The 1,133,888-nt window shown below is 40.1% G+C and overlaps 3 protein-coding genes and 1 long non-coding RNA gene across 19 annotated transcripts; 2 read left to right on the plus strand and 2 right to left on the minus strand.

Moving 5' to 3' along the window:
• The first annotated feature begins 11,681 nt into the window (after nt 1-11,681).
• On the plus strand, nt 11,682-44,934 carry ETNK1 (ethanolamine kinase 1). 2 transcript variants are annotated; one of them, XM_005433669.4, is made up of 8 exons: nt 11,682-11,966; nt 23,058-23,317; nt 24,098-24,238; nt 25,762-25,904; nt 32,125-32,208; nt 33,937-34,097; nt 36,643-36,716; nt 37,915-44,934. In XM_005433669.4, exons 1-8 carry the CDS (start codon nt 11,811-11,813, stop codon nt 37,985-37,987), a joined length of 1,092 nt encoding a protein of 363 aa, XP_005433726.1. In that variant the 5' UTR covers nt 11,682-11,810; the 3' UTR covers nt 37,988-44,934. The 2 variants fall into 2 exon arrangements, with proteins under 2 accessions (XP_005433726.1, XP_055567399.1); XM_055711424.1 differs by lacking the exon at nt 11,682-11,966 and adding an exon at nt 12,553-12,572.
• Nucleotides 44,935-304,472: 259,538 nt separating this feature from the next.
• SOX5 (SRY-box transcription factor 5) lies at nt 304,473-906,697 on the minus strand. Of its 12 annotated transcripts, XM_055711618.1 has the most exons (18): nt 906,335-906,697; nt 795,129-795,215; nt 759,991-760,053; nt 645,756-645,918; nt 563,831-564,062; nt 529,782-529,992; nt 469,868-469,954; nt 456,002-456,174; nt 453,444-453,512; nt 408,418-408,541; nt 395,310-395,395; nt 366,358-366,504; nt 343,408-343,585; nt 338,365-338,537; nt 322,798-322,906; nt 321,754-321,927; nt 313,676-313,892; nt 304,473-310,343 (listed from the first exon to the last, which is right to left on the minus strand). In XM_055711618.1, exons 5-18 carry the CDS (start codon nt 564,059-564,061, stop codon nt 310,040-310,042), a joined length of 2,283 nt encoding a protein of 760 aa, XP_055567593.1. In that variant the 5' UTR covers nt 564,062; nt 645,756-645,918; nt 759,991-760,053; nt 795,129-795,215; nt 906,335-906,697; the 3' UTR covers nt 304,473-310,039. The 12 variants fall into 12 exon arrangements, with proteins under 12 accessions (XP_055567593.1, XP_055567598.1, XP_055567596.1 ...); XM_055711623.1 differs by lacking the exons at nt 645,756-645,918; nt 759,991-760,053; nt 795,129-795,215; nt 906,335-906,697 and adding an exon at nt 601,449-601,596 and having other exon boundaries at nt 338,365-338,510; nt 408,418-408,538; nt 563,936-564,062; XM_055711621.1 differs by lacking the exons at nt 645,756-645,918; nt 759,991-760,053; nt 795,129-795,215; nt 906,335-906,697 and adding an exon at nt 601,449-601,596 and having other exon boundaries at nt 408,418-408,538; nt 563,936-564,062.
• Nucleotides 906,698-956,551: 49,854 nt separating this feature from the next.
• LOC114014275 (uncharacterized) lies at nt 956,552-964,520 on the plus strand. The gene is made up of 3 exons (XR_003557712.2): nt 956,552-957,846; nt 958,430-958,667; nt 963,859-964,520. It is a non-coding gene; the product is annotated as an uncharacterized LOC114014275 (long non-coding RNA).
• A 93,489-nt stretch (nt 964,521-1,058,009) lies between these two features.
• Nucleotides 1,058,010-1,125,290, minus strand: BCAT1 (branched chain amino acid transaminase 1). 4 transcript variants are annotated; one of them, XM_027797395.2, is made up of 12 exons: nt 1,124,602-1,125,290; nt 1,107,122-1,107,193; nt 1,090,430-1,090,630; nt 1,089,213-1,089,269; nt 1,087,079-1,087,189; nt 1,086,081-1,086,200; nt 1,083,622-1,083,785; nt 1,081,855-1,081,997; nt 1,075,309-1,075,394; nt 1,072,934-1,073,074; nt 1,071,124-1,071,198; nt 1,058,010-1,065,493 (listed from the first exon to the last, which is right to left on the minus strand). In XM_027797395.2, the coding sequence occupies exons 1-12, from the start codon at nt 1,124,608-1,124,610 to the stop codon at nt 1,065,452-1,065,454; spliced, it is 1,221 nt and encodes a 406-aa protein (XP_027653196.1). In that variant the 5' UTR covers nt 1,124,611-1,125,290; the 3' UTR covers nt 1,058,010-1,065,451. The 4 variants fall into 4 exon arrangements, with proteins under 4 accessions (XP_027653196.1, XP_055567831.1, XP_027653198.1 ...); XM_055711856.1 differs by lacking the exon at nt 1,124,602-1,125,290 and adding an exon at nt 1,124,353-1,124,421; XM_027797397.2 differs by lacking the exon at nt 1,124,602-1,125,290 and adding an exon at nt 1,123,679-1,123,892.
• Between the last annotated feature and the right edge of the window lie 8,598 nt (nt 1,125,291-1,133,888).

The following is a 1,133,888-nucleotide window of genomic DNA, read 5'->3' on the forward strand; positions in this document are numbered from 1 at the left end:
CTGTCCAGAAATTTTTGTGATGGGTGGTTCTGTCCACGCACAGCTTTTCTTCTACTAGATGGAACTTGCCAAGCTCCAGACTTTTCTTATAAGAGAATGGGGGTCTCCATTTGCCTAACTATGTTATTATCCTTTATCCATACCCGTTCCAGTTTTTAGTACACAGGACCAGAATTGTACATGGTATTTCAAATGAGGCCTCAACAGTGCTTTGTACTAGAATCCCCCTGCTTCTGTATCTCACATTCCTCTGTATTTGTAGGTAGTCCCAGCTGGGACTATCTTGTCGGATATATCCTAGGATTCCTTTTGCCTCTTCGACAAGTGTATAGTATTTGTACGACAGGCAAGCTTATAAAGACAAAATAATGCCCTATTAGGGCACAATTATAAAAGTAGAGGTATAGAAAATGAAAGTTGATCTCTGTGTGTTCAGCACAGGCAGCACCAGTTGATAGGTAGCTAGGCTCGTGTACATTCAGAGTTATGCAGAGCCCTCTGAGCACCTGGATTTCCTCGCAGTCCGTGCAGGGCTTGGGAGCTCATTAAGGTAGCAGAAAGGCTCAGCGACAGAACTCCCCCTTTCTCTCAGATCTCCACGCCAACATCCAGCAGCCTGTGTTCTGAATACTCAATGTAGAAATAGGTTCTTATTCTCACAGAGCACCAAGCTAAGAAGTTAAAAATGTACTAAAGATGGCTACATTAATGTTTTAACACACTTCTGAATATATGCACAATGCAATACGTTGTTCCCACTGTGAATTTCTGCTTGTGTTTTTGCAGGCCTTCTGGGTTTCCACCAAGGAGACCAAAATTAACTTGATGCCAGATGGTACCAGTGTTCCATTCTTCTATTAGCAGCAGTATCCAAGGCTTCCAAAAATAGTTAAACATATTCAAATTTTCCCTAAAAATAAACAGAGTGCAATAACAAATAAAGGTTGGTAAAAAAGCCTCCCTCCTGATTTTTGCCAATTTAGTTTATAACCTACAAGAATAAGATTTAATTACCCTTACCTTAATTATCCTTAACTTGGTATGTGCAGTAACTGCAGGTATTATTATCAACCATAAAATTATTCAGCCACAAAATTTACCTAAACTGCCCAAAGCACTGTTTTCTATACATCTATCTCAGTTAAAAATGCTTTTCTTTAATTTTTTCTAAATTCACTGGACATAAGTTTTATTGGAGTGAATTCTATGTTTTGCTGATAAGGGACACAAAAGTAGTGATTAGTTTTTGGAAAATGTTTCCATAGGCTATGTCTATGGAAAACAGCTTATTTTATTTTTTGAAATGCCTGTACTGCTTTCAGTCACCTTGTGTCCAGACAGAAATGTCTTTTGCTCACATAAAACTGGAATTATTTTGGGGTTTTGTGAAACTGGGTCAAAGACATAAGAAGTGCATCTCCACAGCCACTTGTGTGCCTGTTTCAGCTGCTTCTTGAACTTTGAGCTTAAGCATCTTAATTATGCAGATTTTTCTATCATTTCTTTCCCTCTCCCCCTCTAAAATTAAGATCTATGTTTCCTGATACTGTATTCAAAACTAACCCGAACCCTGTACTAATTGTGTTTCATTTTCTAGCCTTCTTCTGATCTTGTTGATGTTTTCAGCAACTGCATCAAAAGTGTGCTTTGTTCTTGTGTTTGTGTTCTGCTCTGTCATCCTTCCCATATGAAATTCAGATTTTGCCAGACTCTCTTGGCCAGGTAAAACGTCTTATTTGTGAGCTCTTCTTTCTAAAAGAAGCCTCTTTTTAAAATGAAAACATGTAGTGAATTATGAGGCTCAGAATTAAACAGCTAGCTGAGGAAAGAATGCTGAAAAAACACCATGAAGATAAAAAAGGGAAAGTTGAAATACACCAGAGAAGAGCAGAAACCCAGAATATTTCTGGAAGCAATTAAAGCGTTTGCTTTATACAAGAGTAAGCCAGGGAGATGTTATTGTAGGAAAAAATATTTTGTGCCAGAGGTTTGGTTTCTGGCATCAACTTTCATGTACACAACACACATGATTAAGGAGAACTTTTCTTTCTGGAAAAGTTTTCCTCCTTAGTGGAGGAAAATTAAATCCCTGACTGGCAGAAAGTGAACCACAAATAAGCTGTGACCTTAAAATCTTCAAAGAGGTTTTAAAGGTGACATTTTTTTTTTTTTTTAATATATGGCTTCTGAAGGTTCAGACATCTGGGTTTATTCTTCTTTCTTCATCACAGGTCCACATGTGGCACAGACTTGTAAGGTAGGATCTGGGTGAGGCTGTGGCAGAGCTGGTTTGGGGCCACTCTAGGGATCGCACAGAAGTTGACCTTGAGCCAATGACTCTGCAACTTAGCAAAGCGAAGTAAGACAATGATTTATTGAACTAGTAGCGACCGTCACAGAAGAGCTATCTCATGAGTTCCACTTGTCCACTGCTAAGGATCTATGAATGGTATCGCAGGTGTTTTTATAAATACATATAATTCTGGGCAATTAATCCATGCAACTGTAGGATCGGTCTATCTACCTTTCAAATATTCTTTCAGTATTTCTGCCTTTGTATACTTGTGGGTTTTACTACTTAAAGCTTCCTGTTCCCAAAGACAGTGGGGAAACAAATACTTGTAAAGGTAAGCAGGGAGATCAGTGAAGAAGGTTTTGGAAATGTTTGTCATTTACTCATCGTAAAAAGAACCGTGGACAGCTTTATCATGGCTTTTAGTGATTACTTAATTACGTGATCAATAACTGCATAGTAATGGCTTCCCACTGGTTTTTTCCAACTGTTTCTGGCTGTTGGTGCCAGAAAGATTATTTCTGGTAAAAAAAAAAAAAAAAAAGGAGGAAAGATGGTTATCAGGAAAACCTTTTATTATGTAAACCAATTCAAGAGAAAATAAATAAATAAATAAATAAATAAATAAATAAATAAATCTCCCCAGTTCACTACTTTTTTGCATTATAATATTACTTGTTCAGAAAAGCTGCTGACTAGCTGCATTGCTTACCTGAAGCATTCTTGTAATTCTGTAGGTTAAATAAATACATTGTTGCAAAGCATGAAAAAGTGATTTTTAAAACTTATTATTACAGAAGAGGGAGTTGGATTAGAAAAAGTCATTCTCCTGGGAAGTAACACCTCCAAAATAAGCTTGCAATGTACACACACACACACACAGGTGATAATTAACAGAGCTAGTTGACATGCTGTTCTTTAACTTTTAAAGACGTACATCAGTTGGAGGCAGGATATCAAATATCGGTAGAGAGCACAGCAGGAAACTTTTTCCGCTGGATGAAAGGGATAAAAAGAAGAAAAACAAGTCTCGGTTGCACTAACAGCTGACTAAGCTCCTGCTGTACTGGAAGCGCAGCCAATTGTAACAAATACCAGGGAACGCAGTATCTTCTGAACAAAAATGCCACTCACTTAGAAACTTCAAGTCAAGATAAAAATGTAAATCTCAGCATAACATTGGGGCAGAAGATACAGGGATCACAGTAAAACAAAATGCTGTTGCAACTTACTTGCAGAAGATTTTCTGCCCTGCTCTGGGTGAACCTCAGCTTTTAAGGACTGCGGGCAGGGAGGCCCAGCTGAAATGCAAAATTCCAGTGTGTAAGAAAGAACCAGAGGCATTACTCCTCACCTCTGGTGCTTTGGAGAGAGGTGGGTGAAGCTGGAATGAATATTCCTTCCTTTTCACATGCTAAAAGCTTTGGAGATTCAAACAAAGCAGAAATGGTGTCACATCTTCAAGTGTAAAGACTGCAGAGTTGAGTCTGCTGCACAAACCAAAATATTTTAAGGGAAGTAGAGAAAGAAAGAGAATTTAGGAAAGCTGGTAATGATTAAGAATACGTGTTTGCTTACACTGCAGGGAGGCTTCCAGTTCTCTTTCAAGATGTTTTGATAAAACTTAAACTCTGAATTCCACTTGCACTAGAAGCTCCTAGTAAGACACGATGTTCTTGTAGCAGCAACTCCTGTTACCTTTCTCCCTGTTAACCCTCCTGCTTGCTTTCTGCTTGTTGTCCAAGCTGGCAGGAGCCAGGGAGCAATTCTCCTCCCCTGCACTCCTCTGTGCTTCTGTGGTAGCTGAGCAAGAGAGACACTTTAGCAAAGTTTGGCCCTTTGCCCTTGATATGTTTGATATTGTTTCATTATGTTATATTTATTTTTTATTGTATTATCATTTTACTTTTCCAATGGGAATACATAGCTTTGTTATCCTTAAACTTGAAACGTAATTTAATTAATGTTCTGAGCTCTCCCTTGACAAAAATACAAATTAAGCTAATTCAGTAATTTGCCATGCTTAGCAACAGTTGCAAAGAAAGAAGTCTGTAAAAGATATTTACAGCCTATGATCAAATATCAGGCTGTTCTGAGCTGTTCTCTTATGCTCACTGTACTTCTTTGTCAAGGCCCCTAAGATTCAACGCCTCAGGAGTAAATAAAATTGGTAGGATAAATAATAAAATAAAAAATACTGAAAATAATAAAATCTGTAGGATTTGCAGATGTAAGGTGTGGATGGTGACCTACAGCTTATAGGTTCAGAATGGAAATACGTGTCTGCCCCTCGGAAATTCAGATTTGCCTCTCCCCTACCCTCTTGAGAGCAGGTCGTTTTGCTCCAGGGTGGAACCAGGGAGGTGCTGCCAGGCCCTGGGGGCCCTCATGGGCTCTAATGTCCCTACCCAACACCCCCAGGATCCTGTTTCCACCCTGCCTGCCCTGTCCCTTGGCTGGGGTGGTGAGATGAGCTCTGCCCTGTGCCCCGGGGGAGCCCCCAAAGCCCCCCGGGCACTGCCGGGTGCTGCACCCCTGGAGAGGGGTGGAATCTGCCCCCTCGCTGGGTGAGGGGTGATGGCAGCCAGGGAGCAGCGCTCCGTGCTGGACTTTCATCTAAGCTCATGTGACTGTACAGACGTAGGTAGACTGTTGCACTTCATTTGGCTCTTAATGAAGTAAACGGTGGGTGGTGGTTTTCTTGGTGACGGCAATGGAAGCTGAACAGGCTGCCCAAAGGTCTGTGCCTCTGGCGTCACTGATCCGAACCGGGCTGGTACACAGCAAAAGGCAACCACCACAAGTAAACAGGAATCAGCTAAAAACAAAAAAAGACTCGAAATATGGGGGCGGGGGAGCTATAAAGGCAAAAAAGCAGCATGTCTATTACAGAACAAAAAGAAGAGCTCTGGAAAAGGAAAATGACTGCAGAGCCATGGACTGATTTGGGGTGCTGTTGCTTGTTCCTGGGGTGCAATGCACCTCCTTCGTTAAGGAGCTAGGCACTTCCACTCTGCCGGCAGGAAAGGACCAAAGCATGAGAATGCTACATAAGAAACAAGGCAGGGGGATCAAAAGAAAGAGAAAAGGGGAAAAGTCTGAGCGGGGGATACTAAACTAGGTTATGCTAGTCATTCTTAATCCAGAGAAACTGGGATTACGCACCTTTCAAAACCTCTCCCTTTTACCCAGCTGAGAAGTGGCAAATATAGAGACAAAACCCAAACAAGTTACTTCTTTGGCAGCAACAGAATGAATAAAAGCTTAGCTCGGCTATCCTTTCTTTCAGTGAGAAGTAATAGTGATTCTTTCCACCTGTCCAGCAATTCCCAGTTACAAGACTTAAAACTATCTTTGGGATTTTAAGTCCCAGTGAAATTTTTAAGTCGCTCCCCTTAGAGTTGTTAAGGGAGGACAGACACAAAGTCTGGTCACGTTAACCTTACTCCCATAGGAAATGGGCTATAAACAAGGATGGAAGTAAGGCTTAGAGAAAAAGCTGCACACAGGGGCACCCAAAGAACATCCAGGTTGGAGTCTAGTGGGCACACAGGCCTTGGCAGGCAAGCTCCAACACTTAATGAAAAGGATGCAGGGGTGTTGCCCCAGAGCCCTCCTGGTCATTTGTCAACTTGATGTAAAGGAATTGGATATAAATATGAGAATGGAGCACAATTTCCACGTAATTTCAGGTTTTTTCCATCCTTCTTGAAGCTACCAAGAAAGTTGCAGGGAATGGTGTTTTTGTGAGGAGGACTTAAGACAGTTCAGTAATTTCTTTTCTCATTCACACAGAATCACAATTTCCTGCTCTTTCCTTCTCCCTCTCATCTCCCCTCTTTGCCACCCTTCTTTGCCTTTCCTTCTTTATTACTGATTCAGGCTGAATGTGAATTGGCAGTCATTTACATGTGATAACTGTACTCTCAGTCTCTCCAGATAATTCTGTACACATTTTTAAATTGTTTTAATTTAGTTCAGCTAACTCTCCCTCCACTTTTTGTGCTACAAAATTGATTAGAGATGTCACTCGAGAATACAGAACGGCATTCTGATAGTACCTTAAAAGTCAGAAGAAGTATTTTAGGCTTCTTTTACAAGCTTGCATAACATCAAATGCACATCTGATACTGCCTTTGTTCATAGAGAGTGTTTCAAATTGCTGAGGTTTATAACTTTTCTTCATAGGAAGATGTTTGATTAGTCAATAAAATGTTAGAAAAGCTTAAATTTCTAGAAGATACAAAAGCTATTCAACCCCTCCTCTTATCTTGCTGCAGGTGAATTTATTTTTGCATGCAAGGCATCCTAAATTTGCCTAAGTAGACTCTTTTTGGGTACTTGCACTGTATGTGGATTTGTTGCCTTTGAGAAAAGCACCAGGATATGGTACATCATTGGATGCGTGTACACAGTTGAAGTTTAGTCAAGAATCAGTCAACTTGTAATTACTCTTAATTTTTTAAAATACAGATATGTCTATTAAAATGAATGCAGACACTGACCTTAATTATGATTTTACGCTGCTTTATTTAACATGTATTTCTGAGTAGTGTAATTGGTACAAAGATTTTCTCTTCTTTGTACCCAGTGGCTATAATGTTTTTTAAATAGTTCTAAACATATGTACAGTTTAGCCCCACCAACATGGGGAAATTGTAGAATTCCTTGCTAAGCTGCTCATTTTGATTTAGCACCTGCTTAAGCGTAAGCATGTATTTGGTCCTACTGACTTAAGCAGGCTTTATCAGGTTTTGTCTCTTCACTGCACTGTGATTAATTAACATGCATTTTTAAGTGTTTTGCTTAGCTTGCTTAGGTTTCCTGCAGGACGTGGAACTGGATAACTACTCACGACAGTTCAGTCTACAGTTCACGGACCCAGAGCCAGGGACAGCAGAGAGGGAAGATGCCTGTGCATTCATCTGAAGGAGCCTTGGAGGTAACCAAGCCAACTGGCACAGATGTCTAGACTTCCACTAGAAACTTTTGAGGTTTCCAGGTGAAACACTGAAAAGCTGAAGGAAACCACTAAGCTATTTCACATGTAATTACATCTGTTATCACATTACATTATGTACCATGCCATTCCCATGCTGGAAGAAATAGGGGTTAGATGTCAGGAACTAGGTTGTCACATGGAATGTGTCAAATGAGTGTCACTAATTGCCAGCCTACTAGAAAACTAAGCCATGAAGCTGCAGTGAGCACTGAGGCTTTTACTTTCTATCATATGTAGCTTTCAAAATATACTTGAAAAAGCTATAACCTATTATTCTGTCAAGCAACTTGCAAGAGAAGGGTCTTTACCATTTCATCAACTTACCAAGCAGTATCTATTTTAGAGAAATTTGTAATCTGTCAAGATTTGTATAAAATGATATATTTCAAGCTAGTCTTCACCAAGATTAAAATGAAACCTGCTTATAGAGTTCAATAAACATATGACAGAACTATCAGCTTTGTGTGTCGAGAGTTGTTGCTGGTAAATCAATATGGATGCTGGGGCACTAGGCACTTTAAAAATCAATATAATAAATAAATAAATATAAGAGTTGAATTACAGTATAACACTGTGTGTACAGAGACATGATTCATCTTGACACAAATAATACATGCTGGATAATCAACAGAGATGACATTCTTCAAAGCTCTGATGAAACCCTACGATCAAAGGACTGGGCTGGAAGTAAAAAATTATTTCTGGGCCCACTGGTCTAATGGCAGGTTTATCTTTCTGATGACTAAATTTTTGTATTTGTGAGATTAGGACAATAAAAAGAATTTTGAGACTCTGCTATGCAAAACATTACTAAAACTAATTATGGCTAGAAGGGCTATATTTCCCATTTATAGTCACATTTATGCACTGAGTTCTTCTGAAGCGATTACTGAATTACCGGGTTTGGAAAGCAGCCAGGAGAACTGCACCTGGGAAGTTAAAACTGGTTCTGAGCCTGATGTTGCTCTTTTCTTTGTGCTTTTTAATTACTTTTTTTAAAGAGCTTATCAAGCATCCAGTGCTGACCTAAAGGCAAGGTGAAAAATGTAGGAGTAAATAAAATGGCATAAGCTGGTTTCTGATTAGCAAAAAAAGGAAAATTGAATGGCAGAACAGTGAGGATAAGCAGGTCAGACAGGCTGTATGTAGTCAGTACCCAAACCACCTGGTAGAGCGTAGCACCCTTTTTTCTTCAGTTCCATGTTACGCACATCTACGGTCAGCCTTAGAATTACTTTAATTTGGTATGGTGTACCTACAAAAATATCAGGCATTAAGAGAAAATGCATTCTTTTTATTCCTGTTGTTTTTATTCCTATTATTTTTATGCCCTTACTTCATGTAACATCATGTCTTTCTAAGAACAAGCCTACAGCTGACCTGGACACAACCTGTGAAGAACCCACTAGGGTTCTTATTAATGAATTTCACAGTTTGTAGGGTACAGGTGTCAGGAGAGGGGAGGGAAAGAAAAGGGAAAATAGATCTTTTGAAAAGAAAAAGAATACTATTCTTGGAAACTTGAGAAAGAGTCCCAGTCTTCAGATGTTTTCTGGGGTTTGATTTGAACACAGCAAGTATTTGCCGTAAGTAAAAGGTAAAAGGAAACAGGGTGAGTAGCTAGCTATAACTTCTGTTGAATTGTTTTAAATCAGGAATTAAGAAAAGGAATTATGTGCACCATGAGGACAAGCAAAAAGGATGTGTCTTTATACCATGACCAGAAAGATATACAACTACCTGAAACAAGTTTGTAGCAAGGTGGGTGTTGGTCTCATTTCACAGATAACAAGTGATAGGATGAGAGGAAATGGTCTCATGTTGCATCAGGAGATGTTTAGACTGGATATTAGGAAAAAATTCTTCACCAAAAGGGTTATCAAACATCAGAACAGGCTGCTCTGGGAAGTGGTTGAGTCACTATCCTTGGAGGTATCTGAAAGAGGTGTAGATGTGGCGCTTAGGGACATGGTTCAGTGGTGGATTTGGCAGTGTTAACAGTTGGACGCGATCTTAAAGGTCTTTTCCAAGCTAAATGATTCTATGGTTTTATGAAGGTGCTATTGCATAAGTGGTTTTGGTTCTTTTGTCTATTTGATACGTAATTAGTAGGCAGAAGTTCAGGTCTCTTAATTCCCAAACAATCTAAGCACCATGAGTGCTTCAACTTCCCCGCTTTATGTTTAAAATACACTTACAGCCAGCTCCTGAAAATTTAGTTGGACTTGGGTAAGTTAGCAAAGCTTCTCAGAGTTAATGACTGGAAGCTTCTGGAAGGAGTATTGTGTTCAGCATTAGCAAGAATGAATCTCTGTTTAGACCAGTTCTTGTTGAAATTAACATACGGAAACTGGAGCTTTCAACCTTTGATACATGAACAAAAATGTTGCTTTGCCCTTAATCCATAAATAAGTCTGAGTTTATGATCTACCAGACTGCCTGAGCAGAAGCAGAGGGCACCATGTATCACATACTTGATCAGACAGAGTAATATACTGCTACCTTATAGGAGGGAACAATGTATAAAAGTGAGTGTGTTTAAAGATTTTTTTTTTCAAGTAAAAAAAAGTTTAACTTTCTAAATGTCCTTACTTTTGAAAAAGTGGAGTGGGCTAATGGAAGAAATGGGTAGGTCCAATCAGATGAGATGGAGAAAGAAGATTTTAAGAAAGTGGTGAGTCAGTGTATGTAAGACAGGCACAACATCACAGGAAAGAGGTTATAAAACTTGCAACAGGCTTTTTTTAGCCAAAAGCACATTACCACCAGAAATGTACTCAAGTTATAACATTCAGATCTGAAAATCTTATGCCATTCAAAATTTGATTCAGACGCCTATGTTGTTACCATTGTAATCCTTGATAGAAAAAGCCTATTAATAAAGAATAACAAATTTACAGTAGTAACACCAACCCATAAACATTATGTTTTCATTTAAAATACAACAGAAGGAAGTTCTGTTTATTGAACTCTCACAGAGAGAAATTCCTGGCTCTAAAGATTTTAAACACTTGGTCTGAACCAAAGTTTAGACCAAAGAGAATGTTAAGATTAATGATCATGAGGAATGAGAGGAAAAAGATTTAAGAAGGAAATCACTTGAAAAATTGTTGACAGACTATTCAAAATGTTTAATCTTGTCTGAGGGGAAAGGTATGTGGGTGAGTGAATGAAGAAGACATATTGGCATAAGGTGAAGTGTTCAACAGAAATAATAGAAGTGATGATGTACTTACATAGTGAGGTCATGCATGACCATTCACAGTGGGAAGACAATAGCAGTTCTTGGTAAAAAGACAAGTAGATGGTTGTGGCTGACACTGGCAAGGTTACTAATGCACGAGGAATGCATATTGAATTAATGAGAATTAAACCTGTGGAGCTAGCCGTTTCCCTCACGGCATTGCTCATTTTGAGTGTAAATTAGCATCCCTTTCCCCTGACCCGGGTCTATTTAGAGTAACAACTCTTCAGGGAAGAGACTGGCCACTATTCTGTTCCCATACTCCTTGTGTCTCAGGCTAACTCAGAAACTTGCTTTGTAACAGAGGAACTGCTGGAGTCTTCAGTGTTTCCCATGTGGGAAGGGTCACAGAATGTGACGGGAGGAAGGTACTTGTGGGAATCTTAGGAGTAGCATCAAAATATTTCTAAAAAAGACAGGATAATTTGTTCCTTCCCCCCCCCCCCCCCCGGTTGGTAAAATGCTGCGGTGTAGTCTGAGTTCTGTTTTTCTGGCTGAAAATAACTTCAGGGCAGCAAGATTTTTAGCATAAAACCGGGGAAAAACAAAAACAAAAAACCAACCAAACCAAAACGTAACTGTTCTGTACTGCTCCCGAAAAGGCTGATATCTACCAAGATGTTTACATCAGGGCGGGCGCGTGGCGCGGTACCTTCCCGGTGCCGGGCGGGACCGAACTCCAGCGCGCTGGGGCCGGGGAGCGGAGCAAGGTGGTCATCAGGGGCACGGGGCAGACAAAAGCGGATTGTCATGAAGGCTGGCACCGAAATTAAAGGCAAAACCCGCCGCGGCAGATAACTCAAAGCCTGATCAGAATCAGCCGTTCGCCTGGTGATGGGCTGGGCGGCGCCGCGGCAGCTGCCGGCCGCATTCCTGCACGCCCCGCTCGCCCGGGGAGCGGGCGGCGGCTGGGACCGCTCTCCCGTACACCAGCCGCCTTCGCGCCTCGCCGTCGGCAGCCACCGGGAGCTGTCGTTAGTCACCTCACGGCTGCCCCAGGGCCGCGGCGGAGGACGGGAAGAGGACGGGAAGGGGCCGGGGCGGCGGCGGGCGGACAGGTGAGGGGCGCGGGGGGGCGGCGGGCAGGGCGCACGGCGCCGCCAGGCCCCGCCCGCTCTCCCAGGCTGCTCCGCGCCGCAGCCGGGGGGAGGTGGAGCCGCTTTATCGAGAGCCGAAGTGGAAATTTCCCCCTCAGTTGCCGGCTCCGCCGCGGAGGAGACTCCAGCCGGACTCGCCCGCCCTTGCCGCGTCCCGTGCGACCGCCAGCCGCCATGTCCAACTACATCCACGTCCCGCCCGGCTCCCCGGAGGTGCCCAAGCTGGACATCACTGTCAGCGAGCGGGAGGGGCCCGGCTACCGCCAGGGCGCCCTGCAGCTCCTGCGTCGCCTGCGGCCCCACTGGAGACCCGAGGAGGTGACGCTGCAGGTACGGGGGAGGCCGGGCGCGTCGCGGGGCCTACGCCGGGGACCCGGCGGGGGATGCGGCAGCCCCAGTTTGGGGAGGGAGGGAAGGGAGAGAGGAAGGAAGGGGGGAGGGCGGGCGGCCATTGTGCGGGGGAGCTGCCGCCTCGCTTCCTTCCCCTCCCCCTCCCTCCTCGCTCTCCAAATGCAGCCCCCTGCGCTGAGCCCCATTTGCCAGGCAGCCTGGCGGCGGGGCGTGTCGGCGCGGTAGCATCCCCTGCCCCCTCCCGGTCCTCCCCACCGCCCGCTTCCCCCTGCCTTTCGTGCCCTCCCGCTGAAACTTGGCTCCCCCCGTTAGCGGAGGGGAGAGCTCTGCCACCCGCTCCCGGCTGCCGTGAGCTTCGCCCTCGCCGGGCCCGCGCCGAGCGCGGCGTGTTCGTACAGCGGCGGGGCACTGGCCGCCTCCCCGGGGCAGAGGAGGGGCAGGGCGGCCGGAGGAGGGGGCGGCTGGCTGCTGCCGCCGCGCTGCCTACGCCGCCGCTGAGGTAACGGCCGCCGGGACGCTGGGCGCTCCCCGGGGCGCCATCGGCGGCAGAGCCCTTGGCGGGCTCGCCCCACGCCGACACCCGTGGTAAGTACATACAGACGCCTGCCTTGGATTCGCTGCGGGGTTTGGGTTGAGGCTGGCGGCGTCTCCGTGAGTATCGGCCTCGGTAACGGCTTTGCTTGCGTCTCGTAGCCTTGCCGGCGCGCAGGAGTGCCGCCGCGGAGCTCCGGTGTGCCGTAGGTGAGCGGGCTTTCCTCTTCGCGGCGAGTCCTCTGCTCGAGGAGTGGCTGCTTTTGTGCTTCTAGAATATACTTAACCTGGCCGCGCACAAGTCATCAGTCAATTTAGCTGGCTAAAATACCTGTTCTATTGCAGCCTATGTTCACTTGTGCGTTTTATTATATGGTCGTAAACCGCATTGTTCAGCAGTTGCTAATCTCTGGAAGCGTCTTCTTTTAGTGAAGTTCCTCTGGAGAGAGCTGCTGAAACTAATTTGTATGGAGAAACTGAGTACGTTGAGGTAATCGCACGTAAGTTGACTGAATTTTTCTGGAGTTTATTGACGGGAAAAGAAGCTTGACACATACCAATCCAGTTAGTACAAAAATAAAGCTGATCAGGTTTTTCAAACTAATTTTTTTTGAGGGCTGTAACCATAAGTTAAGCACAGGCCCACCATCTTGAAGGTGCAATGCAGATAGGTTTGCAACATGTCATGCTAAACAGGGTTGTTAGACTTAATAGAATTGTGCACTCTCAAGTTAGAAGGGGCGGCTAAGGATCACAGAGTACAACTCCCTGCTCCTTGCAGGACTACCTGAAGTTATTAATTTTCTTTATTTAGCTCTCTGATGAGGGTACTTCTCAACAGAATATTCTTCTCTCATGCAGGATTAGTAATAAATGAAAACAGAACACTTTCTTACAAAGGACAGATGACTCAAGCCTTTTGGGAAAGTTCTAGTAGGTTTAAGGAAAAAAAAAAATGCTGCTTCCTTCCTCTGTCAACCCCTCTCCACCCCCTCTCCTCTGAAGAAGCAATTAACAGAATAAAAACCACTGGTACCATTGGTGTGGAACAGGGACTCATTTGACTGATCATGTAATAGACTGCTGTCTGGTTAGAGGTTTCTGTCTAAAAGTTGTCCGAGTTTTGTTTCAGCGAAGTTACTTTAAGATGGTGACTTTTCAACTTTCTGCCCCCCTCCTTTTGCTCCTTTTGAACAGCAGAACATCCTATTTATGAAGCTCTTTAGTGGCCTTTTATTTTTAGCTCTTCGGTCTGTGTTTAAACTGGTGTGCGTTTGTAACAAGCGAGAACGCATGTGGTTTGAAACGAGTTGTATTACCACCATTACTGCTGCAGTCTGTTACGCATGCATGTTACATGTGCATCATGCGCAGTAAGATGCTGAAATGAAAGATTACTTTTTGTTAAGAGGATGGAGCAAACAGAAGGCCTGCCTTGGAGTCCCCTCATTAGAGGGGCATATGTTTAGGAGGGAGATGGAAATGGAGAATCATGTATTGCATGGAAAATATGCTTGACTAATCTGAAACAGCAGCATCATAGCAAAGTAGACAAAGAACACTGATAGGTAAGCAAACTACTGCTTCCTCTGTTGAACTCTGCTATTAGCTGCCTTTGCTCTTAGTACTTCTTGGGTCTAAACAATTAGCAAAGAAGTTAGTCCAGAGTTTAACTTAAAAAAGTTAATTAACTTATCTTGCAAAAATACACCGTTTTGTGTCAAATTCAGTCAGCTAATAAACAATTTTGAAAGTGCAGTTAGAAAATTTTAATGCTTAATCCTCACTTTATTTAAGATTTAGAAGTATCTAAAATCATGATTATATTTTAACATTGTTTTGATTTTTTTTGCATCATGGCATGGAACGTAAATGTAGGACAGAGGATGAAAATAATTTAAATATTCAGTGCTTAAATTATTACTTTATTGTATTATTTATCAGGAAGTCTTTAGAATCCATAATTACTGCTGATTATTTGCCAGATCACAAGCAGCTCTACTGTAATGCATCTCCTCTATCTCAAGTAATATATGAATATCACTATGGAACGGTACAAATATTCAGGTTCTCTTACACTGATAAGGAGAAACACTACTTTCCTGTCTGAACGCTGATCTTCGTGTAGATACTTTGTGCAGGTGTAATTGGAGCATGTACTAGGAGCTGCGGAGAAGTGGGTGTTACGTTTTCTAGCCCTTAAGTTCTTGAGGTTTGCTTTCTCAGTTCTACAGTAACACAAAGCAATGTACTACTGCAGTTATTAAAATTATTAAAAAAATGTTACTAAAAGAAATTATGCTTTTTTTGGCAGCAGTTGCTTTTGATTCTGTAACAGCTGATTTTAATAATAAAATTGTAGAGTAATTCAGGTTGGGTGGGATCTCTGGAGGCCTCTTTCCCAAGCTGCTGAAAAGCTCACTGCTTGCTAAATCCAGAAATCGGCTGTGGTGCATGTGAGGAAATGTTTGGGTTTTTCTTTTCTTTCATGACCAAAAATGCTCTTCAGAACTCAGTCAGGCCCTGTTTTGAGTTAGTAAGCAGCTTGAATTGTGACAGCGGACATGCAAATTTCTATATTCTGGGCAATTTGTTATTAATGAGGTATAAAAACATAATTGTTTTAATTCTTTACTGTCTTATATAGGTTGTATCACCCTTCTAAAGGTAAAAACACAATCACAGTTTGGAATCCATTGGGCACCTTAAGAATTCTGTTTTTCCTCTCTTACGGCAGGATCAGTGTTCACTTACAGTATGGGAAAGTTACCACTTCAGAAAGTGCAGATTCAGGATTCTTTTATCCCATGACCTATTCTATGTCTTGGAGGTCTGATCATAACAAAGGATTCAGTAGGCTAATACATAATTCGCTCTCTGTAGTGTAACGTTCTGATCCAGGAAAAATAATCTGTATTTCTTCTTGTTCTGAAATAATCTTTACCATTGAGAATAAAGGCTGCTTGTTTTTATGGGTGAAAATGCTTAATATTAATGAACGTTATATCATTAATTGGATAGACCATCATGGTATCTTATTTGCAGAAAAAAGATGGCTGCAAAATCCCTGAGATCTAAAATAATAACAATGATATGCTATCTAACAGTGCTCTTGTCATTGCCCAAACCTGACGGTTTTGCAAAAGTGATTGAATTCTTCAATAAGACAACCCCCAGGCCCCTGCCAAATCCTGCAAGCTCCTGTCATCTCCAGAGAAGTGTAATTAACTTTAGGTTTTTATTCTCTGGAATAATTGGACCTTCCTTGTTTTCTGGCACTGGGTCTTTGTTGGCCTGATGTATATGTATGTCTGTGCACTTATCAACACTTTGCATGAGTTTACTACTGCAGCATTTACTACTACACGTTTCATCTGTAGCTATAAAATGTGAACATATAAGACAGAAGCTTGCTTATAAAGAATTGTACTTTAACCAGCACCACCACCCTTTTTTTTTTTTTCTTTAATGTACCAGGTTAGCTTTTCTCCTTGTGTCTGCTTTTTCTTCCTGACTTGTGCTCAATAGCTTTGCTTCAGGCAGTAATTTCTGGCTGCTTCTCTTAATTTTTTTTGGCTTGTCTCGCTCTTGTTGTTTTCTTTGTAACAAACTATGATTAGGTTCAAATTTCTGAACTAGTTAAAATACTTCACAGTTTATTTAAACAGACCGAATGTGGGTTTTAAAGCATTGAAATAATTGAATGGAAACAGAAAATGTTAGTCTTTGAGAAACAAAGTAACTTTTTGTTCTGTATCTCGGTGTCATTACATTTTTCAAAAGAGATTTTTATTGCTTAGCTGGGTTAAGGACATGATGCTCTTCAGCAGTTGTGAAAGTAGTTACCTAGTAAAGATGAAGGACAGATTTCACAGATTAACATCCTGAAGTGCTAATACCTCTACATGGAGAAGTGATGAGTTAAAGTATAAGAAAAGTTAGTTACAGAATGGGCTGCATTGCTCATGTGTTGTAGAAAAACTGTAATTTGAGGTGTGCCTTGGGTGCAGGGTCACGGTAAGCGATAAATGTAGGCAGTATTAGCTGTCAGTTGAGGCTGGGCTGGTTTCTCTGTTCTTTTGAAGCTTGATCACTTCAATCCCTTGCAGTAAAGGTTTTTTTTTTGTTCTATCAATGGGTGGGGCAGCAGTCAGGCATGAAGTGACCTTTTGTGCAATTAATGAGCCCCTTTACAGTGCATGATGTCATTGCAGTGCATGATGTAATCCAGTTGTGCGTGCTATAGGTGTGTTTGTATTGATAACTCAGGTTCTAATGACAGAGAACATTTGCTTAGGCACAGTTTGGATCTGACTGTGTAGTGGCATATTAGTTCCTGTTTGTATTCCCCCCTATTATATGGCCATTTCATGTCAAAATTTTCCAGGGGGAGGAGCAGCAAATTAATTCTTAAGAGTTAGAATAAAATCTTAGACTCTTTTTGTACTAACTGAATTTTTGTTATTTATCTGTAATGGTTTTCATTTACACGAAATCTGTAAAAAGATCTAAAACAATTCACCACTTCAAAAGTCTTAAGTAGTTACCTGACATTGACTGTTTTCAGGTAGGACAATGGTCTTCAGAAACAAGGCAAAAAATATAAAATTTCTCTGGGGTGTTCTTCTGACATAAACAAGAGGAAACTTTCTCATCTAGTCATGCATTTAGGTCCAAACCAGTCCTTGCAAGGTGTGACATATCCGTAGCATTTTATAATAGACTACTGAATGTAATTTTAAATGGCATTTTTATTGAGGATGTGAAAGTTCAGTTAAGACCTTAACTTACTGGCTCCCTCCTAGCTAAATGGTCTTGTTTGTGATCATCTGACCACCAGAATCACATAGATAATGGCTTTCACCTGCTGAGTGTAGTGATCTAGAGGAGGTAGCTCCACAGCCTGGAGACCTTTGAATGATGTTGTAAGCCCTGCTGAATATATGAGAATTTACCTAAGTTCTGTATTTTCGAGTAGTTGTACTTAAGTTTTTTTATGAATAGCTACTGGAATGAATTTCTTGAGAGGTTGTACTTGTGGATGTACCTGTATAGACTATACTTTGGCAGAAAAAATTAAGTTAAATCTTACAATACAAACTTCCAAGTTTTGTGAGCATTAAAGAAGCATGTATTAAAACTCTTCTTGTCTGAAGATCTAAACGTGCGATTGGGGTTCAGCAGCAGAATCTGGGGAATCCCTGCTTATGCTGAAACTTCACTGTTCCGTTTCTACAGCAGTACAACATTGTTTTCTGTATTTCTCCTCCTATGGCTGTAATAACCAGTCTAGATGGAAAAAATCTGTTTGGTTTTACATCTATTCTGTGAGTGGTAAGTGCTTTCTACTTTGCCTCATCACACTTTTTCTGCCTATTCGTGCTTGATACTAAATTTGATACCACTCACTCTTTTGAACATTTGGAACAGTAGGGTCAGATACAAGCTTTCCTTGAACCATCTGCTTATGAAACGGAAACATAATCATCTCATGCCCTTTTCAGGAATCTAGTAGCCTGACTGTTGCTGATAGTTTACCTTAAAAGCACTCTTGTCCTAAAGATGCTTCATGTCTTGATTGAGTTTTCTCTGCTCTTCCTGGACTCACTTGGCCTGTCCTGTGCCTGCCATGTACTGAAAGTACTTATTGTAATGTGATAAGAACATAACACAATTACATTTTTGCAGATTGCAAGAGTATCAGATTCTTGTTGGATTTTTTTATGCATTGCATTTTGTTCTTGACTTCTGTTGGTGCTCTGTAACTTTTATTCCCAGAATTTTCTACCTGCTAATGTTCTGTAGACTCTTCCATCTTCTTCCACATGGCCTTGAGAGTTTACTGATTATTGTGTCCATGTCATCAGAGTCCATTCTCTGTTTATGCCACTCAGCTGATGCTTTTGTTACACAACTCGGTTTTGCCTTGCTGCATCTCAGGTTATGTTCCAGGCAAGCTGGCCTAAGCTGATTCTTTAAATGCTACAGTAGAGGCATTCTGAATAAAAGAATAAAGCGAGTATTGTGTTCTTCTACTGGTAGAAAACATTAGATGTTTTCTCATCATGGAATATGGAAATTGTCTGCTCTGAATAATGTTGTTAGAAAAGTAAGTAAACCCTTCTGCCTTTTTAAGAAGCAGTAACTAAAATACTCCTGGGTGTAAATTACTTAAAGCAGCATGTTACAAATAGATGCTAATAAGTAGAGCTCCTAAATTATCAGTTGAGGGAGTCCAATTTCCATGTTGTAGATTCCTGTTTGTTAACGCTAATGAGACTTTTTAAGGGCATAATAGACCTGTGTAGGATGACAAAAGCTGTACAGTTTCTGTAAGCAAGTCAAACTGTGTATTCGCATAAGCACTATTTAAGGTCTGATGTTTGTAATATCACTCTTTCTGATGACCTTAGAGCCTTGTCTTTTTAGTGCAATTCTATATGGAGGGAAAGGCAAGCTTCTACTTCTTACAAAACAATCTTCTAATGAAAACAGTAGCACAAGTTCCAGTGATTTGAAATAGTGCTGTTGTATGTTGGGAATTGCTGCCTATTTTGTTTGCCACCTTTGCCATTCAGTAAATACAACAGACTCCTTTTTCTTCAGAGGGGCTAGTGAATTTTATAACTAATTTTGATCCTTCTTAGTTCAATAGAACTTTTCTTTTGACCCTGCAATGACAGGATAAGAGCTTTTTCTAATGCTCAGTTTCAGACGTTTTAATTCTAAGTATGGTAGACAAAATACGTGTCAACTCGTTTGACTGCTCGACACAAATCACTTCTGCAATGTGCTCTTTGAACTTTTTAATGAGTTAATTCTTGTTTTATGCTAAAATGTATGAAAATTGGTACTTCTGCATTGATTTGCCATATTGGAGTGCTGTGTCCAGTTCTTGATCCCCCAGTGTGAGGAAGATACAGGCTTACTGGAACAAGTCCAGCAAAGGGCCATGAAGATGACTGAGGAATCTTTCATATGAGGAGAGGCTGGGACTGTTTGGCCTGGAAAAAAGAGGTCTGGCAGGGGTCTTACTGATACGTATAAATACCTGATGGAAGGGAACAAAGAAGAGGGAGCCAGAGTTTTCTCGGTGACAGACAAGGCAATAGGCACAGAATAAAATACTTGTGAAATTCTGTCTGAACACAAGAATACGCTTACTGTGAGGATGGTAAAACACTGGGACAGGTTGTAGTATCTCCATAATACGTGGAGACTTCACTAGCCACAGTCCTGGACAACTGGCTGTAGTTAGCCCTGGGTAGAGCAGGGAGGTTGAACTAAGTGATTACAGGAGGTGCCTTCTGATCTAAATAGTTCTGTGACAATACGCTTAGAAGGGGGAAGGTTATGAATGAAGACATATTATGAAGGTGTTAATTTGTGATTTACAAGCCATACTTGAAACGCATTTAAGTACTGCGTGTTCAAATTAGGTAACACTGCTCAAGCACATCATCCTTCTCTTGGTACAGGGACTGTGTATTGTTGCAACAACATGCTTATGTACAGAGAGAAAACTTAACATCTACATAAGCATCAAGCAACAGAATGGGGTAGTGTTAGAGTACAGTGGTATTTTTTAATGTGAAAACTAGTATCTATGGTGCTAAATGGTATAGTTTTCTTAGTTGTGCTGATTAGCATTTAGTTGCTATGAAGACTGTCTAAGACAGGATTCTTTGTTACAGGTCTCCCACTGTGGGTTATTAAAATACTAGGTAGTAATAAAATGTCTGTAAATTGTAAAGTCTTAATTTTGAGTCAATCAAGGATGTTTTGTAAGCAGGTTTATTTGAATTTATAGTTACCCTGTGTAGATGAAAGGTATATAATTTGCTGAATCTGCTTGTGCAAGACTGAGTGTAACTGTTTTGTAACTGTTTTGCATCCTCTGCTATTCTGCATCTTCCCTCAGGAACTTGAGCTGTTTCTTGTTACTTGTGATGACAACTAAAGCTTCCCCAGTCCTTTTCTGCATTTATTGATGAGTTTGTTAACCTCATTACATAGGGATGCTGGGGAAAGCAAAGCATAATTGTTAAAATGCTATGTGTTCCACTGCAAAACTCTTGTCTTTTCCTAAATTGGGAGACTTGACCTGACCTAACTTCAGAATTCTTTTCTTTGAGTTAAAAAAGTTGTCCTTAATGCTTGGATTTCTCTAAACCCCTGAGATTTGGAAATAAGCTGTCATTTGTGTTTGAATTATGCTACTTCACTTTTCAAAATGAAGGCCACCTCTTGGAGAATGGGGAAAAAAAAGTCAGTTTGAGTTGTGTTTTGCTTTAAAAACAAACACCCCCATGCCCAAACAAAATGCTCAAGAAAAAAACCCCACCCAAACCATCTAGGGTTCTAAGGAATGGTGATGCCTGTAGAAGTTGCCCGTTCTTAATGTGTGTTTTTAATGAACATAGTTTTTCATTAAATATTAAGGTTTAGGATAAGATCTGAAATGCAACAGACTGCTCCATTTGTCAGTAATTTTGTTCAGGGCCTGACTTGGGGATTGAGGGAGAAGACATGGAGGAGGATGTGTGAATGGACATCAGTAAATCAGGAGTTCCAGCTGTTGTCATTGAACACTTAGTATTCTAGTTCTGATAAACAGGTTTCATTTTTCAGCTAATTTTCTGACTTCTGTTACAATTAGGAATTAAATCTATAGAGGGTCTTCAGGTTGCCTTTAAATAAAAGCTGCTTGCAGCTTCAAGGACCTGTGTAGTTTGAAAAAAATCCTAATACAAGTGATCAGACCGTATTTCCATTTGTCTCTTGTGCATGTGGTGGAAGAGTTAACTAAATGAGAATTAATGATGAAAGCGCTTCCTAAAGAAAGGTGTTAATTTAAACTTGCAGGATGTCCACTCAAGGGAAAATTGTGTATGTCCTAACTGTATGGTAACCAACTTGAAGCTACTTCTTGCTGCTTGCTTGTTTTAGCAGAAGGTCCTGAAAGGATATTTTGTGCTTTGTGGGCGCGTTTATTCTTTTTTTAAATGAAGTTTTAGGTAGGGTTTTGGGGGCAACGGAGTGGGAGAAGAGGGCATGACTGTAAACACTAAAAAAAAAAAAATAAAAAAAATATTTGAACTTCTGTAAATTAAAGTTGCTGTGAGAACCTTCACGTTAAATGGTTTGCTTCTTAAGTTGAAGACTGCTCAGTAGTTAGTAATGTTCATGCTTGTGATGTTGCTTTTCATCCGAGAATGATAATGGCTTGTCATTTGGTCACATACCTGACAGCTAGAGTTAATAGGGGTAGTGCTCATTTAGCCAAGTCCCTAAGCATTCAGTGTGAGTTAACAGAGTGCAAAGCATTTGGAAGTGCCAAACATCTGTCTTTTGAGCTGTAAAATTGTCCTGGGCTGTAGGAGATTAAGAACTGCTGTGCTACTCTTGCAGGCTTTGAGTGGGATTTCAAATGCTTGACTACGTGCGACTGGTTGCACACAGCCCAGTAGCTCAGGGTTTGGTCTGCTTGTCAGGCAGCATCTGCAAGAGTTCAGCCTGTATAATGACAATTTTAGGCCTCGTCATCAAATGTGAAAGGAGAAGCAGCATTTAACAAGTGTGTTTTTTCAGTCCACCTCTCTTTCCATGGCTGGGCACTTGCAGTATCCATATGTTCATCGTTATTTGAAAGGCAGTGAGTAGGTTATCATTAGATGTAAGCATAATGCTCTTTAGTTATTTTTGTAAAAGTTACTTGCTTCATCTTCTGCATATTCAGGCATCAGTGATGAGACAGGTCAAAGTCTAGTAGCTTTTATGTGCATCTTAATGATAAGGGCTTACAATGGCTTTTTAATCTTTTAATTAGTGTGTACCAGTTATGAAGTAAAATGGGAGGATAGTGGCTGTTATCAGAAGCTTTTAAATTTGGAATGGTACTTAAGGCTAAAGGCTAGGATTTTGAATTTTAAGTACTGTCTCAAATTTGTAGAGGAGCCAAGTTACTTTAGGAGTTGTTCTCAACCAGTAAAACCTTAGGGCTAGTGGGAAGGTGACAACAGCCAAACTTGAACTGTTTGACTGGAATTTTGCTTTTTGAAGAAGTAGCTTAGAACTCCAGGAGCATCTTTCACTAGTGGTGCACTGATCACAAATACTGATGTTCTGAAGTGCATCAAAGTTGTTTTTGTTTCTGTGCTGCCTGTATTCGTGACTCTTAATGTACTTGTTTAGGATTGCTGCCTTGTTGGGTCTCTCATTTCAGCCATTTTTTAAAAGTTCATCAGTTTCAGAGTGGTTATGTAAAAACTCATTTTACAATACCGAGCTTTCAGTTACTGCCTTTTACATGTCGTATTTCTGTAGTTCACTGTAGCATGTTTTCGTCTTCATGTGTCACTGGTAAAAATGCCTGCAATTTTCTTCATGACTTTCCTGTTTCTTAAGGAGTTCTTTTGTTAATGCTCGATCTAGGAAACACTTGTGCGTTGTGAACTGAAGAATAATCCTGGATTGTTTTCCTTTGTTGAAAATGCAGATGCAGATCTAAGTTGCTTATGCGTTATTTCTGTTTTTCAGCTGTTCACTGATGGAATCACCAATAAATTAATTGGCTGCTACGTGGGTGACTTAACAGACGATGTCGTTCTAGTTAGGATTTATGGAAATAAGACCGAGCTCTTAGTAGATCGAGATGAGGAAGTGAAGAGTTTCCGTGTGTTGCAGGCCCATGGCTGTGCACCTCAACTATACTGTACTTTCAATAATGGCCTGTGCTACGAGTTCATGCAGGGAGAAGCACTGGATCCAGAGCATGTATGCAATCCAGATATTTTCAGGTAAGCTTTTAATTTTCTTATTATTTCATTATTCAAGTTCTGTGATGCATTTATGGTGTTCTGACAGGTCTAAAGGATCTCGTGCTTATTTAAGAGCAGGCAAAAAAGTTACATTTCTGTAAGCCTGCACTGAGTTGATGTTCACACTCTTCTTGACCAGCTCACTGTCCTCTTAGTTAAAATGGTATTTCAGTGTTGAACAAATGATCCTTGCTGTTTCCCCAGAAGACTGTGCTTTTTAGAAGTCTGTTAGTTGTGAATATTTAACATTTGCACGTTACCATTAGGGAGATCATTTAACAGGGAGCTGTAAGGGGCTGGACTTGATTAAAGCAAGTACTCATTGTTCTGTTTTTTAATACTTTCCTGTTGTGAATAAGTTAAAGATAGTCTTCCATTTAGAAGTAGTTTTATAAACTCTTTCCATTGAACAGAAAGTGCTGATGTCTTTAAGATTTTAGTTTTTTCGGTATTTGCCTAACAATGGCAGCTAATTTGATTTCAGCTAAAGATAAGTAAGTTGAAGAGTAGACTGTAAATACAGGTGAAGTCTGCATGCTGTAACTGAACTCCAGTAGTGCTGCTAATGACCTTTTGAGTCTGGCAAGATGCTATCCTGTAGCTGTGCTGCTCTTGTTTAAAAGCCTTCTTTGGATTCCCTTGCGGCATTTTCCAGTTTTTCTGTTAAATATATTGTAGTTGTCTTCCTACTAGGAAAAATATGATGCAGACTGTCAAGATATACATTAAATATAACATTAAATTAAACTTTTTTTTTAGACTTATTGCAAGACAGCTTGCTAAAATCCATACTATTCATGCACACAATGGATGGATCCCTAAATCTAATCTGTGGCTGAAGATGGGGAAGTACTTCTCTCTCATACCCACAGAATTTGCAGATGAGGAAGTAAATAAAAGGTAGGCATTTCACTATGTGCTTTCCCGACTTCCATTCTTTCTGGCTGAGGGGTAGAAGAGTACTTAAAAAAATAGGTTAGCATTATCACATAATGTTAGGTTTATAAAACTTAGTTATGTTTTACTATTGTATACTTCAGTAGCTGTATATATGTCAAATATGGTAAGGAAAGTATTTTAAATTAATTTTGGTATATTGTGTTCTTGGTTTGATTGGTCATTTGATGGTAGTTTTCTTACTCTTTCTAAAGAACCACCATCAAGTCACATACTTCTTTAGGTAGTTGAATCTCAGTAGTTTTTAAGAGAACCGTCAAACTCACACCTCTGAGGTGAATACTGAAAGCATGTTTCCTGAGCTTGCAGGAGTACTGCTGCTTGTCCATTCTAACCTGCACCTCTTTGCTGTCTTGTATTTGTTCAGTGTTTAAGTTTGTCCTAAACTAGGTGATGTAAAAGTGAAGTTAATGAAAAAGGGTGATGGGATGAGCTCCCAAAGTGTTTTCCAGAGGAGGAAAAGGTATCCAGTCATTCTAGATCTGTGCTATCATGGAGTATGAATAATGTTGTCACCTGGGTTTAAGGGTTTATTTACACTTCGTTTTATATCATGCCAGTACAGCTCTTGGAGTTGTAAATCAAACTGGCGCTTTTGCCTTTTTTTCTCTTTGGGAGCTTAGCAAAATATTTTCAGAGGGTCCTACTGTCAGTCACAGGAAGTTTGGGATGAGAGGAACAGCAAAACTAGGAGCAATGTTTAACGTAACTGAATTTTCTGTGCTGCAATCTGTAGCTTGAGTTGAAGATAGTGTTTCTCAGGGAGTGGAGATGACACTTTTAAGCTAAAACTCTTTAATTCATAAGTGTTTGTACAATATCCTCAAACTTTGTGGCATTCAGGAAGTAGATTCCAGCCTAAAAGCATTTTTCGTGAAACTTTTTTGAAATCGCTGATGCCAGCTGCCCTTCTTGCTGCTTTGTAATTAAAGAATGCTCTAGCAAAGTTCATTTTTTTTCTTTTACAACGTAAAAATCTTAAGAAAACTGAGTAATTAATTAAAAATTAATTTATCTAGAAGATAAAATGACTACCTAAGCATATTTACGATGGCTGGAACTAAGTGTTGAATTTCTTATGTATAGATACATATAGTGCTTAGTACTTACTGTTGTGTATTCTTGAAGTAATGTGAGCAAAAAATGAATGAAATCTGTGTTATAGCCCTTTTCATCTTGACTCCTTTAAAAATGTGCAGGATTGCATTCAACTCTACTGATTTCTGGACTACTGACATGATTACAGCATACATAATCTTCAGAGAATAGGTTTTTTGGGAGGACAGAGGGAGATAATTGTGATAATTAGACTGCCATTGTGCCAGGGGAAAAAGTGCCTTGGCTTGGGAGAAGGTCTGTTGAATTATTTGTGAAAAAAATGCAGAGGAAATAAGTAATTTCATTACAAATACTTGGTATGGAACACGCAGTACTAGATATTAACTCTCAAACTTATACCTGAAAAGGTTTTTAAGTGACATTCCAAGTCCTCAAGTTCTTCAGGAAGAGATGGCCTGGATGAAGGAAAGACTGTCAAATTTAGGATCACCAGTGGTACTCTGTCACAATGACCTGTTGTGTAAGAATATTATTTACAACAAGAAACGAGGTAGGTATTGAACTAAACAGTAAGTAGTGAGTGGCTTTGTTTATGCTTGCAGTTGCATTTGCTGTGTCGGTGTCATTTTACTGATTTGTTCAAGTGAACTTGGTTTGAATTTTTAAGGCTCAGTGTAATGGTAGTGGTATCTGTGTAAATAGTAAGTTGCTCGATTAGCTAACTCTCATCTGTATGTTATTGTACTGAGGAACGGTGTTGATGTTCCTTGTTTTTTCTTTAATGAATTTGTTAATCCCTAGCCAGCCTGTATGACTACGCTTCAAAGTATGTAATTGTTCATGTTAATTCAATTCCAGTCATATAAAGCTTTTAGGAAGAAAAAAAATAATCATACAAGCATAGAAAATAACCTGAAGACATAGTCTCCTATAATATGTGTATTGTTCTGTTTTGTGATTGTGGGAAGATGCTTTCATAGTGAAGTATCTTAGTGATACTCAATATTGCATTCAGTGATTCTGTTTTTCTGTGTGAGGTACATAGGCATCTTAAAGATTTCTTCTGTAAATACATGAAATTTAAGCAGTTGTAAGCAGTACGTGTCTTAGCAAAGATGATTTTTTTTTTTGTTATAATACATGTTATACTTCATGTTACTAAAGAATGCCTTTATTAAAATCTGTAAAGCTTCTGTATAAACTCAGTTTCTTTTATTTCTTGATTTTAGTGGCTGAGGGTCAGTTACTAAATGAATTAGGATATTAAAGCAAAATAAGTCAAACTTGCAACACTAAAATGGCTGTTGCGCAGTAAAAACGCACAACTTTCCTTCCATTTCAAATAACTGAGCTCAGCAAATTCGTCAGGTTAGACCAGGTTTTCCTTTTGGAATGAGGTTATTATATTCCTTTTAGTAGCTTCATATTTGTTTGAAGCAAAAGTCTTCTTCATCAGTCATCGTTGATCTTTGACCTCTTAAGCTTGTGTGCCTTAAGTTCTTAAACTAACAAAAATGTGCTGGATTGTAGTATGAAAACTGGCTGTGTATGTATAACGAATTTCTGCATCAGGTATGCACTGAATGGATGTGAAATGAGAAAGTCTTCTGGTGGTTTGTATGCAAGTTTCCCTCTGAGAAATGCCACTTTCAACTTCTAGTTAATATAGGTATATACATATATATGCCTGTACAGTGTTATTAATATACACTTTAAATGCTAAGAATTCAATACCAGACTTCTGTGGATTTACTTGGTTTCAATGACAGATTATAGTTTTGCATATGCAGTGTGTGTGTGTGTGTGTGTGTGAACCATGGAAGGTATGCACAAAAATTGGCTTGTGGTCTTACACACATTGGAGTTCTGATATTTTAGTAAGAAAAATACATCTTTTTACCGTGTGAAATTTTTTAGTGCTGAAACTACCTTGAGTTTTAGCATTCCAGAGCAGACCCATTGAGGTAAAAGTAATTTTTAGTTTCTCTTCATAGAAGAACCATGCTGGGGTGGGGGGGGGGAAGAAACAAAACCCCAAAAAGCAAAAGACACCCCCACCCCCAACCGTGAAACAGAGGAATTCCTTTAAAGGGTTCTCTATCATGGTCAATAGGCGTGAAGTTCCTAATTTAAAAACAAATGCTATATGCTTTTCTTTTTGTGAACAGAATGGAGGAAAAAAACAATGCCAGCAGTGCATCACTTAAGAGCAATTCTGCAATAACGAGTGTGTGAGTGCCTAGCTGTGAGTGAGTCTGGGGACAGGGTAGGGAGGAGGGAGGTATTTAAAGTTCTTTGGCTTCAAGCTAGCTGTAAACAGCTTGCAGGGGAGAAGAAAACTTGGGAATATGAAAGCAATATATTTATTAAAATTATATTGCATGTGTACTGTGTTGTAAAGCTTTTGCAATCTGGGTACAGTAGATACCATCTTCATAGTAATCAAACCTCAGTGCCATCTGTAGAAAGAATATGCGTGACTTGAGAGCTGTTTCCTTGTCGTGTACTTTTTACTGACCAAAAATTTCAAGCTGTCTGTAGCACAATCTTAAGATGGGGAATGTGATTTTAGATGTGGAAGCTCAGCTTTAACTGTAAATAAGCATGTATTGCTGGAATTCTGTTTAGCAGAGCAAAAGCTTTTATTGGTATACAAATAATTTTGCAAGAGCACAAAATAGAATCTAATTTAAAGATGTGCTTCATTAAGGATGGCATCAAACTATATGAAGGTAGTTAACAACTTTATGTTGCTGTACTCTTATTAAATTTACTCTTCCATCTACAAAGACTTCTGTGTATCAAAAAGACCTTGGTGAGCCTAAACTGGAATTGAGAGAGAGAACTGGTCAATTGATCTTCTGGAATAACTACCTTTTTTTTTTTTTTTCTTAATTATTCCTTCCCTTCCCTGCTCCCCTCAGTAAAGTTTGTGCAAAGCTGGTAGTGTTTTTGTGACTTTTCAGAAGCTGGCACACAAACTCAATTATTGGTTTTAACAACCCTGTATTTATCATGTTGTTTGTAAATGCTAAATCTGCACATTTACAAGGTGTGAGGTGGCCTGTGTTTAAGGTAAAGATTATCCACAGATACTAGGACTCCTGTCCATTGCAGTTAGAATTATTATGGGTTGTTCCAGTGCTTTGCTTTAGGCTTGTCCTCTGCATTAAACTCATGTTAAGTTTTCAGACTTGAAAGAAAAATCATAGTTGTACTATATATTGCTTTTAAGAAGAATTGGTCTCATGTTCTTAAATTTTATTTATGAGACTGGAATAGCATGTTGAGTGCTAGCATCATTTAATGGTGTTTCACTCATCTGATTTGAATTTACTCATGCTGTGGCTGAGAGAACTCTGCCTCTTGCTGTTTTTCCTAATGTCCGTTTTCAGTCACTCAGGATATGAAAATCTGCAAGTGTTACTTTACATAACTGACAATTATCAGTGTTATCTACTTTTTGAAGGATATAACTCAGAGTTTCACATTGCTTCTAATTACAGGTGGATGTTGAAGTAGTCAAAATATGCTTGATACTGCTTATTTATACACTTTGTGTTCTGATGCTCTTAAAAGTGTGGTTTATCGTTTAGGGTTGTGGGTTTTTTTTCCCCAACGTGACCTGGAGTTCCCAGAAATACCTGATGTTTTAAGAGTATTAAAATGTTTACTATTCAGTAAGACCAAGTACCAGTGTGTGTATATATATAATTTTTTTTCTGCCTGTATCTATATGTACTTTTCTTGAATGTATTAAAATTACCTGCCAGGAAGTTAAGTGTGTAGGTAGTTTTGTTCTGTTTAATCCCTCTGCCTACCCAATGTTTTCTATGATCTTTGGTAGGAGTCTGTGGGTGCTCAGTGCTTCTGAAGACTGAGGTATGTTTAAGGCTTCTGGTTTTGATCAAAAAGCTGTTTTATTTTGCAAAGCTATATTACCCAAGGAATAATTTTAGCTATAAATAGGTATATGACCCGTTCGTGAATTTTTGAGTATGTTCATAGCATAGATCATTGTCATTACTGAAGCTGTCTTCTAGGGCATCGGTGGCTCACCAGATGAGCAGGATGGGATGGAACTCGGGATATATCATTTTGCTGTGGTGACTACAGCTAGAACTTGCATGTCGAAAGTGCTTACCTTATTAAACCATTAAGAGTGAAGAGCAGTTAGAGAGGTGTCATCACCCTCTTACTTATGAGTTCCCTGAGGAGACCCAACAGATGCTCTATGGAATACTACTTGATCTGTTAAAAAAATTAGTATCTGGTATACGGAGCACAACATAAGGATACAAATTGGAATACATGCAGTTTTTGTAGATTACGTTGTATGTTGTCTACACTAGGAGACCCTTGGAAGAAAGGAATGTGTCTCAGCTTGAAATAGTCAATACTCTTGATCTGTCACGTGTCTGTTCCTGTTAATAACAGTAGCTTCTCCAGAGGGATGATAGAGCTTAGTTTTAAACCCTGTCTCCAATAAAATAAAAATGCATTTAGATTAGTGTCTCTTGTTGGTTTACCTGCTCTTTGTACTTTAGAAACCTCAAAACAAAAGCTAGCTGCTTAAAGATAATGACTTACATTAGAAGTAGCTTTCCCATATGGACTGCAATAAATTGTAAAAGTAACTTCTAATATTATGGATATTTTAAAAAACTAATGCAGAGTCTCTTCTTCTAAAACAAGGTAGCTGGCACATGTATACATCACGCACTTATGAAGAGGCAAACTTAGTTTTTGCTTTTTTTTTTTTTTCAGTTTCCCAGAAAGAGCTCTGCATCTTTATTCTGATCCTTCCTGTAAAAATTAAACTTAAGGTTGAGTTCCACAGTAGCATGAGTCTCAAAGATCAGTAAAAATGCAGGACTTTTTCAAAGTATTTCTTACTGATACTTTGCAAGCAGACGATCTGCTGTGTTTGTATTTTATTTGAGGGAGGAAGAAAAAAAACCTTCTAAATAGAAGCAATATTAAGTGTTTGGGAGGCTGGGGCAGTGGAGTTCAGGAGATCAGTTGTGTAGCAGGATATTAACCAGGGTTGGGCTATGCATTTTGACTGGCTTGTGACTTAGAGGTGTTTCTTTTCAAACGTAGTATTACAGAGTTAGTGAGAAGAACAAGTGTATGAATCTGCTGTTCAAGCAGTGGCAGAAGTTAATCTGTGACAATGTTATAAGGTCTTGGCTGCAGCTGCTGCAAAACTTCTTGTCCCTTCAGAGTTCTAGAGAACCTCAATTTTCCATTGGCAACCAGATTTTCCTGGGAAGAGCTTGCCGCTTTGCAGGGTGTTTTCATGTTGGTTTGTCAGAGCCTAGAAGGTTTAACCTCATAACCTTGGTAAGCAATCCTCCCTTTCTGTGAAATTAAGGGTAAACTTTGACTCAGAGGATTGTGACTAAGTGGTTCTGTATTGTGGGGTTTAAAGTCCATTTTAAGTGCTTAGACAAGAAGATTTATCCATCTGAAAACGTTTAATATGTTAGTACTTCAGATGTGGTGAAGATGAGCTGCATAGGAAGGAACACTTCTAACATGGCTGTTACGTGATAACTTGGTCATGACACTTACCTGTCAAGACTGTTGTATGATACGTGTGACATCCATAAATCATATGGAGGCAGTGTATTAGACACTTAAAATGGTTAGTCTAGGAAACAAACATACTCAAACGTGATTCTTGATTTACTTTTTTTACTTGGAGTTCTGATAGAATAAGTTTCTGTAAGATGTTTTAAGTCTTGTCAAGAAGATTGTTCGTTGTAATAGAAGGAATATGTTTTTATTGCACAAATATGCAGTTTGGTCATCAAAAGAATGGGTGTAATGAGGAAGAAGGGTACAACTGAAAATTACGCGTTTTCAGCATAGCAGTGGAAAACATAAGGGTTTACATTTTAAATATTCTAGTGCAAACTCCTTTTGTGATGTTTTTAGTAATTTTGCTAGTTTCCCTTAAAATACCAGCAAGTTCTAGTTTTACCTAATCCACTGTATTAATGTTTTGACTGTTTGATGTGGTGTAGACATTCTTGAGCAGTTTCAGTGCTACATTACCTGGAGTGAAGGATTTTCCCCACCTTCACTGTAGGTAAATGCAAACCAGAAGCATTTGGGGCTATGTGCTGCTTTATCAGTCCTTGTTTACATGACTCTACATAGTTGCATAGTTTTGAGGTCTTGAGGATTGTCTGATAGATTCTTGAGACTAGTTTCAGCCAGATAAAAAAAGCAACAATTAAGAATAGTTTTGTTTTGTAAGTGTGGTTGGAAGAAGCTGGGAGTATCAACGTGTTAAAGGAAATACGAACATGTTGCAATGTGTTAGTCCACTGTGGTTGCACACTTCTGTGAGAGTAAACAGGACTGTTCTTTTTTTAAGTTGGGGGAAAAAATGATCTACTAGTTCTACATAAAATTTAAATAAGGAATCCTCAACTATATTTCTTACTTTGAAGGTAAGGGATGCCCTCATGTGGTAGAAATAAAAATTGATTCTGCTATTCAGAGTTTACAAATAGAGAATCATAAGCTGTAAGTAATTAAGAGCTTTCTTAAATCTATATTCAAGGGAATCTCGTCTCATAAAAGTCATAGCCTTACCCTGGAATGTTTTGAGTGCACACAACTGGGCACAAGGACAAGAAAGACAAGTGTGGTTTTGTTTTGTTTTTCCCCTAAAACTTCCAAAGGATACCAAAGGATTAGGGCTGTGACTTCAATTGATACGGATGCTGATGTTGCTGCTATTGTGTCTCACATAGGTGACGTGCAGTTCATAGACTATGAGTACTCTGGATACAACTACCTGGCTTATGATATTGGAAATCACTTCAATGAATTTGCAGGTAAAAATTGGATTTCTGAGGTAAAGGTAAATGTGTTTTAAAAAAACCTGTAATTTTTACACATTCTTTTTCTCTCTCTGTGTATCTGAATACATGTATATAGCTGTTCATCTCATGATATCCTAATATATTAATGTCTGATCTTGCAGGCCAGTTATGCCCTTCCTCTGCAGTTCTGTTAACCCAGAAATGGGAACATCATGTCATAAATTTTGGTAGAGTTAGATAAATACAAAATTCACAGCTGTCGCAATATCATTCTGTGGAGTGACGTAGCAGAGACAACCCACTGTAATGAAATACTGCGGATGTATCTTTTACAGCATAGGTGTATATTGAGAACATGCTGTGTGGTTCCACAGTTCGAAATGGCAGGCTTATGTGGTTTTTTTGGTGACTTTGTGTGCGCTCGATACTTGCCCTTGAGACATGTCCTAAAATGAGAAGTAAAGGCACTAAGATTGTGCAACAGGAAAAAGGTGGGCTTTTAGGAGTAAGGTGTTGGTAGATTCATTCATTAACTAGTTCAAATTCTTTCAGTGAATGCCAATTCCATTTACTTTGTAAGAGCAATAACCTCGAGTGTATGCTGTGTTATTTCAGCAGAGAGGGCGACAGGAAAAGCCCACTTAATAAATGATACAGATGGAAAGTGCAGTATGGTGAAATTGGGAGCCTTAATCTTCTACCAGTTGTTGTTTCACAAATTGAATGTTAAGTCTAGGTAACTTTAAAATTACCATGTATACACTGAGTTTTTTTTTTTAAAGTTGTATAATTGGTAATTTAACTATCTGGAAAGCAAGTTAAATTATTTACAAAATATATTTGAGAGCTTCGGTTTTTCATCTGGGACTTCTTTTCAGAGTCTGACTACATCTTTAAGGAGCTAAGTACAGTAAGAAGACTAAACGCACAGGTAAATTTTCTTGCCTATGAAGAGCAGTTGTGCTTCACCTCTGCTATTCTCTGTCCATCCAGTAAAATTCTTGATGATTATTTTTTTTAAGCTAAATTTGAGTGATTCTGACATAGGAAAGATTTTAGATGCTAGGGGATTGCTCGTTCATAAAATAAGACTTAAGGAGAATTACCACGTCCTCTGGGAATGATAGCTAGGGGAGTGAACTGTGATCCAAGTTTGGGACTCCCGGCAGACTCTGTATGTCCTGTGACTTAAGCATCTCCAATATAGGAGGAAAGATAGGTCAAAAGGAATGGTTATGGTAATAAGACTTCTCCAATGGGGTACTGGTAGAATTAGGAGAGAGGTAGACTTTTAATAAATCTCAAATATGAGCTTAGTTGGTGACAACATACATGCATCTGGATTCAGCTTTGGATATTACGCATACAAGTCCCTCTTCCTAGGAAATGTGTAGTATTTTATGTTTGGGAGGGCTGTTGTTTCATAATGCAAATACTTCCTTGAGGATTCTCTCAAAACCAAACTTGTTGAATTTCAAAATACAAGTAGATATGTACATGGCTGAAAATAGATACAGCATAAACCTTTCTGCTATGTTGAATGCTGTGATTCATGCGTGAGAAATTCTTGCCAACACGTAACTGATAAACTCGGGTCAGAGTAAAAAGAACTGTTTGTCCACATCAGTTTATATGTGTGTGCGTGTTGAGGGTGGGGAGGGGGAAGTAGTCCAGTAACAAGATTTTAATGGTCTTTTTAGACACCATAAGGTTCTAATAAGTATTTTTTTCTTTTTCTAGGAGTAAATGAGGTAGACTACAGCCTTTATCCCAACAGAAAATTACAGGAACAATGGCTGAGATCTTACCTTGAGGCCTACAAAGAATATAAAGGATTTGGCAGAGAAGTCAGTGAAAAGGAAGTTGAAGTTCTATATGTCCAAGTCAATCAGTTTGCACTGGTAAATAACAACCACTTGATTAGAATATATTACATGCTGTAGGGAAGCCTGCTCCTCTGTGGACAAATGGAATTGCTGGTTTTATTACTCTGAGTGCTGTGGCACGTGAAGAAAAACTTCCTTAACTTGTTCAATGGCAACTTTCTGCTATGTCGTGTGCTAAAAATACTCTGTAGAATATTCCTACTGAAAGAGGCAGTGAGCATTCAGAAAATGAGGAGATGAGCTTTTAGCAAGTATTTCTATTGCCTGTTTATTGGTCTGGCAAGTTCCCAAGTTGGCTAGAGTGTATGGTGAGTCTCTGTTGGAACTGTTTCTTGTAATGGTCAGAAGACAAAGAGCCAGGTAGTGGTTCATAATGACCTGTACATTTTCTGACTTAGAAAGCTTTTTAAAAATAAGATGGTAACATTTTGTTAACATAAAACTAGGATACTTTGCTTTTGGTTTTGGTGAGATTTTTTCCTTTTAAACAGATAATAAGGTCCAGAATCTTCCCAGTACTACCGTAACTCTTTCCTTGTCTGCTGAATCTTGGAAACAGGGAGTTGCTTTCAGATTTGGTTTTGGTCACCTTAACAGTTTTTAGCAGAGTGCACATGTAGTCTCTTGTGCTTCCCCAAAAGTTCTGCCTTTCTGTAATGTGAGGGCTGGCTATGTGAGAGTACTCCCTGCTCCTCATGTATCTGTGCATTATAAGCAGTCTTCTGTCTGTCAGTCTGTCTTTTGCAGGCTTTGGATGTAAAAGCTTCACTCGGAGTGTGTGCAGTTTTGATCTGGCTTTGGTGCCTTGTCCTTCAGATGAAAAAAAACCCTATCAGGTGTAATTCGTGGAGGTAGAATAAGAAGTCAAATAGGTGTGACATTAAATCTGTGAATGTTCCAATTATGTATACTGTTAGAAGCAGTTTGAAGATGACTTTTAAAATGTTTTTCCCCAAGCTTTATCTCTCTAGATTTCTGAAGATACTTTGCAGGTTCACGTTATTTTTGTTATATTTTCCAGTTGGCCCTGGTCTTGTTTTGCCCAGAGGATGTGATAGGAAATGTTAGAGCAAAAGTGCCTTTTACCCAATAGCTCGTTAACTTTTGTTTTGCTTTCTCCTGAAGAATAATGTGCCATAGTTTTCACAGGGGGACTGAGGCTTAGAGGCCAGTTTAGCCTTATTTCAGTCCTCTTTCTAACTAATCCAACACACCTCTGTTACTGTAATACCTTCAATTTTTTTGGCAGAAGCTAATGGTTGCAGTGAGGAAATACAGTTCGTGTTCTAGGAAGGTGATTATAAAAAAGCCCTTAAAAGTACCAGCTTACATGCTGTTACTCTTTCAAAATCTCTGTTATCAACTGTTACTGTGAAATTCGGCTGTCCCACTCATTCAGGAAAGCTGGATCTGCAATTAAGTAGGTTGGTGGTCTGTTCTGAAATACATAGCATTGTTTTGTCAGTTTTAAACTATGGTTATATTAATGTTTAAGAGGATACACTCAGCTCAAGGCCTGCCTATAGGCCACACATGATGCACAAATACTGCTAAATACTCTTGTGTCATTTAATGTGGGAGGCCTTGTTAAAAGAAAAAGTGAACTGCAAGTTAAAGGATGCTCGTGTAAAATGTCAAACTGCTTACTGTCAGGCAAAGTTATTGAAATTAGAGGTACAAGAAAGATTCACATGTACATAACATCAGTTGCCATTTTAAGGTGTTGCATATGTTGTCTTCACCTCTGAAGTGTTAAATGCAAGCTTCAGAAGTAATTTTGGTAATTACTGTAAGCTGTTATTAACTGAACAGAAGTCTGAACTATATCACTTGTAACTGGGTGGTCCAGAAGTGTCTTCCACAAGCAGACTCAACCAAGCTCATGGCCATTACATCTGTTTGTTCATTTAAAGCATAGTAACAATCGTATCATTAGTGTAATCCATAGTTTCGATCTAAAACTGAATAGAATATAGGCCTCCAGACTACTTACCTGGACTTGTAATGGAAGCAGGTTTGGAATAAATGAGAAATTTTTTTAAATGCTGATGACTTAGAGGTTTTCTTAACATGCCACAGACTGTATTTTTGTCCAAGTCAGTAGTGAAAGTGAGTTGTAGTTGTAGCAGCCTACAAGTTGTAATCAAAGATTCAAAAGGAATTTCACGTTTGTACTAGAGTTGAATACAGGTAGAATAGTATGTATTTAATTAGCAGCAGTAGATACGATAGTTGTATTTCTATGCATTTTTTTTAACACTGCGTATATAGTTATACAACAGTCTACTCAGGAAACCGGTTATCTATTAAATGGAACATTATTTTTCTTGAAAATGACAAATGGAGAGTCAAGATGCCTATATATTTACTCCTTTGAGTGCCAGTAATTATTCTGTAATATTCATTGACCAGTCTCTTTGGTAAGAGACCTCAAATAACTTTACAAAAAGATTGAGTTTTGAGAGTTCTTTTGTAGGTAACTCTGTCTTAATGTGAGAATATGTTCACGTGTTGGATTTTATATAATGTTAATCTTTCACTAACACATTTTTTTTTTCAGGCTTCCCACTTCTTTTGGGGATTGTGGGCTCTAATTCAAGCCAAGTACTCCACCATTGACTTCGATTTTCTAGGGTAAGTGTGCTTGCTACATATGATAACGGAAATCTTCAGGCTGGAAAGGACCTGTAGGGCCATCTAGTCCAACACCCCAGCTATCAGAAACTGAGGTCTGAGTAGCAGACCTGATCTTATGTGATCATACTATAACTTAATTTTTAAGAGAAAACAAGACAGTAAAAGCTGTCTGTGCTTTTTGTTGCTAAAAGTTCTCCAGATTGGTGAGTGCCTTTGGGTTTAAACACTTGATATAACAAGGCAAGGGATATAACTAGAGGAGTAAATGTGTTTTGGCATTGAGTGTTTGTTGTTGGAGAGGCACAGGCGTAAAAGGCAAGTTGTTGGTCAGCATGGTGTACTATCTGTCAAGACACAAGACCTACGTTTCCAGCTACAAGACTCAAAAAATGGTCTTTTGTACAAAAGAGCTTGTTTACTTCTTGTTGCGTGGAGTGTTGATCTTTGAAAATTCTTAATCTTTTTAAAAAAGTCTTCATAATGCCAGTGAATGTTAAATTCTGTTTCCTGGGACACTGGCCAATGTCAGGTAGAGATGTCTTTGGCCCATTTTAAAATGGTCTTTCATGGCAACAAGCAGAGGAATTTATCTTTCCAATGGAGACTGGATGTGGTGATACAATTAATCATTTCGCTTGGTAAAAGATCCCACTTCAGAATTTTTTTGCATCGTCTGAGACAGTTTACTAGGCTTAGTTAGTTGTACGTTTTGTAAATGAGGCAAGTGGGAATTTCTTCTCATGACATTCTCAAGTAGAAGTGCCTGTTAGTAACCACTAGATGGCACGAAAGCCCCAAGTTAAAGCACAGGTGGTAGAACCCGAACACGTGTCAGTGTCGAATAAAATGTCATTCTTGCTATGATCGAGATCAGATTTCTCAGGAATTGTAGTTGTCAGTTGTTGGACAGTCTATTAAGAACTATTAAACATGAAAACACTACCTTTGGTAATCGCAGAACAGCATCTGTTCTGCAAATTGCAGCAAGCTTGGAGTGGGTGGTAGTGGTAGGAAGGTACCATAATGTGGTTGCTCTGTTCTTGATTTCTTCCTTTAGCATCTGCTGAGGGTCACTGTTGGAAACAGGCTGGTGGGGTGCGGTAGGTGGACTTCTGATTAGTCCTACCTAGCATGGCTGTTTTCATGTAAGGAGTTATCTGCTCTTAACTTGAAATCTCTCTCTCCTTTTGAATAGGTATGCAATTGTTCGGTTTAACCAGTATTTCAAAATGAAGCTGGAGGTCATGACGTTAACTCTTCCTGAGTAATTAAGAGGAAGAAACTTACCAAGTGGATAAGACAACACCTGAATCTTTTCTGAGAACAGATACTGGAAAAAAGCTAAACATTTGTTGTTCTCTAATGCTCACTTGGTTGTTCTTGCTTTATAAATAATTACCCTAAACAGTCCTTCAATGTTAAATTTAATATGAAGAGCATACGTACTGCTGTTGATATAAAATGGATTAGAAACTTGCTAAATCTATAAAAAGTTGTAGAAATGGCAATTTAATCCTTCTTTGTAATTTAACATATGTTGTATGTGAATTATTTATTATAAGTTTAACATGATTCCATTGCTGCTTTCATCAGTTTTTGTAAAAGTTGTGTGCAGACAGTGAAGTTGTTCCAAAGGATTCGTTTAACAACTTTTATTTTATTGAAGTTGCATTAACTTATATTAAAGAAAACGTGGTCAGAGAATAATAACCTTTTAGATGTATACAAGCAAAATGACTGATAGTAGATTTTGTGAGATCACCAGTGTGGTGTAACTAAGGAAAAAGGTTATAGAGTGATTTTCTTTCTACCACCCCCACCGTTGGTGGTGTGTGGGGTTTTTTTTTTTGTTTGGTTTGGTTTTTTGTTTGTTTTAAAGAAAAAACTTAAGCTTTCCATATGATGGTACTTTTCTTTTGTGTAAGAATCAACCAGCTTGCTTGAAATGATAAATAACGTTTTGATTTTTTATTTCCTAATGCGTTAAGCTGTAGAAATGTGCAAGTTCTGTGGCCATAAGATTCTTTGAGGTTATGTACCATCTTAGTGTTAGATGGACAATGTACCATCTCTAACTTCTGTGGGAAAGCTGCTTGTTTATTAAGTGTACCTTTACAGCAAAAGACCACTATTCCAAATCTGTATTCCTTTTCGAAACTTTCAATTTGAACACTATCCTGATGTCTATATTTGATGTGCTTCAGCAGTATCTAGTGGAAAGGACTATTGAACTGAAGATCAGTGAACAGAGATCCTGTTGCACAGGGGAGCAAGACACTTAGGTTTACAGTTTGTGTATTGACGCCTTTCTGCTTTGTCATCTTCTACCCTTGGATTCTAGTCTTAAATGCTTGGTCCTGTAGTTGCAGATTCTGTATGTATGTGTTTTGGTTTTTTGAGTTTGTTTTGTTTTTTTCCTGCAGCAGCAAATTACATTTCAAAGTCTCCAATTTGAAGGGTAGTATGGAAAACTCTGACTTGAACAATGGGGCTTTGATCATCACATCATTATTTCTTAAAGCTATTATACCAAGAATGGTCTGGATTACAAAATGTGAATTGACAAGAAAATGTTTACTTAACAAAACAATATATAAGTTTGCATGGAAAAGAGGCTTTAAATCTGAAAGGGGCTGGGGGTGGGGTGGGGGCAGACAGGGGTGGGTGGGTAAGGAATCCATAACAGAAAAATAAAACCCAACAATGCAGTGTGGAGTTGGGCAGGCGTTTACTCAACTCTGATCATACTCTGAAAAACTTTGCACTTTGGTCACATAAGTGCCCACATGTACAAAGTCTGTGTGTGTGCATATGCATGGGCAAACACAAGCTTACCTGAAGAGTAAATACTATGGGGTGTCTGTTGTACAGACTCCAGCAAAGATATTTATTCAGAATTGCTTTATGGCACACCGTTGTGTGTGTATACATCTGTACACATATACACACATACATATGTGCTTTACAAAAGCTTGGATTGATTCAGGACAAAGAAAATTGATGTGAATGAAAAATTTTCACCTTGAAAGACCATTTTGAATGGCATTCTGTTATTTTACAAAAGCAAGGTTTGGGATTTTTTTTTTCTTCTTTCTATTAATCTCTGAATGTTTCCATTTTTATTATTTCCTTCATCAAAACCTTAAAAATCCTTATAGAAATGGGAGAACTGGGATTTTTTGTAACTTGAAATTTGGTAACCATTTTCACTAGCTTTTGTTAGCTGGAGGCTACTATAATGGACAAACTTTCTTGGTAGTTAAATAGAAACAAATAGCTAAAACATCTATATTTTCCTTTGTAGCGGTTATCAAGGATGTTGCTAGAGCTCATGAAAGCACTGAAGACTTACTAATTTTCTGTACTTTCTCCCTGTTGACATTACTGACCTATGTTGAGTAATACCCTGTTGTCTTGGTAGGCCCTTTAAGTTCAACAAGATCTGGAAGTAAGATTGATAAAAGTTTTTTGAACTCTTATTACTGTTTTCTTCAAGTGGTGACTCTATTTCTTGCAGTGTTGTTTTGTATTTGTGAAATGTTTGAAAAAGGCTGTGAAGTTCACTTCGTGTTGGGAAATCCAACACTTGACAGATCCCAACTTTCCCAGCAGTTGGCAAAACACATTCCCTTTTCAGGTACCAGTACTATTTAAGCTTGGAGTTAGTGTAATTTTTTTCAGTAGTATTTTTGTTTGTATAGCTCAAGTAGCAATAACTGTAGGAGTAGAAGCTTGCTTCTGCAGAACCAAAGCTATTCATGAGTGCAGCTCAATCTCATTCTCGTGAAGTTCCACTGAATCCTGTGAAAGCACTTTGAAGCAGATAGTAAATACTGCAAGCTTTTCCTGAGCCACTTCGAAGAAGCACAAGGATTATCACAGGTTACGGTGGTTGAGTTTGCAGTACTGGGTAGAGGCTTTCATTTTGCATGTTGAAATTCATTTTACACACTTAAATGCTGCTTTGCATCAGCTTTCTTTCAAGACAAGTGCAGATTAAAACAATTCCTGATACATTCTGAGGAAATACTGTAAAACATTTTCCAAAATGAAATGCCAGTTACCTTGAGCCTTGTTCCACATCCGTTTGAGCCAGTAGCACTCAGATACTGAATATCTACAGGTGTGTTAAGTTTGAAGCAGTAGTTTGCAATAGCTTTGCAGGTTATAAGGTAGCTTGAAACTGTGAATACAGGACATTCTGAATGTAAGTTGGGTACTAGAGCACCGAACTAGAGAACATGTACTTGTTTCAATTAATTTATCTCAGTCTCTTTAATAGCAATGTTAAGATATTTGAAGGAGGACAAAAAATGACTGAGCTCTAGAAACATCCTGTAGTAGTTTTGACTGTGACTTGCCAAGAAGATACTCTGTTGCCTTTATGTTAAGCAAAGGGCATGAATGCCAAAATTAATAATTCCTACTGTAGTTAAACCTATATTGTAAATATAAAGAGGATTATTAGTAACAGCATTCTTGCATAAATAGCATCAAGTCAATAGACCATAGTGGCCTGGTTGCTTTTGTAAAGCAGAATAGTGTGAACTTTTTTCTTCTCATTTCTGCAGTCAGATCTGGTTAACCCATGCCTAATTTCTTAGGCCACCTAAGCATTAAAGATTTCTGGATGCTAACTGTTCTCGTCACATAAGTTTAAATTCCTTTATTTACACTGCTTGATTTGCATTTTAGAAGGACTTACCAAATTTGCATTAACTGGGTCTGACTGTATATGTATATACAACAGTGTAAATAACCATCTGTAAATTAGTGTGAATTGTACTGTATCTTGCATTTATGGACTTGTGTATTGCATTGTATTCTCTCCTATTTTGTAGAAATTTTGATGTAAAGAAGAAATCTAACTCTGTGTGCGGACTTCTTTTGTTAAATTGACCTGTAACAGGAGCATAATAGTTTTATGTTACGGTATCCGCTTACAGCCTTGGGCATCCAGCGTCTTTTTTTCCCTGTTAGCTTTTTTGACATCTTGCTCTTGGGAATGATTCTGGGAATAAAGGAATTCATACAGCACTAAGATGTAGAGAAAGTCTATTCTAATAATAGGGCAAACTGTCTGAGGTACATACAGTACCTGTGGTATAGGGAAAGCTGTTAAAATCATTTACTTCAACTTCCAAAAATTTCCTGTACGCTATTGAATGCTGGTGACTTCTTAAACATAAGCATGTTGGATTGAAGTACTCTTACCGTGTGTGCTCCCATGGTGACAGCAATTGAGTTAGTTGTGATAGAAGTCCCCCAGCATAAATGTTTTTGGTGGATATAGCCTTATAATAGGATTAGTTGCTAACTTGTAAATGATTATCAAAAATGGCCAAATCGCTATAATAGTTCTGCCAGTCATTTTCCTCAGCACTAGAACTACTGGTAGCCCCTTTAGACTATTTGAAACTTATCTGAGGTATTTTCCTTGCGTGCCATTCCTTCTCCCTCTGCCCTGTGCCCACAGCCCTGCTTCACTAGGGGAAACATGAATATAAAAGCTTCCTTTCCCTACTTAATCATCACTGTTTCCTTTTTGACTAAAACTGTGTTCTGTTTTGTCAGTACATGACTTCTCACAGAATTTTTTTTGGTGTAGAAAGTCCCTTTCTGAAGAGGCCTTTAATCTTGGCAGCATAGGCATAATGAAGCACCGTTTTCCCCAAATGCCTGACTATACTTCATTACTGTTGCCTTTCACTGTCTGTCTTGAACTCCATAGTGTCCTTCAAGCTGTTAGTTTATTATTGTCATTGCTGTGTTTTAACTGCTGGAAAATACTGGTGTGCAAATCTCATTGTCCGTCGTCGGACAAATTGATCTTGATACAGTGTGTGCATCTGTCAGCTTTGGCTGCACCGGATGGAAGGTATGCGTGCTCGTCAGTGTTGACACGTTAACTTCCTAGGGTCCTGGAACGTGAATTTGTCAAATAAGTGTTAGTCAAGAGGAGGGGCTGGGCTGGGCTGGGTAAATACAAGTCAAAGGAAGTCACTCACATGGAAACTCAAGCTTGAGCTTTTTGATATAGCAAGATACTGGGTATTCTTACTTACTTGCATGGTTTGAGGACAAGAGCAAATTGTAAAGGGTAAAGTTTGTTGCTTAATGAAGTTCAGCTTTTTCCAAGCCTTTGGTAGCTAACAAAACCTTATAAAATATTTTTTTGTTTCTCCTACGGAAAGAAATCTTAAATTTAAGTAACTTCATGATTAAACAAAACTTTGTTCTATAACCCCGTGGAATATAATCTGTTGCTTGGGGTAGTCCTTGTATTTTGCATAGGAGGTTGGCCACATCTGACTTGTCTGTGTTTGAGGTGGCTGTCTATTCTTGATTTGTTTTAATGTTTTTGTATTATTACTGTGTTCATGGATGCCTTCTAAGGTGTGCTAGATTACTGAACTACTGGAATTAGTTGCTGTCTCCTGTCATCTCTTCCACACGAGGCTGGTTGTGATTATAGTATTGGAACAGAAAATGTTTGATCAAACATTGAGGTGATGCAGGGCTGATGTTGAATGGTCTTGCTGATTCTTTCCCCCCATTGTTATTACTGTGGGCTGCAAGGCAATTCTTTTCATTAGTTGAGCAAGATGTAAAAGCCGTGACCTTTTGGTCTTGTGCAAGGTAGGCATTCTGTTAGCTAACCACACAATTTTTAAGAAAGGGGTTCTCGGCACTGAGAAACCACACAAATCCAGATGGGACATGTCAGAAGAAACCAAACTTTGTGACACTTAAGACCTCTGGAGTGGAAAGGAAAGTGTGTAAAACTTTTGCATGTGCCAGTTGTGTGGAAGGGCTTTAGCTAAGTAATGTGGTGAGACACTGGAAAAAGCATTGTTTGCATTTAAGTGACTTTCCAGGTGGTCTGAGCCGTAGAGATAAAATTCTTGTGATTAGGAAACCAGTCAAGCTGGGGGGAGAGGGAAGAAACATTTCAAAAGATCTTTTAGAAAAAGCCCTATGCAGTTTGATTAATTTGCAGTGCTGAAGTGTGTTGGGCTTTTCTGTGTATTTAATAGTACAGGCAGTGGTCTGCACTAGATTCTTTAATGGAGGGGTTTGACTGTTGTGAAATGCCAGAAAACTGGAATGGCTCTGACGCCCATTATCTTAGAACATGTGGCCAGATTTCACCAGATGACAAACTGGTTCAAGATTTTACATTAGCTGTCTCGGGTTCCCTATGGTGTGGAACTTAATTCATGGACTTGCCAAATACGTTTGATTTAGATGCTCATATAGAGATGTGACAAAGAGAAAACTTGGTGGAAAGTAAAAGTTGTGTGAACGTTTAGGAGGCAAACATGTTACTTGATACCTAACAAACTTTGAAAATAAGTGCTGAAATAACTTCAGGTACTGCACCAGCCTATTTTTGTGGTACTGCAGCTGTGTTTTTCCTATGTTAAGTGGTCTTTTTCCTCACGTAGAGATCCATGCAAAACACAAGATGAGAAAGACCATGGAAGAGAAACATGAAAAATTTATACAATGCCATAAAATGCAGTGTGAACTGGAAAAAAGTATGTTTCTAAGCTTTTAGTAGTAGTAATTCGTAAGTGTTATCAAAAAATGATAGGTGTCAAGTCTTCAGTGTGTGCAAGATTTTTTTTTTTTTTTGGTAGAAATGTTCCTTTTAGCGTTTTGCATTTCAGATGCAGTCCGTGGTAGTTAATAATGCTGCTTTGTACACAAGTGCTTTGAATAGTCTCAGCACCAAGAATGTATCCAATCTTTCTTAAATACGACTTGAGGTTAGATTCACTGGTTCTGTCTCAAGCCTCTTACTCCAGCTATCTAAATCCCTTTAAATACTTGCAGAAACAGGGCCATAGCCTATTAGGGATATATTCCATTTTGTCTTTTTTTTTTTTTTGTTACTGCGTATTTTTGGTGTTCTTTTAAACACGAGTCCATTTATGTTCTGTGAATAAAAAAAGATCAATTTACACAAGCCTTTGTCATCTTCCAGCACTGTTATCCCCTCAAAAAGTCCCCATGATCCTTCTTGTATGTTGTGGAGTTTTAGGTGCATCATTTATCCATTGGAGTGAATTGTATTTCTTTTGAACTAAATGTTATTGGAGCTATTCTAAGGCCTTCTACCACTGATTAAATGAAGTAATGTACCTTTCAAAGAGATTTATATTGTGTAAATAATTTCAAACTGCAACAATAAAGTTTGTTTCTAACTGCACTGTTAGCATATATTGTGGTGATTTTGCTTTCCCCAGGTTTGAAAGCACTTGATAAGGAATACCTCAGCAGTTCTTAAAGGCTTTTGACTTGGCTTCAAATGCATACCTCTTTCTGGGATTTACAACCCAGCTAAAAATAAGTACTTTGAGCCAGTATTTGGCTTGCACAAAGTTAACTCTCTTAACAGTTTTGGATATTAAATAGGCTTGGTCGTTGACGGCTAAAATGTGACATCTGGGAGGCAGGAATTGGGTGGACCATGGCTGTCAGGAGGGATCACTGCCACTGAGGGAACGGAGGGAAGGATGCAAAGCTTGGGCTGCTCTAAAGGGTATGCACAGGAAGGGGTGTGTTAATATGGGTGACCCATCTTGCAGGCTAGTCCGTGCCGCTGAAGGAAGGCTCCATGTCCTGTGCTAGTAGCACCATGTTAGATACTTGCTTGGGGGTTAACCAGACTATTTTGATGCACATCAACAAAACTCTGCTTCCTCCATCTTGGTTGTGCACCCTGTAGAGAACAATTTCACCAAAATACAGATTTTCACTTGGGCTTGAGTTACCTTGTGCACTTGCCCACAGTGAATTTATTGAGGAAAACATTCCTTGGGCTAAAGTCTGTGCTCCGTTACGTGCCTGCCAGCCTTGTCACTGAAAATGGGCATTTGTCACATACACCGAATACAAAATTTTGGTCTTGTTCATAGTGGGCTTGATTAAGGTGTTAGTAGAGTGTATGTATGTGTGGTAAAGGAAGGACACATGAAACAAGCAAATAAAGCAAAGCCTTAAAAAAATAATCAATATTCTGCTATGCAAAAGTAGAATAACCTTTAGGCCGTGAAAAAGCATTGACCCAGCATTGCAGGACACTGGAGACTTGAGCCCAGTGTGTCTTTGGTTAAGCAGGTTTTGTATATTAACAATTCCTTCTTAATTTAGAAGGCCTCCACCTTTTAACTGACTGCTTTCTGGAAGCGTAATGATCGGAGTAATGCTCTGTACGTACAGCTTAACACAGCCTGAGACTCTCAAACATTCCAGGCGGTGCTGGCTCTCACTGGCCTAAACCCATGGCTGATTTCCATTGGGCTTTTTGCTGCTGAAGTACTACTACTACAGAATGGGTGAGTTGAAGAGTTGTTTTACAATTCAACAGAAAATTCTCAGACTATGACTGGATATCTAGGGTTAATTGTCCCTACTGAATTGCTGCTTAGAGCCAAGAGATGGTGTTCCTCTGGTGTCCAGTGCCCAAATTCTCAAAACTTTCCACAGGGCCAAGTTGTGGCTACCCTTTGTTCACTGTTGTAATTGTGGTGAAAAAGATGTATGCTGATGAACTAATCCATTGTAATACGGAGTCCCTTCCCCAGGTAAAAATCCCTCATTCACAACTTGGCCAGAAAATGCAGAGCAAGCTCTTGCTGACCTTGAAGTTGTCCGTGGGAAGTAAAGAAGTTTTTTGAGGCCACCCCAGAAAACATGGTCTTAAACAGGTTATTTGTTTTCCTCAAGATAAAGAGCAAACTACAGAAATCCTTCCAAAAAGAAGACTGAAAACAGCAGCGTGCATAGTGGACTCTAATATGTAATATATTCAAACGTCCAGTATGCGAAATACACCTTTCTAGGAGTTTCCCTGAGTAAATTCAGAATAGCACATTTATCCTTGATAACAATAGAAAGCTGATTCATGTTATCTAGGATGTATGTAGGCTTACAGGTTAACAGATACATTAAACAGAAGGGTTTATTCCCGTTAGCTCTGCAGAGTCAGGCTGTGTGAGAGTGCGGTGGGATCTCATGCATCCTCACAGATGTGCGCTGCCGGCAGTCCCCGTTCAGAACTGGCACTTGCTACTGAACAGGTAGAGAAGGCTTTTTTTTTTTTAAAGTTCCTCCCAGTGTGCCTTATTGCTGACATGTAGCAGCAAAAACATTTCTTTCAGCAGGAACTGGCTTTGAGACAGGAGCGTGAACCTCTTGTTCCGCACTTTTGGAAGCCTTCCCTGAGACTCCAGGCTTAAGGTGCTAACCATGGCTTCTTTCTTTCCCATTCCCCATTAATATTCCCTGCAATTAATCTTCAGTTTGCCCTCATCCTGGTCTCTTGCTGTGCTATTTAGAGTAAAGTTGCTCATCTCGTTTTAAAATTTTAAGGATGTGAAAGGAGCAATACATAAAATGGTTCAAATAATAGCAGTCATCTGAGAGGCCAAAGGTGGGGTTTACTTCAAACGACTTTATGACTGACTGGGGCAAGTCAGAAGCATGGCTCTTACTTTATTGTCATTGTTTTCTGTTAATACCTTTATTTCTCTGTGCCCCGGGAAACAGAGTGGGATGACAGACTCCAGCACTTACCCGCAGGTGGCAATGGAGCTGCAGACTGTGCCTCATTGTTGAAGAAGCTTTTTCAAGACAGCTTATTTTTGTAGTACAGCATGTCATGCATTGAGTTAAACAGGAAAAAGGGTATTCTTTTATCTCGCAACGAGTTGCAGCCAAGATCTGTAATTGCCTTGCTCTTAATGTTGCGTAACTGTTAGCAAGACTCAAGCCAAGCATTAATGAATTTCATCAGAACTTCATTTTTTAATGAGCATCATTAATCGTTAGTCATGCGTGCTACAACCTACACTTCTCTAAAGTGGGGGTTTGCCAATCGTGTTGCACTATAAAAACAGCAGCATACTTCCCTGGATTTTATTGGTAAAATAACAATAAAAAAAGACCATGGAGGGAGTGAGACCAAAAAAACTTACTTATTTGACCTTTTAAATACTTAAGATCCTCTCTGGAAGTTGGTCTGAAGCTTCAGCCTGTGAGAAGCTGCTGCCCCCTTTTCTGTGGGCTGTGGTGATACTGTGAGAGCTGGCGGGGACTGAAATGGATCTCCTGTACCAAACTTTAGTTGCTCCAAGCTACAGTGTTAATCTGGCCTCTTAAGATGGACTCGCTTTGGCTCTTGTTGCAAAATTCAGTTAAGCTTTTGAGGTAAAAGTTATTTTCAGGCTTGGGAAAATGATGGCTAGTCATCTACTGGCTAGTCTTTACTCCCTTGGATTGCGCAACTGGACGTGTCTCAAAGCTGGAGAAGGAGCGCTGAGTTCCTGACTGCCTTGGTGCAGTTGTCCAGTTTTAGCAATTCCGGTAACTAGTCCGTGGTGATTTATCTGCACCAAACTGTCTGGCAGCTTGTTCGTACCTCCTCTGTATGCAGAGGAGTGAACTCACATTACAGAGGTGGGTGAATGAAGTTGTCACACAGGTGTCTTGACTGGTAGAGCTTTACAAGAAACCAAAGTTTTTCCTAGTTGTGTGTGCTAGAGATGCATGGCTACCCGTAACTCGGGCCCAAATACTGCAGTCTCTCACTGCAGATGCTGATTAGTACCGAGATTTTAGAAGCAGGTTAAAACCAAACAAAACTAGTCAAATTCTGTCTTGCAAAACAATGAAAAAATATTTTCTGTATCTTATGCACTAGATCAAGAAAATATTTTACCCTAATCTTAACCTGTGCAAATACTAATGTTTGTGGTTAACACAGAGACGTTGTCTAAGGTAATGGTGTATAGGGGAAAGAGTAAAAGATGGGTTCCTTGTTTGCAGGGCTCAGGAAGGAGAATGTGCCTCTCCAATGAGAGGAGGAGGAGGAGGTGAAGCCAACATCATGGGGGACAAAGATGAGGAAAGGTTTATGGGAAAAGAGAATGGAAAAAAGAGTGATTAATTAAAAGGTATACTGACATGGGGGACAGTAGAGGGCTAAGAAATGGGGACATGAAATAAAGGGAGCACTCAAGAAGATATTGAATAGAGTGGCCAGAATAAATCAGGTTTGCTGCAAATAATCAGGTTGCAGCTGAGAAAAAATGGAGACCTCCTTATAAAGGTGTCATAGTTAATTTACCCTTTCTCTGGCATATATTATCAAAAGCAGTAATGATTTTTGTTATTTTTGTTTGAATGTCTCATTGGAGATCCAGGAGTGTTCAGGGCAGCGTGCTATAGTGTCCCAAAACCAGGTCTGAGTTTTGAGCTTCATGTTTTGGAAGTGTATTTATTCATTAGCTGTAGGATTCACTTCAGCTGCTTAGGATTCTATAGGCCAAAAAACTGAAAGGAAAAAATAGAAAAACATGCAGGAGATAATTCTCCAGTGTGAGTGCACGTTTAGTCTGAGAACTCCTCTTTGAATAAAACTCAACTGCTGCTATTTATGTTGTGCTAATGTGAATCTGAAGATCTGTACCCAGCTTTTACCTAGCCCAGCTGATTATGCAAACGGTTGAGGAGGAAACAGAAAGGCAGAAAGTAGCCTCACAGGTCACCTCAAATAGAAAAATAATTAGGAGAAAAGCGTTTCTCTCAGTGTTTAGCTGTTTTCGGCTTGAGGTGTAGGGTAGCAGTGCAGAATTCCTCCTAGCCTATTTTCTATGGCTAACATTAGCAAACCCTGCTGCAGCTGGCTTTATGTGATGTGAATCCGGAAGACTGAGATTTTCATAAGTTGCTGGTTAATACCTATTCCAGGGTGGGGGTGTGTGTGTGTGCATGCGGCAAGAAAGCTGTAAATGCTGCCTCTCACTTTGTATAACCTGGTCCTCAGCAAGGGAGGCCAGAAAAATCTGGCAGGGGAAGACCGCTGAGAAATTCGGCTTATGAGAAATAATATATGGATTGCATCAATGAATTGGTGAGATGGAGGCCACTGAGACCACTTCTTCATGCCAGGGTTTTGTAAGTCATGTCATTCAGTATCCTGATTTATGGCTGCTTCACTTGAGAAGTACATACAGGTGGAGAATTACTTTGCGCGGCAAAAATACATGATATTTTAAACTTTGCCACTGATTAATGTTATTGTTGCTATGTTATATTTAATAATGCTGGGCCGGATAGGATGTTACTGCTGCTTCAAATCTTTTGAGCTGTGAATAAATCCATGTATTAACGGCTGGATTCACTAGCAGGATTGTGTATCTGTCTGAGCAACTGATTCAGTTTAATACCTTGGTCTGCTACTAACCTGACTTGGGTCAATCTTGTTTTCTCCATTCCTCTTTTCCTGCTGTATTTTATGTATTTAGATTGCCAAAGTCCTAGATTTGTCCTAGATACTGATAAACAATGGCTGGTGTCCCCCGTGTCAGATATACAAACAGCTACTGCTGTCGCAATTAAAACAATCAAATCCTTTTCTTTATATATAATTTTGTATAACAAACATAACACAAAATTAACACAAACCATGTAAACATACCTATAAATATATTAAATATTATTGAACCTATTAATATATAGCATAGAATATATATTATTCTGTATAATACACTCTATTACTATGCATTATATAGTTTGTATAATGATGTGTATTATAATAACATGTAATTAAATACATTCATTAAAAGCTATTCTACTCTAAGAGCAAAACAATTAAAGACTTCTAAAACTGAAAAGCGTGATTAGATTTTTAAGAGCTGAAAATACCAGGAGCTGATACAAAATTTTCTATCATCGTATGAGATATTAGACTTAGTTGTGAACAATGTTCTACTAAAAACATCAGTCCCAACCAGTATCTATCATGTGTATATTAAATGGAGCAAGAAACCCAGCTGGCTGGCAAATATAATTTCCTTGCCATGGGAAATGATCTGAAATTGCAAAATGTTATCTTACTGTCGTATTGTTCTGCAAAGAAACACATGGCATACAATAATTCAATTCATTCAAATGATTCAATATTTTATTTAAATATATAATATTCAAGTCATGGGTGGGAGATAATATCTCTGAGTTGCACTTCCTAACTGTTGACTATAGTTTTTTAAATGGAGCAGTAGAAGAGCAAACATTATCTATGCTACAAATGAGCTGACACCCGAAGCTGTTTTGCTTTTTACTTTGTGTGTAAACATACACACAGTCTTCTGCCCAAGGACCTTACAATAGAAATAAAGGTAGAAGAAGGTCACATTCCCATTTTACAAGTAGAGAAGAACATAATAGAAATAGAAATTACAAACCTTGGTTCACACAATGAGTTTTGTAGCATAAATAGGAGTTAAACACGGATATTAAATTGATCAAGCTTTTCAGATACATCTTTTTTTTTTTTTTTTCCCTGAGAAAATGGTGTTCACTGAGAATGAAATGTTTCTACAACTATGCTCTGTATGCTGAAAATATCCTGAGAACTTGGGCAATGCATGAAGCGCCAAAGAAGCTTTGAAGCGGGAAGGAAAGCAGCTATCTCTTAAATGTGCCATCAGGGCAGGGATTCTGGATCAGCTGTCTTCTTCCTCCCCTAAAACCAAGGTGAAAAACAGTCTCATTAGATTTAGTACCAAAACTTTGATAGCTGGAAATACTTTTGTGAAATGGTGTCCAGGACAGTATTTTAAATCCAAGTATCCGCCTTCAACAACTGTTGACAATGTTGAGGATAAATTCATGATTTTCTGCATGTTAAGATTCATCGACAATTTCATGGCTATCTTCAGATTATCTGCTGTGTGGAAATCCATTCACATGGATTTTAAATGTAGTGGATATTAATAGAATACTTACTCCGATCTTTTCTATAACTTGGGCCATATAAATTTTTGACTCCTACTGCTAGGCTGAACCAAAATAACTTGTGCTTTCAGTAAACCAGCCAATCTTTATTTAAGAGAGCCTGAAATGGCAAGCTCCCTGCTTTGACAGGTACCATGTTCCTATGGTCGGTGAGACTCACCAGTTGCTTCATTTTTCCTCCGAATTTGGCTGTCTTAAATTCCTCTTTATAATTCTCTACTTAAAATAAATAAATAAATTAAAAATGGACCTTTTAACCTCATTTTTCCCATCACCTTTCAGACTTGTTTCTGACAGGCAAAACAATGAAGCACCTTAACTCAGCTTATAAATACTTTCCTTATCACACTTTTCCATGCTTACAGTTTTATCCTGCTGACACCAGAACGGGAGACCTTATTCCACTATTGGTCTCCTCTCAGTATCCTACTTGTTTCTCCCCTGCTTTCATTTACTTCTTAGTTATTTATCGATTAAAACTCATAGATTCCTTCCTGCCAAGGCAGAGTTGCCATCAGGCAGCAGAGTTGGCATCTTTGTTAGTGGGACCAAGGTCTAGATTTTCCTGATTTGAAACGCATGATGTTTGAGTCACCAGTCTCCCAAGGCGATGCCCATCACACTATGATGGCCCTGGCCACTCTGCCAAAGTCCTTATTACCTAGAAATTTTTCAAAAGTGTTTTTATATTCATTTCAGGATCACAGATGGTAATATTAAATAGCACTGGGCTGTGAACTGATCCCTTTTACCGTATATCTGATGCACAGTAATAATTCACCACTGACAACTATTTTTTGAGATCTGTGAGTTAGCCAGTTTTTAATTAGAGCTTAGTGAAACAATTCTTCTGTAAAAAAAATGCTGTTTGTCAAAATCCAAATGTTTTGCAAGAATGTGTCAATTCTGGCAAATACTTTTAACAAGAAAAAGTCAAAACATTTCATTTTTACTTTCTTGATTTATTTTAATAATATCAAAACATTTTGCTTTGATATAAGATAAAATTGTTTTGACTTTATCATGTTTTCATTTCATTTTCTTCCTATATTAAAATATCTTTAACTTGCTTCATATTAAATATACCAGCTAACACATCGCATTTAACATAAAAGATGCTCAAATGAGATGGATAAACATTAACTAAATGAATTATTTGAAATATGTTTGTTATTCTAAATCAAATTGGAGGCAATATTTAATCCACTGCTGATGTTGAAGTCACAGAATTTTGCTCTGATTTGGAAATCTTTTCAGCCCATCTTCTTAGCTTTGAATTTTCTGCAAGGTAAGTTTGCATTTAACATCCACTCTATAAATAAGCAGTAACAGTGTTTTAATTATAATGGTAGTATCATTGCTCCACCTGCTAAAGTGAGCCCATTTTGTTACTTTCTAGATGGAAAAAAATTTATTTTACAGGGCTTTTTTTGTGTGTTTTTGTTGTTTTTGTTTGTTTGTCTGTTTAGTTTTAGCTATGCAAGCCGTCTCTTTGCATTTCTTGGTCTGGGAGGGTTGTGGTTTAAGATGTCGGAGCTGTGGCTTCACATGGTAGTACTACAGACCAAGTGTTGCAAAATTGGAGCCATTTCAGTGAAACACAGCAGTAAGACTGGGAGTTCTCTTCCAGACCTCTTGGCAAGTGAATATATGAACAAGTCTAGAGCTGTGCCACTCACTATCTCCCTACCAACAGGAGCTCATCAGTAAAAAGCTGTTTGCAGAAAAAAGGGGGAGTACCCCAGCCTTGATGCAGCCCCAGGTGCACAGTCGGGTGCCTGAGGAAGGAGCCTGGGCAGGAGCAGCCTGACCCCCAAAAGTCAACTTCTTGGATCACTTAATATTCAGCCAGGGCGTTTTCTTGACCCAACCTACAGTGTAGCCGTGGGACCCAACATGTGGGATGGGCAAGGTCTGAGACTGGGATTCAAAATGAGACCAAGGTTCTACTTTTGTGCAGCAGCCCGTAGCTGGGTTGGGCTGTAAGTCTTGGTGGTGGCGGCTGCGCTGCAGCAGCTTTCTGGCCACTGAAGTATGCAACACTGCAGGGTGGCAAGGGCAGATATCCACACTGCTGTCCAGCTGAGTGGGGCAGGAGGATGGAGCCTTAGCCTGCTGCAGACCTTTGCCCTCATGGGTACCTTAGCAATAAGAGAATGGTTTGTCTAACAGTGACTTTCCAAGTTGCCCATGGCTGGAGTGGAAAAGAAAAAGAAAAAAGAGGTAATAAATTGAATTACTGGGAAATGGAGTTTGAAATAGGGTTGTGAGTGGAAGGAATAACAGTAAAGAAACAAAAGATGAAGGCACCAAGAAAAAGAGAAAAATAAAAAAGGACAGAAAAAAATATCATATATGAAGAAAAATGTAAGAAGAATATAACAAAGTGCTAGTATTTTCCTTTGCAGGTAAATAATTAATTTGAGAATTATCATGAAAGCAGGGGAGAGATCTGCAGTAAACCCAACCATCAGGTATGTTTAGGTAAGCAAAGGTGCAGCCCTTGGGCTTCTGGGGAGGTGCTTGTGTGGTGAGGGCCACAGTAAAGTTGTGCCATTATGCTTCTCTTCTGTCCATCTGTCGGCTCTTCCACAGCGTATCCCCATTTGGGGCATAACAAAATGAAGCTTGTCTGAATGTAACTTGTAGAAATGTTCCAAAAATGCTGAAGATCTTTCATTTTTACAGGCTTAAAAAATAGACAGTAGTTCCTGAGTAAGATGCGGGTAGTGAAATTATGGGCCAAAGACAGCCCTGGCAGAAATTCCATTGCAATTCACCCCATATTGCTCAGGTCAGGAACAGGAACCTCATTTCTAGTGAAAGTCCTGTGTAAAGGAGTGGAGATACTCAATTATCTAGGTTGACAATATTCCTGGGAACTACTGAGGCTTATTTTGTAAAGTATCTAAATGTTCTATGTAAATCCTTTGTTCGCATGGTATATAGCAATAGCTAGGACCAAGTTGATGCTGTCTCTTGGTCCGTCTACCTAGGTGTATAGCTATGGCTGGTCCACTGCACACCCGTCATGGGCAGAATACAGAAATAATGAAGTGCCCTAGACATCTCAGAGTACCTCACGTATCCAAATATCTGGTTATGTGTCAAAGGGACAAATGAAAGTCTTCCAAATCAATAGGTATGCTAAAAGCTACAGGCCTCCCTTGACCTGGAGGTTAGATAGCATTTATCATTTTGCAGTTCATGTATGGGTAAAATGAAGCTCAAAAGGTGTAGGTGATTTGCCAAAGCTCACTCCATGAAGAAGTGCAAATTAAAAGACAGAATTCTGGCACAATGGAGAGCCCATGGCAAGACTCCAGATGACGTTAGATAGCCTGGCTCGTCTGACATCCGTCGCAGCCATCCCTCCTCTTTGGATGTCTTCCCTCCCATTAGAACTAACAGAGCACAATAATTTTTATAATGAAGGGCCAGGTCTTCAGCTTGTGTTCAGACACCAAGCTGCAGGGAAATCACTGGAGATTGGCAGGCTTTATACCAGCTGAAGCTCCAATATCTGTTATTTCAGGCCCAGTGCTCTGGGCTCCTTGCAGCAGCTGGAGGCCAGCATTGCTGGTTGGGAGTCTGAGCAGAATAGATGAGCAGAAGCAAAAAATTGGGTTTTGCACTGTTCTCCCCATCCCACAACTGGCTCTGCTTATAAGCCGGAACAGTGTCCTCACCCAAACAACACATCGGATTCTTGTCAGCCAATTTAAAAATAGACTGTCAGGCATAATCCTGCCTTTTCCTGCAGCTTATGGCTTGCATATAGGTTCTTTATTTCAGCATCTCTTTCCCTCTGTCTTTTCTCTCGCGCTCTCCTCCTTCTGTTCCTGCTGCAGCATGGCTGAATTTGTACCCGTGCACAAGCAAATGATCCCATTGTTCAGTCCACGTAGGATGGCGGCATCCAAATCCGAACCCGTCCCCATGCAGCTGGTGCTGGCAGGCAGCCACCCCACAGCCTCCCAGGCGCAGCTGGTGCCCAGGGAGCCCCAGCCGCCTCTTCTCCTACCGCTATGGAACGTTGCAAGGGATGGCTAGAAAAAATCAGGTTAAGCCTTTTGCGGAGTAGCTGACTTTCCACATAAGGCCCCACTGCTGCGGAGAGGAGAGGTGATCCAGTACCTGCCTTTCTGGAGTAAATGACATTTTAAGTGACGGAGTGACATTAGGAACCAAGTGAAGATTTTGCTCACGCAGAGGGGCTAAAGGCATCTGCTTGCTAATAAATGTGTGAAGGAAGCAATTGCTTTTATTGAGCTGCAGTGGAAGGGAGCTTGCTTTTAAACCAGTTAGTAATAAATAAGCTTCAAGTGAAGCCTTTTTGATCCCAGCAACTAGCCGGCAGGTGCCTAAACCCAGTGGGGTGGGGACAGCTAGGAGAGCTGTAACCCTAGCCCAAGGTAGGCATGATGTAGAGAGTAAGAAATTATAATAAAGCTAATAAAAAAACCTCATAAAAGTCCTCCCCCACCTTGTGTGTAAAAAAACCAACTGCTTGGTCAAGATGGAAAATTTGATTAAATGCACATTCCTAGGGGAAATGTCTGTTTTCAATTCTGTATCACTCACAAATACTTAAAACTGTTACTGTTTTAGTTTTCTCAACACAAAATATTTTCTTAAGAAAGTGCTTTTTAAAAAACTGCAATTTCTTTCCAAAGAACAGCTAAACTTTAAAACTTTTTAATAATAAGTATCTAACCTGGTGAGATATTTGGCTAAAAAATTACACATGCTATTTTCAACTTCAGTGTTTCAGTTTGTACATGTCCAAACCATTATGGTTTGAGATTTTAGACAAAAGAAAATTTAAGAAAAAATGTTGAAACAAGATTGTCTTCTCTGTCAAGATTTTTCATTGCAAAAAAAATAAATCTTTTACTGCATCTATGCAACTGCAGTCCCTGTGTAGCAGGAAGTGATATTATACCCAAAAATATACTTTTCTTACTGTACAGTGGTGATGTTACCAGCAATGACTAATCTCGATAGAACTCGGAGTCTTTTCTTCATCTATAAAATTGAGATGTCACCTCTTAAGGAGAAATAATCTTAACCCAGGCTACTTTTGATATACAAATACTCACAGTGTTCCTAAACTCTTTGCAGGCTTAGATACTTAAAGTGTCATTCTACTTCATTAAGTAACTGCTTAATTAAGTGAACAAAAAACCACTTTCCTAATCAGTAGATCTTCTGTGCCTGATTCTGAGTCATATTCCAAGTGACAAAAATGTATTGCTTTTTCTCTCATTAACACTGCAGAGAAATATCAGCAATAACTGACCTAGTTGCTCTTTTGCATCAGGAAGAGAATTTTACTAAACTGTATTCTTTTCTCCCATACAAATTCAATAAAGCACATTTTTAATACAGAACCTAATTTTGCTTGAAGAACCTTTAATATTAGTGTTGCATAGGGTAGATGTTTTGCTTACAGTACTTGGACAGTAAAGAACACTGATAGGACAGGATAAGTGGTTAGATTTTGATTCGGGTTGAAATAGGTGCCTAAATCCTTGGTCCTTTTTGTTTAAGATGACATCTTTAGGGTGATAGCAGTTTGTAAATACACAATATTTTTTCTTTCTTTGATTGTTTTATAGAAGAGAAATATACTTTTAGTACAAATTATAAAAAAGTCAAAGATGAAAAACATTTTGCTAAAATGTTCGTGTGGGGTACGTATGTGGGAAATGACATAATATGGATGTATGGAGAAAGTATTATACATATACTTTATGTATGTATACTATAGTATCCATAGTATGGATGGTATGCAAATAGAATCACAGAATTGTAGAATATCTCAAGTTGGAAGGGACCAACTCCCTGCTCCTCGCAGGACTACCTAACACTAATCCATATGACTGAGAGTGTCATCCAGATGCTCCTTGAACCCCGACAGACTTGGTGCTGTGACTGCTTCCCTGGGGGGTCTGTTCCAGTGACCGACCACCCTCTCAGCAAAGAATCTTTTCCTAATGTCCAATCTAAACTTCCCCTGATGCAGCTTCATCCCATTTGCTCATGTCCTATCACTGGTCACTGGAGAGAGGAGATCAGCACCTTCTCCTCCACTGCCTGCTCTGAGGAAGGTGTAGCCTGCCAAGAGGTCAGCCCTCGGCCTTCTGTTCTCCAGGCTGAACAAGCCAAGTGACCTCAGCCATTACTCATGAGTCTTGCGCTTGAGGCCTTTCACATTCTTGGTCACTCTCCTCTGGACACACTCTAATAGCAGGACATCCTTCTTATACTGAGGTGCCCAAAACTGCACACAGTACTGGAAGAAGGGCTGCACCAGTGTAGAGAGGGACAATCCCTCCCCTTGACCAGCTAGCTACGCTGTGCTTGGTGCATAGTTGCCCTTTTGGCTGCCAGGGCACGCTGCTGATTTCTATTCAACTTGCCATTAACCCAAACCTCCAGATGTCTTCCCGCAGGGCTGCTCTCCAGCCTCTCATCCCCAGCTTTGTATGTATAACTATAAGATCATTAGTCTCTATAAAAGCTTCACAACTTATCTTTAGTTATTTTTTATTTTTTCTGGTAGATTTTTTATGTCCTCTCTGGAAGTATTTTTTGGTTTGTGTTTAGGTTCAATAGAATTTTAACTGAAGGTTTTTAAGTCCTTTGATCAAATGAAGTTTGGACCCAGAATTCTCCAGGTCTTGGAGTTTTTTCACAAGTAACTCCTGTATATGAAGAAGACACAAGTTCTGCTTTTCAAGTTAAATCTTACAGAAATAGATAAAAAGGTATCTCACAATATTTCCTGCTTGTGTTCTATAAAGCAATGCCTAACATGAATTAAAAAAGAGTAAATACTAAAAGAGAACTAAAGAAAAATCCAACCTAAACAAGACAACCCACTCAGGTAACAATAGATACTGAAGAAATGTATAAAGAAAGAAGAGCAAGCAGCAAGACAACATAAACATCTGGAAACATTATACATATGAATCCCATGTGCATTACTCAATTTGTGCTTTATTGCCACTATAACATGAGCATGTAGATACTGTTTTCATCTTTTACCCAGGAAAAGCATCTGAAGAGGATGCTGTTTTATAGTGAGGCCTTCGTGGGTGGCCACAATACCATTCAGTTCATCACTCCATCAAAGATGACCCAACAGGCAGCCTGTGGTGACCACTGCTACCTATCAGCTGTATTTTTAGAAACAGTGCTTCTGCTGCATTTAAGCCTGTTGAGCCTGTCCTAGGAGCACAAAAAAGGGTAAAACAGTAATATAAAATTAATTCTAGACAGAAACTCTGCCAGATGCTCCCTAAGGTCTCTGGGTAGTTTAAAAGCAGAACTGATATTTTCAGATAGACACAGAAGAGAGGAGTTACAAATCAGAGGACATTTTCAATTTAATCAGTCTGAAATGTTGAGTATGCCTGCATACAGGACCCTGCAATTGTGTGAGACATAAATACATGTAGAGAGCTGGGTGGGTGCAGAGTGTGCATGCATCCACTGAGGGCTGTACTCAAGAACTGGAGCTTTTTGGCTTGGGTACGGTGTGTTGTGCACTGCCTTACAAACATTGTGCTGACCTCACCTGATTCCAGCAATACTTGAAATTGGTGAGCAGCAATCTCAACAAAAGGCAGTATTCATTTACTGTACAGTATGTCCACCTCTCGTTAGCCTCCACTGAATATGGCTTGCCAACATATTGGTTGGTGTCCACCAGAGAAAATGGGTTTGACAGCCTTAAATGAGAAGACCAGTTGTATCTGCCTGAGTTAAGGTTGAAAACCTGGTTTCATTTACAACCCTCTTGTTTCAAGTATCTCTAACTGCCTCTATTTGGACTGGCATTTTCCATGCCAGCTCTGCATCCAAATGTGATTATGTATTTTTAAAGATTGTTACAATCAAAGTAAGGAGGAGGGTTTTCTTTTTGATTTTTTTTTTTTAAGAGATACTAGATTACTTTTACTTTTTGAGTGGATAGCTCTGCTCTCTGGAGGACATTATCTTTTTCCTCCTTCCCATGCAGACTTTTCTGGAGTTAGGTTTTCACAGTTGCTCACTGCTAAAACTTATTCAATGAGATGATGAGTTCAATGTGCTCTGGGAGAAAACAGTACTAAAACTTGAGGCAGACTGGCTGCCACCCCCAAAGTTCCGCAACATTTAGTCAGGAATCCTTCATTCTACCTAATTTAGATGTGACTCTGAACATGCTTTTCAAACTAATCTTTTATTCTACTCTGCATATAATCTGATAATGCTTTGTGTCCTGCAGTGGCTTGAGCAGCATGTAGGATGATTGTGCTGGGCTGATACTCCACTGTATTAATTTGCTCATGGGACTGACTCACATTTCTTACCTATCATCCACATGTCTTAACTGGAAGCCTCCAGGGCAAGCTGAGCTTAGGTAGGTCCAGCCAGCTGCACAGCAAGGTCCCTTCTCAATTATTCCTTTGCATTCTGGCTGTTGTGTTTGAAAGCTATATGCAAACATAACCAGAAATATAATGGTCTGATGTCTTTCCATAGTAGCATGTGCTAGGTGTTAACTAATTGCTGTTGTCACACATACTTCTTTTGGTAACTCCGTTTCACTGCATCTACCTCAGTGGCTTTTTGATCAGTATCACAATATTGGTAGTAGATTTGCTCATGACACAGATATCAAATGTGCAGACTCTCCTCTTCAGTTACTATGCTTTTCAATAGGCTTCATTCTTCCTCTGAGCTATCAGTCTCATGCCAGACTGATTCAGAGTGGGGCCAATTATTTTTTTAAGAAGTTCTTTAAGTATCTATGGCAAAAATCTACTCATTCAGATTGTCAAATTAAAAATTAACTGCCTGATTATTAAAAGTTATTGCAAATTTTCTGAAAAATTATTTGCTGATGCAAAATGCAACCATAAAAGTTAGGAAAATTTTAATATTGAAAAAAGAGAAGAAAATCAAAATATGATTTTAGTTGATTTGATCCAAGTGGAAATAGTTAATGCATAATGTTATAAGGAAAATTTAATTTTTCTTCCTGCAAGAAAACACTAAACTACATTTCTCTATCAGCACATCTTTTTATTGAGATGTTTGGGCTCTCTTTTTTTTTCTGTGAGCAAGGCTCCCCAGAGGCCCACATTTCCCACAACATAATGAATACTTTCCTGTGACCAAGCCAGCTGGTGCACGACAAGCAGGTAAATCTCATGAGGAAAATGGAGGCACTGGGCTCCTGCATGACCCTCGTGGAGACACTGTGCCAAAGGCAGCAAGTACGGAATATCCCAATCTGTCTCAGAACGACATGTTACTGGTCAGCTTAACACACTTGAAATGAAATAATTGATCTGGAGACTATCAGAACAACTGTGATTTGTTTCAAAAGACATAAAAATACTGGAATTTTCTTGGATGTATTCATTCTACACAACCATCAGCTCTGCTCTGATGCCTTTTCTTTGGACTTGGGTCCTAAGCAGTGCAAATCACTCAGCGCTGTTCAATCAGTCTCCCCAATTCCTTTACTCAGACAGACATGTTCCTTGTAGCCTTTATTCTTGAACTCCGTGTAACTACTTTTATGGGCTTGATAGACAAGATTTTTCCTGTGTTTTCCCTTGTGTTACTTCAGACCATGAGTCAGAGTTTTCAACAGGGATTTTAATTTGTTTTTATTGCAAAGCACCTCTTTTTCTCACAGTAATTTCTTGTTTGCTATTCCCTGTAACAGTGTGAGCAACCCTCCTCATGAAATACAAAAAACTTTGTATAGCTGATGAAATGCCTGAATTTCTCTTTTTGTAAATGGCTCTGATATAGTTTAATTCTTACTTATAAAGGGCTTTCTGGCCAGCAAAGGAAATTCTTTTCTCTGTTAAGTAGGGCTGAAGTTGCCTTCAGCTTGCAGTTACTTGTAAGCTGAAAGGTAAGAACTTAAGGTGGTTTTCTCCAGTTTTTGTTCTTAGAAATGAAGAAGGGAAAGAATGTTTAGCCTGTCTCAGAAGTGTTACAAAAGTCTCTCTGTAGCTGAGACCTGAAAGACAAAGAGCATACCCTAAAGCGCAATGGGGAGAGGTAGTTCTGGGAGTGAGTTGCAAAAAGGAGCTACAAAGTTTTCCCCAACAGGTCCCACAGGGCCCAGCCAGCGATACAGCTGGGTCTTAGGACAGTCCAGCAACAGCAGCCTGGGCAGGCTGATTTAGAACATGGGGATAGCAGTATGGTGTCAGACCAGACCACACTTTCTGCCTCCTGTGGAAGTTCAAAAAAGGAGTGCAGGAAGGGGTCTGCAGTGTTGCGAAACTTTCCCCTTCCCTGTTACTCAGGGATTTTCTGAGCTGGAGATTGGTGGCCTTGTGTTCAACAGCTCTTAACAGATTTTCTTCCATGATTCTGTCAAATTACGTTTTGAACCAATTTATACTTTTGGCTTCCACAGTTATCTGTATTTGAGCTTAATTATGTGCCACATGGAAAAGTGCTTCCTCTGCTCATTCCAGTTTTGTTGCAAGATAATTCATTTTGTGTCCTTAGGTCTTAGATGCTGAGAAGCAGCGACAAATCTTCCCCTCCTGCCCTTCGCTGCAGCCACCAGCACTTTGAAGACTAAGTTATCTCTTCTCCAGACTGGAGAGTCCCAGGGTACCTCTCGGTTCCCAGCACAGATGCTGCTTTGTAACTGTGATCGTGGCTGTTCCCCTATTGTTTCTATATGCTTTGTATCATTTTTGAGAGGAACAACAGCAACTTGAAGCAGATGTGGGCACAGTGTGCGATTCTTCTTTCTGTTCTGTTTGCTCTTCCTTCTTTCATGGTTCCAAGAGTCCTATTTACCCTTTCAATTACCATGAAGCACAGGTTTGACGTTCCTATGGCACTATCGGCAGTGACGCCAAGCTCTTTCCTGAATGATAATTAGTGACTCCATGCCTGAGCACAGTTCTTTGCTTCTCTGGGTGTTTATGTGCTTTTCCTGGCTACCTTATCACCTACTCACCCAATAACTTTCTCTCACAGATGGACCTTCGGATTTCCAAGATGCTGCCTGTGCCAAATAATTGTGCTGCTGGCTTGTGTCACAGTCCCAGCGTGGGAGCTGCACTTGAGACATTTGGGAGCTCAACTTGGCTAGTGCTGCCCTAGAAGAAGTTTCCGCTCTGTTTTCACTCTTAGTTTTGAAATGATTCGCAAATGTTTCTTAAAACCCTTCAGTACCAAGTGAGTTCTTGTGTGTGCCTCCCTGCTGTTTCCTCCCTCCTAGCTCTCCTCCTGCTCCAGTAAGAAGATTCTTTCACAGACTTCTGTATTGTCCCAATCAAAAAAGCATGGCTATTTGTTTTGTATTTGCTTAGGCCTGAGCTGTTTCCTTTTCATGACACAAATCAGCAAGCTGACTTACATTCCTTAATCAGCTAGTTAAGCTTATCCAAGATTCAAAACTCAGTCTTCAACAGAACTGAACTTTGACATTTTCTTTTCCAGATGCTTCTCTGAGTTCAAAATGCCAAGCTAGTGTGAAGGAGAGCCCCAGAATCGAGCTGCTCTCTTCTAACCCCGAACAAGACACTTTACAAACACAAGAAAAAATCAACGTTATTTGTAAAAGTCCTCTTTCTGTGCTCCAGGGTAAAATGCTCTGCAGATCCCCGCTCTGCTTGGCAGAGGCTGCGCTTCCAGGCAAACAGGGTTAGTGCCCTTAGGGCTGCTTGGGCAGAGGGAGCAAAAGTTGCTGTGCCTATGTGTGAAGGTTATGTCTGAACTCTCCATACCTATTAGTCTTCCCAAATACACAGAATCACTCGCACTGTAAAATCACAATAGCATATGTGCTAGTTGTCTTACCCCATGACGCGAAGACTGAAAGGAAGGTACTGGGGCACTGCTGGGCCTGGACTCAGTGATGAAGACGTGTCTTCCAGGATGTTTGCTGTTACTACCTGCCATCACATCTCATTGGGACATACAGGTAGGACCAATGAATGTTTTATGCTGTGGCCTCCTCTGTTTTTAAAAAAATGAAAAAAGCACCACCCATAGAGTTGTTTTGGTTTTGATCAACAAAAACTTAGATTTAATGGCACTTTTGCTGCATGCCTACTACTGAAGGCAGTGTACAAGTTACTGGGGATCTCACACTTTCTAAATCTATGTGCATAACCAGACTCTCTGAAAGAACAAAAAAGTTGTAACAATTAATTCACTGCAGCTGGTAATGTTAAAAATCCTACTCTATGCGTTAAGCTCATGGTGTGCCTCTGCTATTGCTGGTTTCCCACATTCCAAAAACAATATAACAGTCTGTCTTCATGTTAAGCACAATAACGGTGCAACGTTGCCATGACTAGGAGCAATTGTTAAACAGATCTCCTTATTATACATAATTACCTCACTGTCTAAGCAAGCAGCCACACAGAGCAGCTTAATTTTTCTTAAATTTAATTGAAATCTGACAGTATTGCAAACTCTCAGAACACTGTAACAAAAGGGCTTGGTATTCATAAAGTAATTTGTTGCTAATTTTGTTCAGTGCTTTAAAAGATTGCTGGAAGTAGGGGACCACAAAAGAGAATATACTGCTCTAAGCTGGGATTTTTATCACTTTCTAAATGACACAGTGAATGACAGGGAAAAGCTGCACGATAGTGGCTGAGTGGGTATTGATGGCTGCTGCAGTGCTAAATGGTGCATTGGCACCGAAATATAGTGAAAGAACAAATCATCGGTGACTTTTCTATTTTATTCTTTCAGGAAAAAAAACCCCACATCAAGAATTGCAAAACCTGAATTAGATTTGTTAAAAAAAAAATAGCTAAAGGAAACACACAACAGACAAGCCTGGTTGTGTGCCCACGCTCTCTTACCCATAGCTGCAGCAGCACAATGGGCAGGGGGCTCTGAAAAGCTCGAGAACAGTTTTGAGGAGATCTAGGTTGTGCTTTTCACAAATCTGACAAGCTCTGGAACACAGCTGGAAAACTGATGGAGGGAAAAAACCCACCAAAAAACTGCATGGGAAGAGGACGGTATTCCTTTTGTCCATCTCTGTACACTCTGCCCTGGTTCCTATATTAAAAAGCTAGTCTTCCATGTCTACGGATGGGAACAAACTCTTCCAGCTGCTTATGCAGAGCAGGCAGGAAAAGTAGCTCCCTCTGATCTCTGCTGTCCAAACCAGACTAAATGCAATGTGTGATGCATAATAAGCATAATACATGCTACTTGGTCTAATAGTAAGGTAGTGAACTGGGGACCTCCTGGAACACTGCACAAGTGTTTCTCTATTTCACATTAATGTACTTTGGGTCTGAGAAGTGTGACCACTTCACGTGTCCTGTGGTTTTGGCACTCAGAGATACCTAACCCACACCAACCAGGCTACCAACGCATACACTGGTGTTTGTGGGTCAAGTTCCCAGGCTGGCCAAGTTCAGCCTTCAGATGCATCAACAGCACAAAATGTGCAGAGAGTAGGTGGATCTAGGCTTCTCTTTAAGCAGCAAGGGTTCAGGGACTCATAAACAACGTCAGCTGGGGGTGTGGGCTGGACCGATGAGCAGTCTGGAAATCCCTGACACTCTGCACCCCTTGGCTGGCAGGGCTGAGCTCAGTTCCTGCTAAAACCACAGTGGTTGTGCTCCAAAAGCACGAAGAGTGTAGGATTATAAAGGAGATGACTTCACTGATGAGATCTGGACTCCACCCTCCTTTCTCCATGGGGGGTGATAGCTGCCGTGTGAATGACTGCAAGTTCCCTGCAACCCGACATGGTCTGGACATGATCAGTGACCTCATGGGCTTATTACTGCTTCTTACTTCACTTGCATTTTTTCACTTGTGTTTTTTCATTTATCCATCCAATATTTTAATTCTCTCAGTATTTCTTAAGCTACCCTTGGGTCCTATTATCAGCAAAAAGAAGGGGAACTAAGAATAATTTTGCTTACTCTGCTAGGGTAGAGGTCAGTCTTTGGCAGCAAAGATGTTTGTAGTTCTACTAATACAAAAATTACTTTAAAAAAGGGCAATTAATCAGATTGCATATGTCCTAAACAAAATGTGAGTTCATCTGCAACACCCCCTGTCTAAACAGGTCTGTTTCCTGGCAGACCTTTGAGGGGACATAATGGCTTACTGTAAGAATGTTCATAGACCACATGTAGGGAAAGGAAGAGCCGAAAAAATCCAGCAGTCCCTATATACTAGACTGTTCCTCAGGGCAGCAGCTAGAGCAATGCATGTGAAGGAGTCCAAGGAACAACACTGATGCAACGCCTACATTCTTAGGAGCAGCATCCTGAGAGATGGGAATGAATTGTTCAAGCGGTGCTAGAACTCCTGCGCATGCTCTGTGGAGTAGGATCATTTGGACAACCTTGGAGCACATTCAGACAACAGGAATGCATGGAAATAATGCATGGAGAGAAGGGAAACCTCCTCTGTGGCTCAGCTGTGACCAGAGAAAGAGAGACTAGAAATTGCTTGCTTCTCTAGGGTACCCAGTTTTAATTCGGCTCAGTTAACCAGTGTCCTCACAACAGGAATTAAGGGTGCATGTCAATAAAAGTGAATGAGCATCTACAACTTGGGTAGGTCAATAAACCTTTCATAAATAAATCACTAGAGTTGCTTCCATAACATGTAGCAGCTCAGAAATTACATGCTTCGCTTTCAAGAGCTACACAGTTAAGGGAACCATTGACAACCTAGGGATGCGTGAACCAGCTGAATTAATAAAGGAATACTTAGTATGCTTACTCAAATCAGCGCAGATCAGAGCAGCATACCTAAAGTCTGCCCTTTCATGCCTCTGCCTGAGTTGTAAGGAAACCAGAGCTCTGCGTTTGTGAGACCAGCATGCTTGTCTGAGAAACTAGGTGTGCAGACACATGAACTTTCTGTCTTTTGCTGGTTTTACATTTTTAAATAACGTTTTACACTGTGCACTTTGCTGTTCAAGCACAGAAAGGAGGCAGCACAGATATACCCTGAGGGTGAGTTTTGTGCCCTGCAATTAGTACCGTGCAGTTGTAAGGTAGCAGGTAAGCCTGCATGTAGCTGCTATACCCTGCCTACAGCCATGAAGGAGTACTGCGGGGATGAGAAGAGGAGCATTTAGGAATGACAAGTGTGCCTCGTTTCCTAGTGAATTAATTATCACAGGGATCTGTAACCAGCAAGTTGATTCAGTAAGCAAAACAAAAATGAGTGAAAGCTGTTGGATGGCAGTGCCACCATTTTAGTTCCAACTCTAAAAAGCCTTGACTCTACAAGAACCCTCCTCACTTTCCAGAAAAAAGAACAAAAAAAAAAAAAAAAAAGAGAAGCAACACCTAAACTAACAATGAAGTGCCCCCACACCACAGACACACTTTCGTGGGGCTCAGAGCCTGCCACATCGGCAGCAGGGCAGGGGGCTACACCTCCTCAGAGGGGCTTTGGGTGTTCACATGGAGAGGGGCTGTGGGTGTGAGGTAAAGCAGGTGGTGGCAGGTGGAGGCCACGTCAGGGAGCAGTGAGGAGAGGTTTCATGTACATTATAGCATGGTCTCCCAGGCACTCCCTGCCCCCCCTCCCCCAAATCAGGTCTCTCAGAGTTTCCACCTGGACCCTCCCTCTGGGAAGCCCGTGGGCAGCTGCTGGGGTGACCCTCGGTACCGGTGAGGGTCTGGCGGTTGTTCCACTCCCGGGGGCAGGGGTGTGTGGCCCGGCCTGGGTGAGGCGCCGGGAGAAGCAGCAGCGGGAGGCAGGCACGTGTCAATCAGCGGCTGGCATTGCGGTATCATTAGGCAGAAGAGGTTAAAAATAGGATTTTGCAATCTAGCGAGCGGAAATATCAACCAGATGGCAGAGGAAGGAAAGAGATGCTATTCCCAACCTCTAGGTAAGGATTTTTGTTAAATCATTAAGTATCAGAAAGCTGGAGAGGAAGGAGGCTCCATGCAGCCCTGTGCCAGCAGGGCACAGCGAGGTCCATGAGCCTGAGCATTCTCAGGGGGTCGATGTCTGCCTGTGCCCTGTGGTGTGGGTCACAGGGGCTCCTGTGGTCCTACTAAATGTGTGATAGAAGTGTGAGATGCAGCAAGCAACTTCCAGCTGCTGGGGTGGGGCACCATGTCCACCATGTGTGGTGGCTGTGTGGAGCTGCACTGAGGGAAGGAAATGGCGTCCTTCTGCTTGCTCGGTGTCTGTGGGCACTGTGCTCAGGCATGAAGTTTGGCTTTCACCTGAGGTGTGTGGGTGGCTTTTTGGCCAAATACTGATAGGCCTGAGGCTGCTCAGGTCAGGTGCCTCTCATGTTGTGTGCGGGTATGTTACGGAGAAAGGCTTTGCTGGGGAGCCCCGGGGCTGGGTCGCAATGGCAGCACAAGCCTGCAGCCAACTAAACGCTGCCTAAGGGAAAGCTCAGGTTGCTCTTTGTGTTGCAAGTTGATAGTGACTTATCCTTGGCAAAGGATCAGCTGCTTGTACTGGTGGTGCTACTGGGTTATGGCGGTCTTGCAAGGACATCCCCTTTTGCTGGAAGGAGCGTGGTCTGGCCTGCTCCGTGCCCCAGCTAGGACAGCCTGCTGCTTTGTGCCAGGCTGAACGGGTCTATGGCAGCCTAACTGCCTGGCTGAAATTAAACCTGCACCCACTGCCACGGCAAAGGACATGTCTTCTGTGCTTGCTTCCCCCTCTCCCTCCCTCACCTCTCACCCTGAGGCCGCACGTTCTTAGTTGCAGTGCTTTTTGTTAAGCAGACAGTGAGTAGATCCAAAAAGCTATCATGGGATGAGGGTAATTTTCTTATCCAGTCTAATTTGTGTTTTAAATTAAAGTTCCCATGTGAAAATTTGGATCTAGCATTTATGTTAAGTAAATCTTTGGAATAAGGAAGTATTTTATGTAATAGGAAGAGGTGAAAAAGGAAATTACTGTGTGTTAACTCCATTATAGCATGTTGTAGCTCTACATCATTCAGACACTCCACTGTCACTTCCCTCCCCCCCCCCCCTCCCAGTATGCAGTAACATACATAGCCATGATGTGAACTGCTGAAACGGTGGGGGGACAAGGCTGTTCTGGGACTCGTTAACTGTGCAAAAGGGTCACAGGCAAAAACAGCATGATAAATTAGATGATATTTTGAACGTACTTCTTACGGCTTTCTTTCTTTTAGTTTATAATGGATTTGCTCTATACAAGTAAAGCTGTAGAGTTGTGTGTGAAAAGGTGCTCTGATGAAATGAGTGTTGCCTAATGGAATCAATACAAAAATATCTGACATTAATTTTCCAGCTACTATGACGGAAAACAGTAGAAGGAGGAGGATCCTCTTGCAGATGAGCAAACCCTATGACTCCTTCAGTTATCCCCCACTTAAAAGCTATCAATTTAGAGCTGTCCTGTGTATTGCCCTGTGAATTGAACAAGCCTTTTCAGTCTTTAATTAAGGGTGACAAACTCTTTGAACATCACAGCATTCATCTGTTCATGTGTGGAAAGCCTCCTGTAACAAAAGAATTTAATCAAACTACAAGCCTAATAAAGACTACATTGCCTGAACTAAATGATGTTATTGCTGCTGCAGCTCATAGTTTTACATTTAAAAAAGCGGGTCAGAGTGTTCATTCATCTTGATTAGCAATGCCAACCTAATTACTTCTGGAGGAAACAGTAATTAGCTGGAGTCTCACCTCATTAATCATGACATTCTTCTAGCAGACTATTTTTATCTGATAAATGGCTTGGATTGGAACAAGGTGTATATTTGAATTCTAGTTAATTGTACACAGCTTGCTGCATAACATTTCACATTTTTATCATTTAACCGCTTCCTTTCTGTGAACCTCTCAGCCATTTTTGCAGGCTGTTCATGTTGAATAAAAGGTGAATGGCCCACATAAGATATGTCAGATTTAATTACAGATAGAAGGAACTGAAGGTGTGTTCCAACAGCAGGGAAATAGTGGAGCCCCTGCCTGCATAGGAGACTACAGAGATCTTTCCCTAGGCAGAAACTGGTACACAGTTACTATTGCACAAATGCTGACGCTGGTTACTCTTTACAGAAGCCTGGGCCAAGTTTTTCAATGGGGATTGATGATTAAACAATCATTGCTCTTAAAGCCAAAGTTCTTGGAGGTATCACCATTTAGGCATCTTGAAGCCAGTGCAACTAAATTGCCGGTCACTTCTGACAATGTTGACTGTTTTATGGTTTCAAAATTTGTATTTTAGAAACTTAAAGTATGCATTTAATAAAACCAATGAGGAAGCATGTTCTGTTTTTTTGCGGGGGAGGTTTTTTTTTGAAAAGTTGCTTTAAACAACAGAGATACTTTTTAATTTTTACAAAGCATGTTTGCCTTATCTATCTGAACTGGAAGGAAAGAGCCTGGAAGCCACAATTCCAGATTCGGTTTCCTAATAAAACTAACAAGTTCTAATTTTCTAGGGAGGATGATTACAAATGTGTTAGTCTGGGAAGATCAGATTTTCAGAGGTAGTAAAACAAATGGATGTTTGGATGCATGCTTCTAAAACATATGCCCATTGTATCCCTATTACTGGTCTACCATGAAGAAAGTTCTTCTGCATGACGTAATGTTTTATATATTGTTTTTAATGGTGAAATAAAGGGTTTATGTTTTCATTAGCTACTATCTATCCTTTTCAACAAGCAGTATGTTAACCTGAGACAAATGACAGAAGATTGACAGAAAATCTTAGGAAAATTGAAAGTTACTCTTTCATTTTTAGGTAACAAGTATTGTTAAGTTTATACTTGGCATTAGTTGCATGCAATATTTTACATTTTCAAAGCATGCAAATGTTAACATCAGCTTTTCATTTACTTTGAATAAATGGAGAAATTGGCTGTATCTTAGAAGTCAGTGTTCTAGAAGTGGCTTACCCCTCCATAATAAAGTAAGTTTACTCTTACTAATAGAAATGGGAACTACTAGCTATTTCTGAATGCTTTCTGCAGGAATGTTTAGCTGTAGCTGCTCCATTGACTGAGCTGCAAGCCAGCAGCCATTGGGGTACTGTTGGAACTTCCCAATAAGAGAACAGATATTATTGACAATTTTTAAGAAACAATCAAATAATTTTCATTTTAGTATTAAAAAAATATAGTCTTCATTTCATGCAAATATGTTTTTAAAAAGTTTTCTTTGGATCCTCTTTCACTGTCTTTCAACTACAAAAAGAAAATGAAACAAACAAACAAGATGAGAAAATGCAGTGTCCTTAAAATTAAATAAACACACACCACCCAAATCCTGAAAATAATATTTGTAAAAAACATACTTAATGCATATGCTTCCTACCCAGAAAAAAATTTTATGTAAACCACAACTTTCAGTCTAAAAAGATGTCAAATTACAATCAGATCTACACAGTCCTGGTAGTCCTGATACAGCAAAAAGCTTCTTCATTTCTCTGGTATAAGAACCCATGCATTTTTGTCGATGTGAAATATCTGCAGAAAAGAGGTGTATTGCGCACATACATATACAACTTATGAGTGACATTTTGATATTAAAATTATTAATTTAAAAGTCTGTTTCTATAACTGGTATTGTTTCTAATCAACTTTGTTATTAGGAACCAATATGCTCTAGGCTGATATCTTTGATCGTAGGTCCTGGTTACAGTGTTATGCTAGAGGCAGTACTTGTCAGTTGTTAGAAATGTAGGAGTTTTGCTAATGAGTATGTACTTATAAATTAATACAACCTTAGTAAATCTCTAATGAAAATCATAGACTTGTTTGCCTGCATATTATTTGTGTAGGTATCACTAATGTCTCATAACTTCAGTCATAGGTCACTTGTTATCTAGAGAAAATTACTTTCTGACTCCTAATAGGTTAGAAGGAATACATACTAAGTTTTTAATATTAAAGTGGTACTTTTCTTCTGATATCTCAAAGGAATTTATAAACGATTAAGCCACTCTTGCTCTTCTTCTGATAGAGGCTGGCATTACCATGTCTGGCTTAGAGGGGGAACTGAAACCTAAGTTGGCTAAGGACAACTTTCTCAAAGGGAGGTTAATGTATATAGGGCTCAGAATAACCAACCTTGACTGTAACTACAGATCAAAACCTTTGTAATCTTACATTTGAGCTTTGTGATTTACCAAGTGAGTCGAGTGCAGAGCTGAAAGTAGAATACCAAAGTCCTTGTTATCAGCTCTCTTTCCTAATGATGAGATACCAACTCAAGCTTTCCTCTTGCTATAGCCCTCTCCACTTCCAGAATAAATTTAACCAAAGACTCTTCAGTCCAAGGGCCAAGCTGGACTATTTCTCACACTGAAATCCATAACAAAGGGAACCGAGCCTCATTTGTGGTGTGTCATTGATGAGTGTGCTGCAGAGAAGTGGGGAATGACAGCCAGCTGTTTGGCTTACCAAACTTTGTGACTTAGGTGGTATGAGATATGGAGAAGAAAGCCCTTTTTGTCGGCTGGTTTGAGCATGCAAAGCTAGCATCCTGTGCATTGGTGGGCACTGTGGGGAAGGGGCCAAAGCAGCCACAGGAAGAGTGGGACAGTCCAGCTTACGGCTCTGCGGGCTTTGGTGCATCCTGCTGCCCCCTGCCCACTGCTGCAGACCTGTAAATAGCACTTAAGGTGATCTCCAAATTTCTTATTTTAGTTCCTTGTAATTTGTCTTGATGCCCTTCTGGGAAGCATGCAGTACAAAACACTCCCACCATCCTAGTATTCTTCTGGTCACAGGATACAAGCGACATTTTTTGCTGGTATGTTATATGGGACATTAGAAGCCTGTGTCTATCCAGCCCCTTGTCACCTCAATTATAACACCTCATTTATAACATGTGGTCCCAGGCTCAGGTATTACAGTCTCCCATAGGCTCTGCCAGGGTCTCACCTTGTGTTTGGTTTGAAAGGCTTTTTAGAATATCTGAGGGTAAACCTTCAAAAATTAAAATTCAATGACAAATGCCACAAAAATATTCAAAATTGCTACTGCTTCATAACCAAAAGATACAAACAAATACAGAGTTTCTAGATGACAAGAGAGAAGGAATAGTCTGGGCTTATAAGCAAGGGTAAGGAACCTGAGTGGCAAAATTTCTATCACTGTTCATACCCTCCGATAGCTCTGTCCTTCAGGCTAAAATAGACTACGTGGCCATTGAGGGAATCCTGCAGGTATTTACTCTTGCCCATTCCCATAGCTGAACAGAAACCCAACAGAAACTGCAGCAAACTTTTGAGCAATTTCATTCTTTTTTTTAAAACTATTGTTCTGGTTTTTTGTGGTTTTTTTGTTTTGTTTTTTTTTTTTTCTTCTAGCAGCATAATAAGGTAGATAAAATATAGTACCGTGAGCAACTAGTTTGTGGGAAAAATAAATCACAATGTAGAGGCAGGGTGACTGTGCATTAAAAATGTGGATCTCCTCCAGGTATAACCATGCATCGGCATGATGGTAATCAGACTTTCACTATAAGACACTCTTCTGGAAAAGACAAGTTATGTGATATTTCTGCTTGCCGAAGACTAACATGTGTCTCCTAATTTTATATTGGTTTGAAGTTACCTAACACACATCAGAAAATACACATAGTAAAACAGATATTTAAAAAGTTTCTAACACATTTTGAAATAAGATCTAAGGCACAACCTTATGATTGAAAGATTAAATCCTGTCCTAGCCAGTAAAAATAGATTAAAAAAATGTGGAACTATTTTAAGCACAGTGTTGGCTGTACTAGACAATTTTAGTTAGGTCTGTGTCTCAGTCTTGTCAGAGATTAGCATAGTCCAGAAGGCTGCAGTCAGTATGCCAAAAATCATAACAGCAGGGGTGATAAAAAAAAAGTATTAAAAAATTAATAGAAAGCCAATGTCTACAAATAAAATGAGACAGTAAACCTGTACCTGGAATCTAGAAATAAGATAAAGATAAAACTTGGAAACTTGTTACAGATGAAAAATAGAGGAAACTCTAAAGGACAGCATCCAGTCCTGTTGAATGCAGTGGGAATTCTGCCACTTTCATCTTTTTGGCCAGGATTTTTTTCATACAGAATAGACCCCCAGCTGGCACATGCTGTTGCAGTTTGATGGTTTTCCATGGAATTATGACAGCTTTTTAACAATGTAGAATGGACTTGGTCCGTGGCTTTGCACCTTCTGCAGTTCTTCATATCGACGTGAAGAAGTTGGAGCACTGAAAATTTTATGGTAGAAAGAAAAAGTGAGATCCCCTTGTTGCTGTAATGGCTTTCACTGGCAACAGAAAAAAAAAATATTAGGCTGAGCTTTGAATGCTTGTTACTTTTATTTTTCCTCTTTATTTTCTGTTTGCTTGCTTTTATGTACGAGATTTAGAAAACAAATTTGTGAAGAATTTGCAGGCGACCTCTGAGGTCTTGTTAATCACTAGTGGTATCTAAACTGAAAATATCACCACACAGGAACATCCATGTTGTAATGGCCTCATCTATGAGCAGACCCTCACAGTGTACATACTTAGGAAATACATGTGTATAAAAAAAAATCTCAGTCCCAAAGTCTTTACAGTTGCAGTCCAAGAGAAGAGACATGGATGTGTTCAAAGAGTTTGCAAGAACAGAAAAGCTCAGTATCTCTGAGCTTAGATTTATGCACCCAAGGCTGCAGTCAGAAGTAACTGATTTTTAATGTAACGACTTTTGAGAATATGCAACAGTTTGAGAAGAGAATTTTTTCAGTCTGGACTTCTGAAATCCTGAGGACCTATTACCACCCATTTCTGGTGTTGCACCACTGTTCTGAGGACTGAAACAATCATTTCATGTTAGGCGCCATTTCTGGAGGGCATGTTGTTATACCACAAACTGCCAGAGCAATTCCTGGTGATTGTTTCTCTTTGTAATAGTATATCTTGGTTCAGGCTTTTTCTCTGTGAAGTTATGTATATTTTCATTTTTTCCAAGAGGTAGTGCTGCTGCTCTTGATTTGTCTCATATGCGAAATGTTTCTGTATGTCTTTTCTCTTTCTGACTTAGAAGCACCTCAGAGCCTCTGCCTTACATTTGAATTTTGGCTTGATTTGGTTATTCTATTCATTTGTAGACAGTATACTGTAATTATTCTTTGCCCCAGGGGTTTGTTTGTACTGAGTCACTGAAGCTGAATAGCCCTTCCTTATGCGTATTTTCTTTGCAGATATAATTTGCTCACTTGATTTATTAGTGTGTTTATGCTACTTATGTTTGATCTTGATTATAAAAAAGCACTCATTGTTGCCCTGAGTTATAGATAAAGCCTGGCATCCATTGACCAGCTTAATTTAAAGTGTAATTTTAGACGGATCTAGTAAATAGGTAGAAGTGTTGTAGGCTGACGTGCTCTAAATGAACACCTTTTGCTTGGGTTTTAGCATGCTAAAGAATGTGTACAAGACCAGTACTCTTGTGCTGTTTGGTTAGCTACTGCAAACTTGGTTGCTGTTGACTGTGTGCCCACGTTTGCACCATAAAAGCACATGGTAAGGAATGAGTGGGACTGAAGATCTGAAGGAAACCATACTTTAATCAATACACCAGGCAGCCCTGCAGGGCTTTGCATTTGTTTAATCTGTTTTGCAAAAATTGGTCTGAGGCTGTGGTTTGATGTGCAGCAGCTTTGCTTGCGTCTGCCAGAGCTAGACCTCAGTGCTTGCTGCTGGTGTTCTGCCTTTCCCCAGCAGCCGCTCCAGCCAGAGCAGGGTCCTGCTCTCTCCTCTTGCTGCATCTGGGGCTTGTGAGAGCCCACTACCCTGAAAAAAGCATTATCTTTTTTCTTTTGGCTGAGTCAGTTTTCTGTCAGGTATAGTGATGTACATTGGCTCCTGGAAGGGGTCTGAGGGCCTACAAAAGTAATGGGAGATGGGCAATAACATATGGGAGTGGGGGAGAAAGGGCAGTGACACTTTTGGGTGGAAGCCTACCCTCCCTCGATGGCAGCGGTAAGCTGCTAGATCAGCTCAACATGTTACTACTGTAACTTCATCCCAAGTTAGTGCTGGGCCAGGTCAGCAGGTGCTCAGCACCTGGTTGAGGCTGGTGGTACTTCACTGCTTAAAAATCTAGCACTGTGAAAGGATCCCCAGACATAGGAGAATCAGGATCATATGGCTGGAGTGCAGCACTGGGAGTTAAATTCACCTGTGAGAGAACTCTACTGAGTTCCAGAAACAACCTTGACCTGGTGAGCCTGTCTCTTGCATGCAGTAATGCTGCCTCAGGCAGCTGTGGCCTCTATGCGGGACTGGAGCAGCAGGAAACAAGAGGAGCAAAAATGAGGATGAGGCTCAGCAAGTATGGATTTGTGTGTCTTTGTACACATCTGGTATAACTAAATCTTTGTGTGCAAGGCACATGTGATTTTGAAGTGTCAATTTGACTTCGGGTAACATTCAATAATCTCTTTTTATTCCCATTTAAAATCTGGCTTAATTAAAATGTACAGAGTGTTCCCACAATGAGTATTGTTTCTAAGCTGTGTGTCTCTTTCAAAGTCCCAGTATAAACAATCCTGTAAATAGGTAATTAAAGCCATCTGCTTCTTGGTAGCCCAGTTACCTTTGCAGCATCATTTACATTTTTCTCCCCTTTAACTCAGGGAATTAAACTGCCATAAATTTTACTTTAGTGGATAAGCCATTACAAAATAATGCTTGTGGCACATCATTTGTCAAGAAGAAAAGACATTTTCTATTAAATTTCTCTTCCAAATAAAGTGTTCTTCATGTCCACACAAAACTGTGCCTTCATATGATGGATATACCCATAAACTTTAATCCAGTACAAGATACTTAAAATAATGTGGTTACTGTCTGTGATCTTATATTCCTCCTTTTCTATGAAAACACTGCTTTTTATTTTGTCATCAAGGGTAAGTACTAACATCTATGGAGCTATTTTGAGCTAAGGATATGTCTCAGTTTTTCAGACCAATTCACAGAGGAGTAAATGGAAACTCAAATTTTAAATTTTAAAATCATTCTTGGAAATGGATAAAAACAAAGTTCTGTCTTTTGGTCACCTCTTTTCAAGTAAAAGAAAACGAACCTATTTTGCAGCAATCTCACTGATAATGTTATGACTATAGGGAGGAGATTTAAATGCATTGAGGTAGCTGCAGATGCCTAGATTGTACTGCCCAGAGGTACTTGCTGATGCCCTGCAAGAAATGTATTCTCGTTAGCATGGATCACACTATGATGTGGACATGGGAGCACACTATGATGATGTGAACACACTGGTGTTGATGGTGAGCTAGTTGTTGGAGCTTAATGCTGGTCTCTGCAAAACACTGAGCTGTGTTGCTACCAAAACAGTTTTTTTTTCTCTGCTTAGGCTGCGTATGACTTGGGTTGTGTGGCAGGGGTTACTCAATGGGACAAGCCCCATAGCCTGATCAGATGAATCTATGATGGGCAGGCTAAAGTAATTTGAGATAGAAACAGGGTATGGCATTTTGTTCTCCTTTCTAAAGGCCTTCCTGCTCTGGCTGCCCTAGTTCCCATTGGCTTATGGCTTAAGGGAAGGGAAAGGGAGATGATCTCTGGTCTCCTGCGACTTCAGGAGGTGGAAACGACCACCAAGGAGAGAGAAACAGGGACCTCCCCATGCTCTAGCTAGAAACACCAGCAGGAGGAACTTGCACCCTCTGAGGTGCAACCTGAGAGGATGTGGTGAGTTACTTTGTCCCAATAGCAGAGTCTTAATGTTATATCGTGGTCTTTGAAACTTCTGTATGTTATTCTTGTGAGAGGAGATGTGTTATCTTCCCAGCACTGTCCCCTCTCTGTATCGTGTGTCATCCCCCCCCCCCCCCCCCCCCCGCCTTCAAAATAGCAAGTTTGCTGCTAGTTAGTTACTTGTAAATTCTGGATTGACATTGTAAATACTGGGACATTGCCATATTCCATCTGACTGGTATGTTTAAGAAGTAGAGCCTGCTTAAAAGGGAGAAGAGGCCACTTATCATCACAAAGCATACAGAAACCTGGTAACTGACCTTCATTGGCTTGATGGCACTTCCTGAAACCGGTCTTCAGAACTGAGCCCAATGCACTTTCAACCACAAAGGAAAGTTATTTGAGCTCTTTAGTCACTTACCTTCTTTTAGAGAACAAAGCCAGCAACATTGTTGCAACATTTGCTATTAAGAGGGTTTATACTGAGGCTGGGAAAAAAACCCCAACCCCACAAGAGGGCAACAAGGTTCTGTTGACCTCTAGTTTTCTTTAAAACTCAAGGCGAAGCTTGCTGGTGAAGGGAGCTGGCTGGACAAACAGGTATAACAAATAACCCGTTGCCACTCTGGGGAGGCAACAGTGGGAAGAATCTTTAGGATTTAGTAATACCATAAATCACAGAATGGTTGAGGTTGGAAGGTCCCTTGAAGATTTTTCCTGGTCCACCCTCTATGCTCAAAGCAGAGCCAGCTAAAAAAGGTTACTTGGGACTGTGTCTGGTCGGATTTTGAGTATCTCCAAGGATGGAAACTCCACAGCTTCTCTGGAAACCTCTCCCAGATAGTGATCAACCTAGTGCTAGAAAAACAACAACAGAACTGCTTATATTTAAATGTAATTTTTTGTGTTTCACCATGCCCTTTGCTTCTTGCCTTTTCACTGGCTGCTACTGAGAAGTGTCTAGCTTGGTTTTCTTTACTCACCTTACCAGGTATTTACACAGATTGCTCAGATCCACTGCCACTCCCTCAAGCTGCCTTTCCTCCATAGGGGAGCAGTCCCAGCTCTTGGATTTACCTTGTACAAGGAGGTGTTCCACTCCCTTAATCCTATCCTTTTGCTGGACTTGCTCCTCTAAATCTGTATCTTTCTTGTACTGGGGAGCCCAGAACTGGACCCAGAACTCCAGATGTGGCCTCACTAATGCTGTGCTGAGGAGGAAGCATCACCTCCTTTCACCTGCTGGCCACATTGTGCATGCAGTCCAAGGTGCTGTTGGCCTTTTTGCAAAGGACCATTCATTGCTGGCACCTGATAAAGCTGTTTACCAGGACCCTAAGCCTTTTTCTGCAGATCTGCTTTTCTGCTGGTTTGTCCTTAACTCTGTACTGGTGTATGGGCTTATTTCTCCTCAGGTGCTGGAGGACTTTGCATTTCCATTTGAACTTAATGAGGTTCCTCTCTGTCGATTTCTCTTGCCTCTCAAGGACGTTGTGAATGGCAGCACAACCATCTGGTCTATCAACCACTCCTCACAGTTTTGCATCAACTGTAAGCTTGCTGAGGGCAGTGTGCCCTATCACCCCGCTCATTAATGAAGAGATTAAACAGTATTGGCCCCAGTACTGACCTCCATGGGGCACTGCACTAGTGACTGGTCTCCATCTGGATTTTGACTTGCTGACTTTGACCCCCTGAGCCCAGCAGTTTGGCCAGGTTTCAGTTCACCTCACTGTCCATTTATGTGGCATGTACTTTATCAATTTGTCCAAGAATTTTATGGGAGACATTGAAAGCCTTATATAAAGAAGCTACTTTCCTTCTTTTTCATTCAATATGTTTTTTCAGAAAAGTCTGTTTTGCATGAAGTAGGAATAATCCACTTCACTCAGGTGCTAAGATGGGAGTACTCGGAGTCTGAATAAGCTAATAGAGTGCCACTTTCTGTGACCACGTAAGGGACAATGGGGTGGGGTGGCTACAAGAACAGAACTACACCACCCGGTGATGATCTAAAATTTTGTGCATGATGTGAATTGAAGTTTTGGTTTGGTTTGGTTTTTTGTTTTTTTTTTTGTTTGTTTGTTTTTTTTTAAATGTGCAAAGCTTGTTCCCTGACTTGCTCACTCCGCATACTTACATAGATCAGTCCCTACCAGTTTAGACCAACATCACAGATGCAGGGGAGCAGGATCCTTGCTCCAGTGGTTTGATGTGTTTGGTCTCAGCCAGTGCCCTGATTCCTACATGTAGTGAGTCCACTTCAGGCTCAGCCTTCTGAATGACAAGCGTGTGGATGGTATCCCCCTTGCTCCATGGCTGTTGTCTTGGGTATATATTGCTTTCTGTAATAGACTGCTGGCATAACCCACCAATAGCTTTGCTGATTATGCAGCCCCAGCTCAAAGGCTTTGACTTTCTCCATGCTTAGGGACGTACAAGGCTCCTCTGTGGTATCTATCACTCTTAGGTCTTTGGCCCAGATGTGATCCAAAAAGTGTGAAGTTAATTATGTAAAAAGCTCATCTAGTGCTTGCTTTTCCAGCTCATACCAGATTAGACTAGTCAGTTAGAGGTTGGCTGATGCAGTCAAGGTCTCATTTGTTTGGGTGGCAATTTTGGGTAAGCAATATCCTGTAACAGTCTGTAAGCCAGAATGTGCAGCTGCTGTACCTGTAGTGCCTATAGGTCCTTACCGCAAGATTTATGTGGCAGAGATTGTAGAGTAGGAAATACACCATGCATGGATTCAATAATACTACCATGCATGCGAGTGAAGCAGTGTTGTTGCAATCCTTCCTCTAACAATAAGGACTGGAATCTTCCAATTTTTCTCTTGCCTGTTTGTTTTCGAGCTATGATTTTGCTACCAACATGCTGGGTCACTGTGGCCCATGCCCCCTTCACATTGCCTCTGTTTCTATCTGTAAATTAGACATTATGTTGATTCCTGCTTCTATAAAGTCCTCTTAGATCTGTGTGTGAAGAAGTGCTATTTAAATACTAGGTATTATTAACAATATTTTTAGTATTTTAGAGACGAAAACATGACATACTCTGGTTTTAATCATTTCATGCTGTAGTTTGTTACTGGTACACTTCAGATGAGTTTTTTGTTTTATTCAGTAACTACTTAAGGCACCTTATATGTGATAGTGGGCAAACACCTCTAGGAAAAGAACTCAGTACTGCTAATTATGGTTATTGTCTTAGGATGGTGACATGACAAGGCAGGCTGAATATAGTCTTAACCCTGAGTTAGTAAAACATTCTCTTTAAACAATAATTGGAAAAGTAAGGTTAATTATTTTGATTAAATAAGGAATCCCATAACAATCTTTTATGGGTTTATACAGTTGCATCATTGGGAGTTTTTTAAGACACATGTAGGTTATTATTGTATGACTGAGCCATTAATCCAGCATTGTACAATAATATCCTACATTTGTCTTTTCTGATTATGACCAGTTGAGTTAAATTATACTCTGTTTGCTACACAGGTAATACAAAAGTAGCTTTTGAAGTTACATTTTAAGAGTTTGTTCTTGGATTTTTAGTCTGGTGGTCTTTCTGTTCCATTTTTTTCTGGTTTTTGTTTCTGTTCCATTTTTTTCCGTTCCATTCTATTTTCTGTAAGATACAATGTCTTGCAGGCACTTGGCATTTTGTTTAAAGAAGCCCGATCTTCGTCAGTTCCAGCGTTATGGTTTAGCTTAGAAATAGGTGGGGAAGAAAAAGCCCACCGAGCTAAAAAAATCAAAATGCTTTTGACATTTAACCATAACAGGGAGAGCGACTTGCGGAGGGTGGAGTTTTACCCAGGAGAACAGACTCATCGTTGGCCTTTGCTGCATGTGCAAGGATTGCTTGCAGGGTGCGAGAGAGAGAAAAGCGGGGGCAGAGATGAGCTGGCTCAGAGGCTCAGGGGTGGAGCCTCCTCTGAGAAGGAATACTGCCATGGACCATCAGCAGTCCTTGAAAGGCAGGCAGGGGAAAGTAAATTCCCTCACATGGCCCTCCACCGCCCCACCTCCCACTCCTGGCAATTGTAGGATCCATGTCCTAGAAGCACAATCTGCTTTAAGAGATCAGAGCTCTTCTTACTGGCAGTACAGATAAAGTATTTGTAATGAGGGAGTGAAGGGTGCTCTCCCAATGAATGCCACCTCTTGCTGGAGATGATGGGATTCTAGGAAAGAGCAGGTAGTTTGAGTGGAGGTCCCATGCAGGAGGTGTGATTTTTAAAAGTCAGGAAATCTTCATGGATAGGGAGGAATTTGTGTGCATATGAACACATTTTTATTTTTGTCAGGCCTGGTAGCATCTTTCTTTTATATTCAAAGCTGAGATACATTGGAAATGTAACCAGGGATATGGTTACCTTAGTGGTATCGGGAGAAGTAATTAGTTCATAATGAAAATTCCTTTGTGAATCTTGCCTCCATTGTTATCCTAACCAAGAACTCTGCTGAGATTGCTACTCAGTTTGAGAGCCACGTTTTCAACTGCTATAAATTAGCACAGCTACATGTTTTACAGTGAACGTACTTTTGAATTGCATCTGCAGATCTGGCTCCCTTGATTCAGTGATGCTACAAACTTCCTTTGTACAATTCCTGTTTAAGATTTTCTCTCGTATTTATAGCCAGAGAATTTGTTTTCTTAATGATATACACAAAAATATACGGGCCAAATTCTGCCTTTATGTTACCTCACTGCAAATCACAGTCGTTGTATTGCTGTCAGTAAATTTTATTTGTTATCCAGCTGTGTAGCTGAAAAGAGAGCTTGATCCTGTTTGTAGTTTCCAGTGTGGGCTTCTGCAAATATTTTGCTTTGTAACCAGTGAACATTAGCACATTGGTTTAGTAACCCTGAATACAATGGAGCTATGCCTGTTTATACTTATTTGCACCAAATTTGTGTAAAGATTTTTAATATTATTTTAAAACCTAATCACTTATGTTTATATAAATAGAAATGTGATAAATTAAGATCTTGTAAGTGGAAGCTCTGGCTTCTTTGATGAGGGAATATTATTATTAAACTCACTGGTATAAATTGCATTGTCTTCTGTATGTAAGAGAAAAAGACACTTTTTCCAACAGTTCATATTCAACATAATTTTCCACTAAGGAGACTGCAGCAGCTTGCCAGAGTTGTCACACGCCTTGATGTCTTTGAACTTCTTCCTTGGAAGCTGCTGAAATCCTTCATGCAACTGCTCCACTTGGGCATAATCCAGGAAGAGCTTTCTCCAGCTGCTTTGGTTTATTATGTATCGGCTCCCAGAATTTGAGATCACAAGTCAAGCAAAAAGGCTAAATGTAGATGCATACAGAACAGCCGGTGCTCTCTGAGTCTGTGCTCCAGGAAGGCCCCTTGACCTGTTCTCAATGCTAACGTTCCTCAAGTTGCTTTCAAGACCCCTGGGATTTTGGCTGTTGATGATAACAGGCCAAAAAATGTCATGCTGCATTTATAGGACAAAGGAAAAGCAAGCAGTAAAACCCCTCCTTTTCCTCTATATTCACTGTATGAGGAGAGAAGCCCATTCTACATATCCTCCCTCGCAAACTAGAAATGAAGTGCTAAAGCTAAAATCTTGGGACTTGGGGAAACAGGAAAGAGGCAGGCTGAGGTCCAGCACAGTGAGATACACATCTTTGATGCTATAAGGCTATCCCTGCTATTGCTTTAGGTCATGCATATCCATTTGTATGCTTTGGATAGTTTTCTGTGCTGCAGATTCAGGGCATTCAAGCTTATCCATGCTTCCTTATGGGAGAGAAGCTCCTTCTTTTAATTTGATAAGAAAAACAGTAGCTTATTCCAACAGCAGACCTGTTAGGTAAAGGAATATGATTGAGTTAAATAAGGCTTGTCCAGGTTAGAGTGGGCTCCCTGTTGCTGTAGCTATGGTATGGTGGCTATGCGTCTCCAGTCCCTTACTGGCAATGCAGCAGGTGTTTTCTGCCAGGGTACAGCATCTACCACCCATCAGCCTCCAAGTATTGGCACGCAGGTCTGCCTCAGCTTTGCCATCTGAGATTGAGGTTAGTTGGTCTTTCTCTCCATCCCTGCATGCCCCTCTTTACCCTACCACTGCTTTGCAGTGGTGTGCTGGGGGATCAGCCAGGTGAAAAGTTAGTAGTTGAGAGAGATGGTATTTGTTCTTCATTGCATGAGAAATCCAAGTCTGAGGTAGCACAGAGAAATGTAACAGGAGGGCTAAGGTTGGGGTGGCAATTTCTGGGTGTGGGGCCCCCAGAAGGGAAACACAACAGGGGAAGGCTCTATAGGCACATGTGTGGGTGCTTGCAAGCCAGAAGCCCATCGAGCCCCCACCATGTCTACCTGCAGTTTCACAGGACACCCGGCTGTGCAGGCAAAGAACCGTAAACAAAATCCCAGTGATTTGCAGAGGTGGGACAGGATGGCGACACTGCTGTCAGCTCCAGAAGGGTAAAAAAAAGCACAAACCCTGCATGTACATGGTGGTCCACCGAAGAAGAAACCTGGAGGCATAAGGAGGGCTTCGTGGCCCTTGTCCTCCCTGGCATCACAATGGATCATGGACCTAATAGCTGGACACAAACATTGCTGTGCCCAACAGCTGGATGGACTTCTTGGCACTGCCCATACTCTAGTGTTTCTGAGGGTGAGAGTGTGAAAACTGTTTCATTTCAGTTTTTACAACAAAAAAATCTACTTTCTCTCTTATGTTGCTGATACAGTGTTGCAGCAGTATTTCCTGCAAGATGAGGACCATCAGGAATGGAAGATGTCAGGATTACAGAGGTCCAGGACTCTGACCTAGTCCAGCTAAATGTTTAGGCAGATGCCTCCTTTTGCAGAAGTGAACAATCCCAATTAATGAAGGAGATTCTTAAGTGCTTTCCTAAAATGCATCCTGCAGGATCAAATACACTTTCTTCCTGGAACTCTGATTTTTTTTTCCTCTTCATTTTATTCTATCTTTTATGATTTAAGAACAACGCTTGAAAAACAGCTGCTGTGAAGACTTAAAGATCCTCTATAATTCACATGTTCTAAACTCAGCAATCCTAGGATACTTATGTTCTTTTACAAAGCAGGAGGAGGAGGAAAGGACATGCAAAAATCTTTAAGATGCTATTTAAAAAAAAGACTTCGGAGGAAGAGGGAAAATTTTATCCTTTCATAGCTCAGGAAAAATATGCCAGATTTATGCAGATAATCAAACATCTTCTCCACGCTTTTTTTTTAAAGAGATCAGAATGTGATTGCCTCTTTCAGTAACAGCTAAACACTTTATAAGTTGAAAAGCTATTGTCATTTATTTATACATATCATGGGGAAGCTTAGAACAGTTAACCTTAAATAGCGTGTGTACATTTTATATGAGATGTTCTGCTGTTTAGTTATAATAAAGTCAGTGGTTCTTGCTTGTGCTCTTCAGTGAATGGCATTTTAAGTGTAACTGACAGAAGGGAAGAGTCATGCGTAATTCTTGCAAAAAATCCTGCCTTGTTATTGAGTAGAATTGAGGAGCTTTATACACAGTGATTTTTTTCTTTTGTTTGTTTGGTTTGTGGTTTTGTTGTTGTTGTTGTTGTTAAACCTTTTATATAGTATGTGAAGCAGGTCTGTCTTTGAGCCAATATCCCCCTTGGGAATGGTGGTATTTTCTGACTGTATGAGGGAGTTTTACATGGGGCATCTCTCCATCCTAGTCTGACCTGCTAATTATTGCAGTTCTGGTGCATGGAGGAGCCCACATATAAACTGCATGCCTGCCGTACATCCTAGTTTCCTGTATGTCAGCTGCAGCGGCTCTGGAAGGACTGTCAGAACTGGCTCAGAAGAAGGGAGCTGAACAGGGCATATTTGTAGGTGGAAGAGAAAGGGTGGGTGCCTGTGGGTGGTATAAGCCCTGCACCTTCAATACCAGGGAAGATATCTGCAATTAATAGTGGCAATGAAATACAGGCAGAGAATTTTAAAGAACAGTAGGACTGAACAAGTTCTTTTTTACCTTCCAGAAACAGAGCACTGCGAAACATACCATAGTGCTAATCTTGACTCTGGTGAAGTCAATGGGAGTTTTGCCATTGGCTGCTTTAGAACCACATTTTGTCCTTTCTGGGTACTTGTCTGACAATATTTTCTTTGAGACATACGTATTCACAGTTCAAGTCTGTACAGGTAGCTCATGCATTGCTAAACACTTTACATTTTCTTTCTTACTTTGTAGTCATTTAAGTACTGCCTAGGATTTGGAAATCTGAAATTCTCTGCTGAAGATATTCCTCCTCATTTATTGCACCTTGGACAGACTGCATTTTTATCTACTTGACAGTTATGATCAAAAGCAGCAGTGGGTATTTGAATGTAGCAGGTAAAAAAAAAAAACAAACCCATTTACTGGCTAAGCCATCTCCTAGCTGTCCAGTGCACTTGTTCCAGTGAAAGCACAACACAGATCTGGCATTTAGGGACAATGAAGAAAGACATCTTTCTATATCTGAAATGGTTCATCATTTTTTATTTTAATATTTGCATCCTTGATCTGATGAAAAGATTGTGCCCTTGGGTAAATATCTTCCTGCTAACTTATGATTCTCATTCTCAGTGTCAACATTGCTTTTTTCTTTCTGATTGTAGTTGTTCAGCTCCTTTTTGTACAATTATTTTTCTCTGTTTATGGGGCTGAATCTCATCTTGTAACTAATATTTCTCAAGCCCAGATGGTAAAGTAGATGTGCTAGCTATTGCCTTCCCTCCCCCCCAGCCCCCATTTTACTTTACAAGATAAGGCCATCCCCCTAATCTTTTTGCAAACTATGCTCCAAGCACGTTCTGTGCTCAAGTGTGATTATTTTTTTTTAAAAATGTTTTACACTTATGAGAAACAACACAATGCAGAGGACAAGCACAGGTTCTGAACATGTGAATATCCACATTTTTCCCAGTTTCGCTGCTGAGGGACTACTGCATCTTAGACAGTTTTAGGATCTCTATCATGATTTCACATTTTGTAGAAAAGGCTTCAGACTTATGAGCCACCCAGGGTTCTATAAACACTGATTTATATACATATTTATACAAACATTTCAATGTGTAGAGACAGTGTGCAAAAGTCATGGAGTTTTACCTTCTCATATACTTTCCTTAAATTTAAAACCACTGTATATTATTACTGAACTTCATTGTTAAGAGGATTGAAACATTGCTCTTTTAAATAATTTTAAGCATAGATTATTTGAATTAGGGACATGTTTGGGTTTTTTTTTTTAATTATTTATTCAACATTTATTTACATAATCAGAACTCAGATCTTTTCCTGTACACTTAAACCCAAACCATGGGTGGTTAGTATGTGTTTTAGCTGTTAGCTTTATTTTCTGAATAATTCTTTCGTTTTGTATGTTGCTGCACTTTCAGACTTCAGCTAAAGGGTTCCAATACAAAAATAAAAGCCATTTTTAAGGCTGGCTTGCTCATATTTCTCTGCATAGGTGTTCCTGGGAGTGGGCATTTTGGACTTGTTTTTCTATATTTTAAATAACTTAGGATGCATCTCAGAACATTTTCTTGCCAGTTTTGCAACAAGGGCTCTAAAATAGAAGAATAAAAGAGATGTCTGCAGTTAGCTTTTTACTATTCCACGCTTTATTTACTTAAGTTGGTTCATTTGTGCCTTCACCTTGAACGCTGCTTTTACTTGTGCTTATGCAACCAAGGCTTTTATTCCATGTGCCTGGCAGAATAACTGAAAGGTATAATGCTGCTGTGCATTCAGGCAGTTGTTCCCAAGGAGGTATTTGTAGTATTCCCTCCTTGTCCTTGCTGACAAGACAAGTCTTTGGGACTGGACGTTCTCCCTGTCCTTAGTGTGATTAGCTGCAAGAGAACAAGCATCATGTGCTGTATTTAGTTTAACAAAGTCCTTGCTGTGCTATCTATGTCATTATTTCTTCTGTAACATACTGGTAATATAAAATTGTATTAGGAAATCAGAAGGACTGAAGAGTGAAGCCCTGTGGGTGAGGCTTTGCAAACCCTGGCTTTGTGCCCTTTCAGCTTTCTTTAGGTGACAATAGAGAACGAAGCTCATATTGTCTTACTACTTGGGGACCCAGGAAAAAGTCCATTACCAAGGGACAGAACTAGAGTGGACTAATAAAATTATTATAGCTGAAACTAGTTGTAGTCAATACTTAGCTTTTCTTTCTTGGCCTGAGCCTAGAGGTATGGTCCTGCACATAAAATTTGCTTGTCTTATAAGTAAAAAAACCTTGTCTTGTGTCTGTCTTAATAATAGATAATGTTCAGCTTCCTGGCTTGTAAAAACATTATGCAAAACATTTCCTGTTTTCTGACTAGCTCTAGTTCTGAGCTTGGAGAAAGCTTTTGGCACTTCTCATCTGAGGAATTCAAACAGCTTCCCAGCATGCTTTATGACCTGCTTAATACACAGGGACTTGGAAGCAAAAGTGGATGTAAACCAGGTTTTAGGGAACGTGTCTTTACATAATTTTTTTGTGTGGTTAGTTTGCCTGGATTTCAGCAATGGCTGTGCTTTCTAGAGTTTGTCACCACTTACATCTCGTATTGACTGCTGTTGGTGGTAGCACACTCTCCATTTTAAACAGCTGTTTTCAGCTGTCTCTAGTATATGTGCACCAGGATATGTGCACCCTTAAAGAGTTCATTAGCTTGTCCTCTATCACTATAAAACTATTTTTTGTGATGCAGTAATTTTAGCCCCACTTGAACCAGAAGTATAGAAAATCTCAGCCTCATAAGAAATGAAGGTTTGCAGTATTTCTGTGTTGATTTCTAGGAGAGAACAGATGTTGGGAACATGCTCTGTTAAGCTTTTAGATGCATATTGAGGAAAGCAGGAACCTCCATGGTTAGTTCTGACTGGCAGTCCATTCATTACAGGGTGCTGCCATGGCAGGGAAAGAACCAGGCATTTCTGCAGCAATTCCAGAAACTCCCAAAGAAGCAGTTGTTGCATGGTCCTGCCCATAACAGACTATATCTCTTCTTCCTTGCTTGTGAGTGATGGATGGCATAAACCACAAGACTTACTCATCCTGGTTTTAACATCTGTGCCTCAGTGACACTTACAGCAATGCACTCTGCAGAATAATGAAGTGTTTTCTTTTGCCTGCTTTACTGTCTGGGTGCTTTGCCACACCAAACCAAACATGCGGTTCAGCTCCATGTAGGACTTGCAGATGTGAGTCACAGAGATGCCTTTGGCTGTGGTGAACCAGAATTGAGGCTACATGTGTTGTTCAAAAGGCCAGAGAAAATAAGCTATTGAAAGCTTTCTAGGATAAGTATGAAGCCCAGGCTGAAATTAAGATTTGGAAACAACGTGGATCATTTCAAGTTGAAAATGAAGAAGATAAAGGTAGCACAAGCCACAGTGACAGATTCAGTATAGATTGCTACAGCTGTGCTCTAGCTGATTGCAGGATATTCTCTTTGTGTAATTTTCTAACTTTATTATACAGCTGCCTTATCAAGTCTGAGTGACCAGTTGGACTTGATGCATGGATCCTGAAAGTGGTTTAAAAAGGAAAAAAAAAAAAAGAAAACAGTAGTTTTATTGTAATGGTCCAGAAGACAGGAGTGTGTGTAGATGCGCAGGGGAAAACTGATGCTGGAGGTGCAGGTTGCTGTTGCAGTGTAGTCTTTCTTCCAGTTCTCTCCTGTATCAGTTCTGCCACTGCAGAGACCATGGCCGTATCAGTCAGAGGGTATAAATAGTTCAAAAGAGGTCTGACATTTTCTACTTTACCCATCACTCCTGAATTTGGCCCCTTGAATCCTTCTGAAGAGCTTTGATTTGTAGAGATGACTGCTGCAAAGAGGACATCTCTCTTCCTGTGGAAACTGTCCCCCATGTGGCATGCTGCATGACAGAGCTCTGTGCCTTGTGGTGGCTAAAATGAGGACAGGTGGGGAATGTCTTTCACCAAATCTGCTAAATCTATTGCAAAAACGTGCTGTGACAGCCCTTCTCAGACATATGTGCACACTGAGGACACAGGATAATCCCATGAGTCACTTTTCTCTTTATAGCTGGTTATTGCCATTCTGCCACATTTTAATTTTTATTAGTATCTCTGTTTATGATTTTAATTCTATATTATTAGGGCTAGGACTCTCATGAAACTGTGAGCACCCACACCAGCCTGTGCTTTCACTTCAAAAGGCCAGCGTAGGCAGAGAGCTCTCACAAGCTGTCTGAACACTAATGACCCCCATCAGCCCTGTCGGGCTAGTGGTAGGGGTCCTCAGGGAGGCCCAGGCGATGTCACAATGGCTTGGGCATCAGGCTAAACACAGGTTTTGGAAGTTAGTGCTTAAGTGACAGACATGATGAATTACGAAGAATCAACAAAGTCAGCAGAGAGAACAAAACTTCTTAGGGCAGGCACGGGCTGAAGCCCTGGGATAATTGCAAAAATCATTCATGAAAACATTGCATAGGAGGTGGGTTGCTGTTCTTGGGTATCATTTTCAGCAGTGTGAGTAGCTGTAAACAAATCTTGGAGATTACAGCAAATAAACTCCAAGAACAAAATAACCACGAGTGATACTTTAGAAATTATAATCCATCTCAGAAATTATAATCCACACATCTGCCTGATAAGGGGCCTCTGGGACCCATAAAACTGTCTTCTGAATGTTACATGAAAAAAATCATAAATCAGCCGTGTTGGTGTAAGAAGGCTGCATTACAAGTTACGAGATTCTTTAAAATAATGAGTGTGGAGTTTTCCTTATTAGTTGCCCTTTGAACCTGAAATATTGCAATTCATAGTGGATTTAGCATCTTCCCATTGTAACTTTTGATTGTGGAATGGGAAGGGGGAGTGTTTTGGGATTTTTTTATTTACAGTAGCTGCCCTTATTCCCTTCCAAAAATCTTGCAGTGTTGCATGCTAAAAGAGCTGGGGCCCTAGGATGAACACCTCTGTGTAAGATTTGTAGTAAAATTGCAGGAACAGGCAGCATTGCAAAGTCATTCAAGATAAAAATTTTAGAAGCTTTTATTTTTGTGTAGATTCCTCCTAAGAAGCTTCTGGACTGGAATATGATTTATGCTTCATGTTTTGATGGCGTATTTTTGGTTATTAAAGTGCTGATATTTTTCTAAGGTCATTGTAGTCTGCTGTAGAAATGCTAGGTTAGAGTTTAAATGAAAACCGACTGTCAGGCAGGTGCCTGATTTCTTGCCACTTGGAAACCCCACTCTTTCTATGGTTACTTTTCAGCCAACTATGGGTGGGCTTTACTTGACTTGATTTCAGCTTTCTAGCATCCAGTCTTAAGCTAGTCATCTGGATTCCCTCTGTAGTTAATGGAAAGAGATAAGCAACTCCAGACAGTGTTTTATCTCTGAAAGGTGAGATAAATCGGCTTTTGGAGATGCATATCCCTTCCCATTGACAACAGAAGAATCCTACAGAGGTAGTTCAGGCTAGATGCCTGTCTTTAGATGGCTGAAGTTAGGCAGGATGTTTACTACTTCTCCTAGGTGTTTTTTGAATCAGATTTTCTAGCTATGGACTAATAGCAAGGGAAGCATTTCCTCTAACCCAATACCTTGGCACATCTTGAGTCTGAGCAAAGCTTCAGATATTTCTGCAAAGGCTGGCTGGGCTGTGGAATGGGCTGGGATCAAAACTATAAACAACAACTTACAAGAGGAAAGGAAGATCTTGCTGTGATTGTGACGCTGGTTTAGGGAAATGCATGTTCAGCTCCACCATGCAATTCCAGGGTGACCTGGGGCTCGTCTCCCTGACCCTCACATCATTGCATGGGCTGACAATAGTATTTTCCCTCTCTGGAAGTAATGTTTGAAGAGTTAAGACTCTGAGATGCTAAGTGCCCACAAAACTGGGAACAGCATAAATAACTGGAGAGGCAGAAGTAGGAGTACTGTGAGTGGGCAGGAGCTGTGTGCTGCTAGCCCAGACTTTCAGATGCTTTTTAATAGCAGGGATCACATCCTTATAGAAATGAGAACCTCCCCAATCCATTTATAGCACACCCCTACGACAGCTAGAGATGGCTTACAGGGAAATGAAGAAAAGATGACTTTGACGATGCCCGTGATGGGAGGCAGCCACTGCCGACAGCAGCTTGCATGTGGCACTTTGCATCAGATCTCCATAGGCACCTGGGCACATACCCCCTTGGCTGTCACCCCTCAATGGCTCTGCTGATCCACTGCCCAGTTATCACCGTGAAACCCATGGATGAGTGCATTAACCTGAGAACTGCTGCACAACCGATTATTTTTGTCAGTGGAGAAATAAATACAGATTTTCTTCTTAAGAATATAATAAGATCAGAATACATAGAAAAATCAGTATGTGAGTATGTAAAGATTACTACTGTATATGCATCTGCTACCATTCACTCTTAGTGCTGAAAGATTATCAGCTCCATATCCTATGACATTATACAATAGAAAGAAAATTTTCACACATTATCTTTTCATGTATTCTTTTTATCATCAGGTCCTCTATAAGCCAACAAAGCTGCTGGAAACAGATACAGTTTCTTTACAACTTCTGTGTATTATTCTGTAGTTACAGGAAATAGAGGGAACAAAAGTGAAAAACAGGAATGTATTTCGTTTTTATTAACATTAAAGCAAGAGTAACTGCCCTGCAGAGCATAAAAAAGCCCCAGAAGTCTGCCATCCTGCAGTATCCAATAATGTCTTTTACTTCTCTGCACATAATTTATGTGAATTCTGAAAAGAGAAATTCAAGAGGTGTGGTTTTTGGGCAGGCACTTGCAAAGGGTTAAAGAATACTTAAAAATGAAAGTCTAAAAAGGCTGGATCTCAGACCATTTAAAGGTGAATTTTCAAACCCAATATAAAGTGAAAGAACGGCCCATCTTCATTCTAAATAATTGTGGATTATAAAGATACCAAAAGCGTCCATTAGGAAATTAGTAAATTCGCTATTAAATATAATGTAAGAGCAATAAATATCTAGCATGACTGGCAAGAGGAGTATATTAAAATGTTCTCTCATAGTCCAAATTTCTAGATTACATTAGTAATAGCATGCTAGCCAAGATCACAAATCTTTCTTTGTAATTAAAATACCTAAGTGATGTTCATGTCTGCACTATGTAATAGTATTTTTTCCTTTGCACAGTTTCTGTACTACGAGGAGATAAGACAGCAGTAAGCAGTTATGGGAAAGGACAGCAAATCCGTTGCAATAGGCAAAAGCGACCACTAGATGTCACTACTAACCTGGCAAAACAGCTGCTGCTGCCCAGCTAGACAACATGCTATTAATTTGTAATAAAAGGTATCTGACAGCTTTATTCTGATGAATTATGGGAATCCAAAGCATAATTCCAAGTCTTTGGTTTATAAATTGTCATTGATTTTAATGTTCTTTGTAAAGTTGTGGCACGCAACAAATTTTCCTGCCAAAAGCTGTTAAATAAATAGTCATCCTTTGCTCCGAATAGTACATTGAACTTGTTAGAGTGATGAGCAGAACGAATTGATGGTTATCCATAAACCATTTATGACAGAATGCACAGCAGCAATTCAAACAATTATTGAATGCATTTATTACAGGTGGTGGTTTGGGGTTTTTTTTTTTTTTTTCCCCCTCTACTGAACTGAGAGGAACAGGCACAGGTAATAGACAGTAGCAATTCCACACTGTTCTGTGCCTGACACTTCCTCTTGAGTGATGCATGGATGGGGCTGCTGCAGGATTTCTGAGTGGCACATCTGCCTCCTCCCTGAAATTGTCTTATTTCCCAGTGTAGATCTGGTGCTATAAAAGTATATTTCACACCCTCTGGAGACAGACAGTTATTGTAAAGACAAGCTTATTTTCCTTTCTAGATATTAACTATAACTCTTGTATTTTCCTGAAAAGCTTACAAAATGGATATAATATTTGCAATTAATTTAAACTCAATTTTATATATTTTGAATAGCATTATCTGTAGAGCCAAAGCTGTGGAAAATGTACTTTTTCTCATGTAATGTCCATCATTAAACCCCCAAACGACAAAAATTTACATTTGGGGAAAAAACCCACAATAAATCACCAGCAAACACATTTCCAAAGCTTTGCGCTTTATCTAGATCTGAAATGAGACAAAATTCCTCTTAGTGATTTAAAGAGCTAGCAAAGCGTACAAGCAGTTTGGACATGGAAGAACTGAAAGACTGTTTCAAAAACAAAAATCAGGTTGCTTATATGATACTCTTAACCAAAAATAGAAAGTGGAGGTGCTAGAAATCTTGCAAGTAAGCCTGGTAAAGTTTGCAGCACTGTTTTGTAGAGACAGGGATAGATTCCTGCATTATATAAATTGATATAGCTCAGACTTTGGGGGAAACAAAAAGGTTTACAGTAGCTGAACATGGGGAGTTAAGTATGTTTTATCAGTTCACTGAAGCTGCATGTACACATACTGTTATGCTTGATTAAAGGCATTATACCCTTAAACTTTGAGATTTATGTGTCCCTAAATTCTAAAATTGTGGCAAGGTTTCAGTTTGTACACAGAAAACCAGATGAAGAGAAGTTCTTGCCTGATCTTTTTGCGTTTTGCAAAAGCAGAACTGAACAAGGAATTCTCTGGTTCTACTTATTTATGGAACTGCCACTTACAGATACACAACAGCAGCCTTAAATTTGAGTGGACTTTGTTCGAGAAGCTGCCACAATGTGAGTAATGTGTACCTATTTTTTTAAAAGGAAGTATAACGAAAAGGTAGGATCAGAAATAAAGAAAGAATTAGAAAGTTTCTTTAAAGCTGGCTCCTACTGATAGCTTCTCTGGAAGCATTGTGGTCTGACATATAAACACTGTGTTTACCAACATTTCAAAATGCAGCCTGTAATCCGTGTACACTTGTTATTTCAATAATGCTTTTTATTGCAAGCTACAGACAAACAGACAAATGTTTGAATACAGGCTACACAATGTGGCTCATAGGTATGGACAGATGCTGACACACTTCAAAAGCTTTTAGTTGTATAGATTCAAAATTCATTTGGATTTCAGTTCTGCCTAACTACAGCAGTGAGAGAGAAAGATTTGTCAGTATACATTTATGCAAATTTTTAGTCTATGGGAGGTTTTGGTAAATACGTATTAAAACTGAAGTTTTTGAACGTAATGCACTGTTACCAAATGCTGTTTGCTTTTTTCTGGGTGTGAATTCTAGTTCTAGCCCACGGTGGGTACCTCTGGGCACTGGAAGGTGCTGCAATGCTGGGGAAAAGGAGATGCTTTGTTATTTTGGGGAAGGGAGGGAAGTTTGCACTAGCACAGAATGCTTTGCCAGTAATTCCTCTGCGCTCGGGATTGCAACAGAGAGTAGGTTTGTGCAAACCCTTTCTAAAATCCCTTCAAGAAAATACAGCTGATGCTCCCAATTTAACATCTGAAAACTAAATAAACAGAACCTTCAAATCCTTAGACATCTAACCAACGTTAGCAAAATAAACAAAACCCACAAAACAGACAGGTTGAGTGAGACATGATTTCTAGAATCTGAGTCTCTGAGGAGTACTTGGAAGTATTAGATCTCACTTCACTGTGCAGCTTTTAAAGGAAACAGCTAGGGCAAGATCGGCTGGTGGTGTAAATCATCCTTGTTTCTTACAGACCGGCGGAGCTAGGATGATTTGCTCTAGCGAGAGCTTTGGTTCCTCTGAATACAGTCAGATTTATCTGTAAGTCATTTAAGTTCAGGGGGAAAGAAAGCGATTAAAATCTTTCTATACATGTTTTTCCACTGCATGTGGAAAAAAAAGGAAGAAAAAAAATAATGAAAGGACCCTCTAACACCACCCCCCCCAAACCTGAAAAAATGTTCCACACAATTTTTATGGGACCTCTGAGGACCTTGAATTTTTAAGTAATCTTTTTTGATGATTTTAGACAGACCATTAAGCTGAGGATAAAAGTCCCTCTGTTCAATATCTGGATACATTAAGCATTAGGCTTAAAATTTACAGCTTTCATTTTGACAAGGAAAATGGCACGTTTGGTCTCAAGTGCTACCTTGAACTGTTTTTCAACATTAAGACAGGTTGTCACTCCGAGGGGAGGAGGTCTGTGCACCAGTGGCAGCTGCTGCTGCTCTTGCTGTATGTACACGCAGGGATAGAAAGATGCAGCGTTGCTGCCCGTCAAGAGCAGTAACTCGAGAATGCTTTGGTTTTTTTAAAGAAAAAAAATTATGCTGATCCAGGGGAAGGCAGAAACCAAACGGGGTGTCATTTCTGACTGAAAAATGAGTGCTTCATCAAATATTTGAAAGAATCAAAGACTGAGGAAGAAGGAAAATCAAGAATCATATATCCAAGAAAGCTTTGGGGATTAGAGTAATGAGGAGTTTGACTTCCAGCTTCCCTGGTACTGTTATTCCAAAACTACTTTCTCTTCCCAGTATCTGTGAGGATATTTTACCAAGCAGAAACTGCTTGCAATTTTGTCCTCTGTCTAAAAAAGAGAGAGAAAAGCAGATACATTTATTGGAGGCGTCTTCAGCTTGCTAATCAGGAAGATTCAGCAAGATCTGGTTAGGAATCTGAGACGGATACTTCCACTACATTAATTCAAGGCACAAGTATATACAGCTGGTTTTAATAGCATTTTGTATGGGAAGACAAGCAGCCCAGGACATTCAGTAGTGGAGGATCACATCTGCTGTCTGTAGGCATTTCTTCTTTTGAGGTTTACCAAGGCTAGCAGTTAATTTTGGTTTGGAGAGTTACTAGGACCTTGAATAATCTTACTGATTTCACTGAAGGGACAGGGAGTTAGTGACAGTTTCATGTGGTGATAACCCCGTGCAGGATCATGTACTTGTCTTCGGAAAGGTGCAGGACTGTCTGTTAAGGAGTATGCCTGTCTCGCTTGCAGGTGGCAAGCCAGGTTTGCTGGGCAACAAGCCAGTAGGATGAGTTTGTTTTAGCGAGGCAAGTTTTGAAGCAAATTTCCAAAAAGTTCAGTTAATTGGTGGTAGTGGGTGAAAAGAAAAGACTGCTCCAAGAAGAGATTAGTCTTTTGCTGCTTGGCTGAAGTCAGTGGGTTTAAGGGAACAGAAGTTAATACATTGATTGACCTTCATCCAAATGAAAGTAGAACTGGAAAGTAAAATAACTGTAGAAAAATGCCTCTGGGGTTTTCCCATGTGAGCAGAGCAAGCAACAACTGCCAGCATGTATGTCCTGGTAATGGTCACAAATCTTGGGGCAAAAAAGCTTTGATAACCACAGCTAGAGTATCTCAGAAAGATCTGAAGTACCTACAAAACTGCATCCTATCTAGCTACAGGAGACAACACATGATCAGGCTGTGTAAAAGCAAGAAGCATATGACTTGTTTGCTGTCATTAATATGGTTTTATTGTCCCTGTTTTTTATTAACTTCAAGTGTCTTGTGATATATCTGATACTTGAAAAGAAGGACAGCAAACAAAAGGCGTTGTTGTTTGTTTATTTGTTTTAATTTTTTTTTCTTGGAGGCAGTGAAAAATTAACTCAGTGCAAGTACACTAGGCTGTTGTCTGTGATTCTTCACACAGTCAAGAGAGAGCTGACCTCCCACCACAAATACCACTCACATGTTTTTCAGAGACATTAAATAGGAAAATATCATCTCTCAAGTCACAAGAGAGCTGAGAAAGTGAGCCGTAACAGGGTCAATTAAACAGGCTTAATTACGATGGAACTTGTGAGCACTTGCCACCCTTTGGGTTCAGGCTTGCAGCCTGATTCAGGATTGTAGATTGGGTCAGGCTTAAAAATACTTCCATGCAAAAACTGCGATTTGATGATCAATAATTCAAAGTAAAGAACTTTTCTACTGTGTTTCCTTTATTTCTAAAACATGACAGAAAATACTGAAATGTTTTAAGTTCAGCTGGGCTTGATGAACTTCTTCCTGGGATGGCTGAAGCAATCTCAGAGCTGTCATTGGCTTGTCTTTGAGAACTGAGTGAGACACTAAAGTCCTGAGAAAAGTGTGCATTGTGTCAGTGTTTGCATGGGAGGAGAAAAGGAGCTAGGGCATTTTGGTCCTGTTGTCCTTTCCTTTAACTTCCAGAAAAATTCCGAAACACGCCACTGATAAAATGCTGTGTAAGCACAGAGAAGTTAACAAGATAAATAGCAACCAAATGGATTTGTCAAGAGCAAATCATGTCAAACCAATCTAATTTCTTTCTGTGAAAGGTATCAGATCCTGTGGATAAAGGAAAAGCAGCAGATGTCATATTTTCACTTCCGTTAGGCTTTTGACACTCCCTTGTGACATTTTGATTAGTAAGCTAGGGAAACCTAATATTGGTGAAATTACTGTAGATTGGGCACAAAATCAATTAGAAAACCAAATGTGGAGAATTATCAGGGTGTTTCTGTCAAAATAAAAGGGTGGATTAAAGGGAGCCTGTCCTGGGTTCAGGGCTATTCAATATTTCTATTACAATTTGAGTGACGAAGCAGAGAGCAGGCTTATTAAATACCTAGATGACATGGTGCTAGGAGAGACTGAGAGTACCATGGAGAACTGGATTAGATACAGAAAAATAGCTCTGATCAAAATGGATCCATAGTTTGAAAGAAATTAAATGCAATTTGATAGGAAGAGCTACAAGTGTCCCACTTAGGCTCATATGACCAGCTGCAGAAGTACAGGATGAGGGAAAAAAGCCTTTGATAGAAGTTCTGTAGAACAGGATCTGAGAGATACAGTGGAGCATAAGCCAAACATAGGTCAACACTGCTGTTGTGAAAAAGGCAAATGTCATACTGGGATGTATAAACAGGAGTGTAGCCTATGTGACTCGCAAAATTTTCCTGCTTTATTTTAGCATCAGTAAGATCTCAGCTTTAAGACTGTAACTGCTTTTGGGTAGTGCAGTTCAAGAAAGATGTGGACTGACTGGAGAAAATTCAGAGGAGATCAGTGACAGTGATCAGAGGTCCAGAAAACATGACCTACGAAGGAAGAATAAATGTATTTTCTTCTGAGATAAAACAAGGACTGGGGGGTACATGACAACCGTACGCAACTACATAAAAGCAGAGGGAGAGTGTGGGAGAGGCTGTGGAAATTCCATCATTTCACCTTTTACAGAAAAGTTAGTCTCTTCCAGCACTGTTCATCCGTGATTTTCTGAAAGTGAGCATGGCATATTCAAGACATTCAGAATTAAGGTTAAATAAAAAAGGAATCAAAGATATGGAGAAAGAAGAATATGTTCTGAACAAAACAGTGATGACCAAAGGTGCTGGGAAAATCACAGGGAAGGAAAGGACAGTTTAGTGGATGCCATTGTGGCTCTAACTTAGTTGGAGTTTTCCAAGGTCAGCCAGGATTTTGCCCTGTGTCAATGATTTCTGTAACTCAGGAGACAAAGTGATATTACTTTTTTTTTTTTATAAGAATTACACGGGTCTCATATCATGCTGCCACTGCTGAATTCCTCTTCTGTTAATGCTATTTGAAATGTAAGTAACCTTTTCTCTCCTGGGTGCATCCATTCTTCAGATACATACAGGTTCATACTCCTCTTTTTGCTGGGTAGAAGATAGTTATCTGACTTCAAAATATTAGTGTTATGTGTAGGATTCATTTTGCTTTTTCTTATTGTTCTCCCACAAATATTTGTTAGCATTTAAAAAAAAACATTTATGTTTCAGCTATATCTAAAAGCTGTGTTGTACCAGTCTTTCGTTTGGTTTCCTTTTCTCAGTTTGTAAATCTTTATAGATCCCATGGGATCTAGCTTCTAATCACTATCTCATCCCAAACAGCAAGACAAGTGTGGAACACCTGACATAGCCAGCAGGAAAAGACATGGGAACGGGGCAAGCCTATGCCTTTTCCCTCAGAATTACTTTGGTACTGGGCTTCAGAACAGAATGAGGCATTTTTCCCTATCTAGAGCTCTTTGTCAGGAACCCTCTCCTGCTGTTTGCTGAAACTGTGCCAGCCTTTTGTTTTAGGAGATTCAAAAAAAGATTAGACAAACATGTAGGCACCAGGTCTGTAAACATATGCAGAAGGAAATGGTCTGGGAAGTTCCTTCTGATGTTGTTCATATAGCAGTTAGCAGTGCTGGGGGAGTGCAAGGAGCATGAGTGGCAGAAGTGGCCCAGCTGGCATGCTCTTAAACCTCTGCTCTTGCTGCTGTCACAGACTGAATCCTGGGCTGCATGGACTACAGCAAGTACGTCTTAGGTTCTCATGTCTAACTGTCCTTGAAGACTCAAGGGACACCCTCATTCTCTCCCACATTTCCCCAGTGTACAAGCTGCAGAACTGATAGGGCAGTCACTGAGCATGGATGAGGTGATCTGAATCTCAGTATCTGTATTAACTGCAAATAATGAAGACACAAATGTTGGTTTCCTACAGCCCAGCAGCAGAGCTGTGCGGCTATTAACCCCATACATAAAAATTCAATAGACATGGGACTTAAATAAAAATATATATGTACTTGTGCAAGAATTCAATTTTACTAAGCCCTAAAAAGCCCTGAATCTGTTTATCCCAATTGTCCTAGACAGCTTGATATGCTGATGGTGCTCTGAGGACAGCTACAAGCATGGGACCTCCATGTGAAATAGGCATGCTCCCTGGCAAAGCCTGGGAACTACAGCATTAGGTGGAAGCTTCACAGAGATAGAGGATTTCAGTTATGCCTAATTGTGGTGCATTTCAGTTTTTAGAAAACTTTTGGACTAACTCATTTGAGGATGACCCAGTTGGAAGTCCTAGTTCACACAGGTAAAGCAATAGTTGTCATTATGTAGCACTGATAACTCAGGGGAGCAGTGACATGTAAGACACATATGGAGGGGACTAACCATAATCTTTAATTTATAGAAAGGAAGCTTTAGGTCTGACAGGTCTGTAGCTAAAAGTACAGTTTGGAAGTTTTCATTTTACACTTTTAAATATTTCAGAATGGAAAATAAAGTTGAAAAGTGTTGATATTATTTGTTCCGCAATAGTGGTCATGGGCCTGACCTATACTGTGCTTATAAGCAAGGACAGAAAAAAGTGGATCTCTAATCCAAAGAGGGTAATTTTTAAAAAGCCTCCTAAATTCTGTTTTCAGAAGGTATTCAGGTACTTAAGAACCTACACTCCATTGAATTTCAACTAACTTTTGAAAGCAGGATGGAGATGGGTTATCATCATTGAATGTATTGCAAACAGTGGGAATAAGCTCCTGCAGTCCCTTTAAAGACAAGCGTTCAGTTGTGTGGAAGTTTTATTTGCCATCCAATTCCAGACTGACACAGGAGTACAAAATCGGAGAAAGTGTTAGACAGCAGATGAGCCTAAGTGAGGGCTCTAAATCACCAAAAGCAGTGATGTAAAACAAAAAGTATGAGTAGTCAATACTGCTCATCTACCTGAGCTTTTCTGTTTGACAGTTTTGTTCCAGCCACTGTAAGACAAGTGGTCCTCACAGCAAAGGCAACGGGAGAGACTGGAACAGATTTCTAGATCCCCAAGGGTATTTCATAGAGGAAGGTGAGCCCGGAGAGCAAGCTAAGGAAAAACTAGCAGAAGTGGGAAATTAAACAGTGTGGGGTGGGCAGGATATGAAAATGCTGAGAGCTGAAGAGTCAGGATTTTTTTACCTGTAGGATTCCATAACAGTATTTTTTCCACACTGTAAAGGGCAGAAAAATAGAAGAGGAAATGGCTATAAGTGAGAATGGACATAGAGGCAGTATCGGAAATTCAGTCAGATTTTTCTAGGGACAAGAACAGGAAGGAAGGGGGAAGGTGAGATTTTGCCTGAGCTGATTGTATTGAGATGGAACAAGAATTCCAGAAAATTAAAAAGGAGGAGGAGAGAACTTAGAAAAAGAAGAGGTGTTTATGGGAAAGTCGAGAGGAACTCAAGGCTGAAGAATTAGTATTGGAAACATGTAAGTTAAAATGATTGACATAACACTCAGTGAAACAGTCAATCCTTGTCTACCTTCACTGGGATTTAAATATGTTGTTACACATGTTTGTAAGTGCCCTTCCTGTATTTTATCACTGTTGTCTCTTCATTTGATGAACTGAACTGCCATGAGTTTTCTAGAATTTGACCAACACCAGATTACTGAAGCCAGAAAATAAATATCTGTCTGACTTACAAACATGCCAGCTTGTCAGACTGTTATTACAGCAACCAGCATGAAACCCTGCTGCTTTTTAGGAGATGTGTTTGCAATACAGATCTGCAGCAACTTTGGACATGACAGCAGAAGCAACAGCATGTAGCCCTGTAACTTGCATTTGGGTGAGGCTAGCAGCCTGAACAAAGCATTTGTCTGCTTTTCTCTGTGGCTTTTTTTTTTGTTTGTTATTAATTTAAAAAAAAAAAAATTATTGCATTGAATACAGTATACTTGTGCTTTGGACAAAAACCTGGATTCAGTTGGAGAGGTTTTAGTGGACTGACCATCAGTGCTAAATAGCAAAGAAAAACTAACTTCAAAGGAAACCACAGTCCAATAAAAAATGAAGAGGAAGGACATGAAGAGTTTACTAAGGTCATGGAACAAGAGAGAAAGAAAATAGCTAGAGTAAACAATACTTTGTTTCCCGTGTTTTTCAGTAGGTAAATTCAAAGTGTGGGAAGCAGAAGTTTTCAGAAGCTGTGTCCTTAATTAGTGGGAAATCATTATTACACAGGCTGAGCAGTTTAGAGCAGTACTAAATGATGCAGGTCTCCATCTGAGTGATTGGCTTAACTCCAGGTGATAATGTGAGAAACACAAAACCTTATATATTGTAACTGAATAAGCTTTACAATAGAATTCTGAGGGAATAGAAAAAATATTCTTTATTTTATGTGTGTATGAATTGAGGAAATGATGTTATATTGCCTATGGCCACACAGTGATTCAGGCAAGAGTCCTGAATGGGAATGGATAATGGTGACTGCTTTACAGTCCTCTTCCAGTCACTAGGCAGCTCTGCCTCTCACTAGTGCTATGTAGTATCTTCAACCAAATTCTGATTTTGAATATTATAATGGGACTTTCAAAGAAATTTGCAGGAGTTAAGCGTTCATAACCCAAAGAAATTAAAAGACTGGCAGCTTTGAAATTCCAGTTCTCACTCCTAAAGACAGCAGTTGTATCATTCTTTTAGAATGCTAAAGGGCAGTTTGTGAATCTGGGTATCACACCAGGCTGTTTGATTACTAGAGCCACTTGTTTGTCTCCATTTCTGCCCACTAAAGGAGGATCAGGACTATTGGATATCTTTTCAGGAGACCTTTTATTCGCCCAGTACTTTTTATGGTGCATTACTACTTTCACTGGTGCTTTGCTTTGGTTTTTCCCTGATATCGGATCTTTAATATTACCCACCTCATTGCTTGAGTGACATGGGAAATACCTCTTCTGATGCAAATGATAACAGGAAAGATAATAGCTTGTACTGCAAGGGACATGTTTAGTGGTTCCGAGAGTCTCTTGCAGATCAGGTTAGTGCCTTATTGGTGGGAGCAATGCTGACAAGCATATCTAAAGTTAATGTTATTTACAATAGCTCATGTTGATGTGTTTGGAAGCTGGAGATGCCAGCTTTTCCATGCATGTGAGGTGGGTCTGTATATATATATATATATGTATGTATATTTCTATTTGGTTCAGTAAGTATATAGGTGCACTGCTTTTTGTTCTAGGTTTTGGACAGCAGTAATAGAGAAACCTTAAATAAAACAGAGCCTTTGCTTGCTAGGCTAGCAACACTGTTCCTGGAAGCATGATTTGCCTGAAGAAAGGCAGAGAAGGAAAGAAGTAGCTCCTGTAGGAGCAATAGAAGAGAGATGAGTGCAGAGATGAGTCTCCTGCAATCCAGAAAAGGCTCCTAGGTAGCCTTCTTTTTAAGGAACTAATCATTGGCAGGCTGGTACACATGCTGGGTGAGGCAAAAGAGTTGGTGAGAGAACTTGCTGTTCTGGTTCTGGTTATGTTACTGGTAGAAAGCTCCAGTGGAAAAACTGCATGGAGCAGGGGGAGGCAATAGCTATGGACACTCTGAAGGAGCACACAAAGGCTGCACTGTGGTAAGGGGCAGGAAGCCTACCTGCACAAGTTTGGTATTTGCGTGCTTCTCATTTTCTCTGCATGCAGCTGTCTTTTACGACAAATTTATGACTCATTCTTCTTGGACAGCAACATCTACACTGATAGCTCCAAGATCTTGTTTATGAAACAGTTTTCCAGGCTCTGTGTTCTAACTTTACACCCCTACCTGCAGTAAATGTTGTTAAATGGGGCCTCCTGCTAAGGAGCAGAAACCACAAACAGCTAGTTAACAAGTTTTGCAGGTGGGTTACAGGTCAGCCTTGGTATCATACTGCCCATGTTTCATTTCACCATTTGGCATATCTTTGTCTTCCATTTTTCCCTTGCATGTAAAATATTCAAGGGACTTTTTCTCTTCAAGCAGGTTGAACACTGTAATAGCATTTCTGTTCATGGACCAGTGAGCACTCCAGCTTGTCAGTATTCAAATTACTATCAAACTGTTTAGTACCTGTCTAATTAAAACAGAACTCACTTGCTGATCTCTTCATGCTAAAGCAAATTAAATCCTAATAGGAAAAGTGATATATCACTTAGATCAAAAGAAAATGAATAACTATAACATAACCACCTCTTTTCTACATTTTTTTCCCCTTTTTCTGGAATTGGGGGAGGAGAATGGCAGACAATTCTTGTTTTCAAATAAAAACATATGTACCATTGCAGTCTTCTTACAATTCCCTGTGCTAGCAAAATCCCTGCATTTTGCTGTAGAGAGGTGGTAAATTTCTGTAGCTGAAGGGAAGCACAGTTCCAGGGATGGAGCATGGGGAGGGGAAAAAGGAGGTGGCAAATAGAGGAAGAGAGCATACTAGGGAAAGGGAAGATACCCTTAGAATATTTTGAGTCAAATGGGAAGCTTTTGCAATTGTTTTGTTGACTGAAGGAGGGCCGATGCTCCAAGAAAGCCCCTGATCCTTTTGTTTGGTTCCGTGACATTGTTCAAGTATCCTACGGGAAGGGGCTGCTGTAGTCTGCCTGATACTCTTGGGTTATTGATAAAAATAGAATAGAGAATATCTCCTTGTTTTCAGTCTATTTGCATAGCTCTTCCTAGAGCAGAATGGGCTGTTCTTCTTCTGTCAACAAAGGGAGTACTTGTCTTGGGGTATTGACTTGTTTTATGAGGCCTTCAATTCTTTTCCCTTCTTTTTACTTTTTTTTTTTTTTTCCCTTTCCCTGACCCTTCCTCTCACTGAGTTGTAGCACACTTGCCTCTGGCTAGGAATATTAATGAGCATTTCTTTTCAAGAGCTTATGCAGATTCCACTCTGTGAATCAGCTGGCAAGAGGTGCTGTCCAAGTAACTTACCCAGAGTAGTGCCCAGGGGCAGAGCGTATGAGTGCATGGCATGCCTCATTCCCTGGCCTGAGAATAAAAGGTCAAAGAGTCGACTTTTAATGTGGGGTGCCTTGTATGGCATGGATGGCTCAGACAGAGCCCTTCATACAACAAAGGTTATTTAAATAACTATAAATTAGGAATGGCTCCTAAAAATGTAAATTTGCATCAAGATGGGGAACTGAGTGGCTCAGGTGGTTCATTATTAACTGCATGAACCTTTTTAATTTGCTAGTTCAGATCTGCTCCAAGTCAGAAAAGATATAGAACATTAAAACTGTCTGAGTAGGGTTCACTAGCAGGCACGAAATTCTTAGTTGCCTAAATGGGAGTGCATTTTCTGGTAGAAGAGTCTTGACCACATTGCACAATTCCATTGTAGATAGAAAAACTCAGTCAAAGAAAATTAAAAAATCCTGAGCACACTAGATCACAGAAATGGAGCACTCCAGTCTCCTGGAGGAAGTGGGCCATTTGAGATGAGGGGTGTCAGTGTGACACTATAGAGAAATGCACACTTTGTATTTGAATACAAATACTCTCTGCTCTCTAATGACACAAAGCCACACGTACTGTTCTCCTCTGGATCTTCATGTAATCTTGGCCTTGGTGGTGGTTGTTCAGAGCATCAGTCTTTATGTTAAAGACCTTTTCTCAGTCAGTGTGTTCTAACCACAACTCCCAGCCATGGCATTGGGTTGGCACCATTCAGCTCCCAGTTCACACAAAAAGTCTGAAAGAGTAGATACATAATAACATTCTGGGAAATCTTTTCTAAAATTGGGCCAAATCTGATTCTAAGCTATGAGACAGTTTAAACGGTGGTAATTCTTCTCACTGGGATTCTTACCGTGGGGAAGAGAGATTAGCATAACGACTACAAAAAATGGCTCATATTTTGTCTGTAGGAGTCCAAAAGAACCATGTGCTAAGTTGAACCATCATGATTTACTTAAAAAATAGAGGCAAGGTCACTGTTAGAGTCAGCATTCTTGAAGGATTTACATGGTTCCATCTTGTGTCCTGCACAGGATTATGACAAAAAAGTTCACTGTCTTTGCAAGAGTTTAATATTTTTAACTGTTGGTCCCACTGAAAACAGAATAATAGAAAGAGACATATTTTTATATAGATAAGATTGCAGAAAAAAAATATTAAAACTGAACTTTAACTACTGGAGGTTCTTTCATTTACATCCTCCCATTTGCCAGTATGGGTGAATTCCTATACAAACTCGTTATTCTGTTCCTGGGCCTGAGATACAGGGCTTATCCAAATTCTGTAAGATTTTCAGAAAGCTGATAGATGCATTCCTTCTTTGCACTGTTCAAAGGAGACAAATGATGATCCAAGGACAAGAGTACTTGGCAGTCTGTGGAAAACTAAGCTTTAGTTCCCTGTTCTGCCACAGATTTCCTTACAACTTAGGGCAAGTTGCTTAATCTCTTTATGATGATGTATCTCCTGCAAAATTAAAGTAATAGCATAAACAGGCATTTTCCGAGAGTTCCTTTCTCCAGGAACTGATTGACATTAGCAAGACTCAGGCTTAAATTTCTGGAAATTTCTTTCAAGCCCTATACTAAAATCAGCAAAAATCAAACTTCTGGTGCTCAATGAGTTAATTTTTCCAGCTCATAAACATGAGTCATCGCTTAAAAACTGGTACTATTTGAAGGGAGAAAAAAGAACTCCATAAAAGCTTTGTAGCTCAATGCTGGAAGCTCTTGCTGTCCATTTGGGTGACCAGTCCCCAGGCACATTCACACAAAATTATTTGACCTAAAGCTCATTGTCTTTTTACAGTTAGCAGATTTTCTCCTTTTCATGGCACAAGTCACCTTTTAACAGAAATGTATCTCTGGTCCTTTCCACTATTTCTCCATCACTTTATGAGCTGGCAGCACAGTGGTCCTCTGATTTTGGGAACCTTTGCTCCGGAGTTCCTTCCTGGGCTTTGTGGTTGCTCTGGGGCTTGGCTGCTTCCCCCGCCTACTCACAGTAAAGGCTTTGCGGTTGGATGCTAGAGACATAGGAACATCCAACTTTGCTCGGATGAGTATCTGAATGGATTACTTTTTTGTTTCTTTTCCTTGCAAAGTGATCTTTGGCAAGTTACTTAGACTCTGTTCTGTTTCTGCATTTCTAAAATGAGGGAAAAGTTTTCACAGTACATCACAGCAGTTTGCTGGGATTTTCAATATTGTAATAAAATTCACCAACTAGACTGGATAGACACTGCTTTTAAAATAGACTATATTTAAAAATATTGAGTAGCAATCTCATATGTCAAGGATAAGTTTTTTAAATGCCTTTAGTGTTGGTTTAATGTTTTATTCTTCCAACGTTTGCAGGCGCAGAGCTAAGCTAACATGAAGAACTGATCATGCTAAGAAAAAAGAGTTCTTGCGTTATAACTATAGTAGAAGGTAAGCAAAAAATGTAAGCAGTGACTAAAAAACATGATAGGAATTCAGTGCACCATGTATACATTAGATGTCTACTAGAGAGGTGGAGATTAAACATATCAGTAATTAATCTATGGGATAAATATCATTAATGTAACTAGCCCTTTCCAGAGCTGATTTTGTGCTAGTACTTGAAAACTGTAACCTTCCTTCCCCATCTTCAGAATATAGTTCTCTAAAGGAAAATGGTTTCTTTACTCCTACCCCAGATTCTTCACTCTCTGATTCAGTTACTCTTTGTGGAGAACGAGGAGCATCTCTGGCACTTTTAGAAAGGCACTTTTCTAGGTGCTACAGACTTTAGCTGTCAGCATAACCTACCAGAATGGAATTACTCTAAAAATATTTCTTAGCATGATGTAAATTTGCTGTAACTGATCATGACACTCAGATCTCTGAAGTTATTGTTACTTTCTTCCATTTTGCTGAAAAGCATTAACGGGAAAACTGATCACTGTGACGTCTGGTAACATTTAGAGCTTGTATTTTATTTTGATTCACACCCTAATGCCAATTAATGTCAGTTGAATCATACAGGTTAGAGATGGAAAGCACCTATTAGATAATGGCAGGGCATGACTGTTCCCCCAATGAATTCTCAAGTGCTTTGTCTCATCTAGTTTTAAATTACTCAAGCAATTGAGGTGTCTCTGGGGAGGCTATTCCACAGCCTAACGTACCTTGCCATTAAGAAATATTTCCTGCTATTCAGACTAAACTTCTCTTTTGCTTATTTTTATCATATTGCTGCTAGTTCGCCCCTTGCTGCTGCTGAACTATTCCCATTCCTCTCATGTATTTACTCTTTTTAGAATCCAGTCCATAAATAAACATTCCCATCCTTCTTTATTACTTGCCCCAATTCCCCACCTATATTTCTTTCCTTTCATGTCATCTCATAATACAGACTTTCCTCTTCCAGGACCTCTTTCTGATGTCAGACACCCAAACTGAAGCGGTTATTGTAGAAGTCTTGTTGGTGCCCTGCAGAGGCAAACCATCATAGTTTGTGGTGAGATGCCATTTTGACTAAAACTAGCATTTCTTGATCTCTCTCATAGCTGCTGAACATAGGGTGTGTTCCACCCACCATTGGTCACATGCCTAAGGACCCTGATGCATTGTTGTTAGAAATATGTGAGGAAGAATAGGTATTTTAGAGTTTTATGGAGGAAGTAGGGGTGGTGACTCCACCTGTACAGCTGATGTGAAGGAACATGATAGAAATCTTTACAGCTCCTTCCACTGAAAAAATTCAAGCATAAACATAAATCAGTTGTGGAAGATTTCAAATGTTCTTATGAAATAATTAAGCATTTGATACTCATTCAATTGAAAAAATAATTGTGTAGAGATCTCTGCCAGTGTTTGCAAAGAGACTACAAATATTACGTGGCTGATTGATTGCATGCTGAACTTGAATTAGTTGTCTTGGTCTGGACGCCCAGAAGTATTTGAAGTTCATTTGCCTGATACCATCTAAGGTGAGGGGTGTGATTCAGTGCCAGATGAACCCTAAACTGCCTGTGTTGTGCAACAGAGATAATAAGCCTGCTTCCATGACTGAAAGGCAGGCTCTCTGCAACCCAGTATGACTACACTAGCACAGCAGACAAGCACTAGCACTGGAACCATGCATAGGCCAACTGGCACTGGCCACCTCTTTCTTCAGAGTGCTGTGTTAGAGCAGGAACTTCCTTCTGAAGGCTTTACTGAGCTCTCCTGCTACACCTCATCCCCAGCTAGTAATGCACACATTTAGTTCTTTACTGTTGTTTGTTTGAAAATGCAACCAACCTCCAGATTCAGGGCTGGAATCCTGAGCCAGTCATCTTTGTGATTACAGGAGACTGTGGTCAGCCCCTGAGGTGACAGTTAAAGCTGAACAGCAGGTTAGGGCTAATTTTTATCCATCTTCTCTTTTTTGTTTTTGTTAATGAAGGGTGAATGTTTGTGAGTCATATTTCTTAGTACATCAGATCCCAGAGCAGATTAATACTTATCTGACCTTTTTGAAAAAAAAACCAAAAAACAAAAACCAAACAAACCCAAAAAGCCCCAACAAACAACCCCACCCCCCAAAAAAACCCCCACAACCAACCCACAAAACCCTCAAACCCCAAACCAAAAAACTCCAAAGTCTCACCCCCCAAAAAAGACCCCCAGGATAAAAAAGGAGTAATAGAAATAGTTTTCCTCAGCTTTTTTCATGGTAAGAGGTATTGTTCTGTCCTACTTATTTGTCTGTCTTTGTCCATCCTTCTGTTTCTGAGTGAGCAAGATTCTTCCTGTGCTGTATAACAGATTTCAGGTTGTCCTAAAAATATTAAGACAGGATAAATGCCTGTAGGTATTGTGTGCTAGTCTTCCTGCCTTTTGTGTGCAAAACTCTAAAGTCAAGGGAGAAATGACTATACATGTAAAGAAAAATGGAACTCTGTAGTGTTTTTTTCTTTTTCTCTAACTTTTACTCCTAGTAACAGCAGACACAGCATTTCTAAGGAAGCTCCCAAATGCCTTTGTGGGCCATAAGGCTGGAGTGGAGCCTGACACCTGCATTGGCGGCGGTGCTGTGTTGCTGTCATGGAGGCTTCAAAGTCCTTCTGAAAACCCTCACCTCGGGGCAAGAGTGCAGTAAGGGGGCTGTGGGGAGCTGCTGCTTGACCTCTCAGTGGGAGACGGCCCCACAGGAGGGATGTGGGGGAGATAGGCTGGAGAAACTTGTGCCTTTTCTGACCAGCTGGACAGGGAAATTCTGCTTTGAGCCTGGGGATAGGAAAGAGTGGGTAAGGGTATGAAACTGTGTTTTATTTGTGCATGGAATTAAGAGCATTTTTGCTTTCTGTTCTCTAACTAGACCTTGGAAATGGCCTGGAAAAGTGTGCATTTATAGCAAAGAGGTGACTACTAGGGCTGAATGCTTACAGTTTACTTGGTGAAAGGAGAGCAAATGATTCTTCATTAATTTAAATCTCTATCTGAATGCAGGTACCTCCCTGCCGATCTTGAGAAACTCTTATGACAAATATAGTGCTTTGCTCATTGCTGTGGTTAATTTAGGAAGTGTTTCATGACTCTCAACAATAGTAACTTCAGCTAAACGCAGAATTAATCAAGAACTAGAGGATACTCAAATACTGTAAAAGAGCTCTGGATACATAACTCCACTTCTGGTTTATGTCCCAAGCTAAAGTCATCTCTGGCCCCTGTAGATTTCCTTATTACTGGTTGCTATGTTGCGAAATTAAAGGGTCTTCAATTATGTTAATTGGGCTGGTTTTTGATTCACGCAGGTATGACTGTGTGCAGTGTTGTCAACTTCAATAATGTAGTGTAAATGGATAAAGAATCAACTTTATTTCCTGCTTTTGGTTCGCACTTCATGTACTCCATGTGCTGTGTGGAGGCTTGATCTAAATTCTGCATCAAGGCCCTCTTGTTCCTGTGGGACCCTGGGGAATCCTGTGATAAAATGGGAATTCTGTGGCAGCTACAAATAAATTCAGGTTCAGTTCCTTTTTACTGAATTAAATATGTACATGAATAATACAATTGGTACAGTAGTCCTTGTAGTTTACATTATCAAATGCTATTTTTTTAATGTGTTCCCTACATTTTCAACATGCCACAAAACTTTGTTATCATAATGTATGTCTGCACTGTAAAACTTTTCAGCAGAAAAAAATCAAGACTGTGCAGGGTACACTTTAGATTCATTTCATCCAGTTTGTGAGATAATTTGCATTTTGGACACCTGGCACGTGTCCTCTCACCCTCTTTCTTTTGCTTCAAGCCCAAAGCCACTTGCGTGGGCCTGCGTGAATTGATAAAACCCAAATGTTCCAGCTGCAATGTTCAATGTTACATCTTGAATCAACGGTTTTCTAATTGTTCCTAAAGGTAAAAGTAGTTAATGCTGACATGTAAATAGCCACAGTTTACTTCTAGACCTGATATTGTCTTCATTTTGCCATTTGTTCAGAGGCTGTGGATGCAGCGCTATGCAGTCTAACACTGTTTTATGTGTGATGCCATACAGACCCCAAGTCAGGGTAGACTTTGATCCCAGGAGTGACACATGTGTAAACTCAATTCCTACAGAAAGTCTGTGTGGAAAAGGGAAGCAATGAGAAACACAATGACTTGTCCACAACTGTGCAGCAGCAGAGTTGACTATGCAGAGTTAGTGATTTCCGAGGCTTTCAGCATCAAGTAGAGTGACATATCCTCTCTTGGATGATTGTTCCTCCCCACCCACCCCATTTCTTTTTAAGAATAGATGACGTCTTTCACAAATACTTCGTTAGGGATAATTCCAGAACATGTTTTGCAATGTAAATTGTGAAATACGTAGGAATATGCTTAAAAGTTATCAAAGTGTCTCTGCGTATGTCCTAGTGGAACAGATACTTACTATCTACTAAGTCTAGTGGGTGGCCACGTAATTGATGAAATCTTTCCAGGACCTCATAATGGGTTCTATCATTTTCTTTCTGGTTAATAAGAAAATGACTGGGCTTGCAAAAATTCAGCTGGAGATCTCTGGAGCTGAAAGCAGTATTTTGAGTCCTCCTTTAATGTAAGCATGAGTTCCAATGAAACACAAAAGCAGAATATGTCAGTCCCAGAAATATAGCCGGTGTTTTGCTGTTATAACATTAAACCAAAGTCACTCAGGTCCTAATTCTTATGCCAGGGCAAATTACTTATTTAGGTTTCATTGTTCTACATTAAAATCTTGGAAGCTAGAGACGTAGTCAGGTCAGGTCCCATTGTTCATCCTTCTCAATGTGAATAATAGTTTTTATGGTGAACATGTTCCTCATGTAAAGGGATCAGTCTCTGTTTTATATTGCCATTTTAAATTTATCTTTAATCATTAGATTTAAACTTAGAGAATGAATACAGGTGGAGTGTTAAACTTGGTACACTCAAATGGAAAGCAGGAAGGGAATATTGGTGTCTATATCAGGGTACACGTACCACAGGCAGGATGCCTGGGGTCCTACCCTAGTGTTGCTGCGAGTCACTGGCTCTGTACATATACTTAGTTTAAGCAGCAGCAATCTTTATTACCAGGGGCAAATTCATCCTTCGTCTCAGTGGGTGGAACTTCCTATGATTTCAGCAGGAGTGCCCCTTGCTTACACACGAGTGCATTTTCTCCTTGGGGAGGAAGTTCTGGCCCAGAGTTTCAAAAGTATGTTTTTAACAGAGCCTTGTATAACATTTTTACACTCATTTCCTAACATAAAAGATGATACTAGGCAATGGTACTGGCAGGACTTGCTTACACAGATGCTATTGGTAGTTTAGATAAACAGTAACACCTAGGATGCCAGATGTTGTGATTCATCCCGAGTGCTTGCCAAACTGTAATTCATATTACATTAGGGGCTACTGGTTATTTATTTTTCAGCCCACTAGAAGTCTAATTGACTATTCCTCCACTTCTTTTCCCCCCTTTCCCCCCACTCTTTTTTCCTCTCGTTTACTTTTCTTCTCTCTGCGTTAATATCCATTTTGGCCTGAAGCATGGAGAAATCCTATCGGTCATCCAGGGATCAGGTACCCTAAACCAGAGTATCCTAGTTTTACTTAATGGTTAGTGATGGCATCCAAATCATTTCCCATTTTCCCACTGAGAGGTGGGTGAGGGGAAAAGCTGAATACCTTTGCCAAGAAGCACTCTGTGGTGGATACTAAAATAAGTCAGGTAGCAGATGTCCAATCCAAACTTTGGTGAGTAATTAGCTGATTCAATATCCAAAAGAAGCAGGTAATTGTTGTGATTTGTGAATCCTCTGCCAGGGCAGATAGTTTACAGCTTGCAGATATTTCTCTAATGAGGGAGGATATCGTGAGCTCTGAGCAGTAAAACACTGTTTTCTTAGTATTCAAAAAGAATGGCTGTTTTTTTTTCTTTAGGGATGTTCTTGGCATAGACCGTTCTTGTTCTTTTCTTTGTTATTTCTTGGAAGTCTTCTGAAAACTATTGATGCAGTATGCAAATTCAATGCAGGAAATGTAATGTTATATAAGTGTAATTGGCCTTTTATTCAAAGGCGTTTTTATTCCTCTCTGCATATTTTAGTCCTTTCTTTAAAAAAAAAAAGAAAAGAATGAAAGTGAGAGAAAAGGATGAAGTTTAAACAAAATCATGTATTTTAAAAAAAAAGTCAGAGGAAGATGTTATAAAGATCAGACCATAAAAAGAAGAATTGAAGAATCAGAGAAGCACTAATAAAAACAAAAATACGGATACCACTGGAAATGCATAGAATGGGACTGTTTCAGGAACAAAAAGAGTGTGCCCGGTTGTTGCCATTCTAGGAGAACTAGACATGGAAAGAAGAGAATGGAAAATAAGAGTGAAGCTCTAAAGCCATCTCTTCTTCCTTCTTCTTTTCAGTGTTATTTCATAAGCAGTGGGGGAAGAGGGAGAAAGGGAGAAGTGAGGGGAAAGGGGCCAGGAATCCTAGCAACGAAAATACTACAGATGCAAACAACTCAGAAATGTGCAACTGCTAGCAAAAATTTAAGAGGGTAGGTTCACTACTTCCATTCCTGAAGAGAGCGGTGTATGCTAACACCAGCATCATAAGTCTCGTTTCCTCTACTTCCTAAAGCGGAAAATTATTGTTTTCATGTTTGCAGTATCTTGATAGACAGAGGTGCCTATGCTATGTTGGGGAACTAAAACCCAAACAAAATAAAATCAATAAGGGGATATTGCTTGGATATAGTTAGTTTGAAGAAACAGCTGAAGCAGAGCATGAGAGAGGGAAACAGCCTTTTGTACCAGTCATTAGCATTTGGGTTCTTTTTTATACTGTCTCAGGATTTCCTTTTCATTTCTAAACTCTGTATACTTTTTTCCACTTTTTTTCTGTGAACCTCTCCTTATTGTTTTCTTTGAAAACAAACATCTGGACATAAGTCACAGTAACTCCAGTGAAGTCAATGGACTTTGTCTGATATAAGAGTTCAAATTCCCTTTGCTCTTCATAGTCCTTGTTCAATTTGCCCTATTTTATACTTTCTGCCCTACACATGACATTTCCTACTGAATTACTTCTTCCTTCTTTTTTATCATTCTTTCTCCTTCCTCTCGGCACTTTCCAGTTAGTACCTCTGCTCATTACTGCCAACACAACTGTCAGGCAGCTGTTGGTTCCTTCCATTCTCCAACTTGAGGAACTTTTTATGCCAGAACCAAAACTAGCCAAACAATGAGCCCGCAAATGAAATCACGACCATGATAAGCACAAGTGACAGTGAAGGTGGCAGTTATCCAAACTGGTGTACTTGGAAGGAAAACGCTGAGCCATAGCTCACCACTTCGTTGCAACTTGATGTATCTGGCCCCTAAAATTTCTTTACCAGGAGCAATATTTTAGTAATGGAGCAATAACATATCATTGTCTATAACTGTGTAGAAGAAGCTGAACTGTACATACAATGAAAATAGACGCTATAATTGTTGCTTACTTTGAACACAGCTCCAACTGTACTCATACAAATGAAGCGGCAATAGCAAATTTACATGCAAATCATTCCAGTTCAGTGTGAATGTTGATTTACTGAGGCTAATAAGAGTTCAGCAGATTGTAACAAAGAATAATGGAAGAAATTTCTCCTGGAATGCCAAAACTGAAATCTGTTGTAAGCCTTTTAGGATCATGTAAGCAATGTTTGTCTTATTGTTAAGCCCCTCACATAATCTTCCAATCTGAATCCTAAAATTCCTTCTTGAACCCATCCCCTGTTTCACTCATAATTATGCTTTTATATTCTCCAATTGCTTAAAAGTACAAAAAGCACAGCACTCCAGTCATTACACAAATTACTCCACATATTTAATGCAAGTCACTTACCTAATGTCAGATAAAAAAGAGCTAAGTTATTAAGAGTATGGTGTGGTAGTATTAGACTATCTTTGAAAGGATGAATAGTCCAAAGAAAAGGAAGATTAGTCTTAGCTGAAATGGTCTACTGCCCTCCAGTCTATTGCAAACAAAAATTATCAAAATCTAACTTTAGGAATGTTGTGTTTGAGAACAAAGGTATGGTATTGTTAGAAGATGTCTGTTCTTGCTTTCCCGCCCCATGTGCAGAAAGGTCTTCTATATGCCAGTCAGGGAAGGCTGAAAAATTACTGCAGTTTGCCTAAACCAACAGTGAAGTGATAATATTACAGAAAAGAAACATTGTGGACAACATTAAAGTCTAACAGGACTAAGGAGAAGGGGGTAGACTAAAAACAGATGAAACCCAGGTGTGCATTTAGACTCAGCCATACTTTTGCCTTGTGACATGTTCATGGATAAAAGTCTCAGCTTTTCACTTTTTTTATTCTGAGTGACTGGGAAAGAGAAGATGTAAATTAACTGCAGCACAATTGACGTCCTGAAGGCACAAGGCCTCCCAAATTGGTTTGGTTGCTGAGAACTGTGAAATACTTGCAGCTTTTAATTCATGTCTGGATTCAGCAAAACAATTTTGAGAAAACAAATGTAAAATTTTAGTTCCTTTTTGGTTTTCAGAATGCAGAAAATGAGAAAAAAGTAGTTCTGGGTAAATAGAGGGTTTGCAGACTTAAGGCTTTAAAAAGAAGGAAATAAAAAGAATTGTTCAGGGTTATTTTGTTATTTTTCCCCAAAAGTGAATCTTTCCATCACTAACTACACTACCTATCCATGTGCAAAATAGTTTTCAAACTGTGATCCACTTAAACACTACAAGGGTATCAGCAGGATGGAGTCGCTCAAGAGAAAGCAATAGAAAGCATGCCAGTTTTGTATCTGGGGGGAGCTGAGAAGAAAAAAGGAGAGGAGGGAAGAGGTGAGTTGACAAACCCTCTGCTGACAATCATTGACAGCACAGTCCTAGGCTGCAGGGGGAAGCTGGAGCGCTGACACCAGGGAAGAGCTCTTTGCTCCTCTGACTCACCTGTGGAGGAAGAAGTGCGTTTTTCAAACAGCTTTCTTGGCTCATTGGTTATCACTTCCCTCAAAATACATACCAAAAAGCAAGACAAAACTGTACTAATATAATTTTCTCATTTACAAGCATGGATTTTGTCCATACCAGGCATAAACCTTATTAAATTGCTTGTGTACCCATAATCAAGCCCTGGCATGGTTTCTAAAGCACTGACAATCTTCCTCGTGTAGATAAAAACTTTGAAGTTGTAGTGTAGCTGTTAGATATTTCTATGTACACAGTTATTATGTGCATGATGAGCATGATTACTGCTTGGATATACTGTTTGCATTTTACAGTGCTATGTGTAGGATTTACAAAGCCCAGACTATCTCATGCATAGCCAAAGTCCAAATAAACTTTGGTTTCTCTGTTTGTGAAGAAGGAACTTTGACAATAGAAGAAACAATTGCTTAGAAACAGTATACACTTTCTAAAAGATGTGCTGACCTACAAAAGAATATTTTTTTTTCAAGTTTACACTGTTTTTACAATGCTTTTGATATTTTATGCAAGCTGTCATCTAATGGAAATAATGACCTCAGGGACATATGTTTATCTTGGTTTTAGCCCACTTAAAATACATTTAGCCTTTAGCTTTTCCTTAGGCCAAAACCACATCAAATGGGCCAAAGATGGAATAAACACACACATACACTCCTGAGGTCATTATCACTTCATTGTAGTTTTGCAGAAGAAAAGGAAAACAAACTCTGTCTCTTTGCATTACTTTGGAGACTCAGCATGCCCGAGTGATGGTGTATACACCATTTAATAAATGATTTCTTTTTAAGGATGTGCATTACTTCTCTTTTTGCCCCTGCCACACATTAATTGTAAACTCTTTTCTCTTAATAATTGGACTTAATCTTTAAAACATTGAAAAGCTGGAACTGCAGAAATTAGAGCTGTAGTTGCCAGAGTAGTGTTAGTAGCTGACATTCTCCACAAGCAGAGATTCACAGACGGAAACATTTGAAGGAGGACAAGAAGAAGAAAAGAAGAAGAAGAAATAAGAAGAAGGAAGAAAAGTTAACACTGAGAATCTACTCCTGTTATGAAATGAGTCCTGTAGTATTGGCTTAGTAGGTCATAGATGGGGGTTTATCTGTGAAACAGTAAATGAACTCTGCACCCCAATGTTAGCAGCAGATTACTGACCAGTACAATATATACAGCCCAATGCTATTCCTACTGCTCTCCAAAAAATGGTAGTGGCAAACAAACTCTGCCAACTCATGGAAAATCTTATTTATTTTTCTGATCCCTATTTGTAATATGAATATCATATAGCTTACTTCTGTCATGTTCTGATGTAGTGGCTGTGGACTACATGATAAGAAAGTTTTACTTGTCTTTTCAGAAGCTTTAGTTAGCTTCCTAACCTCTAGTTAGGAAGGGGGGAGAAAAAAAGATTTGTCTTTGAGGCATGCAACTTAAAAACGAAGCCCCGAATATTTGTTCTGTTGAAATCATTGGCAATTAAAAAAAAATATTTAATATAGTGAGGACTTCATCTTAAACCCAAATGGTACTTGGATTCAATGTTGTAAACCAGAAGTGGTTTGTGAAAAATTTCAGACCTTGTATCTGCAAAGCCATCCGGCCCAAGCTGAACTACCATGGACTTCAATGGAAATTAATTTCAAAAGTTCTAGGCTTAAGCACACACTTTAGGTTAATCATATGTTTAAGTGATTTCCTGTTTTGAAGTTTTAAAGATGGAAATAACATGGTTTGAATTCTGGGCAGAGAAGGTAATTCTGGCAGCTGTGGTTTGAATAGAAAGGATGTGTTGTGCGCACATGTATGTTAAAGGGAACTGTTGGCGCTCCTGGCTGAGGCAAACTAAGGATTTCCAAAACACTATGCCGAAGAGGACACTAAGTTACTGAGTCATATGCAGGTCTGCCAAGGGACAAAAGCTGCAGGGAGGTGGGGAGGTGTCTCCAGGAAGAGCCTAGGAGCAGCACAGAGTGCTCTGAACCAAAGTCACTGCAAGGCTGCACCTACGGTAATCCCAGTGACTGATGAGACGCACATCAGTAGCAAGTATGCCAGTTGGTTTCTCTTGCTGGTAACTGCTTAACAAAAGAGAAGGCTGCACTCAAAGCAGCAAGGATTTACTAATAGGGATGCCCAAAACAGCTGTCCTTGTCCATGCATGCAGAAATAGCTGTTGCTCTTTCTCATTGCTTTTGTATGGCGATGGCAGAGTTCAGGCAGTCTGGGCTTTAATCTCTCTTTCTGGACGTTTAGATTTGTAAACTGTTTCCTGTGTTGCCTTAGTCTCAGATCTGGTGCCTGTCAACTCCTCCACCGATAAAATCATGATCACAAAAATAATTCCTTGAGAGCTAATACCCACCCTGGTTACCAGCCCTAGTTTAATGTGAAATCTTCATGTTCATCACAGAGATGTTGGTATCAGGAAACGTATGATCTGTGGAGTACAGACAGTGAAGGCTGTATGCAGTGCAGTGCTTACCTGGGGGAGAAAAGACTTACCTCCAAGCAGGCTTTTCCCTTCCAAAAACCAGGCAACATATACTTTTGCATTAGGATTATATGGCAAGGTTTTTGTAACACTACCAAATGTACCAAAGCCTTGCCACATAAACCCAATACAATATTTTAGTTAAAAATGGAACCATAGTGTTAATCTCACAATTTCACTGGTAGAGGAGTTTCCCATTTGTTTTGCAAACAAGTAATATTTGGCAAGTTACACTATTCAGGTTTGAAAAGCATCATACACTGACAGGCAGCTGAGCAAACAGCATGGTCAGCCTTACACCCTTTCCTGCTCCCACCTGTCCCCAGAGGGGTGACAAACATGGAAAGGGAAGAAACAAGCAAGTATGTGAGCAGAAAAAAAATAAAAGAACATGGGTGGAAATCTCCGATCCTTTCTTCCCCCAAGCTGCAGAACGGCAGAATCACAGGCCTGGCTTTCCCACTCGGCGCCCATATGGGGCAGTTCCTCCCTCCGTGGGCACCCCCCGCTCCCCATCTGCACACCTGAGGCTGGGCTCCATCCCTCTGCTTTCTGCCCCTTGCTTGACCACGGGTCTTAATGTTTTCCTCCTTTTTCCCCCTTCCCTCTTCAAGGCTACTGCACCAGGCTTGTAGCGGACAGGAAGAGGGCAGTGACCAGGCAGGCAAGGGGGCACGTCCTCCGGGAGGGCAGGGGGAGGGAGAGACCGTGGGGTGCAGAGGCAGCCAGGGAGGGGAATTGGGGACTCGGCCTGCAGAGCTGCTTGGAGCTGTGGGAGGGTTTGAAAATGTCTTTACACATTGGACTCATTTTCATTTCCAAAATTCAGTGTTTCTGGCAGCACTTATTTTTAGTTTGAAGTTCTATTTAACAGTTTTCGAGATTGGACAGTGTAGTAATTTAGCAGCCCTTATGTGAAAGAGAGAAGGCTGCAGCTTCTGCACCACTTTTAATATTTGTTTACCATTTCAATTTTGTAGCAGGTCGACATTTAAATGTTCTGTTTGCTGTCATTTTGACACCTTCCCTTTATTTGCTTATTTTTAATATGTGAAAATTTAATACTTAGTTCTTGCTATTTAGAATCTGGGGATTAGAGTTGAATTTTCTTTGAGAATAGGGTTGAACATACCTGAAATGTGGGTAAAAAAAAATGGGCTGGAGATAACTGGAGAGCATACCTTCTAGAGAGGTGATGGGTCAGTATTTTCTTACTTATAGCTAAAATATATTTCAAGCATAACTTTTCCTTTAGCACTTTGCTGTAAGTTTCTCTGGTCTAAAAGAGAAAGGCAAATAAAAATTATTGTTATTTTGTAATTATTAAAGGCTGTCTGAAAACATGATTAAGTAGGTAAACGTTTTCAAATGCCAGAGTAGTTTGGGGTCTGATTGTTTCAGATTGGGAAATGAGTGAAAGCTTGATATATTGTATTTATCTGATGTGCCACATGGCGTTGTTCTCCCAAGATTTTTGTCCTAACAAAATTTATTTGGATTTGAAAACTCCTCTTCCTTGTCTTAACCTTGATACATTATTTACACAAAACTGCGTAATACTTTGACAAAACATGAAACTACATATTAATACAAGCCTGAATCTCAATCCAAATGGTTGAAAATATTTACAAGCTATAGATCTTGGAATAGTTTTGGGTTTGGTTAAGCAATTTCAAGTGACACCAGGTAACCTTTGGAAGTGGAAAATTAGTTTTCTTCATGATTTTTTAAAATCAAAATTCAAAGTAAAATTCAGAAGCATGAAGCTCACTAAAAAACTCACGCTGAAAAAAAAATGTTCCCTGGAATGACCTGAAAGCAAAATTATGCAGAACTGTGTTTGTGAAATGCTAACGACAGGATATTTAAAGGCTACCAGATATATTCCCCTACTGGTAGGGAAAAACCCAGAAGACTGTCTCTTTCATTATTTGTTTCATTTTTTTTCTCTCGACACATATTTTTCTGTGGAAATCATTATTATGTTATCACTTGTCTTTGTTTTCAGTGCTTTCAAACAGCTCACCTATGAGCCATCTCTGCCTTCCCTCAAAGAGCAAATCTGCCTCATGTTCAAGTATTATTATAACCTACATCTACCATGTATGAACAAATGAGTGTAAGCATGTATGGTAGTGTGGTCTGGCAAGATTGCGATACCTGATAACAGGCTAGATCAGTGCACATCAATTACCTTGTATATGTTTTTTAACCATAGCTGCAAAATTATTAGGTATAAAACCTAGTTTCAGATCTTGCATCAAAAATTAATTGAGAGTAACAAAGTCAGGTTTTTTTGTCTGTGGCCTGTAACTGGAAATATGATTTCCTCTTCTTGCCAGAGAAATTTTCTCTTGGTGCACAGAAGGGAATGATTCTCTGATAAGAAGATGGATGTTACTTTAACTTTTACAATTTTATGAAAATTATTTTTTATTGCTATATGGTTTTCCACAAGGCTGTCCACATCTTTAACACCAAGATCAGCTGGCACCTTTAATCTTCTTTAGGGATATGTCATCAAAGATTCACTTGGGGATTTAGCTGCGTGGCCAGTGTAGAGTCAATAGGATCTGTATAGTTAGATCAACTTGCTGCTTTGAAAATTTACCCTGTTATGTTTTAAACTATGCTGTCTCATTACACAGAAATGAAGAGGATTTTTCTGATACCTTATAGAGATAGCACATGTAGGGTTTTGTGTATTTTTGTTTTTACTGCATCTTCTTTTGATTAGCTGCCTATTTCTTCTTAAGCAATAATAGGAAAACATTTCTTCAGGGTTTTTTTCAGCTCCAGTCTTCTCTGTGAAGGTACAAGAGGGAGAATTTTAAAGATCTGTCCTGTGAAACTGTTATCTCTTTGATTAACATTCGAAATTCTGCTGCTTGTTTTATCAAATTAATGTAACTTTGAAGAAAGGAAAAAGGCAATACTGATTTGTAATAATAGATTTTAATTAGGATGAGTGTTTGAGTCTCAGGAGTCTGTCCCATGCGTGTTTTTAGATCTCTCATCCTCCCAGTGTCAGAACTCTAATTACCACCCATACAGATCAACTTGTATATTGAAGATATCAGAAAATACATCATGAAAGCTCCTTCTTTTTAATTGCATCCTTATACCCCCTGCTATATGGTTTCTATTGCCATCAATATGCCTTCACTGCTGTTTCTGTGTTTTTACTTCCTTTGTTATAGGTGAGCCTGTCGGGTTACATTTGGAAGAGGATCTGTGTTTAAGCCTCTCTCTGTTCTCCCCAGCTTCTAGCAGAATTTAAATTGTTGGACTCCCTGTGCAATGCCTGGCATGTCTGAGGCATTAGATCAGTATAATCCAGTCTCGGCAGCAAAAGGGGCCATCTCGGGGTATGGAACTCCCTGCAGGTTACTGCTGAGTTTCTCAGATGTGGCTGCTCCCCACCTCCCATATCTGCAGCCTGCATGGACAGCCCTCACCTTGGCAGCAAGTGCCAAGATCCTTGTCCCTTGGTTGTCATAGGCAGTGCATCAGGAAGGGGATGGGAAAGGAGGGCTGGTGATCCTCAATGAGGGAGCCAGGATGAACCATCATGGACCCAAGGGGTTCGGACTCAGGTCAGATGGGCCAGGGTGCGTCAGGGTTTTTTTTCTTGTGTTGTGCAGGTGTAGCTTTTAAAAGCACAGAACATGGATCTCAGTTGCTTGAGACGTTAGTAGATATTTTGCATCCTGAATAAATGCTCAGGGCAATTGTCTGTTGGTGTCCCTTCCTCTCTCTTCTCCCTTTCCTGTTCAGTGACAGGCTCAGCCCCATGAGACACGCACTCTGAGACATTTCACCACCAAGTACAGAAATTTACTATGAACAGCTTTTGGTTGAGCTCTGAGTGAAGGAGTGTTGGGGTCAGCAGGAAGTTAGTATTAAACTAATCTCTTCACATGCCAAAGCAGAAACGTCCCTGAAATCCTGTTCAAGTTTGAATATATGGTGTCAGCCCCACTTTGCTCTCACATGCTCAACACTGCTGCTTTCACAGCAGCATCCACCATCACACCTAGACTTATTGTGTCCATCTGCCCAGGCTCTCTCTATACAGGAAGGGTCGGAGCATGAAGCTTTCCACTTCTGCTTGTGTGGTGCTATTCACTATGTAGGGTGAGTTGGCTTCAGAGCTAAGCAGGCAAGTCTTTTAATTTCTTGAGAGATTTTTCGCTCCACATATAGATTTAGTACCCTGTAAAGTCCATCTACTGACACCACAGTGCCTTCGTTCATTTTTTTATATTCCTCCTGCATCTCGGACCCATTGCTAATGAGGCTCATTAGATGGAGAGACTTGTTATTTAACAGTCTTCACCCGAGGTCCAAAAGCTGAGATGATAAGGGATGATATCTATGAGATGTTCATACTGCCAACTGTCATTAATTTCAGAGTCAGGTGAGATGAATTGAGATAAACTCCCCTACTTCTCTTAGCAAGCGTCTCAGTAGACTCAGAAGGGTAAGCCTACACTAAACCACATTTATTTTCAGCAACACAGGTTACAAAACTAACAGTGCTGGCTAAACTCTTATTATATTTTCAATCGCAAATGAGAATGTCTGAAAGAAGTGATACTATTGGCTTAACTGGATCCTTGTCTGCAGTGCTATGATCAGCAAAAATTGATGGTAACAAGCAGTACGCTGCCTACACTACAGTGCAGGTTCCTGAACTCCTTAGCGGGCTGTACGACAGGAAGGTGGCCACATTGACTAGCCCCCATTTGCCAAGGGCTAAAGTGACTATATTAAGTGTCCCTGAATTTCTTTCCTCATTAGAAATCCTCAAAATATGGCTGAATATCAGAAAACTCCCAACATCCATTTTTTGAAAGTCAGTCTTCTTCTAGAAGCCTTAAATTGGGCCTGAAAAAAGCTAAAAAATATTAAGATTTAAGCAACTAGAAAAACTTGAGTGCAGATTCCATCCCCCCCCCTTAATTTTCAACAGTCACAAAGAGCAAAAATATACATATTTGAAAAGTCTTGTACCGTATTATTGATCCACTTAATAGGAAATAGGAGAAGTATATGTTTAAGAGAAATAAACCAATTTTTTAAAATGTAGAATTTAATGATAAATATTTAGATATGTATTTATAAATGCTTTAAGGAATATAATTATTATGGTTAAACTTTCAGCACATTTTTTGGGGGCTATTTTGCTTGTTAAAGTTGATGTTAGTGAAATATTCATGTTGTAATTTCAATATCTAAAAGTTTGGAAGGGTTTTAATTGCAAACTTGTTTATGAAAAATATTTTTTTTCTTCTGGAAAGGCAGTTACAGAAGAATCACGTTGAGTGTGTCTATTATTTTGTATCAAAAGAGAGCTGTGGGCTCTTTCCCAGATAATCAGCTTCAGGGAGAAAGGTGATGGCCATGGGGTGTGTGTTATGCTGCTGTATATGCCTTGCTGATCAATCCTCTGCAGCAGCCCTGACAGCTTGCAAACATCTACAGAGCATCCCAAAAGGGAGAATCTGACAATATAATAGAAAAGAGATTTAGAAAAGACAGTACTAATAAGCTTTGTTATTTAAGACAGGCAAAGGTCTTTATTTCATAGTGTATACATACAAGCTAACTAACCTCAAATCTCAGTAGTTTCCTTTCCACAGGGTTTTTGACTGAATATATTTCTCAGATCCAGGGACCGTCTAATGCTCCCTGAAATCAACAAGACTACCACAGGCTTTGCTAAGCATTTGTCTTGACCACAGTAAACTCCTTAGAATAAAATGTTCATCTGTCTTCCTTTAAATTACATTTTACTTTTCTCTAGTATAGTCATCTAATATTCACAAAGCTTCTCAAGTGCTTCACTGGGAGTTGTGTTTTGCTATCTAGAGGCAAAGTTTGGCTCTTAATTACTGCACCATTTACCTGCCATAGTAATCTAGCCACCCAGAACAGGATCAATTGTGTATATTTAATTCCTCATGTTGAAAATTGTGTTGGGGGAGATAATTTTTCAATGCAGAGAAAGTAAAATATTATGGCTTTCTTAGATTATTTGTAATAGTCCATTAAAAGTGCTTAAGAAGTGGTCTATAAAGTTTTAATTTACTTATTACATATTGAAATGTTGCAAATCTTTCATTTGCTTTTGTTTTCCAACAGTCTGCATTTTCTATGCCTTTAATGGTATCACAGAACTACCACGGCAGAAGTCTTTCGATTCATACTGAGTTTTTCTTTCTGTCTAGATCAATAAGGTTATCAGAATATCTTTTCCTTGATGGGAATTTTGTTTCTTTTTTAATTATTTTTGCATCCAACATTTTGGGGACTTTTTCCCTGGAACTTTGGTTAACAGGGAATCAGGGCTGCGCAGTTTTGGTGTGGTGGTGATGGCAGCATCTCAGCCATGCTATCTAGCCCCTAGGAAGGAAACAGCACATTAACTTTTTAAGTGCTGGCAACCCTTGAGGGCTTGCTCTTTGCAGTACTTTCTCATAGCGTGCTAAAAAGATAGAAGAGTAAGGAAGGAAATTGTCCGTCCAAGTAAATTGGGAACACTGAAAGGTCAGAGTGAGTCAGGTAAAGTACTATTTTTTCACAGAAAGAAAGAAGGTTTTAAAAACCTTATTCTAGGGGAAAAGATTGTAAGAAGGACAGGAAATGGCACAAGATTTGAATCTTGAGATAAGGTTGTAAGAGGAGATCAAAAAAATGGATAAAATGTCACAAGCAAAGACCAGCAGTAAGAGTGTCTAATCTGCATTTTCGGAATTGGCACAGTATAATCAATTTTATATTGGTTGACAGGAGGAGTTCATGTATTAACTTGCTCACCTTTTTAATTTGAACTGGTAACTAGAAAGTGACAGTGACCACACTGGTTTTCTTTACAAATACGTATTTTCTTCCTCCGTATATGCTGATCTACATTATGACAAAAGTGTAAAGTTAGTTATGTGAGAACTTCTTACCATGTATTCTTGTTCTGTAAGCATATTTGTTATGATCTTCTTACTAGAGGATCTGTAATAACATTCACAACCTTGGACTTCTGTCGCTATGTATAATTATCAGTCCTGATGGGACTGTGATTCAGATTTCCACATATCATTTGCAAGTGGATGCGTTTCAAATCTATAGAACAACTCCACTAGCTTACCTGAAGTCTGCATTTGGAACACAGAGGATTTATATAATAATCATATAATTCTGAGTTATATGTAATAATCATAGGCTCTGAGGACTTTGCATCGTTTTTGGAGTGCTAATGAAGGCCATGGAAATATATATAAACAGATAAACACATAAACATAGATATATTAATATATACATATATATGTTTTTTGGGTTACTACTGACTTGCTACCTGGAGGATGCTGTACAGATTCCCTTATTTGACTTGTCCAGAGAATAATTTTTTCACAAGTAGAATTATGCAAGTCACTTACTGAACTGAGAAAGCAGAATTGCTCAATATAAATTGAAAAACTGGCAGACTCTAGTGGCAATGATCTGTGTGCACCTCCAGCCAATGTGGAAGAAATGCACTTTAAATTCCTGGCTTTAGAGAAAGTCAAAGGTTCTTAGCTAGCATAGAAGCTTGCATTCAGGAAATGTTAATTAAAGTTCCCTGGATGAAAATTACAAGATGGACATTGAAAGCCTTCATGGCACCTTGTTGTCCAAGCCAAACTTTATTCAGTTATCCCTATATTCAAGGGAAATAATTTACCTTACAACAGATTTGACTAGTGATTTAGTAATATGAATGGCTCAAATTTCACCGTCAGCTGCCATGCTAGTCTTATTTTGTAAATACCAGTGAAGAAGCAACTCACCAGCATGCTAAGTATATGATAAGCACCAAGCACTTTAAAGGTGCCGAACCACGTTTGTCCCTCTAGGGACAAAACCCTGATGCAGGAAGGAGCTAGGAATGCCTGAAGAGGCCAAAATGGAGAAAAGGAAGAATTCAAAGTCTCTTGGGAAGGAGCAATATCCCTAGCAGACTTTGGTGGATGCTGAAGAAATGGAGAAACTTGGAGAAAAGGACAGTATAGTCTCCTCAGTGTTTCAGAGCCTTTGCTTTCTGCCAAAGTTGCTCTTAGGTCTGTACGTGGTGGCAAAATAGGTCATCAGAGGTGTTTTCACTGAGTGAGCACTGGTAAGCGCTCACACTGTCCTTTTATTCTAGTGTTTTCTGACTGCCTTGTTGGGTTAAGTCCTACAGGAACTTTCAAATGAGGCATACAAATTTCTACACTTTCCAGCAAGAATGTCTTGGGGAAATATATTACTTTAAGGGATGTAAGTATAGAGTCAAAGCCTTGAGTCTTTTAGGACATTTCTGAAATCTTCAGTACATCTCCAGAAGGTTGATGTCCATGTCAGATTCCTGAAGTTAAGACAAATGCTGAATACCAGACAATATTTAATAGCTATGATAAGGCAATGTATGTGCTTCATCAAGTATTTCTGAAAGAAATGCACTGTTAATACACATTGGACTTGATTCTATTCAATTTTTCATTCTCCCACTAACAAAAAAATAAATGCATTTTTTTTCTTATTTATTAATCCTCCTTTCAAAAGAATCTGTCTCCTGCAAATTTCTTTGTCCTTTCACATTTTTCATTAACTGAAAAAAAAAGAACTTACTACATTTAACTTCAGGAGTCAAAAACAAGCATTGAGGTCAACAGAATTATAGAAAAGATGCACTTTCCCCTAATATGCTGGTACTTTTTTCTGTTATCCGATTTGACCATATTGATAGCACCCATTTGTGGATGTACTTGTTAAGTAAGAGGATATCCATAATTTTAGAGTCTTTATAAGAGGCAGAAACAGCTGTGTTTCAGATTTAAGCATTTTTATCTCTGTAGCTTCAGAATTTGAAACGTACCATCAAATGATTATCCAATTCATTGATTTCAAAGTTCTATTGGTAAGAAGGCTTCCTATTTCTTGGTGTTATTTTGTTGCATTGGGACTTTCAGAGGAAGTTTGGAAGGGAGATGTTCCACAAAATCAGAGGTGGAGTGAAGAGCTCCTGGTATTAAATGAAGTAAAGCGCCTCCGTTTGGCTCTTGTTTTCATATAGTATGATATTACACAGATGGTACTGGCCACTATCCAAACTGGCTATGGCTCGAGTCCCTCTGGCAGATGCTGGCGGGTTGTCTCCAAGATGGTATTCTTTCTGTCCCTTTTTCACTTTTACATTTTCTGCCTTTCTCCCCAGCTCAACTGTTTTTTTGGCAGAGCATGTCCAACATAATTAGTAATACTGTTTGTGTCATGCCTAAAATTTACTTTGATTAGGTGTTTCATCTTTTGGAGGGTCTTATGTCTACCCAGTGGCTTTGCTTGGCAAATCTGGCTGCCAAGAAGACTGTATGTCACTACTTACCCACCAAACCACTTTTTCAGAAAAGGTCTGAAGGGCATCTCTAAAACTCAGCTATATAAGGAACTGTGATATGTCAAAAGAGTGCCGTGAAATTCCAGCAAAGCTGGAGTTCAGTTTTATGAAGAGTAGTTTTTGACTTCCAGGCTTTTAAAAAACTTGTTTCTAAACATTTTTTATAATCTCTGACTACATTACACTCTTGCTTCCTAGACTAATTAATAAAAATAATTTGGAGCTTTGTAAGTTACTTTCTATTTGGCTAAAACAAAGTGACATAGAGTCAGTGTATTTTCTTAGCATAATTGCCGTATATTTAAAATGTAGGGAAGAGTCTGATCCTCTGAACAGAAGCAGCACATTCAGCTCACAGATGGTTTTCTTTTTGCCAAAGCCTCAGGCTAGGCATCTTTCCCTTATCCTACCAGACCTATGCTGCCTATCTTGCCTTGCTTTCTCTCCAGAATCCATGCAGGCCATGTGAAAAAACAGTGTATTTGGTGATTGTTCACATAGCAGTGTTTGAAGCTTGGGAAACCCAATTAGATTTACATTGCCTCCAATCCATGTGCTCATTCCCAGCATCAAGAATTTACCTGCTTGTTGATTTACCTCCTAATTCAGATAGGCCTACAATTCCCTCTGCTGCCAAGAAGACCTCAAAGTGTAAAATTCCTTTTATATGAATATTCATCCTTTTAAGAATGAAATGGGACAGTTGGCATATTCAAGAGCACTTGACATGTTGCCAGTATTTTTGCCTATATGACTTTTTGACCTGCAAACCAACACAGCATTAGTTGTTTTGAAATAAAAAACATCTCCATTCCAGAAAGCTCTTGGCATTGTATCTTGATTTTATTTATGGTTTTATACTAACTTGGCCCGTTTTACTCTTGTAACTTCAAGATTAATTTATCTGTTTGTTTCCTTGTAAAATGTCTAAGATAGTAGATAAGTGATAGATAAATATTATTATTATAGATCTTTGTGTGTTTCTGAGTGCAAACTTGAACTTGCATTTGACAAGGAATGTTTTGTTCTACCCTTTTATGCTATTTGTTGGTATTTTCCATATATAGAATTTTGTACGACTGGTTAACTTCTAGTTATAATGCCAATATTAGTGAGTTGTAAGAATACTGGCAGATGCAGGTAACTTAGGGGGAGATAGCTTTGTTAAAATGAATCTTCTTCAAAACTTGAACTAGGTTTTGCTTGAAGTTCTGAAACATCCATGAGAACACTGTTTTCATTAGTGCATACTTTAGTATTTCTGGGTAATGGTTGAAGGGGGAGAGTACCTTGATTAGAGACATTTAATCCATCTGAATTTAATATGCCCATGTACGTAATCTGTGAGATATTGTATTATCAGTTACTTCTGGCTGTTTTCTGCTTCACCCCCCAGCCTCCAAAAAAAAAAAAAAAAAAAAAAAAGAAACTCCCTACCTCCCTACATCTATCTTTTAGTACCCTTTAGCTAAACACCTCATTTGCTACAACTGAGTGCAACCAGCTGAGGAAGCTGAAGAGGTGTTTGTCCTGGGCTGGGACACTTTGTGCACCTCCAAGGGGCAGCTCGTCCCCCAGCGCAGCTCTTAAGCACTCCCCAGAGATCTGACATAAAGGTAGGTCAGAGCACGATCATGAAGTTTTCAGATTGATTTTTTCAGAATGAACTTGAATTGCACCAACAGTGAACCCCCCAAAGCTCCTGAAGCTTAGTTGTCACCAGTCAACATCACTTGTTACCTGTGGTGTCATAGTGCCCCATAGCTTAAGTGACAGCTTTGCCAGGGGATCAGAAGGTAGAAATTACTTTATATTTTTCCTGGAAACCACATGAATTAACCCCAAATCCAGCCTGTTTTTTACTTTCATTAGCTTGGAAAAGTTTTCAAGGTTGAATTTGCTAAAAATAGTGACACCTAACATTACCTGGAACTAATTCATGCTGTTCATTTTACTGGTAAGCAGGGGAGAGATACAAGGAAGTTATTGCCCCTCTGTTACACAATAATTCAGTGCAACTAGAAAATCTGTTATTTAGGAGATAATTTTAGTTTGCCGTTGAGGTTACAAGGCAATAAATGGCTCCTTGCTGTATCCTCAGAGTTTACCCAGCACATTTATGAGGCTATTTATTGCCCAGTGTACTTAGAACCAAGTTAAATGATCACTACTGTATCAAATCTACATTTAAAAAAACCCAAACTTTTTTCATTCATCCCTTCCTTTATTTCTTTTATTTCTCTTCCCTTGCCAGATATAGCAAATAGCTTACTTCCTCTGTATTGCTTTTCCAAATAGAATTAGAGCAAATCATATTAAAAGGGCAAAACATTTTGCATGTTAATTGCTGCTGGTTTTTATTAGTTCCTTGATTTTAATTGGTTAAAATTTTGTAGGTTTTTTTTTTCCTTGGGGGGAAAAATGTGCTCTTGCTACTATCAATTTTGTTAAAAGGATAATTAAATGCTCTAATATGTAAAGTGAGGTGGTTTACTTACAACAATACTCTGGTTTGGATCATAACCAACTTATAAAATCTTATTTATATGAAAATTGTCCAAACTTAAGATTCCCTTATGATGGTGGAAAATATTATTCTAACAGTGCACATACCTTTGCTTTCTCTCAAGTCAGAAAACCACTAACACAGTGTAGGCAGGGTGGGATACTTTTTTAATTGTATTGATACAAAAAGTTTCTTCTATAGTTTAAAGATCTTTTCTGTGTTTTTCATACTGTGTGGTACCACCTGATCTAATTCCTGTAAGTGTACTTATGCTTCTGCTTGTACACCACTCACATAGACCATGGCTTTATGATTTCAGCTTACTTAGTATCCCACAGATTTGTTCTTTATTTTATCTGCCTTTTATGGAGGCTGCCTGACACATACATATCTAACATATCCAACCGATATCCAAAATATAACCAATTTTGACAGGTGTTATGGACAGCAGTCATGGAGCAAACTACCAACTCTTCCCAGCCACAGAGCTGAGTATGTAGTCTCTGCCATCCTCTGGGGCTACAAGGGAGAACTGGAAGCTGGGACTCCTGTGTTATAATTGTAATTTAATCTTAAAGCTGAAGATCAGGACACCAGGAAAGCTGTACTTGATGAATGCGAGAGTGCTAACGTGCACAAGGGACAGATTAAGAGGGAACTAGAAAGCAAGTAGTGTTGAACAAGTCTTGTGGCTTGTGATAAATTCGGCTTTAGGGTCCTGGCTTTTGAGTCTAGAATCATTTTCTCCTGGACTTAAATATCGATGTCACTTCTGGCAGGGCAGAGCACAGCACACCTACCAAATCGTGCCCTTGCTGAGAAGCCTCTCTCCAGGGCTTTTTGTTAACATCTCCATACTGTTCATCAAGCACTGTTGTTTAATATCTTTCTGCCATCCCCTGAGGTTTGTAATGAAGTAATTGTGATGGGCATTAAAACAGTGCCATGGCAGTATTGCAGTGCTCCATGAGTATAATGTCAAAGCTACCACGTACTGATAAGATCACAATAGTCATGGTGCTCGTTTCATGCTCTGCTCTGCCTCTGGTCAAACTCTCTTTACTTGTGGACTGCTGTGTACCTTCCCAAATCCCTTCACTTTCACTGTCTATACTCTTTCTCTAACCAGCCAGCATCCCTCTTTCTTCTTTTCAGCAACATATTTAGAGCTGAGAAGAGCTCTGAGTGGTCCCTGGGCCACAGACAGTGGATGAGAGGCTGGCTGGTCTGAGATGGCAGGACCTGGGTACCAGGGCAGTGAGAATGCTAGTAGCCACGGTGGGAAGAAATCCTAGAAGGGGCAGTCCCCAAGGTCTCATGATCTGCTGTGCAAGGGGAGCTCCAAATAGCAGTCCTGATGTTTTGTCCTCTTCCTTGCTTATCTGTAATGTTTCCTGAAGTGTTGATACTGTGAAAAATTAACCTGTGATCAGCAATCACTAAGTCCTAATCCTTTAGGAGTATTCCAGACCTGGCTACCTCTCTCCGAAAGCAAAAATATTATGCTGGATTTTATGATTTTTTTTTTCATGAATACTTTCACTTTTACTTGGAAATGAAAAAAAAAAATTCCTCCTCCTTCTCTTCCTCCTAAATCATTTCACATCTGTAAGTGATTGCAGCAGAGCTACAGCTGAAGCACAGCCACCTTAGAAACCTCCAGCCTGTTTTAAAGGTGCTCTTAGCTCAGTTAGATGATGCTGGTCTTGACTTTCACAATATACCCCTGACACCCAATAAGTACCGGAAACGAATTTGTAAAAGTAGGTCCTTTTTTAAACTCCAGTTTTTAAAGTAACACACTATTGTGGAAAGAAGAATCGAGCTACTGCCATGCAAAGCATGGAAACTCTTTCCAGGGGAATCTGATAATGAGGTACATCATTAACACCTTCCCAATTTCCAGATGCTGTCTGTATTGACACATATGGTTACAGATGTTTTCTGGTGTGCCCATTTCTTCAGGTAAGACCATAGTGACTCGAATTTAGTAAATTTGTCTTTGTAGTTTGCAGACTATGACAAGTGCAATGTTAAACAGATGTGGTTTGATTTTGAACATTATTGATACACCACTGGGAAATGTTTCTAATGTGAATATGTGTTGTCAAATACTCTAACTGCTAAAGTGCCCACAGACATAGCTAATGTGAACTCTCTGTGTGGGAGGGCATTTGTGTGCATATAGAAAAGAGAATAAACTGAAAACACAGGAAGGATGCTATGTTAGCAGGTTATAACCTCTCTATTTTAATAACACTGATTGGCTAATATCAGACATACGCTTCATAGTGTGCTCGTGGAACATACACAGCTTTCATCACAGTTGTGATTTGGAGGCATGTGTTAGCGATTACAAAACCTCACTGACTGCAATATAACTTTAGCAACTATCCAAGTTTATGTGAAGAGTAATTTTTTTTTCTTAAAGGGAAGTGAATAAATTCTGACTTGCAGATGATTCACTGAAGGGAACAGTGGGCTCTGTTTGTCATGGTTCCTAACACCTATTCTCCCATTTCCCTGATCTCCTGGCCAAAATTAAGCACCTCATGTGTAAGGTGAAGCTGTTTCTCATCTTACAAAGACTGCTGAAAAAAGGATGATGTGCATATTCAAGAAGACATATTCAATAGTTGCTTTAAACTTCTTGAGCAAGTTCTTCCATAAATTTCCCAAAGGGATATCAAAAACTGTTTTAAAATTTAATAAATTCTTATTAGAATTATTTTTCTTTCACAGTGGTATTCTAAATAGGCACAAAAACCAAAATGGTGACTGTGATTCAGGAATTACTTTCAGAACATTACATATAGAAGGTGAGGGTTACTATTACAATTGTTAAAAAGATTGTTTTGGTGCAGATTGATTATCGTTATTGTATAAGCAACCAATTAGTGTTTCTTGGATAGAAGTGCAATACTCTTGATTCAGGAAGTATTTTCAGGATGGTAGATCTCTCCTTCCTCAACGTCTTCATGTTACTAGTCAAGGATAATGTGGTACTGGTGGTTGACTTCTTCAGCACAGAGCAGCCTGCTAAGAGGATGCTTTGGCTGATGCTCAGATAGTCTTGGTTTATAGTCCAGTCACTGCAGTAGAGATGGGAGATTCTCCATTGGTTGTAAAATGGAGTTGGCAGACAAGGAGGAGAAGCCATTTCAGGAGGCCTTTGGGCTCCTTAAGAAAGCCCCAGTTTCATGTCTGGGAGTCATTCCCATCACACACTGTTATTAGGACCAAGACACAGGTGTTATCATGGATCCTACTACGCACCTTACAGGAAGAGCAACCTACTAATTGCTTACATTACATACACATAAATCCATTAATTTATGTGACGTTTTACAGAAGAAAAAAGGAGACCAAAGGAAAAGTCTCTACCAGTGCTTTAAAATATATCCAGTAGGCTGGCTTTGAATACTTTTCTGAGACTATAAAGAGGGGATCCTCCTTGGTAGTAAGTTGGTGTAACTCTGCTGATTTCAATTACTTTACATCAGGCTTGCAGGATCCCATCCTTTCTGTTTATCAGGAGTGGGATATTAGATTTTGGACATGTGGGTCATCCAAAGAGTGAAAAAAAGATCTTCAGAATTGCCAGTGGAGGGGCAGGCATGGAAGTTGCTACAACTGCTGCATACTTCAGTTCCCGTTTAATTTCTTAAAAAATGGGTGTGATTAAGAGAAAGCATAATTGCATGAAGAGTCTCAATAGCCAGCTGTGGCTGGGGAGGTTGCATTCCAGAACACAGGCATGGATTTTTTGTCATGTCCCTGTACTCTGTAATTAAATTTTCATTGAATGGCTGAGTCTGACTATTATAATGTGATCACTTACAGCTCTTGCGTGTAATTCATTAGAACAATAATGAGTTTCAATGAACAGGCTCCCCACCAGTGATGAACTCTGAATGATTTCTATGATAAAAATTCATTTGGGAGGGTGGCAGATGTAAGACAGACCATGGCATGCTCAGGATCTCTGCACACCTATGTATAAATAATAAATACACCTCAGGCAAATGTAAAATGTTGCAGCATTTTGTGAGGTCATTGGGAGAGGAGCTTCTCTGCATACCAGTACTTTAAAACAAGAGCTGCATCAACACTCAAGCTGTTTACATTTGTGCATATGTTATTCACTTCTCCCACAATTTTTCACAGCAAGATTTCCAGCAGCCTTACAGGCCAGCCAATAATTTATCTCCAGGTTTTCAGATAACAAATTCTGTGATGGACCCTACAGCTTACCAGGTGGGCTGCCTTGCTTGCAGCTGCCCCCAGCCTCCTGTTGTCTGATGCCTGCCATCTAGGTGAGGGAGCTGCCTGTTGTCCTTCCTCTGGTCTACCAGTTCCCCCTGGAGAGTTGTTACCTGGGTTCTATGTTTCCCCAAATGTAGGGAGCTGAGCAGCCTGCCAGCTGGGCAAGCAGGAGGCAAAAAAATCTGAGAAGCATATTTCTATTCAGATTGTTCCTGCCTTGGGAGCATTTTGGAATTTCAAACTGAAGCTGTCTTTGGTGGGGGGCCGGGGGGTGGGGTGGGGTAGGGGGTGGGGGCGGGAAGGAAAGAAGAAGGTTTTGGCTTTTCAGCATTTTTCATGAGTTGAGAGTTCCATTTTTACGCCGTCTCTGTGGCTTAATTATTAATGCCTTGGCAACACAAACTTAGGAAAAGAACAAGAATTAAAACTACAAGAAGAATAAAATTTCTTCATCTGGTTTTCTTTGATTTTGTCCACAAAAATACAGATGAATGATTTTGTATAATAGGTGACACTGCAGAAGATGATCTCTCTAATGCATTTTAAAAGTTTATCTAAAGAACCTGAAAGTTGAAAGCTATGGATGTATACTTTTTAGGTTTTCTGTGGAAAATGGGAGTTTTGTATTCTACCTTGACTTGATTCCATTAAAATATGCCGAATATTAACCACACAATGACAGTCTTGAAATAGAAAAAAATTGTCTTTCTAAGGGATTAGGAAATCCTGTAAAGCAATGAAAGCAGACATTGGTCGAAGAATGTACATTGTTTCAGTTTTCAGATAGTCTGTGTTCCAAGATGACAAAGAAAACTTACCATAGGGCTTCCCATATTTGGAGGCAAAATAAGTGAAGAATAAAAGCTGAAATACTGAACCCTGTATTTAGAGGTGTTGGATTGGATCCCTGTGCTAGGATCTGTCCCCAAATGTTTTATCTCATGTCCTGAATCAAAATCAGAGAAGGCATATTTTTGGATTACATTTTCTATTTAGGTATTCGCTATGTCCTGTTAATGATTGCTAGCTTTTGACACAAGATGGTCAATATCTAAGAAATTAAGGTCTTGCTGATGATCATGTAGAAAAAGAGTACTCTATGTTACAGACCATGAGATGAAGGAAAGGAAGCATTTGAGGCAACTTTTTAAACACCTTTCTATCCCATGAAGAACTGCTGTATTTGTCTATGGCATGTGTGGTGGAAGTTCCATACTGCTACTTCCGAAAGGTAAGTTTCTAAAGCTAGTAGTGTTGGCACTGCAGCCAAGTTGGGACATTCTTAATTACATATTCTGACAGATAAAGATGAATTGATCACTGAACTAGATGGTTGCCTAGGTACAAGCCATCATGATCTAATTTTATCTGTTTTGTGCAAACAGTATTATATTCCTGGTGCTTTAAAAAGGCCAATTTCCCAAAGCGGAAAACAATCATGAGCAAAATTGAGTGGGAGGAAAAATTTAAACACAAGAATGTGCATGATAATTAGGAATTGTTTAAGAATGCTTTATTAGATGCCAAAAAAACCCAGCTCTGCAATCAAGAAAGGTTTCTATGGCTGAAAAAAAATCCTGCTAAAAAGGGAGGTGAAGACAGTTACAAACCCCCTCTGAAAATCAAAAAAATGTACAGAGTAACAGTATGTAGCAAATGAAAAAGGAGCAGCTCATCACAGTGAGCATAAAGCAACATTTAGGAAATAAAATCAACTGGCAGAGAAAACTAAATACATCAATAAAAAAACCTCTGTGCCCAAGAGGGTACCAAAACCAGGAAAGCATTTCTAAAGCACATGAAGAACAAATAAAATCTTATTAATGATATATGCCCAATATTAGAGAAAGATGACAAAATTTTCTAGCAGTATACATGGAGATGTAATCAATAGATATTATATTTTCTAACTGGAAAGAAGCAGGATTATATTTTAGCATGAGACTGAAATACCTTCAGCTAATATTTAGGAGACTAAACAGCAATGGTTTAAATGCAATGTTTCAAAATCTTCAGAACTTAATAAGTTAATGACAATTCCATTAAAAGAATTGGCCAAAGGGTGTCTTCAATTAAGATTGTGGACTCTGAGTTAATCTTTAAAGATGGGCAAAATGCCAGAGTGCTGGAAAATGGTAATGTCATTCCAATATTTAAATAAAACAAAACTGTAATACTAGAGTAGTCTAGTTAAGACAAAAATCCTGGGGAAAAAAAAAAAAAAGTTGAAATGGACATTGCCATTAAAAAGTCCAATGATGGGTTCTTTATTACTGCCTGTTGGAATGATTGTACATAAGAAAATACTTTCTCTGACATATCTAATGTTCTGTTTAATTTCATTGTGTATTATTACAATTTAGCTGTGTTGATATAATAAAAATTACTAAAAGTATTTGACATAGTCCTGCAGAAAAAATATACCAAAAACTTAAAATAAGTCATACTGAGTTAAATTAATTACTTCTACATTAAATGAAGTATAATCTTATAAAATTGTCTCAAAAGGAATTATAAATGAGAATCTTCACCTAAAGAAGGCATTTATAAGGTTGTATCTGCTTAGTCAGTATCTTTTGTCCAGAAAATACAAAACAGCTCTTGGCTGACATTGCTAATACAAGTGTTTGTGAAGTGAAAGGCTGTAATGGTAGCGGGTCACCTGTTACAGTGAGGTCTGGATTGCTTGATATAATGGGCACGTTTAAAGAAACATACCTTTTAACACTGTTAAATGTTCATTTGTCCAAAACTAATGTAAACCATGTTTACAGTTGAAGGGTTTGTATGCAGGACAGAACAGCAATAAGAAGTCTTCAGAATTAATAATTGAAAGTATAGCTCCGAGTATGAAACTTGAGTAAAGAGGATGAAATGATCATTGGCTACATGTGCCAAAACTGTTATGTGGTAGTAGGAATGCAAAGTTGCCATTGTATTCAGACTATTTAAAGAAAACCGTGTGAGCTGGAACAGTAAAACTGGGAAAAATAGAAAAAGTGGTCTAGAAAGCATGCCTCTTAGAAACTTCAGAGACATAAACCTATTAGGTTGTGTGAGACAAGGCTAGGAGGTGATTGTTGGCTCTAAGCCTCTGTGTAAGGAAAAGCTTTCTAGGAGATAGTGGTTTAATCTTGTAAAACAAAACAAAATAACTGAACTAAAGGTACCACAAGATCCTGTAGCCAGAAAATTCAAACCAAATAATGGGGAGCTTTTCATGGTAGAGAGTCAGTTGCAAAAGTTTCTGTAAGCATGTAATAGTTCTTCATCACCTTAAGTTTTTCTGTCAAGGATGTCTTTATACTTATAGGTTATATTTGAAGCAGTTAAGGTGATGCTGAAAGAAACAACTTCTGAGGTATCAGAAGTCTGGATGAGGCAGCCTGCTGATACATGTTAATGGCTAGTTATCCTGTACAGAAATGGGGCATATTCTTCTGGGCAGAGCTTCGATCTCTTTGCTGCCCAAAGATGTTCATTGAAAACTTGTTCTGGTGTCCCTGCACAGTGCAGATCTGAGGTATAGCTTAAACATCCTGAAATGATGAAGCTGTTTTTTGCAATACACTATTCTATAAAACACGTTTTTCAGAACTGAGAGTGAAAACAGAGCCAGGTGAAAGAAATCTAGTGGTTTGATGAGAAGAGTAGAATTCAGCATAATATTTTCACAGTCTCCACAGTTTTTCTGCAGCAGTATACTTAAAGAGTTTACTTTCCTTACACAAAATGTGATTTTATCATTATGTGTCCGGGCAGTGCATACCCTGCATTCTCCTATGAGTTTCCGTGGAAATGATATGGTACACGACTGCCATCAGGGATTCTCAGGCAGTCCCCATGTCCACCACTCTCATCAACGCATACATTTGCAGTTAATAGGGGCTTCATATGACAACTCGCACACTTCTCTCATTGTGGCAAAACCCCGTTATCTTACAGATGCATTAAGTGAACAAGTAAACATATTGACTTCTTTCTGTCCTTCCACACTTCAGTCTTCTCCTGTCTTTCAGTTATTGTCATATCCATTTGAACCTTGGTCTTGCAAGTGGGCAAGCTGAATGGGTGTATTTGCTTGAAAAGTTTGTCTCACAAATACTTGTTAACATGACTGAGACTTTAAACAACAAAACTCTAAAATACCTCCCCATGTTTTGTCAGGTAGTAAAATCATCAAAGCCACAAGGTTGCTAGGCTTACATGCAAGGACTGAGCTTTATCATGCTTGTGGTACCTTCTTGTTCCTATGAAGTCAGAGGGACAAAGATGCTTGCACAAAATCAAACACGTGTTTAAATGCTTTGTTGAACTTAAGCTGTGATCAATTAGGGGAATGAATTTGCCATTATTTAAAATTTATAGTGTTTCATGCATCTTTATGGGTCTGGAGTACATCTCCAAGAAATAGCAATAAATAGAATATACTGTCTCTGTAGGGTGCTGGTAAGTTTATTAAAGATTGGTCAGATGAGACCTCCATTACTTTAGAAAAATACCGAAGCTGATCTATAGGCCTAGGAGTTCTGATCTATTTATTGAAGAGAAAGCTGGACCTTTACTAAGAAAGGTCAAGAAATAAGACAAGCAACCAAAAAACCTTTTTGCACTTAATTCCCATGGGTGTTGTAAAACCAAAGAGTTGGGAACTAAAGCTCCATTTTAGGAATTTCTTCTTTAATTTCTATCTCAAATAGATCTTTTGATAACGTTCAGAGAGCTTTTAAACTATTTTATTTTACTTTCAGGTCAATGTAAGGTTTGCCTAGTGGTCAACTTTCTAAGCTATTGCACTTCCCATTTAAATGTGAACATAAAGATCATTACATTGCAATTGGCACACATCAGGGTTCCCTGATATTCTACCACCAGTTGAGATTTTAGAGTTTTTTGAGCTGTTCAGGGGTTGAAAAGAAACCCAAAGAAGTCATTTTATCTAGCTGAAGATAACTGATTTTTCCACAGGAAAGGTAAATGAAACGTATGTATTTTGCATAATGAAACAGATGACAAACTGGGCAAACTGATCTATTAATGAGCTTCCTGTAAAGCAAGAATGCAGGAGAATGAGCAAGGAGCAGAAGGAATCACTCTGATCTTAAAATTTAACAACCACTTCTAATCAAGCCATCTTCTAGGATGTGTGAATTCTTCAACTCCCTCAAATGGTCAGCACTATTTGAATTAAAAAAGGAATTGTAAGGTTAAAATGTAAACCTCATTACAAGCAACTTATTCAGGTATGCAATGTTATTATTTGTATGAAAACTTATCTGTCAGGTATTAACATACTGTAATGTAGAGATGGCAATTTGCAATGCTAAGAAAGAAATGCAGCCATGAAGCAGTGAATCTGATTGATCTTGCCACATAATATACGTCTGTTCCTTTCTCCTTCGAGTGTTTATTGTCTTTGTGATGGTTCTTTGCCATTTGCTTTACTATAAGCTACCTCCAAAAACTGAGCCAAGAAGTGCTGAAATGAATGGAGGTCTTCTCCATTACTCAAATGAGCTTCGAATCAGGTCTGTATTAGTTTAACTTGTAATTCTACCCTTTGCTGCATGCTTTTATGGAAACTTCCTTAAATGCTGGTGCTGTTTTCTTTGGACTGGTAGTATGGAGCACTGTACGTTTCCTCCTGTGAGGGAAGTGCAAGACTATGTCTTCAGTAGGGAATGTACATGTTCAGTGTTGCACAGTGAACCTGTGGATGTGTCTTTGCAAACACCCTTTGCTTATGGATCAGCTGTACCCAGCTTTGCTGTTCGCACCGAAGCCAGCTGTAGCTGCATGCTGGCTTTGATTCCTTCTGATTTCACAGTGAGCTGCCACTTCAAGAGGAGTTTGCCGATAGATGTATACTGGTGGCCAGTTACAAACTTTTTCTCATCAAGGGTCTGGGGTCTCAGTTACACTGGCAGCCCACTGTGTTCTGTGCTGCACCAATAAATGGCAAATGACAGATATTGCCACAGAGAACTTAAAAGCATTTAAATAGTCGTGATATTCCCATCTCTATGGTGTCTAAGCATCATCTAGAAAATAAGGCTATCAAGCTGATAAATGTAATCCTCAGCTTCCCTTAGAGGAGTGGGGAGACCTGATGTCTGGAAATTGCTGATACAGAAGTCTAAATACAGAGTGTGCTTTTACTGGATAAACAGACAACTGAGAGCTTGCCTTTTTTGGAAATTATACAAGCAAATTAAGTATCAAATAACGGAGTCTATAACAAAGATCAATACCTTCAAAATACTTCCCAGTATGTTGCTGCCCAAGTCAGCTATCAGTCTGTTCAAAGAAGCAGTAAATGCAAGAATTAACAAAGGAAGAAAGAAGTCAGGCAATACTGTTTTTTCCTTATAGCTACACGCTGTGTTGGCTGCTGTTTTCACCCCAGATGTGGCCATATGAATCCTTCATGAATACAGTCTAGATTTATTTGGGCTGATATCTGATATATATGTTAATGCTTTTATCTCTCTGGTTTTTACACTGATAAGGTCTTCCACACATACTTTGCAATATTTATAGCAATACGAAACAGCCCAGAGTTCTCAATGGCACCCAAGGCTGTGCTCTGCTCTGCATGCTTAGACAGTCAAGAAAAAGTGGCTTATTCAGGGTTGTTGAGCAGACACAAACTCCTTTTTCCTATTTCTTTGCAAGTGATGCTGCTGGAGGGAGCAGAAGATGAGCCATGGCTCTAGCAGGGAGCATGGAGTTCCTGTTGACCAGGACAGGAGCCTAATGAAGCAGGGGAGGGTGGATAATTGTGGAGGTTACTGATGGCAAGGACCAGGAAACCCGGTTGTGTTCGATGTTATACCTGTGTGGCAGTGTGACTGAGTTTTAATTTAAGCTTTTTACCAGTGGAAGAAGAGCTATAGAGATTATTCCTTCCATTTAGAAAGAAAAACAACAGTGGAAATGGCAGGATGTCTTTGTGAAACCATCTGCTCTATTGGAGCTTTTGCATAGGGTGAGAAGAAGGGGAAAGGCTTTGGCCATGCATCTTCCCAGAATAAAATTTTGAGAATTCTCACAGGAGGCAAAAAAAAGCCCCAAAGCATACTGAAAGCTCATGTTCTGTCCTTAGAGGTACTTGAAAGCAAATTAATGCTTTTCAAATTAAAACCAAACTGCATATAGAGGATAAAATAAGAGTGTCTCTACCTCCTATACAAATACATACATAGATAGCCACTCTTTAATCCTATCAGGGTAAATATTTAGCTTAAAAAATCATTGTGGCACTGGGTATACTGCTATGGGGAGTGGCCACATTTAAAATCTGGATATGATTCTAAGTCTTTCTAAAATAGCACACCTTTCATTTTCTTCTTTTAGCTTAGACATCATGCTCTCTTTGCATATGCACATAAACTTTGAATTAAAATTGAAGACATTATTAGATAAGCAGGATGTGATATAAATAATTTGTAGTATAGGCCGGCACTTTAATCCACAATATTTTGAGGGCCAGATCCTAGAAAAGAGTGAAGAAGAAAGCATATTTGTCCTAGTTAGTATTCTAATTCAGCAGTAAGTATTTTATTGTTTTTTACAATGTGGTGATAGGTTGTGATAGGGGGAAAAAAGGGGTCTTAGTATCATATTAATAAGAAAAAGTAGCTCCTTAGAGGGACATGATATTTCAGCTCATTTTTCTTTACTGGTTATATCCACAAGATGAAATGATTTTTGCTTCTTGGTCCATTTTCCTTCCAGAAAAGAGAGGCAGGGTATGAATAATTTCTAGTATTTAGATTAGGACTTCTTTTTTTTTCCTAAGAAATAACGTTTTTCCCGACTGAAGGGTAAACAACACAACGGCAACAATAATATAAATTTTTAGTATTACAAAACTAAAAGCCATTATTGTTTTTGCAATACCCAAATATTGATTCTGTTAATAACTATTCCTTTTGCAAGTGCAATACTAACTTGAACAATAGGTGCTCCTGCACACTGCAGAGGAATTCTAGCATCTTTACAAAACTATGAGGGATGTAATGTTATCAGACCCAGTGCAGGATTCATACTGGTTTTAGAGTGGATTTGGAGAAGTACTGTTTGCAATTAAAATGGGTATGGTAACAGGGGTTGTAATTAGCTGAAGTTGCATTGTGTTTAGCCAACAATGTGCCAAACAGGATTTTTCCATACCTATAATAGCAAAGTCATGCTCATGCCATCATGCCATGTATACTGTCCTTACACAAAAGGGAATACATTCCCTGCTCAGATGCCTTTCAGTGTTTACTTCATAAAACACACAGTCAACTAAGCAAATTTCAAAAAAGGTCAGCTTTTGATTTCCTTTAAGTTTTGGTGGTGTGTTCTTTTTTTTTTTTTTTTTTTAAGTTTCCTTTAAGCTTTCCACAGAAAATCAATTGTGTTTGGTCCTTTTTTTTTTTTTTTTTTTTTTTTTTGGTGGAGTGAATTTTATGTCTCCACACTTACATACACTCAAATATTCTCATTAGAGAATTATTATTTTTAGAATTATAATGCAAATTGAATCTCAGATTGGTCTGAGCCTCCAGCATAGCTGCATATTAAATGAAGTGCCTCTACTTGCATTACTGCATTTGAATATGTCTTATGCTTTGTACGTGTTTAATTCTGTACAGGGAAGACCTTGTTGCTTGAGGGTGAAAGGAAATCAATTTTTACAGTGATTCCTCCATTAAAGACAGATGTATCAGAGGTCATTCTTGATCCATATGCTGTCATTGTTTATTCATGGGGGATAAGGTAGTTCTTAAGTTAGGAGAGAAATTTTCCATTAGGACTTAATGCAGCAGCTCAAGATGTAAAAGCCTGATGTCTTAGTGCACTCTGGGAAAGTGGGGAATTTAAGTCATTACAGAATCACAGCAAGGTCTTGGGGGCCTCTGTCACAATCACTTGGTGTCATGAGGCAAAATGGAAAGCAATTGTCCAGAGGAAGAACAAAAGAAATGAAACTCTAGTTACCAATCTATAGTATTTACACAAAGACCCAACATTAATGGAAAGTGCAGATGAGGAACTCTGGCTCAGCTCATCCTTTGATCCCCAGTGGGACTAATTTTATTTTTAAAGTCTGGATTTTTCTTTTTTCTCTCCCATTCTTTCTTTAGATCTTGTTGTTTTGTTTTTATGCTTACAGAATAATGAAAAAAAAGCTACAACAATTCTTTCGTGTCTATGGAGAATAGCACACAGGTCATAGACCAAGGAACTATGTTACTACATTATTGCTGAATCTCACGAAAATTAATTAAATAAATACTTGAAATGAAATAAATAAGGTAGAACTTACTACAAGGTTTCTGAAGAAGAAACCTTGCAGCTAGCAGTGACTTTGAAGTTTTGCTACTTTTTTTTGGTTATTGTTATTATTATTCTGTGCTGATGTGCTGGTGTTCGGAGTCCATGACCTATGTGCAGTCCCTTGAGGATGTCAGAGATCTGAGAGCCATTGTTGTGAATGTGTTCATTAGGTATGAAGAAAAAGATAGTGATCTAAATGCAACAGAATGTCAAACCTCTCCAGATTTTGTTGTTGCTGTTAAGGACAGAGCAAAATAAAAATCCAGAGCTGGTAAATTTCTGTGCTTTGTTTTTGCAGAGTAAAATTAAATATATTTGCTAAATCACTGTGCTGAAAAATCCAGAAACCAGCTGTATTTTGGGGGGTTCGTGGCAATAATATCAAAAAACATGTAAATGAAAAAACCCATACTAAAATATAATGGATCTAATCCTGCTCTTAGAAAAGTCCATTTGAAACCTAAAACCATTTTAGGAAAACATAGACTGGACCTAATTGTTCTTGATGTTTGTAATGACACTTTTCAAATTGCTTTGCAAATATTCAATGTTTTACAGTAACTTATCTGGTAAAGGCCCCTAGATAAAATCATACAGGACTGTTATTGGTATTTCTGCTAATTTTCTTGTAGTGCACTTGGCCTCACAAGTCCCTTTTTGTTTGGTATAGTATGCAGATGAAATTATAGATTACATGTGCCTCAAAGGACTTAAAACCTAAGTGGATATGACAAACAGAGTATGATTATCCCTAGATAATGTGAAATACAGAGGAAGAGAGACTCTCGCATGCAAAACAATGTGTGAGATCACCACCCATGGTCCTCAAAGGTATTTAGGCATGTGTTCCGTTCACATGGAAAGAAACAGAAATTAGGCATCATTTGGACACTTAGGTAACGGATCCAAGAACACATAGGGACAGAAAGAGGTCACTGTGCCCTGTATCTTATATTAGCTGCATGGGCTTACCCATAGCTCTGTTTGAGTGCCCCGGTCCCCAAAAAAGCCACAGTTCCTGAGTCTGGAGTGCTTTCAGCCAATTAAGGGAAATTTCCTTAAATTTTTCAACTATGTGATATGCATCATAAACATTGATATTTGTATATCTGTCTAGCTCACTGTCTCCTAACTCCTTTGGATGCACTTATTTCTTATGTTGCTCATTAAAAAAAAACTATCCCAATTACTCAATGTAAACAAATGAAGAGGAAGTGCGGGGCTTCAGTACAATTTACTTGAACAGAAGGTAGGAAACATTAGTATCGATGCATTCCAGGACTTGCTAGCAAAGCACAACTAAATTTAGCAGCCAGAGATATTGATTTGATTAAAAATGGTTTAAGACTTGTAAATGTCACTGGAACTTAGCAAAATGAACATTATTAAATCCTTCTGGTGATGGGGAAAACTAACAAAGGGATTTGCAGTGGTTTCTGTAATTAATTGCTCTGTCATGATTTATATTAACTTACAGTACAACTCCATTAGCTCAGACCTGTCATCTCTGCTCAAGGAACCACCAAGTAATCACTACCACATTAAAGAATAAATTAGTTTTTGGCTTGGAGCCTAGTTGTAGAATGTTTCATTTGTGTCTGCTGTAGACATATGTACCTAATAAAGTTGGGAAGAATGAGTTAAAGTATGTATATATCAATGTCAGCTGACTGTATTTTAGAGATGATATGATCAGCATTGTTTATTAGGCCTAATGAATCACTTAATTTCTGTTGCTTGCCTCCTGTTTTGGTGAACACCTTTTGCTGAACTATGAAGCAGCAGATGAGTGAAAATAGGTAGGTCTCCTGAGATCCTCCTTCCTTCACATTCTGCGGCCTGTGGTTGTAGTAATAACTTCATATGGTTTTTGTTAACACTTCATTACCCCAGACTTGGATAAATTATCCTCCTGCTTCTTCCCCAGTTGCATACACATGGGTGAGGCCAAAGTCTTAGCTACTACTTACAGTAGATTATGGGATTTGTGAAGTTCTATCAAATCATCTCTGACTTTGATAATTTGAAGATGTTTTAAGTGGGTTTTCTGTTGGTGTGTTACAGCTTGTGCAAGAAGTTGTTTCACATTTCCATGTATACTGTAATGGTCTTAGGAGTCTGCAAGCCAGGTCTTCAACCAATTTCTTTCTCTTTTTTTTTTCCTCCCTCCCCACACCTCCCTGGGTCGTGGATAAATCCCCTCAGTACCCTTGAGGCATGTCAGTGCATGGCCAGGAAGGCAGCAGTGGCACTTTGAACATGCGGCTGGCTGTTCTACTGAAGAGTCATGTGGTTAAACAAGCGTTGTGGGAAGACTTCATGACTTGTGAATGTGCATCATGTGTAAACCCTCAAAGGGTTTGTCACGCTTTTGAAGCTTTCAGTCTTTCGACTAGCTACTGAAATTCAAAATGTGTCCTTTATTAGCTCTGTTGTTTGAACTAGCACATTATCCTCTCCCTTTAACCAGCGATGGAAACCACACTGACAGCCTTGCTGGCTTTACTGTTTCTTAGTATTTATGGGGTATCACGTGGGTCTCAGTTCTCCTTCCTGACCTCAGTAAGCATGTTGCCTTTGGAGCAAAAATAAGGACCTGTGTGTCAAAACAGCAAGCAGGACATGCATTCACTACCTAATGACAAATACAACCAGGTCCTAGACACTCTTGTAGTTAGAAGGTTGGCCAAGGAGATCTAACATGCCTGAAAGCAAACCAGACAGAAGACAAGGAGTAATGGCTTTAAACTGAAAAAGGGTAGATTCGGATTTGATATTGGGAAGAAATTCATCACTATGAGGGTGATGAAACACTAGAACAGGTTGCCCAGAGAAGCTGTGGCTGCCCCATCCCTGGAAGTGTTCAAGGCCAGGCTGGATGGGGCTCTGAGCAACCTGGTGTAGTGGAAGGTGTCCCTGCCCATGGCAGGGGGGTTGGAACTAGGTGATCTTTAAGGTCCCTTCCAACCCAACCCATTCTATGATTCTATGAATATGCACAGGCTTAGGAGTGGGAGATGAGTCAGCATGGCAACCCAAGCAGAGGGAATAAACTGGCCAGATGCAGAGATGTGGGTTATCAAGTGGGTATTTTGATGAAGTGTCATGGATACAACTGATGGCTTGGAGTGATGTTGCATTCCTCCCAGTCAGCTGCAACTTGAGATAGTTACAGCTGCGGTAGGGTCAGCTGCAGGGCACACATACACCGAGAGTGCTTCTAAAATATCAGTGTTTTCATAGGTTCTACTGGTCACTGATTATAGGTAATTTTAACCAATTATATATTTTATATTAATGGCAATTTCTTGATGTCCCAGAGAAAAAGCCAAAGCCATGCCTGGCATGTTCACAGAAGTGGTCAGGGCACAGATTTTCATGAGCCCTCCATCTGTTGATGCCAACACAAGGACAGGAAGGAGTGTGAGTTTCATACCTCCTTGCTACAGAGGGGTATATGCCACCCCCCACTGTTTTCAGTAGATACCTACAGTAAAACTTAACTTTTTTTTAATCTGTGCATTTGTCAGATCTCTTGGCATGATGACTGCTGTGCCTTTATTTGAATGCCATAGCACAAGCATTAGGTTCAGTGGCAAGAGACACTGTCATTTGTAGTGTCCCAGACTGCTAATCTTTAAATATTGTCGCATCAGCCAGCTCTTTTCTACACATGCCATCATGACTGGCAGTGCCAATCTACTATTTATGTGGATTATGTTCAAACCATCTGTTTTAAAATAATAGCAATGATCTCTTGAATAGAAATATGTATGTTGATGTAAAAGTACAGGGCAGTGCTAGAAAACCATTACAGAATGGATGGACATTAATTTACAAACGTTCAGTAATGGAATAGATGTATATCTATTAAGTAGTCCCAGGAGGGAGAGGAAAACGGGCCAGTTACTCCCTCCCCATTATTTTGTTGGATGTAACTTAGATCAGAGTTTGTTCCAGTGTTTGCAGACAAGCCTAGTTTTATTTTTCAGTTCAGCCCTATTGGGAGTTATTTGAAGTAGAGCAGTTGTGATCCTTATACCCCCATAAACTTGCAAAAAGTAAGATCACTATCCAAACTTTGTGGTTTGGTCTCACATTTCTTATGCAAGTTTTCAAAACTAGCCATGAAATGAGGTTGTGCTTTTGTACAAACTCAATGGAAGCTGGGAGGTAGAAAATCTCAAGAGAATATCAGTTGTCAGGAGACTTCAGTATGTCCTGAATTCAGTGGGAATAAAAAATCTGTGACAATAGCTTTTCTTTTAAAGATAGATCTAAACCTCTAGCTTTAAATCTAGTCTTCTAGACTTCTGGCTCAGACCCATCACAAAATATTTTAGCGCTTCCCTTCCTTGTGCCAGGCAAAATCAGGCACTGTTGTCTAATTTGCATTTCCAAAGAACCTATAACTGCAGTCTCTACAGTGAGTGTTGAAGTGCAGAGATATACAAAAACTTTTTTTTTTTTTTTTTTTACAAATATCAGAGAATATCATGATCTAGTTTAGGTCAGTTCTTACTTTATGTGAACATACTCATTTATTAAGCCAACATGGTTCTTGGCTGTACTTTTCTATTGCTAAAGCTAGCTGTTTAAGTTTAGGAACATATTTGCCAAGTTAGTGTCCAATAAGATTGTAACAAGCCAAGGGGGTATATTCTTCTTTCAGATACCTTCTATTAACATCAAAGCACTTTCCTCCTTCAAGGCAAGGGACATTTTACTTGAAAAGGGACTAAATAATGACCAAAGGCTTTGTCTGTGGTAATTTATAGTAATTTAGACTGTTTGTCTAGGGGATGTACATAGGCACACCATGCTTCATAGCCCATACCTCTCTGCTGCTATGGCAATTTACGTTGCCTGGGAAGGTTTCCTCCAAGAGCAGATTCCCAGTAGCCTGTGATCATTTGCTTACCTTTTTTGCTCTTGTGACAGCATTGGGGTGAGTGGTGGGTAATAAGAGAGACAGAACCAACAGATACCTAGGGTTTCTAGTATGCAGAGGTGGGGTGTTGCTCTTCCCTGTGCTCTTCCCTCTGCATTGCAAACATCTGTCACAAAGATAAATCTGTCTTGAGGTTTCAAAGGTCAAAAGAGAGGCTTCTCTTTTGATAGGTGGTTGCTTGTCAGGCCTGCTCTGCTTTTATATTCTTCCTCACCAAGGTCTTCCACTGTGAAAATGTTGGTGGAGACCACACAAGTCTTGCATCTAAGATCCATGAAAGGTTCACAAAGACATTTTCACAATTGTTTATGGCTTTCTATATATAAGGATGTGGCAAAATCTTATATGAGTAGCTTTTGTTTTCAAGCTGTCTTTCAAAATCACAGGGATTGAAATTGAGCAAAATGAGACATTGAAATGACTAAACCTACTGAAATGTCAATGCTTTTGACCCTTAGCCTTAAGCAGAAACTCTCAGTAGGTGTCTTGGTTTATGTGTTAGGTCTTCTGCATCACCTTTTCTTGGGCAAATCCCCACAGCTCTCTCAACATTCAGAAATCTTTGTGCTAAATGTCTGGTCAACCTGAAGTATTTTTTAATCTTAACAGCAAGGACAAAAAATACCCTAGTGAATTATCTATATGCAGTTCTGTTTTACCTATCGCTCTGAAAACAAGGGTGTTTGTCCTCTGGGACTCTGTAGCGTTACTTTACCCATCCGAAGTTCTTTGTTAGATTCTCTCCCTCTGCCATCTTGCTCCAATTCCAGCTGAGTTACTGGTAGTGAACCAAAGCAATGCTGAATTTAATGTAGCTAGCAGTAAAATTTTGAAGTGAGTGATTTTTGCATTGTCAGTTGTGTAGCTAGATGGGACTACAGAAAGCTTTTGCCCCTTTCATATATGTTAGTGCCTAAGTCTTTGTGAACACAATCACAAGTAAAAGAACATACAGTCTTAGTTATTACCTCTTTCACATTCATATTTTAGTGCATGTGGGAACTGTTCTTACAGGCAGAATAATTGATATTAATGTTGCTATTATAAATTATTATTCTGCAATCATTGCCTTTTAAGAATGGGCTGATGATTTATGCTTTCCATATAAGCATGGGTTTCTTTAAATGGAAAACAGTCAGTGAAAGTCAATCAGGTTTTGGACATATAAATTTAATCACTCATCATACAGTAACTGATAATCTCACACATAAATATGTCACATTACCTATTCAAAGACGCAAACGACGTATGCCAAAAGAAATAGAGCCCACACTTAGAATTTAAAAAATTAATCAAGATTTTAAATATGGTCCTCAATGACCCTATAGTCCAATAAAATCTTTGGCCATAACCTAACACCAGGTCCTTTTCATTCTAGATCTTGCTTATTAATAAAGCTCAGTAGTTTTTGTTACATGATACTGAAATATATCGTAGGTCTTGTTGAACGCTTCCTCCCTTGTAAGAAAGTACCGTAATAGCTCAGAGATTAAGGTGTTGCCACTTGCCCAGAGCTCTGTCTTCTATTTCAGTCCCTTCATGAAATGACATTGTGTCTCTACCTTCCCCATTTTCCTTCGTAAAAACAAGAGTTATTCCTGTCAGTTCATGCCCTTTGCCATTCCCTATTCCCCCAACTATTTGTCCAGTTCTACTTAATGAGCAGAGACAATTTATTGTCCTTAATTACCTATACAGATCTATTACATGGCTAAATTTGATCTGAGGTTCTCAGCAGCTAGAGAGTGTGAGGACATGGTGCACAGTTTTAGAGTAGCAGAACTAGAAATGGTGCACCCACATGACTCAGTGCTGAGCATTTTGGAAAGCAACATTACCAGCAGCAGTGCTTATCAGCTTTACACCACACCACTCCAATGCATCAGCATCACTTCTGGTTCTCAGTTTGTCTCAGGGTCTTGTAAAACTTTCTATTGCACTGTCTAGGTAACCTTACTACTTCTCAACTCCAGCCATTGGTCCATCTTCATGCTAGCACATCTTCTTTCTTTAGGATCTTGCATTAGTTGTTGCCCAGACCCAAACATTGCTGCCATGTTCTAATCCCTAAGTATTTCTATGTGCTGAGTAACCTGATTTCTGGGGCTGTTACCAGCTGTCTGTCTGTTCTTTAAAGAACTAATCTAGTTCTTTGCACCGAGAAGATGGCAGGTCTCTGCCATAAAGGGCTGTCAACCAAATTAGAAAAAACAACTGGGGTCAAATGCTTAGATCCCAGCATTTGCAAACATTGAACTAAACAGGGAACAAAAGCTGTAAATCATGCAGACACTCTTGAGCTCTGCAGAGGTATTTCTGCAGTGTTTTACCAAAGCCTGACAGATCAGATATTTTTGGACTTGATCTTGGAAAAATGAACTTAAAAAAATATTATAGTAACCCAGGACAGAAGCCTAAAGCTAAAATAACTGGGAACACTATGGCAAGGAGGCCTTTTAATGGTGTGTTTTACATTGCTTTATATGGATATTCTTTGGCTGGTAGAGTACAAGGGAAAAAAAGTTGATGATGAGAAGCATGTACAGAACCAAAGTATAGAATCTCTGCAGAGCAGTTCAGAAAAAAAAGCTACAAGTGGTTTGGCAAGTGATCGGGCAGTAAAGCTGTGGCAATATTATGTGAGATGATGTCTGGAAGACCAGAGGGAAATCAGCAAGTGGGGAGAAGCTGTGCCCTTCCAAAGCAGCAGCAAACACAGAGACAATGGTACTGGGAAAAATCATAGTATGTTTGAGAGACTGTGGCTGCTTCTGCTGTGTGGAAAATAGTAGCTGTCTGGGAAAGAGATCTGTGAGCAGAGAGTAAAGGGCAGGAGACTGAGTGAGTTGTAGCCAGCAAAGATAAACTGACACTTACAGTATTGTGGGAACTACTGAACCAAGCCGGCTGTGGCAGACCGGGAAATCTGTATCCAGGATACAGAAAGAAATGTGTATTTTTTTGGAAATATGTAACAAACTGTACCTACTGAGTACTTGCTCTTGGCTGCCTCTGTATAAGAGAGGTGGGGTGTACCACAGTTCCAGGAGTATATTTTCCCCACTGTTCTGGTGGACCCCCCCGCTCCTGGCTTGGATCTGTAAGGGGAACAGGCAAGACCTGCTGCTTCAGGGGTCTGATGTATGTGTGTGTGTGTGTGCGCGCGTGCACCAACACTGTTGGGGCCAGGGGACAGAGGAAGATGGGAGTGTCCTAGGAAAATGGATATGCAGTGTTGTAAACCTACTGCTTTCTTTGTAATGGGCTGTTCTTTCTTTCTTACTGCTTTCATTAGAATCGAACACTTCACTAGCAGAAGAATGAAGGCAATATATATTACAGATTTTTCTGAGGTGGTTTTCTGGTATGTAGTATCACTAAATCCAGCAATTAAAGACCTGCAAGTCAGAACTAGAAACTGACCCATCTAAAATTTAAAGGCCAGTTTAGAAGTCATGAGTGTTTACAGCATTGGTTAGCTCAGGATTTTTCTGTATTTGTCTTTTTTGTTGCGCACCTTTCAACATACTTGTAGATCATACTTGTAGCCTTTTGGTCCTTTCAGGGCTAAAACTCTAGCATATAAGAAACCAGAAGTATAGATCCTCATGTCATCCCCTGGCTCCAGGCCTCAGGAGCCTATTTTGCAATATCAAAAGCATTGTGAGCAAAGCTTATGCCCTTCCTGGGGATGTTCCAGCCTGCCTCTGCCGCCCTTCCCCAGCACTCGGGGCTGACCGAGGCTGGTGGCGGCTGGTCCAGCACTGCTGCACAGCGCGGCACAGTCATGGCTGTGTCTCACTGGGCAACGTTTGCAGGCAGGGCAGAGGCGGCAGGCAGCCCTCTGCCATCATCTCCATGTCCTGCATCTGCACCTGGCATCTTCTCCCTCATGCTGACTGCTTTGCCCAGCCTCCTTGGGAAAATAATAACGCAACTTTCAAAACCAGCTTTTGGGCTTTTTTAAATCTTTCTCTTCTCTGTTACAGTAAGAATGAGCGGACTCAAGTAACTCGTACTGCCTGTCCCCTTTATCGGCAGCCATACAGTTCTTGCAGGGAGTGAGCCCCCAAATCTAGTGCAACACTAGGCCTGTTCTTCTCAAGCACCAGCAACAGCTTGTCCCTTTCTCCGTTCCTTGGCCAGCACAGACACAGTTTCTGCTGTCCCTTGCTCCTGCCAGGTTGGTTCTAGCTGTGGGCCTCCCATGGCCAGGGCAGCTCCGAGCTCTCTTTCTGACAGCCTCTGAAGGCCGGTCTGTGTCCCACCACTGCCCAGCCCCACAGCAGCCCCAGACATGGGCAGAGGAGGCCAGGGAGGGATTTCTGGGCACAGACACCCTGCAGCAGTGTGTGCCCCTGGGAGCCACGGGGGTGTGCCGCGGTTTGTGGCTGTCCCCCCTTCCATGCAGGAGGAGGCGGGGGAAGGACGGGGAGCCAGAGGTGTGCCTCTGAGTCACCCTGTCCCCTGGGCTCCTCCGGGCCTGGCACGACTTAGTCACCACCACTCGCCAGGAGCTGTGCCCCGGCTCCCCCGGCTGCTGGCAGCACCCGTGTCTGCTTTCCCCAGAAAACCTCATGTCCTCACACCTTGGGGCGGGCAGTGGTACAACTGTGGGCCCCAGTGGGTACCCTCTGATTTCAGTCATGCTGGCACCAGCCCGCAATGGCCAGTGGGTTCACTGGGAAGGCCATGGAGGCTGGGCCTCGCCTTGTGGCCTGGGCCCTCCTCTGGTACCAGATCACGGGGTGGGTGGTGGGGGCCCGGCCTCGGCTGCCTGTGTGAATCTCTCGTACATTGTGCTAAAAGCGTATCTTGTCAGGAAACTTGTAGCAAGCCGTGGGAGAATTTGGCACTGGGTACTGGAGTGGAAAATATTAACAGCCTGTAAGAAAGGCTGGCTTGTGCTGCTGCAGGGAAATCGGCAACTGGCGGGGCTACAATTAGTGTAGGAAACTCCTGAGCTCCTCTGTGAGAGGGCTGCACTCGTACTGTGCATCGGGACGGGAATTATTGCAAAATAACGTAACCTTTTGTGATCACCCAGAGACGCTGGCTACAGCCAAGTTGCAAAAGAGCACTACAGTGACTATTTCTCTGGTCCAAAAAAGTCACATTAAAGAAAAAATTAAAGTAAACCAGAAAAAAATAAGGAAAAGCAAGCTCAGCTCCATAAAGATGGCACTGTTAGAAACTGTTAGCAAACTGGCACTGAAATGGTCATGCTAAATGTAAAACACTGCTTCTTTCCCACCCCTGGCCTGCTCAGCATGTGTGAAGGATGGGTTCTTAGAGGTGTTTGGCTTTGTCCTAATTCTGCTCCTACTGAAGTCACATGCAATCTTAGGAGGATTTTTTTTTAAGGGGAAGTTACCCCAGCACAGCATGTTTTTAAGGAATCCCACTCAGAATCATTTGGACCATAAACCATCCATTAAAGTGCCTATGGCAGTGGTATTCATTCATCTCAGCACTACAGTGACTGTGGTACTTTCACACGTCCATCTGGCTGCGCTTGCTCCAAGACTCTGATCAAGCATCCTGGCTAGATGTGGCTGTGGCAGCAAAACACTTTCCCTCCCCTATGTCCACTGCCTCTGCAGAAGGTGGCCTCCACAGTGGCTGCACCAGAGGAAAGGGCCCTGTCTTTGCCCTTTCTCCATGCACAGAAGTAAAAGGAAGATTATGGCATTTTCTGTTAACGCACTGGGCTGTGAGCTGCTGTGGGTGAGAAGCACATAACCTGCAGGCTCTTTGGTGGCTGGTAGCCTTTGGTGGCGGGTATGTCTGACAGTGAAGGCTACTGCTTCAGCTGCATCCAGTCCAAAAATAATTATGATTTTTTTTTTTCCCACGGCAGTGTGCTGAGGAAGAAAGTGCTGTTGCTGTTCAGGTCTGACCACCATCAACAAGCTGCTTCTAGAAGAGGGAGCCATGCAATCAGGTATTTGGACTTTTTAAAAAACTTTGTAATTTGACCTAGAAACTCCATGTTTGGTTTATTCTCTTCTTCCTCCAAGGCCAGATGCTATCAATGTATGTAAAATGTAGAAGTCAAATATTTGAGCTTTTTGGCTCTTTTCATTCTGTTACATGACTATTGAAGTTACTACAGTTTTTGCTGGTTGTGGATGACTTTGTAAATATGGAAGTGTTAATTTTTGGATGATTCAAGATAAGAAGAGTTTTTAAAGTCCTCATGTGATTCAGTGGTTTATAAGTGCCTCAGAAATGCCTTTAAAGCACATATTGCATGTGAATGCTGATCTAGAATCTCTTTCTGCTGATGTGAAAATATAATTTTCACATATTGTTATAAAATGTGCTCTCAAAAAAGTCCCAGTTAAGAACTTTATAAAATAACCTTCAGGTTCTATGTGGACTGTCAATGCACAATGACAGTTTAATGTTGCATTAGACACACAAAATACACTCAAAAATTAGAAAATATTAGTGCTATAGTTAAAGGTAAAAGACAACTCAAAACGGTTAACAGGAAACTTGGGACATTGACTAAAAATATTGTCTGACAATAGTCTCTTGATGTGCTAACATGAACTTCAAGAGGGTTTGTAATTCTAGCCTAATTAAGATTTTGTTAGGTAATACTAATAGTCATTAAGCCAATAACTTTATTTATCGAAGTGGAACACTGCAGTTATCTGATGTAAGTTACACTCTCACAACTTCAAATAAAGTCTGAGGGAAAAAGCCAAGCCTGGAGTGCTGCTGTACCCCAGTGCCCACTGCTAAGCCAGCTACTTATGGATGTTTTGCATTTCCCTGGTGTCTGGAACATACATGTTTATGTTGAAGTCCAGGGACTAGGCAGGGCATCAAGATGTACAGATACTTTTGTCCTCCCTCTCATTTTGTGTGCAAAGTATCCCACATTTGAGGGTTGAACCTACAAAGAAGGGGCATGACCTGGATGATACCCACCCCAGACCCTCCGCAGCTTGTGTCTGATTCCTCTGGAAAATAAAGCAGTAGATAGATACTCATTTTGCAAACATCAGTGTGGTGAAGACATCGTGGGTTTCTCAGCTGCCTGGGGGGCTGCCTACCAGCTGTGAGCTCTCACTTTCACAGTCTTGCCTGAAGAAGCCCATGCGTGAAGACAGCCCGGTCAGTTCCAGTGCAGACTCAGTGAGGTCAGTTCAAACCGTCTTCATCAGCAGATTAAACTAATCTGTCTAATTCTGTGCTGAAACAAATGAGAACTGCTCATAGGTTCACTACCACCAGGTCTGCTGGGTTGGTCACCATCAGAAGGATAAAGGCAGCAAGCAGCTAGGGAGCATTAATGTCTTAAGTGTCACTGACATTGATAAACTGGCTGTAGAGCCACACCCTAAGAAACCTCTGTATGACAGCTGATACGTAGCTGTGACTCAGGTCTTTGAGTATACACAGTTTAATGTGGATTATGCTGTCTGCCTCCTCTGCCTGCCCCTTTGCAACCTTCCTGCAACCCATATATCTGGAGAGTTGTCACACTCAGGAACTGATCCAGAGCTTCCTCCCTGCTCTCCTGCTGACAAACAGATTAAGTAAAGCAAATATGTGTTCTTCACCAGCCACTCTTCTTCACTCGCACAGAGATTACAGATCATGACAGTGAAAAAGCAGTCTCCATTACTATTACTGATGAAGAAAATTTATGAATAAGGATCAGAGAACATTCTAGTAATTCTGAATAACCCAAGGACGTGTCTGAATGTACTATCAAATGCTCACACTTTTTTATCACACATTTTTGCATATTCAGGAAGACTAACTGATTGGATTGGTCTGGACACAAGACCGCCATGATCCAGGAATAACTCATACATATGACTAGCTGAATACATGTAAATAGTATACTTGAATTCAAAGTATTTAATTTCTGTGACCAATCCTTTCCAAAGTGGTACTTATTTTTTAATTTTTTTTATTTTATTTTTCATTCTAGCAATTATGGACTAGCAGATCATCTGCTAGTTTGGAGATCAAATCCTTGGAATAATGATAAAGTTTAATTATGATGGAATACAATAGGACAATGATTCATTCTTTCAACAAAATTCACTGAACACCTGAGAATCAATGCTAATTTGGACCTAAGGGGAGAAAGGTGGTAGAAAATAACCCTTGAAGAGTGACCATGAGTTGACAGAATTTAAATTAAATGGCAGGATAAGTGAAGATTCAAAGGTTCAGTTCAAAAAGACAAACTCTTATAAAAGTAGTTTTTTAAATTAGTTGGGCTGAGAAACTATGAATTTAAATACAGAGTTTTATAATTTTTACAGACATTTAGAATTTAATCCACATTGTAAAATCTGTTAAGAATTTGTGCTCAAACTACCTGTACAGTAGAAATAAGCACAAAGCCTAAGAGGAACGAATTGACAGTAGTAACACTGAGGTATAGTTTACTAAGAATATCAAAGCAAATAGTTCTTTTACCCAGGTTTATGAACAGAAATAGACTAAGGAAAGACAAAACACAGTTAATCTACAGTAGGATGGGATAGAAATGAAAAATAGTGTATGGCCCCAAAAGGAGGATTAAAAATTTGTCTTTTTCAATTAACATAATAATATTTAATATGGAAAGCAAAGCTAGGTCAGCTAAGAGGAACAAAGTTACGGAAATGAAAGTGAAGATTATCACATGGAGGGTAACAAGACTCAGAGAGTTCAACCTATTCAAGTCTTGGGGTGCCAGATAACTACCATTCCAGGACTCTGAAGAAACAGTATCTGATTTCTCATGTGTTGTGGCAGAAAAAGCTGCCCAGTCAGGGCAGTACTGTGTGAAGAGAGTAACTATATATGTGTATACACACAAGTATATACATGTATCTATTTACATACATATTTGCAATATACATATATATTAAAGAGTAGGAAAAAGAGTATCCGGACAATTATAAGCCTAGTTGCCTGGCATCAGTTGTGAGTCAGGTTTTAAAGCGAAGTTTGTAGGATACAGTAATGATGTGGGATAAATAGAAAATGAGATAGAATATAACTCGAGTTTGCAACAGATAGATTATGCCAGACTAAACTAATAGCTTTCTTTCATGAAATAGCTGGTCTTCCAAGCAAAGGAAAATTGGATCTGGACTGATATGTAGTACTGCAGTAAGTAGTTAATGTTTCATTAAAATTTTGTAATCATTTTTTCAACTGGAGAAGGGAAGATAAACAAAAGAGCAGTAGATTACCACAACTGAGTAAGGAATCTACTACAATAGATTAAAACAACTGAGTAAGGAGTTCACTACAGCAGAGACAGAAAGGAGGGTTAGAGGTTGAGAGAAAATATTAATGGAGTTCCTCTGCAAGTGGAACTTGCAGATTGATTAAATAGTTTTGGTACAAAACGTTGCAATGCAACTTGTTAATAAAACCAAAAAGAACAGCAGAAATCTCTTACAGCCAGAGCTAACTAGATCTTGAGGTCTTACGTAGTAGGGATAGGATAAAGCTGAACACTTGAAAATTAATGATCATACAGGGTGTCCTAGCTGTCACCTGGAAATGACTGTGGATGGCAAGCCACCTATATGAGTAGTTTCTGGAAAAGGAAAAAACTGGCCTTAATAAGAGAAGTATTTGCCATAGGAACAGTGAAGGATTTATACCACTGCAGAGGCTCTGGGAAATGTGCCTTGTATACCTTACCTTCTCCTGGTAAAATTTTGGTGTCCTTTATTCAGGAAAGACTAAAACTGGTGGAGGTGCTTAGGCAAACTGAAACAATCTTAAAAGACTAAAAGACACTAGCCAGTTCATCTTAAAGAAATGAAGGCCTTGAAGAAAGATTTTTCTTACCAAGCCATCACATCAGGAAGTCTAATGGCAGGGGGGAAAAGGAACTTCTTAAACCAACACACAAAGTTAGCACATGGGCAGGTGGTATAAAATGACCTTGACTAAGTGCTTGAAAGAAACACAAGGAGGACAAAGAAATGCAAGCACAAGGAGGCTTGTAAGTACTAATAAGCAGAAGCACCCAGAATGCTGTGCTATTGAACAGCAGAGTCTGGTGGGACTGGCTGGAGGGGTGCAGCGTAGGGAAGCATCCACTACAGTCACAACATCTTTTGAAAAAAAGGTTTGAGATCTTTCCTGTCTGACAGTCTTTGCTTTGAGAAAGCTTTTTTTTTTTTCTCCTTTGGCCAAAGCCTGGTTATGTGAAAAAAATAAGTAATAATGTAAAATTCACCACTTCAGTAGGAAAAAAAAATACACCTGGGCGTGATTCAGTAGATAAGACCTGGTTGGAGAAAATCCTGCATTTTTTGTTTGTTTTCATTTAGGATGGAAATATTTTAAGTAGGTGGTTTTGATTTATTTACATTTTTTAATTAAAAGAAAATTACAGATAAAAGATGCTATAGCAATCATCTTCCTACAAAAGCAAAATATTGCAATGTAATTAAAAGGACTCCTCAAATTATAATTAGATTTGAAATTTAATTATGACTAGAATACTTCATCCCTATGCACAACTGACACCTCATTGATACATAACCTTTATTGTAATTTTATTACATTTCTGCTGAGATCTTAATCTATGCACTAAATAAGATCATCAGATTTCTGTGAAGGCTTAGATTTAGGTGAAGAAAGCAACGGACTATTTTGTTCTATGTATTATAGTGTAGTTCTTTAGTTGTGTATTTCTGTTGGATCAAATACCTTGTTCTTGGGCTCAGCTCCTCCAGACAAAGAGAATTGGCCCCTGGTGTTCAATAAGTGCAATACTTTGCCTTCAGCTATAAAAAAAAAACCAAAAAAACCAAACCAAAAAAAAAAAAGGAACTAATGCCAGCTGAGACAAAACTAGTTTAGTTCTTTTTCTACCTAACCTGTTACCATTTGGTTTGCTGCCTTCTGTGGCTAAGTCTCATTGTCACAATGTGTCTGCATCTGCTCCACAAACATTTTTCTTGCTCAGATTCTTTCAAAACCTCAGCCACTTTCTGTAATCATCCCCAGATATGGGATCTTGTGTCTGTTGTGAAATGTGTCTTCTGTTGGGAAGCGCAATGCAAGCTGTTGAATAGATCACTCTTAGGTGTTTTTTGATTGTCTTCTAAATTTGCTTAGAATTTTATCCATATTAAAGATTATCCTTCTGTTAGCAATTAAGCAGATATGAGGGCCCTGGCAATCAATCAGATGTCCAGTTTGGACAACTAAAAACAAAACATGCAAGAATGTTGCTTCTCATAAGTGAAAGTCAGACTGAGGATCCTTGGATCTCAGTAGCTCCAGAAGGAAAAAAAGCTGTTCAGTGGAAGAGATTATAGTCCTAGTGCATGTCTCTAGTTCTTCACTAACAACTTTCAATTTGTTTTAACATCCTTTTTAATCAGCTTTTGAATTGACATGTAGTTTACTTTTATAGAAGAGTATGTTCATTTGAACAGAAAGTATTGGAAGTGTCTATTAAATAACATTCAACTACAAATTTTGGAATAAATACAGGTGAATATTCATTAGTCAACCACCAAAATCAAAACATGCCTGCAAAACATGAAGTGAAGTAGGGCTAATTAATAGGCTGAAATTTATAAGCCTTTCTCCCTCAGTTAAATTTAGTACAGGTTAACAGTATCTGGAGACAGAAAACGTTGCTGACCACCTGCTTAGGTCATGAGTTACATTGTGTTCATTGGGTGGTACCTTGAAGCTTGTCCTTGTGTAGACAGATAGAGCTATGCTGGGTCTGGAAGTGTAGCCATAGTCATGGAGACATGGAAGCAGCGACCTCGGTTTGGATAAGCACACAAATGGGAGATGCCTGCAGTTTATAAGCCTTACTCATCTGCTTATGCAAAAATTTGTGTTTCTATCTCTACATTAGCCACTATCTAAATTAAGTTTAGTATGAAAAAACTTCAGCATGTCAAGTAGTAACTATTCAATTGTATCATCTCTCAATTCAAAGTAAAAGTTATCCACTAGCTTCCTACTGCTATTCATAGGTGTTAGTATTTCTTACAACTGCCACAGAGACAATACTGGCAACTCAATCAGCATAGGACTCATGTGACATTAAATAAAACAGAAAATTGTTAATATGGTTAATAAGTTTATACTGTAATAATACAGATTTTTTTTGCCAACTAATACATGATTTTACCTTTTATTTCCCATATTTTTAGCATTTTCCTCATTAAATATGGAATATTTAATATTAAATCTACTGATTTGTGTTTATTTCTATGTATCTCTCATATTCAGATATGTTAAGGTAACTTTTCAATGATATCTGGATAACATTCAACTGTTTCAAATAACACCATAAGGAATTTCTCTTATAGTACTAATATTCCATGTTTTCTACTTAGGCTAAACAACTAGCAACAAATATCAATTTCATTTTCTTTTTGTCCAATCATACAGATGCAAGAGTTAAATATAGCTGTTCTCAGTAGTAGATCTGGAAGCATTTAGCATAGATGGGTTATATTTTTGTTATCCATTTACAAACCGGGGAACATGAGACAAAGACCACCACCTGGCAGGTCCATGGTAGAGTAGGAAAAAGTTCTATTGACTTCTAGACAGAGCCTGAGTCCCCAGGACTAGCACTCTCTAGAGATATTATTGCTATCTTCTGCTTAGGAACTTAGGTAACAACCTCACTGGTAGTGATAATAGTTCTATTCCAATATATATGGGGCAACTATCACTCGGGGGAAAAAAAAAACCAACCCAACAACCAACCAGCTTCATAAATAGTTGTACAAAGAAACTTCTTAAGAAAGTTATTAAGCCTGAGTAGAAAGAAATTACAGGACTAGCTGGCTAAAGAACTCTTAGGTCTTGCAATGAACCCTCTATGAGCTGATGCAGAATGATTCTCAGGGATATACTGTCCATTACTGTACTTTATCTAAGACCAACCAATGAATCTGCAGCCTTTGAAAAATTCTTCAGATGTTTAATAACTTTGCCTCACTGTCATGAAAAGTCACGGAAATAAAAGAAAATTTGTCTTTCCTGTCTCTTCATCTTTTTCCTTAGGGTGGGTGGCATCGGTATGAGACCCTGGATGAGACCTGAGGTCCCCATACCTTCAGTTCTGCCCATTTATTTGCTCCATGTTCAAGGCCACCATCCATCTGTGGAAATGACCTGTCTTGAATATGAGGGGTGGCAGAAAGAAGCAGTTGGGGTGCAATTTTTAGACAGAGTCTCAATTAAAGACTGGTAACTTGCCCCTCTGAGGGGAATGTGAAAACATTGGGCCTGAGCTTCTTTCATGTTACGCGATAGAAGGATTAAAATATTTTTTAAAATAAAATGTCACATTGTTCTTTCTGATGGAATGGTGTGAAAATTTTCTATTGTTATAAGCTAACACAAATTAATTAATTTCAGGTTTTGTGTCTCCATTACATCAGGGTGATGTAGGTTATTGGGTTTTTAGTTGGCTTTAAAATAAATTCCAGTTGTTTTAAATTGTTAACATGTCATTCCGTTTTAGATACTGATGTAAAAGGCCTTGTATACCTTTTACACTAAGGACTTTAAGGTTACAAGATGGTTACAGAATGTAATTCATGGACATGCATACTAATCTCTTCACACTTGGATTAGTTTGTCTGGCCATCTCAAATTCTCATTAATCTTTTTTTCTCAAGTAATCCAGAAAGCAGAAGCAATGCAATGCAAATGTATTTTGGGTAACCAACCACTATAAATATCAAACAGCAAACAGCAAAAAGTAATATGCTCACCAAAAAGCTCCCGGAACATAGACTGAAATATCTTTTTTCACAACATATTCATCAGACAGGATCAAATAACAAATGCATTAATGAAAAATTGGTCAGTGGCAGTTTGCAGACAGAAGAAAGGGTGACATTTACCAAACATATTATTCTCAATAGAGTTCTCCCTGCTCCAGATAGGGAACATGTTGCTCTATCCACTTAGCTTGATTGGACTCAAGGGCTGAATCTGAACTGTTAAATAAAACGGGCTGTGATGCCAATAGGAAATAGTCCTTCCACATGCTACCCTGCAAGGTGTACCTAGGTATCAAATGGGACATGCTAGTGGCCCAAAACTGTGGCAGAGAACATCCTAACAGCAAAGCATGTTGCCTGCTGATGGTTTGAACATGCCTTTGCCCTGTTTTACTTCCTAGCAGAGATGCAGCCTTGGAGACCTTGGAGCAGTTCATTTCTGATTAACAAGGTGTTCCTAATCACAGGCAGTTTATGTGGGAAGAAGAATTTACTCCTTTTCAACACAGCCAGCATCACCTAGTTAATCTTGCATTCCTCCATTCTCATATGAAAAGCAATTTTTTTTTTAAATGACGAGTCAATGGTTTAATCTTCTATTTTGCCTTCTACATTCCTGTTGTATCTCATAATACCTGTATACTTAGCTTCACATTGCCTTACAAAACATCCATGAAAATATCCTTTCAGACATCTGCATTGCAGTGGAGAAACCGAGTCTGCAAAAAAAGTGCCCTCATTGCTCTCAGCCGAACTTCTAGTCAGTGTGCTACCCAGTGTTTCTTCAAATACCTTCCATAAGCTCTTCTGAAACCTGTTGCTGGACCTTTGTTATATCTACTTTCTAATTTGAGATAACCGACCATTTGAAATGATGCGATAGTAACCCTGTTGTACTACCCTAATTATAACCTATTTGTATTTTCTCTGTTTTTTCCCAATTGCTCAAAAATTAATGAGCATTCCTTTCAAAGATAATGTATTGACCCTATTTTAGTCATGTTTTTGGCCTGCTACATTGCTCTTTTCAAGGTAACCTTGATATTGTTATAGACATACATTATAATTTTTTATGCTGGAACTATCTATATTGATTTGACTGTGGCCTTTGATCCAATAAATCACAACATATTGCTATCTAAGTTTCCCTCAATTTGGCTGAGTTTAACTACAGTAGAATGGTTCTCTGGCTACATTAGAGAGCAAACACCAGTCATTTTGTTTAATGGTGTTGAATCTGAGGTGAAAATGTTACATGCGAAGTTACCTCAGGAGCTAATTAGAGGGCTTTTACTTTTGCAGTTTTTATTAATGACCTGTCGACGCTGTGTAGTTCATGAAATATTCTGTACATCTACATGCTGATGATGTGACCTTGTACACAGCAAGAGCACAGATAAGGTATCAGACCTTGACTGTTCTAACTCAGAATTTATGGAGTGATTTTCACAATTTAAAGATACAGTTTTCTGCAGAAATAAATTGGCTTGGAATCTTAGAAAAACATAAAACATATAATTAGAGGGGTTGTCTCTTACACTGCAAACAGACCTAGGTGAACTGGTGTGCAAAATAATAAGATTTCACTCACCTCAGAAAATAAATCAACCACTGAAAAAGCCAAAGCTACTTTTCCCTCCTCCTCAAAGTAAATATTAGTAAAGCTGGAAGGATCTAGATCTTAATTTTTCTGAAGACTGGGGTCCTTGAGATCTAGGAACGTCTCTCAACCTGCCATGTGGATGGTATTTACCACACAATAAATATCTAAATGCAGAAGTTATTAAAACTCAGGAGTGCGGGGCCCAGGCTTTTTTATTTCTCAGGCTTCAAAATGTTCAAATAATTTAATTTTTTTGTCCAGTTGCTACTTGAGACAGGAATAGTATTATGGGAACTGCAGAAGAAAGAAACCAATGCCACGTTACAGATGAAACTGTAAAAACTACCGATGTCCTGCTGATTGCCAGTTGAACTGTGCAATACGAGAGTCTCTGATGGTTTCTGTACCAAGTCCCTACCCTTATGAGATCCTCTTTCTTCTCCCCCTGTTTGAACAGAGCACAAATGAGGCGACCAGATCATGTCGGTGCTCACTGGTTCAGTCAGAAAGTGCTACACAGACTGACCAAAGTGTAGGCTTTCAGTGTGGGTTTAGGTACCAGTGATGAACAGCACGATAAAGGTAGCGTTAGTTCAAGTTCAGCTCCAAAATGTAGTGCTGTCACCATAATAGCCCAGATAGCTTCAGTTGGGCAGGACTTGTCTATGCCTTAGATGAGAATTTGTTTTAGGGCATTTTGGAGATATCCAGTGAGAAATGCCATTTATCTATTTTGACATCAGTAGATGTTTTGCTGTTGCCTTCAAGGTGTCAATCCACTTGCTTAAACATAGTTATGTAGATTTTGGATATTCTAGATTATCTTGTTAGACCTCCACCTGCTATTACAGAGGCGTGTGTCTCCTGTGTCATATCCTTCTCCACGATGTATTCAATAAGCTTGCACATCTCAAACAGCCGTGGCAACAGTGGGTTAGCCCAATGACAGCAATCTGATATGAGAAATGTTCAGAGGACCAAAATGTCGAAGTACTTATTGAAGCGGGTAAGAGGGAATAGTGAAGGGGATTGCTATACCTTGTAGCCATCCTGATCAATGCTTTTTAAATTCTAACTCCCTTTTTTTCCTGTTGCATAAACTATGTTATCCAAAAGTCAGCTATGAATCAGCCCTGAATTTTGCCTGGCTCTGTTTGCAATTGTAGCAACAGTTGTGACCACGATATAGAAGAGAGCCAAGCACATGCTTGCATAGTTGTTTTATAACCAGCCACATTTTAGGGTTTGGGTTTGATTTTTTTTTTTAATACAGAAATCCATAGTGACAGCATTATCAGCATTTGGCTATTCTGTTTGCAGGTATGAGAATGATTTAGCTTCTCTTCTTGTAATGTTTGCTTCATTATTGGTTTTAGACAATATTATTGAAAAGAGATCCTCAATAACAAAACCCATAGTCTTTCATTCTTGGCCTAAACTATGTATACCATGCAAAGAACTATTAACCAGTTATGTAGGTACGGAAGGATTGCATATTCCCTGGGTTTGAGAATGATGCTTGGATTGCAAAACCCAGTGGAAGCTGGATCATTCTTTAAATTTGTTGTTGATCTTGTTCACGAACAAATCACTTAACCATGTCAGGCTGATACCTCTCCTTTCTTTCTCCCTGTCTTCCTTCCCCCTGCTCTTCTAGTTTTTCAGAGGGTTAAATGTTTACTTCACTAGATTGCAGAGAGAATTAATTATTTTGTCTCTGAGAGTGTTGGAAATTGAACATGTGCTCATGTTTTTGCTTAGGCATTAAGAACCTCTGGTTACGTTTTCTGGCTAAACAGTTTGGGAGAGTAGGTGTTTTAATAACACTTTTCAGTCGGACTTGTATTCCAGAGACACTTTAGCAGTTGTGAGAACTGTATTTGATAGCTGCTTGTACAAGCCTGTATTGCTAATAGAGGGAATTCTTTATTTAAAAACATGTATGCCAGTTCATATCTTCTCCGGCTCACCAAGGGATGAATCTCATCTCTCCCTGGCCACTTGGGTTATGTATAGAGATGTAGTGCTTTATACTACTGCAGACCAGGATTCCTGCTGCAGGAAGCTTTGAGGCTTAAACAGGCAGAGAAGAGAGAGAGAGACACTGGGCAGAAATGCTGGAAGGTAGCACTTGTGGAATGGGAGAATGGAAGCCTAACAATTACCTTTTTTTTCATTAACAAAAAAGCTCATCCTCTAATTTCCAAATTATTCAGCAGCTCTTGTTGAGACATATCCTCAATTTCTGACTGTGTTCTTTCCAGTATAAAAAGTGAAAGAATGTGCTTTTGCTTTTTGACATGATCTTGGCCACACAATCTTGTATGACTTTGGGACCACAACTCAGTTCCAAACAATGGAAACTCCAACACAAAAAGGTTCTTAAAAGTTTTGGTTTTTTTTTCCAGAAAAAGTGTTACTGTTTCACATTTGCAGTACCAGCTCTCAAAGAGCTTTAGAGGGTGAAAAACATTTCTTCACTTTCTCTATCCCAGAGCTGCTGCTACAAACAAGAAGAAAAAAAAAATAAAGTGAGGGGATAAAGGAGAGGAGAAAGTATGTTGAGGACATGCTTTAGGTACTGAAGCAGAAGAGGGAGGGAAAAAAACCTGCAGGATGGGAGAAAGCAAGATGTAAATGTGGAAGTTAAATACATGGTCAAAATGACCTTGAGTAGAGAGAGAAACATTCGACCTCTGAACAACGTGATAATGTGCTATCAGCTCTTGAGAGGCACACTACAGCAGAGAGCTGTCATAAGAACAGAGACAGATCAGTCCACTTCAGGAACAGTGCATCTGGCTGTTCATGTAACAACACTGTCTTTATGTAGTGCCATTTCTTGTAGTTACTCACTCCATGGTAGTAAATCCTAGAAGCTCTGTTCTGGACAAACCTTCTAAATGCTACATGGATGTATGAAAACCCCCAGATTTTTCTCCAAACAGTTCAGTGTGTAAAGCTCCAGACACATGATTATGTTGCGATGGTCTAGCAAGTTGCCATGATGACTTGCTGCGTGCATACTCTTAGCTGTCGTAATGTAAACTTACATTTTTAAACCCATTTCACTGAGGTTTAAGTTAGTGCATCTTAACTTACATGTGCTGTGGCTTAAAACTATGCAAATTACTACTTTGGCTCAGCTAACACGTGGTACTCATTAAGCTGTGGGGATTTAATTATGCATCTGAGCCCAAGACAAGAGACGACATATGGCTGCAGACATAACTGAGGGTATTTCAGGGAAACCAAGGGATAATATAGGTCAGCATGGTAGATGGTGGTCTTAGCACACTGTGAGTTTAACCACTGACAAGTTTTTCCAGGTTTCATGGAGAAGGAATGTTTTAAGAAGAACAGTGAAATGATATTTATTTATGACCATGAAAACCTTTTGTTTTGAGGACTGTGAGGACAACTTATGGGACAAACCATGAAAGCATTTGTTTGAAATTTTAATAGGCCAGAAAGGAGTAAACAACTCATTAATGAAGGAAAGCTGACAGGAAGCATGAGTGAGATCAGCTATGAGGTTTCTTTAAAATAACAGCAAGAACTTTCGTATTTGATGTCCCAGGAAAAGGATGCCAGCAGAAGGAAATGAAAAGAGGGAGTGAAATGGTTAAAAGAAACAGACTAGAAAATAATTTTTGCCAGGCATATTCTTAAAAGACATGAGGATGATTGCTTTTGTCAAGGCCAGAGAAAAGAATGTTGCAGTAATCAAGATGTGCTGTGATTAGTGGATGGTAAGGGCTATATATTAGAGCTGTTATGCAGAAAGAATATACTAGACAGAGACATGGCCTGAAGGGGTGGTTGTAGAGAGATTCACCTCTAGGATGAAACCAGCTAACAAAAAATTAAGTTTACAGGTAAAGTATAGGTTTGTATTTAAGCTGGCAGTCCTAACAACGCTAGTAAATTTTAGTTTAATATGCAACATATTTTTTCCTGCTCAAACCTGAGTTTTTCCCCAAGGGTTACCAAAAATAGGGCATGTGAAAGTTTATTTCTTAATTTTTTCCTTGCTTCCTTTGTCTTTTTATAAACATCTGTTTCTCCTTTTATCATAAATTACAAGAACTTTTCTTCATTGCTGCTTCTTTAATTTGATATCAGTCATGTTGTGTTTATCACGTGATGTGCATAGCAATGCTAACTCCCTTAAGTGCAACCCTCCTAGCCTGGGTGAACTTAGGGTCACCCTTAGACAGACGGAACACATAACAAGAGCTTTGGAGTCATGCTTGCAGGGCACGTCCTCCCATCAGGCTGCCATGTTACAGGTCCTGCAGGATGCACAGGGCACACTCTCTGCATGCCACATACCAGTTGCTGCATGACAAATGGAGTCAGATCATGATAACCACAGGCACATGCTGCCATTACCACTTATTAGTTGTTCCCAACATCTTATTGCCTGTACCAGCATTTAAAATACTGGTACACTGATTCTTTCAGGTGAGAGTGTGGGGCTGGGCTGGGGAGATTTTGGGAGGAAGAGGTGGGAACAGAAGGAAAGGAAAGTGAAGCTGGCGGAGGGAGCTGTGGAAGTGTCAGGAAGAGTGAGGAGGAATAAGGTGGCATAAGGGTTTAAGTGGGGCACCAGTCTGTAGTGGGAGATGGGCCCTGGGTGGGGAAGCCCAGTCAAATATGGGTTTTGGTTGGCTCACAGATGAGAGAAAAGGAAACTAAAGCATTTTTAAAGAAACGGATTTCTGCACTAAAACTAACTTAGGGCCCTGATGGAACTGGTGAGGGAGTAATGTACAAGCTGCACCAGGACTGGGACAGCAGAGCATGCTGTTGGGGTTTCACAGCTCTCAAGATCCATAGCCAAAAGTCAGCCACGTGGAGATTTTTGTTACAGCTCTCAGCACTTTTTGCTCTCAAGTTCTTCCGATATTCACATAGACACTTTTGCAAATGTGTCTTGGTTTCATTTATAGCTCTTTGGAAGAAATTGTGTGGGGAGGCTCACACAGCATGCAGACACCGAATGCCAGTCCTGGTCCCCTTCCTGTGAAGCTCACCAATACTCACAAAGATAAGCCATGCCTCTCCGTTTGTTGTGCTAGTCACATATGAGGGGGGTGTTGTTAAACATTCAAGCCGTAACCTTCCCTGACTCCAGGAGCCAAAAACATGCAGAAATCATGTAGCAGGGCAGTTCGAGCAGGATCGGTTTGAGGTAGTGCTGCCAACAAGCTCATCTTCCTAGAACAGGAATAAAAGCACCAGTGTGGCCAGGGCAGGAACTAATTGCAGCAAAAACATGGAAGTGCCATGCAACATTCAACACTACTTAAATTCTATGAAAATGTGAAATGTAAAGAACATCCTAAAATTACACAGTTAAATGAAGCAAAGATTTAGTTCTCTAGAATTTAATCGCTAAACAGAGGTCTAGAACTGCTTATCATACTCCGTGTGGCTTACTTTGCATGAGTCAGACAAGCAGGATTTCAGCCCATGGGGGTGAAAACCAAACTGTAATAACCATAAAAAGGTGTAGGACTACTTATTTATAGACATGCATATTAGAAATGCAATAAAAAGTCCCAGTACAAACTCAGTAGACAGGCTTCAAACACCAAAAATGGCCAGGTCTAAGCTGTTTCTGAATTATGGCAAGCCCTAAAGACGGCCTAAAACCAATTAAGGTGGGGGTTTTTTTTGTTACTTTTTTTATGTTTTAAAAATGACCAAGGAGATCTCTTTGAAAATATATTAAAAAAAAAAAAATCTCCTAGAATTAAACCTTTTGTGAGAAGCTTCAGCCTGGAGCAAAATTTAATGGCTGAGCTATAAAGCACTGAAAACTTTCATAAAGGGGTTCATAAAGAAACACCAACTGACCCTGAACCCAAGGAGGTCTAGCAAGCTCCACTGTAATAAACACAGGGCCTAGTTAATTTTCACTTAAGGGGTGTATGACATTTGAGTAAGATGTGGTTACTTTATGTTCACTTTCAGCACATATGTCCAATAGATATAAATGACAGAGAGGGATACTGCAGTCGAGAGGTCTACTGTAAGTTACAGCTACTCCTAAATGAGGTTATAAACTCCATCAGCCAGGGACATTGCTTTTTCATGTAGTTGTAAGGTGCCTAACATGACTGGACAGTGAGACCCTTTTTATCTACTTTTTCTTCTTCTAGGTCTCCTCTAGACTAGAAAAAGACAGTGTGGAATGTATATACAGCTAGTTTCCAGAGCAGTTACATTAAAACTTAAGACCTGCTGTTACAGCTGCCTTCACTAATTTAATGTTCATCCCATGGGAACTGCCAAAATCTAGACCATACTATATCTGTATCTGATTAATTGATTTAAGTCAAATGTAACATTTAAGAAGACATTTTCATAATTTGGATTAAATAGAAATAACTGTATGCTCACTGACTCTCTCTAGAACTGTGTGTTATCTGTATGGAAGTACTCTATTCACGTGTTTGTGTTTAATGACAGGCGTAAACACATGCAATGTGTAAGGCATGAATATGAGGCAGAGGAATCCGTCATTGTCTGTAATTGCTCAGACATCATCGGTGCTTTTGTAGCACATTTTCTTATACCTCAAGATGTTTCTGTTACTGATGGCTTCAGACTAGTAGTTCATCCAGAGAGAGGCAAAACCGATTCTATCTAGGTCATTGCCTCCTCTTAGCCAGCGAGGGATGCTCTTGCACTAAGGCATCTATGCAGAGACTTCGGTCTCATCCTTCACCACCACTCTTTCCCTCATCACCACCCTTCTCTCCTTCACCTCTTTCCTCTCCCCTTCCAACCTTGGCCACTGTTGGCCTTCAGGCTAGATCTCCCAGTACAAGTAAGACAGAGCTTCAGAAATGATCCAATTTTTCAAGCATCCTACGTTTAACTTTAAATTCCTCATCTTAGCATTGGTCAGAATTCGTTCCAAAAACAGACAGGAAAGCGAAGGAAAGGCAGATGTTTGTCAAGGCTATATTTAGGGAGCCGTTGCTTAAATGTGAAAATCAGTTATACTTTAAGCATGAGTGAGAAGCACAAAAATCATATTCTTTCCTCTACACGTATTTGCAGAACACTTCTCTTTTCTTCACCTGCAGTAATGATACGTTCCTTTCTGCTCTGCCTCTGCTTGGTTATCAGTAATGAATTGTGGGTCTAACAATGGTGCCTGTTTTCACAATACCTTGTGGAATAATGCCATCCATCCCCATGGATTCATTGGTTCATGAAGGTATTGGTGAAAGGTGGGATAGATTTACTCAACTTTTCAGCATAATATTGCTATTGTTCACTGCTAGGGCATGCATAACGAATGGCCTTTAGTGTAAACAGCTCAGCCACTGAGCTTAGTGATTACTGTGAGGGGTCTGTTTGAGGTGGGTATTTCTAGTTCTTTGATATATGACTCATTAAACACACTCTATGTAAGTATTGTTTACAGTGCTTGCTGTGCTGGTAGCTGGCATCTGAGTACTTGTATTTAATTTGAAAGGTATTTTGCCTACACATAGCAGTATTTAAGTGCCTAAACCACTCTTAGATTTTTCATTATAAACCATTGGCAGAGGAGTGGGAAGGAGCTGGGAGTTTCTCATAACAAAAGAAATGACCTTTTGTCTCTACAGACTTTCCTTTGAACTCATTAACCCCCTGTCAACAGAAAGCAAACCGCAGGATAATAGTCTTTTCTCAATTTCTCCAGGCTTTTGTCCTCCCAAGAAGCAAGGATTGGCCTTGCTCCTTGGTGCTTGCCTTGCTAATAGGAGGCAGAATCTTAGAAAGATAGCTACGCAGGACTATTGCGGCCTAAGTTTATTACATATCCTAAGTTCATATTAACTTTTGTGCTTTGACACCTGCACTGAAATGATATAAATTATAGATTGCCATTTTTTTTTTAATGGATTGTGATTACATGGGCCCATTGCTTTTACTCAGAACCAAAACTGCTTGGATCATGATGGGGCTGTAATGACAGAAGAATCTACTTAATTGGTGCCTTCTTGAAATATACTCCTCCATCTGTGACGTGATTGCTGTGGAGCAGAGCCTGCACCATTGATTTCATTCCTTCCAGTCAATGGGCAAATGACACACCTGGTCAGTTTTAAGTGGCACACTTGTTGTCTATTTTATTCACAGTGGTTAACAACTATGAATCGATGCCTGCTACAATAAACTCCTGTTAGCTTGACCTTTACTGGTTTCACACTGCTACTTTACTTGACTACATCTTTAACTTTGCCTTTGTGGTCACTATTTTTATAAGTTTAAAAGGTGAGCCAATGTCTAGGATAGTGGGTAAAATAACACATGAAAGGAAGGTGGAATGGTTGAAGACAAAGGCTAGAAATTACATTAAGAGTTCTAGTTTGGTTTCTCTCTTTCTTTCACTGTGGCCATGCTACTGGATATAGACTTGGTCTTGATATACATGCCTTCTGTATCACCTCCTCTGACCCCGAGTCTGATTTTAAGGCTGTTAGAATGAAGTCCTGGCGATGTCCTCCTGCTTCGGACATCTTTGCTAGAGGCAAAGTTTCTGTAGAAATTCCTTTACCATTTCCCGGTTCAAAGAGTGTACCTAGGTATATGAGAAGTGAGACCATCCTTGCATCCTCTGAGGTACAGTTCCTGGAACAATCCCATCTTCTTCACTTACAGCAGAGTGCTGACTTCTCTACTTTGGATTGAGACCTGGTCTCTGTCCCCTCTTTTCTCCTTTACACATGCACCCTCCTACTGCTCACTTACATGCAGGATTTGCGGTCATTGAGCTGGCGGTATTTTCAGAGTGTGCATGAGAGGAAAATTTTACCTTGCACATGACGTTGTTCTATCAGTCTCTAGAACAGGACAGATGCTTATTGCAAGTGTGGTAGAACATTTATAATCACTGGATAGAAGAGGTGTCATAGCTTCAAAATATTGTTTAGTGTTTTGTATTCCTCAATACTGCATAGATTTTAGTAAACTTGACTATTCCTTGATTGATATGTTTGTTTCCTAGACAGACCACTTATGATTTCTTCTTTATGTTGCACATATTAAATGAACATGTTTGTGTCTTTATGATAGTTTCTTCCCTCCTCCCTGAATTCTATTTTCTCCCCTGAAACTTCTGAATAACTTTAAAGGTTCCATATAGCAGTTAGATGTTAATAATACTATTTTTATATACCAGTATGAGCACTTCTATTATTATAATTTACTGTTACAACTGTACACAAAGACCCCTATTCGGGTAACATGGGAATAATCTGTTGAAACTTTGGTAATAATTCCAATACATCTGACAAATTTGTATGGATTAATTGTTGTTCAGGATAATTTTTAGCCATACAGAGAACACCATTTGAAGGAACATTCAGAAGCTAAAGCCAGGAAGGAGAACTTGATCCCTAAAATAATTTTATGGTTTACAGCCTCAAAATCTACAAACTTCTGAAGCCCTTTTGTAAGTAAAATCTTACATTCATTACTTACTTACGTTGCTTATATTTCTGCAGAAGTTAACGTACGCTGTCATTGTTACAAAGGCAGTACTAACAGGAATGAATGACTTTTCGTACAACATCTCCTGTATATGAGCCACAAACAAGACCTTGTTTGTGTGACTGTGTGTTAGAGACCTGTCACCTGTGAATGAGCATGCCAGTGGTCACTGGGCTATCACCATTTATTCATCATTAATGATGGAATTTTTCTTTTTTCTCACATTACCTATGCTGGGACTTTCCAGTGTTCCTCAGTGTTAATACAGGGTGGATAAAACTGTATGGAGGTTTCTAGGTTGCTTCATCACTATAGAGTAGTAGTTTTTTGAGTCAGAAATAGTTCAAACACATCAGAAAACATTTTTTTCATTGGAATACACTTAAACCCATAGAAATTCAAAGGCTTCCCAGGGGTGAATGGAAATTCTAATGAAGCCCAGGTAAGATTCTGGCTTGGATGTCTTTCTGGGATTTTTGTTCTTTTAATTTTACCACTTCTGTGCTATGTTACTCACCAGTCTGCCTCCGAGTCAGGAATCCCAGACTTCCCAGGATCTGCAGCATCTCATAAAGAAATACATGAGATTTCTCAGGTTTTGTTTCAAATCTGTGCAGAAAAGAATTGTTGAGTTCTCAAATCCTACATGAACTAGACTTGTCTCTGATCGTCTTGAATTATCACTCTTCATATGTAGAATATGTTTCCCACTACTGTTGAAAAAAAAGTTGGGATGCAAAAACATGAATCTATGAACACCAGGAGCAGGATGTAGCTATATAACAACACCTAGGGGCTCAGTATGTCATTCTTTATCATGTCATAGCCTCCAGATGCTCAACAGCAGTCTCTGTTACAAGGACTTTGCAGGAAAAAGTTTAAAGTTAAAAACTTTAAGTTAAAAGTATGTCCCCCCAAGAGTAGGAGACACACCTAAGGCAGGTGGACCCAACAGATGTTTTAGAATTACTGTAAAATAAACAATATATAGAAAGTATTTGTTACGATAAGAGTTCACAGAATCACTTTTATTCATTGAATATTTATATGGGGCATTTGCTATGCAGTTTTCTGTGGCTTCTGGGTTGAAAAGTACATAAGTGGTGAAAGTACATCTAGATAATTTCTGTTAGTCAGCTATTGTATGCATTTTATTGGAAGTCAAGACAAGAGGAGGTTATGACATGCAGAATAACAAAGGATCAGAGCAGAATATAGCATCCAAGACTTGCAGTTTCTTGCTCTTACACCAAAATGCACCTCCTTCAGGGACAATTTTTTTGATTTCATGTTTGATTGGCCAGGAACACTCAAAGGCACCTACACTGTCGAATGCCAGAGTATAAGCAAGCAACAGAGATGCTGATAGTTCTTGTGATCATCAGTAATAAACTTACGAGCTCTTGAGCTCCACTCCAAGTGAGTAAATGTGGTTGTCAGTGTTGGGGTTCATTGGGTCTGTTGGGGCACTGGGGTCCCAGTATTCTGTGGCTTGTTCTGAGTTCAGAATAGGTTCTATATCTGTTCTGTGATGACCTACAGTGGCAAGACAGTGGGGCTTGATAACCTTTGGTAAGACTTGACAACCCTGGGAACCTCTTATAGTTCCTGTATTTCTAATGAATTTGTCTCTGCAGTTCCCTTGTACTGCCAGTAAAGAGAAATCATCTTGTTACCCTGCAAACAGTAAATTGGAACCTGCCTTTATGGTGGTTTGTGTAATTCTGTTCCTTTACTTTTCCATGCCTTTCTCTTTTATTTTTGTTTTGCTACCCTGCATAATATGTAGCCCCACCGCTCTGGCACAGAGAACCTGATAAAAATGAACATATAAGAAAAATATTAGTGGCTGCACTCTTCATTGCAGAGGTAATGGCCATTGACATTAATGGGAATTATACATGTGTGGAAGAGGAGTATGGCCCCTTTACTTAACAGAGCCCTTAATATGCTTTAGTGAGCCATGGTGGTGTTCTAAATATCATGAAACCCAAAGGAGATAGAGCAAACAACCTCTGGCACTGATGAGCTGGATTCATTGCACTGAGGTAGATGGCTTTTCAGGAATATCCCAGTTTCTTCTCTGGAAACAGTTGTGCATGCACTATTCATGAAAGAGGAAAAGGTAAGGAGAGTGGACAGAAAACTGGGAAAGGGAATGAAGAGTGATACAAGTTGTCAGATGTCAGACTGTCACATAAAAACATAAAAGCCCAAAAATAAGCATTATGCTTACACACATGTATATATAATTTTACACATACAATATTTTTGTCTACCTTTTATTCAAATTCTGGTCTAACCCTGCTTTACACTATGTTCAGTTTTATGAAAGTAAAATGTGAAAATCTACTGATAAGCCAAAATAATAAAAACTTTATGGCATGTCAAGGCTATTTTTTTATTATTATTTTTTAACCTTGATCGTGTTAAAATAGTGAACATATGTATCCTTGGCCTTAATCACCTTGTCGAGTTAAAGTGTATATTCAACTTCATTTACATGACATATGATCTAATGCTGGAGAACAACAATACCATTGTAGTACTAATTGAAAACTGTGAGCTGAGAGCCAGAAGAAACCACGGGTCTGATTGCTGAGGGTCCCAGGGAAAGGGATTTATTCCCACACCTGCAGTTGGTCCATAACACTAACATTGTTACTAACATCTGGGTCTAATCAGCACAGAGGCCTTGATATGCTGCTCCTGTGGCACATAAATTTAGCATTATATTCATTTTAAAGGCCCCCTCTTTCAGTTTTTTAAGGACAAGATAGATTCATGGCTCCACAGAGTCTAACAAAGTAGAAACCACAAACGGAGTAAGTTACTGCCAGGTTTCTTAGACCATACCTACCGAGTATATGCCACTTAAATAATGGAATTTTATGCTCAGTTCTGATTTTCAAAAATGCATCTCCATAGAATGCAAAGTTCAGCTGAAAAACTATGTTTAGGGTAAAAAGCAAACACTCTTTGCCAATTTGCATATATCAGTTTTTATTGTGACATCTGAGCTATATCAGCCACAGGAATGGCTGCAGAACTGATGACAGTCCTGGTGGTTCACAGGAAAAAGTGTAGTTCTGTTCGGGTTGGTGTCTGACCCCAGGCCCAGGGAGAGATGGTTGCATCAGCCGACACTGTCCTTGCGGGAGAGGGTACCACAGTCTTTCCAAACGGCCCTCCAATTCAGAGCAGGACAGACCGGATTCCCTGTCCACAGTTTGGATCTCAGGCTAACTTTTACAATCGGTGAAATACCTCTGTGATACCGTCTTCCTGTATGTGCCTTTGTGCATATGAAAGGCGTCGGGGAGCGCAAAAGCAAGATGCTGCTGGTACACCTGTGCAGGCTCAGCTGGCAGCTGCGTGGTCACTCCTCTCATAGATGGTAACCTGTGGTGCTCTTATGCTGCAAGAGATGATCTTGCACACAGGGTGCTGCTTTGGCATGTAAGAAAACTGGGTCTCTCTTGCAACTCGGCTTCTGTGATTCACGCTTGAAGATACGCCATGCCTTATTTTCTTAATTCTGCAAGTAGGCTTGCCTCATATGCTACTGTGAAGCTAAAACCCCATTCATAAAGGTGATGAAAGTGCCCACAGCAAATGGAAATTTTACAAAGAGAGAGAGAAAAGCCACAGGACTGAAAGCCAGGCTGCCTAGGCCAAAGAGCAAAATTTAATTCTTCATTTGTTGAAGATAACCAGTGTTTATTTTTGCTAATGCATCCTTTGGCTGCCTGTATGACTATCTAGCTAACTGGCTGTTCGCCTTTGTACCTTCATGTATTTTCCTGGAAAGTCTATGCAAACAATGGGACAGACACAGATACCATTACAGAAGGCAGGGCTTTTTTTTTTTTTCTGTCATTTTCCAATATCTACATATCTTTCATAGCTGTAAATGACGAATATAATTACACAGAGAAATTTTGCTAGCAGATCCAGAAATTCATGAGTTGATCCTACCTCTGGCACTGATCTTCTGCAGCAGTGGGAAGTTATTTTAACTGTTGCCTCTCTTACTTACTATGTCTTTTGGGAATAAATAATGATGTAGAGGACTGTTTACCTAAGGTTTCAAGGTGTAATTACATGAGATGGCTGAAATGTAGGGTTTCATCTTGGTCTCTGTACTGTCAAGAAGAATGTCCATTTCATATGAAAAAACCTGTTTACCTTAAAGGCACAAAATGTGTAGTTTTCTAACCTCCAGTCTTCTCAGTACCAGCGGGATGGTGGTAGGGAGAGGAATTTCCTTGGTATTGCTAATAACTCCAGGTGGAATTTTTAAACTGAGTCATAACTTATAACCAGAAGATGTCAATGGAGATACTAACATGCTGAACCAGATTCTCAGCCACTATAAATTGAGGTAGTGTTATTAATTTCAGTAGAACTACATTTTACCTCACTTGAGGAGAAGGTGCATTATTTACGGTATGACTGCAAAATCTGTCACTTGATTTACCATAGAAATGTGTTCTGGCACCAGCAATTGGTTTTGGTACTATGCCAGTTTGCTGGCTTTGAAGGATTTCCAGTAGCCGAAGGGGAATTTTAGCACCCAGCGTTGCCCTACCCCCATGCTTTGTTTCTGTGGGTCCACAGCAGATTTGTCCCGTTTTCCCTCCCTTCCAGCTGCATTGATCTTCTGTCAGCTCTGCTGTGGTTCAGCATGGTGCTGTGACCCTACACACCCGGGGCCTGTGGAGCTGCCGAGTCTCACCTAATGCAGTCAGCAAGAGCTGTGCTCAGGGAGTCAGGAATGGCATTTAGAGGAGGACCGCAGGGTAGGATTGTTAGAGACGTTCAGTTTGTACCCTTTCTCATTCTTCTTTCATTTGCCACTGCAAAAGTGAATGCCTGCTTATACCATTTTTCTGTACTCCTGACCAACATTATGGCCAGAATGAGAAATCTGAATTTCAATACCTGTGGTCTAACCACAGCTTCCACATGCAGGAAAACCTCCCACGCTGCCCACGGGAGATGCATGGGAGGAAGAAATGAGTCTGGGGTCCCTCACTGTTTGTGTATAAAGGCTGGGTCTCTGCAGCTGTTTTGGCTTTTTAACTTCTCTGCGTTACTGTATTATCGAAAGTGCTACTTAAATGAATTAAGTGTTAATTATTGTAACAACTGACTGGCCAGTTTTGATAGGTCTTGCCTCATAATTTGCTTTTATAAATGGGAGGAGTCTGGCAAAGTTAACAAAATCAAAAAGGTCAGAGTAATGGTATTTTGTTGGTGTGGCTTTAGTAATGCAACACCCGAACCACACAGAGATCTCACATTTGTATTGAACGTGGTAAAAATGGCATAAGCACACAACCAGATTGTATAACTGTATGGCCACTGTGTGGGCATCGTCGAGTCCAGGCTTGTATTTCAAATACTTCACAAGCACATACTAAAAGGGTGTTGTATCTGACTTCGTTACGTATTCTTCATGATGGTGTAAGTATGATACAACAGCTGTATTAGAGAAATTTGAAAGAATAATCAGACTATGGAGAAGGTGTCTCACATAATTTCATGTTTTTCAATCAAAGTGCAATTAGTGGTGTCACAAGCAGAAAAAAAGGAGTTAAACTTATGCCACCAGAACATCCTGATCATTCAGTTGTATCTATTTTAATGTGTGAAATGCAAAAATATGATCAAATACAGATATGTTATTATTTTAATCATAATATCTTCCTGCATTTTTTGGAGTTCCTTCTAATGTGATACCAGCAGATTTAATGAGCTGTTTAGGGTTTTTTTTTGCATTTCAAAACATGACCTCCTAAAAATTAGGATACTTCTTTCATCCAGGATCATTTTGCTGAAAAACATGCGACATTTCAAATATTAACATATATTTGATGTGGAAAGGGACATTGGACATATCACAACAAATGAAATTACTTGATTGTAAAATGTATCTATAAAATGAAGCAAAATTCACAAATATTATTCTGATACTTTCTCAAAGCACTTGTGATGGCAATCTACAGCTAAGCCCTAGTTCTGCAGGTTGTAATATGAGAGTCTGCTAGGCACAGTAATATACGCACATGATCCTAATTGCAGACCTGAAGATGTTTCCCTGAGGTGTTTTCTAAAAATCATCAATTTTTCATTATAATTAAATTATCCAACCATTTTTTCTTCTTTATGAATCTTTCACAAGCTGAGGCTAGTTTCTGTGGCTGTCTGTTACATGCAACTGGTGTAGAAAAGTTAATGTGAAAGAATATCTGACTATATGATGTTCATAAGTTGTACATTTCAGTTATCCATTATGGCCAGGTCTTCAAAAGGAACTGGAATAACTGCAAAAATGTTGCTGGTTTGTATACAACATTATTTGAATTAGGAACCTGCTTTTATCACCTATTTGCCCTTGAAGATCACAGCCTCTGTTGTGCACGACCGATGATTCACGTAAAACACAATTTGGTTTCCTACCCCTCAGTGGGCGACTGAAGCATTTTAAGCATCAAAGTCTGGAACAAGAAGAAAAAAAAGAGTGAAGTTTGAATATCCAAGTAAGGCACTCAGCTCTTGCTAAATACTGTGATGCTTAGGCACCCAATCCCTCTAGATTTTTGGAAATCCTAGTTACACTACTGATTATTGCAGTGGGCCAGGTTTAGACTTCAAACATTACTGGAAACAAAAGCAAATGTCAGAACTTTTAGAAGTAAATGTGAAGAGGTGTAAGTATGAGCCTCACTCAAGTATTCAAATACATGTCCAGACACAGTTTTTTCAGTATTTACCCACTTCTAAACTTTTCATAAAAGGGATATCTGTATCTATGTTCCATACATCTTCATGTCCATTCTATTTCAAAAGATTATAAAATTATTCTATTGTGTACCACTGTTTTATTAACCACAGTGATACTTTTTCCTGAGTATTCCAACATTTTTTTATGAATACAGAAAATGACAAATAGTCTTAATTTGCAGTGTCGTTCTTCTTCAAAATTCCATGCCTTCAAACTGACCAGATGATTAAAGACTGAAAGACCATAATGAATCAGATCTGCACTATACGATTTTTGCATTTCTCCCTTAGAATTGTGTCTAATGTATAAATGATGGCTGATCTAATATATTGATAGGAACAGAAGAAAGCAAATGTTTCAATGTGATAACAATTCTTAAATGTGTTTTGCAGTACCTCAAAGAGCCCATGCATCAGAGCTTTCATTAGGGTGGATTATAGCAAATGTTGCATGCTTTTACTGCCAGCTTATTACGTAGCAGTTTTACTTGCGTCATATGTTTAATTACCACATTAAATCATGGTTTCTAAACATCAGTGCACAGCAGGATACTGCTCTGAAATCTTATCTTCTTTTTTTCTTTGGTAATCTAACCAACAGCAAAAAGATTTCCTCCTTTTCCCTTTGTAATCTATATTCCAATTTTGTGTTTGTAATACTATCCCTGCCTAGTGCAGCAACTCACTACTTACAGGAGCACAGAAGGAAAAGTCCTTTTTTTCCCTTGAATGTGCATATTCCTGGTGGAGCTTAAAAACTTCCATAAATCAATAAAGTAATTGCTGCATAATGACCTATTGTTGGTGAGCGTGCCCAGAATGATGTCATTGGGGGGTAATGGAGCTACTGAATCAAAAAAATGGCAGCTGTTTCCAATTTATTTGAGAGTCAGTTGGACAGAAAATTAAATAAACACATAGACAAGCAGGACAAGGGCAAGTCCTTGCATTATTCTTATGATAGTTTTAATTCAATCGCAGAAGTCAGCAGGCAGCTGATATTGTGGCCCAGAGTTTCAGTAATTGCCTGTCTCCTATCTCAGTCAGACTGCACATGCTCATTTCATCATTTTAAGCTTCTGTGACTTGGATTAAAAAAAAAAAAAAGACCAATGAAACAAAGATGAAACTTAGTTCTTTTTTCTCCCGCACTCCCCCCTCCCTTCACAGCATAGCAGGCTATCTAGGAGATGTATTAACAGAGAGAAATTTTCATTTTTTCCTCCATCTGCCTCTATGGGGCCTCTACCCTCCTTTCCCTAGGATATGAAGGGGAGTTTTCCTTTTTTTTAATCACTCATATGTCCTTTGGGAAGCCCCCTAAAGTTTCATATTCGCTGGGGAGAAAAAAATGCCACCCGGCTTCACACTCTCTTCTCTTCTGTGAATAACAGCTTTGATGTGCTCCTTTGAAGTTACTGGCTCGAGGCTGCATTAGGAAAGCATCAAATGCAGCCTTAGCACTGCTTGTGGAAGCTGGTAGCATGTAGTGTTTACACACTGGACTTGGGGGCACCTAACATGCTTGTGGCAGCTGAACGAACGCAGGGGACCACAACAGCAGGTCTCCATCACAGTGTGCTCTTTCCTTTTGCTGCCCCTATCCCCATTTCCTACTGGCAATGCATCGAGAACACATCAACATCCTTGGTATTTTCCAGTTCTTACAGCTTCTCATGACAACCTTGCACCCTTTAGGAGCCCTGCTATAGGTCATAGTGTTAGAACATCACATCTGACTCCAGTTGGATGTGGGGAAAATTTGGACTTGGTTCTCTGTTTATTACTTCAGGGCAATATGTCTTGAAATTCTGCTTCAAATGTTTTTGCACTAAAATAATCAAAGTGATTTCTTTGCACAGTAAAGGTAGTTTGGGTCACTGCTCAGTTACATGACTTATAGTAAGAATTAAAATGTCTGTTCCTTAATATTTAGACTCTTAATATGATGGTCTTCAAATTTTCAAACCAAGTGTGGGTTTTAAAAATTTCTCTTCTTTCTTAACTTATAGATGGATTTTTTTGGGGTGTGTGTATGCGTTTTCTGTGTCTGCATAACCAGACACAGTGAAATTGATGTTTGTCTCCAAGATGGAGAAGGGCTTTTCCGCATTTGTCATCACAGATCTCTTCAGATCAGACATCTTTTTGATCATTTTAACATATGCTTCATAATTTCCTTGCCTAGTACTTTATGTCACATGTTACTTTATAAATCAATAAATAATAGCAATAATTAAAAGGGTGTTCTGTAGTACGGAGCTGGATGAAAAGATAGGTTATTCCATTAACCTTTTACCTCTGGGGAGAGGAATTTCAAATTTGTGTTAGGTCACAAGACCAAATCAGTTGGTCTCTTGTGAACTTTAGTCAACATCACTAACTACTGCATCATTTCTCACAGTCCCTACTGATTGACAGCATTGGTCTGGAAGAATAACAGAACTTTTGCAGCTTGTAAGACTGAGATGCAATGGCAATGCCAGCACCTACGCCTACAGTGCCTTGTTCTGCACAGAACCATTTGTGAAAAACACCCTTCCAATGCCTGTTATCCCCACGTACAGCCTGAACGAGCTATTCTAATATTTAATTATCGAAATTGTAACTGCTAAAAGTAAGAAGTAACTTGTGCAAGTAGGGTGGGTTTTTTTTAGCCCTGTCCTATAAAGTAGCTCTGAGAGAATACAAAAAGTTTATCAAAAGAAAATTAAGGGGGAGTTGATGGTGGTGTGTCATTGTATACCCAAGTGTAGGCAACATATGTGTTAGTGAAGAGCTGTCTATTCCATCAAAGATCTGACTGACTACATGAACTAACAAACAGACCTTTAGATTATTATTACTCTCATCTCCTTCATTTCCACTTCTGCCTTTCTCCATCAGTTATTGACGCAACTCTGTGGCTATACTCCGAGGAGGTCTGAATGGCCTAATGGGTTGTAAATGAAATAAACACTGAACATTTACAATCAGTTAGTGCCACAGTACAATGGCATTTTTAATGTATTACTCTGAGACCAGGAAGGCAAATTATTAAGTGTAATCTCAGTTTTAAGATGGAAGCTCATCTTAAAAATAGAAGGTAGCACACATTTTGGAAGAATGTTTTTTACACTACACAATCTGCATTTATACCATCTGCTTGGATCTTTTACACAAAAAGTATTGAAAATAAATAATTTTTCTATTATTTATGTAATTTGAAAACAAAAAAGACTTGAGTTATATTTCTTCATTAAAAAATGGAAGCATTCCAAAAATTATAAAAATGCTAAAAATCTTAGGTTTTAACCAAGACATTTCAGCCATACCTACTTTGAACAGTACTTGCTGCCAACTCTCATTCTTTCTTGTGCTTTCTCAACACTTTGTCCCCTAAAATGCCTTGGGTTACTATTCTATGTTGTAGCTGAGACTGCTTTGGTTAAATAAAAGTCTTTTTGGTATTTCAGACAGTTATCTGTTAAAATAATATTTTTATTAACCCGGACCTTATCAGCTATATGTATAAGCCACCACACATGGTGCTTTCTGAGCTTTAAAATGTTGTATGAAGTTTCTTTTTTCTGAATTCCTGTAATTATCTGGGCTTTTTATTGTTTTTATGTAAATTTAGCATCACCATTTTCTACTGAGAAGTGCTCTAAGAAATGCAAAAGGTAGAAATACTCGTGGTGGAAGTCTGTGAAACACTCTGGTATTCAAACAACTGCCTTCTTCCTTCTGTCTGAAGGTCTGACATTTGTTTATCAAATACAAGGGGCAAGGTCAAGTCCAATTATAATTACCACACATTTCTGCAGGTCATAATAAGGGAGGGATACAGTGCTTTTTGTTGACACTCACAAAAGATACCCCAGAGTGGACTGCACATTTTCATCCATGCTATTCCTGTTTCCAGGATCTCACAGACCATTTCACTACTGATTCTTGGTGAATACTTGTGTATTCTATACTGCAAACTATTTTGCATCTGTAAAGGATTATGCATTGGTTTGAAAGTGGAAAATTACTGAAATTGTATTAATACAATACCTTCAATGGCTTAACCTCTTCCTCCTACCTGTATTTACTGATTTGGAAGTATGATACTGACCTGGGGAGGCCTTCCAGGGATGCTATTTTATGTTTTATGTCGTTGGCTGTCCTAATGATAATCTTAGCAGACACTGATCTCAGTAGACCTAGTAGACAAAATCAACAAAAATAGACTCTGTTTTCAATTCTCAGCATTGAAATGCCTGGAATAAGGGTAAAAATCTGTTTGTGATGGGAGTGGAGTCTGGGTGCACTCTGGGAGGTTTGGGTAATGCTAACAGGCATGTGGAAGGAGAAGGAAGTACTGAGATTCAAATACAGAAATTGGTAGGAGAGAATAATGTTTAGGAATAGGAAGGAAGGTGTGACTGTGAAGCTTGCCTGTTGTACCTCCACAAAAAGTTGTTTTCCTAAGTAATTGGTCTCACTTCGCAAAAGTTGTTTCCTCATGATGTTACCTACTACAGTTTATATGAAATGATCATCTCTTAGGAAAGACTTTTCCGGAAGAAAAAATTGCACCATTCCTTAAAATGGTCAGGTGCTAGATAACACGGAGATTTCTCTGAAAACTGGCTTTGTAAGTGGACTTTATCAGAATATATTTTGTTCACAATTTTTGTGTTGTTCTGTGCTTTGTGATCCGCCTTGCTGCAGAGGGATGCATCTACCACTTTGGTTCAGAGGTCAAATTTCATTCATATGCATGTGAGTCATGCTATTGAAGACTGAGACCAAGGCATTAAATAGGCGTTAGAAACCAACTGAAGGTGACAGGAGTCAGTTGAAGGTGACAGGAGAGTAAACTTGGCATAGCTTGTCATGTGGATAAGTTAGGCAGCTCCTTCATCCTGGAGAAAGTGCAGAAAAGAAAGCTACTTTCATTTTCAGCTTCACTTAGAACACTGAAGTTACTGATAGTAACCAGCCTAGAGAAAGGTAATGCAAGAGTCTCCTAGGGGTTGGTCTCAAGTCCTCACACTCAACCTGATGGACGATATTCCCAGATAACTGACCTCCAGGCTTAGTACAGAGCCAAAGGTGCCCTGTGGCTTCAGACCCCACATTGAGTGGTGGGATAAATGCCTTCAGTAAAGACATTATTTTGTAACTCTTTGCAACACTTCTTTCTGAGCAGAGTGGCTCCAGTCTTGTGTAGATCCAGCTGTGGTTTTTGCCACCATCCAAACTTTATTGTCAAGCTGGAACTTACTGATGACTCCTTTCATATGTATTTTGGGCAGAAAGGGGAAACTGGAAATGAATCAGTAATGAAAAAGTCTGGTGGGTGTAATTCGCTTTCAAACAGGGCTTCTGGCAGAAGCGCAAACTGTTTCCCATAGGTTGAAGGTAGTTGTTCTCTGCTGCCTTTTGCCAGCCACATGGGTCTACAGAGGGCAGCTGTAATATTTTTCAGTACTTTTCAATATTTTTCAAGGCTTCTTCAGCTTTGTGGTGCAGCTTACATTCAGCCATACATGGTATGGCAGACAATATATTTTGTTTGCAGCTGGATTTTTTTTTCCCAGTTAGTTCCGTATCTGTTCAGCCAACCTAATCAGTGAAGCACACAGACAACTTTTTACAGCAGCTGATATGTAGGTCTATTACATTGGTTTTGCGGTCTAGGTTGATTAGCTGGTTCTTTGTGTGAAACAGGTCTGTTGCCTTGATTGTAGAACAGCACGAGGTTCATTTTGCCTCCTTTCTGCAGGTGTGTGGTGTTGTAAGTGGTGTTCCCAGATCTAGTGGTGAAACAAAGAGTGCTTTTTATCCCAGCAGACTTCTCTGTCCATGCAGTTTATTTACCGCAGTCTATCTGCAAACTCTTCTTTTTGCCATGGCTGTTTATTTTCTTTCCAGGTTAAAAATATGTACATTAAAACCAAAGTTTCTCTTTAGTTTAAAATTATAAATCCTGTATGTGAGATTTCCCATTTGTTTTTCAGCCTTGCCAACATTTTGCTGAAGAACTTGTGAAAAGTGAATTCTGTTTTGCATAAAGACAGTCCTGCTTTTGGGGGGTAACCCCTCAGCCAAAGCTGCTCATGAAACCTTTTTAACAGTAGCTTCATTTTCAGATGAACCTGAAACTGGAAGAAAAGGTACTCCTTCAGGAAGAAACCTGGTGAGGTAGCAATGGGCAGCTCCGCTGGACTCTCACAGTACCAATGCAGAAAAGGCATTTCAACATCACCAGTTGCTATGATACTACTAAGCACTGGAAGCAAAGGCATGGAGATATTTTGACAGACCAGTCCTGGTGCTGGGGATCTTGGTCTTCTTCTCTCCTTGGTCCTCTCTGCACCTCCAGTTAGGGCCTCTACCTGGCAGTCCTTACTCTGACCTTAGAGTAGAAGTGGCAGTGACGTGCCTAGGACCTACTTCTGCTGTGCCCTCCCCACTGGCTTTCAGATGTCCAGGTGCTGGCACAAATGCTATCTAGCTTGTTTCCTTGTGCCTACAGCTGCCCTATGGCAGATACAGGTAGCTGTTCTGCTCTGCTCCAGCGTATTCAGGAAGAGAGGGAGCATCACTGTTGGCTGGAGAGAGGGAAAGGGAAGGCTCCATCAGCTCCTCCTCTCTCCTCCTCTTTGTTGGAGCAGAAAGGCTCAGCAGATAACACTCCCCCAATCCCCAGGAAGAATTGCAGGAGAGAAGAGTGGCAGAGGAGCACAGAAATGTTTTTATAGTTATTGTAGTTTTGCAGTTAATGTTGGCTTTGCATCATGTATGCTCAGTTTATTGGTCATTAACATTAATGAGAAGGAGAAAACTCACAAGAGAAGACCATAAGTATCAGTCAAAAACTAAGAACTCCCACACACACTAAGGAGAAGGGGAAAGGGTGAGGTACAGGGCAGCATGAAGGAATCACAGAATCACACAGAATCGCAGGAAGGTTGAAGTTGGAAGGGACCTCTGGAAATCATCTCGTCCAACACCCTCGAAAGCACGGTTATCTAGAGGCAGTTGCCCAAGCACGTTCCCAGTCAGGTTTTGAATATCTCCAAGGATGGAGACTCCACAACCTCCCCGGGCAACTTGTGCCAGTGCTTAGTCATACTCACAGTAAACAAGTTAAAAAGGCATCTGGGACCACCTGTCCTTTCCCATGCCTCTGGGGAATCAAAATGCCATGGCATCACCATGGATATTGGGAGATGCTGTTTGGGAGAAAGTGTGCTGAGCCAAAATCTGCTGCTGATGACAAGAAGCTAAAGAGCTAAAAATTTTATAAGGACTTCAGAGAAAACATCAGGCTAGAGGCAAGCCCCTGGGGCAATTATCCTGACAGAAAGACCCTGAAGCATCTGCATTTCTGACTTAGTCCTGAGCCAGGAGCTGGTGAGGAGTGTCTGGATAGCTTTCCACATCTTAGTACCTATAGTTTTCCTATAGGTATATAGGTGTCCAGGAAAACAAATTCCCAGTCATTCGTGCATACAAGACTGGAAAGCCTGGCAAGCAAACATTCAGCCCAGTAATTGCATGCAGCGAGAAAGCAATTGGAATGGAAATGGAACCCATTCACTGGTTTTAGCAGACATTTCCTGTAGGTCTTCAGTTTGGGATTTTTCATTTCCTTTCTTGTTCTGTGTGTTCTTTGATTTAGGATTACAACATCTCTTCCGTTACTGTAAGGAGGTTATACCTATAAAATTTACTGAGCAAATAAAGACCTGCAGTCAAGATGTAGCCAAGACAAGGGATGTTTCAAAAACTGATACCAAGTTATCTGTATGGATAACTATGATGAACCCCAGCATACCATTTAAAGCCTTTAGTTATGTGTTAAAAATAGTCAAATTTCCTTGAAAAAACATTTAAAGAGTAATACTCTGTGTAATCACCCTACATATGATCCATTATCTTGAAGTTTTGAAAATTCTTGGGTTGAGATTTTAACAGCTCTGCTTAAGAAACGCTAAACAGCAAATACTCTTTCCAGAAATACCATCCACTGTAAACCTGTCAGACTATTACTTAGCTATTAACCTTTCCTGATGAAATTGTAATAGTGCTGTTTAAAAGAATGCTGAATATCAGAAACATTTCACTAATACATAACAGATGGATACCATATCCAGAAATATTTGTACTGTAAACCAAAGTGCTTAGCAGTTTTACACTGAGAGGTCAGAGATGGGCAGGAAACAGTTTTCCCATCCCACAAGAATTTTATTTTTCATATTTTCCTACTCTAATGAATATGCTGAATATTAAAGAACCCAGAGTTTCTCCTAATAGAATAAACAAGGATTAATTTTTCTGAGTTTTTATTTGTTTGCTTTTTAATCCAAGCACATTACCCACTTACCTAACTTATCCTACGTGCACGTTACGTATTATTTAACACATCTTTCTTGGGTACAAACATCCTGCCCTGAGAGGGCTTCATATTCAACACTCAATAGGTTTTCTTTTTCATCTCTGTCTTCTTGACTGAAACCCAATTTTTAGTAGGTTAAAAGAGTAAAAGAAAGTGTTAGAGCAAAACTGTGACCTAACTGAAATACAGATTCCATATGTCACATACCTTTTATAACTCTCCATATGTGAGAATAACTGATTTTTCCATCCTGTTTACACGGCTGATTTCACTGTTGGACTTGGTCCTGGGTGTAACCTTTATTTTTAAATAAATGGAATTTGGGAAACTTAGAGTTGCTGATTTCCAACCAGTTATAAGTATGGGGAGGGGGACACTTGCATTTGGAAAATCTTTGTGAAGATGTTCTTTTTCTTCATATTGTATCATAGTTATATCCATGGCTTTAGCTGGCAATTATGTTTCTATAAAAGGATGGAACACATTTTCAAACAATGTCTTAGTTCAAAATAGTTGTGTGCTTCCTGTGAAATGTAACTACAGTTAAAAAAAAGTACACTGTGTCTTCCATTTAAGAACTAGTAGACACCCTGCTAAAAGATTATGTCATTGAGCCTGAAGATTTGCATGCAACAGAGAACAAACTATTATCATGTGTATATCTGCAATATGAGAAAGTAGTACATTCTATGATTTATTTTTAATAACTATGAAGCAATATGTTTTCAGAAAATTTTGATTTGGTGCGATGGAAGCAGAAACCTTGTGTTCAAAAAATGTTTCATCCTTCTATTATGAGAATCTGATGTAGCCAAGATGTTTTAGCAGTGATTTTCTACTACTGGCAGTTTGTGCAGAGTACCTTTCCTGTTTGAGAAATGCATATAAGAATAACACATTGCTTTGAAATTTTGGTAAGGTTTTCATGGAGGGTTTTTTTTTTGTTTGTTTTGTTTTTTGTTTGTTTGTTTATTTTTGTTGTTTTATTTGTGATTTACCGAAATATTTTCCCCTCTAGATTTATCACCAGGGCTTTTAATTAATTAAAGTATGATTTAAAGTAAATTTTAGTTCTTTTAAAAGAAGAACCCTGTCCCTTCTATGTCCTTCTATGCCTGCTCTTCTTGAGGTGTAAATTCTATGAAGCATGAAGTGTGTAACTTTCTTGTTAATTAAAGACTTTGAATTCAGTTGGGCATATTTTTAAATATCTATACATTTCCATTAATATATGTTCAACTTCATTTGTACCTTCTATATTTTGATTCAGGAACCACTAGATAAAATTATATGACCTATATTATTCACTGTATTATTCAGACAGTCAGTCTAGTTTTCATCAATAATCCTAAAATGTACCAATTCATGTTAAGCCATTTTACATTTTTGTGTAACTGGCTTGCCTGTATTATCTATTTACTACTTGTGCTGTTGATTAGTTGTAGGGATGTAATCTGGTTCATGCTGTTCTCCAAACATTTTGTTTTCAACTCCTTTTTTCAAAATATGATTTTTTCAGTGACAATAAACATTGAAAATTACCACAGAGACCGTTAAGCATTTTAAGCTAACAACAACCCTGGATACATTATTTTAATAGCTGAAAAAACCTAGTTAAAATTTTTAAATGTGAAACTTGTCCAGTTCTTTAAATGTCTAAATTCTAAAATTTCCTTGAACCCAAGAAATATCATAAGTAAAGTTTTTTAAAAAGTATGCAAAAATACTCTTTTTATCCAGGGAATAAAAGCTATTTAGAAGCACTACTTCCACACTATGACCCTACAACAGAGAACTTTTTCATAATTCCTTCTGATGCCATTTAAAATTAAATTTAAACAGGTTTCTTTTCCTCAGGTTATCTTACTTCAGTGAAGACTATTCTACAGAGTCAACCTACTGAGAAAAAACAGTGGTACAATTTTAAAGATGAAAAACTATTCCATAGTAGGTTTTTTGTTTATTTGTTTTTGTTTTTTTAATTATTATTTTTAATTTTATTAAGAGATTCTTTCAAAATAAAAGTACCCCTGGCAGAAATACTTGATTTGCTTTGATGTACTTCAGTCAGCTTTGTTCCTGACAGCGCACAGTAGCTGTGTCCACACGGCCCGAAGGTGCAGGGTTGCTGTTTTGCAGTAACAACCAGGCAACTCTTATTCAGGCTACATGTTTGTAGGGACGTGCCCCGGGATTACCATGCCTTAGAAGCCTTCTTAGCTACCATTGAAACTGTGCCTGATTTATGTTAACTAAAAATTAGATATAATTTCCTCCTGCTGTGGGAAGCTTCCATTTTGCTTTGTTGTTGCTTATGATCTCTTCCTCCGTTTTTAGGTAACAACTTGATGTGTGAGTGGGAAACGTGCTGTTCAGGTAAAAGCTTTCTCAGTGATCACAAAGTTTTACTAGCAAATTGTAGGTGTATTTTCTGCAGCTCCACAAAGTTGTCCTGTGACTTTTTTGTCTTTTGCCTTAACTAGTTCAGCTAACTTAAATACTGTATCACAACAGAAATATCACTGTATCGTATATTCCCCTCTTACCACACCCAAGTGTGTTCTCCTCTGACATCTCCACATCTCTTCAAGCATGAGGTCCCTGGCCCGCAGGCTGCCTCCCTCTCCTCCTGAAGTCGGCGTGGTTGACTCACCTCCCACTTTGCTCTCCCCAAAGCTCACCCTTCCCTGGGCACCTCTCTTCTCCCAGAACAGCCTCTTAAACCTCTTTATTAGTTTCCAGCATGGGGAGAACAGCCGATGATGACTGGGGTAGAGAAGAAAGAACCTGTTGTCTGTGATTGCGCCCTCAATGGTTTTTAGGAGGTTGCTTGTCTGTAGCTGATTGTGTTTCTTCCTTCCTTCATTTTCTCCCCTAGCTTTCTGTTAAGATAAAAGTATACATTTATACGGGAAGTTTTACAGTTATTTACCCTACTTCCCTAGCAAAACATTAACAAAATGTTAACACAGCATGATCCATAAAATTGCCAGTAGTTGCAGGCTTTTAATCTGATGTTGTAACAGATATTGGTCCTGCCAATTCCAGCTAATTTGCACTTTGCATGTTTCCAGTATTTATGAGCATGAGGAATGCTGTGCCATGTTTTTCTGTCCCAATGGATAAGGCCTCGTGCTAAATCCATGCTGAAACACATGTCCATGTGCTGTATTGTAATTGAATTGCTGAGAGAGATTTTAGCTGTTCTTGGCCAGCCTTGTTACCTATGTTAATCTGGATGGTAGCCTAAGAAGGTCTTGAATTCTTGAACGTGGGTCACTTTTAAGGCAAGGTTTCCTTGTGAATCAAGAAAGAAGTGCACAATCTCTCTGAAGCAGCATGGATTGCTAATTCCTTTTTTTTTTTTTTTTTTTCATGTACGTATATCGTTTCTCTCTCATGCTTGCAAGTGCGTACACATAGACACACTGTAAACTTTTTATAGTTAATAGGGCCCTCGGCATTTTTAAGCCTGAGTCTTGACTAGACTAATTTGTTTTATTCTGCTTTCCTTCTGTTGTAGTTTGCTAAGCGTTTGTATTTAGTTTAAGTGAAGTTCCTTGTGATCATTCTGCATGAAGGGCACCACAGAAGTAACACAAGAATGATTGAACTGATTGAATGAATATTCTCCTCCCTGCTATCTTCTCCTCTTCATTGGCGTTTAAAAGGAAGAGGGATGGAGAACTTTGTAGATGCTATTTGGACTGCATATTTTTGTTGTGCGGTGTTTCTACCGTTTCTGTACTTCCAGCATCAAAATATTTAACCAATGAAGTCATCATGAAACATCACCTATCTGTTATTGTACAGCTTGTTTTTAAACTCAAGAGAAACCACCACCAAGGCAGGAGGAGTATTTTTAATGCTCTTTCTTGGGAGGCCTTTGTTGTGGGTCACTGTAACTTGACAGGAGAGTACAAAGATGAATGGCAGTCAATCAAATTTTCTCATAGCTCGCTAAGCCCCAGGAAACAGTGTCTACTTGTACCTTCAGATTCCAGCAAACCAACCTCAAGAGGCTGAGCAGGGCTGTAATCCCAGTGCAATATGGGCAGCAAGGAGAATAAGCAAGCGGGATCTTCCCAAGTAACCCAAAGGAGATAAGGATGTATTAATGTGACTGCAGTGTATGAGACCTCACCTGAAAGGTTGTGTACAGATGAGGTGAACTACATTCAAGAAAGAGGAACTCAAAGCAGAGGGCTTAGAGAAGGGCCACCAGGAGAGAAGCAGAGAAACTATTTTGAGAGGATACTAAAACCAACCTGGCTTTTTTAATTTAGCAAAGGAGTATCTGTGAACATATCAGGAAGGCATGTGCTAGGGAGAGAGAAGAGGTAGTTAAACTCAGTATCAAAATAAAAGATTAAATGCATTTAATCAGTCACAAAAACTGCAGGAAGCTAGAAGACAAAGGAAAGTCCTCAAACATTAAATTACTGAGGTTTTGAACAGCATCTCCAGAGATATGGTACGAATAAAAATGGAACTGCTTGTAAAACACAGTTCGATCTCTAAGAGATGATGTGATGTGATTGCTTATGATAGTTGGATGGCTGTCTGGCCTTGATGACTTAAGAGGTCCCTTCCAATCTTACATTAATGGACACATAAAAGAAATCTATTTCATAGAAAAATGGTCCCAGTTGAAGTAATAGAACAAATGGAACTTTCACATTTATTGATAAATTCTGCAGGTTTTATCCATAAACTGTTGATAGAATTATGCTCTGAATATTACTAACTCTGATTAAAAATTATGTCCAAAACATTTATGACTAAGTGAGCACCTCTGGACTTCTGGCATCTGTCATACAGTTGTAGGTGGTTATCTCATCTGAGCTCGTAAACAGAGTGATTTTGAGTGAACCTTGAAGTTGGATAATGGAGGTAGAGAACTGCCAAGTGAATCTTTGGCCTGCCTTCTGAATCAACAATAAGCAAATGTTTTGCTGATCAAATTATATCAAAGGATCTGCAACTGCCAAGAAGGTACATTTCCAAGTAAAACATAAAATGGACTTCTGTTTTTTTATGGTTATTAAAAATCATGGGGTGCTTGGACATCCTACCAACTTAACCAGAATCTGTCATAGGAAGTATTATTCTGCATGTGTTTCTGTAGCTTCAACTGCAAGGTATTTCTCCTGTTCTTCTCCTAAGCCAGTGGCTCTCGAGTGTTCTGGACTGGTAAGCCACTTCTCAGCCTTTGTAATGCCTCAAGCACTTGCCTGTATTATATACACCTTTCAGTTTTAAAATACCACTGGGGCAACCACAGGTCTGTACACTTCTTGTACACCACTTACTCAGACTCTTACAGTTAGTGTTAGAAAGCTATTGTGTTGCATTGCTGGATCTATTGAGAAAGAATTATTTTCTTTCACATGGTGTCTATAATTTGTGATTGACTGCAGTAGTCAATAATTTCATACAGTTAATAATTTCTCCTATTTTTTAGTATAAGGATGTACATGATTTTTGATGCTTATTCTCTTATTTTTATAAATGTGATTGTTCATTATTATTGTTGTTGCCATTACTATTACACCATGCAATTAGGGGGCATCTTTGGGTTTGCTCACAATATGGTCTACTTTGTCTGTAGTCTTTTCTACCTTGGTAAGCAAAGCCATTTTTATACCTTGGTACTGTTCATGTCCTCCAGCAAGCTGAGCATAACTGCATAAAGAAGAGTAAGGCACAGTTTTGTCCTCAGACCTTTGATGAGGTCTGAAAAAGAAAAAGTAGGGAAAGTTTCTGTCATTAGTGAACCAGGTCTGTGAGAGTAGAGAATATTTAGTGTCTATTTTTAAATTGTCTTTTCCTGTCTACTTGAATCAGGCTTTGCCAAATACATCGCTGGTAGAAATATTTGGCTATTGTAACACCAGAGGCTCTGGTCAGATGCAAAATTAATTTTCTCTCACCACATTCAAAGTAATTTTATATGATGCATATGTGTGTATTTTCCCTGCCACAAAGGGTGAAGCCAAATCCCTGCCTGGAGTATTTAATTGCCTTGATTAGGTAGGTTTTGTGTGGTCCTTGCTATGAAGGTGTGGTTGCATACCAGCATCAGTCCCATTCAGATGTAGCTGCAGACCATGGTGCCTGTAATACAGTTAACTCTGTTATTAAGCAGCATGTGCCTCTACATAGTCACTGATGTTTCGGATTGCCACATGCATTTAATAGATTTCCTCATCTTTCTGTCTTTCTTCTTATTCCATCCAGAACTTGTTGCAAAATGCAAATGTATGTACAGAAACCCACTCAGGAAGTGCGTATATGGACTTGGATATGAGTCTGTGCCTGGTCAGGCTCCAAATAACATGAAAGAATCCCTCAGGATGAGGGATATTGCATAAATACAAAGTATTAATGCAGTACTAAGATTTGTCAGATTTGCACTTATAAGATAGTAATGATGATAGTTTAAAAATGAGAGTGAGTACTATAGTTAAGTCTAACTATTATTTCCTAACCAGCATTGAAAATCGCATTGAAGGACACATTTTTCTCAGTGAGCATAATTTTATTAAAGAAAAAACAACACTGACTGAGAAAAGCCTGGTTCTAGAAAGATAATCATGGACCACCCAGGCATAGTTTTTACAAGGCCCAGTTTACTAAGGAATGTCAGAATGTTATCTCCTGGGGTTATTGAAGAAGAAATTTGTATCTACGCACCAGAGGCTGTTTGTGAAGTTATGACTCCAAGAGAATAAAGAACAGGGAAGAAAGGATGGTAAATTAATATTATTATATTTAAACTATGATTCTCCATTGCCTTTGCCAAAAACTTTTATGGAAAGTGCAGTGTTACAAATAAAAATCTAGTCAGTAGAAAAAGCCACACTACCATGAGTACACCCATATGGCATGTTGCAGTATAGGCAAATATATAGATCTTACTGAAAAAAAAACCCCAAACCGCAGAAGCTGGATGATATAAGAGGCAAAGCTTATTCTTCTGTAACGATATATACTGAGAACCAGCTATCTAAACAATGCTGCTGCTGCAGATGTTTATGAGGTAATTGACAGTCATGATGCAGCAATGCTGCTTTAAAGGGTATTACAGAGTAAGGATGGAAGTGGCCTTTTAAACTTGCATGGCACTGAAGCAGGGAAGCAGACAGTGCAGGAGAACAGACAGGATTTCTTACTGCTGCCTTTTACTTGCAGCAGTGGCTTCTCTGGTGAAATTTTATGAAATTTTGTGCTGCAATAATGCTGAAAAAGAGCCAGAGAGAGTATTATTTTTGTTTGGAGCTGATTTGGAGGCTTTTTGTTTGTTTTTTTTATAAATAAAAATTCCATAAATTTATGAATACCCATCCTGCCCAGCCTGTCCCCAGCGGGCTGAGGAACAGCTTGCCTGTGCTTGGTTTGCAATAAGTAGGAGACTCCCAACCCCATCAAGTATCTGACAGTTTTCCCTGGAGCTGCTTTCTTCACGTGGGGTGTCCCTGACATGTTTCAGGCTGTTTCGCAGCCTGACAAATGGCTGGTTCAAAAAGGAATCTTTTTGATTCCATGATAGAAGGTGATTTGATTTTTGGTTGATTTGGGTTTTGTTTTGTTGTTTGGTTTTGTTTTTTTTTATTCTCATGTGTCAACAACTGGCCAGGCTTATCCAAAAAACTTCCCTTTGAAGTATGAATTTTTTACTGGAAAATTTACACTTTGCAGGTGTAATAGTGAGAAAGTTATCAATGATGGAAAACTGGGGATTCTACTGGAAACCCTTTGACAGCCATCACCAGCATCCTGGCTATGACATATGGTCCTCTACTGTCACAAAAGCTGGGACTGCTGAAACAGTAATAACAGCCGATAGCACCTATATCCAGCTTCTTATAAAATACCAATCATGGAGCATTATCCAGCAAGTTTTGCAAGGCACACCTCCCTAAAACCCCAGCACCAAATGGAAGAATTACAATGCAAGCCAAAAAACTCAACACACAAACTGGATTATACCTCTACAGTCCCCATTCAGTTTAAAACATTCATTACAGAGAATACAGCCAGCTCTACAAGGGCGTGAATGCCCTCCGCCAAGGTTTTATTACTGCCCTGTGCAGAGGTAAAAAAAAGAAAAAGAAAAAAAAATCCACAGCACCAAACTTACAGAACATAGGGATCAGTCTCATTAAGGAAGAAAGGAGAACTTTATGAAATATAGTTGCAGAAAAAGAAGGCGAGAAAAGGAAGAAAAGAGTACTGTACCAGCTCCACTAGGGAAATAAAAGAGACGACCAGCCTTATACCAACAGAAAGAAGCATAGAATTACTAGAAAAACAACTATAAAGACATCGTAAATCAAACAGCATAGAGTTTAGAACATCAAAAAAGCAGAAATTTTCATCTATTATTAATTATGATAAAAAATTCTATCTCAGAATATTTTACACAGAAGCTGTTGCCAAGAAAATCTACATCTTCTTGAGCTGAGAAACTTTAAAATCAGAAGCAAATCTTTGCATAACCAGTGGAGATAGCATAGATATTAACAGAGTATTTCAATGCCTTCTTTCCATTTTCCAGTCAATTAAAAATACAAATATAAAATACAAAACCTATTTTAATTTTATTTTGATCTTATTTAAATATTTAACTGAGCCCCAATATCCTGGTGTCTTTTTTGTGTCTGTGTGTGTGTGTTATAAAAATCCAGTCATCTCTATGAAATTGAGTTATAGCTGTTAATCCATGTGGATTAGTAGTTCTAAAAATTAATTTACTTGTTTTATTTTTTCTCTTGTAGTAATTTTGATGAGGTTGAGAACCACTTTTGAAGATGGTATCAGACTTAGGATACACCCGATTTGCCCCCTCCTGAAGCCTCTTAGCACCAACTGTAGCGACTAACCCACACCGACAAAATTGCTACTGTTACCTTCCTATTAATGGGTGTATATATTCTCTTTTATTTTAAGGAGCTGGTTCAGGACTTGGTTCCTTAAGTAAAGTATAGATGCTTACTTAAATTTTCTGCAGCAGAATTTTGACCAGGGACAGGATTGCATTTTGTACGGCTTGAGACTTTGGCCTTTGTAATCCACTACACCTTCACAAGTTTTGTCATGTTTGATTTGTCAAAATGACATTTGACATTTTATTTGTCATTTGTTTGATTGCAAATTCCTTGGGCCAAGTACCACATTGGTGTATGTGTGCTATAGGTATTGGCAACACTTATATAAATAAATAGACTATTTCAGTTAGAAGGGACCTACAACGATCATCTAGTTCAACTGCCTGACTAATTTCAGGGCTGACCAACTTAAGGCATATTAAGGGCATTGTCCAAATGCCTCTTAAACATTGACAGGCTCAGGGCATTGACTGCATTCCCTGCTTCTTCTCAAACCAAGCTGCATATAGCTATAGGTATGTAGAGATATAGCTGAAATGTTCATTTACCCTGTCCATATGTTTCAGTGTGGACTAAAAGGATTAGTTTTAATGGTAGGAAATATTCTGGCCTCCATATGCATTCAGTATCTGGACTCTCATCAGGGAATCATTTACAGCCATTTCAGTGGCAAATTATGGTTCTTGAAAACTCATTAGTTCTTATTTGTCTAGATAAAAGATAAGACATACCAAAAAAAATTATTGAAAACTAATTTGGTAAAACAGAATGCTCCATTTGATGGGTGGGAGGAAAATTTTCAGGGGAAATACCAGTTACAGCAAACAGCAATAGCCAAGTCAACTCTCATGGTTAGTATTTGTCAACAGTGTAACACATTTGCATCAGTCAGGAAAGTCATTGAAGCTGTTCACTTGGAAGAATTGCAGGCTCTTGTTCTTGAAGCAGCAGCAAAATGACAACCTATAAAATGCTTGCAAAGATTTGAAAGGAAACATTTCAAGCACTGCCTGGAAAACGTGTGACTAAGGCTGTGAGAATAATTGGGTTTTTTCAGTTAGAGTGCTGAACCTAAAAAAGAGGGAGAAAAAATAAGTTAGAGTCAAACCAAATGGAACTTCGTTTTTTGTTTTTCTTGCCAAAATGGAAATCTGAAAACATTTATTTAGTGTAAAATGCAAACATACATTCGATTTCATCCAAAACAAAAATGTTCATTTTGAAGCATGAGAAGGAAAAGTAAAGGAAATAAAGGGCTGGGATTTGCCAGGTTTTCAGAGGTGGCAGTGCTTTTTACCTAGCAGCTGGTATGGGGAATGTTAGATATCGACATGACTATCATTTGAAAAGTGACCCACTGGTTCAGTATGTGACCTTAGCACAGGGACAGAAAGCACAGGCTTTTGCAGGGGCAAAAGGCTCTTCCCCAGGTATCATTGTACCCACACCATGGTAGGCAGAAGGCAAGTTTCCTTCCACACTTGATGTGAACCCCCACATCCTGCGAGCACTCCTGTTTCACTTGGCTACCAGCTTTTGCAGAAGCAGGTGTGCTCCATGCTCTGTGAGTGCGATTGCGTGGAGCAGGATGTTCAACGCAGCTGCTTCAGCCACCAGGCTAAAAAAGCCTTTTTCTCCATAGCACTCTCTTGGTTTTTGCTACAGTGGTTATTTAAACACCTTGTAGTACTTCAGCTTCATAATAACATGGAACAGCTCTCTCGAGAAGGATTTAGAGCCCCTTCCCTAAATATCCTGTAGCAAGATGGTGAGGGCACAGGCATACATATCAGATCAAGGTCTCTCTCAACGCTGTCCAGGGGAGGGTGAGTCCTCAGGTGTGTTGTACCTACTGGTTGTTACCTGCTCACATATTCAATGTATGTGCAATCAAATGAGCTGAATGAGATTTAGTTTGTAGGTGCCTGGAATCTGCACTTTCAATCCAGCATAGCCTGAGATGTACACCAGTATTTCTTTCCTGGAGTCACAGGCAGGAACACAGGAGCTCTAGAGAGGGCAAGAGTGCACCGGCAGTGCACACTGGTCCTTGAATAATGATCTAATTTGGTGCTTACTGGACCTTGTGCTATCACAGAGTAATTCAGTTTGGAAGTGACCTCTGAGGGTCTCTAGTCCAACCTCCTGCTCAAAGTAGGGTCAGCTCTGAGCTCAGCCCAGGATGCTCAGAGCTCTATCCAGTTGGATTTTGAAAGCCCTTGAAGATGGAGACTGCACAGCCTCTTGAGCTGTCCCAATGGGTGCTGCTCCACGGGGAAGAAGTTTTTCCTTATATCCAATCTTAACCTCTCCTTCAACTCAAGTATGTTGTCTCTAATGCTCCCAGCGTGCACCACTGAAGACCCTGGCTCTGTCTTTCCAACCACCTCCCTACAGGTACAGGCAGTACTGCTGTTAGGAACCCTAAAGCTGTCTCCTCTCCAGGCTGACCAGCCCAGTTCCCTCAGCCTCTCCCTACAGGGCAGGTCTCCAGCGCCTGACCATTGTGGTGGCTGTCTGCTGAACTTGTGCTACTTTGTCAGTGTCATTGAGGGTTTTTTTCATTTCAATGGCAGGGTTCTGCATCTGGCTCTGCTGAATTTCATGGAGTTTCTGTTGATCCCTTCCTCCGACCTGTCTAGGTCGATGGCAGCCCATGCCCTCAAGTATATTGAGTGGTCCCCCCAGACTGATCCCATCTGCAAACTTTACAGGAGTGCAACCCATCACCTCCTACAGGTCATTCATAAAGATATTAAACAGTCCAGGTCCCATGTCAAGCAACCCAGACAGAGTATGAGGCATTAACTGTAACCCTTTGAGCCTGAACATCCAACTGTTTTTTTTTTACTCAGCTAGTTGTCCATCCATACAGACTGAGATTTCAACTTGGATGCAACTGTACTATAGGAGACAGTGTTTAAAGTCTTGCTAAAGTCAAGACAAATGGCATCTACTCCTCTTTTCCGCAGAACCAGTCATTTTATCATAGAAAGCAATTGAGCTGGTCAGGCCTGATTTACTCACTGAAGGTTCTTTATTCAACTAGGCAGAACATAGCAAGGTAAGCAGAGCAAAATAAGCTAGGAAAAGAGATGGCTTGTCCTAGGTGATTGTAGTAGTTTAACCCAGCCTTGGAGACAAGCACCATGCAGTTGCTCACTCAGTCCCCTCACAGTGAGATGGGGGAGGAGACTGGAAGAGTAAAAGTGAGAAAACTCGTGGTTGAGATAAAGGCAGTTTAATAGGTAAAGCAAAAGCCACACATGCAAGCAAAGCAAAACAAGGTATTCATTCACTACTTCCCACCGGCAGGCAGGTGTCCAGCCATCTCTAGGAAAGCTGGGCTCCATCATATGTAACAGTGACTTGGGAAGACAAATGCCATAATGCCGAATGTCCCCCCCCTTCCTTCTTCTTCCCCCAGTTTATATACTCAGCATGACGTCATATGCTATGGAATATTCCTATGGCTAGTTCGGGTCACCTGTCCTGGCTGTGTCCCCTCCCAGTTCCCAGTGCCCCTCCAGCCCTCTTGCTGGCAGGTCCCAAGAAACTGAAAAGTCCTTGACTTAGTACAAACATCACCCAGCAACAACCAAAACCATCACTGTGCTATCAGCATTGTCTCACACTAAATCCCAAAGACAGCACTGCAGCAGCTACTAAGAAGAAAATTAATTCTATCCCAGCTGAAACCAGGACAATGATACAAGATATCAGCTGCTGAACCAAAAATTAATCTCAAGTTGTCTTAATCTTAGTCCAGTCTCTGATCTAAATTATGTGTCTCTATTTTTTAATTGAAAGTTAAGTTTTAGTAAAATATTTAATAGCTGGAAGGAAAACACCAAAACACGCACCACATGACAGATCCCCAGAGATCACTATCAGCCAATAGAACGTATTTTGAGAACTGATACATTAGACCGAATTCAGTTATGAATTGACGCGCATTTCTCTTTAGAAATAAATGTGCAACACAACTTGGCCTTTACATTTTGTAGACTGCAAATGTCTTAGAAAATATGAAAATAACGCTCACTTAGGGTAACAACAAAGAATAGAAGAATCTCTTTTTGTGGTGGTAGAAGGAATGAAGTGCGTGTCATGTGTAACTGTCGACACATATCTGACACAGAACTTCATATGTGTAGGAAAATGTTAACTTTACTTCCTTAAAGTTCCAGACCATGATTTTTGCTAATGAGGCAGGAGGCTGACAGATCAGAGAGACAAAAGAAGCAATATTCTTAATGCACTAGTGCACCAGACTGTCTAGTTTTGATGGCCAAAAGTGCAGTCATATTTTAAACAGAACTCTTTTGCCCCAACAGTTTTTTGTGGCCTTATTTGTGAGAAAACTTCACCCTGTTTTCCTGGCTCTGTTGAAAATCTGATAACTTTTTTTGTTGATTTGTGGATAGGTGCTCTTGAAAATCCATCCTAAGGAGACAGCTGAAAACTTTGACTCCTGACTGATGTCAGGAGGGTGCAACATATTTTATACAGAAATACAACTTGCATTGGAGAGTAATGCCACTTTTCAGAAGAACAAGATAGCAACAGTTCTTCCCTAGTGGGTCTAAGCTTCTGTTTCAATGCAGCTTTTAAGGAGAAATTTCAGAACTCTGGAGTTTCACACCCGAGCAGTAATGGCTGGCTCATTTAACCTCTGGGCCCATTGTGAAACCACAGCCAAAGAGACAGAGGAATTGCAGCTGGGCTTTTTCTGTGAGCTGCATCACTTGAGAGATGGATGCTCTGAAGTCCAGGAAGAATTTCCATTCAATTTAGTATGTTAAGAATTCATCCCTACCATCTATCTTTTAAACATATTTTACTTTTTCTTGGTAGCAGTTCAAGTTCAGAAAATAACTGCATACTGGGTCAGATAAGAATGGTCACGTTTTTGTACTATTATTCAGTGAATGTGGGAGCTTCCATTACATACAAAAAGAGCCTGAAACTCATAAAAAGAGCCTCCTTGTACCATGGGCTGGGAGTAACATGCTGCCTTGGACCATGATGTACCAGATCGTTTCCTAAACGTTTGAAAACTAAGCCCTCCTGCATTAAGAGAAAAATAATTTTGCTGCCTTTGCTAAATTATCACACGTTGTTAAATACACACCCATTTTAATGCATTCATCTTCTGTGACCCATTGTTAGATTTTCATACCCCGCAAGGGGATTTGTCTCAGACTTTAGGAAACAATGATCTGTTGTGACTCATCTGCTTAAACTTTTTATTCATTAGTTTCCATCATACTGTTAACCAGTTGCTATATTTTTTTGCTTGGCACTAATCATAATTTAATAAATAGTAATTTATGATGGGTTAACCCATAAAAACTTCAGCAGTTTGAGTGGCTTTCAGCAGGCATCTGAAACCTACTTACTGCGATAGAAAAGACAGGAAAATGGGATCTGCAGATTATGTGTATAAAACTAGAACAGTCCTGATTGCAGCAGGAATGGAAATTTGAAAACTGGTTTGCTAATTCCTCCCACTAACACAGAAATGCAAGTTTCTACATCTTTCTTTCTTACATTCTTTTTCTTAGGAGTGAGGCAAAGGGAGAATATATGGAAAGAGAAGGTAATAAAATTTGAAGAGGGGGAAAACTTGAAATAGGAGTACAAAAATACCATGAAAAATGTTTTTGATATTTCAAATCAGGTCTAACCAAGAAGCATTAGAAATGTCAGGTATTTTGCATGTCTCTTCATGCAAAAATTCCCACTCAGTCTGAGAAGAAAGAAGCTTTGAAAGTTTGAAGAGAACTAGAACAGGTCTGGTCCTACCTTACTGTTTATGAAATTTCACTGCTACTGAAGTTGTAGAAGGTACAACTCAACCCAGATCTGGGCCCACTTCCTTGACGGTAAACCAAAGCTTTCTATGATCTTATTGTTATGTAGAAAGAAAAGACTGGAGTGGGTTTCAAACCACCCGTGCAAACTTTAAGTAAAACACATGAGGGGCTGGTTAAAAGATCAGCCTTTTAGCAACAGCATTTTTACTATGCAAAACAGTGTTTTAGACCAAAGTGTACACCTTCCTGTAAATGGTTCTAATTCTGATGTTCATGAATTCTGGCTTTATTTTTAGTATTTAGCACTGTTTTCTGTGGTGTCTGAAGACTAGCAGGGTCAGAGATCCAATCGACACAGTGCAGTCTTGTAGTAAGTCACTGTGTTTCCCGTACACAGAGTCACAGAACAGTTTAGATTGGACGGGACCTCCAGAGCCCATCTAGTCCGATGTCCTGCTCAGAGCACCTCTGTTTAGAACAGGTTTCTCAGGGGTGTGCCCAACCGAGTTTTGAATATCTCAGAAGATGGAAATTCCACAGCCTCTCTGGTCAGTTGTTCCAGTGGCTAATCACTTTCATCTTGAAAAAAATTTTCTTTAAATCTGACTGGAATTTACTATGTTCTACCTTGTGTCCAGTGACTCTTTTTCTATCACAGCTGGGAAAAGACTGGATCGTTTTTAAAATGGCTAGGATGATGAAAATGGCTGTAGTAAAAACAACGTAGTTACCTCTTATTTAGTTAATCTGGGATATGAAATTAAGTAAAAATCCTTTGCAATCAGCAGCAAAACTTCCATTGATCTCAGGAAAGTTCAGTCACATTTGTAGCAAAACCAAGGTCTTTTTGTGTTCTTTTTTTGGATTGCATAATTCCTGAAACATCAAAGTAGCTATGAAAAAAGTGCTGGGTTCTAACTTTGTATATTGACCCTTTTTCATCATCAGTGCATTTATGAACATGAGTGCAAAAAACAGAAAGAAGCAGGTCTGAAATTCAATGCACCTAGCAAATGTGAGCCTCTAATAGAAGATAGGTGTGTAGAAAGAGGGATTTTTGTTATGAAGTCTCTGGCAGAGAATGAATGTGTCTCTCCCCATTGTCATCATTAGAGGTACCTTTCCTTCACTGTAACCACTTCTGCAGTAGCTTTCATTTAATTATCGTAAATGCCCTCACCATGCATATATGGTTTCATGTCCTTACATAACAGTTTGTGCTGTGGAAAATTATTAAGAGAAAATCTGATTTGATCAGATTTCTATTTTGCCTATCAAAGAAATTAAATATGGAAAAGACTTGTCAGATCATTGAGCCATTCCCATTGCAAGTGGATACAATTCCCAGCAGAGAATGTCTCTGATTTTCAGATGAAAATGCCTTTCCAGGGATGAGCACTGTAGGACACTCTTTCTCTTGGAAAGCTGGGGAGCCTCACGGGCTTGTAGGAGAAGAGGGTTCTGCAGTGGGAGGAGGGGAGAGGAGATTGACAGCCACTGGGAAGCCTTTCGGCAGTTCAGTGAGGAGTGTGCAAATAATGCCGCATCTTTCCCTGAGTGCTCCGGCACTCCCCTCAAGCAAGGAGAGACAGTAAATCTTGTCTTTGCATCGTAGCCCATGCCATTTTCATCTTCACTTCCCATGCTCATCCAGGTTTTACTGAGTCTTTGCTTAGTTTTAATACTTTTTAAAAAATTATTTTCTTAAAAAAACTTTCACTGTGTAGCTCCTGGGCTTGTAGGCCCACTTCTATAACTCCTCACAATGAACCCGCCCCCTCTTTGCCTGGTCCTAGTCAGTCACAAAAACAAAGGAAGATGGGGGAAGCAGACCTGTTGTTAACCCCACTCGCCTGTTGCAGAAGTTTGATATCTGAGGTGTTAATCTTCACGCTCTTTTGATCTGAGTAAGGATAATAAGTTGTTTTTCAATATTGTTTCTGGTTCATTAATATGTATGTTTTCTGCTCCTTTTTTTTTTCCCCCAGAAAACCCTTTGAAGATACCTTTGTAGCCTCTCTTCTGCTGCAGGCCTAACTTTGACTTTTCCGCTATTCATTGTTTTCCTCTGTGTTTCATGTTTTTACTTCATTATAGCCACTTGGCTGCTGTAGCCAGAGATAAAGCATTATCCTCCTGCTTTCTTTCTAAGAAGCAATGTAATGCAATGGCACCTTTTGCTGCAGCCTCACTTTATGTACAAAATGACACCAGCCATGGCTAGGCAGCACAGAATAGAAATAACCTAGAAATAGCGCTGATGTCTCAGGAGTTGTAACACTTTTTTCACATTCTCTCATCCCAGACTAGAACCAAGGACACAGTGCAACAGCCAGAGCCAGACCTTATGGCTGAGAAAGCCAGATGCCAACATGCAGTGGGTTTTTCGTAGGGTGTGTCAGACCTATTGCACCCATGCACCACAGTGTCTCTCTTGCATGCACAGGGGACTCCAAACATTATCCAAGGTAGCCCCCAGTCCCCCTGCTACATCGTGCAGTTCCTTCAGGACTCGCTCAATGCAACTGATGCCTGTGATCCCCTGGTTTCTGCATGTGGCCCTTGTGAAGCAGTGTCTGAACAGATTAAAATACGAGACCATCACTGGTAGGCAGTGGCGCCTTTTAGGCATTGATGTTCCTCCTAACAGCTGATATTGGAAAAACCATACTTCATTAAGTGTGCCAAAGTCTGATTGGTGTTGTTTCTGGGCACATTTAAATAGTTGTCATACTGTACCCCATGAAAGGATGAGACAATCACTATCTAGTTTTAAAGGTTTCTTGTGATGAAAAGAGTATTAGATCATTTGATTGCTACTTTTCTTCGGAATACGTCCTCCTACTCACCACCCTGTGGGCATTTATACTCTCCTTTGTTGAAGCTGTTTCTGTTCATATGATTTCATGTGCTTTGAGGCATTTCAGTGTTCTTGCTGATCTTTTTTTTCCCCCTGCCTTCTCTTCTTCTCTATCCTCTCCATATTTTTGTGGTATATTTGGCAAAGCTGTGGGTTACACCCATGTTTCATCTTGTTGTTTTTGTCATTTATTCACCAACTGAGCTCAGAGGAAGGGTTTGTTTTTCAGTAAAAGCTGGGGACTTTTTGTTTTTTTGTCTTTTAATAATTTTATAGTTTTGTTGACTAAAGCACAAGAAAATTGAATGACTTGTCCATGGTCACACAGTGAGTCATTGCTTCTGTCAAAATAAGAATCTGCCTAGAGCTGCCATAGTTTGCATCTTCTCATTCCAGCCATTAGAGAAACTCAGCTTTTCTGTGAATTTGTTTCAGATCTAAATGAAAGTTGTTTTTTAATCACCTGTTTCTATGGCATGAATAAATTTCACAGGCATATCTATCGACCACACCGTGTAGTAGAAAATAGCAATATGAAGCTCTGAGATAAAGCAGGCGTTAGTTCCTGGCCTCCAAAGAGTGGATTAATAAAGACCTGAAAATCCTGACCTTCTAGGTCCAGATTTGCTCTGGTCCAGAATTCACTTGAGACAAAAGTCTGGGAGAATGAATGAAGTGGCTTCAAGGGTCTCAAAGTTTTGCATTTCTCTTAAAATGTTGCATCTTGTCACAGCCCTAGACCAGAGTTCCCACGTGTGGTGTGAGCCAGAGCTGCTCTCTCCACTCAGACTGATGGATCAGGCCTTGGACACCTGAGCCCTGAATGGAGAAGGAGCTCACTAGTGATCGCTGCTTCAATACTATTCATAACAACAGATAAAAGAGCAACATTGCCTGCAGAGACAGAAGAAACTCTGTAGAAACAGAATCTATGAGCTTATGGTTTTATAAAAACAGGGAAGACAGGGTGGGAAACATTCGCACTACTCCATCACATTACTGGTTCAGAGTTCAGTCACAGAAATATTAAAAGTATCTTCAGACATAGGGTATTCAGCAAGAGGACTTTTTTTTTTCTGGGCAAGTGTCTTTTCAGTGACCTAGACAATCTGGCTCTGTTCAGAGTCCTCCAGCAATTTTCCAGTGATGGTGTTGCTTTTGGTACAGCCTAACATCATATTTGCCTTTCTTCATTAACTGTATAGACCCTCTGACCCTTGGGGATCCACGAACCACAGATTCACAGTGCCTGCTTCAGAGGAGTTGGACCCTAGGGAGAATAGCCACCTCCATTCAATGTGGTCCCTTGCTGCAACCTCCTAAGGCTGCTGAGGATGCCTGCAACAGAGCTAAGAGCTGAACCCACCACCTCTGAGTACCATTCCAAAGTGTAAACTTTAAATTAGCTGTAACAATTAACAATGAAAGACAAAAATACCCCAAGTGGAGAAGAGTACCAATGTACCTCAGCTTCTTTGATAGGCAGAAAAATATTTAAAGTCTTCTCCAGTAGTCAAAGTCACATCTCTTGATGGTGAAGAACTGTAGGAAGGCAAGACAAAGAAATTAGAATATGGCAGGACACATAATAGAATTATCATGGGCCAAATGAAAGACTAATTTAAGTCTTATTTATAGACTGTGGGTAACATTCAAATTTCAATTTATCTTCTTTAAGCCTTTTTACTCACTAATTCTTTGAAAGGAAGACTAATTAAGAAAAGGATCCACTTGGCAACTTACTAGTTTTAAAATCTTTCTTCTTTACAGCTTTGGTCACTACTGCTTCTATAGTCTTTTGGAAATTTTTCTTCAGTTTATTGAAGAGACTTCAGTTGCCTCCAACCTTTTTATTTTAGCTCATTTAAATATATCAGCCAGTTTCAAGACTTGATAAGGATGAATGCAATTAAGCTTAGAGGCCTTATAAATGTTAGGCAAAGAGCTTTTATTTTGACAAGATGGAAGAGCCAAATTAAAAGAATATCTGGTAACCTTCTGAAAATACAAATGTGGGAATTTCTGACTGTAATTAATTTTGTGTGGGGATTATGATGACTTACATTTACGTACAACAAGGAATGCTAAAGAACTGATGCAATAGAGTTTGTGTGTGTGTGTGTGTTTTTGTGTGTGTATAAATATGTAATGCAATATTATAATATGTCAGTGTTCATTAAGTATTATTAAGATCGGTACTGAGTTTCCATTGTCTCTATCCACCCCTCCAATACCATAAAAGAAACGAATACTAGCAACAAAATCAGTAGGTAAGCTAAGCCTGCTGTGCACTTTTCCAGCTGAATGTGAAGTCAGCTGGAGTGGCAGATACTAAATTATCATATTCCATGAGATAATACCTCTGTCAAGTTGTTTTTTCAATATTAATCTCAAACTGCTTTGCAAGGCAGGTCATTAGTATTGTACCAAAGGGGAAACTGCAACAGCAGGGGTAGAAACCACCTGTGACCTCTCGAATCCAAGCCTGGCATTCATACCCACCTGGGAAGCCACACTCCATCCTAACACAAGCTTTCCTCAAGCAAAACCAGAAGTCTGGTGGCCATTTTTGAACTCTGAGCCACCTGAGAAGAAGCAAAAAAGCAGCAAAGAGGACCAAAGTGAAGGGAACGGTCTGCTCTGTAGAGGACAGAGGTCTCCATCACTGGACTTCATTAACTGAGGTTTGAGAAACTTCATTAACTGATGTTTGATGTTCAAAGCTGATTTTGGTACACTGTGATTTTTGAAATCAAAAGTTTTTTGAGAAGCAAACCATGAAATAACATTCATGAACAGGGGAAGTGCCAGACACAGTAGATGTCATTCAGTGGAAATCTACATATATTTTACTTGATTTTTTTTTAGGAAATCAAAGCACTTTGATTAGGAGCACCTACAGCACCTTGGTTAGGAGAAAACAGATTTTTTTTTGTTTGTTTCTTTCAGAAACAAAGGACAGTTTTCTCAAGAAAAATCTGCCTTTTTTTTGGACAACATCTGGTCAGAATTCACAACATAAAGCAATAATTAGGAACACTCTTGCCCCATTGGAAGCCATAATAATACCAGGAAGCCTCACTCAACTTAGGTGGGTACATCTGTGGGTACAAGCCCACAGAAGATCATAAAGAGACTTGGAGTCTAACTTGGTGTTTATTTTTTTTGTCTCTGAGGTGTTTCAGGTGGCTGACAGTCTTAGCTTGTCAAGGATAAAGCCTTACAGAAGAAGAAAGTCTGTCTGGGACCTGGAGAACATCCTTAGGCTAAATTGCCATTCACTAGCTTTTACACAATTTGTTAAGCACATAGTATAACTATTTGGGAACAGTAGTTTACTGCCCAGCAGCTAGAGAGGAGAGAACTGAAAGCTAGTAGATGTATGCTGTTTTCTTTATTGTGCTGCTGAACAGCTGTGTGACTGTGGATCAAATCAATTCTTTTCCACACCTCAAGTTCTGTAAGCCTGATTCTTCTGACATATATAATAAATTTGCACCATATTCTCTCCAGTATTACCAGTAAAATTACTTCTTACCCCACCTTCTGTGAGTGTGTGTGCTTTTCAGAGCTCTGTTAGTACTGGGGCTAAAGGCACTGACCTACTTTAACAGATACTCTTTTAGGCTGATGAACGCAGGGTGCTACTGAGTTGATCTTTTCAGAGAAACACAACAGCAGTATGAAGCGTTAGGATTTTTTTTTTCCATTTGCCATTTGTCTGCTCATTTGCTTTAGCCTTGACTTCACAATTTAGCAACTTGATTTGTAACTGAAATATGAAAACATAGGGAGGGAGGTTGCTGGACCAGACTGTGGAGCAGAGCTGACCTTGAATAAGACATGCCAGCTCTGCAGAGAGCATACGAATGTGCTACGCTGTATAATATGCAGAAAGGTCTTGAGGTCTCTCCCCTTTCTTTAAACATCAAAGATGGGATAATGTGTTTTCATCCTTCGACATTAAACATTCTGTTGCAGTCTTGGCAAAGGTGGAGAATTGTGTCTGAGATCCACTGCCTAGGAGGTCATGGAGTCAAACAGTATGGCTGGATTTGAAAACAGAGAGGAATAATTTTGTGACCAGTAATAAAATGTGTAGCAACACCAGCTAAAATAATGATAGGGCCATAACCTGAATGTGGAGAGAGTTGGGGAGGAATTCCCCTCTAAGCCACATGGAAGCACTGCACATGGAAGCTGGTGGATTTGGGGGGTGAAAAGACAAGTTCACCTTGTCTTGAGGTAGCAGATACATGAGACTTGATGGACAAGACCACTTCTGATTTCTGAGAATATTTGTCTCAAAGTGGGAAAGTGCAAAATAAGTTAAGAGGTCCTGGTAAAGATTTGCTATGAAGATTTGCCTGGGGGCACAAATAATTTTTGTAAGAGTAGGAGAACATCTCAGGGGAGTGGAACAAAGGTTGAATTCCTTTTCATGGATTTATAACAGCTTTGAAATGCTTACTATTGTTTCTGGATGTTTGTTAGAAACTGGGAGGTGGAAGTGAAACCTTGGCTTTACAGCTTTTATGAAAGAGTTTGACTGACTTGCATCATAACCAAGGAAAAAAAGAAGGTTTTTTTCAGCAGAGAATCAAAATAACATGGATATATGGTGAAACAGAAATGTAGAACTGGTACTTTAGGAAAGAGGGGCATCTGCAAAAAAGGTTTTGTAGAGCCGTGTAGCTGTATGCTAGATATGCAGCAATGGCTCCACCAGGCACTTCACTGAGCCTGGCCAGGGGAGTGTTTTGCTGCTCGAGGCAGGGTGGTGGCCGTGAGAGTGGGAGCCGACAGTGTTGATCTCTTGTTCCAAGCTGCATCCCAAGTGAAGCTTTTCTATTGTTTTCCTTCCAGACCTGTTGGCAACAACTCTAGCTGCTTCATGCATTGACATAATAGTGATCACATCTTCTCCTTGCACTCTAGTCAGTTTTTCTCCTGTCCAGTGGGATTCAGTACTAGATATTTTATCAATGTGATAGTGTTACCATACATTTTTAGACCTTAATTTCTTGGAGGGCTGCCTCCAAGAGCTGTAACATTCTGTAATTGTTCAGCACACCTGTTTCCAAATACCTCAGTGTGAAACTATTTGTTTTTTCCTGTGAGAAGACTATAGTACAAGTTCTGTTAAGTCTTTGACACCTGGCCAAAAAATACACCATTCATTTAAACTTGAGCATTAAAGGCTCTATTCACACACATACAAAAAAGGATATTTCACACTTTTCCAGTAGAATTTTAAATGGAAATGTGAGTGCATTAAAATATCACCTAGTCCAGCATTGCAGTAGGTAGCTATGGGATGATGTGTTGAAACTGAATGCACAGAAGATGGAAGTAAGTGAATATTTTATATATATACTATTAATTTTATATAGCTTTAGAAAAATTGACAAAATACAAGGCCAAGACTGTGGCCTTAAGCCTCTGCCTATACTCAGGGCATACAAGGGAGACTAAAGCACCTTTTGGTGACAACTTCTAGAACCACCATAGTGGCTTACTGTCTGCAGAAGATCACACAATATTACCTCCCCATCACAAAGTAGGTCCTGCTGTATGGGGTGTAGAGTAGCACTAGCATTTCCACTAAGTGCCAGGCTTGCTGTGCATCTAACAAAGTCTTCCTTTTACACACCAGGGTTGCCTCAGAAAAGTTCAATCAGAAGTGAGATTATCCTTATATGCATATTGGGAAGTTTTAAAATCCTCCCATGCAAAAGATTTCACTTAAACATAAGGTGGCTATTAGTAGTAGCAATACTCATAAAGTTATCCAGCCTTTTCAATATTCAATCATGCTGTTTCATTTTATCACCTCCTAATATAACAGAAGAAAAACTGTATCTGAGAGGATTACAATTACAGTTTCCCCAATGTTAGGCATGCTGGTGGCCCAAGGGCACAAAAAGGGTTAAATACCTGCCTATATTTGCTCCAACAATATAAAAAAAAATGTGAGCTAATTGGCTACCAGCATTGCTTAATTGCAGGAGTTGTTAGTGCAGCAGAAGCTAAACCAGGTTGCATTCAAAATGTGCTTGTTAAACACATGCATTTTTTTCTGGCTGGAAGGATGACTGTGTATATATGATGCATATTTATATGTGCCCTGAAGCTCGTCCTCTTCCATAGGGGAGGTGTCTTGTAAGCCATCCTAAACCCAGTTACTTCACCCTGGGGGAAGCAGTTTTTCCTCTATGTTCAGTAAACATATTGATATTTCAGTCACTTCTTGAAGACATCAAAGGTAAAAGGAATGAGGGGCTGCAGATCTGTCTTCTTAGAGGATAGACACGCTATGTGTGGTGTATAAACCTACGTTAGGTGTATAAAGAGCACAATATATATAGAGTCACTTGAAGTGACCTTTCTTTTAGGTAGACAATGGGGAAAAAAAAGAAAGAAAGAAAGAAAGAAACAGGGAATAAATGTAAAACCTCTGTGGAAGAGTATTGAGTATAAATCTTTTGCAGTCCATGTTGAGCTTCAAGAATAAAATGGCTTCCCAACTGATTAGAAGTAGAGTGCATAAATACACAACTCAAAAGGTGTCACAATCTGACAACTATGTAGTCCTTTCTCTATGCATTAAGAGAAGCAGTTCAAGTTATGATCCAGAAATGCTATTGAATAGCTCACCCTGATTTGGGTTTAGAATGATCCTAATAAATATGTGTCTAGCAGCCAAATTTCATTCTCAGGTGTTAGGAAAGTCAGTACACCCCCAAACATCATAGCGTAAACTCTCAAGATTATGGCTGCACCCCAGAATTTCAGCTCATATTTTGTGTACCTTGAAAGTAGTATAGTTGGTTTTGGTTGCAAAGAAAGCCACACGGAATTCAAATTGAGTGTAACCAGTGTGAAGCTGAACTTTAACAGAGATAAGAAAGTACTTTGTATTTCTCTCCATGAGGTTTTAGCTCAGATGATCACTACTTTAAAAATATCTTCATTGATAACGAGGTCATATCTTTTATAAGAAATTAGAAGGATGATCACAGACTTGCATAACATATTGCGCCTGGAGTTATTTTATGATATAAGAATCTGGGGGAAGGGCAGATTTGAGACATCATGCAACTATTTTCTTGACTCACCAAGAGGGAGTCAAGCTCATGGAAAATGTCAGAGGGAACCAAATTCAGAAGACTCAGGGCAAAGTTTCCAAGCAAGCTCAGCAGTACTGACTGCACAGCCTATTTTGAATGGGTGCATTGCATGTGGCCACAGGATGCAGTTTATTTTTCAGAACTAATTCTTCCTTTTTCTATTTTGCACCCAGGAGAGACTCAGATACTAATAGAAAATGCATACTTATTAGGCCCAATGCACATATTCACTCTGTTTTGCCATATTTTTTAACCCATCCTGAAATATTGTGAGGTTAGAAAATACAAACTCATTCCAAATAAAATGCATTTCAAATACAAGCTCATTCCAAATAGCATGCATTTCACAGCAGTGTTTTTCAGGAATAGTCCTTCCCAAACAAATCTCCAGTAGGATGGAAGCCATTTAGTGGTGATTAAAGCCAGATTGTATTCTGTAAAATGGTCCTGTAGCTGCTTCTACAGCGTTAGTGAGAAAGTAAGAGGAAAGCAGTAATGTCTTAGACGTATCAAGGCTCCAAACTCCAAATGCTGCTGGAGATATTTCCTGAGATCCTTTCTTATGTGTACCTCTGTTTTCTAAATAAGCGCAAAAACTACAACTGGAAAGAATGCAGTTTTCTTAACAAGCAAACAAAACTTCAGATTCTTTATTTGGGGATAAAAAAAAAAAAAGAAAAGAAAAAAGTAAGACTCTTGAAAAGTTTTGGCATGAAGGTGCTGAAAGCTGAAGTCATTTGTTTAGCCCCAGAACAGGTATGGTACTGCTCCAAGAATGTACCTCACTTCTGAGCTGGAAGGACCACCTGTGGGGATGAAAGGGCACTTCAGGACCCAGGTCCATTCAGTCCTTGGCTTCCCCACTGAGAGTTCCTATATGGGTGCCAGTGAGTGCCAGTCAAGCTAGCGGTTTTTATGATGTGGACAGGCATCCAGCAGGGACTTGACTGAGTTAATATTGTTTTAATAAAATTCTCCTGGTATATAAAACTCTACTAAAAACTCACAGTGCTATGGAATCAGCACTTTGAGTCTTGATGTGTCTGTGGAGAAATGAATGTTAGCACAATAGCAAAAAAGCTGCAGTCTGCTGAAAATCTACTGAGCTTGGGATCAAATTTTTTCCTCTATACCTTTATTACATAAAATGTATATAAATGTAATATGCTTTTACACTGAAGCAAAGGATTCCTTATATGAGAAAGGTCATTAAGTCATCCTGCCATTAGCAAATTACAACACTTTGTGATGTAGCAGAAGACAGGAAAAAAGATGAAACAATAGTGCAATTGGGAAGAAAAAAAGATTCTTCCCAAACCCTAAAAAAATCAACATGTGCTCTACAGCATGGATTTTTTTTGACTTTCATCAAAAATGAAAGCTGGTTATCAGAAAATGCCTTCCTCCCCATGTTAAACAATTCAAAACTATTCCAGCATTCTACTCAATTAGATGAGCTTTCAGTAATCATAAATAATAATACTTAGCGTTTCCCCGCTTCAACTTATTTAACAAACAATTGTTCCTTTGTCCCAATGTGATGCGTGTATTGTTATATCCATTAGGGAAACTGAGGCATATCGGTTGTTAGTCCAGAGGGACAAAAATCACGGAGTAGAGTCAGATTTTAATGCTAATCCTTATCCCCTCATTTTCTCTGAAAAGCACCAATTAAAGCAACACAACAAGATTTGAGCATTTTATTGCAATGACACTGAATTGATTTAAATTCCATTGTTCCGACTGGATGCCTCTACGACTTCAGTCAGATCACCAAATTTAGCCCTGCTGTGAGCTTGTGCAACTCCCACATAAGTCACTGGGAGTTATGGCTGCGTTATACCAGGCCTAGACTTGGCACTGAGAAAACATCCCTCATGATAATGAAGTGAACTGATTTCAAGTGAATGCTAAAAATTCCTGGCAAAGTAACGTTTCTCTCCTCCTGCCAAGCGTCATCAACATTATTTTTTTGGGTGGATTCAAATCTCTGAGAGCAGAGTTTTCCATTACACATTCGTAATTGTTAAAAATTGGGCCTGCTATAATACTTGAGAACTAGTCTGTTTAGTTGTACTTGTTACCATAACACCAGGGTGAAATACTGCTTTTCTCTCAGCTGGTTAAGCCACAGAATACAGTAGCAGCCATCCTAGCAATGTCAAGGCATTAGACGAAGGCAAAGCAATCCACAGTCAACAGAATGAATGGAACAATTCACACTGTTGTACATAGATATAGAGGTTAAACCCAAACACATGAAAAAGTGATGCTGGAAGCACTTGGGAACAGCTGGGCCAGATGAATAACTCAATTGGATGCCATGAGGAACAAATTAAACAACTGACTGGAGACCAGGCTGCTCCTGTGACAGACACTTTAATCAGGAAGTCAAAAGCTGATTGACAAGATGAAAAGCTGGATGACATGAAAAATGGAAACAGAAGGAACAACACAAGAAAAGGGCACCCTGGGTCAGCATGCTGACAAAAATAATCAAGTACGACAGGCCATAATCCAATCTTCGAATGTTTGGCATGGTGCTAGTTATGAAAGTCTGCAGCCAAGAGGAAAGAAAACTATTATTAAGTGAAGGAAATTATCTGCCTTTCTAGACTGCACTAGTATGTGTTCATCAGAGATTCTCTTTCTACCCACAATACATTATAGGTATATACTGGAAATAGCTTATGTTGAATAATGTGAAATAAAATTAAAATAAATAATTTATGTAGAAAAAATACCTTTGCAGCTATATTAAAGTCATTGCTTTTTCAAAAATCTACAGCTAAACAGGTGTTGACATTGAGTAGGTGTGAAAAGTGAAGACTATCACAATATCTGGGCTTTTTTTTTTTTTTTTCATACAGCTCAATATAAAGCTATTGATTTCAAGTTTTTTTATAGGAACCTGTCCTGACTAAACTTTGAGACTGGCGGTGTTTGGTGCTACATCTGCAAAATGGAGGGAATTTTGAAATGCCCCAATTGTGTACATTTCAGATGTTCTGCACATGCAGGTCTGTTACCTGCCCCCCAAGACCAAGGGGCTGCAGTTTGACAACTGAAGGTAGAATTTAGCTTTTCACAGGGTCAGGACCCAGAAGAGCATCCTGAAGTTAATGTCCTGAATTCATAAATTGATACCTAAAAACGTAGTTTCTTTTTTCCAGAAGTGCCAAAGGGATTGTGGCAAAAAGCAGTTTTGAGCTGGAAATCAGGTTACTTGGCAACTTGGTTTTGCACACACCGCCCCCTTCCCCCCAATCAAGGAGTTTTGCGTTAATTGCTTCAGGGGGTATATGAAATCAGATTCTGCTGTTAACAAGGTCAATCACAATGAGTTTATACAGGCGTAAGAGGAGTATTTGGTGACAAACTTCAGCATGACTTTTTCCAAAATCAGGATGGAGAGAGTTCCGTGAGGAAATACTGGATCTTGAATCGTAATGTTGAAAATAGGGAACCAGATGTAGGATTAGGTGGCCTTGGCAAGCAGAGCTTCTGTACATCAGGCTCGTGTATATCATTGTACACAAAGGGTTGTGTATATTAGCAAATAAGCATTAACCACAGTAGGGCATGCCTTTCTAGTCTTTCTTTTGTTGTTGTTTCAGCTTCTTGCCTTTTGTCAAAAGGGGTGTGATACATTGTCTCCTAATTGAGCTAATGGCATAGCTTTTTGTTACTGAAGTACGTGTCCCTATTTTAAAGAACAATACTACAACAATACTCTGAGTGTCTGGCTGAACATGGAGCACTTCCTACTAGAAAACAAGCTACTAGTAAAAAAACCTACCATCACAGAAGAATTAGTAAAAAATGAAAATTCTGAATTGGAGATTAACTTCTGTGTAGGTCTTTTTTTCCTGTATGCTTTCCCTTTCCTTGCTTGTGTGTTTGGGATTTTTGTTACACTTTTTGTGTTTTGTGGCTTTTTGTGTTTCTGCCTTTTCCTTTACTTCCCCCTCTTCAACACTGGTCTTCTGTTTCAGTGACACCACGAATCCAGGACCTGGTTTCATCAGTTCCTCATTTGTTTTCCTAAACATTAGCAACAATCACCAGAACAGCAAATCCTCTACTGATATTGAGCCCTGACCAGGTTGACCACAATGGTGAAAAACTTCCTGGAGGTCCCAAAACTGCTGTTGAGAGAGAAAAAATGATGTTTCAGAGGGTGTGGTAGGGTAAATGTTTCCAGTTTGTTCCTTTAGCTTTGTCTGCTCTTGCCCTGGCATCTGCCTTTGTGATGTCTTTCTTTAAGGCTTTTTATTCTTGCTTTTCCTGTAATGTGTTGCAGAGGCAGGACATGCTGTGCTCTCCTCTAGGAACTTTGTATTTGTTCTTTTCTTGTTTTGCTGCTCTCTTACTTAAGACAAAGGTCATCCTGACAGGAAGCACGGTATACTCTTGCTGCTGTTGTAGGTAGAACGTATGATAAATGAGCTTTGTTCTTGATTTAAATTCTGGTAGGCAGATGTTTCTGCATTAAAGAGTCCCACTGTACTTGAGACAAGTTTTTTTCCTTTTTGCATGACCAAGTTAGAGACTGTTCATATATACAGTGAGTGGACAAGCTATTTACCTCTACAAGCAGATCTCTCAATGCATGGCCATAGTGTAGGAGAAGGGATTGTGAGATGTTGCGCTCTTTCTCCCCTGACTTAAAGATGAGTAAGGTGAAAGAAGACTATAAGAAGACTCTTGCAAGCAGGGTTTATCAGCCTGTAGCACATCCTCATGAAATAAACACAACAAATCTCCAAAAAAATGGTACATAAAATTATTTTGGCCAAGGGTCTAGTAAGTTTATGCTGTAAGAAAAAATAATCCATTGTCTGGACAGGAGGCAGAATGTCAAACTTCCATTTCATATGGTTTTAGGGTTATGAGTCCTGTAGCCTGAATCAGCATGAAATCAGCATTTAAAAAAAATTAAGTGGGGAGTATGTATATATTTGTGCATGCCTGTGTGCCTGAGAGGTAAAGAGGGAAGGTATTAGTAAAGTTTTTCTCAAGATTCATCCAGGGCCCACTCACAAGAAAGAAGGGCTCCTGGCTATGATGAGTTCAGGTTAGGTCAGACAGATGTTTTTTCCCAATTAAGAAGAGCAATTTTTTATGGGTGCTACATTCCAGAATTTTTAGTTTACGAATAGATGAATGTGAATAAGTTCTTAGTATAATATTTTAAAGTAATTTCCTAAGGAGAAGAGAGTTTTTATTAAATTTTGGTTTATAATATATTTACTAAGAGGTATGTTTCACATACTTTTACAAATAAGCTGTATGAAGGGATGTAGATCCAAGGACAATCCAGGCTGAAACCGTTACAGCATGGCCTGAGTGAGGGATCAGGACCAGAAAAGTGACCTGAAACCAGGACACAAACCATGCTGAAAGGACACAGAATCTGTGCCCAGCTCAGTTTAACACTGAGCTTGTGACCAGCTACATTGCCAGCACACCACCGGTGTTCACACAATGAGCAGGTGAAAATGTGATGGTCAGGGAAGAGATGAGGTGTCAGAGCAGCGCAGCCCTGCACATCTTTCCTTTGATTTACAGGTGTTAGGGGCAGCATCACCAAGTCTAACTCAGCCGATGTGTAATGAAAAATTCTAGAGACGTCAACATTCACTGAAGTGAAAAAAAGAGTATTATCCTCTAAGCACAGAGAGAATTTGGTATTTTAAGATTTTTTTATACATTTTGAAAAATAAGCAAGGTGCAGTAGTCTGTGTTAAGTAAGGGATGGAGATCTTTTTGCAGCAAAGTTGTTGAAGTTTTATGTAAACATGTTTAATAAGAAAAGATGTCTCTAGATCTGTCTATCTATAGATCTTTATTGGCATTAAGCAGTGTTGTTAACATTAACCGTTCAGGATGTAGGAAGACATATGTTTTTCCCCCTAATAAAACACAGACAACTCTTTGTTAGATGGTATTCATAGCAGGGCTGATAGCTCTCACACAGCTTAGAAATTAAATAGAAAAGTGTGTGCTATCAAAGCTCAGGGAAATACAAGTAGTCATTGCCCTAGCTACAGGTTGTTCAAGATCTCATTTTAACCATTTTTTAAAGGAAGTTACACTGCCTGTTTGAAGAGTCCTGGTGGCCAGACCCCAAAAGTTTTAGGTTTTCAGAGAATAACCAATATTCAGTCCCTCCTTCTAGCTTTAGTTGTCTGGTCTAGATACTCTGGCAGGAGCATTTTCTACTGCTTTCATTCTGAGAATAGGCATCTACAATCTGGCTACCACACCACCTGGCCTGGGTGCTTGCCGTGGTGACCTACACCACTATCCCAATCACTTACACGCTAGATGTCCCAGAACCTCCAAAAGGCATGAATCTTCTGATAGAGGCTCTTTTAACCAAAGGAAAGTAGGTACAAAGAAACAAAACCTGCAGATTGTACAGAACAATTACGTCCATCACTTTGGCTTTGGTAACACAAGAAATATATCCATGCTTATCATTCACCACCTCTGGTTTGCAACATGATAGGGTATTCCTTAAACTGAAGCTAGCACTGCTGGGGTGCCTTTGTTTTCTATGGCAGGGCATTATCTGCTGATAGAGGGACCTTGTCTTTAGTCTTCTATACTTGACTTGAAGGTCTGTTTTTATTCTGTTAAGTTTTACGTCCATCTTGTATGGCCTTTGTCCTATGAGGCACTTATTTTAAAGCCACCCTCACTACTCATTATCTTCATAACAACTAGTCCACCATCCAAAGGGCTCTCCCTAATGACGTTCAGATGTTCCTGGCTTACCCATGTATGTACATCCATGCTAGGTCAAAGACTGGATAGTTTTCAGACTGACAACCTCAAAATATCAACCGTGATTCATAAGCTGCATGATTACAGTTACCTCTCCCTAAAACATTGCAACCACTATGAAATAATTTTGAAACTCCTAGCAACGTTATCACTTCAATTTTCCTCTGAACTTGCCCATCTGCTTATTAGCTAGACACAGATCTGCCTAACTTGAGAAATCAAAGAAAAAGAAGGATGTATAGTCCAGAATTTAGGACTCTGCTTGGCTTAATAGACTGGTCTTTAGCAGGTAGCTTTGAGCAGGATGCAGAAAAGAGCTCAGACAGCACAACGTCCAATGCTTATTCAGTGTAACGGCATCTACAATTCTGCGTTAAGTTTCCTGGATTGCCTGCCCAGTACTGCCCATATACTATGGGAGGACAATTAGATGGTTAAGGATGGGGACCACAGACGTCAGCTCACGGAGCAAGTACTGCTGAGGATAAGCCATGTGGGTGAGAACACCATCCCTCCTTGACCCAGGGGCACGCAACCCATAGAGCTCTAACCACCAGGTTACAGAGACTGCAGGGCCTGACATCCTCTTACCAAAAATGTTTCACTTGGGCTGGAATAATTAATTGTTAATTGGCCAGAGAAAGTGAGAGTGAGAGAATGAGTATGACTTCATAGTCCCGTAATTATGGCACCCCCAAAAGACAAGGTTAGAGGAAGAAATCTGGGACCCAGTCCCTGCTTTAATGACTATTTTACATTTTTTTTACGTACGTGTGTATATGTAATATAAAGTGTATTGATATAATATGATATAATCTAATGACAGAACATTAAATAGCCATTAGAGCAGGGACAAAACTTAAGCCTCCTCCCTTGGGGAATGCTCTAATCACAAGGCAATGGAGTCATGCTTATTCTCTCACTTGTACTCTCTCTGGCCCGATGAATACATTAGTCTGAGCACACTGGAACTGCTTCAAAAGAGGTTTGCAACAGCCTTCCTTGTGTATACAATATGGTTCCATAGATAGAGAGTTCACAGTAGGAGCTGTGGGTTCAAATCTTCCCAAACAGATGGTAGAATTAAATCTGAACCTACTAAAGCCTTTGTGGATACCCCGAACTGGTGAGTTACAGGGTGTTTGGGGAAAGGTCAGACAGGGTTTTCTTCTGGATCTTCCTTGGGGCTTGTGTGGGAAGGCTTCATCCAAGAGGAGTGCTCCAAAATGCTATTCCAATTCAAATCTCGATGGGCAGGGCAAGGAGGTATCCTTCAGCCCTCGATCCCATAGCTGGCCTGGCTACTTGCTGCTGTGAAAACTTGAAGTCCTGGGCAAGTCTGAAGCAGACTTTCAAATACCTAGCAGATTCGCTGGGAAAAATGTAGGCAATCTGTGTGGCTTTAAACTGTATAAGGACCAGTAGCCAAGAGGAGATTTTATGGATAGAAACTTCATCATTCACAGAGGCAATGAGGCAAGATTTCAGCAGCTAAATCCTATTGAAAGTCTGCCATTATGCCATGGACACACATTAATTTAGCAAACAACTGTGTGCTTTAACAAATTGGCATCATTCACCTGTTTGTTTTTCCCCCTTGCCAGGACTACTACCCTCATTAGTTTCTGTGAGCACTTCTTAACCTGGAACAGGCAAAATTCAGCTTATAGAGCTTTAAGAAGTGGTTTCAGATCATGTGACTGAGCTTAAATGCCATAGGAAATGTGAACAACCAGTCAGCCAGCAGTAACTTATGGGTTTTGTGTGTTTGAGAGCACCTGAGGCATGGTATTAAAACATATCCAGATCAGGAAGAAGCTGTCTAGAGCCCTACTATGCTTCTAAGTTCTTTGTTTGCAGAGCAGGATAATAGACCTTTCTGATTTTTTGTGTTTTTGATAGGTGTTAGAATAAACACACTGAGACTTTCATAGCAATAATGGAGACCAATACACTGAGACTTTCATAGCAATAATGGAGACCAATTCTGGGGACAAAAATGAATAATATAGTTCAAGCTGGTGTGGAAGGAGACATTTTTTTATTAGGAATAGCTTTGTATTTTGTGGAGGTTTGTGTCCTCCATTTGGAAAAGATACAACACAGGCATCAGTACGACAAGCTTCCCCCACCTAAATTGGTTCAAAGGTTTAGTCTAGGAATCCCTCCTGAGAGGCTAAAAATAGCTCGATATACTGCTGCTTCTACCACAGTGCCTGCTTATTGCCAGATGAGCTGGAGACAAGTATCTAGTGAGACCAGGAACAAGGGAGTTGCTTGTTTCTGCTGGGCTCCCAAGAACCACCAAATGACTGAGATTTTCAGTTACTTTGAACTACTACCAGTGAATGTGGAGAAGTTGCCTGGCAGAGCAGTTCTGGAAGAGCTTCCCTTGCAAATGTGCTATGCTGAAATAGGTCTGAATTTCTTCCAGAATAATGACTCTACCTGAAGAGCTAAATATAGCAGAATGGATGAGTAGTCTCAACAACCCTGTAAAGTCAAGGTCCTAAATGAAAAAAAATCTCTTTCTCTGAATTTACTTTGAATAGACACGTTGTCTCATTAAAATCAAGAAGCATGTGGCCATAGATTTCAACGAAGGATCTAGTGTTTTGCCTGTATTATGAATTAACATCAGCAAAAATTCTGGCTGATACAGAATGGTTACAGGTAATATTACTGACTGTAGAACAAAGTCCTGCATCATTTTAAGCATTTTATAGTCTTTCAATGTTAACTGGGACTGGCTGAAACATATGACACAACAGTGACGTAAGAAATACTCCTAAGGTGATATGAATGCTAGCTTAATGAGCTGCCCACCTTTGTTAATATTGCTGCGACTTCTCTATACAAAAGGCTGCCTTCATGTTCTTCTTACAATAGCTTACTGGGGAAATTTGTGTTTGTTTAAGTAAAAAAATTAAAAAAATATTTCTGCTTTTGGAGGACTAACATGAGATATTTTGTGCCTGATTTTGAAAGGTGCTGAGACCCTATCATTCTCTGCTATCGCCTATGAGCAGCTGAGGCTGTCAAGAGGTTGCCTGAGCTCTTACCTCTGCACATACCTCCCTTGAAATTACAATATTGTGAATCCATTGTAACATCTGAGAATTCTGCAACAAACTGACAAATTAAAGAATTGCTTAATAAAATCAGGCCCAATTTCTATATTGCTTTACTCTCCAAAATGTTCTGAACACACAAGGAAGATGAAACTGCTTTAGTTCTAGTACTGAAAACAGATTTCTTAATTATCCATTGCAACAGAGTCACCATTTAATTAGATCAGAGATAAGTAACACTACATAACTTAAAAGAATGAATATAAGATTTAAACTACAGAGGCAATGAGTGCGGGAAGGCAAAAGAATATGACCTGAAGTGGAATTTTGGCCATGAAAACTTAAGCTAACAGCACTTTCCTTGTGAAAAAATGCCATAGGACTTATAATCACCATTGTTGCGGGGACAGTGTCAGGATGAAGTACTCATAATCTTGTGCCTGTTCCAAGCCAAGGCATAACCAGCCCTCTTCGCATTATGCTAGGGCAGTGGCTCAATACCGAGTCAGGCATTACGGCTTCAGTCAACACTTGAGGGTCTATATGCCAGCCTGGCAGGCAGTTCTCTCTTGCTTCAAACTGTCAACAAGAAATATGCGTTACTGTGCTTGAAAAGTTTTTGCAGAAAATCACAAATAGTGCAACACCCATTGGGAATACAGCTTAACCACAAGATGTGGAGTATCAGGTTTTTTGGGCAAAGGTGCCAGGGCAGATGCTGTAGCTGGGAATGGCGGCTGTGGGACATTTACCTCCCTTGGTGACCATCTGACACTATACTTATGACGCTTTTGTGACATTATAAATATGTCAGGAGTACTAGACTAGACCAGTGAATGTTTTGCCTCTTCTGTCAGGGCTGGAGAAGTGTTGCTGCCCTGGTTTCCAGAAGAAAACTTTTGCCAAAGTTTTTGCTCAAGCAGAAGTTCCCACTTGTCAACACAGCCTGTTTCTGTATTCCTGTGAGGGAATATTTATGAAAACAACCGTTCAGTGGTTTTCCAGTTATAGGATGGCCTAAAAGTTACTGAAGCAGTTCAAGAAGCTTTCTGAACTTCAGCATCTATACAAGGCCTATTTATTTTTTCTTTTTAGCACAAATTTGGCAATTGATTTATTCATGAGATAGTATGGTTTTGTATAGGCGTTCTTAAACATTTTCTCAGTGAACCACTCCTACCAGACAAAAATGTACAAGCCACTTCCTCCCACAGCAGTTGTTTACATGGAAAAGGAACATTAGGAAAGTATTTAAGGTATTTTTAGCTGCCGTTTAATACAGTTTAGAAGGTGGAAACAAGGAGCACTGTGGTCTAGCTATATGATGCTGTGAGCTGATGTATAGCCATGCAGCTGCAAGTAGGCGGACATTGCCAAGATCCTTGGGCAAGTCTCATCTCCAGTTATTCACTAGCAAAGCAGTTTCCAAGTGGTGAGGCAGCTCACCAGGGAAGTGTGAGCACACTGCAGTGGGGGGGGGGCAGGGCAGGACCCGGCTGCTGGGATGAGCCTGGTTCTCACCCACAGCTCCCAGAGGGGGACCAGGTTGCCAGCTCACCCAAGCAGCTCCAGAGGGTGTCACCATGGGCCGGGTGGGTGTACTTGGTCTGGCGCAGCTCTGGGGCTATTGGAGCAGACCACAGACTTGTCAGGAGTGGAAAGGACGTGATGAGCATCCTGGGGAGGAGGGAAGAGGCAGTAGCAGTGGCATCTTCATAGCATATGAGAAAGGGCAGAAAGCTGGAACAAGCAAGCCACGCAGTTTTTTCCAAGCCAGGCCTAGCTACAGATCACTCCCCTGCATGTAATCTGCATTGCAGAAGGTTAGCTGTAGCAAGATTATGGGGATTTCTCAGTAAACGTAAGTGATCTGAATATATACGTGGAGAGAAAGGTAGACAAGAAATGCTAAAATACTTTCCAAAGCGAAGAAACTGACATGCATTTATCTGAATGCAATTGTCCACCTCCACATCTTCCCCAACACTTTGGCCCCTCTATAGTAAAACAGTAGAAGATAATAGAAGGGGAAAAAAGACCCAGCAGAAACTGAAGATGGGTATTACATTGGCAAACGTAATTACCCATGCTGGAACTGACTCATAAGACTCATAAAGTGACTCATAAGGTAGTTTTTCCAATTCTCACCAGAGCAGCTGTGAGATCCCTTTTACAAGGTGGCAAGCTCCAGCTGCATTGTTTCACATCCCAGCACATTGTCAAAGCCAGTTAAAATTTTTAAGTTAGTTTCTGATGAGCTGGGAGAAAAGATCAAAGTGATGATGGGGTAATCCCAATAGCTCACCCAACATCTATTATTCTTTTGTTGTTGTTGTTTTTGTTAAATCTTAAGAGTTTTGAGATCAACTGTCTAAGTTGGAGGAGGCTAAGCTTGTCTTTTTTTTAATACCTGACAATACTTATAAAAGATGTAGGTGCATTCATTTTTCTATTCTTCTCAAAGGCAATACTAGCAGCCTGACATTTAGTCCACCCACATTAGATGTTAATGAGAGTATTGTCATGGTGCTATTTAAGCTTCCTAGCACAGTCCAAGGGATTTTGATTCAAATAAAGCCCTCACAAAATTTTATCATTTACTAAATCGCCAACACCCCTCACTGTGACACCAGAGGTACCACAGGATCTCCTCACCGGCTTAGCTTTTGAGCTCTGCTAGGATAGCAGTATATGGAGGGTAACGTGCTCAAATACACCTGCCTTATTGCTTACAAGCAAACATTATAGGTACCACTGCTCTGTAACACAGTGTCTGGAACAGAAAAGCTTCAGTATCAAAAATGGCCTTCTATAAGAAGTATACCATCCAGAATCTGTGGTCGTTTTTCATTGAAGTTTTCTGTCGCTTTCAAAGTAAAAATTATTTTTAAAGGAAACAAGTGTGCTGCTTTCAAAATCTGATGAAGGCTGAAAGCACTTGAAGGACCTGCTACAAGGTATATACAAAGAGCCATTTCCTGGGGGTTTCCCTGACAATAATCACTGCAGAAGGGAAGCGCACGCAGTCTAGCAGCAGCTTTTACGTTAGAACAAGTACTTCATTATTGTAAACTCTGGTGAAGAAGTTATAGGAGTGGATAGATCAACAACTTTTATCAAGCTGCAACAGCTCTTTCCCTGGCTGTCTGAAAATGTGATCAACATAAATTGGATAGGGAGGGTGGGATCACATATTCCAACAAGTTAAATTTCTTAGCCTGTAATGCACATAAATGACATAAAATATAATTGCTTTTGAATTTGGGCCCCTTCAGGCTTCATGTTGATTGAAGAAAAAAGAACCAGATGTTTCTTCAGCAGGAATCACAGAGGCAAGATAAATATTCTCTGGTCCATGACGTTTTATAGAGTTTCCAAAAGAAACCAATTCATTATTTAATTATTGGGTGTGTTGATCATGTAAAATATAATTGGCCCAAGGCAAATAGCAGTACAACCCTGGGAGCTGGCTGACTGAGCTTGTATAATATACTTTTTGCCAACTTTTTTTTCTGCTGTGAAAACATTGTAAGATGAATTAATGCTACTTAATCTTTCTTCCAGTGTTTCATAAATAAAAAAGGCTCAAAACACAGACTTTCCTCCTTTCTGATCACCACCTTGCACTAGTGAGTAACTTGGAGACAGAAGAGCTAGTAGCAAGCATAAATATTGTGATAGGAAATGATAACTTTGTTTAGCTAACATCACTTTAAAGAAAAGGCAATCTGTTTAAAACAGCCACATTTAATCCTCACCTCTGTGAGGAATTCCTCATGGTACAGACAGCAAAGAACCAGTTCTTCCCCTGTCAGGACTAGTGGGGTGGGTCTGGAAAAAAGAATGGGGGAGAGGATTTGCTGGGACACCGTGCAAACCTAGGTAATTGAACCGATTACACTGAGTTGAATCAACAAGCTGACAGTTTTCCTTTATGACGTTTTATAAGCAAATATACAAGAAAAAATGCGTAATTTCTTTAAATCATCAGCTACTTCTTAGATAATATCTGTTGTGTTCCAAGCTGTGTCTATGGGTGTTCCTACACTTACTCTGTGGTAGCTATTTTCCTGCTAAGGGGCAGGAAGTAATTGAAATGAGGACTGAAAGAAATTCATGACTCATGTCCTCATTACTGTTCCATCCTAGCTTTCCTTCGTGCTTGTTCAGCAGCTTCTGACATCTGGGAAAGGTACACTACTTTCACTGGGTTTGCTATGGTCATATCTTCAGGCAGACTGGGGTGGCGGGGGAAGCCCATTTGTCCAGCAATTGGGGAAAGAAAACAGAGAAGGAAAGCATAAACTGTGATCCCTGCAAAAAGCAGTTTCTGATTGTTGGGATCTTCTTTTCTTTGCCATTCCTGCCAGAAATATCCTCAGTACTCTGTCTTTTCCTGGTCTGAGGTCAAATCATTCCCTCACCTTTCTTTCAGTCTCCTCTCGACATCCAGTGGTTCTTTCTGGACCAGATTTGTTCTGTGATAGAGAAACACGCAAAACCAGAGCCACTTGAAAATGAAACAGCAGTCCCTGCCAAGAAAAGGATTGGCCTCTGAGCTCCCCCAAAGAAAGACAAAAAGCTTTATCTGCCTGACTTTGCCTGCTTCATGCCTATCCTTAAAATAACTTCATGGCTGAGTTCGTCAGTCCTAAGCTGAACAAACTTCCCAGAAAATCAGATCTAGTTATTCCTCTGCACCCAGAACGAATTTAGGAGTTTTTCCCAAAGAACTTACACCAGGATGAGGTTGAAGACAAGGGATTTAGTCCAACTGGGAGCCTAGGTGCCCAGCTACAACCTGAGGGCCGCAACTGGAATCCTAATTTAATAATGGAATATAGGCCAATGTTTTCCCCCAGCGTCTGGAGTCATGAACATAGATGGCAGAGGCTTAAGGTCCACATTTTCTACTGGATGATTCAGATTTCCTGCTTGCTCAGCAAATCTCATTGACATACCTTGCTCTCCCTACCACCACTCAACCTGCCAAGCGTCAGGGCACTCACAAGTTGGAGGGAATAATGCCAAGCCTAAATCTCATCTGTGAAGCAAGCCCAGGTACCCTCGGCTTGCTCACATGTACAGTTTCTTCCCTTGTCTTTGTAACGCAAGAGCCCCTTGACTGCGAATACGTAAGTGAAATGTTTTCAGTGTAAGAGCTCTTTCAAGCTGCATTAAAAAATGAAGTTCTGTCTTCCACAAGACTGAACTTTACTCTACATCTAAAATAGCTTTCGTTGGCCATGCAAATAAAATGTTTCCAGTGTAACAGCTTTTTCAGAACATATAAACAAGATGGAAGCCTGCCTGCTAGATGACTGAATTTTATTCTCCACCTAAAATGGCTATCATTGACTACATCATCTGCAGCTATATTGAGAAAGGAACTGCTCTCCATTTCACCCTATATATCATCTTACAGTGACATTTTCTTAGCTGGGAATTGCTTGGTGATTTGCCAGCAGACAAATCAGTGCAGGAAAGGGATAAATTGATCACATTCATCCAGCTCTGGAGGTAAAACCCAGATCTCAGCTAGAGTCCTGCTTGCATTAAAAACCTGCCTGTCTACCTGGTAAAAAAGTGTCTGAGGAGCAAAGAATATGAGAGTGGGGTGGAGAAAAAAATATAATTCATATTGCTATAGCTAATCTCCCTCCTTAAATTATAGGTCCAGCAGAAGATATTATTTATGAGTTTTGAGCAGTAGTTCATGGTACTGGGCCAATTTTCTTCTTTTCTACATATCCTTCTTCAGAAACCTCAAAGAAATGTCACTGAGTTTACTAACGAAATGTCTCTACTGGAGAGACATTTACTACTACTGGCCAAACAGAAATAATAGCTGTCTGGAGTCATTTATCTGAAAATGAAAGTTACTTCAACCATTTTGAAGAAAAAAATGGTATCAGGTTTAAAAACCATAGGTGGTGTTACCATTCACAAGTAATAGTTTTCCAGTCAGGCTTTGGTCACTAAAATTCACTTAAGAGTAGTCATTTGAATGAGAATCTGTACCTTGAATTTTAGCTGCACCTGGCCAACTTTCTGATACTTTGTGCTGATTCAAACGATCACATTTAGTAATTAATGCTTCTAAGGGACTTTGCAAATGTGATTTGTTATTACCAGTCCTCTGCACAGTGAGTAAAACACATTGTGTCCAACTGACATGCAATTACAGTGAGGAAGAGCAAAGTTCAGTGAGGAAGAGCAAAGTTCAGTGACGCAGGCATCTGGTGATCCAACAGCAGAGATATTTCTAGAAGGCAACAGTTCTAGCCTTTGCCAGCATTGTAAAATTTGCTTACTGTTAGTAGATCTCTTTGCAGAGTTTCATCATCACCACTGTCCAAGTATGGAAACTGAGGCACTGTGCAGGGAAAAGACAGGTCTAAGATTGTAGCGGTCTGCTGATAGAGCCAGGCCAGGAGCTGAACGTAGGCTTCCCAGATCTCAGCTCCGTAACTTGTCCGTATTTCTTTTTGAAACTCCTTTAGCTGACAGATTAATATGCTTTTCTGGGAAAGGTCAGCCTATGAGATTTGCCCAGTCTCAGCAAAGCTTTAAATCTCGTGCTTTCGTGGTAGTTGGAGGTACAGTGATTTTCCAGTGGTTAAAAGGTTTATTTGCAAAACAGCCTGTCAGAAATAACGGTACTGGTTCTTCAGCTTGCTGCTGCTGGTGTGTGAGTTAGCTGGAACCCTCCTGGCACTGGTGGAGTTTCCTGGTGTTCACTCACCGTAATACAGACCAGGATCAGGTACCAGCGCAATCAGTAAAACAAACTGATAACAACTACCAAATCGACACGGCTTCACTTGAACAAATTAAGCAAGGAATCTATTTGAACTGGGAATTAAAGGAAGCTATTAAAACATTCCCTCTGGTATTTTTATTTTGTTTACTCATGAGACCTGGCTCATGCCCCTCCGACTCACATTGAGTCCATATTTGGAGAACTCTGCACTCGTTAGCATACTTACACTCAGGCAAATTTTAGAGATTTTTTTTTGTATACACAGTGCACTTTTCTTATTATTTTCCTTTTTTCTTAAACAATTTAAATCAGAAGGTTGCCCCTTTCGTTTCGCTTTCAAAACATGACCAAAAAGGGATCTATCTGCTTGCTTCAATTATTTGAAGCTAACATTTCTCTCATACATGTTACTGCTCCATGGCCACCACGTCCCATCCCATGTCTCCTCTTGGAAGAAGGAAGAAGCCTGTGCTGCCCTCAAGCTGCAGCAGGATGGGGGAACCTTGGAAGTTTATATCTGGGTCAGTTCAAATGAATAGCAGCCCGGGTGCTCTAGTGAGATGCAGACCTATGGGGCTGGGAGGCAGTACTCTAGGGAGGGTGCTGGGAACGAATTCACATTTCCAGGACTTTCTGTTAAGGCCTGAGGAGTGGCTGTCCTGGAGCCACTGGTCTCACCCGGCAACAAGCCTCTCTCTGTGGGAGAAAGGAAAACTAACAATCCTGTGGGATTTTTTGCTCTGGTGTGACAACACCTTCTGTAACCTCAATGTTATGGCTCCTGCAAGCCATTCCCTCCTACTAAAGATACCACAACTGTTTTCAACCTGAATAAATTTAGCATCTAAATCAATAGGATTCCTTAAGAGGTAGGGAAACCACTTAATGTGGTTATATGTTTAAGGGTCTCATGACCATAGTGCCAGGGTGGCATTGCTCTGCAGGCATGTAGAGAAGTCACAGGCCTCATCACCCACCACCTCCACAGACATCTGCACAGCCTGCCTCCTCCCTGGTAGAGGAAACCAAAAAAGAGGTTTTGGGGATGCAGGCAGACATTGCTCAGGAGTAAGCTGACTTTTGACAGCAGCCATCATCCATCCCTAAGGCCCCCTGTGCAGGGCAAATGGCTATTCAGGCAGGAGGGACCTGCAAGTCTCCAGCCAGGAAGACAAGGTGCAGCCCCAGCAGGACCAGTGTAAAATCCTGCTATCACAGCACCCAAGGCCCTGGAGGACAGGGTTGTGCTGTGGAACTGGCAGAGGAGCTTACCTTACCATGCAGCATGAAAACTCTGCAGCTAAGTGCCACCTGGGTGAGGGACAAGGGAAAGGGGCATGCACCATCTGGTTCCCTCTCCAGGAGCCAGCAAGTCTTGTTATAGCATGGGACATGGGTGCACCTCATTCACATGTCTGTTCAAAGGAACCACCTGGGGATTTAGATCCCCTTGGTAAGATTCTAATGTCCACTAAGCCCTCGTTTAGCCAGCACTAACCTTGGATGCAGACCTGGAGGCACCTTCCTTTTCACCATTGACCTTTGTATCTCCAAATTCAGCTTCTGCTCAGGCCCAGAGGCTCCTTAGTTAGGAGCCTTACTTAGTAAGATACCTGCTCAGTATATATTTCATTCCCAAACTGAGATCAGAGTGCCTGCCAGAGGTGTGTGCAGGCAGGTGTTCCCAGCAAACAGCTGGAGAGGTGACCTGGGTGCTGGGCACAGCCATGGAGGCTGGTCTTTCATCAAATAACAGCCAAGGAGATGCTTTCCCCCTGCCACTCCCGCATCAGGAGCTAGAGCATTTAGTTGTGGTGTGGGAAACTTATTTTTCATTTTTGTTCTTATTCTTAAGGAATTTGAGCCCACAGCTCCCACTTCTAAGGAGAGGTCACGCCTTATTATCAGGGGCACATTTGTGGGCAGTTTAAAGCTAGTGAGGGAATAATAAAAATAAAAATAACTGGGAAACACAGAATGCCTCTCAAGAAGCATTGTACTATACATATTTATTTATATATCTATCAAAGAGAATAAGAGTATATATGAGAATATAGCCTAAAGGTTAAGACATTTGACTAGAAGGAATGAGTCCTGCTCCCAGGAATAGTTCTTTACTTTATTCAATATTAGCTAAGGTATTACTGGAAAAAATGCTTACAGTCATTGAAGTAGGGGCTGCAATACAGAAGCTCCTACCTGCTTGTCTAAAGTGTTGAAATCCTTCCCTTGCTCTTATTGTGTGACCGAACAAATCTTCAATTACAGGGAACAGTATGACAACTCCAGTAAGATGGAGCTGCTGAGTTTTTCTCATTCTGAAATATCCTACAGCCTGGTAGCCAGAGCTCGGTCTCTGCCCGTAGGGGTGAGTTCTTGAAATCTACAGACAAGGGGCTGTCGGCAGTTGCATCGGCTTCTCTCCCTTTCCCAGCCTGACTGCTAAAGAGAAATAACCCTTCCTTCTCCTCCATTGTGTTAAGACAATCTCCCCTGGCCCCTTTTTTGGATGAGGGGGGCAGTGTACATGCCTCACTCCCAGGCAGGGGTCCAGGTTGTGAGCTGGGAAGGTGTGTTACTGCCTGCTGCCTGGCCTGCACAGTAGCCCCAAAACAACTCCTGGGGTAGCTGGTTTGTTGATACTTGGAGAAAAGAAGAAAGGAGAGTGCTGTAACCAGCTATGTTCTCCTGCTGGGTTTGTGGGCAGCCTGGTCTCCCACCTCCTTTGAAAACATTGTCTAAAGTGTCCCAGGTATTGCTGAAAGCAGAATTTGACCTCCACATTTTTTACTGTTGTTCAGCTTAACATTTTTGTCTGTAGGGAAGAGGACTGCATACAACTATCAGAAGAAAATAATTTAAAAAAATTATTTATATATTGAGAAAATGGAAGCTGTTAGGTATGGGGGAGCTGTTCACTTAAGCTGTTCAATTACATGTGGATATACATACAAGCAAGCCACCTCATCCATACTGATAGTATAAGGTAGCATTACATGTAGTCCAGTCCAAACAAAGCATGTGCGTATCATATTTTCAGATGTGTTTTAATAGACTTTACAGCTAAAACTGTTAGAGCCTAGACTGGTTATTTAATTTAGCACTTATATATTGTCATTATGGTATTCTCTGATTGCCTCACAATTTTGAACACATTTTTTACTCACATTGTTCTTTTTGTTCTGCAGAAAACATTTATGACTTCCCATAGGGTTTGTACGGTTTCCCTTTACCCAGACCACTGCAGTCAAGAAGCAAAACATCCATAGTATTTCTATCCTATAATCTGGGAGCAGAAATGAGGAGAGGCTATGATCTGTCCAATGTCATAAAGTTTCTGAAAAAGCAGGGCATGAATTCAGCTCTTTTGAGTTTATACTTCTCTGCTAGGGTAAGCTGAGCCATTTTCTTTTTTCTCTCTTACAGGTTTTTTTCTGTGATTTATGGAAAAAAATCTGATTAGAATTTTTTAATACAGTGTTCTGAATAACTTGATAGGTATCGTTTCTACAGTATCTAAAATAATTTAAATGTCTCCTTCACTGCAGATATTCAAAACTCACCTGGATGTGACTCTGTGCAGCCAGCGCTAGGTGAACCTGCTTTAGCAGAGGGTTGGACAATATGATCTCCAGAGGCGCCTTCCAACCCTCCAGCACCTCTGAGTCCCTCTTGAAGTGAAAGGCCCAAACCCAAACACATTATGCAAGGTGTGGTCTCACCAGTGTTGAGTACAGGGGGACAATCACTCCCTTAGTCCTGAGGGCCACACTGTTTCCAATACAAGCCAGGATGTTGTTGACCTTCTTGGCTGTGGGGGCACGCTGCTGGCTCATGTTCACCCAGCCATCAACCAGCACCTCCAGGTAGTTTTCTGCTGGGCAGATACCCAGCCACTCTTGCCCAAGCCTGTAGCATTGTGTGGGGTTGTTGTGACCTGTGCAGGACCTGGCACTGCTCCTTGTTGAACCTCATACAATTGTCCTCAGCCCATCAGTCCAGCCTGTCCAGATCCCTCTGGAGGGCCTTCCTACCCTCAAGCAGATCAACACTCCCCTCCAACTTGGTGTCATCTGCAAACTTACCGAGGATGCACTCAATCCCCAATTCCAGATTGTCAATAAAATATTAAACAGAATTGCCCCCAGTACTGAGCCCTGGGGAACGCCACTTGCGACCTGCTGCCAGCCAGATATAACTCAATTTACAACCACTCTTTGGGTTTGACGGTCTAACCAGCTTTTAACCCAGTGTAAAGCACATCTGTCCAAGCCTTGAGCAGCCAGTTTCTCCAGGAGGATGCTGTGGAAAATGGTGTCAAAGGCTTTACTAAGGTCCAGGTAGACAACATCCACAGCCTTTCCCTTATCCACTAGGTGGGTCATCTTGTCATAGAAGGAGATCAGATTTCTCAAGCAAGACCTGTCCTTCATAAACCTGAGCTGGCTGGGCCTGATTCCCTGGCTGTCCTGCATGTGCTGCATGATGGCACTCAGGGTCATCTGCTCCATAACCTTCCCTGGCACCGAGGTCAGGCTGACAGGCCTGTAGTTTCCCAGATCCTCCTTCCTGTTCTTCTTGTAGATGGGCACTACACTGGCTAACCTCCAGTCACCTGGGAACTCCCCAGCTAGCTAGAACTGTTAAACAACGGAGAGTGGCTTGGCAGCTCCTCCGCCAGCCCCCTCACTACCCTTGGGTGGATCCCATCTGACCCCATAGGCTTGTGTGTGTCTAAGTGGAGCAGCAGGTCAGTAACTCTTTCCTCCTGGACTGTGGGGATTTCATTCAGCTCCTCCTCATCCCTGTCTTCCAGCCCAGGGGGCTGAGTACCCAGAGGGTAACTAGTCTTGCTGTTAAAGACCGAGGTAAAGAAGGCATTAAATACCTCAGCCTTTTCCTTATCCTTTCTGGTAATGTTCCCCACCTCATCCAATAAAGGATGATGACCCTCCTTTGGTTTCTAATGTATTTGTAAAACCTTTTTCTCTTATCATTTATGGCAGTGGCCAGCCTGAGTTCTAGCTAAGCTTTCACTTTTCTAATCTTCACCTTGCATAACCTCGTGGCATCCTTACAGTCCTCCAGAGTTGCCTCTGCCTTAGCTGTGTAAAGGTGCAATAGATATCTAATGGAAACTAGACTAAACACAACTTCCTGTGATTTTCAGTGGAAGTTAGGAACCTCCTGAACTGCTTCTTTCCATAAATCTAACTAGACAGTTATTTGCACTTTTAGGCACACATGATATGAAAACTTTCATCTAGGCTTTAACAGAAATGGGAATCAAGACAAATGCTTTTGAAAATGCTGGCTGCTGTCAGATAAAAATAGACAAGAAGGTGCATTGGTAAAGATAAAATTATTGTCACAAAATTGCACTAACTGAAAAATTCCCTGCATGTAGTCAAAGGGTCTTGGCTGGTTTCACCAAAACTATTCCCTAAATTAGCATTGTAAAAGTGGAAGGGGCTGTGCTGCAATTGTATGAGGCAGAACCACCTTTCTTTTGTATTTCTGAAGTGCCATAGTACCAACGAGATTTCCACGCTTAATGGAGCTCAGAAGCACCGTCGTGTTACTACCGTTCCTGCCATTGTGGCTACTACTACAGGAAGTCTTCTCACTAATCTCTGAGGAAGAGTTCCTATACTTTTGAGGTCTACGCTATGTTTCAGAGGATCATACCAATATATAGCATTTAAAATGTAGATCTGCATGATAACCTGATAGAAAAAAATCAGATCCCTAATAAGATCACTTACAGAGCTTTAGTACAGCAGAAAACAGTGATTTCAAAACAAAACTTCAATTAAGGATAAAAATAATTCTGCAAATAATAGTTTATTTGCATGGGAAATATGCAAAATATCATCATGCAATTCTTAATCAACCAGAGACCTGTCAGACGTACAAAAATAAGTTAATTCTGCTGTTAATATTGCTGCAAGTTATAAATATTAATTGAATGCCATTCAGCATTAGTTTCATTATTGTTTAGTGACTGTTTTAACTCCCCCCCACCTTTTAAATTGTCAACTAATTGGCTTTCTTCTTCTCATGTCTGTTCTCATAAAGTGGATTAATGTGGAAAAGAAAGAAAAGATCATATGAAACAACTTAAAGGACCAAATAATTATGTTTCTAAACACACTGCAAGACTGCCCTTTTTACCTAAGTTTGATAAACCATGAAGCAAAGTTTTGGACTGCTGGCCAACCTCTTTCTGGCTCTAGGCATCCTTCTGCACTGAGGAGAGTATCTGCCATCCTGCACACCCACTGTGTATCATGGGCGCTCTGACCAAAATTCATGAAATGCCTGAAGAAAGCTGACAGACTGCCTGTGGGAGAAACTGTCTGGTTTTCTCATTAGCAAGAGCTAAAGGGTCTGTATCAGGGCCTTTCATGTGGTAAAAAGAACTCATTAATTGCTTAATTCCGTGGTTGCTATTTGTGTCAGTATTTATTAATATTCTAGATTCTGACACCAGGGCAAATTCTAGTCTTAGTTAAATTAGTAAGTTAATAGTAAATTTTAAAAGTGGCTTGATTCATATTGTTCTTTTGGATTTATTCTAATCAAAACAAAAAAACCCCAAACCTAGCCCATTATAGGGTTTCTTCCCTGTTATCACAAGTGCATGTATCTCTTTTTGTGTAAGCGCAGTATTACATTGTGCTATAGTGCAAATTCCTTCAGAGGTATTAATGGCTTTGTATCAAAACAGAATGCAAGCTTGATAAATACAAAACCATTTTACAGACATGAAAATTAATGTACCTAGACAGTAACTTTGTGTGCTAGAGGGCATCATACTGAGTCCATGAGAACCCAGGAGAGAAACCAGAATACCAATGCTTGCCGTAAGCACCAACACTTTTTATTCATCCCTGGACTGTATTAGCTCCTCAGCAGAGATAGTCACATAGGCCAGTCTTGTGCAGCCATAAACAACTCGGCTCTTGTTTCAAGCACGTGCAAAACATCATGCTTCAGGTTACGTGTTTTTATGTCATTGAGGAATCCAGTCATCACCTTGAAGAATGGGTTACATTTGTACAGCAGTTCAGTCAGTGATTCTTAGACCTCTAGACAGCTCATCCAAGGCGCTGACATGGACTGATCAAAGTAAGAACAACCCCATGCGACCCAATCGGTGTGACATGGTGCAAGAGCTGGTCCCCTGTCTTCACCCCAGGTAATAAACAGATCACATGCTTTAGCCAAATATGTGTTATTGAGCATCATACAAGAATAACTAGATGAAAACATGGTACGGACAGGTGATCTTATTGCTCCTTTCCCCCTTCAAAATTGTGAAGTGGTTTTGTCTTTATGAATCTGAGAATGGAGAATGAGGCCTATTTACACATTTAAAAATGCAGTGCTTTTAACTTAACTTAATTTTTTCATCTTAACTCTGTCACCATTATCATAAAGCATGTTAGTAACAAAGGGACAAAGGCTAAGGATCCCCAGGCTCAATGAACTGGCTTCTCTGGAAGAGCAGGCAATCACTTTCCATGAAATGTTTCATAAAACGCACCCAGAGTCTCACTGCTCTGAGAGTTAATAATCCTGTCTCATTTTCAGCTCAAAATTATTCAGGCCAGACTATAGCAACTTTTCACTGTATCAGTTTTATCACTTACCTAATGAGCTCTTCTCCCTCCTAGTGTTTACCCTCAGATGTAGGCAGAAAGGAGTCATCACCCTCGCAGAATTACTTTGCAATGCAAAAAGAATTAAGATCATCTTCTCTGTTCATATGATGTGCTCTTCATTTCCCTCATCTTCCTGGCAGTCTTTCTTTGCTTGTACTTTAGTTCATCTTTGCAGACTTTGATGGCCAAAAGATGTGTTCTGTATTCTCGATGGAGCCTCACCAATGCTTTCCATGATGGCAATGATTAATTCACTGTCTCTCCTGGAACCCCCTCCCCTGACACATCCAGTGATTACGTTCAGTGTCCATCACCTTGCACATGTTGTCAGTCCCAACCTGCTGATTTTCTTACTTGTTGGGGTGGGATCATGTGGTTAGACCAACTGCTTTGTTAGGAGGACAGTAAACAGCAACATAATCTTCTATGTGATTGCCAAGGTTGTACAGTAACAGACTCTGGCAGGATTTCAAATTATAATTTTATATTTTTTTCTAGATAACACAGACCAAAATATGCTTGGAAAAGTGAGCAGAAGAGAAGGAAGAAGGAGCACAGTTGTGCTATGTGCCTGTGCTATGACCTGGTTAACAAATGTTTCTTGTGAGAGAAACTGAGAGGTATGGAAATTAATGGTTATCTTCTTTCCTGAACTGTCAGCCCTTGTCTGAATGACACACTGATTATTATTTTAAGCACAGATGGGTATGGATGGCTGCTTCAGGGAGGAGTGGGCTGTGCTAAGCGGCAGTGTATGTTGTGTGCACAGTGGTATTAGCATGGAACTGGACCAATGAAGGCATAGTGCCTCTGCTCACTTCTGCTCTATGTGAATAAAGATACGGCACTTCCAGAAAGATGTTTAAAACACATAGAGGTTTCTTACATGTATCTATGTGTACATCTAGCTGGCATTCACTGCCTAGCTCCCTGTGTAGTGTGCCCAATGACTGCAAGAATTAAAGGTCCATGTGACCAGCATGTCTGTCAGTAACAAACGAAGGACTTTGTCTCCTTCTATTTGGAAATAAAAATAAGAAAAGGAAAACTGTGTTTAAGGCAACTAAAATAAATGCCTTCACACAGTCACACAGTTCTCATCATGAATTCTACCAAAGCACATATACATATTTTGCTATTCTTTGGCTTGTGCTTCCTTCCTCTAACATACAAAGGAGTGAAAACTGGTGAATGTAACTTCAGCAGTCACCCTAGACACCAGCATATCTGAGCACTGGCTGGTCAGTACATGCCCAGTGCAGAGACTTCCACCCATGAAAAGTGGACCCACGTCAGGGTGTATTGGTGTGCACCCATGTAGGTGCCAGGAGGCTTCTTCAGGATTTATGGAGAAACCCTGATTTGGGAGACAGGTAGGGATGAGGCTGGGGAGGGGACATCTCAATTAACTGCAGTAAACAGCACTGAGAACTATCTAGGCAATACAGAGCTGTGGAGGAAATTTAGGAAAGCTGCCAGTAACACAGAGATCCCACAGAGCAGTCTGGATTTCAGTGGGATAAAAAGTCCACTCTTGAGGTTCTTCGTTTGCTCAGGGCTTCTGTACTTACAGAAGTGAGGCATAGATAACATTTACTCCTTCTTACTTGGCAGATAAAGATATCAAATACGTATGAAAGACATAGAACCCCCCCCCAAAATCCATAAAAATTAAATAAAAATAAATCAAAATACAATAAGGTGCATATTTAAACCTTCTATGTGCGAAGTATTGTGGAATTGGTTTTTCCTTAGATTTGAGGTGCTGGGGCTTTGGTTTTGCTTGCGTTTGCCCCCTTACCATCAGCATGAACCTCTGCAGATGAGCTGGTCTAAAGCTGAGTGAGCGGGACATGGCACATATCCCAGTGAGGCCTGGCAAGGCTTGTGAAATGCCTCTTCCCCTTCTGAGGCAGCTTGGGTGGGAACGGCTGGTGGTGAGACTCCCAAGCCCCGATGCCACAGCCTGCCCTTTTAAAGCATTGAGATGTGCCATGTGCCTTCGCCTGGGTGCTGTTCTCAGACACAAAGTATGCCAGATGCCAGACTGAGGTCCATAATTGGAGTCACGAAGGAAGAAAATTAAAAGAGCCCAGGAACCAGCTCAGAATGTTTTTCTTTGTGGAGATATATCGTTTATCTCCATCACTTGTTTCAGGGGAGGGGGGGTAAAGCCATCGTGGGACCAGCATACATGAAGTAACAAATAAAGAACTTGTTGATGTACTAAGAAACTATTCTTTCAGCTCCTGGTTAAGGACAATGAAATTTTATTTTGCTTGCTCTAGCTCTTTTTATTTCTTCCCATTACACACTTTTTAGCAATATTTGAAAAACCTTTGAGGCAATATTGCTACAAATACATATTTAAGATTTGATTACTCATTCTTATCCACTATCATGTGCCAGACATGCAGCCTACTCTAACAGATTACTGTTCTTAAAGTTGTTACAGGAAGGTTAAATAGAATGTTACTTTTATGACACTGAATATCTTTATGATGTTTTAGCTAAATCATAGGCTGTTTGGTGATGTCACAGATGTGCCAGGTATTAACATCCAACTGGCAAAATGTCACCAGTCCTTTACTCAAGCTATCGCATCTCTGATCTCTTAAGCGCCTACCATTTGTCATACTGCACCTCAGAAGCCCATCCCTGCCACACTTCCTCCTGCACATTTAAGGACAAAAAGCAAAATCAAAACATGCCAAAACCACTCCAACTGTAAGATCAAAGTCTGAACTGAAGCCACCAAAAATCTTGATTTTCCAAATTCCCGTCTGCTGCGGTTATTAGCCATTCCCTTTCAGGAGCTCCCTTCACTAATTTATTTCACTTTTGAAGTCTCAGGGAAAGGCAGGGCTACCATCCCAAAGTGGTAGCCAAGGTTGTATATGTATATATGTGTGTGTCCTGTGAAAACAATAGATGTAGCTTTCAAGGCAAAAGTAGAGCCACAAAAAGAACAACTGAAGCTGCAGTCTTTATGTGAGAACAGGAAAATTCAAGGAACAGAAACTAAAGAATAGAAGAAAAGTTCAAAATCTCAGTATTGCATTGTTGAGCTTATTCTTTAAAATGCAGATGGAGCTGGACAGTGATGTTGAATGGGACATTTTGACATGTTCTTGGTGAAAATTTCATATTTAAATAAGAAGAAAAGCATTTTTTATTTTTTTTTCAGATGTTTTAATTCTACTTGTGACCTGCTCTAGTTCTTTCTGTAAAAAATACAGATAAATGTTTAGTTGACACACTTTAAGTGAAAATGGGATTTCTCTTGAACTTATATAAACAAGAAATTACAACACAAATACTTTAAGGAGATTTAGGCCTCAAGTTTTGCAGAGTAATTCAAGCACAAAGAAAATGAACTTATTTAACATATTTTGAAATCTTGATATTTTTAGTATTGCAATGTATTTTTCAGCACATTTGAAATGTTTCGAGAGATGAAAGCATCTCATTTTTAAATCATTCACGTTCTTGTGCCAACCTTTTTTTTTTTTTTCCCAAGACTTCAAGGAACGCTTGGGCTGAAGCTGGCCAGCTTTTAAAAAGCCATGTTATGAAGGTACCAACAGAAAAAATGAAGATTTCAAAGTGTTTTGATATACATTATTTTGAGAATATGATAACAGCAGAAGAGCTGTAAAAGTCTCTGCACCCACTATCAATGCCTTTGCCTTGATGTATTGGTGTGATTTGGTCCCAGTATTGATTAGAAACAGGTAAAAAAATATTTGTCAGCCTTAACTGAGTTATATGTGTTGTGCTGCCTTCAAATATTTGTGATTGACTCATAGTACATACTTTCCTTAGCCAAATAATACAGAAACATACTTTCAGTAAAAAGTTGAAACAAGTGAAACATTTTCTACCTGCTGCACTGAAGTTACACCCAAATCTCTCATTAATGTTAATGCAGCTAACTTCACACAGTGCCTTGTAAATCTGCTTTTAAGACTCCAGAAAAAAAAGATAAAGGATTCCTCATTTTTATAGGACTCCTGCCAAATTTAGAGCACTGAAACAGAGCAAGGGTAATCATGTTTCGTGTTTCAGGGTAGAAGCAAATTGCCTCATGGCCTGCAGATGATACTTTTTCCCCTCAGATATTGCACATTTGGGCTGAGATGTTATGGGTTTCTTTCTTGGAAGTGCTAAGTATTTGAGTGCTGGGCACCATGAAAACCACAATGAGGAGCTGACAGACCAAGGGGAAGCAACATCTTCTGAATATTTGAAGGCTGGGTTTTCTTGATTTGCATGGAGAAATAACCCCAGAAGTCTTTTGCCTGCCTGTGACCAGCTGTCCTGAGTCACCCAGCACCTGCCTCATTTGTGGCAGGTGGCTACTGAGGCTCGTGTGCCACCTTAACTCCCTATCTATCTACAAAACTGCAAAAAACTTTTTAAAGAATATTTCATTGTTCATCTCCTGGCCAAGAAAAAATATAGGTAGATAGGACCCTCTTTCTCTTGCAGACCCTAAAAAAGATTTTAGCTGGGTACAGTCTGAGGGAGTAAGTTAATGCTGACAACTGCATTGCTGTTGGAAGCTTTACCTAAATGAAGATGCTGCAAGATGCAAACTATTTCTGGTTAAATAATGGGTGATCTATTTCCTCATTAGGTGATCAGATCCATATTCATGCTGTTAGTAGCTGCAAAGAAATCTAATACCTGTTTTCACAGAGGATCTTTACATTAAAATAAAATTAAGAGAGGGAAAATCCAGAAACAAGATGTTAACATTCAGTGGGAAAGTGCTTGGATTTAACAAACCTATGAATTTTGAGATGCACAGGAGGATCTGTCTGAACATCAAGAAACCTTTTTACTGTGTGGATGTCTGAGCACAGGAACAGTTTGTCCAGAGACGTCATGGAGTCTCCTTCCTTAGACATATTCAAAAGCTGTCTGGACACGTTCCTGGGCAACTGGCTTTTAGTGGCCCTGCTTGATCAGGGGAGTTGGACTAGATGACCTCCAGGGATCCCTTCCAACCCTCCTTCTGTGATTCTGTATGTGTCACAGCACCGCTTAGGAATTATTTTTGGCATTGTACTAGCTTCTAAGTAGCATATCTCTGTACAGAGAGCAGACTTCAGTGATTTGGTCTTTTCTTTACGATTTACCAGTTTGATTATCTTTCACTTTGTGTAGAAATCCGTATTTAAAATAGCTAAAATGATGGAACATCAGTGTGAAGACCCAGTTTATGGCAGAGAACTTCTGGCTTCTCTGGTTTTATTTGTATTACTCCCCCATTGAATTACACATCCACAGACCTTGTGAGGTTCTGTTCAGCCTCACAGTTTTTGCAAACTAATTTTAAAAAAGAAAAACATAAAGGAAGAAAAATATGCCATCTTCAGTTAACTTTGAAGTGTAGTCTGCTGCTTTTTCAGAAGGGGCAAATAACTGCCTCTTGCTCTAACGTAGCAAAGGTGCATATTCATAGCTACCACTACAATGAAAAAAAGGAGCTGAGGCAAGGTAAGCCTGCTGGAGCAGACAACCTTTGATATTTGCAAGCAAATTTTCTCAATTTTAATCAATTCACACTGCATTATTAACTAGCAAAGATGTAGCAAAGCCACAGCTAAAACAGATAATACTTTGTACCTAGAGCTTTTCATCAAGACTATTAAAACACTTCAGAAAGGCAGGCTTTGTTACTACAAGAACACAGATGAGGAAACCAAGGCACACAATTTATGCGGCTTGATCTTGACTATAATATAAACTCTACCACAAACTGAAGAGACTTGAGTTTTTTTGGTTACCAGTCTACTTAGCTTATCTTTATGGTGTAACTCTATTTACATACTGACACTACTATGCAGATTTAGGGCTTGCTGAATGTCTAACATAGTATATAATGAATAGGAAATTATCTGTTAAATTACAAACAGTGGATACAATAATAAATGATAGTTAATTATGTGTAATAGATTTGATCATTTATTGCTACAGCATGTCAGTAATAAAAATAATTTAAAAAAGCTAATCAACTTCATAATCTTACAAACTAAAATATATTACCCATCTATTACCTTCCTTTCATGTTTTGTTATCAATTCTCTATTGTTATCTGAATGTAGGACACAGAATAACACACAAACCATTCTTTTCATTTAGAAAATGTCCTTATGTTTCTGGTAGGTACATGATTATTGAATCATACTAAACATAGTGAATTTTCAGTTATTTTTCAGGGTAAAACAAAATACTGAAATAAAGAAAAGAGGATGGGGAGAAACAAGAAAAGAAGCAAGAATCACCAATAAGTTAATAAAAACAAGTGGAAAACAATGTGATATGTAGTATGTAATTGCCTTCTAAAGAATAATTTGTGCTACAAATCCAACAGCTAGATTTGCATTTTTACTTCAATCCTTTAAATGTCTTGGGTCAAATTTATACTTACCTGAGGACACTCTTAAACAGTCAGGACACTAGAAACCCATCTTTTTGTAAGTGAGAAATCAGGTCTATAAACTCTACAGATTCTTCAGGTTTCTAGTCAGCTGTCCAAAGCTGTTGGCCAAGTCATAAATTTGGGTCAAAGGAGCAATTGTCTTTCTACCTCTGCAGCAGCAGACATATTTGGATAAATTAATTATTATCAGTCTACAAGTGCCTTTTCTCTCTCTCTCTCTTTTTTTTTTCTTTTTTTTTTTTAATAATGTCTGACAGCTTTTGTAACAGTTTTTTAAACAGGACTTCAACTTAACTGTAATTTATAGCTGATATGACTAATAAAGTGGGGTGAATTGACCCAAAGAGCTGCTATTTTGTGTTGAACATCTCTGGTTGTCCACAAACACTTGGAAATGAATTTAAGGGAGACCTATGGGTGAGACAGCAGTTAATAGTGTAGACCTGCCCTACATTGGCTTGAGTTACCTGATTAAGTAGCTTTTTACTTTAGAGTGTTTCAAGTGAAAAATGTATTGGTTACAAAATTTGGACAGTTTTCTCATTTATGATAGAAATCCTATTAAAATTAATCAGCCTTTCAATTTAAAACAGCCTGATAAAAATTTAAATCATAAAAATGCTATGCTACATTTAAACTATCATTCAGTTAGCTCATTAATGAGATCAAAAGTTACCACTTTTTGTGACATTTGATCATTTGAAAGCATGTCAAGAACTTAAATCAAAGACCTTTCAAATGCAGTACATTTCTATGGAAATAGTCATATCTGAGCCAAAGTTAATACCTTTTCTCTCAAACCAGTGCATTTGTCCAGAAAATAAAATACTGAATGGAACAGGAACTAATTCTTCACCCCAAAGCCACAAGCGCTCAACACAACGAATATATGACCTGAAAGTTATACACAGTTTAACACAAGCACGTCTGGAATACAATTCCTAATCAGGTCTGGTTTTACAAAAAGATTCAAGTGCTCTTTCTCTTACATAGCACATTTACTATGACTATCACAATACCCATGTGTAGTGGCGTTATAAGGGTATTAGATAGTCTCACTATTTATAAGGAGCAATCAGAGGTGACTAATAAATTCTTCCTCATCAGGCTGTAACAATAACTTTATACTTCATTATCAAATACCTTATTTCTGTTATCAGTCTTCTATTTTGGCATATCTCTGTGAAATTCTCACCCTATTCCCCATTTAAAATGTGCTCATTACTATGGAAAAAATTTATACTCCAAGAAGTTCTTTATTTATTGATTAAGCAGCAGTTAAAATGTGTCACTTAAAATGTGGATGGTTCAAACTGATCCAGGTGAATATCAGTGTTGCACTGGTGAGAATGCCTTTTAATGAAAGCCTAAACTAGAGATTAATCTTTTGGTTAGGGGCATGGGTTCGCAGATTATTTTACTGACAATAAGTACCACTTTTTTGGGGAGTGTACATCGTTGCCCTTGAGTTTGGTTACTATATAGTATTTGTGAGACAGAAGTAGGTTTCCTGGAAGCCAAGGTCCCCCAGACTTGAGTAATGCTGTTCAGGGGGTGTTGTTTGCTCGGGTGAGCTGTCAGCCTGCTTCCCTAGTTCCCTCTGCCTGAGTATAAGAGGCAGAAAAGCCCCAAAAAGGAGGAAACAGGAGCCTGTGGGAAAAGTGAGGGGCTGTGAGAGCCCAGGGGGACATCAGCCTCACAGTGGAGAGGAGACAGGACCACCCAGGGACACGCTGACCAGGGAAGTCAGCTCCGTGTGGCAGGCAGGCTGAGCATCTGCTTATCACCAGTAAGAAAATGTGGTTCTTGTCTCTGTCCCTTTGGTGATATAGGGATGAAGCACCTTCCTGAGGGCCACTGTCAGTAGGACATGCAAGCAAAGTTATAAGGAAAGAGCAACCTGTGAGAAGTCTCTTCATTGGCCAGAGGAACCCATTGCTGAGCTTCTAACGTAAAAAGAGGGTGGTGTAACAATCAATAGCATGGACCTACATCTGGGTTTTTCAATCTCTAGATAAATCTATATCGTTTTCTGCCGTAAGTATGCAGTGAAGCATTATCCATTGTGTGCAGGGCACCCTGGGATTCTGTGAAGAAACGAAAAATACCATTTCTGGGAAGAATCACAGAGTGCTTGACTATAAACAACACATATGAAGAAACAGTTCACATCTTAAACCCTCCCCACCCCCCCAACAAACTACAAAATATACCATAATTTTTATGAAATCTCACTAAAATCATACATTTGCCTTGGTTTCCCTCTGGAACACCTTACAAAAAACAAACTTTGCAACTGACTTCTAAAATGCAGGCACGTACCAGAGCCATTTTGTTCAGTAGGTTTGTTTATCTTGGGTTCCGTTGATTTGTTGCAGAAATATGCTAGACCCTTAATCCCAGTAGGAAACTGAAACTGTGAGAAAGACAAAGTCTGGCTGACCCCCTACAAGAACAAGCAGCAAATCCTGCTGAGAAACAGCAGTAGCAAAAACAGAGGGTATTACCAGAGAGTTTTGTCTTGGAGGATGACAACTGTTTAAAAAATGCAATGACTGAAGGAGTAATTCTTCTACACCCTCCCACTTTGTCTGTATTAAGCATGTAACAAATGGTGAATTGAAATCTATACTGGTAATAGTGTCAATGAGGGATCAGGATTATACATGATACTTCCTCAATTTGTTATGCCTCATTAGCATTGTGGCTTATTGCAGAGAACGACACAGTTCCCAGGCATTCCCTCATGGCCTGTCCTGATGGATAATGGAAATAAAGAAAGGCAAGGCACGGGTGACACACTGCTCTCACGACATTTATCAGGGGCATAGTTAGCTGGGTTAGGTATGCTTCACATTCTCTGTCAGAGTCACATATTGATCTGAATTAACAGTCATGCTCGCTTGGTACTTTTTCAAGGGGCACCCCGTGTGGAAGGGGCTGTAGTACTAATGAATACACAAGTTTATTCTCTGAAAAAATATTTGTGGTGCCATTAGAAAAAGCAATAAACATGGTATTTTGCATCAGACATGCGAACTCCCCTTCATTTAAGCTGTTCCCATTGACCTGGTTTCACTGGAGGCAAAATTCTGCTGGCATGCAAATTAAATGGATATATTTCTCTTATCTGAGCTTAGATTTTAAGAATGGCTAAATGATCATTTTAAAAGATGGAGGGTTTTTGGAGTTCACGTGGCATACAGATTGCATTTCTGTAGTATGTCTTTGGCATGCCTTGGCCCATGAGCTAAAGAACAGCCTTAGGACACACATTTTCACTTGGGAAGCACTGATTTCAAGTGAAATGACAGGTTTAGAAAGAAGTCAGGGACTGAAGTCCTTCATCAAACAGAAAATGCTGAAAACTAACTTGGGGCACGTTCACACCATTGATTAGGACCAGGATTCTGTCTAGATGAGGACCTGAACTTCCTGACTACCCAAACTGCTCTGATTGCCTCCCAAGGGACTCTGCTTAGAAACCTGCCAGGAGGTGGCCTGGCCTTCCCAGGAGAGGACCAGCAGCATCTCAGGGAAACTCTTCTGGCCCATATATTGCACTTGGCTGTCTTTCTGCTCCCCAGCCGAGATTAATGCCCAACTGCACAAGCATTTCCCCTCCTCTCCTCTGCTCCAGCTCAAACAGCATAATGTAAACTCTGGTCAGAGGAGCATGGCTCCAGGTGCTGGGATCAGGTGGTAGGTAGCTATAAAGTCATCTTGTGTTCTATCTGCTTCTTAGATGAGAATTTTGCTTGATTGCATCTGAATGCAATCCTAATTGCATCCTAATGCAGTTGGGCTGAGACCTTCCCTTAGGGCTGGGCGAAACATGCAGGTGATAGCTGAAGGTCTTAAGAACCGCTGAAAACAAGGTTTGGGGTGGGATTTCCTTTAATATTAGTTATGCCAGTAGATGCATAATTTTAGGCATCTAATTTTTAAAATGGCAAATAAAGTGACTGTAATAGGCATAATAACAAGCTAGGACAAGATTTCATATTCAAATTCAGCACTTCTAATGGCAGACCCAGATAGTAGCAAGTCAAGCCACTCTCAGAAAGCGTATTTTCCCTTCTAGCTTATGTTGTGGTGTATGCTATTTTAATAACAAGTTACAAAGCAAAGGACTAAGGTTTAGGAGACCTTTATTTAGTAATTTTTATTTAATTTTTTTAATTTAATTTTTATTTAATTTTATTTAATTTTAATTTATTTAATTTTATTTAAATTTAATATTTAAATTTATTTAAAATTTAGTAAATTGTATCTGCATTCTCAAGATATTTGGGGGAACCAGAACTTGAAGTTGGTAAGTGTTAAAATGAGTCAGAGGGGAAAAAAAGACCTAAAAGAACAGATTCATAATTAATGCTAGCTACTAGTAGACATCTTGTAAGAGAAAGAAAGTGGTAAGCAGTTTTTGCTTTTATCTGTGGAGAAGGCAAAGAGCAAGGCTGGTGTGAAACCTACTCTGGAGCAATGGAAACCAACCAAAAAAAGAAATCCTTGTTCATTGGAATGGAGCCTGTAAGGAAAAAAAATGGAAACAAATTGAATGTGTAAAACCAGCAGATACACAAAGAATTTGTGCTCAGGTTGGTCCACAGGATGGTTGTATAGTATACAGAAACCATTTTTTTATCTAGTTTTTCAATACTTGGAATTTCACTTCCACTTTTTGTAACAACCGAGAAAGCTATGGTGTGTCCCTGCGACCTCAGTGAGATCTTAGCACTGATGCTACAAATGTCAGTACTATTACCCGTTCCATGTCTTGCATGAGAAAATATAATGAACACCAGGGAGAGCTGGATATTTTTTTATGAATTTGGCTTCATTTCAGTGAAGCAACAAGTTGGCATTTGGGGAACACCATCAGTGAAGAAGGCTAGGCCTAGAAGCTTAGTTAAAATCATATGTGTATTTAATGTCCAGCTGCTTAAGAGCTGAGCTTGAACATTAAGTAGATGCACAGTCATAAGCCCTGCAGAGACTCTGGGGATGGTGCTTCATTTCAGTGACCCACATGGGTGAAGCTCGAGTAGTGGGTGAGGCTCAAAGAGTAACAAAGCCACCTGTCCCATCCTACATGAGGCACCAAATGCTGGAGGTACTTTCAACAGCTGATTACTCACATGAGGATTATAAACCTTTTGATGTCAGCAGTGCCTGCAACTCTGAATACATATGGGGATATTATTATTTCTGGGGGCAGTGTATTTGCAGTCTTCCCTTCAAGACACTTTAGGGCAACGCCTGAATGTTCATGACAGTAAACCGCAGTTTCTTGGCACGGGTTGTACACTGTGAGTTAGTCTGTCAGCAGCTGGGCTGTGCTTGTATAATCCAAACCGCAAAGTTTCAAAAAAAGTAATTAAAAGACGCCCAACTAAAATCAGAAAATGTAGACAGTGAAAAATCTTTATTGTGCTAGAATCATCACTCAAATCCAGTTCTAAAAGTAGCAAGAATAGCATTAAATGTATATCTATATATCTTTTTAACCTTTATACAGACAGCAGGAGCACTGCAAGCTAAATTTGCATTTCATAGTGGGAAACAAAACCATCCCACAAAGATATGATAAACCATCAGAGGAACAACGAGGTGCCCTGACACATGCATATATTTTTCTAAAATCACACAGAATGAAGATGAGACACACAACCGAATCTCCATCTCAAAGGTTTATTAACTATAACCAAGCCTGACTACATCAAGAGCAGTCTCACTGAAATTTGAAATATGGTTTTGTTTCCAACAGTTATTCCCCATTCCTTTTTTATTATTATTTTGTAGACAATTAACTGACCTAGTTTCCAAATCACAAGAATTATTAAGACAGTCTTTGTTATATAGGTGCAATGGCAATGCAGATTTACTTCCAGTGATATTCCAGGAGGAAAAAACCACTGTCATTCCTGCAAAGCATGTCATATAAGAGGATTATTCATTCTGGTTCAACTTTATTGACTTCTGTGAACATATAGCAGATACAAGTTTGGACAAGTAAGTTTTAAAGTGAAACCAAATGAAAACTTTCTATAGAAATATCATTTTGACAGAAGAAGCAATTTCTACAAAAGAAACATACACTGAAAAATTTCCATGTGAAAATTTCAATTAAAATTTTAAAAGTCTATTTTTTCCTACAGAAAACCAAAACAAAACATTTCAGTTTGACTTTGTTTGACCCAAATTAAAGTATTGGAGGGAGGTGGGTTTGAAAACCAAGCCAGATTGTTTCAAATCAACTGACTTGGCATAAAACTGCATTTCCTACCAATATATTTACTTTGCCAATCATAGTTTTGGTCCCCTATTTCTTTTGGGCCAGCCTTCCTAGAAGACCACATATCCTATAAAGTAATAAACGGATTTCACTGACACATGGCTTGTCTACAAGATAATTAATTCTCAGTAAGCAAGGATATGAATTTACAGTGTACTAGCTATGCTGCGCTGACTCTCCATATGGACATCCTAATTGCATTGTGGCTTACTCTATCTAAAGCACATTAAGGATATAACTACACAGACTTGTTACTGGGAAGAAAGAGAGGATAAGGGTTTACTACTCTCCTACGGCATTAGCTGCTATGCTTGAATTGCCTTGGTGAGCTCTCCTTTCTTGCAGTAATGTGAGAGAGCACTGAGTGTCCAAACAGGACTTATTGCAGACTGTCTAACGTGCTACAAATCTACCTCCTGACTCACTCTTCCTTTGCTGGTCTCTCCACTGAAGTGCTGATCTGTGTGATGCATCGCACTCCAAATCTTCAAATAGCTTATTTGCTCTGCGCACTTTGAATTCCCTCCTGTGTGGCAACATATGGAAGAGAGGCATCTATACAGTACCCCTTGTCAAGATGTAAATCTGTACGCACTCCCAACCCAGTATTTTCATTTTATCAGCATGTACCGCACAAGGGCTGTGTTCACCACTAACGCCTTTAGTCCTTGCTGTGGTTTGATCTTGGGCATAACATTAATGCCAAAACCATTTTGAGCAAATCTCAGAAGAGAACTACTTTGTAATTCAGCCTGACTACCAGGCTACCATATATTCACTGACATCACTCCAGGCTTCACAGCTGCACCTGTTTCCAGCTGTGTTGATGCAAGGAGGTGGTAATTGCCATCAGGTTTGGTAGGAGGCATGGACCCATCAAGCTCAGCACTTTCTCCACTGCAATCACAGGTGTAGAAGCTCAGGCTCCCCGTACCAGATTATATGCTTGGCACTCTTCTTCCACCGACAGTTGGTGGTTGGCTGTGTGAGTGGTCTGGGCTGCTGAAATTACTCTACTGCCTCTCTGAGGAGGGGGTAGAAGGCTATCCCACAGGTGGATCTAGCTCATCTGTACAGGTCAGACCATTTGTGTTTATTACTGAATTCTTTCATCTTTTCATAGCTGCTGTATCAGTGGGAAATCTCATAGGAGGATTTCTTGTGAGAATTCCACAAGTACTGGTTTCCATCCAGGACTAAACTACCCTGGAACAGATTTCATTGCCACTGAGGCCTGGAGCTGTTATGACCAGAGAGTTCTGAGTATTAAAAAAAGGGGAAGCCTCTCCCCTTGCCGCGTTTGAGACAAATATTGTGAGCCAAGGAATAGCAAAACCCAGTTTTCTAATGGTCTGTGTCCACTCCCCTGTGTTCCTCCTTCCAAAACCTGGAGACTCCCCAGAACTGGTCCTATTATCCAGAAACTTCCAGACCTCCTGTAAGGCTCTACGCTGCAAGGATCTTACTGCTTTCCCAGGTTCCGTGTACATTTTCCTTTCTCATGCCCACACACGCATAATGTCCATGGTTACCTCTAGGTCTCCTCGCTGTCTGTTTTTTTTTTTCATGCCACTCCAAGGCCAGTTGGTGTTGGATCAAGTTTGAGGATAGTCTTGCCCATGCATGTTACCCTTTGTCTTGCTAGCCATGCTATGCCACTTGCAGCATGGAAAAGAGAAGTGTTTGCTGTATCTGGCAGTCAGCAACAGCTCCCTTGCCCCACTGCTGTTTTTCACTATCTCACGATCTTTAAGACTTTTGACAGATTAGGCTGACAGTAGGTAACATGTTCAAAACTTATTGGGGAAAGACGTGGGGGTAGTGACAGACAAACAGCTGAACAGATTCACATATGGGACAATGTGATAGGCCCCATTTTCTTAGAAAATCAGACCAGAAGTTCCCAAGATTTTGTTCATTCCGTGTGAGTTTCTTTGTACATGCTAGGGGCTTCCAGGAGTGTGTGCTTACATCTCTGGTATTTTTATTTCTAGTCAGGGATTGACATGTACTATCCATGTAAGGAAAATGGACAAATTTCTCAACAAAATGTATTTACAACGAGTGCCCATCCTAACCATTCAGTTAGACCCAAACAAATGTGAATTTGCAAGGTACTTTAAACCTAAAATTAGATCTGAAATTTATACATACGTGTATATGTGTGTGTATACACATATGTATAAATAGGTAAAATCTACTGTCAATTTATGAGTAGCATAAACCAGCATTTCCAAACTTTGGGACAACAACCTGGTATTGAGGAAAAAAAAAATAAAAATCTGCAGCCAAATTCCTCAGCATCAATTCTTCTCAGATTTAGACCACCTAAAAAGTGCAGAACAATGCTAGGGAGACTTGATCAGATGTAGTCATTTGATACAGCAGAGACATTATCAAATCTGAAATTTTCTACTGTAAGCAGATCCTTTTAGTTGAAATGGATTGCAATGTTATGTTATTTTATGGGAATAATCTACATAGTGGATACTGCACTTGAAAGTTAGAGTTTGAAGCCAGATATTCTCAGATAAATTAAAATGTTTGGGTTGTTGTTGTGGTTTTTTTTTTTTTTTTCCTTGCAAAATTTGGCTCCTCAGTTTTTCAGCCTTAGGAGAAAAAAGGAGTCTCTAGGAATTAATTTCTAATGCACTTGAAGAAATTTCCATTCATGATTCATTCATAGAGAAAGAAACAGTGAAAACCTTTTTCCACATCAACTTGCAACTCCATTCATATTTATCAACCGGTTCTTAATCCATTTAATCCAGCCAGAGTGCCTGTGAAAAGGAGAGAGGTATGGTGTGAAATGTGACAGCCACTAGAGCAGCAGGAGAAATCTGTTATTTCATACCCATCCTTCCATGTCACAGTAGTTTTGCGGCTCCCCGCGCGCAGTGGGGTAGGCGCCTGCATCGCAGCGGTTCCCAGGGAGCTGGTGCTGCCTGCAGCCATGCCTCGGCGCTGCTTCCTCCACGGCTCCACTTGGAGTTTTCTCCCCCAGCTAGTGAGGCAGTGTCTGGCGTGGGATAGGTGGAGGGTGGGTGGCTGGAGGCAGGTACTGTTTCCTTTCATTATTTTTTTTAAAAAAACCAAACCTCAGTGTTGCTACTTCCCCTAACTTCTGTCTTTGAAGATGTAAGAGACTGTCTTTGTCCCTCTGCCTGTGCCATGACCTTTAAGTTGATCGACCTGTACAGATCAGCCCAAAGGATGGGCTTGGTGTGAGCAAAGGTCAGCTGCAGGTTTTGAATTTTGTGGATGTGTATGTTTGAAGCACTTGTGTCAATAACGTGTTTAGATCATGAACCTCGTCTCAAGCTGTAATGCTGTGGCGCTCAGCTCTGTGGGTTGATGGTATTGCAAGCTTCACTCTAGCCTCTCAACTGCAATCTGTATTTTCTTGACACCAAATCTGAACAGATTTGGGATTTGGTGTTTTTTTTGGTTGAGAGGTGAATTTCATGTTTTAAGAGAGGAAAAGCTAAAAGTAATACTTATTAATAATGGAAATATATTACATTTGGATGTTTGCAGTGGAGTTTTAGGTTGTGTTAAATTCCCCAAGCTGGGGAGGGGGGTAGGGAAGGGAAAGGGCGTATTCTTAGCCGTCTGAATTCTAGTCATGGCAAAAATCTAGAGTTGGTAAATGCTTATCATGATGGTACAGAATCATTTCAAGTTGCTGGCTATGCCAGTCACGCAACCACATACAGCACAGTGCAAGAAGCTCTTAGCATTTTTTTCATTTGATTTGCCTAATCCCCAACCTCGAAGCACAGTTCCCTGGGACACCAGGTCTACCCTCCCACCCTGTCTCCTTGGTTTGATGGATCCCTTTGCTCTCCTGCTGCTGGTGCACTGCAGAGGAGAGGACACCTAGATCCCCAAGCAGAGAGGGGAAGCCATCACTCCCTCTTCCCCTAGTCCTCTGCCTTAGAGCTGGCCCATCAGAAAGAGTAGCAGAAGGAAAAGGGCAAAAACTGGAGTAAAAAAAGGCAGGGAAAGGGGAGAAGTTATATGAGCAGCCCAGGCTCAGTGAGGAGGGTGAAAGGAGCTACACCTGGCAGGAAAACATGAATTTTATCTACTGCCTGGTGGCAATCCTTCCTGAAATGTAGAGGCTTAAAATTAAAACAGAGGCTTCATTTCATGTGGGTGTGCAAAGTCTAATGCTGGTTTTACAGAATTATGTGTAAACTCTGCGCAAATTTGCCCTCAGGCTTTTCTGTGGACTCACATAGGCAGCTCTTTCCTCTCATTTCCATGCTTAGCTACTTCTATTATACTAAATAACAAAGATGAAGAATTAGTTTATCCAAACTCACTGCCAAGTGATTCCAGTGCACAAATAAATTTTGTTTTACATGTAAGCAAATGACACAGAGGTATCTGGAAATTTCACCTGGGTTGCTCTTCTGCCAGTACCAGAAGGCTTAAGTGCAAACCACTGCTTGCAGTGGGGAGGCAGGCTGATCCCAGGTTCTCCTGACTTATTTCAATTAGCTAGCCTAGTACAATCTCTCACTGAACATTTCTGATCTTCAAGGTGTTGCATTCGCAAGAAAGCGATAGAGTCAAGAGGAGGTATCTTTGCTTGCCAGATTAAAGAAACTAATTAGATTAAGGATTTTTTAGTACTTAAAAAACAAGTGGGTGTTAGTTCCATGTCGTGCTACAAAACATCAACATGATGACCTCATTTAATTATTTTTCTCATTCACACAGCTCCTAGATCTGCAAGACTTCTTGAATTTCACAGGGACAATGGAATACTCCAAAGACAAAAGATGATATATAAAGAGAAAATAACTAATTAGATGTCAAAGCTTTATTCAAAAAACACTCAGTGTAAAATTAGTGAATGTTTTTTCTCAGACACAAACAGGAAGTATATCCTATTAACTATGTACTTCCAGTCCGTATATCTGCTCAGAATCTAGTCATTTCATCCATGAGCCAGGCTGGGTTGCATTAAGGTGGGGTCAAAGTCTGAGTCAAGGATGTGTATTTGTATGGTTTACTATACCTCTTTTTATATGTGGTAACTCTTCCGCATGAGTAGCTTTCCCAGGATGACTGCTGAAATTAAAATTGGATGCTACAATATCAATCATTCTGTATGACTTCTGCTAGTGCTTTTAGTTCCATAGTGCTGCTAAATTTTTTTGTTCACGATGCACAAATTCATGCAGGTTTCGTTATAGTTCTGAAGCAAAGGTAGAGAGTACTGGAAAATAAGAAGGTACCAATCAGCACCTTTCCAAGCATACACATGCACAATGTGTAATTCAAAACCTTAGTAAGACCCAAGTACCTATCTGATATCATTGTAAGGCGTAAAATCATGGAATAGTTCTCCTCAATATTCAAGGTGTGGTTATGGCAGAAACTTACATGTTGGTGAAATACCACATATGTTATCAGCAACTCTTCTGCATACTTATGTGGAAAGTCTTCTGCATATTATTACATCAAAAGAACAGAACAGCAGCTCCCTAGTTCAGAAGGCACACCTAGGAAGCCACCAAGAAAAGCTCCAAGTGGAGGAACAATATATAATGTGAATAGTATTTTTTTTCAGAGGGAAAAAACCCCAACCAAAACCAAAATATAACAAGTGCTTGAGACTAAGGACTTGTGAAGTGCTGGTAATACACTGCATGCAGATTCAAAAGTGCAAAATGCTACTAGATAGAAGATGATGACAGATCTTTGCTCTTGTCAGCAGAGAGACAGTGACTGTAGCAAGTCATTATCACCCAAGTTGTTACTGTGAAGTGTAAATAAAACAAAAATAGCGGTGCAGAAGATTGTAAGATTGTTGATCCAGATTCTGGGTATTTGGAAACCAGCAACAGAAAATTCAACTAAGAAGCACCTTCATCATAAACTGGAAGCAGAGTTTAGAACAGTGCTATGTTTTACCATGAAAAGAAAAATCATCCTGTATCCAGACAGCTTGTGATAAACCTGACACAGATAATCTAGCACTAAAGACAGTCTAAAGCAGCCAATTCAAAAGAAAAATACCTTCAAGTGGTTCTGAGTGGAACAGCTTTACAGATGAGAGATGACATCAAAGTGAAACTGTGAAAGAGTTGTTGTCTTCTTGATGCTGAGAATTCAATCATGGTTCACTAATTATACCTATTTCAGTCACAGTCTTTCCTGCACAGCATTAGCAGAAGAAAGATTTAAGCCCATCAACCATAATACTTCACTCACTCGAAGTTCTACTGCCAAGATTTAGTTTATGCAGTCACCTGCTGAAAGAAATTCATCCACCAAAGCACATTCAGCTGCTATTTATTGTTCAGTCTTTAAGAGGCAATGTGGAGCTTATTTGACTCTGACATGGCAAACGTCAAACTAAAGAGGCTGATACAGCCCTTTTTATCTATCAGCTAGGATCAGCCTCAGAAAAGGAGCTGGTACAGTCACCCGTACGTTGTCTGCCGTGTGTATGGTGTACTGGCTTGTGATTGTGCTGATAGACTTGAGGAGACAGTATGCAGAGAAGATACATCACTGCTGCTCAGCCTCAATTCGCTAGGTAACAGCAAGGAAAGCCCCTGGGTAATGCTTTGAAGAACAACAGAGAACAATTACCATTGCTCTGAGAGACAGTTTTGTTGGGTGAAGGACAAAGGATTGCGGTGCTTGAAGAGTCTGGTTTGGATGCTTCCTTGCTCGCACACTAAACCAACCTTTGAATACTTTGACGCTACTTTGAAATGCTGTTTGTACGCATGAGCTTTTACATATGCTTGCCAACCTACCATGTCCAAATGAGTGTTCTGATTATCTGCTATTCATTTAGCCGTCTTGATCATAAATATGGAGAATTCTTGGTTTGGACTGGTTCCCTAACACTCCTTCAGGGAAGCTCCCCCAGTATATTAGATCATTAAGGAGACAGTAAAAAAAGATACTCTGATTCAAAGATGTAAAGGGATTACTATTAAATCAAGGGCAGTCAGTAAGTACCACAACAGAGAAACATAATACAACTTTATAATTGCAATTCAACTCAAGCATATTTTTAGGTAACTAGGAATCACTGAGCCTGAGCAGATCTTGAATGTGTACTTGGTGCTTTTGAGGACAGTTGGATATGCACAGACAGTGTTAACTGGACAGGTTCTGTTTATTTGTCAGCTGGTCAGTGTAGCTAGCCTATAGATAGCTACTGAAAGCACATGCAGAAGCAAGCATGTGCTGATTTCAAGAAGAGACTGTATTAATAATGACTTGTCTTCATAGAAATGTTATGACCAGTCATCCAAACAAAAAATTTGAATGTTTCAGACATCAATGATAAGAAAGGTATTACTAAGATCTCAGGAGGAGCACACATCTTCTGAGCAGACAGGAATCCATCTTGAAACTTGACTTGCTCAAAGCAGAGAATTAGGGATCAGAGAAGTACTGTCATGCCCATCTAGATTCTGTTTGCCGAGAGCTGGCAATATGGAAAAACTATGAAAAAACAAGCTAGGTACAGAGAAAAAAATCAAAATGTGGACCCTGCTGAAATGATCCTCAGGCCATCTGTCCACATTTCTGTGAAATGAATGGTTAATATGACATTTGCAGAGCGTATCCCATGATTAGCCCTCCTTGGCAGTGCAGAAAGCTACACAACGGATGCACTTTTCATTATATCCTGAGAGATACCACAAAAAGTTTGAGACAAACAGCAGAAGATACAGGCCAAGAATTAATTTTAAGGATATAAAGTTGGAAACAGCATCCAACAGGAGGAAATATTTGGGTAGGGCATCGGTAGTCAAGCTCCATTGAATTCTTTGCTAAGGAATGGCTGGAAAAGGATTGCAGAGAAGCTGTGCAACAAATGTTTTCTGTTTCCCATGAGATCTGTACCTCATATGCACTCTGTTTCAGCTGGTGAGGACAAATAAGACATAATAATTTCTGAAGACAAATTTCTTTGTACTCCTACAGTTATCTTTATCTTGTCTGATATATGAGCAGGTTGGACCATAGGTGTAAACGAGTCCCACTTCACTCAGCAAAACACAGTACAACACAGAAACAAGTATGTAAAAAACCCTGTGCACCAAGTCTGCACACCTCTTCCATGCTTTCAGTGGTTTTAGTGACAGGAGAAAGCTGGGAGCCTTAAATCAGCCACAAAAAGGGTATAGTTATTAACAAATCTTCTCTAAGCTTGGACAAGCACAAGAGAAATGTATCTTTCTGCAATTAAAAAAATCATGTGATAGCTGTCTGTCCCTAAAAATGCAACAAGCAATATCAGTGAATATTGTTACCAGCATTTTGGTTGGTTAACAGCTGGAATTAAGTGGTTTCCAGTCAGCTTCCCAGCGTGTAGGCTCTCATTTCCAAAAGGCACTGTGTGCATGCTCTCAAGCAGGAATTTGAAGATAATCTCTCCTCACTCAACTCTCTTGTGTTGAGCTCTATAGCATTGGCCAGACAACTGATGCCAAAGGGAATTGGAACCATCCAAACGTGTTCTGAAGCCTAGGGAATGGAAGTCCATTCTGTCCATGTCACACCAAAACATGCATAAATCATGAGAATGACCCCAAGTGCTTGGGCTGTGTACTTGGCAATGCTATTCTAGAGAAGATTGAAGAGGAGCTCTACAAAGTAGTTTTAATGAGGATTTAAATGAGAAAGAGATCAGTGCCTTTAGGAGTATACATCTACTGTCTCGTCTGCTCCTTACAGTACAGCTAGTATTCTTAATTAGGCCTAAAGACTTTCCTCTTTCTTCATGACATTTTTTTCCATGTTTTCATTAAAAATTTTCCCAAATAATAAATAGCTGAAGTCTTACCATGCCAAATTAATTACAAATACATATATAATTGCTGGACAGTCATTAAGACCAAAATTGCAACTACTAAGCTACCAGTCACAAAAGATTATCATATTTAAATAAAAGCAAATGGATATAGAAGCCTTCAAAAATTATTATTAGAATTTGCCACCTTACATGGCAACAACAGGACTCCCAGCTTTGTTCATAGGTTTGTTTAGCAGAGATTTTTTAAAGACAACTGTATATACAGAGTATTTTAAAGACATTGATATTCCTGTTTAGGAAAAAGCAATGTTGCTTTTTTGAGGACAGAGTGATACCAAGGGGAAAGGTGTACAAAGCCTAAGCAGTAGTCTCAGAGGAGTTTAAAAATAATTTAATTTCTTGAAACATGGAGTGGTTTTAAAATGTGTTCAACCTGCATCAAAATAAAATGAAGATACTTTGAATTTAGAATAGTACATTTATATTTGAAAGAGGTTGCCATGGCTCTTACTAGCAACAAATCTGAGAGATGGATTCACAGCATGAACTTTGGTATATCCCCGTATATACATGTATATTTGGTATATCACAGTATATCCCTGGATAATACTCTAGTAACTAGCATGGCAGCAAGATTTGGGTTTTTTTCCCTTCCCTCTGCCTGTCCTCTTCTCCTTTTCTGGTGTCTTGGACCAAGGAAAACTTCTCCTTGGACGTTTTGTCAAAACATAAGTGGTTTGGTTTCAACACATACTCGCTCACAATAAAACTCTTCCATGACTCATATCCCTCTTGCCAGTTTTGGGTGACGGGAGGCTTGGGCAGTGCCCAGAGCCAGGTGACTCTGCCATGCTTTCAAAGTCTGGCGCGGGCACTTCCAGCTCAAGAAAGGCTTGGCTGTGGTTTCATCCATTGCTCATTCAAAGGCCAGCAGTGCCTTCACTAACATTACCCCACACTCCACAGTTCCTCAATGTCTGTATCACAGACTGCTAAACATATTCCAGGTGATTCCTCCTTGATGAAACAATGAAAACATTTGCTGAAATTGAACGGTGAAAACCCACTTCCCCATTTTAGAGCAGAATCCAAATCCATATTTTTACATTTTCCAGAGATTTGTGATTTACTTCTAGTCACTGCAAAGTTTGCTAGATTTGAACAGCCAACCTAGTGATGAAAAGATTGTTCCTATTAGTGCATTCCAGACTTGAGCAGCAATTATAATTGTTTATAAAAATTAAGATGGAAATAAGAGATTTTCTGCTGTGATATGGCTCAAGCACGAGCATTACGGAGGCCAATTCAATGGTAACACATTGGAGGAAGGAGTGCAGGAAAGGTACATTCAGCATTCATTTCTATCCCGTAGTGACACTGCTATGAATGAATTTTAAAATCACTGAAAATTTGGCTCAAAAGTAATAATGGAAATGCTGACAAAGCCAAAGTTTTGTCACTGGGGATGATCTGCAGGCAAAATTTTTCTAAAGGTAGTTTAATACTAGTATAACTAGTTAAATATAGAAACTAAGATTTTTAAGTCCTATCTAGTCTAATTAAAGACTTCTTACATTTCTTCTAGACAATCCTTTGAACTACTGTAAAGCATATATACTTGGAATTTCTTTGAATTTTCCTGTGCCTGAAACCAAAGGAAATTGAAATTTTAGGGTTTGATATTCTATTTCTTTCAAAGTAAACTGTCTTACAGTCTAATGTATCATCAATGAAAACTGTGTTGTAAAGAAAAACAGCTATTGAATACTTCTCTCCTCTAATTACTTTCTCCAGCAGGTGGTGAGATTATTGTCTTCTGTAACATTATCCACTATAAACTACAAATAGCACAGTTGTAACTTAATATGACATGAACATTAATGCTCTCTCCTGATGTTCTGTGTTTTTTTCTTTTAATAATTGTGAGAGTAGGGGACAATAGAGTCAGGATCACAAAGCTTAATTTAATAGCTATATAGCTGAAATACTTTGTTTCATGCATCATACGTATGCATCTCATTATCCTACAGAGTATTAACGCTGTATATTACATTTTTTTACTACAGGGTCAGGAAGTGAATGGGATATACTATGATCTCAACTTAAGGTCCCTTAATGTTATTTCAAATTAAAGTTTCAGTCCTACAAATATTAAATCTAGAGTGACTTCCCTTCAGAAATCAATTGAAGTCAGCAGGATGACCTTTATGCCCACAATTACATGTAGATCCAAACCCCAAGAACAACTGAACATGCCTAACTTGAAATCCCTGGCACTTTAGTGCTTTGAAAATGGGACATGAGCTTTTTGTTAAAATGAGAATTATCCATAAGAACGTAGCAGATTGTAAACTGATTCAGAGCTCAGCACTTCAGCACCAGATTTGGTGCAAGAAACCACCAAGTAATGGTGACAGTAAAAAGAGATAAAAGGGTGCAGTAGGCACATATAAGTATCTGCAAAAACCCATACATATATATATATATATAAAAATACAAACTTCATGAAGGGCATATGCTAACTTTGGTCCACCAAAAAGAGTTACCCAGCTCCTATTTTGAATTATGTGAAAGAACTGCAGTGACAGGGGTGTCCAAAGTCATCAAAGTTCTTTAAAAATTAGTGAAGAAAACTCAGCAACTTGAACATGCAGACAAGCAAATTCCTAGCCTCATTGTTTATGAAGGACACAGCTATCAAGTTCTCCATAAGATATCAATGGAAAGTGAAGTTGTAATAATTGCATCAAATTTAATCATGAGTTACAACAGCAAACTTTATTCAAAGGCCATCATAAAGGATATAAAGTCAAACATTAAAAAGCTAGGAGATGCCAGAATTAAGGCTGTGTAACCTCAGTTTAGCCCCCATAATGAATATACCATATAATGCAATCTGCAATTATGTGATAATACATTATTTTCTGTAGGATCATTGCCTCATTCAGTTCACAGCAAGGATTAACTACATGAGAAAGCCAAAAGGAATAGAAGTTGAGAGCTTTCAGGACTTGGACCTGCTTCAGTTGAACTCAATGGCAAAACTTTTCAAGGTTTCACCCCAGGCATGTTCTTAAATGGGACTATTAATTTTGTTGTGGAAGCACAGCTAGCAATCATTCAAAAAAACCCCAAAGACGTGTAAGGGGGACACCCTCTCCCCCCAGCCCCAGCTTGTTATCCTTCTTCGTCCTGCTGCTTTCCTGTCCCCTCTGCCAGAGTTACTCAGCTCCTTAATTAAAACGAGCTGCATAGGCAGCTGATTTGATGTTGGGTCCACAGCGGAGGCAGAAGCTCTGGAGGACGCGCAGGGGCATGTGGCTGGAAGTGGGAACCTGCTAATGGTGGCCAGGCAAGGAGCTCCTCCTGCACCAGCACACAGCCTCTCTCCCCACCAGCCATTCATCTCCTGACCTCTCTCCCTGACAAGGTTTTCACACTCTCAGTTATGCCAAATGTAAATGATCTGTTTGTGTAGCTGCTGTCTACTGTTGTGGCCTCATCTTGCCGCAGTAGGAATGAGCAGCTGGGGCCCAGAGCTAGGCTGTAACCTCTCTAAATAATAATGCAAATAGTCTACTTTGTAAAAACAATAATCAGTAGACTAATTACTATGTCACACTGCTGCTTTCAGCTCCCACAGATACCAGAAATGCAAGTTCAGAACTGCAAATATTATTACCATATTGCCCTTTGGGAAGATTGCACCAGGAATGTGGAGCCCCGTATGGTGTATTTGTCTGCACTGGTGCAGGTGGGACGTGAGACCTGGCTGCTAAAAATAAACCCATCTTGTAAAGGGTGAATCTTGTCTAAAAAAAGCAGTGTGGCCTTTTTGAAAGGAGATAATGCTCTGAGCAGATAGAGGTGAAGTTATGAACATAATCTGCTTGGATTATGAAGATTAAATGGCATTTGACATACTTCTGCGTATTACATTGGCACATAAGGTCAGGAAGTGCAGGACAGAAAGCACTGTCCTTGCCTGCTTACAAAACTGTCCAGAGGCAGATTTCCGTGATTAAGAGGTACGAGTTAATAACCCAAAGAAAGCCATTGGGTGGAATGGCACATATATATTCTAGCTGGTAAATTTTACAAGTGCCTCTTCTCCAGGGTGGATGGGAGACAGTGACTCATAGCCAGATGACCAGCCATGGGGCCACCACAGCACGGTGTGCTGCCATTCTGGGGGATGCTTGGGAATAAGTAACCTGTTTGTGAGGGGCTTCCCTGGTGGGAGTACAGTCTGGCTAGCAAATGTTGCACCGAATGCAGGATGGGCCATCTCCCGTGGTGGTAGCGGTGTTTGGTAGAGAAGCAGCTCTGGCATCCCTCCAGCTGCACTGCCTCGGCAAAGGGCACTCATTTCTTCCTGCACCATGGCAAATTTCCACCAGGCTGACTGCAAAGCTACTCAACGGCTAAAATACTCTTACTCTATACCTCCCACCCTTTTGTTTCAACCACCCAAACCCTTTTTGTTTCTCTCAAGATACAAAGAAAGCTGCAGTGCACGTGGTTGAGGTTGGCAGATTTCTTTGCATTCAGAGGAATGGCAAATTATTCCAGAGAAAGGGATTAGAACTTGAAAGGCCCAAGCAAAAATGTCATGCCACTCCTAGATTTCATTACATCCATGCAAGTGGGATATTACATGGTTAGGAAAGGGTCTGAAAGGCAGATGGTGCATCTGCTATACTATTGCAAAGAGATTTTCAACTAGAGGGAAGAAAGCACCTTAGAATGGCAGAAAGAATAACAGGAAATCAAGGAAAATTAAGGGACAATATGGAGACAGTAGAAATATTCCAGCAATCAAAACATCCCCAGAAATTGTGCCCCTATTTCCTGAGGGAAACAATATGCAACAGGCTATACTCATCCTGGGCTAGTGGTCTAGCTGAGAGTCTGTCTCCCCTGTCAGGTGCAGGCCAGTGTTACAAAGGAGGACAGATCTCCTGCAGGCTGCTGGACCACAGGAAAAGCTGGGACAAAAATTTTCACAGTGGAAGCTTTAAGTGGGATTTACCATTAATCTTCAGACCAGCACACGCAACGAGAATGCGGCTGTCCGAGGTGGCACATAGGAACCTGGCAGCTTTTCAGAGGGTCTACATCTTCCTGCTTTTCCCCCAGAGCACGCTGGAAGCTGGCAGATGCCCAGCTCTTGCAAAAAACCGGGCTGCTTCTCAAAAGTATAAGAAACTAAATTTATGTGGCCATTTTTAGAAATTTGGCCTTTGTTTCTCCACCAGTTTTTCATTTCCCCGTACATCTTTAAACAAAATATGTTTAGCAGCAAGAAGAAAAAAAAAATCTTAGCAGTAGATGGGGATTTTTCCAGGATCATTTCAGTGACAACTATGTATAGTCCTAAACAGTAAGAGGGCATGATTCAGTGATCCAAACAAACTTTTGGGTTGAGACCAGCTGCTACAAATACTTTTTTGCTCTTTTTAGGAATAAAAAGAATCTATGTGTATATTACACTCAGGCTGAGACTTGAGCTGCTTCTTGTTTGCTTTTCATCATGTTCATGCTTATTCTCATTGTTATTGTATTGCTTTCATCTTTGATAAACAGAATATTTTTTTAAAAAGCCCAACGCCTCTTGTATCTGCAATTCAAGATTCCTTGTGACTTGGCGTAGCTCAAAGAACCTCCATCTAAGCTCCTGACCTACCTCAGATCTGCTTGCTTTCTGGTTGCTGCTTTCATTTTTCAGTGGTAGGAAAGTGACAGCAATATATATAACCTGAGTTAGCATGTAGCATTTTCATTCTGCTCTGATAGTTGAGCTATCAAACAGTGAGTGACAGGAAGCAAACAAAGCTAACAAAGAAAAGGGGGACACCCCCCCCCCCCAAAAAAAAAAAAGGCATGGCATAGAGTAATAAGAAATGAAAAAATATGAAATTCAGCAAGAACAATAAAAGCAAATCTTAAAATAAATGGCAGGACTTGATTTTGCAGTGCTGGCTTACAGCCAGGTAACTGTCTGAAAAGTAAAACAAGTGAAGCAGATACACCTAAGGTAAAAATAATGCGTGTATTCTTTTGAGGGAAGGATGAACTAGAAGAAAATAAAAAGACCCATCAAGAATGATAGAATTGTGTGACTTTAACCTCTTCAGTCCCACGTTGTGTAGAAGAGCTGTTTCTATTTCTCCCTGTGCGTTTTGAAAGAGGCAAACTAGTAGTAGCCTGAGAACAGTGGTATGTTGTGAACAGAGGGAGGAGCTGGAAACATTTGAAGTTGGATGCTACCTCCTTTTGCACCCTTCTATGATTTATACCGAGGCATGTCCTCCCAGCTCTGCTCCAGATATAACTCCTTTGGTCTTCTCAATGTGGTCAACAGGCCTCATGACACCATTTTAGGAGGACAGATAAAAAAAGACCTGTTCTTCCACAATTCAAGCACTTTTCTTCTCATTCCAGGAAGCCCCATAAAGCAAAATGTCTGCTGAATTGGATCCAGTCACAGCTTTCAGTTACATGGGTGAAAACAGAATCTGGCCCATAACAGGATGATCCATTTCACAGGCAAAAGTGCTTTTTCACCCACAAACTTTCAGTAGTAGTTTGTTTGGATTTTGGCACAAATGTTCCAAGCCAGTTTTAATCTTAATTCCTTCTATCCCACAGGGATTTTATTTTTTTACCACTTGACTGGGAGCTATATTTCCATGACTACACTTCTTCAAATGCTTTAAAAAGCGTTCAAAATTAAATGGTCCTCATGATTTTTTTAGCAAAAGCCAATCCTAACATGATAGCCAAATCTAAAGCAACTTTTCTATGGCTGGGAGAATTCCTCTCCTCTAATCCCTGGAAGATGTGAATTTTACTACTGTTACTGTCAGCTGTCAACTGATAGGAGTAGACTGGCTAGGAGGAAGCAGGCAAAGATGAATAAGGTATTCTTCAGTCATAACCTTATCCTTTACATACATGTCAATGGAGATAGGAATCATCCTTCTCACAGCAGGTTTTAGCTCTCATTTTCTGGGTGACGACTGGCCAGTTTTGATGCACAACGGACACAAATCCCAAATGAAGTCCTTCCCTGAAGGAGCCTGTACAAATACCCTTCTGCAATGAACTCTGCCTGCCGTTATTCTTCACAGCGATAACAGAGGCCGAAAGAACTCTTACAGTCTTGTTAAGCTTATATGAAATAAAAGCTACTTATATGTCTCTGAAACCACTTCACAGTGAAGATGGGTAAACACTGGCTTTTTTATGGCTACTTCTGTATGTATTTTCCCCCTTCTCTTAAGGCAGATTCTCAGCATATCGGTGTATAAATAAAGGCAACCTATCCATTTCCCTTCCAGATTTCCAAGAAAAGTTACAAGCCAATTAGCTTTGTATCATAAGCTTTATTGGCAGCAGAAAGCCAGAATCACAGGAACATTTGGTTCCCAGGAATTTGGATCTCATAAGAAAGGGCCAGTGCCAACACTAACCAGAGTGTCTGCCAGTTGTTGTTCTTCACAGCTACAGCTGGCTGCCATTTCCAGCAATGCTGTAGATTGAAGATCAATACCTGATCAGATTCACTTTGCGAGAGGTATAGCATCAGTGAGACATAAGGCGGTTTATGAAAAAAAAGAGGAGGCTGGGTGGCTGCGGCTCCACTGCCCTCTAAGGACAGAAGTTAGAGACAGATGAGCAAAACTCCAAAACCTGGAGGGGATGCTGAATATGGAGGCACTGTTGCAGGGTCCCCCTGGCATATGATGTGATATCTGTAATTTATAGATCCTGAAAGAATATTAATCCTTCGGAAACGAGATCATGTGATTCTCAGTAATGAATCCTGAGCAATTTGCTGCCCTCTACCTTAATCTCAGAATCCTTTCTCCCTCCCTCTGGTCTTATTTTCTCACAATAAAAGGGTGATATTTCTGAGACTGTCACAGCCCCTGAAACATGTCAGAACATTATTGTTGTAATAACTGCATCTCAATATTCCTTCTGTGCAGTCTCCTGGGATATAGAAAATACTGCCTAGGAATCCTTATTTATGTCTCTAAAGCAGAAGGGCAAGGTTACAGCTTAGATACATGAAATGCCCTTCTCCTTTTGCGTTCAGTGTCCCCAGCAATTGCCTCAACAGAGGAGCAGAAGAAAACATTAAAGAAATACAAATGGCCTTGGTCTTGTTTAACTTTTTGGGTCACTCTTTGTAACATAATTATATTCAAGAGACCATTCATCTTTGGTCCACGAGGCCCCCCGCAGCCTTGCACTGCCTGAGTAATTGGTGTCTCTCATCTGTGAAAAGAGGGTAGTAATAATTCTCCAACTCACTGGGATGTTTTAAGGGAAAATTAGTTAACGTACGTAGCATATTCCAAATGCAAAGATCTTTGTGTAAGCACCAAAGATTATTAGTGCATGTGGGTATTGTTGTTCCATGACATGGCACCAGTCCTAAAGGAAACATTTTTGCTTGTTCCTTAATTCATTTATTGTTAGACACAGCTAAGACAAACCAGCCAAGCGGTATTTGAGCTGTGCAGTTTAGTGCAGATTTTAGGAGGCCTTACTTATCACGGTTTCAAGCTGGGTTACTTCAGCGATTTCCAGGGAACCCATCTGCCTCCGTAGCATGGCTCCCTAAATCTCTCCTTGAGCAGCCAGGCCACCGGCATGGCGCAGGGAGCGGAAGAAGTGTGCCATTTCCCAAACGCAGTAATTGATTTAGCAGCAGTTTAAAACAATGTTGAGCATTGTCAAGGATGTTCCTTTGTGGCACTAAATCAAGTTCTTCAAGATGGATTACATACTAACCACATACTATCTAAAAATCTCAAGGGCTGTTTATTGTTCAACAATTTATGATAGCCTTGTTAGAGTACTGCATATCAGGCATCTCTGGAGTATGAGAAGAAACAGAGACAAATAGCATACAAACTATATTGAACAATTCATTACTTTATATTGTCGAAACCTAAGCACAGCATGCAGATAACCCTTTTATGCACGCTGCCTTATTGAACAATAATCACTCTGTAATGTTTCAGATATTTAAATCATATTTATAATCACACATTTTAATGCAACATCCCTCATAAAGTTCTCAAGGCGTTTTACAGGATGCATAAAACATGGAAAAATACAAAATCTTAAAATGCAGATTCACCTACCACAGGCCCTGGAGGCAGGCTAATGAGGTAGATATACAAAACTCTAAGCTGACAGTTTAACTGTTTAAGTAGTGTATATAATAATTCAAACACGTTTTAAGATATCCTTAGTTATAAACCTGTTCTTTAACTAAATATTTGGGCTAGGTTGTATAAGTGCTTATTTTCAGTTTACAATTATGGTAAGAAACAGCAACATTTTTTGGTTGCTTATTTAGAATCTTCTCCTTAAAAGCTTTCACAGATACCAAGCTGAAACATAAATTACTGGGGCAGGTTTCCAGTGTGTTTGCTGAGCAGTGTTGTATATAACAACACCTCTCCAAAGAGGACCAAAACCCTTGCCTTGATCCATGGGCCACATGACCGTAAGTCACATCCTCACAGCTCCAGCTCTGCTAGTGATGTCCTGTGTTGGCTGGAACAAGTCATCCCGTGCCTCAGTTTTCCAGAGTATTTAGAAAGATTTAATGACTCTTCTGTTTCAAGCTTTTGATATGTGTGCATATGTGTGCAGGGACTACCCCATATTCATGGTCATTGATGCTATTCAGCCAAGGCTCCCGTTCATTCTTGTGTAAAAAAGCATTTAAGGATGCTTTCCTGAATTGGTGACCAGCACAGCTGGCACTACACTGAGCATGTGAAATGTGCAGTCAGATGATGACCTTTTAGTGCTCCACAGCGTACAGGCACCTGAGGTGGACTGGGTTTGCCCAGTGGTATGTTAAGTCTTATTTATAGAAATGCAGCTCTTCCTACGAGAGCAGGTAGTAGATAGACTAGTAGTAGATTAATTTCTTCTCTTTTATTAGCATTCTTTTTGGTAGACCACAGCTTCCAAAAATCAAGGTTCGGTCAATGAAATGTCATGGAAGTGTTTTTGAGCAAGAATTGTTTTAATTCTGTGCCTCTGCCTGTAGAAAATTCTGGAGGTACTTGCAACTTCGTAGTTTGTTGGGTTTTTTTGTTGTGTTTTTTTTTTTTTTTTTTTAATTTTAACATATTTCACTATGAACAGAAATATTTTTTAGTATGTTGTAATGTGTAAAAAGTGTGGGAGGGTTGGGATATTTTTCTTGATGGCACTGTGTGCATGTGTCTATATTCTCATGGCATATTTGTGGCTTGGATTCAAACTATAGATCAATTCTCATTTCTCGACTTCCAGACATTTCCCTCTTCTTTTAAGTTAACACTTAAAAATAAGGATCAAACGGCAGGGAACTTTAAATAAAAGTACATGGTATTTTAAAGTTTAAGGGTCTCAAAACCAGTACCTTATAGTTTGATGAGTGATAACAAAGCAAATAAAAAACCAGAAGCCAAAACCCTTGTGGAAGAAATAGAGCAGAGAGAGACCCTATGGTGGAAAAAAAGCCGATCTACAGCTTCTATAGATAAGAGCAAATCTGAAGATTCGTGATTCTTTGTGATTTTCTTTTTTAAGATTATAATGCTATTTTTACAAACCATTTATGTCCTGAGAGATGACTATGGGACATCTGGTTTTGGCTAATGCTCCAAAGGATGGCACCTTCCCCTGGCTGCTTTCGCAGCTGGGTGGTTAGGGAGGAAGGCAGCAGGTAAGAGCAGTGGGTGAGGAAACCTAGTCACAGCTTTTTCTAGTTTACTGCATGCTCCAGAGTCAGGCGTCAAGTGCAGTGGTACACAGTGTTTTGCCATACTGCCACATTTTTATCTTGAACTTCAGCATGTTCCTTGTTTCTTTTGGAAATGGCTTTGTCTAGGGCAACAGGAGAAACTCAGCAGGAGTCGCTGCCATGCACGGAGGCCAGGTACACAGGGTCAGTTTCTTGCACACCACGGTTTCCTGCAAGCCCTGTCAAGTTGGTTGGCTTGGGAGACACCATCTTTCACAAGGGTAAAACCAAGCCAGACTGCTTTTCAGTGGTGCCTTACCTCCCTGGGAGACATCAGCCCTGGCCCACAGGTCCTCAAAGATCCTGATCCTGAGCTCAGAAGGAGCCAGGATCCCCAGTCAGGGTTATAACTTCTATTTGTGCCTCAGCCCTTTCCAAAGGTAGGGTTATAACCTTCAAACTTTCACTGCAAACGCTGTTTCAGAGAAGAATTTTATCATCCTTGCAAAATGTTTGTATTCAAACCTATAGGAGAGAGAGGGAGAAAGGAAGCTGAGTGAGAACTGGTTTTTCTGGAGCCTACTGCTGGCACCCAAGAAAAAAAGCTTATGCCCACAGGTCGCATCAGCTCAGGATAGCCTGAGCTTGCCCATCCTTAAGAACCCCCTTACGAAACGCATAAATGATGTTGTGTTACAGACAGCAAAAAAGGCTGGAAAGGTCTGTCAGTGTGAAGGTACAGTTGGAACTAAAACACAGGGCATCAGTCATCAGCAGGGACAAACTGCAGAGACAGTCTCCGATGACTTTCCACTTCGTTGTGCCGACACTTCCTCATTTCTGTCTGAGTCAAAAAAATACTGCTATTTTGGATGCAAACTTATATTGAGCTTTCTCTCGTACTTTTCTACATGTTTTTGTTGTCTCTTTTCCTGTCTAGTCATAATTTTCACCAAAAACAACATGTGAGGATGAGTTTTAGTTAGTGGCTTGAGCACATGGTAGGTTATAGAACTGTGAGCAGTCAGAGACTGTCAGCCTTACCTAATGGAATAACAGATAGAGGGCGAGAATAATAGCTCCCTTGTCTGCTAGTCTATTAATAGAGGAACCATCAATATTGCAAAATGACTGGTAATAAGAATATTTTAAGGATGGGGTTGAACCTTGAAAATAAATGAACTTTCATTGCTAGCAGGATTGTTACAGCATAAATTAAATGCTTTGAGAAATAGTTTGTTTGGTTACCAGGCAGAAATATAGTATCAAATGTTAGTTATTGTTGTTATTTCTTATTATTCTGCTTTTTAATGTTTAGTCATTCTTTTTTCCCTTTAGCATCTGTGTCCAAAAAATACATAGACTTCTGACCTAGGAATATATTTATACAACATCACAAAGCTTTTCCATGGCAACAGGCCTTGTCAAGCTGTCACAAACACCATAATGACAGATTTCCAAGCAGTTCCCAAATAAATATGATCCTAGCATGTAAATGGAGAAAAATGATTTTTGTAAGTGACGTGTAGTTTGAAGCACCTGGGCCCTGAGGTATGGTGCAGACAGAAGAGTTAAGAGCCAATACCACACTGGGAAAACTAGTAGGAAATTCAATATGCAATTAAGACTGAAGCCTATACATTTGCAAAACAAAGGACAATAAAAGTTAGTTCTGGAGACCTTTTGTCACAAAACTAAATATGACTGACTTCAGTCAAAAGACTCCTCAGATGATTAAAGACCACTTCTCAAAGGTTGAAGGACTGGACCCTGCCTAGTGAAGAATGATTTAGAGTGATAGCTGGCACTGGCTCTGTGGTACATAGATCTTCAAAAGTCCCCAAAGAAGTCAAGGAATTCAGGACTGGGCACCCTGATCTCAAAAATTATCTTGAGGCATATTCTGCTTTTGAAATGTTTTCTGCTTCTTCCTGAATTCCACTTAAGTTAGCAGTATTAGTAGGAATAAGGACCTTGGGAAAAAAATTTATTTAGAAATTAGTTTCAGCTATGACTTATGGGAAGCAGGTTTAGGCTGTCCTTCCCCTTGATATTTTATGAGTGCCTACATTTAAATAGAACGTCTCTTAAGGAGGCATACTCTCATCCACCTACCTGTCAACAAAGTACCAGACCATCCTAAGCGAAGCCAGATTACGTTCTGTGTATAATTTTAACTTAATGGTCATAACAGTGGAACTCTGATACTACCTTTTTTTGTGTGCTATTGTACATTTCTTCCTCCATCTGCTTCTCAGAACACCCTCCAATAGCCTTACCTTGCTTTTTTCCTCCCCTTACTCTCAGCTTTATGCCTTCACTCATGCTGCTTCCTAACACATTAAACAGCCTCCATGACCTCATCTGTCAAACATCCTTTTATTCACATCCAAAAATCTCTTAAAACCCACCTCTTCCAGTAAGCAAGCTTTCTCCTTTTATCATTTATAATTCTGTCTGTCTTTTTTTTTCTTCTTGTCTCTCTTTATTTTTCGTGTTGTAACAGACAGAGCTGGTAGTATCATCAGTAGCTAAAATTGCCTGACATTTCCCATTACAAGATTTTGTTTTTAGTTGCTTATAATTTTGCAGCTTTAAATTACTTGGACTGAATTTTTCCATGCCAGGTGTCTCAAGCAAAATTTTTCTGGAAAGTTTCAGCTAGACTAGTTTAGACAGCTCTGAAAATGCAATTAAGGAAAAATGCCATGGTTTAGCCATTTGAAAGAATCCTTACAGGCACTTTGCTCAAAAGCACTAGCAGCTCCATGTTTTGGTGTAGAGATTTCAAGGATGCAGTGAATTCCTTGCTTTTTGCCTGGGGCTGCTTCCGTCTGCACCCCCAGAAAACTGTCAGCCTGTGGCCATCCCCCAAAAACTCAGTTAAACTCATACTTAATGGAGAATTGTGAGACGTTGGCAGGTATATTCTCTAATGCAGTAGGGGCTGGAGTGGAAAAAGTTAAGAAATTCCAGAATTAAGGTTGCTTTTGTAGCCTTAATTAGACCCCCACCTTCTGTGTAAGCCTTAGCATACTATATTTAATTGCATGATCACATGCAGATTTTTTTTCCCCACTGGACCTGGCCTCATGCAGGGCACAGGCCGCGCCTGTGCAGTCTGTGGTGAAGAAGGGCTCATTTGTTTGCCAAATCTGAAAGGCAATCACTCAGGAGGACTAGGCATGGGAATTAAGAAAGAGAAAAAATAGCTTGTATGTTGCGTAGTTGAACACTTCCTGGAGATTTGGATGTTGCCTCTGTCCCTGCCAAAAGAGGGAAGATTTTAAGAGGTATTTAGCTGAGCACCTCCATGGAAAATATTCACTACCTACTGTTCCGTGAATGAACTAGGGATTTTAGAAAAATTGGAATCGAATCACATATATAAGGGTAATATGAAAGTATACACTTGAAAGAAATCTGAATTAAAACTAAAGATACTTAGTACCCAGGTTTTCCGTGTTCTGCTCTATAGCTTTTAGTCTTCTTTTCAACTGCATAAAATATGTGTGACACTGTTAAGCCTCCACAGCAAGTTAGATCAGGACCCCATCTCTCTAATCCCAGTCAAGGTAAATCAGGTAAAAAGTTGCATTTCTGAATAACAGTTTCACTAGTTGGGCACTCACATATCCAATATATGCAAAAAAATAATTATTATCAGGATCTGGACCTTGTTTAAGACAAACTGCCACAGCTGGTGTTCTGGAAAGTAGATCATCACAAACAACAGATAATTTTAGCATTTTCACACAGAATTAAGGCAGGGGGGAGGTATCGGGCTGTCACAAAGTTTTGAAATGAAAGTCTCATTCTCATCTGTGCAAATCCAGATCTGGGTGTGGAAAGGGATACCAAGGTGGTGTGCAAATAGGATTGTGAGGATGGTGGGATGGAGCCTTTTTGCGTAAATGGGAAACTGTGCTTGCGGACACAAAAGTGGTCATTTCAGTAAAAGACTTGGGAAAACAAATAAGGAGGTGCTTGGCACTGTGGCAGCGTTTTATCAAGCTACAAAGTTTTTCAAAGTTTTCCATGAGGCCCTGGACGTGCTGCATACACAGTAAAAGAAAACAACAGCTAGTAATGTTTGGTCAGAGCAATAGCTGTATCTCAGTGGATACCAATCAGTTGCCAAAAACTACTGTGTATACATGACAGAGGTTAAAATAGCTTGGAAGGTTTTATTTCTGAGGCTGCTCTCTTTATAACGTAATTTATTAGTCATATCCAGTTAGCACTCCCCAGAAGTGAACCCAACATCATCACATTAAGAGCTGAGAGCAAAGAGGATAATTAACGAAACAACTGCTTCCCACAATTATTATTCATATACTTAATAAAGGATTTACATTTCTTAAAACACGGTCAAAGCCTTTTATCTTGAAGTAATTTCTTTTCTTTTATCAAAAAGCAGCGCAAAAAGCTTCTATGTGGGTCAGACTCTCATTGCACTGAAGTGAGCTCCTTGTTTTCAGAAGACATGTGGATTGATATACCCCTCACCAGCACATTTCTGTACACAGCAAGGCAGGAAAGCTCTCTTTGAATTAAGAAATGGTAAGCCTCATTCATGAAGGCAGAAGTTTTATGGAGCTTTGAATTTGTTTCATAAATATTTTCCCTGTATTTCTTTTCAGGATTAATTATGAAAACAGTCTAAAAGAATCCCCCAAAACTCCATCATCAAATTAACTCAGAGCTCCACATCGCTGCTGTGGAGCAAATATCCCTTGTAAATGCTAGACTTTTTGAGAGGGGTGGGTCTTTGTAAAGAAATTATTTTTGCTCTGCATAATATGACCTTTTCTTGATCAGCATTTTGTCTCATCTCTTATACTTGTTTTCCTGAATCTTCCCTAAGCAGTCTGAGAGCTCAGTATAGGCTGAGCAATACCTTAGACTCCACAGACTTCCACTGAGCTTCTAACTAGGTTAAACATGTTCACCCACCCTTATTCTGAATTGCCATATGCCTGCAACTTCAGTGAGCTTTGATGGATATAGCTGTGAGGAGGCATTTCATAAAGACTCCCAGCTCTTATCTTCAGCTAATTCCCCACCAACGACCAAATTGTTTACCCACACAACATTTTGCAGTTATTGAGATTTTTTTTGTAAACCCTGCTGAAATTCCTGGATTTTTTGCTTGTTATCCCCACAAGCAGGGGACAGGAAGCAGACAAATGTATTAACCATGCTTTACAGGTGACAAGACTGAGGTACAAGCAAATGAAAAGCCTTGTGCAAAGTCATGCAGCGAGTCATTTTTGCCAACATCTCCAAGATTTCTGACTTTCAGGACCAAACGGACCGCTATATGATTACAAACTGCAACTTGTGTCTGTTCTTTGAGCAAAGTAAACCAGTATTCTTGGCAAGCACGGATTTTGTTCCTGTATTCTTCCTCCCCAAAGATGACACAGAAGTGTAGTATCCTAATTCCAGCTGCCACAAACCTGTTTGTGCAGAAGGACCCAAGGTCAGAACAGTTAATCCAAAAGATCGTTTCACAGTGGATTATCTCAGGTGACGTTCTTTTTTTTTTTTTTTAAAAAAAGCTCCATATCACACATAGACCAAAGTTCATGTAACTCTTCCTCTGGACCCTTCTGTCTGTCACATCATGTTTGTTGTCACTGGGAGGTTAGTGTCTAGGGGAAAGCGGTGGAGACTGCAGTGTTTTGTAGAGCATTGCATGCACATCAGGGAGAAGAGAACGTGACGATGGTCTGATAAGGCTTAAGCATAGACATTGCTTTACCTAAGGGGTGGAATATTTCTTCTGCTTGACACAGTCTTCATTTCAACAAACTTCAAGATAGTAGAAGCCACATTTGTGCTGTGAGCTAGAAGTGCCAGGCTTTTACCTGGGTAGACATTCTCTGGGAGATTTCTGCAATCCAGACATCATTTCTGTCTCCCTTTCTGGAACACAGAAAAGTCTGGAGATGCCACATTTCCATGAAGCAGAAGAGAAATAGGTTATTAAGGGCTTGCCTCACATAAGCTGTGTAGAAAGGATTTTGACTTTGATGAATCAAGGGAAAGTATGAGTAACTGAAGGCCTAAGCCACTGGATGTCCGACTGTCTAACACTTGTGCTTCAGCTTACAGAAGCCCAAGTCCTGAACCAGTGCACTATTATGTAGAGTTGAACAACTATCTTAAAACCCACCTCTGCAAGCCTCCAGATACTCATGTTGAACACTCTCACAAGACTTGGAGATCAAGGGATGTGAAGTTTTTATAAGACTTATCCACTGACCACAGACAACACTTTAAACTCGAGTGCTTCTTCTCCTCATCTGTGAAGTTGCCTTTTGCACACCCATAAAAAGGTTGATCGGACTGCCATGCTTCAGGGATAAAATACAAATGCTGTAAAAATTGCTGTTTTCCTTAATAGAGTGAATATTATCAGTAAGATGATGGTGAGAGACATCACAAAACAGCAGTGGGAGATGCTGTGCTGCTAAAGATAGCCTTCTCTGTGCCATAAAACAAGGGTCCCATCCATTTGTACATTGTCTTTTTTGCACATGTCCTCCTACAGCCCCATCCACCTGTGAGCTCCTGCCTTTGCCCACCCATATTTGTGATTTTGTGTCCTGCATTGCTGCTTGGCATAACCATGCTCCAAGCCACACTCCATAACTACACAGCAGTGTCTTGTCTTCAGCAAAGCCTGACTAGGTATGTACCAAAACGCATCCATGTGTTATGATGGGTCCACCCCTGCTCTCCCTTGTTTGCCCAACCCCAAGCTGACCCCGTGGGGTGAGCCTGGACCAAGCCCTAGGAACAGCTCTGCACCATTCCAGGTCTAACTCCCCTCCCCACCCAGTTCTGCTGCCTACTGCAAATCGTACAAGGTTTGGAGTTCATTGCTTGGATTCTCATGCTAGTATGCTGGTAGAAAGATGATCTGCATGGGGGTTTTTGAATGTCTGCCTTTTTTTTTTTTTTTTTTTTTTAATCAAGACCTTTCTCTATGCTTCTGCAACATCAAAGGACAGGCTAGTCCTGTGCATGTCCATGGTTAGGCAAATGCCTCTCCACAATGGTGCTGCACCTGAGAAGACACAGTCCTCATGCTGCCTAATCCAGGATGCACTGGGGTCTGTTTCCCAACATTTTTAGTGTAGAAAACCCCTACATTTTCTCATATTTCCAAGGCATTCACCATGAGAGGAGATTCCATGCTAAATTTAAGCGTGAGATACAAGTGGGCACTGGCAGAAGATGTACATACCACAAACATAGTTTCCAAACTGCTGAATTGACATCCATATTTTCTGTAATGGTCTGTCAAACACGCTACATATGGACCACTGTTACCTTAAAAATATACATGTGCATGATGTATTTTAAACCCAAACAGCCTTCCCTGCAAAGCCAGTGCAGGCAAATCTCCTTCCTACCTCCTCAAATGGATGGAGCATTTGGATACTGCTTTCTGGATACTCCCGGAGCATCAGTGGTGGTGAACACTTCACTTGTCACCAGTCCTCTTCTGCTTGGCCCCCCCTCCCTGCTCTAGCAGGATCCAGCGGGCCCAAACCTCCATGGGGGTGCAGATCCAGCCCCTGCCTTGGGCCCTCCATCAGCAGGGTTTGGGGATGGGGTAAGTGCAATAGGATGGGGGGGTCCTCTCACAGATTAAGGAACAGTGGATACAGCTGGGTCTTATACTCCCCAGGAGGACACTGGTGTTTACCACTGCCATATATAAATAGCCAAGCTGGAGGCTCCATGAAGAAGGAACACATATTTAATATATATGTGCTTTACTGTAGAATTCTTGTGTATTAATGCACAATATATTGATATTTACTGTGAGAATTCATGCTCCATAAACATGGAATTGTTCTGTTTTCTCGATTTGTGCCAGTTTCCTATAAATACAGAAATTAGGTAGTTATCCCTAAAGCTATCTGATAGAATTCAAAAATAGATAAACAAAGAATAGCAATGCAATTTGGTCATTAAATTTTTTTTTTAAAAACCAACAAACAAAAAATATATCTGCCCATTATCCTTTTGATGAATCTGGCCTTTTGCCTCAAAACCACTACCAATTTCAGCTGGCATAAGAGAAACGTTTTATGAATACTACCCAATGTTCACTGCACTGAACTGGAAATGCTAGTCAATAACAGCTCATTATCATTATCCAGATGAGAGGCAAATTAAGCTTGGGAACACTATGCTAACGTAATGTAAAGGTTGAAATGCAAAGCAGCAGAAGCAAGAACAATTTGGGCTAAGATGCTCTAGACAACAGCTTAAGGGCTATTGTGACTGGATCTGAATTTGTATTTTTTTGAACAGGTTGGAGCACTCTTGCAAAGATATAGGTGGAACACCACATGTATTCCTACAGAATTTATCTTTTCCAAAGAATGCTGATTATCAAAATAAAAAAGTTTTGCAGGAAAGATGGAATACAGTTGAGGCTCTATCTAAAACTGGCCTTCTTCCTTGATAATTTGCCTTCCCACCACTTCAGCAGCCTTCTTGAATGGCCTAGTTCCCAAGATCTTGTCAACCTCTCCTGCCAGTTATTTCTGAGATACTGTCAGTTTTGCACCTTAATGACTCAGCAGACCTCAGCTCCCATACCAGCCAAGCTTTAAAAACTCAAATTCTTCAGCATTTCAGGTGGGAGGAGAAGGAGCCAGTTTGCAGCTTCCCAGAAATTTGCACTTTGATTGCTTTGGAGAGTGCTGCTACAATGATGTCCCTGTGGTAGGGAGCTCAAGTTTCAAAGTCTGGGTGCCCAAACTAAGTGCACCAGGTAAGTCTGAACTTTGTGACTCGTTTTTTCCACAATTTCAAATCTTACTTTGCAATCAGCATGAAACTGGGTTTTTAGGAATTAAAATCTTTGAAAGGGAGGCTACACCTCCTTCTGCATGTTGAGTCAGAGCAGCAGCACTGGCACTCAAAGCAAATTCCCTGTTTTCCCCTATGTGCTGCACATTGGTTTGGTTCACAGTGCTGCCACGTGTCCACGTGGGATCCCATGGGGCAGCAGTTAACCTAGATGATGTTTCTCAGGTGTGTGTCAGTGTCAAAATTCTGACTTCTAAGAAGTTCAAAATCCCACAGCTGAAAACAAATGAGTGACAGTGGAAAGGCTGTTAACCACATCCATGGGAGAGTTATTCATCCAGGTGGAGCTAACTAAATCTCATCCAAGGGAAAGACATCTACCACACATAGCACAGCTGCATTGATCCAGCCATTGGCTGCTTCAGTCTGCTGATCTGTGCTGATCACAGCAAATTGCCTGCTTATTTGATTGACGTTAGAACAACTGTAGAGAAAACTAGAAATTACTTGTACCCAAAGTCTACTAGCCTTATACTTAAGAAAAATAATGAAATGTATACAAATTAAATTAATTTGGACATGATGCCACATTTTACAGACATGTACATCATGTGAGGTCAGAACTGGAGATTTTTTGGGCAGAAATGCCATGCAATTATGAAAAAATAGGAATCTACAGGAATACTGCATATCCATGTATTTTACAGGCATATTTATTTTATTTCTGTCTGTGAAATTCAGTAGGAGGATAGATATCCAAATTTTGGACTTGTTAATTCTAGTGTAGATATAACTGGATTTTATTTAGTGGGTATTTTGGTTCAAATTTGTTTTTCTTTTAAATAAAATAATCCAGAGGTAATAAAGTCCATGGGTAGTGGATTCACTTATGGCGAGTAAGGGAAGTGTTAATGTGGAAAAAACCCCAGATTAGACTATAGGGTAAATCTAAATAAAAAAGACAGTCAGTGTAAAAAATGACAACACATCACTGTGGAAGATGAGAATCAATGCAGCTATTTTACATGACAGATTTTCTATTCAGACTAAATATATTCTGTCTTGAGCATATTGTGTATTGCCCTGACATCATTTTGCCTTTATTCACATACTGTGGTAATGCTATCTACAGCATATAGACTCCCATTGACAGCATTTTGCCTTTCCTCAAATCATAACATTGTCTATGCAGACATCCACTGACATTGTTTTGCCTATATTTTCCACTATAGACTCACAGTGATATTGTCTGGCATTTCATTATGTTACATCTCAGCAGGATTCTGTGGGAGTTTACACCAATTATTAAAAGTTGTAGTCAGGCTCTGGAGTGCTCTAATAACAGAAATAGGCTTCTGCTTCTTATTGAAGGATCACAAAACGGTGCTTTTATAGGTTTCTCAGTTTTTGGTCAGTCAAGTAAGTAGGTCCCAGATGAGGAACTGGAACTCCTCATCCTCTGGATGAAGAATGTAGCCTCATCAGCCACTGGACTGCTCTGCTGAGTATTGTTTCAGGTGCTTGTTGCTGACCAAAATACAGGTGCCGGCCAGGGCATCTGCTGTAACACTGCTCTCATGTCCCTGGATAGTGAACAGGAAATTAGTAGCCAAATGAAAATTGTATTAGAAAGGGGTCTGCAGGTGGAGAGTCTTACTGGTTCCTGTGTGCTTCTGTGGGGGAGTAAGGCGAGCTGGGGCAGGTGGGTCCCAGCAAGGCTGAGGGCTGCAGACTCCAGCATGCTTCATCCCTTCCCTTCCCTTCCCTTCCCTTCCCTTCCCTTCCCTTCCCTTCCCTTCCCTTCCCTTCCCTTCCCTTCCCTTCCCTTCCCTTCCCTTCCCTTCCCTTCCCTTCCCTTCCCTTCCCTTCCCTTCCCTTCCCTTCCCATCCCATCCCATCAAATTTCTACTTTTAAATATATAATTTTCCAGGTGCTTGAATGAAAGTATTTTGCTAATTTGGGAGCATTTCAACAGTATGGCTAGTGTGACCATAGACATTTTGACAGTTTAGATGGAGTTAATACATGTATAACTGTGCTTTTTCTTATTTAATGCATTTCAACTGTTATTGGTATAACCAAACAAAATAAAAAATTGCCAGCACAGAGTTATACTAGTGAAACCATGGTCTCTGCTGGCCTGTATGCTGTAGGATGTCATCTCTTCTCCCAGCTGTCTGGGAATACCTGTCCATCCAAATGTATGCAAGGTAGACCCAGTTTCAGTCTGGAATAGATGTGCAAAACCCTTTGTGGAAAACGGGGATTAAGATTAATACTGTGGCATGTCACTGTGTCCTGATATTTCTGACATCGCTGGAATCCCTTGCAATATACCAAGTGTAAATGAAGCAACATGGGGAATGTGATTTTAGTGGATTCAGTGCTGTATCATCAGCTTGCCCCATTTGTATTATTTTATAATACACATGAAGTATTATCATGGTTCAGAGATGTGTGCATCCATGGGTTAAGAAAAGCTCAAATAATTTTATTTGAAAAGACTTCTAGGGTTTTATAATGCATTCATTCTATCTGGTAAACAGAAAGCTGGTGTTACTTCTTTTCATTTTCTCTAAGCAAGGAAGCCTTTCCAAGGTATAGAAAGCATTTATCTGCTTTAGTCAAGGTGATTTCCATACCAAGGCCATTGTCCCTGCAGTGAAACTGTGATTATGTGGAGAGTAATTGTGTGTGTGCATGTCTGTATACCTTTACATTGTTTCCAGATAAAATTAATGAAAAAGCCCACAATGAATACAACAAAAATGTGCTTTGCCTGCCTTTAAGAGCAGCATTAGTATCTACTTCATATTTTAATAAATTACTGTGCTGTGTGAAAGCTGTACCTGTTCATCGTTTGCTGAGCCAGAATGGTCTTCATTATGCTGCAGACAGTTTGCTCCTGTAAAATGCAACACAGTCTGAGGCACTATCATCATCAGTAGAAAAATAAAAACTTGTCATGTACAATACTGACGGCAAAATAGAAATGCTTGGAAAAGACGATTATCTATTGAAATATATATAGTCCAGAGGGCAAATGTTCATTCAACATATTGACAACAAACACATAATGTCTTTTATGGAGGCTGTCTTTCTAGTTCTCTCTGTGTCTTTGGATATCTCAGCATATGTACAGGACATTATTTCATCTATCAGCCCAAATCCTAAACCAGCGTCAAGTGCCATTGATCTGCAGAGTTTGCAAATGCAGCCATCTGACAGTGGTTAAAAGTGCCTGGTACCTGTGTCTTGCATGACACAAACTTTAAATCACAAGTCTAAATATAGTTAAAATTAGATTTGTTTTGTTGTTTGGTTGGGTTGATTTTTTGTTTTGTTTTTTTTTTTTGTTTGTTTGTTTGTTTGTTCTAAATATGTTACCGTTAGTAAGATGGTGCCCGTTACATTTTTTTCTAACATGGACTGGAAAGTTTTTAAATTAACTTTTCCATACAGTAACATGAATCCCAGATGAAGAGATGTCGTACAGTAGTCACTTTTTTATTTTTGAACACAGCCACATGTGACTTGCAGAAAATGGTTAAAACAAAGTGAAACTGTCAGACTTTAAAGTGGGATTTAATTTCTCTATGAGCTTTGTCTATCATCTGATTCGTAATTATTTTATTTCATACTCTCATCTTGTGAGAACTTGTCAAAAAGCTTTTGAAATCCTAATAAGTAGGTTCACAGGGTCTTCTTTAGCCACAATTTTATTAACCTTTTCAAGAAGACAGAAAGCCTTTAAATTAAGCTGATCTTCAGGCAGCTAATTTTTGTAGTGTCAGAAAATCATCGACTTCCGTAGTTTGGGCTATTCTTTCATATATAAACATTTAAAAAATAAAACTGAAACAGCTTTTAATGCAATCTGTGTTTACTAATATGAGCTAATAAAATCACATAATATTATTTTGTATTGTGCTAATGGGTATTGCATTATGCTGTTTGAATGCTATATTAATTGATGCTGTACATCACTACAGCATTTGCTGTGCAACCTAGAAGAACAATTCTTGAATTTGCTAATACAGTAGACTTACTAAAGCCATAAAAATTTTTAGAGACACAAAAATATGAAAGATGTGTTGAAGAGGTTTATTTGTTTTCCTTGTTACCGCATTAAATTATTTTGGATTCAGTATGCCATCTAAGAGAAGTATTTGCTACCTGTTTGGGAAATCCCAGATACACTTTCATGTAGCTCCTAGGAGCAAAATCTACCCTTCAACCTGAGACAACAGTCAAAAGGTAGGAGCAAAGATGACATTTGTCCTTTTTAGATAAACACATACATATTGATACATATATATAATGCGTATATAATGTACAATACCCTATATGTACATACCATGCATGTGTATACATGTAGAGGAATTGTAGAGGAATGAAGGTGGGTTAATTAGCATTGATAATATACAGCTGTGGGCTGGCTTCAGGGGCGGTGGGTTGGCTGATGTGGATAAGGCGCAGCTGTGGCTGTTCCTGCTAAGTAGTTAAATAGCTCATAGGGGTGTGGAAGAGGGGCAGCTGGTGAAGAGGGACTGGGAAGAAGCAGAGGGAGGAGATAGAGTGCCCTGGAGGTAGGAGAGACAAGGAGAAGGATGCAGCAGAGGCAAGAAGCAGGGTGAACTGGCCTGAAGAGGATGAAGACACAGCACAGAGAGTAGATGAACCTTTGAAACCTTGTGGGGAATCGGTGACTGTGCCAGGGCAAGGCATGGGAGCTACTTACTGAAGTTAACCTGGTATGGGATGGTAAAAGCCTTGTTGCAGCCTACTGGTTTTGATAGTGCTGTGACATATACACACACACACGTATATATAAATGCATGTATATACACACAATGTGTGTCTGTACCCAAGTAACATTTACTCTTGCCAGGTTGGGTACTGCTGGCAGCATAACTGCTAGAAGCCACGTGCTCAGCACAAGCTGTAGAACTCTCTAGAAGCGCTGTATATATACATAGACATCTTCCCTATTTTGGATGGGACGCTTTTGCAAGTCCTGTGTTTTTATTCCCCAAAAGAACTAGTTAATAAATTGAGGTGAGATCTACTTCTGTGAGCCGCAGTGATGTGAGCATAGAAATATCCCATGGCTTTATCCAGCTTGTCCTCAGATTTGGGGCAATAAAAGAGAAATACTGAGAGTTTGCAATAACTCCCTAACATCCAGTAAGAGGATTTATTCTTCCTTTGATTGAAAAGGAGGGCAGGACAGCGAGGCTCAATTGAAAATTTCTCAGCAGATACATCTATCAAGAATTTGACTACAAGCTGCAGCTGCACTTGGGGTGCTGCAGTCAAAAATAAGCAAATTGAAGGAATAAAGAGCTAGGCCAGGTGTAACATTAACTCAAACAGTCATTAGCACAGTCTTCAACCCACCAGATAAAACTTTAGGACTGCAACAATTATCTTTGTGTTGAAGCTCAGCCAGGACAGATTGAATCTAGGGCAAGACATGGGTTTAGGCTAAGTTTAACAGGAAGGTAGCAACCTTGTACCATCATTGTTTCAAAGCCAAGTGCTGAGGAAGCTGCAATGGGCCAGGAGGAAGAGGTGAAAGCTGGGTACCCATCCATGCTTCTGTGCAGAGCAAAGTACCTCATGAGGGCCAGAGGTGGACTCCAAAATGTCACCTCTATGGGGAATCTTAATTTATCACTGCAAGGATAATTTAAAAAGAAAGAAGGAAAAAGCTTCTTGTGTTTCCCCATCTTTCAGAAGTAAAAAAAAATAATAAAAAAATTTCCAAAAATCACATACACCAAAAATAATGATTGTTACCTCAGAACAGATCAGTGCCCAACTCAAAGTAGCAGTGGGCAGAAGGAAACTTTTCATACCAAAATGCCCAAAAGTATGGAAGTGACCAAAATCTATTTCATAACCCCTGTTGAATTTTGACACTAGTACTGTTTCTGTATTGTGGAGCAAGCAATAATTAAGTATCTGAAATTCAGCATGAGTGTAATTTAAATGCATACTTCTGCTGAACAGGGTTTGAGAGCTCCTGAAAACCTATGGTGGCAATGATGTAACCTGACCTATTACCTTAATAATTTTATGTGCCCCACTATGCAATTCATGCGTGGAATCACTAGCAACAATTACAGGAGCATCGGGTGAGATATAATATGATGCAACGTGACAGCTATATGGTAGTTTTATTTGTTTATTATCTTGAAGAGCCCTTATTGAAAAAAAACAGGCTTTGCACTTTCTTTCTGCATAGAGCAGTTGTGACACTCGGCACCCACTTGGATCCATGCTTTGACCTGGGTCTTTAGCTGGGTAGTGGCTGCCTGACATGCTTGACATATCTCAGTACTTAAAATGGGCATTGGTTTTACTCTGTAGTTCTAATGGTAATACTTTGTTGTAATGACATCAATTTGATTCATAGATAGTTTTACTGGGTGACTTCCCACCAAATGTTTAGTCTTGCATCTGAAACACAAGATTCCCAATATATATCTGGATGCACAGTCCATTGATTAGCTTCTATTGGTATTCTGTTTAGCATTCTCCCATTGTTCTATCTAAATGTTTCAAGAGGAGGAATAGCACAAAAATCATGCCACCTTCTATATATTGTCTTCAAGAGTATTTAACCAACACTTGTACTCTATTTCAGCTCACAGGCAAACTCCATTACTTTTATCTTACCTCTTTCTGTGGTCCCAGAACATCATCATGCTTGAAAGACATACAAGCTTCCCAACTCCAGACATCTGCAGAAGGTGACTCTACATCAAACGGGACAAGCGTCTATCTGTTGAGTTTCCTGGATAGACAAATGTCCCTGTGTATGTACAATGAGCCAAATATTTCTGAGAGATGTCAGGCTTACTGCTCTTGTACTACCAAGTTTCCTGCACAGGTACATTAATTTTAATAAGTCTGTGAGGTGTCAGGCTTACCACACCACATGGTAGCAGCCCTAAGTCTGTTACTTCTTGGAAGTGCCCAGCTTGCTGCAGACATGTAGCAGGGTGGCCTCACGCACCTGGGACATCTGAATAATAGCCCACAGTGCAGTGGGAACAGCTCTTCTGGCCAACCTAGTGGACAGCTATATGAAACCCTCCAATTCTGACATCACAAATATTTAGAGTCAAAAACAAGCACCATGACCAGGAAGCCCATGTATGTGGTAGCTCTGAACTGTACGGCACAGTCCTTTCACAAATTAAAAGCTGTGGGTCCATATTTTGGGGTATCAAAACATGTTAGGCATGTTGAAAAATCACAAATTCCTACACCCTAGAATACCATTATTAGAAAGATAAGTATCTCTAAAGATATCAAAATATCCACTATTATTTTTAAATTATTTGAATTTCTCCTCCCCTTTTGGCAAGAATTCCGTGGTGCAGTGTTAGCAGATAAGGATTTGGCATCTCCAGTGATAAAACACAGACACTTTTCTAATTCTGTTCAACTCTGTATTATATAGTGAAGAGTAAATTAATTTTGCAGCGCTAGATCAGATGAGTGGCAGTAAGACAACCACAGAATCTTTAGATAAGAAATTATTTTTCTTTAATTATGCACTCTATGAAAAATACAAATGCTGCCCTCAGAACAGTGATTCATACTTATCCACATGTCCTGATCTGCTTCAGAAAATATGACTGTCCTTCAAACCCTCGCACTAGCTATTTACTGTGTGCGTTTTATGGCCTGGGTCCTGGGATTGGAACTGTTGTGCAGTGGAGAGATGAGGTAGCCCGTGGGCCAGCACTGATTAATTTGCATTAAACAGCAGGATGGAGCCTGAACTTCTTCAGACGCATCAGTGTGCATCAATCAATCAACTTTGTTTCTCTAGTGTGAGTGTGCGTGGGTTCGAGTTGGACACTTTAAATATCCCCAGCATCAGTAATGTTCCTTCTTTCAAACAAGCTTAGGTAGGAAACAAAATTGTCCTTTGCTTTTGTAGATATCATTATGTAGATTGCCTTCACAGGTCATGCTAAGAAGCAATGAAAAAATGCAGCCAATACATGAATAAATAATAATGCGAAAAAATGTCAAATAATAGCTGATTAATAAGCAGAAGGATTATATGCTACAGCTGCTAGGCACATGCAGCTTCCATGAGCGTCGACGAGAAATGCATGCACGGAGCTGTTGCAGTGCTGGATGCAGAGCCGCCACTCTCTAGCATGGTAGTCCTTCCAGACTGCTAACACAAATGTTTATCCCTCCAAAAGATACATTTTCTTTAGTTTTCCCAATCATAAGTTCAAGAGATACTTTGCTCAATCTCCCTTCCAGAATATATTAATTCCAAAGAAGTGGTTTGTTTTGTTACTTTTTTTTAATGAAAAAAAAAAGAAGGAACAGGAGACAATTTTTTTGGCTGAGGACCAATGAGAGCAAGTGAGCTAAATTAATTTGAGAAACAAATTGTGTTAAGGGAGGGGCGGGGAGCTGATAGATAAGCAGTCATGGGAAATCTATCTAGAGGGAGGACAAACGAGCACAACTTGACTTTCATGTAACCCTTAATCTATTTATAGGAGGAAGAATCGGGAAATGAAGTACCTCTCAACAGCAGTTTAAGTCAACAACTAAAATTAATTGCCTTCACTTTCAAACTACAGTACTTGTGCAGGCTGCACATGAACAGCCAATTTCACACTCCTAGACTCTGGCAAAACGTTGACAAAACAGCCTCCTCAGAAACAGAGAAAAAGTCAGCCCTGCCTTTCCTAGCTTTTAATAAGCCTCCTGTTTGTCAAAGGGTGCAGAAAGTGATCTTGCGCTGCAGAAGCAGGAGACCATCATTAAGATCTATCCAGTTTTGCCTCTGCAGCTTGAGGATATAAAGTGCAAATATTCGCTCGTATCAGTTGGTACCGAAGGTCATGGTAGCCTGTATGGCAGTATAACACTGCACACCTTGCACCCGAGAAGCCTGGCAATGCCAAAGGAATGGCTAAGCATGCAACTTGGACCCTGCCCATCACGAAAAACGTGGGTGCCATTCCACTCTTGCACCCACCCTCTGGGGAGGTGGTGCACGGGGCTACCCAGCCTCTCACCTAGTCCTAATGCCGTAGGGCTCCAGCCGGCACTGGTCTGACCCTTCCTGGCCGCGGGGCTCCAGCCTTTGGCTTTGAGACACGGAGCTTCTGCCAGCTCCAGCCAGCCTCAAGTCTGCCCCAGGGCAATAGCTAAGCTGTGGCCAAAGCCATGCCGCTGGCAGTCCTGCTTCACCCCCCCGGCCCAGGCTGTGGCCCTTGCCACCGGCCAGCCTCAGCACCGCGGCTGCACCTCGGCACCGAGCTCCAGAGCAAAGCATGCATTGGCATAAATAGTCTGTGAACTTAAATCGGTCAGTTAGTCCCACTGCCTTCAGTGGATGTGATTTAATAAAAGCAGACTTGCACTATAGAGCCCTCATTACTATTTTTTTTTTTTTTAATTTTTCTTTTGGGCTGCAGGTTGGGACAGTCATTAACTTTTTAGATTTTTCTTCCTTTGCATAGCCTGATGGCATACCCACCCTCAGTCTGAATGCTCAGCCCGCTACTGCTGTGGGTGCTTCTTAATCACAACAGCCTTGATCTCTTCCAAAAGTTTTAGGTAACAAACATAAGCTGGAAGCTCTGCAACCAGCAGACCGGACCCTTGGTGCTGCCACTTACCTGCTGCCTAACCTTGGCCAGATCACTTAAAGCTCCGTGCTCCGTTCACCACACATGAAGACTGAAGTTTGGTCAAATCAGTACTGCTCTTGAACCCAATTTTTTTACACCGTGTGTGTTTATTTCTGCAGGCTGAGGAAACACAAGCTGGACGTAAAATAAGATCTTTTTCATTTGACTGTTAAATGAGATCTTTTTGAGGTACCCACAATCTGCAATGGGAAGAAAAACCTTGTCTGTCAGCCTTAGCCTACCTCAGATCTACTAACTAAATCTTAAAATAAATGTAAGTAAACATGGGGTATGTATATGCTTATTTATATGCTGTGTTTACAAGAAGTTTTGAATTCCATCTCATTGTTTGTAAATATTCTATATAACTCATCTGTTTTTATGTATTAATTTGTATGTGTTCATTTATTTTTGGTAACAACCTGTTTTATGGAAATATTTTAATAAAAATCTGTGAACATGAGGAAAAGTAGAGCACAATACAGATGCACAAACAAACGCTCGCTGCATGACTCTGAGGAAAAAAAAAGTGTACATGGAATTCACACATCATCTAAATAGAGAAACGTATAAAATAGAAATGCAGAATGAACTGAGCGTGTCAATAAAGGCTAAACAGGGCCACTGACAGTCCTGCTTTCCTGGTCTATCCCTCATACCGCAGAAAGGAAGGGTGGGGAGCCAGCAAGGTAGAGGTGTGTGGGTATCCCGATGCTCCCTGGTAAACGCCTGTGGGATGCAGGCAGGAACACAAACAGCCGAGCAGTGGATCTGTCCCAGCACTCCAAAGTTTTGGAGGGCAGTGCTGGGTGGAGGGAGGGTTCCCCGGGAGCCATGGCAGGGGTGTGTGGAGATGAGACCCTGGCAGCACGCTACCCCGACACAACAGCCTCACTGCTGCGCCAGCGCCGCTCCAGCATGCCTTCATTTATCAGTTTGGCTGGGTTTAATATGGCTGTCACAATATTTCCAGACTCACTGGGCGTCATGTGTCTTTATTAAAGTTTGCTGAGCATTTTGAGATCTTTTGACGAACGGTGCTAAATGCCAGGTGTTATTTTCACTTTTCCCCAGTCGTAGTTAATACAGTTGTCTGCTGTTTTGCTGATTGCTACAGTTACTGCAGATATAAAGACGTGCTAAGTAATAAGGCTATCAATCAAATGATGCATGGAAAAGCTCAAGGGGTGCTTCAAAAAGTACGGAAGACTGTTTTGCTTTTGCTGGGACTTGCCCTGATGCACAAGGAGAGAGAGCAGGTAGGAGCTGGCTTCCCATCGTGCCACAAGCAAGCAGCGTGCAAAGTTTGTGGTGTGTGTGGTTCATCTTAGGAGGGCTTTACTCCTCCATGTGGTGTCCTGCTCTCAGCCTTGGACCTTGGGTTTGGATCAGGTCAGCTCCAACCCAAATATTTAGTGGGACTTTCTGTCTCTGCCCATCCCTCACATGCATGCAGGACGTCCATGAAGATCTTGGAAAGCCTTGAAGGATGAGGGAGGGCCATCTGACCCAAAAGCAGCATTTGCCCTTTTTTTTGTTCTTAATCAGCAGCATGATGTGGAAATCCAGCTCAAATTTCCTCGAACAAAGCCCTATTGCCCAACTGTAAAGCTGGGTGTGATTTCTGAAGTGCTGACTCCTGTGGTTTCGACATCTCCCTTTCCCAGATCGGGCGTGATGGAGGAGGCTCCACCTGGAGCTGAAACGGTTACAGGGGGAAGATGCAAGTGACCTTGAAGTTTATAGTAAGGAGTGTTTTGGAACACAATGGCAAATTTTGTAATGAAATGCCAGAGCTGTTTACACTTCAGAGAGGATTTTTGACCAAGTTCCACGTCCAAGGTTAATAATAATGTTTTGGGCACAGGAGTCATGGAATAAGTAAAAAGTTGGCTCAGAAATTAATGATGAAGAATGGGAAAAAAAAAGAAAAGAAGTGATATGAGATAAATTATAACAGAAGGAACTATAAACTAGACCAGAAAGTAAAGCATGAAGATACAGAAGATTGCAATCACATCAAGGCTCATAGATAAATATGAGTCCTTCAACATGCTTGTTTGACATTAGCTTGTGTGTGCCATGAAACACTGGAGGGAAAAAAAGAAAAAAAAGTAACGGAACAGTCAAGACTAAGGCTTTGGTCGGTATAAGTATATATCTGTTTTAAAAAAAATAATCTATTTGAACATTTGCCCAGAACTTAGAATGAACCCATCTGCAACATTTATGAGCTTCATGCAGTTAGGTAATTTTTTTGTTTTGGTTTTCGATTCCTGGGTGATAATAGAGGTGATAAATTAAGTGGTCTACATCACTTGTGAAGAAGGTTGCTCTGGCTTCTGGCATTGGAATGGAGCAGAGCTGGAAGAGAAGAGGGATTGCCCAGGCACTGCAGCAGGGTTTAGTGACACGGGTCACATCCTTTTCCCCCACATGGCTTGCAATACTAGGTCAGCTGAGTGTTTCTGCCTCCACTGAAACTGCCAGCTGTGGACACGTATGCACGTGTCCACATCTGGCTGTTGGTGTCCCTCTCACTAGGTTTCAGATCCCCTTGGAAAGTCAAGTTAAAGCTCTTCTGTTCTGTGCTGAAGTGCTGAGGTAATGGTACCAGCGGACATGAAAGTACTTCATGTAAATAGAGAGGTGGGACATGCCCACAAACTCATGTGTGAGTACAGATACACAAGCACACAGAGAAGCATGTAAATCCCTTTGCTGTACCAGAATGTAGTCTCCCTCTCAAAGTGCATTCAGATGATGATACTTAAGTAACACTGTAAGCTTATCCAAAAGATTAGCATTTTTTCACCTACCCCTCCAGTTCCCTGTGGTGGTGCTTTCTAATGAATGCAAGTTTTCCCCTGCAAAGAGCTGCACAGCCTCAAGTTGAAGCCTGTACGTGCTGGTTGCTCATGCAAGGTCACAGGTTGGATCAGTGAAGAGGCTGTGCTGAATGGGTACAGAAAAGCCAGATCCTCCTATGCAACTGTTCCAATTCAGTTACATGAACTCCACTATTTTTAGAAATGCTTAGTAAAAATAACAAGCTACAGCCTGGAGGAGGTGATCATCCAAATTACCCAGGAGTTGTGAAAAATTATTTTTCAAAAAGTTAGTGTTAAAAGGTAGATTAGGCAAACAGTTGAAAACAGAGCACCCCATTTAAACGTTAACTACAACTCCTGGAATTTGAAAAAAAATATATAACTGAGAATTTAAGAGTGTTTACCATCACATTCCCTATCTGGTCCTAGACTTGCTATACCTTTTTATTAACGAGCCTCAATCTCCAAGAGTTTTCTGTGGTAGCCAAGAATTATTCTGTGGTAGCTCTCTGTCTCTCAGTATATTGGTCCAATTCAATGTGTTATTGGAAACTCAGACACCATCAATCATGAAGGCATGAAACAGTTAAAAGAATGAAAGCAAATAATGCTTTCCCACACTATGCTCAGGCCAGATGAACTGAGCCACTCCTGCATGTTACTGAGTCATAGTAACTTCTGGAGCAATATGATTTTTTTTTTTTTTTGCATTGAAAAACCCTGTAAAGATGTTTCTTTTTAATGCAGAAATAACCTTTTGGCAGATACCTGTTGGAAGGGCAGAATCTGAGATGCCGGGAATTGTGCATTTCAAATCCACATACTTTTTTTTCTTCAGAAGAATGCCTTACAACACAGTTAGCCAGCTTTCACTTGGGAAGGAAAATAATGTAGCCTGCAGCATGTATCACTTACAGCAGGGTTAATCAGGAGTTACCCCACTGACGCTAGTACTTACATTGGTGTAAATCCCATGTAAGTGAGGCCAGAGTGATTTCAGAGTAACAAAGAATGTGACAACAGCAGCTTTCAACCAGTGCCTACTGGTGGCCCCTACCACATGGGTTTTTGGGAATCAAAGCCCAGTGTGTTTGAACCCGTGTCGACTCAGACAGTAAAATAAAGCAGCCTTTCTAGTCTGTTTCTCAGCATGATAATGCTACTACAGTATTACTCCAAGGTCTTCTGAGTAGCTGCATTTAATAATGCTTTACAGTAAGGTTCCATTTATAAACACTTCATTATTAATAAAGCATGGCAATTTGTAGCATGCATAAAAATTATTTATATTCATGTGCTAACCAAGCCCATAGATTTAATAATATTGACGTCTTATAACACGCGTTGTAACAGCTTGTCACAGCATCATCTGTTAAGCATTTCTTACTAATGCATTTCATACCATGCCTTATAATAATTTGTTAAAGGATGCAGCTGCATCTATTAAGCCTTTCATAAATATGAATAGCACATTTTCTAAAATGGCACCATATATTAAATTATTACTGGATATTCTAACTGGAAACAGAATTTCTCTTTCTCGCTTTCCCTCTTTCCTTCTTTCCTTTACTTTTCTCTCTCTGTTTCCCTGCCTCTCGCCCCCCGCGCCCCCGCCCCCTCCCCCCGGGTCTGTCCGTCTGTCTCTGTGTCTCTTTCTTAACCCAGCTGAACCCCCAGCTTTCTCCTTATGCGTGGTGGGGAGCTGCTTCAGCTCAGGAGGTTTTCCTGGTCTGCTATACTGTGTAATTTGGGCACTTCAGTTTGAAAACAGCTTGTGGGCAACTTAAAAAACCAGTGAAGTCCATGGAGGTACCGCACCTTACTGGGACCAACAGGAGAGACAGCTGTAAAGGGAAAACAACCTTGAGTTTCTCACAGGTGTGGGCTCACAGCCAGTGACTGAGCCAGAAAGCAAATGAACACAATTGGTATCGGTGGTTCCTCTTTGCTTCTCAGGCGCCGCCAGTGTTTAGCCACAGAATAATTCCTTTTCATGCAGAAAATAAGAATAGAATTAAAAACGAACACAATAATAAATCATCTTCTTGTCAGGAAGGTCCAAAAAAAAAATAATTAATTGTGAATTTTCTCGACAATAGAGGGCCTCATGCCACCCTGGGATGCAAGTGACAGCAAGAACACAGTGTGCCTGACGGAGCAGGACCTTGTGTGGCTGCTTGGGGTAGCTGGGTTTGTGAAAATACGTTTGCTTGCAGAGGTAAGTGGCGTTACAAAAGCTGTGTGCAGAGGTTATGCATCAAACCCTCATATCTGCTCTAAAACCACGTGCTCCTGGGATCTGCCAGCCTCCTTGCTTCTAAGTGTGGTGCTGCAGTTCCTCACTGATTTTATTCTGACCCTATGAAAAAATTATGTTCCCTGATAGCTCTTAGACAATTCCACCCAAGTGACAGCTCCTTACCCCAGCTTTGACTTTGGGCCATTGCCTTTTGTTCCTGGTGAAACATCATCAAATGCTGCTATACGGTACTTGTCTATATTACTATACCCACATATACAAAATACCAGGTTACGCTCTTCAGCAGTCCACTTTTGCACTTTGTTCCTGTTCAGGCAATACCTCTTTACTTTTTCTTTTTCCTTTTTTTTTTTTTTTTCTTCTTCTGTGATATAATCTAAAAATTTGGCACCCTGCAATGTTATTAGAGATTAAATTCTTAATTATGAATTTCCTTGCTTTTGTGAGTTTGCCTCAGATCCTTAACATTTTTAATGTCATTTTTATGCGAATTTCCATGCTATTTTAATTCATTAGTCATGGGCTATCATTTTTCGATGTAATTACTGTAATTTCATCAAGTGACATAATTACAGTAAATACTTTGAGTAATTACTATTCATATGGAAAAAGATATCTGGAGGTGTAATAATGTCATATAATAAAATATTTATGATGTGTAAAGACAAATTATGGTGACATATTTACATCACGTAATGGCATGACAGCGTTCCATATTTACCTTGGGTGAGGATAATGACATAAAAATAAGTTTCGGTGACATCATCTGTTGGTAACGAATACAAAGAGTTGTGCAGCATCCAGGTACAGAAAATTCAATAACTCTCTCCTTTTAAAAATAATCTTCCCCCACTCACAGAAATGCCACAAAAAGCCAGTGGGTTGATCTATTGCCAGTTGAGGTCAAAGGAAGGATTTACGCCGAAGCTGACATCAGATGGCACGGTACTGGGTTGGAGATTTTTCTGTGGAAGAGCAACTGCCTGCCGCTTTTATGAATGCCAGGTATAAGGGAGACATTTTGAGAGAAAGGAAGAAAGCTAGTGTGAAATACAGTTTAGAAAATGTTCATACAGCATGAGGAGTATGTATAGATACCTGCGTGTATGAGGTGGTGGATACACGACGATGTTAAGAAGCACTAAGGAGCTTGCAAGGCCAAGCCTTCTGTGGTTAGGAAATGCCAGATCGTATCACTAAAGGTTCAATGTAACATTCCATTCACAACCTCTGTTGAGCATGGGCAGGAGGACATGTCATTTCACCTGCCTTGCTCGGGGCTGCTCTGGTCAAGTGGGAGCCACACAGTGAGGGAGTTACCTTTCGGTGAGACCTCTGCCACCCGCAATGCAGAGTGGTCGCAGTGGGGTATAAGCAGCAAATGCTTTCAACAGGTGAAAGAATAAAGAAATAAGTGGCTGCATTCTCTGCCTACCCTGGCTATTCTTGACAAAAGAGTCTCAATTTGCCACTGGTTGTATAGTCCCCATTTTCTAAATCTGGGGGTTAATCTGCCTGGTGGAAAGGCTCGGGGCGCAGGATAGCAACCGAAGGCCAAAGAAACTGGGCTGGCACTCAACTGCTCTAACCAACTAGCAGGTTCAGGGCTTATCCACTTGTATGCTTAAAATTAGTGAAGTTATTTGACCTTAAATTCACTGTGCCTTTGTTGTTCATCAACAAAACGGTGTTTATCCTACCCTCTGACCTTCCGGAGATCTGATGAAGACAGCAAACAGATGAGAAGAATGCAAATAATGTAGTGGTGCATGCCAAAGGGAGTTAATGCATCTGCCTTCACGGCAGGGCTCATGTGGTGGGCCATGGCGGAGGCCAGGAGGCATGGTCAGAGCAGTGAGCTCAAAGGGAAACACCGGCTTTGGGTCTATGCTGAAGTCAGTGTATCTTGTGCTCTGTGCTGAGCCAAGGCCCCGGGAAGAAAAAACAGTAAATAATCATGTAGATGGAGAACTAGCTTCTTCATGTGCCTGAGGAGGCCTATGTGAGTTTGCACAGATCGTCCAATTTTTGAACTTTGCTTCTGTAGGACTATCCGCACAGGAGCATGGTTAGCGACACTACGCACCTAACGTGCATACAGCACAGTGATATTTTATTTTACTATGGCTTGTTCTATGTGTGTGCAGTACTACTCTGCATGTGCTGAGGTCATACTTTTCCTCCCATTTATGTGGTGGTTGTGCTGGAGATGACTCCTGACACAAGTTAGTGGGATGACATATAAGCCACGCCGTGCAACATCCCCCTTATACCTTGTTCCAGAGTCTTTAAGCAGTCCACCCAACCATTTCAGGTTGAGGGTTATGGAAGTATCATGGAGGCTGAAGGCATACTAATAAAAGAACCATTTATTGATTTATTGTGAACTACAGCAGCGTTCATTTTCCTCTGTGGGTTACAGATGGCTCTTCCTGCTAAAAAATGTTGGCTCTTTTTTTTTTTTTTTTTTTTTTTTTCCAAAAAAGAAGTCTGAGGGTCTGGTAGATTTAGAGTCTGATAGATGCTGTCTTTCTGTGGCTTTAGCTTGATAAGTTTCAATGCAATCATTGTGATATACAGCAAATATCTAATGTCACAAATAAGAGTATACGCATGTCGACACATGCACCCATGTTATCATAAATATATGTCATTTGTGTTTGTATACATTAAAAAAACTGGGCCCTTATTATTTCTGGAGAATGAACCACTGCTTGATTTACAAACTTGCAGAGGTTTTGAAAGGTGTTAATAAACTTCAGTGTGCTGTAGACAATGTTAAATTGCTTGCCAAAGCCCCAGGCTAAGTTGGTCTTGTAAAGCTTAAAACAGATCCTTGGAACTTGCAGACAAATCCAAAGACAAAAAAAAAAAAAAAAAAAAAAAAAAAAAAAAAGAAAAAAATTAGGAATCAGATGCTCAAGAGAGAATATTCTTGCCAGTAACATGACAGAGTCAAGTTAATTCAAAGTGATTCAAACAAGAAAGATGATTTTTTTTTTTTTTTTAGGATATTGCTGGCCAGTTCTGCATCCTGAATCTGATTGACATATGATACTACTAGGCTGAATGAAGACATTTTGCACATGTTTTTGCTTTAAAGAGCAATTGCTAGGGGTAACACTGGTTAGTTACAACGTGGAGACATGCCAAACTATTCTGAATGAGAGTGGATTGCTGGCTATCTTGTGCTTCAAGGTTTGTAGGGCTGGGTGGATAATTAAGCATTCCTGACATCGCCGTGTGGTCACATAAACTCAGAGGGTTAGAGAATTTAATGTGGAAACTCAGGTTCCTACTGGGTGTGCCGTCCAGTTCTGTAAATGGGGATTTCCACTACCAGAAGTTGAATGAACTGCACAGTAGACTTAATGGGAATATCTTTGACTATTGAAATTCCACCAAAAAATTTGATGTTTTGACGTAATTTTTTGACAGGGCTTTTTGGACTTTTTTTTTTCTAATACCCATCTCTTTTCAGTGCAGCCTTTAAATCTATTCACCAAATTTGCCACAGAGATTTATTATTTTTTAACAGTCTATAGCTTTCAGAATATAGTTCCATACTTGTAGGTTTTGGAAAGATTTTTCTGAATGAAAGCTCTTCTGTCCCATAAGGTGTTGATGCATTATTAAGAGCAATAGCAAATTAGCTCATTAATTCTTAACAGCGGTCTGAGTCTGCAGAGGCAAGCTTGGGTGGGAAAGTCCTTAAATCTCTGTCAAAATTTAAGCTCTTTTTTTTTGTTTGCTTGGTTTTCAGCCACCATGGTCGGTTCTCCTGTTAGAGCACCTATCCACACTTTTGAGTATCTTCGGTTCTCCTCAGACTGTATATTTTGAATCAAATGATGGTTCAGCAACAAAATGCTTCCCAAGTTCTGTTTAAAAAACCCCATAAATCAAAACCATGACGATTCTACTTGAATTTCCAGCCTATTAGTGCATATTACATGTTTCTTCCCAATCAAGGAAGGAGAATCCGAGTTTCTGAACCAGCCACTTTCCTGAGGATTACAAGGCATTAGCACAGGGAGGGAGTGGGAGAAAATCACACGAACTAAAGCAGCTGGCCTGAACTTCACCTGGCAAACCCTCCAATATCCAAGACTGGTTAATCTCAGTTTCCATTGTTCAGAATGGAAATTTTCTAGCCTTTTCCAGCCACCAATTTTACCTTATATTGGACACCACAAGCTCTGAGTTGCGCACTTATGTTTTCAGCAACGGGTCTTCAGCTTTATGTGGTTTAGTTCCATGTTACTCATATTTCATAACTCTGCATTTGTGCATATTAGTGCTTCCTCTAGTTTTTGTCACGCACGGTAAATTGAGAGATCTCCCCGCACAGCTGAGATCAGGCCATGGCCCAACATCTCTGAGAGATTATTTGCATCAGCGTACACAATGTGTCAAAGCATCATGCCTTAATCTGGTGAGTGCAGTGACAGGGCTCATGATGTGACAAAGAAGATCAGGCGATGCTGTAGATGTCTCGCCAGTAGTGGGTAACAGGGGCAACAAATGGGAGGGGCTGTGTGTGTGTGCAGAAAAAAACAGTGCATGGAGAAATGGAGATGCCTCCCACCGCCTGCACTAATGGTGGCTTGTGCCCATAGTGTGGGCATTACCAAGGGGTCTGGAAACATAGCCGCATCTTAGCAGCAGACAGTGCCCACCAGTCCATTAACACTTGTTCCTAGTATTTTCCAAAATGTGGTTTGTTAACTAGCAACTAGAACTTGAAGTAAAAGATTCTAAACAGCTATAACTGAAACAAGTCAACGCTCTGTTTCAATAAAAGCGGTGTTACAGTTTTTTTTGGTATTGTCTTTCATGAAGGCTTTTGCTTCCAGACTGTATTAACAAAATATGTTGTTTGACAGATATCATCTCAGCAGACAGGTTGCCTAATCTGTTTTATTGACAAATTGACTTATTATTTGATCAACTTGAATATAGCCTTCAAGATATATTTCTATTATAAAAAAAATGGATGGAACAGAGAATAATGTGTGTAGTCCATCATCCTCTTTCAGCTGTCATTTAAACACTGGTGTGTCTGTAAGAAAAGAAAAGAAAAGTTATACAGTTGTTTTGATCGTGCTGTCAGAATTGTCTTTATTATCTGTGGGGGAATCGCCTATATAATTTCTTCTTCCTTGATACGATAATATATTGACCTCCCTCATTCAGTCAGAAAAAAGCAGGTTATGATGGCTCTACCCACCACCTACATGAAGTTTCATATTCTATCAGAAAAGAAACAAAGCATCTCCGGGAGCCAGAATCACTTATACTTCACTTCCCATGTGTTCTCTTTCAATGAGACCTGGAAACAAAGTGAAGTTAAAAGGTTTTCCTCACCAAAGACAGAAATGCTTTAAAAAAATTTATAAAATAAATTTCTAGGCTGTTATGTTACAGCCTTTTCATTCAGTTTATTTTTAAGTCAGTAAGTTGCACTTGAAAAGTTTCAAAGATAAAAAGAATCTAAAAACCTTAAAATCTGGATTAATTTGGCTAACAAGGTAAATGTGACAGCTTTAAGACTGCTCTTCGGCTGATTGTTTTGGGAGCCTTGCTTGTATCTTCATCTTTGCTGCCTGGTCTTGATGGGGGAATCCTGCTCACCTGTGCCCTGTGGAGCGCCCATTGTACCCTGAGTTAGTGCACAGGCGCTGCCACGGGCATCGAATGAATGATAAGATCAGGCAAGATTTAAAGCTGGACATATAGAAAAACCTGCTACTTCTAGTTTGCTTTTAACGCTTTACATCGGGAAGAAAATAATACTTGGGGCCAAGACACTCATTAAAATTCCCTCCATTTAGTCTATTTGTGAGTGTCCATTGCACATGGTCTGTTTGTAATTGTGCTCAGAATAGGTGGATCAGCTCTTCTGGGGGTAATAAAAAAGGCCCTGATTACCGATAATGAAAATCTTACCCCTTTTATATCAAATGGATTAGACTTTTAATTGGGAAAGTAAATGCTCAAAATTAATTAAAAAAAAATGTAGTCAATGCAAAGTAAAATTATTTTCTTCTTCTTCTTCTTCTTCTTCTTCTTTAGTTTAGTGGGTAAATATGTCCTTAGCGGGAAGCTATACATGCTTTTGAGCCACAAAGTCAGGATTTTGATAAAAAGAAGCCCCAAAACAAAACAATTATGTTTGCAATGTGGGAGCTCTAGGAGTGAGAGAAAAGTTGGACCTTGAGCTGTAGCACCCCTGGCCTTGGTTTAGCAAAGCACAGATCTGACTAATGGAAACCTGGCTACAGAAAACAAAGCAAAACAAAACAAAGCAAAACCACCCACAATTTGCCTATATTTGAGGTGGGTTTTTTTCCTTCTTTTTTTTTTTTTTTTTTTTTAAACCACAGACATTTAATGCCATGCTTGCCTGAGAGCTTTTTCCTGTAGCTAATAATACTTTGCACTGCTATAGTGCCTTTAATCCAAAGATCTCAAAGTGCTTTGCAGGCATTAATGAATTAATCTTCATAACACCCCTTTGAAGTAGGTATTATTATAGCAGTCTTAGAGATGGGCTGAGCAATTTTCCTGAAGTTGTAGAGCAAGTCTCTGACAGAGTCAGGAATAGCCTGCCGAAGTCCTGTGTCTCAGCTGCTTCTCCAACCACCATGCCATTCTCCCAGACTAAGTCTCTTAAATAATTTTAATTTTAAATAATTACTTTGATTTACTTACTGCATTTAAGTCATATCTCTGTTAAATACAAGGGGAGGCATTGATTTATCCTTAGTGGGTTAGGCATTCACTGCCTGTGAAAGTTGCGCTGATAACGTGAAGTTAAACCGACAGAAATCCTGTGTGTGGATGCTCTTGCCGGGGGATAGGAGGGGCTTTTCAGGGCTTAGTTTGAGCCCCTGTCTTCACACACACATGCACGCACACTCAGCACTGCACGGCTACATCAGTGTAGCTGACACCCACCCTAGTCGCTGGCGCACCAGTGCAGCTGCCTGAAATTACTAATGGTATCTTCTATGGGCAATAATTTGCGCTACGAATGGTCCTTCATATGGCTGGAGCTGTAGCTACGCGAGCAATTTACATTATTTCTGATAGATGATCCCGCCTTCCTCCTTCATGACATTGTTCAATAAGACTAAACATATAGTCAGGACTTAAACCAAGTCTAACTTGTCTCAAAATGCCATTCAGACTGCAGCTTGAATTGCCACCCTGGGCTGGCGGAGTTTTAACTAAACCTTAAATTCATGCTTTTAATTATATTTTCAATTATGTATGTACCATCCTAGCGCCATTAAGACCCAGCTCTACAAAAAAGACTCCCTGCCTGAACAATTTTAGATTTTGTGGATGGGTGTACGTTGGTGTGACTTTAACTTGCCTCCATAGGGGTGGGGACAGGGGCAAGCCTCATTTTTGGCAAAAGTAACTTTCTGTGCTGCCTCTGGCAGCAATTTTAGAAACATCCAGAAAGGTAAATTGGTGCGAAACTGCAAAGAATCAAACCCCTAATCAATAGATCCGTAATCTCATGCCAAGCAGTTTGCTTTGATTTGGTTAATGGGTCAGGAATGACCATTCCTTGGTAGGGCTGTCACATGCCATTCAGCTACGCAGCGCCGGTGAGATGGCGACAGCTGAGTTTGCTGGGCGTACCGTGCTCTGGGCTTAACCTGGTCTGAGATGGAGGAGGACCCCAGCTGAGTGCTGGGTGCTCTCCCCACTCCCCTGGCCCCAGGGGCCTGCTGTGCTCTGACAAGGCTGCTCTGCCAGCAGGAAAAAAACCCAACAAAATATTCCCAAACCAATAAGCACCGGCCAGTCCCTCAAAATGGTGGATACAGATAGCCAGCTCCCGGTGACGGGAATTTTGAGTAGCCGTGCCAGATGCGCGCAGAGCGCCAGGCGGGTCGGTAGGTGTGCCTCCCGTGCACAGCACGTGGCGCAGCCAGCGGGAACCTGCGGCCCCACTGAACCGCGCCGTAAGGCCAGCAGCGTAATGGTGTCCGCAAAGCTCACGCTACTTAGAGGCTGGAGAGCAACTGTACAAATGATACCAGGGAATCTGTTGGGTCTCTTTTGCATTAGCTTTCATATCAAATTACCTTAAGAGCAAACCCCCCTCACTGAAACCCCTCTGTGTCTGCTAACTGCCAGCCTTGCAAATCAAGTCAAAACCGGGAAGGGCGGCTGCCACCCCTCCACCTTCCACAGCCACGCTAGTGGGAATGTTTTGCAGCTGGGGCATAGCTGATGCTCACGGACCTGATGACACCTCCAGCTTTTCTGAATTAGCCAAAAATGCTGCAGTGCGATTTTCTTTTTCCTGTCCTTGCTGTTAGCTTGCAAGCAACCTCTGACTTCAGTGCATGGCCACCAGTGCTACTCTAACACCAACAGATGTGAGTGTAAGCATCCCAGGGATTGAAATCAGCTACTCCAACTACCTCAAGCCCACCAGTTTCAGGCACTAGATTGCTTTCATAAATATGTTGATGAGAATTTCTGTACCTTTTCAGCATGCGCTTTCCGCTGGTTGGCTTGACAGATACTGCCTGTTCTTCCACATTGCTTTCCTACAGTATTGCTGAATATTTATTAACTGAAAGCTTATTGACAAGCTCCCATACACTCTTTCTTGCTGATGCCGAAGTCACAGCACTGCGCTTCCTCATGAGGCACATACGCTTTCCATAACCTTTCATGGCTTCTGTGGGGGGTCTTTTCACTTTCCTACACACATATAGCTCTGTATGTTACTTTCTTGGTAGGAATGCGCTAATTGTCACACGTCTTTCTTTTTAAAATAGATTAATGTCATAATTATCCTCATTTTCTTCCTTCCTGCTACAGGCAATTGCTGGAATGCTTTAGCATTTTTTGGAAGAAAAAAAAAGAAAGTAAAAAAAAAAAAGAAAAAAATCCCCACAACTTGTCTAGGGAAAGAATTGTTGCCACTCCCAAGTCTAGGCCATTATATCACTTAAACATTCTAGAAACTGTTTTTTTTAACTTCAGCTGCACACTTAGGGTTTAACTGGTCTTCATTTCTGTTTTTGCAAAGAGCAGCGTTGTCCACTCCTATTACAGTTTAGATCTATCTGAGGCTGAGCTTTTCTCATCTCCTAAACATTTTTCCCCACTGGTTTAGGGAACATTGTTGATCTCGTTGATTGTACAGCCCTCCATCCCAGCACAGGGTGGTGAGGTGGCCTACGTGTTCAGTGATGCTTCAGGGCCAGGTGGGCAGGGGGTGCCATGCCAGCAAGGGGTAAGGCAGCAGTAAGTAAGCAGTAAGGCTTTGGCAGTGGTACTCCTTGTATTAGGGCGGTATTTCTTAAAAGGGAAAAAAAGCAAACTGTTTGCCTTGGCTCAAGGTGCAGGTCAGGCACACTGAATATAAACCCCACCATAATTTAATAGCCACGCTGCCCAGCACGGTCGTTTGTTCCTCTGGCCTTTCAGGTAGACAGGTGCTCCCTTCATCACATGTTGACGACGGTAACAGATAAAGGGATTTTAAGGGGTTAAAGGATGGTAACACTTATTGGCCTGAGCGTGACATTATATGGTTCTGCTCAGGTTCGTTTCTTCTTCCACTGCACCGGTGCTTTATAGCTACTATAGGCTGTATCTGGAAGCTGCCAAAACAGACCTCTGATTTGCTGATGGGATGTTTTAGGTGTCATCGTGCGCCCAGGAAGGGCACAGAGGACAAACTGGCAAGCAAGAGAAGCACAGGCAGGTTTGTAGGACCTCCACCAACTTCTTCCCGCTTTCCCAAATATTGCCTTTTCCCTTTAGGAAATCTGGAACCATAGAATGGCATCTGTCAAGCCGTAGGCACTTGAGAGTAAGCACCCATCAGAATAACTTACTGTCAAAAACAGGTACAAATTCATTTCATCCCACTTTGTGCCATATGCTGCTGTCAAAACTTCATGAACTGTTTAGGCAGCATGTTGGGACATTTTGACTAACTATGAGCAGTGCTATTTTTTTCATTGCTTTGTGTCATCTGCATTTATAATCGGGTATTTCCCTGAATTTGGTTTGGTCTCTGAACAGAGAAGCCCGTGGAAAGTGAACATCACCTGGGAAGGTAGGCACAGGCCAAACCTCTGGATTCAGCCGCCCCTGCTTATTTGGTGCCCCAACTCTGAACTAGAAATTGCACTGTACTACATTGCTCAGGAACCAACTTACTCTTCTGTTTTAATGCTGATGTTCTAAATTTGGGGTGATTCTTTCTCCTGTGATTTGATAAACCCCCTGAATTCTGGAGCAGACTGGTAAGCTAAATGTAAATCTCATTTTGTGCTCCTTGAGCCCAGCCATTTTGTTCTGACAAGAAAATTAACTAGCACACCCTTCGCTATAATAAGTGGGAAACAGACCACAGGATAGGTAAAGAACACATTTGCTGTTTTATTGGTGCCTTGCAGGGCAATAATACTGAAAAAGGGGAATGCAAAAGAAACAAAAAACCAAAAACAAAACCAAAAACCCAGGATGGTGGCAACCCACTTTGTATTTTTTTAAAGAGTACATCAACTCCTGTTTTTTTTTATTTATTGTGGCATGAATGATAACATAAAACCAAAACATGAAAATATACAACTTATATTACACTATGTGTTATGAACAAAATATAAATCTATAACTCTATGTTATATTTACATAATTATTTCTTTTATTAAATTTCAAGTGAGATGGTAGGTTGCACATACTTTGTTTTAAGCTCCAGGCATTTGATTGTCTCTATTTCTTTTCTATTTTCATTTCACTTGTAAAATCCAAAATGTTAGAAGGAGTAAGAGCTTTAGAGCCAATGGAGCTATATAAATACTGTTTCAGCAAACCAGTGACAAAAACACTGGGGAGTAGAGAAATCAGTCAGTAGAAAAAACGAACTTGACATGTTCTTCAATCTGGGAAACTGACAAGTTAAGATAAAGTTGAAAAAATGTAAATATAAACCAAGCTAAACAGCCAGCCCATGCCCTGTGAATTGAGGATACACTTGAATCCACATCAAGTGAATTACACACAGTTCTTTGCAAAATTGAAGGTACGATTCTATCGAGAAGTGGGCAGACAAAAATACTTCCTATCCAATACATCATGCCCTTAAACGTACGAGATATCATATAGTTGCCATTCATTCTAGCAGATGAATTCTTGCTAAGTAAAGTCTACGTTTCCACGGAGTATAATTATTTTTGATGTTACGAACGTGATGTCAGAGGCTTCTTCGGGGACAATAACAGCTCATCTCTTTGGATTAAAAAGAAAAAGCTCTGAAAATGTGCTGTAAAAAGGTTAAAGACAATTTACTTTCTAAAAAATGATTTAATTAAAGAGAGAGTCTACTGCAGTAACCAAATCTTTGAAATAATGTCTTCGAAGAAAGAATTTCTTCCATATGCATTTGTAATAAGAGGATTTGGTTACAAAACTAATTAAATGCTATAATAATAGCTAGTGTTCTTTTCTGGGGGCCTGATTAATATAGCGGAACGGTTAAATAAAGATGTTAAATGCACTTAAAAATCCTATTTTACTAATATAAGGCATGAATAAATTGAAAAAGGATATACTCTGTGTTATTTAATTGAGCTTAGAAGCAAGTGCCTCAGTTTTTTTCTTCTTTCTTTTCCCCTTTTCCCCACTGCTGGTGTTGTTCTTTTGTAAGCTTGTGAGACGCATGGTATAAGCGGCTCCCCCCTGTTTAGGAGGAGATGGGCTCTACATCCCCTGACCCCGGCAGCTCCCCAAGACCATCTTTGCTCACCGGGTTCCCAGGGAAGAGGGGAATGAAGCCCACCTTGGCATTAGGGCCTCAATGCGCTTTTAGGTTAATATGATCCTAATCTCTTCTAACCTGGTTTTTCTACATGCTCCAGGGCACAGAACCCAGGAAAAAAAAGAAACAAGACAAGAAGATCTTTTTAAAATGTATGTTTTGCTTTGCTTTGTTTTTTCTAAGAAATTCAAGAGGGACAAACAGGGCCTCATTTTCAAATCTGGTATTCTACTGCCAAAGGCTATATGGGCGCTCATCCTTGGACCCAACAAAACATTAGCACAGGCGTTTAGTATTTCGCTAGTTTGGGACCCCAGAGCCTTTTTTTTTTTTTTTTGCCTTTTTTTTTTTGTTATTTTTTTGTTTCCTTTTCTTTTTAACATTGCTGCATTGGTTTCAACATCCAAATGCAGGACGTGGATAGTCTGCTAAAGCTACCCATTCGACAAGCCTGACGGAAGCCCAGGCTCTAGTGTAGTTTCTCAGACAGAAATGTGTATGGTAACAAAATTAGCATTCATCTGAGCCCTAGTCCAGGCCAAGGCAGTGAGCGGAGCAGAGCGCTCCTGCAGAAGGGCTCTGTCACGCCATCCATTGCCGAGAGCAGCGCTCGGTCCCGCAGCCCCGGCACAGGTGCTCCTCCGGCACAGGACCGACCCTGCCCACGGAGACGGGGCTACTTCCAGGAGCGTCTCCTGCAGCCCAGCCCATAGTTGGGGGCTGAGATTCGGTCCTGCTGAAGTCAAAGGGCCTTTTTCCCACTGACCTCTCCGAGGCCAGCTTTCCAGCCCACGCGTCTGAGACTTGCTCCAATCACACCTGCTGCAGTGGCACCTACCTGGAGCTAAAACAAAGTATTCTGGTAGCCCAAAGTGACACAATTAAACCAGAGAGTCTCTATAACGTGGTGGAAATCAAGCATCCAGCAAATGTGAGGTGAACCCACAAGAGTCAGAAGTAATTTGTTCACAAAGACAGGGAACAAATTTAAAAGTTTTTTTTTTTTTAAAAAAGGAGCAAATATCTGTTTTCACATTGTACATAATAATGATATAAAAACAATTGTCTACTTTTTTTCCTTCTTATCCAAACAGAGTGCTTCAAAAAAATTGGCTCTAGATGACTGGTGTAATCAAATAACTAAAATAAGTGATGAGAGAGCAGAAGTTAATTAAGATTGAAAACAACACTCCCATTAATTCACTCCATCATAATAAACATCAGAAGTTGACATGGCTGGGGCCAAAATTAAAATAAAAGAAAGAGAAATGGTGTGAGAAGAAGAAGAAGCGATTTGTTTTCATATGTATATATATATATTTATATATATATAAAAAGGCAAGGTGGGGAGGGGTATCCATTTTAAATAGCCTAACAGCTTCATTTGCTGCACTGCCAAATTAGAACAGAATAAAATAAAGTTAAAAAAGGGAGGGGGGGTAAAATAAATTATACATAATTTACTAATCTGGGAACAGCTGACCATTATTATTATTATCATAATTACCATTACAACACTAGCAAGAAGAGGCAGTTCAACTGAAAAAAAAACCAAAAACAAAACCAAACCAAAAACCCAACACAGTCATAAAATACAAACAAAAAGAACCCTCTCTGACATGGAGGACATGATCAGCTACTCCAAGCATAACTCGAGAGCAAATCTTCCGAGAGAGAGAAAATAGAAAACAATTTTTTGAAGCAGAAGTGGAAATCAAAACAGAGAAAACAGGAGAAAAATAAAACAGATGTTGCGGGGTAAAACTATAACACATCCAAACCGCTCATCGGAGTATTGTCCTAAAGTCTTCAATGGCATTTGCTTGTTTGCTTTGCACAAGGTCTGCAGAGGTCAAGTTACACTTCAAGTGGGATTTCAAGAACCAAAGAAAGACACCCCCTCCCGCCACCCTCCTTCCCAGTTCCCCTCCTACCTGCCCCTTTCATCCTGCCCCTGCACTTAAGTGGCTGCACCAAGTGCTAAATTTACTTGATTAAGGGACCCTTTGCAAAATTAATGCCGCCAAGTACTGAAGACCATGGTCCTGGTGAATGCCTGGGCTGGGATCTCACTGGCACTGAGATTCACAGGGCTATTTTTACAAGTTAGAAGTGGTAACACTAGCAATGAGTCTCTCTCTAGGAGCAGGAATTTACCAGGGAGCAACATGAATATAAAGGTGGCATCCTCAGTTAGAAAACTGACTCAGAGGAAGGCTTTTGCCTCAGTATGATCCTAAGACTTTCCTTCCCAGGCCAGAGAGGAGCTCACAGATAGCTGCTGTTTCAAATTAGGGGTAGCCTTTTTGGTTGGTTGGTTGGTCTAGAGCTAATCTAATGTTCCTGTCTTGCTACACAAACCTGGGTCCTCTCCTTCTACGTGAAGATCAGAGTGAGGAGACGAGAACAGACTCTTTGATTCACTTGTATTTACATTCTTTTTTTCTGAAATAAAGTGTAACATTCAGTTACCTTATTACAAATGCAAGGGGCTAACTTCTGCTCAGGATTACGCTTGTGTAAATCCACCTTCCTCACGTAGTTGCTGTTGCCCAAGGAAGGCAAAATTGCCCAAGCAAAGTATCTAAGTGCTCTAGAACAATGCTGAAAGCATTTTAGCCCAGGAGAACAATTTTTGAGTTGTGAGAGGCAGCAGCTAGGAAAACTCAGCACTGCAAAGGTTTGTGTTCTTACATGGCCCCTTTGAATACGGAAATCTCTTTATAGTTACTAGTTGTCCTTCCCACGCAAACATGTCACTGATAAAAATGAATTTCTGCAAGTGCAAAGGAGAAAAAAATGTCAGTTTAAAAAAAGATGCATTTTGAATCAGAGATCATTACTCAGCCACCCTGAAGGTACAAGTTCATCAAAACTGGACATCATATAACCTAATTACACTCAGCGAGGAGGTAACATTTCCAGTTGCCCTGTCCCGTGCAGAACAAATCACATCTTGGACAAGCCTTTTTTGCATTGTATATGCTGCCACTTGAAGTGTAAATTAAAAGCAAAGGCTCCTTACAGACCAAGTCATTTGGAGGGTGCAGGACTTCATTCTGGAACATGCTTTTTGCTCACAATAGTCCAATATTATTCTTATTAGTACCATAAACACGCACACAAGAAAATCCAAGACCATAAAATATTTTTTCTCTAAATTTCTTATCTCTCTCTCTCTCTCTCTCTTTTTTCACCTGAGAACGGCACCTACAGTTTCCTTTAAAAAGCAAAAGCAAAACCAAAAATATATGTCTAATCTCACCAGCTGCTGGTATATCAGGTTCTTCAAGGGATTGTCTAAGATACAACACTGTCCTAACTTAAGACAGAGCAGGAAGCAAAAGAAAAGCAAAAGAAAAACAAAACAAGAAGAGACCAATAAAAAAAAAAAAAAAGCAAATTGGACTAGTTCAGCGCTTTAGTACAAATTTGGCACTTGCTCAAAGACTCAGTATGGTGTGCAACTGATGAAGAGAAGTCCTCTCTTGAAAGGAAATAATTGCTTGTTGGGGTTAACAGAAACAGACTCCCCACTTCCTTCCTTGCCAGCCACGCGCACAGGCACACACGCGCGCACACACACACACACGCACTTCTGACCCAAATTTGCCAGGGAGAAGGAGGAGGAGGAGGAGGAGACAGGGGATAAAAGGAATTTTATCTTTTTTCTTTCCTGTCAGGTGCATTACCAAAAAAAAAAAAATTATTTCTCTTTAAACTGTAGCACAAAACAACAAAACACATTCACAAGCCACTTGTTGGCACTGTGTACCTGAGTGAGAATTTCTAGAACATTGTAGAACAAACAGCCATAAAGTTTATTTGAAAAAAAAAATAATAATAATAAAAGGTCGACGGGTAAGACTTCAGTGCTTGGGTATAGCAGCTGAATTACTGGCATTATTTTACCCATAGCTTATATCATTCTGTTGTTGTTGTTGTCGTTGTCTTTGTTTCCTTTCTTCTGAGCCTTTTTTCTTCTGATGCAGGCTGATGTCTATTAGTCAGCTGATGTCCCAACTAGTTAAGACTAACAGTTAAAGTAACAGTCAGTGTATGAGAAAGTTAATGTGCTTGGCCACTGGCAAGGATAAACCAGATGGGGCTTTATTTTTTCTTTTCTCCTTGAAGTCCTGTAGGTCATGAGACATTTGGACCCTGATCAGTTGGCTTGCCCCGCAATGTGATTTTCACTGTCACTGCCATAGTCTGCATCGGGGTCATCCTCTTCCTCATCGTATTCATCGTAGATTTCTCCATTGACATCGTCGGTCTGCATCTCTTCCTTGATATGAGGCTCCTCACCTTTGATGCCATAAGTGCTCTGGATGACGGGCATCCCGGGCTCTGGGCTGCTGGACACGCTCGAGTGCTCGGAGGGCAGATGTGGGGAAGGCATTCCTGCCATGGCAATGGCTCCTGGGTAAACTACGCCTGCGGTGGCAATGGGAATCTGTGCTTGTTGCCTGCAATGAAGAAAAAGTAAAAGGACGTTTGAATACTGGAAGGAGTAAAGAGAGTGCAAGTACAACAGCACTTTGCAAGCCCATAGTATATGCTCTGGGGTGGCCCATGCAAGACAGCCCTTGTATCAATATTTCAGACCCTCCAGCTGATGCTCTTGACATGAACATCAGGCCCAAACCAACTTCACTGATAAGAAATCCTAATCTCTGTAAACATCTTGAGCTGTACCTGAACTACACAGCTTCAGCTTGCCTGTTTGTGATGCAAACTTCTTTACTGGATAACCTGGGTGTCCCATGAGCTGCCAGCCCAAAATAAACATCTTTTCAATTGTGGTCCAAATTAAGCCCCATGTATTTTGAAATTCTTCCTTTTAAATAGTCTAAGCTGCTGACAGGACTAGACAGAGAAGTAACACATTGCCAACAGGAGAGACTAGGTAGTTTGCACAGGAATGGGGAGGTCCTGTAAGAAAGTACCCATGGATGAGGAGAAAGCAGGTCTCTCCAAAGAGTCAATGTTTACTCCATGTTCACTCAGAGATCTGGCCACTATCAGAGAGAGGAACAGTGGGACTTCTGGGGGGTTATAGGATGAACACCAAGGGCCTCCCACTGGAAGATGATCGTTTCCACAGTAAGCGGCACTTGTGAAAAGCAGAAACCTTTGAAGGATGGAGGATAAAATTGGGAAAAGGCACACTTAAACCGGAAGCATGCATTATTTAAAAATAAATAAAAAGCAAGCAAGCAACATGAGCATTTGAGAAAATCCTCTACAGGATGCCTTTATGTGGCATCTAAGCCTTGGAAACCTGTCTGCAGTAATGAAAGAAGAATTATTCCAGGCCATAGAAATTCCCTTTGCATCAAGAACACTAGCTGTGTTATACTAGTGTTTGTTTCCCTGAGAAGCTTCAGGGTCCCAACAAGCCTAGAGGTTTAAAATTCATGCTCCTTTTGTTTCCTTGCTGCATGAAGTAATTCCATTGCAGTAATACTCTTCAGTACATGCTGCACATTGTAATGTCATCAGCGGTGTGTCCATCTGCACTGAAAAGCCTTGCCACAGGAGACAGGGCAGAGTCTCTTGAGATGAACATTCTTAATTAAGAATGAAACCCTCCCCTGTTCCCCTGCCTGCCTGTGCCCTGGCTGTACAGTAAGCCTTGCACAGTACAGTGATCCTGAAAGACTTTCCTCTGCCAAACAGCTTTACATTTGTTTGGAATTGCTTGCTGCATTTTCAGATCCTTCCTGCCTGCCATTCGAGCGAGGCCTCCCTCCACACAGTCCTTATTTCCGTGTTTCTGAAACAAGCAGAAGTTGTCTCAGCTGAAGATATAGCTCTTAAATGTAGGGAGCGGATCTAATTTGCATTTTATTCTTAATTCAATAGGAAGGCTTTTGTTTTCTGGAGTCAGCATTTCTGCAACAAGATTCAGCACACTTAAATTGCTTTTAATATTTAACAATAGGAACACTTTGCACTTAAATGGTGCTTTTCAGAGTGCTTTTCAAATATTAAATAATTTAAGAATAGTATTTTTCCACTTATATAGGATGTCCACTCCAGAGGATCTCATAGCAGTCCTCAGATACTAATGTATTAGGGCTCTCAGCAGTCCGGTGAGGTGAGCTTCCACACCACCATTAAGGATGAGGACGCTGAGACAGGGAAGCATTAAGGCCAAGAGTTGCCAAAAATGCCCAAACCTTCCCATTGCGATGCCATCACATGGGCTTTCAGCATGTCCCAGCAGCTCTTGCAAACCCAATCACTTATTTTGGTGCCCAGGCAGGAGCTGGACTGGTGTTTACAAGTTTTGCCCTGGACGACCTGTACCGGGTAATGGAGCAGATGGGGAAGTAAACCCAGGAAAGCAACCGTTGTGCTGTGACTGCCAGCATCAAACACTGACCCCGCTGCAGCCACTGGCCGCTTTGTCAGTAAGTTCTATGAAGATTTTACCCCAGGTTCTGTGCTCTAACGCCCCAGTGCAAATTATCTCCAGAAATGTCTTGATTTCAATGTCAGACTTGTTTGGAAAGCTAAATAATATGCAGAATGTTACAAGGTTAATTTTTTTCCCATGATGAAGCATGCATGTTAACCAGATAAGCAGTGTTTTGGGGGCTCTGTTCCCATCTATTCTTTTTCCAGAAGGCCCCCCCTCCTCTTTTTTTAATCTCTTGATGCCAAATGTTGGCTGACTTCCCTGTGTTTGTTTCAGTGCTTACCATTGGGATCACTGGACCTGCCAGCACCACAGGGTTAAGCAGCTCAAATTTCTCTGCTGAGCGGCTTATTGTAACAATACACACTGTAGCTGTTTAAAACACAGTCTGATGACACTTAACAGTTGCTGTACAGATATTCTCTCCTTTATTGCTACTTCCAACCATTAACTGGAGAGATGTGCAACTCAGTTAATATTAAAATTATTCCAAATTCAGATGAAACAGAACAGATATTCCATTATTTCTGAGTGTTTTCTTGTTCCTGGTTTTGCTTTAAGACCACTATGTAGCTTTTAATTTTCTGGAATGAATACAGAAATATTGCAGAATATTTGATTACTTCCGATTCTTTTGATCTACTGTAACCAAAACCAAGGAGTCTTTGCAGAAGAAAAATACATGTCAGTTTTCTAGGCAGATTTTAATCTAATCATACCAGGCTGATCTATTAGCTCTTTATCAGAACCAGTCTTCTTGAAATTTACGCTCAACACAAAGCATTTAGCTTACCGTACTGGAAGACACTCCCTAGTATGACAAATGCCATCACAATGAACAACGCAGACAGCTTCATGCCTGACATGAATTAACTGAGCCAAGTCCATATTCCGGCTCAAGCTCAGTGTGTTCAGCAGTCCTCTTGCAGACCACTTCCCACAGATCAAACTGAATGCAAACTTGTATTTTTGGCTTTCAGATTAAGAGGCTTTACCATAGATTCAATTCAGATATACTCTCTGAGGCCCCATAATAAAGTAATACTTACAAGGCTTTATTAGAAGACTTACATTTCTTTGGAAAATCTTAAGCCTTTTTTTTTTATTTTTTTTTATTTTGCATGATCACAGTGGAAATGGGACAGCTGGCTGAAGCTGTAAGATGAGTATATAGCAAAGCCAACAAAAAAATCCATAAGTGCCTAACTTCCTCCTGGAACACATTGTTTTAAAGTATAAGCTTCATATTCTGTTAACAAGATATAAAGTTCTTGCCATTAAAATATAATATTTACCACACTGAATTAAGAATTCTCCCTGAATTTTTTTTTTTTTTTTTTGCTTAAACGAGCAAAGTTTTTAAAGGTCCCATACCCAACATTAAAATACTGCCTCATCTCCTGGCGTCTGTTGCGCATGATAGCTTTGTACTCGCCAATGCGTAATTTTTTGCCATCTACAAGGCAGGTACGCTTCGGCCTTGGCTTGTATTTGTAGTCTGGGTATTTCTCCAGGTGCTGTTTGCTGAGTCGGGCCTGTTCCTCATAGTATGGCTGCTTCTCTAGGTTTGTCATAGCTTTCCAGCGAGATCCTGTCACAAAAAAAAAAAAAAAAGAAGAGAGAGAAATGAGATTCTACTCATCCACAAACACTGAAAGGCAGAGAAACAAGTAGGTCACCCAGAACAAGATACCTACGGTTATATTGCTTTGGGCTGGGAATCTGTCAGAGCTTCTAGACAGGGGTCAGGTCTTGTTTGTATTTGACTGGTAAACCTCTTGGGTATGGCCAAGAGGCAGAGAGAGATGATACTGGAGGTTTTGACTTGATGTTTTACTGAAACGTCCCCACATTACAATGTCTTTCAGGTGGGAAGTAAAACCATCATCCTGATAACGAGCAATCCCTGACACTTGGTTTTAGAAAACAAGGCAGTGTATTTTAGTGGAATGGCCAAAGATCCCTGAGATAGACAGTCTGCTCTGCTACATCCCTCCCGCTTTCCTTTGGCCACGGGCCTGTTTTCACGTCCTGTTGTAGAGGAGGCACCACTCCCTTGTGCTGTGATCTAGTCGCTATGCCCCACCATGGCTGCTGCTGGGTACAGGAGCCTGCAAAAACCTTGAAGCAATGCCTCTAAAAGCTATAAACTACCCCATATGTCTCAGTGGGGTTTTAACTCCGACTAAGTCCTGGTGAACACTGCCAGCTCCAACTTCAAGAATTTACTATGCGTCGTGAAGGGAAGAGCACTGGGATACCGGCACACCTCTCCACGGAGCCACACTGTGGCTTCATTGCTGGCAGCCTTGTTTCTGACACTGCCTATGTTAGTGTAGATACTTGAGCTAGGGAAATAATGAAGACTTTACAATTGTTTTCAAATACCTCCTGAATTTTATAAACTAGCATTTCTGAAAGGACATAATATAGGAGCAGAAAGTAAAATTTCTTGAATCAGTTACGCTATTTTATTTTTCCATGAACTGTAGAACTGCTTCAGGGTAAGATACATTTCAAACAACAGGAATGGTCCAAGCTGTGAAACATGTGGCTTAGGAGAAAAACTTTATTGGAAAATAATCAATTTTCCCATTGGAAAAAAAGTTTGAATAGTTTCTCAATTTAATGGGTTCATAATGTCATATGTCATACTTTACTTCCTCTTGTTCTTCATTTTTTATGGTTACTCACACTGTACTTAGCTCATGCTATTACTCAGGCTGGTCTTAGCTCACTGTGCCCCTAAGACTCACAATACAGAGAGCACAGTTATCCCTTCCCAGGAAAGAAAACAGTTTGGTTCCCTCTAGAAATGCCCCTTCTGATTACTGACACCACTTTCCCCATTGCTCTTTGAATCTTTATTCTAATCTGTAGTTTGGCCTTCTGGAGTGAAGGACTAACAGGCTAGTACAGCCTGACCTCACACCTAGAGATAACAGATTTGTAAATAATGATGTCTTTGTTCTGAAGAGGAGAATGGAATCCCTTACTTAGCAAACATTGCTTTGCAGTCAAAAACGTAATTTTTCATAATATTTACAACACCTAACATGCAGAGATCCTCCAGCTAGTTCCGGGATGGGAAACAGTTTAATTACATTGCTACTAGCTTAGGCGCAGCACCACATTAGTGTGACTAGATGGTTTCTAGGGTTTGGACTAAAATTCCTGCGGGGCACTTTGTATGTCATACAGAGGTAGTGTCTGTGCACGAGGATCTGCAGATGGGCTCTGTGTTACACGGGGCAGCAAACCTCTGCGGCCGGAATCCTGGTCCGTGGCTTTGCCTCCTGCAGGGAAATTATTCCAAGCTTTTTCTGGCAAAAAAGAGTGGCTAGAAAAAGTGACACCAACTTTCCACATGTACTACCTCCTAGACTTTGGACTAAACAACACAGTCATAAACATCTGGAGACTGCCAAAACACTAAACACCTACTAATGCTGCGTAAGATGGAAACATAGATAAGGCCTGTGTTGAATGATGGTAAGAGTTCAGGGTAAAGCATATGCTTTATTCATATTAATTCAAATTCTACCTCATAGACACCAGCACACTGGCATTTTAGCACATGAAGAAAAACATAAAATCTAGAATCCAGAGCTCTCTAATCACAGGCCTGCTGCAGTCCCAGCAGCTTAGAAAAACAGCCCCAGCCCCATTTCCTGCTGATGAATCAGTTTTTATTTATGAATAATAAAGTTGACAACCTCCGTCTTTATACAAATCTGGACATTTGCTTTACATGCCATGAGGGGACCTGCAATGTAGGAACTCAGACATATTTTGAGATAGACGGACAGACAGAAAGGTAGAAATTAAAATCAGTTGTTGCAAAATTGCCATGAAAATGTTCTATCCCCGCACAATCCCTCTTTTGCTGCGCTAGCTCACTTGCTGCAATCCTACAGTCAGACCTGGGCAGGCAGATTCCTACCCTTTCATGTGAAAAAATCTGTAAATAGTGGGTGAAGCTAGGTAAACATGTAAGTCTTTGCAGGATCGGGGCCATAAAATCTGAAATTTTGATGCATAATATTTGTACATACAGTTACACATACAATATTTATACATAAATGTCATTTGTTATGTTTTTCCTTCCTAAGCTGCAAACAAAAATCCTGGCAGTCTCACCTCTCTTCCTAGCAAATTTTTAATAGCTGCTTTCTGCAGTGATACCTCTTCTTACTATGACTTTAGTGTTTTTACAAAATATACTAAATATAATTTACTAGTATGTTTTGAAGTATCATAAATAATTAAACAAAGGGTTCTGTCAAAAAAAATTTTGAAAAAGGGCACATTTTCCGATGATAAATCTTTGGTTTTTACATTTTATAATTTACACTTATTTTCTTAGTAATACACAAAATCCAGCCAGCTTTCTGCTTGGCCTTAATCTGAAATTTTGAGTGTCTGAAAAATATGGAACTCGGACCTTTGAATCTGCACCCACAGGCAAGCTAAGCTATCACTGAGTATTGCCAACAAACATATTAAAACTGGTTAAAAACACCTTGCCTTTGGACAAAATATATTTGTAATAGCTTTATCTGCCATTGTTTTATGTGTCTATAAATAGACACAGGCAGGCATGGGTACCTATGCACAGTGCCAAGCCCAAGCCCAAGCCCAAACAAGGTGTGATTGAAGAATCTTGAAAAATCTTTATTTTTAAGGGAAGATTTACACTCTTGGGTGAGCTTTCTGCTCACCATCTGTGTTAAAAAGCTTTGAGTGGGTCAAGTATGCAAGGTTTTTCTCCTTGACTATGAAAAAAAGAACCTGTTCTCCTCCCTGGATGCATGCATAATCACAAGCAGGATTCTCACACAATTCTCCCTGATCTAGTGGCTGAAGTATTTAGAAAATAAATGAGAATATCATAAGACTTTGCAAAACCAAACGTGGCTCCTGCCCCCAGTGTGAGCCAGGGCAGTCGGAGCTGCACCCACACAGTGTCTATGAGCACGGCTGCAGAGGCCAGCTGTTTGAATCCAGGGCAGAGAAGAGATGCCCCACGTGTGCCCTGGCACTTGTGCTCGGGCACACGCACACATGCACTAGGTGGGAATAGGAGCTCTGCTTACTGTTGATTTTAAGCCAAGTTTCTCTGACAAGAATTTTCAGATGTTTGGAATATTGCCTAACTTTTAGTCTATTAGACTGACATTTTTCAATCTGAGTATCCGAATCAGGCTGATTTTACATTTAAAAAATACCCTCACATACACAAACACTTGTATAATGTGTATAGGTTTGTATTCACACACACATCCACGAGATAATTTCTGAAGGTAGTATCTATTCTCATTTGTTCATAATCTTTTTATGTAGACTTCTCAGTGAAATTAATTAAAATATTTACAAAAATATCGAAACAATGCATTATTAAATTGATAGGGTCCAGCAGACCCATTTTAGCACTTTTTTAACAATTTACTAAAAAAAAAATCATCCGCAAGTTTAAGTTGCAATGAACAGATGGATGACAAACGTATGCACAGATGAATTTAGCGACAAATCCATGTATCTAATTTTTATGCTCGAAACATAATACCACAGTGTCAAACATAATCCCTAGAGAATTCTAGTGCTGGGAAGGGCACTTCCTCTCATTTTACTATAAAAATGACCCTCGATTGGTGACAACTCCATCTAAGCTACTCTCTGTGACAACGAGCTCTCTGACCTCAATGTGTAGCAGTGCTGCTAAAAATGATGGTAAGGAGAAATTGTGGCTTTCTAATAAAGAGACCCTAATACCTGGCTGAACTCTAAGCTTCTAGTTGCTCACCCTCCGCCAGTTAACAGAGAGCTCCCTGCTGACTTCAAAAGACTGCCCTTTTGCAATTGAGGGAAGACCTTTGTAACGTTTCTGTCAAGAAAGAAGACATCAGGACATCCCTCTCCATTGCATAGGTGGAATAAAAAAATTAAATGTGATGCTAGAAAGAAATAGAAACACCATCTCTTACTGCCTCAGACCTTGCTTTTCCCCATATCTGGCAGCAAAACAGAAAGAGTTTGGAGTCAGCTATACTGTCTGTCACCTCAACAGGATCTGTAATGAATTTGCACATTTTACTCCAACTACTGTATATCTAATCAGAAAAAGATGTCCCCATATCTCCCTGATCTAGCGCCAAATAGTAAAAGGTGATTCCTTATGTTAACAATTTCAGCAGAATGGCTTATTAAAACCAGATTTTAGGGTATTATAAAATGCTTAGAAGCCCTTTAAAATGTCAACCAGGATCCCCAGAGACCGCGTAAAATGTCAGCCCAGCTCAAGCGCCTGTTTTAAGCAGAATGAATTAGCAGCGTGCTGTCGGAGGTTGTTATCCAAAACAATCAGTTAAGAGGGAAAACATCAAGCTCTCTTTGTACTTTCTATATGAAAAGGGCCATTCAGAATGATCTTGTAGATTTCTGAAGCTGATTATTTAAAAACAGGTTTAACCAGGTCTACTCTCAATTTAGAAACAGACCAAAACTATTACTGCCCTGTCCTCAGTCTAATTACATCATACACCTCTGACCAGTATAATCCCTTTTAACCAGTATAAGGTTATTTTACCATCAACATAACCAATTTAGCCTTCTAATCCTGTCCCCATAACTAATCTAATCATCCCGTACCACCCTTTTAATCATGGGTCAATATCGTCACATCTGCCATACACAGCCAATACATTCTGCCTCTCTGACCAATTTATCTCATTTCCACTTGCCTCCTGCTAACTTTTCATACCACTCTAATCAAGCCAAACTTCAAATCTTTGACCAGTCAAAACTCAGCATATTTACCAGCCCTGCAGTTGGCTAATGCTGCCATTACAACTGAGCTACATCTCTTGAGTTGTCTGCAAAACCAGTGAGACCTGCAGCCTAGGTAAAAATTTCCTGCTTAAGCTTCTACCTGGCCCAAGGGATGCTTAAGTCCTGTAACAGCCTTTATCAGTAAAAATGCAACTTCTCCAATTTGGTCACAGGTATTCTTTTTTTCTGCAGAACACGAATTTGTTGGCCTCAGAGATCCTCCTTATCCACCTTCTGTATCATTCAGCATGTCACAGAGGAGTAACTTAGGACAAAATGTGGTCCTGAGAATTTGAGCAAGTAGTGGAAAGTTGAAAGACTGTGGCATGAAATTCAGTAGATGATGTTCATGACAAAGTCGTCTTGGGATGTGAAGAGTAGAGAATATGGAAATTAGATGTTCCTTTTTCTAATTTCAAGATTTCTTGCAGAATATGGGAGAATTAAGAACCTCCAGGAGAAGGTCAGGCTTGAGACCTAAGGAACCTGAAGGTGCACAAGTCCATGGGACCTAATGAGATGCATCCATGGGTCCTGAGGGATTTGGGGATGAAGTTGCTAAGACTATCCATCCTGTTTGAGAAGTTGTGGCAGTCCGGTGAAGTTCCCACTGACTGGAAAAGGGGAAACCATGCCCCCATTTTTAAAAGGAAAAAAGGAAGACCTGGGGGAACTACAGTTTCATCACTCTCACCTCTGTGCTCAGCAATATCATGGAGCAGATCCTCCAGGAATCTATGCTAAGGCACATGGAAAATAAGGAGGTGAATAGTGACACCCAACATGGCTTCACTAATGGCAAATTATGCCTGATACATTTGGTGTCCTTCTACGATGGGGTTACAGCATTGGTGGATAAAGGAAGAGCAACTGACATCACCTATCTGGAGTTGTGCAAAGCATTTGACACTGTCCCACATGACATCCCTGCCTTTAAACTAGAGAGATGCAGGATGGACCACTTGGTGGATAAGGAATTGGCTGGATGGTTGCACTCAAGGAGTTGCAGTTAATGGCTTGATGTCCGAGCGGGAACCAGTGATGGCATTCCTCACTAGAACTGGCGCTGTTTAACATCTTTATCAGTGACAAAAATCCGAGTGACACTGGGACTGAGTGCACCCTCAGTAAGTTTGCTGAAAACACCAAGCCGTGTGGCGCGGTCGACACGCTGGAGGGAAAGGACCCTGACAAGCTTGAGAGGTGGGCCCCTGTGCACCTCATGAAGTTCAACAAGGCCAAGTTCAAGGTCCTGCACATGGAAAGGGGAAAGCCCAAGCGCAAATACAGGCTGGGTAGGGAATGGATTGAGAGCAGCCCTGAGGAGAGGGACATGGGTGTGTTGGTGGATGAGAAGCTCAGCATGACCCGGAAATGTGCACTTGCAACCCAGAAAGTCAACCTGATCCTGGGCTGCATCAAAAGAAGCGTGACCAGCAGGTCGAGGGAGGTGATTCTTCCCCTACTTCACTCTTGTGAGACCCCATCTGGAGTACTGCACTCAGCTCTGGGGCCTCCAACATAAAAAGGACGTGAACCAGTCGGATTGAGTCCAGAGGAGAGCCACAAAGATGATCAGAGGGCTGGAGCACCTCTCCTGTGAAGACAGGCTGAGAGAGTTGGGGTTGTTCAGCCTGGAGAAGAGAAGGCTTCAGGGAGACCTTATAGTGGCCTTCCAGTACCTAAAGGGGGTACTGGAAAGAAAGCCAGAGAGGGACTTTTTACAAGGGCATGTAGTTCTAGGACAAGGGGGAATGGCAAGAGGGTAGATTTAGATTATATATTGGGAAGAAATTCATCACTATGATGGTGGTGAAGCACTGGAACAGGTTGCCCAGGGAAGCTGTGGCTGCCCCATCCCTGGAAGTGTTCAAGGCCAGGCTGGATGGGGCTCTGAGTGACCTGGTCTAGTGGAAGGTGTCCCTGCCCATGGCAGGGGGGTTGGAACTAGATGATCTTTAAGATCCCTTCTAACCCCAACCACTCTATGATTCTATGTTTCTACGGTATTTAGAATAAAAGCAAATAATAATGATAATGATAACAACAACAACAACAACAACAATAATAATAATAATAATAATAATAATAATAATAATAATAATAATATCATGTACTAAAGGGAAATATAGTATAAAAGGAAGATAATAAAAATCCTTTAAAACTGTCAGTGTATAAAGTAAAAGGATGTACTTTAGGATCTCTTCCGTATGGTCATTGATTTGAACAGAAAGTGCTATGGCACAAATCAAATACTGTGGTGTGCTACCCCACAGAATTTAATTAGATGAAATACGTGGGCAAATAAATGATAGCAGCCGTTTTGTGATTGCTCAACAGCATAATGAAATTAACTGTTTTTGTCTATTCAGTTCAAGTTTTCGCACCAAAACCGCCACAACAATCTCAGTAATTACAAAGACACAAGGACATTTCAGGTTATGGTTAATGCATACTGCTGGGTAGCAGTGGAAGCTCGTATCACTGTTGTCCTTGGTGCAATCATTACGTAGCAAAGCAGACATTCTAGAGACAGTAATTCTGTTGTGTCAGGTGCTCAGCTTTATTCAGACAAAAGTGCTTTGAGTTTTTCTACTGAAAGAACAGTGCTCTATCATTCTTACCTAGTATCTTGCTGATATTGGAGTTGTGCATGTCTGGGAAGGCTTGAAGGATCTTCCTCCGTTCATCTTTAGCCCACACCATGAATGCATTCATCGGGCGCTTGATATGGGGCTCGTTGCTACCACGTCCTCTGGATTCCCGATAAATTCTAGACTCTGAAACTCCTGCACTTCCTAAAAAGAAAGAAAAAAAGCATTCCCAGCTTGTTTCATTATGCAGCTTCCTCTGCCATCAATAACCTATGTGAGGTGCTGCACATGCAATGAGTCAGTGTTCACAATAGGTTAATGGCATTTCAGTTTTACAGCAGAAAATACCACGTATTGTATATTGTCTAGGTTTTAGTTATTCTGTTGATTCATTATCAGATACTGTAGATTTGATTCACAGTTTAGACTTGAAGAGTTTTAATTGTTTTTTTCAGCACAAAGCATTGAACAGCTTTTCTAAATCATCTTCTATAACTTAATAACATAAACCCAACACTTATCAACACACATTTTCTTTCTACCTATCTACTACCATTTTTTTTGATGGGAAGGGGGTGATAATATGGCAACATTAGGTGTTTCTTCTTAAGCAATTCTCTAACTAGCAAATGAGCATTTACACATCTGCCTGGTTTTGTGCAGGTCTCTGCAACAGCCGAGAAAGAAATGAACATTACGCTTGCTTCATCAAACCAAGAAAGTTCCTACAGATGCAGAGCATGCAACACCTGTGGATGATCAGGTCTATAATTCATGGATTCACCGTGTGATCTCATTTATCCCACATCTGTTTGCCTCCTTTATTCTCTTTTAACGTCAGTAATACATTCTTGGTACAGTCTTAAGAACTGCAGTGCATAGAAGAGAAGGCTAAAAATCACCTCCAGACTTAAGCCACCACATGATGAATCATTTTTTCCTGCTTTGTTTCATAGCCACTTCTTGCTAACCGCTCCTATTCCGCACAGGCCTCCAAAGCACTTGGTTTCTCCTTCAGACCCCATTGACATGTACACACAAAACTGGAAATTAGGGTAAGCCATTTGTACTGACCGTCAGAATCTCCACTCATGTTGAAATCCATCATTGCGTGGCTAAACTTCCCGTCTTCGCTCTGTTTTACTGCCAGTTGCTGAGTCAGGGTCTCCAGTGTTGTTTTGTCCTATATGGGCAAGATGATGGGATTTGGATCAGGAAAATAATTAAACACTGTAACTGCAAAGTTCATAGGTAATTTAGAAGGTTGATAGGGAAGCTGGATAACAATTCATTCACAACAGTTTACACATGGACAGCCAGATATTTAAGAATACATAATAGTATTTTTTCTGGAAGGGATATGGTTGCAGACTCTACCAAGTCCCTTTTAAAACATGCTTATTAGCTAACGATGAGCAAACTTCATAGTGTTGAAAAGATTGGTTTAGTTAGGCATGATAAAATTGGCTGCATACCTGAAGAATACTTCAACTCTCTGTGTCCCTGGGGCTACAAAGCTGGACTGGAAGTTTATATGATACACACTCTTTTGCAATGTATTTACTGTTTTACTCTATTTCCAGCCTGCAATCAAAGTCCAGGGACATGGGTGACTGCTCTTTTTCTTTTTTAAAAGGCATTATTTTAGGGAGCAGCCCAGAGGAAAAAAAACCACCCTGTAGTTCAAACTTTTTTCAGGCCTTGGGAAAGGGTCAGCCTGAATTAAGCATGATACTTGGGCAGCAGTTTGTGCTCTTGTCCAGACTGTTTTGCCCAAGCCTACTAACACCCCGTCTGTCATTCATCTAGTCAGAACTATCTGTGAACCCTGGATTGCAACAGGCTAGTGCGTGCTGCCAATTAATCTGTCAGGCTGCAGCGGTGTCTAAAGACACTGCCAGAACAACATGCCAGGGCCATTAATTCCAATGTTCTCTTCAAAACACCTCGCTTCCCCCGAACTGTTTGACTTTACAAATACAAAGGTGTTCCATTTTCCAACTGTTTTTGTTTTCCCAATGACTTTTACTCATAAACGTTCTATCTTCCTGACAATCATATGTTTAAAAAGAAATCTTTCAGGAAAGCAATACTAACATTTCAAAATGTTAGGCACTGTGCCTTTTGCAAAGCTAAGAAAATGACATGATATGGCATAATAATAAAGTTGCTCCAGTCGAAAAAAATTCTTTTGAGCTTCTTCCTGAAGGAAAGATTGCTGTTTTGTTGCTCTATTCCACTCTTGATGACTGTAAAAGATCAACAAACTAAAAAAACTTCCAGATTTCACATGGCAACCGGAGACTTTACATCTATTCTATGTAGCCTAATAATGTCACTGGGTGGTATTATAGAAGAAAACAGAAAAGAGAACAATGCGACTACAGAAATGCTTCCTGCGATGTGATGTCCCTGCATCTGCAATTCAAAGAACAGTTCAAATTCATGTAAGTTGTTTCACAAAGGTTTTCTTGAGGGAGTTCGAAATGAGGCTAATCTGCTCCACTGTGTATGCCTGCACAGTTTAGGGAACACTAGGTTAACTTTCCTACTCCTCACATTCATTTTCATTGTGGATCCCTTTTGCACTCCTAGTGCTTTGTCAATAACCACCGACAGAACTTTCAATAACGAAAGCATGCAAGATGAGTTATCCTCTTGTTTTTTTGCAGGAAAAGCTCATGCAATGGAGTCAGCCTATCACAGGCAAAAGGATTCCTCTAGCACTACCAAGCACAGCAGATCCAGAAAGTTTGGAGAAGCTTCGAATAAGCACCTGAAGTATTCAGGCATTTGGTTTTACCAAACTCTTTGATCTACTGGTTTTAACTCAGCTCCCGTTTCCAAAGCTGCCTGTCAGCAGACAGAAATTCGGGAAGAAGTTGACTTCGTATTTCTTCCAAATGTATCTCAGATACATAATGGAAGTCAGTAGTTTTTTCCTCAGAAAAAATCTCTATTTACCATCAGCTTCATAACGATAGAGTTGAAAAATTTTTGCATCAGGAATAATTTAAAAATGCTGCCATCAACCTAAAATATAAAAGAACATCTCCTCTTGTCAGGTATGTTATGGGGGAGGGGAGTTATTCTTTTGCAGACTTTTCTTGAATCATGTATAAACCTCTTAGAGAAACAGAGCTGAGAGCGCAAAGGGCACAGGCTTAACAGCTTTTTCTTTATGCAGTAAACGCAGCTGTTGAAGTCGGAGGCAGTTACATTCAGAACCACACTCTGCCGACATGATCTGATTGAGTCTTAAGGTCAGCGAATACTCAGGCATGCTGTCTGCAAGGTACACGCTGGGTACGGCTCGTTTATCAGTTTGACTTCGCAAGCCTACAGATGCTCTGCCGCTATCCATCTTGGGCAAAGTTTTGCCTTTTGAGGTACTGCCACATTAGATGAAGTGAGAGAGTGCAGGCATGATGGAAGAAAGGCTGTGAAGGAATGCCAGATGAGTGCTGAGCTCCTGGGCTATGCTGCTCAGCCCCGGCGTTTAGAGGTGGCTCTCTGGACAGCCCAAACATGGAGGAAGAGTGTGTTGAAGGGAGACTACCCCTTCAACACACTCACAAGTTACTCCCTGTTACTTAAATGTAAAGAATGACAATGTAATCCAATCAGCAACGATAAGGTACACTTTTCTGTGCTGATGTTTACGAATGTTTAAGTTTAAAAGGTATTCAGGCAAGAATAAGTCTAAGGTCTGCTCCCTTCTAAGCCTCTGCAACAGCATTAGGAGAGCAGGAAGAGACCAGCGACACCCTGGCAGGATGCAAAAGCCTGGCTACACGTAAGCAGCGTTCCAGTTTCCTGTCCTGCACTCTTCCCATTAAACACACTGCAGCTGATTTTCCCCAATGTACAGAAACGCTTTTACAAAGTATTCAAAATGGGCTAATCAGCATTCCCATGTTGTTTTGCTTGAAAGCATTCAGCTGATGACTTACTGCTTTTCATTTGACATAAGCATCTCTCTACCTTTCCTACAGAAGTCCTTCAGTTTATGATGAAAGTGTTTATGGAAGCTCCAGAGATACAAAGGAAAAAAAATATTTTCCTCCCTGACCCCAAATAAACTGCCAACCTGCTGACACCGCTAGCCCAGCCTCCTCTCACAGAACCTATTTAAGAAATTCAGACAAGAGGTCCACAATGGTTTCAAATTCATACAAAAATAGGGTCTATTTATCATCATTATCTTAATTCAACAGCAAATCACACATTCTTAAAACCGCCGCCACTCTGCTATGTTGGATTAGCTGCGTAAACAGTAGCAAGCGGCGGTACCATCCAGTGATAACAGGTGGAGTACACACACGTTGGGTTCAGCAACACACTTTAATAATGCCGTTATGGTGCAGCACTAGAATTCAGGAGGCAGTGGACCATTCCTGCACACTATGTGGGACTATGCCTTAGACTTATCATTTTATCAAGCTCTATATCCAACTGTCTTGCTGGGCAGGGAAAGAAATGGGGAAGAGAGTTCAGCTGATGAAATTGTACATGCTTTCAGGTTTTTAAAGCTACAAGAAAATAACCAGAGTGATAATCTCTTTGAGATTTACCCCACACCCCAAAGGTATGAAACGCTATTCATCTTATGAGCAATGCAGGAGTGGCATCCAGCTACAGCCTAGAACCGATACTGCTGGGAAGAATGGGCAAGGTTGGCTCACGCCTGGGGAAGTGGTTGCAAAGAATTGGTTGAGACCTGCTGAAAACTGGACAGCATAAAGCAGTGAAAACAAATGGCAACGCTTCTATTCTTGTAGGCGAAGAAACATAGGGATCTCTTGCTAAAGACGAAGTGATTTTTTTTCTTCTAGATTTCTGAATTGTAGATCAGGCCTCAGAATGCTGGAAGACATCTTATAAACATCTTTTTCCTCTATGAAGAACTTCAGCAGAGGTTGGGAAAAACTGTCCCAATGGTCACTTCTATCGGATTGTACCAGAAACTCTCCGTAGGTGCAGCGAGAGCTCTGTTGTCTGGATCATTTAAAATTGTAATGGGCAAACCAGAGAAGATAATACTGTAGAGAGGAATCAATGCCACAATAGCCCAACTGTTCAAAGTATAACCAGAGAGGTTTCATCAACAGCCACAATGTGACGAGAAATTTCTAAAACTTTATTAATCAAAGAAAGTAATCTGCTGGAGAAGATTGATTTGTACCACAGGTCCTAGCAATGTTCTAATGATATTTAAAAGAACAATGAAAAACACATACACACACAGAATGTGTCATGTAGAAAAAAAAAAAATATAAAAAATGACTAAGCACTGCAAGTCAGACTCAGTTTTGTGGTCAGCTGCAAAAGTTACTTGGCTCTCTGTCATGGAGAGCTGTCATAGTTTAACAAAACATTGATCTAAAAATGACAAGATCTTGGTTGTAGTCTCTTTCATAGAAGAAACATAAAACAAGAAGAGTCAAAACATATGTAGAACAGCCTGATAATGTTTGCCAGAACTCCTCCCACTACTACACAAACGTGAAGCAAAACCTTGGAAGGTTTGAGAAATAAAGACATTCTGGTATATTTGCTTACTCCCCCCTGACCTCACTGCTCCTGTTTTGTGTTGGATCATGGTACCAACGCTCAGGGTGCACCTCAGACCACGCACATGCCTCCACTCCTGAAGGACTCCACAGTTCTTCCAGAATACTGTGAACGCTGGGCATATGGCAACGGATCCCTCCTCCCCCTCTTCGAGACATCCTTTTGGCTGGGGTATTTGGCAAACACTGACAGTACTCTGAACTCCGTTAGAATTGTATTTTGGCAAGAGCTGTTTTTCCGATTGCATAATTCAAAGTTAGCAGTTTCCCTGAAGCAGTCCACTCTTCATTTTTCTACTCCCTCAACCCTACCCCCATTTCCCCTGATATGTATATTTTTCCTCTCAGTTTGATGCCTGCAGAGATACAGCCAGTGTAGAATACCAGAGGAGGAGTGTTCAGGCACACCTCTTCACATTCCCGCTTTTCTTATCCCAAGTGAACTGAAAGGCCAGGCGAAAAAAGATGTGTTTGTAGAGGAGCCGGAGAGTGCGCAACACGGTTACCTATGGACCGCAAGGAGAAACCCACTCATCAGTTCCTGCCCCTAAGAATTACAAGTACACTGACGGGACAGAGTGCCTGCCCCCTTTGTTCTTCAGTGTCAATACATAAAAACAAACAGATGGTTGCCTTTTATTGTCCTTTCTAGAGTCCCATTTCCCCCCTTCCCCCTCCAAGTGCAGTTTGTCCAGCTTTTTATCATCCTGTTCTGCAGGAAAAATTCCCACATCTAAACTCTAATGCTGGTATTTTCAAATAGATTGAGTTTTGATAATCTAGTTTTTATCTTAGATTGTTGAGCAGGCCCTGTGGCAGCATCTAATGTGGTTTGTGTTGCTTGAGACGGAAGCCTTCGCTCAGCAAGCCCCAGTAAATATCAACCATTCTGACATACATCTTGGTCAATATGCACCAAATCTTTAAGTACTGGGCAGATTAGCTGCTAGACTATGATCCTGCAATGAAAGTTCACTTCTGTTTATGACAGAAAAACATCTTTAATTATCAGACACATTGGTGGTGCCAGGTGTTATCCATTCAACATTATGATATTTTCTTCAGCTCTCCAAAAAGGTGAAGTGTCTTATCCTACATCTGACATGAGTGAAGACTTTGTAAAAGTAATCTTTCTGCCTCTTGCAATAAAAACCATCAGAATAGCTTGTGCTATAAAATCTTTATCCAGTCTTTCAAAATGCGGAAAAACATGAGGTAGGCAGGCATTACCAAGAGCTGGAAGAACTTAGAGGAACCACTGGCAGCAGTGAGAGGTATGCCCAGAGGTTTGCACACAATTAATTATTTGCTGTTCAGGCTCTACTCCTGCATGTTAATGCCACAGTACTTCAAAGCAGGTACTGCGCACACTGTCTACATCTCAGTCCAAACCATGTTACAGTCCAGATCCTGCTACACCTGTAACTGCTGTAAGAGAATTCCCAGCTCTTTTCAGAGGGATCTTCTATTTACATTTAGGCTCTTCTATGTAACAGATCACATTGTCCAAATGTTTTACACTCATTGGTGAATTTAGCCACAAAATTTCACAAAGGCGTTATTATTAACTCCGTCTACCAGATGGGAAACTGAGTCATATACTGTGTGACTTGCCAAAGGTTCCTTAGTAAAAACCGGTAGTCTTAGGAACTGAAACTAGCGCTCCTGAACCTTATTTAAAAATTGCAACCTCAAGCTCATAATTTCTTTGTGAGCGTGGAATGTGACTCTTGCTGATGGCACATGGTGCAAGGGAAAGCAAACTAAAATAAAAATAAGAGCAGTTACAGATCCTCCATTACAATGGACCTTGCTTAAGTAATGCTTGAAGGGCTGTAAAACTCATAAAAAGCACATGCATAAAATGATAAAATAGAGTGAGACTTTCAAATGTTGACTCAGTAATTGTTAAACCCCTTCTGGCTGCACAATTTTATAGTCTTCTACTGTACTAATGAAAAGGGAAGAAACAACGAAGAAGGGTTTTAGCCTTCCAATTACATAAACTCTGTGGACCACCAAAGAAGATGAAAGATTATTTATAATGTCACAGCAATTTATCATTTGGGGGATTTTTTTCTTGTTGTTGTTGCATCAAAGTTGAGTATGAAGAAACAATGCATTCACCACCCCCTCAGTCCCTTCAGTCTTGCTTATCTGAGATCTCTCTTTTTCATGGAATAATCCACCCACAGAACCTAAAAGCAGCATTACAAGCAAGAAAAGAACATTCATTATTTGTGGCTCTTCCTGATTTTACGTACTTCTTTCAGAATTATTACATTCAGTCTTAACTGGGCTACATCACTTGGTAAAGGAACCATATCTTTTGGTTTACAGTATCTATTCACACCCAAAATGGTTCAATACTGCTTAGAAATCATTGTATCTGATTTGCACTCTATACGAAGCGCTATATGGACTCAGTAGAAAGGTGCCCTATGAGGTGTTATAGGGAAAAAATCAGGTGGATCAAGTAGACCCAGATATTTAACTACTTTTTTCTTAGGGACAGACACCCAGTCACAGGGGGAATTTGCTGAAATTTGCATGCCATTTTCTTTGCCACACGTTGTGGACATATGTCTTTGGTTTCTAGGGGTTCTCAAGTAAGTACCTTTTGAAGTTTCAGAGTCCGCTGAAACAAAAAGAGGAAAATCATCAGTAACTTGGCAGGGGTCAGGTCCCTAAAATTTTTTTTTGTTTGAATTCTTTACCTAAGAAAGAATTACTTCTTCAGTGAAACATATTATTTGACTTCAGAACAAACTGATGGGAAGTAGCAATTCTAGAGGAAATGAGGACAGGCGAGGTCCTCTTTTTCTTTTCTTAGGAGCTCTCAGAGATAGTGCAAGTCAGGATTTTAAAATGAAAATGCAGGTAGGACTGGCCCAGTCCATTACTTTAAAGAAGAAATAAAAAGGAAAGCAAAAGCAAAGCAGAAGGATGAGACACTGCTTCCTTCCTACAGAAGTTTTTACAGTGTGCACATAGGCATTGACCTCAACCAGATCTAGCTGTAAGCTGCTGGTTGCAAATAGGTTCTTACATGACCCAGTTTCTCACCTAGACTGCTTTCTGGGCTGACATGGTCTGTTAACTTTGCATGAATTGTTCAGTCGCTGAACCTTAGTTCCCCAGCTAAGCAGGACAGAGACCATGACATTGTCCCACCACTGTGAAGAGTTTTGAGATCTCTGGATGAAATCTGCTGTGTAAATTTTAATGAAAGATTTCACAGCGAGTCAGAAACAGCTGCTACAGCTGATCAGTGAGGAAAAGAAGGGTTAACTGGGGAAGAGAGCTGGCACACAAAAAATGAAACAAGATGAAAATCACAACCCACACAGGATATCCTGGGAAAGAGGGTCTACATGCACGTAGAGAAAGCAAGAACACAGTCTCTGCTTTCCTGGCAATTGTTTATTAAACAATGGGTGGCTCAACTGCACAGCAGCAATACCGACTATTCTTTTCCATTTGTCCCTAGAAGGTATTCAAATTATGGCGGCTGCTGTACCTTTGATTCTGTTTGTTCCAGCCCTAATGAAGAAGCTATCTAGGCTATCTCCTAACAAAGAAACCACCACATTTTTTCAGTCATGAAGTCATGACAGTCATGAAGTCATGAGCTTGTCTACTCTCCAGCATTAGCATCGATACAATTAAAGGTAAAGTTCAGCATCCCCAAGACATACTAGAGGCTGTTTGTCACTCAGCTAACTGTACACTAGGCAAGCATTAGGACGGGCAGAATAGGACAGGCTGTTCCCCCAGAAGATGAAATGGACACAATTCACTGAAGAATCAGACTCAGCCTCTATTACACTGAAGAGAGGTACTGCACAGATGCTGGTGCCCATGAATGTGCTGAAAGCCCTAGCTATTGGAGGCACACGATTATGTACAAATAATAAATCTCAGGAAGTAATTAGCTCTCATGGCTGTAGGGTACAGCTTAGAACTTAAGCCCAAAGACTCAAAATGCTCAAAAGGCATAACAAGAACTCCAAATCAATTGTATGTTTTTTTCAGGAGGAAGCTGATCCATCTTTATGCTGCTCAATAAAATTTTCACTAAGGTATAAGAAGCCTGCAGTCCTCCCTGATCCAGACAAGCCAGTGAATGTCTCCAATCTCTGCCCTTTGGAGTGAATGAAGACTTAAATTCCCATTCAGAGTTCAGCACCTGAAAGGATCCAGGGTTCTTCCCTTGCCTTTTTGCCTGCTGTTCTTGACTTCAGTGCGAGTTTCATGTACACATCTGTGAGCAGAATTTGTCTCTCCCTCTGTATGCTTCAGTTTTTACTAGCTAACCCTGCCCATGCATCCCTGCCATAATGATGCACTAAAGACACACATAAATATACACATTTGTCTTTGAATAATGTATCTGGGCATGTAATAGATGATGGCCAATCAGGAAAAAAATGGTATTTTAAAATAAAGGGCTAAAATCCTTGGGGGAATAAAAAAATCCTCATTGCAGAATCTCTCCCTCCCATGTGTAGGCACTTGCTAACTAAGAGTAGTGGCACTGTGACAAAAGTAGCAAAACCAAAGGCAGGCTTTACTGAAAGAAAAGGGGGGAGGGGAAGTCTTCCACTGGCCATCTGTGAAAACAAGGCATGTGGCCATTAAATGCAGAGGCTGTAAATATAAATATACACAAGCTCCACAAAGCAAATGGCAAAAAAAATTGGGGGGCAGGGGGCGGGGAATAAACTTTCAGCTGAAGCAAATCAAAATGTTTAATGCTTAGTTACCAGTGCTGGGCAAAAACAATTTTGATCTTTGCAGTGTGCAAACTTGACATGTGTTTTTAATTAAATTTGAGAAAAGTTTCAGGAGAAATGACAATGGATAGAGTAGCTTCGTTGAACAGAGGACTCCTTGAACATGAATGATCCTGTTGAGCCCACTGATTGGACTTACTGAAAGGCTGACATACAGGGTGATGGACGGGTGATGACATAATACCTGCTCGCCGCCTTGTCATGCTTTTTGAAAACTGTCTGCTCTGTGTTGATAGCATTAACAAAGACGACTGCAATTGCATGCAAGAATTTCTGCTGGAAAACAACCTCAGTAAGATCAAATTAGGAAGAGGGTAAGGAAGGGGGTAATAAGAAGGGGATAGATACACAGTTGTTAGCATAGTATGTTAACTTTTTTGTTGTGGGACTGTAACAGTCCATTGTCTGGAAGTATTCCCTGGTCCCCAATGTATAATAATTATTCCAAATGGATCTCACTTCACACTGCAAGAAGAGAACAGAAATATTATACTGATCATCTTTCCTAGTGTTTTACAGGCCAGCAAGGAATAGAGTGGGCTACAAATTACAGGACATATACATTAGCGGTCTGCTAAACTTGCAGGGATAAATGTGACTGTATGTAATGTCTGTGGGTAATATAGCCTCTGCTAGTCACTGAGAATGCTGAAGTATCTTTCAAGTAAAATCCTACAGAGATGATGAAAATAAGCAAATTTCAACTCTTTAAAAGTGGTTCAGTTTATGATGTTAGTATTGCACCTGTGGACTTATTTCCAGTGCGTTTCCCCTGCTTGGGAAGCCTGGCTTGTGCCACGTCCCGTTCTTCCTAGTTTCAATCATTACAACCTATTCACTCTAATCTGACCTGTGGACTGTCAGTGTCCGCAGCAAGCAGAGGGTCAGAGTCTGTTTTACCAACCCTTCTCTCATCTTCCCTGCCCTTCTCTCCTCCAGTTTTTTCTTGACTTTCTGGTTCAAATCTAACCATTAGGGGAAGACAAAAAACATGTCACTGAAGTAAAATCCACTACTGCAGGAGAAATTTAAATGCCATGTGCTAAACCAGCTACTCCTTATGCCTTTAGTAAAGTAAACTCCAGTGTTTTATTTCTCAAAGGCAGCAGGATCTGCGAGTTTGAGATTCTTAATATGCCCCTCCTCCATGAGGGGCTAGCAGGGACAGAATTCATTTCAGCTCAGCAGATCACACAGAGTTAACTCTGCTATCCCCATCCATCAGGCAGCCAGTGAGGCATCAGGAAGGCATGATGGATGTAAAATTATTACAGGGCTGCCACCCGATATACTTACTGCCATTTGTAACTAACGCTGGAACTGACACACTTTTTTCATTATTAAACATCCACATTAAGTCAACATTGGTCACTGTCATTGCATGTTTGGCACTCTTAAGGGGAAGAGGGGGAGGTGGGCTGGGAGTGGGGAGGATGGTGGTGGGAGGAGGGTTGGGTGGGAATGGGAGGAAAGACATCCTGAACCTGGTGTTCCATAAGCATGAGTAATAAATAGGCTCCTGCTTACAATGCTGGAATAAATATTGTTACAAATAGCTCTTTAGTCACAGCCCAGCAGACAAGTACATGTCAGTGCCTTTTAAAAGGACACACTCCAAGCAGTGACAGGGAAAACTTGTATCACAGGTTAAGAAACACTTCGGCATAGGAGGTGCACCTATTCGGATGTACTCATCTCAGAGCCTGCTACGAGTACGACTGTCGGTGCACATCCGAAAGGCTTGTGTGGCTCCGTATATTCACACGACTGCCCCAGCCGCTGGCACCTTCAGCAGCAGACACCAGCATTCAGAAACCAGTACCTGCGTTTGTATTTGTACTGGCGTACAGACACATGCTCAAATGCTTGCTTGTGTTCCCCCTTCCTCATTTTTACAGTTATCAGGGTACGTACACAAATGCTTGAGAGTCTGACTACAGTCGGAAAATTACTGGCTAGCTCGGTGAATGTTTGTGCTGTGTATCTCTGAAAGAGCACGCTGTAGGCTTGTATGCACGCACACACATGCTGGCTCTTTGTGTTTGTGTACATCTCCTTTGCAGAGGAACAGGCAGTTTTGGGGCTGAACAAACAGACCACAGTCCACTTGCTGATGTTGCCCGTTGTGGTGTTTGCACTAGATGACAATCTGCACTCTAAAGGTACATGTATAAAAGGTAGCATTGTATATGTATAGTACATATCAAGCTATAATTAACTGTAGATGACAATTACAAATAAAACTATGCTCCTGGGTTTCCAAGAAACCAGAAAAACATATACACACACTTCTCATTTATACATGGAAATGTTTCCAAGAAAAGCAATGTAAAAATATGTTTTATTGCATTTGCAATTAAAATAGGTTTTAGTAAAATCCATGTTCAGCATGATGCTCATAGTTTTTACTGTAATCCTCTGAAAATCAAATCCCTCAAGACGGTCCAAGTTGGATGCCCATAAAGTGACTCACCCAAATAATCCTAACCATTTTTTAAAATCTTTTCTCATTTATGACTCCTTTTATACAGTTTCTCCCCAATTCCACAAAATTCCTGTCTGACTACTGCCTTACAGCTGGCAGGTCTGGCTGTCCACAGGGATCAACCCATCTGGGAACACAAGCCAGATAACAGGTCATGTACATGTGTGGTGAAAAGCCCCAAGGAGCTTTAGCAGAGACTCACAAAGGTGACTTCCAGCCCTGAGCCTGCCCAGCTACCCCTGGCAGAAAATCCCTACCACGAGCTTAACATACGTGTTCAGAACTGCACAGAGCCTGCCTTCACTGGCAGGCTGCAGAAACAACGGCACAAAAAACTGAACAGGTCTCCGAGAATCCCAGGTCTCCATAACCACACTAGCCACTGCAGAAAAGGCAGGAAAATTTGGGATATCCCCAGGCAAGTGTTTGTTGCCTACAAAGACTGAGATCACTCTACAGGAAAGAGTGTCTTTCTTCTATACATAACTATAGACATAAAGTACATTTCTAAGTACAACTGTGCCCACGGACGCATAACTACATTAAGCTAACCCTCTTTTAACTCCGTAATGAGTGACTGTAACATACCAAAAGCTCATTCAGGGGGCTGCCTCTCAGTCCCCTGGCAGGACTCTGAGCTTCTGAAGGAAAACCCTCGGTTGCAACACTGTAGCACTCTATTTCTCACTACCCACCATCTCAACCACCTCTTTTTCTTTCCCTTGAAAACAAGGAAAACCAAAATAAAATTTCAATCAGAATGGCAGCACTTGCCTTCCTCTGAAATCTTGCTCTTAGTAAGAGAAAAAAGTTCTAGATCAGACAAAAACTTTAGAAAAGTTGGGGGGTTTGTCTGGGTCTGAATTTCATACCTGGTTAGTCAGTGGATGGCCTAGAGCATATGTGGGAAAGGACAACAGTACATAAACTTTACAGCCTGCATTTTTTCCTTTGTTGGATCAAATGCAAGAGAATGCTCAGGAGACCCTACACGTTAAAAATTGCAACTTCTTAACTAGTGCTTAGCAGCCAAGTGGTCACCTCAGCAGCTCAAATGCCATTATAGTCTAGGAGAGCTCAGACTTGGTTATTTTCTTTCCTGTCTCCTGTCACTTTAAAAATAAAATAAACCAAAATAAAATAAAATAAACCAAAATAAAAATAAAATAATAATATAAAACATTGCATCCTGATAAAATGTTGGCATTTATTGTATGAAAACCCCCAAACTCTACAGTCGCTTTACAAAAACTTTCAATTGAGCAAACAATTTTTTCTTCCTGCTACCTTGTAAAAGAACTCCTCTCTGCCCCCCATGAGCCCACCAGGAGGCATGAATTAGAGAGGAAAATAAACTTCAACTGGGGTTGAGAGTGAGAAGTGAAAACAGAAGGGGTAAGGAGAATCCCAACAATAGGAAAGTAACAGAATAAAGTGAATGCAGATGGTTCCACTCCTGTTACTTAATCAAAAGGCTGTGCAGAGTCACTAGAGCCAGCATAAAGTCATGTGTTAGAACAACAGCTGATCTGTATTAAAGAAGATTAACTCGCAATGCCATGGTGGAGGGCCTGGGATTATTTTATGTACTTCCATTGCCGAACAAGCCGTCAGCACAATTACTGCCCTCCGATGTGAATGACTGATCTGTAACCACAGCTAAACAGCATGCTGCTTAGGGGCCTGGGTGCTTCATGAAGATGAATTTCCATACCATCAAAGTGCTTTTAATGGGCTTCCTGATCCAACCACAAGGCCTGCTTTGCAAGTATATAGAACTCAGGATGAAGGCTTCCTGTCCAAAAGGATTTGGTCGGTTGTCACTTGACAATTCCCAGCCAGCACAAGGGAGGAGAGGGGGGAGATAGGTAGAGTTGTCTCTGCTTTGGAGGATTAAAAAAAAAAAAAAAAAAAAAAGGAAAAAAAAAAAGGAAAAAAAAGGGTACAGATGCTTTCTGAATGCAACCAACTGCTGTATCCACAGCTGAATTCAATGCGCTTAACAAATAACGGCAATTTAGCTATGCTTGCGAGGAATAGCTTGAGTCACTTTGCATTAGCATCTGGCTGAGTGTTAAAGTCATTTCTACATGGGGAGCAGAGAAAAGAAATTTCTGCTCCGAGCATCCTTTCAAGAATGCTTAAATATTTGAATATAAATTCCTTTGTGCTTGTGATCACTTCTTCTTATATCTGACACTCTGCTTTTCCCTTTTCCCTTCTGGTACTCTTCTATGTGAAATGCCGTAAACATGCTCCATCCCTCCTCTCTTTCTTTCTCTCGCCCCATACCAGCACTCTTATTCTTCTAAGAGAGATTGTATGTACTGCCAGATACCTATTACACTGACCTCTTTTTCTTTTTTCCTTCCCCTTCCTCTCAAGAAAGTGCATGAAATTGGGAGTCATTTCTACATCACTTACACCCAGGGTAGACTGATGAAAAAAGTACAGTAGTGAGAGACTCACATGTACATTTAACATTCATTACCCAGACTGCTGGCTTCTCACAGCTTATTGATCAAACTCCATCTAAAAACAGGGAAAATGGAAAGCTATCCAAATTAGCAATCTGCTCATTCTGGACAATATTGTTTGACTCACGAGCTTCCTAGGATGACTGACTTTCAAGTTTCTGCTGAATAGCTGATCATTTTTATTCATTCTATTTATCTGCCTACCTCAGTGATTCACACAAGGCCTTACAGTGAAAAGCCACTAGAAGCAGTTTCAATAAAATTCAGTTTACACCAAATGCAACAACAGTCATCTTTGTTGTACTGCACGACAAAGGCTGTAACACCTTAGAAAATATTGCAGGGGAAGAGAGGAATTGAGGAAAAAGTCTTGCTAAGCATATGATGTTGAGACACACACAGGAGTCTGGATGTATATCTTAGGTGGCAGTATTGTAAGGACAGCTTACTATAAATGTGGCAGCAAGTACTGGCAGGTCTATTTATCCTCCGTAAGCCAGGGTAATACATGGAAAGACATCAGGTATTTCCAGAGAAAAGCAGCAAATCACAACCACTTTGACATACGCAACATTTGCAGTACATACAAATTTTACTAGAGAATATTTACTTTGTCAGTGTTTTGTTACAGCACAGCTTCGCAGGCCAGTTCAAAAGCAGAGGTGGTAAGGCCCATACATTCTGCTGCCCCTAAGTTTCACTGCAAATATTTGGTACAGTTTGTGTTGTCAATTCTTCATTTTTTCAATTTTGTTAAGTCATCTAACATGACATGACAGAGCTACATTGCAATGGTCACAAAATATCACATATGACAACCTCACAAGGCTAAATACCCAGAAGCTGAGCCTGAGTATCAGCAAAGCTTATATTCCTAAAGAAGCTTGAATATTTTCAAATCCAGCTCATCTCACAAACACATGTAAGCATTTTCATAAAGCAAGATTTCCACTTAGACCCAAAGATTTCCAAGTTCACCTTCTCATAATACACGCTGACAGGCTGGAACACAGAATTAGTGGCCTCCAAAGGTCTTGTGAGGGCTTTAACTATCTCTGCCTCCTCCCCACTCTCCCCCAGGGGTCTCTAGGTCTCTCTCTCTCTCTCTCATGTCATCTTTTGGTTGTGGTTCTCGGTTTACTTTTTACATTTTTTGAAAGAAGCAACTGTTCTGTTTAAAAACAGGGAAGAAGAAAATAGAGCACGAAAAAGGAGGGAAAAAAAAAAAAGACAAAGAACCTGACTATGTATCTGCAGGGAGAGCCAAATACGATCTTTGACCCTTTGCAAAGGGAATCTTGGAAACTCACCTTGTCTGTCCTGCAGTTATTGAGACCCAGGCTATTCACAACGGCCACCTTCCCATCCAGCACCTGTTGTTCCCTCCGAAGTTGCTCCTTCATCTGTCGGGCCTCCTGGATTGCCTTGGTAACAGCATCGTGGTCATTTAAATAACCTGACGACGTGATAGAAGAAAGGATATCTTAAAAAAAGAAAGTTATAAGAAAACACTTTAGCTTTCATCAATGAAATGCACCATTGGTTTATCATTATCAACGAGAAAGAGTTAAAAGGCAGCGCCCAGAAACCCACCCATGCTTTGTAATTCTGTTATTGTTATGACAGAGCCACCTGGATAGAAAGCATGAGAAACCTCAGCGCCAAAATCATCATCCTGATATTTGATCCCATTAGTTTCATTATTTCCCTGATGCTGCAGAGGTCAGCCCTGTGGTTTGTATGGAGCAGGATGTAACTGGATAAGAGCTTGGGGAAGCTTTGATCATGCCAGCAATCCCCAAACTCTTAAAAATAGACCATTTCATTCTTCCCCTTCTTAAAACTTGTGAATACATTAAAATAAACCACAGGTGGCGGTGCTTTGCTATAGATATGAAATGCATAATGGCTGGAAAGAGAAACCTCATCCACTAAATGCTCCCCACCACCACCTGTCATTCAGAAATGTATAAGAAACCATAGCTACACGGACCTACATTCCCACTCCTATTCAAGCTGCTAATAGTAGGTCAAATGTCCACTGTTTTGCTGCAAATTCACAGCCTAGGGCTTAGCCTTAGTAGTCACTGAATTATTTCCTTTTAAAATGTTACAAGCATCACCAGCACAGCTAATACTATTTAATTTTAAATGTGACACTTTGTCATTTTTTTCCTTTAGCGTACTGTAGATTATACTTATTATGATCTGCATGTGATTTGTAGGATAGAATACTGATGGGAGACTCCAAGCCCCAGTCTATTTTTCAAACATTAAAGGAGAGGCTAATATCTATCAATCTCCCTCCCCCTCTCCACATCCCCACACGCGTGCGCACGCACACACTTCTTTCTGTCTTTTAACTAGGGCATAAAAACGGCATAAAATGAATCTGTAATATGAAATTGCCCAGAAAAGGGACTTCTGTTTGTGACATGAGGCTAAATCTAACCAGATCCATTGGTGAATTGTGACAGATGGAGGGACTGTGAGACAGAAGGCAGGCACTAATCACACACAAAATGACCGGCTTGCCTCAACATGTTCCATGGATTCCAGCAAACTTTACACCCTAATCCATTTTTAGAACAAAAAACATCTGGGCCATAAATCCTCTAATCTGCCAAAACACGCTATTAAATCCCATGATTTGTTGAAAAACACTAAGATTAAAGAAAGGAAATATAAAATGGCTAACTGCCGTGTTAGGAAAGTGTTATTAATACTCTTTCTTTGTCTCAATTATGAATGTTCTGTTCCTAAAGAGCCTTGTCTAATCATGTCAGATTACACATCCTTGTTGTATTGCTAGACTCTTCTATCTGATCCACTGATTGCCAAAAAACGTAGGACATTGTCTTGCTGCTTAAAACATTTCAGGGGAAGAAGCTGATGTCAGATTAGTTCAGTGCTGTGCTGCTGTCAGGATTCTAGTTTGGTTTGGGTTTTTATTGTTGTTTTTTTAGGCTGCAGACAGAATGGGACTGGTATTTCCGTCTTCCTTGGCGCGCAAAAACTCTAGAAAGAAAAATTTCTGTGCGGTTTGACAGTTGTTAATTGTGCTAACAGTTAGCTTTTGGCTAAATAGCCCCAAATCCAGAGAGTTTTATATGAAATAACTTCATCAACATTGCTTTTCTCAAATGACCCAGTTCAGCAACTCCCAGCCAATGGAATTCCAGTAATTCCAGCCTTCCCAGCATAAGGAAGGATACAACCTGTACCAGCACATTGCTACCAGCTGATTTTTTTTTTTTACTTCCATTTTATCAACTTGCTTGGTTTCTTCCCCACTTTACATCTGTTACTGATAAAGCTTGCATGTAGTCAGAATAAATTAAAAAGGAAGCAAACAAACAAACAAACAGTAGTATTGCTGCTCTTGATTAGGCTAGGTATAATACTTCCAATCTGTAATACAGCCGGATTTGCCTAGGAACTGGAATTCACGCCCTTCTCCAGACTATTTGGCTTTTCCTGAATACTGCTATCTTTGAGACAGTTTGGCACATGACAGTGAATAAAAGCAAGCACTCCTTATGTTTTTCAGTAGCTGCCAAGATGCTGGTGTGCAGGGAAATGATTAATATAGAAGCGAGTTGAATGTAAATTATTGTTGTTTAGGGTAGGTGGTGAATTATTGACAGAGAGGGGAACTGCATTACATAAAATGCACTTAGTTACAAGGATTGCCAAACTAGCATAGAGATGTTGCAGATAATGGCAAAGGGCAGAGAGAAGTTGTTTCTGTTTTTAGTACACGGACATATGCCTGTTCCCAAAAAGAAATGCTTGGATTTAAAGTCATACATGAAGCCACGACATTTGTGACTGCTCAGTCTGTGGCATAATTTATACGCTCTAAGGATAGCTCTAGAAAAGGACTACATATCTGTATGCCTGAATGCAGCTATACTGTTAATCATGAGAGGCTGCAAGTTTACGTCCTCCAAAGACAACTGAACAATACCTGAGCCTTTCTCCATGCCATGGGAACCAAGTAGCTTGAAGAATTGCTTTCAGAGAACAGTTTTAATTTGGAGTTAGTGGCAGTGAAAAGTGACAGCTCAAATGCATCCCAGCAAGGTGGACTGTGCATACCTAGGACAGACAACTTGTGCCTTGCGTTGACAGCTCCAGTCATTCAAATGCTGGAAAGTAACTACCTGGGAAATGACAGCATGTTTCCCAGTGACTTTCTGTAGAGGGATTAATCTCTCAAGATAAAAGTGATCCAGCTTCTCTACCATTTTTAGGGACCTTAGTATTGCTAAAAATGCTCTCGAAATATTTTGCGGCATAGCTCCTACTGGAGTCTGACTTGAAATTTTATGCTCATTTGTTTAAAATCACAAAATGGTTTCAACATGATCGTGATTTTTAGTCGCTGTAGCTTTGGTTGGATCTGACCCAGCAGTTAGCTGGAAAAGACTCTGTAGTGTTCACAAGCATTTTGTTCTTCTAGTCCTCCATTAAAGGATAAACCTTTGTTAGAAGTAGACTATGTCCATACAGCTCCTGCACCAGTTAAACACTGCTTATCTTATATATACAGTACACAGAGTGATACCGCTCAGCAGCCTCGAAAAGTCACTTTCTATATTTGTAGCTGAGAGATATACAGCAGTGAACTCTATGTCATTAACAATAACTTAAGTATGTTATCTTTTGCTCCACAGTTTTCCATGGTTTATTAATGGTATAACACATTAGTTCTTCTTACAAGAGTGACCTTTAAAGCTCCATTCATCCTCACAGCTTTTATCCAATTACATTATCACTCATTACAGGTACAGCATTCCAAAATCTGCATCTTGTTAAAAGAAGTAAATTGCAGGGGTCTCAAACCTATGAAAAACTATCAGGTGTGTAGGGAAAGAAGATTGGAGAGGAGAGAACAAGAGATGTTCTGCCACTGAGATGCAGGTCAGGTGCTTAATTCCACATCTAAATGTGATGCTCACTCTATTAACGACAAAAAATTTAATGTGAAAAACATGAAACTCGATGCATTGTACATGGAGAGCGGTAGGGCCAGGCAAATTAAAGATGAAATTCATCGTTACCTACCACAGTTAAAGAGTATAGGATTAATAATAATACATGGGTTAACAATTAATAATGTGATATTTGCAAAATATTTATCTAATTGTACCATGTCATACTAAATAAAGTTATGTTCTTTTCTAAAAGGCATAGATGCATATTCTCTGACTGACATACATAATTCTCATCAATATTAGCAATAATCATGTACGCACAGTGGGAGAGTAATACAGTGGAAGCTAGATCTGGTTTGATCTTTGGACATAACTATGGGTCTTCCCGGTGTCTATGTAAGTAGAATGTGGACTACAATGAGTTTGGGAGAGACCCATAGGGACACAAAAAGACCTTACTACATAGCACTGAGATGTAGCAGAAACATGTTCTGATAGGTTTGACCTATGGCTTCTTTTGGTTTTTTGTGCCGTCCCTGAAAGTCGCCAGCAGGGGATGTTTTTAGAAGCAATAAGACACACAGCAGCAAAGGTACAACCATCTGCCTCCCTCAACTCCCTAAACAGAGCTTGATTTGCATGCTGAAATCTTAATTCAAGTTATATCCAATCACTTCATGGAATAAAATGTTTCAGTTACAAGGATGAAGAATGGGGGTGTACACATTTTATGTATACACACAAAGAGCATACACATCAGACCTGTAAAATCACCACTACAACTGTTACCATTTTGACGGTCTTTAGGCAAAGAGGCAATTTTGGCAGGAGGAAGAATTAACACTATTTTCTGGAACAATGTGAAAAACAGCCAGTCAAAACTTTTTGCAACATACAACATCAAACTCAGCTTTTTGAATGAACCTGGGGATTGTTTTGCTCATTAGACTCAGGTAAAATAACATTCCATGCAGCTTTTTAGTGGACTAAGGAGTAACTCTGTAATTTCGCAAAGATGTATTTGCGTATATAGACTTTTAACTTAAAGGGAGTTTTTTTTAAGTTTCTCTATCACTTTTAGATGTCAGTACAATATCATGGGTCTTTAATGGCTGTCATTAGACAGGTCGCTGTCTTTAATGTATACCATTAAACAAACAGCATTATTTAACTTTTATTGATAAAGCAGTGTCTGGAATAACACAGGTTTTTGCTTTCTGAGTCTGCAAAAGTTACAATGCTTGGCCTAAAATGGCAAATCTGTGGGAGTTTCTTCATTGCCATCAATAAATGTTGCACTATGGTCAACCTGTGACAGCTCATGGACTGCTGTCTGGCACTGGCTAATAAACGTCCACTTTCCCTTAATACCTATTAATCACTGTGAGGAAGGACAAACAAAATTGAGCTTACCTATTGTGTTAGCTCTGGCCGAAGGACTAGCTAATGTTGCTGGCACGGAGGACTTCAATGAACTGGCCCCGCTATTTATTCTCAGAGTTGGCATATGAGGAGAGGTGGGTGATGTGGGAGACTTGCCATCAGATGTCTTGGGTTTGGCTGAAAGGTTCAGAGGCTGGGCCACTTCATCCTATGACGAGCACAAGAGAAAAGAATGTTATTAAAAAACTTCTGTTGGCACAACACTGTCCAAGCAAAACCAGCTGTTTTCAGCTCATATGAACTCCTAAACCTGAAAGGTTGTAAGATGTATATTAAAATCAAATGTGATACTGTCTTGCCATTCCAGTTTGGAAGTGAAATGACTGATAAACTGGAAAATTAGCACAGCATGATCAGAGAACATCTTCCATTTGCACAATGTAGTAATTGTCTCTGATGAAATTATTCATATCAAGATACCAGCTTCTTTTAGTAAAATCAAGAGGAATTTTACAGTTACAATTTTTGTTATTTTATTTTAAACTTGATATAGATGATTTAAATAAGAACTGAAGAGCATTTTCACTTAAAATTCAACCAGCACCACCCAAACTGGGCAAATGTGTTTGAGTGAATGGGTTTTCAGTTGGGTTATTTTGTTGACCTTTTGTTTTGTGGGTTTGGGTGTTGGGTTTTTTTTGGTTTTGTTGGGGTTTTTTTTGTTTTTGTTTTTGTTTTTTTTTAATTTATAATTTCCTCTGAACTTCCCAGGCTTAGAATTCCAAGCACAAAATTACAGGAAATAAATACATCTTTTCCACCACAAAAGGAGAGCAGTAAGAACTTGTCCTTTCTTTCCACAGAATTTGAAACAATAGCCTGGATAATTCTGCAAAAGCCCCTAGATTTTTTCATCTTTTGCAGATCCAGACTTTAAGATTTCAGTAATTACTATTATGCAAAAACAGAAAAATTGGGTGACATTTTTTGCAGGGTAACTGGAATTATTCCTGAACCTGGCTTGATTACACAGAGTAACAGAAAGTGCTATAAAACACATTAAAATTCTAAGTCATGCATTTCTCTTTGACCAAAATAAAATACAATAAGGAAAAGACAACAGAGAAGGGAGAAAAAGCTTTTCAATAAGGGGGATATTTCAGTTTTAACTGACTTTTAAATGACCAGAATTAATGGATATGGTATTAGATCCAACCACCTCATATTAGCTTAGCTCTCCTCTGACACTGCGGCTTAGGAAAGCCATCCTTTACCTGCAGGAAGTGTTACATCACACAACTGGGTTTCGGCTGTAGGCACTGAAGCCGCCGATTCCGATATCCCTAAGTTGTAAGTACATTCAGTTTTATAGAATTATTCCTGACTTACAGCAATGCAAAGCTGACTGGAATTAGACTCATAATGTTTGAGTGTTTTACTGTTACCACTAAGGTGTCTGTAACTACTATCATATAACACCTGATTCTTTTCCACAGAGGGTGGTGTGCTGCCGTAAAGAAGGGATTTTATAGTTGCTGTCCCTTGTGGAAGTATGATGTAGAGGGTACGTCTCCAAACACAGGACAATTCTGCAAAGCACTGTCATGTAACTTTCCCATTACCTTAAAGAAACAAGCTCTGAGAAAAGCACTTTTGTTATATCTGATTATTTCTACGCTTTTCTATTAAGTCACAGTTAAATTAAAGCTTAGCAGACAAACATACCAGGAACATTGTGGACAAAGTTGTCATCTTTAAAGTGGTATTTAAGCTGTCCTAGGTGCAACTTGTGCATAAAATAAAGGGGGGAGGGGGGCGAAATCATTGCATAAAATCGCCTTAGGAGCCTGTATTCTGTATTCTCAGAAGTGACTTAGGCACCTAAAAGGCAGAGTTCTGTTGATCTTCTAGGAGTTTCAAGCCTTGGGGTTAAAAATGTCACCCAGTTCAACCAGCATTTGACTTTTAAAGAAGGAATTGACACCTTACAGAAATACAAATCCATCTGTGTTAGAATAAAATGGATTAACCTACTAGCCAAACGGAAGGGGACTTGCTCTGCTGTTCCACCAATTTCAATTAAAAAAAAAGATAAAGTCCCACAACAGTTCAACTATGAGGTTGTGAAATCAGTACTGAGATAGTTGCATAAAAGTGTAAGTACAAACTAGCCAACAAACCAATCAAACACAGCGACCCTGTGCCAGACAAGGATCCCTGAAGAGCAAAGTCATCTGTTTGGAAGACAGTATCAGAAGCAAAGCAAACCTGCCCACAGACTTGTTTTGGTTCCATCCAAGAGGGACTGAACACATTCCTCGTATATTCAATTCTTGACCTCTGTTGTAAGTCTCAACAAAAGGGACTGATTAGTTTCAGATATGGTAGTAAAAGCTGCACCGTGCTTTCTGGCCACTGCAAATCTAACCGAGAGCAGCACCTCAGGCAGAGCAGCAACAGTCCCTGATGGGAATGGCTCTCACTCACTGCAAAGTCAGCCTGGATTCCAGCCTGTCTCTTCATGCTGAAAGGTTTTTTCCAATCTTGTCCTTTTGACTCAATGCCTCAGCTATCCTGTCCCTATAAAGTTAGTTTCCTTCCTTTCTTTTGCTCCTTCTCCCTTTCCTCAGTTCTTCTGTTCCCATTTTTTAGCCTGGTATGAAGGCAAGGTCTTGTGCAAGTCCACTACAAAACATTGGGTTTGGTCTCATTTAACGCAAGTTAGAAATGGGGGGAGGTGGGTTTTTTTTTCCATCAAGCAATGAAGCTGTCTGCACTGTAACTATTCTTGGTAGTAAGAATGCTCTTCTTCATTCAAGTCAGCACAGCTTTCTCTGGAGCCAAGTAGTATAAGGCCTTGTGGAAATAATAGAAGTCGACAGTTCCAGAGCTGATAAATGTCATTCCAAATTGCCCCTTCATTCACTTTCATTGTGTGTTCAGGCTAATGGTAAATTAATCAGAGGTCACAGAAGCTTGCTTCTCATAAAGGAGGATAAGTAAACAATTTTCAGCTATTATATGTATTTACAAAATTATATTACTTCACTGTTCAGTCTTCATAACATTTTTGCTTCTGTTATTTCAAAGAGCATTCTCAATTCCTCGCTGGAAGTCAAATGCATTAAAAATTCAGTCAGAGAGTTTAGAAATCCTACACTGGATCATGAGTTGATAATAATTTAAGTCATTTCCTTTACTGCAGTGGAACTACACTGATTTATTCCATGGGTGTCTAAAAAATATCTGGGAGACAGGTAATAATATACAATTGTGTTAAGTGTGAAGATGACTGTTAGGATCTTAACTCTTATACTCAGTGTGCCATTTTACTCTTTTTCTTATCTGCAGACATAAATTCAAAATTCTCTAGTCTTCCAGTTTAAATCAAGAACTGTACTGTCTTCATTATTGATTTGCACCTGTGTAACCATGAGAAGAATTAGGTGTTGGCCTACCTTTAACTATAAAATCTCCCGGCTAACATCCTGCCACATTACAGATTTAGCAGGCTTCACTCTCAGTTATATCAAGGCTGTGTATAAGTGCAGCATGCCAGCTAGGGCAAATAAAAGTAATAAAAAGAAAAAAAAAAAGATGCAGCATGTTCACTCCAGGTAGATGGTATCTTTCAACAGCCAGAAGATTTGATTTTATACAGTGGGATCACAGAATCTAGAACTACACGCTGCACTTCATTTTTAAGAAAAAGCTCTGTATTGATTGGTCCCTGCCTTTTTTTGACATGCAGTTATTCTAAGATGTCATTGATAAGGTGTTTTTTTTTTGTCAAGCCAATATTTTTTAGAGAGTTAAACAAAGTCAAACATTTATTTATGTATCACCCAAAACGATTAATGCTTAGACCAGAGGATGTTAAGACCCAAAAGGCTTGTAATAATATAAACTCAGATGTGATGAAAGTAAAATATGATCTTGATTAAAGGTTATGAAATGTTTCCTTTAAAGTAGCGCATTTGTCTAACAAAACAAAACACACATTCACAAAAAAAAAAATGTAGAGAATAAAGCATAAGCGAAAACACACAATAGAGGGCTAATAAAATGAAGTACCCACAGCACAAGCAAAGCACTGGTAAAGAGATTCCCACACCCTACATTACAGCAGTGTCAGAATAGTCACTATTTTAGGGAGAGCTGGTTGTTTGCTTGCCAGGATTGGAAGACTGTTATTAACCAAAACTATGAAGCCTGAGGAACTTTAAACCCTTGATTTGCTCTGGATTTTTTTCTCAGCTGATCTCTAGACATAGGAGGGAAGAAAGAAGATCCCTTCATCTACACCAGAATTTGGGGGGTAAACAAAATATTCAAGAGCTGTATTTTGTAGCTTCACTCAATCTGGATTTGTAAAAGTTTGAGATTTCATATTTAAGCATCAGACACTGGAAATCTCCAAATATAAGTGTCTGACAAGCAACATTTAAATAGAAATACTGCTGGTAAGTGGAGGGGGCATCACACTGCTTTTGTAAGGTTTGTATGGTCCTTTGAAAAGGTAAAATGCTAGGTAAACACAAAGTGCTTATTAATATGGGAGGAAAAAATGAAAGAGAGAGAAAAGGAAAGGATTTGGTCACAGTCACACAGTAACGTAGCAGCAGAGTTTCAGACAGACCCAGGAATTCTGAGTCAGAGTCACCAATGTTGCAAATAGTAGCTGAAATGGTGTCTTTTCTAATCTTTCAATCATGCTGTCTCTATTTACTTCCTCCTAAGATAAAAGGTTAATTTATCTCTGTGGAGAATGGATATGGGAAAAGAAGGGAATAAAATCTGATTTTGAGAATCTCTCTAAACCGTTTATTAAAAATGGCCCTATTTCAACACCAAGAGCTGAATAAAAGACTGATAGCCCAGATGAATGAACCAGTCTCAAAGAAAAAAAGGGTGTGTGTGCGTAAGAACCCAGACAATTAATTTGGATTTCATAATCTCACTTCCTTTTACTTCTTTTAAACATTAGTATACTACTAAAATACAGTTACTGAATTATTGTACTGTCATTTAGTGTATCCCACTGTGGCACCCACTGAAGGTCCAGGTTGCACAGTTTATTACAAAATCATGAACTGCTCTGTGTATCATCTGACTGGCAACACAAACGTGCTTAAATGACCTGGCATAAGCACAGACTAGCATGCTCTACTAAAGAGGCTTTTCATGACCTCTGGGAACACATTCACCACATCTTGCTGCCTATTTAAATGACCTTGACAGTACAAATTGCAGCCAAATGAGTTAATAATAAGAAGCTGGAGATGGGGGTTCTAAAACAATACCTCTGCCACCTCACCAGAAACAAAGCCTCATTCCCCCCTTCTGGTTCTGTTTTGTGGAGATCTTCATTTCAAGAGAAATGCAAAATATGGAGCACTTACTGGCGTGTCTGGGGCAGAAGACAATGATTATTGTTGCCCACTGAACAATACAGCCAGTCAGCGGCTTATCCATTCAGTCTCATGTTCATCCTGCAATGTCTAACCAAAAAGTAGCAGAAACCGAGGTGCAACAGTGTATACCCGAAGAAAATCCTTTGGCATCATTGTCCCTCAAGACTACAGTTGTCCATACACTCACACAAAGATACTGGCAGCTTCCTTCACATCCCCTCCCCTTCCTCTGAAGCCACTCATGATGAAATTATCAGTAGTGATAATAAGAAGCCGAGAGGTAAAGGCAGTTGTGAAACATGTTGTATAAATGAGTCATGCTGCTGATATTATCCTCACTGATGAAATAATTGTATTAAATTAAGCAGGGATGTTCACATGACAGGATGGGTGAATTAGATAATGCTCATCTGCAGCTGTACCTCCTCCTGCCACATTCTCAAGTTTTGATTAAGAATAATGTGTCCCTTCCTGCAAAGGTGGAGATTTCTCTAACTACACAGAAAGAGAGATGGAGACATAAAAACAGGCATCTTGGTTATGATATGATAATCAACACAACAGAATTATTCTTTAGGTTCAGAGAAGTCAGTTTATCCTACTCTTGCCCATGACTTTGAATGCCAAAGCACACGGTACAACTAGACCAGTTAGAAAGGAAAAGGCTCCACTGACAAAGCAGAGGGCAAATATTAGGAAGAACTGTCTTCTTTCTTTCTGATCCTGCAAAGTGCACAGACTTTTCCTTCTGTGATGGCTGCAGAAACATCTCAGCCTGAATTTCTACCTATACCCAGAGCAGGGTTCTTCATTGGTGTTGCTTTGCGGAGAATATTTTCCTGAACACGTTGCTCTCAGAAGGTGGAGACTTTCTGCACGTCACCCAACCCAAAGTTAGAACTTCCAGACTTTACTGATATTGCCCAAATACTCATATTCATAAGAGTCAAAGTGGAGAACTGAGCTGCGTTGTACTTGGGACAAATATTCTTTTTGCTCTCCGTCTGCTTCTTTATAGGACTACTCAAACAACAAATTACTCCCAAATTCTGATTTATATACTGGGAGTATTCTTGCACAGACTCCATTCCTGTTCATGGGGAAAACTGCTGCAGGAACACACCAACTTAAAACTGTTTTGTAGCACCAGGAGCACACAGCATTTTTCCCCAGTCCCTTTTTACAACACCAGGGGCTCTCAGCGAGAATATTCTCTGGGCACTTTGTCCTCTCAGAAAGATCACTAAATTCTTCCCATTTAATTTCTCTTTACAGGAAGCCTAGCTGCCAGGCAAGAAGTCTGCAGTTACAAAGACTAATTTGCTGCCCTGGAAACCCCAAGCTTTGACTTTGTCTAGTCCACATGTTGTCACAGTAACGTAAGAGGGCTGCTGGGTGGTTTTTCCCTTTGTGTTTAGCATTGTTGTTTCCCGAGGTTGTACACAGGATTCAAAAACAGATATATGAAGAACAAAGAGGAGTGTGCAAAATGACCTGTCTATAAACATGGAAGGCCCTAGGAGCTGGTTGCCTTCCCCTCCTCCCCACAACCTTTTTATCTGGTGCACAGTACTTACTCTGTAGTATTGCTCTACTCTGAGTCACAGAATACAGATGCTGAAAAACAGAGGACCAAGTGCCAAACAAGTCTAGGATCATTTTCATCCTCCAGCTAGCTCAGATGTGGCAGTGTGGACTATTTCAGCTGCAGGGCAGCCTAAAAGTGGTGCCTGTGGAGAAAGCTACATAACTTGTTTTCAGAGTCTACATCCAACGATGATCTGGCACAAAGGCCTTAATTTCATGTAGCAGCTGGTGATACCTCTGCACACAAAACCCTAAAAGCAACTCCTTACAAGTCTTCAGGAAAGACAAGTGCCACACTGGGACCTAGCCCTTTGGGATCTCGCGGAGCACAAGCCAGGCTGTTTGGCCAACAAATACACCAGGGCATGCAGCTTAGCAAAATGAGCAGACTGGTATGTGTTTACCCAAAATTCATTCATTTAGTTTCACAAATCCTCAGAGAAGCATCCTCCAAACCATACTTGCAGCTTCTGGCTGGCTTTGGACTGCTAAAACACCCACCATCCTTGTGAAGTCTCCTGGTAATCTCCACAGACAAACAGCACAATGTGTTTGAGGAAAACGGCTGGTATGAGATTTGTAGGCTATTTTTGCTTGATCATGAGTTTCCAGTCACACCAACCTCTAGGGAAACCTGACAACTTATGGATGCTTATCCCAAACCAGATCCAAACGTCAAACATTCATTTTCATCCACACAAAAGTAACTTACTCACTGCTATCACCATAATTCTGCTGTTTGGGCATTTTCTCTTCTGTTAGACTGAAACAAGCAGAAGAGAGAGCTGCTCAGCACACTGCTTAGGACCCAGTATGTGGATTTTCAGTATAGCACTGCAGGAACAAAGAGCTTTTAGCATTTCTTGCACCTCATAATGAAAAAGCTCCTTCTCATTCTGCATCTCTGAGTGAGTGAAAATTTAACGCTGTAGCCGCATTTACAAAAAAACTTCAGTGATGCTCACTCTGAGAAAATCCTGCCAGGTTTGGAGGTTTGGCCTGAAATGAGAATGGTCCATCTTGAGTAAAGATAAAATATGAGCCAGTGCAGAGAGACCAGCCACTTGGGATTCTGCTAGTCCATACTGCATCACAAACTTGGGTCCTGTGGTTAGCTTTTTGTTTCTAATATCTATTGTTCAGCTGTATTTCTCACATCACTGATGTACCTATTTATTTGGTATAATGCTATTAATGAAGCACTTCTCTAAGAAGGCTCAAGTCAGCTGCTAAGCAGGAAGAGTGACTTAGGCGCAGGTCAGCGGGGATTGACGCAGATACTGCAAATCTTCAGGGGAAGACAACAACTGATTTTTCATGCTTTTAACCATGCAAATCACTTTACATGAGGTAAAAATCATTAGAGAGGATCACAAAATTGTGGGGGACAGGAGCAGAAAGGATTCTTTCCAGAAAGAATGCTTGTTCCTAACTGACCCCCACTGAAATGTGAGGGGAAAAAAATAATCACTTCTCCAGTGTACCAAAGGAATATGAATTAATAAAGCTCATAATTACTCTGACAGTTTTTGCCTTATTTTATAAATGGGATGAATAAGGCACAAAGTGGCTAAATGATTTGCCTAACCTCACACCGTGAGTAAACAGCTGACTCATAAGGAAGAGCAGATCAATTGCCACTCTTACTCAGACCAATGTTTTTGGGTATTTTTTTGATACTGAACTAAACCTTCTAAAATGTCCAGCTGCTTCAAAAGAAGTTGCAAGAAAAAAATACTTGTCAGACAGTTTGATCTGTGGCATATATTCCTGAACTTGTGCTGGGTAGCAACTGGAGTGGCCCATGCCCTGAAGCATGATGCCTCGTAGCTTGGGTTTTGGTTAGATTTTTTTTTTTTTTTTAAATATCTTTGCAACATAACTCTGTCCGTATAAAACCCAGAAGTCTAAACATGTGGTGTTGTGTCCTTAATAATGTATTCTCCCACTCATAACAAGGCTGTTTAAAAAATGGCCATAGACATTAGACTAGATTTTGCTCACTGCCTAAATCAAACTTGGGAGTCACCACCTTCCAATGAATAAACCTCAGTAAATGTTAAGCAGAATGCACAGCAATGAAAACAACAAAACCTGAAAGGACAGGGAAGGACTTGGAAGGAAATAAAACAAGGACCTGCAAAGCCAAACAGCATTACAAACTGGTACATTTTAAATGAACAACAAGAAAACAGAAGCCACACTGATCAAAGCCTCCCACCTCCTCTCTGTGGTGGATGACACCTTCGCTGGGAGCACACCACCACCTCTAACCCCACACCTGCAAAAGGAATTAATTTCAAAAAGAATACAGACCAAAGTGTACCGTATCAAAACAAATTAGCAACAGACCCCTCCTCCTGCTGTGGTCAGGCAGGAGAAGCAAAGATGCTGCACGGATTCTAAGATTCAGGGGGAAAAAAGACAAAACAAAACCAAAAAAACCCCAGCTGTTGAAAACTTGAGAAGAAACAAGTCAAAAGAGCTTGAAAGAAAAGAGATTTCAAACAGCTTGGACAACTGGCATTGGGCTATGAAATTCCTCTTCAAAAACCACCTGTGCTTTCTCTGACTTTGGATATCTCTATGTATTCTACGTAGAGTTTTCACTAAAAGAGGCAGCAATGTATGCAGCACTGCAAATAAGTAGTACAAAGATAACATGCACTGGTTTTATTTCCAGATACAATTGTAAGGAAAATGTCAAAATATGTTTTGTAACTGTAGATATGACCTGCTTGACAATTTGTTTTTCCAACTAATAGCTTTTCAGAGGGAAACTATCAACACAAAACTCATCCATCTTTAATGTTTGCGTGTTATTAACAACATCCCAGAACACTAAAATCAAAATGATTTTACAACTCTGTCTTGCTGGATACTCTATCATTTCATCTCCTTTTAGCGGTAAGATGAAATCTAATCAGCAGTTCCAGAAACTGAAGGGAGTTTAACATACTGTAGGGAATGTTCAAAGCAAACACATGCTCCATCATTGAGTACCACACTCACAGAAGAAGAATTTCTTTAATATTTATACCCTATCCATAATCGCATACATGGGGTTAACTACTTGAGTGTATGCCTGTTGAGAAGGGTTGTTCCTTTTCCTACGCCACAGTCATGCCTTTTTTTCTTGGGTCATGTCAAAGACACTCAGGTTTAATTCCTGACTTTCCAACAAACTTTCCCCATGAAGTTGAATGAGTCACTCATTATCTAATCTTCTGCACATGGTCACTAACATCTTGACGAAGTTATGATAAAATATAGCCAAATATAAATTTTAGTGTTCTGCACAAGTGCAAATGGCTACAGAAAGTAAAGGGCCACCTCCTTCATCTCAATACTCACAAAGCTGGAGAAAATACATCCTTTCATCTATGAAAAGGGTTTCTTCTATGAAAACTGGGCATACATCATAGAATCACAGAGTCATAGAATCATATATATGTTTATCTAACTGCATGGGGACACCATCATTTACAACCCTTTAAGTTTAATAAGTACTATTGATATTATATAATTACCCTAATGAACATATTAATCAACCATAATAATCATAATTAAAATTGAAATATATTGTAGTTTCTTTTTTTTTTATTTGCTGCTGTCAGTACTGAATGCAGATTACAAGCAGAACAGTGTTGAAGAAGTATTCAGCCCCCCTTGGTGAATAGACTTCAGATCCTATTCCTGATTCACACCAGCAAAAATGAAATCACCATCAGGACCGGTATCTGGGCCAAATTGCTGGCAGGCACAATGAACCACTAATTGCTAGATTCATTAGTAAGACTCATAGTTTGTCCCCATGAGATGCTGAACACTTTCAGCTCCTTTTAAAACCTAGCATCTTAGAAATTAAAATTAACAACTGCAAACTAGTATTTCTGTTATACTGTAGAAACTCAGCATGAATTTGAAGTCAGATCACAAGAATGCCAAAAATCTATTATGTAAAATTAGGCAGATTTTTATCTACTATTAATTCTGTAGAACATGCATGCATCCATACACAATAGATATTCCATGCTGTTACTCAAGCCTAAACAATTGGTTAAAATAGTTTTTTATAAAGCTGAAAGAAGACAACTGCCTTAAAAAATACCTTTCAAATAGCCCCAGCATCACACTGTTAAGATTGGCCTATTCTTTTCAGACATAAAACAAATGTCTATTTAAGAACACATCCAAATGCATTTCCATCACTCAGCCAGAACACATTCACCTCCCAGAAGCTAACACTGTAAGAGATGGAGAGAGGGAGAGAAGACCTTTAGTCCACCCACCGGCCTCACTAAAGGCAATGAATCCAGCCCTAGCTCATTTCAAGTAGGTTCAATTGTGTCAAAGGTTACCCACAAGCTATTTCTTGATGACTTATAGCTGATGTCTACAGATCTCCTTTTATTTTAATGATGACTTCAATATAGATGTTAAGACATTCTTTGTCTTCACAGAAGTATATGAGAGGGAAGTTGACAACTTAAAAAAAATTCCAAGAGGCTGATTCACTATTTCTGAACAGGGCCAGCTCTGGGCAGTTTTATATCTTATCCAGAAGAGGAAAAAGGGAGAAAAAAAAAAAAAAAGCTCCCTTCATCCTTTTCTCCTGTACTAGAGCTGCTATGTTTTTGTGACTTATTCTGGGCACAAATCCTAGAGGACTGACTCAACATGTATGTCACCAGTTAATTACAGTCAAGACAAGACACTAGGATACTTGGTAAGCATAAGATAATTTTATTGCTTCACCAGTAATAACATATATTTATATAGCATTATTTTGCTCTGTTTGAGCCCAGAGCAATTTACAAAGTGAGTCCCAAATGATACTATCATGGGAATCCTTCCACCCAGCACTGAACTGTAATCATTTGGGGGTGAAGAACAACAGCACGGGAAAAGCAGTAGCAAGACATATTGCATCCATTTGGAATTTCAGATGTCATGCCGATAAAACCCCAGAGAGTTGTTGAAATGTGAGATTATTTTTAGCCTCAAAATTAGTCGGTGTGTGTGCATGTGTGTGTGTGCACATGAGGTCTGTGTGCATGTATGCACGTTTGGCAGTCTTCACCTCTATAGACCTTTTGAGCATACCAGCCAACCTCCATCAGGTTCGATGCAGACCTCAAAGGTCCCACATCACCTGTGTAGAGGGGCAACGGGGTAGGGCAGGAGAATGCTCTTGCCTCTCCCCTAAGGAGAAGACTCCAGTGCTTACCCACACTTTAAGTAAGGCACTGCAGTGCTTACCACACAGTTTACCTACCCCCGGTAAGAGGTATTCTACACTTCCAGTGAGAGTCCAATATGTATTGTGAGAGGTCACAAATGAAACTAGGCTTCACTACTTCTGGCACTGCTGCAGCATCTTGCTCATTTTAAAACGAAGACAGAAGCGAAAGTATCTATTCAGTTTGTTCTGCTCTGCAGGCCTCTGAATACCTACGCTATTTTCTCACTTAGGCTAGCCAAAATGATGTGGCTGTTGCCTTCCTCACCCACTAGCCCCAGTAAACTTTAGTTGTTTGGTACAATAGTGAATCTCCTGGGTACTACACCACCACATCATTCTGCCTATAAGCTGCAATTCACTGGGAAGACTCATTTTGTGTAGAGAAACTGATATTCTGAAGGCTGTGAAATCAAGAACTGTAAATCCAGACATGAAATGTAGTGGGCAAACAGTCATGTGACATCATTTTAATTTCTGCTATCATGTACAAAATGCTACTTGACATGCGCTTCTCAGCCAAATGTATGTGTTGAATTTCCCTGACCCCAAATTAGGTCTGTGCCTTTTACAGAGAATGTTGAAAGCACAGGCTATCTGCACATTTATGATGAATCATATGCAAACAAAGATGAATTAATTCATCACAGAGTTTTAATTGCAGACACTATTTTCAGTGGACATCAGAAACTAGGATAGGAGTACCCAGAAAGGGAACGAAGATAACTTCATAGAAGACTAAGAATATTGGAAATGGGCACAAAAGGGGGTCACTCTGATCTGCAAGGAAAGCAGAAAACCCCCAGAGTTTAGACTACAAGGACTCAAGATTTACTGAGGCAACCAACAGCTAAATTCAAAATATATTAACTTACAGCTGTAACCTGAAGTCTATACAGCTCTTAGCATGGCTAAAGATAAAAGTAATCACTGACCTGGAATGACTGCAGCCCTGAGAGCGCTACCTTTGGAAAGAAAGAAATTCACAAGAACCTAACAAAACAAAACCACTCTCCAGAATTGTTATATAGATATGTTTTCTTCCTAATTGTACACTGAATTAAAGCTGCTTTAGTAATCCCATCACTACTTTACCCCCTTTTCCGGTACACTGCTTCATATTTTTCTCTGGAGCATTTTGGAGATGAATAAATGTACCCCTGAAACTCAACTTTAAGAAGCTTTTTGTGCCAATTTTCCCATGGATATGTCATGTTGGGTTGTGTTTGTCACTATGTAACTCCTGTTGTGTTCTGTTAGCTTGAAATCACGTAACACGATGTGGCTGATTCATGACGTGACATGTCACTGCCTGGCATGTCAGCTGAAAGCCTGTACGAACCCATGTGCTACATCTCCATACACACATAGCTTTTTGAAATGGCCCCTTATTTTGAATCTACTAGCAGGTGCTGGCACATCTACTCAAAAAAGTTTAAGAAATACTAATAACTTTTGAAATGCCCAAAGTTGTATTCTTTCTGGAACCTTACTGGAAACGGAAAAGCCTTCCCTCCAGAGTTTCCATTACAGACATCTTCTCCTCCGTGCACTCCGCATGCCAAGATACCAAGCAATATTTTATCAAAGACTTTTTTCTTATTTTTTTCCCCCCCCAGAGATTCCAGTCACGGCATTAGCTTATATTTCCTTTAAAAGCAGCAGAGAAAAATGTAGCAACTGGAAACAAACAAATAGAAACTAAACTCATTCAGTAGTACTAAAAGTACACATTTTAATTCATAGTCTGGCAGCATTAGTGGATAAAGGCACATGATCAAGATCAAAATTTTAAATTTGTTTCATATATTAAATCCTGTTAAATTATATCAAAAACCAAAATGGTTTGTTGTATCAGCTTGCCTGCCTCTGATGTTCTTTGGATGCTCTCAAATGTTCTCTCTGGACACTACTGAACCACTTACTGGGAGATACTATGGTAAAAAGTCTAATTCTGCTGAGAAATATTTATGCCTCAGCAGAACTGCCAACATGAAGTCTTCTATGATTCGAGACTGAAAATTAATCCCACTTGATTAAAATAGTAACTCATTGATTCATCTTGTTAGCTTTTTTATAAGCCTTTGAGATAAATTTATACCCATCTATAAGTTTCAGCCATGACAGCCTGAAGCTTTTTGTTCAAATGAGATTCTCACATATTCACATGACTCCAGGAGCTGGAACTGTAAGGAAACTATCCATTATAAAATCACAAGATGTAGCCACGCTGTTTTGAAAAATCTGAGTACTCTAAAGTAACAATTTCCAGATGATTTCTCTCAAACCCTCTTTTGTACCAGTTTGTTTTGAATTAAACAATTCAAACTGCATTCTGTACAACAAATGCGTAGTTCTGAGAAACTTCAGTGAAATATTTCCTAAGCACTCATATAACTCTAGAGTTAATACTAAACTATAAGAAACTGTCTGTTTGAATTTGAACAGCATTCTCCATTCTGCTGCTAAATGTTGCCTCTCTTCAGCTATCCACAGCTGCCAGGGATTACAGATTACAATGTTTCAGATTAAAAAATTTGTAGAGCTCCCTTGTTAAATGATAATGATTCAGCTGTGGGTACAAGAATACTTACTGCAAAATATATTTATTTGATTCTTAGTTTGAATTGCATTGTGCCCGAATGTGTCAAGAGGAGCTAATTTCAAACCTAGTACGTAGAAGCAAACCACCCTTCTGCAGACAAAGCAAGCAGTTTCTGGAAGGTGCTAGACTGATCACATTAAAATCTGATTAAATCACCTCAGAAATTTATTTTCTGTGTTGAAAAGAAGTTCTGCATTTGGTAAAAGACGGCTACATTGCTGTCCAGCAGACAGCCTTGCCAATGCAGCCTATGCACTTTACTTTTGATTAATAACACATGCTGCAGAATACCCAAACACTTAAGCTGAAGCTGCAAAAGGGAAGATTTAATTCCTGAAGTACCTGGCTCCTTCCTAGAAGGATCTGGTAGAATGAGAGTCCTCTGCTCCATTTCAAGCTGCCTCTTAATCCATGAAACAGGGACATTATTACAGTACCATTATTTTGCACAAGCCTGTGCTCCTGGAATAAACACATTCCTAGATTTAGAGAGTCTAACAGCTTGGAGTCTAAAAAATAAAATCTCTGGAATAAAGGATGACCTTTAATTTACAGAAATTTAATATCATGAAGGAAACTAGAAATTCATCTCATATTGGCATAACTGTCTGGTTTATTATCTATATTTAACTTTGAGCTAATATTGGTCCTTCGTCTTTACAGTGCTGTGATACTAAGCAGTTCCCCATGAAAAACTATGTGCCAAGATGAACTCGACACATATTTCTCTCACAGTTTGTTCCCTTTCCTCAATAGAAAGACCCTTGCCTAAACATTTTCCAACTCTCCCCACGGAAGAAATCCACCCAAACATGAGGAGGATCAACAAAACACACTGCAACTAGAAAAATCTAAATTTTCCGTGTTCCATTATGCAACTCCAGATAACATGCTCTCCTAAAGGCCTTTTACTGTTATTCTTAAGACGGCATGGACAACTGACAACATTAGCTCAACAGCTACCTCACTGGCATTAAAAAACCTTGACTTTGTGACACTGTTTGCTTGTTCGGGACTCTTCCAGTTTCTTCTTGCAAAATGCTGCTCTTTCTCATTCAAGCTCTTTGTTTCAAGTGACACTAGATGGGCAGTTCCGTCAGAAAGGTTCTGCAGAAGTCAATGCTTAGGTATTTCTAAGTAAGATGTAGAATAAGATGCAGATCAGAAAAAAAACGTGCCAAGTCCCAGTGTTCCTGAACACTGAGGGATCTGTGGCTGAAGGTGGCTTTAGTAGCTGCCTCATGAAAGTAATAGTGTGGTGTAGTATCTTGTATGAAGTCAAGGCTGTAGATCATTTAACCAAAAAGAATGAAAATTACTGCCTGCTGCCCACTCCACCAACTTTTCCACCAAGGAAAACGTGGGTATTTTATCTATTCATGCCAGGTAAGAAAGGCACTAGTGGCAAGGAATGGTAGTGAACTAGTAAGAGGCACATATTGTGTATTGTCACTACTGTTTTGCTTTACATCTCTTTTGTTCCCTGCCTGATTTCTGAAGACCTCCCTTTCAGAAATGCAGTGATCTTGCTTAATTTGTGTATCTGGCTTTTGTTCTGTGATCACAGATTTCAGAGGGGTTTTTTTCCCCCCTTTTTGTTATGTTTTCTTCTGAGTTTTCATTATAAAACGTGCCCACTGAGCCTGACAAGGGCTGAGTGGCTGGCAACTCTGCTTGAGAGACAGACTACTGCCAGAGACACAAGATATTAGGAAACAGAGCAGAGAGTTAATCTGAAAAAGCATCCTAGGAACCCCTCCATGTATCTAATTTATTTTTAGGAAAGTAGGGAGGGGTGGGAGGCAGGTAGAATGCCGTGCAAGCCCCTACTGCTGCTGGTTTTTAGACACTGCTATTAACATTGTTTTTATTGTTCAGAACACATTTTCCATTTTAGAAAGACATCATAAGAAGTTCCATTAATACACACCACTTCATTGTGCTCCAGCAAATAGTTTAAAAAGTCACTGTTTATATGCCTGGATGTCATGTACAGTGAGAAGAGCAAGGAGGAAGAAAACAGTTTCAAAGATTCTGTCACCAACTCCACATTTTGCTATTTGGGACTAAAAGCATGAGCAGTAAAATTAATATTATTATCTCTTCCCGGTAAAGAGATAATAAGCTACAAGGCCTCCATTAAGAATAGTCAGAGATGCTAAAGAAGTAGCATAGCACAGATAAGGCAGATGAGATCTCAATTTACAGCTCCCTGTACATCACTCTACTCACACTGTAAACTTTTCCTCAGTTATCTTACGGCTATTTCTCACCTGTGTAATGCATTGACAAGGTGACTGGGAAAAGTAAGCACTGAAAAATGTTTTGAATTTACCGATTTATAATATTCTACTGCTAACGGTTATTCTAGGGCTGAAAAGCTTAGTAGATTAGTTTACAGTCGGGGTTTTTTTTGTTTGTTTGGTTGTTTTTTTTTAGTCAATGGCATATAAAGAATCGTGTCCCACACAGAAATTCTCAAAAATAAAAGCGCTTTGCAAATCTCAGAGATAAACCTTCTGTAAACATAGCTTTGATGTTCTAGCAGGGATGGTGCGTCTTGTGTCACTTTAATGAGAACTCTTGTTCTTCACTCTAAAATACCTCACTACTTTAATGAAAATAAGGATGCCTTAATTTCCTGCTGCTTGGATAGGCATTCAGCAGCTGCTGAGCTCTTCAACCAATAAAGAGGACAGTAATTGTCATTAGTATATGAGGCCTAATATGTGCAATGGGTTAGCTTCAGACGGGGCCAAATTCTTTTCCCTGAAGAGAAGAGGACCCTATCTAACACAAGCAGTCAAGCCCTTTGATCACCTGTACACAGCCATGATCAATATTCTTTATCACACAGTTTCCCTCTTTACAGCTGAAGTACTTTACAGTGCTGTGCAAAAAACAATTAGCTCGTTTCCAAAAATGTTTGATACCACTAAATAGAAAGAAGTGTTACGAAGAAGAAACACCGATATTCTTCTGCATTTGAATAGCAATGCATCTGTCATCTGTGGAGTTGAAATTAAATACTTTCCTTTAATGTGTTCAAAAATGGCAGCTCTGAGGGTACAAGGAATCTGTATGTCCACTTATCAGCCAGGCTTCTGCGATAGTCATAGCTTGATGTGGCAAGCAAGCCGAGGCAGCTATGCACATAATGGAGCTTAGTGTTTTCCTCAAGATTTCCCCAGAATAAATTTTCACCTTCTGCACTATGGTACAAAAGAGAGAAATGAGGGAAAGGGAGACAAATATACCCAAGTTAACAGGGCTGCTCAGGGCACTCACCTAAAATGAAGTTCAAGTCAACAATCTGCCTGAAGTAGAATCAGGAAGATATCTAGTTGAGTGTTCTTATTACCAGGCCATTTTAGGACCTTTTTCTTTCTCCTTCCCTGCTGATGTTTTTCTTTTTTTTTCGTAATATTTTTATCCTGAGTCAAGAAAGCTCCCCTACTGAAACTGGGAAGTATAGTGCCATAATCAGTTTTGACTGGGACAGGAAAAGTCCCAACCAGCCACCCTATAATAAATAGTACACTTATTTTTCCTAATATACCCTGTGGTGTGTCTGAATTAAAATGCCCATTTCTAAAGACTCTTATACTTTATTTTATCCCTGGTATGAGATGTACGTGGTAAAAAAGTCAACAGTGACTCAGTTGTAGTTTCATATCTGGGCTTACCTTGCCCGGGCGAGAATGGAGCAAGCACACTGTTGGTCCCTTTCTATCCTTTGTATAATATAAACAGGATGCAAGACACAGCTGGTGCATGTGGCAGCAACTGTAGCATCATCATCAGAAATTCCTCCAAAATGGAAGAAGTTTCCGTAGAAAGTCTCTGGCCATTTTAAGGTCAATCTGCAGCGGGCAAGCTTTAAGTCTTTCAAAGGCAATTCTATTGCTGACTATAGGAGACATGAAAAAATTTCAATCCAATGTTTACTTTAGTGATCAGAGGATCGGATAACGTGAAAATAAAGTACCAATTTCAGTTAAGGATTCACACTGATATTTGTCTGGATATTGCAGTTGAGGAGAATCTGATTGTGTATATCCAACTGCTTAGTGCTGTTTCTGGCTTGTCTGAAACACATTTCCTTTCCTTGTCACAACTCCCAGGTGCTACTGCTGAGCAAATAGTAACATCACTGCCAGAAGTATTTGAAAAGAACAAAAAAATTGATTTGGACAATCTGTGTGCTGTTGCCATTGAGGGAGACACAACTGTGAGTAGGGTTAGGGCTGAGGTCGTAACAAGGTTAACAGAAAAGTGTCCAGGAATTCTCTCCTGTCACATTTCACACTGAATTGCTCCTGTTTTTCAGCAGATGCTTCAGACAGTGCATTGTGCTCCATTAAATATGGGGAATCATTTAGCTACATTTACAAGCTACATTGAAAATTCACTCCAGAATTCCTGTACTTGAAAGGTTACATTGAAAGGGCTAGGATATTGCATCATGCAGGCACTAGATGCTATATTTAGATGTGCAACATCAAAAGCGAGGAACAAAGGCAGGAATGAACAGGGCCCTGGCCATTTACAACTGAGGGTGATGTTGCTGTGCTTATTCAAGGGTATAATGCACCTCGCCTGAAGTCAGTGAAGACTAGCTACCAGGTGAGAATCCTGGTAGCATGGTAAGGCTCACTGTTCAGATAAACATGTCCTCTATCACATTGTGGTTTTTTCTGTCCTGCAGGGCCCTGTACAAGCAAGAGGCTTGAAGTTAATCACAAGATGGATTAGTAAGTTATTCTGCCTAGTTCTTATCTGCACCTGTGCCTGTTCTCTCCTACTTATTTGGGAGCGTGCAACCACCTTGAACACCCAACAGAGCAGCATGCAAGCATTTACACAATCAAAGGCAAAATGTGCTTAAGACAGACTTTGGAAATCCAGCACAATTTGGCAAACTTCAAAAATAGTTGCCTTTCAAATGGGTTGTGGAGGAGGCCTTGGTAAATTTGAATGGTATGATTAGCATACCGGCTGTTTTTAAAACTGCTCAAGAAGAAGCTGTGTTAAAATCCATTTCCGCAAGACACACGCATTTTCTTTTGGACAGGCTCCACTAGCTCTGTTTCTTAAATCAATTTTTCTGGCACAGATTTCTTCTTGGAAGAGTGTACGACACCAGCTCAGTTTCCTAACCAAAACTTGACAGAATGCGTGCAGCACAGCATAATGGCATCTCTACTTCATGGCTTCCTAAAAGTTACAGTACAGAAACCTGGGAAGTGAATTTGGCTATTCCAGGTCACATCTGTTGAAAGGCGAGTGAGACAACAGAAGATGCCAGGGTAGTCTGCCCAGCACAATGTTCAAACACTGGTGAGGGCCACTGATAAAAGGTTTGCCAAAACAGGAGTTGCCAAGGTCTTAGAGGAGTTTCAGGGATGTGTTCAAGTCTTACTAGATTTAAAGGATGATCCTTGGCAAACTCCCCCTGATGCTTCTCAGCATTTCTAGAGCCAACAGTTGTTCCATCTGCTGCTGAGGCCGACTTTGAAGAATCCTTGCAAAGAGCAGCACACTAACTTTAACACTATACAAGAGGGAAAAAAATAGAGCTTTTCAGAAGTGACCTAGATGTTTGCCAGTAGCTTGACACACTCTCAGGTAAGGCTGTCTCCTTGTCTCCAAACACTTGAGCATATTACCAAAGCTGCGCCAGTGTAAACTGTGGGCTGAAAATAGAGATTCAGCAAACAGCATCTATTGAAAGCTTGTCTAAGGCATTAACTGTTCATCTGTGGAGGTTTGACATACAGTAACAGTGAGAAAGACCACCACAAACTAACTTCAAGAACTGAGTTGCTGCTGGGGATTAAAAAAAAATTTTACAAATGGCTGTGAAATATACATACTCCCTGACAACAGCTAAAAAAAATAAATTAAAAAAAAATAATCAGCAGACAATAAACTTTTGGAGCTGTTGAACACAAACAAGCTTTGCAAAGGCAAAGGAAGGTCCACACAGACACGAACGAAGGTGTTTAGTTTCAACACATAAGCTTCAGTTTCTGCCACTGTGACAGATTTGCCAGCATGTTTTCTGAGCCAGGCCGCTGCACTATTGTATAAGCTTTATTCTAATTACTGTAGGCTCTATAAAGGTTTCTTTATCATTTAGTATTATAAATAATTGTGCTTCCAGGCTGGAGTTCAAAGCTCAGTACAGCATTCGCACAACAGCACAGGCAGGTCAGGTGACCTTTCTCCAATTCTCCTCTCTCTGGTGCTGAGGACAGACAAAGTGATATGTCTGTCATACGCCATTACCATTAGAACAGAATCTTGTTCTTTTATTACAACTGAACTCCGCCGGATTTCTCAGCAGGAATGCTAAGTGAAATCAATGTCTTGGATTTCCAGGCTGAGCTTGGAGGTCACAGCCACTCTATCATTTCTCAGCATTATCCCTTCTTTTTCTCTCGCTCTCTCTCTGAGCCTCCAACTGGCACACAGCAGATTGAAAACAGCATGCATCACAGGGCTCACGCTGCACAATTTTACAGCCTTTTGGAGCCCCCTTCCTTTCCTTTTGGCCCACTTTTTTTTTTTTGTTTCTTTTCAATTTGCAAATAAGTTTTGTTTGTGTCCTACAGAACTGCAAGCCAAAGGCACTGGCACACCTACAAATATGAAAAAGCAATAAAACACAAGGGAGAACAGAGCCGATCTTGACAGCTGCCAGTAAGATGGCTACACTTGATGTTACTGGTAGATACGGCAGGCCTTCTAATTCCACAATTGCCACAAAATAAATAGTGTCCCCTTAGATCTCATCAGACATTCTGCTTATGTACAAGAGATCCAAAAACACCATCAGAATTTTAAGTGTAGTCAATCTTACAAGCCATCAGCCACACACAAAACCCCCCTTGTAAAATGCACAAAAATTTCTTGTTACTCATAGACACAACTTTTGGGGAAAAAACCCTCGAAACTGTCATTGAGCACTGCATGGCTTTGTGATTCCTTGCTCTACAGTGTAGAAAAGAAGAGGCCAAGCCAAGGATAAGGTTTGGGAAGTCAGAAAATCTACATTGAGGAGAGAAGAAAGAAAACGCAGACCCAGAGCTTGATTCATTAACACAACAGCTACTGGTTTCACAGCATCTATTTTACTCTTTGAACATGTATCTCACTGAGCTGACAATGGTGTTATTTATTTGTTTGGTTATTTCTAATCTGTGTTGTTTTACTGTTAGGGTAAAAACAGGACACCACTGCCAATTCAAGGAATCTTTTCTGACATGATAAGGGACATGGATACTAACAAAAAGAAAGGACATGTTTTTGTCAGGTTCTTACTGTCACCTAAATGGGACTGAGTCTCCCCACATTTCTTAGCTAAATTCTTCCTAGTTGTTTTGCAACACCCAAGATATGCCATTCAATTTTGACCTGTTAGTTTTGCTCAGCTGTGGCATATGCTGAGCTCATCTGCCACTGGACATACTCTGTGTCTTTTTTCTAGGTGTAACTAGTCACACATTGGTGGCATTATACAGATGCAACTACGAGCTGCTAGCTTGACCTCTTAAATGAATATGACTGCCCTGCTATGACCAAGGTTACTCATCAGGGCCCATCGCTGGACAGACAGATTGCAGCCGTGTTCTATGACACAACAGGCACTTGCTTTGGAAACTTGTCCTCCCCAGACTCTCACTGAACCCGGGACAGTATCTGGCCACAGATGACATGCCCCACCACTTTCCATCCCTCATGGAGACATTGCTAACCTGATTCCCATTTAGCATTCTGAAAGGAAACAACAGTTGTGTGCTGGAATAGGAGCTGGTCACCTCAGCCTGCCACCAGTTACTGAAGATGGAAGAAACAGCAGTGTGATAGCTAGCACACACAAGGGAACCACGGGATCTCAGCTGAGGTGGTGTCTGTTACCAACATCATGTATGAATGGTTAATTGGCATTACTGTGCTGGGGTCCTCCCACTGGAAAAATGGCACTAAGAATATCCTCCTATTTCAGGAAGCCATCCTGAGAACAAAGCTGCCTGCAACTGAGAGGTACAGAGATACCCTTAGAAAAAAACACATATGCAGGTACCCACACTGTCAGAAACACGATGCTGCAGGGTCTGGTACAGTACCTTGCTTTTGGGTGGAGGGCTGTTTGTGCTCTTGTCTGTGTGGATGCTGGTAGGGGATACAGCAGCACCAAGGTTACCCTGGGGCATTCCAGGTATCTTGCCTCCTGGAGACACTTGCATTGCAGCAAGTTGGGCAGCATACAACTGCTGTAAAAACAAACAAATAAAAAATGGGATGTGTGGGGAGAGAGAGAGGAGAGACAAATAAATCAATAAATAGCTAATTTTCTCAAAACTCCTCATACTGCAGATGACATATTTTCCTTCCGATGATTATTTTTTATTTAGCACACCAGTATATTTCAAGACAAGAACTGTCATCTCAACTTTTTCATGACTCATTCCTCAGGGGATGAATGACAGACGTCACCATGAGAAATGTCCCAGCATCCCTGTGTGTTCACGGATTCAAAACAAGGAACAAAAGCTAATCTTCATGGTTTGCCTGAGCCACTGGGCAATCTTTCCTTTCCTGAGATGACTTAGGCATAACAGCATCTCCATCAATAATACACATTAACCCCTGTGAAATTCACACAATGTTTGATATGATGGTCTCTGTGCTACCATTTTATGTGGCTTTACCTTACCTGCTACATTTGCCTTGTTTGTACAGGCTGTCAGGTGTTTGGGATGGGGAATGTCAAAATTTTCTTTAGCACTTACTGTGAGAGTCCACTCTCAGCTGGGGTCTGGGGAACCACTACAGCCAATATAAATATATGCACACTGATGGTAATGAACAGTCCATCAGCAACTAGAAGCTCCAATTAAGACTTAAGAACCCTTTCTGTTATAGGTACAAATCAGATACACAGTGGGGAAGTTTTTCTCTTCAAAACTACACCAGCAAGGCACTTACAACACGTATTTGGTTATTAGCATGTGAATACTTATAACCAGAGTCATCTGTTTAAAGTTAAGCACTACAATAAGAGTTTAATGGATAGAGGTCAAAAGCAGAGAGAAAACAGACAAACGGGCAGTGCCCTGAAGCTCCCCTGACCTCCAAATAAAAAGTGGAGAGAATAAACATGGCGGGCAGGAGAAGCAGCAATTGTTGCTGCTGTGTGAATAGAGAGGAATTCAGGTAAAGCCAAATAGCAGTCAGATGCCTGAGACAGCAGGTAATGTAGTAACAAAGGCTTTCCCCCCTCAGTCACAGTATCTGCTTCAAAGACTCATGCTATGTATGATTTGTGCTGTTGCAGTACATGTGTAATGTGTAACACTGAATGACGGAGATCTCTGCCTGCAGGTGCTAACAGAGCTTCTGAGATGCAACGTGACAAGGGACAACATGCAGAAACATGGATGTGGATGTAAAAAAACAGGGGGGCTTCAATATGTCTAGTCTAAAAAGTCTTGTTAGTGGTGCTTATTTGTTTTGCTCTTGTTTTTTAGTTAACTGTATACGCTGATAAAAGAACAAAGGTCAGACTGGAGGGCACAAAGAAACGGTAACCCAAACCATCAAGTTTGAAAGAGGAAAATTAGGATTCATTACAGGAGTATTCCACATGGAGTTGTGCAAAAGGTAGAGAGACACTGCTAATGTGAGTTTAGAGTACGTAAGCCCTGTAGCAAGCACTTAAGATTTACTGCTCTGAGTCTTCCACAAGCCTGGACGTTGTCCTGTGGTTGCCTGTACAAACTCCTCCCTTCACTAGTGCACAATCCTAGCCTTTTCACATAATTAAAAGTAGCCCACTTCTGCTCTTTTAGGTGTGATCAGGCACCAAATTAATTCTTACTTCTTTTCCACTCTTTCTATTCTTTTCAGACTTTCTCCTCTTTTAAATTTTGAATCCTTTTATTTCTTTTATTTACTTTCATCATTGCTTGTTCCTTATTTTTCTGTACTTCTTAACCACCATTTATCCATCACTTTCTGTTTAGTCTCCTGCTTTCCCTGTCATCCATTCATTCATCCATTCTCTCTTTGCCTCTTCCTCAAATTTATTTATTATTCTACATGTTACCCCCAGCAATCAGAGCCAAACAGATCCAAATCATCTACAGATAAAAGTAATCAAAACCAATCCAGCCACAGATCAGTCACAGATTCAAGTGCGTGTTATTTATCAGTTGAAGTTCATATCCATTCATTCTTTCAAAAGAAGACTAAATCCAGCAGGAGAAAGGAACAAGGGTCTGTGTGAACCAAAGAAGAAATGTAGCAGGCAGTTCAAGGAAAACCAAGCAAGCTTTATGTACCAATTAATATATCAGAAGGGCAACAGTAGTTTAAGAAATAGGATACATGGCTAGGGAACAGCTCAAACATAATCAGACTCTAGTGATGACAGAGCAGACCTAGGGAAAGCTTTTCCTTTTCTTTTGCTCCTTATTGAAAAAAATGACAAAACAAATTGAGGCAACTATGGGAAAAACACAAAAGAAAGTCAAATGGCTATTGAGCAGGAAACGTTCAAGCTTGCTGCTAATCTATAGATTAGATATAAGAGAGTATGTCTAGTCCACAAAGAAAGGTAAAAATAACATAGTCGGTTTGGACACTTGGCAGTCCTGAACCAACTGGAGACCATTCACAGGCCATACAGGGACTGGCCTGTTGAGGATTGAGCCTCCTAGAAATTTCTGTGAGACTTTGGGGAAGACTTTTCAAACAGAATCCTTACCCTGAAAAGAGAGGGAAATCTCTAACTCAAACATAGCTCTCAACCTTCTGTTGAGGTCCAAGGAGTGGCTCACAAGAACTAAACTATACAAAATACATGCCCAACATGGTGTCCAATAATCCATACGTTACACCTGTTCAGCAGTCCCCGAGAAATGTGTTGGAAGCCTTTTTGTTCCTCCTTTCTATACTGCCACCAGCCACCTTTGTGACAATGCATGCAAAGCAGACAACTAAATAAGCATGGGGAATTAATTTCCTGATGCAACAGTCCAGGAGAAAGCCATATTTTAAAGTGATAAATGGAATACATGGAATTTCAGATGCATGCCCTATTCTCAGTTCAGGGACAGCTATACCTCGAGAGAGTGAAGCACACAGTATAGCGTGGACTAATCTGGAAAGAGGGGTGGAAGAAAACCTATAAAGCCTTCATTCATGCTTCATACAAACGTCTGTCCTCCTGTTATCAGATTCAACATCTCACCTCTATTCCATTCATTTTAAGAATTAAAAACAAACATTAAATAAAATTTTATAAGAGGTTCCTTGTCAGAGGACCCTCTTAAAAAGTCCCTTCCTGCAACACAAATGAACTATTCTACTGAAAAGCAACATCAAGCCCAGCTTTAAAGTGAAAAACATGTAGCTTTTGAAATTGCAAGGGTCTGACTCCTATTTAACTAGTAAGATTGCTCCCATGTTCCTCCCTCCCTTTCAAAAAATGGATAGAAATATACAACACACAGCACATTTCTTAGACTGTTAATATTTTTGAACTTTGACATTATTGAATTTGTCTGTTCATATTTAGTTGTTTTAGGACACGATGGCCTTTAGCTTATACCCTAGGAAAGGGCAATGGTATGATGAAATGCTGTGAATCAAGATGGCTAAATGAAAACAATTTATGCATTCATTTCGTAAACAAACTGAACTCCAACAAAAAAAGCCCCAAACATTTCTACCCCTGCTTCCTCAACAGAGTTTCAGATTTTGGAACACTGTATGAATTGGTCTCTGTTGAAACATTCTACCATCATCTAAAATGTACCCTTACACTTTTCACAGTAATGAAACCAAGACCTCAAAAAGTGCAATGAAAATTATGTTATTCTGTATCACTGCAGTAATACACTGTTCTTGAGCCTCTTAATTTGTACCCCAAATAGAGACTTCTGAAGCCACTTCCACTACCTTCAGCTAATCTAAAGGCTCAGTCTCAAATTCTAGCGATCAAGGTCATTTTGCTGCCCTACAACTCATACAGGACTATTAATCTATAGGGTCTTGACTGGTTTATTGTGACCAAGGCATTCAGCTGAAATCAGTGAAGCACTACTGCTTTAGATAATTTTATTTCTCCTATACATAATAAATGAAATAAGGATAATAATCCAAATTTAATAAGATAGATAATACTTCTTCAAGAAGGCAGATTTGGCTTCTGAAAAGCAATTAAAAAGTAACATCTATTGTTTATTTATAACTAAATGACGATGTTTCAGCTCCCCTGCCCATGTGCAATATTGCATGTCTTGTTAATGTTTTCTTATTAACCTCTTACGGAAATCTGTGTGGAAGCAAAACCATCAGAATAAAAGCACAATGTGATACACATTAAAATGAGCAGGAGGTGTAGTTATTTTTTTTAATCTTGCCCCTCTGATCTTAAGCTATTAAACAAAAATTCCCCCTTCTCCCTAGGTCACCATCTAAACCATTTATAATTCTTCCAATATATTAAGCAGAAGTATTCCGCTGAACTCTCCAAGTGGACTAGCTCTAACAGCTCTTGGCTTGATGACTGTAGCACATCAATAGCAAAGCCTTAAGGTTAGACCGGCTTTGAAAACTTTCCCCTTGGGCATTGCTGTTACATGTTACCAATGCTCATGACTGCTTTGAGGGTACATTAAAAATGAATTCTTGTTCTATTAATACAGAAAATGAGAATGAGATTTAATAGCAATTTTAGAAATTGCTTAAACAAAGTGTTAGCAATTACATAGGCAGAGATAGTTGATTCAAGCACCTATAGACATTTGGATTACAGTATTATCTCTTATTAAAATATTTTTATTAGTGAACAGTAGAGATTAAGAGCTGTTATTAAAAAAAAACCATAGAAAGACAGAGACAGGTGGTACTGGAAACTGAATAAGTCACTGCAATAAATTTGTTTCTGATATAAAGTAGTTTTTCAGTGGAGTTACCACAGTGATGAATTTAAAAACCACTGTGCTTAAATGTTTGAACTGTTGACTGATCCAACAATTCAGTTTCTTTGTCATTCTGAGACCCATCATTAAAAATATACACATGAATGGCCCTGTTCTTTGATTCTTGCATAATCTCAGGGAAGAAATGGTATAAATTGAGATTCTCTCATTCAGAACACATGAATTTCATTTTCTTTACCTCAAAATTTATGCTTATATAAGGCATGCAAAGTGATTACAGCAGAAAGAATTAATTTTGGATTGTTCAGGTTTCCTTTTCTATTTTTCAAAAAAGACACAAGGAATTAGAAAGAAAAAGGAATTAACTTAAACATTTGATGCCCTACTGTAAGATAGGCTTTTAAAGGTAGTGGCATCACAGATAAAATTTAACCATAGGAATTAGAATTAAAGCTGCACTTATTAGTAATTGGTAGCCATACATTCTAGATCTTCTATGAAAAAAGTTCTTCATTACATACAGAAAGGTACAAATGCCAGACTTTCATCTTTTCTGTGTTTGAGTTCCCTTCAAAGATTTTTAGTCAAACATTTTAAAGGGACATACTAATTTGTACATTCAAACCTTGAGCAAAGGTTTTAAAGTGCCATTTGGTTGCACCAACTGGGAGATTTTCAGAAAACAAAGATAATATGTGAACACAAACTCAATAAGCATCTTTAAAAGCTTGCCCGAAAAAACCCCACTGCAAGGTGAATTTTATTCAGCTTCAGTGCTTGAGTTTGTTAGCTTCCACTTTGGGCCAATTTCAGGTAAGAACAATAGAGCTTGACATTCTGAGATGCACTTAAAGAGTATTTTATTTTGGTTTTATTTTATTTTCCTTTGTTGTTTAGAACTCTGGACAGAGTTGAATAATTGTTACTGTTCTACCTACCGTATGTCTTTACCACACCCATTGCCTAAAAGAAACAACCCTGGCTCCCAGTGCTGAGGTATGCATATGTCCCACAGAGACTCCTGGCAGGGGACCTTGCCTGAACTAGTGTTTCCTTTATTCACCAAGCAAAAAAATTTAAAAAAAAGCAAGCTGGATGAATTCGCCCCAAAATTATGGACCACACAGAAACTAGAGAAGATACAGTAAATACTGAATAGCTACACTGTTCTTTCCTGTGCCCACAGAAACCAGCTAACTTCCTTTGAAAACTCCCATCCTATCTTTGCTCTGTATTTAGCCTAAGGGAGGAAAACAGGTAAGTAAATCATGAATCAAGGAACAATAATAAATATTTGAAAGTTAAGACTGGGCAAATTAATAGATAAATAATATGCTGCTTTTAATTAGAGAGCATTGGTAAGACTTGGAGAAACTGCCTAGAGAAATGGTGTATTTTGACTCTTGATGCTTCAGTCAAGATCAGATGTGTTTCTGGAAGATGAACTTTAAACAAAAAGAGTTTATTATGCCAAATAATATTTTACCCCTTGTTTCGTCAGACTAGACAATCTAATAGTCTCTCTAGCCTTAAAAAAACCTGAGACTTAGAAAGAAACATTAAGAAAAACAAGCTCTCATTAGAAAAACTGTAAAGCATTCACAAACAGAACAAGGCTTCATTTATACACTTCTTGCATGCAAGTTACAAGCACAGCCTTGTAACCACCATCCCTCTCATATTAGAAAAACATCACTTTTAGAATCGGTAACCACAAGTCTCCATAAAGTACGATTCTGGTAGCTGATCTTTAGGGTTCCAGGCCAGCAGGCCTTATTCCTGAGAATAATCTCACTGTAGTCAACAGGACCACTTTGCCCGTGCCAGGCTGAATGCACTAGTTCTTTTCTCATTTGGAACTTCCATGGTACGACCAACCAGGGATCCTTGGCATCCACAAACAAGGCTGGAGTCCAGGGCACTGAAAAACTGAATGAGCTTTAAGTCTGCATTGGAAGTAATAAAGACTTCTATCGTCACTGCAGTACATTTAAACAATGCTTTCTTTGCTTGTAAAACAGTAGACAAAGTAAAAATGCAGGTACAATTTATGGTAGCTCATGAGTTTTGTTAGAAACTAATGTCATTTTGATGGATAGGACAATAATTTTCGCTAAACTACAACTATATATGTATTTATAGTAGCTTCTATGGGAAAGACAAATGCTAAGAAATTCAGTTTTCCTTGAAAAACAGTCTGTAATTCTCTTGAATAGATAAATGCTATTCACATATTAGCAAGGTGAGAATCAGCACCCATGACATCAGCTGACTGTTCCTGGTGACGCAGGAAGGCTGTAGGAAACTCCTGATTAGAGCCTAGACCTTGTGGCTCCTTTGTTCCATGCCTTAACAAGAAGACAATCCTACAGGATGTAACTGTAGGAACTTATCAATAGACACTTCCTATCAGAGGCTAATAAGATCTGTTAGTTTCTGTGATAAAGTATCATTGTAAACTGTGTGTTTAAGATTGCCTGCTCTTTACAAATGAAGAGTTTTTAACTGGAAAACTGCCCAAGTGGCCTACATATTCATACATACCATGTTCACACCATATGACAGTAATTGAAATAGAGTGACTATATGGAATGCATATTGGAGAGGAAACTTGATAATGTCTTCTGGAAAAAGCTTGTTGGATGAAATGTTGCAGATGAACAGCATCCCCTTCAAGGAAAGTAATTAATATTGTACATATTTTAAAAAATATATAATCTGGCAACAATTTATTCCTATAGTTTGTTGTGCAGCACCAGAATATAATGTATTCTTGCTGCCATTACTATTATTTATTTTTATGCCAACAGAACTTATTTTACTATGAAAAAGATAAAAATTCTTTCAAGGAAGGACATATTCTTGACAGCATGGTCCTTAAGGAGTATACAGTAAGATGGGCAGTAGTAATGTAGAAGATCAATAAACAACAGGGATGTGTAAATTAAGAAGGGGCACTTGTTTTGTGAACTTCATTCCCTTTATCACTGACTATTCTGTAATGAAGTACAGAGCCGACTATTCTCTAACGAAATGTTTGTATGAAGGTTTCACAGGCAGACTTCTGTCCCAGTACAGCTTTTCCAAATTAGAAGCTTGAAGTCAGTAAAGTGGCCCAGACATTATACTCTTGTAGGAAAAAACTCACTACTGCCTATTTGTTTACCACAAGTATGTTTCCCAAGAGCTTATTTTTTTATATATCCAGATTTTTGGCAACTAGCTTAGAGCACCTGACTCCAGTAAGTGTAATTTCCCATTTGAGAGAACAAAATTCTATGAGTGGCCATTTAACAAAATACTTATTTCATATTACATTGCTTTACTTGACTGGTACTGTATATAATCATTCATTGTTATCCATTAAGTGACTAGAGTAGTTAATAAGCAAACACTGCCAGCAGAATTACTGTAAATAAGGTTCTATATATTTCAGATTGCTGAGCTATAATTAAGGCATTTCACTATTTTATACACATCTCCTTAAGCAACTCTTTCGCCAGTTTTTATTTATAGATTTTCTGTTTGCATTTTAAGTTGTTGTATTCAACAGGGAATTAAGTCAGGAAAACTCTGTGCCTGCTTTAGGACTGATACTGAATTAATTACTTCAAATCTGAATACTCTGTTTCTCCTGAAGTTAAGTGCAGAACTCATAGTAGAAAGATTAAGGTCAACTGCATTTCTTATTTTGAGAACATGGATTTGCTCACTTGAATGCTGATATGGTATCAGATTCTTCAATCTTGCTGATTTTAAGATTCCTCGGTGACTTGTCCCTCCTCTTTTTCAGGAACAAAATACTGAAATAGGTATTTTGCAGTACACGTGGACCACAGCACTCAGCCTGTTCTAGAAACTCTTTTGTGATAAGCTGTGGTAAGAACAGCATCCTAAAATACTGAAGTCCCTCCTTAAAGGTAGCACAAGGATGATAATCATCTACCAGAAGCAACAGTGTCATATTACCAATACCATATTACCATATATTATAGTGTGTGGGAGAGGACAAGAAATTAATTAAACAACAAAATATGTTGAAAATATTTCACTTGGATATTTTTCCCAGTACACTCCCTAAAGCTCCTCCACAGCTGCATCTTCATTTGTCAATTATGATATCAAACAGTGAAACACATTCTTTCCAGCCTGTTACTCTCTTGACATTAAGAATATTTCTGAACCTGCAGTACCATGCAATTCTATCTGTTGTCCTTGGAAGTATAAATTAACATTGTTCCATTACCTGATGTGTACAGGAGCTCAGTGACATCTACTCAGCCCATTCAAAAGCTTAATTTGCTCTTTGAACTGGGTTGTATTATGTGGTCAGAGGGTCTGGATAAAGGCACAGGAGACAGAGTGACAAAGTCGTAGTCCACCGTAAGCAACTTTCAACAGAGCTCACTTTCACTGGCTCAGAGAGCCACAGCTTCTCTGTGTAGGGTAGACAGGAAAGAATGTGACGTTTGTGCCTTAAAGGGGAACTAAGGACTGCATTTGAGCTGCTTCCCTTGTGCCAAGCCTCCCTGAAAAGAACACATAAAGGAGGAAGTAGGGGTAGAGGAAGAATATTGAAAGGGAGGGACCAGTGATGGATAGAGCATCCGAGCTGCAGAAGAAAACTTACTTATTTTGAGAGCTAAACTAAAACAAATTGATTCCTAGAATAGTTCTGAAGAGATATTTTTCCCCTTCCCTTTTTCCTGAGCAGGGAGCACTAATAAGATGTGACATGGCATCTTTATTCAGCTGCAGCAGTTATTTTATTTTTGGAGGTAGAGAAAGTAGAGCAAGGTTATTATTTTGGGGGAGGAGAATGTCAGTCCTGCAGTGCTAGCTTTCCAGTTTAAGGGTTTCTCTACTGCAGAAAACTTTCAAGCAAGTTCTATCACAGTTCAACAGTAATCCATTTACCTCTCATGTCATTCCTGTTCATGTTCATTGCCTTACATGCTCATTATGCAAGTTCTCTAGAAAGCTGACAAGTCCTACCTCATCCTACGGGATCCCATTGTGAAGTCATTGTATCAATACAGGGCATCAGTTCTCCCTCCCAGCAGCACCCTGTGACCTCTTTTCATAAGAGCAGAATACACAACAAGAACTGTGGAAAGCTCACATGTACTTTTCCTTTGGCTTTAACCTACATGGAAGCCCCTCTTCCTTTAAAACCATGTTTGTGTTTCAGATATTACTGAAGACAAAGCTCGCAGAAAATGGCAATCAAAATTACTAGACCTGTAGGGAAACTGTAATTCCAACCAAGGACATAGAAATTGGCCCAACTTTGATCTAGAACATTTTGAGCCTCACTGAATCACAGCATATCTGATTTGTGTTCCAAACCAGAAACCAGCCAAGTTCCACTCAGGTCAAACTCCTAATGTTCTCAACAGTGAGTCCTACCCACTTTAAACTCACAGAAGTGCCCAACATCAAACTAGCCCCATTGCTATATGATGGATAGCTTAGACGCTTAAAAAAAAATAATGCATGTTTGTTGAACTGGGATGCTTGAGGTTGGGAGGTGACAGGCTGCAAAGAGATGTTGGAGTATGTGGAGGAGAGTGCCGTTATTCGCTAACAAAACTGCTGAGCAGAGCTGAGAGAGTAGAAAAGCACTCAATTTCATTATTTTGGAGTTTACTTTATCATATAAAAGTCCCCCTTTAACAAAATGAAGTAGTAGAAACAGCTCAATAGCTGTTCAATTTATTCTTTGATTTTACAATAAAAATGGGTGTGGTCTGTAAAACTCCCCCTCCAATAGACCCATAAAACTCCAGAGAGCCTGAAACCTCTGTGAAGCTTTGGCAAACTTCTCAGGAAATAACATAAGAAACTGTTTTCTGGTTCATCTCATTATTTCCATGCTTACACTGATGTAATGGGAAGAGTGACACTTCACATATTCCATTAGGACACGCACAGAAGTTTAATTCTTAATTCATAGAGACTTTGTTCCCCCAAAAGTGGTCTCTGAAAACATCTGAAATCCTTCAGGATGCTGTTTCTGACTCTCACTACAATGAAACCACAAACACTAAGGTCCAACGACACTGCATGGTCAGCTTACAGCCCACTCAGGAAAAGCCTTAAATCTAGCCCAAAACTCACACCAATATGCCTCTTTTGGCACATGTTGTATTTGAGGTTTAAGAAGCTGTAGGCACAATAACATGGTTGAAGATCAAAGGGAATTACATCTTTAACTTTCATGTTCCTCACATGCTATGCATCACCCAAGCACAAGAAGAGCTTATACGATGAACTTAGGAACTTTACATTCAGCTATGAGGAACATGCTGGCTGCTTCTAGTTTTAGCAATCCACATGGATAACAAAGAGCTGCTGAAGCCTCACGTTCCCCTATCAAGTGTGAGCCTTCTACTTCTTAGTATCACACTGACCAAGGGAAATGCAACCGTCCCCATATTTCTCCACTGTCACCCTTCCATCCTGACAAAAGGTGTTAAGTCCCACCTGGGCTACCCTATGCAAGTGTCCTCTCTCTCCTTTAACTCTGCAGTTTCACTTTTAAGTCTAGCTGGGGTGAATGCAGAAATACATCTCTCAACTCCTGTTTTTCAGGCAAAAAGGCTGCCATTCATTGGCAATAGGGCTGTAATCTCTAACTTCTCTTAGAAGATTCTACATAGCCACATATTCTGCAACCAATTAAGTGCACTATATTAACACTACTTAACTAGTAACAAGCTCTACAATCCATTAGTACATCAGATCCATCCATGATTACTTATTAAAGCTGATTTAAAAATTTCTTTCGAGGAACTGAGACTTTTTAAAAAAGACATAGAAACTGTAGACTCCTGAGTGAAAACTGTCCCCTTCAAGCCAATTTTAGTACAGATGTTTTTTATAACATAAAGGTGGATCTGCTGGTCCAAAACCATTAAATACTGAGATTAATGCTTAGGAGACATTTTACAATTGTTAATAATGTGGCCGAGTTATGAAAAGAGCTAATCCATATTTTCAATTGTTCATCTAGAAATTTGGATTAGGAGGGGAAAAACCCAGCAATTTTTATGTTTTAGAAAGCAGTACCGAAACAGTAAACTCTTTTCAATTCAAAACAACAGCCAAAATTGATGTAAAATCAAATTTTAAATTGCTTCTGGCTGAGTAGTTGTCTGTAAAGCCGAAGGGGTGGGAGTACCAAAGAGTTTGCAATGGAAATACCGAGAAGCTCTCAACTGTAGTCACACTAACAAGAACTGCTATCGTGAAGTAATAACATTATCCAGAAATCTTTGTTCATTACCTCATTCGTAATGCCATCTCATTTCACTTGAGTTACTTGGGTCTGATGATGGGGTTAACGAGTGAGGAGGTGTTTGAGTGGGTGTGAATTAGGGGCGCTGCTAAAAGAGAAGCTATTTTAACAGTTCTATGTTTAATATAATCTGAAGCTCTGTAATCTTTTTTCAGGTAAAACACTCACACATTCCAAGGCTAACACTGACTTTGGCAGAACACAGATAATACCTAGACATATTCACATTACATGGAGTATTACAGAGGGACTCATGCGTCTATTCCTTTTCTACTTCTGTCATTCTACCCACAAGTCTAACACAGCAGGAATGCTAATGCTTTGATTTCCTGCGTTTAGAAGTGTTCCTCAAAAATTTGGATTTTTACAGCAACCATGACAGAAAACATTGCTGATAGCTTCTCTCCCCCCATCCCTGTACTCCACAAGCCATCTTCACATACTGCACAGCAATCCATTACAATATGTTCTAACATCTGCCTCCTCATATGATGTACGACCTATTTGATTGACCCTTTTTATGCTGTTCCAAGACTGGCTGTTCATTACAGTGGGAGGGTGAACAGTACGCATTGCTTCTTCAGTTAGCAACTGGTAAATATATTTCCATTTCAGGAAAAACTGGGAATGTCAAGCAGGGATCCTCACTTCCCTCCGTATAACAACGATCCACTCCATACAGTGCCCCCCTTTATCGCTAATTACATGTCACATTTCAGTCCAGAATAGGGAAGGTCTCTTGTGGGCCCTCCCATCTATCGCTAATATATTAAACATTTCTGCCAATTAAATTTTTCCATGACAAGTATTAACATTACCCAATGTTTGTGACTCCAGCGTGGGAAGCATGAATAATGCAAGAAACAGTACAGTCCTCCATTACGCAGGGACACATCTTGTTTTTGCCAAAGTCAGCAACTGTAAAATATCTCTCAACTTCTCCAGTTAATATGGCATAATACAGGCTTTTGGTCAATGTAATCATATTCATTACAATAAAAGGAGCATCTAAGGTAACATAAAACCACTTCCCAATATCACAGGCACTAAATACAATCCTTATTCTCACCATCTAGCTGTCCATCATTTATTTAACAATATTAACATACTTGAGGATTGCTGTCGATTCTCCAAAGTCATCTGGCATGCAATGGAATGAATATGGCTATGAAAACATAGGGAAGAAATGCACTGACCATCACAATGGGATATCTCCTCTTCCCAAGGACACAAAACTCACTTGATACAAGGAAGCTACACATATCTGACTGTTAAAGTTGTCTGCACTGACTACAACTCGGTGTCTTTCACAAATTCCAACCACTACAGAAATATGAAGTCAGCTGGCCTTGAGGCATCATGACCCACAAGCAATGACAGAAACATCCTGACTTTATTTTCCCCTGTTAACTTGCTTACTAACCGGAATTGCCTAGGCAAATGAAAAAGGAATTGGAATCACAGTAGAAAAGTGACATGAAGTGGGAGCTGAGTGGGGAATCCACCTGACTACATCTGAGCTAATCACCCTCAGCTCCCTTTATGAAAACTAGAATGGAACCTGCAACATTAGGCCAGATGAAATATACAATTTAGACATCCAGGGCTGAAGATGATTCTCATCATACCATCCTGAGTAGAAACCAGGAAAAAACCCTAGCTTTTCTGTGCTTAGCATATCTATATCATCTTCTAAATTTCGTGTTAGCAGCTGAGTTTTTTAAAATGAAATTTATCTGTCCTCTCTGAAGTTCATGAAAAATACACATTTCCTTTTTCCTTGTTATGCAGGTACGATCAAAAGTGACTTTGTCTTCCCCAAAGCTGTACAGCTGGTAAGGCACATAGCTACATTTTCAGCACAGAACATGTGGGAAAGGGCATAGAACTCCCCCAAAGCTGCCTGCAGATTACTTTGGATTTCTGTAGAGAACATATATGTTAACATAAAGTAGAGAGTGAACCCAAGGAAAACTGAAGACAAACACTGACAGCTGGCCAATCTTGCCCTTCTTTGCTGTGTTTGCCTCAAATATAGTATGTTTGTAAGAATGTGTGAAATACTTCTGAAAATAACAGTTATACTCCATTTAGTTTTAGCAAGCAAAGGAACATGCAATTTACAGTCCTCTTCAGAAGGATGTGATTTACTAAAATTCATGGAGAGACATCAGCAAATTCCCAGGAGGAGCTAGATACCTAACTTCTTCAAGATCCTACAGATTTTGGAACATGAGTGTTTCATTCTGATTTTTTTCCTCATATGTCCAAAGTTAAACTGATTCCATATAATATTTTATTATTATTATTATTTTATCTTCAGTTTGATATTCCAAAAAGAATCAGACCAATACTTACACCACACATGGTACATGTCCTCCAACAGTGGGGTGTTACCACATTTCAGAGGGACACTGACCACCAACAACAATTGCTTTTTCCAAAGACAGGATGTAGAAGAGACAATCTTTGCCACCTACATCCCAGCAGTGACTGGCAGACAGCCTCTCTCATCCTTCTCTTAGGGAAATTCAAGGAGGAGCTTCACACCATTAGGATACAATGGACATATGCTGCAGGGCTTATCCCCAATTAAGACCAGTTATGTTAAGTTAGATCTTTGTCCTTCAGATATACTGCTGTTATGCAACTCTGAGCCCTGTCCCCAATATTTAATACCCTGCAAGCATAAGAAGGATCCACTGGATCTTCCCATTGCAGAAGAACTATGACTGGAAGACAACAGTCATCCTGAAAGGCCTTTTGCTTTAATTTACTGTGTAGCAGGATTATACCAATTTTAATGAGCTTAGGATAAGTAACGTCCTAGAGGTTGTACACAGATTTTCTCATAAGATTGAAAATATCTTACCTTCCAGTATTATTTATAATTAGTGTCACTGTCCAAATTGTTTCCCTTAGAATCATCGTTCTTATAGGTGACACCTATCAGTGTCATCACTGACAGCTTTTTAGACTTTTGACCCTCCTTGAAAGTAAAGCATTGTATAAACTGCAAATTGTTTTGACTAACAAGACTGGTAACAAATATGAACGGTTCAGGGACAGTGTAACGTGTACTAGCAGGGTTACATGGCATTTGCAGACAAGGGGGGAATCACTTGTTTTAGACATCCACAGAGTTAACTGTAACCTCTTTAAATTGAATTGCCATTTCTGCAGCAGCAGAAACAAGCAACCCCAAAGATGGTATCTATTCTCATTGGCCTAGAGGAAATCTAAGAAGTTGTCAGTGGTATTATCCTTCCTCCCTCTTCTCCCTCTCCTCCCTGATTGTCTTCCATATTCCGATGGATGTTTATGAGCTCAGCTGTCATTCTTTGCACCAGGGAAAGATAGATGGGACACACCAACCCCAACCTAAGTGACCTTTGGATGTGACAAGATTTTTAGGTCAGTCTCGCTAAATGGAAGCCTTGGTGTATCGAGGCTTGCCTCAGGGTGAAATTTCCAGTGAATTTATTATCTCCCAATGCCCTTTGGACTGCTTCCCACCATCAAACACCATGGCAGCACTCGGAACAGGAAGAAATACATTAACTGGAATCTGATCGTTTTAAAAGGTTACAGCTGCCCAAATATAATTTAATTTCATACTTGCCCTTTGAGGGTTTGGTGTATATTTTCATTTTATGACTGCAAATGATAAAGCTCTTAAGATTCCAGGCAATAAAAAGGAAAAGGGGGGAGAAAGTATTTTAAGGGTTAGAAGTCTATTCAGCTCATAGTCAATGAGCGAAGTGACAAATCAGCTTTTTTTTTAATCTAACATTTCCTTGGTTTTTTGATATTCGTTTCTTTCTACACTTGATGGTGAACAATACCTTTTAGTGAAATCAAACCTGTAATGCCACCCAGTATGACATGAAAGAAACATTTGATGTGCAAGCACCTACCTATTCTACATCCATTACGGACCTGACTCAGGGCAGCAATTAATGTGAAGTGAAATGAAGTTATCTGAATGAACTGATGCAAAAAATAAATTAAAAAAATAATCAGACTTAAGTAAATGCTTAAATCTAAGCATAATACTTGGAGTTTTAACTGGGTAGACCATGGATCATTTTAGAATCTCTTCTCTGTCTTCCACCTGAGCTCAGGTCATGTATACAAGTTCATCTACCCATGCCCACACAGTATAATAAAAATCAGGCTACACAACACTGCTTTTGGGACAGCATTCAGTTTGCTTAGAGTCCAACACCTGTGCAATAATGAAATTCTAACACACGAGTATATGGGATATGACATCCTAGTGCACAACACAAAGTGCTGGGAAATTAAGCTCACTCTCTTTTTTCCCCACTTAAAGTGAAAGCAAGCACCATGCACTAAACCACAATGAAAACTGAGTTACTGAATGAACGCTACCTCACCATCAAATGTTCTGACATAATTTTGATGACTGTTTCCTTTCCACAAAATGAATCATGGGAAAAATGAAACAGCTGTGGAAAGGAGGAAGGATTAAGTGTGCATGTTGCATATCTTATTTTCAAAGGCACCATAAGAAATTAATTATTGCTGGGTTCCCAAATCCCTTGAGGCCTCTTTAAAAATCTTACCCAAACATACATTGATACATACCATCTGAATTACTTTTGCCACCAGTGTATCAGACCCGCATATAGCAAGAAGCAAGGCTGCCATGATTACAGCAATGGGATGAGTAGGGTTGATTGGCCTAAAAGGAGCTATATTCCAAGGCAGCACAGCAGGAGAGTAAGTTAAACATATGCTATACGTACATGACATACTGCTTACCCTAAACATCAATAAGCCCGGAGTAAATATTGTAAAGTAAATATCGGAATGTTGAACAAATACCAATGTAGAACTACTGTGGAGAAAGTAAGAGATAATTAAGGACAGTTTAACCTACTACAAAATGTAGCACACCTATTAGTGCTTATATTGTGAATTTTCTAATTTTCAGAAGTTCAGAGTTTAATGGTTAAATCAACACCAGAGATAAAATAGGACTTCAGCCATGTTCTTTTGCCAAATCCAGCTAGATCCATTTGGTTCCCTTAATGAAATAAATATGCTGCTGTATTCTATGGTAATGGCCCCAAACACTTTAATAACACTATCACAAGCCATAATGTTTTGGTGCATTAACAGAGAACACGCTGTTATAATTTGTAAAGAGTGTTTTGAGCCATGAAAGGGAAAAGAAAAATTAGGAAAAGAAAAAGAAAAGGCGTTGTTGCCAGATGCCATCTTCACACTCCAGTGTGGAGAGAAGTGTAACCTGCAGAGTGGACACTTCACCTTCAGGAGGGCAGAGAGCCACTGGCCTCGCTGCCCGGGTGTGCTGGGGGACAGCTGGCCTCCACCAGCACAGCTGGCCTCCACCAGCACAGCACCCATGGGGAGGCACAGAGGGACGCTGCTTTTTGGGCCCCTGCGTGACTCAGGTGGGAGGATGGGTACCACCCCTCATGCCACCCTATGTCACTGAGGGACTAACCTCATTCCCTTGCACATGAACTGGCAGTCCCAGGTCCCTTTGGGACAAACAAATACTGTACCTATAGGAGGGAGCTGATAAAAGCCACCCCACAGCAGCTGCTAAAGACAATTTGAATCCCTCAATATGTCGCAAATACATTGCCCCTGTCCGCTGCCACTGGTGCAGCATGTGGCACAGCTGTGGTTACCTAGCCACAGTACAGCTCACAATACAGCTAGAAGATTCTGCTGTAGTGCAGATTTTAGAGAGAGCAATCACTCTAAACAGCAAGACACAGAGGTGCAGATATCACTGGAAAAAGTTTTCAAAAATCTCAGTTTCTACTACCATGAGAGCATTTGAAACTTTCTTACTCCTTCTCTGTTGTAACAATAATCATATTTCAAAGCTTCTCTGAGCTTAAAACCACACTGACTTAAAATGTTTTTCTTTCTTGTATACATGCATTTTATTTTGCTTTTTAGTTTGGTTTGTACAATTGTGCACTAAGGAAAGACATTTCACACAGTTGCCCGCTGACAGCCCTGCTGTCTGTAATTCTAGAGTTTGTCAGTCTCTGAGATAGGTGACTTACCAAATTTGGAGTGTATTTCTGGTCCAGTAAATTATCTGTGATATGACCAGTCTCTATGGCTAAGGGGTTAAGGAATGTAAATCCACTTGTCTGCAATACTTTCTCCTTAGCTACCTATCTAATGAGTGGACAGGAACAGGAACAGACCATTGGTAAAATGGCACACAAATATGGCAGTTATGCAAAGTGAAAGGGATACTTGGAAACTAGTCTAGGCATTAGACCTGAACTCAAGAAAGCAGCAGAGCTCATGCAGGCTACAAACTTAAAAGCTAGTCTTGAGGACCACTAGGAGCTAAAGGTTCTGTGGCCTCCACATTTTCTTGTTCAGATTATCTTACAAAAGCCACTAAAAACCATTAAGAACCTCTGAAAGGAGAAAAGGAATTTGAGGAAACTGAGCCTAGGTATTGGGGGAGAACTGCACTCTTGACTTAACCTCAAGTGGCTTATGCTATCCAGGCACAACAGTATAATTAAGTTTAACACTCTCAAAGTTACATCTCCAGATACTATGGTATCTTCTGGTGAGCTAAGTTCAATCAATGACTTTGGAAAGAAAACAAACAGAACAAACATCCTGACCTCAGTAGTTTGTTGCCTAATGTTTAGACCTACAGCCTACAGTAAGTAAATATTTCACAGTTTCAAACTGTGCTGAATATTAGCCTCCATTCACAAAAGGTGCTCGCATATCCTGGTTGCTAACAGTCAACCCTGGCAAGAAATCAGACATGAGAAAGACAGGATGAGAGTAAGAGCACAACAACTTTTTTAACGGCTTGCACTGCCCTTGCCATATGCAATTTATATCACTAGCCAGTGATATTCTCCCCGTGCACACTTTTAATATGCCATTTGTTTATTTCTATCCCATTCTGCCTTGTCAATGGGAAATGACCTGCAACTTTGGAGGAAGAATGGTCATAAACAAGGCTGTAGTAAGAAATAAGACATAAATCAAAATTCTTACACGTTCATATATCACAACAATCTGCATCTAACAACAAACCATGTCATGTGACCTAGGTACAACAAAGCTAGCAAGATTTCAAGGGAGATTTTCTTGTGTTAACTTTTGGGATGCATAAAATGTAGTTATTTGATTTGCAGACCTAAAGGAGCAAGTGAGTGTCAGTAAGTAGTCAGTTTTGTGTAAGTCAGCTTTTCTCAGTGGTGTTATTTGTAGCATTGTTCCGCAAGCTCCGAAGAGCGTGCATGTTAGTGATTTGCAGTTTTCCTATGTGTTTGTCTGTCACAACGTTCTGCTGAGGCACTGTAAATATACACTATTGGCAGAGCTCAGCATGAAGACAATGAATTCCAAAAATATCCAGAAAAATTCACTAGTCTGACTGCAGCTTTCATGTTTTATAGGAGACCCATAACCCCCCATTTTGTGGTTTCAGTGCGAGTGCCCCCACAGCCAGCCAAGCCCCACTCAGTGTGGTTTCTCGTGTGCCCCCCCCTCCGCAGACCATTTGCTCAGGATTATACAATCTTATTTGCATGATTATATAATCTTCTTTTCAGCAACATCCCTCTGAAAAGAGCAAACAACATAATAGGAAAACCAGTAGTGCAAGCCAACTATTTCAAAACCCAGTGTCTGGAATGCACAAAGGGCACAAAGTAGGAAAAAAAAAAATAAATGGTTTTTTGGTTTTGTTACTAGATTTTTCATACAGACCTTTCCAAGGAGAATTAATTCCAAATGAATGCAAGCCACGAAACATCGTATTCTGTAAAACACAAACACTTCACAGGTTTGCTCTGCTGCCAGCGCAGGCAGGGAGGCATACTTTGTTATCTCAAGGTGTACGTACAAAGGTGGCTATTGACTTCTTTCTCAATGGAAGCGACTTTGGGGCAGCATATGACAATTCTCAGATGTGTTTACCCCCCTGGTTTATGACTCTGGCAGACAGGTGTTGCCACTGCTGCTATTCTGACACTGGTTTTGTCTTGCAGCTGGTAGAACTCCTAACATCGACACCACCAGCCAAGCATCCGAAGTCCCAGTTATATGGCACACAAGAATAAACAAAGTCTTAGCTGATATATATGCCCCCACTCCTCGAGTTTTCCCTTCTTTCATACACTTGAGACTGTGTCCGAGACAGGATGTTGTGTAAGTGAAAACTGTCATGTTCCAATCTGCAAACAGGCTCTTCTGCTGGCTGCTAAAACTACTTATGATGTCAGTTACTTCAGCAATATTCATCTAAAATTAATGCCTTATAAATAATCAAGGAGTAATCTGCTTCCGTCTGTCAGGCTAACCCCAAAAAGAAAGAAGTGTAACATTTTTGTGAGAGAAAAGAAATTAAGGATGACCTGACCTCACAACTATGCTTGCCAGACAGTTACACACTCTTTCTTGCGTGACCTATTTTTCCCTGGTCACACCACAGAGACGTTTCAAACAAACGGCCAGTAATTTAGACTGCTTGAAACACAGAGGGTTGCCACCCAAACAAGACAGTTGAGCATCCTAATGGCTCTGTCAGGTTTCCAAAAGTTTTTTGTGACTTGTTATCTCTTTTCAAGTTGAAATAGAGCTCTATTTCTTTAGTCCATAAAGGACAATGTCAAATGTCACGCTCTCCCAGACATTAGCATACTGGGTATGGATCATAGCCTAATATTTTGTTGCGTATCACAGTGTGTGAATGGCCCGTGTAAAGAAGTATACTGAGTACATACATCTGGTGTACTTGGTATTGTAGTTCTAACACAAACTAACATAAGGAATAACTTATAGCTAAAGAAACTGTTTATAGCTTAAGTAAACCTTCCTATAGCCTAAGTTCCAATGCTGGAATACTTTCAACCTGCCTCTGAAATACACTCAAAACTACTGTCTATTAAATTCCCATGAGATCTAGAGAACATCTGTTTCTAATTACCAGAATCAGATTCTGTACCAGTTAGCAAGATCCCCATCACCTGTAGTATGAACTATTTAATACCTGTGATTTTCAACCTTTTTGGTTTTGAGAACTCCACAACCTTCTTAGTAGAGGCAAAGACCAATGTATCATGATATCAAAGCCTGTCTAGAGCAGGTTAACTTTTCTGAGGCACCTTTCAGACCCATTACAAGTATTAACGGCCCCCTAGCAGAAAATCACAATTATACTATTATCAGATACTTAAGGTCAAAAGAAAAAGGCACAGAAATGGTCACCTTCTGCTAATTCACTGAAGTCAAGAAGAGAAAGACAAAGGAAAATGGAAACAACACAAGAGAGGAAGTGAAAGAAAAATAGAATAAATGTGTGCATACAGAAGATGAGGCAAACGATTGGGTTTCTTCATGCTGTGGTTTATATGTAAAGAGACAACAATATGAAGCTGAAGGCCTGCAAATACAAAATAACATAGAAAAGACATTGCTTGCACTATTTCCATTGTCCAAATGTCAAATGCCTTCTGGGAACCCAGGGGGTGGGGGGAGGAGGAGTAATAGCTGTATAAGCATCTTGTAACAGGTTCTTCCTAAAGGGGATTTCATGAAAACTGCTAGGCTCTGATGCTAGCCCATATGGGCTCAGGAAAGTCAAGAGAAAACGCTGGCTGCACTTTTTCCAGGCTATTTGCATATGTTCTTTAGTATGCAGAATGTCTCTGTATATAATTGAATTGTTGTTTTTGCCTCTATTAATACATATGCAAATGAGTCACTACTGCAGCTGTGCTGTATTAATCATATGTGTGCTTCTGTCTGTCTGCCCTGCAGGCTCAGGGTCGGAGGGAGGGGGAAGAGGGAATTCAGTCTCTTTAACCTACAAGAAAACTCACTCATGCAGACAGAGGTCTGCTAGCAAACAGCAGGCCTGAGTTACAACTGGAAGGAAGATAGGCTGGTCATTTTTCAGTCTTTTTTATTTTTCATAGATATGGATGGAATCTGAAAGTTATGCAGAAAGGGCTGTTAATCTAGATAAAACGAATATGCTACCACTGCTAATTCCTTCCCCTGGAGGGCTGGGGAGGGAGTTATAATCTGACGACCCACAGAGTAGCCATGACATTGTTTTACCATGTGTATTTACTGCCTGTAAATGTCCACCGTGCCTATGTTCAGACACTCAACAGTGCTCAATAAAATACAAAGCATTTATATAGTCTGTCATAATGATTGTCTTTTGTAAATTGATTGGATTCCAATAAAATGATGTGATCAAGCTTTTAATTCAAATCTATTTCGATAGAATATATTGAGTTTACTCATAATGTTGTATAAGATTACATCAAAGACAAGTACGGGCTATTTAGTTGCCAGCTACAAAGCACATTTACCCACCATAAACAAGATTTATTTGAGATGGTATGTTCTGTGGTTCATGCTTTTACACAATCTATCACAATCTCCAGCTCTCAGCAGGTACCCGGAAAGTGAGGACTAGTTTCATACTGGTGTTGTAAGGCTTGCTTTTGAGTTAATTGGGAGGAACTTTTTCCATTTAAAAAACATCGGGATTTGTCAAAAACACTCTTGACGATCAATAGCCTATCATCCCACACCTTATTTACACAGTTTAATGAATATTTTAAAATCATCACTAAGATTTCATACTAAATAAGGAATCTTGGCAAGTTCAAATTTTTGAAGACAATTTACCCCCCTCCCCAAGATCTTCACCCTGTTTAGATGGTTGTAGCTTCAGTCACATGAAAGGTACTATGCCCCATTTTTCTAGCTGGAGAACTGGACCTTGGTCTTCAGTGATCTCATTTGCAGAACAAGTGACAAATAACTAGTGAACACCACTTTCACTTACAAAACCAGAAACAAGTAAGTGGTGGACAGAAATAGGGAATACAGAATCTGCATAATGTAGCAATTTTCAAAACTAGTTAAAAGGGCATCCAACAAAAATATATACATATTATGTTGTTTTATTACTCCTATTATTATCAGTATTTGTGATGGTCATCAGAAACAGCATAGCAGTACACCGAGCTAATGGCAGATGGACAACTGCCATCTTTTGGTTATGCTAATGAGAAATGTCACTTTTCATGTACTTAGCTGCTTTTTCTCCCAGATGCGTGTGCTCGCAGTGAAAAACTAATTCTACTTCTTTATGCTTAAGTGGACTGCATGAGTATTATAATATTGTAATTAAACTGTGCACTAACAATTCAATCCCTACAAACTGAGTCAGAGTCCTATTAATGAGAACAGGTAAAGCAGGAAAGCAAAGAGTGAAAGGATACTGACTCTCACTGTTGAAAAGCCAGCTTAGATAGTATTTATAGGTAGACACTGCCCAGCAAATAGAAGGAATAACCCTGCACTGTTAAGAAAAGGTTTGCCTTCTTGTAGGCAAAGAATTGGTTATAGTAATATCCCAAAGAGGTTATGACTGTAGATTGCAGAATAAACAAATAATGGATAAACTATTGCCATCTCTTGACTACATTCTGTAGAAACAATGGGGCATTGAACTTGTCTTCTCAATCTCAAGCAAGCTGGCTCCCCAATGCAAGGAAAGAATCAAGTTTTCAGTATTCAGATGCATCACTACAGTGTTCATACAGTTTGTCAGGGTCTTCTTTCACAGATTTGGGGCACTGTAACACTGGAAGTCCAACTGCTTAATCTGGCCAGAACTGGTTATGTCTACAAATTAGAGTAAGAAATCAGAGATATGCCCCCCCCCCAAATATTAAATGTGCTTGACAATCAATGAATGAAAACATAGTGTCACCTCCTTAAGAAAGGAGAAGTTCTATCACCAGCAACATTTCAAATTAAACTTAAGGAGGTACTTCAGAGAAATAACCTCAACTGGCAAGTGGAGAGATGTAGCTCATCCCTGCAATGGTGCAGAAGCCAAAAGGAAGCTAGTATGTAAGCAAAAAAAAAAAATTGTAGCTGACCAAGCAGGCAGTCCTCATGCTTTATTTTTGTTTCATAGGCAGCAGATGTTTAATGTAAAACTCACATGATCATTCGTACAGTCTATCTTCTGATCAGTCACTGCATACTTGTCAAATAGCTCTCTTTTCTATTTCCTTCAAGTAAAACAAACATGGAGGTCACAGATGATTTTGTGACCCTTAAGATGTCTAGAAGCAAGGTTTTCCAAAGGAAAGTTTGTAATGAATCAGATACCTAAATAACAGCAAGATGAACAACTTTGACAAAGCCCTCAAACTCCAAACGGGTTTAACTTTCCTCAAAATCTAGCTACTTATGTCACTGCCTGCATGTGGCCTGAACTCTTCTAAAAATGTGGTCCCGACTACGTATGCTAAATTCCATTGAAATTCAGCCCTTGATAGGCATCTTCTCACACCACTGAAAAGAACAGGTTTGTAGTAAGAAAAAAATCTGACCCAAGTACTTAATAAAGAAAGTGCAGACTATAAAACTTGGCCAGATTATTTTTCCAGGTAAATTTGAGGTCTAAATCTGCTCATCATCTTTATACAAGAGCCAAAGAGAATCAATCAGGGTTCTTCAAAAGGCTGGCCTTCAGAACTGAGACCCAGCTAAAACGCTTTCACACTCCCATGCTGACATGAAGTTCTCTTGATCCGTATAGTGACAGGTTTGGTCATAATGTTGAACACAGCCACCAATAATTATGATGTCGTGTTTCATGCTAAGATGAAGAGGGGAAAAAGCTTGAATGTGGGCACTTAAAACTTGTAGGGTGTTTTTCCAAGAGCAGATGTTCGCAGGAAGTCTGTATTACATCAGACTGCTATACTGTTTTGACAGGACACAAAATGTCCGTATAGTAATGCTACACGGGCAGCTGTCACTATACATCCAGCATTATCTTTCAATATAGTTATGGGTATATACAGCATTTGTGTTACTGCCAATTAATCAGTCGTTGTCACTATTTGGTTATCAAACAAACAATCTGGGAAATGTGAACCATTCACACTCCCAATGGTGCAGATTCCTCTCAATTTTCAGATCAAGCCATCAGGTCCTTTGTTTTCTAATGCTCAGAAAGCACTCAGGAATTATTTTTTCTCAAAAAGCAAACCATCAGATATAATTTTATACTGAATGTGCTCAGACTTCTGGAAACATTTATTTCATACTAGGTATGCCCAAGATGACTGGTATTGGAATAATCACTTCAGTTTACTTTGTCTAAAACTTGTTACATGATATCTGTGCTTACAGCTTTGAATGTTGATCTTCAAGATGGAGAAATTTAATTCCCTCATCTGCTAAATCATACAGGGAAACATCATGTTCATATAAGGCGTATAGCAGTACTTTCAATTCATTAGCTTTATTCAGTAAAACACAGTAGCAAGGCTACGCTCAGTTTTGTTCTCATTCATTTGAAACAGAGTCACCATGCCACATCACTCCTGAAGAACAAGACCATATGAAATTTATATGGGGAAAAAACAACATAAGAAACCTGCATACTAACCAAGAGGGATTTTACTGCAATAAGGGTGTATTTTAAAATGACACTTCACGTAACATTTGGAACTAAATCTTCTCATTAACAGATGAAAGCTAAAACCTTTTTTTTTTAAATGGCATTTATGTTATTAAATGTGGGTGTGAGTGAACGTGCAGGGCTGACAGACAGCCCTTTATCAGAGGGCAGGTTCAAGCATGCATCATGTTAGTCCCAGCTTCTCCAAATGGCCTCAGACATCTACTCCTTTTGCAACACCTAACAATGTAAGTTTTAGTTTCCATTCTTGAGTCATTAGTCTCTCTGTGGATACTGGAAATAAAGGCAATCACGTATGGCTAATTGTAGCGGATATCAGATGACAGAATCTGTATATCCCAGCAGGGACTCAAAGGCAGGGAGAGAAATGGAGGGCTTCAGATTACGAACCTGTCAGTGGGAATCAACAGGGCATTTCAAAATGAGATATTACCTTTTCAATGACAAAGAGTATCTTTGCCACAGGAAAACAATCAGGTGTTGGGTGTTCTTCTATAAATACGGTATGCATTTCGTTTATAGAAAGAAAATTCAATTTTGACAAACAGGGATAGAAAAAATACTTCCTGTTGATCAAACAGTACACTACTAAAGCCATACCCCGACTTAAAATTCTCTAATGAAATAAAAAAAGACATGTTTATCACTATACAAACAAACAAGAAAAATTCCTTGGCTTTGTCTTCACTCAGATAACACTGTGTACCAAATTCTGCTGGGAGCAACAAACTGAGCATTGTGTCAGGTTCTTTGATCTCCCCTGAAAACTACCGCTTTTAGTATACAAAGCCTGAAAGATGAGTGATAGGGAAGATAGGAAAAGAAGAAAAGAAGGAACGTTGTACTTTTCTGACCTTCTACTGTCTGATGACCAGACAACAGAGGGTTTGTAGGGAACACTATGGTTATATGTAATGTCTGAAGAAAGAAGAGTTCCTCCCTGAAACAGACTGTAATGGCTGCACATTCATTTGTGCCATTTAAAAGTGGTTTTGAACCAGTTCTTCATGACTAGAAGAAACAGGCATCACTGAGTTTGGATTTGAAACAAGCTGGATTTGAACAGACGTTGGAAGACACGACCCTTCTAGGCTAGCAGCTATGCCAGATTCAGCTTCACTCATGTAAGCATGGGTGAGAGTCCATTCTGAGTGCTATATCACAAAACCCTTCTCAAAGCACATCTAGCCTATCTGACACTTTCAAATGGCACCAGAAATTAAGAGGCATGTCCAATTTCTATTAGACAGGTTGCAACGATAACTGAAAACCACTGTTAAGACATAAAGAAAGATTACTTTAATTTTTTTCCAGCATATACATACCCTTAGAGATCAAGTCAGAAGGATTTGAAGGAGTCTACAGTTAGTACACTGAACCTCTCCCACTGACTGGTTGCCAAATTCTCCCTTTAATTCCAGGCTAAATAACACGTAGCAAAACATAGGTGAATTTGGTCAGTAGTTTAATTTTAATGTTCTCCTTTGCACAGAAACAAGAGGCCCTTAAGGTTTTTAAGTTTTCCATAACCTAAACTCATCTTAAGATATTTATGAAGTCAGACGCATTTGTACAAAGCCCACCTTTGTATAAGGAAATTGTCATTGTGATAAAGCCTATTTTAATCAGAATACTTCAGCCCACCACATGTTGAGATACAGCCCAAGGCTGGTCCTGAAATGGAAGTAAACCACCCTCCCAACTTACTGGAGCACTAATGCGTTATTTTAGGACTATCCTGAATAACCGCAAAAATAAGGAGAATTAGAGTTAGACCTGTATTTTCTCATTGCTAGCTAGCACCATGTTTGGTTTTCCTTTTTTTCCCCACTTTCTTCCATATGCGTGTTCATGTGTGTTTGGCTATTATAAGCACTTTATCAATACTGACATTACTTCTCAAAATTCATTTCAGAGGGATGACTTTTATGGCTCCCATGATTCTTAAGCTGTCTACGGTATTTGTTACTCACAGAATCAGAAACTAACAGACAGACAGTGTAGCTTTTCATACAAAGGCACAATAGGAATGAATGTATTAACCTCTGTGGTGCATGGAATGTGTCAGCTTACACACTGGCAGCTATTTCTGTGAAACTCAGCTAACTTCCGCTGGCTGTGTTAAAATAAAAAAAAAAAAAATCTTCCCCAGAACTATGTCCCACGCTCTTGTATGCTGGCCAAACAACTGAAATATCTGATGTTGCAGAGAGTCCACTTCATACTGATGCTGGCCAAACTGAGTCTGAGAATGCATTTTACACGTACTGTTTATAAATACGGAGCTTTTCCAAGCAGGTATAAAGCTCTGCTGTTCCATGCGACTTGACAAATAATAATGAGTGGGGAGATGAATTAGCAATGGAGAGTATGGGATTTTTTTGTTTTGTTTTGTTTGTTTGTTTCTACAAAAGAGTGTAAATCCAGATTTTGCAGAACTAGAGATGATTTGGATCTGGACTTCATTTTAGTCCCAAATTTTACCCAGCTTCATCCTCCCAGCAAAGCATATATGGCAGGTAACAAAACTCAAACTGTGGAAATGGACATCACATTTGCTTAATTCCAATGAGTTGACAAGGGTTGTGGGGCTGATCAGGAATACCTGAGGAATGTCTGCACCACTATCATTAAGACCCATGGACACCCTAACACTTTCAAAATTTAGAGTGATATTGGAAGTTTTGAATCAGATGCATCTGGCTACCAGGTTAACTCTTTAATGTAGCTCAAAAAAAATTCTTCGGTATCTTTCCACCTGTTTTCTAATTGCCTATGTTAAATTAGTATCATCACTTAATTACCTGCACCACGGCAGTGCCTAAAATGTACTGGGTACCATAAAACATTGTAGGAGGGGCCAGTCATTGATCTGAAGAGCTTACAGCCTAAAAGGACCTAATCACGTTAAGCAACTTTTAAGCAGTTTAAAAGTGCTTGTCAGGACAGAGCTTTTCTCCCCGGCAATGTGTCTCCTTTTGCTGGTTTACGCTTAGCCAGCCCTTACAGCTTGCATCACAACTATCTGACGGAAAAGATGAGCAAACCTACCGCTCAGTGGAAACCTAAAGTACCAACCTCGAAGTAGTTTCACTGACAATAAAGACACGAAAACATAACAAAAAGTTCCCTCAAGGTAAAAGGCAAAGTATATGATTTGGTGATCATTGTGCTTCAGATGCAAATTTTATGCCAAGAGAACAGACCCAAACCCCTGTTATTTGCACTGTGTTCAAATGGAAGATAAAACTGGTTTTCATATTTACTTAACCTTTGCCTCTTCTGCATTGTTTTCGGACTTACCTGCAGTTGGAGTGGGCCTAAGCCTGGTGTTGCTGCGGCAGCAGCTGCCATGGTAGTTGGGATCAGCTGAACGGGGTAAGGGTCACCTAAGTAAGAGAATAATAGAGGCGTCAGCACCTTTTATCTACTCTCCACCTGCAAATTAAAGTCCTGCATTCACTCTTTCCAAAAGCCTTCTTTTGTGTGCCTTGTTGAGGCCTAATGAAAAGCTCTATTGTGCAGCCTTTTACTAACACTCTTTTCACAATTCTGGCTGAGAGAGGAATGTGAATAAAAGGCACAAGCAATTAAGGCGGAAACCTCATCCTTTTTCATGATGTATTTAGGGAAATGGAAAAAAGTGCACATTGATCAGAAGGCTGCACTTCAAAAAAAAAAAAAAAAGAAAAAAGAAAAAAAAAAGGAAAGAAGATGGGGGTGGAGGAGAAAAGGAAAACAGTACAACCTTGATAAGATCGCAGTATTAGAAGGGGACAAATTTACAAGCTTGTCCAGAATATGAAGTTAACCAAACTCTGTTCACTGTTAGTAAACTGAGCCTCACACAGATCAGAAACGGCATTGCCTTGACTACCGTGCTTTCTTTTAGGTGAGAAAAAAAATATCTTGCTTTAGTTTCAGGGTTTGCTCCTACAACAGGGAAAAGCATGTGAAGTTCAGTAAATCAGATACAAGCCTCCAAAATCCCTGCACCAACTCTGCTTTGTGACTTGTGATTCAGTTTTGCTTCTGAGAGAAAACTACTGCAGTTTTAGAAAGAACTGCATTGTGCTGAATGAAAGGGACCCAGCAAAGGTTTAAAAAAAAGTTGCAGGCATTTATAAAGGAGAATTACCTGAGATGGCAAAAATCAAGATGGAGACAGGCATGCTTTAATGTTATGGAGCACTCACTTGCGGTCACTCCTTACACATCTTATTTGTTAAAACAAACTTTATACTAGCCCATCAACAAAACTATTAAGAAATCTGGTAAAAATAATAAGAAATGTCACATGCATTGTGTCGCTTCTCCAAATGATAAAATGTTTAAGCACTTTCCACTCCAAAAAAAGTTGCCAGAGCATTTCTGTACGTCCCTGTGTTCTGGTAGCATGCAAGATTACTGCAGCATTAAAACAGCCACTTGAAATGAAACTATAGAAAAGGCAGAACACTTCACCAGGAAAATCTACCTAAATGTTCCTGTACATTTCATTAGAGAGGTAGGTGAAAAGTTTCCTTCCTTTATTATGCTTTTTTGAGTGAACTCGGCAAAAAGAAGGACAAATTAAGAAGGCAATGCAGGTTATTCTGTACAATTGTTATTAGTTATTATTGAATTAAAGTTTAGAACGGTATCAAGCCTAAGTTACAGGAAACAGAAAACAAAGGGAAAGAAATTTATCTCATGTTTTTTAAATGTTAGAAATAACCTGTGTTGGTATATACACATTCAGGAAAACTGCGTATGTTTGGGTTTCCCTTTTATAATGCAACCTTTTTTATGGAGAACTTTGATCTCCTGTTAAGAATTAAATACCATAACTTCCAGAAATGGAAGGCCAGAAAAAAACTGGGTTGGCAAAGCATCTTAACAGGTATTTAACTTCAATAGGTGTGCCTGCTTATATTTAAGAACATCTTAAATAATGCTTTGCTGACTGAAGCTTCACAGTCTTTCAAGGCCAGCCAGCCAAGCAATGGGAATCCAAAGGTCCACCCAGGCATCCCTGTGCACAAATGTCTTTGCACCTGGCCACAACTTCTTTATTAACTTATTTATTGACAATGGGCAACAGATTTCCTGATTTGCTTGGGGTTTTTTTCCCCAGAGGTTGTAATTGTTTCCCATTTTCCAGTTCTACTTTGCTTCAACTAAGGGATCCATTTTCCATTTCATATCATGGATTGAATTAAAAATTTCTCTGACTTGAAGTTTTCTGGAGCGTTATCTTGTGACCCAAACAGTCGGCCTTAAACATGTGAGAACACGGAGAAGAAAGAGAAGGTGGTCAAAGACTGAGGGTCAATGGTGCTTAGCTGCTTCCACACCACTAGTAGCTCAAAGGCTAATCCCTGTATCATTCTGAAAGACCCCTCTCTATAAGAGGACATTTATTTCAAGGACCAGCCACGAAAGAATATAAAATTATTAATATCTCATCTGCAAAGAAAAGAATGAGGGAAAAGTAGATTCTCACTAGAATGTAGATTTTACAGCCAATTAAAATTTTTAGTTACTAATGATATGCATTAATACATACCAAGATTAAAAGACCGACTTCCATGCACTGTCCCATAGTCCTCTCCACATGCCTGTATAAGCCTCAGCCCATCCTCTCACAACCTCATGCTAATTTGTAAATCTCAGAATCTTCACCTTCCTGAACAGTCAGGCAGATTCTCATACCCTCCTCTGCTGTATTAATTCCTGTTCTTTATGGTTCATCTGGCAAATGTATCAATGAGATGCTTGTGAGAGAAGAACATGCTGAAGTCCCCACAGCCACATGCATAGTCACAACCACTGGCTCCGGTGGTGCAGGTAAATGCCTCTACGACTTTTTAGTAGACCATGCCAGAAAGCAACTACTACACCAATACACAGTAATGTAGTTTTCCACAATTCTAAGGAAAAAAGTCAAATTCATCCTAAAAACAGATTACAGTTGTGCAGAGCTAGGCTCTCCTGTCTACCAGGTTGTTTTTCATTAGTTCACTTTTTAAAGGACTGTATGTTTTTCCAGTGCTCCAAAATACTTTTAACACACAAAAACAACAAACAAAACTGAAAAGCTTCTGTAACCGATCATGGATCTTTGCATCGTTATGCTTTGATAATACCCTCTGCTATCTTGCGCTTACTTGTAGGGGTTTAGCAATTCTGTTTATGAAGTATACCCCACCTGTGCTGCGACCCTTTCACAAGCGCTACTCATACACAGTATATCCACATTACTGCTCCCACGGTACAGACACAGCAGCAAAGAAGCTGGAGGAAGGTACAATAACGAGCAGTGATACCATCAGGATTAGTGGTCCACTGTGTCTGCCCTGGTACAAATGTCTAGCGGAAGATCACCTCTATCAGGAGGAGCCTACTGTCCACAGGATACCATAACAAGAGAGAGCAAAGAATATGCTCCAAGAGAGAGCAAAGAATACGCTCAAACACCATGCCATGCCCTGGGTCACTCAACAGGCCAGTGGAAGAGCCAAGATTAAAACACACAGAAGCTCTTCAGACAGTGCTCTTCCCCGGGAAGGATTCCAGGCTCTAGATCCATAAGGAGGCCAAGCACTTACATACATAGATCTCATGGTGCAGGCGCACTCCCCTCAAAATACTAACAAAGGCCTCAAGTCTCCTCTGACAAACACATACCTGCTCATTCTTTGCCGTTACTCTAGAACATGATACATCTTTCTATTGCCCTTGCATTCCCATTTCAGACTGAAGGTTTGGCTTGAGCATTTTTAGTTAATTCTGAAGACTGGGAAATGCATATCTTAACTATTTCATTACTACTTCAGTAAATAGAATTTTTTAGATATAAAATTAGCTACATTTTTTCCAAAGCTTTAGCAACATTTCAAGAATGTGAGGCAAGATATACAGTTATTAAAAACAGGTATTTCCCAAGCCACTCACAAGTTTGCACAACTCAAAACACCAATACGTTCTCAAACGACTACATTCCATTTCTGTTTACAAAGTTCATTATTAATCTACTAATGCACGCAGGCAGAAGTGTACCTCCCTGCATCTTTCAGCTACCAAAAGAAGCATTTTGTGCAGGTCTTTCATGTTCCAAACTGTCTCTCATTATGTGTGGACTTTTCTTATAAACAAAGCACGAGAGAGAAGTTTTGCTGTTGCTTTTCTTTAGTACACTATATAGTAAAATCTGGAGCAGGTCAAAGGCTGGGATTTTTATTGTAAGAACAAGGTAAAAATTATTTCATTAGCTGACATATTCTTCTCTAATTATTTCCCAGCTACTCTGTGGCATCACTTTGAAGAACAGAATTATTCAAGACTGACTACATGAAAAGAGCACAGAAGGATGTATGTACTGGTGATGCAGCACCGAAAGAAGTAAAAGGAATATGTCAGCCCTGGGGGAGCTGATGGGGTATGTTAGAGGTGTTGGTGCACGTTGCGAGCAAAGGAGAATGCCAGTGGCTCAGGGAAGAAAGAAGGCAAGGCTGATCCCTCAATTCAGTGCTAATTCTTTATTTCTCTATCCTTCTTTTGGTCCGTCTTCCACAAACATACCCAGAACCTCTTTCCTGATAATTTATGCACTGCAACTTCTTTCAATTTCAAATCACACCTTCATCCTTGCCCAAAATAATCTTCCAACATCTTGCTTACAAGAGGATTTTTCATGAAGTACATTCATTTTTAAACCACTTTTTCTATGAACTCTCCCTATCATCCTCCACTGAAAACACTTTTCTGCGAAAGTTGGTTGTGGTACCGAGCCAAGTGGACATCCTGTCCCAAAACGCAAAGTAACAACCCTGTGTTTAGGAACTTAATTTTCAACTGACTAGCTACCAAGCTCATGGATATTAAATCATCGTATACTTGCGAAAATACAACAGTAGCTCTTAAACATTGATGTTTTGCAAAATTTTATCAAAGACGTTTATTAAGCTAAAAAAAAGAAGACTTTTTTTTAAAAAAAAAAGATAAAAGAAAGCAGAGGATCTAACATTTTGTGTTTTGTACCAGTCACCTAAACTCATAAGATGTTTTTTGTATTCCTTCCTCTGTCACTCATCTCATTTATTCTCCTTCATGGTGTAATCCCCCCTAGTGTCTTGTCTTGTCTACTGACAAGGCTGCAAGCTCTTCAGAGCAGGCACAATTGTCTTGCTTGCTATATAAATCAAGTTACATGCTAATGTTAAATTGTAATGTTTTGACAGGATTTTTAAGTTGAACCTGATTATATGAAACAATAGAATACTCTGATTTTTTTCCTGAAATTTTCTTCTTTTAAAAAAAAAAAAAAAAAGATACCAGAAGAGGAGAAGTAGGGGGTTTATTTCCCATCAGTTTTTTAACTTACTGTTTTCCTCCTACCTGTCTTTCAGGGACAGCAAGTGAAAAAAGTTTGAGGTCATGGAAGGAGAAGAAAAAAAGAAAACAGTGTAAAGAATATAAAGAGTAGGAAACAAAACCAAATTCTTAAATTGTAATTTCCAAAACCAGTATGCTAAACTAAGTTCCATGAAAAATACTGGAATTAACATTTCCATATAGTAGATTCTGCTGAATGAAAAGGAATTCTACATTATCTTCCCCCCATTTTTTACAAGCTCTAGAAAAAGCCACAATAATTTTACACTCAATATATCACTTAAGTATATTTATAATGAATAATCACAGCTAATGGCTGACAGGCAAGTCACTGCATCTCTTCTCACCATTCATTCATTCTCATTCTCATCCTCATCACCATTTTCCTTTTCGTTTTTTGGTGTGATGATGGACATTTAGAGAGCATAGTGGGAGGCTGTGAAAGACATAAGCAGTGTTCCCTGACTTATTGCTCTAGGCATCAAGGATTTAGACAAATAAGAAAAAGAGCATGAAGAAGATACCACCACTGGCTTCCAGAAGGAAATCCAAACCGGTTCACTGATTTTCTTTGAAAATAGTTACAGACAGCATTGACCAAGTGCTGACTACATGGGATTAGCTTATTGTGTATTTTAGAGAAATAACTCAGTTTACAGAAGGGATAGTTCTGGAGGGACTTAAAAGGACCCTTCCAGTTCCTATGAGAAGGTGATCACCAAGACAGGGTCAAGCTCCTCACAGCAGTGTTTGGTTGGAGGACAAGAGTCAATGGACAAAGTGAATCAAGAGAGGATCACATTTTCCCGATGAGGACAGCCAGATGCTGAAACAGGCTGTCAAAACAGGGTTGTGTAGTTTCTGTCCTTGAAGGTTTTCAGGCCCTGAACTGAATAAAGCTCTGAGTAACCTGGTTGTATCTCCTAGATGACCCTGTTTGGAGGAAGAGGTTGGACTACAGACCTCCTGAGATCCCTTCCAACCCGAATAATCCTATGATTTTTTTTTTTTAATTATTATACCTGTTCAACAAATGAGAGTCATTCAAAAGGTCTAAGGAAACCAAGGAAAGACAATGTATTTCCCCAGAGGTTTGTACATGCTCATGAATTTAAAAATCGTGACTTTAATTTTGTTGCCCAACTATCAATAGTAGTGCCGTAACACCAGAAACCTTTTACGGCCTAGAAACTGAACTGAAACTATCAGCCTGTTTTCACAGAACTCCATTATTTTGTTCGCCTGTTTTGCTTTTATTAGCATCATTGTGAGAAGCAACACATAGATCAGGGGCTATGGAATTCTTTCAGTTAGAAACAGTCTTTCAGAAACACTTAGTTGTGCTGTTAGTTTTTGAAGTCTTGATGCCTTCCGTTGCATTTGCAGCATTACAGAAGTGACACGTTCTCATGTATGCTAAAAGACAAAGTTGTTACCAAAAATTCCTCCTTTTTGCTGTTTCTATCCACAATGCTATTACTCTTTTCTTATCCTGGGGGGAACATGAGGGTTTAGTCATATGCTCATTCTTTTCCGAGGCATAAACAGTAGCCCTGAAAGATGACTAGCATCTTTATAAAGAAGCTACAGTATGTGGTCCTCACAACACATGGTTCCTATTTTTATCATTTTGATAAAAGCATAGCAATGTCAATATTTTTTCTTGTGATTTGGTGATTGTCAATGATCTGTATGTCAGCTGATACAGCTGACACAGTTAACAGAAATTAGTGCTCAGTCTCTTTAGAAACCAGACACATGGACACTGAGCACAAGAAACACTGTAAGACAGTCCACATGATACTCCATTAAACAATGAAACATGTGACTGACTAAAAAACAGAGATACATCAGCAAATTTCCCTGAGGAAGTTTATGGTAGTTAACTCCTAAACATTAATTTTATTGTACTCTACGAGGAACCAATTAACTGAGAGTTTCATTTTTATCGGACATCAGAATTATTTTTCAGCATATAGATGAACAGTAAATTCAGCATATTTTAATTTTATTAGGCTTGGCTTGTTCATCTCACACATTTTTGCCGATTTTAAGAGGTAATTAGGTATTTTATCAATAACTATGTGTGCATTATTTTATTTAGAACCCTTCCAGCAGCAACGAGCTGATATGTAGGATACATACAATGTACCTATTGTATATTCAGATTTTTCCCCCTAATTGGATATGATTGAAACAGTGATTAAAGTACTTTCAGAAAACCACGTGTTGATGACATCTGACTGAGAACACAATATGATTTGTTACAACAAATTATCCACAGGGGAGAGGAGGAATGGGCAAAGCAAAACAATTCTTTTTTTCCAAAATCTGGCGTATTTCCATAAAAATAACACAGGTATCAGCAAATAAAAGGCTACCTAAAAGCTTTCTTGAGAATTTGCAAATAACTTGGAAAATATATTTGGGGTCAATCCCACTTCCAGAAATAGAGAATCAGTAACTGTTTTTTCCTGAGAAACTCCTAAAAATCTCCATACAACTCTATTTCCTGCACACGTCAGTTTAGAAAATGAAGTATGTTGTTCTTCATGCTCCAGAGAAGAAGCTATCTGGAATTCAACATCCCCAATCATACTGAAATACCGCAGGGCCAATACAACACACCACACTGCTGTAAGTCAACATTCCACTTCCTTTTTAATGTGATCACCAAACGCTTGAAGAAGCAATGGAGTGCGGTTTCCAAAATTAATCTCACTTAGCACCATTAATTGGGGAGGACCCATCTTCTTTACGAAGTTTGGGCTATTCTGTGTCTTTTAGCGGAAAACTAATTGTAAACAATTGTAAACTGCAAATGTAGAACCACGGAAGTACCACAGGGAAGCATTCTGCCCCGGTGCATCCTGCTGCTTAAATGTGTTGAAGATACCCAATCTACCACTGTTCTCCGCCAAACTCTTCCTGCCCTTTCTGTAAATAGGTAGCCAGAAGCAGCCTCTTCTTCCCAAATCTTACTTCATTCCCTTTATTATCTCTTATACAGGAGAGACAATTTTCTCTTACGCCGCAGAGACATTCCACATGCAAATCTATATATATGTGCATTAATAGAAGGATTACACTACCTACAACTAAAAAGCAGTCTCCTCTGAGGCGGAACTATGCAGTTTTTAAAGGGCACAATACAAAACTTTTTCTCTTCTATCACTTACACTGTTTTTATACTTTCAGAGCACTTCACAAATATTAATGAGCTCTAAATAAATTCTAATTATTTCTATGAGTGGCCCTAGCAGATCTGTATCATCTGGTGTGAAATCTGACTTCAGTGAAGTCAACAGCAACAGCTCCTCAGACCTCAGCAGAGTTGACATTTCACTCACCACTGCTAAAATGCTGGGAGTCATGTAGATTATCTAGCAAGTATCACAAGTGGAGCTGAACTAGTAATAGTTGTAGTAACAAATGACAGGGTTAAGGAATGCTGGCTGAGAATAAAAGGAGAGGGGTTAAATGACCTGAGCCAATATGCATAGCCTAAATGTGGAAGAAGCTTTGCCCCAGTTTGGGAAACGGAATAATCAGGCTCTGTTTGGTTTCAACATCACCTGAAATGGAAGGTGCTCACCTGCTGCTAAAACCAATTCATATACTTGGGATACTGGGGTTAACTCCTAATACGTGCTCACACCACAGGTCACTTACTTAGTTAACACCCCACTCTTATACATCGACTCTTTATAAAGAGATTTGCATTATACATCTATATAAACACTACATATTAAGTGTATAATAAAATACATATAAAGAGGTTTGCATAAAAATCTAAATACTTAAATTCCAACTAGCATGCAGTGAATGGATAACCAGGTATGTAGCAAATAAGTAGGTAACCAGTATTTTTCTTGCTGGTCACGGAAAATATAGTCTATCACATACTGCCAACTTATTTTTCTCATAAAAGAAAATGCTTTGGTTGTAAACAATATTAAACATTTTAAACACCATGCAATGATATCTAGGTATGGAGGTTAAAAATCAACTGGAACCTTAGATTATGAATCTTTTTGTCAAGTAGAAATGTAGTGCTAATAGAAGTTCCTCCCTTTTTCTTTGCCAACTTTACCACCACACAATATGCCATAGAGAAAAAAGGGGAAGTGTCAACTTGTGTAAATTGTCCCTTATGTAATGCAAACCATCTGTTTAAAAAACAAAACAAAATGAAAAACCAAGCCACTCCCAAGCATGATCTGCTATGGAGAAAAAGAAAGAAAAGGAAATTTACTACATTGAATTGGAAGCCAAAGACCATGACCTGCCATGTAACCATGGAGAAAATATTTACCCCTCTCCTCCCTCTATTTACCCATTTTTGCAAAATATTTGGAGAAGTGTGACTACTTTGCTCTGCACATATTCAAGATTGATACATTGTATTCTATTGAGCATTTCAGCTGTCTACAATGTTTCCAATCAGGTGGGAACCCAAGCAGAGAAACCTCCTTGTTTTCAGTAACAGACAGAATAGCTCTCACACAGTGATACCACCACGGGGTCAGAAGGTCCCCCTGTGCCCAGCCACTGCAATCTGGTAGAGTATAGGAAGACAAAGTACTGTTGCCCTGTTCTTCTACTCTTCTTTAGGTATCTTCCATGAGAAGAATCTAAACGGACCCCTGCTATGAACTGTTATGACTATTTTTGTGTTATCTTCAGCCAAATCCTCAGAAAGGGAACTATGTGTGGAGAAAACAGTACTCTTCCCTTCCACAGTCTCTCTGGATAAGCTATTAGTCCATTGGGAAGCACTGGCTGAGGAACCCTCCCTCATATACTCTCTGAAACCACTGGGAGACATACATGTGACCTTCTATTGCTCTAGCATGGACAAGTGAATCAGAAAGCACTGAACATTTTGGTTTGGTTTCATTATCTAAGAACAAAACAGAAATAGTAGTATAACTAGATACTCATCACTTCTTCTCTTCACTGACCTCAAGGCCTGATCACACATTCTCTTCCAGCTGCAGGCTGAAAAGGCCACCATCTCCAGTCACAGCCCCCTGCCAAAGGTTACCACTGCGACCAAGCTGCTTGTTTCATCACTTCCCAACACGTTTCCATTGAAATGAGCCAGTTCAGTTTAAGCATTTTTAACAGGAAGGCCTTGCTATCCCAGCCTGGACAGAAGCACATTAGGTCGTGCTTAACCGAGAAGCTTCTCCAGCATGTCAGAAGTTAGAGGCACAGTGAGGAGCAACCAGAGACAGTTCACTCTTCAGCTACTTGGCCTGCAGGCAGAAGGTTGCAAGTAACCCAGTCACCAGGTGTGACCAATAGCACAACTGATGAGAGATCAGCAGTGCCTCAGACCACATGCTGCAGATTTTGAGATACTCTTTTGGAGATAGGACTTTTCAAAGAGGCAGGGCATGTAACAGTGTAAATGTCCCTTTGAGGGTGTCCCCAACCAGATACCCATAATCAAGGCACTCAGCACCATTAGTTAATTATGAAAATACTGGTTGTCACAATTCTCTCTTCCTTCTCCCCCAGATTTTCATATCTCCCTTTTTATTGAGAAACAATACATGAAAATTTTCATAGTTCTTGGTTCTTTGTGACTGGAACGGAATTGTCCCATGGAGTTTTTTATCGTCCCTACGTGCAGGTTGTTAATGCTAGTAAATAACAGAATCATCACTACAGAATTCCTATCGATCAACCATGAAAAATAATCCTAAAAATCTATCAGTCCAGACAAAAGGGCAGGTTTTCCAAAGGGACCAGGAAGATATGGAAGTGAGGTTCCATTGTCAAAATGTACATAAGCCAAATTCAAAACATATAATGGCAGTCAGGTAAAGATGCTGGTAGCAGGGTCTTCAGAAGTTCACGGGAAGGCCTTGTATCCAAACACAAAAGTGAAAGTTAGGCCTCTAATGTGCTGAGAAGCTGAGCAAATTAATCTGCTGTACTTTCCCTGCTGCAGTGCCACACTGGTACCCACTTTACCTCAATTTAGGCTATCACAGGTGACTGTACTAAAGTTTACAGTACAAAAATTTGCTAAACATCCCTGAGGCTTTATCCTTAGTGCCTTTGTGACTCTTCAAATGAAGATTTAGTCTCCTAAATCACTCAGGTGCTTTAGAAAATTTTATCCAAAGCTCTTTGGTTTACAATCCACCACATCTTTGCCAAAGGTACTGATCACAGAAGGGCAAGCAGAAAAGTGGGAGAAGTATGTGTCATGGCATGTCAAAAAGATTACTTAAGGTGAACATGTTATAGTTTTAAAGTAGCTATGTTCTTCATTGCTACAAGCTTTCTAGGTGTAGCTAGATCCATATATGCTTTTTTGTGTACACTAAACTGTGAGTGAAAAGAAAAAATCCTTTGGACTACTTATCACTTTTCCTCAGCCTCTCAGTCAAATTCAGTCAAACATGCCAGGGAATCACCAAACACAGAGCCGTCTTTTTCCACTGGCTTCTGCTCAGTCCTAGACCTTGGCATGCACTTAATTCCAAGCCTTACTGCCAGGAGCAGCAGCAACTTTGCTCTTTTTTCTTTTTCATTTTCAAGGTTATACAAACATGTAATGTCATATGTACTTCATGGATGTGAGGAGCTATAGGACTGTCTTACAGTTAATGTACATGCAGTGAAATGAAGGGAAAAAAACCCCTCAACTCCTTCTATCCACACCAGACTTCATTAACATGGAATTAATTTAATCTGCCAGATATATCTAATGGGGTGCTTTCCTGAACTTTTCCAGGCCTACAGTTGTGGTAGCATTCATATTCAGTGTGGCTTTCAGTTAAACATTCTGTAATGTGAATCACTACTATTCCCATTTGAGAGAGACTGACTGAAATCACTGGAAGAACTGAATGAGCCTATGCTTTGGCACTGCAGCTGCTGAGGGATGTGAAGTGTTTTGAACAGTAATTTTCAGTAGTGGTCCCAGTCTGTAAAATATTTGGAAAAGGGATTAGTGGCCAAAGAAACTCAAATTCGCATTCAAGTACTGTATCTACAATGTTACAGAAACTGAAAGAAATCTGAAATTATGGTATAAGCCAGTTTAACTGAAGGAATCTTTATATGTTCTAATTTTATGAAACTGCTGCAGTGGCAAGTGCTGAGTAACTCAAAACAACTGATGAATTCATGAGTTAGTCATTGATACAGGTGGACACACTGACATGGACATAATAAAGCTAAACACCCATGCTAGAGACAAAGAATGGTAGAACAGTCAAGTCCCAGATAACTCAGTAGGAAACTGATGTCAGAAGAGTTATACAAGCACAAATGCATGAAAACAACTCTACGAAATCCATGCTCTAGCTAAGGCTATTAATGGAAATGGAATTCCTTGATTATTCCTTAACTTGTATTTATTATCATCCTGTAGACAGGAACACGAAATCCTATTGAAGGCTTAAATAAAATTTAAAAAAAAATCTGGGGACTGTAGACAACAATACAAATCTTTCAAAGATTAAAAAAGGAGATGCTACATTTTTTAGTGTTAGGCTCTCGTAAATATACTCATAGTTTGTGTTAGTCCATCAAACTGAAAGGCATATGCTATCTTTGATCTCTGTAGAACCCCCGTTGAGATTAATGTGAGTTCTGTGTGAAGAAAGAGACTAGAATAGGCCTTCAGTTCACAAATAGTAAGCAGGCTGCTTCAGGAGAAAAACATATTTTCTTACAACAGTGTTGAAATTTATCAGGAAGTTTCCAATAGCTTCTCTTCAGATATATGTACGTATGTGTGGTTGTGAGCACGTTCACTTCTCAGAAAGATCTGTCATAAAGAAGGTACACAGATCCACTCTCTGTGTGTAATGTTTCACTGTTATGTTGAAACACATAAATCATCGCTGATAACCCTTTCTCATACGGCAACAACTAATCCTCTATTTTACACTCATCTGTGCAAATTAATGGCTTTGTCCATCAGGCTAGAGAGGTGATACTTTTATACAGGTTGGCATGAAATTTTGCCCTACACCCACTTCCAGCTAAAAAAATCTACAGGACTTACTGCATCCCGCTTTGTAGCTGAAACCAGGAGGAAGAAGGAATCCTTGCTGTGCAGCTGCTGCTAGGGTTCGTTGGTCTGGAGGGAATACGGGAATCATTAATGGAGGCAGCTGACCCTGGACCTGCTGAACAGGAGAGGGAAAATCAAACATGGAATTTTTTCCGGGGAAAATGTCTGCTTACATGCTTTCTCTTACTTCTGATCTGAGAGGTCAGGTTTGAATATGCTCCTCCATAATGGGGTGTTCCAGTAGCATCAACTATTCAGCCTCTTCTTAATTACCAAAGCACTTCATAGGAATTACATTAATCCAAAATAAATCGAAAGATTCCACTAACGCATATCTATATACCAATTAATTATTCCCCCCACAGCCCATAATGCCTCACTTCTCTTTGACTGCAGGTTGGGTTTTTCTTCTCTTTTATTGCACTGTGTAACAATATCTCTGTCTCAGGCAGTAGCTTTCACCCTGACTGAGCCCAAACACTAAGATCCATACACACAGAAGTACAAGTATGTGCATAAGTAGCGTACAGCCTAGTCAATACTATTTTTCTGCCCATATACATGCACTTATTTGTACATGTGAAAAGACAAAGTCTCAAAGATGGTAAGAAAAAAGGCTGAGACACTTTACTCACAAACAAAACACAGCTATGTCTGAAGTGTTAGCTGTTCAACTTTGCACAGCAACTGTACACAACCATGCAAGTCAGGAAATGGAAAATATTATATTGTAAGTGGATACTGCAGGGGACTTAAGACATTCAGAAATTAGTCATCAAACCTGGAAGTTGGCCATGGCACAATGTCTAATAAGATTGCTTTTACCCAGTTCTGTCAGAGTTTTTAATTGCTAGAAATGGACATCATCTTTGTGTTTCACACAGGTGACAAAAAGTTTGCTAGATTAAAATGTCAAATGGCTAGTTTTAATTAAAAAACCCCACTGTACTGACCAGATCAGTCAGTAAAGGGAGACTGACTCATTTTCTGAGAGGTCATCTAGTTTTTCAATGGCGCTGTGAAGCTGAGGCATCAGAGGTAGATATGTTATCAAAGACAAAAATTTTGTTTGTGGTCTGCAGCCTTAAGAAACATGGAGAATTAGAGTGTTGGTACACAAACTTCTTTGGCCAGAGGCATAAGAAGGTTATACTCCCTTTGTTATTGCCTGCATAGCAGAACTGGCAAAACAGAACCTGTACCAGCTCCTTGGATGCCATGGTTCAGACTAGCATCCTGAGTTTATTTTAATTTAATCTCCTGAAGATCCAGGAGATGTCTCAGTTCACCCAACATTTAGGAGACAGAATAGTGGTACAAAATTTGGGATGGCAACCTCTTTATGCCAGGACCTGTCAACACCTGTGTGTGTACTGACTGCATCTTTACAGTCTGAAACAATTTTCAAGGATGGAGTTCAAGAGTGCTGTTGATGGAAATTCTTGCAGTGGGAGATTAAGATTGGGACTGAAGCTAGAGTAGATGTAGCTCCACTCACTGAACTAACTTAATCCATTTTTTTCTACCCTAGTACTCTCCTATTCTGATCCTGTTAACTAGAAGACATACATACTTTTAACTGCATTGCTGGGGAATAAAAAAGTATAAAATGTGATTTTATTGCTATTCCCTCTCAGTCATCCTGGAACTGCCCAATGTCTGCCACTTCTTCATGTGTTTATTTTTGTTTTTGTTTGGTGGGTTTTTTTGGGTTTTTTTTTTGTTTTGTTTTTGTTTGGTTTTTTTTTTGTTGTTGTTGTTTTGTTTTTAAGACAAAGACAAAGTAACTGTATTCTTTTAGAACAAAAATGAACAGCCGTGTGGAATTTTTGCATAGTACTCTTCTTCGGCAAAAAGCCACAGAACTTTTTTTTAAATGGTTTCCAAGGATGAAAGTGACTTTGCCAAGCAAAGAAGCTTCAAAACAGGACTCAAAAACACTAATAGAAAGACAGATGGTTCTACTAAGAGCTTTGCTGCCAAAAAAAATGTTAAAAAAAAAGTGAAAAAAATGGAGTGATGTTATTGAAGCTGACTGCAAAGTTCTCTGATGACTGCAAATACTCTTGTCCCACTGCAAGTGTTAACTCTGCCTCCAGGGCTAATATAACTAAAGCACCACACACACACAAATTGTCATTGCCAAGCCCACAATGTAGCACAAGTCTGCACTTGATTCTAAGTGACTGCCAAATACACGAGCAAAACACCACACTGAAAAATTCCCATTTAGGAAAACATTTACCAGGAACATGCCCTTTCTTCTTAACTCTGACTGCTGCCTTTCACTTTTTCAAATCGCTGCTCCTCTTTATCTCTCCAAGGGGCCTTATACCCACTAATTTCAAATGACACAACCCTGGTTGTGTTAAGGACATGAGAACTATAGAGTGATGAGGATGGTTTGCATGGATACAGAAATAACGCAGTCAAAACAATGTGATTTTCATTCCAGGACGGAATGTATGTAGCACCACTCAAACAACTACACTTCATTCCCTCCCAAATACAAATAAGTGTAAATATTAGTTTATTTTAATCCAATTACCTGACACAATACAATATAAATTACGGACTTGTAATTTATTTTATGGCTCATTTAACTACTACATCTTAACTTTTGTTATGTTTATTATTATTACCTAGAATTGCTAGGATATAATTGTTTCAAGTGGCACAGAACACAGGCCCTCCTTCTGAGATTTACATGAAGGGCATTTTCCTTTTTTTTGTTTGTTTTTTTTTTAAGCTCTTACTACATCAGTTACATCTCTCACAAATGTTTTTTTGTTGTACAGTTTACATACTTTCCAATGTTTTCTTGACAGTAACTTGTTGATACTGTATTTCTAATTTGAACATAATGGACTACAATCCGAGCTATTTTTCAGGTCCTTCATATTTGTTCTGCTAACAGACTTATATATGTCCATAAAAAGAAACACATCTTTAACAATCTAAAAATGCATATAGCTGTCAAGATTCTCCACTTGTCAGTCTCTCTACATGATTACGTCTTCTTAGTTATAATTTCCTAGAGGCAAAAATTGTAGTTGAAATCCTCACAAAATTCCCAAATGGATTTAACGGGCTACAATTTCTCATTGTAACTCCTTATCTACTTTATGATGTTAGCCTGGATGATACAGATAAAATCATTCAAGGGCATGTTTTTTAACTATAAATACTATTGCCATGATGTCAACTGATCACACAGTTCCCTAATCTTTCTTTTAATTTGAATGCCATCACCATGTTATCCAATCAACCAGAAGTATTCTTGTACTGTGTCACAAAGTGTAGCAGCATGGTATGCACAGAAAAGGCATATGTTGTACATAAAATAACAAAGAAAACAAACTGAATGTCATGAGAGCCGTAATATTCTATACAATCAATTCACTACTTAAGGAATTCATACTTTCAGTCACATATCTCTGACAAGTAATTTGGGGCAAGAAGGAAGCCCATGCTGCAATGAAAGACATAAACCATACCACTTGACATTTAGTTTATGAGAAATAAATCCCCTTAAGAAAACAGATACACAAGAGTTCAAGCAGTCCAGGAAAGTAAAGGGTCTCTGATTCATAATGAGGACAGTAAGTCATCTTCTGAAACAGCAGAGTATTTTAGGAGTGGAAGAAACTGCAACCAAGTTTAACCTAGAGTCTAAATCAAAATCAGGGACCCTTCATATCTGTCACCAACAATCCAAAAAGGAGACTACCCATGAAGACTGATGGACTGAAAAAACCGTATAAGCACATGAGAAACAACTAATAGTATATCTACTGTCCAAGTGGGAAACTGAGGCACCCACAGTTTCCTGGAGAGACTTTTGATTTTGGGAGGTGCCTCACTGTATCTTTATTTGTTTCAGTGCCTTTGACAAATCTGCCCTTAAATGACTTATCCTTATCAAAAGAAATTTCTTAGCAAACTTGGAACCGATCCAAGTTGTTGAAGCCTGGGCCAGCATCTTCACAAATCTGTGCACGTCCTTTATGACTTGACCATAACAAATCCAACTGCACAAAGACGTGCATCCAGTGTAGCCACAGCTAGGTTCCCAGCATTCCCAGCTCCATTATAACTTTAGTATTTCCGCCTAAATTCTGGGCTCCTACCAACCTTTAGGAACATACTATGGTTACCACAGCTACCTAAGGACTAAGCAGTATGTTTTTAACAGTTACCCCTACTGTTTGTTACTACCTCCTGCTGTGACTTACATAAATTTAGATTGCAAACACTTGACAACTACAGTTCTACTTTATTTTCTGTAAATGTCACGTGCACTTTGCGTCACTGTATGCATGGTTACAAAGACAAAATAGCTGAAGGAAGCATTAAGGTTGCAAAGTTAGGCATTCAAGACTTAGGAAATGCCAGAATCAGGATAGCATGCATGACATTGCTTTGGTCCTTTATGCCCATGCATCCTGACAGAGTCTTTAATTAAAAGTTCACAATTTCCCCCCTTCACATGACTCTTGCTTAATCTAGCAGGCTTTTAATATCTCTCAAGTAACATAAACCCATAGTTTCAACAAATTTAAGCCCCTAACATAGCAGCTGCTATTAGTTTTATTTGTTTTATCTTTATACACTTCCACCAATTTCATTTCCGCAGTTGCTCATTACATGTTTATTAGCATAAACTTTTATATAAGTTTTCCTCTCTCCAAGGTAAATATCTTAATACATTTCCTGGCATCCATATGTAACATTTTCCACTGAGGAGCGAATACTGCTCTTCCACCCACCTCTAATTCTTCAGAAACTATTCTATCCGCTTTGGTGAGACTGGTGACAGAGTAACAAATTACTCAGTGTGAATAAGAACGGCTGCTAAAAGCAACACTCACTTCTCTACAACCTGACAAAACTCTGAGCAGTACTTTACTCTTGAGCTGTTTAGAAGACGCCCTTCAACCACTGTATGAGAATCTTTGCTGAAGTGATCTCTTACATGGCTTCTTCATGTAGCAGTGTGGCTAATTTTTAGTTGCATTTGAGTTACTCTCAGCTGCCTCAAAGAAGTTCAGGTTTTTCGTTCCTTGAACAGTGGATGCACATGAGTGATTCTATTAACTTCAAACTGTTGTATGAATATCTTCTTGCCTGTGACTTGTTTATAAGTTAAGCATCTCTTCTACTGTATATGAAAGAATGTAATGTACATTTAACATGCAATAACTTAAATCTGTCCTTCAGAAATGACATGTTTAATTGCATCAGTTCCCCTTCCTCCAGAAACACTTGGCTCATGGTGCTGCACACTATGCTGAAGGACCGGATTCTTTAATTAGCATATGTGTTGGCCATCTCTTTCTCTCTCCCTCACACCCCCCTACATCTATCTTAAGGGAAATAAAAATATATGTCCTCATATAACTACAATCTGCTATTTTCCCTTACAGTGACGTTTAAAATAAGAAAAGTAAATGTTGTTCTCATTCTCTTCCCTACATCAGTTCCCTAAATCGACATAAGTGTGTCCTAAATCTATACGGCAGGGAGCCTTGCCTATCCTAATGTAATGTAATGATCACTCTCCTGCTGAGTTTGAGGTGGCTTTTTATGGGGTGCTTAGCGAGTGCTTAAGACACAAAATAGAAGGTGGATGCCAAGAAGCAGAGATGCAGAGAGGAAGACACTGAGGAGACACACAGCACGCCCACTCCACCCCATGCTCTGACCAAACACTCTGCCTTTACTACCAAGGAACAGCTCTCTCATCTGCCAGACATACTGCTACAGGGGATCCAGACAAAGGATTTTGTGAAGGTTTTCTCTTCCTGATTTCTACCTGAAAATTCTTCTGCAGTGGATTTAGTGGCCCTAAATATTATTCTTCCCTTTGCTGCATGAGGCTTACACAGTTCATACCAATATTTACAAAAATTCGTCCTATCTGAGTACCTCAGTTCATTCAACAGTAGCACCTCACAGATCACAATTGTTTGGAAGCAGTGATAGTGATTGTAGAAAAATCATGCTCTTATAGTGGTAATCTTTTAAGAAGAATAAAAAAGGCTATTTAGGGAGACACCCCCATGCCCCCATAACAACTCTACTAGCATAGAAGAGCTCTATTTGGAGTGATAGTGTGGAAAAACTTAGTTTGATGGAATATGGAGACAATCGTTAACAGGTAATGCTTGGTATGAATGCAACTTGGCTGAAGGAAAACACAAGGAACAAACTTTCAGAAAAACTGAAATGCATCTCAGAGAATAACATAAACATTTTTCATTTTAAAAAAGCAAGGCTTTTTATGCTGGAAACTTTCTCTCTTTGCTCAGTCCTGCGAGAGAATCCAGGTGTCACTACCAGCATCCATCTCAAATTCATCTCATTATAAAGTCTGTAAGTACTACTAAGTGAACACATGCTTAGCCTTTTTAACTGAAGTGCAGAGAAGTGCCTTCAACTGCTAAATAATACAGACAGTAGCTGTTTCCATGTCGATAACTTGCTTCCAAAGGCTTACCTCCTCCACTTCATCCTACAGAACAAAATGCGCTGGTGAGAGACAAACACCTCCAACAGCACTTTGAAGGACATATGCCGAAAGGACCTTTTGCATTAAGAAACATCTCTTGAATACTTCCAAAGCAAAAAGCAGTATACTTACTCATTTATGCAACTTAAATAAAGAACTTTAGAATACTTCTTTTATATTTGATTTGGTATAGAAAGAAAAGGGAAAAGCAGTAAGATGACTTTTTCCCATTTGGGATGATGTGTAAGAAGAAGCATGCTTGTGCCACTTAGCATGTAAGTTATCTAGAGGGCAATTCTGCCACAACGGCATTTGAGCAAATAGCCCAACAGAAAAGGAAGAAGCTACCTGAAATAAAAAGAACACAAACTGTAATTCATTCCAATATGCAGCGGTTTTCAGTCAAAAGCCTAAGGGTTCATGCAGGAATGGCTGCTCCAGGCTACATAACACCCCAGTGTGTGTGTGTGTGGGTCCTCTGGCAAAACCAGGACTTTCAGAGCAAGCTACTGTAATTCAGGCAACAGCTACACTGCAAGACTGAAGTGCACTCTCAAAAGATCCCTCTCTAATCCAAGCTCAAGAGCAACACTCAAAATAATTTGCTCTTTCCTTTTTATCGAAGAAAAAGATCAATTGATTGAGCCATTTGTTTCACGAAGAGGTTAAAGTTAGCAGAGGACACAAAATCAGCTTTTGAGGTATGACAAGTGTTTGAGCCAAAATGACCTATTTCACCTTACTTAATATTCACACAAACACTATGTTTCTCATGCCATAGCTTCCAAGCACCTAGGTTCCTTGTTTAAATGTTAGTACCCTTCCTTGAAGAATAAGCCAGGACTATAAGGAAAACCTGCCATAAACTTGCAGCTGTCAAAACTGCTGGTTTATACAGTATATTGTCCTCCATTTGTATTTTTGCTAGCTAATAGCAACTTGCTCCTAAATACAACTGTCAAGTAGCAAGAGTTAATCTGCAAAGTCACTCCTTTCAAACTGGAAAATCTATGAGCTTAGATTAATGACTGATGCTACCTCACAGTGTATGATGGAGCACACAGTTTCCAGATGCTTGGTTAATGCTTTTCCCAGTGAGGTCTGGACCAGTGCTGATCACTCTAGCAGTAAGCTGTTCAGCGTAACATTTGTCAGTGAAAAGAAAACAGGTGTGAGATTTCCTGATGTGTTTTAAAAGACAGCATGTAGGATAATTTCTTGAGCTGCACATGTGTACTGCTTTTACAGTTAGCTGATGTTTCATATATTGGTTCAGTTGTTCAAATTGTAATGAACTACAGGGGTTTTTGTACATGTTGTAAAGAATCAAGGACAAAAATAAGTATACTTCCCTTGTCCTTGTTCATATCAGCCTCCCAGAAGTCACCTGTATATAGTTTCCTTCTGATTTTCCAGATTCTGTTTAAAAAGACTGAAGTGGCTGGGTTTTGTGCATGTGTGCTAACCCAGATCTTTTTCTTTTTAAAGTCACTTCTTTGGTATACCTAGCGCTCACATTTTACCAGATCAGAAGTCTTTGTGCAACAGTATCACGGACTGCTGTCAAAAGAGCTCTGGAAAGAAGGTTCAGTAGTAACTACTGCTGCAGAGGAAGCGGAGAAGAGCAAACAGGACTGTTTGTGTCAGCTCTGTGTTTGGTTCTATTTGCTGTTTCTATTTGAGGCTGTTAGAAACAGTGCGACATGTACAACAGTGAAAAGGTGTGCTGAATCTAGAGGACTTTTCCTGTAAGAGCACAGGGTTTTTTAAACATATAGAAGGTTGACTCTGCAAATCTCAACATTATTAATCAACGGGTAGACTACAAGAACAAGTAGGAATGGGAAGCAAGGCTCAGCACTAGTGTGGGACCTAGAAAGGAGGGGAGAAAAGGAAGAGGAATCCTGCAAAAATGTCTTGAAGAACTTCAGTGAATGTTGGAAGTGAACAGATTCAGGTAAGGAAATAAACTGTAGTATTACATGCCAGCACAGGCAGCAAGTCTGGCTGCTTTTTGACAGCCAAATTCCGTGAGCTAGGAGAAATGCCCCAATTTGCTATCTCTTCAGGCCTTTTGAGGTGCCTTTGGGCTCATCTTGACCCAAAGTATTGTGTATGTTTTCATGCAAAGGATGCAAACAAGACCATAAAATGCTTGGATATAAACCTGCCCAAGATGGTTTTCAGGTTCAGAATGCAGCTTAGGTAAAGAAACATATTTATTCTAATTGTGGTTCTTACTCCTATGTAGACTGAAGTGATGCAGTTTTTGGGGTGCGAACTTACTAAAGATTTCTTTGGTGCAGTTTCCCCAAAAGATCAAGAAATGGGTGGCAAGAGCCATGCTGATGCCATTATGCTGGCAAGTCTGACTGGTATTTTTTGTCATATAAAGTTATTCAGAGGCATCTGTGTTAAGGCCAGCTGCCACCCCTCCCCCTTTACCCACTGTTAGTTTTTTCCATAACATGTTCAAACACCAGTAACTCATCACTTTGATGTATAAATTGCAGTAATATTTTTCTGTCTACTGTTCCAAGAAAATAATTTTTTAACCTCTGAAACATGGAGAACAGTTCTAATATGGAAACCACTTATTTAAGATGGTGTATGGTAATGGAAACCACTTATTTAAAATGATGTATGGTAAAGTACAAATTCATGAACAGATCAGTATCCTAAACCACTAATAGTGGACTGCCTTCCTTAAGAGACTCATGATTTTATTAATGACCCTAAGGCACTTCTGGAGAAAGGCTGTGAATCACAGGTAGTACTCAGCCCACTGTTCACTCACTGCTTGATGAAATGAGGGGCTATAAAGTAAGAGAGGATGAAATATTAAGAAAGTGGGTATGCTGTGGTATTTCAGTGGAAAGTAAAAGGTTTGCAAGGCAAGCCCATCTCTCATCCTAGCCTTCCTTCATCCCTACCATGGTAGCCATGGTAAGTACCAGTAATGGGAAGTGACAGGTCCTTAAAGCTTTCCTCTGTTACTGAAATGATACCTCCCCCTCTAACGCTCTTCCACTATACTATCACCACAATCTGGCCTTCTATTTCAACTCTTTCACTGCCACTCGTAATGAGTCACCCATGACACACTGACTGTAATGATTCTATACATAATTACACTAAAATATTTAAATCTCATCAACTAATATGAAACAATTCTACTTTATAGCCCTTAATACAGAAATCTTGCTTACTCAAATTAGTTGACACAGAAGACAAAGAGATCATCAGAATTCTGCCTTACAGTAACTATTTTTTTGTTTTGGTTTGGGTTTTTTTTTGTGCAGATTGCCTTAACATGATTTAAAGTAACATTACTATAGAGAGAAGAAGGGGTATTCTTTCAAACAAACCCCTAAGGTTTCAAGATGTGTTTTTCACTCAGTATCTCTGACAAGTGGAAGATCATTAATTAAAACAAACACAACAATTTTAACATGTAGGCGGTGGGCAAGAAACAGAGGTTATTTAATATCATGCGGTGGGAAGAAATTCAAAACCCATTTGGCTGCTGAATAGTGCAATGGTATAAACAAACATGAAAGTCCTATCGAAGTCATCCACTTAAAATCATACCATCTAGAAAGACAGAGAAAAAATAGACATAAAGGACTCAGAAAACAAATTCTGCACTAAAAGTCTGTGCCTCCTCTTGCTTTCTTTAAATGGAAAAGCTGAGTGACATAGTTAATAAAACCATATACAATCTAATACAGTACAGGGAAAGAAACATTCCTCATGGCATGATCAGTGTAGACTTTGGCAGAGCTGGGTCTGCTCTGAAAATCTTAAGACTTAAATCCACTGATTAATCCCTTTGAATGCCCTCTCTTTCCCCCAATTTTATTATCATTAAATCAGATACATGTTTCAGTGTAAGTCTGGTTTCCAGTGACATCAGTTTTGGAGCACTAGTTGCTACAACAACTCAATGTAATTCTTTCCTGAAGGTGGTATTATTATTATCATTATTATTATAATTATTATTATTATTATTATTGTTGTTGTTGCTGCTGCTGTTGTTATTGTTGTTGTTATTATTACCATCATCATCATCATCATTATCATCATTATCATCATTATCACTATTGTTGTTGTTACTATTGATATTATATTTTTATTGCTTTCTACATGGTCTCAAAAACCCCTGCATTTGAACATGACGGACAAATGGCCAGGAAAACTAAGACCAAATGTTAGTAGAAACCCCTTTGGAAAACACATTTCTAGTTTTGGATAGCCTCTAATTACTGCCCAGGGAAATGCACAATAAAGACCTCTTTTCAATCTTTCAGCTGTTCAGACGTGTTTCTGACTGTCCCCTTTGCCAGTGGAATTCTTCCTCAATAGCATTCCGTTTTACCATCAGAAGTTCAATTTTAAAAGTGAAATGGATTCAAGTTGCAGAAGAAAGACTATTTAAATAGATATGTAGGCACTCTTCCATTCATCTCCTGATGCCTTTTTTTTTCCTCGTTACAAAAATCCTCATACAAAAATGTTTTTCACAAGTTTTGTTTGGGAACAGTTTTTGAATAGGACTGAAGACAGTCTCTTATTTTGTGCCTACATTTGGTGACAGCAATACAGTTAAAGCACAATTAACTGTAGATGCAGTGATGAAGTTTAGACATCTCATTGTCAGATTTCTGTGTACAGCCAGGTAGTCAGCTATCCAAATTCTGCAGCTTGTTACTGCACTGAACTGCCGGCACAACAATTTTGATTGCCCTAAACATTTTGTCTTTTTTTTCTTTGCTGTCTCCTTCAGTTCTTGTCTTCCTCCTCCTTTAATATTAAAAATATGTGGAAAAACAAAGCCAACAACAATCCAAACAAACAAACAAAAACAAACAAAAAAAAAGAAAAGAAAAAGAAAAAGGAAAGACTACATGTAATTGTTTCTTTGGCACTTCTAGATATGGACCACACAAAGGAGAAGAAAATTTTCTACCTCACAAAAGCCCCTATCATCATAAATCAGTTTTTAATTTTACTGGTGGATTACAGCAATCAGATGAACATTTGCTGCCTGCTCCCCTGCCTATTGCTCTTTGAATCGGCTTGGCCCAAGATTTAGTTAGGTGTGGGAGTCCTACGTACCTTACAACTCCCAGACAATATCTGATTGGTATGCAGTGGGTGAAAATACAATAGCATTCACAAAGCAGAATACACGCATAATATATGAAGTGCAGGATCTCACAAGAGGGGGGAAAATTACAACATAATGAAAATTAATAATCTTTGGGTGTTTTCTTCCTAGTCTGAAGTAGTTCTTGAATGTACAATCATATTTTTCTGGTTTGACTGCCTTTAAATATACACATACCATACTCCTAGTTCAATTTTTAAGCCACTATAGGTATTAGAGGACAATTTACATGTCATTTGCATTTTTTTTTCTGTGCCTGTGGTTTTGGTAAGTCTTCCAAACCTAATGACTGTTCTTTTGGCCAGCAACATAAATGCTGTAATCACACAATTATTGTGCTGGGAACAGTTTAATTCAGCATTTTGTTCTCAACCACAGAACAATTACTCAACAATTTTGGTTAACCATACTAGCTCACTGCCTGGAGAGGAAGTGGAATATTCACAAGATCTATTGTCTTACATAAAGGCAGTCAGTAGATTCTTATCTATTACAACTTTCCAGCATCTCTTTGCTCTTTGGGGTACTTCTACATATTCTCAGTTAATGAAAATAAATTACTAGCAGCACACTGTACTAGCTTATTCATCTCTATCTGTTGAATGCTTTTAATTGTGAATTTGCATACTAAAGAGAAAGGTAGATGTGATGTGTCTGGGAGAGGGATATAATGGTGCAATATAAAATGCTCTGAAAACACTACAGTGATGTTATCCATCTACTCTGTTCTAAGCATAAACCATGGCCATTCAGGATTCATTTTAAAGTTCTGCTCTTCAGCCATCTGTTTCTCTTTAGCAATAAAAGAAATTTTCTGATCAATTGATTTATTCCTCATACTGTTTACACTGAAACACTGCTGGCCATAAAGTACTCCTGAGATGTCTTTGAGGCTCGTTTGAGACAGCGAACAAAGTTTTAATCCAGAAAAGTCTCTGGGGCTGGATGCTTGGTACAACTGAAAATCGGGGATTACTATGGTTCACTAACGCAAATAAGCGATTTTATTTTATGCCAGTATAGGACAGCCACGTCCCCAATGTGACAGTGGGAGCCGATGAACCTCATGGCTCTCATCATGTCACAAGACATGACAGCACTTGATGCCACTGAGCTTGGTTGAAGGGAGAGCAGGAAAAGCCCTTGAGTAGTCTTCACTCACTCACTGGCATGACTGAGGATGTGTAGATTTATTTGAAACCCCCAATATTTTTGCCAGACAAACAATTTTGCAAATGCTTACTGGAAGTAGGTGCACTTTTTATTTTATTTAAATTTAGGCATTAACACTTAACACACTTTGTGTGGCAGACCTGATTCACAATAAAGTGAATGACATTTCAGTTCTTGATGTATTTTACCTAAGCAAATACAAACATTTTAATAACTCATTTTTTTGCTTTTGTTTTTGTTTTGCCTTGCCAGTCACAGGGAATATTTTCATTCAGAGCTGTGAATCTGAAAATTACAACTCTGGCAATGCTGCTGAACAAGTAAAATTAAACTAATTAAACAAAGCTGACGCAATAAACTTAGGTTGATATTAAGAGAGATCACAAAGGAAACCAGCAGTAAACATGATGAAAACTTGAAGTAATATTTGATTTTTAAAAAGCCTTGAGTTTTCCAGTAGTATTCAGCTCAGAAAAGGGATTTGGTAATAATTATTACTTTCTTAAGGGCAAAATGTGACCTGTAGGAACTTTGTGCTGAGTCCTTGCTCTGCTAAGGTCAATACAAATTGACCCCAATGGTTCTCGGCAGAAGTAACTTAATTTAAAAAACATAACATTAATTAAAAAAAATAACACCATGGAGCAGAACACAGGCTCAAATGCCATCATCAGCAGGACACTGAGCTATGTATGACATGAACAGTATGTGTCTTTTTGCTTGAAGCCCAGTTTCAGATGCAGAGAAAGGCCTTATCTCTCCTGAGGTGTGGAAGACACAATGTGAATTTCATTACGGAAACAGAAGCCCCAATCCAGTGTTTTCCATTTCTTAGGTAACTGTTAAGCTTTCACCAGGCTACTGCACAAAAAAAAAAAAAAAAAGACTATCCCTTCTTTAACTGCTGTATGTTGGAAAGAAAGCAGCTACATTTTATAATCCAGTCACTGTCCTTGAGGCACCATGACTGTTGGTTGAGCCTTTTAGGTGATGCCAGTGCTGCTCTGCCTTGTTTCTGCACTGCAATGACCCTTAGGCAGGAGCTAAGCATTTAGGTGTTTAGAGCAGAGCATTTTCAAGGAATGCAAGAAGGAGAAATACAGAAAACTCTCGGATCACATCATCAGGTGCTACGTGTCTTTAGGAGCCTCCAGATCTTATATTTGAACCAAGGCTCTTAGAGGGTCTGTCTAAATGATGGCCGGACAGGATGTGCATATGAACTCAGGAAGCGCCCTTGGTTCCCTCAATTGAGATGTTCTCAAAGGCTATGCAAGTCCTGTTACCAGAGAGCAAATCCTATTTTTTGATGTGACCCTAAGACATCCAGGTAAGAACTGTACAGAAAATCATTCTACCAAACAATGTGGCAGCTATGTTTGAGATCCTAATACTGTTCTCATATTCTTCACAGTTAAGGAAATAAAAAAGACAGCAGTGCTACACAACACCACTTTGCTTGGGTATGTGCATGGACATCATTAATGAAAAACAGCTGCATTCTGCAGCCAAACGAGTTTGTAGAAAACAATCACGGGGTTCCTTGGCACCTAAAGGAATGATTTAGGACATAAATCGCTGGATTACTGAGTGGCCTTGAAACCTGTAATGTTTATACAAGCACGTTAGTAACACTTTAATATCCCATAACAAATCAGTAACTACAAATACGGCTAATATGTGGCAAGACAAATGAAAATCTATCTAAAGTCTGGGTACGATACCTTTCTTCAAAAAGAAAAGGATTATTTGAGCAGTTCAAACCCAAAATGTTTTGCCAGCGAGTTTGTTCATTAAAATGTGATCCACTCTGAACACATCATGTCCCTTTAAGACTAAAAGTCAGAGCTGTGTGCTCTGAGCCTTTTCATCAAGATGACTCATTCATTCATGGGAAGCATGGATTGTATGGCTGGCTTATGGTAGCACTCTAAATTAGTACTCACACAATGGAGAGCTTATACAATTGCAGTAGTCCATATCCAGTAAAACTGCCTTAGTGCCTTGAATAATGGGCCTTGCTAAGTCTCTAACAGTTCTGTAAGAACCTCTAAACAGCTGCACACAACACATGACCTGTGCCATCTTTACAATGCCTGCTAACCATGAAAGCAAGCTTTGGGAACTATTTCCTCTGCACCCTCACCATTGGACAGCATCAATCCCTTTGCTTTTTAGAGAACAAGGGGATTTCCACCCCCCCCCCCTTTTTTTCTTACTGGTTTTTTTTTTCTCTTTTCCTTTCCAATCAGCTCTCCAGTGATCATCCTTCACACTTTAGCCTCTGCCCCAGAATACTCTGGACAATAGTACCGATTCCATCTGTGCTCTCCATTAAAGCCCTCATAATCCTCCTCCGAACAGCTGGACACTCAGACTCCACACACAGACACTCCTTCTGTGGAACCGTTTGGCTACAATTATGCTGAGGCTGTGCTTATTTCAAGTTCCTGCCTGCAAACGCCTTTCGTAGGGTCCCCTAGGGCTGCACGGTAGAATGTCCTGACACAAGAAATTTAACAATACGTTGAGACAGACCCATGCTCGGGCGATAATGCGGTGCTTGGTCACCTCAGTACCAAGCAGCACTTAGAAGGTATTTTTTAGACAATAGACAATATTAATGACAAGTTTCAAACTCCCACCATGCCATTAAGTAATCACGAAGAAACATCTTCAGTAAATCAAATGGTTTTGATACCTTTATTTTGTGATGATAACGTCTGAAGCGCTGCAATGCCTGTTTTGCTTAGAAGTCTTTTTCAAGAGCTGCAGTGGTTTGGCTCTCTCCTGGAACAGCATATATTCAAGAGAATGATCTAACAATATCTGTCATGGCTTGAAATGACAGAGCGTTAGGGAAGGACCACTAAAGCATACCCACAGGCTGGTCTAGCTGCGTACCTTGATTTTTCCAGGGACATAACTTTCCTCAGACTCAACCAGTGGAATAAGTCTCCGTTACATCTCACTTCAGACAAGATAAATGTTAAACATGTACTCAGAAAAATGCAAGAATAACTCTAAGTCAATTATTTTTACAAGAATCCTATGCTTATATGCTAATTAAAGTCAATAGTGAGTCCTACAGATCTAAGTGCATCTAATGTATTACAATGTGAGTGCATGTTTGTCTGCGTCTGTATACACACACGCATCATCTGTGCCCATACAGAACTATAAACACACACATTTTTCCAGTAGATGTGTGTGCACACGTCTCACACACCACACAAGCAAATGAGGAAAGCCATCTATAAATCTCATTTCTGGTATTTATTTTAAAATGTAAATGTGTGTGTATGTGCACATGTACTGATATTTACACATATATTTATACACATAGTACCCACGAAACAGATGCCCCACACACAGGAGTCCACACGCATATGCAAGCGTATAGGCATGCACCATACAAGAGATGGTGATACCCAAGGGAAAATCTAAAACAGAATGCAAACAGTATTTATCACACACCTCTGACAGTTTCACTTGCACAGCACACTCTCCTGTCTGAACGGGGATAGAATTGTATAACCCCAAATCTCTCAGAAGTGTATTTTCTCTGCAGCCAATTGACAGACACATGCCTTTTACTTTCCCAATTTTTCACATAACATTACTGAGCTGCCATATTACCTGTACTCAGTCCTAGGCCAGATGGACTTCTGAGGTTCTCTGTTTTGTAACCCATGATGGCAAAATTGAAAGGGGTTTTATTAACAGAAGTGGAGGATTCACAGTTTCCTAACATGGCCCACAACACTTGCATGTAGCCTTGAAATAACTCGACATTAGACTCCAATCACAACGTTATTTAAGGAAAAGTTACTTCAGGTGAGTTTTGTGAGGTTATTTGACCTATGGTATGAAGCAGTTTTACAGGCAGAGGGACTCAAAAAGGTATACCAGTAATTCTTTGAAAATACTCCAAAACATATTTAAACAGACTTTTAAAAACATGCTGCTTTCATACAATACGTTACAAGGCAGCATAAAGGTTTTATTACTATTAGTTGAAGATATCAAGCATAATGCACAAGTGGCAAGTAGCATCCCTCTCCTAAACAAGTCAATAAAACCTCCGTAGCGCATCAGTCCAGTGCATATTTACTGCGCTCCCACACGCCTTGTGTACGAGAACACAGACAGGCCGTCTATAGTTAGGTTCAAGATTGGCTTTTTGTTGTAAACCTGAGAATTTGAAGTACATGGTTCAAAGCACAGATAAATACCTAGATTAGATACTTTTTGACTAGTTTCCCCAGCTCATGAGAGGTCATTTATCCTCCAAAGTCTTTACAGGCGGTTGGCTGTCAAAGAACATACTTTCAGGTGAATTACAGGTGATGTGGCCAAGATATTTTTGTGATATGGGATTTAGAAATAGGTGCTAATCTCTTTTGAAAATTCTTCTAGGGCTCCTTCATGCCACATTGCTGTGCCCTAGAAACTTCAAATGAGGTTTATCCAAAAGATCCTGGCAAGATCTAGCATAAGAAAAGGCATGTTTGCGAAGTAACTCTCAGGTGCATTAAGAACGTCAGAATAGTCCGTCAGGCTCCAGCAGATTTTAAGAAGTGCCAAATATCTGAGGAGGAACTAAACTTTTATTTAAAAACAAACAAACACCAGTGTTCTCTCACTTTTTTTTTTTTTTTTTTGAGGAAACTGCCTTAAAAATATAAACAAGTTCTTAAGAGCTTTGTCACAGCATTTTTGCTGGATGTCTGTTCTTAATTGCTATTAAGTTGTATTTTTTCTTGTCTGTCCTAATCACCTCTAGCAGATAGTCTCCATTTCATGACAGATAAAAGCACCTGATTAAATAACCTGCAACCTTCATCTTTTTTTTCATACTCACTGGTCAGATGGACACAACACTAACATTACCTCCAGAAACTCCCATTTACTCTCAGCTCCAGTGGATTCAATAACTAGTTGTCAAACTGCTATTTATGGGAAGGGTGTGGAAATAAAAATTTCAGCTTAGGCACATAGAAGGAGCAGTTAGGAAGGAAAAGCCAGAATGACTGGCCTTCCTCCATCTTCATTTACCTGGCCTGAAATACCACACCTAATCCCGGAAAACTAACTTGAAAATCAATCTAACTGCCCACACAAGTTTTCCAGGTTCCCCTTTCCATTGTTCTTAAAACCAGGGTTCCCAGCCACGGCCCTGTGATGCTGCAAGAGCTTCCGGGTACAGGTTCTTCAGCCATGCTCCACTTCAGTTCCTTGCATAAAATACTAATATTTTGTTGCTAGGTGGCATGGCTATTTTGGTAATGTTAAAAGTCTATCAAGAAAAAGGCCACTGAGGTTGCGACTGAGTGGTGTCTGAGCAGTGATACCAGGCTTTTTAATACAGGTCTAAACCAGAGAGTTCAAGTCTCAATCCAAATCTCCACAATGAATTCAGACCTGGCATCTAGGCTTAGCCTTTCATAAAAACAGGTGAAGGTCAACTCCCAAGAAAGCTGTATCACAGTTTGAAAGTTTTGGTTCAAACCTTCTCTAAACCTAATGACAGTTTCTTTCATTTCCATATGATATGTTTAGTAGATCAGCGCCCCATACTCCCCTCATTTCAAATGAGCTGGAATTTCACTGGATGGTACACCAAACAGCCAGCTCTGGGGCCACTGCTAAGAACAAGAAATCATCTGTAGTTTCTTTCCAACTGAAAACCAACCTCTGACCTAGTGAACCACTGCTAAATCTACATGCTTTACTCATCTAATGCAGCTGCTGATGGCATCAGCTGTGTGCCAGGAGCAGAATTTGGAGTTTTTCCTCTCCCACCTTTTGTGCATCACATGTCTCCATAGCTCCAAAACATTTCAGGACAGGATAAACTCCCCCCTTCACATCGTAAGCCCTGACCTTTGTATAATGTGGACTAGACATTATAATACACTGTCACAATTACAGTATTTTTACTAAACAACACTCTGAATTTTTAGCCCAAGAAATCCCAGAAGGAAAAGTCTGTAAAGATCATAATCTATTATGGCTCAGCTAAAAGTCTGTTTATTTCAGTTTTATTAAGAACTATATTCAAACTGTGTATTGATATCACTGGAATTGTATTGAAGCAGAACTGCAGTAACACAGGAGGGAATCTAATGTTCTGAGGCTGTAAAATGGGATCTTGCAGGAAACAATATTTTTATTTCAAGTAAATCTCTTTCAGTTTCAGGTGTCCTGCTTTTTCTCTATTTTATGGCCACATTCTGCACTGAGGTATACAAAACCAATTCATACTGACACTGCAAGGAAGTACTTGTATACAAGAGAGGAGAGATTTAACCTTTCCTGATTATGAAATAATCTTACTTAATTCATCCGTGTTTTCTTTGATACAACAACTAGCAGGGACAGAAATCATAATGTATGCAATGCGTGCACACCAAGAAGGTAAGATGGCCAAATGGCAGTTTTCTGCATGCATTTTTTCCAATAAAGTTAGTTAGACCATAACTTAAAACAAAGCTTTTATCTGTAATGTCAAGGTAGCTCAAAAGTTTATAGAATTCAAAGCTTTTAGCTTATGGGGAGGCAGAAACATCTCTCTTTTTCTCGATATGGACTAATTCTTACAGTCTCCTCTTTCTATTGCTAAAGATGAATGGGATTTCACATAGGTTCACCTTATATTGGATAAAAATAATTTCTTTGAGAATGTCACAAAATGTCAGACCCGTTCACCAGATAGCAGAAAAGGACTTGTGCTGATTTACACCAGATGATAATCTGACACAGGACTCTCAAGTCACAGCTCAAACAGTTCTGTGACTTCCCATACTGCATACACAACATTAACCAGGATCAGCCATCAACTGCCTTTGATTCCCATGTAGATGTTTAGTTGGTATTCATAAAATTCTTCATGCAAATCAAGCACAGTATTTTATCTTTAGAAGACACCACATTTCTCTGGGTTTTATAAAAATATGCACTATTCTAGAGTGTGAAAAAGGATCACTGAGAATTCTGGAAAGATGTCATAGACCAAATCCGATGAAATTTGTCTGTCTTAGGCTGCAAATCTGAATGATCTGATTTGATGTACTTATGTTGTGCCCAGGACAAATCAGTGAATTCATCCATACAAAGCTCATTGAAGTTTTTTAGGCCTTTGGACATTGAAAACACGGAGAAACAAAATGAACAGCGAGCATCTTCACCAGGCACCGAAAAGGCCTTGGACTCCCAGTGGAAAAGTATAAGGAGTCATGAAAACAGGCAAGGAGCTAGAACTGGGTGGGGGAAGCAGGAAAATTAACATCCATTTTGGTAAATGGCCTCATAGTTAAAATTACAAATGAATTTACAATCCACTTAACAGAAAAGACCTCACTGCAAGCTCCGAGAAATATTTTAAGAAAACCAGGAACTCCTTATAAACTTGCAATTGTCCATGAGTAACCCAGTATGTGCCTGAATTCCTGAAAGACTGAATCTTGTAAAGAGAACAAGATAGGCCCATATTAAAACTTTTAATGACTTTAGTTAAAAAAAAAAAAAAAAAGAAAAAAAGGGAAAAAAAAAAAAAGGTGGAACTTTGCAGCCAGCTGGCTCCATATCGAAAGCCAGGCTGCACAGCTTGAACTTAAAGCTATCTTAACATAATGAATAAGTGCCAATAATTAGCATATGTAGTGTGAACAGGTTTGCTGGCACAAGCAAGTGAAAAACTCCAAGGTAAAGTTATTATTAGGGAGTAATTAGCTCTGTGAAGTAAATGAGTGAAACAATAGCTGCCAGCACTGACAATATGGCTAACATCTGACTATGTGGAAGATAACATTGTAAAGTATTGCTCCCTGAGCTAGAATCTGTTAATAACCATATGTTAGTGTAATTAATGCAGAGTCTTTCTGACCTGTTGTCACATAAGAACAATACTTTCTTGGAAACATTCAAACAGGCAGCCCTATACTCATGGATGGCAAAAAATAATTTGGGAAGTTGCTTACAAACACCTTTTCTTCTGCACTTCTTTAAAAAGAACTAAAAACCAGTAAAGGGTGGGTGGGTAGGGGGTAGGGAGAAGAAAAAAACCCACTTATAAACCAACTGCTTTCAAGGTTGATGGCAAAGATTTCAAACCCCAGATCAGGGCTTTCCAGACCAACTAAATCAAACCCTAAAGAATACTCTTGGATTTTAGGGGTCCTTGTAATCCATGCCCAGATCAAATTCTGTAATTTGATTACTTTTTGGAGTAGCTTAAACCCTTTATCCAAAAAATCCTTGAACTCTACAGTGTTCAAATCTGAGACTGGGTTCTGAATTTTTTTGGCTTGAGCCCATTTCTAAATTGAATAGAACCCTCCAGGTGTCTGACATTCATCAGACATTCTGCCAAGGTCTTAATATACTGCTAGATAGGGAGGGTTCTCCACTTGTCCCCCCCCAGGACATTTTTACCTCCAAATGAGAGGATTCTGTGACTATGAAGTGCAAGGCTACAGATAATTTCTCTTGGGAAGGTACTAAAAATCATGCCCCAAATTTCTGAATTTTCATAATAAATGTCACTGATGCAATATTTTCCTCCCTTCGTATCAACAACTCAAAATGTTTCAAAAAGGTCTAGTAAATACAGTTTGCTCAACAAGCCTTACAGAATTAACTACATTTTCAAGTCATCGTGCTGATGCAGTGTATCCTACAGAGTATGTATATCCTATAAAAAGCACCCTGTCTCTGAAGCTCTCTGCTACAAAGACCTTTGTAATTTAATTTGAACATATCTCTATTCCAGTTGAGGATCTCATATGCACCTCATTAGAGCATGCACACCCATTGGCTCAAAGCAACAGTTTTATAGAGAGGGCAAGCTGTGGTCATACATCCCAAAAGAACAGCCTTCATTTCCTAAGGAAAAAGTTTAACAACTTTAAGGACCTGGCCATATTTAATTTCAATTAATTTTTTTTTTTTCAAAATTTAATGCAAGCTTGTTAGTAGTTTCCTTTTTTCCCTTTTTAGTGGGGCAGTTTGGGGGGGGGGGGGGGGGGCGGGCGGGAAAGGAAGGTTTTTAATGCTTCACAGGCTATTATGGCCAGGCAAAGGAGCCCTGCATGTTTGAGATCTCACACATTCATCTTCTCACTAAACATCTGTTTAAGGCTTGTGTGATCTACCTGTCAGCACCAGTGATCCACAAAGTGTTTGAACCTCCTGTCACAAACCTCAGTGCTGGTTTGATCAGAGGCTTTGTGCACACTAATCACCCCCTTTATCTTTTCTAATGTTAGGAGAAAAAAAAACCACAGCAAGGCTGTCTTCCAAACCTGACTGTAATTAATCTTTCCATGGGGGAACCTGCCTGGTTTGAAAAAGCAAGATCTGATGGGCTGCTGCTCTTTTTCTGCAAGGGCCTTATTTTTCCTACCAGGCATCTTTACACTTGAGTGGTACCCTTTACAAAATACTTTAACTATATCCCAGTGACAGTGAAACAACCTTCAAGATCATCTTATGAATGAAACCACTGGTAACTTTGCTGAGAAAAAGAGACCAATGAAAGGCGTTTGACAGAAGCATGTTTAAACGATTCTCTCTTTTTAACTGCATGGGAAAAAAGGGAATCAGAATGAGAGCTGGTCCCCTTTTCATGTCTCTCCTAAGCTGCTCTCTTCACTAATAATCCCACCGCTTCCTTTCTTTCACTCAGCTGCACACAAATGTACTGGAAGCTGCAGGAGTTCCCAAAAGGGAACAGATAACATCAGGTGCTTTTTTGGTTTTATTACAGCTTGCCTTTTGCCACTATTTGCTTTCTGTGGCAAAAGGGGAACGAACGCTGCGCGTGATACAGACTATAGTTCAAAACGCACTTTTGGTGAGGCCCATAATGAATGGGAATGGGACAAGTATTTTAAATTTACTCACATCTTTCGTGATAAAGGAAGCTACCTTCAATCCTCACCATCCCTGAGTCCAGGCATTAGTAGCAACTTAGTCTACTGAGCAGACAGTAGGAAGCAGAGAGAAACTGATGATGTGAAACCGAATTTGGGTACAAATTTCATAGCAATCCTCAACCTAAATCAAGCCCAAAGCCTTGAACATACATGGACAGATTGATCCATGAATAGATAGACAAGAGTTCATTTCAATAATTACCTAACCAGAAGGAAGAACTTTAGGGATCCATGCAATAAAGTAGCAAGTAATTGGTGGGAGGTGAGTATCATGATCACACTGATGTCCCTATCAGCCAAAGCTCTTTAACACAAGGCTGTGTCACACATAAAAAATCTCAGAATCCAGGTGAATTCAAAGAGGGAAGTAAGCAAAGTGAGTCCTTCTATTACTGTCATCACCTATTAGTCACATTGTGAGAAAGCTGAAAGGACTCCAGAGGTCCAACATCTGACTGCACATGATTAGAGAGAGTCCTTCAAATTCCTCTAACTTTTTTTAAGACAAGATACCACAAGTGAGGAACGTGATAAGGTAGAAAGGAGTAAAAGCTTACCAAGATTCTTTAGGGTGCTGTGCTTGACTCTAGTCTAGATTTCATGGATTTTATAATTGCCTGCAGGTAATAGCAGCATTAAGATTTGAGGAATAATTTGTGCAATCGGGAGACTTGGACCGTTCTGGAAAGATTACTCTACATATTGGGGGCACCTTGGAATAAAGCGTAAGACAGGATGGGAAAAGTGAGCAAATAAAACAATGAGGTGAACCTCACCAGCAGAACAGATCAGAATCAGAATGAACTAAAAGAGAAAAAACTATGAGTGACAGATCTGTGAAGAACCTTAGAGAAACAATACCAAACTTTAATTTCATGTTCTGGAAAACAAGGAGCTAATGCCTAGGCTGAAGGAAGGAGTAGGGTCCAATAATATCAACAGAAATGAAGGGATGATGGTGTTTGGGGAATGTCCTGCCAGGGAAGCAAGGAGACAACGGAAGTGTAATGACAACAGAAGACTTGACAATCAAGCTGTAAGATTGATGCAGATGTGGTTGAAATTTTTAGGTGGGAGCAAAGAAAAAGCTGGATTTTAAAAATTCCATACCAAAATAAGATTCGGGACCAGAGACAGTGGAAGCTTGCAATATCAATCTGCTTGATAGGGAGGAAGATGATGTTGCTACAGATAATAGAGGAAGCAGAGAAGCTTTGGGAAGATAGCTAATGAGTTCATTAGAGGTTAGTGTCTCTGTCCAAGATTGATGTTCCCTCTAGCTAGAGATTAAGACACTTGAATCACAACTAATTTATCACCTTTCTTACTTGCTGGCCCTGAAGAAACACCTGGTATTCCGGACTGGTGCCCTATATTGAAGCTTGACAGCCAACTGCCTTCAGAGTTCATCTAAATTTGATAAAAGACACAGGTCAACATCCAGATAAACTCTGTACCATACAGACTTTGATTATAGTGAGGACAGGACTAAACTAATCTCTTATCCAGTACACAATCCTATTGGTTTAAATCTAAATCTCATTGAGTAATTAAGAGTTCAGAAGGTCTGTGATTCTGTAGAGAATGTAATGTGCTGTAAACAGTATCTTGGGCATGGATAGGATTACAATAATATTCAAGAACATCTGAACCATCCTATGTCTTTCAAGGGAGAAAGGGGCGATACATCAATTCTTTACAACATCATTAAAAAGCAATGATGTAACTAATAGAAGAGAAGGATTTTTCTTGTATTTTGCTGCCTTTTGCTTTCTAACCCTTACCCCATCTCATCATGGTATGATCATATTGCTTGACAAGAAAGAATGACAGTCTTTGTTTAAGTAAAATAGCTCCTTCAGAGATTGTTTAGATCTTCCAGTTGGTCCTGTCTGAGAAAAGACAGGGTCTTGTTTTGCTTAGCTATAAGAATCAGGTTTCTAAATTTTAACTTAAACAAGATGACTAACTCCTCCAAACTTCAACTTCCCATATATATAATGAGAATAATGCTTATGCTCAATGATGTCCTGGGACGTTAAAAATTGTTTTGCCTTTACAGTTGTGTGCATGTGCACACACACACTTGAAGACAACAGGGTTCTCTTGCACAGTACCCTATGAAATTAATTCTCCTGAGGTTTATTGGCTTTGGAGATGTACCTGCAAGCACTTGTGCAAAACCCACATTCAAGTTTGTATTTGTTAAAGTCTGCTCCCCTGCATTTCTATGGAGAACTACTTGTAAAAGCTGGCTGAAACCTTGTCTGCAGAAGTAGAAAGAAACAGCCGAACTGGATCATATAGTAGCAGTAGCTAGCAGTAGAACAAAAAAAAGACACTTCCCCTGCAGAACTCAGTGAATAAAGGAATTACAGATTTTGGTCCCTCCACTGACTTTGCCTTCTTCAGATCATTCACAGCTCTTTCAGTCCTCTAGGAGGGATATAAACACTGAAAGAAGGCATTCAGCAGCATTACCATATCCAAGAAAGATGTGAACAGGACTAACTATAGATTTATTATGCTACAATCTAAGGAAAAATTAAGCCACTTAGAACTTAATACACAATACATTCTGAATATTATTACAATTAAACCCACTTCTGTCCTAGTGGTTTGCTGAATTGTCAATGCTGACTTACACATGCACACACACAAAATGTTTAGTATAGAGACGGTAGCCCAGCTGAAAAAAACTGCATTATGTTGGTGTCATATACTTTTTTCAGTGGCAGCTATGAATAAAGCACCCATGAATGAATCTCGAAAGGCTGGATATTTCAGTAAACATCTAAGCCTCCTCTAAAATCAAACAGGCAGACTAAGAAGATCCCCATTTCTTTCATATGTCTAGCTGGTTCTAACACCAACTGAACAAGAAATTAATTCTCATCCTGTTTTTTCTCTGAAGCCCAAGAGCACTTTCATCCCTCTCCTTGTATGTAAGGCTGCTAAGTAAAATCAACATATGTTGTAAAGTAACGTACGTGAACTCCAGAAATGCAGGTAAGTATGCATATGTGAGGAGATGGCAACAAACATGCAAAGTAGATTAAGGAAAGTAATAACCTGTAACAAACACCCAGAGGCTTCCATCTTGACCACTTAATGAAATTTATTCTCCCAAAACAATGCCTGCTAAAGACAAAGGATTGCATTACTGCTTTTACCGGGTGCTGTAACAATTCCCTGCTTTCTAAGACATCATGCTTAAGATGTTTATGGGTAAAATTCTTAAGTCTTTCATTTAAAAAAAACCCAAACAAGTTATTGAAAATTTTTATCCATTGAACTATTTTTTAAGCCTCAGCCTATCACTCCATTTTAAAACAAATATTAAATCCCTCATTTCCTCCACAAATTCAGTGCAACGTAATTTTACCTAAGAAAACCCATCACCTTCTGTAAGTAGCAAGACAGGCATAGCTGTCTTGTGAAAAGAGAGCTGCCTACCCTATGAACACCTATTTCCCATGGCAGCAGGAGATTAGAAAAAACGGAAAGTGGAAACAAATGGGGAAAAAAGGCAGAACTCACTATATTCATTCTGGAGGGTTAATAGTTCAAGTTAACAGTTTTACCTGAATCTATGGCTGCCTTTTCTTACCAATGTTTTTAGCTGTAGTTGGTAAAGATGAAATTATTCAGATCTCATACAGAAGGATATGTTTCTTTCATCTGCAGAATTCAGAACTTTGACAATGATTGTCATTATTTCTGCATACGTATTTTCTGAAACATCAACTAGCACCCTTTGCTAAAGGTAGTGTCTTGTCTGTCAAATAGTGTCCCTATCTAGAAAAGCAGCATATGGAGCAGGTAGAGAGACTGAAAAGTAGAAAGGGACAAACCAGAAAGTATTGTGTCAACCTCAATCAGCATTTCATAGGGTTGGAACAACTATTTTATTTTATTTGCCATTCAACAGCTTAACTTCAAACAAGCATTTAATTAACTCAGAGTGGCAGTCTAAAAGTTTAGCCTGAAGCAGCCTGACAAATAAAAAAGTATCTATGTACTGCATTTGCAAATTTAGAGCATCAGGCACGAGAAGAAACTGTTAATTGTTTAATACAGAGAATTCATACGACACACACACATAAAAGTGTAAAGATGGAATGCCCAACATAGCAAAGTTTCTGCTCTGCCAAAACTTTATGCAAGTGTAAAGAGTCTAAAGGACAGAAAATGAGGACACTTATGGCTAAAACCTGTTTCTGCAAAATTAAATTCTCCTGGATATGAAGTAACTGATTTATTAAATAAAAAAAGGAAAGACAAATCTAGGAAAGCATTTTTATAAAAATATAAGCACAATATGTTCAGAGGAGGATGAACAGGATTACGGATTTTTAAAACTCAATCCAAAACACTTCAATATTTGTTTAAGAAAGTATAAGGGCTCACAGTCACCTAACAGAAGCTGAGCATCTTCCTATGAAGATACAAGGAGGGCAACATATGTCTTGCCTCCACTACTTGACATACTATTCAGTGGCAGAGGCACAGATTTAGGCAGTCCCCCCTCTTGTTTCTTGGGGACTTAACAAGGGACTACGCCAAATTAGAAGGGAATGAATGCTCTGGCAGCTGACTAATTATTTTGAATATTTGACTTCTTGCCCACCACCCTGCAAAACAGGTATATTCCCAGCATTCAGTGATACACGGTGGCCCTTAAAATCAGATGGTCCTCAAATATTTTCTGTTAAGGTATACTCAAAGCCTTGGCAATGCAATAATCCACTTTCCTCTTTAGTTTATTATATGAAAAGATGTCACACTGTGACTGTTTTAATCAGCGAATAAACAAAGTGCCCAGCACCTGTCTTGGCTTTTATTATCATAATAATCCTGTTTTGTTTTTTAATTCTAAAACATCAGCAACTCACCCGTAGGTGAGCATGTGTTTATGCCGCCCCTACTGTTGCCTTTGTGGTTTCATTATTAGCAAGCCATTAAATGAAAAACAGAAGAAGGGGGGAAAGCAGGCCTGAGGCACAGCCATTTGTGCCGGCTAAATACAACAAGCTGGCCTTAGGTAACCAGAGCCCTGAGACTGGCATGAAAGCAGGTTAAGTATCCCAAAACTGAAAAGAAAGCAAGTCAGTGAATGAACCACTCTGAGTTGGAGCAGATCAATCCAGGACAAAAAACCCACATGGGCAGGCATCCCACTGACATTTAGCACAGCTTAGCACAGCCAGAATGGAATAAAAACAGTAGTCAAGGTGAGGAGAGGGTTCATGCATAATGACTGGTAAGTGCCTTACATTCTGATTAGTTTAGGCACTTCTCATGGAATCAAGGAATGCTTGAAAAACTATGTGCTGACAAAATCTTGTATTTGTTAAAATTAATGGATCTAGAAAAACTTAAACAGACAATGTTCAAAATTCAAGGAAAATTCTTTTCTTACCTTGAAGAGGACAGAAATTGACCCTCACAAACTTTTTACCGTTTATTCACTCACATTTTACTGATGGGCCAGATCAGATTTTCCGCATTAAACTCTACTGATGTGATTCAGTGGAATGGCACACACACAAATCTGACTCTTAAACTAACAGGGATTGTTTTCTGTGCACTTCCCCATCTCATTCTCCCCCCACAACCACTACTGTCTGTACTCAATTTCTACCACTGAAATGGGAAATTCCATAGAAAAACACTAAAAATAGAGACAGAAGATAAAAACCTGGAAGGCCTGAATCTCTGATAACTCTGCACTTCAGTTCGTATTTTGTATTGTGGCCCAATGGGAGAAAACTGACAATCTGGGTTCTGTTCCTGGTTCTGGCAAGGAGCTACAGCCTAACAATGTGCAAGCTGCTTCCCCTCTGTCCTCAATTCCCCTGGTCTGAAAAACAGGATGCTTTAAATAAATAAAAAAAAATTAAAAAAAGAAAAAAAAGAAAAAAAAGAAAAAGAAAGAGAGACAGAAAAAGAAAGGGAAAAGAAATATTCCAAGATCCAGTGATGATGGTGCTACATAAGATCCGGACCATACGTTAATATCCGTGCAAATAGGCTGTGAAATGCAAGTAAAACTTAGTGATTGAATGCTACTTTGCAGAGCTGTAAGTAACCACAAGGGATGAAAAGGCAGAGAAGAATCACACCTGGCAGTTATGAAACGGGGATGACGCTTCCAAATCAAAGTTTCCAAGCACATGGAGTAACATTTGAATTTTAAGTCACTAGAGTATTTTGACATCTCTTTCTGCTATTTAATAGGCAGTAACAACAATTTATCATAGTTCCTCTAAGATATGTAAAACAAAAATAGCCAAGCATTGTGGGAAATCTACATTGCCAAAGCTTTCTGAAATAATCTGAGTGAAGACAAATCACGAGTTCAAGAAAGTGTCCTTCATGTAAGTATTTCAGTTTCCTTCTGAAGCAGTAAGAACCTTAGAGATAAGGACCAAACTTCCTACCCTAATCTTTATTTCTAAAAAAAGGGATTGGGCAAATAGGCTCAACATCTTAAGGCCCACTTTTCCCAGGGACTGGATAGAATTAGATCTGAGTAGGTTTATCTCAATCGAACTAGGATAGTTTTTATTAAAAAAAAAATAAAAAATCCATATTCTAACCAGCAAAGTTTAATCCCTTCTTTTCCTGTGAAAACTCAGATAAGTTTGATTTTGTGCCTCTTGCTGTCTCCATATTCCAGGTATTATGTCATTGCACATTAGACTGTGTCAACACACCGTGACTTCGTCCCCGCTAATGCAAAACCTCAGAAAACATGGAGCCAGGAGATAATTTCAGAGCTCTTTTTTTTCTCTTTTTAATGTAACTCTGTATTTATCCTTCCATATTTCTGACATTTCCACTGAGTGATAGTCCCAAAACGAAGAAAATCAGTCTTTCACATGCAAAGCCGTCTTAAAAGCAGACTGTTCAGTAGCAATCTTTCTGGGCAGGTGAGCTTCACACGTCTCAGGAAGCATCACTGTCTTGTGAAATCCAAGAACAGCAATGACAGGCTTCCAAGGGAGCCTCCTCAAGTCCCCTGTTGGTGGAAAGAAGGCTTAACCTCCAACAATAGGGCACCTCCTGAAGGAATGGGGAGATGGTGTCTGAAAGAAAAACAGGTGCGAGGCTCACTCTTGGAAAATGCACCCATACCCTAATGCAAAAGAGCAGTCTGTGAGCAAAGTTTGCATGCCTAAACATAATAAATGGTTTATTTCAGAACAGTTTGATTTTTCAGAGCAGTCTTTTTTAAAAATTTTATTTAGGTATTAAAACAGTGGCTCAGGTTCCTCTAACATGAAGAAAATTAATACAGAGAAGGACCTGTGTGGAACTCGATAAAATTGTTACATCATGTTCATCTCTTCTGCATCTCAGTCATTTATTTCAGCACAAAGTGTCTCTAAATGCTCACGTTCTGATTTTACACTTGTACAGGAAGAGGGAATTTCAGGCCCCTGCCATCTACATGTTAAGAAAAAAGAAAATAAAACTTCATGGGTTTTGAGTCAAATAATGTAATGAACTATGTTTACTGCACTAGGAAACTAAACACTAACAAAACCAGACAACACATTTAAGAGAAAGAACCAATTTAGGAAACCATACTATATAGCATTATTAAAGTCCCGTCTTCCACACTAAAGCAAATGTCAGCTTGGAGGGAGGGGTTAATGTTTCTAAATTAAACGCCCTCCAAACACGCTTTCTGACAGTTATCTTCATATTTTCCACAGATGCTGCCACTGCCACAAAGTTAGGCACTAAAATAGATGCAATGCTAGTGTCACATCTAGGCTGTGCTGATACCCCTGCCACTGTAACTGCTGGTTGGTCTACACCAGGAGGAAAAACACACTTTGTACAGAGAGGATCTCAGAGACACTGTAGATGACACTTGGGAAGCTCTAACAAATGATCAAAGCAACAGACAGTCAATCAGCAGAAGGTATGTCACAGACTGAAAGCAAAAGTCTATCCATATTCGTTCCCTAGATATGCATTATCTCTGGTGGATTGAAATGCTGCAAGTTATTTGACTTCTGCAGATTCACAGGGCAGCCTGTACAGATGTAGCGTTCTCTGGAGGTTTTGCTTACCCGGTAAATCATTACGCCTATATCCTTAATTGTTTGGCACAGCTCCCAGGACATCCATTACATCTCTTCTGACTAACGCATATTAGTATCTGTTCCCCCCTGGGGCTTCTAACCAATAAATGTCCTGGTATAAAGAAAAGGGCATGAAAATAACCCATTATAGGTGAGCAATTTTCCATCAGGATACCTGAACATTGTGGGCCAAATGAGTCGCTCAAGAACATGATAGCAGCCTTGGCTTTGCATTGCTTCTCTGGCTGTCTTAACATCTAGGGAGTCAAGAGGATCACACTGGAGAGTGTGGAAGTTCTTTTCTAAACAAGAACTAGAAAAAATATGGAATGTACATTAAACCAGTCGGCAGCATGGGGTATCAATTTACACATACCTTCTGCCTACAACACACCTACGCTCTTGCCACAACTGACCAGACCTCCCTGAAGTATTCCCATACCTAAGCCAGGAAACCCAGCTCACTAGTAGCAGGTCCTCCTTGACATCAGGTGAGACTGTGTGAAAGAAAAAAGGAAGACAAGTAGGAAAATATCTGCACTGCCTACACACACTGGGCTGATACCTGCTCCAGTAGATGCAGAAAAAGTGCCTAGTCTCGAACCCTTGGTTCTGCCTTGAAAAACTCTGAGGAAGGTTCTTCCAGCTGTCTGAGGATGGCATTTGTGGAGGCAGCAACAGGGAACGCTGGAAGAAAGGGAGCTTCTTTTGCAGGAACAGTTTGCTCTTTTTAAACCGTTCCCATTGCTGCATACAGGCTCTGAGGGGAGTGCAGTATCAGGAAGGTAAAAAAGAATCAGTTCTGTGGCAAAAGACAGGAGAAAAGGCAAACACACACATATCAAAAGAGAGACAGACTTCAGCAATGAGGGCAAAGGGATGGAGGGCATTTGTGCAAATACAGATTACATGTGCAATCCATTTAAAAGCAGTGGCATTTTTATCACAAAGAAGAGTTTAATCAAAGTCTCAAGAGATCTGCCATAAAGGAAGCCCTTGCCTTGCTGCCTTGGCTGTCTGAAAGAAACACCTGTTGCGCACAACAAAAAAAGACAAAACAAACAATAGGTATAGAAGGGAGGCCATGGTTCAAACAATGTGAATCAGAGAAGCACAGTTTTCTCTAAATGAAGGGCTAGAATCCTATCAAACGAACAGCTGGGGAAAGCATAATTCTTTATATTTGCAGGGAAGTTGCACAGATTATATGACGGCAACAAATACAATATACATATCTAAGCTCTGCTTCCTAGGCACCAGAAAGGACAGGAACCTCCTAAGATATCCCTGAGTGGAAGAATAAACTTGCTTGAGCCCAGCTCCAGGAAAAAAGATAGCCAGCTTTCAAAAGAACACAATGGACAATTTTCCTCCCACGGGGCCTTTGCAAGAGTTTCTGCTAAGAGGATACTGAGCTCAAACAACCCTCACAAAAGATGCAGAAAGCAAACTTGTGATTTCAACAAATCCACCTCAATACACAGAGGGGATGTGAAGAACACCTAAAACAGATGCATTTCTTTTCAAATAAGAAGTGTGAATATTATTAACATAGAATACAGAATTCTATGTCAGTACATTGGTTACAATTTGAATTTCTTTATTCTGATTGTACCAAAAAGACATGAGTTTTTAACTGTGGAATAAGAAGCAATACAAAGGAAGTAGACTTGAATAACACCCTGAAACTCATGACACAGAAAGGTAAAATTCTTGAAAAATAACATCTCAAATCTGCCTTTCATCTCAAGTAAAAAAGAAATACAGGAAATACAGCATAATTTTAATTCCAGTCACTAGAATATACCAGCTGTCCAAAACTTTGCTTCCTAACACAACAGCAAAGAAATTCCTGGATCTATCATGTATCTGGGGAGCTATCCTACCCAAAGAAACCTCCTGCTGCCAGAACCAGGTTCTGTGGAAGAACAGAGGCAACCTTTATAGGGTGGTCTATAGCTATAAAGCCATTCCAAAAATCACAGAAGGGGAAAAGAAGGAAGCTTGGAAGTTTTATGTCCTTAAAATTCTCTAATTTAAAACAATGTGAGTCCACTTCTGCCTACTTTTTATCTCTCAGTGCATGCATCAGTCTGTCTGCATCACTGGGAAACACTGCAATCATCAGCATCTTGATCTAAACTAAGAGTTCTGTTTGCCATGATTTCAGCTAAATAGGAACTGTCAGTAGGGCTGAAGATTTCATAAAGCCTTGAAAAATTCACATCTAAGATCAGCTATAATGTGGTAACTATTAATAAACTGCAGCCCCCACATGGGAAACATCCCTATTCCTTCCTCCTGAAATCCTTGAGACATTAAAAATTGATGTCCAGAAAAGTAATCATCTTTGTAATTGATATCTGAATTGGGGCATTCCAAACATGGATGAAAACGTTTGTCTTACTCATGCGTAAGGAAGTTTACTTCTGTGTACAAGGTGAGAACGTAATCAATCAGCTCTTTAACACAGCTTAATTGTTCCTGGACTCACGGTTAAAGAAACCAGAAATTATGCTTAATTTAGACGTATGTGATTCTTAAAGATGTTAAGAACTTAAAACTCATTACACACAGTATATAAAAAAGCCCCTCTCACTGACATACTGCAGCTCAGTAATGCTGAAACTGCACACAAGATTCTACACTACAGTGCAAAAGATAAGGAAGCATATTCTCACCACACAGAGCTTTAAAGGGGCAAATTCTTAAACAGGTTTCCATCAAATACTCAAAGAAAGAGACTCCTTAACTAAAAGATCTGTGGGTCTGAATTTTTTACCTTCAGCCTCAGTTTTCTTGCTAAAGGATACAGAGTGGTAAGTCAGGAGGAAAGAATAGAGCGGCAATTTCTGATTATAACCAAGCTGCTCTCAATCCCTCTGAGGGAGCAAAAGGGGAGCAAATGGAGGGCGCTGAAAAGAAAGAGTCAAACTCCATTTTCAACATAGCCATCCCAAATTCAACAAAGGTACTCAGGCAATCTATCTCCCTTTCCAAGGAGGACAGCAACAGAAAAAATCTTCCCTGTTTTGATGGAGACCAAAATAAAATAAAAAGGAGTAGTAAGTACAGAGATACAGAGTGAGAGGGGCTTCATAGCATGGGGCTCTGATCCACCACAGCCAGAGAACTGTTTTTTTCCTGCTGGCCCAGGAGAACATAGCGTTTCTCCTGTAACCCAAGTGACACTTCTCCCATGCTGACATTTCAGGGTTCAAGCTGTACTCACAATACACTATAGGTGGCTGGTATATCAGTATTATGTGCTTTTACAGCCATCAAAACCACATGGAAACACAGTTAAAATAATGCTACTTTGGATGAGAAGTCAAGGACTCAAACATGAGGGAATACCAGAATCAAGGCTGTCAACATGATTTTAATTTTCCCTCTTGTGAGTACAGCTTACAATTATATTATCACATAATTCTGTTTACCCAGGATACCATTTTTTATTCAATATGTATGACAGAGATACATCAGAATAAAATAAAGATACCTATTTAGCCTAATTCTGGCACTTATAACTTTCAAATGCCTTACCTTGTTACCTAACAGATGTACTTCTTTGTATACAATTTTCACAGCATACAAAAGTATAGAAAGCTCTTGATCATTTCTGTCCAAATCCATTTAAAATTACTATATACAAACAATTTTGTGGAAATTATCCAAGTTTCAACTTTAGAATAATTTGCTGAACACTATCGCTATTGTCTTTCAAAGAAGTAAAACCTGATAAAAACCTATTTTATAATACATACATTTTAATATTCGTTTCCTCACTGTGTCAAATATTCATAAACTCCAAGTACTGTGAATTAAATTTGTCCCATTTAATTATTGTTATTACCTTTCATATAAGCCTTCATTTCAGTTCTTATAAGTTTATGTTTATCTTGGAACTTAAAGTCTTTTATTTAACTTCTAAATACAAGCAACTCTGACATATACTTCTTAGCCTCTTCAAAGCACATTTCAAACCAGTTTGAACAAAAATCTGAAACCGTTCTTTACAATTATTTACCCATTACACATTTTACTCAACTTCCATATGTGGAAGCTGAACTTAAGTGGATACTATATACAATACACAAAATAAAGACAGCTGGCATGAGATCTGTAACTCTCCAGTTCATCTTTGCTCAACAGAGACTTCCACAGGACAACTGTACCTTTTCCTCTCTTTCTTCAGACTTCAAAGTCTCGCATTGCCCCTTCAATCTCTACCCTTGAAGTGATTAACTGTTTGATTTACTCTTCTTACAAATACCCAATGTAAGTAATTGCCCTCCACTTTTATTTACACAATGCAATTGAGAAGCAGATAAGTGACAGAAAGTGGACAACAAAAATAAAACCGCTCCCCCTGGCCTCTTGCATGCTATTACCACCAACGGTGAGCTCATCTTGTCTTCTAAACTATGCAGGGTAAGGCATCATCAGCTTTTGGATGCCAGATGTCTGAGGAAAATCCAAGGCGGTTAAGACAGTGGTGTTGATTCAGTAGGTGGAACCATACTTTTCCCTCTGAATCATTTTAAGCCATTATTCCAGCAGAGTTTGAAGTACTCTGTTTTGAATGAGCCATCAAAATGAAGTCGTGACCACTTAACATGGCAAGAGATGAGTCAGAAAAGCAAGTCATTGCCAGTAGAAACTAAAGGATCCTCAAATTTCTCCCTCTTGATATAGTTATGGGTGCTGGTAGCAACTTTGCAATGCCAAACATAACCTGTATCTCAAATACAGCTGCTTTGGTTGGAAAAACAACCATTTAAGATAGAGCAAGCCAGGCAGAATTACATGCCTAGATGCAGTGCTTAGAGTCATAACAAAAGATCGTCCTTACACATCACCACTCCCAGTGTTGCTAGGGTAAGGGGTGCAAACCTAGCAGCAGTGTTTTAAGTACTGCTAGTGCACACAGGTCAATGCTATGTATCTCCTGTCCAAATTCCAGTTTGGAAAATTACACACTACTTGCTTGTATCTCCTGCTCTCCCATTTTACGTGAAAATCCACGTCCCTACTCAGCTCTGAGTGTGCGTGCTTGTATTTCTACACAATGTTTGTGGGAAGGGATCTACCAGGTTAACTCCTATGATACTTACTAAGGCAGGCTGAAACATTACCACCTCCAGTGGATTAACCAAACCCTAACTGGCTGTTACTGCTGTCCTTACAGCATCAGTACAAGAATATGTACCCTCACGCCTCAGCTCCTGCAGGTCAGAATCTCCTAATATAAGTATCGCTAAATAGTATCACCAACAAACATACCATAAAAAGTTCCATATTCTATTCATGCTATGTATCACTAAAAAGCAGACTAACTCCTAAAAAACCCTAAAAAACATTTTGTGAGTTTAGTTAAAGCCAGATATTCCCAATCATATTCCATAACACTGAAGAGGAAATAAATGACAGCTGAATTTGACGTAAAGTTTTGTTCTCTTCAGGATCCTTCAGGATGTTGGGTGCTACATAAACCAAATATTACTTGGCCAACAGGATGAACCCCCCCAATTTAAAGCAATCAGCAGAATGATACACAGTTCTGAATTTTCAAATTTTGTTCGGTTCTGGGGGGTGAGAGCCTGCAATAAATGTTCTCAAATTATGCAGCTATCTGAGTCATTTTGCAACTGGTGACCCTTATAATGATGTTCTCGTTTTCAGAGCCGATGTGATGCCACACAGTGATTTGTCTGTTAAATTGAATCTTTGCCTCTAGATAGATAGATAGATATAAAGTTTATTTTGAAATGTCTCCTAGTGCCTCTGAGTCTGACTGATGTGAGATGTTATTTTGAACATGCCAAAGCATCTGAACGGCTCCAGTCCTTTCTTTTCAGCGTGCATTCCTTGATAAGTGGCAAAGCTTCCCACTTATCAGTCACTCAAAGTGACTGTGGCTGTCAGTTGTGTACAAAGCGCAATCAGTTTGGAAGCAGAGACACCAGCATTTTTCTTCTCAGCTTGAAGCAAACACGTTTTGACTGCTAGTCATTCAATTTTAAAGCATCTTCAATTAGGGGCGGATGAAGATATAAAGAAAACACATCCTAAACACCTCTGCCAGCCAGCAGTAAAAAATTTATTGTTATCTCCTGCTTTACCTTACTGCAGAGGCAGCAGTAGCAGCCTTTTTTGGCTGCACAACAAAAGTGCTCATGACTGCACACACTCCATACGGACAAGATCACAGCAGTAAAGAGTTCATGTTCAGCTTCTCAAGCCACTTATACAAACTACAGTGGTACCTTCTGCTCTTGTACCTCTGCTGCCTGCTGTGTAAATACCTGCACGGGTACACAAACATGAACATAGCTCACATGCACACAGGTACACCACCCTACACATTTTGAACAAATACATTCACAAAATGACATATCAACACTCTATAGCCAATAAAAGACCGACCAAAACCATTAAAAAGACCATGGAAACAACGACAAGGAGGGAAAAGGGAGGGCTGGCAGAAAGGAAGAGTTGATGCGGGAAAGGGTTGGCAGCCATGGAAGGAAGATTGCTCAGTACCGCAATGCCGGGGAGCTGGAAGTGGAAGGAAGTGGTCAGTTGTAGGGTGCCTCAAATTGATGCAGAAAATGGAGAAGGGATCTGAAAACAAAAAGTAAGATAGGGCCCTGGAGAAGGAGGTCTCCGAGAGAGTCCTTGCTGATGGGAGAGGTACAGAGACGAGGCCCTGGAGTACGATGTTGCCAGCTGCAATGACTGCATTTGATTGCTGGCATTTTCCTTACAGTCCTAGCTGCTGGATTATTTTGGGTGTTTCAGTGTTCTGTTTTGGTTTTTTAATAAACATAAGTTTCTGGCCTGTCCTTGTGATTTTCTGAAAGAACTGGAAAATGGGAACACTGAAAGCTCAGTAACAAAAAGGAAATTCAGAAAAGGTGCTAAGATTGCAAGAAAAAAAGTCATGAAGTCCAAAACAATCTCGTAATTTCAGAACATTTGGACTGGTAAAACCGGAGAAAGTTTCATTATCAGCAAGTGCTGTTGCAATCATGCAGCTCAGCATAGGCAAAAAACCTGATTTCTCTCTTGAAAACATGCCCTTGCCATCTCAATAAATTCAAGTTTTACAAGTCTCAAGCAGATTCTCCTTGTTTGCATTGGTGTACCTACACCAGTCAGCAAATCTGGATGGTATAAGAGTGTAGGAAAGGCCCAAGATCAAATTCCCTGTGCTTGCTCTGTGAGTAACCTTTGGAAGTAAACCCACGGTACATTGGTGCAAAATGTTGCTCTGCACAGAAATAAGTATAGTTAAACACCTCATGAATCTGCACACTTCTACATAATTTAACTTTTTCAGTAATGGAAGTGAAGGCCCATAGGTTACTCTACAGTACGTGCATCATATCCTTCACCAAACACACATGTTATTCGCTGAACTTGAGAGGACAGAAAGCAATTAGCTCATCCTGACTGCTAGCCTAGATTTTTCTGTTCCCTCCTCCCTTTCCCTATTTCCTCCCCCAACCTAGTCTTTTTTCTTTTTTTGTGTGTGTTTTTTTGGGTTGTTTTTTTGAATAATTAATTTCCCAGGGGCTTTTTCCTGCTCAAGGGACAGACAAGTTATTCTGATAACTGATAGGACATCAGCTGCAGAGCTTTTGTGAGACACAATTGTTTAGCCTCTTTGCCGGCAACCTCAGTTGTTTGGGAAGAGGTTGCAAAGTCATGGGAAAGGCTGCAGTGTGACTCCTTCTTGGGCCTGTCTCACTGAATCCAGTATGCCCATGTTTATAAGTTGCAGGAAAACAGCTGCTTCTGACACATGATGAATCTGGACAAAATGTCCCCAATCTATGAGCTTGTTCAGTTTGACTGTGCAGTCACAGCCTGTCATATCCACCCTGGCAAAAAAACAAAACGAAACAAAAAAACCAACAACCCATCTCAGTGGACAGAGCCTGTTCTGAAAACATTTTGCAGAGTGAGAAGGAAGATACTTTCTCACAGTTTCCTACTGAAGAAAGGTCTCATTAAACTCCCACTAATATGAATAAGAGCCTTTTCACTATGTTCAGTGGGAGCTGGATCAGGCCCTCACTTCAACAGCTTTATTGCCTACCAAGGAAACCTTTTGTCCTCACCTTTCTCTGATATGCAAAGAGGACTCTAACTACAGAAGAACTAATACTGTTCTGCTGTGCAACGGCTTGCAAAGGGGTTGTAGTACCATGAAGCAGTGCTCTGCTGTCACTGACTTCTTAGAAATTCAGAAATCCCAGGAAAAACAGTAATACAGAAGCAACAGACATCATTAAATCTGTAACCAAGCACTTATGTTGTGGTTGCTCATTTTTGTGTCTTAAGTGAAGGACTCATCATCTACATCCCTTTAAAGCCTCCTAGAGAATTCTGGGTTACAGGTATGCAAGAAGCTGGGGACCAGGAAAGAACTTTCACAGGTCCTTATGGTTGCCCTAAGGAGACACCAACAGGGCAAGGATTAAGGTAAGGGTGAGGATCTCTACCCTCCTTATTACAGGCATAAAGTACTCCAAGTATTTAGCTCACATAGTGGCCTACAGGAGTTTGCTTTCCAGTAGGACACAAAAAATGAAAGGATGAGCTGTGCTGGAAGTACAATTTAGAATGAAAACTTGTTGGGGCAGGGAACAAATTTTCACATTTCTCTATGTACAAACGGTCAGTGTCTTCTCACACGAAGAAAGAGAAACTAGCACTTTTTACAATTAAAATTCATCTGAATCATCTGAAATTGGTCAATCAAAATCTAAATGTTTTCTCAAACCAAGAGAACACAAACAGGCCTGAATATCATTCAGCCAGTTCTGGATTACAGATTGCTCACCTGAGTTCAAAAGCAACAACAACAACAAAAATTATCACCATAGATAACTGTGTGGGTACATTATGATATCTAAAGCACTCTGGAAGCAGTCTCTTTACCAATGTTTTGGAAGGCTGGAATCAACCCAGAGCCTCTTGGTGCTTGGAAAGTTTTGACAATAACAACTGTGTCATTTCAAAACTTTGCATGTTAAGCTTAAGAAATATTTTTCTGAACTTCTGTGTAACTCAGAAACCAAATCCTTCTTTCCTCCCCAAAAATACAGCTAGATTTTGAAAAATAGATCTGGCCACAAAAGGGACTAACCATCCTGCAGGAAATTCCAAGTGTTCAAGATTTTATTACATTCCAAACTGGAACATTATCTTAAACCTCAGAACTTAATGAGAATGGGAATATTCTGATTTGGGAACATACTAGTGCAGCCAGGCTTCTCCATCCACCAGCACAACTCATGGGGAACAGGACACAGCCAGCTGACAGTGAGTGGGGAGGATGGAAATCTGGATCCAGACTCACAAAGGAAAGCCTTATTTGGAGCTGGGAGGACATCCAGGGCAGCTGAAGGATTCAGGAAAGCCAGGAAGCCTGCAGCCCAAAGGGGCACAGACTCTGGAGGGCTGTGGTGCACACACTCCCTGCCAGACAAGCTGCTAAGGGTTTGCAAAGCTTGAGGACATCGAGGCCACACTAAGATTTTCGCCTGGGAGCAGGCCCCCTGGCATGCCGGCAAGGTGCCACCAGCCTCTGGAGATGCCTGTGCCATCTGGGCAGGTGCCCAGCAAAAGGTGGAGCGTAATAGAGGCATGCCTTTCTAGCTTTGCATCAGAATTTAGTCAGGATCCTCTTGTTCTTCAGAGGTCCAAATTTTCCAGCAGAAAAGGTGTCCTGTTAGAACATCTGCTGACAAGCCTCTAGCTCTGAAGGAAAAAGAAAATCCTCTGTTAAAACACACAAAGTCATCAAATGGTTGCTGTCTAGCAGGAATTGCTTTCATGTTTCAGCTAGCACTAAGTTCTTGGGCTAAGTCACTCAGAAATGAAAACAAATTAGTAACCAAGTACTGGCAGTATTAAACTTAAAAGTCAAACAAAACTGTGGCCCAAATGTTAGAGACATCATAAAGCAGCGCTGTTGCTTCTTGCTGCTTTGAGATCTTAGTTTTACATTTATTGGCAACCTGAAGTGTTCCAAGATCTTGAGCTGGGCTCTCCAAAAAAATTTTTGACTAAAAATCAGAACAGTTTAAAAACATTTGGCCTCCGTTTTGTTTGCCTTCTAATTTTGGAACTTGTAGTGCTTGTGGTTTCAGATTTTGCCTGGAAATATGAGAGCTGGAAGTTTACATTTTGAAGAAATGAAAGCTGGCATTTTTGTCATCACATGACTCCAAGAGCTGGGGCTTGAGGGAAAAACATAAAACGTTGTCAGGCTTTCTACAAAATTGTGAGAATAGCAGCATCAGTTTTATCACAATTTAGGCTGCAAGGTTGACCTATTTTATTAAGTGCCCTACTGAATATGAATTGCTTTATGAATTTTAACAGCCATATTTCGTTTTAAATATAGTTCCATTAAAGTGACATTTGTCACTGAGCTTCAAAGCAAACTATTCAATCATCAACCTGGGCCAGACTTTCCTCTGAGCGAGTAGGTGTAAACTGCACCACCCCACAAAACTTTGCACCTCAGAGACACACCTCTAGGCAGAACACCATGCACACTTGCTGTCTGTCCTGGGGACTAGTTTAGCATCATGAAAAAGGCGCACCTAGCCTTCAAGTTTCTTTCCCTCTGTGTCCACCTGATGTGACAGCTACAGAGCCCCAGACTTTGCCATGTTCTAGAGCAAGGACACCAGGAAGTAGATTGTGGCCTCACAAAGTAAGATGAGAAGGTCACCACGAAAGCTCCCCTGAGACCCTGAAGGACAATACTACATTTAGTTGAAGAACTTGCTGAGCCATACTTAGTGTCTCCATGTTCTTTCCTCAGCCTGTTCTACAGGTGCGGATCACTACAGAGCTGTTCTGAAACACAGCCTGAGATCTTCAGGGCTGCTGATGCACAAGAGTTGACAGAACATGCATTCCAGTTTCATTTCTGGTAAAACAACAAGTCTGAGGTGTGCATGGAAGAAGCCCCCAAAGATTCAGCAGGCAGAAACTGTTCAAGCAAAAACCTTCTCAATACAATTACACACAAAGATTAAATAGAACAGAAAGCAGTGTGCATGGGAGGACGCATTCCAAAGTGGCATAAAATAAGACGGGGGAGGTTTAGTTAATTACTCAGTGAAACTCAAACCTCTTCACAAATTAGGTTTAGAACATCCTGAAAAGCAGAAAAAAAAATTATCATAAACATTTGCCAAAACACAAAATCCTATCTAGATCACATTTTAGCATTTTGAGGTCACACAGATTCTTAAATTTAATCTAATCTGCAACTTCTCTCCAGTTTAGCATTACCTCTTTACTAACTCTATATATGAAGACAAGCTGTTTGTCTTCTGCCCTAGTGACACCTCCTCCCAGTTAATCTGGAAGAGACGGACTTGAAAAAGACATACTGTCAACTAGAGACTCACTTGCCAGGTACATTTTTCTAAGCTCAAGTAGCTAATGCATCTTCCTTCAGCATCACAGAAGTGGCGAGTTTACTTGAGCTATAGTTACACTCGGCATTTGCAGTCCTCTAAGGAGGAGAGACACATTGCAGTCTCCCCCTGTTTATGTGTGGATCGGTGATTGTGTGCTGGGCTAAGGAGAGAGGGAACTGTTTCCAAGTTAGCGCACTTAGAGAAAGGAGTCATAAATCATGGGGTCAGTCAGGTTGTGCTTTTTTTTTAACCTTAGGGTATTATGTTTTCAATACAATATTTCAATAGCTTTTTTCTGTGTAATAATTTATCTGGAATTATGGCAACTCTTACAAGCTTAGAAAAAATTGGCTCAAGTAAAACGAATCCTTTGTCATAAATAGGTTGTATTCATAACTGCAGCCTAATCATTCAATTGCACATAAGTCAAACAGTTATCCAGACTTTGTAGGAATATTTCCCTGTCAATAAATCTAATGCTATTTAAAAACTCCAGGCCAATGTGACAGAAGCCTGTTAGATTAATTAGGGTAAGGTCAGAAAAGCTGAACTCACAGCTACATTCATATCACAGTTTTGTTCCACCTACTATAACGTGATTGTAAACTCACAAACCCTTTTAAACATGGCCATGTTAGGGTGACTTCATTGTCTTAATTTACATACAAAGGAAAATTTCTTGAGGAATTGTTTCTTCTCCCTAACAGTCAACTAAGCAGGCGATTGAGAAGAAATTTTTTGCTTTGTATTAATTTTCAATAAGGATTTCTTTTATTTTAAAATGTTTTTTTCCAATTAGTGACTTCACAGTAATTGGACTGCAACCATGGTTCGTGAGACTTCAGGACCATGCAAACCACAAAACTGTCAAGAGGCAGGCAGTATAATCAAAATTTCACTACAAACAGATCATCTCTGTGGGAATGAGGACAATATTGTCTCTCTGCCCGTTCAATTCTTGACCTTTATCATGTGACCATCCAAAAGAAGGGTGCCCCAAATCTGATGGGTTTTGTGTGAAGTGGACCTTGGAGGTGAAATTCTGACCTCAACAGGGTCAATATTTCATCTGAAATCCCTTGAGACAGACCTCCAAATCATTTCTTAGGCTTGCAGCTTGTATCAGATGGTAGCTAGCTGACTTTCATTTACTACTGACTTAGGTCAAACTTGGACCAGGGATCACAAGATGAAAGGCTCTATATCTCATTATCAATAATCAGTGTTCTCCACTACCCTAAAAATGACATACTTCATTCTTATCTACACGGCCTTAAAACTTAAAAGGGTTGTGGTCAAATTATGTTACTTCAATTTATTTTTATTCACTGCTTATAAAATAACTTCCTCTCTCACTGCCATAGCTAAATGCTAAAAATGTAAATACTTTCCTTGCTATTGTAGAGGTTCTACTATTGTTTTTCTTTTAAAGTCTTAATAAAGATACAGCAATAAAGAAAAATACCTCCCACACACAGACTGAAAGAAGAAAAAAAAACCCAGAGGTCAAGGCCAAGCCAGGCCTTGCCAATCTCAAAAGTATTTTCAGCAAAGCACATCTTGTATAGAAGCTGCTTTATAACAGAGCGGTGGACCTTTCCCAGAAGTTTTTCATAGTTACACAAGTCCTGATACTGACAGAATACCCTCTGAAATGATAGAGCCAGTTCTTCTTCTAGCGTGAAGCCATACAACTCCTCTGATTTTGCTGGAATTTCTTAGACGAGTTACAGATAATGGCCCATAATTTTAGGCAACTCATTCTGAAACATTAAAGAGAACCTTTGGAAGGAAAATCCTGTTGTTATTAAACAAACAGAACACAGCATCCACTTCCACAGCGAAGGGAATGCTCTATACATAATTACATACTTAAACAGCCAGAGATTTTACCATGATTCTAGATATTTGTGAATATGTCAAACCCCTCCTTTGGTAGTCTGTGAAAACTTTCATGGGCAAACTGATTTGCATTAATCCCAAAACAGGGACATGCACATATACACATGGAAGAAAAGTAATGAAATACAGTCAATGGCATGAAAACAAACTTCTGAATACTTTAAGGAAAAAAGAGGTTAAATAAAGTTTACTGGTTATGCTGGGTTAACAACTTTTTTCTACTACTAGGAGTAAACTTGTACATACCTAGGACTTACAGTTGTTCGTCTGTATCTAACCATCTTTTTGAACAGTTTCTCACTCAGACAAATTCACCCGAAGTGTTGAAAATTTCTGGACTTTCAACACCTGGGGCAGAGGGAGGGAGGTACCCTTGATTACTGATCACTGAAGGTTCACTTCTGCAAAGCCTCTAAAACAGAGTTGTAGGAGATCCATTCCAATCCAGCTTTTTCTGGCAACACTTTTGCCACTCCTGATCTACAGCTGAAAGACAATTTGATCCTGCAAACCCTTGCTTACATGATCAGCTCCTCTCACATCTGCTTTGTGATCCTATAGGAGCTGCTTTAATCATACACAGCCTTTCAGAAACTGACCTGTTTTGCTTCATGTCAGGTAACAACCTCATGTGTTTCCATAAATAAGATATAAGCCATCTGTAGAGATTCTTAAAGAAACTATAACAATAATGGCTGAGGGAAAGCATGGGGAAACAGAAAGAAGGAAAGAGAGATAATGGGCATGGGTGGAGACACAGTCTCTGACCTGGATCTGTTGCTGAAGAAGGTTAATTTTGTGTTGCTGTTGCAGGAGCTGCTGCTGTTGTCTTGCAATCTGTGAAGAAATTGCAGAGAAAAACCATGAGGATTATGTATCACCATTCCTGGGGTCAGTACGTAGGAAACTTCCATCCTGCTTGCTTCTTTAAACTGTTCTATTAAGCTAAGAAACCTTCAGGAGCAGGTACAGCAACAGCCCACACTGCTGCTGAAGCAGGAGGCTCATGTTCAGGAGCAATTCACAGCTAATACTAGTGCGAAAGGGAATCTTATGGAAAAATGTTGTGCTAGGTATCAAGAGAAGCACTGATGTAAAAATCTCCTCTCTCACTGCTTGAAATGGCACTGCTAAAATACCCCAAAAGTGAGCTCCAACTTGCTGGAGGAAGAATAATACTGGCAGACAAACTGGAAAATAGTAGGAGAAGGCAGGAAAGGTAAAAAGGTAGGATGGACAGTAATATTCTTTTCATGTTTGGCACCACCTATTCCAAAACAAAGGAAATCTGACACCCAGGAGGAAGGTATTAGTGTGTGTTATTTCCTTGATGCAGAAACAGACACCAAAAGGCTGGAACTGGGTTTGGGAAAATGACTGACTCTTCAATATGTCTGTCAGCTGAAGGAACTACGGGAGCAGTGCGAGGCTATGCAGCTCAACACGGGAAGTGATTATAGAAGTGGATGGAGTTGTTGTAAGTCTCGTCTTAAAGTCATGTGCGCTTTCCGTAAGGACTTCCATTTTCCCTCTCCATTGACTACATGATTGGGAACCTTACTGTTGACACATTTTATATACAGTGAAGGAAAAAGCAGACAGTAATGGAACCAAATTAGACTTCTCCGAGAACTGATGGAGATAAGCCATTATATAGCTCAAACTTAAAAAGCAAACTTGAAAAACTCACTTGAGTCATCACAAAAGCTCTGCTTTCATGAATAGCTAGCACCGCAGTACAAACATTAGAAGGAGTATTGCTCTTTCCCTGTGGTATGTGTACACATCTCAGGGTCAGATGGGAACTTACACATACTTACTGGGAGGAATTTTGTGCATTCTTCCCCTTAGGTATTTTCCTCTATTATTAAATAATCAGCATAAGAAACACTCACTTATAGTGAACACCATATCTAAAAGATTAAAAAAGTGTTTTCTTTCTAGAGCTGATTCTTTCAGCAACCAAAATAATTTTTATCAATACATTTTTTTGAAAGTTTGGTTGTTTTATTTCTACATAATGCAGAATTATACACAGTTTCTTAAATTAAAAGAAATCCTAGTTATCTTAATAATAATCTTGCAGGATTTCTTACTGCTGTTTCCCATTCTCTCCATTTTCTTTGTCACTTTCAGATCATTCAGCCATCCTTTAGCAGTACTGACTTTAAAAGTTAGGGCAAGGGAAATAGCTCCTGCAGGATATTGCCTTGTGGAAGAATCCTGCCAATTCCACCTTCACACCTTCATCTAACTTACCCATGTAAACAATGGGGGGTACAAATTCTCTAGTTTAATAGATAAGTCACTTCTCCTGTCGTCCCTATGTGGGATTTCAGGTGTGAGGCCAAAACAGATAGTATTTAAGATAAGGGTTTTAAATAATCAAAACCAGAGAAAACCAAGGCTAAAAACCCCAAGGTCTGAACTTGTCAGCAGTAGCTTAGAATCTAAAGACTTGCTTGGTACAATACAAACATTGAAGTATGACAACTATGGCAGCATCCAAAGAATTCCACAAGCTTCATAAAATTCACATAGCTGCAAATCTGTAATATAATCACATTTCATTACAAGCTGAAATAAATGGTTAGGCAGATCAGTATGTACTCCTGACAAAATTTTAAACCAGATGTCCAAGTATTCTCTGCTCATGTTCAGGTACAAAAAATGGACATTCATTTCTATTAAGACCTGCATGGTACAAATTTGTTAGAAAAGTTATTTTCTTGCATAAAATGTCATGTGGCCATGTATGCACAATGGAACTGTTCACATGTGAAAACATGTTTGCCTTTCCAGTGGAAGGTATATTTGCAAGAGCTGAAAATCAAGCCTCTCAAGTGCAGAAGAAAAAAAGTTGCACTCGTTCACTGACTTTATATTCTTCTCCCTCACTTTTTTCCACAGTTGGCAAAACCAATCTTTTCATTTCTCACATTACAAACCAAGTGCTGCATTTTGTTCCTTTTATACCTGTTCGGCACCACTGAATTCAAGCAGCATTGGAAGATTATTCAGGAGGACTGAATTTGCATGCTTATTTACACTTATTTTAAAAAACCCACAACAACAAACGCTATTGGAAGAGAATACCTCCAAAATGGAAGGTGTATCTTTATAAGACAAAGAGCGTCCTTTTATATATGGCAAATCAAAGTATTCTTCCAATATGCTTTTGTTCAAACATCTTCACCTAAAAAAACAAATGGAAAAAAAAATTTGGGTGGAGAACAAACTTGAGAGTATCAACCCTAAAAGCTAAACTACTGGAAAGTCCTCCTAGAAAATTATTTAAGCTGAAAGCCACTATAATAATCACTCACCTGTTCTTGTTGCTGCTTAGCCAGCTCCATTTGTTGGCGTTGTTTCTCGATCTGTGATGCAGCCAGTTTCTTCTGTTCATCATGAGCTGCTAGCAGCTGTTCTCGCAAACTGGTCAGCTGATTGATCATACCCATGAGCTGCCTTTCTTTCTCAGCTAGGCTTTCTGGAGTCCCTGGGCATCATATGGTGAAAAAAGAATAGTAAAGAGAAAAGAGGAAATTTAGAGCTAGCCAGGTTTTTTATTTTGCAGCTTCACTGTAAGCAAAGTTTTAGCAGAACCAAAGAGCTGCAGCATATTGCAATACACTGCGCATTAAGACCTGTCCCTCTATAGCAAAATGAGCCATGGAGGATAATTCTGTACACATGCTTTGATCTGGTGTTCTCCTTCAATGTTTCCTTGCCCTTTCATCTATTTTCCGTTGCCTTCTTATCAGATTAAGGGCGGGGGGGGGGGGGGGGCGGGGAGGGGGGGATGCTGCCTGTTTTGAAACAGTTTCAAATTTTAAACACTGTTTATATTTTGTGGGGATCAAACCCAACACTTCCAGTTTTGAAAGACAATTACATTTTTGTCAAAAACTTCTGACAAAGACATATCAATGCTTTGACACCTACAGAAATTGTCAGATGTGTATTAACGTCCCTCTATAATCAAGTGGAAGCAGGGAAGTCTCCTGGGTGCTGGATACCTTTCCAGCTCCCCACACCCAGCCTTCTCGCTGTTAGCAGCACAGCGCACACCAGCTGTCAGCACGCTACCTGTTATGTCATCTACAGCTGCCCTGATTAGGATGAAATTATATAGTATTTAAATTGTCAATAACTACTATTGCTGTTGCTGACACTGATGAGTATTTTTAACGGAAAAAGTATTGCCTAAGCATATCAGACAAACTGAGTTAAGCGTAACCCACCATCTCTCTCATTTGCAATGTCGGGAGAACAGGAGAGTTCGGCAGACACAGACAGACGAACTGACTACCTCGCTCTCATAATCACTCTGTAAAAATTCTCATTCTACCCAGAAGGACATGGGTTATAAGGGAAGGAAAAATTCCAGGAAAAATCAAAAACTATGAATCATACTCTCAAACAAAAAATGGCACTATTAGTATATCCAGGATCATTTGACTTTGAATTTAAAAGACCAGAAAATATGTGTTGCAGCTAATTCACAGATATCTCCAATACCACCACACCCTCTTGCATGAGTCAGATCCTATGAAACCCTTTCTAAAAAAGCTTCAGAAAAGGATAAAGGCTATCAGTGTCTATGCCTCCTCTGAAAATAGCCTGCTTTTGGGACAACCCTGCCACACAAACCTTTCTCAAACACAGGAAGCGCTCTTCTGCCAATGTCACCAGTGCTCTCCAAGTGAGGAAAAAAAAAAGAAGAGAAATTGGCGACTATGCTAAACATGTTCCTAGCCAACTATCAGTCAGACATGGAAAAGAGCTACTGGTAATAGCTCATTTAGTCTACCCCCCTGCCAGTGCAGGAATGTTCCCTACAATATATTTACTACAGCTTTCTAGATGGGATTGAAATGTCTGAAATAGTGAATCATCCACTGCTTTCTTTGGAAGACTGCACCACAGCCTTGGAGGTGTCACTGTTAGGGCTCTTTGCTTGATAGTTACTTTAATTTACATTCTCTTAATTTCAACCTTGTGTTCCCAAGCAACCTCCCATTTGCTATGTGAGCCAAGTGCAGGTCCTTAAATACATTTGCAGGCAGCCATATACAAGTGGTAAAACACAAAGAATCAACATTTTCCTATAAAGGAAATGTAACTTGATTAACTTCATATTAAGATGCTTGAGATTTATGTGAAAATATTCTCATCACATAACAAAGAACTACAGCAGAATATTCTCAGATATAGCCTCCAAAAAACCTGTGGTACAAGCTGGAAACTTGAGAAACACTGAAACAGGAACCATAGGACTTTAAACCTGTTCTGCTAAAAACTGTGAAAAGTATGGAAGCCAGTGCTAAAATACTAACACTGCTGAAGAAAACACTTTTAACTTGGGATTTTTATTTCAAACATTGGAGACAGAGAACTGTTACAAGTAATGCATTTGCCACCTGGCCAGATAATTAATCAGAAATTTCTATTGCTACTTTTCCATCCTTCATTTGTTTTTCCCTAGGAAAAAGGGTGCAGTGTTTCCAAGTGGCACAGCAGAATTATTCTAGAAGGCAGTCCCTTCCTCATCCTGCCCGTGGCTAGTGTGTCGGTTTACTGTAATGCTCGTCTAATGAAGACTATCAGTATCCTGACACTGGCAGTATAACATGCTGGGAACACTAAAACATCTGAAAACTACATATTTTATTTATTCACTCAGCAGACATTTTATTCCAAACTTTTACTGAGGGGTGAGTGTGCACAAGAGAGGGAGGGAGAAGGACCTAGAGAAAGCAGGAAAACACAGGATTGGCTTATTCCTAAAGTTAGGGTAAGCAAAAAGAAATCACTGTCAAATAAACTGTTCGACAAATACACTCACACAGATCAAAGATCTCAGCCAGTACTGGTTCATCAGTGTATTTTGAGCTCCTACAGTAGCTTTCAGTTGGGAATCAAAAAGCACTTTGTAAAGTTAAATTAATCCCCACCACACCTTTGAAAGGTGGAAAAATGTTTCCATATGTGTAAACTGACAGAGGGGTCACAGAGTTAGTTACCGACAGCGGCAGAAAAAGCAATATTGATAGCCAGCCCTGTGCTGCAAAGCTCAGGCTGCGCTTCCCGAGAGGGAGCAGGAGGCTCCACGCGCTGCCGCCCCGAGCACGACGCGGAACACCTGCGCAACTGCAGGGCCATCCACCTACAGGTCCTTCTTTAATCTGATTTACCTAGAGAGAAGCCAAAAAAACTTCTTCCCTGGGAAAACAGCAGCTTTATTTGAGTTGCAGGAGTGAGAGGAAAGACTGGATGAACTAAGAGCAAGTGCTCAGGGTACTGGGGTGCTGGTGCAGACGCCAGAGCTGCAGGCACGCTGCAGCCGTGCAGCTGTGGGCAAATCCACCAAACTCTGTCTCTTCACTGTTGCTCAGTATTTAAAGAAACTCCGAGGTGCCTGAAGTGAGGGGCTTTATGTACTAACTTTACAAGTACAATGCATAATTCCTTCAGCTTCTAAAAATGGAAGGGAAGTAGTATGACAAAAGGCAGCCTCCTCACTTTGTATTTCTTGAGCAATTTCAGTTTGCTAATAAACCAAAAGGGAGAATTTATCAGTCAAGTGCTAAAGAAAATCTTTTGTTGGAGAATACTTTCCGGAAAACATGGCTTAGTAGGTACTTTATTTTCATGTGTTTAGCATGTCCTTCTAATAACTTCAATAACACTTAATTATAATTTCAAGTCTTTATGGTATCATTCCTTGCAAAATAAGTCCTCAGGCAGCCACACTCTCAAGTGACCTGCACAAAACCAGAGGCAAGAGAGACCAGATGTGTGGGTCTGCTGGGGGTCGGTGAGCTTGGTGCTAGATTTCCCCTTGCCTTACCCACAGACCTATATAAGCCCCACTGATGACGAACGACAGATTGGTTTGAATTTTCTTGCAGAAAACTGGTGGCTTATAAAAGTGTGAAAATTAAAAGAAGTACTTGAACCAGACTGTCTTGATCATAAAGTGTTTGCATTCAGTTTGTTTGGGTTTTTCCATGTTACCCTTACTACCTAGCACACCTTTTCTATAATATCTTTCATGAAAATGGCCAACAAACTGGCCATTTCACAGTTGATTCATAAATTACTTAGTTTGCATAACAAATGAAGGCCAAATGATGCCTGATGTTATTTATTTAATGGTGAGCTGAGGGCAACAGCTTGGTCACTACGTAAGTACATTTAGTGACAGGAAATTTTTCTGGTATATTAAACCACACTGCAGAGATAGAGCACCAGTTGCCATTTTTGTATCCCTTTCTAGATGCTGTAGACTGCAGGTAGGCAAGGATGGTGGACTTCTGTCCTATCGTCACTATTTTCTTTCTGTTAACCCTCATGAGATCTAAACCTTTATCATCATGTGAAGTGTCTTGGCACCTAAGGGCTTTCCATTTTAAGAATTCTACAGCTTACAGAGCAAAACGTGTCAGTATTTTAACTAACTACAGCACCAACCAGATAAAGACAGTTGCTTAAATTATGCTACCTGGGAATTAATGAACTATCGTTGTGGCGGCTAATGCTGCTACGACTTGGGAGGCAGTGCAAACCTCAGTGAGGATAAGCCACCAGCCCCAGCAGCTACCTTCAGCCACTTCATTATTAAACTCACTTAGAGCTCCTCCGAGTAGTACAGAGTTGGGAATAGTTCTGGAGCTGGCCCGTACTCCACACACACAATCTGTACAGTTGCAGTGCTTTCACTCCAGCTATGCAGCGCGGCTGGGAGAAAAAACAAGTGCCCATTATTGCAGTGAACAACTTGACAGCAAGCTAGACCACTTCACACAGGTATTGAGTGAGGAGTAAAAGGAGAGTGGCTCACATCAATGGCTGCCTCAAAAATTACTCCTAATTACCGTCAGATCCACAACAAATAGATATTGCACATTTTATCTTTAACAAAGCTTTTTAACCGCCAGACTGCCTGCCTTTCAGGAGCTGGCTGTATGTATGTATGGCTCATACTGTTCCCTCTGTACTGCAATGGCAAAATGTGGGTATTTCACAACTCATCAAAGCAACTCAGGGAAGAGAGGCATCAAAGTATACACTACGGGTTGATATAGTGAATGGCCCAAGAAAAGATGCTTTCCAGATGCGTCAGCTTATTCTCTACCACCACAAAAAGAGATTCGGAAAGAAAAACCTCCATGTTTGTGGATGCAACACCCACAGCAGATGGCAATAAAAGAAGACTCAAATTAGTGGCATTCTGTATCGTCAAACCTAAACTTCATCTCAGATCAACACTATCCATAATAGTGTTTAAGTAGTAAGAGAAATTTACTCAAATGTGAAATAAACTATTACACATTCTTAGTTCTGATTCACAGTCTCAGACTGGCAGTGACAGTAACATTTTAATAAACATTAGAATGAAGACACCAATATGACCAAATGACACACTTAAAGTGAGAAAACGAACAGGAGAAACCTTGGCATATCCACCCAAAACAGAACCAAAGCAAAAAAAAAGGCAGAGAAACCAATTTTGCAATCAAAACAGTAAATACTTTATTATAATTTATTAGACAGAATGAGAATGTAAATGAGAAATTAGGAAAGCCAATATTTTCTTAACAGGCATTTGAAGCTTTTGCTGCAAATGCACAAGCAATGAGAATGTTTGCCTGCAGCCAGCCTACGGATCCGCTCACATCCGCACGGCACCCAGCATATTTTGCAAGGGGCAGAGACGTGGCAAGGCTCTCCTCAATCCTTCTGACATGTCTCAAACTGCTAGGAATGTTATCAATCAGGGGTGCTCATGTGCACACTCACGCACACCCATACAGACAGTGAAATTTATCCCCCGAGTCAGTTTACTATCAAAGTAATTACATAAATAGCTTTTGAACTGTCAGCATCTGTCTTTCAAAGAAAAATCAAAGAAAACAATGTGTGAGTACAAAGCCTGGAAGACACAATAGTATTGCATTACGTTTGTATCATTAACTATGGTTACAAAAGAAAAAAAAATATCCTCCTGTATCTACACAGGTTTGGGGGGGGAAGAAAAATCATTAAATGGAAATAAGAATATTTTTAACTACTCTGTATTCAAATAACGTTAGGATGTATTATAATAATTGCAGCATGCAGTATAGAGCATTTTTTAAAAAGCATCAGCTAACTGATCTTCTTCAAGACTGTGAGCAGGCAGAAAGGTAGTGGTATGCATTTTTTTTTTTAAGAAAAAACTGAGATGTTTGCGGAAACTTGCCTAAAGTAATTCTTACCTTTATGCACTATAAGCCATTTTATTACTGGCCTCACTGAAGTCACCAGCAGAACTATTTCAGTAAGGCCAAGAATATTCCTACTGACTTTAACAGGGATACATGTTAAATAGATAATTAAATCTTTGCTTGACCCAGTTTGATACCAGGTAGGGTTCTAGCCAAGGGGACCCTATGAATGAAGCAATTATTGATGCCATCCAACTCAGCAAGCAAACCAAACCATGCCACAACACAGTTTCTGTCTAACTTTACTCTGATGCAACAGACAGTGTGATGAGGACACAACTACAACCCATACATCAGCTAAAAACTGAGTCACCTCCAAGCATTTCCTGCAGCAGTTTGTTTTTTCAGTGTGATTTTTCAGCTAGGGATGTAACGATTTTGATACAAAATTGAAAAAGAGACGAGAAGGAGCTTTTTCAAACTGAACAGCCTATTAACTAAACTGTCCTCAGAAGAATCAAACCCCTACTAGCACTTACTATATTCAAATAATAATAAAAAATATCAGCAGTACATATAATAAGTACTTTTTTCTTGAGGGTTTCATTCTGGTATCTTTTCTTGAGAGTTTCATTCTCATCCCATCGTCAACTCTTTTTCTTTCCCCACTCCCCACCCCAGCTTTAACTTTGCTCTGCCACATAAGAAATCCAAACCCAACATTACCCTGCTCGGTAAGGAAAGCAGGAAAGTAAAATAGACAGGTCATCTAGTCATCTTCTACTTAAAAGCAAACTAATCTTTGTCATGCTCACTCTGAAAAAAAAAAAATCTATTTATAATGCAACAATTTTAAAGAGGAGTATTCTCCCCTTGCTGCACAGCACAGACGGCTGCGCTGCTGACGTCACCCGACAGTGTATATGTGAGGCAATGGGGACCTGGTGTTACGTGCCTTCAGGAAACGTAGTCTGATAAACACATCTAACTGGCTGAGGTAAGTGCAGAATTTAAACTCTTCTTTCTTCTGTCTTTGAACACAAATGTCAAATGTTTATGACCAAGCAATAAGTATATACTTTAAATTACGTACTTGCTGGTATGTGTTGGTGGGTGGATGTGGGTATGTGCTTGTGCACGTGTGCAAATTCCCTTGATGCTTCCCTATCAATACTTCAGAAAGTGTTTTATTTTGGACTGGCACACAGCTTTTCAGGCCAGTAAATCTTGGAGCTGCCAGGACATAAACATCTAAAAACTGGCATTTATCATTAAGTATTTAAGCCCTTTACTACACAATGACTGCATCGCTTACAACTACCTACCTTGCTAAATTAAATTACTTCATCTGATTGATATGGGAAGTCAGCATAATGAAAGAAAACTTTCTGACTGCTTTTGACTCAGCAAGCCTCAGCCACCAGAAAAAGAAACAAGGAAAGAAAAAGCCCAGAATTCAAACTGATTTGTCTGTACCTACAGATTTATGTAGTGAATCTTGTTTTCTGTTTGACAAATAAAAATCCTTTTAAGAATAGCAAGCTAGAAGGAAGTTATTTATTTCAGCATACAGACACTCTTAATCTTTTAAGTTTCAGTGGAAGACTTTGCAGAATGAATAAAAACACATGATGAACAATTACCATCTTTTGCCATTACTACCCTCAAGAATTAATATTCTGTGGGGACAAAAACTTAGCCGTCTGCTCTATAACAGACCAGCACATTACTATTTCGCAATGCTGGAAAGAAGTGGTCACTGAGTATTCTTTATTTGCTGTTAGAAAAAGTTTTGGTACAGCAGATTGCAAACAAAGCTTGGTATTCAACCAGGTTAGTAACTTATTGTCAAGGTTACAAAAGGAATAGACAACATTTGTATTGAGACTATTTCTCAAAGGTTATTCATTGTTTTACTGTCTAGACAACAAGCTAGAACTAGGCTAGAGAAATGGCATTTGCTGCTGGAATTTCACGCAGCAGCAGGAAAACCTGTAAAAAACACGTATGTGTATGTATATTTGCTTTGTTTTGACAAACTGGTAGTTGTAGCTCAGCAACATTCATCTCTATCAGCACATCTTTCAGGTAATTTCAGTACAAAGAACTGCTTTAGGTCCCTTTTGTCATCCAACCCTCACACCGATTTTTAAATATAGTGGTTTGGCCTCCATATGTTCAAACAAAATAAAGCCACTGGCATTTGCTACTTTAATTAGTTCAATTTTATTCTCTTCTCTCTATTAATAAGCACTTCTTAAAAAGAAAAGTTGTGTTTCATTTAAATAGAACCTGATTTTTTCTGATCAAATTAGGTACCTTTAAAAAAAAATTACATAAATCTGGAAGAACCCAAACTTGCTGCTTTGTCACAAATTCACATTTTTTGCATTTTAGATGCTCTAAAAAAAAAGATTCCTCCAATCCTCCCTTCCACAGATACTACCTTCAACTAACCTGCCGCTCTAAGGTCAAATAGGAGCAGCTCCATCCAGTCACAATCTCCATTTCAGGCTTTCATTTGGCCTGAAAGACTTTCTGCGTTGGTGTGGCTCAGTTGGCACCCTCTCCTTCTCTGCAGCCTGAGAGTATCATATTGCATTGTGACCAACCTCCACTATTTCGGCAGCTGCCAAATTTCCTCTCAAAACTTAGGTTTCCCTGTGTGCCGCTGGGCAGGTTCTATTCCCTGCCCCCCCAGCACTTCTGAAATATTAACAAAGGACTAAAGCTCACTGTCAGCAATTTGCTACTATTAAACACCCCCAAAAAACAAACACAGAGATACTAAGTAGGTTGCAATAAGTATTGAATTTATCTTACCTCCTTCACTTATGACTCTCACCCTCCTTCTCTCCCCACTCCAAATACAATACTATCCACAAAAAATAATGCAAAGCGTCCACATCTGACACAAGTTTGCAAACATTTTTTCAACCATTAATTTGCAAGTGCAAAATTCACACCGCTCCTAAGAAAGTGTGCAGTTTTCACACATCTCCTGGGGATCTGTGCTGTATTAGTCAAAGGTTTAAACCCAGCGTATTCCCCATGAATTACCTCTCTTCTCTTCCCCCTCCTTCCTCTTGTCCACATCTAAACACAGAATCCCTAGCTTCCTTGTCTTCAGTTTACAGATTATGCGATCCAAAGTGTCACTCACTGGATTACTGCACATAACCTGAGCACTACTCAAAGCTTACTTGTCTTCAACTTGTCCAGCATTACTTAAATGGAATTATCCGTCACAATCCATATACCGAATCTGCATAGCACACTTATCTCAAGATTCTGTGTGTCACCTACCAGATTATCCGTTTTAATCCATACATTGAATCTACATAACATATGTCTTTAATTCATGGGCTCTGATGAGCTATAGTATTGCTGAATGGATTATTTCTCTTTATCCATTATTGGCAGTTGTAAGACCGTTCACTGCATAGTCTCTCATGCCCCATCTTCTGACGTATAAGCAAAATTAGAGTCTTCAGCAAACACAGCTCTATCACACATCAAACACAGCTTGATATAATACCCGCACTGATACTTCACGTAACTTGGAACCCAGTTTCCCACACAAAAAGAATGTCTGTCTTATCATGCATTAAGGATTAGGATTGGTAGCCTAATCTTTCATTCAATTACACTCAGAAACTTGTGGTTACTCCAGTACCCTCTTTGGAGTCACCTACATTTAAGTGGATACAATGAAGAGCGGATTTTACCCTAATGCTGATTCCCTTTAACAATGAATGCAGGAAACACTTCACCCGAGTTGTTTAGGAACTAACCTGTACAATGGAAAAGGATTTTCAAACAACAACAAAAAAATATCAGGTTCAGACTTGCCTGGTCTTTCTTGAAAGATTCAGGTGCAATCACTGTGAACAACGCCTTCACTTCAATAGCAAACCAACTCAGAATGATTGGAAACAAAAGTCAGTTTAGCCTTTTGTTCCACACACCTATTCAAAATTAGCTAAGTGGAGAACATAAAAATATGTATTATTATTTCTTGACAACTCTCAATAAGCAAGAGATGGACAAGATTAGCAGAAAGGCTTTGTGTACGCCGGGGAAGTTTTAAAAAGAGTTCCCATCGTGGTTAAAGCTGTCTCACATCAGCCTTAGCAAGACTGCACCTCACGATGCGCCTGGCCACCTGGGAGGCCAGCACCGTTCATTGAAGTCTGCTCAGGGGAGGCCCAATGCCAGTGAAACAGATGTTTCATGTTAATTTTCTAAGCATAGGGATGGCCACCGACATCGAAGAGTGTGGCAATAGACTTCTTATACCTTTTGCTACCAACGGCCCAGCCTACATGCTGCATCTGCTGGAATCAGTAACATCGCTTTGGAGGAAAACAGCCACTTTCACCCTGCAATGCACAGGGATCAGGTGGCTACGCTGAAAGCAGAAAGGGGGTATAATTTTCCTTCCTGTAGATGATCGGTTTGAGACCTGAAGTTCTCTCTGCTCCACTGAATCCAATAAACTGCATTATCCGTGAATAATCCAGAGGTCTTTTGAGCCCCGTTCTTGAATATGATGGATATAAGTAAGTTTGAACAGGCTTTAACCAATTCAATATAGAGTTTTACAGCTTTATTTTAAAATATTTCAATTTAACAGCATGTTTTGCGGGTTTTACTGTAGACTTGTTTTGAACAGAGTAAAAATTCCATGGATTTTGAAACAAAATTTCTTAAGAAATCTCCAGTGCCCAAACTGTATAAATTATTTAGCCCCAGACTACCTCTCCAAACAAAGAGAGGCACTTCAGTTAAAATTTCTGCAGATACGCAAGGTTCTAGATTTTGCCCCATTTAAGTAGAAGAGTATTCCCTTGCAGCACCTTTCAGTCAAGCCTCGGAGCGCAATATCACATTTCCTTTTCCATTAGTAACTGGACATACATAGATCCTTCTTAACTGTGATCTTGTCGCTTGTAGCTAGACCTCTGCACATACTCAGGGATGGTTCTCCCATTTTACAGGCATGCAGAGGAAGAAAGGAGGGCTTAAAGTAGCTGCCGAAAGTAACAAAGGAACTAAGAGGAACAACTGAATACAAAATGTGGGAGTCTGGCAACTTCCAGCCATTCACCAACTCCCCCATCTTTAATAAAATATTACTGCTTTCTAACTTAAAAGAAATCACACTAATAGAAAATAAAGTCTTCTGCTTCATCTCCCTTTCTTTTAATCTCTCCCAGAGAATAAAACTCAATGGTAATAACACAGACTTGGGCATTAACAATATGTAGCCTAGTGCTGAGACTTTAGCACATGACATACTAAACCTCCCCCGGATCTAATGAAAAACACAATGAAATTTTGAACAGTTACATGGAAAAAACTATGCAGTTCCTAAGACAGTTGGGCAGTACAGCTTCTAGTGCTGTCCACATTCCAGGGTGTATTAATAATAAGACGCTACTTGTGCGGGGTTTCCAAATATCACTAATAGAGAAATAAGGAAAAAAAAAATACAGCTGCCAGGCCAAATACAGGGAGAAGTTAATTAAAAAATCACAACTGGAAAACTTAATAACTCTACGTTCCTATAGAAGGACAAAAACATTTTCTAGCATAATATACGTGTGTTTGGACACGCGTACGTGAGTATAAAGCAGCTCAACTTGCACACCTTTCATGTTGCCTCACTAAATACAGCTGAGCCATTGTTTGTTGGCCGCTCATGGCTGGCGGTGCCATGAAAACCGCATTCCTGGGCACTAAATAATCAGCCTGCCTGACCCCCCAAGAACCTGTAAGTCAAATTCATTTACCCCCAGAGGGCAATGCTCTATTGTATCCTCCCTCCTTTCTAGCCACCTAGGAACAATGGACAATAATTGCAACTGTCACGGCAGTCAGTAGGAAAAATAAACCAGTGCCTGTTTTCACAGCTTACTGCCAAACCTGATCCAAACACCTAATAACCATGCCCCCAACCATAGAACCACAGTCGCACTAAAAAGCCTCAGATGTGAGGCTTTTGAACAGAGCTACAGAACAATAACTCGACTTGTGTTCAAAATATGAAGCTAAAAAACAAAAATTAAAGCAAAGAAAACTCTTCTTTGAGGCTGTGCTGTTGCTCCCCATCCTCCCCCCAGGCAAGACTGAAAGGACTGTTGAATTTCTTTCGTGCTAGCATATAGCTGCTGCTGCCGCTTTCAAGTTTAGCTTGTGAAAGGGAAAGAGAGGAAGGGAGAAAAAAACATTGCCCTCCAACAGAACAAGATCATAGGGACTGGGAACAGACCGCCTTCTCAGTGCGCAGCACTTCTCAGGGCAGCTTCACCGAGTCCAAAGGCAGAGGGAGAATCACTGCGAGTCCTTCCAAAGGCTCCAGCATGTCCAGAGTTAAGAGGCTCCAGACAACATGCAAGAACTGCTGAAACACACACCCAAAAGTGGGTATGAAAGCTGCCTGTGTACTTCAGGCCTGAAAGATCTTAAAGACTCATCAGTCTGTGGCAGCCGATGATGCTATTTTAAAACAATATACTTTTAAAAAACAGAACTTGCAGATAAGCCCAGTGGCTACCCTGTCTCTTCACAACCTGTATCTTTACGCACATGGAGCAAACGTGCTCAGTGGGAATAAAGAACCCAGGGTTTGGCCCTCTGTTATAATAATAATATCTTAGCCTATTTGCGGCCGAAGCACTATATTCGGCTATAAAGTTATCCTACATATGTAACGTATACATATATATATTTTTGAATTACAGCTTCTTGGGGAGAAGCTAAGGGAAGCAAGTGGCATACTTTCCAACTTGCGTAAGTCAGCGGACTAGTGCAAACTAATGCCAGTGGCTTACGAGTGACAAGCTGGAAGGCACACATCATTAAAATAACACTATCTTTGCACATGTACCAATACATTAACTTCCAAGAGCGTATCATATTCTACTCTTTACTGAATGCTGCCCACCTCCTGTGCAGAAGGCCCTTAAACTTGTCAGGCACAAGGTCTGGGAGACGGCCTGAATGAGGATCTCGTTATCAGGGACAACATTGGTAAGCAAAGAAAACAAAAATAACAAAGAGAAATGAAATCTAGTTTATAAACATAAAAGAAGGGTTTCATTTAAATCTCATTCTACTTTCACATTTCCAAAACAACATTGGCTTGGATTTTTCTACTCCAGATGTACGCTGATACGAATGGGAGAAGAATCAGAGTCACTGTTTCTTTTCAGAGTGATAACGGCTGCTCTGAAAACTAATTTTTTTACGCACATGTATTTTGAGTCGGTTCCTCATCACAAGCCCTGAGGAAGAATTATAAAAATATTAAATTCTGTGAAAACAAACAACTACAGGTTCCCTAAAATGACCTCACATATATAAAATGGGGAAATATCTTGGCAAAGCAGAAGCTACTGCTGCTGGAGAGTGGTCAAATTTTGTCATTTTCCTTCTGGAGTACAGCTTTAAAAGAACATGCTTTAGTGCACAGATGTTGTACGCTGTCTTTTAAAATCTGCATTGCCTAATTTTGGTACCTAGAGGTATCATTACACAAACTTTGCTCTTTCCCCTCCCCCCCCCCTACACACAGAGAAGTCAAAAAAATCTACATCATCAAAATCTGTCCAAAAATTAACAAGGACTTCTGATCACCCTCAGATTTCAGAAGCTGAGCTCTGCTACATTCTGACACCACATAAGCCTGTGTTTGATATGTGATTTGACTTTTTTTTCCAACCCAGTAAGAGAACATGTCCTCTTACAACACAGAATAATATATGCAACAAAAGCTTTACAGAAGTTCATTCACTTAGGGCAATATACCATTTAATTTATTTACATTATCACAGATGGAGAGCATACATTTAATTGAAGCCCCAAATAACGACGTTTCAAGGGGAAGGGAAGAAGAGCAAACAAACAAAGTTCCATAAAGCCAGTGATGGCTGTATATATATTCTCAATTTGTTTTTATCACAGAAACAGCATTACCTTTTATTTCTCCAAAGTTCCCTGATCCCATGGCAAGAAGCTTGTCTTTCCAGTCCTTTGATAGTAGCTTTTCAATACTGGGAGTTTCTGAGTGAAGGGGGGGAAAAAAAATGTAAGCAAATCAACATGACTGTCTCCACAATAGAACTCATTAAAAGTCTATCTGCTAAAAATAAGGCCAACCCTATTCTGGGCCCCAGTTCATAATGACTTCATCAACAAACTGATAAGGGGGGGGGGGGGGGGGGGAAGAAAAAAAAGGAAAAAAAAAAAAAGTGTTTTGTCACCTGCGGTTTCAAAACCATTAGCTTTTTCCTCTTGTGGAACAAAGCCCCGGTAATTCTGTATGACAATGGGCACATATAAACCTGCAGTTCATTGTTTTTCAATTTGGTGAACAAGTTGCTGCCTATAATGGATGCCTGTCAATTTCTGGGTGTTAGTCTGCAGTCAAAAAATAATTATGTTGATAAAATGCAGAGTAAAGAGAGAGAGAGAGAAGCAAAGAATTAGCTCCTAAATCTGCTACATGTAATTATATCCCTCTGAGTCTTTACAATTACATCCACTTTATAATGTGTGTTTAAACATCGTGTGGTGGTAAGCATACTGTGGAAAGATTTTCTAGTAACACGCACATTATAAATAATAATAAAAAGTTGGGTATGAAAAAAGCTTTAAAGGATTGCAAAATCCAGAGGGAGAAAAGGCATTGCTTAGAATGGAAACCCATTATTTGCTCATTTCAGATTCTATCACTTCCTTGAAAAATAAAATAAAATAAAATATATTTGTTCGGTATTTTCAGGAAAAATGCACCGAGGGTGTGGATGGGTCTGATATTTATGTCTGTAACTCTTGTATTCTGACCTCCTTTTGTGTAGAATTTTAATGCATAAGTAAATATAAATGCTAACAAAATTCAGAGAACATTAAACTCAATTCCAAACAATGTAATTGTATATTCTTGTCAGCATTTAGACGGGTACACAATTACAATAGCTTTCAATCCCACGATTAGCACTGCATTCAGTTAGAAAATGGAGTGTACTAAAAGATAAGTGTCCCAGTATGCCCCATCTAAATAACAATACCCACACTTATTATCTGGATCTAAGACATATACTGCTATTCTCCACATTTGTGTTTATGTGTATTTGTATTTGTTCAGGCATTTGTTTACCCCCTACCAGGAGCATAAAGGGAGTACATGTTAACTTATCAAAGGGACCGTCTGGCCTAGAGACCATACAATTATTAGCAACTGGTTAATTTTCCCCACAGTAAAAACCATTATGAGCAACCTTCATTATCTCGTTTGGCTAATTCTGCCTCCTTTCTTCAAGCCCCAACTTCCAGCTCGGAGGCAGCCGCCCCGCACCGCCGCGGGGAGGCTCCCGGGGGCCCGGCCGGGTCCCCCCGCCCGCCGGCCGGCTCCGCGCGCCGCCTTGTCCCCTCCGCACACACCGCCTGTCACACCCGAGCCCAAAGCCCCCTCACACCGGACGCACAAACGAGCACGGTGGCTCGGGCACACGGTGCCCTCCCGCTCTTCACCGCCCCCCCAACCCCCGCCCGCCGCCTCGCGGGGGGTGCGCGCCCGCGGGAGCCCGCGCCCAGGTACGTCCCCGCGGCCGCACCGCGCCGGGCGCTGCGAGCCCAGCGGCCCCGCATCCCACTGGCTGTAGGTGAGATTTATTTTATTTCATCCCCCCCCCCCCCTCCCCCCAACGTTTTTATACACGTTGCAACGCTCCGGTGTCCTCTGTAACTGCTCTCAGAGGGGCAGGCTCTGGCAGGAAGGGTCGCTCCTTGCGCTGACCCCGGACACGGTCACCCAGGAGCGCCTGAACGCCAAGTTTTCTGTTAGAAACCCGACAACTGCAATGAAATCCTAACGAAATAGATGGGAGAAGCTGCGGTGCAATGACCGTTTCCCTGCCGGGGCTGACGATACGGAGAAGCCGCCACGCTCGAGGCACTTCCACCGCTACTTCTGAAGTTTGCGGGTCGCCTGGAGGCACCCACGAAGGAAACCATTCTCCCAAACATGTCTGAATAGGTCGAACAAACGCCGCCACTTGTCTTGTTTTAAAAAAAATATTATTTTATTTATTTTATTTTCCGCCGCTTTTCTAAAAAATTCTCGACCAGCGTGTAAACAGGCCAGAGCAAACGCGGTATTTGTAGCAGAGGGCCGTCAGTCACTAAAAGCTAACAAATCTTTGCAAAGCAGGAATGCGGCAATGAGAAATCCATTGTGAGCCGACAATAGGCTCCAAGAGCCTGCAGGCACCAAAAGCAGCCCGCCTTACTTTTAAAAGTCTATTGTCAGCGAAGTCCACCACAAAGCTTTTCCCCCTGCGGCTAGACGAAATATTCGCCGTGGTGCGCTCGGCAAGAAACAGAAGTCTTCTGTCTAACTTGCCGCGTTAAAGCAACAGTAGCCGCTCGCCGGGGCTGCCAGGGCCCCGCTGAGCCGGCCGTGGCTGAGGCATCGCCCGCCCCGCCCCGCCGCAAACGGGGCTGCGGAGCCCGCACCGATCCGCCGCAGCCGCCCGGCGAGCAGCGCTGGGACGGGCCCCGGTGTGACTTTACGGGGAGGGCATGCGTGCGCGGGGGGGGGTGTGCGCACCCCGCTGTGTCAATCCGCACCCCGGTGACCGAGGGACCAGCGTTACAAATGAGTACCCCCCTCCGCACCCCGCCACCTGACTCCGCCGGTGATTGCGGGAGAAGCCGGCGGAGGAAACGAGCGGAGGATAATGAAGGCGATGGACCGGCCGTGGTATCAATGACTGAATTTCTGCGAGAATGGTAAAAGATCTCGGTAGGAAAGCGCGATTAGAGATGTGAAAGGCCAAATGGCAAAATCCCAATAGTAACAATGCATCTGTTCATTAATGTGTGAATATGAGTAATATGAAAATTTAACACGATTATAAGCCCCTCAGCAATCCTGATGGCATAGAAGAGATTGTGGTGATCTAATCAGCGCTTCCCCTGTTGAAATACTGTATGTTAACTATTTAAAATGATATTATATAGATTTTTTTCCTTTAACCCCCCCCCCCACGTAATCATATTTAATTGATGTACTAACTTAGTTTCAAACCTCCCTTGACTTGAACTGCAATTTTTACATAAGGCACTTCAACAGAATTTCGATCTAGAATCAGCAAATCGGTGTCCTTTTGCTAACACTTAAAAAGAACTTTAATTCTGAAAGACAATAGCTTCCTCACCCCTATAGCTTTATAGAGCTAAAGGGCTATATTAAATTACAGCTTGTTTAATTCTATTATATACCGTGTTAACATATTGTACTTACATAAAATATGCTATTCATGTACTCAACCTATCACATTTCAGTAGATGCTTGTGAAATACATTATGCACCATATCTTGGAAACAACCATTTATTATGTCATTTACATACGCCATTAAAAAAAGATTTGAAATTTACACATCTTAAATAAAAATAACTGTTTAAAAGGTTACAACTGTAGAGCTTTCATGAATTATACAGAAACAAAGTAATCTTTTGTTCAGGTTTTTGTTTGATTTTTTTTTTTTAGACTTCATTGGGAAGATGATGCTCAAGAAAAGAAATAAACACTGTATCTTGTTTGCAAAGCACTTGTTCTCTGGATTTGTTAGAAAGTCAGTAGAACTTTCAACGCTTGCGCACGTTAACGTGCAGCTTGAAACTGGGAAAGGGGGTTTGCAGACAGGTACTACTATTCTTGATCCCCACTTCACCACTTACTCCCCCCTTGGATTCACCAGAACAATGTTCCTACATCCAAAATCTGAGGCATATTGTGACAAATTTTGGATATGCATCAGGATAGCTAATATGATAATCTATATTAGCATTTCCAAAAAGCTATACACGGTGTGATCTGCCACTCTAAGTTCTGATTATTCAGAGTGTCTCCTAATTTCATCTTCGAGAGGAACCCAGGATTAGCCCCATTTCTTCTTCTGAGTCCCACTTGAGCTAAGGATATCCTCCATTACCTATTTGCAATGTAGGTCCTACTGCACACAATAAAACAACTCCAAGTCTATCCACAGCACAGTATGAATACATCTACAGAAGAGTTGTTCACGGGTTGCTTGTGAACAGTAATTCACTAATGTTTGGGAAACATTTTTGTTCCAGAAACACTATAAAAAGTGTTAAGTGGTGTTAGAGAAGGGGATTACGGGTAGGGTACCAAAGAAAAAGACTGATGGGAAGAATAACAGGAATCATTAAGGCAATGTTGGCGAAGAGAAGACCGATTGAATTAATAGAGATACAAATTCATCCACAAAAATTATTTCTGCTGTCTCTGTTCAGCACATTTGTCAGTCATTAGCTCTTTCTAGAGATATTTACGGCACATTTTGTTTTTCTTGTTTCACCCTTGCCTCTGTTGCTTGCATATGCTTCTTCGCATCACTGCATATGGCAATACCCACTGGTGAATGGCCCTCCAACTGTGCCAGCAGCACACTGGCTCCTCGGTGCCCCCGGCCCGGCCCCGCCACTCTCCCTCCTCCCCTCCTGCCCTCCTGTGCCAAGCACCATCGAGACTGACTCCCTCATCTACAACAATGAGACCTGGAGACCGATGCCAGCAGCCAGCAATTCTCACACAGGCCTTCAGTGCACAGAATTAAACCACTTTCTCACTGGTGCAATAGTCCCATGTTAACTGCTCTGATTTGCATGTACAGACTCACGTATGCATTGATCTGTATGTGTTGGGCACGCATATACATACGCTGTATTGCTCTGACAGTAACGGAAAGCAAAGCATCTAAGTAACATAACATCGCTTTTTAATCTAACTTTTTGTGTGCTAACAAGTGTGCCACTGTACCTCTACTTCTGTATTTGAAGTTTAAATATAGCTTCATCAACTTATTTGCTTAAAAGACTTAAAGTTTTCACACCGAGTAAGCAGCAGTTTGTTTCCAGAAGTGGTAAAGGCTACAAAGCCATAGTAAGAGGCACCACTTTTAGCACAGTCTGCTAGACTTCTATTTAATTTAGTCTGCTTCCAGAAGTTGTGTTAATTTTTTCAGGCATTGTAACTCCCCTTTGGGAATGACCTAATCCTACTTTCAATTCAGTGGCAGTGCAGATGCACGTGTACCTGAACCTGCCTCGGCAGCCTTCCAAAAACACAGTCCCACAGAGCAGTGTTCCCTTCAGGCCTAACCTCTCTGGTAGCTCTTTTCAATCCATGCTCCAGGGTCACAGTCCTGGAAATCCACTTAGAAAAGCTTTGAACGGTCTTCACTGCCAAATCTCTTCCTATTACCTCTTTCTGCTCCTGCTGATTATTTACTAAAAGCACACTTCAGTCTCATGCAGCTGCTTGCTTCCAGAGAAAGGCGTGCACTTCCATCATGCTGTAACAAGGTGTGGGACAGGGCATCACCACATGAGGTGCTTCCAGAAGAACCATATTTGAAGAGGAAAGGGGAAAGCAAAGCTCTGACATTGTAAAGAAGAGACAGCTTCTCCCATAAAAGGGAAGGAGGCTGACATTAAGTCGAACACGAGTCAGGAACGGTAGGAGTCCTGCTTTCGTGGTGTGTGGGCGTCTGAGCACGGGTGCTCTCTGAAGGAGATACCCAAAGTGTTCCCTCCTCCATAACTACTGTGAACAGTTCTCGTCCTGGGATGAAAGAGAAAGACTCCTTAGAACAAAGTAAATGAAAGATGTTTGGCCTCAGCAAGGATGATGACATGAAGTGTAGCAGAGCAGAGAGAAGCCAGGAGCTGCTCAATACCCAGCCAGACCACCAGACATTTCCTGCCAACTCGTGTCATTCCTAGAGGAAGAAGTATTTGGTCGGCACAAATGATCACGAATAAACTTTAGCATTGGCTGATATACCTTCCACTTTTGGCAAGCACTTTATATTATGAAAGAGCTGGCAAATACCCTCCATCCATTATTCACTCTTTTCTTCTGCCATGGTCATAAATATGTTACACCTGTTGGCCACAGTTCCACTCACCATTTCTACAACCCTCAGCTATTGACACGCCATCCCACTGGTACTCTGTTCTGTGTTCACGCACCACAACGAACCCTTTCTGGTTTAAATCAGGAAACAAGATTAAGGTCAGATCTCCACTCTTCCTTTAAAAGAGCAGACAAGCACATAGTCAGACACAAGAAATTTCTCTTTTTAGGCACCCATTTCTTATTATGAAGGTCATACCTATACAAAATCAGAAACAATTTTCATAGCAAAGAAAATAAAGCAACTATTATGAAGAAATGTTTGGTATCAGCAGGTTACATAGACACACAGCATCTGCATACACATACGGTTCTCCATCAACAGAATCATGCTTTTAGGGAACTACTTGCAGCTAGGCAAGACACTATGAATCATGAGCAGGCACAACACAGAATGTATTTAAATTTGGAAATCAAAGACCACACAACATACATTTTTCTCTTGCCTTCCAGGAAGTACTGCAATTTTTCACCAGTCTAAAAGCATTTTAAACTTTTGGAGAAGACACTAGGAAACACCTCTATAAATGTAAATACTGTTCAAATGCAGGACATAGTTGCTCAGGCATAATAAGCAAAAATGTGGTGCTAAGGACAATACTACCTGGGGCTTCTCTGACTGGGCAGAAAGTAGTGTGCTGTTGGGTCCTTTGTTGTTTCGAGGTTTTTTACACACAGAATATTTTTTGGACTTTGGGCACAAACTCATGGAGCCGAATGAAATATTCTCATTTCAATGAGATATTTAGGAAGCTACGGTGCTCTGGCCGGCTCATCATAGTGCAACTCTTACTACACCACTTCCATCACAACCACTGTGCAGAAAACAGCTGGGCTACATATGTCCATGGGTGGCTTCCAAACCTACTAAAAAGCTCCCTTCTTTGGCAGGGATAACCAGCCTTCCTGCTCTTGAAACCTCCCGTCCCACATGTTAGCTCCAGCCACACATTAGCTCCCATAGCATTTTATTTCAGAGGATAAAATCAACTTCTGTACCCACAGATGACCGTAGTTACCTGTGATGTACAATGACACCAGTTTACCGTAGTATTCTTGTTGCACATACTTGCATAATTTTGTGTACACTTAAATAATAGAACAGTTGTCTTCAGGTTGCTGGCTGTCTTCTCTAATACCCATAATATTGCATTAATGAAGTACACACTACATGAATGATAAGACATTTTTATTGTGATTTCTGGCGCAAGAGTACTGCTTCTTGTGCTAAAAAAAAATAATTCACATAGCCAGAAAAGGCTGTGTAGTACAAGAAATAAAGTATTCAAGATTTTAAAATCAAAATCAGTAATCTATGAATGCCACTAAAAACATGATTTTACTCAATCTACAAATACACAAGCAGTTATTTTTAGAACTGCTCACCAATGCATACTGCCAGTCTTACAAGAAAGTTACCTAAAACCACAAGGACATTTATGAAGAAGAAAAGGTTAGAGTAGTCTTCAGATACACTATACTACCAGTTGTTGAACTCATTATCCCTTAGGATGTGAGGAGCCAGCAAACCACAGCACAAGGTAGGAACACATGGCTAAGCAGGACAGGGGGAGGGCATGCACAAGGACTTTTTAAGCTAGGTTTGTGGCCAAAACTAGCATTTCATTCAGCTACACCCTCAGGAACAGTCAGGCTATTGTCTGAAATCTTTGGTTTCCATCACCTGAATGCACCGTTAGCTGTGTCCTTTTCAGGCTGTCTTGTTTCAACAAATGGTCGCCTACTCTGGGAGCAGTGTCACACTCCAGATATGACACATACAATGCAAGAAATGAAGCCTGTCATGTAAACCTTCTGCCAATTCTTCAGTCTCCCAGCAGTGGAGTCTATGTTCATTTTGGGGTTACATAGGCAACACTCAATTTTCTCAGCTTCCATCCACATTTTTGGTACACAGATTCAGGACAGAGTCTGCTTTCAGAACGTGAAAAATTCAGGTATTTCTAAAAGCCTGACTGTCATACGCTTTTTCTGGACTGACAATGTCTACATAAATAAAATGTCCACAAAGCCTTTGTGAGGCCTGCATACCTGACAAAACCACCTCCTTAACGAACACAGTATTGAGTCAGGGAGCAAGCCTGCACCCCTGCTCTCACCTCAGAACAACAGGGAATTCCAGCTCAATCTCTGTTACTTCCAGCATGCTAACTTGTAGACTACATACTCTGCTGCCTTACGTACCGTAGCAACAACAGACCCCATCAAGGCTACTAAGTGTACATTGTTTACCCTCTAAACAATAATATCCTAGGGTTGCGAGCTGCTGTATGACAATTGTCACCTGTCCCACTGTTGTGGGGGACGCATTCATATTTGTGTGCCAGGGCAGCTGGACAGTGGCATGCTCTACTCACACCTCTGTGACCTAGCCTTTCACATCAAGCCTGGAGTCACTGCTGGCTGCCTCGCATTTGCATGGGGATGGGGCTGCGTTACTTGCAGGATACCTCTGAAACCACTATGGCTTAATTATTCTGAAGAAACACTGGAACAGCATAGTTTGTAGTCACTGCTCAGTTATCTTCCATCTAAATCCTTGCCCTTGCAAATACATAGTAGGATATGGCTGATTTGAGGATTGATTCAATCTCTGCCTTCCCCATTTCTGCAGCAGAGCAACTGTGTCCCCCAGAGAAGGGCACACCGAGGCACCGTGAATGGCACTGGATGCTATGCACAGGATAATATATCTTTTGTCACTGAAATTTGTTGGGACTCAGTGCCTTGGATTCCCAAAGGCATTCAGGAGCATAAATCTCATTCTGGAAAGGAATTAGGCTCTAACTGCCTTTGGAGATCCAGGCCAGTTGGCCAAAACAGCCGAACGTGAACATATTCTGCCAAATGCGGCATTTCGCTGGCACAACTGTTGCCGGAACATCTATTTCAGCATACAGAATCTTTAGAACAATCCCAAGTCCCCACTAACACTGTCTTCTTCACCCCTAAGAAAATTAACAGATAAGAACGAAGCAAGTTATTTAACCTTAACAAACCTAAAAAAATAAGTTAAATTTTAAAAATGTTCCCTATACTTTCCTGATATACAAGAAATAAATTAATAAATGCAACAAAGTAACTCACTTTCAAACACCTGAGCAGCAACATTTTCCTTTTCATTGATGGTACAATTACACCAGCAGGAATCCTTACGAAAAGAAGGGCAAGAGTAAAATAAAAAAAACCTCTGCTACTCATGTAAAAAGAGATTTTTGTCTTAATCTGTGTTCTTCAACTTTCTAATGCCTCTTTAATTCCAGGCATCTCTAAATGAAAGAAGGAATTGATTTTCTCAGGAGTGGTCCACCCAGCAAAAAAACCTGTGTCCGTTGACAGAAGGAGGCACTATACCAAGCCTGAGCTTCACTGAAACTCTGAAACCACAAAGATGTTTTAATATTTCCAGAGACTATTTCAAGAGTAACAACATAAAAACAGAGACATCTGGAATTAAATACCATTAAATTTCACTTCAGTTTTATTTTTCTGTCTCACTTGAACAGAGATACTCCACTGTAATATATATTCCCCTGAAATATATTTTTGTATTAGTGCTACCAACAGAGTCAGTTTCTAATTAAAGGGCCATAATATCTTGTTAATATTAACAGAGAGCAATGTTTTTGGTCTGCTAATTTTTTACATGTTCAGCACATCCTTAATAAGCAAGAAGGCTTAAAAAAAGCATTCAACAAGATGACTATACACTAACTTTTTATGGGTATTGACACATCATTAAAGATGTTCTAGGGAGATTCCATGGTTTATCCTCTGACAGAAAAGATCTTTTGTGCTGACCTGTCTCTTCTTAAGTAATTAAGTGCTTTCTCAAAAAAATCCTAAAACAAAACCCCAAGAGAGCCAAAAAGTATACAATCTAAATAACCGTAAAACAGAAATTGAGAACTACAGTGTTTGGCTAGAATTTCAAGGAAATCCTTCTGAAGCTCAACCACTCCACTTCTAAAATCCTAAATTCAACAGCAGCAATGTAACCCTTCACATACAGTTACTATGGCATTTTTTTACCTGAAAGTCTCAAAGCAACATTTTTAAAAATGGAAAAAAATGAGTCTTGAAGTGCTCATAATTTTCCTCAAAATGCCAAAACAAAGGACTCCACGTGATGAAGCTGAGGTGACGATCTTCTAAATAGTCTATCTTTCAGCCCTTACCCAGTCATTATTTCCCACCACCAAACAGTACGCGCCTCCAGCCTCCAGCCACTCCGCTGCAAAGCAAAGGGAGCTGTCGATAGCTCGGGCTCCTCGCCCCTCGGTCGCCTTTACCTTGACAAAGAGGGAAGAGGAGCCTTATTGCCAGCATGGGAGAGCAATGCAATTAAGAAAAAAAAAAAAAAAAAAAAGGAAATAAGAAACTGAAACAAGCACTCTTGTCACAAAGCCGCAACTTCTGCTGTTGAGGCCTGGTTTGGGTTTTTTTTCGGTTGACTATCTCTGCTCTCGGACACAGGCAGCCGGAGCTCCGTCCCCCTCACCCAGCGCCCCATCAGTCCCCTCCATCCCGGCGAGCGGCCAGAGCTGAGCTGAGCTGGCAGCCGGGCGCTGGGGCAGGTACAGCCCCGCTTCCCAGTGGAAGCCACAAAATGTCCTGCTGCAGCTGCACCAAAGTGCATGTTACTGAACTAATCACTGGTTTCAACCCTCCACCCCCACCCTCTTTCTTTTTTTTTTCCCCCTCTTTTTTTTTATTTTTTTTGACAGCTGTCTTCCTATCTTCCCAACAGGTGCTATTAGGCCCTGAACAATGGCGAAGGCTTTTAAGCCACTGCTGTTGACAAGTGAAAGGGAACAACAAATGGCTCGGTAGTGCTCTTCTCCCCGGGTCACTCAACCAATGGTAATAGTTATTATTTTTATTTATTAGCTCTGTGGCACTGTCCTCCATTGTACCTCCTCCAACCTCCCCTTTCCGTGACAGCAAGAAGCTTTTTAACTTTTAATAAAAATGGGCGAGCGCTTAGCTCCTGAGCTGGCTCTTTCTGTAAAGTGCACAGCTAATGAACGTTGTCCATTTAGATCTGGATAATTTATGATGTCAGTGGAGGGGAGGTGGGGAGGGCTGGATCCAGATATGGCCATTAGTTACACTGCCAGGAGTGGCAGCAAGAGTAAGGGGAGGTGGAAGCTGGACAGAAAGAAGAGGTGTCATATGTCCCGTCCCTGTCCCCCCCCCGTTTATTTTTTTTGCAGGATAATTACAAGGTTAGGCGATAAGTAAGACACTCCCTCTTTTCAGGTTAACACAATTTTTCTTTACCCTTCTAAGCATTTCAATGACCACATTATAATGCCCTTCAGAAAACAATGGCAGATGGAAGAAAAGTTAATTTTCCCTTAAATGAAAATGACTGCGCCCATTTAAATGATGCACTCAGACCTGTTACCACTAGGAGAAAAATACATGCCAAAATGTTTTCTGATCCTAATAATGAATATGTGCATACATACACATATATTGACTAGTTGAGGTTACTCAATCAATGTATGTAACACTCCATCAAATGCAGACATTGTATTGCCACTTGTTCTGGCAAACCAGGTAAATATGAAGGCAAATCAGGCAATTCCACGTCCAAACAAAATCAGTAAGCCACGAAGTAAGTCACCTGGAAGCACTAATATACTTGAAAGCACAATGCTAAAAACCATCAAAATATTGACATATCACAGAACTGGTTGGTTTAGAGTCACATGTTATCAATCAAATTGAGGTAAGAGCACATACATCTTTTGATTATCTGGACCCATTTATTTAAATCATAAGTTGACAGAATTGTGTAGTGAAAGGGCTACAGACATCAGATTGTCTGCGCACTTCCTAGAGTGTGTAGTATTATAATTTCAACCTAATGATAATATTGAAAAAAACATGAAATACTCATTTGGGATGTTAATAAAACCATTAAAAGGATTTAAACAATTGAAAATAGAAAACTGAAAAGGATATCCCCCTGAAACAAGCAAGAAAACACATAGTAGGCTCAGATTTCTATTCTCTTTAAAAATACGACAGACTGTTTTACCACTGGAAGTGAGAATTAAAGCACATACGCCTGATGCTAAACAAGTACACATCCTGAACTCCTCTTGCACAACATATGTGAAAACAAAATCTCAATCATCGATTGCCAGATGCCAGAAAGATATGAACAATAATAATAATAAGAAGAAGAATAAAAAGATGTATACTATAAATCAAAACTTCTGAAGTGCAGGTAGTTTCACAGTAGATCAGACTGCTAGTTGTGATGTAGATTATATTTGCATGGAATCATTATGTCAAATTAAGTAGAAATTATTAAAGCTAATGTCATCTTTGGACTTGCTTAAAATAATCCTCCAAGATTTGCACACAGGCTTCTCCACCAAAGTGCAGCATTCCATCTGCCTTGACAACTTGTTCTGTTTGTTCTCACTTGTCTCCATTCATGGATTTTTTGGACTCTGTTATTTTCGGCGTAAATAGGGAGAGGAAATACACTGGGTTTCCTTTTGATCTAGCATTTTTCTTCCTGAGTTAGGAAATAACATCAGGATACATGGGTGGTTCAGCCATGTAAAAGTGGTGACAGGTGATCCTCAAATCAGCAAAGAGAAATCAGAGAAAGTCTATTATGCACAGCTCTTTAACATAACAGTTCTAGACAAGGGGAAAGGAAAGTCAGAAAGTAAAAGCAGAAAAGACAAAGAGGGGGAAAGAAAAGAGAGACAAAGAAAGCAATACCAAGAACAAGGAAAGAACAAGACCAAGAAAGGGGACTCATTTGTCAAAATCCAAAAGACTTATATTACACAATGCACTGAAGGAGTAGGAGAGTCAGGGCAACTCTGCAGCCACTCGCTGACTATTGAAAATGCTCACAAACACCGGAGCTCCCCCATTCCCCAGCCATCCAATAGATAACTGCCACGGCCCAGGCAAACGTGAAAGAGAGGAGGTAAAGAGCTATAACGTGAACTTCTGCTATCAGAAAAGACAATAGGATTTTGATTCAAGCATAAACTATGCCTTTAAATCATTGCCAGCACTCTAAAGGGACCCAACATTTCTTTTTTATCAGAGAGGAATCTTACTCATACCCTGCAGCAGAACTTTTTCAGACTATTTTAGAAAACTTCCTCCATTCACCTCAGGATGATAAAACTTCCCCTGCAAATGGCTGTCCAGTTTCACAAGAACAATCGATCATCTGCATTCAGGATGGCTTCATGAATCACCAAGGACCAGTAAGGTGAATGCAGGGCAGGAACAGAATACCTTCCAAGAACTAAGGCCATTCACTGAGCAGCTTTTTACACAATGTGACCATCCAGAGGCACCACATTCTCTCTAGTAAAAAGAAGACAGACCCCAGAAATACAGAGGATGTCAACGTTTCCTCTGATGAAGGGAAGTTACGTTTAAACAAAAAACAGTCTCCTCACATCTGGGCTACCAATCTCATCGACCGCCACCTAGAGAGTGCCTTCTCCCACTTTGTCCAACAAACTTGTCCTTGTTGCTTTGGGATCTCATTTGTTCCATCGAAAAACAAGGGGAGGAGTAGGTATACTCATCCTCCCAGATTTCTCAAACTACCTGTTTGAGTAGGCCTGTCTGTAATGCTTGAGGATGACTGAAATGAGGTCTTTCCCATAAACAAAATAAATTCTTTTTTTTGCAATTCCAAAGCATTCACCTGTATAGTCCTATAAGATCAGTGAAGATGAGGCTTAAACTGAACAGAAGCAGGATGAAGTTCAAATGAAGAAAGAACCACCCGGAAGGGACCACCTTCTCCGCAACATCCCATTATTTTTTTGCTTCTTAGGTGTGGTGGGAAGAGACATCTGGCTTCTGCTGTAAATGGGTACAAGATTCACTTTGTTTTATCACACAGAAATCTAGTACCAGTGACCTTCACATCTGTGGTACCATTTTGATTATTTGTACCTTCCATGTTTACAAAATGAAAAAAGCATCTTCTGGAAAGCTCTGGCTGGTACAGAACGCAGCAAATAAACTAGGTCAGCAACGTGGGTGTTTAGGAATCTAAAGTTCTAATCAATGCCCTGTCTCTCCTAAGGCTCTGGCCTCATATTCCACACCCTCAGTGGGACCACACCTACCTATTGAAACAAAAACCAAACCCAAAATTGCCTCTACAACTATGATCTCAGGCACTGACTAGGTTAAAGGAACAGGACACAGGGATCATAACACATGATCTGAGACAAATCATTCTAAGGAGCTGGACCTATACTCAGGAATGCAGTCTTGCAAGACCTAAAAATGATCCTCCTGGCAGTAAAAGTAAAAGTGGGTACCTTTGGAAGTCATAGCTCCTTCAAATAAAGACCAAATCTGTAAACAAAGAGTAAATTGGGGGGGGGGGGGGTGTGGGGGGGTGAAGATCTGTGAAAGAACGCAAAAAGCAGATCTGTGCACAGATCTGTGCAACTTTACTGCTGGGATTCCTGGCTCTGTCTTCTTGTCTCATTACCATTGTGGAGTAACTCTGAACATTGGTTATCTCCAAGACCCTAAGAAACTCACATAAGTTTTAATGTTTGCACAGAAATCACTCCAGTCAGAGAACTGTTGGTACTGCTGTGAAAAAAGAAATCGATCCAAGTCCATTATCAACTGTACCTCAATTTTAACACTGACTCATCTAAAATATGTTAATGAACTCTGTCTGAATAACAACATTATCAAACTGTTATATGAAATTGTATCTTTTGAGATTTAATTTTGCAACTAACATTGACCTCTCGTGTATGGCACCTACCTCTCTTTGCAGACACAGTGTTCAGCAATATGCAGTTTACACACAGATTTATTTTGTTTCTAGTAAAAGATGTTTGGAAAAAGAACCACACACAATCAAGCTTTTATTTTTCAACCCTGAGATAAAACTGGGGCTGAGACCGAAATATTTTTTTTTAAACCTATCTCTCTCTGAATGAGATAGAGAAGTCTTTGAATAAACATATATTAAATGTTTCTCTGGTATGCAGGTATGAAGGATAGTCATACCAAATATGTGCAAGTACACCAAGCACAGAAAAGGACCCAGAGTCAGTATCAAAAGTGGTGTGGGGAAACAGAGGGATATGGGGCTCCTGTGGAGTGAGGCAAATGACAAGGGCAAATTCCCAGATTGCTTGAGAACAGGGGGTCTGGGAAGGTGGGGTGTGGAGTAATTGCAGAATGGTGTAACAGGGAATTTAATAGATCAGAAAAGGCTGAATAGGATAACAGGCCCATTGTTCAGAAAGTTCTCTTTTGTGACCAGGCTTTAAGAAAATGCCAGAGCAACAAATGACTTAATCCTGGGGGGATGCTATGGTGTAAATGAAAGCAGTCTATACCTTGAAAGCCGATGGAATAAATTTCTGTATCACATAACCACACTGATGACTGCAGCTTTCAGCAAAGTCTTAAGAGTTGCAACTGGCAAAAACCACACAATCATGCCCTCCCATGTTCCCCTTTCCCTCTTCAACGACATTTTCCAGTGTACTCGGGGGGTGGAGGAGGGAATAAGCCACATGAATGACAAATAGACATGGTCAAATGCCATGTAAAATACAATGGTTACAGGGAAGAACAGAAGAGAAAGAAAGAATTATTCTGTGCTGGCTTCTATTCTGTTCTATGTTCTAACCACTGAACTAAACTCAGAGCCTCCTAGTTACGTGAACACAGCCATTAAGCACTACACCACCCATCTACAGAGCTTCCCACTCCCTTGCTAAAGAAATGGAAGTGCCTTAATAGACACCTGGTGTAAAATGGAGGCTAACCTTCCAAGTCTCTCACAGAGCATCATATGTTTTTGGGAAACTTTCCCATTCGCTCATGTATTTCTTGAGCCCCATTATAGCAGATGATGGAGCCAGAGGGTCCCATCTAATTCCTGGTACATCAAAGAGAGCATCTTTCCAGTTATTTCAACACAAGCTGAATCAGGAATACAGAAGAGGCAGCCGAATTAAAAAAGTAAAGGTCACACTCTATGGCGTAATATAGAATATGTTATGCCTATCCTTGCAAGGATGGCAGGGTAGGTAGTGGAAAATGGAACAGTACTAAAAATTACAACATCAGCTTTTGCTTTATATATAACAGAAGAGCCAGGATATTATTTATTATATGGCCGGGGGATTAAGGAAAATATAAAACAACTCTTTTTCATAGAAAAGGCAAAAATAGGCATTTCTCATTCAACTACAATTTCTTCATGGAAATAATGGATTCCTATTTAAAGAAAATAAATCTTTTATCTTCAGGCAAAAAAGTGAAATGCAAAAATGTAATGCAGCCATCCCAAAATCAAACTTTTTCAAAATTTTTATGAAACATGGCCTCTAAATTTTCAAATTTCTACTATATCTAGATGGAACCTCTTACTGGGTTCTGAATTTGGAACAGAAAGTCTTCTATTCCCAGTCAATCTTGTGAATGATAATACATTCTAAAACAATTGATCAAGGAAAATTACTTCACTTCCCAAGAATTCAGAGCTGAAGAAGAGTATCTCAGCTATGACTTGTGGTTTGCTTGGTAGGCAGTATGTTATACTTTTTATCCATCTTCCCCTCTCCCATTTACCTTTGCCAGAGGAAAAAAAGAAAAAAAAAAGAGCACCATAGGTGTGCAATGCTAGAGTGCTCTGCACAAAAGCTAGGCTTCTGCAAAGCCCTGATCTGAGTTTAATTGAAACACTTGTTTCCATATGTATTTCAGATACTTTTTGTAAGTTTAAAACATATAAAAGCAGTTATTACCACTTTGAACATTACTCCGAAAAAATAAAGGAATAAAAAGTTTCCTCCATCCTATTTAAATTACATTTGGGTAGTTCTCTGTGGGGCTACTACAAAATCCTTTAAGCTCACTAGTCTCTTAGCTACATTAAATTAATGAGGCATCTCAAGCATTCACTATTCTACAGAAGAGTGTAGACTCTCCAGTTGGACACCTACGATTCACTGAATTGGAAACACTGACCTAAAGGAGACATCAGTACATTATCCTTGCAGACAATATTGCATTGTAATGTAAAACAGATAATATTTGGGGGAATTGAGAAGATGAGGTGTATGTTGAGTGGATTTTTCAACATCAATAGAGATAGGCTTCAATGGACTCTGTGCAGTTCTCCTGTCAACCAAACCATTCTAGTTTTGCCAGTATCCAATACTACGTCCTTCAACAGAAACACCCTAAACACCCAGATTTCAAGAGTGCCTGCTATAATGTGTTCCTGCTACTCCATACAATACTTCAATTAAAGCTGAGCTACATTAACTATGATTATTTAAAAAGTATATATATTTATAATGCCATTTTTTCTCCACTGTTGTAACTCTTTGCTCCCAGAGCTGTGTTTATAATGAGATGGTGTGGTGTATTTTCCATTAAAAGCCTCGGCAGGAGTTTCTGTAGTTTTTCTCATGTATCGCAAGTTCAATACTCCTGCATTTGCTTCACAATAACCAGTCCATTTCCAAGTGATTAATTTTCTATTCTAAAACAATGCATTCCTTTCCCCTCTCATTTTGCTGGTGTGGTTTTTTTTTCTTTTTTCTTTTCTTACCAAAAGAAAAAAAATTCTTTTTCAATGACATCATGGTACAAAATTTTCAAAGCAGGTTTTAGCGGGAGATATGCAGATTGCTTTGAAAAGTTACCCTCATAAATAACAACAAAGTACTGAATTATCAAGGCTGTAACTCAGTCAAGAGGTGCTGTAACCATTTATATTATATGACCTCAGCAGAACCTCTTGATTGAATTGCAGCCTTTCATTAAATCGGGCACTCTGTATTATTTTCTCTGAACTGGAGTAAATCAGAATGGCAAAGAGATTAGCCCCCAAGCCCATCTCTTTGTGATCTAGAGGCATATAATTTTTAACCATTACCTCAATTTTATTTTGTAACTGAAAAAGATGGTGCATAATCTACTGTGTCAGTAATTCCCTTCCCTCTGAGGTGGTATAGTTTGATGACATGACAAAAATACTACTGTGTAACGTAGGTACATTTGGAAACTATAAGGCTTGTAAAGGAGCAAGATCCCACTACTGAAAGCTAGAGAAAAGTGGGGAGGAAAAGGGAAGGAAAAGAGAAACTGTGGATTCATAGCAGCGCAGATTCATTCACAAAAAGCTGGAAACCAGAAGGGACCATTAGCTCATCTAGGCTCATCTTCTATATATATTACTGAATATTCATTATTTCATCAACCAAAATCAAACCTTCTTCTGATTTATTTCTAACTACCATTTTACTAGAAGAGAAACAGCTGGCCTCTGAGTCAGGACATTCCATAAATATCTCCCTGCTTTTACTGGAAAGTTGTGTGTGTAGGGATGAGGGTGGAGGGAACCGGGGTACTTGTAACACTCTCTCTGTTCATCTCCAGCTGGCTTACACAATGCTGCCTCCATAACACGAGAGACAACCTCCATACCAGCAGTTCTGAAACAAACCCATGACAACAACGTCAACGATTTTGAACTTTTTATGGAGCAGGTCCACCCAGGAGCTCCTGTGCTCGTGCAAGTGGCCGCAGCAATGGTTCCTCCCAAGAGCGCTTCCCGGGCTGCTCGGCACCGGTGGCCAGGCAGCTGCACACACAGGGGCGAGTGTTCCAAAAGGGAGCAGGAGAACATTGCTCTGGATGTACAGTTTGTGTCTCACATGATTTAAGAGGATCCAGTTTTCCCCACGGTTCGTATCATACATTGGAAGAACATGGCGCTTTCCTTATCTGGCCATAACATTTCAAAACACGCTTCGGTTTTCCTTATTGCTTGGGCTCTGCCTCCTTTTCAAAGCCCCTATGCTTAACTCGGTAAGAGAAAAGCTACAGTAAGTCCCTTTTCCTATTTTCTTATATTTGTGTAGCTGTTAGACATTTTGCAAAGGAGGGGAGTACCAGCCAGCCTTTCACAACAAAAGGGCTACTGTCACCGCGCCAGTCCCAGACATGGTGGAAACCAGCCCACAGGAAAAGGCCTGGCTCCAGTGTTAGGCCCCGGCCGAGTACAGTCACTGCATTCACTCAAATTGGCAACAGGTCTCAGTGTTCCTGGCTTTGAGCTGTGAACAAGGGTCGGGATTGAATAACCAATTATACAACCGCTGACTGAGTTTATCCAAGGTTTGCAAACTGCTATAATAGCCCAGTATTCACTGACTGTTTTATCCTTTTCCAGATATAGTGTCATATCTCCCCTTGTGCTCCATTTACATGTCACTTTATTACATACATCCATTAAAAAGGTTAATACAATGTCACAGTCAATGCCTAAATGTTGCCATTCAGTATCCTCGCCTTGCTGCCCGGTACATTTCACATAGGCACATTTCTTTCTCTGCATCTCTTCTCCTGCACTCTCCTGCACACTCGCCTGCTTGCTTGCTTGCTCGTGTGGGCACACACAGATGCATGCACACACAGACACACACAGGCACACACAGAGACACACAGAGCCACACAGACACACAGACACACACACTCTCCTTCCTGCTGCAACTTCAATCAATTTGCTGTCAAGACTACAGAGCAGGGCAAGAACAAAACAGCTAAGAGTCAACAGAGTAAAAACTGCATGCTCCCTAAAGTTGCTAGTGACGGGAATAACCTTTAAAACTCTTGAAAGTTCAGATAATTACTTAAATTGCAGACATTGTTGAGACTCCCTGAATCACCTGGGTCTCTTACACTATTAGGAAAGTTCACTCACTAAAAAAAGTCTTATGAATGGCTTTTCTTACTTTCGGATAAACGTTAAACATACCAAAAATTGTTATTCTCTGATTTTTAACACTTCCCAACTTGACCCCACCTATAACCCAGACGCGTAGGAGGCTGGAAAAGACTGGAAAAAATAGAACCAAAATCCCCTACATCTTCCTGTGAATGACTGATGGAGATCTTGCTTAAAGTTGTTTGGTTTGCTGTTTTGGCGGTTTGTTTGTTGGTTTTTTTTGTTGGGTTGGTTTTTTTTTTTTTTGTAAAAGACTTTGATCAAATTGATCATCTCTGTATAGAAGTTTGCTTCTGAAAACAGCAAGAAAAGAAAATTACTCAAATATTCTACAGGTTCACTTTCTGAGATAAAGGGATTCCTGTTACTTTTTTCATTTCTATCTCCTACTGCCCTATTAACAGAAAATGGTAGGAGAAGCCAAAGACAAAATTTTACCTTTTGATTTCATACTATACGGCATAATGAAAGCTGTTTGGTTCAGAGTGAACCAAAGTTCACTGTCGGTGGTCAGACTGTACCTCTAGGCACACACTCTTGTGAAGGGCTGTACAACAGTGACATGAATCAGTGCTGCTTGCCTATACAGTATCACTGGGAGGAAGGTACAACTGAGCAGTATCACAGGGGATCTCCACTGGTACCGTAGTGAAACTACATTACAAATTACAGGTTGATTCCTGATTCCAAAAGCTGGTTTTCATTTAACTTTGTGGCTTTTTACAGTTCGGAATAGGGCAGTTCAGATAAAAGACTTTGATAAGTAAAAAGACAAGTAAAAAATTGGAGGATATTTTTTATTCTCCCTCACTTTCCTGGGGCTTGAGACTTGGATCTTTTTGGTCCAGACCAATGTACTAAAATACAGCAAAACCACACCTATTTCTCTGGCATGTCTGACCATGTAAGTCAACAGACACCGATGAAATGTTTTTGAAAAGACTGTTCTTGTGGAATCTACTTGCTTATTTATAGATTATCACAGTCAAGATAAAGTGCACAAATACTTGTCTATCATCTAAACTGAGGGTTATATCAACTCATCATCATTATGTGAAGTCTGACTGCAATGATGGAAAGCGCAAGATTTTTCCCAATATGCCCCACTTCAAAAGAACATGAAATATACTATTAATGTAAATTGTACACTAGTCCTGAAGGAAACAAACCCATTCAGTCAACAGAAAGTCATTCACTGGGGTAAGATTTTTTTTTTAAAAAAATTGCTTTGCTTTTTAAAAAAACCTTCACACAGGTTTTGGACAATCTGTATTTCCCTTCTGATGAGTGCTAAGGCTTCTAACATGAACCCCTGATACTTACACAGACAGCTGCATGTGATGGTACCAAACTATGCTGCAGGGAGCTTCCTCATTACTTAGTTTTGGGAAAAGACAGGGATATGTGAAGCACTGAGATGCATTGTTAGAGGAGCAGCACAGCCCTGACATGCTATATGGAGAGACATCCCAACTTCATCATTTCTTTGAGTCTCAATAAAAAATTAAAATCTTCAAGAAGCTGTTACTCACATTAGGATACTAAACAAGAAAATTATAGGCAGAACCTATTTCCAGTGAGTCACTTTCCTATCTAAAAGCCTGTGTGTAAAGTTCTTTCTTTCATGCTTTTTTATGTTACACAATGCAACTCCCCACTTTTGCATCATAAAAGATCTGTAGGCACCACATTGTTCAGCTATCAGTAATAGACTCTTGATTGAGTTGGACTCTGAATGACACATAGTAGCAGCAAATGATAAAAAGAGAGACTGGAGAAAAGCCCTCCCCTCAATTTACTCCTAAACCAATTATCTGCAAGCTATGTGCACCATGAAATTCTATTAGAAACAAATTATATCAGCATTGTTTATGAAAGCTATGGCAAGTTGTTATCCAAAAATGTGAATTACCTCTGAAAAGAAGAGAGGAATGGGACAATTCTTTTGGCAAGTGGAGAGACTGGTATTTCCCCTTCTGTTCCCTTCTCTTGTCTGATTGTTCTGAAGAAAAAAACCTGAAGCTAAATTTTGTTACCACAGTTTCTTACAACTTCATACAACTTCTTAACTGGACTTTGTACTAATCTAACTAAGCCTGAAGCAAGGAGATTCAGAATTATTTAAGGAAGAGTAACTCAGCCAAACCCCTTTGGAAAAGGACATTTTCCGAACCTTGACTTCTTTTTCTTGCTCATTCAAGCACAAAAAGGAGAAAATGGGGCTGGAATTTCTATGGCCAAAACAGAAACAACAAAACAGGACATGACACACCTTGGCAAGTTTACATGCTTTCAGAGAAGGATGTAGAACTGCAACATATTTGGACAAATGCTTACAACAAAGGCAGGACTAACTTGAAAATATTGTTATTAAAAATGTTCTTTTTTCTGTCATGAAATTCTGGAAGTGAAAACTGCCACCTATCACCCCTTTTTAGTCACAAATTAACATTTTGAAAGTGTCTGCAGCTCTGGACACTCCCAGATGCACTGTTCTGTAGGAGAATATACTACCTCTGTGACACCTTGGTTTTACTTTAGCAATGTTAGGATCTCACACATCAGAAGATTATAGACTACAGCTCTGTAATGTACCCACAGTAGTCTGTGCTTCTGTATTTGGAGGAAACTGACATTTCCTGAAGGATGGTGAGCCTCTCAAGTAAAACTGTCATGTTACTGATTTGTGGAGTGGTGTTTTCATTCCACTGTTAGATGGCTTCTTGCAAACACTTCAGTTACGTATAACTGCAGAAAGAGGACATAGTACAATACTTACTAATTGCTAACTAATATTTTTGTCTCAAATCTCAAAGGAACTCTTTTGAACGATGAATATGAACGGTTCAGATATCATTAATTTGAAAACTAAACTACAAATATTACTAGCCCAGTCTGTCCCACAGTCCACAGATCCTGAAAGAGTGGCAGACACTAGTGAGTGTTCAAAGTACTTTGTTATGATATTAAAACAAATAATCTTAAAAATACTAGGTTTACTTCCTTCTAACTTTAGGGAGAAAATCTGACTTGTTAGTTTCTAACCTTTTCATCACTTTTCCTTCCAAGACCTTTCTATTGTGATCACACACACAATTTTAATTAATATTTCAAGGGAGATATTAATTAATATTTAGCTATTCAATCCTTGACAGAAAAGAAAAACAAATCAGTTTGATTTACTGGCTCCTTGAAACAGATTCTTTGGGGAACTAGAGAAATTCAGACATAGAACAAATGGTATCTTATGGAACTCATTCTTACAGTCACTCTGGACTTCTATCTATAATTGTGCCTTTTGATATTGATGCTACTTCCCTGCCTTCATCAAAAGAGAAGTACAAAGAAGCAAATGTGAGGGCAAATTTTTTCTTCCATTCATTCTGATGGCTAGATGCCCTAATACAGCATGCTTTTGTTTCTATTACAGTTCACTTCTTAGCCTAGCGTTAGCAATAGTCAGATTTAAGGCAGGTCCAGTAATTCTAGATTGCTAATTGGTTATTTCAGAATCATATTATTATACTCAAGAATTGGAATGCTACTGCTTTCATCAATCTTTGTTTAAAAAACCCAAAGATACGAATTTCCACCTCTTCAATTTTGACACTGCAGCAAAGTGTTGAATTGCCAGTGGTTGGTAGATAGCTTCTATTTCAAACACATATTTATCTGTGTTAGCTGCAAAATGATAGGGCTGTACAGAAGTAAAGATTCACTTGCTTCACGTTCCTAATCTTCTGCTGAATATCCCTTCATAACTTGACTATAAAGGGATGAATTTATTTGAATTTCATTTGTGATGTCATGCAGATTTAAGAGCATTCTTAAACATATGAAATACACGAACATCTTGAAAACTTTTCTCTCTGAACAGGCAATAGGTGTAATGAAACAGCCAAGAACAGTGAAACAAGAGAAATGTAACTTAAATCTATCAGACTATTAATATTTTAACCGCCCTCGGTCATATTCATGTTGTTACATTTTCAAGTTACTTTCCCTTTACAAGAAACATAAACATAAGTTTCTTTGATATTTTAAACCCTGACTTTGAGACTGTTTTAACCTCCCTCTGTCCAAGTGTTAAGTGACTAATAGCTCTACAGCTGTGGAAGAAAACATCTCTCATCTCCCCCATGGTCCAGCACCTTCCATTTACGGTTAGAATGATTTCATTATGTTTTACCACTGCTGGCTGCCATATTTTTCCCCTGCTCTCTCCCCAGCCCACTGCTAACTGTTATAAACCTTAGAAAGGATTTGGGAAGCTATCACTCAGAGCACCACTGAGCAAAAGAGCCAATCACCAAGGCAAGGGAAGCCTTCTTACCTAAACAAACCATTATTGGCTCATCTCATGTCTTTGTACTCTTTTTTTGCTATTACCTCACGGGATTAACTTTTATCTCTAATCTCTGCTCTGGCCAACTGTCAGGGAGCCTAAAAGCTGCCTGTCTTTTAATCTGTGTGTAATAATACTGCTGTTACTAACAGATAACTGTGAAACAACATGGAGGGAAGGAAAACACACAAACACACAAGGGCTGATTGTTAAAAACTGCTGTGCTAGCTTCTACCTGAAAGGAGAGCAAGATCATGCACGATGTCCATATTGCATTCCCTTCATTTTCTCTTTCATGTTTTCCTTTTCAATCCAGACTTGACTGAAGTGCTTTAATTTGGGGGATCTGTTCTTACTAACCAGTTTATCTGCTGTTCAACTTGACATGGCCAGGTTTCTAGGACTCTGAAAAAATCCTCACCTACTTGTGACTTTCTATTAAACAAACAACAAAAAAATCAGGATGGGGAACATGACAGAAAATAAAAAAGGAAAAGAAAATTAATGATCCCACTGTAAAGGGAGATAGCCAAGGCTTCAAAACAGTCAACATTTTAAAACTTGCCTTGAAATAAAAACGTCTCTTACTGGGTGGCACGTTTACCAGGCAGTCAGGCTTTACTTTACTTGAAGTTAATTCTTTTATAAGCTCTCCCCAATACTACATTGCACCATGTTTGGTAAAACAAGGCTAAGACTGAAAGAAAAACAAGGACTACTTAATTATGGCCAGGTGTGTAGGGAAGCAGCACTCTCAGAATATGGGGTCTTGTGGGGTTAGAGCAGGGAGGCGAACCCTCATAAAAACTGGTCTTGTAGGGGTGTTGGTTGCATTTTTTCCCCAGATTTTATTAAAAGCTTATTAAAGTCAAAGACAGGCCCTTTGATTTAAATCTAGTCTTTGAAAGAGTTTGAAAAACAACAGGGGAGAGGAATAAAGGAAGCATACCAAAAAATCTCAGCAGGAGAGTTATGGATACAGTATTTTAAGGAAGTGGTTGTAAGGACAGAAAGGATACAAGTCTTACATAGAATAGTAACAGCAATTAAACCTGTGTTAGTGATAAATGTTATTTTAACTGTTGTTCTAGATAAATCCTAGAATTCCAGCTCAGTATCTTACTATACCTCTAAAAACCTATAAAGCAAACTGATACACCCCCATCACTCTCTGATACGAAAACTTAAGAATTAGGCCTTGCACCATACCTTGAATAATCAGCAAACTCAGATCTAGGGAAGCTGGCAGATGTAAACTAGCGCATGTCAAAATTTCCTCCTGGCAGGTCCAAGACAATTACTTTGAGGGCTGTTACTCTGAGGGTCCCAATTAGAACTGATCAGGCGATTTAGTATAGTGCTTTTCATCATTAGATCTCAGTGGTTTACAAAAGAGGTCATTATCATTACAGTAGTAGTGTTGTAGCTGGCTAGTATATGGATGAAGTAAGATTTGTGGGGAAAAGCAAAGAACTTCATTAGATCAGCTGATATTGACAATGTTTGCTTGCCTTGTCAAATCTGATAACGACTTTGTATGTCCTAATGGTTGTGTAATTTTCCAGCTTTAGCTGGACAGACATCATTGTTCCCAAGTGAAGAAAATAAGGCAGAAAAAGAAATGGCTTGCCCAAGGTCACCCAAGAAGGCCCAGTAGCAGAGCCAAGGTCTTCTAAAGCTGAGTCAGGTGCCAAAATAATCAGGGCTTTTTGTCACTCTTTAGCACCTGGTTGAGCTGCACCTGGAAATGAATGAGAAGCCAATGGAGGTGTCAAAAAGCAAGTCCATTGTGTCCCCTGTGGCTAATGCCATCCATAAGAAACCAAAAAGGCATTTTGCAGGAGGGATTACCTTCTTTGTAGTGTCTAAATGTCAGCCCTCTGTACAATGTGTTGTAATAATCTCAGTTACAAATCACAGTGAAAAGGATTACAGTGGTAGGGTCCAGATACGAAAGGCTAGACTGCAATCTTCAGGCCAAGCACAAGCAAGCAATGGGAATTTTTAGCCACTAAAGCCACCTGAAACTCCAGGAATAGGTGAGAAATCAGACAGTCCCAAGCATGAACTTTTTGGCAAAGGAGAAAAAAAGACCATCATGAATAAGGGAGAGGAACTGGAATCAGCCTTCATCACATCTAAATCCTTTCCTAATGTCTGACGCTTAGGGGGGTTTGTTCTTAACTCCCCATGCTACTTGACCAAAGACAAAGACGTCCCAGCAGCCAGAGCTAGCTAGCTTTCCTTTCACTGGAAATCAAACCCTCTCTGACTCAAGTCATCATTTCTGACAATATTTTGAACTCCAATGTAGAAAAGCAGGAAAAATGTAATGAAGTCTCCCATCCACCAATATGTTGATGACCTGTGTCTGCATATTGTGGTTTTTATCACACACAACCTATCTCCAAATGGTTTCCCAGGTATTTTGATAGGTAACAATGTGGAAATTCATGGCCTCTCTTGCCAAATGAACAAGTGACCACAACTATCTGGGATTATTTAGAAAAGAAAATAGAGGAGCACCCAAAAGTGATACCATCCACCTCAGGAAGGGATCAAATGTTTAATAATGTTTGCTGCTTAAGTATCGAAGTCTGCTGTCAGATCTAAACATGGACTATGCCGGTATAATGATCCTCAAAAGGCAAGGCAAGGAGCATTCCCTCTCATTCCACATCTTGACACCAAACTAAGAAGGACAAGAAAAATCCAGGAAACCAAATTGTTCAAAAACCTGTCCCTCCCACCTGTTTCACCTGACAACATGAAGTCTAAAGAGTTGCCCATCTCTCCCTCATATGCTTATACTTAAACCCCAAAATACAGGATCTTTGCAAGCGTTACAATATTTGTTCCTCAGCTCAGAACTGACAATGAAAGCAAACCGCTATCCCCTCCCTGCCACCTTTGAAATTCTTCTTCAAACCAGTGTCAGTGTTGGCCCCCCATTTCATCAGAGTAAAAATCTACATCTGTTCTACACTGAAGAGACAACATTCACAGTTTTTCAGACTGCCAGCACCAAAAACTAACAACCAAGTTCTAATCAGTGACAGAGATGCGCCTACACTTGCTGCCCACTCCCACTAAAATAAGGAATCGGGGACACAAACACTAGCTTTGACCCAAGTGCCCAGATTAGCAACCTCCCACTTGCCCCCCTCTCAGAAATCAATATATTGCTGTGTTTAAAAATGGTTTACTGAAAACTTCTCAGAAGCAGCCTGGTGAGGGTGATTATCTGAGGATCTTAAGTGAGGCTTTAATAAGGTTCTACTGTATACAGTACATCTAAAAAAAAGCCCACTAAAAATAACAATGAGAGGAGATGATTGTAGAGGATCTCACTCTCTCAGCATCATTTCTAGCTTGTGCCCACATGACTACAGTAAAGATATCTTGTCAGGCCATGAGGGCTTGACAGGCCTAATCAATAGCTGTTATTTTTTCACAAGTGCCAACAAAAGAAAAACATAATTTATGCCACGCAAGATGCTGAAAATAATTCATACTAATTGGACTGCCTAAAATTCCCCTTCTGTCCTTCTGTTTTTGATTGCTTTTAACTTCACAAACTTTGACTGTCCATACTAAAATGCTTAGCCTCCGAGCTACAGAAAAAATGAAAACATGGGAGTAACAAGGGCAACATTACTTTCTTGCTATCTGACAGTTTAAGCTGCCATTTCTAAGCAAAATTTGCATTGGAGTTTAGAGTCTAACTTCCTTCAACTGTTCTGTAAAAGACAGCTATACTGCAGGAGAATTCAAAATTTTGTCAAGCAAAGATTAAACGTGTACAGACCTCTTTCAGTGTTGCCTTCAGAGAAAGTTAGAAGAATGAAGACAGCTGTGACACGCTTTAATATTTGCAATACATATTTTAATGTTCTATATTCTTATTAATCTCTGAGACTTGTAACAGCCCTTTGGAAGTACACACAGTAAATCTTACGGTTTGTTGATTTTTTCCCCCTTCATAACTGCATACAAATATTACATAGTACTACAGCACTGCAAGGGGCCTTCCAGGTCATCACGTTTGTCCCTCTGATACTACAGTCAGCACGTCATGTGATGATTTTCATTAACTTATAGAGCTCTTCTATAAAAACAGTTCGGGGATTTTTTTTGCTACAACATGCTGCTCCAGAACCCCACTGTTCTAGTGATTAAAAACCTTCTAATTTCCAGACCACTTTTACTCACAGCCAGTCTTTCTTGTTTTAGGGCCACTGCCATGCCCAATAAAAAACAATGCCTGCCTAACATCTCCTGAAAACAGGTAGAATTTGGGATAGCACTTCTTAACTTTCAGGTTACTCTGATGATGAATTTGGCTTGGTGAATGACCAACAGTTGAGTCCACAGGCAGAATTTATCCTGTATTTGCTTCAGAGCATACTTCCTGCAGCTGACCAACACTGCTTCCTTAAACTAAGCTTAGCAGGCATGTTAATATCCCTTACATAGGGAACATCTGAAAAAAAAGCTTACATAGCAATTGAAAGTTTATTAATAAAGGGAAGACTCAGCTAGGTAATAAAATATTTCAGAAAAAAGCCTCCACTGCTATTTGTCTACTAAAAATGCACTTTCATGAACTACATATTCCAATTAAAACCAAAACAAAATAGAAATCACTACCAATAACTATCATTCATGTTATCACAGTAAAAGGTAAGTTTTCAGTCTCTGTCCTGTTTGGAGAAGTTTGAATCCAGTGCATAGCTGTCTAACAAGGTATGGGCAGCAATGCTGAGCATTTGTTTTTACCTATTATTTTTAACTATGGTAACAGAAAGAAAAGGTTGTATGCTTTTCCAAAACAAATGAAGATGCATTCCAAATCCTTAAACACAAAACTTAACACAAAAAACAAAACACAAAATCCTTAACAAAAAAACCAAAACACAAAATCCTTAAACTACAAAAGAAACATATAGAGCTGACAGGCCAAAGCTGTTACTGGGGGAACAGACAGGTACTAGAAATTTGTTGGGAGGAGGTAGGTCAACTAGTAAAATGTTCTGCATACAAGGATGAAGGACAAGCAAAACTCAGGTGTAGTGAACTGAGGATGGAAGACAGGTGGTCAGTGGATTTTTATGACAAGTCCCTGTTTCTGTAGCATTTTTAAATAACTCCACTGCAACCAAGCAGATACACATCCAGTAAATATTACAGTATCTTTCTTTTCTTTAGTGCTCAAATCTGGGCTCAGGCCTTACAGACTTAGACCCAGCTGTATGAGAAGCGTCAACAGAAATAGTGTTTCATATTGACCCTGCCATATCCTTGACCTGTTTGGAGAAGAAACATGGCTTGCTCCATAATAGAATAAAAGGGAGAATCAGCAATCAATTAATACAGAGAACTAGGGAGTTTGGCTGTGTTAAGCTAAGCCTTGAACTAACCTGACAGGATACAGTACCTCAAAATTTGAATCTAATTAGACCAAATGCCTGATAACCATCCTCCGATTACATAGCATGGCCCAACTTTTAACAACATGCAGGTGAAAATACCCAAGGGACAGATATAAATCTTCACATAGAAAATGTTACTACCTCTGGCTTTATTCTAACATGTGGCGATGTTGTTAGGATACAAGCAGCAACAAAATCAATGCGTAGTCTAATGCAGAAGCTTTTTAGCATTCACTCCTAAGTTTATTCAATAGGGTTCATGCTGGTTTTCTATCCAAAATTTGCATACATGCTTTCAACAGATTATTAATATTTACTACCAGGAATAAAGGAAGTATAAGTATGATAAATAATGTTAACCTGTAGCTCTATTACAACATGAAGGGTTTAATAAATATGACACACCCAACCCATGCAGTGCAGTAATAATCATCCCATGTGCGCAAAAAGATTTTTTTTCTGTAAAAGAAACATTTTCTTTTCCAGTTTTTTTTATACACTGTGCCTTTAAAGGGCATCACTATGTATACGTGTATGTATATGGGAAAACTTTCTACTCTTACAATGACTTCAAAATTCAAGCAGGGCAAATATAACATTGTTCTGAACAAAGAAGCATTTTAGAAAAAAAAAATTATGACTGCAAATCTTCTTCTGTGGCTTTGTGGAATTATTCTACCTGACTTTTTAATGGAGTAAAAAACTCCTAGGGACAGACAGGCAGGTCATAAATTAAACTCACATATCAGGAATGGGTTGAGCATTCATTCAGTTCCCACCCAAACACTGAATCCACTTTCAGAATTTCTCCTAGCATGCAAAGCTTGCTCTTTGTCAGTTCCATTAAATACAATTAGCTAAGTGACAGATTTGTGTACAAGAGCAGGGTGGCATTATTACTGCAGAACTCTGAAGAAGCCTTGGATCCATACCCTGTTGGTTTTGCCAAAGTCACTGTTAGAATCACAGGTTAATTTACCTATGGCGAAAATCAACTTTCAAAAGATCCAAGAAAGAAAATCTTATTTACAAATGTGCGAGTTTCAATTTCAAGGTCTGCAAGATTGCAGAAAAACGTAATAAAAACAGAGGGTCAGTTTTTCTATTCTTTCAACATATACAGCTAAATCAAATCTTCCTGATCTAGACAGTGCTATAGATATGCATGAGAATGAAAATAAGATAGATAACCACATACATTGAAGAACAGCTAAGAATCATCAAATGCATTACCATAGTTTTGAACGATGACAAAAATTGCACTTGAGTGAGATATTACCCTCCAGCTTCATCACACTCAACGACACATTTAATGTCAGACTAAAATTTAACGGATATTAAAGCAAACAAAACCATTTTTAAAGCAATGCTAATGTTACTTTGCTGTTTACACACAAACTACCAGAAGTTTGCAAATTCAAACTTGTCACACAGGACTGAATCTGTTTTATAAACACAAACAGCAAAACTTGCACAGACTGCATGGATTTCAACTTCAGCTTTTCACTTCCTTGTCCAGGTTGCTGGGCACCACAACTTTGTCTCTACTGACAAGATATTACAAAGTAAAACATTGCAGGTGCGGATATTACGAAGTAAAACATTACATCGTACCAAAGGATCTAGAAAATGTTACGGCCAAGAACAATATTTGGGGGTAATGTGTGCCAAGCTAAAAGCGACCAAGTCATATGTTTTAGACATAAAGTGATTCCTTTCAAAGAACAGGTCGGATTTCCTCCCACTAATACCAAACAGTGCATATATATCTATGTAGATGCATTAAACATTTATTTCATTATCTTCTTTCCCCCTCTATTTTTCTTCTTCAAAAGATCTCCCTGCTCATCTCCTGTTATTAGATATTAGCATAGGCAAAAGACAACATGTAAAAGATAGCCAATTTGAATATGGCAAATCTATTGTTTTCAAAATTAAAATAAAACCAACAAAGTCTTTCTTTTAACATAGCAGCTGAAATAGGGCTATTGCATATTTCAAAATTAAACAGCTCAGTTTTCAATTCTTCAGCATTCTCTACACCATATGGAAACAGCTACCACCACTCTTCTTATTGCTAAGTGTACATAGCCCTAAATCAGAAAGTCATTTATAGGTGCTTAATTTAAAATATTTGCTTAAATCCACCTTTGTAAAGCATGGCCTAAGTGCTTCCAGTTTAAGTGAATTTTATGCTGAGCTAAAATGGTCATAAAAAGTGGTTTTTAAAAACAAAAATATTGAACAAATCTGGTTATTACAAAAGTGGTGTGAAAAGCACCATTCCAGTATTTTAAGAAGCACTTCTAAAAGTGTTGTATATTTGTGAAGAAGGGTTTGGGGAATTTAAATAAACTCTCTTCAAAAAGCTAAATAACTTACAGAAACAAAAAATAAAATGATAGAGAGAAATTATATGAACAGACTTTCCAGCACATCATATTAGGAAGTGGGGCAAATTCTGCTTTATTTGTTAAATACTGCCTTGTGTTGACTCCAAATGGGACTACTGGAGTAAACGAGAGCAGAACTGAGATGCACTGTCTATACTCACAATGCCACAGTTCAACTCTTGTTTCATTAACCAAATACCGTAGACAAAGGGATTGCATGAGAAAAACGTGATCCACAACTAAAAGTAAATCTGCTATTAATTTATTCCATGTGCGTTACTGTCTTACTCTTCTCACTTAGATTCCAACCGCACCAAAGACAGAATTACCAGAGTTGCTTTTTGGCACCTCTCACAAAAACTTGGTTAATTATTATAGCACACAGTGATGCCCCTGGTACACATGTGACAACATACACCCCCACACAAATTCACTCTGCCACACTCAAACTTAATTAGGTGTGGGTCCAGGCTGCAAGGTTCAAATCATGGAATCGTTTAGGTTAGAAAAGATCCGTAAGATCCGTATCTGGAAATGCACTTTGTTGGCTAGAATACGGGAGTGAGGTTGAGGTGATCCAAATTCAGGTCCCCACTCTGTTCTGTCCCTCGGCTCACCTTTACTTTCAGTCTATGGTCTCTGCAGCCAGAAATGCTTTTACAGTTTGCTGATACAAAACCTAGCACACAGGACCCCTGTCTGAGTTTGCACCTCACAAGGTTACTGCTCCCGGCATTAAATAAAAATATAGAAAATACTAGGCTTAGGTGACAGTTGTCTCTTCCATACAAAGGAATACTGTAGACCTGAAAGACTGCAGTATATATATATACACATAATATATGCTATTACTGGCTAATCAGTAAGGTGACAGAACCACTTTTCTAGAATAGTGTTGATTTGAAAACATTTTTTTAAAATCAACATTTAACAATACTAGTTAAGTCAAAGACAGGCAGGGTTGCACTCTGCTTGAAATAAATACTGAAGAACTATTAGAATGTAACATTCGAACATTAAATCATGTGGGAGACCACGTCCAGTTTTAAGGTAAAGTAGATTCTGTGCAACTCAGAACCAAAGTAAGTTGAAATGGCTTCATTATGCACATCAGCTTTGTCTGAAAACGGGACAGAGCCTTTAAAATCATTAACCCCTTTCAAAAAACTTAATCAAAATCACCTTAGCTTTTTTTCTTATCCATGAAGTTCTAGGTGGGTTTTGTGAGTGATTTTTCTTTTTTTTTTCTTTTCTCTGAGGGTGAAAAGAACCTATTTGCATTATATTCTTTGTGCTTTCAGGTGGAAAAGTTACTCTGCTGCAAACTGATGATGAGTCTTTCTGTGCCTGTATGCAGCAGCACGGTGACAACACAGTCCCCCAACATGCATGCATCTGCACAACTGCGCCAGGAGAATGTAGGGCTTTGTAAGCTGTCCTGACCATTTAGTGTCCAAACAAGGGAACAGTCTTACAGGAAACCAGCATTGTTAAATTTTCTTTCCCAGAACTGTCTGAAAGGAGAAGGTTGCCGTTCAGCCCATGGGCTCCATTGCTTCCAGTATGAGCAGGATGAAGTGGATCAGACTTGGAAGTTTTGCGACTGGCGGATACCGAGCAAAGAGTATATGAGCCTCAACATATATGCCATTGGGTCTTTGTGTACTGCACAAATAGACGGAGACCAAACAGCACAAAATTTCTCAAGAAAAATCAAAATGAAACATTGAACTACTCGTGACACACCACTGGATTAAAGTTTCCTTCTCTTGAAATTATTCTGGAAAAAGGTTCACTTTGGCATCTGAATTGCTGAGATGGTGTTTAACTAATGCACAAACAGAAAGGAAAATATTCTAGAAGCTGAGAAGTAAGTGCTAGCAAGAAGAGTGTAATTTAATAGTCTGAAGCTGTCTGATATACACTCTGACACAACCACATTACAGGAATCCTTGCAAACCACTGAACTGTTAGCTATCTGTACCAAAGAGCACACCAAATCCTTTTAACTACAACTCATTTTGGCTGAATCCTGTCAAGGCAAAATTAGTCCATGTTGTTTACAACTAAAATTACACACTACTGTTCCATTCAAAGCTTTCTTGCTCAAGGTCTTGCCTAGCACATTATTTGCCTTTATGCATTTTTCCAAAGTGCAGTTGTCCAGGAATTGCCTCAGAACTCTATTGGCTGGAACTGGGCTGGTTTGAAAATTTATGCACAGTATTATTTTTACTATTGACTATTATGTCTTAGCATCACCCCTGAAGTCTGTCCACCTCACCAAACAAGAGCTTCCCCACAGCAGGCTTTACACAGGTATAATACAATTACTCCGTGAGCTATGCACTGGCTGAAGGCTCTACCCCTGACACACAGAAAACACTTCCAAAGAGGAGAAAAAGCTTAAATAGTTTAAACGATATTGGAGCCCTTCATGCAACACAGGAGAGTTTCACCAGGAGATATTCTGGGCTTCTGATCTTCACTGACTTCCATTGACTTCAGTAGGCTTAGACAATCACTAAATAAGATCACGGTTAATAAATTTTGTTTTGATGAATTCTGGAAAGTGTCAAAGCATTAAATTCTCCATTTTATTCACCCAGAAGGACAACCTAACAGCAGTGTAATTTCAGGCAGCAAGCATCTTTGAAGAGCAGCTAAGGGGAGGGCACAACCATAGCTCATTTCCTTCTTCCCCTTTTCTGCTGAGTTTGTCAAGGTGTGTGCCAAATAGGCTGGATTGTTAAGGTGTTATTTAATATGGTTACTTCCTTTAGTGCCACAAGCCAGTATGATGCCATCATTCAATGTCATACTGTCAGTGTACAGCTCACCTGTTCCTTTATCACCAATGACTATAAAAAAAATACAAAAAACACCAAACCAACAAAAAAATACTTCCTAAAATACCCACTGTTCTACAACAAAAAAAGGATCCACAGAAAGACAATGCAATCAACTTCCCATGCCCTCTGATAACTCTAGGACAGGTCTATTTCATCTTCTGTGGTTCTTTTAACCCTATGAATAGTCAACAAATTAGCTGGAATCACCTATCACAGAAGATAAAAGACAATATTGTTCATGTTTACACACATACTGAAAAGAAAGAAAATTTTTGGATTCCCAACTATTTTTTTCTATCAGGCAGTCTCAACAGTCTCAGGATGTCCCTAAAATACTAACTTTACGTCACAATCTCCATGGAAAGGTAGGGTTAGGAAAGAAGAAAGCCTAGGAATCCAACCAAAAGTCAGATGCTCTAGCACTCACAGGGCAGGCTGGAGACAGCATGAGCTGCAGAGCTCTGGTTTCTGGAACACTGCCAGCGCAGCCTTTGGCTTTAAGGAGTTTGGGTAACTGTGTCCTGCAACTGCAGTTAGATACGTGGGAGGGGAAGTTGTAGCATGTTCAGTTTGCCCTGCAGGTGAAACTTAAAAGTCAAACTGCCTGCATCATAATATTGTCTCTTCATATCACAATGAAATGTCATGGCACGATGTATTACACTGACTCTGAAAACTGCTTCAAGATCTTTAATTTTCTCTTGGCCAAAATTATCTAGTCTGCCTGATACAATCTGCATTTGCCATGCATATGTAGGGCAAATTTAATGTTTAAAATTATTTATGATACATAATGATTGGCTGGACGGGGCGAAATGTGTTTAGGTTATTTACTTTAGAGTCCTTTGTGAGCCTGAACTGGTTTAAAGGTATTTCAAGCTGGGTGGTTAGTGTTAAATTTCCCATGGAGCCGGTGAGGATGGGTAAGTGTTGTCAGAGCTTGAAGTAGCCCACCTGTTAGGTACCTAGCAGAATAAATATCCTTCTTAAAATATGGAAGAGAAATAGTAAGAATTCTTCCATGAAGTATCTTAATCTTGTAATACAGATTTTTATGCTTCAGGGAAGGGGTTAAATGGCTTCTTCTGAACCACAGAAGCCACTACCAATAATTTGATTCAGTATAATGGAAGTGGGCAAAAAGAAAAAAGGTACAGGGTAGGGGCAGTTCTACCGGAAGGAAGTCTAGAAAAAGACTTGCCATTAACTTTTTTTATTTACCATTAAATTTCTTTCAGCCAAGTCCAAAAAAGCAGGGAGGGGGTTCTGACTAGATAGTTTGCAAACTGTTATACAGTTCTGGGAATACGATCAAAGTAAAGTTCCTACATTTTACTGTTTATATTTCCTGTATTTCACAGTTTCATATGAACCTTCTAGTTCTCATGAGTTTTCCTTCCACTGACACTCCCCAAGAGCACTGGCGAAGATCTCTAGGCAGGGCAATTAACTAAGCCTCCTAAAACTGTTCTAGCACACTCTCTATAGTTGTAGTAACATCAAAATGTTCTCAGAATGTTCAAAATACACTTTTAAAAAGAAAGATGTGACAACTGTAAAAAGTACCAATGAAAGGAAATAACTTATACAAGAGAACTAATTGACTGGGTTCTCTAGCAGGAAAAAAATGAACCAAATAGTGTGCATTAAAGAAGGGTGGCATTAATTCTAAGAGGTTCATATGGCTGACTTGCTAGGATAACAGCTTGTATTAGTATGACACAGCAAGTTCAAAAGGAAATACCCCTAAAGCAATGGACCTTGTCCAAGTTAAAAACATCTGAACGTCTAATAAGACAGGTTGCAATACGACCTGGCAGAACACTGACCATTCATTGGTAACTGCTTGTACACCTGCTCTTATTCCACAGTATACATGTCAACGTATGATCGATGAAAGAAGACAATGCTACATCAGTCTACAATGGGTAAAGACAAATCATGCAGGGAATAACTAGAAGCTGCTGACAAGATGCAAGCTGCAGATTCTGTAGTTTACCTCATGATAGCTTGCTCATAGCCATACTCTGAAAGTGCAGAAAAATGCAATAATTATACATTAAACTTGTTTTAAGTGGTTTTGCTCAACAGGGAAAAAGCTGCACTTACTCACCTAGCTTAGCCTAAAAGTGTCCGCTTTAATTGTTTTAACTTGAGGTGAAGTACTTACAGGCATTTCTCTTATAGAAAAGTATCCTATGGATAAGTCCTGAGTTTTTGACTTGTGGAAAAAGGTGGACAAAAATGGGGTGGGAGAAAAATCACTTCAAATTATATATTTTGTGGCTTCTTCACAACTTGAAAATAAAATCCACTTAAAAAGACAATATCCAAGGGAAAAATACATTTCTTCTTTGTCACATTAACTGGTCAGAAAATGTTAAGATTTAGAAATTCTAAAGCAAAATTTTGAAGGAAATCATGAAATAGTATTACCTTTACTAGTGCACATTACGTGAGGTGAGCTATTTTTCTAATAATACTAATGTTATAGTTACTGGTAAAGAAAACACAAAGCAAGCATGGTCTTTGCCTCAATGAGTTTATAATGTAACAAGTTTTAAATAACAGTGTAAATGTTGGGCTTTGTCTTTCCTGTCTTCCACAGAAAAGCAGAAATAAGTATCCCTTTACATTAGCTTCTCACAGGACCATAAACACATGCATATGTGTACACACACAGGGACACATACAGTCCTAATCTTAGCTCTGTTGACTTTGTTGTCATGCACCAGTATCACATAAATATGCTTATCTTCTGTGTTTTTCTGAAAAATGTGATCTTCCATGACCTAGATGGAATCAGAAAAATCTAGACACATGACCATTGACAAGCAGTCCACCTGGAGAGGAAAGAAATACTGAACTGCATCATCCAGGACACCCTTCAGCAGTGGATAAAAAACCCCCTTCTGTTCAAAGTTACCAAAACAATCACTGTATTATAGAAAGCAACCCCACCCACCCACCCCACCCCCTGGCTTTTCTCATGTTGGAAGCAAATCACATTGATACCACTGAAAACAGGTGCAGCTATTTGAATGTGCTTACTCCGAGGTGTATCTATAAAAGATAGTTGGCAATAGTTAGCAGGACAATTTTCTGCTTGTTTACTTGGGGAAGTTTTATCAGTTTAAGCATTTACCATTATAGCATTGAATGCAAGTAAGTATTTTTTTCAGTTGAGCTTAAAGTCCTTCCTATACAACAAACTATACAGAGAATGTCCCTCTTCCATCAATATAAGAACCACCACACAGTAATTTTAAGAAAAAAATAAAAACCTGGTAATTTTAAATTTGCACTTTTGTTTTTATGAATCTAGGAACTTCAGAAGGATAGCTTACAATATATTGGGGTTAGAGATCGGTAAGACAGGCACGAACTGCATCTAAATCTCGTCTAACAGAAGTCGCTGCTTAATTAAAAGCCTAGCAATATTCTACACTATATTACCACTGTGGTGCACTTTACATAGTCATGTCCTGTTGATATCAAATTTTCACTATTATTTTTGCTTTTACTGTCACTTTTCTTGCTTGCCTTGGAGATGCTTGTTCATGCTCATCAAATCTAGTTAATGGATGTTAATGAGCTCTTTCAAGAATACAAGTGGAAAGATCAAAAAAGAAGGTAAGAAGAAAAGGAAAATAAGATATGGAACTGAAAGATGAAAACTAAAGAAAAGAGGAGTAAATAACCAGAGCCTGTTTTTCCTCATTTTACAAGTTTTTTATGTCAATGGTGAAAAAAAGCGATGGAGCAATCTTTCCTCTCCTCTCAAGAACAAGACTTCAGGTAAATCTTCCTCTGCGTACTCCACTCACATAAGAATGAAACAAATGGATGGACAAATGCTCTTTTAAGTATCACAGGTTCCTTGAGTTCTGGGCCACTAAAGGGCCTCCTTGATTTCTGAGGATGGGGACAGGTTTTAGGAATTCAGCAGCATGAGTATTTGTGTGCCTGCAGTCTCTTCCTCAGCCAGGCTAGAGCATTCCACAGCCCCCACCCTCGTATGTGTGCTCTGTCTATCTTCTGAGAGATAATAGCATATGTACATATCTCTTACACCTTTGGATTGTCAAACATAAATCAGTTGGCCAAAACTACTAAATGCAAAGTCAAAGAAATTTAAATATTGACTTGAGTTGCAAAATTCAGATTTTGAATACCCCTAAATTTAGATGTGTAGGGTCAAGAGTTTAGGTTCAGCCCCTCACCCAAGGGGAAGCCAGCTGAAAAATGTGCTTACCTGTTAACTCCCAGAGTCATTAGTGTGAATTGACAAGGTTTTACTACATATAGATAAGATTAATGGAACTGTTCAAATTGCACAAAACCATCAAAGACTTGGAAGTAGCTTTTAATTTGAGTACGCAAAGTAGACACAGGTTTTGTATGTGGAAGACACTGGGCTCTGATTCAGTCTCACTTACTTCCATTTTACATATAGATAATCTCATTGATACCACTGGAACTACCTGCCTTTTACAACAGTGTCATGCCAAAGGAGATTCAAGTTATGTGTCTGCAAGGAAAAAACTTGCAAAAGAGAAAAGATGATGAGAAAAATACGCATAAATTAGTCTTTGCAGCATTAAATAAACCACCACATAATTTTAAGAAATGCTGTACCTTTAGCAGTATTTGGCACCAAGGAGATGGTGACAGCTCGTTGCAGAAGCCATGAGTCAAACACCAGTTCTGGTGCAAAAGGTGGCGGGGACCAGATGTGGAGATGGAAGGAGTAAGGAAACAGCAGTCCACCTCAGGAACCGTAAGCATGCCCAGCTTCAAAGTTAACTTGCTTTTCAAACAACTAGGGGCATCTTGCAAAGCAGAAACTAAACCTATATTGAGAAATCCCTGTAAGCAAGAACGTTTGGCAATGCATCTTCCAGCAGGGCTTGATGCAGGTTTAAACAATGAAATATCACATACACTATAAATGACTGAATGAAACTGGTATCAGGGTCTGAAATCTTTAATCTTCCTAAATCAAAATGCTTGGATTTTGGGTAGAAAAAGGTTTCCATCATAATGTATCTTTTATTCATTTGAATTTTCAATCACTTCAGTTTGTTTTCAAAAAAGCAGCATTTTATAGGAAGTACTTGCTTTGATCTAATGACATTCCTGTCCAGTAGCAGCTCTGTGAAATCAGAATTTTAGATTCTATATTATTGATTAAATTATTACATTAAGAAAATTATATAAAACTCTACTAAAATGTGTCTTGTATACCACTGTAGCTCCAGTATTTATCCATGCAGTATGAGAGATACAGCAGAGTTCAAGATAAGCAACCACAGCTTCTGCTAATGCTAGTAGCAATACTAGTAGTGTGTGTGTATACGTAAGCATATATGTAATTTGGTAATATGGTGCAGGTTCCTGTGCACAGATGCATACTTCATAACTAGTATTCCAGATTTTAATACTAAATGGGATCTTCAGTAATCATTTCACATTTAACTGAAAAATACTACAGTTGTTTACTAAGAGATGGGAAATCTGAGGAAGTCGTTTCATCTCCTACTCAAATGTAGCACCATTTGAGAAGAAAGATAGTAATGATGGGTCACTCAAAAAGACTGATGCATATGAATACAGTTATTTTACAAAGAATTCAAAACTTCTCTAGGAAGACATTAAGAGGGGGTGGGGGGGTGGGGCTTCAAAACCAGCCACAACTGTACTGGAATTTAGGATGCTGCTCAAATAGCTGCAATGCTGTTTTACAGGCTGAATGTGCCAAAAAGAAGAGACAAATTTTAAAGGTGGAAATGAGATCAGCACCTACCCTGCTGAATTCAGCATCTGACTTTTCCTTTTCATCTTTCATACAATCACTAATTTTTTTGGCTTTTTTTTTTCCTTTCTTAAAGAATAGAATCCTTCACCCAAGCATTACAATGAAGAGTGAAAAGAATTAGATTGATATTATATGGGGAGTATTTCCTATTTTAACAGAATTTTCTTGGAGAAATTTTAAACTAAAAGATAATGAAAATCTTAAGAAATGAGGTTTCAAAGTTGAAGTCTTTGTTTTACCACAAGATATAAAAACAGTGCCCTTATTTATGTAGGAGACAGACAATACAAAGCATGATTTTTTTAAAGGATCCCTTTTATTTGGCTACCTGACTCTTGAAATCACCCATGGTCTGCTGAGAAAAAATTACTTATAGCCACTTTTTAAGTATATCCTTTTCCCAGGAACGTGCAAAAGAATGCCTGAATAATACTTTCTAATGTTTTAAGGATGGCTTGCAACATAAGTCAAGGGAACAGCTTCAGTTCTACACCAGTTGAAAATCTGGCTCGACAACTGCAATGAGTGGAAACCTTAAAGGCACAGAAAGCCGTCCTTGTCAGGATTCAGATCTGTGTAATCCACAAGTGCTATCTGACTCTGAAGCACTGGTAATGGACTATAGATCCTGACCACATAGGAGTACGTCACATTAGAGAGTGTCTACTGAAATCAATAACATGTATCCAATTCAGGATGTCTTTTCCCTACAACTCTTAGGGCTACCATGAGTATGTCATTAATCTAATAACTGAAAGGTATTTTGAATATTTTCACTACAAGGTACCTCCTGTTAATATTAGTTATGAAAAATAAATGTACACAGAAGCAAAAGGGAAAAAAAGAGACCAGTTCTAAAAAGGAGGGATTATTTTTGGCAATAAAAATTTAGACCCCCCCTCTTCCTCCCTCCCAAACCCTCAGGTTGATTCATCTCTCATTCAAATTTAAAATGCACAGAGAGGCTGCAACAAACCCACAGAAGATTGATATGCACTGCACTCCACACATGGTTTAGCTCTTTATTCCGAAGTCTGGCATGATCACGTTGGGTTTTGTGATATTACTATTTCAATATATAATAAACAGGGTTTGATATAAAAACAGTGCAATGCAAGTCCCCTTTAAAAAAAATACAAATTGTTACTATAGCGCTTTGAGAGAAAGGGAGCGAGAGATTCACAATGCAGGCTCAGAACTTGGCAACCTGTAAAAGTGCCCAGTCGAAAATTACTAACAGCTGGAGATGACAGTTGTTTTAACAGCTGAGCTGACAGGATTAATTTAAATGCACTGAAATCAAAAGTAGATAACACCTGTTTAGTCTTCCAGGGCCATTCTACAAGGTAGGCCAACGGAAAAAAGCAGAGCCAGGGCTGCCTGTGTGAGCACGTGTGCATGCATGTATGTATGTATGCATGTACGTATGTGCATGCACGCTTGTGCCTCCCCTCCCTCTGCAGAGGACAGAAGGACTTCAGAAAGAATGACATACTTTTGAAGGCTGGGCATGTGGGGGAGATCGGTGGCTTGTCACGCAATAAGAGAGGCCAACCCCCATCAGCCTGAAACATCTGGTTCCCATTGTGCCCACCCTCCTGCTCACCCTTCTTCCCCCTTCTCTTATCCAAGGTCTTTGACCCAAACCCAACAATGGATAAAGATCACCGGATTTTAAAGCTGCAGTTTCTCACTCCTGCATCCCAGTGATCCTCCTGGGTTAATTAATGCATTCTCTCTGAGCTCCGAGTCACTAAAGCTCCCACATGCTCCTTATCACCCGCCTCTTTGCCAAACTAAAAACAAAACAAAAAATTCCTTACCTTCTTGCCATGCCAAAGCTTGTAACTCACGTGTCCATAAAAGAAATAAATAAATTCTACAAGGCGTGTGAAGAAAAGCATGTGAAACAGCAAGAAATTGTTCATGTGGCAGGCAAGGAGGGGACGATTTTATGTTGCCTCTACGCTTATGATCCTCTATTCCGGCACATGTGTGCGGTGTCCTGTGCCACAAGGACTGCAAGCCCGGAGGACCACAGCTTGATGTCCCAGTGCAACCCTTGCTCCAGGTAAGGGCACTAAGGGATTCACAAGGACAACTGTCTGGCCCATGAAAGCAGAATCTAGGAGGAGGTATGGAAACCAAATCTTTCCCTAGTAATATATGTACTGCACAAAGCTGCAGTGCCAACTTCACATTGCACAACAGCCCTACAGGCCCAATTCTGCAGCTGCTCGGCTTGCAGAAATCCCATCGAGGCAAAAAGTGAGCTCTGCCTGTGAGGAAGCTACTGAATTCAGGCCAAAGGCTTCCTAACTCAACCTGCAATCTCATTTCTGGTTAAGCAGACAAATGGGGCTGAGTATTAACAGACACATCTCCAGCCACCTTGTTTCCGCAGACCTATGACTAGTTTTTTCTTCTAAGTGGGACCACTGTCAGATTGCATCTCCCAAGCAGTAATCAGATTTCACCCCTGTGAAGAAGTACACAGTTACTATTACAAACCATGCTTTAAAAACACAGAACTTGGGACACAGAGAATGAAGTTCATGTGGCAATTGTGTGGGAAAAAAACCCACAAAGCAAAAACCAGAAGAAATTATATTTTCTGATTCTGCTCTGTGCTTTTAGCCACAGGACCAATCTTTCCTCCTTGTATTCCTCCAGGGATGAAAAATATAGCCCTACAGTTGGTACAATGATGCTGCAGCTGTATACTTCATACAACAAAAGGCTGTGTTCAGCTCTTCCTTCTTGTTCCACAACCCTTCAGCAGGATGAAGGTGAACTGAAAAGCTCACATGCTCACTTCAGCTAACTGCAAGCCTATCCACTGCGCTGTCACATCAATATCAAAGCACGGTTGGCACCTTCAGTTTTCATAGTTGAAAAAAAGAAAGGAAGTGTTCAATACAATGGTTCAGAAAATGTTTGATTCATTGATATCAAAAGCCAGGGAATCACAGACACTCTTGGTTACGGCATTAACCCTTGCCAGAAAGAAAAAGAGAAAGAAAACCATCCATAGCAGCTTTCTCTTCGCCACAGGTTTCAGCATACTTAGCTTGTTTTCTTTTGCATTTCCAGCCACTAAAGCTCCCACATGCTCCATCCCACCTTCCTCTTCCCAAACAGCACGGAGCTTCATATAGGCTAATTCACTGTGCCACGAAAACCAGAACAATTCTTAACTAAGCTGCACCTATACGTACTCATTTCAGAATTTCAAGTCCTCTTTTAGCATTTATTGTCCAGGTAAAACTGTTTATCTGGACCAAAGTAAATATGAACAGCAATTCTGACAGGAGACAGATGACCCAAACACACCTCTCAGGGCCCCATATGCAACAAATTTAGGTAAAACCACAATCAGCACTGATTTACTTGGACAAGTTCAAGTCTGGGTCTGAAAGTGTCTTCATTTTATTTCACAAGAAAATGCCAAGACACTTTAAGTCACACGAACCTTTCTCTAGAGAGTACCCTTCAGATACTAAATTAATTTTAATGAAGCTGTGGAGTACCTTGTGATGGACTGTACCTGAGTTTTACTACTGCAACCTAGCCTATACGCGAGAGGATTTACTGCACAATGCCATGTTGCCCATCTTGCCAGCTTTGTATCCAGAGCAGGAGAGCTATACTAAAAGACAGACACTGACACCAGTTCTCACCTACTCCTGGGTAGGAAAGGGCAGAACTTCAGTCTAAAGAAATATAAAACTTTCTTACTTGCTGAAGCATTGAACTTTTCCAGCAAATGAACTGAGAGATTCCCAATACATTACTAAAATATTGGGCTAATACCAGAGGGCATTTTCCCTGTTATTTTTCATGTCCACGAACCTCTGCATGTCTGGATTTTGGCCAAGTCTGAAAACAGAAGTGCCAAGGAACATGCGAGAGGCTGTTCTCCTGACAATTCCAATTTGGCTGGTTGCTGGAAGTGACAGAAATCCCTAGAGAAAACCAGTGCTAACAATAGTTCATTGCCCAATATACAGACACAAGATGCACACTGCCTACCACAAAAAAAAAAATAATCAAAAAATAATAAAAAAAAAAAATCAGGAAATATTTCAACATTGGGGAAAAAAGTTGGAATAAAATTGAGAGAGCATATATTTAAAAAAAAAAAAAAGAAATCCTCTACGCTTTATAAACACACATCAAATAAACTAGCAGCAGTGGTAGTTGTAGTGGCAGTAATGATGATGATGATGATGTCAGAAGGCCACGATCACCGTTGCTGCATTCATACTTCATTCTCACAAATTTTAAAAAATCTATCTGAACTTCTAGATCATTAATTTCCATTAATATTTACAGAAAAAAATATCTTGCTTTATTTAAAGGTTTTTATCCAAAGTTTTCAGTCTACAGGGCACACAATGATAATTGCTGCTATGTTCTCTGTAATGATAGAGTCCTTTCCCTGTACAAAATAAGCAGCTTTTTCCCACTTTTTCTTTCTTTATACAACTCAGAGGCTCAAAGAAGATAATTACAAACAATGCCTGAAGAATGGTTCAGTTAATGTTAATTTATACAACAAACTAATTACTACCAAATGGTAAAAAATCACATGTGGAAGTTCCTGTCTCCCACGCACACAACTAAACCAGCAGCCATCTGTCTCAGCCTGGGAGCTCTCAGTGACAACCGAGGGAAGCAAGGCAAAGGATGAATCCAGATACACTAGCTGCTTCTTCTGACACAAAATCATGGCATTTAAACACCAGGATCTGTATGGTGATCTTAACAGTGGCATTTTTTTCCCTTTCATTTATAAAACAAACAAACAAAATACTGGCATCTATAACTACCACTCTATCTAAATTTTATCTCAATCCCAAGAACTTAAGATGAGGTCTAAAATGCCTACATCTATGAGCTGTAATTCTTCCTCCCAGCAATTTCTACACAGTACTCTCTATAATGTCCTTAACGTACTGCCTATCAGAAAGCATGAGGTCAGAGAGTCTTTGAATCTGCTTACAGTATGTTAGACATCACAATGGTTGTTTTTTTTTTTTTAACAATTTTTTCCACAACCTGAGAAAGCAATTTTCTCCAAAACCTTGAAAAATCAAAGTCAGTACAATTGTTAAACACTTTTATAGGATGCTCATTAAAAACTGACAGAGACAAAATAGCTGGGGACAAATCCTGAAGCATTTGTTCAGTTTAAAGTCTCATTGAATTCAATGTGAGTGTTACTTTATTGAGGACTTCAATACGAGATCCTTTACATGAATAAGGACCTTGGCATTTTGACTGTTAATTATTCTCTGATTAGCTTGCATCTAGTGAAACAAACTAAACACAATATTATCCCCTAAGCTCTGTTCAAGAAATCTCAACTCCAATATTCTCCTCTCCCTGTGAGATCAGAACTCCAACAGTCATCAAAGAAAGTGCTGTACATGAATAGGAGTGAAATATCAGAGTTTAGATTCACAGTACAGATTTCAGAGGAGAAGGTTTTTTTCCCTAGCAATAAAAACTTACAGATCTTTCTATGTCTGAATATAAGGCAAAATTCTCTTACTGTGGAATGGCCACTAAGTATCTTATTTAGACCAGGACCCCCTCTTACATTTGTGTGACTCACACACCAGTTCCAAAATGCAGCCTTATGACTTTAACAGAAGGAGATGAGCCAGGCTAAGGTAAAGAGTGAAGATCTTTTAGTAAAGACTAAATGTCTATGAACTTGTGTTTCTGAGTATTTATCTCCCCACAAAAGAAGAGTATGTTTCAGATGGCCTGAAATGATCACAGAGGAGGAACAAGTGTTACAGCAATTTAAAACAAGGTCCCTGTAATCTCATATTCATGAAGTAACACAGACATTATTTCTATATGGCAAGAACAGTATTGACAGTTTAAATGAAGTAAACAAGAAGGGATCACAAGAGAATCTACATAACCAAACAATAATGCCTAATTATTCCTCATTCATAATCCTTAACAGAATTACTATATATATATATATATATATATATATATAAATTCAGGGAAATGATTCTTGCATACAGCCAAGAGCATAAAATTTTAGATAATAAAATATATTCACTGAAGTGAAGGAGGAAGAAGCAATTTTCCTGTCACTCAGCCTTATTTCGCCATCTTTTTTTTTTTTTTTTTTACCATTAGGTTACATCATCAACAGCTGTTCTCTATGAATGGAGACTTAAAATCCTTCATAAGGATTTCACCTTGTTTCACAACATTTTCACTTTTTTTATGTACATGTTATAAAAGATTAGCTACTATTTAAGTTTTCATTCCTCTTCTGGAGGTGTGGGGGGGGAGAGGTCACAATCCCAGTATACCAAGAGCTGGACTTTGCTGTAACAAGTGAACTACGAGAGCTTTTGACGAGGGGTTGGTGTGTGAAACGAACCAGAGTGCTGTATCAGTGTGTGGGATGAGACAAAAAAGGAAGGGTCATTCACTACAGTGTGTGTGGCAGAAAAACCTGTATCTGAGGGGATGCTTTGGACATCTTGCAGTCTTTGGGCTGTGACTGACGTCAGGCCTCTTCCCTCCTCTTTCACCCCAAGTAGCCTCAAGCAGCTCTCACAGCCAAAAGTCTGCCTCTAATTTTAGTTCCTACTCCTGGCACATGTTGTGTCCTAGATCACTGAAAGCCTTGAATTAACACACTAAGACCCAGTATTAAGCTAAAGAACTGACAGCTTTATGGAATGCATTCAGCTTGGGAGGAAAGCTACCTGGGATTGCCTAAAGAATCCCAATGCCCTCTTCCAGTAGGAACAACATTTGGAGAAAAAAATAATAATATTTGCTCAAACAAATAAATCCCCACTAGCATTTCCACTATCCCAAGATTAGTGAGATTGCAAAGGTGCATCCTAAGAAGAGAAAGTCTGAAGAATGCTACAGCACATCTTTTACCTCCCTTAAAGAGTTACGCAGAAAAGCTTATAAAAGTTGTCTCCCCGTTTCATTTTCCCACACTGGTCCCTGTTTATGCAAATGCAGAAGGTATCTTCATTCTTCTTCTTTTGATGCTTTTTCACCTCTATTTATGCTTAAAGGGACCTGTCTACTAAAAGGGCTGAAGCAGAGGAGTTAAAAAACGGCCATACATGTTTGCTCCTGAAAATGCTTAGGAGTGTTGCAGTTGATAGATTTAGTCTGATTTCTGATGAACATTTATAAAGTACAATATAAGCAGATCATTTGTTAGCAACGACATCTGAGAAACCAAGGATGAAATGGAACTGGCAGCTGAACTCTCTCTCTCTAGCACCTTAATGGCAGTTTGCTCTGTGCTATATTTAAGGCATAAAGCCACCACAAAACCAAAAACTAACAGAGTCTACATTAGAAAAATTGGGAAAATTTTGCAGTCTGACAATGTAAGAAAGCACCTTTTTGTCTTCTGTGGGCCCCATTACTTTAAAATACTGTATAACATCCACTGGGTACTGTGCTCCCCCATCCAGTAACCTGTCTAGCAATAAAATACTGGTAGAAATGGTAATGTAATAACACGACCATCTCAAAAGGACTGCATTTTTTTTTTCAACAGACAGAACATGTTACAGCCTAAACCCCTACGTCATGTGTATTACTCATCTAATGATTTTATGGTTAGTTACAGAATGATTCCCAATGACAGCTTCTTAACTCCTCTGAACTCAGATAGGATTGACTTGGCCAAACTTGTAAAGGAAGAATGCATTTTGCCTGGATATGTGTCCCATACCCCCAAGCTTCACAGGAGCTGTGAATCAATTAGATGACACAGCAAGAGGAAATGCATAAAAAAGACTTAAAATAAAATAATCTTCAGTGAAATGTCTCCATATTTAGTTAAACAGCATTGCTGATTAAGGCTGTACATAAGCTCAGTGTGGAATCCAGAATTGTTGCAGCTGAAAATCATTAGCAAAAGCCTGCTGTCCTCTAGTCTCATTTTCATATATTAATTTCACATACAAGGAAAGGAAACTATCTGGAAATACACTGCTTTATTTAAGTCTAGTATATAGACATCCCCAACAAAAATACATTGCAACAAGGCAGTGATCTTACAGGATTGAGTGAATACACAGTAACGACTACAGTTGAAACCATTTCTCTGGTTAGTTGTTGACTTATCTGCCTGGTTTTTTTTTTCTTCCGCTGGTGCCTGACTCTGTAGGAGATAAGATGCTCAGTTACTGAAACGGGATATGTGTTGTGGGCAAAACAGAAAAGGAAAAAAAAAAAAGTTTAGCAAAAAGGAGCAAGGATGCACACAAAACCGAAAGGCTTTCTTCTTCCATGTGATCTTTGTCTCTAGACTATTTAACTTGAGATTGTGTGGGCTAATCTACAGTACAAAACTAATGCAACATTCCAAACTGTACTGGAAACACAGGGCACTTGGATAACTGCTTCCAAGTTGGGAGAGACACCTTCCTTTCTGATAAAGCACTTGGACACCAGTTGTAACTTTGGGGCTGTATAAATCTTTAGTTGTGACCATTCTTGCTTATCGGCAGTGCGATACAATAACTGTATGGGTTTTTTTCATGGTGGGAAGGAAATTTCCCCTTGGGTATGTGGGCTGGGCCTTTGCAACTACACTTCCTAGATTTTCAGAAAAGATTTCTAAGTAATGGCCAAGTAGCATGTCCCATATACAACAAATTGTCTGTGATTGCAGGCATGTATAAAAAGACTGCTGGACTTCAGTTTCTCTTCCAGCTGTCATCTCCTGTGCTTCTACTATTTATTCCAAGATTTAATAATTGAATTAATTACGGTTAAAAGGCTCAGATGAACAACTGAGCTTCATATCCTTCCCTGCATGCTGCAGTGTATGATCATGTGTGCTAAACTGCTATTTCTCCCTGACAGGAAGAATCTGGCTCTCCATGTCACACACCTGTGCCTCTCCTTCCTTGTGCTGTATAAGCTAGTACGTTCTATACCTCCAAAAGGCAAGTCTGGGTGCTAATTCTTCATCCGCTGTATTTCTTTGATACAAGCATCTCACCATCTGGGAAATACACGTTTCTAGCAATTTATGACTGCAGAGACTTTGTTGTTACTTTTCAGTTCTCTTAATGCTCTTTCTAGGAAAAGGCCTAATCCCTGTCTGCATAGGGGTAAAAAACCAATCCATCTTGGGTTCTTTACAAATCCTGCACAGGGTCAAACGTTACCTGCTTAAAGCTCTTGCATACTCAGCGGGAGTTGTGAACTTACATCTGAGAGCAGAATTTGGCCCACAGCCTTATGAAGTGTCTATTAACTCTCCCACACTCAGAAATAAATCAAGACAAGATTCATCTCACGCACAATGAGCCTAAAATACAAACCATACTGCTCACAAAGAGTAGCCCAGGAATTCAACTTCAGTCACATGGCTCTCTCTTCATTCCTCTGCCTCACGTCAGTAAAAAGGAGAAGAGGGCAGAAGGCTCATGAAATCCCAGGATGTGGCCAGCACAGGGTCCAACCAGAGTGGAAGCCAGCAGGAACCACAAAAGGTGCGCATGTTCCCTCTTTCAAAAACACCAGAGTTGAGAAGTGCAGTGGCACATCTCATTGCCCCTCTGTTCGCTTTGAAATTAATGGTCTTTCTCCAAGTCGGAACGTTCCTCCCCCACAATGCCAATTCTTCCTTGCACAAAGTTGGGAGCAACCACTCCTATTTACACCCTGCCACAACCCTGCATTGCCACCTGTCAATCAGAGCTCCATTTGTCTTCAGGAGAGTGAACAAAGAGGAGGGGGAAGGAAGAAGGTGGGAGGATCTCTGCATTGACCAAAAATGTTTGGGGTGGAAAGGCGTGGGGGAGAAAGAGGGAGAGCGAGATGGAGATAGATTAGAGTGTAACAAACTAGAGAGGAAGATAAACAGAGCCAAAAAGAAAAATGTCCTTTGTTCATTTAAATGGCTCTCTGCTCCCAAGCCCTCTGCATGACTAATGCCACGCTGTGGTGTGTAAACCTCTTGGGCACATAACACAAACAAAGCATAAGTCGGCCTGAACAAACAAAGGCCTAAGCAACAGTGATTGAATTCATCTTAAAACAACAAATCAATTCTTCCCTATTAATGCCCTAAATACCAGCGTAGGAGCACTGTCCTGTTGTAATAAACAGCCATGTGTTCAATTACCGTCTGTTTTCCCAACTACTGCTCTCTTCAGTAATTACACCATGCAATGCATTCTACATTGACATTATATTAATGTGCTGGGAGGAGAGATCTTAAATACGAATTAAATCAAGGCTAAACATCTCAGAAAGCCTTACCAAGTCACGCAAGTGCTAACAGGGCATTCTTCAGCAGAAAGCACAGACTGATTTTCCTTTTTGTTCACTTTTCACTTTCATCCCCCGGCTAAATAAATACATTAAAACACAAGCTTGAAAAAACTCTATTGCCCCAAAGACCACCACAGTAAATCTTTCATAAGCTCTTTAAATGTCCACTTCACCTGTACAAGATCACTGCTCCATGGGGAGCGTTTCGCAAGTATCCGCTTACGTCACATCAGCTAAACAGCAATGACAAAATCCCTTCAACAGACAGGTGACAACAAAGTGAGACAAGAGAAACAAAAGCAGAAAACTTTCTGGACTGAGACAAATGCAGGAGAATAAAAGTTTAAGAGAAGGTTTCTTACCCTTTTGCACAACCGTCAAACAACTTCTATTGACTACTGAATAGCACACAGCAAACAGACCAAACAAAAGATATGATGAAAGATCTATTTACTTGTACAGGGCTCCTTCCCCACCCCACCCCCCACCCCCCAACCTTTCTTTCCACTTCATATACACCCACACTGCACCGTTTGCATTGTGTTGTTAAATAACCAATAGCAACCCAGATGAAACAGTGGAAGGGTTTCTATGATGCTGTCAAGCACCAGACAGATGCTTGGCAGTGTCAATATGGTTCTTTACATTTGGGTTGTGCTAAGGTTTGAAACGAAAAATAAAATAGGAATAATAATACTGAGAGAAAGAAAGAAAGATGGCAACAAGTTAGTGCATGGACATGCAATAAATTTCTAATTCAATGGAGTATCATCCTACCTGCTGGGTTTTACTTCAGTGATTTGAACTGTTATGGAAACAGATAAAAAAAGCTTTGCTTTCTGCTTGTGTACTGGATCGCAAGAATTACAACAGAAACCAAATCAAATTCTGGGGGTGTTAATGACTGCAAATTTCTAGGCCCTCTAGAATGGGCTCATAGCTTTCTGTTGCAAAGACATGCCAAGTATGTCTAACACATGAAGTACGGTAAAAATTCCAAAATCTGTTTCAAAATAAAATGCCCTAGGTGCTGCAAAACTTTTCTGACTGAGGCTTCAGAAGACACAGAAGTTTGCACATTTGGAGGATTTCAAGTTTGAAAGCTTTTCTAAAATATTACAGTTTACCCTCAAAACCACAGTGCATAACATTCAGATGCATATAAGTGTCTTTTTAACAACTGCTCGTTTGTCCTTCTCAGGTCATTAGATACAAAAACACCCCTGAAACCTTTCCAGGTTTTGAAACTCATTTTCATTTGACTAGTTTGAATTTTTTCATTTCAGCTGCCAAACCAAGTCAGGAGAAAAGCTGTTTCCACCTGACCCAAAATGTTTTATTTAAGCCTAATTTAAATGTTTTCACTTCTCTTTCAGATTAATCATCTTAAACATCTAAAAACAAAAAATATCAATTCCAATGGAACATTTTGTCTAAAAATGTTGACTGTTCCAAATTTTCTAGTCTTTTTGGCTAAAATTAACTTGTTGAATTGCTAAATGGTATCAAGCCTTAATTACTATTTAACAGGTTTTAGGGTGGTGTGTCACCCCCCTGCCCCTTACTCTGTTTTGAGCGCATTTTGGATTTATACATTACAGTATAGAAATCACACGCATATAGCATGTTTTCTCCTGAGGCAACACGGAAACCACAATACAATTAAACTGTATGAGAAGAAAATATGATGAAAGGAGTCTGCCAGTGCAGCTTAATTTACAATGCAGGAGATGTATACAATTATGTGAAAGTGGCAACGTACAAACCACCTTAAAAATATCGATGTTAAACAGACAGTAACTAATAAAAGTAAGCAACAGCTTCAAACTTCAGAGTGTTTTTACAAGGCTACTTCATTAGCTAAATAAGCAAGTGGGAGTTGCTGCAAATGTCGCTCCCTGCCATACTAGAGGCTTTCCCTTGCTTCTGGTAAACAGAAGACACAAGACAGCCTTGTGAATAGCTCATGGCACAGACTGAGATCTAAAGCTAATCAGACAGGATGATAGGTCATCTTAATCAACTTCAAAAAGCCAATCCACATGCTCATCCCAGCTCCTCGCCTCTCCTTCCCTGATCACCCGCTCCCTCATTTGGCCGCATTTTCCCCATCCCCCTCCACTTACTTCCCACAAATTGTGCTGTTAAGAAAGAACATGGGGAGCCCTTCAGGTCTCAGCATCCTGGGCGCAGGTGGTGGGGAAAACTTTGAAGTGAGCTCTCCACTAACTCTAGAGCTGGCCGTGCCTCCTCCATAAGCAGCTCTTATTAAAAAAAAGACCAAGTATCCACTAGAACAAAACCAAGCAGGCCTATTTAATTAGGGCAAATGCTTGATATCCACTTCTTCATGTTAAACCACACAGTCACACAAGCCTGGGAGGTCTGATTAATTTTAATATGCACGGTCGTGACAAGCGCCTCGGGGGTAAGAGAGAGGGGGGAAAAAATGCCACAAACCCTGCTAGCTTGACAAATAGGTTTCAGCTAAATGTTGTGTATGTTGCCCAGATTAAGATGTTACTATTCAGCAAGGGCTTGAACCTTTAATATGAGGGACAAGAGGCCTGAGAAACAGGTGGCTCGCTCTTCACTCTTGAATAAATGACATCCCCAAAAGCTGTGCCACATAAACATAGAGAAAGAGCTGGCACAATCCCTCATGTATATTTGTATATTACCAGTCTGGGTCAGAGGTTTCTCCAGCAGTGATCCAAGGACTGAAATGAGGCTCAGAAAGCTAATGGCTTTTCTGGGGGAGGGGGAAATGTATTAAAAAAAAAAGAAAAGAGAGTGAGAGCGCACACAAAAAAAAATAATGAAGGTAGACTGCAAATTGATCTAGCTGGAATACACTAGGGGCAACAGGCATATAAAAATTATGTAGGGGTAAGAGTGGCAGCAAGTTTTGAAACCCCCTGTTGAAACGAATAATGGCTATTGAACAGTCTGGCTACATAAGGAATTAGGGGCAGACAGGAGCTCAAATGATTATTTTGGTCTTGGTGAGCCACTTACGTGCTGCATTGTAAAAGATGGGAAGTGAGAGATCAAGCATTTTGCTTTAGCTGCTGCTCATCCAATATTATGGAGTGAAGGTACCCTGGAAGGAAATTTTAATTATGGAGTTCTGTCACAGAAGACTTTCATTCTGAAACAGGGAGGGGGAGAGCGGCTGCATCTTCTCTCCAAAAGCACAAGTTTCCTAAATCTTGACCATAATGCTTTCTTCTATATTTAAGATGCTGTATCAGCACCTCAGGTGCCTTTATCAAAAGAGAAAAGAAAAATCCAAAAGCTACAAACCTTTGAGGATGTAAGCAAGACAAACTTGGAAGGGAATCTAAGCAAATTTTGAAAACATGCATTGAAATAAACTGTGACTATCAGGCTAAACTATTAGGAAGGAAAACACTTTAAAACTGAAGGTGACAAATGAATAAACTTCAGTTTGAGCAAGTAAGAGCTGGCAGGGCTTCAAACTACGCTACCTCTGTTCTAGAGTTAAAGCGCTTGTTAATAAAGGTTTAAGCTACTACAGCATTAAACAGTGGCTTTTCTTCATATAGGCCTACTTCATAAATTTTATCTTTTAAATTCTTTTAGATTATTTTTTATTTTTATCAGCAGTACATGAATGCACGTTTCCATATGGCAGGGTCTTTGAAAGAAGTCCATGGAAGTTTGATGCTGTTTGCTCTATAAGAAAAGACACACTTTCTGAGGACAGACTGCATAGATGAACATGGAACCACGACGCACTCGGAGCATCCTTCCACAGCAGCAGTGGTGTATGAACAAAACTTAAAAGTACTCAACTGCAAAGTATCCTTGTTTGTCCTTCAGTAGAACAGCATTACAAAGCCTCTTCAACATGTACTTTGTCAAAGGGACAGTGAAGAACCAAATAAAAGAAATTCAAACCTCAACCAATTAGAGTATCCTTAGGCTCTTCCCGAATCTGTTCACTTTATTTCTTCCCGTCTCATCAGATGTGATTTAAAAACTAGAGACTGCATGTCAAAGATCTCCCCTTCTTGTGCCCATTAATGATCTGCTTTGGAATTTATGGCTTGAGAAGAGGGAGACCTCTTTATTTCTTTACAAGATATGTTGATTAAAAGTTTGATAATAGTAGAAGATATTCTGGGATCTTATTTCAACTAAAGAGCCTGAATTCACAATGTTTCACATTTATAGACTACAGAACTGCTTAAATAACAGCCATTTAAATTACCATATGGACAGGTGGTGTGATTTATAACGTAAACTTAAACATCAAACAAAAATAGCCTTTGGGGGATGTTCAGAAGACAAAAAGCATGCCCAAGAGGCCTTTCTCATCCCTTTCTTTCCAACAAAGTAATTACTTATAGTAGTGCAGCATATTCTAATACAAGGCTCTCATACTCCCATTGCTTGCTAAAACTCACATTGCCTGCAAACATACATATTACCTGCTTACTAAACACCTGAGGTTAATTGTTCCTGCTCAGAAGACCTAAGGACTACCACACTGAAATTATAGAGTAGGAAAAATATTAAACACTACATCAACCAAATTCTTGTGTGTGTGTGTTTTTATATATATTTACATCTAAATATATATAACACATGCATTTTATGTACATCTGTGTACATGTATTTATATAAAATTCAAAGTATTTATTTAAATGGTCAAACCAAATTGAGTTTCAGAGGTTATTTTAGAGAATGAGCCACGCTGATGAATGAGTGTGCTCCCACACGCACACATTCATATGAACAGTCTCTGTGGTAAGATAGATGCCCATATGAATCCCTTTATTGAGAATTCCTACAAATTCTGTACAATAACATAGATCTGGACTCAGAAGATACAGCATAGAAACTTGAAAGATAAACAGATACATAACCTGTTACAAACATATACTGCCAAAATGGAAAAAGGAGATTGATTCTTAATTAAAAGTTAGGACATGCAAAGAGCCGGTGCGTACTCAGGCTTATTCTAAAAATAAGAGAGAATTTACTTGTTTGCCTATTTCTTTTCCAGAAGCCAAGCCATACATTTAGAGGAAGGGCTAAACAGATTTCAGAGATTTAATTTTCCACAAGCCCAGGCCACAAATTAAAATATAGCAATCCAATCCCATTAATAGTGCAAGAAAAAGCTAAGTGGCTGCTTTGGTCTTTGCTTTCATGAACTTGTGTCAAGCTCAGTGACTTCAAAGAGATTTCCATTTCATTTCTACAAATGAGGAGAACAGACAGACAGAGAGTCCCTGCCATCCTCTGATGCCTTAAGAAAACAGAAGAAAAACATGCCTGTATCTCATTCGCCTAATGATTTTAGCTGCAAAAGGAATCCCATGGTCGGCAGACAACCCTCAGGGCAAGGGCTGGAGGTCTGTCACAGTATATAAGGATTCTCCAAACCCACTCCATTATCTTCATTATTGTATACCAGGAATAAAAGGGGACTGACTCCCCTTCTGAAGTTCAAGTTAGAGAGGACAGAATGTTTCATGTAAAATAACATTGTGTGACTTCAGTAATAGGTTTATGCCTCTGGGGGCCTAATACTAAAGCTGCATATAAGGATTTTCCGCAGAATTTGAGAAAAGAAAAAATGACCACTGTATTTACAATGAGTAAAATTCCACAAGCTTTAGATTCACCAAAACGCTCTATGTCTCTGTGTCAGTGTGACTCATTGTCATTTGCATACTTCCATACAGCAGGAGTAAAATGGCAAGTTTGGGGGCGGTGGGGAGAGCACGGAGCTTTAGAGCAAATGAAAACAAAAACCATATGCATAGGCAAAGAGGAGAAAGTAACAAGCTTTTCAAAAGTTCTTAGGAATAAACAGATAGCATCACTTCCTACAGGGGACATTGACCAAGGGCATATATACAACAAATCAACATGGAAACCATTTATATGAACAGTGATGCTTCCCTTGTCAGCTCATGTGTGTGTACATGTATGTGCTTACACATATGAACACATACATGTGTCCATTTGTGCACTCTGAGCAGTATGTTTCATAACACTCTAAAAATACTTGTCTTTTACTGACAACTTTACTAAGTGTTAACTCTTACTTTCCAACAAACATGATTTAAGAAAACCATTTACCTTGTATCAATACATTTTCTTAAAAACAGTCAGACCTGTTATCAATATTTTGGAATATCTCACTTGTCCTCAAAACTCGTTCCAGAGAAGAGAAGTCTTCTCCCTGACTGATACGAGGTTTGGATCAAGACCTGAAGTTGTCTACTAGCCTTTCTCTTGCTTCTGGTTTTGAAGAAACAGGCCATTTGAAAGAATGCTTCAAAAGCCAATTTCCCACAGTAATTCAGAAGATAATTTCAAACAATAAAAACAGAGCAAACACAGCCCATTGTACAAGTTAAATAATATATAAACTTTTGAGTACACAGCGAAATGGAAATCTGGCTCATATCTGGTCTTTGAAAGATTCGCAGGAAATTGATTTAATTAAACCTCAGCTACTGGTGCAAATGTTTCCCTTTCTTCCCAAAGGGAAATAAAGTATTATATTATTGTTGTTGACATAATGCAGCAAAGCCTAACCAAGATTCCTGGTCTTCTCCTACAAAGCTGTACAAACTAGCAAGACTAAAAATTATCACTGAAATACACAGTGAAAATACATTGTTGAATTGTTACCTACATGTACTACCAAAGCATTCCAACTTATCACTTATCTTATTCACAGGGAAACTCATTAATATGACCTGACTAGCAACCAGTCATGACTGACAACTTTACTTCAGCACTATGTGAAGAAGACATGACAGTAAGTAGATTTTCTGCTGGAGTTCAAACAGAGAAGACACTGCTTACAGTAGTACATGCTTCTTTTAGGCAAAAAAAAAACCCACCTCGTATTTGTGGAGGATCTCTAAGAACAGTCTTGCCATCTGCACGCAGAAATATATATTTTTTTTAATTAGCCACTCTAAAAACAATCATGTTGGCTGAAGGGGGAGGGAGACTTGTCAAAATGATGTATTTGTCCCTCACCACCTTTCAATGCTCTTATGCAAGTCTAATTTTCTTCCTAGCCAGCTCACCTCTCTGGCCTCCTTTGTTTCATGTCCCATTTCCCATTCTCTTCTAACTTCTGAACTTTTGTTAGTTCGCTTTTAAGGAGAAAGGGAAAAAAAAAAAAACCCTAACCCTTTCCTATTCATTTTTTCCTGGACGGGGAGTAAGCAGAGACATGAATATGGCACCCTCATAATGATTTAACTAGGGCTTAATGAAATTTTCATCACAACCTGCTGTTCATTTTAATGGCCTTTGAAAGACAATAGAACAATGGCTAGAGGGAAGAAAAGATTTTCTGTTGCATGCATTTGCAAAGCCCAACATTCAGTTGCTCCCCCTCCTCTCTCTCCCAATCTCTTCACAAAGCTGTAGATCTTTTGTTTGTACTGTATATTTTCATTTTAGTAGAGCTGAGATAATGGACAGGCTCTGTAACCACTCATGTCTATCTGTGTCCTTTTCTTAATGGAGTCTGTGCAGCTTGTACAACCTCATACTCAACAGAGTATTTATACATCACCCAGAACCCCCTGCTCTTTCCTCTCTTGTATATGAAAAGTCTGGTGTCCTTCCCTCCCACTCCATACCATATACAGGAAAGATCTTTTCCATTCAAAAGTACAAGGTAGGTCATGGCACTGACCGTTAAGTCAACGTAAATGCAAAGTAAAATGCTATGATTATATGTAATATTCCAAAAAATGCTTAGAGAAAGAATTTGTTTCCCAGCAGCCCCATACTGCACACTCCAGTCAAGAAGAGAAAACTAATTTACCATCCTGTTATGCTCACGTATGTGATGGTGTGGCTGTGTTTGCACCTGTACTTTCATTCCAGTATGCAGGTTGTCCTAAAATTTTCTTGTAGGTGCTGTCAGTTCATGCTTCAACACTGAGGTGGGCTCTGAGGGCCATGCTTTTAAAAATTTGAAATAGATTTCTACAACAGGATAGGTGAGTGTAAATGAAAATAAAGCCTTAGTACTGAGCATTAGGGAACAAGGTTCAGCATGTTCACACAACACCAACTGGCTCACAGTCCCCTGAAAATCTAGCTGTAGATATGCATGCTGGATACCTATTGAGAATACAGTTAGAACTTCACCTTCCAGTCAGGGGGTTGAATCTGTCCCAAATAGGTAGGAACTGAAAATCTTACTTAAAAGCAAGCTGTTCTGTGGCTTCTCAGAAGCGACATGTTTGGTTTTAGTCTCTGCCCACAGAGCACAAGTGGCATTGCCACCAACTGGACATACAGTCTCAAAACCAAACTGATTCTCCAGAGATGATGCCTATATGCCATGGTTGAAACTTGCTGACCAGGTATAATGTAGAGAAAGCCCATAGTGTTTCTGTTTGTATAGGACCTGCACTACATGACATGACAGGACGTGTTCCACACAAAAGCTTTAATGAATTCCAGATTTAACTTCTTACCTTTGAAATAATGACATGTCTACTAGATAACTTCACAAAAACATTGATATTAATGATAATGTTGCTTTTTGCTCTAGAAATGGGGGAGGAAGGAGTAGTGGTGTAGATGACCCCCAGGCTGTCAGAGTTACAGCGTTCATTGTACCCATGTTGAGGAGGCTGCTGTGTCTACTACAACCGTGACAAAAAGACTGTTATGTCAGACAAAGGCTCTCATTTGGGAGAAGCTAAAAATGTTAGCTATGATGGGATATTGCTGATATTTATCTCAAATGTAGACAAGAACTATTAGTTCTTTACTTCAATTTTGCTAGCAAGAAAAAGCACGTGGAGCAGAAAATGGGAAGATTAAAAAGTACATGCATCCAAAGAATCTGCAGAAAAGAAAACAAAACAGAAAATTTTCGCCAGTTTCCCAGGCCTTACCTTCTGGCTCATTTTTTATGAGCTCTTCCATTTTTCTTTGCTTAAGGGTGTCTACAACATCCGCTAGGCTCCCTTTGCGCCTTTCAGGGGTTCCCAGGGCCGTGCTGGACAATGATTCTCCACTCTGACGCCCACCTTCTTCTGCCTTCAAGGGTGAGGTAGATGAGTTGTGCGGGGCAAATGAAGACATCACTTTATTGCCATCAACTTCCTGAAAGGGGAGAAAACCAAGATGAAATATTTCTTTCTTTTCTTAAAGAAGAAAAAAATAAAGATTGGAAAGAAAAAACAATCCTTTGTTCTTTGACTTCATTGCTGTTTGTTCCTCTGTTGAAACCTTTAAAAAGGCATGCAATGCTTCAAAAACACCCAGAACAAAGCCCATCCATAAAGCATAAACCAAGATTACAGCCTGAAGTGAACAAAGATTAGCTTGCAAGAGAAACATAAAATACAGTTTTTCCCTAATTGAGAAGAAGTGGTGTACTCGTAGGTTTCCTAATAACAATGGTATTGATTACCTTTAATTGTTTGCTCTTTTACAGCTTTCTTTCGAAAAAATCTTCTATTTTTACAAGGACCATTAATTTCCTGACTTTAGAAGGTACTTAATGCCTTGATGGCTAGTTGTTGTAAGAAATGAAATAGTAACTAAGTATTAAATGCCCTTTGCCATATGACTGACTTTAACTCACAGTTCAAGCAGTTCTCCCATCTATAAAGGATGAAACAATTGTTTTCTGTTTTCTAATTACCTTTCTATTCTCCTCTTCCATCTCATACCTCCAGTTCTTGCAGAGACATTATTTTTCACAAAGGTGGTCCTAATGACTTTCACTGGCAGCACAATGGCAAAACTCTGTGACTTCCTAGAACGTACACACAATCCTCCTCATGTGAGAGTCCACAGAGGTCTACTCATTAATTTTAATGGAAACCAAAACTGGTTCCAGCATCTTCAAACTTGCCTTCATTAACATGAGAGCCTTCTACTCCACGCCTCCTTCAGCATAAAGCAATGTTCTCTGCGTATGTTCCTTTCCCCTTTCATGTCTCTTTTGTATCCTACCTTTCTGTACACATCTCTGAAACCTTTTTTCCCTTTGCTAACATATGCCATCTATACTTGGCAAAACTTAGGTCACTGTCTCTGAACAAAGCTTGCTGCAGGGTACATACAATGCATAACACAATGCTGCAAACATGAACAGTTTTTATTTTGATCAGATTCTCCAGAAGTTTTGTGGGTTTTTTCTTTTTCATTATCCTATTCCCTTACATTTTTGCACTCTATATGTTTAATGAATATTATTTCTAAAAAAGTCACTGGATCATCTTGTGATCCAAGTTACAGACTTGGCTGAAAAAATCTTAATTTTTAAATTGTTTTCATTGTATAAGGTATGAAAGTGACACATATACTCTTTTTAGTGGTTTGTGTTGTATTTCTAGCATTTTATTCCTGAGTAATTTTTGGTTTATCTTGTTTAATAAACCCCAATATTTCAGAAAAAAAATTGTCTTTTCATAAATAGAACATAAATTGCTAAAAGTTATCTCAATAAAATTTGGATAAAGCAACATGAAAGATATGCAGTAAAGAATGTGTTTGTTTTCACAGACTACTTTGTTTCGGCAAAAAGATTACCTTTGGTTGAGAAAACTTTTAGTGCAAACAGTTTTGAGCTGCTTGAATGTGTTATACTAGTGAATAAATTCCCTAACAGAATCGGATTTAACTGAGATTACAATCTGGGCCATCATATGCCCCAAAAGCCAAACCCAGTGATGTTAATGACAGACTTTCTACTGACGTCAATGAGCTTTTGACCAAGCCCTAAAACATTTTCCAACTTTAGTCAACAGACATGCTCTTTTTTATTTCTTGCAACTCCCTCAATTTTTGTTCTGCACTTGGAAAATTACTAGTTGCTAACACCAGACTTAAAAAATTAGTTGGAGCCAAACACAATTTTTTTCACATATATAGACCTGAATAAACTGTTTTTTAACACAGATACAGACAAGCAAAGTATTTTAACTTCAGTATCGGTTCAGATTTATCTAACATTCAAACACATTATCACCAAGTGGCAATTTTTTTCCTACAGAAAAGGCCAGAACAGGAAATGAGTTGAAAGCTGCTTATTCACACTTTGAAGACGGATAAGCAAAATACCATCCTTAATTACAGTTCTTAAATTCATCTATACTATACTATCAATTATGTATAGGAACATTATTGTTCCTAATTTTACCAGGAACTAGTTTCTTGGGTTTATTCCAAAGTGGGCCCCAAAGACACTCATGTTTCTGTGTATGTCACACATTGGTCACAGACACAAAATAACTTGCAACAGCTGCCTAAACCTCAGGAATCACAACTGCTGTCTCCATGTACATTTTGGGTACATGCAAATGTTTTTATATGTACAAACATATTATGACTATAAAGCAAATTTGTCAGAAAAGGCATAGGAACACAAGGATTGAATGATATGTAAAGTAATAGAAGGAGATTTTCAAAATCACAAATTGCTTGGCATTCAAATGGAATCCACAAGTATTTTCAAAACTACTAAAATTTCCCTCCCTCTCTTCCTGGGGAAAAGGAATTGTGAGGGGGAGAGGACAAGACAGTAGTTTGTGGGTAAAGCATCATGAAAGGACTCTGGATACTCAGCTCCTATTCTATCAAATGTTCTGTGTAACCATGGAGTAAGTCACTTTTGTTTTTGTATTTCAGTTTCCCACCTGTAAAACAGGCACAAAAGAAGTAATTTCTTACACCGTAAAGGTCTTGGAATGATAAACTCATTAATAACACAGGAAAGTCCTGCTACGACAATGTTGGCTAAAAGCATTTGTATAGTACCACAGTTAAGATGACTCCTTAGCTGGACAAAAAAAGAAAAGGAAGTGTTCTACACTGTGTCTACACAGTTGTTTTTTTTAAAAAATAAATTATATATTGAAATATGCATCTAAGTAATGATCTCCAAAACAAAATGTTTCCTCAGACTGCTCTTGTTAGGTGTGCATGTATGCACTGTTTGCATATCACGTACACAGGCTATTTATACACTTGTGGGGTTTAAGATACACTCCACTTAATCAAAACACATATACAGTAGGGGAACAGCTGCAATCACATCTCAGTGGGCTAAATTACAGTACACCAGTGAATTATTCATTCAAAAAGATCTGTAGCAATCACACATTCATTGCGTGATTTGCAATCTAAGAGGAATCCTCTCCTTGCCATACCAGCCGATGTGCGCACACATCAGCTACTGATGTTGGTGAGAGTTCAACACGCATCCTCCAGCACACCAGCTCAAGAACCTGTCTTCCCCACTTGTCCACGATCCTTTTATTCTGTCACGCAGAACAGCAACCTGAAATGCTCAACTGTTACCTTGGCTTTCATTTCACACGCCTCTTTTATTTTGCTCTTTCTTATGCTATTACTGGGGAAAGTGAAAAAACTTTCAACAATTTGGATTTTTACTTTTCCCATCTAAAAAAAAAGATACTTCCACTTAAAACCTACCCATGTCAATGGCTATACAAAGCCACAAAACTTCTAGCAAGGAAAATCCTCTGATATTACATATGATGGTTTAACCATTGCCCTGAAAACACTCAGAGAAATCCTTCATGGTAAGAAAGGTATGTCAGCAACAGTTTAAAATTAATCCCCTGAGAAGGAAGTTCCCTCCCAACAAGTGAGATTTAGCAGGTTCCTTTTTTGAAAGGACAAATTCACATGACTTTTTTCCGTTAACTGAGAGAAAAGCGAAGACACGGTAGAGGCTGGTATTAAAGAACCGAAGTATCTACTACTGACACTTTAAAATTAAGTCCATCAAGCCACACATAAGACCTCTCTCTCAGTCACCAAAACAGTGGAAAAACAAACACTCTTTTACCAGAGCACAGCGTCTCTCAGCTGTGTAACCATTTCACCTGTTCAAGTTTGATTACATTCCAGCCTCTGGCACTGTTAATCCTGGTAACAGTTTTATGCAGTTAGCAGCTGCTTCATGGATGGGGCTCTATTGTTCATTTGCATTGCGAATTGCTCTGCTAATGTGTGCTGGCACAACATTTCATCGAACTCTGAGCTGGGATTGTACTCACCAACACCTGATGCTGCTGCTTCTTGCTTTCCCCACTTCGGAAAGGCAGACAAGGACCTACACAGATCCCGCTGAATCAAACACCCAGGGCCCTTCTTTCTCCCCCTAACAACAGCAACAAAAAAACAAGGACTGGCCCACAGTTTGTGTCTTCTGCTTCTGTTCCACGCTAGGAGCCGCAGGAAGGCTTGCTCATGTACAAGAAAGTTGCCTCTGTACTGCCAAACAGCTTTCCACCTATGGAGGAAATACCTCTTCCAAGGTTTAATGATAAAGCAGGCTTCTGCCCTTTCAGGATGAGGTCAATAATCTTCCTTTGTTAATCTTGGGCAAGCTTTACTTAATCTAGCCCCCTTGTCACCTTTGTGATTGACAGGAAAAGTCATGTCACTGGACAATGGACTTATCCTCAGTGAGCAATATCTTTTTTAAAGATTACACAATGTTACCCTTGCTCTCATAAAAAGTGCAAACATTTTGCTGTTAAAAGAAACTATTCATTCCAACTGTATCTTTCAAATTGTCTCTCTCTGTTCCCAGGGTCCGACCGAGGCCTATTTCAGTTCTACAGGGGGACAGTGAAGCAGATTGCACTTGGTGAGATTTCCAAAAAAACTCTCAGTGCCCTAAATAGATCTCACCTTCTTCCTCACCTAGAGGTGCACATTACTCTTATTCTGCAATTAAATTAAGACAAAAAACTGTTTCTGTGAAATCAAATTTTTGTCTCCAACCAACCAATAATCAAAGCAGAAGAAAACTCAGAACTAAGTCAGAAACTGTTAATTACCACTATATGGGATGCAAGCAGGCTGCCTCTGCAGAAAAAACAAACAAACAAAAGAACACAACGATGAGAATCAAGCTTCTGGTTTTGCAGCTGAAAACACCTGGAATAAAATAAGCATGTCTTTAAAACAAGCACTGATATTGTCTGATTTTAAGAAGCCTGTGATCCTAAAAGCAACCTCACAGGTTCTTTTTTCAAAGCTGGAATTTTGCCCACACTTTGTACTTTTAGAATGCATAAAGAAGACACCAAAGCAATTTTTTTGTCTGCTTTCTACAGCAGAAATGCAGTCCTATTTATTTTATAGTCTCCATAGTGACCAGGAAGCTGGTAACAGCATGACATAAGAGATAATCAGAAAACAGAATACTTCACACCTCCGAAGACAAATAATTCTTAAGCAGTTTAGTACTGTTTGCTATTTATTTTTATTTATTTTGCCTAATAAACTTTTAGGAAATGAATATCTGTGTTTAAGATTCAACAGAATAGCTACTTCAAGGGAAAATCTGAAAGCTATAAAAAACACTCCTAATAGCCACAGGAGGTCCACCACCAATTAAGAGAAAAACTAAACTGATATTTCCAATGTTTTTTATAGTTTAAAAGAAGCAAAACACAGACAATAGTCACAAAGCAAGAATAATCTTTCTTTTTTCCCTTTAACCTTCCATTTACAATCTTTGCCTAAATTAATGTCATTAACTTACTTCAGGAGCAAAAGTGCCAACAGCTTTCAACTAGAAACGTATCTTCGAATCACTTAAGTGATTTGGAAAATCCTCTACTTCTACATTCTATGTCACAGGGGCTGTAGGGCAGACATTACCAAAAACCTGTGTGGTTTATGGCGGCTGTAACCTGGCACCTTCAGGAAGATGAAATACATACTCCACCAGACTTCCCAGTGGACACTGCTCTTGTTACACATTAGAATTTCTTTCCTTCTGTCTTACATTTAAATAGGTCTTTTTTCTATAGCTTTCCTTTATGGAGAAAAGTTCTTCATCAGTGGTGGAAAGGAATGATCCCAAGGAGATTTAAAAGAAGCAGTGGAGGATACAGTGAGAAAAATGCAGACCAGGAAAAAGGGGGCATAGAGGGGGGAAAAAAATGGAAGAGGATAAATACACCATTAGGAAGTAAGAACAACAAGAACGCATAACTCAAGGAGGGATAAAAGCAATGTTGAAAGGTGTCACATAAACAAACTTAGAAAGATGTATATCCACAGGCTATGGTTCTGCAATTATATCTATGCAAACCGACAGCTATTCTTATACAGGTGTTTTTTTCTAGGACTGTGGTTTTAATGACAAGGACCTGCAACGTAATGGTGAATGAAGTTGTCGATTAATGGATCTAAAAGGTCAGCTGAAGAGATCATCATGGCACAGGCGTAAGAATTTTACCTGAATTAGGTGAACTAAACACAGTAAACAAAGATGCTAATTTTCTTCTTTTTACTATTATAGTGCTACAGCCAAGCAAAATACATTCACATCAAATATTGTTTTGGCTTTGCTAAGATGATGTATTAGGGATGCCATGATCCATACTTTGGAAGTATTACCAATTATCAGACTTAGAGAATCCTGATCATATCAAGCTGTCCCTCTAAAATGTTAATACTTTGCTTGGTACTGGAATATTTTTGGGATTTTTGGGGGGAAATTGTTACTATCTCTTGTCCTTCAGGTTGTATTTATTTATGTCAAGTGCTGTATCTAATTAATGATTTCTTTGTGATGAAGCAGAAGATACACTGGCAGAGGTTTCAGTGGGAAGACTAACAGGTATTTCCAAGGTTTGACACCTATCAACCTGGCTGAAAATTATTGGAAGTTAAAAAAGAAGGCCATCTGCTCTATGAACTGTGCTACGTCAGACACTTTCCTTTCTTCTACCTTTTTCCTCCATATGTAAAATAAGATTTTCTGCAGCTTAGGGCATTTTATATAATTGATGTAAAAAGCCAAGAGATTATTGGACAAAGCTTCATAGCGGTTGTATTTTCATTTTTATTGATGCCATAAATACTCGGTTCATACATTACTCTGTGGTGCACTACAGCCCAATCATCTGAAACTGGAAATTGGGAACTCTCTCATACATCAAGTGCCACCCCACAATATCTGACAGTAACACTGAAATGTACTTCAATTTCTTCTAAATATCATGACACTCAGACTGCTGCCATAGCTGCACAAGCAAGGGTAAATTTCAAGCATTTCCAAGGTTTGCAGACGTAAGAAACTGTTCAGTTGTGTTCACACAAAAGGAGTAACTTATAATCCATTTTGCATTGATTTCTAACTTTATCATCTGATTTACAGAACATAGGAGCAGATTTTTCAAGGATTTAAAGTATCTAAAGATATAAGGAGGTGCCTAGCTGGATTTTTGAAAATGCACAATAATATATATTCATTTAATTCCCACTGATTTCATTGTAGGTCCCTGAAAATAAAGAGCTGGAGCTAGCACAGTGCAACCGGCTGACTCTGTGCTTCTTCAACAGACCATTATCAGCCTATCTACAGTACAGAGCACAATCTGATAACTGATGCTTTAAGACAAACATTTCTTCTCCTCTGGCTGTTCTGCATTCCAGCCCATCCCCAAACACAGGGCACAAGTTGAGTATTTCTCACTCCTTGCCCCACTATTTCTACTTGATTTATTACAAATCAAAGAACTATATGCAAACTGTGGATCTGCTTGTAGTAAAAAAATACATGAGTTGTGAGTGAAATTTTAGAACCTTTTCATATTGTATGTGTAACAGGTGTTTTTTTAAAATTATTTTCTTTTGTGCTACAGATTCTGGTTTTATTTTTAGCCCACCTCTTTGTCCCATTTCTTGCAATAAAGTGTTCCTCCATGTATAAAAGTAAATTGCAAATCTTTCTACAGAATGTAGATATTAAATATAGTAAAATAGTAATGACTACTTTGTATTGGGTAAATGTGGTTAGTGACATAATTCCTGACATCTATTCTCAGACCTGATCTCTTCTACTGCCTCTTTCTCCAGCAAAATTCATTTTAAGAATGTAATACAGGATTACATCTATTTGCTCTCAAAATACTTAACAAACAAAACTGGCATTTTGAGAAGGCCTAATATGTTAGCTATAACCTGCAAAAACAAAGAACATGTTGTACTATAACAGCCTTGTTATCTTCATGCTAGTAATCTTCATGCTTAAAAATAATAAATAAAACTCTGCAAAAGCACTTTTAAGACTTTTATGATCTCTTCCCTAGGGGGCTAAAGATCACCCTTATGACCTTGCTAAACAAAAAATAAGACTACTTATCAAAACAGCTTGGTAGAGTCTTCAGCATACATTAAATCCTTGTAATAGTTTGGAAATCATGCAGTATAAAGTGATTATCTTTGTAAAAATACAAGCTTACTAACCACATACAACAACTCTGGTTTTGTAAGTGTAATAAAACCTATGCTGAGTGTCAAAAAGAGTTTCATCACCAGCTTTCTCAGTATGAAACAAACCCATTGTCTGTGCTAACTCCTTGAAAGACTGGGAGAGGACCTTCTGAACAGAATTTAGAGATACAATAAAAGAAATGTGATAGGCTAGCAATGGCTCCGGGGCTGTTCACAGCTCCCCAGCTTTCACCACAGCTTTCAGATAGGAAAGGGATGTAAACTCACCCCATTTGTTCTCTGGCAACCTACAAAAAATTCACCCCAAACAGACTTCACCTCTTTCCTTTGTCCGGGTGACTGACAGTAAAGACAAGCCATATAGGATTTGGTCAAAAACTGCGTCCTCTCTGTTGAGGACGATTTGGAGGGTATCTTGTCTGGGGAGAACCCTCCAAGCTGAGGAACAAAAGAAGGAAAACATCCTGCACCCATAAGGGTCTGTGCTTACGGTCACTCTAAGGCACTGTGATTCTGCCAAGTACCAAAAGCAGGTACGTAACAAAATGGCACACACAGCCCTCTGGTGTGGCCCCACTTGTTTCATTTGCGCTAGTAAAATGTCTCAGGCAGCGAGGCTTCCCATTTTCCCTATGAATATGCTATGCAGTTAAAAACAAAACCAAAAACCTCACTGCTCTGAAACATTGCCTCATATTTGCTTCCTTTCAACCCAAACCTCTCCTATATAGTTGCTTCTTCCAGCGCTCTGGACTGTCCCTCTTCCATGTTAGAGCTTGTACCATTGCATCCTTTCGGACAGTTAGCATATATTTGCTTTGTTATTACTGCCCCACATTTAGCCTTTCCTCACAAATCAGCCCCTACAACTCCTTAATCATTTGTTGCTCGCATCTAAAGATCCCTCCAATTTGCTGGTTTCTCTAACATGGGCAGAACTGAACACATTTCACATGTAATCTTAGCAGAGTTATGAGGAGAAGGACAATTACCTCGTTACTGCCTTTTTTGCTGCCTTGCTACATGACAAGCTCATACCTAATTTGTTTTAACACACCTAAATGTTTTTCAGCATTACTGTTTTCCAAGTGCCTTACTCTCATTGATTATCTGTGTTTGGATTACTTTATCCAGCTGTATCAGTTTGTAATTTTACATTTGATTATTTCCTGCCATGCAGTCTCCCCTTGATTCCTTTGGTATTACGGTTTTGTTCTTCCCGGTGCACCACTGGCCACTTTAATGAGTGTATTTTAATTCACTTGTTCAAGCTTCTATAACAATGTATTTATTTCTCTGTATTTCTATAATGTTGCTACAGGCGCCCACTGTCCCATGAATCCTGTACCAAGAAGCAGACAGCTTACAGCAGGCAAACGGGACTACTATAACCATACTCTTTCAGTGCACAGTTTTTTCCAGCAACCTCAGAATAACACAAGAGATGTTGCTACATAAGTAGGAGGCTCTGGAAGGCCAGGGTAAGCAAAAAAGTACTATAAGGAAGAACACCTGTGCAGAGTATACTGCCCTAGGAATTTCTTCCTCACTTCTACTGAAGGAATTCCTCTGACAATCTCTGACATTGTGGCTTTTCAAAGAAGGTATGCATAGTTTTCCGACATTCAGTATATCTGCCTCTTTCTACTAGTTAAGTAACATCATATTGTACAACATCATTTCGCTCTTCTCTCAATAACTTAATGCATTACTGGTTTTCTTTTTTTATAGTTACCTTACCTGGAACATTGAAATGAGATGCATGAAACACTGTATGAAGGAAGCATCTCTCAATGTGTGCATACTTAGGGACTGAATTCCATGCAACTTCCAATAATCAACTCATTTGGAATTATCTGTTTTTTGTATCTTTGAAGATCTTAGTCCACACATTTAATATTGGGAATCTTGCACATATCCTACATGAAGTGTAGGTGTGTGGCTAAATCCACTAAACTTCTAAAGTAATTACATTCTGTGCTATGTATGTCACGTATTGTTCATGAGCCTTCTCATCTCACATCTCTTTACTTTTACTGTGTATTTGTTCTCTTGCTTCTCAGAAGATTACAACTAGACTTAGCAGGACAGTAACAGTCAAAATCATCTTTGCCTCCACAGAGATTAGTATCACTATTTCTTTTCCTGAAAGCAATCTTCTAGAAGTTCTCATTTTCTAGAAGGGCCAGAAAACATTATTTTATTAAAATGGAATAGCTACTTGAGAAATATCCCCACTGTCTCCACTGGAGTTAACTGTAGCATAAGATACCACATTTAGAATACAAATTTTTCAAAATGAATTCTCCTGTTCAGAAATAGGTTTGTCTCATTCATTTATTTTTGAAATGCATACCATCTAGCACGTGGGACTCCTGGCTCTGCTTTTATCTAAGTTCTCTATTCTTTTACCTTCTTTTTATAGACTTCACCAATTATTTTCTGTGTACTACTCACTCTCTTACATTTTCTTAGTAATGGTTACACAATAGTTTATAGGATTTTTCCAAGCAGTAACTGCTTTCATACTTTCTAACAGTTACTAAAAGACCTATTTTTTCTCCAAAATTTATTTCAACTGCTTTTCTTTATGTCTTCTATAACATGATTTTCTATCTATCAACAACTGTTCCACAATTTTACTGAAATAGAACTCAGAATTCTGGTTTAAACCAAAGTAGTTTTCTCAACTTTAGAGGAAAGATTGGATAGGAAATAATAATAATAATAAATGAAATATACATACTCTGTGTTTAACAACACAGAACAGATACATTCACAGAAAGTTAGTTCCACAGAACATGTTTACAGCACATGAATCAATATTATTTGGATCTTTTGCACTTCAAACAGAGAATGGTGCCTGATCAGAAAATACCAAATATATCAGAATAATTAATAAAATGTATATGACTAAAGCAATTCACATAACACTAATACATAAATTTAATATGTGTTAGAGCTACTCAAAAATCTGTTAATTAATCCCCACAAAATCCCTTTGTGATACTGCATGTAGGGCAAATTAGGAAGTGACGTGAACTGACTTGCTAGGTTCCAAAGCAGGTAACAGCAGAGCACACTCAGCACCCAAGGGTTACCAAGAACCAATTCTCTGTTCACTCATCTGGGTCTTAGTACACCTCAAATGGAAACATTATGCTCTGCTCAGGGGAGCAGCATGATGTCATTTTATCATTTAAGTACCATTCTAAAGCTCACTCAAGCAAAGCTTAAAGAAGATTTAAAATGCACATAGACCCCACACACAGAAGCCAGTTTAGACTGTGGCTGAGTGATGCAAAAAACCCAATAAATTCTAACTTATGACAGATTCACAGTTGTTCTTACTCTACAGATCAGTTATTCTTTCTCCTGTTCTTTTAAACTGCAGTGAGTAGCTTACTTTGCCTACTACGAAGAGACCTTTGTGATAATATGATATCAAGGGATGTTGTGACATTCCTGATTAAGAATTACACAGTAAGCAAACTGTACAGAAATGCTAATTTTCTTTCCATTCCTCATCACTTACCTAAATTATTCTGAATAATACAAATGATCTTGATTTGCTTTAAGGCAGTTCATTCTCATTCTTTTATGCCATTTTTTAAAAAAGAAATCATACTCCTGTAGCTGATTAAGTCCACTACGTATTTTCCTTAACAATTAATTTTGTGCACTGTTGTATGTCATGTTCACAAACAAACAAAACCCCCTAAAGGACATCTATTCTTCTACAGTCATAGCCAACTACCCACCATCAGCAGAGGATGAATAACTTTTGCTGGAAATAGCCTTTCTTCTCCAAGCTCCTCTTTGAATCACTGATTTCTGAGTATTCCCTGTAGTTTTCAGTCATCATGAAGTGATGCTGAAAAACCCACAGAATTGCCCAACCCGAATAAGACAGACACAATTTTCTCCACTTTGGCTGGAAAAAATGTAAGCCTACTTTGTGACAAGGAAGTATTGGTTGACTAATAGAGCATGGTTTTACAAAATCTGTCTTTTTTCTAACCTTAAATTTATCAAGAGTGAGTCTCAGGATGTGATCCAGCCAGGTATCACTGTGACTACCAGAACTGAGCTGATGTACAGAAGGTTTCTAAGTAAAAGTTCTCTGCAATCCATTCATTTTACTTAGCAACATCAAACAGGGAAAAATAATTAAAAAGCGCCTATTGAGCACCTAGAGACCTTGAGCACAGACAGGGGGTGAACACAAAGACAGGGTATTTGGTTATAAGAGTCACACTTGGTCTTTATATATATATATATATTTATTTTTTTTCCCCATACACATTAAAAGAAGTTACAGTACATTTTTGAGGGTTATTTTACTTTCTTCTATTCTGGTCTATGAGTGTCTACGCTTTCAGTATACATACTTAAACATACTCATAAGAGTTACGCAAAATACCTTGATTTAAGTTTTGTTATCTTCAGATGTATAGGAAGACTACATATTTGAAAAACAAATTGTCTGAATAAATTCCATTAGGTGAAGTAAGTGTGAAAATCACATTCAAATGACATTAGAAAAAGGAACAATGCTGACAGCTTATTTGTACTGTACAAGGTACAAGCAGGCAAAAGCTAGTTTCTGCCATGTAAGACAGGTCCATGTGAAAGATCCAACCTTCCATAAAATATCTTTGATGATACTGGAGGTTGCACTTACACATTTATATAAAGCTCCTCTCAATACATTCCTGTATTACATTTCTGTTATTCTAACCTTACATAGTGTCTCCTATCTACAGGTTCAAAGAAACTTTTAAAAATTGAGGGCTGAAAGAAGATGTTACAATGACACTATGCTGCAACATTGATATAGCTGACCGCTGACTGCTGCTTTAGTAGTTAATGTAGTACATCATAGTCATGGTCATGGCTATTAATATTAGCAATATTTATACTACTACCATTGTGTTTCTTTCACTAGTGTCATGTGTTAATCGGGAAGCATGTTTGTATCATCCATAGAAATGTAAGGTACTTTCTTTCTTCCGTCCAGGCCTTATGTTAAAGCAAAGCTGAAGTATTTGGAAGGAACACATATATATTCTGCCAGCTGCCCTGTCTTTCAATCTGATTTTACGCACCTTTATCATAACATCAGTTTTCACTGATTATTTAGGAATCAGACTCATAAAGTAAGGAAGTCTTTACATTGTAGGTTCAAATTCACCCCAAGCCTCTACAAATCAAGATACTGTTATAACATATGGAGTTGTAATGCGAAAAAAATTGGATGATATATGAACCACAGGCACTCAAATCAACCAAAATACCATCTTCCATCTTCAAAGGAGAAAACCTGGGATTAGGAAGGCTCATAGAGTGGAACAGGGATGCACAGTTATATTTTCAGTGACTAAATGGAGAATTTGTGAGGATTGCCTAAACAACATCCTTTTGTAAACATTTTTCCATTAAGAAATTAGTTATCATCCTGCTTCTCCTGATTTCAGCACATATTTATTCTCTAAAGAAGCTGGCCAGAACATCGAATGATTTAGCAAGAGTTTCAGAAGATCTCCATCAGCAAATTGCGTTTAACTCCACGGGTTATTTTCAGTGAAAATGGGATCACTTGTTCACAAGAATGAAGTGTTCTGGAAATCACACTTCCAGAACCCATTTTATTTTAAGCCTTTATGTGCAAGTTTGTTAATTTTCATCACAGCTATTATTCCTTTAAATAAAAAGTAGAACTTTCTTTCTTGGATGTAACATAATAAGTCTTAGTACCAGAGAGGTCAGTTTATGCACAATGTACACTTAACAAAATATGACCAGAATTAGCTGTGAAAATTTCTCAAAAGAACGAGTAGTCTTAGGTTTTACTCTTTTGCTCAAGCATGGATGAAAAGAAACATTCTCTTACAATATCCAGTGAAGATACTAATAAAAATAAACTGGAAAATAGACAGCAACAAACATCTTTGGAAATTGCTAGCTGTTCTTGTGGCTGCAAGGGCTGCAGTTACCTGAGACTGGCACAGAGTAGTAGAAGTTTATATCGAAGCACTTGCGCTCAGCTTCTTTAACAGGTGAACTTCCAACAATATATGGGGATAAGCAGAACAGTGGCTTTAAAATAACATCTTTATTCAACATATTTGCTCCCCACGTATTTTCCGAGTCATGTCTATCTGCCTGCTTTATTGACTACTTTTTTTTTTTAGCTGCCATTAGCACTAAAGGGTCAATACAGCTACAAAAGAAGGAACTGGAGTCTGTTTTGCAGACATATCATCAACAAAATTGTCAGTTAAGTACCATTTGCAAAACGTTTATTACTTGGGATGACGTGAGGCAAAAAAAGACACAGCTTTATTTTCAAACCCTGGGTTAAGTTATAGCATTATATGCAATTAATAAAAATATCATATTTTTATGCAACTAAGTTTGACCTCTAAAGCCACAGCAAGACAGAAAACATGGGACTCTTTAATGTCATTTTTACAGTCATTTATCTGACTATAACCACACTTTAAAGCGTTAAGGTCAGCTGGTCATGAAGCATGAGCTACACTTCTGACTAGCATGCACCACATTTGACTTGAGAGTAAATAAGGGACTGACACTCCATTAACCTTCACAAGTGCAATTATTTATCAAAACAGTTCAAAAGAGTACCCGACAGAGAACTGATAAATCTGGAAGCAAAAAACAAAACTGTAAGAAAACAAACTGATCCTTTGCCAGTGATGAAGAGCTATTTTCTACCACAATTCCTGGGGCAAGTCCTCCAGTCAGTTTTCTAACACAGCCATCCATTTTAAAGGACTGACCCTTATTTCACACTGGCTTTGACAAAATCTCAGAGCTTTTTTTGCTCTTTTTTATTTGTCTTCTTCCTTGGAAATAATATATGCTAATATCCTTACAATATTTTGTAACATATTTACAGGAATCTTCAAAGACTTAGCTCAGAAACAGTGCAGAAAATTCAGAAGAGTTCTGACACGTTTGGTCGTATCTACTCTTTTAGTTTCAGCACAAGACCATTCCTGTTCACAATATTCCTGTTTGGTGAGCTGACTGGCATCTTCCTACCACCATATAAACTTTATTTGTTTTATTACAGAACCTATGGTGGTTTATAGCCACGTGGTCTTCAAATCTTGTTAATTCTGTAAGATTTCTGTAATATCCTTATGTTGTAAAATTCTACCCAAATTCCTCAGTAAAGCATGAGGTTGAGCCGTTCATCAACAGCTGTCATCTGCCATCAATTACTTTGACTTTATGACTGCAGTAGCACTCCGAAATTCCAAAGAAGAGGGAGTTTGCTCGAAACCTTCCACCAGAAAGTGTCAGAAGGGAGAGGGGGGGGAAAATAATAAAATAAAAATAAAATAAAGGGCTTCATCACATAAAGATCCACTCATGATCATCTGGAAATTTCATCCATCATTGCCATCTTGTCTCGCATACTGGTTTTCCTTTGGCAGTAAAGCACACCCCTTTATTCCACTGTACGCTAGACTGATCTCCAGCCTCTCTCAGATGCACACATGGAAAGAAATCACTAAGTATTCACCACTGGAGTTGTAGTTACCACAGCAGAGTTCCAAAAAAAGCAGTGGTGTGCAACAAATTAACTATCCTCCTAGTCTCTGCTCTCCCTCTAAGATGAGTACTTCTTTCACAGGTTTGTAAAAATGCATCAAGTTCCATGAGCACAAACAGCTATGATTTTCAGATGGCTCATACATATACCTTCTTTCTGGTCGTCACAAGACAAAAATGTCATAATGTAAAAATAGAGACAAGAGAGAAAGAATCGCTCTAAGGGGAATGTGGTTTTTTTCTTATCAAGTAGCTCAAAACACAGTAAAAAGAACAGAACTGTTGACTGATATCAAGATCAGTTTCTACTAAGTGTCTTATAATAAAGTAGAAAGATTGGCTTGATAACTCCTTTTAACATAGGATTTATTAAATCCATAAAATACAGCACAACCCTCATTATATCAGTTACCTTATTTCAGCCTGTACAAACAGCGGATTCTTTAAAGATCGTAAAAGGAAATGGATTTTGATTTTAAATCTGTTGCACACTTTATCTGGTACATATGAAAATAATTATGTTCAGAGGACTGAGTACTTTTTAAACGTGACTCTCATAATTGATATCATGAGGTCTGATGTTTATTTTTTCCCATTGACTTCCAGATCAAATGTCTTAAATTTAAAAGATTTCCTCCTTGCCAACTTCTTGTCTTGGAAACTCACTCTGTACCTGAAACTCAATGTTTCTTCTTCCTCTTCTCTATAATAAAAGATCTTGTAGACAGACTCCACTGGCAATTCTTTTGACATGCAGGAGGCAGAATAATCCACTTTGCTATCCCAAAGCTATGCAGTCAGAACTCTGCAAAGCTAAGCAGCCAAAACTTGTCTTCTGCCAGTGATGCAAGCCAAAGTCAGTGGCACACAAACCTTCCTTCCATTAGAAAATCTAACCACAGCTGACCAGACTAGTACCAGAGAGGATTTAACCACAAGTTAATTGAACAAAACTACTCAGCACTATTTATGAAACAGTGTCTGAGGCACCCTGACTCTGTTTTTACTTGGAGTTAGTCTTTCAGTAGCATCTCAGGTGCACCTGCTGCAGATGTCATTGTCATTAATGGAAAATAGATTGTTGTCAAGCAGGAGACATAGCTGATAAAATTTGAAAGTTTTCCACTATAAGTAATTTCACAGAAGCGACAAAACAGTAAAAAAAAAAATTAGAAAAATATGGTGGAGGCAAGAACTCCATATACCAAAAGAAAAGTTTGAGAAGAGGGGATGTGATACCAGTCTTCAAATACAAAAACATTTGCTGTAGGGGAGCACATTTCTTCTTGCTACAGTGATTAAGGCAAGAATTAATGAGCTAAAACTACTCAGTAAAGATTCGAGTTACACATCGGGAATAAATTTCTAATGGTAAAGACAGCAGTACCCTGGGACGGACAGACTGGTAGGTTGTACGTCTCCTGCACTGAGTAACTTCAGGAAGTCAGGCTATTATCTGATAGAAGTTACATCGGTACAGCTGATCCCTGGATTGACTCTGGGACTGGATGACCTCTCACAATCCCTCTCAGCTCTACAATTCCATAAAGTGCAGGGCTCACATACATTGAGAAATAGATGGACTCATTCAGTACGGGCTCTATAGATCTGTAAGGGACTTACTCACTAAGCCAGATCAGGGTTTTTTGGTTGTGTTTCGGATTTTTTATTTTTATTTTATTTTATTTCAAATAAATCAATATGCTTGGGCCATTTTCCAAAGATGTGATTTGGTAAGTTTCAAGCCAAACCTCTCAAGCTTTACTCATGAGATAAGTGCTAAACAATGAGCCAGATTCATCAAAGCTTTATAGACTTACTTAAAAGAAAAAGAAACTGATTCAGCCAACTCATTCCAAGCCAAATCAGGCAGTTGAAAAATCTATTCCTGAGATTTAGGAAATCTGTCTTTTTTTAAATTATTTTTAAAATATGTTTCAAGAGTCCCTCTTTTACAGGGGCCTCAGGCAACTCTGTCCAGAACCTGTTTTTTTTCCAGTCTGATTAGGAGCAGTATATTACTCATGCCTATAGAGGATAGTTAAATTATGTTTCTTTGTATATATATACACACCCCTACATATTTTTACATATATACTTACATATATAAACATAAGGATTCAATAATTTTTGATCAAAGGTTTAATAATCGAAACAGTGGGTTTGCTTTTCAAAAAGATTAATAATGACTCTTCTGCTTTACTAAAAGAAAAAAAATCAATGGTAGTGCTAGATACCAATGTACTCTATTAATGCACAAAGATAAAAACAGTTCCATGCTCTCAGACAGGTTTATGAGCCCTAGAACATAAAATCTACACTACTCAGTACTGCCCCTTAGAGTATTTCCTAGGGGGAGGTTGTTTCCCATGTTTCTTCAGCTCTTGGTTTCTCTACCAAGAAAGATAACAACTGAGTCAAATGAGCTAGTTTTTGTGTACACCCTATAAAAATCCTACTGGAATCAGCAAAGTGTTTCAAAAAAGACATCCAATAATTATTACTAGGAGAGAGGAGGACATAGGCCTGGAGTATCCAACCAGGACGGGCCATGGTGTTGACTGTGAACAGGAAGAAGCACATACTGCCTAGCTCTGCACAGTAATGCAGTTTCTAGCATCCCACATCTAACTGTTGAGATGGAGAAAACCTGGGCTGAAAATGCTGTGCTGGGAAAGTATAGAGATCTATGCAGAAGCAGAAAACAGGCCCCCATACATCTTGTAAATTTACTAATAAATTAAACTTCAGCTCCTGAAAGTTGTTTGTGCTATAGTCATAGGCACAGACTTAGCCCTGCAGACCCTTAGGTCGCTGCCCCTCTAGTCCAGTATCAAGCATTTGCTATAAATGTATTTGTCAAAGCAATGAGGAAATGTTCAAAACCGTGCCATGCATTCTTTTCCTGTTTTGTTCTTTTCAAGGAAACTACTTCTTCCAAGAATATGGAAAGACCATATGACTTTGAACTGGAAAACCTGAAAGATCAGTGAGCCTACCTGCTAATGAGCAACTTGCTATTGAAATGAGCTCATTAGCTTTCATTTTTGCTGGCTGCTGATCGATTCATGAGCCACTTACTCGGCCTCTGTAAGCTGCACATAAATTAACAAATACATCGATTTCTACAAATAATAAATCAAGAAGTCAGTCCTTTCCGTACCTCTAGTATAAAGGCTTAGCTCCATGGCCCTCAAAATTCATCCAAAGAAAACAATGATAACATCAGTGTTCACAGATACATTGCATCTCAAATGGTAAATATTCTGCTGCAAAAATAAGCTTTGCTGGCATCTCAGAGAAGTGAATAAAAGCTTGACTCTGAAAATGTTACATACAAAATGTACAATACAAAATGCACAGAATTTTGCATGAATCTGTGTAGGTGGCAGCTCAAGAAATTCACAGTGAGGAACAACTGTCTACAGCAAGGAAAAATCCAAGCTAGATGATCTTAAAGTCCTCTTCCATCTCAGATCATCAAATTTCCATAACCTTCTTCTTATGACTGAAGCAGTGAAAGTCCTATGGCATCCCAGAGTCAGTGCTGTGTTTTTGATGTAAAAGCATTTTCTCTTGTCAACTGGTAAACTCAGTAACATAGGAACAGAACCCGTTAAACACTGTATCATTCAGCAAAAGAAGTGGTAGGGAAGGACTCCTTCACCCAAACATGCAGCCATCACGTTACCATTTTCAGCACATATGGCTATCTCCAGTGCTAGACTGACCAACCTGACTTCACCCGGCCTCCCAACTGTTTATAAAAATTATCGAAAAAATTTATACTTGGGACATGTATGCCTGCAAATTTCAAAGCATTTCAAAACACTGATTTGCAATAATTTGATGAAGGTCATGTGGGCCTTGATCCAAAGCCTATTAAAGACAAAGAAGTCTCTATATTGACTTCAAAGAGCTTTGGATTGGACCCACAGTGAGTCACTGCATAGTAAACAGAAAAATAAGGAACAGAAAACCTGGTCTAAGGAAGAGATGTCATTCTCTCCTTCATTGGCTCAGTTTACTGAAAAAGACAGGGATGTGAGACTTATTTTTCCTGCTTTTCTGTATCATACTACCAGCCCAATGAAATGGCTGTGGCCCTTTTCCCACTTACCTGTATTTCTAGGAGCATTATTCAATTCTAAAAATCCTCTGATACAGTCTAACACAGGAGCCCAACTACATTTTAGAAGCATCCTCATCACCTTGACCCTCAGCAATAACAGCATGACAGCAGCTCGCAGGAGCGCCACGGGAAAGAGCTATGGCAATTTATGCCAGCTGAGGAGGGTGCCAGAAGAGCTGGATGGCATGATCACTCCTAAATAACAGTAAGCTTAGACCTAAATGCAATAACAATAAGGAGTTAAAATATGCAGACCGGAGAACATTGCTTAATCCCAGTTTACTGAAAGGACATGTCATTTTTAGAAAGTTGTCCAAACAACTGTCTTAATATTCTACACCAAAGTGGCTATTAATCAAACAACAAAGGCCCAATTAACACATAGCTGTTGTCACCTTGATGTTAAAAGCCTCTCCCTTCCCCCTTCTTTCTTTCTTTCTGTCTTTAATGTTACAACCTAACCCAAAAATGCCTCAGGGCCCTACAGGGAAAAAAAGACAAGATAGAGGGAGGGAGGGAGGGGGAGAGGGAGAGAAAGTGGGGAGGGGAGAGAAAGAGAGAGAAAGAGAGAGAGAGAGTCTTAAATACCATCTCTCCTCTAGGCAGCAATTTCCACAGATGAAGAGGTCACCACTGTTTAACAGTGTGCTGCCACGTTAATTTAGTATGACAAGATAAAGCAGTAATCTCTGCTCGAAGAGGCTGTAAACCGCCTGCTATCCAGGGACATGCTCGAGTCGATTTGCACTGTATATCACTTTATACAATTGCCGTGACAAAGCCCCCTGAGTTCCCTCATGTAAATCTCTCTCTCTCCCTCTCAACTTCCCTGCCAGTCAGACGGTATCGGATCTGCAGTAAGCTATGCAAACTTCACGTCTTACGCATGCCATTGGATCCCAAAGCTCCCCCCTCCTTCCCCACCCCCCGCAAGAGAAGATGTTTAGGACTTTGATAATCCATTGATCCCACTTCCATATCGGCTTGTATTTTTCAATCTGTCGTGTTAAGTTGTCAGAGAGGGCGATTAAACCGATGTTTCATGTTCCGAGATTTGCGTTCCTGGGAATGATAGTTTTCAAAGCCTTTCTTGCTAGGTTCTGCTTAAAGATTATCCCTAAGAAAGCTGATGTGAATATTATTACTGGCATAAACCTGGTAATAAAACCATAAAGTGTTTTAGGTAAAGACATTTTAGAGATATTCAGGGTTATAAACATAAGAGTTTAAAGCTGGATAGAATTTGGAGTGCTTAAAAAAAAAAAAAAAAAAAAAAAGAGAGAGAAAAAGAAAAAAAAGCGCCCTGTCAGGCTGTGGAGTTTTCTCAGCATGAAGCAAAACAACATATGTAAAAGGGAAAAGGGAACTCACATATCTATGTAAAATAAATATAATTACAGAATCACAGAAGAAGGCAGAGGAGAACATTGACCTGTGTACTTAGGAACGAAAAGAAGACAGAGCATGTGTGGCAGTGGTCATGATACTGCCTCAAATAAAATGCAGCGACAGCTATTTCAAGCAAACAGCTAAGAAAGCTGCCTGTGTCTCCAGCAGCCTGCACAGCTGAAAACCTGGTCTTCTTGTTGGGGAAATAGGGTGAATTTTTTTTCAATATGTTGCAACTCTCATATGCCATACTGCATCTCTAGAACATACAAGTTTTAAATTATGTCTCCTCTCTATTTCACATTTAATTTGTGTCGTTTTCCTATGGCCTGCAGGCATGATACAAGTCACAGCACACAATATACCAAATAACGTGCCAAAATGTGAAACTGTGCACATGTATATATATCCACTTTCTGGATTAAACATAGATGAGGACATAAATAGAATTAAAACAAGCAAAGCAAACAGGTTTCTACAGAATAAGACTGGAACTTCACTACAGTTTCTTAACTAATATGCTAGGTCTACCTACTAAGCCTATGCATACTATTTGGACTTGCCAGTACTGCTACAAAAATGACCGAGCAAGGCTAAACCAAGTATTTCGGACTCAACAGGTTACATACACTGTATTCTCTTTATTGAATTAAAATTAATAATAAAATTTGTTATTCTTTGCAGCTGATAGTAAGAATGCCAAATGCTTTATTAAGCACGTAAATTTCTAACAGTAGTTGAGAAGTAATTCCCTAAATTTAAAATGGGGAAAACCACTGGAATCAATGCCATTTTTCAGTATTGAGATAATCTTCTCAAAATAGCCTTTTAAAGATGTGTTGGATGCCTCTGTTCTCCAACAGCTAACCAGCACATTTCAAACTGTACATGTAAGAGTAAAATTTATTATTTGAACTTAACTTTGTTGACTGGATAGATGATAAAAAGTTTGCTTTCAGGGAACATTCAAATCTTATAACCCCCAATAAATACCATCAGTGCTGATTAAAAAAGAAGTCCGCTAGAATATTCACACACAGCCCCCCCAAAAAAAGTTGAACTTGCACATGGTTACTTCTACAAAAGTATGAGAGAATATTTATACAGAAATGTGTGTTATTTCTTTAACTCCACCGTGTACTGTGAATGGGATTACTCTCACCTAATTTTAGCCCCAGACATCTACTTTAAATTAGTCATCAAGGCTCCCTCTATAGTCAATAGATAAGCACTTTCATAGGGTAATTCAACTTTCTTGTCTTACATGCTTATTTTAAGATTGGGTAGGTTGTTCTAGGAGGGAGGTTATCTTTAACCTGTGAAGACAACCCAGACACCTAACTTTTATGTGCCTAAATTTTGGTGAACTAAACTGCAATCTTACTGCATGGCATTCAAGAATCTCCATGAGTATGGAAACACTAATAGACCATAGACCATCATGGATGAAGGACAAATGTAATTTCCATTGTAGGAGCACATAAACTAAGGCACAAACAAGAGAAGTGAATTGCCAACGATAAATGAACAGTTGGAAAGGTGGGAATACAGTCTAACTTCACCCAGTAAACTGAAAACTGGCCTTTTTTATTAATATTTATGAAATTACAAGTACGGAGTCCATCAACTGTTTGTGGTATTTTATAGAGCAAAATAAAGATACAGGCCCTAAATATAAAAGTAAGATTTCAATCAAATTAGTTTACACACATGGAAAACTAGAGAATTCACTGTGGCCCTGTGTCAATATATTACCCAATACTCATGTTGACAGGTTCAAAACTGAAGCTGTGGTCTCTGCCCAAAAGCTAAGTTTACACTGGCCACAAGCAAACAGGAAAAGTACATCATCTACCACAGATGTATTCTTTTCAGAACTGCATCACACTATTTTCAGTTCTGCTTGTAGATACATAAAATTATGAAAACTGTTTTCCAATAGAATTTATTAAATTGGTTTTAAAAGAATTTAAACAAGTCTTATACATGTAACTATCGTGAATGATCAATCTGCTTTTCCTCACACTCCATGTTCATTACTGTCTGTGTCAAGACAATGTAAGTTTAAGAATAATAATTTTAAAAATGGTATTTGAAGATTTTATATTTATCAAAGTAAAGAATACACCTTTGACTTATACTCTAACATCAGACAGACACAGGACACAAACTCACGTGAGTTGAGTGTTTTGAGCTCTGAGATACAGAATGCTTTATATTCCCAACAGAACTAAGCACTATATAACAAATACTTATTTACAAAAAAGCAAATTCTCAGGCCAGGCAATTACCACTCACTTAAGGCTTTTTTGGTTGAAGTTATCTAACCACCATTTTCTAAACTACAGGGATCAACAGCTGAGATTACCACCCTAAGCTCCAGTTGTAACCTATGAAGAAAAATAGGCACTTCTAGGGTGTGATTTCTCTGACCTACTTAGAAGCTATGTTAGGACAAAATGAATCACGCTCCGCTATTCCCTATTTACTTCCAGTAACCATGAAGTTAAAACTGAAGTTACTGGCTTACCTCTGGACATACACTTTGCAAGCATTTAGTCTGACCAGTCCTCACCCTTGAAACCTCACACCAAAAGTGACACCGTGATTGACATGACATTGCATTATGTGTTAGTGACCACATGTATGCTAACTTCCTTCCTCTATGACAGAAAGCCGAAATGTTCTTTTACTGCACCAAGAGACCTATAATCAACAGAAATTTACTATTGAGATTGCTGTCGTATACCATAAAGCCCCCCATAGATTTAACTGAAAATTATAAAAGAAACGAAACTAACTCTCACCTACTGAGTCTAAATCCACTAAGCTCTGCATTTGTATATGGTTGTTTTCTGGAGACCCACAGATCCTGATGCTAACCTCAGCAAATGCCACTGCCTTTAAACACAGACGGATCCAAACCTGCACAACTCTCCTGATTACAACTGCAGCAGTTTCAAATAAAAAGAATGAGAAAGAGGGAAGTTTCACTTACAGTTTCAGAGATGAAACACACACTTTAAATTCAATCTAAATATCAACATAGAGGAGGGTCTGAAACATGGATATTTTGTATTATTTCTGGCTACCAGTATTAAGTAATGCAGGCTTCCACTTCTGACACGACTTAGCGTATAGATACACAAACACTCTACCACAGTAATTCAGACTTGAGATGTCAGAAGCATTTTACCTTTTGCTACAATATTTCTTCTTTTGTGTCATCAAACTCCAATCCCACAAAAAGCTATGTGCAGAAGGAGTTACAGTCAGTGACCTCTCCCTCCCTCCCTCTTGCTACCATCAGCATTAGGTTCTAATCAACCAGATTATTTTGCAGGAACAGGGTCATAAGCTAAGCATTCTCGGGCAGGAATGTTTCTTTTTTCTGTCTCTATAAAAATAAATCATGTTCTGAGTACAATATAAATAAAGATAATAACAGTCTGACGTTAGATTTTATTGGTCTATGTTTCGGACAATCCATATAATTTGCCTGTTGCCTGTACAGACTACAAAAAGTTAATCTTTACAGCCCTTTTTTTCCTTGGGGTGGATTCAGTTTTAAAAACGTATAAGAAAAGGATGTTGAAGCAGACTCTTTCCATGCATAATGACGGTCTTGTTTACACTGCTTTGACAAAAATTATCCTTCGTTAAACTGGGCACAAACTCCACTCAGTTACATCCATTGGTTTATCTAGTGATGCTAAATTCGCAGGATTCATCAAGTCTACTTCTCCTTTGCAAAAAGCAAAAATGCCTTATCTGGTCACACAACTGTACCTAAACCGGAAAAAAAGAAAGAACTTCACAGTGTTAAAGAGAATTTGGAATGAGGCTGGCCAAACTATTCAGACAAGCTTGCTACCCCAGACATAAAGGACTCTTTTTTTACTTAAGAAAGTTTGTTTCCTCCATTTAATTGCCTTGAAACACTTTGGAACATTGGTTAGTCCAGAAACATTGCAACACGTCAATCTTCTCCTGTAGGGAAGTTTCTGCACATGCCTTGGGAGCTGACCCACCTATGTTAGATGCCCATACTTAAGCAAACACATACTGAAATCTGTAGTATGTTTTACCACAGGTTTTTCTCCAGCCATGAATCTCTAGCGAAAATTAATAAACCCCTTTATTGCAGTGGGGAAGGTGGTGATATTTCACTGATATACTCAAGACAAGAGGAAGTAGTTAGCTCCATGAAAGAAAAAAAACAACATAACTGAATGACATGACACTTTAAATGCTAGTAACTGCCCGAAGCCATATTTTCAATTACCACTCACAACCATCATTACTTTTGGCCAATCTGCAAAAGCATTAGCAGCAGCAAGAAAAATCAAGTGCAAGGAAACCGGCCTTGGCACAGCCTAATCCAGCTTAAATTTGTATAACCTGAGAAAACGTACTTAAAGAGACCAGGCAAAAAAACATGATGGAGCATTTCACTCAACCATTTAAAGGACAGAAAAGAAAGAAATGCTTCAAATTGTCACTGCAATGGGTTACATCCTAACTACGCACACAAACATTTGATAGTGAGAGAAGAGATTGTAAAACATGACTGTGTATATTGAGTGTAGCAGAAGGTTCTGGCATTTCTAGGAACCACAGCTGATAATCACAGAGATTCCTTGCAACCCTGAAATTCAAGAAACCATGACTAATACTTCACAATGCATTTCAGTTTTGGTATATCTCTACTGAAAGTAGAGCTGCATATCAAAAAACAACCATCCTCTAGTTTATTGACATTCTGTCCAAGCAAACAGTGCAATACTTTCTTTTACTGTGCAATGTCTTCATATAAGCTATTTACTAAAAGGGTTTAGAATGGATTAAATAATAAAAATGACTAAGTTAAATATGACTACAAGCAGGGGAAGAAAATGGGCAAGGCAGAAAAAAAGATTTCAGAGGACAACTGCAAGCAGGCAGAAAGTGATAGAGTAATATTGTTCTTATAGAGCTGGAAATAGAGAAAAAGGCTTTCTCACCTGCAGTGAAAAGAAAGGGAGAAAGCCACACCAGCTGCTCGGAGGAAGTAAGGTGGATACGAAAAGCATATGGAGCAGACAGAAAGCACATGGGGAAACTGTTCTGGAAGTTCTACAATAAATGGGCAACTACTGAAGCAAAAATGAGTCAAGGTGGTGTGTGAATGTAGAAGTTTGCACTACACAGGGGGCAAAACTTCATCAGCTTTGATTCCCACATGCCTTGCTTTGAGGCGTGTGTCAGATAAAAGTATGGAAGTCTGGGATGCTGCTCTCTATGGTGATAGCAGTTACACTGCCAGCCCAAGGCCACTAACTTTGCAGTGCAGAAGCTTGGCCAAAGGAGGTAACCTCATCATTTGAAAGGAAAAGCATGAAAACTTAATTACACTTCTGTTGCCTTCTTTTTCCAGAACCACGGAGAACTGGGTGTTTAACTGGCAGCACAGTTTCTGCCTCACTGCAACACTGTTAAGATTCACTATCATCAAGGAAAAGGCAGCGTTTCAGAACAAACCTGGGCAGACTGCCACAGGTGACGGAGCTGGACTGGAGAAACTATATGAAGTCCACAGCTACCGTTTGAGTTCTGGTAGGATGGAAATACCATAAATTCTGCCTATGTTATGTCACACCTAGGGCTGACTGTTGAAAGCAAAAGCTGTATCAAGAAGTAGGAACACTGGAATGTAGTCTCTTTACAATGCTGCTATAATCTAAGCTGTATCAAGAAGCAGGAGCACTGAAACGTAGTCTCCTTATATTACTGCTATAAAAGTCCTGGTGGGTCTTTCTCCATACCCTAGCCTTCATCTTCATCAGTGTTCCTCAAATCGGTAGCTTCAAAATTTTGTTTCAGATCTGCGTGATTTCCCCCCTCCCTCTGGAAGACAGCATTGTCCCACTCTTCTGGGTACTGGTTACAATGTCCTGCTGTGGGCACGCTGCTGCACTCCCAAGCAGTGAAAGCTGCACATACCACTAGGCTGACCTGGCAGAGCTGATGCCAATGTGCTACTTCCAGTAAAAATGTACAGTCCTCAGTGAAATTACAGAGCAGATCTCAGTAAGTGTGTGTAATCCCAAACTGAGCTACTTACTGAAGGGAGCACGGACTGAGATACTAATTTGGAATGAAATCACTGTGGCCACTGTAGAAGTCCTAGGGCAGATTACCTTGCCTAGAAAGATGATCAAGGGTTTTTTCTTTTAAGGCTTACATACTTTTTTGATAGTGCCCTTAACAGTTCATAAGAGAGACCATCTGGTTCAAATATTCCTACCAACTGTGGGCTTTATGGTTTTACCTATCTTTTCCTGTGAAATTTTTCAGCTATTCACTTGAATTCACTAGTATTTATGCAAGAAGCTTAAATTAAGATATTTTCCAGTATGAAGTGAGTGAATTTACTCCTAGGCATATAATCACTTGCAAACAATGGATACATACAGTTCCCAGCACTTCTATAAAACAAAGGTGTTTACTTTTCTGTTGATTATTTTCTGCTTAACTGCATTCAAATGAATCCATTAAAAACGTGACTGCTTCACAGTAAGATGATCTTCAGCAAAAACAAACAACTGCTGTTTCCACTTCTCCTCATGGCCTTTAAAAACTACAGTCATCTGCACCCTGGTATTTCAGGCAATTTCTGGATGGTAAGTATGGTCTTGATTTGTTAATTTATTGTTTTAAATGTGGTTTTAACCCTCCCGATTGGGGAAAAAAAATAATGTTTTCTTACTTCATTACTTATTTATTATCCCCTAACAAACCTTTGGACCTTTCAGAGTCTGATCAAAACACCGATGGGTCATTTCAAACCTCATTCATTCTTCCTGCCCACTGACTTCAGCTGGAATGGTATATCCACTCCAGTCCTCCATAGCCACAAGTAAGCAAAACCCACTGTTTTAAGAGACTGGTAGAACAAACCAAGGGAACTTCCATAAACTAGCATAATGCTTCTGAATGATGCTATGGCTTTGATCTCTGTCTCACCTGAAGACTTTTTTTTTTTTTTTTTTTTCCCATTTACCTGCCCTATATAGGACCTGCACAACAAGTAATTTGCAAGTAATTGCTAATACTGTTAAGTATTACTTACACAGATGGGACAGGACTGGAGAGCTGGGAGAATACAGAACATGACAAGGAGGACAGGCAGGTTATAATAACTTAAATGTAAGATACTTTTTCATGCAGATACGAGAAGCAACAGCTTTTTCTGGCTTCATCACAACTGGTTCTCAAGGACTGCAAAGAGTTTTCTAGGGTCTGGACTAAATGACACAGTAGGCAACTTCTACAGCTGTTTGACGGGTCTTGGCTGATTCTTTATTATTTGTTCCCTTTCCTAATAGCCCACAGAATCATTCTCTGAAACAGTACAAGTGTAAAGATTGAAAAGATCAAACTCTGATAGAAGCCTGAAATTGTATCTGTGCAAACTGCTTTCACATGCTACTTTTGTGATGACATTTATAATGCAATGTTTGTAACAATATGATTTCATCATCTTATAAATATCAATTTACCATTAAGGGAGGAAAGAAAAAACATCAAAAAAAGACAAATGCAAACTTACCACCGTTTCTGCTGGTTTAATTGAACCAGTATTGTTCAGATAAACCTATCTCTTACAAAAACAACAGTTTATAGTTTAAACTGTGAAATCGTGTGTGTGTGTGTGTGTGTGTGTGTGTGTGTGTGTGTTGTAATTATGGTGCCTGCTAACAATTTCATACTGCCACATTGCACATATGGCTTCCAAGCTAGCTTTATCTGAATCTTTGTGAATCTATTCTCTGTGCTATTAAACTGAGCACATTCCACATCGTTCAAAAGTAATTACACTTTTGTCTAGAGTGTAGGAGACTGCGCTCCCCAAACAATGAAATTCTCATTATTAGAGCTGGCACAATAATGGCACTGGTGTTCACAACACTGTGCATTGTACCATCACAATAACTTATCCTAAGCTTGATGCACAAAGGTACACTGGAAATTAAAATTTCTCTAAAACCACTGTGGTGTGTGGTTGTTTTTTTTTAATAGGCATTCTTTAGCTCAGTATAATTAGAGTCCTATTTGACTTTTTAAAAAGCTATATGCATTCAGATTACCATCCTCTCTGCAACTTCTGAATAGTGGCTAAGTGCTCTAGCCGCATATTGTTCTGATCCAATACCATTCACATGCTGATGACCCAGACCAACAGGTGAAGTGCAGGCCAGGATGTATGTGACAAGAGAATTCAAATGCGGCATTAAACACCCTTTTATTCTGGACAAGTGGAGGAAAAGCATGAAGCAATGTGTTGATAAGCTCTTTGACCAGTAGTACTGTTATTCTTAATATGACCAAAATTTCTTAATATTAATCCCAAGTTACAGAGGAGTAACTGCATTCACCACAGAAATGCAGCATTTTTTAGAGTGAAACAATAAAGCTACTTAACAGTGCACTGTAGTATTTCCTATCAATTTTAAAGCACTGCTGAAAATTAATTCTAAATCCCACTGAAAGTGCTGGACTAATGTGGGCTAGCAGTGCAGTCATACAGTTTGGAACAACTGGACAATGTCAAAATTGTATCTTACCAGTTTGAACTTTTGGTCAGAGCTTTCCTTTTTATTATTTTTTTATTATTTTTTAAAAAAATTGTCCAGCATTTGATTGTTACTCTACAGTTAAGAAGAATGACTGAATTTGACCACACTGTATCATGTCTGTGGTATACTTTAATCAGTGCTTTTAACCTTGGCATCTCTTATTTTCAGAAATTAGCACACAGACACCACTGGTGAGATCAGTAGCCTTGAGAGGTGGCAAAAGCAACATGGTAAGGCAGACAAATAGGAATACACAAAATGAACCCTCATAAGTTAGATGAGCTAACAACTATCTGTGCTATCCAAATACTGTAGCATTAACAGGTTTCTTCAAAAGAGGTATTGACTGATACTGTAATCCTCAAGCGTTTCCCCACTAAGCTTATGGCCTGCTATGAATGTCCTAAGGGGGCTCTTGGATATATTTTAGGTCAAATGATTTGTCTTGTATTTTCTACTGAGCCTTTGATTTAAGCCTGACAAATTATTGTTTCTTTTCTTATTAGTGGAAGAACTTTCCTACTTACAGTAAGTATCTACTTTATTCTATCAAGAGGAAGAGAGTTTGGGATAGAGCTGTCCCTGCCTTTCACAGAACCACAGAATGGTTGAGGTTGGAAGGGACCTCTGCAGGTCATCTGGTCCAACTGCCTAGGACCATGTCCAGATGGAGTTTGAATATCTCCAAGGAGGGAGAGTCCATAATCTCCCTGGACAACCTGTTCCTGTCCTCAGTCATCCTCACAGTAAAAAGCATTTTCTGATGTTCCAGTGGAGGCTCCTGAGTTCCCATTTGTGCCCAGTGCACTAGCCTTTCTCTGGCTGTAGTCCGAGCATCCTCCAAAATGCTCTGTTCATTTTGATGGGAAGATGGGTTTTGCAGCTTTTTTGCCAATTTTAGTTAAGTTTGAAGATTTCTTTCTAGGGATTTTGCCCACCTTTTATAAAAATTTATCCAACATTCCAAGCTCTGTCTCCAAGCTGGCAGTTGTTATAACTTGGTAAAGTGCAACACAGTAAATTTTCAAAATTCTAAGTTGGGTACACTGTTGAGTTATCGCCCTGATGCAATCAGCCATTTACCTTAAGGATCCTAGGATGTCCCAGCTGGCAGGACTTGTAAAAGGAAGCACAGCTGGAAGTAACCTATGAAACAGAGGGTCAATTAGCAGCTAGAAAAGTGAGGCCAAGAAAATTATTCTCAAGGCTGAAATTGTTTTCCTAACTGTCCCTTCATGACCCAGTGCTAAGAGGCAGAATATGAGGAGGCAGGGACAGCTGTGGTGACAAGAGGAATTTAGCTATGCAGACTACTGATGAGACAAAGCTGTGTAATTCCATACCTTTTACAGATACCTTGGCTGTGGCTTTGCTCAGCTGAAATTGTTCTGTAAGCCAAATGGGTGTTGTACATGTAGCTAAGACAGAAAGATACCATAGCTATCTAAGAATCCCTTCAGAGAAGAGTCTCAGCCAACTCATCATACAGCATCAAGCAGTATGTTTTAGAGGGGTGCAGCGGAGTGATGCACTACAGGATTTCAGACTGGCTGTACATTTGATCTTTGGCAGGGATCTGTAAAGGTGTACCCTGCTAAGGACGGCATGTGGCTGCAAAATAAGAACTCCATAGTCACTTGCAGACCCAGTCAGTAGATGCAGCAATACAGCTGACAAGCTATTACGAAGTGTGAAGCACACTGCTGGAGCTTTATCAATAAAACTGTATTGGACCGCACTGCGTGGTGGTGCGCGCAGATGTGCATAAACCTGGGTTTGCTTCCTAGAGACTGTAAAATAGCATAGAACATCAATTCAAACAGTATAAAAATTACCTCTGTAATGCTACCAAAGTAAATTCCTTTCGTAACTGCTAATCACCCAAAATGAAGTAATCTAAAAGTCATCCAAGCATAGGTTCACTTATTTCCTTCTTATAACTACATGCCACAACAACACAGAAAGTGATAATGTATGTTTTACTCATTTACACTGATCACTTCTTTCTGGAGACGTATAGGCTACATCCTTTCTGACCTACCTGGAGGATGATTTTTCCACAACACACCTCACTAAAAGAGAGGTATTGCCAAAATGTCACGTCCATACAAAGTAGCAGATTTCTTAAATATTCACGAAGACAAAACGAGGCCCTACAACCCTGCAAACACGCTTCAGATAAGCTTATGCATCTCACCACTACAGTAAAGCTGTCCAAAACATGCAGTAATTCCCTATCTTGTATTACAAAAGAGACAGAACACACTGCTTTGACATCATGTTAGACGTAGCCTTCACAGCAGGAAGTCACAGTAGATGATCAGCTAAACTTCTTGGTCTTAAAAACTATAAATGAATAAAGAAGTTAGTTAAAATCAGTTACAGTTAAGTGTTTCAGTGAGGTGTAGTTAAAATACTCCTGCTGGGCTCCTTAGAAGACAATGAGTTTTTATTTCATTAGGGTCTGATTCTACACTACTGATGTCATCACAAGTTTATCTATTGACTTAAATGTTGTCAGGAACAACCCCCTATCTTCAATACATTCTCTTAAAATAGGGAAAAATACAGCAAAACTCATACACCAGTTACATACCCTAACATCCCATTGGCTGGAACTGTATATTAATGAAATACAACTCCATAAAACATATGATAAAGAAGTAAACAAGCTAGAAAAAGATAATGATGTGCCTGCCCATGAGTAATTTTTCCAGTGACCTTTTTCCTTCGTTTGAAGTTGCAACAACACAAAGTAAAATTAAATATTCCAAACCACTGTTTGAACTTAAGCATTAGACAAAAAAGGAAGAAAAATGGATCAGAATCAGTGAGTTACTTAGTCTAGGACAGAGCTTCAGTGAATATCCACTGACTTGGTCCTATGAGATATAATAATCCCTAAGGCTTTTTACTTAGGGCTTGTTACGTATGTGTCATGAGCTGTAAGGTCTTAAATACCACTATGGAGCTATTGCAGGGTTTTATGAGAACACACTATCACCTATTTTGCAATGCTTTTTAAAAAGCCTTCAAATATACAGGTCCATTCATTATCTTCACTTAAAGTGAAATTGTCAGTGCCCTTGTCAAAGTGGAGGACTAACAGAAAAGTTACAATTTGTAAACAGGCAAGAGCTGTGTAAGTGTGTTCACAACAGGCAGCTTTGTCGAGGTGCCCAAGTCCTGGTGTTTCAATGCCTTTCCCTACTCCTTTCAACTTTTATAAAAATATATATCACCACAGTCTGCATGAAGGGCCCAAGCTTGTCACGTTACAATAGTGACACTTCGACATGAGTGAGGAACACAGCATTGCTTTTTGTTTCTTATGTTTGTCTGCTTTTAGATAAAGCCAATCCTGGACTTCCAATGGGCTGCTAAATGTAATTAATTAAGTGCACAGTGTCATTTGTAAAGTGCACAAAAAGGTGGGAATTCATAAATGAAAAAGTGGTGCGCTGATTTAATTCCACAAGCACAGCAAATTTTCTTGTAGGTATCTCTGGCATGTGATATACGCATCAGACATGAATTTTTAAAACTAGCAAAATCCAAAGTTGCTTTTTTTACCCTTTATACAGACTTCCATGCCTTACTATTGCATAAACTTGGCATTGGGGCAATATTTCAGATACCATGCCAAACATGACTCTCACTTACAGTGTTCCAAAACCATTTACTGTTTGCTGAACACATACACTTCAAACTCACATCACTGTAGCTAAAAAATTTTAGCACCCTAAATGCCAGCAGGCAAAGGTGAGGAAAAGTGGAGTTTGCACTGCAAGTGATTTAGCATTTGTAGTGGAGGGTAAAGGCAGTCCAGCTAGGTCAAAGCTTTCACATTATTGTAGCATGTTCTGTACGTGTAACTGTGCATTGTATACTCCATAAAGTACAGATCTGGATGCCAAAGTACTGTAGATGCAGAATTCAAAGAATGGATGTAAGCACAATAGACCATTAGCAAACCTACCATTGTGTTGTGCTGAGAAGTGGGAGTCCTATGGCCACAGTTCTCTTGCGTCAGCAGAGAAACTGGCTGAAATTCCTCAGAGTGAGGCTTGTTGGGAAAACTCACATGCAAGGGAAGGTGAAAGGCTGGGAGCCCGTCACTCTCCTCTTCTCCCACTTTCTGTCTGCTTGTCACCATGGCTACCTCTCCATCTGCTTCCCCATACGGAGAGGCTGGTCGCTTGGAAGACATCCTGGAAGGAACAAAAGAGGAGAAAATAATGAAACCTCCAAATAAATCCTTAATGCCGTCATTGTGTGGTTAGGGGCCATTGTAACAGAAATGCCTTTTTTGTGCTGGCAGAGAGCAGGAAACCATCCAAATACCACTGCAAAGCATACACAATTGGGAACAATGGCCAAGCAGGTAGCAACAGAACAGTGGCTTGTTTGTTGTGAGAATAATACACTAATATAGCACTCTCTTGTATTCTGGCTTCTTAAACATGAAAATTCACCTAAGAAGAATGTATAATGAAATGCAATTCCTTTAAAAAAATACCCATCTGGTTTTGCATTTGCAAGAGACTGTAAGAAGACAGAACGTCTCCTGATACACACTATTGTCAACTTAGCTTTTAAGGAATAATCATCTGCATGTATTTAGCCATAACTGATTTAAAAAAAAAAAAAAAAGTAGTAAAATAAAATACAATAAAATAACTTACTAGCAAGCCAAAATGTCTGTGTTTATAAAACTTCACCCATGTGAACAACAGAGTGTTACAGTCATGTTGCAAGAATCTTTTTAGGTTCACAGATCCGAGATAGTTAAGCAATTAAACATTTGGAAATCAATAACCTAAGCTTTTTGACAACACAAATTCAGAGTTGCATTCAGTGAATGAAGATTTGCTATCAAGATACCATACTTCCTACCTATAGCCCGATCAGAAAAAAATACATGTAAATTTAATTTACATCTGTATCTATATAAAAAAAGGATATACAAGAAAGACACATAGAGCACAGTGTAAAAACCACACACAAATGTTGACTTAAAATTCAGGACCACATTTCAAATTTTTTTAAACTGTCTGGTAACACTGTTGTGACAGCACGTGTATATCTTCAACTTTTGGAAAGACTGAAAGAAACCTTATGTCATTGGAAAATCCAGTTTTCCTCCAAGCCAGGCACTACTGAAAATCTTACAGGACAATCTGAACCCAGAATATTTCCAGCTTGGTCTTTAAAGTAGAGTGGTCCAGTGAAGTATCAAGATGCAGACAAGTTCTGGGATTAATTACAGCAACATTGTTCATGAAAACCAGGGCATGTGCATGGATGGCATAATGGGGCACTGCGCTAAGCAGGGGCACCTGTAATAAGGAGTGGAATGAGAAATAAGAAATCCTATAGGCATAATCAAAAGAAGAAAAGAAAGGAAAAAAAAACCCAGAAAAAATTCACAGAAAATGGGAAGTTATGAGCAAGGTGACTGAAGACTATTGTATGTAAAAGTTGAAAAGACAGGCTGAAGTAATACTGCTCCTCCTCAAAAATCTAGTATTTATGATTCTAATTACCCCATTTTGATTTTCCACTTCACAGTTAAAGGACTGCATTTCAAAAGCCCAGCAGCCTCTTGAACCATGTGTGGGGCTGCTGTGAGGTGGAGCATGTCCATACGATTTGGCATATTGAGCACGAAATGGTTCTTAGCAAGCAGTCAACTGGGTCTGAAAACAAACAGTGACTTTAAACAGCCCTTTGTTAGGACTTACTTTGTTTCTAATGATCTCATTTTGAGCTTGCCTCCGGAGCCAAGTCAGATTACATCTAAAAAAAAATTATAACCAACACCAAAACAAAACAACAAAAAAACCACCTCAGACAAAAAAATCCCTACCAGAACCTATACTCAGCTGCACATCGCCTGTTCTGAACACCACCTATTGCCTGCACATAGAGAAGCAATCTGTATTTTCTATTAGTGTTTGACTTAGTCCAACAGACTAACACTTCATACATCCTACCTGAATTCTGTCTTCTAGGCTTTCCCACCTACATGTCTGCAGCGAAGCATATGTATAAAGACAGAGATCACCAGATAGACTCTTACTGGCAGTTTTCTACTAGCCCACTGAATTCAGCATTTTACAGCTATGTTTGACGTGACAGATCCCAAGCTTTTCGTCTGCAGAAACCATGCAACTCCCTCCGAAGTTACTGTGAATTATTCATATTCTGCATTGCACTGCACCAAGATACACATTTGCTATTGATTCTGAGTGTAACATTTTGGTTACTCATTTCAGCGCTTCAATAGAAGCTTGGGTTTGTACAAAATCTCTCTTCTAAAAATCAGCACTAAGCAATTGTCTCAATTTTGGCAAAAAAAAAGGGAAGGACACAAAATCATTAGTCAATTATTCCACAGTAACGTCCTATACTTCAGGATATTTATATTCCATAAGATGGCTGCAAATATTGTAAACCATCCACAAAAGCCTCCACTACAATTCATTTTGACAATAAAACATAAGAGGACACCTTGCTTTGTATTGATGATTTGTATTATATACTGTATACCCAAACTGTGTTAAAAACTCCTACTGCTGTTAACCCAGAATAACCCAGACACTGTCACATAGCTTCACAAGGAGAGTTTTGACTATCATGTTGAAATAAAGCTCTTCAGCTAACTTTATAAGAGAGTATATGGTTTCCTCTACTGTGTTCAGTTAAGATGCTGCAGACCATCATCGCCTTCTGCTTGTCACTGTTCCCAACAGGGATGATATCATTTTCTGCAGGGAATTTATAAAAACAGGCGAGGAATGCAATAGAGGTGACCACCTCCATGAGCAATAACAGAGGTTATTATGGTTTTGATCTAAACCAAAATCCTATGGGTTGGATTGTCAACCAATCTACAGTGATACTAGAGAGGAAGAAGAAAACTGTTTCCTTCCTCTTACAGCTCTTAAAAGATCCTGTTTAAATTACAAGCCACATGTTGATCACAATACTAGAAGGCTAAAAAACTGCTGAGATGGCTAGGACAGCAAAGTTAAGGATTTCATCTGCATTAGTCTTCCAAGTGACTAAGGACACTCAAAGAAACTGATGCACAACCTTAGATAAGGGTCACACAGCTCAGACGACAACAGCAATTTGCTTTCAGGTAGCTCTGTCCATAGGGAACATGAGTGAGGCATAATCTGGCCCTTCGGAAATCTCATCATCTCCTTTAACATCACACACAAGCAACAGAGTTTTGCAGAAGTTACTTACTCCTTATGAACAGCTGGGAAATTTCCACAAGAAAACCTGGGAGATTTAAATAAACAAATAAATTCATATCTACTTTTGGAAACATCTTCCAAAAGCACAGTAAGTGTCAAAGCCTACAGCACCAAAGGACCAAATCTCTGATAGGTTTATGAGCAGAAAACAACATGATATAAGGTAATCCATTCACCGATGGTCTTTCATTATTTCTACAGCCTTACTGGTCCCTTTCTGAATTTGAAATGTTCCCACATTGTGTATCCTTAAATTCTCTTCCTTTCATACATCTTCATTTTCCTACAAAGCTAATACTAGGGTATAACAGATTATGTATCTGAAAGGCAATTAGAGTTCCCATTATAAACAATGCCGAAAGGGAAACAGCTAAATTCTGAGTAACAACATTAACAGAAACTGAGCTCTTTTAAACAGATCTAGGTTCTAATGAAGGACTGGAATTATCCCATCTTCACAAAGGACTGCAATATCCTGGATCTACCCTCAGTGATAATATGGCAGTTTACAACTTACACGACTTCAAGATCTTTTCCTCAAACTAGTTTAAATTCAGAAGGGCTTTCAATTACAGCCCTCTGAAAGAAGGTTTACAATGAGAGAGTTTTCTTCAAACATCAACTTATGGATAGGATTAAAAAAACCAACAAATCCCCAAGATATAACTCTCAGAAAAGTTAGCAATACAGTGGGACCAGATTCTGAATCTAAAAGGGTGTTTCTACAGATGAAATCTGTCATAACTTAAGACCTGCAAGAAGACTTGCATTTTGAACTGTCATTAATCATTTCTACTGAATATAAATATCAAAATGGTAATTTTTTTAGACAATCTAAATCTGCAAATTTCAGGCACAGTGGGACACTGGCAGTGCCCAGCCCACTTTAGAGACACATTTGACTGATGAAATGTACCCCCACACTCAGATTTTTATCAGTGTTAGGATGGAATTGACAATTTAGTTATGGTGATGAATTCAAATACAACCCGGTTTCTTGTAAAGGGACTCTTTTTTTCTGGTTTTGGAAAGGCTTCTTAGTATGCACAAACTGCAGCAAAAAAACATGCCTTTTGTTAGATTTTCATTAAATAAATGCTTTTCCTGGTAGCAAGAATGTTGATTTTTTTTTTTCAGGGAAGTAAAATCTCACTCTTCTAACTCAGTCTTATCCCACAAATATTTGATGCGATTCATCTTACAATAGCTTCTCCACGTATTTCTTTACTCCCGTTCAATTTACAACAGACTCTTTGTAGGCTTAAACTGATACCCTGTGTCCTATTGATCTCAGGTGTTTTTGGACTGACTTCAGCATGGCTGGATTTTCCCACTGGAGAGAGTAAGAGCTACACTGCGTCCGCATGAATTGTTTCCTCATGCCATCAACAAGTAATTGGTTTCATCCAAATAATTTCAGGGAACCAAATAACAATAATTTGTTCGGGGGGGGGGGGGGGGGGGGGGGGGGGGGGGGGAGGGGTGATGGAAAATTCCTCTTGAGTTCAGTGGCTCACAAAAGTGGTCTTTCCACAGTTCTATTATTAATATTAATATTATTATTTTTAACAGAACCTCATTTAAGTGTCCCCCACTTATATTTCCATTTGTTCATTGGTTTCAGTTCATTTCATACATGACTGTATACCCAAAATAAATCTAAAATTGTATCCAGTATTCAAGGAGATAGTGCCCTCTAGCACACAACCAACATCCATCCCAATCTGATTGCTCAAGCCATAAAATTTATGAAATTTTATGTCATAAAACTCTAATCTTGTTACATTAAGCAAAAATACCTCAGAAACATTTCAGATACCCCACAAAAGCTTTTGGAGAAATGGCTTATCCATGTCTTCAAAAGTGACAAACACAGATGTGTCAGGAGAAAAAGATATGAGGCCATAAATCTTAACTTGTTGGGAGTTAATTAAGGGATTCATCAATCATTACACAGCTCACCCCATACATACACAGGCAAAATCCCGTCAGCTGCCACAACCCACAGCAATCTACAGGTTAAAAACTCCCAAAGTCCCTCTGTTCTGACTATTTATAAATGACTTTGTATAATCTAGCATTAAGACCTGTAATTATAAACCAGCATTAAAACAGGCCTGCATGGTTATGGATAATTATAGTTGGTACACTTTTTAAAGAAATAAAAAGCTTTTCCATTCAAACACAGGCTTTGCCTTTTTGACAGCTCCAAGTCCACAGGATGTAGAGAGATGATTTAAATTGTATGTCAAAATTTTGACTGTGCAAGACTTTCTTTTTTTCCCCCTTATCAAGAGAGGCATTGTTGTTTTCTCACCATAACTAGGCGTGACAGCGCCTGACTGGAGTCACATAGCCAGTTTCTGAATCGGCATGAAAATGTTCACCTCTTGAGTTTCTCTGGCAGCTATAAACTAAGTCTTTCTCATGGGTAGAGTTTAAATGACTCGGCCCCGTGCATCGGGGACAGGCAGAGAGCTGCATTCTGAAGAGATGCACAAGGACGCGACGAGCAGATCTGCTCCTCCAGCAGCAGCGTGGAGGGTTGTTCCAGCTACCAACAGCACCAGAACTGACTCGCTAACACGGCCTGATGCCAGACCAAATGCTATACACTAAACTAGTCCCAGGAACTTCATAAGATTCAATCTGACTCTCTTCCTGATCTGCAGGATATTTCCCTCTAATTAAAGGGCATTCTGGAAATCTGCAGACTCTGCTTTTCCACTGGAAATAGTTATGATTACAGACTGCAGCAATATCACATATATCTAATGTGTAAGTATACCGCGCGCGCACACGTATAGATGCACAACACAAGCTTATCCAAAATGTCAGCAATGAACATCTGCCGCATCTCTGATCCCATTTAGTACTAATAAAATGGTTCATGTTCCCAGGTTTATTGAAGCTGTGATCTCTCTACAGACAGTCCCAGAAAAAGGTGCTAGTTAATACTAGTGACTGTCTACGTTCAATTTTTGCCCCAAATTCATTCATTATTTATGTACGCTGAGTAACTAGTACCTTCAAAAAAAAAACCCCAACTCTGTTCGTTTTGACAGGATTACTTGTGTAATAAGGTATTACTCAACATGAGTAAGGGTGGCAGACTCCCACACTCTGTCCCACTGGGAACTGCAAGCCCGACTTGTTTCTACACATACCACTAAAAACAGACTTCACTTGGCAATCTCTTTGAGTCATTTACAGCCTGGTTTGGAATTCTTTACTGAAGTAATTTTACAAGTAAAAAAAAGTAAAAAGATGCTAACATCTCTAATCTGCTCATCAATAAAAAAATTGTGCACGAAAGGTGCTCTCATCTGTCACACAGATTGAATAATTTGTTAATTGTTACTTTCTAAGATTATATCAATCAGCCATCTTTTCAAATGCACATATGCTACAAATAAGTTGTATTATTTGAAAAGGGTTTTGGTGAACAAGTCACTTTTGTTGATACAAACCAAGATCACTATAGCATAACCTGTGTGATATTTCTGTGCAGTTGTCTATTGTCACAGCTGCCACAGGAGTAATCCTATGGTTAAGGCCATCCAATAATTTCCATTTCACCCAACTCACCTTTTCCCTTTTGCTTTCCAGATTTCCTCCCTGTATAGGGGTTACTTTAAACCTTTTTTTTTTTCTTGCTCCATCACTTAGAAGATTCTGAATATAAAATGAGCAGAGAATATGCTATCCCCTATCTGTTTTAAAGTTTGCATTTGCAAGTATTAGCAGCTTGGCTGATAAATCTGATACTCCACATATTGTGGAAAATGTTTTTTGAGAAAAGGCACTGTTCAAATTCCAGTGGTAAATGGTTTCATTTTGACATGTTTTGAAATCCTCAAATAAGAAAGTTGTTACAAGTGTCTTTCAATAAAGTGTTCACAAAAACCTTGTAAAATTTTTCTTTTTTTATAAAACTTTTTATAAACTCTATGTTCTAAACTAAAAAAATACCATCTCCATTTTCTTGCATTTGCAAGGAATTTATGCATGAAAAACCACTGCAAAATGAAGTGTAGTAAAAGTTCATGTTGAATGTTCCCAACCTGTGTTATGCAAAGATTTTCACTGACCTTTTGAAGCAGGTAACTGGGAAAGATTCTTTGTGCATGACTAAGCTGTTTAGTGAAATAGTCTAGCCTGAACCAAACCAACCTTCATCCAATACAGAATTTGAAAGGTGATGAAGGAACTCCTATCAAGATACTATATTCTATGACTGCAAAGAATACTACCTAATTCTTTTGTAGATCTCATGCAGGTCTTTGCATTATTACTCCTGCTTTGTACAGTAACTAGTAGGTGTTAAGCAGGAATGTTTAGTGATTTACTCAGAGAGACACATTCAAAATCAGCTTTAGCATGACAACCTCTATCCTATCTTTGTTTAGTACCTGTCAAATTCATAAGCCTTTTGGTTTTCACTAGTCTGTCAACTAAGGGAGCCAAAAATCTAATAGTATGTTTATAAACCAGAAACTACAGGATCTGATTTTACTACTGCTGAAAAGCATGTTTCTAAAAGATCAGACTTCAAAACCCTGGATTATTTTAAGAACTTCTTAAAACCAGAAGAGGCATGTAGTTAAAATGTGGTTACGGTACAGGCAACATACAACCATAATGGTGCAGTGTCAAAGACGATGAGCATCTATCAGCACAAACTCTGAAACAGCAGGATGCAGTCATTGTTGATGTTTCAAGTAAACTGAGCCTGATCACTGGCTTCTTTCATGCAAAAGAGTCTGCTTGGGTGATTTTGAATTAAATCCACAAGCTCATTTATTTTCCAGTGCATCCTCAAATTAACTCTGGCTTCCTCCCCCCGCCCCCCCCCCCCAACCTTTCAAAAATGTACCTCCCCCTACTCTTCAGCTCCTCATATATCTTTCTTTTTTACTTATCATTATCATTATTATTCTTCTTTTACATTTGTCCTCATGTCACAGCAGAAATCGCGGAGTTTTTGGTTTTATTTTCATGTAAAGTTTCAGGAACTGCTCACTGCTGAAAGTATTATTGCAATCACTATGACATTAGGTAATCATCACTCTTCTGCCTGCTGAACTACAAAGAGGGATCTAGTCAAATAATTAGAGATTTCAGGCCTTGAAATTTCACTGTACAAACTAATACTTGAAAATGACAGAAAAGAAGTCAGTCAGTCTCCAGACGCTGAGTGGGAGAGCCGTGCTGCATGCTACGAGGAATCCATACATCACACACAGACGCGCATACCTAATTTCCATTGACATTGAGTGAAATGAAGGCAAGGAGTTGAAAAAGCTTTAATATTATGACAATTATAAATGACTGACTTATTACAAAGAAATCTGAGGAGCCATGGGCTCATTCTGAAAAGTTAGCCAATATTAAAACTTTTGCAATTTAGGGAGTTTTTTCTTGGTCATTCGTAGTCTTTGTCTAATCAAGCTGACATAAAATTTTCTTCAAGCATTATTAAATGATGAATTACTTTCAGTAGAATCAACATTAATAATAAGAATTCTTTCCCAAAAGACACCCAGATTTCAGTATAAGAAGCCAGTCTTTTGGCTGAGATCTTGGTAAAATATGACACAGCTTTTCCCACTCTTCCATCATGCCATTGCTCAGCAATGGGAGTACCAAAGAAACAGCTATCGAGCTTCAAGTCCTCTCGCCTTTCCCCTCTCTTTCCTTCCTTACATTTCAAACTCAACAAATGGAATTACTTTTTTTTTTTAAGCAAACAAGAAACAAACCAGAAATAAGGATTATTTTATTATTATTATTATTATCATTAAAAAAAGGTCTATTTTCCCACTTCACTCTGCATTTTCCTACTGGTAAGGCATGTATATTTGCTTCTAATCAATGTACATACAATCACACTTATGAAATAATTTTCAATATATGCACTGATGTTTACACATCTAAACTTACAGTATCATTCCATTATTATATAAACTCTTGCTCCAACCACTTGCATAGACATTTGCATCATGTCTACCACTTTATAAAAAATGCAAATAAACACGGGAACACATAAGCACATACATCCATATGCATACTGTATGTTTCCTGGTAAAAGTGATCATGCTAGTAAAGTATGCATGCATATGCATATCCATTCACAGCTTGAACTTGCATCACCAAAATATTGGGCCTCTTTACTGGGAGCAGAACTGGGGCCTCTGAGAACCCATGTGTATCTTTAAGAATTACAGGCATAGTGAAACATTTCTTGTGTCTGTGTGTGTGTGTGTGCGCATATGAAAATATATATTTAGGCAGAGCAATGTCTCTAATGAGTGTAAACACTTTCTTTCCAACAGGTTAATTCCAGCTGCCTACAATTTTTATTATTTTTTTGTTCACATGCACGTGTGTGCTCCCGCCTTTCTGGAGGGTTTATACATGACAGGTGCATTCTTGGCCCAGGGACAAATAATCCTGGAAAGCCTGAGAAAGAAAAATCAAACTGAACTTGAAGATAAAATGACAGGGTATAAATACATTATGGCCTTTCTATTATGTTAAAAAAAAACCACAAAAAATTCTGAACATTTATAATGTCTAAGCAATTTGAGGTAGAGTTTTAAAAGCTGAAAAGAGATTGTTCCAAAGCCCAGATGTTGCCTATCAGAAACTAGGGAAAATTGCTGCTCCAAAAATTACTCTGAAATACAAATAGAGTAAAACAAAAATTGTTTAAATAAAAATAACTTTACTCTGATATTCCAAGAGAAAGGATGAACTTTTTTCAAGTGCTGAGGCAGTTTCGCACTCCTATCTCCTACTTCAGATTATCTGCAGAGTCATCCCATCTCTGCTCCAACAGATGATTTGCATGAGGGATAAAAGAGGAAAAAGTTTATGGTATGATGTGAAGGCTCCTGCTTTACTCTCTGTGTATACTGTGCTGTGAAGTCTTCAGTCGTTCTGTGAACCGTTGACAGTTGTTGCACTGTCTTCCTAGTTTTTATTCATGAAACCATAAGAATTAAAAATCTACATTAACAAATGTGTGGTGTAATCACCCACCACAGCACATATCTGTTCATTTGCAGTAGTATTGTACAAGCCACTTTCACTTCTGTAATTTTCTGATTTCTGAACATCCATGTTCAGTTTAAAGCGCTCCTGAACACTGCTCAGAACTGTTGCTTGAACATACTAACATGCTTCCTCACCACTGTAACAGCGCATGCAAGTAAGCAGATGGACTTTAGCTCACCACCATCTAAAAGCTGATGTTTTTGCTTTACCTGATTCAAGAAATGCCTGTCAGATTTCAAGACAAAAAACAGTCATAAACAGCTGATAATTACCCAGCGTAACAAACATGAACCCTAGATATTGCTGGAGCTGTTAACCCAGAAAAATATAGCTATTGGTCATATAACGCACATATAGCCTTGCACAAACAAACACATATTGATGCGCAATATAAAAACAAATCCACAAACATGAAAATAACAGACCATTCTGAACAGACAACATACCTTTAGGACCACAAGAAGTCTCAAATTTTACTTTTGAAAGGCTGCAGTGGCAGGCACTGAAACACCGTCGCAAAAAGATGTCCACCGTAAAAATCTTTGGGATTTGGGAGGTGGGGTGGAAAGGAGGAGAAAAACCCTGAACAGTATTTTTCCCTCCAGGGAAACTCGTAGGATATCTGCCATTCACCCTTCCATAGGTACTTTGTCTACCTTCATGTCTGTTGTTCAACAGTGATTCCCATCCAGCGCCACAAAGACCCAGCTGTATAAACCAATGCAGTCAAAGAACACAGTTAAGGAATGGATAAAACAGGGAGGGGTGTCTAACATGCTGACCACTGGCTGAGCTTGCAAGGATAAAGAAGCCTTGATGGAGAGAAGTAATCATCCATTGCTGTTTGTTTATTTTACCTCCTCCACCACATACTGGAACCTTTTTTGTTTTTTCCATTACCAAAACCATCCCCCACTGAGAGGCCTTTGTGATCTAAAAGGGGCAGAGCCCCTCTTTCTTAACACTGGCAAGTTTATATAGGCAGATTCATTCAAACACATCTTAAAATAAACATTTGGCTCTTCCCCTGCATCACACTATCCACACACTGCCTTCAAACACACTTAAAAAAATCACCATTAAAATGTTCTTGCCTAGAACTGTTTTTACGGAGATGTATTAAAACAATTTAGCAGTCTAAGGCACATATCACCATCGAGGTCCAACTTCAGATGAGAGCTATAGCCTTCTGAAAAAAATAAATATACATTACAGTAAAGTAAACCTGACTGCTATTGCCATAATAAGTGGTATAATAGCTTTCTTGAAAAGACTTCTTCCATCAAAAATTTTCTCACCCCGCTGGGGATACACCTAATTATATTATAAGTGAATCTGAATCCAGATGTTCAGATCTGAAACGTATGTCACGAGTGTTAAGAGGAAAATGACCACTGCATGGAGAACGAGGCATTCAAAGGGCACCACTGGCCCTGAAGGGAGTGAGGATCTTCAGATTCCTTCAGGCTTACGAGGCGTAAGTGCTGAGCATCTTAGAAAGGTAACTTAGCTGTTAAACAAAAATGAACAACCAAACTTCCTTGCTTCCCTCTTCTGTTTTTTTATTCTACGCTCCCCATACATACACCGCTTTTTTGGTTTTTCTGACTACATGGATTTGGCACCGAGGACAATTCAGCATGCGACCCTATAAAAAGATGGTGCCCGGGCAACAGAAAGTAGATCGCCCAGAAAGCCTTTTGATGTATCTGCAGATGATACTGGAAAGAACATTTCTGTATTGGAAAAGGATGCCCAGCCACTTCATGGGCTACTTACTGCAACCAAAGTAATTGATTAGGAATAATTGCAGTCACATTAAACACGGACATTGAGAAAAATCATGGATTCATTTGTATCAGACATTAAAAAAACCTCCATATCACAAGGCTGATGATAAGCTATGTTTTCAAGGTTACCAGCATGAACTGTATACAAATGCAGTAAGAAAGGTTCACTGTCCCACTGTATTTAAAAAAAAAAGGTAATAAATAGCTTTTGATTTGTGTAAGTAGTCATCTGGCAAGCTCTACAGTTATTTGAATGACACCTAGGATAGAAGATTGGTTGACTAAATTAAATATATCACAGAAATTTAATTCGGCAGTATAGCAACATCCTTTGCATTGCCAAAGCAGCAGAAACATCAAAACTATGACCAGGTAGTGAATACACGCTCTGCCTCAGTATGGGCTACAAAACCAGGACACAACATTAAGAATTCAGAAGACGGCAACTTCCCGCGTGACCCCACATAATTTATTGAATCTTTCTGGCTCCCAGTTTTTCTATTTCTACATAAGAGATAAGAATGTTTAAATGCCTTTATAAAAAGCTCTGCAAGCTCCGACTTTCTTTTTTAAAGAAAGCATTTTATTAGTGATCGCTGTTTGTATTACTTGCTTGTATCATTAATTTACCTGATGGTTTTGTGCATACTGACACATAAGCAAGGGCAAAAATTAAGTAGTCTATTCAGCTACTGTATTTTGAAACTGCAAAACTAAGTTTCTTCATGCAGTCCTGCCAACAGGTCGTAAGAATAATATTTTACCTATTGACTATACTTCATAAAAATCTATTAATCTTTCTTTTCTGGGCAGTGATAATGGAAAAAGACCAACCCAAAACACCAAAAAACACCCTAAAAAACAACTCTCACAAAAACCCCCACCCAAACCCGAAACCCAACCAAAAAAACCCTAAACCAAACCCCAGGATCTAGGAAGAGACTGTCACTATATCCTTTTCACTACACTGTCCAGTTTCACTGGAACTCTTTCTCTGTCCTTTATACAAGAAGAAAACTCACCCCTTTCCAGGAAATGCCATGGCAATTTACAATTACTGAGCACTTTTTTAACAGAAAAGCTATTTTAAATGAATCTCACATACCTTCATCACAAAATACTAATGATAATGCCCATTTCACAGATGAACCATCACAGACACCAGTTTGTTTCTTGTTTACCCACAGAACTGCCCAGTACTGGCACCTCATTGAAAATCAGAGTTCTAACCCTCCCTCTCACAGCACACCAGGGCCAAATTCAGACGGTGAGCTACAAGCTCTGATTTCCAGTTTCCTGTATGCAGTAGCTCTGATGATCATTCCTCAGTATAACGAAAATGAGGCATACTGCATTCATCAAACGTGCTATCAAGATAATGATGGAAAGCTAAAACCAGCCCCCTTTCCAACCTCTGCCCTGGATAACTAATTATAAAGGCATACTAAAAAGACACACCAAAAACCCTAGAACGGGTACTTTCTGTATTTCTAGAACTTGTATCTAGCCCGTCCCTTCATTCACAAACAAAGCAAAGGTCCCTCTGTTTAGTTTTTCTCTCTTTTAAATGGCTCACACAAGTGTACCAGATTTTAAGTTTCAAAAAAGTCAAACACAAAACAAAGTCACAAAACCATAAAAATAATGCTAGGGGAATATTTTTAACCAACAACGTATTTATGGTTTCACTAATCTGCTCACAACACAGAGCTCATCGGATGTACAAAGGTTTTTTCTTTTCTCTCCTACTCTCTTCTCACCCCCATTTCCATCGTCGCTTTAGAGGGGGAAGATCAGAAAGTGCAGCTGTTACCAAGCCTTTGCACCCCTATCCCCCTTTCCCTCTACTTCCACACACACACCCTCCCCCGTCATGGATATAAAACACAAGCCAGATTTATAAGCATATTAAAGTGCCAAAAACATGGAGTTTGTCTTGCTGTTAGAGATCTTCAAATGTGCTTCCAATATTGAGATACCTGTACCTTCTGAAAATCTGATTAGGAGTCCACCTATGTCTCCAAATAGCTACATACCTCTACAAACCTCATCCTACTTCTTTCCTTTATATAATTTACCAGACAGCTTTCTATGCTTGCACTACTCTTTTCATCCTTAAAAGCACTTACAAATACTAATTACTCTTCACATATCCCTTCTGTGAAGTAAATAAGGATTATTATCCCTTCTGAAGTAAATACGGATTACTAACTCCTTTTTACAGACTGAGGAAATACAGAAGAGAATTTTAAGTGGTCTGCACACCACAACGTAAAGAGATGATATTGAAACATGGATTAAGATATAGTTCTCCATCCCGTTCTCAGATTATGACAGTCTAAATCTTACTCTTCTATTTGCAAATGATACTCTTAGCCCAATTGTTTCTGTCTGCTGGCTGATGATCAAATATTTAATGTATGTCATACAATGAAAATAAGAACTCTACAGCAGTGCCTCTTATTTGTCATGCCCTATTACTTAGACTGGGTGTAACATGCACCCATATGATGGTTTTCAATTTTCTTATAGTCTCTATTTGCTCACTCCCTTAAGATGTTTAAAGAAGAGTTGTATGGATTATCAGACAGTCTGAAAAGTTCAGTCCAGAGCTCTTCAAACACATTCATTTTCATCTTATTAGCACAAGTAAAGTAAAAGCCTTAGGCAGGTAATTTACCATCCAGTTTATCCAAAGGGACTTCTAAAGAAAAAGTCAACCTTTGTAAATTGTTTGTGATAATCTCCACATTGATCATTAATTATCAGCTGCTACTAAGCGTTTCTTCCATCAGCGGCACTGTGAAAATAATGCATTTCTCAGAAAAGCTACCATTGTAGTTACTGCCACCTGTGTAATCAGCCATTATTAAAAGCAGCAAAGTTACATGGCAGGCAGCAGCCTCACTAAGTGAGTCCTGTCCAGCAACTCCATTTTCTACGCAGTTTAAAAATTAGTTATCCACCAATAGGAAAGCATTCATTATCGATGTTATATTTTACATTCTATGCCTTCCCACATATAGTAGCAGTTACAAATAATTCACCCCCATTCAGCTGCACTTAATAAAGCACGCAGTTCTGTACTGCCAAAATCAAGCTGATGTACAGAAACTTCGTTTTCCCTTTTGCAGTTTTCTGGTTTTCTTCTACTAGAAGCTTACGCTTAGAATCTAACAGGAAAAATAAATTTTAAAAGATCTTTCCACGCTTTGTTTGTGAAAAAGAACTCAGGAAGAGATGGCTGGAAGTAAAGCATATTAGTGCTAGCTACCCTCGGGTCCACGTCACACAGAAACAGAGGGGAATCTTTTTGTATAAGAAACTACTTACCAAAATGCAGTTGAGCCTTGACAGAAAAAATTTGACTAATGTTATCCAGGATTGCTGGGCTTGATACACTACACACCACTTTCAGAATTTTGGGCAATACTGTGACCAACGTATGACATCTGACATTCTCCCAGCTCCTACTTTAACTTTATTGAACTTAATGGATAGTCACCAGATAGCCTTACTGGAGCAGCCCCGGACATCACATGCCTTGCATCTTCAGTGGGATCAAACACACCTGACAAATTGTACTTTAAAAACCTATTTCACCAACCAGGAAACCCAACCATGACAGTAATAAACCACAAGCCTGGTGAATGTATTGTTTTGCACGCTATAGTTTAAGGAAATGGATTAACATTAGAAGGAAGACACAGGCAGGTAATGAATTTTTTTAAAATGTAGTATCCTTAGAAAAAGCTATATGTTTATGAAGCACACAGTTGTATTTTTCTTTAGAAATGGTCTACAAGTTAAAAAAAACCCACACATGCCCACCACTATGGGTAGTAGATATAACACAGCAGCAGCTGAAGCCTTTTACACTTGAGAATGGCAGTCCCAGCAGCACTGTAATATATTTCTCCATTTTTGTAATAGACAAAACGCAAGATAATTCTACATATGTGCAACCATGTCATCTTTAACATACAGGCACACAGAGTGAAAGAGGGTTTTTTCACATTAAAGAGGACTGACTGCTCATTAGGTTCATGACCCAGGTCTATGGGCAGCGACTACACATTGAGTCCTGATGATTCCAAATGCAACGGGATTAGTTGTAAAGACAGAAAAAGGCAACAGTACTGCAACTGAATGAAGAATCATCCCTCAAAGACAGTTTTGCTCAGGTTCTCTCAAATTTATATAATTTAGGCTTACAATTGTAGCAGAGGATCTTCCAAATAACGTATATGAAAATTCTAGTTCAAAGGGCACGAAGCCTGAAATGGAATAGTCTCTTACAGAGAGATGAGATATGGTCCTGCTAAAAATGAAGAGAACAGACTTCTATTTTCTTTGGTGAGATGGTGCCAATGAATGGGCTACTGCTGCTGAGGGAGCTTGAGCCTTAAATACTGCCATCTTCAGCAAAGAAAACTAATGGATCCAAACTATTAAGGTGTAATTCTGCCCTAGACAGGGGTAATGTCAAAGACACCGCCTCACCAAACAGTCTCAAGCACTGATGCACTGAAAGTCATGTAGATACTTTTTTTGTTTGTTTCATTTTCTAATTTGAGTCCTCTCTACTACTACTACTACTTTTATAAGTCCTGCAGAACCAATTACTCCACAGGCCACTGAACAGCATTTCATTCTAGTCACAGACCATAGAACAATGTACTAACAGCAGAATCAAATTTAACCCCCCTGCGATCTGCATAACTAACTTCCAGAATCTATCCTGACCACAAGAGGCACAAAATAAACATTTTGCAGACAGGCAAGTATCTTCAGGAGAAGAATTTAACCTGCAGAATATGAATATTGGTCACCATCCAAGAGCATGAGAGCCTGACTGTCAGATCCTGGGCTAAACTTGTAAGACTTAAAATAAAAGCATGCACTCAAAACTGCAAACAAAACACAATTTAGGGAGAGAAAATAAATCCTGTGATGTAACCTATAGGTAGTTCTTCTCAGTAGAACTATACTACAACTCTCAATGCATGCTTAATATTTGAAGCAAGACTTATCATCAGTAAACAATTTAATAATCCTGTTACATAAGCAGGAACAATTCCTTGGCTGGTAATGAACAATATGATATCAAAGTTGTCATCTCTTAAATAGAATCTTGGTTGATTTTCTGTACATGAGTAGCCCTGATTAATTCAATTGTGTCCTCAGTGTGTTTAGTGCCTGTGTAGATACAGGAGAAGAGAGCCTTGCACAGGTCTCTCTGAGGATTGAGTGAGCTTTGAAATTCTAACTTGGGCGATGATATATGAAATAGAATCCAGCTTACTTGCCAGGAAGCAATAAAAGCGAACTCAGTGAGACTGCTCATGTGAATACATCTTAGCAGAATCAGGGCCCATTCGAGCCACAAGGGAGGATAAACTTAAATAAAGCATTTCAGTATAACCATTCTTTCAGCAGTCTTTAGTCTGTATTAGTAGCTAACATCTGAGGAAAGGAAAGGTTTGCTGCTTGGCAATAGTGTGGTGTTAATGTAACACAATCTGTTAAATGAAAAAGCAAAATTAATTCCAATTTGGTGTCTTCACATTTCACACTCCAGAGACTCTTACGGACTGAATGAAAGACAAGGAGGAGTAGGGAAAAATTAGTGAATTTTTCCAAACTGAATTCCCTATTTCTTTGCATTTCACCTAATTAAGTCAAGAGGCAATATGAGGGAAAAATAAGAGAGATGTCTTATTTATGTAGGTATTTCTTAACATGTGCCTAGAACAGCGTAAGAAATGTCTGTCTCTGTCCATCTTTCACTGCCTACTCCCCCTCTTCCCCTTGTCCTCTCCACAATTCAGATGTTTAGCCTTACTTCATCCTCACAGCAAGGAATGGATTAAGCAGAATTACTTACTGCTATGCCAATTAAGGAGGAATTAATTACAACTTTGCCTCCTGTCCCTCTAAGGTTGCAAGCCTGTCTACCAAAACCAATCTGAATGTTAGCTAAGTGAAGAACTGCAAATACTCAGAGGGACGCAGGTACTAAATTTTCCTCCTGCTATATTCAAACCTCTTTACTGCAGCGGGGCGACTTCACCTAAGTTCTTCTCTCCAGGCAAAAGCGTTGCACAACTGAGCTGTTGTACCCCTCGGTACTTCAATTCCCAGGCATGTAAAGGGGGACAGTAATAATACCCATTTGGCAGTGGCACTCCACAGGTTAATCCCTTAGTATTTGCAAAGCACCTTGAGATCTTAGCACAGAGGGCACAATAGAAGCACAAAGTGTTATCATCTTTGTAATAAAGTGGGGCATGTTCCAATTATACTGTTTCTAGTGAACTCTCCCTGGGCTTCAACTCGGGACGTCTTTGGCTTCCGAGTTACGTACATACAGCGTCCAAACCAAAAAACTGGAAAGCTACACAAGACTTTTTTCTTCAGCAGACCACTTCTTTCTTATTTTTTTTTCCTGAAGAAATACTTTGCCATACCACCCACCACCCACATTCACTTCCAGATTAATTATACTTTTAAAGACAACCAGCACAAAGATGATTATAGCACACTGAGTCAAAGGAAGGCCTAGCCAAATAAACAGGATAACTTTCCTTGGTCCGCCTCTCACTTTTTTTCACTGGATGATGAATCCCAAAACCTGTATAGCCATACACCTTAGAAAAAACTAAAACAACCTTTGTTTCCCTTTTTTCCTTCCTTTTTGCCACTCCTGTACACTTCCAGCTGCAACCTCCCCAACCTATGAATTACCAGCCAAACCCTCCTGTTCACCCTGGTAATAGAACAAAATGAAGCAATTCCAAATGACCCACCACCACGACTTAAAAAACATAATAATAATCCAAGAACAAGAACTGACTGTCCAGTATCATGCCACTATCTGTTTATGATGGAAAAGGTAGGACAGAAGGCAGGCAGCTTCATCTTTCATGCAAGTTTACCTATGCAAGTAGACCTGTCCCATCCCCTCCCTTCCCTCCCTTGTTATTCCTTCTCCCATTCCCTTTTTCACCCCACCACCAGACCCTGGATGTTTTGCAGACAAGCGTTTCACAGTGAGGCTGTATGACCTCAAAGAGTTAAAAGTTCCCTTTTAACTTTAGCACCTTCTGAAGTGTGTGAGGAGGATGCCTAACGCTGCAAAGTTCTCAGCATTTCCAGCTGCCACTGATTCCAACAGAAACTCCGGGCACTCCATTTTGAGCTTTACAATATCAGGATAATAAATTACCATTATCTCTTTTTTAATTATTTCCAATAAACCCATACCTTGTGAGTCTAACTGTTCTGCTTCATTAGTCTCATACTACCTATCACATTATAAAAGGACATTCCTGTACAAACAGAGCATGACCCTAAATATCTATTTCTTACACAGAATAAATGCAATGCTGCAGGAATCACCATATAAAGCAGAAAAAAAGACACTAGAAAAAGTACCCCACTGACTGGACTAAAACTTCTTTAGAGATTTTTTGATGTAATTGTTCTGAGACTGTGTTTTTCTTATAGTCTAGCTTTTGTAATACACCAAAAAGAGCCAGTATTTACCTAAAGCTAAATATTTTAGTTCTGTTCTTTGCCATTATTTATTCTAGCCCACTTGTCACATCTATATAGCTTATATCATTATTGACACAGCTATATGAGTAATAACATGTATCATGCCTCTATCTTTCTATACACAACTCATACAAAGAATAGGATAGTTCAGCCGAATGAATAATTATTAAGGACATACTTTCAAAAACCAGGAATCAATTGCTCATCACAGTAATTGACTGTGGTCATTCATTACACCTCTGCTGTAGATCCTGCTCTGCTTTATAGGAAACATGTCATAACAACAGGCATTACAAAAATACTGCAGTTCAGCTCTCTAAAAGATAGATACGTAAGAGTAGTCTTTTGCAATGTGTGATAAAAAGATGAAAAGTCACAGGAAAAAGAAGAGGATGAAGCAAACAACAGTGCTGATTTGGTGGTATAGTGATACACGGCTCTTAATACACCTCTTCTGGGACTTGTTTCTCATACGATCTTACAACATTCATCACCAGTGCTCTCTTGCTACTGACTCCTACTAAACATTAGAGGTTTTGGCTTGATTATCTGTACACAATGGAAGACATCAAATGCAGATAAAGCAGGTTTTGAACTGAAGGACCCACATACCTAGCAGGCATATAAAAATTGTTGTAATAGGGTAATAAGCAATTTTATGCACCTAGAGCTTTGGTGCCTCATGGCCATCGTGTTGCTTTAAGTGTATTCCCTTAAACTAACAAATCTAAAAGCCATGATCCAAGCTTTTAGATTTAGTAACACCCATTAACTAAAAAGGAGTTAAAGAAGAAACAAAAATAGGTTGTATAAACAAAGAGGCATTCAAAAGTTCAAAAATTAATTTCAAACCTCTCAGTCAGCATAGCTGGAAAACCCAGGAGCTTAGACTGTCCAGCTGAAGGGTGTAAAAGGACAGTATAAATCTCTTTCTGTTTGTTATGCTGAGTGCCTTACCTCAGGATTAGATGTTGAGGGGAAAGAGTCTGTGGTCTTCTTGCCTATATAGATACTTCGATAGCCTTAGATTACCTATGTGCTACTTCTTGTTCTACAATGGCTTCCAGCAGCAATGTTATCTTAGTTAATATTGCCTCTATTTCACAGGACACACACAAAAAAATATAATCTAATTTGGATTATTAGCAATGTAAAATACCTTCTACTACCAACCAATTGTAACACATACTACTGATACCAAAAAAAAAAAAAAAAAAAAAGACACACACTATACTAAAATGGACCAAAATCTATTATTTAATTGATGTCATGTACACCCATTTCAGTTTTTCACAATTGCTTCTTCATTCCTGAAACATGAAATCAGTCCAAGGGGACTCCAAGCTATGCTGTATTTTCCATGTTTCACTTCAATACAATATTACAAATACGTTACCATGTATCTGGGATTTTTTCTGCAATCATCATAACAAACCAATGTTTTCATAATGTCGCCACAAGCCACAGCTATTACCTCATACAAGAGCACAATGTTTTGGCAATGCAGTGCAAATAGTAGGAACAACTTCACCATCATCTTCCAAAACAGTTCTTTGAACACATTTCCCAAAAAACAGAAGCAACAAAAGCTCTGCCACTTCATTCCTTCCCTTCACCCGCTGGATGAATGAGAAGAATACAGTGAGACAAGCAGTGCCCTCACCATTCTGCCTGCTCTTAAGAGGCTCTGGATCACAGTCTTCTACAGCTAAATCACACACTGAAGTCAACAGGAAACATTCCAAAACGTGGAGAAATTACACACATCATTTAACTTGAACACTCCAGAATCAGGCTGAAGAAAAATGGACTGTTCAGTATCTGCCTATACCACATGTTCTAACCAAATCATGGGGAGGGCTGGGGCAATGGCTAGATTATACCAGAAACATTAGTACCCCTTTTTAATGTGGAAATTACATCATTGATTACAGCAGAAAAACATGAAGATAAGGTGAAAACTCTTTTGTTGGTTCTGATCTTTTAGGAAGTTCAAAACCTACAGAACTTCAAAGGATTTAAAGCTACTCAGAGCCTAATAGGGCTGGCCTTTATTTGTGTGTTCCATATACCATATTCCTTCTCAGTCTTTACTCAAAATGCTTTCAAGCAACTTACTCTTAAAAAGGATTAAACCTGCTGAATTGAAGTATTTCCATAGATCATGTCACTATCAGGCCTGATGAATAGGTCTTGAAGTCTACAGCAGTGAGGCTGTGTTCCTTATATATTCTAAATGTGACTATATATTTGCATTCTGGATTCTTTCTCAGTGAAAACCAGTGCATGCAAAATAAATTCCACAACCCCACATCTTGTATACAAAGGGCATCACACATATCCTGCGATTTAAGCTATTCTCCTGAAATTATCTTAGTCTCACACAATCACACTTCAAACACCCCATATGTCCAGTTTGGTTATTCCTCCTTTGAAAAGCTAATAAATGTAATACTTAGATGTAACTGTATTTCATCTAAAAACAATTATCTGCAGTACTTTGTGCCAGGAAAAGCATCAATAGGAATCATTAACAACAATTCCACTTTTATTTTCTTCCCATCTAACGGGCCCAATCCAACATCCATGTTAAGCCAAGGAGAGTTTTACAATTGTTTTTAGTAGGAGCTGGACAGAGCCTTACCGTCCTTCAGGAATGGGGGTTTGTGCAAGGAGGCTGAATGACAAGCACAACTTCTGTTCACTCACACAACAATACTGCAAAAACAGAGGAAGAACGAACTTCCCATGATGTCCCTACTACCCAGGGCTGCAGAGGAGCCAGTAATAAAAACTCTGGAGGTGAGGGCAAACGCTGCTCTCTAGACTCACTCAGCCCTTGCCCTCTTTTCTAAGACTACCAATAAGAGCATCAAACTCATTTGCCGAAAACCAGAGTGACACAAGGCAGTGTGTCAATAAAACACATTTAATTGCCCCCGAATTCTAAAAGGACACAGAAGTTTTTTGTACCAGCTGACTCACACACAATTCTTTCACACATTTTTTCTTTCCAAAACTCATGCATTCTTCCTATGCATGCATTCATCCTTTCCTCCTGCTTTCAGTATTAAATATAACATCAGAATCTCCAAAAATTCAGATGTTATATAGCCTTTGCAATGTAGTAGCCCACTTCATTCTGTAGACTTTCAAATCTGTACCTAGGGCTTCCTGGAAAGAAGAAGTAGCACGTAATACTTCAAGGGATTGATTTCCAAAGTCCTGTGTGCCTGACCTCACCTTCCCTCATACACTGGAGCTGGACAGTCAAAGAAACTGTCGGGTTGACATTACTGTAGCCACTTGGCACCTGCCTATTGTGAACCTCATTTATTTTGGACACTGAGAGGCTACGAAGAAAGCTGAAGTTCAGTCTTTGAACCAGCTTTAATGCAAATGCAACTGCAACCTGATAGTAACACTGAACTGGCTGAAAATCGTAAGAAGGAGCCCACTAGATCTACCAAATGCATCCTCCTCTGTGAACCACCCTCTTCCCATTTCAAGCTTTTCCCAAGTCAGATGTCTAAGCTTAAAATGAATGGTGACACAGCACAGCCATTTGTTTTAAGCAAATAGAAAGAGACTAGAAAGAGACACAACTAGAATTCTAATGGTGGAAAGAAAAGAAAGAAGAAAAAAAGGAAAAAAAAAAGGGGGGGGGGGGGGAGAAGGGAAAGCAACATCTAAAGGTTCAGTTCTTATTAACATCATGAGGGAACTTAGCCTTAACAGTGTAAATCAAATTAAACAGTTCAGGGACCTGGCTTGAAAGCTACCATTTTAATAAAAAGGGGGACAACTGTCAGGTTGTTTAAAACTGTAGCTGCACTGTCGTATCCTCTGCCACCTCCTTCTCCCCACCCTCCCTCCCACACCACCAACTGCCGTCTCATATTTACCTTGCCATGCACTCGTTCCAGAACTCCCTTCCAACCACAGCGGATTGGAGGAATCTACACAAAATAAATTGACAATAAATATATTACCTAAAGGGAGGAGGAGGGGAAGCAAAGAAAATGACCAAATTGTTGACATTGGTCAAGGAGACTTTCCCCTCTAAAATTTCCAAGAACACAAGAGCTGAATAGCCAAGGTTTCATTATGTATCCGCTCAGACCGTTTCCTACAGAATTTCTTCTCACCCATCCCTGAATATAGGAGCTTATTCTTGTACAATCATTAACACTGAACAGAAGATAGGCTTCTATTTCCCACTCCTGAAGAAACCCATTTTATGGCATGCAACATGAAGAACTGCTTCACTAAATAAAATGGTTAAGTAACTTCAATAGAGTTGCTACGGGAAGGCATGGTGACACAGTGGCTGGAGAACTGCCTTTCTTTCCATCCAGATCACCACTTAAAGGGCCTCAGAAATTCCTTAAGCCTAATAGGTTTATTGTTTTAATTTCTACCTTTGAGAATAACAGGGCTCTCCACAAAAATGTAGAAAGCATGCCCGACTGCTTGTGGGGAGAAGGTGAAAGGAGAATAGCTGAGGAAGGAAGAGACTGGACAGAAATAATACAGAGAGCTGCAAGTCTATTAGCTTATTAGGGCTACAACCTTAATACAGTTAAGGCTTATTTCCTATAGATAGTTTTTTTAAAGTAGGATTTTTGCTGTCCATACATTATGATTCATCTAAAACTATGCAGCAGCTTTTAAGTTTCCAGTATTATCATCATCTTATCCACAGAGATCCAACTTTATCTTTCTTTCATCATCTCAGATGTTCTCCACAAAAAGACAGACTCAGGCAAATAAAATGTAACAGTTAAAAGTAGTACTTTCTTGAGACCACGTAACATAGAGAAAACGAAATCTTTATAAAATAAGAGCATAAATAACAATTACTCCTTTTATTCACACTCCTGACATCTCAGAAGCAAAAACCCAGCCCTACTTTTAAATTAAAAGTGTGTTTATTGAGAAAAGTGTCCAGCAACATTATGATCCGACACAAGCAGCTCTCTAGACAGAGCAGCAAGGAACCTTTAGCCCTGTCCAAAGGTGTTAACAACACAGTACTAATGTGACACAGCACTAAATGGATGGCCAAACACAGAAGCTTTGTTACATGCAGGAGGTTACATTTTCGTCATCTTTTTCCAAACGGGTGCCTAAGGGAGAATACTATCAAAGCCTTTTGAAGAAAACAAGCAAAGAAACATATTTTGTCCTGCATATTTTAAGGATAAATCTAGCAAAGGCAAAGAAATAATATCCTAAATTGCTAACAAAGAGTGAAAGCTCCAAAGATGTTTGATTTTTTGTACTTTAAGAGTAAAAGATGACCTGGTCAGAGTATCAAAGCAATACATACTCAAATCTTCTCCTAACTTTCAATTTTTCATTTTTTTTTTTAAATATATTTCATGAATAGGCTTTTACTAAAGATATTAGTCAGTTTCATTCATTCTAAACCTTTAAATAGATGAATTGGGTCAAAATGATTGTATTATATGCCTGTAATTTATGTTATCAACTTCACTTTCCACCACTGCACCACTAAAGGAAAACTGCAGTCCTGATTTAAAGCTGTAAATTCAGATCAAATGGGAAAGTGTTAAATTCAGAAGGGCTTTTGGTCCATTAACTTCCATGCTGATTTGACACGCTCTGCAGTGCTTGGGCAACAGACTCTGCTATACAGCGTATTCCTAAGCAAACAGTGCTTTGTGTCATAAACCATCTGGGGTGTCAGTTCTAAGGGCCACTCATCTAAACTCCTCTGATAGACTTTGAAATGCTGAGGTGCAGAACAGAAACTTTTCGTCACTATAAAATCCCTTTTGCAAGGGTAAGGAGATGCTGCCGTTGGAGGAACGATGGAAGGCACAAAATTTTGGCTAAAGCAGTAGTTTTTATTATTCCACTGAAGAAAACCATTGGATACGCAAGCTTTCTAAAAACCCTATGATTTTTCTAAGGTACCAATAAAAGTGACACCATTCATAACCTGGACAGTGCTCCCTTTCATATCAGAGCCTATAGTTGCAAAGCTAAGTGCCAAGCAGATGGTTGAAATCTGTTTTGTATAAAAAGTGTGTGCGCACACGCAGTTTTTTTAGATTGAGTTCTTTGTATTCATATTCAGGCCTAGGTTCTAGCCATCAAAACACTGGCACTGAAGCAATCATTAGCAGCATTTTAGACAACTGGCAACTAAGGTATTCACAGTTCTCCACAAAATGTTCAGCTAATATGTCCCAGATGTATAATTAAGGCAAAAGATCATCTTCTTAAATTGGTATCAGTGCTTTGGATGGCCTTTCAATAGACTGCACATGTATGTAGAAAGCTATTTTATTTATCTTCTTTTTAAAATAATGTTCTAACTTCTATTACACTCTAATTTTTTATAGTTGCTTTTAAAAATACAGGCTTCCATGTCAGACTCTATCCAACTATAACAACAGCACCTTCATTCATGTTGTTTTCATATTTCTAAGTAACACCAAGAAGGAAATTCTATTCATCATTTTAATCATAAGGCTCCGTCTTTCTTATCCAATATTCATTTAGCTTATTTAATATGAAAATATAAAATAGGCTATGCTGCTCTGGAGGAATCAGCTCCAGACGAGGGCAGTGAGCCCTCCAAGAATCTGCTGATGAATCTGCTGCTGTTATACCGGACAGCCCATGGCAAGCCACTTCAGTTGCAGGTACCTCAGTCAACTCATTTGTAAGTGGGTTGTTTATTACCACAAACAGCAAAACCAGAAATGCTTACCAGCATGGGGCTCTGCTGTCTGCCTGGGGTTCTCACGGAATCTGGGAACTGGTGACAATAATTTGCCTGGTGACAAATTAACAGAGGTCACACTTTTGACAACTGAGGTTATCAAACAAATGTATATTTGGAAGAATGCCGTTTTGTGCTGCAGTCTCACTTAAGACCTTGGTGGCCACAACTGGGAATTACTACCTTAGGAAACACACAGTTTCAAAACAAAGATTGATTTTGTGCACAGTGCCAAGTCCACTATGGCCCAGATGTTAGCCCTGGCAGAATCCAGGTGCATTTTCATCACCGCCTTTCCGATCTTTCTAATCTGCCAGGGATACATGTTGTGTAGGAGGAACAGATACTTAACATGCCTTTAAAGCACACTGACACAGAACTTCTGAAATCTACAGTCTTCCAGAAGCCTGCAGAGATCTCTCCTGATGCTTTACGAATTCTGCTGGCATTGCAACTGACGGAAGTTTGCTGCAAATTAAGGAAAGTCAGGCTTCTGGTCAATGATCTTGTCGTGAATTACCACTTCACGCCATCCTGATTTACTGAGGTGAAAAACTTCAGCCTCTTTCATAGAATTGAGCAGAATATTAATTAATTAGGCCTACATTTTTAGGACCTGACACTGAACTTCAGTGCCACTGAGTCCAAACTCAGAATGAACAGGTACTTTTTTAAAGGATGCCTTTACTAGCCCTACCACAAAATAGGTCTTTGTGAACACACTGCTGAATAACTAGTACTGAAACACTATGGAACATGCCTGATTATAATCCATTATCTTGAAAGTAGTCTCCCTCTTAAAAAGCTTATCAAAGAAAATAACTTAATAGCTCAGTCATGATATTCATAGGCTACGGAGATCAAATCCACCTAGGATTCCTTAGTTTATACCCATTTTCTCAACAGTATGTAGTAAAAGATGCAACACAGAGACTAGATCTGAATCCACCAGCAGACTCCAGCGATTCAGCCCTACTCTTACTGAGCATACAGTTGGAAATGAAAAAAAAATAAAAACACTAGAACAGATTAGAACTTTTAACATGAATAAGAAAATAATTCCTCCCTTTCAATAAGCTGTATCACTTCCTTCATTTTGGATCTCTATCACACATTTAAAGAACAGATGTCAAATATGCAGGTAAGAATCACAAAGCATTTTGTGTTCCGCAGCGTGTTTTTTTCCTTTTAAGCTAGTTGGTTTGCTCATTGTGGCTGCCTACATTGCCTGCTTTCAGTAGAGTCTGTTCCTCACATTAATATTCTCCATGTGAATAATTTTTTCCTGGACTCCCCTAGTCCCTGGTCCTCAGGTTATAAAACATATGACAGTTCTTGTACATATGGCTGAGATGTTAATTGTTCTCCAGGATGAAACCTTTACCTGACTGTTAGTAGCACACAATGTCTCTCAATTTACTGCTTAAACACTGTGGGTGCTGCTGCCTAACTCCAGTTCTGCAAACTCACCTCCAGGTAGGCAGTCAGAAGCATGTTCAGATAATTGGAGGGGCTACGGACAGTATTCCCCCCCAGCCCTAACTGATGCGGCTGGGGTTGTAAATATTTCTTTACTTTACATTATTCATTATACTCCGAAGTCCCTACTTTACAGTTTAAAGTATTCTGAATACTATAGTTAATCTTGTTAGAATGAGACCTTTAGAAATTATAACCAGACAGACAGAAGTCTGTAATTTGATGTTCTTAGGATCTCAAGTAGATGACCTGCAGTCATATCTCTACTTTTTATACCGACCCATGCAAACAATTTTGTGATACTGTCCCTCAGCTTTCTCATCTATAGGTTGAAGCTAATCTTGCTTCTCGATCTAAAGAGCACAGAAACCTTCATGATTTGTATATTAGTGCTTTCCAAATGCTCTGAATTCTTAATCAAAAGACTTTATAGGAAGTATGAATCTATTATTAATATTATCAGTACTTCTAACAGTAAAGCAACTTCTACATACATATGTGTAGAAAACATACAGAGAATACACATGCAAATATATTGCTCAATTTATAAATTCTAAAGCATGGCTTCAGGACTGAAATCTCATTCATGAAGCATGCTAGAGATCTCTTACCTACTCTCCGTTTCTGAATTTTCCCCATACAAAGACACATTGATATTACTCTAAGCTCTAAGCACAAAGGCTGCTCTGTGGAATGGAAAGAAACCTTCTTTTTTGTGTTTGTACAGTGACGAGCATAATGGGGTCCTGATTCAGGATGCTTGCACTCTACAAAAACACACTAAATCAATGACACTAATACACATGCAGATTATCTATAAAAGAGATGCATAGCATACTTGAGAATGGCACAGTATTTTTCCATACTTTGCATGGTATTTCAGGCAAACACCTTAGCCTAATATGGTTTCCTGAGTCACACAATTAATTTCAGAGTTTAGGCAAGAATAGCAGAACTCAGAAGAACTTGCAAAACATAAGCAAAGGATGAGAGCCTTGCACTGAGAAATTCTGCCAAATTCTCACCTCAGTTGCAAAACCAGAATCAACTCAATGTTCATACAGTTTTGACAAAGATGAGAATCAATAGTCCTCTTTACAACACACTGGCCATAAATACCTACTTAAATCGCCAAAACCCATGAGCAAAAGACAAACCAAAGGCTGAACCTGAAGAGAGATATGTATTTTCTATAACCCTTTGATTTTCAAACTCAAAAGCCTCGATATTTTTAACATACATGGAAAAGAAACTTATTTGGCTTTACTCAGCAACTGCAGAAGGAAATTGTACCAAAAGAATGAAGTTGCATGTTCTGTTTTAATTTGATTTCATGTAGGCTTTCAGTTCTATTTCAGTTTTGTTTCATTTAGCCTATTATTTTTTTTCTTTTAAATAATCATCATGTTTTGGTGATTCACATTTCACACCAGCACAGGAACAAGTCATGTAAATACAACACAACAAAATGACCCAGTTTGTTAATAGACATGCCAAATGGGTAAGAACATCCTTCCCTCCGCCCTTACCAACCATCACCTTCCCACACATCTCATTTCTATCCAAAAAAGCCTCTGCCCCAGTGAGGCCACAGCATCGAAATTTAGGGAGAAAACCCTATGAATAGAAACTTGACTAAACCTTTAAGGAAAAATGTTTTCAGTCTTGTTTTACAAAGTGAGTGTAATGAGGCCGCTAAGGGAATTTCTCTGAAGACAGAAGAACTCTCTACAGTCAAATACAGCATGGGTGGAACTACAGCAAGTCAGTGCTCCCTCCCAGCACAAAGCTCTGCCGAAATGCCTCAACCCTAGCTCAGGCTGGTCACCCCAAAAGGTGAGAGGACATCATAAACTTCACAGCCTTCATTAAACACTCTCTTGAAATAACGAATACCCCAAAATTATAGAAAGTGTGTGCAGAGACGCACTGTGGTCTTTCAGACTGTGATGAATTTTAGCTGCATCACACTCTATTAAAGCACAGTCTCTTTAGGATTCCCAGCAAACTGAAGATAACGCAACTTAATGTGACCCAGTGAATGCATATACCAAACTATAGAGAACAAACATGAATGCACCTGTACATATGGGTGTGCATACTATTGAGGGTTTTTTTAGACTCACTGTTTTAATTGGCAAAAAAAGTTTGGTGAAATCTTTTCATGGAACTATGGTAAAAAAGGAGTAAGAGAATTAAAAAATTTTCAGAACTATTAACATTTTCCTTTCTTCTGGTTTTGTGCTATCTATTGAGCTGGCAATGGCAAGTAACTAGCCCACTGTAAGATACATTATCTTTGCTTATGCCCAACCTGCGAGATGAACGAATGAAACATGGAGCAATTTTTCATTCCTGCATTCTTAAAAAATCAAGCTCAGCACCAAAAAACCCGAAGAGGATGACAAACTGTATGGGTTTCCCTTCCTAGGTCTTTTTTCTCTAGAACTACAAAGGTTCAAGAAGAACATTCGATGTAGACAATGGTCTTAACTATGCAAGAATAGTACATACCCCTCTCTCCCCCAGAGTTCCTCACCACCAAAAAGAACTCTGATTATTCAGACACAAAAATTATATTTCTATTTACTCTGCTTATGTTTTTGCTCCCCAAAGTAACAGAATTATGTTAAGATTAGTAAGACAGAAACAAATACATAGTAATGAGACTATAACACAACACACAGAAAAATTAGCACTAAGGTAACATTTTATGATATATTTAGATCAAAGAGCATGCAGACACTTACATTCTAAGGGGAAAAAAAACCACCAAAACAAAACACAACAAAGACAGTCTATATGAACTTGAGAAAACACATAAGCAGAAGTATACAGTAAAGCAACATAAATTAAAATTATTATAGATCTCAAAGAGCAGTTGCCGATACAAATTTCCATACTTGGTCTTTCAAACCAGAAGTCTAAAAAGGAAATGTGGAACACCAAACATAAAATTTTAAAATAGAAAATATAATTACAATTTGAGAATTAAGGAATGTTACCTGATCAATCTTAAAATACTTTTAAGGGAAACAAGGTCAAAGCCATTTCAAACTTTCAAAACGAGCCCCCAGCTTTTTCTCATGTTCACTTCAACTCTGAGAGTTCTACAAGTCAAAAATAACATCATGTTGGAATTATTTCTTTTTTCTTAAACAAGCTGACAAAAGGACAAGTTGAAGAGAAGCGCCATTCCACATCAAAAATAGGGGATAGAAAAACATTTGCAAATACCCGCACCCTCCTCCAATACCATGGGCAGCACCTCTAACACTCCTGAAGTTCATATTAACACCTGGTGATTCTAGCAACCAGAATTCAATCTGCGTCTTTCTCTTTCCCTACTTATTCTATTTGAAAAATAAATAAATTTTGCACCTATCCTAAAAAAAACTAGACAGCTTCTGTGAATTACCACTGCACATGTCACTATTTCCATTTACTCCTTACATTCTTTTCAAGTACCATGGCCCCTGCAAGCAGCGCTCACCAGAATTCTTCCAAAAGCTTGTCTAAATTTGCTCTCTCCACACAACTACCGCATGCAGAACTTCACACAGCCACAAGGACATGTGGGCTCAGGAACAACTTTTAGAGACTCCCTGCTTCTCAGGCTGGCAAAGGCTGGGCTTGGCACGGAGGTGACAAGCAATGTCTCTCGAGCAGAGGCTGCGGTGCGTGGGGCTCCCCGCTGCCCCCCAGGCAGCTGCTGGCCACAGGTGAGGTACAAGCCACTTGGACCGAGGCAGCATCTCGGTAGGGTGTGGGAGAGGTGGGACGTGTGGCAGACTGCAGGCTAGCATCATAACCCTCAGCAAAGGCGTCGGTGAAAACTTTACAGCCGTGGAGGGTGGCGAGGTTTCGCGAGGGGTCTGCGGGAGGGTATGTGAAAGGGCCAAATGCCATAAATCCCCGTCAGGCACAGTGTGTGCAACTGCTCGCCCTCGCCTGCTGCCCAAAGCAAAAAGCTCAAGAGAACAACCCAACCCATTTAAAAATTCGAGAAGTTCTGGTTTAGGTAATACAATAATGTGACAAGGATTTGCTTAACTTGCAGAACAGTTTTTAACACACTCAAATACAACATTGTTTTACCTTTTGTAGGAAGTACAGGAGACTTCACATGTTTTCCAGGTTAGTTAAAAATCCACAGGTACTTTAAAAGGGAAAAGCACTTTGCTTCTAAGGATGCTACTTGTTAAACAAACTCCTTGCCATCAGCAGACGTACTACAGCTATTGATTAATTGCTGTGAGCTCTTCTTTTCTCTTGACTACAGCAGCAGAATTCACAGGCATTGAATATTTCCATTGTATAGGTACAACATAACAACATGTTTTTCCCCTTTCACTTACAAGTTAATTACGCTATAACCAGGCCTACACAAGAAATTAATAAAATAAAATAAAAAAAAAAAACCAAACCAACCAAACAAAAAAAACCCACCACCAGAAAACAAGCCAAGAGGGTGTCACGCCGACTTCTGGAAGAAGCAGAGGTATCTGACATGTAAACATGAAGGTAGCCTATTCAACATTAAGAGATTATTTTTTTAAAAGTACAGTATGAAAACCATGCAAAGAAACCATAAATCTGCCTTGGGAGGAGATACTTTTTTCCTGTATAAATATTGTAAAACTGTATTTTGTACAGCTACAGATATATCACATTACACAGACACATATGCCTACCCTATCAGGGTGCTTCACATTTAAGTAACTCAACCAGATACTACATGCCTCCTAAATGATAAAGCCATAAATGCTTGTTAAAAGCTCCCTGAGAAGTAGTAAATATTTTGTAAACTAGTTATATATTTAAGATCTCTGGACAGCAAGAGAAGGAGAAACAATTCCTCTCCTATCTAAAGGTACCAATCAAACACACTATGCACATAAACATCGCAAGATGCTTGGTGGGAGAGTGTGTGTATGTGTTTGTGTGTGTTTTAATTACCTCCTTGAATGCATATGATGAGCCAGCCACCCAGAATTAGTAATGCCAAACTCCCGATTTGATTCAAATGCAATGAATACAACAGTCGAATTGTGCAGGCTGGTGTGTCACTCATCAGCTCTCTCATTTGGGCTTTTGCCTTCCAAGTTTAGTTCACAATTTCAGCAACTGGTAAATTATTGAGATGTTCATTAAAATCCATAATCTGTAACAGTCAACTTCTTTCTCACTAAGTGTAAGCACAACAAATGAAATTAGCGCACACAGGACATTAATGAGTAGTCTGCAGATGCATTAATTCCTTCAGCCTTAGCTCAGAGAAATAAAAACATGATAATTTTTGTCACTGCAAAAACCCAGTATCTGAAACTTTTAAATGGCACTATATTTATTCTTCAGATCCCAGACCCCTAGAAATACAAACGTAAGCAATAAGGTCCTTTTCTCAAAACATTTCAGTGGGAGGTGAAAGCTATTCAGCCCGATATTAAAGAAATTTCACTGTTTTCTTATAAATGAAGGAGTAATCTCTCTTACTTCTACAGGAAGATTTTAGGAGAGTGGGACGTCATTCTGAGCAAGCTGGTTAATAGAAAGGTATTATTCTTTCTCCAAAATTCTCACTGAATGCAGCAGCAGAAGAAAGCTTTTAGGGTAACTTTAGCTAAGAAAAGCTCTTAGGAATACGCAAAGTTTCCTTTTAGGAAAATGATTTCTCCATTTGACAGTGTTGGTACAACCCCAAAATAAATTCAGTGGGAGTCTGAAATGACTCGTGCAGTGCAGCACTGAAGCAGCTAAGTATATTTTTTTCCTCCCAGCAGAGGCTTGCTTTACATCCTTGAGCCTTTCCTTTCTACAAGCTATTCGCAGTACAGAGAATGTTTCGAGTGCCCGGAACTGGTGACTCTAAATGTTAAACTTATTCTACTGTCCCCATCCTCACTGCTCCCATCCATGCCTTTTGTCTTTTCTAGCTCTTCCTTTTTTCCTACAGCAGCAATAACCCATTCTTCTTTCTTCCACAAACACTATGTACCTCTTTGCCTTGAACTGGCAAGTTAAAAATAATAATAAAAAACCCCACCAAAAAAACAAAAAAAAAAAACCAAAACACAAAAAAAAAAAAAAAAAAAAAAAAAGAAAAAGAAAAAAAGAAAAAATAAAAGAATGAAAAAGAGAAAGAGAAAGGATGTCACTCTGTCCGGATGCCTAGCATAGTCTCTCTCTCAGTCTACAGAGAAATGTAAATATGCAGTAATTAATTTAGGTTTAAGAACATTCCATACACTAGGGACATTGTTAAGCAGTCACTTTATCTATTTTTCATTAATCAGATTTTATTAAGACATTAAAACTTTATGTTGGGCATTTCTGAGATTTTATCATTCTGTAAATTTCACAGCTGTCCAATGGTTCTGGCTACATTGTCTCTACTTTTTCCTCAATGAAGTAAACTTTCTTTGTAGTGTGGCCATACTTGTTATATTTTAGTGTAATGACCCATCTTAAAAAATAAAAAAAAAAAAAAAAAAGAAAACCCAAACAAAAGAGTTCTTCTTTTCGAGACCTTTAAAGCCAATTCAGAGTGCCACAGGTACATCACAAAGTACATCCCAGAAGTTATCCTTTCCCTGTGTAACAAACGGAGCAGATTCCAGTTATCATTTCTTCCTACATTTCTGCAAACATCATCCCCCTCAGCTTATGCATTCTGATGCTCTTCTCAATCAAGCAGCTGAACCACCACAAACAGAAATAAAGACGTGAAAGTAACTTCTCTGGAAAAGACGAAAACCCTCACATTTTTGGTATGGTGATTATACATGCTAATTCACAAAACCTACTGCAATTTGCTAGTGATGCTGAAGGTATTAATGAATGTTTATTCATCTGACACTGAGGATCATTTTCATTCCAAGTGTGTATCGTAAATGCCCCCCGATAATGGCCACAGACACACTAGAGAAGTCCCCTTGATTCAGATCCCTTCATCTGGGGTGAGGGAAAGTTTCTGAACTGTTTGCAGTTTACCAGGATACACTGAAACATCATGGGAAAGACAACAGAGAAAGAAGAATAACCTCCTGAGATACATATACAGACGCTCTGAGACCTGAACTGCAAACAACTTCACCCGATAAATCTTTACCTTCTAATCTGCTCTTCAAGTTTAAAAGGGAATAGTGGGAGATAGATAATAATAACAACACTGAAGTCAGTCATACAGATACGACAAGCTCGACCCCAGCAACTGAAAAAATGTGCTCCAAGAACTGTGTTTACTGAGAATGTGGGAAAATAACCTGCCTCAAACGTCTAAAAAACAGTCATCTGTGCATCGGACATATATACACACGTCAACTCTGTAAGCGTGTGTGTGTCTGAGGGTCTGTGCATCTCTGGGTAAGAGAAAGTGTGTCCTCATGGCTGTTTTCTGATAAACACACATATATTACATGGACAGTATCTACTCTGTGTATGTGTGTGTAACTATAGTCAAACACACACAATGTAAACAAATGGTAATGATTAACAGAGATATTGGTTTGTATTACCAATTTCAACTGCAGATGGAAAATTGTTAAAAAAAAAAAATTATATGTCCCAAGGTTCGTTTTTATTGCTTCACATTTCTACTGCTTGCTATTATCTGCATAGCAAAAGGAGAGCAGCGTATTGATTATTTAACTAGAATGTTTACAAGAGCAAAGCTGGGATCTCTGAAAATGAAATGTATGCCTAGGGGAGAAAAAAAAAGAAAGGAGTACAGAAGCTCATTCTATTTCTAAAGGAAGATGTTTTGTCTAAAATTATTTGGGTTTATATAAAATTTATATAAATATAAGGCAGAGAGACTTCAGATTAAAAAAAAGTCCCCCAATAGGAAAATGAAAGGACTTCATTCTGCTTCACAGAGTTTACAAGTATGCTGTTCATCACAAAGTTCAAAGAATAATCGAAATCGCTTGCTTATAAATTGGTATGTATAATCTTAGTGGAGCATACGAAATACTTGAATCTATTAATTGTATGAACAAGACAAATGCATGACCATGATGCTAGATCAGATTCCACACCAGAAACTGTAACAGTTTCCTGAGGTAGTTGAACTAACTTAATACAATGCACATGAACAAAACCAATTTTGTTCTATTATTGTAATGATAACAAACCAAAGAAAAATGCCAAGTTTTCCAACTAAGTCTGGAAAATTAATTGTATTAAAGACAACCTTGGAGCAGCGCAACCACGCCAATTCCACTTTCTAGTAAGGAAGTATTCTAGTTGCAGAATGAGGATTGAAAGCGTTAAAATAGTTTTCTTCTGCATTTCCCAATTTTATTTTTCTCCAATCTTTTAATTCAAGCATTCTCTCTTGTCCTTTCTCTGCGTGCGTGTTCCTCAGCCCACTTAAAATGTTTTTATCTTGCCTTCTTTCTATGCCTTTACTATCAAATTCAGTAGGTTTGAACGATGAACAGCTTGACTTAGCATATTTTTAACCAGCTGGTCTAGCACCTAGCTTGTATTGCATAGTCAGATACAACCAAATGTTTATACAGGAGGTAGCTTTCACGAAGATGAGAACAACCTAAGTAACGCGCATCCTGGCGTTCTTTTATTTACTGCTTAGAAATGAAAGTTTGGATTGTTCACTGCAGCCGCACAAGGGACTATTAATAACCTTTAAAAATTAAGCTGGAGGGAAGGGATGCCGGATCATCAATGGACGCGTGTACAAGTGCCTGAGAAAACGCTTCAAAACCTCTTAGGAGCGCCAGATCAGATGCAATAAGGACTAAACTCTCGGAGGTCACAAGCCGTCGCCAGTGACAGCAAAAACTTAATTCCAGGCAGGGAAGGCTCCTGCTTCGGGCAGAGGGAGATGGGCACGTCTACGTCATACCCAAACCCCACTCGTCACACCCAGACCCTGCTCCTGACACTCCGCAAGAGAGGCGACGGCCAAAACTTGGAGGCGAGAGTTTCACTTTTTTTTCCCCCTCCTCAGGCAGAAGGATGTTCTCCTGACAGAGGGCCGGGATGTTAACTTGCCTAAAAATAATCGCTCCTGCTAGATCAACAAAAGGTCATGTGCTCGGCGGAGCGCCTTCCCAAGTTTGACGGGAGGGCGAGGCTGGAAGTTGAACCCCCCGCCTCGCCCGCCGCCGGGCATCCTCCGTCGCCCGGGAGCCCGCGGGCGGGGGCGGGGAGGGCTGCCCGGGAGGGCACGGCGCTCGGTGCGCCCCGGGGCGGGCGGCCCGGCGGAGGGCACGGCGGCCGCCGAGGCAGCGGAACAAAGCTGCGCACCGCCGGGGCGGCCGGGCTCGGGGCTCGGCGGCGCCCGCCGCGGGCACGGGGCTCCCCCGCCCCGCCCCGCCCCCACCCCCCGCCCGGCGAACTGACACGCCGCCGGAACAGCCAAGGTAACGGGGGGGCCGGGGGGAGCATCTCCCCGGCCTGCCGCCAAGCGCCGGAGTTGCGCGCCCGTCCCCGTGTGCTGTGCGAGCCTGCACCGCGGGCAGCCCATCCGCGCACACGCGCGCAAACACGCGTGCTCATACAAATTTAAAAAAAAAAAAACAGAAAAACAACAAAAAAAGAAACCAACAACAAACAAACAACAAAATAGGAAAAAAAAAAGGGGGGGGGGGGGGAAGACCACCCCCACCCCCCCAACGCAAAAGGCAGCGGCTCCCCCGCCCCAGCAACTCGACTCACCTTTCAAACTCCTGAGGTAAATCAGGGTCAGTTAGCATGCTGGAAAAGCACAATTTCCCTTTGTCACAGCAGCCACCTATGGTCGCCTCCAACTGAACCTGTCAAGTGAGTCCAAACCTTCTAAACCGATTGATTTTCTCTCGCTCGCTCGCTCTCTCTCTCCCTCCCTCCCTCCCTCCCTCTCCCTCCCTCCCTCCCGGCTCGCTCGCTCTGAGCTAGGACTCCTTGACCAGTCTCTTAAAGGGGCAGCGCGCCTCGCAGCAGGCTGCGCGCACAGCTCCCCCCACAGCGGCGCGGCTGCGAGGCGCTGGGCACCTCGGGGTGCCTGTCCTCTCCTTTTAATTCTGCTCGCCCGCCGCCGCCAAACGGGAAAAGTCAACTCGTTCAATGTCCTAAAAACCGATGGGGGGGGGGGGGGGGGATAAATGGGGGGGGGGGGGGGGGGGGGGAGGAGGAGGGGAGGGGGGTGGGAAAAAAAAAAAAAAAAGCCCGACAATCCACCTAAACCGACAAACCAGGAGCAAATCCCCTGCGCTGAGGAAGATCAGTGGAGAAAGAAGATAAAACAAGAGCAGACTGATTAAATTGAAACAGTTATCAACTCTCTCGGAGTTGAAATAGGGGAGAAAAGCTTAGACACATTAAAATGTTACCAAAGGCATTTGTGCTCCGAAGAACTTTCATTCCATTCTCCCCCCTCCCTCTCTGCTCTCTCGCTTTCTCTCTCCCTCTTTCTCTCTCTTTGGGGAGGGGAGAAAAAAAAAAAATCACCAACCTCCCCGCACAACAATCAGGCATTGTTCTGAGGGAAGAAAAGCAACTTTGACAGATTGAAATATAGCAGAGGCCCCTTCAAGGAAACCTGTAAACAACTTGTCACTCACTCTGTCGGTCTCACTGTTCGCTCTTGCTTTCCACAAAGTGCTGCGAACCGTCCTGGCAACAAACCCAAAGTTTCCCCAGCTCCAAACTCCATCAAACAGCCCCGTTGTGTGCAAGGGGAAAGGTACCCACATGCCAAAACAGCGGCCGCGCGCGCACACACGCACAAACAACAACACAAATAAACTTTCCGTCCGCCTGCTCGGGCTTGTCTCGTTTTCTTTCTAACCCCCGCTGCCCGTTCCGCCCCCCGACCCCGACCCGGGCCAGCAACAGGAGTCCCTCCGCTGCGGGTCCCCCTCATTTTCCCTGCCCGGGCAGCCCCTGATAACAAGGTGGACGGAGCGCGGCGGCAGAGCCCCTCGGCTGACGGCCGGGGCGCAGCCTCCGCGGCATTTCCAGTTATCCCGATAAGAGCCCGGCCGGCGAAGCCGGCAGGCAGGTAACGGGCCGGTCACGGGCGGGGACGGAGGCGCGGGTGCGCCGGCAGCCGCCCGGGGCCAGCCCCGCATCCCGCCCCGGCGGCCCGGGGACACCCGCCGGCCGCCCCGCTGCGGGCTCCGCTGCACCGCCCGAGCCCGGCCCGGCCCGGCCCGGCCCGGCCCGGCGGGGAGAGGGGTCAGCGGCCGGGAGAACGCCGCGGGGAAATTCCCGTCCGAGCCCCGGGGATTAGCCGGGGGCTACTCTGGAACCGAAGCGCACAAAGCCTCAATAGTCTGCACGGCCCGTGTCCAGCCTGGCACTGAACTCCCAGTAAGGGGCGGGGGGGGGGGGGGGGGGGGGGGGGGGAAGAAGAAAAAAACTGGTGTCCCTGTTCTTTAGCACACACATGCACACACACACACACCCACAACCATATATCCACACTCCATTCTTTCCAGTTCCCCAGCCCTAATTCCTTTCTCTTATTATTTATTTCCCCCCCTACTTTCATTTGCAGCTGGATGACATTAAGGGCCTTTAAAATCCATGAGGTTTTGACCCTACAACAGTTTGATTAGGTCTGCTGCCCCCCTCTCTTCCCCTCTTATCCCTACCTCCCAGTGACACCGAGAAAGCAAGTTTACTTTTTGAAATACATACACATATTTGCACAGAGCAGCCATAAAATGTTCAACATGCTCATGCATACTGGCTTAAAAAATTCCAAATAGAAAAAGCTTATTATTTTTATTAATATCTGAGAGCTACGCTGTTTCATTCTCTCCTTTTCCCTCTCAGTGCGTGTGTGATAAACCAGCAGGCTCACACAGGGACCAGTCAGTCCAGTGTTGGCATAAAGGCATCGTCAGCTAGAAGTCTGGGATGATCATTTTAATCACAAGCAGCAAACCCACTTGCAACTTACGCACATCATCCCCAAAGAGCATTAGACCATTCACGATGAACAAAATGCCGAAGCTAAGTTTGCAAAGGCGCCTTCATTGCCGTTCATAAAAGAGGATCTGCGAAGGCTGCCTCCAGCCTGCCTTACACCACCCCAGCGCTCACAGCGGAGTCGCATACAATCTGTCAACTTCTGGCATGAGGTAGATCTAATGGCTCCTCACTGAGGGGCAGGGTAAACTGGCTTCCTTCAGTAGCCCCTTGCAAATAATATTTTCCACAGAGGTCTGCTCATAGGAGTCTGACAAATCTAGTTAATATGTACAAGGATTTTTCATTTTTTATTTAGGAGCTGGCCCTTTTAGGACAGCTATGAAGTACACATTGAAAAGCAGCAGATGATCAAAAAGAACAATTCCGAATACTTTCACCTGAGGGTCTCAAACCATGTTAAGTCTCACATTACTCCTCTGCAGGTAATAAATATAATTAGGGCCGATTCCAAAACTTTATTTGTATTGAGAAGTATCTCGCTCTGCAGGGGCTCCATTCAAATCAGCAAATCTCTCTGTGGAGTAGGAGGCTACTTAGTAGGAGAATTTGGCCTCAAATAAGGAAACTGAGATGCAGGCAGGCTTAGTAGCTTGCCCAAGTTGACACAGCTAGCCAGCTCCCGCAAAAGGATGAGAAACAAAGATCCCCTGTGCCTCACAGTTGACAACAGTCCTTACGCTGCCGAAACAATGTATTTTAGCTTTTTCCCACAAAGGCATGACTTTTGCATCTACTATTTGGTTAAAACATACTTCATTGTTGTATTCACATTTTTAGGGGCCCTTTTCTTGGTCTTTCATATTCCCCTTGATGCACCATTGCCCATCTATAAATGCTGTTCCTTCCTTGCCGCTTCTTGCTTTCTTCCTCTCTTTCCTCACACTTGGCCCTGGGAGAAGTTTGCAGAGAAAAGCCTTTCAGAAGCCCCAGCTGGAAGAAAATGAAGACCACCTTTTATTCAAAAACTCTCAACAGTTTTGGCAGAACAGGACTACCATATTTTGACTGCACATCAGCTCGACTCAGCTCTCTGACCTTACTTTTTTTTTTTTTTTCCGAACTCCACAACTGCCCTTCTTCTACCACGTCCTTCCCCTGTCTGATGACATATATTTACCCCCTCCTATATAATTTCCTATTTGAGCTTTTTCAGGGCAATGACCACATACTCATCCAAGCTGGTATTATGCCTAGCACAATGGGGCTCCTTGCTTGCTGGCTGTCCGCTAATATGATTATAAACCAGAGCAATCACCACCAACATCAGGAACTGTGGAAGAGACCATTGGCTAGACTAGGAAGAAGCACACAGAACCATAAGAAAAGGTGAGGAAAGGCAAAAAAAAATGTTCAGGGGAGAAAACAAAGAACTCTGAGCAAGAGGGAGAGTTGAGATGGGGAGAGGAAACAGGAGAAAGGAAGGAAGCAGAGATCATTCCCCTGAATGCTTAGGACACAAACCTTTCTTTTCCTTTAGTTTACATTTACTCCTACTCCGATACATTCTGTGCTCAGGTACCTACCCCTTCCCACTTTCCTTAGTATTAAATTTTCTGCAACAGTAGTTACTCCCCCTTCCAGCTGAGTGGGGGGCAACAGAGTTGGGTCTGAAAAAGATTTTTTTTTAAAAAAAAAAAGTTACTGTTACTATTATATTAATATTGTATTGAATTACTGTATCATTGTATTGCTGTTATTAAGATTATTAACATTCTATTGTATAGACTTATCAACAGAATTATGATCTCATAGTAAGTTCAACTGCAATTGCAAGAGGGAGAAAAAGCAAGTTAAACAAATGGTTTGAGGGAATCTCTGAAACCCTTCTATAAATCATTTCATATTAACTTTAAGGCTTACTTTTTAGAAATGGCCAAAACACATCACAAAGGCTGCTATCATATCAGAAAGTGGAAAAACTGAGGAACTGGGATAAATTACCACTGTCTGAGAAAGAAGAAAATGTATGTAATATGCAACTGTCCAGTTTTTAACATATGAAGTTCTATCTTGTCCTGAAACTTTTAGTAATAGCAAGCCCTGATGCCCCTTTTTACCAAGCGAGTTGTAGTTACAAAAAAACACTTTTAACCTGGGAGATTCACATTCAGTTCTCTCAATTCTCTTCCCAAACTGAGGATTCAGGATATAAGTTCAAATAACTTCAACTGATGAGAAAAATGATACCTCCCCACCCCCAGCAGTTCAGTGAATCTGCATTTCTCTTGCTTTGTTTCCTTTAAGGGGTGCCCAAAACAAACAAGTCCAGGTACAAGAGGACAATTTGGGTTGAACTAAACAAAAAAGCTCTGATTTTCGTTTGGGTGAGGGGAAACAACTCGAATCATAATCTTTTATCTGAATTTTTGTGCTTAACTGAATTTTTTGTCGCTATTGTGGTTCTGCAGTTCAAGAGGTGAACCAAAAAATCAATTATCCACCCAGCTCAAGTTAGAAATACCATAACTCTGGAATATTGCATAGACAGAATCTACAGGTCTTTACGAAAGCACAGTGGCAGAAGGAAAACCTTAAACAAAACATTTTATTTTCTTTTTAAATCACCAAATGATAGCACTTCAGCCTAGTGACTTGGCAGGTACAGCAATACAGTAAGTAAAGGAAGTGCTGGGGGAAAAAAAAAAAAAGACCTTTTTGGGTTTTGTTGTTTCCACTGTAGGTTTTAATAATAGAGACCTACAAAGTCCAAGGAAATGTAAGATGTTCCACAGAATGATTTACTGGAAAATTCTCACAGAAAATATGCAAAACTGAAGATCCTAAATGGATTTTCTTTTTTAGGCACACATTCAAAACAACTGCAGCATTAAGAAAGAATCTATAAGATTTCTAAGAAAGGGTGTTTTGGAACAGGTTATGAGACAGCGGAAGGAGAATAGAGTGGGGTTGATGCATTTACTACGAAGAATATCTTGCAAATAATGAGTGCTTGCTTCAGAGTATGGAAATGTTTAGCTACAATGCAGTTTGGATCATATGCTTAGGAACAGATTTTTCCTTTCAGTGTGCATGCCTAGCTGCCATTTCCATTAATGGGAATTAAGTACATGTGTCAAGGGGAGAAGTTAACTCTTAGAAATATAACTAATCTATGCTTTTTTTAAAGAATGTAAATGCCACATCAGGCATGTTCGGTGTTGGCAAAACTGAGTGCTGAATATAGTATAGCAAAATCTGAGAAGGAGAAGGCGGTCTGGAGGACTGAAATTTCTGTGCTATTTAGAGTTTTTCAATTTACTGGATTTCTTCAAGGAAAAGTAAAACCATCTCATTTGCAAGTGGGAAGCCCTCATTTATCAGTTATTTATTTGCAACTTCAGCAGGGGCCTACCATCTGCAACCCTCCCCATAAAAGAGAACTGGCAGTACCCTTAAGAAAAAATCTGAAATTTCATCTAAAATTTGAATTCATAGTTCCTAATAATTTTTTTAAAGGAGGTCGGCACTTTTTGATTTTGTCCACTCTGCATCAGCAAGGGAAAGGGAACCTCAAAATTAATACAGATGTAAACTATAATATAAATGGGTGTTTTAGAAATAAAAATAGTATATGTAAACATATTTAAAATTAAATTGCATCTATATTTTGGCAAAAAGTAAATTCTAATTGTGAAAACAAGAAAAATTAGAGAGAGGACACATTCCTGCTTTTGTGTCATGTCATGTGTGCATCCCCCGTTTCTTTATTTTGGGTAGAGCTTGATGTACAATTTCTCTGTACTGACAGTTAGCTACAGGCTCTTTTTACTGTTTGTATTAGTAGCCTTGGTCTACACAGAAGCAGCTTGAAAAAAATTTAAATAAAAACAGGACAGTTTAAAAAAAAGTCAGAAAAATAGAGAACAGATCCATGGATAGGAACTGTGCTTGAAATGATTTAAGAAGCTAACTGGATTTCAAATTTACACTTTCTCATTAAGGTTCTGAACATAAAATGTTACTAAAATAGGAACCTGTTGCTCTAAGTATTATTTTTTTTCTGTGTTCTTTTTTCAGTGCAGTTACTTTGCATGGAACGTACAGTCCCGACCGACCGAAGCCCACAGCCTCACCTTACACACAGTCCCCCTATTCTGCCTCCATCCTGATCGGGATGATTACTTTCTGAGTGACAGGCCCGTTTACTGTCAGTGCCCCATCTGATCTTCAGCCTCTCAGATGACAATGCCAGCAGGAATGTTCTCCTCAGTGTCAATTTTAGTGACTGTTACAAACATGTAAATTTCTGCCACAATATACCTGACAATGAATGTAATTCATTTCACACAGATAATCAACTCCCATCAAAAAGAAACTACTCCCTGTTACCCCAGTGCATGTGTGGAGGGGTGGTTGGTAGAAATCGAGTCTCTTCTGAACAGGCAACCTGAGTTTTATAGCCTAACATAAGCTTCTGAGCCTAAGTATCCTAAAACCACAACTTTGATCTATTTGTAAAAGTAGACAATAATTGTTGAACATGAATCCAAGTGCACTGAAATTAAGATCTTTGTGTTAACTCAATGGGCCTTTCCTGCATGCCTACCAATATAATCCCTGTAGGTTTTACCACCACATTCTTGTCACTTCCCCAATGAGAATTTTGTCTCTTTTCTTAAGTCATCCACTGAACAGGGTTAGAGTCATCACATTTTGCCTCAGCATTTCTAATCTGACTGCTTTTCCCACTATAGTCTGCTCTTACTAACTGTGCACCAAGGACGCTGGGTTTAAAACAAACAGATTTGCTTCCATTGGTTGTCTGATGTAAAAAAAGCATCATGCAATTAAAAGTGCAAGGGTATTTTGGAATAATCCACAGCACCCAGTCCTATGTGCTTTGTAAAGGCAGCCTTCCTCTTGTGGACGTGCCGTTTGCTCTGCTGTTTGCAATCAAAATTCTCCATGCCCAGGGGTACATCTACTGTCTGCTTCTCTCCACTAGCAATGGCGGTCTTTTAGTGCCATTACCATCGTTTATTATACTTTTAGCATAGGACTACAGCCACCCATCAGCTAACCAGATTGAGCTCTTTGGTGGTGGGCATGATACAAACATTTATAGCTCAACTCATGGTTGCCCTCTGTTTTATATACTCTGCTGGTTTAAAGAAAAAGTGGGAATACAAAATACTTGCAAATAATATTAGCATTTTCTTTTCAGTTTGTACAGGAAGAGCAGTGAAGAATTAGGTCTTTTGTAAGAAATATCCTCTATCTGAACCAGTTTACAGTTTAGTCTGTAATTGTAATTGGACAAAGAACACAAAAAAGAAACATTCTTACATTCTGTGAATTGCTTAACTATTTTATTCCTTTTTAGTCCATGTAATCATAAGAATTCATATAACTGCTATCTAGTAAATTTCTCGGAAAATATAGATACTGAAATATATGGGTTTTAAATTCAGGACAAATTTGGAAGTATATTCCCCTTCTACTGTACCACACACGAAGTCTCTACCTTATGTATACCATCTATGATAAGATTAATCAATTTACTGTTTATTAAATGCACTCTACTGATATTTAACTTGTTATACAAGTTACTGGGAAGATCTAACCGTAAATTAAGCAATGATCCAATGATGTTAAATGCATTCCTGTAAGGGAAGGAGTTATAAACCACATTGCTATCATACACCTTGCACACTGAAACAGCAATCAATGAGTATGTAGAGTTACATTTCATTTATGAAGTTACAAAAGCATACCATACCCATTCATTTATTTTAATGGTGTTCCAATGCAGTTTTATGAGTGATTTTTCCACTTTTGAGTAAAAGCAAAATTAATGCCATTTGGTTCTGTTGAAGCAAAAAGCTGAACTCCTATTTCCAACACACAGATTCCAATTCAGCCACTATTATAGAGAAATAAATACGTAAGTATGGTATAAAACAGACCAATGGCTTGTTGTTATTGCTGTTTCTATGGAGGCTTAACTCTTGCTTCTCATCCCTCATTACCTGGGACAGCTAGAGGCTAGAAACATTGCCAGGGCAGCATGCTGAAAGCCCCTGGGAATGCTTCCGCACCTTGTATGGGGAAACACTGGGAATATACTGCTACAGTATTCTGAAGCATAAGTCTCAGAAAATCAGAATATCTGGGGACACTTCAAAAGCCTTAATGCAATCCAGGTACAGAGTTGACTACCTTCTACTACCAATTAGCTGGTAAGCAAGACAGATCTTCAACAGCTGCCACTGAGAATATAAAAGAATCAGAAAGGAGATATAAAAGAACCACAGCCGAAAAAAAAACCCAACCAAACCCAAACCACTGTATTGAGACAAACATTCATTAAGATTAAGACACAAAGAAGTTTCTCAGGAATGTTTATCAAAGAAAATTTATGTCATAAATTTTCCTCTGCCTGGAGAAGATCCAAACCTGACTGTCTTTTCTGTTGCCATATAACATTGTACTGAATCCAGACCGCACATTTAGTCACCCACTTTTCCCCTTAAATAACACTTTCTATTTCTGATGTGGCTTTTGTTTTGTTTTACAAAGTTTAATTTCTCTCTCTTTGTTGATGCATTTTCCTTTTGTCATTATTTCAGAGTTGTGTAGAAGTAATTAGTGACACAATGCCAAGGACTGAACCTCACAAGCAACCTAAATATTTTGATTCACTGAGAATACAGTCTGTAATTTACAAAGTGCCTGACCCCTGTCCAATAAATAAAATAAAATAAAATAAATTAGGTAACTTCTGCATGTTAACAGCCTGAGGCATACAGAGAATAATGTCAAAACGCAGAAACAGTGAATGTCACCACATGAGATATCAGAGATAGTCTTCTGACACTTTTTCAAGAAAAAAAATCACATTCATATATACCTTTTTAGCATTTGACCTCACATGATCAATCCTGTCAACCATCTCTCCTGGTATTTGCATGTAGCCACTGCCCTTTCTTGAGAGCAATGTGGTGCAAAATCTGGGCAAAGATTTCACATGTGAGAATGTCACGGGTGAAACTTGTTTTCTAATGAATTCTGAGCTAGCAATAGAATGGCAGCAGGTATCTCCAGAAGTGTAAATTGAGTGGAAAAAAAAAAGGAGACAAGAGACACCTACCTTTTTTTTTTCTTTTTTTCTTTTTTTTTTTTTTTAACTGGCCTTGTCTTTTTTTTCCTTTTTTCTTTTTCTTTTTTTTTTGGAGTTTTTTGGTTTTGTTTTGTCTTTTTTTCAACTTGCCATAAATTTTTTAGAGGGATCTCAATACTGTAGTCAGTTATATATGACTGTATGCAGTCAGGACAGGCCTTTGGCACAAAAGCAAACATACAGAGCTTTTTAACTACAATCTCTAAAAAGTTCACAGTTTTTAGAGTGATTTGTGGGCCATGACACACAGGGCCACTAAAAAAATGCCCATGATGTTACCAGGGATTTGTGTTTAATTGCATGAAAAAGATGTACATCATTTAATAAAAGCAAATTTTCTTACAAAAGTTTGAAAATTCACCACAGAATTTAAATGAGAACTCCACCTCAAGCACAGAAACTACACCCTGCTTCAAAACAAGAGAGAGTTCTCCACTGTATTATGTCCTAGATGTTTCAATGCAATGTGGGCTCCGACAGGTCAAGCGTTCTGTAATGAGAGAGTGTCCCAGAAGCCTATTGCTGTTCCTCATCTCCTGCTGACTGCTTTAACTCTGGCATATGCATTACTTCATAAAATATTAGCTTAAGCATAAAGTGGCATAAAATATAAAATAAACCAATTTTTATAAGACAGAAAAAACAGGCAAGTGCAGTACTGAGTTTAATACCATGAAGTACCAACCAAGACGCACCACAACCCCACAACATCCCTCTGAGGACCACAGCTTACTGGTGCAGGTCCAGGCATCCCTTGATGGAGCTCGTGCCTACACAAGCCAAGCTGGATAGATGGAACCTGGCATGTGTTACAGACCCTCCTGTTAGAGATGTGGTCTGCAAAGACAGAGCAAGAGCGACCTTTTTCATAGCTAACTCCAAAATCTTTTATTTGGACACATAATGCTGAGATAAACATGTGAGTCTTTTATTTTATTTCTCTGATATGGAAATACTCTGGGAATCTGGACCAAAAGTGAATGACAAGTTGCATGAAAGACTGTTTCTTATTTTGGTTTTGTATGTCTGCATTTGACTGAATGACTTGTTCTGGTAATCGAGAAAGTAAAAAGGAGTAACCGATCCTCCTTTCTTTTCTTTCATAAACTTCTGGTTTTAATATTTATTTTTTCTCTAAAGAGTCTGTTAGCTTTTTCATCATATAGAAGTCAGTCTATTCAAGCTGAAAATTTGCACTGCTTCTCTTTGAATTTCTTCTGTTTCTGCTATATACATTCTTCAGGCAGTCTAACCCATAAAGAACTCAGTATTACAGGAAAGGGTTAGTGACATACGACACTCCAGTATTTTCAGCATTGTTTCTTTATTCCATTTTCAACAGTTAGATCTTGTCTGCGGATCATTCCACATGCTTTGATTATGTAACCCATAAGGAAACATAGGTCGTCTTCCCTTCGAGTCCCAAGTGGTCAGTTATGCTAGAACAGAGCAGTGAGCATAATCACATCCATTTTTCTACCTTATGTGCGATACTCTGCATTTGTCAACACCACGTCTGTGTAGCCAACCTGCCCATTTTCCTGCATGGAGTCCTTTAGTATCTTCTCCAGCCCTGACTTGAATGATTCTGTCTCAGACACAAATGTTTCTATACCACTGGTCACCATCATTTGCAATTCATTAATATACGTGTATATATATGTGAAACACCACCTACAACACTCAGACTTTGGATACCCCTGTTGTAGTTTTGCTACACCAAACACTGCTAATATACTTTTAGTTTTGTCTCCTGTCTCCCAGAGGACTATCTAATTCTCAGAAGTACTCCTATCCCACAACCTATTTCTAATAGTCCCTTTTGAAGTTTTTTTTTTTTTTGAAAAAAACTTTCTTTAAAGGGAAAAAGAAAAATCTAATTATTGTCTTTTACTATTTGTTGACAAGCTCAAGGAATTATCATTGCACATCATTTTTCTTTACAAAAGCTATGCTGATGGATAACTATAGTATCACAATACTCATCTATATGTCTCCTAGTTTTATTTTTTATTACTACTTCAACCAATTTATCAAATAAGGGAGAAAATTCATTAGACTAATTCTCAGCATCAATTCTACTATTCAATTAAAAAGAAGCAGAAAAATTGCTTTCTCCAACCTTACAGGTTAGAAGCCAATATTAAAGGAAAGAATACATATTAAGTTAGCAGCCCTATTTGAGCTCACCATCAATTTCCAGTAGCACATTTTGATATGTCTAACTTTACCTAGTACTCTATTGCTCTTCATTTGATGAGTTTAGCACCTACTTTTCCTTCACTTTTTTCTTTGACAGTAGCTAATCCTTAATTTTGCAAAAGAATGGTTGCAGGATAGATTTCCTTCTTAAGTCCTCTGTGACAGAATATGGCCAGGAAATAATTTGGTTTCTCAGCAAACCCATTATTCTCCTTACCTATTTTTCTGTGTTACAATATGAAGGAAAATATCCTTAACTATTATTTTGTGTTACAGTACTGAGGGAAAAAATATTTACAAACTTCATATAGACAGCCTTTTAGAAAACACCTGAACTTACTCCTTATAATTTCAGCAGACCAACCCATCCTCTAGACACTGTGCCTGTTTTGGATGCAGTTCTCTTGCATTTCTAGCTAGCAATAATCACGACATCCTCCAGTTTTCAGCCACACCTATTCCAATAGCACATTTCCTTTCCTAATACCGTATACTGCACGGTGCAAAGCAAGTCTTCAAACAACTTGGAACCAAGTCCATCCCCTAGTAAGCCCTCAGGGTTTGATAGCTTTTGCCATACATCGATTTAATGAGGGAACCTATAAAATCAGAGCCTGTCTTTGTCAGTGTGGTATGAAATGGCATCAGCTCTCTAAAGCTGAGGGAACTATAGCTTCCTGAATCAGGCGATTGGGCCAGGGATTTTGTGAGATTAAGCCACTATGTAAGAGTTTTGATAGTCTCTGCACACGGTTGGACTAGCTCATAGGAGAAGAAATACAGTATTTTTTAGTAATGATCCAATGACCTGCATTTACAGATCCGACTGCAGAGTTTTCTGTGACTATTCTGCAAAGCTTGCACTAGTTTCATAGGTGGGAGAGAAAACATGTGAAACCAGGATGGAAAAGTTTCAACATTAACAAAAACCTGACAGGTTTGTGGTTTGTGGTTTGTTTGTTTGTTTGTTTGTTTGTTTGTTTGTTTGTTTGTTTTTAAACTATGTATTTCTTATAAACCTGACAAAATATTTCCTTGTGTTAGCATTTTATCTGTGAATACTGCTTTCATTATTGGTAAATATACACAGGCTCTCTGCCACACTCTCCGATGTCCATACAGGACCTGTAACATGCCCTATCCCTAAAATACAGGATATTCAATGAAAAATTTGTAGTAATGTTTTTTTAAAGGTTGCACACAAAGTCCATGTACCACAATAGTTTTCATATATTCATATTCATATGTGAATATTCAGTTATTAATATAACACGGTGAGTATACTACATGAGGAAGACTACAGTGAGCAAACCTCTTAGAAAACAATCTGTTGGACTACTCCAATTCACAGGTAAACGAACACCAGGAACAAAAAAGGAGGCTCACCTCCACCTACATGGGCAATGCAAAGGCAACAGACTCATTGCATATGCTTAATTGGATCCCACATCATGTGGACAGTGAATCCCAAGCATCTTTGTTGCATTATCCTGACTGCTCAAAGTCACTCTTTGCATAAACCAGGAGCACCTGTAGGATTTTCAGATACTCATTGTCAGTTGCTGAAGAGTCAGATGCTGCTGAGCCATTTCTGGCCTTCCAAAAATCTCGTAGATCACTGCACAAAGCAACAAGGCAACAGATTATCACTGAAAGCCATAGCACATTACCCAGTTCTTTACAGTTTGCGTGTCTACTGAAACTTTCAGACGTGCCATGCTCACCGAGTCAGTTACGGTACAGAACAGAATCTCTGTAAGCAATACATGCAGGTCTTGTGGCATCATTCTAAACTGGAAGCTCACACTGACCATTTCCATTCCTATACCAGTATGTAAAAGTTTCCTCACATTTAGACTATGGACAATTCTTACTTCTGGTGATATAAAATATATATATATAATATTGGATGTCATCTTCCTAACAGTGTGACCATTCTCCTTGTACTTATGCCTTTACTCACAGATAATTGTGTGCCATTGTTTTCTTAGTGTTTAAATACACACAGCTGAATGAAGTAAGTATTCATAGAAAGCACTCAGTTTGGGTAATGTGATCCATTTCAAACATCAAAAAAATACAAACCTAACAGAAATTGTTGAAAGATAAGCACAAAGTGCCTTTATGCATATAAAGAATCTATAAAGCCGTCACTAGGTGGGTCCATAGCAAGGGATTAGGCTTTGAGAGATGCTACATGCAAAACATTAATGCTTAAAACAGATGCAACGCAGACCAAAAGAGTCTGGAAATGGGAAAGCAAAGTCAGAGAGCTTCTTTTCTCCAGCTGCAGAGCCATCAGGCCTGGAAACCAAAGGGCTGAGGGGCTGTATTTTGCACCGGCTGCCCACCCTTGTAGATGCTTTCGTTAGGAAGAATACAATTCCAATTATAACAGAATTTACTCATGTTCTCTGGTAAGCATGCCCACATGCTCACATAAAAGTGATATTTCTCCTTTCTGTAGGGGTAAGGTTGAGGATGAAGGAAGGTATTTTTACAGACCCAAATGTCTGTATCTTCAAGCCAAAGGAGGAACGTTCCTAATTCATTCTTGAAAGTATTTCTTTGGGGCAATGAGTGGAAAGGAAAGTGTAATTTCTTAAATTACTTTCCTCTTGAACTGCCATAAGAGTAGGGTGTGGATTCCAGGCAGAAACCCCATTCTTTTAGGTCTCGTCACATTTATTCAGATCTAGCCAGATGTCAGCCAAATAGGAAACTGCCTCAGTGTGGCCACCATGACAGCAAGGAAGGAATAACAGGTATTTTCTCATTTCTGCTAAGCAGAAGCTCCTATGAGAATACAAAGATGATGGAAAATGTGGGTGGATTATTTGGTTCCAGCTGGCTCCACATCACACAGTAAGGAAATGCCACGATCTTTGACAGGTTCATATTAGCAAAAATCAAGCAAAAGATTATGGGAAAGCTTCCCATTCCATTATCAAATAATTTGGGGGAGGGAGAAGGATGGGAGACTAGCAGTTTTTCTTTCTAAGCTCTCAGGAACTGTCTATTTTTATGACCCTTTTAGTGCTGAAAGCATTGTCTGAAATAAAGACTAATCTCAAAGGATGTGAAAGCAAACCTATCGTTAGACTATTCAGAAAATGTAAAGCAGGAAGAAATGAACCATTTTCATCTGGTGGAGCTGCTACACAGCAGGTCTAACTTACTGACTAGCAATAGGTGCCAGGGCCTGGAGGACACTGTCAGTGCTGTTGGGCCCTGCCCAGCCCCGGGACCCCATTTCAGCCCCAGGGCCATCAGCCCCTGTCCCAGCGATGCTGCAGCAGGGCCCGTCTCCAGCTCCCGCAGCCCTGCCCTGCCATGGGCCCGCTGAGCCAGGCCCACCCATGGGCCCACATCTTGGGCCTTGGCCCAGCCCTGTGGAAGCGCCCCTTGCCTGGGGTGGAGCTGCCCCCGTGCCCCCCAGCTGCTCCTGGCTGGGGCGGTGGGACAGGCCCTGGCTGGGGGGAGCCCCTGTTGCTCCTGGCCCTGGGGAGCCACTGGCCCTCGTTGGCACCCTGACAATAAGCCCTACATCGTCACCCATCTGCAACACGACCAGTAACTGAATGCCAGTAAGAAAACCTACCCGATAACCTCCAATACCTAAACCAAATAAAAATCAGCATCAGAAACATCTTCCCTACATAGACAGGAGTGGGAACACGTCGTTTGTACATGAATGTACTGCACCCAGTTACACACACAAATTGTCTATATACTGTATAGAATTAGGTGCCTTAAACACTAGACAGAGACTGATCTGTGGCAGTCAATAAGGAATTGGTGGGGACAGTATTTAAATAATGTCCCCCACTGGTGTTTCAGTCCTCTGCTACTGAGAAACTGCTCTTTGCCCTTGGGCCCCACAATTCAGCCGCATTGTCTACCCTCGGACCTTCCCAGGCCATTGCTTTCAGGAGTGAAGGGACCACTTAGTTCCTCTGAACACTGCCAGAGGAGAAAGAAGGGAGGGCAGTGCCGATGGCTCTCCATGCCCCACACACCTAACAGGTCAATGACTGAGAATGACTGACTGCACCTGGGAAATGGAGAAACTGGGGCCAGCCCTCCTGCACCTGAAGGCTACAAACACACACCCTGCTGTTCCTCCAGACTTGCTCCAGCTGCCAGGCGCTAAAGCTGCAACTACCAACCAGTCACATTCAGTAGGTCTCTCTAGAAGCTGCTACAAGATGCAGAAAACTCACTTTGATGGGAAAGTAGCACGAAGATGCCCGCTAGCATGGCAGGTAACAGAGAAGATGGTCCTCCAGCTTCCAGACTCTCTTCTGTGGCCTCTTCCTTCATTTTACATTAAATGGCCATGGATGAAATATTAAAATTGTTTCATTATGTAATTCATTAAGCTAGGAGAGAAATCTCTTTCTGCAGCCAAATTAGTCTTTCATTCTTTCTGGCCAGTTTGAACAATTTCATTAAAAGCATTACAGATCTCAGCTAACCCCAGGATCTCCTGTGTTTTTCTTGTGGTTGGGCCCCTCTCCTCAAAAGTGGGGAAGGCACATCTGACCCCCCCCTTGGCAAGAGAAGAGATTAACACCCACAGAGCAACACTTAATTTGTGGATCCAGAGAGATCTCTGAGGCAGGTAAGTGCTACACTGTCCACTTCTACTGAGACAGAAGCACTTCTGAGTCCACTTTATTTTAGTTTAAGGATATCACGCAATTGGGAAGTTTCAGCACAATCAGGGTAGACAGAAACTAAAGAGAGGTTCTTGGAATCACAAGATTTCATTTAGACACTTAGGCCCTGTCACTGTTCACTTTAAACACTTGCTGATGTATGCCTAAGTGCAGTTCCAATTAAAGAGGACAAGATATTCCCTGTCTAAAGAAATTAGATGTGGTTGAAATAAAACTCCCAGACAGGAAACAGACTGGAAATACATGTAAATTCCAGAGTCTGAACCTGGTATTTAGCAATCCCTTGGAATTATTATCTTCTGTTTCCTAAAAACACGTCTGCTACAACTTTAACATCAGCTCCAAGCCATTCAAATGTTCAAGGAGTGGCAACAGTTAATTTTTGTGAAGTATTACTGTCAAACCACACTAGGATATATGCTGAACTTGTCACATGGTTCTTTCAGTACAGTTAAACAACGCACTCAGCCAAGACAACATAAGATAGCAGCACTATCATATGAGCTAAGTACTATTCTATCATCAGGATGCTCTCTCAAATGAACACTCTAAACACACTCACTTAGTAATTTCTGAGCAATTTTTACTATAAAATTAACCCTTTTTTGATTTCAACATGCATCACCAAAAAATACATACCGTGCAATCTCTAGATTCAGAAAATGTAATTGAGGTAAAGATGAGCTGCCTAGTAGTTTGAACAGGTGACCGTAGGATGGGAATTCCCCAGTTTATAATGCCAGTGCTCGTCCAGCTTCTTTCAGTTCTTTAAGATCTTGTCAACTCTAGCTCCAACTATCCAACTCCAAAAAAAGTTAGTATCTGTTTCATAGGGCTTCCAAGAGAATCAGCTAGTTAATGTGTTTTTTTAACGGGGCTTTCAAAATATAGAGTACTCCATAAGTACACAGATTTGCTAAAAGAACTGACAACGGATCTGGAACTATCCTTTGATGAAATGGTTGTCTCAACAGCCATGATTTCTCTCATTGGGAGACACTATTTTCTTTGAATCACTGCTAGTATGTTATTAACTTCTCTAATAGACGGCAGGGATTTGTGGAAACAAGACAAAAGTTCAGAATAGAGGTGGATCTCAGTGGGGCTATATTCTGCAGCTTCCCCTGGTGTCCTCTCATTAATCATCTGTTACAAAAAAGGCTGAGATGGTGCAGGGGATGGAATACTACTTACTGGATAACCTGCAAATGTCATGAACATTCATTTGAGGAAAACTCAGTGTCTTCTCATACTTAGTTTGCATTCTTTTGGATTTATGGCTTTTCTGAAGAGATGAAGCTAATGGTGGTGGTCATTGTAGCTGATATGCTGTTTGGTGTGGTATTTGGACTATGGTCAACAGAGGATTTTGCTTTATATGTATGTCAAATATCCAAGATCTTGAGTAGTGTTGATAAACCAGAAAAACCTTTGTTGCAAATCTGATACATTTCATGTCAATAATGCCACAAAAAAGCCTCTTATCTTGTACTGTATACTAATTGCTTCCAATTAAGCCTGAAAAGAGAAAAGCAAGGAAGAAGGCAAAAAGACCAACAAAACTCAGAACTTTTTAAGTTCTTCAAAAAGGTTCTGTTCAAACAGCAGTTCAAAGTATAGTCTGGTTCTTATTTTATCCTAAGTTGGCTTATCCATCCACCATAAGGACTTCTTTAATTCCTGTAAAACAACTGTGTGTTCAGGAGAGTGTCTATTCTGAAAATGTTTCTATTCATAAAACGGTCTTGCTGAATCCTAGCTCTCCAGTATGTTTGCAACTCAATGTGAGATTTACTGGCTGACAGATAAAAGATGTCTTTTTCAAGCACCAGTCCTGAACACTCAGTAAGGGATCATAAAATCAATCTGGTTACCTAGTGGCTCATCCAGCAACTATAGGAATAGACAATTTGTTCACTGTCAACACGTGGACAACTCCATTGCCTTCGCTGCCTTCAGTGGGGCTGTACAGCCTTGCGGAGGAGCCACATTCAGACGCCTGCTCCTGATGCACGGAACAAAGGAAGTTTCATACCACTGTTCTCTGAAGCTGCCGCTCGTACAGTGTGGAGCAGGGGTCGGCAACCTTCCAACGGTGATGTGCCAGATTGTAATTTTCTTTCCCAAATTAGAGTTTAAGAATGCTGGCAGGAACTTTGCAGGAGCCAACAGACGCTGCCTCTCAAAGAGGCAACATGCTGCCAATCAGCTGATTGGCAGTATCTTGCCTCTGTGTGAGGCAGGGGCTCTGGGCTCCTGGGGAATTAGGATCTCAGTAGGAGACAGTGCCTCTCAGAGATACCTCCTGTACTGGCCTTCCTATGTGCCATTCTAAATCCGCCCCATGGTACTGATGCCATGAGTGGCCAGCTCCTAGCTTCTACCCTAAAAATCTGTCCAGAATTCAAAGCCATAACCCAGCCTGGGCACCGATTCTAGCACAGAGGCAAAGGACCAAAAGAAAATAGCTTTTAACACTCCCTGAAGCTCACACAAAGTAATGGGAAATAATACAAAGTTCCTCAGTCGTGCAAGTTTATTTGTAACTCTGAATTTCTGTCCAGGGGCACGAGGGCAATTCCAGTGCCCAAACACACATTAGAGAAAAATTCACTTAAAACAATTACATGCGCCCTTGCACTTGCTTCAAATTCACATACCTCTTTCACTTTCAGGACCTGACAATCATTTTCAATTAGTCAGAGAGTAAACACACATAAATGCAACACACTGGTTAAGGTACAATAGATAACTGCAAGCAACTCTGTGGACATTTTAAAATTAAAAATACCTAAGAAAACAAATGGTAATTTCCTGAGGTTTTTGGTAAGTCCGTTATCCAAGCTTAACTCAGACACAGAGACTACCATATCTACTTTTTCTTTCAAAAACTGCAAAAGGGCACAAGAGTCTTTCCACCTCTTTCAGCTTTTGAGTGAGTAGCTGTCATGTTTTGAAGGCATACAAATTGTGTGCATAACCAGCGGCACTGCCATCAGTCACAGCAAAGGGACACAAGTGTGGAACCATGCTTTCTTCAATTCTACACTTTTCAGCCAAACTGAGTAGTGATGCTATTGACAGAGCTGCCACTGTGTCCTCTTCAGGGCATTTAAGAGCAGTGCTGTCTACTTCCCATCTTCTTACTTTCTTTTCCAATCAGACAGTAGTTCACAATCTTCCTCTAAGAATAGTAGTGACTAACTTCTGTGCCACTGGCAGTATTTCATTGGCTCTTGTTCAGTAAATAGTCTAATTCTGCTGAGTTGGTAGCAGCTGAGATTGTTAGTGATATATTGTCCTAGCATTAAACACACTGTCACCTGGCAGGATGATTGACTAGAGTCTGAATCTTGGCAGAACAGTGTTTTGCAGTTAGTTTGGCACTTCTTTATTAAGTTCAGGTTAGATTCACTTAAGGAACATGCTTGCCAGCTATGCCATGTTTTCAACTTTATATCCATCATGATGATTAATGGTCTATTTACAAAGATATTCATAATGAAATTCTTACCTTCTTTTCCCAGCCCAACATAAAACACACCTATCATTGTATTCTGTTGAAGCAAGCCAAATTCTATCAGAAACATTTTCAGACATCAGCATAGTATCTTTCCAAGTTTTGCACAAGTCCAAAACCATCCAAACATGAGTGCATAGTTTTAGGGATTGATACTGTTCAAAAAATGACACATTATACAAAACCACTCTTCACTTCTTTGCTTTTTTTCCTCTTTTCTTTGCCTCTGTGTTCCTCTAATTCAGTGAGCCACCTAGGAATATATGAAATTTTGAGTGTCTGCCTCTATGCCTATGCAATTATCAGAATAGAACTATTATGATGGTAGTGCCTAGGAACCTCAGCCACCGGTGGATGGTAGCTGCTACATAAACAAAGAGAAAATCATAGTTCCTGCCCCAGGCATTTTGCAAGTTATGAAACAAGAGGCAGCAGTTAGACTGCAGCGGTATGGAAGCAATGAAATACATTTGCTCAAGGTTATTATGCAGTGGTCTCACAGAGACCTATCAGGCTTTTTTAGATATTAAGACAAACTATCAGTCCAGTCACAGTTTCAACAACTTCATACACCTCATCGTCAAGCTTTGCAGACTACCATTGTTTTGTGGTTTATTGCTTAGGAATGGCTCAACTGTACCATTTCACCTTCTGCAGTAATGGGCTTCCATCTAAGGCTGTCACTGCTACTTTGAAAGCTGAGAGTACAGACTGAAAGACACAGCTGTGCTATGAAACAGTTATGAAGTAAAGAAGTTATTAATCCCTAAGCATATAAATCACCATGCCCAAATGTGGTACAGTTTCTCTAGTATATTTTACTCCCCCTCTGAAATATGAATTTCTCTTGCTCAATCTCCCTTATGATATCCATAGATTTTTTTTCTTAAGTACCTAGGGCCAGATTCTCAAAAATGCCTTGAAATGTAACTAGAAGACCACTCTGCAGTATTCAAAACTGCTTACAGAAGTAGTGCTTAAGCATCTTTCAAAATCCCAGCTGACACTTTGATGGACCTCACACAGCCTAAATATCTTAGGCACTGACCTGTCATGCTAAAAATTTGCTCAAAGCTTCCTCCTTTTCCCATAACACACCTCAGTGCTCTGTGACAATAATAAAACCTTTCTTCTTGGGTTAAATGTGGTATCAGCCAAGTTTTCCCTTTAAGTATTTAATTAATCTTATTGCCAAGTATTCTTCTTGAAACCTTGATAAAGAGCCACTTAGCACTCAGAATTAAAATTTATGGGAAAGAAACCTCGGAAGGGATTTGTCTCACCTAACATTACACATCTTCAACATAGCTGTTAATATCTGAGCTAGGCTCCATTCGCAGTTAGCAGAGAGAAGTAGGGTCTCAAAGGACAGAATTAATTTGGCCCATTCTAAATAACTACTAAAGGATTTGGTCAGCTGTATCTCAGAAGTGCCTGTATCTCTGCTTTGACCAGAAAGGAAGGTCAGATAACTAACCTCAGCACAGTATCTGCTCTGAAGACATCTGTAGTTAGGTGAGACGGATTGCACCACTGTGCCTGGAGGTTAAAACAAGATGTTGATAGTCCAGTTTTATTAATTCCTTCCTTTCTGTCATTGACTCCAAACATAACCACCAGCAAATCATTTAACTTCTCAATGTTTCAATTGATGTATCTATAAAAAAAGGTATATTACAGTGCTATTACATTCTAGGTATGCTGCAGAGTCATAGCAAGGCAAAACTAGCTCTTGAGAGCGTGTTAAGAACCTCAGAGGGAATATATTAAATATGTGCAAACCATATTAAAGAGACTACTAAAGAAAGGAAAAACAACTGACAAGACTTGGAGTAAGGAATAAAAGAGATTAAATTCCACTCACTGCATAGAAATGTTGTGAATAGTCCATCTTACAAATGTTTAGCATGTTGCACATGCTCAAGAGATCTAGTATTTCAAGGTGGATTTTCTCCACACCATGAGGAGAAGCAAAGAACTTGGTTAAATTGTCATCTAGAGTTACAGAGTGTATGCAAGCTAGGAGAGTTTATTGTGCTGCTAAGCCTTGCAACAGCGTAAATGAAGCTCTTGTTGCAGGGTGCTAATCTTCTCAGAATTCTTATTAAAAATGGATGACTGCATGTACTTCCAAACAGCCAGGGCATCAGTTTTTGATTTATTAAGTCCACGAGCATTGCTCCCAGTGCATTTTTGCAAGCTTTTTATAAAAACGAAAGGGAAAAATATTGAGGGTTTAGATGGCCATTTGCATGGATTATTTTTATCCTTTTTTCCCACCTAAGAAAGTCTAAAGGAGACATATTTTTAAGTTGTTAGACAGGACAACACAGTAAATTTTGTTTCTGGACTCGGCACTTTCCCAGTCTGTGTCTGGAAGCAAATGGTTAATGCTCCACACACAGCCAGAGGTGCTGTAAAGGAGGGAGGAATTGAGCACCCGAGGTGATTATAGTTGAAAACATGACTCTAATGTAGGGAAATAATTCATATTTAAATAATTGATTATTATCTACAAAGTTATCACTATAATCATGTTTATAATGAATGCATGTTTTACCAATTTGAAATAACTAAGTATTCTAATCTTAGCAAGCTTAAAGAAAGTCTGTTAATGAGATAAGAATATTTTCCTTTCTGCATATGTATTAACTGCTCTTTTTTTTTGGTTCAGAAAAGATGCCTGCAAATGGATTACTCTGGGATGTGTTCTTGCAAATTCACCAGTGTGAGTGCAGGTAGTATCAGGAGGGAACACTGCCAGGAAAAATCTAGATGTGGTCCTTTCCTTCAGTTCATTGTGCCTTTCCTTCAGGTCAATGGCCTTTCCATTCAGTTCAATGATGTCTTCACAGACGTATTTCATTCATGGCTGAGCCAAATCCCACTCCTGAATATCTGTGAAGCTTTTTCAACCAGGGCTGTGGGATACAGAAGATACTTATTTTAGTGGTAACTGATGATGGTTTTAAAGGAGCATATCCTTTGAGTTTCCTCAGTGGTATTCATCTTTCGTTCTTCCCAGGCACAGTAAACTTTTCATTTCAAATGAAACCTGTACTACAAATACCAGCACCATAGTTCACTTAGAAACCTATGGTCATACAGTGTTAGGTGTTAACTTCCACCGAAATAAATGGAATTTAGGAATTTAAATCTCTTTAAGGATTGGGGATTTACTCTAATATAATGAATTCTAAAGGTATTATACTTTGAAACCAACTGGCAAATGAAGTCACCAGAGAATATTTCTGCTTGCTTTACAAGCAAGGCCTTATATCAAGGGTCCTCAAACTACAGCCCGCGGGCCGGATACGGCCCCCCAGGGTCCTCGATATGGCCCCCGGTATTTACAGAACCCCCCCGCCCCCCCCCCCCCCCTGCCGGGGGTTAGGGGGAGGAAACCAAGCAGCCACAGATGACTGCCTGCCACTTCATCCGCACGCTGGACCCCTGGTTAAAAAGTTTGAGGACCCCTGCCTTATATATTCTACATTTTACCTAGGGCTGGTGAATCACCGATGGTGTAGCAACATCGTCTCTACACTTAGGGTGAACAGCTTGACACATGGCAGGCAGACACCTTCACCATGTGCAAACCTCACAGTCGTGGTCAACAGATGCATTCAAATTCACCACATTCGGCTTGGAAGGGTGGAAGACTGACACTAGTATCTTCCTGGATGTGTATTCAGGACCCCTTCATCCTCTTCCCTAAAAGCTTACATCCATGCATGGAATTGCTCCTCTTCAGAACACAACAACAAAGGGCAACAGTTCTTCAGAACCAAAAGGAGCGCTGTGATACAGAGACCATCCTTTACGTTACTATCTGTCCAATTAGATGCACTACAATGGATCTTCTGTTGTGTAATATGAGGAATTCAATACTATGAATGTATAGAATTTTGTAGCATTTAAAAATAACCTAAAAATACTGTTTTGTCCATTTTTGCAAGATTCGCATAACTTAAAATGCCTTCATTTTGCTACATGGCAAAACACTGATTACCAGTAATAGATTGATCCTTCAGGAAAAGAACAAGTCTTCTCATTACAATACTGCCATTGTTGAGAGACAAGTTCTCCTGATAATCATAATCAGTACTTGATGTTCCAATTAGCACTACTGAACATAATTTCTTCAGGAGTATGTAAACTGAAACAGTACTTTCCTTTTTCCTAATTGCATTGCTGCTCATTTGTGTATTTTAGCTCAAAGCAGGAATCTGGACTAAACTTATATTTGTCAAAATACCAGGAGTTAAGCTCTGGCTGCAGATTACACATTGCACATGTAATCACATGTGTGTACATGAGAGAAATGGAAAAGCAGAGGGAAGCAGGGAAGCAGAGCCATTTCCAGTACCACAGCCATTCTGCCTCTCCTTGTGTCTTCACTCTCCTATTTTATGACTCCTGGAAAGGGGAAGTCTGGGAACAGGCCTCCTCAAGAAGCAGTGCTGCTATGGAGTCCAGAAATACCAGGAAACGAAACAGAAGCCCTGGGGTCTAATAAACAACATGCAGTCTCCATGGACTTTTATCCACTTAGGATGATTATTTTAACAGCATCCAAAAGGCTAGTGTATATACTGATACGGGCTACAGTAGCAGGCATTATGCCTTTGCCCCCACAGTAAGCATATGGAGAAGTGGTACTCTTCAGTAAGGTTTGTAGAGACAAAGAGAAGACATGCGTTAGACATATCTCAGGCTCACAGCCAATCCTTCTTCCAACTTGGTAGGGAAGTCAGCTACCCTGTGCTTTCCTTCAGTTCACAGTAATAAACTTCTCCTACCCTTTAGTTCTTACATAGCATAAAATAGTAGCTCATATGAAGAGCAGTATAATATCAGTGTCCTGCAGCCTCAGCCCAAATACATCTTAGTGGCTGTTAATTGGTAGCCTGTCATCCCAGCCGTTTTCCTAAATAGTAATGCTCACCTTCAAATACCCTTAAAATTGTCTTTGAAAATGAGTTCACATTGCTGCCATTGTTAGTTCAGAAGATCTATCCAATTTCAGGCTTTTCATGTTTATTAATTAAAAGGTGACCGAAAATGACATTATCAAAGCCTGCATTAAATTGCTCTCTTTGTTTTATGATGGTTAGAGGTCCCCAAATGGAATTGAAAAGGCCACATGTGTTACAATTATTATTTTTTTTAAGCAGACACCACTTTGTCATCATATACTAGATTCAAAGCTAGAGGCCACAGTCAAGCACACAAAAGAATAGCTGGCTTTTTTCTCTTTCAAATTATTGATATGTACGAGAGAGGACAGAGTAATTGTTTAATCACTGGCACATTGCTTTAAATCTAATTCTCAGCACACAGAGAGAAAACACAAATGGATGGAAAGGGCACTGAGGCATTTGAGTTGATTGATAGCAGGTCAGTGGCCAATGCACAATAGTTTAGATATAAAACGTAGCAAATGAAGAGCATCACATTCCAAAAGCATTATGTGAAGCTGATCTCAACCAGAGGGATGGTTAATACTATCTAAAGGTGGCAATACTGGCCAACATGCTCATCCAGCTGAAGTGTGCAATATTATATAATGGATTAGCACTGGGAAAGAAAAGGTAGGAAACTGAGGATGGGTTATATTTTTGCTGCTCTTCAGAGCACTCACTTTGAAGCAATACTTGCTTATTTGAATAAATATTATGCTCCAGAAGTTGACCCTTTCAATTAAAAAAGATGACAGTGTTACTCATGAAAAGCAGTCCTGACAGTTTCAAAGAATATAGGCAATCCATCCAGCTTTTGAAATAAATTCATGTACATCCTAGCACAGGGTAAGTCCATCTACACACCAAGTGACTTTTTACATACCTAGTATTTTGTACCTACTTGACATGCGCCAGCACTCTACTAATCTGGCCAATCCACTTGGTCTCAATGGCAGGAAGAAAGTCTCTGGCTATTACACTCTCTAAGGCTTCCTAACCACGTAATTAGTTCTGAGAAGTTTTAACATGCCTTTCCTTTCCTATTCCTGTGATATGCATTAGATTTTTAATGTCAATATTTCATGTTTGCAGATCACAGGAGACCATACAGCTGAACAGATTATAAAACACAGTAAAGTTTAGAACAACATATAGCAGACTAATAGCAGGTACTCCTGGAGGTTTATGAGGACAAGAAGTCTCTGGTTTTATGGTTACCCTCTGTGGATTTCCATATCAAAGTAGCATGAAAGAGCAATTATAAAGTTTTTTAAATGTATTATTAAGCTCTGGTTTGAATACATACTAGAGGAGAAAGTTGTCAACAGCTGGACAGTTAGGAACTGAAACAACAGAGTTCAACAGAGCTCTGGAAAACCTCTGGAAGTGCAGCTGAAATTGGGATTGCTCATAGAGTTGTTCAAGCTAACTGTGGGAATTTGGGGGATAAATATTTTACTTTTTTTTTTTTTTTTTTTTTTTTTTTAATGGTGTAAGATGTTACTGCTCAGGGCTACGAGTCCCAGCTACTCTTTATATCCACATGAAACTCTGTGGGCTGCCAGGACTCCAGCACTGTTTCAATAATCAGGTCTCAGAACTCATGTTATAAGGAAGCTATAAGGGATGCTTTCATGCATGTATGATATGTGAGTTAGGAAGTTTCTTCAAATTAAAGTTCTTGTGAATCTGTTCATGTAGATGGAACCAATTTGGCTATTTACCAAAAGTGTATCAGAATCTGCCCTTTGATTGCCAAGCAGAAAAGATCAGGCAGCGTACTGCCTGATCAAGTGATTTTTTATGACCTAATTGTATATTTAGATGTAAATATTGCCTTTGGATTTGCCTGTAAGGGCACAATTTGACCCTTTGCTTTTTTTTCCAGCTGAAATGAAATTATGCTTATGTAACACATCAAAAGAGGTAGGAACTTGCAGTTGGCAGCATTTAAAGATTAGTATTATCTATTGATATTACATTAATTAGATATTCCTCCTGTTCAGATGATTCAAATCTCTTTTCAGGACAGAGAAAAGAAACACCGCTTGTACTGGAAATTAAGATGTGACCCAGCCTTCAGCTGCAGCTTTTGCTCTTTTCTTGACACTACCTAGCACAAGTGACAGGATTGGGAGAAAGCCCAGCTAAGAATATTCCTAGACCAGGGAAATGTACCAACACAATGTATCACTCTTTGGTTACTAACTCTGAGTAGTGATTCCAACAGGACTGTTGCTTCTTTGCAACATTCAGCAAATTACATTCAGGATTGGGACTTATAATCCTGATTTTCTCCAAGGAACTAAACGGGCCAAGGAATTAATCATATGGAGAACTACCTATCTGACTACAGCAGAAATCCATCATAAAAACAGGGCATTTCTGTAACACAGTGTGGCTGAACTTTGCTGCTGAGTGTGCTATAGCAGCTCTGGGAATGAACCGAGAACTCAGTCCCCTGAGCTCAATTCATTAGCCTGCACAAGCATTAACATTACTTCTTTGAAACAGAGGAAGAATGGGACTATTTCACAAGTATTATTGGCTCCATATCCATGAACAATATAACAACATACTACATTCATATATTTTGGTTGGAGATACCTGGCTATTAACAAGGAACATTTATGGTTAAAAGTACATTACCTTCACCTAAAAAGTTCTGGCTTAAGAAGTGAAGACTGTTTTCACGATGCCTGGAAGTTTAATAGCCTCGGAAAATTATCAATAACAGATCAATAATATATTGTCTTCTATGATGGCTAACCATTTCACTATCTGTTTATAAAATAATGCTTTCCTTAAGAGCACCAAGGCCAGGCTACAAGTTGCAGCTTTACTCCCTAGATGCACTGTTCTTCTTTTCAACCGAAACTGCCGAGAAAGTAAATACTGTCAGATCAGACAAGTGTTCCAAACAGCCATCATGACAACTTCATCTTAGAATGTCAACATACCAAGTGTTTCTCCTAGATACCTCGACGGGCCAGATTCAATGACCCCAGAGCCAGAGTAACTTTCAGTGCTAGAAGCAGCTCTTACTGCTGGCTAGATAAGAATAACAACAAAAAAGACGTTCCTTAGAGAAAATAAGGAAGACTGAAAGAACCAGCAAAAGAGGAAGAAGGATGGACAGGCAGAGGTCGATGCTGAAAGGAGGCAAATGAAAATGTAGAAAAAAAGAGGTTAAAGAAAACCACACGATATGTAAATAGCAAGAGAGGATGGGATAAGAATTTGAGCTGCAAGTGACTGATTTTATACCCAAAGCCCTCAAATTTTCAGTCAGTTTCCTCTTTTATTCAGACTTGGAAATTCACACACCTTACTCTGCCGTTCTGCTGCCTGGCAGGACTGACTCTTCCTAAAGAGTTCTCCTATACTACCTCCAGAGGCACGGAGACCACCCAAGATCTTTTTTTTGCTGCAGGCCTAACCCTCTTTGAGCAGTTTCCTTTCATACTGGGCCGGGCAGGGTTTGCCCTTCCTGTCACACTGTTAGATTCCTGCGGCCACTGCAGTAATGCCCCAGCCACTGCAGGCTGTACGTGGTAGGGAGGAAGGAGAGGGGCAGACCAGAAAGGAGTCGGGCAAAACCGCAACATTTTTCCAGATGCACATTTAGATATACAACACTAGGTAACTGCATTCATTCCTGGTCAAGAAAGCCCCTGGCAGCCAACTCTTGCCAATAAGAGCTACTGCAATAAATTTTTTTAAGTGCTACAGATATGGAAAAGCCCGAATGATCAGAAAGCATTTTTGGTTTTTTGTTTGTTAGATCCAAGGAGACAAGCTGCTATTTTATTGCTTTGTGTAGATGCTCCTACTTTGATGGACAAAATGTCTAGAACAATTGGACCACAAAGTGACATAAATCCCAACAGAACTAAAATATATCCATTACCTACAGTATGTCCAGAATCAATCTCTGTGAGGGATGATTATGGTGTTGACCTGAGATCTGTCAGTACATTTTCCTCTGAGAAGTCCCTAGTGCTTGTAGACAGAGCCCCTGTGGGGGTTATCTTTCATGTTCACCAATATGAACTGAATACTGAAAACTCGTCTTGTGTATGTGCTTTTCTTAGACAGATTATAACAATTAATGTCTATTGAATTATTAGCTGGATACAAGTTAGGCTAAGAGCAGGGCATTAAGGAAATGAATATATACGGTACAAAGAATCTATATGACCAAGTCCTCAGTGACTGAGATGCTGAGTCACTTCACAATATAAGCCTTCTCACCTCAGTGCTTGGTCTACCTGGACAAATTTCAGTCAGTATCTGAATAAATTTGGTAATCAGGATGGCAGCAGAAAGGAATCAAAAGCTGAACGGGTGATAATCAACAACAGAAAACCCTTGTTGCCTAATGCATTGTAACTTCTAATCATTAGAAAGACCCTCGTGTTCATCTGGAATTAATATAATCAGGTTTTTTTCAGACAGTCATTTGGTCTCTGGGGAAAACAGAAAAGAATTACTGTATCTCCTTCGACAAAGGAAGATATATCCGGTCTGAGAGCAATAATTGCAAGTGGACTAACCATACAGAATTGCCTTCAAGGATCACATCATCACCCAGACCCAAATAACCCATCCATTCATGCACAAAAGCAGAGTTCTGTTGGAGGGAAGAAAAACCTACAGAACACAAACCTTGTCATGTAGCCCAGTGTGATGTAGATGGAAGAATCACGTTCCTCGTTCCTCTGGACACTAACCAAAATAAAGTCACTTTAGTACACTGCTGACTAATAGGATTAAAACCAGGTACATGAAATTTGAGAATGTCTTCCAACACTTAAGGCTGTCTTGGCAGTCTGTTCATCACACGGAAGTGAAACCACGATATAAGAAGCAATGTAACAAGCTGAACACCATAGCCCAGGGCCTCCGTGCAGTCAGAATATCTTTATCATCCTGTTGTTTTTTTTGCACACCCAAGAAAACTGAGATCAGCTAAACAGTCCACAAAAAAGTACTCAAAAGAAAGACATGTGCTGCTCCAGTCTTAAAGAGTCAGAATCCCAACTCTCCTTGCAAATAAAAGGGAAGCTCAAAGCGAGTTACTCTGCTTGTGACACACATTATTGCTGGGGTGGCTGGTACCTCGCCCCCAAGAACCATACGAAAAAATCTTTCTCTGGCCAGGATCCTTAGCACTCCTATCACATAGCTTCAGAGCCAAAGAGAGGAGAAGCTCACAGACAGGAGATGGCAAAGTTCCCCCAGGAATCCCAGCGCTCTACCCCATGTCAGTACAGGGTTGAGCATGTGGTACAATCCTGAAGACACCTGGTAATGCCAGATTTAGATTACTTGCAGACCTTGTGATAGCGTGCACTTGTGGCTGATCTCATGACACAGTTCAGGCTTGGAAGCCACACTTCAATTTTTCAAGAATTAGTGGTTACCCAGACTTATTCTGTGGAGAAGTACAGCATTCTGGGGACACCAAGTTCCTTTGTATTTGCATTTTTTAAACACTTTAAGTCTGTCAGAAAAGGTTTTCAAATTAAAACACTTGCCATAACGACTAGAACTGTTCATAACCAGCATAAACATGTATAACTGCCTTAAAACATTACATATGGACAAAGATGATTTTTACCCGGCACTCTGCAGCCACTCCAAGTTTTAGCATCGTAACAGCCTAGAAGATGGGGCATGGGTTGCACATTACAGTGTCTGATGCATTAAAAAGGGGTTTCTTTAGTAATTTTAAAGTACATCTGTAGGAGACTACTTTCAAGCTGGGACTATTACTACATTAAATTGGAATAAATATGTATTTTGCATGCTTATAAACACACACAAAGTACAAATATGCACACTTCTCTGTAAGAACTCATCAAGCATCAATTGTTTAACCATAGAAAATTGTGGAAATGGACACAAATGTTCCCATATCCTCTCTATGGTGGAGTAAAGTGAGGTAAAACCCCAGCTATGAGTGAATCCCTGGGTCCCAGACTCTCAGGAGTGCTGAGTGCCAGTCCTCAGCCAAAAGCTCACCCTGACTCTTCTATAGGGTTTGCTTCTGCCCCAGCACTCTCACTGAAGATCCTACAGAGCACTTACTCATATTTAATCACCTAAGTACTCTGGACCTTGCAAGATCAAGCCTCAATGAAATATTTAAGAGACAGGCATACAATCCCAAAGGTAACTGACATCAGGAAAAAACAGAGAGTCTAACAAATTACTTTAAAAGAAAGGAAATCACAACGATAGAGAGAAAAAACAGCTTCCAAGAGGGAATAATTATAAAAGAAAGAGTAAAATGTTTTATATTTAAATCTGGTAGATTTAAAAACGTGCTCAAAACCTGAAATTTTGTACAATAAACATCATTGCAGCGGATGCATGGACAGCTGAAACAATCACATGAAAACTCAGGTTGCAGTGGGCAGTGGGAAGTGCTGAGGTAATTTCAGCTACAGCAGCACAAAGGTTGCTCCTGTTACCAAGTCCCATATAGATCTCATCAAGCTACTGTTAATTTCAAGAGTGTTTTATCACAGCTGGGAAGAATTCATACCATAGAAACCTTGGCTTTACAAAAGTAGTGGGTTTTGAAGTATGCTAATTATTTTATAAGTATACAATGACTGAAAATACTTTAAAGGTAAACAGAAACAAGAATGGATTTAGGCTGTGGCTTAAAATTGAGACCTTTCAGTAGAAGCATGCAAACATTTTCAGCACAGCTTTTGATGGATTAATACATTTTGTTCTCTCTTCTCTATTTTCCCCCCATAGGGTTGCATCAAAATTTAATGAGCAAGAAAATGTAAGGAAAAGGAAAAATAGCTATGGAATCATTTAGACAACAAAGATTTAGTGGCAATAAAAAAACCCTGAAGTTGTCATTATTACTACTTATATTACATTAGCACTCAAAATATTATGCATACTTCACAAACACAGAGATATAATCTCTGTCCTAAAAAACATACTACTTTCTAAAGACAGTAAGAGTGAGGACCTGTACCTCCTTGCAAGATGTAACTTGCTGGGCTGGGTTTCAACACTTTCTCACTTTTACCCTTCTGATTCTCTCTCCCATCCCACTGTGGGGGAGTGAGCGAGCAGCTGCGTGGCCCTTCGTTGCCGGCTAGGGTTAAACCATGACAAGCTCCCTACTCTTCAGCAGCACCTGAAGGAAACTGGAACCAGAGCCACTGCTCAGACACGATGATCTTCAATGTCCAAACAACAGCAAACATAAAATTTAATTCAAGCTACACTACAGGGCATGTTTTCAGCATTTTTTTGGAGGGATGATGCTTGGGGATTGAACTGCAAAACTCCCATTACTAATAGAAGTCGCTAAATCCCCACATACTATAGCAAAAATATCGCCTTACATTTCTCTCTGGTACCACTCCTGATCTGTGCTGACAGCTCTCTCATCATGAATAACATTATGTCAGGCTGCCCAATGATTCCTGAAACTGTCAACAATGTTTAAAGTCAAATTCTCCAAACTTTTTAAAACTTAATCATCTTCACTCTGGAAGCATAAAAGTTGAATGCAATAGAAAATGTGCAGATTCACAGCAAGTTTTATTGACTTGCTGGCCAAAGACTTCATCTAGCTGCTGAAACATTTACATACTACAGAGCACTGACTATAGAAAGACTGTCCTTAAAGGTCAGAATATACATGAGATGGCAGAAATAGCTGAAAAAGTATGGAGAATTGTGCATAGTGTACTTGATTTTTATGCTAAATTATCAAAGCCTTCAGTCAATCCAATGTATGCAATCAGTGTAGTTTGGGGAATTTTGTAACACCATATACAAACAGTCTTGAGAAACCTTAATTTCCTTGTCTTTTCCTATTTAAATCTGACTTACAATGTCACTTTTCGAAGTGTGGATGACCATCAATCCCTCCAATTCCCTTCATTTGTTTGTGTTTTTTTTTTAATTACTGATCATCAATGTGATGAAATGTTCCAGACTGAAAGCTTGAAGAAAGAGTAATCAATGTATGCAGGTCCACAGGGGCATCAGTAAAGAAAATACCACCAACAATCTTCTGAAAGGAAGCCAATCAACTTGCCATTTTTAAACGACTCAATGAAAAAGAAATACATATATTAAATGTTTCAAATTGAGTGCCTGAGAAATGTTGTATACACTTTAAACACCTATGTTTTACATTCTTTTTTCTTACTTCTGCACTCCTTTTTTGTTGTCTAGGAGGGTGTTTTCAGCAAGAATGACAGTAACTGATACCTGAGACCTGCAAACTATTGACCTACACAGAGCCAAGCACACAACTAAATATTAGCAGGATCAGGAGGAGAATAAAACTTCTCCAAAGCGTATGCAACGGATAGCAATGAACAGAAAAACTATTCTTTTTCCGGCTCAGTTGTTCATTGTACATGAATTATAGAAGGTGCAACATTCCAAGACAGAAAAAAAATAATTATTTGCAACTAGAGCACGGCTCTGTAAACCTGCTGAAGGAGAGCCACTGTGGGAGGGGACTTAACAGAGTACCATGAAATATCTACTGCAAAAAACCTCAAGTGACTCCTACTTTTCTGTTACCAAATTACTACTTGGGGTTTTTTTGGAAGTTCATAGTACTTTCATGAAAATGAACCCTTTCTCCTGTCATCATCTATCACAGGAAGTATGTGCATGTTGATAAACAATAAGCAGAAGACAAAATCCTAGCAAGCTCATAGGAAAACCTGTTCAACTGCCTGAATTGTACAGCCAGCCACTCAAGATTTCAGGAGTTGATCCAAACTAAACTGACTTTCTTAGTCTTCTGAGATTCACCCTTCATTACTTACAAATATTCCAGTGTCTGTGCTTCTCTCAAAGCTGCGACTCCTCAAATCAAAACCACCTTGGGCTTCACTTTTTAAATTTTGAGATTTATTGTTAATGCCCAGAATGCATCAGCTGAATGCATTGAAGAAGTTCAGAAACAAAAAGGCAATGAAAAAGGGATGCAGGATATATTTGCTTATAATGCCACAGCTATTATGCCAAGTTTTCATTTTGAGACTTAATTTATGATTTTTGAACAGTCTTTGCTGCCAACACTTCTATTTTATTCTACGGACTGTTGAACCAAAGCATATTAAGCAATAAAATCTCTGTGCACTGTATTGAAGTCCTCTTCAAAGATGTCTAACATATGTTTTGTGAAGGAATAGAGGGTGTATCTGTTAGCTTCTCTCAAAAAGCTAATAGAGCACAATTTCATTTGCAGAGGAAGGCACAGTTATTCTGTTGGTTCCATATTAACCTGGGAAGCCCTTTATACCAAGGATATTTCCTCAAAATCTGTTTCTATGGGTCTTTTTCACTTTTGAAGGAGCAGAGAGGAGTTTAAGTAGAATGGAGAAACAGTCTCACAGAGTGCCCACATGATAGGGCCTGTCTTAAAGAAAGCTCTTATCTGTAGGAAATTTATTCAGTCATGAGATTCTAAACATAGCTTTCTGTTCACAGATAAAATGAAAATGACACACAAAAGGAGTCCTCTCATTTTGGCGCTGGGTAACCATGCATAAAAATAAAGCAAGGAAGAAGTAAAAGTGATCAACAACTGCTTCCTTTAACTCCTTTTCAATTGCCCCCAGACAAGCCACTGATGTGGTGTGCCCTAGAAAGGGATAAATAAAATTATTATCTACAGCTCATGTATACAGCACACTGGTCTCTTACACTGACTGTATGTGCTACCTATGTAACAGATGGAGGATTTTCTTGCTCTCTTTTCCTCCCCTCCTTTCTTCTCTTTTGTCAGAAAAGAGAAAGCTGTATCAGTGAGGGCGTGAGAGAGAGGGAGAGAGGCAGAGGTGGTTACTCATTAGCACCATGTTCTCCAATAGCCAACATGCACCAATAATCGTGTCATTTGTGCATCTTCCATGTTTGCTAATAATTGCAGTAACATTCAATCCTGTACCATGTAAATGCCCTCTACCAAACAGATAAGAGATTTAACATTGTCCTGAAATGTTACTAACATCCAGTCTATATTGTTAAGTAGAACAATAATAACAAGAGAAATTACAATTAAATACATAGGAAAAAAATTATTAACAGTGAGGGTGGTGCAACATTGGACCAAGTGCCTAGAAACTGAATAATATCCTGAACAACCTGAACTAATTTCCAGGTTGTCCATCCTTTGAGTAAAGGGTTGGACCAGATGACTTTCAGAGGTCCTTTCCAATCTAAATTCTGACCCTAACTATGGTTTAAAGAGCCAAACTGTCCACTGCTAGCGGCTAGTTGTGGGGTTGCTTTCCATGGCAGACTGCTCACACATTTGCAACACATCCTATTCTCCTAGGGAAATTTCTCATTCAGTTGAAAGAGAAGGTAAAATTTTCTAAAGAAGTGCTAGACCAAGAAACATGAACTATTGTATCTTGTCCCTCTGAGTTCTTCACATCTCCTCAAATGCCTGTATGAAAAATATTTACCAGTTCTTTACTATAGAATAACACAGAAATAGCACAGATCTTGGTCCTCGCAATGATTATTCAGAAATTATTTTGGTACAGGACTAGGTTTCCCAAGACAGAATTCATTCAGGGGCTGCTTCAAGCTCTGCTGAATGTTTATATCAGCTTTTATGCAAACTGACATTCCCAAAAAGACCTGACAGTAATGGACTGGAAACACAGGGAAACCATTACACAACACAGAAAAAAAATAGTTTCAAAAGAAATGGAATTTAAGAGCTAAATTTCTTAAACTGGCTCTGATAAGGGACTGGCCTGAACAGAAACCCTTTGAGGAACTTTCAGACTAACAATTCAAGATGACATTCTGTGTCGTTCCAAAATGCAACACGGAAGTTGTGACGTGAGGCTGCAGCAATATTCCCCTCTGGGTTTTATTTTGCCAGATTTGATGGACCCAAGCAGACTTTACACCAATTAGCAATAAAGAAAGACCTTCCAGGGACGCATCAGAGTCTCCAGGAGTAAGGTCCTGGCACTCCCCTCTGGCAGTCTGTCCCCATCCCACACTCCAGGCTGGTGTTAGGTGGGCAGCAGTCTGCTGGTGCCACAACTTGTGAGATTGCAGGCTGCAGTGCAGACCATTTCAGCTTCACCATCTCAAAAACATCAGGTGGCTGGGGCGTTAAGAAGTCTCAACTACAACCTGGGTCTATCTAGGCAAGCATGCAGTATTGCAGACCTTAGCAACGGTGCCAGGACATGAGAGGAAATGCAGCCTTTTGCAGTTCCCTTCCTTGGAAGAACAGATCTCTTCCATTTCAAGAAAATGAAATGGATTTAAGCACATACTTTGAAGTACATACATGGAAACAGAATCCCTTGTTAGGACGACAGCGGCACAGAATTGCCAATAAATGCTCTTGCTTTTATACTGGGGCTGAAGCAGACATTGAACTTTCACGAAACTGTAACAATTCTTCAAGAGGATCCTTCCATCTCTGTAGCTTCAGGGCTCAGCTAAGCTCTTCATGACTGGGCCACCCTGGAATTTTTTTCTAAAAAGCTTCCTTTTGATTCTTGATTCCCAGTCTTCTGAGCCCAAGTGAAACCATATCAGACTGAAACACACTCTTGTTTCTCCCAAGCAGTCACTTAAAATGACATCGCATTTACTTTATTTTTCTTTTTCCTTGATAATTCCTAAGGTGGAGATAATGCTCTTTGGTGTCTAAATGCATAGGCAGCATTTCCCAACATGAGTAGTGTGACTTTGGTTTTCCACTTTATGATGTCTCTTCAACAAGTAATAGGCTCTGTCCACACTCCATCACTGTCAACCTTTTCCACAAGATGTAAGAACAGTGTAGGCCAGCAAAAGTTATTAAATGCCCCCTCCCCACCCCTCTCAAAGAACAGAAGGCTAACCCTGGAGTCTCTCCAAATTATAATGTAGTTCAAAGTAACATCTTTCTCTAACTTGTTATGTGGAGTCATGCTTGTTCTCTCTCATAATGGGTGATTTCCACCCCCCCCCCCCCTTACAATTCTGAAGCATTCATAATGATTCCTTCAGAATGAACATTGCTACTAAAATGCAAAAATACTATTTAAACAAACTTGTGAAATACTCCTCTTCCTTTCTTTATACTGCTAACATCTCTAGTTGCTACTTCACTCCCCAAATCTTTCCCTCAAACAGTACCAACTGTGTACCAAAGAGTAGTCTCTTTTTCACACACAGATATCGTATAACCAGCTTTCCTCCCCCACCTCATTTTAATGCATTGCAGAATTACTGAGGACATTCTCCTCAGAGCTTGTAAAATGATGGCTAACAGTGAGCTAATTCTCTGTGAGGTGACAACTGCTCCATCCAAATGTCTGCAAAACATCTCAGCAAGTCTCTTCAATTAACAAAGTCAAGTATGATTGATTTAATTTTCACTTGAGAGTTCTTCTCAGAAGAACCGGTTCAGGTGTACCCAACAAGGCATTTAGTGAAACAGAAGAGGTAAGGATTAAATGTTCTGCATTTATACAAGCATCTCAAACTCTTCATAAGTCCTTAATTAATTAAGACTCAAGTTATCCTCCATGGTAGAGAAATACAGCTTTGCCTACTTTATAGGTCAAGGCCCCAGGCAGAAATAGGCCAAATGATTTGGCCAAGATCCCACCGAACGCATGTGGAAGAACTGGAAATTCAAATTACCTCAATTCTAAGATGCCTCACGCTCCTCACACAAAAAAGCTGTCATACCTTCATCCATTCTTTCCTTCTGAATATCTGTAATTTTTCAACATGATGACTGTCATTGCAGTCAGAGGGACCAACACACCGTCACTGAAGCAGCTTTTAGAAGCTTCTTTAGAGGAAGAAAATATAAGAACAGTATTCCAGAGCAATGCAGAACACAAGATGTAGAATTGTTAACCTGATACTTATTCTGATTTTATCAGCACAGTCCAGGTTTGGAAAGATCAGATAAGCTAAAATTGGTAACTTCGATATTTTTGTGACTTTATGTCATCATCCATAACACTACCAGATAGCAAAACATTATACGTGATGACATAACACCTGGAGAAACCATTATGCTTATCAAAAGGCTGCGGGTTTAGCCAATTCAGTTCAAGAGCTTGTGAGCATTTCTGAGCTTTCAGCCAGGCTCCATCAGCTCTGGTTATTACCCCCGTCCTTTTTCTGGCAAGCTGCTCCAAAATAAGAAGCAAATAACACGGCTGTATTGTCTACCCCGTGCAAAAGCTGTGCAAGGGTTTTATAATTTGATGCACAACAGGAAAGATACAGGTCACTGTCATCTGTTAAACCATGACCTTGTGAAGGTAACCGAAAAGATTTTTTTTTTTTTTTAAAAAGACAAAAAAGAAAATTACCCTGCCTTCACAGACCTCTGCCTTTTGTGTGAAGGCAGCTATAAAACATGTGTCAGGGAAGCCACAATACTGCTAACAAGAGACACTGGAAGAAAAGTTGTCTCTCTTGCTCAGAAACCCCCCCTCACGTCTACTGTAGATGCTCCTAGTCAGCGACTGTTTAGTCAGAAGTTTTAACCGACTCCTTAAATTCACCATCTCGGGGGCCTTGCTGCTTAATAAAGACTACGGGGTGTTGAGAAGCACAGTATATTATTTCATTAAGTGCTTTTTGGGAGAAGGGGATTTAGAAGTAAAACTGCTGGCTTTGTGTGGCAAGGTTATGACCTTTGACAACTTTGGAGCTTATCTCTTTCATCTTCCCACTCCCCTGAGACCCCGAACTTGCGGAGGGATGGAAGCGGGTAAGCCGGGGCCAGACAGAGTCCAGCATTGTTGTGGGGCTGCCTCCTCTCCCTCTCCCTCTCTCCCCTTCTCTCTCTCTCTCCCTCTCCCTCTCCCCCTCTCTCTTTTTTTCCCCCTAAACAAAACAGATCTGAACTGAGCCAAGGAAACAAAAATGTATTGTTCCTCGCAGATGGAAGCGAGTGTCGCCTAGGTAACCAGATTAATCTCCTTTTTCTCTCCCTTCCTCTCTTGTAGTGCGGTAATCGGTGGGCTCTTTTCACAAAAAAAGCCAGCCTCAAAGCTGGGGCTCTAACTAGGTTCCTAATTAGCTGCAATTTACAATGAAGACAACATGATGAGATAATAGAAATTTGCAAAATAATGACATACCTCAGCAAAATATTCCTCCTCCTAAGAACCATTTTTATACAAAAACAATAAAGAGGGCCCTTCTAAAGCAAAGCTGGAAAATGGTGGTGTATTATGTGACACAGAACATTATTGTTCGCCTCTTGTTCCCCCAATCAACAGCTTATTGTTTGGCATCTTAAATAAAAATGACTCAAATACAGGCCACATAATGATCTCCATTGCGCTAATACACTGTATATACAGAGTAGTCAAAAATGTACCCAAGGCAAGGCCAGTGGGGCTGATAAAGTAACGGGGCCCAGAAAGGTAATTTACAATACAATGCACTAACTATTATTACTGGTCTTAATCATACATATCTTTCTGATTTCTGCCAGGATGCGCTCTGACATCAAAAAAGGGCACCCGAACAGGGGGCAGCTAGTTAATGAAATATGATGGATCACATTTGTTTTCATGTGGTGGTTAGTTCAAATGAAGCAGCCTCCAGACTGTTAGCCAACAGTCTTCTCTTGTGCGACATCAAAGGCTCCCATTGACGGGGGGAGAGGGAGGCGCGGGAAGGGGGATCGCGGGGAGACAGCGCAGAGGGAGGAGCGCTGAGCAACTCAAAGGACCATTAATCGTAATCTCTACCTTATGTCCGAAAGGGGAGAGCAGAGAAATATAACGGGCCAGGGCTGACCTGCCACTGATTTCAAGGAGAAGGAGCGTCAGCACCTCCACATGAGGTGGAGGAGCAGCACGGTCAATGTGCCACTGCTGAAATTTGGCATTTTGCTGCACAAGGGCGACTTGTCATTGTAGACATGAGGAGCACATCCCTGCTGGAGAGGAGAGGGCAGTTTTGATCTCCACACAAATATTTCATAAGTAGCAACAGATTGTCTAAAACCGTCAGGAATAACAGCAGCAGCAACACAAAAGTCACTCCTTATTTATTTGTGGACTCATTACGGTTGACCGTTGCAGCTACAAATATTCAAGAACTACTGATGAACAGATTGTCCCTTAAATAAGTGCAACTACAGCCACTTTGGGCAAGGACAGGAAAGTGTTATCATGCACCCTGACCTGGCCTTTCGGTTCCTAACTGTGGCATGAAGCCTAACTTCCTTCCCAGAGTAATTGAAAGGAATCAGAAATGTCACATTACACAGAGAACAAGCCAACTGCTGAAAACTACTGACAGAGTACCTGGCTCTAGCTGTACAGCAAGGTCCTGCAAGTGAGGGTTAACCATCCAAAGAAGCATTATAATGCTGCTGCCCTCTGTTTATACAACTTCTTTCATCTTTAAGGTTCTCAAAATACTTTAAAAGTATTATAAGTTTGCTGAGGAGAGCTACTGAATACATCAGTGATGAACATTATGCTATACAAGGGTAAGAAAAAGAAGCAGATTTTAGAAGTACCCAAATATACCCATTCTAATGACCACTGCCATGAGATTTTTTACAAAGGAGACAGAACAAACTGCACTTGGGATTTTAAGATGTTATGCAAAACACACAAGAAACACATGGGCAGACTCATTCACCCTGAGACCCTTTGGAAATTTCATGTGACACCTTCAAATCAAAGACAGTGAACCTTCAAACAATAATTAAAAAAAGAAGCACACAGATTTAAGACACACAATGGCACCGAAAGCAGGTCTGGATTCTGGAATTGTGTCTGTTATAAACAAACGTACCCTGGTCTACAGAGATTTCTAGGAAAAAGAGAACAAGGCGGACAAATGTGAAGTATCCAGTCTTTAAATGGAAATAAACAAGAATGAGTGACTGATGGTCAGATTCTGATGTGCTTACTCATACTTAATACTATTTTCTCTATGCAATGTCTGATTCCATAGAAGTACTTGCAGAATAAGGTGTTATTCAGTGTAAGAACATAAAACCCGGTTCTGAAAAACAGAATTATTAGTACTTGAACTGCCAGTAAGGCAGCCCTACTCCAATGAATGCTGAGCATCTTCTTATCCCATTGATTTCTCTCAGCACAGGAGCTGGCAATCTACCAGAAGTATCCTGACACACAGGATCAGGCAACACCTAAGAAAAGAGCAGTAAAGGCAAGAAAATGGCTTTGAACCTGTGAACCCGGTTTGGTGTAAATCCTGTGTTGACATGACTGATCATGGAAAGAAATGGAAACACTGGTGCTCCTATGCACCAACTGAAGACCAGACCTAAAGATTTGTGTGTCAGTTTGTTTTTGTTTCCAGATACTACCTACATTTCTATGGAAGGCTGAATATATAGCCTGTTCTTTTCAGGTTCATCTAAAAAAGCAGACTCAGTTCCTGATTTAGATTTCTAAATACAGGAATAAGCTTTTACCTGGAGCATTTTTCACCTTTGGAGCTTACATCCCTACTTGTGCTTAATCTGTCTAGAGGTTTTACCATTGCATTCTTAGATAATCCTTCATGGAACAGCCACTGCGCATTGAGAATTCAGAAGAGCAGGAACAGTGTTGCTACCCCCAATATCCCAGGCCAGAGTGAGAATGGCAGCTCTGTATCTGTGCACTCTGGTATGCTTAACACCAGCTTGCCATTTTACACAGAAACATTAACTTTTCCAAGCAAGCGCTTCCCCTATCCATCCAGCTCCGTGGATGGATGAAATATCTCAAGGAGAGTTAGTTTCCCATAATTACAGAGCTCCATCTGATATCGCAGGAGCACAGCACAAATGGAATTCAATAGGGTTTCTGTATATTCAGCAACTGAAGATTTGGGACCCCAGATATTAACCTTTCTCCATAACAATCCTACCCAATATAACACACCACAGGAGGCCAAAACACTGGGCCTGATCCTGCAATATGACTCTTGTCATGCTTTTTATTTTTTTTTTTCCAAGCTAACGGAACTATTTGTGCAAATAAATGTTGCAAGGCTGGGCACTCAGTGCATTTTCTTTTCCAGCATCCTGAGCGGCTGGCACAGGCTGACTTATCCAGCATGAATCTGAGATCATCTACACCATTCCCCTGGAAAAGCACCTGCGCCTTTGTGGCTCTGAACTGCTCTGACAATACAAGTTTACAAACAGCTTTTGAAACATGGCTCAAACATCCTTCAGTATCTGGTGTGTGACATAACTGGCTTGCCTTTATTTTATTATCATTATTACCACTCCCAGGCTTTAGAGAGCTTTGCATCTCTCCACACATTTCTTGAGCATCTCTGATAGCCTTCAACCTTCCTACATTTTGAACCACCAGCAAAGAGAAAAAAACCCTATATAAACAATGGGCTCACGCAGGATAGAAGAAAATCCATGTAGCTAACTTCAGTTTAATGTTCTTCAACTCTTTTCCTCCTTCCTCTACTCTTGCCCCTGCCCCCCAGGGGAGGTGGGATGAATGGTTTAAATCAATAACCAAAGGCTTCAATTTTACAAACCCCTGAGCCATTAGAGCTCTGAGTCCTCGGTGCACCCATCATAACCTCCCCCACCCCTGCACACACATATACACACACACACATAACATATATAAAAGAAACACTTCCAGCCTGGCATTAACAATGTTCATTCAGTGCTCTTTACTTAAAGGAAGAAAACAATTAAGTGAAACCTTGAAGTAATCTCATTCTGCCTATTTAGCCTCTTCATCCCTCAATGTGTGGTTAGTAAGTGTTGCAATCAGGGGCTAAGGCCTGCTATCATTCGGCCTTAATTAAAAAAGACACAAGCAGTGGAGCTGTGAATTAGAAATGTAACAACGCACTACCCCTGATTAATTCGAGGCTCATGTTGGATTAATAACTCCAAACAAAGAACAAAAGGAAATTGTTATGCGAATTGCAGTCCTCCCAGGCCAGACAAAGGTCAAATCACAGGATTTCAATTTCATCCGGAGTCGCTTAATCAACTCCCTCGGAAGGAAGACCATATGCAGTCCTGAAAGCTACCCATTGTAGTCGTGCTGTCACTGGACCTGAGAGACGGCACAGAGATAATCCCAACTATTCCCCGTCTTTTCTCCTTCTTGGCTGTTTCTTTTCTCTTTTTCTTTTCTTTCTCATTTTCTTTTCTCTCCCCCCCCCACCTTTTTTTTTTTAAAAAAAAAAAATGACAAAACCCCTTCATTAGGGCTAATGATTAAGGAATAAGAACATTAGCTGTCAGAAAGTGGCTTTTGTGGCTGCTGCCCCGTGGAAGCACCCTGGCTTTTGCTGCCCATGCAGCTGCAGAGGCAGCTCCTCATTTTGAGGGGGTCCCCTCTGACAGCAGAAGCCACCTACTGCTGTGCTTCAGCATCATGCAGTCACTTACACGAAACAGCACTCGGGGCGGGGTGGGGGAGCGGGTAGAATAGGATGTGTTGCACACATTCAGTGCACGACATGTTAATACACAAGTCTTGTGGGTGTGGCAGCTGAGGAAGAAGGATGTTACTGCCCTGAAGACCTATCTCTGACTGAAATTAAGCCACAGAGAATAGAATCACATATTTTCTTGCTGTTCATCCTAAATGAAATGATGATGGAGCAAAGCAGCCCTCTGTTTTCATGATACATTGTGCCTCTGGTGAGCAGGTCCTCCACTGCCACTGAACATGACTTATCAAGTAACTTGCATGGCAGGGTGTTTTATATGGGCTGCACAGTTCATCCTATATAAAGAAAAAAGGAAAACCCAGGTCTGCCTAGGAACCTGGCACCTCATGCCCAAGAGTAAGTAAAAAATAGAACCTTAAACTATAGAAACTGAAAAGGGCCAAGGAAGACTCTTCAGGGTGGGGACCTGCAACGTGGAGTTCATTCCTGCCCTCACTGCCTTCCTGAAGGGCTCTGCCCACCAGCCCAGGAACGTCAGCTCGCCACACTGCTGCCTGCAGCTGCCCCAGCCCGGATGGTACAGGTAGTCTCTCTCTCAGCCATATCCTTAGTGCTTATGCACAACATTTCAAAAGACACACTGGAATTTCTCCAGGGTTTGTTTTTTGGTTTTGTTTTTTTTTTGTTTGTTTTTAATATACATTCTACAACAGCAACAAAGTTCAGGACCAAATTTACTTTCTCCAGGAATCAGCTCCAGTAAGGGACCAAGAGCCAATGGCATTTCCCACCTTGATGTAGACCTGTTGCTTAACTCAAACAAATTTATCCTGATTTACATGGAAATGAGATACAAAGATTTAAGAAACAGTCCTTTACTCTCAAATTCTGGTCCCAAACTTATTCTGAGTATGCATTATTTACTGTAGGATTGCTGACAAATGCACCATGGCTCTCTGATTTGATTTTGCCAAAAGAGATACCTCAAAGCCCAGTAAAACTACCAAAAACCTGGTACTGGTACCTGGCACTGCACCAGTACTTTTAAAACCTGAAGGCACCAATGAATAAAGGTTAGGATTCACATATTAAAACACCTTGTGAAATATAGATGCAGACTCCGTAGAAGCCTCTTACCTGTGTCAGGCGCTGGAATAAAATCGCAGGTCACTCGGTGAACTTAAAGGAAGATGGTGTTTTGATTTTCAGCTTGGGATCATCTCCACTCAATTCTGTCACAAAGTACACTTGGTCCTCTTTCGAAGGGGCTGCTTACACACACCTGCTGTCTCTGAATTAGCTGTTGAAGGGGAAGAAGTGGTTTGTGAATCACCCCATTCTGAAGCTGTTTCCCACTCAGAATATATGCCAGCTTTAAATACTAACCCAGTAAATGACTATTCAACTTCTCTGATGCTTTCCTTTTAAGTATCTGTTCACTTTTGCTTTACGTATTGATTTCTTAGCATGCAACCAAAGATTAAGATGAAATACCTACTGTGCCATGGAAAAGGAGAGTCACATATTCAGAAACCCTTTTGCCTGTGTTACACCAAGTCATTAAACCCAAATTATATGGAATGCAAATACTGTTAGAAGTAAATCTTTCAAACATTCTACCAGCTCCAAAATGTAAACATAATTTTTGAAATCTGTTACTGTTAGAAGCTCAGCAACAAATGATTTTATGTGCACTACCAGTTACTGTAGCTACTTCCAATCTTCAGTGCAAAAGTAAGATCTAAGCTCCAAGACTTTAGCCCACTTACTGGTCTGTAGAAGAAGGTAACCTGTGTGCACATCCCAGTAAGAAGAAATGGGAGGACAAGTTTGTCCCTTTCCATTATTCCTACTACAAGTGCTATGGAGCAGTTCTTTATCTTGTCCCAAAGAGACACCAGCCTCTTCGAAAAATCCTCCTGCTTTATCATAAATTCTGAGCCTGAAGTTGTTATTATTCTGTAATATGAAACAATAATTCATTGCATATAGGTAAATGAGAGTAGCCTTTGAGTACGGTCAAAGACTTTACAGTCCTTGACTCCATTATAAAAATCTTTACCAGAAAACACTCTGCAGCACCTTTTTGGAAAATGGCTGTTTAGTGTTGGTATTCATTCATGTTACTTCTTTAAGGTAAGCAAAGGGCTCACTTCCATAAAATCCAGATGGACTCCCCTCAGGCTGCACACCAGCATCCTGCAATACTGTTTTACATGAAGCTTCAACTTCTTGGTCAGCTGAATATAGAAGAATTTCAACTTTCATGTTTAAAGCTAATTAAGCTTGTAGCCCTCAGTCTAACAGGGGAACGGCTAGTCACAGATTTCCAATGTACTCTAATTACTCAAGAACAAATAAAAGATTTTCTCCAACAGGTAGCACGCACTCATGAATTTTAGTGCCTAGTTTGATAGTCCTGGTCCCCAGGCCCATGAGATGTCATTACTCCTCGCAATACCGGGACATGTTCTTCTCACTGATCGCAGAATAGTGTGCATATTAAACGCAAGACAAAACCTGATGTGTCAAAAAAAATAGCTATTGTAATACCAAAAAGGCACCTAAGACTGCTGCAGGGACAGGTGGGTATTGGGGCATCTGCTCCATGCCCTACACCAGGGATCCTCAAACTACGGGCCACGTGCCGAATACGGCCCCCCAGGGTCCTCAATCCGCCCCCCGGTATTTACAGAACCCCCCCGCCCCCCCCCGCCCGGGGTTGGGGGGGAAACCAAGCAGCCACAGATGACTGCCTGCCACTGCATCCGCGCGCCGGCCCCTGGTTAAAAAGTTTGAGGACCCCTGCCCTACACAAACACCAGCACAGGCCAGGTAGCCAGCAACTCCTGTGGCTTACATCAAATGAAAATCAGCTACAAATCTGCTGAGGGTGGCAAGGAGAAGAACTTACTTAAGTGGCTGCAGACCCAAGCAGCCCCTACTGCCAAGTTTGGCATGTGTTTTGTGTCTTGAAATCAAACTTTGCCCATCTTCGTAGCTCCTGCATATGCTGCTGAGAAAAACAGCTTCCAAGCAGCTAACTCTTGGCTGGGACAGGCATAGCCTAAAACCTTCCCCGTGCCACTTCCAGCACAACTGCCGACACAGCTACGCTGAGGCGGGTGGGAAGACAAGGCAAGCCCCAGCTAAGGTATGCCTGGGGACCAGCAGACTGCCCTGTATTTCTGTGCAATCCCTCAGTATTGAAGGTGGCTTAGAGCCCATCCCATTCTCCTTGCTTCTCTCAGCTACCTGAAGGGACATATGAATTTTTATAAATCCCAAAGCATCAACAGTAGGCAAGCATTTACAGTTGCCCTCAACTTGACTTGCTCTCTTTAGTAACCATCTCAAAGCTGTGCACCTGTTTCTTTAAGCAAATAAACCAACAAGTTTCTCTGATTTTACTTGACATTTTTTTTCCAAACCTCTCCCTTCACTTAGAAGCTGCCCCCTTTTCTTCCCTTCCACTCAAACAAGCTGCTGGTGAGAGATATTTCTCCTCTGCAGCTCCTACCAAGTGTGCAATAGCTTTCACGTATCTCTACCTCACTGACCCTTCATCTCTTTTTAAATCACAGATAAGGAACAACATTTTCTTATCTTGCTAAGAACTGGTAACACTTTCCACTTCTATTACAATATTACCCACCCCTACAAAGCAGTCTAAAAGTCTGCACACACAAAAAAAAAAAAGAAAAAAAAAGAAAAAAACCCGGCATAAATATGGTAGCTTTCTGCCAGATTCCAAGCAACAACCAGGACTATAGTTTTGCATTGGGTAGTACCCCAAAACATACTGCAAGCAAGCAGCTGTGTCAAAAGATTAAATATGATGGGATGTGCAGAGAAAAAGTTATGTCAAGCCCATTTGTCTCTCTCCAAAAAACCCAAGCCAAGTAACCAAAGATAATGTGGGTTCTTCTGTTCACCTTACAAAAATGCCACTTCAGTTAGAAAGATAAAATCAGATCACAGCAAATCAGGTTTTACTTCTGAATTTTTCCAAAGAAGTCCAGCACCTTTGCTTAAGCTCAACTTAAAGAATGGCACAGCGTTTCTGAGCACAGCTGCTGTGCTCCCTTCTCAGAGGTGGCTGCTCCTCGGTCCTGGCTGGCGTTAAGCAGGGCAGGATACACAATCCTTATTCCCATAAAACTGTTTAATATACATAATTAGTCCCACTGATATCAATAGGAAAACATGTACTGTAAAAAAAAAGTAGTGCAGGAGAACATTTACCTTTCTGCAATAAAATCACACAACAAATACATCCAGCCTAAGCACCTAGTAGCTGCTTTCCAAGAAGCCCAAACAATAACTGCCAACTTAACCACACCGATTACATGTTCTTAGTTTATAGAGAAATTGGAGTAATGTCTTGTATCTTTGGTAATATGATTATTTTCTATTTTATTTTTTTTATGGAAGAAATAGATTTAGTGAGAAAATTTTGTGGAAACAGTTTTTTGTACTTAAAAAAATTAAAATGCAACAAATCATCAAGAAAATCTCAGTTTTGACAAAATTTCCATGACAGCTCAGACATGCAGTAGAGAAGTCCCACCAGACAGAAAGGCTGGACCTTTGAACCAGGCAGAACAGAAACTTAACCTGTTTCTACTGCACTACTACTACCACTGTAGCTCCTGGAGTCTTCTGGATTTTTAGGAATTTCACAACATCCTTGATAGATACAGTTTTCATTCCAAGACATAAACACATTTTCTGAAACTATTTTTTAAATTTTTTTTATTTGGTTCATTTTAGGCCAGCTTTAATGGTAACTTTGCCATTTGCGGTATTGCCAATTACTGTTATACATCCAGAATCACAGTAAAGTTTTTCTTTTAAAGTCATTAAAAGTAACTTCCTTGTGAGAGAATCCATAATACTTTCACAAGGTGATCAGGGATCTTACCTAATTCGGCATTACTAGGATGAGAAATTACACACAGGAGTAAGCCCAAGAGTCTACCAATGCTACCTAAAAAGAAAGAGCCTGGAAAGATGTTCCGGAAGCTCGACAGAACTGGATCCCATGGAGCCTTATTTCACCTTTGCCTTTTTTTTTTCCCTTCTTTTTCTTGTGAAATCTGTCTCCTTTGCTTTGATGCCTTTGATTGAAAGGTATTGTGTAAGTGACTCACGTTTGTGCAGCTCAGAAACATGACCGCCAACAAAAGCCAAAACATACAATTTGGTGTATTTGCTTGCTGACTAAACTAAATATCTTTTTCTGCTTGGAGGGTAAATTGTTAGTTTCAAAGCTGAATGACTGCTTCTGTAAGTTGGATAGCAGACTATTGGTACAGTGCAATAATTAAGGGATCTTAGTTCTTAAACAATGCTGATAAAACAGAAATCCCTCTCCCTTTTTTCTGGATTACCTTTAGAACTGAAATCAGAGCACGCTAAATGAATAATAATTTGCACCTTCTGTGAATGATAGAAGATTGAATCAAATTTTAACTAGACTCTATTTGTAAATCCCTCAGGATGACATAATTACTATTCAACACATACCTTAATTAGCTGTACACATCTATTTCATAGTATTTAACGGGTTTAAACAGCTTTTATTGTCTGTTGAATGGATGTTCCATTCTTAACAAAATGAAAAAAAATCCTGAATTTCCTAAACTGGAAGAAATTTGCTCACAGAAGTCAAGAAATTACCTAGAAATTGCTGTGTCTATAGTCAAATAGTTATCTTTTTTTAGCATTTTAAATTTTGTTTCAAATTCACTAATGGTACAAAGAATTGATAATGCACTGATGTGAATTATTGTTGCCACTGCTTCTTTCCTTTTGATGAAAAAAGATCATAGTTGCACTGTCTGGTTAAAAAAAAATAAATAATTCAAATTTCTGTGCATAATTTGAGATGAATACAAGTCAAGCTGGGACACAATTTCTTCTTCTGGTGGATTACAGTATGACCTCACCCCTAGAAAGCACTATTGCTTTTGTTGCTCCATCATAGGTCAGAAACAGGCTAAAATTTGGCAAGCCAAACCAAAGAATTAGCATTTGAGACCCTGATCCTCATGTTGTGTAAGAGCAGGTACTTGCTCACATGCAGAGGCTGTTCTTAAAACTAATGGCTCTGCAGAGCAACATGGCCCAGCTCGTGCGCTGCAGGCTGCCTGAGCAAAGGCTGGGTGCCCCTGCCATGAGCCAAGGCTTGTCACCAAATCACACACATGACCTTCCCCAAAATCCCAGAATCATTTAGGTTGGAAAAGACCTTTAAGATCATCAAGTCCAACCGCTAACCCAGCACTGCCAAGTCCATCACAAAACCATGTCCCTAAGTGCCACATCTACACGTCTTTTAAATACCTCTAGGGATGCTGACGACAAAAGCAAACGTCAATGACAATGATTATGTGCAGACACATATGCATGTGGTATGTTTTCATTATTTTTTCAAACTGTCCCAAGTGAGATTAAAATGTTTACTTAAGTACTTATTTTATCCTCCATGTCATTTGCTTTCTGTTCTCCTTAAAATTTAATGCAAAAGACAGCTGGCTCTTCAGAACCACTCACTGTTCCCAGGGCCAAATCTAAATGAAGATGTTTGACACAGGGGGAATGACCAAGGCTGAGCCCAGGGGATAGGAGAAGGCAGGACTAGAAGTCCTCTATTCTCCTGGCCACCTTGGCTTCACTGGGACCAGAGAGAAGCCAACACCTCTGCAGCCACAGTAAGGGAGCACTGCCAGGACTCAGGACCTAAGAGCGTAGGGAAACGGAAAGACCAAGCAGGATGAGGCACACAGCTCTGGGATAGAAGAAACTAAACAACTTGAGGAGAGGACTGATAGTCTGAAGGATATTTTAGGTACTATCCCTCCCAACCCAAAAGTCATCAGACCAGGTCTTAAAGTCATAAGATTTGCCATAGTTATGTTTAGAAACAAAAAACACACACAAATGCCTTCCAATGCATTTGAGATCCTTTTGTTTTATCTTTCTCTTACTTCTTTAGGGTGCCCCATATCACGTTTTCAAGTTTTTCACTGCAATTCATTGAGTAAAAATTTAGTTTTTTACATAAGTGGAGGTAAAGATTCTCACACATTCATGTAATCTTAGAACGGGGTTTTACAAGACACATTACATATAGCAAGCTTTATGATAAAATTGCAGGCATGCTGTTGGGAAACTAACATATTCTGTCACTGAAACAGAAACAAGTAAAACACAATAAAAATAAACTTATTCAGTCAGGAATGCTTCTCAGTTCATAGTTATGTTTCTTCCAGTGGGTATGATAAAGTGGTAAATGCCCAATCATTATTTAAAAAAAAAAAAAAAAGGATCACTCTTAAATATATCAATCTGACCCTTATGTTTCTCATCAGATTTAGGGATGGAAGAAAAAAAAAAAAAAAAAAAAAGAGGGTGGGGGCAGCGGGACAGGAGGGGAAGTGTTTATGCCAAGATGCTTTATACTTTACCAGCACCTTCCTTTACACTGCAGTTTCCATCTAGGCTTGCTCTGGTTTCAGCTATAGCAATATTCACAACAGAGAACGTAAACTGGGTCCCAAACCTTTCTGGAAACTTTACAGGTTAGAGTCACCACCTGCAAATCTACTGTAAGTATCAAAACTTATTGGAAGTCAGCGCAGGCTGGGAGCAACAGGCTGCTCCCATCGCGTGATCCTGCAAACAAACCAGGCTGCAATCTCCTGTGCCAGCATCTGTCCCTGAGCAGCCCACAGGTTCCTCCCGGACAGAACTCCGTCGGAACCTCATTTTGAGGTGACAAAAGGATAGACCTCACGTTGCTGCACTGTGTATCTATCTTCAAGTCATTACCCTGGAAAAGAGAAAAGCTATTTGTACTCTCCCCAGTAAACTTGCTTTTCTCCATTTTCCTAACATTACAATGAAACTTTCCTGCCTGTCATGTCAGTCACTTGTTTTATATTGGAAAAATTGCAAATCATGGGGAGAAAAATGCTGCTATATGCAACTACTGCATAGCATTAGAGTAGTGCTAGATACTCTCTAATTACACAGAGTACTCTTGACATGCATATAAAAAAAATATCATATTGATTACTTATATATCATACTTGAAAGATAAATAGTTTGAGCTCAGCCGGCTACCCAGGAAAAACTACAGGAGGCCAAAGAAGGATTTACAATTCTTTTCCGCTTAAATAACATCATCTGTGAGGAAACATGCATTTTGATGGAGTACATGATAGAAGAACATTGTGATGGTTAAAAAAGCATGATATGAGATCCAGGTAGAAAAAACCATGTGATTTTGAGAATCGTAAAAAGGACAGTAGTACCAGCTCACGGAGATCACTCATTCTTTTCAGTCCCTTACTGAATCCTAGTGTCTTATAATTGTTATGCTATATTATTTATTATTTGCACTATATATTATTAGCATGGCAGTATCCCCAGCAAGGTCTCCGGGAAATCCCATAGGAGTATTTTCATGTTTGGTTGATTAGTTTTGCATCTGCATAAAAATATTTGCCTTGTTGCCTGAAACCTTGACTTCAGTGCGGAAATGCACAAAAAGCAGGAAATAAACCTGATCATTCTGCTTTCCATCTCCAAGTTAACAAAACATTTAAATAATTAACTTATAATCATTAAATATGAAGTTAATAATACAAAGTATGTCTTAAAATTACGTTAAGTGTGTCAAATTTCTGAAAGCGGTTCAGTCTAAGTTCTGCTGAAGCCCCAAGTAACTGAAAACCTGTTGAGTGGAGGGCACAGGTACCTGAGCCGTCAATAGCCATTTCAAATTTTTCTTACTCTGTGGAACACAAGGCAATAAAATAAGCCTAAGATGATACCTGTTGTACATGGCTGTGATTTCACCATGAAGGCAATAGCATTGACACATAAAACTCATTCTGCAGGTAAGACTTGAAAAAATAAATAAATGTATATGTGTCTCCAGAAGAAAGAACATTTGACAGAAACATCAAGTTTGCAGTGCTGGTTTTTCTAAACATGAATTATTATAAGCTGAGATATTATCTCTATATAATGCATGTTGGCACAATCACAGTTCATTCTTGTGTAAATAATTTGGGATAGCATTATACAAACTGCAAATGTGGCACAATTTTATTAAAGAAAACAACTGACGCAATAGCAGCTACAGCAAAATTGGGATGGTAAACAGGTTATTTTTTATCAGACTTCCTTTGGTCTTTCTGATAGTTAATAAAGATACTTTATAGAAGCTATACACTCAGTGACTCTGCCTGTGCTAGTTATGTTGATCCAACCGATTTCAATAGGGTTGAAGGAGACTCTACAATACTACAACAGGAAAAGCAGATACAACTAAGTCAGCTAAGTGATTTGGCTTTATTTCCTTTGAGGGAATCTGAAAGAAGAATTCCTGGACTTTGATTCATTTGGACCTGGAATAACAAGATCGTTGGATGAAGTCAGTCAAACATGGAAGAAAGAACAGAATAGATTAATTCCTACCGACCATTTGCTTTGGTGAGCTTGAGCTGACAGGCACTACCCTATTCTCCAAACGGGACTTGCCAAGCAGTAGGAAAAAGTGAACAGCATATTTGAGATCTGATATGCAGAATATGTCTGGAAAAAAAAATTGGTCCTAAGTCCCAAAGTATAGCAGATCTGTGCCCTGATTAGCTTATATTCATCCAAACCTCCTTCTGTGCCTAGATTAGGTTGTGCACACAACCTATTTTCTATTTATGCAACATCTGCTCCACTTCAAGATTGTGAGCAAGAACATTCCCAGGCTCCAAAGCAGGATGAGATTACAGACTGGCGAACCGAGCTGGATAAAACAAGGCTGGAGCCACAAAGATTTAGGTTCAACTCAGATTATTTAAGATTCCAAAAACGTCTCCATTTTGCTTTTATATAAGTCATTTCCCACATTTATACTTCCTTGCAGCTTTGAGAAGGAAGGGAAACAGAGTGCTTAATTAGTAAAAGTTTGTCTAGTGCCGTTCTCTCACATGACCAGAGTACCAAATCTTGTGGATATCATGTGTAGTACCATAATTAAACCTTCAGCCCTGATTATTCAGAGCTTAGAGAATCATCTAAGCCCTGTTGTTCAGACACAGTGATGCTCTCCTACCACTGGAATGAAGATGGGTGTCCGGGAAGAAAGGGGACCTCCAAGCACAGACAACACCAGTACAAAAAACATCCATCACATGGGAAGGTTTCAGGGCAGAAGAAGTGGCAGTGCTGCAGAAGCAGCGGGATGTGGTGAGGATGGCCTGTGCAGATGTCACCCCTGGAGACGATCAGTTCAAAAGAGGAGGAAGGGGGACTTTTCTTTCTCCTAAGGAGCAACTAGTGACATTGGTGATAACATCTGCAGTAAAATTAACACTGGTTCCTGGGAGAACCATTTAAGTGGACAGCAAGACCATGATTTGGTCTACAGCAGCAACAGTCACTATATATGGAATATGTTTAACTTTTTTAATAGCAGCAACAGGCAGAAGGTTAAACATTTGACCAAGATGACAACCTCGGGCATCACTGCCAGGACCACGGAGATCTTCCTACCTTCCTCCTGGACTTGGCTTCACTGATTGCATCTCATGCTCACTGGCAAAGTCCATGTGAACTAAGGAGATGCTGCTGCTATTGAACTGACCATTCAACAGCCCCACTGACACTCTGGGAGCCAACGAGCTCACAAAACCACCCCAGCTCGAATTCACAAGCTGGTCAGAAAGATAGTGGCTTAGCAGTTTGATTGCCCAAATACTTTCAGCTGGGTTCAGTGGAATAATAGCCCACTGATAGCCTGAAAATAAATAAATAAATAAAGCTCTCTTTTCTTGGCCATGATTGAGGATTTTTTCCTCCCTTGGAGAGGCTGCAAGACAAGGAATGCCATTCAGCTAATAGGGACTGGCTGCATCAAAAAGCAGCCAGGATTTCTCCCTCTCCCAGTTCTTCCCCCTCCCCAACACAATAGACCTGAAAACAAAAGACAGATTATTAGGTTTAAGTATGTAGCCCATTCTCCACATACCCCTTTCCTCCTCCTCCCACCCCTTCTTCAGCACATCTGGTAACCATGTGTGGCAAGTGCTAATGAAGACTTTCCTGAGTGAGCTACAATTAGTTCCGACTGCTGTTAGCCTCTCTCGGCTGTACTGAGGATAAAAACCAACACAAAACAAAACAAAATCTTCCCATTACTGTTCCTGAAACCTCCTCCTGCCCCTGGGATTCCCCCTTCTCACCACGCTGCTGAAATTAAAATAAAAAAAAAGTGTAGGCAAATTCTTTAAGCCTCTAGTTCTCCTGACTTCTTCTTTTTTTTTTTTTTTTTTTTTAAATCAGCATTTTATTCATTTTGATTGAACACGACAGGCAGGCAACAGTGTTTCTATGATCCTGTCTACAATAGAGAATTGTTAAACAGATGTCCATTTTTTTTTTTCCTTCTAGCCTGGCAATATTATACACATAGCAGTTTTATCTGCTTGAGCAGATCAAATTTGTGTGTGTGTGTGCAAGCGTGTGTGTTGCCATTTGGAGTGATTAGAATAAGCTGCACAGAGGCAAGATGTATTGTGCACAATTAAGCCCATCTCCAGACCGCATATTTTTGTTTACTCTTGGTCTCTTCTCCTCTCCCCAATCAAGCTTCTAATAGAGCTGTTTCAAGTTTCAACAAGGACCACATTAACTGCTGGTTGCCACATGAAACAGAATGCCAGACCCCAGCCTCTCCCCAAGATCTAAGCGCCAGCCTCCCTGTCCTCCTTTACATTTCTCTCTGAAATCGCCACAGCCCTCACCTTCAAAATTCCTAATGATTCCCCCTAGAGCAGACACTCTCCGGGCAATGTAAAATTTCAGTGTGAGACTTTACATATTCCTTGTCATTTCTCTCAGCTGTGTCACGCAACATGATTGCCACTGACCAACCCCTACTCGAACGTATGTTCCCACTAAACAAACAATCCAGAAAATTGCTGTAGAAGTGATATCTGCATACATCATACTTCAATTATACCTTATTCACGCAAAAAATGGCTATGACCCTCCTACGCCTTTTGAACAGCGCTGTATATTGAAATGCAAAAAACTAAGTTCTAAAAGCAGAATAAAAGCAAAACTGATTCTTTAAAAGGATTTATTCTCTTAAAATACAGACATATCTACTTGCCAAATGATTTCTCAGAGAAGATGATAGGCTGGAGTAATGCAGGGAGGGAGGAACAAAAGGGGTTTTAATCATGGTTGGGATTAAAGAGTTGTATAACAATTGCTCTCCCTCCAGGCACATATACTGTACACGCTCACTGTAAATGATCAGCATTTAAAGAAACAAAGTGCACCATAAAGCATTTAACATAAAGACTGCTGCATATACATTAACACTTCATTAATCAAAAGACACTGGGTATCTTTCTCACTTGTGATACCAGAAAACAGCACTTAATGCAGACAGGACCAACAGCCAAAGCTGGGCAGGAATGTAGCTTCTCCTCTACCCCAATTTTAAGTTCATAAACCCCACAAAAAATTAAAAAAAAAAAAAGAGGGAAAAAGGCACAAGACTCTTTCTAATTTAAGGGCCTCTTTTTGGACAAAAAATTATTGCTTCGTCTCCACATAGTCTTGTTTTCCCCCGCACCAAGCCGGGAGCAGAGCAAAGCTGTTGCACTCCTAGCAGTATTTTTCTATAAAACATAAATTTTACACTTTGAAAAAAAGGCTAATTTTACTGGTAATGAATACCAGTAATAACTTAATGAGTCACTGCAGTACACAGTTTAAGGAGGAGCTGGTGCTAATGCGTGAATAATTATTGACACAATTAAGTGCCCAACACTGGGCCTGTTAAACTGCTTCTGGCACGTGAGGGCTCCTTAATGGCCCCGCCTATTGCACAAAGACCCTAAATGGTTTTCAAGTGCAGAGAGCTCCCCTCTGCTACTGCAAGGGATCCTCGGATCTCAAATCCGTTTCCCGTCAGATAACGCAGAATTGCTGAGGATTTGCATCCCATGAGGGATTTTGCCCTGTTGTTGGGCTGAATAATTAGTTATTTACCATTTCAGTAAACAGTAAGTTCACCCTTTGACCTGCCTTGGCGTAGACTGTCTGGTCCATAACCCTGCCGGGGGCTTCCACCTGCCTAATGGTCATTCTGTGAGCTGGGGCTGCTGCTGGAAACCTGGCTGCTCCCTTCCCACCGGTGGCTCCGAAGCGCAGGTCCCCGAATCCCGCTGGCCATCGAATCCTCAGCGTAGTGGCTGGGGTGCGTGTGGTAGAATTAATCTCCAGCTCACCTACAAAAACCTGCTTCAAATGAAAATGGAGTACGCGACACAAAAAAGTCATCAAGCGAAGCATCTCCAAGCTGTTTTGGCACACTGCACAGTCTGACCCCACCACCCATGTGCACCCATCCCAAGACACTCAAGCCCCCTTACCCCCATTGCACATACTCAGCTTCTCTCTATTTTACAATGTTTGGGAACTTACACATGTCCCAATTAAACACAAACCACACCTCAGGCCCCACCGCACATACCACGCTTATCTCCAACAAGTCCAGCAGAATCACTGGGGATATTTGCAGGTTTCCAGCAGAGATATTTGCGAGGCAACATTATCATTGAGAAAGCTGTAAAAAAGTCACCTCTGGCAAATAATTCTTGTCCACGTTTCACAAGAAGGGCACTCACATCCTCTGAATGGACAGGGCTGTCTCTTTAAGTCAAAATGCCCTGCCAAGAGCCTCACCAGTTAGCTGGAGCAACACATGCTTGAACACAAAGATTGACCTTTTTTTCTGTGATCCTGAACTCTCTCTGACCTTCCCCAAGCTATTCCAGCATGCCCATAGGTCCATTAGATAGATGGACAGATAGATGGACAAGCAGACAGCAGATCACAGTATTTTATGTTAAAATCTGTGCAGCCTGAGCGCTGCACCTACAGCACTATCAGCGAGGGGGTCCCCAGTCCAGGTTTCAGAGTGTGCTGGAGCCCGTAATGCAATCGTTGCACACTGGCTGCAAGACGGCTATCACGTCTGAGAGACGCATGAAAGGAGAAAAGAGGGATCCTCTGGGATAGCACAGCATCGTCCTCCTTGTCCTGCCAACATGAGGGTACCATTAACAGGAGAGGCAGCAGCAAGAACAATTACAAGGGAGTGGACAATTAGGCAAGTTATAATCGAATTCTGCATGCAGCGACCAGTGAAGGACTGCATGCAAACGGCCAGCTAGTCACCACAGCGCGACAGTTTCCTGTGCTCTAAAGCTACTCCAACAGATGGTGGTGGGACACCATGCCATGAGGAGGAAGGAAGGAAAGACAGGCTGGACAGACAACGTACACAACGAGTGGTTAGAGAACCCTCCCTTCTCCTGCCGCTCTTTTCCTGTCTGGCCTTAGCAAAGCACTCTATCACTCCGCATTTTCTCATCTGCAAAATGCAAATAAAGAAGCCACCGCCTTTGTAGGACATTGTAGGCACATATTCACTTTAAAACCACATGTCGTACTGTACATAAAAAAGGAGGACAGGAAAACCTGATTGACCCCAAAAATACGTATCTTGAATTAGAAACTACTGAACACACAGTCTAATACTTCTCACACAAGAATAGGCTCATGAGGGAGATATTTCTTCAAAAAAATAAATGGCTTCATTCATTTCTATTTATTAGATAACCAGACATATAAACCCCAGCCCTTGTTCCTGACAGACACCACAGGCCGACATCCAGCTTACTGGAAGCTGGAGCACAGCTGCCAGTTGACCATGTCCCACATGATGACACATTCCTGCTGATGCAGTTCCACCAGACTTCCCACAACCTGAGGCCCCATCTGAAACACCAGTAATAAGTGTAAGTTGGGAAGAAAATTGGCAGTATGTATGATGAACTTCCAAAACTGTCCGGTAAAGAAATCAAGATTTACTGCAAGCCACAGGAGGATAAGGTAGACTTTGGAACAGTTTTAGCAGTTCATGCACCTGCCCTGAGAGGAACATCCCCCTCACTGCTGCTTCAAGCTGTGCATCAGGCAGGCACCCGGTACTCCCTATGGCTACACCTGGGGGCAGCGATCAGGGAAAAGACCCCTGTTCCCCTCCACTTCCAAGCCAGACACCTACAAGTCTGGGTTTTATAGACATCAAATTCCTTTCAAGGATTTAGTGTCTACTTAGTTATGCTCATAAAGGCAATGAGTCAGAAATAAACCTAAGCACCTTCAGGACATAGTCAGGGGATGGTCACAAATCATCTTCTCACTGGGAGAGGTCCTACAGCACACTGCACAGTGGCAAAACAATGCACCTTCAAAAGTACTTGTGTTTGTCCAGGGGGGGCAGGGGAAAGGAAGAAAAAGAAAAAGAAAAAAAAAAAAAAAAAGCAGCTGCATGAACTATTTGAAGAAAAAATCTGGGGTTTTTTTGGTTCAAAGGCAAAAAGTTACTGAGTGGCAAAGCAGTAGTGGGCCTTGTCACTTGGAAATCAATGAGCTGACAGTGAGAGTTTCACTCCTAGCTGTATCATGCCAGCTTAATGGTACCACACTCTTCATAAACAGCTCTCGACCTCTTGCCCTAACTCGCAGCAGAGGACAGCTGCTCTAGCAAGAGCGGTCCTGCAAAGCCAGCTTGGGAGAGTTTGTGTGGTTGCATTAGAGTGGGATTTCAGTGCCACTCTGCTGAGCTGCTGTGCAGCCAGCACTGCCGAGACCCAGCCTTGGCTAACTTCCAGCCTGCCCTTTCTCTTCTGTAACAAATCAAATGTGCAACAAAACATTGCCACATCCCACGAGTATATTGACACAATTGGGACTTCAACCCCAATTTTGCTTTGCGTTTTTCAAATGGCTTTATTTATCTTAAGATAAAGTGCATGCAGTTTACCAGTACACTTAGGTCCTGATACAGGGGCCAACAATGTCAGCGGAGTTAGTGAATATACTGGGCACTGGGTCATCCGAGGATGGGGCCCCTCCTGAGGTGCTGACCTGTGGCTCAGATGCAACAGGAGCTAGAGAACCCTGAGACACTTGCAGAATCAGTCCCCCTAAAAAAAGGCAGACACTACATTTTTTTTGTGACTTACAGTGCTAAACGTATGTTTTGAAGTCAGCTGGTGTGAAAACTGCAAGGGAAAGGAATCAAACTTTAGGCTGTTGGTCATAGGTTTTTGTAATGTGGAGCAGAAAAAAACAGACATTGTGTTTGTGTTCTATTTCTGGGCCTTTTAAGCTGTAACAGCATGAGTGGTATTTGCATCAGGAGTTACCATATATCATTGCAAGCAACATATGCATAGATGGAAAAAAGATGACGGCAGCAGCAGGTTCAGTGAAATCTCAGGATCTCTCTGTGATAGGGACCTGCTAAAGGTTTGGTTTTATTTAGCGTAGCTTAAAATGTCATTGGCATATGTGTTTCTCAATTAACACCAATTTAATACACTCCAGAAGTGTTCTATTCTGAGAGTAGGCTTCAGAGTTTACAAAGGATCTAACCTGACATTTCAGTACAGAATATCCAGCCCCATTTACAATAAGGAAAGCACATTATGAAGGCTAGATTTTTTTTTCTTTGACACTGTGTAACATTGCCTTTAATGATAAATACAAAAGTCAGAAAATCCTAGCAAACAGTGCTGTAGTATGGAAATTATGAGTCCCTCCAACCTCTGTGAGTCACTCATATCCCCAGATGAAATGCTGCCTTGCAGCAAATGCAGAGATTCAGCAAGTGGACGGTTGATTTCCATCTCAGTGCCTCACGGACTAACTTCTCAATCGATAAAGTGCAACTCACCAATAGAATAGGTTATAAACATATTTAAAAAAACCCAACCCGACAAACCCCAAACAATAATCCTGAAAACCCTGAGCTTCCTGTCAAAAATCTGAAGAGAGAAAGATTTACTGGTGATGGCTTCCTAAATGATAAATACAGATGTCCAGGAGGATCCCAGAAACCAACTAATGAAAAGCTAAAGGATTATTTATTAACCAAAAGGATGAATAAAGAATAGGCAAGTATCATTTCATATGAACTTTACACAGACCATATGAATGCCTACAATCTATTTCAAAAGTGCAACTGGCATTATTAAGATTGATTTTGGAATATAAAATTCATTAGAGGTAATGGGCCAAATTCAGACCTGATAAAACCAGTAACTTCAGAGAGGCTGTACAAGACAGAAGTATCTTTCTTCAGATCTAGTGAAGTGTTTATTCTGAAATCAGTAATAACAGAGCTTATATTAAAAAACACTGGGGGATAAAAAATGGTTAAAGTCAAGCATTTCAGAGTTAGGAAATACTGGTATTCAACTTGCCCATTAATCCTGCCCTGTTGTGTGTCCATCCTCTGCACTGAAAAGGGAAAACTAGCCTAGGTTCTGGCAGTTCAAAAGTGTGTCACAGGGTGTTCACACAAGAGGGCAGAAGTGTGATTGGAGGGACAACCTGGATTTGGCCTTAATTGTCAATGTTTGGCTTTGCAAATTGCTTTAAATATTGTTTTTGCATGAACTTTCCTCCTTTTTAAAAGGCAGAAAAAGAGACAAAACCTGAGTATATTACAAACAACTGCTGAAGCTTTCCAAATCACACCTCCCTGGCAAGGTTTAGCCTCTGCCTTCCTGCACAGCAGTCTGCCATTTGAGCTTCAGGGTACAAGCTGGAGTCTGCAGAAAATAAAGGTCTGGTCTGGTCTGGTCTGTAGGCAGAAGACCTCACCACTTTTTCCCATTTCCCAGCTACATTGCTGGGGAAACTTGAGCGAATGCCAGCCTAGGGAGGGAGAGGAAAGGGAAATTGGATGTCCAGGGAGGAGGCTGGGACAGCACATGCTCCCCATCTTGCTACAGCTGCTCTGGCAGGTTCGAGGATGCCTATTTCAGTATGCACTGCTGAAGCAGAGGTGGTTTGGTACCAGGTGAGCTCACCTCCTTGTAACACCCGGGTTTGGCTGATGTGACAGTGCGACACACTTCCCAGACAATGAAAGCAAAATGGTGCCTTTCATAGGCTTGTATCACCACCAGATTCAAACAGAGCTTCCCAGCATAACAAAATTGTACTTCTGAAACCTGGAATTTTTTTTCACTAATAAATTTTAAAGGCAGAGCAAACATTAACGCTTTTTAGTCCAACAGGATCTTTTAAAATTCACTGAGGCAATCTAAATGCTGGAGACTGCTACTGTATCTTGCAATAAATAATTTGGAAGGATCTGTCTTTGTAACAACAGTCTCACCTACGCACTGTCTAGAGTGTGTGTGTTTGTATATACCCACATACATATAAACATGTCCTTGAATACATGCCATTGGAAAGACTTTTTCCTGAGCATGACATGCCAGGAAACCTAGAAAATTCTGATATATAATGAGTTAATATTTTAACAGATGTGCATATTCAAAATGAGAATTTAATCCTGAATTTGATCAGGAATGCATGCTGAACTCTACTAAAGGGAATACTGAAATTAAAAATCATTATCCAAGATCTTTCTTCTTCGTTAAATCAGAGGAAATCTTGTGCTTCAGATTCTTCAATTTCTGGTTCCAGTGCAAGCCTAGAGTTTCTCATGTTGTTTTTTTCCTTTGAAAATGAACTCAAAAGACAAAACTCACTCACTAGGCACCCAAGAGGGTATTCATACCACCTAACTTTGTGCATCTGTTTAGAGTCAACAGAGGTTCCTAGCATGGATGCTCTGAAGCCCCCTTTGGATGAGCCTGCATGTCTCTACTGACTGTACAGGTGGCTTTGACTCCTAATTTAGGTACCTTATTTAGATGAGGTTACACAGTGTGATAATTTTGTCCTCAAGCCCTGCTGTAGCATGCATGCATACATGCTAGTCAGCCACAAACTAACTAAATCCCATATGAGCAGAGTCTGAGTTAAATTCAGGTTTTAGCCAAAAATGGGACTAAGTAAGTGCAGATCTAGATGCCCTTGATCTCTGAGAAGCAAAGATGCTATTCTAAATGTAAATGTCTCTGACCTACCTATAGCTTTGGCTCAAAAAACTGAACTATTTTTTTTCTAAAAGAACCTATAAAACCATTGTCCAAAGGTTCCTGCTTTGTTCTACTCCAATGATATGGTAATGTTAACATCGCCATTTTTGAGCATTCAGTTATGAGTACTGAACTGCTTATATGTTATACTTCATAAGTGGCAGAGAACTTTACAGAAGTACAAATACAATGCCTGGCATTTGCATATCACTCCCCATCAAAACCAAAGCGTTGCCTCCCTTCCTTCTCCCCCTGCCCAGCTCGTGACACACAGCAGTCATGAGCAAACTACGTCCTGTGAAAACTGCAAAGAGAATCCTACCAGCACAATGCAGTTATCACCTTTAACCAGGCAAAGGGCATGCTTCAGTGCAAGTTTTCCACCTGTGCTGGGTGTACAGCACCTGAAAGGGTTAAGAGAGTGAGAAAAGCTTTCAGAAATACCTAGAAACAAGGATACCTGCAGGGCATGCTCAGTTTGTTTTCAAGACGTGTTGTTCTAACACAGTGATTCACTGGTTGAATATATTGCTATTTGATATCCTGCTAGACAACTCTGTGGCTAGAGTTTTGTGTTAGATCAGTTAAGCTGTCCGTCAGCATGTTCACGTCGGTGATGATCGAACCCTGGGCTTGTTGGCACAGGTAAGCCCACACAACAGGCTGTGGTGGGACCGTACCGAGCACAAGCCCTGCCGTGTTCACCCCTTTCTGGGCTGCCTGGGCGAGGGGCAGCTCCATCAGCACGTCCCGCACACTGTGCCAGCGCTGCGCCTTATTTATAGCCTAAGTTACTTATGCTCCAAACAGCCCCTTCCTTGTGTGTCCTTTCATGCTGCCTTCTGGGGGCTTTAATTTTATTATTTTATTTTTTTAAATCAGAAGACAGATGCATAATATTCCCTCCTGAAGTCAAGGCCTAACCTCCTTCTAGGAGGACAGGAGAAGGAGCTCCATCCTACCAGTCTCCTCTGCACTCATCTGACTTGACTCCTGAAAATAGACAAATACTCCTGGAGTGCTTAACAAATCTCCCCACCCTGTACTGAATTAATCCAAATGCATTTTGTGATAGAAAATTTTGCCTCTCAAGTACGTTTGTCAAAACCCACTTTCAACTCTCAGCACTTATAACTGAGGTGCTCAAATATTATCTTTGTCCATAACAAAACTGACTGCTCTTTGCTTCCTGCTCTTCCCCACAAAGGCCTTTCCTTCACATCCTAAAGTAACCGCATTTTCCTAATGGCCTCCTGTGAGGGACTTTATACAAAGCATTTCAGCACTTAAATAAATCATATCCCCAGTTGTTTCCTGACCACTATTTTGAAAACTTTTCCTAAGGAGGAGGAAAAATAATCTAATTAGTTAATCTTTGCACAGCACTTTGAAGATGAAAAGTGCTATGTCTATTTAAACATTCTTACACCACCTGGTGCACTGCTTTCGGTTCAGTCTCCCAAACTGATCAGGATCCAACACCAGCCCCCATGGGAACCATCCCAAAGAGCTCCGGCCACCACCCTTGCTTTCTGCCTTGTTGGGATGCTCCTCAGATGATATCACTCTCCACACACACACCAATAGCCCTCCCAGAAAGAAAATTTAAAAAACCCTCCAAATCCTAACTGCAGTTTGGCTGTGTACTACAGACCCTCTTCTACACATAACACACACTCAAGACTCACTGTTTGGAGACTGATCCTGAACCCTTTTCCCACATACTCATTAATATTCACTTGCATCAGCAGTGCTGGATGAACGGCTGGCTGTTGGGATAAGGGAGTCCTAGCACAAATCCTACATAATTTTGAAATTTTCACTACTATGCAAACCAGCCAGAGAGTTACTGAAACAGAAAAAATAGCAACAACTTCTAATCAGCGCATCTCCTCGGGTCTGGAAGGGAGTTTGGTGAAGAAACAAGTCAATGAAGTAAGATCAGCTCTCTAATTTACAACACAAAGCATCAATTAAACAAATTAATCAAAGAACAATTAATATCTTGTACAGTAGCAGGAAATTCAGACCCCGCTTATGCCACACATGTGATGGGTTTGGAAGCTGGCTAGACCCCACATCGTGCGGTTTTTATTGCTGAAGAGCTGGTATTATTTCTCTTTCATCCAATGCCTTTGCTTTTTGTTTTCTGTTTTTAAGTGAGGGTTGTGGTTGTTTCTAACCCATATGTCTCTAGTTTTGAGCCGCGTGGTTTGCCCCCTCTGTCTCTCATCATTGCTTTTGGCCCAGTTTCTTGACAGGAAATGCGAGATTTATTTTATCTGGCCTGAACTACATTGTTCCTTCCTGACTACTGGTGTTACTTCACTGCAAATAACACAGCTCTGCGCTTGCTGCCTGCCCAAGGACAAAGCCTGAGGGGAACAGGCGTATTTAAGAACAATGGTGAGAGAACGGCATAAGGCTTCAGGGCAAGAAAAGAGAATCAAAGGCAGAGGGGAGAGGGAGAAATGATAAGTAATTAAGATGTGATGTAAAAAGTTTCGGTTTGGAGGAGATCCCCCATTTTCCTTCAGCCAGCAACAAGCTGAACTGCTGCTATGGAATAACTCTTGGATACAGATTCAAGCCAAGCTAGTAACGCTAATGTTATCAATTGAAGCAGGACACTGCCAGGTAATTTAGATCACAAATTCAAGGAGAAAAACAGTTACCAAATTTCATACAAGAATTTTAAAAATGTTGCTGAAGATTTTCAATCTATCTCTGGTCCCTCAGCACAACAAGCAGCACAGAAACATGAAATACATCTGCAGTTAAGAGGAAAGCAAACAATGCAAACAAACATAAACGCTGAAAGCCAAACATAAGTTTTTAAATTAATTACATTTGAGTTCCTCTGGTGCTTGTAGAAGGATTTGTGAATCTTCTGCCTGGTGTCATTAAGTACACAGTAAATTAACTTGTAAAAGGTGGGGCAGGATCTGTACTAGGCATTGCAGCTCTGCTGAAACCCATGGCACTCAAGCTATCCAAGAGCAGAACAGTCTTGCAGCTGCCAAACTGCTTTTTGACTCATCAAAGGGCTTAAAAAAACCTATGTCTCCCCATATACCGGACCTAAAATGAATCCAAAGCAAGAAACAAAGCTAATTCTCCAGCCAGAAGAGGCACATACCTTGCCAGCATCCCAGCCTGCAGCGCACTTACTCCAAGTGGGAAATGCAGCTTCAGCCTGCCCACTTACTTGCTTTTATCCTTGAAATTGGACTCAAGTAAGTTGTTCACAGCTTCAGATAAGCACAGGGGTTATGGGCACTTTTGCCTAGAACACATCCAGACACTAAAATAAGTACCTTTTTCACATTGAATTCTTTATCTTAGGCTGATCCTGAATTTTGTTTTGTAAGACACTTCTGACAAAGTCATCCCCCCCCAGCATTTTTACCCATGATGGTTCAGAAGAAACTGAAATGCCTGCTGAAAGCCTGCAGTCAAAAATTATCTACTAACCAGCAAGAGTGCAGATGCTCAAATGTCTCTGGATAACTCTGCAAGTTCTGATGCTGTTGTGACTTTTTTCTGACACCAGCCAAAACAAATTGTTCAGGATGGGGCCTGGGGCCTCTTCAAACAGCCTGAATGGGCATTAACTCAACAGCAAAAAGTGGTCCACGATCCTTCACGGTAGACTTTTGCTGCCTCAAACACTAAGGCACATTAGTGGGTCAGTACTGCACCCCTGCGCCATGCACTGGCCAGTTCCATGTGGGACAGAAAGCCAGTCAGTGCTCTGCTCCATGATATTCTGATCTGCACAGATGAGATCCTGAGCAGCATCCCAGACCTCTGCTTCCCGAGCATCACAGCATGCTTCCACAGGCAGCCAGCTGGTCTCCTCTTACCTAAGGGAAAATGGTCCCCTGTACCAGCGGGAAGGTGGTGTCTGGGGACATGGCTCTTGCTCCTCACCCCAGAAACACAAGGACTGTGAACACACTGACTCAAACATCTCATTCACGTGGTCACAGCTCAGAGAATGGTCTGAAAAACATCATAACTGGTACAAGTAAGAACATGGGACCAAGTGGGGCCTCCCCCTTCAGCAGCAGGCTCAGCCGAGCGTTGGGTTGTACCACAGTCTGACAAGGTGGGCACAGCAGAGACAGTCCTTTAAATTCTGGGGTGCAAATTTCTAGCCTAGGTGTTGAGGCATTTTTTTACTGCGGCATATGACACTAGCAGTAGCCTGGCTTCCTACTACACACTGAAGTTTCCCTCTTTTCTATGCCATCATTAGCCAAAATTGCTTATCCATATGAAATAGGGAGTCTCTCTGTCTCCCAGCTTAAAAACACACAATCAAGCCTTATGGTCCAGTTCTGTTCCCTTTTAGCTGAGGTCTGAAGACTCAAAAGCTTACCAAATTAAGAATGGCCAGTTAGTTAAAAATGGATTACAAATGGAATTAAAGTTGGCAAGAGCTTTTCAATAGAGTGCTGAGGAAATTATGGCCAGTGCTACCTTCCTGAAGCTCACCCCCATGCCCCCAGAGTGAGAGGCTAAAACCTGTGGGTCACCTTCAGCAGTGCTTTGTATCCTTCAGAGTCTACTTACTTCACTGCGATTAGGTTTAAGTGGTGTTTAGCATTCCACGATTGCCCTACTTTATGGTCCCTTCATTTTCCTAGCTTAAAAAATAGCGATGTTGCAACACTGTAGTGTTTCTGTTGTGATTGTCATGATGGAAGCAGAGCCAATGCAATTTGCCCATGTTTTACTAACCGCCATCTGGCAGGGATATGGTGACATGCTAATCTTCACAGGACTCTTGCTTTTCAACTATCTGCTGGACAACTAAGGAGATCACCAGGCTGCTGGGATGAGTGCCAGATGGGAGGCAGGTATGTTTATGAGTTTAAGATTCTTATTTTCTTTCAGTGCTTTCACATGCTGTTCGTGGAGTGGCAGGAAAAGTGAAAAGGGGGAGGAGGGGATGAGTCAGTGACTAGACTACAACTGTTCAAAATCACTTTGAAGTTCTGCAGAATGCAGCGTTTCACAGTCCACCTCTTATCTGCTGTTTGTTCACTTGGCCTTGGGATCTGGATGGGTTTTCTGGGAGTCCTTTCCAGTGCTTTGCCCAGTGCCCCTGGTCTGACAGGCAAACACACTGCTGAACATCCATACAGTACTCAATAAAATGGCCATGCTTGCCTCTCTGCCTCATTCTTGCAGCTCTGGTGAGCTCTGGGGTGATAGAAGGACAGTCATATGCCACCTCACCAGTAATTACAGACAGCTGACATGGTGTTAGCACAGCAGCTAAATCTTGCACAGAAATCTCGGACAGAGTTACGGCAGCTTTGTACCGAGGAGAGAAGAGTCTCTGCTCATCTCCCTGGACTTCAGGGCTTCTAAAATGGCAAAAATTGTTGTGACAAGATGGAGATTGAGTCTTACAGATCATCAATGCCTAAATAAACCAACCGACATCAAAACTATGTAACTATTTTGAAGTTTACCTAAAAATCCCACAAGAAAACCCAGCAACTTCTGGATAGTGAAAGGACAGCTGAGGACAGCGGGCAAAGCACGGCTCCTCAAATGATACAGAGGGTAAGTTAACTTTGTCTGGAGCGTGCTCAGGTCTCAGCTACATGATGCCTTTTAAGCTTCCCTCCTAGATATCATGTCTCTAGGTCTCCTTAGGAGGGGCCACAGCTCACTGCTGTAGCTGGTATAAACTATTTCAGTAGCTTTACAGTAAGTATTTACCCCGTTACAACGTTCATACCTATACCTAATGTCTTACCCTGACTCACCTTCCCACAACAGGGCCAAAAAAAAGAGACTAGTTTTAGCTACTGTAATGACTAACATTCATAATGACTAATGAAGAACTACAGCTAAAAACACAAGCTGCTTTAGCTCAAACTAAAGAGTCATGGCTCACCAGCTAGGACTGAAAGATTCATGTTCAGCTTAAATGTAGAGGAGTATCTGTGGCACACTCTCACTAACATGTTACATTAACAGTGCTATGCACAATAAATCCTTATTACAGTAGGCTTCTCATAACAAAGATTTCTGATGAGGGGGCTGGTTTGGAAGAACCCTCTGTTGCATCAATTAACCAAAACAAACAACTAACAAATTTCCCCCAAAACAAAAACCAGAGCACAAACAAATGAAAAAACATCCCTCACCTGTCACGCTCAGGTTGGAAATCAACTCATGATTACAGTCAAGGGTAAAGTACGTGACATGTATGCATACCTTCCCTTTCTTCCCTCACCCTAGGTAAGGCAATGACTATGGAAATTATCTGCTCGATTATTAATTAAATATCTATAAATTCACACACTCACAGACAGTCTCTCTCTCAATTGGTCTTGGCATAAGGGAGCACACAGAATTTTGGCAACGAGCTGAGAGTGGAATAGGCGGCACAACCTAGACATGCCCAAGCCTTCTTTGACACAGGAACAGCTTCTCTTCCCTATGCCAGTGGTTCACTTGGTGCCAGCTCCGATGCACACCCCCTTCCAGGAATGGCTCTCATCCATGCTGGCAAACAAAATGATAGAGAAGAAAATATGAAATTACTCTTCAAAATGTAAGTGGAAGGATGAGCATGGTGCCAAGTCAGAAGTATCCAAATGTGAGATCCCACACTGCTACATGTCAGTTGGAAAGATAACACACATACAGAAAGTCAAGCAAACAGGTTCGTCCACAAAGGGAAGCTAAAGGAGATCATTTGCATTTTGGATAATAAAATATTTAAAGCAGCACTGCACAAATTATAAATAAAAACACTAACTGCAGCCACCAAGAATACAAGCACCCTATGTGGAAGCTGGCCAGCAAACCGCTTCATTAAATACAATATCATCAGAAGGAAATAGAAAAGTGGCTACAGACCTCTGAAGGCCAGCAGGTAATGCAAGCCAATTGGTTATTCAGTTCTAATTAAGGGATCCAATACTTATTTTGGACTACTCACAGGAGAATAAAGCAAGAGTTCAGGGTGAAGTAAAGTCTACTTTATTTAACAATCTGTGACTGATTATAAGGGAGCAGCAAGTTCCAGATGGGTGGGAGTGCTTACAAAACCCCTCTATTTTCTTACAACTTACAATCAGTGCTTTTGGTTTCCATGTATTGTAATGTTGCCACTTAACATGACAAGCACAGCAGAACAAAGAAACATGAAAACAACTTTGTACCAAAATTTGGGGACTGAACAGGACATGCTTTCCCACTCAACAAAGGATGTAGTTTGCGCTTCTATTTTTAGCATCTTATTCGAGACGATACCTGATTTAGAGTGTTCCTTGGCCAAGCCCTCAGCTCTGACCTAACCCTAAGAAACTGTTTAACTCTGTTGTGTAATATACACAGGCTTTTTGGGACAGAGATCATGGCTGTTTCTGTGCTGTAGAAAAATCATCAAGCAGATAGTATTTTAAAATAACATTCGCTTTAGCTATTATTTATTTGCAACTATCTGTTTTTAAGAGCTACTATCATTTTGAAATGAACAATCATTTTGCTTTTTAAATTCATCTTATTCATGTACTCGTAACCACGCAGATTTATTATCGCTGGTGTGCAATTCACATGGAAGCATGGAAATCCCAACAGTTTGCAAAACATGTAGTCCCTTTTCTGTTATAATTGCAAGTTCAAGAAACTGTTCATTTTTGTATTCAGAAAAGGCAACATACTTTAACATTGTGATTCCTGTTCTGTGCCTTTGCTCACCCTGTACCTAATCCCCACTGTCTTGGCACAGCAGTGGAAAAGCAGCAGGACCATGAGTAATGGTAAAAGCCTGGAACTTAGCAGCCTTAATTGATCCATATTCTGTGAAAAGAAAAAGAAAAGGTCTATGTTTGTCTCCTTGTCGAGATCCTAAGTAAACCCTGCTAGACACAGTACATGCATTAGGCTCACCATTTTTTTATGGCTCAGCAGAGCTAGGTAAGATAACGTAACATAACTTTCATCCATGAGGATTTCCCTAGGCAGCCACTGTAAAAGGGTTAATGACTGATGTTTCCATTAAATTTGACCTACCTCTCAGCTTTGCTGTAGCCTGAGATAATCCTTGTTTTGCACCTATTTGCATGGACAAATGGAGTCATTCCATAACAAGTAACGCACAACCCTTGCTCTAACAAAAGGTCAATTCATTTTAAATGGATGCACACAGTATTACTTCTACTTACACTTAAAACAAACAAACCAGGGCAAAGCCTGCCTACGCACTGTGCTGCTACTTACTAAAGAATTAAAAGCTCCGCATTCAGAACCTAATGGATGCAGAATACATCTGTAGGCATCCACGTGTACTTTGAACAGAAATCAATACTATCACCTCGCAACTGCCAGCCAGGATGATATTCAGCTTCCCTGAGCTCTCCAATCCAAACCGTCGATCACCTCAGCTCTAAACTTTCAAGGACCAGTTATAGTCTCCTTCACTGGGAATTCATGGTCAGATAAGAACAGCAGCAACAATAAAAAGCCCTCAAAACCCTTCTAGAGTAAGCCATTCTTTTATCTCCTCATTTTTAAATCCTGACTCTGAATTTGTTTTCAACATAAAAAGATTGAGGCTGGGCACCTACGCGGATTGATTACAGGATATACATTACTTTGGCCAACTGTTTGAACACACTGAAGATCAAAACAGACCAAATAGTGGGACAGGAGCTGATGATCATAACACAAACTCACTAGGAACTGAACTAACACTGCAAAAATCACCTTTACGAATAATATTAGTTGACCCTAACTCTGAAAGTCTCAGCTCAAAGACTAACTATGGGAAACGGACTTACTCCTAGAAAGTGTTTCACTAGATCAGGTTTGTGGCAGCACCAGTCAGGCAGCACTGTTTGAAAGCTGTAATGAGAAGATCCCAAGAGCGAACAGTACATTGTTCACTATTCACGCATATATTTACCAAATATGTTTTACTAGGAGAGTTAATACGTGCATTAATATCAGAAATAATTTTTATAGAGCTAAGACGTTAACTGCTCAGAAGCTGAAATCACCATACGCTCCCTATTTCTCGGTTAGGCATGTTCAAGAACTGTCTGTTATGCTTTATTGACAGAAAAATAGTCTTCACTAAATCAAACTTTTATACAAGAAAATTTTGGTTGTGCCAAAATACTCTAATGGAATTAAATATTTTGAGACAAAACCAATCCAATTTGAATAATTTCAGTATATTTAAGGTACCTACAAATGGCTACACTTGATGGCATTTATCCTAAGGCATTTGTGCAAGCAACTGAACCAATTCTGGAGTAGTTAGTATAAAAATTATGAATTACAAGGGAAGTACAGGCAGAAAAGAACAAGAGTACCTGACTTTAAAGCAATTAAAATTGCACATGACTGGTAACAAGGAGATAAATAATACACTTCAATATTGATCTGTCAAGAAAATATCTTGCTAAATGAATTCTATTTCTTTCTGATAAGTCATAGTTCTGTGCAAAGCACCAGAAGCAGTAGTTCCCATACTTGGATTGTGGTTCAGATTCTGAAACTGTCTGACACTACCTTCATGTAAGTACACTATGTTATCTTCAAGAGAGATGGTCTTTATGGAACTGTCATAGAGCAGATAGGAAAACAATACACTATTACAAAGGAAACATTATTGATATTTAATTACTAAAAGGGAAGAATGAATAGAGCAGCATTCTACAAGGAGCCCTAAATCTGGTGCTACTCAATATTTTCACTAACAACTTGGACGACGGAATAGAGTGTGTTCTTATGAAATCCACAGATAACATCAAACTGACAAGAGACCGCAAGTAGGAAGACAGAATCGGAATTCAAGATTATCTTGAAAATTGGAGAAGCAGCCTGAAAAGGATGCAATTGGGACAAGAAGACATATCTATAATTAGGCAGAACAGCTAACTGCATAAATGCAGGATTAGGAGCAACTGATTAGGGAGCACTTCTTTGGGAAAGGATCCGGGTGTTACAGTCAATTGCAAGTCAACAACATGATGCTATTGTGAAAAAGGCCAGCATCACACTGGGATACGTATTATCATATGGTACATGAAGGTACATGAAGAAAATATTTCACTCTGTCCATCACTGGTAAGACCAACACATAAAGTATGGAAGTATTTCAGGGCACCTCTCTTGAAAAAAGATGAGGTCTACCTGTACGTGGGTTTTAATTTCCACCCTAAATTTCATCACTGTATCACTGTATGTATGAACATCTTTCTCCTTATACCTTAACTTAAATTCTTCTCTTGCTTAGTGTATTGATACCAGATAAATCATGCAACTACTTCATCTTACTAGGTTAAACAAATCAAACCCTTTATTCTTTTTCATTACGCTGACTCTCTGTTCCCCAGGTAATTTTTGGAGCTATTCTTCAGCAAGTTCCAGTTTAAATTAATCTTCTTAAACACCTGTAAATGGAGCTGTACACAATATTCTACATAGTTTGTACAACAGCTTTCTTCCCTCTTTTGCTGGAAGTACCAAACCTGATACATCCACTTACATTGCCTTTTTCACATTGTCACATTTAATGTTTCAGAGTAATCCTATGATTACCTAAATGTCCAGGTTTTTACCCCTCACTCTGAGGAATGGAGGAGATGACAAGGTATGGCAAACATTCTTGTCGTTAGTCCTTAACCAAATGACCTTGTTGTTTATGCTGTAAAGTTTTATCTGACTGTTAATCCCCTGTTCCTCAAAGTAATCTAATTTTTCATTATGGCATTCTGATTCTCCCCTAAAATGATACTGCCTCCCAAATTTGCATGGTTGTTTTCTGTCTAAAACACAGCTGTAAAAGCAACTGAAGCTCTTTCTTTATTGGTCTTCTTTTTCCTTTTTATTTAGATATATGAACAATGAAACTCATGGTGTAAATCATGATTTGCTCTTTTTTTTTTTTTTTTTAAACAGAAGCCATCCATATGATGTTTTGAGTCATTAATTCCATAACTGTCATGACCCAACCCTCTCACTTCTGAAAGACTGGTAGGTTGTTTATTCCTTTTAACCCCTGTGATAGGTTTATATTGATTGAACATTTTCAAAGCTGACACTGCAAGGGGGGGAGGTGGGGGAAAGCAAGCTGAAAATTGCAGTTCCCAACCAGGCAATAGGCTTTGCCAAAGGTCAGCTCTGTACCAGAGTTCACAGTTTTAAAACATATATTATTTTCTCTCTAAATAATATGCAAGATACTATTCATGATCTACTACGCCAATGCTTTTCATAGTGCTATAAAACATACTCTTTTCTATGTAATGGACTCCTCAAATATATATTGGAACTGACAGAATGGTTCTAGTTTTAATGATAAAATTATAATCTGAATTTTTATGGCCTGTCATAAGGAGGAGATCAGGCAGGAAGAATGTTCATCCCAGATGATGGTTCTTTCTGGCTCTGCACAGATCTCTACAGCTCCTTATATTCATTGATTGCAACAAGGACAAATGCATTATCCAAACCAGATTAAACAAACTATATTTGAAACACTGCTACCATTACCAAAAATGTTCTGAATGTTGGGCTACTTTAAAAATGAATCAGATATATTTTAATTGATATTCTAATAAATTATATATATGTGTGTCTGTGTTTGTGTGTGAAGGGATGGGACAGGGGAGGTCAGGGCTGACTCGTGGATTAGAGATGTTCTTTTTCACAGTCTTGTGATTCATGCTCTTCCACGGTTTTCTGAAGTAAGTATTTCAGATCAGCCTGCTGCACAAGCCCAGTAACTAGTTCTCATCACAAGTTTCCTAAGGAGTCTCAGCAGACAGATGGAAACGATACACATGCGCAACAGCCACTCCAACACAATAGAGCCACTGTATCAGTAATGTGGGAAATACAGCATCTCTCCATCCCTGAGCAGGCTTTAATGCACTGGATTGTAACAGCTCCAAAGAAGTGTTTGTGGTCTACTGAGTCAATCATCTGTACATTAAAAAGTCATAGCTGGCACAACTAGCTCTTTGGCAGAATGCTTTAAAAATATCAGTTAAAAAGGAAAAATAAAAGGAACACACCAAAGCCACACAAAGTCAGAATAATTTAGTTACTTGTGACTAGAAAGTGCATAAATACATCCTTACTTTGACTCCAGCACAAGTGAAGATGGGGCTTATATCTTTTGCTGAGTCAGGATCTTAGCACTGAACATTACCTAAAATTGCTCTGCTGCTGAACACACTAGGTACATTCTTAATCTAAAATTGGTATCATACCACGTATCACACTATTGGCAATAATGGAGTAATATCATCCCCACATACTGAGTAAGATACACTTTCATATATTCCAATGACATACCTTTTTCAGCCAGAACACCGCGTAATTTGTTATATACACACCCTAAAAGCAGTTGTTTCTCACGTTTGTGCAAACAGCTGCTAGCAAAACATAGATGAGTGTGTACCGAAGGGCAGCCTGTCCAGCCAGCATGACCCACCTGCACACAACTCAACTCCTGAGCAGCACTGAGGTGTCCATCAAGCAGTTACCAGAATTCAGACTTCAGCTGGACTGCCAGGTCTGATAGCCACCCCGAGTCCCAGCACCCACATTGCCCTTGAGTGGGCTGGGGGAGAGGACAAAGCAGAACTGCTTTCTTTGATGGCTTTGCCATTGCTGCCGCCCAGCCGCTGGGTGAGGGGGTGGGTTGATGCCCTGCAGCAACCAGGGAGGACTTGGAAGCAGAGAGCCACTATCCAAGCGATGGCACAAAGTTAGTGACAACGACACACAGAAGCAACCTTTTCCCATCATATTCAGTAACGTCCTAAAAACACATTTACCTAAGTTATTGTTGAGGCTGAAAAATTACTGCTGGGGTTTGTAGGGAGATTTTTTTCCTGCTCACAAGTGCTGCTGTGGGACTCAAGGAATGAAGGAGGGGGTGGCTTACTGTTTATAGCTTTGAACACCATGTTTCTGAGGATAAAGAAAAGATATATGCTAGAGGATGAGATTTGTTCTTCCCATTCATTTGGGAAAAGGACATCATGTGCAGGGGGAAGGAAAAAGAAAAAAAAAAAAAAAAAAAAGAAGGAAGAACTACTTTGGATGTCAGAAGAGGGAGGGTGGGGACCTCAAAAATACTTCATACTGGTTGTCAGCTTTCCATATATACAACAGCAGCAGTAATTATAAAAACAAATAATCAGACATTAGAGTTGACTTAATCCTGGGTTAAGTACTGGAGAAGTATAATTCTGAAAGCATGTACAATGTGATTATAAATAAAAGCTGTGGCCTGTCATTAAATTGAGCTAGTTCAGAGTTTTAAGAGGAAAAGATGGCAACTTGGGATTTAACGGTACCAACGCTGTTGAAGTAACATCAACCACCAAACTTCAAGCAGAGCCTGTGTTATATTTCAAGATTTTACGTCCACCTACTAAGACTGATTACACCTCCTCTTAATCCCTGAACGGAGAGGGCACTTCAGGACACGCTTAAATGTATCTGTATCTAGGAAAGTACTTAAATGTATACTCACACAAAGGAGTACTTCTCTGAACTGGTGTCTGTTTCTTGGAGCTGATGCTACTGCAGCATACTAAAAACTGGGCTTCCAGTTAAAGTCTGGATGATTTGACTGGTGATTTATAAATATAAAACCTTTAAAAAAATTGTCACCTGGCCAGTTTTTTTATTACCTATTTATATACACAGATACAGAGAAGTACAAGAACAGACACTTCAAATTTGTGCATAATAAATGAAAAAAAATAATTCTGAAGCTAAGAGTCAGAACATTCCTTCGTTTTAAATAAAAGAGAGAACTCTACACAAAATCATCGCTGGGTGCTCTTGTATTTCCCACACAAAGTGCACAGGATCAGCAAACTTTTATAGCCAAGACTTCCTTGGAAAACATTAAGGTCCTTATCTCACATGACTACTAACCTCTTCCCCACACTGAAAAAGTCCATTAGCTTTGAAAAGGATGATTGCTTTAAGGGAAAACAAAATGCTCGGAGAAAGAAGCCCTCCTGGAAATGAAAGCATTGTCCCCTTGCTGGTGGTGAACACAGACCAGTGTTGTGTGCTTGTATATCTAAGCGAGTGGATGCTCCTGCAACAGCCCTAGCTCACTGAGGAGGACTCAGACAACTCTCTTCAGACAACCTATATACATGCCCTCTTTGCCAGGGCTAAAGTCTCAACAACCATATATTATGTGTGTTGGGGGGGGGAAGTTATTTTCACATCTTCATACCACTCCAAAATGGATCGGATAAGAAACTGTGCTCAGTATAGTAAATTGGAGGGGGTTTTTTGAGACGGAAGCTGCAGATCAGCAGTAGTTGGGGAAAAGCAGCTGAATTGCATAGTAACATTATACAGGAGCTGCAGAGAATCCTGATGCAGTAAAGCTGGATTGTGCTCCAGATGTGGCATCAAGTCCTCTTTATCAGATTGTGCAAACACATAGCCACATATAATTGTTTACAGCTCTGTCAAAGATACCTGAGCCTTAGGATCCTGCAAAACACGGAGCAAGAAAGGGTCTTTATTGACTGAACAAGCGGCGACCTGTTACTGAATTTGTTTGTTAGCACTTCCAACGTGATCGTGTGTCTTGAGCCATGATATGAAATAAAGGGCCCTTTAAGCTAAAGAAAGCCCTTCTCTATCCCAGAATTTGTAATAACACTTTTTTCGATAGTTAGGATTCATTACATCTGTCTGATTTCTTCCTAACCTTTCTGGCTCACTTAGTTGCAAGGCTACGGTTCAGGGTACTTTTGGCTCTTAAAAGGGATCGAGTTTTCCTTTATATTTTGAAACCGGTATCAATGAAAGTTGATAATTTTTGGCGATTTTTTTATGACTTCAGTACATAGTCCCTTGCTTTGCTTTGTGGACTTGATCTGGGGGTTTTTTAGGTGCCACAATGCTATCAAATTGCTGTACATGCTATTTGCTGACATTACAAGCTGCGATCTGGCATTGAAAGCAACTTAACTGAGCTGAGATAGCAGCGTGTACTTTGTGACAGGTTAGTGCACTGGCAAAAGGAAAAAACTTACTTAGGTAACACAGCAGGCTTTTGTCCATCATGTTACATGTTAATTCGGTGACCTGAATCTCTTGATGATTCCTTAGCAGCTAAGGAGAACTGCTATCATCCTCGTATTTTTACAGTGCTAACTTTTGCTTTCCAATCGCCTTCATCCTTTTTTCCTACCTCAGTACTTTGCAACATGGAAATGATGGAAGCAAAAGTTAACATGCTTTAGCAGTCCCCACAGACTGCTTAAACAAACACTGTGATTGCAATTTAGACAATCTGGAGTCCATTCAATATTAAATCCCCATCCCAGGCTACAACTGCCAAACAAATAAAGGATTCATGGAGTACTTTACACTGTCATTTACTACCGCAACCATTGTCACTTGACAATCCAGAGGAGGAGCCTGCAAGTTCTGATACTGCACCAGCTACATCTGTCAACAAGAAGACAGAGAGCTCTGCTAAGCAAACAGGCTTGATCCTGCTTTACACAGTCTCCCTTTGTCTTGCCCCAGCTCAGCCTCTTCTAATCTTCTCAGGCTATCTTCAGCAGCATAAGCAAGAACTTCTGCTGGAACAAGGCAGACAACAGATGCCTTTCTTCACCCTTGTGGACTGTTTAAATGTTTATGCCACTCCACTTCTGTCCCCCCACCTTCATCCCACGTTCCCTCCCACTGCACAACTGGAATGAACAGATTATATTATTTGTGACAGCAAATTATACTAGTGTTTCTCATGTCAGAGGGGGGAAAAAACCCAAATAACCTAAAACAATATTATCAAACCCAAAAACTTTATAGGCTTGGGGCTGAAATGCACTACACGTTTTACTTTCCCTCAGCTGCAAATTATTTCAGTTACTTCTTCTGAACTGGCACCTAGATCAAGCTCCCATTGCACTACCTCATGTTATGATCAGCTGGTTGGGTTAGAGAGCTCTCATTTGTCTCCTATAGAAAGCCACTGGCATTAGAAATATTCACTACCTGCAACACTGAATCTGCTAGGAAATATTGAGGGGAAAATGATCAAGGTACATTACTCTAGATGTTCAGGCTGGCAAATAGTAGCACTGAAAATCTTGCACCGAGTATCTTTTTTTCATAGCTAGCTGTCTTAAATAAATAGCACATAAGCAGTGTCACCAGGTAAACCCACACACTTTACCTCAAGGAAAACAAATGAATGCAACATTTCCAGCTGTTTCGGCATCAGGAACTGCCATATTTATTTTGGAAGGAGGAAACAACAGATGTAGTTGGATAGCAAGAGTTCATCTGGTTTTCAACGATATTTGAAATAAAACTCAATTTGCCATTATCATGTCAAAAGCACTTGATAAATGTCAGGAATTTGGGGGGAATCTTAATGTGTAAACCTCAACTTCCAATTGCTTACCCAGGTTAGAAGGGGCCTCACAGGACAAAATACTTTATCAACATCTGTTAAAGCAACTATTAGCAAAAAGTGGTTTCCTCAGCTTGTGAAATTCACATGAACAGCATGATGTTTTTACCTGTTGTGTTCCATGACCAGACTCCTCAATCTGCCACCTTGAACGGCTGTTGCCAGGGATGTGCCCCTGTACAACCGCAGGCGAGATGGGTCCCAGAGCTGCGTTGGCAGCTTTTTGTGAAGATTGCTTTATAACAAGCAGGAGGGATATTTTTGTAAATAAAATGGTCATTAAGACAACCCCACCTTCCTGCCATGCCACCTCCAGCTGCCACTCTGCCTGCACCAGGGGACGAGTGGAGCCCACTGCTGCACCATGGTTCGGAGGACAGCACTTGCCCACCAATATTCATGGTGCCACTCTTAAACCAGAGCCTTCAGTTTATTTTGTTGCCACTTGCTTTGACCATTTCCCTTAAAAATAAAATGGAGGAGTATTAAAAGGGATGCATAACCCAAAGTCACAGTTAAATGATTATCCACCTGTAGTCCACATCTCAGGGAATTAATGTTTTCTTCCCACCTATATAATCATGCATTTTGATGCGGTATATTGGACCTGACTGACAGAAAGATCTGTAGAGATACAAACTGGGATGGGGTGGATGAGGAAAAAAATGCTGGATGAAATCTGACGTAAATGGGCCTGTGCCAGGAGTGAATCTAGCTGGTTAAACATATATTAAAATCTGAATATCTCTTTCAATCTGCCATTCATCCCTCCACAAAAAAGGAAGAAAGAAATTCCATTATCTCAATACTATTTGCTCTCAGCAGCATTATTCTCTACTAGTAGGAGAGCCATACAGCTCTCCACTCCCTCACTATGAAGTATACCCCTAACTTTATATCCAATTCTGTTTAGCTGCGTTTTGATTACTGTGTCTCCACAGCGGCAACTGCTGCAAATTTTTTTTTTCCCCTCTGCCTGTGAATGTATATTGCTCCACACAAATGGATTTGATCCTTGATTGTACCCAAGCATCATTTCCTAACAAATAAATAATTCAGAATAACAATTTACCTCTGTTCCCCTCGTGTTGGCACTCTCACTTTTTAATCCTGCAAGCTTAAGGACATGAGAAATAACAAATTTTTCAGGCTGAGGTTACAACTCACATACATACTAAGGCTGCAAATTCCACATTCATTCTAAGCTTTTTGCCTCCCTTGCACTTTGGTGTCCTGTCCCTCATTTGAGGTATTTGTCACACAGTTTTAAAGGCCCATGTCATGCACGTGAGTCTTGGCAGGTTACGAGTTATAACCAGCAGCCTGTGTGACCCTTGCAAACCCACTTCTACCCCCCATCCAATTTCTTTTCTTCTTTCTCTCCAAATACCATCTTGTCTGCCCCTGCTGAGATACCGCAGAAATGTTCTTCATCAACATACAGTGTCATCTAACACATGGAGCCTGCCAAGTTTTCATGTTGTTATATCAGGAAAATATCCCTCAGGGGCAAGGGGAGAGGAAGAGGTCATTTTTCATCTATGGAAGAGTGAGTAACCCTTTTCCTTTGGGACTAAGAGGGTCTTAATTTAACAAACCTTCTTTGCTGTCACACTGCTGCTGCTCACTTGCACACCACAACAGGCTAGGAAGCACGAGAGCTGGAGAATAAAGCAAACTTGCAAGAAAGTAGCAGTTAAACTTGGCTTGGCATGCTGGAATTCAAAATAATTAAATGCAGAATGGGAGAGAAGCCAAAAGTATAGGAGTTTCCATTGCAGAGGAGGGAAATTTGTCTGGTTTCCAGGTGTGATGAGCAATCTTCAGAAGGCTCTCATCAGTTCAAAGAAGGAAGCCCAAAATGTGGGTTCTTAGGTGAACTTGAATCAAACTATATAAATCTTTTGAATTTTCAAAAAGATACAGAAACGGGCTTCTTCCAGGATGGAGTGCTGGAATAACTTTAAAAAACCAACCAACCAAACAAACAAAGAAAACCCCAAAAATCCCCAAAAAACTTCTCTGAAAATTTCCAACAACAGATTCAGTGGCTGAATTGATGCTCATTTCGGCTGTAGACATTTGCATTGGTACTTTCTCTGCCTTAAGGCTTAGGCTCTCCTCAGCTAAATGCAAGGTAAGCAAAGCCACAACTTAAAATAAACCTCCAGTGGCTTGATGAGAAGTGGCTGCTGCTTGGTTTTATTTTCAGAGGCATCTCTGGTGACTCCACGGAGAAATCAAGCCCAGTAGTACATAGGACATCTTATGTGAAATGGTGCCTGGCAGGTTTTTGAAATGAAACTGCTGAAAACTGTTAGTCTGCCCACAGCCCAGACCCCACAGAATTACACAGAATTAAATCATGGGTTTATAGGAAGGTCCCACGATACGAACTCCTTATTAGCCTACCAAATGCAGAGTATATCCAAGACCAGAAAGATTCATTTTCCAGCACTGGTATAGCTGAAGAAAAAAAAAAGTTCCTCTCATCAAAGCTCTTCCCAAAACCAGCAGAATTTAATTAAAATTGTTAGTCCTGCAAACCTTCAGTCCAAATACAAAATTCTGCTTTTTTCAGCTCCAAACCAGTTCTGCATTTGCAGCACTATTGGCCTCTTATCTAAACCAAACCTCCAGCTTTACTCAGATTTGAAATTGTCCTCTTAGCTCATTTCTGTGACACAGCCTTGTTTGATTTAGGCAATAATATCCTGCAAATACTTGGCACTAGTGACCCGTCTATAATGACGGTAAGATAGAGCATGCAGAACTCTGAAGCCACTGCTTTTTGCCTCCACTTTCATCCCAGCCAGGCAGCAATCACCAGAGGTGGTAAACACCATATTCCCTCTAACAGGGCTACCAGAGGAATGTTTTTGCTTGGTTTTTCGTGTCCCACATAGAAGAACTGAAATGTTCCAGCAATTCTAAATGCAACTGAAAATTTCATACAAAAAGCTGTAAAGCTTTCAAGACTTTTTTTTCCCTTCCAATTTCAAATCATCTTTTATAGTCTCAGAGATGACACAGAAAGGGGGAAAAAAACTATCTCAGTTAGAGATGGCCTCCAGTTCCTCAGTAACAAACTGTGCTTTCTGCCTCTCTAATTACACCTGCACAGACCCTGTGGAACATGGACTGCCCTTTCTCATCCTCGGAATGGTGCAAATCATGTCTCACTGAATATCAGTTTGAGTCTCTGGGCACTACTCTGCTGTTCCCTGGCCGTGTTTATATGGCAGGACCACTTCATTTAATGCCTGCAGGGTGTGTCAGCCTGAGGAACTCTGACCAGCCAGTAAGTTAGAAAAAGAATATCATCCTCCACTCAAAGCATTTCTTTTTCTGCGAAGTACAGGGTAAAGGACAAAAAACAACAAAAGCAGCACATGCACGGATCTTACATATATTACTCTACCTTCCCCTGTAATTCCTCTCTGCTCATGAAGACCTTTATCTTCTGGTAGGAGGAGCAAACTCATCTGAGTCAATCCAATTTGCCAATGTTCCTTGAGCATCTTCACCCAAACCACTCAATCCTTGCTTTTAAGTTTGAAGTGCTTATAGCGTGATAAAGATTGGTGGGGTGGCTAAAACAGCATGAGAGCATGTTTTCTTTTTTCTCTCCCAAAACCTCTTCTTATTCTTCTGGCAACTTTTTTAGACGATGCCAATCAGAAAGGAAAGCCAGTAAAACAATGGAAATACTCAAAGCCAGTTTGCTGGAGAGAGTAACACAGCAATCAGGTTCAAGTTTTTTTGCACCTGCAGACACATTTTCTTGAAGTGCAACTTACTGATAAGCTTGGCAGCTTAGAGACCCTTATTTTCCAGCTCAGCTTCATCTGCCCCTAAAACGATTTCACTGACTCCACTCAGACTATTATCAAAATACTCAAACCAGGGTCTAGGTAGAATGATAACACCTACTTTCATTCAAATTTTGTTTGCTTCTTGCAGCAAAAATCATTCTACTTTGCCTTCAGCACAGCAAACTATACGATTTTACAGGCAGCCTCACACACCTCCAATTTGGTTTAATTTCTTAAGTGTAATAGTCACCTCCACCCATGTATTTGAGAGACACAGATACACTTAACGCAAAGATACTGCCAAAATTTGAATCACAGTCTTCGGACAGATTCTTACTGCTACTCCAAGCTGTACCCACCATGAATAGCATAATAAAGAACCTCTTCCTTTTTTTCCTCACCACGACATCAAAGGAAAACAACAGCAAGCATCTTTTACTTGCAGATATGCAACAGTTATTCCCACTGCATAAAAACAGAGAATGAAACAATGAAGGAGATGGAGTAATGGAGCACATCCTCCAAAGGTGTCCCAAGACAACTATAGGGTGGGAAAACGGCTGTTCCTAATCCTCAGCCCTCATCTCACAATGGAAAGCCTAAGTGATCTATATTAATTCTATACCGGATGTGATTAACAAGTACCAACTCATTTTTAAAAAAAAAACCACAACACAAACCAAAACTTCCTGACTTTTTCAGTCATATGCTGATGACAGAGGATCAGAAGATGTTGAGATGGTGAGAGATTCCACTGTGTAGTCATTTGCAGAGGAAGGAATGAAACTTTAAGATTTTCCATTCTGCCTAAAAATGCTACCTATGCAGAGAGTGTTTTGCACTGTAGGGTGGACTTTCTCACTTTGGGGGGAAAAAAGGGAAAGCATGTCCTTGCTTTCTTTTACATAAAGAATCTCTTTACCTTTTACTTACATTTAGTTCAACCCTTTGAAGAAGACATTAAGTGTTAAAACTAAACTATAAAACTTGGAAAAACAGTCCCAAATTAGATTCCTTGACTGCTGGTAACAGGAAAGAAATTATCATGTTCCTGGTACACAAAATACAATACACATGCTTAATTCTCAGAAAGTTCCACCTTTTAAAAAATATTTAATGAAACATCAAAGCCTCCTATTACTTCAGAAATCCACACCATATTCAAGCATTGATATGCAATTAAAAGAAAGAGCTAATATCTGTGAGGAGGTGCTCTATTTTTAAAGACATCTTTATGTAAGTGATTTTTTTTTTCTTCCAAATTCAAACCGTAACTGTGTGTTAAGTGAAGAATAAAATCTCTACCTTGGCTTCAAAATGGCAATTTTAAGTCGTAATGACCTTCACACAGCACTTTTGAACATCACATTAAAAAAGATAAGCCTTTGAAAACTTTAAACTGTAGGTAAGTAGGAAATATTTGAATAAGTAATTATGAAGGCTAAAGAGAAGAATGATACATATCTTCACTAGGCCATATTCAGAGAACTACACTAGATCCTGGAGAATCAGTTGTTCTTAAAAGGACCTGTATTCGTATGAATGTGTGTTGCAGGTAATGAGCATATGCACATATATATAATGCCTAAAACTCCTATAAGGATAACACTCACAAAACAGTAGTGTTGAAGCCTCTGATTCAGCAAAGCACTTTTGTTTCAGCATAATTAACCATATGAAGTTCCGTTCGAGTCAACTGTCTCACTCAAGGAGTGCTCTCAAAAATAACTATGCATATGTCATAAACAGATGTCAGTAGGGTCAAATAATATTTTTTTTTTAATCAATATAAGTTTTAATATGCTAGCTCTAAGGATTGAAGACCTAGTGAATATGAAGCATTTTGAAATAAAATAGTTCTTCACTGCTTGAATATGAAGAGCTGAATATTTCACAGCTGCCTGTGGAATTTTATATCTAAATTCCCATGTAATTTAAAAAAAGGCTAGTGATTTCACATTCCCTAGGTGACTGGAAATTTCAGCCAAATTCCTATGAATTTGAAGTCAACACCACTACTGTTTATTTTAAGGCACTGGCTGCATCGCGATTTGTTAGACTTGCAAGTTTCAGCCTCCCTAAAATGAGATGTACATGTGTACATGCATGATATCCTCATAAACTGGATTAAAAAATAGTCCTTGCTGAACAACATTAACATTAATAATTGAAGGAAATAAGGAAATAAATTTAAGGAAATAAATACCATTCATAATGAAAAGGAAAGCAAAGAGATCCCTTTCCGCTGCAGTTCAAAGCAGAAACAAATATTAATTTCAGTCCGCAAGCCACCGTGCTGCCGCAACAGCATGTAACAAAAAACGTGCACCAAAAAATGGTCCACTTTTCTCAGTTAGGGGCTCTCATGTATAGTTGGGTCATTTGGGATTTTGGCAACAGAACTTTAACAAGGTTAACTAATAAGGTTTTATCGTGACCTCCAGGGATGTCTAAGCCACGCTACCTATCAGGATTTCCCATATGTGCTCCTTTTTTAAAAATTATTTTTACAAACTTAAAACTGTTCTGAAAATAAGACTAGATTAAAGAAAAAAAGAAAAAGAAAAAAAAGGAAGGACAAGAAGGAAGAATTCTATAGTTATGGCTAAACAATAACTTCCATGTGGGAAACAGTGAGTTTCTACAATATTTATTTTTGGGATGCAAAATACAGAAAAGCAATCTAAACTCCCGAAAGAAGGGTAGTCTATTATCATCTCAGGCACTCAACCTTATGCCTAAAAATCATGCCATTTTCTACATCACAAAAAAAAAGCCAAGCAGACAGGATTTCTCTAGTAACCTTAAGAAGTTTTGAATGTCTTTACAGCGTGGGCTTAGATCTCCTATACAAGGTCTGAGCTTTAAATAAAGTTTGTTTTGGTTTTGGTGGTAGAGATACAGTTGCTTTGAGAGGGAGATTATAAAAGAATAATGTTCCACTTAATTTTATAATGTAATGGATCAAATGTTTTTTATATACCTCGTCTGACTTTATTTGGTGAACTGGGACACTGAATTATTTTATTTCCTCGTATTTTTAAATTGTTGCCAAGAGCCAGACTCCCTTTACACAGTGGGAGCTGTACCTATTTACACCCGCTAAAGGAGTCTACCTCATAATATTTTTGAAGAGGCATGAATGAGATGCACATGAAAAAGAATGCGAAGTAGTGAATATAAATTTTGCATGTGGGAACACGGGCCCTTGATTTGAAGATGTAACAACGAAACTTCATTCACAATGCTGGTAATTAATAATCACAGCTCAGCCTAACTTCCAGTCTACCTGTGCCAACGCACCTCAGATTTGGGGCTGAAGAGGGTTTAAGTCCAGACCAAACCCAAATTTTGCCATTTGGTTAATACTTAGCATATTAATTCTTTTAAACATTTATAGCAAATAGAGTGGCATTGCTGAAAATCCTAATTTTAGAATCAATAAAAATTGCAGCACAATAATTGTCCCCGTCTGTCTGAGCCAAGCCATTCATAGCTTCTCCTGCATAATCTCATTGGGTTGCTCAGGCCTCCCCTCAGCCTCCTCTTCTAAGTATCCGAGGATCATAGAGGTGAAGTCATTTCATCACTTCTTGGGAGGAAAGGGGCGGGGGGCGGCGGGGGGGGGGGGAGGAGAAAAAAAGGGGGGGAAGCAAAGCATCTGCTAAAATCTGACTTCATTTGATTTACTCTCCAAGACTGTTTTTTATTAAATATGTTTGACTGCTATCTCTAATTAAATGTAGAATTAATTTTGGCAAACTAACCACAGATGCAGTTTATGTTCAATTTTATCAGACAGATTTATTTATAAGCTGTCAACTTCTTGAAAGACTTCATTTTGGAGCAGTTTTAAATTGCTAACAGTAGCTGTAAATGGGGCTACTGTTCTCTGGAAGACTAAAGAAGAAGTATGCTATAAATGTCCATTCCATCTGCGAGGAATCATAAAACAATCACATTCCTTTATATTTTTTTTCTCCCCCCCTCCTTCTTAGGACCTTTATTAAATTAGTTCAACTCAATTAAAAATAACTTCAAAAACATTTCAGGGCCCTTTGTTTCAGGGAATACTTGGAACTCTCTGCACGGAACGTCACCCTTTTAACTAATCCCTTTTGGGGAGCGGAGGAGAATAGTGGTATTGTGACTTCAGACAGTGCTTTCAAGGGTCTCTACTGTACCGAATTGAGGTCACCGCCAGACAATGCCCAACACCCAATAGCCATTCAGGCGTTCTTCACAACTCTATCAAACGTGTCTTTCTTTCTCGCGCGCGCTTTCTCTCGTGGCAAAGTCACAGGACAATGGAGAAAGCCTCCAGCACCATTTATGGTCACTATATTTGCACATGACAAAGTCTATTCTTCCTGGTTTGCCAATTCCGTGGTAAAAAAGAATGAATCCTGGATAGATTTTCCCACCATTACAGTTGTTCAAACTTAGCTCAGATTAAAAACGGAAAACTCTAAAAACAACAAAAAGCCCGTCTAAGAACAGTAAGTGCTGTTTGAGAGTAGCTACTCCAGTCCTTGCTATTTTGGTATAGAGGGAGAAGCTGCAGAGATGAAGTGGAAGATTAAATATGCTACATTATAACCTGCATATGCATGGCTGAATATACAGTTTAGTGCAAAATGGAATCGAAGGCTAAAACAGAAGCTATTATTTTTCACCGTATCGTTTGCCATTAGCTGCGTTAGAAAATTCACTGTTTGAACAACAATGCAGAAGCTCACATGCACGATTTGGTTTTGCTTGGAAAGGTTTAACTGCTTCAATTGCAAACAACAACAGCAGCAAATCAATTACTGCGCATTTGCGCTGGCTACTGCTGCTATTTCCAAGATGTACCTCAGAAGTTTTACTCCTTCAACAGATGAGGACGAGAGAGAGACAGAGTGAGAACATTGCACTAGATATGGCAAGCTTGCTGCCAGAAAGATTTTTATTTTAAATATGCGCTAGAGATACAGTATCCTTCACAACCTAAAAAGATCTGAATGAAAATGTGCTGCTGTTTAAAAAGACTGTTTATAACCAGTACTTAACTTGACATTTGCACTGCCTCACCCACGCACCTCCGAAACACACACATCTTTTTTTAGTTAGTCAGAAATAGTGAACCCCCTGCCCCCCTACCTGACAACAGGGAGCACAGCAACCCAACCTGCAGACAGTCAAATGCCATTAAACTCATCGTTAGAGAATAATTTCAGAGTAGTCGCCCTATAATGAGATGATGTTTTTTCTTCATTTCTATTTCTGACCTTTATGGCAAATTTTCCCCTCCGTTTTGTACCATGCTATTTTCATGGCATTAAGCTGCTGCAGATTCCTGCCTCCCCTTCCGAAATAACTGACCCCCGGACTCATGAGACTAATCCCGCCAGTGTTAGAGAGCTGCTCCTGCCCCACAAAGCACTTTGCTTCCCCCTCTCCACCCTTCACACTGCTGGAAGGGAGACAGCTATGGTGAGAAACCTGAAAGCCATGCGGCAAGGCATGCTCTGACGCTGCATCTACCGATTCTCAAAGGTCCCGCGTGCACAGCCAGCCATACCCGCCATACACGATCACTCAGGACAGCAAAGAATTACAGAACAAGGGCTGCAACTAGACAGCCGGTTTGTTTTGGTTTCGTTGTTGGGGTCTTTTTTCCTACCAGGATCAAATATACTTTAACTGAATTATGGTACTAAGCCTTCCTGAACAGTTATCTTAAGGAACTAGCATTATGCTAGCAACCAAATTCTGCTTTCACTCATAAGGAAAACAAACAAGTACTTAAATCCCAACCCACTTTAGGAAATCCCATAACTATGGGCTTAACTTTAAGACCCTTCCCCAGTATGAATGTTCATCTGAATCAGTCTAAACATCTCATTCAGGCTGAAAGCAATGGTGCATTAATGTCTAGGAGAATCTCAAGAGCCATCAGGAATGAGTTACTCAACTGGTAAACCTACACGAAATCTATGGATGAAAAGTTATATAGAATGATAAAACATATTGTTAATATATATAAAAAAAATCTAGCATATTCTATTTAAACAGCAAAATGTATGTGTTGGAGTACTGACTCATGGGTTCCAGACATGTGGAAAAGACAGCCAATTTTTTAATACCACTAAGTTAACTTTCCAGTTTGCTCCCCACATTTTGATGGTATGCAGACCCAAAAATGAGTAAGTCAGTACCATTAGCGCATTCTTATTTGAGAGTAAAACTTAACTATATGATTATACATGTGAGCATCATCTATAGACTGATAGCCAAGGGTTTCTGCCTACAAATGGAAGTCCATGTCAAAGTACAGGAATAAATTACGAGTTTGCTGGTCAACAGTATTTCTTTCTGTGAAATAAATACATTTAAAAAGAAAGACTCTCCACTGAAAGAATACAAGAAATAAAAAAAATCTACTTTGAAAACATGAAAACACAGCATTTAACATGCATGTACTGTATTGAACCTGCTTTTAAAATTGCTCAGCTAGGTAAATATATGCTTAGGTGTTTTCTTAACATGTTTTACTTGTGATTACTCAATTCTCAAATTTAAAAAAAGGCAATATCTCAGTATCTTCAAGAGATGGTCCATGTACTCTTCAGAAGCTTCATTTCTGGAGTTACTATATTAGGTCTTTTTTTAAGACACGTTACAGGCTTTGAAATCTCTTCTGAACCTCCAAAACACACGGCAAAACCATAACTGCTTAGACCTACTCTTTGTGATCTACACTTCTACTAAATTTAACATACTTACGGAAAAAGGTCTGTTCAACTCCGGTACATTAATCTGGGTCCTAGAAGAAATTTTTTATAGCAAACACTCTATCAAGTAATCAAAAAACACAGGGACAAAGGAAGGAAAAAGCAGAAATAGATGGAGCAAAACTCTAAGCCCCTATAAACGGGTATTTTTTTCAGAAACTGATCTAAAATAACACAGAAGGAATCTGAAAATATTTACTAAAAACATGCAACCAATCCTTCTACACTGAACCCTGGATCACAGCTCTATCTATCCCTGCTTGTTACCATCAATGATCAGGTGGAAGATAGGCTGACACCCCAGAGAGAAGGTGCTTATTTTCTTAAAAATTGCTGGTGCTGTGCATACTCAGCCCTGAAGATGACTGCAGTCCTCCAGGTGATGGCCTCCTAGTCATGGCTTGACAAGCTGAAACACTTAAGTCTGGAAAAAGCCACTGTTGGGTGGGCTGAGGAAGTACCATTCTCGAAGAAACTGCTGAATCTACTGAACCTGAAATTATTTATTTTTATAATCAAAAGCTAATGTGAAACACATTCATATTCAAATCACACGTCTTTTAAAAAAAAGATGTAACAAATTAAAAACAATTACAAGTGAACTAAATAAAGTATACAGCCCCTCATCAAGACTGGAACTGTTTTTAGAACTTGGATTTAAGTACTCCTGTTTCAGAGTTGTCTTTCCATTATACGACAGCACTTAACAAGCAGGAGGAGGCAGGAGTGAGAAGTCCAGCTTTGCCTTCTGGTAGGAGATCTCCCTTTATCCTCAATTTTTGTCACCACCTGAAGTGCACATCATTAACTTAGCAACACAACCAGCTGCTTGAGTGAACATCTGATGTGAGGACACAAGGCATTGACGATCTTTAGGCCAAAATTTATCATGTGTTTCTGCAGCTGCACACATGCAGGCCAATTAAAGCATTGCTGGAAAAATCCCTCCATCTTTTACATCTCATATCCTACAGGTATCCAAAGGACTGAAGGCTGGGTGCGGTGCTTGTGCAGTTATGTTTCTTTGAATAGGCTGGGGCTAGGTGGCAGCAAGGAAGGTTGTTTCTCTGTCCTTCTTGCCCTGTCCTGGAGGGGAAAAGCACCCTGTCACTAGGGGCACGCTGCAGGGGGAGTCATGCAGAAGGGGCAAGAGTGAAGAGCCTGGACCAATTATGCCTGCACAGCTCCTGAGGAGTCTCCATCGGAAGAAGCACCCAGGAGATGATACTCAGCCAAGTCCCTTGGGTGAAGAGAAGAGACTTTTCTTGGTGTCTCCAACTGGACTGTGGACAGTTTGCTACAAGAGAAGGAGTCACAGCATTGCTAGGGTTACAGCAAGACTGAAGGGGAGAGCTTAAACCACAAGGAGTTGTTAGGCAGGAGAGAGTTATTAATAAGTCAGGTTTTGATACCATTTAACCTAATTCTTTTGAGTGTTGTCTGTTTGTTTTTCTTTAAAATCTATATATATGTATACACACATGCATAAAAAAAGTCTGTTTCTTTAAGAGAAACCTGAATGCCTTTTCTGTCCTCCCCCAAACTCTAGCTGAGTCACAGTCCTTGGGAGGATGGATGCCAGGCAAGGCTGGGAGCTGCAATGAGGGCTGTGTGACAGCATGGCTGCTCCCTCATCACAGCAGCAACAACTTGTGTCTCAGCAGACAGGGCCAATGTGGGAGTGCTATGTACTTCAGAGGCCTGATGCTCTTCTACCAGGTGGAACGTATAGGCACCTGGCTGATCATTAATAGTGCTGGAATGAGTGCTATTTAGCATTTCAAGGTGGCTTGATGAAACCACTGTGGGCTGGTGGTTGGGTTTGCGGTAGGGATGACTCCTAGCAAGGCAAAAATGTGATGCACATAGTTGAGAAGAGCAGCCTCAATACAAAAACAGCCAATAACGCTTGAGAAATATTGCCTCTTCCAGAGGCAGGAACATCTAGGGGAGGATAAAAGGGACTGAATTATTTTTTCCTTTAAGTTGTTCATAATAATCTACTTAGAGACACCTTGGAAAGCGCTGAAATGGAGTCAGTTTTTCTCGCCCTTTTACATTTGGATTAGACTCAAGAGTTACACCTTTATTGTTATGAGATTCAGGTACCTATCTATCTGACATGCCCTTTATGGAGAGGAAAAAAACCGACACCAAACCAAATTAACCCACTGTTTTGCTTAAAACAGAGTCAGCAAAATCTATGAAGATGTCAAGCACCACCAAGAAAGATAGATAGGCAGACAAATCGATTGATGGATTTTTTTCAAACTGTCTACATCCACAATGTTAGTGTAGTATGGAACAGAGACACATTTAAAATCATAGATGCACAATACAGTGACACATTAAGAAAGTTATATTCTAAATTTTTAAAACATCATGGTGTTTTATGAGAAAATATATTTATGAGTGTCACAGTGCAAACTTTGAAGGGCTTCTGGGTAATTACGTGTACCAGCCAAGCCAGAACGACATGGCTTGCAACCCTCCACAACTAGAAGGTAATGAAACTTAGTTTAAACTGCTTTTACTCTACGAAGTTTCGCTACCTTGCAGTTGGGATGGGCTACCGCACCCAGTCAGGGACCAACAATAACCTTCACTGGGCCTTGGCTCAGCCTGGCAACCTGCTGAGCAAATCGTTCGTATCCAAGGTCTTAAATATTTGTGAATACAAAAATATGTCTACGCACCTGATGTTTCAAAGCCTTTCTATCTCAGGGAGAGCCAAGTTTTCAAAGATGCTTGACTTCAATGCTCCTTTGCACTGAAATCATCATTGCTCCACAGGGGTGGATGGCAGCATCAGCCTCTAGAGTTAATATACACAACTTTATCAGTTCATTTTTTCAATCCTGAGGAGCTCTTGTTTTGCTGCTGGATAATACAATGCAGTGCTCATTTCTGGTTTGATAGTATCCAAAGAATTTTTGGACTCATTTTTACGTTTCTAGAAAGTATCTATTACGGGAGACCTTATAAATATAAATTAATGTGATCCCCTGTAGAGAAAACACACAAGATCACGAGTCCCCTTAATAACACAAAGGGGATACCTGAACATAAGTATAAAGATATATTAGTGCGATGTTTTCTTTTTTATGAGAACAATTTAGTTTTCCCCTGTCCTTCCAGCCAGACTTGGCTTGTGTGATATTGAGAGAGAAGAATCATATACTTTCAGAATGTCTGACAGGCTGCTTTAGGCATTATATCTGAAAGCAAATCAGCAGCAGCAAGGAAATTGACATTTAGAGAGAGAATAAATTACAGGACATTGAAATACCTGTACTAGAGCTGTAAAAACTACAAAAAAAAGATCACCTGATACTGGTGGGGGGTGCCAGAGAAAGGAAGAGGAAGATGAAAGGGAGAAGAAAGTTTTGTTTTATACACCATAACTAGTCTGAAAAGACAAAACAAAATACAAGCAAAATGCTACAAAGGCTTCAAAATCTGGTGCTTAAAAGTTAGGACATGCAGAATTACAACTGCCTATACAACCTCTGTTTGGTCCCATCATGTAGATGGACTGCAATGCAATAAATGCAGGATCACAGATTATTTTTCCGCAAGATCCCTGTATCATTGCACAGAACAAAGGACATGGGCCTCTTGGAGCAAGTCCAGAGGAGGGCCACAAAAATATCAGAGGGCTGGAACACCTCTCCTATGAAGACAGGTTGGGAGAGTTGGGGTTGTTCAGCCTAGAGGAGAGAAGGATCTGGGGAGACCTTATAGCAGCCTTTCAATACTTAAAGGGGGCTTATAAGAAAGATGGGGACAGACTTTTTAGTAGGGCCTGTAGCAACAGGACAAGGGGTGATGGTTTTAAACTAAAAGAGGGTAGATTTGTATTAGGTATTAGGAAGAAATTCTTTACTCTGAGGGTGGTGAGGCACTGGAACAGGATGCCCAGAGAAGTTGTGGCTGCCCCATCCCTGGAAGTGTTCAAGGCCAAGTTGGATGGGGCTTTGAGCAGCTTGGTCTAATAGAAGGTGTCCCTGACCGTGGCAGGAGAGAGGGACCTAGATGATCTTTAAGGACCCTTCTAACCTAAACCATTCTATGATTCTTGTGGAATGAATCAAGCATGGGTTGTCACCAAGGATGTGGCTTTGGGGACTTGATTCATTTGTTGCAGGTTGTGAAAGTTTGCTGTGAATGAGGCAAGGGATGGAAGGAAGGAAACAAAGCTCATGTTAGCAGACTGACCAGTGTATCCTGCTCAGGAGGGCTGGATCCCCTCCCTGCCACAGCCTATATGAGGTCATTTATGTAACTGAACTTTCCCAGGTATCCCTGTCTTCCTCATTTTCTGGGTGTGGGACTTAAAACCAATACGCAGAACAACTGAGCACTCACAGCTGCAACCTGAGCCATTCAATGCATTACTCTGAATATAAGAAGTGCTAAATGTTTACTACTGAAAAAGAATACATAAATCCAGATGATTTTTACTATCTTAAATTGTCTTGGATTAATTGTATTAGCAAAAATTCCACTCCCCAACTTTCCCTCTGTAAAATGGAGATACCCCCCTTCCTCGGTTACCAACAGACCTATTGTGAAGATAAATTAAAAGTTTGTGATGTACTTAGATATTCTCTCAGCTCTGCTATACAAAAGATGTTGAAAAAACAAATAATTCTGTCTTCAGAGCAAGAACGATATGTGATTGAACGGTAGGGATAGTGCTACACGCTGTACAATAAGGAATAATGCAAGACTGAACAGTTGCTCATTAATTGACAATCTTCATTCTGTGTGGTCAATGAGGCTCTGTGTAGAAGAAAAATTGTACATGATCATATAATTGTAGACTGTACCATACATACAGATAGAAGAATCCTGAAATGAAATTACACAGACAAAACAGTGTTGAGCAATGTAATTAGAGTTCTTGACTTTGCAAGCAACGTTATTTTAACAGAGCTTTTGTGCATGTAATTTCATACATTTTTCAAAAAGGCAGAGAGAAAACAGTGGTTTCACCACATTTATCACGCTGCCAATGACATATTCATCATCTGGCTCAGGACCTCCAACTCTACCTCCTGAACCTCTGCTCTTCTGCTAATAGTGGTAACCAAGAGCAAAAATAAACTCACACCTGTGTAGCCTTTACACAGTGAATCTCCCACCAAAGTTTCAGAGACATTTGATGCCAGCAAAAGGGGATCCATTCCAGGTTCCTATAAAAGGTACTTGTTCTGCCCCTTTCCCTAAACCTTTCCTACTTTATCCTTTCTTCACTCCTCTTTCAGTTCAGTCCTAGTCTTCTTGTCTACCACTGTTAAGCCACAATCTTCACCATGCAAGACCAAATCTTTTCCTTTACTTCCACACCTCTGCCTCAGCATATCTCAAAAGCACATAAAGTAGACACGTATGAGCACATACTAAGTCATGGCAAAGGCACATCCCTGACTCAGATACGATCACATGGGAAATTCTATCTTTGCCTCAGTGCTGTGGAGTATTAAGACTATTTGAATAAAACCCTACCATTTTCCCTCTCTTTTTTTATTTTTTATTTATGGGTGAACCAAGTATTTTCTCTCATATCGTTCAATACAAGAACAGTAAACAAACAAGTATGAGAGTGTAACAAACAAGAATAGGAGTGTGAGGTCCACCTTGCCCAGCATCTTCTCGATGACAGTGACCAAAGCAGATGTCTAGGGAACAGCAAATTTAAATAAATCAATAAATCTGCCTGAGGCAGCTATTCAACACTTTACAGTCTTATAACAGGAAGTGTTTGACAACTTCAAAAATATTTTTCTTCTGTAGCACCCTATAAATCTTATTTACATTCACAAAATTCCACTGAAGAGACCATAATTGCTGAGACCAGATAATAATATATAACAGGAGAAAACAGACAGTTCCTCAAGGAATAGGATTCTGGTATATCACCCACTCTTCCAGACTGTCATTTTTTCTGCATGTGCAAAAGATGCTAGTAAGACATTCACTGTTATCAAAACTTATTTTCTTCCTCCCAAAGACATGGTCTTCCACCTCGTCTTTCTACTGCCATACAACTCATACAGACCTGATTTTAGAGAAAAAGGCTTGTTTGTCAAAGAAAGAGGGCTTGTGGTTTAGTATTATGTGTTCTTACATCAAAGATGCAAATTCACCCACATTGGTAGTGTTATTAATTACAAACCTGAGCTACTATCTCTATTAGCTGGATCCCAAAGGCCCCAGATTCTTAGTTAACGTTGAGTGATTTCTGACTGACCCTCTCCCGCCCAGCAAAGTGTTTTTCAACATTCACTATAAAATACTGATTCTTCTTTAAAATAAATCAAAATAAGAGATATAAGAAATGGGGGGCAAAGGGAGCAAAAAGGAGGGGGAGGCTGGGAGGGGAAGAGAAACCGTACATAAAATAAAACCAGAGTAGTCAGAACAAAAATAAAGCACCTGAAGTCTCAGCAGCCCTGTGGACTCATTCCCTGGCAGCTGCTCCTCCACAGCCACTAACATAAAGCACCTGACCTTTGCGAGACGTGTTGCGGCAGCAGCACACCAGCGTTTGATACCGCGCTGGCCAGCAGCACCATGCTGTTCTGCGCCTTCAAAGGAGAGACAGGTTAGGAATATTTGGAAAGAGAGGAGGAGAGGCTAAGCAGGGCAAAAAGCAGACATGGAAAATAGATGTGAGCCTCCCAGCATCTCTTTCACTGATGACTTGGTGTTTTACGAAGACTGTGGCCAACCTCATAAAGAAAAGGTAAGAAACATCCCATGGAAAAGCAGATTTATGCTTTTTCCCCCAGGTCTCACCCATGGGGCCTGCTGGTATAAAGTCCTGGGGATTTTCCTTCTGCAGGGTTCAGACACCCAGGGTGCAGATGCCGCACCCACGGCCACAGTTCTTCCCACACCACACCACAGATGGCTGCCCAGCCAAGGACTGCTGTGGGTCCAGATTAGAGGACAATTACAAGTATCAGCAGGTGAAGGTCAGCTCAAAAATCGGGGCTTCATATCTACCAGAGGTTCCTGAGTTGTTCTCTGTGCATTGGGAAATGCTGGCCCTCACTGCAGGAAGCCAATAGTGTCACCAGCGTAATGCCACTGACTCCCTTATCAAATTGTGTCTGTAAACATCCACCTGTGTGAGCAACTGAGAGGCTCTGTTTTATAAGGTCTTACCCAAAAAAAAGTCTCAACAGCAACCTGCATTTAATTCTTTTTAGAGGAGGCAAAACATAAGGCTCTTCTACCAGGATCTGAATGAAGGTCTTCAGGGACTCCAAGAGTTTCGTGTCTGTGGTCTGTGATGCATCTTATGAAAAAGGAAAAAAAAAATCGTGTTGCATTTTATGAACCTGATGTCAATCACAGTGTCATTATTATTACGCTGGCTAACTGAAAACAATTAAACCAAAGGGAATGGACAGGGAGACAAATAGGAAATGAAGCGAGAGTAAAGATTATTGGTTAAAAACAATAACGATGTCCTGGAGGAAACAGTAGAAGAGTTATTAATTGGAGAATGCCTCCTCACTGACTGAATCTAGGCTGGCAAAGTTTATTCTTTCCAGAACTGAACACAGGATCAAAGGGGATAGTAAAAGTCCACAGCACTAACAGAGAAGGCAGCCGAGCAGATATTGGAAATGAACAGAGGAAGACGCTGCTCAGGGGCTCTCTGCTTCTCTCAGGCAAAAAGCAGGATTCTAGGTTGACCGGGGCTTATACTGGACCTTCCCTTTGTGTTTTAATGCTTTTGTCTGCTTGCAGTTTACCTTTCTGTGCAAAAACTTTGCTTTGCTTTTAGAAAGCTGTTCTGAAACACTTTGAACAGAAACTGCAGTTCAAAACAGGAGAAATAGAGGAACATGTAAAAAAGAGTTCCTTGTTTAAAAGAGGTACCTGGATCTGTCAATGAAGGATGTACTGAAGAAAAACAAGTACAGGTCTTTTTCTAAGACTGTGAAATACAAAAACTTTATCTCTCAGATTTTCCAGGAGTCTATGCACACTTCTGTAGATTCATATGTACAATAACGACAACACTGAATAAATATAAATCCAGGCCTAACCTTTGTGGGGTTGTCCCATCCTTAAAAGCAAAGCCACACAAGACCTGAAAAACTTAAGAGTTTTGCCCATACAAAGCTTTAACTTTGTGACCTGAAAGGAGTTCCCAGGGGTTCAGCCGGGCACCTGAACCAAGCGAGTCAATCTGTTGAGGCAGGCTCTTCTTTGCCTCTCCCGCACTTTTAGTTGGTATTTCAAAACTATCAGTCGTTGAGATACCACCTAACAGTGGTTATGGCTACCAACTTTTTCTCTGTAGTCTCTCCCCCTTTTTCCTATGTAAGAATCTTAAATGACGTTTGTTCCAGACTATTAACCTATGACAGAAGACTGCAGAGATAAGATTTCACTGACATATAGAACAAAGAAAAAGAAAGGGTGTGAAAATTGCAATGACAAGGTTGCCTTGGTAGTTCAAGATGTATGAAATGAAATGAAATAAAATCTCTGACAAATGTCTGGGTAACACAGGTTGGGCACTAATCACTTTGGTTGAGTCAATCGGAATTGCATTTAACAGAAAGCACAAAAGATTTCATTTACAAACCCAATTCTTTAACATCTAAAATTTATCCAATACTGTGCTTCTTTAAAGAATAAATTATATAAGCCCTGCTACAAAGACATATATTCTCAAACTAGAACATTTCTAAAACAGGCAAAATAATACTCCATTACACTGAAACCAATTCAGATTCTATCTTTAAGAGGAAAAGCTATGGCATTGGGAAAGCTACCTACGTAACAGCTAAACTGATCAAACTAGTCTCATGGGTTAGACTGGATCAGGCCATATTTTGACTGTGTGCCAAAAATAATCTGGCATTTTTAGCTGGGCAAAAATTTTTCATATCTTCTGAAGTGAAGATGGTTTTAAGCTCAAAGTGCCATAATTCTGCAGAAAAAGGAGGAGGACTGACATTAGAGCCAGACTGAAGGGAGTTATTTTCATCCTTGCTGTTGTTGAGCAGGAGCAAAACATCAAAAGCAAAACCAAGGAAAAAAATTTAAAGGCTTGCATACAAATATCATCCTCTGTGAACAGTTTTTACTAAAGTGCCTGTGGTAATGCCTAGTTTGACACCAACTTGGCAAAACTCTCAAGCTGAATTTCCTTCTGCACAATTCAACTTAATACAACCACAGACACACACAGAGCCCAAACCCAACAAGGATGGTACTTACGTTTCCCCCAATGTTTTGTGCCCTAACCTATGGCCCAATGAGTGACATCCTTCCTTTCTGCTGCAAAGCCAACATAAATTCAAAATGATATAATTTGCTAGCTAGCACCTTTCATGCCTAGCTGGAAACCCTCCTCAGCAGGGCCTCCTCTGAGGAGCATGCACCAGGAGTGCTTCAGGGTTTTGCACTTCCCTCTAAGAGGCGCCAAGATACCTGTATACCCCTTGCATCCTCAGAGTTTCAATGTACTCAAACTCCTTCTCTGATTCATATTGTATGCTCTAGGTTGTCATATAGCAAATATATATATAACCCTATGGAAAAGCATATGAAAGTGAAAACAACAAAGAAGCTGTGAAGTGAACAGCGTAGAAGACATACTACACCACTTGTTTTTGCTAAAGCCCAGAACACAGTCTTTTGCTTGGGAAAAAATAAGAAGAAAGAAAAAAAAAAAGCCCTAAATGAATGCCTCTTTTTTTCCATTGTTGTTTATGACCATAATTTAGCAATGCATTTACTAGCCACTGTAATCATCAAACAGGCCTTGACAATTAACAAAGAGACCATGAAAATGAAAGTAGTGAAATGGAAATGAATCACAGCTTCACCACAGCAGAAAACATCTTTCTGAAGACAAACTAGAATGAACACTATTCCAAGTAAATTACATATTAATTAAATGAATTAGCAGCATTATTATTGTCCCACTTGGCTACTCACATGCATTTTACAAAAGGACCCTTGCAGCTTTATGAGTTTCCGTCCTTTCACCACATGCTTCTGCTCCACTATGACAACTCCCTTTTAGACCACAGAAGTGAATTGGGTCAACTACACATAGGTGCAGTTGTTCGAAGGCATGATGCAAAGTTGGTTTCCCAGTCCCATGCTCCAATGTAATTCTCATGACTCCAAAGCATCCAACAACTTCCCAGGAAGTCAGAGCACCAATTTGAACAGCTATATATGGATCTGAGGATCTACTTGTCCAGCAATTAAAAGAAAGTATCTTCAGCTGGGAACAGCAGAAGCACACCTCCCAAATTCCCTTCCTCCCCTCTGAACAAGACCCCACACACAGCATGGAGCACCTCTAGAGGCATCAGGGCACTGCAGTGGACATGTATTATGTGTGCTGAAGGTGTGCCAAGAAACAAAGCTGGCTATGTTGGTGGTAAGATGGGGCAGGACCATGGGCTCCAGGAGTCAAAACACTGGATGCAGCTGGTCTGTTGACCCTGTACGGTCTGATGGCCATACTAATATACGGCAAATCATCTCAAAACAGAACTGCAGCTGTGTGTGAGCACAAGGCAGGAGGTGATTACAGACCTGATGCTCAGTGCACAAAAAACCTAGATGCAGTTTTAGCTCTACATGCTTTTATTAGAAAGCCATAAGGGGCAAGATTTATATAAAATCAAATTAAACTTCAAGTGTTTAAAATGTGCATTGTGTTACACAGTCACATCTATATTAACTACAGAGTGGCAAACAACCTTTGAAATCTACCAGTAAGATCCCTGGCATCGTTGCTAAGGTGCCAAACAGATTCTTTGTGGTCTCTGAATATGGGAGTGTATTATATTAAAGAATCTGACTTCAGGACCTTTGCACATGACAAAAATCCGATGCTTAATGGGAATGACCTTCAGAAAAAGTAAGAAAACCTGGGGCCCTCATATAAGCTGCAGCCCTATTTCCTTGGCATGTTGTCAGCAACTTGTCAACAACAAAGGAAATATCAAACCAGTATTTGGAGGGAAGGAAAAAAATAGAACTAAACATGTAACTTAGGATAAATTTTCAAGAATTGTGGCTTTGCAGTTGATAATTCTCAAAAGGAAATTGGCCTCCTGATGTTGAGGAAATGGGTGGTCCAATTACTGATCTGCTCAAATAATTTTCATTCCAAAATATTGTTAAAATTGCAGTCATAATGGAGCAAACATCCAGCATCAAACATCTTCCAATAAAACCTCAGAAGCACACAGACAATCTCCCTAGAAGTCGCAGGAGAAGTCTTGCCCTTTCAGCCACATATCCTGCAAAAAAGGCTTACTGTGGATGAGCTCAAATTAAGACAGAATGTACTGACATACCGAGCGTTTAGTCCTAGGTTAAGCTGGGTCTTACGCTCTGCACTTTATTACAGCACACAGCACTTCTCTCTATGGTTGTGTTCTTGGCATAAATGAAGTCACAAATCACCACTGTTTAAAATTATTAAAGGTCTTTCTGCATCAGTATTATTATTAGCATTTTGGTTTAAATGAATAGTCTGCCATTTTTCAGCTACAGTCAAATAAATGAGGCTCCAAATTCTGCTGGGAAAGGAAACCCCACACTGTCTCAGTTGAATAGAAGGGCAACATGCGTTTTTGGCTGTGCCTGTCAGTTTTCCCTGACTTGATACATAAAATTCAAATGCCTACAGATAAATTAAAGTGGGAGCATAATGCATTAAAAGATTACTTGTGGGATGTTGACATTCAGAGATGAACTTCACACCTTCACTTTATCCTCACGATGCAGCAAAATACAGTCCTACGTCCTAAACCTCAGCAGACTCCAGGGAAGCTCACTAAGGCTCGTACTGTGCAGCTCAACACTGCTATGTAACTTTTGCCTATTTCATGTGAAGGGAATCTGTGTGTAGAGAAGCACTTGTTGTAAACACTTACTGAGGCCACACTGCTGGTGTATTTTACACAGGACCCCATATACTTGTATGTAACAGAACAGTGGCTAGGTGGATTACGTCAGGGTCAGCTGGTCTTTTATTCTTCAAACTCAATTCTTAGTTGAGGTTGACAATAGCATAAAGAAAATCTCTGTCCTTCCTTCCAGGAACAACGAAAGATTTAGTAGTATTTTGGATGGTTTTGTTTTCCCCTTAGACAAGAAACACCCAAAACTGCCAAAGAAATGTGATTTACATGACGGACAAAGTCATCTGAACTTCACAGACCGACTGACAAATTCTGTGTTTCTGTTTTACATTTCAAGAGACAAAATGCTAAGGAAAGAAGCCATGTGCACTATATACAAAGCAATTCATGACCCCAAATGTAAATCTTGCTTCATCAGATAACTTGGCTTTACAGTTACAGTAATTATTTTTTTTTAGTGTTGTGAATGTGTTAGAATGATGTATTTCGTATGTATAAATTACCTCCTGCCTTGTAAGGTTATCATGAAAATGAGATCTTGCTCCAACTCAAGCAAGCCCAGAGATAAAGGAGACAACAACAACAAAGAATATCAGCCCTTCCATCTCCTTGTATAAACAGTGTGAATAGCCTCCTGCATTTCAAGGGTTCTTGTCACTCACTGATGATCTTTAGGATCTTGTAGCCAAACTCTACACTTCAGCAATGAGGACATCCAGTGGCAATCACCAGTTAACTTACATGATGCGAGAGCTTTCTGCAAGTCTGAATTTGATATCTAAGACTATTTTTGTTTTATTTACACCTGCATGGGATGAATAATATCCCTTTTCTTGTTTGGTGACTGTTTTTCTCTAGCTAAATTGCCTATTGACTCTAGCCTGAAGCTAAGCAAAAAGGGCAAATAATACAGCAGAAGCCATTAAATAATGTATTTTTTGCCTATCATTAACATGAATACCATGTGCAATTTCAATCCCTAAAGAAAACCCATAACAATCTCTGACATCGGCATACAGCAATTGCTGATGAAGACTGACTGCTCTAGCAACAGTTCTTCTTTATAAAATACGTTGTGCATTAAAACACCTGGACAAAGCACAATTACTTTCTGCAAGTGAATGGCAATTCTACTGCTATTTTATAAAAGAGAAAACTAAGGCAGAAAACTGAGGCTGCTTTGTGAGTTGAGGGCTAAAGTGGGATTAAAAGGCAGGAGACTTCTTCCCGAGTCAGATTCTTCCCAGCCACAACTGCCTTGTTTGTTTAGCAAGGACTATATTGTACTGAGACGGTGCCAGGTGAGGAGAGGTTGGAAGGATGCATGCCTACCTTTTGTAATCATACACTTTTCTGGATACTCTGAGCAAATCCCTGCCCAGCGCTGTTGCTAGGTTTGTTTTTAGCAGAGAAAAGTCAGAAGTTTCACATCACAGGCAGGAGCGTACCTCCTCTGTAGCTGCCTTGCTAATGCAGAGGAGAGAGTGTAGTCACTCTGGAGCAGCCACCGCTTGAAACCGTCCCCAAAGGGAGCCTCTGAAAAGAGTTACTGCTTCTTTACCCTAACCGGAGGCAAGACCTTGATAGGAACGAAGGACAGAGCTGCGACTGCTGAGGGAAGAAAAGAATTGAAAACAATTAGCGCGTTGATGTCAGCTTAAAGAGGGTCACCAAGAGATCAGCTTTCCCTGCATCTGTTCTTTAATTAAAAAGAGAAAGGTGGCAGTGTCCAATGCTCATCACTATGGTAACATTCAAATACCACGCAGCTGGAACAAGCTGCCCACTCACTGCAGAGCGGGACAAGCCGAGGGGGAGCAGGTTCGGGCCCACCGAAGGGTGGGTGAGGCCCCTCGGCGGCTGTCCGGACCCGGGAGGACTTGGCAGCCAGCGCAGAGCATCGAGCGTGTCTGCATGGGCGCGCGTGACGTACCCCACGTTACTTTGGCTGCCGGCTGGTGAGAGGAGCCTTCCTGGAACGAAAGACCAGAAATGCCACTTCAGGAGAGCGGAGGGTGAGGGTAAGGGGAGGCGAGAGCGAGGAGGGGTTCCGGCAGGTTTCCGCTGTGGTTGTATGCAAGTCACCCTCTGCCGACCGCTGCCTTTGATCATCAGTAGTGCACTAAGGCTGCCCCTGTGATGGCTGCTTATCATCGTCATTGCTGATTTAAGTCGCTACAAAAATATTTGCCAAAACTATTGTTTGGGTTGTTCTAATAATAGTTATTACATTATTCCTTCAATTAATTACAGACAGCTGCACTCTCTGCTTTTTCTACTTCCTCTTGAAGTACTTCTTGCATTATCAGCACTGACAAGAGTTTTGTCCACAGAGATGTAGGTCTTCCCCCCCACCTTTCTGGTTTCAGTAATTATTTGTGTAATTGCTTGCATCTTCTTCAAACTGCAGTACTAAAATAACATGCAAACGATAGCAGACCAAAATAATACAGTATCAGTGCAATTAGAATTAAAAATTAATACATTTTGGAAATAACATACAGTCCTGCAATTGAGACCCCATCATATATTTTACCTTAGAATTAAAAACATCCAGGTGTTTTATTCTGTGAAAACTATTTCTGAACATCATTTCTTCTCTTAGCTTGAGACTGGTCTGTATCAGACTCAACTATGCTGCACGTATGTATCCAGAAGTCTCTGGAGCCCTCACCATTTAGAGTCTGGGGACTCAAGGAATAGGAAATAATATTCACTGTATGCCAACCTAGTAAATATCCTTCCATTCATACAAAGTTTCAACATCTTGCCTTTCAAATATGACATTATCAAGAATATGAGGATGTATATCATCCTATATTATTATGTGAACAAAACAGAAGTTATATTCCCTTCAAAAAAGAACCTGTTAAAATCCCCTATTACACCAGTGGCAGAATCATTAACAATTGAGTTAATGACTATGTAAAATACAAGAGACATTTTCAGTTAGGCAGTGAAATGTCCTATTAACATAGCTGTTTTTAATGAGCTATTTTAACTTGTACCTGGCCTCCCTCAGCTTAGATCTCCTGGTCATTTACTTCTGGTGCCTCAACAAACTCTTGGACCTAATCCCCGATTAGTTCACATTTCTTGGCCATGGCTATTGTAACACATCTAGCCACCAAGACAAGTAATTTAACTTTTAGCCTCTGTGTGTCAAACTACATTTGAAGCATCTAAACTTCCAAACCAATAAAGGCACACCAGAAGTTGAAACATAATATAGGCCAACATTTATTTTTACCTAAAGGGTTGCACTACCTATAAACTATTGGTGCTTTTCTGACTACGCACATGTAGGTTCATTAATAACACTAAGCTAAGCAATGTGATAATTGTCACCCATTGGCAAGGACCTAGCAAAGAATCTCAATGGAGTTAGATACAGAGTCCCACTGAAACAGATTGCTCTTACACTTCAGGCTCCTTCAAGATTCCCAGCAACTGTTTGCAGAAATAGGAGAAAGTGTAGGGAAAATATACAACACAATTTCTATTTGAACAAATTAGATTATACTTAAGCTGAAAAAAAAGAACAAAAGAGAGGGAGAGAATCTAGCTGCATTGACATCAACTGGAAAAAGATCACGGGTTTTAGCAAGGCTAGGAGTCTTAGTATTTCTACTAATAAATTATCTACAGTGTAGTAACTGGAAATCCAGTGACTCAGTAGCTCTGGTGTTATAAATCAGTAGGGTTGACCTTCTTTGTAACATAGTCTCCTGCCCCTACGGCCATCCAGCTGCTGGGGCAGTATGATCTGCAAAGTTGATGGGGAAAAAAAGTTTGTACTATAGCTTTTGGCAGTTTGATCTCCCCACAAATACTGCTTGAAACAACTGAGCAGGCAACTACAGGATGATCATGAAAGGCCTCTGTTACCAGGAGCACACCAATGAAATCTCATACCTGTTCACACATTCTATGTTTATACAGTTCCTTTCCTGCCAAGCCTCCAAAACTGCCAATCATTAATACTTTCCTGTCTACACACTGGTAAATTTAAAAAGACTTTGAATGCATGCGTGCACTCTAAATCACTGACACCTTACATAAAATTATAACACAGAAACGACTGTAACAGACCAGACCACAGCTCTGATCAGTTCAGCTCTGTCTTCTGCCTTACACACTGCCATAAGAAGATTGTAAGGGGAGAATACAAAAATAGGGCCAGCACAGGGCAGCATTTCCTCAGTGTATTCTCCTACCCTCCAGCAACTTGCTGGTGGTTATGTTGGTGTCCTTGATGGATATTTTTTTCTCCACTAATTTGTCTAACCCCTTTTTTGACCCATGCCACTGGTTGGTGCCCATGCCATCTCACAGCAACGAGATCGACAGTTTAAGTACATGTTGCATGTAAAAGCAGCTCCAATTCTGTGATGTGCTGGATCCTTCTGTTATCACCTAGTTCCCTACTAGGAAGAAAAGCATGAACAAGCATTTCCTATTCACTTCCTCTGAGCCATTCACAATTTTAGGGACTGCTATCATTTCTTGTAGAGGAATGAAGCTGGGTTAATTAGCATTGATAATATACAGCTGTGGGCTGGCTTCAGGGGCGGTGGGTTGGCTGATGTAGATAAGGTGCAGCTGTGGCTGGTTCTGTGAAGAGGTTGGGCAGCCAATGAAGAGGGAGCAGCTGAGGAAGAGAGAAGAAGAAGCAGCAGAGAGAAAAAAGAGAGAGAACACATGCCCTGGATGAGGAGAGACAAGGAGAAGGCAGCAGAAGGACTGGCATGAAGCGTATGTTGGTATGTGGTGGTTAAAGACCTTGTTGCAGCTGGCTAGTTTTGCTAGTGCTGTGACAATTTCTCTCCTGCAGGCTTAGGGATCTCAGTCTATGCTTCCTCACATGGAAGTCAATTTGTACAGTTCATTTCAGTTGTCATCCTTTTTTACATCTTTTCTACTATGGAGATGGGGGGAGGAGAGAGAACAACCAGAAATAGGAAACAAGGAACACAGTCTTCCGTATGTTGTTGAACCATGGATACAACACTGATGATATAATAACAACACAAATGCAGTGGCATAATACTGTTCTCTGTTCCTTTCCCTAATAACTCTTAGCATACTACTTTTTTTATGCATTGGTACTAAGCATTGAGCTGACACTCTTGATTGGTAAGCTATAGTTCACCACTCTATGCGCAGAATTAGAATTATTTTTTTCCCCCATATGCATTACTTCACAACTTATACACATGGACTTTTACCTGCCATTAATTTTACTGATCAGTTACTCACTAACATGAGATCCTTCTCTACAATCTGTTTTGGTTTCATCTCCTTGAATAACCTATTGGCAGCTCCAACCTTTTTTTCAGTTTTACTTTCTCAGATCATTTATGGTATGTTGAGCAACAGTTATCCTAGCAGCACAGACTTCCTATGAGACTACACCACTGGCTTCCTTAGACTGTCAAAACTGTCTATTTATTCCTGCCCTTTGTTTCCTACCCTTTAGCCAATATTTTATCCATAGAGACTGCTACTCCTTATCTCATGACAGCTACGTTTTTCCAGGAGCCTTTGGCAAGGGACCCATTGAATGCCTTTTCAAATCAAAGTAGGTAACACCAGGATCTGTCCTTGACTCCTCAGCAGAACTGCAGTAATCTGTGAAACACAACTTCTGTTAACAGAGATCACATTAATTCTTCTGCAATATAACACATTTATCTTTGTGCTTACTAATCCTATTCTTCACTGTTGTTTCCTCCAAATGGTCTGTTATGGTATCTATTTCCTATTTGAATTCCTTCAGAGCTCCTGGGTGAATACTGTCTGGTCCTGGCAATTTGATATTCCACATTTTTTTGATTTACTCCATCCTTTCCTACTGACACTGGAAGTTAAGTCAGACCCCGTGACACATTCCCCACGCCTCATTTTCCCCATAAGGAAGGTTTCTGGCAGACAACATCCAGAGTATTTTCTGTCAGCAGTACGAGCAGACTTGTGTTCATATAGTCATCCTGTATAGTCTCATCTGGTGCATCCCACACACACTTTGATAAACAGACAAGACCCTCCCCAATACACCTAGAAATAAAATTCAAACCTGAAAATTACTCATCTTTTCCACAAGCCAAGCATGCTCTATGCGAGATGACGGCACCGGTTGGAAAAGCTTAAAAGCCTGCAGGTTTTGTCATGCAGATCCCATCCCGGCACTTTGCACCAGCTCTATTGCACAAAGTTCCTCTGTTTTCAACAGAGCACCTACTGCAAAATAACACTGAGCAGACTGTGTATTAAAAAGCCATCCCACACATATTTATAACTAATTTATTCTTCATTTCTTATCTGTTGTATAACTAAATTACAACAGTGGCTTAGTAACCCCTTTTAGTTTAGGAAAGGGCAGCAGCTTCATTTGGGTAATATTTTAGCCCAATTAGTCCATTAGTCTCCAGTGGAGACCAGAGGAGAATGGAAACCAGTGAAACAAGAGTCCTGCAGGATTCCTTTTAAGTAACAGACCTCTGACTCATCTGATATCATCTGGCAGCCCTCATGATCCCTTCAAAGATATTTTGTACTTTCCAAGTGTTCCAGAGAGACACTAAGCGGGCATTTGTGAGGAAGAGGCAGTGTATTAACATAGGCCATTGTGGATAAACCTGCTTTATAAAAGAGTTTTGAGCTATTCATGTGTTGAAGGAGCTTCAAAGTATCAGAGAATTTTGACTCCTACTCTTTCCCAAATCCTACAGAGTTTGGTTTAGTGTCAAAATAGCACCTTGTCTTTCCACAAGGATGTTGCCTAGGTGGACTTGCTGTGTGTGGTTGTCCAACTCTGGGTTTGAGACACATTTGATGAAAAAGTGGCCAAAATAAAATACACATTTTCCTATCTGAAAAACAAAATTCTTTAAAAATCTGTTTTAGATTCTTTGCCTTGTAATTCTTAAGTAGCAGCTCTGAGCTAGTACAAATATAGATATGAAGACTCAAGATGAAGAATCGGAAGGACTTTTCTGGTCCTATCTAATGGACAATCTGAAAGTTAGTGCCTAGTTTCAATCAGTTACCCCTTCAAAGAACTGAGAGAGAGCCTCTAGAAAACTGGCATCTAACATAGGCAGGAAAAACTGTTCACTTCACATACACACCAGTACTCATGATAAAACAAGTTTAAATGGTGAGCTTAGCTCAAGCACCTAAAAGAGAACTTGCTGGATCAATGAGAGATTAATCTCACTTGATAAGTGACAACTGACATGAAAGTAGCACCCTCCTCACTTCTGCCACCTTACAGCACTATCAACACAAGATCAATAATATTTTCTGTTCATACAGGTCAGAATTCAAAGTATCTGGAAGCTGAGGAAAACAGGTGTATCATTTCCAGCAAGACTACCTTGTAGCATTTCCATCAACGTGAAACACTTTATGGAAAAAATACTTGCAGCCCAAGCCACCTGCTTTTAGAAAGCCACCTTAAGCCAGTGTGTTCATACAGGTGTGCGTGTGTAGTCTCACCCATGGCTGCAAGTTTAATACTCCAGCATTGCCCTTTCTTCTTTTATCACTTCTAAAAGAAATCTGCCTCTGTATGCATCAGACTGAAGCTACAGCTACATTGCTACCAGTGCTGAACCAACGAATTCCAGGCTTGCTTAAATACGTGCGTTACTTCAAGCTCAGTGACTGAAGCCATGCCTTAGCACAGGGTTGTTCTCCATTTGTACATTTCTATTCAGGTTAGATGTGCAGAGCTTAAGTGAGTAGTCACTGGCAAAAGACTGCATTTCAGAATAGGAATTATTTTTAAATTGGCCTCATGTTTTATATATATAAATATAATTTAATACTATGGCATATCTTTTCATCTGAACAAATGCAAAGTATTTTGCAAATATATACAGCACATATACAACTGCTGAAATAAAACTCTCAGATAGTGTGAGGAAGAAGAATTGTTAGTCTCCCAAATAAAAATAATCTTTGTTAAAATAAAACATTAAGCAGTCTGGTGTCAATGCATGAAAGACAGGACACTGATTTTGAAAGTCTCATTGAGAAGAAATGCTAGTTGTAAACTGCATGATACTCAATTTATCTGTCTCATAGGGATGAACGGCTAAGCCTATTCTGCTGGGATTTGAGTCTGGGATTTTCATGGAGAGTTTATTTACAATAGCATTTTCACTACATTTTTTGTAATTTTTTTCTTAGGTTGCTGTTTGGTATTGCAAGCAGTGAGATAAAGAGTAACTCTACAAACAAAATCATTGTTATAACTTCTTTTTAGGTATTCAGAAGCCTGAACTGCATGTGAAGTTTCTTCCCTAAATTCCTGACTTTACGTGACAGCATGAGAGGAAGAAAACACTCAGCCTTCATCTCCCATCTAGTAGTCAGCCAGTAGTGTAGGGGCTCCACACCTAAAGTCCCTCTACACAACAGAATTGCTGCTCATTTTACTGACAGATACATGTGTAGAAAGGACAGTTTCAATTTAAATTTCTTTTAAGAACTTGACCCAAATCTCAATGAAGCTGAAAAAGCTATGCCTGCCTCTGCCATTTGTATTGGCATAGAGAACCTGGTGTTTTACCATCTTCAAAATGATGAAATTTTATCCTTCTATGTCACTGCTTATCCTAAAGAAATGCAAAGCACTTTGCAGCACTTTACATAATGATGTATAAGTTATCATTTCGCCAACATGCTGAAAGGATGCTGCTCTTTACCAGAATGCTGGTATGTAAGACTGGAAGAAAAAGGTAACCTTTTATTGTAGACAGCACAATTAAGATATACAGTCTGGAAATTAAGATAGAATGCTAAAATGAATAACTGGTACCACAAAAGCTGTAATGACCAGAAGTAGGATCATGAAGAGAATCTACTGTTCAATTGTATACAACTTCTATTAATACTTAACAATAACCTTCTCATTTGCTATAGTGGCATATGCCAGTAAGTACCTGTGCATTAGGTTGGCATGAGATGTAGAAGACTACACTGTGCGAAAGAGGTGAGCAGGCATATGCACATGCACATTAAGACACACAAATCCGTATATCAATAAGGTTTTTAAAATCAGATTAATTTCTACACAATTAACAAGGCTGTTGAAAGATCTGCTTTACAGCTGCTGCTGCTGCCAGGAGATGATGACAACTAAGGAAATGAAAATCAAAGGAGGAAACAATTACAACAATACTCGCTGAAACTATTTAGCGTTCTCTTAATAAGTCAGAGAAACAAGTAATTGAAAGAATGTATTTTATTGCTGATTAAGATAATACTTAATTTAGGTCTGATTTTTGAAAAGAGATCGAATTAACAAATCAGTTTTTTCATTTGAGTACAAGTGAGCTCAGTGCATTCTCCTCATGATATCCCACAGTGCAGAGTTTCGGTGGATGGGTGCTGGAAGAGAGCAAAGATGAGAAGGAGGTAGGACACATTCAGGGACAAGGGCCAGCTAGAAACAGAAAAGTGCCAAAATACAGTTATATGTGAAATATTAACTCCTATTCCTTTAAATCTAGCCGCACAATAGTAACTCTGTCTTGCTTTTCTACACATGAAGTTATAATAGCCTTTTCCTGTTCTGCAACCATTGTAAAAATGGTAATGCCAAACATTAAGCCCAACACCTAAACCTATGGAACAAGGGAAGTTTTTAAAATAACAAGTCATATATGCTTTATGAGTGGAAACATTGCCAGCATCTTCTTTAAACAAACAAATTAAAAAAAAAAATCCATATATCCTTTTCTTTTAAGTTTTTAATGCCATTGTGTCATACCTCTAGATACTATAATTGAGAGATTAGGAAATTTTAAACAGTTAGAATAATAAGCTAGCCATGACTGCTGTTTCTTTGAAATGAAGTGGGGTAACCCAGCTAGTTGCTAGATTGCAAGAACAACAAGGGCAACTGCAAATTTTTTCTTAAATTTCAGATTCTGCCCCAGTATCTTTTCCCTTTTTCTGAAGGATAAAATAAAATAAAAGCTGAAAGGTAAACAGGATATGACAAGACTTTCAGTTTTGATAAAGAAAGGTAGAATGAATTAAAAAAGATGATCGTGGGCTTTTAAACATTACGTTATAACCTGATAGCGTTTTGAAAAATTCAGACATACAAAAATTAATCACAAAAACAAAATCACAAAAACTGGCAAACCTGCCTTTGAAGGAGAAGGCAGCAAAAAATTACAGAACATCAGAGCTCTGAGGGCAAGGTAGAAAGAATTGTAAAAGGGTTAAAATGACTAAGATTAAGAAAGTGCATGACAACCATTCTCAAAGACCTGATCTGCGCTAACAAAACCATATCCTATGCTTTTGATGAGACACTCACAAATGATTTAGCAAGAGGTGCTTTTGAATTATACCAGTGCTTTTTGGCAATAAAATGTCTTTTTTTGAGTTTTCATTTGTATCTGCCCTAAGCTGAAAACATCTTTGCTAGAAAATAAGATAGGAAATGAACAAAGCCATGTTGAAGGTATTTTTAAAGCAAAACTTCCCTAAAAAGGAATTTATTGCAAATGTTAGCAAAAATTGATTAAAATAAATTTAAGAAATCAGGAAATACTAAACCTAAACAATCAAATATAAAGCAGAAGAGGCTCCAGATTTTAAGCTATTTAAATCAAGACAGCAAGGCATGGATTTCAATAGAGCTATGAAGCTTCTAAAGGCTGAAGTTCTACCTTTACCTTCTGCTAAAATTCAGCGAGTTCACCGCTTTTTCTGTGTGCTTTAAAATAGCTGCTTTAGAGTATAAAAATGCCTGTCTTAAGCTGCATGTTAATTAAAGTTCAGCCTGTCTTTGACATATAAGCTTCAGTCAGTTTACAATTAATTGCTCTAAGGTCTGTTCTCCAGTGTCAGCTAGCTGGCTTACTCCAAAGCTTAAGGTCCCATTGTGCTCTGTAAAATGGCACGATCCACAAAAGTCACTTTCCACCCTAGAAAAGTACAAATTTACCCTCCTCGGGGAGAACAGAGTGATGATTTTTCTGGCTCTTGCCAGCAAAAATAATTTTTTTTTTCAATTGTAGGGAACTTCTGCATGGTGGGAATGAAGAGTGAGGAATCTACAACAAAAACCGATGGCAGTGGCACTGCAGTCCTAATTCACAGCACTGCTGAACAGCCCTGATTTCGAAGTAAAGCAGCATGTTCTCCTTTCTATGTTTTATGTCAACACCACCAAATCCCTAATCCAAAACTCTGTGGCATTAACAGCAAAGCTCCCACTTCTCTTGGCCATCCTGAATCTGGCCCCAAGCTGTTACTAAGTAGACGTCCTGTTCAATAAACAACTTTTGTCTTGAAGAAAGCCACATTTGACTAGTATTCAGGTCCCACCTCTGAAATCAAATGGTCACATACAGCAAAGCATGTCAGTTTTCCCTCCGCCAGGTATCCAAGAAAGAGGCAGGTATGTGATACACTAATATGCACACTGTGGCACCTACCCAGAGAGGAAAATGTTTTTTAAGTAAAAATGTTGCTGCATCCCACTCACTTTCTGGTGATATTCTGAATCCTTCCTCTCTATTTCACAAGACTGTTAAGTTTGAAATTCCATTTCAAGTTAAAAACAACTCGAATCAAATGGGGGCTGGCTTTTGCCGAAGTCAGTGGAAAGATTTCACTGCACTTAACAACGACTTTGATTAAAAGACGATACAGGATGCTCTTGATGAGTGAATAAGTAATTAAGACAGACAGACAACCTGACTATGAACCTAAAGCAGTACCCTTTCAAGAAATAACCTATTTGGGGTAAAGAAAACCTGGGAGTGAAATCATCCACAGCACCGCAAAAGGTCAAAGCAGTGGCAAGACACAAGCACCGCATTCAAGGGCAAAAAAGTTTACAATTAATAAGTGACTATACAAATGTTTGCATGTGGTTGTTCTCCACCTGCTGCAACTCTGCCTGCCAGCACCACCAGGCTGGGACCTCCCCACACCCCAGCACTGACACAGCCCCAACATCACGCAAGGTCCCCAAGGCTGAATGCAAGGCTTGTTTTTGCACAGCTCTACAATAGGGTGTATGATTTGCAATGTGCTGAGTTACTGGCTGGGCTGCTGCCTGCGGGGACCAGCACATCTCCCACCACATTCTGCCCAGCACGGGGAAGTCGGCCAGAGGTCTGGGTGCGCAGGGAGGACTGGCTGAACACATAAGGGCCACAGGCTGTGCCCCAGCCCCAAATGTCCTTTAGCTGGTGCAGTACACAGCTGGTGCGTGGGAAGTATAATACACATATACGCACACCCCAATTTGGATAAACAGCACAGTGGCTGCCTCATGACAACCTTCTCCATTTCCCCTGGTGCCCTGCCCTGGTTCAGTCAAAGAAGGGTCTTTATCAACTTAAGATGAATCTGCACTGAGCAGTTTTGGAGGGCCCACAGAAATGAGCCATATTTGATTTAAGGCTTGCTGATTTAAAATTGGTTTTGGTCACTTTGTGAAGTTTTCTGCCATCAAGAAGGCCCACCCTGCCATAGCGACAAAGCTAGATGCATATTTGTGTGCTACCACCAGGCCTAACAAAGAAATCATGAAAGCTCCTGCTCATTACACTGCAAGAAATGTTGCCCCAGGAAAGAAACTGTGAGCCATGGAAGATGTCGGTATACACCAATGCTTTTGTTGGGTCAAGACAATCAAGTAAAATAATTAGCAGCAAGATACTGGGTCTTCCAGCTCTCGGGAAGCGGTGCGGTTCTGCACGTTGTGCTCCCCGGAGAGGCTGCAACCATCAGGCACAAAGAAATTAAGAGCCAAGAAAAAAAAAAACCACACCAAAACATGAACGTGGAGGATTTTTTTCAAAAATTTCATACCGGATAATTGTTTTATTAATTGTGAAATGAGAAGACATATTAAGCACCACATGGCCCAGGAGTGAGAAATTCAAGAGTATCTTCCGTATTTAGGAAGATAAAGAGGAGATGACTACGGTGTGAAATCAGGAGGAATAAGAAACTGGCTTCCCCTTTTAAGAGCAGCATCAATTAAACCCAGGGGAGGCGGGTGCAGTTTACTAGTTAATTAGTCCAGGGATGTGGTCCTTTCATGTGTAATTCAGAACAGGAACACCTGGTGTGCGGCACTTCAAAGCACGGGGGAGGAAAAAAGCCAAACAATGCAGGATAGGTCACAAAAGAAAGCAACAGCACAAGAACAAAAACTGTTTATATCTGACCTTCACCCTGCTGTAAATAAAGCAAGACGGTAGGGCCCCCTCCTCCCTGCCCGGGGAGAACAAACAGCTCTGGGCACACTGGGGGAGTCATAAAAAAAAAAAAAAAAGAGATGGAGAGGGGGAAGAGAGAGACATGGTGGTAACTAATTGTTTTACAACCTAATTAAAAGGAAAACAGACAGCAAGATATAGATAGGGATATAATGATTTTAATCACGTTCTGATAAGCAGAACCAAAAAAGATGGAGAAGGGAAATGCGATCTGGGCAGCACTGAGAGGCTGCGCAAATGCTACCTATCAGCAAGGAAGAGCGGGGTGGGTTTGGTGCACGGAAATCCTAACTGGGCCTGAATTTCAAGGTTTGTGACTGGATAAAAATGCAGGTCAAGTTACAAAGCTTCTAGGAAGGAGCCAGGATGGTGCTTGGCCCTCTGCACAAACGGATGAGGATGTACAGACCTGCTCCTCCAAACGTGGACCAAATTTTAGCAGTGTGCTCAGAAGTTTCCCCATCCCTTCCCGTAACTGCTATAGCACAGTGAAGCTCGCCTAGCATACCTGAATTGTGCCAAAACTGGAAGCAGATTCACTGTGACAAAAGTTTTACAGTGCTTTACCTCATCAAACACATTGTAACTCATTAAAACTCACATGCCAAAGAAGTAGGTATTATGTCTGTCTTACAGAAGGAAAACAGAGATTAATTTAGCAGCCGTTAGCCATGGAACGATCAGTAGCAATGATCAGCCATCCACCCAACTTCTTCAGTGAGTTTGCTGCTCAGTGAGCAAAAATCACCAGAAGACAGTCAGATCTCTCAATATGAGTAATATTATACTGGATGGCATTAGTACAGGGAAGTCTCTGAAAGGGATCACCCCAGAAGAGTATAAGCATGTGTTTGGCAGTATAAGAATCTCCAGTAAGTCTGGCAACTTAAAAAACAATTAAAAAAAAAAAAAACCAACCAATTTCTGAATGTATATTTGAACCAGATCCCTTTATTGTATTGGTGATTATTTTATTCACTCATCGCTAAGCTTGATCTAGCGCAGTAAAGAAAGATGCTGTTATTTTCAAACACTGGACTGCAATTTAAGAAACATGATTTATTTCTTAATCTGCTGCTATCTTTCTGAGAATCCTGGAGTAATTAAGCTCTGAGTCTCATTTTGCCATCTGTAAAAGAGAGAAGTGGTGCGGAGAAACTGGGTTTGTGGAAAATGCCCCACAGAAGGGAGGCATTATTACAGACAAAAGCTCACTTATGTTTAAATAGAAATTTCTCTGTTTCATGAACTATGGAAAGTTATGAAGCCCCCACATCTCACTCAAAACCACCGTCTGCTCCCCAAATAATTTAAACAAATTAAGAGAATAAATGCCACAATGAGGACTGTTATGCAAAACTTGCACTTGAGAGATACGGTTCTGGATAGGACAACAAATAACATTTCAAAACTCTCTGGACATGGCACACCGAACAGCACCATGTTAATATCAGGAGCAGCATAAACGCTCTGTGTGGCTGATATTTGAGAAACTATGGGAATAAAAGAAAAATAATCCCTCCTCTTCTTACCTCTTTTGCTTAAGAAACAACACAAACCAGTTTTTCCTTTTTCATAAGTAGAAAATGGGTATATTGGGCAACATGCATGAAAATACATTTCAAAATGGGCTTGGTGATAGCTGGGAATTAAACAAATAAATAAAATTAAGCACATTTGGTAATTTGCCTTTGCTTATTTCTCTATCATTTATACCCAGGCTGGGGGTTACAAACATGGGTTTATTTTCTAGAATGAGCTTTGGAGAATGGCCTGAAGACTTCCCAAAGTGTTCTTCACCCATGCTCAGATGGGAAGGGCAAGCTCCCCTATTTTAAGAAAAGTACATGTTATTTAATGAGCACTGACCCCTCCAGAAGCTGTATTTTTCTTAATGAAACAAGGCCATCATTCAAGCTGCCACTTAACAGGAGTTCAGTGCTGAAAGATGCTTTGGGCTGTTGTGAGGCTGGTTTTTTGTTTGTTATCTCCAGGGTTTTATTGTCATTTTGGGAAGAGAGGGGGGTTGAAAAGAAATACCATCCAGACAAAGTCTCATGAAAGTAGTAGCAATAAGGCGAGATCTAAGCTGACCAAGCGTTTATTAGCTGAAACCATTTGACAATAATCACCATGTTCTGAGGCAGATTCCTCCATAATAATGCTATGCATAACTCAGGTGCACTGCAAGAATAAAACCAGCACAAAACGTACCTCCAGAACTGCAATCTCATGAGACACACCCCTCTTTCACCAATTATTCCCAAACATCATTCCCACTTCACCATACCTAAGACATGACTAGCATCACCTATGCATGCTAGTCAACAGGATGGCACAGAAAACGGTTCCTGGGCTCCCAGTGCCTCCCACCACAGCCCAACCATCCTCCTTATGCACCTCGAGCAGCACAGCCAGCACGATCACCAGCCAAGGCAAATTCACAGACCCTGACCCCAGTGTCCTCATTCACAGCAAAAATGTGGAAAGCCTACTAGGAAAAGGGCTGAGCTGCTATGGCAGTGCAGTGCAACTGCACACCTATTTTCAGACATGACAGGCTAGAGGACTCACTAACCAGCTGTTTCACCTCACTGATAGAAAGAGTAACATCTGGTCAACAGGATGCTTCGTTACATACATCCTTAATGTGGATACATTTATAGACTTATAAGGGGAATAGGTAAGAGGAGGTGGAAAGCAGTTGGTCAGCTCCAAACTAAATGTGGTCAAAGTGGTTTTGCAATGACATAGCTCACAGATATCCTTGGCTAGTCTGTGTGAACCTGGGGAAGTCATTGTTAAATAATCAGGACTGTTAAACAACAAGCCCCACAGTCATAGCCCAATATTTAATTGCAAAGAGGAGTAAGAGGTGAAGGAAAAAATAAAAGACAAGGGCAGTGAAAGCTGAAGAAAACACCTACAGGACATAGGATACTACTGAGACTTGAGATCTTCCCATCTTGGGACCTCTCTATGTGATTCTAGGTTAGGTAAGTCAACCAGCTACAGAAATGTGTGCATATATATGCTGTATATAGTCTACCTAGCCAATACATAGATATATCCAGCTGTTAAGACAGAATGCAGCATTTATTTGCCTTTTTAGATTTTTTTTTTATGATTTTCTGTTTCCAATTTGTAATTATAAGACTGCTCTTAAGACTTGCTAAATAAGCCTGGGCTTTGCCTTACCATGAAATTTGTCTCCTGTCGTGGTTCAAAATGAACTGGGAGAAAACTGACAATCTCTCCGTACTCATCTTCCTGAACTCAGCAGCTCAGTATGGCACAAGAAGAACATGTTCTCAGGAAGAAAGAGGTCTGACCAGCTTTTCCTTAAAAGCAGCAAAGACTGAACAAAAGGGCTCAGAGTGCAAGACGACAGCATTTAGGTGAGGTTTCTCCAGAGTACGAATAATCTGCAGCCTTTCCTGGAAGGCAAGAAAAATGAAGACCTGAAGGCATACCCTAAGAGTTTCATGTGTTCTTGCCAAGCAGTATTTCTGATAACAAGTTAGATTTTTGGAGGTTATTTATTATGCTGGTGAAAGAGAAATTCTCTTAATGCAGTGCATGACTCACTGCACCTGGAAATAAAACCTTCACTGGTTTGGGGAAGAAAGAAAAAAAAAAAAAAAAGGAAAAAGGAAAAAAGGAAAAAAAAGAAAAGAAAAAAACAAACCAAACAAAACCAAAACAAACAGAAAAAAACCCAAAGAACACAACCCCGCCCCAAAAAAACAGGTGGGGGGGAACACAGAAAAAAGGAAAAAAAGGACATCTTCACATGGAAGATTCACTTGTTTCTGTCCTCTGGTCCCTCAAGACAGGTTCCATCTGACTTCTAAATTTCTGTAACTCCCTATGGAGTTAAAAAGGTAGAGGAATAAGCAATTTTGGGTATGATTCACCTGGGCTGTTTTAGCATCTAAGGTTAACTAGATGAACTTACAAACTGTGGGTTCTCCCCACTGATTAACAAGGAGTCCTGACAACCATCCCAGAGTAGAGGATCACACTGCTGAGTTTGGAAGAGAGGCACCATGCGTCCACGCAGGCGAGGCCGGGGCATGCTGCCAAGGCTGCTCTCCCAGGCTGATGGGACGGCAGGGCAGGGAGTGGAGTGGCTCCCTAGGGAAGCATCCTGTGCTCTTGTTGCACCAGCTGGGAAGCATTCACTTCACTATTATCCCTAACTTTAAAGATTGTCGATAAGTCCACTATGCAGGTCCAAATGAAATAAGTGAGATCCCAACTCTTGGGATCTCTGGGCATGAATCACTTCCAATAAAATCTGATTTGTACCAGTCCGTCTTACAAGCATATCCCTACAATAACTCCCTGGACCCACTCATCCATACAATACCCCAAAGCCCCAGACGCCCTAAAAACATTTGCTGGGATGAAACCTGCAGCATTTTCCACTCTCGCCCCGCAGTTTCCAGGTCCCAGCCAAGCCCCACTGCGCTGCAGTGGCAGTTAGCACCCTCCCACAGAGCTGCTGGTGTCTTACCAGGCCAAGGTGTCCACTAGACATGAAGGGACTCCCGAGACCTTAGAAGCTGAGTTATTCTTTGGTTCAAGGTAAATGCCTATAAAACCCAAATAGTTGTGAACGCACAGGCTTTTGCACTACTTACCTAGCTTCAGCAATAACCCAGATTGCAACCAGGACATAAATCAGAGCTAGCACACCATGTTTTGGAGAAATAAATATTTCTAAACTGTGGTATCTTCATATGCCAAGTACCCACATCATCAAAATTTCTCCAGTGTCTTACAGGAAAGAGTAGCACCTTCTAAACCATTAGCACCCTCCTAGCTGGTGCAACTATGATAAGTCACTGGGAATAAAAGTAAGCACAGTGCTGTTTCATTTGTGGCACGTCTATTTCCTTTAATGTGTGCCTGATAAAATGTTTTCTAAGCATTGCCTTTAGTATGTGTTTATCCCAAAGGGACCATTCCAGGAGGACAAAAAATGCAGCACCCACTACTGCCAGGTTTGGCTTCAAAGCCATGAATACACATTTCATTCACTTGAATAAATTTTATTTTTATCTAATACATCCAGTGATGCTTCAGGCTTGTGCTTGATGAACATGTCCTACCTTTCAGCAGAAACTCTGAAACAGAAGTTGTTAACTAAGAACAAAGTTACCCTCCTGAAAGTATTTGTCACAAAAGCTCACGTTTCAACATGAGGAGTGTTTTGATTTTTAAACACACTCACTGTAAAAGACCACTAACTTTCGGGGGAGTCAGTCCCTAGAGGTTGAGAGGTGCTAATTGCCTCCAACTGTCATTTATTTTGGTGAGAAAGAGGACACACTTAAACGGGATAGCTCTGCTTGTGTACAGCTAAACACTTTTCCACCACCTGTACCTTCATTAAAGGGTAAAAAAAACACTTGAGGCCAAAGAGCTCAGAGAATGTTACCTCACTTTCAGCTTTAGCCATTTGCAAAGTAATGGAGAGATCCCCTTCCTCAGTCTCAGAAACACCAAAATAATTCCCACCCCATCTCCGCACGATGGGTCCACTGCTGCATGTGTGCCCCCAGCTAGGCAGCAGATTACACTCCCCACTCCTTTAAAGAGCACCCTGATAATACGCAGGGCTAAAATGTCAGAAGCTATTAGAAACTCTCAGACACACAATATATCTCCATCCCCACGTTTTCCCCTTACACTGTGCAACAACAGACAACAGGCATGCAAACTGCTCAGCTGCAACTGTTCCAAGTCGAATAATTACAACTTGTCAGAAAGAATTAATTTTCCCATTTCTCATAAAGATGTGTAAAAATTACCATGTTATTATACACTGACACTCTCTGGAGGCAGACACAAAATTTAATTTTGAATTCTTTCCGCATATTAAATTAAATCCATAAATAAGAGTTTAGGCATTCACTCGGAAGCATATGTTCATTGGGAGCGAAAGCCAACACGAGCCTGGCTGTAATGGTTGTTGTAATGTTTTAATAGCTCGCTTCTTCTAAGCACCAATAAATTTACATGATCATAACAGTCGTGGGCATACAAGAAGCCCATTACTGTCTGGGCACAGGCAGCAGCGTTAACAGGATGGAAAAATGGAAAGGGGGGGGGGGGGAGAACCCTTAAATAAAATTAGGCAACTGCACTTGTCAGCTGCTCCATGATTGAATTTTTAATATTGTGGTCAATTGGTCAAAACAAATAATGGGATAAAATATTTTAATGTATTTAAAACCTGCTTCTGTGGTTAACGGAGTTTATCTATCTCTTTCTATATATGACTTCAGACTTGTCAAGCTGCATTTCCATTCTCTGAGCGCACAGACAGGAGGAAGGCTTGCCCTAGTGTCCTCTCCCCTAGCTCCTGCTGGCCAGCAGCACAGCACCCTGCACCCCTGCTGCGGGGGGCTGCAAAGGGCCTGGGCACGGCCACACCGCTCCCCAGCACCGAGCTGCATGGCTGCAAACTGCTTTCAGCTGGTGCCAGTGGATGTTGAAATAAAACACATGGATAGGGTGGATGGACAAGTGAAGAGGCAAGCTGGGCTCACCATCTCCTTTCATCTCACCCAGGCAATCCCAGTGTAACCCCACCAACTGACCCTGGCCCTCACTGCAGGCTGGACCAGTACAAACCCGACTTACATACTGGCTCCCTCAGCCAAGACCTTCGAGTTACATGAGTGCAGGCGAGCAGGGTATCTCCGACATGCTCCCTCCATTTTATATTTTTAATGATTCATCATTTAGATATATTCATAAGCGAAGTTGAGTTTCCCAACAGGGAATTTAAATGTAATATAAAGGTTAGCTGTAAAGATGGGCCCCTGGAACTAGTTTTTAAATATGGGCAATGAAAGATAACAGCTAACCTTATGCTCTGCTCAGATTAAGCTACCACACACTGTCTCTGCTGTTCTTTACATGTACAGTCAGATAGTTCTTTGAAACCTTAATTACTTTTCAAAAAAAAATCCCAATTATCTCCAAACCTCTGCTCACCACCACCTAAACTGGGAATATATGTATGCATTTGTGTGTGTGTGTGTACAGTACATATAGGTGCACAGACACGCACTGCCAATGAATCATGCTGCGGGGTGGAAGGCAATCCAGCTCCTCAAAAAAAATGTATTACAAGTCTTCATAATATTTTCTTTCCTACAAGGACAGACAATACATACAGAAGTCAGTATTATCTCTACAATCACATACTTGCTCAATATAAGTTTATGAGGTGAGTAGTACCCAGATCCTTACACACACCAAACGCACAGCCACGCATAGCCAAGCACCCAGCAGCTGAAATCATGCATTTTGAAAACAGCACTGGAAACCTATCTGCCACTGAAGTCAACAGAAGACTTTCAGTGGCTGTTGTAGGAGTTGGACAGGTTCCTAAATTCTCAATTATCTGCCTGATACTTTGCTGATTTCCAGACTTCCAGCCCAGAGCATTCAGGTCTGTGTGACTCAGGGACAAGCCAGCCCCCAGTCGCAGCACCAGTCCTGGCTGCCACAGCCAAAGCAGGGAGGCAATGCAAGCACCAGCACCTGCACCTGGATCAGGCAAGAAAAGGCCAGCAGCCAGCAAAATGCAGGCATCCTTCCTTCTTCAGTAATATCACTCAGATTTTCACTTCTTAGAGAGAGAGAGGTCAACTGTAAGTAAAAAAATTACTGTGCTTTAAAATCTGCTGGGTGATTTACAGTATGCAACAGAAACTGGGGTTGTATGTCTAAATTCCAGTAAGTATCACCATAAATACTGTCTCAAGCAGACTGCTAAAGGTGATGCTCACATCATCAGTGATGGTGTGCTGCCTGGCTTGTGGATGCTCCCAGTGCTCAAATCTGCCAGAACTTCACTGCACCAAGTTGAGTCTTTAAAAATTGGAGCTAATGGGATAGAGCAAAGGAGAGCCCAGTAGCGGTTATGCTGTTTTGATAACATTTAAAGAGTTCACCAGCAAGCAGCGATGGCTTTGTGTAGACTCTTCACTCAGAGGCAGAGTTGATTCAGAAAAGAGTATGACAATAGAATTTAAAAATAGCTCTTTAAAGCTGAGAAAATTTGGGGGGTTTCTGTGTTGCATTTTGACACAGTTTGTATTTTCAGTGCATCGGGCAGGAGATTGAATTCTGAAACCAAAACTTTGCAGGAGATTGATAGTGTGTCCTTTGATGGTATGGCAGTACTAGTTACAGAAAAACCAAGGCACCAGTTTTTCAGTTTTCATTGACTAATCTCATTCTTACTCAGAGATGCAGTGATTGAAATCCTTGTCACTGACTGTGTAGCTGCTTCTCTGAAATGAATTTGCAACCTCAGTCTAGATCCCCATGGACAAAAAAACCCACCCCACAACCCAAAACCCCCTAAAGCACTTGGTATTAATTGGCCATCCTTGCTGGTGGTCTCAGGACAGAGGCCGTGGGCATGGAAAATGAACAAGCTCCTGACCTTCTTCTGATCCTCTCCATGAGGGCTGAGACAATGACTGGGCTATGCAGTGCCATTTCCTATTTAATTAAACGGCTAAATGGAAGATTTCCTCTGTGGCTAAATGGGAGGTTTCTTTTTCCAGTGCTGCTCTCAGACTACTAACTCTTGCAGTCACTTAGGTTGACTGGTAACATTTAAAGGAAATAATTCCCCCCTTTGGTTTTCTTAGCACAAAGGAAAGAACACTGCACCAGTACTGCAGCTCAATTTATATATAGAGAGATTTATACATATGTCTTTCAATTTGCATCATTCTTTTCTTTTTAAAGGGACAACCCATGTCATTATTCCCTTTAAAACATATGATACATTTACCTCTAATCCCACTGTAGAGAGAACTTCTTAAATGTGAAAAAAAGTTGCTTCCCTGTAAGATGTACAAACTTCAGCTACCTGACGGTGATGATATATGCACATTATATAATACATGTATGTGGAAAACAGCCTTGATGTGACAGCTGAGTCCTGAGGCATCGTAGTAGTCGCTCTGTGTTTGAAAGACAGCTTCTCTACCAAACCACTCAAACAGTAAAATGAACACAATATACTCTCCAGCTAGAACTATGCCCTTAAGCTTCAGTTAGAAGAGGAAAAGAAAACTTCTCATTGAAGTCTATTTTAATTAGGACTGCAGAGAACCAGTCTGAATGAAAGCCTGCCTTCCCCGCCCCCCCCCCCCCCCTTTTTTTTTTTCTTTTTGAAACCCAAGCTAGAGTTTAAAAAATTCTGGGGTAGGGTGAAATCCAAGTGAAAAGCTGAAGTAAACCTGCATTTGAAGGTCCTTTAGCTGAAGAAATTTCCCATAAAAACTTGGATTTAGGGATGACAAAGGAAGGATGGGTTCTTATATTCAGTCTGCTTCTCCCATATGATCTGCAGACTGGCTCTGTCATGAAAGCTAGAAAACACTAAACAAGTTATACAGCATTTGCTTAACTGACAAAATATTCACTGATTATTACTGCCATTAGCCTGTTCTTTTTGATTTCCCTACGTATTTGTTTCTCAGCATTTTGGATGTTTAGTATCCTGACATGATGTGTCTCCAAAGCTTTGTCAGATGCTATTTTTCTAGATTAAATACAGAAGAATATGCTATATATTAGCCTGTGACAAGTGCCTTGTTTAAATGACGGACTTCCAGGAAGGTCACAGAACCTGCGTCCATCTGTACACATGATAACAGCTCGGTGGTACCTGACTGCCTCCATTCATGCTAGATTTAATCATGAAAAGTTTGAACCACAGCACAAATAGGATGAAAGTAGATGATGCATACATTGCTTGCACCCACCTGCCAGGGTTCATGGCTGTCTGGAATACCCTCAAACGTTTCAAGCGAGGAGGCTTTTCCTATTTCCCTGACCGCCTGGGGTATCAACTTACCCAATATGTCTCAGGGTCATGTGCTATTACTTTAAATACATGCATCTTGGATCACAGATTTTCAGTTTGTTTCCGGGCAATGGGAATACAAAGCCTATTTAAGCAGATGCAAAAATTATTTTGAAACAACAATGCTGCAGAATTCGGTAAGGAGGCAAAACAAGAGAGCTTCAGTACCAATCCAGCGCAGGCATAAGGAAGCCGTAATCATAGCTAATTAGAGTTAAAATAATGTTTCCCTTTGAAATGTTTAATTAGCTCTGTTTTATTACATAAACATTCTTGATGCAGAGCATACTGAGCTAGAAGAGTCTGATGAGTTAAACAGTGCAAAGTGCTCAGGCGCCCAGTGTGGGGCAAAACCTGACAAGGAGTGGCTGTTGTTACCAGATGTCTGGACCATCAGTGGAACCATGATGCTTGCTGCAAACAGCAGGCTATCATTTCAACCTTTGTTGCCTCTACTGAAGCCTCCCATCGTGCTTTCAATTTAACAGCATCACAAGGAGACAAAGAAATTTCTTACAATATGCCTTTCAGTTCAGAGACAAATCCCATTTAAACTTGTTCAACCTCTCATAACATATTAGTTATTGTTGCCAGTCTGCATATCCACTGGCAACACACTACTTGTGGAGGAGGGAAGATTCCCCCCTCCTGCCCCCTCCCCCTGCCTTTTCTGTTTTTTTCTGGGGGGGGAGGGGGGTTGTGTGGTGGCTTTTTTTTTTTTTTTTTTTTTTAATTCTTGCCCTTCAGTTTGATAAAGCAAGACCAGATTTACTGGCAAACTTACAGCATGCTTGTCACAAGCTTGCAGCAAATTTAATTAACCTTATTACAAATATGGTTTTCTTGAAGATTACATCACAATCTGGTTTCACATCGCCTGCTGCTGATTCAACATATTCTGTGCTTTGGAGAATATGTTCATTTTCTGAAAAAGGTCAAAATGTTAAAATATCTAAAACTTCACTATTTCTTCTAGTTCCTGTTCAAATGTTGTCGTGTACCAACACTTTGTCTTATGAACACTGTTTTTCCCTTGCTGTGTGCCAATTGCAGACTGGTTTACTTCACAATACAGTTTGCATCCCTTTAACAACAGGGATGGCCAGGTGACTGAAAATTTGCTGCTAGTTTAACCTCTCATTAGCACACTGGGACAAAATCACTAGAAATGCATAACCAGAATGAGCTTTGCCCAGCAAGCTAGGAAATAAAAGTTACTAGCATAATTTGGAATTTCAGCTGCATAAGGACTGAGTTAAAATATTACTTTTGCTCAGGAACACTGACAGTGAGGATGCATTAACTGGTTTAGATTAGCAAAATAGACCAATAACTTTTTACGGTCAGTACTAGTTTTTAAACCCTGAAATGTTTTGTTAAAAGATTTTTCGGTATTAGTTTCCAGAAACTGGAACAACAAATTTCCTGTGACAGAAAATGTTAGTGTAAGATTTCTATCACCATACTTCAAACTCTAAGGAGCTGGATAAAAATCTTGATTGCTTCCTTGAACTATACCTGATTTTAAAACTTTTAACTACTTGCACAGCCCGAGTTAGTCTCCTTGAAAGTGCATACTCTCAGTTAAAACTCTGGGAGAAAGATGATTCCTTACACATTAATTTTTTTCATTTAATGTCTAGAAGAGGAATGCCCTTGTCCATATTCAATGTAATAACCAAGCAAGACATCACAGGCTGAAATTCTGTTACAGTGTGGGAGGAAGCAGAGGAAAAAAGTCACAGCATCTGTACTAAAATCCTCTTTAATAAAGCATAAAGAGAGAAGAGGTTGCAAAATAAAGACACCTTTGCTAATTGCTAACTCTGTAATTCTATTAGCACACAGGTGTTACCAGATCAGTGGGTAGTGGATGCAAAAGAAAGATGATACAGAAAAAACCAAAGCAAACAGTAGTATAATAGCAGTGATCTAAAACCTCAGCATATTTAATAATGTTATGGCTCCCACGAGCCATACAAATAAGATGGTTGATCAACACAGTACAAGTGCATCAAAGAGACTCCTTGAAAAGCAGCTGTGCTCTGGAGAAGATGTTCTCCAATAGCAGAGTTACTAGTAGAGGGTCTAAATGTGTGGCTATTGTATATCAGCTTTCGTAGGATACCAAGTTGCTGACTCCCATATGACAAAGGATGCTTTTTGCATTTATGCCTATATACATAATATATATTTGGCATTATTTTACTGTTAAATGTTTAAATAGAGATGTTTGAAAACTCAAGTGAGAACACTTGTCAAAGAAGGGTCTGCCTCCCAAGGTCACTTTTTTTCCCTGCAAGAGAAAAACAAAACAAGCAAAACTCTCCATCCCATCCAGTAACTAAAACCTTTCACACTGTTCTGCTAAACAATCTGTAGATCATTTGAACGCTGCCACGCATGGAAGCTGTGCACTATTTTATTGATTCACCTTACAACTAACACAATATAAATCTTAAATCATTTAAACAGAACTAGTGTCCTTGATTCTCTCAGGAATGTATATACCATTAGGGACACATTTTGAAACTTTTTGCAAAACATCCAACAACCTACTTAAGAAACGGGCAAGCCAACTACGCAAGATGCTTTGCTGGTCCTGCTACTCAAGAAGAAGCAAGACATGGTTGGGGATGTGAAAGTCAGGGGGAACCTAGACCACAGTGCCCGTGACATTCAGGATTTTACACTTCTCAGAGGAGTAAGGAAGACGTATTAGAACCACTGCCTTGGTCCTCAGGAGAGCAGACTTCAGCTTGTTGTGGGATCTGCTTGACAGGATCCCAGGGAAACTGCCCTGAAAGGCAACGGGGCTCAGGAGAGCTGCTGGATTTCCAACCCACAGCTGCCTCAAAAACACAAACAGTCTATTCCTATGTGCAGAAGGTCAAGCAAGGGCAGCAGAAGGCCAGCATGGGTGAAACAGAGAAGTCCTCAGCTAGCTCAAACACAAGTCTATAGATAACGGAAGAAGGTACACAGGGACAGAGACATTGCCTGAGCATGCAGGGAGGGAGTTAGAAATGTAAGCTCAGCTGGAGGTGGAAATAGAAAAAAATGCAAAAAGCAGTGAGAAGAGCTTCTCTACGTACCTTAGCAGCAAAAGGAAGGCTAAGGAAGGTGTGGTCCCACTGTTCAGAGTGGTAGAGGAGCTAGTGACACGGGACATAGAAAAAGGCTGAGTTACTCAATTTTTTGTCTCCTGGTAAAGTTTGCCCTCAGACTTCTCAGGTCTCCAAGCCTACTTGCAGTCTGTGAATGTAAAGCAGTGCCCACAGCAGACCTAAGTCAAGTTCAGGATCACTTAAGGCAGTGGGACACATACAGTAGAACCACACAAACTCCATCTGAGGGAGCTGGCTGATATTACAGAAGGGTCCTGCTGTATCACCTCTGAAGGGTCAGGGCAACTGGGGGAGTTAGATGGCAAGCTGAGCATCAGCCAGCACGGCTCTGGCAGCAAAGCCAGGCAACAGCCTCCTGGGCTGTGCAAACAGGAGCGTTGCCAGCAGGCACTTGTGTGACCCCACCTGGAGCACCGTGCCCAGCTTCAGGCTTTTCCCAGCACAAAACATCGATACACTGGAGTGAGTCCAGTGAAGGGCTGCCAAGATGGCTGGGCACTTGAGCACACAGCATGTGAGGAGAGGCTCATGTGAGGGGTCCGTTCAGCATTAAGAAGGGAAAGCAAAGGGAAGCCCAGAGGCAGAGTTGATGCTTAAAACTACCCAGAGTGAGGGGAGAGAGAAGGCAAAGCCAGAGTTTTCTCAGAGCTGTACAGCAATAGGACAGGAGGCAATGGAAATGCCAGTTGGGTATAAGTATTTTTTTCATCAGGATGGTCACCTATGCCAGCATCTTGACCGGAGAGGTTGTGGAGTCTCCACCCTTGCAAACATTCAAAATTCAACTGGACACAGCCTTGAACAACCTGCTGGAGGAGGTTAGATGAGACTAACCCCAGAGGTCCCTTCCAACGTAAATGATTCTGTAATTCTACAGTTGCACAAAATGCACATCAGATTGGTCTCCTGCCACTTAAAAACATCACAGAAATATTCCATATTTAATTGAATTGTTTTGGGTTCTATGCACAGTTCTGAATAGCTCCAGCACTGAGTGATTTACTTGGCATATTTTTACTTCTATTTCTAATAAAGGTTAGACCATCTGATTATTTGATCATATACTTCATGTCTTATACTGGTGCTGTACACCAAACTGTTCAAAATGGGCTAACATAAACCTGTATATACCATCCCAGCACTTCGAACCAATTTACTGTTGCTTGCTTTTCATCCATGTATTGGCCATGCAGAGTATGTACCAGAAATATTTCTTTAGGAGTCGGTGCCTAAAAACTGAAAATTGGCAGCTCACCAAAGCTGTTCCACTCCCCTCCCCACCCCCCTGCCCTTCTAACAGGCTTCCTTTTCTGAAAGCCCTTAAACATCATAGCAGAGAATTCTGCTTTTTACAAGCATTAAATCCTGTTTAGTTATATGGATGGTTTTGAGGAGAATATTTGCTGGACTGAGTGCTTCTGGCTTTTCCCTTCATGGCCCCTGCAAATCCACAAAGCTTTATGCCAGTGGGATAGAAAGGTGTCAGGAAACTTGAGAGCACATGGGAGTCCACTACATTAATTCTTCCTTCATGGGACTTTGAGCCCTTCCTCCTCCTCGCTCCCTTCCAGGCAGACTGACAGGGGGAACACAGCAGAAGGGAACTGAAGCAAACAGAATAAACTCAGTGAAGGAAACAATCACTGTCCATAGGTTTGGGATTGCCCCCCCACCCCCCCCACCCCCCTTCTTTGGGCAGTGTGTGGGGTGTGCAAGAAGGGAGGCTTTTTCTCTGTAATAATTCTACATAGTGCTTTGGGGTGTTATAGAATGAAAGGTACCATATATAAAGGCTTGATATTATTATACAAACACTAACATCACATCCAAAAGAAATACTTTAAGATTTATAACATTTCTGAACTCTCAACTCTTGGGACACAACTGGAGACCTTTAGACGACTTGCCTACTACTACTGTTACTAAAACTCCTGAGAGAAAAGACAAGACCACTACTGATTGCATATAAAATAGCATAACCTGAAAGCTTTATAGCAGCCAGCTCTCTTATCACAATTCTCCACGGACAAAACACCTGTTTATGCTGGCAACAAATGAAAAAACTCATTTCTCTTGTTTAGTAGGTCCATGTATTATTACAGTACATAAGAGACCTGCACACAATTTTTCTCAAAATTCTCAATTTAGCTGGGCAGAGAATAGTTTTCCCATTCTTGAGAAAAACTGTGCAATTTGAAACTATTTTCAAGTTCCAAAGTGGGACAATGCCAGTACCATTAAAAGTATAACATTCCTCAGCAAACAGATAAATTAAATGCATTGACACCAGTGGTTACAGCATTCACTGGGAACATACCACAAAAGCTTCAAATTCCTACCATAATCAATTCATCAGTCAAAGATGAAGGTCTTTACCACAGCCTCTCACACGATGTATATGCATGCATCCCATGCATCCCAACACGCTACTGGGAGCGTGCGCTCGGTCTCCTGGTCCCTCCTGCTACAGCCAGACAGCCAAACAAGTGAGAGGTGAAGGCTTTCAGCTGTAATGAAGGAAACTGTGAATCAAGTCTGAAGTTTGAATCAGGTAGGGTAAGAGTTTTGCTAGATCAGTGAAGTCACAAGTGAGTTCTCATATCTGTAAGTTATTCTCATTAGAATAACTTCTATATTTTTCTCATCTGAAATTGATGAGAAAATAGAATCTGGAGATAAGAAACCTTTCTCCAAAACAGTTTCATTGAACTTGACATATACCAAAAAAAAAAGGGAATCACCTGATGGGAGACAGGAGATCACACACAAAGATCTTGTGACAATGGCCACCTAGGAAATCTGCCCAAAACTTTATCTTATAAAACAGCACAGCACCGTCTTGCATCTATGTAAGCAACTGAGCCTTTTCTAATAAAGGTACTGAGGTCATATGCCACATACCTCTTCTGCTGCATGAGACTTACCACCACCACAATAAATCATCCAGCCTGCAGCCCACCCCTGAAATGGGCTCAGCGTACACAACAAAGAGCACTAAGGGGCAGATAAACGTCCTGGCAGGCTGCACGTGCCCCACAGACTATAGATCGGTTAACCCTGCTACAGACAGAGGAAAACTGTTTTGCAATGCTCGCTGATGTCTTCAGGAGCAATTCATCTAATAACAGCTCTTCTATCATAAGTCAACAGTTTTGGAAATGCCTACACATACCGTTAGGAGGATGTTCTAGGTAAAACATTCTCTAATTTATTTTGCAACATCTGTGTGTAGCGTGAATATGCATTGCTCCCATTCTATATCTGAATGGTGCCAAAGCTTATGGCATTACTGGTAATTCAAGCACCAAGAAAACACAAAAATCTTGGCCAGTGCTCTGTCATTTGGTCCTTACATGAGCCAGAAAGTGCCAGACCCCAGTGTTCTTTGAAAAAGGCACCCTGATCAAAAGTGGAAGACATTTGTTACAAAGACCATGTAATAGTTCAGTATCTTTAAAAGGGTAAGTCAAGAAAAGCACATTACAATCCAGTTATCTTCAATAACCTTTCCAGCTAAAGGAAACAAACAGAAGTGACTGGATGGAGGCAGAGAACTGCTTCAGTGACATCTGTTATACATGAAAAATGAAGGCTAAAACTGAAGACAGCAACAGAAAAGTTAACAGCGAAAACTGCAACATCAACCTCTCAACAACTAGGAAAGACTGTTCTATATGCAACTGCATTTCATACTGTATGGATGCTGCATATCTAGTCCAGCAACAAGTGGAAAATGTAAACAGTTTGAGTATTTTTAACTACCACCACCTGGAAATGACATGTCTGAGGTTTGGTTACTTACTTGAACTAAGAGTGAAATGGCTTATGACCTATTGTCCTGGGAGACTGACGAGATAAAAACATCACTGCTGTGCCCTGTGCAAGGCTTGTGCAACAAGCTTTGTAAGAGTGGATGCACTGGAGGTTGATCTGCAAAAATCTGGGAAAATAATGAGTATTTGAAACTGATTTTTATAGGCTGATTAAATATGGGTTAAAAATTAATTATATGCTCATAGGAACAGAAGAAGGAACATTCCTGACATAGAAAACATATATCCATTCAAAGACCCAGAACTATTACATTTCAGGTTACTGTTTCAAAAGTTAAGGATGACGATTATCCAAAGAAAAAAAAAAACTTTCCAAAACTAAACATAGAAAACCAGACTATTTTTCTGTAGCCCTCCTCTTCACTATTTATTGGATGAACTTTTCAAAAGAAAGAAGAAAACCCAACAAAATTGGGGTAGAGAAGAAACAATTTTGCACAAATTTATAAATTATTTTCATTTATACCATTCAGAGATTTATAATATGAACAGCTAAACAAACAAACAAAAAAAAACAGATGAAGAGGCACTTTACCCATCTTCAGATGAAGAAAGTCCTTTTTACATTCCTTTCTTAGCCTCTATTAGTGATTCTATCAAAAAAGCTAACACAAATTTTCTCTAAAAATTTGATGATTCTATTTTGACATTTCAACAAGAAAACTATCCCACTAATGAAGACTGCCAGTTTTTAATGGCTTCTCATTTCTATATTCACAGGAGTAATAACAGCAGCAAAATCATTCAACTCTAATGAAAAAGGTTATTTTCATGGCATGCATATATAAACTGAGAGAGTTCTCTAAAATCTATCTTGTCAGTAAATTTCAACAGCTCCAAGGGAGAACTCCCATCTTAAGTTTTCTGGCCCAGTTTTTCAGGACCATGAGATTTAAATGGAGTAAATAAGGGTTGGAAATCTGTAAGATTACTATCTATTTATAATAGAGCTCAGTAATCTTCAAGCATTTCTCATTAACATGAGAATTACATCACCTGTGATTAATACTTTTGCAATTAATTCTAGTTCCATTTTGTTGGAGAAAAATGTAACATCAGTATTACTTCAGATTTATATGACAACTTTCATTGCAAAGTGATTCTAACATGCTTTAAAAAAAAAAATCCATTATGTATCATTATCAACTCAACAATGAAACGAGCCACTGGTGGTGGGCAGGTGAATAGCTGAAGCAAAACACAATGCATAAATGAAGTGGAGAGATAATGGAAATTTTGGCTGGCATTAAAGCATGACCTCAGTCTCACAGAACAGGTCAAGGGTTATTTTTAAATGCCTAGAGAATCAAAATCTCAGCCTGGAGCTCTGAGCACAGAGAAAACAAAAAAGTTGAGTCACAATTGTAAAGGTAAACCACAAAGATAACTCACACTTGTTGGAATCTGGGTTTTGATCCAAAGACCTTAGAATTTGATTTATAATGAGCTACGATAACTTGAATCAACAAAAATGGAACTCATTAAAAAAATTCTGAACTCTGTAATTGGTATTAAAAACACAAAAATGGAAATGACAATATTGCCTATGTAAGTCCTTGACATACAGGGCTTGCTATAACATACCCTTACTTCTCTCACTGATTTTAGCTGCCCTCACTTTGCAAAACCACTACTCAGAGCCGCAGACCATCACAGCAGTGGAAAGGGCTTGTATGGAGTGTTTCAACAGTTACTTAGCTAGAAGGACAGCATTCACCCTTTGCCTTGGGAGTCACCAGCTCTGTGATCACAGATACTGACAAACTCAACCATTTATTGCTCAAGAAGGATTTTCGTAAAGCTTTTTGTCTCTAATGTAGGCAAATGAGGTCTGCAAATATTCACTAGAGTCAGGCATGCTGTGAGCATCGTCTTAATGAGACCATAAGGATGCAAGCAGGAAGAGCTATTTCAGCAGGTCTAAAATGTAATACCCAACAGTTAGATTTCTTAATTTCACCTAAGTGTGAGCGACTGAAAAGTAAAAGCAGAAAGCATTTAAAACAAGGAATGAAGCAATACCGTAACTGCCACTGTGGATTTAAAGAAGACAGGACAGCTTTCAAGAGCTGACTGAATCAAGTGAAAAAGCAAATCAAGAATGTTCAAATAATCACATGGTATAGAGTTCCTTTTCTCTTTACCAAATACTTTGCCTTTAAAATAGTTTTCACTGTTTAAGAAACATAACTAAATATTCTCAAACTCTACCAAACTCTACATTTAATGTTTCTTAGCAGGCAGAGTACTATTTATTCCAGGAATCATATTTGCTAGTCAGCACAACAAATATCTACATCAGTAAGTTCCTCTGAAGAATTTCTTAAAATTACAGATGTGAGATGCAGAATAACAATCTGAACCAATTCCTCTCAAGAGATCACAGATTCCCCTTCTGAATAATTCCGGCTGAAAGGTATCTCAAGTGGTCTCTGGACCAGTCCCCTGCACAAAGCAGGGTCATCTCAGACCAGGCTGCTCACAGCTGTATCCTGTCAGCTCCTGAAAGCCCCAAGGATAGAGACTGCACAGCCTCTCTGGGCAACCTGCCCCTCCGCCTGACTGTCCTGTATGAAGACTTTTTCCTCATGTCCAGTCTGAACCCCTCTGGTTTCCATCCGTGTCCGCCGCCTTTTTTCCCTCCTGCCAGAAACCACCCAGAAGACCCTGGCTCTGTATTCTCAATCACCGCCCCACAGGACTGCCAAAGCCACCTCCTCTCCAGGCTGAACCTCTCTCAGCCTCTCCTCACAGGGCAGGTGCTCCACAGCACACAACCACCATCGTGGTCCTCCTCTGAACTCATGCCAGTTTGTCAGTTACTTTCCTGTAGTGGGGGGACAAAACTGGACACGGCATTTTGGGTATGATCTAACAAATGCCAAGTAGAGCGGATGATTCCTCGCTTCCTGCAAACTACTGGCTATGTCCCTGTTGATACAGCCCAGGAGAAGATGGCCACCTCTGCTGCCAGGGCACTGCTGGCTCATGCCCAGCTGGGTGCCCACCAGGCTGCCCTTGCAGTCCTTGATGCTCCTTCCAAGTTTTGACTCTGACTGAGCTTTGGCATTCCTGACACCATCCTTGTGTGCCCAGGCAATGTCTCTTAAACTCCTCCTTTATAATTCCCAAAATTGTGTTTAACTACAGTTGATCAGAATAACTTTATTCTTTTAAAAGCAGCTAAAGCAATCTTTTTGGTAGAATTCATAATTTAATGAAATTCTCTTACTGATAAACGTTAAAATTTTTGTCAAAAACTCCCCAAAAATCTTATCTACCTTTTGACAAAAAATAGGAGGGGGTGAATCTGAGTTTTTATTTGCAAAATATTCTACCAAATTAGCTACTTACTTTACGGTGTAACTCATAGTGAAGTTATACTACAGGTTGTTTTCCATTCAAAGATCTCAGGGATTTTCCAGACAACACATCATGCATTTTGCAGCAGGAGTACAGGGAGCAGATGGCAGTCCGGGTCTGGCCCAAGGTCACACAGCATGGCTGTGGCCATGCCAGGCACAGGGCAAGGTGACGGTCTGCCAAGACCCAGTTCTGTGACTTAAAGATAGTATCATCTTTTTTTCCAGGGATTACAGCAGGACTGTGTTACAATTTTCTACTGTAAGCAGTATTTTCTTCAGATTAATAACCTCAGATTCTCATCAATATCCTTCAAAGAATGGCATCTTTGTGTCTGTACAACCAAGGGTGTCTTTATTACTAAAATGTATCAGATTACTATAGGGTCAAAATGTGCACAGTTATCACAGATGAAAAGAACAGGTGTTTTCTTCGTAACTTAATTAAAAAGAACCAAACAAACAACTAGGTCAGGATTTATTAAAAACAAACAAACAAACAAAAAACCCCAAACAAAACCCACAGAATTTCTGAGAAATTTTAAAACATAAACTGAAAATCATACACTATGTAATCCAAAATTTTGAAAGGCTGTAGAAGTGATGCAGTAAGCAATTCTTACAGTAACGTGGAGGAGGGTGGGAAGCAGGGAAGCTATACTCTTTTCCCTGCAAGACTCATGCTGCATCTTTCCTGCTGGACATTTCAACATGAGAACAACAACTGCCTAGGAAGGCTGTGCCACTAAGGGTCTCGTTTTCAGACTTGGTAGGGAAGAAACAACTTCGTAGACAAATATTAGCTACCTTTCCAGTTCTGCAGAACTACTGTAAGCTCTCCCACAACTATATCACTCAGCAAAAACCAGTATGGTATTGTCCTGGTTTCAGGTGGGATAGAGTTAGTTTTCTTCTTAGTAGCTGGTGCAGCGCTGTGTTTTGGATTTGGTGTGGGAACAACGCTGATAGCACACGGATGTTTTTGCTTGTTGATAGGTAATGTTTACACTAAGTCAAGGACTTCTCAGTTCCTTGCGCCCTGCCAGTGAGAAGGCTGGAGAGGCATGGGAAATTGGGAGGGGACACAGCCAGGACAGGTGACCCAAACTAGCCATAGGGATATTCCATAGCATATGACGTCATGCTGAGTATATAAACTGGGGGAAGAAGAAGGAAGTGGGGGGGGACACATTCGGCATTATGGCATTTGTCTTCCCAAGTCACTGTTACATATGATGGAGCCCGGCTTTCCTGGAGATGGCTGAACACCTGCCTGCCAGTGGGAAGCAAGTGAATGGATTCCTTGCTTTGCTTTGCTTGCATATGCAGCTTTTGCTTTACCTATTAAATTGTTCTTATCTCAACCTTTGAGTTTTACACTCCTTTCTGATTCTCTTCCCCATCCCTTTGGCTAAGGGGCAAGTGAGCAAGTGGCTGCATGGTGCTTGGTTGCTGGCCAGGGTTAAACCACAACAGGTATAACACCTTCATGAAACAGCACTTGCATGTTCATGGTCAAGCACATGAAACCTACCATGATACCGAAGGCTTTGGCAAATCCTTATAAAGCACTTACAACCGAGTCTATTTTTTCTAAGTTAACTGACTAGGCTGAAAACAGAAAGCATACAAATTACTCCAGATTGATAATATAGCTTGCTTTTTAAGTGAATGACAACAGAACAGCAATTTCTATTTGCTCCTCAGCCTATGGATAACTAATTACAAATAAATTCTTTCCATTATAAACCTCAAATGGCAAAACCCTGTGACAATTTGTTTAAAAAAAGTTCTCCAACTTCTGTACTGTTGGACTCTCTTGTTGACTTTAAATCACCACAGTTGAAACTGCATCTACTTGACAATGAAAATCTTCTTACTCATATTTTAAAATAATATATGACTTCATGTTGGTGTAAGTAGCAACTGTATAAACAGAAGAGCAGAAAGCATTATTTTCTGAATTATAATGAACTTCCAAAAAAAAATTTTAAAGTTTCTCAAAATTCAGTATTTTAAGTTTCAAACTTACACAAAATGAAATCTCCTATTATTACTCAACACACAGACAAAATTAAATGATATGTTGCTTTGATCAAGTCATCTCCCTCTTTTTTTTCCTTTGTTGTGTTTGTTTGCTTTGTTGTTTGTTTTTTTTTAAAATCACTCTCAGTATAAGCTAGTGCTGTCTCTAAATTCTTTCTCAAAGATAGCATTTCCCTACGAGGTTACCAGTGACAAGGAAACACTCAGCCAACAGCTTTGACAACATTACAGTAAATAAAACTATTTGAAAGACGTTAGTAAGTTAAACCTGGGACCTGCCCAATAAACAGCTTTATTCCATCGTTACACAGTCAGTAAGTCTGCACTGAGTCCATTGCTGCTTCATGTTATGAGCAACCTTTTGCCACTTGTTGCTTCACCTTCTGCTTGAGCTACTTACGCAGCATGTGAAAAAGAATGCATAAGGAGGTTAACTAGGACTAGACAAAAGGCTGCAAAGCTCAATCAAGGCAGGCATGGATCACTGTCTTCTCAATAACATCTCTGTTCCCCCCCGCCCGCTGCCCATCACTGCCATTGCTGCACACTCGCACACGCTCCAGCTTCAAGCCATAAATCTTACAAAGTCACTCAACTGACAGCCTAATAACATGAAAGAGGTATCTGCAAACAAGACGGTTTCAAACCACTGCTGGTGACCCTGAACAAATCAGGGCCCAGTTTCTTTTGCAGCCTGCGTTTCTCCCCTTCAATCACTTAACCGAGCAGATTGATGTGACACCGCAGAAATAAACTAAGCTCCCTCTCGCACACTCTCTCTCCCCAGCTCTCCTGCTCTCTGGCATTCACTAATGATTAGATCTGGCTGTCCATACACAGCACAAGTCCAATGCTCAGAGTCCTTTGGGTGTCAGAAATGCAGCTTCCCAATGACAACAAAAAAACCCAACCCCACCACAAAAACCACTTCTCCCTGTCTTTTGTGTTTTCATTTATTATTTAACAATTTCTTCCTTTAAAAAAAATATAAAAAGAAAACATGAAAAACAATACGAACCATCTCTCCATGAACATAATGGTCTAAAACCTTGTGAAAAGCTGATTACAAATTGCATCCTTTGGGAACACAACCAGAATACTGTAGCATGTTGCACAAAGTTGGAGATGAAGCATTTGTTTTAATACCTCTGAAGCACCTCTATCTTCCACTGGTCTTTATAGCCACAGTAGTACCTGAACCCCTCCTACCCTTTAACAGGAGTACAAGCAGAAAAGTTTGAAGTGATTTTACCACACACTCCCACCCCATGACCCCAATTAATAGAATACATCCAATGATTTAACTATGATTATGATTTTTCATAGCAGAGAATTGCTATTAATCTAGACATCCTAAATCACAAGGTAATAACTTCTTTGAAGCAGGTGTGAAAGGAAATTAAACCGCTGGCATGAAGAAGAGCAGATACAGCCACCAAAACAACCAACCGGTGAGCCTCTGCCCACTATCCTGTTTGCGCAATTTCTTCATGTTGCTATATAAAAACATGGGAAAAGCAAGTATAAATATACATATTACTCATTTAAAATATTTTTGTATTCATAACACTTAAATATTCATATTATTACTTTTGTTTCCATTTTCCCACACATTTTTTTAATGGAAGCTTACTAGACAAATAATTTGACGACTGAGATCTCTAGAAGAAGTGCTCGTGTCAGAAAAGCTAAACAAAACAAAGTTGGGAAATTAGAATATTACACTGATAGACTTCAGCCAGCTTCTCTCTTGCTCTACATGAAATCTGGTTCTCATTCACTAGCGCAATGTTGTATCTGGGTAGCAGAGTAATCTTGGTTTAGGTCAGCATTAAGAAATAGTGGGTTTAACACCACACCTAGTAGCAACCAGTCTGGCCTTCTCTCCAAATCAATCTGATGGCCATATTTTTGAGGACTGGACCGGAGAAAAGCACAGAAGAAAGCATTCCTAGAGATTGCTGTCACTGTGTTTTTCACAGCTGTCTTGACAAGGAAAAGGGCTAGTAGCAGTGTAACCTTACAAAACAAAGCAAAACCTCAAAACTGACACTGACGCCAACTTTTGGAAGGTCCTAGTTTCCTGAGGAAAAGGAGGTGGACCCAGCAGGTAACACCAAGCAACACATGATTTTTCAAGTTACACTTTGCTGGAGCGTGGTAGCATTATTGCAGAGATGACCAACCTGTGTAAACAGACCAGCTAGAGAACCAGAACTCAGAAGTGGCTAACCAGATTACAAAAAGCATAAACGTATTTTTACCTATGCTGCCAACAGTAGTGGTTATCTAAAACCGATGGCAAATTTAATGAGGCCAAAACTACCTCATTTGTATTACTGGCTTGCCGCCAGTGGTCTCTGTGAAAAGCTTGTAGGATAACAGGAACCACAAGCTTAAATAAATGTATGTGTAACCAGCATCCAGAATAATATTTCACAAAAACCTATCAGGAACCCCTAGAAAGCAGTTTAGGATGGGAATAGTCAGCTAGTCTGCTAAGGTCACAGGGGAAATAACCATGATGCGTCCCATGTAGACAGCTCTGAAACAGCTTCTTATATCATTTAATGCCATCCATGTACGATGAGTTGTGAACAACAAAACCCACCATTATCTACCAGAGAGGGCTGACTACAGAGAAGCATTGTATGCATTTGCATTTGTACTCCAGGAATATGTAAGTGAGGACAGAAAGACATAAAACCAGTTCAGAAGCTGGGGAGGCATGCAAGTGAGGACAAGATCACATCATCAACTTCCAACTCCCAAATCTAGACATGGAAGTCTAGAGAGGTACTGGGATGATATCTCATGTTCAAATTTAAGCTTTGTTTTCAGTCTTGTATCTAGAAGCCTGATGTTTAGGGGTTGGTAATGCTGAAGACATAGTGTTGGGAAGAAGCTCTGTCTAGCTAATAGCTCTTCTCCAGCAGCAGGTGATTGAGATGGCTCTTGTTGCTTCAACAAGACTCATACCAGACTGGAAATGCTGATTTAATATTTCCTACTGAAATTTCACAAGAATAATATTGTTATGAAGCTCATAAAACATACTGAAATCCCTAAATCTTGTCTCTGAACTGTGTGACATTTCCATTAAAAGGTTTACTAAATTTAGAGCTCATGTGATTCCTATGTAACCCTTATGCCTGGTGAGAACTGTGCTCCTGCATTCTGATGCAAGTTTGCAGTATTTCTGCTGTTAAATATCTCTCCTTTTGCCTGTTGAAATGGAAATCACAACATATCGATAGTTTTTCATTAAAAATAGTCAAACTTAGTCTGCTCCTTAGAGTGTGAATTTGACCCACTTATTTACACCCTCAGAGGGGCTTTTTTTGCTCATACTGTTTTAAGGTTGGTCACACAGCTGTTTTATACCATTGCTAGCACATGTTACCATAACTGGGAGGTTGGGAGACTGTGGTATCTTTCCCATTTTCCCATATTGTCCCAAGGTTGTTTATGCCCACCTCTCCCCAACACCCCCAAAAAAAAAATCCCCATGAAAACAAAACCCAAGAGAAAGCTATTAAGGGGTGGGGTGGGGTGGGGTGGGGTGGGAGACCAAACAAAAAAATCCCAAACCAAAGCCATTGTAACTGAAGACAAGAGCAGAAGAAAGTTCCAGTAGCTTGCTGTATACAAAAAAAAAAAACCCACAAAGGAAATAACTAAAGAACATATATTGTATATGCAGCCTGCCAAGTATGCTATTTTTCAAATGTCCTCAGCCCAGGATGGCCTATTTGCTGCTTTGAACTTATTTAATAACATTAAGCAAGAACACTTAACTATCTAAAAGAAGGATCAGTGGCATAAATCAGACATCATTTCACATATTTCAGGATCAAAGCTGTAAGGCAAAATGATTTGTGAGGACGTTTGAACAGCTCTAATATATCACAGTTCCTTTCGAAGGATACTTAGGCATATTAGTTGCCCAAATGATGATTTCTTTGCATAGTTGTAGCCAAAAAGAAAAGAAAATTGAAACTTTTCATTCACGAATTGGTTTCGTCTATAACCTTGATTTATGTATAGCATCAAACAAAGCGATGAAGAACATTGTGAATTTGAATTATCAAAATTAAAACCAGGAGAGTGAATTGATTTTTTTTTTTCCAAACGATCAAGGCTAATCGAAGTGACCAGCACAGAAATTGCATAATCAGTAGCCAACACGAGTCAATAGCAGCTATATAACCAATGTCCAAGATTACACTCATATTTCATTCAAACTTTCTAAAAACTGTCAGGATGGAACATGGCCTACAGTACTGTTTGACTTAAGGATAAACACTAGCTGTAGTGTTCAATTTTAAAGCATATTTCTCTTCATACACAAAACTGCTTGCTATGGTGGATTGCCCAAGAAACGTCTCAGCTTAAAACTTTCTAATGTGAAAGGTGGGACCAGATGACTTTTCGAGGTCCCTTCCAACTTGTGCTGTTTTGTGAGTCTGTGAAAAATGGCAGTCATAAAACCTCCCCACACACTAACAGCTAAGATCAGAATCAAACTCTTCAAGCTTGTAGGTATCGAAGATGTAGCTATAAAAAGGGAATATCAGTCTGGAGCTGAACATTTGTTAATGATTTTTTTCTAAAACTCCAAGATTATCTGTCGTTCTCTCATCATCTCCCTGCACTGGTCTTCACAGTTTAGAAAGAGCTAGCTACCAGGTTTTCTGAAATTCAGGAAAAAAAGTCCTAGGCTCACAGCTGCTAGGGTACCACACTCAGGGACTATATTATCACCAAGGTTATGGGGTTGCTGCAAACTTGTACCAGTTGGCTCCCTCATCCTGAATGAGTCCACACGAGGAACATCTACTGTTCACCATGACAGAGGAAAAGCCATAGGGAGAGGGGAAGAGTACTGCTAAAACCAGGCACCAGAACAGTCTCAGGAATCACCAGCCTCTGGTGTGTGGAGGATGGATTATCACCCAGTCTCAAATAAAAGCAACAAGCAAGAGGCAAGAAAACCAATGGGAAATTAATACTTTCAGAAAATGTGTTTAATGTTCACAAAACATAATAGCATTTAATGCTTTATAAAACTCTGTTTAGCCAGTGAGTTATTTAAATTAGCAAGTCGAGTCACAATTCTAATTCCCTGTGAAAAGGAATTCCAGTTCTTTGTCAAAAAGGAATCCCATATTCTTCTCCTAAGACATGCACACATACACAACCTTACCATAAATAACATTATTCAGTAATTACAACAAAGCGGAAGGTTAAGGAATATCTATTTTCCCCGTGATCTCTATCCCATTAGCATACAAGCCCCACTACATTCAATTAAACACCCATATTTGCTAAAGAAAACTAAACACTCCAAAGGTCCAAAACTTTCTCAATAAACTAATAGCAAGCTTCTGCAGGAAACAAACTTAATGATCACAGCTTCTGTAGGATCATTTTGAGAGTATTCTTCAGTTACTTACTGCATTTTTTTTATGCTACTCATGTAAAGTTTTTGACATTCGGGCCACATCTTTAAAACAATTATTGATAAGTTTGAGATGCAGTATGCACTGAAATCTAGGGGAAGACTATTTTGAATTCTGTGCACCCTGAATCAGGACCTCATTGGCTTGTAATGTATTAAACATTCATAGAAACACTCATTTATTCTTGTACGTACACATACACACACAAACACGGAATCCAGAAAATAGACCCAAATGGAAGTTTTTATTAGAAATACATCAGAAGAACAAAAGGTGGGTACAAAACCACATTATTGAATTAAAACCATCTGATAATTGTAGACACATCCAATGGTATTGATGTCATAAACAAGCGCACTGGGTCAGCTCAAATGCCTGCCTAGTCCCATGGCCTGCCTCGAACAGCATTGGGCAGCGGATGGTCAGAGAGGACAAGCATGGACAAGAGAGGACAACACTCAACATACCATCTACATGCATGGAGGGATAGCTGACATGAACTTCCTCAGCCACAAGTTGCATGTATATGCTTAATAGTTCTTAATGGATTCTTGCAAGAACTTCTAGTACTTTGAATATCTTGTAACAAAGGATACCACAGTTTAGGTATGCTCGCCTAATACCTGTGTTTCTTCTAGACAACACAAAGAGATGGACTTCTAAGGGAAACGAGGTACGTAGCGAAACCTGATTTACATATTTAACAAAATGAGAATACACACTTTTGGTATTTGTTTAAATAACAGCATTTGGAAAAACTTCACTTCCATAAATGCTGTATATTGAACTCTGCCCTTTGATAAGCATCGTATCGAAAAGGGCTTACTGTGGTATAGATCTCAGCTGCGTGTTTAAAATACACCTGACATATGGGGAAACTTTTCACATATTAAATGATACTGAAAATAATGACTAAACACTGAGTCACAAAAAAAGTAACAAGATATATGCATCCCCTGCATCCCTCCACTCAGCCACCCTAAGTAAGATGATGTGTAAAGAAAAGATAAATTGCACTATTCCATAAATTAGAAGAATTACAGAAAGGTCAGATATCTAAAAAGAGAAATGATATGCTGAGAAAGAACTGAGAGTATATAGCTCTAGGAGGGCAGTTAATATTTTATGTTACAATAACTCAGAAATGTAGGAAACTTAACTTTATCTGGAAATACAACTCTTTGGATTCAAGTAAAATACTGAAAAACCTCATCAGTTAGGTTTTGTTTCTTTTTGAGTGGGATCAGATTGGAGGACAGACTCTGACCCAGCACATGAGCAGTCCTGGTTGGTGAGAATGCTTGGGAAGTAAAATCCCTCTCAGAAAAGCATCTCCTCTGAGAAAACAATTTAGCACATATGTAATGCTAATTTTTATGAGTCAGGGCTCAGTAAGAAAAAAGGTAGACGAATCAGTCCTACAGTAAAGCAATATCAAGTTCCAAGGATGAAATGGTAGCAACTATTCAAAGTAATGGTATTTTTGCATAGCTTCAAAAAGACATATTTTTTGACAGATTTAGGAGGTATACATAGTAACAAAAAGAAAAGCAGAAGAACTTCAGTATCTTAATATAATAACTTTAGCAAATTAATTTGTTAGTGCTAACAATAAAAACCTGGAGAGGGAGTTAGGCAAACACAGCAGAAAATGTCTGAGTCTTTACAAATACAGACAAGACTCGAAAAAAAAGTCTTGGCTCAAAAAAAGAAAGTAGTTTTAAGATCCCACCTTCAGTGGGCAGACGCTTGCTGTTCCTAATGCCCAAGGCTCAGAGCCCTGAGCAACGCTGAGCCCCAGGCACCCGTGGGGAGGTGGGCTGTCCTTTGCAGTCAGTGCCCACACCGAGGCAGAATGGGAACGTGGCTTTCTGAGCCGCTAAATGCAGTGGGGGAGAGGAACAAGGGAGTTACTAGATTACTAAAACCAACATTGGAATGAGGTACTGGGGGATACCATCAGGAAAGCGAGAAGACTGCAGAACCAGAAAAGGATTTCTGACATCTGGAGCTCAGGGAGATGAATAATGTGAGAAGGTAACTGGGGGCTGTTACAGGACAAATGGAGAATACGAAAAACTTGAACTGAGAGCCTGGAAGAGCAAGATGAAGACAAGAGAAGACTGCCAGTATCCACCAAAAAGTGGAAACAAGAACCAGTTAGTGGGGAAAAAGGCACTAAGGCAAGAAGACCATTAACACAGTATAGACAAGCCATGACTTGACTGGTGGAGATGGGTAACAGGGAAAACAGCTTAAGGAGAAAACAGAAATTTTTCTCTCTCCCCAACGCCCTGACAATTCTCCCTCTCTCCAGGGTGATGAGAGGGCTATAGCTGTACTCTTACAGGCAGAGTGGGGCAGAAATCAGGGCAGCTGGAGGCAAGGTTCTCACAAGGACAACAATGAGGTGTACGTATGATGGACAGGGTGACATTTCTGTTTTTCCCCACACACATATACATAAACACTATTCAGGTTGCAAAGTAAAGAATTCAAAGAGAGAACTGCAGGATTTAAGTTGACGGTGCAATCTTAATTCGGGTGGTCTTGTGCATACATATTATGGTAGTCTATAAATACATCATGCCAGTCTTTTTTTTTTCATAGAATGTCACCCGCAGGATAGATTCTGCTTGCTTAACAAACAGTTATTTCATATTTTATTTATTTTCAGTATGTGTTGTAAAAGCCTGGCCTTGTTTAGTCTATGTTATTCAGACTCCTTTCAGATAAAGCAACTAGGTTTTGGCTTTTTTGCAGTCTCCCATCAACAGAATTGTGATGTTATACCAAATACAGCAGTCTGTCAACATCCATACCCACAAGAGGACTATACTAAGGTTGCACAAGTTATCTTAATTATGCATCCTTACACACACACACACACTCCCCCCTCCCCCAGCCCCCCCCCCCCCCCCCCCCCCCCAGTTTCGCAGTGCTTAGGCTTTCTGTCTTACTAGTATAATTGGCACTGACTTTTGTGGTCGATACCCGAATATCATGGCAATGCACTTAAGTCATGGCTTATTTAGTTACTATAAATTTTAAGATAAAATTTGCATTAAGACATGGAACAGAAAGGATGAATAAAACCAGTAATTAGAAATGTAGATTATATCCTTCCAATCTACACATGAATAACATATTAGAACAAGTATCATGACTATTCAATGGCATAATAGTCTTCGAAGCACATACCTATAAAGAAATGAAAAAGAAGCACTATGTTTGAGAATTTAATGGTATAAACAGATTAGACTCGCAAAGAATGGGAGGCAAACAGATGGAGAGGAAACTCAAGGAAAAAAAAAACCAGCAAACCACACACTCCAAAATCCCCCAGAGCAGGTCGCTGGCAGAACCGGGTCTCTGCAGTCCCAGCCAGCGCCGCCTCCCTGAGACCACACAGCCTCCCCCTGAATTGTGGGCTGGAACCAAATTAATCTGCGGGGCTTCTGTGGAAAATCAGGAACACAAATAAAAGTCTCCTTTATTTTAATGTATTAGCAGTACTAAAATTCACTTTTCATTCTAATGTACTGGTGTTAAACTTATCATTTTATCATTAAGATTATTGTTTTCCCTACACATTTGCAATAGCATCCATCATGATAGTATTGGAGAGCTTTCAACATCTCCATTTCAGTTAAATGAATTGCATAAATTCTCCTATTTCTACAGAGGGCAAGAGGCACAGAGGATAAGAGGTTTTTAGCAGGTCTTCTGTAAAGTTAAAGATATACAGACCTGTAGAGTGAAAGATGCTTAGACTTTGCCTAAATCTGATTCATTATCTTCAGTAATACCAAGCAGCAAGTATTAATGTAGAACCTTTTTAAAAAATCTTTACCGGCAAAGAGGAGTATGTAACTTCAGCTGTTTCTATGGATTTTAATTGATTTTTAATCTGCTGATGGTAGACTGTAAATAACTGCTCAAAGCACACACAAGTGCAAGTCAATAGGAAGTTTTATTAGTTTGCTTTCAGAGAATTATAGCAATGATTGAAGGACTCTGAAGCATGAAGAGGCCCACGACCTGAATGGTTTCTCTTCTCCTCGCAGGCTGTCTGAACACCACCTCCATAAGGGTCCAATTCAGCCAGAATTTACATTTGACTTCCGCACCAGGGAAGCCTAGGATGGCTGCAAAGAAAGTGCCAACTTTTTTTTTTTTTTTTTTTTTTTTTTGAGAATAGGGCACTAATTCATTGGCAAGGCAGCCAGTAAAAGCTCTTGTATATAGCACACCTCATCTATAAATCAATTCACAGAGTTCCAGAAAAGGTTCTGAAACAAATCTTCCGCACCCCCACCCCCCGCCTCCCCTCTCCTGTAGTGAAAGGGAAGGGAAGGGTTGTTAATGTAAAAATTTACTTTTTTCCACTTCTTTTCATCCCTTTAAATGGCTAACTGTTTATATTTTTATACAGGCACACTCTGCAAGTGTTCCCAACACCATATTCACATTTTTCTTGACATCAATTGTCTTGCTGACCTTTGGCTTGTACTGTCTTTGTACAATGGAAAATTAGGGCCCCTGAAATAGTATTTCTCAGATGGCACCCAAAACTTCTCCCTTTCCACATCCCCCTAATTCCATTCTGTCATTTGAGAAGAGGTTGACACACAAATCAAGTTTAAAAGAACTAAGCCAAGAAACGCCTTATTTTTAGTGAATCCAGCCTACCAAAGTAGAAGAAAATGACAGAGCACCCTTCTTCATAACCAGCCTGGGCAACACCTCTGCTTCTACCCCTCCTCCCCAGCAACGCACCCAGTGATAAACAGTTCACAGCAACACATCTATGCAACATCAACACCCTTGATGTTTTACAGAAATCCTGAGAACAGTTATCTCATGCTACACTCTTAAGTCCTACAGCTTGGCACTAGATATTTATGTGACTCACCCAGAAGTGGAAAGTAAGAGAACAGCATGCAGCAGAAGTGCAGCAGAATACACTGTCGGTTCCACCGAGCACCACAGACACTTAGGAGGTTGCTTCAGCATCTTGCCTGTAATTTAAGCTGACTACCAATGAAGAATTTGCATAGTTAAAAAAAAAAACAACAACAACAAAAAAGCCAAACCACAACCAAAAACAATAGTCAATTTTCATAGCCAACCTAGAAGTCTGTAAGGAAGGTGGCAACATCACCTTCTGCTCATCTGTTCACATGAAAATGGGAAAAAAAGGAAGCTCTTCAATTTAAAACTCACAATAGCTCAGCATCGGAGAATGAAAGGAAATGGCAAAAAAAAAAAAAAAGGTCATAAAAACTACATACATATCAAACACAGGAAACACAGAACCCTTTTTGGAAAGGACTTCAGCACTTATAAAATACACCCAGAAATAACTCACTTCACTGTCCATCCTTTAAATAGTCAAGTCCACCCAATGCACGTTTGTGGATTAACTGTGTAGTAGTGCAAAGAAGGCTGAAGTCACCCAGTATTACTTGTACCACTCACATCACCAGGGATAGAGTAAGTATCCTATTACACATCCCTTGTGGTGGTGGAAGCTGACACACTTTTTATTACACATTACAAAGGCACCGGATTCCTCAAGGCAGAAAGGAAATCATACCATGACAGAAAAAACACTAAATGGAAAACCAGAAGTCATTGAGATTAGAGTATTACCCATTTTACCTTCTTTATCAAGATAAACATATTACCTAACAAAATTGAAGACAGCATCTTGGTTTCATGCCTAATTTGAGAAGAAAATGCTTAACATAAATAATATTTATGAAGATTCATCTGGCCCAATTTCCATGAGGGTATCATGAGGGTCTTAGCACACTTCTAATGTGAATTGCAAGAAGAAGCACCAGTGACATCCTCACGTGCTTAGATATTTTGTCCTGTGGTACTTCTTGAAAATGTCTTTTTATTTGGCCATTGTTAATAGATCTTACACACAAGATCAACCCCACAGATCGTTCACAGAAGTATTTACTTTGGCAATTATCTACATGCCACAATCAGTCAAGAAGTGTTATTTCTGACTTGTGAGCGGTTAGCACATATTCAAAAGAAGAACACCACATACAATGCCAACTGAGATATTTTCCAGGGAAATGCTGATTGCGCCAAAATCCTCAACACTTTTAGGGATGGTAGCTGTTGCACTGATCACCAAACAGCTGCCAAAATCCTCCCAGACACAGAGCTCTTTGACCACAGATAAGAAAACCAAACTTTTGGGACAAAATAAGTTCCTAATGACATTCTGAGTTATCTGGCTGTCTCAGGTTAATTCCTTGGATAGATTCATATACATAGAGATGTGCTTCAGCAAGACAATTATTCTTCAGTTCTGTTTTGACTATAAAATAAATGGTTAACTCCACTAGACACTGGCTCATAAAACAATTCTTTGAAATAATGAATTCAAATATACTAATAGGATACAGAGGTTCACCATTAATTGTTTAATCCATAGCTGCATAATACTGTACTGAATTATTTCCCCCCCTTTTACCCCTGCTAGGAATTGACACAAGTACAATAATTAAAATAAATTTCAACACAATCATTTGGAAAATTGCCAACATTTTGAAGAACTTATAATTTTCTTCCTCCCCCTTTTCCCTAAGATCAAATACAGTTTTGACATCTTGGTAAAAAACAGTTGCAAACTGTTACTTACAATTTAGGGGGAAAAAATAGAAATCACTGTTTTAATCATGACCTTTCATCTGTCCTTGATTTGGAGGGAAAGGGTGGGGGAAATTGGCCACTTACAGAAATAATCCTACTGGGCTTTCGTCTCACTGATTGACAGCCTCATGCAGCTAAACACATTCACAATTATAAATAAAAACTACCCCTCTCAAAATGGCAGAATTTATACTCCATCAAGCAAGATGTGCTTGGAGCAAGTATAGCTTTTAGGGGAGATGGTGAAAATGATTTTTGAAATATATGGTAAATATCAACTCTTCTGTATTGTCCATCTTCAGCCACGTTTGATAAAAGGATACTCCCAATTATTATTTACGTAATGCCCAGAATAGCTAAATACTGGCCATGTTATTACAAGAATGAAAAACACGTCAATAAAAGCTAGTGTTAATAGTATGGTAATAATATATGCCAATAGGTTCTCTTCAATTTAAGATTATATCTGAATATTGGCTATTTGAACAAAAACGCAGCTATACTACTAGCTGCAGGGTCCTTACAGATTATTTTCAAGATGTGACAAATTAATCTGTACACACTGTACAAAAACAGTGCCTTGTTGGCATTTGTCTGAGCCCACAAGGAACCAGTTCAGTGAGCTAAACCAGCAGAAAACGTTTCAGTTTTTCCTAATGTAATTTTTCTGCCAGCTCAACTTCCTGGCTGGGCTCATAGTGGGGCAGAAGAGCCCAGTGCCAGGCAAAGGAGAGCTGTGGGAGTGCACGGCCGGGCCAGATAGCCAGAGGAGCAGGGCCCCTTTCTTCCAGCAACCTCCAGCAGCAGGCATGGGTACGTACACCACCAGACATGGGCACGCACACAGGAATTATAGAGGACTGTATGAAAAAATTTATTTGTAAAAAGATTGTAATGATTGTTAAAAACATAAGGTATGAAATGTTAAAAAAAAAAAAGGAGGAATTGTAGAGGAATGAAGCTGGGTTAATTAACATTGATAATATACTGAGAGAGAGAAAACACATGCCCTGGATGAGGAGAGACTAGGAGAAGGCAGCAGAAGGACTGGCATGAAGAGTATGCTGGTATGTGGTGGTAAAAGACCTTGTTGCCGCCGGCTAGTTTGGAGAGTGCTGCGAGAGGTAAGCACACCACCAGACCACACAACAGGAGTGACCTCTGGCTCTGCAACTGAAACCTTCTGCAGTCCCTCCCTCGTGCCTTGACTTCTCCAAGGGCAAAACAGCCATACTGAGCCACGCTGACCTTTCTAAAGGGCTCTCAAACCATTGAAAGGGCTACTCAGAGTGCCAATAAAGCCCATCCTGGAAACGGCCAACCAGCTCCCTACTGCAGAAGTTTCTAGCAATGCTGTGAGTATCACACCGCTCTGCAGGAGGCAGAGGTGGATGCATCACAGAGCACAGCCTCTAAGCGTTGAAGGTGACTTGTGAATCAAGGAAAAGAGGAGACAAAATTATTTCAGACTCCTTCATACCTTTTCTCTAGGCACTTATTTCCAAAACCAAACGTCAAAAACAGAGTAACTTGACAGAAAACGCTGTACAACAATCACACAAGCCCCAGTCGCTTTGGAGGGGGGAAGACCCACCCTCTTTCCCCTTCAGTGGACTCCCCAGCCACTTCTGCTTCTGGACTGGAACCGCACCCAAGTCACCAGGCAAGAGGACACTCAGGACTTTCTCATACGCCTGCAACCACGCCTGCCACCACCGGCACCTCAAACGGGCTTTGTAAATCAATCGCTGTGTAACTAGTAACATTCCTACAGACAGCTGTATAAGGTATGATTTTTACTGTCTTCAAGCAGGTTCAGAAGTTTCACGAGCCCTCTGAGAAAAGGGTAGGGGTTTCCCCTCTCCCTCTCGCCGGCACAACACCTCCTGAAAGCTGGGGAGGCACCAAGCCGAGCAATTTGGAACAGGACCCGCGCCAACAGATCGGCCTGGGCAGAAACAACGCTTGTCTGTCTAGGTAAGATCCCTGCCAGCCTTCCCGCTAAAATTAGAAAACGGGCGACAGTACCTTGGCGCCTGTCACTTGCTGGAGACAAATCTTTAGCTCTTTCTGCAGCCAAGGGGTGGCATTTTGATTTCTGCCTGCCAGCTCCAAGTCCTTGCTATCGTCCGGGCTCTTCAGCAGCAAGACCCCCGCCTGGCACCAGCTGCCTGCCCTGCCCTCTGCCTCGGTGCCATCCTTCCCCACAAACAGCAGGAACGGGAGAAAGCTGAGCGAGGGTTGCCGCGGCCTGCAACAGGCAAAACGTTCTGGACGGGGGACAACCATTTTTGCTCACTGCAGATTAAAACTCCAGCCTGGCTAGGCCAAGAAGTAAATTCAGTGTGGAAGCAGGCATGCTCATAACTCACACAGTTATATCAATATCACTTTTTAATCAAAAGATCTCAACCTCTTTCACATAGATCACAAACACTAAGCGTCACAATATTCCTGTGACAGAGCAATGAATTATTGTGCCCACTTTTATTAAAAGTATTTAAGTTGATCTATTACCTATGTGAGTTACAGATATATCCTACTGTCACAATCTCAAACACACTGATCCTCACAAATCTTCTCTGAAGTAGGGGAATGCTATTTTCTCCATTTTGGGTAATTGGAAACTCCGGTGCAGACAGACTACAGCCAGATGTAAATGATCTAAAAATCCACCTAATCCCTGGGCCTCCACTTTCAACTGGCTAGGCATTTCTAAAGGCCTAGAGACATCCAGTAAGAAAACACTACATTACACGTTGGGCAGAATTTAGGTCTAAATCTGAGTTGCAAACTGCCCTTAATGCACTCAGGCATCTTTCCTGCCTTACGTCCTTGGAGCCAAAGCACACTGTGGGGCTCCAGGCTGGAAACGGAGGCTGCAGGCAAGCGTCAGAGGGGACAACCTCACATGGGCTCAGCTGCACCAGGAGGGTTTCCAGCTGTCAGCTCTCCAAGCAGCAACCCATCCCTCATCCATAACTGAAATGGAAACTATTAAAATATCTGTAATAGGAATAAAAGTTTTCATTGAAACAAAATGCCCATCCTCTTAAAGACCTGATACTGAGATGTTACTTCAAGGGAAAAAAAAGAAGAAAAAAAAAAAGAGAGAAAAAAAGTACCTTTCCTCCCTTAGTTGCTTTGTCTATCTCATAATAAACTATTTTGTGATCATTAGAGAGGTTTACACTGTAGAAATAATGCTAAGAGGAAGCAACATAGAAGCTAAGATTTTTATTTAGTTTTTGAAAGTGAAAAATCTCTTGGGTAAAAAATGACACCTCTCCTTTTTCTGAACTAGATATGGGTTGAAGCACTTAGCGTTTGGCTACACATGCATGTACATTATAAAGTTACCATGCTGTTACAGTTATTATTGACAAACCTCTTCAAAGAATTCTGTTTTCTGTCAACTGTGAAATGCAGCATGTTTACACAAAACAGAAAATAAGATGCTCCTCACCCTACTGTTTTAAGTTCACACTTTATGTAACTATCATTAGATTGTTATTTTACTAGAAAAGGTTGGAAAACAAAATACTGCTCTCAGAAGATTATACAAAATCCATGGTTGTTGGTTTTTTTATATATATTCAGGTCTCATTTACCCTTATATTTGACACAAATGAAAATAAAACAGCATTTTAAGCTCCTGGAAATTACAATATCATGTTATCTAGATAAATAACACAAAGCTATTATTGAAATTCTGATAGCATTTGCTTTACTGGTAAAGGAAAATTACCTGTAATGCATAGTTTAAATAATTACTTTTAAACAAAAGCTTCTTTTCTACATTGCTTATTTATCTTCTGAGACCAGCTCAGCAGGGCTACGTATTTTATTAAAATTGCCTTCAGACTGTTAATGGCGGGATGTGTGTTAGCACAGGAGAAAGGATGGCCATTTGACTCCTGCTCCTAATATTGGGAGCTGGTCCAGATACTGAAGAGCCAGAAGTCTGCTGTTCATTTTAGTATGTTAGCAACACTTGGCTTCCTAATGATAACTGGCAACAGCATTTCAGGACGATGGGTCAGGCAAACTGGGAAGCTTGTAATTGTGCTTACAAGCACCGCAGCAGCAACCACCACCAAATCTGAAATCTCTTTCACTGACGTTTCACTTGGTATCAAGTCACCCAACAGGAAATTATTTTGTAAGTTCTTGCCCAATATTTCTTCATTCTCTTTCTCTCACGCTCAACCTTGGACATTCCCTGTGCCATATCAGGAAATGGTATAAAAACTGCTGAGTTACACTGTGGTGAGTTTATGTGGCAGATAACCAACACAAATCATCCAGATAACTTTCTGTCAGATCTTGTTTCCTCTCAGAGGAAGCCACAGTCAAAATGCACTTTGATCCACAAAGCATAGGCACTGAAACCTGAAGTCCTCCCCCTGGGAAAGCCACGGAGCAAACACATTCTGCACCCACGGCCACAGTTACATGCCCTGGGCGCAGGTTTTAGCTGCCCCACGGGAACACGGGGTCCAGCTTGGTTTGGTGACTCCTTTCCATCACCACCAAGCCTTTCACATGAAAAACATGCACTTCTACACTCTGACATCCTTACATTAAGTAAGTTAATTTGCTTGATCTCTGTCTATATATGCTTACTTATTCACATGGTTAAGTTAATCTGTGTTTAACATCTTTTGCTTTAAAGCGATTAAAACTCTAGAAATGTAAAACTATGGTTTTTCAAATGAGCAAACACCAGAAATGCTACTTGCACTTCAGAACTGAATTTGCTAAATGAGATGGTCTCTTTGTTGAACTGGTATCTGACTGGAAGCAGAAAAGGACACAAAAACTTCCTGGAGTTTTGTAAGTGATCACAACACTGGCCAAAGACAGAAAGCAGGATTTGTCTGCTGCATTGACCCTGTATTTTGGAGAAGCTTAACAGCTCCATAGATCTGCTCTTTGGAACTCTTTGAGTTTTAACTAACTTTTAAATGGTGTTTAAGGAAAGCCATGAAAAATGGTAACTATCTGATTTTCACAGGTTCTGAAGTACCCACACCACCATGTCAGCTTCAGAAGATGACTTGCTCGTCACCTCTGAAAAACAGCCCAGGTGCACACTGCTTCCAGGTAAGATGGACCAACACTCCCAGTGGAAAGCAACGTTATTAAACATGCACAGAAAGCAGGGAAGCCAGATAAAGCCCTTGAACTTTTTTTCCTAAATAAAGAGCATTTCCCCTTTCAGAAAAAAAAGAACAAGAAGTTAACACCCACACATAAGACTCAAAGCCAAAGAAAGGCAAAGCTTTTCAGAAACCCTGCCCTTCAGCTGGCCCAGCTACACCAGGGCTGGCTAGATCCCATGGATCAGGATTGGAAACAGCAACGAGACTTCCCACAGGGAAGCATGAATGAATTGCTTGAGCTTTTAACTACTGAATCCCTTACTCCCATCATCCAGTGTTCAGAAAGAAAATGATGCACCTGACACAAAGTGCACCACCCATGTGCAAGAAATATAAAAACCAACTTGTTCATAGGAGGGAGGCAGAGGAATCACTTATCTTCAGGAGCAATTTAGCAATGCTTTTTAAATGTGTTTTTGATTTAAAAGCATGTTTCTAAAGAGTAAGCAAAAGCATTAGCAGAAAAAATACTAGGAGCATTCTGACCTAAAGAAGTAACAAGAACCCAGCCATGCACATATAAGATTTGCTCACAGAGAAAGTCAGAATCAAGCATGTAAATGACTGGATTATAATTTCAGATCCCAAGCAGACTGACCCAAGGTATTTCTAGGTTTATGAAATTTCTCCAAGACTCTAGTGCCACCTTCTCTTTCCCAATCTCATCTCAGCTGCCCTAGCAACACTGATTTTAGCAAGAGGTCACATTTGATCAGTTACCTACTCTCATATTTCTTAGAGCCACATGATTTTCATTGCTTGTGATATTTAGACAAGAGATTGCCACCTATCCTACCTAATGTAACACCCACACCCATGAAGATGACTTTAAAAAATCTGGTTTTGGTTGCATTGAAACTCAAAAAAAAAAAAAAAGTTTCTGCTTGTCAAAACAGGACATTTCACACATGTTTTCTGGTGCACTCAGCTCCCTTAGTTATCATTTCCTGTTTGGTCCCATTTTCATGGATATATCAGTGAAGGATGTGCGTGATTTTAACTTCTGCCATCTGGGAATAGTCATCCACTGATTCTTGGTTACCTGAGCAACTGCTGGGTGTAATATGAAGGGATACGAAAGAACCTTATCCCACTCTTCAGTGCTATAAAATCATCCTAATTCCTTCTTAGGCGACAGTTCTTGCAGTTGAAATCCACAAAGACATAACAGTAGGCACCCTCGCATGTGAACACTCCAATAAAACATCACAGTATGATTTGGACTTGCTCCTTTGACAAAATTATGATACACTTTAGACCTGGTGGGTCTAATGATCAATCACACAGAAGTACCTACTCACCAGCCACTCTTGCAAACAAGGCTCAGTGATGGATTTTTATAAAAACCAGCATAAAACAAACCAGAACTAAAGCGAGCCATGCAGATAAAAGATTCAGATCTCAAAGTTCAGGATGACACAGAAAACAAATGGTGTGCAGGAGCGAGGGCTTTCTCCCTCTCACAGCCACACTCAGAAATGCATGCAAATATTGTGAGCTTGCAGATTACCAATTTAGCAGCTGGTTTCATTTTGAGACCTTTTTGGAGGGGAAGTAATACAGTAACAGCAATTCCTCCCAACTCACTTCCCACTGTTGCCACACAAACAGGCTCAAACTCTCAGGTTGACCAAAAACTATATCTGCAACAGAAAATGGGATTATCACGAGAATATGCCTGAACATTTATATTATTTACCAAACCAGAAACAATATCTGAGGTAAGCATACAACCTCAGACAAACTCCTTTTCGTTGTTTCATAGAGCTATACTCTCCAGCCTACAATGCGTGTCCAAATCGCAGACTACAGATTTATCGTGCTTTACCACATATGTGTGGAGGAAGTTTCTGCAACTGTACCAATACCCACTCTTTCTCATCAAAATCATATAGAGGAAAAAGTAATAAAAACTTATACTTTATTTGGGAAAAGGTTGAACAATTTGTTTTTAATTACTTTAAGACAACCTATCCAGAAAAAATACCAGCATCCCCCTTCTTTCAATCTCTGGCTGCTTTTCATTTTCATCAGTAAAACAAGTTCTGCCACATGGTTCAAATTTTTTTTATAGATTAATCTTTCTACTGTCTTTTTTTTTAATATGATGTTAAAATAAACTGCAGGGATAAACAAGGGCATATATGTCTATACCTATGTTTGTATATACATGAACATTCTATATTTGACAGCTGTCTTCTCCACCTTTTCCATGTCACTTGTTACAACTTTAACTGCAAACTCTTTGTAGTGGGATCCATGTCTTTCTATAATTACTTGGACTTACAGTCCAAATTTGATCAGAGTTTATAGCAACAATGTTTATATGCTAAGGAACTATAATAAGAAATCACTCACTATTCCTATTGTGTGCAAGGGCACAGCTATTAAAATCAAAAGGAGCACATGAAAAAATAATTTATAAATATTTGAAAGCTGAATGTATCCTGATCAAAGACAGTGGAAACAAGAGGCTGAGGCTGAAGAATTACTTCAATTCTGCCATACTTTAACTACCAGTTCCTAGCAGACAACTAAACTGTAATGAAAAAGCACAGAAACTAAGCTTTAATTCTAAACACATGACCCAGCACACATAAGGAAACAGCCTGATGTATCACACTGGTTTGCTCGGAGATGATGTAACTTCACAGCAAAAAACAGATGCCATTATATGGTTTTGAAAATTTCAAGAAACTAAGCAAGCACTCACAAATTAAAAAAAACAACAAACATCCAAACCCAGAAAAAAAATGCTTCCAAACCAAACAACATATCCCTAATCATCATCATGTACAGCTTGTTAGAGGTCTATTAGTGACATACACAGTGAAAACACAAATACTTTAATCTCAGACTAAGAATTTTGCAACTAAAATTCTATTTTTACAATGCTGCTATTTAGTTTGCATTGATGAGTCTTCTCATAAGCGCTAGGGACCAAATTACTTCAGATTAGAAAATTATTTATTCTTTTATCAGACAGGAACTTCTTTTGACTTCAGAGTTTGAGACAACCTTGCTCCATGTGCCTGCAAACTCTCAGTCATAGGGGTTAGGTATTTCTTCTGTGATATGTTGCTAGAAGCTCCCTCCAAAAAGCCACACAATGCTGCCATGCTCAGGGCTGTGCAGGTGAGTAAGGGAGGTACCTGCTGCCCCACGGAGCTTATTATCCCTATGTCAGACAAAGGACAATAGGTGGACCTAGCAGAGAATTTCAAACAGGGAAATTTATTTTGATGTTATTTACATTTGCTCTATCTCTGAATATTAAATTTTAAATGTATTCTCACAGATTTGTAAGAGGGGTAGAAGAATCAAGGATTCTTGCTACAGTGTGCTATGAAGGAAAGGCAGAGAAGCAGAAATACAACAGTCACTCCCTGTCTGGGTGAGCTACATCTTTTAAGACAGGGTCACAGGGCCAGGTCTCACTCAGTCTCACTCAGGCACATCTTATGTATCAATAACTTTGCCTCAGTAGGAACCCATGAAAGACTGCAGGACAGTTTATATAATTGACTGGATCAGTAGCTTCACCCATGATTAAGATTACTTGACACAAGCGATTAAACAACTACCTGCAGTTGTTCATACACTGCCAATATTTTGCCATTTTGGCTGATTTATCTATGATGCACGACTGCCTCAGGCTGAGTGTTTTGGAAATGGTACATCTTTTTCCAGGAACAAGGTTAAAGAATATTACACTTAAAATTCTTCGAGCTCTTCCTCTGAAAACAAACTCCAGTGTTTCAAGCTTTGGAAGATGGTTTGAAATCTGGCAGCCTGAATGTGACTTTTGTCCCCAAGAAAAGCCTTTTGTCCTCAGATATGCCTCAAGTAAGCCCTTAGGAACCGTCTTCAGGAACTGCAGTTCTCTGCCAACAAGTGCTTGGCTTTCCAAAGTTGTTATTTATTGTGCTTTCAGCACAGTTTTTATATGAAAGCAAGTGTTGCATCTTGATTATACTGTATTTCACCTCCACCCCATTTAAAAACTCTGTAGAACAGGAAATGAGACTAAAGTAATCAAACAAGCCTTCAAAGAAAAGAACGCAGTGAAATTACAGGTATCACAGAAGTACCTCAGTAAAACATTCCTTGAAATAACGCAAACAGCAGCCCAGCTGTCCACACAACATGGTTGTCACCCGTGAACCAGGCAACTTTGTCCAAGTAGTTCACATACGCTGCCACATATTATACCAGACCATTATTTCCCAGCCTTTCCTGCATTTCTCCACAAGCTGCCCTCCGGCAGCAGGGAAGCAGTTCTGCCCCATCACAGGTGAGGAACCAGCAAAGCGAAGCTTTCACCTGCGATTACACAGAAAGACTGCAGAGGAACAGGGAGCTCAACCTGACTGTACAGGTCCTGGGCCAACCTTGTCTCCCAGAGCTGAGCCAACCTGCCGCCAGTTCACATTAGCACTTCCAGAAACGCCTCACCAGCAAGTAAGAAAACACACCTCTTACCTGCCAAGTCTCCCAGCTTAAATTCTCAACTCCTCCTCTTTTTACTTTCTTCTGCTTCCAACACTGAAGGCAGGCAGGGAAAAGAAAAGAAAAAAATATATATATCAAAGGAAAAACCACAACTATCTCATTCAAAACCTCTTCATATTCACTACAACGTTTTATCCTGAGCAAAAATCCCAAGGAAATAAGTGGGGTTTATCCACTCATTTCTCCAAGAACCCAGGTCAGGCCCTTGGCAAAGCTCCCCCCTAAAATACGAGATGCTGTACCTGAGAGCAAGGTCTGCAGCATGAGGAGGAGAGGGAGAATCTCGTTAGAGGAAAACTAAACTGAACGAAGCAATGGATATTAAGGAAAATATGGGGATTAGGATCCCAGTACAGCAAGGTGCTTATTCACAGAACTGTAGAAATACATGTAACTTTAATTAGAAGTCTCTACTCAGGTGGACACAAGCTCACACAGGAACCTTCAAGGTCTGCAGAGGGGCAAAAATGGAGAGGGAAGGGCAAGTGGGAAAGTGAGCCAATGTCAGCTGAAATTGATAGAAAGACTGACAGCAATTTCAGTGGACTTTGGATCATCCCCAAAGCAGCAGAAGAAAAAAGATGCAGCAGGAACAGGGAGAATAAATGAGAGAGCAGATTAATAACTCCAAGAAATATTATTAGTACAATTTAAGAACAGCTGGGGAATTGCAAGAGGAGGGTTAGATTCTGCTGCTCAGGCTCCTAAATGCTGGCTTGCTCCATCAAAATCAATGCAGTAGTTTTAGATTTACATCAGTGTAACTAAGAACAAAATCAAATTAAGGAGTACAGAGTAACTGGAGAAACACCAAGCATTATTGAGCGTTCCAACACTGGGAGGCACTCAGATACTATAGTGCTGAAGGCCCCATTAGTAGATTGATTAAATGTTTGATCCATCAGTAGGAGATTTATCCAATATGGGGAGGAAACAGAGAGCTCTAAGTCAAGACTACTAATCAGCTATTATTTATATTTTTCTGCATGCTATAAACATACAAAGGAGACGCTTTATAGAATTTGCAGTAATAATTCCTACTTATTTCCCACTCTTGAGATTAGTTCTTCTCTTCAACATTTTAAAAGTGTTTTTTAAGAGATATTTGAGAAAAGGTTTCAGAAGGAAATACCAGGACTTTCATGTTCTCATTTAGATCATGACTCCTTTTAGTCTTACAGACTGATACCAAGTGCTACAAAACCTAAATTCAACTAAAGCCAGAGCCATTTATACTATGAGACATGCACTATTTTTCTTGGATGAACAACAGAGACTTTCTCTACACTTCATTGCTAGGCTCACTGTCAGTTTTGTATGTGACAGTGTGAAAGTAGCAGTTTCTTTTCAACAGTCTCATGCTCCCACAAACACAGACTCGTTTCTTTCAGACACCTACTTTCACTAATGCATTGCTATTCTTTATGTACACACTGCCTCTGTTCTAAAAACACAAACCTTAATAAAAATTAAAGTTCTGACTTGAGCTAATCTTTCTTACCTTCTATTTACTTCTTATTACTTTCACAAATCACTGCAATTATCACATTGTACCTAAGTCCTTTCCACTGGGATTTCAAATTACTTGAACATTACCTGGTTTTATCACAAGTTAAAAAAAAAAAAAAATCTATCCACTGTACCTTTCACTTCCATATTTAGTCCAGAAAATCCACCCATTTCTAATGATATCTGCAGCAAAGCTATTCATGTTTTGTGACATCTGTCACCCATATATGCATGCATTTTTTCACTTTTTAGTAGGTGACCTACAGATACAGACGAGAGAAGACCACTACTAATAACCTGAGGAAATACTATTTATCTCAAATTATAGAGATTTATGTTTAAATAAGTGAAACAAGAGGTTCTACCTAGTTCCTGCTCCCGCAGGTAGACTTTGATTAGTAACTACTAAATTCAGTCTTCAAATTCCAACTAATAATCAGACCATCTATTAAAAAAAAAAAAAAGGCAGGTTTAGTTTTCCTTTTAAGTTCATTTTAAAAAAGTCTCTTTAAGAGATAATACCAATTTCCTTTCAGAGAAGATGATGTCCGTAGCTGGATTCTTTCCTAATAGGATCTATCCAGAATTTTCAAAACATAAGGCAACTTTAACCAGAACAAATGGAAGATTTCCTAAAATGCTGTGGAGCAGGAAAAGGAAAGCTACACCTTTCCCATATGGAAGGTGAATCATATACGTGCATTCATAACAGGGTTGTGTCAAACACAGCAGACACACAAAGACTGCCCAACTTTGCATTCTTCTGTTAGTTTGTATATCACTGATGACTGAAAATACTTGGGTCCTATTCCAAGCCTAATGATCACAAGCACTATTATAATTATTATTATTATTCAACCTATTCTTAAATACAGTTTCAGAATGAAACAACATTTTTACAGCACTTCTCTGTTACATGTGTTCAGATTCCCAATGCTTGGCTGTAGCAGGATCAGAAAGGTATGATCCAAAACACTGTGGAAGGGAACTCCAGAAGGTCCTACCTGGATATTTATTTGAGCAAGTTTTCCCAACTTTGCTCAGAGATTAGGCTCTTAACTATATTACAACAAATTTATTGCAGATTACAGGTTAGTAAATAGGCCACCAATGCATGTACCTATGATCAAAAATGAGAGCTCTGTGTCTTGGGCACAGAGTCATCATCTGCTGCACAGAGGAAACAGAGCAGGAAACTTGACTGTAAGTCACCATTTCCCTTTCTTCCATCTCCCCAAAATAAATAAATTAAAGACATTGTGAAAGGTTTACAGTAAAACCCATGCAAAACTTTCACCACAAAATGTAAAAATCCCTCATGCTTCATTACAAATCTGAAAAACAAGACAGTGTCGGCAAACAACTTTCACACAATGATTAAGACTGTAAAAACAGAAACTAAAGAAAAGCTCTGAGACTGACAGAGAACTATGATTTTAAGAAGAAATTATTTGAAGTAGACTGCTTTCATATGTTGTGGCCAAAAGCCAGGAAAAATTAATATTTTCAGAAACCAAAAATGGAACCATCTCAATGGGCAAGAACTCTTGCAAACTAGTAAAAAAAAAAAAAAAGAAAAGAAAAAGTAATTTACACACTCTCTCGGACATCCCAAAATTTATAGTAGCAGTATATCTGTCTTCAAGTGCAAACAAGCAACTTGTCTCAACAGTTAGAACTTTATAGTCCAAGAAGATTTCAGGGGTTCTAGAAATAGTTCAGAATTATGCTAGAATTTATTACATATTAGAAAAGAAACAACACAAAGAAAGCCACCTATATTCATCATCCACAAAACCAGCATTCAGCTTCCTGGCTGTATTTTCATGGTCATCAAGACTTTACTCCGAATGCACTCCCATCACTTCAGCAATGCCCCTCCCAAACAATACTGGGATTCTCATTTTCATGTTTTTCAGGTCCTAGATAGTGACCTCTCAAAGGCAGGGACTGTATTCATACAATTTGCCCACGAAGTCCCTGCTGGTTTTCCACTTCCCACCTGCAGTCTCAGGGTACCGTTATCTGAGATGCTACAGTAGAACACATTAACATCCCTCAAGCTTTCATCTTTTTCTTCAGCATTGACAATATGCATTTAAGGAAAGAAAGTACCAAGCTAGACACTTAGAATCATAGAGTCATTCAGGTTGGAAAAGACCCTTAATGTTAAAGGGTAGGACTCAATGATCTAACACTACCAAGTCCACCACTAAAGATATCTCTAAGCTACATGTCTATGTGTCTTTTAAATGCCTCCACGGATGGTGACTCAATCACTTCCCTGGGCAGCCTGTTCTAAGGCTTGACAACCCTTTCAGTGAAGAAATTTGAACCTGAATCTACAAAAGCCTGGAAGAGCAGCTTGAGAGGTATAAACTGCTTTGTTCACCTCTGACTTATTAACATTGATAACCCAAGAATGGCAGTAACGGGGTTGAAGTTTAAACTATTTCAAGGCTTATGTATGAAAAAAGAACCGATCGTACAAAGCACTATATGACTTCCCACTCTGATCTTGTAGGCACATGGCATTTGGAAGATAACCTGATTAGCTTCCTCCTGTCTAACAAGGAACCAGCCCCACAGAGCCTAACACACTGCAACAACCACCATAACAAGACAGGGATGATGAATTCAAGTGGCTCAACAGAGTTCAAAAATAACATGCCACTTAAGCAACCTGCACGAGTGAAGCTGAATTTTTAAGCAAACTCAGAAGGGTATTTATACCCTTTTCTACCCTGCTTTGCTCTCACTGCAATACTTAGAAAATTTCTTAAATCAGATATGGCAGAACCACTAATAATCCATTTGCACTCTGGGTGAGCTTGGCTAATGAATTCAAATGAGAGCAGAAGCAAGCCACAGACTGCCAGGTTTTTTTAATATCCTCATATTTTCTAGTAATAGTGTAATTGTAATTAATGTTTACTTTGTTGGGTGTTTTACTGTTGAGTCTTTAAAGTCCTCTGGGATCCCTTTGGGATATACAGCACTATATAAATATAAGTTGTTATTATCAAATAACAATCATCGTCCATTTAAATTTTACAATAGCTACCTGATTATACTTAAGCAAGTTAAAGCTCTAATAAAAAATGATTATAGATAATTGAAATTAAAGATATTTTTCCCCAGCTCAAAGAACCCAAAGTTCTTGTATTGAGTATTCAAGTGCCCTGCAACACCTGGAGCTTGATCCTGCAGTTCTGAAATCAGTTAGGACTTTTGCTGTTGCTTTCATTGGAGAGGTGGTAAGACACTTGGCAAAGAGTTAAATATCTCAACAATTCTACCTTTCTGAAGCAGCAAGATTAAGATTTATTTTGTTTCCCAAAATCATTTGATAGACTATTCATTTTTACCTCTAGTATTGATCCTGGAGAATCTCTAACAGTCATTTTGGTTGTATCACCAGTTACATATATGCTGTATGGCTGAGAAATTATTTCGATACAACACAGAGATCCCTGAGCTTACACTAAACCCATTAACTAAGTGTTGGTGCTGCCAACTGGGTGCAGTGTGGAACATGAAGGCGGCAACTGGCCCTTCCTCTCCGTGGTCAGAAGTCTGACCTCCTCCTCTTCTATGATATTGCCACTGGGACAGAGCCTCCAAAATATTTACCCTTAATCTTGTGCATGAAATAGTCCATATAACCATGACAGATATTTTCGGATGCAGTAGATTCTGGAAGTGCTGTTGTCAGGCATACTCCAAAACTCCAAAATCATGTAATCAGCAGTAAGGTACAGCAACATTTTATACACCAGGTCTTGTAGGAGATTATTTACTTGGCTTTGAACTGTTAGAAATCACATCTTCAAGCTTTGAATCCACTGGGGAAAGAACTCATTTAGCTGAAAGTCAAACATAGAAAACATGACTACAGGACTTAAGGTTAGAGAAAGCCTTGTTTTTTGTCTCTCCTAATAAATACCACAAGACTGGGGGAGTGGGGTGTGGGTGGAAACACGTCTTTTCTGGTTGACCTCTGCCAAGTCATTTCCCTTGCTTCAGGTTTCTCATCTGTGGAACAGCGGTAATGACATTAACCTCGTTACTGATGAATAGCATTGTAGATGAGCCTACATTATATTTCAACGATAATAGATTATCTTGTGGACCTTTTAGTATCAATAAAAAAAAAAATTCATTCCAGAGTCAATGACCTGTCGGCAAGTGATGACTAACCCAACTTAAATTCAGCTCCGTGGGTTAAGAACACAGTCAGCCCAGGATCCCTCCAGCAGAGATGGACAGACTGCCCTAAGGGTCGTAAAGGCCTAATGGGGGCTGAAATGTTTCCGCTGAAAAGCATCTCTGTGCTGACTACAAGGGCAGGCTCAGATGACAATGTTCAAAATCTAGTGACCTCAGAAAAGTGCCTGACATTAGTTCAGATGAACCTGGAGCCACCACCTTGACTTTAATACATTCTGGATTCTTTGAAAAAAATTTTTTTTTGGAAAAAAAAAAATCTAAGGTTTGAGCTGAACTTCCCTTTTTTTTTTTCCTCCCCAATTTTTTTAAAATGAGAAATTACAGTGGGATGATTTTAAACTGAAAAATCTACTAAAAACCGTTCAGAAAATAACTTCAACAATTTCCCCCACTAGATGTATAAATATTTTTATATGGATAATATAAATGAAATTATTTTTTATGAAAATAAATATATAAAAATAATTTTTAAAATGTTTTAAATTAAAATAATGGAACTGAGAAAAGACCGCGTATCTTTGAGAATCAGACATTAATTCTCTAAGATATGTGCTAAGATCACACCAGCTGAAGATCCCTCTCTCCAGCAATGCAAACAACGACGATGATATGCCATAGACCTTTCACACACAGTTAATGACTTCAGTGGCGCACAGCCAACTTCCACCAGCTGAGAATCTGGGACTAAAGCCCCAGATGAAATCAGGACTGCCTTGTAGGAACCTCTCTGTACATGTAAAGCAAGAGACAGCCCTCATAATACAGTTTGTAATGTAAAAGGAAGTAGAGATTATTATTAAAGGGAGCATAAGTGTCTGTCACAAAGTGACACAGAAACCTGGCGTGAATTTCTTCAGTTCTGAGCTCCCAACTAATGCTTCCTTTCTTAAGGCCATTTCTTGCAATCAGGATGGGAGTAAAAAATTACTAAATTAATAATAACCAATAGTGTTTAAGTACAGTAATCACACATCAAAACTCCACATATATCAGCCAACTTTGACTTTAAAGTGTTACCCACTGATCTTTCCTGCTTGCTGAAGCATGCTGGCAGTAGGATTCTTCAGCTGCAGAAGGTGGTGAATGATCATACCCATACGCACACGCAGCTTTCCCCTGAAGTACAAGTCCTCCAGTAGCACTGAGACTGCCTGAGCCACAAGCAAGCACTGCCTTTTGTTTGACATATTTCTCTGTAATGTGTCAGCAGAAGAGCACTGGGTGCTATCCATCAGTCAAACCACAATACACCCAGACACACCAGTTATTTAGAAGGAGTTAGAAGGCTAGGTCGGGGTGATACCTTGAGGTGGGAAAAGGATCTGGGAGGTGTGGGGAGGAGAGAAGGGTGGGGTGGTACAAGATCCATACTGTTGTTTCACTGGAAAGACACAGCGTGTCATAACGAATTACTGTTAATTTGCACCAGCAGTACAGTTAGATTGAGACCAGCAAGCGACGATGACAAACAGCACTTGCAAGATCACATAATGAGGGGGCAAGGCTGCTTCACTGGAGCCGCTTCACTCAATTAGTGGACAAGGCTTTTAATGCTGCTATGCACAACCAAAGCAATTTTGATTACTTAAGAGCTAAGTCTCCATTTAGAATGAGTCAGAAGCTGAAATGTTTTTGGATTGGTTTTTTTTTTTCTTTTTTTCCCTTTTTTTAAATATAATTTATCTACAGAGTATTTGAATGGTAATATGCTATCTGGAAGCTAGACACATTAGCCTCTGTACCTAAGTAATGCTGAAATACACTTTTTAAAATATGTTCAAATAGTAGTTATTCCAGCAAAGAAAACCAATAAAAAGATAGCAAGCAAGCAATACTATGCCAAAAGCAAGGGCCAGATTTTGCTCTTATTCATTGTGATTCAACTCTGAAGCTTTAGAAGGGGATTTGGTGGAACAAGGGTTTCATGACAGTATAGTTAAGAGTTAGAACAACAGTGTGCTTCACTCACATCCTCTTGTGCTAGGTTTACAATTAGTCATTTGACTGATTCTGTTAGCCAAAGACCAAAGCTGCATTACCTCCTGAGTAGTATATAAAAATTTCTTCGTTCATTTGCTTAATGTGGGTATTGGATGGTTGATGTTTAGGAAGTGGGATTTGATCCCCAGAAACTCACAAAATCTGTTAATGTTCATTTAATGTTTCTGAGCTATTTCCACCAGCTTATGTCCAAACCTTAGTTTCCACTGTAGAAAGTGGAGTTGTACAAACAACTATGGCTTAAGGGTACTTTTGCTAGGCAAAAGAAGGTGCTGCCTGCAGTTTAAGAGTAGAACCTGTGAACAAGATGATGCTGCCAAACTCTCCTTGCCGTTGTATCTTAGGGATTAAAGTGTTCACAAAGATCAGGAGGACCTGAATTCAAATTAAATGTGATTTAGAGCAAGGATCTGTGTGTGCACCATATCCTAATATCTGCCCTAACCAGTGGTACATCAGCATCTACTTACCAGTCTTTCCAGTCAAAGCTCTGCATAAGCACTTAAATATTGCTTGGTACAGGGAGTGGATGCCAGCTACCTGTTTTCACAGAAATCACCCTGTTCACAAACCTACAGAATTATTCTGTATCTCCATCCATGAACACGTATGCATGCATGTATGTATATATAGTCTAAGAATGGAAATTGAGAAGAGGAAAAACTACATTCAAGACCTTTCCTCAATTTAGGAAGAAAAAAGATAAGAACATGGATCTCCTATGTGCCTGTGATCGGTCCTCATCACTAAGCTACGTAAGTTACTGAGTCTTCTTGGAAATCCCAAAAAATCAAAATGCTTTGTTTCATATGTATTGAAATGAACCATTTTAAGTTCAGAATTTTATTTTCATCTTTATTTTGGCTGAAATTGCTTATCGGATTTGACCCAAATTTCTGAAGAACTTCAGCTGCTTAGAAACTGAATTTTTGGATGGATAAATTTGTTTCTGTGGAAAAAAAAACTCTACCCAAATATGCAACATTTCAATACTTCATCAGGTTTTCTTACAAGTGGGTGGAGGGGACTGGGGGGGAGGGGAGGGTGCTGTTGAGCGAAAGGGATTCCTTATCAAAGAATCAAAAGAGATTGTTTATCATCCACACTTCTCCCTATATCTGATACAGGACGAAGATGGATTTTTCCACTGCACTCTGAAGCATCTAGTACTGCCCAGTTGCTGTAGCAGGGTACCCAAACCAGCAGACCAAATGTCTGATGCATTAAGAACACAGACTGGATATAAGCTTTGCCTAAAGCACAGAACCAGGAACATTTTAAACTGCTTTATTTCTCAGCTCTGGTACAGCTATGCATGTATAACTTATTTAAGATTTGACTCAGCAGGGTAGATGCATGCAATCAGCATACTGTTTTTGTGAAGGTTCCCCCCTATTGCCCCTTCAATTTTAACTGTCAGTATATTGGCCTTTTGAATTTTTGTTTTCATAATACCTTAAGCTATTTGAACATACATTATTATATACTAATAATTGCTTGCCCAATTTTTTTTTAGTCTTACAGGCGACAGCAGAGAACAAGAAATGCAATCTAGTTAGAACTTCAAAGCAATGTTTCGTTATCGTCCAAACTGGGCCTCTTTTATTCCTCTCTCACTATTTGGTTTTAAGAGTGAAGGAAACCAGTCGCTTAAATTTGTTCTTTCAAATTTCCACCCACCTCCTCCTGCTCTCGAAGAAGGGGCTTTATGATAATACATAGGCTGATCTTGAGATCAATCACAGATAGAGATATATTTACTGTCCTCAGATAGTCATAGTATTGCTTACATTCACATGAATTAAAGATTGCCTAAATCCTGCCTCTGAACATTTCCAAACTTTAAAAAGATAGGGATCTATATTTGAATTTCATATCCATCTCATCTCTATATAGTGGGATGAACAAAAATACCCGATTCAATCACACCCGAACTCTATAAAAACTGGATCTTTCAAGATTTGATGTCATTCTGTGGACTTGTGTACATAACAAACCAGCCCTGAAAAACTAATGCAGAATAGCTCCACTCCACACTCATCCTTATTCCTGTTCAGGAGTGCCTTTGTAAGGTTTAGCTTTGCTTTTGAAGTGGATTAAGCTAGACTCCATACGGCACATTTAGTGGTGAAGCAGAGTGCCCACAACAGGAACTAGCGCAGCGCAGTATTGTGCTTCAGTGCATAGCCAAACCTGTTCAATAATGACCTAATACAGGGTAAGCCTGAATAATATTCTCGGGTATAACAAGATGCTGGGTGCTTGATGAAAAACTTATAGTGAAAAAATTGGTGGTTTTCGTTGTGCTAAAGGTCATATTACTGTAGATATTCAAAAGGGTTAATTTAAATTAAAATCCGCAGATTGGCCACATTCCATATTTCAAAACTTAAATCCCAGACTTTAAAATCCCTATGCTACAGGTGCAGTGGGGACAGCATTTCAGTCAGGACAAGCAGGATAGGCATGATGGACTTCCACTTTTCATATAACGGCTCTCCAACCATTACTAGAAGTCCTGGTTACTCCTTCTCTCTCATCCTATCATCCCTTCCCCCTTTATTTCTGACCAAATGGTCCAGCCTGGGCACAAGAAAGCTTTGTTAAAATCCATTTCGTTCCATGCAAAGAAAAAGAATATAAACTCCTCCAAACCAAATTTTGAGAAGCAAATGAACAAAATCTTTGACATTTACCTAAGAAACTACAAAAAAAAAAAAAAAAAGGGGGAAGAAAAAAAAAATGCAAAAGCTATATTAAACTTTCATACAATACCAAAAGTTCATCCGGGTGGAGCAGCGAACAAGAAACTGAAAAGGTTAAGGTTTTTCTGTATGAAAACGGTATCTCAAATAACACTCAGGGGGACAGTTATACATATGTTTTTGAACTAAAACTCTAACCTGGCATGATTAATTTTGGCCTTAGTTTTGTCAAAATATTGGAGTCCATATGGCACAAAGCAAATAATTTTACATTTTTATTTTAAATCCCTATGTGTTTTTCTTGTCTATTCCCTTCTCTTCCACCATACACACTGGCAGCCACTACCAATACGCCAAGTGCCATATCAACCCTGCAAGCTGGCTGGCACAAGCACTCTATAATACTGGCACATGCTTCCTTTTGCAGGGGAATTCTCTCTGAAACACTGTGGCACATCCTAGCATCCCTGCATAGCAGCTGAGGACCCTGTCTACCCCAGTCACATCAGCAACAGGGTGCCTTAACTGTGAATGCTCTGCCCGTTTTATTACGCTTAAATCAAATAAAACAATGAGACTTCACATCGGTGCATTGGTTCCCCCTCCTGCCCCAAAGAATCACTCAGTGCTTTATAAGGTCTTTGTATCCAGCAATGGAGAAGTATTGCTGCTGCAGAGAGGATGAAAATCGCTGCAACATAAACAAAACCAAAAAACTGAAAAACTAATGCACACACACATCACTCAGGCAAGCTGAGCAAACTCCTGCACCTACAGTTGGCTCCACAGAACACAGATGCCTAAGCAGAGCAAAAAGGATGTCACTCCTTTGCCTCTATAAAACCCTTAGTGAGCTGGAGGGAAATTAGGATCATGGAAGACTTTGCTGACCCTGTCAGGACCCAAACTAGTATTTGAGGCTCAAATGCTAAATCATTCCCTTTGCTGCCCTGCCTCTGGTTTTTCTGCTATGCATTCCACTCTAACTCAGTTTTTATTTTTTTATACATATATTTAAATATTTTAGCTAGATATTCATTCAGAGTATAAGACAGCAGGCTCCTTAAATAAGCAGACCAGCAATACTATTTTTAGACAAAGACCCAGAAGAAGCATTGGAAAGTCAAGCGCGCTTTACTGAACCAAAGGTGCATATAACTTCTAGTTCATTTTGTAAATTAAGTTCATGGCCAGGGTGAATCCTTCCTCCCAGTGTGATAAGGATCCTCTACAACCATAGGAACTGTGCTCAGGATCTTCAAGATGGCCTTGATGGCAAGATCAAAATAATACCCCTTTTTCACTCATAGCAGATAATTGTGAATCCTTCATCCATGATAGCCTGTTTTAAGGGAGTTTTGGAGGATTTCTGAGAAAGATCCATTTCTTGGGCTGCATTGTGCTGCAGTACACCGGCTAGAGGAGCTTCTGGGGGCATGCTGTGCAGCCACAGTTGTTCAGAAGTCCTTACATCAGGCCAGCATCTGCAAACAAGGAATGACTCCATGCACTGCTCTTCCCTTGAGACGCAGTGAGGAGCCCTGAGAACCACGTGAGCATACCAGCCCGAGCCCATGATGCTGAGGACATGGTCTGCAAAGTTTGGTAACACCTGGAGCTCCCAAAGTGCTGGAGGCTCCCTGCCAGAGTACGCCACCTTCCTGCAACCCAGCAGAGAGCTGACCAAAGAACAGGTAAGCAACAACAAATTATTTGATTACTCCATGCCACTGCGTAATGGTCAATTGATATCACTCCATCACAACAAAGCTAAAAACTTTCCTCTGTAATAGCCTCATGGAGAGAGGGGAAAATTGTGGTCTCCTGTGGCCACACAACACATCCACAAGACACCGAGCTGTCTGTCTCTTCCCACATTACAAGTTTCTGTTGGAGCAGCAACTCCACCTAACAAATGTAACTTTAACAACAGTAAAACAACCTAATAGCTTAGCATGCCAGGGGGCTAATGTGGTGGGCCATTTAACGCTGCACTAAATAGCCCTGGTTTGATTCTCATTGCCAAGTGCTGAACTGAGAATTGCAACTGCAGGAGCAGTTCCTAATTCGTTAGTTAAAGGGGGTCATTGCTCATAGGGTGGGGAAGAGGGAGGGTAAGAGGAAAGAAGGGGGGAAATATCAGACAAACTCTAAACATTCAAAGTCGACAGAAGGTTGCACTCCTGAGAGATGCAGTATTTAGCTGAAAGCCTGACAAAGCTCTGCAGCTGGGAGGCCTGTGGTGGTTTTACACAACACTAAAAAAGTTGCCATAAGATACTTGTAACCTGTATAATAGGCTTGGTGGGAACAGGGAAGCTGAGAATGAAAGGAAGGTGAAAACATCTTGCTAATAACACTGCGGTTTAGTTTCAACTGGCCCTCAAAACCATACACCATGCAGGCTGCCAGCACAGCAAAGCAGCAGCAAAAGAAATAAACTGCCTTCCCATCTATACTTCCTAAAAAAATGAACTCCCAAAGCAGACCTGATTGCAAAGGAGTTCACTTAGAAAACCTTAAAATGATACAACGAAACAAGCCCAAATTTACAGGGCAACTCTGCAAAGGGAGAGCTTTATTCCTGAATGTTAGAACCCTAAAACAACCGTTTTCTCTAATTTCTGCCATCACTCAGATTGGCCTTGAATTACCTCCTGATAGGCCTCCCATGTGCTTGCAGATGAGAGAGTGTAATGGGGATCTGTTAATTAACTAGAAGCAAAGTTGCACGGTGGGGATCAAACACTGGATGCGTCCTAAAACTCCCACAGAGAAGATGAAATGCAGCGCAAACTTTAAAGACTTCCCGTCATTAGCCAAGACCTTGGCTGCTCCTGGCCCAGACCCCTCCTGTTTCAGAGAACAATGAGGACAATGATGGCAGAAATGAAATAGTGCAGCAAGGAACAAAGGAATTAGCTATTTACCCACAGAGAGAGAAAGGAAAAGAGGGGCGGGGGGGGGGGGGGGGGGGAGGGGGAAGGGAACTTGCTTTTTTCCTAGGGTTTCTGTCTACTTTTAATTAATTTACGGCTGCCAGGGACTTGCACACAGAGCACGCCCAGGAGCATTGTGTTAAAGCGCGGTGTTAATACATGTAACATCTACTGTTTACTCCCAGGCAGGAAGGAGAAGGCGTTGGGGCAGAGGGGCAGTGGGGAAGGAGGAGAGTAGCTCTTCCCTCTTCACAGCCACTTGAAAGAGACGGGCAGAGATGAACAAAAGGTTATGCTGATCTCTAGCTTCTATGAACCCACTTCCATGCAGGCTGTTATTCTTTAAAAGAGCTCCAGGTAGGGCAGAGCACTGTGGGCAAGACTTGCACTGGGAACTGAAATGAAAAGGGAGGGCACTAGGACAGGGACACCCAGGTGAGGTGACAGCAAGCACTACACCAACGGCTCATCAGAATCTGAAGGGCCAAGTTTAATGGGCTTCCTCCAGTGCCCTCAGAGCAAGGGAGAAGATCTCAGGGTGGAGACCTACAGCCAAACACAGTGCTCTGCAGAGATACCCAGCCTCACTTCACTGTATTTCCAAAGCACTCGCCCTGAGCTAATAAGGCTGGCCTCGCAGCAAGGCTAATTGGGCCAGGCAGAGCGCTGCACTGCCGTGACGGCACTAGTAGTTAGCTTCTTCTGCAGTTCCACTGGTAAATACTGCCCTTGACTTAACTGAGAGGAAAATCCAGCTACAGCCAAACTGTGCCTACTCCTTGGATGCCAGGGCATGGCACCAGACTGGGACCTTTCTCAAAAGGCAACTGGATGCAAGACAGGATACGGTAAAACACCTAAACATAGGCTTACGATGCCAGCTTGAGTGACTGAGTAGCAAATGATAATTTGCTTCATCTTATCTTGCATTTAGAAAAAACCCCAAGTTTGTCAGATGGCTATTTTCATGAAGCCTAAGCCCCAGGATGCAAAGCAGCACTGCATTTCCATTGGTAGCCTAGAGGAAAAGGCACAGAGAAGTCACACTGTGGGGAGAGCTGCGCATTAAGACTCTGCAGCTCCACCTACAAAACCACCAGACCTTAGACAGTATGGCAATGGGTGCAGCATGAGAAGCTGAAGGGAACAGAGCAATTCTCCTAGTAGGTGCTTTGTGAACGTTTGCTTGGGCTTTTGTCTCCCTTGGGAAAGGAGAAGAAGAAATGGAGGCTCCACTTAAAAATAATACAAGTCTGCAGCTGATCAGATTTATTCTCAGCCTAGACAGTGGACTTAGGCAGCAATGGTTTCAGTCTGTATTTTGCACATCACTGCTTTTGATAGGGAACGGGAACAGGAGCATGAGCCTCAGGTGAAGATAGAAGCATTTACAGTACTTTCTAGTTGCTCAGAAGAATGGTGGTGGTGGGGGGGGGGGGGGTGTCAGCCTTTTTCAAAGGTAAGATCAAATGATACCATTAAATATGTTTTAAAACTAAGAGGCATAAACTTCTGGTTTCTAGGCTACCCATTCAGAAGAATCAACATGTGTTTCACAGTTCAGCAAAAGAGACAAAACCTTCTAGGCTTACAGTTAACAAGAGCAAACCAGCAGTTAAAAAGCCCATTGCACATCAGGCATATTTGGCTATGTAGGAGAAGAGCACAGAAAACGTCCCTGACATTCAGTCCAGGGCACCAAGCCTGACTCACCAGAGTGGGGGCAGGGGACAGTGAGGGAATGTCCTTTGACACTGTAGCTAGTGTCTCAGCACTGTCCTACATTAGCTAACTCCAGAGATGGGAATTAAATATAAGATGAACAGAGAGTTGGAGGATTTTATATTCTGTTCAGATGCATTATAAAGCCAGCTACATTTTCAAAGGGGAAAGTGATGTCTCTTTTTTTCAGAAGCATCTCATTCCTGTGCCAGATAGTTAAGTTTTGATGTAACAGGCACCATTCTTCAGCATTGCCTACATATCACTCAGTCCTAACTGAATTGAACTAAAATATCTGGGAATAAATCTCATTGCTTTTTCACTCTTTTCTCTTCCAGCTGCTCTTGCTTCTTCCCCCAAGGACTGCCTCTCACTGTTTGGAAAACACTGCCATACTGACTTCTGTGTGTGATTACATTGTCCTGCACTGATCTGATGAGGTCCAGATACCCACACTGGCACCCCAGGGATGACTGTATCATTTGTGTCTTGGGCCCTGATGACGGCTCCAGTGATGCTGGCCACAAGCACTACGCCACCACTTAACACCCCCATCTTCACTGCTCTCCTTTTAAGTAATGGTGCTATTTACATTTTGCATTTAAACACACACGTGATTTGTCTTGCCTTTGGTCAGGCAGGAAAGCTTATGGCAAAGCTTGGAACTGAGCCTCAGCTCCAGATCTGTATTACCAGTATAATCAGTGTTATTCCTCTTCACTAACAGGGTTCCTGTGCCTACATTTACAAACCGGTATTTCCCTTGTTTAAAGCTATCGGACTTAGCTATACAGGTGACTAACATTTTTATGTATGTAGGCACCATTTTCTCCATTCTTCTTGCATTGCTGAATCTCCAGTGATACTCCGAGAGACCACAAAGACCAAGTGATCATAGGGATTGAATGAACTGGTGCAGCAGCAAGGAGGTCACTTCGGGTCAGAGCCGAAGCACATTAAGGTGGCAGTTGGCAGCAAACCTGCTTACAATCATTGTCTTTTTGGGGAAAACAGACATTATTGATTTCAAAGGCAAGCACTACCACCCCCCGCTGCCCAACTTAAAACCAAACCTTGCTCATCTTGTTTATCCAGGCAGATCTGTTTGGACCTTTACTTTTGAAACGGAAGAAAACTCTTCAAAATTTATAAAAAGAGACAGAATAAAGGAAACGCAGTTTATGAAAATTGTTCAGATCTCAAGCAGAAAACACAAGATCATAACTCCAAAGGGAAAACTGCTTTAACATGGCATAAATACATGAGATTAATCCTTACAAAAAGGTTTAAAGTGCAAAGTAACGGAGTCCAGGTTGCGAATTTTTTGCTTTTATGCACCTCTGACAGCAAAATGACTGTGTTAGAATAAGTGATTTTTAAAAAATCTGTTTTATTAATTCATTTGGCTTATATCACTGAGAGGAAATCATCCCATCACAAAATCTGCCAAAAGGTTCAGTTATTATTAGCCTCTAAGATGCAAGCTAATTGCTTTCTGTGTTTTTCACCAAAACCAGCTGAGATCCTGAGGTTCACAAAAAGGATACTGCACATGCTCAGAAATTTGCCTGTCCTGAAGATTTTTAATTACACATTTGACATCAGTGTTCCCCAGTGTAAAATCTATGTTATTTGTTAGGCTCGCATCTTACAGAGACTTCAGCAAGCCTGTAAACTCTGCATGCATCAATAGTCTTGTTGAAGTCAGAGGGATTCACTAATACGTGAACTTGCCAAGCCTTTGCAAAATCTGAGCCAGACTGTATCACAGTGAACACCATAGACCTTGTCACAACTGCCTGAAATTCAATTAATCTCTTAAAGATATATATTTAAAAGAAATTCTATGGGTAAATTGTTGGGCGTCTCTCCACTTCTTCTATAAAAAAAGTCTCAAAATAGATACCCAAAGATTTAGTACTGCACAGCCCCTCTAGTTTTATATATCTCACCCTTCCTTGAAGTTGGTTTAAGCCTGGAAGTAATCACAAAAAGCCAAGTGGCTTGACTTCTCCTACACCCCAGTAACTCTGCTGCCATCATGAACTCTTGAGACAACAGCGTCCCGATACAATCCATTTTGAAGCAGGCACTTCACGCTCCAGTTTATTCTGGAAGCAGGAAGAGGGAGAACAAGATTGATGCTAGGTCAAGGGCTGAAGTTCAGCAAGGTGACTCAGATCAGAGCATGGTCAAAAAAGCACCAGAGCAGGCTCAAGTGAGAGGCGCAGCTCTGCAGCTCTGAGTGGCAGTTATTTTTCTTTTTCCCAAGCAGGACAAGTGTAAATGGATTAAACCTGACCAATTCCTTTTACTCTGATAGTGTGTCTCTTACAAACACTTGTTGATAAAGAGTTGAAATTAGGTATATAAAGTGTGTAATGTCTAGTCATAGTAATACAACACAGAAGAGAACAATGGTACAAACAACTTTTCCAGGGAAAAACCCAGCACTCCTATCCTTAAGGGCATGAACCTCAGCCCAATGACATCCTCCAAGAAGTTGAGGACTCTGCCTCATCACTCGACATACGGACCTGCACAGCCAGACTACGCATTTACTCAAGCAACACACAGACAAAAGAGCGGCATGCAAAGGAGTAATCGGAAGAAATCACACTTTATAGAATTAGCAGTATAGAGATCTCTTTCCATCTGTAACAGGCCAAATCACTATGATGTAAGTCTTACCAATGCTACTCCCAGTTTCCTAATTATTTATTCCTACCACAGGAGCTCACCCAAACCTAATCGGTATCTTTTTCCTGGCTGGTTCAGAAGACAGCCCCTCCTTCCACTTTATACCTTGTGCCAAAGCAATACTATAAAGGTGGCAGTATCAAGATAGTGTGCTTTATTTTCCCATAGCAGACAGCAATAGGCCTGAGCTTTCATCTAAGTTTTCATATGACCTGTATCAAGCTCTTGTTTCAAAGAGCTGGATGACAAATTTACAGGAATTGTCCTTCTTGAAACTAAATAATGCAAATTTAATTAGAGATGAGCAAACACCATTGCCAAAAGAAAGAAGACCAGATTTCAGGCTGACATGCAACATCACTCTCCTTTCTCGCCCCCAAAAAACTTCTTTCAAACCAGTGTACTGCCATGAAAAGTTTTTGCTTTGACAAATATACAATTATTTAAAAAAAATAATCCGTTTTCTGATTACTTGACAATACCGCATATAAAACATTGCCATACATTTGCTTCAACTGCATGTAAGCCTAGAGCTAAATACAAACTTTAGTCTCCAGAGGCGTCAGTGCCCATGACCTTACTCTCTTTTAAACGCAAAGGTGATAACATAATATACACATTAGCATCGTGAACCAGCTGATGTATGCTGTATGTGTATTTCATGTATGGGGTACATATAATATAGTTCTGCATAACTCTAGTGACTGTAGTGACTTGTTCAGGAGCTTAATCTTAGCCTGTGTCTCATTTTTATAGGGTTGCTGAAACTGGGGGGAAAAAAAAAAAAAAAAAAAAGAAAGAAAAAACCCACTTACGAGCACGCGGAGAGACTATTAAAGGCAGAGGTCTCTCATATAAGCACAACATGTGATCGGATAATATTGTCTGGATTAGCAGCTTTATAACCTAGCCAAGCCCCAGGGCTACAATTATCTGGTTGCATTAAACTGAAATCACCTGCAAAACCTCACAGTGAATGAGCCCTTGGAAGTGTCTAATCTGCTGGTTCACACTTGCAAGTGAAAGCAAAATTCAGCAATGGTGAAGAGATGAACAAACATCACAGTGCGAGATTTTCCAACTAATGGTTCTAATTTTACTTCAAAAGGAAGGTCTTTCCATTGCTTTTGTCTTTTGTTCCAAATACTTTCCAAGTATAACTTTGTAATAAGCAAACAGTAAGAATATAAAAGTCACAATAATAGCTACTACCAATTTGCACCTGTATAAAACTTTCCATTTCATTAGTTTTGATGCAGAAAATTAGCAAGGTCTAGTCTAAGGCTGTAGGAGGAACTGGATTAGACACACACTCCTCTGATTCCTGTTGGCCCCAACTCTGTTAATAGTTCAAAGGTTCTCAAACCACATTGTTATTTTAAAGAGAAACCTTCCAAAATAATTTACTTGTTCATGTTTCCATTGTTTTCTCCTAGTCTTTCACTAGGTGCCACGGAAACAGGAACAGTAATTCCATAAGCATTAAATCTATCTAGTACCTGAGGTTTCTTGCTCCACAACTCCTACAGTCTTGCAGTCTATCAACCAACCAACCCACAAATGAATGGTCATTTTAAATTCTCTGACCAGGTCTCACTTCAGGCATTCACTTCCACCTATCTACAGTTCCTTCTGATTATACAGATGCACACGATGATTGCATACTGCTTTACATTGAGATTTAGCAGGGGTTGTACTACAGGAAAACTATGAGTTGATGGGTGGAATTACAATGAGGTTACACAGATAAGGAGGAAGCCATAGATAAGCAGCTCAAAATTGTGTGGTCCTGCAGGTCTGTCTAAAAGATTGAGGCTAGTCTGCCCTTGAAATGGCAGTCACCTGGGGCATGGAAGGACAGTCTTGTATTTTAGGATAGCAGATAGACAGTGAGCTACCTCTGAGCCTTCAGAGTATCTATGAGCCAAAGAAACTTCTTAAAATAAATTTTTTATATAAAATCATCAATAAAGTCAGGTGGATGGACACCTACGCTCATCATATAAGTGACAGTGGTGTCGTTTCCCTACATATCATAGTATAAGAAGCTCTGCTTAAAAGCAAATAAAAAGTCAATTACAAAAAAAGTGACATTTGAAGAACTGCTCAGGTACTACTGTATGGGAATTAATGGTACTATTTTTACTGGTGATCTCTGCAAATATTCAGCTCCTCTAGGCTGGAATATGCAAGTGGGAAGAAACTTCTAACTAAATTAATTTTCATGCAAAGTTTAGAGACAATCTGGAAGATGTTCTTAAAAAACTAACAATGAAATTCGAAATAACTTAAACTGAACTAATTGATTTTGGATTTTATCCATGTTAGAAGCTATTTTCTGGCATAGTGGCAAGGAGAAATGTTTAACATGAATATGACTCGTAAAAGCTACTACACTTTTATGCTAAAACCAATATTTTTTAAAAAATTAATTTATTGCCTGAGAAGGACTAAAATAATATGCCTTTATAGGAGTTTCACTAGAATGCTGCTCTATCTGTACTGCACCATCCAGTTGTGTATTTATGTCATGACTTGCAGAAGCTTTTCAAGGCACTACTAAATGTGCTCTGAACAGATGGGGAAAGGTAATGCATGCCATTTTGTCAGCACAGACACACGCTGATTCTGACGCAAAAAATGACATAGTAGTATATTGATTTTACATACATTTCCATATGCTTAAATAGCTTTAGCCTGCATGTTACTGAAGCATTTATTTTAGGATAACAACACCATTTAAACTTAGTTTTTTCCATTTATCTTGTTGTTATCAGAATTCCTATTCCATTCCAAGTCTAGATGTTTGGGTATGCAGAAAAATTTTAAAAATTGGAAAAAAAATATTAATCAACCTTCCCATCATCCAATGTATTGACAAGACAGATAATGCCTAAACGATATGGGGCTTCAAGAATGCAGGCCATCATAGCTGCCTAGAGATTTTCTGGTTACTTCAACCCACCTCACATCCTCCTCAATCTTTGGTGGGCTGAGATCTCCTTTCCTCAGGTCCACATATTCACAGAATCTATTTCTTACTCCCCAAATTAACATTCCTGTCTCCTTACACTGGCCACTTGCTACCTCAGTAAGGCAGAAAAAGGAAATCTCTAATTTATTCTCTCCTGAAAGGTTCAGTGCCTGCCCACAGAAGCTGATATCTCAAATAAGTGGTGCCTGTCACCACAGGGAAGAGCTACGCTCCCGCTGCTGTGACAAGTTCAATCAGACCTACCTGTCTGTATGCTCCCAAATTTACCAAAAGCAGCAGGGCTGTCCTCCACTTCTGCCAAGCACTTACATTTTATTTCTCTTCCACAATTCAGTACTACTCTTTCCCTTTTGCTTTCTTTGTATTTCTGACCTGAACTTTAGGAGGAAAATAACACCTCACCTAGACTAAAAAGGAACAGTTCAGTTCAGGTCAAGCTTAACTAGCAAGACCCTCAGCTAACTTTGTGGCTCAACTGCAGCCTGAGCTATGGCTCAGCTGGATACAGTTGCAGCAACAGGATTATCCAGTTTCAGAGCGATGTAGGCAGATGGGCTAACTAGTTCTGGTTAAGCTCACCGTAACCATTTCTCCCCAGCCACCACCCCAAAGAGAAAGGCAGCAACAGAGACACATGAACCAGTGGGTTCACAGTCTGGCAAAGAACTCCACAGGTTAGTTAAACCTGGTTAATTTTATCACTCAAAAAAGTTACTACTGGATACAAGAAACGCAGCATTTCAGAGGCTTGTAACTTGGAAGCTGAGCTTTCCATCAAGACAGTGAGAAGAATATTTTTAATAAAAGCAAAACAACTTACTTCTTCTCTCAGCTTGGGGACAGCTGAGCCATTTTGGCTGAAAAATGCTTTTAAATTTATTTTTTTAAAATGTCTGAGGCAAACACCCAAAATGGAAAATATCAGCCAAAGCTGAAATCATTTGGCAAAGATATAAACAGCTGAGGAGAATTTTAGGATGGAAAGCATCAAGTAATCTTCAACACAGACATAACTTCCCATAGCTCCTCCTGCCTATTTCCCCACATTCCTGCAATGGTCAGGAGTGGTGGGCTCCCCTCCAGCATTTGTGCTTCTGCATAGGGTAGGAGTAGTTCCCAGCTTATGGGGCAGGTTTCGCCCCACAGCTCCCTGCTATACAATGACACTGAAGCTCATGACCAGGTAAATCAAAGACGGATAATTGCAGATGTACGGAAGTTAGCAACAACTTTTTATCTATGGCAATAAATAAAATCAGAGGAAATAAATGAAGTTTATATGCTACCAACATCCATGCTAGGAGGAAAAGCTTGACAATCCAAACTGTTATTTCCAGATACAGGTTCTTAAATAGTTTTAAGAAGACCTCCTAACAGGGCATTTCCAAAGGCATATAAAATGCAGTGGAGAATAAGCCAACATCCATCTGCTAAAGAGGAATCCCACGGAATAAGACAGATTCTGGGGTTCTTCCTTTGAACCACCTGACCTTCGACGCTGTTGAAAAGGGGCTGCTGAGCTTGACAGACACCAGATATGTCAGTACAGCAAAGCCCTCAGTGCACACTATCTAGCAACAGCAGCCAAACATAAACCCCAGGGCGAGGATTCAGCCTCCTGAATCACACCTTTATTTGCAACATGTATACACCTATTACACGTTTTGGGTAAAGAATATGCTTCATTTTTACAGGTAATTGTTTGCCTTGAGCAAATGTAGTTTGCAGTCACTGGAGGAAAAAAATTGCTTTGGTGAATTAAAACCATGGGGTTATTTCACTAGGAATGCAAGAAAGCACAAAGCTAAAAAGATTAACAAGTAAATATTTTATCTTTTTTATCTCTTTTTAACTCAATGACGTGAAAGCTCAAGACCCTTATAAATGCCAGATGAGATTTCACAAGTTTGCATGGTTGAGTTTCGAACAGAGGAATATTTTGGGGTGTAAGCCAAACAGTCTGCATTAAGGAAAAAGGAATTAAAAAAAAAAAAAGTTGACCATAACCTGAGGCCTTGGCTCCAGCCAAGTGCCTGTTGTTATGAAAGCAAGGTGCTCCACACGATCTAATCATAGCACTAAACCTTGTTACAAGCCCTTTTACAGCTCCAATATCTGGGTTACATGGAAACACGCTGGAGAGCCTCCTTGTACTATGAAATAAATGTCATTCTGACTGGCATCCTCTCTTCCAGCGAGTAATTTCCCTCCGCTGATAAATCGATACAGCAAAAACAAATGAGACCACACAATGGGCACATTGAGGATTACATTTTTATTCATTTCAGAGCCCCTGCAGCAGAGTTTTTTTAAACACAATAGCAGAAAATGATGCACTTGAGCCGGGGTGGGGGGAAGGAGAGCATGGCTTAGAGAGGAAAAGAAAAGGAAAAGAGCAAGAAAGGAAGAGAATAAGAAAAAAGGGGAGGAAGAAAAATAACCTCAGCATTTAGGATACAAGTCTAGATTTGCAAACCTCTGAAGCTCAGTGGTTTTATGTTCAGTGAGTATTTAGCTTGGATCATTTCTATGTTCTTGCTATTTGTTACAGCAACGCTAATTTGCCTTTTTTTCCCCCTTCCCCTTCTTTTTAAATTCTGATCTTAATGATTTTTTGTTCTGTTTCAAGGAGCAGTTCTTACCCCTTCCATCACAGCAGCTGTACTAATACAAACAGGAAGCCACCAGCACTGCCCACATCTATAATGTCTCATACAAAAACGGTGATGTCAAAAGATATACATTTGCTATAGTGAAGATGTAACCATAGGAAAATGTACCAAAACATACAGACTTCAGACTTTCAGTTCAAGGAACTGATCCAACATCCAGTGGGGTCAGGAGAGAGATTTTCAGCGACCTGTAGCAGGTTCTAACTCAGTCCCCAAGGTAAGCGAGACCAGCCTGGTCACCATTAATTATACGCCTTGGGCTCTGAGTCTTAAGGTTTCAATCTTTCCTAGCTATGAAGCAAATTGGAAAGAGCTAAATGGGTTTTTCCCTCAGGGCATTCAGCCAAAGAGGGTGCAACCATAGATCTACTGAGGTGCAAACCCAGAGGCAGGAGCCCAAGTTGTTAAGATCTAGAAAGAAACTGAAGGGCACATCAGGACACCAACGATATTAGTGAAACTCTCAGGCTTTGGGTGTTCACCCACTGCTGGTGAAAGGCCAGACCGATAGCTCCAGAGACCACTTTCAATAGTGCTATGGTCTAGGTTTGAACCAGCAACCTCAAGGTGAGAGGCTGTTGTATCTCATTACTAGTTCCCCATGCCTCATTAAATTTGCATTTATTTGGTTCTCACTGCTAGTGGCTTCTACAATGACCAGTTAGAAATTACACAAATGTGCCTTTTTTCTTCCTTTTCACACTCGCCCCCCTTCCTTTTTTTTTTTTTTTTTTTTTAAACCCAAAGGCCATAACACAACAGCAACATAATGGAAAGTGAAATCCTTTTACAACCCTGGGAAGGCCAAGATGTGTGCCCAATAAATGTAAGCAGACATGATATCCTTTATAATCACAGCAAGATGAAGATGTGAACTGAATAAATGCTTTAAAAACATCATAGATTCTATTAGATGCAAAAGATTGAAGCGTTAGGCACCTTTTAGCTCAACTTTCATTTAATTTACTGCTTGCTGTACTGTAGTCTAAAGGGAGTGAAAAAATCCTCTCTCTAATTTTTTTTTCCTTTTCATGAGCTGACCAAGGAGATGAAATCTGGGTACTTTAATTACCATTCAGAGCCAAAGGCCTGGCCTTTGATATGGAAATCCCACTTCAACTCCAGCTTGCTGCTGCCTTTCCCTGTCCCCTTCTCCTTCCAATCTCCCAACATGAATTTTAAGTAGCCTTGTCAACACCTGACCATGAAAGCTAACAGAAGCCTGTGCTGCTAAGTTGGTGCTGTTGGTAATTTTGTAAATTTTTTTCTTAGTTTTATTTTTTTAGGAGGGAGAGACTGGGGCAGGGGGGGCAGGTTAGAATTGGACAAACCTGAGCGACTAGATCTCAGCGTCTTCTTATTCCTTGTCCGCACATGGTGCGGCCTGGCTGCCTCGCATTAAAGGGTGAAAGAAAGAAGGGGGGGGGGGGGGGGGGGGGGGCCGACGCGGGGGGGGGGGGGGGAGGAGGACGGGACGGATGAAAGCTGTCATGTACAGTTACCCTGTTATTGTCATCTGCCTGCTGCATAACTCCCAGCTTTGCTATAATTATTAATTGCACTTGTCAACTATCATTAATTCCTCTTTAGCATCCCTGTCTTGGAGTAATTAGACAGAACAGCCTCACTGCACTCATTGTTTTGAGAGGCCCCTGATAGAGCCCAACGGGCTCTGCAAAGAGACAACCATCATTAATACAATAGAGCACCTCAGCATTAACCCTTTCAAAGGTGTAGAAATTGGAAGACATTGGCTTCCCTGTCTCACAACTTCCAGTTGCTGGACCCCTGTTTCCCTTTTCCTTATGAGGGCTCCCATCTGAAGACTTGGGAGCAGCTGGAGGCTATAGGTGCTTCAGCCTGGGGCACCCCACTTGAGATGCTGCGAGGTCTAATTTTCCAAGGGTGGGAACTCAGCACTCCCCAGATGTTTAGTCAAGACATCTTGTGCCCGACTGAAAAAGGAGACACAAAACATCAGAATGTTTTAAAATTATCATCGTCGTGTTTTACCTCTTTCATCTATGTTTACAGAAGTTCACCAAAAAGCAGCTGTGGGTTGTCAGTATTCTTTGACACTCGTGTCCCCCCGTACTCGAGGAAAGGAGTGCAGAATACCAGTTCTGACTGTGGCTGCCAAGTACCTGGTGCAAGATCCCGAAGCCCAGCTTCCCTGTCACTGCCCCCTGCACTAGCCACCCTCGGGAGACCCCCCACAATATGCTTCCCATGACTACTAACGCACTACAGCTGTCCTGAAATTCTCAATTCCCAAACCCTGTAATCTCCGCTGCTGTTATACAGGTATAAGCAACAACCACAATCTGCCTTATGCTTGACATTCACTTGGCGGCTGTGCAGACGATGTATGGCAGGGAATGGACCCTGTTTATTCTCCCAGAGTTGCAAAGCTAGAAAGCATGAAAGCTCACGTACATGGAGAAGGTACAGTTATGAGTCTGTGAGCAAGGAACAAAGCAATCAAACAGGATGATACTGTATTTGTATCACCAATCTTGAGAACAAAACTTTCCATTGGAAACATTAACTGCTGCTGGGGGAAAATAAAGGTGGGGGGTAAAGTGTTCACTCTTAACTTCAGTTACTTCAGTTTACTCTGGTGCCTGACTATACAATGGTGGTTTAAAAAAACAAATGGGGAGGAAATACAGCAACATGTTGCTGCAACAGGGAAAATATCTGTAGTTCTACTCTTAGTTTACTGCTTAGGTTTACCAAACTCTTTGGTTTACCTCTGCAGCTAAGCCACTCTCATCTTCTTCATTATAGTGCTGGAACTCAAAGTTCTTATCTAAAAAAGGGAACCAGCTAGGCAGTAGCCAGACTTCATTTTACTGTTGCTTGGGGACACTCCATGGAGCTGCCAGGCCACTGGACAGATCTGTTGGGGGGCTTGGGAAGACCATTCTGCACAATTGCACCCTCAGTTCCACAGCTGGGAGTAGAGGGAGCACAGATTTTCTTCCCCTAAAACCCCAGGAAAGACTCATATTCACACTAGGCAAGCAGCTCTGCCAAACTTGGTCACATCAAATAACATCTTCGGCAACAGTACTCCTTAAACAATCTATTTTAAATAAAACTATATATTCCTGGTTTAAAATCAAAACTTAGAATACTAAAAATTAAAAGGAATTTTCTTCAGTCTGCTAGCTTAACTGCAACAAGAGAACTTTGTGAAAATATTTTTTCCCATTAAATTTTGCCTATCTTTTCAATGCTTACCCAACTGAGATCAAAGCCACAAATTAATGAAGCAAATATACACTAAAAGAGGGTTGCAAAGTCATAAAATGTTAAAGAACTTTATTCAGAGCTTCACCTTCTTTGGATCTGGCTTAGTAGCTTCTGACTTACTGAAATAACAGAGAGCTTTGTATAAAGCCATGCGGAATGTATTTATAGTACATACAGAACCAGAAAAATCTTTCATAAGCATATGCATCACATTTTTGGCACTGTGCATCCTGTATCAGAAATAAGAATTTGGCCATAGATCTGATCAGCAAATCCTTTGCTTTTCTCTATTGTGGCTATAGTTAATCAATGGAATTACCATCACTGATTAAATTCCTTCTGCATTTTTTAAAAGATGGATTTCAGTGTCCCACAACAGTGGCTGTCTTTTACAACAACTCAGTTGACAGCCAAAACTTATTGTCACCTTATTAGTGAGGTCTGCTAAACCATCTTTAAATTGCACCCAAGGCTTAACTTACCTAAAGAGCAGATTATTAATACAGTATATGCCTATTACAAATTTCTGAATGGCCAGTGATACTAGTTCCTCAGGTAAATAAAACAAGTAATTATATTTTACTCTGCTAATGCCAGATGTTTATTTCACCTTCTTACACGAGTATGCTCTTGGGGCAGATGTAAACCAATCCTGACTGCTGGCAATGAAGGCACCCTAGGATAAATCTGGCTGAACTCACTGATGATATCAAGTCTTTGGTGTGATCTACTGAGACATTTCTGGGATTTGGCCAGAAGCTATGGCATTAGCTCCAGTTATTTGAAGAAGGTGAAAAACAATAGGTGGTTAACAGCCATTTCAGTGTGAATTCACATGCTTTCTGCAGTGAACTTCTGTCACCAGTATTTTGATGCACGGTTGGGAAGTTTTGCCAATTTGAAAGTGCAACTCAGTGAGCAGCTCTTTATCAAATGGATTCAGCTGCAAATCCATGCATTCTTCTAACCCTTAATGCCTGACCTTCATACAGTGGATATTCCAGTCTCCCAAGCCCACATTTTCTCCTCCCTCCCCTTTACAGATCACACTAGCTAACAAAGCAAATAACATGAGTAAAGCACATACAACATGTGTACAACCTTAACAACACACTGATATCATTACAGATAAATTCTCTGTTCCAGAGTCTCTCTAATGATGAATGTTCAAGTGATGATTAACCAACAAGCTAAGTGTTCAGCTGAAATCTCAGCCCCTTTTGAAGGCATTTTGCCCAAGGCAAACTAAAGTAGAAGATTAAAAAACCCTCCCCAAATGGATTTAAAACCCAGTTAAATGACCATATTTGAGGTCATTATAGCAATAAGTAATACATATATATACACATATATATTATACACAAAGAAAAAAACACCCTCCGACAATTCATCTCCAGAGGATTACTTCAACACTTTTGACTTCAGAGAGATTGTAACTGATTCTCCTAAGCCAGCAGTTTTAACCTAAATCAGAACTCACCTCTCCACCAATCAGAGAGAAGCTTTTTCAAAAAAAAACTTATACTTTCTAATAGTTATATGGGCCTTAATCCTCTTGGAAACAGTTTTAGGTCATTATTCCGGGAGTTATTAGGTTGGAAAACAGCTTCTAGGCAAATGATGCTATTCACAAACCTTTTACACCAGAAATAATAGTTGGATTATTTCTGCCTCAAAAATAGTCTTGAGGTCTGATTTCTGATTTTCTTTATATCTGATGTTCCTGAGAAAAGACACAGCTACTTGCTCTTAAATAAATAACAGCAATAATGAAAATTTTAAATACATAAAAGTAGTATTATAAGGAGTATAACGGCAGTAATGAGATCAAGTTTGGATTTTAAGTGGAAATAAAAAATTATATTTTATCTCCTGACTTCCAGTGCTCTTGTACGTTTCCAAGGGTACCCGAATGCTTTGGTGTTTCCCCAAAACACCAGTTTCAAAGGGCTTTCACAGATCTTCATTTTTTTCCTCATGTCTTCAGAAGTGTTATTCCTTTTTCACATCCATTGGTGTCTCACAGCAACAGAGAAAAATAAAAAAAAGTACACTGAAGTCTGCTCCTTGTGCAGCAGTTGAGAGGATGACCACACATCCTTGAGTCTGGGAGTACCCCTGTTTCCAGGACCTTTGAGAGCACTTGCTGTTTTTACCAGACCTTATGCTTTCTCTTCAGCTGCCAGTGCTCTGCAGAGCAGGCTGACCACAGACTTACCCGGCAGCTGAGCTCACAGAACCAGTATCAGGTAAACAAAACACCCCAGTGTTTGAAAATAAGGAATTATTTTTTCATTTTTTTAAATTTTTCAACCCTTTAACACAGGAAGTGGATGGGAACTAGGAAGCTCAGTACCTCCCCACCCCAAATAGTTTCCTTCTCTTTCAAAAAAAAAAAAAAAATATCATTATGTAACATATTATTTCCAGTAAGAATAGGCAGATATTTAAAAACATCATTAGAATCAAGGAATCATTTAGGTTGGAAAAGACCTTTAAGACCATCAAGGCCAACCATTAATCCAGGACTGCCAAGTCCACCACTAAACCATGTCCCTAAGCAATGCATCCATGTTTTTTTAAACACTCCCGGATATGGTGACTCCACCACCTCCCTGGGCAGCCTATTCCAATGCTTGACCACCCTTTCAGTGCAGAAATTTTTCCTAATCCAATCTAAATCTCCCCTGGCCCAGCTTGAGGCTGTTTCCTCTTGTCCTACTGCCTGTTATCTGGGAGAAGAGACCTACCCCACCTGTTTACAACCTCCTTTCAAGTAGCTATAGAGGGCAATAAGGTCCCCCGAGCTGCCTCCTCTTCAGACTAAAGAACCCCAGTTCCCTCAGCCACTCTTCGTAAGATTTGTGCTACAGATCCTTCAGCAGTGTCATTGCTCTTCTTTGGACACGCTCCAGCACCTCATGTCTTTCTTGTAGTGAGGGGCTCAAAACTGAACACAGTATTTGAGGTGCGGCCTGGCCAGTGCTGAGTACAGGGGGACTATCACTTCCCTTGTCCTGCTGGCCACGCTGTTTCCAATAAAAGCCAGGATGCTGTTGGCCTTCTTGGCCACCTGGGCACACTGCTGGCTCATGTTCAGCTGGCCATAAATCAGCACCTCCAGGTAATTTTCTTCCAGGCAGATTTCCAGCTGCTCTTCCCCAAGCCTGTGGTGTTGCATGGGGCTGTTGTGACCCAAGTGCATGACCTGGCACTCAGCCTTGCTGAACCTCATACAATTGTCCTTGGCCTATCGATCCAGCCTGTCCATATCCCTCTGCAGAGCCTTCCTACCCTCAAGAAGATCAACAAACCCCACCAGTTTGGTGTCATCTGCAAACTTACTGAGAGTGCACTCAATTCCCTCATCCAGATCATCAATAAAGATATTAAACAGAACTGGCCCCAATATTGAGCCCTGGGGAACGTGACTTGTGACCGGTCGCCAGCCAGATGTAACTCCATTCACCACCACTCTTTGAGCTTGGCCATCCAGCCAGCTTTTAACCCCGCATCAAGTACACATGTCCAAACCATGAGCAGCCAGTTTCTACAGCAGAACACTGTGGGAAAGTGTCAAAGGCTTTGCTAAGGTCCAGATAGACAACATCCACAGTCCTTCCCTCATCCACTAGGTGGGTCATCTTGTTGTAGAAGATCAGGTTTCTGAAGCAGGACCTGCCCTTCATAAACTCACACTGGCTGGGCCTGATTCCCCAGCTGTCCTGCCTGTACCACATGATGGCACTCAGGGTGATCTGCTCCATAACCTTCCCTGGCACCGAGGTCAGGCTGACAGGCCTGTAGTTTCCCAGATCCTCCTTCCTGCTCTTCTTGTAGATGACCATCACACTGTCTAACCTCCAGTCCTCTGGGACCTCCCCAGTTATCCAGGACTGTTGATAAATGATGGAGAGTGGCTTGGCAAGCTCCTCCGCCAGCTCCCTCACTACCCTTGGGTGGATCCCATCTATGTGTGTTTAAGTGTTGTCTAAGTGGAGCAGCAGGTCAGCCTTTTCTTCATCCTTTGTGGCAATGTTCCCCACCCCCATATCCAATAAAGGATGCAGATCATCTTTGGCCCTCCTTTTGTTTCTAATGTATTTGTAAAAACAGTTTTTGTTATCCTCTACGACAGTGGCCAGCCTGAGTTCTAGCTGGGCATTTGCCTCTCTAATCTTCTCCCTGCTTGACCTCACGACATCCTTGTAGTCCTGAGTTGCCTGCTCCTTCTTCCATAGGCCATAAACTCTCCTTTTTGCCCTGAGCCCCAGCCCCAGCCCTGCTCAGCCAGGCCGGCCGCCTGCCCCGCTGGCTCACCCTTCGGCACATGGGGACGGCCTGCCCCTGCGCCTTTCAGGCTTCCTTCCTGACGAGTGCCCGGCCTTCCCGGGCCCCTGGGCCCTTCAGGACGCCTCCCCAGGGACTCTGTCGGCCAGGCTCCCCAACAGGCCAAAGGCGGCCCCCCGGAAGGCCAAGGCAGCGGTTCTGCTGACCCCCCTCCTTACTTCTCCAAGAATCGGAAACTCTTATCATCCCGTGATCGCTGTGCCCAGGATGGGCTCTGACCTCCACATCACCCACCAGTCCTTCCCTGTTTGTAAACAGCAGGTCCAGTGGGGCGTCTCCTCGGGATGGCTCCCTGGCCCGCTGTGTCAGGGAGTTACCCTACACACACACCAGGAACCTCCTAGGCAGAAGCCAACCTCTTTCCTCACATTTCATATTTTTCAATGCTTGCAGATACAACAGCAACAAAAACACAACCCATCATGGAGTCAGAGCAAATTGGGTTTCCAATCCTGCCACCAGTTACTACCACTGCACAAGTCCAGATCTCTAACATGTGCTTATAACAGAGACCGTGATGTTGGTGCATGCCCCAAACAGCCCCAGGAATGGGGAGCCTGCAGCATTGCGAGCACTTCCACAAGCCCCTCAACATCTCCCCTCTCTGCTTTTTAGCATTGGCAGAGTATACACAGAGAACTCAGAGTCCAGTCCGAAAGGTGTAAGTCCAAAAGGCTCTCCTGGAAAGTTGGTGACTCCTCTATTTCATAGTAAAAGTCAGGTGTAGAACAATAACAACAAACAAAAAAACCCCACCAAGTCATCCATCCAAATTCATCTGCGCTACACTGCAAATGTGGCTTCCTTCGAGCAGATCAAATACTGAAATTTCAAGGGTGATTTCTGCCTGAAAAACGATTTCAGGATTTACTCCTGTCACTTTTACATATAGCTGTATATGCATGCCAAGTACACACAAGCTTCTTTTTCTCAAAGAAAATAACTGAATTAAAAACTTAGAAGCCTGCTTACTGAAACTAATTAAATTTTCATCCATTAATTCTTACCCTGAAGATGGCAATCCCATTCTTTGCAGAACAAGGGGGTCATAGTGGGAGATAACATGCCAGCATCACAAAAGACTGCAGTGCAAAAAGAGCAGCAGCATCTCTGACTAAATGCTTCACTGAGGAAGTGATATCACAGAATCCGGTGGCCAAAGGATTCTGTGGTATCACTTTCTAAAGTATATTAAAAATGTATTAATTTGCCTAGACAACGACTTCATCATCATTGCTCAGGAAAAATCCAAAAACCTACAGGAAAGGCCTTCTGAGGTAATCGAAAGCTAAAGAGACATAACATAATTAAGAAGAAAAGAAAAAGAATTGTTGCATTTGTTCTCCTTAGCTATATTAGGAATAAAAAACAAAACTAATGTAATAATGTATCCCAGCAGTTCAAATCTTCTAATTTATGTAGAATGGATTATTACTTAGACAATCTGACCCTGGGCAAAACTTCCTCAGTTGAGAAGATTTACAATCTAATTATGCAGGAAGTTCTGCTGAGACAGTTTGGGTGCAATGGTCTTCTATTACATTAGCTTAGCTAAAATTGCTGCTTCTTCGCTTGCTTGGTGTTCCAAGTACTCATACGAAAACAGAAAATCTTTCCTTTGCATCCTTTATTTCCCTTTAGTTTTTCTCACCATTACTGTATGCAGAAGCACTCATTTTCAACTGCAAATAGCAGCAAGGGGCTGAGGTTGTTAAACGCAAACTACGAGTTGCCTTTCAGGCTTTTGCTTTGTCCCCCGTTTAGTGAACTGACTTTAAAAAGGACCATCAAAGTGCTTTTCATAATTTTTACAATGATAGTTGCTGGGTTATTGCTCCCCTCCCATATTGCAAATGCCCCTATAGAAAGCCTGAAGCTGAAATCTGTTCCTGTACACTTTCTTTTTCATCCTGTGTGCACAAAACTAGTTCATTTTTGTAGGGTGGCTCAGAAATGTTTTACTGCTGTCTCAGACACCTGAGTATTTTTAGCAATCTATTTCATTAGATCAAAAAAAGATCCCTCAACACATTCAAAAAATAGCGAGAGCTTTATAAGCCTGTGGAGGAAAAGATGGGAAATTTGGGTCTAACATAATCCAAAGTATCTTTTTTTTCCCCCTTAGATATATTACAGTGTATTGATATAGTTGAATATACAGACATGTCCTATATTAACATAGATGGAGAAATCAGTGCCTTTTTTTCTTTACAGTAAGTGTTTTGATTTCAAAAGGTCAATGGATCATGTCACGGCCTTCAGTCTTGATAATTACCATGTGTAGTAATGCACATTTTTATCTACAGGTGGCAGACCTTTTAAAATCATCTTCAATCAAATTCATTAGACATTTTTTTTGATACTGCTACCCACATTAAAAAGTAAGAATCTGCAGTATAAAGTTCTAATTAATGCTGTTCAATTTAGAGGATGGATTTGTCAACAAAGTGGCTCAGTTCTCAAAGGCTAGTGACCCCTCTCAGAATGAAAGCCTTAAAAAATAATAATATTAAAAAAAAAAAAAGAGAGAGATCAGTTGCCCGGTGCATGGTAAGCTTTTATTATTTTTAAATAATAAACTCAGCAAATAAGCAACTCAGCAAAGGATTTCTTTTTTTTCTCTAAAGCAGAAGTTTCACTTCCTTGATTATTAAGCACTGGCTGGTAAATTAGTGATTTCTTCTTTGATAAGCTTACTTAGAAGAGTTAAAAAAATCAAGAGAGTCACAACTGACTTCTGGCAGTTAGAAAGAGAAAAGTGAATCATAAAACCTTTTTGTATCTGAATTAATACTTTTAAAATACCACAACTTAAGACTGTCATCTCATATGCATAGTGAGGCGTAAGGCCTCACTAACAAAGAAGAAAAGCACTGATTTACACTAGAATATTATCAATCATAAACCCTGCATTCAAACTTAAATAGAAATTTTGTCCCAACAAGAACATTAGAACAGCCCTCTGCACATGGACAAAACCATACTGAAAATCAAGAAGGCTGATCCAGGGTTTCATCTGAGAGTTGGCCCTAAATACTCAGTTACACCAGCTCTGGCTCTCTACCACCTTCCACACCTTTTCCTCACTCCCACCCATGCAAACCAGACATAAGTGTTACCTGTCACTATGGCTGCATTTATAATCCTGATGTGCTAGAAATTGCCACTCCCTTTGCAAAGGCAAAAATTATACCAGAATACATGACTATCAAAGGAACCCGGTCAAGCTACATGAAGCTCTAACCCTAGGACTAATTCATCACACTCAATAGCATTTGACATATTCATCTCTAGTTCCTAAAGTCCACAACAACAAGATAAAAGCCACCCCACCAAAAGGAAGTGCTTCTCTTTGAAACCTTAATTCTGCAAACATTTACTATTCATGGCAGTCAGGTCAAACACAAAGACTACTACAGGACTGAGCAGACACATTAACTGTGGGATTGACTACCTGTACCTGAGTGTCCTATCAGGCCAACAACATTTAACCTTATTGTTCCCTATCCACTCTCCCTAACTGCAAGAAATGTCATTTTATTAAGTATTTATAAAAATTTACTACTTGGGATAGATATACTTACACATCAATACTATTAAAATATTGCACATATATGCACAAGTTTATAGGAATTCAGGGAGAATTCTTTACCTTGCCAATAAATTTTAAAGAAAAAAAAAGCCAAACTTCTTTTTACAGTTATCTTTTTAGGGGTTTTGAATACATTGAAACAGAACTGCAAAGCAGCTTGGATGTAAGTAACAGAAAGTGTAGATAAACTTAAAACATTTACACTGGGAACACAAACACCGGAGAATATCCTTATTTACTTGCTGATATGCCCACTCCTCCCCCTCCTCCCCAGTCCAGAAGAGTGGGTGAGAAAAACTGTGTACACTAATGTCTTTTGTGGTAACCTAGTAACCTTCTTTTTCTCCACAAGCTCTTCCTTCACACCACACTCTTCCATACTGCTAGCCCTCCAGAGTAATTGCTGTATGTCTTTATATGGTTTTGTTTTCCTACCCAATGCAGAGGAGTTGGGGTTATTTTCAATCTTCGGAAGCTTGTAAACAGGATCAAACAGGAACCCGGTCATCAGCAAGAGGAAGGCTAGAAAAATAAAAGCAAATGCATATCAACAATTTTATTTTAAAAGAAAATACATCCAAAACATGAAACAAAAGCCTGGGCTCTGCTAGACATCCCCCTCCTTGTTCCTTTTCGTTTAGTTCATGAACTCTTTTTTACAGAAGAGAGGCTGGTGTAAATTAATGTGTGACCCAAAATACATCACATGGAAAAGCTGCCACAGAAATATGTAATAGCAAAAAAAAAAAAAAAAAAAAAAAAAATTATTATTAGAACTAAAGTGACACCTCTTCCCATGATAAATCAATACAAAGATTGAACTAGGAGAAAGATATCACTATATATTCCTGTTCCTCTTGAGTGTTTAAACAGCTAACCTACCCATACCAATTCTGTTTTTATATCCCCAGCCCAACGTGCTTCCATGATAGGCCCTTTTAGCATGGTTAGCAGTGCAAGTATGGCACTGGGAGCAAGAAGTCCTCTGCATTTGCCCCCACTCTCAGCTGCCACTCTGTGAGTAGGAGGGTTACTCACACATTTACTCTGTGACTGAGACCCCTTCCTCAGGGTTCTCTGAGCTGCACTTAAGCTTCACGCACGGGTGACACAGTGGCATCTCCCACAGGTGTGACAAAGCCCAGAACTTCAACGACTAACATTAGACAGTGTGACTTCCCAAACCCCACCTTGTCCTTCACAGTTCAGGAGTGCGATGCACACCAGATCTCTGGGCACCTACTACAGTTCCAACTGCTGCTGATTTACCCCCAAGCCTCCAGCAGAGAGGGAAATGTTCTGTTCACAAGGCATACATGTATGGGACTCATGAGGTAGGAGCTGGAAATTCTCTGCAGAGGCCCATGATACTGTTCAATGGAAGAATGCAACTGCGCTGTATGACCCAGGTGGCTCTGCCTACCCATAGGCTCCCCGTTACATGCTTTGAACCTCAGTTTACCTGACTGCAAAACTGGGAAAATAAATTTTGTGTGACAAGTGTTCATCAAAGCAGTGATTTGAAAACAAAAACTCTCTAGTACTACTGTTATTTAGCTGGATCACATGACACAGTTGCACAATCAAGTCTGAGACCACACTTGTGATATGACATGCCAAGGTCACACACGCCCAAAGTCCACGCCATCTCAACTGTGAAGCGGTCCTTTCAGTCAGGTTTTGTATCCCTAAGCTGTATTACCATCTATTAATATCAATCTAGTCTAACCAAAACAAATAATTTGTAGTATGAAACATACACATGAATAAAAAATAAATAGGAATTTATTTTATTTTTAAACTACAAAACACACCCCCAACCAAATTCTGAAATTAATAACCTCGATATAGAAAACAGGCACTTTCTCCACTGGTATAACTCAATGGAATTGCTTTGCCAGCCCTACAGCTCTGAGAGCACTCCATGAAAAGCAGCAGCAAGTAAGACTTGAAACCTCATGCACCAGCTTGGTGGTAAAGACAACCACCCCTGGTTCATACTGAGCTCTGCATGCAGGCAAATGTGAAGATACACCTCAATTTCTGATATTATTTTTGAGCAATCAGATAAGCAAACAGAAAAATGTTTTATATATTTTGTGCAGACATTTCCTTAAACATTAATTCCTGCTCTTCGAAAGATTAATACCTCTGTGGGCCTTTTAAATAAACCTATGTTGAAGAAGCAGAGGAAAAAAGTCAGTCTTCAGTGAAGGTAAGTCATCAACATTTCCTTTTACAAAGAAAGTTCAAGATCTGTAGGACCTATCAGACTACCTGGTCACCAGCATCGCAAAGAACCAGAAAATATAAATAGCTTAACTGTTGTTACTTGGTTATCTTGTTAAACATTCATCAACTATTTAACATAATATAAAATTTGTTCTTCATCTTCCTTCTCCAACCAACACATTATTAATACAGCACACATGCACTAGGAGCTGAGAAAAGAAAAAGCCCCACTCAATTCACTCCTAATTAGGATGAGATCCCAGGACAATGAAGACAGGTCACAGGACAATCAGATCTCTAATGCTTGTCTACAGCAAACAAATATTCCCCACCACGTTTTTATCTTTCCCAGCAACCTGGAACTGGGGCATGGTGCTACCCCTTGTCCTCTGTGTAAGCAGAATATAAGGAAAAAGTAATACTCATTTTGCTCATTCTTGTGCTTTCTGATACAAACTTTGATCAGCAATACTTGCTCATCCTTGTCTTGCCTCTGGACCAGCTCCTCCCTTAACAAATTCCTCTTCACAAAACGTTTGAAAGAAAACCTAGATATTTCCAGATTTTTGGAGAAGCTTTGCTTTCTATTTCTTTGCACTTAGCATAGTATCCTCGACAACCAGGCCTGGGCAGGTAGAGATACAAAAAAAAAAAAAATGTAGTAATAACTACAGGGACTGTTATTATTATTATTATTATTGGTATTAGTATTATTAACAACAATATCCTGAGGTAGCATCTCAGCTGGATCCAGGTTAGTTTTCAACAGCAACAGCATGGCCCTCAGTTTATTCCGACACAATAGACTGAAGCATTTTCTACTTATTTTTTCTACATAAAACTTTCTAGCTGGTGTCAAACAGCATACTTCAAAAGGGTTGATTTATGACTGTTAGAAAAGAAGCAGCAAATTTAGGATAACAACCGGCTGTGAGCTTCCGTATGTAGGGGAAGATTTTTTTTTTTTTTTTTCCAGGAGCAGGGCTGGAGATATCTGTATGGTAAAAGACCCTCTGGAAAAATCAGACCTACTTGGAATAAGTGACGTTTAATTAATTTGTTGAAGTAAAAAAAAAAAAAAAAAAAAGATGTGTTTGTAAAGGTAAAAAAACTTCTTAATGAGATGAGGCAATCCCCAAACATTAATAGACTTCAGAAATTGTGGTCTTTGGCTATGGTCTTCAGTGGAGTTGACAGAACAAGCAAAAAAGGGACCTGTTGCCATATAAAGAAACCTAGATCCTACTCTGCAATTCAATTCACTCTTCTCTGTGGTTTCCACAGGATGTACCTAAGAAAATTTATACTTTTAGCTACTTCTTTGATTCTCTCTTTATTTCGATAACACGTCCTATGGTGGTTTTGTTTCTACAGTAAGATGGTTTGGGGACCATTATTTAGGAGGACTTCAAGGGCAGCATTCCAGAAGCGGGGAAGAGCTCTTTCCACAGAAGAGTAATGCATAAAAAACCACAAACAGGAGAGTGAAGAAACCATTTCCAAAAAGCGTCCCAAGATGAGAGAAAATTTTAATTATGAAGAAGTTTCAAACTGTAGCACACATTTTTACAAAGGCTTTTACAACATTATTAGAGAGTAATACACCATATATCGTATAATACACACTATATTAAGTTTTATGTATTGTATGATATTTTACTAAAATGATTTTTTAAAAAAAACTTTCCCTGACTATTAATAGTGGTGAAAACATATCAGTTGTGTTCAAGACAGAAGTCCTACTTCTGACCACAACCTCAACACCATCATCCCCACACAACCCTGCCTCAGAGCCTTTACTGATGCATTCTCTACAAGCTCCTTTCAACTTTTTGCCTCTTTACTGAGGCCACCAGGAAGATGTCACTCAGTGATAAAAGCTGTGGTGGCTTCTCTGTGATGATGATGACATTATCTTGTGCTAGATTTTTTAGGAAGCAAACAGATTAAAGTCCCAAAATTACTCTGATCCACCCTTCCCCAACACAGAATAATAGCCAGATTTTCTGAAGGCACAAGGGAGAAGGGTGGGCAGAGGCCAGCCTCCATCTTCTGAAGGTAGGCAGTCCCACAGTGGTGGTGGGTGGGATCTCATCTCACCTAACCAGGCTGGGCATGCTGATAAGGCTATCTCAATCTAACACAGCCTTTGCAAAGTAAAATACTGTCACCATAAACATCTGCTGGATCTTTCTCAGGGATTAAATAAAAAAGAAAAAAAAAATCCAACGCCCAGCCTACTACTGCACAGAAAACACAACCATTTACAGTCACTATGACTCACATCTCTCTGCATTTCACCTGTGGTGTGGTTAAAGCTGCTTCCAGTTATGCAAGTGCAATGCACTAGAGAGAACAGAAATGAGAGAAACACAGAAACAGGAGGTTTTCTGCATATACTTTCATTTTCACAAGAACTTCCTGAGGTTTATAGCTGCTAGTTTTTAGCTCTTCAAGTCTTAAGCCTGCCCATTAAGGTTGAGGTGAGTTAATGGAGCAGCATAAAGAAAACTGTATTGATGCATCTTCTGCAGACAAAGTCTTCAGTGTCTCAGGGTGTAGTCTGGCAAATTTTTATCCACTCTTAAAAAATTGAGTGCATATAAGAAAAAAGTGTAACTGTTTTTGAAAACCTGTTGCCTTCAGAAAAGGCCCTACCTCCTACCTTCAAACAATGTGTTCTCCTTTCACAAGCCAAAATTAGATCCATGTATGAGTCTTTCAGAGCACTGCTTTTGTTGGCATGAGCTAGGAAGAATCACAGGCTGGCTCGGATTGTTTTTCCCACTCAAAAACAGCCAAAACCAGTCTAAACAGACTGGTCTTTGGGGCTGACTTGGGGTCGGGGGTTTTGGTGTGGTGGTTGGTTGGTTTTGAAGTCACTATTCTGCTAGGAAAAGACCAGACAGCTTGTGCAAATTACCTCCTCAAAATCTACCTGTTCATATAGCTGAGCATTACCAGAGAAGTCCAGAGAGGTAGTGGGGGTTTTTGTTTGTTCTGGGGGTTTTTTTCTCCTTTTTTTTTTTTTTTTTTAATCTATTTGCCAACCAGAGTCATTTATCCCCTATTAGATAAAGTATAATAGACTATACCGAAAGGGTCACTGGCCTTCCATTTAATGATATTGCCGGCACCAATCTACATTTTCCCAACACTGTCCCTCAACACAGAATAAATGGCTGATCTCTTCACAATAACAGCTGATTTCTATTTATTAAGCTAAAAAGGTCACCATTTTCTACGGCTGGGCCGCCCTGCACTATTGATAATTTTATGCATAAACAAATGGCAAATTTGTGCCACATAAATATGCATTAGCAATTACTTTTTCCTCGGGCAACGCTCGCCGCATGCAAATGTGTCCCTCACAGGGCCTGGTGGCTTTTGTTTTAGCTCTTGAACAGCTAAACAAAAGAGCACAATAAACAGTTTAAAAATTGCCAATCAATAGAAAATGCAAATGCAAAGGTAAATGACAAGAAACTTGCCCAAACAAATAAAACTAAACCAAAAATGCAAAACAAAAATCATGCAAGAGAATAAATAAATAAATGGAAAGGACTCTCTCTTCACTCCCCATGCTCATATCTTCAGCTCTGGGATTTGCTACTTTTCTTTTTGGTAGAGAGAAGGTGCTCTTCACACGGCAAAGCGGAGCTGGTACTAACATGGACCCCAGATGGGAGTGCTCTGAACATACACACAGGTTGATCACACGTTAAGCAGGACTCACACCTATGTCCAAAGGAAGGAGGCAAAAGAAGGATGTCTGAGGACATTCACAGTAGACTCTCGGTTTAGCTTTCTGAGATTGCACACTTCCATCAAAGATTTTTTTAAAAAAGCTACATGTGAAGGAATCACTGGAAAAAGCTTAAACATTTTCTGTAAACATTGATTTAGGATTTTATTACTAGAAGTGCCCAGAAAATACCAACTTATCTGTGCCTATATAAAGATGTCTGTAGTAATAGGCTAGTGAATGCTGTCACTTGAGAAAGTTGAACTACATATCATTTCCTTCATTCCACGGAGAGAAAGCTTGATTTTCCCTTGTCTTATCCTAGGACTACTCATTTCCGATAGCAAGCCATAGTTGTATACAAGATGTAGGATAATGGAAAAAATCAGACTCAGGTACCAAATTGGTACACACACAGAAACCAAAACTGACAGTTTTAGGAGAACTGATGATTGCTTTGAATTTTCCCCTTCAACAGAGGAGCTGCAGTGCTTTACAGAACCAAGCATGACATGAACCATGATTATTATCATTTGTAGGCAGGCTACTATGTGTATGTCTTCGTCTATGTGTAGACAAAGAATCCAGTTCAGTAATGCAGCAATAACACATTGTGCACAAACATATGCTAAGGCCACCTGTATGATCCATCCAAGTAACAAGCTTTCTTTTCACCTAACTTTCTAATGTAGTAACTTTGTTTTCATGACCGGGATTGGGAAATGGAGAGGCATGAAATATAGCCAGCAGAATAAGTTGTACCACATTCTACAAATGTTTATGAAAAAGCCAAACTTAAAACATGTGTGCTTATCTTTTGGTTTACAAAAATGAAAAGATTGTTTCAACAGAAATTGAAGAGATTAATCATGTTCTTCAAGTGTTTTCCCAACAGGGGACATAACATAGCAGGTAACCCGCATACAACATTTCTATGATGTCAGTGTCCAAGGTTTTTATTTTTAACAAATGGGAATGTTCCTGTCAATGTAAACATTCAGCAGCAATCCTGTTTTTCCCACCCAATCATCTGTCACTGAATGAAAGTTTCACAGAATTAATTTCCATGAATTATGCTAAAAATCAACAAGCTGATAAATATATTTTTCCCAATTAATTCAGTTTATTTCTTGCCTTTCAATTTCCCTAGTTTTGGCTTAGATGGTTTTGTACCATCAATTTATTCTAGGACTTTTGATTCTGATAGAAACTGATACAAGTTTTAACTATAGTGCCAGCAGTAATTGGTTTTAACTGTTCTCATCCTAAGAGCACTCTTACATGTGGTCTGGTATGGGAGAAGCTACATTAAGCACAGGACAAGATACCTCCTCGCAAAGCAGAAGTTCTCATTTTAGGCTTTTAGCCAAGAGCACTCCCACACTAGTTACACATTTCAGCCACAAATCCGTAACTTTCAGTTTCTCTAAATGATGGTACGATGATCAATACAACATGGTAAATGTGAGATAGAACTCCTCCCTTGCCATCAGCCTTTCCCTGCTCTGCTTCTTCCATTTTCATACACAAAAAAAAAAAAAAAGTGGATATGGATAGCACCTCCCGCTCTGGGTCAGTCAAGGCACACCCAGCAATTGCATATCCACAAAAGAGAACATTCTCAGCGAAGACAAACTGCCTTTTGCAGCTGGCCTTGGAGCTGCTGGGCAGCTGCTACTCAAACATGCCTATGCAGTCAAGGGGTATCCACCTGACAGCATACACACTGCAAATCCCAAAGAAATCTGAAATGACATATCACAGAAATTTGCATACCATTTTGTTAAGTTAGTTGTGATTGAAAGGCCTGTGATTATACACAAAGTTCTCCTAAGGTCGACAACAGAGTAAAAAAGGCATGAGCAGGTATGCTAAAGCAAGATCAAATAAATTGTTTAAATGTCACTGCAAAGGTAGTTCTCACGAATGTCTCTGTGGCCGGTCTACTGCCATTAACATAGTTAGAAAGTCTGTAATAGGAAGAAAATTATTACTACATAAAATATTCCTGCAAAGAGACACTGCTGCAGAATTGAAATGAAAAGATGTAGCTCAATCTGTTAATGCCCATCCCACATGTGTGAATGTGATGAACAGTGGAGAATGAAATGACTGTTAAATCTCTGTTAACAAGTGTATTTTAAACAGTATACATGGATCTTTCTGTATTGGTACCATGTTTTAACAAAATCTGATAGGGTTATTTGTGTTAATCCCCAAACTAGCACTATCAAAACAAAACCTCCAAAGAAGATACCAAGAGATGGCCATTTTCTATAACAGTGGGTGGAGTTGGGTTTTGGGTTTTTTTCAGAAGTATGCAGCTCAAGAGGATGAGATAGGAATAGCGAAGAAATTATTCTGCCAAATTCAAGCCCTCTCTCTCTCCCCCAATGAGCTTAGCTTCTACTCTTCTAACCCCCATTTTTGATGAAATTTATTGTTGCTAATGGTTCAAAGAATTTTTTTTCTTTTAAAAAAGAAAAGAAAGAAATAAGCACAACTGTCATCTTCACAGAAGCATGCTTTTAATATCAGAGATATCTTTTTTTCTACCCCCCCCCCCTTTGTTTACAGCTTTCCTGGAAAGATTTAAAGCTAAACCTGTCCAACAAAGGTATCCCCTTTCTTACATGATTCCAAATGCAAGAGCAAGTTTCTTTAAGGACTTTAATACTAAACAAAGCTGTCACTGATAGTGTCTAAATATTTGATGTATATATTTTGATATGTGATACGCTTCAAAAAAGATAGCTAGATGACAATACAGATGCTGGCACGTCCATATGATAGGCTTTTAGAATTATTTAGTCATATGCCAATTCTTTTCTTGATGCTATAAATAATGTGTTATTAGATCATTACGCGTGTGCATACATACAAACTTATGAGGACACTCAAAATAGATTAATTTCAGGCATTACGGATTAATCCTACTGCCTGCCCCTCCCCAAAGTATTAACACTTCAAGCTGTGTTCTTCTAATGCAGCTATACCCCTCTGATTCTCCATTCTTCTCCCTTCACTTGATTGCTTTCAGTTGTTTTGAATTGTGAAACATCGAAAACTGTCAGCAAGAATTCAGCAAGAATTAGTATCAGAAAATTAGTGTTTTTCTTAATTAAAGAAAATACGATGTTTTTGTTCTCCCCATCTCCTCCTTCCTCTTCCCTCCCCACCCCAACAATAACCAAAACGTGCCTCTGCAATCAATCTAGCATCTGAAAAGCAAGCTGGATTTCTTCTCTTTCCTGCATTTTCACTACCAGTAATAACTCCATGATTAAGACTCAGCTGACAGTTCTCATGCCACAGAAGCTGAAAAAAATCCAGCTCACTCCCCCAGTAGCTGAATTGGTCCTGGAATATGGGGGGGTTGGGAGGAGACTTCCATCAGACAAACATAAAGACATCCACAGTAAGGCAAGGCTCCCAGCACAAAGCTACAAAACCACCCATCCCAGGCAACTACAGACTCTCAGCAGATAACAGATTTAAGTATTCTACTCAAAATAGTAAGAAAAAATTCTGAAGGTTTCCATATGAACCCAGCAGAATTGACCAAATGTATCCATCTGTTCGCTTTCATATAAGCAATATGTATGCTGCCAGTATTGGACCTCTTCTAGGGCAGGGCCCTGGGACTTAAATTACATCTGCCACTTCCCTGGTTTACAGCAGCCTCATCAGCAAAGCATGAATTTTTTTTAAAGCCTCAAAATAGCATCCTGAGGAAACACACCAGAAAATGACTATTTCTACATTTCCTCCCTTTTCTACCTGATGACTTTGCCTCAGTACCTAATATTAATATCAAATGTGATGTTCTGAGCCGAAAAACATGGAAGCACTTCAAGAAAGCCTTTTAGTGTCTCATTTCCATCTCCTTAGCTCAGAAGGGACTATTTCATAAGCAAATTTGAACACCTTCAAGCAACTCATCATGAGAGTATCCAGAACCGAATTAGTTACCTCACCTCTATTAAAACTGGCAAAGCAGCAAATCCTCATCCCTCCTCACAGTATATAATCACCAATACAACAGGCTGACTAGAACTTCCAAATTCAGTTGCACCTTACATACCCCAAATTTGATTTGTAATGGTTTAATACAGATTATTTTTGAAAATTGATATTGCTGATAATGTTGCTTATTCCAGCTATAACATTTTTTTCAGATGCAACCATGAAAATCTGCTTCCTTGAATGCAAAGCAGTACTTCTTACTTTAGCAACTGTGGTACTTGCTACCAGTCAGCACAAGCAACCCCACAGTAGAAGTTAAATTTTGAGTGATTCACTACATTTCTGCACTAGTCCTCTTCAGAGCATGGAATCCCCACCAAGCTGCAGTGTAAGGCTCTGTTACATAGCTTGCATTTCTCCCCAGATACCTGCTCCAGGTATCCCCACGACACACACCACTACTGGTCAAACCTTTACCACTACTTCATCAGCAGTGCCACAATATATATATTATATTAGACCAACCACAACGAAAATTATCTATAAGAAAATATATGCAACTGCCAATACCACCAAAACAGTGAAAATAAAAATTGAAAGACTGAACTGCTGTGGCTAAATGCATTACTATTCACGACCTGAGTCACACATCTTTTCTTAGGTCACTCCGGCTGTCAAGTGACATTGCTTAAATCATTCTTAGATGACCTTGAAATGTGCCTGGGGGAATGTGACCCTTGTGACTTGCCCTTTGGTATCATTCCCCTGAACTTTGTCCAGATCTGGGAAAGAGAGCTCTCATTTCGGACGTATGCAGAAAAGACCTGCTGAAAATCAGCGTAACAGACTGAGCAGCCTGGTACATTGGGCATGCTCCATCCTACACACCTCCTGCATGCTCCCCCTATTGTGCCAACCTGCTTCACAAGCCTCTCCTCCAGCAGCTCTTCTGAGCAATCAGAAAGCTCCCAGGTGTTAACACTGGAAAGCACTACAAAGACAGTGAAACCTCACACCCCTCTGCTTCCAAATTCTAAAGACATATGAAGACCTGACTTGATGTAAAGACCCAAAGCACAGAAAAGCAGAACTGATGAGAAAAAGGAGCAACAGGAGCAGAGATGCAAGACGCACAGGTGAAGATGAGCGACAAAAATACGTGAGAATGCCTGGCAGAATGCATCAACATTGCCAGAGGACACTAACCCCACAACCTGGAGTAACTGCTGAACTTCTGATGGACTCAACCCACCTGCTGCTGTTCACAACTGTCAGCAGAAACACCTCTCGTGGCCAGTGCATGCAGTAGTAACAGTCCAACACCAGCAGTTACTCCACCAGCTCAGCTGGCAGTGCTCTCTACTGAGCATCTGTAAGTAACAGCTCTCTGATGACCTAAGTGAGAGGCAAAGGGCAGCGGAACTCTACAGGATAACATTCTTATTTTTCAGCTTTACATTATAAAAATTCTTTGGTTAAAAAGGCTGAATAAAAGCGAACATTCAACAAAATACCATACTTAACTACAAAATACTATACTTAAGATTGTACAATCATTCCTAATCTAGCCATTGAAAGCATGAGCTAAGATCCAGTCTTTGTGCATACACACTGCAATACTCTCTAATTACACGACCACATTCCAAATTCTTCTAGAAGATATCACTCCAGAAGACCCAGCTCTGGGAACGAACATGAGTTGCATACTTAAAGACAAAGTTGCCTGCTAGACCATTAACTCATTCATTTTGGGTACCGGAACACGAGAATTGAAGGCAGCACAGATTTGCAACCCAAAAGTAGGACAGTTTTGCAGGAATCCAAAATCTGCAGGAAGCCTTTAGTTACACCTGCCCCACTTTCTAACCTGCTACACCTGAACATATACTTGTGGACGCCATATTTTGCAGTCAACTAATGCTATATTTTAAAGATACAAACAGTTATAATAAAGTGAAAGCAACACTTTAAAAAAGTCAGATCTGACCCAGATGCATTTAGAAGCTTATCACATCACTTAGCTTCCCTACACATCAAGTGAAGACAGAGTGGTACCTCTGAAGACTTCCAGAGAGAAGTCTAGTCCAACAAAACTCTGCATTTCCCTTTCTCCGCAGATGGAACAGTGGCCTTCAGAGAGGATCCTTTCTACTTAAGCTAGATAGTTTCCCATGATCATAACTGAAGAGAAGGTAACAGAAAATATCAAGTGCCTGTAACTACCTAGGATCAACCACTCCACTGAAAGCTCAGTTCCTCTACTAGCCTACCCCCAGGGCAGCCTGGTGCCTGGCTTGCCACATGGCTCTTGCCTCCTGGATGCATAGTAGCATCACTTTGGAAGAAGGGTGGAAAATGCTTTTTGTCAGGGTTTCCTTAAGCCACGTGGCAAGGGCACTTTTCTGGGGTATGTGGGTTCATATACTTACAGGTGCTCCAGGAAACCCCCAGACAAATAATCATACAGAATTAGGCAGACTTAAATGAACTGGATTGCTGCCAGCTACTGTAGCTACGCTGGTAGGATTTGACTGAATTGGATGGTTTTCTTCCCCTTGAAAAAAAATGAAAAAAATTTTCTCCTGTCTGTAAAATGGATACAATACCAACAAGATGGATGTGGTGAGAATCAGTTAACATCTTTACAATATACAGGTAAAACGCTGATAAGCATCACAGAGAAGTCCACAAAAAGTTATTAATTTTCACATGTATTTTTATTATACCAAAAATATTATGGAATTGCTGTTTTTAAGATGGGGTTTCAATGTGTGCAGAATAATCCTGCCATAGGGCCATACAAACAATAAGGATTAAAAAAAAAAAAGTCAGAGTATCCTCTTATTCTGTCAGCACCATCGTTTCAGTGGTGTGATATGTGATCATGTAATTAAAGACTGTATCATAATGCATATGCACAAAGGGGCTGAATTAAGGTTGTGCAGGCAAATCTAATTCTGGCATTTCCTATGCTTTGAGCGCCTGACTTCACAATCTTAGCATTCATTTAACAAACAGTTTCTGTATGTAATACCATACATTATATACACATGTCAGTAACATCTTCCATATTGCTGCATATTCTGACTCTGTAAGGTACGTTCACATATATATGGACACACACATACTGCAAAAGCAGAACAATACAGAGTCCTACTCTGGCCACTGCACTTTTCCCCTTCTGCAGCATATTCTCACCAACATAGTTATCACCACCAGCAATAAGCTTCTCAGAGGCACCAGCAGCTAAAATGTTCTTTTACCTTTTACTTTTAAGTACATGGAATGTGTGTCAACACTTCCAGCTTCTTACTCGCTGCTAAAGAACATTTTAAATAGCATCTACTGTGTATGAGCCATTTGTGGATCTCAGCACACGTGCACAAATATGCAAAGCTCTCATTCTGGGCCCTGAACAGAGGCTCTTCTGTTAAGAAGAGCCCGCAGAGATGACCACTCCTTGGTGTTTTAAGAAGGCAGGATTAGAGCAGACATTGTTTGTGGCCCTGTGCTACACACTGCTCATCAGCCTGCTGTGGGTGCCTGAGAAGACTGGCTTCTAGGGCTGGAGAAAGGCCTGCTCTCCATCGGCACCAGAGAGGTAGATGAATGGCTTGACCACCTTCCCTCCTTACTTGGCATAACTTCCATTGATTTAACCATGAGTATGGCCAAATTCTTCTTTTTTACATGTTGTAGTTCAGTTTGGTTTATCCTTGGGAAAATATACTTTTTTCTCCCCCTCTTCCGATTTCAGTATTTTTCCTACTTACTGAGCAGAACTTTCATCCCAGCCCTTACAGAACCATCAGAAAGAGCTCCATTAAGACACTTTGCTGTGCTTTCTTGCTCTGACACTGTTCTGTCTGCTCAGTTCTGGTCAGACACTAGTGTTTACCCAGTTACTGGATTTTCCAGCCTGCCATTGTATGCCCTCCCCGTTCTTACGAGTACTGACTCTAACTGGGATCCTTGTAGCACACATGTAGTTTGCCAGCTAAGCTCAGAGGAAAATGCTTCATTGCCAGCTGGAAAAAGATGTGTCAGCTCAGTACATACACACCATTTATTTCCCAATCACTGTCCATTTTTTTACAACACTGTTGTTCACTAATACCTTAAACCCATCTCTCTAGAACAAAACAAAAAAACTCACAGAACCACCCTTAAATACTAACTACATGCTATGTTGCAATATACATGCACAGCTCTCAACCACAAGTTCTCAGACACGCTTTTGCTACAGCCATGTGTGACAATGCAGTTTGGTCAGGTTTTAGCATGTGTGCTCTAGCGTACAATAAATACTACATTGTTAGACCTGACGAGGCAGGTGAGTGTGCCCTCACTGAGGGAAAAGCCACCCTGGTTTGTACTAATAGCCACAGCAAACTCCGGGACTGAAATAATGGGAATTTCCTCTTGCATGGTTTTATAAAAACGATGCTGAGCACTCACAGACACTAAAACCACCTTGAATCTGAGCTTCCCGAGAGGCAGTTTGCAGCCTCACACAGTTAACAGTCTAGATCCTTTACTCCTCCTCACACCAGTTTTCTCTCTCAATTTCATAGAATGCAACCTACAGTTGTCCCAGAATTTCAGAAAGTGATAATTTTCTGTAGAGGTAGTTTATCTGACATTGGGCCTATAGCACAGGAGGGCACTTGTAGCTTCTAATCATCCTCTCCATCTGTTCACCATAAGCAATGTTGATCTTCAAATTACACAACCTACACAATCCTGAAAGAGCCTTTTACTTTCCGGTAGGACAATCTGCTCCTTCCCTTTCCCCATTTATTGCAATCTGCAAGATCCTTGCACTGCCGCACATACGGAGAATGAGAACATATCAATCCACCCTAAATGACCTTGAAAGGCTGAATCAGTTATCCAAAATAGGCAGAAACTGTAGCTTTTCAGTAGACGTTCCCTCCCTTAAAGTTATTTGTAAATCCCTCTCTTTGCAGAGCAGATCCTGCAGTAAGACTCCAATTATAAATGTATGTAGTCATAAACAATGCTAAAGTAACTAGGTGTCAGTGCCACTGTGGGGTCAGAAACACTGTTCCCTCAGCCTGCCCTGAGCCATTCTGGCCGACGTATCGGGGTCCTGCTTCAGGGATGCAGACTTGGAGCTGGCCCGGCTCAGCATCACGCCACCCACACCTCTCCCCGCGCTCTGCAAGGTGCCTGCAACAGCATGGGTGGGCAGGAGGGGTGACAAGCCAGCTGGCAGTGCTGCACTCCGTCTGCCCAGGAGACAATTGTTTCAAAGCAGAAATGCGGTGGGTGAGGTTTCCAGGAGAGAAAACAAGGAACTGTGATGAGGAAGGAGAGAACTCGGATACTCCGATGCCTAACCATGGGTGTTCCCACAAGCTGAGATCAAACAGGAAGCAGTTAATGCACAGAGGAAAAGAGAGAACAGCTACCCAGCCCTCCAAAACCTCAAATGACGCTTTTCACTGAAGGATTTGTAGTAATAGAGCATCTCGGGATATTTTCCCGTAGTAGCAACACTGTGTGTGCTGCTCCACCAGTATAGAGCTGCTGCCCATCATACCCCTCCTGCTAGCAGCAACTGAATGCTGACCTGAAAGGACAGCTGAAATACTGGTTCCATGTCAGAAACCATCATCACAGTATCTGGTTTCCATACTACCACCACACACCTTGTCATGGTTTCAATGCAGTGATCCCCAGTGAGGGATCTGAAGGCAAGATGTCATCAGTGAAACCAGGAGTCACCCATAGCAACCATGCTTCACCACCAGGATTGACCTTCCTGTCCCAGAGACAACAGTGTGAGATGCTGCTCACAGCATGATACTTGTTTGGTATCGTCAGCCATGAGCCAGAAAAGGCAGGAGTCCACAGTGATAAGCAGCACAGAAACCTGCCAGGTATATTAAAAAATAAAACCCAAACAAACAAACAAACAAACCAAAACAAAACAAAAAACAACAAAACCCCAGAAAGCCACACAAACGCTAAACCAGGTCCATCACCCTGTACCAAAAGATGCTCCATAACATGGAGCTCAGCAACACAGGGTAAATTAGCCCAAGCAGGGACAGCCAGGCTATTAATGATACTTAAGGGCAGATAGCATATGGCTAAGTGGCTGCTGTCACTTTGGCAGCTTTATCACACACCAATGGTAGGTAAATGTCATACATACCACAAGACTACTGTGGATGTTGTTAGCACACAAGCCATTGCATCTGCACTTCTCTTAAAGCTCCATCTCCTAGACATCTGTGAATACATGAGAATTCAGCTTACATTATGTTTTTTATTAGGTGTCTATCCCTTCTGTTTCTGGGGAAAGCTGGTATAAGCACTACTTACAGACTTAAGGCCTGAAGTATAACAAAAACATCAGGATGTATTTGCTTTTCATCCTAACATTTATAAATCACTCTTAGAAAAAAAAATTTAGCCTAGGCATTTATTGTGGGGTTTTTTAATTCTGGCCTAATATTACTATAAGATGTCTCCAGATATTTGAAACTTCAGGCATAAACAACCAAGGATACCAGGCATGAGTGCAAAGGGATGACTAGCAGTGTCTTATCCCCACATATGCCCCCAATCTGGCAAGCAGACCTGAAAATGTGGCAGTATGACTTTCTCATGGCTCTCGATATCATCTGTTAACCATACTGCAACATACTATTTGTAGCTTCTGCCTCTGTCTTTATACACAGATCCCTGCAAGAAACAAAACTTTCAAGACATACTCTGGTCTTGGGAAAATTTACTCCAAGCACCTGAAGCAGCGTGTCCTTCCCACACAGGGCAGAGGCAGGAGGCAAGCTGTACGCTATGCTACAGCCCCAGTGTTTCAAGTCTCTCATTCAATAAATACTGTGATGAGTGAGGACTTGATACTTTCCTTTCAAAATGTTTGTCTGAATTGTTGTTACATATTAGCTCTGCCAGCTAATGAGCCTCGTAGATTACAACTGATTAGCATCAGGTTTACAACCAAGAAGCAACATAAAGCATACATTTCATTATTCTTTGCTTCATATACATAGATGTTCACACACTTTATTTATATGACCAAAGGTTACTAAACCACTCCAGTAGCTGTACAAAGCCATTCTGAATCAAGCAATTCAGTAGCAAGATTCTCACGTTGTCAGAATAACTTTTTTTCCTTTTTTAATATCAGGAGGGCTAAAATTCAAAATGGGTCAGGGTGGATTAGTTTTCTGGGGTGTTAATTTTCAGAAGTAGCGAGCACTGACAGCTCCTATTGTCTTGAGTGGGAGATAAATGCGTACACCACATTTGCAAGCGTACCCTAAGCAGTGGTTTGTAACTGCTTGCCAGGCTGCACTGCAGCAACAGGAAAATAATAGAGTGTATCGGTGAGCCTTAGCTACAAAGGAACAGGTTCCTCACAGCAACCTTTTCGATCCTTTTCTACAAATTGCTGACTGCAGTTTTAAGGAGAAACAGGACATTAATAAATACACCCAGGCATCGGAATTATCTCCCAAAGACTAGTTGGTATCTATGATCTCAAGCTTCAAGAGGCAACATAATTTTCACAGCATCTAGGAAATGTAATTTAGGAGATGTCACTGTGATGGGTCACAAGTCTTAACGCTCCTTTACCTCAATTCCCAACAATCCTATGGTAAACACACCAATACTCAGGTGTCCTACGCTCAGTATGGCCAAGCAGGTACTGTCCACTGCCTTGTCAGGGACCGTGTCTTCTTCCTGTTAGTTCCAAACACATCCCAGTAAGACCAATACATTCAAATGAAGAAAACTTAGAACCCAAGATACAACGCTTCTGCCAAGTGACCATGCTGCAGCACTCGTAAGACTATCCTCCTTCAGTGTTCTTAATTACACAAAGAAACTCTTCCAAGCCACATGAAACCATAACCTACAAATGTTCCTACACTGTTAGGCAGAGCCCAAATTCCATTGCAGATGGCCATATCTTCTGCCCAGACTGTCAGCACACCCCCTTTTAACTGTGCAAAGCAGAAGCCGAAAGAAGTAAATGGGCAAGAACCTGGGGGAGACAAATACTACTTTTTCATTAAGAGCGTGGGTGTTGGGTGGGGAAATTGCAAGAAATAAACAGTAGCAAGATATGATACAAACTCAGAAACAAGTTTAAGAAGCTTGAATTTTGTTGTAACAGAAGCCAATGGAAGACACTAAGAATATCATTAACCGTAGTGGGATGCTTCCATGTGCCAGGGATGCTGGTGGCAATATGATTAACATCCCAGGTACAAAAGAACAAGGAAGTGGGTTTCAGTGTGGTTTTTAACTCAAGACCCTGGGGGGAAGGAATTAGTTCAAGCCTGGAACAAATCTCTGGAAATTAATGATAAATCAGACTGAGGGGTCAATGTACTATAAGGGACACATCTAAAGCCATTATTTTATAACAGCTGATGGCAATAGCTGCTCGGGAGGGAAAAAAATAAAATGCTGATTTTACAGATATTCAGGGGGTGGGAATTAACACTCTAGGGAAAAAGAGCAGAAAAGACGGCAGGATACAAAGGTCCACCAAGATTTATTGAAAACCAGAGGGGAAATGTAAGCTAAGGGAAATGAACATTCAGAGCACACAAAACAGACACTGCAAAGTACATTAATTAGACAGAATACTAAAGTAGCCTCTATTAAAAAAAAATAAAAAGATAAAAAAGCAGCTCACGAACAAAACCAAAAGCATCACTGCAGTCAAGAGTCAAGGTGCACAGAGCAAGAAGCCCTGTGATCCCAATCACAGTTCAGCCATACTGACTAGATATTCCCCCCTGCCTTTTTCTGTTTCTGACTACCACTGGCTAGGTAATAGCAAGCTTAATACATCTAGATTTATGATTAAAGAGTACTTAGAAAAGATTGATTTGCCCTGCCCAACAGCAAACATGAATAGCCTGGAAAAAAAAGAAATAAAAGGTTAGAAATCACACAGACTTCACAAGACATGAAAAGGGACAAAAGTGCTGGCCTTAGTGGCTTTTATTTGAAAAATAAGTCCACCCCCCAAACTTCAGATTACATACCCCTTTGTACCAGAGGCAGGATAATAAAATGCTGCGTAAAGTGATATCAACATGAATCCTGCCCAAGAAGAAATCACTGAATGCATAAACAAACTTTTTCATCCCTACATGTCTTGCATACTACACTCTTTAAATACATGCATCAAGCCTAAGAAAACTTATGTGGAGCTGGTTAAAACACATTCATAGGGCACCACACACTATTATTTACTTGTCAAACACCACGTTCAACTCGAGAGTGGCTGGCTTTCAGAGAAGTCAGATAACATTCGATGTCAGGATCTAGTTCATAATAAATGGTATCTAAATGCAACAAGCCACTACACCACTAAGGATAAAAATCTCCTATTCAGTGCTAATCAAAACACATGAGAGATGCTAAATCTTGACACCTGAAAGGGGGATTAATACATTCCCTGAATACAGGCTCAAGGGTACTGTCACTGTCAGTGTCAGCACCCAAAATTTTTCCATTCCTCCTTGCATGATGTGGGCTGTGACAGCCATCCTGGTGGACTGACATGTAGTGACACACTGACCACCAATGAGAGGAAGATGTTAAGTATTTGCTACTAGCCAGCTGTCCGCTAGTTGCTCTGTTGACGGGAAGGGATGGTTCAGCTGCTTGTTTACAGAGTGATCTTCAACTTTATTTTGAGAGCACTGAGTAATGCACAGCACACTCAGAGCTCTGCAATCCCCTACCTATCATGTGCTGCAACTATCCAGGACTTCATCCTAAGCAGCTGTCAACTCAACATTTTCAAGAGCAACAAATTCATTAAAATTGTATAATTATGGCTGAAACTTTCCAAGATATCTAGGACATTTAATCATACAGCTTAGATTCAAATTAACAGTCTCAGATACTCCAACCAGTCTTAAAAATCCCAGACTATACATCTATATGTTTGTCAAATGCCACAAATTATTCAGATTATTAAAAAGGTCTTATCCTTAAATTACTCTTCTACTTCTAAAATTCTGCTCCCATGTTAAGAAAACTTCAAATGAAAAGAATTCAGAAGAACTGAATTAAAATGAACGTATACATGCTATAATGCAGATCTTTCAAGAGAGATTAGATGTTAAAAAGTAAATAGCATTGGGAACCACTCACTGGTAAATTAAAATCAAAGTAAGCAAAAATCCCATTAAAACCCAGCAACATTCATGAGTACGTAGCAGCAGAAATAGTACAGGCCACAAAAGGCCGTGACTTAAGGCACCAATTTAATAGGAGTTTGCCAAAAGCATAGAACAAAACACAAGTCATGGCAAGAACATACAAAACAAAGTTTATGACCTTTTCTTCAAAATTTGCACCCAAATTACAACTTCCAAAAAAATCTCCAATTCCTCATATCCTCTTTAAAGTATAACTTGGAAACTTCCCACAGTACAAAAGCCTGTTTTGCCATCTTCTAAATGCAGGGCACTAAAACTTACTATTAGAAAAGCTGATTGTGGTTCTTATTATTTCATCTTAAAAGTCAAGTAGAAATCATTATTTAAAACTTGATATTTGGAAAGATTAAAAGATATCTGAAGCAATTCAGGATAAAATAAACTGGTAGTTACCTGCAGTAATCCAGGGGTACACAAAACATTAGGATAAATACAAGATGTGGAGTCTAATGGGCAGAGTGAAGGTGAGACTGCCAAAGATAAGTGGAAAAATTTATCACACAGGGTTTGCAGTTTCTCTCATCAATGCCACTGTAGGGCATCAGATACGTATGGAAACAAAAAGAGGTTGTTACCCCTCAGATTCTGCCCTCTGCAATTCCAGAACATAACCACATTTTACCATTCCTTTCTTGTTACTGTTGTCACAATTAACAACATACAAACTATACAGTTGTTGTCAGCCTGAAATCCCAGTGCTCCTTATGCAGGTTTTTTCCAGTGTAAAACTGGTTGCATTACTTTGTCCCTTTCCCTCTCCTTCTTCCGTAGGGAGCCTTCGTCTCAAACTAAATCTTAAATAGAAGCCACCAGTTTTTCCTTGCAATCTGATTATCAATTTGCACCTCAGTAAAGGAAGGCTAGAACTCTATTGTTTTGTTAATTGTCAATTTGCATCTTTGAAAGGTGTTGTGTATTTTCTTCTTTTGGCAGGTTAGGACTAATTCTGTATGTTAACATATATGTGGGTGGTGTGGGTAAAAAACATTGTCTTTTAGAATGCAGTTTGCTTAAAATAATTTCTGGGGTTTTTTTCTGTTTCTGTGCTGCTTCATTTATTTTCTTCTGCTAAGTTGCTTAATTTTCTTGGACACAACTTGTTCAAAAGCTAGTCAGGATCACCTTACCTAAGAAAGGGCTAAAATCCAATAGGTATTTAAATCAACTTCTAAAAATTACCTGCAAAAAAAGGGAAAATTCATAAATGAAAATTTAGTTATGCTTTCCAGTTACAAGGAACAACCAACAAAGGAGCTGGCAAACATTTCCTTTCAGGGTAGCTGGAGAGCTGTAGACATCATCCTTATGTTGACTTCACTTCAGCAGGATACTATTTTTTCAAAATAGGTATTGTTTTTAAAAATATGTATGTAAAAATGGTAAGTCAACCAAACAGGCTCCAGAAAGCTCCACAGACCTGGCTGCTACTCACCAGCCTGATATAGACCTGGTTTCACCATGGAACTGCATAAACAGTTCTGAGAGCTGAAGCAGGTTTGTATTTGCTTCACTATTACTTCATACAGAGGCACCCATCCACTCACACAGCTTCGTCAGACTATTGCCTGGCTGAGCCGGGGGTACAAGCCTACAAGTATCTGGATGATGCTCACTCCTGCACTCGTCCCTCCACACTGGTGCTCCGGGGTTCAGCACAATCCTGCGAGTGATGATTTTCAGACTCAGTAACCACAAACCACAAATCTTTTCCTGAATTTTATTCTTTTGACTCCTACAAAGCCCCTTTCCCATACTAAGGGTATCAAATTGACAGATTCATCAACACTAACATAGTTAATTAATTTTCAAATGCAAAATGGTTGTAGATGAGCTTTTTTAAATTCCAAGTTGCAAATGAAAAGATGGCGAAAGCCATTCCTAATGATTAATGGGGCAGGCTTCATCCCAATCGCTAAGAATACATATGAAACTAATAAATTGTGGTCCTACAAGTCACCATTCAAGGTAGAACTGTGTGGAAGAAATTTTTTTAATCCTCCAAGCTAGAAAAATGCAGCAAAGCTTGAAAAACACTGACCCACCAAAGTATTCTGAATAATGCTTAAGTGACAAAAGCAAGAAGAAATTCCTGCTAAAATATCAGGTAGCCACCAAGACAAACACTCTACCTGAGACTATAGTACCCAAATACAGAAAAATTGAATCAAATAACTACAGGAAGACCTAAGAGAGAAAGTCTTAGTTTCAAATAAGTCCATGTCTTATCATCACCTTCACCTAAAGCTGTATTAAGGATGGGGAGTGAGAGAAGAATCAGAAAATTACATATTGTCTTTATACACTTCTCAATGCTTTATTTACATTCATGTTATTTTCTTATGTTAAGACTGACTAGCATTAGCTTTATCTGACAATGGAGGTCAATAGAAAGAAAATAAGATACACCAACCCATTTTAAAAGGAAAAATGAAACAAACTGAAAATCCTAACAACTGGATCACTGGCTGAGCCACAGATCTCACAAAGTGAGATCAAAAGGGAACATTTAATGAAATTTCTATTACTAGTCCTAGAGAGATGAATCCAAGCTTTGATGGCAAAAGTATCTCAAATAATAGGCTTCCATATACTTTAACTCAGCGAACAACCAGCTTTGATCGCTTACAACCTGCAGAATCTGGACCCAAGTCAGTTGTGCTCTCACAACTTTAAGTTTGATTTCCAAAGAAATCTGGAAAGCAGGTTAAGAGGAACTGGAACCCCAAACGTCTGTTAAAAATATATAAAGGAGCAGGAAAGAATTTTATTATCCACATCGGAAAACATTCTTAGTTTTACAGACTTCTCCCAGCAAGCTGAGACTTGTTATAATGCCCACCAGCTATATGTTTGTGAAGATCAAGGCCATTTATACCTATCATGCTAGAAGAACTATACTTGTCCACAGAACCAGAAGAGGAAGTGCTTCTGGCTTCAGGGAAGCCTCTGCAATCAAATCATCCTATTTTACATACAAAAGTATGCCCAAAAGTTAAAGGACTGTGTAAGTCTGAGCACTGGAAAGTTGGCAGTGTAAGCAAAACACTAAACTTGGTTCTGTCGAATCACTGGGAAAAATAAAAAGATAATCAAAGTCTTATTACAATCTTAAGTAAATGATTAAAAAAAAAAAATTATTTACCTGTAACTGTGGTTCAAATACCACAAAAACTGGCTGTCTCATGAAACTCCTGGAGCTTCCTGTTTTCATGTGACAGGAATGACAAAAGCAGCTTCCCGTATAATCTTTGGAGGGGACCTGGGCTGAAGCCACAGAAATTGGATTTGGACCTAGACTCCAACACAGCATCAGGACTTGACTCACTTTCTTACTTTTTCAATTCCCAGTTGTAGAAAACTTAGAAGGCAGCGGAAATATTGAAAACCTTCTCTCAAACCTAAAAATAAACAAATAAGTACGTAATACAGGCCTTTAACTGATAAATCCAATCATAAGGGCACGTCCAAGTAAACCATCTAGACAAAAAGGCCTAATGCAGAGCTGGCATCCCATTTTGACACTAATGAACAGGAAGAAGTAGAGACTTTTTTATTCATACAGACTCACCTACCATTTCATGATGGACAAACACCATAAGATACATACCAAACAGTCTGAACTTATGCACAAACAAGCTTTATTACATAAGGCAGAACTGAGATTTGTTGAGGTTTTGATACCATGGACACAGATTAGGAGACCCAAAAGCTATTTTATCAGATGTCCTCCTTGATAATAAAAATAAATCTTTTCCTATTCAACGGTTGCATAGCTTTGCTTCAGGATTGACCTAAATTTCTCTTAGTCGTATTAAAATATCAAAACGGTTAAGACAGCATTTCAGCAAGCTGACAAGTCTCACATACACATACTGAATTAGCTCACCTGTTCTGTGTTATGCCTTGGCAAAAAGGGGAAAAACCCCTCAACTGGAACCTGACATTTCAGGTGGTGGCATTCCCTACCACAGACAGTGCAGTAAAAATTGAACACTTACTGTCACAGGTGTGCATGCAGGGATCCTATGGTCACCATCTCATAGGCCACTACTACTGAAGACAGACAATGCCCTAACACATATATACAAGAAATTGCACCTATTCACAGAGGTACAGTGGCCATTTCACAAGACATGTCAAAATCTTTCAAATAGTCCACAGATCAAATGAGCATTTCCAGTAGACCGTTTAAGTATCTGGGAACACATTTCCTCACTCAAAAGATGAACAAAAGATATTTAAAAAAAAAAACAATTAATCATGACCTGTTAGATACACTTTTCCATTCAAACAAAACCAAATAACTTTCTCAAATATCTCTCTTTTTCTTTTTTCTCCTCCCTCCTCTTGACTCTTCCAGACTAATAGTTCAAGTATATTTACTATCCTCTACAACGTACCTATGCTCCACTCCAGTGGAAGGACCCTGCTGTGTTCTCCACCCTCAGAGCAAATGCCATCAGACGTACAGTCTGTTCCTCCTACACTGCACAATATTGCCCAGGAGACAACACATCAATTGGACACAACCTCTGGGAACCTGATTTGACCCGAGGCAAACAGGAACACCAGACCAGACCACCTACTGGAGGAGCTCTGAAAGCTCTCTGAAAAATTAAATTCTGATTTCCTCTCTGAAATACGAGTAATAAATTCTAATAGAATAATAAAATTCTAATAGAATAAAAAATTCTAAAACTAACAATTTCACTATGTCAAGAGTTTCACCCGACAAAAAAATCATCCAGTTTCCATTGTTATCCTTCAGATACCCAGTAGGGCTTAACAATAACTCTTCGAGCACCAGAACAAAAGATTAAATGTGATAAAGCCTAAGAATTTTTATGAGGAGTGTTTTTAGAAGTGTATCAGTGTACTGACAGATCACAGACAGGAGAAGCACTTGACTCTGACCTCCACAGAGCATGAGCTCTCTGCAGCAGGATCTCCCTCTCTCACACCCATGCTTCATACCACAGCAATATGCCAATCTTCCTGGCAGTGTAGTAACAACAGTAAGCAGGGAGGCAGGACTGAGCTCTTCTGCCAAAGCATGTTTGAGTCCAGGAAGGGGACAAAGATAGGAGAGGAAAATAGAAGAGCCTCAGGATTTAAAAAGATAAATACTCTGCCACTCTCTCTGCAGCCCTGTTAACACTACAGCGGCTTCAAATAGATGCAACTTCAATAAGTATTAGTAACGTTAGTGCAACAGCTCCATTCTAGTACTTCTCCTGGCCCAAGATATCAGACCCACATCCCTCATGACACTCAGTGGAATGAAGTTTTCATGATCTGACAGAAAGTGTCCAGAACACCAGGACCATCACAGTGCATTTTTTTCCTATTAATTTTTTTTCTGTAAAAAAACTCAGTAAAAAATTGCTCTGATTATATCCCCAGTTAGAAATCCTAACTTCTGCTGGCATTAAAATACTCCATCAAAGCCAGTGGAAGTGCCTGCCAGAACATCGCTTCCTTTCAGAAGTACATCAATGTCCTGTTATTTAGTTTTCAAGTATTTTATGATATCCATGACCTATAGTTACAAGTTCATTTCTAGCCAAACTCAGCATCAGGAAATTTTCAATTTATTCTTCTGATATTTCCCTGTCTTGACTTCATCCTATTGCGTCTCACTTACAGCCCAAGAATAGCAGTATCACCACTCCTCTGATTTACTATCCTGTCTCTGCTTGAAAGATGCAAGAAGCCCTATGCTAAACACCTGAACGTTTGTCCATCCTCTTACAAGGTCCAGTTGTAACCCAAAAGTCCTGTGCTCTTCTGGAAGGAGCAGACTAGTGCCGTATGCGTTGTTTTAAATACAGATGTACATCTGCCTGCTTTCTATGCTGTCCTCTTTTCCCAGTTTTGGTCCATCTAATCCCTCAGTTACTTCTTTGATGGCATCCACCCACTGCACATACATCCTTAGCTGAGGCCTCAGTGATTTCACTCCCCTTTCCCAAATCTCTGATGTTCATGCAGAACCCAAAAAGCTATACAGGTACTTTGCATATTTGCTCTCTTCAATGACCATACCCCTCCTTTTTGGTTCTTGTTCCTCTCAATTGCTTGTCCAGCTATTATGTTCCACTCTTATTCAACCAGGCTATATATAACTGAGAAAGGCAGGAGGAAAGGGGGGAGAAGAAGAAAAAAAAAAAAAAAAAAAAAGGGAATAAGGTCAGTCCCCTGGAGGTAGACCTCTCCCTGCTCTCTGGAGCAGCAATTTCACATCTCCACCTTCTCCACCTGGAGACATGCTGGGGACTTGCAGGGCAGAACGTGTTTCCACTAGAGTTCATCTAAGGAACAATCAGCTTAAGCAGTTGTATTCAAATAGTATTAATGTTTTCAAATCGACTTCCTATTTTCCTGCTGGAAAACCTGCCAAACACACTCTTCAACAGACACTAAAATAATTTGGATAGTTGATATGCAATCCAAATTTTTAGTGGAAAACTGCCAGATTCGACATCTGTGAGAAAGTGGGTAATTTTTATTATCCACAGAGAGCATGCACTCAGTCCGATATTTTCTACCTCTACACATCTCTTTCTACTGGAACAGCTTTATGGTTTTACATGATCAATGGGCTGCCAAAAATTATTTAACCCCTTCACTGATATCAGAATCTAAGACCTTACTGTCACCATTTTAACAGCGTCCATCTAGCGGGAAATATTTTAAAATATTTATTTTCAACAGCAGTATGTTCTTATCTGTTACCTCTGACCTCTCTAATTACAGCAAGTGCAGATTATTTTATTTTTTTTTGAGGTAGTGCCTTCCAATTGTTATTTGCCAAACACAAGAAAGAACATAGTCTCCTGGAAACAAGGGGTTAATTCCTTGCTTCCTCTTGTCCCTTCTCTTGCTGGAGAGAGGTTCTGTCTGAACAGCTGCTGGGGGAAGCAAGGATGGGAAAATGCTTTTGGGAAAGTAGGCCTTCCTGCTGAGGACCCTGCCCAACCCCAGCCTAAAAAGGTAATTTTTTTGCACTGAGTTTTGCTTAGGGCACCTTCCAGTTTATTAATGGTTATAAACATTTGGTTCTGCCTCCGGACCACCTAACAGGTCAGATACTCAAGGCTAGTGAGGTGCATGGTGTTATGCTGATTTGCACAAGCATGCAACCTGTATGACTTCTACTCTAACTTCTGGTTATCAGCATCACTTCTGGTTTAGAATTATTTTCACTGTCTCATTTGCAAGCATTAGGAAAAGCAGAAGATGAAAAATACAGAAGAAAGGAGAGAATATTATACAGACATTTTAACATGGTGGAGTTGTTGGGGTTTTTTGCTCGTTTTGTTAGTTGGTTCTTGTTGTTTTGTTTTGTTGTTTTTGGTTTTTTACACAAAAAAACCCGAAAACCCAAGACTTACTGTTCAAAACTGCCTACTGAGGTTCCTTTAAATAAATGAAAACAAATAGTCCCCAGCTGTCTGGGCTGCATTGAAGAAGCCTATCCTCTGAGTGACGTGTAAGACTGAAAAGGTTTATCTCCTTCACTAAAAAGATTATCAAATTTAACTTTGTAAGTGCACATGTATATTTTATTTCTCAAAGATTACTAGTTTTCTTCTTATCCCCACCTTGTCCTGCTGGGAACAGGTGGCAGAACTCCTGGCACCAAAGCAATCTCAAAACGTATGCTAAACAGGGATAATTCATTGTTGTCTTAATGATCAGAAAGGAAGCTTCTTGTGGCAGTTAATTTATTTTTTTTTTAACACCATCTCCCGCACCCCCCACCCCCACCCTTTTTTTTTTTTAATGTTGTAACGAGGCCAAACCTAAAGCTAGCGAGTGGGAAGCTTTGTGCTACTCATATATGTTTACTGCACAAATACTAGCCGTGGGGTTGCAGTGTCCAGCCTCTAGTGCAGAAATCCAGCTCAGTGCTCACAGTCATTCCAGCAAACCAGAGCACCACACAGAGCTATCAAGAGATCTTTTGATCTTTGGGGCTTTTTCAGTCTCAGAAATGAACAGAATGTTGTAAAGTTATGAACAAGGTAGAAAAGACTAAGAAACGTCTTATTGCTGTGCTTTCAGAAGACATATGAAACAATGCATATATTTTATGACTTCCCTATCCACACTTAAAAAACCACCCCATATTTTTGTTGTGTTATGTCTAATTCAGACTGTTCAGTCAGAGTCAAGGACACTTCAATTGCACTTATCTTATCACCCTAACTGTGTGAATATCAGTATTTTTTCATATTTCATAGCTAGTTTCATCTAAGGATCTCACAGAACTCAGCAAACACTGGTGAACTAAAGGTCTGGTTCAGAAATGTGCATGGAGATGGAAAGCTCCCATTGACTTGGGCAGAGTTTGGATCAGGCTGTAAGTCTCCAGCAAATTTCAAGATAAGTATCATCATCATTTTACAGCTAGGTAAATCAAAGGACTAATAAATAACACGGTGATAGTGCAGCAGATGCAGCACACACTTGTTCAGCAATACCTGTGAGAGAAGAGCAAACATACAGAACAGGCTTAAAAACAGTGGGCACAGCTGAAACCTAGCATTACAGTCTTTCCAGAAAGGATGGTAACTGTAAAAATTATTACTCTCTGAATATACTATGATACTCCCCTCCCCCTCCTAAATTTTGACCAATAAAGTATTATGGTGAACTGCAAAAGTGAAATGGTGTTAAGGTCTCAGAATGACAGACAATGAATATAAAAGTTCCCAAGAAATGAGACATGTTTTAGTAAGTGCAACATTAAAAAAAGGTGTTAATTTTCCTGTATTGTGATACACTTTTCTTTTTGGATATAAAGCACTGTGTTTGAAGCACAACCAGCGAACTTAATTCCTACAGCAACAGACAAAACCTGAAAATCCAAATAAAAAGACATAAAGTTAAGTTTGTTTGAAAGTCTTTTAAACTCTTGCATTGGTATCCCCTTTTCCTCTAACACATCTTACAGATGGCCATTTCTTACCCTGACATAGTGCTTAGGAACATGGTTTAGTGGTAGACTTGGCAGTGATAGGTTTACAGTTGGACTCTATGACCTTAATGGTCTTTTCCAGCCTAAATGATTCTAAAATGCCTACAGGATAGCCACCATAATGTAAAGCATATAGCCCTTCTTCAAATACTTCCATTGCTTTTGGTGGAAGAAAAAATAGCCTTTAATTTGAATGTTATTTTTCATATTTGGGATCCCACAGAAAGTGTCACCTCTACTGGATTTATCACTGATACCTTAGCAATTTCATATTGCACAAGATTATCCCCAGATGTATCTATATCAAATTCTAAAAGGTTTCCATCAACTGTGCCTTTTTCTTAAATCCATAGAAGAATGTCTCCAAACAAAAGGTATTTTCTTGGCAAACTTTTAAGTCTTCTACATTAGCAACTTTGGGAATGTGGGCACAGCCTCACAATATTTGTCAAGAGCTGCCAGTGTGGAGTGTGATGTTAGACATCTGACAGGAGCCTCCTCCAGTAAAGCCTTCCAGAGCTTCCTTACTGTGCTGATGAACCGCTCCTCCTCCAGGGAAGTCCCATGTGAGCTCTGAAACCTTTCTTTATTTTGGAATGAATAGTATTCAACTGCTGACAGAATGGAGATGCCAAAATGCCACACTCTACACATACACTGTAATACTTAAAAACTCTTGTTTCTTCCATTTTGAGACCATATAATTGAATATTACTACACAGGCCAACGCTTACCTCTAGGAAGACTGTGAAGCCTTTCAGAAACCCAGCAATTGTTCATAATGTCTCCAGCAGTCACATACATCCAGTGCATGTTAACATACATCCTCAGCTCACAAATCTTCATTTACTGCCCTTTCATGAACACTCTTAAATTTGTCTTTTTTTTTCCCCCCCACATATGCCTGCACTGATACAAACAACCCCTCAGCTAACTTAGTTGAATGATGAACAAAATATTCAGCCTGCATTTCCCAGAACAATCATAGTGAAATGTATTCACAATGTCTATTGAGAAAACTGAAATTTTAGTTACATTTCAGAGAATATTTAATTTTGGAGTGATATAATCATAAAAATCTGATTTAAAACCAAAAAAAAAAAAAACAACCCACCCAAAATGCTGCCTTAGGAGTATGTAACACCATGAAAGTGACACAAGATATTTTGGCTCCTAATTAAAATCAGAACTAACAGGCTTTCTAAAATTGTAAGGCTTTAAGATAGTTTTGAATTTCAAGGGGGAGTTAGTAGTTAGGACTTTTTTTTTTTTTTTTTTTTACCCTAGGAACCAGCAGAAATGCTAGAAGAAAACCTGTAAACAGCCACATTGAAAAATGGGGTTTGTGATGCGAGTCTTGCGCTGATGACAGTCACTTGCATTTAATGAACTCCCTCTTTTCCTTTTTTAAAAAATATGTAATAGTTAAACAATATGACTTTAAAACATAATATAAATATATAAATATAAAACAAATATAAAATGTAATATAAAACAAAACATAAAACAAAAATATAAAAAAATTATTGCAGAATTCTTCTTTAACTTCTATAAAAAGCAAATAATTAAGAGCAATGGAAGAGTCTTGCACAACTGGTATTTCCTTACATCTCAATGCTTACCATTATGTAGGTATAAAGATTACATCCGCCCCTTCCTGGAAACTGTAAAGGTCTTTAATTACATGATCACCTCCTACATACTAAAACAGCATCTCCCTACAAACATCTCCACATGTCAGATCTTACAATCTCATGTATTTACATTCACTTTGTTTTTGTAATAGTCAAGTATGCACAAGCATAAGAGTTTGTATCACAAATAAATGTATCTGTGCATACACACACAGAGACAACGTGTGTGTGTATATATATATATATATCTGGATGAAGAACTTCACTGCTGTGAGCAACAAGCTGGTACACAGTAATTACTTCTGTGCCCACACAGAGCTCCATTACGTTCAGGGGTACCTCATACGATCTGTATTTTTGTACCTTTAACAATACTTTTAAAATTACTTTACCAGATACCATCATACTCATACTACAGAAATAATGGAAAAGAACAGTAAGCATGATAAATACATCAGCTAATGGGTAGTAGGCTGTACAGCTCTGCAGAAAGATTATTACAGGCACAATGCCACAGATTTATTTATGGTTTAAAGCAGTGCATGTCATAAACATACATAGTTTTCGTAGGTGGAGTCATCTGACCCAATCTGGCAGAGCTTTCACATGGGAATGGCAAGGACTCCTCATTACCCATGAATTAATGCTTTTATTGGCAAAAAGTGTCTCCTATGTATATTCCTGAATGAGAACAATGTGAAGTAGTTTCCAGTGATTCATGTAAACTCTTTTTCCTTTTGAAAAACTGGCTGACTAACAAAGTCGCTTCCTTTCTGAGTTCTGCTTCAGCTCTTCAGTCTTTCCAGCCATGCAAGCCTGCACATTGGGCTCATTTGTCCACTCTAGCAAAGAGCCTCAATTCAGGGGTGAAACACAGTTATCATTTAATACTGAGCTCCTACCATAGCTTAGCATAGCAAGGTAACTCAAATCTGCATCACAATCATATGTAAAATTCAAATATGCAGATACAGTTACTTGTCTCTGTATTCAGACAGACATTAGTAATGCTGCTACAGGTCTGAAATGAAGCATGTGCTTTTTCAATGAACCATGGATTTCACATCTTACTGGAAAGAAAGGCTCACTGGCGGTTCAGTTCTCCCCAGCATGGCAATAGATGGCTCATTCAGTTCACAAATCACTCAATCACCAGCTCTGCCTGGCCTGACTCACTGGAAATCCCTAAGTCAGGTTTTGAGCAGACACTGTTCCCTTAACTTGCAGCATCTCCTGAGACCACAGAGCCTGGGGACACGATTGTACATACAACAAATAGGGTCCATGGGTTTGATTAAATTTGCATTTAAAAAAGCAGGACTGTATTCTACAGACATAATGTTTCTGAAGTTCATGGACTTGGTTCAGGTTTTATCCTCTCAGTTGCTCCTATGATGACAGAGACAAATGAGTAACACCTCCTTCTAAGGGTGCTAAACCAGAGCACTTCTAATACCATGAAGACGTCAGCTTGAGTTCCACTATAAAGCCATTAAGAACTTGTTCTAAGGACACAGCTGATTCAGTGTCCACAAAAGCAGTCTCATCCCCCTCTTACCACAGCAAAAATCATCCTTCTTATCCCTTGCTTTCCTCATTATACACCTGCCTTTGCAATATTCTTTTGGCTTCCCTTCTCCGTCACAGCAGGTATCTGCTGCTGTCCTGACTTCCAGTGCTCCTCTCAGCCTAATGTCATCTTACTTCATTCTCTTCAATTCTGCACAGCCAGGCTGAATCATCACTCAAGCCATCTGGCTGAACCACCCTCCAACACTTATTAACCATATTTTCAAAAATGTACACCAGGTATTTCCCATAGCTCCCCCCATAACCAAAACCATCCTGTTCACAAAGCTACTACTATATTCTCTTTCAAAACTCCTCTTAATACCCTCCTCCATTGAGATGACTACAGAAAAATTGACAACTTTGACTATTAATATAATAAAAACACTAAATCATGCTGAATACCATTATATGGCTCTTTCCTTATTTTACCCATTTGTTTGTTTGACTTAAGGAAATATTTAAAGAAGTAATAGATAGGTAAACCCAAGAACTACAGGATTCAGGCAGCTTTCACTGGAACAGTAACAACTGCATATTTGGGTAGAACGCAGACAACCCACAACTACCACAACAATGTTATGCCAAAGGAAAAGCCATTATCAGTATACCCAGTTCAAATTCATACCTTATGATACTGCACAGTGCGATAGTGCCTTCACATGAAAGGCTGTGGACCCATAACTCTACTGACATGAACAGGCAATGCCCAAAGGTTTCTTTTGAATCAAAACGACATATCCTAAAGGTTAATCCCAACAGCCACCCCCCATCTCCTTGTGGGCTCTGCTCTCTGCCTTGATGCATAAGGGGAGGGCTTTTATGTTGCTCCAGTCAAGCCACAACTGAGCCGCATATTTCCCACGGAGCCAGGAAAGCTTCAGCTTTGTCATTTATCCAGTTTGGGGCACATACTATCTGGGCTCTGCACCTCTGAAACAGAGTTTGGAAGGTGCTTCATCTGGGTGTGTGCGAGCCAACTCCACCTCCCATAGCAGAACCCTAAAATGCTTTTCCTGCCAACCCTCATGATTAACAAGGCAGCGAAAACAAAGTGTCATCTTTGACTGAAGTACAAGAATAGTTTGCATTATCCTCCTCTCTGCAGTTACTGAACCAGAGTCTTTGATGTATTACTTTTTTTTTTGCTCTCATTCTGTTTCCATGCAATGAAAATAATACATAATATTGGCTTCGCCTTAAAAATACTTTTCTTATGAAAAGCATTCCATTTGTATTGACTTTAGTGGAAGGTGCATGGGTGTGTCAGAAAGAAGAACTAAGTCCTGGACACTTATATCTCCCTGTATACTTAATAAAGTAATAATTCAAACCTTGTTCGTTTAAAAGAAAAAGTCCAGCTACAGACAGCTTGCAAAGCACCACAAAGAAATTGCCTGAATCCCAAGAACTCAAAGTCCAGACAAGCTAATTCATTCTTGTTCAGTTTGGATCCCACTGCAGCAAACAACCCAACTTATATATGATATGAAGTCCTGCTGAAGTGCCTTGCTGACTGTGGACCTAGATATTACTGCAGCAGAATTAATATAAGTAAAATAAAGTTACCTTGTGCAGTGTACCAGGACATTCATTATCTCTACACATTTCCTTGGAGGGCTGGAAGGGAGAGGAGGTTCGAGCCAATGGAGGGAGTTTGGATGTTTGTGTCCAAGGGACCATTATGCCTCAGCACCCTGCTAATCTTTCCCAGTTTTCCTTTCTTCCAGGCTCCACAGCACCTTTGTTTCCTTCCATTTATCCTCCCCCTCCCCTCCCTCCCTTCCCCTCACTCTCTCTTGGTGGCCATTAACTACGCTGACAGTTTGACAGGCTGAAATAAGGAAATAAAACACTTAAACATTGTTTCCTGACGTATGCATTCATCTCCTCTGCCAAACACAGATATTGAGGAGATACTTCACTCCTCCTGTCAGCTCGCTAAATTATAGCCCAGCTCTCACAGCAACACAACTCTCAGGTCTCGTACATTCACTTGATCTGTCTTCCTATGGAAATGGCCCTTGCATGGCCTTCTGATGTCTTTAGCAGGGGCGTCTTATATTTATACTCTTAATACCACATTTTTGTATGCCTAAGGTTGAATTCCTGTTAAAAACAGAATCTCATGCTTCTTCTGCTGAACACACTCACATTATCATGACAGCTCCACTTCTTGCTTGGATTATGACGAAACTACTTCAGAAATAGAACAAACTACATCGCATTAAACTTTGTGTCATTCTCATAACCCATTGCAGCAGCTGAGTAAACTAAAACCCAGCTTCTCTTTTGACCAGGTTTATTAGACTCTTTTATTTAAGTATTTTCTCCTGGTTGACAGAAAACATGCTGCTGGAGACTAGAGGCATCCCACCCTTTATATAAAAAACCACTGCTTACAGCGCTGGCTTACAGGAGCCAATGTTGTTCAGCTCCCCGGGGGAAAGATGCAGTGATACTGTCACTGCTCATTACCTCCAGTGGGTGTTGCTGTGAACAAGCCTATGGGAAAAATGCAGGGAAAAGAAGAGGGAAAAAAAAAAAAAAAAAAGAAAGAAAAAAAAGTATTACAGAAGCTCATAAACATGTCCCACATCCGGAAAGTTTGCCTGATCCATATAACCAAAAAGAAATGAATGCCTGGTAAGAAACTAAATCATTTTACTACTTTGCCATTTATGACAGTCTTCCATACCAATCAGATAAACACAAGCATTTTGTCCTTTATCTGCTGTGCTGGTGTAAGGCTACAATGGAGCCAAGTCTTCCTTTTTGTGATTTCAGGAGCTCCCAAGGTCTATGTAGAGCAGCACAGTGCTGCGGCTGTGGCCTCTCAGGAATGCCTGATGGCCAGCATCCGTCACAGAACAGACCAACCTGACGTCATCACCATCCCAAAATGGCCAAGGGGTTGTGACAAACAGGGTACCAAAATCCCAGATACGTGACACGTATCTGAAAAATTATGAGTGTAACAAACAGAACTCTATCAATAGCTCGGGATACACTGTCACTTTTTTCCCCTGACTGATGGGGAAAATTAGATCAGGTTTCAGCTAGCAGGTGGAAATGTAGCAGAAGTAGGGTGGTACATTTTGTTAATTTGTTTCAAATGTCCAAAGACCTTTCTTTACACCCTGATTCTATAAATCCTTGCACAACTTTGCTCTCTTCCTTGCCTCCTACTTTCTCATTGTTTCAGATATCTCTTATCATGACCCAAAGAAGCAGTCTTTGAAGTAACTGTAATCCCACTGACATGTAGATTTAATTGTAGGTAGGATGAAAAAACCCACAAACCCAACAAAAACTTCCACAAGGAAAAGTCCATATAAGTGATGCTGTTGAGGTTTCACTCTCTCTAAACATATTTTTCTGTTTGTAAGAGTTGCTATTAAACAGCGGAAAAGATCCAAAGTCAATCACCCTAAAAATCTAGCAGAGCCTGAGTGGAAAAGTAATCCATTTGCTCATCTAGAAACAGTAAGGGCTTTGCCACTGCCTTCCGATATTGACTGTCCAACAGCAGATTTCAACTGGTTCCACCCATTCCTTTCATTATCCTCCAAAGACATATTAATAAAAGTAGCAGCCTGTTATGTGCTGTTATTTAACTGAGAGGTTTTGAATTTCATGAATGAAAATGAAAGAAAACATCAATAAAGCAAGAGGAAACTCCACTGCCTTACTACTTCCTCCACAGAAGCATGTAAAGGAGGCGGTCAACCAAAAAACTACTGTTAACTCTTTGCCGACAATATGCACAAAACTTCCTAAAAATATCTAAGATTGACTTTCTTTTTATCACTGCAAATCATAAAGAGTTCCCAGCACACTGTCAGGGTGCACGAACCTTTTTCTTCTGTCTTTATTTCATACTGCCAGAGAAAAAGAGATCACGCCTACTTGAGATCAGTGCAAATCCCATAATATTTTTCAAGAGTTATCAGCTACTGATTATTGCATATTGGTGAATTTTCAGTTCAGTTATCTACTACTCTCTGAAATTTTCTCTGATGTTTCAGACACATACGTTGCCATCCCACAGCTCGTGGCACAGACTCACTTATCCTACCAACAGCCTTGCATTCCTGCTTACTGCTAGGTAAAAAAAAATAGTCCAGAAGAGCAAGGGTGGAAAAAAGGTAAAACAAGGCTGGTTTTGCAACTTTAGCTTTTCACATTGTATGAAAGCTGTCTACATTTGGTGAAGTTCAGACAGTATTCAATTTTATTTTTCTGAATAGCTATTCTACCCTCTCTTCATTTACAAAAGGTCTCTTCTTACTATTCCCCAGTAAATAATTTTTTTTAAATGACAAAAACAAAAACAACCCACAAATGAGAAGACATATATTATACTGAAATTAAATTAACCAAAAAATATATAGGAAGTCAACAAAACCCAACATTGAAATGTCAGTAAAAGAGTTTAATTTCCTTCCATAGTTTTTATAGGAACAACTAACATTATTAATTTGCCTCACCATATTTTTTCTTTCTTATTGTGGAATAGTAGAATATTGTTATTCCATTTTCCTGAACTAACTTGTCATCTCCTCCAAGGTTTGCTCTTTGTACCTTACTTATAGAAAGAATGCCTGCTACTAGCACTGAACCTGGAAATACTTAAAACCTGTATACTATAGGACTGTATACCATAGACAATATTGGTTTGGAACAGCAGACTGTTGCCTAAGATGGAAGTAGCAAATGTGTGGTTATCATAGTAACCCGAACTAGCATCCAGAAGAGAAAAGTCTGAACTTCTCAAGAACTATTACCTACTTTATCCAAGCAGTGCACTCACATCGTGGCTAAGGCAGCACTCATAGGGGTGCCCTGCAGCTTCCTGTTCCTCTGCACACACCTCATGACCTCATGCTCCTTTCCTCATAACGAAAGTGACTTTTTGGTGACCAAGAGAGGTCCATCAGGCAAGTTTGGAAATGGTGCTGTAAAGCCTGAGACCCAACGAAAAATAAATGGCAACCATTGATAAGTTTTGGTGTGAAAGCAACAGCCTACCTACTGGACATGGAGGTTGAGTCTTAAGTTAGTGATTCTATTCTGCAGGTTACGTGCCTTGCTGCCACCTTCAGACTTCAACATCCAGACTTCCAGAAGAGTCCACCTTTCACTACATACAAAGCAAGGTCTGCACATACACTGCAAGGAGGGTCCCCTGCGGGACTTGTGCACAACTTCCTTGCCCTCTATGAATATTAGAACATTCTTCTTACTAGGGCAGAATTTCCTCTTCAAAGTTTACGTGATAACTGTGTGTGCATGTATGTGTGCCTGTGTGTGTTTGCATGTGCAATCATGGCACTTTCCCAGAAACAGAGTTGACTGTCAGCATGTTAAAGAAATTGCAGGTTGCTACCTTTGTAGTAGGTACTGCATCTGATTATGGTTACCAGGGTTCTTCCACCTACTTGTAGCAAAAAACAAAACAAAACAAAACAAAAACAAAACCAACTCTTAGATCCTTCTGCAGGACTCTCTAAAACTTGCTGACCTTAGATTTTAGCCTGACATTTATTTTTGCCCAAGGTTTCTCAAGTGTCATACCCACTGGTATGAAAACTTCAAAAGTCAGAGTGTGAGGTGCACACACGGCTTGTAAAAATGATATAAAATCCTCCATGTTCAAATTCAAATTTACATACTATATGTCAATATATTATTATCTAAAGTGGAAACTGCAAGGAAATATTGAGCAGTAAATAGAGAAAAATATGAGACTGGAGAAAAATACCAGACATTGGGTCAGCCACAGAGGAAAAGATACATGCTTCTCACGTTCTTATTTTAGGAAAGTATCTTCAGAGGCAAACAAGTCTGATACAGCAGCTCTTCATTCACCTATAAATTAATGAACCTGAGCTCAAGGGTGAGCAATTGCTACCCCTATGTTTCAAAGATAATGCAGAAATGTAAAATAAAGGCGAGTGCAAGAAGGTAGAAAGTAGCAGGGAGCTCTTGAGAGCTGAGCTGAGACTATGGTTCAGGGCAGTGTCATGGGTGGGAAAAAGATTACAGCTGACCAGAGTAAGTGATCTTCCACAAGGTCAGCATGGTTCAGTGCCACTAGGCAGGCACTGCACATCAAAAGCCATTGTGCAGTTGTCCCCTTAAGCGCAATATTTACAGCACACACTAAGAAAAAAAAAAAAGCATAAAATTGACTTCTCCCCATTTGATCTTGTGGTCAAGGAAGTTCTTTCAGACTATGTCTGTATCAGTATGCAGAGGATCGCAAACAGGCACAGGTAGAATGGGTAAGACCATTTACTAGCTGTCTTAGCTTATTTCAACCTCTCCAGAAGTTAACTATTTAAAATATAACCGCTGTGTGAAAAAAGGAAACCTTATCAATAAGGGCATTTAAAGAGCAACAGTTTTGTATTCCATACAAAGGTCTTCTTTATACCAACACCTTCCTCTTAACCTGAGACATGATGTTAACAGCATCATCCAGCAGTCAAGATAAGCATGAAGTGGTAGTCCGCCTCCATGAGTGTACCAGCCCCCACTGCCTGCAAAGGAAGTTACTACTTCAAATTATTTATGGAAGAAGGTTTATGGTAAAAAACTAGCCAGGTATTTTAGTGTTAGAAACAGGGGGTTCTTTACAAAGAAAAGGCCTCTAGAAACAGAAATTACTGCCCTTCCCATCCTCCAAATGGCAGAAAGCCAAAAAAAATTAAACTTGAACACAGTTCTATAGTGTCTCAGCAAAAGCGTTGCTTGTATACCTCATCCCTTCCCCTTCCTTTAAGGGCTGGGATCCTTAGATAGACCACACCTTCCACAACACATCAAAATCTTGTTATGTTTGCATTGTTCATGGCTTTTAGAAGAGCTCTGTTTCATTTTCTTTGCCAGTTTTACCTTTACATCAATAAGAACAAAAGACAGGTCATCAAAAATAACTAAAACCATTATAGTTATCCATTTAAGGTTTGATTAGGAAGAGCCACGAGTAACCTTTGCAGTACGAAGTTATTTTGACAAATCAAATATTAAATTTAGAAAGAACTATTCCTCACAGCCAGTAATGCAAAAAAGGTCAGTATTCTTACCCCTGCAAAACTGCTCTGCTCATAATATCAATGCCAAATGAATTTTCCAAGTCAAAAATGGTGAGATGAAACAGGGCTTTACAATCCCCATTGAAATCAGCATTACTTTTTGCAGCAAACAGCAACAATTCACAGTATTAATCACAACTACCATAATCCCCCCAAAAGACCTGGGAGGATAAAACCCATAGAGCTGGGGTGGGTGGTGGAATAAAAATAATAATTAAAAACATATATCAGTGCTCAAAGGTAAGATGAGTCTTAGACAAAGTCTCTGAAACTTCAGGAGCTTAACAAGTATATGTATTTCTTTCACTTATTCTCTAGGACTTGTCTCAGCTGCTTTAACTCCCTCTTTCCACAGCTTATGCTTGCTGCTTCTCTACTTCTCTCTTCCTTCCACTTCTTTATCCCAAGACTGTTCAACTTGCTGGTCAGGATTTGGAAAAAAAAAAAATTAAAAAAAAAAATGGTAGGACCAACCAGTTAGCTCCTTCCTACTTTCTTCAGTGATAAAAGTTTTGGATGGAGGGAAGAAGCAAACCTCTCCTAGGTGAAGCCGCTTAGTTTACCAGACCTTGGAAATCACAGCAGCCAGTGATAGGGATCCACTTTCAAGCTGGTGCCTCTATGGATATGCTAGCTGGGGCAGGGCTGTCAGCCCTACTGTCACAAGAGCTGGGAAGTCCACCCTGCACATCCTGAACAGACTCCATCTCTGCATACCATGCAGCTGAAGACAGCTGCAAATTTTAGAACTGGTTATAAGATGGATAAAAAAAACAAAGTCATAAAAATGTGTATAAAAAATAAAGAAATCTCTTCTTCAGAAGCCTCTTTTATATGTTCACAAGTATTTAAATTAATGTGTCTGATGGAGTAATGAGAGCCAGGTAGAAGATGGCACTTCCTTCTGATGCTAGGATAATTAAAAGGGCAAGGTATTAACTAGCTTTGGAAAGAAAAAAACTTATATTGGTTGTTCTGGGGATTACGGTTCTGTCTTGATCCTACCTTCACTAATCACTGCATTTAGTCATTAGACACTTTGCCCATTCCCTGGAATCCACGTCTGCTGATTACTGTTCGCTGATCCACTCTTCAGCCAGGATTTGAAACACACGGATAGTGCTAAAATGCCCTTTAGAAAGGCCAGATAATGCCATTTCTGGTTTGTACTACCGAAAAGAGATTCTTTCACAGATACTGGTGTCAGCTACATCGTCATCATCTTTTTACTAATGTGCTCCTCACGCACAGTGGAATGCTGTAGATCAAATTTTTCTTGCTCAGTCAAATATGTATTTGCTGCTTATTTTTTAACATACCTAAGAAAAAACATAACATCACCACCCCGTGTCCCCCCCAGATAATTGTGAATTAAACATTACTACACGATTACCAATGCTGGCACACTGGATAGAAAGCACAAGTCACAGAATTATTATTGATGAAATGAATAATATTAGTATACATCCATCTAGTTAATACATACCTTATTAGCATACATTTATCTGAGATGAAAAAACATCCAAATATGCTATATTTTATGCAAATCACATGCAGATCACAAGGCTTCTGGAAAAGTTCCATTACAGCCTTTGGTGCTGCACAATGTAGGTACTCCTTTTCATAACCACTATATGCAATAATATTTCCAAAAATAAGCTGATAGAGTAAATGAAGTTACATAAGTGATGCACCTAGCCCACAGCACATAAAAGAAAAATAGTATGACAGGCCTCTGTGCCACAAATTCAGCAGCTGGTTATATATTTTATATAATGTAACCAGTAGGAACAATATTATTTACATCTTATATTACTGTACGAACAATCCAATTTATAAAATGCCTATTGTGTTTACACACAAGGAACTATCATAAATCCTGAATGCTAAACAGTGTGAATGGATGAAAGCCAGCTTTCCCACAATATTTGGCATGCTGAACTTACCATGCTTTTAAAGAAAAGGCAGCTGCAAGAGAAGGTTCCTCTGAATTCAGCTATTTACTGGTGCTGGGTACTGGTGACAGCAGAAAATCTCTAAGAAATTTAATCTTTTCTCATAATGAAAAGATATTCTTAAATTAACCTGAAAGGATGGCACCTATCCAGAAATTTTACCATTTTTAACATTACACTTTAATTAATTACAGAAGAACTAATAGTGGGGGGAGTATCCCATGCTAGGGAGAATCCCACTGCACATTTCTTGCCTGTCTCTTGCTCTACTGACAGGAAAGGTAGGTCAGTGATAAGAATACGTTCTTGTCCTTATCCGTCACCCTGGATTAACAACTTTGGGGAAGAAAGTCTTGGGAAACATGTACAGCCAGAGGACTGCATATCCAAACATGCAGATTTGTCTCCATGCTGCCTGGAGTACCTGGATGTTGTTATGCACAACCAGCTTCTGCTTTCACCAAATTCATACAGATTAGCTGCTTCTATTTCTGCTCCTCAGCGAGGCATCCAAAAGCCACCAACTCATCCCACCTTTAGCAAATACACAGCCATAGTGTATGCATGTTTTAAAAAAAATAATAAAATTGCAGCATTTGGTCCAAATGCAAGTCATTTCAACTCAGCCTGCAATGGTACTGATCTAACCATCGGGACCAGGCCACCACCTAGGAAAGTTGATCCTCCTGGGGGATTGCTCACAGAGAAGCAATGGTCTGGCAGCAACAGAGGCCAGGATGAAAAACTTTGGGCACTCAATGACAGCCTATCTCTCCATTACTAGTAGCTGTAGTCAGGAAGGTATTTCTCTCCACCATGGCTGCTTCCTGATATTTTCTCATTACACAATCTTAGTACTTATTTTAAGGGGCTGGTCGCATTCTTCTGAGAAATTCAAGTCTTATGTGAGCACTTTGCTTAGAAACTCAAATTCACTGCTGGCCACAGACATTTTCTGTTCCAAGACTTCCTGCAGAAAGCTGCCCATCTATTCCCATAGCTTGCTTGACCATCACATCTTGTTAACACAGGACAGCTTACCAGAACAAGTTCTCTCTCATGAGATTTTAAATATTCTCTCTCTGTTTCCAGGCCAGAAACATTGCAAGAGAGGCTGTTCTTGCCTCATGTTAGTATGACAGCTACCCTCTTGGCCAACACGCTGGGGACTGGACCAGGGAGTTCAAAACTGAAAGCATAAACAGATACAGCTTAAAGCAAAGAGCAAAGACTCACTTGCTTGGAGGCTGTAAGAACTCCTGTCTTCCCTGATCAGCAGAGAGGGTGGGACTTAAAACATAAACTTGCCACTGGGTTGTACTAGTTACCACATTGATCAGTTTTAACATTGGCACCTTTTCTTCTGTTCCTGAAGAGTTCCAAATGGATATATGTTTAAGTGAAAGGTTCTGAGTTTTGTTCTTAACCTCATCTATATTTTGACCACATCATAAAGATTCAAGATGTTGGTTTAACCTGACAAGTTTACCCACTTCTGGTTTTGCACTGTACTTCTCTGTAGCAGATCAATATGTGCTATATCAGTGAAGGCAAAGTGTTGCAATGGTGGTACATGCATCCTCTAAGATCAGACACGTGGTCATGTTCAAACCATGATCAAACACTAAGATCATGCTTGTGGTCTTGTTCAAGAATGGGGTGAATGGCAATGCACAAGAGTCAAGTTTTGAGAAGCATCAAGTGGTAAAGGACCAGGAGCTGTGAAATACAGGCTGGGGTCAGGCTACCACTTCTCCAACGACTGTGCCTCAGTAAGCAGAACTGGTCCCTCAGCACCCTTACTGAAGATATTTCTCTGTCACTTCCCCTCCCTATCACATCATTTGTCAATGCACACTGCTGACTCAGCCTGCCGAGGGAACAGCCAAAAATGCAGCCTAGTTGGTACCTCTGTACACTTAATAGTGGCCATAATCAGAAAGCAAGGACATCCTGAGGACTGCCTGTGAACTGTAGTAGACTACTATCTGGAAGCTTAATAACCACTGCTATTACACACCTACCATTTGTAGGCTTTGAATTTTTATAAAAAGTTAGTGGTATGATTTTCAAAAAGAGCTGGAGAGAATTAGGAGTCAGGTTAGATATTTACAGCCAGACTTAAGATGCGCAGATGCCACTGTCTGTCTCAGGACACCTTTTACTTTCTCAGACTGTAATATTCATCCTTCTTTTAAAAGCAAATGATTAGCGTCTGGAGATTGAAGAAAAGTTCATGTCACCCCAGATGCCACCAGATGAGACATACAAGAAAAGCATGTGCACAAGCACTGCTCCTCAGTACATATTTGGCACATCCATACAGGCAAGTGTAAATGGACTTGACACTACCATCGTTTGTATTTTAGTATGAGATTGATTGCAGATGGATGCAGAGACAAACCAAAAAGAAACTCCAGGATAAAAAACCACCTGCTAGTGCTAATAATACTGTTGTATGTTTGGTAACTTAATACTAATAAAGACTTTCATGTCAACTCATGAAACCATATTGTTACTGAGAAAATTAAAAGAAAATGTAAAGATGTGCTATGCTTATCTATCCTTGCTGTGCTCGGTGAAGTAGCTCCCAGACCAGCAGCCAGAACCCAGCAGCCCAGAAGTGTATGACAAGATATACTGCAGTCATGTCACAGCCTATCATACAGGAAACTTCTTTCTGACTGTAGGCAACTAGTGGCTGGCATACACCATGAAACACAGACCTTGGATATCTGTATCTAACATGATATATGTGAAAGTTTAATCCTGCCTTAATCTGGTCTACCCCTAGATATACAGTATTGGTCTACACGTACCTCATTTTATTAAAGTGTTTTATATCTATATGAAAAAGGGCAGGGGGGGCGGGGGGGGGGGGGGGGGGGGGAGGGGGGGAAGAGTCTTGCTTATTGTAAAAACAAGAAATGTGCCAAATGTTCAACTACACTTTGCATGATGTAGCAACATCATAAATATAATGCAGCCTGAGGTGCTTATTGTGCCAATGATAAAACTGGTACAGGACACACCAGTTTCTTCTATACATGTAGAACAGAAAATACAACAATTGTATTTTATCCCTTAGTAATAAAATCTCTATTTAAAATAGTTAAGCAGTTATTACAGCTTTGGTTTCAATGTATTTCCCTTGATCAACACAACTTCCTTCAGTCATTCCACTCTTTTTCCAGTTGACTGATAAGCCTCCCCCCATTTAGCAATGCCTTTACACTGAATTTTTAGTCTTTATAGGTGGCACAAATCTGCTTCACCTCAGCAAACCCAAGAAGGAGGAATCCTGACTCACATATTTTGAGTTCTTTCCTGCTTTTCACTCCCTGCTGAGGAAGCCGTTTACTGCAGTTCTGAGCAAATGCAGTTTACTATCCCCTAAAGCTGATGGTTCCAGTAGGAAAAGCAAGCTTTGGTGCCACCTGTTTCCTCACAAAAGCAGCAGTGACCAGAATCGAGGCCACAGTTCTGTCCACAGTTCATTCATGCAAAGAGTCGGGATAGTTCACCAAAAAAAACCCAGGACCAGGACAAACACAATACAACATCCAAGTCCTGAGCTACTTTCTCAAGTGACTGGAAAGTATTTGCAGTATCTGTTCACCCCAGGCAAAGTGTCAGCATTCTTTAGCAAACCTGCTTGAACCCCTTTGAGCAGTTGTCTGGAGGCCCAGCCCAGAGCCGGGAGACAGGGCCCCTGAGAAGGGACACTGGGCGCCACAGAGCTGCAGCTCAGTGCAAGCCACTGTCACACAAAAAGCAAAGCACCACTAAGCAGCTGATGGATCGCATCTGGCTTCTGCACGAAGCAGTGACCCCCAGCACCCATGTACCTTCACAATACGCTTAGTTGTTGCCCTTTGGGTGCTTAACCTGTAATTTGGAAAAGAAAACCACTACGTAATACACCATCTTTGAAATATGACTATTTCCATTAAACCCCAGTGCTGCTTCAATTTTTTTATTCTATCACAATGACTCATGGCTTTTGCCCCCATAAAAGAGACCACCCAACCGAGGGACAGTAACATCCCACATCCTCAGCATCAATTCACTGCAGAGTGCTCCCTGCTCAGCAGGTCTCTCTTGCAGCTCCATTTTAAGGCAATCCACTCCCTCCATGTTTTCCTCAGGGTTGTGGGTACCACCACACTTGCCACATTTCAGACCTTTTTTGAAATTTAGCTCCTAACTTGCGTTATCTGACTTCAAGGATCCTCACTCTGTGTTGTTATTCTTGCACTGATGTCAGCAGTTGTCTTAACTGAGAAATTCAATTATCATCATACTTCTGAAAATAAAGTTTAATTATAGGCAAGTGTGATGAATCTGTAAATTATGATGATTATCAAAGTGAACAGTAGCATAACCAGTAACATTAAGAATATATCTGAATATCCTCATAGGTCAGGGTCCAAATCTTTGAAGTTGGTGAAAAGATTCCCACTGGTGCTAAAAGTCTTTGGATTTCAATTAATAAGAGACAATGACTTAGAGTAATTAGTGCAATTCAAATAAATATTTTATTACTGATGTTACTACTCCTAATAATAATAAAAAAATTAAGTGCATTAAGTATTATTTGAATAAAGGTATTAAAACCAAGTAACAAGTGTAATCTAAGAAATACAGTAACGTGGTAGTCTGGCATCATGATATTCTGTCAATAATCTTTTGCAACACTAGAAAGTTGTCCCGGTTATTTACATAATGTTTTCCTATTCATCTTTTTATAACAAAAAAATTGCAGTAGGAAAGAAGTCAATAAATATTTAAAGTTTAAACACAGTCAATTTTTTTAATATGATTGCTGAACTAGAATAGCAGCTTTATTTTTATTTATTTGCTTATTTTTACAGCCTCACATTGTGTTCCCATGTTGCTAGTGAAAACTTCTCCAGCTAAATAAATTCAGTTGAGATTTACCCTCACTCTATTTACTCCCTGAAACATACCTGTGATGTTTGCTGGACAATGAAGAAATAAACCCATCATATCTAAAAGAAGGATCTATCATCTTATCTATCTGTTTTAGTTAATGAGAAAATTTAACTGTGAGTCCACTGAGAGCAAGAGAGGCAGAGAGCCTCTCAATAAACTGTTGCACGTGGTAGGACTAATAGTGTACTGTCTCATAGCCATCATTAGGCTAGCTAGTAAGTAGTACATTATCTTTGGTTTTCTTTCTTTCTCCAGGGCATAGTCATGTAGTTACTGCTCCTCATTATCCTTGGAAGCTGTAAATTTAAGTGTAAACTCATTGTCTCTGCAGGGGTTGCAGGTGAGTAGCACGTAATGTCATTTACTCCGTTTTCTCCACTGAATTTTGTAGAACTGTATTTTTAAAAGATTCTTCTCCCCCCAAATCATCCTCACTAACTGCTGACTGTTTGGATCCATTCTGTAACCCTTCTGGTTTGACCAGAAAGATCACTTGCTGCATTCAAGGAATCCACATCTGTGTGGTCCCAAAAATGATGTGTGGCCACTACAGGATCTCATAATTTAAACGAGGGTGCTCCTGGGCAGTGGTGGGACAGTGGCCAGTCAGCTTCAGGCAGCAGGGGAATTTATTCGATCCACTTTTATTACCAGTTGCTCCACCACTGCCTGCAGTTCCTCAATTATGGCTAGCAAGCCTTACCTCAAAAGCTAACGAGGGAGGCATGTTCTTTCCTGCTTATAGGAGCTGCAAATACATCAAAAAAAGAAAACTGACCCTTTTATTGACTCAGATACCAGCTCCACGTTAAGCCTGAAGCTTCCAGTTCAGCTTCTTTGCTTGCTTGTATTATTCAATTAATTTTTGTGGGTAGCCAGCAGAGACCCACATTAAATAATACAATATGGAAGTAATTATGGCATTAGAGCACACGACACAGAAATATACAGGGCTGGATCACGTCTAGCGGCTTGGGAAGGACTTACAGTCCCTCATATGACCTGTCCACATCTAAGCCACACAAAAGAGGGCTGGGAGGAAACAGAAACTGCACATTGAGTGCTGCCTGTTTCTACACAGGCTGGCAGAATAGAAGAGGGAAGAGATCCCAGTGCAAATAAGCAAACATGATGACAGATGTAAACTACTAATTAATATAACCAAAGGTGAACCAAAGAGAAGAGACTGCAAGAAACTATCATTCTGTGAAGGACTGAGCTAATGACTTCAAGTACAGGAGGCCACCTTTGATACCACAGAAGACTCCGGGAAGGAACAAAGACCTGCTGACCTGCAACCTGTCATGGAAGAAATGCAGATTAACTGGAGCCAAATATACAATCTACCGAAACAAAAATACCTGTATTCATAGAGACAGAAAATGAGATGTCAAAAGACAACCCTCCTTCCTCTTCTCCAAGGAGTCACAAATGCTAGTGAATCAAAGGAAAACAGATGGTTTCAACCTTACACTTAATTCAGCAACAAGAATAAAACATTAACCAGCAAACACTGGTGCTCTAGTTCTTCCAAGCACGATGTATGTCCACAGTCAGAACAGCCTTATGCTTTATACGACTGGTTCAGAGAAGTCATGAACAGTAACAGGACAGTAACAAGAAACCTCACAGCCTTCAAAACACAACAGAGGAGGGAATCAAATCTTCTGGTGCTGTCAAAACACAGCAGTATTATAGGCATAACTGACTGGAGCTTATTTTGGGAAAGTCAAAAAACAAATTTTGACCTTTCAATTGCTAAAGTACCTATTTCAAAATTATCGTAAAACCTGTTTCATTAATTTCTTCCACATCTTTTGATACAACTGTATTTATAAGCAAAACCATCAGGTTTAGCAATTGTCTCAAAAAAGTTTATAAAGAATGAAGGTTTTATCATTTTATTTTTGTGGTTTAAAGTTGTATACACATGTTAACAGTTCAGCCATTTTGAAAATCATTAACCTAATGATAGTGTAGATAGTTTTAAAGGCTTATTCCTTTAGAGAGAGAAACCACTGAAATGGGCAAAAACATTGCAATTTTTTCCAGTTAAAAAACATCCAAAGGATCAACAATACCGTATGAATATGCTGCTTTGGAAGAAAATTTAAAATTTACTGTAAAAATATCTCAAAAAGTATTCTTCCTGTTGCTTTTTTCAAAAAAACTAATCAGCACAGCATGAGTAGCAATTTTGTGATTCTATCTATCAAGTATTAAGACTGTTACTAGATACACTGAATAAATGTTATAAAGCCTGTGAAGCATCAGTGTCAACAAACTGGCATTCGGAAACAACTTTGTTAAAATGTAACTGATAGTGAATTACTTACCCTGTTGTACTGTCAAGCTTTAATAGTCTTCCACATTGAGCCAAACTGATACAGTATATCTGGATGAGCCTTATGTTTTGTAAATATTAATCCTTTAGTGGATTACCTGTATTTTATTATTTTGCACAGTCCAGCTGTACTGCATTTGGCTGAAAATTGACATTGTTAGCAAGGAAGAGATATGCAACAATGCTAACTTCTTACCTAATATTTCCTTGCCTGGATTCAAAGAAAGAAGAAAACAGCTGCAGGTCATATCAACTGGACAGATTACTGTGGGCAACCAAGAACTCAGTTATATCAAAGACGTCAATATAGCTTAGTCTCAAATTAGGTTCTCATAATCAACTGAATTCACGGTTCTAAGATTTTCTTAAAAGACTCCCAAATAATTAAGTCACATTTTTGACCAGGCTAAGATGTTAAATTTTAGGAAATAACTCCAAAGTTAATTTTCAATTTTAACCAAATGTATCATAGCTGCAATTCTTAAACTTTGCATAATACTTTGATGATTTCATATGTAAATCCATTCAATCAACAGGACAGCCCTATGAAGCTATATATGTAGATTTAAGTCACATACTACTATGTAAGTCAGAACTCACTGATATTTACAATGTATATTTATAATCTCAACTTGTTAAGACTTTTATTCTTAGAATTTTGCAATAAAATTTATTAGCTATGTTAATGTAACACCAGTATTTTCTTCTTTAAAAATTGTCATTTATATAAATGAAACTAATTGATTACAAGAAAAAAAGTTACAGTTCTTAAACATCAAAGTTCACAGCACTGCATACAAAACAAATACTTCAATTTACATACATAGCCAGATATGTTCTTTAGAAATGCAAGGGATAAGATTTTGGAAGGACCAAGAATTCAATTGACTTGAGAAAGCATGAGTTGAGTCTGGTTTTCAGAGGCTGCTGAGACACAATTTTGATTCATGAGTTTTCTCCCCACCACCATTTTAATGAACGGATAGATTTTTCTCCAAACATGTCTGGACCTTGAAACACAACAGGAGTTACTAGGTCACCATCAAAAGACGCCCTGTTGTATAGATATTACAATATTGAAATTACTTCCTTGTGTCATGATATATCAATACCTTTGTTACAATAAATGTAGATCAAGTAAAACATTACCTAAATAACACATACATCCTGAACATTCGTAGCTTAAGCAATAAATTTTACCAAAAAAAAATATATTAGAAAGCACTTTTTTGTTCAAATCCATTGTTTCCCAACAAGCATTAGGTTCCTAAATTATTCCCAAACAATTTTGGAAGTGAATTTGGGCTTATAAATCATATTGCATCTGAAAAAATGTCATTTTTAGTTCCTTTGTCAAATAATTCATCATTTGATTGAAGCAAAATGAAACAGAAGAAAAAGAAAAAAGGACAAGGGACCTGGGAGAAGGAGCATCAGTATTTCTGAGTATACTACAAACTACATGTGCTTCAAGAAGTTGTGAATGTCAAGCTCAATTACATTTTTATATCTTACAGGACTATAGCTGCATTAAGAAAAATACACGGATACACACTAGTGTTATCAGGTCAATAGGCTTATACTGGCGTGCCAAAACAGCACACACAAACTCTTCCCCCACCCCCCCAGAAAAAAAACACCACCCAACCCTGCACAAGTCCATGTTACTCTCATCACATACTAAACAAGATGCTCTGGGATAAACACCACACTGGTGAACATGGCAGGTTACCAACGCACCCAGTACACAGAAGGCTGCATGTTCGTAAATGCAAAGCATTTCCTGGATACTCAATACCATAACTTGATTGAGTATAGCACCTTCTTAAAGACACAAGTCATTCTTCTGCTTGAAGGACATTAGCATCCTGTATCCACAGCTCTTCCCAGGTTAAAGGACTCAAAAGCACCAAGAGCACTACACTCAGCCAGAAGCAGCAATGCTTAAACAGGCATGGCACAAAAGTAGCTTACCAAGGAAATCTCTGCTTTTCTGCTGCCAATAAACGCTTAACGAATAAATCAATATATCCCAGGACTACTCCAGAATCACATACTGGAGTAACAAAAATCACTGACTTTTCCTGAATTTCATAGGATAAAAGGAAAAAAAACAAAAACAAAAACAAAAACCAGAAAAACAAAACCAAAAACCACACACCCAAACCCATGGGCACTCCTCCTTACTCCTGCCAACACACTGAAGAAGACAGGGTGAAAGTCGTGATCAGGAATGACACCACTTCAAGTGCCATGAGAAGTAGGTTGGTTTAGCCCCATTCTCAGTGGACATTCCACTTGCACTAGCACTTCAGTCTGCATAAACTAGGAGGCATGTTGGCAATCCCAGACTAAACTGCAGTCTTGACTCCTTCAGTTCTCAGCGCTGCATCTGACATGGTTACAGATGGGTGGCCTGGTCTTCCTCAGCTAAATCTTTGTTTATTCACAAAGCACCCACTTTCAAGGAGTCAGCCAATTAAGTTTTGGTTAATTTCTGATGTATTTATACGACCATTTAAGAAAAAATGAAGAGGAAAGCTAGAATATCTTAACCACCTTCAATGGTAAATTTTAATTCTTCCTTTGGATGGAATTTCTCTGTATTGTTTAGTTGCTGATCAAAAGCTGAACAGTGATCCTACTTGGATTGACACAAAATTCTTCAAGGGCAGGCCAACTGAATGGCTGCAAAGGTCATGCAGACACAATCACTGCTTTGCCTTGGGTCACTTTGCATCAAGAAGTTTCCAGTTTTTCTTACAGCCCCTCAGCTCACACTACAGTCGCAGGGAAGCACAGCAGCCCTCTCCCTTGGCTCTCCTCTCACTGCACTCTACCCACACTGACCTACAAAACACAGCTCCATTTAGTGGCAGCACATTTCACCTCCTTTATTCAAAACTAGGCTTCAGAACTAAACGTGGGTGAAGTATCTTGGTGGCTTTCTTGAATCTTCAGGGAATTAAAATCCCTCATTTCTCAAATGTCTTGTAACATCTGTGCTTTGTTCTTCCAGGGGAAAACTCATACCCAAATTTGACCACATCAAAGACCACAGACTCACTGCAAAGTTCAAAAGAGCATTGCTCCTGCTAGTGGAGGCAGCTCTCTTTGCACAGCACTTTTGAAAAGCAATCAGAAATTGGGACTTCATAGTTCCTATCCCAGCTCCATTTTCAAAATAGCTGCAGGGGAGAAATGGAACAAACCTCCATTAGAAATACTGTGGTTTGGGTGCCACAGGGCATTTCTGAGAACTTCAGCTGCAAGTATTCAGTGTACTTTCATGTATGGAGGGTAAGGCAGGCCTCTATCTCTGAGGGCACGAGAGGTTTGACATAACGCCTGCGGAGTGCTCAGAGGACCCCGGATGAAAAGCACTCTAGAAGGGCAAAGCTTGCCTATGCAAGTTCGACATCAGACCATGCTTCCAACCTCTTTTAATCAGGAATAATATTTCTTTCCATTATTAGTTTAGGCAATGGTTAAGAAGAAAAGCTTTTAAATGTATATATATATATATAGCATAGAGAAAATTTGCAATTCAAATTGATATTTTTAATCTTAGAAGTATTTTGGTGGAATGGAGTGAAAAATAGAAGAACAAGTCCCATAAATCTGTCACTCGCATAGCACATCACTCAAAGCTTTCCCCAGCCCACTGAGGAGGAGAGCCATACAGCTTTAAAATGACTTCATTCCCATATTTACATATTTTTTAATAGGGCTATGATGAATCTCCTTCCGCTTGACTCCTATTTTGAGCTGTGATATTTTAATCTCCATTCTTGCTGCAACTTAGCAGATGAATGTGCAGTGTGACAGAGCTCAGAGGAAATAGTATAAATAAAGCAAAGTGGAGCTATGACATCTCACATTTTATAGCTTTTTTATTGTAGCCTAAGCATAAACAGAGCACAGCTGTGTTATACTTACTGCTGTGAGCACTCCCCCAGCTCCAACCCCCTACTGCTTTTAAAGAGACACTGCCCCTACTCAGGATCCTCTGGGTACAAGCACTGCTGTTCCTTGCATTGCTAACAGAAGCAACCCCCCCACACCCATTGCTTCCCTTCCTTTGTTTTTACTTTTTCCTCCTTCTACTGATTTGCCCCCTTGCCTTCCTCTCCCCTTGCCTCCGAATGGCCCAGGATGTGACCCTGCAGTCCCCAGCGTGTACACGCAGCCAGCGCTGTGCTACTACCTGCAGAAGGATTCCTTTCTTTTCTTGCTGTTGTAATTTGCTCTAAGTACACAGACACATATGCAGAGCACAGAAACAATTTGCAAAAACAACACTTTTATCAAAGACTTGTAACTAGCTGGAAGTACTCAAAATATTGCCATCTTTTAACGGTGGTATTTCACAGAAAGGGTTCTCACATTTCTCATCACTTCTTGATAGTTTTTTTTCCCCCACAGAAGTCAGTCAAAAAGAAAGAAGGAAAACACACTTAACTTTACTCCTGCCTATTTAAAAGCAAACTATCATGATGAATTCCTAGACAGCAAAAACTCTTTTCAGCTCAGGAATTTAAGAGATACCACAAAGGATCTCATCATAATCATCACCACACGTCAGCTGAAAAAGCTCCCATTTGAAGCTTTAGACAAGAAAATCACAATGCACCTGGACATTTTCATGACTATAAAAGATAAGGGCAAATCCAATAGCCAGCAGTTTCCCCCCCAGAGTCCAAGAATGCTGTTTATCCTTCTGGCATGTTGAAAAGTTTTATAGTTGGACTCAATCTTAAAGGTCTTTTCCAACCTAAACGATTCTATGATTCTTTGAAAGTGCTTCTCCAGCTCTAGTTCCAACATTACAAACAGGCAAATCTAAAATACAATGTGTAAGACTTTCTTCTGCTACCCATTAAAAAAAACCAAACACACGCACACACACACACACACATACAGATACACCTCAAGGCATTGCAGTGGTTACACTGAGCTTGAAAACTGCATCCAACTTTCAGAAATACAGGGCCAAGGGACATACAGGAAAGTTCTTTGCTCAAGGAGGACCATGTTGCATTTCTCATCCCCTGTAACTTGCTACTAACAGCTTCAACAAGGAGGGAATTCTCAGTGACCACCAATGCTAACCTATGAGCTATAACCTAGTTCTTCTGGCTATTCTCTGCTCTCCCTCTATGCCCCACTGATCCTTGAGAGGATTTGCTGCTTCACTGCTACCTGAAACATTTTCTGCAGCTATTTTCCCCCTTTCTGGGGTTCAATATAATCTAGAATAAAGCATCATGCAATGCTCATGCAAGCAAAAGAAAGTAGTTAAAAATAGCAAAATAAAACTATGCTAGATATGCATCAACAACTGTATTTTTAAAAAAATATATAAATTTTAAAATTCATCCAGAAAGCATGCTGAAATTGTTTACACATGGGGAGCTAATTAAACTAACAAGCTTTCAAAGTTGAGATCTCTGGATTCTCAAGTGTGCCCAAAGTCACCCCTCAGCTCATGACTTACCAAGCCACCAGCCTGATACAAAGATCTGATTAGGAAACTGCACTGTTTTGAGAAGATTAATATGATTCCTTTGTTTCGCAGGAAGATTATCACATCTTAAGAAAATTAATTAAAAAAAACCAGTTATCTCGAGTCACCTGTCTATTCCCTGAAATCCCATAGAGCTTGTCCAATCCTACTCTGCTTATACAACCTGTAATTTCATAAAGAAGTTGCCATCACAAGATCATACTAAGCACTTGCTCTGTGTCATGTCTGTACTGTAAATAACCTCAGGCATTTTTGGAGGAGGGCAGGGATTGTAAGGAAAACACGTCTGCACTGATACTTAAGAGATTCCTCATCAGCCAGTCACCGTACCCAGGAGGCACTACCGAAAGCTACCCACACCCAACGCTTCATTTGCAAACTCTTCCAAGACCTGGTATGAGGGACACCTCACCTCTCCTGGGACACACTAACAGGCAGAAAGCCATGAGGGGGTCTTGGAGCTGTCACTCAAGGCCCTGCAGTGGGCTGGTGAGTCTGGGAAGGGAGCAGAAGAGACTGACCTCAGATCCAGAAGCTCAACACGGCCCAGCAAAGCCACCAATAGTAGGTTACTACAGGCTTTCCACCACTGCCATCCACGTAGGAAGCAGTTATGTACTCCATGCTGACCACGAGACCAATCCTATTTAACAGTATAGTCATCATCAAGATGTGCTCACTCTGAATAAGCGAAGGCTGAAGGAGGAGGGCCATAAATTTACTTTTTACTGGGAGAAAAAATAGACACAAGAAAAGATAGAGGAAAAGGAGAAAAAAAGTACAGCCACAGAACAATACGTTTTCCCCACTGCCTACCAACACCTATCTCCTGTTAAGATTTTAACTACATTTTTTCAAATTCACACATGATGTCTTCTATAATAATTGTACCACCAACTTCACTTCCCTGTGGATGGATCCTAAGTACTTCTCAAAGCTCAGCAAATACCTAAAGCTGTGGCCAGGGCCACTAAAAATCAGTACTCGAAGTACTGTAGAAAAAAACAAGACATTGCAATGAAGCCTGGAAACTCAGACTACCTTCCAGCCTTTCTCATCTCCACCTGGAAAAGATCCTGAAAATATTAATCACTACATTATTAAGCACATTTTGAATGAGAAGAGTGTGACAACATTATGATACAGATTTAATGACAACAGTGGGAACTGACCCCTTAGGTACAATATTAAACATTATTTCTGACAGGGATGCTGAATTTGGAAAGCTTAATCCAAGTCAAATAATCTGCAGCTACAACTTAGACCTTCCCCTTTAGAATTGGCCTAATGGGAAATTATAATCAGTATGAGACAAAACCCTGAATGAGTTTCCAATTAATACGGCTGACCCCCAAATTCCTTTGCACAAACTTCCTGCCTGTTGCTGAAGTGAAAGTTTGATTAGCACCATCTAAAATGTCTCAGACATTAAACAAAAGTAACAGTCATGTACATGCAGCAATGCAACAAATCAGCACAGGTATGACAATGTCAGGGCATCACCAATTCATTCACAGGCTGGTACAATACTACATAATTATGAAGTAGCTCTCACCTACTGTTTTTGAAGGGTAAATATGGCTAAGACCCCGGTTTCTAGAGAAAACTTCTTATGCCCTGAAAGGCATTTCCCTTATAGGCCACCGCACTTCTCATCGACAGCTTTCAGCCAAATCAAATGGAAGAGGCTGCAGGCAGCAGCTGTAGGGTACCTGCTCTGACAAACAAAGAGAGGTAGCAACGGGCTTTTTTCCTCCTTCTTGTTTAGTTTTCAGTCACAACAAATGAATGAAATGAACCAAAGAAAAGAACTAAGCTGAGAAAAAACAAAGTAAAATTAGTAACAGGCTAACAGCATATACCCACTGCCTGGGGCAACATACGGCTGATGGATGATGACAGCCAACAGACGAATCCTCATTCCCTGTCTACTAAACAAATTAGTAATCTCATCAATATCGTCACTACATCCACCTTCTGCAGCAGCTGCTGCTGCAACACAACTGCTGTTAAGCTTTAGGGGGAAAGCCTGGCTTTGTCTTATAGTTTGCCAAATCCTGTGGGCAGTCAGGGTTGCCACCTTTTGGAAAGCACAATTAGCCTGATAACTAACCTGATAACAAGATTTTTTTGTTGTTGCTTAATTTTTATTTTTAAAAAGCCTGCAGAGCTGTGTATTAAGGTGACGGTCACCTGCATGGCACACTGAAGTCTTAGGAACCTGCAGAATTTGCACCTTCAGGGCCTTCCCAGCTATCAGGGTCTCTCCCATTAAAGTCTGAGTTCAGAAACCTTAAGCTTGAAAGGGTACACCAGAGCTCCTCCTCAGACTGAGATGCGGCTTTACACTCCACTTTCCTAATTACTGCTGAAGTTTCTCTCAAAGTGACTACAAACCACGATTCTCAAAAATAAAGAATAATTTTGGATATCTAACACACCTCACTTCTCCCCTGCCCCAAAACTGTTCTGAGCCCCATATAGTACTGGCACTCACAACACTGCCAAAAAGACACAGCATCATTACCTTCACTTCCAAAACTGATCAGAAAAATTACCCGATTCAAACACATTCCTATCCAGAAAAAAAAAAATAATATTGCAACAGCACTCAACACAAATCATGGCAAATCATTTGTTGCAAGAAGTCTGGGTTATGAAGTATCCCAGCAAACACCCTCAGTTTGCAAATTTTGATACCTACAACTTCACTTTTGGAGTTTACGACCTTTGGAAGAAGGAGCAGGCAACTCAGGAGGACTACAAGGATGTCATGAGGTTATGCATGGAGAAAATTAGAAAGGCCAAAGCCCCACTAGAACTTAATCGTGCTACTGCCATAAAAGACAATAAAAAATGGTTGTACGAATACATTAACAACAAAAGGAGGGCTAAGAAGAATAACCATCCTTCATTGGGGTCGGGGGGAAACATTCAGGCTGCGGAAAAGGCTAAGGTACTTCATGTCTTTTTTGCCTCAGCCTTCAATAGTAAGACGTTGTTCTCTGGGTACCCGGCCCCCCGACAAGGGTGGAGAGCAGAATGAAGCCCCCTGTAATCCAAGGGGAAATGGTTAGTGACTTTTTACACCAACTGGACACACACAAGCCTATGGGGCTGGATGGGATCCACCCGAGGGTACTGAGGGAGTTGGCAGAAGCACTCGCCAAGCCACTTTCAATCATTTATCAACAGTCCTAGCTAACTGGGGAGGTCCCAGAGGACTGGAGGTTAGACAGTGTGATGGTCATCTATAAGAAGAGCAGGAAGGAGGATCTGGGAAACTACAGGCCTGTCAGCCTGACCTTGGTGCCAGGGAAGGTTACGGAGCAGATCACCCTGAGTGCCATCATGCAGGACATGCAGGACAACCAGGGGATCAGGCCCAGCCAGCTGGGGTTTATGAAGGGCAGGTCCTGCTTGAGAAACCTGATCTCCTTCTACAACAAGATGACCCACCTAGTGGATGAGGGAAGGACTGTGGATGTTGTCTGCCTGGACCTTAGCAAAATCTTTGACACTGTGACACTGTTTCCCACAGTGTTCTCCTGTAGAAACTGGCTGCTCATGGTTTGAACAGGCGTACTTTATGCGGGGTTAAAAGCTGGCTGGATGGCCAAGCTCAAAGAGTGGTGGTGAATGGAGTTACATCTGGCTGGCGACCAGTCACAAGTCACATTCCCCAGGGCTCAATATTGGGGCCAGTTCTGTTTAATATCTTTATTGATGATCTGGATGAGGGAATTGAGTGCACTCTCAGTAAGTCTGCAGATGACACCAAGTTGGCTGAGAGTGTCGATCTGCATGAGGGTAGGAAGGCCCTCCAGAGGGATCTGGACCTGCTGGATCAATGGGCCAATTGTATGAGGTTCAACAAGACCAAGTGTCAGGTCCTGCAATGGTGAGGCCACACCTTGAATGCTGTGTTCAGTTTTGGGCCCCTCACTACAAGAAAGGCATTGAGGTGCTCAAACAGAGAAGGGCAACAAAGCTGGCGATGGGTCTGGAGCATAAGTCTGATAAGAAGTGACTGAGGGAAGTGGGGTTGTCTAACCTGAAGAAAATGAGGCTCAGGGGAGACCTTATGGTCCTCTACAACTACCTCAAAGGAGGATGTAGGTAGGTTGGGATAGGTCTCTTCTCCCAAGTAACAAGCAACAGGATGAGAAGAAACAGCCTCAAGGTGCACCAGGGGAGGTTTAGATTGGATGTTAGGAAAAATTTCTCCACTGAAAGGGTGGTCAAGCACTGGAACAGGCTGCCCAGGGTAGTGGCTGAGTCACCATCCCTGGAGGTATTTCAAAGACATGTACATGCAGTTCTTAAGGACACGGTTTAGTGGTGGACTTGGCAGTGCTAAATTAACAGTTGGACTTGATGATCTTAAAGGTCTTTTCCTGCCTAAACAATTCTATGATTCTAAAAAGAAGGGAAGTCTAATATATGCTGTGCAAATAGAAAAATATGTACACATATATGTTCACATGCATAGACATAAAATTGCTCTCCCTTTTCCCCCATACAATTCACCTGAAAAGGTTTTGCATTTTTCATGAAGTTAACAATTTTTCTTAAAGGTCTTCAAACAGTAAAGCTGGTTAAGTTTGTTAATGTCAACAGAATATTTACTTTCAGTATGCTTCAATATTAGACAAAATATTTGCCAATTATTTCGATTTATCAGTTTCCACTTGAAAATATGCGATATGGAATGACTTCCTTCTGAAGCAACCCACTATGTATACCCGTGTATGGATCTGTGTACATACCTTAACTACAGGAATTTGTATGGATCTGTGTACATACCTTAACTACAGGAATTCACCAAATACTCACTAGAAAGCTTCTAGTGGTTGCATTAGCATTTTTCTATCTACAAAAAAATTTAAAGTGTTCCAAGTAACAGTTGATGCTTAATCCCACTGACTCAGCCTTTCTAGTTGTTAACAGCTTGAAACCTTAACTGGATGTCAGGACTGGTGTCTTCTCTTGGGGTCAGCTAAACCAACAGAATATGTGTTTTCTCCTGTTTGCTTCCATAATTGACTCTATGAAATATTCACAGTGCTTCTTTGTGCTCAAGTAAAATATGCAACTTTCTTCTGTATTCTCTAACAGCTGGCACAGGGATACATTCCTGGAACCCATTTAGTCAAAATGTATATTGCATTTATGTTCTAGTTCACTAATTCACATGTACAATAAATATTCCAAGAATTAAACTTAAATATTGAAGGATCCTCATTGTCACATTGAAATATTTTACCATTTTTAACGAAAACACTCTCATTTATTTTCCAGTATTAAATATCTTGCTGTCTAAGTAGCCAGTTACTTCTTCCCCTACATAATACATAAGAAACCAAACAAAACCTTCAAGCTCTTATCACGTAACAAAAGAAACAAAAGTTTTGCTACTACATGTGATTTTCTCATCCCTCCCCAATTTCTTGTGGGTTTTGGTTGGTTGTTTCTGTTTGTTTGGGGTTTTTTTGTGGTGTCCTGTCCCCTGTCCAACCCTTACCAGTTCTTTAGCAGTATCATAGGAATATTCTCTTTGGCACTTAATCATCCACAAAAAATGTTCTATTGCTTCATAAACTCCATCACAATGAACATAATCCTTCAGTTAAGTGCCAATTAATTATTAAAAACATTCATTTAGGATTAACAATCATGAAATAGATACAGTTCTATTATGTAGTTGTTAATCCTCAATAAATCTACTTGCAACAGACAGCATTTTAGTATGAGAGCTAGCCTACTTAATCTAATGCTTTATATTTAATTAGATAATTATTGCATATTAAAAAATACATTCATTAGGTTTAATAACTATGTAATAAGCATACATCTAATAGACAGATTAGTAATCCTCAGAAAAGGAGATTTTTTTAATAATCACTTGTATTAGCATCCAAGAGCTACTCTCCAACATGAAGGCCAGTATGTTACATCTTCCCTGTCTTGATCCACACTCTTTTTGGACCCCAGGATGAGGACAGAGGAGCCTGAAGTTCACCTGCCTACAACTCTTACATTCCCTTGAAGCACCTGGAGTCACACCTCTCCAGAAAGGAGTGCAGCATTTGCTAACATCAACTGTATGACATGGCCAAATAGTATTCTTGATTTCAAGACAGAGGACTTAATCTGAAAGGGATAAGCAGATTCAACAAGATTAATCTCTAAAAACAAAGAACTCACTGGGGCTTTCAGTTATTTGGAATAGGGCTAAATGCATATCCAGCTGTACAGAGATGCATTTCTTGCTATTTTCTCTCTCCTACTTTTTTTTTTTTTTTTGGGGGGGTGGGGCGGTGGGGGAGTACCTTCTTCAAAGGCACATCCTGTTATTCATCTGGTACCTAACTCCAGTCAGGCATCAACCAAAGGCAGACGGGCACAATGACCATTTCTAGGATTGAACTATGGGAGCTATTTATAGCATAAATAGCACTGAGTGGCCTTTTTAGGAAATAAGTTTAATAAAATGATCGCCAACCCCCCAGCTGAAGCTATAAGGGCTATCTGATGAAACAGTAAGAATATAACTTATATCCTGCACCTCTGGAAATCTGTAACTCCCAGCTGATGGTCAGCATCATTACCTTACAAAGGTGACTTGCGAGATGGTGTTTCAGATGACCCTTAAACATCCCTATAGTCCAATTTCCATCTTGTCTTTTTCCCTTGCACTTCAATGATGAGCTGATTTTAGTGACTGCTCTCTTTGAGGAGGTGTTAGTTCTTGAACCAATGCCAGTGCACTGCATCTTAAGAATAGTAGACATTGTTTTCTGATGGTGTAGGGAATACATCTGTAACGCTGTAAATCTGTGACTGGTTACACTGCCTTCTGGCACCAAAAGTGAGGAAAAAGGAAAGACAGTAGTCAGACAGAATCAAAAAGCACATATTTTGACTACTATTTTAAGACTCATATTGACACCATAAGTGATCTGTGCTCCTTCTTTAAAGTGAAGCTACAGCAGCTAAAAGTTAACTACAGTGTGTTTAAAAAAAGTCCACTTAACTTGGCAACGTAATTACTCTTTAATATGAAAAAGGAGCCACTCAGGATTTCAGCTACAGGATTATAGTCACTGGACCTCTAGTATTTTGATGCAAATATTCAATTTCTCCACTTCACAAACCTCCTAAATTTTAATATTTTAACATTCAGTAATAAAAGACAGTAAATATTAAGTGATGCTAGAAGTATCAGCACGTTCTGAATTTTCAGAATAGCAAATGTTCCAACAAGATTTAAAAAAATTCTTTCAGGATCAGTAATTTTTTGTAAATTCTGCTGTTAGCCCAATGATGAGAAAGAAATTGTTTCTTCTTCAGTAGGACAGAACTACTGCCCTTACTTTATGCAAAAGGAGGGCATGTCTTTGTCTACATGGAGAATAAAAAGGCACAGAAACAAACAATCCTGCCTTGTTTCTCAAGACTAACTGCAGGGTCTGGCTAAGATCTAGGTACCCTACTATCATGCTACTCAGCTCAACATGCCACCAAGTTATCCCACACAACCTTTTTTTTTTTTTTTTAAGATAAACTTTTATTTTGAGGATAGCAAAACCAGCTCAAAAGCCATCCTATAAAACAACTAGTGAGTAATGTCTGCTTGAACAATTGTCAGTTTAACACAGCTGTCAAGAAAAGTGAATCTCCCAATACTACCCAAAGGAGAATTGATAACCTACACCTGCTGTTGCACAGTGCCCTCCCTGCTCAGCTGAACAAGTGACTCTGTACAAACAGCAAGCCTGGGGGCGGGAGGGGAGGAATAAGAAAAGGAGGGAGTAGCAAGGCTGCCAGAGTGGCTGGCGAAGGTGTTTATAGCCACGGCCATGCTGCTGTCTGGGCAGCCCCAGCATCCATCACAAGGGAGGTGGGAAAAATCACAGTTATCTCTCTCTTGGAGCAAGGTCAGGGCCTCATGGCACTCGCACCCGGGTGCAATATGTTCCATTAGCTTTTCCTGGGCTTACCTGTGGTAAGCACCATGCTACCCCAAAATCCTTCCTGCTCTGCCTTCCCCCACTGTGAATTATCTGCAGTTATATCCAAGTTACATCCAAGAAGGAGGCCTTGCCTTTTTAAAATATTGACAACACACAGTGGATATGAACGCCTAAATCTCCCAGGGGCCTAAAACCTCCATGGCCTAGCAAAAATAAGTAATACCCTGACCCCCCCTTTTAGAAAAACAACAACATCCCTACACACACACAAAACAAACAAAACCCACAAAACAGCCCAAAAGACAAAGATTTCAGAAGTCTGGGATACTGCTGGAATGAAAAAAGTAGCCTTACAGTTACAGCAGGGCAAGAAGAAGAGGTCAACCCTGTCCTCCACAGACCCCTCCTCTGGGCAGAGCTCCCCAGTCAAGTGAGGGGCCATAAGCATTTACTCCTTCAGGGAGCCAGTCTCCACAGAGCCCAGGGGAAGAAGCCGGTCTACAGCCACTCCTTGTTTGTGTCCTGTTGAGGCAAGCCAGAGCGCAGTCTGCTCCTCCAGAAGCAGCAAGCAGCTCTGAGGGTCAGCAACAGCTTCTTCAGACAGCAGCGTGTCGTGCGGTACAGAGGTCTCACCCTGGTGGCATGGGGGCCGAGGCCACAGGGCAGGCACTGGGCTGGGACCCCTGCCTCTGCCCAGCAGCGTGCCCCCTTTCATTCCAAAAAGCAGGAGCTGCTTTGAGATGAGAGCACAAGGAAGGGGGAGGCTTATCGGTTACAGCTGTTTGAACGACTGGTAATTGCAGCTGGGGGTCCTTCATCTCATGTCATATGGAGTAGGAAAATGGGTCAGACATAATGCATTTGGTTAAGTATCTAGGCTGAAAAGGTACTATTTTCTTTCAAATTATATAGTCTTTACTGGAAGTAAGGTTACCGGTGCAAGGCTTTCTAGCTTTAAAATGTATCAGGGACATGCCCTCTGAGGGTCAGGCTTTCATTTGCCAATGTTAATTCTCAGCTGCCTGTATTCGTCCTTCATTGTAGCCTCTGTCTCAGCTGGGCACGCTCCCGATTCCCTGCTATATCCAGACGGTCCATGTAAATAGTGTTTATGTTAAGGAAGTCATGTTCTGTGTGACTGGAGCACATAGAAACTGATGTTGTTGTCACTTTAGATTAAGCTCTCATTTTAGCAAAGGAGGCAATTGGAGCAGGCAGCTGAGTGGCCGAATGAAATATTCAGCTCATTTCGTTTAAAGCTGCCCCGTCTCCATTGTTCAGGCTGGCAAGGCTGATTAACCCTTTGCTGGTGCCGCCACAACAACTGCTCACTCCCTGTCTCTCCACTCCTGCACAAAACCCGAGGCCCTGAATGGTCAGGCAGATTTCAAAGGTCAGCAAGATGATATTTGCTGATTTTTTTCCCCAATTAGTGAAGTTTAGGGACAATGAAAATTAACCCTTCAGTCTCCCACCACTTTGTAGAGATGAGAAAAAGAACAGTACTTAGTAAGGGTCAAGGATATTCTCCATGCTTAATGTAGGCAAGAACACAGCTCCCATTAACCATAGTTTGGCACCTAATTCCTCACACCTGTCAAAGTCCTGCTAACCTTGAGTTAACCCCAAGCATTTTATGACCTTCTCCTTATGGAGAATTAAGTACTTTATTTTGTTGCAGAAACTGTTGATAGTAAATAATATGCCAAAATAAACACAAAATCTAGGTAATAGAAAGCAATGGCTAACACTGCTGCAAGTGTTCAGCTCTTGTGATACGTGCAGACAGTTTGTGGTTTTTCAGAGCACTGCAGCCCAAGGCTTAAAACACTGCTGCCTCAGGGCTGCTCGCCTACAGCTGTCCCAAAACCTACTTTGTAAATGTCTTCACCACAGCATTACCACTGTGCTGGGCCAAGCACAGTCTTTCCTCTCAGGGAAAAATCTTAAGCAGTTTTCTAAGATGAATGGTTGTTATAGGAGAAATAGCAAATGCTCAAGCATGCAATGCCTGATGTCCCAACACCAGAGAAGGGCATTATTAACTGGTCTTCCTTTGGCTTGACTTACTGCAAAGCTTCTATTTATAGAAAGGCCTAACGCTGTTTCATGACATGCATTTTTAAATGAAGCTCCACTTGTGCCAGCATCAAGCGCTGTGTCACTTACTGCCCTACACTGAAGGGCCTCGTGCTTCAGAGAGCTCAGCAGCACAAGCTCCCACCATAGGGCTTGGGTTGCTTAGCCCAAGACAGAATTAGAAACAAGACAGAATATTCTTGGCAAAAATGGTAACAACAGCCCCAAATACTGAAAAGTAATACTATAACACTATAATAAACTGCAATATTGAGGGTAATAGCACTTTATTTTTAATGAGAGATTCTCTGGTATTTTAAGCAACAGCTCAAGCACAGGTGACAAGTTTTCGTATAAACACAGTGACAAGTACTGTACCAATTTCTCCCTTTGATCTGTATTTTGTACTAAATTCCCAAAAGAAAAAATTTACCTATTGAAAATATCAGTAGTTATACCTACAGTCATACTGACAGAAGCCCGAAGTAACACTGCTCTGGAGCAGTTGAAGTCGTAACTTTCTCCCCCCCCCCCCCCCCCCGCAAACAGACAGAATTGTACATATATATTTGTCTCTATCTCCTGCTAAGACCTTTCTCTAGGATACAACAGAACAGGGAGGTACTGATAAATGGATAAACCTCATAAAATAATATTTATAGTACCTAAATGACTAATTTCAAATAGCCTTGCAGCTACAATTTACTGTGACATTTTACAGCATAGTTCATATGAAAATATTCTGTAAGAGCACTTACACTAATACTGTCTACTTGCATATATAGGATAAAATTCCAGCTTCATTGTAATGATTTCAAGAGTCAAAATCTCATCAATTGCACGTTTGCTTTACTAGTTATCTGGATAAATATGCAGCTATCTATGAATGGCTCATGAATGTAGGTAATAGTAAGGCAACAGGAGAATGGAAACATTAAGCATGATATCTTGAGTATAATTATTGCAAACAGTTTAATTACTAGCACTTTTTTCCCATTTGTTATCTTGCAGAGTATATTTACTGGCCTCCAATACTCTATGTATCTGCTTAAAATTTAAGGCCTAATTCTAGAAGATCCTTGAATGCTGTTTGAAAACATAAGGTTCTTAATACCTCCATATAAAATATACATCTGTCATAACGAAACAAGTCCTACATGTTATAATGAGACCATTTCTTTAAAGACTAACATCTTAAACCTCAGAAGCAACAAATTAAATGCCCCTTTTAGTGATCTCTTTTGAGACTTTCCTGAACAAGAAGTTACACAAGAAGTACACAGATGCAGCTCAGCTCCAATAATCAGTCTAAATGTGAGTGGTTGTAAAACCAAGTTTATGTTATGCAGAAACATATTTTAGACCTATGCACTGGGAACAGTGAAGTGCTTGACATCTGGAGTTAGACAGTGCTGAATTGTAGCATGCACACATGCTCATCTGCATAAATATCTGTTTTTAGAATCAGCAGGGCTCAAACACCCTCAGCTTTCTGCTAATTTAAAATCATCACTCCTTTGAAACATTAGGAAAAAGCCCAACACGTAAGATACCCCCCAAAACTCAGTGTCGGAAGTATTATGGTTCCATATTTTCCCTTCTTCCCCTACTTTAATAAAAATAAAATAAAATTAAAAAAAAAAAAAAGTCACACACATAAGCATATCCTGTTACCCTGATATCTGACCCACCTGTATCTCCAAAAGACCCATATCTCAGGATGGGCAAGTATGGAGACAGATGGTCTCTAGAGAGGGGAGGAAATAAAACAAATCCAAGAAAACAAAGGTCCTGCAGAAAGCATGTCTAATTCAAGAGGCAATGCTCTCCCCACTGGGCTGCTCAAGTCAGTCAGCACGCCAGCATGGTGCTGTGGGCGCCCTGCAGACAGAGGTGTTGGGTTTGGCTTGAAAGTCTCGGAGGTCCTAAGGGCTGTGGTCATTAAAACTGCGGCACCTTTTGAAGGAATCGAGTTATTAACCTCTGTGACCTCAGACAAATTTAAACCTGACTAACTGCAGATTTCTCTGAGGAATCAAGGCACGTGTTTGTAAATTGCTTGGATATTCAGTGTGATGAAAAACGTTACATAAATGACAGTTATTAATATAATAGGGGCAAATGGGTCAGGAGGAAGATTTTAGTACTGATTCATGCTGGTTTTTCTATCCAACATCAAATATTGGTCAAGGTTCGGATACTGAGGTCTTGCAAGAATAAATGTGATATTCACCTTTTTAAAAGTGCAAATCTAAACCTGAGTAAGTTGTTTCTCTTGTTTGAAGAAAATCATGGAACAAACTCTTAAGAAAGTTCAAATCAAAACGGTACCAATTCATTATATTAGGTATAGTCTGGGATTAAAGTTTTGAGTTTGGACTGTAATACTGTCATCCACTGAATTACTGCCAAAGAAATCCCCCAGCAATATTTGTAAAGCCAAAGTAAAGAGAAAAAGGCACCTGGGAACGCATGGCATCCTCATTGCTCAGGAAGACGCTGTAAAAATATAAATTAACCTAATGTTTTTGAAAGAACACAAATGGATGAAAGCAACCTAAAACATGCATCATGAATGAAGTTTTCCATTACAACCTAACTAGAGATCTTGTGTCCCTACAGAGCATCCCACTATCACACACAGATACAAAAGGACAAGCTCACCATCTGAATTCACTGATCTTAAAGATCATAGCTGTTACACCCTGATGTTATTAGCTTCACTACAACTGTTGTTTGGCCAGATCCAACTACATACAAACATATATATTTGAACACAGACATCAACTCCCCTGCAATTCAAAGCACCCAGCAATCATTTACAGATTATGAGCAGGCATCGCTTCCCCCACCCCCCAGCCCAGCTACTCATGACGCAGCCCTCTTCTAAAATAGACTGTAACAACCAAGCAACATCACCACTTCACAAGAAGAAATAAAGTGGAATTGCTCCCAGATTTGAAGTCAAAGAAGATATCAAAAGTAAACAGTATGTAATTACCCAAATGGCAATTTGCCAGAACACAACACAAATTGCCTGAGCCAGTGGTTCCCAATTCAGAGGTGGAGGCCTTGACAATTGGGGTCACAAGCCTAGCCAAAATTAAATCAAGGGAAGCTATGCTCACAAACAGAAGTGCAACTCCTGGGCCCAGAAGCATTGTTAACAGGGGAAAACTCTGGAAGCTGTTTAAAGGTAAAGGTCCGTCTCTTTCTGGATTCAAAGCATTTCACATAACTTGTGAGAAATAAGGCAGTAACTGGTTACCCACACAGAGAGTGCATCTTTGTTCAACACTTCTCATAGTTGAGAATACAAGCAGTCTGGTTACAGCTGACTTTCTGAGGGAGAAATTGGGTAAGGGAGGAGGTGTCAAAAATCAAATATCACAAAAGCAATCCTCCCTTACCAAATTATAAAAATTAATTCCCAGAAGATTACAGTACTGTTAACACAAAAAATGAGCTCCCAGGAAATTATACTACTGCTAATGCTACTAACACCTTCAAAACAGTTTCTCCCCCTGTTAAAAAGAGGACGAGAAAAAAAAAAAACAAAACCAAAATAACTCACAAAAGCTAGCGCAGCTATGCCCAAATCTGGGGTGATTCAGAGGGACACTTGAGAATAGCCTGCACTTAGCACCCTTCCTGTCACAGGAATATGACAAGGTGCGTTTTTCTGCTTATTGTATTACCAGCAAACCATACAAGAGAGGCACTTCATACAGATGTTTCAGGCCAGCTTAAGCAATTTTATAGGTCAAAACAAAATTCCATTCTCCCAAAAGTCATCACAGATCCTGAAGAACAGTTCCAAAATTTTGTGACTACATTCAAGCCTGAAAGCAGTGTATTAGGATTTAAGGAAATCTAAGGAATCCAGCTTTACAGAACATTTCAGTAAGGCTTCAGTAACTTATGGTGTATACAGGCCAAGTATAGAGTGAACCTGGGTCAATTTATGGTTTTTGGTGGAAACTATGCAAAACGTGGTGGTTTCAGCTGAGTTTCGCTCTGAGGTTTGGGTTATATTCAAAGCCTGAAGTCTAAGGGAACCTAAAGGGACATGAAACCATGCAACATGAAACGGAAATAAGTTTTGCATGAACACTGAAAAGAAGGAGTAGGTTTCATGAAGCGGGGAGAAAGGAAAAAGCCCCGACCAACAAATAGACCTGGCGCTTAAAACTCACCATACGTATAATGATAACTCTAATCTTCAGTACTGCTATCTCCAAGCAGTCATTCTTCATACTTCACCCAACTCAGAAATTTGAGGTCAAGAGAAATTACTTTTCATTTATGAAGCCTTCCAGATCTTTAGTTGGAAGGATATTGCCCCATATCATCCACTAATATTTTCAGTCAGGTGTTAAGAATAAAATAACAGCATTTTATTTATTCATGTTTAAACCTATGAACACTTACACCTCCACATATATCATTCTTTTGATATGTAGCCAGTATCATCACCCTTGACTACACACAAAAACAATGCATCATGAATCTATAATAGCACCTTAATTTGGTTTGCAGCATGGATTTTTGTCTGGTTAAATGTCTAAATTACTCCCACTTATAGGTTATCCACATATGGACTGAGAGCTGAACCCATTTGAGAATTAGCTTTTAACAGCTGACCTGCTGCCTCAGCAAGTGTTTTGCACAGTCTCCTGGGAAAAAGCACATTCATGAGCAAGCCTGGAATCACAAACCTTACACCAGAAGAGGCCAAATGCGTTAATACTTTTCACACCATGAGTTCAACTGCCCTACTGCTACAACACTGCTCAGTGGCCAAGTGACAGAACAGCATTAAATATTATTTGCAGAGAGAGCCATCTGCCTGCCATCACATAGGAGGGTGAAATCACCTACCAGTAAGTAAGAAAGGAAAGAGATGACAATGTTTAAAATGAGAAATAGAAAGGGAGAGAAAAGAGGAAAGCCAGCAAAACCAGCAAAAAGTAAAACAAAAATTAATTAGAGCTGCATCTCAGCTTACTATGGACTTATTAACATCATATCCCAAGTAATTTATCATTTCCCACTACCCTCACACTAACTGCTGCTGTACTCTTATAAATTGCTGTATTATATAAAACAATGTATTCTTCATGTTCCTGTAGCATCTGAGCAATTATATGCATTATAGTTCTGTATTTTCACATCACTGAGGAATGATAGCTTCAATTCACCACCTCTGTGCTGATGATTCCCACATTTCACTCTCAACCAATCTTGTTCTATCTAAACACATTTCAGCCAGTTTTGTTTCATCTTACAACTGTTAAAACCTTTTTCCGTCTGTTACTGAAGACTCAACAGCAGCAACTTCAGACACACTGATGGGACAGCACTTTTTCTTTTTTTCACTTGACTTTAAAAAGAGACAGACTATAAAATATTTAATGGAATTGCTAGATATCTACAGTTAAAGTCAAAGGCATTAGAAAAGATCATAGAGTGCTTCTAGGCTTAGTATGTAGACTCAACAAATGATTTAGAAAAATCATTATGGGTTTAAACAGGGAAAAAAAAAAAAAACCACAATGAAACACCACTCCTTCCATCTGGCTGGTAAAACTACCTACCCACAAGTTCAGTTCATTACAGACCAACTCCAAACTTACACCTCCTACCTAGTAATGGTTATCAAATGGTATATAACAGCTTTAAGAGACCAACAGTAAATTAAACCAAGAAAAATAGCAATAAACTTAAGTACCTGCATAGGTCCTGCAGCTCCCTCCTCTGCTGCCATCCACATTCCCCTCCATGACCCCAGTGCACACACCCACTGAAAGAGCTCACCTGCTGCAGAGCCAGCTTTTACTGATTCCCTCAATTTGGCTTTTGGCATTTACCTAAATCAGTAATTTTTAACTGTAGTCCTTGCTGCTCTGATTCCCCCAGACTTGCAGAGGTAGCCTGGGACCACAGACAGGAGGCTGGCGTTTGGTCAAAGGAAACTTGGAAGAGGTGGAGTTAAAAGTGGTGAAGGTACAGCTTGCTGTTGAGGCGTGTGAAGCAAGAGGAACCTGGAGCAGACATAAAATCAAACTAGGTCTGCTTTCCCCTATTGTTCTGATCTTTTGTAGCATGGGAAATCATGGCCCCAGTCAGGGAAGTAAGGCTCACTCAGGAAAGAGGAAATGCGACCTTGGTGTAGAAATTTTTGTTTTATCAATTAGTGCCATCATGGGATCGCCATCACTCCATTAGGTGTGCCAGTGCTCCCAGGATGTCATACATGCCATGGCAGAGTCAAATATTCCTGCCTAGCTAGTTATTCCATACATTTTCCACACTGTGGAATATAGCAGCAGTACTAACCAAAACATGCTAAGTAGCTGCTCAAATTTCAGTTCCTGCCTAAGGAATGCTTATTTTTTTCACTCACCAATTCCGCCATGCACAGCTTGCTTAGAAGTTCACCCTGTTCTCAACCTGTAACTGCAAGGGAAGAACATACTCAATAAAGGCTCAAAGGTTTTGTTCTAATGGGTGTAAAGAGAGTTTAAACTTCACACATCTTATCTAAACGGTCCAAAACTCCTAGAGAAAAAGAGAAAGAAATCTAAAATTCTCCGGACTTTCACACAATTTTTCCAGCTCTCCCGTCTGTTACACAGACTAGACATTTTGCAGATTTCTTGGAGAACTTCCTGGCAACCACCAGCAATCACCAGGGCAGGATGCATATGTGTTAAAATGAAATCTTAAACAAAATCATCTTTTTGAGCATTAAACTTTTTTTTTTTTTTTTTTTTTACTGTGAATTCTGGAAAATGGTTTAAATGGTTTAGTATTATTTTATTTCACTGCAGTTAGTTCAACCATGCCCCATCTTAGGAACAATGCTGCAGCAAAGATGTAGGGGTTACCAAATAAATGTTTTACAGGGCCCTTCTAGGAAGAAATTGCACAGATCTTTTTTTCTGGACATCTTGTTATTTCTACCATGGTGGATTTTCTGACACTGTATGCTATTGTGTTTCTAAACCAAGATCACAAGTCATTTTTTCAGGCACACCCAGCTAAACTGATTATTAAGTCAAACAACCTGGGGTCCATGAGGTCAATGGTTCAGTTTGTTCCAGAGCTGTTAATCAAGCAAGAATTAATACACTGAGCATAGGAGAAATTGTCAGTTAAGAGTCAATAAAAGGACTTAATCTCTTTGTGAATCCCTAATAGCTTAACAGCTTTCTCTTGGATGGATGGCAGGTACCATGAAACATGTTAAGTGTGACCCCTCATCACTCTTCATGTGTAGTTAGCTGTTTTTATGTTCAATGACATTGGGGAAGTTCACAGCTTTTATCAAGCTTTCTCCTTTACAAATGATACTAGCAACATACACTTTGGGTGTATGTGTTATGGTGGCATGACGTATGGGCTGGCAGTAACACATAACACATAAATGCCTTCCCCTTTCACAGGCAGCACCTCACAACAGCTGCCACAAGTAATACAAAATACCTCACAGTGTTGCAAAATCTAGAGCGTTACCGAAGCACATTTCTGTAAAATACTCAGCATCATTAATAAACTTGTTACTAATTCATGAAACAATTCACCTTAAAAGCCCTGATTCATTTCAGGTTTTTAATAAATATATGTACTCTAAGTATGCTGTTATTCACCTCATAATATGAGCAGGTAAGTGAGGTAATATCACTTCCTGTAACTACCCACAGGGTAGGTGAATTTTAGATATACTTACATCCCACTTGTACTAAAGGCAGAAAATGAGGAGAGGTTAAGCTGCCTGCAGAAAGCCACAGTGGAAGCTGCTGTTTGTCATGGGGTAAGACCTCAACTGGTAATTCTGTGCCCATTCTGGCTGACCATAGTCCTTCACTTCTTTTGGGAGTCACGCATTAAAAAAAAGGAAGATGTGAAAGTGTTAAAACTAAGTGTAATCAAAACCAGGCTTCAATACAGAGTGGGAGAGCAGTGAACTAGAAAGGGAGAATGCAAGAGTCACCATGAACTCACTAGAAACAAGACCAAGGGAGGCACTACAAGACGGTTGGAGATGGAGTAACACACTATAATTACTTGAAACCCAACCACTACATCTTGCTTTGCTTTCCAGAGCGAAGCTGACAGAGGAAGTCAACTTCCGGATTAGTGTAGTAACTCATCTGTACGCTTGATACAAACAAAATCGAGAACGCTGAAGTCAGTGGGAGTTGCAAGTGCTCGGCACCTCCTAGGGGATATGTATTCTGCAATCAGAAGCGTAAGTGCAGTATGCCTGGGCATAACCACGCAAGTTCAAATTGAACGACCTCAGGTAACAATGGTGTACACAGTACAGAGACAGGCTTCAGAAAGCCTTTATGAGCACCTTTTCTCTCACAAACAAAACTACAAATGCTATGCATTACAAAGGAACTAAGACTCACAAGGAAACAAGGAAATTCCCATCAACAGCCCAATCTTAAATACTACTCCTAACAATCAGGGACAGTGCAAATACCATCAGGCCTCTGGCAGATCTAGTAAAAGCTATCGAAGTCTCAAACTTTGAAACTCAAAATGCAAATGCTGAGCACTCCTCGATTCCTCCTCAAGGCCAGTAACTGGCCAGTTAGTAAACTTTAGTAACTAATGGAAATCAAGACAACTATAACAAGCTGCTCTATAATTCTTCGCTAAAGGGAAAGAAGGATAAAAATAATTTATGTATATTCTCTGTGATCCTGCTGTAAAAATCTCAGGCAAAATACACAAATCATTATTTTATTTAAAAGAAAGAGGGGACAAAAAGGTAATAATCATAGTTATTTGATCTAAGTATTCCTAAAGGAATCCATAAGAGACTAGGAAATATATAAAAACTACCACTCCTGATCTGCTACCTGGGGAGAATAAAAAACATTCTAGTAGGAAACATAGGTGAAAAAATAATGAAATTAGCATCTCCAAATTGTTTAAAAAAGGATCTTCAGCCTTAAGAGAATAGACAGCATAGCTTTAAGGATAGATAAATGGCTGCCTCAAGGATCTGTCTTACCTCCTCTTTTTTTTTAAGTAATACCTTAATTTGCATAGTAATAACCCAATTATTGTAAGATTAGGTGACAGAAATCTCATTATTACTGTTCCTACAAAACAGTTGATATTCCATTCAGTACCTTTTAATGTTACACACCTTAAAACATAATTATTCCAATATATGCTCATTCATCTTTAATGCAATTTCTTTAATAATAATAAAAAAGACTCTTCCTGTAATTGTTAGGGGGTTTTGGTTGAATATATTAGTGTTAAAACATGATTTTCCTCTTTCACGCTGCTATAGAAACAAGCAAAGCCAACCAACTGCTTAGGGGCACGCTCCCTCCCCTCTTCCCAAGAGGGAGTCCACCAAGAGGCCTAAAGCACATATGTTAAAATATGTTGCAACAACTCTCTCTCCATTTCCCCACTCCCTGCTTCTTCCCACGCTGAGAGCTGGTCATAAGACAAGACTGCAAACAAAATCAAATACATAGTAGCATCAGGCTTCTGATACTTATTTGCGTTTAGGGCTTGCTGTTACTGGGAGAGGGGGAAGGGCCGTGGTTTTAGGGCTGTGGGAGCAGAAATCAGAGCAAGTGCATAGAGGCACGGGACTTACCTGCCGCAGGCTTTCTCAGTTTCAATTACAAAGATAATAAATACGATAAGTGGTCAGTTACCAGATTAACAGCAGAAAGGAAGCAGGGGAAGGAGATAGGGCTGGCTCCATCAGAAGAACACAGTACCACACATGTTCCGCGTCAAAAAGATGTCATGAACAGTTACGAGACTGGAAACAGCAGCTACTATTTCCCAGTCTCATTTATCTCAGTGTATGCAAGGTGAGGCTAGGGAGCCTTTTACAGGCAAATCTTCTGTACCACTGCTTCAAATGCAAGAAAGCCTGGAAACAACCAAAAGTTGGTACTACCAGGTACCTGGTGGAGCCCATACAAAATCAGTCAGTGCTTCAAGCCCAGGGCTTAGCACACAGTGCACTTCACAGTCACTTAATGAGGCTGGGAAGAAAAGGACTGCAAACAGCCACTGTATTTACAGAGTCCCCCTCCCAATATACCCGGGGTATATAGAGCAGTGCTGCTGGAAAAGTTGGTAGAAGCCATTCTTTGCATAAACACACAAATTCAGCTTGCTTGGCTTTCAGTTGATCGCTTATCCCACCATCACTAAAAGCAGTAAATACAAGATGCAATTTCACAGGAGTTATTTACTGTTTAATTTTTGTGAAAGCCTTCTGTCAAAATGGCAAGAAGGAGAAGTAATTTGGCCAAGTTCCGATTTTCAAAGTCCTTTACAATCACTGAGCCACTGCAGGTCCGATTAAAAAGGAAGAGCATGTGTAGCTACAAACTGTCCCTGGATGGAAGAATTCCAGGGTTTTTGCAGGCTTGGGAACACAGCTTGCTGATCTTGGGGGTTAAGCAGCCCACCTCCCATCCCCAATCACTATGGGGCTAAACACAACTGAGAGCTGCAGGGCTGCCTCTTTATGCTGCCCTGGATTTTACAGAAAGGGAAAATATCATGTGCCAGCACACAAAGCCGACAGCGAAACGACCATCCCTGTCGCTGCCCACAGGCCTGCATGGAGGACAAGTTCTAGTGCAGAACGGCTGGACCTTTTCTCTGAAGATTTTGACCACTTGCCTAACAGTTCAGGTTTTGAAAAGTTTCCAATTATACCATGTTTCACAGAAAGCAAATTAAAATGACTGTTTTTACTTGGAAAAAAAAAAAGCAAGCAGTGAATATGCTAATGATTTTTCCTTACATTCTTATCATCTCATTTCATGCCTTTAAACGGAAAACCTTGTGAATCTTACTATGAAAATTATCAACAAAGAAGAAACAGCCTTCCATCTTACACCAAAACTTGGAGGGCTGAGTTTATACCATCCTGACCCAATCTGACTGAAATTGAAAACTTTTCCTCTTCCATTAATAGCTTTTCCAATTCAGCAGTTCAAAGCTGCAATCCCTCACAGCCTATGCAAGGATTTGGGATCATTTTATAAATCTGTGTGGCAAATGAACATGAAAGAGAAACTCTCCTTATGGCTAGGAACTATCCTTTGGGGGGGAAAATGTTATTAGCTTTTTAGAGAGCATTTGCAAGGGTAATTTGCACTACAGCATCTCTTTTTATTGGCCTTGCAAGCAAGTGTTGAAACAATTTGTCTTATCATATATACTCACTTTGAATACAGACCTCATGTGAAATGCTCCTCTTGAAACAAGAAACAATAGGTTCAAAAACTAACACTAGAAAAGGTTAAGTGTGGCAATAATTTATTTCAATAAAAAACCACTGAAAGTGAAGGGAGAAAGGAAGAAGGACAGGATAAAAGAAAAAGGAAAGGAAAAGCTTCTGATTTAGTCTGTCATAACTTAAGGCAGCTATGTCAAAGCTCCCGGTTTGGTCCAGCAATTTCACAGGTATTATAACAGGAGGGTAAATCGCTACTCCTGGACATCATTTGTATTCCATTACTTCTTAGGAGTCCTCAACCAAAACCAGGGCCTCACCATGTGCGACTGCACAAACAGTAAAGAAACACCTTTACCAGTCCCAGACAATTCACAACATACAGCTGTTAAGTCAGGATTACCATCACCCATAAAGGACAACAGCACAGGATGGAGCATCTGACACAAGGAGTACAGAAGTCAGTGGAAATCTTTCTCCTCTTTCAGTGTGCTTTGACTCATGGAAGAAGCAAAGCCGCAGATTGCTCCTGGAAAAACAAGTAATTCTCTTGCACTGAAACCTCCGAGCCATCTCACCTGGCTCTGTGGGACAGTTCTTCAACACAGATGACTCTGAGCAAAGAGAATTGATCTCTTTTATGCTTTGGTACAGCAAAATGCAGACTGTGGATCTCCAGTTCTGAAAGTGGCATTTCATTCTGCCAGGGCAAATAACTTCCATTTTAAGGAAGGAAAAAACTATTAATTACATGACTTGGAGACAATACTACATTTGCAGTGAAGTTACATTATCACTTGAAGTGGAAAACCAGGGAAAGTACCTTCTTTCAAATAAAATAAGTTACAAAAAGATCTATGGAAGTGTAACAAGAAATAATAAAATCAAAGGTCGCCAGTTACATGTTTGTACTGCTGATTCTTCCCTACAGCAAAAAGTCATTTGCAGATGACAGCCCTGCAAGGCAGTTTGCTAGTGCAGATCCCTTCCCCTTCTACTGGAGCTCAAGGGATTCCTAAGGGAGATAAGAGTCCATTCCTCACAGGCTAAAACAATTCACTTGTTCAGCTCCCGCAAGTTTTCTACCTCCCATCTGAGCGCTGTATTGGGTACATTAACCAGAATTTAGCCAGAAATAATACTTACTCTGACTTTTTCAAATAAATGCATTTTAATTTAAAATGTTTTTTAATGGAAACTGGCTAGTTTCAATAGCAAAACTCTCCAGCCCAGAATAACTGAGTTGAAGAAAACAGAAAAAAACCCACGCCAAAAACACCCCACAGGCCAGCAGGACGGATGCTCACCCAAGCTGGGAGTTCAAACCCCTGCCTCAGATGAGAGCCCTGAACCACAATTCTACATGTCTTGTGGGAGTGCATTAACCTCTGGGCTATGAACTACTCCGAAGTGGTGTCTTTCTCTCAAGGTTAAATTTGACTTCTGGGAGAGTGGGCTTTTTTTTTTTAGTGAAAATCCTGAAAGCTTCCTTTTTCATTCTGATTCAGAAAAAGACAAGAACTGAGGGGTTTTTGAAAGGTTATTGAAAAGTGCAATGGGCCAGCACTTCAACTTTCACAAATCAACATCGTGGCATTTAAATCAGTGTAACCCTCTTGACTAGTTTTCAGCTTGACCCAACAGAAACAGAAATTATGTAGGCTTTTTATGTTCAATGAAAACCAGGAAGTGAAGCTGACCAGCAAAAGAGAGCAATAAATTTCTCCAAAATTTTTGCCTAAGATAAGAAAAAGAAAAAAAAAATGCTGCATATTCTTTAAATTCTTTAAACATTTGAAAATTCTTTAAAACATTTGTCCATGCAAAGCTATAGACTCAAGTCCCATATCCTTAGCTAAATTCTCACTGGCTCCTGAGAGATGTCTGTGCTAGCTCTTCCTTACCTATGAGGATATTTCACTGCATAAACACTGCATACATAAAAAAGGCCAAACTCTGCCTCACTTGTTCATAACAGAATTGCCACTTGTTTACTCAGAGTAGTAAGGTAAGCCTATTTGGCCTCATATCATCAGCTTGGAAGGCAATTTATTTTATACATTGACATTCTCATCAATATTAACTTCAGAGGTAGAACTCGTCCCTTTTGAACTGGCCCATATAGGAAAATATAAAATAAACCAAAACAAATGCACAACTAACAGTACAGGAAAAGACAGACAGGCTTAGCGAAATAAATAAATAAACCCTCAAACCATTGTACACAGTTCTTGCTGATGCTTTGGTCAGCACTATGCACCATCACAAACTGAACAAAGCAATTTCTGGCAGTTTTGAACACCAATTTAAGTCCAAAGCTTACATACAATTCATGTAAAAACTCAAACTGAAGCATCAAAGCACATGACTACCTTTTTAACCAAGCCTGGAATACGCTACTCTAACTGCATAAACTATTTCTTCCTGCTTATCATGGCCATCAAGACTCAGTATTTGGCTGCTCTGCCGTACTTTGTAGTGTTTCCAAAAGAAGATGCATATTATGATATAGATGTAGCTACCATACATGTGAGTCCATCTGCTTGCTGCCAACATAACATACTTGTTAAATATTGCATTAGTATTTAGCTGTGACATAAACAGGCCCATATTCAGCAAGTGCTTTTGAAGCATTTGAGTAAGCGCTTACAAAAGTCCTTAAAGTTAGCCAGGAGTTTGAGCACTAAGCTGAATCAGGGCCAAAGTCAGAGTAAGTGTTGATGTGGTATAATATAAAGGCTTAATATTGAATGAATACTGAGGCCAATACAAAGCTCATTCACTGTCATTAAACTACACACACACACAATTCCTGGAGACATCTGATCTAGTGGAACTCTGAGGACAAGCAGAATGATCGTTACCATCTATTTCAATGTGAAAGCAGAATTATTTGTTTGTGAATACAAAAATTCTCTCAAGAGTAAAGCTGTTTGAGACAGACATGTCCACACATACAGCAAAGACTTAAAAGTTTATCTAAAAAGCTGAACAAAAAAATCACTTATGACCCTGCCAGATGTATGATAAAAACTATAGAATTAATAAAATTCTACATAATAGTTCATTGAAATCTGCAAATGACTTGATAAAAATCTGGCTATCTTTCTACTGTATATCCCTCCTCAGATGACTTGGTTACAAAAAAGTAAGAAAAAAATCCCTCTTCATTTAATGTCTCAAAGAAAACTGAACTGCTGACAGAGGAACCTGAGCTCTGACTATTCTGACTGTCCGATGTATTTGTAAGATGTGCTGTAATATTAACATTCTTTAGGTTTAACTACTTACATGTGGCTGAAACATTAGAAGTCTAGGTCTGAATCACACAGACCAATTTTTGATGCAATGTATATTCCTACCAGTGTGTGGCTTAAGTTACAGTCTAGGGAGTCTGCCATCACATAATGTGTCACTTTCTATAAAATAAAATCTGGGAATTATTGAAGCCATTGTCATTTCGTATGACAAAAATATCAATGTTAAATGTATCTTTAAAACATTTATCAGTCACGTGTGTCAAGAAGCAAGAGATGAGGAATATTTCATGTGAGTAAAATACGAGTAAGTTAACTTGACAAGAATATGTATTCACTTAAGAATGGGATATGTCCCTCTTGGCATGGACATCATACTGTGCAGAGTCTCCAAGAATTTAATTAGAGCTGTAATATAGTAATTAACTACTCTACATTGAAACCTTTTGTAATATTTTTTTTTTCAATAGTGGGTAAAGAAAGAGAAATGATAATGCTGGAAGGGAAAAAAAATGGCACAGGAAAACAAAAGCTACTGTAAATCCACAGGCATTAAAAGGCGTGTGGTGGGCTTTATAATCTCTTTGTTCTATCACTGACCTCACCTTGGACCTGACTTATTAGGCATCTTCTCTGTCTTGCACAAATGATGCAATAAGGTCTGATTTATTTTTGATAGCTCTCCAGAAATAATTCCACTTCTTTAAAGAAAATATCGTTGCTGCTTCACAAAGGCAATGGGGTAAATTGTCCCAGTCTCCAAATGGATAATATCTTCCACAGCTTCTCAACCATCAATATTGCTGGTTTTATGCAGAAAATAAAAAAAATTCCAAACCTGGGTCCAAACACAAAAAAATCAGGCACTTGAAAGCACTAAAAACACTTCCTTTTATAATGAACATGTCTCTTAGAGTTTTGTTTGGCTTCCACGAACACCCATATAGAGTCTTGTGGAAATTTGCTAAATAATCAGACCAAATCAGGAATTGGGGCTGAGCCTAATTTGAGATTCCTTTTCTCCCTTTCTCACATCACAAGCAGGGCCAAGTACAAGAGAAAGAGAGAAACTGTTCAACCACGCATTGCATATGCTCCCATAGGCATGCTTACTAGTAGATGCAGGGGAGAGGACAGGGCAGATTTCACAAGGTGATAGGCCTATTAATCATCTCCTCCCCTATGAATCTGCAAGTCAACAATGACACTTGTTGGTCTTTAGGTTCAGCCCTCATCCCCCAAACAGCAAATCCTGATCCTAGTCCTTTCCTTGGAACTCTTGATAATTTCACATGTATGAAAACAATATCAGGATTCAATGGATAACATACTGGACCCAGAGTAAAAACATACACATGTATTATTCCAGCTTGATCCTTGTTTGGGTGGGTGATCTTAACCACTTCTGTTGTCACTTCTCCACCCATAAAACAGGAATAATAGTAACTTACCTCTTTGGTAAAGTATTTTGAAATCTGTGAGTAAAAAGCACTATGAAACAGCTCAATTTCATAATTAAGTGTTATTATAGTCTAAGTAACATTTGGCAAAAATAAAGAGAATATAAAAGCATCCAGGCTCTGATTTATTGTTACTTAGTTCCTGTGGGTAGTCTTTCAGACTAGCTTTGCCTTCTTCACTCAGCTGCATGAAGCGTAAACTCAACATTACAGAAAAGGAATGTTAGTATGTTCAGGATAAATGCATCTATGAGCATTTGCAGACATGATGGTGAGACACACTTACCACAACGTAATGGGTTACCACATGTCAGCTGAGCCATAACTTTATGTGTGGATGCTCTTAGGCTGTTGCAACTGCCTCTGAAAATCTTTTAAGCTGTGATAACTCAATCACTTCAAAAAAGTAGCTTCTGCCCAAGTTTTCAGAGCCAGAATCTGCATTGACAGTGGAGTTTTAATTCATAATTCATCTGCTGGGATGGATGTGTCTCAGCCTTTACTTGTACTTCAAAACGACAGACTTTTTCTTGGTTGATGAAGCAGGGGCAGAGTTAAAAACAAAAATCCTACCCAGTTTTCCCATGCGGCTTCCCAAGACTCTTCTCACATTTGCTTGAGACTGGATTCCCCATAGTCAGAAAAGAAAGCGGCCACCAGCAGGGGGAAAGGCATTGACTGCCACCACAGGGTGAATCTGAGGCCCGTCTAAGGCCATGGAGCAGTACAAGGGACCCCTTGGTGATCCCCCGAACAGCTCTTCCAACCACCAAGAGCCCCAAGGAGGAAGGATGAAAGCCTGCAGGGACAGGGCCTCCAAGGGATGCTGAAGAAGACATTTGACTCGGCTGCACCCTGACTAGCAAATGTGGGCCTGGGCCTGTTCTTCAGCACCGCAGGGCTTGCAGCCCTATCGCTCAGTGCTCCTTCCTCCCCCTACACAGGACAGATTGACCACATTGCCTCACAGGACATCTTTGCTTGCTGCTGTCCCCTAGATGAGGCTCAGATATTGCCTGGGACGATGGCTGCTGCCATGGGCCACAGCCACACCAGGGGCACACACCAACGACCACCACAAGCCATGGGCTGTTGGTGCCAGCTCGCTGCCCTTGACCTGCCCAGTTTGTTAGCACAGGCCCAACTACTGGGGGCTACATAAGCATTATTCAACAGAACAGGCCTTCAATCAAATGGCACAACACTGCTCACACCCACACTGAACACTCAAACAGCTGACAGGGAATCGAGCCTGGCCCGTAACTTCTAAACCACCTCTGAGCCCTGCTGGTGTAAAGGCCTGGGCCAAAACCATGCTTCCATGCCCTGCTCCAACACGGTGAAAGCGAGGACAGCAGCGTGCAGGGCCTGGGATCTCGTCTCAGACCATGGGCATGGAGTCAGCCCTATGACCCTTCCCGAATCCCCATCGCTCAGTCCCTCGGTGCCTCGGTTCCCCCTCTCTATCCCCCCCTCAAAGGGCAGGGCATTGCATTAACTGAGCCCTGCAGAGGGGCTGGGAAGGGTCAGGGCACACAGGGTCTCCTAGAGCAACCTCTGCTCCCCGCACCGCCAGCTGGCCACCCCTCAGCAGAGGGCATCGCTGCAGGAGCTGAACCGCACCTAAACCAAGACTTTGAGACTTCCCCACCCTCTCCCTGGTCCTCTGGAGGATCATGAGGACATCTCATCCTTAGAGACTAGCATTCCAGGCAGCTCAAGTCACAACTCCAGCCCTCTCCCAGGTCTCTGTTGTAAACCTTCACCTAACACACCGGCACAATCCAGCCTCTCCACGTGGCCCCCTGCCTTCCTGCCTCTCCCATATTCCAGCTGTTTTCCAACTCAGAAAAAATCCAAACAACCCCCCCTCCTCTAATACACAAAATGGGACGTACAGGATGGTGATGTATCTCTGATTTCCTTCTCCAGGAGTCAGGACCAGGGCACCATGTGCTCGCCTTTACATCAAAAGCTAATCCTCCCACCTCCTCCTCATAGACATGCAAATTCTCCAGCCTATTCCTCATTACATAAGGCACATGCATAATCCTTCTCCTCCCACAGAGTATCTCAAGAAACACAATCCTCCTCCTCCCCCTCAATCACACCAAGTCTAATCCCAACACTTCTGACATTACCCACTAAATAGCCATCAGTACAGTGCGAACAAATGCAATGAAGCACAAGCTCTGCACATGGCTTAAACCACATCTTCTCGACTTATTATTTCAGTTTTATACTCAGCATTCAGGTTCTGCCTCATACTTGCAATTGAAATTTATTTTTCTATACAAATTCCGTCTTTTTTCTTTTAGTGATGGGCGAGAGGGAGACGAGGTGTTCTTTTATTAGTGAATAGAGGATTTTGTTTTGTTTTGTCGGTGGCATTTTATGGCCATATTTTACAGACAAGTTCATAGTAAGTTCAGAGGAAAGGAATTTTCAAAGAAAATCTAGTGCAAAGAATTGTGGGGAATGATATGGAAAGTTGACAAAATGATGAAAAACAATAAAAAAAGAAATAATTAAGTGTGCTGAAACACTGCATTAGTATTTATCACATTGTTAACTTTTCTTAGGGAAAATGCTTCATTGTCTGCAGTTTCAGACAGAGATCTTAACCTAGGCTATGGAAGCAGAATGCTGCATATAGAACAGTTTTGAAACATATTTTTTTATATATCGAGAAAATAAAGAAAATGGCAAATATGTCTGTATGAGATAAGGCTTTCAGAACAAAATATAATACATGGAAATCCTTTCTTGAAGTGCTTTGTGGTCTTAAGGAGGTAGGAAACTTGAAACAGTAGTTACAGTAAACAAGTCTAAACAAGGTGTGAAAAATTGGGGCACAGGCAGAAACAAAAACTCTTGAAGAAAGCAGCTAAAAGAAATGAGAAGAGATGTCTTACATGGACGTGGCTAATCTATTTACAGTTACTTTAAAATCAATTTAAGAACTCAGTTACAAATAAATAGAGAAGGTCTATGCCCAGCATTTAGCAAAGGTACTAAAAAAATTAAAAGTAGAGAGCTGGGCACACAGAACTCCTAGCTCTAATTCCAGTCTGCCCATGTCAAATTGGCTAAGCTGTACCATCTCTTAGACCAGTTCCTTTCATGGCTAATGGCATGGTAGTATTTTCCTCTCGAGCATGCTATCAAGATGAATTAACTAAATTATATTAACTAAGGCTACCTCACTGTCCTGCAAATCTTCTGTCAAGGCTCATTCTTTGTCTTGATGTCTACAAAGGATATCTTGACTGCTGGGCAGCTGGCGTATTAAGATATCTGCCTATTATAAGTATGTCTACATTAGCAAGCAATTCTGTGCAACAGAAGCACAGCACTAGATAACAGCAGTTGATACTGGGGCACCTACATCTATATCATCTGAGGCTCAGGTTTACTATTGACTAGATTCAGCCTTATCCTCTGTACTGAATCCTTGCTTCAAAGGACCAACCATCGGTTTAGATCCTTGTATTTCCATCAGCGCTTAGATTGTCTGTGGTGTGTTTCTGGAAAGGAACTTCCACTTTATTTTCCTCCAGAGGAATCTAGTTCAACACAAACCAAAACCATTCTTCAAACCAAGATGACACGTACTAAGTAAAAAAGACCAAGGAGATTTTCTTCAAAACCACACTAGTGCTCCAAACCAAAATGCTAAGACTGGTGTAACCAATGCTGACCACTATAATTTCTCTTTATGCACTCCCTCTGTCCCCTTATCCATATCCTGTTTGTTTTTTTAATCTTCATGATATGTTCAAGTTTTACACCATGTAAGGTTTTGGTGGTGAAGCCACTCTATGAAGACTGCTCCCAGCTGCAGTTTACGTGGACTCAAAAGCAGCTGCAATGGCACAAGTTAAAGTGCAAATAATTTAGGTGCAAAGGCAGAAAGAAACGTCTGGTGCTAGATACTTTAAACGAGTTTCCCCACTGTAGTGTGGACTGGTCTAAGACAGCAATCTTTTGGGATAGTTGCAGTCAGGTCTTACTCCATGATATGGTTCCTATCACAGTATCTTTACTCATACAGTGATATTATATTGAAGAATTATTTGGTTTAGTGTCTGTACTACAAAACTAATTTTCTCAACAATAATGTATTTAAATATTAGTGTTGATAATTTGTCGTAGTTTTTTGCTGGTATGTTTTATCTTCCAAGTTATTATCCATCTGAAAGGACATTTTACCTACCAATACAAACCCTGTTGCAAGGTTTATCCTATCTGTTGAGGCAACAAATTATATATGTAACTGTTTAGAATACACTTAGCTGTGTTCTAATTCCTATATGATACAATTACTTGGAGAGTATATAAAAGACATTTGATAAGGACAGTGTTGAAAGTGTTTAATTAAGTACAGAAAAAGGATAACATCTTAATACAGGACAAACAGTATTTTATGTAGGAAGACTTCCATTTTGTTGTTACTGTGTTTTTAACTGTAAGAGGTGGGAGACTTCTGTTCTTGTAGAGAAATCAGTCAGGAATCAATAATAATGAGTAGTATATTCAAAAAGGTTACTTCAAGCACCAAGAAGCTAATCCTCTTTGGTTACTCTTAACTAGTAAACAGATAAAAACTTACTCAAAGAATAATTCAGAGCACCTAAGCTAAACAGTCTCTGCACCACCATCTACCCACATCCTTCCACACTGAGAAGAACAGATGAAAGCCTTAAGGTAGCCTTTCTGAATAACCTGTTTGCAAAAGCGTTCCCATATACTTTATCTCTTTCCCCAGAGGGTTTAAAATGCATTGTTTCATTTTGAACTGTGAGTGCTTCAATTTTGCCCGCCAAATCCCACTGAAATATTCCCCAACTTTAACATTTAATTTGGACTTGCCATTAAAAATGCTTCAGTAACTCTTTAAAGTAGAAGTATTCAGCTTTGAGAGGTATTAATTTGGATCCACCCACAGAATATTATGATTTATTTTGTCAATATTCTTGTGGACTCCTGATACTGATATTTATTTAAGGTCCTCATATATATCCTTTCAACTTAAGGTAAATCAGAATTGACCTGAAGTTACCACAACCAGATTTCAGTGCTACTTTGCTGGTATTACTCTGTAGCTAGTCCCTGTGGATAGCATCTACATTACAAGTTTATGGATAATAATGTTCTAATACCTTATAAATGTTCTCATCACCTAGAAAAATACTGTTTTAATAGTTCATATCTTAAATATAAACAACAGTAAAATCTTAAGAGATATTCATGGAGTGAGCACTGTGCCAAAATTCAAGATATAGCTGGATACTAGAGAGTGCAAAAAGAACCGGGAGCATCACAGGGAGCATTCAGCCATGATGGTACGGCACCATTTACAAGTTGATGAGGCCATGTACAAAAATGCATTCGCCTGTCACCAAAACCTAGCTACTGTGGCCAGTAGGAACACCAAGAATTCAGGCAGACCTTCCCTCTCTCCCAAATTAGACTCAATCTATGCACACCATCCTAACTGATGAAGAGATGCTTCTGGTCCACAGCTGTCTCTGCATGTTCTTATTTCGTGCTACCTAACACAAGTCAAACACAATCCACTGTGGAGTCTGCAGCCATAGTGGTGCTAAAGCCTGAGTCTGCCTTCATTCATACAACCTCAAAAGATGAGTGGCTCTATCCTAATAGGGATGATTCAGCAAACACAGTGATAAGCAGACAGCAATACAATGCATTTAAGTCTTGGAAGTATTATTTTTTAGTTTGTTTCAGTTGTTGCACTGAGTTCTTTTTGTAAATAAGAATAAATTATCATATTTAAAGTGGATATTAATTTAACCACTATTAATCTCCTAGGGACTCCAGAAGTCTTAAAAAGCTGAAAAATTTAAAAGGGTAAAGTCTTTTACTTTCAAGTTTCTAATCGTTACTTTCTTTCTAAATCAGATTTATCAATTCTAAAATCAAACCAGTTTTGCTCATAATTTCTTGGGTTCTCAGAATGTAATATTTGCAGAGACCAAAATCCTTGTGTGACCCAGAAACAACACTGTTTTCCAAATACATAATTACATGCTAATCTATTAATGTAAACCTGATGCTTTACATCCTTCTCACTAAATCACACCAAAATGTTCCATTGTGGCAACCTCATTGAACATGTTGCCAAACTTCCTTTCTTAGAGACATACACAAGAATGAAATTTTCAAGTAATTAAGTAGATAATCATCTATATATATTTTTTTTTAATCAGCTTGTTTGCACTGCTTAGAATAGTTACTAATAGTTCTTAAAGGCATGTTTTCTTGACGTACATTTACCTTAAGTAATACAAGGTCCAGCTGACTTCCATGTCTTCTGTGAGACCCTCAGCACAATCCTGGTTTGCTACGTATGAGTAAGAACTGAAAAATCCAGCCTTAGGTCCTCACACAACAGTACCTACAGTCATGGCTACTTTATTCTTATCAGTCTGAAAATTAACATCTAAGGGAAAGAGACTCCCTTTAAATTAAAAATGAATAAAACTTTCTCAATTATGTGGTGTAACATGACATTTGGAATGGAAGACAAAAAGTCTTTCCATAAAGCTAATAAAACATACCAAGTTTTTAATGCTGCCATTTGCAAGGCTTTAGTTAGGTGAATGTTGTATGGAGACTGAAGAGACATTCATGTATACAAATTCCAATGCATCATTTTGCTGGCAGTTTGGGAAAAATCAGGGTTAATCTAAAAAGACCATGGGGCAGACTACAGGAAGTCAGTATTTGTGGGCTTCTTTTGCACTCAGTGAAGAAAAAGAGACATGGTATGAAGGGAAAAATCAGTTTTCCACCTTCTCCAATTTACAGATACTTGAAGTATTCCAGTGAAGTGCAGAAACCTTACAGTAAATTTGCCTTAGTTTTTGCAATACCCTCCGAAGGCAACAGTCAGAGTCTGCTAGTTTCCTGATAAATCAACCATACTTGGTCAGCCTCTCTGGAGCTATACATTGCAATTCAGGGAGACAGTCCAGACAACCGTGTTTCTCCAGGGACAAAGCACTGCAAAGTTACATACATATGTACATGGACCCAGTGTTGTCAAATAATGTGATTTTATCATGAGATTCATGACAGGCATTTCTCTTAAAGATCTGCTCTGGTTATTAGAGAGTATCAGTTCCAGTTTAACAAAAAAATGGAGCTACTAGCTCTGATGCTTAAAAAAAACCCACCCTTGAAAGTGTGAACCCTGAAAACTCAAAAGCAAGAAAAATACAGAGAGGGTTCAGGGGTTTTTTATCTTACAATTTCTAAGTAATTTTTTGGCCTGCTTCAACTGGTAATATTCACACAGATGGGTTAAATGTCATTTTGCACTCTGAATTAACTTCCCTAAAATCTGTTCTCAAAGCCTTGTCACTCACCTGAGTAATCCTACTAGTTTTAAATGGGCCTCCATCAGTGACCAGACTAGTCTACTTCTGCACGCTGCTGAGCGTTACGTAGGAGGTGCTGATACTCCCACATCCCTTTAAAAAGAAGATTAGGCACTAAGATAAGTGAAAACTTCTGTTCAAATTGGCTCAAATCCTTCTCCTATTTAAATTGGTGGCAGAACTCCCACTTACTTCAAAGGACCAGGACAGGCACACTGTATTAATTAGGACAGTACAAAAACTCTCATTACAAAACCAAAGCATGTGACACTCACCTGATTTAAAACAAAACCAAAAACCAGAGTCTTGGATTTGCATCTCTGTGAACACTGCACACAACAGACCAGCGCAGAAGTCCTGAGGAACTTGGATTTTGAACCAAAACTACATAATAACGATATACTTCTATTTGTTACACATCTGTTATAAGCTTGAAATAGGATCCTCTTACGGCAAGTCTAAATTTGTTGGAATTCATGTAAATGAGAGTAAAACTTGACCAAACAGTAGGTCAACCTTGCCACAGCTCTACTTACATTGAAGAGGTCTGAGGCTTTTTAATTTTAAAGAAACTTTAGCCTTTGCACCACTCCCTGTAGTTCCGAGTGCTTCAACTGCAACTTCTTCAGTGCTAAAAGGAAAGAACCACTTTAGCACGACGCTAGCTATAAATCTAGTGTTGCCACATCGGTGTCCTCTTGTAGCAAGGCCCCAATGCGGGGCACAATTACTTCACTTAATTTACCCTCCTGGCTCATCCCCACTTCCTCCTAGAAGATGGTTACATCAGCCTGGCCCGTCCAAAAACAGCCTCTCTGCTACATGCACAAAACCCCAGAACTGCACTTTGGAGCGCAGCGGCAATGCCTGCTCAGTCCTGACAGTGCAGGGGGCTGAGGCCAAACTTCTGCTCCCCAGACCAGGCAGCAACATTTGCTCCACATCAAATTCAGCCTTTTTTGGAAGAGAGGGGGGAGCAAGCTGGCTAACGCCTGGCTGAATATTTTTAATATTTATAATTAATAAAATTGTATGCTTGCAATGCAACCTTCCACATAACAGCATTAAAACCTAAATTTTTATTCGGATTATATTCATGGTAATAACAAGTAATGGGGGGTGGGTGGGTGGGGTGTAACATAGGTTAAAAAGTCCATAACCTCTAATTTGACAGGAACTCTATTATCACTCTCTGGAAAATTAGACAAGATAGAATATTAAGACATCCAAAAACTGACACAAATAGAAAACTAGGTCTCTCACTTGCTCCTCTTCCTTTAAACAAGGAAGATGATTATATGCTGTTTGACATTCCATTTTCAGGGCAACTAAAGAGATGCCGGGAGTCACACTTCATTTACTCTTCCAAATGCCACCACTGAAAAAAAAAAAATGTGTTGGTGTTTGAAGGCACCATACTCCTACAAACAGCGGCCAGAATTAACCTTGTCTTCCTGATGGTTTCATTTGTGAAGTCCCTCCATTTAGTTTCTCAAGATGAAATTAAAAATATCCTCATGGCTGAAGTGTAAGCACTTAAAGCATACACATTACATGGTGGGCCAAAACTCCCCAGGGTGTAGCCTTGTTGAACTCATTGTATTAGACAAGTCAAGGGGAAATATGTTCTTGTAGATATTTCCAGCCTCAAGATATTTGGATTTACTTAAGGTTAGCATCTGAACATTTACGTAACTAATCAGACTGAACCTCCAGAAATTTTGAGGTTCACAACCAACTCTGAAACTAAGAGCAAAAGAAAGTACTTTAACAACTCTTTCATAATTCCCACTAAGATGTTTTGCTTTTCAGTGTGAATAAAACAATGTTGTTTTATATTTTGTCATACCAGCAAACAAAGGCATAATGTTGCACACATTTCTTTAAACAAACAAACAACCCCTCCATGTTTTCTGTTGGAATTTTATCAATCCAAAATAAGAAAAAAGGAAATTCAATTTTTTAAATCTACTCAAAGCTGACACAAAAAATTAGAGTCATTAGTGAGTTTTTAGTCTGTTCTTACTCAGGCAAAAGTCCCATTGAAATGAAGCCAACATTACTTCAAAATCTGAATACTGTTTCATTCAGCTTTTCAGCACCAAGATGAAGCTTTAGTTACAACCATCTGTCATGGGTATAATCTTATAGCACTGATACCCATTTCTCTTAAATATAACCTTTCTTCATAAACACTTTATCTACCTCTGGGGTATACACAAAGCTCAAAGAATACAAATGAAAAATCAGTATTTTCGCTATTATTGTACATGAACAATAGTACTAACTTGCACTGTAATAAAAAGTCATGCCAGATAGCTTAGCTAGGCTGAAACACACACTGCAATACAGTATATTGAAGACAGAGATTAAGACTTTTTTTGGCACATCTTGAAAGGATGTATGAACCAAAGGGATGGTGGAGAAGGAGACAATGTTGTATTTTAGGATTCCAACACATTGTGAGGTTTCTTAAATGGCAGTTCCTTCCACTACCATTAAAAATGCACTATACATGCATTCTTGACTATTAGTAAAATGAAGTTTACAATGTGCTTTGAACAGGAAAATTATAGAGGACATGGGAAAATATTATTGTAGTTGTAACCAATAAAACAGAATCACCCCTGAGAGCTTGCATTCCTCAATATCCAAGTATTTCACAGTGGCCTTGCTAATGTGTGACAAAAGGCTCAAACCTCTGGACAAAATAGAGAAATAGGGGTTGATGATGACTGAAATGAGGAAACAGCACAGTCTACTGGTTAAGGCATTGAACTGGGTATCACGCCACATGGGGCTGCATTTCAACTCTGCTGCTGCAACCCTTCTTTTCCTCGGGCCAAGCATGCAGGCAGTCGGGCCAAGCTGCAGACTATACACACGCTCGTACAGAGACACTTACTGGCACTCTGACCTGTCTGACTGGAATCTGTCCTGTCCATACGGCCACCTTAGCATGATGCTCTGTCGACCTGCAGTGCTGGGATACGTTAACTTAGTTCCTTGACTTCCAAACTAGTCTGACCGTGCCCTTCCCTGTAGAAATGCCCCTCAGAAAAAACTCATAGATCAAGGTCATACCAGAAATTCCAAGCTGTGTTATATGTGTTATATTAAGTGCTATACTAATTGGTAATTTTTATTTTCACACATAAAACGTTAAATAATGTATACCTCATTCAATGTGCCAAAATCTGAAAGTCATTGACAATTGCTCAAAACATAAAGCAGGAAAGACAGTAGTTCAGAGGAAAGAAGATTCCTGATTTTTGACACAAGACAGATTTTTTACATCAGAGTCATGATTCTTGAAGACCTGGAATGACTATACTGTTAATCAAACATTTTTTCAACTTAAAGGCCTGCTTTTCATCCTCAGTGACAACGCAACACTAAGTAGTAGATCTTTTCTGGTCCGTTGGTTTTTTTGCAAGGAACATAATTTAAGACCAGTCCAGATACTTCAACTCCTAAAGACAAGCAGCAGCAAAAAACCTATCACGTACACAGTGCTTCAGTTTAGAAGTCTATGTTAGGCATTACACGCTTCTTGAGGATGCTGGGAACTGTAGTCTCCTAGCTTACTCGTCTCTTAAAATGTAATAAATTTAAGGCAAACCATCCAGATATTTCTATTGGTAAAAATGAGGTAAATATTGCCCCCTGAAATTATCTCCACAACTGAAAACTAAGTGGGCCTATTCCTCTAGTGTAAACAGATTATTCCCTTGCTTGAAGTGATGAAGCTGTCTCTCCCTGTTGCACAAATATATAAAACAATATAGCTTATCTATTTGCCAGGATACTGAGTAATGTCTCCAGGGATGACTATCAGCTGGTTTAATTGTAAGACATTGGTACATTAGACATAGGAGAGGGGAATTTGGTAAGCACTGTGGAGGGCAGGAGAAGAAAATAGGTCAGATAGCTTACAAACATGCCAGAAACAGAGACTAATAGTTCTACTTTTTATTCTATAATAAAATTAATGTTTCCCCAGCAGCATGCTCTTTGGTACATCCATCTAATTTATTAAACAAACAAGAAGACAGAGAATTTGCTGAAGATAGTAGTCCTGTGTATTTGTGAATTAGTTTCTTGCAATTAACAAAATTGATGATAAATATAATTTTGTTTTTACTTTCTCTTTGTTTTCACATACAAACATGCAGTATTATATATCAACTAGAATAAAATCTGCTAAACTGATTATGAAAGTACAACTCTATGATTTATTTATATGTTTAGTAACAGCATTTTCCCTCTTGCTGGTTCCTTCACGTAGTATAAAGAAATGGCAAAACAGGAGGAGATATGCACAATTTCACCCACCAGAATCTCACATTAAAACCCAAAATACGCACACAGCCCAGGCTGCACATTCACACACAGCAAAGCAAACAGTGCGAAAAACATGAAAGGGGAGAAAACACTGGACAACTCTGAACAAAAGCAATCTCAAGTACAAAGACTTGAGATCTTTTTAAGATCTTTGCAAGCAGAGAGGAAAATAAGTGCTTCAAAACAGGGGCAAAGTGAAAAGGGTTCTTTATAAACATGGACTCGAAGCCTTCAGACATTAAAGACTCATATGATAGACTAACACCGTGAACTGCCCCAAATCTCATCTCTAAATGCTTGAATTAATTTTTCTGTTCTCACTGGGAATTAAGTTTACTTGGTCAATCAAATCTGTCCAATTCTCCGCAAGAATTCGGAGCATTTAGTACAGTTTGTGGAAGCAGCTCTGCAGAACAGGGCCTTTGGAACTCTGTTTATAAGAGAAGACAGAGGTAAACAGCCCTACTGCAGCAGGGAGAGTCCTGCAGAGAGGAAATCCAACAAAAGATGCATTATGCTATTAACAATAAGAAAACAGCTCTATGATTTCCTCTTATTTTTAATATTTATATTGGCTTGGTGCCCAAAAACCCTAGTAAATCCTCCTGCCTCTCAAAACACGAATGCAGCTTACAGACTGAATTAAGACACTACAGGTAAAATAATTTTTCTCTAAAAATACTATTTCTGGCATTTGAAATATTTTTCCTCCCCTGCTTTGCCTTGCAGGCACAGTGGACAAGTGTGTTCAGTTTAAGATTCCCAAATTTATCATAAATGCTGCAATGACAGCATACTCACATGATGACAGTGGCCAAGATATCAGTGCTGATTCATATCTGCATGAAACTCACTCTTCAGTTCACAAAATTCTTATCTTTTTGCTAAGTTTGAGGTCTGCTGGAATCTAAAAGCTCAAAGTGAAAAACCAACAGTGTGTATCTCTATTCTGGGGATGAGCTGGAAGAAAAAACTTGAGTTCCACAGCTTTCCCCCAAAACAGTAACACATTCAGTTTTATTTATCACTTTCACCTATTTTGGAAATTTTTGCAAACCTGGCCTGACATTTGAATTGGCAATTCAGCTTAAAACTAGGGGAGACTCCTCTCCTTTTATGCCTTCGTACAAATGCTTTGAGAAGGCCAACACAAAACAAAGACATCAATAGCATATTATGACGTGAACACGTGAATGTCACGAAGTAATTATTGAATTCTATAAATGAGAGGTAAATAGAAAAAATCTACTATGAACTGTTTCTGTTAAACAGTAAACAGAAAAAAAGAAAAGATAATGATAGTGTTCATATATTGGAGATTATGAAAGGTTCTGAAAACTGCAGTATGACTTTGGCATGGGTGACGCAGGGTTGTGAACATGTTCAAGGAGGTTCCCATCAGACCTTGGAGCTAATGATCCTCTTTCAAATCTGTCTACTTCTTCCTTTTAATCTTCCTTTTTTGTTGTTTTTGCTTGAGAGAAAACAACAAGGAATCACACTGTAGGAGAAACGCCAATACTCAGCTCCTGCTGAGAAGAGAAAAAAAAAATGTGTCGGAGCTGGAACTGCTGAATTCTGCTCACTTCGTGCAAAGGAATTAAACTGCATCTCCCGTCACAGACTAAATAGGGCAAATTTTGTTTACCTAGGTGACATAGTGTCTTTCACTGATGGTGTAACGTAAATACTCAAAATAAAACTACATGGGTTTGAAGTAGAAAAGGATGTGTCAATTCAACTCCACCACTGCCATGACCAGCATCCGAGGGAGACAGAAACTGCTCTGTGCTAGGTGGTGAGGTGGTGAGCCCCTCTGCACGTGGCTTAGCAAGGAGGTGCAGCACCTCCTCCACGGAGGAGCATCTCAATTGCTCAGACTAGCTTTTGGTGACAGAAGGGGCAATTGGCTTTACACCCAAAAAAAAAAAAAATAAAAAAAAAGGCTGCCCTAAGGAATTACCAAATAAATCCACTTTGTCTCATTTTTGAGCAAAGATTTAGGATACAGTATAAAATAGGATTTACAGAATTTGGCTTTTAACTTTCTGCACCTACTTCAGTTCGTTTGTTCTCCTGTCTCTGTCACAGATCGTGGCTGAGAGTTCAGAAAGCTGATATTCCTACCACATGGCATAACTGCCAAGAAGAACACACACCAAACTGAATATTTAGTCTTAAACACTATTTTCCTAGAAAGAACCACTTGATAAATCACAACAAAAATTAGCAATACCAACATCAATCATTTACAAACCTATAAGGGCCTCAAATTGCTTTTGCATAGGGAACCAAAATCCATGACCCATATTAAAGAACTAAAACCTAAAGAGCACAGAGAAGTCAAGTCTTTTCTGTTAATCTGATGTTTTATCCATGGTCCCGTACTTTCTTCATCACCAAATACTGACTCAGAATTTAAGTAATTTTGAATTTTGGAGCTTCTGAAACATTACTGCAGAAGATCTCACCTTCTGTGGAAGTCCACAGCACCTGCATTTACACTCCAAGAATATTAACATTATTCTGTTCAAAAGGAGAATTATCACCTTCCTAAAACTGGTGTCCTTTCCAAACAACAGAAAGCAGAAAAAGTGATAGTAACACACCGTCAGAAACACACATACAGTTGAGAGCTAACATTATGCTTTTTACAAACCCAGGCCACAATGACAGAGTACTTCTAAAGCCATGAGCAGGATTTTTGGGGCACATCCATGGGCTGGAGTCTGGGCTCAAGCAATGCCAAATTCCTCCTCCCATTCCAGGGGCACAGTGACAATTTGCATGGCTAAGCAAAAGTGATAACAGCTGCTGGATTTTATGTCCAACCTCTCCCCCTTCACACCTAGTCCCAAGGCAAAGCCAGAGTAGAAAAGCAAGCAGGTCAGACAGCATCATCCCACAGGCCACCAGCTGGACCGCTCCAAGTTATTCCAGCTTTAAGTTATTTTTTCTTCATCTTACTCTTTGGCATAGGAAGTTGCTTCCTTCTCTCCCTCCTTTCCTTCTTTCTCCTCCCAATTATTCCTTTAACTTTTTGGAGGCAAGCAGAACAGGCAGTCTGCATAGCCGGTGCTTGCAGGAAGGGTGAGTGGGTGATGCACCCACTGTGCAGGCTGTGACCCCCCACCAGCGGTCAGCCCACCGGCCGTGCAGAACTCGGGTACCTGAGGCACAGCTCACAGCCAGGTGGCTTGTGCATTTCAACTGAATTGCCAAAGAAGCTCTGAGCTTCAAGGCTGCCAGGTCAGCTCGTATCCCTCCTCCGTGATACACAGGCACACATGAGAAAGTGTTTTCCCTCTGAAGCCCATTCTCCAGTTCAAGCCCTCTCCACCTGCAAACGACGCTGTGGAGGTAAAGGTGTGCAGCCCCACACATCTGCACGCTTCCATGCTGGGCCCTGACCACCAGCAATGGGAAGATGTCTGTGAGAGGGTGGCCCTGATATTACATGCTGCGTGTTGTAGAGGAGAGAGCAGAAAAAAAGAAAAAGACACAAAATACATTCCCCCCGCCTTCCTCACATATGTGCAAGTTTTTTCTCCACGCCAGCCAATATACAGGCTCCAGAATTGGAGTTTTCTTCACACTAGTTCAGTCTTCCTTTCCAAAAAGAAAGAGGCTTAATTTGAAGCTCAGTTCAGTCAGGAAAGAAAATCAGTCCTTCAGCTGCGAAGTCTTTCAAGCCGTATGTAGTACTTTGGGTTTCCAGTTTTTCCTTGCATCATTTACCCTGTGGCTGGACAAGCATTTTCTCTTCCTTGACCTTTCCAGGCCTCTGCCTCACCAACCCACTTGCTCGTACTCACATGCCTGCTTTAAAGAGCCTTCTGTATACACTTCCTTTCATAGCAAGCTGTTTTAATATTTCTGGCTTATTCATTTTTTAATTTCCAGCCAACTAAACAAACTTAGAAATCCAATGACAGAATTATTTTCAGTACTAGTAAATCTAAACAAAGTTTCTCAATGTTTTCAAAATGAACATCTGATATTTTTTAAAAATAAAAAAACAAGTAACTGTAAGACCCTTACCTTAAGTTTTGACCAAACTATGCAAGTGAAATCTTAACTTCAGTTATCATGCAACATGCAAATTTCAAGATGATATTTTAGCTGATGTTGAAGCATGTGGCAGAAAAATCTGGCTTACAGCAAAAAGCCAGCTTGCCGGTAAGGCTTGTGTGCCTGCTATTGCAGAGATGTAGACAAAAGAGGTATCCTAGGTTGTGCAATACGTAAATGAACAGACCTAATTTATCTAAGTCCTTGACAGCCCACACAGTACAAAGCAGAGGTCTTAGGGCACCAAGAGGGGGAAGTCTTTATAAACACAGCACAATTTTTGTACCTTTGCATTCCGCAGATGGGCAGCATCACTTTCAAAGGTACAACACTTCTGACTATTACTGAAGAGTTCCACAGTGGTGCTTTTATTTTGTTTACCATTAATAAAACCTGCTTAAACGGTCCTTACTTTCGTCTGGCTCGTCTTTGGAGCCTCCCACCCCAATGAGCTGCCATTCTCTATTTTACACCTGTTGCATAATTGGCAAATACCAAACGAACTAGAGCGAGCCCCTCCAAAGGGGAACTGTCTGCACCCAGCTCACAGTAATTACTGGCCTCGTGGAAGCCAGCAGGCAGTTATTATAAACCCTGGGGATAACAGAGATTTTGAAAAAGAGATGGCTGTTCTCCTTCCAGTATGGTTGGTAGTGTTGGAGGGTACGTTCACTTTTATTTATCTGGGGGGAGCATATGTCAGGAAGAAAAAGAGAAACCAATTCCTGGTTTTTAAAGCGCTACAAAATCATGAGGAAGCTGCAGGTTAGCACAGCTTCAAACTGTTGCTGCATTAGTTTTGCTTTTACTGTGGAACATCATGGGGTAAAACCTTATTCTTCCCCTGAAAAAAAACCCATCTGTATTGATATCAGAAAAGGGCGGGAGAAGAAAAATGACAGCCACTGGCCTGCCCTTTAACCTTTCTAACAGAGCTGGTGGCCGCAATGAAGCTTAATCAATGCAATGGAAGTGACATTTTGCAGTCAAATCAAATTAAATGGAAATGAAAGGAAAATCTGAGGTCCAACCTAAAGGCTGTTCCCTCTTGCACCGAGGTCATTGCCATGGCAACTAAATGCTACAAATGTGTAGAGTAAATCCTTAACAAATCTGTAGAAAGCATGTCCAATTGAATGTGATAGTTCCTGTCACTGTATTTTGTACCTTTCACAAGAAAGGGAGAAAATAAAACAAAGCACATCTTACAGTCTGCGTAGCAGAAAAGAAGTTCTGCCAGAAACTACGCGGCGCAGCGGCGTACTTAATCTTTCTCTTCTGCTTGGACATGGAGAAACTGAACAGCTTTACTGTAAGACAGCAAGTGGGTAGCTATGGACAGAGACCATATTAAGTAGATTAGGGCATGGTGTGTTAGATTTTTCAGTCTTCCTTCAACTGAAGAGCTGGTGACTGCAAAAACTTCCTCCTATCATTGCAAATGCATTTAACCGTGGCTGAGAGCAGTTCCTAGTGCAGATTGCCCATGGCTCACATCATCCCACCCAGCTTCAGCATGTACCTCCCTCACCCTTCTGCCTTGTCCTGGGGTGAGAAGGTGGCTTTCTTAGAGGGCTTGGGATGGCAAAGGGCTGATCAGACCTGCTAAAAAATTCAGGGATGCTCCCATCTTTGTGCATGCAGCCCTTCCACTGTACAACCCCAAGGCTCCTCTTGCAATGGGGCTGAAGCAGGGTGGGAGCCCCACTAAAAAGCTCCCAGCCAGCTGCCCCCACGACCTACCCACAGCCCCCTGTGAGCACAGGGGCTGCCGAGAAAGGGGACTACATCAACCCATTTTGCTCCCTATGCACTCCGATATCACGGGCAACCCTTGCCCCTATTCCCTCTGCATCAGCTCTGAGTGACACACAGGCAAACACCCCACCTCTGCCTGCTCCTGTAGAGAATTAAAGATAATTATCAGTTCCTACTGCCACTCATGGAGTATATTTCACTCCTCAGCCTAACAGCTTCTGACAATGAAGGGCAATTTAAGAACCACATCAAAATACAACAGCTGCATACTCATGCTTGCTCTGCTGAATGCCTATTTAATTTCAACATTTCCACCTGTACAAGCAAAGAGATAGGCGGGGAGGCACCAAGCAAGGTATGGGATTTTTCTTTTTCTTGTAAGATGTGGAAGACTTTACACATTGAGCTGTGACCTTCCCCAAACTTGTCATTTATCTGAGCTGCATAAGGTGGCAACCATTATCCTCTCCTTGAACACGGTGAAGTTTTGATTCAGCTGTAGTGATGCAGTCACTGTGCATTACAGAAGATCTCAAGAGATGTTATGCCCTGGGCCAGCACGGGCTGGAAGTATTGCAAATCTGATATGAGGTGACATTTTCTACTCAAATACATACAGTCGCAGGACATCACACACCTTCCTGCATGAATAGCAATACACACTAATGAACTAATTTCTGGGGGGAAATTGTTACTTCCCAAGCGGGTGGGGGAGGAGAGAACTCTGCTGCCACTTCAGCCAGAAGGGTTCTGGTTTTCTTGTGATCTTTTGCTGTATTTTCACTTTTCCCAAACATTGCTACTTCACACAGCTTTACACAGCATTTTCAGACAAGGCCATCTAGTTGGGAGCTCTGTGTGACTCATCCTACAATATTTACATGAAATCACAGAGCAGCACACTGCGCTATATGTTCCTCTGCAAAGGAACAACTCAGAGTATGCATATGCCCCATCACACCCACAGGAGAACCTCTGTCACATGTAAGGAAATAAATTTACTCTGAATTTATTCAGGTAAGTATGATATTCACTAAATACTGCTGGATATTCTGACTTAGGATAGCCATGCCCTCCTTTTTATCACATACAACAGTGACATTTACAGATCATTTCACATTTCTTTTACCCTTTAAATGCTGTTGCATGCTTGTGCTTGCTCACTCACGCACCCATTAGTTGAAAATGCACTCAAAAAATTTGGCTGGCAGTCCAGGCAAGATGCTTGTGCTGCAAGAGTTGAAGGGACAGCTCATTGCAAAATATATGTAAGCTCTGACTCAGAAACACAAAAAGGCCAAAGAAAATTGCCTTTAAATTACCACTATTGTGGTCTTTCTTGAGCTTCTATGGAAAAAAAATGGAAAAAAAATATTTAGGACCAGGCAGATCAGGGAATCAGTAAATTAGTTTATGGAGAAGGGAGATACCAGCGCAAAGCTGCAGGGATGAGCACTGGATGATAAGACCAGTGTTTTACCCATGCAAGTGGTTTCTTAAACTTGTCAATCAAAACCTCATGTGCCTCTCTTAATATCAGCCCTAAATTTCAGAGATTTATAATCTAGAGATCTACTCACTCTCATAGCAAGGATCTGTGAAATGCAGCTGGGGTGGCAGTCAGGTAAGCATCACTCACATCCCATCAGAGTACTTCATCACAGTATAATACAGTATTTGACCCTTAGGTCTTTAATCTTTGCTTTGGGTTAAAAGAAATAAAGTGGGTTTGACACAGCACGGAACATTACAGAACAGACCCAGGGACAAAAAGAGAGAGGAAATATGAAATACGCTGACTACACGAGATGAAACGCTGGAAAGAGAAACCAGTATCTCTGACATATGAACACCACTTTTACTCAGTTGCTCTTACTAAAGAGAGAAGCGAAGTTCTGTAGGAACTAACAGACAGTGATTGTCCTTCTAAGCACTTTAGAATGATACGTAAGAAAACCATTTAATAAAATCTCACCTTTGTTACAGAATTCAGTATCAATAACAAATAAAACTTTATCAAAATTTCCTGGATTTTTACATAAATATCTGTGGGATCTTACTTAATATACCTTGGTCCTGATCTCATAAATTAAAGGAGCATTCCAAAAAGCAGACTTTGTAATGTGATGGGCAATAATAAGCAAATATGGATTCTGAAACAATTTTTATGTATTTTTGCAGAACTGTTTGATACATATTTTTTCATGTTATTTCTATTATACTATTTATGAGATCTAACAACTGTTTTTAATAAGCAACTGTTATTGCAAACATATAATTATACTAGGCCACAATCCAACAAAGCACTTATGAGCACAGATTAAAGACACTGAAAACAATGGGATTATTTATGTGCTTAAGGTTAAGCATCTGCTGAAGGACTTGGATGGATCAAAGCCCCATTTCTATTACATCTACAGAAAAAATATTATATATGTTAATTAAACATAAAGTACATGTAAATTAACTAGCACATGGAAAATAGCACTTGCATAAATGTTTATACCCCTATACAATTTGTAATAAGAGGATATTTCAGTTAGCCAATATGAAGAACAACTACTACTATCAGCCATTTCATCAAAAGTTAAGAAATTCCTGGAACTTAACAGTTAAGAAGTAACTTGCCATAAGGGACTTCCCTTCATAAACCATCTTCTAAGCAGTTCATGTTCTGAGGCAAAAAGGAGAAAATAAAGAGACTGAAAGCAGATCTCATTCATCTTCAGATTTAAACAATCCATGTAAAAGCTTGATTTGTTAACTTCCACTTTTATGAAAATCGATTTAGTTTTATTAATAAGATCTACAAGTTATTTGCAGTTAGTGCCTATTAAGCTTATTTTATCAAAATGTCTTCATTGCTTTTTTAATTGACCAATTCCTTGTGCTTGAATTAAGAGCAAAATGGACCACAGTGCATGACTTCCAGCCGCCGCCAGAATTATTTTGTTTAACTGTATACCATTTCTTATTCTTATGTTCACCATTAAAAGAACAGATCTACTCAAAAAACTAGCAAATAGTATTTCCACTGTAAACTGCTGCTTCATCTATACTGAACATTTTCAATAAATAAATCAGTTACTATATTTCATTTTGAAAAACCCAGAAAAGACCTCTTGATAAGACTGAAAAATTTCCATTTTAATAATTAGTGGGAAAAAGCTTGCTTTATTATCTTGAAAACTTCTTTTACCTGATGCTTCTTTTTTATTCTGTGATGTTAAAACAGAAAACAAACCGTTTATTTTATTTCAATACAATGTCGTGACAAATAAAAAAAAAAAAACCTCTGAAAATGCTTCTCCAGTGGAAATTTCAAATTACTTCCATTTCTTTTTAATCTGGAAATTACAATTTCAACAGTTACAAAATTGTGACTTCATCAGAGCATTGCTAAAACTTGTAGGGCTTTCAACTTGTTTTCACATTCACTTTCTCCAGTCTTTTTGGCTTTATTTTCCTTGCCTTGAGTCTACACAGATTGTTTATTATGTGGAACAAAAATAATATTATTATTACCTAAATCTCCCATAATGGCAAGTAAATTTTCTCCAATATTTTAATATGAAATTGCGTATGATTTAATACTGAAATATAATACATTTTCTTATATATTTAAATTAAATCTGTAGTTGAATAATTATAACAAAGAATTACACTAAATGCAGTTTTATATAAAAGCAAAACCTGTAAAATGATGCGTTCACACCTTCTTTTAATCAAATTTATGCCAGCTCACTGACTTTGCTTATGACTTGTCTTCAATTTTGATTTTCTCTATGCAAATAAGGATTTCACTAGAATCCTTCAATAATGACCAACAGATAAAAAGGCAAAGAAATAATGACATACCTGAATAATCAGCTACTTTTAGAAATATGTGGTCAATTAGGCCTTGTATCAGCATAGAGAAGAAGGTAATATCAAAATGGCTAGCTAAGGACACAGCAGACACTAAAGTGATGGGGGTACATGCATTTAAAGGAAAGTAAATTCTGGAAACTACACTGCAGTCCCCAGCTCTTCAGTGGTGACTAAAGTAGGTGATCTTCTGATCAATGTCCAGCTCTACATCTTCGCTAGTTCCAGTCACTGTTTCAATGGCAATTAGAAGTTACCACACTAAATACAAAAACCAGAATTTTAACATGTCTGAAGTGAGAGCCTTCCCTCCAAAAATAAGTCACAGTAATAAAAAACAAGGCACACGGAATTTTCACTTCTTAGTTAAAATGTCTTCTATTATTTAAAATGCTTTTTCATTTAGAAGGACACACTGTTAATCACATTAATATGGCAGGTCTACATCCATGAGTTGAGACTGATGGGAGTCAAGCTATCACAGCTTTATCACCAATGCTCTTGAGTCAAGCTATCACAGCTTTATCACCAATGCTCTAGATCTTTTTCTCTCCAAAACAAAGCAAGACTGCACTGATGGATTGTTGTGGGCAACTTTTTTCCAGACATTATGAACAAATACCAGGCAGTGATGGAGGCAAGGAAAAAATTAAGGAACCACCCTTATTCTGACTTGAATGGATGAGAGAATATCCAGTCCTCTGACAGCATTACAGTTAGTTCCGAAACATCTGAACACAACTAAAGAAACACGTCTCAACTGTTTTGTGTACCACAGATGTACAGTTTAATTAAGCCATCAAAAAAATATGAAGGAAAATGGAAACAAGGGGATACAAAAGAGAGGGAAACTTCTTCAGCAAGTTAAAGCATTCTTAATAAGTAACAACATGACATTAGTCATTAAGAAACAAGAACTCTAAATAATGCATTCAGAACCTATAGATCTAAACCAGCAGATAACAAAGCCTCATAAATCTGTTTGTTCATTAAGTTAAAAAAAGCTAGACTTTGTGTTGCTATCATGTCAGCTGGCACCAAACTGTATGCAATTTGGTGCAACTACAAAGTGAAACCCATAGTCTACAATGGCAGGGTTTTTGATCACACTAATTAACAGCCATTTTGTTTAAAATAAACAGATACGACTCTAATTGCCTTTTTTACATAAGAAAGGGAAGATCTTAAAAGTGAAAGCATGCAAAAGGAAAGATCAGACAGTCGCCTTTCAGACTGATAAGCAAACTCTGTGTGAAATGAGCGCAAATGAAGTTTGAGACACTCTGGATTGACAGCAGGGAGACAGCAAAGCAAAAGGAGGAACGGTTTCCAAAGGTGGAAAGACATAGCCATAGTTCTTTTCAGCAGGAAAATGTCGTCCTTTAGATCCCTACTTCTTCTACTTGCTTTTTCTAGTCTCCTCATCTTCTGAGCACCTGACTGCAAGGAGTTTCATCTTCTGCAGGGCCAAGTATGCACCAGCGGCATCTGATTTTGTGAAATCTTCATATGACACAACAAGCCTGGTTAGCATCTCTATACAGAATCTGACAAGTAAAATGTTGTGCAAAGAAGTAAACAAGAAAAAGGCACTTTGATCTCTGTGCCTGCACTTAACTCTGGCACCAGAAGAGGGGCTAGAAGGGACTGTACTGCTGTTTGCCGCCTTCGAGGGTGTACAGAAAGACCATTCAGGTCCCTGAAAAGTCCTGGGAAGTAACGTGCAGGGCAAGTGCTTGGTCACAGTCTAGTTTTGTGGCTAACTTCAGTGAGCCTGAAGTGCAGCCTGGAGTTGCAGTGAAAACAACAGTTTTCAGTTTTTCATTCTTTGCATCAATGTTGGTTACTTTTGTAAGGACAAATTCCATTTAACGCCTTTCAAACATAGCTTCAAAGTTGGTTTTTAAGTATATTAAAACATGTAACATTACAGAGTAAAGCAATGAAGCAAAAACATTATTCTAGTTACATGAAAAATTTCCCCTGCCTTTTCCCGCACCAATGAAATTCCTAACTCCCCCCCCCCAAAAAAAAAAAAGAAAAGAAAAAAAAAAAAGAAAAAAAAAACCCAAACCACCTAGTAAATTTTAGGACACAAAGAATATCACCATTCAAAAATGCTTCCCCACACTTCAAATGTGCAACATCCCCACACTCATCTCAGTAAGAAGTCCTCTGGTACAGGAACTCGCTGCATACCTCCTCAGCGTCACAAATTCACATGCGTATCTCATATGTTCTGACTCATCTACGCGGGCTTTCACATTACTTCATACATAAGGTCCTTATTTTCAGGACACTGCATTGACTGAGTGTTTTCAGCATATTGAAAATATCATTTAAAGTTCCAAAAGCACAGTGGTTTGCTCCACTTAGGCACTGCAGGCTTTTATGCCATCATGGACTGGGCAGCGTTGGGTTCATGGTTGGACTCTTAAAGGTCTTTTCCAGCCTGAATGATTCTGTGATTCTACGGTAATCGTACAGCAGGAGGCAGAGTTTTTGCAGGAGCTGGTCAAAGACGCAGCAGCAGCTCTCACTGGAATAAGGGTCTGTGAAAAACCACATCATTTCCCATTGTATCTGGTGGATTAACTTCTACTTGCTTTTCCCAGTGCTACACACCACTGTTTGTACATGTAAAACAACAAAAGAAGCCCCACTCAAAAAAGGATCTGAAGTCTTGTACTGGACATGCAGTTTTCTCTTGGATGAAACAGGAGAGAGAAGGATGACTGCAACAGGCGTTAGTCACATTAACAAATGCACTGCTGCAAGAAATTTAGGTACTACAGTGAGAAAAGTGGCACAGAGCTGACAGCACAGATTACATCTCCTCAAACATTTGCAGTCCTTCTTGCTGGGAGTACAGGAGTAAGTGACGCTGGGTGCGCTGGGATGCACAGGAAAGCCAGGGCACTGAACACAGATCTGCAGGGTGCAGCTGACCTAAAATTCCCATGAGGCACCACAGTAGCATTCACATACAAAGATTTTTGCTTTCAGCTGGAACTGCAAAGTAAAAATGATCCTGCATAAATTTCTCAGAACTCAGCTTTCCAAAACCAGTTCTAAACAGAACATTTTCAGCCAGCTTTAATGATAACAACATCAGAGCAGAACTTCATCATAAGAGCAGTCTCCCTGGCCTTCAAATATTTTGTTAATATAACTCTGAACATCAGACATATTCCCTATCAAAAACAAGCATCAGTATATATTGTAGGGGAATTTCATCACTACTGAAACAGTACAATGTATTGTACTGCTGGCTGGGAATCTCAGACTGAATGATTTCAGCTTTCAGATCAGCAGCCAGAACAGACTGCAGCTGGGATAATTCGATTTAGATGAGGCCATGTTGTTGGTTTTCAAACATTAAAGCCCCATAGAGTCATAAAACAGCAATGGTGGTGTTGCCTGAAAAAGGACAGGCAGAAAGATGCAGCAGCTTTCCAAGAAGCACAAACCAAGGTTGCCAATATATGCCTACAAGAATTACACTGTGCAAAATAAGACACAAAAAAGAAAGTAAGTCAGAAAGTAAGCTGAATATTAGCATTATCCTACCACTAGCATCACATCAGCAACCATATTGGAGAGCAATGAGTGATACATATGTGCAGCTGGTTTATCATCTCACTATGGCCAAAGTGATACTTTCAAATTCAGACCATATTTAAGTATCAACAGGTTATATGCCGAATGTTAAAGGCACCAATTACTTCAGTAACACTCTTGGTAAAATCTGTCACCATTTCTGTCCCAAAAGATTGACCACACAAGGAAACAAAAATTTGGCTTGCTTCTGGTCTGTATGAAAATTGTTTCAAACAGCTAACATTACAACCACAACTCTTCCCTTTCAAAGTGGCTATTTGACTTATGAATCTAGAACCGATTTTCAATTTGACTTTAGTTCCTCCTGCCTAAGTCAGGAGAAAAAAAACCCAAAAAACACACACAACAAAAAACTCCACCAAGTTTTAGCTCTGCAAAACAAACAGTATTTCATCTTACCCATTGCCCTTAAAAGGGCAATCTCAGCAAACATAACCGAAGCCCATAAAATAAACACAAAATAAGCACTCAACCTTGCACATTCTCTCTTCTGCATGTGTGTGTGTCCAATCTTCTCTCTTCTAGGAGATGTTTTAAGGGATAGCTCCGCATTAAAATCAGATGTTAAATTCTATCTACTACTATTATCAGATGCATTGGTTATAAGGCTTTCAGCAGCAATTTTATACAGCACAAGAAACGACAAAAAACAATTTGTCTCCGAAGATTCAACTACCCTTGTTAACTATCACATTTCTTCCAAAGGAAACATATAAATAATCCATCCCAACAAGCGAATTCCTCAAAACTAAGTTCTGAAAAAAAGTGTGGCAAATCAAGGCATTAAAAAAATTAAGAAAAACAAAAAATATTTTCATTTGAAGAATTTAGAATTGAAGACTCAAGTAATTAGTACACTTTATTGTAATTCTGTGTTAGGAATTCTTGTTAAAATCAAATGCATAATTTATCTTACTAAAAAGTATGGCAATAACTGGAAATATAATCACAAGTAGGACAAGAGTAAAACAAACTAGAGGCAATCAATAAACAATACTGTATACTGCAATGTGGTGGGTTTTTTTTATATTCAGCAGGTTTTAAAAGAATTCTCATAGCAGCAGAAACACTCTATGGTTACTTAAAAAAGTAGAACATATGCCTAGAACTTTGCAGAAATTTTGTATGCTGGAATTCGGAAGTCCTATAGAGTATCACTGAATCTTTCATATTTAATGTTTTCCATTGGGAAAACCTTTGGGTTTAGTTTTCATCCAAATCCAAAAGCAGTAAAACATGTTTTCATTCTAATACCTAAATAAAAGGACATTATTGATGCAGAATCACTACATGTGATCTTATAAAATTACATTACACTACAGTGTTATTTCTGTCAAGTTTTACATTGTGACTGGAGAGACTATGCCTATTTCTGTAATGGCCATTTTCATACTGTGCTTGAGTAAATCCATCTGGGTGACACACCAATCACAGAAAAAATTCAAAAAGTAGAATCAATCTAAATGGGTGCACCGATTTCTGTCATGAGGAAAACCTATCTTCATATCAGAACTATGGCTGGATACTTATTGAACCACAATGATCTATAATATGTAAATTGCTAGTGCAAAGAGACAAGTGAAGGAAGAATACCTCCCATCTATCCAGCTTGCACATCCTGTATTCTGAATTCATTAAGGGAAAATACCTGAGTAACAGTATGGCATAAAGCCAAGCCATGCACTGTCACTAGTTACAGCTTTACAGCAGAGTACAACTCTGCCCAGATTAAAAGGAAAAGCCAAGTCATCACTGTTGGACTGCATAAGCACCACGTGTCAGTATCACACATGGATCCAGTTGAAGGGGACTTTGCCATAGCTCTGATTATCTTCTCACTAACACAAATACTGCAGGACTGCAGTGCCACTTGCGTTAGTGGAAGTTTACGTTAGTGTACTAGTGGTATTTGCTATCATAAACATGATTTCTTCAGTTACACCATTCAGACTGTATTTTCCACTGAACATGAGCTTTTGGCATAGGACAAAAGGAAAGAAGCAGTGAGCTTCAAGTGTACATACTAAACTCTTTCATGACAACAGTGGCAGGATCAGCAACAGAAGCAGCAGGTTTCATTTGCAAACCAAGACATTCAGATAAGAGAGTTATGGAAGAGGGAATGTCACTGTAAATCATCTACTGGAGTTGCTTAGTGAGCAACTATTGCTTTGTGAGCAGGCTTTTTGGGGGAAGGAACAATTCAAAAGCAAGTCTGAGTGAACGCCTTTTAAGATGAAGATGTTATCTTACACCAAGGAGCAGTGTCCTATCAAAACTTACTTCATAAGCTCACACACCGTATGTAAAGAAAAGGGAAAACACATGCCATTCCTGACAGCTGGATTCAGAAAGTATATCACTGAATCAAGCCCAAACTCCATACCTCAAAATAAGTTTAATTTTTAGTGCTCAGAATTCCTAGTAAGACACTAACTAGATTCCCCTCCAGCAGTTCCTCTCCATTGAGCTTGCTAAAAAAACCATCACTATAGCCACTTCTGTTCACAGTGTCCTTTCCACTTTACAGTTCTCTCCAGCAGTCTGAATTACTCAAATATATACCCGGATTGGCCTCCCGTTTTTCTGGAGATGCAGTTCCTAGTAAATCCAATCCAGTATGGAATTTCTGTTCTTGCCACTCAGCCAAGTGAAAAAAAAAAATATCTGAAAACAGAATTTCCCCTGTAAGACATTCTTTCCTGAAGGAAAACAGACACACACAAAAAATCAAACAGAAGAGCATAGTCAAGGAAGTGTTTTTGTCAGGAATACATCTTTGGGGCCTCTTCTAAGTGGCTGGGCAAATGTCACAGGTAGCTTCAGGAGATACTTTGGAAGCAAAACTATTTTTTGTGCAGAGTACCAGATTTAGCTTTGGGGGTTCTTTTGTTCATTGCAACTACGTAATCTTTTCTTAAATGAAGAATACTTATCCCTCTTACTCACATAATTTGGATTAGAATACCTAAATATTTTGGCATTTCAGATATTCTTCATTTAAGAAAATTAAGAAAACTTGAACATGTGAGAGGATTCATATCCTTGGACCACACCATCATGCAACAGATTTGCAGGATCTCTGCCTCACACAAAATAACTTAAATAATTTTACAAATACCAAGATAATACATGTCTCTTGTCAGTGTGTGTATATACATATATATATATGTGCACTCACATACACGTATATACTATATACACACAGGTTTCTTGCACCTTCTTCCATGAGATGTTCAAGAACTTCAGAAGCTGATAACATTTTAAAGATTTATTAAAATAGGCTTAATCACAGTGATCTAAAGCTCACCTGAACAGCACTTAAACAAGCAAATTTAAAATTCATTCTTAAAACACTTCAGCACAATCTCAAAGGTCTCAGGACAGATCCTTCTACAGGTGTCAAACTCCCACTTTCAAACGAACCTGAGCATGTAACATAGGAGGACTCTGCAGCATGGAAAGCGACTCATCAGTGCTGACCTTACTTCAGTTTCCATACTTTCAGCATACATGAAGCAATAAAAAAAGCACATACCTTTTGGTGGCATGCCACATAAGCACAAGCATTGCTTCCTTAATGCACTTCTGGTCACATGGAAACATTTCTAATATAAAACACTAAAATTGTACATACTTCTCTTTCTCCTGCTTTCATCCCATCCTCATGAAAAGATTAAATATTTTAACCTAATGAAAGTATTGGTTACAATTATATATTCATCTTCCAGGTTGCAGAATTTTCATAGTGTCTCATCAACTGAAAACGTAGCCAATTCTATAGAGGAATCCAGCAGCTGATCAACAGCACACAACACTGTTACAGCACAGTTCACAGCAAGAAATTAACACATTAGATATAATTTAAAAAAATAATTAACCAACTGAAGATACTCTATGTCTTTATCCCTAAAAAACACAAAGGGCTTTAAAAGTAAGCATCCTGAGGAAGATAAAATACAGTCTACTTTATCTTACGTGGCTCTATGCCAGCAAGATTTTGTGACCTCGTTTCAGCCTCCAACAGTATTTACATGCACCCAAAAATTCTGGTCCACATTCTGCCCTTGAACGTGTACATGCAGCTCCCACTGAAGTCAATGGCAGCTGCATCTGTACAGCTGAGGGCACATTTCAACCTTATGTACCGCTCATTATCAGCAAGATGAAGTCAGCTCTTTTGAAAACTCAGCAAATCTTGAAACCACCCAAGTGTTCCTCCCCAAAAAGAGAGAGACTCCCCAACAAAAACTGCAAAACTCACTTCTCAGTCACTTTACTGGTGCTTCTGCGAGAGAGAAGGCTCAAACGATCCTGTACTCATGCAGTTCATATTCAGAAAGTATCATATGTAGTGTTGTGCCTTATATATGAATACATATATGAATGTCTGCATGGGTGTATTTTTCTAAGTGGGAGAGGCTGTATTGCAGACCCTTTAAGCTTTCAAGCACCATTTATTGTAGGCAATATTAAAATGTGTGGTTTCTAAAAAGAGCAGCTTTTTCCTCTTCTCATTAAAAATACTAATGAAGAGCTAAAGGTCATTCTTCTGGCTTCTGTTTCACACTGTATTTATTTATTTCCTGTATTTATTTATTTATTTATTACTTTTATACTTAAGCCAAAGAGGATGGTAACCTCTTATGACTCACCCAAGGACAAAGAAAAACTGCAGGGCCCATCAGGTACAGAAAACAGATGTTGTGATACCCTCGTGTGAGGGTATTTTAGCCCACAGGAGATGAGAATGTTAAGCTTTATGTGGTGAAGACAAGAGGTGCAACTGGTTCCCTCCTTATGCTCCCCCATCACTACTAGCCTGTACCTCCCACCTCCGAAGCACTGGGCCACAGCCTCTCCCTCGCCGGGAAGCCACGCACAGCCCTGCCTGTGGACCTGGAAGAGAGGCAACAGGCAGGAGACCACAGCACTGCACTGCAGCCAGCAAAGGTGTCCCCTAGCAAAGCCCCATCTTCACCGACACAAAGCTCTGCAGCTGGGGCTTTTCTCTGTGCACAGCCCATCGGCTCAGCGCTGGGGAATGCAGGAAGATGCATATGGTATGTGCTGGCCCCGTGACCTGATGTGACAACTGCTCTGCTGCAAAGCACCCTTCTCCTGCGTGGAGTGGTGCTGCTGCAGGGGGACGCTTTGGGATTCTTCCCAATACTTTTAAGTTGAGATATTTGGAGAGTATGGCCCTAGATGCTCACAGGTATTCCTAAACACCGTTGTGGCTTGTAGATGCTGCTAAGTCTAGGATCACCACAATGCTTCCAACACAAACCACAGATCACCACTGGGCGTATGACATGCAGTTACTGAATGGCACTGGAGTTTCACTGAAGGCTGTGGAATTAATATGATTTATGCTGGCTATGGGTCTGGCTTTTTTATTTCAATTATTAGAAAATTATGTTCAAGTTGTCAGCATGATGATAACACTAATGCTAATATACTCTACTTCTTAGAATTGACTAAGTGGTGGCCTGTTGTCTGTAAATTAACATGACGATGTAGAAATAACACCCTTTTGGAGCACACTGCAAGTTTTGAATGAATTTTAAAGCTTTCCACTTACACCAGATAATCAGTATATTTATTTCTCTGTCAGCAGCTGCTTAGGAGGGCCCCACGTTCAATGGAGACCTATTAGAAGGCATGTTCCTGATCTCCAGCCTCAGCACCGTATTTCTCTGACATGTAATCCCCTCTGCAAAGTTCTGGTAACTCAAACCCAAAGTTTAGGTAACTGCAAAAATTGACATTGGGCTCAGGGGTTTTGGTGCTCAACATTCATATTTTAAACTGGGTTCTTGGAGGGGCCTGCACAGGTACTTTTAACAAGGCACGGATTTTCAAGTTGCCTAAGAGCTCCCATTGTGCACATCTGCCTACCTACTTGGGACGCTGAAATCTCCACGTATGAAAAACCTGTTTTTCAAATCTAGCCTCATGCAGATGCCAGATTCATTCCAAAGAGACCAAACCTAAGAACTGCAAGTATCAGCCAAGGCGAACAGAACGCCTTCACTTCATAATGCAGTTAGCACATGCTGACAAAGTTCGTATCTTGTCAGCATATAAAAATTGTATCATCTGTATTGATACAGTTAAAGCTACGTAGATCCATGCCAGTATGCCCACGCATGTATTGCTCACCCCTGCACAACTGCAGACATGGCTTTATTCACAAAACCATCTTCAAACCAGTGTATCATTTCTGCAAGCTCTGTATGTAACCCGCCATAGTGCTACAGGAACATGCGCCCCGAGTCCATGATGACAGCACTCACCTTAGGACTTGTGTTGCCTAACCCCCTCAGTGAGATGTCACATCCTTATCCAGAACTGCAATACGACAACAAATGCGTGTGTGCCTTCAGCATGTCAGAGAGTAAGGCTGTGTTACACGTAAGCAGTCAGCGTGAATTTGTAGCTGGGCCATTTCAGTGCCTTCCCCTCAAGTTCTTCTTTGAAAAGAGGCGGTTTCTCTTCTGTTCCTTAACGACACCTTTTTCCGGATTTAAGTCCATTGGTCTACTCCTACCATGCCCCTTCAGTTATTTCTTGAAACAAGGACAAGCATTTCCAGTAAGGCCAAAGCAGAGAGGAGGCACGTGTGAGCCCAGCGCGTATTCTTCTACTTCCCGTTTCAGTGCAGATTCTGCACAGCTATTCTGGGACTGCCGGAGCCATGCAGCAGAAAAGCATCAAACATTCAGGGGAATCCCCTTCTGTCACTTTTATTATTCTGGCAAAAAATTAGTGATGATGTGTCTTCTTAGACACGGTACTGGGCAGCACAGCGCTCTTTATTTTAAGTAAAGGCAGGAAATGAGTAATAGATTTCCTCTGCAGTCAAACTGGGGCTTGAGGCTGGGTGGTTGAGAGAGCTTTTGCCTCTAAATATTTCAGCTTTGTGCTAAATGGGGAATAGTAACAATCCTTACTATTTTCATCATTTTTGGATATTTCAAGTTCAAAAATATTAACTACCTGTGAACCTAATCCTATAGCTCTGTAAGGAATATCCTGATGTCACCAGCTGGGAAATTGAGGCAAAGACAGGTCTACAGAGACACATGGAGAGGATGGGAAACCACTGCTCCCTCACGCAGCACTAGTTCATTTTCTCTATTGTTTCCCACTATTATTAAAACAAAATTGGTTCCCCCCTGGTAGAAGTGATGGGATTGCCGAGAGAGTGAGAGAGAGAGCACAAGCTTTCTTCAGAACAGGTCCAGGTGCCCTTGCAATAAAATCCCCACACAGCCACCTGTGCTTTGTTTACATTAGGCCTCCTCCTACCATTACTCCCACTGATGAAGCTACACAACTGTTAAAAAGTTTTAGGGATGGAAAATGTTTTTGCAGGCAAAGCAGCTGTTAGCCCATGGCACCAGCTCATATTAAGACTCTTCTTTACCTGGGTGAGAGCAGCCCAGTTTCTGTATGTGTTTGATCTTCCAGCAATATTGACAATGATAGCGTTTTGCCTAGCTGGGCTGAAGAGCCATACTATACAACTCCTCCAAGTAGAAAATCAAGCAAAAGGCAAGAATTAAAGCTAAAGAAGCCATAAACAAAAATAGTCTGTACAACTTAACAATTAATGCACCAAGGAGAATCAGGTGGATGGGAGAACAAATTTGCAAACAAATCTGGAAAAAAATTAAGCTGTTTCTATTTCAGAGGAAATTGAATTTTTTACTGAACTAGTATCTTCATGCTGTTTGGGCAATGACTACTTTAAACCAAAATGTAATGAATTTCTACAGTAGAGCAACAGTTAGCTTTGACAGTATTAATTTTCTGCTGTGACTCTATTTAAACTGATAGGCACTCCCCAAGATGACACTACCCTACACTGAAAGGTCACTTCGATGGCTTTGCAGCTCTTGTCATACACTTCTGTCTTTTGGAGGTCCTCACTGCTTATCTCCATGCTGTTGTCGACTACCTTTATGATTTGACACCACACTTATAATTCAGGCAATGAAACTAAGTAACCCTACTGTCATGTTATTTATTTCCAATATTGCAACTTAAAAAAAATATTTTCTATTGAAGTTACACAAAATACAGGCCTTGGGAAACATATTAGGCCAATTAACATTATGATTGACTTCCTCTCAGAAAAGCAGTGTCACTTTTGAGCCCTTATAGTCAAGGTGGGAGTCCTACTTTCTATCCTCATTCTGTTTTATTCTTCTCTGCTGACACTACAAAATTAGGTTTGTGGGGACTGGATTTGCCCCATTTTTCTCAGAAGGTCAACTCACGCTGGAGAACGGAGCTTCAACTTCTCCTAAGTGTTTCCGCTGGATATACTTTCCTGCCGCTGACCTCCCTTTCCTCAGACCCAAAATACTAACACACTTCCAGTATTTCTACTAAACAAGCATCACCAGCTTTCAGTTTCTTCCCATCGCCAAGAAACTACCCATAGCCTCTCAACTAACCTAAAACTTCTGCTGACCCACAAGCTTCCAACTTAGCCTCCTGCTGCTGCTATCCCCAAACCCTGGCTTACTCCCAAATGACACAGAGAATCTCTGCAGGTCACAGATTATGAGGTCCAGCCACTCTTGCTGGTATCTATATAGTACTTTTGGTTCCCTCCTTTTGTAGCCATCTTAGGTGGTGAATAAACCAAGAGAAACATCGCCCACATTAATATACCCTTTATATTATTATTTTTTTAAGATTAAGCATTCAGACTCTTTAAAGAAAATACGGGCATGCACACTGCCCCCCATTCACGGCAATGCAGCTGGTGAGCACAGCCACCGTGCAGGGCACAGTGTCACGCCAAGGCAATCACACAGCTTCTGGTGGTGACAGGCACAAGAGGGGGACTGCTACTAGACAACCAAAAGCAAGGGTATATCTACCCTCACACACACGTGCCAACACGCGTTGGGACTCCAGCGAATTTAAAAGTTGTTGTTGCGTATACATTTCACGGCACTCTGAATGACTGCAATGTGCAGAAGCAATGGAGAATCAGGCCTCCCCAGGAGCCTCTTTATAAAGCTTCACTACCTGCTCCTTGGCCACTAGCACAAACAGGTGATCTGTTTTCCCCAGCAGAATTTTCGTTCAGGTCCTGTCCCTCTCCTGCCCTCTCTCAGCTTTGCATTGGCTCGCTGCAGCATTGGAGCTCAGACAACTCCTAAGACTCCACTGTTGAGGCTGTGTCATCAGGTTTTTGTCTGATTCACAGGCACTGCCCATACTCACCTTTTTTCCCCTTAGTCTTCTTGCTATCTCTGCTTGGGTTTGCCCGCTCAGCCACTCAGATATTTCTGATGAAATCCTGTTCTTCCACTGGCAGTGCTCTGCCTCATGTCAGCTTTCTTCAGTTTTGACTTCAGCAGATGCTGCTGCTCTAGGTCGGTTCAGAGGTGGAGCTGCCAAACTGCCATTTCCTACGGTACTTTAAAGAGATACCTGGTCCCCAAACCAATGAACAAAAGCAGACATCTTTTTTTCTGAATTTTCATCTATAAATCAAATTTCTAAATGTTTCTATTATACTTGCACCCAAGGTTTCTTAATTTCCTACTCATGAAGGAAAATTAATTTTCATATGCAAGACTTGAGCTCTGCTTAAAACTTCCAAAAACTTTAACACAAAATTAATACTGTTTTTACTAGAGTTATTGCTACCCAGCATTACCATCTGAAATTGAGGGCTTAAAATAACTCAATAGTGACCTATAAGAAATGTGGGAATTTCAGATTTTGAAGTAAAATTACAGAGATGGAAAGCTGAATTTAACGAAGACATTCAAATGCAAAAGTAACGTGTGCTGTATAGAAACCAATTCCTAAGAACAAAAACTCATGACTCAGAGACCATTAAAACGCTCACGACCATTTACGTGCCTTGTGTTGTCCAAGCAAGAACAGATCCACAGAATAACCTATTAAGTATCTGACACCAAACCCAATTTCACTAAGTAACAAAACACCTGTTGACATCAGCAACATGGGATGTGGATCGTGACCCAGTATGTCATTAAAAAACAACAGAGCAATACAGTAGCAGCAGGTATCACGTGAGGCTCCAACAACGTACTAAGGGGGTGCTACTAAGACGATTGAAATGGTGTTCCCTGCCCAAATAACTGCAGTATACCTTCCCTGTAGCTTGGATGTAGTTGGACAGTGGACATACTAATTAATAACCGTGTCTCTCCCTATATATACTATGGTGGGGAAAGAGAAGGGCAGAGTGGAGGGGAGTGAGAGGAAGGATCATTTTGATTTTCCCTCGTATTTTTTTTCTTGTAAAAAAAAAAAAATTTGCATAGCCTTGTCTCTACTTCAAAGAGCTCATTTGAAAATCCACATCTAAAACCCATTTAAAAAGAAAGTTAGAAATTACCAGCGAAGCAGAAATCCTTAGTCTCACCATCATGCTGGTGTCATTTCCCCGTTTGTACTGCTGACCCAGGGGTTTTGGTGTGTTTTTTTCTCCTTCCCCCTTCTCACATTGTGAGTGCTTGACTGTGGCTGCTAGTCAAACATATCCTCAAGGCTCCCAGTGTTGTTCTATAAAAGGATGAACAATCAAAAGAGAGAGATCAGCAAAACCCACCTTAGGGGTTCAGGGAAGACCAGTAAGATGAGCACCCCATTTTAACTGATTAATTTTGAGTAAATTTAAAAAAAAAAAAAAAAAAAAAAGTGGGATTGAGGAATTGCCAGAAGGAATTTTCAGTTTCCAGTAGTCTTGTCTACTAAATACATGCAAACTGGGCTCCCTAAGCTGGGAACCAGGCCCATATCTGAAGAAAAATCTCTCAAAAAAAACTTTTAACGGTGAATTCCCTCCTGGGGCTAAAGACCAGCATAAAAACACACACCCCACTTTCATGATTTCTTATAACAAGTCTACCAAAATTGAGTCTTTTTCTCAAGTCCTTCGTTTCTGAGGCCACCTGATTGCACAGGAATATCAGTTTCCATTAAAGAGAAAAAAAATCCCAATGAAAAAATATGTGTTTGCAGCATTACGCTTGTAACATTCACATTAAATTTAATTAATATAGGCCTTGTGCTGTCCTTTTGGAAGTACAGTGACCTGAAAGTTTAGGTATTACTAAGGTCTTGCTTTTTAAAAGTACTTTCTTAAGTTCCACTAACTTTTACATTGTTGTATTTTTCTTTTTTCTCTGGTTAACTACAGAATCGCAAGCAGCCAGAAACATTAGTAATTCCTAAAAATAGCCATCTTATCCTCCCATCCAAATTTAGAAATATAGAGCATTTCCCAGGAAAATGCAGAATTAAAGCATTTGCTAAAATAAAGGTGGAGTGCCATATTTTTGCCTTTTTTTTAGTCAGCTTTTTTCCTTCTCTTGACTCCCTGTGTAATCTTTGTATTCCTAACCCTCATTTCCTCACTCCTATTTTTACTCTGGGGAGTAACTGCCACCATTACTCACATTGTCCAACTCTTTTCAGTTTTCCCTCATTTTCAGTTCATTCATCCCTTGCTTTCTTCCACTTCAAGCTCCTTCTCCTCAGCTCAGCTTTTCCCTAACAAAACTGCCTCTGAGCAAAACACTTCTGCAGCTCTATTTAAGTCCCACTTTAATGATCATAAAAGGGCAAAAACATATAGCTAGGGAAAAAAAATTGAGACTATTACAGCTGATTAAAAAAAAGGATTACTAATTTATATATAAAATAATGTCATACTCAGTTGGCAGTGTGATGCAAAAGAAGAAACAAACATTTCTGAAGATGTAAAAGGGTTATTTCAACTTAAAAGTATTTCAATTTTCCATTTCCAGAGGCTTTGCTTAAAAATTCTTTACTTAAACACATCCTCAGTAAGGTTCTGAAGGATTTATGATCCTAAACATAGAAAAAAACTTTCAATTTTGGTTCTGGAGAATAACTTCTGTTCAGCTGAAACAAAAGATCTTCCCCCACCCAAAGAAAAAACCCTTCTCTAAAATTTTTCTGTTTGATGTGAAATAACTGTAATCCTCAAACCAATCAGCAAATTGAAAAATCTACTTTCGTGTAAAGTGTTCTGGATCCCCTTGGGATAAAGAGCACTGTATCAGCCTAGAAATAATTAACCAACATTTAAGGAATGCCAAATGAGCCTCTGCATTATGCATTAGATCTTCCTACCTCCCAAACACTATTAATGTTAAGGGAACTGTATCTGTGACTCCAATGGATGACAAATCACTCTCCTTTTTCTAAATATTTCCTTGCCATTGTGCCACCCTTGATCTACTATCTTCCCACCACCAACACCCTCTCCCTTCTTCCAAGCATTTATTGCTTGTGAAATGGTGACACCTTTTCTGTCATACCCTTGACAACACTTTACCTGGCTCTCTGGAAGCATCTCCTAATGCCCACATCCTTTCTCCATCTTTTCAGGGAAGCCACAGCACCGTGTGGAGGAGAGCTGGTGAATCCCGACTCAATTTTTCTCCTTTCCTCCCTCAGGTGTCCTCCCCTCCCACACCAGCACACTGTAGACCTCCCTTGCTTCCACCACGCTGCCTCAGCTGGGGCTGAGAGCAGCAGCTGGCCGAGCCATGGCCTCAGCATCCCCAGCAGAAGCCCCGGCGTTCCCATGCTCAACCGACCAGTCATGCACCTTCAAATCCTTCAACAGGTTTGGGCTTTGGCAGCTACCTTCGCAACAATGCAGCCTGGAAACCTTACACTGAAATAAAAATAAGCTCAGAGAAGAGTGCCAGCCCTTCATTTCCCTGAACAGAAGTCAATATGCTAACGTCCATACCTCCCACCTTTACTGATGTAAACTGAAATAATTTCACTTTTAATTTCCAGTCTCATTTCTCACTTTAAATGCTACCAAAGCTCAGTCAAACAAAAGGTATACTTACCAGCACCAGCTCTTAACTGTTTGTCCCTTTGACTCCTTTTCCTCTGCTCTTGCAGACCTGTCTGGTGATGTTCATTAACTATCCCCTCCTTCCCCCACAGATACCCTCCATCCAGCCCACTCTTGAGCAATGAGCACAAAATGCTGTCCCCGAACAGAAGAAAATTTACTGTATAGCCAGTAATTATCAGTGAATATTACTGACCCCAGAGAGGGCAAAGAAATCTCTGTTACAAAACCAAAAGCATGAAAGTGCAGTCCTTTGTGGAAAAGGGAGAGGGAAAGGTAACATTTCTAATTGAAAATTAAAGCAAGAAGCACGATCCTAGCAAAGTATATTTATTGTGTTAACATACCATTTGTCTTCTGGGCAAGTTACTAAAGGTCATTTGTTCTTCATGGCAAGTGTTGAAAATAGTTTATGTTGTGGGTCTAACTTAAAGGAACAATGTCAAAACCCTCAGGCCCAAAATGACCTTTTTATGCCAACACAGAGATCTAAATCTCTTATTGAGGATAGTGGTGATGTTTGCATTTCACTCTCTCCCCCTCCCTTCTCACTCTAACCCCCCCTCCCTTTCACATGAAATACCTCACCATAGAAGACATCACGGACTGCCGAGTTAACGTGCCCATACCACACCTTGTCCTGCTCATCCCTTGCCAGATAAGACAAGAAGCTTGTTGATGTGCCTGGTTCCCAAATTGCCCTCTGACCAAGTGAACAGTAGTGCATTTGTGAGAGAGAGAAAAGGGAGGGGAAGGGATCAGACTAGACCTACCCTTGCCTCCCAGAAGGAAAAAAGCACATGCTGCCATGTGCTCTAGAAGGTAGGGCATGGTAGCATGGTCAGTTCTTGTTTCGAAAACCTATGATACTATTTTCCTGCCTAAATAAATAAGAAATTAAAAAAGCCTCTTGGGGTCAGATCTAGCTGCTTCTCTCAGAAGGGTCTGGCTGTAACAGGGAGGATCAGTGCTAAGGTGCTGCTGCTGAAATAAAAAAAATACATGCACATATGATAGATGCACAGAGAGGCAGAGAGATACATAGATGGGTTTGAATATGAAGTTCAAGGCTCTGAATGGTTGCAGACTGGCAAAACACCTGGCGCCTCACACGATAATTTAAAACACAGCTCATCTTTACTAGTGCACAGATGCTCTCTCAAGAGCTAGTGCAAGATCTATGTGGTGGCCTGGTCTTCCTGCTCAGTGTTGTCACATTATCATCAAGTCTCTTTAGTCTGAGTATACTGTGAGCTCCTGCAGATGTGGGACACAAAAAGACACTAAACAGCACTTCAGAAGAAAGAACTAGGATATACACATCATGGAACTCTAAACACCTTTTCACTTCCAAGGAGACAATCCTGCTGCACTGGGTGAGGCTGCACCACTGCTGCCTGCACTGCTGCTGCTCTCTTCTGCTGGTGAAGAGAGACCTTCTGTCTCCACAGCTGTCATTCCCATGCTTCTCAGCCACACCTGTGATTCTGACGTATGATACGTCACATATATGAGACATATGAAGAGTGCAAGCAGCATGTCACATTCTCCTACCCCACACATCCCCCACAGTGCTCCATGTAGAAGATATGCCTTTTCCAGGCTGAATCCCGCAAGGTGAACAACTCCCGTGAACTAACGCTGAGCAGGCTTAGCATAACCTTTCAGAAGGCACTCAGCACTTTGCAGGATTTAAATGCAAAAGCCTCAAAAAGGCAAAGCTCATTTTCCTGAATTCCCAGCTCTGGCTGCCATTTGTGACAGACTTCACACATTTATGTGCTGCCCTGTCACATTTGGGTGGCAAAAAAATGGCAAAGTATAGATGCCGTGACAAGTAGATGAGACATGTTTTTCCTCTTTAGTGTTCTTAGGCTCAGATTTCCCTTCAACACATAGAGGAAGAGAAAAAACCCTTGGGGCAGACAGAAACAGTTTAAGAGTTTAGTTACTTGGTAATTGTGAAAAGGATTTTAAAAAATTAAAAATTAAAGCATTATGAAATATAGAGCAACCTTGGCCTTTCTGAAATTCTAAGTGGAGACTTTCATATGTGGAGACCAATGTAATAAATAAAAATATGCCCAAGCATATATTCTAATACATATTTTTATACACAGATCTTACGAGTGAATTTCTATGTTAGATGCATGAACTACGTTAATGAGTTTCCTGGATACCTTTTTTCTTTTTCAGTTGGTTGGAAAGACTTGTAGAGAAAAATACAGTAACAACTCAGGCAAGATTATGGTTCCTGACGATGGTTCCTTCCAAATCAAATATTTATTTTCCTTAATATAAGGATCCAAGAGCAAACCAGTTACCTGGCTATCTAATAGGTTCCCCTTGGAAGACAATGGGAAATCCAACTATAGTTAATGCTAGCCATACACTTTAAATAAATATAAAAAAAAAAGGTGCTATGGTTGAGGGTGGGAGATTTAAGCAGGATACCATATCCGCATCAAGTCCTGAATAGTTGTGACCCTTGTTTTGATTTTGTACTTGATAGTGGATATTAATGTTCCAAGAGAAATACTCAGCTCACAGAGGGACAATCTCCCAGGGCTCCCACGAAGCCTCTACAAGAGCAGTCATCATCAGACTTTTCAGTGTTTGTTGGCTGGCTCACGAATGTATGAAATACTGCCCCATAAAATACATATACATAAATAAACCTACAATTAGATTTACACACACACAGAGTTTCCTTTTTGCAATGAATATATGCACTTTTGTTAGTTAAAAGCAAGTATTGACACAACAAAATTTAAAAGTCAGAGTTACCACTTGGGTGGTATCCTCTTGACTCAGACATGTCGCAAGATTTCATTTAATGGGCCAATTACAGACTTTAGTAAATTCTGTCCTACACAGCTGTAGTTAACACCAAGTATCTAATAGTCACTCTGACCTTAATCAAGCTTCAGTAGGGAAACTTTATTTTACCTTAATCTCCTGCATCTGTTTCAAAGCAGAATGTCCAAGTCAAATCCAAGAGATATTACATATTCTAGCTGAAATCCTGGCTCCTTTGAATTCCACAGCAAATATCCCATTCACTTCAATACTGCCAAGATTTTTACCATGGAGAATAGCCTGGAATTCAGTTTGTAAAGGTGAAGCAATAAAGAGTCTGAATCAACTCCCACCAAAGTCCATGGACAGACTCCTATTCATAGCAATGGTGTGGATCAGACTCCAAACCCGTCTTGGCAGAGCTAGGAGCCATACCCTCACAGATAGTGAAAGAATTGTTGTAAATGCCAGACAGAATTAGGAAGTGCAAGAACACTCAGTACTTTATACGGTGTTTTACAAGAAGTTTAAAGCTCTAAACTGGACATAAAGTTAAACAAATCGCAATTAGATTAAAAATCAGTCATTTCAATGTATTAAAACCCCAAGTTTTCCTCTAATGCTTGAAGTAGGCAGAGCAAATTAACAATTTACTTAAATGTAAAAGTAAACCTGTAAGAGAGAAAGACAAAGACAGAAAACAGAATAATCTCGGGGGGTGGGGGGTGGGGACGACACAGATGGGACAACACCAAAACCATAAATTAAAGAAGTAACTCTAGCTTTCACTGGTGGCTCTACAATTATATCTATGTTTTTGGCTTCTGTGTGCATTGCAGTGAATTATGCTGTACTGAAAGACAAAAAATGCTCCTGACGATTCATAACTGACATTGCCATGACAAATGTTTACAACACAGAATTAGGTTTCCAACCTTGGCCTATTAATTTAATCCAAAACATAAAAACACCAATCAAGAATATTTCATGTAGATCAGCTTTGTTTGCAAGGGTTTCCCTGTAGCAAAGTAGATTCTGCTGTTGCGTTACTTTGTGGAACCTGCCCTTTCACGACACTGGTAGGACCACATTCAAATCTGACCAAGCAAGTGGCCACACGCTTGGTATTTGTTTATTGCTTTTTATCCCACTCTCCGTTACAATTGCTTTGAAACAGTGCATTGCATTATGACAGCAATGGCTACAGTATGCAGTTGACATGTGATAGCAATGAAATGAAAAAAGACATATGGAAGGAGGACGGATTGAAGAAAGGCAGAGGGGCAAAACACTATGAGTACCAAGTCTGCCATTTGTATCTTATTAGGAAATACACGATCCCTATGAAGATCTAACATATATGTGCAAAGAATACTTCTTCTGGAACATGCTGTAAACAGCAAGTAAACTCCTCCAGCTGGGATCAGTGTGCTGGTTAAAGACCACCGAGGGACCATAAACTCAAAGCAGCCTGCAGGACAGGGAAAACACGGATCCCACTCACTTCATCTGCACTGAACAGCAGTATGATCCATCCAGAGCCCTCTGCAGAAAGACTGGTAAAGGCAATCTCATTTGACCTGAAGGCAAAGCAAAGATGTACGTACAAGAGAATTTTTTAGAGCTAGTGGTATAGGTGGAGGTTAAGCTGTCAGTCCTCACATCAGCTTGGGAACTATTCAGAGAATCATTAGATATCGCCAGCCAGAAGGGACCCACAAGGATCATCGATTCCAACTTCCTGCTCCTCACAGGACTACCTAAAACTAAATCATATGAGTAAGAGCATTGTCCAGATGCTCTGTGAACTGACAGGCTTGGTGATGTGACCACTTCCCTGAGAAGCCTGTTCCAGTGACTGACCACTGTCTCACTGAAGAACCTTTTCCTAATGTCCAATCTGAATTTCCTCAGACATTCTGGAACAAAAGAGGAGGCTCTGAGTATAATCTAGAGGTTTCTTTTATGGTTTCACCCTTTTTGCTAGTAGCTTGGTTCCCAGTTTTGTAATCAAGAACATTACACATTGCTCCATTAGATCAAAAGGACTGTTCTTCCTGCGAAGCTCATCAAACATTTTAAAGCAAGTATTGGTCACCTTGATAATTTGGATACTTTCACTTTTCTTAAAGGTAAGAAGTGCATACAGAAGCACCACTGCAGACAAAGCTTCTGAGAGCCAGAAGCACGTGACAAGTATAGAATCCTAGGAACTGGTACATCACCCACTCAGCTGAGAAATTTGAACAGAAGTCCAACATTATCAAGTACCACAACATATAAAGCAGTCTCCTCTGACACACTTTCATCAGCCCTGGTTAAGGCAAGTGACAACTTTGTACCTTGATTCTCCATATTTACTCCCTAGGGGAAGCAGAACGCAAGCCCAGTTTCCCATAAAAGAGATGGCAGTACACGCTAGTACCCAGAGTGAGACAGATGTAGGCGGCCAAGAATCCCATCTGAAGAATCCACTGAAGAACAAAAAATGAAAAATGTAGAACTCCATAAAAGGAATGTATGACACTAACAAAGTCAACCAGAAAGGGCATAGGGGAAATTCAGACAGCTAAGAAGGAATCTGAAAAGTACTTGTTTGGAGAGGTTAAAAAAGGAAAGAAAAAGGATAAGCCAGTCTTCAATTAGATTTAAATATTGAAAATGTTTTTTCCCAGTGACAAACAATTTTCAAAAAACACGTTAGTCTAACGATTTTGAATGAAAAAATGGCAAGAGGAAAAGGTTAAACAATTAAAAAAGGGTAAACAATTAAAAATGTAAGCAGGATTTTCAATTACAATTATTTGGAATTCCAGCTTCTGGACCTGAGAGTCTGAACGCATTTTGTGTTCATTTTTTAGAATGCCAATACCCAGCTAAGGCAAGGAAGGGTAGTCTCTCATCTGCTAAGTGCATTTGGCAAAAAGAAACGAAGACACACAAAAGAAAGCATAGAACTCCTCTCCATACATAATGGAAGAGGAAATGGTGAAGGAGTAAGTTGTTTATTTGGGGACCTGCATCTTCTGAGCAGCAGTCTGACAGCTGTTGTACTCTCACTGCTTACATTTGAGACTAACCTCTACCGTGGCAGTGGTGGATTGCATATGGGGCTCATCATTATACTTCCAGGCTGGGGATTTCCAGGCATTCAGCCTGCAGCACAGTTCATCTGCCTCTGAGGTAAACGACAGCTTTAGTATTTAATTCCATAGCAGCAGAGAGAAATCATGAGCACTTCTAAATCACCACCCCCTACTACAAAACAAGACCAGAAAAAGCCTCTGATAACTGCTCTAAAAAATCACAGAAAAAAAGGTGTCTGCATAAAAGCACTCAGAGGGACTGGTCCACGGTTTGGACTATTTCCTTGCTGAAATGGATGTCTAATGTGTCTCTAACAGTTCTGGGAGGACATTTCTACAGACCTTCCAGACTTCCAGCACTATCTACAGTGGGATCTTATTATCTGACATGGCTGGGAGAAATGAAAATGATGAAAAAAATATGTAATGCAATAGAGAGGAAATAAATATGAGCTATGCAGGCTCTCCCCACATGTAGTCACTACACGTTATTTAGGTTTGAAATAGACCAAATTACTGGCTATCTGGACATATTGACTGAGCATCTGCTGAACAACCAATGATATATCTGGCAGAAAGATTTATCTGAAGGATGCTGATTTTAAATTGTATTGGCCGACTTTGCTGCTTTTACATAGGGGGAAGGGAAAAGGGAAGAGGAGGACTGTGCTTTACATGAGCCGCCCCATCATACAGAACTGTTTTCTTAGGTCAAAATCAGAAAGAACTGAGGATATATTTCAGCATCGATATCAGTTATATACCTCTTTCAGCTGTACATATTTTCTTTTATCAATCCTATTTTCAGAAAACATACTTTTGCCATAACTAATAGGAGCAGAGTGTCTTTTAATTAATTAGGGGTAAGAAAGTAAATTCTAGGATGATGTTATCAAAAGCAGTCACAGCCAATTTAGTTTTGCTGGCATAGAAGTCAATGGAGATTTCAACACTGACTGCAGACACAGCAGAATTCAATTAACGGCAAGGACTTTTGAACAGTACATGAAATACGTTCAATAGCACCCACCCTCCTTTGTAAGCAGTCCTACAGCAGTTAGCAGAGCTAAGAGCAGAGTATGGTGCTACTCAGTCTGTATTTCAGTAGCACAGCCTGGCTCTGAGTAAACAATACTAAACAATAATGCTCAGTTAAGAATTCATTATATAGAAGGTTCCAAATAAAAAAGGGAACGACAAAGAAGTCTCTAAAACATAGCCATTTACAGTTGTGCACCGTTAAAATCACACCTAGTAAAACTGCATGAGTTAAAGCAAATAAAAATAACCTGATTTAAACTAAATAAAATTTGTCAGAATGGAAAGAAAACAAATCCAAAGCCTTGACATCAACATAAAAACAGAATTCTGCCCATTCCCTTCATAATGGCTCTTCTATTGAGCTTCGTTCTGACCTTTTATTACTTTCCCAACACTGAAGAATACTGCTTTTCAAAATTCTTCATGTCTTTGCTACCCCTGCCATTATTCCTGCTCCTATTGTTAAGAGCTGTTAGCCACTGCTGTTCCAAGGTACACAGTGGTGTTGTACCTTAAAAAAGAGGCAAGAACATATGTACTTTTTGAGGGAAAGCAAACAAAAATTGAAAAGTTTCACACTTCCTTCTAGAAACCAAAGCTACAATTTGGTATAAAATTAAATAATAAAAGTAACTAAATGAATAAATAATAGTTTAATAAATATGCTGGGAGATTGAAAAGCATGAAATCAATTTCCTGCTGGAAGGCAGGGGAAAAAAGACATTTTTATATGACTTGACTGAACTTAAATAGACATTGTCCTGATCCTGTAATTGTTCCATGCTCAGAACATCTATTTAATTCAATGGGAGCTCCAAAACCAGATCAATTAGAGGATCAGAGTTGTTTGGGAAAGGCCTGCCCATCACTTTGAGAAAACAAACCAGACAGATATTGAAAAAGAATGTAAGCCCTTAACTAGTCTACAAGATTAAACAAACGAGGCTATGCAAATCCTACAGCCCATAAAGAAGCACACAGGCACACACAGTTCTAATGATGCCTCTTAAAACCAGGTCTTACAGTGAGGATGAGCTTTGTCACTAACTTCAATGTGAGTGTAAACTTTAATATGGGTATGACCAGGCTTCAGGAGGAGAAGTCAAAGCACTGACAGTAAGTTAGGGATACTAACTTAATTTGCACTACATGTTTAAAACCTACTGGATCAGCATACAGCCCAGCAGCTCCCTGCACCAGCAGAAGGCCTGTCGAAGTACAATTTTGCCCTTAAGCAGAGGCGAAACTCTGGCTCCAGTCCAGAGCAACTAAGACCAACACACAAACAAAGTCTGCTTCCAGGCTTGCAGCTGGATCCTAGAGGACAAACCCCTGTGCTGCTGTGCAGCCCTGCTGATTTTAGTCCTGCACAAGCAGAGTCCTAACTCTAAGATTTGGACCCTTAATTCCTAAGAAATGCTGTAAGAGCTATTTTTAAATAGGGATCATAAAGGAGAATTCATACAAATATTTAGTTTAGCTTTTTTTCTCCTGTTGTTTACAAATGGCATCTAACCGCACAATCATTAATCCCTTATCAGTATTTCCATGCTGCACAGTCCATTTTTTGCACCAGTTTTACACAGTAGGAGAGTCTCATGAAGTGTCACCTGGTTTTTTTTAAGGTCTCAGAGGAACAGCACTCATGTCCGAGCACACTTCAGTCCAACAATAAGCAGCCTGATGTAGGATATTCAGCCTTCAGCCCATTTTTATGGGCTCTAACTTAAGCAGTCAAGATTTTCTTTACAATGACAGCTGGTTCTGCAAACATAAGTCTAAGAATAAGAGATAACAACGATATTCAGCATATTGGGGTGTTTTTTTAAATGGCAGTACAAGCCATCAAGTAGTTCAAAGCTATTTCAACTCCCAGTAGCAAATTCTCACCATGAAGAGTATCAGCAGTTGAGCTATACTCCCCTGTTCTCACAACCATACAAAACAGATTTCAAAAGGACTTCAAGGATTGTATGAACAGTCATACACAGTCAGAAAAAAGGTCCATCCATTCCCTTCTCTAGTAATAATCAGGAACATATACCCAGGGAGAGACTACAGCAGAGTCAGATACAGTGACTCTTCCTCTGGTGTATCTTCACAACAACCTGTAGCTCATAGCACATAGCTATAGCTAGACTTCCCAAGCACCCAAAGACAGCCCCCAGGCTGTTATCTACATCTTTGTATTCAACAGCCCCAATGGAATTTTCTTCCACTCACTTATCTGATCGCTTTCTAACAGCTATGCTTCAGACCACCCATAACGTCCTGTGGCAAAGAGTTGAACAGTTATAAAAAAGTGTATCAGGCCATACTTGGCCCCAAATGGATCCAACTATATCTGTGCCATTCCAGACACAATAAACCTCCCCAATGTCTTTGCCTTGTCTGTCAATGCAAAGCAGGCATTTGCAGCTCCTCCTGAGCAGCTCCCAACACCACCACTAGCTACAGTCTCAGTATATTCCCCATGTACCACCAAGCTGCAGTGAGGGCAGTGATGCAGCATCCACGAAGCCAGTTCACATATACAGGATGGCTGCCTTCTCCAAGAAGGAAACTCTGCAAGCAGAATCCGTGTTTTTATCCAACTGACTGCCAAACAGAAAATACCCTCCTCCAGCTACTCTAGACATTGCATTTGGGGGAAACAAACAAACAAACAAAAAAACCAACTGAGGTATCTAAAAGAGCTGCTGCAGTTCCACAATCACTTCCATAGGATTATAGAAAAACTCAGGTTCAGAGGGACCTCTGCCCAACCTCCTGCTCAAAGCAGGGTCAGCTGTGATCAAAGCAGGGTCACACAGGTACCAATGCAAAAGCCAGTGTCTGCTAAAAGGGAGTTTTGCCTTCCTCCCCTTGCCCTTCAGCCCAGTGTTCCTGCTACATCATTAGGACAGTTGCTGCTGCTTATGTGACAGGGTGCACCATTAACAAACTAATCAAATGTTACTTTGCAGTCAGATCAGTCCCTTGCTCTGGCTTCCCACACAACTGCTGAACACTAGAAAGGATGTGTGACTGCCCCATACTGTGACATCCCATTCTGGTGCCACTTTAAAGCGGTTACACAGGTACAGTTTGAGTCTTTCACTTTTAGTCCATTGATTCTATGACAGATTAGGAGATAGCAAAATATGTTATGACCTTCATTACTCTGTAGAAACCTTACAACTTCCCAGTAAAAACTCAGGCCTCTGGACAACAAATTCAAGCCTATTGAGAACCACTTGCTTTTCCCAGCTGCCATTCACAGGCACTTTGAAGTAGTCCACAATCATTCAGCATTCGTTGAAAGGGCTGGAAAAAGGACTCTGGTAACAAGATTGTACCTTGCTGAAATAAAAAGAATTGGCAGAACTTCCCATCAAATCCTCTGTGCACTGAGCCCCCTATTTAAAAAAAAAAAAAAAGTTTGCCAGTGGTACTAGTTCTGATTGCTGTGTCTTAAAACAGGCAAATTGGAAAGCATCTCTTTCATCTTACTGCCATACTCAGAAGGACGAGATACTTTTATATGACAACCTGAAAAAAACCCTCTGTGGTTCACAGAGGGCATTAATGCAAAAATGGTAAATGGTGCAGAGATCATTTGCTCATTATTTACCTCTTTCTTTAACACAAGACCCACAGTAAAATGGCATATAATATATCTAAAATTAAAACACTTTTTCAAGAAATAAAAAAAGATCCACTCTAACATATAATTAACTCGAGAAACTGGCTAAAAGAGCTTGGCAGGACTCAAAAGATTAATGCATGTGTGGATGAAAACATTCGTACTTGCATTCAAAATAAAGTCTCCTCCTACAAGTAAGTTAGACCATGTATTTCAGCTGTGGAGTTTCTACTCCACAAAGTCACTACTGAAGAGCCTGGTGCTGCTTGCCATCAGCTGTAGAGCACTTCTGAGACCAGATGCAGGAAGCCTTTGGTCCTTGAGCCCTCACAGGGAGCAGACAGAGAGTGTGCCAGCACGTCTCTGGCAACGGAGGAGCTCTCCTTCAGGGTGCTCATCTGAGGTGTGAGTGCTGGAGTGCACATGGCCAGGCTGCGTGGAGAAAATCTGTGCAACCGTATTTTTATGTTTGGTGCCTAATCCTCAGCGATGCTTGCCATGATTGGTGACCCCAGTAACTTGATTTCACTTTAAAATAGGATCTAACTTCAAAGGTGGCCTTGTTTTAAGTGTGGGGTTGAGCCACACACCCTCTGCAGGTCCCTAAAATATTCTGTGGTTCTATGAGCATCAAGAAGCCAACAAAATAAGGATTATCAAAACCTGGAAACTGAATGCATTGTTCATGTTAAAACAGGGTAACAGAGGATTCATTACTGAAATATTTGTGACTCACTATTGTATTTCCACCAAAATACTTATTTCCAGAAGTGGTATAATCTTAGGAAACATTCACAGGTATTCACAGATATGTTACAGAGACATAACACAGGAGGGACAGCAAGAGAACACACAAGCCAGCTCTGCAGCTCTTAAGAGCAAGTAACATTCACTGAGAAGTAAAAAAGAATATCCTTTATTGTTTAAATAAGGATATTTGACAACAATTCTTTTCAATACTACCAGACACAGAGCAGTGGAAGAATAAAAATTAATCTAAAAGTATGCACACATTTCAAAGTTTCAAAAGGGAGCAGTTTCTCTTCTCCCCTTCTGCATCATCACTGCTTAATGGAGTGAATTTGGTTTCCAATACAAAAGAGAAGAGTTAAATCCTTTGAAAAAACACAGTTGGGGTTTCATTTCTCCTAGTTTGTATCCACCCTGATGAGTGGATTACAAACCCAAGCAAACTGAGCCTCAGGCTAATCAAAATGCAGTGGAACTGCAATAGAGCTAACCATCACTGCTGTTCCTCTCACCTCTTTTCATTCTGCACTGAAGACAGAATTACGTACAGGTGAGAAAGGGGAAAAAAAACCCAAATCTGTGACTATTTAAAGAATTAACCTCCAGCACAGAAACTTGCAGAATATCTGTGTTCCTGAGGATGATTTGTATTACCACCTACAAGAGGGGAAATGAAAAAGAGGGGGAAGAAAAGAATGGAAGCAGAGTATCAGCAGTAAAAATCTGGCATGCAATTGGGTCATCTGAAGTAGTAATCGAGTACTTTAGAATTTGAAATTATTAATATTTATTGTGCACATTTCTGGGGCAAAAAAGCACACAAAAATAGTAAAAACAATTTCTCAGAGTATTAGCTTAGATCAATAGTTGCTGGTTATCTGTAGCAGGCCAGACCTCAGCTGAAAGATCAGAATGAGGAAAGCTTGAGGTGTATGTGGCACAAGAGGGGGGCACCACCGAAAAAGACACAGTGAGGTATGGCTGGTTAGGTGAGGAGGCTGATATTTCAAAACAGGTGCAACAGAAACTCACACATAATGTCAATGGTTGTCCAGGGAAGTTTTTACAGCTCTGACCAGAGTAACACTCAAGTTCCTTCAAAAACCTGATCCTTCATTCCTTTCTTTAGTTAAAAATTTGTAGCATTTTTCTATCTGTCATCATCTCTTAAGTAATTAAGGCAGGATATTTAGAAAATAATAATAGGCCTGACCACACGCTGTTTTTGCAGCTACAAGTGTTATCCTTTAATTTGCCTCACAAATTGGACCTTTGGTCTGAAAGCCCATATTGAACTTATTTGAACATAGTGACATGAGTTGTAAAGCAGCACGTACTTTTGGAAGAGCAGAAACAAAAACTGGTCAAAAAAATTGAGCACTCATCTTCCCCAGTGGCTCCATCACTCCCACCCCCAATCTACTCACTCGCCTTACCCCAGCTCCACTGAGCTCTGCATAAGGTGCGCAGCTCAAGTCCTCCCATGACTACAAGGATGAGGAGCAAAGAAGCTATGAGGAGAAGGCTACAACTCTTCCAGGCCCCTTGGTTTTACCAGCCGAGACATATCCCTTCATCTGCTGCTCTGACATGAGTCCCACACATGCTGCTTGCTTCCAGCCTCACTGCTCCTGCTACTGCTACAGCCAACACTGGGCATCCCCAGGCACCTCGCAGTGAGACAAGTGTGGGGACCAGGGCTACAAATATTTTTTTCCCTGATTTTAAATTCTGAGAGAGACATCACGTTGCATTCAACCCAAGTAACAATATTTTTACTGCAGGTCAGGTTATTGTTTCCCAGCTAAGAAACAGAAGGACTTGGACACAGGTTTCCTTCCCTCAAACCTTTTTGGAAAGGGCTGTAGGTCCAGCCCAATCCTGTCAACAGTGCCACACACAAAACACAGCATTTTCCTGTATGAACAAAAGGAGTACAAATCTTTGGAAGTAGTCATTAAATTATTAGACTAGAAATAAAAAGGAAGTGCATTGTTTTTCTCCACTCATGATTTACCAAAATAACAAATTTGACCACCACTTACCCACTGGTGATGCATTCTGGTCCAAACACATTTTTGTGTGAGAGATGACAAAAAGATCAACAGCAACAGAGCTTCCCCACGACCTTTCTTATCATGCGGTTTAGGAAGAACCAACATGCAACCCTGCAGTTATGCAGGTGGTGAACTGAGACAAGGAAATTGTTGCCAGCATTACTGCGATGCCAGCTGCCACCACGGGGATCTCGGACAAAATGCAAGCAGTGCCTCCCTCACAGCAACCCAGTGGGGACCAACACACCAAACACTCGGGATCCACACAGAACAGAGTGTGCACTAAGTGCCTTCCCCTGGACATTTGCCACTACTCACTTGCTATGCCTCTGCATATCACAACCATCTACAGAATGCAAAATAAAAGGTAAAATAGTAAATTACAGCACTTGTGCACATTCTACCAACGTACAGTTTCATTAAATATTCTGCATGATGGGAAAGAAAGGGTAAACAAGGTTCAGAAAAATCTGCAAGTCCATAATGAAGTTCCAGCCCATGAGCTGTCCCATGGATTCAAAGATGACTGCTTACATACTGAAAGTTGGGTGTCTGTCTCTGCTTGACTACATCAGTACCAACCACCCAGCGAAACCTGGCATATGACAATCTACCATGTGGTGTAGTGAAACCATATGTGGTCAAGACTCATTAGGACCTACTAAGATCCAGTGATATTTAATATGCACACTTAGTATTTCATCCTTTTTCAAAAATAAATTCGTTTTAGCTCTCCCTTGTTTAGTAACAATCAGTGCCTATGCTAAATTTGTCAGGCCAGAAAAACAGACTTTATTAGACAAACGATTTTTAATGGTGAACTTGTTGACTTGAACATTATAAAAGAGCCTTGAACTGCAGCAATGTACCTCATTTTTGCTTTGGTTTTTGTGGTACCTTTGAAACGATACAATTATTTTTTTTTTTAAATAAGGCTCATTAAATCATTATGAAATATAATTACATAGTACCAAAAAGCTCTTTACCCACCATAAGGTATCCACAGTGGTGTTAAATATTTTATCTTATTGTCAGCTTACTATAAAAAGATATTGAACTTTAGCTTATCTATCCGCACATTTGATACCCACTGTCGTACATCACCAGGAGCCAGGGTTTCCCTGTGCACTGCTTTCCCTTCTAAGCAATGTGCCTCAGCCTCCACCTTAATTCCTCGTGTTTTTTCAGTGAAATGAACGTGAAGCTATTCTAATATCCTCTAAAGTCAACAGCCAACACAAAGGAATATGAGCCCCATCACTTTAAGGCTTTAGCTCCAACATTTTTAGTGTGTTTTTTTGTACTAATTGGGCATTTTGGTTTAAATCCTACTTTCTGACTGATGAATTTTTCGATTAATGCAACTCATTTTCAGCTTGGTATTTTGCCTAGTTCCCTTCAAATTGAAGCAATTATAGAAAAAATTAAGTGCTCCAATAATTTTAAACCTCTCTACACTCTGCAACATTATCAGTGTACTTCAGGGTTTTTTTAAAGGTGCAAGCTCTTCAGGAGTGCTTACAGTTCAGGCACGCATCGTCTGTGAACTGATTAAATATTATCAGACAAATTTAAATCTTTACAAGAGCTCTGGCTTTCCAACATTGAAAGCAAATGATGTGCTAAACTCAGGTGATGCGCTAAACTCAGACGATGCTATGACATGGTATGCTCCAAACGAAAGAAATACAAAAATTATTTTCAAAGACAATCTAAGACATTATATATACAATAGCAGAAAAAACAGCCTCTTCACAACTGAAGGGTGAATGCTTTCTTCTCAGATCATGAGCCAGAGAACTCAGGCCAAAGTCCTGCCAGACATATGTGTAGAAGGCTGCATGTGAAGCCTCATTGACTTCCATGCTGCTACAAGGGTACCAGTAAAGGTCCTCATCTTGCAAAACAACTTGCATGACTGAGGCTTTAATGAACACATATTTCACTTTGAAGAAAAACCTGCCACAGGTAGACAGAAACACTCATCTGAGGGGCTGCAGACGTTTGACATGACTACCATCTTTGCAGTACAGCAGTCAGACTTCTGCCACTCTTATGTCAGCAGGTCACATGTATGATTAAACGAGCTCTGGAGCAGGAAGTTATCTCATCTTACACACTTAAACACTATCTTAAAGAGTGCACTTTTACAAATCTACTGCACTTCATCATAATTTTAGTGCTCTTTTCATGTAAGGTTTTCAGAGCAGATAAGGTGATAAACCTACACATGGAAACATTTCTTTCTACTAGAAGAAGAAATTGAGGTAAAGAGACAGTTTGTTTTGGCTAGTATTTTTAAAAGAATAAAACCCAAAGAAATATACAGAACACAGATCAATGAAATCAATGCTTTTGGTGCAAGGCTTAGCTTCTTCCCATATGTTACACTGCATTTGTAATTTCAAAAAAATACTGTATTACATATGATGGTACAGGGCTACTGAAAAATCGGCTTACTGCATCCCCTGACTTCTCTGTACTAAGACTATCCCTCACCAAATTTTTTTAAACAACTCAATTAAAAACAGCAACATAATCACAAGATGACAGACTCCTGCCAGTGTCAAGCAACTATTATTCCTTCCTTAAAAGAGAGGGGGAAAAGCAACACAGGTTATCTTTTTTTTTATATTTTTCCCCCTCTTGTTAAATACCACAAGAGCAGTTTGTAGGCTCAAGGGTAAGTTTTTGATTGCTCAACAAATGCCATTACATTCCACACAGATTTCTCTTGATTGACCTAAAAAGCAATCCCCTGGAGAAGGGGCAAAGGCTGATCAGCCTAATCAGTTTTTTGTCCTGCATACCACAATTTTTTCCCCCCATACCACGAGAACACCACTCTATTGCAGCATGTGAGAATATGTACTGTAAGGCGGATGAAGTTTGCTGGGGTAACCCCTGACCCCACTCTCAGGCATCTGTCTGAATATGAATTCTACAAATTTAAATCCATCACCTATTGCCTAATTAGTTCATTAGTTAGACAAATACTTTTACCACATATTTCAATAAATACTTAATGAATAAACTGGGACAGTGAAAGAAAAAAGTATGGCAAGAGAGGAAGGGAGAGATTACAAATCAGCATTTACAGTGGCATATTTTGTGTGTTCTCCTTGTATCCATTTTCAAACCTGTCTTCCCTTTTCTTTCCTCTTTGGAGTCATCTTTCAACCTTGACCTTAGCAGAGTGAAAGAGATTAGCTTCCGTGCTAGGATAAGCAAGTCTTAGGTCTAAATAGCCCTTCTACACACACATGTATTGGCCATTCATGTTAGTGAATGTCAGACACGGATCAAGGGAGAATAGACATCACAGTGTAAAGGTCTCACCATGGATCAGCCTGTCAAAATGCTGTAGGAAAATATGTATTCTTCCTACATCCTGTGTCAAATGCATGAACTTATGCGTGGTGTCAGGCTTCAGGCAGACAACACAAACTGAAATCTAAAGGGCCAAACTCCTCTTATTTGTAGCAAATCATGAGCTCATCAGTAGAACTGCCCTGGATTTTCTTGTATCAGAGAGGGTGGACTTTACTGTTGATGTCCTCTGGGAAGGAAAGGTGCTCAAACAGTGTCATATGAAAATCTAGTCAAATCTGTAACATCATTAACAGCAGTCCCAAGCCCCACAGCTGTCCCCCCAGAGCCTCTCTGACAGTTTGGCGGTTTCACAATCACAACTTGTCCATCTTAAGCACTATTTTCTCGTTCTTGATCTATGTAACACCCACAAAAATATCAGGGCAAACAATGAAACTGACTGTACACTAGGGACAGGGTTATAAAAAAAGCACTTAACATCAGTCTCATTCTGCTCCCATTGACGTCAGCTATAAAATTCCCATTGCCTTCCTGGAAGCCAAGAGATGCCACTGTGGATCACTTTTGAAAATAGCAATCCAAGAGCAGTCAAATGCAAAAAGATAGCAGACTGACAGATTTTTCTCTTCCCTCCTGTTGCTTCTAATTATAGTTTTACTTAACTGTACCCCATCATCTGCATGTTATTTCAGGGTGGGGGTCCCCAGAACCAAATGGAGAGGTCAAGGCCCTTTCCAAGTATGCTTAAATTGATACTGTCTTTCCAACCCTGCTTTCTCATTTACCCTTCAACTGGAAGGCTGAGTGTGCACACGTGGTTTATTTAGTTCACTTCTCAGTTTACTCCTGCACTGAGGTGCCCTGCTTGTCCACACTGCAAAAAACCCCCTATTTTTCTCCCTGGCTCCCTTCTGAAACAAACTGTGAAGACCCTTCAAGGGGATATTCTGACATGGGAGTCCATCCCAGCGTGCAAGCTACACAAAGACTATGTCTACATGTAATGCCAAATTTGGCTCCTTCAACCTTTCTGGCAGACCTCTCATCCTCTTAACACCCACAAACCAACAACCCAGAAGATGAAGCACACAACCCAATGGTATGTTATAGAAAAGTCACCCCTCGCCACCACTCTACCATGCTATCTGCTCAGTAATTCTGGTATTTTGAATTGCCAGAACTCAAAACGTGCCACAAAACCATCCCAGGGACACCTCAAGGACCAAGAAAAACTACAAGCCCAGAGCTTTGCAACATGGAGGCGGTTAGTTCAATGCAGAGGGCACTAGCCCTAAGCATGACAGACATACGCCAACCCATGAAGCTGGTGTCAAGGCCAGAGCCCTCTGGCTGGTACAGCCCACACTGGAATGCAGATGCAGTGAAGTGGGGAAAGAGCTGCAGTCTTGATATGGCAAAGTCTAGTCGATAATTACAGGTGGTGGTGAAGAGGAACATCGTGACAGCCAAGTTTAAAACAGGAAAAAACCGTTCTTAATCACATTTATACATACTGGCCCAAGTAAGTACTGAGCATTTTAATTGGTATTTTAGATAGAGGACTTCTTATTTATTCCTCTATCCTTTCCCCACAACCCCAAAGGCAGAGAACTTTAAAAATGAAGCTATTTTGTAGTATTTTTTACAAGCCACCACATCCTCCTCATTAATCCTCAGCTACCTCAAATATATGGTAGCTCTAAGACACTGTGTGAAAACATGATGACATATAGACATAAACTCTAAACCTATGAAATAGCATTTTAAGAATGAAGGAAAAGGTGGGCTTACATTTTAAAAAGCCACACTCTTGCCTTGATTGGATCCAAGTATGAAGAGGACATAAAGACGATGAAGAACTAATGCAAGAACTTCCAACAGGAGCAGAGTAAGGGAAATCAAGCCTGAAGCCTGGATCCCCTGGATCCCAGAGCTCTGTGGCACTTGAGTCTAGCCAGGACCACAGAAGTGGCCCAGTAATAAAAAAACGGAAAAAAGATTGCAAGTGCCAGGGTCAATGGATGCTTTCTGAAATAAACAAGTCAAATTCCAAGGGTCAAGTAATCCATAGGTAATATCCACATTAATTTATTTGCATTGTTTAAACCACACACCTAGTCTTAAGAGACCAAGATGCTTCTTTCCCTACAGAAACACAATTCTTTGGGTCAAAGCAGCCAGGGCACAGCTGATTTTGTAAGCTTTTTTTCGGTACAATTAACAGCTGATGTTAAGAACTGACATCTAAGTTAGCTCTTAACGTTGACTTCTTAATTTACTGTCACAAAGCTTACTTAGATGAGGCAAATCTTTCTGCCTTAGTTCATGTGTATCCACCACCAGGAAAAGGCACAGACCTAGAATCCTCTGTAATGTGAGAGAGCCCGATGAAGCTGAGAGCAGCGTGGAATGAGAGAGGCAGGACTGCAACTACTGTTATGTACTAATCTCTGTAATTAGCTAATGGATCAGAACATCTTTCACATTGCCCTGCCGTTTCTCGTGTGTTCTCTCTCATGCTCACAATAAAAATATGGATAAGAAAGTATCTGCTCATCTTTGGGAATATAAAAATGACTAACTTTTATCCAGGCCAAATCTTTTCCCACACTGACAGCTCAAACTTGATTTATTCATCACATAGACCACTGAACTCCAAAACAAACCAAGGGCTAAAAAAATCCTTGTAGTAAGTACTTTTGGAATACACTTCCCCTCTTCACTCTCTCTCCTTCCTTCCCTTAAAAACAGGTAGAAGAACGCTTGGAGAGATCACACATTATTTAAATGCAGTATTATTTCATGGAACTTTTCAAGGTGTTAATTGAAAGTTTTAATGAATGTTAATCATCTGTCATTTTCATTGGCAATCTCTGCTCTGCCGTATGCTAAACTTTTACACCTGTACAGATTTTTCCAACCAATTCTTTTACATTGTTTTACTTTTCCAGTGTGGTATTAGTATTAATATTTAGGAAACAAGCCAGCTGCAACACAGACTGCAACTGTCTGCAGTTTATTTACTACGTATCATCCCTAGTCCTGGTGAACTACAGTCATATATTATTACTGCACTAGCACCAGTTTTGAAGTATTTGTATTAATCCAGTGCTTAAAGGAGATGATGGACTGACACTCATGAAGACCAAAGTACTACACAGCAGGGCTAATACAACACCCATAACATCTGCATAAGTCTCTCAATATATTGTCCCAATTTTTGCCCCTTGCTTTCCTCCTCTGTCTCACTCTAGATTACCAGGCAATCAATGCAAACGCCAGTGGTCATGTCTCAGTTCTGTTCTTTTTAAGTAACGTGGAGATTTGTTTCTGAAGGGATTGGACTGAGGAAGCACAAGCATGCAAGCTATGAGTTCTATTTTTGACTTGACTGCAAATATTCTGTGTGAACCAAGTCACCCTCAGCACACATGGCACACATTTCAAATGGACATACCTACCCATACCTCCTTAGCTTTTACCCTTTTCAACAGGGCTCTCATCCCCTCTACTCATTAAAATAGTCTGACCTCCAAAACACAACTCTTTCTTGCACATTTTAATCAGCAGTAACATAGCAATAATATATATCATTGATATTTAGCATTAAAATAACAGAGATGAATGAATGTAGCTTTAAATTCTTTGCTTTGCTTTTTCATCCGTCACTACAAAATGGTCTCAGTGCTAAGACAAATCATTAGGATCAGAGCAGTGCCACTATTGCAAAACTGGCAAAAGTGAGAAAATGGTGAAAAGCAAGTTTAGGTTTTTAAACACGGGAACAAATAACAGGCAGGCTACTGTACATCTTGCTAATTGGGCTGAGGGTGAGATGCAACAGAGGTAAAGGAACAGCCTGGCAAGGACAGCAAGCCCCAGCATGACTTCAAGATTTACTAGCAACCACCCGAAAAGGGCTGGTGGGAATTTTGTTGTTATTCCTGGGAGAAACTTGTATACACACAGAAAATGTTACAGAAAAACAGCAGGGACAACTATTTCTGAATAGACACATATCAGAAACCCAAGCAGCTGGGCAACAAAACCCAGAACACAGATGATGCCTTGTCCACACTGGGAAGTGAAGAGTCCTGCTGGCTGAGCATGGCTCATGATACATGAGCATTTCTGCAGCTCCTGTAAGGAAGGAGAAAGGGAAGCAGGAGAGAAGGGTCTGCTCCCTGCCCACCTGATGATACAAGCAACAAAGTAAAGACCAGTGGAAGGGGTCAGACTGAGAGCACTAGTGAGGAATACTTCTTCCAAAGGCACAGGTCTTCGGTCTGGCAGAGCAGCTGAGCAATGCCCAGTACAGAAATTTGTGTGAATTTGCACTTCTCCTTCAATTAAATTTTTGGGGAAATTATTCTTCTGATAAATTTACCTAAGCAGAAAGAACAGTCTCATGGTGTTACCTCCACTAAACACAGTTCATCATCCTCAGTATCCCTCCAGTCTCAACTCTACTGTATAGAGAACCAGGGATATGAGAGACACAGTCTCTCTTTTTTTCTTTGGATATTATGCACCCTATGAAGAACCACAAGGTGAAAGATCTGTGTGGGAGGCACACACAACCAACTGGAGAGTCTTTGTGGCCCCTTTTAATCATGTATTCCAGGAAGTTCCAGGGTTGCAAATACCCATGAACATTTTCTATTGTCTTGGAATACCTGGTGCTTTCCTTAAAGCATCAGTGTTTGTGATCATATAAATACCTCAGCTTCTTTTTTTAAAGCATTGAATTTTACTGTTGCAAAGTTAAAGACCCTGAACTATAAAGGCTGAGAACCAGGACTAATAAAAAGGAAATCAGAATCTATTACTTTTAAAACTCCACGATGCATGAGGGTTCTGACAGTAGATTTTTTAACACCACAGATGGATAGAAATACTATGCAGATGATTTTGGACAAAGGACAGAGAGAACGCCAAGAGAACAAAGTATACAACAGTATCAGCTAACTGGAAAGTCTGGCCTTCCTCTGATGAACTGAGTCAGAAATAAAAAACCCACAACCTTTTAATTACAATGGAATAACAATACAGTAGGCGACCCACCAAAACCCTTTAAAAACGATCCATTCAAACCATTGCCTCTATAGTATAATTATAAAGCACGGTTACACAGTATCTGAGGAGTCTTGAACTGAAACCTGCCATAGAGGTACTCTTTTAGGCCAGATACTACTATGGAGGTACAGAGATTATTACATAAAAAGAAAACTCTCCTTCTCTTACCATCCCTCATGAGTCCAGCTAATGTAAAATGCTCATTTTCTACATATCCTGGTTCCTATTTAAACAGCTGTTCACTGAAGAAAGACTGTTTAAAATCATTTAGAAAGATAAAGCTACCTATTGCAAATATTAAATAAAACTGCTAGGAATTTCCTAGAAATTTTGCTAAACAGTAGGAAGCAAGTTCTTTATTTTCCACATCATAAGCCTAATAACACTTACAAAACCCATGCTTATTGCACTACTGCACATTTTACAGTATGAATTTAGATTGCTGAAAATTCATCAGATGGCGCAAACCTGCCAAATGCTCTGGAGATCCAGGTGTCGTACATGCAGTGCTGGGGCATGAACTGGGATGGACTAAAAGGAACATTCTACCCACTTTCCAGAAGCAGCTTCCAGAGCTTTCCATCAAAAATGGAAATGAACTTGCACTTGCTGAAATGTAAATGGTATTCATGAGAATAAAAGAAAATCTCAGAAGTTAGGCTTATATATAGCATATTCATGAATCTGGAAGGGGTATTTTGATGCCTTGGTTTTTTAAGCATTGTTTATGTTCCTGTTCTGTTGATTTGCAATGGGAAAAAAAAAATGTTTTCACTGGTCCCAGATGCTGACGTCCAACTAGTGAGGTGGAACAATAATGTAACTGCCGTAAGCAGGTGGCAGAGACCAAGCTAGTAATCTTTGATGCATGTATTACTTGGGTTTTATGCTGGAGCTTTCAGGGTACAGCAAGGAGGAACTGGTGCAGCAAAGAACTGCCAGGGCTGCAGCAAGACCTGGGGAGGAGAGGGAACAGGAGAGGACAAGAAAGGAAAGCTCAAGATTCAAGGCAGATAATAAGAAAAACTTCAACACAGAGCTGAGGGGAAACCTGGATCTCAGTCTCATACTTGCTGTCTTTCTTTCCTGTCCCCGTCCCATGTAAATGTTTTGCTTTTATGCATCAGACTTAAACATCAGAACTGTCAATTGCTGTGTAAGCAAAAGGAACAAGAAACAGCAATGGCATGATGCAAAATACATGTATTTACAAATTTACAAATTAGAAATTCTCAATTCACTTGTGAAAAATTCTCATGAAAAACTAGTAATCTTTTTTGAACAGAAAGGCAATAAAACATTTGTATTTTAGATGTTACTCTACTGGGAGCTCGACAGTTGATTTTGGACCAAAGGACAGCATGTTTCCACTTGGCTTAGGCCACAGCAAAATCCTTCCTAACTATCTATTGTACCTTCTGGGTATGTATAGATGGATGGTGCCTAAAGGTAAACTTGAAGAACTAGTGGAAAAAAGTAAATATAAATAATCCTTAGGATTCTGGACTCATTTTATACCAACTATTTGCGTCCCAACACTACTTTGCCAAAACATTCTTCTGTGAAGCCTACGATGGGAAAAAACATTTCAATCTTACACGATATCAAGACTTGTTTTTTATTTTAAGTATTTTGATAAGCACTGGCTTTTAATCAAGTATTACAACATTTGCAAAAAAGTTGACATTGTAAGTCACTTGATATCCTTCGTGTATATTGTGTATATTTAGGCTCAAGGAACAGTGGTTCCTCACCATAAGCCAGGCTCCTGAGACATGGACATCGCCGTATTAACAGTTTTTTGTAACCTGTACAATCTTTTAGTGCTTCCCTGAACAAGCTGACGGGTGAAAGGCTGACATTCCCTAGGTCTTTCTGAAGATATATGGGGGCTGCTCCCCAAAGAAAATGGATCTGCAAAAGATGCCACAAGATCCTGAATTTTGCCTGTCCGGTGTTTTCATGCACAGGGACTGACAACTAGAGATATTTTTATGATCCCCAAATTGGAAGACACTTCATAAAAATGATCCCTTAACAGATTCTGCAGAGGGAAGATAATTCTCATATCTCCCTGACTTTACTCTACTGCAATTTGGCCCCAAAATAAATACCATTTTTTCACAAGAGCAGTATTACCCACAGGCATGTTCTCTATCGACAGTGGTGGTGGGGTGCTAAAGGAGTGAATCTAAGTAGACAGCTACTACAGAGGATTTTAAGGAGCACCATTTCCCGTGGGGAAACTAAGGGAGAGGTGTGCTAAAGAATATGTCTCGGCCACTCTGCTGATATGTGGAAAAGGTGAGATCAGACCAATCACCATGACATAATGGCAGCTGAGGAAGAGAGAAAACAGAGGAGCTTCAATGCTTCAGATGACAGGAAGAGAATTAATTTTCTGATGTGTTTTGTTGACTCTTTCGTCTTGTCATGTACAGCAGAAATAATGTTCACAGGATTAAACTCACAGCAAATGACTCTTATGATTATTACGCATCTCAGCTTCAATTTGATATTTCATCAGCTGCCAACCTTCCACATCAAAAATTATTTTTGTGTGTATTTGAAACAAAAACTTTACAAAATATCAGCCCAGAATTTAAAAGACCTCCTGAACATGTTAGAAAAGTAAATTTAAACTGTCACTGAAGCTAGAAAGAGGAAAAAGCCTGTCCATTACTCTTATGCAATAATTATTTTTCATCAGGGTCCTTATTATGCATTAGTTTTTATGGAGCAACAAAACACAACTGCATGCTATTGTTTAAACACATTTGCTGCATATGCCAGAACAGTAAAGCCTAGAAATATGTGTAAAGGATAATACACAAAATCTAGCTAAATGTATTCTATATTATGGATCCATAATACAGAATGCAAATGATTCTGACTAAGCATTCACAGGAGACAGTCTTTAGGGTGCATGCTGTGAATGTATATTATGAATAATGCATAAAACTTGGCTAAATCTTAATGAGTCCATTGACATCCTATGGGGTCCACAGGAGCCTCAGATCCCAAAGCATGTCAGTGGCATATTACTCTCCTCCCCCACTTCATTTAAAAAAATACTTTCTTAAAACAAAGGAAATTAAAACACAAAAGAAAAAACCCTTAGCTCTGATTTAACTCCCTTGTGACGGCAAATGCAGAGACAGTCATAAACTCCGACTTCCTTCACCACATTGTGCCTAGATGTTCCATGTTAACCAGGACACCGTAGGACATTTTGGTAGGGCTGCATCGGGTGTGGGACAAGAATTACTTCTCCCTCCCAAATTGATTTACTAAAGGGCTTCTCCACACACAGAGGAAAGAAGATAAGAAAGAGGTGACAAGCATCCCTATTATATTTTGTCTCCATTCTCCTTCCCTAATCCCCAGATTCTTTAAGTGCAATAATTAATGTATAAGGAGATGGCAGAACATATGGGGGAAAAAAAGACATAGAGTTTACTAGTTAGTCAGAGCTACTCCAAAGAAGTTGACATGCTAAAGGACATTGGCAATGGGTGCAGTAATGAGGACAAAGAATCTGGCCAAACAGAAGTGCCTGGTATTTACAGCTTATTAAGTACAAAACCACAGTAAGAAAAAAACTTCCACCTCCCGAGTGAAACTGTAAGGTTGTACCACTCTATCTGTGTGTACAAGTATACCATATTCACTACGGAAAAAAAAAAAGCGTTGGCATCAAGCCCCAGCTCCACTCAGAAGTGTGAAGATAGTTTTTTGTGTGTCATGTGCTGGGAAATAAATTAGTAGATTTTTCCTATAGTATAAATACGAAAAAAAAAAAAAAACCTGATTAAGTTCTTGTTTGTTTAAGGTTGTAAGTCTTCAAAACCATACAAATGGTAATTAATTCTTGCAACGCTCATGTGTGATGGTAAGTCTGTACATCCTTAAATACAAGAAAACTGAGGAACAAAAGGTCAAGAGACCCCATCCACATCTCAGCACCTGAACCTGCCAGGCTAGAGCAACAGGGAACCCCAGGAACCCCTTCTTTCCAGAGACTGAGCAAAGGCAACAGCTTCTCCAAGAGGAACAGCCCGGCCACCTAAAGCAGGGGCTGGGGAGAGGAGGAGGAGGCATGTGCCGGTGGGCTGGGCAGGAGGCAGGCTGTGAGACACCTCCTCCACCCCTGACGGCATCTACTCAGGCAGAAAAGGGAGGGAAGGTGGTTTGGGACAAATTCAGTAAGACCAAGTTTTGTACAAAAGAACAGAGAAAAATAGCAACTGCCAGGAAGTTCAGAAACACAAGTATTTGTCAAGTTTTATTAAAATCTTCCTTTTCCTCCCTACATGCACTTCCAATGGAAAATCAGTACCAGGGAGGAAGAAGCTATCTGGGTGTTCAGTAAGCATTTCTCATCTCAAAAAAACCCTTCTTGTTTAAAATCCAGCTTTTGTTTTCCTTGTTTCGACTTCTTACCACAAAAACAACAAAACCAAACATGATTTTTCTATGTGAAAACATTCAACAAACAGATCCTCAAGGAAAGTAACCAATGAAAACAGTTCAACTGGATCTACAGCAGAATTTGGCATGAAATGTACACAGAGAGAGCAGGAACACACGCGTGTGGATCTCCAAGCGTAGCTGTCTGTATATTTAAGCATGAAAACACAATCTCATTTTACTCCATGACAATTTTCTTTTCTTTTAATCACAGGTGAAATTTTTGTGCAGTTACCAAATAAAACTTTTCTTTTCTTGTTGATACGTAAATTTGCCCCATACATGAAAACACACGTATTTACACACACACATATATATATTGTAACCAAAGGCCAGCTTTCACAGGAACAATACTGTCAAACTACTTTACCTTTGTAACCCATCATGCTACAGATACCAGCAATTGTTTCCTTGCCTCCTCACCCCTCCCGGACACCCTGAGAATAACAGAGAACGAAGTCTCTCAGTAGCACTTTCCTTCTCAGCAGGAATCTCAAGCGTTTGTGATATCCATTTTGATACAAAACCTAAATTAGGCCTCTGGAAATAGGTAATGCATAAAAAGAAGCATTTTTGTGCCACAAGATTATTATTATAGGTTACTGTTAACCCTTGGGAGATGGAGGTGAGTCCTGCAGCTCCCCACTGGGTTCAATATTTGCTGAGAAATCACAGGCACTACCTAAGCAGATATTTCAGGTGTGCTTCATGACAAAGAGAACGATCCTGTTGACCCATCATATTCTGATAGCTAGTTGGAGTGCAAAAGCATTGCCAGTTAAACAAAAAAGATCAGCACAGCATGCACATGCTGCAACCCTTTTGCGCTATGAGAAGATTTAAAAGGGGCTGGATACAAGGACAACTGTGGAATTACTAACGCAGAGATCACACTAAAAATTCAGCACTATATTTGGGAACTACCCAAAACACATTGTGCCTCATCTCCCTAAAGTTCTTCCTTATTGCAAAGTTTCCACGGGGTCACGTTAGTGAAAATACATGCATATTTCAAAAAGGAAAAAAATTCAAACCTTTAAACAATTCATAGTTTTTAAGTTTCAAATCACTGCAGATGAAAGTACTGCGGCTGGAATTCTGTTTCATTTATCCCAGCTTTACAATTGTGAATCATAAAGTTATACAACTCATAAATGAACTTTTTTTCTTCAGAACCTCCATCATCCCTGAAGTCAGGAGAACTGGTCCATAATTCAGATTCAGTGAACCACACCACCTTGCACTAAAGCTACACCACCTCCTGTTGTGATAGAAGTTGGCCCAGCATTACTCATTGCTTGACTTATTTCTTTAGCAAAACGAGCCATACCACAAATTCAATCTGTTATCTGCCTACACGATTTAATTCAAGTTCAGCTTATCCTAAGCACTTCTTTTTCCTTCAAACATGCAGACTTCAAAGGGCTATAAACTGTGATCTTAAATGCATGTCAGTAAGTTTTACCCTAAATTTGAATAAATATTTCAGTAAACTATGGTCGCTACTTGTTAAGCCTGAGGAAAATGGAGCCTTGCCGTAACCTGGAAGACAAATTGGATCTGAGAGCGTCATACATCCTGCCATTCAAATCCCTGTGCATTGTATACCTGCGGGAACACGAAGAAGCATTCCAATAACTTTGTGTACTAGCAAGGCAGACCAAGGTTCTCCTAACAAATTTAAGCTTTACAGCTCATTCACTCAAAAAGCCACATACCTAACAATTACTACACATCAAAGGGGAAGTCTCCTGGAACAGATCTTATGTCATAGACCATTCCGACTACTGCACCGATGACCAGACAGATCTTGCACCTATACGTGGGCAACTATTCCCACCAACATCCTCCCATCAACTATGGTTTGCATGAGCTACAACTCACTACCAAGAACGAGCTTTCCATTTAGCCTAGAGATATGCCTACAGCCATGCAGAGGCACAGGGAAGAAAAGAAGCCACAAGTCCTAGCTGCTACTTCCCTACTCTAGCCATTAGATTTGGCATTGCTTTTCCTAGACAGTCCTCTCTATTTTAGCAGTTCTGACATCTGCGCATTGCATTTGCCCTGTTGTGCAAGCATGACTATTTCCTAAGAGAGAAACAAAGATCACCAAGCTCACAATGACTGACACAGAGCTCAGATTCAAGCTTCCCTAGGTAGCCTGGACCGCATCCTTTGCACTTGCAAATGTTAAAGGGAACAGCAAGATCCAAAAGGAAAAAGAAGGAAATAATAAAGGAATAGGAACGAAAAATCTTTCACTCTTGCACGCTTTTTTTTGTAAAACAGGTATTTGAATCATCCCTGCTTATAAACAGTCCCACTTCTTCAGCAACAGAAAAGCAATACAAGCTTTTTGTCAACTGATCCCCCAAAACACTTTGTAATTTAATGTGAGCAGGCTCCTCACTGGGCTCTCAGGCAAAAGTTTGCCCACATTTAAATTACGTACCTGGTTTTGTCTTTGTCTGCTAAGTTCCTTTTGCAGCTGCATTCCCACGAAAATGTTTCTATACCCGCTTTCCCTTATCGTTTCTATAGACTGCTCAGAAGTGGATTCATTGCTGGGCTTCGGCAGTTACATTTCTTCCTCAATTGATGCTTCTTTTTATTTATTCTGAAGCTTCCAATGTAAAAAAATCAGGAATACCACCTTTCTAAAATTACTACTATCCCACTGTCCTCCAATGTAACATTAACAAGAGGCAATATTCTCCAAAGCTATGAAGCATATACTGCCCTAAATTACATTGCAGTTGCTGCCCTGAGCTCGCACATTTTTGAATAGGAAGGCTCCCAGGGATCTCTCTCCCCGTTCTGACTGCATTTACTGCTTTAAAATATTTTTAACCCAGACACTGAAGTGCCAGCCTAGCAGCCCTTCATGCTAATCCTAGCCTGGGTGGCTGTTCTTAAGGGAAAGCATTCAAAAATTGTAGCAGTGCATCAACTTTGACCCTTTTCACTTAAAACATGAGACTTCTTTTTTTAAGGGAAAAAAAATTAGATTCCTGAGGGAATCACTGAACTCTGACCTGCTTAAAATTAGTTTTGTTTTAGTGCCTGCGTGGTGACTCAACAGGCCAGTTTTCCAGACACTTAAGACTTCTCTGCTCCTGAAGATTCCAGTTCAAGTCCTGGACTCGCTGCCTGAGGTCGGATCAGAACACTTTGTTCCATGGCTACAAGCAGTGAATTCCCAGATCGCCATACCCTTGCCAGATGCTGGCATGCTTGGTAATAAGTAGGGCTGTAACCAAGCTAATTTATTTTTTAAAATCTGTGAAGAGTTTTGCTTGCAATACATATGTTAGACGAAAAGAATTTCCCTTCAAAATTCAGCAGTCGAGAAATGTTTATATGGCTCTGATAAACATTTCATGATAAGCTGGATTCTTTCAGGGGGGGAGGGGGAAGATGTGTACTTTCGTCTTAACAGTACAGCAAATAATTCTCAAATAGGGTCTGGCTGAGTGTATCTGTCTCACTGGGAGTAACTGATTTGATTTTTTTTAATCTGTCACAGGCATTATGAACACTAAATGAGTCACCATAGACTCCTATGCTGCAAAAAATAGCATCACAACACTTCATTTGCTCTTCAACAGGACTTCAATTGTAGTGCCTGGTATCAAAAAGCCTTGTCAGTTAAAAAATAAAAAAATCCCAGGAACCGAAACCCCAACACAGTCTCAGACCAAATTATTTCCTGCAGAAGGTTAACACTACCCAGCAAAGCAAAACTCATCTAGGAGCAATAATTTTTCTCAATCTCAACAGAATTATTCTATTTAATCTTATCATTAATGCTATTGCATACACTTCACATCTTTCATCAAAGGATCTCAAATGATTTAACAGACAGCCTCAGATACCTCCTGTAAAGTGAGGGAGTACTGTTATCTCATTTATAAGTAGTGAGGAATTAAAGCAAAAAAGATGCTAGGAAACTTTGGCCACAAGGCAACAAAGAGCCAGACCCAGAAACAGAACCTAGGTGCTGGTCCATATTAAATGGCATCTGTTACATTTCCATCCCTGTTTCACAGTGATTATGGAAAAGAAAGCTATGCCAACGTCTGTAATCACTCATTTGACAGCTGCTAACCCAGCTAACATGAAGGCAATTTATACACAGTGCCCTAATCTTCCTGAATTTGATCATGTACGAACACAGCGCTAGTACTTGTTCCAATATAATTCTGGGGTTTTTCTTAGAAAAAATGTAGCTTTCCTCGTTTTTCAGAAAACAAACGAGCCACTAAAAGACAGAGTTTTAACACACAGCCATCAATATGCTGTTCTTACAAATACAAAAAAAATGTAAAACAGCAATAACACAAACAATGATGCACACTGTTCTCTGTCAACAACATGACTCTGTCTTCTGCCCAGAAAGCCCTCCTTCAGCCTCTACAGGAAACCTCCCAAGGCAGACAGGCCTGACCTTACACCTAAGAGACACTGGTCAGGACAACCAAAGGGAAAGGAAATTCTGCGACAACAGAAAATTACACCGCTTTATGAGCATCCTCCATGTGTTTAATCTCAAGATCTGCATGCCTCTGGTGACCACAATTGCCACAGAACCTTGAAAATACCCAGCTAGGTTAAAAGGTGTGCACCTGCTTCACTAGAAGCCAACATGATGAGCCATATAAAACAGTAGTGGCTAATGTAAAGTCACTAGTGCACAGTGGTCCATGGTAGCTGGCTCACAGGGTGGTTTCCCTGGCTGAGAAAACCTACCAAAGAACCAGAGCATCTCTGCCACTGAGCCTGAACACGAATATGCTATCACAAATTACCACCATGCCTTCTCAGAGAAGAACTGTCGCTGGATTGAAACAATGTGAGCTAACTAGGTTATTCATCACCTGCAAAAAACGATGCTGCTCAGAGCTATTTGGATACAATGGTGAAGGTGAAGAAGACTTTCTTCACCGCCTACGTAGCTAGGGCTCAACTCTGCAAAACAAATCTCAGCTGCAGTGAGACTCAATGTCAGACTTTTGCCAGCTGAGCTCCCTCTCACTTCCTCAGTTTCAGGTCATCTGAATATCTTGACAACCTGTGAGGATAAATCAAGCACAGAAGGTGTTTAGCAACTAAACACACACGTCAGGTGTTTCTATAAAACCTACATGAAGTTATATCAGAGTATCCCAAATTTCAAATCCTTAACAAATGTATCACACATTTTGGAAATGGTGGGCAGTGACTAAAAATACAGCTGCACTGGTTATAAAAAATAAAAGAGGATGGAGTAAATCTGGGAGGAAGGCGGGAGAGAATGCACATGCTGACATTTTTTACTCTGCAGGACAGATAAGTCACTTGAAGCTTCCCCTCACTGGGATCTACTCTTTGAGCAGCTCTATCCTTAGAGCACATTAAGCAACACATTAATATCGGCACAACCATGGATCTCTTGGTCCCCAGGTCAGAAAGGGCTGTTGGGACCTGCTGGTCAGGCCTCCTGCCTGATGCAAGAACCTCACCCAGCAATTCCCACACGGCGCCTGCTGCTTCTGGTACAGCACAAATCAATGGCCAGAGCCCAAGCACAGCCCCTGCTGAAATAAAGGCACTGATCCTCATCTTGCATTCAGAGCATTTGTAACCAAACACGTTTTCACTTCCAGCCAGCCCGTCTTCTCTCAGCCACACCAGCTCAGGACCGATGTGCCAGCAGCCCAGTGAAGAGACCCATGGCCATAACCCATTTGCACTGATGACACCTGATTCCGTCGCCAGATACATCACACTGCATGTTACATGAAAACTGTTCATGTTACTGATTGGTTTTTAAGGAATTATTTACACTGGCTCTTTGATCTTTCTCAGCACTAGCAAAAATAAGGCTCCAATTCAGCGAAAGGCTTAAAGCATTTGCCAAATCGTAAACGTTGAAGGAGGCCTGCTGGCTACAGTGGGACGAAAGTGCTTAAAATCAGGCACATTCATAACCACGTCCGGGCCAAAATCCCTGCACAGTCATTCAAAATGCATCCAAGGCTTGCGCTTTGCTTCTGGAAACTTTATTCTCACTTTACATATAGTCAAAACCTGACAAGAGCTCACTGTCGGATTATGCAGGAAATCTGCAAGTTTCACCAAGGTGTGATCTTATGCTTTTTCACACATTATTGTATCATGCCGCGCCAGAACACTAACGTATGCACAGTTCGAAAATAGCTTGCATTATTACAGCCCAGCACGGAGAACGGCATTGAAAAGCCAACATGCAGACCTCCAGAGACTTGCTCCTTAGACACTTGCAAACTGATAAGGGGTCACAATTCCTTTCTTACCAAGGGGAAATACATTGTTTTAAGGAGAAGAAACAAAACAAACCAGACTCAGCATTCCAAACCTTCTTCCCTGTTTCTCTTTTAAATGAAACTGTCAATTGTCAGATTTGTCTTTGGTAATGTTGGGGTGGGAGAATGGGATTTAATAACATTTAACTGACTTGCTATCAAGAAGGAAATATATTTTTCTTCTCTCAAATTTGAAACCAACACTTTTTTTTTTTATGTTGGCCTACTTTCTTTTAAGTTGCTTTTCAATTATTTATGAAAATGCAATAATGCATTACTTTGCTGTGCAAATGTTTAGAAGAAGGAGATAGTGTCTTTCAAGTGAAAAAAACCATACATGGTTATATAGAGGTTTATTTAAAAGTCTGTTGCAGGTGACACTTTATTAAAAAAATATACTTTCATTTGCCCCCCCAATCCCCATTTTCTTTAAACTGTGTGTTTGAGTCAATAAAAATAAGTCCACAGCTCCACATGAAACACCCTACTCGTTGCTCTCCAAAGTCGGAGCTGTAACAAACAAAAGCCCTACATGGGAAACTGTACAAGGGGCTGAACCAAAACCTATATAAGACCCAAAAGGCTCCACAGTTTCTGAACAGCAAAAAAAGGGCAAAATCTTGTCTCACTAACTAGAGGAAATGGATAGAAAACCTCTCAAAGTTTCAGTTTATTTGAAAGGGTTTGTTGGTGGGGTTTTTTAACAGCTGGATTTGGAAACAGCTGTGTTCCCAAGCCTATCAAACACTAGCAAATACTGACTGCTGAACTTCTTTCTGTAATTTTGGAAATCCCATGTGGATGCATGCTTAAGTGACTATAGCTTCCAAAGGCTCACCACCTCAGGATTTTAGCATCAACAGGCTAAAACAAATAGCAAAGTCTGCCCTGATGGCAGCAGGTACAAAACCAGGCCCATAATGCTGACCTCCCATGTCTTAAGCTCTACTCTCACACGGCAACTTTGGCCTCTTGAGATGAGTTGTCCCCATTACAGTCAATGGTGAGATGGAAATTCTGCCTCTGCAATACTTCCCACAGGAGCCTCCCCCTCTCTGTTGACAGAGGGAGCCGTGAAGGATCTGAAGCTTCAGTAGGTTAAAGTTACCCTTCATATGTAAACTATAAACAAAGATACTATATATATTCACATTATTGATCTAGCATTTGAAACTAGGGAAACAGACCAGAAAGTATCAAAAAATTAACACAGATGTACTTAGCAGCAATGTAACACAAACTAAAATATAATCAGAGGTTAACACACTAAAACCAAAAGCTTCACAGATAGGTTTTGGCACCTCCAATCATGAAGGTTTTCAAGCCTCAACTAGGAAAAACCATGGCTGACCCGATCTGCTGCTAGCACACCCGTCTGCCCGCGCAGATGGCCTCCTGAGGTCCAATCTGACCAACACCCCTGGTGCTATGAAAGAAAACAAAACTGCACAAGGACTTTGAGAAGTCCATCTCTGCTACTATTAACCCTTTAAAATGCCCTTGATATCACTCCTTAAAACTGGAATCCATGTAAATCCTGCAGTCTCTGGAGCTCCTGGAAGACACTTCTCACACTCGCTTGTCGCAGTCCCTGCATGGTTTAAGAACAGCCAATGTTTAACAGTGCAGGTAACTTAGGAAACCAACCTTTTTTTATTCTTTTCTTCATTGGAGTGACTCAGGCACGTAAATCACCCTGAAGGTCACCAGGGCACTGTCTGTGCTACCTTCAAAAATGGGACTTTGGCTGCATTGAAATCTCACTTTTCTAACTGAACACTGCACTTGTGCAAACACCCACATTTTTCTGAATTTAAATGAACAAAGCCACATTCCTAAAGATAAGCCTATACTCAAATATTGTTCATAATCAGGGCTATAAACCACACCTCTACAACTCACATGCCATATCCTGAGTTAATCACAATGGACAGTGAAGACACAGAAACATTTCTAAGCACTTTAGCCTTAGAAGGAGAAAAACTTACAGTCCTGAGGTAAAAATAATTACATGAAGCTGTATAGTTATAAAAGTATATATTTTCATTTTTCTTACACATAAAACCACAGAACTTAAAACTAAACAAAGCAATAAGAAAAACCTTGTATTCTGAAAACTTTACACCATTGTGCAACAGCATTTTTCTTCCACGTTGCTTCTTCCTGCTACTTCTTTGTGGACATGGCAGAGGTGCATATGTATGCAACTGCTGCTATTCCTGCCGCTGTACCCACATCTTTACCTCCCATACACCTTTAAGGATTAGAATCTCTTGGTTTCTCCATTTTCTACCCCATTTCAGCTTGTTACTTCTCACTAGGAGCCACTTTCTGTACCAACACAATGCATGAGTTATTAAAAAAACAGCAGGACATGTAGCAGAAGGTGCAAGACACTGTCTTACTTCCCTCCCCCCCACTACTTCTCACACACACATTTCTATCGTTCAAAGATAGCATCTTATATAAAGCAAGATACTGATCTAATGGCATTTTGCGACTGGGGGAGGAGGTAAGCATCCACAAAAAGTTCTCAAGCACACATTTGAAATGTGTTATAATCTACCACACGCTTGCTTAGAATCGCATCCACAGGTGTTTTACCGAGTGAGCCCCAATGTGTGCAGGCCTGACCCCCCTCCTCACCCCGGGAGGGGCTGCCCGCAGAGCACAGCCAGGGTGGCACCGAGGATGCACCATGCACATCTTTACAGTGCTGCTTTCCTCTACAGCACTTTCCTGGCAGAGGGAGGTCTTCAGTTTCCAGAACTGTCAATTGCCTTTCAGAAGCACTAAATTCACACATACATATTTGTACATATTCATCAGCATTTACTCATTTGTAACCTCTCATGAGAATTAATATTATTCCTCTACAGTCACAGAACTTCCATAATCCCATGCAAACTGCTACTTACCTATGGCAACCCTGTTTATAGGAATGGCTCATTAAATATAATTTCAGGTTTCAGTTGGAAACTGTTTTACAGAAATGACAAGTACTTCACTATTTGTACTCCAGCTCTGTCTTTTCTGACTGTCGGCAGGAGGCACAAAACCAATCTCAGCAACAAGTTTCAGCAAGAACTAAAAAGCTCACCCTACATGTACGCGTACTGACCGAGTAATCTATTCATGACTTGCAAACCTGAACTAATTAATTGTCCTACATTTGTTAATCTCAACCACAACACACTTAATGCACCATGGTGCCTCTAAACAAACTCTCATTCGCAGGAATCAGAACAAATCATTTAGTTTTCTCAGAATCAGACCATCCTGCTTCTGGTGGCCACCTGCACACAATTACAAATATAAAATCAATCTGAAGCAAAGCAAAGAGCAGAGTATCTCCTACTAAACACACTCTTCTTCCAGATTTGAATTTATAAAGCAGAATATTGCATTAACACATTCATTTTTCTGTGACTGAATACTCTTCTTAAATATTTTGCATACCATTCATAGCAGATGCATTCAATATATTATTAAACAGAAGTGTAATTACACACATATTGCATTTCTTGTTATTATTTATGCATTTGCCTGTATTCTAGCATGACAAGCATGATCTTTAATAGCATGGCATAAAAAGCAATCTCATTTCAGTGAAACATAGTTGCATGTTACTGGATGCACACATATGGACAGCACACAAAAAGCCACAACAGCTGCCCTTCCCTGGGAACCTCAATGTCCCTAGGCTCCTTCCAGAATCAGTGGAGAAGGAGACTCCAGCAAAGTGTGATCTGGTGGATGAATCACTGTTACAGAATAGATATTTTTCTCTGTGTTTGTAAAGAACTCTTTAATACAGAAGTCAGTATCTGCCTTTAATTCAGTCCGCTCTGAAATCACTTGAAAACCATTCGTTTTCTATTTTCTTTTTTAATGGTTTCTGAATTTTTCTCAGTATAAACCTGGTACATTAGGACTAATCTCCCGCTAGAAGGTCAGTTTTGACATTAAAATGGTGTCCCCAAGTAGGAAAAGCAACTCTTCCATTCACTGACTAAAGGCACTGACTTAGCCATGTAACAGGTATTTTGCTTTCTTTTTCTAAAAAGGATTGTAAAATTAACTTCTGGATTCTTTTCAAGTAAATATTGAATTGGTTAGCTGAGGATTACAACTGTGTCCCCCAGCCCTTTTCACTACATCAAAAGCTTACTCATACACAAGGATTTTATAGCAGTATAAAAGGCAGAGTCCATAATCCTAGTTTAGAAATTGAACCAGTTTAATTAAGTGTATCTTTAGACTGACTGCTACAAAACACAGTATGGCAGTCAAATTTAAACCTGTTGTATTCACTTACCCCATACAGACACTGAAGATACTGCAAACCATATTAACATCTGTTTCAGAGCTGGTGCCCAATGCTTCTGAGCAGAGTGAGCTTAAGTTTTTTCCCCCTCTCCTCAAAAACGCGGGCAAAGCGACTTCTTAGAGCAGGAGGAGCCCTTACTGGCAATAAGGCAGTAAGTAAGCAGCTTCACCCTACCCCACCAGTTCTTTGCCATACTAGCCAGCCTTCTAACCTGCCTAAGCCAAAAGCCAGTACTGAAAATCTGGTTTTAAATTAAGTACGTGAACATCACCATCACTAAGAGCAGAACCTTACATATAATTTTACTAATACTCCGATACACCTTAAGCATCTTCCTAGGCTCTGACTAGCAAAGGCAAGTACCCTATGTAGCAAATCCAAGCCCACTGAACACAGATGTCAGCTTTCGCCAGACCTTTTAGACTCATTTCAAATAAAGCCTGGACCACCCTGCTAGGGACAAGGAGACTACAATGGAAATCACTCCTCTACAGGATGTGGTTTTATTTGGATTGTGTTCTGTAAAACTATGCTCCTTGCAAAAGGTTCAAAATGTCATCAAATCGCACTGGCCAGTTGAGCCTGCTCAGTTTCTCTCAGGACATGCTCATAAACAAAAAAGATGGGTTTAAGTGTTCAGTGTCCTTTATCAGACTAGTACAATAGTAATATAGTACAGATTCTCCCATGTATTTGAGCTATAACCATTCAAAGGATCAAATACTTGTACATAAATATATAATTTAAATAGTGTGAGATTTTTTTCTTGAGGTTTTGCAGTAGTGAAGAATACTATCCTTATAAAATAACTTTGACCTGCAATTTTCAGGCAATCCATTTCCTTGAAATATAGGTAAATACTCTTTCTTTAAACAATAATCACAGAATACACTTTGGCTTTATCTCCAGGATTTCTTTTTATTTGAAAGAACAACAGGAAATGGAGGAGGGAACAAAAAATACTTCTGTTAAAGGACAATTCACTGAAGGGTCTTTTAGCTGGCAATTGTCAGCACTGCTCATGGCCAATGGATCAAATTTAACTCTAAAAAGTGCTGATGGTTGTATGAGTCATCACAGTAGGATCTGGCGCTCTGGGCCACTCAAGTTCAATTTTTGGTATTACCACAGGGTGTAGGAACTGGGATCTTGGTGAGCAAAGATTTACTCTGTATTTGATGCACTGGGTAAAGTGGCATTCTTAAAATCACCAGCCTGCCAAGCAGCTAGTAAGCCAGCAGGAGGTTAGTAGGAAGAGAAAGTAATTGTCCTTTGTGCCTCTGAAAATAGCCAATATTAAAGGATCCTCTTATGTATTACCTGAGTTTCAATCTACACTTGCAGCTCAAAGGAAAAGAGAGAGGCTGGAGAAGACAGAAAATAAAGCTTTCAGAAATATTAGAGGAGACCCTCCTCAAGCTGCCATAAAGTGTATGGTCTCCTCACCTAGAAATGTGTGCAACTAGAAAGGATGTGCGCTCTGTAAGCAACAAAAACTTGTTCAGATGACGCACTTTACACATACAGAATGTACCATGTGTGTGCCTGTGTGTCACCATGTCCTTGAAGAGGATGGAGACATGGGGAAACGTACTGCAAGAGTGATCATCTTACACTTATCTAGGATGTCCATCAGTGGAGCAAGAAGTACATGGACTCAAGTTGCTTTAACAGATTAGACACAAGTCATTGGAAATCCACTTTACCTGTAGCCTCTGCTCTCCACACAATGCCCAAAGAAGGTGTAACTTCTGTAGCACAACTAGCAGTGGGATGCAAATCTGATGTTTTGGTCTTGACCTGAATATTCGTATCTGTTACTAAATTTCACAAAGGGAAACAGATCTGGCTTCAAATTCCCCTAGCCCTACACTTTGGTCACAGATCTGAAAGGAAATTCTCCTAATTGGGTCTGAGCACACCACGAAAAAGGAAGAAAAATCCCCAAAGCCCCCAACACGTCCATGCCACCAAAGAGGAGTGCATTCTTGCTTCAGGCTTCAATTCGTACACTGTCTGAACAAAATTTGGATCTGAACTTGACTACATAATCTATCAGAAATTATTAACTGTACCCACCTCTAATGTCTTGAAATGGAGAATATAAGCAAAGCAGATTATTAAAAAATGAGTTTACAGTACAGGAGATTTCAAGGCTTTACAAGGACCATTCCCAAAGTGCAGGGCCCAGCTGCCCACTTCCTCACCAGCAACACTCGTGCCACCTTCAGTGCGATCACAGCTCTGCCATTCAGGGGACATGCAAGAATTCTTATGTAAAAAACAGGGGGGAAAACTTATTGCTAATAGGAAAAAAATCCTTATAATACTAATTATTCATAATGGTCAAAAAATATGACAGCTTACAACAGCGTTACAGCAGTGCTTTGGCAATATTTTAGCATACTGTTGTATTTTTAGAAGGATTGTTCACTTACTTTCTCCTAAATGCCGGAATTCTTATTTTTCAACAAACGCTCTGGTTTTTGGTATATCCATATGCCAACATCAGAGTGTTTTATATCAGGGTACGTACGAACTGCAGGCAGAAATAAAGCTCCTGTACACACGTTGCATTACAGCAGCACTGTTGGAGATGCCAAGTTTCAATCTCCTCCCATGCTTTATGCAGTGATAGTTAGCTACACCACTTACAAACCTTCTTGGAATGCAGCGGTACGTTTTTATGATGAGTAACAGAAAACTGCTGTTTCTTCATCCTGAACATTGAGGAACTATCCCATTGTAAACAATACATCTGACAGTTTAATGATATTGCTCAACCTAACCAGTTTTGGCAAGCAGCATGTATGATAAAAGTGCAGCAAGATGTATGTTTAAGCACTTTCACATTTTCTCAGCACAGAGACCTCAGAAGGGTACCTTACCATTTCAAAATTGATTAGCAAGCTACCTGCATACTTAAGTGAAAAACAGTATGCTCTCTGTTAAAGTCTTGCCTGGTACAACAAGATCACAACAGGACGATCACAGTCCCCAAGAACCTCTACAGCTGGAGCTCCAACACGTACAGATAAAATTCACAGGCTTTTATTTTCTTTCTAAAGAGCATGTATTAGCTTCCATCGCTTACAAAAACTTATACTAGGCTAAATTAAATACATGTGCACCCACATGTTAACTGAATTAACTCAGAACAGTCAATACAGCTCAAATGTCCATCTGTTTACAAAAGACACTTGTAGCTTTCAAGTCTTGTGCTCCTTATAGTGTAACTCTTAACCAAAACAGTTTTAAGTTCAACCAGAAAGCTCTGTTGCGAGATTTCCAGGCATAACAGCCATGTGTTTATTGGGTTTTCATGTTCAAATCATGTCAGAATACACATGCTATCCATTCGCAAAATGCAACACATCGATGCCAGCCTCTCCCTCTTCAGCTGGAGAAACCTCATAAAACAAAGCTGGCTATAACATGACCAGATAGTATAGCTAAATTAAAAAAGAAATATAAATCTCCCCTTGCAATCCCAGTTTAAAAGTTGCAAATGGCGCATTTTGCAAGATGAATTTGTTTCTGAGGCAATAATGTATTTTCCAGCACTGGGATGGATTAAGAGGATATAAAACCAGCAGCAGACACAAGTAGCTGCTCTCAGGTAAGTTTCAGGTGATAAAATGTTTTGATGAAGAACTTTGTACTAGCTCCTCATTTACAATAAGTTGCTTTTTAATCTGAGGCAAGGCAGCTGACAGCTAGCTGCATTTAAATTGGGAGGAGGAAAGCCAGCACACATTATCTTACAGTTCTACAGCTGGAATCAAACTTCATCTTTTAATATGAACTAAAGTTAATATTCCATTCTTTGACAAGAGATGGAGCAAAACGCAGCTCTGTTAAAAAAAAAAAAAAAAAATGTCCTCTCCCATTTTAGGGTATTGCTGGCTTTCCTTTTACAAGGGTTAAGCAGTAGCAACAGTAACAAAAACTACCTGTACCAGGGTGCAATACTCCAAGAAAACAGTTCTCATCAGACACTGTCCTCCTGGACGCCCCTACTGTACTGTTGTTGTTGATGATGATCGCGATGTTGAACGCCTACAAATCTCCCACGTGCCTATTTCGTTGGCCTGCTGTTTTGTTTTTTTTAAAAAAAAAAAAAAAAAAAAGCTAGAGGCCATTATTCATGAGCAGTAAGAAAACAAATCACTCTTAGACCTACTCCTCTTGCAGATTCCCACACTTATTACCCAAAATCCCACAGCTTGCTATTGGTTCTACCCTTGACCGAAGTACAGGGCTGAGGCAGCATGCCATCCCCAGGGAAAAGCCGAGCACGTTCCTCCCGGCAAGCGGCTCCGGTTATTCTAGGATCGCAGTCGGGCTGGAATAAAGTCCCTTAACTTTTCTGCGAAGGCAGAGCTCGCTCCCACCGCCGGCGCCCGGCCAGCCCCACCGCAAGCCGGCGGGGACGAGCGCGGCCGCGCTCCGCACCCTGACCGGCAGCCCGGTTTTCCCCGTGACCCGTTTTCTTTTTGAGGGGAAAACAGCCGAAAGGAGCGAACCGAAAGCCGTCAGCCCCTTCCACAGAGTCACCCTGCGGCTCCAGCAGGAACGAGGAACGTGTCTCGCAGAAAGATGTAAACAGCCCCGTCCCGCTGCCCCCTCCCCCGGTGCCGGTGTCCCCCGCGCCCCGCGGCCGCAGCGCCCCGGCTCGCCCCTGCGCGCCTCCCCAGCAGCGGCGCGGCGGCCGCCGCTTTGCACTCACACACGCACGCACGGAGAGGCAATTACAATAATTTAAAGCTTCCTGTCCGCCGGCTCCGCCGGGATCCCGAGGGCTGAGCCATGCCTGGGCAGGGCGCGGAGCAGCGGCTCCCCCGCCACACAGGCGCGGGCACCGCAGCCGGCCCGCCCCCGCCCGCCCCCAGCCCCGGCGGCAGGAGGAGGAGGAGGAGGAGGTGGAGGAGGAGGAGGGAGAGGGAAGGGGGGGCGTGACAAGTTGTGCCAAACTTCGGGAGGTGTGCGAGCGGCCGGGAGGGAGCCGGCCGCGCTGACAGCCGGACCCGCCGCCTCCCCCGCCCCGCCAGCGGCGCCCACCCCCAGCGCTGCCCCGGGCCGGGGCCCGCCCGCCCCCGCCGCCCCGGGAGCCCCGTGGGGCGCTGAGCCGGGCAGCAGCCGCCGGCGGCCGCAGCGAGGAGGAAAGTTAAAACGGCGGCGGTCGCGCACCTACCCGCTGTCTGCAATGTCTCCTCCGGGCGCGGGGTGCTAAGTGAGACACTGGCGGGGTGGGGAGAGGCAGAGGTGCGGGGAGGGACCAGGAGATGGGTGTTTGGTGATCTCTTCCTTTCTCTCCCCCCTCCTTCCCCCCCTTCCCCTTTCTCTCTCTCTCTCTCTCTCTCTCTCAAGGACGAGGTGAAATCCCTTTGCTGGTCATGAGGCGGCTTCAGAGACAAACAACACAATGCGAGTGCAAATAACAAAAGGGAAAAAAAAAAAAATAGGAGAGGGAGACCGGGAACAATGGGGGAGGAGAGCCTCGCCGCGCCGCGCCTGGCCGCCGCCGGCACCCCGGCAGGCAAGAGGAGGAGGAGGCGGAGGAGGAAGGCGAGGTGGCGGCAGCGGGGAGGGGGCTGCGCGGGGAGTGCCCCGGGCGCGCCGGGGCTGCCTCAGACCAGCCCCGACCTCCTCCCCGCCGGCTGCCGCCGCCCGCCCCGCCGCACCCCGGGGCGGCCCTGCGCGGCGCCGGGGCGGCCAACGGTAAGTGACGCGCGCGCCGCAGCCGCGGAGCCCGCTAACGGCCATCGCCGCCGCCACCATCCTCCTCCTCATCGTCCCCCGGGGGGGCGGCTGTCCGCCGGTGAAGGAGCGTTCAGAGCGCAAAGCGGCGGGGGGCACCCAGCCCTTCCCGCCTCTCCCTCCCCGCCCGGGAACTTCTTCACCGAGCGGGGCTGTCACGAGTCCTGGGGACGTCGCTACCGGTCCGGTCCCGAGGAGCAGCCCCCCTCCCGCTCTTTGCTAAGAGTAAACACCCGGGAGTTGCGTGTCCGTGGGCGTGTGCGTGTCCGCTGGCACCTCCCGCGCCGGCAGCCCCTGTCGCACCGGTACGACCGCGCACACGCGCAGCCACCCGCCGCAGCCCCTCTCCTCAGCTCCCCCTCTTAATTTCCCGGACCCCCGCCGGGCGCAGCCCCCACGCGTGCGCAGTAACCCGAGGGGGATGCCGAAGTTTGGGGTCCCCCCGCGCCCTTCCCCTCCGCGCCCTCCCCGGGGGCCGGCGACGAGACGCCGCCCCGCGCCCCTCGGAAGGCGGCGGGTTGAGGATCGCCGCTGTCACCCCGCGCAGCCCGTGGGGTCCCGCGAGTGGGGCGCGCCGCGGCGGGGTTACCTCAGCGGCGGGCGGCCGCCGCGGGGCCGGAGGGCTGCGGCTCTCCGCCCGGCGGCCTGAAACCCGTCCCCGGGGCGGACGGTCCGGGGGAGCCCCCCGCCGTGTCACCTCTCCTGCAGGCAGGCGGGGAGCGAGCGTCGCGCCCGGCTCCGCAGCCCGCCTCTGTCCCGGACCCCCCGGTTACCTCCTCCTCCTCCTCTCCAGCACCCCCCGCCGCTCCTCGGGTGAGCGCAGCCGTGTCCCACGCCGGCCCCGCGGCCCGCCCGCCCGCGGGGACACGGCCGGCCGCCGTGGGGCTTCACGCGTGGGTGGGGGTACGTGCGGGGGCGGGGGGGGGGCGTTTTCGGCTCGCAGCCGTTCGTTCTGCCCGCGCTGAAGGCGGCTGCTGGGGGCGAACCCGTGTGCGGGGTGCGGCGCCCCGGGGCGCGCTCGCGGTGCCCGGGGCCGGGGGGAGAAGCGGCGCGGCCGAGGGCCGGGGCCGGGCAGGGGGGACCCCCCGTCGCTGATAACGTCACGCTCCGCAAGTGAGAGGTCTCCCCCACTTGTTTACTTACGGGGTCTTTTGTTTTTAATTGAGCGTTTTGTACACGTGCTTTTATGGAGCGGTGAAGCCGGCTGGACGGGGTTTGAGCCGGAGAGTGGGAAACGCAGAACTACACACGCCCAGCCAAATTGTTCAAAGAGGAGCAAGTTCGGTTATTATTCATCTCCACGAGGGAAGTCTTATCTTCTACAAATATTTGATACTGGGACGAGTCCAATAATTAACAAGAACAATCAAACAATTTCACTGCCTTCTCGGGGATTTAAAAAGTCATCATCTGGAATTCATGAGCATTACAACCTTCTTTTTTTTTTTTTTTTTCCTGCTTGGATGCGTTATTGTATATGATCTTTTCAGTGTGTGTGTGTCCCTAAGTGATTTTACGCTTTGATGCAAAAAGATGCAAACCATTAACAGCATAGATAATATTCACAACTGCTGATTCAGTGAGACTTCAGACCTCTCCATAGGAGTGGGGCAGAGGGTGTTAACCCTGATGGGAAAAGGGGAACAAAAAAAAACCCAAAGAAAAGAGATGAAGGAATGTTTCTTGGCTTCCTCGCTACCTCTGTGGCAGGAACTCCCACAAGAGTCCTGTGGGTGGGATGGGAGCAGCACAGCTCTAACGCACGGCTGCCTGGTACGAGGCTAGCCAGCGCTGTATAGGTGCATCTGCTCTCCCTGCCAGCCCCATAACTCCTCTTTTCTGGAGAAAAAGCCAGTCTGGGAGAGGACTGGGACTCCTGAGCTCTGCAGCAGCATTTCTGACATGGCGCAGGCTTGAGTTGCCAGGGAGGCAGTGTGGCTTTCAAGACCTGCGGTGAGCCAAGCAGGCCAGACACGTAGTGGCCTATGGCCCAGTTGTATCCAAAAAAACCCACCCAAACTTGCCTCATCCGGATCAAATTCAGACATTTGAGAAGGTGCCTGCATGCCAAATGGCAAAGTGTCACCCTACACCGCCCCAGTCATGAAATTCTGCACAAGTTCTCACACTGGTCATCCAAGTCACAAGCCCTCAGTCCCCACCTGCTCATCCAACCTCCTTCCGATGGCTGGCAGCCCCCAGTGCTGGTGTGGATAATGAAACCCATTGGGCATGTAGCTCCACTTTGTCTCAGGTAATCTCAAGCCTAAGGCCCTACAGCCAAGACTTTCTTGGGTTAGGCTGTTGGGGGGGGGTGTCCTCCCCACATCTTTCAGCGCTTTTTTCTGTTGATGCAGTTCCCACCCATTTTTTTCCATAAGCACTGCCCCTCCCCTCCCCTTCTTGCTTTATGCCAACTCCTCCGTAGAATCGTGATGAAGTACCTTGCAGTTCAACACAAGAAAGGAATTAGGGTGGTTGGGTCCAAAACTAATCTGGAGCAAAGAGAAAAAGCCAAATGCGGGTGCATTTTATTTAAGATCAAAAGCACAATGGTGTGATATTGTATTATGCTCTCCACAGGAGCTGTATTTTTCTACTTCTACGGTAGGATTAAGGTGTTCAGTGGAAAAAATTAAAAAAATAAAAAAGCCTCATTGGACTGGTACTAGCTGCATTTGAGTTTCTCTTAAATAATGAGAACGTTTCATCCCTCAAGGACTCTATCATTCTATTTCCAAGAACTTTTTAAAACAATAATTGTGAATCCAAATAATAATTTATTTTTTGCTATTTATTGCTGAGGATTCATTCTGGGTTTTATTTTTTATTTAAAGGAAGGATGTTACCATTTCTGCATTGACTCATTTTAGAATTTTCAGTCAACCAAATGCAATTCAGTAGAACCTAAAGACATCTCCTTATTTAGCTCTGCATCTTTGAGAACACAGGATGTTGAATGTTAGTACACACAGGCTGGACACAGCTGGGGGCACAGCTTCAAGCCGCTTCTCCACCCTGAAAAACTAAAGCAAGCACAGAAGAAAATTTTTGGTGCGACTTACCCAGTGAAAGGTAGGCTACTGTGCAAAAATTGCTACCTATTTTAAATCTGAAATTTGCAGAGCTCTGGCTAACTTTCAGTTTCCCAACACCAGGGAAGCATGGCTTAAGCCTGGTTCTGTTCTAGCATTCATGGAACATGACTGTGTTTAAATGAAAGGTATCACCCACCTTTACACTGAGCAGCATGCACCTAGAAATCAATCTGTGCATACTTATGAAGGTGGCTTATATACAGGTCTGCTTTCACTAAATTGACCCCACCACTGTACGTGTGATTTCAACAATTACAGTTTTAGGCATGGCTCCATAAGGAAAAAAATGTATGGGTAGATCTCTCCTTGCACAGAGCTGATCTGTTTTTTCAGTTCTCCCTGATTTCGTCCCTCCACTACCACTCTCAACAAGCCACTGCATGTGCCTTCTTGCCTCGTCCTCATAGAAAATTCAGAGCTCCGGTCTTCTACTACATTGAGTCTTGGTACACTCCTTTTCACAAGAGCTGGTGTAAGATGCTACGTTTCCCATATGGAAATGGTTTATTACTACCTTTCAGAGGTATAAATGACAGCATTGAAGAACGAAGCCCGAGTCCTATAAAACAACATTACCTTTGTGCCAAAGTAATCCAATTACTCAGGTACTGTGATAACCCTAAAGCCATAGCAAAATGAAGAAACCACTTAGGAACTTACAAACATCTGTTTTCGTATCAGAGTGCATCAGCACAAGAACACCCTTATGCGGTCCTAATCAGTCAAAGTATCGCTCTTGTCTTTTACATTCAGCACGGCTTATCTGCTTCTCCATAATAAAATCAGGGCGATACTTGCACTGATTTCTGTAGCAGGAAAAGCCTCTGTTACTTAAATTGAAGCAATCTGCTTCTATGCAGGTCCTGTCTCCTTTCCCCCAAAGGCAATAGAGAATCCCAGCTATGATATTTCAAGAAGACATCCAAATAACTTCCTAGGGAACATAGAACATGCTGCTGCCATGTCCCCGAGTAGGGCGCTCTACCCAGTTTCTTGTTAGCTGGTTCCTCAACCTAAAGATAGTCCTGCTTCAACAGCCTAACTGATGGTCTTAAGTGCAGTTTGGATCCCACATTTAGGTCCTGTTAACTAAAGAAGGAATATATTTATTTTTAGTAGAAGGTGGGTACAAGATCTGAAAGGAACAGGAAATGCTGATTAAATTAAATGTTGATGAGGTGTTCTGTAATTTGAACTATTGCAGACATACAGAACGGTTAAAAGGAAAGGAAGCCAGCTGGAAAAGTTGAGATACCTGCTTTTAGTTGTCCATGCTGAGCAAAGATTACATATTAGAAGAATCTGTAAACAGCTTTCATTTTCAATAATGGATTAAAGGCCCAAGCCACACTCATCTATCATGCTACCATTAGTAACTCCTGGATTTCAATGAGATTACTCACATATATAAAAATAAGCATAATCTATCAGGACACACAGATGAATAAAGGCGGTCACAAGGATGGATTTAAGAAGCAGGCTGGAACTTCATTAATGCAATATTTTCACATGTCAAGCAGTTAAGTGAGCCCGGTGCAGGGATTTCAAAGCTACAGTTTAGGGCAGATCCTCCCTAATCTCTCTTTTACAACGAGATCACATTTGAAGCCCACCCCTCAACCCTTCCCCAACAAGAAGGAGGAGGACCTAAACTCCACACCACTTCATTTAGGTTTTCTTTCCTAGGCACAAATCCAATTGCAAAGTTCCAGGTTTCTTTTTAATTTCTGCCTTAGTCCACACTGAACATTATCTGAATTTTTCCATAAATTCCAACAGATGAATAAATATGTATATTCTCATATAATCCATTTCCATATTCAGTTTTTCAGCCTATCCATGAACCCATGCTCCAAAGACCATGAAAACATTTTGAGTTTCCCCCAGCTATAGCCTAATAGAAGAACATACTTTTCTCAATACCAGAATACCTGATAAAATGAGTGTCCCAAGACCATAGTTTATGTGCCACGACACAGAAGGAGAGGATTAACGTAACCTAAGGCTGAGAGACATCCAAACTCTAGCTTCACTTGGGTTTGCAGAGAACCAGTAAGGGATCACAGCTGGCAGTCTCATGCATATATTCTGGCTGTCCCCTTTCTTTCTTGGCTGTTTACCCCACCACCAGGTTAATTAATAGTGTTTTCTGTGGAGCCTCCACTGGAGGTGGAGGAAGCACTTGCAGGATGAGAAACCATGTGGTGATGCTTACTTATGTATGGAGACCACTAGGAATGTGTCTTGCATGGCTCAGTGGGGGTCACTTAAGACTAATTAGTCAGGGCAGACCATTAGGACAGTGCAAGTGCGGTACTTCCAGACCCCCAAGTAATCCACGTATGTCAGCATGGTGCAGCATTGTGCACAGTGTGTGCATTAAATTGAAGCAAGGACTGCAGCAAAGTTTCCAAAGTGATTAGGAGTTTTGGGTGCTCTATGAGTTGAAGAAATTGTGGTGCCTCAGGTGGCACAGAGTCTTCCAAAAGCAGGTGTCTTTCATTTTTTAAATCTAGCCCCATTTTCTAAAACTGGAGATTGACTGAAAAAGGGAGGTAATCGAAATCATCTGTGACTTCTGAAAATAGAGGCCAGTTCCTGTGAGTAAGTTTTAGCATGACTGAGCACTTAGTGTCTTATCAGTAGCACAGGAACAGGGATTTGTATATACTGTTTTATTAAGATTAGTATCTCTACAGTGCTCCTTAAATGAAAACAAAAGAAAAACATGCTGTAAAAGGACACAAAAAATGACTCAATTTCCCGTCATTGCCAAAAGCGTCTAATTTTTAATTTAATCAACCATTGTGCCATAAGATAGAGTATTTTGTTATGTACGTTTAGGTGCAGTAATTAATATTAAAATAAATCCGTGGGAAAAAATTGTGTGACCCTGTTTAAAATTTAGCACAGCTGCTGCAGTTTTGTTATCCAGCATGTCTGCAGTAACTAGTACCCTCAAGAAAAGCAACCAAACATAACAAAACCAAGCAAAAAATAAGTAAAGAATAGCCAAATCTCTAACCAAAGATACTGTTCCTTACAAGAAAATTTTTTCTATTGATTTGTGACCTTTGAAAAATCATAGAGCATATACAATTTTTGCTACAACATTTTTCATGTAAAGCTGTTTTCTTGCACTACCATCTTTTGTGGAGTAACACAGCTCCTAATATCCCTAAATTACTATCATAAAAACAAAAAGGAGAGGAGGTTGCAATGCAATGAGATGTCGTTTGTATTTGTAACAGGGCAATCATTGATTTAAAATTGGCATTGGAGCTCCTTTTCTGAAATGATTGCTAGGTTAGGAAAACAACACTTTAAACCAGCAACATCTGAGTTTCTGAAAAAAGCTCAGGTTTAGCACTTGCCTTAGTCTGTATTTTTATTATTAGACCTGCACATTTTTCCACGTGTGCGTGTTCTGTTCCTGTGGAAGTATCCTATAGTAACGCTTATGAGATCACTGTCTAGAAGGCTCATACATCTTTATATTTTACCTTTGAAGAAAATGGAAGTCTTACAATGCCATACAAATAAAATTCTCTAAGGAACTTAAAGCCTGTTTCACTTCATACACCTGCTCGTGTGGTTACAGGTATGCAGTGAAGGATAAGCAGTGCAAAATATTTTATATTCTGCTTTTACAGTTTGTAGGCATTCAGGCTGCTCACTACAAATGACTGCACAAGGTGAGAGGCACTGGAGAATCAGGCCCCAAAGATTTTCTATACTGTATCAGATCACTGGTGCATTAAGTGTGTCACCTCACAGCTGGATGCTCCAAAATGAACCTAGCTATCTGTGTACTACTGTGGGAACTACTCTGGCAGTCAGGTTGCATCCAGGAGAGGAGACTGGGTTTTGTCTTTTATTTTCTTATGTATCTAATCAGAACTGTCCTCATTTGTGATCAAATTGCTCATAGTTCCTTAATGGTTAAACAAGAGTATATGACTCTTGTTGTGAAACAGGATGTAAGACAGCATTAGAAATTATAAATAATAGCATGAGAGGGGAAAATAACCCAACCAACCAATAAACCCAAGCCCATTACTTTTTCAATATTTTCATATGCTTCTGTGGTATAAGAAAGTAGTCCACACTATAAGAAACACATAACAAGTATGCCATAATTTACATCAGGGTATTTTATACTGCAGAGCTATTTTGTGGAAGTTTACAGCTTTATATAATGATCCGTTTAAGTCAGAAATGTAACTTAATATTACATAAACAATAATTATATATAATATGGAAATATCATCTAGCTATAGGAAGTGCCAGATATCAGCAACACGAAGTAGCAAAAATATATAAACACACAAAGCTGTCTAAATCCCTCAGAGGTTTCATAGGCTGAACCTCAGTGAGAATCAGATCGCAGTCAATCAAGTCAAAGGCACAGATATTCCTAAAGCATTTCAACATACTGGTTTCAGCATTCAAAAAATCCAAACCCCACTTTCTGCCGAAGAGCAAAACTTATAGGGCACATGTTAAATACTTTGATCCTAATTGTCATATAACTGATGCAACTATTCAAAAGCAATTACATACCTGCTATCTGACTGAAACTCAATGGCACTTTTATGTATCCCTAAATAGCTTCTCTGGAGCTCAGTTTCAGTCACTAGAAAAAAAAAAAAAAAAGAAAAAAAAAACCACAAAGAAAATGTATGCGCATACAATCACAAAAAAACCCTCTTATGCTACTGGTTCGTATAGTATTTTTTAAAAGTTTCATTTCAACAATATATTTAAACATATGCCAGACAACTGGTGATCTGGCTTCCCCAGTTCACATTGCAGCACAGAAAAGCTCTCAAGGAGAACATGTGTCCCACCATCCATTCACTCTTAGTCATTCTGACACATAACACTTGATTGCAAATCTTTCACCAAACAATTAAGGTCGTTCAGGAAACTACTTTTTTATCCTTTTTGATACTGACAGAACTATTTCTCTCTGGAGAAAACAAAGTAAAGAGATGAGTAAACCAATGATTATTTCTGAAAATATTTACTTGAAGAACTGTTACTGATAAATTTGAAATTTCACTAGTAAAAAACATGGCTTTTGTTTTGGATTGGTTTAAATGGGCTTATTTTCTCTCCTGACCATGTAATTGAAACACCTGATTGTGTGTCATCTTCTGCTTTAGGTGGAGAGCCCAGGGCCTGCAGTATGGAGGAGCACTGGACTGTCCCAGCATTTGCTGGAATACTGGGCGAGCCCCTGGGCAGGGAAACCCAAGGTTCAGCCACCCGCTAACACCAGTTTCAGGGCACTGTGCTGAAGAGTCAAAGCAGGAAAGACGACCAGAAGAGAACATGGCAGGCCATAAAGATGAAATGAAGATAGAAATAAAAAGTCAAGTGGCTCTCTGGAAACTGCAGCAATGGATATGTTAGCCATATCAAAAAAAGCCTCACACAAAACTCTTGTCAGTCCAATTAGGAGGCTCCAAATTAGTTGGAAGGGGGGTGTTTGTATTTTATCTTTTGATTGATTTCAAAACAAACTGAAAAGTGTAGGAAAAACAGAAGGTTTCTAGCATGGACTTTTGTTCAGAAAAATTCTACAATAAAACTCTATTGTATTCATCCTCCGAGCCAGAAGCAGGGCTGGTATTTGTAAACCCAGAGCAGGGATTAGAATCCAGGCTTGCAGACAGAGCAAATCCAAGAGTTCGCAGCAAGGATTCTCCAACTATAATATTCCTGAAGTCCTCACCCAGACACCAGCTCTTTGTATTTGGAATATTCTTTTCTCTTTTTTAGATTCATACTGATACTTTAATAGCAAAGGCCTTCATGCAGCTGATTAATTACATTTTCTTTTGGGGGAAGGAGGTTTTCTAAGACAAAAGGGACTGTGAGATAACTAGTAGCCATAAGGAAGCAGAGACTGTATTATAACAGGGGTAGAAGGGTCAACAACAGGCATGAGACAAGAGGAAAAGGCACCAAGGAAGACTCGGAGGAGCTCTGAACAGCATCAGTGACCAAGTGGCGAGCTTTCACGCTGCTTATGGTAGGTAGGCTGCTCCCAGCCTTTTGGGGCTTTGAAAGGCTCACCACTTTCAGGATAATTCAATAATTAGTATTTGGTTTATAGCAGGTAATGGGGTTTTACTCAGGAAAGGCTAGCATCTCTTGAAGCACTCGGGAGCTGGAAAAGCTATCTCCCTATTTCAGCTTCCTTTGTTCACAGTTACAATCTATTTAGTTGCTGAATAGTTGGAACGGCATTGAAAACTAATCACCATCCTACACATTACCTTCCTCCTCAACCTGTTTACCCTCCTCACCCGCTGTATTCCTAGAAAGCAGCTTACTGATAAGTGGCAGGATTACCATTTCTGCGGTGACACAGCTCATCAGAGAATGCACATAGATGAACGTTATTTTTGTAGCAAAAGGAATTACTTTTTTTGGACAGATTTATTCCACAGAGGTGGTTAATACAATCCTGCTTGTTACTGTAATTCACAAGCTCACGTCTTCACCCCTCTTGGGGCGATCAATTCCCTCATGATCAATGCCCAGCTGGTGCTTGTGTATGCATGCGTGTGTATGTATCAGGCAACAAGTGTGCAACAGAGAGCTCAAGTTCACCCCGGTCTGTGAAGCATGTGAGCATCCTATGACTGAAAATATGCTCCCTTGCATAATCCTGAGATTAGCAAATTGCTAGTGAAGGATGTCAGACAGAAATGGGAGGAGAAAAAGTGCTTAAGGTAAGCACAGAGGAAAACCCAGCGTAGGAAAGTAACCGAGAGGATTCATGCCCAGTTCCAGCTGCATCTCTGTCAGTGATTCCTGCATGACCTGGAGGGAGGCATGTCAGCTCCTCTGGCTTCAAAATCCCTTCTCTGAAAAATGAGAACAGAAGTAGGTGAAGCTATTTTAAAGATCCTTGGCTGGTTAGAAGCTGTGTTGTACGAGTGTCAATTGATTATCACCAACTTCTTACAGATAGGGGAGGGAAGGATAGCAGATAAAAAAATATGCTCCTTTCAAACTGTAGCATTCATGAAAAATGTCACTGGCTGAAAGCGATTATCATTTTGGCAGCTGTGTTCAATGGGATCTGTGATCGCACAGGCAAAACAGCTGAAAGGTGCTAACCGGCCCTTCCACAGGTACACTGCTAGCCACTAGTATTTTTAATCCTGGAACGGGAGGAGTTTTCCAGCCGTTCCTCTGCAGGAAGTTGCTGTGGGCATATTTAAGAGCTGCATTTCCACAGCTAGTCTTGGGGCTACCTGACAGGGTGACAGCTGGAGCTTCCATGCGCTTCTGCGTCTAATAACTCATCCCACATGCTCTGTGCAACCGGGAGGCTTCTAAACAGGATGAATGGTGTCTTCCACTGACACGGTACATAGATAAATTTTACCCACTATTAACTGAATCCATAGGCCAAAATCTTGCAGAGCGAGGGCCAAACTTAAACTATTTGGTTTGGGGGTTCTTTTTTAATAAAATATTCAGAAGTTTCAGGGTTGCAAAGTAGGTACATGTACATGTAGTCGTGTGGTATTTTGCTTTACTTTAGCATACTCTTTTTGACAAAACCGACTGAAATGTCTATATACAAATGAAGCTATGGGGCTTTTAAGTTCAGGTACTGGTAAAATCATTTTCCGTGAAACTATGTTTCCGTGTGCGAGCAGACACTGGATATTTCAATTCATACAATGAAACAGACTATCAGAACTGCCCACAGCAGCCTCCGTTAAGTCCAGAAAAGAAAGCAAAGTCTTACAGAACTTAAGCTGAATATTTTAAATGAATAGCAAACCTGGCTATGGCTCTATGACTAGCAGGGTTCTTCTGTTGGTTTTATTTCTGGAGGCAAGCCTGTTTACTACTAGAGATTCTTCTGCTTGTATAAAGAAAAAGAATGATTTCTACTCAGTACATCTGTCTGTTTATAATCCATACAGTTTGCTGATGTCTAACTGGACCAATGTTTTTTTCATTTGTGGTGAACCGTATTTTTGATTGGGAGCAGAGGGCAGGAAAGCAAGCAGGCAACCAAGAAAAAGCCTATGAGAAAATGTCAGCTGGGGCATGCCGAAGCATTTCCTAGAAAGGGATGCTGCCTTTCTCCTCCCCAAACCTGTTGCTGTGCCACAGCCTGCTTGGCCTGCCCCATCACTGGAGAAGTGGAGGCTGCTGGGCAGCTGTGCAGGCAGCTGGGTACCTGCCCAGGGCTCACTGTGGCCACGTGAGCTCAGCACATCCTCCTCTGTGTGCCTGGCAACAGTACAAAAATACATTCTAGTCTTTAGCAAAGATTTTTATATATTTTCTTCCTCCGTGATATTTTAAATCCTTTCTTCAAGCCTTTGTTAGTTGCACTTGGAAGAACTCCAGGCATCCCAGAAGACAAAACAACGTAATACTTCAAAAAGCAGAGTTCCTTAGTGTGTCAATAAGAGTTCATGCACATAGTCACTCCGTGAAGGTACGAGGCCGTTTCTTTCAAGCAGTATCGCTTCCTTCCCATCTCTGTCTTGCTGCTTTGCAACAAGGTGTAACTGAGAAGATCATCTGCTGAGGTGGTGTAAAACCCAGTGTCCCTGAATTCAGTATTAGTATTAGTTAAGCAATGAACAGAGTCAAAAAGTCAAGAAAGGACTTTGTATGTATGTATACTGTAGGCTCCAGTCTACCCTTTGTAGGTGGATAAAGAACTCTATATGTTTACAGACAAAAGTAATGAAACCTACAAGGTTGTTTAAACCTTGGGTTTTAATAGGTATAATTCTGGTTCCTTTTCAAGATGAAGTGTTTATGATTTGAAATCCACATTATCACAACTATCTGGGTCCTAGTGATCCCCTTCCTGAAGCAAGTTCCTTGTTGCAGAAGTAAATTACTCCATATCCTTCTCTTAAAAGGTTATTAAAAGATTTTCTCATAGCATTCAGGTTGCCAGTTTGAATTGGGTGGCAAATAAGAGGTGGCAAAGTAATTAGCACCTCAGAAATATAACAGATTAAAAGTGAGTATTTCTGTCCCACTCAAACCCACCCAAACACAATGGATCTGTAAATTCAGCTCGTACTTGGAAGTTGTTGGAGGTGAATTCTGTTGCAAAGAGATTATGTTTAGAGAAGACAGAAAAAAACACTGCAATGAAAAATAAAACAATACAAAACAGAAATCCGAGAGAATGAAATTTCTAAAAGATTAGATGGAAACTAAGCAAAGATAGAAAGCTTTTTATAAAAAAAAAATAAAAAAAATACAGGAGCCCAAATTGATGGAAGTCCTGTTTCTATACATGGCATAAGCTTTCGTTTTCCTAGAAAACGAGATACTACAAATTAGTTATCATTGTATAAAGGAGAGGCTTTATGTTACCCCAGGAAAAAGTCACAAACAGTGTGAATTACTTTTATCCAGTAAGTAATTCACAAAGGACCTGATTCTGCAAAGTAGTTATCTGCGTAGTATTACTGCTACCCAGTGTGTCAGAGATATGGTGAGAGTCCATATGCATGCAGATCATCCTACCCAGGTGCAACCACAACACATGGGAGGTGGAAAAAGTGAGGCTGAGTGCATTCCTGCAGTCCACACCAGCAGCCTTAAAACTCAGAGCCACAGGCGTTCACATATCTGCTAATGAAGATTAGACTGTCCATATCCTTAGAATCCAGTAAATAAGTGGAAATACTTAAAATACAAAGGAAATAAAAGTTTGTATAGCAAATTTCCCCCTCTCTCTGTGCTAGTTTCCCCATCAGTATGACTCTGCCAGTTTTAATGCCTGTTATTTCTAATTTGCCATACAAGAGGAAAGGCAATCCGGAAAGTTCATGTGCTCACATACACTTACACACATGCATGCATCGATATATTATACATAATTTCTCAAAGTAAATATGTACTGATTAATTTAATATAAGAAATAATTGCAAACAGCATACTGGGTCATGGGTGACAAATCTAATCATTTACTGAGAGTAATATATGCAGAAATAAACAAGATATAGCTTATTACCAATGTGTGGGAAGTTCACTATGATTCAGGCAAGCGTTTGCATTTCTTGTTTGTGGACAGAAGGTTGCAAATCTAAACACTTAACAGACACCTCTCTAATTTCCTAGTAATTAATGATTTTTGTAATGGTTATTAAGGCCTCAAGTCCTAGTACTGTCAGCTCATTATTGTATTTGTGAGTTAACTGTATCAGTTAAAAATATAGGTGGAGAAGAAGCAGCTCCATCTTATCTTGGGCTGTTGTAGCGCTCTGAACTAGAACATGTAACCCCCTCTAGTGGAAAAAGGGAAAAGTGGAAAAGTGTCCCTAAAGAGTTGCCCACGGGAAGACCAGGCATCCCCTTGCCTCTGGGACTGGTACATGAACATTTCCCTGATGATGCATCCCTTCAGATGCCCCGTGCTCGGAAAGATGCAGCGTCACCGATACTTTACTGCAGGATGCAGGAAGGTGCTTGTAATAGAACAGAGTGAAATGAAGGAAATAAGGTTTGGGCCAAGCATCCTGTTTCACTCCAATGCGAACACAATTAAGTTGAGCCACCCTAAGAAGTTTCCTTTTAATAAACAGTCACTCCAGTTATAAAGTTCTTTAGAACGTGGATGGTGAAAAAATGCAATTAACAGAGAAAAAGAAAAAAAAAAAAAAGAAGAAAAAAAAAGACGACAGGTACAGACTTAGCCTACCTTTATTTCTTATGACACATGTTTTAATGGGATGCATTCCCATTCCAGGGAAGGGGCCTATTTAGTTATTTGAATGGTCTCACTTTCCTCCACGAATGGGAATGAACTGAAACGTGTTGTTGTTGCACAGTGCTGTGGTTGCATGGTGTGAACACGGAACTACGAGCCTCACAGTCCTGAGCTAGCCAGGACTTCCATCCTTATACAAGCCATTGGCGCTCTCCCATCTGTTTCTGCATCTTCAAACTAGTGAAAATACTTACCCTCGGAGTTCCTCAAAGGTGAAGTGTATACTCTCAGCAGCAAAGGAAAGTTCTTAAGTATATATACACAGCATGAGTATGTAAGTACACAGTACCGGCCACCTGGGTTCCCAGAGTCCCCACCTTTGCATGCGGATGAAAACTGGCCTGGGTACACTAAGCAATGGCATCTCAGTTGTGTGCTCCTTGTCCTGATCAGGAATTCTTATATTGCAAAGACAGCCACTCTGTCAACACTGTGGCACCTCCATATCTAAATGAAAACAGTCAATAAATTTTTAGACACGCTGCAAAAAGGTCTCTGAACCTCCAATAGAGGTCACTTGTATTTGGATGAGAGCATGAAAATACTTCTTGTTTTCATTAGGCAAAATTATATTTGTGAAAGAAAAGCTTTAATAAACCACTCTTTGCAAAGTTAGGTCAATGCCTATGTACAACTCAAACAAAATGAGATTTAGACGGTAGACAGGGAACGCCACAAGTTTGTCACAGCAGGTTTCTTTCAGGAGAAAACAAGCCCCTTGCAGCTGAGTTCAAGCCTCCAGAAAGTTCCTGAACCACCTCCTATTCTCTGTGTGCAGCAGTATGGACTTGCTAAATTTTAGGGTAGGATGATGGATCCATATTGCAAATGCAAATAGCAATATGCTGTGTTGCCCTGGAGCTGGACAACTGGTTAGATAGGAGGAGCAGAGAGATCTGTCCCTGTCCGTTTTTGGAAAGCTGAGAAGCAGAAAACAACTCTCCTTTCTGTGAATCTGTCTTGTGCTTCTTCCCCTTCTTGTGGAAACTGAGGGTAGCATTTGCCTTTACCTTTTTTTAAACTGTTTTCTCATCTTACAAGATTAATGTCAGCCATCAGGATGGTAGTTATTTGTATATAATTCTATATTCTTCACTCAGTGTATAACCTCGTTTGCACTATCCTGTGATACATGGGTATGTACTACACACGTGTTTTTTTCATTTAAACATTTATGTTTACAGGTAATTTTCCAGTATTCAGAAAATGTGGTAAAAGTAGAAGTGTGAAACAGTTGTAAGATGCTAGAAAGTGTCGTGCCAGATTCTAGAAAAGCTTCTCGGAATCACACACAGCTGGCCAGGAAGTACCCCTGCCTGCAATCCACATTTGGTTAGCTTTTCAAAAAGGGGGTTTTAAGAGGTCTCATTTTAATGTTTTAATGTCACAGCAGATTGTGGTGCCTTACAGTAATCAATCCTTAAAAGTGATTAATTCTGAGGATGAGCGAAAAGGGTGTACTATTCTATAAAAAGAGAAAATGGGATTTTACCTGTTGATTATTTGCATAATGATTGAGGACTCCCCTCAGTTGAGTGCTTGCTAATTTGCAAGACAAAACTGAGTGCTCACTTTCAACATGCACCTAGTTAAGTCCCAGTGGAAACCCATAGCTGAGACTTCTCTTTGCATGTTTGCATACAGCTGAACATGTACGTTCAGAGCATTAATGTGCTACTACTGAGATTTTCAAAACAGACTGAAACTTAGTGGGATTTTCACATGCAAACCTCTACTCTATTTTGAGAAACTGAGAGTAAGTGCAGGTTCAAACAAAAATGCTAACATAAATTCTGATTCAAAGTTGAAGAACCAATATAAAATAATTAATTAGAAGTCATAAATCAAATGCTTGTTATCTAGTGTTTACGTGTTCGCAAAAAGGAGGCTATGGATTCCTAAATAAAACAGCACAGACAAGAACTCACACTTGGCTAGTGTCGTTCGTTGCTTGCATTAAAAGAAAACTAATCACAGAGGAAATAACCACTTGATCCTAATAGCAGATCCCTGTGAAACTCTGTGAAAGATCAAAACAGCAAGGCAGTGCTTACTCCCCTCTCAAGGAATTCCTTCTGGGACTCAAAGCTGGCACCTGCCTGCAGATAGTCACCAAGGTTAAATACTCAGCCCCTCTTACACATCGGGCACTACCCTGCTTATTCACAGGACAAGCCAGTTTTGTATCCAGATGCCTTCGTAGCATGATCAGACTTCCTACATTTCCCACCACTGTTACTTTAACTAGATTTTCCTGTGCTTTGGAAGCTCGAATGTTTTGGCAGGCTTTTCAAATAGAAGTGCAGCTTTTGACCTCCAGCCATTATCCAAGACTGCACCACACATTTATCAGCCTGAATGCAGTGTTAGTTTTATGGACATTTCCGCTTTCAATTCATGACAGTTTCTAGTCTGCCCAGTTCTCCTTTCTGATCAGATGAGCACCTGTTTGTCCCGGGACTGGGCAGCCCACATTAACCGTTCAGACACCACTGCAGCCTCCGAGATTGCCACCGACGGCACAGCGCACCTTAGCACTCTCACGTTCAGCTTACAGATCTGGTAGTCAGTAAGGCTTGTGTCAGCACTGAAAAGCTGAAAAAGCAGGTCTACAAATGCCAAAGCCGCTGCTCTCAGCCAGCCAGCCACTGCTCTGCTTACATCTGAAAGGGGACAGGGAACATCTGTAAAGGAGCACTTCAGAGCGCACAGAGATTGTAACATACCTGGTCGAAACAAGGCAGGCATTACTTATTTTCAGCGAACACCACAGAGGACCTCTGGTGCTGAAGGTTCTGCAGTCGTGTGTACAAAAACATACAGGTTTGTGCAGCTTAGAGCACGTTTTATAAGATCTAGCTCTTGGTCTGTCTGTAAAACGCGAGAAGTCTGTGTATGCCCGAGTGTCACGCTGCAACAAACTAGCTGCCTGGGCTTGAGCAGCATCGGCCCTGTTCCATCAAAGAACAACAATTCACTTGCTTCTTCCTGTGTCTAACCACAGATGCACTGATTTGGTTGAAAATATATAAATGTAAATTTAACACCTTCCCTATGTCATCATTACAGCGTTTTGGAATGGTCTCCTTGTACATGCAGCTCATGATGTGCTCGTGGCCACAGGTCTCCAGGGTTTAGTCAGTGAGTCGGTTCTGTCCCCCGCTCCAGATGAAAGGGATACTTCACCCTTGGGGGAGGTCCCTGGGCATTTACAGGGGTGCTGCCTGGGGCTGGGTTAATTTTCTTCATGGTGGCTTGTATGGTGCTAGGTTTTGGATTTGTGCTGGAAAAAACGTTGGTGAAACAGGGCTGTTTTAGTTCCTGCTGAGCAGTGCTTACACAGAGCCAAGGCCTCCTCTGCCCCTCACACCACCCTGCCAGCGAGTGGGCTGAGGGGACACAACAATTTGGGAGGGGACACAGCTGGGACAGCTGACCCCAACCGACCAAAGGGATATTCCATACGGTATGACACCGTGCTCAGCGTATAAAGCTGGGGAAAGAAGGAGGAAGGAGGGATGTTCTGAGTTACGGCATTTTATCTTCCCAAATAACCGTTACTTTCCTGGAGATGGCTGGACACCTGCCTGCCAGTGGGAAGTGGTGAATGAATTCCTTGTTTTGCTTTGCTTGCGTGCACGGCTTTTGCTTTACTTATTAAACTGCCTTTACATCAATGCATGAGTTTTCTCACTTTTACTTTTCCAGTTCTCTCCCCCATCCCACCGCATGGAGGGAGCAAGCGGCTGCATGGGGCTCAGTTGCCGGCTGGGGTTAAACCACGACAGCAAGTGAAACATTTCAGTTTACTACATGGGATAATGTCTCTCTCTAGTGGCTAGGTACAGGCAGTATAGCAGCCTGCGGCACTTGCAGTTTTGATGGCATTTTCAAGTTAACAATCACTGCCATAGTCTAATTCTTGCTGAAGGTCCCAAGTTAAAGCACTTTATTGAGCATATCATTGACTTACAGTCCTGACTTCATTCACTAAATGCAATTAGCAAATGTTCATTTTGCATGGGTTGTTAGCTGTTTAATATTACAGAAAGAACAGTGCTTCAAAAGAGGTGAAAGTTGGTGAAAATACTCAAAGTTTGTGTATTTGTTTCTGGCAAGTATATCTCAACCAAATTCAAGCTTTCGGCACTACAATCTCAGGACACTTCTGAAATCCCAAGGATATATAACGTTTAGACAGAGGGTGAGAATAAGTTTTTCTGTCAGCTCCTGACGCATTTCAACTTTTTGTTCTCCTAAAACCCAACAGAATGTTCAAGCAGGGGAAATTTTAATGAAAAACGGGTGATGTTCAAGTGTTAAGAGCCTGCTAGCCTAATGCAGGTTCTCACTTCCTCTCCACTTGCTCACAAACAACAGTTCAGTTCAAGTGATCGGTGACTGAAGGCCAGATTTTTAGAGGTAGGTAGATGCGAAAAAGTTAACAGTTATGCACCTAGAAGGGATTTCTGAAATTCTCTGTTGTGCATATTCCCACTGAATGCCTGCCCTTTCAAAAACCCTGTTATACATCCAGTTTTCTCAAAACGATAACTGACCTTCACCATTACTGATATGCAGTGGTTGTTTGTTAACAATAAAGTAGGGGTTTCAATCCAGCCTTTAGTGTCCAGCCACCACCAGGGGGGTCATTGACATTGACCGGAGTGGGAACTTGTTACAGCAAGACACTAAGTGGAGGTCTTAAGACTTGTTACAGCAAGACACTAAGAGGACTGCCACTGTCAAGGTTATGTGCATAATTAAGGGATTTCCATCTCTAAGTTAGCAAAGCCTCAAGACTGAAAATCTCGTGATGGTGTTTTTAAGCCTGCCTGTCCAGTTATACCAGTGCTAATCCCTTTGCAGATGTCTTGCCAGAGCATCATTCCATAAAACAGCAGGGCAGCTATGTTGAGTGGTGGAGCACCTGGACTTCTGGCCACATTGAGGACCCTTTGTCAGGACAGTTGCCCCCCACAGCACTCAGGTGGGGAGGGCAGTGAGGTAGCAGCTGGGAACAAGCTCGTGTTTCTACCCTTGCTCTTCCCAGTGCAGCGCAACTTTCCTGCAGTGAATGGGAGAGACAGGAACTGCAGGAGAGAAAGAAATGCTGCCTAAGAGAGGGGAAATGTTCTAGTGCTAGCAGAAAACACTGCTTTTGCATATGGCAAAACTTGGGGATGGAAAACAGCAGGGAAAGATCTTCTACCAAATCATAAACAAGTCAGTAATTGGGACTGGAGAAATAATATCCTCGTGTTCTCCCAAGGCTGCAAACAAATCAGTGACAGGAAAAGATCTACGAGCTTTTTCCAGTTTTCCAGTCCCATTCTGTATTTCCTAGTCCATGCTATTTTTTAAGGCAAAATAAGCAAACAAACAAACAAACAAAAACCAGCAACAAAAAAAGAGATGTTAATTTGACACAAGCCGCAGGTTTGATATTTGAAAAATAACACACAGCTTGCTGTAACTTGTAGGCTCTGGCACTGCATTTATCTGGGGCAAACAAAGGTTTTACCTAGTTCTAAGCCTGGTGAAATGGCAGAATTTGAACTGCAGCTGTCTGAAGCCCCCAGTCTACACCAAAGCATTGTCACGTGCAGGATGGTTTACTGCTCCTTCTCGCAAGCCTCAGGACCAGGTGATAAAGGCAGCCCTGATGCTGGAGAAGAATCCAGCTGTCCTCTCCTGGAGCAGGACAGTAGATGTACCTAGGGGATGGCCAGGCACGGCTGACTGCTGCTCACAGGGGTCTGTCCCACTCTGCAGGTCAAGCCCTGCTGAAGTTAATGGCAAATTTCAGCAGGGAATAAGGCCTGTGAATTGCAGCTGTACATGCATATTGTTAATAGCTGCCTAACGCTCTTCTTTCTATCTCCTCTCCCAGGAGGGGTGAAGTGCTTTCTTAGCAAGGGTGGGACAGCGCTTCTAGTGAGGCAGGAAGGGGAAAGTTGTCTCCCGTTTCTGCTGCCTTAGGGCTTGCTACTGCTTATATGAAAATTAGTGGCAAAGCTGCCATTTACTTTGGAGGAGGCAGGATCAGACCTTCATTTTTCTGCCAGACTATACACCCCCATAATTATGTATTCACACCATATTTTGATAATGGTTCCTTACAGACTAATTAATATGAATGTTTAAGGAGTCTAGTTTTAATATGTTAGTATTGAAGGAGAGACTGTATTCCTGTGAGAGATTATACATATTTCCCACTGATGAGTACCTTAAATCTTAATGTGTATGGAGAGAGGGGAGCATGTGAATCTACAGAGCAAGATACAGACACTTCTTTACAGGATGGATTTTATACAATTAAAAACCAGTTTTCCTGGGAGCAGTGGTGAAGCTTATTTTTAGTTTCTAATAGATGTGTCTCTGTTTGAGGTCTAATAACATGCAAACTCTGAAGCTTTTCCTGCCATCTAGAGGTGTGGATTCTCTGGTGACTAATAGAGTGAGTTGCCTTTGTGACATCTCTTTTCACCACAGCACTAACAGGGTCTTTTTCTTCTATCCAGCCAGCTATTTTCATGAAGATTGCAGGCACTTAGCAACTTTGAAATTGCTGTCTTTCTACCAGTTCTTGTTGATGGGCACGAAAGTTCCTGAGAAAGGGAAGGATGGGCAAAGAGAGATAATCACCAGATAAAACCTTAGGAAAGCACCTTAAAAACCAGTGTTAAAATGAAAATATCCCCCTTTCTTAAAACAACACTAAACCAAGACCAAAATAAACAACAACAGCTAAAGCAATGGAAATGGAAATCAGTGCTAATGATCTGACTCACAGGGGTCTCATCATTAACAGGAACTGACTCATTGCATTTGTTAGAAATTGCCATGATGCTGTTTTATCTGTTCTTTGTGTCGTAGGAACAGAGCTGAGAAGGCCAGACAAAGCTTACCCCAAGTATAGACCATGGTGGCAGGCCTGGCTGGTCCCTTATAACAAGACATGGTTCCAGTGAAAAAGGTATATTTGGTTTTTTGCCTACCTGATTTAAAATTGTGCCTGATCTGAACACCATGTGAGCTAAGGCATGTTGGAAATCCTGGAGGTTACCACTAATATCTATGTCACTTCAAGGATAGTTGTGACCATCTAGGTGGCTTGGCTCAGGGTGTTTGCATGAGAGAGGTCTCCTCTGCTTTCTGCCCCAGAGGAAACAAAAAATATATCTCAGGTTTTATTGTTTTCGCTGTGTGCGGCAGAGTCTGCAATATGCCTCTGAGCTATATGACAGGCTATAGATACATGGTATAAAATATCAGCACATGGTACCTGCAAGGCTGTCACAGTACACTGCAGTTAAAGAGTATACCTTACAGCAAGGCGCCTCTGAGTGTGAGGTGTGCCACCAGGTGACATGTACCCTGGCCACCACCTCCACTGCCACCTCTCTCCCTCCAGGACAGCCTCTGCCAGGCAGGCTGGTCAGGCAGCCACGGCACAAGGATCAGCCTCATCCTGTGCTGAGTATGCACGTAACCAGAATACCCGTGCAAACTGTGTGCAAAAAGGTGGAGCGTGGAGGTGAGGACAGCATTATTTCTCATCCCCCTCACTCCTAGTGCAGAAGTAGAGCTCAAGTCACAGTTAGTCATTTTTTCTAGTCCATTTTACCATCTGCTATTCCGTCCTTTGCAACAGCTGACAACAGTGCAAGGACATGAGAGCTTCCATGTGACGGTTGTTTAAAAACAAACACACACTGTACTCTGTTGCCAAATATTTGTATTACTGAAGAAGTCAGAAGCCTTGGCCATGGCTGAGAATTCATTGTTTGAGGTGTTACAAGAGTAGAACAGAAGGATGGTGTCTAATTAATAATAAAACAAAAAGCCTAAATATAACTCCAAAGACAAAAAATGAGGAGGCAAAAGAGCACAGTAAGACAACACATTTAACTTCAAAAGCATAGCAAAAGTCACTTAAGCACAGTCAAGTCTTTCTGTAGGCATCACCACAAAGAATAGTTTTAATCTGGTGCTGGGAAAAGATAAAGAAATAATTACAAGAATAGCTAAAGGCTGTTCCCTGGGGACTAAGGCTCTGTGGGACCACGGGGGGAACATGGGAAAAGACCTGGTAAAGACGGTGGCAAGATGGGCTGGCCAGAGTAGGAAGTCCACCTTGCTAGCTGTACTTGGCGAGCAGCTACACTAAAACCAATGAAAATCATTAAATGCCTCCCTTATCTGGCAGCCCGCGAAGTCCGTCATCGCCAAGGAAGTGCAAGTTCTGGTACTGCATTCAGCTCACCTAGTAGGTAGTGGGCGCTGACTCTGCAGCCTCTAGAGAAAGGGGAAGTGTCATCCAAAAGTGGAAAATTAACTACTTTTCCCACCTCTCGAGGTAATCCTGGCAGATCAAAGCTGAAGCACAACAGAAGGCAGCTTGAGGAAATTTAAACTCCTTTACTACTTATCCTTTACTTCTGCAGCTGAGATCTGGGCAGCTGGCAGAGAATTCCCCATGAACACCACTTCCCTTTGAAATGTGTGCCCCCAGTTAATCTGAGGGAGTCCAGATCTGCAGGCATTCTTAAAAGGTCCATCTTTTGAAGGGATATCTTTAGAAGGGCAAGGCTGCCTGAAAAATGAAAGTTAATGCAGGAATAAACCTTCCTTCAGCTTTTTGCTGCAGTTACAGAAGAATGATCTTCTGCCTAACACACAAGGTGCTGTACAATTTCTAGTTCAACCACCAATTTCCCACATGCTTCAGGCAAAGCAAAGTTTTTGTTCATACGTTCCATTACATATATATATATTGCATTTTTAAAATATGTGTTTTATTTAGTTCATGTATTTCATATATATATGTTCAGATATATATTTCTCTCACCTATTGTCTAAGTAGCCCATAATTTTGTAAGGATGAAATTCATAAGGATGCTCTTACCATAAGAGTTTTTGAATTTAGTTTGCTGTGGAATTGCCACTAAAAATGACAGCAGCTGCTCCTGGCTGCATGATACGACATGCCTCAAATCCCACCCCATCTATAGCTATAACACAGAGCATTTAATCTCTATGAACTGTATGCTGAAGAAGAGGTATCCACGACTAGTTCTACTTCTCCTTTTACCCAAAACAGAGTCCACCTCCACTGAACTGACCTACTTACCCCTTAACCCATAGCTCTGGACTGATGAGCCAGTCTGTAGGGAGGTCCTAGCTGGCAAACAGCAGAATATGGAGCTGCTGCACCTGCTGCGTGACACAGTAGTACAACTGCCAGGTTATTCATTTTATCTCATCAAAAAACCTGCCTGCCTTCAGACAGGTAACTGTGCAAATGAGAAGGTGCCAAGCCCTCAAGTCTGTGTACATAAAAATGGAAGGGATTCTGCCTTTTCCCATTTATTCTTGTAGATTTTATGTATGGCCAGGAGAAATAAATATGCATGAGATACCCATTTGGGGTTGATAAGTTGAAGAAAATCAATCCTAAAAATAAAGCCAAACTTCTTCAAAAGGTCTAGGATTTTCAGGTGCATGTTAACAGCATACATAAAGGTTACACAAACAAGATTATTTTGAAAACTGTCATGGGGGACCAAGAAGGAAGAAAATTCCCAAAGCCTTCAAGTAGAGGATGGAGTTCATCCTAATGCAGCACTCATTTCAGAGACCTTAAAGGGGGAACACTCATAGTGAATAATTTTGCCCCAGTATACTAAGCAGTATGTAAATTGAAGGGTTTTTTTACTCTTCTTATTCTACTTCATTATAAAACAAAAGGGATGAAGTAGAAGAAAACCACACCTTCGGGGAGATGTTCTAGTTCCTCCGGAAAGACAGCAAGAAGGTCACTTAAACCTTTGTTTTCCTGCCATGAACTGGCACCAGAGACTGGCAGCTCTTCTTTGTGAAGGGGGTGGGGTACTCATGCAACAAGGCTCTGACCAAAGCTTGTACACCCCTTGCCTCACACCTGCTTCTCTTTGGTGAAATCTGATCTCGAATACAATCTGATGGCCAGAAAAGGAGATGGTTCTAGCAGAGGACTCCCAGTGATGAATAAGATAACCTTCAGCAGGTATCTACTATTATCTTCCTTTGTATTTTCTTGAAATTAAAGCATGGATGGATAAGAGTATCCTAATATTTCAGAGGCAAAACTATTTTGAAGAGTTCCTTTGAATCCCAAAATACTGATGGCACTGCATATTTCAGCAGTTTAATAACTAAGAGAGCCATCAGGAAGCTCCTACTGTGTGCCAGTACATGTCTGACTGCAAGGTGACTGGTGGACATCATTTTCCATAGTAGAATGTGTCTAAATAGAACATTTTCTGAGATCAAGAGAGTTAAAGCAGTAGCAAGATACATTTTTTTATTTTTTTATTTTTTTGCATTTAGGTTAGTCATCTAGACTAGATAATAAGGCCTGTATCCTCAGAAGCATTTAAGCATTAACTCACAATAATTTCAAGGAAGAGTTAGAGGAGGGCCCAAGTGACCAAATGGTACAGATCCAACAGTTCTCTTCTGGGCAACATGAAGTAAATGTAAGGATTTCATTCTGGATCTGAAGACATATCACAAATACTGCTACAAAGAAGTCCTAGGATTGCAGAAAAACTTTTTCACTTGTATGGACAGGCAGATATTTTACTTTCTAGTATATGTGTAAGCTTCATCTCCATTACTTGAAAATTTTGTTTTCCTTTTTGTGGTAATCCAGCAAATATACTGTCACAGGTTATTGCATCCAAAAATGTCTTGAGGGAGTTTTGGGGAGTTTTCTTTTGTTGTAGAATTGCTACTGTACAGAACTACAAGGAAAGGTAAGTAAAGTAAGAAGCAAAAGCCCAGCCCTTTAAACCAACAAAACACAATTCACAGTAGCATCCATGTCCAAATAAAATTCCATCTCTCTCTGCTCCCGTGTTACTGTACTGTTACCCACAGCATGACCACTGTCTGGAGGATTGTTAGGCTGACACCTCACAGAAATGATAAACCGCTGGAAAAAAAAAAAAAACAAACAAACAAAACCCAAACACTGTAACACTTGAAAGATTTAAGTTTCCTTATAAGTAACAAGGTGGAGTGAACCTGCTACTTCTTTACATTCAGCTTGTACCTACTTTGTGGGACAAAGGATGTCTCAGTAAAAGTCAGCTATAACCATCACAGTTGTGTATCCACCTAACAAACACAGAATCAAATCTAAGAATCCTGAATGACACTGAACTCTCACATCAAATAATTCATTTCCATGTACAGATATGCTTAAGGATGGGCTACCTTTAAGGTAAATGCTGACCTCAATAACTTGAAGTCTGTAATCCAAAATTGTATAAATATTTTTCTTCTGATGTCCTTTTTCTTCTAGCAGGCAGTCTTACTTAAAGCACTCTCTTGTTTCAGGGCTTAAATTGTTTCATGGTGAAACATTTAGATAAAATTCTAGGATAGTGGATATATTACATCCCTGAAAAGGGCAGATTTTCATTTCAGCTGCACTTGTACCACATGTGCTGGCATTTTTGCTATCTCTATGTTCATCTTACTTGCTAAAACCTTCCCTCTGGCATCTCAAACAATATGTCCTCACAGTCCCACAAAATTAATAAATATATCCTCCGGAAGTTAAGGGTATGGGAAATGAAGGATGCAAAATTGAAGGCCGCCTTTCTTTCTGAAAACACATGCATGTATTGAATATAGAATACTTGTATATATTAGAGCACTCTCACTGAAGTGAGTTGGGTCATCCAGAAAGCACATTCTTAACAGCTTGCAGGATGAAGCTTGTATGAGGACACAGAGAAAATTAGTGGCAGTATGGGGAATGGAATCCAGTTTTCCTGCTTTAATCATCCATGACATTTTCTGAAACACTCTTTTGTTCTGGACAATGTAAATAATGACACAATCGTTTTTCAGATATGCTGTATAATGTGCCCAAGTCCTTGAAATACTGGATATGCTGCCTTAGTATCCATAACCTCTCCTAGGATAGGGATTACTGATGAGTAGGTTCAAGTACAGATGCACTAATCTGTTTGTGTTTGCAGAATCCCTGTTCACTGCTTCATCTTTTTCTCCCAAATTACTTAAATAAAATGAAATTGAAAAAAAAAAAGTTAAATGTTAAATTGTTCTACTGTTAATGAGTGCTAAAATTTTAAAGTACAAGTCTGAACTTGGAGAAAAATATGTTCCTAGAAAAGCAGATTTCAGATGTAAATGTCCAAAATAGTGCATTACGGAAGAGGAATGCATTTTTTTTTTTTCTTTTACAGTCTAAATAACCATTCTGTTCTTGGCTGCAAAGACACCACACTGTCACAAATACCCTCCCCTTGAGAGATACATGGTCAAATCTCTGGATATACAAATCACTTTATACTTTTTAATGCCTCTAAAATTGCTAATTCTTCGGGTTCAGTGTAATTGTTAGCCTTCATATGGTTCGTTTAAGCTTCTGTCATGGACTGAATTGATTGGAAAAATCACTGGTTCAGACTGAAGTAGACTCCCATGAGTACTCTGCTAGCTCTTTTTGCAACCTCCAGTTCTGAGAGCTGTTGACAAACATTACGGACAATGTTCTGTCCTGCAATAATCCCATGAATTCCTGTTCTTCTGCTGAACATGCAGTGCTTTGAATAAAAGCAATTGCATCCTGGAGGACAGAACCACAGTTCTAGCACGCAACACTGACCTTCACATCATGTAGTACTTCCTGTGGCATTTGTATGTAATTCTTTTACATGTAGCTGTGGAAAATTGTTGCTGATAGTGTGTTTCATGTTATTTTTCCACTGACCATGCCTGTGGAGACTAAACATCATGCAACCTTTGTACCAAATCTTGGTATTTTAAAATAAGCATACCGGTAGTCCATAGACATGTATGTAAGTGGAGTTTCTTCATTTATTGTGTCTAAACGTGAGACATAGCAAGCTCTGGCAACAATTTAGCTGGCTGTTAGGCCCCCTTTAAACCTTTGTCACTTGAGGTTAACACATCCCTTGCAAACACAGTGAGGATCCCTACCTGGTGAAAACACTTACATGGTGTTTTCATATATCGTAGTGTAGTCTCTTTCACTCTATAGCCCATCAAAAGGCCTTTCCTGTAGCAGTCTCTTCAGAAATTATTTGCCAGCTATTTCATGCTGCATGCATGCATGCATGCATGCACACTCCTAAAACAGTCTCTTTTGTTTCGGCCTTTGTAAAACACAGCAAAGATTTATCTCCCCTTGCTGTTAGTGTCACAGAGAAAAAGGCCTACAGAGATATGTATGTATATACTGGAAGCAAAATCTCACCCATCAACTTACCTAAGAGAGGATCAGCTGTACCTAAAAGTTGAATAAGCTTGATTTTTCTAATACCTTCACTACACAGAAAAGTTGCATCTCTTTGGCTGCTCTAATATGGGAGCAGGAGCACATGTGCTGGCAGAAGCATATTTATAAGCTGTTAGTGTTGAGCTAGAGGAAAGTTAGGGAGTGCAACAGCCACTTTTTCATTTGGAAAAAGCATAAAAAGCAAATGAGACATGGAGCGAAGCAGCAGAAAGAATAGGGACCACCACCAACAACAACTCTTAGACACACAGAAATGCAGGAACAGCAAGTGAACCATACGGCTTCAAGGGTTTCCCTGAGGAGCAATAGAGCAAATGCTGGAACTGTGGCACTGATGGGTACCCCGAGGAGGTAAAGAATGCTAACAGTTTCCTCACAATACAAGTTGTGACAAAACAGAGAGAACTATCCTTCTGTCTTTTCCTGTCTTCCCCTGCTAATTCGGGCTGTTAATCTTAGATGCAAAAAGCGCATTTCACATACATTGATACTCCTGTTTTAAAAAGTTGCAAAAGGGATACAATCGTCATTTAAAACACACTGGGCACACCTGCACATGAGACCAGTGACTGTGGTACAGGGGTTCCCAGGTGGGGCGCACAGAACCAAGGAGAGAGGCTGGCATAATGCCATGCGGATGCTGCTGCACCAGGGTGCTGCATGGCACCAGCCTCACACGCCTTGCCATGGGTTATGGTCGAGCCCTTGCTCCTGTTGCACACCAGCAGTATTTACAACAACCTCCACTGTTTCAGAAGACAAACTTTCTTGTTTCATTCACCCAATTTCAAAGGCATAGCTAGGATCACTCACTTCTTATGTTCTAGTGTCAGATCTTGCAGATGTATCTGGGCACAACTGCTAATAAATTCAGATGTGGTGTGCTGGGAAGAGTGCTGTCTCCTAACTGCATTTGCATGGCACCTGGAGGAACAGGTCTTTGTCCCTGGCAAAAGCCCCAAGCAGCATCAGAGTAAGCTACTCCAGGAAGACTGTCTTTAAAAATAAATACATTGTGACTGCAATGCACTTGCACTTTCAATTTTTAAAAATTAACAAGTGTGACTAAAGGTTGCAAAATTTTCCCTGCTTGGTTCCTCACATTTAATTCAATGCTGCTATATATTCTCAACATGTTTATTCTCCATGCCAATACTTTCTTCCAAGGGACACAAACCTAAAAATATGAACACTTTCCTAACAAGCCCTACTGGTTTTTATACTCATAAACCGAAGCATGAAGTATGTCTACTAATATCTTACCTAATTATTTTACTTATGCCATTAATTCCATGACATAAATATTGCAAAATAGAGACAGACATTGCTAAAGAGGAAAAAATAAAAATAATACAGTGATATTCAAGTTTCATAGTATGATGTCACTGTGAATAAGCTTGCCTTTTCTGTATAACCTTTCTGTTTAACTCTACTTATGGCATCTTCTTGGAAAAATGAAAACTTTTTAAAGAAGGTAAACACCAGCATCTAAAAGCACATTTATATATGTTTTGGGGTGCTCTCTTAGCTGGAGGACTAGCTTTAAACTATCTTGCTAGTAAAAGCTGCAATCATGGTTCTCCTGATTTAAGGAGAAGGCTACAGTTTTGAGCAGTGATGTACCAGTTCTCTAGACACAGAACTGCTAGGATTGCTGGACAATTAGTTATCCTAGTGTGGCCAGTAGCCAAAGCATGACTGACCTACTCTACACTTGATGCATAGTTTGTGAAAATGAATTATTTGTACTCACCAATTAAGAATACAAGCCTGTCATTATGGACAAGTCATACAGGGGTTTGAGGCAGAAAATTTAAAAAAAAAAACCACCCCAAACAAAAAACCAACCCCCAAAACCCCCGAAACCAACCAGAATCCACAGGTATTTTTGCAAACCCACAATACACAGTTCTTAAACATCTCTAGAAACATTCAGATCCCTGTCTGAATATATTTGGGAACAAGAGGCTGTTGTCTGTAAGCCTTTTTGTGTGTTTGCCCTAAGACCTCTCTTTGGTCCTCACTCATTTCTTCTGTTTATATCACTCCCCTTTTCTTCCTTTTTTTTCCTCAAAGTCCTGCACAATGGTCAATTTGATGGAAGGGATATGCTGCTCTAAGGATATCTTGGCCATAAGAACAGTTAATTTTGCCTCTTTGCCTCCATAAACCTGGTATCTATCCACATTACCTTCACACCTCACAGCCCAGTGGGACGGCAAATGGAATCAATTGCCAACACAGGTTAACTGCGTCATGAGCTTCATTAGCAAGACTGCAGCCAGCAAGTCAAAGGAGTGGCTGTTGCCTTCTGCTTGGTATTTGTGAGACAGCTGAAGTGTAGTGCCTACTCTTTTTTTTTTGTTAGTTTATTTCATTTTATTTTGGGTTCCAACAAACTGGAGAGAATCAGTGGAGGGCCACCACGATGGCCAGGGGCTGGAGCACCTGCTTTATGATGAGAAGGTGAGAGACCTGGGCTGGTTCAGCCTAGGGAAGAGGTGGCTTTGGAGGTCCTAATAGCAGCCTGGCCAGTCCTAAAGAGAGGTTACAAAGAAGGCTGAGCCAGACTTGTCCCAGAGTTGCACACAAAAAGAACTAGAAACAATGGATAACAAGTTGCAGCAAAGGAAACTCTGGGTGGACTAAATGAAAAAGAAAACCTCCCTTCTGAAAGTGGTGCAGAACTGGAAAAAGTGCAGAGGAGCTGAAGGAGATCTATCCTTGGAGATTTTCAAAACTTAAATACAGCCCTGAAATTCTGATCAAGCTGGCCTTGCATTGAGCAGGAGGTTAGATTTAAAAGACCTCCAGAGGTCCTTATGACAGGAATTGTTCAGATTCTCGACTCTAATCTGCCCAAAGAAAATCTGTCCCACTTTCCACCCCAGCAGCATGCAACAGTCTCTACATCCCAGGCACTGCTTCTTTCTGTTTTGCTAGTACATGGCACATGAATGACATCAAATGAACTGTGACATCTCTAGAAATTACAAAGTACTTGTCACAGCATTATTAGTGCTATTTCAGAGCCACTGCACCTGTGTGCATTGAAACATAACTCCCATGTTCCTCTAAGTTGATTTTAATCTTCATTCAAAATCAAATTACCAGGTAAGATGGAAGACAGGAATAGGAGAGTGGAGATTCTCTTTCCAGATGGCTGCAGGTAAAGATGTCTCTGCTTTAAATAACTTTAGGATGGACAGTCAAAGTGTACATGTGCAAGGAGTAGTCAGAGGCAGATCTAGCGACCAGTTACTCTAGCTTGGATCAAACTAAAAGGGAGTCACAAATAGCCATTGGATTTCTAGAACTTGAGGAAATGTCCTTAATTTTCTCATGTAAGCTAAATTCCTTTATACATACAGAGGAAAAAGCCAGCCTTGATTAAGTCAAGTCGATTTTACTTTTACAAGTACAAAGAAAAGAGTCAGCTGAAGAGAAAGGATGACCTTTGTTTGGTGAAAAAAACTTCGATACCTGTTATTCACTAACAGCAGGTGTCTTGCTGCTAGCTTTTAAAACAGAAATCCTATTGTCATTTCCACTTGCTTTAACGATGACATTTTACTTCTAAGCTTCAGCATTTAGTTCTAGGCAACGAAAGTTCAGTACCTCTCCAGAATTTCATACTGTGCCTTTTCTTGTGGGCCCTAATGGTAAGAAGGCAATATTTTACTGCACACAGAGGAAAAAGCCAGAGGTCTTGTTTGCTAAATGCACAAATTAGAACAACTACAATATCCTTAAATGTAACAGCCTTGGTTTTGAGTTTGTGTGTAACTTTGATTCTGAGAGCCTGACTATAAATTACACCCATCCTTATTCAAATAAGTCCTCTTATTTTGCTGCTGTTTGGTACATACCATATCGAGCATAACAGAGCTTTTCACTCCAGGAAGACAATATTTGGTTTTGGTTTTACAGTCTTATTTTACAGATTAGACCACAGCAGATGAAGTGTTTTACTACCTTGACGGAGTCACAGCATTCGTGCACCACACTATCCATGCGTGGTGTGGCACAGGATGATCCTGTAGGCCTGCTGATCACCAAATAACATAAAAATACTTCTGCATCTCTCTTACCCCGGTATGCTTGGCAACCCCGGCAGCTGCTTCTGCTTTGGCTGCAGTGTGGCAGGGATGTGACACACTCTGGTTCTGCTGGTACTACAAATAGCAGACTCCTGACAGGAAAATTGAGTTACATTATCTGTAATTACAGTCTCTGGAATTCCATGCCAGGCAAATCAGCTCTCAATGAGAGCGGCTGCTATTGCATGTGAGGGATCTGTTTCCCAGTCACCCAAACAGAAGTCAGACACTACACGGTTTCTTGTCAGTGCTCGTAAACAAGCAAATACCTAACTTGTCTCAAGAACAGCAAGGCAGTCTATGTATCATGGCTCTCCTTTGTTGCCTGGCTGGGAATTTATTGCAGAAATTTCCTAGGCTTGTGATTGTGAATCCCTGTACTACGTTGCTTCTGTATGCCTACGCAGAAAGCTTTGCACCAACATCCATCACCAGTATGGTTCCTGCATTTACTTTGAAATGCATCAGGCTTCATATCTTCAAGTATTTTGATGCTTCCTACAAAGTACCATTGTGCTATCCACTCTCCATTACCAAATTGTCATGCACATATTTTAACCTTTCATTCATTTGTAGAAACTCTATTTTACATGTTTGAAGTCCAGGGATTCCCCACACTGGTATAAATCTCCCACAAAGAAAACCTGATTTGTTAACCTACTAATCCTGGAAGAACACATCTCAACATATGCTGACAATTTCAAGCAAGGCATGGCAAGTCCCTGTCTTACACTCTGCAGGTACTATAAACAGTGACAACTTCTTACTTTCTGGTATTTCAGAAATTGCAACACAAAAATACTGACAAGACACAGAGTTTGAAATCTTGACAATCTGAATTTGGTAGCTTCCAAGAAGTCAAAATGCATGCCTGGAAAACTGTTATATAGGTTTTCTATTCCAGTACAATTTTAGTGTCTTGTAGAAAATATCACAAAATTAACTGCTCTAAGTGGATTGCTTTGTTATAATGCTACTGCTGTTAGCCTTGTAATAAAAGTTCACCACTCTTATTGATATTTCAAACTAGTTTGTTCCTTTGGGTTTCAGATACTAAATACCACCTAGATTTGTTGATCTGTGAAGGTGATTGGAGACTTTCAAGAAAGAAACTCGACTACAGCATTGAAGTCAAAGCCAAAACATACTGCAAAATGCAGGCCATGACAAAGGACAGAAAAAGTTTGTTAGTCCAAGATGGATGAACACTAAATACAGGTTTAAACCTAGCAAATCCATAATTGTTTGAACTTTCCCAGGATCTGGAAAATACATCTGTGAGTCATTTTAAGTATAAAAGTGCCAGAAAATAGAGGGGTGGAAGCTAAGGTTTGGGTTTGGACAGGCTGGACCGATGGATCAATGCCAATTGTATGAGGCTCAGCAAGGAGAAGTGCCGGGTCCTGCACTGGGGTCACAACAACCCCACACTGCTACAGGCTTGGGGAAGAGCAGCTGGAAAGCTGCCTGGCAGAACGGGACTAGGGGGTGCGGGATGACAACCAGCTGAGCATGAGCCAGCAGTGTGCCCAGGTGGCCAAGAAGGCCACCAGCATCCTGGCTTGTGTCTGAAATAGTGATCTGCAGTGGCCAGCAGGACAAGGGAAGTGCTTGTCCCCCTGTAATAGACACTGGTGGGGCCGCATCTCAAACACTGTGTCCTGTATTGGGCCCCTCACTACAGGAAAGACATTGAGGTGCTGGAGCGTGTCCAGAGAAGGGCAACAAAGCTGGTGAAGGGTCTGGAGCACAAGTCTGATGAGGAGCAGCTGAGAGAACTGAATTGTTTAGCCTGGAGAAAAGGAGGCTTGGGAGAGATTCTCTACAGCTACCTGAGGGGAGGCTGTAGGCAAGTGGCGGTAGGTCTCCTGTCCCAGATAACAAGTGATAGTACAAGAGGAAACGGCCTCAAGTTGTGCCAGGGGAGGTTTAGATTGGATATTAGGAAAAATTTCTGCACTGAAAGGGTGGTCAAGCATTGGAACAGGCTGCCCAGGGAGGTGGTGGAGTCACCATCCCTGGAAGTGTTTAAGTACTGCATCTATGCATTTCTTAGGGACATGGTTTAGTAATGGACTTGGCAGTCCCGGGTTAAGAGTTGGCCTTGATGATCTTAAAGGTCTTTTCCAACCTAAATGATTCTATAATTTGATTTGTTTTGGGATTTTTTTTAAAGCCAGTTAAGCAATTTCAAATCATTTCTATTGATTGCACTTATGGGACATCTCTCTTGCTGTCAGTTCCCCTCGCTTGCTTTATTTTTGGTATACTTATATTTAAGTATCTCAGACATAAAATATCTTTGGCACAGTCATCTTAGCTACCTTGAGCTTGACAGATCAGGGAACAAGATGAGGACCCTCTGAATTAAAACCAAGAGCTGTTACAACTGAAGAGAGCCCTGTCTCCTTAGCTAGGACTGCAACAACTTATTAGATCAGTACATATGGTACCCTGGGAGTTTGATTACATGAGGCTGTCATGGTGAACACCACTGTCATTTTCAAGAAATACTCTGTACATAGACATTTTTCAGCAACATTCATGCACAACTCCTTCAGCATTTCACATCAGAGAATTTTTGCTCCTGAAGAATGTAACAGTGTAAATACAGCTATCTAAGTACAGATGGGGATTTAGAAGATCATGAAAAAAAATATGTGTTTCCTTTAAACGAGTTTTACCTGCCAGGAATCTTTAGTGAATAAATTAAAAGAAGCCTTTATTCAGTAACTCCTGCTCCCACACACTCTGCCCTGCCTCATTTTAAAGGAACAGCTTTCCCCACCCCACCCCCCAAAAAAAGAAAAAACAGTTTGTAAAGCAAAGTACTAATAATTTAAAACTTTGAGGACCAAGGGATTGATAGGTACAGCTAGTTCATCTCACTTATTTAAACCACAGCCTATTGTTAACCTAGTCTATGGGGAAGGACTTTTTTTATAAACAACCTCTTTGTGTGTCCATTTTCCACCTCCCTTTTTAAAAGAAAATTTCATGTTATATGATGGTTGTATCAGTTTCACTTTCAGATTTGATTTCCAATTTGTGTTTTCTAGACAAATGCCCGAATGCTTTAAAAAACATCTATCACTATCTAGTTATTTGCTCCTTTCTTAAGGACAGTAGGTTGAAACTGGTACTGGCAGTGTGCATTACACTGCTCACCGCTTGCAGACATTTCAAGTCCTATTTTGATGAATGGGATCAATTTTACATTATCTTGTATGGTTTTATCAAACTAGAGATACAGTTATTTCCTGACTACAGAAAGCCTAAGTCAGGTTGCAGAATTAGTGAACATGAGTGCAGAAGAAACAGTTGTGACTGAAGCTTACTTTTTCATGTTCCTCCAGTCCATCATATTTGAGAATGGACATCTTTAGAGTTTTGAGGGGGTGTGGTTTGTTTATTTATTTATTCAACAGTATTCCCACACACACATTTAAGAACACACTATCCTAAATTATTTTGGAATGGTATTTCAGGAAATTTTCTCAATGTGACTGACTTTATTCTTCAATTATGAAGCACTAAAGTAATTACATATTAGCTTACCCATGGTCTAATACCTTACATATACCTGGTCTCTGGAATGTAGCCTGTATTTTCCATTGGAAGCAGACAGCTATTTTCTATGTGTATTTTTTTATAGAATAAAACAACAAAGCATGTCCTGACAACACAGTTTCTCCAGCTGCAATGGGGTCATGTCAAGAAGGGAAGAAGGTGGCCTAATGTGACCAGAGCTAAGCTGTGAGAGATTAAAAACTCTAACTCACTTCAGAGAGATGATCAGACACCCCTGAAGTAAAGAAAACCGTAACAGAACAATCAGACTTTGCAGCATGTGGGACAAGGTTAATAGCAAGGTTTAAAGAAGACCTAGCCACCATCAACATAGCCTCACAGACAACATTTATATGATGTATTCAGTAGACTTTATGGAAAATCAAAAGTACTGAAAGAAAAGAGACCTGGGTAGAAAGACATGCAAAATGCTTAGCTGGGATTTAAAAGAAGAAGGAAAGCAGGATGAGGAAGGGCAACACAACATACAGCTAAAAACTTCAGAGTTACCACCACAAGTCAAGACACTGTCCCATATTTGCAACTGCACTGAACTGTCTCTTTGCCAAAGCCAGCAGACTGTGCAGGACACAAAGTTGACAAACAGAGCCACTAGCTCTTATGAATTCTTTATATAAGCTAAGTTAAAACATCAACTTAGCCTTTTCTAACATTTCAACTTACAAGCAAACGGGATGCCTGGTAATTTCACACTGAATACAGGAACACAAGCCAATTGCACACCATGGTCTGGAAAAGCCAGCTGACAGAGAAGCAGGAAGTGGTAAACCTTGGTGCTTGCAGGTACAATCTTATCTTGATGAATTTTATGAGTGATTAGGCTGGAAGAGAAACAATTTGCAATACTGCTGGGGGAAGAGGTGTTAAAACCAAACACGTTAAGCATTCAACAAGGTACACTTGTTAGAGGAAGCTAAAACTAATAAATGGATGCTAGTCAGACTTCTAAGGTGACTTTTTGGAAGACAGAGTAAAAGCAATTAACTATCCTGCAGCTCAGGTTGCTGGGAAGGACAGAGACTAAAAGAAGAGTTGGATGTATTCGCTCTGAGGAATGATAGAGCAAATAGGAAGAAACGAGGAGGTAAATTCTCTGAAGATCACAGTGGTGAAAAAAAATGAAGCCTTTCACATACATATAGGCCCAAAAATAATTATATAAATATGTTTTAAAAAGGGAACATTTTCTACTACCTACAAGGGGAAAAGTTTCTGAACAGTTGTCCAGTACCAAATATTTTCCTATGCTGAAAATGTCAGCAAGGTTCTGGCAGGTGCCTTGGAAAAACAGAGCCCACTTTCATGCACACTCAGCATCCCCTTTGGGAGACTTGATTTCCGCAGGCTGCGCTGGGGTTGTGTTTGGCACCTGAGGTGTTTCACAGGAAACAACAAGTTTTTGATGGTATAGAGGGAACTATAGTCTAAATAAATGTTTTAATATGACGAGAGTAGGGGAGGGAGGAGTGGCTGTGGTAGAAGAGTCTCTACACAGGTTCAGAATTATTAGGATTAGACCTGCGGGTCTAACCCTAAAGAAAGAAAAAGAAATTCCATTTAAAGAATTGGCAGATGAGGGATAAAAATTGGAATACATACGATGCGCGGAAGTACCCAGCAAGTCTGAAGCCCTCATCAACATGCCTGGCCCAAAGTAAAGTACATGTATGTAAAAGTAAAGCAACGTCACATAATGGTGAGCCACCTCAGAAAATTTGTGCCTTCTGCAGTTTCACAAACACTTTAAAGATCCCAGCCCTTAGACTGTGCAACAATAAGTGCAAAAGAAAAGGGAGGGGAGATAGGCAACTGTTTAAGGTACCTTACTTACAGGTCAGGCATCCCAGAAAGAATGGAAAGAGAAGCCTTCATTTCTTATTGCTACCTAGACAGGAATTGCTCCATAATCAGTTATGACTCATTTACCTCATCCTAATGCTGAAATATTACCATAGCATGTATATGTAGCCTGTATAAAACTGTAAATTCTGCTGCTATCCACTCAATCAATTTATTCTTGGAGAAGAAATGGACTGGCAAATTACAACCTACCATACTGGCATTTCACAAATGAGCAAGTGTGCACAGGTGCTTTCTGGAACATTTCCAAAAACGGGAACGCTGCTACAATGCATAAAAAGTGGAGAAATTAGACATGTAAAGAGTACCCTGGTCATTGCCAAGTCTAGGAAAAAGTTTGCCCTTGTTAAAGCAAATATTTTATTTTAAGCATGAGATGGATGTTGAAATGGGGCAAATACACCTGGGCCCCTGAGAAAGCAGGACTGACTGTCTGCCTGAGGCAAGGAGAGGACAACCAGAGACTGAGGAAGGACAGGTGCCTAGCAGCTGGATAGCATCAAAAGTTTCATGATAGTTCTGGTCTTCAAAAAAGTTCTCTTGGGCGAGGGGTCCTCTGGAGTTTGCAGGACTACAAGAACATGTCCGAATATCTTGTCTCAAATATTTGTATCATGGGTTAGGAGTCTTGGGTTTAAAAGTTAGATTCACGATAAAACGTGGGCAACAGTACTTAATATACTCAAAGAAAAGAAGAGATTACATGTAGCAGTCTATGCAACAGTGCAAAAGCATGTGTGATTCAGCTTCTTGGTGCTTCCTGGTCAGACTAGTAAGTATTGGTTTTATACTATGTCTACATAGGAGGTATTGGATGCAGCCGGGAATATCAAACCCAGTTTACTATGGCTGCAGTTAGTCAAGGCAAATTTCTTCTATAGATGTTCAGCATCTTCCTGAGGCTGAGATATAACACCTTTCCTTCCCCCTCCTGTGGAGAAAACCCACCTGCACACGTACCTACCAATACTTTAATGTGTGCATCTGTGTGGATTCCCTTACAAATCACTCATTCTGTCAGAAGTATTTGAGATTACTTACTTGTGATATTGAAGATAAGGTTTCTGAAAGACCTTAATTTTTGTAGTTAGGTAACTTTGACCCTTTGCTATCTTTATTTTGAATTTTGTGTGTGAAATGGGTGGCTTTAAGTGATTTTTCCCTATAGCTAGCTCTCATTCTGTTCTATCAGAAGCTAGTAAGAGTGTTTTCTGTTAACATCAGTGGGTGCAGAATCAAATCCTTTCGCGTACCACTCAGGATAGCATCTGTTCAGCTTCTGCTCCCAAATTTATTTGGATCATGCTTTCTAACCATCAGTAAAGACTGATCCTTAATTGCACACAGCCACCAAACCCTAACATGACAACTCTTGACATTTGCATCTATGTAAGGTCAAACCTTGCACCTAGTCTTGTTTTTAAGTTTGTAATTTGTTATCATTACACTATAGGACTACTTGTGTGTTAAGAAGGCAAGTATGCACAGAAGTGTTTGGAGAAGCGATGAAACTTCCGGATGGGACAATGTTCTCTGGCTACATCTGTGTTAGCAAATTTAGCAGTGCCTGGGAACTTTCCCAAGCCCAGGAATGTGATCGTCTCTGTTATTAAACAAAAAAAGCTAAGATTTGGCCCATGCCAGCTGGCACTCCCACAAGACAATTCCTGGCCATAGTCTGGGAGCTAGCATGGACTATGGACCATCCCCAATAGGCACGTTGCATAAAGACATCCTGGTTTTGGAAGCTAAGAGAAGCATAGACAGAGGCCATTATCTGCCAGGTGGTCTCAGCACCTAAATACTAGCAGACAAGTGCAACTTAAAATTAGAGACATAGGTTGTGTGTCCTTACAGACCACTTACTTTAACGTGAAGAGATAAATATAAATCTATAACACCGTTCTGAGTTCTAATGATCTAAAATGCATTTCCATACCAGTTTGTTGTAACTTGGAATCATTATAAGCTTATCATTCTACTTTATTCATTTGTTATTTTTAAAAAGGAACCCAAAACTAACCACATCATCTACTTTTATTGGCTTAAGTGAGTAATTTTTCAGCTTCGAGTTAAAATCAAGGGGAGAATCAATATGGGCATCGCTGTAATTGAAAACCAGTGGGTGATAATTCTGTACTGAAAACAAGATAATAAGAATAGAGATGAAACACTGGCAAGGGAAAAGAAGAAAAGATTAAAGATACAATCTCAATTAAATATCAACTATTATTAACATTATATTAAAAACTTCCCCGTGTTCTTTTCATATTCTGTATATTTTTTTCTTTTCCTCTAATGGATGTTAAAGGAAAGAATAAATGAAATTATGTGAAAATATTATAAAACAAATTCAGACAGAATCAATCAAGTGTGTCCTTAGCTGGTAATTTATTCCTAATATCATTGAATAGCCCCCAAAACATGAATATTTAAATCCAAATCTTCTTTCTTACTACTCTCTTTACAGAGCCTTCCCTTCTACCTCCAGCTAACAATTCTAGCAATAAGGAATTATCTTCCCATTGCTCACAATGAAAGAAAAAAAAGACAGGATTCAGCTTTACTCCTTATTTCTAATAGACCTGCTGGTTCCAGCTCTGGACTTTAATACTCAGGAGAAAGGAAGAATTCATTCTATAAATAAATGGTTAGCAGGCCAAAAAAACTATTTTGTCTCTAGTCTAATCTGTATTTCAAACAACCCAGAGATAACATCTTAAAAGAAAACCCATTTTGCTTTCAGACCTTTCATATTTAAAGCCATATTTAAGGGGGGTTTCTAAAAGCTCACTGAGAAAAGATGAGGATGAGGCCTGAAAATTAGCTTTATTCAAATAAAATAAAAAAATCAAAATCAAAAACCTGTTTCCACAATGAACACTATCATTCAACTTTTCAGAAGTTCCCAAGAAAGAGAAAGTCATATATTTCTCACTACTACTACTATGTGCAACAATGTAAAAGGAAGGCCAAGAAACTAATATTTCCATTAGTTAATGAGGGAGGACAACAAACAGTGGACAACGAAAGGCTGATGCATTCTCATGTCTTGCCTTGCTCCCATTTCACACAAAATGTTAGTTTTTACAAGATACTCCCACAAAATTAGCATTAGTGATAGAATAAGGCTAAAGAACTGACTAGGGAGGAAAAAGTTAAATATTTGGCAAGTTAGAGGTCTTTAAGCCATTTGACCAGGTAAAGTTTGCTGTGACACACCTAAGGATCTTACTACAACAGTGTCTACCTTAGAGAGCTTGCGGAGGATGGGAAGAAAGAAGGGGGGCCCAGATGGTTGAAAAAGGCCAGTCCCTTACCTCTCCCCATTTTCTAAATCTCAAAAGGTTTAAGGAGAGCTTAATCCTCAGTTCTTCTTATATAACTCACAGGGAAATCAACAGCTTATTAACAGCACTGTTAAATTTACACTGTTGTACAAACGGTCCATAAATCCTCCTGAAGGGCACAAATTTTGGTTATAAAGTGCCTTTCATCCACAGGCGGCTCCAGGTGTGACAGAGATAGTTCTGTATAATGATACCAGCAGACTCTGCTTCTGCAAGAACAGTTTGTCATTCAGTCCCAAGCAGGAGAACAATTCCCCAAATCCCTGTCTAGCCACACTGCCTACCCAGATATTGTACGGGTTACAGTGGAAAATGCAGATATTGTTCTCTCCTTTTGTGCCTTTGCACATGAATGGAGACTAAGAGGAATTTGCTCACACCATGCTTGCCAGGGGAACCATAGACAGGCAGGGGGAAGTAAACTGCACCTTTTTTATGTGTTCTCTGGATCGAAAGAGGAGAATGGGAGGGTATTGTGGCTGAGACACGTTTCTTTGTCAGCATGCCTCTTGGGACAGTACAATGGCATATCGTCCCACATGCAGGACTCAGCCTACAGATGCAGAGGCTAGTCTTCAGCAGGAATGGTCATTAAATAAGACAATAGTGGTATCAAAATATCTGAATATGTTCTTAGGTACTACATAAAAAAAATAATCTCTCAAATAGAGTTCGGGATTTTAAAACATACGGTACATATTACTGATTTTAATTATAGATTCTTTGAAGTCTCTTTCAGTCACTTAGGGTAATCTGTGCCTTTAGAATACTGGAGACTTATCACTTTGAATATTACTGACAAGTTTGCTATTAAAAGTGCAATCAGCTTTTTAATTTTTACAAGCTGTGTCAAAATGGTTTAAGAATATTTGAATTTATGAGAGTTACCTTTACTCTTCCTCTTATAACAATGACACAAAGCCAAGTGTCACAGTATTACCATGGGGGGAAAATGACTGAGCCAGCATGAAAAGAGCAATGAGCAGCTACACAAGACTCATGTTAAGGTTTGAGCATGCCCAGGGTAAACAAAATACCTGTAGTATTTTGTATTGATTGAGCACTACACTGAGCCTTTGTAGAATTGAAGTGTTTCCCCATCTCCCTCAACAAGCTGATGTCCAAGTATTAACTGTGGTGTAGTTGTAGCCATAATAGTCCAAGCACCCAAGCAGATGCAGTTTGCAGGCTGAGGTAATGTATCTTTTTAGATGAACTAATACCACTGTCAAGTCTACAAGCTTTTGTTCAGCTAAGTGTAGATCACAGTTCAGACTCATCACAAGAATCCTCCTTCGAATTTTTGCACAAAAAAAAGGGCCGCGCAGAGCTGAAAAGATGAATATCCCTTCCCATGCAAAGAATCATAGAATCAAGAACCCAAGCAAAGCTCAGAGATGCTACTTGACTTCCATCTCAGCTCTTTGCTACTGGCTAAGAGTACACAGCACTGCAAAGATTCCTGGTTTAGATTATCTCACCAGCAGCGAATAGTCTTTTCAAAAATTGCCACTGGAATTCATGCCACTACAGGGGCATCCTCGGTGCTTTTGTCCCCACAACACCCACTGAGGTGCAGAAGAATATTTCTTCTCTCAACAAGTGGGAAATGGAGGCCTGAAGCGACGTTCTGGTTTACACCCAACAACCACACCAGTTGCCTGTGGGACAGAATGTAGAGCAATTCATGATTTATCCCCTTTGGGGGAAAGGGCTACAATTTCAGGTGCTCTGCAGGAGTCCCTCAGACAAGACCTACTTGCACTTGGAGGATACAGCACTGTGCACAAGGTGCAGAGCTGGGTGGCCGCAGCCAGCTGGCACCTCCTCCGCCGCTGCCCTCTGCGACTACAGCCACAGAGCAGCAGGACACAAGAGATTCCATTAGATGAAACAGACTCACATTATTTTTCTTGTTACATAAGTGAACTACCTGAACACATTTCTACCATTAAAAGCAACACTTCAAGGCTTGGTGAAAGTTCTTTTTCAATAGTCTGCATTAAAATGTTTATTTATCAATGTAAAGCTCTCCCCTGAACAACTTTTGGTGTAATTTACATGAAAATCATCTTTATAAATAATATAATAATATAACAAAATTGTTTTTATAACCAAATGCTAGATAATTACTGGTTCCAGCAGGACAATTGGTGTAAATCATGGGCAAAAGGAGCCAATCTTTAACACCTCGCAAGTAGTTTCTGGCAATACTAATGATGTCTGGCTATATTAGCCCTTCTTAACCATTTATAAACATACATAAATATTACATTATAGAATATTTTTTTTTGCTGACAGAGTAGTGTTGAATTAAGGTGCAATGTTTTAGAGTTTTTTCTGGTAGAGAGGTCTCGTTAGCATGGATACAATTATATCTGTATAAAGGCACCTGTGTTGATACAGCTTTCTCCCTCATATTTTCTTTCTGAAAACTGGAGTAAGCAATCCAAGCAATGAGTTCTTTAGCTCATACAAGTTTTCCTCTATGCTACATGACAATCTAGGCACAGCAGCATCTTTTTGAGGTAAAACTAACCCTCATATATACCCACAAAGAGGTAAAGCATATCCACATCTGAAACATTACCCATGGCCCACAGAACTGTGGTGCATTGCAGCGTCCCCAGCAATTAATTTCACTGTGTACTCAGATGCTTTGGAGTCAGACAGATCATTATGGACACATACCCTCAGGAAAATCGAGGAAATGGAAACTTATTTTGATAATTTTACCTTGCACACGCACCTACCTCTCTCTTTTTTTTTTCAGTTTTAATTGGAAGGTTTTAAAGTGATATTGGTTGTTTTTAAATGCCTAATTATCTTCATATAAATGGAACAATATCATCCTTGAAGTGCTGTGCTTGGTGCCCTGTGCTGTTTATTATTTTGCATTATAATTATCTGCAAAGCATAGAAGGTGACTTTAAGCAGCTCATTTTAAGTGCTCTTTTCTTAAGCACAATATCTTTTTGAGGCTATTTACATAGATGTTTATCTCCTGGTTTTAAGAAAAATCAGCCCAATTATAACTACAGAAAAGTTTTTTATTATGGGTTTAATCCTGGAATGTAAATAGGCTACTGTAAAATCCATGCTGAAATTTTAATTTGTGTTTTTATTTGTGTCCGTGGATTAGCAAGCCATCCTGCACTGAAATTAATTGTACAGATACACAAAATATTTAGTGATAGCAAAGCATATGGGGCAAAATAGCCCAGAGGTTTGAAGAACTGAAAGTTCCTTTGACCTGTATATCATGGCTGCTGAAAAGAAATGCACGCCTACTGCCCAAACAAAAACAAAAACCCAAAACAATCTTTTGCAGCCGATACAAATTCTATTTAACGTTGCTTTTGGTTGCCATGGCTATGATAGCCTTAATATTGTAGGCTCACAGCAAGGTTGCAATTAGTATTTGGATTTAGAAGAGGGAAGATAATGATTTCATATCGAAACATCTTGCTTAATACTCTTATGGACATAAAACTGTTTGCGGGTTTCAAACCAGCTATTCCTACGCTAAGAAAACAAAATGAAAGAAAAGTCTGTATGATTTGGCTTTGAACCTGGCACTTCATGGAGTTATTTGGCCTGGTATCTTCAGACCTTATCTACAGTTCTGTTCACTTACACATACGTATACATGTATACACACATGATGAAAGTTCATTAGCCTTGCCATAGTTCTGACATGAAACACTTGACAGTCTGGGAAGTGTCTTTACCTGGCTCTTGCTAATGCCTCCTCTTTTAAGAGTAGTGCAACTCTCATTACTTTGAAGTATTCTGGGTCAAGATGCTAGAGTTTCAAAACTATTCCTCCAAACAAGGCTTCACCTCCCATGCCAAAGTGGATTCAGTTGACTCAGACCAACAAATTTAGTCATCTTGCTGGCAGACTGATGTACAATTGAGAATAAACTCTAATGGAGAAGAAAAGACCTAATCCTTGTAATGGAAGCCTTAACTAGACCCTTTGGATAAAACTGGTTTACTTTACTCTTTAAACATCTACCACTATCTACCCTTCATGGCTAGGAACGTTTGTTTTCTGATGCTTGCATTACAGGCTGCTATTTTCAAGCATTAAGCCATTCTGCTGGGGTTTTAGCTTCATAACAGAGCTTACAGCAGTACTTCTTGTGCTGTCTTTGACAGCAGTCATACTTTAAAGCTTCAGAGGAAAGGGCAAGGAAACCCTTGTGGACAATTACAGAAAGATTCACCCAAAAAAGAAACATCTGCCTGTTTCTGTCAGTTTGTGCTTAGATTTCATCTTTACAATGCCGAGTACAGCTCTCTGTGGTTCTGTTTTATATCTTTTAATCTTTCCATCCTTTTAAATATGCCCACTTTTCTTTTTCAAATCCATTAAAATTCAGGGCTCATAGTTATCCCACAGCAATGACTCCCATTAGTTGGCTACGTTACGTTAAACATAGCCTTCCCTCTTCCCCTTTCTAATATATTTAAAAAGATGTAGCAGATTTGCTCAGAATATTAGGGAGAAAAAGAAAGTAATCTGTTAATCTTCCTGTATCATTTTGAATCTTTGTCATCTTGCAGCTTGTTTATTGTCCTTCCAAACTGAACACTGAGGGAAAGGATTTGTGACCCTTGAGTTGGTCTGGCAACAGAGGTCTTACGCCTAAGCCATTACTGTAGGAGTCGTGCTTGGCTGTGGTTGAGCTAGATTCACATCAAGCTCTCCAAAAGGGTTTACAATAAATGGCACTATGCCAAAAGTGAAATCCAACCATATACACTTCTGGGCAGATTAAAGCATAAAAAATATTTTTTTCAGGGGAAAAAAAAAAAAAGTCCCATTTATTTGAATTGTTTTACCAGTTCTCTCCTGGCATACATGGGCCTTAATTTTTTTCTTTGTTGCCTCTCCTTCCCGGGGGAAAAAAACCCAAACAAAATAAACCAAACAAAAAAAGACAGTACATATTTCCAGTGTGAAACAGCAACAATGAGAAGTTCAGATACTACTGCAGCCTCTCCAAAGCCAGGTAACCACAGTCTGCCACTGGTTTCTCTGGTGCTATGGCTGCGCCAGTCATGCATACATAGGCACCATTTGAAGTTGGGTCTAGACTAGTGGGAGGGTATTTGTGTGCTTTAGCATGGGTAAATTTGTGAAAGACTATCACGTCCTCAGACACATCAGCAATTCCTTCTCTACAGCTGAGCTCACACTACGAGCTGGAGGAGCTTGCTGAAGCTGTTCAATTCCTTGCGTGCACACATCTGGGATCCCTTCTCAGCTATTCCCAGTGTTTGCTCTCCTCACTTCTTGCAACACTGCAATGTGAGGACGTCTTGCTTTTAAGTGACTAGTTATGTTGCCCCACAAGAAAGGAACAAATACTCTTAATCTTTTTCTCCAGAACATTGCTATGCTTTCTCTTCTCCTTACATGACACTTCGTTCCCCATCTTTTCATGTCACCGTTTTTCCCTTACCCTTCTAAAAAAGATTCCTCAGGCCTCAGATCTAACACTTAGCTCCATCACATGTCTTTACAGCTGGCTGTAGGAGGCTCTTGCCGCTGCCCCTGCATGTGGCTGCAATGTGGAATTGACACTTCTCAGAAGTCATCTTGGAGGGAAAGTCGCAGGCAGGTGAATATCAATTTAAGCACGAGGGAGAGAGTGGGAGACAGGACAAATCTTGCTGGACTTTGGTAAATATGTTTTGTGGAGCACAGAAACACACTCAGACTTTCTCTGAACTGGCTAAACAGATGTCGCTGGCAGTATGGATGCAGAAGCATGGAGCACATCTGAGGTTGTAAGACCCACTTGAGAATCAGGGTAGACAAGTGGGCTCTCTCTGCTACCTGCCATTCTCGAGGAACAGGATATGAAAGCTGTCTGTCTGAGCACTCCATTATTTGAGCACAGTCTTACAAAGACCGTGTTCCAGGAAAAAAAAATGTAAGAGCAACTGCTTGTATATTTGTTAGCTGCCATCAGTAGAAGCTTCTGGCAAGTCCTGCAGAAAGCTGTTGATGTCTTCTTTCCCTTGCGAGAGGCTTTGAAACTCTTTCCTAGACATCTGATTTTTCCACTGACTGCACCTCACAGTAAGTGTTACCATTTGCGTTTACTTTTGCTTCCTCCAGCTTGAAACAGCATATAGCTATGCAGCAGCCTTGATCAGATAAACAGCTGGATTTCTCCTGCTGTATGCAGTAGCTGATGAGCAGTGGCCACCTATTTAACTCCTGCAGTCAAAAGTGTACTTGTCCTCCAGACTTGTCATTTTCCAGGGATCACCAAATTTGGATCCCTTTATCTGTTGATGGCTCCAGACACATAATAGCATTGGTTTAGGGATAACTGCCTACACTGGGGATACTAATTGTTGCTAATGGTGACCTTACTGCATTAGCAAATTTTAATTCCTCTTATGTGGCCTCCCCCTATTCAGACAATTCCATCTCTAATAGCCTTTGCCTCCACATTTTCTGCAAATGTCATCTGGCCTGTGATTCCTGGGAAACAGTCTCTCTCATCTGACCCATGGGACACCCATGCATAGTCAGAACTTGGGTTGCTTCCAATTTACATTTTTTCCCCCCTAATCCACATCATTAGCAATTGTTTTTTGAAATACTGCATCTGGTATAAAGGAGTCACCCAGGGGCTGGGAACGAACAGCTGATGCTTGTCAAAAAGATGCATAGTCTGATCCACAGGTTATCACTATCTTTGATTCAATCAGCTGTGCCTGTCTCCAAATACGATTCTTCCCATGGCTTGCGCTAGGCACAGGTCCTTATCTGCCTCTACCAGGGCCAAGTTTAGATTTGGCATAGCAGATTCTCCCTCACTTGAGCTATGTCCAAGGTACATGATGGAATGAAAGCCTTCATAAACAGTCTCCTCAAGGCTGTTCCTCCCCCCACTACCATATGATTTACTATCTTTGCCATTATTTTAAGAGGGCAAATCTTCCCTCTGACTCTTTAGAAACGGTTATAAAATGAAACAAAACATACACGTGTGTGTGTGCAACACAAAAAGGAATATTTTTTTCTTTTTTTAAAAAAGAAGTACCTGTAAGACCCAAAATCTGCAGAGGGAAATTTCTGGTAAAAACACTTTGGTCTCCAACTAACAGGTACTGCCAGACACCAATACTTTCTTATCAGTTTAGCCATTTACAGAGAAAGAAGTGTTCAGAGTCCATCCACTGCCCCCAGATTCCAGGCCTTTCCTGCACAGCTAGTAAATCTTTCCTTCACCGAATAAGCTTCTGCCATTTTAAATCTACTTCTACCAGCTGAAGTACTTGTCTGTGGATTTCAAAGAGTGAACGAAACATTGCGAATAACAAATGCCATTTCCTTCTCTAACTTTGTTAGACAAAATGCAAGAGATCCATGACAGGACAAAACAGATAATGGGACTATCTCCTTGGGGAGAAGCTGTCTGCACTGCACCGTACACATTATTAGATGCATGCCTAATAACCTCACACTCAGACAGATGAGCATCAGAATTTAGGGAGGTAAATATTGAAGATAATGTGTACAAATCTCATTTCTAGTCCTTTTCACTCTAAAGAAGAAATTGAAGTGTAATTAGTACAGGGTCATCTGCCTAAATCTTCAGACACAGTATTAGAGACAAAGCAACTTGGCTCCCTACGTACTTTGAAAGCAGACCTATCCTCTGGTTCTTCAAGTGAGGTGTGGGCAAAAATTATGGAGTGGAGGTCAAAAACCCCAACCAAACCAATCTATAACAACTTCCCCCTTCGTTGCTGCCGGCATTGTAATTGTATTAGATACCTATGTCAAACTTTTGCACAAACAATGCTTTACTTTCAGCACAAAGCAATATTTATTGCAATTACTTGGCAAAATAACTTCGCAAAAACAAATAGCTGGAAGAAAGCTTTGATATACTTGCAGACATTTTATGAAACAAAAGGAAACAAATTCTTCGGTTAAATCATACATAACGAATTATTCATCCAGCCCTCTTCTGCGTTAATTAGTTAACACAAGGTGATAACATGACTTTAGAAAAAATGAAAACAAAACCTATGGAACTGTACGGAAGTCAGCAGAACCTGAAAAGTGAGCCAGAACAGAGCATGCATAATGATATAATGAAGACTCCTTTTAAGACCAGGGTAAAGAGGCAAAGCCAGTACATCTTCTGAACAAAGTACAACAAATGCATCTTTCATGACCTTGATCATGTGGATTACAAATGAGAAGGCATTTGCTGAAGACATGCAAGAAACTTAAGCCATCTGAAGCTGTCCTGAGAGTTATCTTACCTGCACTATGCTCACAGCCACTGCAGAAGAGCCTGTTTAGAGTCTGGAAAGCCCGGGCTCAACTCTTTGATCCTGCCCACTGGAAGAAGGATTCAGCCCTGGGAATGAAAATGGGAAAAGAAACCACCAGTTTTGTGGTCTAACTAATGGACTCAGAACACAATGTTCTATCTGCTCTGCCTTACTGGAAGGCAGATTTGGACCGAAAAAGTAAGAATCATGCTTTGAGCTAATCATAATTTTTCAGGGCTGTGAACCAACACTACTGGACCAGAGAAGGAGCAAATCTTGCTTACTCATTGCGGGAGCAGAGCTGACCCAGACCAGAACAGCACTCCCCAGTGCACTAACACGCATGCAGAACTGCGATAAATGGGACTAGCCACTCTCAAAATCCGTTTCACAAATGTGGAAAAAAGCACAACTAACCACTATTTATCAGAAGTGTGGAACCTGGTAACATAAGAAAGAAGGAGCAAGAAAAGGAGGTGTAAATTTTTTACATATTGAACAGCTTGGCCCCAGAAAGTATAGAAGTTTTAAATCCGAGTTTTTGCCAAAGCAGGCATACATAGCCATACACACATACTGGTGGTGTGTGCTCATCACAGAGGTGCTGAGGCTCTAGCACCAGTCAGCGTGGCATAGTCACATGCAACATGGCAAAACCTGTGCACCATTTAGAACAAGGCTGCATGTGCTCCTAGCCAGGGCAAGAATTCATTCTCAGTACTCCGTGGGGTTCCCTTTTGAAAACTTGGAGCAGCGCAGCACAGTGGGAGCCCTCTTCACCACCCTCTGGCATGCTTTTGTGTGACAACCCTTGCTAGTGAGCAATGACTGCTCAGAGACACAACTCCCTACAAGGCTGATTTCACCATATGCAGTTTCCCCACCTCTCATCACATTAGCAATAAGACTCCATGTTAGTGTAATAGCCATCACATCAGCATATATCATTTCCTTCTCAGAAAAACCCATATTTATTAAGATAGAAAAATAGTAATGGATATGTTTAATTGAAGTTTTATGTACTAAGAGTACAAAAAAAATCTTGAGGTAAATGTAAATTTTTCTCATTTTGTCATTGCACGGGGAGTTCTACATACGGATTTAGCATTTCATGTATTCATATTTCTTTAGAAAAAAAAACCCACCCATGCTTTCATGGAATTTACCATATTGGTGAATATTTATCAAGAATGTTTTGTGATTTTTCCAGACTTCTTTTCCCTTGACCCCTAAATGTCTCAGCTTGAACCTGCATGAGATATATGCATACAAAAATATGAAGAGACTCCAAAGACAGAAAGAGAAGTGGCATTTGGAATTCCAACCTGCTGAGAAATATTTACTTTTACTTCACTTGACTTAAAAGTAGCTGAAGGGAGTTACTCTGAACAGTAATTTTATGCCTTGTAAAAGCTATCAAAGTTGCACACAGATGCATTTTACACAGACTCAAAGGAATGCTCACACTTCTTGGCAGGTGAGTTAAGCCTGTGGCACTGTCTGGAGACAAGGTTGCAAGGGTGAGTCAAGCGGTCCTGAAGATCCAAATCATTACATGAATTTAAACATTTTCTCAGCGTCTGTATTCCTCAAGCCACAAGTGTGCTTATGTTGGTTAAACCTTTCAAAATGCTAATGCTTTCCGAATGGCAACAACTCTAAATCCTGTGGTGCCCAAACGAGCTCAAACACAAGCTAGTCCGCATACCTAACTAGTCCTGTTTGTGGACTAAGCAAAGGCAGGTGATTCCTCTCAGTAAGGTATTAGCCTAAGACCTAGACTATTATTTCTGGACACTAGACAGGAAATATGCTAACAAACTGCACTTACTTCTTTAAAAAACAAACAAATAACAACAAAGCATACAGTCCTCTAAATAAGGTGGTAGCAGTTGCTAAGTTAAATTTCTACAAGCTGCAAATATAAATTGCTATATTGATGCGAACACAGTACATAGCGAGGAAGATGCAAGACTTGCAAAGAAGATCATAGGAGTCATGCTTTTTTTGTAAGTAGACAATTTTAATATGTTTTCACTTTAAAGTCCTAGCTCCTGTTACTGCTAATCCTCCCAATCCAAAAGAAGCAACTGTAAATTGCTAGAAATGAATTTGAATGCACTTACTGTGAGATGCCATGAATATCACCATCAGAAATTATGTACTGTGCCTCCTTTCCCGCCACCTTTGCCCTCAGTTTTGGCTTTTCACCTTAAGTTGCAATAGATTCTTTTATCTGATACAGCATTATTTTGTGCTTTATTTCTCTGCTGAGTTCCAAAGGTCAAAATTAACCCGTAGCAAGAGAAATAAAATAAATACAGGTCAATCTATTAATTGGATGACCTAGTAAGAACTTCACAATAAACTCTAAAGGCCAAGATTTTTCAAAAGCAGATGGAAATGAAATTTTTGCATGGATACTAGTTATTGTAAGGAATCACCACTTTAATGCCTACAGTCAGTTCTAACCTTGAGTTTACTTTATAAATAAATAGATAACAGTAAGCCCAACAATAAGACCTGGGTGAATGTCTTTGTTTAATATAAAATGGTCCGTTCTAAGAGGCAGGTGGACAGCGGCAAATTTTCAGGGAGAGAGAATGAAAAATAAAACCAGCTCTTGAAACTTGTGACTTTAACCATCATTGTGTTAAGAGAATGAAATGGGTCACTGAAGACCCTTCATAATTAGATGACTGACTCCCAGTAATATCCACAGGAATTCCAGGACCAACTGGCAGCATGAATTAATAGGAAATGCTTCTCCAAAATCCCCTTTTCATTTTCTAAGATGTCAGCCAGGCACTCCTATGCCCAGCTGTATTGCAGATGGTTTGGCTATTCTTTCCTAATTATCAATTAATCTGAAGGTTATACTTAGTTCTATAACGGCATTATATACAACAACATCATGTCAGATTCTTCAGGTTTGCAACAAGAACATTCCACCCACAAAAAAACCCCTAAACGAGCTGCAGACCTTACTGCAGGGGCCACTGTTTGTGCCCAGGGTAGGAAGAGGAGCGCAGCTTGGCTCAGGAGGCTTAGAGCTTCTGGCCTCCATCAACCCTTCCTTTCCTTTGTCTTAATTGGGGTAGGGAGCGGGTGGGACCATTGCCCAAACGTTAAGTGGCAGCAAGCTGCGCAGCTTGGGTTTTCCCTGCACGAGGCAGGGGAAGGTCTGATGGGATTCGTCATCAGTCAGGGCTTTGAACTCCATCTTCCCAGAGCTTTTCCTTATAGTGAACTCCCTAAAGATGACCAAACTACAAAAAAAAAAAAAAAGCCAGATTTAATTAGATTACAAACTAATTAGCTGGTTTTAAATGGCGAAAACTCAAAAGAGGGTAGGTAAAGCAGAACAGAAATAAAAAAGGTTTATACCCAAGTCTTCCCCTGTTAGCTACATTTTTGCAAGTAGGTCATTGATTCCAAGCATGAGTTCAAACAAGTGAATGGCTCTGCTTTGCAGCAAACTTCATAGGTACTACAGTCCCCTCTGGTGCCTGGGAACCACTCATTGCCATCACCAAAGTCATGGCTGTGGGTTTTACACCCTGCTCCCTACGGCAGCCTCTTTGCCTTGTGAGCATCAATCTCAAGCTCCTGCTCCTCACGCTAACCTTACTTCCACCTGATCACTGTGGACTGGAAACTTCCCCCCCACTCAGCTGTTCACCCTAAAAAGAGCAGCCCCATCTGAGCCACTTTCACCTTTAAGGATAAAAACACCCACTGCATGCAAAAAAAAAAAAAGCCAGCTAGTGCCCATTAAGTCTTTATTCTACACACTGTTTAAACATCTTTCTCCACCTGTAACAGCTGGTTTTGTCCCACACCCAACACACACAGCCACTCACATAGACACAAGTACTCACCAGACTTGAGACCATTGCTCTGACATGCTCCTAGTGCAAAGCACTGCAAAGGAATTCTTTTTTGAGTGTTTTTGAGTTAGTGCTTTATTTCTCTGCTGAATGTCTTTGCTTCTATTTGGGGAAGTTGCATTGAGAGAAGGGCCTTGACAAACACTAACGAAAAACAATTTGCCACAGCTTCCTCCTGGGTGCCTAAGAATACAGCTAAGCTATGACCCACAGTTATGAAGAGTAGTTTCCCTCTTTCATTTGGGCATGCCAGAAACTACCACCAAAAATCAGGGAGCTCCCTCTCACCTCACTGACACCGTATTGCTCATCCTGTTCTTGTCCAGTCCTTTGTTTGTAAGAGGTATCTACCATATAAAATGGAAATAAAGACTGGAGATTATCAGCTCACCAAGCACACTGAAGTAGATTCCTTACTAAATCTCACAGTAAAGACACAGACAATACAGAATCTACCTCTTTACCAAGACAAACTTGAAAGTTTTCAACTAATTCCAAATCTTGACTTCCTTCTGAAAACCAGAAATTAACTCAGCTGTACTGAACAGTCAGTAGCTTCTAAATTTGAGCGGTCAGCTGGGATTTAAGGAGTTCTGGATTTTTTCTCCTTCCTCTGTATGATTAAATCCAGGCTTTTTAATTTGGATCTCTCCCATTCCAGAGGGGTATTTTAAAAAGCTATCTCCTAATAGGCTGCGGTCATGTCTGTTGTGGCATATGGATGCAGAACTACAGATGGGAGCAAAACTGAGGAAAGGGATACTTGGTTTTCCTTTTGAAATTGTTGCAATTTTTCCCATAATTAAAAAGTCAATCAAAACACTGAAGACTTGGTCTTACATGTCCGAAGTACACCTAATTGCTGAAATGTAGTCAGTTACCCTCTGAGACAGGGGGTTATAATTTAATGGATTGAAATGCAGCAGCTCCAAATAGCAGCAGTAGAGAGGGATGCAGAGAGTCCAAACATTGGAAATACTGGAGAGCTTCCAAATGCTCGGCATTAACAAAAACAAAACAAAAAAGCCAAAAAACAAAAAAAAAAGCCACATGGCACAGCAATATAAAGCCTCCTCTCTATAAGTCAGAAATACATTTTTTTTCAAAGTTGCTGGCAACAATAAAGCTAAACCGAATAGGTCGGTCCTAGTAAGATCATGCCTTTTTTGTGGGATGGCTTTGAGAATGACAGCTGCCACAAAGATATCTGGTTTCAGTGCCCTCTAAGGAGCTCTGTGGATCCACCTCCCCTTGCTGGATTGTCTGCATCAGCTTTGTGGAGGAATTAAAATGCTATGCTGAAAACAAAGCCACTGAATTACTTTTGGTAATGACTCTGAATATTAGACACTAAAAAGAATCAGAACAAGCTGGAAGAGGCCTCTCTTCTAGTATCAGTTTTCCATTTCCTTATCTATATTGTCCATGACAAAGAAGTATTGGGTTATATGTTGTCTTACTATCTGCTACCCAAATAGTTTCCGAGATGTCCTGCAATTCCATGATGATTATGCTATTGTAATGGTGATGATCTTGTAAACCACATTAACAGAGATATCTTATGCTGATGCTTATCGTCTTACTATATGTTTTCTGTCTTTACATAGGCTGAAGCTCATAACCATAGCAACTGAATTATTCTGGAGTACATCAGGTTGAACAGAGGGATTCTTCCTGATCTGAACTATTGTATTTTTTGAAAAAGCAATGAAAGGTAAAACAAAACCTAGTCCGGATTCTGCAGTGTAGCACAGATAAATTTGCCTTCAGGTAGTCTGAAAAGCTGAATAATGCTTGCATAAAAAAATTGTTCATCCAAGTAGAGATCCAAGATCTATTAAAAGAATCTTGGTAGTCACGAGGATGAAGCCACCAGATAACTGAAAGGTACAGTGAATTAAAAAGGGTCTGTCTCGTTGTGGGTGGAGGAGGATGTTTTAACTACCCCGGGACACTTAAAACAATTTTCAAAATGACCACTGAAAAACCAAATATGTTTCTCTAACACAGATCCTAAGCACATAACTAAAAAGGCAGCTATTTTAACTAGAATCAGAGGGACTGGTTCTAGCCTCTTCACCTGACAGCTGTGGTATATGGCCCCTAATACAAGACAGACTAGAACAAACATAAAGGTCTCCACGTGGCTACTTTTCTGCAAGTACTAGTATAGATGGCATAGTGAAGGGAGACTGGGAATTCTGGACAACCTGTATGTGTGTTTTAATATCACAGTACCTTTCATGACTGCTTTTATTTCTTTTGAGAGAACTCCTGAAGCCCTGTCTTTGGACCACAAGCCGGAAGACAGAACATTACTTAGCTTCTTACATATTTCTTTCCTATCTTTCTTTTTCCTCTGAATATTACAAAACTGTACTAGAGGCTAGATTGCTGCTTCTATTACTGAATCAGTGTGAAACAATTTTCAACCTCCTCATTTGAACTTACAAAAATAGGTAAAGAGTGAGGGTAAAGGTAAAGAAAATATTTTTTTCCCTCTGGTGTGAGAGTTGCTAGATCATGAGGATAACAATTATTTTAAGACTTGCAAATGCAGAATGGGTAAGTACCATTTATTATTAGTGCTGTGCTTGTAACAAAAGTTACTGTGCACTTCACAGCACCTTCGTCCTAATACTGAAGAGCCTGAGTCACAGCCCCAGATTGTCAAGTGTCCCCTGCAGAGAAGTGTAGTGACTGGAGTCCTCTTTTAGTCCCAGTTACTGTGATACTATTTGTACTAACAGAAGTGCTTAATCTATTTGCAAAAAAAGAAAATGTATTCTGTACGCTATTTGTCTCATCCCACAACAGCTGGCTTTTGAGTACTTGAACAACTACAGTCCCTGTGCTTCTTTAATGGGAATCTAAGCAGGAGAGAGGGGAGAAAAAAGCGTCTATAAACATTGATACAGAACTGGCAACAGGATAAGGAGGGAAAAGCTAGCATTGGAGAATTAATTATTTTCTGTACTTTTGGTCAGCAACTTCTGTTGTAAAATAATCAGAGGAGATACAGACAAATCAGAAGGTATGAGAACAAGGTTTATCCCATTAGGAAGGAATGTTTTGTCATTCTAATTTGGCAAGATTGGACTTGGACATTTAAAAAGCAGCCTTTATAGCAGCTTTTGTCACTGGATTATACAGTGGAAAGTGTAGAGTATGTAACCTCCTAGTCAAAGCTGCAGCTTGCTAAATGAACATTCCTGTAGTTTTCCAAGGTAACAAAAACAGCGCTACAAAATTAGTTCTAATCCTGCTTCTCTCCTTGCTCAGAGTTATAATAACTGAGCTGTCCAGTTGGCTGCCCCTGGAATATGAACATTCAGAAAAGGGTTCTCAAATAAGAGCAAAGTCTCTGCATACTTAAAGATTATTTAATTTAATTCTATTTGTCAAGTGAGATGCCTTTTTTTTTCTCAAACTAGACAACATTTTTCACCATCATACATGAGTTACACACATTGGTTTAAAGAATCAGCATTAATGTTGAAGAATGTTAAAAGACTAGATACAAAGCCACCATCGTTTCAGCACAAAGTGGTGTGATTTTTAACCACTGAAAGACAAACTGGTTCTAATTTTCTAGGAGAAAATCCCATAGGGAATTGGCTACTGATTAGCCAATAGAAGAGACCTATTCTTATTCTTTAAATATGGTAGTAATCACTTTAAACCCAAGATAATATAAAAGTGTTTGTCTTTCAGATATCAGAACATGGTCCCGTTTCTGATAGATCATGGACTTTACACACCTCTGCCAGCACGCTTGGGTGGGGTTGGAGGGGATGATGTTCCTCTGGTAAATGGTTTTAACGCTATGAGAGTTATTTTTACAGGGCTGGGGTTCGTTTCAGTGCGGTTTGTAACAGTGGGATTTGACCTTGCTGCTGGCTGCACGGGGGTAGGTCGCACTGTGTGTGCAGGGAGCTTTGAACTGGTACGGAGCATCTACCCAACGTCCCTGCAGGGTCACAGCCTTGGCACCTAAGAGCTATGGAGCAGCTTCACAACTTTACCCTGCAGGAATTTAGGTTTGCTTTTCAGTCTTTTCCTATGTGCACTTAAAACAAGAAAGTCTAAAAAACACAGAACAAGACTCATCCAAACTTCCTTGCTTTTCACCTGGAAAATGAAGAAATAGGCCCAAGTGTGTCAGCAGCTCCAGGCTGAGCAAACACTGGCCTGTTGTTAGAAACCAGCTTGAACTGGACCCTTTTTGCCTTGAAGCCACACACTGCACAGCTTTACCACTTCCTAGGCATGTTTCATAGTAAGTTATTTAAATTTCTCATTAAAATTTGGAGAAACAAAAGTAAATGTCAAAGTATGCATTTTATCTCATTTGCAATGTTGCACTGAGTTTATTTTTAAAGCTTTGCAACCAAGGAACCAAAAGAATGCCATGTTCTCTTCGAAGCACACGTAAAGTGCACATATTAAAAAAATATATTCTGAGTTGTCTCTAACCAAAAATTAGTTACTAAAAAAGTTATCAAAAGACTTTGATATTCCAAGAATTGTTCAGTTTAGTAGGGGCAAGTGACTAAAAGAAATCAAGAAAAAATAACCCATCAAAGGTCACTCCCCATTTTTCACCTCTAGATTGGAGCCTGTAACACTGTATTTTTATTTCTGTGACACCTATATAGTGCAGTAGCCAATAATACATAATTCTACAGGAAACTGGTGCCTCAGAACATATATAGCATTAAAAAACCCCACTGCTGGACATCAGTGCTTAGAATTTATTGGTGTTTTAATACTGATTGAGCTTATCTTTGAAAAATTTACCATTTAATTTAAGGAGTGTCACTGCAAGGCTTAATACTTGCCCGCACAAGACACCTACCTGTATAGCAACATTAACACAGAGAACATTTGAGTAACTAAAAATTAAACCTCAGGACCGGAGACATTTCTTTAAAAACTTATAATAATTTTGAGTGTCCATTGCTTTTGTCTTAGGAACAAGGGCAGATAATCCATTTTCCAGGGGGGTATACCTCACAGGCATTAGCTGTGTGCTTATGGCAAGACTGGATGTACAGAGGTATATGAGTGTCTGCTCGAAGTGACTGAGTAGGGAGTGAGGATTCGGCTTCAGTGTTACACAGTCCAGACCTCCAGCGAGCCAAGCAAGCACTCCCTTTGAACCCAAAAGCCATCTGAGCAAAGCTTTGCAGAGGCTAACATTTCAATCAAATGATGTATGTGACAAAGTTTTGCTTCACCAAAGTACTCCAGATGGCTCTCTTGGTAAGCATTAAAGGGATGAAAAGAGGTAACACTCCTAGGAGGTGGAGGATCCACAGGACAGAGAGGAGCCTTTTCCTTTTCCCTCTGCAAAGTGACGTGACTGGTGCCACAGTATCAGAAATGCTGCAGAGCCCCCTAACTCCCACTCCTGTGTTTTAACTGGTGCATACCATTTAAAGATTAGGCTCCCTTCAAGGCCTTCCCTTTTGTAGTGCACAGTTTAGTCATGAGTATCCACTAAATCTAGTGTAAGTGTCAGTTTGAGATAGAACAGCCAGGGTTCTGCACATTTCTTTTTCAAACAATTTAAGGCTGTGCTCCTAAAGGACTGGCAGACTGTAGCATTTAAAGAAGATGCTCTACCCTAATCAACTTTGTAAAAATCCAGAGAAACATATTCTTGTATAACTTTGACCAAGAGCTTTGAGCTCTGTGTGATGAATAGTTTCCCACCCCCACTGCAGATGTAGGCAAGAAAAAAACAGTTAGAAAGAATAGCTTTATAGACCTGTCATACTAATCTTATCGTTTCCATATAACACAGTCAAATTCAAAATAGATTTCAACACAGACTGTTGGGAACCCGACTATAAAACTTTTTTTTTCCACAAGAAATTCCTTAATTGAACTTTTAAGAAGGAGGGGGGGAATCAGGGCCTTTCTTCTGCCATGCAAACTCCCTCGTTTTAAAGCCCTATTTCTCCATCTCTTTTTGCAAAAACAATAAATACATTCTTTCACACCGGGAGTTAAGAAGCATATTATTTATTGTAGTCAGGAGTTCCTTTCTCGGTATCCTGGATATGAGCTCATGCCATATCAACAACCAACAATAGCTATTGTTCCTGGAATTTTAAGGAAGTTTCTGTACCCTGTTTCCTGAACACAGTATGTAAACTAATACATACAAAAAAGGTGTTTCATATTATTCCAGGTACATTAGGCACCCTCCACGTCAGCCTGCTAACAATCTTTTTCCCAGAGTCGGAAGAGTAAATGTACACTTGTGTTTATCCCTTTGTGTATGGAAACAGGTATTTCCATCACAAACTATATGGAAACAGAACCTAAAGAAACACCACAGTGCGTTAAATTTGGAAAGAGCGCTTTCTAGCTCTTGGCTATTAAAACTGACTGCCCTGATGGCTTAGCGCCTCATATAAATCATCACTTCTACGGTGTACTTGGTTAAGAAGGCTAAAAACCTCCAGCTTCTTACACATCAGGAAGGTTGATGCTTGTTATCACGTAACAGCAATATCTCCTGGCAAAGAAGTAGTTGATTAAACTGAGTGACAGAGCTGTGACCTGTTTCTACACCAGACCCTCAGGCCTAATATTCCTATACATGTAGATACACATGTAATACATGTATGCCTTGTTCTGCATAAAATTTACAGTTGTGCCAGAAAGGTGAGTGCAGAGAAAACACATGAACCTTCTCAGAATGCAAAACCAGAATATCTCAGCATGACCAAACAGGGAAGAACCTGTCTTGCAATTTTACATCTTGCAATACTACTGCCCTGCAATATTATATATTTCTGCTGGTGAAGGCAAAATCTGTTGGACTTTTCTTCACTGTCACACAGTCTTCATATTCTGGAGAAGGGACAAGGCATCCCACTTGCACCAGCGTATCTGCAGGTGGTAGAAGTTACTACCATTTACTTATCCTCCCAAAATGCTAGCCAGTCCTCAGGGTAAAAAAATTAGGGGTATTTCCATGGGTCACAGTGAATACTTGCAATCTCAAATCAGGTCTGGCAGACTTTACTACATGCAAAGCTATGCAAATTGCTCTGTGTAGCCCCCGCACAACTGTCCCTTCTAGGTAGTGTCTCAGCTGTACATTTAACAGTGAGCCATACCACAGTACCAGACTCACAGAAGGGCTGTGGTGGGAAGGCACCTCTGAAGATCATCTCACCCAACCCCCTTGCTCAAGTAGGGTCATCTACAGCACACTGCCCAGGACCATGTCTACCTGGGGTTTTGATATCTCCAGGGATGCAGACTTGACAGCCTCTCTGGGGCCCACCTTCCAGTGTTCATCACCCTCACAGTATGCTTAAGTGGAATTTTCTGTGTTGCATTTTGTGCCCAATGCCTGTTGTCCTGTCACTGGGCAGAGCTGGGACTCTCTAAGTTGGTGCAGTTAAGATGATGACTTACTGCTACAATTCTGCTACACACCCACGCATTTCCCCACTGCCTGCTGGAGCTCTGCCCCCTCGTGTGGGATGCCACACAGACATGCAGCAGAAAACACTTCACATCCCAAAGACTCCACCACATTGGTCATGGTTATGGTGCTCCTGGAGCACTGCAGTAAGCACAACTTGTGAGAAAGAGAGTAGAGGAATATTGCACAGTGTTAGGCTGAGCAGAATGCCATAGATGCAAGTCCCTCTTGGTGACACTCCTGTCTACTTCAGCGAACTTCATCCAGACCTCTCCTTCCAGGTACCGGTTATCAATCCCTACCTTCAGTCTTCCCAGTTTAATCACTGCTATGTTTACAATGCAATGCTCTAGGAAAGCAAACTGTTTTCTGGTGAGCATTGATGACCGTGATCTGAACCTTGAAATGGGACAAGAAATAAAGACATGATTAAGACATTAACAATGTGTGGTTTAATATATGAAGGCTGGGCAAGCCAACTAGGACTGAATAGAAAGTAAGCTAAATCTTTTCCCACAACTCTAATCCTTTCTGTAGGATTTGAAAGAGAATAAAAAGCTGCTACTGCTTTAAAAGTTACTTTCATGGTCATTTTTATGTTTTTATACTACTACTCATGCTCCTGCCAGGAGCACAAATGCAAGTGCTGAAATACCCCACAGCCTTTCCTTGAGATTTACAGACTAATTTTACAGATCTAACAAGTTTAAATTATTGAGATAGGATTCAAATAAGCTTCTAAATTTGGGAGTATCGCTCTGAATCCAATATGAGATCTTTACTATTTGAATTTCCCTAGCCCTATGGGAGCCACAGTATATTGTTGTGCTTTTACTGCATGTCCTGTTTAAGGGTTTAATGCTGGCTCTTAGATCTTTTTTTCCAGGCAATCTGTTCAATCGCTAACACTGTCCAGTTGACTCCTCTGACTGCTGCTATTCTCCAAGCATGAAACTGTAAGTGAACTTGGAAGAGCAGGGTGAGGACAGGCAGAGCTGTGTACAACCCAGTAAAGTCTGGGATGGTTTGTCAGTATTTCAGCTGCACTTCCATTTAAGATTTCAGAGAACTTTAATAACAGTCCACTGGTGAGGAAAAACGAGGAAGGGAAATGAACAAAGGGAGGATCAAACAGGAAAATGAGACCATGTCTCACCGCCAGCAGCCTCTTCAGTAACACAGGTTTCCCTCTCAAACACTTGCAGCAGAAAGCACTATGGACAGGACTGCAGTCCCTAGAACAATCCAGGAAATTCTTTTTAATGTAAAAATTACTCTCCCCTGTGTCTAAATTATGCCAAGGATCTCCCTATTTTTCCTATAAAATTGGAAGAACAAAAGGCAACTTTAAGTCCGCTCTACCCTTGAACTGAACTTCTTAGTTTTAGCTCATCGGGCTAGTGCTGAATCTTAAATGAAACATTTAATTGTCCATTTTCTCGTTCCACCCAAAAATGGAAGGAAAAAATCATCAGTATTAATAATCAAAACCTACATGAAGAGAAAGTTTAATACATATATATGAATTGTGCCCTTGTAGACAAGGTTGCTGCTATCAATTGCTCCCTGGCAATGAATAACGAATTAACCTTCTGATCATCATCAGCTATGATTTTACTCTGCGTATATCATGAATTCTGTTCCCAAAGTCAGTGGGAACCTGATCCTGCAAACATTTTGGAGCCCTTTAAGTTTTGACCCTAAATATATATTACTTAACCTCCATGATTCCATCTTATTTGAGAATAACTTTAATGAAATAGCTATAGAGTATCTGCAAATGTGGGTGTTTGTTGTATTAGTGTGTATGTTTCAAAAAAAATCTACGTTAATATAGGTATTTCTGAAGTATAAATGTTGAAGTTAGGGAAATATTTTTAAAAAATTCTTAGAAATGCAAAGAAAAAATATTAGTCCACATCTTTCTTAATGCATCCTTTTCACTGTAGCTTTTAAGTAACAAAACTCATAAACTTATTAACTTAAAATCATGTGTCTTTTTTGTCATTTAGCAAAAAAAAACCCCAAACCCAAAACAGAACAAACAAACAAAAAAAACAATCCAGAATGTCTTTTGGGGGCCTAAACCTAGAAACCGTATTTTTACATAGGCTTTGATAAGCAAAATCTAAAAGCATTCCAAAGGAAAAAGGTTAATGAATAAGTAACTTCTCCATTTTTGCTCTGCTTCTACAAACCTCACCGCCATGCATACACATGAACACACACACAAGTGTGTGCGCACACACACACAAACACACAGAGTTTAAGGACTGACTGGCAGCTGAAAGCAGCTATTCCATACAAGCAATATTACAATAAAACCTATAGAAAAGAAGACTGCAAGTGAACTAGAGCTTTGGGCTTAGAAAGGCATTTTAGAATATTTTCCATTCAGCTATTAATATTGTATTAAAAAAATAATAGTTTTAGCTCAAATTCCCATGTTTCAAAGCTCACACAGCTCTAACACTGAGGTTATCTTGTTTGGCATGAGAACAGCCCATGTCTACATTAAAGCTGGAAGCTTAGAAGTGACATAAACAGGCCTTTTTCTATAAAGATAAAAGGCTAAGCTTTAAAGTATTTTATATTTATAGATAAACGTTTCCATAGTAATCATTACAGTGAAACTTGCTGGTGTCAGCAATCCTTTGCATACAAAAATGGCTTATATTCAAATTAGCAGGAATCACAGAATCAGATCCCAGCTGCTACCTGAGAGAAGGGCTTACAGCAAAAGCGTGAATGGGGGTCTCTGGGGTGGGCAACTGCCCTTCTTTGCATCACCTCTCTGCTCCCGCCTGCCCTACATGCTGACACATAAAACAGGAGATGCATTGTAGGAGGCAACTTTGCAGTGCACAAAAACAGTTTAGGAAACCCGGGTATCCATTTCATTCTCATTTTTTTTTCAAGTTTCAGGGGTATAAGTGCAGCCAAATTAAAAAGCGTATCACGGGCCACAAGCAGAAAGCTGGGTCAGGCAGCAGTGGTGTGGCTTTTCCTCCACCTGCTCCCTGCAACAGGAGAAGTTCAAACCCTGCTTTGGGAAGATGTCCATTTCTTGTTACATAGGGTGAAATCCCTTTCCCGTACTCATCAGTGAAGCCAGATTTCCCCACTCGTGCTCAGCAAAGGCCTATATAAGTATTGTCCCACTGATGAGGCTTGCTGGATCAGGACTGCTGCCTTATTACATCCCTTGCCACAGGCAGACCAGCATTTTAAGTGATGGAAGTTATTTAAAGCGACGAGGCTATAGTAATCATGTAAGATAAGACTCAAACTGCATGTTTCTGGAGGCTTCTACAATGCCCTGAAGTCAATTAGGTTTTAATTAAAAAAAAAAAAAAAGAAGTGACGTGAAGGCTTTCAGTCTATGTTTTTTTCAAGCACCGCTAGTTAATTAAACAAAGGAAGGAAATCACACTCTCTTTTTACAGGTGGCAAGATGAAGGAGAAGAGAGGTGAGGTGACTTACTCAGAGACAACGTGGTAAGTCAGTAGTGCCTGGCACAGAACCAAGCCTCCTCACTCTGAGATTACATCCTACTCACTCCTTGAAGTCCTGAAGAAGGGAAAAGAAAAATAGCTAAGAGAGCTGTTCAGCTTTGAAATGAGAACGCTCTGTGTGTGAGCCCACAGGCGTATGAACATATGCCATGAGAGAGATGCAAGTAATACTCCCTGATCAGCAATAATAAAAAAACTCCCTCCTCCACCTTTTCTCTTTGGGGGAGAGAAAAAAAAAAAAAAAAAGCAAACCAGGGAAGGGGGTAAGTCTGATCGGTTTGCAATTAATATACAAATGTTTCCATTGTAATCAGTGCACTAATACCTGTCACTGTCAGCACCTCTTTCCAGAGAGGGCTTGCTCGCTGTTTCTTTTGGCACACGGTGCTCTGACAGTCACAAGAGATTACTTTCATAAGGTGCTCCATATGTACACTCAATAGCCATATTACCCCAGTTTTTATATCTTTGGAGACATATACCCAGTTGTTTGGCTCCTGGAAGGCTACTGAAGTCTGAGACTCAGAGCTGGCAGAAAAGTAGCCTCCATTAAATAATGAAACTCTTTTGGACAGGGAGTTGTTTGTGTTAACACCTAGCAGAAGGGAGGGAATGGGGCCGGGAAGAGTGGCCGTGCTTCAAAGAGGTTGCCCCTGGCAGGCGCGGGCGCCCCGCAGCCAGCCGGTGCTGCCGGTGCTTGGCAAGCTCCACCGGCACGGTGCTGCCTTGGCTGCCAACGGCTCCGAGGAGCTCAGCGGAACGGCTCATGGCTGGCCCGCGTTCCCAGGTGCTGTCACGGAGCATTAGAGCCCGTGTTAAGTAGAGAATGAGATGGGAAATGTTAAAAGAAAGTGAAGGGCTGTGCTCCACTGACTGGGGCTTTCGTGGCTTTGATGTAGTGGTAGCTCCCTGCCTCTTTGCTGCAGGAAAATACTCTTAGTTTAATTACTTTAAAAGATATCATGTCCCATGTGTTGTGCTGCACCGGCTACCTCACTTGCAGGACCGTCTTTTTCAAAACAGTTATGTTCAAATCAGTTTTGGTACTCAGGCTCCTTATGATACACCTTAGATTTTTATCCGAGTCAGAGGCGTCTCAGCGGAGATATGCATAGCAGGCTGCCCCCATCCAAGTACCAGTTTTTCCTACAAGATGTTCATCAGCAAAATGGAAGCATTTCTTCTCCCCTCTGTTTTTTATATCCCTGTGTAACTGAGGATCAAAACATCAAAGAGGCAGGGTAGTATCGCAGCGCAATCATAGTACTTACATATTATTTGACCTGAGCCAAGACCTAGGGAAGTCCATGAGCTTTGGACCAAGCTCTACCACTGGACAGCAATGCTAATTATATTTTTTGCGTTTCTGCAGCACATGCCATTCCAGCATGCAATGTTTTACAGGCATCGGTCAAGACCGACAGGTTTCTGGTGAGGAAGAAAACCAGCCATTTTATAGAGGAGGAACACATGCTAAGGCAGATCTTTGCTGTGTGCTGCTCAGGGGATCATAAAGAGAAATATGGGAAGTCTCAGCCCTTGCTGCATTTCCACTTTCAGTGGCCACCTATTACACAAATCTACAGTGGATGTCAAAGTGGTTTTCTCCAAAGCCATTCCCCCCTAACACACACATTCTGGGAATTACCCACCTTCCTGGCTGTATCTCTGGGTATATTGTCTGTGCATGCCAACAGCTTCCAAATGTATACAGCAGCTGCAGCTGCACATCACCTCTGTGTGTATGTGCACATACACTCATAATCTGAAAAATCAGATCTCTGTTCACTAGCCATTATTTATCACACAGTATGGTCTGATAGACCAGTGGTTCCTCTCAACTGCTTTGAACAGGAAATAAATGCAATTACTTGTCCTGCCTGTTGGCAAATGGTGGTTCTTGCATTGCTGTAGTAGTTCTGTGTGTGTGCGCACACCTGCGCGTGTATGTCAGAGGGACATAACTTTGGAGAAGAGCAGATGCTTTGGTTAAATACCCCAAGATTCCACTCTAATCTCTTGTTATTGTGAGTTTTATGAAATAAATTCTGCAGTGAAATTTTCCATGCGTGGTCTCAATGGAAGGCAACATATTACAGAAATGTTGAGAGAAAGTCTGCTTAGGCATTTTGTGTTGTGAGAGTAGGATGGAAAACACTTTTGCTGTAAGTTTCAAATGTCATTTTTTTTTATAAAAAATGGCCAAAATTAGAAACTTCAAATGCCGGTTCCTTCAGGTTTTATAGCCCCTGTTGAAAAAAAACAAGTCTGAGGCAAATTGGCCAAAGGGTTTTTGAATGACCACATTTGCAGATGCCAATTATGAAAAAACTAATCCATTTCCATTCCAGAATATTTCAGGACTCTCAGACAACATTGCAAGGGAGTTAAAAGGACTTGTTTCACCACTGGTTTTTGATGGAGCAATGCATAATTAGGGACAGGATAACAAAACGCTTGACTGCTCTAAAATGCCATCTTAAATTATTTGAATAAGAGGTGAGCCAATATATAACTTCACGCAGAGCTTCATAGTGGCAGAAATGCCAAGAGTATCCCACTCAAATATAGGGAAAGATGCAATTCCCCCTTATGTTCTTTCTATTTCTTGATTTTTCCAGCTCCTTTTTTTTTCCTCCCCATGAACTGCCTGTCGCCCCCACCATCCTCCTTCACCTTCCCACACAGATCCTTTTTTGTAAGCAACTGTGGAACGTTCCAGCTACGCTGTGAGTTAATGCAGTGCAATAGAGGGAGAGGCAACATCAGGGAGTCAGGGATTTGAAAAGTTAAGGGGCTGAGTCTCTGGCTTCAGTTCAATCGATAATCGCTGTGCATCTGGCCCCATGTTTCTCCTGCACAATTAACTCAGCCACATTGCGCATACCTTGTCTTTTACATCAATTTGCAGAAAGTAAATTTGCTGTTTGCAACACTGAGTCCTGATCATACAGGATGGTGAAAAAAAGTCTCACTGATGTCAGTACAGACAAAGAGAGATTCAATACAATGGGCCCAAACAGACCATGGGTTACAAATGTTTATTTTTCAATGCACCTTGAGATCAGCTAACAGTTGCAGTAGGAGCCTGCTTTCCCCCACCTGAAAACTTCAGGCCCTGCTGGGAAGAAAATGTCCATAGCCAGCGGGGTTGAAAATAGACAAATAATATCCAAATGAAAAGTGCAGGATGAGTGGGGCTGGACTGCCTTGTTTGTTGTTGTTTTGAAAACCCAACTTATTAGACAAGGGCCAGGCACTGCCTGCATGCCACAATAGCTACATCAGTAGTTTGTGTAACTGTCAAGTAATTTCAGCTGCAAAATGAATAGTTTTCTCCCACTTCAGAAATGACCACAACCCTTACAGAAGGCACAAGTGCTTTGGTATATGGAGGTGCTTTATGCTGCTCCACGTTATGCCTCCATCTACACAGAGCAGGCTAAAGCAGCATAGACAGTGTTGGAAGTGCTCAAGGCACAGGCTTTTCATGCCCACCCTCCACTTTTCTTTAAATCACTAACTTAAATACCAATCACCCAAAAAACCTCACCAGGGCTAAAATTAAAACAGACAACTATTTGCACCCAGAAGAACATGACCAAGCTTCAAAATACATCAATTTCTCAAAATCTTTCCTTGCTGGCTCAAAGTCCCACCCCATGCCACAAAACCAAGCCAGCAGAAGTCAGCAAGGCTGAGCAAATTCCTCCCTGCCTGGGGCAGGTCACCCTCTCTCACTGTGATGTGAGCCAGCCGCAGTGCCAATGCTAGGTTTCCTACACACCCCTGGCAGGACAGTGCCACCAGCCCTCCTGTGAGGCTGAGCAGCCCCCAAGCCTTAGGACCAAGCCTGGCATGTGCTAGTGAAGCTGCCGTTTTCCAGCACAGCCTGCCATCAGCCTCACCCCACCATCCGTGAGAGCTCTGCATCCCCAGAGCTGCCAAGGCTTGGGTCACTCACGATGCTGTAGGACAAAAGGTTGGTTAAGGATATTTAGGCTTGTTTGGTTTCATTATCACTTCACAGCACCAAGAAGTGAGTGGGGGAGCTTCAGTTAGGTGACATTTATCGTGTGCTAAATTGCAGACCCAGGGTTAACTTCAATGGCTACCATGATTCATGATGGTAACTGTCTTCTCTTCTTCTCTACCAACTCACAGCAGAAATCTATATAAAGCTTTGCAAGTATAATCCAAAAACAGACTGAAGGAGATTTCCCAATTCTAGCCTGAAGTACTAAAAAAACTACAGATCTCATACATGCACACATATATGCAACTCGGTTCTGAATTCCCCTTATTTGTTTTCCCCCTTGCCTTTCCCTACATCAGTTCTACCACAAAGCAAAGGTACGGTTCACCTGACTTCCCAGTACCCTAGAGTCAGATGTCATCCGGTATCCATCCCAACATATATTCTAATGGCCTTTTGTCTGAATTTGTTCCTCATTAAATGTTCCTGTACACATTGCAAAATCATGCCAAGAAGGATGGAACAAAGGAAAAGAAGCAGTGAAGTGCATGACTAAAGTGATCTTTGTTGACCAAACCCAACCAAACGCAATTTTTTGTCTAATTTTACATGCCATTTTTTCCTCTAATTTCATTTTACCTGAATAAATCCTTCCTTAATTTTGTTGAGATAATTATTTCTGAAAGTATGAATGTAAGTAAAATTTAAGATAACAAAGCAAAGCACTTTGAATTAAAAAAGTCAAACCCTTTCTTTTTGAAATTCAAAATTTCAAGTTTTTTGACAGATTCGTGGATTTGTTTCTTCTGGAGCTAAATATACAGAGCTGGTAAGAATTTTCACTGCAAAAATTCTGCCTAGCTCTGAAGAGAAATGTTCTTGTGCATGCCTGCATTTTTGCATGGGAAGAGTAGCCATTTAGCAAGCTAGGACAATTCTTAGAGCTGCCAGCACTGCCCCTCTTGATTGCCAGTGTTGGCTACTGCCTGCTGCCTGCCTGGAATCATGTCGCTGTGGATCATATAATCTCCTAGAATCACTGCCAGGGTCCCCCAGGCTTGGGAGTCTAGAGCTGGGTGCAAGCATGAAACATTGTTCACGCTTGGTTTGCACCAGTCAGTAGCAGCAACGTTTATGCACAAAAGGAAAAATGTTTACGGACTTGAATAATAGTCTAGCAAATCCCCCACTGGATTATTTTTCCTCCCTCTCTAGATAAATGAAACCAAACAAAAACTGATGTTGACCACCATGACCCACAGTCACGGGCCACTTTCTCAGGCAGAGCACAGCAGAGCTCTCCTATCCATCAGCACAATGATGCTGATTTATACAAGTGAGGCACATGGCCCCCAGTTTGTGTTACACACCCAAAATCCCATACAGACTTATTTTTTCTTTTCAAACCCTACAGAAATCCACAGATCAACACCTTTTAGCATTATTCACTTCAAGTTTGTTAGTTTTCTGCACTAATCAATAAACAGTAGTTTTCAAGTTAGGGTTTATCTCTTGTTGGCAGGTATACTTATGACACATAGTTACACCTACAAGAATACATTAAAAGTTTTTTGAGCAACTTGGAACTACAAAGGCAAACCAGTGCCTTGCAGTTGCTATAATCTTTGATGTCAATAGGAGACTGCATTTACCAAAATCAAGCTAGAGATTTCTGCTTTGTGCAATTAAAGCCATTCAGGTTAAACTTTTAAAGAAGCCGAGTCAACGCAAGTAACTTTGAAGTACACTTTTGAAATGTTCAGAAATATTAAGAGAGTGCCATGCATAAAACTTTTACCTGTATATCCCCCCCTTGATTAACTTCTTTTTCTGAGAGAGAGAATATATAGCATCCAGTTGAACAAAGGAGAAACAGAGCCTGAACTGTGTGCTCTGGGCACCAGAATCTGATGCAACTCACTTTCATCTCGGTGTAGCTTATCTGATAGGCAGACCCAATGGAGGCATGAATTCCTAAGGATAAGTTATATTATACAGCATGTGGCTGGATTCAGCCAACTCACCAGTGATGAATTTGCCTTCTCTTCCGGAGTTTTACTTGCTTTTAAGCAGAAACCTTCACAAATGGAATTAGTCTGTCAGTGTAATCTTTACCATAGTTAGAAATGATGCAAAAGAAGGATACAAACACACAAGTTACAGACCCATGGTCCAGCCTGCACATCAAATTAGACAAGCGTGATTGCATTCATGCATACATACACATACATAAAACACACATGACCTGAGTGGGTTTATCTTCAATGACACAGGAGTGTGACTCAGGAAAACAGAATCTGATTCCCAGCCTTGCTACTGGATTCTTCCCTGACTTGAGGTAACACATGTAATAACTTAGTCTCTCATTCATTTATGGAAACAAAACAGTCCTTTGGAGGGAAGGACTGTCTTCCCTGTATGCTTCTATATTGCCTAATGAAATAGCTCTTATGTGAGTTGGAATTTTGTCATGTCACAAATAAGTTATTGGTATTTCTTTTATTATTAATGCCAAAAAAAAAAAAAAAGGATGACAATGAGGGCAGTGTTGGGCAAATACTATAATTAAGGAATAGCATGTTTCTAGTTTCATTTTCTGCTGTTGTAATAAATACAGCAAACACTTGTCTTACAGTACTAGTTCAAAGCATTCCAGGTTGCCAGCAAGCTACTTCTCTGTTTGGGGGCTATCAGTATAATATATGCTGGTATTTTATAAGGGCTTTCTTCAGACACGCAGAAATCTGAGACAGAATTCATCAACACCTTTTCTCTGACTGCCAACGCAGAGCCGTGGCGGGGGGATGTGAAATATTCTGTAGCAGCTAGGGAACAGAGGACCTAACGGAGGAAAGCAATCAAAACTGCATGACGGTGCACAGACTATAAAGTCCATGCCCAATCCACATCAGCCAGCGTTTGCCTAGGTTGCATTGGAGGCAAATGGTGTTATTTTACTATTTATTCTGGAAAGGCAGCAACTTCATTAAACGTGACACTGCACATTACCCGCCACCACTCTCATCATCCTCCAGCATACACCCGCACCCCCATGTACAGAAAGCTGTAGAGCCAAAGACCCTTGTTGCCCATTAACTACTGAGAAGAGACCAAGCACTACTTTCCAAGCTCTGTGTCACGATTATTTACCACGCAGACCTCTGCTTTTAAATATGTGTTTTAATTTCCTATAATCCCAGCTCCTACCATGATTATGTGGAATTCCATTTATTCTATTTGTTCTATTTTAAAAGGGATGAAGTCATCTGCGCTGGAAACTATGACCTGATTGAAACTACTGAAACGCTGCAATGTCTCAGACACAGCTCTGGCACATGAAGAAGTATAAATTAAACTCTTCTGCAGACATTTGATCTCTTGCTATGAAAAGGGATATTGTGCTTCCTCTGTTTAAGAGTATTCTCTGTCCACTGTGAAAAGAACCCTGTTTGCACTTTTTTTTAAGTGTGGCATTTTTTTCCACTCTAAATAGGATTGCAAATTAAGCTTTGGCATATATACATAGAGAGTCTATATATTACTGACTGCTGTGAACTAAGGGATGCCAATGCCAGATCTCACAGACACATTAACTAACTGATTCAATTGTTACCAGTGAATCTAATGCTTCTGAGCTCCAGGACTGTATACAGTGCAAGCACTCCACAATTGCAAACCATTTTTGGTCATGAGTAACAGATCAGCAGAAGGCAAGGCAGCATGTTAATCCAGTCAACAGTCATTGCTTATAGTTATCTACAAAAATTCCAGTAGTTATGCAAACCCTGCCACTCTTAGTATAAGGTCACTGATTACAGATACTATTTCTTTATCAAGGTAATTCTGTCCCTTGCAAACTCTAATATAGTTCTGTGCAGAGGGGTCTTCTTGCTCTAGAATTTTAAGTGTATGTATATAAACCTGGGTTGATGCAACATGAGCTATATAATTCAGCATGTTGTGCTGTAAAATAATTCAGTGAAGTTAACCATCTCACTCTATACATTTGCTACAGAATTGCCTCAGCCTGCCCGCTCACCTCTAGAGCTAGGGAAGCTTAAGTGAGAATAGCCATGGTGAAAAATAGTACTTGAGTTGCTGCAGGGTTAGCAACAGATGAGGTGTGTGAACTACAGCAAATTCCCCTTTTCCACAACAAGCCAGACAACTCATATTAATAGTTAAGGAGTTTTTGTGTCAATAAGATTCATGTTAGGGGCAATACTCTTGTTAATACTTCAGTGAAAACAGACCCTTAGTGATTTCTGTATCAAATGCTTTCAACTCACAACAATACTGGGCAAGATCTTGAAATGCTGGATACTGACCTGCCTTTGATCCCATGAAAATTGACAGGAAAAAAAATCTGTCACTGCAGGCAGTCAAAGCAGAGTAAAGACAACGGAAATATTTCTTTTTATAAAGCTCAGTAATAGAGTTTTTTAAAAATATAAGCCCTGCACAAAACAGCCTGTATACTACACCTGCGCTGTTAGGTGGCTGCCAGCAGTAGCATTTTCCAGTGTGGTGTGGACCCATGGCCAAGCAGGGCAGGGCTGTGGGAGCTGGAGAGCAGCCCTGCTGCAGGGTCATTGGGGCAGTAACTGACAGCCCTGCGGGCTGAAGTGGGGTCCTCGGCCATAAGCAGAGGGAAGGGAGTCTGGGCAGGTCCCCTCAAGACCCTGTCACCAACACAGTGAAAGGGACAAATAAACTGCCTTAACTTTACAAAAATTTGCAAGAGGGACAATATCCAGTTGCAGAATCTTCTCTTCTAGCTGGCGGCGCAAGTAACATCTTCAAAGATACCACCTTTTCTATTTTAACACCAAAAACAACTCAGTCTCCAGTCCCTGCTTCAACACAATTTTACATCTTTAGCTAGTCGAAAGATTTCTGTTGATACTTCTGTGTTAGAAGACTGATTTTTTTGATAGCCACCATTTTTAATAGCATGTTCTTTCCTTAAAAAGAATCTGAACTTTGTTGAAACAAAAAGGTTTTGAATGTTTAGCCACAAATATTTTGAGGTTACTTCTACTAGTCTCTACTTTTCCTTACGTTTTCTACTGGTAATGGAGTTTTGCTAATGGCAAAAAAAACCCCAAACCCTTTCACTATAAATTCCTTCCTTCTTCCATTTCACAATAACATGATGTTCCATCATTCCTCTTTGATGCTCCTTTGTGCTGGGATTTTCAAAGGAAATTAGCTTCCAAAATATGGTGACAGCAGCAGAAGCTGAGTGTCTGACTTCAGTGGGTCTCACTGAGCATTCAGGCTCAAGCTCTAATAAAGAAAAGATACCATTTTTGACCTAGAGACTGACATCTTCTGTGGCATTTAGTCCTGTCAGAGATATGTGGTAGTGTGAAAGGAATGAATGTTCACTGGAAAACTGGAAAACTACAATATATAACATGTCTCTTAAGTTTTTTCAATCAGAAGTCCTTATGTCATCTTTGGACGCTTCAATATAAGAGAAAAATCAGCTAACAATCAAAAAAAGCATAATACACGTTGGCTGTGCAACTTCTCTTTCATATTTGCAGACTCACTCTACTAATCTTTGAATTCTGTGTATGAGCGCTTTATTCTGAGGTGGCTGGTCTTGTGGCACAGCCTTCAGAAATTGTTGGAGTGCCTTCAGTGTGACCGGATTTGTTTTGCTTTCACAGAGAAAAGCATTTTCAGTAAGTTGAAGCTTTGTGACTGGCAGTTCCCTAACAAAGGGAAGAGTTCGGATCTGGTCCCCGCTCAAGGACCATGTTTTACATGTAATAAGCATTCAAGAAAAAGGATATTTTCACTGGCAGTCAGAAGGAAGGGGAAAATAATGTACAAATCAGTAAGCTGCTAAGTAAAAAAAGTGGCTGAGGGTCATCTTTAAAGACAAGCGCAGGCAGACTTTGCAAGCCCAGTCAGAATGAATGGGTGTATGGCAACCACGATCCCCAGAGGACCCAACAAGGCAACTCCAGGGACCAAACCAGGCTTTCCTGGAAATTGATGTCCAGCTGGTCAGCTTGAAGCACTTCTAGCAACACACCTGAGCTGAAGTATTTTACTTGAAATTTAAATGTAAATAGCAGAAGGTATCACCAGAGCAGTTTCCCATGATCTGTATTTCCTTCAAACTAAAATCACAGTCCAGCTTCCCAGGCTGCTTTTCTGTGTATGGCTGGTGCAAGTGGCTTCCCCTGAGCACTGCAGAAAAGGAGGAGAAATAGTTCCCCACTGGCTGAAATATACTCATCTCTCTCTTCATTAGGAATATGAACTCTTATGAGCTGTAAATTCCTAATTGAAAAGAAATACAGTTTTGTCCTGTTTTTTCCCCGGGGCTCTAACATTGTTACTTGTTGAAGAAGGGACTTCCCTTTGCATATACCTTCGCAATTAGCCATTTAGTCCTCAAGACAGTTACAGCAGCTCTGTATCAAATCACATTACTGATTTCAGTGTAAGAGTTTCTCTTTGAATGCCTTGTTTCCTCCACTGTCCAGGACATCTTTGAGAACCCTGTGGATGTGCTCCAACAAGCAGTTTCCCGAGTCTTACAGCTGCCCCTGGTTATACCATCCTTGTCTCACTCTGGAGGTAATGATGCAGCCATTATCCCAGCTATTATCCCTTTACTGCTAATGACTGGGAGGCAGGTTTGGAAATAGTAAGCCCATTTTTGACAGCCATCCATCATAGTTCACCTGGGGTCCTAGACGGGAGACTGCAGAGGCATTGCCTGGAGATCTCTAACTCTATAACTCAAATATCTATGGAGAAGCAGCATGTGTCCTCGTATCTGGGAACACATTCATCAGATTTTTCCAGTAATCTGGTGCTTTAATACGGTTTTAGCAATACAAAGCACAGTGCCACAAAGGCTTCCCAGAAGCACATTTTTCTTGCTAACCAGGCAGAGCATCATGTATCTCTCCATGAGCATGAGGAAAAAGTAATAGCCAAGTCTTCTCACCAAAGAAGTTTTGGATTTGGTGCTGCTGAAGATTTTATAGCTTCCTGAGCAGGAAAACCTTAACAACCTCTCTGAATTTCACTGGCATTTATCCCATATGATGTTTGACTGCCTCAAACCAGCAGAAGAAATAATTGTGAAGGTAGATATTTTCTGATATCCCTAAATCACATGTTGCACATATTGCTTTCCTCCACCTAAGCCAATATGAATGACAAAGGGACCACACTTCTCTGGAAAAGATAATCCCAAGAAAATATGAGCAAAAAACCTGCAGTTGGTCGGACCATCTGGTTCACTACCCTGTCTCCAACTGTGGCCATAAGTGGATGCCTGGGAAAGAGTATAAAAATAGAGCATGAAAGGGAAATTTCTCAAAAATACTCTCTCGGCTTCCAACAATGTCTTACTCAGAAGCCTCCTGATGTGGTGAAACCATGTCCCCTCTTACAAAAACTCCAGTCTCTCTGTCCTCTCTGAACAGCGCTGAGCCCAACGGTTTGGCCCTTCCAGCTCTTAAAGCAATCAAGTGGGACTACATGTAAGTGTACCCCTGCCAGTCTTCCCATACATAGCTGGCTTTCTTCCAGCTGCACTACTAGCCATTAGCATGAGATGCTGAAAGGCAGTCCCCTCCCACCTCCACTGGTGTTTGTAGCTGCTCCCACCATAAGTCATCCTTCAAAAGGAACGAAAGAAATTGCATTAAGAGAAGGTGAAGAATGTTGTGTCCTCCAATTTCCGTCCCTTCTCAGGAGTGATGTGGCAATCAGGTTGGTTTTGCCCAGAAATACCAAGAAGTTATTAATAGTATTTATTATTCCTCAGTGTTTTTCCACTGTCCCAGCAAAGCTGCTAGCTAGCTGCTCTTGAAAAGTGCATATATAAACTTATCATTAAACTAAGAGAAAAATGTTTAGTATCTAATCTGGCCATGGAAAGGCACTATACAATTTTCATCAAAATATACTGCAAACACTTCACTTGTCTTGATATTTGAAATGTGACAATCAAAGTTCAAGCTGTGCTTATTATGCACTTGACTGGAAGAAGAGAAAAAAGACACATGACATTATTTCCATTCCCCGACTGGTTCCAATGACCAAGTTCCTGGTGCAAAAGGCCCAAAGAAGAAATTAAAATTCACTTTGGTTAAAAATTCACATATCCAAGCCTAGAATTCATTTCTTATTAATGCTTATTAAAATTCAACTCCATGGGTGTTCATGAACAGAGTACAGAGTGGACAAACTTTGGCAGTGTGGATTACAGTTTCAAATGAATATTAGCCATCCTCTTAACAGCATTCTTGAAAGCCTGTTTTACAGTATTAATCATAAAGGCCTCTGAAAGATGTCTTTCAGTTCAATAAAGAAAGAAATTATGATGGAAGGTATTCACCTTCAGATAAAAACATAATATTCCAACCATTATTTCAGTGGCCATTATTATTTCTTTTAAAAATTTGTTGTACCTTTTAGAGGCACTTCAGTAACCATGTTGTTTCAGGATACAAAGGGCTATAGAGAATTGCCCACTCCAAATAGTCCTCTGAATGGGGCCTTTGTTTTGTGTGCTGTTTTGGTAGGAAATGGTTGCTATTTAGGTCTCCAAGAGGGAATATAAAACTATGCTCACCTAATCAAACAGACCAGTAAATACAGCAGTTAATCTGACAACTTCAAATTCCTGAATTGCATTTGGAGAAACAATTTAACACAAACAATCATTTAAAGCCTGCATTAATCATCCACCTTGGGTTACTAAGATGCATAATTTGTTTTAATTATTGCAAACTCGTGGTTCTAAGTGACATTTCTAGCAGCTGGATATTTTATCAAAACCAAAAGAGGGAAGAGGTACTGCTAATCTTTCACATCAACAGAGCTGTAAAAAAAAAAAGCAGTGTTATTGTACGTAACAGAAGATACACTTATCATAACTCTATGTCTAAAAAATGTAACTGCCCTAAGTATTCTACGTAAGGGGAATACAGTTGCTTGTGAACTAAATCAGCTATTGTTCTCCATGGTGGCAAAACGTTCCTCTCTGAGCCACCCTACATGGTGAATGTGAATCTGAAAGCATGGCTTGTTTTCTTGAATTATTAACATATCTACAATAGCTTCATAGTTACCTTGAACAGGTTCAGTGGGCACTTCAGAAACAAAAGGGAGAAAGGGAAAAGCATGTGCAACAAAAATTTCCACCTGGCACTTCAGTGCAGCACAGGAAGGCACTTTCAAACAACAGAAAAAGGCTTTCTTATTTGGATATAGTCAAATATAAAGATATAACTACTATATTTACATCTGATTCCTCTCAGAACAATAGCATTAGCAACCTTTTGCTTGTCTGTCCTTGCAATGTTACAAGGTAGTTTGGCTAAAGCTGGATGTGTTTTTAAAGCATTACACAAACTCTTTCTTCCCTCTTAAAAAAAAAAAAAAAAAATCCAGGCTTTTAAAAGAACCATTGTCACTTCTGGCTGAATGTTTATTTTACTGTCTCCTGCACAGCAGAGGGCATTCCACCTATAAAGAGCAATTATATAGCACTGGGACAATTTGAATACTCTAATCAATGCTAGTTAAAGTGCAGATAAATAAACTTTTATAGTGCCAGGGCTCCTACCCTCCATGGAAATTATTGTTAATTTATTGAATCAATAATCTTGGAACAATAAATTATAATGCCTTTTGTTTTACCAAACCCATCTTGGAGCATGTTTAAAAAGCACAGCTTTATAAATATTGCAACAGGCTAGGGGGAGATCTCCAACCAAGGCTTTGTGTCTGTCCTATTATGTGAAAGATTAAATGGTAAGGCAAAGAAAAAAAAAACCCAACAAAAACTTGAAGGTGCAGAGACACTGAAAAAATAAATCCTTAAGTACAGAAACTGCCTGGGTTGTAGCTCAGCCCTTTTGGGGGCTGTATTTTTTAACTCCTTCATTACTAGCAATACCTTTATCAATTCATTTTGCATAAACTAAAAACCACTAGATTTATAAGAACTCATATGTTTTAAAATACAAGACCAGAGACTGATGTCCACTATGGCATAACTTTGCAATAGGTCTATTAACTTTGGCAGCGCAATTCTGGACCTACATCAATGTAACAATGATCACATACTTACCCAACAACTGAAAATGTATTTTCTTTAGAAGTAATTTCACCCCAGAAGGTGCCAGTGGAATTAATTTAACCTTTAGAAAACATCACATCATTCAGCCTGGTAGATATCATGTAGGTAATATTCACTTCTCCATAAGCTTTTCTACTTCATATTTTTGCAATACCTATTAAAAGGAAATCCACATCCTTGGCTGTTAAGGTGCTAGAGTAATAGAGTTAATCTTATTATGGTCTGGACCATGTGAAAATGTTCCATGCAACTGTAGCTCACTGATTCCAGTTTGTATCTGTTCAATAAGACACTCAAACATCTTCTTGTGAGGAACTGGCAGTTTCTATTTACCTTTTCCAGATAAAATTAGTTGGAGCGAGGACTGCTGGCTGTTCTAGTGGGAACAGTTTCAGAACAGGAGCAGAGATACACAGCAGGATCTGTTCTTTACTTTGAATAGCTGGTTGTTCTGGGGTAAGGTAAGGGCTTATCTGGTGGTAATGAGAAAATTCCCCCTGAATTTAATGCATCAAAATGTCATCCTAGTTCTTTTTGACTAGTTACTGTCAAGCCTGCAACACTGGGACACTTACCGATGACAACCAGACCTTCAGCAAGGTGTAAATTAGCTTAGCTGTGTAGGAAATAATGATTCTACACAGATTTGAAACAGCTGAGCATTTAGCCCAAAGACAGTTAATTCTGTATCTGCCTTTAAGAGAAAAACCTACATGAGTTGCTACCCTGCTTCTGATCTCCTATTTTTGATGAAGGTTTTTGAAGTTGGAGCCACAGTCCCTAGCTTATGTAAGCTTTGCTTATTACACAATGTGCTAAACATAAGTAAAAGTAGGCTGAATCATATGGGGATGCAAACCTGGCCAAAACCCCCAGAAATCTCTGAGGTGGGTGTGAGGAAAATCAGCTGCTGTAATTATGATGGTGGTTGTGGGGGATAAGGGAGCAGCCAGATTTGGTTGAGTTTGAAGCAGTACTTTTTGATTTACAGACAGGGAGTGTATTTTGACTTGTCTTCAGATTGTTAATTTTTAACTCTTGCTGTTTGCAAGGTTGCCAGTGCCCAGATGGGAAGCATCACTTCAAATTTTGCCTACATCATCAAACAGCATCCATCCACACATAATTTTAAAACTACTTTTTTAGTCACTGGCAGGCTGTGGCCGTTTTGCCTTGCTAACTCTAATCCAGTTCACCACTGCTTTTTTTTCTGCAGTCTGCTGTAAGCCTCCCATACACCGCAGTTCGAAAGTCCATGGCATCATGCCTTTTTATACCCATACCATGTGCTTCTTGGTCCTTTTGTTTTGATTTACCTAATCAACACAAAGGAATAATTTCTATGGGAGACTTACCGTGCATCTGACACACCCACCTATGTTTTTTGACAAAGTTGTACACCTAGCCTTAAGAATTGTTTACGCTGCTGAACTTGGCTCATGAGGTCTGGGATGTTTCAGGAATCTTTGGATGAAAGAAACCACATAATGAAAGCCATTTGCAGCAGGAGCAGTATCTATTATTTGGGGATTAGAGACTGCACCATTAAAATCTATGGGAAATTTGTCATTTCTTTAATCAAGAAGAGGAAGCCCATAGTTGAAAAGCTACATCCAAAATATAAATATCTATCATTTTTTGATAAAACATGTAGGACAACGCACACTTGCAGTAAGATCTGCAGATAAGAATTCACAAGATAAATGGTGGTCAAAAGCTACTATTCTAAGATTTCCCTAAAATTCAGATTAAGCTCCTCTACTGTCTCTGCAGCAACTGTATACAATTATCTTCTCTCTAACAGCATCCCTAAAGCAGATGTAATTAGGGATCTTTGGAGCCAACATATGCATATATTAATTACAGAACCAATATGGGATACTGTTTGTTCCAACATTTACCACTAAAAAAAAAAAAAGAATCATGGACATCTAGCTGAAGAGATAGTTATTTTTATGCTCACTTTGATTAGAATGTACTCAGCTAAACTGGTCACTTTAAATATGATAGTGAATTATTACCATGGGAGAGGAGGATCATACAGCCATCATCCTAGCAATGTTTGAAGAAGACAGAAGACTAAATTTTTCACTACACCACACAAGGAACAATCATTTATAATAGAACAAAGTCAGCATCTAAATATTACTGGATCAGAGCTATTCATGTACTCATAGCAGTTGTGAGTTACTAACTAAAATGCAAGGTAAGGGAGAAGCAGACCCTTAACCTGCATATTTCAATTAACTGTTTGACTTCTTGAGTTTAAAACTGTTTTCAAAAATTTAGTTAGCCTTAGTGTATTACATGAGAGAAAAAACAATGAAAAAAAGTTGGTGGGATGCTAAGATCACAAACTTTTATCAAGAGTCAATAAACTAAACACAGGCATCATAGTGTATTGAAACATTACATACATGCATGGGATTGGATCAATATTTACGAGCAAAGCAAAATATGGAAGATACTGGATGTGTAACTACTTACTGCTCACAGTATCTGTATACTTTTTTCTTTGCGCTGTCATCAACAACTTCTCTGGAACTCTTTTTGCATTCTGTATTCTCTGTAGAGGAAAGGACATCATCTCATGGGCTAATGCCTGCAGAAGATGGCACAGGAAGCAGAAATGCTTGGGGTTTAGTCTCTAGTCTGACTAATCTCCTCATTCTCCATTTCTACTTGTGAAATTAAGAAATATTAACACTTAGTTTCCTGAACAGGTTGTGTTTGTAAGCATTATAGTTCCACAGGCTTCACAAATGCCTTGCAAATTAAATAAAACATTTTTACAAATCAAGTGGGCTTCTGCACAATAGCTATTTTTAATAGGAGTGAGTGAACAATAACACCCCTGCTCCAGTTAATTCTTTCTTAGAATCAATGAAGACTTTATAACTTATGTTCCAAATTTCCTTATTTGTTTTCCAGCTCAAACTTATTACCCTGTACTTCTTATTATATTTCATACCTTTCTTAATCTAGATACTTTTATAACAGCTTTGTTTTCTTCAGATTTTTAATGTCACTTTTTACAGATGACCTGTGCCTCCCTAGGGAGACTGAATATCACATATTTATCGTTAGCGATAGAAAGATTGATCCTTTTGGATATTTAAGTGTGAAGACCAGAGGACTGCACTAAAATAATGTTTACTAGTTGATATGACATGGGTATTGGTACATTTCTTGCATCCTGCTTTAAGGTACCAGTAGGCTGTGGAAGGCAAAGAGCAAGTCGACATCACCAGTTAAGAGATGAACCAGTGAGTGCTCTGGGAAGAACTGAACCTATTTTAATTTCTTGGCTCAGGCAAGTTATACTGCCAGTTTTACCAGTCCTGAAGCACAGATGACCAACTGATCAAGAACAGTGTTTCAATTTCTGAAGAAGAGCAATTGCCTGATAACATCCCATGAAGAAAAGACCGATACTCAGAGAGATCCTCTCTCACATTCAGGTGGTCAAGGTCTGGCAAGCTGTGTCAAGCTTTTCTTCTTTTAAAATACCTTCTGATATAAAAAATATCTAAAATAAAATAAAATTACATTTTTTACAGAGTGGATTAAGCAAGGTTTTGTCTTGTGGAAATTGCCCACGTTCTACCAGGTCACTTTCTAGGCAAACAGTAAGCATCAAGGTTTGGGACATTTCACCTCAGGATCAGTAGCTGAGCCGAACAAGTGGACACGACAGCTATAAAACATAATAAACAAAGGGGACGTCACAAGGACAGTTAACAAAAGCAATGCAGAATCATAGAATCATTTAGGTGAGAAAAGACTTTTAAGACCACTGAGTCCAACGGTTAACCCATGAATGCCAAGTCCACCACTAAAACATGTCCCTAAGCACCACATCCACACTTAAATATGTCCAGGCATGGTGACTCAACCACTACACTGGGCAGCCTGTTTCAGTGCTTGACAACCCTTTCAGTGGAGAAATTTTTACTAACATCCAATGTAAACATCCCCTGGCCCATCTCAAGGCCATCTCTTTATGTCCTGTCGCTCATTACCTGGGAGAAGAGACTGACATCCACCGCACTACAACCTCCTCTCAGGTAGCTGTAGAGAGCAGTAAGATCCCCCGCCCCGAGCCTCCTTTTCTCCAGGCTAAACAACCCAGTTCCTTCAGCTGCTCCTCATCAGACTTGTGCTCCAGACCCTTCACCAGCTTTGTTGCCCTTCTCTGGACACGCTCCAGCACTTCAATGTCTTTCCTGTAGTGAGGGGCCCAAACCTGAACACTGTATTTGAGATGCGGCCTCACCAGTGCCCAGTACAGGGAGACAACCACATCCCTAGTCCTGCTGGCCACATGATTGCTGGTACAAGCCAGGATGCTGTTGGCCTTCTTGGCCACCTGGGCACACTGCTGGCTCATATTCAGCCTGCCGCCAACCGACACCCCCAGGTCCTTTCTGCCAGGCATCTTTACAGCTGCTCTTCCCCAAGCCTGTAGCAGCATTGCATGGGGTTGTTGTGACCCAAGTGTAGGACCCAGCCCTCAGCCTTGCTGAACCTCCTACAATGACCATCAGTCCAGTCTCTCTAGATCCCTCTGCAGAGCCTTCCTACCCTCAAGCAGATCAACACTCCCATCCAACATCACGTCATCTGCAAACTTACTGAGGGTGCACTTGATCCCCTTCGTCCAGAACTGGCCCCAGTACTGAGCTCTGGGGAACACCACTTGTGGGTGGCCACCAATTGGGTTTAACTCCATTCACCACCACTCTTTGAGGCTGGCCATCCAGCAGGTTTTTAGCCAGTGAAGAGTACGCCTGTCCAAGCCATGAGCAGGCAGTTTCTCCAGGAGAATGCTGTTTGAAATGGTGTCAAAGTAAGTCCCAAGATATAACACATACATATCTGTTGTTAATAGTATTATAGAACAAGAGTAAAATGTAAAGAATATATTTCAGGTTTTAATATTTGTGAAGTTCTAGATAAAGAACAGTATTATTTTCTCCATCTACTTATGCCAACCATAGCAGTCAACATATGATTGAAGAAGCAGATAGGAAAGTGACTTGCAAAGTGTCACCTACCAGGCCTGCCAGAACCACAACTGGGTGCCAGGGACACAAACTTGCATCTGAAGTCAAATGATAACAGCAACAGACCCCACCTCTCAGCATTTTGCATCTCCAAAGCATATGGAAATAAAAATTAAATTCTGTGATTGATACCTAAGAGGCAATGGATAAATGTCCAGCACGCACATCTTAACTGCTCAGAGGGCAAGCTGCCGACATGCCTGCGTTGCTGACTAGGAAAAGCAGAGGAAGACCTGCAGAAGAATATTTGAAGGAAAGGTGATTTCTCCAGTGACAGGATACAACTGCAGTAACAGCAAGAGCAGTTTGACTGCACTCTTACTTCATTGTCAGTTCTTAATCAAAGCCTCAGGACATTATTGAAATAGGAGCATTAAAAAATACTAAGCAATAGTGAAGGACAACTACAATCACAAATAGTGTCCTTCCAACTCTGAGGGCAATGCATGTCCCTCAAGTGCTCAGCATCTCACTCTTGACTGACATGGTGAGATTATCTATGTAAATACAGATCATACCCAGCATAGAGCTGTGTCTGAGTGCTGCCTGGGCATTTTTAATTGGATAACAACTGCAATTCTCTTCTCTTTTTACCAGCTGGGTTGGTTGGAGGCATAGCTTGATTGTTTTGGAGACAATTTTTCTATGGCTTACATTTGTCTGTGAATATCCTGCACGTTTGATCTGTCTGGAGTGGTATATACATATTTAAAAACTTGTCAGTATCAGCTGAATCTTAGGTTGCTCCCTCAATAAAATCTCTCTCCCTTGCTTGGCCATTTCATAATTCAGATGAAAAGCAGGTCCTATGGCATGTTGGATTGCACCAAGGAAGACAATCTTCAGGTACTTCATCAGTCACTTACCTGTTAGGACTGAGAACTGTGCAAGGAAGTACCATAATGCCAGATGTCCCCCTTGTGCCTTTTTTCTAAGCAGATTGATCAAGATATTCTTCACTTTATTTACCAGCCAAAGAAGTTTTCCAGGGTCAGCTCAATGCAAAGAGCAGTATGGATCCCTGGTGCACTGGGATTGTGAAAGCCAGCAAAGGGATAGTGCACTGACACGTTTTTCAGCTTCCCACAAACACTGTTTCAGCCCTGAGCAGATTTCAGCCATTGCTTGCAAAGGGGCCAGGGTTGGGGTGCCAGAGGGAATGACCCACTTCCCGCAGGGCTCTCTCCCAAGCTCCGGAAAGCTTTCTCCCCATTGGGATGAAGTGAAGCTGTGGCACACCTGACTATCCTGAGCTGCCCCCCATACCTCCACCTGTTTGCTTCAGGTCTCAGAGCAGGCAAGGAGCAGATGTACACTCCTCCCCAGGCTGCCCAGCTTGCCCCCAGAACACTGCTATGGCTACACACAGTAAGCTCGCTCTGGCCAGGCATGCCAGAAAGCTGGAGGGAGGCAGAGCTGCTGGTGACGCACGAGCACCCAGCACAGCCGAGGGGGCTCTGCTGCCTCCTTCCCAGCTGTGCCCTGACCAAAGGCAGCCCCAACAGTAGCCCAAATTATCCATCTCACCGTGTCAAACATCCCTCTCTAAACCACCAGTCAAACCTGTTTTTTAATACAGCCTTACATAAGGGGAGGAAGGGGAGAGGGCAAAGAAGTAGGAGCTCATGGTGATATTTCTTCCTTAATATTATTGTGTTAATTCCTTGTTTGTCCAGCAGCTGAATCATCTGTGCCTCCCCTGGGACATGGCTCCAGCTGCCGTGAAACCCAGTGGCGAAGGCAGAGCTGATTAACTGTGGGCTCCCCTGCTGCTGAATCCAGCCAGCAAGCCATGTATGGGCCATTTCCCCAGCAAAATTTGTCTGTTTATTGAAAATCATAGATGGATTCCCTCCTGCTTTCCCTTCCTCCTGCCCTGCCACAAGGAAGGCTCACATAGCCAGGATGCTCCTTGGTACTAGGGTGAGCCACAGCAGGGGCTGGCTTCTGCTCGTGCCGCGCTATAGGCCCCACAAGGCGAGTGATGCAGCTCGCACCTACCACCCGTGAGGGCTATGTTTGACACTGTCAGGGGAAGAGCCCCAAAGGAGACCTGTTAAAATCTAGATTGCCTGGAGAGTGATAAAGCATGTGGTCTCGAATGCCTGATCAGTAGACAGGCACAGAGGCCGCACTGAGTTCAATTGCTAAGTGCGGATGGCTGACCAGATTGCTCAGCACTGAGAAACAAAACAAAACTTTACAGATTGCTGCTTGATGACTGCTACATTGCCTCTCTTTTCTTGCATAAGGGAAAAAAAATATCCCTGTGTGATGCAATTGTTTTCCTTTGGCTTCTACAACTGGTGGCATAGCAAGCTTCCTTGTGAGATACAGACTGCATGTAGACAACAGTGACCTGTGCTGGTCGAAGTGGAGATCAGGGATTGCTCTATTACCGGGCTATTCAAGAGGGCCTATTTTATCACTACAGGTAGATCAGAGATTGTTTTGAATCTGACCGATCCATTGACGTGCTTGCCCAGAAGAGGCCTTTGAAATACTCAGCCTATTGGTTTTTGAGGATGGACTTGCCTGCCCAGGAGAGGTGAGGGGCAGCCTTAGATCAGAAAGGGTTACTGTCACTTTGTGACAGTCATTATTTTCAGCTGTCTCATCTTAATAGGACCAAACATCAGGTCAAGCATGCAGTCAGCCATGTGAGAGGACTTTGCATTCACCAAAGACAGTTTTATAGTTTATTATGGTAGGTAAGTAATGCAAAGCCAGGTCAAGGGGAACAGCACCAATGTAGATAGCAGTGTAGTAAAGCTGATTGTAATATTTTGTCCTGAAGGTTGTTATGATATTAAAAATATAATCATTTTTTCATTTAAAAACAACAGTATTTTGCAAATAACTGCTCTGCTTTTCAGAGAGTCTTCAGGTTTTCTTTTTAAAACAATTTTGTTAACAGTTTGAGTTCCTTATTTTTCTTTTTTATTTTTTCTTCACATTTTCTTTTTTTTTTCATTTTTGTACTGAAAAATAAGGATGTAGGGAGGGGCTGAGGGACTCTTATTTCTCAATTAAAATTGAAAAATATCTTTTTCCTTTTTTGTTTTGTTTTGGTTTGGGTTTTAAGTGATGAAAAAATGAAAAAGAAATAAATGTGGGAAAAACAACCAAATTTCAGCTGACTCTACTTCAGAGATACCAACGGAAACAGCATATTAGCAAATGAGTGCACTCTTTCAAAGCTGACAGAAGTCCCTTTCCAAAGTCTGATATCTTGTTTCTAACACGGTATATGACAATCTACCTTCTCTGCTACAACTGGATCCAAAAGAACCCCAGTACTATTCAAAGGGGGAAAGGTGAAGAAATTTTCAATGGTGGAAAAAGTTAACGGCTCACTCCTTTTAGTTACATTGGCTTACGTACAAACGTACACATTACACTAAGCTGTTGGAACTTCATTTAGTGCCCAACAACTGCTCCACAGCTGCAACTGGCAGCATGAAGCGCAGCTCTCGCATTTGAAGGACGAAGTCTGATGGAGATACTGTTGGTGCTCAGCCATTTCAGACCAGAGCAAGCAGGTCATGCGCACAAGGACAAAGTTAAACATTTTAAAATCTATCCACTAAAGGCAATTGTTTCATACATGCACTCGGCCAAAGTACCGTGATGCAATTTGTACATCCAAAACTTCACAAAAAGAAGTATGATAGCACAGTAACTGCTGCTTTTCAGGTAGGCTGGAAATGCCACAGTAACCTGTACATGGAGCCACATCTTTTTGAAATACCAGCAACACCGAGGAACTGGTATAGCGTCAGGGCTCAGCAACCAAGCTACCATCACTCAGCTGATGCACAGCAGCTTGTTGATCCAAGATGACCTGGCTGTACACCTGAACCACTGCATTCAAGGCTGAATCAAGATTCAGGTTCTAATTCAAGTGTACTGAAATCCCGTAGACAAGCAGCTGAATGTCCAACCCAACAGTAATGCTCATGACGCTCACTGTGTCCCTAGAGGTAACAATTTGTGAGGCCTATAACAAGTAAACAGAAAGATGATGTCCCTGTCTCAAACAGTTGTATCTAATTTCATGGCAAGATAATCGGAGAGCACTGAGAATAAATTACAAGAAAAAAAACCATGGCTGGAAAAGAGGAATTGGGAACTAATCATTTCTGTTCACATCCTTGGTATGACTGTGATTCCCGGACATCTTAGCTACTCTGACGTATTTCTGTGTTTTCCAAAGGGGAACAAAATGTTAAAACATACAGTTATTTGTTAATATTTACAAAGCACTTTCGGCCAGAGGGAGAATCTTGGCTGACATTATGGAAGCACAAAGGGACCATAATAAAGCCTAGCTGACTGCTTAAGGTTCCCCTACTGTGACACAGCCTCTGGTGGGTGTAGGTGGCTCTTGTTCACACCTTCAGCCCCTAGCATTGACAAAATGCCACCTGTGGAGTTTCTGGAGCATTTCTGGAACATCTCAAATGCCACTTCCATTCAAGCAGTTGGAACAGAGGCCTCTGTGACACCTGAGATACAGTGACCAACAGCTCCAGATACCTGGCAAATATAGCAGTGACACAGCGATATCTCGGTCCTTAGACTCAGGCTGAATGCAATCAGACAGGACTGGAGTCAAAAGGCAGTAATTTTTATGTGTTATAGTCATAGAGAGTTCTGTATCGCAGGGACAGAGGAGTCCAAGTTCATCTCTACTGGATCTGTGGTAGAGGTCCTTTGTTTTTTATATTGAAGGATGATAAATGTTTTATTCACAAGACCTTTTAAGGTTGCTGTGGCCACAGGAAATTGAGAAGTTTAAATGGAGGCCAACAGGAAAAGCAAAGTGTGACATGTTGTATTGCTTATTCAAAGCCAATGAAGATTGGGAACAACAGTTCTATACAAAGGACTGTTTATATCAACCAATGCATAATTTTAAATTTCCTGCATGAGTCATTTTTTTGGTATCTTTTTGTCCTGTCTCTTTGTCAGTCATCACTGGACTGAAAAATATAAGGACAATCATGTTAAAAATATTTTTTTCCTTTTTAAGGATATCCTAATGAATCTAGATCCCTATAAAGACCACGGTGGTTCACTACTAGCATGCCAGCCACCAAGAGCTGAAGCTGAATGGTCACACTAAGGAATAGGTTATCAAGTTATCTGGGGCTGTGAAAAATAAGGGACTTGCTAGCTCCAAAGAAAAATTTAACTGAATACACTGGCCCTAAGTTAAAGGTGCTGCCTTTGAGAACATTTCATGGGTTTACACATGAAACTGTTAAGCATCCAAAGACACCAACTCAGCTCTAACAGGTATGGAGCAAGTTCTGCCTCTCACAAAACCAGCCTCTGCCCTGCCTCAGTCTCTGTAACCACAGAACACTTGGTTTCTCACTGAATACTGATAGCAAACAAAGCAGCACCCAGGGGACTTCGGTGATGCCTGTCTGGTGGGGAAGGGACCTCAAGAGAGTACTTCTGTCAGGCAAGCAATACATAGCAGTCCAGGAAAACCAATCTTTTCCCTTTATCCACAGAGAACAGCTCTACATCAAGGTGCTACATTCACCCTAAAAAAACCCCATAGAGAATTCACGTAGTTAGGCTAATGGCTTTTTTAAAAAAATCAGGGTTCTTGCTACACAATACAATGAAAATGCATGTTTTTCTTCTCAAACACATTTCAGCTTTTGTGAGCTCGTGTGAAAAGAGCCCATTATTAAGCTTAAGTTATTTAAGCAATATTGGAAATGCCCCTGCCCTTTTGTTAATTTGCTTGGCTTGGTGCACACATGGCATTTGTTTTATATCATGTGTGGAACTTGCTTCTTTAAAAAGTCTGCAGGTTTCAAATTCCTCTGCTTTTGATAGATGTACTGTATGTACTGTTAGGTTTTAAAAAAAAGTTACAGGTGGCTGCTATTTTTCCCAATTCTGTCCACAAAAGCCCCTTTATTAAAAGAAGTTCTTAATGAAAAAGAAAAGTAGAGCTACTGTATGTGAGGTTGCAAAGATCTCTGGTGGAAATATTTGGTGTTTACATTTTGCTGAACTATTTATACTGTGGACACATACTACACTAAAGGCTCTCTTTTCCCTGCATAATAGAAATCCTTGTGACTGGATTCTATATACTTAGTACGGTTTACATTTTTTCATCCAGCCTTACCACATTTTATTCCGCCCTGCTTTCTACATGACTTTGTGTGTCTTTAACAGAGCTGTATAATAGCAACACCTTCTGGAAGAAGGGAGACAGTGGAGAATCCTTTCTGCCTCTTGCAGTTTCTTGTACTCGCCAGCCAGTGTACATTACTAATAAGGGAGAAGTTCAGAATAATAATTAGGATACATCACTAACTGTATGGGCACTTATTGCTTCATTTAGCAGTAACTGAAAACTGTGGGGTTTTTTTAATAACTGTTTCAGAGTCTTTTTGTTCGGAGTACTTTTAACAGTTAACATTCAGTATTTTAATTACACCAGATTTATGGGTCTAAGTCTCTGTTCTATACACCCTTTGTCTGATGAGATGAAAAAGCAGAGAAGCGCCCCACTGTTCAGTGGCAGCAGTCACCTCTTCTCCCCTCAGAACAGCACGAGCTGCCAGTGCAGCAACCAGCCTTTCCAAACCCTGCTGCCTGCAGCAGAGCTCCTGAAGCCACAGACCAGCAACAAAAGTGCAATGTCCTACTTTTAACATCAGCTGAATATCTGAAAGTTTCACAATGTTAGATAAGCATCACCCTTCTTAGTGTCTTTATAAACAAACCTCTGCCACTAAAGAGCCTTTAAGAGCCTTTGAGGCAAGGAAAGGAGCAGAGGAGGCTCCTAGGCCATGCATTTCAAGCATCAAATCCACTATACATTGCTTTAATGATGCCAGACTGGTGAACGGTCATATTCTGAACCAGCAGACATTATTCAGGAGGAGGATTGTTAGGTCCTGCAACATTCAGATGGTTTGGAGGATGCAAGACAGAGTCCAGATGAGCCTCATAAACTGAATGCCTTTCCTCATGCAAGGCAAGTCACAGTCAGGTTATTCCTGATGGGCAACTGGATCTAAGGTCAGATCTGAAAAATTCTGATGATTTTGCAAAGTTAATACAAGATTTCCTTTTTTCCAGATGGCGTGTCTCTGAGCAAAATTTGCCTGTGCTCTTTGCTTTGACACTGTTTCTGTATCTTCCATGCCTGATTCACATCCTTGGTCAGGATTTTGTTTTGTGGGCTATTCATCTTCTTTCTTCACGTGCTTATTTGTGTTGCCTCCAGCAGTGCCAGCTCCTGCTCACCTAAAAAAGAAGGGTGTGGACTGCAAAGCATGCATTCAGTGCAACCATCATCCACAAGACACTTTAATCTTTGCTCACTCCATTGTGCAAAACAGCTCCGAGGAGAAGCCTTCCGAGAAATGCCGAAAGAGATTTTTCGATGATGGGAAAAAAAGCCCTGCAAGTTATGCTTAGGTGTGTCTGTGGGGGAAAGCTGTTTAGGAAAACAAGTTTGTGAATGGTCTTCGTGATGTGTCGCATTTTGGCAAAGCATTCGAGGACTACTGGTACCTACAACTGCCTAGCATCATGCAATACATGGTCCTTCCAACTAACCATAGCAAACACAGCCTCTCCTTTCCACTCCCCACCTCTGTAAGTAACATCATGTCTGTACCTTAAAAAGCAGGGATCTCTGGCGTGATCCTGCATGAGGGCAGGCTGCACAGCATTAAAAAATCCATGAGAGGGCTGTAGGCAGCTGCTCAGCATGGCCAGGTGAGGATAGCTAACTGAGCAGTATAGAGAAGGCCATATGGCACCAGCTGTGCTCTGGCTCCCAGCAGGACAACCTCTCCTCTTATGAATATAATTTCCACAGCATGCATGAGAGTGAATCGCTGTTGCAATAAGCTGTCCTGTCCTTTTCCTCACCTATGCCTGTCACCTTCAGGATGCTGAGTTACCACACAAAAGAAAAAGCCCATGCAATGAAAACCACAAGCACTGAGCCCCACGCTGTGGAGGCGCTCCCTGCTGCTGCCAGAAAATGAGCACAAAATTCAGTAGGGAAACCTCTTCCTGCTCCCTTCTGCTTCATGTGAGCAACGACTGTGTCTGATCCCCACACCTGTAAGCACCAAGAGACATGGGGTGATGAGCCAGCAGGACTGCGAGAAAGTTGCTGAAGCCCTTCTCGCTGGTCCTGGCAGCACAGACACACTCCAAGTGACACAGCTCCAATGTGTCCCCTGTGCTGGGGAATGGGTTAATCCCAGCACGAGAGGACTTTGTGACAAACCACCGACTAGACTGAGAATCTCTAGTGGAATTTTAACACATCTTGCCTGGGATCCTCAATCGCTGATAATGACAGGCATTACCTGACCCAGCCAGCAAGAGGATCGCGATAGCTGTTCTCAAGAATTTGCAAATCCTTCTCCAGTTCCTGGCTCCTTCCCTTTGACTATCTTGGCAGCCTGTTCTGGCAGCCAGACTATCTCACCTAAGACTTCTCCAGCTGGTGAAGCATCTTGGCGCTCCTGCCTTGCTATGCCCACACACTTTCATCAACTTCAGCAGTAACCCTTTTAAGTGTTATCTTGCAGGCCTAATTACTTCAAATACATTTTCTGGCTGACGGCGCTGGACAGGTGGAAATTTAGCGCCATCTATTGCTAACTAATAACACACTGGTTTGGTAAATGCGAGCCGGGCCTTTCCCGAAAGGCAGCGTTGGCTGTAGGATTCCTGCAACCCAGCAGAAGCATCCCCACGGCTGCCAGAAACGCTTCTACTTTGAACCGATGGGTGAAGCCTTGCAGTTTGCTAGGAAACACAGCCATTAGTCTGGGGTGCGAGCCTGGCAAACGTCTTCAGCCTGGAAATACTGTGAGAAGCAGCTTTCTGGTAAGATTTGTAAAATTTCTTAGTTAGAGTTTGTCCTGAAATACTAAGGCATTAATATCTCTCTCTCCCTGCCCCCCTGCTGTTATTTTGGTAAAAAAATCCCCTAAACTGTGTATCTACCACAAACAAACTATGAAGCTGGTCTCTGTATTCATAGTTTGTAGGCCCAAGCCCTTGGCAGTACTGGTTGCACCTCCCTTCCGACTGTGAGCAAACCAAGTGAAAGAAGCGAGTACCCTCGCGGGCAGGCAGCATCCCTCAAAGTTCAGCTGCATCCAAGGAACACTCCAGGAACCTGAGAAGGAGACTGAGTGGTCAGGATTGCTGGCTGGTGGGGAGAGGACTATGTTTCAGAAGAGACACCAATGAAGCTGAAGGTTATATCCTTGTCAAAGGTTTGGGGACTTTTACCTGCATGGGATTAAATAATTTACAAACGCCTATCTCTAATAAAACAAAAACTCTGAAAAATCCTATCAAGAAACAAAGGCTAGAGAGTAGGGTGTGTTGATTTCCATGATAGGAAAAAAAGCTGGGTCTTTTCGCAGCCCCATTTGAATACACCTGCAGTGAAGTCTGTCAGGTGCACGACATGTTAGCACCAGATTATGATGCTGTTAATCTCTGCTTCTCACTGTAAGAAGCTACTGGTGTGGCAATCTTTTTCACAAAAAGATGAAGTCCGTTTGTGGTGATGGCAATTAAAGTTAGTAGGATAGATGGGTAGACATCTGAAAACACTCATTAAACCAAAGTGCTGCTACATGTGACCTGAAAGACCAGGAGCATGTTGTCTAACTCTGTGATGTCTCCAATAGACATGGCTGCAAACATTCCTGAGAAAAGGGATGACAAAAAAGATGAACACTACTTCAAAGTGTCTGCAGCCATAAAGTTGGGACATCTTAAAACTCTTAGAAAAAATATCTGATACAGTGCAAAGAGCTGTCTGTGTTTCACTGCAAGCTCCATAATACCTAGTACCTTTTTTTAAAGCTCTACATGCTGTATACAGGAAAAATTATTTTTAAACATTATTTTTTAGCACATATGATGGAAAGGAAAGGCAGTTTAAAAACAGGAAAGCCAAGAAAGAGAGATCCAAATGTTTTGTTTATTTTGCAAAATATGCTTAGGATTTTTAAGGTTGTCTTGAAGGGTTGTAAGACCTGACTCATGATTTTGGGTTAGGCTATACTACTGATTCTAAAAAGTCAACATATACTGTGTAGTCAACATGCTATTGACAAGAAGTCACAAAAATTACTTCTTGCTTTTTGTAAAGGAATAGAAACTCTTTCTCCTCACACACAAACTGAAGGGTGAACAAGAGTTAAATGAGAATTAAATAATTCAAATTCAGATGTGTTCTCCTTGAGACTGCCATTCTCTCAGTTTAATATACTGTATCTCAGATAATTTCTCACTGCTGCAGAAGTTAGGAGACCACTTTCACTTCCCACTAAGGGTTTAGAGAACAGAGCCTGGTTCACATGGCCCTGCTGCTGCACCAGTCCTGACAGCTTTGACTTTGACTCTCTATTTTAGCTTCTCTTTCCTCTGTTTCCCCAGAGACTTACATTAGCAGTGGCAACAATCAGGTTGCCCTGCCAGCATTGCAAGGAGGAGAGAAGGGAGAGTAAAATTTTATTATGGACCACATCTGGCCCATCCACTGGCCAGCTCTAATTTAGAGCAATATAAAGGGTAAGGCAAGACAGACACTGCATAGGGGGGAAATTGCCCAAATCTATTAGTAGCTGCTACTTCTACTCAGCAAATAAGCAGTGGTCCTTAGGCAGCGCCCACAGTGGGATGAAGAGACACTGAAGCAGAGGCGTGCATACCTGACACTCAGCTCTGGCACACGATAGGTGCAGCCAGGGCACAAAGCCACTTGGCCCAATCCAACACCTTTCTGGGAGACAAACACAGAGGGCTCAGGAGCAGTAACATTGCCCTGTGTCTGCCGAGGGCATCCTCCCACCCAGAGAATGTAACTGAACAGACCAGCATAAAGACTAAAAAGTGAATGGCAGACTGAAATTCAAACAGCAAAGAATTGAAAATTACTTTGCTATGCATTTGAATACTACTGCTAATGATCTGGGGTGTATTAATGGAAAAGTAGAGAAAGTAATGTAAGAAACTAAACTTAAAAGGTAGAGCTCATGGGATGATGATGATGATTGTGGTCCATTCTTACATAGACTGTCCAGATGCCCTCCTTTGTACATTATTTCAGCATAAGAGGGGTTTTATTTTAGGTTTAGTTTGATTTGGAAGAAACAGAGTACTAAAACTTCTTAATAAGTACAAAATGAATTGATATTGTTGTATTTCTTGGCAGGACTGATACAGATTTCATGTTGAAATACACTATCTACTTATGTTCTCCATTTTTGGTTTTGCTTTTTTTTTTTTGATGATAGAGTGCAGGATGGCAGGGGAAAGGGAGGATGGATTTTTGTTTGGATGGTTGACCTATTTTTTTCCTGCACCAGATTTCAATCTGGTAAGGTAACTAGAAAGATCCAATTTCCCAATCTATTAGCAAACTCTCACATGCAGTAAATAAGTGATTATGGGTTAAAGTAAAAATGGTTACGTAATGTCTTCTGGAGAAGACAATACTTAAACCTGCTCCTGTAGTAATGTGGTAAAGTAGTTAGGGGTAAAGGAGGGATATTCTAGATTAAAACAAATCACAGTACATTACAAAGCTCTGCAAAAGCCTGGTCTAACTCACACAGGCTCCCAGGGCTGTCAAGAAAACACCAAAGACCTCAGTCGCCTGGGATCAGTAAGTTTAAAGGCAATCTGTTCTTCCTGAGCTATGAGAGCCCTTTGAGACTATGACTCCATTCCAAACTTCTGCTAACAGCAATGCCAACTAAGAGCATGGTGAATTGTGATTTCCCCAGCATAGCTGTGCCAACCAAAGCCCCAAATGACTCCATTGTTCTAGAAAAAAATGTGCTTTTCCTGTGTGGGGCTGTGGCCAGGTATGGTCTTACTGTATAAATAAAAAAATGCAGCTTCACTCGTACAGCTGCAGCTGTGTCTGCACCAACAAAATGCACCTAAACACAGACATAAGAGCACAGTATAGCACACTTAGGCTGTGAGCAGGGTTGGAGGTTGATTAATATGCAGCAGGTCTAAAAATTCATTGCTACCTCACAGAGGCTTTACTATTCTCTTTTGCAGTGTTATATTTACTCAGATGAAGCTATTGTGAACTGAAAATATGAAAGACTTTTTTTTTTTTCCCTTTTGTGCGTGAAAAACACCACCACCTCTCACACTCCCTGCAGTGGTCAGGGGAGAGGAGAACTGCATGTATCCCTTGACGGACATCTTTCTTCAGGTAGGAAGAAAGATCCAATCAGGCATCTCAAGATAAAAGAATAATTTGCTTGGAAAGTTAAAATTGTGATAAACAACTTAGAGTCATTCTGCCAGTGGAAATCAGAGGGGTCACAACCTGATTGCTGAAGACAAGGCAGGTTTTAGGCACAAGATAAATGAAGAAAAGTTGGGAGCTCGTGTTTTATCAGGGAATGAATGTTCCTGCAGTTCAGGCATTCAAAAATTGTATTAACCTGGAAAACCCAAAGCAGGGACAAGATACAGACATGAATGTAATAAATACTGACTGCAGGGGCTCCAGGGCAGATGTCAGCTCTTACTTCTGCAGTGGAGGTCACGGAAGAATCTTTTTGGTACTTTTTCTTTTAAACCAGCACTACCGAGTGCATTTAAGCAGCAAAAATAGTTCACTTGTGGGCAGGAAGGAGGTGGCCAAACATGGGTCTTACTTTCGATGTCTCAGTCACCTTACCTCATCTTGCACACCCAAAGATTATCTGGTCAGCTAAATAAAGGTGGTGCTACGCAAAGGAGCCAAAAGGCAGCTGCAGAATAACCACCTTGTGGAAGGGACTCTCCTGCAGGTACAGCAGGCAGAGCCAGCCTGCCCTGGTCTGGCTGGGCAAGAGTCCACCATGCTCAATTCTTCACTAACACACACAGGCACCAAAGAGCTCTTGCAGCTATGAACACGCGGCCAGGCAGTTTTAGAGCAGAAAGATCTTGGTTAAGTCACTGAACTGCAACTCAAGCCCATCTTTTCTCTCCTAAGCAATAATCAACGTGCTGTTTTCTCCACAGATGGCTGTGATGTTTCCTGGTTGTGTGGGCTTGGGTCAAGATCACAAAAATAAATACAGTAAATGCTTCAAGTCTCACCTGTGTGGGTTCTTTTACTTTATGCTGGTTAGTACCATAACACATAAAACAACTTCATACTTGCAAAACAGCTGGTCCTCAGTTAAAAGAACTGTATATGCAAAACCTATGGCCACTAAATGCATAGGCACAGAAATTTTACCTTCTGGTGCAGTCTCCGAAGCCCTTCCTCTTGCAACTTGCCTTCCTCCTCTGAGGCCCAAGTTTTATCTGGTCCCCATGCACAAAGGAGAAGGGTTTCGGTTCCAGGTGGCCAGGTACTCTCGCAAAAACTGTGCCTAGATGTCTGTTGCTATAATTCATTTGCTTTTGAACACTCATAATCCCTGAAGATATCACCTGGGATTCAGAGTGGAACATTTAAGCAATGCAAACTCTTCCAAGGTTAGGTGAAAATGAGCTGGGTGTTTATTTGTTTAAACCAGAATCAATACTGTAGACTGACAAGGCCTGGAATTATAGAAGTTTTGGCCACGCATAAGCTTGATATTCTTGCATTTAAATGTCACTGTCAGCTGTAGGCAATGTTCCAGCTTGTGAAGTTTCACTGAAACTGGAAGCAACACTGAGCTTGGCAGAAATGTGATTGTAAGGTTTAATTGAAAGAATAAGCAGGCTATTACAAATTAATGTGGAGAATGAGGCAGCCATGGTGGAATCTGTCTTCAGGTCCATATGGCCCTCCATTGCTCATTGATCATACAGCCTGTCATGCATTTATCCTCACAGGAGTCTCTCGGTTTGCTGAGAGCTATTAACCCCATTTTACAGCTGGAAAATAGGAGCTGGGAGAGTTACCTGCCTTGCTCAAAGGCACAGAAAGGAATTGATCAAGGGTAACTGCTAATCTTTTCTTCTTTTCCAGATTGCTTATAATTTTTCCCTAATGAAAATCACTTCTTATCTGATAAACTTATATTGTGCACTGTAGAGGAAACCAAGAGAAGCAGTATCTTTTAAAAATAAATCATTGCAAACCAACATGGTTTAGCAATTTACTGTAATTTCAGTTTGATTTTCAGTTTTCCTGTGAAAGATCTCAAATTTATCATCTTATGACTGAATGAAACAGTAATTGTTAAAATATACATGGTTGATTAGTGATGATCTACGGGTCAAATTTTTCTTTTTTCCCTGAAAAATTACTTTTCATTATTTAAAATGAAAACCATACATTTTCTGGTGACTAGCTCTACACAAGTACAGAATTATTTTTCTGACAATAGATATTTTATCAGAGAAAAAAGAAGGTTAAACAACTCTACAGCAGGTGAATTTTGGCCTGAATTTCATATACAACTTGCTAAGAGCTTCATTGGGTCAGATGTTGTTGGCTTTCTCTCATGCTGCTTAAATTGCAGTGACAGATAGTAAAGCCTTATTGATATGACTTTCTCTTTCCAGGAGAAAGTTGCCACAAAAAGTCCAAGGTTTGGCAGATATAGGTACATATTCAGAAAATAAATTTTGTGTTTAAGTATGATCTTATCCTGTAAAATTTGCGGATTTTCCCTTTTGTCAGCCTGAACTTTGGCCTTAGTGACATTTCTCCTAACTTTTGAGTTGATGTTATCTTAGCACTGAAAAAGCTTGCCAATATTAAACACATGCAGATATGGGGAACTAGTACAGATGTTGGTATCTTTTTGTTGGGATGTGAAATAAGGAGTTCTCCTTTCTGCCACTTGGATGTAGCAGCATGTAGACTAGCAAAGGAAATCCTTCCAAGGGACTCAGAGTTAAACAGCTGTAAAAGGTACAATGAAGCTCTTAAGATTCACCTTAGCAGACGTAAAGAGTTGCTAGGTAGGAACTCAATAACACTAATCTTTCAAAAATAGAGTAGCCATCTGACCTAAAAAATCTGCTGATTGGTTATGGTTCATATGTGTAATGACAGTATCAGTTAAAGGCATTCATGCACATATTAAAAAAGCTTCTGCCTAGGCTGACAGACAATAGCCTGGTCTTCTTGAAGTTAAAAAAAAATAATTAAAAAAATATGCTTTGCATCTTTGCAGGCTATACTGCACGAGGAAGAAAGAGCATCAACATTGGATGTCTCGCTAGATTCTTTCCATGACAGAAAAGTATAGGCAATGATGTTAGGTAGTATTATCTCTTTAGCTTGTTTATTTGTTAAAAAGAAGCCTTATTTCAGGAACATGATGAGACCAAACAGCAAAAGGTAGGCTCCTCGGGAACCCTCAAGTGTGCCATGCAAGTAAAACCTGCATTCCCAAAACTGTTTCTTTGCTCCTTCAGAAAAGCATATGCAACACTACCTTTCTCTGCTCTCCACCTCACACACACAGAGGCTACAAATTCTTCAGTCTGAAAAGTCCTTGGCATAGCCATGGACAAATCTGAAGATTTTTGGGTTAATGACTCACCTGACAGCAACTATTAGCACTTCCTAGCCTAACATTATCACCAATGGTAGATGCAGATAGCAAAACAGAGCAAGAGACAATGTAATTTCTCTTAGTAAGGTAACATATCATGAGTAACCAGCTCCTGTCTCACCTTCACCATCCTAACCATGACTTTTCAAGCCTGTATAACAGTGTGGAGATCACTGCCACCTAAGTAGACATAGGCATTTCGATTACAGCAAGTAAAAGACAGGTGGGATCTCTCCCCACTGGAGAGTTACTGACCCTACCCCCTCAGATGGAGAACCCTCTGGAGAAAACTGGCAGCAGAGGTTAGGGAGGCTTTCTAACCTTGAGCTTAGCTCAGACTTAACTGTTTTTCCTCAAGAGCCATAAAAATTTTCCTCCTACCAACGGAGGGAAACAGCAAAGGGAACCTGTGTTCCCTACAAGTTATGCTTAGAGGCAGGTATTTGTGGGAGTGTATTTTCAAGACAGGAATAAAAGCAGCGACAAACTACTCAGGTTTTCTGTGCCTTGTGTGATATAGGTAAGGACAGACCGTGGTAGAGAAATGTTGCAACACAAACAATTAGGCTGCAGCAAGGTTTTTACCACCCCATACCAGATTAACTTCAGTAAGTAGCTCCCATGCCTTGCCCTGGCACAATCACCGATCCCCCACAAGTTTTCAACAGTTCACCTACTACTTGTGCTGCTTCTTCATACTCTTCAGGCCAGTTCCTCCACTACATCCTTCTCCTCGTCTCTCCTACCTCCAGGGCACTCTCTCTTCTGCTTCCTCCCAGTCCCTCCTCACCAGGTGCCCCTCTTCCACACCCCTATGAGCTATTTAACTACTTAGCAGGAACAGCCACAGCTGCGCCTTATCCACATCAGCCAGCCCACCGCCCCTGAAGCCAGCCCACAGCTGTACATTATCAATGCTAATTAACCCACCTTCATTACTCTACAGAGGAAGGAAGCAATGTGAAGTTTATAAGCATTTAGGACCAATGTGAGTCTTAGCTGGTAGGATCCAGACCAGCGGGATGGTCAGAATTCTGACCCTAGAGGTAAAAGGTACTGGAACATCAGTCTGATCTGTGGCATTTTTCTTCATATTTTTAAGCACTGAGATTTCCTAAAAACATAAGAGTATTTTTCACTGTCTCGATTCTAACCAGTTTTCAGCCACACCCTTATGATGAAGATACAAAATCTTCAGAAGTTGCTTTCTTTTCCAACCTGGAACTTCAGTAAAGCAAATATTACAGTCTTTGCTCAGGCATGAGACTTGTATGAGCTACAGCTAAAGGGAGGCAAAAAAAATGCGCTCAGAATTCAGCAATGACTTAAGCAAGGACTGGCGCATAAAAGTTTAAGAGCTGTAATAAAAGTGGGTAGCACCTGGGAGATATTAAAATCCTAACATTTCAATGGGTGTGACTCCTTCACTGACTTCAGCTCCTTAAAGCTCTGCCGTGGCTACAAGAGCAGCCCTGCTCTTCCAGTGCGTGGGGTCTGTGCATCTGCTTCTGCCGCCCTGTGGTCAGCGATCCGGTCACTCTGCAACTGCTTTTGTGCCAGCAGTGCCACAAAGGGAAGGTCAGGGACAGAGCAGCTGGAAATAAGAAGAGTGGAGCCTTTCTCTTCGTGCTCAGAGCATGAAAGCTAGGGGCTGAGCTATCACCAGTTGAATTTGAAGTTTCCACTGAAAGAAGTCTGTCCACTGGCTCTGCTTGGTGATGATTTATGTAAACTTTGCCTAAAAGGTGGGTAAATCACAGTCTTTGTTTTCATCTTAGGTGTAGTACACTAGATGAATCTCATCCCTATCAAAAGAAGAGTCAGAGCAGCCCTAGCGATTTTACAGGTGATAATATTTCTGGTAGTGGCAGCCTCCCAGCCTGTATTTGTCTATCTATAAAGGATGGGTATAAAGTCACCTTTGCACATACAACCCTGCAAAGCACACACTTCCATATCACCACACAGCTTCAGCTGCATAGGCCATCTATACCAGAGCCTTACCTCCATCTGCCTGTGGGCAGACCCAGAGGGGCCGTTGAACACGTGCCGTGTACTGAAGATGCCTGGCCTGCTTGCTGAGCGTTTACAACATGCTGACTTCGTAGATATTACCATGTATCAAGTAAGTATTGACTTGATCCGCCTTTTGTTTGAAAGGCATATGTTTTGTAGACTACGAACATGCATATGTGCCTTAGACATGCCATTGGTATTTCACCTAATAAGACAAGTTAAAATATTTAACTATTAAGTCCCTCTGAAAATATGTATTGCCTAAAATCAAAGTGTGGGTGCATTTTACAGTCTGTGGTTAGAACTCACCCATTTTAAACAAGTTTTTCAGTTTATCCTTTAGAGTTAGGTATTTCTCTCACAAATACTGAGATTGGTTAGGATATTTTCTTTACATATGAATTTTCTTTACCTCACTCTAAAGAAATGTTAGCCTACACAGCCTTCAAAGTAAAGGATAAATGCCTATATACCACTAAGAGCATAAACTGACCAAAGTTGAACCTTCAAAAATCATTACTCCATGAGCAAAATGGAGAAGAAGAAAAAAAAAAGGTTATAAACCAGAGATTTTTTTGAAATCATGTCAAAAGAACGTAATTTCTTTGAATGACCCACAAGAACTTAAATTAAGATAAACTGTCTTGTATAATCTGGCATCAGTAATGCTTAGAATTTAATATCCTAAATTTGTACAGATATAATATAATACCACCTGCAGATGAAGCAGGACAAACATTTTCTTACCTGGCATTAAAAATCATTCCCATGGGAGAGAGAGAAGTAGACACCTTCCACATTCTTATATTTTCTTTTACAAGTTCTCATTAGAGAAGCATCCAGAACAGCGAAGGTGCTACTACAGAAAATTTTGCTCTTCTTGGCAGCAGGGTAATTCTTTAGAAGCTCTGTTAAAATCACCATGATGCCACAATATCAGAACACTGAGCAAAAGGAAAGGAAGAAGAAAAACTGAAATTCAGCACTTTTGTTGAATACCCTCAAAACTGGCATTTCTAATTCTGCATATATTGGAATGCCCAGCTTTGTTTCCTTGCCCTGGTTATATGTATAGAAAGCAGTTTTTTCCTTCTGCTTTGTCCTCCCGCTGTGTTATTTTAAAACTGATTATTTTTTTTTTGGGGGGGGGGGGGTCATATCAACTTTACACGACTGTATCCCAGATCAGAGACCTCAGAACTGATCCTCTCCATCCCCAAGAACACACTGCTGGCGGTGGTACTGCAAGTGCTTTGTTGAACAGAACTCTTGCCAGCTATTGTGAGGCTTCAAAAGGGATGAAAATGGGGGTCTTTTTAAGTTTTGTTAAAAGGCATAGTTCTCTCTGTCTCTGAAGCCCACTCAGCACCTTGTAGGATCAGTCCTCAAATTACTACTACTTGGGGTAAGCAAGTTTTGAAGGCTGTCTTACTGAAGCTCAAGCTAGAGTTACAATTAAGAAAGGTCCCCTCAGGATTAAAGAGGAGAAGCCAAACTACAGGAATAAAGCCTGATTCTGACATGTTAGGCTCGTTCTCCTAGCAGTAATTAACAACTTTCAGTACTTGCCTATCTATAGCTTCTTTAAAGTGTCCTGTATCCATGCCAGCTTTCCCTGAAGTCACTGAGAACCAAATCAGATGGAAAATTTACCCTGATGTGTACTTTACCACAGCATGGATTAGTACTACCTTTAATCACAGTACTCCCTGCACTGAAAAGGGGGAGTATGTCAAGAATTTTGGTAAATATAGCTATTACACATGGCAAATGTCAAGATTTTAACACCACCCACTTTTCAGCACTTTCCATCTTCAAAGGGCTTCCCATCGGTTGACATACCTTAATGACTATTCAAAACCGCCTCATGAAGTAAGTGCTCAAAGTATGAAGTTGTTTTCTGGCTTTCTCTCTTGAGTTCATCGTCCCAAACCCTGTAGAATGGGGGCTGTATTCAATCACTGCTACGTGGTCCTGGCACATTAAAAAGCTGTTTCATGACAACATGGTTAGCAGGTAGGTAGTTTTGCTGCTTGATTTGTCCAGCATTTTACTGTCAGTGGACACACAGGCTCAGCCTCCAGGCTTGGCAGGGTAGACGCATGTCTGCTGTTGTTAAGACCTCACTCTTCCCTCTGAGTGTCATCCTTAGAATTCAGTGGAAGGCAGAATATAGGCTTTGCATTTTGATTACAGAGTTAGCTTATCTCTTACCACTTGTATCTTGCTTTGCTGTTCTTAGGTGCCACACTTCATTTGGTAACTCTTTTTTCTTTTCATCCAGCCTTCAAGAATTTATTTCATAAAAGCTCCCATCTATGGGATAATTATGCTTAGTTAGCTGTACTCAACAGTGATGATTTCATAACATGCCACAAACAGGTGCCCATTAAATTCCTTTATTGGAGACAGAAACATTGCGTAATTACAGATTTGATGAGGAAAACTGCAAATAGTATAGACTGTTTCTACTGCCAGCAAAATACAGTTATTACAGGATTTATAGACATACAAATATAAAGTGTTCCTTTCATGCCAGATGGTCGGTACATAACAATGCCATTAGGAGCGCTTAATTGTGCTTCTACAAAACCTTTAGAGAAGAATGAGGTAGAGTTTCCTTTAGTTTATCCAGTATTTTTTCACACATCTGTCCCTTACTGCTTTTATATGTTCAGATCCTTGTAAAATACCCAGTTAACTTTAACATTTGAGAAAAGAGAGACCCTTCAGAGGTGTTTACTTCTCCCTCTTTTAGTTGCTAACTTCCCACTGCTTATACGCTACAATTCCAGTAACTATTACTGCACCCTTCTAAATGCCTTGAAAGTCAGGTAGACTGGGCCATATGTCTTTTCACATTTATTGTTTTAACAGAAACTGTTTGCAATTAGCTTCAGATAAAACTCTTGTCTCCATCACGGCAAAGAACATTTTACATTCTGTCACTCTCTACTACAGTGGCCAAGCTAGAGTCCAAGCCATCTCCCCAGGAGATGGAGGGAATAGATTCACGTTAACATCCTCAACTATAGAGCAGAGTTAATGATGCATTTGTCTCCTATTTGCGGTTCTAGTCAACTATCAGGCCATTAGAAAATGAATATAAATTATGGGAAGAGAATAGGCCACTGACCTGTAGAAAACAGTTTCTCACTGTTAGATATCTGGAGCTTTACCTGTTTGTTTTGATCTAGTATTTTACGGTTTCGTGACATGTGCGTGGCAGATTTCAGTCAAGATACTAAGGCCCAAGTTATGAAAACGTAAGCATAGATCTATGTATTTAAGTAACTGAATAACAGCAATCTTAAATAGCAATAGCAATCTACTATCCTGCTAGACATTTGGTATACGTGAGTAGTCTCTGTTTTGGACTGAATGAGAACGGTAATGAAGTTGTTCGGACCTCCTGTCTTGACCAACTTGATGAGTAATTTTACTCTCCTTCCTTAGCATGCCTGTTCTGGAAAGAGAAGACTTTTCACTTCACTTTTTGCTCTCACATTTGCTGCAAGCACTTAGTACTTACTAAAAATCCGAGAGTGCACTAGTAGGGTACAGTAGAGAAAAAACCTGTTATTTCAGCTGAAGAAGTCACAATTCTTGTGGTGGCCAAATCATAATGAAGAGGGGATTTGCCATACAGGAAGAAGGTGATTACATAATTGAATGTTTCCTTTCTTCTCATAACCTACTGAGACATGATAGTTCAATATAATAGTTCAGTGATGCTGTATCAGAATTCTAAAATGAAAAGCAAAATTTTTTATTAAAAGGTGCAAAATTTAAAGATTCCATGTTCATATCTTGATCACTTTGATCATAAAATGAAAGAAAACTTGTTCATGCAAGATAGTACCACGTGAAATAACTTCTGAAATCTTCCATCTCACACTTAAATGACTGCTCTAAGCCTGACAGAATCAAGTTCTATAAAGAATTAGTATTACTAAGAGAACCAGCTCTTAGAAACCTTCCCAACTCTTGCTTAGAAAAAGAAGGAAAAAAAAAAAAGAGAGAGAGAAAAAAAAGAAGGAAAGAAAAAAGTACGCTTTTTTTATGTACTATCCCCTGCATACCTCTCTGGTAAAAAACCCAAGAATTATCAGTGTTGGGAAACCATTTGGAACACTGTAGTTACTTTCTTCCACAAAGTTGCCTTCTCTTTTTCTACCTTAACTTTATCCAGCTGTTTTTTTACAGACTTGAAAATTATATATCAAGGTCTTAAATCTTCCTTAAGATCCTCCTAGGAACATGAAATTTAAGACTCTTTTTAAAAGCATGGCATGAGAATTTAGGACTGTGGTAAAAATCAGACTGAATAAATTAAGTTTTAAGATAAGCAAATGGTATAAATTCATGTTCAGATAGAGGGACAAGGATCTAGCCATTCTGTTATTACTAGCAAATTTAAAATCCATTATTTTTACTAAATTTGGGTGTGATTAACCTTGCCAGTGTGGTTAGTGAGATTTGTTTCTATCTGAGCTACTAATTCCAATGGCTTGACCATTCTAATTCAATGTTGTTCCACACCTGCTAAGTCCTAATGTGCTTGACTGTTCTAGCTCAAGGTAATGGCTAAGTTAGTTTTGTTTATGGAGTTGGGGATATATTTGCCAACTGTGCTGTAGACGGCACTCAGATTTTGCATAATCAGGGAAAATATCCTGGAATTCCCACCAATAACCATCATACTTAAAGGAAGGCACAGACAGAAGGACTGCTACAACAGTTTTTTTCACCAATGCAATATCAGTCCTCTCTTTTGCCATTATGACTAAAAATACACTTACTAAGAAGTTACTTAGCTTAAATGATTTAGGACCTATGAATTATTTTTCCAAATCTTGAGGACAGTGACAAAATACAGTAAAACACAGCTGACACTCCACAATTGCTAAATACTGCAGTTTAGAAAATTTGTAGTCAAGATTGATAAAGAGGTCTGTCACAAGTGCTACATGACGAAGCGTACCTGTAGAATAGTTGTAATCTAATGACTCTGCATTGAGAGGTACAAGACTTCCTTCAAGCATCACTTCTCAATAAGATAGCATTGTTTGAGAGGTGGCGGTGAATTCTCTTTTCAAGATCTTTCTGTATGGTCCTTTATATTCTGAACTACATGTTTTACTTGTTTATGGGTTCATACAGCAAACCTTAAACATATTTCTCATTCAAATAATGGTTTTCTCCTGTATAATCAAGATACTTCTACTCTAAAGCAACCCTTGAAATACTGGACTTTACATGGTATCTTTCTCTGCTGCTTAAAAAGCTTTCTGGAAAGCTTATTTGGTCTGTAGTAAAATAACTTTTTATGCAAAAGTTTGGATTCGAGTTAAAAGTGGTATAAGTGGTAGTACTACTACTCTGCATTTACAAAGAAGTTAGGTAACTTTTCCAGGGTCACAAAGTCAGTGGTAGTCTATTCAGGAATTACATATGCAGATGGCAAAGTACAATTCTGATCTTGAACACCTGCAAGATGAACAAAACTTTGTTGTTTTTTTTAAACGGCCACTATGGCTAAAAGCAAAAAGAACGTGCAAAATTTGCTTAAATGGTCACTGTTAGACATGAGACCAAATGGTATCATGATAGGCGGCTGGGGAAAAGGGGCTGCAAGTCTGTTTGGAAGGGAGAGAAAGACAGCAGGGAACAACCCACCTCAGGGCATGCTCAACCATCATTTATGCCTGCCCACCTCTCAGTATACGAGCCTGACACCAGAACATTAAAACTTAGCATCACTAAGGTGAATCCCATGCAGAGAGAGCCAGTGTGCCACAGACTGGCAGGCTGTGCCACCTCCTCTGTATCCTATTTCATTGCAAGGCACTATCAATAGACAGCTCACACTAAGCAGTCTGTCGAGATTATGCAGATTGTTTGGGAGAGGTCATTGAATTCAAGAGGGCTCCTCCTCTAATTAGGCAGCTATGAGATGGGTCCCAGCTGTTTTTCTGTCTACCTCCTTGGAAGACCATGTATTAGACAGACCTTTCAAATAACTTGCACTCCAAATGACTCAAGTATCGCATTTCTCTAAATTACCACTCTTCAAACCTGAGGAGAAATAAGTATAAAATAAGTATACAGGAGAGGATCAGTGATATCTCTCTGTTGAATTACATAAGCCCTAAACATGAGTTTATCTAGAAAGGATAACTGCTTTTTGGCTTGAGATAGTTGAACAGGTGTAAACAATGGCTGAGCAGAGAGATCTCTCACTATCTTGATTTTTGTTTTATCAGACTTCCCTTCTATATCCCAGAAAAATCATTTGCTTTGCATTGTTACAGACTGAAGAGATTATCTACCTGAAGGAGGAACCTTTATTAGCATTCTCACCAGAGACTGTCACTGTAAATTCTCAGTCAATTTGCCCTTATTGCAGTTAAGAATCTAGTTAATGTCAGTTGCTGAGGCCGTAACTCTTGGCATCAGAAGAGCTTGTATGAAATGCAGGTCTCATGAAAAGTTCTCTCATTTGAAGGACTTCTTTCCTATGCATGAATCGTGCTCACCAAACTGAAAAGTAAGGACATGCTCAATACTGAAAATAATAATCAAAAGAATGAAGGGGAGAAGAAAGAACATATGAAAATTAAGAGTTCATTATTATCATTTTAAAGTACCAGTGTTTGTAAAACATAAGCATGTGAAAGGCTGAATCTCATTTGATCAATCCGATTAAACATTAAATAATTGCAGCCAATTATGCAAATATCACAAAACAATATTAATTTATCTTTTTTGAACAGTCTCAAATTTTCCTAATGTTAGACTTTCTTATGTCTTAAAAGATCAATTACCAGAACCATAACTCAGTGATGAAGAATGAATAATCGCCTAGATATGATGTATCATACTCTTTCTATGTAAGTCTGTTGCAATTAAACAAATAGGGCACACGGAGAAAAGATGTGCAGATGTTCTTTTACAATCTATTATTAGCTCAGGGAATACCACAGTCCCCTCCTAAATTGTACAGGTACAGGCAAAAATAGGAAGAATACAATACCAAATACTGTTATTTACATTTTTTTTTTCCTTTGGTTAACAGGATAAAAAAGCAGTGGCAGAATGCAGGGTAGGACAGCATGCAACATTAGAAGAATTTCCTGTATTATACTGACCTGTCAGCTCCCTTATTTAGGTTTTAAAGTTTAAAATTGAGAACCTATTCACCTGGTTCCTGTTTGGAAATAAGTACAACTTTGAGTTGACATAGCCAGCGTAAAGCAATTAACCAAGATGTTAAAGACAACTAACATATACACACTACATGTTTTCATTCTTCTATGCCAGAAAAGTCTACACATTTCTGTGGATCATTTCAGTTTCAGCTCTCATCATTTTGAAGTCTCCATCAGCTCAAAATGTGCAGTAAAAGGAAAGGTATCTCTCCGATCAGTGCAGGAAACCGTGCAAACCACAACAAATGAAACTGCCTCGTTTCCTCACATGAAATTACTTGCATCCAATTTAAGAAGAGTTTTACACAACTTTTAGGTTGACACCACAGTAAAATAATTCTTCTAACTGGTCCTTACTCATTCTGACTAGGGAATAGATTACTGCTGCTATACTGATGCCTTTGTGGGGACTTTTGATATATGATACTTGCTAACTCTATCAACATCCTGAGATGTTAAGGTATCGTACAACCTCTTCGCCATGCATCTGAAGTTAGACATTCCCACTTTTCCTTTTGCTGCTAAATCCAAGAGGAACATGAGGGGACTGATTAGAGAGTTCAGTAACAGGAAGCCACATGTGGTTGCTCATTACACACTCTTCAGAGAGCTCCATGCCACACTCTAGTTAAAGGCACTCTTTAGTTATGATACTTGTCCCATTGGATAAAACTCTCTACCCCACATCGCATCTTGACATATTCCCCATGTTAGTTTTACCACCTATCTAATTAAATAAAAGAAAGACTACCAGCAGCTTACGATACATAGTAAGATACTGAACGAAGACCAGCACATGATACAGATTCAAATGGTCAGAAAAGCAGACACACAATACTATTGCTACTGTAAGTGAAACAACATTTTGTGCTTGCAGCTGTATTCTAAAGAGAAAACTATCCAACAAATTTTAACAATGGTTACGTTGTCAGAGAGAACCTTCAACTGTTCTTCATTAAAAGATTAAATTGGACTGCAGTGAAAGATAGTAAAAGTCATGATGTGAGGGAGCAAAAGAAAGGATAGCTAAGCAGGGGTTGTCTTTAAAATCTGACAAAAAATGAACAGGAAAGCCATAAGGCTACTTTTTAGCAGTCGCATAAGGCATGGATGGTCTATTAGAAATTATATTTTGCCTTTTTAAGCTATGATAACATATGCCAATAACTACAAAGATTTATAAAGCATGGGAGAGATATTCTTGTGTCTTAAAAAAAATAATAAAGTGCTAAAAATGTCCCTTCATACTGGTGCATCTCTACTGGAAACTATGGCAATAAATGTTTCACTTTTACTCCTTATAGGACTCCATTAGTGTCAGTAAAGTTTCGCCAGTTTTACACTGAAGTAGCACTTTGGAACATTGATACGGTGATCCTTTTTGGCAAGAGGTATCTTAAAGCTGTTCAACAAAGCTGTGTGCAAAAAGAGAAAGCTAATAAATATTACAGTATGATTGTTAGTGAATGTTCCCTAACTGTGGGCTACATGCTTTATATCGCTTCCAATAGTACCAAGACTGCATGTGAGAGAGTAGCGGTGTATGAAGAAGTATGCGCTTAAACAGAATGAAACCACGGTTTAAATGAAATATCTTTCCTTATTTTGCTAGATATTTTCTGTTGACAACACAGCTTGTTCCTTAATAGGAAGGCCCTTATTAAAGTACACGTGTCAATGGACGCTGAATAGATTTCATACGGAGTGGTGAAAGGGACAAGAAAAACATTTTGCTGATCTAAATCATGTGACTGAATGATGAAAGAAATTCCTCCACCCAAAGGTTTGGTTGCTGTGAAGAGCGGTTCAACTTTCACAGCCACAGTTGTCTAATCTTATTTTCTAGACATTTGCCTGGAAGGCAACACTGTCCGTGTGCCCGGCTCTGTGCTAGGCCAGACAAAAGGTAATTCTTGTCTCAGCAGGGCTTGACCCAGCCCTGTAAATCACATATGGAAGGATGTATTCAACTGTTAAAGAGGTACGCACTGCCCAAGCAGCCACTGCATATCCCTATGGAGGGAAAGGCAATAGGCCAATAGGGAGTGTATTGCAGACTAGATCGATTCAGAAATTTGGCCTAAAGGACAGAGCTGTTATTTGAGAGGCTATGCACAGGGGAATCTAGAGGGCTATGCAAATGCAGGAATCTCCCATACAAGCAGAATATGAAAAAAAAGAATGTGTGGCTAAACTTGTTTCCTGAACACAGAGCAAAAGGCAGAATAATGTCAATAGAACCCTGCGGCCAGCTAGCAGGCAGCGTCCTTGTGCTATATGATGTGCTCTGCTGGTGATGGCAGTTAAAACAAATCAAACTGAAGAGCAGTTGAAGAGCATTTTACAAGTTTTCAGACCACATAAGATACAAGGAGGCACTAAGAAAACCATTAGGTAAGTTCTATTGCTAATATTTAGCACCTCTACCAAGAAGACAGGCTTCTACCAACAGGATTACAGTAAAAATCAAAATGATTGTGTTCACATTCACCGGATTGTGGAAACAATCATCCTGGGGAGCAAACTGATATAGAAACTATGCTACACACAGGCAGCTACAGAAGTTGTTGTTATTCATGTCTGTTCTGTCTGGAGGGTCTGAACTCTTCCACTTTCATGACACCAGCACTGCCCAGTCGCTGTCTTCTCTTCCATACTGAAACGAAGCAAATGGGGAGTTTAAGAATAAAAGTTAAAAGTAACAGTGTACAATTATTATAACTTCTTTGGTCTATCCTCAGAGATACTCACATCCACCATCCTGATAGTACTATACACTACTTCTTGTGTCGTTACTTCTGTCTCTGATTTGAGTGAAGCCTAAAGGCAGCTTGAAGCTTTATCCACCTTCTGACAGGCAGACTAGAAAGGAGCGATACTGAGACTCACTAGAGATGATACAGAATAGTCCTGCTTCACCAGAGCTTTCCATCAGTTTAATAGTTATTCCCTGAGGTCAGTTCAGTAATTCATATATAAGTATGCCCCTGCTCCAGCTCCAATAAACAAACACGTTTGGTTTTCTTTCTTTTTATTTTCAGGGTGGCTTTTTATTACAGCATTCTGGTTGAATGTGAAATAAAACCCATCACAAATACCACAGAGTAAAATTAGAGAGAACTGTAACCCAAATAAAACAAGTTGTCTTTCCATATGCAAACCAACAGGATCACCACACAGAAATGAAGGCAAGCTACCACGTGGAGCTGTATCCCTTCCAGGGGGGATACAGTCCCAAGGCAGCACTTTTGGTTGTTAAACTGACTCCGTGTTCTAAAGCTCTTTGTCACGATTCCTGTAAACAATGCTCCAGAGAGCCCCAAAAATGCACACAGGGCTCAAGCATATAAGCAAAGCACTGCTGTGGATAGACTACTAGCAGTTGTAAGTTGGGAGCCCTTGCCCTCATAGTACCATGTTCAAGAAGCTTCAAAACACTGTTCACCAAGGAATAAAGACTGGTTTTAGAGGCTTTATGTAGGCTGAAAAGATCACGTGATGATAATTTCTCCAGAGAGGATGAAAGGAAACTCCTCCAATCCAGGTTCTGCATCAGCCGGAAAGGAGATAAAGGGACATTAAAGCAGGGGAAAGACAACAGCTCCAAATCAGGATCAGCCAGAAAAAAACACATTTCTAGATCCACAAAGGAATGATGTTCAGTGTGCTTGTGGTTTACTCTTTACTCCAGTGGGTAAAGCCTCTAAATGACCTCCACATCTACTTTTTCTTTTCATTACTAATTCTGCTGCTCCTGTTCTGCAGCCTGTGATGTGGTTGACTAAAAACTGATATGGTGCTACACAGGACCTTGGATAAATTACTTGTTCAAAGGATTTCCAGCTTACATTCCCAGATGTCAGTGTGGCTGCCTTGGGAACTCTAACCAAGGAAAAGCAAATGTATCATCAGTTTAACCACAAAGCACTGGATTACCTTCATGTGTGGCAATTTTGTGAAGATGGGGACAAAGGGAGGAGAAAAAAAGAAGAAAAAGAGATGTCTTTGACCTTCGTATCACTGCTTCTTAGAGAAAAGGTGTTACCCCCACCTACCCCAAATCAGAAAGCAGGCAAAGGCCAGGGGGTTATTTGAAAGTTTTGCTGGCTTTAGGTAGTAGTATCATCTAATGCGCTGCTGCTGACTTCAGAAATTGCAAGGGCCGGTCTGAGTTGCCACTAGACTGCAGTTTGAACCTGCTTCCAGAATTAACAAAGCAATGTAGATGTTATACCACAATTAAGATATTTTCATCCCAGAAATAAAAGCAGATTTAGCTTCCTCTTCTGATTTTGTCAAAGACTTTGTGACCTCAGGCTAGTCAATCCCATCCCTCTTGCCCACCCTGTCCCAGGTCTTGCTTTGTAAAAATTAACACATGCATTCTCCTTCCCTGATTGCTTTTCTGCTGGCCTACCCATTTAGATTGTGCAACTCTGAGAAAGAGAAGGGTTTTGACTAACAGGCTATTTACTGCTGTTTGACTGCAGTGTTTAAATCTATTTTATATCATGTAGTATAAACAATATATCTTACCTTCTATCTATCCCTTCCAAGCTGCATCCTGATGTATACTTTAAAGGGTATAGCAAAAGCTTTATTTATTCTCAAAGCATGGAATACAAACCCACAAAAACATGACTGGTATTTCAGTGAGTGTATTCCCAGAGAAAAGAATCCCTTTAAATCATCTAATTCAAACAGTTCTAGAAGACATGTGTACTATGACTAACTCATTCATAAGCACACCATTACTGTACACAATGTAAATTACTTAATCCAAAATCTTTATCAGCCTTAAGTAATCATGACTTCCACTCAGTGATAGAAAGGGAAATATGTATCGCAGTGCTTCTACTATTTCTCTCAACTAGCATGAGAAATAGAATCAGTTCTGCCCATGAGTTTCTAATTTGTCACTCTAGCTCTAGTTCCACTGAACAGCTGTTCAAATCCAAAGAAATCCTGTTTAACACAGAAGACTTGCAAAAGAACGAGCAGCAAGAAAACAGACTTGGAAACGCAATAATGAAGATAATCTGAAAATGTTAAAAAAGCATGTGTTGTACACAAGGGAATCAGTATAATGATGTTGGATATGGAGCCCTGCACCTCTTGGTCACAGGTTCAAATGAAGGACAATGTTGGTACTGAGAATTTTTACTTTTTTACAAATGTCCATTGTCCAACATGAAATGGATACATCACCCTAGTTCAGGCAACAGCAGAGCAGAGAGACCAAAGTTGTGTTTGGCTGTCATTTCCATTGCATTTTACTCTTCAGAACTTGAACGTTCTTTGGAATAACAGCCTCAAGACTGTCCAAATGATATGACAATAGTCCAATGATACTGTAAAGAGACCTCCCTCCGACATGCCCTCCTGGTAGAATACACAAAAGGTCTTTGTGAAAGATCCTAAAAAATCCCCTGACATTTTAAGAATATTATATATTCCATTTTGTGTGTTGCAGCACTGTTTTCTGTATGACAACCTGGGGTCTGTTTGGATATGAGCTCATCTCTCCACAGAAAAGTGAAGAAACACAATCAGCAACCACTGACTGACTCTTACATGGGAAGCAGCCATCACCCGCTTCAAAATCATGTTTCTAACAATGAAGTGTTCTAAGTCTCCTGGCTTTTTTAAAGAAGGACGAAAACCCAGAAGTAAACATACACATAATAGTCCAGCACTTTCCAGCAGTGATGGATTTACTCTTGGTAAGTAACTAATGAACACAAGTTATGTACATAGTTGAAAGGCAAAAAGGTACATATGCATAGTTGTAAAGTGAAAAGCTCCAAGAAAGATCATCGCTAGAAGCAATCTACACTTTTTCAGCCACCTCCTGATCCTTGGTTGGGGGTGGAAAAACAGGGTGATTGGGGAGGGCATGGGAGGAAGCCTCAGGGAGCAGGCTGGATGGATTTGTCTTAATAATCCACTCATCATCTATTGGCCAAGGGAGAAAGACACATGTTCCAGTGTTGTCTTCTGAAATAGAATTCTGGATTTCACAAGCCACTCTTCTAGAGAAGGCACGTGCTTGTCTCATGACACAAACTGTTAAAGCAGTACCTACTCCACACATAACACTCAACAAGGTGCTGGAACTGGCTTTGACTCTTTCTGATGCTGAGCGGTTCCATGACTACAATTAGAAGTGATCAGTGAAGACTCAAACTGATCACAAATTGCTGAAGGCCCTAATGTACATCGCAAAAGCATCACCTAGACCTCAGAAGGTAACACAGGAATTACACAAGTGTTTTCAGACATTAGATACTTGACATGCTCTTTAATATAGAGCAGAGAGCTATAGGAATAGTGATTCATATGTACCACAATGAAAAGTGTATAATAAATCTGGACATATGACAACAACAAAAAAAGTGATGGGCACCAGATGTTATTTTAGATAGGTGTATCAGGCACTCGGGACGAGAAAGATGAAATAAAACTGTGGTATGTAGTGGGATTCTGGAGAAAGACTACTTTGTATTCCCATATATTAAGATGATAAAAATGTTGCATGTAACTGAGCTGGGAACACGTAAAACTCAGCTTCTACTTCCCCTCAACAAATCATGAAATCTAGAACCAAAGGCACCTATACATCTTCCTAACTACCAGTCCTACTATTTTAAGAGAAGGCCCTGATCCCAAGCCATTACAGTTGGCACAGCTGAAACAACAGGAAGATGGAGGAACGTGTCTTTTTGGCTCCAGGAAAGTTGGCTCAGCCATCAACACAAAGGTACCAGAATATTAAGAATTCTTTCCTCTGTGAGTCGCAGCCAGAAATGTCCAATACTATTCTAAAGAACAAGAAATGCTGATCCCATGTCATCCTCCTAGTGAAGAACAGTCAAGTGGTCTTGCTGCATCATTTGAGCTACAACTCCTAGGGAAAAAGTAGTTAATGCTGAAAAGCAGCAGCTGTGAAGGTATGTAGAGGATCAAGAGTACAGAAGAACCACTGAAACAATACGAGATGTCCTGGCTTCCTTGTCTGAGACTGCTTCACCCTACTTGAATTAAGCAATGAGAAAAACCCATAATGAATAGCAATGGATTTAAACTTGGACTGCAATATAGCACAAAACACTGGATAAATAACATTACATAAAGAACCTGCTCATCATGAGATTTTAGGTGGATCAACTTAGAACAACAGACAGCAGTTCACAAGTAGTTTTTGTTTGGGGTCTTATCAGAAGAACACTGTGTCATATTATTTCTACACACTAGTAAAGGGCCTGTAAAATATAAAGATAAATCAATTTTAGGGCTCTTTCTTTTAAAGTTCTGATTATTTTATGGGATTCACAGAGTTGCTATGTGGTACAGTGTATCTCTCAATCTTTCAAGAAAATTCTTACTTCAGGGCTTACTGGCAGGAAGATAAAAACTGCAGTAGCATATCTAAGATTATATTGAGCCAAAAGCTAAGAATATAGAACAGTAACCATCAGACTTAATTTGAAAAAAATCATGCCAATACTGTCAAGCAGCTGCTATCAGACCTTAAATAAAGGGGCTTGTAACTTGCCAAGACCTATTCCTATCCCCAAATCCCTCCCACCATAAACTACACTAAACAAGGAAAAGAAAACAGGCAACTAAAATAAGAAGGGTCATCATGTGCTGCTAATTGACTTTAACTGAAATGGTATTGACTCCTGTGCCCAGACGGGGAGGTCAAGCACAGATTCCAAATAGACTTTGATTTTTAGGAAATCACAGAGGAAAGAAAGAACTGTTTTAAGGATAAAAAGTGACTGTGTAATTGGAAAGATGCTGAGAAACAACTGGTGATCAGTTGGCTGTTCCCAGTGAATGCTTACTATTTCATCCATCTGTTTATTGATTAGCCTATATTCATTTGTGATCAGTGTTATCAAGATGCTCCATAATGTTGTTTTTTCCTCCTTAAAAAGGAACCTACAACAACAGTACTGGATTTCACTGATAACAGTAATATCTTAACTCTCACCCAGCTTCCAAGATGAACAGGGAAAAATTAAATCACTCTCCATCCATATCATACTTTCTCAAGGGAAAAAAACCACATAAATTGATAGAATAACCACATCAAACATAAAAGCCTATATAATATATACAAAATATATAAAAAGAAATATATATTACAATACATCTAATGTATATTTGTTCATATAGATTTTATATATATAGCACCACTATTAAAAAGATTATTTTCTGGTGTTTTCCAATGTTCACCTTTTATTATTTTATCTGGTTAAAGAAGAGGAAGCACCTTACCTGGATATCACTCAGCTTGTTCAGGAAACGGGTTGTTAACTGAGGTCCATTCTCCATAGTTGGAATGTGCAAATGCTGCCGTGGAATAAAGAAAGGGCAAGGGGTGTGGAGAGAAAGAATAACATGTCATAATAACTTCATGTACATATGAATACCTTAGGGTCATCAACAATTTTAATAAATATTTATCAAGCTTTCTAGCCCTCCTTACAAGTAGGCAAGGGCTGTTGTAGTGTTTTTATAGGAGGGCATGCTAAGCCAGTGAAAAGTTAGATTAGTTGAACTCATGCTGTTTTTAGCAGAGGCTAATCTAAGCCTTCCAAAAGATCTGTCCAAAACAGAAGGTATGCTGTACAGACAAGAGTAGTAACACTATATACAGTAGTATTTCATTTCAAAGTATATTGTGTAGAAACACAACAGGTACATTTACAGTACTTACCATCACTCAGGACCTTGATGTCTCTCATATTATCTTAGTATCTGATAATATTATTACATTTATTACATCCTATTAATTCAAGAAGTATCACTTAACAGACATTCACTGTACTTTCATATTTAATGTGTCCTGGTTTCAGCTGGGATAGAGTTAGTTTTCTTCTTAGTAGCTAGTACAGTGCCGTGTTTTGGCTATGATGCGAGAACAATGTTAATAGGACACTGATGTTTTTAGTTGTTGCTGGGTAATGTTTACACTAAATCAAGGACTTTTTGGTTTCTTGGGCCCTGCCAGCAAGAGGGCTGGAGGGGGACATGAAATTGGGAGGGGACACAGGCAGGACAAGTGACCCGAACTAGCCATAGGAATATTCCATAGCATATGACGTCATGCTGAGTATATAAACTGGGGGAAGAAGAAGGAAGGGGGGGACGACGACATTCAGCATTATGGCATTTGTCTTCCCAAGTCACCGTTACGTATGATGGAGCCTGGCTTTCCTGGGGATGGCTGGACACCTGCCTGCCGGTGGGAAGTAGTGAATGGATTCCTTGCTTTGCTTTGCTTGTGTGTGTGGCTGCTGCTTTACCTATTAAATTGTTCTTATCTCAACCCTTGAGTTTTATATTCCATTCTGATTCTCCTCCCCATTCCTCTGGGTGAGGGGGAGTGAGCAAGCGGCTGCGTGGGGCTTGGTTGCTGGCCAGGGTTGAACCACAGCATAATGGAACGAAGCACATCCATACATGCAGCTGCAATAACCTAACCTTCTCAATTAAATTTGTGCTGGCTGAATAGCATCAAGTCAGCTTAGTCTGAATGCCTGTGGAATTCTACCTGTGCAGGAGAAATCTCCCATATGGTGCCTAGTAGGTGGAAGCAGCTGTACGCCCTCCTGAAACAGCTCTTCCATCACAGCTGAGTTCCCTGCAATGGGGGGTGTAGAAGAGAGGAACCAGAGAAGAAAAGAAGGCAGCGGCTCAAAAATTTGGTTCCCTGCGAAAGTCCTTCCTCTCCTCACCTTTCCTGGTGCCTCAACTTTGGAAAAAATGTTCAGTAAAAGAAATGTGGGAGAACATAGTTTTCTATATTTTCAAACAGGCTGGGAGCTAGTAACTTCTTTTTCGCCTCCTTTTCCCAGGAATTAAGCTTTTATGATTTTAACTATTAAAAAATCCCAGAAGATGAGAAGGAAAGCTCTCTTCTGAAAACATAGCAGTAATTCACTTGGGAAACAACATACTGACACTGTTCATCTTTCCAGGAGCCTCTGGGAACACTCCTTTTCTAGCTCACTTCAGCAGCAGTTAATTATCATAAAATTCTGAAGAAAGAAGGAAGAGAGGAGAGAGACAGACATTTTCTTACCTTGCCCTTATATAAAATGTTAGAGATGGGGCATACAACACAAGCTGTTCCAGCACCAAACATCTCCTTTACTCTGCCCTCTTCCAAGGCAGTTGTCAGGTCACTCATGGTGATATATCGCTCAGACACTTTAAATTCTCCCTGCACAAGAAGAATCAACCACAAAAATTGTAAAAAGTTTAAAAATGGTTTGTGTTTTTGTTTTCCATGTTTAACATCTCTAATAGAACTACTAGTCTAATAGCAATCAGTCAAGTTTTGGCTGTAATCGTGTGATTTTTTCAAACCCTACAGTATCACACAAGATAGACTCTAATCGAAAGAATTACCATCAAGGAAGCCGGTGGTTTGTCAGATAAAATGCTGATGATTAAGTGGGACTTCCCTCTGATTTGGTACAGAATATCAATATTGCATTAGGGAATAACACAGCAGAATTTGTCATTGGTTATGTGACACAGGATCTAACTACTCATGGTCTCTAGCATGCTAGAATTTGTAAAAAAATTACTCAGTTATGTCAAGAGAGCTTTGCATTCCACTCTCAAACAATTCCTAAGTAGAACACATTCTGTTAATTCCACCTGCAATGCCAACTAGATGTGATATATTTCTTTAATCTCTGGTGAAATTTCACACTGTAGCCTGCACACGGTTGTCACATAGAAAAATTAACTGTACTGCAAGTATGACTAAAGCAATTCACATTGGACAGTTTTAACATAGGGAGTGTTTTACCTTCTACAAGTGTTGAAGAATGCATAGCAACTGATTGAATGCATAGCAACTGATTGAGGGGATGTGTTTGAAGAAGAAAAATAAACATCAAACTGAAATTTTCATTCCACAGATTTATGTGGACTTCATTGTCCTATCAGGCCAAACTAAAGCTTAGTCCTTGTTTTACATGCAAGCTTTTTAATATGAAACAGAGATGCTTACGATAGCAGAAAACATGATTAGCTCTGGACAGGAGAGTATTTGGAAAGCGAGGCAGGGATACCATGGAAGTAGGCTTTCAGATAGGTTAGGGAATAGAAGTCAGGAAAAAGAGAACAACCTTTGTAGAGTAGAAGACACCTAATTATTCAAAAAGATCAAGATGAGAGTCTGGTATCTCACAAACACGCCCCCCTCCCCCCAGGTGGGACTGAGAAGTGTGCATGTGTATCTGCACTAGGGGAATACCAATACGTATAAAGACACACAAGCGTTCAGCACAGGTCATCAACAAGTGGCACACGTGCACCACGAAGTACATGCCTAGCTCTCTTCATTGCAAGGTAAGACTTCAGTGATAAAACTGTGAACTGTATTTCAGGAAGTCTTGGAAGCTGAGAGTTAATACCAGGGGAAAAGCATAATACATGCCTGTGTTATTCCTGTTACTCCTCCCTAAACATAACCTGGCCAAAACCAGGAGACAGGATACTGGGCTTGATGAGCCTTTGACTGTACAGTATTCTTACCCAAGCCACAATAAAACCTTTGAATAAAGTACAGGCAGAGTGAACAGTTTGCTGCATTTGAGATATGAGGTAGTCCCAAGTGTCTGAATAAGTTCTTGGTGGTTACATCACAGAACTGGAATCTGGAAGCAGACAGATGACTTCAAGGCTCTGGCTGGATTTTAGGCTGCATGCTAGTTATTAGAAATAAAGGTGGAGCCATGGGAACTAAGTAGAGAAATAGTGTGCTGATGACTGAAGTATAGCTGTGATCACACATGGTAATTGTTTGTTTCCTTGCTTTAAATTGCTGGTACCAGTGGATTTAATGAGAATTTTCATGTAAAATTCTACACAGAGCTATTTTAACAAGTTTGATATTGTTCTGTGTGACAGGTGTGGGTATTCTGATGATGTTGCTGAGAACTTATGAATTAACATGCCATTAGTTCCCATTTTAGGTTAAGGGATTTCAGTACTTAAAGGGGGCTTATAAGAAAGACGGGGACAAACTTTTTAGCAAGACCTGTTGCAACAGGACATGGGATAATGGTTTTAAGCTAAAAGAGGGTAGATTTAGACTAGATATAAGGAATACATTTTTAATGGTGAGAGTGGTGAAACACTGAAACAGGATGCCCATAGAGGTGGTAGATGTCTCATTCCTGGGAACATCCAAGGTCAGGTTGGACTGGGCTCTAAGCAACCTATCCAGTGGAAGATGCCCCTGCTCATTGCAGAGGGGATTGGACTAGATGACCTTTAAAGGTAACTTCCAAGCCAAAACCACAAGTCAAACCGATTCTGTGATCCGATGATCTGACCAGCTCAGTTGAACTTCAAGATACTGAACACCAGGAATGCTTACTTTCATCTATGTTATAACATGATAGTTGAAACCATTACTGCCAAGGTCAAAACACTCACCCAATTACGTGCCAAATCCAAAATGCTTTGTCTTGTCACTCCTGGAAGGATGATGCCATCTAAAGGTGGCGTTGCCAGTTCATTTTCTGTCAAACACAAAAGAAATAGAAAGACTGGTTGAAAAACAAACAAAGAAACAAAAAAATGTTTACTCATATTACACCTAACGTGAAAATTAAAAAGAAGTGGAATGATATCAGAAATGCTTCCTACCCTCTAAGAACACAAGTTACACAGATTCAATTCCAATAAGTTGCTGCTGAGTGTTTGGAACATTTTGAGTATACTCCAGTGGGTGGGGAAGAAACATGTTTAATACACTAATAAACATATGGCTAAAGCCTAGTAGTAGGTTTTACTTCTCTGTGTATTATGGATTCGCTGTATAACTACTGGGAACCACCAAATAGTTCAGTCTTTCAAATTCAGAGTAGACAGGCACAAGGGAAAGCCATGCCTAATAATCCCAGGGCATATCATGACCTTCCCTGAACTGCTTTACTTCACTTAGCAATATGGGGTTCAATATACCTACCTCACAGTGTGAATATGAAACATCTATGAGATATTTTGAGGCCCATTTACTGAAGAAGAAAAGCAGTGGAAACCTTGCCAAATGCATCTTGAGAGGAGACTTCCTTAATCATCCTTCGTCTTCATCTAGACATCCTTCCCACCCCCCACCCCCAATTTTCTCTTTACACAGAAAGAGCACTCCTAATAAAATTCCAAAAGCACCAACAATACAAATTATTCAACTAGTCTGGTTTGTTAGCTTGTTTTTCTTGTTTGCTCTTGAAAAAGAATATTAGATACATGTTCATCTAATGTAACTAATGAAATGGTAGCTAAATGGTAATCCATACTTACTAAATACTCAAATTACAACACAGAAGTTTGTATGTAGTCTTTATTCTTCCATCTGACCTTTGCAGCAAATCAGAGTTAATCTTTTTATTTTAAACCATCACTTTTACTTTAAACCATCTTGTAGCATACTCAGCGGTTTCTATTACCAGAGAATACTGAGCATTTACTCTTTCAGGCAGCCAGGCTCTTTTAACAGTCTCAGATTTCCACTGAGAAGTGAAGACCTCCACAATCTTCCAGTAATACTCTTCATAATTTCTTTTTCTAATAATATTCTCTTCCCAGTGAGAGTCCATTATCTTTCTTGATGTTATAAGGATACTATCCTGATCATTAAATCCACAAACCATTAAGACTTTTGATTCATTTTTACCTAGGTCACATTAAAGAACAAGATATGTATCTTCATGTTTTTATTATGTCCCTTTCTGCCTACCTGCAAAAAATCACTGAATCCAGGGCTCCATTTGAAACAGACTCAAAGGAAACGCTGTCTCAAAAATATTTCAGTAGGTCCTGTGAAAACTTGCAGCTGGGTAGAAGACAGAAACACGGTATTCATCCTTGGGCTGTGAGAGCAGGTTGAGCTCAGCTGCTTAATACTCTCTTTTCAGCAGTCAGCTAGATAATTCTGTGCAAAAACACTGCCTGCCAGCCAGTGCATACAGTGCTCCAGACTGGCGACAGCATGGGCTCTCTCCCACTCTGCAAGAGGGGACTTTGGGAGCTGGGGTGGCATAGGGGAAGTGGAGGATAAATAAATGGAATTACTTGTTGAATCTGCTGCTCGCCGTCCATTCTCTCAAGAAATGTCTGTTACTTCTTAATGCAGCCATCTCTGATTTATTCATTCGGACTAGGAGTTTTTCCTACCTATGCTTCCATGTGCCGTTTATGAGGATCTATACATACATAAGTAATAGATGTAAACTGCCATGCCAAAATGTATTTTAAAAGCTGCCCTAGAACAGGCTATACATTCTGCTCTCGTCTGACTCACCCGTAGTGCTATTCCCTAACCTGGACTCCTAAGTACCGCAGTGATCTCTTCTTTCTCACACAGTCAGGAACAATAGCTTTCCTTTTCTGAGTCTGTCTAGCACCACTCCTAATCATGATGCATGCCTGGTCCTACTTCTGGCACAGCTATCAAAGGAAGAGGACTTAAAAACTTTTCATAAGCCACAGGACTCATCTGAACATCTGAAAACCTGATGTTCTGCATTTGTGACCAAGTTATATACAAGTGCTCCGCTTTCTCTAACAGAAAACCTCAAATAACATGGACCTTAATACCAAAGATTGTGACTACCCACCAGATAATGTCCTCTATTTGGTGATGTTGCAACACATCTTGGCCAGAACCTGTCTAAGCTCAAATACTGTGGTGGTTTGACCTTAGCTGGATGCCAGTTGCCCATCAAGCTGTTCTAACACTCCCCTCCTCAGCAGGATAGTGGGGGAGAAAATAAGATGGAAAACCAAATTTGTGGGTCAAGACAAAGGCCGTTTAATAAAGCAACAGCAAAGGTCACATACAGAAGCAAAGGAAAACAAAAGATGTTATTCTCCACTTCCCATCATCAGGTGATGTTTGGCCATAGGGACATGGGGCTTCAGTAGGCTGTTAATGTTGCTCCAGAAGAGAAATGTCATAAATAATGAATGCCTCCCCTTCGTCCTCCTTTCTCTCAGCTTTTACTGCTGAGCAGGCATCACATGGTATGGGATATCCCTTTAGTCAGTTTGGGTCAGCTGTCCTGGCTATGTACCTTCCCAAGATCTTGCCCACCCCCAGCTTAGTGGTGAGGGAGGGGGGAATGCTGGACAAACAGCCTTCATGCTGTGTGAGAACTGCTCAGCAGGAGCCAAAACACTGGTGTGGCATCAACACCTTTCTAGCTACCAGTACAATGCACAGCCCTATGAGGGCTGCTGTGGGGAAAATTAACTCCATCTCAGCCAGACCAATACAACAACGTATATTAATTGATTTGAGCTAGTTCGAAAAGTTGCCAGGCCAAACCAGCCATCAAACAGCACTGAGCTGACAGGACATGGGAGTCTCGAAGCATTTTGAACAGCCTGCTCTGTAGAATTTTGTCAAGTATACATACGATGCCTACCAGCCTGGGGCCGCCCAAGGAACATCTGCTGCCCTGATATGCGGCACAGACGATAACACTATACAACACAGCATGCCAGAAAGCTCATCTTCTCTGTGAATTGATGCCAAACCAGGCTCCATATGACATCAGTTTGTCCATCTCCAAAAAAACAGACTGTGAGCTCACAGACTCCATTTGCCTCCCGAATTATTTTGATGGGCTAGAAGCCTTAAAATGTATAGTAGCAAAAAGGGGGGGGAAAAGCATCTGAAGGAAAATGTCAGGGTTTCTCTTCAGTGCTCCATTAAACTAGCCATGGTATAGGCATGCTGTAACAGTGGAACTCCATCAGAGTGTTTAAAGGGATTTTTAAAATGAGGTCTTGCATATTACACAGCTTCAATTTTTACATGCCTGTGTTTATGAACAAGTAGCAGATAAGATTCCAAATATGGGACGTGCTCAGCACTAATCACACCATAACAGTGCTCAGAAATTCACTAAAATATATTTTACCAAAATGATAACAAAATGATTCCAAGAGAACTTAAGGTCAAGGAGACCCCAGGAAACCCTGATTTCACCATTATTAACAGCTGACTTCCTCTCCCAGTTGTTGTTTTGAACCTTTCTATTTCTTCCTCCTTATTTCCCCAAGGCTTTTCTTCTCCTCTCCCCTCATGCAATCACTCTGTCTTTGTGTCTCTGTCAATTTACTTTCCTCAGTTTCTTTCCCTTCCTTCTCTTTGTCTGCCTCCTCATTCATTTGCTGCTCTCCCCTCCTTGCTATTGCTATGGCTTTCTATTAGAGCAGAAGGTACAATCCTTATTTTCTTAGTAGTCTACTTGTACAAGACACTTCTGCAGCTCCAATAATCCTCCACCTACAGAATGTTAAGCAAACTTGCCTGTTATTTAACCTGACTGTTCCAGAGAATCTTTTAACATAATTATTTTTTTAATTTATGTAAGGTATTTTGAAGTGGGCACTATTAATTCCCATTTAAATAACAGGAAAAAATACTAGGTGATGCCTGAATGCTATCCACAATGCCTCAACATTAAAGCTACAAGTAGAACTGAGATGGCTTCAAATTATTCTGAAGAAACTGAGCTTTCGAAAGTGCACACAGATTTCATAGTTAGCCACCTTCAGGCTGGACATATGTTTAAATTTTAAGGTTTTCCATAAAGTCAAGCCTATATTCTAGGCAGCAGAACAGACATTCTTGAAGGAAACTAGTTTCAATGTTAACAGCTTCTTGGGACTGTTATGTGCTCTGAAGAGGCAAGTGGAAGGGACTGGTGACCAAAATTTTCACTTTGTGAACATAAACTGTAAACAGTATTTGATGAATGAAATACAACACTCCTGTATTCATGCAACAGCAGAGATCCAGATTTGGGCATATTCTAAGCCTCAGCCACAGTAGCAGGGGCATATAAAAGCAGCATAGAGCATGTCATGTTACTTTACCAGAAATTGAGTAGTTTCCTCCCCTACTCCTTCCTCGATGTTACAACCAAAACATTTTTCCAGGCTCCTCCTGCTGCCCAAGGCAATGTGTCATGTTTAGTCACTAATGCTATAACTGAAAATCAGCAGCAAAGGCTTGCAAGAAAAGCCTGCTCTCATGGGAAGCATAGATGTCCTTTAGCTAGGCTTTGCTGGGCTGAGTCTTTGATTTGTTATAAACCAAGGAGAGCAGTTCGGACTACTCCGAAGTGACCTCTGAACACACAAAGGGCTGCTTCTTCTTCATGAAGACCTGCAATTTCTGCCTCACTGTTTTTATGTTAGCTCCCTCTCTCAGCTGCAGAATTTGCATAACAAAACAAAACCACAGCCTAAGTAAGTATCCTTTGTGAAGCGACAGTAATGGCAAACACTTTTTAAATTACAATGTAAAGCCGTAGGCAGGTATAGGATGACACACATTGGCAGCAAGAGTGATTCTCAACCAAAGATATCATAAATTAAGCATTAATCAACACACCAGGAGATAGCAAAGTGCTCCAAGATGCTAATGACCATGTCATGTGAAATGGCAGGTTTGCTAGTATACAGTTAGCTTGGGTAGCATGAATTACAAGTTGTTTGCTACGGCCACCTCACAATAGTACTATTCAGTAATGCACTGGTAACACAGTGACTGGCAGATCTTTGGAACAGTACGGTGCTGCAGCTGGATAATTCCAGCATATTCCTGGTTTAAGTACAATGAGAACATTGAATTCTAATTATGTCCCCCAGCTTCAGTGTCCTTTCCCTGGGCAGAATGAGCCAAAATCTATTTTTGTGTCTCTCCGGTGAAGTTATACAACGCATGAATTTGACCATCTAGCTACACTGGCAAATCTACTGCTGCTATAACAACAAGATTTCCCATATTTATAGTTTCATTCACAAGACTGCACAGACTCATTCAACACTGAGAGAGTGTCACCCCTCTTATAAAAGAGGCAAAGATTTTGCAGAAGAACAGATAACAAAACTGGAGATGGGAGTCAGGATTCCCATTACCCTACGTTATGCAAACAACACTGCTGTCCCCACAGAATATTGCCTCTGTACTGCAGCTAAGCACTGTCAGAAAAATGTCAATTTTCAAGGGTACCCACAGCACTATGATGAAACCAGAGTCTGAAACCTGCATCTGCTGCCATGCAGAAGTTCAATAATGCTACATTTTCATGGAGGGCCAGCACTCACAGAAGTCAGAAGGTGTCCTTTAATTCCACTTGCCTATACGCTGGCTCAATCCTTTAAGGACTCAGCCATGCAGTCTTCTGAACCAGTTCTCAAGTGTAGCTATTACTTCTCAAGCACTGAATACTTGCATGCCCAGTGAACATTTTTGAGATACCTAAGCAGCTGGCTGCTCATTAACTAGACAGTTTTCCCATCAGAATGTACACTGCTCAGAGATGACTGTGGGTATAAAGAGGTAAAAATGGTTTCAAGAACGATGGTATACCTTCAAAGCATCATTTGAGCATTAGTGATGCAGAATGCTGACTGACATGTTTCTCTCTGCCTCCACTGGACAGAACTTCAAATTCTTCAAAGAAAGAGCAGCGTTCTTCATCGGCTGGATGCAGAAATACTTTTGACTATGCTTCAGGAACACTTGACTTGCCAGAAAGTGATGATGGAAACCACACATGCCCAAAGCCACAAAGTTTGAAGAGTTACACAGCCATAAGGTGTTTTCAGTATGTCTGCATTGTTTCTGACCCAACAACTCCTTCAAGACCAAGCATGCTGCTAGAGTTGACGCCAAACCTGTAGTGTGACCTTGTGCATGGCTAGACCATACCCTTATGAGCACGTGGACTGGCCCAGCAGTTTCGTATATTATCAGTAGGCAGTACTGACAACTGCTCCAGAATCTCCTCTTTCACAATGGTCTAACTGTCACTTACGAGTTTTCAGAAAAGAACAGGCATTTCCTTTGTTACATAATCTTCATTAAAAAGCTTATGATCTGCACTCTAATAATCATTTTGTGGATTACAGTCCCAGCTGCCTACTCTGTTAAAATTTTCATGTTCTGTGTTACTATACCTCCATCTTCATTTATCCAGTAGAGAAACAAATTCATTGTTCCAACTTCAGTTATTTGGTGATCTTCTCCATAGAGCCACAAAACCTGCTGACAGCCTAACTCCAGGGCTTCTTGCTGGGCATAAATAGAAGAACCATAATTCCTTCAGAAACAAAAAGAAATATCAAACAGTTATGAATATCTGCTTAGGTATTTTCTGATTTCTATGCGAGGTTTTGTGCACATCTACCTCACAAGCAAGTTCTCTGCACAGTCATTGCTTATCCCTGGAATATTTCATTGGAAGTACTCTACTAGCATTTTACTACATCATTTGTATCTACAATCCAAAAACTTTGAAGGGCTGAACAGCATCAACAGCTCAAATGTATCCATCCAAATTGTCTTCAAATTATCTCTTGTTCTGTTTTCTGGACATTCTAATCATTGCAATTAGACACCTTATGAAAGCTTTTATCTTTATTTAGCAGTTGGCATCCTGGAGAGAGCAATTCCTATCCAGCTCATGCTTTTAAAAAAAGCAAAATAAACCCATCCACCTCATCTCATATATGTCAGATGAACAGATGGGTCATATAAGTCAGATGAACCTCTTGGAACACAAAAATCACCAAAGGCGAGCTGTTTCTTTTATAGTGAAAGATATTCACAGAACTAGTAGCTTCAGGAGCTGCAGATGGGCCTTGATGAATTCCACACCCTTGAGGAGCAATTTTTCCCTAAAATGCTGCCTACAGAGTGAACCTGACTGAATAATATGTTTACTTTGTAGATGCTTTGAGGAGGGAGGGGAAACCCTTTGCTTCCAATGTTAAAACAACCATGAAGACCCAAAGTCAGCAGCTCCAAAGTGCTGGCCACACTGGAGTTGGAGTTCTCACCCCTGGGCACAAACCAAGTCAGTAGTGACTCCGGACTATTCCTTTTTTCACAGATGATGTATGAAGGATGCACAGGAAACAATTAATATATTTCTAAAACTTAGCAAAAACTCCACACACAAAAAAAAAAAAAAAAAAAAAAAAAGAAGAGTAAAGGTCTCAGAACATCAGACTGAACGAAGGAAAGCCGTTTTCTTGCCCTTTGATTATTTTACTTGTTCAGTTGAGCACCACTTGACAACTACTAACTTCCTGCCTAGAAAAAACTCCCAGGTAGAGACAATAAGCTTCATTTAAACCAAAGAACAAGGATGTATAATTGAGTCATTTATTTAGCCAGATCCAAGTTGCTTGCTCCAGTCAAGTCCTAAGCAACTTCACCCAAGTCAAGTACTTGGACATTAAGAATTATGTCTCTACCTAACTTGTGCTTGGGCTTAGTTCAGCAGAAAACTGCCAGACTGTGTTGAAGTCAATGCAGATAATTGTCTCATGCTTTCCCTTACACACCCACACCCCCCTAGCTAACTGCAGACGGCTTGTCAAGACAGTCTGCCAAGGAAGGAGGTCAGCAGTCAGTGCTGCCCACTGCCCTGTTGGCAGCAGGCTGCTATACTGAACGATGCGTCGAAGAAGGGATATCTTTAGTGTCAACTTCTGCAAGGGGAACAGGCGAAGTATTTCATGGACACCTTTTGGGTTCAGCTCCTCAGCTTAAGATGCTGCAACATTGCATAAATATATTTGCAAAGTACAATTTAGAAATTGTTATAGTACATTGTTTAACTGCTACATTTAATACCTCTACTGCTAGATTAGATACTTCACTTAAAAACAAATCTCTTTTGTGAGCTATGTAGAAGATGCAAAATCATGTTTTCTTACCCTCCTAGTTTGCAGTCCCCTGTTCCTCCTTTCCAGGCTCTTACATATTTTGGATCTGCCCATAAGGATATTGGATTAAAGCTTCCACTTGAAAAGTAAGGGCCCACAGGGCTCAGTATGACATACAGTAGGGCTTTAGTTGGCTTCTTCACTCCAAGGGATGGCTGAAAATAAGGAATGTAAACAAAACAAAAGTTACTGGTATATACTTCACTCCAAACCCCAGATGCTGCACAATTAGCTTTTGAAACACTAGTTTCAGAACTGCAGCATGAGAGTGCTTTTACCAGAACAATGCAAAGTGCTGCAATGAAAAGAAAATATTTATATAACTTTCCCGCTATTCAAGGAACATAACAACCCATATTGTCACCATTCACTTACAGCTGTTGAATTTACCTATATATTATTGTAATCTTCTCAAACAGTTTCAAGATTTTGAGAATTCAGAAATTAGCTTAACAAGACACTGAGTAAGTACATGAATTAATCACAGCAGAAGCCTGCAAAGCCTTCTGGGAGGAGGAGTGGCAAGGACCACTGCTAGCAATAACAACAGTGGAGGAACCACTGTCAGCTGCACTAGTGATGAGAATTAGCCAATGGCACTTAGAACTGGCAGTGGCAGAGTTGAGTTCTGGCTCTGTGAACGGCTGTGTGACAAGCTAAGATGGTTTGCCTGCTGGAAATGGTTCACACCATAGCACAGGAAATAACCTGGGATGTGTCACTTCACACACACACACCCTCCCTGAGAGATGGCTTCCCACACTTCATGTCATCACCATCAATACTTAAAGGCGGAGGCGAAAAGTCTGGCACCGGGCAAAGTCTGAATCCTGTGGTAGGAGACTCGGTTTAACTATACAATTAAAGCTCAGGACTGACCACAGAACCACAGAATGATTAAGGTTGGAAGGCACCACTGGAGATCACTTTGCCCAACGCCCCTGCTCAAGCAGGGCTACGTACAGCTGGTTGCCCATGATTCTTGGGATCTTCTACGCAACTGAATGGGTTAATATCTTGTCTCCACTCAGAGAAACCAGCCTTGTAAAAAGAACAAGCTCATCTTTGGTGTCTAAGATTAGGTCTCCACTGAAAAAAAGTTATTGAACTTAAATCTTTAGGACCAAAGGTCTAATGAAAAGGCTGCACAAAGCATATGAAGCTAAACTGGGAAGTGGGAGGGAAAGTCATAGCGTCATATGGAACTACTAGAAAATTCAAACAAGCCTTCCTCAGGTCCTGAAAAGTTTCTTTTGATTTCTGTCTACTTTAATCCTTCAGCAAAGCTTCTAACAAGATTAATTAAAAGAGAGCTTGATATTTTTCCTGATTCTTACATGATCATTCAAAAGATTGTGCTGACTGGGTTTCCTAATTGTGCTGATTCATAAAAGATTAGCAGGACATGTAAAGCAAAAACAACATATGACATAGCAGAAAGGCCAGATATGTCGGCTAACGTGAAACAAAGCTCAACAGCAAAAGAATTCCCAAAACCAAAAACAACGTGGGAAAATTAAATTTTTAATATTAATACTTTGCAGTCACTGATTGGAGACCCTTCCCACCTGAAAGAAAATCTGCAACTAGTGTACAAGCATCAAATTCATGGAGTCCTAAAACACATGTGAAATGCATAATGCTCATATATAACTACTTAAAGATAATGGATATTGCAGAAGAGTAACTTGCCTAGTTGGGAACTATACATTCTTTAGCTTCCTTACCCTATGTTCTACCATCATAGGTTTCCATCTTGCCACTGCTAAAAAACCCCCACGCTTAAAGGTTTAATTAAAATACATTCCCTGTTTCTTAATTCCCTTTATAAATACTATTGGTTTGACTCACACCCACGTGAAACTCACAGAGTACACACTAATACCTAGTTGCTAAGGAGCCACTTATAAACTCAGGTTTATCTGGGTTCAAGGATAAACTGACACAAGAACTTGATCTTAGTTCCATCAGAAGTGACTCTCAGAAGACCCATCTTAACTGACTGGGTAGAATCTTCCAAAATCTCCTCACTAAGGTCAGGATGGAGGTATGAGATGAAATCAAAAAAATCTACACAGCAAATTTCTGTTCCCTCACATTTTTTCCGGATTATTAGTATTTTAAAGGCATACATTACCATGCCACAAATTATTATCCTTTTAATACGGAACCAAAGATAAAATCTAAACGTTGCCATTACCACTCGGAATAGCTGTGCCAGTTTACTTTCTGTGCTCTGAATCAATGTGCCCACTAGGTGGCGCTGCGGCCAACAGAAATTTGTGAAGCGGAGCTACAGGCGACCAACGCAAAAGAAAACGCGTAAAATATTTGCCCCTGACCCGTAATACTGTTATCTAGTGACTGCTGCGTATTTCTCTTTATGAATGGAAGGTTTTGCCTCATGCTTAAATACACAAAAGTTAAAAGGGGAAAAAAACGTTTCACACCTCAGTTCCAATTAGGGTAGGACGGATATACAGGCTGGCAGTTGTTGAGTACGGGACCCACTCCTTTTCCACTTCCACAAGCTTCCGGATGCACTCTAACAGCTCATTCTGGTCAAAAGACTGAGAAGGAAAAGCAAAGGGAGAAAAGAAAATGGAGAAATACAGCCTGGAGCCTCTGTGCTGTTTGCAGATCCATACGCTAAGGGGAACATTTCATCACGATATGTAAGAGTGACAGTCCATAGGGGTTCATAGGACTACATCATCATCCTTGAGTTCATTTCTTATGGAATTTAAGATCCCACGGTCTTTGACACTGTGCCTTTTTATACAGTATGGTGAATGCCCTCCTTCTGCTACAAAGTATCCTCCTGTGATAGCAAAAATGTGCCTCCAAAGCACACCGAGAGAACTCTGTGCAGCCACCACCTTCACTTTGGCACGCTGCAAGCTATGGCACCACCTCTTTCACAGAAGAGTGCTGTGGGTTATAACTCCAAGGGGCCCACCAAGTCTCCCACTTTTACAAAGCTGCAAAGTTCTTACAGTAATAAAACTAGTAAGTGCAGGAAGAAATTCACTGGCCAATATACAACTGCTGAAAGCAGTGTTAAGTTGCTAGCGACACCAGAAATGAAGGCGTTCAGAGGCTGAAGGACTTAACTGAAGTAGAAAGAAGGAATAACATTAGCGCCAGAACAATTTCATTAGCTGTCTGCATGCAAATACCTGCAGAACAGCATTCATCCCTCAGAAACAGACTGTGTACATCTGAGGCAGCAGGGAGGCAACCAAGAAAGCAAAACACTGTTGTGATTGAAAAGAAAAACGCATTTCAAACAGTTCACTGCAGAAGATCTCTTGAGAAAGTTTAACTGAACTACTGAAGAGTTAGGGTGTTTGATAATTGTTATGTTACTGTAAAGTTTCAGAGAATTGCACTCTGAAAATGAAAATATGCTCTGACTTAAGGAGAATAAGGTGCCTTGGCTACATACTGGCAGAGTTGCTCGTCTTGCTGATCGTGCCATCCTGTCCATGTTGAGGGTTGGCCGGAACAGGCGGATTTTACCATCTACTCCTCGGTAAGCCTTCATTCCTTCAAACAACTACCAAGCCAAAAAGGAGGGAAAAGAAATCAAATAATAATTGAGACATGTTATCCCATGGTGATCAGTGTAAAAGCAGAACGCACCCTTTGGAAATAGAACTTCACTTTCCTGCTAACTAGTTAATCCTTGCAACAGGCTCCTGTTGAGGTAGTATCATGAAGTTTATTCTACAAAGACAACCTGCCTATGCTTCAGATACATCTTTCTCTGTCAAGGGACTTAAAGATAACCAATTATTTTCATCATTTGGTTACAGCAATTAAAGTTTGTAGCATGTGTTTAACTTAACTATTCCCTCACATCCTGACTTATACCTAAGGCTGTGCCAAAACAGTATTCTCCATTACAGAAAAGATCTATAGAATTTAATTATATGTTAAGCATTTTTAGGGCTCTGTCCAAAACACATTTCGGTAGGAAGCATGGAATAACATAATCAAGGGAACTCTGTTGCAGTTCTTGCTGTAGTTGTAGCAAAACCTTTGTCACTTATTTCCCCCATGTACCCCTACAAAGTGGAAGGGGGTTTAACTAGCTTGAGAGACAATGCATCAGCCTTACACTAGAGGAAGAATGCATAAAAATATTTTATCTATACTTTACAGGAAACAAATCAGTCATAATTATCCTACAAAACTGCAGAATCCGGATGACTGGTGTTGACAATCAGTTTCCAAGAAACCTTTATGCCATCAGTGCCCTCCCAGTAGAGTGCTCTACAGCATCTCCTAACCACAGCAAAAAACATATGCCCACAAAATGGCCATAGTTATTTTCAGTTACAGATTGATAATTTCCAGTTATAGTTATAAACAAAAAACACAACTATTATATAAGCTCACATTAATATATACACAGGTATTATTTAGATTAAATATTAAAGAATCACTTATGCCTACAGACAAGAGTTCAGATTTTTAGAATTTATTTCCTGAAGCATTTCCTTGTAAATTAAATTTCAATATTAAGTTCTATGAATTTAACTGCATCACTGCTGTTACTCCCCCTAGGCTTCTCCTCTTGACTGTTCCAAAAAAAAAATATGGCTGGAAATACATTCTATGTCTTTGGAAGTCTACATATAAAGTTTTTTTACTTGGGAAACAGAATCCTGTATTTTAGTAGAATATTCAAGGTTTCATTATTATTAAATTCTACAACATTTTCCCATAAGGATCAGCGAAATACAATGTTTAGAAATCTTTTGTGCAGTCCCATGACAGAGCTAGGTCCTTCCACATGACAAATTTTAATTGAGTTGTAGCTGGGTTGCAGGAATCCCAGCAATTTTCCTTAGGCTACATGCCAACTATGTAGAAGAACCAGAATCAGAACCCAAAACATTTTGCCTTCAGAATTTATTTTACTCCTATAGCAATGCCAACATTATTAAAAGCTTTGTTTGCAGTTTTGAGAAAGAAACTGTTCCTAGGATAGACATTGTAGCTACAAGAAAAAAATTCTATCTTTATAAAGGATGGCATTGCTGGTGACACGTCTGATAACTTTGGTATGATTTTTCTTGGGCCAGTTACTAAGACCACACTTCTGTAAAGCTACTTTCTTGTCACAGAACAGTTGTTTCCCCCCACCCTTCTCCCAAACACATTCACAGGACTTTTAATGAGAGGGAAGAGGAAGGGAAGTTACTACTCAGATTTGATCAATGGTTTGAGAAAAGTAAGAATCACATCATTACTGAAACACAAAGCCTTCTCAAGAAGTTAAATCTTTTTTCTCCAAAAAGAAATACTTTTAACCTTCCAGAGCTCAGTAAAACCTTTCACTTATTAAAAAGGGAGACAGTGATGTGTTCCAGAAATGCTCAACTTGAATAAAAGCAACTGCTGTGGTTGCTTGATGGTTGGTTGCTACAGTGGTGTGCAAATGGTATTATCTGACATGTGTACATCACAGGAGCTGGATCTGGAGTTCATCAGATCCAGACTATCACACTGCATCATGGAGGGCAAGGAGAAAGGGGAGGGAATGCCAAATTCATCATTTTTATTATACCCACTGTGTATTCATTGAGCCACAGCATTGGCACCAGATTCTCCTCTGTCTGTCCTCTTGGCTAGAGGAAACGTGATGCAATAAGGGTAAAAGAATGAAAAAAAATGGAAAAAAAAATAAGAGCATATTCAGATTAGCAATGATTTCACACTGGGCCAGAGGCCGAGCATTAAAGTAATATGCTACTAAGAGTGAAATACAGATTTGGGACTCCAGCGTGGTTTCTTACTTCTTGGGCAGATCAAGAGCTGCAGCCTTGGTCACAGGGGCCTGCTGTTAATTGACATAGGACCTTTGGAGGCTTGGTGACTACATGGGGAAAAAACAGCAATAACAAAAAATGGTGAAGGCAGGAGCTCAGGGACTGCAAGAAGGGAAAAGCTTGATTCTTCCCTTATACCAGTGGTTTAAAAACATATAAAGAAAAAAAAATCATTAAAGAAGCACAAGCAACTCCAGCAACTTCAGTGAGCACACTCCCACCTACCCAGAAGTGGGGGGAGAAGCAGGCTTCCATTTCAGCATGTGCCCTACTGTGGCTCTCACACAGATGTGAGTATGGCCAAAGCTGCTCTGGAGACACAAAAGGCATCTTTAGACAGTAAGCAGCTAAGCACGGAAACTGTTAACCACGCTGGTTTCCAACTTAACATTCCCCTTTCCAAAGTTCCTTGCTGATTATTCTCTGCTTAAATACACTTGTATATGCTGAATGCACCAGACCTAGCTGAGAGCTCTCCAGACTTTTTTGGAGTTGCAAACAAGCGTCTGTCTAATCTGTCCTGCAATCCAAGCTACGAACCTTTAAAACGGCTTAAAATAACTTTCACAAAGTGCATGTTCAGTCCCCAGATCAAAGCCACTCTTGGAATCTCATGCAGTCTGATCCAGTGCTTCAGTAAGTTACATCTGAGACAGTAACTGGACCAATCCACCAGCAGCGAACTAGAATGCTTTCTCAAGTTAAAGTGTCACCACCTTCACTACACTAGAAAGGTAAGTGAGCTGGAATCCACAGGCCAGAGTTGGTTCTGAGTTATACTAACATAAACATGACTCTCTTGTAAATAATGGAATTATTCTGGAAGGACATCAGTTAAGAAAACAAAATGTAACTCAGTACTAATAAACTTAAGACAGTAATAGTCCTTGTATTACAAAGCTATGGCTTCAAGAGCTAATGAAACAAAACAGCAGTTTCCAAATCAATTCAGTACTCACTTCGATGGCATAATGCAGAGATGAGGAGGCTGGATGCAATGAAAGGTTCTCAAGCGGCTTAATATAAGGTTTCTCCCATCCTGAAGCCAAGGACCATTCAATTGTCAGCATATTATCAGTGAACACAGTTCCAAATACCAAACCACTGGGATCTGGTTTTTCCTTGAAAGTTGTAGCTGGGGTGATAATCAAGTCTGAAGCCTGAAGGAACATAAAGACAAAATTTAAGTGTATAAAAATAATTGTCAGACTGATGTAAAAATTATTCTGCATCAGTGAACACGGACAAATGCAATATTTTATCTGTAGGGATATTTAATGACAGAATGGTTAAAGGCAGCTAACCTCTAAGTAGCTGGCAAAGTATTTGCACTGGTTATGCATACATATACACAGTGCTGCTGACACCAGAAGGAGTAAGCATATTTTAAAGCACTGTTACATGGAGGAAGCAGTGTAAGGTACAAAACCAGAGAATTAGCAGGCAAAAAATTCTTGGACATTTAGATTAATACATCTGTACAAGTTCCAGAAACACTCAATTGCTGTACCTCAGAACATAAGCTGATCATCAGAAATTAATCCCCCTCACAACTAAGTAGATACATTATGCTCATTTTCCTTTAATACATACAACCAATGAGAGGGATCAGAGCCAGCAGTCAGCAGATTACTTCGGTCACGCTAGTTTGTTCATTCACATTCATATTTTCCTAGAAAGATCCCATTAGCAAAGAAGGCTAAATGTTTCTGTGCATGATGAACTGTAGAGGCTTTCTCTTACAAGCCACGACTAGCTGCAGAAATGCAGCATAGTTTTTTGCACTGGTTTTGGCTGGGATAGAGTTAATTTTCATTATAGTAGCTCCTATGGTGTGAATCATCCTAAAGAACAGCAGGAAAAAAAGGAAAGCAGGATCTCTGGCATGTCATTCCCCTTTTCTATACAGATAAGGGCTAAACAGCTGGAGAGGGCTATGAAGTGGGCATCTTTAATCCACCCTCTCCTCTTTCTATGCCATCTGAGCATTTAAACTGTGCTGGTCAGAAGCAAGGAACAGTTCAACAAAAATTGTATTCAAAGCTCCATTTTCCTTCCTAACATGACTCAGAAAGCATTGACCCTTACTACAGACCCCCAGGTGAAATCTTACACCTCTATGTTGAGTAAATATAGAATAGACTGGAGCACAAGTGGTTCAGAATATTTTTCAACTGATACGCATGTGCACTCAAAAGGCAGTTCTGCAAGAGATATCACTGACTGGCTTCTCAGACCCAGCACACATTTTGCAAAATGAGAAAAAATCAGTCCCAAGCTTCTGAAAAAGAACACATGCACCCCTGTCTCTGTAACCTCATTTTCAAAATGTCTTTAATGAACAACGGCCTATTTTTTTTGTTGATTGGTTGGTTTGGGTCTGGGTTTTGAGGTTTTTTGCTTAATGGCTTAGATATGAAATTAACTTAAGAGCTGGAGCACATGAATAGCTAAAAGCTTGTTTCGAACTATCTCCAATTATAGGGCTTGTCTAGATATTGCATTAGCCTAGCTGAACTAATACATAATCTGATGAAACAACAATTACTTTTCTTAACTCTTTATAGTATCTTTTATCCTGCTGACAGTGAGTACTCCAGTGAGAAAAGCACTACTTAATGATGACGTAAACATAAAAATTAATTTCACACGACAAGCTATTATTATGTGCTTTGGAGAAAAAGATATCAAAGACCAGTGTGGATCAAAATAAAAACCACAATGGAGTGTTTACAATTATTCACTATGCAAGACTCTTCTCAGAAAAAACACTTCTGCAAGAGCAGGATGTTATTGGGGCTTAAGCAAGGATGTAGGATGCAGTTATATCCTTGGCTTTGTCTGTGGACAGAACCACAGCTTCTAAAGAACTACTGCCAGTAATACTAACAGCTCTCCCTCAAGTCAAAGCTTCTGCCTCATCTCAGGTCATTTTCATTAAGGTAATTATTTTTACAATAAACCAGCCTGGGGACCAGGATTATCATATAGAGCCTCACCCCCCAGAACTCCCATCAGTGTGCTGATTTCTGCTTTTATGCCTCAGTTTGCCACTTCCTCTGTTGTGGTAACACAACTAGTTGAAAGGCTGCGTTATAAAACAGTTTGCTAAGCGCACTGGGGTTAACAAACAGCTTTGACTTTAAGGATAGGGAAGGATTTTAACTTGGCTCTTCTCACAGGCCCACAAGCACATGTAGAAGGAGCAGCAAGCTGCAGTCGTAAGTGAAGAAATGTGCTCACATGGGAGCATTTGGGCTTTCTTTGACCCAGTTTTGCCATCAAATATATTTCTCCAGATTTGGAGACCAGGGGTTCAAGAGAACTTTGCACAGAGTCTATGTCATGTGAGTGATAATTTAAAACTATGCTGTAATACAAGCACACTGTTTTGCTCTAATGATTAATATAAAGATCCAGAGTCACTCCTATGCTGGCTCATTAGAGGTAAGAGGTTGGCCAAGTGCTCATTCCTGCAAGCTCAATAAAACAGGTACTCCTGCGTGACAGGCAGTCACACAGCAGTGCCTATGGCTCAGAGCAGTAGCCCACACCGCTTAGCTCTCAGCTCCAAGGACTGGGGACTTTCTGCAGTCACAAACAGAAATCACTAGACTGGATTTCAGGTTGAGTCACTTGAAGGCAGAAAGCCTAGAGAGCAGGTAGCTATGATTCTTATCCCCCAAAGAAGCAAATCGTTTCTGGACCACAGAGCTTTCTGGAGCTGTGCACTCTGAACAAGGAGCCCACCTGCTGCTTCTCACCTCCTTCAGCACTTTGGGAAACCAGCTTTCATTCAGGCATTTTGCAAGCACCTGACAACATATCAGGGATGACACTTGGCCAGTAACACTTCCTTCAAACAACAGTAGGAACACCTTGTAGAAGACCTCAAATACAGGTGAAACTCCACAGACCAGCAGGGCAACAATCATTAAACCAGCAAAAAGAAATTTTTCCTGATCCTTATAACCCTGTTAAGCTCCCAGGAGATGCATTTAAGATCTTTTTTGGCCATTACTTTCCTAAGACCCTTTCTTAAGGCTCTTCTCCCTTACTCATTCTATTGTATTTTTCTCCCTCTTTTTACCAAGCAGCAAGTACTGCAAGTTAACACTGTGCAAAATTACCTGAATCTTTAAAAAAATTGGAAGACATTGGAATTTTATGGCAAGACACCATCAAACACTGCAATACATTCAATCTTTTTCTGTGGAGGGGGATGAAGGAGGGGGGCACTGGAGAACCCATCCTTGGAGTACTCTCTCCCACTATGTGGTCTGCAGCACAAAGTATTTCCAGGACCCTCAGTTCCTTCTAGGTCCCTGAGTAACAAGACCCCTACACAATATCTCACCTGGCCCACAGACCCTTTTAGCTTAACTTGCCCCATAGTCCTGTCCAAGCATTTTGTGGTGCTGTTCAAGCAAACCCTCAGAAGAACCCACACAAAGATAGCAGAGCAAGGCCAGGTCACTAATACCAGGAGTACTGATTAAGTATCAATGCATATTATTTTAATAACACTCATTAAAAAACTATGGCAGTGCTACCATGGTATCACTTATAAACAGCAATTTATTTATTTCCTTTATCAACATTCCCCCAGCCCTGAAAACAGCATATTAAGGATGCATTAGACATTGGCATTAACACCCATCCCGATCTCCACTGTTTGCGCTGCCAATACAAAGGGCAATTTTCAACTAGGCTTTGTTTTGCTTGCTTTGTCTATCAACATACTCTCAAGCACCCTCTGATGCTGCTGTCTAATAAAACCATTAAACTGGAAGAAAAACTGGTAAATGCAGGAACAAGAAGGATAAGGGAGATAAAGAAAGAAACAGATGTGGCACAGTCTGTTGAGTGCAGCTATTCTGCTCTTGTTGCCTAAAGTAAAATGACGGAGATGTAGTTCCAGACCTGCAAAGTCTCCATATGTGCCTAAGTCATAGCCCAGAGCACTCCAGTAAGAAACAGGAAGAAACAGACTGCCTTGCCTGTGGTAGGCAAAAAGGAATGGTGGGGAAGCCAGCTGCATACTGTTGATTTTCAGGGTTTATATAGCAACACTGCACCTACAAACAGCCACTGTCTCGACCCAATGCACTTTTTTAAACAGCTCCTCATTTGAAAAGTGCCTGCTGATTCTAATGCAACTTCTTCCAGAGTAAACCTTTACCCAGCCCAAGAAGATATATTGTGACCTCCAGAAAGTAAAATTCACCATTTGATCGAAACCGATCTTTTCAATTATTAGCTAGGTCAAATTAAAAGTGACATGCTAGTCAGTGTCTATTTTAACCAAAGCTGTAGCAAGACATTCTGGTGCCCCTAGCCAAGATGTCAGTTTAATGCTTATCCTACCCAGCCTTTGCAATAGCCTTAAGTGGATGTGGAGCTGACAGCAGCCTTTGGCCAGAGCTGTTACTCTGATTACTGCATTCCTACCTTTCTCACTCTAGAGTGCTGTCTTGGGTAGATGCAGATGGCGAGCGCATATTTTGTCGTACTCTTTCCATCAAGTTTTGCCAATGCCTTCCCAAATGATCCTTGGCTGTGGTTTTCACTGTGCTGGAACTACTAGACTACAAGCAGTAGGTTGAGCAGCTGTAACAGGTGTCATTTATTTGATATACCCAAACTTTTCTAAACACTGTGCTGGGCCAAGCATTTCTATCCCTTGACTAAAAACAGAACTGGCAGCCTCAACTTAAAATAGCTTTCAAGTTACCTAACTATAACAGCAAGTTTCAGCGAGATCCTCAAAACATTAACATCCACTCAGTCAGACTGACTGTAATCTATTCTGATGAAATAAGTAACCTCCCCGACTTCCAGTCAAGGTGATTCATTCAAGATCACAAAGCAACTGCAATTATTATTTATTACTTATGCTGAGTTTGTAAGCACATCCTAGGAAAGATCAGGGCCTTCTGATGCAATAACAGACATGGAAGCGTAGGCAAAATTGAGTAACTTGTTTTGCCCTTGCGCTTGTGAAGAACAAAATGAGGTTCAGTAGCAGAGCAAATTTTGAGAAGTAAACAGATTACAAAGATCATCAGGAATTACTGTAAAGGGGAAAGGTAACAATGCATAGCCAGGGGAGCTGGAAAGAACAAAGCTTGGACTAGACAGAATGGCTTTGAGGAGGGCTCCAAGGATGAGGATGTTTTTTTCCCTGCCTTTCAAGTCCTTACGGCTGTGGCACCCTCATAATTGCTTTTGGGCCCTCCCCAGAACACATATCTCTATCCCGGGAAGCCATTCTTTCTGCTGGAGCAGCTACTTTTGCCCCAAAATACCTTCTGCCTGGTCTCCTGAGCCTGAGGCTCCTCCTATGTGACAGACTGAGGAGAAGAGCTTTGCACTGCCAAAGAAAAGCAGTGGTGGGGAACTGGGTTAAGGATACTAACTAGGCTGAAGAAAGTGCTTGTTAATACACCTTTGGAAGCTGAAACCCTCTCTTCTCTTGAACAAGTTTTTTTTGGCCTTGAAGCCAATGAGCAAGCTACCACCTCTCTCCTGTTACTCATTCAAGCTCCCTCGCTTTCCAGATGTTGCTGGTGGCAGAGGATTGCCCCCATTTTCTTGCTGACCTGAGCAGTGATCTTATCTGGCTGGAGAAGCTCATCCATTAGATATTCCAGCCCAGCAGCCTCACACGTGAAGCAGGGTTCAGGCTACTATATGTTGCACATAATTAATTGCTCCTTGTAGAGCTGCTACTACAAGCAGCTCAAAGGGAATTGCAACCTGATCCAGGAAGAGCCTCCACCACATGGGCCTGCTTTCTGCAGGCAGACATCACGAATCGTGCTTAACAACTACTGCTGCACACACACCAAAACAAAGGCTTCTGCCAAACTATTGCCAAACTCAGAGGAATCTGGGATGACATGCCAACTCCTCCATCGATGGCATCAGAGCAGACAGCAGCAGTGCTAGGCTATGCAACTAGAAAGTAGGAAAAGACTATGGAGGCTGTATGTGGTGTTAGAGCAATTGGTGCTTTTCTCCTCCACTGAGACAAAATAAGCAATCATCTGTTCTGCCTGTTCCTAAAACCTGTTTTAGAAGTAGAAATGCTGAATACTGCTCCAGGTAGAAGAAACCAGATGCAACCTCTTCTAGCAGGTGTTATTTTTGCCTAGTTTGTCTGACTTACTACCTCTCAACTCTATCCACTAATCACTAGCAGACACCCCAGCAGCATCTACTTGAATAAAACCTAAGGGATTATGTCCTATAGGCCTTGGATAAACCAAGGTCTGCTGTTCTGATTCTTTTCCCATCCCCACCTTCCTTGGAAAAGACTGCTAGTTTTCTGGGGCAGAGACCATCACTTTCTGTATAGAGCTAAGCCCTGTATGGCTCTGTTCACAGTAATAAAATCTATAGTAGAAACAATAAGAGTTCTATCAACTCCAAAAAGAATAAGACAGTTAAATAAATACTTAGAAATCTACTACTAGCTTGTAAGTATAAAAAGTAATTTTAACGTAAGCTGTCCTATAATCCCTTTAAACATCATTACTATATTAAATTTACAGCAGAGCCTGAGGCTTGACAATGGAAAGCGTGTCAAGATATATAATATTTGAGCCGGAAGAAAGCCATAATTTTCTACTATATAAAGAGAAACAAAATATAACACAGTATCTTCTGCAACCCCAGGGAGAACACCCGGAAATCTTTCAACATAAAGCTTCCCTGAGACTTTATCTGAGAATATGTTAGCACATGTAATTGGACTGCGGCCTGGAATCATTGCATCAGGTTGACTGTACACTGGGTAATAAACCACAGAACAAATGACAAAGCAAAAGGGGAGTCAAGGCTCTGAATCAGTTTTGTGTCAATCATGGAAACAACAGAAAATATGGCTGGAAGGACTTTATCTAGTCCATCCTCTGCAAGGCATCTATCCTAAACTATTCATAACACATATTTATCAAATATTTGTCAAACCAAAGAACGAGCTTCTGCTACACTCTGCAAGCAACAGGAAGAAAAGAAGGGTACAACATACTGTTGGCTTCTTTAACTTTTTCCCTGACATGATGGACGCTCAACTCTGAAGCAGGAATGTTTGATTTGAAGCAGTAAGCAGGGAAGGAAACCTGCTCTGACAAGACAGCAGAGAAGTGCTTGGAATTGGCATAAACTTCTTGCCTTAGAGAAAGAAAAGGGCACCTAGGGCAGCAGCACAGCTGAAAATGCAGTCTGAAGCTCCCAAAATGCACAAGAAGGGAAATAAAGATGTTGGAAAGCTACAGTCTGGCTAGACTGTAGAGAAAGCATTGAAGAAACCAGCCTTGCCCTATAAACACTCAAGCACATGGATAATGCATAATATCATTGCTTTCAGGTGCACTAACTAAATTTTAAGAGTCTTTCTATATGTTGCTGAAATGTTGCCCTGTGCCAACTCCCATTGATTTGATCCAAAGCCCACTGAAGTTAATCAAGACCCCTTCATCCAGCTTGTAGGAATTCGGATTGTAAAGGAGGCAAACCCCACTGAATCTTTATAGCATCACCCATTTCCACTGCTTTAGGAAAATTAAATGGACTAGCAATGGTTTGAGGGTCTAGTTGTTTTTTCGTGTCTGTTCTCCACTGACACAAGTTTCAGAAGATACATATTTTTACAGTTAAGAAAGATGAAGGCATGGGGTTCCTACAAATCATAAGGAAACCTTCTACCTGGTATTAAGGAAACCTTAACAAAAGTATCTATTTGATTTTAATGGAGTCTGTCTCCTCTACCCCCAATAATGGTATTTTCAGGTCTATGAAAAACAGTCTTCTAGTATCTCAACTACCAAAGAATTATGACTATCATCTATCAAATATGAGTACCTCTTTAAAATACAAACCACCAAATGCAGATAAGACTTAAACATAGAACAGAAACTGGACATATTACTGCATTTAGTCCTATAAACTATTTCTGTTTGCTAACAGTTAACTAAGTGGTATGACTAGGGAGTAAGTAAGTATGAGAAGGCTTTAATGCAGTCATCGTACTGGACTGAAAAACACTGCTGTAGCTCACTGTTACAGCTGGTAAAGTTAGCTATACAAAAACCCACTTTGGCCATGCAACTGCACTTCATGTCTGCAATACAGAGATACCTGGGCTTTTGATTCAAAAGAGGCAATTCCATATAGGGAATCACAGACTGCAATTCCATAATAGCCTGATTCCTTGTACAAAAAGTCCTTCCCTAGACTCAAACATTTCCACAAATACAAAACTAGGACCATTCTTCACTAATGGAACACATTAATTAATTACCCTATTGATATTATTCACTATTAGTAGATACTGCTTCTTCTCAAAAGATCCGACAGCTTAGTTAATGCAATTCCTGATGCTGTGCTGCTCCTTGCCTTGCAACCACTGTATTTCTGCATTGTAGCATAAACACAATGTTCCATTTTTAGAAAGAGTTTGCCTGGGAGAAGGTTTGAGCCTAACACAAGATGAGGGCTCACACTGGCCTGTGACACAAAACTGGAATAGAGAGTTCTGTGGCATTTCACTGATACATTTTTGTACAGTAGCACAGCATTTTAATGTTCAAATAACCCTGTATGAAAACAAAACTTACAAATTTGGTCTGCAAAGATTTAAGACACTACTATCTCATGGTTTGGGAAAATCATTTCTATGTCATATGAAGAAAGTGAAACAAAAAATGATATAGTTATATATAAGCTTTTCCTAAAAAAGTAGCCATATTGCAGGATGAAATTAATTACAAGCCTGAATTTCAGGCAAACAAGTTGTAAATACTTCACCTAAGTAGCCTGGCCAGTCACAAACATGTTACGTGGAATAGCTGAGAATAGAATCATAATCTCACATGCCCAAGTCCAGAGCAGTTGCAATTAAATCTTCTTACCCTGATTTTAATAAGCTTGCAGGCATGCAAGAAAGTGGATTCATGGAATGAAGGCATTCAGAATTTATCACTTCACATGGAATTTCAAAAACTTTTAGGAATATAAAATACTTCTGTGGCACAGTCTCTTACACAGAGGTTATGGGAATAATTTCAAACATTCAGTTAACCACACCTGCCTTTTTCTCTTACCCCATCTCTCTCTCACAATGGTAGACAGAAGGTAAACTTACAAATTTTCAGTGTTTGATCTGCTACTGAAACTGCCACACTGTGCCAATTCATTCCATTCAGTACTTTCTTAGAAACAGGGACTAAATAAGAGATTAAGATAAAACTCTTCCAGCTCTCTAGGGAGAAGGTTAGGGTATAGAGATAATTTCAAAAGCAACAAGAAATGCCAACAAAATCCTATGGGGGGGGGGGGGGGGGGGGGGGGGGGGAAGACTACATTCTCTTCCTAAGCTGTAGTTCCTATTCATGTGTATTCAGCGAAGAAACATTTAATATCACACCTGGGGACTTGATATCACAATGACATATACAATTTAAGAATTCTTGGAAATAGGTGTGGACACCATGGATTTTATAAGTTTCGGAGCCAGATAGTTTCATTTGGGAATAACTGGCTGGTGTTAAAGCCCATTTTAAATGCAGCTCTTCACCTTGGAAAAAATCAGTCCAGAAAATGATACAATCCAAATGGAACGGAATTTCAAAATTCTAGTGAAACTTCTGTGCTTTTACAGATACCAACCATATCTTAAGCTCCTAGTTAAAAAGAAGATAAGGCATCACTTTCTTTGTGCTATAAATCAACTCAGCCAAACCATCCTGACTGTTTTTCTAGCATCTTCCTTTTATCTTGGCCAAAAGCTCCTGTTATCTGCTGAAGCCAATTAGTTTTATTTGCAAATCCTATGGCATCAGATAATGGGACAATCAGTTTCTCTACTACAGCTTAGAAAGCCTATTGCAACTATCAGAAGGACGTCATCCACCTGAAGAAAACCACAAAACTACTTGCCACCAAGGTAAAACAGAAGAGCACTGCCACAGATCTCAAATGCCTCATTATAGGTGGGTTCCTGATGGCATGGGAAACCTGCTTGCAGGCTGTTGGGAAATCATCCCTTAGCGTGTCATGGAAGAATCATGGCAAAATATTTTCACAGCACTAAGAACTTGTTGCTCAGTAGCATTTCTTGGCTACTACAATCCTGAAGCAGTGACACTGCTGCTGCTGCACTGTAGTAACAAGCTTGATTTAGAAACACTGATGTGCCAAATAGAGCCATCAGCAATACCAAGCTTAACTAGTGCAACCTCCACCTGTGCATGCAACTTGCATGGTTTCCTTCAGGAAGGGCACTTTCTCCTGGCAACCAAAACCCACTGAAACATTGATTAACACATATTAGGCTTTGTTTCCTCTCTCGTTTGTCAAAACAGGACAGGCAGCTCTAAGTGCACTGTGTGTTGATCTTTACTGTGACCTAGACCCATACTTTCCTGATAACTGGAATGAAAGCAGTAGATATGTCTGTCAGTCTTGCCCAGCTATTATTGGTAGTATTCAAAAGCGTTTGTGTAATGCCTGTGTAGATGCAGAATGCTACAGAAACCACCCCCCACTCAATCTTCTTTGTGCTGTAGCTGGTTTCCCTCTTGGTAGGTTGAAGATCAGGGAATGGATTTGATTGTAAATGACCTGAGGTAATTCTGCAGCATATACACAGCCTGCTAGGAGGCATAATCAAGTGATAAGAATGCACTGTGATCTAATATTATTATTACTTGCCAATCTTTTTTGATTCAACACATGACAAAAAGTAAATCATTTTATTGCCATTGATGAAAAGCTTGAGTGAATAGATTCAGCTGAAATTAAGATAAAATCAGAATGACCTTTTCTAACGCAAAGGCCAGTCCAAAAATGCTAAATATTGTTACAACAACAACAGAATCCTGATCTAACAGTGGTTACAGCTATGTACTTTCATGGAAATGATACGGAGATGACATACTGATGGTAACTGACACAGTTTTAGCTTAGGAGGTTCATACAGGACATCGGAAAAAAACGTTTTCTTAAAGAGAGCAGCGCAGCACTGCATTCAACAGACGAAGCCATGGCTGACCTGGTCTGGCGCTCGATGTAAGTCCCACTTTCAGTGGAAGGAGGGACTAGATGGCCTATGGTTCTAAGACACAACATTTTGGAGATGCTTTGACAGGTAAATAATTTATTTACGTTAGTAAAAAATGACAGATTGAGAACATGCTGGAGAGGAAGAGATGTGAAAATATATACACTGTGTAAACTGTTTTATATTTGTTAGCTATGTATATAATGTGGTAACTATAACGCATATAAAGCATTTCAGCATTTTGCTGACCCATATGCTCTGAGCATGTCAGAAACTTTACCTACTGTTCATACAAAATGAAAACACAAGAGAAGTGCCATGTACTTCCCTAAACTCTTCAAGGAGTGGAACTTTCACCCTCTCAATGTGATACAGTCAATTAATTCAGCTTTTAAAAATATGTTTCAAAAAATTAGACTATTCTGTACTTTATATGTTTTTAATCTTTGCATTGGAGGGGAAGGAGGAAAATTTGAAGAAATAATTCTCTTCTTCAAAAAACAAGGGTTGGAGAACTGCTCATTCTTTATCTCTGTCAGCAACCTTTTCACATATAAAATATTTAGTTTTCTAAAGTAAAGCTTAAAACTGTCTACTATCTCAAAATGGATTGGTCCCTCTGCCAGTTCCCACAGTAAGGAATCTTACCTCCCACTATATTTGGCACAGATTATTGATGCACTTGACTTTCATTAGTATAAACATGGTAATGAATCACAGTAATGTAGTTTCATTAATGTAAACATAGAAAAAATCAATAATTAGTCAAGTTTTTCTTTCAAAGACTGTTTTGAAAATAGGCATAACATTCCCAACAGAAAAAAGGAATATTTCCAACTCTTTCTAATGTACACTACATAACAAAAAATGCTGCATACTTCAGTAACATCTAACCTACACCTTAACTGCATAGATTACTCCTGTAATACTACCTTATTTATAATTTTAGCATTTCCAGGGTAAAATATAGACCTGTTGTTTATCTTAAATGCTATTTCATTATTTGTCAAGAACATGGAACAAAGCAGAGAATCAGAGTCAGCACAGTGTGTTTTACACAGAGGCAACCAAACTCCCTGTCATTTCATGCAAAGGCTACACGTTTTAAAATATGCAACCAAAGGTCCTATTGCAAGGAATAACTGCATTTGTGTGAAGAGACCTCCAAGAACAACATCAATGTCTGTAAAACTTTCACTAGCAATCTCTCAATTTGAACCACAAATGCCTGCATCGGAAATAATTTTTCAGTTTCTTCATACTTCTTCTAGAGGTAAAATACACTACTGCTTTAGATTCTGTAGAAAAACCGTCAAAGGTTTTGATTGTTTATCTGTAGGTTATACCTATAGTGTGGAAATAATCTTTCTGGTCTGATTTGTACAATACCTAGCACAATGTCAGCTACTTCACAGCTTGGGCTCTGCAATGTTATAACTATGCAAGAAACAAACAAAACATACATAATTACAGAAAAATCACTATATCCAGCATATCACACAGCTAGATGTGAGCTAGCTTCAAACTGGAAGCCATGTAAACATATTAGCACAGCACTGTATCCAGTCTAGCAAGTCCAAGATCTCAACAGGGATTATTGGTTCAAGCACAGAACCACTCTAACCTGCCTATGTAGCTTCCAGTCTGCCATGGGCTCACATCCCACTGGCCTGGAGCCTGGAAAGGCTGAGCTGTCTGCAGAAGATTGTACGGGAACACTCACAGTTATTTAGAGTATCATGAGGAGCCATTCAGATACAGAAGCTCCGCCTGAACATTTTGCATTTCATTACCAAAAGTCTTCGTATTACCAAATTAATCCACATTCACTTGTAAACTACAGATACTTCATTTGGCATAGCAGACTAGCCAGCATTCCGTAAAAGTTCTGCACCATTTTGGTATACTAAAAAGGCCACTAAAAATAATAATAATAAAAAGGCCATTAGATATTTTTTAAAAAAAAAAAAGAAAAAACTTAACTTTGCACCATTAGGATACCCAACTAATTCTACACAGCTGCAGATCGTTAAAACACAGAGAAATATAATAGGAGAAGGTAATAATTTCTTAAAAGTCTTCCATGTATCAGTTTCTCAAAGAGAAAATGTATTACATGACAAAAGGTTACAGAAAAACTAAAATTATCTTTCTGGATATAGTTTGATAACATGAAGGAATGAAAAAGCAATCATGGATGCCTTTAGTTTCTTAAGACCAAGCATTATGAATTCAAAGTCAGAGCTTACACACACTTTAAAAAAAAACCACAAAGCAGAGTTACATATGGAAATAGACCACCACATCACCCAAACAACATCTATTCTGTCTTGTGGCAGTACAATAAGCAGAACGAATGCATTAACAAAATTACCAGATTTTTAACCTTAAACATTAAGTGCCTTAGACGTAACTGTGTGCTATTTCATAGCATTATTGAATGCAAAAAAAAATATATATAAGAGCAAAACCATACATGTGCATTTCTTCATTCAACGTTCCAAGATACATTCAGTGGTACAGAGGATAACTGTACTTTCTGTTACTGGTTTCATACTCCCCTCCTAGAGATCCAGTGTTGACAATAGGCAAAAACTGCAGTATCTCTTAGGTTACTGTCATGAACCACAGCTAGTTATTTAAATAAATAAATACACAAATACGTGCATACAATAGTTGGGGGAGGAAGGAAGATTTCACTCTAGTGGACGGAGCTGGGTAGATAAATCCTAGAGATCTGACATTTTCTACAATACAGGAAACTCTAGCATAATCGCTATTTCCTTGGATGTTTCTTATCTGTTCCAAGATCACCGGTCATGTGTCAACTCTACATGCAATACATTGTCTTGTAAATCACAGACCTGTCAAGATGAGATTTTTAACTGCAGAAGTGTGTCACAATAAGGTAGTTTCGTAGCAGTTAAAACACAAAATGCCAATTCTGACCTATTGACTTAAGAGAAACCCATGAGAATTAAAACAGAGAGCAGCTAGCAGAGGGGCTCACTGCTTGCTAGAAGCTGTAGGCAGCATTCCTTCCCTCCCTCCCTGTGTATAGGGACTCTCCAACTCTATCTTTCCAAGTCAGGCAGAAATTGCAGTGAAATTCAAAGAAGCTTATCACACCTAAAAAGCACAGCACTACATTCTAAAAAGAAATGTCTTCAGAGGGGTAATCTGGCATTCAGATGTTAGGCATCATCCACTTTAAACAATATGTTTTATGTAAGCATAAAACAAAACCATACCCTGTTTTCTACATTCCCACAATCTTGGATTACTTGGGTTACTGGCACAAAATTGCAGCTTTCTTCAGCACAGGCAGCCCCATGGGTCAACTTGATTCCTTTGAAATGTTACTAGCTATACTTTCTGAAATTGTAACCGTAACTGTCTTCCACAGAAATGTTTGTGAAGTTCCCTAGAATGAATCCAGGCTGTTTTATTTGTCATTGTCTGGTGGGTTTTTTCCTTCATTTATAAAGTTTTTCTTTTTAATTTGACAATGAAGTTAAAGAGATGGCAAATAATTATTATAATGTAGGACACTGCAATCATTACCTGTATTCCCATCACAACTTTCATATATCCACGCCCCCCCCCAGCCCCCCCAGTACAGTATTTTCTAAAAAGTTGTACCCCTTGCTGGTGACAGCAGCTAATCTTCAGAAACAAAGCCATAAGGCAGGAATGGACTTACGTATTAGATTTCAGCCTGAACCAGCTGTTTTTCTTAGTATTATTCCCTTTATGACCATCTGTCCCACCTGCTAAGATATTTTTCCCCTCACACAGACTCTCCGCTACAATTATTTGCCATTCTGGCTGACACACAAGTATCGATGGAAAGGAAACTGGATTAAATCCAACTTTGTACAGCCCAGTATTTGGAGATTTGGTAAGGCACCTGCTTGACTGCCAGTATAATTAAATCTGCCCTAAGTCTGCTTTACTTTATGGCCAGTTCACACAAACCCAAACACTATGAGAGTTTGTTCCCACTCTGTCTTCCTTCTCAACTACGTCAGTAAGTGGCAGGAAACAGTACAGTGCAATTGCACAAGAGTCTCTTCTCCGCAAAGCCATTTTTGGTTTTAAATACACTGGCATGCTCTACTGAATGAATCTACTGAGATCTATCTTGTCTATTCATTAAAGGTGAATTCACAAAACTCTGCACTCCATATTTGTGAATATCGGGCTTTCAAAACTGACTGCGTGCATGTTTTTGACAACACTTTCCAAATCAGACCTTCTGCCTAAAAAGGTCATCCTAAATCTTCCTTCTTTGGCAGAATTGCCAGAGAGACACGATGCAAAGAAATGAGGAAGAGAAGAACTAGGAAGGGCTGAGAATGGAGAAAAAGGGATTAAATGGCATGTGGCTACACGGTGAAATTCTGGATTCTCAAGAATTATCTGCTGTTTTCAATGAGACCAACACCAGAATAAATTTTATCCAGGAGTCCAACACATTTTTTGCAGCATTTATTTTCCATATGTGGTTAAAGCCTGGCAACTAAACTGGAAATAACTACTTAAGCATAATTCAGAAGACTGCACAGCAGTGGCACTGCCCAAAAAATCAGGAAGAACATGACAGTTACAAAGTGTATCATCATAATTTCACCTCTGACTATTGCTGACAATAGTCAGGAGTAACAGGAAGGGAACTGCTGAAAAAGCACAAGTGAGGTCACCTTTTTCTGGTTACCGTTTTTAAACATCTGCAAAATATAAATGAGGCTTTTAAAGATTATGAAGCAGTGAAAGAGAGGGGGAGAAATAATTACAGATGTGTGACATAAGGAATAAAGGCAAAAGAAGTATGAAAGAGAGGCAGGAAAAAAGGGAATGAGGAGAGAAGGTAGAATTCAAAGGAGCACATGCTGATGGGCTTTAAATTTCCAACAGAAAACTAGTAATTGACATCTGTGTCCATACAGTGTTTAAAATAAGCTCTTAGTTACTAGCACTGCATTCAGGAAGGAAGCAAAGAGTGCTATCTTAACTGAGCTCAGTTCTAAGCGTAAGATTAAAATAAAAAAGAGGGATTCAGATTCTTGTCAACTCCTGTCTGCTGCTCAGCACTCCTTACTATAACAGCCCTGTTTGCTTGCGGAGTGCCAATAATGTGCCAGAGCTGTGGTGTGCTTTGGAGTTCTGAGACCCTTAGCTCTGCAACTTTGAGACCAGATGGAAAAACCCACCTTTGAGCACCATTCATAATGCCAAAGTTTAACAAATAATAGACTGTTACACAGACTTTGTTTGGAAAAAAATGGGGGTAATCAATCTTTATTTCTATTGCTTTTGAAGCAGGTAAGAGTTAAAAACATCATCACCTATGCCATTTTAATTTTTGCTACTAACTTTTTAGCTAGTACCCAAAACCATAATAAAGTTCTTGTCATGTTCTTAATTTCTACCTTGAAAACATTTTCAGCAAATGCAACTTACAGAATCATGATGTTCAAGCATGTCAGTAGCTATAATCACCTGCACAACAAGCACTAGTGTGTTACAGATGCTGTCTGGCACCATCTACTGAAATGCTTCAGACATTTTTAAACAAATGTACCTTGAAAGACTCAGTCATATACTTTGCTGTTTCTTCTGAGCATCCTCCAGCCGTGCATTCATTCTGACAGCCCTAGAAAAAATAAAACCAGAGGAAATCAAACTCAGTGCACATTGCAGAAAAGTCGGTACACATTCAGTTAATTATTTTTAGGAACAGATTGTACTTTGTCATCAGTAAATATATTAGAAAGAATTTTTTAGTGGTTTCTTAGCACAACTTTCTACCTTCTAGGCTTTTAGTTTTACTTCAGTCACAATATTTTGCACAACAGTATTTCTGGGCTATATAGGAAAGATGATGTCTTAGATTAGATTATCGCTCAGAAGTGTGGAAGGATATGGACAACATCACAAGTCTTTAATTCAAAGCTGACTAAATAAATAGTGTTTTTACACAATTCCATCAGATCCCAGTTTCTCTACTAAAACATCTACCCAACAGATTTGCTTTTGCCTTTTCTGGCTAGAAAGAATGGAAGAAAAAGGGAAAGGATTTTTTTTGTTAAATCCTTCATTAAATGAAAACAATGATATGAAAACAATGTCCACCTATATAAATATATAACCAGAATATTTTGAATTATCTACTATGTTGAACTCAAGCGTTCTACCACTGACCATGCTAGACAGGAACTGAAACAAAAGGAGTGATAGTTCTAGGCATCCTTCTCTTCAGCAAGAGGGATAACACAGACAGGTGCAAGCCATCTACCTAAAAGCAAGAACCGCGGTTTCCACAGCATCAGGCTAGCATCTTTGTGGACCCTCCTCCACTAGTTAGACCTCCTTGCCAGTGGCCAGTAAATGCATATAACACCCAACAGCATCGACAGCATCGAGCAAAGGAGACAAATACAGCCCTGACAGCATTTCTTGTTTCTGAGCAGAAGAGCTAGAAAGATGAAGTTGGAGCTGAGGTTTGAAAGAGGAAGGTGCCAGGAGTGAGACTGTCTGTGTGATGGTCCATGAAAGCGGTGGCTTAAGGGAAGCACAGCTGACAAGATGGAGGGAACGGCAGAAGGAATGGCTAGCTGCTGAGATGAGGCCAGGGATGGGTGGACGTGGGGAAACAGTCATGCTGGTCAGAGGGGCTGCAAGGGAAAAGCACTAGCAGGAGCCTGCACTGGCTCCTCACCACTTGGTGGTTGTCTCTCACACTGCCACCCCTCAGCCTCACGGCATCTCGGATGGAAGTCCCAGCCCAGGTGGGAAAGCCCCAGGTCAAAGGTATAATACCCTGAAGGAAAAGAGGTGCACAGGAGACTTCATGGTCAGGCGGTGAGATCCCTGCCCCAAGCTGTTAACCAGCGAGCAGCCCTTGCCCTACCTGGAGCACTGCGTGTAGGGTGGATGCCAGTGCTGGGGAGACACCAGCCACCCAGTCCTGCAGCAGCCACCCAGCTGTGGGGCCAGGACTGGGGCTGCCTGGCTTACAGGCTGTGAAGCATGACACACACACAAGGCAAGTGACATGATTTTTTTCCCTTTTTGCAGATCTTGGGGATATGGTAGATGGGGGGTGGGGGTGGGCAGGGGCAAGTGCAGTATCTTCAGTGGGCCTTTAACACATAGCAGGCTTGCTACCAACAAAAGAAAAAGCAAACTCCCGTCCACAGCAGATCTCACTTCCTCTCCCCTCCCCCCAGCGCCCCAGGGGGACCATAACGTCCCTCCTGCCTTCTCTCACCATCAGCTTTAACCCTTCTGTTCCTCTTTTTTCCTAACCCTCTAACAGCGAGGCATGCAATCACGGCTGCAGGCTCCTTTCCTGTCAGCTAAAGGAGGATCTGCTGGGAGAAATCACAAACCCCTTCACAGTGTACCAATACGCTTTACCTTTAAAGCCTTATGAACAACATGTTTTACTTGCCTTAAATCTTAAGAGGTTTTTACTCCAGAAAGACAAGTCTTTTTGGTAGAGTGTTCAATGGCGTTCCATGTCAGACTGTAGCAGGACTAAAGCGTTACCCAAGCTAAGGGACAGTCTCAACTAAACACTGTGTAACAGGTTCTTGCTTTCTCTGTAATTCGTCAAATACTTCCAAATTCCTCTGGCAAAATCCCAGAAGGCCTTCATGACACCATCAGTTTATAACAGTTAAGTATTCTGCAGATGAATCAAGTCAACCAATTTTTCTCTGCACTCTAGTGAATTAGGATGGAAAGTGTGCTGGTTACCAGCTAACAGCCTGGTAAGTGCCAGCTTTGGAGCAAGAATTTCTCCAGCAGCTCCAGCTCATGCCTGACTTTTGTCTAATATCCAGTATGCAAAGCTGGATTTTGAAATAATTACTGGTGACAGCAAATACTGACAAATACTCAGCCATTATGCTTCAGGTTTTTTCCCACCTCTCCTTTATGAAGTTGCCCTAAAGCAAGAGTTGGCATCAACACAGAGAGGACCAAAGCTGGATATAGTTTAATATTCTCTTTCATGATCTTTAAAAAGATACAAAACCTGTATGTGAATTTCAAGTGTGGACCACCTACAGGAACAGCCCCCAGGGGCACGATCATTTTACCCTTCAGTTCAAGGTTCCTACTGAACTCAGTGAAGTCAACAGCCCATTTCTTGGGTGTATGCCATTGAGCCAGTCCTGTTCTCCATGAAGTCATCATGTTTTACAGATTTAACTCATATTTAAAGCAAGTAGCTAACTGCCTTTGTTAACCGCACTGAGATTGAATTGATTTAATCCCTCAGCACTAGAAAGATATACCGCAATTACTTTCTAAATGATGGAGTCATATTTTAATGGCTCCATGGCTTTTAAACCTGAAACATGTTGTTAAATGCAATAGGGAAAATTACTCCCTGGTTTAGTGCCAACATTACCAAGGGAGATATGCCAAGCATAAATTTGCCCTTTGTGTTTAATAGCATGGTAGATTTAAAACTGCATCCATTAAAAACACTGATGTTATCCTAAAGATACGTTTGAGCCACTGGGTCAATGTCACCTCAAAAGTCACTCAAGTCTGTATCAAGTTGCTATACAATTACGCAAGCATGACAGTGTTTCTTATGTTGCAGTGTAGAGCTAACACCACTGTCTTTATCCTATATGTAACCGTTTTTTCTAAATTGGAAATAGGAGAGCATTTCAGTTTTCCTTAAAAAACATTGAAATGGCATATTTTTATCATTACTGTAAAGCCTGTAAGAGAACAAAAAAAGTGTAAAGCATTACACTAGATTAATTTTTTTTAAAAAAACAGGGTTTATGTCATTGTGTCACTACAAAACACTACTAAAATAAAGACTTGGTGATGAGTAATTCTGTCTTTACTTTTATAGAAGATCTCAGTGCTATAATAATAATTGCAAATCCTTCAGCACTTACAAAAGCAATCACACCATACTCAGTTGGATAATATCATTCCATCACATTAGTACTTTACTTCCAATCTAACTCTCATATAAAGAGGAGGTAAGCCTTAGCAGGGGGTTAGTCTCCTCCCAGTGTGTGAAGGACTGCTGTGTGTGAAACATTTACCAGCACTTTTGGAAATTTTATACCTAATAGTTGTCACCTGCATTACTGCTAGAGCTTTCCCAGAACTGAACATTCAACTCCTGCATTTGGTCATCAGAATGCATTAGACATAGGTATTTTCAACACATTTTAGCATCAGGATGCTCCAACCAATGTCTCTTGGCTTTCCCTGCTGCCTTTGGCACACCTTTTCTGACTGCTATTCTGTTATGGGCATAAGACCTTGTAGCCCAAGTACTGACCTGCAAGAGCACTCAAACAATTTCACTTATTACCATTTTGCCATGCCTCTAGTTATGTTCATCTTTTGGAGTATCCTCCTGGATCTCACAGCTGCTTCAAAACAGAGAGTCTACCTCTTCTACGCAGACCTTCCTACCCTTCAGCTGAAAGGACCTTGTGCTACAAAAATTGGCAGACTTCCCTAGACTTCCTAAACTCCCTACACTTCCTAGACTACATGACTCTGCTTAGTTTTTCTTGTGCCCTCACACTTGGTGGCTTTTGAGAGCCAGTGGTAGCACCAATGTCTTTGTTCTCATTTGGGATTATCTGCTGTATAAACTGCAATTCTACTAGATCCTTTGTCAAACTGCTGTTCTCTGGCTTTAGCTACTGCATTATCCCACAGGCTCATCCTCAGTTATGAAATTGGAACTGAAGATTATCAGAAGCTTCATCACTGTAAATTTAAACTGCAAACTTAACTTCTTTAACCTACACCATATGAAATTATTTAATAAAAAGGAATGGTACCAGTTCTCAAAAAAATAATTTGCAGTTACCTCTATATGCCATGTCCTTTGTCACCCATTTTCAAAGAAATCTAATTCTTTAATCAGTTCTGTGCTCACTTAATTTTCCCTGCTGTTTGGTAACTCTTCTCACCAGTCGGGAACAGAAAACTTTCCCTAGTACAAGGTAGGAATAAAGAAATAAACTGCAAATTTTTGCTTTCACCAGTGCATGCTTCATCCAAGTCAGCCCACAGACAGCTCAAATCAGAGACAAGACCCCACTCTGAGCAAGATTTCCATCAGCAGCACCAGCCCTCTGATCAGAGTACTGCCAGTGGCAGAGAACATCTGAAAATCAAGTTTCACGCCCACAAAAGAACCGTAGACAGTGCTTTGTTGGCAGGCATTGGCTATTCATGAAGGACAAGAACCTAAAGAAGCAAATAAGCCACGGAAACACAGCTATGGCTGCATATAGCTCCTCCTGCTGAGGCAACCCCACCACCTGCTACGCAGAGAAACTCAAAACCAAGAGTATCTTGTAGCAGTCAGGCCCCAGCAAAGATGGAGTGGGAGTTTCCTCTGAGTCAGAAGTCATATGAAAAACAGTTTTCAGTGAAGAAAGTCCTTTCTGAGACATTTCTCCAAGCTAGAAGTGTCTTGCTGCTTTTTCCTGTGCCTCATTCTGGCGACTAAGTGTCTAAGTAGTATTTCATGCACTGATTTACACTGGAAGGATAATGAAATTAGAATACTTACCAGATTCCAGGAATCCAGCAGATCAATAAATTCAATACATGTCTTATACTATGACACTGCCTACAGGCAAGCCAAATCCAGTGTGCGATGACGGGTACTTTGGCATTCAAAGCCACACAAATCAGAGTTGCCTTTCTGTTCCAGGTATAAAATAGAGTCCAACATGCACAAGTGCCATATATTCTGTATATTGTTGCAGTCACATAAAACAGTTCCATGACTCCAAAACAGTTTTCATCTGTCCCTAGGAAATGTTAATACAATTTGGCAGCCACACCATTTAAGAGATGAATTTGCAGGAAAAAAAAAAGTGGTAATGATGTTCATAGCTTTAAAAAAAAATCCACCTGCTGTCAGACTGAGAGAGAAATTCTGAATATTGCTGTAGGGTTGAGTCATATAATACTATTTTTAGTATCAACTAAAAATATATTTATTTAACAACATTTATGAAAGACTTCCAGAGCTTAGGAAGCTCATTTATGGAGTCTAACAGCCAAGCATATTTCTCTCAGCTGTCATGGAAGCAGCTGCCTGATATAAAAATATCTTAATACTGTCTTTATATTGTATGTTCGTGAATGTGAACATGCACATATGTATACATTACCATGCAAGTGTCACCAAGTACATTCATTGGGCTGGGTCATTTCCATGATAGTATGACATGCCTTATCCACACAACTTCTTTTAAATCTACTCCTTTCAAAATCAAGACAGGAGGAGCAGGAAGACTGATTCTTCAATTGTATTTCTAACCATTTATCAAGCCAAACAGAGAACTCTGAGGTATCTTTTGTATGTTAGGTTGGCACACTCTCCAGGTATTGTCCTGCCCGTCTTCAATAATGAATTCAAAGAACATGTACAGCACAAATCCCAGAGCAGCTCCAATGATACACCTCAATGTATGCACAGATCAGCACGGGGGACAATGATGGATACAACACCAACAACAAAACACACAAAGGGAAAACATAAGGACAGTTTGGCATATGCAGTTTCAGTGCTTAGCTTTTTACTCAGTTCACCAAGAATTCTCATTCATGTTGATTTCTGCACATCCAATACATTTCTTCAAGACTCCTCTTACCTAACATATCTGCCCTGATGCCTTGTCAGCTGGGTACTATCACCTTACTGTGGCTGCTTGTTCAACCTTGAGCTGGCACTAATGTTGGTTAAACAGTGAGGCAGTATAATAACAGCATACAATAAAGAAAAATACAAGGCAAAATACAAGGCAACTAGCATAGCAGAAAATAGAAAGCTTCCACATTACTTAATGATACCTTTAATCAGAGTGAAATCATCAGGGTATAGAACATACCAGAATTTCTCTATTTACAAAAGCTGCATTCCATAAAGTAAGGTTGAATTTAAATAGATTATCATTAAACTAATCCAAAAGACTGTGCAGGCACTTATCTTCTGGCTTGAGAAGTTTATTTGGTTTAATTTAAAGCAATTTAAGTAATTCAAATAAAACTGAAATATGCTCCTTTTAAAACAAGTATCACTGGTTTTATTACGTTTAAATAAAAGACAATTTGGATTATACGAGCACAATTTATTGGTTAGAAAAAACATTAAAACAGAGAACATAAAGAAATTGAAATATTCAGCTTGTCCAGCCAAGATGCATATTTAGTAACATTTATAGTTACATTACAACTCTAAAAGCAGACTAAGTTGGTTTCATGAGATTAAATAAATGCAGGACAATGTTGGCAAAGTCAAATCATTTCAGTCAGCACTCAGGTGAGGAACCTCTCTCAGAAATAATGCCATTTTTTTGATTCAGTGCTTAAATTAATGATTGAGTGAGTTCAGTAATGCCTAACCTGTTATACAAGAAAACTTGTATCAGTTCACCTGAAAGGCAGCAAGGCTAGGCAACATGAATGATAACTATGACTGAAATCCAAAAAAAAAGTATGCTTAACAAACTGGACTATTAAGAAGGTTAAAGGGAAGAAAAGAGTTCACCAGAAATACAAGATAGATTAATTTGTCATCACAAACTCTTAAGTAGAACCTGACCAGGGACCTATTCAGCTTCAGGCTAAAATTATTTGGCAAGATACTCCATAAAATTTACAACATGAGCTGTAAATTACACTCATACAACATGGAGTCTAAAGCGTGATTCCCAATTGAATAATACTGAAAATCTACTACCGTTCCCATTGAATACAGGACTTAAAGCAGCTCTACGTCTCTGCATGGTGTCCTTTTATTCAATAGTTAGTTCTGTCTTAATACATTTCCTGCACAACCATACAATCCTCCTTCCTATTTTCTTTACAGAATAGGCAAGTACTCTAAAGAAATCCTTTTTGCAAACGACCTCCAAATGCAATGTGCTTTAACCTTGATTTCTAAGCCAAATGCTTATACTGTTCCTTTTTGTTTTCCTTCCTATGACCTTCTTGTTGCTCTGTCACTCCCCAGTGCCATTTCCTCTGTCTTTACCCTCTTGCTCAGTTTAATGACACTTCCCTCCTGGTTGAGGAAAACAGGCTTGTACTATTAGGGGAATAGGCAGATGACCTAATGGAGCTCTTCCATCTCTAACTCCTATGAACAGTGCCTCTAAGTGCCTCTTTTGTTGGTTTGTTTGTCTGCTCTAGCATTAATTAGGTTTTTAACAAGTGCATTGTTGGCTAGAATGGCGTAAAGAAAAACATGTTAAAGCAACCAGCTGGATTTAGTTGACCTATAAATTCATCCGTCTGTTTTCTAACTAGATAGTGTCTCATGTCTATATGATATGCTTATTGCTCAAACAAAATAAATGAAAATTCTGAAAGTCACCATGGTTTTTATTGTGTTTAGGCCCAGTTCTCATTGATATGAGCCCTTTTACATCAAACTGGCAACAGGAAAGGGAAAATAGCTATTACATACATTCCCCTACCAGCATAACCCAGCTTTGCTGTTAACCACAAGGAAGCTTGTGTTCATGAGGTCTTCTCTAACATTTCTCTTTGCTTATGTATTCTATAATGCCAGGTACTAAATTAGCATTTTAAGATTTTATAAAGTTAACCAAAGCTTTTAACAGCAGTGTTAATACCAGCAAAGATGAGCCTAAGCACAACGAAAATTTTCCTCAGGGATTCAGTTATACTGTCTGTATCCTTTATCCTGAGACAGCTGTACAGGTAAAGTACAGATCTGCTTTAAAGATGCATAACATATAGCTTACAATTTGTTTATTAAATTCCCTGATGGTGGAAACTACACACAGATCCTGCAGCTGATGACCAAGGCAAGCAGCTTGATGCAATTACCAAATGATAATATGAATAACATGAATGCATACACAGCAGAAACAAATAAAATCATTGTCTTGAGAGTTACTGAGGGTTTAGAACTGGAAGCAGACAATTTAGTGCAGGAGACCAAAGCTTCTGCAGTTTGCAAATAATCATTGTAGACTCCTAGGGGGAAAAAAAAAAACCCAAAACACACATTAGACACAGTGATGAATTCCAAAATGAGAACTGACGTACTTAAAGAAAAGAGCCAGCAGACAGAAACCTGTATACAAGGTCATTCTCCTGTTTGCAAGCACCCTCGTAACAGCGGAACCAGAAGAAACACAGGGTCAGGCCTGAATCACTGGCCTGTATAAGGGGCATTTGTAGCTATTCTCAGAGTGCTTAGACCGTGTCCCATTGAAGTCCATTTTGCACTGGAATAAAGGTTTACATAAGACACTGAGCAATGATGAATCACACACTGAAAACAAAGGCTCTGGGGAAAAAAAAAAAAAAAAAAAAGGCTTTTGAAGGAGAAAGGAGTTACTTTGTCCACCACAAGTCCTGTATACAGTCCCACTAGAGATAATAAAACAGTAACTTACATAGCTGGCCCTCGAATAACACAAAGTACAATAAAACATTACCTAACTTTGCATGTGGTTGCTGGTCTGTAAAGGGCAGACGTGTACTGAGCTTGGTACCACATCCAGCCCTGATAACTTTGAATGGCCTATTTAATTCACCACTGAGAACCTTATGCAAAAGCGTAAGAAGCATGACTTTCTGTATTGCATTAGGTTGTTAGTGCAGTTATTGCCTGTTACCTGCTTGCCAAGCAGTTTATTTAGCTGTTCAGTGTCCAACAGATGAAGCTGATAAAGCATGGCAGCAGCTAACCTGGGGATCTGAATGGGCTCAATACCACAGGGACACTCTGCCTGACCAGTCTGAGTACTCCTCATAAATGCATTTCTCTGTGTTGGTCTTTTCAAACGGCAGAGCATAGTCCCAGCTTTTTTGCTTGCAGGCAGAACTGTATACACCTAGATAACATATTCTGCCTGGACATTTGGCCACAATGCTGCAGAAGGACCCAGACCTGAGCTTTCAAGGCTTACAGCCGATTGAGTGATCTAATAAGTCTCTTTAAACAAGTGATGCAAGCCAGGGTAATTAAAAAAAAAAAAAAAAAAACCAAAACTAAAAAGACAGCAAGTTTTGTCTAGAGGTGTTGCAAATACTGTGCTTTCCCAAACTGTGATGGTGGACTGGTCTGTACGGTGCTTGCAGTTATTTTACTCTTTGCTCCAAAGAACTGAGACCTTCATTTTTTATAAGCTTTAAGCCAGTTTTTTCACTGTAATACCTGGAAGCCTTAAAACTTAATACTGGCTCTACAGTCACACCACCTAAGTGAAGGAAGGTGGAAACATCTGTCTCTTCTACAGACAGGAAATTTAGGCATAGATTGTCCCATCAGCATACCTCATACTGCTTGGCAGTTCATTCAGAGAATTCACTGGGAGGTAGACAGGTTGTGCACAGCTCCCCAGGAACCAAGTCTACAGCTCCTCTTCCTTATAGAGACATACCCATCAGATCCATTGCAGTTCTTCTCCAGGAAGAAAAAACAAGTGTAAATGATTGATGTGGTTTTGGCTGTGCTCTCAACTGACAGCTATGCCCTATGCAAGCTTCTTCCACAGCAGCACACAGGTGATAGCTGCAGAAGACCTGCCTATACTAGCTCCAGTGCGTTTTAAGCCTGGTATAATTGGTTTGAAGTAATGGCAGATCTCTACCAAAGCCTGGGTTATATCCTTGTGATGTGTCTTTTGCTGTGTGTTCAAACACTGCCTTAATTTGATTTAACTGGACACAATTCAACAAAGTAGAAAGGAAGCTGAAGCTTTCCTCTTGATGTAAAGGGCACAAGGAACAGAACTAAGCCGCAAGGAAAATCCTTGGAACCTATTTGAAGACAGCACCTCCAAAGTGTTCGTGGTCTTGTTCAAATTAACAGTAGGCATAATCCACCACACCAAGCAAATGTACATAATCCCATAGAAGCTTACTAACAAGCCAAGAAAAGCAGAGCACAACAGTGTCACTGTACAGTGCCACACATTACACTCTTGAATGTGGAAAAGCATCCAGGTAACACCCACAAGAACCGGCTTTTTTTGATGATGTCTGCTCAAAAGTGGTAATCTAGTGACAAAGCCAGATACTCCACCTTCTTAGTATATATTCAACTGTGTAACAGCTCTAAAGCAAGGGGGAAAATCATGTATTACAACACTACAAAATTTTGCAGTTGCATTAAAGTTACCCTATGTATCCTTTCTAAAAATGCTGCAAGCAAGCCCTTTAGCTGAAATCCCCCATCATTTGTTGACAATGCCCAGAGGAAACTGGATTCTGCCCAGGGAATTTGAGAGCAAAATAGCACTCAGCACATTAAAAGTGGCCTTGAAAAAGTATGGTCACAGATGAGATATTTGTAGAGGTGTCAGCATGAAACATGCAAAGCAAACAGAGGCCCTTTGTCAAAATTGCAGCACAGTAAAAAGTCATCACAAATCAAGAGTGACACAGTCCCTATTAGAAAAGTGGTAACTTTCAAATACTGAGAAGTGGCACTAGTAATGAAGATAATAAACAGGCCTTGGATGAGTAACATAGGCTTGTCCTCCTGCAGTTCAACATCTGGATCGATGATCACCGGCCCTGCTCAGATCAATAATCTAAACTGACAAATGATTTATTTATAATACCCTCATGATCCAAGGGTTTTGCCCAGCTCCAACCCACACAAACATCAATGTCCTTGACTAGAATGTCTCTGTCATTTCTGAATTTATGAAGCTAATCTTAAGCATCTTAAAACAGCTTAGAATTGGATCCAATTTGTCCACTGTTGAAATCCAGTTCACTTGGACATGGCAGGACAGAACACTAGTTTTCTATGTATGTCACAATAAACATTTTGCCCAATTGACGTGATGAAAACATTCCTGGCTACAGCAAGACCACTTAAAAGAAGATCCAAAAGGGAACAACTGTAAACGCAGCATTTTCAGCTCAATGGAGCACCAGAAAGGAATGCTGACATTACTGAAATTCTATCTCCAGGTGTCAAGAAAAGAATCAGCCTGTAAATGCCAAAAGTCATCTCTGAAAAGGTGTTGAAAGGCAAAGGATAATACTAAAAAATGAAGATATTCTAATGCTACTGACACTTTTCAATATAAAAAAAGCTACAGAACTTGTCTTTGTATTCTGTAAGGCACTGTGCAACTGAGAATGAAGCCTGAGCCAGAGCACAGGATCAGATTTAGAAAAAAAGCACAGCTGTGTTAGAAGGATACAAAAAGAAGAAAAACTGAACTGAACCAAATAACAGTCAAACAAGCCAATGGACTTCCTTTATGGTTACAGAAATAAAACACTTCCCAGCATGCGAAGCTCTGTTTCATTTGTCTCCCAAACTGCACTTCTGTTTCTAAAGACATTTAATCCAATTTAAGGCAGAGTCTGCAATTTAGTTCCCATGTATATATAAATAGGTTACAGCATATTTAACCACCATACTTGCTTAAAATACAAATTATATACTCATGATGGAAAAATGCCTCAAATATACAAGCATGTGAATACAATGTGATTATTCTTTTTCTGTGTGCAGGCAGGTATCTATGCAGCTGTACAGCTGTGCTAAAAATTGTGGCTGTGTAGCCACTGTATGCTGTAATACCCTATACTACAGCTACTACTTCATGTTGTGTAAGGAATAAACTCGGCTCACATTACAGTTTTACACTAGAGCACAACTACTCATTTTATATAGCTTTCACACCCTATACTTCAGGCAACACTTTCTAGCAATTCAGAAGAAACTTGCTACAAGAGTTTGTAAGCAGGTGGTGCTGCTGTGCAGGGCAGGATTCAGAAGGACCCACAGTTTTACCTTGTTAACACTAGCACTGACTGTGACCTTGGTAATTTGACAATCTTAACAAAACCTGATGTTCTGTTCTCAGGAATGATTAGGGTACTTGTGAATGTTTTACAACTATAGATCCTATTAAAAACTACTTATGCTTTTATTCATCCAGGGTCAAAAACTTAACTTCTCTACCTGTTTCCTCAAACTTTAAAATCAAGGAACTAATACCTGCATCATGCATCTGGTAAGAAACTTAGTTAACAGCTAGTCTGCTAAATACGTTGAGGATACTGCAAGTATTACAATTTCCTATACAGTTTTCTTCCCCGTATTGCTTTGACTAAGAATTTCCTTTATTTTACTGGAGGGTGAGACACTCCATGCATCCACAGAAATTATACTATTACTGCTAGTTTTAAGTGCACTTTATGTGATTTTTAATGAACTGCATGATGATATGCAGTTGTCTAAAACCTTGTGAGTTAATAATTTTCTTGTAAGAATAGAATATGCAATTTTGTATGGTATAAGTATATATTATATTTAAGATACAGTAATTTAAAGTTCACAGTCTTTAAAATCAAAGAAGGTCTTCTTTTTTTGTTCAGTGCTTCATAGTTTTGCCAGTGTTTTATTTTCCACATGTCAAAGGAAGAATTAAACAATTTAGAAAATTCAGCATCAAATATTACAGAACTGAAAACTACTAGACAATCTTTTCAAAAGTAAGAATTCTAACAGTGCATTGAAATTTACTTGCAGTCAGCTGCACTGAAAAGAAGTAGCAAGAAAACCTTGTGAACTCATTTCAAAACCTAAAAGCAGCAGTTATTTTTTTAAAAGCCAGCAGTGTTATAAAAAACTCAACCTTAAGGAAAACATGTTCCTTGAGACTTAACTCTCCCTTGACTTTACCAGCTTCCCTGGGAGTTTTGACATACCTCTTCCTTTCCCATGGCCAGTGCCTACAGGTACAATGATCCTTGTTTAAGGAGTTATTCTTTAAAACTTGGTAAGGAAAAAAAAAATAATCTAGCAAAACCAGAATGTATTCTGTTTATCAGAAAAAGTACTAGCTTGGCTCTCTGATGCAGATAGGGAAAGAAAGTACAGTACTTAAAGGGAAGGTGTTGAATGTAGGAAGGAGGTACAGTCCTCTTTCCTGGCTCAGCAGTAGGCACGCTGATGGGAGTATTGATTAACCACACCATGGATCCCAGGGTAGGGATCCATCCACCCCAGGGGTGGGGGGGATGACAACAACCAACCAACCCACAAAAATCCCCAACAAACAAACTCCAAAGGGTCCAAATTAAGTAGCATTCTTGTGAAGAGTCTTGCACCAACATTGCTGTTCAGCCTCTTCTGTTAAGCTCTTGGCATTTCTCAAGATAGTAGAGAAGAACAAAATATTACTACAATATCAACATGTTACAGAAATTACCTTCTGCGAAGAAATCTGCCTACACTGGTTCACTGGATTAAAAAAAAAAAAAAAAATCTTAGTTTGTAAATTTTTTCCAGGATCACAAGAAAATCCAGCTGGAAGGGGCCTCAGAAGGTCTCTAGTCCAACCTGCTGCTCAAAGCAGGGTCAGCTCTGAGTTCAAACCAGGTTTCTCAAGGCTTTATCCAGTTGGGTCTTGAGAGCTCTCAAGGATGGAGACTGCACAGCCCCTCTTGGCAACTTGTTCCACTGCCTGACTGTCCTTGTGGGGTGAATTTTTTCCTTATATACAGGCTGAAACTCTTTTTTATTTGAATTTATGCCATTGTCTCTTGTCCTTCTACCATACATCATTGCAGAGCCTGGCCCTGTCTCCTCGATTTTCATGCAGATTTTGGAAGGCTGCTATTACATCACCCCAAAGCCTCCTCTTCTCCTGACTGAACAAACCCAGTTTCCTCAGCCTCTCAATGTCAAAGTTTAAAAAAGTTCATTCTCAGTAAGGGTAATGCAAATTCAAGCATTTATTACAGATGCAATGACACCTACAGCAACAGTCTAAATAAAACAAAACAAGTGGACATTACTTGTGTGGCACTGTTCTCTCTGAATGCTACTGGAAATTATATGGAATTAAACCCTATTCATATACCAGGAAATTTTCTGTGCTTACTAAGAGCGTTTTATCAAATATTGTGTGAAATGCTGTAATAGGCAAACTGAACTAGCAATAGCTGTGTACCTACTGAGAAGTCATATGCTGCACTTCATTAATGCATCAGGTATACTCTAAAATAAAACCTGAAACAAACTGCAGACCTCAAGGGAAGAAGGTAAATGAGTAACTCTGTTGGATGGGTATCATGACATTAGTTTGTAATAACAGTAATAAACTATGGGCCAAGATGCACTGAAGACAGGTGGGTAAAACTTCTTAATAATTTTAAAGACAGTTGCAATTATTTAGTTCACATTAACTCTTTTGGATAATTTGATATACATAGGGCAAATTTAGGCCTTTCCATAAGCATAACATTGGATTTTCATCTGCAATAGCATATGGTAGTATTTGCTAAATCGCTGTTCTACAACAGGTGCCCTATTTTATGAGGTAACATTACCTGTCCCTTTAATGTATAAAGTCATAAAGTAATGACATTGTTTCCAAGGCAAATGGGGCCACCCACTCGCTTCATCCAATGTAAGAATTGGAGGTACAAGCTGCAAGCATGTAAGTGACTATGAATAACAAATCAGGGTCACATACTACTTTGATTTACGCCTGAGTATCACCAAAGTTCAGACACTGAAGATGAAGGCTGTCCATTTAATCTCTACATTACAGCCATTGTGGCAGTTGGATAGCCACAATTTATTATCAAAAGCCACAATCAATATTGAGTGGCTTGAGCTCATAGAAGCTTATCTAGCACTGTGGAGTACATAATATGTCACTGTAGTGACATGAAGATGCCAGCCCTCACACACGCGGTTTAAGAAGTCGAATTGTGAAATTTCTCCAAACAGAAGTTACCCCTCAGCTCCTGAAGGTCTGGCCTCCAAACCTACAAATAATCTGCCATTCACTATACACTCAGCTACGACTACTCATTTAAGAAAATGGCATAAGGAAGTAATGAAAATAATGTCTGTTCTGATTCTTTAGCATGGTCAGACCAAATAAATTGTTTTAAAATGGCTGGACATCTATCAAGTTAAACCAAGGATATGGCCTATGGACTGGTTTAGCAAGGTATCAACTGTGTTAAAGCTACCTAATGATTTTGCAATCTTCTTTTTTACCTATGACTTTGCAGCAGATTTCAATACTCAGTTTCTAAGGGAAAAATCAGAATATTCACTGGATCACACAATGCTAAGAGTGCACTGCCTGTCAGTAAAAATCAGTACAATAAGTGGACAAGGCAGGACTGTATAAACCAGAGGTCTAATTCATTTCTTATACATAACACTCCTTCAAAAAAAACAGAGGAGGAGAGTTGAGGTTGGGCTAGAAATGGTTCAAGGAGAAAGGGAGGGTTATGACTAAAACCAGGAAACTGTGAAGGCAGAGATGAAGGAATAAGGAACTGTAATAATGCTGTTGCTTACTGATACCTTTATAAGCATATTAGGTTTTGCATAACTATAGTGATAACCAAATGGTAATTTTCTGCACTTTTGACACATGCTCTACAAATACACAGTGACAGCCACAACCCTGAAGACCTTACAGGCTGAACAGATGAAGCAAATAAAGGGCGAAAGGCTCAGACAGAACTGACATGCTGAAGGCTACACCACTCGCAAGTGACAAGAGTGTACTTTTACTGCTGTAGCTATTGCTTCATGCTGTCTTTTCTACAGTAAAACTATAAAGCAAAGTTAGCTTTTGCACAGGTGAGAAGAACCCAGTGAGATGTCAGCCTGCTTTGAGCAAACAGGCAGGTAGGTCTGTGGCTTGCCTGCTACTTGTTTTTTGCATGGACACACCAGGACATTACTCCTAGGTGCTGCATAACACCCAGGAGACCGGGTATGACCCTCTTTCCTAGACACACAACAGGCAAGACAAAATTGATGTAAAACATGACAGCCTGCCTCACTCCTTGATATACTTGCATTCTGTCCCTAAGCATTCAGGCAGGGGGCAGCTGGTTAGGTATTCTCCCTGAGCAGTTTCAGATCAGTTTTCTGCCAAGGCAGGTCTGCCACTCTCCAGCTGCAGAAAGTACAAATGGGACTAAATCAGAGCCTCCTGAGGGACCTCCAGAGCACTCACCCATTCCAGCGCTGCCACCCATTGCTCTACCCACCCAGGAGTGATGAATGCTGAAGGGAGTAACTCTTGTCATTGGTGACAGAGGGAAGCTGGGGAGACACCCGACAGTCACATACCTGTTGTGCCCGTATTCCATCTGCTGTAGTTAACCAAGGAGAGCAAATAACTCAGTCTTGTTTTTCCTCAGCTGTTAACTTTGGCATTAGGCTAAGGCTGTGCAGTTCACAGTCAGCCCAGCACAGACCTCCTTCAAAACCCAGCAATTGTTCTTAGTGCAGCTGTTTCACAAGGTATAAAGTTGCGGTGATGTTCCCTCAGTCTAAGTGAACAGCACCGTGCTATCTCCATGCCCTTTGTCTTGACAAGGAATACTTCTTTTTAATCCCCAGATTAGCCTCACTAAGCAGAGGAACATAAACACGACATTTATAAAAGGACACAGATGCTCATCTCTCACGTTAGTGTTCACTACCGACAATTCCTCTACTATTACTTAAAGTTATTTCTGAAATTACTCAAAACCTCTATATACACATCACAGGCTTTTAGCCATAGTCTATTTTAGTACAATGGCAGACATAAGACCTATAATAAATTCATAGGCATAAAAAGGTATGATGCCTGCCAGGAGACCATACCCATTGCAGAGATATTTTTTTTTTCTCTTTTTAATCATTTAAGAGTTCTATGTGACAAATAAAAGGCAAGAAATCCTCCCCCCCCCCCAGAGGATTATACACCTTCCCTTCCCCCGCTTCCCCCTCCCGACTCATCGTATCTTCACACACACCATCTGCAATGAAAGACCACGGGAAGAGGTAGCATCACACACATCCTGCTTCTGAATCTCGAACAATACATCTCTCGGGGGCAGATTCTCCCTCGCAAAGCATAAGTAACAAGTAAGAGCATTAAAATCCGAGAATACAAATCAGAAAGCCACCGCTTCCCTTGTCTGCCCAGGAAAAGTCCCTCTGCGAGTACCGCATCCCCCGCGGGACGGACGAGGGGCTTCGGGCGGGAGACCCGCCCCGCTTACCTTGCTCATGCTGGCGACGGGCGCTTCCGTGCCGCGGCGGCGCGGGCTCTCGGGGTAGCCGCTGGCTCGGGCTCGGGCAGCGCTGCGGAGCCCCGCGGCTCTCCCCCGGCGCGGCGGCGCTGCGCGGGCTCAGGGCCGGCCGATCCGCCTGCGGGCGCCGCCGGGGCCGCTGCTGCCGCCGCTGCTGCCGCTGCCGCTGCTTGCGGGCTCCGATTGCATCAGCGGGCGAGGGCGGCGCGCACGCCGGGCGCCGCCGGGGAAAGCGGCGAGGGGCTGCGGGCCGCCCCGCCTGGCTCCTCCCGCCGGGGGGCACCTCGCGCCGGGCCGCCCCGCCGCCGCCCGCCCCGCTCCGCTCCGCTCCGCTCCCGCCTCGCCCGGGGACACCGGCAGCGCCCCAGCCCGCCGCCCGCACCTACCGCAGGGGCGGGCGGGCTTGGAGGGCAGCCGTGGCTCGCCCGCAAAATGGCCCCGCGCCAGGCGCTGCGCCCACCGAGCAGAGGCAATTACGTGCTTTTACTGTAACTTATGCTGATGGCGACATGTTCTTCTTACCCCTCCCTTAGCAAGCGTTCAGAAACTCATCATTTTCAGTCTCTGAGTCATTTCCTCCTGCTTACATCCAAGCTGTCTGACACACCAAACACCTCGCCGTTTATCCCTCCCATCGCTAGGAAGCCCTGCGTCTCTCTCGCTGCAGGGCAGGCTGTCCCCAGGCCCCCCACCGCTACGTGCACAGCTTGTGCTGGCTCCCCCAGCACTGCACTGGCAGCAGGAGAGGCCCACACAACCCACTTACTTGGCGCTGGCCGGGATTGCCAGATGTTTCACAATGGGGCTCTGGGTCCTCCCCCCGCTAACCAGTGCCTAGTCCTGCTGAAGTCCATGTAGCTGCACCTTCACAGCTCTTCAGACTTCAGCTGCCACCCTACAGCCCGCTGGCTGTGCTACTGTCTCTCTGTCTGTGGCAGGCAGGTGACCAGCACCCCAGGACAAAAGAATAAACATCAGAGACCAGTCCAGTCTGTTACTGCTACTGGTGCTACTGCTAGTGAAACCATATAGTAGTTGTACAACAAAAAAGTGAATTTTTAAGAGAAAATCCTGGTGTAACCACAGCGTAATGTTCACAGTGTGCTTACGTTCATCTTTACTGATTTTACGGTTAAGTCATTTCTTCCTATCCTACTATTTTTGTAAATGTTTTTCCCCTTCTGATCTTGCGGGGAGTAAGTAGTTGTAGGAAGCTGTTTCATCTCAATGCTACTGTCCAAAGTGTCAGGTTCTGCTTTGCATGATATATGTGAATTATTCTCTCTTGAATAGTGTCAGAGATTGGTTAGAGTAACAAAAGTAGATCTCTGTTCCTGCCACTCTTGAGCCAGATAAGAAAGTGCTATTTAATGGAATTAAAAAAATTTGGATTCCAAAGAAATGCTGGTAAATGATGTTACCCAAATTGAAAGTTCACGTTTCAGTGATGTTAGTGGCTATTTAGGAGAGAGGAAAGATGGACCAAAAAAAGGAGACAGGGAAGGCAGCAAAGAAGCACCAGACAGATACAATTCATCATCAGTGAATTAGTTCATAGTGCTCATGAGAGCAATTCAATCCATTCACAATAAATTGTCTTCATACTACAACCACAACATGGGAACAACCATACTGGGTCAGGCCAAAGGTCCATTTAATTCAATATCCTGTGTCTGAGAGGCATCAATAACGATGTGTACAAAAGAGTTACAAGAACAGAAGAAGCACATAGGAGCACTTTCCTGATCAGTTCTTTTAGCCTCAAGGGATTTGTGCCACAGCAGTTTCCTGAAAGATTGATTCTTTAGGCTTAACAGTTCTTCATGGATTTTTGTTCTATTCATTTAACTGTTTCTTGAGTGCATGTAAAATTTGGCATCTGTAAGATTTTGTGCTAATGAGTTCCACAATTTAGCTGTGCTCTGTGGAAAAATACGTTAATTTTGTTTTATTTTGAACTTACCACTTAGGAATTCCACATCATGCTCCCTTCTTCTGATACCATCAGACTTGTAAACAAACATCAATGAAGATCAAAATATTCATCCCCTCTATGTAATTTGTGATTATGCAGGCTACTGTTGAATCTTCTGTCAGCCATCTCTCCTTTTTCCAGATAAGTCCTTATCTTTTTCGCCTTGATATAAAGACAGTTTTCATACCCTTGATCATCTTTGATTTAAGATGGGGACATGAACTACACAAAACTCTCAAAATGCAGGTCACCATATTTAAATTTGCTTTTTCCCCCTCTGTTTCTTTTCCTAATAATGCTTGGTGTTCTGTTTCCTAATTTGACTGTTTCTGAGCACTAAACTGAACTGATATTTTTTACAAACTATCTGGTTCCAAGATTACTCCTGAAAGGTAACAGGTCATTCATAACCCATCACTGTTCACATAAATCTAGGAAATTTTTTTTGCAACTCTTTGCAGATAGCTCTAGTCTGGCTGAATTTTTTAACACCATTACCCTGAAGATCCTAATCTCATCAGCAAACTCCATCCTTTCTCTATTTGCCTTCATTTGCCTATCATTTTCTTAACTGCACAGTTTAACTTAACTGTTTCTTATCTTTGAACCTGTTAATGAGAGCAAACATAAAAACACCCTTCTTATGGGAGCTTGTTTTCTAGGAGCCTTTGGTAAAGCACCTGGTCACCTTCTTTAGAAATCCAAGTAGATTGTCTCAATTGGACCTCTACTGTGTGCACATTCATTGAATCCTTCAGAGAAGTTTCTAGATAGGCAGGTCAGGATTTCCTTTCAGAAAAGTCATGTTCAGTCTGCCCCTCAATGTGATACTTATCCATGTATCTTTTTGCATTCCCTATTACAAGTTCTACAGTTTCTCCAGATTTACTTCAGTATCCTGGATCCCTCTAGAACAAAAGCTGTTTCAATGCAGTTTTACTGTTTCAAGACCTTAATTTCCCAGTCTGAACAGTATTGTGCTGTGAGTCCTTTTTCTTTCTAAGTACTATGGATCATGCTCCACCGCAGAGATCCATTCCAAGTTATCCTCAAACTACTGCCAACTATTAAGGTACAGAGCCCATAAGTAAGAAACAGAAGGAAAGGAAAGGGAAAGGAGAGGTGTTACCTGAACTACAGGGGATTTGTGCATAGCCAAGTTATCTAGGATATATATTAAACCCAGATCTTTTTATTGATAGCCAAGCTGACCCTGAACTCACAAATAAAAATCGGAAAAAGAAGACCAAAGCTCAGAGAAGCTACAGAACTTACCTCAAAACATGCATCTCGCTGCAACACCCCAAAACCTGAAAATTGTCATTAGTAAATGTGCCATACAGACACATTTTTGTAGTGTTGGCTTGCATTACCTCAGTCTAGTTGCACTTCTTTATGTAACACTCCAGAAGTTATAATGTAAGGGAAGTTGACTTTACCTCTGCTGATTCAATCAGTTGCATTGATCCATCAGTAAGAACATACACTTTCCATATTCTGAATATCTCATTTTCATAAAACTGGCCATTGTTCATTTCTGTACTAGATTTTCCATTAATGCAAAGCATTCTGTGAACGCTTGACAGCACTGTTAAACTTTAGAAGTTTTAATGAGTGAGTTTTTCACAGATATGAGAGAACTAGGTAATTTATATGCTTCAAGTCCAAAGTATTTCCAGAAGTTCTAGAGATTCACAGGGTGAACAGGAGTTGTGACACCTGGGGCCCTTGGGGGCTGATTAAGTTTGTAGAGTGGCCACAAAACCTTGTGATTAGTATGTTCCATTCCTTTTGCTGATCTTCACAGAAGCCATGTAAAAGAGCACAGCATTCCTTCTGTTTGCTCCGGGCTCATGAGTGGAATTTTTGCAGAGGACCAAAGGGGTTTCAGTCATGCATATTACCCAAACCAGAACTGAATAAACTCATATTTTAGCCACAGAAATATGAGGAACTACTGTTGGGAAAATGAAAAAACTCTATGATATAAAGCCAAATGGGGAATTTTGAAAGAGGCAGCTTGTATAATTCCATAATTCTACAAGGAATGAAGGGCAGAAGCCCATAGCTTGGTACACTCTCAAAGGTTTCCTGTTATAAATGCCAATCTGCTTGAAGAAGATAACGTGAATATGGGTAGAAACCAGTTTTTTCATTTAAGAGAAAGCTGGGATTCTGACATTTTTTCCCTTCTGAAAGGGAATGAAAACTTCCTGTAGTAAAATGTGGGGAAAGCAATTCTGATTCAATCAAAAGATCTCATTTCTACAAAATCTGTGTTTCAGTTTGATTTCAATCTTTACACATTTTCAAAGCTTTTTGTAACATAAGCCCTTTTGAAATGTGTTCCAAAGCTATTTAAAAAAAAATCACAAAAAAGTATCTCTTCCAAAAATATCAGAATGTTATGTTTTGTTCTTTCTGAAATATTCTGTTTCTAGTCAGCTTTTGTACTAAAACTCAGTCTTTCTTATTTTCTACAACTGCATGAAAGTGCATTAGCACAAATATTTAAAATAAGGAAACGTCAACTTTCATCAAATATATTCTTCAGGGAAAGCCTGTGACTGATTTCAGTCACAAAACTAAAACTTTTCAGAACAAATAAGAAGGTAATTGCCTTGCAGAACTGGGAATACTGATGTGAAAAGTTTTTAAAGTGAGGGAAAGAAAAACCTTTGGATGAGAATCAGGTTGGTGGTGTAGAAATTTCCTAACAGAAAGAAAAAAGCAAATATTATACGTGTATATATTTGTGTTCGTATACATACAAAATATTAGGATAAGATAATTTCTAAAATTACTTCAGAGAAGGACAGGTCATTTAAAGTCTTGTCATTTTGGTCTCCAACAGAATGATGTGAGATAATAAGCTTTGTACATAGAGAGCAATGGTTGCAATTGCTAGTTTCCTTTTGGAACAATATACAAACATAATGCAACCTTTCATTTTGGAAAAGGAGAAGAAATAGTTAGGATTCTTTGTAGAAACAGAAAGATGAAGGCATAGTGGCCTCTCCTGTAGTCACAGGCACATGTTACCTCACAGAGGGTCTCGAGTGAGATGCAAGGTTTCAGTGGATGTTATTTTCAGAAAGCAAGATCTTTTTGTGGCAGCACCTCCTCCTGGTGCTCATTTGCTCGTTTCCATCCTCATGCCATTTTCCCACCTCCTTGGACATGCCAGCTCTGCTGTGTGCAGGCTCTGCTGTTAAATGGATTAATAGAATGATCTGGGTTTAAAAACCGAGATAAAAAGCATGGGAGTAGAAAGTAATTGCAGATGCTAAAGGGCGGGAAGCATCTAAGCTGGCACCCTCACAAAGAAGTACAGTCTGCATAATTACACTCTCAGAAAGAAACATTAAAAAACTAGAGTCCTGAGAAAAGATAAAGGGGAAGCAGCCCCACAACACCTGGAAACCATAAAAACCCTAAGAAAAAGGCTTGAAAGGAAAAGGCGCGCATGTGTGAGGGTAATCGGAACCAAATAAACACGAAGTCTTCTGCCCTTTAATTCCCACCTGCTCAGGAAACAGCATTTTATGCATTTTTCCTAAATATGCACTTTGTGAATGTGTCACTTATTTCTGTCCTGAGAGGCAACAGAAACATTACGTTCTGGGAATTAACCAAGAACAGTTTGTTTCCAACATTTTGTCCAGATTTGTGTTTTCCAGCCACCCCCACGCTCCTCTCCTTTGCCTCCTCAGCAGTGGTGGGGCAGGGCAGGGGTGGCACAGGACCCCTCCCCACCGGCCTCTTCCAGAAGGTTCCCAGGGGCAGCACCTGCTTCGCCTCAGCACTGCCCGCCCCACAGTCCCACCAGAACAGGGCTGGCTTCCTTCACGCCCCAGAAGGTGAGGTGTCAATCGTGCTTCTGAAGCAAACCCTTCAAAAGGTGTTTAAAATGTGTTTAGGTGCACCAGGGGTGGGAATGGGGGCACAGGGAGATGCTGCAGGTGGCAGCAGCACCTCAGAGGCCGAGGCAGAGCCCCTGAGGCAGAGCCCCCCTCAGCTGGCTCCATCTGAGGCTTTAGCACCTGGGCCTGTGAATCCAGAGCTCTACCAAAACCAGCCCACTCCTTCACCTTTTGTGGGAAGGGCCATTGTTCCTCACCAGCCCATTTTCCCCATCCAAGGTAACTCTCAAGATTTCATAACTGCTAAATTGTTTCTTTCTCCCCCGCTCAGGCCTGCTTAAAAACTGACAGAAAGGTAAGAGAAGGGAAACACTTGATATTTTGTGCTGTTTTTTCTGGGAGGGTAAGAAAGTTGAGGATAATTCTCCACGTAGGTTCACGGAATCATTGAATCGTTCAGGTGAGAAAAGACCTTTAAGATCATCAAGTCCAACCATTAACCTAGCACTGCCAAGTCCATCACTAAATCATGTCCCTACAAATGGCATCTACACATCCTTTAAACACCTCCAGGGATGGTGACTCAGCCACTACCCTGGGCAGCCTGTTCCAGTGCTTAAGCACCCTTTTGATGAGGAAATTTTCCCTAATATCTGATCTAAACATCCCCTGGCCCAACTCGAGGCCATTTCCTCTTGTCCTGTCACTAGTTACTTGGGAGAAGAGACTGACAGCCACCGCGCTACAACCTTCTCTCAGGTAGCTGTAGAGAGTGTTAAGGTTTGCCCTGAGCCTCCTTTCCTCCAGGCTAAACCACCCCAGTTCCTTCAGCTGCTCCTCACCAGACTTGTGCTGCAGACCCGTCGCCAGCTCTGTTGCCCTTCTCTGGGTGTGCAGCGTTGGATGATGGTTAATGCCAGGCCACCTGGAAGATTTGCTGCTGAACCGCCTTTCAATATGAAAACTAAATATTGAAAGACTGACCTAATGTGCTTTTTTTTTTTTTTTTTTGGTGGTGTAAAACAGTTTAGACCAAAAATGCCCTTTATTTCAAAGCAGTAGAATTAAATTGTGGAAGTCTGTGTGCAATCTTGATTTCTCTGACGTGACTGGGAGAGGTTTTGAGAACCTGGAGAAAAGGAGGCAGCTGGGCTGTGGCGAGTGGTAAACCCGCTTTCCCCCCCTCCAGGTTACAGCTCGGCGGCTTCAAACCCTGCCAGGCGGTGAGGGGCCGGCGCGGTGTTCAGTGTTTCAGCATGAGCGGCTCCATGACAAGCTCGACATCCCCTTCGTGTTCCAGAGACGCACCGCGGTTCCCCAGTCTACGCTACATCAAGCTTAAACAGACGCCAGACCTGCACAACAAACCAGCCAGAAAATGTCAAGACATTTTCCAGGTCGCGCTTACCGGCTACAGGACCCCGAACCGCTGGCCCGTCGGGTGGCTGACTCGAAAAGGGGACAACGCGGCCACACAGGGACACCGCCGCGGGGTGCCCGGTCCCCGGCCTCGCAGGCGGGCAGGGATCGCGGCCGGGCGCCGCCGCCGCCCCGCGCCCTCCGCTCCCTCGCGGCTCCCCCTGGCGGCCGCCGGGTGACGGCCCCCCCGCCGGCGGCAGGGCCACCTCGGGCCCCAGCTGAGGGTCCAGGCCAGGCTCCGCGCAGAGGAACACGAAGAGGTTGTGGGTCAGCTGCGTTTTGCCCGTGGTCAGCTACACGGTCAGTTCGTGGTGCAGGAGGACAGTTCCCAGTTACAGAATCACACAACGGCTGGGTTGGAAGGGGCTTTAAGGATCATCCAGCTCCAACCCCTCTGCCATGGGGGCAGGAACACCTTCCGCTAGACCAGGTCCTTCCGCTACACCAGGTCACTCAAAGCCCCATCCAGCCTGGCCTTGAACACTTCCAGGGATGGGGCAGCCACAACGTCTCTGAGCAACATGTTCCAGTGCCTCACCACCCTTGCAGTAAAGAATTTATTCTTGATTATCTAAACTTTATCTACCCTCTTTCAGTTTAAAGCCATTCCCCCTTGTCCTATCGCTACAGGCCCTTGTAAAAAGTCCCACTCCAGCTTCCCTGTTTTAAACATCTTGGCTCCTGGATCTCAATGAGTTCTACACCCCTGTACCAAACAGCAGGTTAAACACTGCTGCCCCTTTCAGTGGAGAAATTCCTGCAAGTCAGCAAGGAACCCAATGCTTTTATGAGTTTTCAGCACTATCTACAATAAGATACTTCAAATCTATATATCTTCATAAGAAATTCATTACATCCCCAAGCAAAGTGGTACCACTACTTTGATCAAAAATGGTATCTGCTAGAAAGTATACAGGAATGCAGATGCTTTTCAGCAAGTACGCCTCTAGACACACACTACTTCAGCAGGTAAACTAGACACATCAATGACTGCAAAAACCCACATAAATACATTTATATAAATAGATTTTGAGCAGTATCTCAATTATCCATCATAACTTAGTTTGGAAAAATGAATTCCACACCAAGTTACTCCCCATCAGTCCTGTCTTTTTTCTGTAAATGGTTATGTATTATATGCTAAAGCATCCTCCTCAAATAGTTGTGCTGAAATTAGGTTTGGTGAAGGGTTACAGCTGCAGAATCAGTTTGTTGGACTAAGCACAAGATTCAAGCCTTCTGAAAGATGCTTTAACATGCCAAGACCAATACTAGAGGGGTAAAGCTTAGAACAAATGGGCCACAAAGGCCAGATTCTGCTGGGTCAGTCAGTCTGGTAATGGCACGCTATCGCTGTCACAGCTGGTAACAGCAATCTGAAGGGTAGAAGTAACAGCCAAAGCAAGCTAGGACACGGCAGCCAGACACACAAGACAGGAGTCCAAGGGTTGGCAGTGACATCTGAAGAGACAGCTGGGAGACATAACACTACATTTGGTTTAGGGACATGGACTCTATTTTCCAGCCTGATAAATCAAGCAAACCAAAAGGCAACAACCGAGCCTGTACCTTGAAATCCGGCAGGGAAACAATTTTAAAGTAACCCAGTAAAACCTTGACTTTCACACCTACCACACAGATGAGATACCTTTCTTTACAATGTGTTTAACACAGACTATAAACTAATGGGGTAGCACACTGTGTGAAATAACAAAGTCAAAGTATTCCTGGTTAATAAATGGCGACTGCTTACTAAAAGTAACTGGCCACGAGCTGCATACAGATTAACATTATACCTCCCACAGTTTAACAAATGTAGCTAGATGTAGCTGGGATTTTTCCCCTTTAAATTAGGAATAATTTATTTGGAACTCTTAGAATAGAACCAGCTTTAGTAAAAGTTAACCGAGAGGCTGGAACTAAGGTTTTAGGGCATTAATTAGCACATAGCACCAAAACACCTCACCAACCAATTAAAATCCCTGCTTTGCTGTTCCACT

The sequence above is a fragment of the Falco cherrug genome, chromosome 5, assembly GCF_023634085.1.
Source record: "Falco cherrug isolate bFalChe1 chromosome 5, bFalChe1.pri, whole genome shotgun sequence".
Classification (NCBI taxonomy): Eukaryota; Metazoa; Chordata; class Aves; order Falconiformes; family Falconidae; genus Falco; species Falco cherrug.

Excerpts from the sequence above, each read along its gene's own strand:
- SOX5 (XM_055711615.1), bottom strand. The coding sequence starts at position 601,486 with ATGCTAACTGACCCTGATTTACCTCAGGAGTTTGAAAG. Across the intron at positions 564,063-601,448 it reads TTACCTCAGGAGTTTGAAAG|GATGTCTTCCAAGCGACCAG; the intron begins GTGAGTCGAGTT and ends TGTTCCTTCCAG. Across the intron at positions 338,538-343,407 it reads GGCCAGAGCTAACACAATAG|ATATCCTTTCTTCTATCACG; the intron begins GTAAGCTCAATT and ends TCTTTTTTTAAG.
- BCAT1 (XM_027797395.2), bottom strand. Across the intron at positions 1,081,998-1,083,621 it reads GGGGACTGCAAACTAGGAGG|GAATTATGGTTCTTCTATTT; the intron begins GTAAGAAAACAT and ends TTGTTTCTGAAG. Across the intron at positions 1,065,494-1,071,123 it reads ACAAGCTGAGTGATATCCAG|TATGGAAGAGAAGACAGCGA; the intron begins GTAAGGTGCTTC and ends GCTTCGTTTCAG.
- ETNK1 (XM_005433669.4), top strand. The coding sequence starts at position 11,811 with ATGTCCAACTACATCCACGTCCCGCCCGGCTCCCCGGAGGTGCCCAAG. Across the intron at positions 25,905-32,124 it reads TATTTACAACAAGAAACGAG|GTGACGTGCAGTTCATAGAC; the intron begins GTAGGTATTGAA and ends TGTCTCACATAG. Across the intron at positions 36,717-37,914 it reads ATTGACTTCGATTTTCTAGG|GTATGCAATTGTTCGGTTTA; the intron begins GTAAGTGTGCTT and ends CCTTTTGAATAG.